The 1,153,433-nt window shown below is 42.4% G+C and overlaps 9 protein-coding genes and 1 long non-coding RNA gene across 16 annotated transcripts; 4 read left to right on the top strand and 6 right to left on the bottom strand.

Moving 5' to 3' along the window:
* The first annotated feature begins 29,469 nt into the window (after nucleotides 1-29,469).
* Nucleotides 29,470-105,411, top strand: rspo3 (R-spondin 3). The gene is made up of 5 exons (XM_067984579.1): nucleotides 29,470-30,550; nucleotides 40,353-40,544; nucleotides 43,538-43,687; nucleotides 56,393-56,590; nucleotides 104,543-105,411. The coding sequence occupies exons 1-5, from the start codon at nucleotides 30,454-30,456 to the stop codon at nucleotides 104,746-104,748; spliced, it is 843 nt and encodes a 280-aa protein (XP_067840680.1). The 5' UTR covers nucleotides 29,470-30,453; the 3' UTR covers nucleotides 104,749-105,411.
* A 47,607-nt stretch (nucleotides 105,412-153,018) lies between these two features.
* rnf146 (ring finger protein 146) lies at nucleotides 153,019-167,653 on the top strand. 3 transcript variants are annotated; one of them, XM_067984578.1, is made up of 3 exons: nucleotides 153,019-153,170; nucleotides 164,599-164,700; nucleotides 165,633-167,653. In XM_067984578.1, the coding sequence occupies exon 3, from the start codon at nucleotides 165,674-165,676 to the stop codon at nucleotides 166,772-166,774; it is 1,101 nt and encodes a 366-aa protein (XP_067840679.1). In that variant the 5' UTR covers nucleotides 153,019-153,170; nucleotides 164,599-164,700; nucleotides 165,633-165,673; the 3' UTR covers nucleotides 166,775-167,653. The 3 variants fall into 3 exon arrangements, with proteins under 3 accessions (XP_067840679.1, XP_067840676.1, XP_067840677.1); XM_067984575.1 differs by having other exon boundaries at nucleotides 153,020-153,170; nucleotides 165,673-167,653; XM_067984576.1 differs by lacking the exon at nucleotides 153,019-153,170 and adding an exon at nucleotides 153,298-153,698 and having other exon boundaries at nucleotides 165,673-167,653.
* A 5,683-nt stretch (nucleotides 167,654-173,336) lies between these two features.
* On the bottom strand, nucleotides 173,337-193,122 carry echdc1 (enoyl CoA hydratase domain containing 1). 2 transcript variants are annotated; one of them, XM_067984574.1, is made up of 7 exons: nucleotides 192,963-193,122; nucleotides 191,952-192,085; nucleotides 190,357-190,591; nucleotides 189,170-189,312; nucleotides 188,274-188,326; nucleotides 186,578-186,658; nucleotides 173,337-174,208 (listed from the first exon to the last, which is right to left on the bottom strand). In XM_067984574.1, exons 3-7 carry the CDS (start codon nucleotides 190,577-190,579, stop codon nucleotides 173,803-173,805), a joined length of 906 nt encoding a protein of 301 aa, XP_067840675.1. In that variant the 5' UTR covers nucleotides 190,580-190,591; nucleotides 191,952-192,085; nucleotides 192,963-193,122; the 3' UTR covers nucleotides 173,337-173,802. The 2 variants fall into 2 exon arrangements, with proteins under 2 accessions (XP_067840675.1, XP_067840674.1); XM_067984573.1 differs by lacking the exon at nucleotides 191,952-192,085.
* Nucleotides 193,123-256,320: 63,198 nt separating this feature from the next.
* On the bottom strand, nucleotides 256,321-282,865 carry LOC137321839 (uncharacterized protein KIAA0408-like). Of its 3 annotated transcripts, XM_067984570.1 has the most exons (8): nucleotides 281,908-282,865; nucleotides 279,180-279,347; nucleotides 271,695-271,946; nucleotides 266,695-267,063; nucleotides 266,519-266,598; nucleotides 263,407-264,847; nucleotides 258,910-259,114; nucleotides 256,321-256,728 (listed from the first exon to the last, which is right to left on the bottom strand). In XM_067984570.1, the coding sequence occupies exons 1-7, from the start codon at nucleotides 282,277-282,279 to the stop codon at nucleotides 258,932-258,934; spliced, it is 2,865 nt and encodes a 954-aa protein (XP_067840671.1). In that variant the 5' UTR covers nucleotides 282,280-282,865; the 3' UTR covers nucleotides 256,321-256,728; nucleotides 258,910-258,931. The 3 variants fall into 3 exon arrangements, with proteins under 3 accessions (XP_067840671.1, XP_067840670.1, XP_067840672.1); XM_067984569.1 differs by lacking the exon at nucleotides 256,321-256,728 and having other exon boundaries at nucleotides 257,999-259,114; nucleotides 281,908-282,864; XM_067984571.1 differs by lacking the exons at nucleotides 256,321-256,728; nucleotides 271,695-271,946 and having other exon boundaries at nucleotides 257,999-259,114.
* A 40,583-nt stretch (nucleotides 282,866-323,448) lies between these two features.
* Nucleotides 323,449-360,636, bottom strand: LOC137322164 (microtubule cross-linking factor 3). Its single transcript, XM_067985279.1, has 6 exons — nucleotides 360,552-360,636; nucleotides 353,517-354,380; nucleotides 352,898-353,122; nucleotides 352,564-352,722; nucleotides 329,236-329,307; nucleotides 323,449-324,696 (listed from the first exon to the last, which is right to left on the bottom strand). Exons 2-6 carry the CDS (start codon nucleotides 354,270-354,272, stop codon nucleotides 323,449-323,451), a joined length of 2,460 nt encoding a protein of 819 aa, XP_067841380.1. The 5' UTR covers nucleotides 354,273-354,380; nucleotides 360,552-360,636.
* A 20,113-nt stretch (nucleotides 360,637-380,749) lies between these two features.
* Nucleotides 380,750-414,607, top strand: LOC137321416 (protein LEG1 homolog). Its single transcript, XM_067983800.1, has 6 exons — nucleotides 380,750-381,004; nucleotides 382,866-382,952; nucleotides 391,013-391,197; nucleotides 396,956-397,092; nucleotides 407,931-408,169; nucleotides 414,389-414,607. Exons 1-6 carry the CDS (start codon nucleotides 380,839-380,841, stop codon nucleotides 414,559-414,561), a joined length of 987 nt encoding a protein of 328 aa, XP_067839901.1. The 5' UTR covers nucleotides 380,750-380,838; the 3' UTR covers nucleotides 414,562-414,607.
* A 7,878-nt stretch (nucleotides 414,608-422,485) lies between these two features.
* On the bottom strand, nucleotides 422,486-470,115 carry themis (thymocyte selection associated). Its single transcript, XM_067984568.1, has 7 exons — nucleotides 469,716-470,115; nucleotides 441,592-441,750; nucleotides 436,694-437,149; nucleotides 433,405-434,456; nucleotides 431,014-431,176; nucleotides 427,736-427,882; nucleotides 422,486-425,756 (listed from the first exon to the last, which is right to left on the bottom strand). The coding sequence occupies exons 1-7, from the start codon at nucleotides 469,804-469,806 to the stop codon at nucleotides 425,746-425,748; spliced, it is 2,079 nt and encodes a 692-aa protein (XP_067840669.1). The 5' UTR covers nucleotides 469,807-470,115; the 3' UTR covers nucleotides 422,486-425,745.
* A 22,613-nt stretch (nucleotides 470,116-492,728) lies between these two features.
* On the bottom strand, nucleotides 492,729-1,031,784 carry ptprk (protein tyrosine phosphatase receptor type K). 2 transcript variants are annotated; one of them, XM_067984566.1, is made up of 31 exons: nucleotides 1,031,596-1,031,784; nucleotides 944,517-944,639; nucleotides 886,796-887,067; nucleotides 826,635-826,716; nucleotides 821,183-821,298; nucleotides 808,932-809,106; nucleotides 758,519-758,812; nucleotides 669,154-669,456; nucleotides 644,793-644,902; nucleotides 641,869-642,070; nucleotides 638,078-638,177; nucleotides 626,371-626,644; nucleotides 621,664-621,700; nucleotides 602,300-602,438; nucleotides 586,764-586,793; nucleotides 583,904-584,064; nucleotides 567,478-567,662; nucleotides 559,182-559,269; nucleotides 557,729-557,805; nucleotides 554,035-554,071; nucleotides 533,866-533,963; nucleotides 532,718-532,834; nucleotides 530,931-531,085; nucleotides 529,877-530,012; nucleotides 520,976-521,125; nucleotides 518,832-519,005; nucleotides 517,492-517,623; nucleotides 514,900-515,025; nucleotides 502,022-502,185; nucleotides 501,263-501,398; nucleotides 492,729-493,998 (listed from the first exon to the last, which is right to left on the bottom strand). In XM_067984566.1, the coding sequence occupies exons 1-31, from the start codon at nucleotides 1,031,669-1,031,671 to the stop codon at nucleotides 493,945-493,947; spliced, it is 4,323 nt and encodes a 1,440-aa protein (XP_067840667.1). In that variant the 5' UTR covers nucleotides 1,031,672-1,031,784; the 3' UTR covers nucleotides 492,729-493,944. The 2 variants fall into 2 exon arrangements, with proteins under 2 accessions (XP_067840667.1, XP_067840668.1); XM_067984567.1 differs by lacking the exon at nucleotides 586,764-586,793.
* On the top strand, nucleotides 796,127-805,599 carry LOC137321415 (uncharacterized). Its single transcript, XR_010962812.1, has 3 exons — nucleotides 796,127-796,257; nucleotides 797,518-797,558; nucleotides 805,461-805,599. It is a non-coding gene; the product is annotated as an uncharacterized lncRNA (long non-coding RNA).
* A 60,146-nt stretch (nucleotides 1,031,785-1,091,930) lies between the features above and the next one.
* si:dkey-126h10.1 (vesicular inhibitory amino acid transporter) lies at nucleotides 1,091,931-1,128,808 on the bottom strand. The gene is made up of 2 exons (XM_067985277.1): nucleotides 1,128,536-1,128,808; nucleotides 1,091,931-1,093,079 (listed from the first exon to the last, which is right to left on the bottom strand). The coding sequence occupies exons 1-2, from the start codon at nucleotides 1,128,806-1,128,808 to the stop codon at nucleotides 1,091,931-1,091,933; spliced, it is 1,422 nt and encodes a 473-aa protein (XP_067841378.1).
* Between the last annotated feature and the right edge of the window lie 24,625 nt (nucleotides 1,128,809-1,153,433).

Here is a 1,153,433-nt window from a genome sequence, read left to right as displayed (position 1 = left end):
AATACTAATAGAAAGCTAGCATGTGACAAATAATATTGGACTAACAAAGACCTTACTTTATGATTTTTTTCTGCAATGAATTAAAAGCGGATCAAGTTCTTCTCAGCAACTGGAACTCTGCTCACTTTTGATATCCCAGACTCCTTGATTCCTCTGCCATCAGCATTATGCTGTGCTGCTGGATTGACTACACTGTAAGACTCAGCTGCAATAACTCTGCTTTGTCACTCAGGCTCTTTAAGTTTTAAGGTAACCTGTTCCATCCCCCACTTGCTGCTGTTACCTGCTCAGCTTCAGGACTGTACTTCAGTGCACTGCAGGCTTCTCAGCTTTACTACTATGTTGGTCCTGGACAGAAATCTATTTTCTCCTGGGCCGAAGTCCATTTCTCCGCTGTCTTCGGGGCTGTACCGTGACTTTCACCTTTGCTGCCATTTTCTACGGAGACTGTATTCTCTGTTGGACTGCCTCTATTCCAGTACCTGGCCTGCTCCTGCATCTACGGTTCTCTGCTCCTCTGTTGGGAATTTTCCATTCTATGCTGAGCTAGCTCTGACCTGTTCCTGCTGGTTCTCATCTTGTTCCGGATACTGCCGAATGATCTTTGCTTTGCTGCTTGCTTCCCATGGCCGCTGACTCCATTCATCCTTCAGAATTCCTCCATCACTCTTTGCTGGACTGAGTTGCACCAGCTTCTCAAGCCCCTATTGCTGCTCCCAATCTTGTGTGATTCATACCTCCACACAACTGTTTCTTGGACCAACTCCATCATCTGCACTGATCCCATGAGTTTGTCTTTCGCAGTTCCCTGGCTCACTGGGCTTCACTGCTTCCGGTCCTTGGGTTCCACTCCCAATGCTCCTTGCTCCTCTGCTGGTATACTAGATCTAGCAGTGTGCTCCTAACACTGAGCCCACTGCTCACCTCTGATGCGCCCTTGGATTAACTTCTGCTACCTCACAGTTGAATCTTCACGCCTCCTCGGCTTTCTGTTTTCCACTGGATAACCTCCAGCAGTGCGCCCATTGATACTCTCCCCCTTGAACAACATCTGGATTCATTCCCTCTGCACAACTGTCTCCGAACCTGGACATTGATTTGTCATTGCTCCAAGCTGGCTCCATCCTGTCCAGAAGCCAACATCATCCCACCACAGGACCTCGACTCTAACTTTGGCCTCTGTCATATTGTCTCCTCTCTGCTCTCCATCTACAATCAGGATATGTCTCACCTAATATTTACCATGCCTATGTAACATGAATTCACTCTGTGTTCATTCATATACACATTTCGACTGCTTCTCCAAGCCCAAACCCATTACTCCTACCTCGTATTTTTTTATTTTCTGGGCCCCTCTTAGGCTCTTCTTTCCAGTTTTCCTCCTTCCTTGTCACTCAGTCAGACCATCTTTTATTTCTCCCCTCTTGGGTACTTTGCTCCCTCCCCCCCCCCCACCACCATTCCCTACCCCAACCTATCACTACTCTCCTACAACTGACCGAGACTTGAATCCCTTTTGGATAAGCCCACACCCACCCTCTGTGCCTCTCTCGGCATTCTTCGAAGGGCCCATTGAGGAACACATTGCTGCGTCATTACGAGCCAGCAACTCCAACTATCCCAGCCTCCTCTCTTTCAGACTTTCCCATTCAGCATGCCCGCCAAAGGCTGCTCACATCAACATTTTTCCTGTCCCTCTCAGCCCACCCACCACTGCCCCCTTGGACTCTGTCAGATCATCAACAATCACTGCCCTTCTTTGCATTTCCTTTCAACTCCTTTGACTGTCCATTCACTCACAAACAAGGCCTTTGTCATCCATAACTTTATTGTGGATGACTGCATTGACATCATGGCATGGACGGAAACTTGGCTCATGACACCTTGTCCCTTACTGAAGCCTCCAGGCTTAGCTATTCTTTCCAGCATCTTTCTCACTCAAACTGACATGGTGGCAATGTAGCCCTTATCATTAAATCACATCTTGGTCAGTCTCCCTACTCCCTCCTTCCGTTTTTCTCTCAGCCTCTGCACTGAGCTACTTCTCATCCTCTGTGATTTCAATCTCCATTTCAACTCACTTTGCCTTCTCTCCTCTGATTTCACTGCCCTCCTGTCCCCTGTTAACCTTTCCCTCCATATAAATGCTCTTATCTATATTCATGACCACTGCCTAGGCCTTGCCATCTCATATGGCCTCTCTACTCTATGGTCATCATAGACTGGGCCATCTCTAACCACTTCCTTGTATCCCTCACCAGCTCACACACCAGTCTGGATGACCAGGGATCAGCTTGATATGCACCCACTTGGGAAAGTAAGCCTTTATTCACAAAAAGAGAAAAATGCACCCTACAATTTTATGGCCTCTGAAGACAAAGCCAAAACCTAAGCACTCGTCTCTAATTGCTGGAGTCAATTACTGATTCCATTAAAAACAGTAGTATAAACTGTATATACAAGTCTTTTAGCTGTGATCTCCTGACAAAGAAACCATTCATGCATCATTTATAATGACAAACAGGAGCCACAACAGAAAGAAAACCGTATAATTTGGCTTCCATTTACCATCATAAATATAGTGGATTTATACAGTCATTATATTTCTGTAAAGAACCAATACTTGCCAGTATAACCATTGGTGAGCCCCACCACACTTGAATCGGTGATAATGAATTGATAGTCACTGCCATTCCTCCCATGTTGTGCTCTAATGCTTCCATCCCAGCAGCCCTTCAGGAGGGATCAATGCAATTTACTTTCAGTCTGGTTCTTTTTTTAACTTGGGTAAGACAAGAAGCAAAGCAAAAGGTGGGGTGGGGGGCAGGAGGTGAAAAATAAATTGTACATACACCAGCATGTAATGTGCATTTCCACACAATTTTTTTCTCTTTGTTTACCTCACAATTCAAACTAAACTAAGAGGAACCAGATCCAAGTAAATGTGGCCCTCCTGTTTCCATCTAAACTGGTATGGTCATGTTCTCCAGTACTAATGAGTTAGTTTTACTTGCAAGCGTTAGTACTTCCAGATACTCAACAGAAAGGAGGTATGATACCTTCATTTATTTTTAAAGATGCTTCTGCTCAAATTGTTTATGTTCTTCATGGGGGAGACTTCCTCTATACACTATGTGTAACAACACTGTATACACATCTATAAAGATTGGCTTTATGATTTCATTGTACATCATTCACCGATGAAATCATCCCTCCATGTTAGCTGGCATCAAGGATGGTAGGTCTTTTTGCTCACAATAACATAAGACAAGAAATAATTTGTAAAAATATATAATTTTCATTGCTTGCACTGATGGTAAATTTTGCAAGACCCTGCACTGCCGCTGGGATGTCACATTTTTTTATAACTGAAACGTTGGAAGCACAGGTTTGAGAAACAAAAGTGACAGTTTGCAACAGTTTCCAGCTGTAATGAAACTGTTTATTTAGCATTTTGCTAAACACGGCTCTCCACAGTAATGTGTATAAAAGGAAAGCTGTAGCATCTTTATTTAAGAATGTTTCCAATATGGGAAGGGAATCCTTACAATGTTAAAAAAGCCCATAAAATAAAAGCTTAAAAAGGGGAAACAGAATATTATAGTTATCTTATATATCAGTAATGGTAATAAGTAATATATTCATGCCAACATATTGACTCGGAATTTGCTCCAAAAATAACGTTGAGCCAAACAGCGCACAGTGTTATTTTAAGGGCTAATGGAAGAGCAACTTCCAGTGAGCACCCATGAGCAGTCAAACGCGCAAATCCGGAAGTTGCTCCACGAGATCCCCTGCTCGTATGAAAGCTCCGCAGGAAGGAGATCTCACCAGTGAAATGAATGGACGAGCGCAAAGTTGCTGCACTGCGCAGCTGGAAATAAACTAATCCACACAGAAAAAGGTACGCTGACTTTTTTAGGTGTAAACTAACTTTTAATAATGTAGTAAGTTTTAATGACTGCCAAACAACCTATATGGCACTGAAAATTAAGTTTTAAAAATGTGGAGTCTCATTCTTTCTGATTTTAAATGTTGTTGAAATTTTTTTTTTAATTAAAATTTTTATTATTTACTTTTTATTACTGTCTCTTTTATCTCTCTTTTAATTCAATATTTCTTACCCTCGCTTTATTTTGCTTTCTCTAACTGATTTTACATTGAATTAACTATTGTAGCTTGCACTTCCAGGTTCTGACTCTGTGTGGCTTGTCAAGTTTGTTTCAAACTGATTGGTTGAGGGGACAGAGCGATCCTTTCCCCCCTCACACAGCTCACAGATGCCTGGGAGAGGACACTGTACTTCTTGCAACTCACCATTAGAGGAAGTTCTCGCACTAAAGCCTGTGGGTTGTTTGCGGGCAAGTTTAAATCTAATGAGCGGCAGGCCACCGTTCGTTCGTAACCCAGAGCAAATTCGGGGCCATTAAAAAAAAATGTTAATATATTTTTGCTTCTGCTGGGATGTCACATTTTGTTTTAATTAACTATACTGTTTATTTAAAGTTTCAGCTCCATTATTTCTCTTTGCTGGCCTTTAAAACTTTAAGAACATAAAATATAGGAGCAGGAGCTGGCCTCTAATGTTAACTTTCTCTGGGCGATCTTCTTTTTGGGCATCTGCCAGGTGTAAACTCAGCAAGCTGACATCGGAGGAGTTTTGATGTCAATTCTGTGTCATTACCATCTAATTTGAATGCCCCCACATGTTCCAAGTGGAGCTTCCCACTAATGCCGGGGTTGCCCCCGGTAATGCGTATCAAGTACAAAAGGGGCTGAGGCCTGGCGTAACAGGTCTCTTCTCCAATTTGCTCTGCCTGATGTGTAGAACCAGGCTCCTGTGATGCATTAAGCACAAGAAAATAGGCCCTATTAACCCAATTTTCATTTCCATTCCCTATCTCTCCTCGTTTCTGTTAGAATTTCTCTTACTTGGATCTTAAAGAAACTTAATCAGTCCTTAACAAGCAATTTTTGTATTAATTTTCATAAACACATGTTAGCATGGGAGCATGATGAAAATAGAATAAAATTCCTTTGCCTCTACCCGTCTGTTTCCTCATGTCTACTTTTCCATAAAGATTTACACACAAAGGAAAATATAACCCCAAGTTAGAATTCAGGAGATTGTGCTAGTGTTTGTTTTGTTTTAGCAGTGGAGGGGTCAGTAATAGATGTTAGAGTTCACAGTCCACTCCATGCTGATTATGAGACATGAGGAAACAGGTAAGCAAGATCGGTAGAGGTTTGGATTAGTAGATTTTTGTCATTTTGTTTATTGGATGATAAGGATATGACACAATGTTATGTGCAATACAGGAAGCAAGAAGAAAGTCTGTCAAGGGGATGAAATTTATCAGCTGACACCCCAGGCCAGAAATAATGATAGAATTTACTGGAATCTTCTTTAGCGTGATGGTATCCATGCTTAACCTCCCTCTGCAGTTTCCAGTGGTGGTAGAAGGAATTATGCAGTGGAATTCACAATTCGTACAACATAGTGTAATCTGCAAAGAAAGGGAAGTATCAATAAATCTGTGCTTTCTTTTATCATTTAAGGAGGAAGCATGAAAATGATCATTACACAAATATTTCAATCAATATGAATATAGGGCCCAAAATTCTGTGGGGGCTGCACTGCTGGATGAAGAGTGGTGGAGCAGAACCTTCGCCCACCCATGTGCTTGGCCCCAATCCTATCAGATATTGCAGAGATGGTTAATTTACATGGTCGGGATGGGCCACCAGCACCTGCGAGGGCACTGCAGCACCGCCCATCCCAATCCAGCTTTGTAAAGTGGAGCAGCCTACATATGCTCGACTTGAAGTGCCCCCAGGGCCAAAGATAAAAATGAACTTCACGAGTCTATAGGAGGCATTTTTCCTCAGGGTATAAGTAATCAATCTCCTCTGGGTCATCAGTGGAGTTCCACAAGGATCCATGTTAGGGCAGTTGCTCTTCATCATCTTTATTAATGATCTGGATGAAGGCATCCACATGAACAATCCACATCTTTACTAATGACGCAAATATAGGTATGGGAGTTAGGACCTCAGATGAAAAAAAATAGTTTGCAGGTGGATCTAGACATGTGGGAGAATGGGCCAGTATCCGGCAGATATCTTTCAGTATAGACAAGGGCAGCGTGATACATTTTGGTAAGGGCAATTCCACGTCTGTATACACCATACAAGGTTGTGAACTCAAAGCTGCGGAGTGGAAGAAGGACTTGGGAGTATAGTTCATAAATTATTGAAGGACGTTGACCAGTGTCACAAGGCTGTTGCAAAAGTGAATAGGGTGTTAGGATGTATAGCCTATAAATATAAAACTAGAAGCACAACCCTTTCCTAGTATAAGGCTTTGGTCCGGCCACATCTAGAATAAGGTGCCAGTTTTGATCACCTCACATGTTGTGGGTAGAGACTGAAAAAGGTTCAGAGGAGGACCACTCAAGTTTAAGGGCTTTACATTTTCAGGCTGGGGCTTTTTAATTCGGAAAAGTGTTGACTTTATGGGGATATTATTGAGGTCTATAAAATAATGACAGGATTAAATTCTTTCCCCAAGGATAGACTATTTGAGCTACATGGGCAGTGGAGATCTAGGGGCATCAGTACAAGTTACAAAAGCATAGAGTTAGGTTAGATACTAGGAAGCACTTTTTTTCTTACATTATAAGGCAAGCACCTCAAATACAATATTTCAAGATGAAAGAAAACAAACCAGAGTGATTGGCTGGCCCTACAAATGTCTACAGATCTTAGCAGACCTAACCAGCAATTGCTGTGTCAGCTTGCTCCAAGTTAGTAGGTCAGAGCTTTGCCATCTGCAGAAAGGACAATTGCAACCAACTTGTAACAGAGGGATAGCAGTGCTATTTGGCAAGGTGACCATTGCCCTCAACTGTTCTACGAAAAATAAAACTTCCAAACATCACTTCCTGCTTTCTCAATTTAAATGGGTGGCCCCTAGATCTACCCAGTCTCATCATCTCAAATAATCTGAGGTAGATTTTCAACTTGCCGCCTGGGCGTAAAACTGGCATTTACAGATCAGCCGCACATTATAGATACCACCTGACTTTCATCTCCATTGAAATCAAATGAAAGTAAAGATCAAATGGAAATGAAAATCAGACAGTTTTCAGTTTACTCCAGTTTTGCGCCCAGGCGTAAATTGTAAATCTACGTCTCTATCAACTTGCATGTTATCGATGCCCTTAATAATTTTAAATGACTGAATCAGATTCCTTCAGTCTACACCTTCTTATCAAATCCAAACCCAAAGCATGAAGTCTATCTCCTTAGCTCATTACATAGTATCTTCTCTAGAGCCACAATATCCTTCTTGAGGGGAGGGGATCAAATTGTATACAATACTCCAGATGAGGTCTCACCAAAGTCTCATATAATCCTATTATTGTGGCCCTAGTTTTATAGTGAATAGTTAAGATACAGATCAGCCATGATCTAATTGGATGGCAGAACAAGCTCGAGGGGCTGAATGGCCAACTTCTGTTCTCATGTTTCTATGTCCCAATACTGCTGCCCATGATCCTGTTTGCTTTGTCCACAGCCTCTTGAAACTGTGCTTGAACCTTTCTCTCTTTAATCTTTAACCTATGCACACCAATGCTGTACTGTATAGCAGAATTCTGGAACCAATATGCATAACTGCACATCTATCTATATTTGAAAGACAATTGCCAATCTTTAGCCCACTTCCTTAATCTCTCTGATACCTTGCCAAGTAATCCTTAAATTTAAGTCTGGATAGTGAGTGTTGGTGGACTATTTATAACGAGGACCATCACAACCTAGCCCAAACCTCTTTTCGCATAACAGCTTCACACACATATTTTTGTCAGGGGTCACTGGATGGCGGTGGGAAACAGGATCACTTTTTAGCCCTGAGATTGGATCACTTGGCAGCCTCTTGCAACAGGTCCTGCTGCCTGCTGGACCAGGGCTCTGGCTCTCAAAGTCACCACAGCTCTTAACTTCTTTGCTACTGGCTCCTTCCAATCTGTTACAGGGGACATCACCCACATCTCCCTGTCTGCAGTACACAACTGCATTAAGCAGGTCACCAATGCCCTGTTCACCAGAGCTAACCAGTACATCCTCTTCCCCATTGACCTCAACAGGGATTTGCAGCAGTTGCTGGCTTCCCTCACATCCAGTGTGACATTGACTGCAGGCATATTGCCATCAATGCCCCAGAACACCAGCCACCAGTATTTGTGAAAAAGAAGGGTTACCACTCCATTGATGTTCAGCTAGTCTTCAACCACAGAAACAGAATCATGCAAGTTTGTGCAAGGTGCCCAGGCAGCTATCACAATGCATTTATCCTGCGACACTCAACCATCCTTCCAATATTCAACCCTTCAACGAGGGTGGCTGCTGGGGGACGAAGACTACCCCCTACACGCTGGCTTATGACACCTCTCCGCAACCCCATCACACCTGATCAACACAGACATAATAAATGTCATGAGATCACCAGGATGATTATTGAGCACACCATAGGGATGCTGAAGCAGAGGTTCAGGTGTCTGGACAGGTCTGGGAGCTCCCTTCAATATGCCCCACAGAGAGTCTCCCTTATCACAATAGTGTGCTGCATCCTGCAAAACATCGCCATACAAAGAGGCCTGCAATTGGAGGAGCAGCAGTTCTCATCAATGAGGGAGATCAGGAGGAAGGCGAGGAAGCATCAGAAGAAAGAGGGTCACCACAAAACTTGCAGCAAAAGATGTGAGGGATGAGTTAATTGCTCAGTGATTCCAGTACCCTGCTCTTTCCACTGCTCTGAAAAATTACACAAAGCCTCTCTGCATTAACACTTCTTGTTACATCCTTCACCACTCCCTTAATCCTGCATTAAATAACATTGAAATCATTCAGGAAACTTCTATATCAATGACATACTGACAATACAGTATATAAAACCACACTGTGGACCAAAGTGCCAAATGTGATTAAGAGGATGAATTTAATTCCCAACACAACAATTGCATTCCAATTATTTCTCACCCAAGTGTCTTGGTGCCTTTCTTATAAGATTTTCTAAGTCTACTATTCTTACGAGGTGCTCCCCTAGTGGCTTCAGCAAAGCTGGTGGAAGGCTTCTGTTGCTCATGTCCTTTGAGATGATCTTAGCTGGTGACTCTGCATGCTCGAGCCTGTGAGGGCACTGTTGCACTTTGGCTGCTGCTGGGGCAGTCTGGCCCTGCTGACTTGCTGGCACCATTGCAGGTAATGAGTTGGGGTGGGGTGGGGTGGGGGAGGGGTGGGGGTGGTGGCGAAGGAGCAGAAGTGCTGACATCCTGAGAGAGAACAACACATACGGCTCCCATCGCGTCACTGCCACTCCCAAGGGGCTGGAGCTCATCACTTCCAATGATCTGTGGGAGAGCAGACTGCAAAAGGTGGGCAACTACTTGAAAGCTGTATTTATTCAGTCCACCAATCTGTCCAAGGTGGTCACCTGTCTCTCCAAGGTGGAGCTCAGAGCAGGTCTGGAAGTTGTTTGAGCTTCTACCGAAGCTGCAAAAGCTGGTGACACTAACTCCCTTTGTGAGGGCCCGACTGAAGTGTCCCTGGAGGTGGCCGCATCCTCCATACTTTCAGCCATGGTGGTGAAACTTCTTGACAGGCCTTCCAATACCTGGTATAACTGCTTGTGAGAGACAATGTAGTTTTCTTTTCATGGCTGGGCCCCTGAAGTCCTCATCTCTCTCCTGCTCAGCAGAGCTAAGAGAGGACCTCCACCCATCCCCCATCTGCCCCCCACCTCCCCCCCCCCCACCCCATCCCCGCAAGCTTTCCTGGGTTGTCCCTGCCACCAATTAACTACTGCTGCTCGTTCGTGCTGGGCGTTTCACCACCTGCAGGTCTCTCTACCTCATTAACCCAAGCAGAGTGCCAATCTCTATGCTGGTGCTTGGGCAGGATGGACCGAATGACGGTGCATCCTCAGGAGGATTGTCCCACTCCGAGGTGCGTTCTTCTGCAGGGTCCAGATGCTGAGAAGGACCAAAAGGAAAATGAAAAGGGACAAGAGTTAGGATAGCACTGAGATGCTGGATATTAGCAGGTGACAGTCTTGAGAATGCAACTTGAAATGTGAAGCTTGCTGAATATTTGTTGAGGTGAATGACAGTTTACAATGAACATGCAGACACACTGCTCAGATAACCCGCCAGCATTCCAAATGCTCATGGTTGGCCTGGGTCACTAAAGTCCAGGGCTTCATGCTGTACTTGGGTGAGGGCAATGATGTTGAGTAATCCTCCCCCATCTCCCTGGCATTATATGCTGTTTTGTCCTGCAGAAAGAGAGGGTGAGAATTCTTGAGTGGCTGTTTGAGGTAAGTGGAGATGTGTAGGGGCTGTGCATATAGTGCATGCGCTGAGAGCTGGCGAAGAAGCGAGATGGAATGAGGATGTGATGAATGTAAAGCCAAGTGTGTGTAATATGGTGAGGAAGGGGTGCTGGGAGGAGTTGCTAGTTGTGCAAGTGCTCCCCACAGTGTCTCTGCCTGAACGCTATTGCCTCTATTGGACGAGGACAGACTCCTTTAGCCTCAGTGCCACTCCTAAAGGGCTGCTGCCACAAATAGAGCAGCCTCCCTTGTCTCAGTGGGTATCTGCTGTGTGCCCACTTTTAGTTTCAAAGAAAACCGCATGCTCATTTTTCACATGCTAGGATGTGAGAAGAGAATGGTGTTAATGTGTGGTGTGAAGAGATCAAAGGAAGAGGCGAGTGGAATGAGAAAGAGAAGTGTTGCCATGTGCCCTGTATGCTGAAGGATGTGATGGAGGCGAGGGAATTGTGGACAGTGATGGAGAAGAGGGTGAAAGGAGTGTTTTCAGGTATTGTTGAGAGAGATGGAGAGATGTACTCACCCTTGCTGCTCTTGTGAGGTCTTCCTAAACTGAACCCAGTCCTAGGGGTGATGCTGGAGGCACTGACACTTTCAGCCACCTCAGTCCAGGCCTGCTTAACAGTGGCCTTGGGGATGCTCTTGTGGCTGCTGGGGAAGATAACCTCCCTCCTGGACCTGACATCCTCCATCAGGACCTCCAGGAAGGCATCAGAAAACCTGGGAGCAGACCTCCGACTCAGTTCTGACATTCCTCTCCTTGCAGCAGTGTGGCAGTGAATTCTGGCATCAGAGAATGTAACCTCACTAAAAGAGGTGCATTCCCTTTTTAAATTGGAGAAAGTGGGTGGGCTGTCCATTTCCTGACGCAATCAGGTTGGCAGCTCAATTAAAATGAGATTCAGCAGTTAAAATCGCTCGGTCTTCACGCTGGAGATGTCATGGGGGCTTTCGGCTTGCCCTGTCCCCCCGCCCATCCAATTCCTGTCCTGAGTTCCAACAAAATGGAATGGAATTGAAGATACACCCACACTGCTCTGAGGACCAATCCTCCAGTAGTGGCTAAACCACATAGCTTTTGTAGCACCAATTTACTTACCAAGTTGAAGTAACTTGCTTGCAAAAAATAGGAAGCATAATAATTTAATTATCAATTTGTTTGCTCCATTTCCCTTATGTTTATTACTTTTGGGACTTTGATTCTTTGAAGAACTCTTCAAGGTTTATTAAAAAGGCTCAGCTCTCTGACTTTATATTGTGATGCCTGCATCTCCATACTGATAGCTGACATTCCTTCGTTTGTGAAGCAGTACAAAAAAACAGAGCTGGAATATTGGGAAAAACATCCATGTTCGCAACACTGAAAAACAGTTGTTAGAAACATTTTCAAAAAGATGGATAAAAAGGCTAATTGAAATTATTAAAGCCTTGTTAAAAGAGATTGTACTCAGCTTCTCCCCACAGTATCTCTGCCTGAATGCTATTGGACGAGAACAGACTCCTTTAGCCTCAGTGCCACTCCCAAAGGGCAGCTGCCACAAATAGAGCAGCCTCCCTTGTCTCAGTGGGTATATGCTGCATGCCCACTTTTAGTTTCAAAGAAAACCGCATGCTCATTTTTCAACTGCTGAAAACAATAGTATACATTTCCATCCTCAGCACCACTTCCCAGGCACTAGTGCTGTTGCTAATGGACAGGAACAGATTTCTCTCACATCTGCGCCCTTTCCTGCACTAACAGACCATTCCCCCTACTTCAGCATTGCTCTCCAGTGCTGCCACCTCTGTGCACTTTAAGCAGGAACTTTCGCGAGAACAGGAGTTACTGCCTATAGTATGTACTATACTTTGCACGAGCGTCAGTACTGGGATGTGGTGGTGAGGTGAAAGGGGCCTGTCTATCAGTAGCAGCAGCAGCACATGGAGAGCAGCGCTTAGGTGTAAGTCATTGGTTAGGAACAGCCATGAGGGGAGAGGGAGAAGGAAAATGGGGAGAAAATGGATGGTAATGAAGGGGAGAGGGAGAGGGTATTTGAAGGCAACAAAGGGAAGAAGGAAGGGGTAGAAGCTCAATAGTACTTGGAGGAGAGAAGCTGGGATTGGTACTTTGGAGCAAGAGGAGATGGAGGATATCAGCATTAATGAAGGAAGGAAGAGTGCCAGAATGAACTGATGTGATGAGAGGGAAAAAGAGAGTGCAAGCTTGAATGGAGGGCTTGGAAAAAGAGTGTCAGCTTTGAAATGGAAAGTTTGGAGGGGGGAGAGAGTGTACCTGACAAGGTGGGGAGTTTGAGGGAGGCAGTGTCTCTGGATGGTTGGATGTGGGAGAGTAACTGCTGGGGTAACTTGTGATGCTCTGGGCGGTCTGTTGGAAAACCAAATGTTCTTTTTTATTACTTTAAAAATCTATTAATTGTGAAGCATGAAAATGCTTAAAATTAACCTGAATGTATAATTGTTAAATTCATAATATTCTTTGAACACTCCCCCTCCCCAATTTTGTGCCTTCAACATTTCGATTTCTCCCTTGAGGCTGTCACCTACTTATGTTTTTTTCTTTTAATACAAGTAATGTTGGATAAGCTTAAGTTGCAAGGCCCATGCAATTACTTGTTGTCACATGTCACGTGTTTATAATCAGAGCTGTTCTTGAGTTATCAGCTGTTTGGGGACTGTCAGCCTTTACATGTAGGTCGGGGTTTTGCATACATTGCTCATCAGCCTGCAATTCATCTGCCATTCATTTTAATGTACAGGAAAATCGCAGACTTGCGAGCACGGAAACATAAAATGCCAGCTGTACGGTATACCCATTTCCAAAATTTCCACTACACCACTGCGAATGAGCAATTAGTTTCACAAAGACAGAGGCATATCGAGGAGTGCGTATTTCACAGAAGTTCAAACCTGGTGTAAGTGAGAATAAGAAACAGTGGGTTAGATTTTAACTTGGTCTACCCCGTGTAATTGGTGGCGGGGAGGTGGGGGTGTGGTGGCAGTGTCCCAAAGATGTAATACAGCCCTGTTTGTGCTGGTGTTGCAGCTACTGCTACCTTCGAGGGGGCCTACCGCTGGGCGCCCAAAACACCTGTTTCAGGCGGTTGCCCCTTTTAATATGCAAATTGGGGTCCTATGTTGTACAGAGGAACCATTTTAAGACAGAACTGGCAAAAGCATGCATAGTGCACGCTCCGGCCAGTTTCATCTGGTGGTCCAGCCAAAGAAGAACCCAAAGGTAAGTTTTTATTTATTTTTGTCGGGCCAGGACGGGCAGGAATGATGCTGGAGCTGCTGCTGCACCTAGTCCCCCACCCCTTAAATGGACATTCTCCACCCTCCCTTTTACTGGGCCAGACTGCCCTCCGTGCCGCCCAACATTGCGCCAGCCCAGCACTGCCGGGCTGCCCTGGGATGCCCGTTTTCCGCCCACAGCCCGGGGTATCAGGGGTATGGTAATGAGGCCCGGCTCTCAAAAAGGAACAGGCCTCCCATTGGCACGATCAGCCAGCTAGTCAGCATGCTCCACTACTTGATAGTCAAAATCTCATTATCCTCAGTTATATTGTTCAATCAAAAAGTTTGTAGGGACAGGGGAGAGGGTTTAAGGAGGCAGTTAGTTGTGGAGAAAAGAACCTTCGGTTGTCGTTCCCTCCATACTAACCCTGGAGTAGTCGATGGTTTTAACTGAGGAGACTGAAGCACAGTAATGCACAATAATGCTTGACATGGTTGACCCAAATCTGGAGATGGATGATTAGACCAGTTGTGCACCAATTCTGCTCAAGTTTGAGGAAGCGTAGTTGAACAGGTGAATAGCACGGGAAGGAGATGGTGGCTGGCTTGCTGGGAACAAGGGCGTCGAAGGCAAAAGCAAGGAGGGGTTGAGTGGGTCAACAGCAGCAGAGATTTTGTGACAAGTGGAGGGTCAGAGAAGAAGGAGTTTGGAGTTTGAGAGTGAATTTATGAGGGAGCTGTGGGAGAGTTTTCCCACCGGTAGACTGTGAGGGTAATAAGATAGGGAGAAGGTAAAGTGATGTGAGTGGTAAGAGAGATGAGAAATTCTGAGCTTGCCTTGTCAGTGATTGAGACTTTGAAAGTGGAGAGACCACAAGAGATGGTATCTATGGGTATGGATGGGCAGTTTGTGTGACATTGAGTGAGGTTAGAAGGGCAGGGAAATCAGAGCAGAAGAGGCTGAGGGTAGCAGAGCTGATTGAAATCAATGACGATGAGGATTTGCTTGGTTTAGATAGGTGCGGCTTTGCCTTGTGGGGGCCCCATGCAAGGGTTTAGTATCAATGATACTAAATATTACCTATTTAATCTGGTGTCAAATTCACACAGGTATGATCGTGAAAAGGCATGTTTGCAACAGGTAATGTAAGTATAGTTGACATAATGATCAGTTATCAGCTATTATTGTGTAGATGTCCTTTCATTGGATCCACCTGGAGCCACTGACCGGCTTGGGACCCGCACAATTGTATGGATTGCATGGTCCTAATGCCACCCCTGGGAGGGGAGAACATCTCAATGTGAAAATCAGCATGAGATTTAGTAGAGTATTGCACACAAGGATTTTGAGTGAGAGGTGGGAAAGATAACAACAAAAATTTGCATTTATATAATACCTTTGGTGTAGAAAAATGTCCTAAAGCGCTTCACAGAGGCATAATTGAAAAAAAGGACTCCAAGCCAAAGAAAGAGATATTGGGATAGGTGAGCAAATACTTAGTCAAGGTGATTGGCTTTAGGTTGGGTCTTGAAGGAGGAGAGGGAGGTGGAGAGACTGAGGGATTTAAGGAGGCAATTCCAGAGCATGGGCCCAGGTGACTGAAGGTACTGAAGGTGGGGCAAAGGAAGGAAATGTACAAAGGAACGAAGTTCAGGGGTAGGTTGTAAAGCTGGAGTTGGTTACAGAGGTAGGGAGGGTCGAGGACATGAAGGGATTTAAACATGGGACTAGAAGGAAGAGAAGAAGCCAAGGGATGGGGGAGAGGCCAAAGTGTGATTTAACACTAAGAGCTGCTTCTCTGCCATGGAAGTTTTAGTAGGGTAAGTGATGAAATTTATAGCCAGATGGGGAGACTTCAGTGAGGTGAAAGGAATCTCTGCCAATGAGCCATATTTCTGTCAAGATCAGTTTCATCCTTGATGAGATCATGGATGGCAAGGGCCTTATTCATCAAGGAGCAAACATTCTGGATGGTGATACGAAGCGGGATGGTGATTGTTGATCTTTCAGCGTTGTCAAAGGTGGCCAGTGGAAGAGATAAATGGGATGGGAAAGAGATTAGAGAAGTTAACCGCCCTAGGTGTGTGCTGGGCAAGATGACCACCAGGAGTAGAGGATGAGGCAGTTGGGATTGCTTCTTTGGAAGAGGAGCCATTGACAGGGACATGGTGGATAATAGCAAGGGAGATGCAGAGGCAAGCCGTGAGCTTGTCAACAGGGATTTGAGCCTGGAAAGGCAGCGGGAGAGGGATAATGTCAAGTATCATAGTGTCATAGAATGTACAGCACAGGAGGAGGCCATTCAGCCTATCATGCCTGTGCTAGCTCTTTGAAAGAGCTATCCAAATAGTCCCACTCCCCTGCTCTTTCCCCAAAGCACAGTAATTTCTTTCCCTTCAAGTGTTCAATTCCCTTTTGAAAGTTACTACTGAATCTGCTTCCACCACCCTTTCAGACAAGATGTGGAGATGCCGGTGATGGACCGGGGTTGACAATTGTAAACAATTTTACAACACCAAGTTATAGTCCAGCAATTTTATTTTAAATTCACAAGCTTTCGGAGGCTTCCTCCTTCCTCAGGTAAATGCATTCCAGATCACAACAACTCACAGCGTAAAACGATGTTTCCTCATCTTGCCTCTGGTTTTTTTGCCAATCACCTTAAATCTGTGTCCTCTGGCTACCAACCTGTCTGCCACTGGAAGCAGTTTCTCCTTAGTTACTCTATCAAAACCGTTCATGATTTTGAACACCTCTATCAAATCTCCTCTTAACCTTCTCTGCTATAAGGAGAACAATCCCAGCTTCTCCAGTTTCTCCACATAACTGAAGTCCCTCATCCCTGGTATCATTCTAGTAAATCTCCTCTGCTCCCTCTCTAAGGGCTTGATATTTTTCCTAAAGTGTGGTGCCCAGAATTGAACACAATACTCAAGCTGAGGCCTAAACAGTGTTTTATAAAGATTTAGCATAACTTCCTTGCTTTTGTACCCGATGCCACTATTAATAAAGCCCAGGATCCCATAAGCTTTTTTAACAGCCTTCTCAACTTGTCCTGCCACCTTCAAAGATTTGTGTATGTGCACCTCCAGGTCTCTTTGCACCCCCTTTAAAATTGTACATTTAGTTTATATTACCCCTCCTCATTCTTCCTATCAAAATATGTCACTTCACACTTCTCAGTGTGAAATTTCATCAAATTAAATCTGTGTCTGCCCATTTCACCAGTCTGTCTGTGTCCTCCTGAAGTCTGTTATTATCTGTAAGAAATATGTTTTCTAGGCCAAATCATAATCATGCATCCCATCCTGCAAAGCTTCAGGTGCTTGTCTAAAAAATGATGCTGTGGGAAGTGCAGACCTTACATCTATGAGAATACAAAGGGAAGCCAGCATTCCACAGGAAATTATGGGCTCCATTTTAGCACCCGCTATCGGGTGCGTTCCAGGCGGGGGGGCTCCGAAAATCGGGGAATCCCGGAGCGGGTCGGGAGCCCGGCTCCAACCCGCCCACTTCCGGGTTCCCCACAGACGCGCCGACGTGCGCGCGCAGCCCCCGCATGTGGGACTCCCGCAAGCAATTAAAGCCGGTGGGGTGCCACTTGAGAGTATTTATCTTGTCATTTCAGGTCATTAACAGACCTGATTAAGGGAATATGTGAGGCGGGGTGGGATTTTAGAAACAACTGGGACTGTTTCTCGTACTGGGGGAAACACTCCCAGTTGAAATGGACATGTTGCAGCTATCAGCCTGTGGCAGCTGCAAAGGTCCATTTGACAGGTGATGGGGGGGGGGGCGGTGGGGGAGACCTTCACTCATTGCAGGAGGCCACTCTGTCACTTGGGACAAAGTTTGGCCTCCACCACCCTCCTCCTGACAATCAAATTCACCAACTTGCACACTTACCCCGGTGTCCAGACACATTTACCTACCTTGCGGACCCCCTCAGATGTACATCTGGGGGGGTCCGCAAGGTAGGTAAATGTGTCTGGACACCGCCGTAGCTGCAGTCATGACCTCCTTGGAGGGCTAACAGCATCACCAGCCTCGCCGGCCAAGCCGTCCACCTCTGACACGTGGAGCTCCACAACACAGTGCTGTGACACATCAACCTGCACAGCAGGAGGGAGGGCAACCACAGAGAGAGATGCGTCGCAGGGGGCACTACCCTCGCCACAGGGTCCACAGACCGAGGCTCAGCTTTCTGGACCTCTCTGAGCAGCAGTGCACACGAAGGCTCAGAGTCACTCGACATGTAGTCGTGGACATCTGCAGCCCCCTTCATGCCGAGCTGCTCCCGGCTGGCCCGAGCACCATCTTCTTACCTGTCACTGTCAAAGTCACCACTGCCCTCAACAACTTCTCCTCCGCATCCTTCCAGGGTGCCACCGGGGACATCGCCGACGTCTCTCAGTCGTCTGCACAAAAGAGCCCTGCAAATACACCTACACCCACATTGTAGTGACACAATGGGTGGCATCAGGTGTGGGTCTTCATTGTGATCCTCAGGAAAGGGCATTATTGCACAAACCAGACAGGATTCGCAAAGACGTAGCAGTAGTGGTGCCAATATAATATGTGATGTGAGTTGGTCAGCAATTAAATATAAGTAAAAACCATGACAAACCCTCAAACACCCTTGTGCATCCCCTTCATGCTCACAACACGTTTGCCTTATGCTTCCGACTGCACATATGTGATGCATGCCCTGTGGCTGCAGCACAGGTAGTGGCAGGTTGAGTGAGGCTGACGGTAAAAGAGATGCATGAGAGGGTGAGTATGAGATAGAGCCATGAGATTGTATGAGGATTGGGTTCAGTGGTAGTGGCGGGATGAGTACTGGTGAGGTGAGTAAGTGCAGGTAAGATGAGGATGAGGTTTGAGTGAGTGTGAGGGGTGATGTGACAGAGTAGTGTTGGCAGTGCAGAAGGAGATGTGGGGTGGGGGTGGTGATGTGGCAGACGGAGTGTAGGGGAATGAGTAAGTGTACTCACTTTGGCTGACCTACTTAGGTCATTGCAGCGCCTCCTGCACTGTATGCAGTTGGGCGATATGTTGGTGGTGCAGGTGACCTCCTCTGCCACCTCGAGCCAGGCCTTCTTGGTGGCAGAGGCAGGCCGCTTGCTCCCGCCCGCCGGGGGGAAGATCTCTGTCCTCCCCCTCCTACTCACCCCATCTAATGATACCTGGAGTGAGGCATCATTAAACTGGGAGCAGCCTTCCCCCTTGGCTGCTCCATGCTGCAATTTTTCCTATTTCTTGCAGCATCAGTCGGTGGAGGACTGCCCCTTTAAATAGAGCTTCTCCAGCTGACAGAGCTTACTGCGCATGCGCAGTCTGCCCGACGCGCAGCTCAGCAGTGGGGAGCCCGGAAGACCAGGTAAGTGGATCCAATTAGGCTGCGATCGCGCGGGGGGCAGACTGATTTCGCCGGGCGTGTTACCCACGCGCCCAATAGCCCCCCCGCCGCGGCGAACCCGCAGCCCTGGCAATATCGAGCCCAATATGTCTGACATCAGGAAAAGTGATTGGGAAAATTTCGGAGAAAATAGACGTGTGAAACAGACACATTGAAGACCAATTGTCAGAAACAGGTAACAGAAGTCCCAAGGCATAATCAAAGGCTCAGGACATCGACACAGACTAATTCTGTTATGTTTAGTGCAGGACCTTTGGTCAGATAATTAGGTAATCTTCATGATTGGCATACATAGGATAAGACATCTTAAATGTCTGCATCCAAACAATCCAAACTAAGATTGTTGAGCAAAAACAGGACACACAGCGGACATGCCTACACAGAATGATAAGGGCATGTCCCTCCCCCATAAACTCAATAGAATTGACAACAGTTAATCCCATAGAAAAGGTATCGGACAAACAGTTAACACCATAGAATGGATATCCGAAAAATGTCTGGAAAAATGGGCACCGTGGGGGGAAGATATCCGGCACAGATGATATCATGGGGCTAGTGCTGTTAAGCTACTAGAAGCAAATATGCTTCAGAAAGATATAAGAACTGGGACATTGTCCCACTACAAGTCAGAAGCAGCTTCTCAGGACCTCCTTGGAGGTCCACACCTATGAACCAAGTCTGATCATCCTGACATCTCCTAAGGACAAGCAGGTTGTACAATACTTGTTAATTTGATATACTTGTATTAGAACGTTGTTATATAAATACTTGTTGATTGGTATAACTGCATTAGAACGAATAAAGCTTGCATGTTCGGTCACACTCGGGCCCGAATCATTGTGGATGTTATTATTAAGAAGGATTAATGATCCTTGATAGCATTAATAATAACATATTTCCAATGCTATCCTCCACATTATTTACATTTCCCAGTTTCGTGTCATCCGCAAACTTTGAAATTATACCCTGTATACCCAAGTCCAGGTCATTAATATATATCAAAAAGTGCAGTGGCCCTAATACTGACCCCTGGGGGACACCACTGTATACTTCCCTCTAGTCTGAAAAACAACCGTTCACCACTACTCTCTGCTTTCTGTCCCTTAGCCAATTTTTTATCCATGCTGCCAATGTCCCTTTAATCCCATGGGCCTTTAATTTTGCTAACAAGTCTATTATGTGATACTTTAGCAAATGCCTTTTGAAAGTCCATATACACAACATCAACCCTTTCCATTACTTCATCAAAGAACTCAATCAAGTTAGTCAAACACGATTTTTCTTTAACAAATCCGTGCTGACTTTAATTTATTAGCCCATACTTTTCCAAGTGCCAATTAATTTTGTCCCGGATTATTATCTCTAAAAGTTTCCCCATCACCAATGTTAGGCTGACTGGCCTGTAATTGCCGGGTTTATCCCTTTCCCCTTTTTTTAACAGGGGTGCAACATTTGCAATCCTCCAGTCCTCCGGTACCATCCCTATATCGAAGGAGGATTGGAAGATTGCAACCAGAGCCTTCACAATTTCCTTCCTTACATCCCTCAGTAGCCTAGGATGCGTTCCATCTGGACTGACCTTTCTACTTTGAGTACTGCTAATTTTTTAAGTAGCTCCTCTTTATCTATTTTTATCCTATCAAATATCGCTACTACCTCCTCCTTTACTGCTGGTGGGTGGAAGAATTGAGGGAGGGATGGTGCTTGAAAAAGGAACAGGTGAAAAGCAACATAACTGGATGAAATGTGGAGGAGAACAGAACAGGGCATGGGAAAATCTGAAAAGGGAACATGGGAGTGGGGACCTGGGTTGGATCCAATGGCTATGGATAGGATTGGACACAGGGGGAAACTTTAAATTACATGGATCTAGGTGTAGCAAGGTAGAGTCTTAGGGTAGGGATTGAGAAGCTGATAAGATGATTATTTACTGGAAGTATCTGTTCAGGATCTCTTTTAAATCATTATTTCCCTCCCCCTCCCCTGCTAAAAACCCAAAATATTTTTTAAGTGTACCTAAAGGTGCATGAACATAACTAAACTGCTTCAACCTAACCTTCCAAAACATTCTATAACAGTTGCTGTTCTGTGTTAAAGTTTCTTCATGTTTCATAATTTTTCCCATTTTATTAGTCCAAAAAACAGTAAATGTAAAAATATGGAAGAGATTGTTGAAGAAATTATTATAGTTTTAGCTCAAAACTCAAGAGACAAATGAAATATAGGCCAACCATTTATGTTTTAAATACAAATTGAATGGTATCAATGAAACACTTCAAAGATAATAGACTATTTCTGAGTTATTGCTACCAGAACGTAAGGATGTATCACACCTAGAAAACCAACAAAGTGTGTTTTGTTCACAAAGTAGTGGAACTCAGCCAGAAAAAATCCATTGTGGTAAAAGGGAAATTGAAAAAAGATTTTTCAGATTATTTTTCTCTGCTATAAAATGTATGTAAAACTGCAACACAGTATTACTTGCAGGTTTAGAAAAAGCATTGCTTCGCATTGGACACCAGTACAATATTTGTGGAGTTTAAAAGAAAAGCTGAGAATATTGGGAATCTAAAACCATCATTAATATTAACTTGACTTGCTGACCACCATGATCCTCCACAGCTTGCATTTAGATGCCTTATTACTTCTTGAGCTGCCGTGGGCCCTCTTTTTTAAGGAATTCCCTTTCTGCTGAATTATTGCAAATGCTTCAGTTACAATCAATGCATTTGAAGACAATATTCAGCCATTTTTGGTTCAACATAAATATTGGGCCAAATCTTGCTTGGGTGGGGCATCTCATAACTCACTTACACCCAAAATTCCACAATCTTTTAAGCCACAAAATTGGTTTGCGCCCAGGATATAAGTCTCTCTGGGTGCGAATGCAGAGGAAAGTCCAGGTCGCCCTACAATGTGCTATTCTAGACTTCCACATATAATAACAACAACAACTTGCATTTATATAGCAACTTTAATGTAGTGAAGCACCCCAAGGCGCTTCACAGGAGCGTAATCAGACAGAAACTTCATACCAAGCCAAAGAAGGAGACATTAGGACAGGTGGTGAAAAGCTTGGTAAAAGAGGTAGGTTTTAAGGAGCGTCTTAAAGAAGGAGAGATAGAGAGACAGAAAGGTTTAGGGAAGGAATTCCAGAGCTTAGGGCCTAGGCAGCTAAAGGCACGGCCGCCAATGGTGAAGCAATTAAAATTGGGGCTGCGCAAGAAGCAAGAATTGGAGGAGAGCAGAGATCTCGGAGAGTTGTAGGGCCGGAGGAGCTTACAGAGATAGGGAGGGATGAGGCCATGGAGGGATTTAAAAATAAGGATGAGAATTTTAAAATCGAGGCATTCCCAGACTGGGAGACAATGTAGGTCATCGAGCACAGGGGTGATGGGAGAATGGGACTTGGTGCGCGTTAGGATATGGGCAGCAGAGTTTTGGATGAGCTCAAGTTTATAGAGGGTGGAAGATGTGAGGCCAGCCAGGAGAGCATTGGAATAGTCTAGTCTAGAGATAACAAAGGCATGGATGAGAGTTTCAGCAGCAGATGAGCTGAGGCAGGGGCGGAGACCGGCGATGTTATGGAAGTGGAAGTAGGCAGTCTTGGTGATGGAGCAGATGTGAGGTTGGAAGCTCATCTCAGGGTCAAATAGGACGCCAAGGTTGCGAATGGTCTGGTTCAGTCTCAGACAATGACCAAGGAGAGGGATGACATCGGTGGCTAAGGTACGGAGTTTGCGGCGGGGACCAAAGACAATGGCTTAGTTTTTCCCAATATTTTGTTGGAGGAAATTTTTGCTCATCGAATACTGGATTTCGTACAAGCAGTGTGACATACGAGAGACAGTGGAGGGGCCGAGAGAGATGGTGGTGAGGTTGAGCTGGGTGTCGTCAGCATACATGTGGAATCTGACATGTTTTCAGATGATGTCGCTGAGGGGCAGCATGTAGATGAGAAATAGGAGGGGGCGAAGTATTGATCCTTGGGGGACTCCAGAGGTAACGGTGAGGGAGCGGGAAGAGAAGCCATTGCAGGTGATTCTCTGGATATGACTGGATAGATAAGAATAGAACCAGGTGAGCGCAGTCTCACCCAGCTGGACGACAGAGGTGAGGCGTTGGAGGAGGAAGATGTGGTCAGCCGTGTAAAAGACTGCAGACAGGTCGAGAAGGATGAGGAGGGATAGTTTACCATGGTCACAGTCACATAGGACGTCATTTGTGACATTGGTAAGGGCCGTTTCAGTATTGTGGCAGGGGCGGAAACCTGATTGGAGGGATTCAAACATGGATTCAAATATAAGACTATTGGGTAATCTCAAAGTTGTGGGGATTCAGGTTAAATCTTGGAAATGAATAAGGATTTGGCTGAACGGTAGAAAGCAACTGGTACTTGTTAGAGGAGTTACGTCAGGGTGGGGGGAAAGCACTCAGTGGAGTTTCGTAAGATCGCTGTTGGAACCACTACTGTTTCTAATTTACATCAATGACTTGGACTCAGAATCACAGTGTAAACTGATCACATTCTCGACCTGTCTGCAGCCTTTGACACGGTTGACCACACCATCCTCCTCCAAAGCCTCTCCTCCGTCTGGGTGGGACTGCGCTCACCTTGTTCCATTCTTATCTATCCAGTCATAGCCAGAGAATCACCTGCAATGGCTTCTCTTCCCATTCCCTCACTGTTACCTCTGGAGTCCCGCAAGGATCCATCTTTGGCTTCCTCCTATTTCTTATCTACATGCTGTCCCTCGGCGACATCATCAGAAAACACAACATCAGATTCCACATGTACACTGACGACACCCAGCTCTACCTCACAACCACCTCCCTCGATCCTTCCACTGTCTCTCATTTGTCATATTGCTTGTCTGACATCCGGTACTGGATGAGCAAAAATTTCCTCCAACTAAATATTGGGAAGACCAAAGTCATTGACTTTGGTCCCTGCCGCAAACTCCATTCCCTAGCCGCTGACTCCATCCCTCTCCCTGGCCACTGTCTGAGGCTGAACCAGACCGTTCACAACCTTGGCGTCCTATTTGACCCTGAGATGAGCTTCCGACCACATATCCACTCCTTCACCAAGACCATCTACTTCCACCTCCATAACATCTCCCATTTCCACCCCTGCCTCAGCTCATCTGCTGCTGAAACCCTCATCCATGCCTTTGTTACTTTCAGACTCAACTATTCGAATTCTCACCTGGCTGGCCTCCCATCTTCCACCCCCTCCAAAAACTTGAGCTCATCCAAAACTCTGCTTCCCGTTTCCTGACTTGCACCAAGAACCATTCTCCAATCACCCCTGTGCTCGCTGACCTACATTGGCTCCCGGTCCGGGAACACTTTGATTTTAAAATTCTCATCCTTGCTTTCAAATCCCTCCATGGCGTCACCCCTCCCTATCTCTGTAACCTCCTCCAGCCCTACAACCCTCCGAGATCTCTGCGCTCCTCCAATTCTTGCCTCTTGCACATCCCCGATTTTAATTGCTCCACCATTGGCGGCCGTGCCTTCAGCTGCTTAAGTCCTAAGCTCTGGAGTTATCTCTCTAAACCTCTGCACCTCTTTACCTCTCTCCTCCTTTAAGACGCTCCTTAAAACCTACCTTCTTGACCAGTCACCTGTCCTAATATCTGCTTGTGTGGCTTGGTGTCAAATTTTGTTTGATATCGCTCCTGTGCAGCACCTTGGGATGTTTTACTACATTAAAGGTGCTATATAAATGCACGTTTTTGTTGTTGTTGTTGTAGATGATACAAAACTAGGAGTAGTAGTAAATCGGAGGAGCTGACTCTAAAATTACAGAATGAGCTGGACGATATAGACGAATGGGCAGAACAATGACAGATGACATTTAACACAAGCAAACATAAAGTACTGCACATAGGAAGGAAAAATGAACATCACTCACTCCATGAATGGTACTGAAATAGCTACAGATGACGTTGAAAAAGACCTGAGAGTCTTAAAAAACTCAATGTTCAAAGTGTCCAACCAAAGCAAAGCAGCAATCAATAAAGCAAATAGAACACTGAGCTATATATTCAAAACAGTAGAATACAAGTCAGAGGACATTGTGTTCAAACAATACAGAATACTGTGTCCTGTCCTGGTCACCGAGACACAAAAGAGACATTCAATTGTTGAAGTCAGTATAAAGATGAACATCAAGGATGATCCCTAGTCATACATCTGTTATGAGAAAAGACTGGAGAAACTCAGGCTTTTCAGCCTTCAAAGGAGGAGCCTGGGAGATGATTTCATGCAGGTATATAGATTGTAAATGGTGTGGAAAAGGTAAATCCGGAAAATTACTTTAAAATAAATTGTGAGAATAGGACAAAGTGTCACAGGCTCAAACTTTCAAAAGGAAAATTTAGGACCGATATCAGGAAGCTTTTCTTCACACAAAGAATGATCAACATTTGGAATGGACTCCCAGATAGAGTAGAAGAGATGAAAACTCTGGAATTATTAATAACCAACTGGTTGGTGCAATGGGAGGACTTTAGGATCATTCTGGGTAGGTGATTAAGATGGCCAAAACAACAACAACTTGCATTTGTAATTAACTTGCGATCTTGTGATGTAGTCTGACCAGAGAACTGTACAGTTTAGCATGACTTCCTCAAACTTTTACCCTATAGTTTTGGCTACATAGAGCATTCTGTTTGCTCTGTTGAATGCTGCTCTGCAGTGATTGGACTTGTTAGTGCCAAATCTAGTAATATCTCTAGATCTTTTTGAGTTCACCCTTATTTAATTTGACACCATTCATGGAATTTGTATGTTGTACAACTTTTCTTCCTATGTGGAGTAACTTACACTTGGTCATATTAAATTTCATTTGTCACTGATCTGTCTATTTACATATTTTATCTAATTCATTTTGTAGATTCATGGCTGCCATTTCAGATTCAGCAGGCCCTGTCCCAATTTGGTATTGTCTGCAAATTTGATGGGTTTTTATTGAGCTTTTGAAACAAAGTCATTAATGTAAGTTAGGAGCAATAGGTATCCCAAACACTAATCCCTGGGAGACTCTAATCACCAGCAGTCCCGAGCTTAACATCACTCCCATGACAAATATTCACTACTTCCTACCCAACATTTTGTCCATGCTCATGTTGTACCCTGAATCCCCACTTTAAGGTTAAGTAGCAGCCTTGCATGCAGAACTTTGTCAAAAGCTTTTTGAAAGTTTAGATATGTCGCATTGTGGGACCTTCTGCAATCCATTTGGGAAATTACTTCCACAAAAAGATCAAAGAGATTGATCAGTCAAAATCTTCCTCTTCTGAATCCATACTGACTGTGCAATATTAGGTTATTATCATGCAGGTAATCCTCGAGTTTTCTCCTTTCATTCCCGTCCTCGCTAACCTCCATTGGTTCCCATTCCCCCAGCACCTGAAAATTCTCAATCTTGTGTTTAAACTCCTCCATAGCCTTCCTTCTTCCTACCTCCATAACCTTCTCCAGCTCTACAACTTCCCCCCGCAAAAAAAAACTCAGTTCCTCTGACACCAGCCGCGAGTGCATGCCCCTTCCCTTCACTCCATCCATTGGTGGCTTTGCTTTCAGCCACCTAGGCCCCACACTCCGGAATTCCCTCCCTAAGCCTCTCCGCCTCTCCAACTCACTCTTGTCCTGTAACATTCTCCTTAAAACCAACCTCTTTGACCAAGCTTTTGATCACCCCTCCTAATAGGTCTTTCTTTTGATCAGTGTCTGATTTTTCTTACATCTCTGGGAAGCATCTAGAGATGCTTTTCTATGTTGTCCTCGAGTTTTCTCCTATCACTCCCATCCTCGCTAACCTCCATTGGCTCCGATTCCCCCAACGCCAAATACAAGCTATTGCTGTCGTTGTTGTATAATCGACTCCATTATTTTATCTGGTATTGATGTGTGATTAATAGGTCTGTAGATGTCTATTAAGTCACTTTTTTTTAAAATGGGCACCACATAAGTTTGTTTCTTTTCTAATGAGACCTCCCTATTGTTCAACAACTTGCTTCATAATGACTATCATAAATCTCATTGGTGTGTACAAATCTGCTCACATGAAAGATAGTTTAGAGTTAGTTTGAGTGGATTCTGTGGAAGGTATGTGATTTTTAGAAGAGATGGGCATGATGATGGGAAATGAAAATCCAATTTATTCCCATTTAGAAACATTTAAATTAGAAACCAGGAGAGAGGTTTCTTAGAGAAGCATGAAATGGAGACTAGGATAAGTTATAATCAAAGGGTAAACATTTTAATGAGAGGGGTGAGGTGTTAAGAAACTAAAAAGTAAAAATAATGAACAAGAGTGTTATAGTAAGATTACTATATTATTGATAATGTTAAGTATCACATAAGGTTCATAAACAAGATATGGTATGAGTGGGAACAGGTAAATAATGGACACATGACTGATATGAATTTCATATGGATGGCTTACAATTTTTAGAAGTTGTTAGAGATTGGTTGCATGTTTGTGACGATCTAGCATTAAACAAAATAAATTATTTAACTTAAAATGAGGATACAAATAAGTCTATTTGAGTGAAAAGCTGAGACCAAGATAAAGAATTAAAATTATAGTGAACAACAACAGAAGCACCATAAGGAATCATTGCTTGGGTGGAACTAAAATGGCAATTCTTAGGATATCTCGGAGGAGCCTGTCATCACAGTATTGGTAAGATGTCATACTCAGGATTAGGGTTCAAAAATAAAATCTGATATTTCAATATCTTGCAATTTAATTATAAATTGAATATTTTAAAATATTTCTGAATTTTGAGGGAGAGGTTAACACAAAGTTAATACAATTTTACAACTGTAGTTTATTGCATCAGTAAGATACTACTGTCCAAACAGTGCAATATTCATTGTAAAAACGAAAAATGCCACCCCAATTAATAAGATTTCACTAGAGGAAAAAAGCAAAATATCTGGGAGGTAGTTATAAAAATGCAGAACCTGATTTGTATTTATTGTCACAATGTATGACACTGGCAAGAAATTAACCTTTTATTGATTCGTCTTCTATAATAAAACCAAAAAGAGATTGTGAATATGGAAAAGATCGGATAACATTTAAACTATCCTTTGCATGGATTTATAGCATACGTCCACACCAAGGCAAACAACTCCTTTTTATCTAAAATCTTTAACAACCGTCCACCTGGTTTCTCGTGTTCAGAGTGCAAATTAAAGAGTTCACCACTGGACAGAAGGGAAAACATTACAAATGTGAGCATCATTGGGAATCTTAGTCTTATTGGCTGTGTATGTGAATAGACTTAACAACTACATTATGATAATATAGCAGTTAAATGTTTTCTTTTACAAGTGGTGATAGCCATTTTCCCACCCGTTTAAATGTTAAGATTTGGGACTGATATGATTATTCTGCTGTATAAAAGGAGTAAATAAGTCAAATGAGCACATAAATATTAAAAACAAAAGCAAAATACTGCGGATGCTGGAAATCTAAAATAAAAACAGAAAATGCTGGAAACACTCATCAGTTCAGGCAGCATCTGTGGAGAGAGAAACAGCGATAACGTTTCAGGTTCTGATGAAAGGTCATAGACCTGAAACTTTTCGTCCGTTATTTGATTAGTAGGCAATTTAAGTGATTGTGAACTGTGGTACTGTACCAACATTATTTCAGCTGTTTGGTATTGTTTTGCTGTTACTGTTATCAAATTCCTGTTTCATGAATTCCGTTGCATCAAGAGTTCCATCAGTTGCCCCTTTAACTAGCAGAGATTAAAATTTAGAAAAAAATACATGAAGAAAAGTTTTCTTCAAAACCCAAAATACACCCTTAAAAGGGGAGTAATTTGCATTATAAGCACCACCCACAGTAATACCCACTTTAATAGTATTACTCCTGGCTTCCTTATTCCTGAATTATCAGCTCTTCCTCCTTATGGATATTGCTGTTCAATATTGCTATTCCACTATAAATTACTTTGCATAGGGTAAAAGATTGTTCCACAAAATAAGACGTCTTATTCTACAGTGTCCATTAGCAAGGGTATTATGCTTTCCTAAACAAGTATTTTTGTTCCTATCTATTACTATGGATATTCCAATACTCTGGTAGGAATGGAATAGTCCAGTTTATCATATCGTACTCATGGAATACGGGTTAATAGTTATTTAAATTTATTTGGAATTGAGCAAAAAATATATAAAATAACCTCTGTAAGGGAGCGGCCCTATTAACTGTCTTCCGCAAATGAGAGTTTGATGTGTTGGAGGAGTTAAATAAATCAGCACAGAAACGGACGTATACTGCTCTCTAGCAGAACAGTCTTTGGGGGCGAGGCCAGACCATATTTACTGAGAAAAGACAAGTATATTAGACAGAGCCCTATGCTGCTTGTCGAGATTCTATGCGCCAGCCCACGTCATATGAGCTGCTCAGTGCTGTTCTCTTCAGTCATATCGCCCTCAAGAGTGCGAACGACATCAGCGCTGTAACTGAGAGAAATCTCAGCGCTCAACTGCATACACCTCGGTATACGCTTCACACCTACACTCATTGAACGAAAGCGGCTGCAACTCTGTGTAAATAACCTGCAGATGTCAAGCGGTTAGAAGCAATGTCTTGCGGAGCTCCGAGGACGTTTAGCACGACTCCGTGAAACTGGCAAGATCGGGAATCTCGTGCAGAAGGAAGAAAGTGGCCAGCACTCCCAGTGATACTGGAAAGAGTTTGGATTGTAGTAAGCAGAGTGGGGAAAATCTGAAGATATTTTGTCTTGGCTTTTTCTTTAAAAGTGTAAGGCGAAATGGCACAAAACCAAATCTGATAACAAAAAAAACTGAAAGGCCTATTTAGTTAAAAAATGGTTATGTTCTTTCAGTGAGACTGCTGATCTAACAATTTTCTGTGATTTAAGGATCTGGATGAACTGCAATCAGATAGCTAGAAAATTATTCCAGAAAGGCTTACCAAAGTTTTGAAAAAAATTGGCATTTGTTCAGATTGTTGGAAACTGGATGGCTGTGAAGGTGTTAAATGTGACAGTTTTTGAGGGGTGTCGGCAGAGCAGATGTTGACGGGACCTGGTCTGGGGCTGTCCAAGGCGTTTCTTTTTAAAGAGGTGAGACCCCAGCGCTCCGAGTTCTATGAGGAGGCTTCCAAAACACTTGGCTGCAAGATGTTACTTACAACTCGGGCCAGTGATTCCGGGGCCCTACATCAGATCTGTCTGCACGTTGTAGCACTATAGATCTGGAACGGCTGCCTTGACTACTTTTTTTTTGCTACATTTGCATTAATAGCTAGAACTTGCTTATACGGCCGAGGATATCCCGGAGATTCCCCCAAGTGAGCTCCGAGTCATTGCAGTAGCTGCTTTTAGGAGACATCACCCGCAGGTTACTATGCAATTTCGACTGATTTCTGTGGTTCTAATTTTATTAAACTGTATGGAATACATTGGCAGCCAAAACGCCTCCAGAGGAAGGCGACACAGACGAAGTAAGTTTGATTTTTTTATTACTATTACACCTGTTTAAATTTCCAACTACATTTTTTTTATTTTTCCCTTCTATTTGTCTATTTAGTTCCCTTTACATATTGTCGTCGAAATTCATGACAACGTCGTAGCATTAAGACACGTTGGGGGGCTTCAGTTAACTATGCTGTCAGTAGACACTTCAGTACGCTGATTGAAAGACAGCTAAAGTAATATTAACCTTCAAAAGGTGCAGTGATCTACAAAGAAAAAAGTCGGCACTTGGTTTCCGTTCGCCGCTCTCTAATCTGCGAGTCCATTAAAACGACGTTCGCTGAGTTAGTGAAAAATTATAATAATTAAAAACTTTTCCACGGAGGACAGTCCAGTTTCCCAATTAGTTTCAAACGGCGGTATCCCTTTCGCAACGAGGCGCTTGTCAATTACAGGTCGGTTTCAACACTGGGAAGTCAGCGAACCAGTGAGTCGGGGTCGATGTGAAAACAGGGTCAGCATCAGGAAATTGCTGCCTTTAATAACTTGTATTAAAAAAACTATTGCGCAAAGAATGACAGAAATTCAAACACTGAAGGAGGACGTTGTACAGTGTGTTTTTTTATGAGAAGTATTTTATTAAATAAAGATAGCCCTTCCGGGAGTGTTAGCTGCTGTGCGTGGACTGACTGGAAACCCCTTGAATACCTGTGAAGGGGAAACGTCCCCGGTTGGTCAGACAATACGCATTACCACCACCTAAATGCGTTTAGCATCCATTCTCGCCCGAGAGTATTTAGAAAAACTTGTAGGTCAAGGGTACGGGTAATCAGGTCACCGAAGCCGGGCCAATAAGTGCATGTTCCTTCATCAGATGGAGCTGTGCGGCTGAGAGCGCTTTTGTGCTTGACACTTTGCTTATCGCCCTGAGATCGCGGAGCTAATGTGCTTCTTCTGTTTGACTGCAGAAGTATTTCAGTACCTTGCTTCTTTGGTCAACTACATGTAACCTGAAACTTACTGACAAGCACTCCTCGCAGCTGGACTTCTATTCCTTAGCGCCCTGTAGGAACTGAAATAGAATATATCTTATACACGTTGCCATAATGTTAAGATATTAGGAAGTGCTCGGTATATTTATTTTTTTCTAGATAAAATAACCATCACACTCGACCTCTTAGTGTTAGTATTTCATTCCCAGAAGATGTTGCTTAAACACAAGAAACTGTGCGTTGAGGAGGATCCGAAAGAAAAGATTTCGGAGATGATTATTGAATTTCCAGGAAGATTTTAAAAAATCTTTTAAAATAGTAGCTCTCTATAGAGGGTGTGTGCGTTTTTTGCGGGTCATTGATTTCAACACACCTCCAGAAACGGCCCAGTGTGATACTCGGTTACAGATCTTCTTAAATGCAGATAAGAAAGGTTTCCTTCACAATTCAATGAAATCAATTATCAAAACCTTTCTGAAATTTTCCTTATTCATAAGTTTCCCACCTTCTTGTGATCATCTGTAATCATATCTCCCCCACCCCCACCCCACCTCACTTCGGAAAAACTGAGCGACCTTCTCATGTTGAGCCTATCGAAGGAAAACACTATTGTAAAACAACCAGAGCTCAAAGGATGCGGCTACCTAATGGGTTTTACCCCTCCCCCATACCTACACATTTTTTTAAAAAGACACTCCATCTGGTATGTACGCCTTATCCTCTCTGGTTGTATAGCATGTGAAAATAACTTATTTTTACAAATCTGCGCTTCGAATATGACAGAAACAATAACTTACATCTTTGTACCACAAACAAAAGGAAATCACATCAGCAACAAAGCAGTTCAACCAGATGAAACTCTAGGTCCTGAGACCCATAAACTCTGCTTCTAAGATCATCTGGACTCCTTACGTTTAAGGGGTGACACATTGTCACCTGTGCTTTTATTACTGAGAAACCAAGGTGAAGGGGCTAAGACCGTGCAGGACACCGCCAAGAGAGGAGGTCGATCAGGAAACATTGATTATATCATTTCAACATAGGGGTTTAAAAGCGTGAAGAAAGCAGGAGGGAAGAGAGTAATTCTACAGTTTTCAAGTCTTGGGACAGAATTAATCAAAGTAGGAGACGGTGAACTGAGTCTTGATTTCAACGGGTGGGGGAGAGGGGTTGAAGGAAAGAGACAGCGCCTGTAGGAGCGGTACTTGGAGCTCTGAAGGCAGAGAGGAAAGTTCACTGACCAGAGGGCCATCAGTGAATTAAAAAAAGATGATTGGACTCGGAGTGAGCAATGAGACTAAAACCTTATCCTGTTACTACAAATGGCATCCCGGCCAACAATCGCAGCCCCTTTTAGCTTCCGTACCTCTGGGAACTTCTTAAGCCTTCACATGTTTTTTTCATATGCTAAAAAAAATGAAACTTTTAGTTGAGATCAGTGATCTGAAAGGATAAATTTTGTTTTCTGCCATTCATTCACTTCAACCACCCTTGAAATATCGTGCAAGCGAAACATCGTCTTATCTCTTCACTATTGTGTAACTAGTGTCACAACGGTATCTTTAACTAGTATTGGCGGAGGCGCTCGTGTCTCATTTCACATTCATTCCTGTGAGAGGTTCCTCCCGTCCACGTGCTTTGAGGTACTACCGCTTATAATGGGGAGTCTCAGGGGAAATTCCTGGGGAAAGAGCAGACTCTCTTGTTACTGCGTGCCAACCCCGCAGATTGGTTGTGCCTATAAACATCGCTCGGAGTCCTCCCCTTTCGATCAAAGTTGGTTCTCTTATTTTTTCATATATGAGCCTTCCAAACGAACACCTACTGCGACATCTTGTGTTGTAAAATATTATTTCTAAATGTATTTCCGTGACTGCTAAGAGTAGAGCCTTTTGTCTGTGGCCTGTGCTATTACCATATAACTAGTTTAGCCACAATTCTAAAAAATGACATGTTTTATACCTAAACTTGCAAATTCTGTTAAAGTCTGTATGACAACGGCCGCTTTTTGCTTAAACCACTCTGTAATTACTCAATACTAGTACAATCTCATCTCTCAGAGCATTGCAATTCCAGTGAAGGCAATGGTTTTTCTAACGCAGCTAATATTGATCGTATTAAAGATTTATCTGCACTGCCAGCATTTTAAAGTAATTCTAACATTTGTAAAGATAACTTAACAACAATCACTGATCAATCTCATTCTGCTGCCAACGCAAGTAAAAGATGCGTAGACAGATCACTTTAAACATTGAATATCAATTTATGATTTTAAAAAGATTTGGATGTTCGACGCTGGATTGACTCCGATTAACCTATTCATACTTATAGATAGTTTGGTCCCCTTGGAGATGATTTCTCCGTGATTCTATCACACGGTAGATATCTGAATTCCGCTAGTCTTGAATCACTGCGGCGTAAGCTAGGGAGCATCGCTTATAAGAAGTTAACATAAAGTTGTGCGCTAAGAGCTAACGCACCCGGAAAGACGCTGGTTTTAAAAGCCCGGGGTAGTAGGTAATAACAGAAGAAAAAACGTGTACCCCTTTTTAAATTGGGTTTATTTTCTAAACCGTTTTTGAGAAGCGACTGAGATCTTTACCACAGTCAGCTAGCTAAAGGCACCTTCTCCCTTTGTTATACCTGCGGCCGAAGAGGGCGTGGGGACTCTCCTCAATACAAATCGTGCTCCCAAATCTCTCACATCTAATCATGTGTGTGTAATTGGCGGGAGATCGCTCAGCAGAAACAGATCTGTGCTCATGGTATGTTTCTACTGAAGACGGAGCGGCTTTTACAGGTTTCTTTGAGAAAACAATTAATCGTGAAATTAATCCCCCCCAAAAAAACTCCGCTGAATGGATCACGCAGTTACTACTGTTTTGATGTTAACATGGCTGTTTAGTGACTTTAGCAGAGCTGAATGGGACGAGGATACCCTCCAGCCCTTGGCAATAAAAGTATAATGAATTATATAGTTGAGTTTTGTAGAAGGTTTGGTCGATGTGAATATAGTGAACCTGCGGGCGTGTGAATGGTGGCACTCAGCAGAAAGAGATTAGCCCGTGGGTAAAAAAAAATTCCCAAATGACTTGAAATACTCGATGAGAGGAAATCGTCTCCAATCCCGCTGGATTTGCCTGACACGGAGACGACGCGAAGGCACATTAACATCACAGCTGAGATTCAATTGTCTTCAAAACACTGGAAACCTAAACAGAATTACAGTGGGATCCTATTCCGTGAAGGATGGCTCCAGTAGTAAAGTCAGGAACTTGGTAAAGATCTACTTACATCAGGGATTTGTCCATATCGTCAGATTAGTACTATATACGGTGCTTATGTTGTAGGTGGAGGGGCTGGTCGTAATTGTTGAGGGACTAAAACATATAAAAGGTTAAGTTTAAAATCGGGTTTTACTTAACCTGCCTTTTAACTGTAAAGTGAGGAACGAAACTACTCACAAAACCTTTCAAATTAACTTTGTGCACTTAAAACCAGAACATTTGCCATGATTTGTGACACAGTATGCGGAATGATTAAGTAAAATTGATTCTCTCGTGTAAGGGGTTGGCGTTGCTTCAGTGAGTGTTGTGAGGAAGCGTGTGGGAGGCTGATCTGGGCATTTCAGAATGGATCACATAGCCTCGAATGTAACCGCCCCATTCTATAAACTCGGGAGGGTAAAGGTTTCTTTAAAAAAACATTTTTTCTGTGGAGGATGTAGTGGTGTCTACGCCTGCCCAACCCATATCCATAGTGACATTAATGCGCTTTAATGGCAGTGACGGACAGTCCAATGTTTGCGAATAATTCCCAAGATGAGGAGTCCAGTTCGCGATGGTAATATATTTGCGCCTTTTGTGGTGGTTTAAATTGAACGCCATTGGCGGAAGAGATATGGAAATCTGCAAAAATAAAACAAATTCTTAGTTACTTGATTCTGCAAAGTACGATCCACAATTGTTTAGCAATAATCAACCCAAGACTAACAAGAGCTTGGTTTGACAGCAGGATCGAATTAATCTGTGGTGTTCACTTACAAACACGTGTAAACAGGATTTAAACGCGGATTAATGAACAAGGCAAATGCTAACAACGTCGAAAAACTGAGTCGGCGCCCTACAGGAGTACACAGCTAATTTGGTTATTTTAGGGAAACTTTATAGAATACATAAAGCAGTTTGACATGTGTTAATTTTAAATGTCTGTTGCTTTCTTTTATTTTGTAAACGCCAGCACAAAGTGACATTATTTAATATCCGTAGCCTTGTTTAACAGTCAGATGCTATTATTAAAATGCGTTCTACAAAAAAGGATTATTTTATTTGGGTTGGGGTAGAATTGTGACCCCACCCCAAGAAATTTCCGCGTGGGAATGACATTTTAGCCTTTTCAAAATCCAACAGTTGTCGTGTTTCTTGTTTGTGCAGCGTTTTGATGCGCTTATTGCTTCCACTGACATTCCGGACGATAAAAGTGATTCATAGCGTTCCTCTTCGAGCCCCGGGATGGCGGGGTCCAAACACAACAACAGCTCCTATTACAAAAACAACATTGTTTTTTTTTACAAGCAGGACAGCCAGTGAGTGTCCTCTTCTGAGCGGCGAGTCTAGAGCTTACATCGACATTGAGGGCTGAAATAACACCGTTTGTTTTAATACAAAAAATAAGACTTTAGCCTACATAAACTCGAGTGTGCCTGTTTTAGACTGAACCCTTAAAAAACCTGGAACTAGTTTCTCCCCCACCAATCCCACAGAGAACTGGAACTGGGATATCGGGATGGGGCTCTTACTGATTGAAAAAGGGCGCCCCTAACTGCACTAATTCCTGTCCCCTATATTTTGTATTGATGTTATCGGATCACTTGAGTCATTTTCATGCTTATAACCCAGTTGAATTCCGTATATTTCCAGATCTTCACTTATAACATAATTTTAGGCCTCTGTATTGCCTTCTTTCGGGCATTACTCTTTGACGGACTACAGTCAGAAAAGTCACATCTTCAGAGTTTTCACCAGTTACAGCGAATTTATAGAGGGTCAAAATTGCGGCTCTAAGCAAAATGTTTAAAATGTAACTTTTGTTTACATTGGATCCCAGTAATAAAAGCATGTGGTTTGTATCGTTTTGTAACAGCACTGCTGCTTTAAACAGTTCTGCGCTCTGTTGGAACTCGAATGTGTCCACAGAGACACAAATCCACAAATCGTTTGCTTACACTGAGCGTTCACTACTCGATACCGCGCTCTGAAATGCACCGCATGAGATCTTCGGAACAATCGTTACCATTTAAATGTGTGCAGTACTGAATATGGTTAATTCCGTATCTGCGGAATGACACTTACAGTGGAGAGACAGGTTTGCCTCACAATCAGTGAAAATGAAGAATATGGCAGGACCTCATTCTGTTATTTATTGCTGGGCAATTTAGGTGATCGGTACTGTCACCGTGCAACTATACATCTGTGTACCTAGATTTATATATTGTAAACAATTTTACAACACCAAGTTATAGTCCAGCAATTTTATTTTAAATTCACAAGCTTTCGGAGGCTTCCCCCTTCGTCAGGTGAACGATATAGACCCATATAGCACACTGCTGCCTGTAGCAGACAGGTTTATTTCGATTTGCCGAAAGTTCTAAGGTTGTGTATTATAAACTCCATCCATTACACCTGATCATAGGGTAAAACTCCTATTCGACTGGTACCTGCCTAAACCCCCAAGGAAATCGCTGAGCGAAATTTAGTACATGCCTTTCGCCTTTATCATCTGAGCTGAAACTTAATTTCATTTTCACGTCGAAGCAAAGTGGGTTTTAGCTACAATTGAATACAAAAGTCAGGCCCATAACTGATTCCGGAGCCCACTAAAGTTAAGCAGCGTGAGACCCCTGCAGGAGCTCAGGACATATTGCTTGAGTTTAGCACTCGGTGGAGTCTATCTCCAGCGTGGTGTGAATCAAGGTTCAAAAAGTGCTCAGGCAGTTGGCTGGACATCCTAGGCACTTTATAAACTTAGTATCGTGTCTTTTTAACGTTTGAGCAAGGAGATATCCGCTGCCCTCACATTAAAAAGTAGCCACTGGGGAGTAGAGTTTTGTATGTGTAAGCAAATGGTGAAGGGAATTCTCTCATGGTAGGCAGAGTGTGAGGCCACACCTACTGGTCTCAAAGAGTATTATAGGTTTTTCATCCTCAAAGTATTTTCTTGCCATTTTTATCTGCTCCACAGCCTCCTGGGTTATACATACTGGCCTTCAGATGAGAGGGCATGTGTATAGCCATAAGCTTCTTCGTAGTCTCTGCCAGTGTAACTTTATGACCAGTCAGTCAAATATGATATGAAGTGGAACCATTTCTAATTTTCCCTCCCTCCCCTCAGCTTGTTATCTTGTCCTCACTCCTTGTTGCCCCTCACAACTTAACTAAGATTGACATAGGGAGGCTAAGTGTCAATATCCACCAAAACTGAAATTCAAACACAGGTGCCCCGATTGGTAATACAGTGCATTCATGATTTGTACTACAAGGATACTGAACACCCATTTGTTCTGTTTTTCTATTTTGTCCTTTGCTGTAGATTTCCTTGGTTTACTTTAATATATTTTATTGCATCTTTTGCTAATCAAGTTGAGAGTTGGCTGTATTAGGAAATTGATGTTCCCATGAGGCAGTGCTGAAACTACCAGACTGAACCAACAAGCCAATGTGATGCTAATTTTATTATGAGTTTATAGGAAGAAAGATTTATTTCAGTTTTCATTTCCACTTTACCGTTGGGACAATCTCCATATATTTCATTCAATTCAAAATAAATTTCTAATGAGTAGCCTGGATAATTATCTTGAAATAATTTGTATAAAATAAAACCCTATAAAACCCTGGAGACTTCAAAAGACAATATTTTGTATCTTGAATAAATTGGATCCGCATTATAACCATATAAAAGAAGTAATAATATCTTAACATTCAGTTTGGAACTATTTTTTACAAACTGCTCTGATATATTTGTCTTAAAGATAGTTGACAGTGCTGCCACAGGGATTTCAGTAAACCATTACATTGAAGGTTTCACAAGCATTTTGTTTTGTATTAGGATTGTGGTAGTGATTGTGTTGGATTTTTTTAAAGGCCTGAGTGGGACAAAAGTTGTCAAAGTAGAGAATATTTTCTCCCCAAGACATATATGTTTAATAACTGTGTTAAAGATAACATCAATAGTGAACCAATTTTTATTATTGTGTTGATTTGGACAACTTTAATTTTTTCCATGGTGTTTAGTTGGGATGCCACCCATTGGATGCTTGGAAATAATGGTTAGATGCAGTTACATTGAACAGTAAGGTTGAACATATGTCTGCATATTGGAAGGAAAAATAAGCAACATTTAGTACTTAATGAACAATGTTGAGATATGATGTGGAGATGCCGGTGATGGACTGGGGTTGACAATTGTAAACAATTTTACAACACCAAGTTATAGTCCAGCAATTTTATTTTAAATTCACAAGCTTTCGGAGATTTTCTCCTTCCTCAGGCAAATGTTTCAAGATCTCCTTGAAGCCTACGCATTTATACATATTGAACAATAATACATGGTGTTTACAGACTGCCCCTGCAACTGCCCGTTGCCAAGGCAATCACCGTGTTCAGACAGAGAGGTGTTACCTGCAGAACCTCCGAATACACATTCAACAAAAAAACAAACAGGGAAAAAAAACAGAGAAAAAAAAACACAGAGAGAGGCAGAAACATCCTCTCTGTCTGAACACGGTGATTGCCTTGGCAACGGGCAGTTGCAGGGGCAGTCTGTAAACACCATGTATTATTGTTCAATATGTATAAATGCGTAGGCTTCAAGGAGATCTTGAAACATTTGCCTGAGGAAGGAGAAAATCTCCGAAAGCTTGTGAATTTAAAATAAAATTGCTGGACTATAACTTGGTGTTGTAAAATTGTTTACAAATGTTGAGATAGCTAAAGATAAAGTTGAAAGAGACTTAGGAGTCTTAGACTCAACGCTAAACCTGCCCAATTAATGCAGAGCAGTAATCAATAAAGACAATAGAATGTTGAGCTACATAGCCAAAACAGTAGAATACTGTTCATGATCAGATTGTACAATGCTTAGATCAGACTGTACCTTGAGAACTGTTTTCAATTCTGGTCACCAAGACACAAGGGAGATATTCAAGCACTGGAGGCAGTGAAGAGAAGAGCCATGAGGCTAATCCCCAGTGTTGGAGGTTTTAGTTATGATGGAAGATTTTAGGAATTTGGGCTTTTCAGCCTGGAAAGGATGCATCTGAGAGGTGATCTTATAGAGGTATACAAGATTGTTAAGGGTACGGTAAAGAGTAGGACAAGGAGACACAGGTTCAAACTAGTAAATGGCAAATTTAGGGCTGACATCAGGATATTACTCTTCACATAAAAAGTGATCATCACATGGAACAGCCATCCATCTAGAGTCATGGAGGCGAAAGCCCTGGAATCATTTAAGAGATAGCTGGATACTGCAATGGGGGAACCATAAAATGATTCTGGGTTGATGCATTAAGATGGGCCAAATGGCCTCCCTCATCTATAATTATTTTGTAATCTTGTGACCTAAACAGCAGCCTAGACCAACAGGTATTAGTACTGCCAAAGTGGTTTGTACTAAATGGTTACTAATAACCATCCATCACATGCCCAAAGGGCCATATATTAACAACTATCCTGATAATGTTTGTTGCAGATTGATTTTGATCACAAATAATATGTTTTTTAAAACAAATTGTATAGTGTTAATAGCCAGTTGGACAATAATTATTGTTGTTTCCTTCTAGCCAACACAAGTGTGAGCCAAGGTTGCCCAAAAGGGTGTGAGCGATGTTCTGAGTATAATGGATGCCTGTCATGTAGACCCAGACTCTTCTTCTTTCTGGAGAGAAATGGGATGAGACAGACCGGTGTTTGTCTCTCCTCCTGTCCCAGTGGATATTATGGAGTCCGAACACCAGAAATGAACAAATGTACACGTAAGTGTTAAAAACATATGGGTGCCATCTGGGGGTTAATGTTGTGTCGGTTATCTTAGCTGTTCATTTCCCACAGGCGAAAGTTTTTTCAGGGAAACTGGATAACATTCTGGTCTAATACTAACATTTGAGTTTTGCCAAAGAGTACTGTGGAATGCTTATCTATCATTGAAGGTTATTAAATGCTATAATTGAAAAGGATTCTAACTTTTTTTTAGTTCGGTCCCCATCTGAACACCTCAACACAAATATTTTAAAAATCTCAGCAGAAACCTTTCAGGTTGAATATGTGGAAAGTTGTGAGGTTCTATAAGTTTATGATGGTAAGCCACACTCCCTACATTCTGAGCATCTGTGCAAACAAAATTCCTGTAAAAAAATACTGTAAATCTTCCACGTCCAGCACTGCCATTGCTCACCTTGGTGAAGGCAAAAATTCCTCCCTCAAAGGAATGGATTGTATTTTGAGAACAAAGAGATTTCATTTGTCAGCATCTAATTCAGAAATACTCTATTTAATTTTAATAATGGTAACTGTAGTTATTTTATTCTAATTGTCTCTCCTCTTTTGCTAAAAGCAGCAGCACCAGGTACCAACAGCTTTCTATCCCTCACCAAAGTGACCATTCTTTGGTCACGTGTGTGAACCAAAACAGTGAATACTGGCAAGCAATACAACTGTGGGCAAATCATGGGCAAGCTCAAACCACATCCGAAATTCATAGATAAATTTTCTAGCAGGAATGTTGGATAGTGATCAGGAGTGAGAACCCTGGCTGATTTGTTTCCATTCTTAACCTAAAGATGTTGAGGCTAACACTACCACTAGCCTGGCTGAGATTGGCTAACTAAGCCAGGGATCAAACCTAGGACCTTCTTGGTTTGTATGGCTGATGCCATGCAGCAAATTTACCAACCAACAACCCTAAGTCTCCTCTCCTGAAGTCTCCTCTCCTTGATCTTTCTGAGCTTTGGTTCCATATCCACCATCAGCCCTCTGATACTTTACTCAAAGGGCAATTTGTGCGATCCTAGATGGTGAGTGTTAGCAGCCTATTCAACTAAGTCTGACCCCGTCCTCACCTGACATCCACATTTGCACTATTTCTGGCATTGTTAGGTATGTTAACAATATTCTAAAAATTGACAAAAGTGTTGCCCCAGTGCTTTAAACAGAAACTGGAGACCAAACTTGGGATCTTCTGGACTGCATGACATAGTATCACATTGCTGATACATTTATGGATTGAACTATTGAAGGAACTGTAACTTTACTTATCCATATGTGATTTCACACTTTGCTGGGTGCTTTCACTGAATTCATTAATCTACTTCTTTGGTTAAAAAAAAGGTATCCATTTTAAAGGACTTTTGCCAGTTTTGAGATATTGTCAACATGCCTAACAATGTATTAGGGCTCATGCTGTAGGTGGTTTAAGATAATATGGAGAATACCTGAGGGCAGCTGCAAGGCAGTTATCTGGAGTTCAGATAGCAGTTTAAATAGTGAGAGAAAAACCTGAACAATTTATAATTGCGCTGTGAACTCCAAGATTAGACTACAACCTTGGAATCAAATCCTGGTATTTTTTTAAAATAAAAAGTTTGATGTTTTGTGACTATTTAATGAAGTTTTTTTTCCAAGCAGCAACTGTCAGAACACTCCATATCAGTGGATCATAATGGTTACACTGGAGGATGAACAAAATTATCAACAAGAAATAATCTGCAGTTAATTATCAGGACCTTCTATGATCAGTATATGTTATATAGTGCTGTCAAAACTGGAACTATAAACAATATGTTTTTAACAGAGCCAAATCTTCATGTGATGAGCTCTACACAGAAAGGAAAATTGCTTATCATTGAACAAATTAACTTCAAACAATAACTTTACCCTATTTCAATCATCCAGTTTAAGCACTGAATTCTGCCTCCTGTCTTCAGCTTTTGCCCCACTGTGTCTCAAAATTTGAAGCTGTTGAATTCTTGGCATTGAGACAGATGTTATTTCATGAATTTATTATCTATTCCAGAAAATCTAGTTCCACTTTTCATTTGATGAAATCCTACAATCATGCTTTCGTTATGAAATTGTTTTTTAACTATTGTGCTTGACTTCAGCTTGCTAGTCACCAATAAGCTACAACTAACAAAAAGAAAAAAGAAAGTCTTGCATTTATATAGTGCCAGGATGCCCCAAAGTGCTTTACAGCCAATGAAGTACTTTTTTGAAGTGTAGTCACTGTTGTAACCTTGTACTATGGATCCACTTCCATGTGAAGCATGTCACTGTTATTATAAAATGTAACTTAATTTAAGTAAATTTTCACTGCCTGTACACTGCCTGTTTACCTAGCTTGTACACAACCTGAATGTGCTCTTTATCAGCTCTGTATCCCATTCATTTATGTTTGAAGTCAGACTCATCCATTTCAAGATGTTGCTGGCAAGATGTTACTTGTATCAGCAGTACATTCCAAACAATGGAACTTGCTGATTGCTCATTTAAAACCTCATTCAATCCCCAAAACTGTATGCTTTGTGGTTATGTTGTATATTTTTAGAGTTTTATGTTTAAAGTGCATTGCCAATTGTACTATTTATTATCTGCAGGCTTTGTGAAACATTAGAACAAAATGATCTCTTAAAATGTGATGCCAAGTAAATATGTTTCATACAGTAAAGAAAGCAAAGCCCACGCATTACAACTGCAGGGTCTGTCACAGTGGCCATTATAAAATCCCACCTTTACACTTTTAAATGCTATTAAGTTCTTTCGGTCATTCACTGGTTTGACTCCAACCATCATTAAATAAATTTGTTGAATTCAGTTTGTGTATAATTAGGTAGAGTTTTTCTCCTGGGCCTGTCCATTAGGTTTAGATTGTTTGTGCAATGCTTCAATTTTGCATCAAATGAATGGCACAGAGTGGAATGCCTGCTTACCACTTCTCATGTTTTAACTGTTTTAAAAATAAAATTTGTTTCAGGATGCAGAGCTGACAACTGTGATACCTGCTTCAACAAAAATTTCTGCACAAAATGCAAACCAGGATTCTACTTGCATAAAGGGAAATGTTTTGATATCTGCCCTGAAGGGTTTGCCCCAAATAATCAAACAATGGAGTGTAGTACTGCCGGTAAGCAAACTTCTTCATGTTAAATATAAAGATAAAGAAAGACTTGCACTTATATAGCGCCTTTCATGTCTTCAAGACTAAATCTTCCCAAAACTCTTCACAGCCAATAAAGTACTTTTGAAGTGTGGTCACTGTTGTTATGTAGGAAATTTTTCCAGCCAATTTGTGCACAGAAAGGTCTCACAAACAGCAATGTGATAATGACCAGATAATTTGTTTTAGTGATGAGTATGAGGGATAAATATTGGCCAGGGCAATGGGGATAACTCCCCCTGCTTTTCTTCGGAATAGTGTCATGCAATCATTTACGTACACCTGAGAGGGCAGATGGGGCCTCGGTTTGACGTCTTATCCAAAAGACAACACCTACGATAGTGCAGCATTCCCAATGAAATGCAGGAGAATTATTGATCAAATATTGATGGGCAGCCTGCTCTTCAGTAATGCACTATTTAGAACGAGCAGAAACTGATGGCTGCCTACCCGGAGTAGAGCATTATGACACTGCCTTTGACCTATTCATTAAAATGAGAAAACAAATGAGAAAAATAAACCAGCAAAAGAAAACATTGATGAAATACAGACTTCATTTTACATAAGAAATGAATAAAGGAATAAATATATCCAGATTGAGGGAGGGAATGAGAAAGTCATGAAAAAATAAAGTTAAAAGCAAACTAGAAAACGTAACAGAAACTTTAAACAAGTAGAAAAGAACAGAAAATCAAAAGCAAAATATTGCAGATGCTGGAAATCTGAAATAAAAATAGAAAATGCTGGAAATACTCAGCAAGTCAGGCAGCATCTGTGGAGAAAGAAACAGTTAATGATTCAGGTTGGAGAACTGGAAAAAGAACAGAATATGTGGACATGGAACATAGGAACATAGGACTTGCTAGAAGAAAATAGACCAAGGTCCATTTAGTTTGCCTTCAACCATCCTGATAGTCGCATGATACAAGGAAAAATTGAGCTGTTGACCAATCATAGCAATCAATCTCTATCAATTAGTCTACAACATTCCCAACATGGCACAAGGAAAACCCCAGTGGTGGAAAGCTTTGAGAACCATAGATCCAGTCACCTTTTTTCAACCCAAGCATGCAACACTTACCACGTGTTATGTGTTGCATAACATCAGAAACTGGTGCCACTAGAATTGACAGGTTGTTTCTGTTTAATTTTTTTAATGCCTAAACATATGTTTAACTTTTAAAAATAAAAATCAGATTGGAAAATAGCGAATGTAACTCCTCTATTCAAGAAAGAAGGGAGACAGAAAGCAGGAAACTACAGGCCAGTTAGCTTAACATCTGTCATAGGGAAAATGCTAGAATCTATTATTAAGGAGGTTATAGTAGGGCACTTAGAAAATCTCAGTGCAATCAGGCAGAGTCAACATGGCTTTGTGAAAGGGAAATCGTATTTGACTAATTTATTAGAGTTCTTTGAGGAAGTAACAAGCAGCGTGGATAAAGGGGATCCTGTGGATGTGGTGTACTTGGATTTCCAGAAGGCATTTGACAAGGTGCCACATCAAAGGCTACGACACAAAATAAGAGTTCATGGTGTGAGGTGAACATATTAGCATGGATAAAGGATTGGTTAGCTAACAGGAAACAGAGAGTAGGCATAAATGGGTCATTTTCAGGTTGGCAAGATGTAACGAGTGGAGTGCCACAGGGATCAGTGCTGGGGCCTCAACTATTTACAATATATATCAATGACTTGGATGAAGGGACCAAATGTATGGTTGCTAAATTTGCTGATGACACAAAGGTAGGTAGAAAAGTAAGTTGTGAAGAGGACCTAAGGGGGGAAAAATTCGATAAGGGTCGCTTTCGGGCAGGGGTAGCGTGATGCGCTAGTACCCCGCGCCCGATGGACCCTACGCAGGCAACACGTGAACTTTATGCTGCCTGCTAATTATCATGATATCTCCGTGCAGCCAACGCTATCGGCGCTGCTGAGAGGCTGCATGGAAAATGAGGAAGTTGGAAATGGGGTGTGCACAGCGCACATCATCAGCAGCCTGCACCTCTTAAAGGTGCAAGTGCACATTTCAAATGGCAAGTACACAGCTTACTTGGAGGAGGGAAAGAAGACCACAAGAATAGCAGGACCGGCACGAGAGAGAGCTCTATGCTTCTCTGATGATGCTCTGGAGGCCCCGGTGGAAGGCGTGGACGAAAGGAGGGCCAACATGTAGCCGCAGGGTGGCCGGAGACCCTCCAGACTGCAGCTCCGCAGGCATTGGCAGGCTGTGGCGCAGGAAGTAAACGCCAGGAGCATTGCACCACGCATGTGGGTGCAGTGCCGAAAGAAGTTCAATGATTTGACACAAGTGGTCAAGGTGAGTGAATGCAAGTATCAAGTGGCACATCCTACCAACTGGACCGCTGCTCCATGCATCACACTCCCCGTCATAGACCCACCAACAAACACTGCTCATCCATATGCAATGCTGCACTCGACATGCTGCATCTCACCCGCACATAGTACCACACTTGCAGACCACACAACCACCACTCACAAGTCACACAAATTGGCAGCTATTCGACCACAACAGGCACATCACCCATACAACTTGCAGGAGACTCACTGACACACGGTCCTCTGTCTTGCAGGAGAAGGTGGCGAATAACAGTCGGCAGCAGGAGGGACATGAGGGTGGGTTTACATGTCCTCACTCTCCAAGAGGAGAGAGTGCTCAGGATCATTGGATGGGCCGTCGCTGTAGCCGTCACAACATGCCATGCTGGAGGTCCCAATGAAGGGGGTCTCTGCATATCTAATGCTCCTTTTCCTTTTCCACATCTCCCTCTTCCCATAATCTTTTCTGACTCACATACTGCAGATGCTGCAGGCACACACGTCTTAATTGCTCCTCTCCCCACTCCACAACTCAATCTGTTTCCCTTTGTTATTGCAGATACCCTAGAACACGCAGCGGCACTGTCCGAGGAGGAGGAGGAGGAGGAGGACACTGAAGCCACACCGTCACTCAATCTGACACTCGCTTCCAGCAGCTCAGAGACTGACACTGCGTGTCCTTTAGAGGTTAGGTTAGAGGAGGGATCTGCACGTGATGAGACACCGAGCACAAGTGCGCAGGAGCCAGGGCGGGGGGAACGGATACCGCAGGTGTCAGCTCGCCAGAGGGCGAGGTCGCTCACTAGTTCTGCTGCAGAGGAGTCAGATGATGACTTCGATGGGCCAGGCTACAGAAGACGGCTGATGGGCGTACACCACCAAATGCTTGGGGCACTGGAAAGCCTGCCAGAAAGCCTGCGGACAATGAGAAGGGGCATGTAGGAGTCCAGCTCCAACTTGGTGCAGGGCTTTGCGCAGAGTTTGGAGCCCATCCTTTCCAACATAGAACGGGTGGTCACCTCCATCAACACACCTGTGGAACCCACCATGATGCAGCGTCTGAAGATTGATGTCACAGATTCCATTGCAGCACAAACATCTGCCATCCAAGGTCTGACTGCTGCATTTGCAGCTCAGACTGCTGCCATGGAAGCTCAGACTGCTGCTATCGTGGGTCTGGGGACCACTGTGGAACGGGGCTTCCAGGGCATCACAGCACTCCAGCAATCCGTTCTCCAGCTGATCACCAGGATTGCTGAGGTGCCACCCTGGGAGAGTGGGAGTGGCACCATGGCAGTCGGACCTGGTTTCCTCTCTCAGGATGACAGCTTTCCTGCTCCCACCCCTGCCACTCTGCCAGTACCCCTGTTGTTGCCTATCAGCCAGCCAGGCCAGACTGCTGCAGCCCATGTTGAGATGGTGCAGTCTGAAGCCGGGCCCTCCCGGCCCAGAGCTGCTCGAGGTCGTCCTCTAAGGCCATCAGCAAGCTCCTCCATTGAAGGCCAGCAGCCTCCCACCACCTATGCTCCAGCCACTGGGGAAGCACCTCGTAGGAGCACTAGGATAGGTAAAGGCACATGAACACAAAAGGCAATAAGGGAATACACAAGGGTGAGTAGTTCTGTTATGTTTGCATAATTTCATTTATTCATTGATAAATGAGACTTTGATTTTGCATTTGGTAGTGGTTTTTATTTATGCAGTGAGCTGAGAGGGACACCAATGTGTAATCAGATGGAGTGCGATTTGATTGTCGTGTGGGAGCGAAAAGGTGGGGAGTGTTGGTGAGTTGGGGGATGTAGTTCAAATTATTGCACGGATCAGGTGAGCACGCGGAGCCCTTGCAGACAAGTTGTGTGGTTCCTGTTGCTTCCTTGCGTCTTCCTCCACTTCCTCTTGCGGCTCCACCCCCTCCTCCTTCTCCTCCTCCTCCTCCTCAGCCTCTTCCTCCTCCTCCTCCTTAGCCTCTTGCTCAGGGTCTTCTCCAATCATTGGTGGCAAAGGCTTGTCCCTCATGATGGCGAGGTTGTGCCGCATGCAACATACCATCACAAATCTGCCCACCCGCTCAGGGGAGTACTGCAGGGCTCCTCAGACCAGTCCGGGCAGCGGAAGTGTTGTTTGTGGAGGTCTATGGTGTGCTCCACGATGTGTGTGATAGCATGGCTCTCATTATAGGCCTGCTGTGCACGTGTGCGTGGGTTCCTGACCAGTGTCATGAGCCATGGCGTGAGGGGATAGCCCTTGTCGCCCAGTAGCCAGCCTTTGACTACTGAGTCGGGTGAAAGATAGCTGGCATGTCGGACTGCTGCACGACGAAAGCGTCGTGACAGCTCCAGGGTAGCGGGCATCGACCTCCATAATCCGATGCGTGTGGTCGCACACCAGCTGCAGTTTGAGGGAGCAGAAGCCCTTTTGGTTGACGAAGACAGCCGAGTTGATGTGCGGGGCACGCAGGGCAATATGTGTGCAGTCAATGGCAGTCTACACCATGGGGAAGCCAGCAATGCGGGTGAACCCCCGTGCTCGCTTGTTCTGCTTGTCACTGTCAAGAGAGATGATGAACCTGTTCCTCATGTGGTACAGTATGTCTGTGACCTCCCTTATGCAGCAGTGCACTGCATGCTGCAAGATGTTGGACATGTCACCAGCAGAGGCCTGAAATGATCCTGAGCCATAGAAATTCAGCGCCATGGTGACCTTCACAGCCACAGGCAATGCTGTCCTTGCCCTGCTCTGAGCCTGCAGTTGTGGCCGCACCAGTTGACAGATCTCGGTGACTGCTTCCTTGGTGAACCTCAGGCGTCGAAAGCAATCCTCCTCGGTCATGTTGAGGTAAGAGAATTGGTCCCAGAAGGCACTCATTGGGTAGGGCCTTCTGCTCAGTGCCCTGCGCCTCCTCGTCCTCCGTCTCCTCGCAGCATGACCTGCTATATGTGGCTTCTCTGCATGGTCCCAGTCATGCTCAATGCCCAGCGGGAGCCCTAGTGGACCGCCCATTGTTGGCAGGAATGTTGTTCAACCACAGCTGTAACTTTCCGACCTGTAAAGCAGTACCTGCCAAACAACTCTCACATGTACTGTAGGAACTCTCAATAAGAATAGGGAGCTTCAGAAAACACTTCCTACTCCACCAGCAGCCAGCAGCAATAATCCAGCAACTAACCTGCAACACCTGCATGGCCCCTTTAAATAGCGCTGGTGGGGGGTCCTTCAGGCACTCGAAGACACGTTCAGATGGTCAGGGTTAAGACTGTGCATTAAGTTGAGTGTTAATGTCGAAAATGGTGTCTATCACTTTAAATCAGCGTTGCACACTGATTGCACGCATTTTCTCCCTACTTTACATGCTTCCAGCGTTCAGTTTTTGCGCGTGCGTTAACTGCTATACCAAGATGGCGTCCGGCGCACGTCACGCTGGAAATCTGCGTGCGCATCCAAGACTCTATCTTGGATGTCAGAGAGGCCGTGTAGCGCTGAAACAATGGGCGCTACACAACCCAATTTAGCGCCCAAGGAGTCTGCAAAGGATATAGATAGGTTAAGTGAGTGGGCAAAAATTTCGCAGATGGAGTATAATATGGGAAAATGAGAACTTGTTCACTTTGGCAGGAGGAATAGAAAGTCAGTGTATTATTTAAATGGAGTGAGATTGCAGAACTCTGAGGTACAGAGGGATCTGGGTGTCCTAGTACATGAATCACAAAAAGTTAGTATGCAGGTACAGCAAGTGATTAGGAAGGCAAATGGAATGTTGTCATTCATTGCAAGGGGAATGGAATATAAAAGTAGAGATGTTTTGCTACAGTTGTACAGGGCATTGGTGAGACCGCATCGAGAATACTGTGTGCAGTTTTGGTCTCCTTATTTAAGAAATGACATAATTGCTTCAGAGGCAGTTCAGAGAAGGTTCACTCGACCGATTCCTGGGATGAGGGGGTTATCTTATGAGGAAAGGTTGGACAAGTTGGGCCTAATACAGTGGAGTTTAGAAGAATGAGAGGTGATCTTGTTGAATCATTTTTTTTTATTCGTTCATGGGATGTGGGCGTCACTGGTGACGCCTGCATTTATTGCCGATCCCTAATTGCCCTTGAGAAGGTGGTGGTGAGCCACCTTCTTGAACCGCTGCAGTCCATGTGGTGAAGTTTCTCCCACAGTGCTGTTAGGAAGGGAGTTCCAGGATTTTGACCCAGCGACGATGAAGGAACAGCGATATATTTCCAAATCGGGATGGTGTGTGACTTGGAGGGGAAAGTGCAAGTGGTGTAGTTCCCATATGCCTCTGCTCTTGTCCTTCTAGTTGGTAGAGGTCACGGGTTTGGGAGGTGCTGTCGAAGAAGCCTTGGCGAGTTGCTGCAGTGCATCCTGTGGATGGTACACACTGCAGCCACAGTGCGCCGGTGGTGAAGGGAGTGAATGTTTAGGGTGGTGGATGGGGTGCCAATCAAGCGGGCTGCTTTGTCCTGGATGGTATTGAGCTTCTTGAGTGTTGTTGGAGCTGCACTCATCCAGGCAAGTGGAGAGTATTCCATCACACCCCTGACTTGTGCCTTGTAGATGGTAGAAAGGCTTTGGGGAGTCAGGAGGTGAGTCAATCACCACAGAATACCCAGTCTCTGACCTGCTCCTGTAGCCACAGTATTTATATGGCTGGTCCAGTTAAGTTTCCGGTCAATGGTGATCCCCAGGATGTTGATGGTGGGGGATTCGGCGATGGTAATGCCGTTGGATGTCGAGGGGAGGTGGTTAGACTCTCTCTTGTTGGAGATGGTCATTGCCTGGCACTTGTCTGGCGTGAATGATACTTGCCACTTATCAGCCCAAGCCTGGATGTTGTCCGGGTCTTGCTTCATTATCTAATGTGTTGCGAATGGAACTGAACACTGTGCGATCATCAGCGAACATCCCCATTTCTGACCTTATGATGGAGGGAAGGTCATTGATGAAGCAGCTGGAGATGGTTGAGCCTAGGACACAGCCCTGAGGAACTCCTGCAGCAATGTCCTGGGGCTGAGATGATTGGCCTCCAACAACCACTACCATCTTCCTTTGTGCTAGGTATGACTCCAGCCACTGGAGAGTTTTCCCCATGATTCCCATTGACTTCAATTTTACTAGGGCTCCTTGGTGCCACACTCGGTCAAATGCTGCCTTGATGTCAAGGGCAGTAACTCTCACTTCACCTCTGGAATTCAGCAGTTTTGTCCATGTTTGGTCTAAGGCTGTAATGAGGTCTGGAGCCGAGTGGTCCTGGCGGAACCCAAACTGAGCATCAGTGAGCAGGTTATTGGTGAGCAAGTGCCGCTTGATAGCGCTGTCGACGACATCTTCCATCACTTTGCTGATGATTGAGAGTAGACTGATGGGACTGGATTTGTCCTGCTTTTTTTTGTGGACAAGACATGCCTGGGCAATTTTCCACATTGTCGGGTAGATGCCAGTGTTGTAGCTGTACTGGAACAGCTTGGCTGGAAGCGCAGCTAGTTTTGGAGCACAAGTCTTCAGCACTACAGCCGGGACGTTGACGGGGCCCATAGCCTTTGCTGTATCCAGTGCACTCAGCCATTTCTTGATATAACGTGGAATGAATCGAATTGGCTGAAGACTGGCTTCTGTGATGGTGGGGATATCGGGAGGAGGCCGAGATGGATCATCCACTCGGCACTTCTGGCTGAAGATGGTTGCAAACGCTTCAGCCTTCTCTTTTGCACTCACGTGCTGGACTCCGCCATCATTGAGGATGGGATGTTTACAGAGCCTCCTCCTCCCATTAGTTGTTTAATTGTCCACCACCCTTCACGACTGGATGTGGCAGGACAGCAGAGCTTTGATCTGATCCGTTGGTTGTGGAATCGCTTAGCTCTGTCTATAGCATGTTGCTTCAGCTGTTTAGCATGCATGTAGTCCTGAGTTGTAGCTTCACCAGGTTGGCACCTCATTTTTAGTTACGCCTGGTGCTGCTCCTGGCATGCTCTTCTACACACCTCATTGAACCAGGGTTGATCGCCTGGCTTGTTGGTAATGGCAGAGTGAGGAATATGCCAGGTTACAGATTGTGCTGGAATACAATTTCGCTGCTGCTGATGACCCACAGTGCCTCATGGTTGCCCAGTTTTGAGCTGCTGTTCTGAATCTATCCCATTTATCACGGTGATAGTGCCACACAACATGTTGGATGGTGTCCTCCGTGCGAAGACGGGACTTCGTCTCCACGAGGACTGTGCGGTGATCACCCTTACCAATACTGTCATGGACAGATGCATTTGCGACAGGTAGATTGGTGAGGACGAGGTTAAGTAGGTTTTTCCCTCGTGTTGGTTCGCTGACCACCTGCCGTAGGCCCAGTCTAGCAGCTATGTCCTTCAGGACTCGGCCAGCTCGGTCGGTAGTGGTGCTACCGAGCCACTCTTGATGATGGACATTGACGTCCCCCACCCAAAGTTCATTCTGTGCCCTTGCAACCCTCAGTGCTTCCTCCAAGTGGTGTTCAACATGGAGGAGGACTGATTCATCAGCTGAGGGAGGGCGGTAGGTGGTCATCAGCAGGAGTTTTCCTTGCCCATGTTTAACCTGATGCCATGAGATTTCATGGGGTCCGGAGTCAATGTTGAGGACTCCCAGGGCCACTCCCTCCTGACTGTATATCACTGTACCGCCACCTCTGGTCGGTTTGTCCTGCTGGTGGGACAGGATATAGCCAGGGATGGTGATGGAAGAGTCTGGGACGTTGGCTGAAAGGTATGATTCTGTGAGTCTGGCTATGTCAGGCTGTTGCTTGACTAGTCTGTGGGACAGCTCTCCCAATTTTGGCACAAGTCCCCAGATGTTATTGAGGAGGAGGACTTTACAGGGCTTGGTTTGCCTTTGTCGTGTCCGGCGCCTAGTGGTCCGATGCCGGGTGGTCCGTCTGGTTTTATTCTTAATATGACTTTTTTTAGCGAGATTGTACAACATATAAGATCCTGAGGGGACTTGAAGCGGTAGATACTGAGAGGATGATTCCCCCTGTGGGAGAGACTAAAACTAGGGGACACAGTTTAAAAATAAGGGGTCCCCCATTTAAGAAGGAGATGTGGAAAAAAATTTTCTCTCAGAGGGTCATGTGCCTGTGGAACTCCCTTCCCCAGAGAGCGGTGGAGGCAGGGTCATTGAATATTTTTAAGGCTGAGTTAGATAGATTCCTGATTAACAAGGGAGTCAAAGGTTATAGTAGGTAGACGGGAAAGTAGGGTTGAGGTCACAATCAGATCAGCCATGATCTTATCAAATGGCAGAGCAGGCTCGAGGGGCCGAATGGCCTACTCCTGCTCTTAATTTGTATGTTCGTATGTTCTTAATTCGTACATATAGGAATCACTTTTCTTTCAGTTTCTGTGAATATGCCTTTGTAAATTTGTAATGATGAATATTCTAAAGTATTCTTTATTGCATAGCTTTTCTTTATTTGCAATCTTTTCTCATTAATCTTTGAAAGTGTACTATGGTTATACATTTGATGTTGGTACACAAATGTAATGGTTGTCCTGAAAGACTGCATGTTACTACAGGAAAAGTGTTATATATTATTATAGTAAAAGGGGTAATATAACATTGCAGAACTGAATGTTACTGCACCAGAAGTGTTGTTATAACTAAAATACTGCTTGCTACTATAATAAAGAGGGTTTTACAATTCTGAAAGATTCCATTAAAGGAGGTAAGTATCTGTGACTTTAGTCTTTTTGTTTTTGTTCATCCTTCAGAGTTTTCTGAGCGCCTCCTTTAAGCTTGAATAACTTGCACCAATGTAATATAGAGGATGCTCTTTTTTTTACATTTTAAAAATAAACCAGCAAAGGAAAACATTGATGAAATAGCAGACTTCATTGTACATAAGAAACAAAGCGGAGACTGACAGTAGAATTCATCTATTTTTGTCCCTAATGATATGTGGTCCACTCAAGGTGAGGTAGACCAGTAGTATGCAAGATGCATGCATAATACTTTCAACGGCTAGGCTCAAGATGAATGTTGTGAGGTATCAATTCATTCTTGATGAGTTTATTGCCCATCAAATGAACGTTAGTACTGAGAGATGAAGCACTTTTCACTTTTTAAACCTGTGTTGGTATCAAGTGTATTGCATCTGCAAAACGCAAGTAAAGTCCCTTTTACATTGGTGCCCGTGGGCTGTTTAGCCCACCAATTCCCAAAGTGCGGCTTTTGCACAGTCTGCTGAAAACTTCATGTAAAACCTCTGGGACTCACTAAGAGCAGTTGTCTGGAGGACCCATTACAACACCAATACAAAATAGCCGTGAAGAGTCTCAATTAGCTCCAACAATATCTTAATCCCACCGTAGAAGTGAACCCTTCTATGCCACTGTGACATTTTTATTTTCCACACCAGTCATATGGCCTATGTTACAAATTCAGGTCTGCCATAGATACCTTTCTTGGGTTCAATGGCATTAGTTGCTCCCCTAAGCAGTCTGAGCTTCTTACGTCTATGGAAGTTGATTCATACTGCACTAGATCTATTTGCACAATAGCGTAATTCGGGGTGTAACAATAATATGCCCATATGACCTTAACTGATATTCTTGTCTTTCGCACGTGTACTTCTTCAATCTCCTGTGAAGTGCCGTGGGACATTTTTACTACGTTAAAGGCACTATATAAATGCAAGTTGTTGATGTTGTTGTTGTTGAAGACGGACTGAGCAGGCATTTGATGAGACAAGCCCATATGCTAATTGTTATGCTGCTTTATTTCACAGCACATGAAAATACAGGTACAAGTTGTAATCAAAACTAACTTCACCTCCCATACATAAAGAAAACAATTAACTCACCGTGCTATTCCACATAGGTGGATTGTCTTACTAGTATTTTCAGAATTATTTTACTTTCTGTACAACTACTAACTGTAAGAAAATGAACCCATTCATTTTGACCATCAGCCCAGGGCAGGACCTCCTCTCCCTGGAGCCTCCTGATTTTTTTCTCAAGTCATCCTGATTCCAGTGTCAGCTTTCAGTCAAACAGGCTATCCCACCCACCCATCCAAGAGTGGAATCCCCCAAGCTAACCTGCTAATGTCTCCTGCTGAGTTAGAATGAATAGAATTGTCACTCCAGCATTAAGTGTGACTGAACACTAGAATATTAATCTACCTATTATTGTCTGAAGTATATAGGTTCAGACACACTGTCTGAATCTTAATATATAACTGCAGCTCCACTGTCCTGAGTTTAACCCCCCCCACCCCCACCCTACCACTGAGAGCTAAGTTTTACTAAATAGTAGCATTTTTAACATATTGCACCAATGTCCCCCTGCGGTGGCATAATCAGCAATCCTAAAATATGACAGTTTACCACAATTATTTTGGGGGGGGGGAGGGAGTTGTGCTGTGGATTTTGCACCCACGAGGAACTTGATTGAGACGGCTCAAACGTATTTCATTTCTGACCCTTGCGGTCCGTAGAGAAAGTGCACACTAAAATTTATCCCGAAAGTCTAAGTTAGATTCAGACAAAAGTTTGGAATTTCCTCAGAGCTGCTCCCGTTCCACCACTGTAACTTTGCCAGAAGTGCAGCAGAAACCCCACTCACAGACATAAATGGGGTTTCTGCTGTACTTCTGATGAAGTTGTGGTGGAGGAGCAGGAGCAGAGGAAATTCCAGACCAAGGTTCCAGCCCAGAGTGCCACCTAATCCATAATTTCATTCTTCACTTTTGTCCAGAATTAAACTTTTAAAGTAATTGCTTCTACACTTAGAGAATTTCGATCAGTGTCAATCTGTTCCCTGTGAAGTTCAACGTACACCAGTAAGAGGTGAAATGATCACTCATCCCTTGTTTCCATCAATGCACAAATAGAAAAATGAAAATCAGACAGGTCTCAAAGAGCTCCCCTAATTACTCAGCAGGTAAATTTACCATTGAGTATATAACCGAACCGTACAGACCAGGAATATTCCACATGTAATCCTTGGTCTATGCCGAGTTGGATTATCTCATTTGAGTTGACAGTAGAGGCGTTACAAACGATCATAATGCTCCTGTTACAGGTGGTGGGGTGGGGGGGGGGGGGGAATAGGCGAGGTTCCTGCTCACTCCTGGTGAAAAATTCACCTATGTGGAACATCAGGAACAGTTTTCAGTTGAATAGTCTATTGGCACTTAATGCCTAGGCTCATATTTGGGTGAAGACTAAGGGCATCCGTTATATGTGAAGCCAGCATGAATCAGCACCTTCAGGAGAGGAGGCAGCAGGCGGTGGGGAAATTGATCCAGAAAAAGGAAACAAAAAGTTCTTGAACAATTTTGTTTATTCGTTTGCAGTGCACTGTGAAGTAAGCGAGTGGAACGCGTGGAGTGCCTGCACAAAGCGAGGGAAGACGTGTGGTTTCCGGAGAGGCAGTGAGTCAAGGAAGCGAGAAATTGTGCAGTTCCCTTCAGCACATGGCAACCCCTGTCCAAAAATCACTGAGACAAGGAAATGTACTGTGCAGAAAAAACGATGTCCAGCAGGAGAAAAAGGTAAGAGGATCCCTGTAAGAATCAGCCAATTCCCAGGATGGATAATGGGCCACTAGAATAACTGACTCCATATTTTTATAATATTAGAACTACGAATACCTCAAAATGACTGAGCTTGATACCAATGCTGTTACCAATCATTATTATCAGGACTGCATGCTGGGCTAACTAATCATTAACTAGGAAAGTTACGATTTGCTTTTTTCATTTGAATTATTACTCTTTTAATATCTAATTGCAATGCTTTCTGTATTTTTGCTGATGAAAGACCATATAATCTCAGGTTTATGGAAACATATGTGCAATGTTACGCGAAGTAGGAATCCTGTTGAAGTGGCCTAAACAACATCTGAAGTGACTATAAAAAGCTGCAGTAATCAACAAACTACTAGCTACGAGCAATCAATAACACATGTTACATCCATCCACTGGAAGCAAACACTTTAGTGAAAGCAGACTACTTGCATCATGGTTCTCCGAATGACCATAACATACTTTGTGAACTTTATTCAGATAACTCAGGGTGATTTTATTGCATACCTTATTGTGTTGTGAAAAATAAGGCTCAAAGTTGTTTTTGGAAGGGGGATCCTTGGAACTGATTATGAGGATCAATGCAGAAGAGAGATGACAACTATACTTTCTAAGCAGAAAATTGTTACCTGACTTGCATCACTGTGTCACAGCATTTGGAAACTTTTTTTTATAAGCCAATGGCCTAGAAACTGGTCTGTGCCAGCAGGCAATCCTTGTGCAGAACGGGTAGGCCCAAGGCACACCCGATATTGGGCCTCGGGCCTCAATTACATGAGACCAGCTGGCGTCTGCAGCTTGCCGGTGAATTGAATTTGAATTTCTGGCCTCTGCGTCATTGGCAGCATCTTCAGATCCTGGGAGGGGGTGGAGATGATAGGGCGGGGGCAAGCAGTGGCCTTCAACATTGCTGTGCAGCCGGGAGGAGCACTCCTCTTCCCCCCAGCTCCACATTCAGGTAAGAATGTCTTTTTAAACGTACCTTTTTCGTGACAACCTCCAGTGGTCCCTTTAAGGACCATGTGGACTTGGTTATATTGAATGCAGCGGGCCCAGCGCGGCAGTATTCAGGGCAGCCCAATTTCAGGAAAGGGACCTGAAACAGGCACGAGGCCCCCTATTTGCATATGCAAAGGGACCAACGCCTGTTTCCCATGAGGGCCCTTGACGCCTCTTTTTTCTGCATTTATCAATATGGTGGGCGGCACACTTCCAGTGCACACACTGCCACCATATTGGATGCTTAGGCATCCGTTTTACACCTGTGAAACGGACGCGGCATCAACCACTTTCTAGCCTAATGCCTCTTTAAAGGATCACTGCAAGCAATTTTCAACTGCCTTGCTTTCGAGGTGACCGGCAGTTGAAAATGGCAGGGAAAGTGACCGCTATCCCTTGGACACCCAAGTCCCACCTGATGCGATTTTTCAGATGAGCCTGTAAATGGGTGCCCAGGTCTCCCGCCCGAAACAGGCAGGAGGCTGCTTGCTTACGCAAATCGGGCTTCTATGCCAGTTATAGGACTCTGTTTACAATTTTCATGTACAGATGAGCGGCGCACGCTCTGCCCATTCGTACAAGATGGTGAGCAGCCTAACTAGCGGTCCTTAATCGACTGCTGGAATCCGCTCCAAAAACAACCTGGATCATTTTTCTGCGGGAAATTTTGCCAGGCCAAGATGAGCAGGATCTGGCCCCACAAAATTTCTGCAGTTTGCTGCTGGTTAGGGCCCACTCCCCCTTTTTACTGATGGTTTCCAGCTCAGCTCAATCATGCAGTTGCCAGATTTTCAGCCCCCCAGTTGTTAAGATGCCCACTAGCATTGATTGAGCACTGGGTAGCTCGCTGGCTGATGGGAGTCCGAAGCTGAAAGTGGCTGGGCCTCCCACTGTGGACACACCATCGGCTTCACGCCTACTGTCTTCGTGAAAAGGTGTTTGGCAAACTTTTATTTCATTTGGAGAAGAAGTACCAGAAGGAATATGTGTCATTTCTGTCACGATGAGCTCATGGCAAGTGATGCAGTGATACATTTCAATGTGACTTACATCATTGCACCACATTTTTAGAAACAAATAAGAACAGGTTTGTCAAATATTTTTCATGAGCACAGTGATGCTTTAACAAAGTACTATCTTTCAAAAAAAACTATTTAGTAAATCTTTTTTCTTTGTTTGCCAAATACTCTGACAGAATGATGCAAATCAAACCAAAATGCATCATTACTTGGAAAAAATTGCACTGCATTACATATATCTGATATTCTCATGATGAAAGTGACAGGCAGGTGGATCAGTTGTGTCCTTCCCTGCGAACATGGCAGTGACACTTTAAAATGAGACAAAGATTAAATCTGGCATTTTTTTCCATTAACACATGGCTTTATCCTCTCTCAACATAGTTCTTCTTCAAATCAATGATTACCTTCATTCAGCATCTGCCCCTATCTAATTTTTTACTGTTGGCTACACTCTACAGTCATCAACTTTCTTCAAATTATATGCCCTCAGTGCACACAGCCTCCAGTTCTCTTGGATTGCACTGGTTCATTCATTACGTTTTGCTCTCCTCCATGCTGTTGGACATGGAACTGAAAATCTTAATGCTTTCAATTCTTTGAAGACAGTTTCTTCATGTTTCTCCTCTTGCAAGTCTAACCAACAGCTTCCACTTCTTATATTTGGATCCTACATTGAATGGCTCCACCCTTAGACCATCTTCATCTATTGACATTCTTGGCCTTGCTTTCTCCTCTGACCTCAATTGGACTTCCTACAACTTCTCTATTGATAAGGTGGCTCGCAAAAGCTCTGTTTCCACTTTTGTGCCAAACACCTTTTGTTCAATAACCTTTAACTCTCAATAATGACCAAATTCATCCAAGAGTAGAATATTGCTCCCATATCTGGGGAGCATCTATACGCCTCTCTCATACCCCAGGGCAGAACACAAGAAACAACTTCTTGGCTGTCTCATATCTTCTCTCCAACTGCTTTTTCCCCATTGCAGTCTTTTTTTGTCTCTCCCCATTGTACCAATTCTATTATAGCCCCACTCCTTTGAACTTGCCTCCCTAAATGGTCCTAAATGCTTTCCTTCCTCCTTGCAGATCTTCAGTGCATTAACATTTCCTATTCTTAACTTATTGTTTCCCAGGCCCTCAAAATAATAGAACTCTTTACCTCCCTCAGTCTTCCCTTCCTCCTACAACCTATAGGCTTTTAAAACACAAGTTTAGTGTCACTTAATGACTACTTTCTGATTTACCTCTCTTAGTCTCTTCAGCCCTGGTGTTGCCTTCACTAAGAGCCTTGATCCTTCACCTTGAATTCTCAATTAAAAATATTACCTGGTTTTATGTTATTTTGATACAGAAATACTGATGCAAGCTGGGTTGGCATTGCCAAGCATAAAGTATTATAAAGAAATGGGTATATATATATATAAGAACCTTTAATGCTGATAGTGGATTACTATTTATATGTCTGAAGCTTTTCATCAGATCTTGCTCCCGACAACTATTTGGGTGTCAGAATTAAAATCGGACATTCTACTCGTTACTGCTCAGTTTTGGGCTCAGATCTGTAATTTCCAATTAAAAGGGAGAAAATGGCAGTGGAGAAAGATCAACTTTCTAAATTACCCTCTATTTTGTTTTATTTTTATTTAACTGTGACTTTGGTTTAAGTGAATCCTAAAGCATGCCTGCTGAAGTACATTTAGCTGCAGAATGCAGAATTGCCCAAGTGTGCTAGTAGTGTACTATCAGAGTCTGTAAAGTTTTAATTCAATGGAATTACACCTGAGGTTAAGTTATTTGCATTAAAACATGGTTGCCTGTGCTCACTTTGATCAAAATCATATTAATCCACATCTTGTACTGAAATCAGAAAATGGAAGCTTTCCAAGGTGGCAAAAGGAGGGCGTTCTTAACTTGTAAAAGTAGTTAAGGTCTTCAATACAAACAAAGGAAGTCTGAGCCAAATGTATAAATTCAGGGGATGAGAGGAAAATCTGGATTTTCTGGATCAAATACATACTATAACAATCAGTATTTTGTAGTAAAGTACTAATGTAAGACTCCTATTGTGTTCCTCAATCAGTGACCTCAGTCTTTCCTGTTCATAATCAGAATTGGATTGATTCAGGACAGTTCAATTCATACATTCTTTACATTCAGAGCTAAATCCATATAATAGATGCAGCAGTTCAATAATTGCACATTGCAAGGCTTGAGGAATACATATGCCTACACATCTGTTTCCTCCAACACTAACTTATACTTTCTTTGTAAAATCATTGCAAAATTTCCATCAATTGAAAAAGGACTTCAGAGTAATTTAGGCCTCCCAATTAGAAACATTCTGCACTATTGATTGCTTGTACAACACCATAAATAATTCATTTTTATTATAGATTTGATGATAGACTTGAATTCTTCTGCTCAGATTATTGCAGAGACCTAGCAATGCCTGCCTGTGTAAATTTCACTAGTGCAGGAAAGTCTATTCAAAGTCTCTAGTTTTCCTGACTCTATCAGGATCCTATTAAAATTCTTATTTTGTTTCTTATTACTACAGAGTGAACTACTGAAAACCTTAGGTCCTGCAATTCTTTGGGTTGCGATCCTGGAGGTTACGACCTATGGGGGCCTCCAGTGTTTTATCTGCTGGAGTTTGTGGTGTCAGTGGGAGGGCACACTATTTGCATGGATCAGGCTTGCGCACTTCAGCTCTGCCTCTGGTGCCCGCTGGTCCATGCCTGCTGGAAACTCTGGTCCCTGTCTATAGGAGAGGAGGGTTGCCCAGGCCATGATATCCTCAGCCCACTGAGCAAAGGAAATTTTAAACAAAAAACCTTTTTACCCCTTTATGGGTCAAGACCATTTGCTTGTCCTGGGCCCCAAGAATGAAGCCCACACACTCCCTTTTGGAGGCTGATGCACCTCTACTCACTCAGAGTACTAGCCACCACACAAATAACAGATCCTCGCTGAGGTTCAGGAGCAGGAATTCCCAGCTTGGTGAACCCCCAATGCTGGCTGCATCTACAGGCCATCATTTGCCTTGTAAGGGGCAGATGGAGGTTCCACCTTTTACAAGGCATTGAGGAAACCAGGATGTTACCAGGGCTGGAGCGCTTCAGCGATGAAGAGAGACTGGGAAGATTGGGTTTGTTTTCCTTGGAGCAGAGGAGGCTGAGGGGGGACATGATTGAGGTGTACAAAATTATGAGGGGCACAGATAGGATGGATACTAAGGAGCTTTTTCCCTTCGTTGGGGGTTCTATAACAAGGGGACATAGATTCAAGGTAAAAGGCGGGAGGTTTAGAGGGGATTTGAGAAAGAACTTTTTCACCCAGAGGGTGGTTGGAGTCTGGAACTCACTGCCTGAAAGGGTTGTGGAGGCAGGAACCCTCACAACATTCAAGAAGCATTTGGATGAGCACTTGAAATGCCATAGCATACAAGGCTACGGACCAAATGCTGGAATATGGGATTAGAGTAGACAGGGCTGATGGCCGGCGCGGACACGATGGGCCGAAGGGCCTCTATCCGTGCTGTATAACTCTATGACTCTATAACTCTATGACTCTAAACTCCAAAAATGGCTGAGACCCAGCACAACTGGATTCTCCACCGGTTTCCTGAGGGTTCCGCTGGTCTCCCGCCAGAGTTATGGTAGAAGACCACTGGAACCCTCGAGGAATTTTGGAGCCTATGTTTCTTGACATTCATGTACTGTCTGCTGTGAGGGACGTCGTTATAGTCTCATAGTTCCTATTAACATGTGGAATCAAAGGCAATTAATAAGAATTGGGTGAAAAGTAAAGAACTTCTGTTCTAACATTTAATTTCACTTAACAACTAGTCTGTGTATGTTATATGTGAGGATAAGATCTTAATGAGTGGGCAGGATTAGTGATGGATGGATGCTAGGATGCTCTATGTGGAAACATAAAGACAATGAAGTTACAATGGGACAGGATTTTCAGAAGTGTAATAGTACAGTCCTGTAGGTAAGCCAACTTTATTTCATAAATTCCCATTCACATTACGCAAGCACAATCCACAGTGATGATTGTTATCGTTTATGGGATATTGCTTGAAAAGCCAATTTTGCTAAAGCCAATGCACTCTAAACATGGATGATAATGAATTGAAAAACTTTTGCAGAAGTAAACTTCAGACATGTCTGAAGCTCAGCCTAAGCGAGTGAATCCATTTGGCAGTAGTGTAGAATATAAATCTTAAAAATGTAAAACCCATTCACTGAATCCTCCTTTTGGAGCCTGATTGCTTTTAAAATGCTCTGTATAAGATGAGTTGACATAGGAAGCTGTAGTTTTTTTTCCTGGAATTCTAATGTTACTAATCTGCAGTAAATCTAGTTCAGAGCAATTTCAACATAATTTATGTGATTCATTTGAGACCTTTGAGATTTTGAACCAACACCAGTTGAAATGATTTCAAGTCTAGTGCATGTAGAGACACTGGTAACACCCAGTGTATACACACTCATAAAACAGCCAACACACAGTCTCATTGCAAGTGTAGACTTTTGACAGGAATCACTTTAATGATTAACAAAAATGAAGGTGTGTGTATTAAATCTACTTTATGTAAAGCAGTTTTAATTGAGTGAGTTCCCAAATTTAGAACTAATCTATAATCAAAAAGCTTGATGTAAACATGGTTAGCTCAACTAACGATGCCATTTGTTACTGCACAGACCATGTTCTAACTTACCATAGAAACTAAAGGAACAGGGACTTGCCTGGTCATAGCCAAGTTGCTGCTTAGTAATTTAATACTTTTTGATAAAGATTGTAGATTACTTGCTGCCACAATAAGATTTGACAAATGGGTCCCTGGCTTATATTCCTAGTACTGTGTCAAATACTGCTGGGAGAGGCAGGGAAACCAGCCAAGAGCTCTCAAACCTCAGAAGTCATACATTAAGTTAGATCCCATTCAATCAAAGAAGGGTGTAATATAATGCAGCAGCCTATAAAATCATAATAGTAAGAAATTACAATTTCATTGTGCAGGTTTGAAATATTATGAATTAAATAAAAACAGCCACTGGCAGAGTTCAGCTGAGTTATTTCCCAAAGGTGCAAAAGAAAGTTAATAAATCTTGCAGCTGCAATGCCCAGTGTTTAACTTTTTTATGGTGTAATTGGCAATGAATTGTAAAAATACTAAAGGGTGTTTTATGTCTGTAATTTAACCTTTCTGTGGTGCAGTTCTTGTCTTAAATTTCCCTTCAGTATAAAAGAAAAACATCTGAATTCCCAGGCGAGACCCTGGTCCAGTCAAATTATGACTAGGTCAGAGTGCTTGCAGGCTGGAGCTGGGGTATGCTGGTAGCGCTGTGCAGTATCGCAGCTGCAAGCATAGGTAATGGACACCAGTGTAGTTAATGACCTTTCTCTCATGATTATCCAGCAGGCTGCAGCCTTTTAAAATTAACTCAAAACTAATTACTGTATCCTTTGAGCTGTAGTGTTTATATTTCACATACGCTGAGGGGTCAAAGCTTGAACTCACCAAAAGTGAACTGCATACAATTTAAACTCAGCATGTCCTCAGGGTTCTGCTGTTTACCTCTTATTATTTTTGTCAGGAATATGCTTTATTAATTTTGGTCTGGAACATTTTGTTTTAAGCATTGAATCTAATTATCTGAATAGCCACTAGACCGGAACAGCTCTTAGTGGAGTACTTCTTATGGGGGGGGGGGGGGGTCAATGTACTAATTCTCTTTCTCTTTCCCTTGTCATTATATTCTAAACTGTAATCATGCAGGGTGCCCCTTAATCCTTTGCTGTGTTGAACACTTCCAAGGTTCCTAAAGTTATCCATTACATGGTGAGTTTTGGTTTTCTGTGTCTTGGCAAACCATGCAAAAAGGAAGTTGAGACCTAGCACTTCAAAAATGTTTCTTTCATACTGTCAAGTCAGCAAGGGCTGGGGTCACAAACATGGCAGGATGCTAACATTGATGTTTGTTAAATTTGTGTTCCTGAAAAAGATGATGGTGCAAGGCCATGAAAAATCCCAAGCAAAACATTATGCATTGGAAAACTCAAGGAATCACTTTTTATACCTATTTAAACCATACTGTATCAGCAGCAGAGCATCTGTACCTTAGAACCCTCTGAATAGTAAGGTAGTGTTTAGAACCAGGGGCCAACATTCTTGTCTTCATTAACTTTAGCAAAAAATGAGACAGATAAAAAATAACAGAATTTGTGAAGAAAGCAAATGTTTAGAGTTTCTCTAAGAATTCCCAACTGAGAAAAATGGATTAAACAACGTCAGTGCAAAAGTATAAAAAAGTCATGTTGTGCTTGCTCAGGCCAATCATGGGAAAGGTGCACAATTACACAGCATTGGAGGCTCTTTGGCAAGTGCATACTAATGTCAGATCTTACCTGTTATTAGACAACGAAAGCTTTTGAATTATTGCCATAGCAATCACAGTGTAGTACAGAGGAGTTTTCTGTCCTACAGCAGCAGTGCAGCATGCAATTTAGCAGCAATTGCTGGATTTCTCTTAGTGGAGGAATAGGAGTGGTTAGGGGAAAGGTAATATACAAAGCTGACAATTCAATGCAGTATTGAGGGAGTGCTTTATTGTTAGAGGTGCCATATTTTTCATGAGATGTTAAACTGACAGCCCATCTTCCCTCTTGGGTAGACATTTTTTTTATTCGTTCATGGGATGTGGGCGTCGCTGGCAAGGCCAGCATTTATTGCTCATCCCTAATTGCCCTTGAGAAGGTGGTGGTGAGCCGCCTTCTTGAACTGCTGCAGTCCGTGTGGTGACGGTTCTCCCACAGTGCTGTTAGGAAGGGAGTTCCAGGATTTTGACCCAGCGATGATGAAGGAACGGCGATATATTTCCAAGTCGGGATGGTGTGTGACTTGGAGGGGAACGTGCAGGTGGTGTTGTTCCCTTGTGCTTGCTGCTCTTGTCCTTCTAGGTGGTAGAGGTCACGGGTTTGGGAGGTGCTGTCAAAGAAGCTTTGGCGAGTTGCTGCAGTGCATCCTGTGGATGGTATACACTGCAGCCACTGTGCGCCGGTGGTGAAGGGAGTGAATGTTGAGGGTGGTGGATGGGGTGCCAATCAAGCGGGCTACATTATCTTGGATGGTGTCGAGCTTCTTGAGTGTTGTTGGAGCTGCACTCATCCAAGCAAGTGGAGAGTATTCCATCACACTCCTGACTTGTGCCTCGTAGATGGTGGAAAGGCTTTGGGGAGTCAGGAGGTGAGTCACTCGCAGCAGAATACCCAGCCTCTGACCTGCTCTCGTAGCCAGAGTATTTATATGGCTGGTCCAGTTAAGTTTCTGGTCAATGGTGACCCCCAGGATGTTGATGGTGGGGGATTTGGCGATGGTAATGCCATAGAATGTCAAGGGGAGGTGGTTAGATTTTCTCTTGTTGGAGATGGTCATTGCCTGCCGTTTGTCTGGCGCGAATGTTACTTGCCACTTATCAGCCCAAGCCTGGATGTTGTCCAGGTCTTGCTGCATGCGGGCTCGGACTGCTTCATTATTTGAGGGGTTGCGAATGGAACTGAACACTGTGTGGTCATCAGCGAACATCCCCATTTCTGACCTTATGATGGAGGGAAGGTCATTGATGAAGCAGCTGAAGATGGTTGAGCCTAGGACACTGCCCTGAGGAACTCCTGCAGCAATGTCCTGGGGCTGAGATGATTGGCCTCTAATAAAAGACATAAAAGATCCCATGGCACTATTTGAAGAACAGAAAAGTTCTCCTGGTGTCCCACCCAACATTTGTCTCTCAACTGACATCAGTAAAACAGATTATCTGGTCATTTATCTCTTTGCTGTTTGGTTGTGAAATGCTTTGGGACGTCCTGAGGATGTGAAAGGTGCTATTAAATTCTAAGTTCTTTCTTTAACTCACATCAGGAGCTGTCTAAGGCAGCCGGCCTAACAGAGTTAACTATTCTGCATGGGAAAGGAACTGTGCCTGAGCAGAATGGCTATGACTGAAGTATGCCAAGTGGACAAAAAATCTGCAGACAGTCAACCATGTTATCAATTGAATGGCCAAGTGGTGAAGGATAGAATACTCGAGCCTGGTCTTCAGTTGCTTCCAAGCCTTTATTCACAGAGATTCCCCTTACACATACACACCGCACCCTAGATATCTCTCATATAAAAAGAATACAAGAGAGTCCCCAATTGACACACACCACTTGAATACAATTAACACGAATTGATATAAATCACATGATACAATTAAAAAACTATCCCCCAGCAGGACAGACCGACCAGAGGTGGCGGTACAGTGATATACAGTCAGGAGGGAATGGCCCTGGGAGTCCTCCACATTGACTCCGGACCCCATGAAATCTCAAGGAATCAGGTCAAACATGGGCAAGGAAACCTCATGCTGATTACCACCTACCGTCCACCCTCAGCTAATGAATCAGTCCTCCTCCATGTTGAGCACCTCTTGGAGGAAGCACTGAGGGTAGCAAGGGCACAGAATGTACTCTGGGTGGGGGACTTCAATGTCCATCACCAAGAGAGGCTCGGTAGCACCACTACTGACCAAGCTGGCCGAGTCCTGAAGGACATAGCTGCCAGACTGGGCCTACGGCAGGTGGTGAGCGAACCAACACGAGGGAAAAACCTACTTGACCTCGTCCTCACCAATCTACCTGTCGCAGATGCATCTGTCCATGACAGTATTGGTAGGAGTGACCACCACACAGTCCTCATGGAGACGAAGTCCCGACTTCACACTGAGGACACCATCCAACGTGTTGTGTGGCACTACCACCATGCTAAACGGGATAGATTCAGAACAGATCTAGCAGCTCAAAACTGGGCATCCATGAGGCGCTGTGGGCCATCAGCAGCAGCAGAATTGGATTCCAGCACAATCTGTAACCTCATGGCTCGGCATATTCCTCACTCTACCATTACCAAGAATCCAGGGGATCAACCCTGGTTCAATAAGGAGTGTAGAAGAGCATGCCAGGAGCAGCACCAGGCATACTTAAAAATAAGGTGCCAACCTAGTGAAGCTAAAACTCAGGACTACATGCATGCTAAACAGCGGAAGCAACATGCAATAGACAAAGCCAAGCGATTCCACAACCAACGGATCAGACCAAAGCTCAGCAGTCCTGCCACATCCAGTCGTGAATGGTGGTGGACAATTAAACAACTAACGAGAGGAGGAGGCTCTGTAAACATCCCATTCTCAATGATGGCAGAGTCCAGCACGTGAGTGCAAAAGAGAAGGCTGAAGCATTTGCAACCATCTTCAGCCAGAAGTGCTGAGTGGATGATCCATCTCGGCCTCCTCCCACCATCACAGAAGCCAGTCTTCAACCAATTCGATTCACTCCACGTGATTTCAAGAAATGTCTGAGTGTACTGGATACAGCAAAGGCTATGGGCCCCGACAACATCCCAGCTGAAGTGCTGAAGACTTGTGCTCCAGAACTAGCTGCGCCTCTAGCCAAACTGTTCCACTACAGCGACAACACTGGCATCTACCCGACAATGTGGAAAATTGCCCAGGTATGTCCTGTCCACAAAAAGCAGGACAAATCCAATCCAGCCAATTACCACCCCATCAGTCCACTCTCAATCAACAGCAAAGTGATGGAAGGTGTCATCGACAGTGCTATCAAGCAGCACTTACTCACCAATAACCTGCTCACCGATGCTCAGTTTGGGTTCCGCCAGGACCACTCAGCTCCAGATCGCATTACAGCCTTGGTCCAAACATGGACAAAAGAGCTGAATTCGAGAGGTGAGGTGAGAGTGACTGCCCTTGACATCAAGGCAGCATTTGACTGAGTGTGGCACCAAGGAGTCCTCGTAAAATTGAAGTCAATGGGAATCAGGGGGAAAACTCTCCAGCGGCTGGAGTCATACCTAGCACAAAGGAAGATGGTAGTGGTTGTTGGAGGCCAATCATCTCAGCTCCAGGACAGTGCTGCAGGAGTTCCTCAGGGCAGTGTCCTCGGCCCAACCATCTTCAGCTGCTTCATCATTGACCTTCCCTCCATCATAAGGTCAGAAATGGTAATGTTCGCTGATGATCGCACAGTGTTCAGTTCCATTCGCAACCCCTCAGATAATGAAGCAGTCCGTGCTCGCATGCAGCAAGACCTGGACAACATCCAGGCTTGGGCTCATAAGTGGCAAGTGACATTCGTGCCAGACAAGTGCCAGGCAATAACCATCTCCAACAAGAGAGCATCTAACCACCTCCCCTTGACATTCAACAGCATTACCAGCGCCAAATTCCCCCACCATCAACATCCTGGGGGTCACCATTGACCAGAAACTTAACTGGACCAGCCACATAAATACTGTGGCTACGAGAGCAGGTCAGAGTCTGGGTATTCTCTGGCGAGTGACTCACCTCCTGACTCCCCAAAGCCTTTCCACCATCTACAAGGCACAAGTCAGGAGTGTGATGGAATACTCTCCACTTGCCTGGATGAGTGCAGCTTCAACAACACTCAAGAAGCTCAACACCATCCAGGACAAAGCAGCCCGCTTGATTGGCACTCCATCCATCACCCTAAACATTCACTCCCTTCACCACTGGCGCTTCGTGGTTGCAGTGTGTACCATCCCCAGGATTCACTGCAGCAACTCGCCAAGGCTTCTTCGACAGCACCTCCCAAACCCGCGACCTCTACCACCAAGAAGGACAAGGGCAGCAGGCACATGGGAACAACACCACCCGCACGTTCCCCTCCAAGTCACACACCATCCCGACTTGGAAATATATCGCCGTTCCTTCATCGTCGCTGGGTAAAAATCCTGGAACTCCTTACCTTACAGCACTGTGGGAGAACCTTCACCACCACCTTCTCAAGGGCAATTAGGGATGGGCAATAAATGATGGCCTCGCCAGCAATGCCCCCATCCCATGAACGAATAAACAAAAAACTACCACTGGTAGTGAAGATCACAACTGCACTCAACTTTTAAGTTATAGGTTCTTCTATGCATCCACAGAGGACATCATAGGATTCAGCCACTTTTTCATTGTTCACTCTGTTAAGGAGTTCAGTACCCTGTTTCATCACACACATGCCTGTATACATTTCAGGATGCGGTGAAACAGGGTCACAAAAAATCCTGGCTTCCCCATGGACCAGGGCAACACTGACTGCACACATCTGTGCACCACAACCCTTGGGCATACCTAATAGAAAGAGCTATTATTTCAATGCCCCAATAGTATGCAACCTGATAGAAAATAATGCACGTCAATTGATACTTTCTGTGAGGTATGCAAGATGCTTTTGTTTTAAGGCGACCGGAGGCATGCTACATCTCTTTCAAGAAGAAGAAAGGAAGGTTACCTAGCTCCTCAGGGATATAAGCAATGCACTGCAACCATGGCTGATGACACATATGTACATTTCCCATACCCCAGATACACCAGCCGCTCACTGACCAGACATTTGGGGTATTAATATAATACTTCAGATGCTTGGACTGGTCCTCGGGGACGTGGCTTACAATATGCCCAAAGAAGGTCAGCGAAATTACAGTAGCACATACTGAAGGCTTTACAATATTCACATTGATAGAGGCCTCAAATGAGCTTGGATGAGGTGCTGCTGCCAGGTATTATTGCAGTTCTGGTGTGTAATAACAAACCAGCCACTCCACCAAGAGATTCAGGTGTGTGAGGCTCTCTTTGGCCAGTTCTTCCAGGAAGCTGTAAAATTGTCCACCTTTATATTCTATTAGATATGTTTACATTCACAGAACTATATGTTTTTTTTCTGCACAATAAAAGAATGACAGCTTGTAATATATAATGAGAGTGAATTAATTTTATTCGCTTTTATTGCATGTAGTGTATATGCTTAATGTATACTGTGCATGAATGCATGCCTTTGTGAATATTCACTTCTGCAAGCTGGTTCTTGTGCTCTTCTGCAACTACATACTCCCCTGGTTGAGGGAGGAGTGCCGATGGCTGGGTTCATTGCCAAACTGGTGAGCCAAAAAAGATACAGAAGGCCCACTACCTGTAAATACAACAAATCCTGTCAGACCTGCATCAATACCTGCAGTGCCCTTTGCTGGAGTTGGTGTGGGCTGAAGGCTTTCAGAGTCATTTGCTATCATTTGTACAGAGCTAGGTGATAGCACAGAACACTCACTAACATGAATGCCGACCAGCTGCTCCTACGCTACTTCACACACTCTGCTGCTGGAGAGCATCACCTCAAGATTCTCATTAATCTATCTGAGCATATAACACGCTGTATATGAAAATTCCAAAACCTCCCGTTATGGTTGCCTGTAACCATTCTCCAAAAGAGTTGAAGCTGGCTGTGACTGCTTATTGGGGTTTAATTTCCTCTGGTAGTGCATTGCTTAATGTGTTTGTGTAAAATTCCTTTGTGTACTATATTTATGTTGATTTTAACCCACTTATATTAAATGAGTTTACAACTGTGTTCAAATAATGCGCAAAGAAATTTTCTACAAATACATTAGGTAGCATACTATTAGGGGAAATTAAGCCCTTGGAATTTGGACCATAAAGCCTACATAGCAGCAGTGAAAACGTTCATGAGAGATGCTCCTACTCTGGCTTTTCGGATGAGACGTTGAACCTGTCTGCACTCTCAGGTGGATGTAAAATATCTCATGGCACTATTTCAAAGAAGAATAGGGGAGTTCGCCCCAGTGTCCTGTCCAATATTTATCCCTCAACCAACGCCACTAAACAAGATCATCTGGTCATTATCACATAGCTGTTTGTGGCACTTTGCTGTGCACAAATTGTCTGCCATGTTTCCATACATTACAACAGTGACTACACTTCAAAAGTACTTCCTTGGCTGTAAAGCGGTTTGGAACATCCCAAACCCATGACCTCTACCACCTAGAAGGACAAGGGCAGCAGGCACATGAGAACAACACCACCTGCTCATTCCCCTCCAAGTCACACACCATTCCGACTTGGAAATATATCGCCGTTCCTTCATCGTTGCTGGGTCAAAATCCTGGAACTCCTTCCCAACAGCATTGTGGGAGAACCTTCACCACACGGACTGCAGCGGTTCAAGAAGTCATGTCTGACAAATTTGCTTGAGTTCTTTGAGGACATAACGTACAGGGTGGATAAAGGGGAACCAGTGGACGTAGTGTATTTAGACTTCCAGAAGGCATTCGACAAGGTACCACATAAAAGATTATTGCTCAAGATAAAGAATCACTGGATTGGGGGTAATATTCTGGCATGAGTGGAGGATTGGTTATCTAACAGGAAGCAGAGAGTTGGGATAAATGGTTCATTCTCGGACTGGCAACCAGTAGCCAGTGGTGTTCCGCAGGGGTCGGTGCTGGGTCCCCAACTCTTTACAATCTATATTAACGATTTGGAGGAGGGGACCGAGTGTAACATATCAAAGTTTGCAGATGATACAAAGATGGGAAGGAAAGTAGAGAGTGAGGAGGACATAAAAATCCTACAAGGGGATATAGACAGGCTGGGTGAGTGGGCGGAGATTTGGCAGATGCAATACAATATTGGAAAATGTGAGGTTATGCACTTTAGCAGGAAAAATCAGAGAGCAAGTTATTATCTTAATGGCGAGAAACTGGAAAGTACTGCAGTACAAAGGGATCTGGGGATCCTCGTGCAAGAAAATCAAAAAGTTAGTATGCAGGTGCAGCAGGTGATCAAGAAGGCCAACGGAATGTTGGCTTTTATTGCTAGGGGGATAGAATATAAAAACAGGGAGGTATTGCTGCAGTTATATAAGGTATTGGTGAGACCGCACCTGGAATACTGCATACAGTTTTGGTCTCCATACTTAAGAAAAGACATACTTGCTCTCGAGGCAGTACAAAGAAGGTTCACTCGGTTAATCCCGGGGATGAGGGGGTGGACATATGAGGAGAGGTTGAGTAGATTGGGACTCTACTCACTGGAGTTCAGAAGAATGAGAGGCGATCTTATTGAAACATATAAGATTGTGAAGGGGCTTGATCGGGTGGATGCAGTAAGGATGTTCCCAATGATGGGTGAAACTAGAACTAGGGGGCATAATCTTAAAATAAGGGGCTGCTCTTTCAAAACTGAGATGAGGAGAAACTTCTTCACTCAGAGGGTAGTAGGTCTGTGGAATTTGCTGCCCCAGGAAGCTGTGGAAGCTACATCATTAAATAAATTTAAAACAGAAATCGACAGTTTCCTAGAAGTAAAGGGAATTAGGGGTTACGGGGAGCGGGCAGGAAATCGGACATGAATTTAGATTTGAGGTTAGGATCAAATCAGCCATGATCTTATTGAATGGCGGAGCAGGCTCGAGGGGCCGATTGGCCTACTCCTGCTCCTATTTTTTATGTTCTTATGTTCTTAAGGTGGCTCACCACCACCTTCTCAAGGGCAATTATGGATGGGCAATAAATGCTGGCCTTGCCAGCGACGCCCACATCCCATGAATGAATAAAAAAAATAGTGAAAGGTGCTATATAAACGCAAGTCTTTCTTGGTATGTTTAACTATAGTCAAAAAGTATATCATCCCTGTGATTTTCTTACTTGCCCTTGAGCCATTCCCTTACCACAATTACTCCACAGCTTCAATAATTAAGCTTGGGAGATTTGTACTGATTAAATTGCTCATTGGCTACTTTTTTGAAAGTGTTAAAGTTTCATTACTGCTGATGTATCATGATTGACTAATATTTATTTATTATTACCAACAAAGTCTTTTTCACAGAAAATGCAAGTTTCAATTGTGTTCGTTCCCATGCTTTCATAATAGTTTATGATAGATGAGAAAAATAGGCCTCTCCTGTATTTTTTTGCAAAAAGAGGAATTTCAAGTCCTATGTGGTGAACTGAATTTCCCTATGCTAACTTAAGCTTGTTATATCTTATGCTGAACACCAGTCCATAAACTAGTGCAACTGTATTGCAACAGATGGACTACAGAGAACTGAACCAATTCCCCCCACCTCCAGAAGTAAATGAATGAAGATCATAAATAATTAGCACTAGAGAAACTCTATCTACCAGTTTAACTGAAGTTACAGAGCTACAGTTATTTGATAATCCAAATTAATGTACAAAGCACTGACTTAACACCAACATATTTCAGTTTCCATAAGAAAAGTGGCCATAAAGCATTAATAATAAATGGATTCAGAGGACTGTAAGTGTGCTGATTTCCAGTGATCCCTGAATGTCATGACAATCACCCCACATCTATCTTCAAAGGGCCTGTGTCCTCTGCAATTGTCTTAGAAGATCACTGATCACATTCAAAAATGTTGCTGAAGGCAATTACCTGGGTTGTTCCAGCCTATTTGATGTATTGCATTCCCACTTGAATTGCTGACAGAATTACACTGTACCTGTCATAAGAAAGAAAAGAAAGAACTTGTATTTATATAGCACATATCGCAACCTCAGGACTTCTGTTGTAATGTAGGAAACGTGACAGCCAATTTGCACACATCAAGGTCCCATAAACAATAATGAGATAATGACCAGGCAATCTGTTTTTATTAGTGGTGTTGGTTGAGGGATAACTATTGGCCAGGAGAACTCCCCTGCTCTTCTTCGAATAGTGCCATGGGATCTTTTATGTCCATCTAAGAGAGCAGATGGGGCCTCGGTTTAACGTCATTTGAAAGACGGCACCTCCGACATTGGCACTTCCTCAGTACTGCAACAAAGTGAGAGCCTGGATTATGTGTTGAAGTCTTTGGAGTGGGACTTAAACCCACAAGCTTCTGACTCAGAGGTAAGAGTGCTACCACTGAGCCAAGGCATGCCAAAGCATGATAATTTATACAACCTTGCTTGGAATAGATGATAAATCCAGGTATCCTAATCCGTATTCTACAGGAATAAATTCTGACATAATAAATTGGACTACGAACACTAATTAGACATGATCACAAAAAGTCTATCAGACTTTGTTTACAGAAATTTAATTTTGAAGCCTATTAAATTCAAATTTCTACAATCTGGATAATATATTGGTCCAGAATTTGCTGTAGCAGGGCATCTAACAACATCTGCCATTTGTTAGACATGTACTTGCAAGCTTAGTTTTTAAAATTTTTTGCGGCACAAGTTGTTGGAAGTGCGAGCTGATAACAGTCCACTGAGGGAAACAGGGCATCTGGGGCCTGAGTGAACAGAGCAATCAACAGGATATCTCCTAAACCAATCAGATTGAAGGATTGAGAAATAAACAAAGGAAGGATGGAGAAGGAAGTGTAAATTAGAGTGGGTGAATTCAATGTCAAAAGAGAACTAAGGAGAGGGAAAAAAAAGATTGGATCAAGAGACAGAGAAAAAAGGGTCAGAAAGGAAAAATAAGAAAAAAAAATTAAAATTAAAAATTTGACATTTTTAAAATCTCCTAAAACAATTCAAAACCTGAAGAAATGAGACTCCACACTTATAATAGTTAATTTTCGGTGCCAGAGAGGTTAATTCGCAGTCATTAATATTTATCAAGCCGTTAAAAGGGTACTTACGCTTGTAATTGCTAGACAACGCCTCGATTTTAAAATTCTCATCCTTGTTTTCAGATCCCTCCATGGCCTCATACGAACATACGTACATACGAATTAACAGCAGGAGTAGGCCATTCGGCCCCTCGAGCCTAATCTGCCATTTGGTAAGATCATGGCTGATCTGTTGTGACCTCAACCCTACTTACCCGTCTGCCTACGATAACCTTTGACTCCCTTGTTAATCAGGAATCTATCTAACTCAGCCTCAATCTGCCTTGTCCCTCCCTATCTCTGTAACCTCCTCCAGCCCTACAACCCTCCAAGATCTCTGCGCTCCTCCAATTCTTGCCTCTTGCGCATCCCTGATTTTAATTGCTCCACCATTGGTGGCTGTGCCTTCAGCTGCCTAGGCCCTAAGCTCTGGAATTCCCTCTCTAAACTTCTCCACTCTCTATCTCTCTCTCCTTTAAGATGTACCTTAAAACCTACCTTTTTGACCAAGCTTTTGGTGGCCTGTCTTAATATCTTCTTGTGTGGCTCAGTGTCAAATTTTGTTTGATAACACTCTCGTGGGACGTTTTACTACATTGAAGGCACTATATAAATGCAAGTTGTTGCTGGTGATGTTGTAAATATCTGCAGCGGGTTTAGCTGGTATCTACCGTGCAAATATTGCAACTTCACAACATTCAATGCATGTCAATGGTGAGGCAGACAGCGAAATGCTGTTTTCACAAAGCTAACAGCAACTCAGACATCAATTTTTGAATATTGGCATTTAACCGTGTATCTACCCCTCATTTAGAGTTGTACTATTTATGCATAAATAATAGCGAGCATCATTAGCCTCACTGTTATTTTGACAGCCAGATCTGGCCAAATAAAAATATCTTACACCTCCATGCTCTTCCTGTCAACATTCTTTTATTATAAATTCTCATACATACGTTTCTAATGGAAATGGCCTATGTAAACGTACCATGCTGTAATGATACCCTCCTGCCAAAGGAAGCGCTGTATCGCCACTATTGGCAGAAGGGTATTATTACAGCATGGCAAGTTTATGTAGGCAGTTTCCATTATTAATAGGGACATCGGAATTTATAACCAAAATATAAAAATAAGGATAGAATGGGAACTGATTTATGTCTGCGTGCCCTGGTCCAATTATCCCCCATTCTTAAACCCACTTCACGTGAAGGCTACACTTGGTCTTGACTTTCCTTATGCAATGCCATAAGAGATTGACTAGTCAGAAAAAAATATTCTTGATCAGAATCAGTAGTTGTGGAAAAGCAAATAAATGAAGCAGTATCCACATATTTTGCTTTTATAAATGTCTATACTTTTGGATTGGAATTATACTCTGTAAAAGACTAATATATGATGCGAGTAAATGAGAATCATGCAGTGCCAATGTGTGCAGGGGTTAAAGATGCAATAATCCAGATTGCACATTACCTTCCTGTGATGCTAATGCTAGAACCAGGAAAGCTTGATGCTAGACATAATCAAAGACTATAATTAATACGATGTCGACCATTTGCTGCACTGTATCATCAAAACTGAACTGAGAATGCAATTGGGATTAAAAGGCAATGCTCCAGGATGTGGAGGTCATGATTAAAAGTGTGGCAGGATCTCTGTGAATGAAGAACAGGATGCTTCAACAGAAACACTTCTAATTGTAGCTTGCACAGACTGGGATTCTGCAGATGTTAATAGGCACTTATCTTCAAAATGTGCTGTAGTGTATATTGACTGTCCTGGACTCTGTACATGGTAACATGGTACTTATGGTACAAAGAAGCAGGATAGGAGATAAACAGCAAATGAGTTCATTTATTTTAAACCGGTTAACACTAGCATCAAAATAACACCAATTTGAAAATCTTGATTGTGTATTTGCACTATTTTTGAGCAGCATTGGGTATTAGAGAAAAGAATTTAAAGCTCCTCACTGGGAACATTTTCAAACACTTTGCAGAGCATTATACTAATAGTTTCTGTTTTTTTCCTCCCTGTTTGCCCTCATTTCCCAAAGTTGCCAGCAGCCCTTTGATAACTTACCCACATAGCCATTCTTCAAGTGTGAACCTGGGCAGTGAGTATCACAAGACTATTAACCACCCAGGGCATCACAGCTGAGCCCGATCGTCACCTGAAAACCAAATATTTCATAATGCAATTCCCTTGATAGTAGTCAGGAGTGGGATTTATTTCTCTCAACTGGTCTCAAACAATGAAGACAACTGTTATTGCCCTATGACTGCCCCAGCTGAGATCAGCTAACTTAGCATTGACCTGGAATCAAACTTAGGACCCCCTTAATGCAAGTTGCTCAGTGCCACATCATGCAATGATTTACCCACTGAGTCACTGGCTGAGTCAATTCACATTGCTTGTGTTACGCCACTTTTGGAGCAGAGTCAAGCTCAACCCCACAAGTGAAAACCACAGGAAAATTAGAAGGAGCTGAATTATTCATTTTATGATACAGATGAATATGGCAATATTTCTAATTACTAATATTGATTTTTGTTGAGGCAGGGAGAATTCCCATTCATTATAACTTTAAATTAGGACAAAAGTTCCTCAAGCTTCTATGGCAATGTTATTTTTCTAGTACATGCCTGATTGTCCAGGTAAATCTGTGATTTATTTTTACAAATGTGCAAAAATATTGAAAATAACATTTTGGGGAAAAGCAGCAAAAAAGTGCATAACATAATCCTAACTTGCATGCAAAAACACTTTTGGAAAATAGGGCCCTTTGTGCATAACAGGATGTTTGTATTTTGATAAAGTGTCATCTGGAATATTATCTAATTCATCAGGAAAGCAGTTTCCTCAGCAGAATCTTATTGTGTTGACAAGTTAAAGAAACACAGACTGTAAAAGAGTTTAAACTCACCGCTACATTGGACAGCAGGGCAGTTAGTGAGCTTGCACTGCAATGTCCTACATCATTGAGCAGAAGGATGTAGTTGACATGCTCCTGATCCTTCATGCAGCAAGTTCCAAATCTCTGCTGTATCTCCAAGGATGAGCATTGAATAATACCTGAGCAAAGATTTAAGAATTGACATATTCCTAGGGGGCAATTTTACCACCAAGGACGGGTGAGTTGGGGGTGTTTGGGAAGGTAAAAATTGTAAAGAGGTAAAACCTGACCCCAGCCCACCTCCAACCCGCCCACTTCCAGTTTTAATGGAGGCAGACAACCAATCTGCTCTCAGGAGGCGGGCCAGTCAGTAAAATCTTTTAAGGAGGCTGCATGCCTCCATTTTAACCGCTTTTTTATTTTTAACTCCTGGGGGCCGGGATTCCTAGGCCTCGTGATTCTTGCCATGTAAGAGAAGGCGAGAAGGATCAACAGGTAAGTGCCTTTACAGCACTGCTTGTGGGCCCGGAGGAGCAGGAGCGTATCCTCCAGGCCCAGCAAGCCACCTGCCGCGATCCGCCACACTCGATTGGCCGACCCTCCCCCCCATGTCCGACCATCGCCAATGTCCAATCACCGATCTATCCACAGCTCCCCCCCCCCATTGTCTCCTTCCCCCCATTTTCTCCTTCCCCCCTGATGTCTCTGACCACCCCCCCGATGTCTCCGATCCCCTACGATGCCCGATCTCCCTCCCCCCCCACTGACCGATGTCCAGTCCTAACCTACCAACCCCCACCACCCCCCCCGACATCCGACTTACCTGGTATTTGCTCCCCGGATGCTTTCCCATCCAACAAGCAGCCAGCCTGTCAATCTGGCTGGCTGTCATGTGGGAAGCCTGTGGAAGGTTGTAAAGTAACTTCAGCTCATAGCCACTGCTCCCATTTTTTCGGACAGCAGATGCTGGTTGCCATTTCTGCTATTGCCATTTACAGCTCCTCAAGACCCATCTTTTGTTTCTTTACTTGTTCCATTACCATCCCTTTTGCCTTGCATCATCATCTCTTTTGTCATTTAATCACTCCTGACCTCCATCCTGTCACAGACCTCCCCTTTTGTTCTTTCCTCGCTTCCCCATCTCTGCACCCGCCCCCTTTCCCTGGCTCTGTACTTGCTTAAAAACGGCTAAATCTTTACTTCTTCCAGTTCTGACGAAAGGTCATCGACCTGAAACATTAACTCTGTTTCTCTTTCCACAGATGCTGAGTATTTCCAGCATTTTCTGGTTTTATTTCAGATTTCCAGCATCTGCAGTATTTTCCTTTTGATCTAATATCGCCTTATATGGCTCAGCGTCAAATTTTGTTTGATAACGTTCCTGTGAAGTGCCTTGGGACGTTTCACTATGTTAAAGGCGCAACATAAATGCAAGTTGTTGTTGTATAAAACAAAACAGCAACTTCATTTTATATATAAGGCGCAGGGTTTCTCATGGTCTTGTGCATTCTCCTTTATTGGGATAACATTCCATATTGATGCACAAGACTAAATAGTAGTTTTTGTTATATATGCATTTTCGCCTAAGCTAAATCAAAATGCACAAATTGATGTTATGTCCAGAATCACTTAGTCCTGTGAAATATTAATTTAAAACTTGAAATAAAATGTTGTTTTACACGGTGTCAGCCATTGCTCGGAATGTCATGGTTCAAGCCCCACTCCGTGTGACTTGAGCACAAAATCTAGAATGACATTCCAGTGCAGTACTGAGGGAGTGCTGCAATGTCGGAGGTGCCGTCTTTCAGATGAGATGTTAAACCAAGGTTCTATCTGCCCACTCAGGTGGACGTAAAAGATCTCATGGCACCATTTCAAAGAGGAGCAGGGGGATTCTCCCCAGTGCGCTGCCAATATTTATCCCTCAACCAACATCACTAAAACAGATTATCATGTTATAATCACACTGGGACCCTGCTGTGCCCAAATTGGCTGCTGCGTTTCCTACGTTACAACAATGTAAAGCACCCTGAGGTCGTGAAAGGCGCTATATAAATCCAAGTTCTTTCTTTATTAAAAAAAATGATAAGGTAATATCTTCCCCATTCAAAAATTGGGAGAATTATCACTTTTACTTCATAATTCATGATCGACTAATTCAATTGCAGTATGGTGATTTTGGAAAGTGAGAATTCTTTGGAATACAACTTTATCAGCGCAAGAAAATATCTGAGCCAATCCGAATGCAGCTGTGATAGTGATCATATAGTGCTTTTGAAGCAGCTAATTTGCTACATAACTAGCATAAATGGCAAAAAGTTCAATAATTCATCTGTGGATTGTTCAATTTTGGAGAAATTGGCTCAACAAAATTTGAGAAAGGTCCATTTCACACACCACGCTCTGGGCATCCAGTTAAGTTCAGTTCTGGAGATCATTTTTTGGTGGGGCAGTGCAGCTTTCAAATGCAGCAACAAGAATGGCAGTGCTTCACTGAATGAGTGAACATGGTGTCAAAGACCAGAGGATCTGGCAGAAGAAAGGTCAGGACTTTAAAGAAGAACATAAAGGTAAGACATAAATATTACCGTAAAGTAACAGTACAGGACATGAGGAAAAATAATGGCCCAGAATTTGCTGTCAAAAAACAGTGAGGCTAACAGCGCTCACCGTTATTTATGCGCAAATCACACATCAACTTCAGGCAAGCGCAGATGCGCAGTTAAACACAAAAAAACGGAAGTTGCTGTCCGAGATGTGCCACTCCGCCATTAGCTTTGCGAAAACAGCATCTCGCCATCTGACTCTCCAGTCAAATGTATTGAATGGTGTGAAGTTCCTGTACTTGCATGGTAGATATGAATTAAACTCGCCACAGAAAGTTAGGGCTCCTCAATTTCAGTCTAAGTACCCTTTTTAGTGGCGTGATAAGTGTTAATTATTGCCAAACAACCTCTGTGGCACAGAAAATTAACTATTATAAACGTGGAGTCTCATTCCTTCAGGTTTTAATTGTTGTTGGGGATTTATTTTTCAGTTTTTCTTTTTGTCTCTTTTTTTCTCTCTCTCTTAATGCCGTCTTCCTTTTCCTCTCTATCTGTACCTGATTTGACATTAAATTCACTATTCTAACTTACACTTCCTGGTTCAGACTCTTCATTTAACAATCCTTCAATCTGATTGGTTAAGGAGATAAACGGTTGCCTGCCCTGTTCACACAGATCCCAGATGCCCTGTAGGGGGCGCTGCACTGTTTCCATCTCCCACTTGCAGCAACTTCCAGTGCTAAGTCTCATGGAAATTAAATGGGCAAGGACAAGTCTAACTAACAGCAGGCGCCGTTCGTTGACTGGCTACAGCAAATTCTGGGCCATTAGTTCTTAAAGATATATGCTAAAAAGCTGTACTTACATAGAAAAATATTCCCATGGATATTTCAAGTAAGGTAATAGAAGCAAAAATAACAGAGTTACACAAATTATATTATACAGGCCGTGATGGGAGAAAATATCCTAGAGGAAGGAATTTCCATGGGTTAAATCACTATCTTAATCACTGTTGCTCTTTATGTTTAAAAGTTAATCTTGTACATAATTGGAAGTTGCAGTGTGTTAGATCCCAACATACGAAACTGCTCAATCATTATGATAAAACTATATAGATCTGTTTGGAAGGAAGAGCTTGGAAAGTGTGGACGCTGCAGAGATTGATGGAGAGTGCACACCATGTGGTATGTATCATAATATTCAGACTTCAATGATCTGCATGGTATGTTACATCAACATGTCCAGAAATAATAATTGTGTACAAGCATATGATATTACGTGTTATGAAAATGCATTACACAAGTGGATGTGTGTTTATTTACTCAATCTTACCACCCTCTCTGTTCACAGAGCGAGGAGAAACCAATTACTCTCCAGCCTAACCTGAGAAGTACCACTCATCAGTGCACTAACTATTACCATTGCTTCTTGAAGCAGGAACCAGCACAAATATATACACTATGGCAAAGTAGTTAATGTTGTGGAGAAAGCAAAGGGTGAGTCACTGAGCTCTGGTGAGAAAGGAATAGCAGTAGTGGTAGTTTATGGTACAGGTGGTACAGGCTGAAGAGCCAGCTTGCTGAGTGCCTCTCAATTGTATGAGGATACAGACATTACTTGTCCTACTTTCCAATGCCACCTGATGCAGCAGCAGAACCATACTAAGGAACTGGTTGTCTCCAGCACACTACATTGTGCAGTGGTCTGGATAATGTTGAGGAATCCAACACCCATAAATAATCCACCATCTCCTACGAGTGACATTATGAAGCAATGATTGTCTGCCCTGTAATCTGTCATTAAGTCCAGGGCAATGCCAGTGGCATCTGAAGTAGAATGTTCCCAGTGCTGCTATAAACGATTTGGGGTCCTAACTCTGAGATGCAGTCATGGCCAGCTTCGGCTCACTTGGCGAATAATTACAGGCATCCATGAGGCTGGGATTCTGAGACCTCTCATTGTTCTTTCCTCACAAGATCAATGATAATTATGAGGTGATGCCCTCCAGAAATGGCAAGTGTGAAGTGACATGGGAGCACTTGATTGCCACTCATGCTAGCAGCAGTTCTATACATAGCCTTGAACAAATGAGAGCAGATACTGCCTCTAAAAGCAATGAGCTCAAGTCAACTCCAGAAAAGAGGGGCTTTTTATCGATGCAGGTATATCTGGGTTTGTCACAGATATAAGTAGCAGGCTTTCTACATTCTCTGCAGCTCACCAATTGTTTATGCAAGTACTTACCAGTGCTACTTGTTAAGTAGGGGAGACCTAGTAGTAGGGCACCTGCATTACCAGCATGCCATTCAAAACACACAAGAGATAACACACTGGCAAAACACATACAGCACAACTATTGCACAATTGAATAAAATTAATTTACTCTTATTGTATCTTGCTGTCTGTGACTCTTTCATTGGGCAGAAAAGTATCAACTATCATTGTGCCAAAAAGTGTTAATCATCCAAAAGACTAACAAAGTGACCGACTCCTAAGACGTCCCCTGTGGGTGCCTGGAAGGACTCCTGTGGTATTGAAGTTGAGGCAAATGGAGACCTATACTAAGCTACTTATAGATCAGTACAGATGCTTCACTGTTCCTATAGGTCTTTGTGGACCAGATATGAATCTGATGTGGATCCCTAGCTCACTGGTGGGTCATACAAATCTCCTCTGCCATGGCCTTGTATTTGACCCTGATATGAATCATGCACTTTACATTTCTGGGGCACCTTCACTTCTTGCTCCTCTGTTGAATTATACTTAGCAGTGGCCTCTACAGCCATTTGCTTTGGCAAAAAACTTTCATGTGTAACTTCTGTTACTGCTGTAATGATACTTCAAAATTATAATGTTTTTTGCTTTAACTGTACATCTGCAAAATGCTATTAGTTTGATTATTAATGAACAGAAAAAGTAAAAATTTCCTTTTTCTCTCACTTTTTCCTAATGTTCAGTAATGCATTTTGGCGAGATAAAAATCTTCAGACCAATGCTAAACACGGATTGATAATCTGTTAGTGCTTTCTGCTAACTTTACCACTTTTTACTAATATCACATTTTCACTAAAATTAGGAAAGAGGAAACGATTGCCCAAAACTCTTGAAAAATTTGAGTACTGTGCACAGTTCTGGTCTCCATATTATAAAAAGGATATAGAGACACTGGAGAAGGTGCAAAAAAAGATTCACAAGATACCAGAACTGAGAAGATATAATTATCAGGAAAGGCTGAACAGGCTGGGGCTTTTTTCTCTAGAAAAGGGATGACTGAGAGGTGACCTAATAGAAGTCTTTAAGATTACGAAAGGGTTTGATAAAGTAGACATAAAGAAGATGTTTCCACTTGTGGGTGAGACCAAAACTAAGGGAAATAAATATTAGATAGTCACCAATAAATCCAATAGGGAATTCAGGACAAACCTCTTTACCCAAAGAGTGGTAAGAATGTGGAACATGCTACCACAAGGAGTAGTTGAGGCGAATAGCATAGATGCATTCAAGAGGAAGCTAGATAAGCAGATGAAGGAGAAAGGAATGGAAGGATATGCTGATAGAATTAGATGTAGAGAGGTGGGAGGAGGCTCATGAGGAGCATTAACACCAGCATAGACCAGTTGGGCCGAATAGCCTGTGTCTGTGCTGTAGGCTCTATGTAACTATGTAACTCTTAGTAAAATATAGGACTAAATTGTTACCTTTAGGGCTCCCAGTATAGAGCTTCACACACAAGGAGCGCTAAAGATGAAAATTTACCTAGAATTGTTTCTTTCTTCGAAACTGAGGGTAGGTATTTTTATTAAGTGAGCTGAACTCTTAATTCTGTTTACAGGTACTTCAGATTAATATTGCTCCATTATCTGCAATAGTAATAAGAGTTCAGCCCTTTTAATATTGTGTAAATATAACGCCTAAAAACTGTACAGCACTCTCAAAAAATTATAAACAGTTTAAATCTGAGGCATCACAGCTGCCTGTTTGGAAATTATTATTCATAAATTTTATTTAAATTGTGCATTTTTATGTCATGTTACAGCTGTTCACTGCCCTACTAACGACATTTAATTCAAATAAATAATGACAGCTATCAGGCGTCTCACTATAATGCAGCCAGTCTCCAGTATAAGACATATTGTTTATGGTGATCTCTAATTTAGAACAGTACTAAATACTTGCCTCGGACAGCAGTATGCATATTATTGGGCATTCTAGGTGGAAAAACATTGCAGAGAGCCCAGCCTAGCGTGAAGACCTTTTCTACAAACGCCTTGTAGAAATGGGTCACCGAGATGTTGTGGGGTTATTTTGTAGTCATTTTTAATGATGTTTTGAAGTGTACAAATCTGGAATGATTTATAGTGATGATCACCTTAATGCTTCTCTTTCTTAATGAACAATTCTAGCACTGAGAGTTAAAAAATTATTTTCATAAAAAGTGATTACTGAAATGTTTTATGATCTGGCCTCTGACCAGCAGTCCAATAACTTTAATTTTGGGACTTTACTTCAGTACGGGGAGTCTCCCATCACTTCAAAGAGTGGGGTACACTGTAAAATTTAAGGGCTTCATTTCTTTTGTTTCCTGTGTTGGGTACAAGTATAATTGTGGTCATGTGTAAACCTGCAACTTCTTTGCCCTATTGCCAAACTGAGGCATGGGGTGTATTTCTGGTCCTGGGGATAAAGCAGCAAAGCTGGAGCACAGCAAGCATAACATTCATTGGCTATCTGCCAGACCGAACTCCCAGGATTTTCTAAGTTGGTCCTAATGAATTATTCATTGTGAGTTCATAGCCCATATTGCGCTGGTGATCAGCAAAAGAAGAGAGCAGGAATTGCCAATACGTCAGCAGCCATTAAAGGGCTAACATTTAAAGGGATGCAGATACTTAGTGGCTGAATATAGTTGTAGGTGAAAATAAAGTATATAATTGCAGCCTTTGCAGAGGCTATATGGGGGGAAAGTGGCTGGCAAAAACCAAAGGCTGGAAAAAATAATTGTGGAGGCACGAAAAGGAGTCTTTAGGCAAGTGAAGGAGCAGCATAACATCTGAACCATCTAGTTGCTTCATGAGATGGATGTGAGGAGAGTTGCCCTATTTGGCATTCTATGGCACCCTTCAAATATACTTGCGACAAAGTGTAGTCTATGAACCTGTTCCATATTTACTGCCAAACCCTCACACAACCCCACAGTTCTTTCGATATTTGTCATCATACATGTAGTGGGTTTTACAGCCACCCAATTGGATGAATGCTAACCCCACAAGACCTTCTGGTAAGTACCACATATGGGGGTGAAAATTGTTAGCTTTTGTAAAGGCTGCAAATACTTTCAAGGTATTTCTAAAGACTAGTTGGTACAAAAAAGGGTCTGACAATACTCAGTGGCTGGCACAATAAACGTGGAGAGAGGAAACTGAGTCTGTGAGTAAGTGATCGAGTGGTGCATCCCAAACTGCCTGCCGAATGTCTGGCGAAGTAGAGATGCAGCTACATGTGATGCATGTGAGGAGGACTGCTGCATTTGTAACTCCAGGGCACCCTGCCCCAAGAATAACTGGTTAGCTTGCTTGGCAGAAGGTCATAGCTAGGTTCAAACCTGCCTCATCTATAAAAGATTTAAAGAAGTAAGAGAAAGAAAGCAACAGGTCTCCTTCAATCTGGCACCATCTGTTCCAATGTCTCGCCCCTTTTCTCATTCACTCCCACAAAAAAAAAACACAAACAACATACACAGTTTATATAAGCTCTGTTGAAGTAGCATTGTAAAATTAAGGTTAATTCCATGATCTCGCAATCCCAACGAGGAAGCTGTGCTTGAGTGCAGGTCAGAGACTGTAGCCTCGACTCTTTGACTCGCACTCTCTGCACACAGGACAGCCTACTGGGATCACAGGGTTGTGTAATTAGCCTTATTAAATCACTTTTCTGTCAATGTAGCTCTGATACAGCAGCCTGCCAGCATTGCCAGTGGACCAGAACAAGACAGCTACTCACGGCACCATGTGTCCCTCTCACCAAGTTTATAAGCTCCAGCACAGCTGCACACATCCTGGGAGCTTCAGTAGCTTGAGGTCGCACTGGTTGGGTCACAGGGCCGAGGAGAAGCAGGAATCTGATAGTTGCCATTAAGTACTTTTGGAAATGCAGCAATGTAGTGATAATTAAGCAGTCGAAAGGAAAGGAGATAAAATAGCTGGCTATACTGGTATATATCAGTCAGGTGTTTCATATATCTGTGGACAGCACATTGGCTGACAGTGCAGATGATGTCTGTGCTAGAATGGAAGGAATGAGTGCACAGATAACCTCATCTAGCACTGACAGTGCCTATCTGTGGTGCAGATTGACTGTGCGTGTTCTTGAAGCAGATGGCACAAGTCACCAACTGGCTCCCTGGTGACCTGAAGCCTGTGAAGCCAATTGGCCTAGGGTTACATGCAGTACCTGAGCCCTGGCATTCTGGCCTCAAAGCAGAGGCCCCTCAGTCCTATTTGCACTTAAATTGATCATTTTTTGCTTTTTTTATTTTGAATTGTGTGGGCTTGGAGGTTTATTTTTATTAGCACGGTTGCCTCAAAGGTGGATAAGACCTAAATCAGAACACCAAGACCTATTAGTATTGGCAATTAGAAATATATCCACATTAATAGGAATATGGATGTAAACTTTATATGTGGCTGCTGAGGCTCTGTGTAGCCCACAAAGACAAAAACTTGGACACCCCTAACTTGAAGCAAGAAATAAAGAAATAAAAATTTGTTTTTAGAAATACTGCAATTGAAGTGCTTTCCAGGCATTGCCCAAACAGCAAGGTAGCAGTGACTTGCCAAAGGGCACTGCACTTGGTGTAGCTTCCAGTTAGATGCACTGGCATAGCTTTAGGTAGTGTGAATGTTGATATGATGCAACAGCCTTCACAAATTTGTCTTCTTTAAGGATTTTTCTGTTCTGCAGAACTCTTGGAAAGATTTGCTGGCTTGTCAGTTTCTTTATGATACTGGGAACAATAATCCAGCTGCTTCTCTCGTTACTCTACTGAAGAATGAAAAAAGACTTTGAAAATATTGTCCCGTTTAAATTGGGACTTTGTGCAGCTTCCCTTTAATGGATAATTAGAATGTGTGGAAGTACTATTGCATGGGGCTTCCACCCCCTTCATTAGAAAGTAAAACAAGCCTGCTCATGGCCTTCATTAACATGCTGTGTGTATGTTTAATAATGATGTGGAGATGCCGGTGATGGACTGGGGTGGACAAATGTAAGGAATCTTACAACACCAGGTTATAGTCCAACAGTTATATTTCAAATAAAACTGTTGGACTATAACCTGGTGTTGTAAGATTCCTTACATATGTTTAATGTTACTCTTGCTCAAAAGGAGTGTTATTACCATGGACATACAGCCCCAACAGAAGTGCTCAGAGCACATGTTCAGCAGGAACCAGGCAGTAACATTAGCCACACATTTCCCTGAATCAAACCAGCTGTAACACCCAGCAGAAAATTCACTCTGATATATCCCCAGCACTCTGCTAATGTTGATCTTGGGTGGGTATTGCATCGAGTATGACAGCTTAACTTGCCTTTCATTTTTATCTTTTTTCCCTTTCCCTGGGGAACCAGATGAAATCAAACTCTGTTAATGCTCTGCATTAGATATATGTAAACAATATAATTGATAATAGGCCCAATTTAAAAGCTGGGAACAAATAGGCTTTCTTTCAATTCCATTTAATAATGTCCTGCATTACAATTAATCTGTCTAAAGCACAACGCATTATAAATCTGAGTGACAGAAACCCTTTGGAAGTACAGTAAACTACAAGTATTTTGTGTCCAGTCTCTTTTCACTGGCTGCTGCTATTCTGCCAGACCAGGGATGAGGACACTCCTGGTCTGGGAGTCCACTGTTCCCTGGCCTTGCCTCCTTTGACTTGGGTGATCTTGTTTGGGGCGGACGGAGATGCCCTCCCATATGAGGCCCCACAGAAACTGGTGGAGAAGGCCAGGGTCGGATTTGCTGGGTCCTGGCCTAATTCCTGGCCCCTTTGCCACACCCAGATATATGGTGGAAGTGCAATGGAGGGGCTACAGACTTGTGGCCCCAGTATGCTTTGGGTGTAGTTTGGAAGAGATCGTGCAGTGTGGTTGTAGATGTTGATATTTTAAGTGGAGTTTACCGTGCCTACACCTGCTTTATTGTTATTTTGTATCAACTGTTAACTTTTAACTAAAATTTCAGATACTTTATTTTACATTGAGTGCAATTTGGGAACAAGAAACAAAGTAAATCAGCTGAGTTCTGACGAAAGGTCTTCGACCTGAAACGTTAACTCTGTTTCTTTCTCCACAGATGCTGCCTCTCTTGCTGAGCTTTTCCAGCATTTTCTGTTTTTATTTCAGATTTCCAGCATCCGTAGTATTTAAATCAGCTGATCTCAGTTAGCTTTACTTTGGAGTCTTCACAACACCCCACTGCCTGCCAGACTGATAGGCATTTGATAACTTCCTGCTTCAAGTCCATAAATATTGGTAACTTTAGGAATGATTACAACTTGTTACAATCTATTTGTAATGATAAAGTAACAAGACTTCAGTACAGTACTGACGGAGTGCTGCATCGTCAGAAGTGCTATCTCTCGGATGAGATGTTAAACCAAATCCCTGTCTACCTCTTCAGGTGGACGTGAAGGATTCCATGGCAATATTTGAAGAGAGCAGAAGAATTCTCCTAGTGTCCTGGGCAAAAATCTGCTCTCAACCAACACTGCCATTTATCTCATTGATATTTGTGGGACCTTGATGTGTGCAATTTGGCTCCCACATTTGCTTACATATTAGCAGTGACCACACATCAAAAGTAGTTCCTTGATTGTGAAACTTTGGGAGATTCTGAGGAGATGAAAGGTGATATACAAATGCAAGTTCTTTCTTTCTATAATTGAAGGTTTTTTTTTAACTTTTAGGATGTCTAGTAGTTGAAATGGTTAACTAACTCACAAAATGTACTTTCGCAACATAGATGGGTATTTGAAGGACAATGTTATGAATAGACAGGAAATCTTGAAGAGTGTATCCACGATTTTCTATAGTGTGCTTCTGGTAGGCAGTTTCCTGCTGGGAGCACATTTTTGTAAAATATGTAAAATTGATAACTTAAGTTTTATATTGACTCACTTAGGAGCACTCTTGCCTTTGAATTAGATAGTTGTGGGTTCAAGCCCCACTACAGGACTTGAATACATAATCTAGGTTGATACTTCTGTGCAGAACTGAGGGAGTGCTGTATTGTTGAAGGTACTGTCATTTGGATGAAACATTAAACCGAGATCTCATGCTTGTTCAGGTTAACTTGTCATTTCCTGTTTGTGGGACCTGGATGTGTGTGAAATGGCTGCCATATTTACCTATATGATAAGGGTGACTACATTTCATAAAGTAATCGATTGGATATAAAGTGCTTTGGGATGTCCTCAGGATGTGATAAGGTACTATATAAATACTAGTCCTTTCTTTCTTAAAACAACCTGGCACCAGTGCCATTAGAGGCATTGAAATCCTCCATCACCAAAACACTACCACAAGAGGTATCTGTGTTGGATTCACCATCTTTACAGAGTTCACAGCCAACCCATACAAGTCATCAATCTGCTTTAATCATTGATGACACATAAGGACCTTCCCCCAATAATGGGTAATGACAAAAGTAGCAAATATAAAAAATCTTACATGTGAGCAGTTGTTCTGTTGTTGCCAAATGCAGTTAATTCAGCCACAATCAGCACTGGTTCAATTATTAAGCCCCTTCTACTGAAGGGCACAGTAAACTCACTTGTCTCCATTGAGTGAGTTTCATAACTTCTCAGCCAGTCAAGAAAACATTGACTTGCTCCTCTTGAATCACTAGCTAATTACAGAGTGCTATTAGTTGTGGTTACAGAGAAATTCAGGGTCCATGTTTTCTTGGCTTGGAGTGAGCTGCCAATGATGAGTGATATGCAAGCGTAGAAAAAGCGGAAGGAAGTCTTTACCGACGTTGAGCCCTGTTTGTTCCTTTCAAATTGGGTCCATTTTTAATCATGTGCCTTTTACAAATAGCTAACAAAGAGAATTATCAAGTAGAATTTTCAGATGTGTGTAAAACTATAATGTGTTTCCTAAGTATACTTTAAATTATTAGTGTTATTGTAGCAGAAATAGTACTATACAACAGAACAATATTAGTAAATGATTTTGCTTGGGTACTACAATGTCAACATAAAAAATCTGCAATAAATCTATACATTTTAAATAAACGCAATTATTTTTCATCACATTTCTGAAAATTCAAATAAATACACCCAGTAACTATTCAAAAACAGGAATCTCAATTTCTTCATATCATGAATTTAAAAGCAGTATTTCATTCAATATAATACAATGCATGACCCAAGTGATAAGATCACCCCTATTCAGATCATAGCTTAGATCACAGTATTGTCTGTCCCAACTCTTGTCATCTTCTTAGGTTATTTTCCTCTGAGATGCCACTGACCTGTGGGACAGGATCTTTTCCAGTCATTTTTGGGACGTAATTGAAGTGGCAAAAAGACAAATTTTACTCTTAATTTTCTTCCGTTGTATCAAAGTGACTAACTAGAAAGAAATTCTGTCTGATGCTGATTAGTGTGTGGAATCCAGGAGTAGTTCACATTTAGTCTCCTACAATATTCCAGGTGTGATGGCTGACAAGCACTCTGCATGTGGCTTCTGACAATATTTCATGTGTGGATCTGGCGGGGTTTTGCATTTGGTGTCCTGGAATATTTCACAGCTGGTGACCAGTAGTGCTTTTGCACCTGGGGTCCAGCAGTGTTTTTGTGTGTGTTGACCAATAATGGTGGATTTTAACTGTCGGCTGTGGTAAAAAAAACAGGCAGTAGCAGATCGGATGCCCATTATATACACTGCCTGCTATTCCTTTCTATTAACTTCAAGAGAAAGGAAAATCGGGCGGGGTGTACGACGGGCGTCCAATCTGCTACCACCCATTTTCCGCCACTGCTGAAACTTAAAGTCAGTCATATCGTGTTTTTATAAGGTATTTAATAGAATTTTACGCATAATTCTAAGCATGTTAATATTCCACGTCTGGCGCCTGGCAGTGTTTCATGTGCAATGACCAAAAATGATGCTTCATATCTGCTATGCAACATCATTTCACAGCTGATGTCTGTCAACATTTCATTTATATTGACCAATAGCATTTTAGATGTGATGAACAGCAAGATTTCATACGGGCAACATTTGGTGATCACATATGAGATTCTGTTGGATATCAGACATGGAACACTGTTGGGCACCAAACATAAAACATTGTCAAACCCCATAAACACTTGGCAACACTTTTGAAACACTGTCGTAGAATCAAATTGCAGCATAGCAGGAGGCCATTTGGCCCACCACGTCTCCACTGCTACTAGCTCTTTAAACAGAACTGTCGATTCTGATTTCCCTGCCTTTTTCCTGAATGTCTTTTTCAAACACATATCCAATTCCAGTCATGAATGGTGGTGGACAATTAAACAACTAAAGGGAGGAAGAGGTTCTGTAAACATCCCCATCCTCAATGATGGTGGAGTCCAGCACGTGAGTGCAAAAGACAAGGCTGAAGCATTTGCAACTCTCTTCAGCCAGAAGTGCCGAGTGGATGATCCATCTCAGCCTCCTCCCGATATCCCCGCCATCACAGAAGCAGTCTTCAGCCAATTCGATTCACTCCACTTGATATCAAGAAATGGCTGAGTGCATGGATACAGAAAAGGCTATGGGCCCCGACAACATCCCGACTAGTGCTGAAGTATGTGCTCCAGAACTAGCCGCACCTTTAGCCAAACTATTCTAGTACAGCTACAACACTGGCATCTACCCGACAATGTGGAAAATTGCCCAGGTATGTGCTCTCCACAAAAAGCAGGACAAATCCAATCCGGCCAATTACCGTCCCAACAGCCTACTCTCAATCATCAGCAAAGTGGTGGAAGGTGTCATCAACAGTGCTATCAAGCGGCACTCACTCACCAATATCCTGCTCACCGATGCTCAGTTTGGGTTCCACCAGGACCACTCGGCTCCAGACCTCATTACAGCCTTGGTCCAAACATGGACAAAAGAGCTGAATTCCAGAGGTGAGGTGAGAGTGACTGCCCTTGACATCAAGGCAGCATTTGACTGAGTGTGGCACCAAGGAGACCTAATAAAATTGAAGTCAATGGGAATCAGGGGGAAAACTCTCCAGTGGCTGGAGTCATACCTAGCACAAAAGAAGATGGTGGTGGTTGTTGGAGGCCAATCATCTCAGCCCCAGGACATTGCCGCAGGAGTTCCTCAGGGCAGTGTCCTAAGCCCAACCATCTTCAGCTGCTTCATCAATGACCTTCCTTTCATCATAAGGTCAGAAATGGGGATGTTCGCTGATGACTGCACACTGTCCAGTTCCATTCGCAATCCCTCAGATAATGAAGCAGTCTGTGCCCGCATGCAGCAAGATCTGGACAACATCCAGGCTTGGGCTGATAAGTGGCAAGTAACATTCGCGCCAGACAAGTGCCAGGCAATGACCATCTCCAACAAGAGAGTCTAACCACCTCCCCTTGACATTCAACAGCATTACCATCGCCGAATCCCCCACCATCAACATCCTGAGGGTCACCATTGACCAGAAACTTAACTGGACCAGCCATATAAATAATGTGGCTACAAGAGCAGGTCAGAGGCTGGGTATTCTGTGGCGAGTGACTCACCTCCTGACTCCCCAAAGCCTTTCCACCATCTACAAGGCACAAGTCAGGAGTGTGATGGAATACTCTCCACTTGCCTGGATGAGTGCAGCTCCAACAACACTCAAGAAGCTCGACACCATCCAGGACAAAGCAGCCCGCTTGATTGGCACCCCATCCACCACCCTAAACATTCACTCCCTTCACCACCGGCGGACCGGGGCTGCAGTGTGTACCATCCACAGGATGCACTGCAGCAACTTGCCAAGGCTTCTTCGACAGCACCTCCCATACCCACGACCTCTACCATTTAGAAGGACAAGGGCAGCAGGTACATGGGAACAACACCACCTGCTCGTTCCCCTAAGTCACACACCATCCCAACTTGGAAATATATCGCCGTTCCTTCATTTTCGCTGGGTCAAAATCCTGGAACTCCCTTCCTAACAGCACTGTGGGAGAACCTTCACCACACGAACTGCAGCGGTTCAAGAAGGCGGCTCACCACCACCTTCTCAAGGGCAATTAGGGATGGGCAATAAATGCCGGCCTCGCCAGCGACGCCCACATCCCATGAACGAATAAAAAAAAAATTCCCTTTTAAATTATGTTATAGTTTCAGTAACCATTCCACGCTCTAATAATGTGAAAACATTTTCCTCTACTGATAATCCTGAGTCTTTGCCCCTTTGTCATAAATTGTGAGAGTGAGAGTGAAGCCACTCCCGTAATTAACATGACCTAAACTCCAGGATGTGTTGGTGCCATATAACACATTCTAGAAGTATGAGGATTGAAATTGTTCTCACTGGTATTTGTAACAAAACAAGTTAACAAATGCACTTAAGTAGTGCATGGAGGAATTTCGTATGAATTGCAATGTATTTGTTACAAGAACAATAGACATTTGACACGTGATAATATTAGAATTTATATTAGTGATTATAACAGAGGAAATCATGACTTCTATATATTATGAAACTATTAATGTCACACTGTAAAAGTTGATGCTGCAGAATGTACAGCCTCTACGAAGCATAACTTGCACATCCGTTTCCAGAGCAGTTACTGCTGTTGTTGTTTATTTTTCTTCTAAAATCAAAATGTAAAAAAACTGTAATGCTACCCAAAATTTCTTCTGCATGATTCTTTCAAATGTATGAGTTTAACTTCATTTTTCATCTGCATAAATGAGTGAGCCCTTCAACTGAACAGTAGGTACAAGGATGATTAATGTTTTGAGGCAACAAGTGCCCCATGAGTGGGGCCAGACATAGGCAGCTGGAGGGCTGGCTGGCAGCCATCCATTCATAATATGTAAAGTCCTGGTAGCTGTCTAGACAGTTAAGAGAAGGGAGTGTGATCTTACTCTGACTTTGGACAGGGGCAAACAGTTTATAATGTTGCAAGTGCGCTATCTAGTGGAGCACTTTGAAATTGGGATAATAATTGAATTCAAGGTTATTATTGCTACCTAAGAAGCAAAAGATCTGAACAGCATCTGAACCATCTCTAATACAGCGCCGCTGTTATTTATGCATACACGGGTGTACAAATAACCGCATACAGTTATATAGCACTGCACGAAGGCAAGGTTGAAGGTGCTTCTTAGTGAGTGCTGTAGGCTGTAAAGAGAAGAGTCGGAATCATGGTTAGTGGCAGCAGAGAGGTGGTTTGGAGTTTGCTGTTGGTTCAGTAGGTAGTGGGGGGCTGACGATTCTCTGCCATCTTTCTGGGGTGGAGGAACTAATTGGGGGGGTAGGGGGGTGAGAGGGTATGGTCCAGGTGGGCCATGAATGGGACCTCCACCATTGGACCTTCATTGTCTTCTAAATTTCATCCTTTATATGTGTTTCTCTGCATGTGTGATGCATCATACTATGTATTATGACTAATGTATGATTTCTTTAAAATTCAGTTCTGTGGATCTGTGTGTTTTTGCATTCATACTGAGATGCAAATGATATTAAAGGAAGAAAGAACTTGCATTTATATGGTACCTTTCTTGACATCATGATATCCCAAAGTGTTCACAACCAATGAAGTCTTTTGAAGTGGAAGGAATGATTTTAACTATCAGGTGGCCACCTGGCGGAGTGTGTGGGCCGGCCGTCTAATCCCTCCGGCGGGAGGCCCGGGCCTCGTTAACATGCCACCAATGAGCTGAGCGCTTTGAATGGGTGTGCTGCTGCAACATTGGGCGGCCCAGGAGCCAACCTGGCCAGCAAGGTGGAGGCAGGGGTGGGGCTGCTGGCGATCGCGGAGGAGGGAGCCCAGGACAGCAGTGGCCTACATTATTCTTCTGGAGACCAGAGGAGCACTCAGTAGGTCGTTAAAATTAGACTCCATTAGATTAATGAGGTTCCCGCCTGATTCAGGCAGGCACCTGGACCTCCCAGCGGAAGGTCCGAGTTAAAAAGGCAGCAGCAGGGGTAGGGATCGGAGTGGTAAGTCGACTACCTCAATTTTAACTCCACTACTGCCCTGTTTCTGCCAGGCAGAGAGAGTTAAAATCAGCCCTGTAGTTACTGTTCTAATGCTGGGAAACACAGCAACCAATTTGCGCACAGCAAGGTCCCATGAACACCAATGAGATAAATGACCAGATTATCTGTTTTAGTGATACTGGTTGAGGGATAAGTTTAGCCAGTACACTGGGGGAATTCCCCTGCTCGTCTTTGAATAGTGCCATAGGATCGTTTACATCCACCTGAGGGGGCAAATGGGGCTTCAGTTAAACATCGCAGGGGTGAAATTGGGCCTTTTAGAGCCCATTTTTCAGGCAGTACACGGCCAACTAAGCCTTGACAATGGGGTCCGAGATGAGCACACACACTTCCGACGGGAAGCGCGCAGGGTGCCATCTTGGTAAAGGGATTTGCTGCACATGCCTATTGACCGCCGGCAGCTTACAGAGTAGGGAGATTATGACGCGGATCAGTATGCAACACTGATTTAAAGGGTCTGCTGCTATTTTGGAACTCCACACACCATCCAATGCACTGTATTAACCTCGTACAACTGAACATGGCTTAAAGGGCATGAAGGACCCCCACCAGCGGTATTTAAAGGGATCGTGCAGGAGTTACAGGTTAGTTGCTGGATTATTTCTTCTGGCTGCTGCTGCATTTGTACCTGTTTTTGGAGGTTTCCTATACTTGGATAAAGCATCAATACTCTACAGGAAGTGGGCTGGCCGGCTGACAGGAATGCTGTCATCCTGAGTGAGGACAGCAGGTTCATGATCCATGGAGCCACTGCCACCTGCTGCCTCCTGTTATGTGCCATCTTCTCCTGCAAGAAAGCGGGAAGTGTGTCAGTGAGAGTCCTACAAGATGTTTGGGTGATGTGGCTGTCATATTTGAATAGCTACCAGTGTGTGTGAACTGTGAATTGTGGGTGTGAGGCTTGCAACAGTGCTAAATGTGTGAAGGTGAGATAAAGCATATGATTTGAATGGTTGAGTACTGATTGAAAGAGATTGTTGATAGGTGGGTGATGAGGGTGCAGTGAATTGAGCAGTGGATGAGGCTAGTGGTGTAGTTGGTAGGATACGCCACTTGAAACTTGAACTCGCCCACCCTGACAACTCGTGTTAAATCATCGAACTTCTTCCTGCACTGCATCCATGTTCTTGGAGCTCTGCTCCTGGCATTTACCTCATCTGCTACTTCCTCCCACTGCCTCTTGAGCATATGTCTGGAGGGCCTCCCCCCCGCCCCCCCCCCGCGGATATAGGATGTCCCTCCTTCTCTCCACCTCTTGCACCAAGGCCTCCAGTACATCATCAGAGAACCCTGGTGCACGTTGTCTCCCAGAGGCAGCCATTTTTCAAAGTATCACAGCACAGATTCAGTTTTGAAACAACTCCCATCACTTCTTGCAGCCACAATGCACCTCCCCTTTAAGACGTGCAGATTGCCTTTAAGAAGCACGAGCCACTCGCGATGTTGGGGCCTCCTGCTGATGCGTGCAGCCAATCAACAGCGCAGGTAGCGCTGGCTGCCCATAGCTATGAACGGGCGCGGGTTAATAGCGTACCGTACTCCTCGTGCCCGTTTTCAGAGGTTATTCAATTTAACCCCTGCATCTGAAAAACAGCACCTCAAACAGTGTTGCACTGCCTCAGTACTGCACTGAATTGCCAGCCTATGTGCTCATAATGAGGGGGCTTGAACCCATGACCTTTTCACTCAGAGGCAAGAGTGTTACTAATTAAGCAAATCAAGGCTGATACCTAATTTTACAATTTGGGTGTGAGTCAGATCAAAATTGGTTTGCACTGCTTTAAGACCCGTCTGAAGCTCATGTTTAAATAGCATTCAATTCGACTGTCGAACCTCATTTGCCTAATGATTCACAGCTCCAGCGGCAAAATCAGATGGGTCAAGAAATTACACCACTAGTAGAAAGAGGAACATTATAAGTCAAATTTATAGCGATAGGACAATTAAAGGCGGGTGTCACAAACAGGGGAAGAAAAATTTAGAAATCGTCTGGAGAATTTTAAAAGGCATCTCAAACCATTAGCATCCTTCGTCAAGGCTGAAGGGGCATGAGATTAAAAAGTGGTCGACCAAGATAAATGGAAATGGACCTCTAGGTGCAGGCATAAGTCTGCAGACAAGTGACAGCACGGCACAGTCCATCACCTGGCCTCCTCTTTGATGGCTTCTACTGCATGAGTTGGAAGGAGAGTTCTCATAGGTCAGCACTGCAGCATACCTGCAAGAAGATGCAGCCAAGTCATAGGTCGCAGCTGACCATTACTGTCCTTGCAAAGCCTTTGCTGCATGGTAGCTGCAGGTGTCCTACAGGAAATGGCACAGCTCGACGTCTGCTCCTCCGCTGATCCTGAGGAGGCATGTTCCCATGGTCATTCCCAGATAGGTCTGCCAGGGCCTGCAGAAATAGTTGGTGACATCTTGACTGGCGTGGCCAAACAGGCAATGCTGGCTCCTGATTACCCTTGTATGCCTTCTTTCTTGCAGTACCACGTACGGCATGACACATTGTGATTGGGATGCTTCTGAAGAACCTGCTAGCAGCATGGTTAGTCAGGCATTCACATCTCATTATCATGTCACCGAGGGTCTGCTGGCATAGCTTCCTTAGGGAAAAGAAGCCTCCACCAACACACTGATTACCGAAGTGAGGTAACTTCACCGCTGTCTGCAGATGCAGGGGTACGGGTGCTGCTGGGAGGACATGAAGCAGTTCTCGGGTAGTCTGACCCACCCGTCATCAATCCACAACAACTGCTCTTCCTTTGAACATGCCAGCAATAGCAAAGCCTCTGGAGCTCAGGGCAAAACAAAGTAATTACAATTGGTACAATGTCTCATGAAAGCCTAAGTGGCAGCTAGAAAAAATAAATACAAGATGGGCCTTTAAAAGGACTGAATACTTACCTGTAAAATCTCAAGTCCTTTCCATCGGATTTTATTGACATATTGTGGACTTAGCATCCAATATTTACGAGCTGGAAGATGGAGCAGCATCCTTCCCTGACCCCTTTTACATATGTTAATGAAGCTCCCACCGACTTCAAACAGGGTCTTCATATGCCCATCCCAGGCCTGACTGGAAGATTCAGCAGAGCCGAAAACAAGCAGGAATCCGTTGGAGCTGATTTCCCAACCTCGTCCATCCTGTTAACATCCTAAAACAGGGTGGATGAAAATTGGCCCCGATGTTTTCTAATTAGCCCCATAAAGATTCTCAGAAAGCAGTGAGGCTTGGATATAATGATCTCAATGCTGAAAACTCATAGAGAGTAGTAGCAGCTCCAGATTCCAAAAATAGTGTAAGTGAGTTGAAGTAATGAGGAATGCAGCCAAGTTATTTCGCAGAGGTATCCAACATGCTAAAACTAGTGTGTCCTTCAAAACCTGGCAGAAATTGCCACATGCATGAATGCATGGTCAGAAGTGCAGACAAAAAAAACAGAAAAGAGTTTTGAACATGATGGAATGACCTAAAACCAAGGGTTATGAAGAAACTGGGATAAACTAATTGCAGCTTGGCACAAACTGGCAACAAGTTTCACAATCACCATTTCAGGTTACCTCCAAAGTTAATTCCTTAGCAGGTCTGTGTGCAGCTGGGCTCAATGGCCTTAACATGAAGCGAGCAATAAGCTTACCTGATCGTTACTTTCAACACTAATATTCCTCAAGTGACAAGGAAGGCCAGAGCCATTTGAATCTTGGTATGCCCACAGAACTTGTATCATTAAAGTTGGCTACATGTTTTTTTTCACTTTCTAATCCACATGGCATCAGTTACAGGCTTTGTACAGTCAGTAACTGTTCAGAGAATCTTGTGCACATTTCTTTAATGAAGACTTCATTGGGTCAATTTCCTATCCCCCCACCCCCCACACCCAGGCATGATAATGACCTGAACCTAGAAATACAAGCAGGTTCAGGTCATTGCAGGTGCAGGAAGGGTGCGTTCCGACTGCCTGATGTTCATATGGGAGTCACTTGGGCATCAGGCAGCTGGAGCGCACCTGAGTGCCTTCATTTTTCTCTTGAATAGCACCACACATGAACTTTATGGTGTCTGCCACCTGACTGCACGTGAAGTTGGCCCAATAATGCAAAGTAGTGTAATGAACATCAGAGACCTCTGCACTCAAACTTCCTGTAATGGCATCGGCTGAAGTTCAGAGGCAAAAACCTGGCATTACTGATTACAGAGTTGCTGTTTCACTGCTATCTGTCTTAAAATGCAGGTTGCTATTGCCAAGAGAAGTCTTTATTTTTGGCATTTTGAATGCAAAAATATTTTGCTGCTTCTGTTCTTGTTGCAGAATGCTGTTAGTCTTTTAAACTTATCGATGGAGACCATGTTTAGTGTTGTGCCCCCCCCCCCCCCCCCGCCCCCCCACCTTTTGTGATTATGGTTTATTTGGTCACAGACAACGGGGAAACAACCAAAAGCTCCTTTAACAGCTGCTGAAGTCATTCCCCTTGTCCTCTCCTGAGCCGTAAATATCTGTTTCCCTACCGCACTGGAGGAAACCTCCTCACCCTGACCATAAACCAGATCTGTGCCACCTGGAATAAAAAGAGGAGTACCCTCCGCCTATTCCTGCAGCATCATTCTTCATACCTGCACTTGTTTTCCCTGTTCCTCCATCTACTGCTTGGTAGCACAGTGCCACCCTCTTACCAGCTCCCTCCAAGGCAGACTGCAGGATCATCTGAACTGCTACTTGGGATGTTGCTGCCATACCAGCCATGATACAGCAGCACAAATTCATTTACAGGGTACACAAGCTTTAAATAATCGTGAAGACCACCAACATGCAATTCATAGCTTCTTGCACACGTACATTCATTAAAAAACTTACCATTCTTTGTCAGAAGATTTGCAGGTAATAATCCTACCCCATTATATACAAAAAAAAAATTCTTCTGGCTTTCCCATGGGGCTTTAATTGTGCCTGCCCTTTTAATGGTGCTTGTGCCTTAAAGGCCCAGGATGCGCCCAGACCTCCTTTGCTCTTTATTGCTGCAGTCAAAATTGCACCACCAAGGACTGAAAGCAAGTTTGGGCACTGATCCTGGGCCTGGTGGAGTGCGCATCTGGGGTGATCTGTTCTAATTGCTCCCGGACAATGCCAGGAGAGGAAGATCGGACCTAATATTTGAACTGCAGCCCAACCAATGATTTGTACAGTTTTAGAATTAACTCTTTTTGTATTGTATTCCCTATTTGTAAAAGCTAAGACCTCATATGTAGAATTATCTGAATGGACAAGTAGTAGGCGAGTAACAGATGAGGTAAGATACTGGAGGGGAAATGGATTGGAGAGGAGATGGTGAAGAGGAGGAAAAGGATTTTTAAAAATTAATTCTCGGGACATGGATATCGCTGGCAAGGCCATCCCTAGTTATCCTTGAGAAGGTGGTGGTAAGCCTTCTTCTTGAATCGCTGCAGTCCATGTGGTGAAGGCACACCCACATTGCTGTTAGGTAGGGAGTTCCAGGATTTTGATCCAGTGACGACAAAAAAATGGTGATATATGTCCAAGTCAAGATAGTGTGTGACTTGGAGGGGAACTTGGAGTTGATGGTGTTCCCATTCACCTGCTGCCCTTGTCCTTCTAGGTGGTGGGGTTGGGGTTTTGGAGGTGCTGTTGAAGAAAATTTGGCGAGTTGCTGCAGTGCCTCCTGTAGATAGTACACACTACAGCCATGGTGTGCTGGTGGTTTAGGGAGTTGATGTTTAAGGTGGTGGATCGGCCGCTGATCAAGCGGGCTGCTTTGTCCTGGATGGTGTCGAGCTTTGAGTGTTGTTGCAGCTGCATGCATCCAGGCAGGTGGAGAGTATTCCATCACACTCCTGATTATTGCCATGTAGGCAGTGGAGAGGCTATGGGGAGTCTGGAAATGAGGCACTCACCTCTGACCTGCTCTGGTAGCCATGGCGTTTATATGATTGGTCCAGTTGAGTTTCCGGTGATCCCCTGGATCTTGACAGTAGGGGATTCGGTGATGGTAATGCCATTGTATGTTAAGGGGAGATGCTTAAACTCTCTCTTGTTGGAGATGGTCATTGACTGGCACTTACGTGGCACGAATGTTACTTACCACTTATCAGCCCAAGCCTGGATATTGTCCAGGTCTTGCTGCACGTGGGCATGGACTGCTTCATTATCTGAGGAATTGCGAATGTAGCAGAACACTGTGCAATCATCAGCGAACATCCCCACTTCTGACCTTATGATGAAGGGAAGACCATTGATGAAGCAGCTGAAGATAGTTGGGCATAGGACGCTGCCCTGAGGAACTCCTGCAGTGATGTCCTGGGGCTGAGATGATTGGCCTCCAACAACCACAACCATCTTCCTTTGTGCCAGGTATGACTCCAGCCACTGGAAAGTTTTCCCCCTGATCCTCATTGGCTTCAGGTTTACTAAGGCTCTTTGGTGCCACATTCTGCCTTGACGTCAAGGGCAGTCACTCTCACCTCACCTCTGGAGGTGAAAGTGACTGATTCCAGAGGGGAAGAGGGAGACAAGGACATGGATTGCAGAGGGAGTGAAAGAGATGAGGATAGGGAATCCAAATGGGGGTGAAGGAGATGAAGATAGGGATTGCAGACAGGTTTAGGAAGATGATGATAGGGATACTCAAGGGGGTGAGAATAGATAATTGTAGTTTTAGGGAATTAATAGATACTTTCAAGCAATGTCTAGACTCAGTACTATGCTCAACCTCCAAGGCATAGTGGGATTCAGGACTTTAATGAGCCAAGAAGCACTTGATCATTAATGGCAAAATATGTTGGCTCAGCATTCAGCAGCCTCAGGTGTTTCTGGTCACAATGGAGTGTCTTCAAACTGTTCTATGAAGAGAAATGGGTCCCGAATTGCCTCTGAGGTTATGCTGGTAAGATGGCATAATCTGGCCAGGCAAGGAAGGAAAGTTGGGCATGGAGCCATTCAATTGAGCAAAAGCTTTGGCTGATTTTCACCCTCTCTAGTCTGGAGGCAGTGAGGCGAATTCTAGTGCCCCAACACCTGCCTCAGCTAACTCAGCATTGACCAGGGACTGAATCTGGAACTGTCATAGGCTAAATGGTTCTGTATCATGCTATTGTAATATCAAATTTCTCATGTGTGAGGAAATAGACTCATATCTTAAAAATGGCCACTTGTGTGAGGTACGAGAGTGCATGAGTAGAGGGAAAAAAATTGGGGGGAAACCCTGACTCCCAAAGGAATATTTGAACATCACATGCACTGAAATTATGCTTTCACTGTACAAATAGCAGTCTTGAGTCAATTGTGTTTGCAGTACTTATAGGGGTCTTTCTCAATGTGCAATCCACAGCTGCAGCTTGCTAAAAGTAAACTTTGAGCCTTACATTCTTGAAACAATATAGAAGTATTACAGGATTTCAAAGCTGTTTCACAATGACTATGATAGAGACGTAGTTAGTTTGAACAGTCAGAATGGAAATGGAAAAGAAAAAAAGAGGAAGGAAGCATGCATTCCCCAGCTGATAGGATTCATGCGGAGGACAAAGACATATCGGCTACGACAAAAAACCCTCCCCTTTATCTCGACTGCTCTAAATAGTTTGCAACATACTAAAAGTCAGAAGTGCAATGATCTCAGGGTCCTTTTATCATCAATAACTAAGAAATGCCGAAATGCACCCGAGGGCCTCAGGATGTGCCATTCATTGTGTTTGACATTTTTTTCCCCTTTTTTGTAGTGCAGCTGTGAAATGTAATATCTTCATTATAAGAAAATGTCAAACAATAACTCTTTGGCTATGTCTGAGTTTCATGCTTTGTTGATTAATCATCAAGGTATTTGGGTTCTTTTTCCACGAGATGTGGGCCATACATGATCTTTTTTCAACTTTTCTTTTAAAAAGATCTGACAGCTGTTCACCATAGTTATTTTGCACTGCCTGATTTGAGGTATATTTGCAAACATTTATTTCACAATACAAATAACATTTAATACCTTTGTTTACATGCCTTCTTTTTTTCCAGCAGCAGAAGGGGGCATTTTACTCTTATTCACACCCCTTGCACCTTTTCCAGCCAGGAAGGGGCATGGGGCAGAGGCAATCTGGTCTAAAACCACTTCTGCTGCAGCTCTTGATCCAGCCACTGAATATTATAAATAATAACAACTGTAGAGAAGGGCTGCTGTGATAAGTTACTGACCAGGGATGTCGGAAGTGATCAAGAACATGTTGTACTGCCCATATGTTAAGGTCATTGTTATACTGCCCTTAAGCAATGGTAGTTATGATGCTCATTAGCTAAACTCATTGTTGAATACTTGATTGCGCTGGAGATGTTTTACTTCATGGCCCAAAACCAGCAGTCAATACTTTATTAATCCATTGGACTAAAATGCATTTAAAGCATTGAGATCCACAACAGGTAGGATGCAGACCAAAACAAATGTATTTATCTGGTTTAACTAGGTTAGGATGTGTGATGTAGGATTAAAGTCTTGATAGGTATTCTGAAGTTTTACTTGATTTACATTTATCTTCCTCAGGATATGAAATGGGTTGAGTAGAGTCCATGATAGAGCAGATTCTACATGGTCTGATAAAGGACATACCAAATAACTTTTTCTTATTCTATGCTTTCTTGTGTTCTTAACTTTAAGTTGGATTATTGATACTTAATCTGTGCACTTTTATCTTAGGAACTAAGGGCAAAGAGAAGAAAAATAAATCAACAAAAGAAGGCAATAAAGAAGCAATGCAAGGCAAACAAGCTAAAGTCAGCAGTAGGGGCAAAGAAAATAAAGACAACAGAGAAGAACGAGTAAGGAAAGAAAAGCCTGAAAACAAGAAACGAAGAGGGCAGAATAAGAAACAGATACCCACAACAGTGAGCACTGTTCACTAAAAGCCTCACTTGGTTGCTGAGATTTCTGATGCTGCTATGTATTAACAAGCTAACCTATAGAAGTGCACTGTATAATGGATCCAGCGCTGGATTCCTACTTCTAATCCTTATTCCTGACCTTCATGGACACTGCTAATCATTTCAAGGACTTCAGTTGAAGCCGAAAGTGTAGATGTACCTAAGTTTATACAACATTATGCATAATTAACCCCTGCCCTACCGAATAAATTGGAACTCCAGATGGTTAGCACAACAAATATCATGACTAGCCCTTTAAGGGTTAAAAAAGAGCCAATTATGCTGAGAAAAGCTATTCCATATTAAGGGAAGTCTTTAGCTTCTGCGTCGGAGTTTCCTCATCAAATGTGATATGCATTTGTGCATGTTCTGGTTTCTGTATAAAATGACAACAGGATCTTTTTTTCTTTTTTCTTTTAATTATTAACAGATTGCTGCCTTGTAATATAGAGGAATGTAATAAATGTCATTTGAAGCCTGGAGAACCAACTGTTACCTTTCTTTTAAAGTATTGTTTTTAAGTTTCCGTTTATGACCTCTGTAAGAAACAGTGCACACACCCGAGCTAGTGTCATTGTTGTCAACAGATGCCACTAAACTGCTTAAAAGCACCTGTATTTCAAATAAAAAAATATATTTCCTTTACTGAGTTCTCAGAGTATATGTTTATGACATGAATATCCTTCTACGTGTAGCATTATAGTATATAGTTTTGGGAATTATTATTATTTATTTACTAGTTTATTGCATATACATCAGGAAACATTTTGATTGACTGGAATGTTAGGAACGCCCGTTATTCAAATCTAGCTCTTTAATTTGTTACACATTGCTGACAAGAACTCGGTAACGGCGAAATAGAACAGGTGTACTTGTCAGTAGCATAATACTGGTAGGTTTTTTCATTTTCATTTTTAAAAAAAATTACAGATGCTGTTCAGTTTTTAATTGAAAAATTACAATTAATAGGAAAAATAAATATTACAAATATCAAAGTGACAATTAGTGGAGAAATTCAATGTTTCAAAAGAACTCAAGAAAAATGTTTGAAGTTATTTATTTTCAGTTGAAATCACATTGTGTGATATTAGTAAATAAAATGTTAGTGTTTTAGTATGAACTTCCTTTGTATGCTGCTTTTGATGAAGGCATTTTAAATGCAGACAGAAATATTTTATATCAACCTATGAATGCATTTATCGCTAATATCACACAGTACAATTTCATGCTTCTCATATAAATAATTCTCATTTTCTACATTTTCTAATGATGTGCTGGTGAGGCAACAAGAGAAAAGATTGCATCTTATGCTAATTCCGTGTACAGCTGAAAAAGGTTTTGTGAGATTCATAAAAAACAAGATTCTGGGAAATCAGCTAGGTTAACAAGTCTGTTAATTGCTGGGTGGCAAATTCAATAAAAGCTGACCAAGAATGTTTTTAAAATCTTGGAATTTACCTGTAAACTTGTTAAATGAGAACAAAGGCTTTTAAATGCTAGTGGAGTCATTCAAGTGAGTGAAGTGAAAGAAATAGTGGAACCATTCACATTGCTGAGATATGGGGAACCATAGACTTCTATGGGAGGATGAGCTAGATGGGCCAGTTGCCTCCCTTGTTTGTACTTATCTTTGTGATCTAGTGGAGAGATCAAAACTGTAAGAAAAAAATAAAATAGATGATTCTTAATCCTGGTGCTATTGTTGAAGTATACTGCTCAGTGATGAAGAATCCTTCACTAATAAAATCCAGCTCATTGTGTTTTCTTCTTGCTTTTTGTGATGTTTTTTCAATTTTCTCTCCTCATCTCCTAAAGGCACTAACTTGAGCACAGGTGGCAGCAACCTTCCAGTACCTTGCCCAAGTGACCGTTTTTCATATGTAAGGCTAAACAGTGAGCGTCAGCAGGTTATGCAACTATACAAAGACTAACAGCTAAGCCTGATCCTGATCTTATATATATATATATATATGTGTGTGTGTGTGTGTGTGTGCGTATTGTTAATACGCACACACACACACACACACACATATATATATATATATATATATCTCCCAGCAGGGGTCACTGAATTGGGAAAGTGAGTATGGACACTGGCTGATTTTCCTCTTCCCCGGGGTCGTTGAGGTAAAATATAACACCCTTACTGCTACTCCATCTGAGATCAGCTAGCTCTGATTGCATCTGAGATCCTTCCAGACTGAATGGCTCAGTCCCACACCGGGCATTTCATTTACCAAATATCAGTTTGTTCCTGCATGATTAGTGTGCCATTTACATCTTTTAGACATGTTTTGGTCAGTTTTCCAAACAAGGGCTAGCAATATTGTCACTTACCTTTTAAACAATTTTAAGCTAAAGTTTTATTTTTTATTATTTTCTTACCTCCTTGTTTCCTTAAATCTATGAATAAACATTTGTGTTTTTTATTTATAACATTTTGAACTTACCTCTTTTAACTATTTAAATCTAGTTTTTGACATTAACCTTCCAACTTCTATATGGGACATTTATTTTTTGTACCATTCCCAATTCATATGTTTAAAGAAGCATGATTTTCATTCAAGGTTTTTGATAAACCTTTTCTTGTGAAGTGGGAGAAGAGTCAGAAAAACTGTGTTATTTTCACCATTCTAACATCAACCTGAACTGATACAATTGTGATTTGAGGTGGCTTGTTATTTATTGCAACATTTGCTTATAAATAAAGAAGGAAAGTCTCCCAAATAACTTTTCAAGAAATCTCTTTAAAAACATTCAATTTTCAACTAGAGTTTACTTTTCTCCTCTAGTAATTTCCCCAATTTGTTTTCCCCATTTTGACTTTAGTGGCTTTACAATCAACTTTATTGTAATTTCTCATGTTCATGTTGTTAAGAATATAAGAACATAAGATATAGGAGCAGAAGTAGGCCATCCAGCCCCTGCAGCCTGCTCCGCTATTCAACAAGATGATGGCCGATCTTCTACCTCAACACCATTTTCCCGCACCATCCCCACATCCTTTGATGTCTTTACTATCTAGAAATCTATTGATCTCTGTTTTGAATGTACTTAATGACTGAGCCTCCACAGCCCTCTGGGGTAGAGAATTCCAAAGATTCACCACCCTCTGAGTGAAGAAATTTCTCCTCATCTCAGTCCTAAATGGCCTACCCCTTATTCTGAGACTGTGACCCCTGGTTCTAGACTCCCTAGCCAGGGGAAACATTCTCCTTGTATCTACCCTGCCAAGCCCTGTAAGAATTTTGTATGTTTCAATGACATCACCTCTCATTCTTCTAAACTCTAGAGAATACAAGCCTAGTCCACTCAATCTCTCCTCATACGACAATTCCGCCATCCCAGGAATCAGTCTGGTGAACCTTCTTTGCACCCCCTCTATGGCAAGTATATCATTTCTTAGGTAAGGAAACCAAAATTGTACACAATACTCTAGGTGCGGTCTCACCAAAGCCCTATATAACTACAAGGAATCGTACAACACCAGGTTATAGTCCAACAGTTTTATTTGAAAATCACAAGCTTTTGGAGTTTACCTCCTTCGTCAGGTGAGTGATGGAGGTAAACTCCGAAAGCTTGTGATTTTCAAATAAAACTGTTGGACTATAACCTGGTGTTGTAAGATTTCTTACATTTGTCCACCCCAGTCCATCACCGGCATCTCCACATCATGGCTATATAACTGCAGTAAGACATCTTTACTCTTGTACTCAAATCCTCTTGTAATAAAAGCCAACATATCATTTGCCTTCCTAATTGCTTGCCTGACCTACATGTTAGCTTTCAGTGACTCATGTACAAGGACATCAACATTTCCCAATCTCTCACCATTTAAAAAATACTCTGCATTTCTATTTTTCCTACCAAAGTGGATAACTTCACATTTTTCCACATTATATTCCATCTGCCATGTTCTTGCCCACTCACTTAGCCTGTCTATATCCCCTTGAAGCCTCTTTGCATCCTCCACATAACTCACATTTCCACCTAGCTTTGTGTCATCAACAAACTTGCAAATATTACAAGTTTGATCCCCTCATCCAAATCATTGATATAGAATCATAGAATCATAGAAGTTACAACATGGAAACAGGCCCTTCGGCCCAACATGTCCATGTCGCCCAGTTTATACCACTAAGCTAGTCCCAATTGCCTGCACTTGGCCCATATCCCTCTATACCCATCTTACCCATGTAACTGTCCAAATGCTTTTTAAAAGACAAAATTGTACCCGCCTCTACTACTGCCTCTGGCAGCTCGTTCCAGACATTCACCACCCTTTGAGTGAAAAAATTGCCCCTCTGGACCCTTTTGTATCTCTCCCCTCTCACCTTAAATCTATGTCCCCTCATTATAGACTCCCCTACCTTTGGGAAAAGATTTTGACTATCTACCTTATCTATGCCCCTCATTATTTTATAGACTTCTATACGATCACCCCTTAACCTCCTACTCTCCAGGGAAAAAAGTCCCAGTCTATCTAACCTCTCCCTATAAATCAAACCATCAAGTCCCGGTAGCATCCTAGTAAATCTTTTCTGCACTCTTTCTAGTTTAATAATATCCTTTCTATAATAGGGTGACCAGAACTGTACACAGTATTCCAAGTGTGGCCTTACTAATGTCTTGTACAACTTCAACAAGACATCCCAACTCCTGTATTCAATGTTCTGAACAATGAAACCAAGCATGCTGAATGCCTTCTTCACCACCCTACCCACCTGTGACTCCACTTTCAAGGAGCTATGAACCTGTACTCCTAGATCTCTTTGTTCTATAACTCTCCCCAACGCCCTACCATTAACGGAGTAGGTCCTGGCCCGATTCGATCTACCGAAATACATCACCTCACATTTATCTAAATCAAACTCCATCTGCCATTCATCGGCCCACTGGCCCAATTTATCAAGATCCCGTTGCAATCCTAGATAACCTTCTTCACTGTCCACAATGCCACCAATCTTGGTGTCATCTGCAAACTTACTAACCATGCCTCCTAAATTCTCATCCAAATCATTAATATAAATAACAAATAACAGCGGACCCAGCACCAATCCCTGAGGCACACCGCTGGACACAGGCCTCCAGTTTGAAAAACAACCCTCTACAACCACCCTCTGTCTTATGTCGTCAAGCCAATTTTGTATCCAATTGGCTACCTCACCTTGGATCCCGTGAGATTTAACCTTATGTAACAACCTACCATGCGGTACCTTGTCAAAGGCTTTGCTGAAGTCCATGTAGACCACGTCTACTGCACAGCCCTCATCTATCTTCTTGGTTACCCCTTCAAAAAACTCAATCAAATTCGTGAGACATGATTTTCCTCTCACAAAACCATGCTGACTGTTCCTAATCAGTCCCTGCCTCTCCAAATGCCTGTAGATCCTGTCCCTCAGAATACCCTCTAACAACTTACCCACTACAGATGTCAGGCTCACTGGTCTGTAGTTCCCAGGCTTTTCCCTGCCGCCCTTCTTAAACAAAGGCACAACATTTGCTACCCTCCAATGATACAGATTGTGAATAGCTGGGGCCCAAGCATCAATCCCTGCGGTACCCCATTAGTCACAGTCTGCCAACCTGAAAAAGACTCGTTTGTTCCTATCCTCTGTTTTCTGTCTGTTAACCAATTCTCAATCCATGCCAGTATATTACTCTCAATTCCATGTGCTCTAACTTTGTTCACCAACCTCCTGTGTGGGACCTTATCGAAAGCCTTCTGAAAATCCAAATATATCACATCCACTGGTTCCCCCTTATCTATTCTACTAGTTACATCCTCAAAGAACTCGAATAGATTTTTCAAACATGATTTCCCTTTCATAAATCCATGTTGACTCAGCCAAATCCTATTATTATTTTCTAAGTGTTCTGTTATCACATCGTTATAATAGATTCTAGCATTTTCCCTACTATTGATGTCAGGCCTGTAGTTCCCTGTTTTCTCTCTCCCTCCTTTCTTCAATAGTGGGGTTACATTTGCCACCCTCCAATCTGTAGGATCCGTTCCAGAATCTATAGAATTTTGGAAGATGACAACCAATGCATCCACTATCTCTATAGCCACCTCTTTCAAAACCCTGGGATCATCAGGTCCATGGGATTTATCGACTTTCAGCCTCATTAATTTCTCTAGTACTATTTTTTTTACTAATACTAATATCTCTGTGATTTCTACCCACAATAATATTCAATTTAATAATGATTCTGATTATGTATAAGCCTGTTTACTCTACCTCTAAAATTTTCCACCATCTCTACCAAATTCAAGTATGGTCTTTTTCCTAATCCCTGTTGTAACATATTGGGCTCGATTTTCGCGCTCCCAAGCAGGTGCGTTCGTGGCGGAGGGGGGCTGTGAAAATCGGGGATTCCCGGGGCGGGTCCAGAGCCCGGCTCCAACCCGCCCACTTCCAGGTTCCCCAGTGACGCGCTGACGTGCGCGCGCAGCCCCCACATGTGGGACTCCCGCAGGCAATTAAAGCCAGTGGGGTGCCACTTGAAGTAATTAACCAGGTACTTCAGGTCGTTTACAGACCTGATTGACCTGATATTTTAGGAGGGATGGGATTTTCAGATCAACTGGGAGTGCTTCCCCCAGTACGGGAAAGTGTGGCAGCTGCAAAGGTCCATTTGACAGGTGGGGTGGGGGAGTTCCTCACACATTGCAGGAGGCCGCTCTGTCACTTTGGACAAAGTTTGGCCTTCATCACCCTCCCCCTAACAATAAAATTCACCAACTTGCACACTTACCCCAGTGTCCAGACACATTTACCTACCTGGGGCCGCCGTAGCTGCAGTCATGACCTCCTCGGAGGATGAACAGCATCACCAGCCTCGCCGTCCACCTCTGACACATGGAGCTCCACAACACAGTGCTGTGACACATCCACCTGCACAGCAGGAGGGAGGGCAACCGCAGAGAGAGATGCATCACAGAAAGCACTACCCTCACCACAGGGTCTACAGACCGAGGCTCAGCTTCCTGGACCTCTCTGAGCAGCAGTGCACACGGAGGCTCAGAGTCACTCGACATGTAGTCGTGGACATCTGCAGCCTCCTTCACGCCGAGCTGCTCCCGGTTGGCCCGAGCACCATCTTCTTACCTGTCACTGTCAAAGTCACCACTGCCCTCAACAACTTCTCCTCCACATCCTTCCAGGGTGCCACCGGGGGCATCGCCGACGTCTCTCAGTCATCTACACAAAAGAGCCCTGCAAATACACCTACACCCACTCTGCAGTGACATAATGGGTGGCACCAGTTGTGGGTCTTCATAGTGATCCTCTGGAAAGGGCATTACTGCACAAACCAGACAAGATTCGCAAAGACGTGGCAATAGTGGTGACAAAATAATATATAATGTGAGTTGATCAGAAATTAAATATAAGTAAAAACCATGACAAACCCTCAAACACCCTTGTGCATCCCCTTCATGCTCACGACACATTTGCCTTACGCTTCCTACTGCACATATGTGATGCATGCCCTGTGGCTGCAGCACAGGTAGTGGCAGGTTGGGTGAGGCTGACTGTGAAAGAGATGCATGAGAGGGTGAGTATGAGATAGAGCCATGAGATTGTATGAGGATTGGGTTGAGTGGTAGTGGTGGGATGAGTACTGGCGAGGAGAGTAAGTGCAGGTAAGATGAGGATGAGCTTTGAGTGGGTGTGAGGAGTGACGTAATAGAGTAGTGTTGGCAGTGCAGAAGGAGATGTGGGGTGGGGCGGTGATGTGGCAGATGGAGTATAGGGGAATGAGTAAGTGTACTCACTTCGGCTGATCTACTTAGTCATTGAAGCGCCTCCTGCATTGTATGCAGGTGCGCGATATGTTGGTGGTGCAGGTGACCTCCTCTGCTACCTTGAGCCAGGCCTTCTTGGTGGCAGAGGCAGGCCACTTCCTTCCGCCCGCCGGGGGGAAGATTTCAGTCCTCCCCCTTCTCCTCACCCCATCCAATAAAACCTGGAGTGAGGCATCTTTAAACCTGGGAGCAGCCTTCCCCCTGGGCTGCTCCATGCTGTAATTTTTCCTATTTTCTGCAGCATTAGTCAGTGGAGGACTGCCCCTTTAAATAGGGCTCCTCCAGCTGACAGCCTATGCTGTGCATGCGCAGTCCGCCCGCTGCGCAGATTTCCAGTGCGAAACCCGGAAGCAAAGGTAAGTGGCTTCAGTCAAGCTGCAATCGTGTGCGGAGCACCCCGATTTCACTGGGCGCGTTACCCATGCGCCCAGTCGACCCCCCGCTGCCAACCCGCCACCCTCCTAATATTGGGCCCATTGTGTCTTGTCCTAAATTAGTTGCACAAACTCACCTCCCACTTTGGAAAGATGCATTCCCCATTCCATTGTAAAGTAGGTTAGGATAATAAATAACCTTTTATACCTACGGTGTTTGTTAAATATTACAATGTAAATTTAGTATTTAATTCATTGAATTATAAAGGTTACATGGCAGAAGGAAGCCATTGGCCCATTGCACATGTGCTATTGCTAGGGCTTCACTGGATCTAGTCTAATTTTTTGTTTCCCTGCCCTTTTCCCATATCTTTTGATAGTATTCCTTTTCTAATAGTTATTCAATTCTGTTTTAATTAATGTTATAATCACTACCTCAATGGCCATCTGTGGTAAAGCATTCCATGTCCAAACAACCCTCTGTATGAAAAAATTCCCTTTTTATTCTTCTAGCGAAGAATTCACTATTAATAACAGCATGGCTTTTCTACATCAATGTGGAACATGGACCAATCCACTCTCATATGGTGCAAGAAACACAGACACATTTTATACATTTCGCAGTATTGCACAGCTCTAGAGCTCTAGAGCAAAAGGCAATAAAAAAGGTTCTTTTTTCTAATTCTGCGCAGATCTCAAATGGTATCTACGTTATTTTCAGCCAGTTCTCATAGTGATCCTATCCAGGGAAATGGGCGCTATTAATCCCGAACATACTTGATTTCTTGTTTAGCCACTCTCTGTAGACAGCCGACAAGTATATTCATTTGTCTGAATTCCTTTCCAGTGATGATATGTAAGAACAGAAGTTACCTGGTTACATCATGTCAACCTTCACTCTTCTACATTTTCAATTGGGTAAAAAACATCATTTGAAGCTGGATTTTAGCCAATCAAACCCATCTTGTTCAATTGCTTGCACTTCCAAAATGTCAGGGGTCGGAATAAAGAAGAAGAAGAAAAATAAATTTTGCAGTGGTGGCGGGTTGGCAGCGGGGGGGTGAAGGTGCGTGTGGCAAACCCGCATGAACAAAACTTACCGTTTCTGACCCGATCGCATGTTGATTGCTGATGATTAACTTCCTTTCCGGGTTTCGCATCTGGCAGCCAGCCTGATTGATAGGCTGGCTGCCATCAAGAGCTGCAACGCGAGGCGGGGGCAGAGAAAGAAAGATAGCGAGACATCATCCGGTGCTGGAATGGAAGAGCGGGGTGGGGGGGGGGGGGGAGATCTGAGGGGAGAATGGAAGATCGGAGGGAGAGGGGAAGATCGGGGGGGAGTGAGGGGAAGATCGGGGGGATGAAGAGGGGATATCGAGAGGGTGAAGTTGGGGACATCGGGAGGACATCGCGGGGGTGAAAAGGGGGACAGCGGGAGGACATTGAGGGGGTGAAGAGGGGGACAGCGGGGGGATGAAGAGGTAGGTTCATTTTGTATTTTATTTAATTTATTTTGTTTCTTTCTCCCTAATCCGGCCCTTCACGTCTGGTTTCACCAGGCGTGAATCAGAAGCGGTGGGCAAGCCGCCCAGGTAAGTTAAAAATAGTTACAATCACTTAATCTGTCACAGGTAAAGTGCCTTAAGTACCTCAATGAGGTACATTTGGCTCTTTAACTGTCATCCTGCCAGCTTTAATTGCCGGTGGGACTTCTGTTTTCAGGACGGCTGCGCACACACAGGTGGGTCCCTGGGAAATTCGAAAGTTGGCGGGTCGGAGCCGGCTTCCGAACCTGAACGGGATTTCCACGATTTTTGGAGCCCCCCCGTCCCCAACACACCCACAATTGCCTCCTAAAATTGAGCCCCAGAAGTTAGTTCTTGATAATAGCAACTATAGATTAAGTAGATGTCAAATTACAGTGAAAAAAAGGGCGTAGAAAGAATAGGGAAGTAAACTAAATGGCAGAAAAGGACCAGAATGAGCGGGACTAAATAGGATGAAATCTAACTATGATATTAGCATATGAGCAATTAATACATTCATATTAAATATAAAAAACAAACACAAATGTTTTAATAGTTATAAAGAAATAAGGTAGGAAAGTCAGAAAAAATATAAAACTAAATTTAAAATGTGACAGAGGAATTTCAGACGAAAGTGTTAAGCTTTCGAATACTAATTGCATAACATTTTTTTTATTCGTTCATGGGATGTGGGCGTTGCTGGCAAGGCCAGCATTTATTGCCCATCCTTAATTGCCCTTGAGAAGGTGGTGGTGAGCCACCTTCTTGAACCGCTGCAGTCCGTGTGGTGAAGGTTCTCCCACAATGCTGTTAGGTAGGGAGTTCCAGGATTTTGACCCAGCATGGTTTTACCTCAATTGTGTTCTCAATTTGTTTTTAATTAAAATTGTTTTTTCAATTGTTTATTTTTGACTTTACAGTAATAAAGCAATTCCTGATATTAGAGTAACTTTATTACTGTAACATTAATGTTTGTTTCAGCATCACAAGCTGAGCCAGAGAGATAATCAATTCCCTAGATCTGTCTGGAGTTTAAAGGTGAAGTATGAAATTGTTGCAAAGTCTTCGCTCGCTAATGTTTCACTGTAGTAACGGAAGAGGCATGAACCATGCCAGAAACACAAAACAAATTAAAATGTTATTTATCTGAATTTGCCTAATCCTGTAACACTGCCAAATAAAATAAGTTTCTAATCTTGTGTATGTAATTCTAAATTAGTGTCATGCACTGACAAAAATAAGAAAGTAGTTTCCCTGATGACTCAGGAAGCACGTGGTTACAAAGCTAGATCAGCAATTTTTGAAAACAATTCAGATGATAGGTATTAATAGCACATTTTAGTCAGAAATAAGTTTGGGTATGCTTTAGTCTGACATCATTGCCAGGAAGCATCTTCCATTGGGGAGAAGAAATGCCTATCCTAATAAAGGATTACGTGGCACAATGGGCTAGCATGCTGTCCTTTCACCTCTGGAAACTGAGTTCAGATCCATTCTAGATAGATGTCTCCTCTCTGCTTTGTGTCCTTATTAGTCCAGGACCTTCAGATCAACTGCATTGAAGCCAAGCCTATACATACACTACTGGGGTAATTTTCTGACTTTGCACTTTTCGGCAGGGCTTGTGTCTTTCACATCTATGTCTTAACCTTAATGGGAGCTGAAGTGGCTCTGTACCAGCTGGGTCATGCTTTGGCCCTATAACTGCTGCTACCCATTTTAATGCTGTGATCTCTGGCTGGTCCTGCCAGTTTTCTGGCATATCTTCTGTCATTGGCAGGGAGGGGTAGAGAGTGTGGCTGGATGGGCCAGATGCAGCTTCACTCTGAGAAGCAGTAGTCCCAATCATGCCTATTCCAGCCACATCCTGCTGCTGAGCACTTCTTCAACATGTTTGCTGAGCTGCATGGGGGAACAACCTTGGGGCAGCAATAAGGGCAGTAAAACCTAGTGTTTTGCTATCACCATCTCATTCCCCAACATGTTGAAGCCAGACAAGACAGTCTGTTGGAGACTGGAGCCTGAGGCCTCTATAGCAGCTGTCTGCACATTTACAACAGATACCTGCCTGCCTGGCTTTAGGATCTCTGTCACTGGGGGCTCTGTTGCAGATGGCCTAGATGGCCTTGGAATTGCCATGTGTACCATGCTGGACTGCGGTTCTGTTAAGCAGTCATGCATGATGTATATCAAAAGCAAAATACTGCAGATGCTGGAAATCCGAAATAAAAACAGAAAATGCTGGAAAAGCTCAGCAAGTGACGCAGCATCTGTGGAGAAAGAATCAGAGTTCTGTTTCTTTTCCAGCATTTTCTGTTTTTAATACATGATGCATAGATGGACTTCTCCACAATTGGCACCAAATTTTGATGGGTGGCTGGCACACTCTCTAATAAAAGTGTGGTGTAATCGTTATGTTACTAGACTAGTAATCCAGTGAAACTTGGACTAATAATCTGGAGAACGTGAGTTTAAATCCCACCACGGCAGTTTGAGAATTTGAATTCAGTTTTTAAAAACAATCTGGAAATAAAAAGCTGGTATCAATAAAGGTTACCATGAAGCCGTTAGATTGTCGTAAACACCCAATAGTTTCCTTAATGTCGTTTAGGGAAGGAAACCCGTCGTCCTTACCCGGTCTGGCATATATGTGACTACACCAATGTGGTTAACTCTTAACTGCCCTTTGAAGTGGCCTAGCAAGCCCCTCAGTTGTATCAAACTACTACACAATCCTGGAACTCCCTACTTAATAGCAGTCTCCACATGCACTAATTGTCTGTCAAAGTCAAGTATTTTCACCTCTGCCTGCAGATGTTCGTGAATGGATACCACTGAGTGAGTTTAGAGCACCTCTCTTGTCGCCTGACCTGCCTGGCAGCCTTTTAGTTCCTCCTTTTCTTCCAATTGCCTCACAAACAGGCATTCCCACTGGGAAACCTATTGGTGTCAGTAAACACTGGAGCAACAAAAAAAAATTAACCGGCACAAAGACTCATAAGAACCCTCACGAAGACTTATGAAAACCTAGGTGCCAGTAGAAATTTAAAAACACAAAAAAAAACTAAAAACATTTTCCTCACCATTAAAGTCGTTTAAATGAATTGCCTCCTGACTTCTCAGTCCTCTACAATCCTGTATGCCTGGTTTCCTAGATATGGTTTACACTACATGTCCTGGACACCTACAAGTTAACAAATTGTCCCCATTCTACATTTTAAGGAAACCTGCATCTGTTTTGAAAGTTCCACCACTGCATTCTCAAAAGTCCTGACTGATCTCTGCCCAGTTTCACGTTCCATTATGCCCTGCCTGCACCTGTTTCTGAGGTGTGATGCAGACTAAAATTGGCCCCTGATATCTCATCAAAACCATGGCAGGTTGTGGACATAACTGGGGGCAGATCTCTAGAGCTACCCATTCTTTCATTTAGCTTGTATCCCTTAGTCGGCACAAGTACATAAAAAGTTATGGTTTTTGATTTTCAATTTATGAAAATGACTGGAAAGTAACAAATGGGAAAGGGATACTGGAATCTTGTAAACATTTTTAGAAACATCATTAAAGACTCAGGCTTAAATGAATGCTGTGTGAGTGCTGAGAAGCAGTCTGCACTATAAATTAGCCTTGTTACAAAATGAAAGACTATTTAACCAAAATTACAGGTTTCTTGTCAGTCCAGCAGACTGCATAGCTCATCAGTAATTTATATGACTTTGTTAGACAGATCCAGATGAACGGCATAAAAATAAGTTTATTTTAAGTTCATTTTATGAGGTTTGGAGACTGAAATTGGATAAAGGTTAATGTTAACAATCAGGACCATCAATCTGAGATTAGTATGAGGTTTAGAAAATTCCTCATTACTTACCATTATTTCTCAAGATTACAAAGGATCTGGAAAAGAAATGACCATAAAAGAAATGTTAATACACTGCAAAGGGCATTTCAGATGGTTCAACACTGTACTGCCTAAAGTGGTGTCAGTGTTGACTGTAATAGTATGCATATTGGCCTGGATTTTGCTTGATCTGATGAACATTAAAACCAGAGTTCAGACAGATCTAGTGTACACGGATGAGAAATTGGAGAGGGAGTCGTTCTCCGCCAGAAATGACAATGACCGTTGAATATGCCCACCTAAATATGGGTTGGCAGATTCAAACTACATGGTTATGACAGAGTGCATCTACTTTGCATTGCTATCATTACTGCTGTAGCAACGCTAGGATATAAGAAACACCAGTATGGTCTTGATGCTACAGCATGCGGCAGGGGATTTAAATTTTAAATGGCTTCATTAAGGAGAACAATAGATAGCGAGGCAATTGATTGCAATCCGCAACACCACAATTTTTTACATTTTAAAACAATTTGGGCCTCCCCTTCAGCAGGCAGCTGCCCCCATGCGGATGATGCAAGAATCCAAAGCCTTCAGCAGTCATTTTCCTACCCCCTCTGCTGAGGCAGGGTCCCTATGCAGGTGGCAATCCCACCAGAATCCTGCCAAAATTAATTTAGTTTACGTAAAAATAGTGCACACAGTTAAGCCAATTGAAATATCTACCTTACAATGTCAAAAGAGGCAAGCAATCAGTTCACACACCAAAAATGAAACATTTGTCTTTTCTCATTGAGTCTATTTTTATTCCCACCGGAGGAAAGAGTTGGAAAATAGCAGGGAGGAAACAATAGTGCAAACCATTTTTCCGAGAGGACAAAGTGCAATTTTGTTAACATTTTAAGAGTATGCAATTATGCAAGTATGCATGCAATTAAATTTTTGAGAGCAACACTGACTCAAATTATAAAGATTTTGAAATAAAAATGGAACTGTGTGTATTCTGTTACAATGAGACAGCCAGCAACAAATGACAATCACTGAGACTCTCAGCATGTAAATAACATTACACTCTGATAAATACAGATGCATCCTTATCCTGAATGAAGCTGCTATAACATGAGCAATTCTACTGACAATATGTGTCTCTGAGCACTTTTATGGTGATCTGCTAGCATTAAGTGGGATTTCAAGCCTTTGGAAACATTTACTGTTTGAACTGAGTGGGTGTTTACCTATGATCCCACCCTATAATTATTGGATTCATTGACTCTTAATTGCCATTGGTCATTAGTCCGAAGTAAAAAGAAATGCTAACCATAATTTTGTTACAAATGGAAAAAAGACGAGAAAAAACTATTCTCAAATAACGCCAACTCCTTCCATGCAACAGAAATCCCGACATTAAAGCCCTAATTTTCCAACGTTCTACTGGTGGTGTAGTGGTTTGGAAAGTCCAGCCCCTGACCTAGCACATCTGATATGCTGTATACTGCATTTTACCATGAACGATTTCAAGGAGCCATGCTTGAGCATGTATGTGTGCACTTCATTAATATGGAAAATGTATTTAAATTCACTCCAATGTTGATTTTCATGTTTTTGGGTGAGAGTGTGCCTGCACCTCACACATATTAAGAAAGAAAGAACTTGCATTTGTAGAGTGCCTCTCACAACCTCGGGACATCCCAAAGCACTTCACAGCCAATTAAATACTTTTGAAGTGTTGTAATGTAGGGAAACACAGCAGCCAATTTAATGGAACTCGTTTTTGATCACTTTGGGGGGGTCGGTGAGGAATTTCCCAAAATTCTATTTTACCCTGAATTGGTCTAGGGTTTTTAAAAATCTTTTTTTTACCTCTTCCAGGAGATTACATGGCTGCTAGTGGGGGAAGCATTGAGGGTCATGATGATTAATTGCAATATGACTTAATGGGATAGGCTCAATGGACCAACTAGTCTTTTTCTGTCTGTCTTTTTTGTTTGTTCGTAGGATTATAGGAAGACAAGTTCATGAAGGGATAATTTATACATCCCACTACATGTACTGAACATGTCAGAGGAAACGTGTCTTCACCACATCCATTTCACAAGATAGTTGAACCATCCACTTCAGGTGACCCAAGGACAATATCTGGACAATATAAGATGATGGAATGGGAAAAATGTGGCAGATGGAATTCAATGTCAGTAAGTGTGAAGAATACATTTTGGTAACAAAATAAAAGTAATATTTATACTTTGAAAGGAAGAAGTTTAGGTGATGTAAAAAAGCAGAGGGTTTTGAGGGGTCAGTTTAAAAGCAGCACCTCAAATGGATAAGACCATAAAAAAACTACTGGAATACTGGGCTTTATAGCAAGAGATTTGGATATAAAAGTGAATTTATCCAAAACCTTAGTAAGACCACAGTTGGAGTACTGTGTGCAGTTTTGGACTCCACACTATAGAAATATGTTGAGGCAATAGAGACGGTACAATGCAGATTAACTAGGATGCTGCCTGGTATGAGGAAATACAAATACAAAGAAAGACTTAAAAATGTGGGCAATTTTCATTAGAACAGAGGAAATTACAGGGTGATTTGACTGAGGTGTTTTAGCAGAGTAGATAGAAACAAATTGTTTCCATTGGTTGAGGGGTTTAGAATAAGGGGGACATAGATATAAAATTAAATGTAGGACATTTAGGACAGAAAGCATGAGAAACTGTTTTATACAGAGGGTTGTGAGGTTGTGGAATACACTATCAGAGTTAGTGGTTAAAGCAGAGATCATGGTTCCGATTTTCAAATCAAATTGCGGGTGCATTGGGGGCGGGGGAGCTGTGAAAATCGGGAAAATTCCAAGCGGGTGAGGAAGCCGGCCCCCGACCTGCCAACTTCTGTGTTCCCCACAGACGTGCCTGTGCGCGTGCACCAGCGGGATGATAGTTAAAGAACCAACTGTACCTCATTGAGGTACTTAAGTTACTTTATTTCTGATATTGTAGATAGTTAAAACAATTTTAAACCTACCTGGGCGGCTTTCCCTCGGCTTCCGATTCACGCCTGGTTTAAGGGCTGGATCAAGCAAAAATAAATGAAAAATTAAATAATAAACCATTGCACAAAGTTAAAATACAAAATAAACCTACATTTCCACCAATGTCACTTGCATCCCCGCTCCGATGTCCGATGTCCCCCTCTCTGATATCCCCCTCTCCCCCCGATGTCTCCCTCTCTGATATCCCTCTCAGCCCCCGATGTCTCCCTCTCCCATCTCCCCCTCTCTCCCCACCCCCCTGGTGTCCCTCTCCCATCTCCCCCTCTCTCTCCCCGATCTCCCTCTCCCCCCCAATCTCCCCCTCTCCCCCCGATCTTCCCCTCTCCCCCCCCCCCACCCGATCTTCAGCGCCCTCCACTCTCTGTTCCAGCGCCAGATGACGTCTCTCTCTCTCTTTCCCTCCCCACCGCTCCTCAGCATTGCAGTTCCTGTCGGCAGTCAGCCTATCAATCAGGCTGGCTGCCGGGCCCGAATCCCGACAACAACTTTAATCACCATCAATTACATTGCTATCGTGTCGGAAAAGGTAAGTTCTTTTTATTCGGGTTTGCCACGCGCACCTTCACACCCCTCCAGCCCCCTGCTGCCAACCCGCCACCATTTCAAAATTGCATCCCATGTCGATATTTAACCCACAATAAGTTGTGTAGATGGGAGCGAAAAGTTACAAAGGGACATAAACAGATTAAGTAACTGGACAAAACTATAGCAGATGGAGTTCAATGTGGATAAATGTGAGGTCATCCATTTTCGATTCAAGAAACACAAATCAGAATATTTTCTTAATGTTGAGAACTAGGATCTGTGAAGGAGCAGGGAGATTTAGGTGTCAATGTACACAAATCACTAAAAGCTAGTGCACAGGTACAAAAAGTAATTAAAAAGGCTAAGGGAATGTTGGACTTTATCTCAAGAGGGCGAGAATACAAAGGGCAGGAAGTTATGTTTCAGTTGTACAGAACCTTGGTCAGATTCCATCTGGAATACTGTGTTGAGCTTTGGGAACCGAACCTCAGGAAAGATATACAGAATAATAGTAGGAGGGGAGGGAAATTGGAAAATCTGGCAGAGGAGAAGGCTCTCCGTGGCCCAGGAATGTGGCGGAAGAATGGCAGGGATGTGGAGTGGACCACCCTACCAACCGTATGCCAATAGGGGGCCCCACCCCAAGCACCAGCACACACCTCCTCCAATCACAGTGGCTCTGGTGCAGTCACCCTCCATTGCCAACATCTGCTGTCCGAGAGAAAATGGGAGTGGTGGTTAGGGTCTAAACTTGTTAAACTCAATGTTAAGGCCGGAAGGCTGTAAAGTGCCTAGTAGAAAGATGAAGTGCTGTTCCTCGAGCTTGCATTGAGCTTAATTGGAACAGTGTAGGAGGCCAAGGGCAGAGAGGTCAAAATGGGAATGGGATGGAGAATTAAAGTGGCAAAAGTCAAAAAGAAGGAGGCATATGACATGCATAGGCAGCTGGGATCAAATGGATCCCTTGAAGAGTATAGAGATTGCCGGAGTAGAGTTAAGAGAGAAATCAGGAGGGCAAAAAGGGGACATGAGATTGCTTTGGCAGATAAGGCAAAGGAGAATCCAAAGAGCTTCTACAAATACATAAAGGGCAAAAGAGTAACTAGGGAGAGAGTAGGGCCTCTTAAGGATCAACAAGGTCATCTATGTGCGGAACCACAAGAGATGGGTGAGATCCTAAATGAATATTTCACATCGGTATTTTCGGTTGAGAAAGGCATGGATGTTAGGGAACTTGGGGAAATAAATAGTGATGTCTTGAGGAGTGTACATATTACAGAGAGGGAGGTGCTGGAAGTCTTAACGCGCATCAAGGTAGATAAATCTCCGGGACCTGATGAAATGTATCCCAGGACGTTATGGGAGGTTAGGGAGGAAATTGCGGGTCCCCTAGCAGAGATATTTGAATCATCGACAGCTACGGGTGAGGTGGCTGAGGATTGGAGGGTAGCAAATGTTGTGCCTTTGTTTAAGAAGGGCGGCAGGGAAAAGCCTGGGAACTACAGACCGGTGAGCCTGACATCTGTAGTGGGTAAGTTGTTAGAGGGTATTCTGAGAGACAGGATCTACAGGCATTTGGAGAGGCAGGGACTGATTAGGAACAGTCAGCATGGTTTTGTGAGAGGAAAATCATGTCTCACGAATTTGATTGAGATTTTTGAAGGGGTAACCAAGAAGATAGATGAAGGCTGTGCAGTAGACGTGGTCCACGTGGACTTCAGCAAAGCCTTTGACAAGGTACCGCATGGTAGGTTGTTACATAAGGTTAAATCTCACGGGATCCAAGGTGAGGTAGCCAATTGGATACAAAATTGGATTGACAACAGAAGACAGAGGGTGGTTGTAGAGGGTTGTTTTTCAAACTGGAGGCCTGTGACCAGTGGTGTGCCTCAGGGATCGGTGCTGGGTCCGCTGTTATTTGTTATTTATATTAATGATTTGGATGAGAATTTAGGAGGCATGGTTAGTAAGTTTGCAGATGACACCAAGATTGGTGGCATTGTGGACAGTGAAGAAGGTTATCTAGGATTGCAACGGGATCTTGATAAATTGGGCCAGTGGGCCGATGAATGGCAGATGTAGTTTAATTTAGATAAATGTGAGGTGATGCATTTTGGTAGATCGAATCGGGCGAGGACCTACTCCGTTAATGGTAGGGCGTTGGGGAGAGTTATAGAACAAAGAGATCTAGGAGTACAGGTTCATAGCTCCTTGAAAGTGGAGTCACAGGTGGATAGGGTGGTGAAGAAGGCATTCAGCATGCTTGGTTTCATTGGTCAGAACATTGAATACAGGAGTTGGGATGTCTTGTTGAAGTTGTACAAGACATTAGTAAGGCCACACTTGGAATACTGTGCACAGTTCTGGTCACCCTATTATAGAAAGGATATTATTAAACTAGAAAGAGTGCAGAAAAGATTTACTAGGATGCTACCGGGACTTGATGGTTTGACTTATAGGGAGAGGTTGGATAGACTGAGACTTTTTTCCCTGGAGAGTAGGAGGTTTAGGGGTGATCTTATAGAAGTCTATAAAATAATGAGGGGCATAGATAAGGTCGATAGTCAAAATCTTTTCCCAAAGGTAGGGGAGTCTATAACGAGGGGGCATAGATTTAAGGTGAGAGGGGAGAGATACAAAAGGGTCCAGAGGGGCAATTTTTTCACTCAAAGGGTGGTGAGTGTCTGGAACGAGCTGCCAGAGGCAGTAGTAGAGGCGGGTACAATTTTGTCTTTTAAAAAGCATTTGGACAGTTACATGGGTAAGATGTAACTGTCCAAATGCTTAGAAGGAGTAACTGTCCTACTCCTCAGAATCAGTTTCTTTCTTGGACACACGAATCTCCATCAAAGACGGGCACCTCAGCACCTCACTCTACCGCAAGCCCACGGCAACCTCACGATGCTCCACTTTTCCAGCTTCCACCCTAACCACGTCAAAGAGGCCATCCCCTATGGACAGGCCCTGCGAATACACAGGGTCTGCTCAGACGAGGAGGAACGCGATGGACACCTACAGACGCTGAAAGACGCCCTAGTAAGAACGGGATATGACGCTCGACTCATCGATCGACAGTTCCGACGGGCCACAGCAAAAAATCGCATAGACCTCCTCAGGAGACTAACACGGGATGCAACCAACAGAGTACCCTTTGTCGTCCAGTACTTCCCCGGAGCGGAGAAACTACGCCATGTTCTCCGCAGCCTTCAACATGTCATCAATGAGGACAAACACCTCGCTATGGCCATCCCCACACCTCCACTACTCGCCTTTAAACAGCCACCCAACCTCAAACAGACCATCGTTCGCAGCAAATTACCTAGCTTTCAAGAGAACAGCGTCCACGACACCACACAACCCTGCCACGGTAACCTCTGCAAGACATGCCAGATCATCGACACAGATACCACCATCACACGAGAGGACACCACCCACCAGGTGCATGGTTCATACTCCTGTGACTCGGCCAACGTTGTCTACCTCATACGTTGCAGGAAAGGATGCCCCAGAGCATGGTACATTGGCGAGACCATGCAGACGCTGCGACAACGGATGAACGGACACCGCGCAACAATCGCCAAACAGGAGGGTTCCCTCCCAGTCGGGGAACACTTCAGCAGTCATGGACATTCATCCACCGACCTTCGGGTAAGCGTACTCCAAGGCGGCCTTCGAGACACACGACAATGCAAAATCGTCGAGCAGAAATTGATAGCCAAGTTCCGCACCCATGAGGACGGCCTCAACCGGGATCTTGGGTTCATGTCACGCTACACGTTACCCCACCAGCGAACAAATGTTATCTGTTTTTAATATAACGGGTCAGTTGCTGTCTTTTCTATGTTTCTACCTCTCTATCTCTGTTTTTTTTTGTTTGTTTTTTTTTGGTGATTTGTATATTCTGTGAGACCTGGCAGGTAACACCTGTCTGTCTGCACACTGATTGCCTTGGCAACGGGCAGTTGAAAAAACTGTCTGCACTCACCAAGCATTGTTCTGTGAATTATAAATGCGATTTCATCTCGAGGATTTCATTTTCACATCGTTCACCTGACGAAGGAGGTAGTCTCCGAAAGCTTGTGAATTTAAAATAAAATTGCTGGACTATAACTTGGTGTTGTAAAATTGTTTACAATGGGTAAGATGGGTATAGAGGGATATGGGCCAAGTGCAGGCAATTGGGACTAGCTTATTGGTATAAACTGGGCGACATGGACATGTTGGGCCGAGGGGCCTGTTTCCATGTTGTAAACTTCTATGATTCAAAGCTCAGGGTCAAACTTGCAGACTGAATGGCAGTGTTCAGCAAATCGATCATATAATCTGCGATTGGTCTCCTGAGCCATCCTGAGCTGTCTGCTGAAGCATAGATGGGGATGGCTAGTATCTTCAGACATGCCCAAGTAGTTGTGTCTGGGTCAGATCAAATCACTCCTCATCTGCAAGAGTGGCTACCAGATGCCTGAGGAATAAGCACATCTGCTTAGCCTCTCTCCATGGGAGGTCCTCTTCCTCATCCAAATCCAGCACAAAATTTAGTTTTGGCTGGTCAAAAACAGAAAGAAAATCCTAGTAGCAAAAATCAGGCAACCTAGCTTTCAGTAGTGGAGTTCTGCAGCAAAGAGTTTGGAGTCTTCTGCTGAATGAAAGAGGAGCTATGCTGCAAATGACGACAAAGGATTCAATGCGGTTGGGTCCAAAGAGGCCAGAACACAAGTAGGACGGCTTCAAATATGCTCAACATTTCTCCCGCTAAATTTTTTTTATTCATTCAAGGGATGTGGGCGTCGTTGGCAAGGCCGGCATTTATTGCCCATCCCTAATTGCCCTTGAGAAGGTTGAGGTGAGCCGCCTTCTTGAACCGCTGCAGTCCGTGTGGTGAAGGTTCTCCCACAGTGCTGTTAGGAAGGGAGTTCCAGGATTTTGACCCAGCGACAATGAAGGAATGGCGATATATTTCCAAGTCGGGATGGTGTGTGACTTGGAGGGGAACGTGCAGGTGATGTTGTTCCCATGTGCCTGCTGCCCTTGTCCTTCTAGGTGGTAGAGGTAGCGGGTTTGGGAGGTGCTGTCGAAGAAGCCTTGGCGAGTTGCTGCAGTGCATCCTGTGGATGGTACACACTGCAGCCACTGTGCGCCGGTGGTGAAGGGAGTGAATGTTTGGGGTGGTGGATGGGGTGCCAATCAAGCGGGCTGCTTTGTCCTGGATGGTGTCGAGCTTCTTGAGTGTCGTTGGAGCTGCACTCATCCAGGCAAGTGGAGAGTATTCCATCACACTCCTGACTTGTGCCTTGTCGATGGTGGAAAGGTTTTGGGGAGTCAGGAAGTGAGTCACTCACTGCAGAATACCCAGCCTCTGATCTGCTCGTGTAGCCACAGTATTTATATGGCTGCTCCAGTTTAGTTTCTGGTCAATGGTGACCCTCAGGATGTTGATGGTGGGGATTCAGCGATGGTAATGCCGTTGGATGTCGAGGGGAGGTGGTTAGACTCTCTCTTGTTGGAGATGGTCATTGCCTGGCACTTGTCTGGTGCAAATGTTACTTGCCACTTATCAGCCCAAGCCTGGATGTTATCCAGGTCTTGCTGCAAGCGAGCACGGACTGCTTCATTATCTGAGGGGTTGCGAATGAAACTGAACACTGCAATCATCAGCGAACATCCCCATTTCTGACCTGATGATGGAGAGAGGTTATTGATGAAGCAGCTGAAGATGGTTGGGCCTAGGACACTGCCCTGAGGAACTCCTGCAGCAATGTCTTGGGGCTGAGATAATTGGCCTCCAACAACTACTATCATCTTCCTTTGTGCTAGGTATGACTCCAGCCATTGGAGAGTTTTCCCCCTGATTCCCATTGACTTCAATTTTATTAGGGCTCCTTGGTGCCACACTTGGTCAAATGCTGCCTTGATGTCAAGGGCAGTCACTCTCACCTCACCTCTGGAATTCAGCTCTTTTGTCCATGTTTGGACCAAGGCTGTAATGAGGTCTGGAGCCGAGTGGTCCTGGCGGAACCCAAACTGAGCACTGGTAAGCAGGTTATTGGTGAGTAAGTGCCGCTTGATAGCACTGTCGACGATACCGTTCATCACTTTGCTGATGATTGAGAGTAGGCTGATGGGGTGGTAATTGGTCGGATTGGATTTGTCCTGCTTTTTGTGGACAGGACATACCTGGGCAATTTTCCACATTGTCGAGTAGATGCCAGTGTTGTAGCTGTACTGGAACAGTTTAGCTAGAGGCATGGCTAGTTATGGAGCACAAGTCTTCAGCACTACAACCAAAATGTTGTCGGGGCCCATAGCCTTTTCTGTACCCAGTGCACTCAGCCGTTTCTTGATATCACGTGGAGTGAATTGAATTGGCTGTAGACTGGCTTCTGTGATGGTGGGGATATCGGGAGGAGGCCGAGATGGATCATCCACTCGGCACTTCTGGCTGAAGATGGTTGCAAACGCTTAAGCCTTGTTTTCTGTACTCACGTGCTGGACTCCGCCATCATTGAGGATGGGGATGTTTACAGAGCCTCCTCCTCCCATTAGTTGTTTAATTGTCCACCACTATTCACGACTGAATGTGACAGGACTGCAGAGCTTTGATCAGATCCGTTGGTTGTGAAATTGCTTAGCTCTGTCTTTGGCATGTTGCTTCCGCTGTTTAGCATTCATGTAGTCCTGAGTTGTCGCTTCACCAGGTTGGCACCTCATTTTTAGGTATGCCTGGTGCTGCTCCTAGCACGCTCTTCTACACTCCTCATTAAACCAGGGTTGATCCCTTGGCTTGTTGGTAATGGTAGAGTGAGGAATATGTCGGGCCATGAGGTTACAAATTGTGCTGGAATACAATTCTGCTGCTGCTGATGGCCCACAGCGCCTCATGGATGCCCAGTTTTGAGCTGCTAGATCTGTTCTGAATCTATCCCATTGAGCACTGTGATAGTGCCACACAACACGTTGGGTTGTGTCCTCAGTGCGAAGATGGGACTTCATCTCCACGAGGACTGTGCAGTGGTCACTCCTACCAATACTGTCATGGACAGATGCATCTGCGACAGGTAGATTGGTGAGGACGAGGTCAAGTAGGTTTTTCCCTTGTGTTAGTTCGCTCACCACCTGCCGCAGGTCCAGTCTAGCAGCTATGTCCTTCAGGACTCAGCCAACTCGGTCAGTAGAGTTGCTACCGAGCCACTCTTGGTGATGGACATTGAAATTCCCCCACCCATAGTACATTCTGTGCCCTTGCTACCCTCAGTGCTTCCTCCAAGTGGTGCTCAACATGGAGGAGGACTGATTCATCAGCTGAGGGGGGACAGTAGGTGGTCATCAGCAGGAGGTTTCCTTGCCCATGTTTGACCTGAGCTATGAGATTTCATGTGGTCCGGAGTCAATGTTGAAGACTCCCAGGGCCACTCCCTCCTGACTGTACATCACTGTACCGCCACCTCTGGTCAGTCTGTCCTGCCGGTGGGACAGGCATACCCAGGGATGGTGATGGAAGAGTCTGGGACGTTGGTTGAAAAGTATGATTCTGTGAGTATGGCTATGTCAGGCTGTTGCTTGACTAGTCTGTGGGGCAGCTCTCCCAATTTTGGCACAAGTCCCCAGATGTTAGTGAGGAGGACTTTGCAGGGTCGACTGGGCTTGGTTTGCTTTTGTCGTGTCTGGTGCCTAGTGGTCCGATGGTGGGTGGTCCGTCCGATTTTATTCTTATTACTTTCTTTAGCGAGATTTTACAACTGAGTGGCTTGCTAGGCCATTTCAGAGGGCAATTAAGAATCAACCACATCGCTGTGAGTCTGGAGTCACATATAGGCCAGACCGGGTAAGGATGGCAGGTTTCCTTCCCTAAAGGACATTTTACGATAATCCGGTAGTTTCATGGCCACCATTACTGATACTAGTTTTTTTAATTCCAGATTTTTATTTAATTAATTGAATTTAAATTCCCCAGCTGCCTTGGCGGGATTTGAATTCATGACTCCGGATTATTAGTCCAGGCCTCTGAATTACTAGTCCAGTAACATAACCACCATGCTACCGTACCCTAAATCAGGAGTTTAGTATCGAGTGAGCTTGTCCTACCGGCCTGATTCTGTGCAAGAGGTCTGCCGCACAGGGTTGTATAAATGCAAGGCCAATCCAATGGTTTTGCAATGTGCTATTGCACTATACTGTCCTCATTTTGCTCAATTAACTGTGGTCTTTTTAAACTGATAGGTGTAGATGCTAAAACATCTTCATTTATGCATTGATCATTTATCTGAAAGCATTTCCAAAGGGAAGAATTGTGCTTCTGTGCCCATCCTCATTGCAGTTGGATAAAACAGCTTTGTGCAATGCTGCCACTGGGTGTCACTGTTGCAACTTTTGGTTCACACAAAGCCCTACACTGTAAGAAGAATGGATACCTAGCTCCTGCTTTTGGCACTGTCCATTCGCTCGGCAGTAGGCACGGCTCCTTTTAAGCGTAATGTTGTGATATTTGGATAGCTTCTCCAACAGGGCAGATCTGGCTGAATTTAGGTGCTTTAACACATTATATTACAAGGGGCATGATTTTAACTTGGAGCCGGGAACTCAGCGGGCGGGTAGATTTTCGTGTGGGAAACCCAGAAGTCAAGTGAGTGCATCAGAATCTGCGATCACAATTGAATTGAAGGCAATTATTTTTGCTTCTGAGTTTCCTGCCTGACAGCCAACCAGATTGATAGGCTGGCTGTCTGTTGGGAGGAAAAACAGCCAGGGAGCGGATGCCAGGGAAGTCTGAGATGGGGGAGGCGGCGATCAAAGACATCGCGGGGAGGGGGGGGCTTGGAGCCATCGTGGGGGAGTTGGAGATATCACGGGGGGGGAGGAGCCATCACGGGGGGGGGGGGGGCGGTTGGAGACATCATGGGGAGAGGGGAGGTCGGAGCCATCACGGGGGGACGGTCGGAGACACCGTGGGGGAGTCGGAGACATCGCAGGGGGTTAGAGACTTTGGGGGGGTCTCGTGTTGAATGTTGGTTTAAATCCTAACCCGCAATTTCTGAGATGGTGGAGGGGTTCGGGGTGAATGAGAGTTTGTGATCCTTTGCCAGAATTTCTGCTCAGTGGTGGGGAGGTGAAGGTTTGTTGTCCTATCCTAGATTTCCATCGACGTTTACTCTTTGCAGGTTACACATCTTGCTGTATTTTTAAGGTACTTCCTTATGTTTACTAAGAACTTTAGGTTTTTTATTAGTGACTGTATATTGGTGGAGAGAAGCCTGCAGACAACATATACCAATATTAAACAAGGAAAGACCTGCAGCCAATGTACTAAAGTTGAGCAGGGAGTCAATGGTACGCATCAACTTCTGGCACCCACTGCAATACATGCCGGTCTGCACTGTTGAATGACTTTGCACCAGCGGGGGGCCAGATATCGCATGAGTGCCTCGCACCTCTTAAAAGCAGGCTGCACCTCCTAAAGGCACCGCACATGTAAAACACAGATGCAGGTCCCGCCCTATGTTTACAAACTGATGAGTTATGTTAAAACAATGATTAAAGGTTGCACACTACAAAATCTCACATCCTGCAATCTGCACGCCAGACCTCACCAATCTGCCAATCTGAGTTTGTACCAGGCCTGCGAGAGAGAGTGCACCAAGGTTCTCTGATGATGCAGTAGAGGCCTTGGTGCAAGAGATGGACAGAAGGAGGGGCATCCTATATTCTAAGGGGGGGCGGGGGGCAAGAGGCCCTCCAGACATATGCTCAAGAGGCAGTGGGAGGCAGTCAATGCCAGACGCATTGCACCACAAACATGGATGCATTGCAGGAAGAAGTTCAATGCTTTGACACAAGTGTTCAAAGTGAGTGAGGTCAACTATCAAGTGGCATATCCTACCAACTGCACCACTAGCCGCATCCACTGCTCCACGCACTACACCCCACCTCCCCCATCACCCACAAACCAACAAACTCTTTCAATCAGAACTCAACTCTTCTAATCAGATGCTTCTTCTCACCCTCACACATTACCACTGTTGCAAGCCCACAATTCACAGATCACACACACTGGCAGCTATTCAACAATGACAGGAACATCACCCAAACATCCTGCAGGACACTCACCAACACATGTCCCACTTTCTTGCAGGAAAAGATGGTGCATAACAGGAGGCAGTGGCATTCAGCCCCTCGAGCCTGTTCCGCTATTCAATGAGATCATGGATGATCTGTAACTTAACTCCATATACCCACCTTAGCCCCATATCCCTTAATATCCATTGGTTAACAAAAATCTATCAATCTCAGATTTAAAATTAACAATTGAGCTCGCATCAACTGCCGTTTTCAGAAGAGGATTCCAAACTTCTACCACCCTTTGCGCGTAGAAGCATTTCCTAACTTCATTCCTGCAAGTCCTGGCTCTAATTTTTAGGCTATGTCCCCTAGTCTTAGTATTCAAGTATAGGAGACCTCCAAAAACAGGTACAAATGCATCAGCAGCCAGAAGCCATAATCCATTAATTAACCTGTAAATCCTGCATGGTCCCTTTAAATAGCGCTGGTGGAGTGTCCTCTAGACCATCCATGACATGTTCAGCTGTTCATGGTTAAGACAGTGCGGTTGGCTGGAGCGTTGATGCCAAAATGGTATCTATCCCTTTAAATCAGTGTCGCACACTGATCTAACGCATATTCTCCTTACTTTACACGGTACCAGCATTTGTTATCCGTGTGTGCGTAAACCCCTTGAACATGATGGTGTTCAGCACATGTGATGCGCACATGCCGGACGCCATTTTGGGACCTTAGGAGGCTGCGTAGTGCCTAAAAAACAGGCACATCACTGTTCAATTTATAGCCCATTATTCCAGAGTGAGCAGCAGAGAAGAGATTTGATGATCAGTGCAATATAAGTTACATTCGTATTTTGAAATTCCTAACAGCACCAACACTAGCATAAGCATTAAAAGATGAAAAGATATCTGGTATCCCTGGCAGTTATTTTCTGCTGCATATGGAAAATGTGGTGGATTCAATCGAAGGACCTGTCAACCACTGCTGAGGGAAGCCTCAGCTGAGGAAAAAGAAGGACTTTTAGAAATTCTGGTGTGGAAAGTAGGTTTATTAGAGCAGATAGGACAGAGAAGGAGAAAATTAGAGAAAGGGATGAAGTATTTACCAGAAGTGGGGAGAGAAGAAACATAATCCAAATAGTTGTGGGAATCCAAGCTTGTAATAAAAATCTATGGAACGCCTATTACCAAAGATGGAGAGAGTGAAAGTCAGAAAAAGAAGGGAAGAGATGGACCACACAAGGGTAAAGAATGGATGAGAATTGAAAAATATTTGGAGTGCTAGAATTTATAATAGCATAATAGTCAAGTTCTTATAAAATTTTATATTTCTTTCAAGTAACTTGACTGCAGAATATTTCAATATTTCAAATTTTGTTATCATTCTTAAAAATATAAGTGCACATATTGTGCACATACTCAACATTGATTCAGGAAGTTAACAATTGATTATTTTCTTAATCTTTAATTTAATTGAGTGATGGCTGGAAGAGTGAATAGAGACTCAACACAAAGAACTCTCAGCCAAACGTTCGCCTGAGAGAACTGAGAGACCAGCTGCAATACCTGAGCTGTTATTTATACGTGTCAATCACAGGTTTAACGGGCCAAATCAACTTCAGCTGCGTCTCACCTCCGATTCAATGGTGAGATGCAGAAGCCGTGGGAAACCTGTACAGGTGAGGTTAAATTTGTTTCAGACTTAGAATCAACAAAAAATTAAATACCTCAACTATTTCAATGAAGTAAATTGCCCCTTTAACAATCCACCCACCGGCATTAAGTGGGGATGTGACTTCTGGGTTTTGGGTGCACGCACATCCAAATGTGCCTGGAAGTGAGCACTTTGGAGCCAGCTTGCGGTCACGCTTCTAAAAGATATTATTTTAATCTCCCACCCGCCCCTAACCCACCCATTCTTTGGAGTTAAAATTACCCCCAAGGTGTCAGCCTTGGCTCAGTGGTAGCACTTTCACCCATGAGTCAGAAGGTCAGAAGTACTTCATCGGCTGTGAAGCGCTTTGGGATGCCTCGAGGTCATGAAAGGTGCTATATAAATGCAAGTTCTTTCTTTGTTAATAGAACACGTTCAAAATTGCGCTGTAATTTGCCTTTGATTTCCAATTCTTTTAGCTGACCTTAAATTCAATTCAATACTTTCTTACAAACAAATGTTATCAACTGAGCAAAAAGCAAAATACTGCAGATGCTGGAAATAAGAAATTAAAACAGAATATGCTGGAAACACTCAGTAGGTCAGGCAGCATCTGTGGAGAGAGGAAGGCAGGGTTAATGTTTCAGGTCTATGACCTTTCATCATAACCCGGGTTCAGAAAAAAAATCAACCTGAAACAATAACCTTACCTTCCTCTCTCTACAGACGTTGCCTGACCTGCTAAGTGTTTCCGGCATTTTCTGTCTATATTATCAACTGAGCAGTTGGTTAGAAGGAGGCAAGAATGAATTAAAATGAATAATCTGGGCTGATGTCAATACATTTATAAAATTAACAAATAATCTTTATTAACTTGGGAGAATAACTGTCAATCTGTTTGAAATGGAATGGATAAGGACAAATGAACATTGAGAAATATTACAGAATACTGTCAAAGCATTTACACTGTTCCTGAATTCGTGCTATAGTGCCTCCAGTCAGCCAGGCTTCACCTGTATTTATCATTGTAATCTACTAAATGAATAATAAAAATCTATTTTTCTTTTCATATTTTTATCTTGTAATAATGCTTCCTAATAGCAGAAGCTTATAAAGAGTTTGTAATGTATTATTATGGTTACAGCATATTTTAGGTTCTCTAGAATGTGTTTTCACTGATCTTAGACCCTACTTGCCCTCATATTTCAGATTCCTGTACAATGGTGCTTCAAAATGGATGCTGCCTTCCTAAGGAATTTTTACATTTTAATTCTTCCCCATTTTTATTTTTATTTTAGCTTTATATTCATAATGGACTCATATGATAGAAGGAATAGACAGGAGTGGGTAGGTTTATATTTTCCTTCTCCTTTAAGTGTCCTTTCAGTTGGCCAGTAGTGGGGAAATTAAAAGACCAGTGTGAAAAGTACATGTGTGGACAAGGCTGGCTGGTTGCTGGACCGGGTATTGCTGTGTTGCCCAAATGGGAGAATAGCCTGCTGGATTCACATTGAAGAATGACCTCAAATGAGTAAAGCATCAGAGAGTTGCCATACCTCTGGATCGCTTCTCCAGCAGGAGATGTTAACTGTATCATGTGATTTATATCAATTAGTGTTAATTGTATTTGGGTGGTGTGTGTCAATTGGGAATCTCTTGTATCCTTTTTATATGAGAGATTATCTAGGGGGTGCACAATATGTAAGGGGGATCTCTGTGAATAAAGGCTTGGAAGCAACTGAAGACCAGGCTCTAGTATTCTATCCTTCACCACTTGGCTATCCAGTTTATAACAGGAGACTCCCGATTAAAAAATAAAACAAAACTGAAACAATTTTCAGTTTGCAGATACTGAGCACTGTGATACTGAGATAACACACTCCCTTTGTTGTGAACTCTGAATCATATGTAGCACTTTGTGGTTTGAAAGTATTAATTCAGTATTGTTTCAGTATTTTCCTGGATAGGACTTACACCATTAATCGTTATTGCTGATTGGTCAGAAGCAAAATTCTCAATTTATATTTGTGTGTAGAAAGACCAAACCCTAAATGCTTATTCACCATGATTGCTCTTTCTGGTTGGAATTCCATCAGTAGCAGCACAAAGCACATCAAATAGTTGCTGCTATGCAATCATGATGTAGGCTTTTCCAGTAATTAAATATATTTTCATCAACTCTTGTAAATAGTACACTGTGGCCAGTTTTGTCTTATGTAAGTTTCATTGTTAGCACTACTTTTTCACATATTGCTTTAAACTTCGCTATGAACAAATCTACAGTTCAAAAAATGTAATTAAAACAACATAATACTGGAGTTATTCAGTGCTTTCATTATTATTGATTAAACCTACTATTAAGTTATCATTTTAATAACAGGACAACTGTCAACTATTTGACTCTAAGTGAGCTAATTTCATGGAAACTGAAAATAATATATTCCCAGAAAACTAGTGATTACATGGATACTGTATTCCTAGCTTATCAGATCTTTGCTGAAGTATACAAGCTACTTTTATTAGAACTGTGGGACAATTTATTTTGTAGGATATGTTGTTATTAAAAATATTAAGTTGTATTCTAAAAAGTATGAATTCTATATTGCTTCTGTGTTTTCTTGGCTTAAGAAGAAGGAATGTTACAAATTACTCTTAACTACTAGGTAATATAATTTAATCACATACAAGAACATAGTTCATGTAAAACCTACAATCTTAGACTAAGATAAAATAACAAGAACAATGTAGTGCTTTCATTATGGACGGGTTGCAGCTCAACAGAGCGGGGAGGTTAACTAGTGCTGTGGGGGAGGGTTTAAACTAAATTGGCAGGGGGATGAGCACCAGAATGAAACGTTAGAGAGGAAAACCCAAAGATGTTTTATAAATACATTAAGAGCAAGAGGATAACTAAGGAAAGAATAGGGCCTATTGAGACCAAAAAGGTAACCTATGTGTGGAGGCAGAAGATGTTGGTTCCTAATGAATACTTTGCGTCTGTCTTCACAAAAGAGAAGGGCGATGCAGAGATTGTAGTTGAGGAGGAGAAGTGTGAAATATTGGATGGGATAAACATAGTGAGAGAGGAAGTATTAAGGGGATTAGCATTTTTGAAAGTAGATAAATCACCAGGCCCGGATGAAATGTATCCCAGGCTGTTAAGAGAAGCAAGGGAGGAAATAGCAAAGGCTCTGACCATCGTTTTCCAATCCTCCTTGGATACAGGCGTGGTGCTAGAGGATTGGAGGACTGCTAATGTTGTACTGTTGTTTAAAAAGGGAGAGAGAGGTAGACCGAGTAATTATAGGCCAGTCAGTCTAACCACAGTGGTGGACAAATTATCGGAATCAATTCTGAGGGACAGGATAAACTGTCACTTAGAAAGGCACGGAGTAATCAAGGACAGTCAGCATGGATTTGTTAAGGGAAGGTCGTGTCTGACTAACTTGATTGAATTTTTTAAGGAGGTAACAAGGAGGGTTGATGAGGGTAGTGTGTTTGATGTAATCTACATGGATTTTAGCAAGGCTTTTGACAAGGTCCTACATGGCAGACTGGTCAAAAAAGTACAAGCACATGGGATCCAAGGCAAAGTGGCAAGTTGGATCCAAAATTGGCTCAGTGGCAGGAAGCAAAGGGTAATGGTCGATGGGTGTTTTTGTGACTGGAAGGCTGTTTCCAGTGGGGTTCCACAGGGTTCAGTACTAGGTCCCTTGCTTTTTGTGATATATATTAATGATTTGGACTAAATTTTTGGGAGCATGATTAAGATGTTTGCAGATGATCCAAAAATTGGCCGTGTGGTTGATAGTGAGGAGGAAAGCTGTAGACTGCAGAAAGATATCAATGGACTGGTCAGGAGGGCAGAAAAGTGGCAAATGGAATTCAATCCAGAGAAGTGTGAGGTAATGCATTTGGGGAGGGCAAACAAGACAAGGGAATACACAATAAATGGGAGGATACTAAGAGGTGTGGAGGAAGTGAGGGACCTTGGAGTGCATGTCCACACTCCTGAAGGTAGCAGGACAGGTAGATAAGTTGGTTAAGAAAGCATACGGAATACTTTCCTTTATTAGCCGAGGCATAGAATATAAGAGCAGGGAGGTTATGCTAGAACTGTATAAAACGCTAATTAGGCCACAGCTTGAGTACTGCGTACAGTTCTGGTCACCACATTACAGGAAGGGTATAATTGCATTTGAGAGGGTACAGAGAAGATTTACAAGAATGTTGCCAGAACTGGAGAATTTTAGCTATGTGGAAAGATTGGATAGGCTGGGGTTGTTTTCTTAGGAACAGAAGAGGCTGGAGGGTGATTTAATTGAGATGTACAAAATTATAAGGGGCCTAGATAGAGTGGATTGGAAGGACCTATTTCCCTTAGCAGAGAGGTCAATAACCAGGGGGCATAGATTTAAAGTAATTGGTAGAAGAATTAGAGGGTGGTGGGGTCTGGAATTCACTGCCTGAAAGGCTGGTATAGGCAGAAACCCTCATCACATTTAAAAAGTACCTGGATATGCACTTGAAGTGCCATAACCTACAAGGCTATGGACCAAGTGCTGGAAAGTGGGATTAGGCTGGGTGGCTCATTTTCGGCCGGTGCGGACGTGATGGGCCGAATGACCTCCTTCTGTGCTGTAAATTTTCTATGATTCTATGATTCCAGGAGAAACAAGGTGTATAGAAGATTGAGAGAGACACATAGCACTGGAGTAAAGAATTGTTCAGAAATAGTAGGGATCAGACAGGGGGCAAGATGAGTTTGGCGTACATGTGCGTAAATGTACATAGCACAGTAAATAAGATTGGTGAGTTGCAGGCACAAGTTGCCACGTGGGACTATGGCAATAACAGAGATCTGGCTCAGAGAAGGGAAGGATTGGGAACTTAATATTCCTGGTTACAAGGTATTCAGGAAAGATAGGTAAGGAGAGTAAGTTGGGGGTTGGCAGTATTACATAAAATGCACAGCACAGGAGCAGGCCGTTTGGCCCAACAGGTCCATGCCGCTGTTCATGCTCGACAAAAGCCTCCTCCCTCCCTAATTCATCTAACCCTATCAGTATATCCTTCTATTCCTTTCTCCCTCATGTGTTTATCTAGCTTCCTCTTAAATGCATCTATGCTAGTCGCCTCAACTACTCCTTGTGGTAGCAAGTTCCACATTCTAATCACTCTCTGGGTAAAGAAGTTTCTCCTGAATTCCCTATTGAATTTATTAGTGACTGTTATATTTATGACCCCTAGTTCTGGTCTCCCCCGCAAGTAGAAACATCTTCTTCACGTCTACCCTATCAAACCGTTTCATAATCTTAAAGACCTCTATCAGATCACCCCTCAGTCTGTTCAATCTTTCCTGATACGTATCAGTTCTGGTATCTTCCTTAGAAATTTTTTTTGCACCTTCTCCAGAACTGTTCTCAGTACTCTAAGTGTGGTCTAACCAAGGTTCTATACAAGTTTAACATAACGTCTCTGCTTTTCAATTCTCTCCCTCTAGAAATGAACCCCAGTGCTTGGTTTGCTTTTTTTTATGGCCTTATTAACCTGTGGCTCTACTTTTAGTGATTTGTGTATCTGTACCCCCAGATCCCTCTGCTCCTCTACCCCACTTAAGACTCTTATTATCCAAGCAGTATGTGGCCCCCTTATTCTTCCTACCATAATGTAATACCCCACACTTATCTATATTGAAATTCATTTGTCAATTTGCCCATTTTGCAAGTTTATTAATGTCCTCCTGTATTTGGTCGCAGTCCTCCTCAGTATTAACTATACCTCCCAATTTGGTGTTGTCTGCAAATTTTGAAATTGTACTTCCAATTCCCAAATCCAAATCGTTTATGTAAATGCCAATTTCTATTGATCAAAGAAATTATTATAGCACTGGAAAGGGATGGAGTAGTTGACGGGTCAAAGACAGAATCTATTTGGTTAGAATTAAGGAACAATAGAGGACCTATTACATTACTGAGTATATACTATAGGCCGCCAAATAGTGGAAAGGAGTTAGAGGATCAAATTTGCAGGCAAATTACAGAAAGATGCAAGAACTATAGAGTAATGATAATGGTGGACTTCAATTATCCCAATATAGACTGGGATAGTAACCGTGTAAAGGGCAAAGAGGGGCAGGAATTCCTGAAATGTGTACAAGAGAACTTTCTTGATCAGTGTGTTTCCAGCCCAACGAAGAAGAAAGTGGTGCTGGATCTAGTTCTGCGGAATGAAGTGGGTAAGTGGAGCATGTTTCAGTGGGGGAGCATCTGGGGATCATAATATCATCAGGTTTAGAATATTTAGAGAAAAGGACAGGGAAAATTCAAACGTGACAATATTTAACTGGAGGAGGGCTAATTTCAGTGAGTTAAAAAGGGATCTTGCCCAGGTGGATTGGAATCAAAAAAATTGGTAGGCAAAACAGTAATTGAGGCCTTCAAGGAGGAGATAGTTCGGGTACAGAGTAGACACATTCCTATGAGGGGGAAAGGAAAGGCATCCAAAGCTAGAGCTCCCTGGATAACTAAAGGTATAGAGATTAAAATGAAACAGAAAAGGGAGGCTTATGACAAATGTAAGGATCATAATACAGCAGAGAACCAAGCTGAATACAGAAAGTACAGAAGATCAAAAAAGAAAATAAGTGGGGCAAAGAGAGAGTATGAGAATCGATTAGTGGCTAACATAAAAGGGAACCCAAAAGTCTTTTATAAACATATAAATTGTAAAAGGGTAGTCAAAGGAAGGGTGGGGTCGATTAGGGACAAAAAAGATCTTCTTGTGGAGGCAGAGGGTATGGCTGAGGTACTAAATGAACACTTCGCATCGGTCTTCACTAAAGGAGAGGATGCTGCTATTGTAGCAATAAAGGAGGTAGTAGCAATATTGGATAGGATAAAATTAGATAAAGAGGAGGTATTTAAAAGGTTGGCAGTACTCAAAGTAGAAAAGTTACCCGGTTCAGATGGGATGCATCCTCGGTTACAGGGAAGTAAGGGTGGAAATTGCGGAGACTCTGGCCACAATCTTCCAATCCTCCTTAGATATGGGGGTGGTGCCAAAGGACTGGAGGATTGCAAATATTACACCCCTGTTCAAAAAGGGGGGAGAGGGATAAACCCAGCAATTTCAGGCCAGTCAGCCTAATGTCATTGTGTGGGGAAACTTCTAGAGACAATAATGCAGGAGAAAATGAATTGGCACTTGGAAAAGTATGGGCTAATAAGTGAAAGCCAGCACAGATTTGTTAAAGGAAAATCGTGTTTGACTAACTGGATTGACTTCTTTGATGAAGTAACAGAGAGGACTGATGTTGCGTATATAGACTTTCTAAAGGCATTTGATAAAGTACCACATAATAGGCTTGTTAGCAAAATTAAAAGCCCATGGGATTAAAGGGACAGTGGCAGCATGGATACAAAATTGGCTAAGGGACAGAAAGCAGAGAGTAGTGGTGAACGTTTGTTTTTCAGACTGGAGGGAAGTATACAGTGGTGTTCCCCAGGGGTTGGTATTAGGACCACTGCTCTTTTTGATATATATTAATGACCTGGACTTGGGTATAGAGGGTATAATTTCAAAGTTTGCAGATGAGACAAAATTCGGAAATGTAGTAAACAATGTGGAGAATAGTAACAGACCTCAGTAGGACATGGACAGACTGGTGAAATGAGCAGACACACAGCAGATTAAATTTAATGCAGAGAAGTGTGAAGTGATACATTTTGGTAGGAAGAATGAGGAGAGGCAATATAAATTAAATGGTACAATTTTAAAGGGAGTGCAGGAACAGAAAGACCTGGGGGTCAATGTATCTTTGAAGGTGGCAGGACAGGTTGAGAAGGCTGTTAAAAAAGCACATGCGATCCTTAGCTTTATTAATAGAGGCATAGAGTACAAAAGCGAGGAAGTTATGCTAAACCTTTATAAAACATGTTTAGGTCTCAGCTGGAATTGTGTTCAATTCTGAGCACCACAGTTTAGGAAGAACGTCAAGGCCTCAGAGAGGGTGCAGAAAAGATTTACTAAATTGGTACCAGGGATGAGGAACTTCAGTTATGTGGAGAGAAGTTGGGATTGTTCTCCAAAGAGCAAAGAAGGTTAAGAGGAGATGTGATATAAAAACTGAAAATGCTGGTAATACTCAGCAAGGCAGGCAGCATCTATGGAGAAAGAAACAGTTAACGTTTCAGATCGATGATCTTTTGTCAGAACTGGAAGAAGTTGAAGATTAAATAGTTTTTAAGCAAGTACAGAGCCAGGAAAAGTAGGGGGGTGGGGAGGAAGGGGAGGGGAGGAAAGAACAAAAGGGAAGTTCTGTGATAGGGTGGAGGTCAGGAGTGATTAAATGACAAAAGGGATGATGGTGCAAGGCAAGGAAGGTGGTAATGGGACAAGTAAAGAAACAAAAGATGGGTCTAGAGGAGCTGTAAATGGCAACATCAGAACCATTACCAGCACCTGCCGTCTGAAAAAATGGTAGCAGCGGTTACAATCTGAAGTTATTGAAATCAATCTTGTGTCCAAAAGGTTGTAAAGTTCCTAATCGAGAGATAAGGTGCTGTTCCTCAAGCTTCTGTTGAACTTCATTGGAACAGTGTAAGAGGCCGAGGACAGAGAGGTCAGAGTGGGAGTGGGACAGGGAATTAAAATGGCAAGTGACCGGCAGGTCAGGTTCATGCTTGCAGACTGAGCAGAAGTGTTCAGCAAAGCGATCACCCAATCTGCGTTTGGTCTCCCCAGTGTAGAGGAGACCGCATTGTGAGCAGTGAATACAGTATACTAAATTAAAAGAAGTACAAGTAAATCGCTGTTTCACCTGGAAGGAGTGTTTGAGGCCCTGGATGGTGGGAAGGGAGGAGGTGAAGGGGCAGGTATTGCATCTCCTGCGCTCGCACAGGAAGGTGCTGTGGAAAGGAGAGCAGGTGTCAGGGGTGATGGAAGAGTGGACCAGGATCTCGTGGAGGGAGCGGTTCCTTCGAAATGCTGAAAGGGGAGGGGAAGATGTGTTTGGTGGTGGAATCGCGCTGGAGGTGGCGGAAATGGCGGAGGATGATACATTGAATGTGGAGGCTGGTGGGGTGGAAGGTGAGGACAATCGGGACCCTATCGTGGTTCTGGGAGGGAGGGGAAGGAGTGAAGGCAGAAGTGCGGGAAATGGGATGGACATGGTCGAGGACCCTGTCAACTACAGTGGCGGGCAATCCTTGGTTGAGGAAAAGGGAAGATATATCGGAAACACTGGTGTGGAAGGTGGCATCGCAGAACAGATGCAACGGTGGCGGAGAAACTGGTAGAAGGGAATAGAGTCCTTACAGGAAGTGGGGTGGGAGGAATTGTACTCAAGGTAGCTGTGGGAGTCGCTGGGCTGATAGTAGACATTGGTTGACAGCCTATCCCCAGAAATAGAGATAGAGAAATCGAGGAAGGGAAGGGAAGAGTTGGAGATGGACCATGTGAAGGCGAGGGAAGGGTGGAAATTGGAAGCAAAGTTGATGAAATTTTCCAGTTCGGGGTGAGAGCTGGAAACGGCACCAATACAGTCATCAATGTACCAGAAAAAGAGGTGAGGGAGGGGACCTGAGTAGGACTGGAACAAACGTGCCATGTATCCCACAAAAAGGCAGGCATAGCTAGGACCCATACGGGTTCCCATAGTGACACCTTTAATTTGGAAGAAGTGAGTGGAGTCAAAGGAGAAGTTGTTCAATGGAAGAACAAGTTCAGCCAGGTGGAGGAGGGCGGTGGTGGATGGGGACTGGTTGGGCCTCCATTCAAGGAAGAAGCGGAAGGCCCGCAGGCCCTCTTGGTGGGGGATGGAGGTGCAGAGAGACTGGACGTCCATGGTGAAAAGGAGACGGTTAGCGCCGGGGAATTGGAAATTGTTAAAGTGGCCGAAGGCGTCAGAAGAGTCGTGAATGTAGGTCGGAGAAAAAAGAGTCGAGATAGGAAGAATTAAGTTCCGTAGGGCAAGAACAGGCTGAAACAATGGGTCTACCGGGGCAGGCCTGTTTGTGGATCTTGGGAAGGAGGTAGAAGTGGGCTGTGCAGGGTTGGGGGACTATGAGGTTGGAGGCCGTGGGGGGACGATCTCCAGAGGAGATGAGGTCAATGACGGTCTGGGAAATTATGGCTTGATGTTCGGCGGTGGGGTCATGGTTCAGGGGTAGGTACGAGGAGGTGTCGGAGAGTTGGTGTTCAGCCTCCGCAAGGTAGAGGTCTGTTCACCACACAACAACAGCGCCGCCCTTGTCAGCAGGACCTGAGAGAACGGAGTGCTGGAAGTTCAGACGGAGGTAGGTTAGAGTGAGTGAGGGGAGCAGAGAAATTGAGAGGGCCGTTGTCACGCCGGCAGTTCCCAATGAAAAGATCAAGAGAGTGTAAGAGGCCAGACGGAGAGGTCCAGGTGGAACGAGAATTCTGAAGGCGGGAGAAAGGGTCCGCTGTCTGGGGGAAGATTCCTGGTCAAAGAAGTGCGGAGATGCTGGCGAAGGAAGAAGAGCTCAGCATCGTGTCAAGCTCAAAATTCATGGAGATGGAGGTATAAGGGGATGAACCTAAGGCCTTTACTGAGGACTGATCGTTCGAGGTCAGAGAGGGGACGGTCAGAGGGGATAATGAAATCACGACAAAGGGTGAGATTGGAGGGAGGGATGGGGTCAGAGGAAAGTGAAGGGGAAGAAGGATCAGGAGGGGCATTGGTATCTAAGAGTTGTTGAAGCTTGCGGTCCTTAGCACCTGAAAGGAAGAAAAAAAGATTTGATAGATGTGTTCAAATCATGAATGGTTTTCATAGAGTAAATAAGGAGAAACTGTTTCCAGTGGCAGAAGGGTCAGTAACCAGAGGACACAGATTTAAGGTGATTGGCAAAAGAACCAGAGGCGACATGAGGAAACATTTTTTTACGGAGCAAGTTATTATGGTCTGGAATGCACTGCCTGAAAGGATGGTGGAAGCAGATTCAATAGTAACTTTCAAAAGGGAATTGGATAAATACTTAAAGGGAAAACATTTACAGGGCTATGGGGAAAGAGCAGGGGAGTGGGACTAATTGGGATAGCTCTTTCACAAAGCCAGCACAGGCATGATGGGCTGAATGGCCTCCTTCTGTGCTGTACCTCCTATGATACTATGATAATATTGTGATTAAGGAGGAATGTTTCCTTTGTGAAAAAAATGCTGTTGATTCAGATAATAGGGACTATTAGTCTCATCTTCTGTTTCAGTTTGATCACACGCTGCCTGTATTTATTGTTACAAGGTCCAGATGCTAAAATAATTTGAAACAACTGAATCAAAAAGTATATTTTGAAAAATCATCATAAGCTGTATTCTTCAAAGCATATTATAGCTGTATAGAATTGGTATTTATTTCTCACCCTTTTCTCCAACAATTTTCTCCACTCCCCTCTTCTTCTGAAAGTGTTGACTCTTTGCTGAGGTAGGTTCTACAAGTGCTCATATGTGAACCTTGGCTGTAAGTGTCAGCATGCTATTGAACTGCAGGGGATTGCAAGGACTCACTGGGCAAAAGGTAAAAAATCTTGTGCTGAAATGCAGTCTTGAAAAGGACATAGACCTGAAATTCCGATCAAGCCCTGGACAGAACTGGAACGGAGCACCCCGGGGGACCGGAAAATTAGTCAGAATCCTGTTCCATTGGTATTCCATCCAGTGTTTTCCGTTATGCCATTTTCCAGTGCGGGAACCATTGATAGATCTTCTGCCCACCTCCCCACGTTAAGGGGGCATGTGTGGAGTTCTTAGACTCCACTGGGAATTCCACCTTTGTGCTCATTGTAGGCCTCAGCGGAACTCATGCCAGATGAGAGCTGGTATGAATCCTGCTGAGGCCTCTAAAAAGGTCCCAAATCTTTAACAGGGAAAGGTAATCAATCCTGAAGAAGATACATTTCTTTGGAACCTTGCCAGGCCTCCTATTCATCATCAGAGCGGCATGGTGCCAGTCCGATAATGAACCGATGGTTCAAAATGGCCACTGTTGATGTCTCCTTTCAAGCGTTAGTGGCCCACTTTGACCATGCAGAAGACTCTGTCTCTGAGATTTGGGATGGGGCCTCTGGCTTGGGGCTAGGACGAGTGGGGGTTCTGCTCCGCTATACTGTGCCAGCAGAGCAGACCACCCAGCAATGTAAGGTCCAATGAATCTGCTTTTGTGAAGTAAGTAAAGTCCTCTATTTTCCTACTAAGCAACATTAGTCTTTAGTTGAACAGTTCTCAGTATGTGAGCTAGTTGAGATATTACACTGGGACATCAGAGAGCTCACTCAAAAATTGTTACATATCTATTATAAATCATTGCTATTTGTAATAACTCCTCTCCCTGCAGTGTGGCTCTATGGAACATAATGTCTTCTGCTTCGAGAACAATATTTGAAAACAAGGATCAAGCAAAGGTCATTTGATCTGCCAAATCTTCTCCTTCTACAGACCATATGCAGCCTATCCTACCACAGGTTCCATCACACTAATGTAATCTCCTTAAGAAACATTCGGCAAAGTTACCTCAAAAGTCACCAAATGAAACTCCTGAATACTATCCACCCCAGAATCTCCATCTTTTCAGTTGTTTTCTATAGACGACATTTCCTTGGTCACAGTGGCACAGGAACCATTGTGTTCCATGAAGTATTTGGTTACTTCTGTTTATACTTAATCTTGTAACTTTCAATCCAATTCCTAACTAGCTATGTATCCAGTTCCTTTTGGCATTCTACGCATTCCATTCCATGAAAAGGGGGTGGGGAACTCCCCCCATCACAGCATGAAATTAAACACTGGTAGTACCCTCACCAATGAGTCAGGTGGTCATGTGTTCAAGCCTCACTCCAGAGATTTGAGCACATAGTCCAAGCTGACACTTCAGTGTAGCACTGAGGGAGTGTTGCACTGTAGGAGATGCCGTCTTTTGGGTGAGACGTGAAATCGAGGCACCATTTGCCTTCTCAAGTGGACATAAAAGATCCCATGCCACTTTTCGAAGAAGAACAGAGAAGTTCTCCCATGTCCTAGCTGATATTTATCCCTCAACCAACTTCACCAAAACAGATTAGTTGGTCATGTATCTCATTGCTGTGCGCAAATTGGCTGCCGTGTTTTTCTACATTACAACAGTGATTACACTTCAAAAGTACTTAATTAGCTGTAAAGCGCTTTGTGACATCCTGAGGTCATGAAAGGCGCTATAAAAATGAAATCATTTCCTTTACTTTCAATACTCTTCAGCCATTGCATGTTTCGATCCATCTTTCTGTGAAGAAAACCCTTCTGATACCAATCCTAAATGGCTCAGAATGGCTGATGAATTTGTCTGTGTAACACTCACTATAGTCCAAAAAAGGTAACTGTTTGAAGTGACAATAACATATTTCGAGGCTATGATAAGGCATTATGTAAAATCTACCTGTGATGGGGTAGATTGCATTTAGTCTGTGCTGTAACAGATTCGGACATGACACCAAATGGTAATCAATGTCTCATTTATCAATAGTTAAATCAAACATGTAAAGGCATGCAGCAAGACCTGGATAACATCCAGGCTTGGGCTCATAAGTGGCAAGTAAAATTCGCGCCAGACAAGTGCCAGGCAATGACCATCTCCAACAAGAGAGAGTCTAACCACCTCCCCTTGACATTCAACGGCATTACCATCGCCGAATCCCCCACCATCAACATCCTGGGGGTCACCATTGACCAGAAACTGAACTGGACCAGCCATATAAATACTGTGGCTATGAGAGCAGGTCAGAGGCTGGGTATTCTGCTGCGAGTGACTCATCTCCTGACTCCCCAAAGCCTTTCCACCGTCTACAAGGCACAAGTCAGGAGTGTGATGGAATACTCTCCACTTGCTTGGATGAGTGCAGCTCCAACAACACTCAAGAAGCTCGACACCATCCAGGACAAAGCAGCCCGCTTGATTGGCACCCCATCCACCACCCTAAACATTCACTCCCTTCACCACTGGCGCACAGTGGCTGCAGTGTGTACCATCCACAGGATGCACTGCAGCAACTCGCCAAGGCTTCTTCGACAGCACCTCCCAAATCTGCGACCTCTACCGCCTAGAAGGACAAGAGCAGCAGGCACATGGGAACAACACCATCTGCACGTTCCCCTCCAAGTCACACACCATCCCGACTTGGAAATATATCGCCGTTCCTTCATTGTCGCTGGGTCAAAATCCTGGAACTCCCTTCCTAACAGCACTGTGGGAGAACCTTCACCACACGGACCGCAGGGGTTCAAGAAGGCGGCTCACATCCACCTTCTCAAGGGCAATTAGGGATGGGCAATAAATGCCGGCCTCGCCAGCGATGCCCACATCCCATGAACGAATAAAAAAAAAATAATAGACAACAAAGATCAAAACAATATTACCCCATTTGATCTCAGGGCAGAGTTCGAAATTAAGTTGGCGATGTGGTCGTTTCAAGTTTTCTGACAGTGAGGTAGCCTTCTGATAGTCAGGTGTTCTTCCGACAGCTGTGTCATCTTCAGACAGATAGGTATTCTTCTGACAGCTGGGAGTTCTTCGCTGATTCCTCTGCCCCAAGCTCAAAAGATGTTGCGTTTTTATGTCCCCCCGGACAGGAACCTCACATCATTTATGGAACAATAATCGTAAGACCCTTACAGATTAACAAAGTTGTTTTTTCAAACAATTCAAGATGGTTAGCTTGTTTTAACATTAGTCATCTAACCACAAGACCCTTTGCAAGGTGTTTTTCAAGGTAGCCAGTTTGTTTGACCACACTCGTCTAGCTATCTCGTCATGGTCCTGGTCTTATCACTATCTTTGGATTATCCTTCGCTTTTTGGGTCATTGTTCCTCTTTTACCACATAGCTGCCTTGCCTCACAATGAGGATAACAAGGGTCAGTCACTAATCAAAGGTTAACAGTTTACAATTCAGCAAAATAAGCCACACTCAGCAAAATGCATAGCCTGCAATGTTAGTAGCATTAAGAAAAAGATGTCAATTTTTCCCTATTTCCAATATTCTTACAGTGCACATGGATTTTTTTTAAAATTATCTTTCTGTAGTTTGAACCTTGTCCTACTGGCATGGTTTACCTCGAAATAGTGCTCCAAATTTAACTTTTCTATACCATTTACTATCTAGTAATGCCATCTAGTAATACCTTTAAATCCTCCATGCATCACTCTCATCTATTTACATTCTGTGTGGAGGAGTAAATCCCTGCAGTGCTACTAGATTTCACCATTAACGCAGAGATCCAAGATCTATGCTCAGATTTTTGGCAAATCACGGCCGGAAGTGCAGCAGCTAAGACTGATCTGCTGACACCTGGGTTTGACTGCATCCCACGACAAACAGAAGGCATTCTCAATTTTAACATTCTTCTTAAAGGACAATGTTACTCATTACAGGAGAGAGATTGAGAAAGAGAGGGACGAAGAGAGTGGGGAAAGAGAGACAGAGAGATATGACCACCACTGGTGGACCATGCAACCTTCACTCTCTCACTCCCTATAAAAAAGAAGCATTGGCGCACCTGGGGAGATAACCAATAGAGGTAGTCAGAGATTGAGAAGTTGGATGATAGTTGCCGGCTGAAGGTTTGTTATGACATTCTGCTTCTCTTCCTTCTCACCTTACTGTATCCCACATTACCTGTCAGCAGCAAACTAGATCATGAAACCTTCATGACACTCTTTCTGATGAAAGTTTCATGTGAACTCTTGCTCCTCAACAACCCATTCTAACTTCTCTTTTCCTCTAGCAGTGCTAAACAAAAAAGCAAACAGAAGTTATGCTGGGCCTCTCTGCTTCTTGTCCTGCCAGCACTTCATTGCAAGCATCATCAATCATCCTCACCCTGGCCTCCAAATGATTGATACTGCATTACAGACGAATACCTCTCACAGCTTCAGCGATCTGATGGGTACTATTAGGTCTGCCTTCCTATCCATTAGTGACGATGCAGAGCCAGTGACCTGTACTAGTAACTGCTGTCTCTTCCTACATTACAACAGTGACTACACTTCAAAAAGTACTTCATTGGCTGTAAAGCGCTTTGGGACGTCCTGAGGTTGTGAAAGGCACTATATAAATGTTAGACTTACTTTCTTTTTATCAGGATAGCAGCTTATGTATGGCTTCCTACCAGCCACCTCAGATGCCATCTAGAGGACTGGAGTACAAGGGGGCAGAAGTTATGCTGCAGCTGTACAAAACTCTGGTTAGACCACACCTGGAGTACTATGAGCAGTTCTGGGCACCGCACCTTGGAGAGAGTGCAGCGTAGGTTTACTAGAATGATACCCGGACTTCAAGGGTTAAGTTACGAGGAGAGATTACACAAATTGGGGTTGTATTCTCTGGCGTTTAGAAGGTTAAGGGGTGATCTGATTGAAGTTTATAAGATATTAAGGGGAACAAATAGGGTGGATAGAGAGAAACTATTTCCGCTGGTTGGGGATTCTAGGAGTAGGGGGCACAGTCTAAAAATTAGAGCCAGACCTTTCAGGAGTGAGATTAGAAAACATTTCTACGCACAAAGGGTGGTAGAAGTTTGGAACTCTCTTCCACAATTGATACTAGCTCAATTGCTAAATTTAAATCTGAGATAGATAGCTTTATGGCAACCAAAGATATTAAGGGATATGGGCCAAAGGCAGGTATATGGAGCTAGATCACAGATCAGCCATGATCTTATCAAATGACTGAGCAGGCACGAGGGGCTGAATGGCCTACTCCTGTTCCTATGTTCCCATGTTCCTGCACAGGGCAGAAAGGAAGCATGGCTAGGCTGCCTGTGCAGCAGCAAAAATAGTGCAGCCAGCAGTAATTCCATTTCAGGCCATAGCTTCTGTGAGATGAGGGCCACCTCAGGCCCAAGGGGCTTCTAATGGAACACAGCAGCCTGCTACTCAGGTAACATATAGTAGGAGAACTAGATTAGGTTTAAGAGATCAAATGTCACATACTGAAAGCAAGGGGAAGCACAGTGGAAAGAAGCATAAGTGACATAACTAGTATGGGTTTTCATTAAAATTATGGTTGCACTGGTCCAGATTTTCTGCTTCTCTGCTCCCCAGCCTGTGATTTTCTGCCCATCCATTTTAATAGGTACAGCATCGTGGGCAGGGGAGTGCTGGAGTGGAAAATCTCCCCTAATGTTTTTGTCAAATTTTGGAAGTGGCTAGGATGAGGTGACATGAATGGAAGCTGTGTGAGTTGATGTGCACAGACAAGTGTCTGCAAATGATGGCATTTTTATGATGGGAAGAAAGAAATTGTACTCAGGACTGTTCATGCAGTGGCCAGGTGTGGTAGTCAAGAGAAGGTCGCTCATATCAGATTGGCATGAATGTCTCATGCAGCTGGCAACAAGTGGTCTTCTCTGCCCTCTTCAGACTATTGTTGTAAATGGAGCTGAACACTGTGGAATTGTCAGCCAACAGCCTCAGTTATGATAGAACAAAGGTGATTGATGAAACAGCTGAAGATGGTTGGGCTGAAGACACTTCCGAGGAATTCCTGAAGCAATGTCCTGGGGTTGCATTGATTCGCCTCTGACACCAACAGCCATTTTCGTGACAGGTATGATTCCAGCCACCAGAGGGTTTTCCTTTTGGCTGCCATTGACCTTAGTTTTGCCGGAGCTCCTTGGTGCCATATTTGGTTGAATGCTGCCTTGATGTCAAGGGCAACTACTCTCAACTCTCTTCTGGGATTCAGCTCTTGCATCTATGTCTGGATCAAGGCTGTGATGAGGTCTGGAGCCCAGTGGTTCTGGCAGAACCTGAACTGAGCATCAGTGATCAGGTTATTCATGAGTAGGTGTCAATTAATGGCACAATTGGAGACTCCTTCCATCACCTTATCAATGACTGGATGGGGACTGATGGGGCAGTGATTGGCTGGGTTAGTTTACCCTGCTTTTTGTGAATAAGACATACCCAGTGCAAACTTCCGCATTGTCGGGTAGATACCAGTATCATACCTGTAGTGGAACAGCTTGGCTAGAGGAGACGCTAGCTCTGGTGCATAGGTCTTCAGCACTACAGCTGGGATGTTGTCAGGCCCATAGCCATTGCTGTGATCAGTGCGCTCATCCATTTATCATCTCGTAGATTGAACCAAAATGGTTGGACACGGGGTGTTCATGAAGCAGGTCTGCCCCACAACTTGTGCAGGATAAAAAAGGCTTATGTGTCTTACCTGCTTAAGGAGGAGACATAGGAGGCCACGTGGTAAACCACCTGGCTGAGGACAGAGCAAGCCATTCACAGGGTGTGGCTACCTTGTCTGTGTAGTGGATGGACAGGTAGAGGCAGCCCATGGCGGAACCCAGAGGCAGCATCGGCTACTGACCCTGGACAAAACTGTGGGTGTCCGGTGGTCCGCAGTAGGAAGTGTAGGTAATTCCCAGTTTGTAGGATGGCACAAGCGTATTCCATCCCACAATACACGGAATTGCACTTTGTGCAAGGAATCACAGGCAGCAGGCACTGGGATTGTAGATATGAGTTTCCACATGGCTTGTAAACTCCTGGGGTCCAGGAGGATCCCCAGCCATGGTGCTGCACCTAGTAAGGAGTGCATGGTCTTCAGAAGCAAATTGTAGGGTTCACACGAGCTGACTTGTGGCACTTACACCAAGATCAGGTAACTCAACAAAGACGGGGCAAGTGTTCATTTTCAGCTACAAACACAAATAAATACGCAAGTCACTACAAAAGTTCACAGTGCAACAGGCACAACATACCGACAGCCAATGTAAGAAATAGGAGCAGGAGTAGGCCATACAGCCCCTCGAGCCTGCTCTGCCATTCAATCAGACGAAGGCTGATCTTCAACCTCAACTCCATTTTCCTGCCCGATCCCCATATCCCTTGATTCCCCTGGAGTCCAAAAATCTATCGATCTCAGCCTTGAATATACTCAATGATTCTAACATGATTGTGTTACAGCAAAACTTTCGAGTCAGAGCAAATTGTTTTGGCTTTATTGAGAAGCAAGTATACTAGGTAATTCTATAATGGGTGCAGTGCCTTTTAATCAACACATGATGCTTTATCTTGAAGTTGTAGGGAATTTTACACCATTGCAAAAGCCAGATAAATGGAAACAGTGGCGTATATTGCTAAAACAATAGAGCTTGAGATTTTTTCCAACAATCAATCAGAGAGAGAAAAACAAACACAATTTTCCCCTCAAAAAACGCCTTTAACTGGATATTCTGTTTAAGAAGTCACCCACGTTCACTAATCCTACCAACACAGGGGCACTGCATGGATTTAACGGGACATCGTTCCAGCCAAGTACGGGGGTCATCCTTTCTCACATACCTCCCAACAGCTGCTCGCTGGGCTGGCTGGAAGACACGCTGGTGTATTCGCGTCAGGACGCTACGTGGAGCTGACGTGCAGAAGTTGCGACTGCGAGGTGCGCAGTGGTGGCGGGGCTGAGCTGAGAGGGAGAGGGAGAGGGTCGAGTGCCGATGCCGAGTGTGTGTGTTTGTTACTCGGTGGGTGTTTGACAGCGACCCGCTCGTCACCGCGGAGAAGCGCGGCGTGTGGGTGAGTAGCGAACCTTCATACAGCGGTCGAACCCCCCCCGACCTTCTCTTCTATTGTTTAGCTCATAAAGAACCCTCCTCCTCCTCCCCCCCCCCCCCCCCCCGCCCCGGGCGCTGTGGTGACGGTGGCGGCGGCGGCATTCGATACTCATTGTAGCCGCGATTCGAGTGTTGGGGGCGGCGGAGTTCCATTCCAATCGAACCCGCTCTGGAGCAGCGTGGAGCCCGCGCCGGCAGAGAGAGAGACCCAGACAGACAGACAGCAAGACTGCCCGGTGCAAACCCTCCCTCCCTCCGCCTCTATTGTGTGGACGCCTTTCACTGTCAACATCCGATTGGCACAACACTCCAGCAGGGCTGACCGCTTCGTTTGCGATTCCTCGCCGGAACCATTCTCTTGGCAGATCTTCGACTTAGACACACACACACACACAAAATAAGCATGCGTTCCGGCTTTATGAACTGCGAGGCCTTGGCCCCCATTTAAAGTGTTGTCACTGCTCTGCGAATATATTCCTGTACTCATCAGGTTGGTTTATTAAACAGGACGGATTTGTTTCGGGTGGTGGTGGGGAGGAGGGTGGTGTGTGTGTGTGTGTTTTGGGGGCGGGGGGGGGAAGAGAGGGTCGCTTAAACTTGTCCTGTTTTGATTTCTACAGCTTTCATTGTACAGGTTTCATTTTTTATTGTGAACAACTTCATAGGAATCCATTAAACCCTCCCTGCTCTTGCTCTCTCAGGCCTGTGAGGTTCAGTGAATCTGCAGGTTGTTAAAACTGAAGCTCGTTGCCTGCCTGTCCACCACTATTACTTGATTTATCTCCGATTTACTCCCACTTTGGGCCTTCTCCTAGGTTTGGGCTTGATGGTATTCACAGGCGTTACCACAAAAATACTCTGCTGTATTTTTACAACCCGAAACACCAAAATCAATCAAGCAGTAAGCTTTGAAAGAAGGATTTGGGGTGAATTTGAAATCTAGATCCTACTTGCTTTTCCCCCAATTAATTTCCTTCACCGATCTAGATTAAAAACTGGAAGAAAGCTAGCCAATGGACAGTTATTAGAAAGTGATTTTTTTTTAAAAAGTGGTAATCCTTTAAAGACTAAAACCAGGATTATGAAGGAAAACCATAAAATGCTTTGAGATTAAATCAAACTCAAAATTAATGGGTAGTTGTTTGCTATTGGTACAGAAGCAGTCGCTCATGTAATCCCTCTTTTGTGGAACTAAATATAGCTTCTTCTCAAATAAAATACTGAACTATAAACTGCAATCCACCCCTATTTCCACCTGTTCATATCACTCCTGGTTAAGGAACTTTAGGGCCCAAATTTAGAGTCCTAGGCTTTTTGCTTGGGCATCTCCAGTAGGAGTGGTACAAAACCCCCTCTCTTTCCTATCCCCTCCACCCTCCCCCCCCCCCCCCCAAAAAAAAATGTCCCTCAAGCAGCTGTACCTCAAGCAGCTGTACCTCTAGCCTCAGGGTCATTTGCATGCTAGAATTGTGTTCCTTGGACATCAGGAAGTCCCACCAGGGTGGAAATCAGTAGCATTAGGCCACAGAAGCCTGTCGCTGTGTAGGAGTGCTTGCAACTGATCTAAAAAGCTTTTTTTAAAAAATGTATTATTTTTCCCCTTGTGCATGCAATGCTTGGAGAACCATATACAAGACCTTGCTGCCAGAAACATTTCCTTCATCCCTCTGTGGATCTTTGAACACTGAACGTTGTGGCCTAACAGGCAGCCCTTTGTTCCAACATTCAATCAGGGCACATGGTGGGAAACAGTAGTGAAAGCCATGTTTCCCTCGTGCAGTGACTTTCATGCACCTGCTCATGCATAAGCAGTTGCACTTGAAGCCCTCTGGAAAATGGAAAAGGATAGGCAAGCACGTGGTGAGCACATCTCCATGTGTATCCCTGGCCTTGTCAGCCCCAGATCAGCCAGAAAACCGGAGGGCAGGGCCAGAAAGTCTAAATTTGAGATTTGTTATTAAAGTTAATTAGGACAGTTTTGTTTCTTTTTGTTTTTCTGGGAGTAAAATGAAACATGCATATATATGTTTGTATTCCTAGTACTGCTCCAAGTGAGGATAATTCCCTTCTTTGAATACACTTTCATAATCTCAGTGAGCATCCTGTGATAAGTTTGTTTTTGTTTTTGCTTTTGATATTGGTACTAAAATCTTAAAATTTGTAATTTTTATACTATGGATCTCCCAGGGGAGTTGCACATGGTAAGTTGGAAAACACAATGTCTTCCTTATCAGTCTCTCTTGTTCCTCTTATTGTTTGCGTCTTTATCTTGCTTTTGCTCTGCTTGTATCCCTCTTGCTCTTTTGTGCTTAAACCTCTGTCCCCTTCTGCTTCTTTATAATTTTTTTGCTGGATAGGAGGCATTGTTAGGAACGAGCTGTTCAGGTCTGTATTTTCTGGTGACTGGTATAGGAAACAATGGGTGAAGGCAGCAATAGGCCTGAGTTGGAGCAGGGGAGTGGCCAGTGGCTCGATCAGAGGGAGCGTGAGCAAGCAAGCCCCGAAATAATTAAGTAAAGCAGGGCTCCAAATGAAGAAACAAAAAGGAAAAAAATAAATTTTATTAATTTTTAGAAGATCAAAATTAAAAGTTAAATGATTTTTTGAAAGATTAAAGGATTAATAAAACACCTTCTAGCTGCTGGCAGTATATCTGGCTGCGGATGGGACTGGCGATGCAGTTTGGAGGTGCATCGCCACTTAGCATTGGGAGGTCTGCAGTGTAGTTAATGCTAAGTATGGAAAGCCATTTTCAGTTTAAAAGTATTTCTATGTATTATCCAGACACAATGCAGTTGTAACAAATGAAAGAGTGTGCACTAGATGCAAGACAGTTAATATATTAGAGATATAAATGTATAGCTTGTTAATTACACACTCCCAATGGGGAACTGATTCATTGGTTACTCGATGCAGGATGGCCAAGATCAGGAATACTCTCTCTGGGGAGTTGTGTGCACGTGATGGAGTGCCAATAAACACTGGGATTTTTTTCTCACCCTAAATCTTTTCCATTCTTCTTGCTTCCTCCTGTAATCACGCTATGTGTCAAAATGATCAAAGCAAAATAACTGGCTTTCTTTTTCTTTACTAAATCCTGCAAGGAAGTTCTTTAGAGAAGAAGCATATTACCTTGAGACTGGCATTGGTCAGAACATCAGAGCAGAAGGAGACTTTGTAACTAGGATAAAAATATAATTTTGGTTGGCTGCAACGTTGTATCTAATGGATTTACATTTGCTGATAAGATTCCCAAATGAAGTTCTCTTTTGGTATTATGGTTTCTCTGAATTGGCAGGAGGGAGATTTGTGTTCTATGGCTTGTTTGCTAGTGTTAAAATATTAGGGCTATTGTTTCTGAATGGACTCTGCATACTGATTTTGCATAAGGTGTAAACACAGTAAATCTGCTACCATATGAATAGTATGGATGTTTTCTTTTAATTCTTATATACTGCATTCAGTGCCTTGTGAACCACAGGTCACTTCCTTGTATCCCTCAACAGTCACTTCCCCCTTTCCCCTCCCAACCCCACTTCTTCTGTGTCCACCTCTGGAAAAAATTTCCCCAGCCCCCACAAAATGTCACTTACAACATCACTTTCAAACTCCCAACTGTCCAGCCTTTGGTACTCCGTTTGATGTGATACTTCTACAGCTATCGATCTGCTGAATCACATCCTCGCCTCTGCCTTTGATGCCCCTATCCCCAGCAAAACCCTTACTCTCCCACCCCGGTCACTCCCCCTAGTATGGCTCCCATCTTCGCTCCATTAAGTCGAAGGGGTGCAGACGTGAACGTATAGGGCACACAACTGGTTTAGCCATTCGTAGCAAGATCTGGCTCGACCATATCAAGCACTATAGGACCCGGCTCTATGTCAAAACTGCTCACTACTCCAGGGTCTTCCTGGAATGCAAAGATAACCTCGGCTTTGTTTCTCAACGACCGTCTCCTTAAGGCCCTCTGCACTGCCCCCTGTACTGTCACCTTCAACAAGTGCGAGGAGCTCATGGACTTCTTTGTCACTGAGATTGAGACCATCTGTACAGCTTCTTCTGCATCCCTCCCTTCCCACTACCCACCAGACCAAGGTTCCCTGCCTTAGCCCTGAACGCTCATCTTGTGCATGGGACCCATCTCCTGCTCTTTTGAACTTATTCCCACTAAACTGCTGACCACCCAACTTCCCTTCCTGGCCCCATGCCAGCCGATATTGTAAATAATTCCCACTCCCCAGGTACTGCTCCCCTTCCTTCCAAATCTGCCATCATCAATCCCCTCTTCCAAAAACCCACCCTTGACCGCCTCATCCACGGCACTGAAACGGCACTAATCAAAGTCACAAATGACATCCTCTGTGACTGTGACCATGGTACACTATCCCTCCTCATCCTTTTGACCTGTCCGCAGCCTTTGACACAATTGACCACACCATCGTCCTCCATCGCCTCTCCACCGTTGTCCAGCTGAATGGGACTTCCTTCGCCTGATTTCACTCCTGCCCATTCAGCTGTAGGCCAGAGAATCTCTTTTTATAGTGGCTTATTTTCTTTCTCCCACCCCCCTCCACTACCTGTGGAATCCCTCAAGGATCTATCCATGGCCCTCTCCTATTTTTACATACTGCCCCTCGGCAACATCATCCGAACACACAGTCAGGTTTCACAAGTACGCTGATGACGCCCCAGCTCTACCTCACCACTGCTTCTCTCAACCCCACCACTACCCAGTCTTTTGTCAGACTGCTTATCCAACATCCAATCCTGGGCGAGCCACAATTTCCTCCAGTTAAACAATGGGACGACAGAAAACATGGTCTTTGGTCCCCGCCACAAACTCCGTTCCCTCACCACCGATTCCGTCCCACTCCCTAGCTGTTGAAAAACAAAACTAATTTTTGATGATTCAACAACGACAACTTGCTTTTAACATAGGAAAACATCCCAAAGCGCTTCACAGGTCTGTAATCAGACAATAAGTGAGGAGATAGACATGCTTGGTCAAAGAGGTAAGCTTTGAGGAGAGAGAGATGGAGGGATGGAAAGGTTTGAGGAGCTTCCGACTCCATATCCTCTCCTTCACACGGACTACCTAATTCCACCTCTGTAACATCGCCTGTAACCGCGCCAGCCTATTTTCTCATCCATGCTTTTTTTGCCTCCAGACTCAACTATTCCAATGCTCTCCTGGCCAGCCTCCCATCTTCCACACCTCATGAACTCCAAAACTCTGCATCTCGTATCCTAATTCGGACCAAACCTCACTCACCCATCACCCCTCTGCTCGCTGACCTTCGTTGATTTCCAGTCTACTTCAATTTTATTCTCATCCTCATGTTCAAATCCCTCCATGGCCTCACCCCTCCCTATCTCTGTAACCTCCTCTGGCTCTACAACCCTTCGTGATCTCTGCACTCCTCGAACTCTGAACTTGTGCACTCCCCACTCCCGTTGCCAAAATTGATGGCCGTGCCTTCAGCTGTCCTGGCCCTAAGCTCTGGAATTCCCTCCTCAAACCTTTCCATCCCTCCATATCTCTCTCTCTCTCTCCTCAAAACTTACCTCTTTGACCAAGCATGTCTATCTCCTCACTTATTGTCTGATTACAGTCCTGTGAAGTGCTTTGGGATGTTTTCCTATGTTAAAAGCAAGTTGTCGTTGAATCATCAAAAATTAATTTTGTTTTTCAACAGCCATCTGGGTGTATGTTGTCAGAATTGGCATCTCTGGTTAAAACAGATGCAGAGTGTTATTGCCACCTCAGCTGACGAGTCTTTGAATTTTGGGCTCTGTGACCTGTAGAAGTACCGGCCTCAGACATTGCATTGAGCTACATTGTTACAGACACAAAATGGCGGCCTTAACTCTTTCAGTTGCTGCAGCATTGGATTTTCCCCTCTTTTCTTTTTTTTCCCCCCCGCCCCCCCCCAACCCCAGAAGGTGGGCTGCCTGTAGAAGGTGCTAATAGCACCTGGAGCCTGCCATGAAAACATAACAAAGGTGCACTGATCAAAATCGAGCTGATCCTTGGCAGCAGAACACCAGGTTGAAGAATAGTTCTAGTGCAATTTCGGTGAAAACTTCAGCCCCAGAAACCATAGGACCGTAGAAGTTTACAACTCACAACCAACCATTCAGCCCATCATGCCTGTGCCAGCTCTTTGCTAGAGCAACTGATCCCACAGCTCTGAAGATTACCTATAGCCCTGTGTCTTCCTTTGTTACAAATATTTATCCAGTGTTCCCCTTAACGCTGCAATCGCCTCTGCCTCAATCACTCCCTGTGACAAATTATTTCATGCTCCAGCAGTCACTCTCGGTGATAATTTTAAATGTCACCAATTCCCCAACCAGAGCAAATTGCCTTTCCCTATTTACTCTATCAAAACTCTTCAGGATTTAAAAAAAACTCTATTAAATCTCCTCTTAGCCTCTCTCCACTAGTGGAAATAGTCCCAGTATCTCAAGTCTCTGCTCATAATTATAACCGTCCCTAGATATCAACCTGCATAATCTACACTGTGTGCTCTTTATGGCTTTGATGTCCTTCCTATAATGGGGCACCTAACTTTATTCTAATTGTGGCCTAACCAATATTTTGTATAAATTCATCATTACTCCTTTACTCCATGCACCTAATTATAAAATCCAAAATGCTATTGGCCTTCTGTTATCACTTTATCTACCTGCATTTGCAGTTTCTGGGAATGTTATACTTGAACTCCTTGGTCATCCACATCCTTCATTGTCTTTCTGTTAAGTGTATACTCTCATTCCTTGTTTTTTCTCCCAAAATGTATTACCCCACATTTATCAACATTAAATTGCCACCTGCCACCTGTCTGCCCAGTTCGCTTATCTGTTGGTCTTCCTGAATTCTTTTTCAGTGCTCCTCACCATTTGTCAAACCTCCTTTTCTGTCCTCAGCAACTTTTAGAATGTGTTCCCAATGCCGAAGTCCAAATCATCTATAAATACAGAGGACAAAAGTGGACCCAGCACTGGCCCCTGGGGCACACCACTTTCAATCCTTCTCCGATCTGTGCAACATCCATTTACCCTCATTTTATTTTCTGTCTGTCGACCAACTTTCTACCCACACTGCAACATTTCCTCTCTTACCATATGCCTGAATTTTTACCCAACCTTTGGTGAGACACATCAAACATCTTCTGAAAATCCATATGCACTACATCTCCGCATTCCCCGTATCCAATTAGTCACTTCTTCCTAAAACTCAAACATGGCTAGCCTTTAACAAATCCGTGCTAGCTGTCTTTTATTTATTTCTAAATGCTTACTAATTTTATCGTAAATTGTCACATACTACATCTGATACTTCAGTAATAAAAGGATTTGTTGTTTACCCTGTGGCCCGCTATCTTGGATATTTTGCGCACATAGCCAATTTTTGGTTCATAGGAAGTCTATGGAAGCTAATGTACGGAGAGCATGAATAAAAAGTATTGAGAAGTGGCACTAATTCTAACAGAGTACAGCTGTTCTTTATACAAAATACATAAATAGAATGCTGCACTATATTGCCAAAACAGTAGCTTACAAGTCAGAGGAAGTCATGTTCAAACTGTATTGTGCTCTGGGCAGACTACACCTTGAGTACTCTGTCCATTTCTAGTCACTGAGGTATGAAGACCTTCAGATGCTGGAGACAATTCAGAGAAGAGCCTCAAGACTTATCCCCAGCATCCAAGGACTGAGTTATAAGGAAAGGCTGGAGAAACTTTGGCTTCTCAGCTTTGAAAGGAGCTGACTGGGAAATTATCTTATAGAAGTATACAAGATAGCAGTGAGACTAGTTCTAGAAAATTGCTTCAAACTAAAATTGCAAGAGTAGAACAAAGGGTTCAAGGGATATGGGGAAAAAGCGGGAACAGGGTACTGAGTTAGACGATCAGCCATGATCATTTTGAATGGCGGAGCAGGCCCGAAGGGCCAAATGGCCTACTCTTGCTCCTGTTTTCTATGATTCTATGAGATGCAGGTTCAAACTAGTAAAAGGCAAATTTAGGACTGGTGTCAGAAATTTCTTCACACAGTGATCAACCCATTGGATGAGTTTCTAGGTAGATTTTCAAAATAGGACCTTGGAATCATTTATGGAACAGTTGGAAGTTACGCCAGGGGTGAGGTTGGAGGACTGTGGGGTCTCTCTGGGTGGATGACGTAAAGTTGGTCAATTGGCTTCCTCATCCATATTTATCTTATGGTCTTGCAATATGCTCTATTACAGTAAAATTTGTATAAAATACCTTTGCTTTACGCCCAAATTTAGTGTAATGCTGTTTTTCAGCATTAAATTGGTCACCAAAGGTAATTTTGTAATTACTAAACCAAAGATTTTGCACCTAAGGTCTGCTATTCAGTTGAGTGTCTGCTATTGATGAGCATTCGATTTAACACAGCTGATTTTATGTATAGTGGGAGCACTAGTTATGTACTTTTTATGGGATTCATGTACAACATTTGTATTGTCCCCAAAAGTATCAATTATATGAAGGGAGAATTATATCTTGTAACTCAGGCCTCATAAAGTATTAAGATAATGTAAGGATTCAGAGCCAGCACTAACTTAGAGTTACTTGTTGAATGATTAAATTAAATCTTGTTTTTTTTAAATGGTTACAGTGACCTGAAAGCATTCAGTCTCCCTCCAGATGAGAATGCCATATTGCGTTTCAGTTTCACTGCTTATTTGCCTACTCAAGGCAACAACTTGCATTTATACAGTGCCTTTAACATAGAAAATATCCTAAGATGCTTCCGAGGAATGAGGAAAAAATGGATGCTGAGCCAAAGAAGATATCATAGAATCATAGAAAGATTACAGCATGGAAGGATCGAGTCCGTGTCGGCTCTATGCAAGAGCAATCCAGCTAATCCCACTCCCCCGCCCTTTCCCCGTAGCCCTGCAATTTTTTCCCTTTCAAGTACTTATCCAGTTCCCTTTAGAAAGCCATGATTGAATCTGCCTCCACCACCCCCTCGGGCAGTGCATTCAAGAACCTAACTGCTCGCTGTGTGAAAAGGTTTTTCCTCATGTCACCTTCGGTTCTTTTGCCAATCACTTTAAATCCATGACCTCTGGTTCTTCACTCTTCCGCCAATAGGAACAGTTTCTCTTTATCTACTCTGTATAGACCCTTCATGATTTTGAATACCTCTAACAAATCCCCTCTCAACCTTCTCTGTTCCAAGGAGAGCAACCCCAGCTTCTCCAGTCTATCCACGTAACTAAAGTCCCTCATCCCAGGAATCATTCTAGTAAATCCCTTCTGCACCCTCTCTAAGGCCTTCACATCTTTCCTGAAGTGCAGTGCCCAGAACTGGACACAATACTCCAGTTGTGGCCGAACCAGTGTTTTATATGACTTCCTTGCTTTAGCACCCTATGCCTCTAATTATAAAGCCCAGGATCCCGTATGCTTTTTTTCATCGTTTTCTCAACCTGCCCTACCATCTTCAACGATTTGTGTACATATACACCCAGATCTCTCCGTTCCTGTACCCCCTTTAGTATATATTGCCTTTCCTCATCCTACCGAAATGTATCGCTTTGCATTTTTCTGCGTTAAATTTCATCTGCCATGTGTCCGCTCATGCCACCAGCCTGTTTATATCCTCTTGAGATCTATCACTATCTTTCTCACTACACTTCCAAGTTTTGTGTCATCTGCAAGTTTTGAAATTGTACCCTGTACACCCAAGTCCAAGTCATTAATGTATATCAAGAAAAGCAGTGGTCCTAGTACCGACCCCTGGGGAACACCACTGTACACCTCCCTCCAGTCCGAAAAACAGCCGTACACCACTACTCTGTTTCCTGTTACCTAGCCAATTTTGTATCCATGCTGCTACTGCCCCTTTTATTCCATGGGCTTCAATCTTGATGACAAGCCTACATTAGGAGGTATGACCAAAAGCTCAGTCGGAGTGGGTTTTAAAGTGATTCTTAAAGGAGGAAAGGGAAGTAGAAAAGTGGTGAGGTTTAGGGAGGGAATTCCAGAGAATGGGACCTAAGCGGCAGAAGGCACAGCTACCAATGGTGGGGCAAAGGTGGAAACACATGAGGCTGGAATGAAGAAATTTACAGGGAGGGAAGAAATGGTTGTAAGGCTAGAGGAAGTTAGAGATAGGGAAGGGTGAGTCTATGATGGTCTTAAACACAAGAATGTGAATTTTAAATTTGAAGCATTGGGGTATCGTTTCTCTCAATCTCCGATCTCTCTGATTGATCTTACTCGCTAGACAGGGTCGATGGATGCAGCTGCCTGTTTGTCAGGTTCGGCAAGATTTTTGGATGTTGGAAGTCAATGTAGGTTAGAGAGGTCAGGGGTGATGAGCGATTGAGATTTGGTGTGGGTAGCAATAAAGCTAATAAATACACACAACACAATGGCCATTTGTCTTTTTTCCAGTAGGCCTCTACTATTATGTTCTTTTGCACTTTAATTTTTGTGTTGACTATGCAGTCAGTCCTCCTGCAGCTAGCTGTTCCAGACATATAGGGTACTTTCTAAATGGTAAAAAGTTAAAAACAGTGGATGTCCAAAGGGACTTAGGGGTTCAGGTACATAGATCATTGAAGTGTCATGAACAGGTGCAGAAAATAATCAATGAGGCAAATGGAATGCTGTCCTTTATATCTAGAGGACTAGAGTACAAGGGGGCAGAAGTTATGCTGCAGCTATACAAAACCCTGGTTAGACCGCACCTGGAGTACTGTGAGCAGTTCTGGGCACCGCACCTTCGGAAGGACATATTGGCCTTGGAGGGAGTGCAGCGTAGGTTTACTAGAATGATATCCGGACTTCCAGGGTTAAGTTACGAGGAGAGATTACACAAATTGTGGTTGTATTCTCTAGAGTTTAGAAGGTTAAGGGGTGATCTGATCAAAGTTTATAAGATATTAAGGGGAACAGATAGGGTGGATAGAGAGAAACTATTTCCGCTGGTTGGGGATTTTAGGAGTAGGGGGCACTGTCTAAAAATTAGAGCCAGACCTTTCAGGAGCGAGATTAGAAAACATTTCTACACACAAAGGGTGGTAGAAGTTTGGAACTCTCTTCCGCAAACGGCAATTGATACCAGTTCAATTGCTAAATTTAAATCTGAGATAGATAGCTTTTTGGCAACCAAAGGTATTAAGGGATATGGGCCAAAGGCAGGTATATGGAGTTAGATCAGCCATGATCTTATCAAATGGCGGAGCAGGCACGAGGGGCTGAATGGCCTACTCCTGTTCCTATGTTCCTATAATAATAAAAGTACTTATCCAAACATTTTTTGTGACAATATCTAGAAATATTCCCTAAATGAAGGAACATCTCGTTTTCTTAATTTAACTTGTCTCTTTTTTCCAAATTTAGAGGTTCTCTGGAATCAGGAAGTTGGGGAAGCTTGGCAACACTTGGCACCACTGATTACTTCAGGAATTTGCAGCAAGAATCAGTAACTGGATCCACAGCTATGTTAGTATACTTAAATATTTTTGAACTAGGATTTTTAATGAGATTTGGAATTACATTCCGGGTAATATACTTTCTATCCCTGTTTTGGACGTAGGAATCTACAAGATTGGAAAAAAAAACTCTTGCACCCCATCAAAAAATATCATACTATACTCTGCCTCTCATAACTCTCAATTGCTTCTTTTGCCAAAAAAAAACAACTCCCTCTTGAATTTCCACATTCAATATCTTAAAGGTAATTTCTTGGTCCTTCTGTGTATGTAAAATTTATTAAATTAGCCATATCCCATGGCTCTGATATCTTGTTAATCACAGAACTATTTTCAGCAAATAAGATTTCTAGTGCCACATGAGAAATTTTAGGAACTGGAAAAGGTCATTAGGTCTAAAAGCTTGTCCCTTTTTTCACAGATCAGTTCCATCTACCCACATTCTTACCATACCTTAAAATCACTTTTTTCTCCAGAACCTCACCCACCAGAACTCATTTATCTCCTACATTTCATTGGCCTTCAATAAATTAATTATCCTTTCAGTGGAAACATCTCTATCTGACTTTCCTTTCATACTTCTACCATCCTAATTTATAACTTGTATATCCTTGCATTTGCAGCCTTGACCATAGTGAGCAATTGTCTGAATCAGCTGTCTGTTCCCCTTGTACCTTTAAACTTCAATCAAATCACCTGTCTTTTTTTTTTCCAAAGAAAATCAACATATCTTCACAATCAACATATCTTCACAACCATCATGCCTTTTGGAAGAAAAAAGGACAAGATATTCCTCTGAGTGCTATGTGTTTACGATTTCACTACACATGGCTGTCAAAGGAAATCTTTTCCTCCTTGTGTTTATTTTATATCAATGTTGGGTTGCTGCTACAAAATTTTTTTTTCTTTTTTTTTTCTTTTTTTTTTCTTTTGTGTTTTTAGGCCCCCCTTTCTGATACGAAATCTTTGTTCTGCTTCTTAGGATGGCTGGCTGTGGGGATGTTGATCATGCATCAAACATGCTTCCAGGAGGAAGGAAGTTAAATGAGTCTTGCTCAAATACAGCACCTACCCTGACAGTACCAGAATGTGCTATCTGCCTTCAGACTTGTGTTCATCCTGTTAAATTACCATGCAAACATATCTTCTGTTTTCTGTGTGTGAAAGGAGCATCCTGGCAAAGCAGACGGTGTGCACTTTGTCGACAGGAAATCCCTGAAGAGTTTCTAGACAAGCCAGCTTTGCTGTCCCCTGAAGAGCTCAAAGCAGCAAGCCGAGGAAATGGGGAGTATGCTTGGTACTATGAAGGTACAAATGGCTGGTGGCAGTACGATGAGCGCACAAGTACAGAGCTAGAAGACGCTCATTTGAAGGGCAAAAAAACGATTGAAATGCTCATAGCTGGATATTTGTATATTGCAGACTTGGAAAACATGATTCAGTTCAGACGTAACGAGCATGGCCGCCGCAGAAAGATGAAACGAGACATAGCAGATATTCCTAAGAAGGGAGTGGCAGGTCTTCGGTTAGACTGCGACTCCAATGGATTGACTTCAGAAAGAGAGAACTCTGCAGATGGAGCAGATAGTGCAACTGGCGCTGGATCTGCATCAGCTTCAATACAGCCCTCTGTTTCTATAAATAGGCCCACAGTTAGGCCAGCAACTTCCCTAGTTGACCAGCCAGTTAGTCCACTAACTCCTTCACCTGATGCAAATGTGTTGCTTGTGAACTCCCTTGCTCAGTTGCAGCTAAGTGGTCAAAGCATGACCAGGAGTCATAGAGGAGAGGGAGAAGAGCAAGATGTATCCTCTATAAGTAGAGTTTCAGCTCCACAGAGTGCAATCAGAATGTCTTATGATAGCACTGAGTCTGCCACAAGCACTGATACTGAGGATGAGATCACCAGCCAGCTTGAGGAGTCTACAACCACCACCCACAGCAGGCAAAGACTCATTTCTCCGAACAGTGAGAGGGAAAATGAGATACCAGGAGGCGAACCATCTCCAGAAGGAGGGCCAAGCAGCAGCATCAGAGCCAGGGAGCAGCAACCTGATGGACAGTGCACTGTAACAGAGGTCTAAGTCTTATGGTCACCACTTCTAAAAAGAACAAAATTTAACACTTGAGAGATTAAGGGCAACTGAGGAATGTGGAATTTCTCAGCCAGAATTGCACTCAATTAAAACTAGAACTAACTTTTAAATGCTTTACATCATTTTGGCATGAATGCCTCCTTTTCTGTCTTTTTTTGCAATTCATAGGTTTCTTTAATGTAGGAATTGCACGATATTTATTGTGGTAACATTAAATTTATTTTCAGTGCTTTAAAAGATTTTAGTGTTGAATTTCAAAAATGACTCATCCCCTGTGCATGTTGTAAAATGTGAATTCTGATCTCATTGCAAGCACCCATATGCTGGGGGCCCTCATTCTCCTTGGTAATATGTAAGATGCCTCTTGTGATTTTAAAAAAAAAATATTTTCATGTAGAGTTAACTGGTTGTGTCAGACAAAGGAGTTGAATAGGCCTTTTTCTTTGTATAACCAAATTAAGAATCATTGTTTTCCTTTTTTCCTCATTTATTTTTTTTAATTTAGTGAGAATGTACATTACTGCAATGCCCTGTCAATATCATTGTAATTGAGGCTGGTAGTAGCTGCACAAGTAATATAGCCTACATGGTTACATTCAGTGAAGTGTTAGACTAGTAGAAACAATTAGTTGAGTTCTAATTTACATTATTCTGACTATAGTAGCGGTCAAAATAAAGCTTCAAAAGTTTTTTTTTAACCATATCTTCACTGAGTTTTCTGCATTGCAAACTAATTTAATAAAAAAAAGAAGCTTCTGACATTGAGCTTGGCAACTGTGAATAACGTATGACCTCTGTTTGACAGACTGTGCTGTAATTTGGCTTGACGTCAGCTTTTCTGTCTCTATAAAACTGATCTTTGCTCTAGATTTGTTTTGTAATTTGTGACCTCTCGTAGACTCCCAACACGTTTTTGTTATGAAGTGTTTAACTGATTATATAGTCATTGTTTTTGTTACAAGATTTGTATATTAAACTTAATAGATCTTTGTTTAGCCTAAACAGGTTTTTTTTTAAAAATGGTACTTTCCCCATACTGCAGTCCAAGATAAATATGCATCTTCATATATTTGAGCAATGGATTAGGTTCTTCATTTGACATCTTAAGTATTAAAGTTGCAAGATCCCATATTTACTTTTCTGTCATTCAGTAGTACTCACCTGTAGTACTCCTTTTTAAAGGTGCAACATTCCCAAAACTTACAGCATGATGTTCTTTATCCATCAAAACCACTTCTTAATGGAGTTTCCCGAAACTGATAAATGTGCTTCTCAGTGTGGAACTAAGCCATACAGGGCAGGAAGTTCAAGGGTTTGAGTCTGGGTCTGTCCTGAGTGAGTCAGTCTCAGGCAGGATGACAGAAAGACACTCCAATTGGTGTCAACCTTTGGATTGGGAAGGTGAAAGGGCAAAATCGATCAGGGTTCTGATTCCTGATTGCAATATAGTGATCCCTACTGGGAAATGCACCAGATGAAGATTGGGGTTTGTTTGTAATGCTCCCTGTGATTCAATAGATCAGTGTTTTCAAAACTCTTCTGTGTGAGGGTTCTATCTCTCCCCTTTCCCCCCCCCCCAAAAAAAAAAACATCCTTTCATAACTTTGAAAAGACAGTATAATTGCAGAAAACTTTAGTTTACACAACAGAAATAATGTGCTAGTAAGCTAACAAATACAGAAAAAAATCAAAGATCTGCTGATTGACACAATGCTGATGACTTTAGGGACTCCAGTCTGAAAACTTACAGAATCATTGTCCAGCCATGGGGTGGGGGGCTGGCACTGGCACTTTTGGCCAAACCTCAGCATAAGTTAGTATCTTCTGGAGAAAGAGAAAATTTAAGGCAGGAAATTAATTAATTCCTAATCTTTCTCCACATTCATTTTCTTGAGAGAAAATTAGATTGAAGTTCCTACTGGCATATTGGAACTGCAGCTGGCACATTCCATCCCACTCGAAGCAAACCAGAAGTGATATGGGCTCTAAATTTGGAATTACTTTGTAGACCATAATAGAAATTGGCACAAAACCACTTCCAAACACCACAATATAATTTAAAGAAACTGAGTAGTACACCTATGAAAATTGTCTCAGCACCAATTTTAATGCAGAATTTAAATCAGATAACATGTTAACAGTTTGACAGAATAACATACAAAGGAAAGCAGGAATCAGCATAGATTGGAATGAAGATTTTTTTTTAAATCAATTGTAAATACTGGCAGTACCAATTTATTTTCTGCTGACTATTGGTCCTTAACTGTATTTTATTCATCCAAAAGAGAAAAGGAGTGTCAAAGTGCTGTGGGTACTTGATGTAGCTTTAAAGATACTGGGGATTAAATTGGATAACCCCAGGAAACGGGCGCTGGGATCGGGGTACATAATGAACCCATACCCATTCATTGCGATGCAGGCAGCATGTAACATTCTTAAAGGCAGCCTGCACCTCTTAAAGGGGAGGTGCATTGTGACTGCAAGAAGTGGTAGGAGTTGTTTCAAAACTGAATCTGTGCTGTGATACTTTGAAGAATGGCTGCACCTGGGAGAGAGCGTGCACCAAGATTCTCTGATGATGCACTGGAGGCCTTGGTACAAGAGGTGACGAGAAGGAGGGGCATCTTGTATCCGCAAGGGGGCAAGAAGCCCTCATACATTTGCTGAAGAGGCAGTGGGAGGAAGTAGCGGACGAGGTAATTGCCGGGAGCATAGCTCCAAGAACATGGATGCAGTACAGGAAAAAGTTCAATGATTTAACACGAGTTGTGAAGGTGAGTGAGTTCAAATTTCAAGTGGCGTATCCTACCAACTGCACCACAGTCCTCATCCACTGTTCAATTGATGCTAGTTCAATTGCTAAATTTAAATCTGAGATAGATAGCTTTTTGGCAACCAAAGGTATTAAGGGATATGGGCCAAAGGCAGGTATATGGAGTTAGATCACAGATCAGCCAAGATCTTATCAAATGGCGGAGCAGGCACGAGGGGCTGAATGGCCTACTCCTGTTCCTATGTTCCTAATTCACTACATCCCCATCACCCACCTACCAACAATCTCTTTCAATTAGTACTCAACCATTCAAATCATATGCTTTATCTCACCTTCACACATTAGCACTGTTGCAAGCCTCACACCCACAACTCACAATTCACACACACTGGCAGTTATTCAACCATGACAGCCACATCACCCAAACATCTTGCAGGCCACTTACTGACACACTTCCCTCTTTCTTGCAGGAGAAGGCGGCACATAACCGGAGGCAGCAAGAAAGAACTAGAGGAGGACAAGCACGTCTGCACGTCTTAACTCCCATGGAGGAGACAGTGGTGGCCATCATTGGAAGGGCCATCGCTGAGGCCGTTGCCACTGGCAGTGCTGGAGGGATCGATGGTGAGGGTCTCATTCTCTCTTCCCACTTCTCCCTCATCACAATCTTTTCTGTCTCACGTGCTGCAGGTGGCGTAAGCACGCATTTAATACTTTCTCCCCGCACCACAACTTAACTCGTGTCCCTTTGTCATTTCAGATATGCAAGAACTGGAATCTTCCCAGTCAGAGGAGGCAGAGGAAGAAGAGAGTGATGATGAAGTGGCCCCGTCACTCGATCTTACACTTGCAGCCACCAGCTCTGAGACTGACACTGCGCGTACTTTAGAGGCTAGGATAGAGGAGAGATCTGCACGTGGTGTGACGCTGGGCACAAGTGCGCAGGAGCCAGGGACGGGGGGAAAGTATACCACAGGTGCCAGATCGCCAGTGGGCTAGGTTGCCCACCAGTTCTGCTGCAGAGGATTCAGATGAAGACTTTGATGGGCCAGGCTACAGAAGGCGGCTGATGGGCATACACAACTGAATGCTTGATGCACTGGAAAGCCTGCGCACAATGTCGAGGAGCATGGAGGAGTCCAGCTCCAACTCGGCACAGAGCTTGGAGCCCATCCTTTTCCATATGGAACAGGTGGACACCTCCATCAGCACATCTGTGGGACCCACCGTGATGCAGCATCTGATGACCAATGTCTCCGCTTCCAGCAAAGGTCTGACTGCTGCCTCGGACGCTCAGACTGCTGCTATCGTGGCTCTGGGCTCCACTGTTGAAAGGAGCTTCCAGGGCAGTCCACAAAAGTGTTCTCCAACAGATTACCAGGATTGTTGAGGCGCCGCCCTGGGACAGTGGCAGTGGCGCCATGGAAGACAAACCTGCTGACCTTTCTCAGGATGACAGCATTCCTGCTCCCACCTCTGCCGGTGCTCTTGCTGTTGCCTGACAGCCAGTCAGGTCAGACTGTTGCAGGCCAGGCTGAGATGGTGCAGTTTGAAGCCGGGCCCTCTCTGCCCAAAGCTGCTCGAGGTCGTCCTCCACAGGCATCTGCACGCTCCTCAATTGAAGGTCAGTAGCCTTCCACCGCCCATCCTCCAGCCACTGGGGATTCACCTCATAGGAGCACTAGGAAAGGTAAAGGCATATGAAAGACAGGCACTAAGAAAATGCACAAGGGTGAATATTCTCATTTTTGCATAATTTCATGTATTAATTTATAAATGTGCACTTGAATTTGCATTTGGTGGTGGTTTTTATTTCTGTGATGAGCTGAGGTAGGAACCAGTGTGTAATCATAAGGGTAATTTGATGGTCATGAGAGAGGAACGGGTGGGACTGGTGGTGAATGGGGAGGTATAGTTGAAGTTACTGGTATCACTCGTTAATAATCTGATCACGTAGAGCCCTGGTAGAAAGGGCCTGTCTACGTTGTAGCCTCCCTTCCTCTTCCTCCACTTCCTGTTGCACTTCCTTCGCCTCTTCCTCCTCTACATCTTGTTCAGGTTCTCACCTGATAGGTGGTGGCCAGGGCTGTTCCCTCATAATGGCCAGGTTGTACAGAATGCAACATACGACGACAAATCTTGATACCTGCTCAGCTGATACTGCAGGGTTCCTCCAGAGCGGTTCAGGCAGCAGAAGTGTTGTTTGAGGACACCTATGATGTGCTCTATGACATTCCTTGTGGCAGCATAGCTGTCTTTGTAGGCCTGCTGGCCACGTGTGCGTGGATTGCTGATCGGAATCACGAGCCATTTCATGAGGGGATAACCCTTGACGCCTAGTAGCCAGCCTTTAACTTGCTATGCTGGTTGAGATATAGGTAGAACAGAGGACTGCCGCTGGATGGAAGAATCATAACTGCTGCCAGGATAGCGGGCATTGATTTACATGACGCGCTGTGTGTGGTCGCACACGAGCTGCACATTGAGGGAGTGGAATCCCTCTTTCTATACAATATTGAAACTGTAGCCAAGTATAGGAAACTTCCAAAAACATGTACAATTGCACCAGCCGCCAGAAGAAATAATCCAGCAACCAAACTGTGAGTACTTCATGATCCCTTTAAATAACGCTGGTGAAGGGTCCTTCGTGCCGTTTAACGTTGTGTTCCGCTGTGTGCGGTTAAGACGGCATTGGCTGGAGTGTGAAGTTCCAAAATTTCACCGGTTGGTTCAAATCAGTGTTGCACACTGATTCGCGTTATCATCTCCCTAATCTACATGCTGCCGGCGCTCATTAGGGGGGGGCGCGCACGCAAACCCCTCTACCAAGATGGCGTCCTGGGCACTTCCCATTGGAAATGTGCATGCGCATCTCCAAATGATGGCCGCTACATAAGAGTCTTTTTTTAATGCTTTTTTTTAGAATTTGAAAATCAGTTTCCTCCATGTGGAACTTGATTTGTTTTAATACAGTAATTTCTATTATTCTCAGGATGTGGGCATTGCTGGCAAGGGCAGCATTTATTGTTCATCCCTAATTGCCCTTGAAGGTGATGGTGAGTCACCTTGAATCACTGCGGTCCGTGATGGTGTTTTGATACACCTATTACCCTTGACCTTCGTGGCATTGGAGGTTGTGGGTTCAGGAGGTGCTGCCTTGGAGAGTTGTTGCCGTTCATCCTATAGCCAGTACACACTGCAACCACTGTATACTGGTGGTGGAAGGCAAACAAAAAGTACCCCAAATTAGGAATTCTTTTACATCCACTATTATAGTTTTTTGTTTTAAAAAGTGGGAGCCATCAATTCATGGCTCCTTGACAGGTTTAACAGCCTCTCCACCCCTTCCTACAGTTTTTCTAAGGCAGCTAGTGGACAGATACAAACATGTGAAGAGGGCAAAAAAAAATCATGAGACCCATTAATGCTTACGCTATTGTTTTGCCTAAAAATAAATTACTAAAAGGGAAATATGGCAAACAATTATAAAATTTACTTTTTTGGGTTTGTTAATTTTATACATGTGTTAAGATTTGCTTTACTGTCAATCTACAAGCTGAAAATGTTAAAAATGGCCACCTAAGGGAGCCTGACACTCCCTGGACCAGCTACTGCACTAAGTGTAAAGCAGGATGTCAATCTAATATACAAGCAAAAAGTTCTTTGCACTTCACCTGCATAGTCAAGTCTTTTTCCAAAATGCATGTAATTGAATGCAGTGTAGATTGTGTATTGTTCTTTTTCATCTCCAAGTGCGTTATAATAACTAACAGCAAATGTCATGAATACTTGTTTATTATTGTGGAAATGAAGTTATACTGGACTAAGTTAACGCAATGAGACAGATTAATAATACATTATACAATAGGTGCTATGCTTATTATACACATTAATCCCTCAATCTTAAGAAATAGCTTATATTTAGACAGTGCCTTACACATCCTGAGGACACCCCAGAGCACTTTACAACCAATTAATATTTTTGAACTGCAGGGATGGTTTAAGGCATATAATTTGACTGTCATTTGTACCATAGAAGAAAACAGAAAATATGTTTGAAATTAAAATGCCATTCACTGTGGGGTAAATGTAACAATTTTAATTTCTATGTCATTCAATGCTTGATAATGCAAAAGTGCCACCAATCCACTGCAATCTAGTTCATCAAATTGAATTTCAAGCAATGGTAAAGGCTAAACTAGACCATCACTTATTAGGTTAACAACAGTTTCACTCATCTGCACTATTTATGTTTGATTCCTTGAGTCAAAGCTTTCAGATTAGCAGGTGAGCCCCACAAAGTACCAAATATGCTCTTTTCATTCTTTAAAGACTCTTCTTGTGACAGTTCTCTCCCTGAAACCACAACATTCTTAATGGCTCTGACAACTTGTGATGACCCCTTAACGTACTGATTCAGCCAATTCTGTGCCTCTTCAAGGCAACTATCCTGATCAGAGGATGCTAGAATTTCATCAACCAGACCAATCTTCAGCCCTGTTTCAGGATCCACATGCTGAGCACTGCTCAACAGTTTAAGAGCATTCCTATATCCAATCAATTTAATCAGCCTGGTAGCTCCACCCCATCCTGGTACCAATCCCATGAGTTTGTGAACAAAGCGAATCTCACTTCCTGAAGTCACAAGCCTGTTTAAAAAAATAAGCAAACATGAGTCAATATATGAGCTTATGGTATTGATATACACACAACTGATTTGTTACAAGAGAACAAAAACAAGAAAGGAGGGAAAAGACGTTAATTCAATATTAAAGTTCAGAACCAACTTTCTAGTAATGGGGGGGGAGAAATCTTTTCCAACAGGAAATAGCCTTAACCTTTACACTGACAGCAGGTTCAAGGAAAGTAGCAAGCTCCCTGGGCAAACCATTTTTTTTAAAGTTCTCAGCTCACACCACGATGCTGAAACAAACATTACAATAATAAAGCTATTCACTTAACAGTAACTTTATTCTGATAATATATTAGCCCTGTATGATCAAAATATACAACTTTCAATGTTCAGACATTTTCCTGCAGGCTTTTCAAATCCTTTTCCCCCTCAATTTTAATATTTTAAACTTGTTTTATGACACAAGATATCTGTTGTGACCCAAACATGTCAAATTAATGTTATTGATTTTTGGCTCCATGAAGAAGCACCATCGGAATCTGGGTAGGCAGCATGGACCTCCTGGCGTGGGCCTTTCCCAGTGAGTATCCAAGATGATCCTGAATACAGTATATGGCATCCTGGTCATTCTACAATATGCCAGTTACTGATGACACTTATATTTTTCCATTTTAGATGAGGTAGGCAAGTACAAATTTTCAAAACCTCGTGCTATTGCTGTACAGTGGAGCTGATTCTGATCCTGCATATATTGTGGTGCATTACTTCTGCAGAACCTAGGACTGCTCATGCTTATTTAAGATTTTGTTTTGGGAGGTTAGGGGCAGCAGGGGGGAATTTTTCTGATCAAGGCAGTCGTGTCAAAACTGCTGAATGGAAATTCCTCCTCACCCATTTTTTTTGTACTCAGCATTAAGCACCAAGTCAGGTATAGCATTAGTTAGATGTAGGGGAAGGCTGTCTTTAATCCAAAGAAGATTTTGAAACTGAGGTCCATGGAATGATTAGATGTCTTCCCATCTGGAAATGGTCATTGTGTCTTGACAATTTTTTAATTATATATTTTTCTGTATTGGTTTTACTAGCACATTATTTGTTACCGTATATGAATAATAAAAAAATCTGTAATGATAGGGTTTTCATTTGAGTAGCTGACACTGTCTTTCGGAGATTAAACCAAGAGGTCCCTAAGAGTCTATCCATAATTCCAGAGGGACCTTGGGATTGTGTCAATAACTACAGAGGGTACCCCATACAGAAAAGTTTGAAAACTACTGTTCTAATTTGCCTTACTTCAACACCAATCATGGCTGCAAGAGACAGGGAATTTGTATTAATCAATTTTTTGATTGAAACTTCCACACACAGGTCAACCCATTGCAAAGTTTCTCAATAACATTCACAGAAGGGTACAATACTTTAGATTTTCGAAACTTTTTTACTTTTAGAAACTCATCTGCAGCAGATTATAGGGAATTTTCTACACAGCATTTCTTAATCCAAACTATGTTTTTGGTGTCATTTTCCTATTCAATAAAGAAAATGACCTGCTGTACAGTATTTGGTGGCTATGAAAACATACATAAAACAGACATTGCTATTGAAAATTTTGTAATTTTTTCTCCTGAGAAACCAAAGTGAAATACTAAGGCTCACACATCAAGGGTGAAAAAGTCAAACAAAACAAGGTAAATCAGGAAGCAGTGACATCAAACCTGGGAACCAGAGTTTCAAAAGCCTAAAAGCTATAAGAGGAAGGGAAAACTGGAGAAAGTAAGGGTTCCATAGTTTTGAAATTCTTAGAGAATGAGTTAGATTGGGAAACTTTGGAATGAATCTCAATTTTAACACCACAATAATGAAAGGCGAGGTTAGAGCATGCAGAATGGCATATTTGCAGCTTAGATGGAATGAGACAAAACGTCAAAGAAAGGGACTTTGAGGGAGAGGAGACAGTAAGGGAGACAGGAGTACAAGGGAGAGGGTAGAGGATGAATGAGTCACTTATCAGGTAATAAAAATTTTCTTGTATCCGGTCGAGGAATGTGAGAAAGGCATTAGAAGAGCCATTCCCAATATTGGAGAAATATATAGAAGCCGTGGACAGATTTAGGCTTTATAGAATTAAAAACTGTTAAGGGGAAAATGAAGTGTTTGGCAAGAGACAGGAAACAAAACTTCTTCTAAGCATCTTTTAAGATGACACACGTGGGAATCAGTGGAGGTAAGGTAAAGCATGTCAGTAGATGAAGAAGGACTAAAGGTGGCAGCTGTTGTTCGGACTTGATAAATAGGAAGAAACTGCCAATAATGTTTTTTTAAAAAGCAGCAACAAGTGAAACAAGCATTTGCAATAAGACTCAGTGCAGTTATGAAAGTTAATTTTAGGACATTTCAAATTCTTCATTAAATTCACAGGCAGCAACATTATCTAAATAGGGTCATATAATAAAAACCCTCCTCGCAACAGCGAGAGAATAAGACTATATTTGACATATTTCACAAAGTTATTTGCAATAACTACTGAACTGTAAGGGTTGTAAAAAAAACAAATTACACAAATTTAGTATATTCCTACTCTGGTCAAAAACCCACACGTAGCTTGTGACTTCATATTTCCAGCTTTCTGAAAAGCCCTCAACTTAAATGAGGTCATCAGATTAAGCTGCAACATATTTGCAAGTTACAAATTGCTTTTGAACGCATTCCTGAAGGTGCCCGTAAAAGATATACATTCACATTTAAAATGCTGTTTACCTATATCTCAGCAATCGTTGGATAAAAATATAAACTTAATTAGTTTTTATAGAAGCAAGTCATCTGTAGTTAACTTAACCAGAATTAACTGAAAACACAGTGTGCTTGAAGCTAAATTGCTCTTTGTTCTTAGGCAGTAAGATGGAGACTGTACAAATATCTCAGCATTTAGTAAACTAATTAAAAAAAAATACACCTTTGAAGTATGATTGAATAGAAGTAACAATACATCCATGCTGGATGATCAACAGACTCAGCCTTTAATTATATCCTGAATTTAGAAAGACACTTCCTGTGCCAGCATCAATGCTGTTGGGCCATATAGCAAGATTAACAGTCATATCATTATTGTTTTGTTTACCAAGAAATAATCTTAAAATTAAATATATGCATGGGAATCAATTAAGTTCCGGTATCAAGATTCAATACTTACATCTGAACTAAGTATTTTCCAGCTGCAGCTACTTTAATGAAAAATCAATGTTGCTGTTCATTAACTTAATCACTGGTATAAACACGAGAAAACTCATCACTGCTAAATTTAACTTGCTACATATGATCAAGACTTCTATGCAATAAACTACTCACTGTTTTGCATGAACAATTTTTCATCCTACTGGCGAGCCTTTTACTGACCGTTGTTAAAACAGTTCAATTTACAAACCAAGGAAACTTTTCACCTGGTCGATTCTGTAGCATTTTCTCACATCTCCTCTCCATCAAAAAATACAAAACTATCTGTACAACCTACATAAACTAGAAAAAAAGGTGTTTAAAGTAACTAAATTACACAAATGCTTTAATTGAGATTTTTTGTTGTAATGCTGAATTTCCACCCAATTCTCCCCCATCTTCACCTCAATATCTTTAAAACTATAAAAAACCCCGGAAAATTTAATAACTGAACAGTGAAGCATCCAAAAGGTAGAGAAACTAGTTCTGTTCATTGGTTGAAATACTTCTGCGGATTCAACAAAAGCATTGTACTTTATTAAATTATCAAATGAAAATAAAGTAGCCTGTTAATGAGTCTGTAATCAGGCAGACAACCCTACAGTGGCACTATTCTTAGCCTGAGAGGATAGAGGGAATTCCACCCTCATTCAGCTTGTTGCCTGGAGCTTCTGCCAGCTTCCTGACAACTTGAAGCATGATAATTTCACTTTCATAGAGACAATTATTTTTACACTAAAAACCTGTTAACTGGTAAAAAGAACATGGGACAAAACCCTAACCTTCAAGACTTTCATCTAGTTCTAGTGCATTTAACTTGAACAATAACTAAAGTAATGCTGCCTATAGAGAAAGCAATCTATGATGAATGTCACATTGCAAACAAGATTTAAAATGAGCTGAAAGCAATTCGATCCACCAGTGCTACACAACAATGACATCAACAGAGCAGGTGGACATCCTGAATTTAACGGAAACCTCAAACAACCTATTACCATGTTATGTTTAAATTGGTGTTCACTTGTATATTACAGTAATGTTTGCAGAGAGAATTTTTAAAATACCGAGGGTGTTTCTAAAACACAAACTGCCGCATGTGGGTAAAATTTATGCCTTACCATCTTTATACCCATCCTGAGTGAGATTACCATTATTGGGCCAAGATTGCCCAAATCCATTTTACTTGGGGCTTTTAATAGCAATCAGAAAGAGATGGGTTGACAGTGACAAGTTTTTATTCATTTTGTCCAGGCTTAATCTGGCTACCTCTACACTGCCCAATCTCCAAAAATACATGGCACTTACTGTACATTTGTAACTGGATATTCATCTACACATGATTAATTAGGCATTAAACATAGGATGGTGCATTATTTTAAATAAACAAAATTAAACCCATCAATTGGTTCTAAAATATTCATGGTCTCCATGGAAGTAAAATATGAAGTTCACAAGATAAGCTTCCATTTCAGTGCAATATTTTTTTTATTCGTTCATGGGATGTGGGCGTCACTGGCGAGGCCAGCATTTATTGCCCATCCCTAATTGCCCTCGAAGGTGGTGGTGAGCCGCCTTCTTGAACCGCTGCAGTCCGTGTGGTGACGGTTCTCCCACAGTGCTGTTAGGAAGGGAGTTCCAGGACTTTGACCCAGCAACAATGAAGGAACGGCGATATATTTCCAAGTCGGGATGGTGTGTGACTTGGAGGGGAACGTGCAGGTGGTGTTGTTGCCATGTGCCTGCTGCTCTTGTCCTTTTAGGTGGTAGAGGTCGCGGGTTTGGGAGGTGCTGTCGAAGAAGCCTTGGCGAGTTGCTGCAGTGCATCTTTTGAATGTTACACACTGCAGCCAGTGTGCCGGTGGTGAAGGGAGTGAATGTTTAGAGTGGTGGATGGGGTGCCAATCAAGCGGGCTGCTTTATCTTGGATGGTGTCGAGCTTCTTGAGTGTTGTTGGAGCTGCACTCATCCGAGCAAGTGGAGAGTATTCCATCACACGCCTGACTTGTGCCTTGTAGATGGTGGAAAGGCTTTGGGGAGTCAGGAGGTGAGTCACTTGCCGCAGAATACCCAGCCTCTGACCTGCTCTCGTAGCCACAGTATTTATATGGCTGGTCCAGTTAAGTTTCTGGTCAATGGTGACCCCCAGGATGTTGATGGGGGATTCGGCGATGGTAATGCCGTTGAATGTCAAGGGGAGGTGGTTAGACTCTCTCTTGTTGGAGATGGTCATTGTCTGGCACTTATCTGGCGCGAATGTTACTTGCCACTTATGAACCCAAGCCTGGATGTTGTCCAGGTCTTGCTGCATGCGGGCTCGGACTGCTTCATTATTTGAGGGGTTGCGAATGGAACTGAACACTGTGCAGTCATCAGCGAACATCCCCATTTCTGACCTTATGATGGAGGGAAGGTCATTGATGAAGCAGCTGAAGATGGTTGGGCCTAGGACACTATATTGGGGCTTAAAGGGTTAAATTATAAGGACAGGTTGCATAAACTTGGCTTGTATTCCCTTAAGCATAGAAGGTTGAGGGACAATCTAAATGAGGTGTTTAAAATGATAAAAGGATTCAATAGAGTAGATATGGAGAAGCTATTTCCTCTGGTGGGGAATCCAGGGGGTATCATAGAATCATAGAAGTTACAACATGGAAACAGGCCCTTCGGACCAACATGTCCATGTTGCCCAGTTTATACCACTAAGCTAGTCCCAATTTCCTGCACTTGGCCCATATCCCTCTATACCCATCTTACCCATGTAACTGTCCAAATGCTTTTTAAAAGACAAAATTGTACCCGCCTCTACTACTGCCTCTGGCAGCTCGTTCCAGACACTCACCACCCTTTGAGTGAAAAAATTACCCCTCTGGACCCTTTTGTATCTCTCCCCTCTCACCTTAAATCTATGTCCCCTCGTTATAGACTCCCCTACCTTTGGGAAAAGATTTTGACTATCTACCTTATCTATGCCCCTCATTATTTTATAGACTTCTATAAGATCACCCCTAAACCTCCTACTCTCCAGGGAAAAAAGTCTCAGTCTGTCCAACCTCTCCCTATAAGTCAAACCATCAAGTCCCGGTAGCATCCTAGTAAATCTTTTCTGCACTCTTTCTAGTTTAATAATATCCTTTCTATAATAGGGTGACCAGAACTGTACACAGTATTCAAAGTGTGGCCTCACCAATGCCCTGTACAACTTCAACAAGACATCCCAACTCCTGCATTCAATGTTCTGACCAATGAAACCAAGCATGCCGAATGCCTTCTTCACCACCCTATCCACCTGTGACTCCACTTTCAAGGAGCTATGAACCTGTACTCCTAGATCTCTTTGTTCTATAACTCTCCCCAACGCCCTACCATTAACGGAGTAGGTCCTGGCCCGATTCGATCTACCAAAATGCATCACCTCACATTTATCTAAATTAAACTCCATCTGCCATTCATCGGCCCATTGGCCCAATTTATCAAGATCCCGTTGCAATCCTAGATAACCTTCTTCACTGTCCACAATGCCACCAATCTTGGTGTCATCTGCAAACTTACTAACCATGCCTCCTAAATTCTCATCCAAATCATTAATATAAATAACAAACAACAGCGGACCCAGCACCGATCCCTGAGGCACACCGCTGGACACAGGCATCCAGTTTGAAAAACAACCCTCTACAACCACCCTCTGTCTTCTGGCGTCAAGCCAATTTTGTATCCAATTGGCTACCTCACCTTGGATCCCATGAGATTTAACCTTATGTAACAACCTACCATGCGGTACCTTGTCAAAGGCTTTGCTGAAGTCCATGTGGACCACGTCTACTGCACAGCCCTCATCTATCTTCTTGGTTACCCCTTCAAAAAACTCAATCAAATTCGTGAGACATGATTTTCCACTCACAAAACCATGCTGACTGTTCCTAATCAGTCCCTGCCTCTCCAAATGCCTGTAGATCCTGTCCCTCAGAATACCCTCCAACAACTTACCCACTACAGATGTCAGGCTCACCGGTCTGTAGTTCCCAGGCTTTTCCCTGCCGCCCTTCTTAAACAAAGGCACAACATTTGCTACCCTCCAATCTTCAGGCACCTCACCTGTAGCGGTGGATGATTCAAATATCTCTGCTAGGGGACCCGCTATTTCCTCCCTAACCTCCCATAACGTCCTGGGATACATTTCATCAGGTCCCGGAGATTTATCTACCTTGATGCGCGTTAAGACTTCCAGCACCTCCCTCTCTGTAATATGTACACTCCTCAAGACATCACTATTTATTTCCCCAAGTTCCCTAACATCCATGCCTTTCTCAACCGTAAATACCGATGTGAAATATTCATTCAGGATCTCACCCATCTCTTGTGGTTCCACACAGAGATGACCTTGTTGATCCTTAAGAGGCCCTACTCTCTCCCTAGTTACTCTTTTGCCCTTTATGTATTTGTCGAAGCTCTTTGGATTCTCCTTTGCCTTATCTGCCAAAGCAATCTCATGTCCCCTTTTTGCCCTCCTGATTTCTCTCTTAACTCTACTCCGGCAATCTCTATACTCTTCAAGGGATCCACTTGATCCCAGCTGCCTATGCATGTCATATGCCTCCTTCTTTTTGACTAGGGCCTCAATCTCCCGAGTCATCCAAGGTTCCCTACTTCTACCAGCCTTGCCCTTCACTTTATAAGGAATGTGCTTACCCTGAACCCTGGTTAACACACTTTTGAAAGCCTCCCACTTACCAGACGTCCCTTTGCCTGCCAACAGACTCTCCCAATCAACTTCTGAAAGTTCCTGTCTAATACCATCAAAATTGGCCTTTCCCCAATTTAGAATTTTAACTTTTGGGCCAGACCTATCCTTCTCCATAGCTATCCTAAAACTAATGGAATTATGATCACTGGTCCCAAAGTGATCCCTCACTAACACTTCTGTCACCTGCCCTTCCTTATTTCCCAAGAGGAGGTCAAGTTTTGCCCCCTCTCTAGTCGGGCCATCCACATACTGAATGAGAAATTCCTCCTGAACACACTCAACAAATTTCTCACCTTCAAAGCCCCTAATGCTATGGCTGTCCCAGTCAATGTAGGGAAAGTTAAAGTCCCCTACTATTACCACCCTATTTTTCTTGCAGCTGTCTGTAATCTCCTTACATATTTGCTCCTCAATTTCCCGTTGACTATTTGGGGGTCTGTAGTACAATCCTATCAAAGTGATCTCTCCCTTCTTATTTTTCAGTTCTACCCATATAGACTCAGTGGGCGAACCCTCGGATATATCCCCTCTCACTACTGCCGTGATGTTCTCCCTAATCAAGAACGCAACTCCCCCTCCTCTCTTACCTCCTGCTCTATCTTTCCTATAGCATCTGTACCCTGGAACATTGAGCTGCCAGTCCTGCCCCTCCTTTAGCCATGTTTCAGTAATAGCTATAACATCCAAGTCCCATGTACCCATCCATGCCCTGAGTTCATCTGCCTTGCCCATCAGACTTCTTGCATTGAAATAAATGCAGTTTAATCTAGTCTTCCCTTGGTCTTTGCCCTGCTTTCTCAGACCATCTGTCCGGTCATGTTCTGTACACTCTCCCTTACTGCCTTTTGTTTCTGTCACCACTTTATTTCCAACTGACTTCCTGCATCGGTTCCCATCCCCCTGCCACATTAGTTTAAACCCTCCCCAACAGCACTAGCAAACACTCCCCCTAGGACATTGGTTCCAGTCCTGCCCAGATGCAGACCGTCCAATTTGTACTGGTCCCACCTCCCCCAGAACCGGTTCCAATGGCCCAGGAATTTGAATCCCTCCCTCTTGCACCATCTCTCAAGCCACGTATTCATCTTAGCTATCCTGTCATTCCTACTCTGACTAGCCCGTGGCACTGGTAGCAATCCTGAGATTACTACCTTTGAGGTCCTACTCTTTAGTTTAACTCCTAACTCCCTAAATTCAGCTTGTAGGACCTCATCCTGTTTTTTACCTATATCGTTGGTGCCTATATGCACCACGACAACTGGCTGTTCACCCTCCCCCTCCAGAATGTCCTGCAGCCGCTCCGAGACATCCTTGACCCTTGCACCAGGGAGGCAACATACCATCCTGGAGTCTCGGTTGCGTCCGCAGAAACGCCTGTCTATTCCCCTTACAATCGAGTCCCCTATCACTATAGCTCTGCCACTCTTTTTCCTGCCCTCCTGTGCAGCAGAGCCAGCCACGGTGCCATGAACCTGGCCACTGCCACCTTCCCCTGGTGAGCCATCTCCCCCAACAGCATCCAAAACGGTATACCTGTTTTGGAGGGAGATGACCGCAGGGGACCCCTGCACTGCCTTCCTACTCTTCCTCTGTCTGTTGGTCACCCATTCACTATCTCCCTCAGTAATTTTTATCTGCGGTGTGACCAACTCACTGAACGTGCTATCCACAACTTTCTCAGCATCGCGGATGCTCCAAAGTGAGTCCATCCGCAGCTCCAGAGCCGTCAAGCGGTCAAACAGTAGCTGCAGCTGGACACACTTCCCGCAGGTGAAGGAATCAGGAATACAGGATGGATCCCTGAATTCCCACATCCCACAAGAGGAACATGACACGGCTCTGGGATCTCCTGCCATGACTTAACCCTTAAGTTAGCTTAACAACAACTCTGGGTACCATCTTAAAATTAGAGCTAGGCCATTCAGGAGTGAAATCAGGATGCACTTTTTCACACAAAGGGTAATGGAAATCTGAAATTCTCTCCCCCAAAAGGCTGTGGATTCTGGGGCAATTGAAATATTCAAGACAGAGATCCACATATTTTCATTAGGTAAGGGTATCAAGGGATATGGATCAAAGGCAGATAAATGGAGTTGAGGTAAAGATTAGCCATGATCTCACTGAATTCCTCAAGTCCTTGAACGCGTTGTCGCCTCCAAAATCCATGCTCATCTTTCCAGAAACTTCATGTTTGAATCTCTCAATCTGGTTTCTGCCCCTGCCTCACACTGAAATAGCCCTAATCAAAGTCACAAATGAAATCCTCTGTTACTTTATCCCTCCTTGTCCTTCTCGACCATTCTGCACCCTTTGACATGGTCAACCAAACCATCCTACTCCAACGCCTCTCCTCCGTTATCCAGCTGAGTGGGACTACCCTCAATTGGTTCAATTCTTTCCAATTCAATCGTAGCCAAAGCATCTCCAACAATAACTTCTCCTACTGCCCCATTACTTCTGGAATCCCCCAAGGATCTATCCTTGACCCCTACCCCATTCCTCATCTACATGTTGCCCCTCAGATATCATCCAAAGACAGGGCATCAGGTTCCATATGTACGCTGATGGCACCCAGCTCTATCTCCATCACCTCTCTCGACCCCTCCAATGCTTGTGTTGTCAGCCTGCTTGACCGACATCCAGTCTTGGTTAAGCTGCAATCTCCCCCAGTTGAACATGGGGAAGACAAAGCCATCGTCTTCGGACCCTGCCACAAACTCCATACTCCCGCCACCCATTCTATCCCCCTCGCCAACCAATGCCTCAGGTTAAAGCAATCTCGTCGTCTTATTCGACCCAGAGCCGAGCTTCCAGCCCCATATCCTCTCCATAACAAAGACCATCTACTTCCACCTCCGTAACATCACCCGTCGCCACTGCTGCCTCAGTCCATCTGCTGCTGAAACCCTTGTTCATGCCTTAGTCACCTCCAGACTCAACTATTCCAATCCTCTCCTGGCCAGCTTGGCATCTTCCACCCTTCTTCAGCTCACCTAAAACTTTGCTGCCTGTATCCTATCCCGCACCAATGCCTGTTCACCAATCACCCTGTGCTCGCTGACTTACATTGGCTCCCAATCCGCCTCCAATTTAAAATTCACATCCTCGTGGTCAAGTGCCTCATGGCCTCGCCCCTCCCCATCTCTGTAACCTCCTCCAGTCCTACAACCCTCTGAGAACTCTGCTTTTCTCCATCTCTGGCCTCTTGTGCATCCCCCACCCTTCGCCTCACCACTGGTGGCTGTGCCTTCATCCATCTAAACCCCAAGCTCTGCAACGTCCCCCCCTCCGCCTCTCCTCCTCCTCCTCCTCCTCCAAGACCCTCATTAAAATCTACCTTTTTGACCAAGCTTTTGGTTACCCTTCCTAAATCTCCTTCTTTGGCTCAGTGTCAATTTTTGTCTGATTATGCTTCGGTGAACCGCCTCCAAGACATTTTTGACATTAAAGATGCTATATGAGTTGCTGTTGTTGTTTACCAGTAATAAGGTATGAACAGTTTTGCAGTTCTGAGGACACAGGAAACTGCTCAAGAATCACCCTTTTGCTTATTTGCATCTAAACCTCTCAACCACATCGCTGCATTTCAACTCCTACCCACATATCCATTAGTCCACATTTACATTGTATGAATGCAAGGATTATTGGTGCGACAGCAACTGCCAAGATGAAGAAATCACCCAATGATGGCAAACTTTATGCAAATATTTCAGCAGTTCAGTTAACTATACAACATATAGCAAAAAGATCTTAATACAAGATTTGTGCCAAATGCAAAAAAAAATAGCACCACACTTTAGGAAGATTTTCTTTGGTATTTGGGTTTCAAATGGTGAACCCAGTATCTTCTATAAGGTCCAAATACTTAAATAAAATCACTCTTTAAATGTGCAGTTTCTAGCACTTTTTCACTGTTTCATCTATACCATAAAAACAAGTCTCAAATTTTATATTTTTCACTTTTCTGACAATGATTGCTAATCTGAACTATAGATATTAGCAAATGTCAATGTCACACTGCTCACTGCTGGTTGAAATACAAAACTAGCAGGGATATTATAATTAAGAAATTTCATAAAACAGGTTTTGCTTGTAATTAAATAGGGTATTACTGTTTATCCTACACTCCAGTTCAAGAAAATGGAACCTAAAGGATTTTAGCAAGTAAAAAAAAAATCAATTTTGAAATTTCTTTTTACTGAATTTGAATTGATTAAATAAAAAAAATAAAAATAAATTAGCTCTAGAAACTAGACTAAAGTGTTCTTATATTTATAAGTTAAGGAATATTAGTGTAGCATTGTGATATCTAAATGAATATGTGCTCCATGTTGTTGGAATTCAAAAGATCAGTTTCTTTTTGCTTTCCCTTATCTATGGTATTATTTATTACCAAACTTTTAACAAGAGGTCAGACCAAACTTTGCTGCTTACCTGAAATCACAGGCTGTAGCAACTTCTGCTCCTCCTCCCAGTGCCTTTCCTTGGACTAGAGCTACACTGATCAGAGGTAGTCTGCACTAGGAATGTCAGAAAGGTTAATAGACTTCTGATACATTTAGCATCCAAAATCAATTCAGCACAGATCAGCATTATACAACCACTTTTCACAGTGCAATAATTTTGCTTTTAATTCTGCATTTTTAAGAGTATCGGATAGATTACTAATGAAATACAGTGCAACTCACAAAAGAACTTAAAAGTTAACTCCCAATTAAATTATAAACTTTTATTAAAAAAGGCAATTGCACAAACTAAAACCTTGCTGCAGTTTAAGATCATAGTCCGTGCCCCCTTATCCATAGTACAATAACTTATTAAAGTATATTCCAGGCTACAAACCTTCAGTGCCCTGAATTTTTTTTAAAACTCCTACTGCATCCTAACAGTCAGCAAGAATAGTGACTGTATTGCACAAAGACTGTTGGAGAGACAGACATTTAAGTTTGGTGGATAACCTGAAAGGGGAGCGGATTTGCAAACCAAAGAATTTGGCAGACGTTGAGTTTTTGACCGTAACCAGTGGCAGAAAATTAACACCCAAACCATTGGCATCAGGCTTTCAAAAACAAAAGACAAAGAAATTGTGTATTTTTTTAAATTAAAGACCTCCAAAAAGCTTGTGCAATAGCCTTTAATTGTCACTAGATGGCTTAAGTTGACTTGGTAGTATCTAGCCACAAAACATATTTAGTGTGAAACAGCAACATCTAGTGATACAATTTAGCTCTAACAACTTTATTTACACTATAGCTAATCAGAAGGAGGGCTACAAAGATTGGCACGTTCGTTTAAAAAGCTTCGAGAGCTCCGATGTATTTTATGGTATATATTTAAATAGATTATATCTGTGAAAAGGAAAACTCAAAATTCTAAATCAACCCCAAGAAGAACAGCTTAACTGTACTTACTTTATATCACATGAAAGTGGAGATAAGCAAGGGAGACTCAATCAGCTGCTCTGTTCAAATCTATGAGATTTTTAAACTATATACTTTCAAAGTCATCAAACTGAGATAACTGTGACTTTTTCCAATTTAGAAAGTGGCTCAAATGCCAGCTAACGGTCCAGAGTTACAATTGGAAAAATAAAGCCAATTTCAAATGGAAAAAATAATAAACTGACTGATGCATCGCAATCCCTAAAAATCAGACTTCACATTTGGTTCTATTCTATAATGAGACCTATAATTTTTGAAGAACATCAGATATTAATAATAAATAGAAAATGCTGAAAAGAACAGATAATTTATAGTTTCAGGAATACAGCCCTTAGTCAGAACTGATGAGTCCTGATGAAAGGTTGTATGCCTGAAACATTAAGTTACTTGTTCACTCTTAGAGATGCCTTTTATAATTAACCAATAAGGATGCACTGGGTTGCCCCAGTGACATCAACTAATAACAAAATAACTAAATGTGCCCCCTTTTTTTAAAGGGGCACAACTAGTAACAGAACTTAACAAAACTTATCAAACTAAATATTATACCTAGTGTCCACTATACACTCCAGTCCCTGCAGTGCCCCCCCCCAGTTGCAGAAGGCCTCAAGCATATCAGCAGACACTGATCTGCTGTGTATTTCCAGCATTTTCTCTTTTTGATTTACTTTTTAATCATATATTAGTACCTCAGAAGCCTTGTCATGGTGTTCTGCATAAACATGCACATCCTCAATCCATCCTAGAAGAAAAATGCAGAAGCTTTGATTTCTGAATGTTATTGGCCTGCCTTTGAACAGTAAGGTTTTTTCTTGTTTTGATATTTATTTAATTACTTGGCTAAAAATTCTATTGTACTCTGCTTATATAATTTCACTAAAAGTATCATTGAGTTAAAAGGACTAAATAAAGGTAGTATGCAGACATAATTCTTGTTCTATTCTAAATACAGGTTTGAACTATGTAAAATCCAATGTGATGCAAGTGGATTTGAATCTAAGAAATATTTTGGCCAAAATCCTTTCCAGTCTCCTACACGATCATACCAAGGTCTGATGGGACACTACAGAACAGGCCCAATAGTTGCTAAATAGAGAAAAAAAAATCACCCACTAGCCCATTAAAAACAAGCCTATTCAAGAAGCACTTCAGACACTGTTATCTGAACAGAATCCAGCTACCAGTAGTAACTGCACTAAATTTCATGCCCATTGACAATTTAATGTAAGTTTTTTTATATTTAGAACAAAATATATCCTGATCAGCATTATATTGCACTCTTATATTAGCATACTGCTAGCAGCATAATGGCCCTTGGCTCAGAGAGTAACTATGCTGCAGTTCTAAAGATTAAGATCATCCAGTTAAAACAGGTTAGGGGAGTGGGCAGATATATAGCAAATACATTTTGGAAAAAGAACAGAGATTGAATATATATCCTGAGGCACAACATTCTCAATAGAGTGGAGGATTTGAAAGATTTATAGATAGATAGGCAGCACATCTTTAACAATGGCTTCTCCTCCCAACCCCACGCAAGTTACCAGGAGTGAAATAATGAGTCTTTGAGCACTCGCTTACTTACCTCAGGGTTTGATATTGCTTTAACTGCTCTTAGATCAGAGCCAGAGCAGAATGTGTTGTCTGCGCCTCGCAGAATAAGACCTTTCCCATTAGTCCAATGCTCCAGCTCCTCCACCCTATCCCGAAAATCTAACATCATTGTTCCTTATAAAGAAAACAAAATAAAGTTTTTAAAAAAGGAAAAATACAATTGCGTCAAAAATGTTAACAATGAAGATTACTGGACAATGTTAGAGTAAGAACATAAGAAATAGGAGCAGGAGTAGGCCATACGGCCCCTTGACCCTGCTCCGCCATTCAATAAGATCATGGCTGATCTTCCACCTCAACTCCACTTTCCCGCCCAATCCCCATATCCCTTGATTCCCTTAGTGTCCAAAAATCTATCGATCTCTTATCGAGTAATTAATACATTCAAACTTTTCTGTCAATTCCACCATGTTAAACTGCTTATGTCCTTTCTGGATACAGTTTCCCTCGACTGCATTGTTCACTGTTATCAGTTAGCAAAAACTGTACAGCTAAATGCCCTTCTGTTATTTAAGCTACCAACTCTAGCAGCTATTAAGCCTCTAACTGGTTTGACTTTTCATGCAGGTTAACAATTTTACCTAGTCCAATATTTGCTCAACTGATAGGATGACATAAAAGGGTGGAGTAAAACCTCTTGTATAAAAGATTAAATAGACACAACTATGCCATGTTTAATACTAAAATATACATTACTTTGAACTTTTGACAATACTCTCGTGGCAGTGACATCTCAACACCTTCTCGATTATGCAAGTTTTCCCCAAAATTTAAGCCTTTTTTTAATGAATGAAACAAGAGGAAAAGAAAAGGTAATTATGGAATCATGGAGAGAATTCTAAATGTTTAGATCAGAGGTGATCTGGGCTTGTATGTGCATCAGTGGAGAGTCCAAAATTAACATGGAAGCCTATATATGCCCAACCACCTCTTAGCATTTACATCATTGAACTACTAGACTGTGGCTTTCATGTTCTATTTAAGGCTATTCAGTGGGTCATTCAATACAGCATACACTTTATATAATAAACAAAATACTTAACTCCCAAGAACTGTTTTTTTTATCCCCCTGAAAAATAAGCAACAAGAAATGTGAGAGGGGGGAACTGGACAGCTTCTTTAGCCGGTGTTCTTCATCAAGAGATGACCATATCATACCTGAAAATGCATTCATTCGCTCAGGGTGGTTTATAACCAGAGTAGCAATCCCATTTTGATCTTTCTGCAAATCAATGGATCCGCCTGGGAGCTGCTGAAGTTTTCCCTTTATATCATCTTCATTCATTCTGTAAACAGACGAGTATACTGACATACTTCGCTGTTGCAGTATTTGACTTCTTAGGCCACAAAGCAGACATTTATGGATGCAGAACATAGCCATTTCCACTCAACACTGAAAATAAGTTTAAAAAAAAGTAAGTCAACTTTTAAATAAAAATCATCCTCTTTTTGCAAGTTGTTTTTCCTCCTCTTTCCTGCTCTCTGTACTACAACTTCTTGTTTCAACAAACCACCTATTTAACCTAGATTAGTCCTCTTGTACAAATCAGTTTTACTATCCAACATTGGTTCTGCATGAGTACTGTTGTAGCTGCTTTTAACCATCCTAGTTATACTAAATATTCAAGAACAATGGGCATTTAAAGAAAGTTTTTGCAACTTAACTCTCAAAATGGTTCACAATGCTTTTCAAACTGAACACATATAAAATTTAAGTTGAAGGGTGTCAATATCTGTTAACACTTTGGGACTACTGTGTCATGGTATTAGAAAAACAATGTAGCTCCAACATGCTGCACTGCAGACTGGATATAACCCAGCTTCACACCCATCATTGCCTACACAGTGGATTCATGCCACTCCTGCCATCATGGGGAATAAAAAATAAAAACTGTTGGGCAGCCCATTTCTCCAAAGAGGTATATGCAACCTCAGAGGCACCTGCTACTGACTCTAGCGATCACTGAACAGACTGTAGGCCTGATTCTGTCAAAAGTGGGATCAGTGGAAAACTTCTATAATTTCGTAATTTGGAGAAGGAAACAAGTGGACCCGCTTGAAAGAGTCTGGAAAATTTTGTGCATAAAGACATCAACCAGGGATCAAAGGTGTTGCAACATACTGGACAAAGGCATACAACTTCATAAGTCACAGTACAGTGCCATCAAGCTTTGCAATGAAAGCACACTTCTTTCCCTCTGGTTTCTCTTTTAAGCAAGGCTAGTTTTTGTGTTACATATACAGAAGAGGTATTTCAAGAGTGAATACATCTTGTACTGTGTTTTAATCTGTACTGAGCTGTTTAGGGAGAACAGACATTGCAATTTTCCTGGATGTCCCAAAGAGGGAATTATTGTTCAAAAGGGAATTATTATTCAGAACTTTCAGTTCTGGTGAAAGGTCTTCGACCTGAACCATTAACTCTGTTTCTTTCTCCACAGATGCTATTAGGGAATTATTATTCTTGGCTGCTATTGAGAGCCCACGTTGAAAAAGTGCATGGGCCAGAATTTGCTGTCAAATTAACGGTGAGGCTAATGGCGCTCGCCATTATTTATGCCCAAATGGAACAGCAACTTCAGGCAAGGGACAGAAGCGTGGTTAAATGCGAAAATCTAATAGTTGTTGTCCAAGATGCGCCACTCCGCCATTAGCTTCACAAAATTGGCATCTCACTATCTGACTCACCCATTGAAATGCATTGAATGGCATGAAGTTGCTGTATTTGCACAGTAGATATGAACTAAACTCACCACTTTGCGCTGTTTATTTCTCAATCCTTCAATCTAATTGGTTAAGGAGATACCCTGTTGCTTGTCCTGTTCACTCAGGTCCCAGATGCCCCGTTTCCCTCGCTGTGCCGTTAATCAGCTCTCACTTTCAGCAACTTGCAAAAAAAATGTAAAAACCTGAACATACAAAGGCAAGTCTAACTAATGTCAGGCGCCATTAGATGCCCTGCTACAGCAAAATCTGGCCTCATATGTTGGACTTAGCTGCAATTCCCTCTACCCAATATAAAAAAAGACTAAAACATAGTACAAACATAACGTTTTGTAGGAAATAAATACAAAAGCTTTTGGTGCAATTTGACAATTTTCTATTTGCATTTAAACAAGTGCAGGTCCAAAATCTGTTTCTTCTAGGATGAATTTATACTACAACTTTAGCACTAAAGCAATGCTAGTTCAACTTGACCAGACTCCAGGGGCATGCACTAGGAAAATGTCCCAAAGAGTCAGATTCACACCAGTTCAGTGTAAGAACATATACTGTTGTGTCAAACCAAATGTAAAAAGCTCCCAGAGGTCCTTTGATATATTTAACTGGTTTATCAATGCTTAGAGATTGGAGACACTGCCATCTGCATTCCATGAATATTCAAAATGTAACTGCTGGGAGAGGTGCTCTATACTTGCATGGTTGCAGAACTCTTAATGTTGGCGTGAGGAATTGGTGTTCCAGCCAAACAATGTAAACAGACTGATGAGATTGGTAGCTGCAGGATGAATGCAACATTAAATCCAAATAGGTCATGAACCTGTAGTCAATGTGGGGAAATTTCTGCGCCCATAAAATAAAAACAATCCTTAAAAATGCTGTGCGAACCATTACCGTTCATTTTCATGTGTTCACCAGATACAAAAAGATTTAAAGTAACACATCAGCGACCCGCTTTACCACAGGCATTGGAATCCGGTGGTTAACTGTACTGGCACAGTATATGTACAGTTTGTTCAAATTTAACTAAGTATAAACATCACCTTCTTCCTGTCGAACTGCCAGACTTTGCACAAGCCCAACAAGATTTTACTGCAATGCAACCTCTATCACTTAATAGTAAAATCGCGTTTTGTTTTGCTTTTCTTCCTAATTTTAATATTTATACTTCTACGCCAGCTCCGAGGTCTGCACTCGACTGTAACCCGCCAGCAGCACGCGGGCTAATCGAACGTTCCGCGCTGTAAGGTTCCGTGCTATGAAAGCACGGGGACAATGGATCATTGTGACGCCACAATAGCAGCTGTGTTCTCATTCCCTCTTTGCCATTGAAGGGTTATTATTACTACAGAGCTCTCAGTTCATTCATTGAAAGTGAGACCTTGGGCAGCTTCTGGACACTGTAGGAAATCTGATTTTAACAAATATTTAAATATTGAGAAACAGCACCTCATCTTTCGCTTAGGCAGTTTACAGTCTTCCGGCCTCAGCAATGAGTTCAACAAGTTTAGGTCATAACCACTGCTCCCATTTTCTCGGGCAGGAGGTGCTGGTAATGGTTCTGCTGTTGCCATTTACATCTCCCCTGGACCCATTTTTTCTTTACTTGTCCCATCACCACCCCCTTTGCCTTGCACCATCATCCCTTTTGTCATTTAATCACTCCTGCCCTCCACCTTATCACAGTCCTTCCCTTTGTTCCCCCCACCCCCTTTCCCCCGGCTCTGTACTTGCTTTTAAACTGTTAAATCTCTTAACATCTTCCAATTCTGAGGAAAGGTCAGCGAAGTTAACTCTCTTTCTCTCTCCAAAGATGCTGCCTGACCTGCTGAGTGTTTCCAGAATTTTCCATTTTTATTTCAGATTTCCAGCAACTGCAGTATTTTGCTTTTGACTTTAAAAATTACTGTTAAACAGCTTATATAACAATCATGCTATTCGTCTCTGATTTTTAGATGTAGTGAGTCCTGTTCAAAACGTGACCTGTAGCATTAATAATTACCTTATTGCCAATGGCTGTGAAGATACCCACAGCCCTAAACATTTATGCCCCCAACTCCTTTTCAAGTTATCTCAGGGGACACATGCCCACATCCACAGCGCATAGAAACATTTTCAAGGAAAAATCCACCCTGTTGCGTGAAAATACTTTGTGATGAGTGTATATGAATTGACCAACACAGGCATAGCACAGACTATTGTGCTAGAGATGTAAAATTCTAGTTAGTATTACAGGTCATTAAAGATACATGAGCATTACATTGGGATAGAAATTATCCCAATAATACTCTGCTGCTGTCTATGCAGTTTTGTATTTATTTATGGACTTTGTTTTCAAAGACACGAAAATAATTTTTGAAAAAGTATTGCTTTTTTTTTGCAGGCTTACATCTGCAGTTCCCATGGATGATACAACCTAAACACTGAACTGCTGTTGGCTGCTAGTGTTCTCTGAAGTTCTTGGAACCTAATTGACTATAGTTTCTATTTTCACATGTCTGTAATATTTTATTTTCACTGGTTTGGGGAAACTGTGAAACTGAAAATAATATCAAAGTAACAGAATAAGCTCAGTTATATAAAAGTGTCAGAGCGCGTGTGTGTGTGTGTTAAGGTGCCCTCAACTTTAAACTCAAGTGCAATTTAGACTTCTCAAGAAGTATCAACAACTCAGAGGATTCAGGGAAGATGAAAGACAGGCACAAGTTCTGAAGCCTGATTCATTTCAGCAGTATACCCACACAACAATGTGGCATTCACACCCATAAAAGCCGAGTGTAGGTGTTCAAGGATTAATTCATACTGTGCCACAAATTGCTTTTCACAGCTTATTAAAGAACTACAGCAATCCTTGCCTAAGATGTTCCTGCAGCCTACTCCATCCTACATGGGTCAAATTTCCACTGCTAAAGCCAATTAAGGTTGGTGTTAGAAGGGACGCTGGGAAAACAGTGATTGCTGGCAACTTTGGTACTTTTCCTTACCCTGTGAAAACAGAAATTATTAATACTAATGTTCTGCCATTAGTTTATCATCCACTGTTCACTATACCAATTAAGGGCTTTGTAGGTGCCACTAATGCTAACTGGTGCCTTTTCCCATTGGGTGCAATATTAAGAACTATGATGCCTATTCCTCCAAAGCTGAGTTGGAGTTATAGGGTAAATTCAGCGAGGCCAGCCGGAGATATGACTATAACTCTATAGCCCCAACCCACTCTCCTGTCTAATAAAACCTTTCTCTGAGAGCTCAGATTTACTGCTGTGCAGTGTGAATACTGAAATTTCTGCAGTTCTTCATTGTGTCTGCCCCCTCACCAAAGTCCCTTTCTTCTCCAAAGTCCTTGAATGTGTTGTCACCTCCCATATCCGTGCCCATCTTTCCCGCAACTTCACGTTTGAACCTCTCCAAAAAAGGTTGCCGCCCCCGCCACAGCACTGAAGTGGCCCTAGTCAAAGCCACAAATTACATCCTCTCACTATGATCACGATGAACTATACATTCTCATCCTTCTCGACCACGCTGCAGCCTTTGACATGGTTGACCGCAGCATTCTCCTCCTCTGTTGTTCAGCTGAGTGACACTGCCCTCGCCTGGTCCCACTCTTACCTATTCAGTCATAGCCAGAGAATTTCCCGCAATAGCTTCTCTTCTTGCCCTCGCACAGTTACCGCTGGAGTCCTCCAATGATCTATCCTTGGCTCCCTCCTATTTCTTATCTATAGGATGCTCCTCAGTAACATCTACAAGGCACAAGTCAGCAATGTGAAGGAATACTCTCCACTTGCCTGGATGAATGCAGCTCTAACAACACTCAAGAAGCTCGACACCATTCAGGACAAAGCAGCCCGCTTGATTGGCACCCCATCCACCACCCTAAACATTCATTCCCTTCACCACCGGCGCACAGTGGCTGCAGTGTGTACCATCCACAGGATGCATTACAGCAACTCGCCAAGACTTCTTCGACAGCACCCCCCAACCCAGCGACCTCTACCACCTAGAAGGACAAGAGCAGCAGGCACATGGGAACAACACCACCTGCACGTTCCCCTCCAAGTCACACACCATCCCGACTTGGAAATATATTGCTGTTCCTTCATCGTCGCTGGGTCTGCAGCGGTTCAAGAAGGCGGCTCACCACCACCTTCTCAAGGGCAATTGGGGATGGGCAATAAATGCTGGCCTCGCCAGCGATGTCCACATCCCATGAAAGAATAAAAAAAACATCAACCGAAAACACAAGGTCAGGTTCCACATGTACAATGACGACACCCAGCTCTATCTCACCACCACCTCCACTGACCTCTCCACTGCCTCTGTGTTGTCAGACTGCTTGTACGACATCCAGCCCTGGATGAACCTAAATTTCCTCCAATTAAACATTGGGAAGACTGAAGCCACTGTCTTCAGCCCCCACGACAAACTCCGTTCCCAAGCCACCGATTCTATCCCCTTCCTGGTCATTGTCTCAGTTTGAACCAGACTGTTCTCAACCTCTGCGTCCTATTTGACCCTGAGCTGAGCTTCCAACCCATATCATCAACATCAGAAAGACCACCTACTTCCACCTCCAAAATATCACCTGTGTCCGCCCCTGCCTCAGTTTATTTCATGCTGAAACCCTCATTCATGCTTTTATTATCTCCAGACTCGACTATTCCAATCATTTGGCCTTGGTCCAAACATGCACAAAAGAGCTGAATTCCAGAGGTGAGGTGACAGCGACTGCCCTTGACATCAAGGCAGCATTTGACCGAGTGTGTCACCAAGGAGCCCTCGTAAAATTGAAGTCAATGGGAATCGGGGGAAAACTCTCCAGTGGCTGGAGTTATGCCTAACACAAAGGAAGACGGTAGTGGTTGTTGGAGGCCAATCATCTCAGCCCAGGACATTGCTGTAGGAGTTCCTCAGGGCAGTGTCGTAGGCCCAACCATCTTCAGCTGCTTCATCAATGACCTTCCCTCCATCATAAGGTCAGAAATGGGGATGTTCGCTGATGATTGCACAGTGTTCAGTTCCATTCTCAACCCCTCAGATAATGAAACAGTCCGTGCCCGCATGCAGCAAGACCTGGACAACATCCAGGCTTGGGCTCATAAGTGGCAAGTAACATTCGTGCCAGACAAATGCCAGGCAATGACCATCTCCAACAAGAGAGAGCCTAACCACCTCCCCTTGACATTCAACAGCATTACCATCGCTGAATCCTCCACCATCAACATCCTGGGGGTCACCATTGACCCGAAACTTAACTGGACCAGCCATATAAATACTGTGGCTGCAAGAGCAGGTCAGAGGCTGGGTATTCTGTGGCGAGTGACTCAACTCCTGACTCCCCAAAGCCTTTCTACCATCTACAAGGCACAAGTCAGGAGTGTGATGGAATACTCTCCACTTGCCTGGATGAGTGCAGCTCCAACAACACACAAGAAGCTCTACACCATTCAGGACAAAGCAGCCCGCTTGATTGGCATCCCATCCACCACCCTAAACATTGACTCCCTTCACCACCGGTGCACCATGGCTGCAGTGTGTACCATCCACAGGTTGCACTGCAGCAACTTGCCAAGGCTTCTTCGACAGCACCTCCCCAATCTGCAAACTCTACCACCTAGAAGGACAAGAGCAGCAGGTACATGGGAACAACACCACCTGCACGTTCCCCTCCAAGTCACACACCATCCGAACTTGGAAATATATCGCCGTTCCTTCATCGTCGCTGGGTCAAAATTCAGGAACTCCCTACCTAACAGCACTGTGGGAGAACCTTCACCACACGGACTGCAGCGGTTCAAGAAGGCAGCTCACTACCACCTTCTCAAGGATAATTAAGGATGGGCAATAAATGCTGGCCTTGCCAGCGACACCCACATCCCATGAACAAATAAAAAAAATCTCCTGGCTAGTCTCCCATCTTCCTTAGAATCATAGAATTATAGAATCTTATAGCACAGAAGGAGGCCATTCGACCTGTTGTGCAAGTTCTGGCTCTTTGAAAGCGCTGTCCAATTTAATCCCACACCCCAGCTTTTTTCCCAAAACCCTGCAACTTGAGCTAATCCAAAACTCTGCTGTCCTTATCCTAACCCGCAGTAAGTCCAGCTCACCTATCAGCCCAGTGCTCACTGATCTACATTGGCTAGTTTTGGTCCACTAACGCCTCAATTTTAAAATTCTCATCCTCATGTTCAAATCCCTCCATGGCGTCGCCCCTCCCTATCTCTGTAACCTCCTCCAACCCTACAACCCTCCGAGAACTCTGCGTTCTTCCAACTCTGGCCTCCTGTACATCCCCTACTTCCTTCACCCCACCATTGGAGGCCTTGCCTTCAGCCGCCTAGGCCCTAAGCTCTAGAGTTCCCTCCCTAAACATCTCCAACTTTCTCTCCTCCGTTAAGACGCTCTTTAAAACCTACCTCTTTGACCAAACTTTTAGTCACCTGATCTAATGTCTCTTTCTTTGGCTCGGTATCAAGTTTCTGTCTGATTACGCTCCTGAGAAGCGCCTTGGGGCGTTTTACTATATTAAAGCTGTATATAAATGCAAGTTGTTGTTATCTCTTTGGATTATGTCAAATTGCTGAGATATTACAAATTCAGTCATGCCAAATGTTGTCAATGATGGTATTTCTTTATTTAAAGCTCATTTACTTCTGCTGGGAATAGGCTCAATAATTGTGCCACCAACTGTGCCATGGATAACCATGCCATTCAACATTATCAATAAAACTGGTAAACAAAATGCATTACACTATCACATTACAAGATCACAAGATAGATATGGATGAGAAAAGACATCTTAAAGGATCCACCTACAACAAATGTACAGAATGAAAAGCGGATGATGGAATATGGGAACAGGGTGGATAAATGTGATTAGGACTATTTACTCGCATTGAGGCAGGCAGGTGAGGGTCTCATAATTATGCAAAAGTTGGGGTCCTGTGACACAATTAGGACACTGACGCGATTTTAATCCCAGCTCGTGCGAGTCGCTCTGAGTGTGGACCTGCCAGAGAAACCAGGCGGTGAGCAGGAGTAGGCCCAGAAGTGGCACAGGAAGGTAAGTTTATAAAAACATTTTTTTGGTTCCTCGTTGTTTAGGAGGAGCAGGAGGGCTCTTCTAGGCCCCACAAGGAAACCTTGGGCCTCCATTGATCTGGGCTTTCCCCTCCCCTGACCACGATCACCTCTTAACCACTTAACATACTGCCGGGGACCATTCCCTCAAATCCCCTCTTGTGTCTGAAATCCTACTCTTGTCCGCTGGGCACCTAGTGATTCCCACTGGGTTCAGGCAGGAATCTGACCTCGAACATAGAAATGAGGTGCGGGAGTTAAAATGGCCCAGACCTCATGTGGCTTGGCCATGCGAGCTTGAAGCTCGCCCCACTCCCCCCATACCGCACTCGCATTCTAAGTTAAAATTGGGGCTTGTGTATTTCTATGTGGATCCCCATCACGACATGCAACTGTTTACTGAACGATTCCTCTGATTTTGGCTCTATTTCCCTACCCATAAGTTCAGTCCATGTATTCATCACTCTTTCAGATCGAGCAGGAGAATAAGAAATAGAATCTTGAGTGTAACTTGAGAGAAAGATAGTTGAAAAAGAATACCAAGATAGGAGACAAATGCACTGTTGAACACATGTTCTCACCCACAGTCTCCGTCTCACATCACCTCTAAGTTCCATGTGCCCTTTTAAGTCAACTTCATATCTCTTTCACATTTCACAAATACATAAAGGGCAAAAGAGTAACTAGGGAGAGAGTAGGGCCTCTTAAGGATCAACAAGGTCATCTATGTGCGGAACCACAAGAGACGGGTGAGATCCTGAATGAATATTTCACATCGGTATTTACGGTTGAGAAAGGCATGGATGTTAGGGAACTTGGGGAAATAAATAGTGATGTCTTGAGGAGTGTACATATTACAGAGAGGGAGGTGCTGGAAGTCTTAACGCGCATCAAGGTAGATAAATCTCCGGGACCTGATGAAATGTATCCCAGGACGTTATGGGAGGTTAGGGAGGAAATTGCGGGTCCCCTAGCAGAGATATTTGAATCATCGACAGCTACAGGTGAGGTGCCTGAAGATTGGAGGGTAGCAAATGTTGTGCCTTTGTTTAAGAAGGGCGGCAGGGAAAAGCCTGGGAACTACAGACCGGTGAGCCTGACATCTGTAGTGGGTAAGTTGTTAGAGGGTATTCTGAGGGACAGGATCTACAGGCATTTGGAGAGGCAGGGACTGATTAGGAACAGTCAGCATGGTTTTGTGAGAGGAAAATCATGTCTCACGAATTTGATTGAGTTTTTTGAAGGGGTAACCAAGAAGATAGATGAGGGCTGTGCAGTAGACGTGGTCCACATGGACTTCAGCAAAGCCTTTGACAAGGTACCGCATGGTAGGTTGTTACATAAGGTTAAATCTCACGGGATCCAAGGTGAGGTAGCCAATTGGATACAAAATTGGCTTGACGACAGAAGACAGAGGGTGGTTGTAGAGGGTTGTTTTTCAAACTGGAGGTCTGTGTCCAGCGGTGTGCCTCAGGGATCGGTGCTGGGTCCGCTGTTGTTTGTTATTTATATTAATGATTTGGATGAGAATTTAGGAGGCATGGTTAGTAAGTTTGCAGATGACACCAAAATTGGTGGCATTGTGGACAGTGAAGAAGGTTATCTAGGATTGCAACGGGATCTTGATAAATTGGGCCAGTGGGCCGATGAATGGCAGATGGAGTTTAATTTAGATAAATGTGAGGTGATGCATTTTGGTAGATCGAATCGGGCCAGGACCTACTCCGTTAATGATAGGGCGTTGGGGAGAGTTATAGAACAAAAAGATCTAGGAGTACAGGTTCATAGCTCCTTGAAAGTGGAGTCACAGGTGGATAGGGTGGTGAAGAAGGCATTCGGCATGCTTGGTTTCATTGGTCAGAACATTGAATACAGGAGTTGGGATGTCTTGTTGAAGTTGTACAAGACATTAGTAAGGCGACACTTGGAATACTGTGTACAGTTCTGGTCACCCTATTATAGAAAGGATATTATTAAACTAGAAAGAGTGCAGAAAAGATTTACTAGGATGCTACCGGGACTTGATGGTTTGACTTACAGGGAGAGGTTAGATAGACTGGGACTTTTTTCCCTGGAGAGTAGGAGGTTTAGGGGTGATCTTATAGAAGTCTATAAAATAATGAGGGGCATAGATAAGGTAGATAGTCAAAATCTTTTCCCAAAGGTAGGGGAGTCTATAACGAGGGGACATAGATTTAAGGTGAGAGGGGAGAGATACAAAAGGGTCCAGAGGGGTAATTTTTTCACTCAAAGGGTGGTGAGTGTCTGGAACGAGCTGCCAGAGGCAGTAGTAGAGGCGGGTACTATTTTGTCTTTTAAAAAGCATTTGGACAGTTACATGGGTAAGATGGGTATAGAGGGATATGGGCCAAGTGCAGGTAATTGGGACTAGCTTAGTGGTATAAACTGGGCGACATGGACATGTTGGGCCGAAGGGCCTGTTTCCATGTTGTAACTTCTATGATTCTATGATATGATTCTATGATTTTTGCTTTCATATCTCTCCATGACCTCATCTTATAGACAGGATATGTGAATGGGTAAGTAGGTGGCAGATGGATTATAATATGGGCAAATGTGAGGTTATTCACTTTGGTAGGAAAAATAGAAAAACAAAATATTTTTTAAATGGTGAGAAATTATTAAATGTTGGTATTCAGAGGGATTGGAGTGTCCTTGCACACGAAACACAGGAAGTTAACATGCAGATACAGCAAGCAATTAGGAAGGCAAATGGTATGTTCGCCTTTATTGCAAGGGGGTTGGAGTACTAGAGTAAGGAAGCCTTGCTGCAATTTTACAGGGCTTTGGTGAGACCACACCTGGAGTACTGTGTACAGTTTTGGTCTCCTTACCTAAGGAAGGATATACTTGCCTCATAGGCAGTACAACAAAGGTTCATTAGATTGATTCCTGGAATGAGAGGGTTGCCCTATGAGGAAAGATTGAGTAGAATGGGTCTATACTCTCTGGAGTTTAGAAGAATGAGAGGTGAACTCATTGAAACATATAAGGTTCTGTGAGGGCTTGACAGGGTAGATGCTGAGAGAATGTTTCCCCTGGCTGGAGAGTCCAGAACTAGGGGGCATAGTCTCAGGATGAGGGGTTGGACATTGATGACTGAGATGAGGAAGAATGTCTTCACTCAGAGGGTTGTGAATATTTGGAATTCTCTACCCCAGAGGGATGTGGATGCTCAGTCGTTGAGTATATTAAAGACTGAGATCGATAGATTTTTGGACTCTAAGGGAATCAAGGGATATGGGGATCGGGCAGGAAAGTGGAGTTGAGGTTGAAAATCAGCCATAATCTTATTGAATGGCGGAGCAGGCTCAAGGGGCCGTATGGCCTACTCCTGCTTCTATTTTTTATGTTTCTTATGTTTCTTGTTCTGCCTCGATGACCACCTTCAATCTTCTTGTTCCCCAGTCTCTGCACTCACCATTGGTGGCTGCATATTCAACCATTAAGTTGCTGTCCTCTCCCTAGATCCCTCCACCTTGTCGTTTGCCTCCCTGCGTTCAAAGACCTTAAAATCCTCTCTTTGTCTGTGTCTTTGGCCATCCCTCCAATCCTCGATGTTTTCTCACTTTCCCTACTGCTTGGTCTCCGTCTTTCCTCCTCCGCAATTTAAAGCACTTCGAGACATCTGTAAGGTGCATTATAGAAATACAAGTCATTGCTGTAATCAATACCTGTGGTTGCCATATATATCTTTGAGAAGTGAGAAACTCTGGGGACAGACTGAGACAAAGAGTAAGGCTGAAACAATCTTGCTTTTTACCTCATTTTTATGCCCCTTTTAAATGTAGGTTGTTGCATTATTGCTGTGAAGCAGTGCCATGTAGGAAAGTTATCGGTGGCTCTGTGCTGCACCTGGAACATTGTGCAGACTAAAAGTAGATTCATGAAATTGCTATCTCTATGCTTCAGAGAGCATAACTAAGGCACAACATATAAAATCAGCTTCAACTGTGAAGAGATAAACAAAGGTGTAGTTATATTTTATTCAAATGTAAGGAATCTTACAACACCAGGTTATAGTCCAACTGTTTTATTTGAAAATCACAAGCTTTCGGAGGCTTTCTCCTTCGTCAGGTGAGTGTGGGATTCCATGGAAGGTTACCGCATTTATAGTCAGAGAACAATACCTGAATTATTTTATTCAAGTGGAAGGAATTTAAATAGAACAAATGAACACTAGAGGGAGTAATCCACCTACAAACAGCACTATCTTCTGAACGTAAAGAATCATTTAAAAAATCACCTAATCAGAGATTTTCATCGTTTTCATTTACTTAAAATCCGACAAAATTTAGGATCAGCCAAGTAGATTGAAGAACCTGCCCAATTCATGCCAGTGCTGGCTCAGTACCCAGAACACATTTTAAGGTGTATATAGATAATACATTAAACCAAAGTTGTATCTGCCTGCTCCCAGTGATTCAGGTGGACATTATAGATCCCATGGCCCCATGGCACTATTTGAAGAAGAGCAGGGAGTCCTGGCCAACATTCTTCCCTCAATCACTAACTCAGAAAACAGAATAATTGCTCAATGATTATTGTTGTTTGTGGTTTTTGCTGTGTTCAAAATATCTCATGCGTTTGCCTAGATAACGTCATTTTATTTCAAAGTAATTTATAGCTGGGGAAATCTATTTGTTGAACGTTTCTGTGACACTATAATATTCTCTTTCAGTCATCTATGTCTATCTTTATTATTACGACTGCATTTCTAGATGGCAACTCCTGTGTCTACCACTTGGTACGATCGCAGGAGAAGATTGCCAATATGTGCACAATGCTAGTGTGCATGTAAAGGACATTTTAAAGGAATGGAAGCCAATCCAAAATGATCAAAATCAAGTACAGTTGGCAGTTAACAAATTAACCTGGAGCAGCCCCGTTAGAGTTAGTTTCGGTCTGGCTTCAGTGTCAGCCTTGGTTCGCTGGTAATATTCTTGTCTCTGAGTCAGAAGGTTGTGGGTTTAAACTCCACTCAAAGACTTGAGTAGCATGGAGGGAGTGTTGCATTGTCACAGGTATATAGGGAGTGATTTTTGTGTCCCTATCATCCTGTTTGCACTTCAAAGTATGACGGTAGCAGAACCAAAATAGTGCAACTGGATGAAGCATCATCTTACCATTTGGTTCCCGCCATTTTGAATTTCAGATGAACCTTGATCTAGGTGGCAGGAGCCTCATAAATACATGTTAATTGAGGTCTGGTGACGTGATTATGACCCTAGCCATTTTCATCTGTCTGCTGGATTATCAGCAGTACCTGCTCCTGCCCACCAAACATGGATGGTAAAAATCAGGAGGTGGCCATTTTGAGCATCCAATAAAGGGATCCTCAGCTGCAGTCAAGAAAAGCTGGATTCAGGTTTGCCACACATTTTTATGCCAGTTGCTTGTGGGTTTTGAGGCTTAAAAGCTTCCATGTATAATGTCTTTGCTGCTGTAATTCCTGCAAAAATGTTGCCTGCAGCTCAAAACTGGTGTTTCTTTTCACTCCTGATGCCTTTGAGGTGCTCCTGCAGCCCCTTCAAAATTGGCTGCAAGCAGATTTCCCACCATCTAAATCAATAAGCTACCTATAGGTTGCATGTTTTGCGTGGCAGCTCACCGAATTAATATAAATGAAGGCAGGCCGTGAAAATCTCCTTTGGATGGGCGCAGCACGTAACCTGCTGACTGCCCGCCTAAACTACGCTCAAACTGAAAATCATCCCTATAGTCTTTCAGGTGAGACCTTAAACCAAGGCTGCCTTAGATGGATGTAAAAGATCCCATGTCATTATTTGAAGAAAAGCACGGGAGCCCTCGTGTCTCATGGCCAACATTTATCCCTCAACCAACACCACAGGCCAGAGTTGGAGGAATGGAGAATTCTTGGGGGGAGGGAATTGTAGGGCTGGAGAAGGTTACAGAGGTATGGAGGGGCAAGGCCATGAAGGGAATTAAATAAAAGGGTGAGAATTTTAAATTTGAGGCATTGGGAGACCAGGAGCCAATGTAAGTCAGCAAGGACCTGGTTGATGGGCGAGCGGGACATGGTACCGGATAGGATATGGGCAGCAGAGGTTTGGATGAGCTGAAGTTTATGGAGGGTGGAGGATGGGAGGCCGGCCAGTAGAATATTGGAATGGTTGAGTCTGGAGGTGACGGAGACATGGATGAGGGTTTCGGCAGCAGATGGGCTGAGGTAGGGGTGGAGGCAAGCAATGTTATGGACGTGGAAGTAGGCGGTCTTTATGATGGAGAGGATATAGTATCAGAAGCTCAGATCAGGGTCAAACAGGACCCTCAGATTGCGAATAGTCCGGTTCAGCTTGTACAGTGGCCAGGGAGGGAGAATCAGTGGCAAAGGAGCAGAGTTTGTGGCTGGGACCGAAGATGACATAGAAACATAGAAAATAGGAGCAGGAGTAGGCCATTCGGCCCTTCGAGCCTGCTCCGCCATTCAATATGATCATGGCTGATCCTCTAACTCAATACCATATTCCCGCTCTCTCCCCATACCCCTTAATGCCTTTTGTGTCTAGAAATCTATCTAGCTCCTTCTTAAATATATTCAGTGACTTGGCCTCCACAGCCTTCTGTGGTAGAGAATTCCACAGGTTAATCATCCTCTGAGTGAAGAAATTTCTCCTCATCTCAGTCCTAAATGTCCTACCCCGTATCCTGAGACTGTGACCCCTCGTTCTGGACCCCCAACCAGGGAAAACATCCTCCCTGCTGCCAGTCTGTCTAGCCCTGTCAGAATTTTATATGTTTCAATGAGATCCCCTCTCATTCTTCTAAACTCGAGTGACTACAGGCCGAGTCGACCCAATCTCTCCTCATATGACAGTCCTGCCATCCCAGGAATCAGTCTGGTGAACCTTCGCTGCACTTCCTCTATGGCAAGTATATCCTTTCTTAGGTAAGGAGACCAAAACTGCACACAATACTCCAGGTGTGGTCTCACCAAGGCCCTGTATAACTGCAGTAAGACATCCTTGCTCCTGTACTCAAATCCTCTTGCAATGATGGCCAATATACCATTTGCCTTCCTAACTGCTTCCTACACCTGCAGGTTTGCTTTCAGTGACTGGTGTACAAGGATACTCAGGTCCCTTTGTACACAAACATTTCCCAATCTATCACCATTTAAATAATACTCTGCCTTTCTGTTCTTCCTTCCGAAGTGGATAACTTCACATTTATCCATGTTATACTGCATCTGCCATGTATTTGCCCACTCACTCAACTTGTCTAAATCACCTTGAAACCTCTTTGCATCCTCCTCACAACTCACAATCCACCTAGTTTTGTGTCGTCAGCAAACTTGGAAATATTACATATGGTTCCCTCATCCAAATCATTGATATATATTGTGAATAGTTGGGGCCCAAGCACTGATCCCTGCGGTACCCCACTAGTCACTGCCTGCCACCCCGAAAAAGACCCATTTATTCCTGCTCTCTGTTTCCTGTCTATTAACCAATTTTCAATCCATGCCAGTATATTACCCCCAATCCCATGTGCTTTAATTGTGCACATTAACCTCTTATGTGGGACTTCATGAAAGGCCTTCTGAAAATCCAAATAAACCACATCCACTGGTTCTCCCTTATCTATTCTACCAGTTACATCCTCAAAAAACTCCAGTAGGTTTGTCAAACATGATTTCCCTTTCATAAATCCATGTTGACTTTGTCTAATCCCATTGATATTTTCCAAGTGTCCTGTTATCACATCCTTTATAATAGACTCTAGTATTTCCCGTACTATTGTTGTTAGGCTAACTGGTCTGTAGTTCCGTATTTTCTCTCTCCCTCCTTTTTCAAATAGTGGGGTTATATTTTCCACCCTCCAATCTGCAGAAACTGTTCCATAATCTATAGAATTTTGGAAGATGACAACTAATGCATCCACTATTTCCATGGCTACCTCTTTTAGTACTCTGGGATGCAGATTATCAGGCCTTGGGGATTTATCGTCTTTCAGTCCCTTTAATTTCTCCAGCACTATTTTTTTACTAATATTAATTTCCTTTAATTCCTCTTTCTCACTAGTCCCTTGGTTCCCTAGCATTTCTGGGAAGTTATTTGTGTCCTCTTCCGTGAAGACAGAACCAAAGTATTTTTTTAATTACTCTGCCATTTCCTTGTTCCCCATTATAAATTCTCCCTTTTCTTACTGTAAGGAACCTACATTTGTCTTCACTAATCTTTTTCTTTTTAAATACTTGTAAAAGCTTTTACACTCCACTTTTATGTTCTTTGCAAGTTTACTCTCATACTCTATTTTTCCCCTTTTAATCAATCTCTTGGTCCTTTTTTGCTGAATTCTAAACTGCTCCCAATCCTCAAGCTTGCTACATTTTCTGGCAACTTTATATGACTCCTCTTTGGATCTAATACTATCCTTAATTTCTTTTGTTAGCCATGGTTGGGCCGCTTTTCCTTTTGTGTTTTTGCGCCAGAAAGGAATGTATAATTGTTGCAATTCATGCATTCATTCCTTAAATGTTAGCCATTGCTTAACCACCGTCATGCCTTTTAATGAAGCTCCCCAATCTCTCATAGCCAATTCACTCCTCATCCCTTCATAGTTTCCTTTGTTTATATTTAGGATCCTAGTTTCGGATTGGACTAATTCACTTTTCATCTTAATGAAGAATTCTATCATGTTACGGTCACTCTTCCCTAAATGACGGCTTCAATCTGCCCAATATTTAGCTCCCTGTAAGTCAGTTCTTGATTCAAGTATTTCTCAAGCTATTTTCTCATTGTGATTTGTTTTTTATTGGTTTTAAACTACTGAAGGAATTAAGCTGCATTGATCTGCATCAAGAGAAAGTCAAACGTGAACATCATTTCAACATTGCATTGCAACATAACAAAATGATCATGTCAGGTAATCAATTATAGCATAGCAACTATGACTAATTGGCACAGATTATGAGTATCCATGGCAACAGCAAACATACCCACACCGAGACTATGGGGTAGATTTTCAACTTGCCTCCCAACTTGAAATCAATGGAAATGAAAATTGAACAGGTTCAATGGCAGGCAGCCGATCTGCAATGTCAATTTTACACCCGGTGAGCAAGTTGAAAATATATCGCTTTGATTCATTTATTAAGTTCTTGCACTTGGCAACTTGATTCAAAAATGTTTGTGATAATGTTTTTGGCAGTTAGAGCATTGGATTCATGTTCACTGGTTCTATGGCTTCCTCACCACTTTCAGCAATTCTCTTTGTTGCCGTCTAACTCTCATGTTTGATTCAGTCATCTCCCACTCCTACATAGGTAACAGAATTAACTTTACAGAACTAATTAAATGCTCATGCCTCAAGCATCTTTGGCAGCTTGCAGTGAGTACCATTTGTGTAGATCAGTGGGGGCTGCTAGCTGAACTGCGAAGCAACCCATTAGCAAAATAACAGGAACGCCGCTGTAGAATCCACTTAGCAAAGGTTCTAACGAGGGGTCATTGACCTGAAACATTAACCTAACCTTCTTACTTTCGCCACAGATGCTGCCTGACCTGCTGAGTGTTTCCAGCATTTTCTGTCTTTAATTGAGCTTCATGGCTGACTTCTACCCAAGTGTGCCACATCTGTTGTGAATAGCTTTAGCATTTTCCCAGCTAGTCTCCAATGTTTTGCCTTGGGGAGAGAAAATGAAAAATATTCATTTGGATCCCCTCCTCTCTTGTTTCAGCAGTGCTCCATCCATTTGAGAACTGTGAGCTCAATTAATAAGGGTGAGAAAGTCTGACGTTCAGTGTTGGGATTGATAGTCACACTCTGCCTGACTGTTCCAGATGCCACACTGATGCCATGACTGTGGTTTGTATTGTCAACTTGTTAGTTTCCAGCTGCTGTAGCAGGTTTTATCACAAAACTGGAAACCTGCTGGTGCAGTGCTTTAATTTTTTAATTAAATTTTCTCTCAGCTACTTGAAAATCTTTAGGCCTGATTTTAATCCTGTCTGTCTGGCGGGATTAAAATGGTGGTCACACACTTCCTGATCCGTCCACCGCCATTTTAACCGCCCAGCTTTTTGATTCGGGAGAGGTGCTGCCACAGACAGGGTAGGGCAACATGAATATATTTAAATTGAGGTTCTGTGACACAATTAGAATCCTGATGCCATTTTAACTAAACATCGCGGTTGTGACCCCCAGTGCCTGACTCGCTAGCAAAACTTGGTGGGATTGGTGGCTCAGAACCACTGAAGTTATATATAAAGGAGTGTTCAGCTGCAGGGCAGTGATCATAGGATCTTTTTGCTGTCCTGTTTGTCAGGAGAGTTTCCAACTTCCAGCTTGCTTCTTTCCCACTTTTTTGGCCTTTTTTTGTCCATATCACCTTCAGTGCATTTTCCGTGCTTATCATGGGTGCAATGATTGCTAGTTTCTTTTGGATGAAGGAACACTTGGAGGAAAAAGGGGAGCTGAGGAAAGATTTTTTCATCCAGAGGTTGATAGGGGTCTGGAACTCACTGCCTGAAATGGTGGTAGAGGCAGAAACCCACAACTCATTTAAAAAGTACCTGGATGTGCATCTGAAGTGCCGTGACCTACAAGGCTATGGACCAAGTGCTGGAATGTGGGATTAGGCTGAGTGGCTCATTTTCAGCCAGCACGGACACAATGGGCCAAATGGCCTCCTTCTGTGCCGTAAATTTTCTATAATTTATATGAAGAAGAACAGCTGCAGCCTCAGCAGCCAACACCAACAGCAGCTGGGCCTATCAGAAGACAGCAGGTGAGGGGGTTGCTCATAGATGGCCAAGAGTCAGTTTCTTGGATTTATGTGAAGAACAGTGCAGGAGGAGGCTGTGCTTCTTCAGATAGGTTGTCGCAGACCTCTGCAGCCTCCTGTAACAGGACCTGCTGCCCGGTTGGACCATAGAATCGTAGAATGGTTACAGCACAGAAGGTGGCAATTCGGCCCATCGAACCCATGCCGGCTCTTTGTAAGAGCAATCCAGTCAGTCCCATTCCTCCGCTCTTTCCCCGTACCTTGCATTTTTTTTTCTCTTCAAGTATTTATCCAATTCCTTTTTGAAAGCCACAATTGAATCTGTTTCCACCCCCACCCTCTTTGGCAGCGCATTCCAGATCATAACTACTCGCTGCGTAATAAAGTTTTTCCTCATGTTGCCTTTGGTTCTTTTGCCAATCACCTTAAATCTGTTTCCTTTGGTTCACAACCCTTCCGCCAATGGGAACAGTTTCTCTTTATATACTTTATCTAAACCCTTAATGATCTTGAAAACCTCTATCAAATCTCCTCTCAACCTTCTCTGCTCTAAGGAGAACAACCCCAGCTTCTCCAGCCCATCCAAGTAACTGAAGTCCCTCATCTCTGGAGCCATTCTAGTAAATCTTTTCTGCACCTTCTCTAAGGCCTTTACATCCTTCCTAAAGTGCGCTGCCCAGAATTAGACACAATACTCCAGTTGTGGCCGAACCAGTGTTTTTTAAAGGTTCAACATAACTCCCTTGCTTTTGTACTCTATGCCTCTATTTATAAAGCCCAGGATTCCATATGCTTTTTTAACCGCTATATCAACCTGTCCTGCCACCTTCAAAGATTTGTGCATATATATCCCCAGGTCTCTCTGTTCCTGTTCCCCCCTTAGAATTGTACCATTTAGTTTATATTGCCTCTCCTCATTCTTCCTGCCAAAATGTACCACTTTGCACTTCTCTGCATTAAATTTCATCTGCCATTTGCCCGCCCATTCCACCAGCCTGTCTACGTCCTCTTGAAGTCTATCACTATCCTCCTCACTGTTTACTACACTTTCAAATTTTGTGACATCTGCAAGTTTTGAAATTGTGCCCCGTACTCCCAAGTCCAAGTCATTAATATATATCAAAAAAAGCAGTGGTCCCAGGCAGTGGCAAAGCATGGCCAGGGGGTCATGCTTTTCCAGTAGCTCTCAAAGTCACCACATCCACGAACTTCTTTGCCACTGAATTCTTCCAGTCGACAATAGGGAACATCTCCTAGTCTGCAGTACACTGCTGCATTAAACAGGTCACCATTGACCTCAACAGTCGACACAAGAAGGTTTGGAGATTTGCAGCAGAGGCTGGCTTCCCTTGCATCAAGAGCATTATTGACTGCACATATGTAGCCTCCAGGGCACCAGAACACTAGCCAGCAACATTCATAAATAGCAAAGGCGACCGCTTCATTAATGTGCAGCTAGTGGCCAATCATAGAAACAGGATCTTGCAAGTTCGTGCACGGTACCGAGGCATTAGTCACGTACATTTATCCTGTGACACTCAACCATCCCCCATTATTCAACCCACCTTCCAGGAATGTGGCAGGAAGACTGCATGGGACAAGGGATACCCCCTTCAGACGTGGCTCATGACACCTCTCTGCAACCCCACCACGCCTGAGCAATAGAGATATAATCGCTCCAAGGTTCCACCAGGATGATTATTAAGCACACCATAGAGATGCTGAAGCAGAGGTTCGGGTGTCTGGTCAGATCTGGGAGCTCCCTACATTATGCCCTACAGAGAGTTTCCCACATCACACTGGTTTGCTGCATCCTGCACAACGTCGCCATACAGAGAGGTCTGCATTTGGAAGAGGCAGATCGACAGCAGCAGCAGCTGTTCTCATCAGATGAAGAAGGCGAGGAAGCAGCCGAAGAAGAAGGAATGGCCACCTCAACACCTTCCAGTAAGAGATGTGAGGGATCAGCTAACTGCTCAGTGATTACACTGACCTGCTCATTGCCCTGCCCAGAGACTCACACAAAGCCCCTCTGCTCAACAGTCCTTATTACATTCTTCACCATTCCCTTCATCCTGCATTAAAGAACATTTAAACCATTCAGACAACTTCTATATCAACGGCATACTGATGATGCAGACTCAGAAACTGCTATTAAATTACATTGCAGACCAAAGTGCTAAATGTCAGAAAGGTGATGAATTTAATTCCTGACAATAATTGCCTTCCATTCATTTCTCACCCAAGTGAACAATCCATGGTGCCTTTCTTATAAGAAGGTTTCCTAAGTCTACTACTCCTACGGGGTGCTCCGCATTGGGCCTCAGTAAAGTTGGTGGAAGACTGCTGTTGCTCAGATCCGAACCTTTGAGATACTTGTAGCCGGCAACTTCTGGGTGCTCGAGCCTGTGATGGCCTGGCTGTAAACTGCTGCACCTTGACTGCTGCCAGGACTGTCTGGCCCAACTGACTTGCTGGTACCATGGGGAATATTGGTTGAGGGGGTAGCAGAGGACCAGAGTACTGACAGGCTGAGAGACGGCAACATGTACTGTTCCCATCGCACCACTCCCACTCCCATGGATCTGGAGCTACTAATGTGCGGGAGAGCAGACTGCAGAAGATGAGTGATTTTTTGAAAGCTCCTATCCATTTGCTCCACCAATCTCTCCAAGGTGGACATCAGTCTCTGCAAGGTGAACCTGCCTCTCCACAGTTTTTGAGCCCAGAGGCTGAATGCTTCCACCAAGGCAAGATAGGCTGGTGACACTGACTCCCTTTGTGATGGTGCATCTGCAGCATCCCTGGAGGTGGCCACACTCTCCAGGGTAGACTGCAGAGTGTTGATGCCTTGCGAGAAGGTGCCACACAGGCTGGAAACGGATTCTTCCACATTTTCAGCCATAGTGCTAAAACTCCCTTGCATGCCTTCCATTACCTGATATAACTGCTTGTGTGAGGCCAACAGTTTTCTTTTCATGACTGGACCCCTGAAGTCTTCACCTCTGTCCTGCTCAGCAAACTGGGAGAGGACCTCGCCCTCTGGCAAGCTGTCACCTGGGCTGGCCCTGCTACCATTACCAGCTGCTGCACACTTGTGCTGGATGTTTCCACATATAGACCTCTCTAACTCACTGTCAAACACATGCTGAGTGCCAAGGTATGTATTAGTGTTTGGGAGGGATGGAGCTTGTGACAGTGAAACCTGAAAAACTAGGAATTGTAGAGGAGCAAAGAGATTTGGGAGTCCAAGTACAAAATCATTAAAAGCTAGTGGGCAGATACAAAAAGCAATCAAAAAGGCTAATGCAATGTTAGCCTTTATCTCCAGGGGGCTAGAATACAAAGGGGAGGAAGTTATCCTTCTGGTATACTGGGTTCAGTTTTGGGCACCGCTCTTCAGGAAGGATATATTGGCCTTGGAGTGGATGCAGCGCAGATTCACCAGAATGATACAGGGGTTTAGAGGGTTAAACTGTGATGACAGGTTGCATAAACTTGGCTTGTATTCCCTTGAGTACAGAAGATTGAGGGTGATCTAATTGAGGTGTTTAAAAGGATTTGATAAGGTAGATATGAGTAGGTAGGGATGCTAGGACAATTGGAGCTTTCAAGACTGAGGTAGATGGATTTTTGGGATATGGAGCAAAGGCGGGTAAATGGAGTTGCAAGTCAACCATGATCTAATTGAATGGCAGAGCAGACTCGAGGGGTTGAATGGCCTACTCCTGTTCCTAATGTTCCTACGTTCCTAACCTCTGGAGGATTATCCTCCTCCAAGGTGTCTTTTTCAGGAAGTTGATGTTGCTGAGAAGGACCTAGACAAAAGCGAAAAGAGGCAAGAGTTAGGATTACACTGAGAAGCTGGACATTAGCAAGTGACAGTATTCAGAATGCAACTTGAAGTAACTTGCTGAATATTTACTGAGGTGAACGAAGGGTTACAATAAATATGCAGAAACTCTGCTCAGTAAGACAAGCTGCCAACCTCGCTTTCCTCAATGCCCATGTTTCTGCCCAGGCCACTAATCTCCTGGGCTTCGTGCTCCACTTAGGCAAGGGCTACGGTGTTGGGAACTCCTCCCTCGGTCTTGCTCCTCTCCCTTATATTTTGTGTTGTTTTGTCCTGCAGAAACAGAGGGTGAGAGTTAGTGAGTGGCTGTTGAAAAGGTAAGAGAGCTGATACATATAGTGCATGTATTGAGAGGTTGAGAAGAAGCAAGATGGAATGAGGATGGGGAGGTGATGAATGTAAAGCCAAGTGTGTGAAATGTGAAGTGAGGAAGGAGAGTTGGAGAAGTTGGTGGTTGTGCAAGAGGTAGGATGTGATAAGAGAATGCTGCTAGTGTGTGATGTGAAGGGAGAAAAGGAAGAGATGTGTGTCCTTGGAATCTGTTAAGATTAAGATCCCAGGCCTCATTTCAATATGATTGATGGGCTGCCCACCTACTTTAGGAAGAGAAAGTGTTGCAGTGTGCCCTTGTGATTGTATGCTGAAGGTTGTGATGGAAGGGAGGGAATTGTTGAGAAAGGTGGAGGAAGGGGTGTCAGGAGTGTTGAGAGAGCTACATTGAGTTACATTGAGTCTACAGCACAGAAACAGGCCATTCGGCCCAACTGGTCTACGCTGGCGTTTATACTCCACATGAGCCTCCTCCCTCCCTACTTCATCTACCCCTATCAGCATATCCTTCTATTCCTTTCTCCATCTTGTGCTTATCTAGCTTCCCCTTAAATGCATCTGTGCTATTTGCCTCAACTACTCCTTGTGGTAGTGCGTTCCACATTCTTACCTCTCCTTGGATAAAGAAATTTCTCCTGAATTCTCCTCAATTCCCTATTGGAGATGAAGAGCTGTATTCACCCTTGCTGCTTTTGAGGTCATTGACCTCTTCCTAAGCTGAAGCCAGGTTCTAGGAATGATGTTACCAGTACTGCTCCTGTCAGCCATCTCTGTCCAGGCCTGCACAATTGTGGCCCTGGGATGCTTCTACGGATGCTGGGAAACAGTGCCTCCCTCTTTGCCCTGATTTCCTCCATGAGGACCTCCAGGGAGACATCTGAAAACCTGGGGGCAGCCATAAAACTCATTACCCTCGGCAGAATTATCTGCACAGTCTTGAAACACAATTCATCTTCAAGGAATACAACCTTGCTTTAAGAGGTAACATTTTTACTTTAAATATGCCTTGGGAGGCCCGCCAGAAATTCATAGAATCATAGGATCTTGCAGCACTGAAGGAGGCCATTCAGCCCACTGTGCCTGTGCTCATTCTTTGAAAGAGCTATCCAATTAATTCCACTCTCCCAGCTCTTTCCCCATAGCCCTGCAAATTTTTCCCTTTTGAAAGTTGCTATTGAATCTGCTTCCACCACCCTTCAGGCAGTGCATTCCAGATCATAACAACCCATTGTGTAAAAAATATTCTCCTCATCTCCCCTTTGGTTCTTTTGCCAAATAAAGTCAATCATATTGAAATGAGGCCTGGGATCTTAATCTTAACAGATTCCAATGTCATTTAAACATTTTTTTATTGTTGGGTTTTCAACATGATGAAACACAGCAAAGGTAATACATATGCACAAAAAATCACAGCAAAGTGGTAAGCAGATCTGCAATAAAATTACAATGACAAGTAAAGTTAAACAAGAGATATATAAATGAGGCGGTGTGTGTAAAAGTTGTGCTACTCCAAAGACAGGTTTCAAGAGACAAGGCATTACTTTGGTAAAGCTGACTAAAATGTAACACCAATGGAGTACAATGCACTGGGTGTCCCAATGGGATGATACCTCTTGGGTGATACCTCATATATAAACATAGACTGGTAGGACTATTTCCCCTTCTGCCTCCTTCCCCAGCATGTGGCAAGTCAGGCAAGAAAACCTCACAATCCAATAAAATTTATGTTGTCAGCAGCTGCAGGGAACTCCAGGCTCCGGGCCCAATGAAGCTGAAACTAACTTTAACATTACAACAATAAAACTATTCAGATGTCAGGAATAGCTTTACCTCTACACCATTAATCTTATGCTACTAAAATAACCCCTGAAGAAATTGTAAATACATTTTTGAAAATAATTTACTTCTGCTCACCCTAGCCTAGATATTACTGTTGGCGATTTGAGGGATGAACATTTAATGTGTTCATATGACATTGTCTGATAAATGGATTAACTTCTTCACTAAAATAACAGAAAGAAGAGTGTCATATAAACACATAAAGCATCCATTTGTTGTTATCACCATTGGTACTTTATGGCTCCTGTCTTTCTTTTTACCCATTCTTTCTCTTTTCTATTTTTGATATTTTATCTTTTGTTTTACTTTATATTTTACGAATGTATCCTGTTCTTTTGTCTCTGTTGTTTCACATTTAGACTTTTTACTTGGTTTACTGTGCTGCCAGGGTTTGTTTTGGAGATCAAACCCATGCGTGACAATTGGGCCTGGAAATTGCATCGGGCCCGAATCGGGCTGAGGGCGCAAGTTGCAGCCCCAAAGGCAGCTCAGGAGGTCGAGAGTGGAGCAAATTCAGCAGGCTAGTCTCCGACCGAGTGCCTCAGGTGAGTCCGGGAGGGGGGGGGGGGGGGGAAGAGGCAATCGAGGGGGGAGGGGGGGTGGGTGTGAGTGAGTGTGGCTGGCACGGCCTGTGGTTTTAATTTGGAGCCGGGAGGAACATTCCTGCACCTCACGGCTCCACATTCAGGTAAGTATTTTTTTAATTTACCATTTTGGTGGTGTCCTTTAAGGTCCGTTGGTTATGCCACACGATGACTAGTTATCCTGAATGCAGCAGGACTGACGCCTGCAGCGTTCAGGGTAAACCAATCTCTGGTTTGAGTCCTGAAAAAGGCATTGGGCCCCTTATTAGCATATTCAAAGAGCCTAACGTCTGCTTTAGACGATTGCCAGGACGCCACTGCTGTGCCCGAACCAATAGTGTTTGACATGTTTCTGACGCTCATTGGGCACAGGAAGTTGACCACCTAAATTGGACGTCTTTGACTCCGCTTTACGTCTGGAAAGTGTAAAGTTTCTTTGTTAAAGTGTAACTTAAAACACAAATTAAGTGATAACATGATGTAATCAGGTCCAGTGTATTATAACAAAATCAAAAGCAAAATACTACAGATCCAGTGTACTATAAAATGCTTTAATTTGACAACAATGGGGCCTTTAGAACTGGGGAAGTGAGAGAACTGGCTAAAAGTGACTAGATTCAAATACAGTCCAAAACCATAGGGATAAACTCCTCTCTGATGACTTTTAAGGAACATAATTTCACTGAATTTGGATAGGCTTAGTCTGGCTCTCAGTGAACATGTATCTATAGGAAAAGGTTATCCTCAGAATTTGTAATAATTGTCAACTTCATAAATAAATAAAATTAAAAATAAAACAGAGTAAATTTATTATTCTGAGGGCCTTACTGGTGTGTAACTGCCTCTGTACTTTGTTTTTAACTACAGCAGTGTCTTTCCAAAAATGACAGCATTGTTCTACAAAGATTGCAGTAAAGCACATTTTGTTTCAGGCTTGTGTGAAAAAGAGGCTGAGCTTGTTTTGAAGTAGATCAATTACTTCTTTCTTCCAATTACATTAAATGTCACCACTTTCTTCTTCAGGAAAACAACGCTGCACAAAGTGTAATTACTGCATCTTCTGTGGTTTGATCTTTGTGGTAGACACAATTTTTATGGTGCATTCTCTTCATGCCGCTAGTCTTGTGTCCTCTCCTTCCTGTCCATTTCTCTATTCATCCAGGATCTAAAGCTTCTGTACAAAGAAACTGCACTTCAAAGTTCAACAGCAGCATAGCTTTCAACAGCTTTCAACACAGCAGTTTCAAAACTGCACAAATATTTTGCTGCCAAAATACATTTAAAAAAATTCGAAACTGAAGTACTTTTCTGCACTAACGATTTACACTTTATCTTACATCATGTGCCCTTTTATTTCATTGTAAATCTAGAATGTTTACTCAGTATTTGATAAGTAATGGTTCTAATATATAGATGTGTAACGAATTATATATTTTAAAGGTTTACATCTTGGGAAATTTAACTGTAATGATTTCCATCAATTGTAAGAATGATTTCTGTACTACCAACTATTCTGTTTAATGGATAATGTGCTTTTATTTTTTTCTTCCACATCCCCATCCTCCTCTCTTTATAACACTGATTCATGCTGGGGTAAGCAGCTGCAGCCCTCCAACAGCTTATTCAAGGAATCATTCTTCATCTGTGAGCTTGAAAGTGAGTGTTAGTAAGCTGTAGGAGAAATCACAACAGAGCCTGACCCAGTACTCACCCAATCTTCACAACCGAGCCTGATCCAGTACTCACCCAATCTTCACAACCGAGCCTGATCCAGTACTCACCCAATCTTCACAACCGAGCCTGATCCAGTACTCACCCAATCTTCACAACCGAGCCTGATCCAGTACTCACCCAATCTTCACAACCGAGCCTGATCCAGTACTCACCCAATCTTCACTACCCAGCCTGATCCAGTACTCACCCAATCTTCACTACCCAGCCTGATCCAGTACTCACCCAATCTTCACTACCCAGCCTGATCCAGTACTCACCCAATCTTCACAACCGAGCCTGATCCAGTACTCACCCAATCTTCACTACCCAGCCTGACCCAGTACTCACCCAATCTTCACAACAGAGCCTGATCCAGTACTCACCCAATCTTCACAACCGAGCCTGATCCAGTACTCACCCAATCTTCACAACAGAGCCTGATCCAGTACTCACCCAATCTTCACAACCGAGCCTGATCCAGTACTCACCCAATCTTCACAACAGAGCCTGATCCAGTACTCACCCAATCTTCACTACCCAGCCTGATCCAGTACTCACCCAATCTTCACAACAGAGCCTGACCCAGTACTCACCCAATCTTCACAACAGAGCCTGACCCAGTACTCACCCAATCTTCACAACCGAGCCTGATCCAGTACTCACCCAATCTTCACTACCCAGCCTGACCCAGTACTCACCCAATCTTCACAACAGAGCCTGATCCAGTACTCACCCAATCTTCACAACAGAGCCTGATCCAGTACTCACCCAATCTTCACAACCGAGCCTGATCCAGTACTCACCCAATCTTCACAACCGAGCCTGATCCATTACTCACCCAATCTTCACAACCGAGCCTGATCCAGTACTCACCCAATCTTCACAACCGAGCCTGATCCATTACTCACCCAATCTTCACTACCCAGCCTGATCCAGTACTCACCCAATCTTCACTACCCAGCCTGACCCAGTACTCACCCAATCTTCACAACAGAGCCTGATCCAGTACTCACCCAATCTTCACAACAGAGCCTGATCCAGTACTCACCCAATCTTCACAACAGAGCCTGATCCAGTACTCACCCAATCTTCACAACCGAGCCTGATCCATTACTCACCCAATCTTCACTACCCAGCCTGATCCAGTACTCACCCAATCTTCACTACCCAGCCTGATCCAGTACTCACCCAATCTTCACAACAGAGCCTGATCCAGTACTCACCCAATCTTCACAACCGAGCCTGATCCATTACTCACCCAATCTTCACAACCGAGCCTGATCCAGTACTCACCCAATCTTCACTACCCAGCCTGATCCAGTACTCACCCAATCTTCACAACAGAGCCTGATCCAGTACTCACCCAATCTTCACAACAGAGCCTGATCCAGTACTCACCCAATCTTCACAACAGAGCCTGACCCAGTACTCACCCAATCTTCACAACCGAGCCTGATCCAGTACTCACCCAATCTTCACTACCCAGCCTGATCCAGTACTCACCCAATCTTCACTACCCAGCCTGACCCAGTACTCACCCAATCTTCACTACCCAGCCTGACCCAGTACTCACCCAATCTTCACTACCCAGCCTGATCCAGTACTCACCCAATCTTCACAACAGAGCCTGATCCAGTACTCACCTAATCTTCACAACAGAGCCTGATCCAGTACTCACCCAATCTTCACTACCCAGCCTGATCCAGTACTCACCCAATCTTCACAACAGAGCCTGATCCAGTACTCACCCAATCTTCACAACCGAGCCTGATCCAGTACTCACCCAATCTTCACTACCCAGCCTGATCCAGTACTCACGCGATCTTCACAACAGAGCCTGATCCAGTACTCACCCAATCTTCACAACAGAGCCTGATCCAGTACTCACCCAATCTTCACAACAGAGCCTGATCCAGTACTCACCCAATCTTCACAACCGAGCCTGATCCAGTACTCACCCAATCTTCACTACCCAGCCTGATCCAGTACTCACCCGATCTTCACAACAGAGCCTGATCCAGTACTCACCCAATCTTCACAACAGAGCCTGATCCAGTACTCACCCAATCTTCACAACCGAGCCTGATCCAGTACTCACCCAATCTTCACAACAGAGCCTGATCCAGTACTCACCCAATCTTCACAACAGAGCCTGATCCAGTACTCACCCAATCTTCACAACCGAGCCTGATCCAGTACTCACCCAATCTTCACATATACATTTTCTAGTAGTGATCATTGGATAATGATCAGGGGAGGAAACACAAGCTGATTTTTTCCCCCTCCCTAGCCCATTGACACTGAACCATTGTTGAGCTTCCACCACAACCACTATCTGCTGAAATCGGCTAACTCAGAACAAACTAGGAATTTACTCGGGCTGCTTCCTGCTTTGTATGGTTCAGTAGCACAGCATGTATGATTAGCATGGTTATAGACAATAGCCCTGAAATTCTCCAGGCCGTGATCCAGGCAGGCACACCAGGATCGTGTCCACTGGTACCCTCCAGTGCTGACCCTGCTGGATTTTGTAGAGTCAGCAGACAGACACATCATTTGCACGTGGCCAGTGAGTGTGCGTCCTACTACCAGCATGTCTCCAGAACGTGCTTAGCCCATGCAGCTGGAATATCTGGCAACTGCCTTCTATGGAGCGGGGAGGGGGTGGGGTAGGGGTGTTGCCCAGGCCTCTCCCCCAATCTTATGTCCCCTTTTCCACCTCTCCCGGCCCTCCTGTATAAGGGAGCTGATCAACAAATGTAAAAAAAAATGCCCATTCTTCATTGGTCCAAGCCACTTGCTTTACTTGGACACCCCCATCTCCATCCCATGAAGCCCACTTATATCAGTCTGCAAGCCAGTATGCCCCATCACAAGTCTCCAGCCCTATGCCAGGCCTCAAATGAGCCAGAGAAGCAGGAACCCATCCTGCCCCCAATGACAGTTGCTTAATAATGGACAAGCAGAGATTACAGAAAATCCTCAAAACAGTGGAGACATGTCATAACCAGGCTGTTGCCATTTTCAAGCGAGTTCTGCTGGAATTATAGTAGGAGTCCGGCAGAACCCGGCAGAAAGAAATTGGGGGCCAATGTACTTAATGGACAGATGGAGTGTGAAACTATAATGGCAAACTGTTCTAACTTATTTATTCCTAGCACATACACATATTTACAAATTCCATTCAATAAGGACAATAATTGAGTATGCAAGGATAATCATAATTGCAAATAGTGTGGAGCTTAATTTAGGGATGTTCACTGCACACATCCAGTAAGCTGATAGCTTTAATTCAATCCAATTCAATTGCAACAGTTGATAGTACACATTTGTAAATAATGCATTGTAGAAAAATGGAAATGATCATTCATTAAATAAATGAGGAAAAGGCAGTAAGGTGAAGTATATCCCAGATTTTCCCTTTGCTGAGATCACAATCTCAACTGCATTATGGGGGTTGGGAAGGCAGCTAGGGGTAGGATTGGTATGTGTTTCGTATGTTTTCCGGGTCCAAAACAGGTGCTACAAAATGGAATTTAGCAGCACGAAATCCCGTCCCAGAATGGTGCCAGAAATGCATCCATCACCATATTGGTTTGGGCACTCAATAAGCGGCCCTGACAGTCGACTGAAACAAAAATGATTTAAATATGTTAATAAGAGTCCTGCACCTGAATCAAGACCCTTTTGTGAAATTGGTGTCCATGAACACCTGAAACATCACTTCCTAAACCCACCCAGCAAATCATGTTGGGAACAGTTGGCAAGCGATATTTAAAAGGATCCTCACCTCCACTGAGGCAAGTCTCTGGTTAGTCGTTTTAGGCTTCTAGGGTGCTTTCGGGCCAAATTTTTGGCTGTTTTGACAAGAGTTTCTCTGTGAAATACTTCAGAAGAGAGAGTTTGTGGAGATTCAGAACTATTTCGTAGGATTTAGTTATTCTCAATTGCTGAACATGGGAATGCTGCTGGTCTGACCCTTGAGACACTTGAAGTGTGCTGCAGTGATTGCAGGAGAGTGCTGGTAATTGGGGGATGGAAGGGTTGTGAGTACTGGGGCTACAGGTAGTGCAGGGCTAAGCAGAGTAATGAGAGATATGAGTTAGGGGGCTTACCTTAGCTAGCCGTGTGAGGTCATTGAACTTTTTGTGCATTGCAACTATGTCCTGGGGAGATGCTTCTGGTGCTCACCCACTCTACCACCTCTACCTACTCGTGCCGAACAGCTTGGCTTGATATCTTCCTGCCGCCTGTTGATAGAAGATGTCTCTTCTCCTGCCGATCCCCTCCACCAGTACCTCCAATGCAATGCCAGAAAAAAATGGAGATGGGAGACCCTTCTCCCCTGCCTGCTATTATCGACAATCTTCAGTGACAGTTGCCTGCTGCCAAATTGCACCTCCCCTTTAAGAGGTGCAGGCTGCCTTTAAACGGCATCAGCAACACGGGATATTGACTCCCCCATTAGGCGAGCTGCCAATGAACAGCACGAGTAGTGCTGTTAGCCCACCTATTTTATTTAAATTAATCAGGGGGATCAATTTGGCGCACTAGTTGCGTTCATGTGATCGGGTGCTCGCTCCGAGTATGACACCCATTCTGTGACCGAAAATGGATGTAAACCAACTTTTAGCCCCCAGTAGTAAAATATATATTGTACAGAAAAAACTTTTGTTTTAAATATTCAGTGCACTCTTACTAAAAGCGATATGGTAATGATGAAAAGTGATGTATAATAGAAGGCTTTAAATTGAAGAATTCTTTTCACCCACAGTATGTTTCAAGAAGACGGGTGTATTTATGTAGCTGATTCCACAGAAGTGAACACTTAATAAGCAAATTATTTTGTGAAATGACTAGAAACTGAAAAAGCAAAACCATTTTTATGTTTACCATTTGTAAAAATTCCAGTTGACTGAATTATTTAGCTGTAAATTATTGTTAATTAGTTTTCCTGTCAGATTACACAATTAAAGCATTCACAGTGCAAATTGCACATAGTCACCTCAGGCATTTCATCATTTACTGCAGTAAGCAGACTTGAATTTTTACTAAAATTCATTTGGGCAAGCTAACAAGAGTTTCTATATTCTCGCTCTTTAATGGTATTGAACATGTGTAACTGAGTCCTCCAGGGCAGATGACACTGGTGTTGCCATGTGTTTAATGGCAGACTATAATGTGGCAACTGCTCCGCCATGAAATCACTTGTGGGAGATGGCAGTACACATCTAGTTTTTTGACTCCACACTTCCCAGACTAAAACAGAGATGAGAAAAGAATATTGAACATCCGAAGTAAAAACCGAAATTGACAGAAATACACAGCAGGTTAATGAGCATCTGAAAAAAAATGTTACAATTGCAGCTGTAATCCATCACACCTGAAACATTAATGGGATAAATTGTCTTCTTAAGCCTCGCGTCACAGAGCTTCATCTGCTGGGAACAATCCCAGCACAGAGCTTAATCAGCTGGGAATAATCCCAGCACAGATCTTAATCAGCTGGGAATAATCCCAGCACAGAGCTTCATCTGCTGGGAACAATCCCAGCACAGAGCTTCATCTGCTAGGAACACCTATCGAGAATTTATGCAGGTGCCCAATACGTGGCCATGTTTTTGGCCATTACACAAAACTCGATGATAGGAAAGCCAGAGACAAAACTTTCCCCAACTTTCAGCTGCTGCTCAACCTGCTGTGTTTCCAGGATTTTCTATGTTTACTGCTGAGAAGCACCAACAAGTTCTACTGAGTCACTAAAAGTACATCATTCCTTCTAAATAATTCTTAGATGCGCTTCTCAATAGTTTCTTTTCTACTTGTCGACCATTAGTGCGTGATTCCCTAATATAACCTTCTTCCAATAGATGATGATTTAGCGCAGTAGATTAAAAAATGCTCCAAGCCTATTCTTCCTTGCTGTGCCCATTATCTTAAACATTGAAACTGTGCCCTTGAGAGTTGCAGATTCATAAGAAGACTCATTTCAGCAATATGCAGTGGAGGGCAGTGGGCCACAACTGTGAAATGCATCCACTGGGTACCAGCTGGTATGAATAATGGGATGCAACCCTCATTAATCTTTAAAGACTCTAATGACAAAGTGTCTGGAGCTTTTCTGTTGAGGCTATTTGGTGATATTGTTCTATTAATATGTTCAATCTAATTCTTTTTTAAATCGCAGTTTTAATAAGAATTTTTACAACACCTACATCAACTTATAAGCCAAAGGAGTTGATGTCAAAGTTGTATATGACCTCAGTGGACTTCACCTGGTCTATTAATTTTAGTTTTGGTCTCCATTTTATAGAAAAGATGTAGAATTATTAGAGGCAACCTAAGAGGCTGATTCTTGAACTTAGAGGGGCTGAGCTATGAAGAAAGATTGACTACTCTGGGATTTTATTCTTTAGAGAAGCAAAGAATGAGGGCTGATGTGATAAAGACCTCTAAGATTTTCACATGTATGGAGAATTTGGACGGTGGATAGTTCTTGTGTCAGGCGCAGATGTTGAGGATTTGGGGACACAACGTAAACTTAAGTGTGTCAAAAGAAAATTTAAAAATTAGGCAACATTCTTTTAGTAAGAGGCTGGTAGAGCTGTGGAATAGATTACCAGTGAGGGTGGCAGAACAAGTTTTAAAAAAAGGTTGGATGAATTCCTATTAGTAAAGGAGGTGCAGGATTTCCAATTCTAGGATCACAGTAAGGAAGCTGATGTGCTGATCTCCTGCCCAAAATATTACTGCATTACTCAATGTTACTATGCACCTATTAAAAGTCCTATACTGTCAGCGTGTTTACAAATATTATTACATGAGAAAGTTGAGTAATGTCAGATGCCAACGAGCATTTTGGCTTCCAAATTCATGGTAGTTTTAATGGTGGGATCTTCAAATCTATTTTAGAAGGATATTTCATAATGATCTCAGTCTGGTGGCTGCTGAAAACAATGTTCTTACATTTATTTATCTTTTATTTTTAATTCATTTTTCGGATTTTGGTGTCACTGGCAATGCTAACATTTATTGCCCATCTCTAATTGCCCTGAGAAGGTGGTGCTGGGCATTCTTCATGAACCATTGATGTAGCAGTTTGATACAACTATGTGGCTTGCTAGGTCATTTCAGAGGGCAGTTAAGAGTCAACCATGTAAGGCCAGACCAAGTAACGATGGCAGGTTTTCTTTCCCTAAAGAATGTTAGTGAGCCAGTTGGGTTATTATGACAATCCAACGATTCCATGGTCAGTTTTACTGACACCAGTTTTTTAATTCACAGATTTTTAAAACTGAATACAAATTCTCAAACTGCCATCTAAGATCACGGTAAACCTTCAGGCAAACCAACTGGCTATTTTTGTGGTAGTACAATCAAATAATGAAATTGTATAAATAGGGATTTCTGGCTTGCAAGTTTGAATTTCCAATATTTTTTCACATGACACAGAGGTTGACATGTTCTGCGGAAGTCAACGGAAATAAAAATCGGGAGAGATGGAAAATGGGCTGCCGATTTTCTAGGAACCCCTCCAAGTTTGTGGACCAAAATCAGTGCGTATTGATCAAGCTCCTACGTGCTTGTGCTTCTTGTGTGATTGATGGTGCTGTATATAGTGGGCAACAATTCTTGCAAGATTGTGTACAGCATCATCAATCATAGAAAGAGCACCAGCAGAAAGGAGTTTGTGAGCAGCTTTTGGGAAATGAAGGAATGATAGTGTTCGGGGTGAAGAAAGAGAAGGGAGAGGCAGCAACAGCGTTTTTACGGGGAAAGAAAAAGAAAATGTCAGTACCAGCATTTTGGAGTGTTTGGAGAAGAGGGAGCAAGAGAAAACCTCAAAACTATTGAAATGAGGTTCCTTAAGTTTGTGCTGCCATGGAGCTGTCAGAGTTGTCATCAGGAGCTCATTCACGGTGGGTTCCACTGCAATGTTGATCGAGCTGACCATGTTGGACAGAATGGTGCCAATGCTCTGCACAAAGCCTTGAAACAAGTTGGAGCTGCACTCCTCCATGTTCTGCAACATTGTAAGCAAGCTCGCTGGCAAGCTGCCCAGTGCACCAAACATTTCCCGTTCGGTGTTTGTCCATCAGCCTTCTTCGGTATCCTGGGCCCTTGAAGTCAGCATCTGAATCTTCTGCAGCAGAACTAGTATATGACCTCGCCCTCGGGCGAGCTGGCATGTCTGGCGTCCTATCCCCATGCCCTCGTTCCTGCACATTTGTGCCCAGTGAGTCATCACATGCAGATCTCTCCTCTATCCTAGCCTCTAAAGTCCGAGTGGTGTCAGTATCTGAGCTGGTGCTTGCAACAGTCAGATCAAGTGATGGTGCATTTCATCTTCAGGAACATTGCACTCTCCTTCCTCCACTGGCTGAGGGGCGTTGACGTTCTCAGCAGCTGGAATGAAAGAAAGGGATAAGGGTTAGCTTGTGGTGTGAGAGAGATCAGAGCGATAGAAGTGCTTGCTGAATGCATCTGTAGCTTATCATGCAGAGTGTGTGGGATGAGGGAGAAGTTAGAAGAGGCAAAGAGGATTAGGTATAAAGAAACCCTGCGTGATGTCTCCTCCAGCCTTGCCAGTTGGCCACGGCCTCTGCTCTGCCCCTTCCCATTATAGCCAGGACGTTCTCTTCAAGGGGGGAGAGGGTCTGCAGACAGGCTCTCCCTCCTCTGGTGGCAGCCTGTTGCCTGCATTTGTGTGCGACTTTCTCCTGCAAGAAGGAGGGGAGTGTGTTATGAGCATCTTGTGAGGAGTTTGGTGAATGTGGCTATCATGGAGAAATAGCTGACAGTGTGTATGTGAGATGTGAGTTGTGGGTAAGTGAGGGTTGTAATAGTGGTGAGTGTGTGAGCATGAGGAGAAGGATGTTTAGTGAAGTGTAGTGCAGTGATTGCAGGAGTAATGGGGGAGGGAGTGTTGTGAGTGCTGTGAGTGTTGTGATGCTGTGAGTGGTGCAGCTGTGATCAGAAAGTATGACAGCAGTCTTCTTACTGTAACAACTCTAGTTAGATCATTGAATTTTTTCCAGCATTGCAGCCATGTTCTTGGAGCAAATCTCCTGACATTGACGTTCTCAACAATCTCTTCCTGCTATCTCCTGAGTAGATGCCTGAAGGGCTTCCTGCCCCTTGGGGGAGAAAGGACGTCCCTCTTCCTCTCCACTGCTTGCACCAAGGCCTCCAGTGCAGCATCATAGAACCTTGGTGCTCTCTTGCTTCCTCCTTCAGTCATTTCTTAATCTGGTTGTTGCACAGTCTTTGCAACCAGAATGCGCCTCACCTTTAAGAGGTGCTCGCTGTACGCACGATTCATTGTAATCAGCAGGCAGCACGGATATTGCGTGTTGTCTACATTGGTAGTAACTGATGCAGGCAGCCCATGTCCTGCACCCACCCCACCCCACATGCTCATTCTCAGGCGCAATCCAATTTCTAGGCCAATAACTAGCAGAAAAACCTGATAATTGTTACAAACGGACAGTCACTCCATATTACTCTCACTCACTGCCTGAAAGCTGGCTATGAACTGAGGGCCGGTTTCCAGACAAATCTTCTAGGCTGGAGAAACTCTAAAAAGGGAGAAAATCCAATAAATTATTCCAAAAGTTGTGTTTTGCTCTCATCATAGTGCTCTTTTGGCTTAAATGCTGTATATAATTGCAGTTGAACTATTTATGGTTTGAATTAACGAAAATGTAGCAAAAGAATCAATGTATGCAAAAATGCCTCATAACATTACCATTTATTTTACATTATAATGGTAATATGTTGCTAGATCCAGACACGAACCAAAACAGAAGGAATACAAATATAGAAGTAAAAGAGCAAAAATGGCTTTGTCCCTTAAAGAGTAAGTGTGTGACGGTCTGTAGATGTCTCCACTGATCATTCTGTAATACATCATTTTGTCTGGGTTAGTCAGTGTTCCATTCTGGAAAGCTTTGTCTGATGCAAATGTCTTTAAATAGCAATGTGAACGTGGCAGAGAAAAGCAGGCACATTGCCAGCTGAGAATACCAGACTTTGCATCGCTCTAGGGAGAGAGATGGGATTGGCCTTTAATGCACCAGGGACTTCAACTTCATTATAAGTCAAGGCAGCTTTTAGTTCATTTTGAATTTTCCAAATTGATTCCGCATTATATTAATAACTAATATCCGAGCAACCTCTTGTGAGGGAAAAAGATTAGTAGCGCACAACCTAAAGAAGAAAATAATGCCAAAAATTCAAAGGGGAACATGTAATATATAGCTGTCATCAAAAAACTATTAATATGGTCATTTTGTAATATTTATTAATTATACATTTGTTCGCAAAGCATCATTATTTGTTAAAAAAATTCACTCTGCTGCTGTCATTAGGATAAGGCGATAGAATGTAATGTGTGTTTCTGTATTGTAATAACACTAATATTTGTGATGAAGGGTTACACCTAAGCATTAACCTTTCTGTACCTTTCAAGTACTGATCGACCTGCTTTGCATTTCCAGCATTTTCTGTTTCATTTCAGATTTCCAGCATTCTGTGCTTTCTTTTTACTCGAACTTTTATGTTCCATTTCTTTGCTTCAACAGAGAGGGACGTAAACAACATTCTAAATAGGAAATCCATCCTCAGTAGTAATCCTGCTGTGTGATTCACAGAAGTAACAGCTGGTGCATTTTCATCATCAATAATGTATGTCACAAGAGATCAGGTTCCCAAAAGACACATATAATTTAAATCTTCAGTTCTTCCGTTTGCTTTGCTGCCTTCAATCAATAAAAAACTAGGTGAAATCTAAGTGGAACCATCAAAATCGGAAGTACTAGGTAATTGAATATTTAACATCAATTAACTTCAAAACAGAATACTAAATTCATGATTGCCAATTTAAAAGTTCAGTAAGAATATTTTGATTTTGGCATAGTGAGGAGGAGCCTTAGAGCGTGGATTCCCTATTTCAAACACACTAAGGTAGAAATGCCGGCACGAATAGGGAGCAGGGATCAATCCCTGTGCTTGAACGTGTAGGCCCGAGGTTCACCTGATATTGGGCCTCGTTCCCAATTTAATTTACTATTAGGTGCCCCCAACTTGCCTGCAAAAAGGATTCGAAGATCAGGCCACTACAGCACCAGTAGTGGCCCTCGGGTAAGTGGTTAAAGGGGACCAGGGTGGGGGTGACCGGGAAAGGTGGGCGACCAGAAAAGGCTGCGATCGGGTCGGAATGGGGTGTGATCAGGTTGGGAGGGAGGGTACCAGTGGTTGGGAGGGAGGGAAACAATTAGTGGTGATCTGGGGGCTGAGTCCGGAATTGGGGGAGAGGGCAGAGACCGGGAACGGGGTGGGGGGGAGGGGAGAAGCCAGGATCGGAGAAGGTAGCGGCTGTGATCGGAGGAGGGGAGCAGTGGCCAATGGCAGCCTGAATGGATTTAATGTAGTTTACATTCAGGTAAGTATTTTTTACACACTTACCTTGTTGGTGGCGGCCTGCAGTAGTCCCTTTAATTGCCCCCTGTTAGGCTGCATGTAGACCTGGTTTTCCTTTGTGCAGCTGATGCAGACTTATTTGTCCACTGCTGATCACTTCTTCAATGTTTACCTTTCTATCTCCTGCTGTGAAGATTCCATTTTTGCCCCCTCATCTATTCAACAAAGGCCATTCTGGGATTTCTATCTATCTCTATTTCTTGGAGGAGGATAATGAGGAAGAATGCAGGGAGGCACAGTACTGAGCCAGCATTGGAAGTGTATTTTACCACCAGTACCACATCCCAGAGTTTACAGCTGAAGGTGTGTCTACCTCCATCTAACACAGGAGCAGTGCTTGCAGGGGCTGCACTTCACAAGGGAAGTCATCAATGAGTTGTCCTGCATGTTGCACCCATATCTACAGCCCACTTCCATCATAGACACTGCCAATGGCTGTGAAGGTTACTTTGAATTTTTATACTAAGAGGTCATTCCAGGCTTGGGGGTGATCAGTATCATTACTCAATCAGCTATGCCTAGATGTATCAGGCAAGTCACAGTTGCATTGTTTGCTACAGCAAACCAATTCATCAGCTTCCCTGTGGACATTGGCAGCAGGATGACAGGACACTGCAATTTTAGCAAATGGCAGGAGTCATAGATTACATCCACATGGCCATACGTGCTCCGTCCACTAATCACAACATCTGTATCTACAGGAAATAATTTCACTTGCTCAGTGTCCAGCTCATTTGTGACCACCAGCACTTCATCATGGCAGTGAATGCTCACTTTCCTGGCAGCTGCCATGATGAAGAAAGAAAGAAAGAAAGAAAGACAGACTGACTTGCATTTTATGTAGCGCCTTTCATGACCTCAGGGTGCCCCAAAGCGCTTTACAACCAATAAAGTACTTTTGAAGTGTAATCACTGTTGTATTGTAGGAGGAGGGAAAGAGAGAAAGAAAGAAAAAGGTTCTTCTTTAAATTTGCTGATCAGAGTCCAATGATGTCATTGGGCCCTGACTACAATTTTAACCAATGGTCTGAGTGGGGAAGACATTGTGGCTTTCCTGTCCGGTGAAGCTAGCGGAAAAAGGACCCAGGGCCAGAAGAGGCTTTTAAACTTTTTTCTACTCCTTCCAGTCCCACATGGAAACTTTATGCCTCCCCTGCCCTGGACTCCCTACTTTCTGATCGGGAGACCCTCCTGAAACTACCACCCTGCAACTTGCCTGAGTGCCAGAGGTCTCCTGCTGCCTGACATTCCACCCCGCCCTTCCACCAGCCAGCTGCCTCTTCCCACTGATTTTGGGTGGGTAACTGACATGGGAATGCAGATTGAGGCCCAGGAGTCAAAATTTCCTATGCCTTGCACTGCCAAGGTTGGGGGTCATCTTTTAGGACATCGACTATCATTCCTTTCTTGATTGAAAAGTTATGAAGCAGACAAAATGCTACCAAAATTCATGGGACGGTGTTGGCCACATGTTACAAGGCACGCCAGACAGTGGAACGTTCCTTTGAGCGCCCCAAAAGTTTCTACTATCCTTATCCTTGTCTTCATGGTGATCCTACAAGGATGTGTCATAAGCCATGTGAATAGCAGGTATACCTCATTACCCAGGAGCTGCCCTGCCACTTGCATCTGCTGTTGAAATAGAGCTGAGGCACTGGACTGATCAAGTATGAAACCATCATGACAGCTCGCAGCATGTCGTGAATTCACATACAAGAAGCTGTGACTGCCATCACAGATGAGCTGCACATTTAGGGAATGGAAGTCTTTGCAGTCAACTAAATCTGGGGTGTTACATTTGGGGCATGAACTGCTCCATGGGTTTAATCAATAACCCTCCATAACTCTGGGGCATCCATTCTTAAAAATTTGATCGCCCTCTAAGTCATCTGTGTTGGAACACTGTCCAATTGTATGAAAATTGAGCTGTCCTGACAAAGACAGCATTGGTGATTTGCTTTATAGAGGAGTGCCAGAAAATTGGCTGATCTGACAAAAGCCCCCTGTGGCTCCCTGAAATGAGTGTGAGGTATAAGAGTTATAGACACTTTCTGTGCCACAGTGAGAGCCGTCCATGCTGTGGACCTTGGTTGCAGATCTGGCTGCAGCAGTGAACAGAGCTCCTTCAAAGATTCATGGCCGAGACAAAGCATTCTGAGACAAAGCTCCTGGGAAAGGGCTCGAGAAGTGTGTCTGGGTCGATAAATGCTGCTGAATGGGCACTGCTGGGATTGCCTGGCTGTCTTCTGATGCTGCCCAATTAATCCGTCTTCCCTTACAACCTCTTGCTGCTCCTCTTCCTCCAGCATATAGATAATGTAAAGTGGGATTCCCATTGAGAAGCCCATTGTGTAGCCCTCAGATCCTAGCTCAGTAATTCTTTCCAAGGGTATTGCAGAATGTAGGGGACAGGTCCTAAGTATGACAGTGATTTTCCATTCCATTAGATGCAGTGAGTCCCAAGGTAAGGCCACAAGCAATTCCAGTGAGCATTGCCCCTTGAACAAGTAACTTCTGCCTTGATGAATGGGTCCTGTCAAATTGTGCCTTTTAAACTGTGGCACACATTCTCAGAAGCGTATAGGAAGCTAGAAGTTACAAGATTTAGGAAAGGTGACAGACACATCCTAACTCTGTCATGTGCAAGTGGCTGCCACTGTGAACCTCAGCGAACCCTCAAACTGAATGGAATTGCTGCTTGGGCACTTCTCCAATGGAAGCCGGCCCTCTCAGAAATTCCAGGCCTGTAAATCTTGACTTATTGGTCACCGCTTATTTATGGAGAGGTGGGGAGCGAACAGGGGAGCTTGTTAGCGGGGGGGTGGGGTGTGGTGGAACCCTGGAAATCCCGGTAACACGGAGGTCCTGCCAAATTTAACGGCAGGACTTCATTATCATTTTTTTATTCCATTTCCCACCCGGCAGCCGGCCAGGTCGACAGGCTGACCAGGTCGACAGGCTGGCCATGTCGACAGGCTGACCAGGTCGACAGGTTGAACAGGTCGACAGGCTGGCCATGTCGACAGGCTGACCAGGTCGACAGGCTGACCAGGTCGACAGGCTGGCCATGTCGACAGGCTGACCAGGTCGACAGGCTGGCCAGGTCGACAGGCTGACCAGGTCGACAGGCTGACCAGGTCGACAGGCTGGCCAGCTGCCAGGCGAGAATACCTGCAGAAGAAGGGTACAGCTTGGGATCGTTGAGGACGAGTCCTGGCAATTGGGAAAGATGGTGCGTTGAAGTCAGTGGGGGGTCGGCAGATTGCAGGGCAGAAGGCTCAGGGTTGCAGGTTTGGAGGGGGGGATTGGCTGATCGGTGCACCGAGGAGAGGCCTCAATTGGCCCCGGGGGGAGTACTCCTGCTCCTCCACAAGCAGTGCTGGAAAAGCACTTACCTGCATGATCCGGTTGCTCCTGTCTCCATTTAGCTGCCGGGTTCCCGAGCCCCGGGAAACCCAGCCAGAAATGTTAAATTTAAATCAGGCTCCCAAGTACACTGTGGGAATCTGATTTCTCGAGACCGGGACACAGACACTGCACCACCACTGTAAAGATGGTGGCAGGAGTGCACACAGTGGGTTGGGGTTGTGTTTTGCTATTTTTAATTTTTAAGCCCCCCTCCCCACCCTGTCCCGCCTTTCATAGGGAGGTTAATAGCGACTCCATGCTCTCCCACAAACTAGGAATTTTGGGACATAATTCCTTTGAAGAATAGTGGCTTTGAAAGTGATCTTAACAATAGCACAGTATTTATTATCTATAAACATAAAGGTATTTGGATTAGCAAATGGGAGGGGAGGGATTTTCAGCTTCACCACCTGATTAGTAACCTAACAGATCAGATCGCTTGTCTATTGTAGAACCCGCCTGATTCTCACCTCATTGATTTTGCTATAACTTCAGTGGAATTCCGCCAGAATGGGTGGAAACTAGGCAAGTACCTGATAATGCTAGGTCCCATCCTAACATTAAAGTTTCCAGGATGGCCTTGTGGGGGCACAGACTTAGCCCTCCCCCCCCTCCCTTACAAGGTCTTTTTAGGGGATGCTGGGACCAAAAGGAGCTGCTTTACGCCTGAAAAACGGACACAATTTGTAATTTCTACCCCTCAGGAGGACGTCATATAGAAAGCTTGGAGTCAATCAACTGAATAGCTCTAAATTTATTGTGGTCAGAATCCAAAGCATCTAGTTAATTATTTCATATAATTCTACCCCCACCCCAAACCCCCTGGACATCAAAGCAAAAATGTTGATTTAATGGCCCATAATTGCTCCGAGTGGCGAACCAGTAGTGCTCGCCTCTCATCACCCACTAAGTTACCGTGTTCTTTTTGGCGGCAACTTCCTTGAAATGCGATTTCAAATAACATCAGCGTTCTTTCCCGGGCTGTGTGAGTGGTGAAAGGATCTTTCAAGCCCCTCAACCAATCAGCTTGAAGCAAGTCATGCAATGAGAACCTTGAAGTGCAGTTCATAGACAAACAGCACAGACTAAAAACCCGGAAGTGCATGATAAGATATTATAAAATGACAGAGAAAGCGAAATAAAGAGAGGATAAGATTGAAAGACTGAGTTAAAAGAGACGGAAGGAAAAAGTAAAAAAAAATGTAATCTTTTTAATTATTTTTTTAAATGTCCAAAAACTATTAAAATCAGGAGTAATGAGACTCCACATTTTTAAAGTTAATTTTTAGTGCCAGAGACATTGTTTGGTAGTCATTAAGACTTTGCACGCTGTTAAAATTTAGTTTAGACCTAAAAAACTGAGTGCACCTGTTTTGTGGCAATATTAGTTAGTTTCCAGCTGGACAGGAGAGCAAGTTGGCGCTGGTCCATTGATTCCATTGATTGCAGCAGGCACTATCCCTTTAAGGCAAAGCTGTCACATCACTGGTGAACCAAGAAGAGTAATTTCTGTGTTTGCGCATAAAATAATGGTGAACGCTGTTAGGCTCACCGTTATTTTGAAAGCAATTTCTGGGCCAATATATATAAATAAGCCAATAGTTCAAACAAGGTGACCCAGTACAAGGGAACTTTGTTTTTGTATTGGCAGCAAAGTGCAAGATACAAAAGATAAGAATCATATCTGTTTGAAGGCATCTCTTACATGCTGGCAACACTGGTTTTCTAGGTCATGCATCTGCCTTTGTGACAACAACCTACCACAAAGAGGCATCACCTTAAAGCTTAACAAAGGATGATATGTTCTGATGATAATTAGATTTCTCACGATGCAAGTGTGTGGTATCTGTTACTTTAAAAATTGTGGAGATTAACAGAAGCCAGAACTGCCTGAAAGTTAAAAACCAACCCATCGAAACTAGGTCACAATTATAATTGCAAGACTCTGTTTCTTGCCCAGAGTTTTGTTTGATGGTTGGGAGCACAGATCAGAAGATCAGGCGAGAAAGCCGATAGGGTAGATTTTAACTTTCTGGTGATGACCGGTAGAGTGCGCCGGCCGCCCACCCAAGATGGGAGGCGAAGAGGCCACAGGCATTTTGAAGCCCAAGCGTCATTTAAATAGAACAGATGTCCCAATGCAGCTCACCGGATTGAGGCCAGCGCAATATTGGGGTGCCCGGCCGACAGTAAGGTACGTCCTGAGGGATGGTCCGCGATAATGCTGGGGAAGGGAACCTGGGTTGGCAGCAGCACAGTTTATTTTTGTAGGGCCCGGAGAAGCACTCCTGCTTCTCTGATCCCCAAAAAATAATTTGAAACGTACCGTTTTGGGGCCTCTTCTGCGGAACCGCCCGTAAAACTGCAAATAATGCATGGTCTTCGCTCTGCCTACTTTCCTGACTGTAGCAACACTAGCAATACATGAGGGATGAACAGGAAGTCCTTATGCCCAGCATTACCATCATGCAAATAATGGAATTTGCTCCTAAAGATGCTTTGATTTCCCACCATTCAAGTTACACGGGGTCGGGGGGGGCGAGGGTGGAGGGCAGGGGGAGCCTGCTGGACCTTGAGTCTCCCAAAATGGCAAGCAGGATCCGATGCATGTCATAGGATCTTGATTTGCTTATTAAAAGGCCCAACCGCCTAAAATACATGGGTGCTCCAGCTACCCAGTGGTAGACCCCTTTCAGGAAGGAGGCCTGGCATCAATGAGATGCTAAGTGCTGCACAGCTATTTTAATGCTGCTCATTTTCACTGGGTGGCCCAAGTTAATATCTACCCCAGTGAGTCCATTTCACAGTGCTCTGGATCTTCTGCCTGTTCATTTTAATAGCTGGAGAATCGGGATCCCATGAATTGGGTGCACTGACCGCCACTCCCAATTACTCTGACCTGCGCTCCCGTTGAACGAAGCCCCACTCCAGGAGCAGAGACTTGCAATTTTGGGGGTCAAATGCAAACTTCATTACATTTAAAGGCAAAGATTTCTATATTTTTCCCGAATTGTCACAGATAATAATATATAAATAAGCCTACACACACACTTTTATTTTATTCGTTCATGGGATGTGGGCGTCGCTGGCGAGGCCGGCATTTATTGCCCATCCCTAATTGCCCTTGAGAAGGTGGTGGTGAGCCGCCTTCTTGAACCGCTGCAGTCCATGTGGTGAAGGTTCTCTCACAGTGCTGTTAGGTAGGGAGTTCCAGGATTTTGACCCAGCGACGATGAAGGAACGGCGATATAATTCCAAGTCAGGATGGTGTGTGACTTGGAGGGGAACGTGCAGGTGGTGTTCTTCCCATGTGCTTGCTGCCCTTGTCCTTCTAGGTAGTAGAGGTTGCGGGTTTGAGAGGTGCTGTCGAAGAAGCCTTGGCGAGTTGCTGCAGTGCATCCTGTGGATGGTACACACTGCAGCCACATTGCACCGGTGGTGAAGGGAGTGAATGTTTAGGGTGGTGGATGGGGTGCCAATCAAGCGGGCTGCTATGTCCTGGATGGTGTCAGCTTCTTGAGTGTTGTTGGAGCTGCACTCATCCAGGTAAGTGGAGAGTATTCCATCACACTCCTGATTTGTGCCTTGTAGATGGTGGAAAGGCTTTGGGGAGTCAGGAGGTAAGTCAGTTGCTGCAGAATACCCAGCCTCTGACCTGCTCTCGTAGCCACAGTATTTTTATGGCTGGTCCAGTTAAGTTTCTGGTCAATGGTGACCCCCAGGATGTTGATGGTGGGGGATTCGGCGATGGTAATGCCGTTGAATGTCAAGGGGAGGTGGTTAGACTCTCTCTTGTTGGAGGTGGTCATTGCCTGGCACTTGTCTGGCGCAAATGTTACTTGCCACTTATCAGCCCAAGCCCGGATGTTGTCCAGGTCTTGCTGCAAGCGAGCACGGACAGTTTCATTATCTGAGGGGTTGCAAATGGAACTGAACACTGTGCAATCATCAGCGAACATCCCCATTTCTGACCTTATGATGGAGGGAAGGTCATTGATGAAGCAGCTGAAGATGGTTGGGCCTTGATGGTTGGGCCATCCAGTCAGATAGTGTCAAAAATATATACATAAAACATGGGTTAATGACTGAGTTCAAATACTGTAGTACACAAAGGAATTGTACACAAATGCTTTAATCAGTGCACTACTGGAAGAAATTAAATCACTTAGTAACTAGGTTGGGATTTTCTGCTTTTCGGAATCCTGTCGAACCTGAGTCATGGCCTATGTTCCTGATCCTGGCCAACTTCCCAGGGTCAAGGCACTTTGCACAACTTTGGCGGACTGCTTGACCTCCTGGAGGAGGACAAAAATTGGCTGTGGCAGGCCTCGGAGTATAGCATGGCCAGCGGCCGCTGTGGTGCCATAAAAGGGCGTAAATTTTTACTAAATTTCATAAGAAACCTTAACCTGTGCCATTGATCACTCTGCAATTCATTGACTAGGTTTTCCAGTCTTTAAATTTTAAATACCCCCACCTCCACCACCATAGCAACATTGGACATTAGGGATGAACAAGAATCCCTTATGCCCAACATTACTATCATGCAAATAATGGAATTTGCATAGTGTTACAATACATTCATCCATATAGGTATATGCCCCGTCACTTCTGACAGAAAATCCTTGAAGTAGCAGGGGTGGGGGGGAGAAAGCAGAGTGGCTCCCAAAGGAATTTCAGTCTGTCATCATTTGAGTTACACGGAGTGGGGGGGAGGGTGCTGCTTATCGTGAGTGGAAGGTCTGGGCCTAGTGGCCTAGTGATTGCAAGGAGAGGATTCATATTGTTCACTACTTCAGTATTTGAACCACTAATTCAGTCTCTGACACCAGTTGGTTTGGAAACTATTTTTCAGGAAATTAACCCAATGAGTGATTTGGTAAATAATTGGACTTATATTGTCAATAATGGGACTTGTGCATGTAGAAAGTCAGCCCTTTTGTGCAAATGTCTATATACAGTATGAAAAAATGAAATACATCCTCAAATTTGCCTTTGATAGCTGCATGGATGTAAAAATGCTTCACATTTCAATAAAACAATAATTTGAACAAAATTATCTCATAGTAAGGGATCCCCTGGGGAGGAGTCATCATAAAAGGATAGAATTTCACATTGAGTTCGAGAGTGATGTATTTAAGACCAAAACTAGAGTCTTAAACATATACAATTACATAGGTATGAGAGGCGAGTTGGCTAAGGTTGATTGGGAAATTAGATTAAAAGATATAATGGTAGGTAAGCAATGGTGAACATATAAAGAAATAGTTCATAATGCTCAATGAATATACATTCCATTGAGGAATAAAAACTCCATGGGAAAAGTGATCCATCCGTGGCTAACTAAAGAAGTTAAGGATAACATTAGATTAAAAGAAGAGGCTTATAATGTTGCCTAGAAGAGTAGTAAGCCTGAGGATTGGGAGATTTTTAGAAACCAGCAAAGGATGACCAAAAAATTGATAAAGAGGGAGAAAATAGAATATGAGAGTAAACTAGCAAGAAATATAAAAACAGTTGTAAGAGCTTCTACAAGAGAGTAGCAAAAGTAAACGTGGGTCCTTTAGAGGCGGAGACAGGAGAAATTATAATGGGGAATAACGAAATGGCAGAGACATTAAACAAATATTTTGTATCTGTTTTCACAGTAGAAGACACAAACAACTTACCAGAAATAGTGGGGAACCAAGGGTCTAATGAGAGTAAGGAACTTAAAGTAATTAATACCAGTAGAGAGAAAGTACTGGAGAAATTAATGGGGCTATAAGCCAACAAATTTCCTGGACCTGATGGCCTATATCCTAGGGTTCTAAGAGAGGTGGCTGCAGAAATAGAGGATGCATTGGTTGTGATCTTCCAAAATTCCTTAGATTCTAGAACGGTCCCATTGGATTGGAAGGCAGCAAATGTAACACTACTATTCGAGAAAGGAAGGAGAGGGAAAACAGGGAACTACAGGCAAGTTAGCCCAACATTAGTTGTCAGGAAAATGCTGGAATCCATTATTAAGGACGTGGTAACAGGACACTTAAAAAAATCATAATGTGTTGAGGCAGAGTCAACATGGTTTTATGAAAAAGAAATCGTGTTTGATAAATCTATTAGAGTTTTTTGAGGATGTAACTAACAGGGTAGATAAAGGGGAACCAGTGGATGTAGTATATTTGGATTTTCAAAAGGCATTCGATAAGGTGCTGCACAAAAGGTTGTTACACAAGATAAGGGCTCATGGGGTTGGGGGTAATATATTAGCATGGATAGAGGATTGGTCAATGGATGAAAAACAGAGAGTAGGAATAAATGGGTCATTTTCAGGTTGGCAGGCTATAACTAGTGAGGTGCCGCAAGGATCAGTGCTTGGGCCTTAGCTATTTACAATCCATATTAATGACTTAGATGAAGGGACCGAGTGTAATGTATCCCCGCAAGGATCAGTGCTTGGGCCTTAGCTATTTACAATCCATATTAATGACTTAGATGAAGGGACCGAGTGTAATGTATCCACATTTGCTGATGATACAAAGCTAGGTGGGAAAGTAAGCAGTGAGGAGGACACAAAGAGTCTGCAAAGGTATATAGAAAGGATAAATGAGTGGGAAAGTATAATGTGGGCAAATGTGAGGATATTCACTTTAGTAGGAAGAATAGGAAAACAGAATATTTTTTAAATGGTGGGAAACTATTAAATATTGATGTTCAGAGGGATTTGGTTGTCCTTGTACATGAAACACAGAAAGTTTCAGGTACAGCATGCAACTAGGAAGGCAAATGGCATGTTGGCCTTTATTGAAAGGGGGTTGGAGTACAAGAGTAAGGAAGTCTTGCTGCAATTTTACAGGGCTTTGTTGAGAACACACCTGGAGTATTGTGTACAGTTTTGTTCTCCTTACCTAAGGAGGCGGTGCAACAAAGGTTCACTAAATTGATTCTTGGGATGAGAGGGTTTTCCTATGAGGAGAGATTGAGTAGAATGGGCCTATACTCTTTGGAGTTTAGAAGAATGAGACATGATCTCATTGAAACATATAAGATTCTGAGAAGGCTTCACAGGATAGATGCTGAGAGGCTGTTTCCCCTGGCTGGAGAGTCTAGTATTATGGGGCACAGTTTCAAGATAAGGGGTCAGCCATTTACAACTGAAGTGAGAAGGAATTTCTTCACTCAAAGCGTTGTGAGTCTTTGGAATTCTGTACCCCAGAGGGCTGTGGATGCTCAGTCGTTGAGTATATTCAAGGCTGAGATCGATAGATTTTTGGATTCTAAGGATATCAAGGGACATGGGGATTGGGCGGGAAAGTGGAATTGAGGTCGAAGATCAGCCATGATCTTATTGAATGGTGGAGCAGGCTCAAGGGGCCATATGGCCTACTCCTGCTCCTATTTCTTATGTTCTTATAATGAATGACTTGCTATGTGAAATAAATATTTCTACTCATGAGCTGACAAGCTAATACATAAAGTAAATCTGTCCAACATCTTTATAAAATGCAGCAACTGTGGTTAGACAAAAGGGTAAATTCCGCACGGCTGTGCTCTGGTGCTGAGCCTCACTCAATGGGAGCATGGATCCGAGAATCAAGAATGGATGTCAGTGCTCCTGATTTGCATTGCTCCTGGTTTTCCAGTTATTAAAATTATCCACTGTAAAATCCGACGTGCTGCAAATCTGCCGAGCTGACCTCCACACCGAGCTCTCCAATCTGCACTCTAGTTGAGCAAGGGTCTGCCAAATGTATCTTGAAATCTAGAAAGGCAATGGTTAGATTTGAGCATACCTCCAGCTATATATGGAAGCAGTAGCCAAGTGTCTAGGTTACATATCCCTGACTTACTGAAGATCAAGAATTTTATCACTTATGTAATGCAAACTATTTTGAGGTTGACTGGTTAAGTCTGTCTTGTTAACTTGCCAAGCTATATCCCCAAGGCTAAATTTCTCAAGAGCAGCCAATGATGGTTGGCATCTCTAAGCACGAGGATGTTCTGAATTAGCTTTGTGAATACATTTGTTCAAAAAGACTTGACACAATATATTCCTGCAGCAGCAGAAATGTAATTTCAGATCTGTGTAATCTTATTTGTTGATTTTTTTTTCTTTATAATTTTCTAAATTTCTCTACCTTTTATGAACCCCACACATGATTCTCCGCTAAGGATGTGAGCAGACAGTCTTTGATTTCTCTCCATCCCTCTGATACAGTGCCTTGCACTAATTCATTGTCCCATATATAGCATGGGATTTTGCTGGGCGAAATATTAATGGGGGTAACTTTAACTTTGGACAATAGCGTAAAGCGAGCGATATCGGCTTGGCCACCCATTATACACCTCTCCTGATTTTTGTTTCAATTGACTTCATATATTTCTAATTTGTTTAACATATGGATATTTTTAAATACATTTGTCACCAGTTTGCTAAAAATCTCTGGTTAACACAGAGCAACCGTACTTACCAAATATTATCTTGTTGAGCACCTGTATATACTGTTATTTTATTATTTGTTATTTTCACTAAACGCCAAGTACAAGACTTAAATTCCTTTTATAATTAAACCTCTCCTGCTCTACATAATTGGGTCAGTTGTCAAGTTACATGTACTAGAAAATCAGGGCAGAAGGGGGTACAAATCTGACACTGGTAATTCCTGTAATCCCCCTTACTAATTTCATGGCCTTGGATGCACATAATTGTGGCTGTGTTTAACACTGAGCAGACAGCAATGATGACACTGTAGAGACAGCATCTGTTTTGTGCAGAATCCACAGAGAACTGCTGTAGTGCTCACCAGGGCATCTTGTTGAGCAAGACACATCCAATCCATCAAAGTCTGTCCTTGCAGTCAGTTGAAGTGTCACCCGACATTACCTTTAATTAGATACATCGAACAGCTGCCTCTCCGAATCATGGATTGAAGGAGCCCTACTTGTGAATCCGGTGAGGCAGAAGTATTAGGTTTCCTTTCAGTGAGCCATTCTTTCCTTCTCACATCACACGCCATTCATATTTCTGACACTGATGTTATATCAGCAGATGAATATGTAAATGGAGTGAGCCAAAAAGATCTCTGCAGTACCCTCAATTTTTGTTGAGAAACTATACAAGTCTTTTTTGCTTTTTATTATCCATATATAAAAGAAACATTTTTTTAAAAGATTTTAAAGAAATATTTAAAAATGTATTAAGTGAACAATTTTTCATGTATTGTTCTTCTAACAGCTTTTAATATAATAGCTAATAATTAATTCTTTCAGTAATACATTACAAAGGGGATTAACATTGATTGCAAATGTTGCCTGAGCTCCATATACTACTGAGAGAGGGATCAAACTATTGAAGATTGCAATGGCTATGAAAAACCCAGGGTCTAATGGTGTGATACCTTGTGCAAGATGATTTTACGCAGTGAGTAGTTATGATCTGGAATGTGCTGCCTGAAAGAGTCGTGGAAGAAGATTCAATCGTGGCTTTCAAAAAGGAATTGGATAAATACTTGAAGGGGAAAAATTTGCAGGGTTACAGGGAAAGAGTGGGGGAGTGGTCTTACAGAGAGCCAGCACGGGCTCGATGGGCCAAATGGCCTCTTTCTGCGCTGTAACCATTCCATGATTCTATGATTCTAAAACAATCATGATGGCTCAGTCTAACCTTTATAACAGTGGGTAATATTATATCACTCAGACAGCTCTACACTCCTCCCATGTATGCACAATGGCTTCAACCTGCCCTAAGTGTATTTACAGTGAGATTCGCAAAGGGGCAGTGGAAGTTTCGATCGGTTCAGGGCAGACGAGGAAGCAAACACGACCTCAGGATTAAAACGGAACTCTATCACTTTATTAATGGATAGAGTATCATTTTACACATTTGGAGACTCTCCAGTGTATTTTCCATGTAATGTAGATAAACACTTAAGTCAGTCTCAGCTAGCACTGAAAGAACTAATAAACATTTGTGCTTGTCACAAAAAACATTTCTTATCTGTTCCATGACATGATTTCTTGCAGGCTGAAGCTGTGTTTTTTGTAAGCTTGTCACGTGCCTTGAACAACTGCTTTTTTTATATTACTCTCTGAAAGGCTAAAAGAAACAAAGCTCAGATCCCTAGTAATCTTTGAAATAATGATTATGTAGCAAAAATAATAAAGAATAACAAAGTAGCAGTCTAGTTTTTGTTTATTTCCACATGGGAAACAATGCCATATCTAACTGGTGTGAAATACATACAAGGTTGACTGATAATATCTGTGATAAATGTAATAGTTCTGCATGGAGCAAGTATATAAATCATAAGACAGGCACTTAGACCTTTTACTTGTTGTTGGTCCATGTGGGGTTTTATGATCCAATAGGCAGTAAAATGCTTTAGGGGACTTAAGAAACCAAAGTGGTTACTTAATCTAAGATAAACTTATTAATGTAAGAACAACTCAAAAAATTGCCCATAACTCTATGCTCACTCATTATTTCTTTGCCACAAGATAGTGGTTTGGCTGCAGCTTTTGACATGATATACAACAAGCAATATTGTGGACAACTGGTACTTTAGCTGTTGCTGGATACGTTCAGTAACATATACTTAAATTAGGTCACCGTACTTCACCCAGAGGCATTCTATCTGTTCAAAATCAAATACATTTTTCAAATGTAATATATTCTAAATGTTCTTAAATGGAAGAAAATATTTGATTAATTATTATAATAGAGCTGTAATAAGACAATATATACATATGATTTGGCATTGCTTTAGATTTTTATGCACCATGGCGGCCGGGAAGGAATGTGTTATATTGCAGGATTGGAGTACTGATAGATCGGATGCAGTATAACAAATGCTCACTGGGATATCTTATGAAGTCAAACATTCATTAATTTTGTTGCATGAGATTCCAACTGTTTGTAGTACAATTATCGGAGACAATGGAGCAAAGATGTAAAGGAAAAAATGTATTTTCAAGACTAGACCCTACCTGGAAGCTTGGAGAGAAGAAAGGAGGGGGAAAGGAATGAAGGAAGGAGTGGAAGCAAAAGAGGGAGGGAGAAAAGAGAGAGGCGGAGGAGGAAGGAGGGAGGGAGTGAGAGGAAAGAAGGGAAAGAGAGAGAGGGAAGGAAATAAAGATGGAGACTAGCAGAGATATGAAGGGAATGAGACAGGGAGGAGGGGAGAGAAGGGAGGAGGAAAGAGAGGATGGGAAGGAAGGAAGGGAAGAAGAGGTGGGAGGGAAGGAAGGAGGGATGGGACAAGGGCAACGAAAGGAGAAAAAGAGAGGAATACAACATTATTTCTTGTATAGGGAGTCAAACCCTCCCCAATAAATATGGAGTTTGCAGACATGGAGGGAGGTCATTGAGTGAGTGTCCACAGGAGCTGGAAGACAGCAAAGAAGTTGTGTGATTTAGATATTTACCAAGATAAATACTTACTAATCATATCAATGCTGGCAGCCTTCTCTATTTGGAAACTAATGGAGCTTGCCACATATAGAAGAAAGCTTAAAACAGTGTCTCCTTGAAAGGTTTGTTCTAAAAGTATCACTCAGAATTATTGTACAAATGTACAGTACAATAATGAGAAATGGAAATTTTACATTATTGTTAAGTATCTGTATAGGATATATACATTTGTAGAAGCCCAGATTATGAATGTAACTTTCAAGTTCATGGCAAAGCTGAGCCATCACTTGACCCTACCAGGCCCATCATTTCCCAACTCATTTGCTTAACAGCGGTGAGCCTGTGCCTTTTCCCTTCCCAGAAAACCTCACAAATCCAAGGGCAATATAATGCTGGTGGAGACCTCGCCACATGGGTTTCTACCCCTTTCTTTTCCTGAACTTTATGCTTGGAGAAACATTAGGAAAATTAGCCCTATTATCTTGTGGTTGTGATCACATACTTTGATGTCACTTCCTCCTTGTGCACAGAAGTATGAATGGCAAGATAGGTTGCAGTCAGTCATTCCCTGCATCCTTGGGAAGACAGCAGCCTGATAAAAAAAAGTGTTGTCTTATCCTGCTGAGACAGCTGCTTGATGCAAACCTGGATACTAGGATAAAGAATAATTTTTCTCCATGATGTGTCTATGGATTTCAAATTGTGTCATATTATGTATGCCTCTAGAAAGTGATTAGAATGGCCCTGCAGAATTCAAATTCAGGGCCAATCTAATGTTTGCCTGTTCTGCAGATAGAACTGATTTGTTCCTGCCTCCCTGTTCAGACTTAGGTCTCTGAAGAATCAGCGATTCCCACATAGTGCTACATGTTTTTGTGTGGCCTGTGCGTGGGGTATTTCTGAGACCTATATGTACATTGTCAGTGGCCCTTCACTTCCCTGAGCGTCGTCTGTTATTTCTCCTGCTCCTTCTTCACCAGATGGTGTGCTGAGACCATTGGCAACCAATTCCCATCTTTTTGCCAAGAAAATGCAAACTAACCCACACCCCATGCAAAACTGCCTCCCTGCTATGCCTCAACAACTATTTGAAATGAGCAGTCTGCTCACGCAATACTTGCGAAGTGACAAATAGAGGATTTAGTTGGAAATCCCTTTAATGGTCAACTAGCAGCCTTTTAACAACCTGAAATGCCCAAATGAACAAATCCAATTCCAATGAAATCACTCTACATGACAATTGGTAAACACAATGCACACACTAATTTCTAGCCTATAATTCATTCCAGGGTAACACACTGTACTCTATATGATGGCAGGTTGTTGGTTTTCACCTGGGTCTCTGTGCTTGGTGAGTACCTGAACTCAGTTGTACCATCATTGTGAGATACCAAGCAGAGGGCAAGTACTTCCCCAAGTGAAGAAAGAAAAAAAAACAAGAGTCACATCTGGGTACCTCTAGTGACCAATTAAAGAGCTGCATTAACAGAGACACCGGAATAGGTTACCTGCCTGGTTTCTATTGTACATAGTGCAGGAAGACCTAGGATTATACTTTTCTCTGTATAAAACTAATGAAGGGCTGATGTTGTTGTGCTTTGCGCCTGGGAATGCTTACTCCCCAGGTCCAAAGCATAGCAAAAAGGGTTGAAAATCCATGATGCCAGGTCTTCACCTCCTTTGCCTTACTCTGGGATTCCCAGGCTTCCTCCGAGGGGGTCAGAGTGCCTGTACTTATAAGTGATGCAGGATAAGGACTAATGTGGTAACAGAGTATGAGGGGACATTTCTGGCCCTACCTCCCCCACTGCCAGAGGGGCATTCAATTTGAGAGGCACACAAAAGAAATGAGCCTTTTCATTCCAGGGACAGAGGTCAGAGGCCTACTGGCTGTTTTCTTTTTATTCGTTCATGGGATGTGGGCATTTATTGCCCATCCCTAATTGCCCTTTAGAAGGTGATGGTGAGCCGCCTTCTTGAACCGCTGCAGTCCGTGTGGTGGACCACAGCCAAAAGCCCTTCATGCTGGTGGCCATTTCTGCTGCTACCCCTGTTTCCAAGTGCAAGGCCATTGGGGGCCAGCCTGCACCAGGAGCATGTCAGAGTTAGGATAATGACCTGAACTGAAAAATACAGGTAGGTTCAGGTCATTCCAATTGGACTTCATTTTCAATGTGCTTCGTCTGCCTGGCACTGGGGCGGGGGGTTGGAAACAAGAATATAGCCTCAACATTCTGCGGTGGCCCCATCCCAAATTCCCAAGATGGGACTATTTAAATAATAAGGGCAGGCACCTGTATTAGTGTAACAGTGGCGCCTGCCCCAATGAGACATCGAGAGTAACTTTAAACTCTGGTGAGGGCAGAAAATTGGCGATATTAGATGGGCTGCCCATTGTATACATTGCTGATTTTCTTTTCCGTTTATTGGAGGACAAAAATCAACAAGGGATCCCACTCCTGTTTCTATCCAATAATGCCTATAAGAAAATATGGGTTAAAGAAAAATACAAGGAGCTTCCTCTGTGACACAGTTGAAGAAATTAATTGGTTCTCATGTTTCTGCAACATGTGATTTGCGATTTGTGTAAATACCGAATTGCATTGGTTTTCGGTGGCGTCATTTTAATCTAACCTGCCCAGTGGAAAACTGACGGGATCAGATCGGCCGCCTGTTGTCACCCCACTCAATTTTACTTTGTATCGAAGTCAACGGAAAGTAAAATCGGGTGGGTGTAAAATGGGCAGCTGATCCTATCCTATCATTTTGCTGCCAGTCAGGTTAGGTTAAAATTACCCCCTTGGTCTCCCTCATTCCAAATTATCGCATGTTTAGATTAGGCTTTTTATGGTATGTTCAGGCATTGCCTGGGACTCCTTTGGTAGTAAAGCTGTAAAACTGTCTTAGTGGCCAACTTTAGAGTATTGTGGGAAGCAGTCAGCACAAAGTTTTGCCAAAAGCTTCCTGAGGTAGGAGCTTAATTTTTTTTGTTTAATTTGCTGTCATAGCCTGCAGTCTAATTAAAGAAAAACAGTGAAAAGGTCATCCTTTTGCACTCTCTTTTGGCATATACATGAAGCCTGATGTACCTTAATGTTATCTATACAATTTCATGTCCTTCTTTGGCCATATTGAAGGAGGACAAATTAGGTGTCATGTCACTTAATAGGCACTGAACTGCCCTGCTTGCCAACTGAAATGCCTTTTTGCACAGCCAAGAAGCTGTTATATGTGTAAGATAGAGTTTCTAGCAAGGGTTCAACTCCAGTTTTTTTTTCTGTTATTGCCATGCAAAATTTCCACTTGCAGAAATGAAAATCAAAATTTCTAACATTGCACTGAGGAGGCAATCTTTCCCAATGTACAATTCTTAGTGCAATCACTAAATCCAACATTACAAGTAGCCTTACATTAACCCACAGAGTTAAAAAAGCAGCTAATGATGATGGCTGGGAATCATCTCCTCTAAGGCACATTTAATGGCAAAGATGCACAAACTACAGATATTTATATACACTGGTGGCAAAACTAACAAAATGGCATGGCAGCCATAAATGACTTATTAGCTGTGTTATAGGAAAAAAGAACTATATGTGTTATTAAGAAGAGGGCATTCTTGGGTCTCCCTTCAAACTTCCAACAAGTTCTGCATGTTAAAATGTTTGGGCTAAGATAAAGTTTAGCAGAGTCCCATGTGACTGAGGGCTACATATAATAATACCAATGTTCCCGGTCAGAGTGGAGATGATTGGGTAATTCCTCCGTCAATCTCACCTGGAGACCACACAGCTGTAAGTGACTGGGATTGATTTTACCCACATAATTTGTATGTAACTACCCTCCACTCACTGCATTTTGCTGGAGAAATCACCCTGCTTTTATCGGGAGTAATTTCGGTCATGAGTTCTGTTTGTTGTAGTACGTAGAGACTCTTTTTAAATAGACTGTGTAGACTGTTTGCTGTAGTGAGCTATTTAAATAGACTTTGTTTGCTGAGTAAATAGACTTTGTTTGCTGTAATAAAAGATGGTTTGCTGTGAGTCCTGCCGTAAGTTCCACCCTACCAACATTGACTGACACAGTGCAACTCATTGACTGTCACAGTGGTGTCAATAGACACAGTGGTGACTGAAGAGGCTGCAGAATACAAAAAGAAATTGAATGGCTTGTAAAATGACTTGTGGATAATGCAGTTGCACACTCCAAATCATACAGTCTGAAGAATGTGTATCTCTACCACTTGTCACTAAACACCACAGTGCACATCCAGCTAGTAGATGCTGGTACCATCAGAAACTTAAAATATTTCTACAAAAAGAAACATTGTCAGCACTTCATAGAAATCACAGAATCATAGAAAATTTACGGCACAGAAGGAGGCCATTCGGCCCATCGTGTCCGTGTCGGCTGAAAATGAGCAACCCAGCCTAATCCCACTTTCTAGCACTTGGTCAGTAGCCTTGTAGGTCACAACACTTCAGGTGCATGTCCAGGTACTTTTTAAATGAGTTGAGGCTTTCTGCCTCTACCACCCTTTCAGTCAGTGAGTTCCAGACCCCCACCACCCTCTGAGTGAAAAGATTTTTCCTCAGCTCCCCTTTAATCCTTCTACCAATCACTTTAAATCTATGCGTCCTGGTTATTGACCTCTCTGCTAAGGGAAATAGGTCTTTCCTATCCACTCTATCTAGGCCCCTCATAATTTTGTACACTTCAATTAAATCACACCTCAGCCTCCTCAGTTCAAAGAGAACAACCCCAGCCTATCCAATCTTTCCTCATAGCTAAAATTCTCCAGTCCCAGCAACATCCTCATAAATGTCCTCTGTGCCCTCTCAAGCGCAATTGCATCCTTCCTGTAATGAGGTGACCAGATCTGTACACAGTACTCAATCTGTGGCCTAACCACTGTTTTATATAGTTCCAGCATAACCTCCCTGCTCTTATATTCTATGCCTCAGCTAATAAAGGAAAGTATTCCATATGCCTTCTGAACCACCTTATCTACCTGTCCTGCTACCTTCAGGGATCTGTAGACAGGCACTCTAAGATCCTTCACTTCCTCTACACCTTTCAGTATCCTCCCATTTATTGTGTACTCCCTTATCTTGTTTGCTCTCCCAAAATGCATTACTTCACAGTTCTCCGGATTGAATTCCATTTGCCACTTTTCTGCCCACCTGCCCAGTCCATTGATATCTTCCTGCAGTCCACAGCTTTCCTCTTCACTATCAACCACACGGCCAATTTTTGTATCATCTGCAAACTTCTTAATCATGCTCCCTACATTTAAGTCCAAATCATTAATATATATCACAAAAAGCAAGGGACCTAGTACTGAGCCCTGCGGAACCCCACTGGAAACAGCCTTCCAATCACAAAAACACCCATTACCTGTACAAAAGCAGACCAACAATTTAAAGTCATTGGGAGTTAAATTGGGCCATGTAGCACCTGTTGTGTACAGCGCTACACGGCCTCTCCAGCATCCAAGATGGCATCTTGGCTGCGAATGCATGTTTCCAGCGTGACATGCGCAGGATGCCATCTTGGTATAGGAGTTAACGCATGTGCAAATACCGAACGCCGGAACATTTAAAGTAAGGAGAAATTGGATACTATCAGTGACAGTGAAACATTGAATACTATCAGATAGACACCATTTTGGGACTTGACGCTCAACACAATGCACAGTCTTAACCCCGACTATCTGAACGTGTCTCAGAGTGCCTGGAGGACCCCACCAGCGCTATTTAAAGGGACTTTGCAGGATTTATAGGTTAGTGGCTGGATTATTGCTTCTGGCTGCCGAGACATTTGTAACTGTTTTTGGAGGTCTCCTATAATTAAATACTAGGACTAGGGGACATAGCCTAACATTTAGAGCCAGGACGTGCAGGAATGAAGTTAGGAAATGCTTCTACACGCAAAAGGGTGGGAGAAGTTTGGAACACTCTTCTACAGACAGCAGTTGATGCTAGTTCAATTGTGAATTCTAAATCTGAGATTGATAGATTTCTGTGAACCAAGGGTATTAAGGGATATGGGGCTAAAGCAGGTATATGGAGTTAGGTCACAGGTCCACCATGATCTCATTGAATGGTGGAACAGGCTCGAGGGGCTAAATGCCACTGCCACTTGCTGCCTCCTGATATGCGCCACCTTCTCCTGCAAGAAAGTGGGATGTGTGTCTGGGTGATGTGCCTGTCATGGTTGAATAGCTGCCAGTGTTTGTGGCTTGTGGGAGGCTTTCAACAGTGGTAATGTGTAAGCGTGAGAGAAAGCATCTGATTGGAAGAGTCGAGTACTGATGGAAAGAGTTTGTTGGTACGTGGGTGATGGGGGAGGGGGGGTGTAGTGCGTGGAGCAGTGGATGCGGCTAGTGGTGTAGTTGGTAGAAGACGCCATTTGACAGTTGACCTCACTCATCTTGACCACTCATGTCAAAGCATTGAACTTCTTCCTGCACTGCATCCATGTTCATGATGCTCTTCGCCTGGCACTGACTTCATCCCCTGCTGCCTCCAACCGCCTTTTGGGTATATGTCTGGAGGGCCTCTTGCTCCCTGCACTCCCCCTGCGGATGTAGGATGTCCCTCCTTCTATCCACCTCTTGCACCAAGGCCTCTAGTGCATCAGCAGAGAACCCTGGTGCACGCTCTCTCGCAGGCCTGGTACCAACTCAGGTCGGCAGATTAGTCAGGTCTAGCATGAAGATTGGAGGATGTGGGATTTAGTAGTACGCGACCTTAATTCAATGGTTTAACATAACTCATCAGTTTGTAAACATAGAGACAGGAGCTGCATCTGTGTTTTGCATGTGCAATGTCTGATCTCTGTTCAGACTGTGTGCAGACAGCAGATTGTTATTTTCAGCAAATAACAGGTACCAGCTACCTTTAAGAGATTTTTAAGAGACAGCCTGCCTTTAAGAGATTGGAGCTACCCCTGCTGGTGGAAAGTGCAAATTGCATTGAATCCTCATGTCAACGCTGATTTGGAACGCTGTTTGAAGGTAAGTCCTCAGGCCTCACGAAAGCCTTGTCCTGCCTGTGCAGGGACCACTGGGCGCGGGCTAATAGCAGACCGCGCTACCCCCACACAAAAACAGGCCCTATCCAATATTTCCCCCAGTGTGTTTGTCAGGCTTTGTGTTTTCTCCATAGTTCCTGGTGATCGGTAACCATCACTATGATTAGCAACTATTGGAATCATGGGCACATCGTACCAGGTGCATACATTGACATGACGCCAGAAATACAGGAGGCAGCATCAACATGGCATGTCACTGAGGATGTGCCAGAGCTACAGGTCCAGCAGGTCAACACACGAGACAACGTAAGGTTTATTTGCTCAACACAGACAAGGTATCAAGACTGAAATAGAAACAGAAAATGCTGTAAACTCTCAGCAGGTCATGCAGCATCTGTGGAGAGAGAAACAGAGTTAACGTTTCAGGTTGATGACCTTTCGATGTCCTGAAACGTTAACTCTGTTTCTTCCTCCACAGATGCTGCTTCACCTGCTGTGTGTTTCCAGCATTTTCTGTTTTTATTCCAGATTTCCAGCATCCGCAGTATTTTGCTTTTGTTTTAAGGTACCAAGATTGCTCCTCTAACAGACAGACATTTTGGGCCCCATTACCAGAACCCTGAAATAGTAGAGTTGAGAAAAGAAGGATTCGGAGCCATCACTCCGTCCATCTGCAGTAGCCCTTTGTGATGCTTACGTTGGCCTTCAATCGTGCTTTATTATCTGGAGCAGCACGTGTGCCCTGACACTAGCTGATTTGTTGACTCTGTCATGCACATTTTTAATGTTGGACAATGAAAGGAATCCAACAATATCAATGGAGGGATTAATGAACGATTTGTTTTCATCCAGCTGCCGTGAGAAACATGAGGCATTTGAGATTTCATTGCAGTGTAAGCCTTTTATGTAAATCATTTTCATATAATAATAGGTACAGGCAGTTACTGTACAATGGCACTACTATTTTATTAAAAATATGGACTATTGAATTGGTGTCTGATTAATCCAGTGATTTGCAATCTAAACAAAATTGGGTATTTTGAATGTATTTGTCTGACATTATTTGTCAAAATGTATTTAACAAAGAGGTATTTGCCTTACTTCAAATATGGTTTAGATTACTTCTGTTTAGCACCCCTTCCCCCAAAAATGCATAAAATACAGTTCTGAGCTTTTGTAATTAGATCTGTCCCTCATAATTGCCTTAATTGATGTTCACATCAATGTTCTGTATTTGATTACAGCACAGCTGGTTATGTGGGAAATAAGCAGTGTCAGTAATTACAACAAGTGCTGCATTATCCCTGGTAGTAAAAATACTTCAACATCCAGTAACAGTGCAGTAACATCACTGCACACATTCAGGCGCATGTTCCTATTGATAGTACCTCATACTCAGAAGTAATTCTAGTGATAGTAACAATCACTGTATGAGGAAATATATGTGTATTTTAAACCCGGATATAAACAAAAGGATGTTAAACTTAATGGAGATGAATTTCCATACAGTGAGTTACGCCAATGAAAACAGATTTGCGCCTGTTGTGGTCAGGAGAGGTATTTACACAATGGTTTCCTGGGTCCACTCATTTCATATCCATTGGAATAGTGATTGGCATAAATTCTGGGTAAAACAGGAATGCTGGAGTGCATTCAAACTGGAGAGGAGCCTTTAAAAAGACAGTTCAGCCTGCATACTGCAGCAGCAGACTGGAGGTCAACCAGGTAAGGAAGGAACAGTGCTTGGCTTAGTCACTTGACTCTCAGATAACTTCACTGCATGCCTCATCAATCATTTATGATACTTTAGAAAAATATCTATAGCAGGACCCTCTGGAACAAGCTGCCAGACAAAGCAGCAGGGCGTGGCACCGAGGCACAAATGAAAAACAATTTTTTCTGACACAACACTGACGCTGAGTGCTAACTCTCACACCCCCAGGGCTACCAACCAGTGCCACTAGAAGTTCAATGAGCTCATCAGAGCAGGTGACACACTGGATACCCTCCCTTTTCATTTCTTCTCACCCTGGGCACCAGCACATTCTTCATCCTCTTAAAGCAACATTTTTACAACTATCCCTTCATGGTGCACTCTGGTTAAGCGGGGGCCTCTAGCTCAACATCTTGGACTATGGCTACCCAGCTCTCTTGACAACAATTACTTACATGCTCAATGCTAAAACCCCTTCCTCTACTTTAACAGGCTGATAGCCCAACATCTCTTACTTCAGCTCTCCCATGCCACTTGGCACACACTCCTACAAGTATGTAAAAGAAAAAGATTAGTGAAGACAAGTCAGAAACGGGAGAATTTATAATGGGGAACAAGGAAATGGCAGAGCAATTAAACAAATACTTTGGTTCTGTCTTCACGGAAGAAGACACAAATAACAGAAAGGCAGAGTATTATTTAAATGGTGATAGATTGGGAAATGTTGATGTACAAAGGGACCTGGGTGTCCTTGTACACCAGTCACTGAAAGCAAACATGCAGGTGCAGCAAGCAGTTAGGAAGGCAAATGGTATGTTGGCCTTCATTGCAAGAGGATTCAGGTACAGGAGCAAGGATGTCTTACAGCAGTTATACAGGGCCTTGGTGAGATCACACCTGGAGTATTATGTGCAGTTTTGGTCTCCTTACCTAAGGAAGGACATACTTGCCATAGAGTGAGTGCAGCGCAGGTTCACCAGACTGATTCCTGGGATGGCAGGACTGTGCTATGAGGAGAGATTGGGTCGACTCGGCCTGTATTCACTCGAGTTTAGAAGACTGAGAGGGGATCCCATTGAAACATATAAAATTCTGACAGGGCTAGACAGACTGGATGCAGGGAGGATGTTTCCCCTGGCTGGGGGGTCCAGAACGAGGGATCACAGTCTCAGGATATGGGGTAGGACATTTAGGACTGAGATGAGGAGAAATTTCTTCACCCAGAGGGTGATGACTTGGTGGAATTCTCTACCACAGAAGGCTGTGGAGGCCAAGTCACTGAATATATTTAAGAAGGAGCTAGATAGATTTCTAGACACAAAAGGCATCAAGGGGTATGGGGAGAGAGCGGGAATATGGTATTGAGGTAGAGGATCAGCCATGATCATATTGAATGGTGGAGCAGGCTCGAAAGGCCGGATGGCCTACTCCTGCTCCTATTTTCTTTGTTTCTATGTTTATGTTTCTATGTTTCCTCTATTGCTGACCTTCCCTTCATTTACTCTATTTTCTTACAAGAGAAGTTGGCATACAATGCCTGCCAGAGACAGACTACGGGAGGAGGTAGCATCACCTTTCAACCTTCTTGTCCAACAAGGAGACAGCCACGGAATTCATGAAGACACTCTGCTCTTACCATGGGAGATGGCGAAATCAGCGAAATATTGCTTGTGCCAAGTTAGTAACCACTTATGCTGTCGCCTTAGCATCCCTATGAAGTATCACACAGACATAGCCTTCCACCCACTTCTCTGTCTCCTTAATCCCAAGAGGGTAAAGCTCATCCGTTCTCAGCTTCTACCCTCCTTTCATGCAGATCCACCACAGCACAGGAGGAGAAAGATGATGATGAAGAGGAGGAGGAAGAACAGACTTAACTACCTCCTGGTGAACTCTAATGATGACGACGAGGATGATGATGAAGAGAATGGTGGACTGAAGCCCACCCATGAGTTCCTGCTCAGACCTCCTGCTCCCTGTTCCTCTGCCCCAACACCCTCCAATTCACTTTCTTCAGCGTTCCTAAGCACCAGCTCAGATACTTTCATCCAGTGGCAACTAATAGTTTTAATGTGGCACAGGGTGAGTCGCAGAGCACAAGGGAGCTGGAGGACTGGAGGAAGTAGGTAAGGAAGTGCCCCCTTTCCAGTGGAGGCTGAGGAGAAGCTGCCTATGGCTTTGGAGTTGTGAGACCCAGAACTCATAGATACGCACCTGAAAAGGATGTTCAAGGGACATCATACCTACATGCAGGCCCTGAGGTCAGTCACCAAGGGTGGGCAGTAACTGGCAGGTGGGACTCTCAAGGCCACAGCTGTCCTCTATGACAACATCAGGAAAGCTTTTTCTTTGTTGCAGGCACCAATAATGTGGTAGCTTCATTGGAATCTGCAGCAGACCTCCACCTAAGCAGCAGCCAGGGACCAGTTGGTGCCTCCATGGAAACACAGATTGCAGCTCTGCTGACAAAAGGGCAGAGAATAGATAGCAGCTTCCGGCATAGCAGCTTCCAGACCTTTGTAGCTGCAATGTATGCTGTTGTCCTCAGAGCTTTCAAGATCTGATAGTTCTCATTAGACTAGCCATACTGATCAGTCGGAACACAGGTTCAGGGCCCCGTGGAATGATGACTGGAATTTCCCTATTGATGCTGCTGTCTCTCTAGATAGCAGGACATGTCAGGCCTCCAGCCTTCCCCTCAAGTAGCATGCCAGTGAAACATGGGAGGCGACATCAAGCTGCTGGGGTGCAAGCACCAGAGTTGCAACCAGCAACGAGCTGCAATGAGAGGAGTTCCATCTCAGTCCAATACTGGCCCTCAGGCTGCACCTAGGAGAAGCACTGGAATAGATGAAAGAAAGGCACATGTAGGCACCTGGGGAAAGCACGGTGTTAGGAAAGAGTAAGTTGGCTTATGTTCACTTTGGACTTTGTATTAAAATAGAATGTGCACCAATGCCATACTTTGTTATTCATGGAGGTTAGAGTCATACAGGAAAGGGTGCACTTACTGCTGACTTATTTACTCACGTGACAATTATTGGCATGCTTGTATAAGGGCAAAGAGGATTGCTGTGTTGTCAGGTTGTAGGATGGGTAATGGATTGAGGGAATGTCTCTTTAGTTGAAAGTATGTGAGAAGGAGGTGAGACAGATTAATGTTACAGTACATGAAATATATTTACAGAAAAACTTATTAAAATGTTTTACATTAATGTTGATGCAATTAAATATTTCATATTAAATAAATAGTATTTCAGACAAAATCTTACATATAGGAACACTATAATCAAACTTATAGACAGTGATGTCAAAGGTAGACCGAATTACACAGAGTGAGGACTTTGGTGATGAGATGTGCTCTTATGCCCCTTGCGACAGTTACTGAAGAATCCTTTGCGTGTAGGTCACAGTGATGATCTCCTCCATTTAGTTCTGGTTCCAATGGAGCCAGGACCTCCTTGCCAGCAATGTCAAAGTCCAGCTCTTTGTGAATGGCGAAGTTGTGAAGGGCACAGCAGCTAAAGCTATTCATGACACACAATTGGGAGTGTTGTGTAGAGCTCCTCCAGATCTGTCCAGGCAGCAAAAGTCCTGTTTTGGTATTTGCTATTCATGATTGAGAAGAGAGGAATTTAGTACAAATAAATATAAGGCAACACGATGCATATCTAATTCTATGGGAGGGGGTAGTTTTACCCTAACCCAACTACCTGGGAACTGATATGATCAGATTGGTTGCCTGTTTTAAACGCCACTCAATTTTACTTTCCATTGACTTCAATGGTAAGTGATTCCTTGAAAACCCATGCTTTAGAATTAGCTGACCATTGATATGCTAATCCTGATGTGGCCAAGGAAGGTAACTGCTCTGCTAACTTCACACCCAATGATGCTGACTGGTAATAAATAATGAGATAGCTGCAGGATTACATCATTACAGACTCTTGTCTCTGATAGCGTTGGGTGCAGATAGACAGTATTGAACTTCAACCCTTAGCCCACCAGAGATGAGTTTGCTCTCTTTTACTGTGTGGAAAACTGATCAGCATGAGAATTTTTCAGCAGCTTTTTCCTATTCTAAAGTGTAAAAACATATCGGAGATCAGTGGGACCATGTCAATCGTTATTCTTCTGACTTTTGATTTAGATTTTTTTTTAAAGGCCCTTCAAAGCCATTTTGTAAGCCAATCAAACTATACCTTTTTAAGGGGAGGCGAGGAAAAGAAGAAAGGAGATCGTTTCAGTTAGTTTTCAGAAGGTATAGAAACTATAGGGTAGGGAGAAAAAAGGTAAATTTAAAATTTAAAAACAGAAAGAATGGGAAAAAGAGAATGAGAAGTAACATCCATTGATTTAAATCTGAGGCAGTCATGTTACAAAAGGGAAAAGAGTTATATAATCTGAAATCAGAATATACAGGGGCTGCCTTCAGGAATGTGGAAAATGGGGGAAGAGAATATTAACTTTTTAGCAGTGGAAAAGCATAGACATAGACATATTTGGACATGGGTAGTACACTTTCATTGAAAATGTTTTTACAAATTCCAGGATCATCACAGTAGTTTTGTAACCACAGTACAACAGGAGACTTTTATGCAAATTTTTGTTAATCAAAGTGGGAGATGGAAAGTATTGAAAAACTGAATGGCATAGTGAGTTAGAAAACATTTTTCACTCTGGTACTTGGGTTGGAATCTGCCCAGCTAGTTGTGTTGAGTGTATTTTTTTGGTCACACATGTCTAAAGGTGCCACGAATGAAACAAGTTTGGTTAGTCTCAATCTAGTTCTCAGAGGCAACAAGGCCACAAAAAAAAATAATTAGCTGTGTAATTACACTGAAAAAGCCTTAAGGATAAAGTGTGCGAGAAATGGAAATATCAGACAAGTGTAGTACAGATTTCTTTTTTTGAGGTTGGCATTGAAACACGTTACAGGAGAAATGCAAAAGAAGCTGTACAGAGTGTCAAATCAGTTTTGGTGTCATCACTAGAGGGCCGATTGTACTAATGGGGGCTGCCAGCAGGGAACCACTGCTGCTAGGAGTGCATTTTAGGAAACCATGGGGAGCATTATAGGATAATGCAAAGTTAAACTGCAAAATTACAATATAATATCTTAAATACCTGAACTACAGTCAATTTTATTTTTAATATTGTACATTTTTTTTTACAGTTGGGAACAGGCTTAACTAAGAGCAGCATTTTGTTCTTCAAAGTGCCTTAAATGAATAATAATGTTAAGACACATTTAAAATGAAATAGTGAGGCTGTCTCATTGCTCTGTTATATACTTCCATATGTCATAATGGAAAAAAGACCTGCTTGGAATTAAACTTGCTCCTGATGATAAACAGGTAATATAGATGTTAAGCGTTACCTAAATGCCCACAGACATAGCTGCAACTACACATGCATATACAAACACATTGGCATGCAAATAACTGAGCTTTCTGCTCCTCATAGAATACAGCTGATATACAAGTTTACAACAAAATACAGAATTATACAGTAAACATTGTAAAATAAACATTCACTTATTTAACTAATAAATACACATTGAAAAATAATTAATTTGTAATGTCATAATTTAATTGATACAGATACGCAAAATGTGTAGATTGAGTCGGTCAATGTAAGTACTGGAGACTACCAATCATAATTTTAACAAACTTTCCCTTCTTAAGCCATGTTGAGATCAGGTGAAGGATACCTGCTGTGTAATGTTTTATAGGATTAAAATGTAGCATCATTTAAGAAAGTCAGTATGCAGATAAAGCATTTGCTAACCTGCACTGTGCACTTTAAAATGTTATATGATTGAAGTTTTTATGTCAAATAAGAAAGCTTGACTGTGTTTCTGTGCAGCTCGGTTAAGTACAGCTGGTGAAGATGGTGATCTTGTTGCCCATCGTGATGGTAAGCGGCGGTTCTGTGGTCTCGCAGGACGTGAGAAGCTCACCCCATTCAATCTCATTGTCACTGGTGGCAAGGTCTAAAAGAAAGAGGTTTGACATGGCAGAATGAAAAGTTTACTGTAATTCTACAACATCTGATAGGATGTTAAAACATCTGATACAATATAATAAAGTCTGATATAACACCATAAATAACATCTGATATTGCGTACCATGATAAAATTTATACAAACATTGGTTAGACCGTAGTTACAATACTGTGTGCAGTTTTGGGCACCCTTATTATAGAAAGGGCATTTAAGCCATAATGTACAGCATTGATTCACCATAAGGTATGGAAAACTATAGTTACGACTGACTTGAGATGCTGGAAATATTTCCACTGGAGCAGAGACAGCTAAGAGGAGATTTCAAAGAGGTTAATAAAATTATGAAGGGTATTGATAGCGTATATACGGAAAGACTATTTTCTCTGATTGAGGTGTCAGTGAGGGGGATCATTAAGAGAGTGAGGAAAGTGGTTAGAAGAAACTTCTTTACAGAGGGTTGTTGGAGCATGGAATGCTTTGCCACAGGGAGAGATTGAGAGAGCGACCATTGCATTTTTTAAGGGGAAATTAGATTAATATTTGAAGCAAAGGAAGATAAAGGGCTATGGATAGAGAGTGGGGCAGTGGGATAAGTCTTGTATTGCTCTAGCAAAAAGCCAGCACGGACAAAATAGACTGAATGGCCTTCTATGCTGTAAACTACTATGTTCTATCTGATATAACATTCAAAAGAACACTATCAGGGAGATTCTCCTAGGTCTGGTCCAGGCATACTGGATCGCCTGGGTACAGCAGATATCAGAATAACGGGCGAATTGGAGTACACACCTGTATGGGACACATCTAACTTTCCATCCATTAATTTAAAAGGAGAAAAATCTCCAATATAACATCCACCACTCAACCTTTCCACAATATTCAATACAGTTATCTATGCCATCCTCTTCCAATGCCTCTCCTCCATCATCCAGATTCTTTGGATTGCCCTCAAATGGTTCCATTCCTATCTGTCCAAACACAGTCAGTGTATCTCCAGCAATGGTTTCCCTTTTGTCCCCTGCAATATCACCTCTGGGGTCACCCAAGGATATATCCCTGGCACTTCCTTTTCCCTATCTACATGCTGTCTCTTGGCAACAATATCCACAGTCGCAGGGTCAGCTTTCACATGTATGCTAAGGACATCCAGCTCTATGTCTCCTCCACTTCTCTTCACCACCTCTGTGCAGTCAGATATCAAATCCTGGATGAGTCAAAATTTCCTCCAGTTTAACAATGGAAAGACCAAAGCCATCATCTTCAGCTCCCACCACAAAGTGCATTCCCTTGCCAAAGACTCCATCCCTCTCCCTGACCACTCTGTCAGGCTGAACCAAAACGTTTGTAATTTTGGCATTTTGTTCAGCCCTTATGCTTTAAGCTTTAAAGCCATTATGCTATCCATCAACAAGACTATTTTCTTTCACTTCCACAACATTGCCCACTTCCACCCCCTATCAACCCCTCTGTTATGGAAACTCGTTTTCATGTCCCACTCATCTATCACACCGTCCTCACTGACCTAAACTGGTTTCCCATCCCCAACACTCAAATTCAAAATCTGTATCATCATCTAAATCTCTCCCTGGCCTTGCCCCACCTACCTCTGCAATTTCCTCCAACTCTATGATCCTTCCTAAATGTTCTGGCCTTCTTTACATCTCTCCCTTTGCCCCACTATTGATGATAGAGCTTACAGCTGCATCGGTCTTATTTTCTGGAATGCCCCCTCTAAACTTTCCCGCCTGACAGAGCATCTTTGAAAGCCTCCTCAAAACCCAAACGTCAACCAAGCTCTCGGTCACTTCTACTAATGTCTCCCTTCCAGGCTCAGCATCCATTATCCTTTCCTATGAAGCTCCTTGGGATATGGCTTTATGTTAAACACACAATAGAAATACAAGTTATTGTATTGTTGTTGATAAAGCACACCAACTGAACTGACAACATTTAACCACTAAAATTTCAAAGTTGACCTATTTTAAAAAGGACATAACAATGAGTGTATTAGGCATTAATTCTTTACATGTTTATAGTCTCATGAAGTATATTATTTAAACCTTGCAAAACCATGGTGAGTCTCCAAAGCAATATTGGTAACACTAAAGTTTTCAATTATTTATTGTGTAGTTTCTGGGACCATATCAGACATCATACATGTTCGGACTCCATGAATTATTTGGTCACTCCAGAGACATATCTGTTTCCTAAACTGAAAAAGATTACATGCTTCAAAGTTCAATTCAGAACGTACATTTTTGTTTATAATTACAACTTTTAGAATCTCCAGAAACAAAACAGAAACAATAATAAAATAAAACAGAAAACAAAGACTACAGTAAAACACTGCTCATATAGTGGCGAGTCCCACTGTAAATTAGCTGGGAGCATAGCAGAGGGGATGGAAAATCATCCAGTACCCATATATGTTAGTCTCAACTTAAGACTGCCAATTTGTACTGGGATCTGGTTGAGGCAGAACCTCCATCAACTGCACACATGGCCCCTGGCATCAGAGGGGATGGAGCCATGAGGAGGGAATTCCCATGCTGGGAAATGCCTCAGTCCTAGCCTCTATATCTTTGAGCACCCTTGACACTGGGATGAACCTGTCGTACAGGCATGCTTAGTGGCGAATGTTGAAAAGGTTGTCATTAAATCTGAAATTACTGCTAGCTGATAGGTCTGTTGTGAAAGTTTACTAGTTCAATCCTTGGTTGGCTGCTGTTATATTCCTAGTGTATCCTGATAAGATAAATGACTGTGTTGTAGTTTACTTATTGTACCAATGAATACAACGAATGGGCTCTTTCCACCATTATAATTGTTAGAAAGTCCTTAGCCTATAAAATAGTATTTTAACAATGAGATATCAAGAGTAGAAATTGAATCCATTTCTTAAAAATAATCAACTTACATTAATATAGCGCCTTAATATAGAAAACACCCCAAGATGCTTGGGAGGTGAAACAGACATAGAATTGTTAATTATCACTAACTCCATACAACACTTATAGCAAATGCATATCAATTGAATTGAGAATGAAACAGAATTAAGTTAATTCATACATTTTTTTAGAACATTACATATATGCTGCAGTTACAACTTAGACAAGGGTATTGTAAGCAAAGTTTCCAAGTTTGCAGATGATACCAAAATGGGAGACGGTGCATATAATGAAGAGCAGTGCAACCAGATTCAGAAAGATTTATATTTTAGGTATCTGGACCAGTAGCTGGCTGATTAGTGTGGGAGAAAGGAAACAATAGAGGGAATATGCGTTAAAATGGAATAATCATACAGTTGCTGAGCAGAAAATGGGGCTATTTATGGTGATTTTATTAAACTGTCAACATAGTATTTAGCTCCATTAAAAACAGCAAATAACATATTGGGTTGTATAGTATGGAGTACAAATCAAGAGGCTGGGACAGATTTCCTCTTCAGCACTTTGGTGAGGCAGAGGCGCTTGTTGTAAAATTGCATACGATCAGCTAATTAAAATGCTAATTGCAGCCATTAAAATGGTCAGAAAGTTGTGAGCAGTTTCTGCCTGATTTTGCAATAAGGTGATTCCGGATTTCAGGAATCTAAGTTAGGGAAGTTTGGAAAAGATAAAACTTCGAGATGTCCTAATTGACATTTTCAAGATTATAAAGGGGACTGACAGACATATTTTTCACTGTAACAAAGTCCTCAAATGTAGGGAGACAATTTAAAAATTAGGAATAACAGTAGAATTCTGGCAGAACTTTTTATGCACAGTGTAGTAGACTTGTGTAAGGGAAGGCAATTGAAACAAATAGTATAAACAGATTCAAAGGGTAACTGGATGTATTTCTGGAGAGCGAAGGAGCTCATGCATATAGTGAGAAGTTGGGTAGGTAACATCAACATTAATGAAAAGGGGGTTGTTGGGTCGAGTGGCTTTTTCCAGTTCCTAAAACTTCTTACGTGCTTATGATTGTATGTTAATATTGGCCACGATATTGAGGGAAATTATCAGTAGAGGCTAGTCACTTCCCGCAGGTGAAATTAAAAATCAGAAGGTTAATCATCCTAGGCCGTACTCATGCAAATTGCAGAGGTCACTTTAAAAGGCCATCATTAGAGGCTTGGGAACAGATATCTGCCTTCCATGATGGCCAGAGAGAAAAACAGATTTAAAATCAGAATGGCAACATTAACAGCAATTACAATACAGGCTTACAGTTGTAACACTTGTTTGTTTTACATTGTTGTCAAATCATTTAATTTACACAGCAAAAGTTTTGCTTACCACAGTTAATGAGGTTTGCTGCCCTGAGACCCCCTGGGATGGTCCTGATTTCCTCCTTATCTCTTGTGTTTCTTGATCTAGGCAAAGTACTTGAAAAAGGTGGGCAATCTTATTTGGATTTTCATGCAAAGATCCAGAAAGAGATGTCTGTTGCTTTGTTCTGCCATCAGCAAAATTGACAACCTTTTTTTTCACTTGAAAGGAAGGACTTGATGATCTTTCATTGTTCCTCAACATCGTTTGGACAATACCAAAATTGGACCTTGCATACGGTGACTGTGTTGGGCTGGAAAGATTATTTGGAATCAAGTCAACCTTGTCAAGCATGTGCCTTTTGTCATTATCAGCCATCCAAACAGGAAATCCGTTGCTATACTTGTCCTGTCCTGCTATTTTTGTGTTGGTGATGGAAGGTGACATATAAGGTCTAAAAGCTGAACCAGTATGCTTTGAAGAAAATGGTTTGGTGACATGGTCATTCCCTGCAGAGTGAAGTGAGAAGCTAGATTCTGGGCAAGTTGTTGTCTCATTCTGTGCCAATTCCACTGATTTTCCATATACAACAGGATCACAGCTTTTAGTGTTTAAAGCAGTTTTTCTGAAGCTACCAGTTTGTGTTGAAGGTACATCTAATGTTGACTGCACAAACACTCCACTGGTATTGCAAACTCCTGTTGCCTTTGAAGTGCTTGAAAAGTTACACTCTGACAGATTAGATTTTGGAGACAGAGGTTTTGTTTGTCTAAGTCCACTGATGGAGTTTGGACCCAGGCTCTGCTCCTGCATTGTTAACATTATGTTTTTATCTGAAGAAACTGTTTTTACTGCTGAACCGAAATATTTGTTTTCAGTTCCTAAGCCAAGTTTACTTACATCATATGACCATCTGCTGTGGTTATTGTTTTTATTGCATTTAGGACCCATGTCACATTTAATTTGTGGTGCTACAGTCTCAATTTGTCTTCCATTTATAAAAGATTTATGTTCATTTTCCTGCAGCATTGCTTCACATTTTTTCACAACATAAGGACTATTGCAACTTTTTCCTGCAATACGACTTTGTGTTTTGTACTTACTGTTATCTCCCTTCAGAGCATCTTCATGATCCTGTGGAAATACTGAGAGTGAGCTTACAAGGTACCAAGATGATGTCCTTGGTGGAACTGGTGGAGCTTTTTTCCTTGAGGGAGATACATTATTTACGCCATCTCCTCCTGGAAGCCCAGGAGAAATTCCATGTCCATCTCTATTGGAGTGATTCCAGTTTTTATCATTATGTAGCTCTTCAGAACATTTTTGGTATTCTGAAAGTGTAGGACTTAATGCTTTAAATATATCATTTGACATGCAGCTATTCTCATCTGAGGAAGTTTCATTTCTTAAAAATGTATTTTCATTTTTTTTCTCTTTATATTCTTGCAGATATGAAATTGGTTTTGCTCTGGTTCAAAAAAACATAAAATAAAGTTTTTTTAATAACTGCATGATTGATAACTGTAATATGATTACTAACATTTTTTGTCTGAATGATTCAGTTTGGTAATCCTGATTTTATAGCAGTGTAATCACAGTGGGAGTTTGAAGAGTTCAAATTGCAGCTTCAGCTGTTATCAAAACTTGACTGTTTCTCACTGGGAGGTTTACCACTTGGGCTGTTAGAGAGCTTCATAGCAATACTCCAAATACCTCATCTTGGCAGAATGAGAATAAATGCCATCTAATTCACCGACTTCTGTATTGGGACTAATGGTATCAATAGAGAAGTCTACTTGGAGCAGATGGCACCATTTTTCTACTAGTGACAGAAATCAGGGAATAAAAACTGTGGGGAGAAGTCATAGTCATATTTTAGAGATCCCCAAGCCAGACAGTGCGAGTTGAGCGCCGTGTAATAAGCACAGCATCTTGCCTAAGAGAAAAATTACTTTATATATAAGCACACCCAGATATATAAGGGCCGATTTTAACTCTGCTCACCCATCAGAAACCAGGTGGGTGGGCAGTTAAAATGGCCTGTGGAACTTACTTGCATTGGTCCCACTGCCTTCCTGTGGGTTGCAATCTTAACCTGCTCTTTTTTTTATTCATTCATGGGCTGTGGGTGTCGCTGGCAAGGCCAGCATTTTTTGTCCATCCCAATTGCTCTTGTGAAGGTGGTGATGAGCCGCCTTCTTGAACCGCTGCAGTCCGTGTGGTGAAGGATCTCCCTCAGTGCTGTTAGGTAGGAGCAGGAAAGAGGGACACCTGCCGGAAGCCAGCAGGTACTTCTTTAAATATGCAGATAACATCGATTGGAGCCTGACTGCTATTTTAACCGGAGGCTTGCGGTGGAAGCCATTGTGGCTTCCCTGCTAGTTCAATCTGGTGGGGAGAAGAGCCTGAGCCAGATGAGGCCCAAAAAGGTAAGTGGTTTTATTTATTTTTTAGTTTCCTTCTGGAGTCAGGAGGAGTAGAAATGCTTTTCCAGGCCCCACAATGAAAGCTTAGGCCTCCCCTGACCCGGGCTTCCGTCCTCCTCCCCCAACTGCAGGCCCCTCCCAATCACTTATCTAAGTGCTGGGAACTGTTCCTTCGGGTCCCCGACGGTGGTCTCTTGCCGTCTGACATCCCACTCCCGCCTGTTGGCCAGCTGCTGCTTCCCATTGGGTTCGAGCAGGTGACTGATGGGACATTATGCAGATGGGGCCTGGGAAATAAACACTCCCGGGCCTCACGCTGTGGAGGTCCAGACAGTTTGCTGTCTGCCTTGGCCCCTGTCTGCATGACTCTCGACCCAAGTTAAAATCGGCCTTATAGTTGGAAGAAAATGAGAGGTACCTTCCCCCCAGCCAAAGCTAATGCCAGTCCATTATGGTGCATTGATTTAGTGGTCCATCTAAAGTGACTATTTTCAAAATCCAGGCTTTGCCCGAGTCCACTTCATGTAGGATGAACACCATTTGCCAGCCCATCCTCTCAGCACAATGCACCTGTGCAGAAAGTCCCTCAGAGAAGATTCAGCCCAGTTCTGCCCATGATATATTCTTTTTTCATGTTTTTCCTCCTTTATTTTAATCTGCACACTATGAATAAATAGAAATTGCAACTTAAAATATTTCTGATATATTGATACCTTCTGTGGCTCACTTTTTTCCGGACTTCCTCTTGGTAACTGCATAATTCTTCACTTACTTTTGCTATTTCTTGTAAAGCCTGTGGAAATGATAAGAAAGGTTGTAAGATGTAGGTGCCCAAATGTCAACAATATGTTACTTGACACACTGTAATTTACAGAAATGGACTACTTACTGCATTCAGAGTACTGGAGTATTTCTTTTTATCATTCTCTGTATTTCCCAAATTTTGACTGCTACCACCTTCCTCTAAACTCTCAAGTGATAACTCGTCAATAAATAATGGGTCACTTGTATTCTTTGTTGAAAACTTTCCTATGCCTTGATCTGTATCACCCAACATAACATCTTCCATCCCTGCATCACGGGCCCTTGCACTGTTCATACGATTCTGGTCTTTTTCATGATGTGATTCATTGCATTCAAGACTGGAGGAATGTAAATTAAGCAGTACCCAATCATCTCTTGTGGCTTTTCTTTGTCTCTGCCCATTTCCTTGTCCATTCAATTTATACTCTTGTCTTGAATTTACCTCCCAGTAAATCTGTGCAGATTTAAACAAAAAAAAATTATGTTGATACAACATTTATTGTTTCAACAAGTAGATGACAAATATTTATTATTGAATAGTTCTCAATTTCAACTGAAATGATCACAGGCACCTAGGCACTCTGGTCAAGGTCAGTTAATTAGCCATTAGGGATTAGGTGATGCAATGGGTTGTCACACTATTCTTTCACCTCCAGAACCTGAGGTTGAGTCCAGAGTGGATCGACGACAAAATTAGAAGCAGTGAATGCCCATGCAGTTTTTTATATCCTTTAAGTAGTGGCTGGTGGTGCCATGTTCAATGATTTTGTTTTTTGTAATCAATGTGCAAAGTGATTTTTTTTCCAGAAACACAAATAGTAAGCTTATATATATTAACAATAATCAAATCCCTTTTATTTCTAAGAAGGAAAATGAAGGCTAATTCAATCTCTGTTGGTCTTTTGCACATCCATGCTAGCAGTTCAGAAAGTACACAGGTTGAGAACAAATTACCTACCTGTACTGTCAATCAGGGATGACAGATTGGATGCTAAGGTAGCCAGAGAATTTTACTGATAATGAGGTGAATTAAAAGAATGGAGTAAATACACCTGTCCATTATAAAAATGTTTATATCCCAGCTCTTTTGAGTAACTAAGTCTTTTGAAAAATAGTAACTCCCATATTTGTAGAGAAAATATTCATACTTGAATAAGTTGATCAATGCCTTTGGTGCTACAAGATGAAGGGAAGTGGAAATTACAGTAAAATGAAGACAACATGAGGTTTGATTGATCCAAAAAGAACTGAATTACACACTAGATTAGAATTAGTATTTCATAACATCACCTCATTTATAGATTTTAAACAAAATGACCCTGTGGCTGCTACCAATTAGCTGTAGTTATGTGTTTGCCTCTTTCACCTGTTACTAAACCCATAGATCCTTTGTGTCTTGATAATCCTGCAACTTCCTCCCCTCATCATCTTCATCTTATCGCACTGAAGACATTAATCAACTTATTCAAGTATTAACCCTTTTGCTACTAATATAGAGGATGATTTTTCCCTTCTGCTGAAAGTAATGTTAAAAAGGTTAATAACTGATGTCAACTCCATCTGAGTAATAATGTATTGATATCACTCAAATTTCTTGGATCAGCTCATTTGCACCTTTATTCATGGATTCAGGTGCAGACTGCATCAAGACTAGGGAGTATATTAGTGGTAGGAGAGAACATTTAAAGGATAGAGATAATTAAAGGGGAGTGTAACAATGGTGCGACAACAATTAGAGTCATAGAGTCATAGAGTTATACAGCACGGATAGAGGCCCTTCGGCCCATCGTGTCCGCGCCGGCCATAATTCTGAAAGCTTATAGAAAATCTCAAAAGGCATCTCAACCTATTAGCAGCCTTTGCCAAGACTGAAGGGGCAGGGGATTAAAAAGTGACAAAAATGAAAGCAAAGGAAGGCCAATGTGCAAATTGAAGCTGCAGTTGACTGGTTCTAACACTTGCTGTGCCAGGTCTATGGTGCCTGTTCACAGCAGGTTTATTTTTACAGCCGATGGCACAGCTTCTTCTCTTCTGACCCATACTCTGTGAAGATACTTCCCAGCAGCCACTGACAATGGGTGTGACAATACCTGCAAATATGATTGGTCACATCTTGGTGGGTGTGGGTAATCAGGCTTCATTGGCATGCCTTATTTCATCCAAGGCCATGTAAAACATGACAAGCTATACTTGGGATGCTTCTGAAGAGCCATGTAGCATAATAATTAGTCAGGCCTTCTCATATATGTGTGCTAAAAATCAGCCTGCTTCTCTAATTGTCTGTCAAAGTGAAGCTTTGTTACCTCTATACAGATGCAGGTGTGTCGGTATTGCTGGTTGAGTACAGAGCACTTTTGGTGCATCACAACCAATCTGCCACCCCTTCAAGGATCATCCCCTTTCTCCCAACACCACATTGGATTGTTCCCATTAGGAAACCCATTAATGGCTCTGATGGAGTTGCTGTAAACAAATACATTTTTAAAAATTGGCACAAAACACACAAGACCTTATTTGTCATGAGGAAAAAATGATCTATAATGGCCCAGAAATGGCCTTAAAAGTGCAAAAGTAAGTTTCTTTGCATTCCTTAAATGCTCTTGCCAATCTCAGATTCCCAGCTATATTGGATGTTGAGCCAGCAGACCACAGAAAAAGACGTGGGAGACCTCATGTCATTAACACAGGTCAGCATTCTGTTGATGGACCTGAATGCCAACCTCTCGTCCAGTCGAGCACTAATAGGATGGAGACCCTGGGTAACAGGTCTCCACCCCAATTTCCTCAGCTTACTTCCCTAGAACCAGGTGGTATGTCAGATTGAGGTTAAGTCGCCCCCATGGGATTCAGTATTTTCAAGAAGATTAAGCTACTTAAAGGAGTTGAGACACAGAGGTTTTTTTTTTAACGGACAGAGGCATTTCTCTAATCATTTAACTTCCCTCATTTTCAATTACACTTCTGCTCTCAATGTGCCATTCCCTGAATAACAGAACACAGAACAGGCAGGTAACCTGTTCTCAATCTGTGCATTTCTTAACTGCCAGCATGGATGTGCATAATGCCAGCAGAGACTGAATTACCCTCCGATATTCATCCTCTCAGAAATAAAACCCATGCCTCAGATGAGTTAGATACGCTCAAGGAATTACAGGGGAAGAACCAATGCCCTACACATTTTCCCTACATTACAACAGTGACTACATTTTAAGACTATTTCATTGACTTTGAAGTGCTTTGGGACATCCTGAGGTCATAAGAGGTGCTATATCTATTATTAAGGACAAAGTAACAGGGCACTTAGAAAATCATAATATGATTAGGCAGAGTCAACATGCTTTTATGAAAGGGAAAACATGTTTGACAAATCTATTAGAATTTTTTGAGGGTGTAACTAGCAGGGTAGATAAGGGGGAACCAGTACATGTAGAATATTTGGAATTTCAAAAGGCATTCGATAAGGTGCCACACAAGAGATTGTTACACAAGATTAGGACTCATGGGATTGGGGTAATATATTAGCATGGATTGAGGATTGGTTAATGGACAGAAAACAGAGAGTAGGAATAAACGGGTCATTTTCGGGTTGGCAGGTTGTAACTACTGGGGTGCCGCAAGGCCATCAACTGTATACAATATATATCAATGACTTAGATGAGGCGACCAAGTGAATTGTATCCAAGTTTGCTGATGATACAAAGCTATGGTTATTCACTTTGTTAGGAAGAACAGAAAAACAGAATATTTTTTAAAAGGTGAGAGACTAAGAAACGTTGGTAGTCAGAGGGACTTGGGTCTCCTTGTACACAAATCACAAAAAGTTAACATGCAAGTACAACGAGCAATTAGGAAGGCAAATGGTATGTTAGCCTTTATTGCAAGGGGGTTGGAGTATAAGAGTAAGGGCGTCTTGCTGCAATTATATAGGGCTCTGGTGAGACCACACCTGGAGTACTGTGTACAGTTTTAGTCTCCTTACTTAAGGAAGGATATACTTGCCTTAGAGGGGGTGCAATGAAGGTTCACTAGATTGATTCCTGGGATGAGAGGGTTATCCTATGAGGAGAGATTGAGTAAAATGGGCCTATATTCTCTGGACTTTAGAAGAATGAGAGGTGATCTCACTGAAACGTATAAAATTCTTAGAGGGCTCGACAGGGTAAATGCTGAGAAGCTGTTTCCCCTGGCTGGAGAGCCTAGAACTAGAGGTCATAGTCTCAAGATAAGGGGTCGGTCATTTAGGACCGAGATGAGGGAAAAGTTCTTCACTCAGAGGGGTTGTGAATCTTTGGAATTCTCTACCCCAGAGGGCTGTGGATACTCAGTTATTGAGTATATTCAAGACTGTGATCGATAGATTTTTGGACACTAAGGGAATCAAGGGATATGGGGATAGGGCAGGAAAATGAAGTTGAGGTAGAAGGTCAGCCATGACCTTACGGAATGGCGGAGCAAGCTTGAGGGGCCATATGGCCTACTCCTTTTCCTATTTCTTATGTTCTTAAGTTCTTTCTTTTACACAAAGTGGGACAGCACCGGCATGCTGTACCACCAGACTACCACTGTTCTTTTAGTTTGTTTTGGAGCTTTACTCTAAAAATGTCTAACTGAATTTCGTGCTTACCATGGTGAGAGACGTCACTAGTGTGGAGATGGAAGTTTTCTACTTTTCTCTCCGTGTACATTTACTCCTCAATTTACTCCTCAATTTAACTTTTCTGATATGCAGCGGGAAGCTAATATACATATATACAATAGACAAAATTGACAAAGTCCTAAAAAACTGAGACAGAATAACTTGCTTATGCAAAACATATATCAGGCAACATAAAATTATGATGTGAAGTAATGGATTCTTTTATCAGTTTTTCCCTCATTACATCAAAGTACTTAGAATTTAAGATAAACCAATCTGTGATATTAACTAATGTGACCTCTTCAGGTTTGTATATAAGTGGATTAATATAGAAGCAGCATAAAACACCCTCTCCGTAACATGCCATTTGCAGGAACATTTTAACGTCTTTCCAAAAAGTATTATAGAAAGTGTTTCTGCATGCTTTTTAGATATGCTAAATATAGCACCTGCTCTATCTTCCTCTGCATGTCCTTCAGTTGCCTTTCCCATTCCTTTCTTTCATTGTCAAATCGTTCAAGTAACTCCATCTTCTCCCTGCCCCAGTTTCTCTCACTGTTCTCCAGCTGTTTCCTCAGGTCCATGGCTGCTGAGTGAGTGTTCGCCAACAATCGCTTCTGTTCCTCCCTTTCTTTTCCAAATGTTTCTCTTGTTTCTTGAGCTGTTTCTTCCACGTACTGTTTATTTGCCTTTACTTCCAGCTTTCAGTTATTTGGACACAAATAACGAAGATATTTGTGAATATTTCATACTTATGAATCTATAATTTTATAAATTGTGTGTTGACGTTTCCAACACGTGCCATGTATTATATGTAAAGTGCAGAATATTTAAAACCAAATCATAAAATGGTCCATATTTCCAATACAATTAAAATGTTGACAGCTACATCTCATATATATGTAAATAATTAAACTATTTGTTTCCTTTTTAATTATACAAGTTATCTGCTTTTATGTTGATGTTTTTCTTTATTTAGATTCTGAAGGTCTGGTGTCCATGAGCTGGCTGCCAGAATCGATGCTGTTACATCCATTTTCCATAGCCTGGTGGCAGACTCTTCCTAGTTTTACCTGGTTCGACATGTCTGCTGAAAGGCTATGGAAAATGGATTTAACAGCAAAATGAAAGGAATTCAAAGAATGTTACAAAAGTAGTTATTAAAAAGCTTTAGAGACCTCGTGCGCTAAATCGGGCGGTGTCGCGCCCGTTGTCTCAGCGCTACACGGCCTCTTCGATATCCAAGATGGCATCTTGGATGCGCACGCACATTTCCTGCGTGACGTGTGCCAGACACCATCTTTGTATAGGAGTTAGCGCATGCACAAATACCGAACGCTGGAAACATGTAAAGTAGGGAGAAAATGCGTGCAATCAATGTGCAATGCTGATTTAAAGTGATACACACCATTTTGGACCTTAATGCTCAACTCAACGTACAGTCTTATCCCCGACCATCTAAATGTGTCTTATAGTGCCTGAAGGACCCCCCACCAGCGCTATTTAAGGGGCCATGCAGGTGTTGCAGGTTAGTTGCTGGATTATTGCTTCTGGCTGCTGGAGGAGTAGGAAGTGTTTTTTGAAGCTCCCTATTCTTATTGAGAGTTCCTACACTACGTTTGAGAGTGGTTTGGCAGGTACTGCTTTACAGGTCGGAAAGTTACAACTGTGGTTGAACAACATTCCTGCCAACCATGGGCGGTCCGCTAGGGCTCCCGCTGGGCATTGAGCATGACTGGGATCTTGCAGAGAGGCCACGCATAACAGGTCAAGCTGCGAGGAGTCGGAAGATGAGGAGGCACAGGGCACTGAGCAGGTGGCCCTAACCAATGAGGGCCTTCTGGGACCAATTCTCTTACCTCAACATGACCGAGGAGGATTGCATCCGATGTCTGAGGTTCACCAAGGAAGCCGTCACCGAGATCTGTCAACTGGTGCGGCCACAACTGAAGCCTCAGAGCAGGGCAAGGACATCATTGCCTGTGGCTGTGAAGGTCACCGCAGTGCTGAATTTCTACGGCTCAGGAGCATTATGGGCCTCTGCTGGCGACATGTGCAACATCTCGCAGTGTGCATTGCACTGTTGCAAAAGGGAGGTCACAGACCCACTGTACCACATGAGGAACAGGTTCATCACCTTTCCTCTCAACAGTGACAAGCAAAACAAGCGAGCACGGGGGTTCGCCCGCATTGCTGGCTTCCCCATGGTACAGGGTGCCATTGACTGCACACATATTGCCCTGCGTGCCCCGCGCATCAACTCAGCCGTCTTCATCAACCGAAAGGGCTTCCACTCCATCAACATGCAGCTGGTGTGCGACCACACGCGCCGGATCATGGAGGTCGATGCCCGCTACCCTGGGAGCAGTCACAACGCCTTCGTTATGCGGCAGTCCAATGTGCCAGCTATCTTTCACCCGACTCGGCAAGTCAAAGGCTGGCTAGTAGGCGACAAGGGCTATCCCCTCACGCGTGGCTCATGACACCGGTCAGGAACCCACACACACCTGCACAGCAGGCCTATAATGAGAGCCATGCTATCACACACAACATCGTGGAGCACACCATAGGCCTCCACAAACAACACTTCCGCTGCCTGGACCGATCTGGAGGAGCCCTGCAGTACTCCCCTGAGCGGGTGGGCAGATTTGTGACGGTATGTTGCATGCTGCACAACCTCGCCATCATGAGGGACAAGCCTTTGCCACCAATGATTAGAGAAGACTCTGAGCCAGAGGTGGAGGAGGAGGAGGAGGCTGATGAGGAAGAGGCTGAGGAGGAGGAGGAAGAGGCTGAGGCTGAGGAGGAGGAGGAAGAGGAGGAGGGGGTGGAGCCGCAAGAGGAAGTGGAGGAAAACGCAAGGGTGCAACAGGAACCACATGACTTGTCTGCAAGGGCTCTGAGTGCTTGCCTGATCTGTGCCCGCTATCAATAATTTGATCATTTGAACTACATCCCCCAACTCACCAACAGTCCTACACTCCCCACCTTTCCGCTCGCACAAGACAATCAAAACGCCCTCCATCTGATTACACATTGGTGTCCCTCTCAGCTCACTGCATAAATAAAAACCACCACCAAGTGCAAAATCAAAGTCTCATTTATCAATGAATAAATGAAATTATGCAAACATAACAGAACTATTCACTCTTGTGCATTCCCTTAGTGCCTTTTGTTCATGTGCCTTTACCTATGCTAATGCTCCTACGAGGTGCTTCCCCAGTGGCTGGAGCATGGGTGGTGGAAGGCTGCTGGCCTTCAATGGAGGAACGTGCAGATGGCCTTTGGGGACAACCTCGAGCAGCTCTGGGCCGGGAGGGCCCAGCTTCAGACTGCACCATCTCAGCATGGGCTGCAGCAGTCTGGCCTGGCTGGCCGAGAGGCAACAACAGAGGCACTGGAGGAGTGGCAGGGGTGGGAGCAGGAAAGCTGTCATCATGAGAGAGGACAGCAGGTCCGACTGCCATGGCACCACTGCCACTCTCCCGGGGTGGTGCCTCAGCAATCCTGGTGATCAGCTGGAGAACAGATTGCTGGAGTGCTGGACGCCCTGGAAGCCCCGTTCCACAGTGGTCCCCAGATCCACGATAGCAGCAGTCTGAGCTTCCAAGGCAGCAGTCAGACCTTGGTTGGCAGATGTTTGTGCTGCAATGGAATCTGTGACATCAGTCATCAGACGCTGCATCATGGTGGGTTCCACAGGTGTGTTGATGGAGGTGACCACCCGTCCTATGTTGGAAAGGATGGGCTCCAATCTCTGCGCAAGGCCCTGTGCCAATTTGGAGCTGGGCTCCTCTATGCCCCTTCTCATTGTGCGCAGGCTTTCTGGCAGGCTTTCCAGTGCCCCAAGCATTTGTTGGTGTACGCCCATCAGCCGTCTCCTGTAGTCTGGCCCATCGAAGTCCTCATCTGACTCCTCTGCAGCAGAACTAGTGAGTGACCTCGCCCTCCGGCGAGCTGACACCTGTGGTATCAGTTCCCCCCGCCCCGGCTCTTGCGCACTTGTGCTCGGTGTCTTACCACGTGCAGATCCCTCCTCTAACCTAACCTCTAAATGACGCGCAGTGTCAGTCTCTGAGCTGGTGGCAGCAAGTGTCAGATTGAGTGACGGTGTGGCTTCAGTGTCCTCCTTCTCCTCCTCAGATGGTGCTGCCACGTGTTCTTGGGTATCTGCAATGAGAAAGGGAAACAGATTGAGTTGTGGAATGGGGAGAGAAGCAAGAGGTGTGTGCTGACAGCACGTGCAGCACGTGAGTCAGAAAAGATTATGGGAGGAGGGAGATGTGGAAAAGGAGAAGGAACATTAGATATGTAGAGACCCCCTTCACTGGGACCTCCAGCGTGGCATGTTGTGACGGCTGCAGCGACGGCCCACCCAATAATCCTGAGCACTGTCTCCTCTAGGGGGGTGAGGATGTACAAATGTGCCCATCCACCCTCAGGTCTCTCCTGCTGCCGGGTGTTATGCACCACCTTCTCCTGCAAGACAGAGGACAGTGTGTCAGTGAGTGTCCTGCACGGTGTGTGGGTGATGTGCCTGTCATGGCAGAATAGCTGCCAGTTTGTGTGACTTGTGAGTGGTGGTTGTGTGGCCTGCAAGTGTGGTACTATGTACGGTTGAGGTGCAGCATTGCGTTTGGATGGGCAGTGTTTGTTGGTGTGTGGGTGACAAGAGGTGTCATGTGTGGAGCAGTGGTGCAGTTGGTAGGATGTGCCATTTAACACTTGCATTCACTCACCTTGACCACTTGTGTCAAAACATTGAACTTCTTCCAACACTGCGCCCACGTGGTGGTGCAATGCTCCTGGCATTTATTTCCTGCGCCACAGCCTGCCAATGCCTGCGGAGCTGCAGTCTGGAGGGTCTCCGGCCACCCTGCGGGTACATGTTGGTCCTCCTTTCGTCCACGCCTTCCACCAGGGTCTCCAGAGCATCATCGAAGAAGCATGGAGCCCTCTCTTGTGCCAGTCCAACTATTCTTGTGGCCATCTTTCCCTCCTGCAAGTAAGCTGTGTACCTGCCATTTGAAATGTGCCTGCACATTTAAGAAGTGCAGGCTGATGATGTCGTGCGCTGTGCACACTCCATTTCCAACGTCCTCATTCTCCATGCAGCCTCTCAGGATCACGGGTTGCGCTGGCTGCACGGAGATTTCATGGTAAGTAGCAGGCAACACGAAGTTCACGTGCTGCCTGCGTAGAGTCTGTCGGGCGTGGGGTGGTAGCGCATTGTGCTACCACCGCCCAAAACGGGCCCTTATCGAATTTTTCCCCCATTGGCTTTAAAATTATGCTGGTCAAATATTAGCATACAGATGCTTAATGCATTTGTATAAAATGTCTTTGTTGTTTTAATGGAGATAGTAGTCTATTTATTTACATGGAAGGAAATGCGTTCATGGAAATAGAAATTTCATGCAAATGTTTCAAGGATTAATACACTAATATTCATGCAGTGTAATTTTGGGGTCAATTTATAGAAGATGAATAAAGTACAATATGACCAGAGACAAAAAAAAATCCAAATCTACATAAAATAAGAACTAACACAATTCACCTTTTTCGATAGCTTGCCGTAAATAGTCTACAAAAACAATTTATTTCAGAATTTTTTTGCTGAATACACATTTAAATTACATGAAAATGGCCATTCTGCAGTGATACAGTCAGGGGACTGATTTTAGTGTCTGGTATGTCTCGCCTGCAGCTGTTTGAGTGCAGACAAGAAGTATTGGACTGCATAATTAGGCTGAAATCAGTTCCGCCTGACCTCCATTTAATTTTGGCCCTGCACAAATTTCTGCTTAGGCCTGGGAAGGGTATTGAGAATTCCTGTTTGAAGCAGAGGAAGTGTTGCCTTAATATTAGAAAAGGGGCATAGAAGGCCCATGTTCCATTTTGCAGCTAGTCAATGTGCTAGATGTTGAGCCCACAGCGTGCCAATAAAATCAAGTGTCAAGGATTGCTGGGGCGGACTTTCAAACGCGAGGTAATTTAAAGGAGACATGGGTAGAAAAGAGTTAATATGTAGTTTAAAGAACAGCAGAGAATCCCATTTTTCTTTCTCTACTGAAATAGTAGAGGGGCCTCTGCTTATCTTGCTTGAGACTCCGATAGCGGACTATACATGGTACCATTAGTCACTAGCCCATTGTTACTTAATTAAAGGCTGGTTGGGCAATCTTGGGATGAACAAGATAAGAGGGCTGAGAAAATGGAGAAAAACAGCTTGGTGGAATGTGAGATCATCCTCACCCTTGTCAATAGAAGTAATATAGATCACCCATCAGTCACTACTCTGTGGTTAGAAGACTGTGCAGTTTACCATATATGGATATTTTGATAAGGAACTTGCAGCTCAGAAAGGTATAAAAAGGTGGCGAATTATAACAGGAATTTGGATTCGACCTGGGAAGTTTGAGCTCAAGATCAGTACACTCGATAGACCTTGTTTCCCTGAATCAAGTTTGCTTGATTTGCAAGTACTTCACCTTATTTGGAGGACTTAATTTTGAATAAGCAAAACTTTGTGAGTGTATTGTCTTACCATCATTGAATGAATGTGCATAAATGTAGCTAGCTGGCTGACACTGAATTTAGCACTATATTAAGCTTTTTTCTTTAGGGTTAGACCTCATTAAACCCAATAATTGCTTACTGCAAATGTTAGTAGTGCTGTCCCTGCACCACTGACATTTGCAATTTCCACTTCAGTTGAATAACCACACATTGCAAGTTTACTCTTGGACAGTGTCTACTCAATCTGCACCCATTATGAAGTTAATTTTTTTTTAAAGGGGTAAGATTTCCTCACTATACTATGTGTAATGAAACTGTAAATCCATTTATAAAGAATGATTTTACAATTTCATTATGCATAGCACCCAGAGGAAATCTTCTTTAATATGCTTCCTTAAAATTGATGGAAGTTATGTACTATACAAAACTTAAGGCTAAGTATTCATTTAATATTCAAGGCATAAATCAATTTATGTGCCTATTTAAATGCTGATTGCTTCTTCCTAAAACAAACTAATGAATGTTAGCATGCTGTGCATACTGCAGTAAATCATGGAATTCTAACTTTTTTACACTCCTTTTTTACCTCTATTATTTACACAAACCGGTTATGTGGTGAAAGTATGTTTGGAACACAAGGCAGGATGTTCATTGCAAATACAATTCAAATCTGGTGTCCAAAGAGAACTGTAAATGTAAAGTTTATACTACACATCTGGTCTATTTCTTGATGTTGATTTCATAAACTCCAAGTTGAGATGTCGCACATCCTCAGATCATTGGGATTAAAAGTGTCTGCAGCATTTTTTATTGAATTCGCAAAAAAAGTATATCTATGAAGATATTGTACATTTTGATTGTATGGCTCTTGAGATGGAGGTTGTATTTGTACATCTAGGTTTCTTAGCATGACTGTGCTTGTGTTGGGAGCAACGTAGGTCAGGGGGTTGATGCAACTTGTTTGGTCTTGGTTTATATGGATTAGTTAGGTCTGGGGAGCTGGGGTAGTTGAGGGGCCCTGCTTCAGTGGTCATGTTGGTTATGATTGTTATGCTTCATGATTAATGGGTGGGTTGCTGTGTTAAGGGGGTGGTTAGTTTCTGCTGAGTAAGCCTCCAAGAATTGGTCCCAGATTGGTGTATCTACAGTTCCAGTTGGAGGCTGAACATCACTCATTTCAATTGTGATATGTCTCACATGTCAGCAGCATTTCATATTTTCAATAAATCATTTATTTAATGTTGTAATATTTTAATGTGCAGTATAAATATGCTATCCAATTGTAGAGTGGTGGGGTGCAAGAAGATAAAGGTTTGTCCAACATCAACTGCTGAATATTATCCAGTATCTCACTGGTGCCTGGTTATTCTATGCATTTTACAATTATGCAGCAATTTTTCCATGTACAAATTTACCTGTCCAATACGACATTTCAGTTCTGTTCTCTCCAATTCCCAGGCATACTTGTCACTGGAATACTGACGCTGCAGTTCTGCCCTTTGATCTTCCTCCTTTTTAATTTCAACCTGAACACCTTCCAAAATGGACCTAAGATCAAGCAAAATTCTTCTGTTTTCACCAGCCTAGGATAAAAATTACAACTGCTTAGACATATATATGTTATATATTTTTTAAATATAAGTTTCATTATGTGCCAGCTTGCCTCAGTTAGTAGAACTCTCACCTCTACGTCAAAAGGTTGTGCATTTGAGTTCCATTACAGAGTTTAAGTTCGTAACGCAGACCGGCACTGCAGTGTAAAACTGAGAAAATACTGTATTGTCTTAGCTGGACGAGACGTTAAACCAAGGTTCTGTCTGCCTGTTCTGATGGGCATTAAGATCTCATGGCAATATTAGGACAGCAGAGAATTTTCCTGATTCAGGCCTAACCAATACACTAAAAAACCCTGCTACTTCGATGACATACCAGAGTGCTGCTGGAACCCATGGAACTGTACCCCTGTATGAGTCAGTGTCTCAGAAGAGATGAGAATAAAACTGGAATAAAGGTCTCCTTTTGCTGAGATAATTTGATTTGGCAAGGAACTAACATATAGTCGATCCAGTTATTTCCACAAACTACCTAATTGTCAAATTGTTCATCGAAACAATGGGATTTCTGTTCGTAAACATTCACACAGTTCAAATTCACACGGTCTAGTGAGCAGGCCATGGAAATACAGCCGCTATTCATGCTTTCACATGATATTGTGAAGTATGGAAATGTAGTTATTACTGGCACTCTCACACAGTTTAGGTTATGGACTATGAAAATATAGTTAACACTGACATTTATACAGTAGCCTGTAGACTATGGAAATGTATTTATTATTGGCATTCTCACCCAATATAGGCTGTAGACTGTGGAAATATAGTTATTATTGGCGCTTTCACACAGTAGTAAGCTACAGACTATGCAAATATAGTTACTATTGGCACACAGTGTAATAGGCTACAGACAATGGAAATGTAATTACTAGGTGTCAACCCTACTCCATGACTTGCACGCATAATCTAAGGTGACGTTTCAGTGGAGTACTCATCTTTCGGATACGACAGTAAACTGAGGCCCTGTCTTCCCTCACATGGACATAAAAGATCCCATAGCATTATTCAAAGAAGAGCAGAGGAGTTCTCCTGGTGTCCTGGCCAAACATTTGTCTCTCAATCAATATCACTAAAACAGATTAACTGGTCATTTATTTAGTTGCTGTTTGTGGGACATTTCTGTGTGCAAATTGGCTGCTGAGTTTCCCTACATTACAACCTACACTTCAAAATTACTTCATTGGCTGTGAAACATTTTGAGACGTGGTGTTAGGCGCTATATAAATGCTAGTTCCTTTTATCTTACTATTCATATTCACATAGTACTTTGAACAGACCATGGAAATATAATTACTGCTGCTACTCACATTGCATTGTAAATAGACCATGGAAAAATATTATTACCCTCGGTTACTTACGACAAAATACTTTCTGAACAGACTACTCAAAAGGCACCTTTCCAACAAAAAATATAACATGTCCACTTAGTATTTATTTGATGTTTAAATTTAATTATTTCATTACATTTTATTTTAGAAGTTAGGGTTTGGCTTGGAATACTGTGTACAGTTCTGGTCACCCTATTATAGAAAGGATATTATTAAACTAGAAAGAGTGCAGAAAAGATTTACTAGGATGCTACCGGGACTTGATGGTTTGACTTATAGGGAGAGGTTGGATAGACTGAGACTTTTTTCCCTGGAGAGTAGGAGGTTTAGGGGTGATCTTATAGAAGTCTATAAAATAATGAGGGGCATAGATAAGGTAGATAGTCAAAATCTTTTCCCAAAGGTAGGGGAGTCTATAACGAGGGGGCATAGATTTAAGGTGAGAGGGGAGAGATACAAAAGGGTCCAGAGGGGCAATTTTTTCACTCAAAGGGTGGTGAGTGTCTGGAACGAGCTGCCAGAGGCAGTAGTAGAGGCGGGTACAATTTTGTCTTTTAAAAAGCATTTGGACAGTTACATGGGTAAGATGGGTATAGAGGGATATGGGCCAAGTGCAGGCAATTGGGACTAGCTTAGTGGTATAAACTGGGCGACATGGACATGTTGGGCCGAAGGGCCTGTTTCCATGTTGTAAACTTCTATGATTCTATTCTATCAACACATTGCAGCAATTTTAAATACCATGACTTTTTGGATAGGATTTTTTAGTGAATTAAAGGATGCAAGAATATAGAACAGCTAAAAATAGTTAGAAAGGGAATGTGCACCAAATGAATGAGAGAAAAGTTGATTATTTAACTTTGGCATCAACTTCTGATTATGAACTTCACATAAAGTACCATATTTGCTACATTTAAAAGGGTAGAATGTACCAAACTGCCTCTTTCAAAGGGGGAAAATGAATTTATTTTACTGTAACTTGAGAACTCAACATGAACAAACTGGAAACGATATTTGTCCCTTTATCCTCTTTACTGAACAACTACAACATGGACTTTATTTTAACACGATCTACCCTACGAATGTTGTAATGTTAGGAACCGTAATGAAGACAACGAATGAAGTGTTCCCCAAACAGCGTTAACCCTCACTTTCTCTTAACAGATGTCGCGACCAGTGAGTGAACCCCGATGCACCGTATTTACTTGGATCTCGGCGACTTCCCTCAGTAACATCTCCTTTTCTTTCGCCCAGGCTTCTTTGTCTTGTCGGTAGCGTTTCTTGACTTCCTCGAATTTCCTCTTAAGCCTAAAGTGCTGATACTGGAGCTCATATTGATCAGGCTGGGTTCTGCAGGCGCTCACTGGCACGCTCCCACCTGGTTTCGGATCCTCAGAGCCTGCTGAAGTTGACATGTTTCTGAGAGGACTCCGGCTCCTCTCCCTGCCTCTGCCTTCCTCTCGGGACTTTGACACGTTCTCCCAGCCCTGCACTCTGCTAGCATAGCCTCCAGAAAAAGCCCCTGCACCGTGTCCAACCACATTCCACATCTCGGGCAGTCCGCGAGCAGGGAACATAGTTTGTTTTCACCGCTTTGTCCAGTAGAGAAGTGGAGAGCCACTTTATCTAAAATCAGCCATGGGTCTGTGGAGCCTCGCCTCCCCACCCTGCCACGGGTCAGGGGTTCAGTTTCATTTGGTCCGCCGTGCAGACAAAATCAAAGCAGGCACAATACATTGCCAAGATTTAGGTGTGTAAACCACACGATGTAAAAATGCAGCTTCTTTTAACTTATTTTAAAACAATTTGTTTAAAACCTTCTTTGATGTTCAGCGCGTTTTTACTACGTTAAAGGCGCTATACAAATGCAAGTTGTTGTTGTTAGGCTCAAAATGACTCTCCCCCCACCCCTAAATAACACCTCACAAAACTACTACAGACCTACTGCCCCAACATACAGGTTTCTAAATATAACTGGTGATGCAAGGCGATTACGTTTACAGCAGATTTTATTTCCATCTCTGAGAATGCGGAGTGCAGTCTGATCTCCAGCTGTTCCACACTTCAAAGCTTTTATCGCTTTAGACCTAATGGTTGGTTGTTGTTGAGTAGTGTAAAAACGCCGCCGCCAAGTTGAAGGGCCGTTTCTTCATAAAACAGCAATAAAGCTCGGTTTTTCTGGATATTACTGAAAGTCAGAAGCTCTGGCACTTATTAACTGGCATCACTCAGCAACAACATGGGAGGAGGGGGAGATTTCCTGTGCGCCAAACACATCGAGGTCTTATAAGCGGGCTGCGATTGTGTGAGACATAAACTCATAGAATAAATCTACCCCACTTAGCACATAATTTTACAGAAAAATAAATGTATTTTGCAGTCAAATCCAGTTTGGTTCACATTCTAAAAACAGCAATATCCGTAAAGTTTGCTTTTGCATCAGGCCTTCTGTAAGCAGATTGCAGTCAATGTTTGCAAAACCATCGCCGCTAAAAGTAAAAGAGCTGCTCTGTTTTTCTCACCTGGCTTCCTCCTTGCAGTTATACCGAGCCTTCCCCTTCTCTGAGCATGGTGACGGTGTCGATAAAGGGCTAAGCGGGGCAGAGATGCGGAGGGATGACGCGCTTCTGAAATCTCTGTACAGCCCCTTCGGAGAAAAAAAAAGGAAAGGGAAAGAGACGTCAAGAACAAGATCATTGTTCAACTTATCTACAAGTCGAAAGCAGCGAACTTCCATGCAGCTGGCATGTGACGGAAAGACAGGACACAGAGGTCTATGACATTAATCTGACCACCGACCACCCCACCTCCTTCTGTAAACATCTTTGGTTCCCAGGCTGGGGCCACTTTTAGGTTTACAGTGAACACAGGATCGGGACTGACATGCAGCAACAACAGCAAATAAATCAGGAGCCTGTACTAAGTGCCAAAGGCAACTCCATTGTCACATTCAGTTTAGCCCGTTAATCCCCGGGTCACATACAACACCCCAACATCTTTATGCTTCAGATGCCCAGTGCAGGCATCATTTAAAATACAAACCTTTCATGGAAAGGACCACCAGATTAGGATCAAGGCTAAAATAGGTTCAAGGACTTTGGTGATGTAGGAACTTTACCGAAAGCGCCTCCGGTCGACTACAAATTGTTAAAATATAATTCCCAACAGTAAAGTGCGTCTCTTATCTATTCTGGATAAAGTTAATGTTATTATGGTTAGCATGAAACACTTAGCATTTCTGTTTGGTACAAAACAGAAATCTGCGCTCCACCTTCGCATGTTTTTGACATTGCCGGCTGTGTATGCTATCTACCAATAGCAAATACATAAGCGGATGTTTACAAGAGAAATCTGTGGCAAAGTACCACAACCTGTTAAGTATAGGGTAACAAATGTTATATTGAGACGCCCAAGCGTCCCAACTTCCAGATGATCTTAATGTATTTTTGTCCTTGACGTTCTATGTCTACTAACCAGACAACCAGTTCGTGATAAATGTAATTGTTGGACGTGATCAAATCACACTAATCCATTAATTTTAAGCATCAAAATAACGTTGAGTCACTCAATAAGGTAGATTGTAACATAGGTCTAACTTTTACACTGTACCATTCACCCTGTACAAGATCATCCTCGTCTTTTTTCACCACTTTTTAAAAATTCTTTAATCATTAGCAAGGTTTTTTTTCTGCAAAGAAGTGGAACTGGCAGGATTAGCATCCACCCTGCTATAAATGTTAAAATAGTAACAATTTCTTAATACAAATATGTGAAAAACAGTAATGAAAACAGAAAATGCTGGAAACCCAGCAGGTCAGGCAGCAGCTTCTGTGGGGTGAGGAACAGAGTTAACGTTTCAGGTCGATGACCTTTAATCAGAACTGGAAGATGTTAAAGATGAACAGCTTTTAGGCAAGTACAGAGTACAGGGAGGGGGGCAGGAAAGAAGAGGAAGGTCTGTGATTGACAAAAGGGATGATGGTGCAAGGCAAAAAGGGGGTGATAGAAACATAGAAAATAGGAGTAGGAGTAGGCCATTTGGCCCTTCGAGCCTGCTCCGCCATTCAATATGATCATGGCTGATCCTCTATATCAATACCATATTCCCGCTCTCTCCCCATATCCCTTGATGCCTTCTGTGTCTAGAAATCTATCTAGCTCCTTCTTAAATATATTCAGTGACTTGGCCTCCACAGCCTTCTGTGGTAGAGAATTCCACAGGTTCACCATCCTCTGAGTGAAGGAATTTCTCCTCATCTCAGTCCTAAATGTCCTATCCCATATCCTGAGACTATGACCCCTCGTTCTGGACCCCCAGCCAGGGGAAACATCCTCCCTGCATCCGGTGTGTCTAGCCCTGTCAGAAATTTAAATGTTACAATGGGATCCCCTCTCGAGTCAACCCAATCTCTCCTCATATGACAGTCCTGCCATCCCAGAAATCAGTCTGGTGAACCTTTGCTGCACTCCCTCTATGGCAAGTATGTCCTTTCTTAGGTAAGGAGACCAAAACTGCACACAATACTCCAGGTGTGGTCTCAATAAGGCCCTGTATAACTGCTGAAAGACATCCTTGCTCCTGCACTCAAATCCTCTTGCAATGAAGGCCAACATACCATTTGCCTTCCTAACTGCTTGCTGCACCTGCATGTTTGCTTTCAGTGACTGGTGTGCAAGGACACCCAGGTCCCTTTGTACATCAACATTCCCCAATCTATCTCCATTTAAATAATAACTCTCCCTTTCTGTTTTTCCTTCCGAAGTGGGTAACTTCACATTTATCCACATTATACTGCATCTGCCATGTATTTGCCTACTCACTCAACTTGTCTAAATCACCTTGAAGCCTCTTTGCATCCTCCTCACAACTCACAATCCCACCTAGTTTTGTGTCATCAGCAAACTTGGAAATATTACATTTGGTTCCCTCATCCAAATCATTGATATATATTGTGAATAGCTGTTAATGGGACAAGTATAGAAACAAAAGATGGGTCCAGAGGAGATGTAAATGGTTACAGCAGAATAGCAGGGGGGAGGGAAGCATGGAAAATCTGGCAAAGAGAAGGCTCCTGTGGCCCAGGACTTAGGTGGAGAAAGGTAGGTAGACCCCAGGGATTCCGCACCCCATTTCTCACTACACCTTTAAAAGCTTCTCAAAACTGATTGTTTTGACCAAGCTTTCAATCACCTCTTCTAATTCTCCCACCATGGCTCAGTGTCCATTCCTTTATCCCCTTTATCTATTTTATTTATTGATGGCTTCCGAACAAAAACAATTATTCTCCCCTTTATAAAGAGCTTAGAGCTTTTTTGAGGCACAATGCAAATACCAGTTGGTGAATGAAAGGTTGTATGTTATCAGTAAGTATAAGTATTGTTTTAGATATTTTCACCTGATGAGATATTTATATTAATTACAAATTAACCACATAATTCTTGTATTTATCAAGCTGATAGATCTCTAAGCTGCACATCTTTTTGCACCCACTGTCAAAATCAGGACTCTTGGGTCAGGTAAAATACAAGTGAGATACACAGTAAAGCCATGTTTACCCCGCTGTAACAATATGCATTCACCTAACATTGGAACATTGTTGCATTTTCATTCCCAATCAGTGATCATGTGCTAATTTTTAGTCTTTGAATCCAAAAAGGTCTACTGTCAACGTAGTACTAATTGGTACAGAAATATGGGTATTTTTTCTGTTGTGGACCTTTATGTCACGAGAGAGAGAAAACATTTACATAATCAGCATGGGTTTGAATGGAACTCAGATAGTAAGGTCAAAAATAGTGGTTTAGCCCACTCAATCCAATTAATCACATCACTGATAAACAAACAAGCACTGGGTTAATGGGACACAAAAAGTGAGAATAATTGTTTTTGTTCGGAAGCCAAAAAATATGTAGGTAAGGACAAAATATGCTATATCAAAAGCAAGATTACCTGAACCCAATTGTGAGTAAATAACATGGGTATATTACCTGACCCTGCTTTCTGGAGTATTTAATTGCCCTTGAAGTTACTCCAGATAAGTTGAGTAAACACAACATATTTATTTTAAAATGACTGGATTGCAAAATGTTTGTACATGGAGAATTTCTGCCGTATAAACCAAACATCTGTAGGTCACTTGTGAAACTTTAATTCTGCAGGCCAGTAGGTCTCTGTAAACACCAATGCATAGTGGGCATATAGACTTTAAAAGGGCATCCACTTGATATAATTATACTCACCGTGATGCAATATTTACAACAGCAGACTGAAATGGAGCACTACTATTTACACTGGGGTTGTCAAATAGTTATGGGCGAGTGACTAGTACTTTAGTTAAACTGAGTCGCAGTAACAATCCAGGCTGAAAATAGTTCCATGGGCCAAGATGAGTGCAGCTATCCCATTTACACTCAGTCCAAACTTTTTTTAGTTATGAATTACAAATCAGGATTATTAAATGTAAAAAGTAAACAGTAGGGAAAAATCAAAAATGCAGATTTTGATTGATTACTGAACTTCTGACTTATATTTCCTCAGGTACAAAGAAAGTAAAAGGTCCAACATATCACTAACTCTCTTAGTAATAGTACACTTGGACCAGCATCCATAATGTAACTTATATATGAATTTTGTTTACCAACACTGTCTCCAGCCTCTATTGTAATTAGCTGAAGGGAACTGAAAAACTGGGAGAAGGCTGTCACTATTATAAATTGTTAAACCATGATTTGTTGTTTTATGAGGTTCCAAATCCACAAAATAAGATATCAGAAGTATGAGCCAACTGGCTCCACTGAAGTATTTGCAAATGTTATAGTTCATGTGGAAAGCATTCACAGAATTCACCACACAGTATTACAACTTTGCCATTGTGTAATTAATTTTAGACTTTCAATTTGGAACCTAAAACAAATGCTGTTCTACTGAAGCCACACAGGATATTTCTCAAAGGAAAACAGACTGGGGAAATTTTCAACTGGAGCGCACACTGGGCAGTCAGTGAGCAGAGTGATCATGCTGCCTGCTCGATTGCTCTAGCAAGAGGCCTGAACCATTTTCATTGTCAGGCCTCATTTAAATATTTTGGGAGAGTTGCCAGTGCTCAGCGAGTGCATCCAGCAAGGGTGGGGGGAATTCGGTGGCTCCTCCATTCAGCCGAGCCAGAAGTTAGGCCCCGAGGAGTTTGGAGGCAATTGGTGGGCGAGAGCACAGAGCAGCTGGTAGCAGGCCTGAAGATTTTTGTGGGGCCAGGGAGTTACGGTCGATTGAGGTTACAGTAAGTTAAGATCTACATTTAGAGGAAAGTGCGTGATATCTTTATTATTTGGTGTCAAGGAGGCTAGAGAAAAATATATTTTACTGTGTTATACTGTTTATTATTTATTCAATTGTTGGATCAAAAGCCTGACCTCTCGGTTTAGTTGGTGTGCACATCCAGTCAGTCTTCCACACCACACAGTGAAGAGAATATTGTGGCAGCACGTGATGCATTGCTTTTGCTAGTGTACAGAATAAAAGTTGTCTATTATGATCTCTGGGTCTCCATATCATTTATCTGGATAGTGGGAGGTCCACTTACAGGAATGACTGTTGGCACTGAACCCAAGAAGATACCTAGTGTACAAATCCAAAAACATAAAACTACCCTTCCCCTTCCTCTCCTGAAAATGGCAACTAATGCTTGGGGTATGGTTCCAAGGACAGTAGTAGCCTTCCTGAGCCTTACACAATGAGCCATTTTTCATCCATGACACTGGTTAGCAAGTGTTAGTGGACAATTCCGTTGTGCAGCTGTCATAGTTAAGCTTAACCTTATCCTCATTTGGTGCCCACATGTACACACTTCCAGCAAGGGTCACTGGATAATGATCAGGTGCATTAAATCTGGGTAATCTTTTTCAACTCCCAGGCCAGAGACACTGAGACCAACAGCATCCCTAACTATAATTGCTACTTCAGCACATACCAGGGATCTCCTTGGTCTATGTAACTCAGTACAATTAACCACTGAGACAGCTAAGACCATAAGTGATAGGAGCAGGAGTAGGCCATTCGGCCCCTCGAGCCTGCTCCGCCATTCAATGAGATCATGGCTGATCTGATTTTCACCTCAACTCCACTTTCCTGCCTTTTCCCCATATCCTTTGATTCCCTTGCTGATCAAAAGTTTGTCTAACTCAGCCTTGAATGTATTGTTGTAGCAGGCTAATGCATATGTAAGTATTTAAGTCATTTTTACTAGAAAAGACATTTTGTTCATAGAATTTTTGTTTTTCACTGAAATTCTGGAACAAATTACACTTGTATAGCACCTTTAATGTAGCAAAATGTTCCAAAGTGCTTCACCAGGGCAAGGGAAGTGAGAGTTGGACACACATTACATAGAGTTACACAGAGTATACAGCACAGAGACAGTCAATTCACCCAACTGGTTATGCTCCATAGAAGCCTCCTCCCACCCCTCTTCATTTAACCCTTTCAGCATAACCTTCTATTCCTTTCTCCCTCATGTGTTTATCCAGATTCCTCTTAAATGCACCTATGCTATTCACCTCAACTATTCCTTGTGGTAGCGAGTTTCACATTCTTAACACTCTCTGGGTAAAGAAGTTTCTCCTGAATTCCCTATTGGATTCATTAGTGACTGTCTTATATTCATGGCCCCGAGTTTTGGTCTCCTCCACAAGTTGAAACACCTTCTCTACATCTACCCTACCAAACCCTTTCATAATCTTAAAGAATTCTATTAGGTCACCCCTCAGCCTTCTCTTTTCTAGAGAAAAGAGCCCTTGCCTGTTCAAACTTTCCGGATGGGTATAACTTCTCAGTTCTGGTATCATCCTTGTAAATCTTTTTTGCATCTTCTTCAGTGCCTCTATATGGAGACCAGAACTGTGCACAGCACTCTGTAAGTGTGGTCTAACCAAGGTGCTTTACAAGTTTAACATAACTTCTCTGCTTTTCAATTCTATCCCTCTAGAAATGAACCACAGTGCTTTGTTTGCTTTTTTTTAAAATCGCCTTATTAACCTGCGTCACTACTTCTAGTGATATGTGTATGTATACCCCAGATCCCTTTGCTCCTCTACCCCATTTAGACTCTTATTTTCCAAGGAGTATGTGGCCTCCTTATTCTTCCTACCAAAATGCACCACCTCACACTTATCTATATTAAAATTCTTCATGTCCCACTCCAGAGACTTGAGCACAAAAATCTAGGCAGACACTCCAGTGAAGTGCTGCACTGTCCCCGTCCTACAGCAGAGCCTAGTCTCCAATCATCTCGGATTTCCCTGCTATTGGGCCAAGACTTCACTCCGCCGGGACCGTGTGGTGGTTGGTGTGCAACGACCACCCCAAGTTAAAAGAATCCACACACAGGCATCTTCCACAAAGTCATACTCAACGCTGAGGGACTGCCAGAGAGATATTGAAATTCATTTCCCAATTGTATTCAGCACCATGTTTAGGGACTATGAAGGGAATACTGTAAAAAGAACTGAAATCACAAATCCAGAAGGATCTATTACATTGCTACTGGGTTTAATTTGTGTATGCAGGGTAATGCATAGAATGCAGCTGGGAGAGAAAGTTTAATATTATCTCTTTGATCAATCTAGTCAATCCTGAAATATCTTAACACCTCAACAAACACACCAAATAATACTTTTCTCCATATTAATTTTATTGTTTTTCATTTTTCCCTATGCCAACAGGGACATCATGGTGAACCACAATGGAAAGCAAAATTACTCCTCATCTTTCCTGTTATCAGGTCAGAATGGTTTTGTACCACATCATTGAGCCAGGAATGATATTGGGTATCATTTTACTGACTGATAGAGCGGGATGCCCTTTAAAATGCCTACTTCAGGGCTTTCTTATTCGAAGAGCTAACAACCTTTTCCTCTGCGATTATGTTGCAGATGAAATGGAGTCATAATTGATGTCAGTACAGTAGCTCCCTGTGCATCAGGCTGGACTGCTATCAATGCATTTCTCCATGAAATAAAATCAGTATCATTCTCTGACAGATCAGATCTGAACAGGACAGGAACCTAGAGAAGATGAGGAATGAAGAATTAAAATAAGGGAAATAAAAACAGGAAGTGCTGGAAATACTCAGCAGGTCAGGCAGCATCTGTGGAGAGAGAAACAGAGTTAATGTTTCAGGTGGTGACCTTTCACCAGGTCAGGTGGGTAACGCGCCCGGTGAAATCAGTCAGCCACCCGCGCGATCGCAGCCTAATTGGATCCACTTACCTGGTCTTCCGGGTTTCCCACTGCTGATCTGCGCGTCGGGCGGGCTGCGCATATGCAGTAAGATCTGTCAGCTGGAGGAGCTCTATTTAAAGGGGCAGTCCTCCACTGACAGATGCTGCAACAAATAGAAAAAATTACAGCATGGAGCCCAGGGGGAAGGGTGCTCCCAGTTTAATGATGCCTCACTCCAGGTATCAATACATGGGGTGAGGAGGAGGGGGAGGACAGAGATCTTCCCGCCGGCGGGCGGGAGGAAGCGGCCTGCCTCTGCCACCAAGAAGGCCTGGCTCGAGGTGGCAGAGGAGGTCACCTGCACCACCAACATATCGCCCACCTGCATACAATGCAGGAGGCGCTCCAATGACCTCAGTAGGTCAGCCAAAGTGAGTACACTTACTCATTCCCCTACACTCCGTCTGCAAAATCACCGCCCCCACCCCACACCTCCTTCTGCACTGCCAACACTACTCTGTCACATCACCCCTCATACCCACTCAAACCTCATCCTCATCTTACCTGCACTTACTCACCTCACCAGTACTCATCCCACCACTACCACTCAACCCAATCCTCATACAATCTCATGGCTCTATCTCATACTCACCCTCTCGTGCATCTCTTTCACGGTCAGTCTCACTCAACCTGCCACTACCTGTGCTGCAGCCACAGGGCATGCATCACATATGTGCAGTAGGAAGCGTAAGGAAAACGTGTCGTGAGCATGAAGGGGATGCACAAGGGTGTTTGAGGGTTTGTCATGGTTTTTACTTATATTGAATTTCTGACCAACTCACATTACATATTATATTGGCAGCACTACTGCCATGTCTTTGCGAATCTTGTCTGGTTTGTGCAATAATGCCCTTTCCTGAGGATCACTATGAAGACCCACAACTGATGCCACCCATTGTGTCACTGCAGAGTGGGTGTAGGTGTATTTGCAGGGCTCTTTTGTGCAGACGGCTGAGAGACGTCGGCGATGTCCCCGGTGGCACCCTGGAAATATGCGGAGAAGTTGTTGAGGGCAGTGGTGACTTTGACAGCGACAGGTAAGAAGATGGTGCTCGGGCCAGCCAGGAGCAGCTTGGCATGAAGGAGGCTGCAGATGTCCACGACTACATGTCGAGTAACTCTGAGCCTCCGTGTGCACTGCTGCTCAGAGAGTTCCAGGAAGCTGAGCCTCGGTCTGTGGACCCTGTGGCGAGGGTAGTGCCCTCTGTGACGCATCTCTCTCTGCCTTTGCCTTCCCTCCTGCTGTACAGGTGGATGTGTCACAGCACGCTGTTGTGGAGCTCCACGTGTCAGAGGTGGACGGCATGGATGGCGAGGCTGGTGATGCTGTTCGCCCTCCGAGGAGGTCATGACTGCAGCTACGGCAGCCCCCATCCGGAAGATGTACATCTGAGGGGGTCCGCAAGGTAGGTACATGTCTCTGGACCCCGGGGTAAGTGTGCAAGTTGGTGACTTTGATTGTCAGGAGGAGGGTGGTGGAGGCCAAACTTTGTCCCAAGTGACAGAGTGGCCTCCTGCAATGAGTGAGGGTCTCCCCCCCACCTGTCAAATGGACCTTTGCAGCTGCCACAGGCTGATGGCTGCAACAGGTCCATTTGAACTGGGAGTGTTTCCCCCAGTACGGGAAACAGTCCCAGTTTGCAATAAAATCCCACCCCTCCTCACATAATCCCTTAATCAGGTCATTTAATGACCTGAACAAGCAAACTAAATAGCTTCAAGTGGAACCCCGCTGGCTTTAATTACCTGCGGGATTCCCACCAGTGGGGGCTGCGCGCACACGCCGGCGTGTCAGTGGGGAACCCGGAAGTGGGCGGGTTGGAGCCGGGCTCCCGACCCACTCCAGGATTCTCCGATTTTCGGAGCCCCCCCGCCAGGAACGCACCCGATAGCGGGTGCTAAAATGATGCCCATTAACTCTGTTTCTTTCTCCACAGATGCTGTCTGACCTGCTGAATGTTTCCAGCATTTTCTGTTTTTATTTCAGATTTGCAGCATCCGCAGTATTTTGCTTTTGAATTAAAAGGGCTTGTCTCCCTAATGGCTGAAACTTGATGCTGCTGCAAGGCACAGTCCCACAATGCTGTCAACCTATTATTTCTTACTGCAGGACTTTACCTGATTGAATTAGGCTTGGGGGTGGTTCTTTGAGCAACTATTGGTGGATTTAGGATTTATCTACCAATAGCAGTGCAAAGTGCACAGGTGCAATCTGTCAATACAGAATACTTTTCTTTGGGGCTGCTAGCAGCAGTGCCTGGGAGATTGATCCACAGTTCCAGGAGTTTGCTGACCAATCCGGGAAGGTTGGCAACCCTCGGCAGCAACCCCATGGAGGGAGGGTAAACAGAGGAAAGTTATCACCAGGCCAGGTCTTGCTGGAGAATTTTGGAAACAGGCGACACATTCACCTTCAGCTACAGGAAGTGTGGACTGGCAGACCAGAAAAAGGAGGATAGAGAAAAAATTTAAAAATAAAATCCCTCAAAAAAGTATCTTTCTCTCCTTGGCCTCCCAGCTGAGATGGCAGACATAAAACCACCTTCCAGACTTCTGTTACACTGTAACCAACCAAAAATGGATTTCTTAGACCTGTCTGAATTTCTTCCTTCCTCCACAGTGTCCATTTGCACCAGTCCATCAAAGATTGGGAACTCGATGAAGGCCTGGTGATGAGCATGTTAATCACCTTACAGGAATAAGCATTCAAAGTTTGACTTCCGCATATCCATTGCCAAATTTTAATTGTAATTCTTCAGTTTTGCATTTTGGATAATCAAAAACTCAGGTCTCAAATACAATCATTTGAATTGTATCTCAAGCCAGGGGTGGGAGTTAAGACTGTGTAACCCATGCAATTACATGGAGCCCCAATCGGATCCAGTGAAAGGATACCTACGCAATGGTACTAGCTGATCTCTGATCATTTTGTCGACTATTTTTACATTACCTGTTGCAAACATGCCTTTTCACGATCGTATGCTGCGGATTTGACACAAGATAGGTATTTAGTGTCACTGGACCTGAAATCACTCCCGAAATAATGGAGGAGCTCAACAGCGCTCTCAGTTTTTAGTGGTGAATTGAAGAAGCAAGTTCCCGCGTTTGCACATGCGCAGTAAAACACTAAAATCGTGAACTTGCTTCTAGAATCATAGAATCATAGAAGTTACAACATGGAAACAGGCCCTTCGGCCCAACATGTCCATGTCGCCCAGTTTATACCACTAAGCTAGTCCCAATTGCCTGCACTTGGCCCATATCCCTCGATACCCATCTTCCCCATGTAACTGTCCAAATGCTTTTTAAAAGACAAAATTGTACCCGCCTCTACTACTGCCTCTGGCAGCTCGTTCCAGACACTCACCACCCTTTGAGTGAAAAAATTGCCCCTCTGGATCCTTTTGTATCTCTCCCCTCTCACCTTAAATCTGTGCCCCCTCGTTATAGACTCCCCTACCTTTGGGAAAAGATTTTGACTATCGACCTTATCTATGCCCCTCATTATTTTATAGACTTCTATAAGATCACCCCTTAACCTCCTACTCTCCAGGGAATAAAGTCCCAGTCTGTCTAACCTCTCCCTGTAAGTCAAACCATCAAGTCCCGGTAGCATCCTAGTAAATCTTTTCTGCACTCTTTCTAGTTTAATAATATCCTTTCTATAATAGGGTGACCAGAACTGTACACAGTACTCCAAGTGTGGCCTCACCAATGCCCTGTACAACTTCAACAAGACATCCCAACTCCTGCATTCAATGTTCTGACCAATGAAACCAAGCATGCTGAATGCCTTCTTCACCACCCTATCCACCTGTGACTCCACTTTCAAGGAGCTATGAATCTGTACTCCTAGATCTCTTTGTTCTATAACTCTCCCCAACGCCCTACCATTAACGGAGTAGGTCCTGGCCCGATTCGATCTACCAAAATGCATCACCTCACATTTATCTAAATTAAACTCCATCTGCCATTCATCGGCCCACTGGCCCAATTTATCAAGATCCCGTTGCAATCCTAGATAACCTTCTTCACTGTCCACAATGCCACCAATCTTGGTGTCATCTGCAAACTTACTAACCATGCCTCCTAAATTCTCATCCAAATCATTAATATAAATAACAAATAACAGCGGACCCAGCACCGATCCCTGAGGCACACCGCTGGACACAGGCATCCAGTTTGAAAAACAACCCTCGACAACCACCCTCTGTCTTCTGTCGTCAAGCCAATTTTGTATCCAATTGGCTACCTCACCTTGGATCCCATGAGATTTAACCTTATGTAACAACCTACCATGCGGTACCTTGTCAAATGCTTTGCTGAAGTCCATGTGGACCACGTCTACTGCACAGCCCTCATCTATCTTCTTGGTTACCCCTTCAAAAAACTCAATCAAATTCGTGAGACATGATTTTCCTCTCACAAAACCATGCTGACTGTTCCTAATTAGTCCCTGCCTCTCCAAATGCCTGTAGATTCTGTCCCTCAGAATACCCTCTAACAACTTACCCACTACAGATGTCAGGCTCACTGGTCTGTAGTTCCCAGGCTTTTCCCTGCCGCCCTTCTTAAACAAAGGCACAACATTTGCTACCCTCCAATCTTCAGGCACCTCACCTGTAGCGGTGGATGATTCAAATATCTCTGCTAGGGGACCCGCAATTTCCTCCCTAACCTCCCATAACGTCCTGGGATACATTTCATCAGGTCCCGGAGATTTATCTACCTTGATGCGCGTTAAGACTTCCAGCACCTCCCTCTCTGTAATATGTACACTCCTCAAGACATCACTATTTATTTCCCCAAGTTCCCTAACATCCATGCCTTTCTCAACCGTAAATACCGATGTGAAATATTCATTCAGGATCTCACCCATCTCTTGTGGTTCCGCACATAGATGACCTTGTTGATCCTTAAGAGGCCCTACTCTCTCCCTAGTTACCCTTTTGCCCTTTATGTATTTGTAGAAGCTCTTTGGATTCACCTTTGCCTGATCTGCCAATGATTTCCCTGATTGCAGCGTGCGATGTCCCTTTAATTCAAAGCTGTCATATCTACTGGTTCACAGGCGATATGACAGCTTTGAATTAAAGGGACATCGCACGCTGCAATCAGGGAAATCATTGAAAAAGCGCCAACTCACTTATCTGCCCAGCTAGAAAGTAACCAACTACGCCACTAAATAGGTATGCTTAAAAATACCAGATCTAAACTAAGTTTTAACATCGCGGTTAGTCTTACTGACTGCCAAACAACTAAAAATTAACTTTTAAAAATGTGGAGGATCATATTACTCCTTATTTTAATAGTTTTTGGTCATTAAAATTTTTTTTAAAATTTTTTTTTTACTTTTCCCTTCTGTTTCTTTAATTTAATTCAATTATTTCTTTGGCTTTTTATTTAAAAAAAATAAAATTTTTATTTGCAATGACATACAGAATACTAACTTTAAATGAATGAAGTCTGCTTCCCTGCTTGAGGAATGCAGCCTGAATCTGTGGGCCTGACTTCTCTTCCTGACAGATTTCGTGGGCATGTCTTCTCCTCACAGACTTTTCCAACCGCGCAGGGGCTGGGCTGATAGCGCACATTTTGTTTGAAGTTCAAATTCAACTAATTCAACGCCACCGAGCCTGCAGTAAGTACTTTCGTTAATTAAATTCATAGGAACTGCAGTGAGCATTGCCTAATAAAATGTAGGGGGCCCAAACTGAATCTTTGCACCGGTCCCCCACAAGGCAAATACTACTTCTGCCTGAAGCCAAAGTCTAAAGCTTAATTGAATACCATCAACAATACCACCAAATGAAGCACTACATATATGATCAAACTAATGGAGCTGCATGTTTAGATGTAGTACAGTATTTATACAAGAGACAATCATGAATGGAACACAAAAAATGGAGCACTTGATATAAATATATGTGCAATAGTTATATTCACTTCAGATGGTACTTAGAATGTTACACTGACAGCAAATTTAAAAACAAACTTCTAAATGAAAAAGTTTTTAAAGCACAAATAGAAATGTAAAACATTAACAGATTACTTTTTCTATGATGATAATTTCATGATGAGCATATGGTAATTTTTTACTTTCAAACTAATACCAATAGTACACTGAGCAGATACTGTTCAAACAAAAAAAAATTGAGATTACACACTAATTAAAACAGCTCACAAAGTCTGAGCTAAGCTGAATATTTTGAAAGTTTTGCATGCAGAGCACATGAAAAATGCATCTGTAGGAAAGTGCACATTCAAAATGGATGTTAACTTGATCAAAAGCAGGAAAACAAAACATTTAAATTTGAAGATCAGAGCCTAGAAATTCTGGGGAAGGGGTAATTTAATTATTAGAGGCAGATGCCCGTGCCGTACCGACACTACAGGGCACCCGTCCCGTGGACCCTGCGGGATTCCGGAGTGGCATTTTGCAGCCCAGTCAAAATCAGGGGGCGGAGGTGGAAGAGGGGACACAGGCCAATCTGGCTGAAGATCTAAATGGCACAAATTTCCTTCCCTGATGCTCCCTTGCCAGTGGGCCTGATAACTAAACGGCAATTGATCTCTCTTGGATCTACTGAGTAACGACATTGTGGGGTCCACATGTAACAAGTTTGCTTGCTTCATGAAGTTGTACTTCACGCTGGCCATGAGGTATAACTGGCAGGATTTCATTACAAATAACATACCCACTTGTCTTATATGACATAATACAATCCAACATTTAACAAATTTAAGAAAATGGATAAACTTTTTTCAGTTCACTCTTTCACCAAATGTTCGTTACAAGGCTTATTTTTAGTCTTTTTCATTGGCAAACCTACATCACTTCACTCTCTGCTGAATCAAAAATTCAACCAATATATGTTATAATCTTTACAGATCCCAGCTGAAGCTGCATTCAAGTTAAATTATAGGATGATGAGACCATTAATTCCTCAGTAAGAGCTTCAGAGAAAAATTTTAATAATTTTTTTTGTGTCTAAAAGAACAGATGACTAGAGATGGATCATTAAGATGTATCCAGTCTTTTATAAGTTTAGGAACATAGTTTAGATACTATGTGCTCAGATACTATGTGCTCAGTTAATCTAAGAACAAACTCAGGATCACATACATTTTGAATGATTACCCAGTTATCTGAAACTTTTGTATCATCTGAAATACCATTTTATTCATTTTAATGTAGCTTTACATTAATTTTATTTACAATAATTTTAATATTCATTTTAATGTAGCTTTTAGAGTCCAGAATTTGCAATAAAGAAAAGTCAGGTAATATAACTGAAGTCACCATAAACACTGACCCTGGCAAATATACTGAATTAAAAATTTCCCTAAAATCCTGGATTGGGAGAGGGTGTAAATTGTCAATTACGTCTTTGTAAGGCCAGGAATTTCTGACAGGACCAATGTATGGCAGGGTTCCACCGATGAAGCACCCAGGCATAAATTTTGTTGAGTTGCAGGGTGCGCTGAAGAAGCAACCTCCTTTGCAGTGGCAGCCACTGGGAAGGTGAAAGGACTTGGTTAAAGGGACATTGCTCAACTGAGATTGCTTGTGAAGACTTCTGACTATATCTTGTTACTCACTACATGTATTGCAAAAAAAAATCACTCTTGTACATAGGATGCCTACCCCAACATTTAGCATTACCCAAACATTCTATTTCAACACAGTTACTGAGCTAGGATCTGAATGCTACTCAGATTTCCTTGATCTATTTGCTGGAGGAAGAGGAGAAAGGGAAGCAGGAGGCTGTAAGAGAAGCCAGATTAATCAGACAGAACCACAGGAGAGCCACACCATCCTAGCACTATCTATCCAGCAGGATGTACTCCAATTGGTAGGAAATTGACTAGTGGTGGAGCCTCAGTTTTTCAATATATTTATCATTTACTTAAATGAAAGAATAGAGAGCCGTATATTCAAGTTTGCTGACGACACTAAGTTAGGTAGCACAGCAAGTAGTGTAGATGGGAGAAGAAAGTGGCAAAGGAACATTGACAGATTAGGTGAATGGGCAAAACTGTGGCAGATGGATTCAGTCTGGGGAAGTGTGAAGTCATCCACTTTGGACCTAAGAAAGATAGATGAAAGTGCTTTCTAAATGGTGAGAAGTTGGGAACTATAGAAGAGCAGAGAGATTTAGGAGTCCATGTACAGAAAACTTGATGACAGGTACAAAAAATATTCAAAAAGGCTAATGAAATGTTAGCCTTTCCCTCAAGGGGGCTGGAATACAAAGGAGTGGAAGTTATGCTAAAGTTGTATAAAGCTCTGGTTAGACTGCATTTTGACTACAGTGTTCAGTTCTGGGCACCGTGCCTGAGGAAGGATATATTGGTCTTGGAGGGGGTGCAGCGCAGATTCACCAGAATCATACCGAGGCTAAAAGAGTTTAATCATGAGGACAGATTGTATAGACTAGGTTTGTATTCCCTTGACTATAGAAGATTAAGGGGTGATCTAATTAGGTGTTTAAGATGATTAAATGATTTGATTCAGTAGAGAGAAACTATTTCTTCTGGTGGGGGAGTCCAGAGCGAGGGGTATAACCTTAAAATTAGAGGAATGATGTTAGGAAGCATTTCTTCACACAAAGGGTAGTGGATGTCTGAAACTCTCTCCCCCCAAAAGCTGTTGAGGCTAGGTCATTTGAAAATTTCAAAATTGAGCTTGATAGATTTTTGTTAGGTAAGGGTTTTAAGGGATATGCAACCAAGGTGGGTAAATGGAATTAAGATACAACTTAGCCATGATCCAACTGAATGGTGGAACAGGCTCGAGGGGCTGAATGGCCTACTCCTGCTCCTATGATGTATTGATCCAGGTGCACTTTCCAAGACCTCTTCCAGGAGCTCTGTCAGTCATGAAGCTTTGGAGGAGCTCTGTTGATTGTTTTAGTCAGATTTGCAACCAAGGTCCACAGCACACACAGCTCTCACTGTGGCACAGGAGATAACCACAGCTCTCAACTTTTGTGTCACAGACTTATTCCAGGAAGCAAGAGGGGAATTTTGTCAGATCAAGCAATATGTTGTGCACTCCTCTAAATCCAATGCCCTCTTTGCCAGGGCAGCTCAATTTATACAAATTGTCAGTGCTCCCAGATGACTGAGAGGGCGAACAAATTTTTCAGAGCTGTCAATTTCTCCAGAGTTGGGTTGGGTTGTGGGGCTATTGATAGCTCCCATTTAGCATTAAATGCCCTACCTATATGAACCACAAAGGTTCCATTCCCTAAAGTGCAACTCATTTGCGATGACAGACGTGGCTTCTTGTATGTGAATTCCCAAAATGCTGGGAACTGTCATTATGCTTTTATATTTCATCAGTCCAGTGCCCCAGCTCTATTTCAATGGAGGGAAGTTGCCTCTGAGGTATGCACACCAGCTTCGCCACTGGTACTGGGAACAAGATTTTGGTTATTAGCGATCAGTGGGAGAACAGACTTGATGGAATCAGAAATCCACTGTGCTGATAGTCAACTGAATATCTATTAGTCTCTCCAAGATGTTGCCCTGTCTACCTACAATCTGGATAACATTAATGTCTCCAAACAGTCCGCCAAGGCCTGCAAACCTTCATTCAGTGCCTCCACATTGAATTGACAGACTTGCCTGGACCTCTCACGAAGCGAGAAAAGATTTGCAGACTTTCTCCATGCTGCCCTGCAGCAAATTAAAACTCTCTCAGATGTTGATGCACAGCAGGATAGTGGATTCCGCTGCTATCGCCGCCATTTGTCACACATCTTAGGAGAGGCCATGTAGAATCTTCATATGTGTCTGATGTTCTGATAGCATCCTTCTCTTCATGGCAGAAACCCTGAGATCACCGTCCATTTGCTCTGCAACCAGAGGCTGACATGTCTTATGCCTCTGCTCAACTACCTCAGGCTTCACTTCCACATCTGCATTCTCTGGCTTCCTAGTGCTCTACGTCTCACCATATCAATTCCTCATCTCTACTATCCGTAATCCCTCAAATGGATGTCTCTGGGTTGCTGTGTGCAAGGGAGAAGGTGAGTGACGAGATGGGTGAGTGGTCAACAATATTGCAAGCGGTGGTGGGGGGCTGCTCAATTCTCTTGCTCTTTAGTATCCTTCTCATCTGCATCCTGGCTTGCAGCCTCTGGAGAAAAAAACAGTACTGCTAACTTTGGTTGGCTTAAGCATCATTCTATCTTAACCAGCTAACTTTTAGATATCTTTTGAGAAAAATGGTAGCTGATGAAGAGATTGAAGAATACATAGAAACATTCAGTTAGATAAGGTATACATTCTCACAAATCCACTGAAGACACGGAGACTCCCAGTTCTCCATCCCCAACTGCCAGACCTGAGTTGAAGCCAATTATTATTAATGCTTCCTCTTCATGTGCTGTTAAAAGCTAGATGTTGGCACATCCTCCTCTAGTGGCCTAGCATCCCCTGGCATTGTGTGCAGGAGGAATGCATTGGCTGCTCAGTCTCCGGATCCTGCAGTCACAATCAGTCAGGATTCACAGAATTGGTAGTAATTGTAGGTATCAGGGAGCAAGGACCTAGGTTGAGACTTCAGTGTGCTGGTATGCGCTAAAGGATGTGAGACATTGGATGTGAGTGTTGCCAAGTGACTTTCCTTCTGGGACAAAGAACACAATACTGTGTGATACACTAAAAGGCAATGCTTGACTATTGTTCTAGGGAATACCCTTGTGCTTCTTGGTGATTCATTGATCTGCCCATTATTCATCTGAAAATACTCTTACTTTTGCTGACCTAGTGAGGTCATTAAACTTCTTCCGACACTACAAGACAGTCCTTGAGGTTATGGAGGGCCACTTATAGCCACAGCCACTTCCTTCCACATGGCTGCATGTGATGGCTTCTTCCACGGTACTCCAAGTAATGTATCCCTCCTCCTTCCTTTTCCTAATTTGGGCCAGTAGCACTTCTATATCAATCTCTGGGAATTTTGATGCTTGTCCTTTCCCTTCTTTAGCAGTAGCAATTTCAGTCTCTCTTCCAAGAGTTTGCTCAGCCTTTTAACTGCATGCTGCCCTTTAGATAGGACAATTGCACCCTTGCTCCACCTTTTTCCTAAATTTTGCAGGCTCCCCTGGTGTATCTGGCCCTCTGCTGGCAGGGCTCAGATCCTTGTCCTGCCAACATTAAATAAATTAGCTGACCCTGGGATTTCTGGCAGGGTCAGCCTCCTCCAATTTCTTATGCGGTGGAGCAGGCGTAAGTCCTGATCCACCGCACTTGATTGCTGCATCGATGACCCAGGAATTTCCAGGCCAATATGTTTGATACACTATCTGTTTACAACATTACAGATGCTGTATTCCAATAGCCTTCCCTTATTTACAGTCTCCTTTATACCAAAGGAAGTTAGCTGGACTTTAAGCAAATATCCGTCAGTCACACAAAATTTTTTCTATTCATTGTCTCTCTCAATTTGGATGTGCTACAAAGATTTTAAAATTTAGACTGTTGACAAACTTTCTTCCTACTCATGTGCTCTTCAAATCCAGACAAATACGTTTTTTTTAAGCAATCATCTACTCTGTACCCAGTAAGAGTATAAAATCCTATTCAGTCTGACAGAGCCATGGTGCATGCAAACCTCTGTTACACTGACATTGTACCTCAATTCCCAACCTCAGAAATTCAAACCTTCCTGTACCAGTATGACAATCCCACAGTCTCTATCCATGTGCAACCCAGATTCCAGAGGTCAAATTAAGTATTATGCCACTCAATCTGATGTAAATCTTCAGCCTAAAAATTATTATTCATTGGCAGTCAGTGTAAATAACTATTTGCTGCTTTAGCAATATTTTTACTTTTTTTTAAATCAGAACATTTCCAATAATGAAAACATTTCTTTAAAGCCAAAACTCAATCCATTAATGTTGTCTTCTTACATTGCTGCATTCTACTTGTAATTTTGCTTCTGTTATTCTCCATGTATGTTTTCCTACTTCCTGGTATAATCTAGATTTTCAAGGTTACAAAAACTTATATGAGGTTGCCTCCAGGCAGAACAATTAACATCTAATGCAGACAACTGCAGTGATCTTAAGCAGGTTAAGAAAATATTCTTCTGCAGTCAAGATTAATAATTGACAGTTTTCCTTGTACTCATGGAGCACACGTAAATGAGTCATATTCAATATGGCATAGGCAAAGTTTAAAATTAATCCATTTATACATTTGCAACAGAGACTTTCCATATTACATGCTGAAGTTCACATTAATCACCCCAGAACCAATAGCACAGTACTACTTATATGGTCAAAAGTTCTGGATCCTAATGCAAACACCAACTGAGTCTCTAATCACTGCTGAAAACCGAATGCTGGCAAAGCACTAAAAACACTATAACATGACGTTGACCTAGTGACTAGGGGACCAAATATCCTTGGCTGTTCTGGGGAACTTCTGCCATAAATCTGGTAGGAATCTGGTGAAACAGCTCAAAACTGGGCAGGACCTGGTTAAGCCAGGTCCAAAACTAAATTGGAAGTTCTACTTGTAAGCAGCAGAGCTTTTGCCCACTCCTTGCAAGGCCACTGAAGCAGAGGGAGCAGTAGCAGGGACAATAATTCCCTATATTGAGATTTCCAGCTGCCTTGGCCATTATGGGTCCCAGCATATGTGTGGAGACTGGTATGCCCAGTCAGATGAGATATACCGGTGTTCAGAAGGATGCAAGTGGGCCCCAACAAGGGTGTATAACCTAGGAAAGTGGCATGGCCCCCAGAAAATGACTGATGTACAGTTTTTGTGTACCTGGTTTAATTCCTCAGAGTCCTAGGGTGGGCCACGACCCTAACAATTACAATAGCCACTGGTGCCTTCCTGGGGTCCAGGAGGAGCCTGGCCATCCCCCCAGACAGCAGGCTGTTTCTACCAGCGTGGGAATGGCAGGCACCTGAAATAAGTTTATAGTGATGTGGGTGCCTGCCAGCACCATACTAATGAGGTGTCCTCCCATCGAAGCAGAAATTCCAGCAGAGTCAATGCTGGAGGACACCAGTGGCTATTGTAATTGTTAGGGTCGTGGCCCACCCTAGGGGCTCGAATTTAGCAGGCCTGCGGGTTCCCAGCGGGTGGTCCTCCGGGAGCGTCGAAAACGCGGACGGCGAAATTAGTGGGTTGCCCACGCGATCGTAGCAGGCAACACACTAATAGGAATCAATTACCTGCTCCTCCGGGGTCCACGGCGCTGGCCTGCGCGTCGGTCGGGCTGCGCATGCGCAGTACGATCTGTCAGCTGGAGGCTCTCTAGTTAAAGGGGCAGTCCTCCACTGACAGATGCTGCAACCAATGGAACAAATTGCAGCATGGAACAGCCCAGGGGGAAGGCTGCTCCCAGTTTAATGATGCCTCACCCCAGGTATCATCAGATGGGGTGAGGAGGAGGGGGAGGACACAGATCTTACCCCCGGCGGGCGGGAGGAAGCGGCCTGCCTCTGCCACCAAGAAGGCCTGGCTCGAGGTGACAGAGGGGGTCACCTGCGCCACCAACATATCGCCCACCTGCATACAGTGCAGGAGGCGCTGCAATGACCGCAGTAGGTCAGCCGCAGTGAGAACATGAAGTCTTTCCCCTACACTCCGTCTGCCACGACACTGCCCCCACCCCACATCTCCTTCGGCACCGCCAACACTATTCTGTCACATCACCCTTCATACCCACTCAAACCCCATCCTCATCTTACCTCCACCTACTCACCTCGCCAGTACTCATCCTGCCACTAACACGCAACCCAATCCTCATACAATCTCATTGCTCCATCCCATACTCACCCTCCCGTGCATCTCCCTCACGGCCAGCCTCACTCAACCTGCCACCACCTGTGCTGCAGCCACAGGGCATGCATCACATATGTGCAGTAGGCAGCGTAAGGCAAACGTGTCGTCAGCATGAAGGGGGTGCGCAAGGGTGTCTGAGGGTTTGTCATGGGTGTTACCTATATTGAATTTCAGAGCAACAAACAGCACACATTATATTGACACCACCACTGCCATGTCTCCGCGAATCCTGTCAGTTGTGTCCAATAATGGCCGCTCCTGGGTATCACTATGAGGACCCACCACTGATGCCACCCATCGTGTTACTGCAGAGTAGGTGCAGGTGTATTTGCAGGGCTCGTCCGCGCAGACCACTGAGAGACATCGGCGGTGTAGCCGGCTGCACCCTGGAAGGATGCGGAGGAGAAGGTGTGGAGGGCAGTGGTGACTTTGACAGCGACAGGTAAGCAGTTGGTGCTGGGGCCAGCCAGGAGCAGCTCGGCATGAAAGAGGCTGCAGATCTCCACGACTACATGTCGAGCGAATCTGCGCCTCCCTGTGCACTGCTGCTCGGAGAGGTCCGGGGAGCTGCGCCTCGGTCTGTGGACCCTGTGGCGAGGGTAGTGCCCTCTGCGATGCGTCTCTCTCTGCGGTAGCCCTCCCTCCTGCTGTGCAGGTGGGCGTGCAACAACACCGTGTTGGGGGGATCCACGTCTCTGCGGCGGACGGCGTGGACTGCGAGGCTGCTGGTGCTGGTCATGCTCTTCGTCCTCCGAGGGTCTCCACACACCACCCAACTGGCAGGTGTTGGTCTGAGGGGTTGTGCAGGGTAGGTGTGTGGTTCCTTGGACTGGGGCTGCGGTTTCGTGTCGGTCTGTCCTCTGGCTTGGCGGGGGGTGGTGGAGGGCAGGGGTTGCCCTATGTGACGCGGTGGCCTCCTGCGTGGGTGAGGGCTCTCCCCCGTGGAGCGCACCTTGGCACCTGCCACAGGCTGCTGGCTGCAACACGCCTGGTTGGAGGGAGACTGTTTCCCCCAGTGTGGGAAACTCACTGCCTTGAACCGAAAATCCCACACTTCCTCTTTTGACAGCTGCTTCAGCTCATTAACTGACCACAACGAGCAAGTTAAGTACTCTCAAGTGGAACCCCGCTGGTTTTAATTGCCTGCGGGATTCCCACCAGCGGGGCTTGCGCGCGCACCCCCGCACGCCAGCGCGGCACCCGGAAGTGGCCGGGATTTCGTCGCGATCCGGTCACGTGACCGGAGATCGGGATTTTCGGGGCCCCCCCGCTGGAAACCCGCCGGAAACACGCTCCTAAAATCGAGCCCTAGGACTCTGAGGAATTAAACCAGGTACACAAAAACTGTACATCAGTCATTTCAGCAGAAATATCATACAGATAATCACTATGATAGTATTATCAACACTGTTTTAAAGACCCTGGTTACATTCACTCATGCTATCTAGAGAACACTGACATTCACTGTATTAGTTTCAAACAATTGCATGTTTTCCTACCATCTCGTGCAGGCATCTCAATTTTGACCGAGGGAGAGATCAGGCCCAGCTTAGCCAAAAATGAAATTGGAGGCCCTCTACATTCCACACTTGTCTTCAAATAAAAACTCTAAGCATATCACAAGGCCCAAATTAAACAACTTATGCTAGTTTCAAGTAAGAAAAAATAGGTGGTTTTAACAATTTGATGTATCATAGTCCTTTAGATCCAGGCAAAAGGGTTAACTTTAATGTGTTGAATTGCCCTACCACTTTGCATGATGCAAGATCTCCCATATACACAATCGAAAATCTGAAAAATTCCCTCATCTAAGTGATAGTTCTTTTAAACACACTGTATGTACTAAAATTAATATTTCACAACTCATGATAGGCTCAAGTGATTCCTGACCTGGGCTGTTCTAAAACCGTAGATTGATAAACCCTGAGTCATCACATTTTTAAAATAAGTGAAAAGTGGTCTCACTGCAAAATTATCAATTTATTAAAATTCTTTAAGAGGGTGTAAATATTGCTGCACTTCAGCACTCAAATAGTTAGTATTGTTCTGTCTCAAAATTTCATATCACTTAGGTGCAGGAAATTAAAACGATAGATGTGTCACATTTTTAAAATATCTAGTCAGCATCAACAACACATTACACAACATAAACTCCACTTGTATAAATAGAAATACATGCATTATCCACAGTGAGATATTCATCAAATCCCACTCACTGGCTTACATTAAGGTATTGGAATCCAAAACATCCCCTACACAAAAATTGGTGCCAGGCTGAACAGCATTATTAAGCAGCACAGCTGACCTCCATGGTATTTTAAAAGTCATGTGTTAATGCTCAGCAATGTAATCATGCAACCCCAAAATTCTGATAAAATCTTTAAACAAACAAAAGTCCAGTATTTTTCAGGGGCGCAGCGATCCTGTTACCTTGTTTGCAAAAGGATTTTCACCTTGAAAATATGTGTGTCAATAGTCTTTCAAGCAAGCTAAAGAGGAATTCACAGAGGTTGAATTTCTGTTTGCCTGATATGGAGTGTACACTCGCTCTGCATAAGGATGCAACCCATTTACCCAAGTTCAGAAAGCATAGGCCTAAATTGGCAGAACCAAGGCTTCGGGGCCCACAAATGTGTGCAGGGGTACGGATGAAGTTTAACCAGCTAAAACTGTGCAATTGAACAGCACAGAAGACTGATAATCTTCCCACTGCTTGTCCAGCAGGACCATCCTACCTGTTAAGGCTTTGGCTTGCAGGGTTACCTGAAGCCCAGTGGTAAAAAGCCCAATTCCCAGAGACAGGACTATCCATCCAGGTCCCATTAATCAGTCAGGTTGGTTGTTGAATTACCAAAACAGGAAGAAAAAATAGGCAACATAGCTATTTAATTAATGGTTACAGAATAGCCATGGATGAAGTTCAGAGATATCATGGGGTTTTAGTGGACATGACACTCAACATGTCCATCAACGCAGAGCAGTAATCAACAAAACCAAATAGAAAGCTGAACTATATATCTAAAACAGTAGAGAGCAAAAATGCAGGAAATCATACAAACTGTATATTGTTCTGGTCAGTTCTGTTCACAAAACATGAGACAGAAAATTCAGTCCTGGAAATGGTAGAGAAGATTGATCCTTATGGGGGAATGTTAACCCCCCCATCCCAGGATGGGTGAGACAGCAGTGGGGGGGGGGGGGGGGGGATTAAATTGATAAAAATGTGAAATTCAACCCCAACCCACCGTGAATGTGCCTACTTTCGATTTAACAATGGCGGGTTTGGGGTCGGCCGAGTAACCCACTTGCGAGAGGCGGGTCAGTAATTAAAATATTTAAATGAGGCTCCGTGCCTCAGATGTTGCTGGCAATTTGGAATTAACGGCTGCGGGCCGGGTTCCCTGGGGCTCGGGAAACCCAGCAGCTAAAGAGAGGCGGGAGTTGCCAGATCGAGCAGATAAGTCCTTTTCTAGCACTACTTGTGGCCCAGGAGCAGCAGGAGTAATCCCCCCCAGCCCCCGAAGTAAACCTGCCACAATCTACTTTCCTCCCCCTCCACAATCTCTCTCATCCCACCCCCGCAATCTGATCTCTCCCCCCGGGATTTCCCCCATCCCCCAACCCCTCCTCCCCCACCTACAATCTCTACCTCTCTCCCCTCCGGTCCCCGACTGCTGCCTTCTGCAGCAGGTTTTCACGCCCAGCAGCAACCAGCTGGCTGCCAGGCAGGAAACAGAGTAAAAAAACGTTAATTTCAGCAGGACCTCCGCCCTCCTAATAATTCCGGGTTTCCCGGCCGCTGACAGGCGCCCCCGCTCCCTCCCCGCCTCCCAGCAAATATCAGGGCCTTAGTGTCGGATAACTGAGTATTGAAGAAAGATTAAAGAACTTGGGGATTCAGCCTTGAAAAGAGTTGGCTGAGAGATGATCTTAACTGAGATGTACAAGATTGTAAATGGTACAGAAAAGGTCAAGCAGAAAAACTAACATGAGAGTAGGACAGGAGGGCACTGGTTCAAATTAGTGAAGGGCAAATTTAGAATTGGTGTCAAGAAGTTCCTCTTCACATCAAGAGTGATCAAAACGTTTGTCAACATTGCCCTGAAGTGAGGGGGACCTGCTTGGTTCAGGTATCGAATTACTGGTATGTCAAAAAAGGTTCTAGTCTTTTCATCTTTTATCTCTTACAACTACAACCAAGTTCAACACAAACTTTAGGAACAGTATCTTATTTTTCTCCTGATCTTAACATTGACTTCAATGACTTCAGATCTTAAAGGATAAATGTTGTGCACTTCCACAGGGGACCCGCTTTCAGAGGATGTGGGTCAGAGAATTAGGACTGCAATGTTACAGCCTCATCTTCACACAGCTCCTTTCAAGTGCAGCTGATCCACTGTGAGTGTGGGGTCACTGAATACACCTTTAATTATCCTGCTGGATTCTCCCATTCACATTCTACTATCTTTCTTCCATTATGAAGCCACACTTAACTCAACCTATGTTTTCCTCATGTCTTCACATGCCTGATTAAGATGACCTTTGCATATTACACAGCCTTTAACACCCCCTCCCAGCATTTTAAAATCCATTTACAGACTATTAACCCATTGACTTCTATGAAAATAGTTAGCATATCTAAACAATTAAAGGGTAATTTTCCAACTTCACGTTTTCAGTGGGGGGCCTCGCCCATTGGGAGCACATTTTGGAAATTTTTTTTTTATTCGTTCATGGGATGTGGGCGTCGCTGGCGAGGCCAGCATTTATTGCCCATACTAATTGCCCTTGAGAAAGTGGTGGTGAGCCACCTTCTTGAAGTCCTTGTGGTGAAGGTTCTCTCACAGTGCTGTTAGGAAGGGAATTCCAGGATTTTGACCCAGCGACGATGAAGGAACGGCGATATATTTCCAAGTCAGGATGGTGTGTGACTTGGAGGGGAATGTGAAGGTGGTGTTGTTCTCATGTGCCTGCTGCTCTTGTCCTTCTAGGTGGTAGAGGTCACGGGTTTGGGAGGTGCTGTCGAAGAAGCCTTGGCGAGTTGCTGCAGTGCATCCTGTGGATGGTACACACTGCAGCCACTGTGCGCCGGTGGTGAAGGGAGTGAATGTTTAGGGTGGCGGATGGGATGCTAATCAAGCGGGCTGCTTTGTCCTGGATGGTGTCGAGCTTCTTGAATGTTGTTGGAGCTGCACTCATCCAGGCAAGTGGAGAGTATTCCATCACACTCCTGACTTGTGCCTTGTAGACGGTGGAAAGGCTTTGGGGAGTCAGGAGGTGAGTCACTCACCGTAGAATACCCAGCCTCTGACCTGCTCTCGTAGCCACAGTATTTATATGGCTGGTCCAGTTAAGTTTCTGGTCAATGGTGACCCCCAGGATGTTGATGTGGAGGATTCGGCGATGGTAATGCTGTTGAATGTCAAGGGGAGGTGGTTAGATTCTCTCTTGTTGGAGATGGTCATTGCCTGGCACTTGTCTGGCGCGAATGTTACTTGCCACTTATGAGCCCAAGCCTGGATGTTGTCCAGGTCTTGCTGCAGTTGTCCAGGTCTGACTGCTTCATTATCTGAGGGGTTGCGAATGGAACTGAACACTGTGCAATCATCAGCGAACGTCCCCATTTCCGACCTTATGATGGAGGGAAGGTCATTGATGAAGCAGCTGACGATGGTTGGGCCTAGGACACTGCCCTGAGGAACTCCTGCAGCAATGCCCTGGGGCTGACATGATTGGCCTCCAACAACCACTACCATCATCCTTTGTGCTAAGTACGACTCCAGCCACTGGAGAGTTTTCCCCGATTCCCATTGACATCAATTTTACTCGGGCTCCTTGGTGCCACACTCGGTCAAATGCTGCCTTGATGTCAAGGGCAGTCACTCTCACCTCACCTCTCGAATTCAGCTCTTTTGTCCATGTTTGGACCAAGGCTGTAATGAGGTCTGGTGCCGAGTAGTCCTGGCGGAACCCAAACTGAGCATCGGTGAGCAGGTTATTGGTGAGTAAGTACCGCTTGATAGCACTGTCGACGACACCTTCCATCACTTTGCTGATGATTGAGAGTAGACTGATGGGGCGGTAATTGGCCGGATTGGATTTGTCCTGCTTTCTGTGGACAGGACATACCTGGACAATTTTCGAGCATGTGGGGTGCATGAGTTTCCTGCCATTCATTTAAATGGTCAGAAAATTATGCATAGCACGATCCATCATTTCTGATAAGCATTACTGGTAGGTGAACTTCCCACTGCTATCGCAAAGTTGGAAATGTACCTCTTTGATTTCTATCTGATGTTCTCCACGCCTCCTGTATTTGGTCACTTCTATAAAGGGACTCATCTATCTTCCCTTTTCAGTTCTGATGAAGGATTCCACCCAAAATGCGAACCAATCTTCTTTCTCTTTCAGGTGCTAACCAACTTCATGTACATTTCCAGCATTTTCTGCTTTTAGTTGAGATTTCCAGCATTTGGAGGGTTTTTTTGTTTCTGCTAAAAACTAAAACGGCCACATGGTTTGTCCAATATATGCCACACAGGTTCCAACGGAAAAAGTCTGTTAAAGGGATAGGTATGCCCCTAATTCCCCAATTTATTGAATCAATGAACGAATAGTAAAAAAAAATGCTGGGGAAAATTCAACTTCGGCCGAAAGGAAAATCAGGCGGGGTGTATAACAGGCCTGTTATTGCTGATTTTGCGCCCTCACCATAGTTGAGTTTTCCCCCTATAGAATGAAAAGATATATTATGGGTTCCCCTGATCCCTCAATGGATAAATACACCACATGGCCTAGTATTAAGGCATGCAGATCAGGAAGATGCCAGGTTTGATTTTTGTCTCCCCTGACAAAATCCATCTTGTCCATCTCAACAAGAACAGCAGAAGGAACACTACAGTTGGCTCAAGATTGGAAGAGGAAAAAGGATTCAGCCACAGATTAACTTCTGATTGCTATCCAATGACCTGGAAATTGAATGTGTGTGAGCCTCAAGAGAAGTCAGGATTCTTGCCTGTACAGTCAAACAATCTGCTCAAACTCAACTCTAGGCCCACACTTGAAGAATGAACAAATGGATGAAGTACTGGCACTTTACCAGTGCTTGTGGAACTGTACTGCCTTCAGGAGCAATTGAACACAATAGAAAGGATATTATATATTGGACCCCAAGCATTTTCGTTTATTTTACCTTGCATTTCGAGGTAATATGATCCCAATTCCACTTGGTGTTCTATACAAATATATTATATATATAAAAAATATCTACTTATTTTTTAAACTAATTGATAGTAATGACATTTGAGTCATAATTTGAGTTTATCGCTTCAGAATTAGACAGAAATGTGACTAACAAGGCCACATCAGCAATAAATTCCATCAATTAATTTGACATTTAATGATGTTGTTGTAAAACTCTAGACAATGCTAAGACATCACCTGGAAGCATAGGGAAGCTGTCCAAGTTCCTCTTCATCTCTTGCCAGGACAAATATCCATCCTTTAATGATATCAAGGTGGTTGCCAGTCACATTTCTAAATTTTCAATCATTTTGCCACAGGAGTCTTGAAGTAACTTGAATTGCTTCTACATTAAATTTTGCTCTCAAGAGGGTGTTAGGTATGTTCATGAGCTCTTCTGAAAGCCGACCAATGAATTTGTTATGCTTAATGATGTGGGAAAACAGGTTCGAACACTTCTGGTAGGCAATTACACTTGAGATGTTGGGAGGAACTGAATTCATGCAATCACAGGAGTTAGTTGACAGAAACCTCCATCCAGGCGGGAGTGGTAGCTGGTTTAATTGGAAGTTCTACTGAATAACCCGCAAACAGGAAACGAGTCGAAGATCAAGCCTTCAACTTCCTGTGGACACAGAGAACAAAAGACAGAAACATGTGTTCTTGATTAGTTGGTTAGGTCTGCTGAGAGAGGCAAGTAAGGTCTAATCTACCTTAAGTCTATCTTAGGACGAGAGCTGATCAAGCCCAGAGTAAGCCTTTCTCTGATTCAGTTGACCTAAAGAAATGGTACTTACTCGGTAACCATAACAGGGTGGCATGGTATATTACTTTTCTTATTTACAAGGAGGGACAGAAGTAAGTTTAACTAAGGTTGAGATTTGCTATGACCTTTCTCTGTATATTCAATTACTGACTGTAAAATAAGGCAGTTTAATGAATCATATCTGGCTTTAGATATTGAGTAGTGAAAGTAAGTATTACAGGATCTACCTACAGGAGAGACTGATAACATTTTACCCAAGAGAATATCCAGGCAGACGGGAAATTTGTAACAAGTGTGGTTAAGCAGCATGCAACACACCACAAAAGTATTTGGTGATATTTAAGTAGGGTTGGGGGGAAGTGTCAGACTGCAAGGTAGCACCAGAGGAATCAAAGCATCTAAATCACCTAAAACACTATAACAGCAGTCCAAGAGTTTATTTAATAGTGAAGTGCATAGACTGTGTGACTGGTTGCATTTACACATTCATGGAGGGGAGGGGTGAGATCTCCCTTTCCTCTAGAACAATTTTACAATTTTGCTAGAATTAGAGAGCATAGGGAATCTTTCTGCTATGTTTACAATATCACTAAAACATAGCAACCATATGAAATCTTCCCACTTGATATTTGGGTGGTGTAAAGAGGTCATCATAAGGAATAGAACTATAGATGTTTACAGCACAGAAAGCAGTCATCTGGCCTATTATGTCTGTGCCAGCTCTTTACAAGAATCCAAAACTAATCTCACTGCAATGCTCACTCCCATAGCCCTATACCCTCCTCTGCTTCAAATGTTTATCTTCCCTTAAAAGATGCAATAGTCCCCACCTCAACTATTCCCTTTGATAAGGCATTCTATGCTCCAACTACTTTCTGTGTAAACACATTTGTCCAGACCTCTCCTCCTTCTCTTGATGATAATTTTAAGCTTATGATGCTTTGTCAGCAGCTCCCCAGAGGAAATAGTCTTTCCCAATTCTTCATCATTTTAAGAACCTCTGTTAAATCCCCTCTGTACTTCAGTGGGAATAGTTCCAGTATCTCAAGTCTCTCCTCATAACTATACTTTCTCATCCCTGGTATCGTCCTGGTGAACCTACACTTTATGGGCACTAAATTGGGCCATCTAGCGCCCATTGTTTCGGTGCTACACGGCCTCCCGAAGATCCAAGATGGCGTCTTGGATGCGCATGCACTGACGTGCACCAGTCGCCATCTTGCTAAAGGGTTTAGTTCATGCGCAAGTAACGAACACCGGCATCGTGTAAAGTAGGGAGAAAATGCATTTGATCAGTGTGCAATGCTGATTTAAAGTTATAGACACCATTTTGGCACTTAATGCTCCACTCAATGCACTGTCTTAACCGCGACCATCTGAACATGTCTTAAAGTGCCTGGAGGATCCCCCACCAGCTCTATTTAAAGGGACCATGCAGGATTTATAGGTTAGTGGCTGGATTATTGCTTCTGGCTGCTGATGAATTTGTAACTGTTTTTGAAGGTCTCCTATACTTGAATACTAGGACGAGGGATCATAGTCCAACATTTAGAGCTAGTACGTGCAGGAGTGAAGTGAGGAAATGCTTCTACACGCAAAGGGTGGGAGAAGTTTGGAAAGTTCTTCTGCAAACGTAAGTTGATGGTAGTTCACTTATGAATTTTAAATTTGAGATTGATAGATTTCTATGAACCAAGGGTATTAAGGGATATAGGGCTAAGGTGGGTATATGGAGTTAGGTCACAGGTCCACCATGATCTCATTGAATGGCAGAACAGACTCGAGAGGCTAAATGCCACTGCCACTTGTTGCCTCCTGTTGCGCGCAACCTTCTCCTGCAAAAAAGTGGGACGTGTGTCTGGGTAATGTGCCTATCATGGTTGAATAGCTGCCTGTGTGTGGTCTGTGAGTTGTGAGTGGGCGGCTTGCAACAGTGGTAATGTGTAAGGGTGAGAGAAAGCATCTGATTGGAAGAGTTGCGTACTGATGGAAAGAGTTTGTGTGAGTGATGGGGGTGTAATGCGTGGAGCAGTGGATGCGGCTAGTGGTGCAGTTGGTAGTAAATGCCATTTGCCAATTGACCTCACTCACCTTGACCATTCATGTCAAAGCATTAAACTTCTTCCTGCACTGCATCCATGTTCGTGGTGCTCTGCGCCTGGCATTGACTGCGTCCCCTGCTGCCTCCCACTGCCTTTTAAGCATATGTCTGGAGGGCTCTTGGATGTCCCTCCTTCTGTCCACCTCTTGCACCAAGGCATCTAGTGCATCAGCAGAGAACCTTGGTGCACGCTCTCTCGCAAGCCTGGTACCAACTTGGACTGGCAGATTGGTGAGGTCTGGCATGCAGATTGGAGGATGTGAGGTTTAGTAGTGCGCAACTTTTAGTCAATGTTTTAAAATAACTCTGATGTGGAGATGCCGGTGATGGACTGGGGTGGACAAATGTAAGGAATCTTACAACACCAGGTTATAGTCCAACAAATTTATTTTTAAAATAAATTTGTTGGACTATAACCTGGTGTTGTAAGATTCCTTACATTTAAAATAACTCAACAGTTTGTAAACATAGGGACGGGACCTGCATCTGTGTTTTATGTGTGTGATGTCTGATCTCCGTTCAGACTCCATGCAGACAGCAGACTGTTATTTTTAGTAAATTACAGGTACCGCTACCTTTAAGAGATTTTGGCTGGCTGGCAGAGAGACAGCCTGCCTTTAAGAGATTCGGGTTCCCCCTGCTGGTGGAAAGTATAAATGTCCTTGAATCCTCGTGTCGACGCGGGTTTTTAATGCTTGGCTGCGGTGAGTGGAGGCAGGACGACTGTCTCGTCTTGCCTGCAACGGAAACACTGGTTAATCGCGGATCGGGGTACCCGCGCCTGGTTTCATGCCTTATCCAATTTAACCCCTATGTCTTTAATGTTCTTTCTATAATAGGATGCCCAAAATTGCACACACTGTGACCTAGCAGGTGCCTTGTACAAATTTATCATTATCTCTTTGCTCTTGTACTCTATACCCCTTTTTATAAAAGCCAGAATGCTTGCACTTTCAGAAATTTATGTATTTGAACCCCAAGTTTTCTCTGTACCATTACACCTTCTGTGTATTTCCAGTGAATGTACACACCCATTTCTTGTTTTTCGTCCCAAAATGCATTACCTCGCACTTTTTCCACATTAAATTTAATCTGTCATTTGTCTACCCATTTTGCTAACTTGTCCATGCCCTCCTGAAGTCTTTTACAAACCCTCCACCCCTGTATTTTCAGCAAATGTCAAGACTGTGTTCCCTATGCCCAAGTCCAAATCACCTAGAGAACAAAAGTGGAACCAGCATCACCCATTAACCCTAACCCTTTGTTTCCTGTAAATCACCAACTTCCTATTCCACATTGATGCATTTCCCCTTATTACAATATACCTGAATTTTTGTAACAAGCCTTCTTTGAGACACCTTATTAAACACCTTCTGAAAATTCATATACATGACATCCTTTATCTATACAATCAGTCATTTCTTCAAAAACCTCCGTCAACAAATTTGTGCTGGCTATGCTGATATCCCATGCATCTCTAAATGATCACTAATTTGATCTCAAATTATGGATTCTAAGAGTTTGCCCACAAACGACATTAGACAAGGCACTGGAATAATTGGCCGGATTTTGCTGTGAAAATAATGGTGAGGCTAACAGGGCTCACCGTTATTTATGTGCAAATCGGGAAGTTACTGTTCGAAATGCAATGCTCCTCCAAAAGCTGCACGAAAGCAGCATCTTGCCGGCTGACTCACCATTCAAATATATTGAACGGTGTGAAGTTCCTGTACTTACCTCATAGATACGGACTAAACTCACAACAGAAAGTTAAGTCAAGTCATTTTAATCTTTTTTTCCCTCTATATTTTGCTTTCTGTACCTGATTTGCCAATGAATTCACTATTCTAACTTATACTCCCTGGTTCAGACTTTGCGCTGCTCATTAACGATTCTTCAATCTGATTGGTTAAGGCGACACACAGTTGCTTGCTGTTTGCACAGGTCCCAGATGGCCTGTACAGGGTACCATGCTGATTGGATCTCTAACTTAGAGTAACTTGCCGTGTAAAAGCTCATTGAAAGTCTATGGGCAAGTGCAAGTCATTCGCCACTCACAACAAAATCTGGCCCAATGTATCTGCCATATTCCGAATGCAGAAGGACATGGCAACTTAATCTATATCACCATAATCTCTGAGTGGCTGAAAAGACCCTGCGGCAAAAATAATTAATAGTAGCTGGAATTTCTACAGGTATAGATAGAGCAGTTGAAGTCACTGTGACACATTCCAAATCTGTAACGAACATTTGACATAGCTCTGACACTACCTACTCTGCTTAACCTAAACCTCAATATGGATTGCTCCTCATATAGTGCTTCTTTGCTTGCCTCACAGGTTTTTCTTTCACTCCGTCAGAAAGGAAAGACATTTTACAAAATGTTCCAATGGCAGTAATCCAACCTGGCTCAATTGTGACTTAAAGCATAGGTGGCATGAAATATCAGAAAATGAAAGGCTAACTAAGTTTATGCCATCCATTCCCCAACAGTTGGCTTAATTAATATTTTTACTTATCTAGCAGAAAGCATTTAGCAGGAAAAACACTATCCTTTTGTTCTCCTGGGGCTGCTCTACAACTTTTGGCTAAATATTAGTCCAATGCTCCTGATCTTTGGCGACCCATTACGCAGGGAGAGTTGGGGGCGGGGGGGGGGGGGGGGGAAAGAAGCAGATTAGAGAGCCGCCTCATGGGTTTGCACCTGGGCCTGGCCAAAACTGCCATTCGTAGGTCCAGGATCCGCAGGGAGAGTCGCTCTGACTGCTCGTCTCTATTTGTGACCTTGTGCGTGCCCGGGTGGTTGTGGAGAGGGATCATGTGCTGTCCGCCGGTACGCTTGAGGCCTTCTGCAACTGGTGGGCATCGCAGGCTGTTAATTGCATCATTGACGAAGCAAACCAGATTATGATTTAGTTTAATTTTATTTGTACATATCAGTTCGGATAGACCAGTTGTGCTAGACACACATTAGTGGTGCCTTCCTCCTGGGGGGAGGGCGGGGAGAACACTTGTAGTGATGTTTTTGTTTCGGTGGCATTGGGTTAGCCCAGTGTCACTGTAATGGTCAGCTCAAAATATTCAGAAGCTTTAGTAATTTGTTTCCAGAATGCCTCATCACAATGAGCTCCTTGACTTGGAGGTCTATAACGAGTACCAATAATCAATGTGTGGCCAGGAGCTTGATCCACTTGAACCCGGATAGCTCCAGCTGTATCTGATGTAACAAATTTGCATCTTTCTGGAGCAGTTGGATTCGCTCAGTGAGTTTATACAATAAGTGGGCCATAGAGACTGGCAAGTCCCAGTTTCAACCCAAGGTTGTGCTGAGTTAACTGATCTCAGCCAGTAGGAGTGTTAAAAGTAGTAACTACTTGGCAAGGTACTGGAGGGCACTAATGAAAATTATGAAAAAGCTTTCTTTTCAAAAGATTTCCTCTTGTTACCACAAATTTAATATCTATAAGACATGTTACATATAAGTCATCATTTCCCATATAGTTTTTGATGTGTATAGTATTCAAAGCATACTAAAAATACTTCAATCAAAAATAAATTATGCAATCGTACACAATGTTGAGAAATAAGCCGTAGGCATTGATTTTATTCCTTCCTCATACACGATCTTGTTTGCTCTGCATGTTCGGCATATTGAAATTGAGATGGTGATGCAAGTAGAACTGCATTTGCATTAATTTTGTGGATTTTAGTGTATAGAAAGAATAGCTACAAGATATGCATATCTGGATAATTGGACTTACCTTGTTTGTTTATAATTTATTATAGGCTTAATTTTCTACAAGGACTTGGATCAATATACCAAGAGATATATTTTGTTCCCATGATCAGACACAAAGGGCAGAGACTTACAGAAGTTGTTGTCTATGTGTATTTTCCCTATACACCGGAATATGCCAGAATGGAAACTAGGAATAACAGGCACAGAGTACAAAAACCTGCTGGATTTCAGCCATTTACTCTTTCCTCCCTCCCTTCTTTTCATCTGTGCAGGATTGAGGGGGGAGAAGAGCTGGACATACAAAGATGCACACAGTTTTACAGAAGACTGGAAAGTTGGACCCTATGTACAAACGTTTGCTAATAATCATGAATAAATAGCAAAAAGAAAAAATGCAAATTCTGGAGATCCAAAACAAAAACTGAATTTGCTGGACACATACAGTAAAGTTTTCAGCATCTGTAGGGAGCAAAGGTAGGTAAACATTTCAGGTGTAAACCTTTGTCAGAACATAAAACTGAAAGATGAGAAAGCATTTTAAATAGAGTTGGAGAAAAAAGGGTGTAAAGAAACATTAGACATTCCAGTCACAGAGGGGCTCTTAATGGGTTGAATAGTAAAGCAGGAAACTGTTAAATGATATAAAAGATCATACCAAATCTCAGTTTATGCTTTAAGATCTACCAGATTTTCTGTAAGATTACCATATACCTGATATATTGACCAGTAGCAGATACCTTTCTGATTAAATTTGCAGACTGTCACAATTTCTTCAATGAATTAGATTAGGTATTTCTTCAGTACCTTGTGAATTGAAGTACAAAAAGTAAATTAACTATTTACGGTTCAGCTCTCCATAGATGTAGAAGTATGGCAACTTAATAGGGTACTTTGCCAACCATGTATGATTATCATTAGCATGATTATGCACCACAACTTGAATAATTATGTTTTTTAAAAGGCAGAGAAAGGCTGAACTGGAATATTCTCACAGCCTCTGACTATAATTTGAAGAATCTTCTGTCTATGAACTTAATGGACACTGTCGCAGTAACTTCCAACATGAATGGTTGTCCATTCTAGGCAACCTCACCCAGACAATGCCAGTGAGCGGACAAAAGATGTCAATAGCAGACAGCAAGCAACTGTATCAGATACTTTAAACTCGTTATCCGGTTACAATCAAAGGATTTTTTTTATAGTTTATGTTTATCATTTAGAGTATCCTCATACTAGTTCCAAAATATGCCCACCTGGCATTTCCGCAGAGGTTCTCCTGGAAATGGCATATGCTGCTAAAAATTACCATTTACACTGTTTCTCTTGGGGTTCCGCCAATCTCACGCTGAGATAACGGCAGAAGATCGGAAGAACCTTTTGGAAATTCAGGGCCACTATCTCTGGCTGCTCAGGGTAGCTTCACTTTATTTTATTTTTTTTGGTTGAACTTTATGCTCATCAAGATGAAGGATGTCAGTACTGGGGGATAGAATCTGTGCCACCAGGTCAGATACAGAGTAAAATTTGCTTTACTCTGGCCCAGCAATGTGCCTTAACCAGAAAAGCAGCATAAGCACCAGCTTGAAGTTTTCCACTTCTTGTTCTAGACATGCTAATGAGTGAGACTTCCAATCTTGTGCCAAGGTTATGGAGACTTGTTTGTTATATGTACACACTCACTAGGAGACAGCCACTGATTGGGAAATCGTGGGCCTGCAGACCTTGGTTTTCCATCCATTTTAATAAATGGAAAAAAATCAAGGTCTACAGGATCATGATTTCTCAACTAGTCCTCTTTAAGTGCCATTCCTCCACAAAGCACCCAATTGGGAATCTGCTCTTAAATGCTTACAGTAGCTGTCTTCTGTTTATACAGAGAACTCAAAAACATTTGTTCACATAAACAGATTTATTCAAGTAACTGTAGTAGTTATTTATTTAGCTACATGCAACGGGTACAAGGGAAAACAATTTTCAAGACAATGAAATTAACCAGAATTTGTGGTTTTGTTGTATAAAACAATAAAAAACAGGGTAAAGGATTAATCCTTCAAATTTTTCTGAGGTAATTTTCCTAAAATAAAAGTGGAGTTTAAACCCACAATCTTCTAACCAGTGGTGCAGTGACATTTGTAGAAGTAGGTAAATTGTACATCATGTACTGGATTAATTTTTCTAGTGGTTCTGAGAATGCCCCCTCTCCCCCAAAAATTTTAAATTTGAATATTGGTGCATTTTCTAGCATTTTGCAGTAGACTTACATAGACACATAAATATGTTATGATGTGTATTAGTTCATTTGAGAGGATACACCCCACTAAGCTGGACGATAAAAAGCTACATGATAAACCATATATGTTGTGGTAAACTATTATTAGCAAAATAACGTACTTATTTCTTGACTTTTATTTTAAAGTTGTTTCTTAATATATTTGTAGAGCCTTCCCCTGACTATATGCCCAGCTTTTGGCAGGGGCCTAAACCCAGAAGCAGGGAAGAAAAGGCAACTTCCACAGCAGGCCTGCAACAGAAGTAATGGCTACCAGCTTCGGGGTCTTCTGGCTCCTGTCCTAAAACACCCCCAATGTCTGCCGTTCTGGCCCTTTCAAAAAAAATACACTTTCCTTTTTTCGGCATCCTAACTCCTAAGCCCTTCTCAGCTGATCTGAGTGGGCTGGACACAAGTGGTGAGTTTCACTCCCCTAACTTTGGATTGCCACCAAGTGGAGGCAGACCTAACAAAATTAGGCAGAAGGTATGGTGACATCATTCCATCTTATTTCCATATAAGTATAGATTTTGTGCATATTCTAAGTGCAAGTGCTCTGCTCACTCCACCTCCCCAGAAGCATGTGGACAATGCAAAAGGGGCATGGACTCGATATCCTGCACCTCCGCCCATTTTTCTTCTGCTTTGCACCCAGGGTAGAAAAGCACTCCGCGGGTGCAAAGTTACATCTGAAAAAAATCTTAAATGAAAATCTTCCTTTCCAAAGAAGGTTAAGGATGAAATTTTTCTAAATCATTATCAGCTGCCAGGTTTGATGGGTGGGAATAAATCAATTTATGCACCTCAAACCATTCATAATTATTTCTTTAGTAGCAGGATATGGGTTTCTTATTAACTTATTAGTCCACATTAATAATAAAGTTTGTGAGCAGGAAAACTTTTATGTTATGAAAAATGGGATGGATATATATAACAACTTTCATTTATATAGCACCTTTATTATAGGAAAACATCCCAAGGCGCTTCACAGGAGCATAATCAAACACAAATTGACACCGAGCCAAAGAAGGAGATATTGGGATATTAGGATGGATGACTAAAAGCTTGGTCAAAGAGGTAGGTTTTAAGAAGGGTCTTATAGGAGAAGAGAGAGGTGGAGAGGTGTAAATGAGGACTATGCATAGTATGTAATGATAATGGGGCTCTGTGTGAATGTGAATTATATAAACAATATAGTAACCATGGGGATCAAATATGGATGAGGATTAAACATATTGTGGGATTTTCATCACCTTCTAAAAAAGTAAAAGTTGTTATATACTTGTTATATCCTCTACTATATGCTACAAAAAAGTGAACATAATCTTGCCTCCATAAATAAAAAGTGGGTATATTCAATATACCCTCCATCACACCCTTCACCCTTGCTTCTAACCCAGCGATGAGATTGCTACCAACTAAGCCAATGGGTTGGAGCAAATTTGTGATGTTACTGTTACTGTGATGCCACAGTGAAAGAAATATTATTTTAATTTTCACTGTTATTTATCCATGTCAGTGATTTTTTTGTTAAATTTATAAACAATGTACATTGGAAGTTAAGTAGAGCAAAGTTGTTTTAAGAGTTCATACCCTTATACCAAACTTAGCCAAATGAGGAACAATTTAAGTAGAGCAAAGTTGTTTTAAGAGTTCATACCCTTATACCAAACTTAGCCAAAAGAGGAACAATTTAGAAAACCACTCACCTAATGGCTTCATGTAACAATCCAGTTGAAAATTGGTAGTCTCCAGTATTTTACAAAGCTTTGCATATGGTGGTTCTGTAATGTCTTGATCACTACGTGTGTTATTTTGTATTTGCTGATTTCTTGATGAGGTATTAAAATAAATAAACAAACTAAAAAGGTAGTATACTGAAGTAGATGGGGTTTCTACAGAACAAAGAAAAGTGTGAAAAGAAAAACCAATTTAAACATGGTAGCGTAAGACAATGATGAAAATAATACAAGGATGAGAATAAGTAAAATAATAGGTTGAAACATCTGGGCAGGTAAATACAAAAAGCAAGAATTACTGTTAAATAACGGAACATACACATATCAACAGTAGCAATTTTGAGTTTTCAAAATAAATACAGGTGATAGAAATGTCACAATATCATTTTAACAATATAGTATTGCAGATAAAATATTAAACAACTTTCAATATAGTTTGCATAAAATTCATGGCTGCTGTCAAACTTTGTAAGTAGAGATGGGTAATGTTTGCAGTGTACACCACTGAACTTATCTAAGGTATCTGTGAACTTAAGAATAACATTTAACTGAATCTATGGAATATTGCATCACGTGTTATCTGGGAACCTATCTGAACATGTGTCTGCATTTAGATCACATAATTATGACACTGCTCAAGAAATATTTTTTCTTAAATGCTGTTAAAGTCCAGCAAACTACCCTCTCGTGCTAAATTTGCTGTTAGATACAATGCAAGGGCCAATAATTACCCACCAGATTTCAAGGAATGTTATAAAAGTGTAAATAATACAATGAAGATGTCAACATTTAACTATATTAAATACTTGATGTTGAACTTGCTTACCTGACTGACAGACAAAGGTTCCTCTGTATTTTTTTCATCTGTTGTTTTCGGAACCTCTAGTCTGTCTATGAAAGTTTGCAGCTCCTTCCTAAATGCTTTCATCTGAGCATTGATTCTGTAGAGAAGTTCATGTTCTCTGATCCTGCTGCTTTCATCTTCTTCCTCCATTCTGCCAAATAGGTCACCATTTGCTACATAAATTCTTGCTTCGGTTATAATTGTGCTTGTGTCTGTGATCAATCGATCTATAGTTCTGCTCAGTCGCTCTGCCTCCAGCCGTATGTCTGACATCTGTTGTCGATCCTTGAGGTTTTTTTGAAGCAATCTGCCATCTGTAGAAAATAAAGACCTTGGTGGAGTCTGTAAGCACCTGATGTTGCGGACTTCTTCAGAGTCACTTTCTCCACCAATGGGCCCTTCTCTTTTTCGGTGAGGAGGCCGTGAATCATCATCACTTTCTTTTTTTCCTGCGTCACTTTCTGCATCACTGTCTCTGGGGCTGCCACGGATGCCCAAATGGGATGCAAGATCATAGCGTTGCATATTGGACATCAGTACACGATTTTCATATTGTAGTTGCATGACTTTGCCACTGAGTTCATTGATTTGCATCCTAGCTGCCTTTAGTTCCTCTTGGAGGATTTCTGTAACTTTGGAATTATCATTATTCCTGGGAGCATCCTGCACGCTTCCTGTTTTATACTTGTATTTAGTGACTTCAGCTGAAAGTCGTTTATTTTGGTCTTCCAAGTCAGCCAGATTTCGTCTCAACAATTCAGCTTCATCCTCAACTAGCTGTAAGTTCTGCCTTAGTTCTGACACAGCTTCACTTTGATCCCGAAAAGCAGAAGCACCAACACTAATATAATCTTCACCACCTGCTCCTTCTTTTTCATAGTGGCCCCTTATATCTTCCAACTCAGCCTTTATTCCTCTATTTTCAACCTCAAGCTCAACTATCTTTCTCCCTAGGATATTGGCTTCTTCTTCCACCAGTCGGAGACGAAGTTTGAGTTCGGCTTCTCTGGTTGTAGGAGGCCCTCCTGCTTCACCTTTTGGCAAAGGACTATCCAAATCCCCATAAAAAGATCTGTACTTTTGCAGCTCACGCTCAAGTCTATCTTTTTCTTTATCAATTTTTGCCATTTTCTTACGCATTAAAATTGCTTCTTCTTTGACAAACTGTAGTTGGCATTTTAGATCGTCATTGTCCTCCTTGGGGGATAATTAACAAAAAAAAATTCCCATGTCACTTGAAGTAACAGAGATCAATGAATCACTACAAACAAGTAAAGATAACTTTATACAGCTGAGAATCAGCTAAATAGTACAATTGTTTCAGTTTTTAATTTTTTTCTTGACACAGAAGACTTTACAAGCCAATTAGAATGAATAATTTCAGCCACTGGCATGTGAAAAGTTAAAGATAACTATAAGATCATAGAGATACACTATTCAATTTAATATTCATATTAAGTTATTGAAATAATACCAGAATGCATTGAGAACATGCATTTGTTAAAGATCATGTCGTAAATCAGCTGGTCCAGGTGCAGATCGGAGAGCAAGGACGCAGCATGCTTCAAGTTCACCTATTTAGTTGAAGGCAGGCCATGTTCAGATTTTTACGGCCCACTACATTAACATTAAATTGGTGATCTCCCAATTTGTGTAACACCGATAATGGAAGCTCGTGTCTTTAAAGAGGGAAGGTTGTTGAGGTGCAATTTACAATTCAATATTAGATAAAATGGAACAGATTGAAAGAGAAGCACCAAGAGCCCATGGTTCTCAGATGTCATGATGTGGAGATGCCGGTGATGAACTGGGGTGGACAAATGTAAGGAATCTTACAACACCAGGTTATAGTCCAACAAATTTATTTTAAAATCACAAGCTTTCGGAGATTATCTCCTTCGTCAGATGAAGGAGATAATCTCCGAAAGCTTGTGATTTTAAAATAAATTGCAAGCGCCAAAATATTCTTTAAGTAGGACTCCGAAGTATGCAAGCACATTGTGCTTTTTCAGTCCCTTCACACTATCTTTCACTTATTTCGATGCTTATCATGCATGACTATTTTGCCACAATGTTCCTGTGACATCCTAACAGCTACCTACAAAGACAGTGAGTGGGTGAGTGAATAGATAAAAATTGTACTCACTCTCTGCTTGGGGGGGGAGCCTCCAACCTCTCCCTTACAGCACCTGCTTTTGAAAGAAGGATGCTTTCTGTACACAGAAGCATGCTACAGTCAATGGACACTGTGCCATCAACCAGGGACAGCTAAAGGCCACTCTGGATGAGGCATACCCAGGCTGCATCTGTTCAGGGATGAATGATGCATTCAGTGCACTGCGGGCCACAGTGAAGCATATGGCAACTAAAGGAACAGCTGCAATGGAGCCCGCACAGGTAAAGCCCTTTGTGCTTTCTCCTTTAGTTTCCAAATGCTTGTAGATCACATTGAGAGAAGCAACATTAAGAACTGTTGGATGAGCACTTGAGATGCCATAGCATACAAGGCTACGGACCAAATGCTGGAATATGGGATTAGAGTAGACAGGGCTTGATGGCCGGCGCGGACACGATGGGCCGAAGGGCCTCTATCCGTGCTGTATAACTCTATGACTCTAACTTCACAGGTTTCACTGTTGCCGTCAGATCTGCTGTCACAGAGCAGAAGCATGACTGGAGTTGACATGGATGAGGGTGCTGCTCTCTGAACTGCTGCATACACATCTGCCACCTCCTTCCACTGGCTAGTCAGGCAAGAATTTGCACAGAACCAGGCAGCCTCTGCAGCTGCAGATACATCTGATCCAGGAATTGGGTTATCTGAGGACCAACTCAAGAAGGTAGGGGGCTACCTCAGTCCCAATATCCACCAACTGACACTCAGCGAGCAGCCACCTCACTGATTTCAGTTGCCATTTCTATGGCCATTTCTTCTGTATTCTCCTGCTTATGGGCATCTTCTCCTGGTTATGGCAAGTTCTGTGCCTCCTGTGGAGGCTCAATGCGGATGCTGCTCTACAGGGGAAAATTCTGCAACATGCAGCACACCATGATGAAATGAAAGACTTTTATAAAGCTATATTGCAGCCCACTGCCTGACCAGTCAATGTTCCTCAAAAGTTGCTTTTGCTCCCAACTGTAAGCTCAATTACGATACCAGTGGCTATATAGTGGTCCTCAGCCAGAGTCTGCAGGTATTGGACAGGTATCTTAAGATCTGGCTGCAAAGGTATCTTTGATCTCCTTACAGGCAACCTAGCAAACATCTTTGTGACTCAAATAATATATGATGTGGAGATGCCGGTGATGGACTGGGGTTGACAATTGTAAACAATTTTACAACACCAAGTTATAGTCCAGCAATTTTATTTTAAATTCACAAGCTTTCGGAGGCTACCTCCTTCCTCAGGTGAACGATGTGGAAACACATCGTTCACCTGAGGAAGGAGGTAGCCTCCGAAAGCTTGTGAATTTAAAATAAAATTGCTGGACTATAACTTGGTGTTGTAAAATTGTTTTCAAATAATATAGGCACTCTTGATTACCTGAGGATGAAGGCATCATTTCTGCTGTCAGGAGAGCAGGCATTGACATATATGATTCTGTGCTCATGGTCACACGTAGCTGTATGGTGAGGGAGTTATATCCCTTACGGTTCATTTAGGCATTGGAGTTGTTCCATTTATGACCCCCTTGACTAAGGAAATCCAACCACGTGAAAGAATTTCATAGTATGGCTGTAGTGCTGCTGATTGTCCATAGGGATGCAGCTCGTTTAGCTGGCTCTTGGGGACAGTGCATCAGTTACCTGATGGATGCACCTGTGGATGCCAGGCTGGCAGATGTGGGTGGGGTTCCCTGTGGTTACCATGGAGTATCCTAGTGCACAGGCATTGAGGGCTTCTTCTGCTACTGAAAATGCTGTGCTTATGTTGGAACATAGTTGCAGGTCTATTTCCAGCATGTGGCACAGCTCTATCACAACTTCTCTGCTGAAGTGTGGTCTTCTGAGGCACATATATCTGTGGAATAATCACTGTAATTGATATATATGGCTGGAAGGTAGTTGATGATACACTAAATGTGCCTGAAATGCAACCTGACCTTCCAGGCATCCCTAATTCACTCCTCTTATTCCTGCAGGAAATATAAATACACTGTGATTCCAATGGAGATCCCCACACTGGGGAGCAAAGTAAGAGCAAAGAAATAGTTGCAGACAGCACACTAGTCCCTGGCAAAGTTTCTGAAGGTCAAACATAAAAAAACTGAACATAAAAACACTTTCCAAATTAGGCTGTTCAGTCCTGTCACAGTGGGGCGCTATAACATTAAGGGAAATCTGTACTCCTTTAATATTTTCCAACATGTTGGATGCCCAAATAATGGGTGTTCCTTTCGCAAAACTCGGAAGTGTGCATACTGCCCTCAGGAGTTCATTATTTTGCTCATTATCACATTACGATCAGCATCTCGTTGGTTTTTGGTGAGATTGCGGAGAAATGACCTCATGCCCAACCGAAAGTGGACGTGCAGCATGAGTTTGGGGTGGTATTTGGTGTTGGCAACTTCCGCTTTCTACTCCCAGTTCCCAAAGCTGACTTTGCACTGCCACTGCTGATGTAAAGCTGTGAAGGACATCTAAAAGGCTGGAAGAAGTGCAAAGCTAAGGATATTATCATAAAATTAGAACATCATGGGGCCAAATTTTACTTTCAGTGGACTTGGGTGGACTAGAGTGATTGTGCCACCAACTCAATGACCTCAGCATGAGGCCTGAGTCACTTTGATGGTTGGACCTTACTTGCATGGAATTGGCGAGGTGTGGGTGATGAATTAGCGTTCAAAGGCAGCTCGCTGATCTGATGGGGCACAAAATTCGACGACTTCTTCACAGAGCTTAGTCGGAAGTTAGAGGTAAAGAGGGGAAGCAATCATGGGAGGGGGGCATGAAGGGGCTGGCAGTCAGTGTCGGTATTGATGCTCCTTCTGACTCCACAGAAATCTTTCAATAAAAAACTTACCCATAACATTTTTCTGAACAGCCTGCAGCAGTCCCTTTAAGGATTGATAGTTAGGCTGTTCTACGCCTAGTACCACTGGGTGTAACATGTGCAGCGCATGCGTTACCCATTGGTACTGGAAAATTGTGTCAGGTTCCTATATACTGTACATCATAGGACACCAATCTGCGTACCTTAATGAGGCACCTGCCTGAAACAGGTAGGTACTCTGGCCGCCCATTTCCAGGGTCAGCTAGAAATGGCAGAGGGTGTATGATGAGTGAGAACGGGGCAATAAATTCAGCGCCGCAACTTTTGGAGTGCTACTGGCCCATTCCCACTCGATGGGGGTGGTAAAAATTGGCCCCCATAAGTTATATAAACCCAAATAATGAACAATTTAATCCGAAAAAGTACAAAATATTCAAAATGGTATGCCAACTCAGTAAAGTTCCTGTAATCAGAGTTAGTCTTCAAAAGTCCATTGAAAAATTGACATAGTACTGTAAAAAATGTGTTACAAACCTATTATTGATATTGCTAATTACATTTTATATTTGTTCATCGAGATCAATTTCCCTCTGACAATAATTTGATACACAGTGAAATGATTTGGTTTTACAAATAAATGTTTTCTATTATAAACATAGGTTACTTTATATAGTATAGATACAGTGTAGATATATTGCTGTTACTTGAAAAATTGGTTAATGTCTAAGCGTAATCACAATACCTCTTGAGTGGCCTGTTGGGATTTCTTTTCAGATTTTTGCAGGTCTTTACTACCACGTCGTTTTAATGAAGACTACAAGGGAAAAAGAAATCAGGTGTCATGATGGTAATTTTTTAGTTTGACCACTAATGTGTGAAAAATATTAATTACTGCTTAGCACAATCAAATCATACATTTATGCAAAAATCCTTTGTAACTTCCTTGGTATTAGCACTACACCCATCAATGTTCATTTCAATGGCATTTTATTTAATTTTAGTGAATGTGATTAGATAGATTCCAACAACAAATTAGGGAAAAAAAGATTAACACATAACAAGTAGATAATGTTTCTTTATATTCAACTCTGTTTCAATGAACTATAAATGTGAGATCAAAAATACAACTTTAAATATTATGGTACCAAATTGTGCAATTCCTGACCTAACTCTCAATGCTACATACGCTAAACTAAAGACATGTTAGAAAAATGTATTATTTTAAAATAATTTTTATCAATTTTTAATTAGCTGGCATGTTTTCCAATAACAATTGCTTCATTTCTATATGTGCAGTCTTTAAATGGGCTGCATTCTGTCCACTGCTAAGGTTCAATGAGTTACTTGTAAAGTCCTTTCTGAAGATCCGTGAGGAGTTTCACTTGTATAGGTCTGTGATCAGATCATACATACTTCTCAGTTACACTTCCTAAAACTTAACATATTACAGATATCTATCTATTATATATCACGTTGAGTATGCGGGATGCACATTTCATTGAAAACTCATTATAAGTATTTTCAATACCTATTATTCCTGTAGGCAGTGCTGTGTATTTTCAATGTTAAAGGTGTCACATTGTGTGACACACAACAGTTGCTATTTTACGCTTGAAAGTACATTACTCAGACCATACATCTAATTGCCAGGTTTTCATGAATCACTCAAAATGCTTTCTGGATTTTTTATAGGCCAGTATCGTTTTTCTCAGTAACTTGGAGGTTGATTTTAAATAGGAGCAGGTTTTGGGTGGTCACGCTGACCTAAATTTCAGGCCCAGGATATTTTAACTACCAAGCTTCATTTAAATGGCACTGCTCCAGAGCGGGCGTGAAGAGGGCGCAGAGCAACTGGCAGGTGAAGACTGGGCGGCTGAAGGTAATTAACAGGGAGGGGGTTTCGGGAAGTTAATAGAAATAAAAATCGGGAGAGATGTATAACATGCGGCTGATTCAATATCACCCGTTTCACACTATCACACAAAGTCTAAATTACGTCCCTTTGTGTGTATGTGAGATAGAGGGATAAGGACAGCATTCCGATTACATACATGGAGCTTTTGTTTTGTGTTCTGTAAACTTTCAAAAGTGTACTAAGCTAAGGGAGTGAGAGACTGGAGTCAGAGATGGATGAGGGTGAGAGAGAAAGACTAGGATCATCGACAAAGACAGACACAGAAAGAGGTGAAAGGCAGAGACTGTGCTTTCTTAATTTAATGAATTCAAATTTTGAAAAAAACAGTTGAATTTTGAAGCCAATTAATTATCTACCTATGTTTTGTTGACAGAAGCATCAATACTATTTGCATATACCTATAAGATAGAGGGGTAGAGAGGCAGACAATCAGAAAGATGCAAATAGAGAGAAAAGCATTTGATTTCCTTTTTTTTAAGTTGAATTTTGAAAATAAACTAAGCCTCTTTGAGAGAAACGGATAGGGAGAGTAGGAGGCGGAGGGGAGGAGGGAAACTAATTGAGATTGGACAGTCCTCTAGCCTTTCAACACACACCCTTAGGGGAACGAATGTGAGTAGGGAGAGTGGATAAAGGTATAGGAGAGAAGAAAGCCACCACGGAGGATGTGAATTTAAAATAAAATTGCTGGACTATTACTCGGTGTTGTAAAATTGTTTACAATTGTCAACCCCAGTCCATCACCGGCATCGCCACACCATGGAGGATGGGGAGGGGAAGGTACAGGAGTTGAGTGGGTCGTTCAAAGACGATGGGGGAGTAAGGAGGTGTTAGGAACAGGAATGGGTAGTGGGAAGGTGTAGCGGTAGGGTACGTGATGGGAACAAGGAGGGGGGAACCATGAGTGATTGGAGAAGGGATGGGGAGGGAGCCACTGAGGACCACATTTTCCCCCCCAACCCCGACCCCAAATGCAGCTTACAGCCATTGGTCTGAGTCCTTTTCCCATTCAACTATGCCATACCACCTTACCACCTTCTAGAAGGAAAGACGCTAGTGGGAGAAGCAGAAAAGGACAGAGAGAAATGATGATTGACTAAAAAAAAATCCATATTCTTAGTTTCTATTTCCTTTTCTAATCATCAACAAAAAAACACAAACAGCTATTTATTTTTTCAAAGCTGTTTCTGTTGAGTAGTGGTGAACGGACTGGACTGGAGGGAGGTGTACAGTGGTGTTCCCCAGGGGTCAGAGCTGGGACCACTGCTTTTCTCGATATATATTAATGACTTGGACTTGGGTGTACAGGACACAATTTCTAAATTTACAGATGACACAAAACTTGGAAGGGTAGTAAACAGTGAGGAGGATAGTGATAGACTTCAAGAGGATATAGACAGGCTGGTGGCATGGACGGACACGTGTCAGATGAAATTTAACACAGAAAAATGCGAAGTGATACATTACAGTAGGAAGAACGAGGAGAGGCAATATAAACTAGAGGGCACAACTCTAAAAGGAGTACAGGAACAGAGATCTGGGGGTATATGTGCACAAATTGTTGAAGGTGGCAGGGCAAGTTGAGAAAGTGGTTAAAAAAGCATATGAGATCCTGGGCTTTATAAATAGAGGCTTAGAGTGCAAAAGTATGGAAGTCACGATGAACCTTTATAAAACACTGGTTCAGCCACAACTGGAGTAGTGTGTCCAGTTCTGGGCACTGCACTTCAGGAAAGATGTGAAGGCCTTAGAGAGAGTGCAGAAGAGATTTACTAGAATGATTCCAGGGATGAGGGACTTTAGTTAAGTGGATAGACTGGAGAAGCTGGGGTTGTTCTCCTTGGAACAGAGACGATTGCAAGGAGATTTGATAGATCAAAATCATGAAGGGTCTAGACAGAGTAGATAGAGAGAAACTGTTCCCAATGTGGAAGGGTCAAGAACCAGAGGACATAGGTGATTGGTAAAAGAACCAAAGGTGACATGAGGAAAAACTTTTTTACACAACGAGTGGTTAGGATCTGGAATGCACTGCCCGAGGGAGTGGTAGAGGCAGATTCAATCATGGCCTTCAAAAGGGAACTGGATAAGTACTTGAAAGGAAAATATTTGCAGGGCTACAGGGATAGGGCGGGGGAGTGGGACTAGCTGGATTGCCCTTGCATAGAGCCGGCGCGGACTCGATGGGCCGAATGGCCTCCTTCCGTGCTGTAACCTTTCTATGATTCTATGATGTGTTGCTTTAGTTTCTCTGTAACTTCAGAATAAGAAAAGCACAATTGTAATATATTTATATTAATGCATCAGTTGCCTGAAATAAAAGCTTTGATAATTCAATCTCCCATTTCTTTCAAAGTCTTTTGGAAAAAGCAAAGAAACTCTCAAGTTCTCATAGGGAGAGGGAGCATACTTCTCTAACCTTCAATTCCTGCTGATGCATTGATTGCATTTTGGAAAAATCAGCAAACTGCAAATACTTAGAATGCACAGATATGAATGAAATCTCTCTCTCTTAAGTGTTGTGAGATAAAAATATCTAATTGAAGCCCAGTCTTTTGAGACAGACTGACACCTTCATATAAAAACTTTAATGAAAGCTTTAAAAGACACAAAAGGCAATTCAATTGATATATTTCATCATATTATTGTAATTCCTTTTTTATTTTTTTTAAATTTTGTTTAAACCCCTAAATTAAAAGTTAGAAATTTCAGTTAATGAGGGAAAAAGGGAAAATTAAAAATATTCAAATGAAGATTGGCAAATCTGTCCCAAGATACCATCTGGTGACCAGAGCATGGAACTACAGAGTCACAGCCTGTCACATTGGGCTCAATTTTGAAATGGTGGCGGGTTGGCAGCGGGGGTGTGAAGGTGCGGGTGGCAAACCCGAATAAAAAAAACTTACCTTTTCCGACACGATTGCAATGTAATTAATGGTGATTAAAGTTCTTTCCAGTTTTCGCGCCTGGGCAGCCAGCCTGATTGACAGGCTGGCTGCCGACAGGAGCTGCAACGCGGGGGGGGGGGGGGGGGGACACGGAGGGGAAGAGGAAGAGAGAGGGCAAGACATCATCCAGTGCTGGAACGGAAGATCGGGGGGGGTGGGGGAAAGTGGAAGATCGGGGGGAGAGGGGAACATTTGAGGGGGGGAGAAGGGAAGATCAGGGGGAAGAGGGAAAGATCGGGGGGACATGGGGGAGGGGAAGATCGGGGGGGAGAGGGGAAGGTCAGGGGGGGAGGGTGGGGAAGAGGGGGAGATTGGAGAGGGAGACATTGGACATCGGAGCAGGGTGGAAAGGTAGGTTGATTTTGTGTTTTAACTTTGTGCAATGGTTTGTTATTTAATTTATTTTGTTTCTTTTTTGCCTGATCCGGCCCTTCACGTCTGGGTTCACCAGGTGTGAATCAGAAGCCGTGGGAAAGCCACCCAGGTAAGTAAAAAATCGTGCTGACTACCTAATATGTCACAAGTAAAGTGCCTTAAGTACCTCAATGAAGTACATTTGGTTCTTTAACTATCATCCCGCCAGCTTTAATTGCAGGTGGGACTTCCAGATTCGGGATGCCCGCACACACACAGGTGCGTCTGTGGGAAACTCGGAAGTCGGCGGGTTGGAGCCAGCTTCCGAACCCGCTCTGCATTTCTGCAATTTTCGCAGCCCCCCACCCCCAACGCACCCGCAGTTTAAGTTTAAAATTGAGCCCATTAATGGGACAATCCTAATGTGACAGGACAGGTGTCACTAAATGTAGATATAATTAAGATTGAAAAGCCCATAGGAAACATTGATATAGGACTTTTGAATGGAACAATGACAGGAAATATCATATATATGTATTTCCTGTCATCATTCCACAGACATATAAAATGATCTGGTTCCCAACTTACTAGGAGCAATCTTTATCTATACAAGAAGTCAAACTTAATAGTCAAGCCAGTATCTTACACTTTATAAGCATTGAGTACTACACATTCCAGAGGGACACAATTCATAATACAAATACAATGCACAGCTCATAATTAAACAGAATAATTCATGTGTAGGGAAGGAATTTCCTTTAATTTCTTGGCACTCCAAGTAGATTTGTGAGTTCTGGTGGTCTAGTTGTGCTAGCAGTAAAAACTTGAACTCCAATTCAAAGGACTTGACCTAAATCCTCATCTCACTGATTAGGCGAATGTAGTTACCCTTAATGGGAGAGTACACTGATTCTCAAGTAGACAAGGGGAGGGTTTGGAGAAATAAACATTAAAACACAAAACTCAGTAGCACAGAAAACTCTCTCCTCTAAGAATGCCTCCTGCTGGCTGATACTTTTGCTACTTTGACCTGAATTTCCTTGTCACTCTTATCTGAATCTTCTCTAGTGCTTCAATGTCCTTTTAAAACTTGGGTGCCCAAAACTGCCCTCAATATTCCAAATAAGGCCTCATTTGTGATTTATACAAACAGGTACTCCCGATGTGAATCCTACCACCAATTGTATTTATATAGTACCTTTAATTTCCTCAAGATATCCCAAGTGCTTCATAACCATTGTTATGTAAGCCAATTTTCACACAAGGTCCCCAAAAAAAGCACTGACCATGTAATCTCTTTTTGTTGGTGAGGTATAAATGTTGACCAGGGCCCCAGGGATATTCCCCTACCTTCTTCAAATACTAACATGGAAAACTTTCACACCAATGCTGTATTGTGAGGTGTCATCTTTCACGTATTGTGGAGTTCCACAATACTGCTCTGAAGTGTTGGCCTGAACTACATGCCCAAGTCCTGAAGTAGGGCTTGAACACATGATCTTCTAACTCAGAGGCAACTGGGCTTTCACTGAGCCAAGTCATCACTTTGCTAAAAAGTAGCTTCACATTGACTCAAAATGTTCAGTGAATGATCAATGTTCACTCCCAGATCCTTTTCCTTCTCTACCTAAATCTACTCCTGATATTAGTTTATTTCAGATTCACCGTGAGCTGAAATCATCAGAAATAGCCTGCCTCAGGAAACTAGCAGCAGTCTAAAGGTTAAAATCTGATCATTTATAGGAAGGAAAAGAAAAGAAAATCCGTTAAAAAAAACTGATAATGAAGAACCTTAAGAAACACTAAGTCTCATTGATGATTTTATAGCGATCTCTGTAAAAGATACGAGGACTTATCCAACATGTGGAGGTTTGCCATGCTGAAACAATGTATGGAGAACCCAGAATTTATCCCAAATTTTATCTAAGTGGTAGGGGCTTTATTCCCCTTATCAATCGTACACATGCACGCACACACACACAGTTACATATGACAAAGTATTACTTTAAAAAACGTTTTAGTCAATATTGTTATGTCCAAATAAACACTCAAATTGGTGTGGTAATAACTAGCTACTTTTATTTCCAGACCCACTAGAGTATTCCGTCAAAGAATAACAAAAGCAATACAAGAAAGACCTTGGAGTGTACTTGCTAAAATGTGCTTACTCCCATCAGGGAGCAATCTAGTGTTCAGTTAACATTATGCAAATATGATACATAACAAGTGTGATAGTGAAAAAAATGCAGAACAGAAGCAGAAATTTAAAAAATGACACTATATTTAAAAATAAAAATAAATGCAATTTCTTAGCACTAAATCATAAATTATGAAAGCATATTTAACTGTGCAGTGTATATTAAGATATTCAGCTCTGGCATCTCTTCAATGACATTCCATTCCTCTTTGTGACCCTGTATTTTGAGGTGTGCATGTATATTCTTCCTGAAAAAGGGTCAAGCTGGCCACAGGAAGTTACTTAAAGTTTTGTTTTAGTTGCCAATAAGTGAGGAAGCTGAGTCATTGATGAGAAAAAAAGCAGCAGAGAGAAAAACGTTCAGGAAATTAAATTTTAAAAATACAACAAAAATAAGGAACATATATAACATAGAAGTGCAAAACGTATGGATAGGAAAGACAGTGACACCAGGTCTCCCAGGAAGATGCTCAAGAGTTACAGCTAGCAGCAGCTCTCTCCTAGGACCAAGCTGCTACAAGAATAGGGCCATCTCACTCTCATGGACCTTTTGTACAACAGAAGTAGCCAACTATCTCTCTAAAATCGGGCCTACAGGTTGCATCTACAAGAAGCACTCGAACAGAAGAAAAAAAGACTTGTCTAGTCACATAAGGGAAGCACAGTGCGAGGAAGCAGTAAGACCAGAAAGGTCTGAATGAGCATCTAGAATGGGTACTCCATTAAAGGAACTGGAATTTATGTGAAGGTGGGGGAAATGAAGTAAAGGCAGTGGTTATAAAAGTGGACAGTTAAACAGGTGAGAACATTTCATTGCTAAGTTGAGTTCTGATATCCTTGCAGCTGTTATTGATGAGTCTTCTAAGCAACAGTTTTCATGGTGCTCCAATCAATGATCTTCAGCCTCCAAAGCAGCAGGAGATGCCTCCCCAGGAATTTCAAGCCTTTCTGAACTGCAAAGTTGAACGGGGGAAACAGCAAGCTACCACTATGCAGGTTATACGCTCGAGAGCAATTGCCGAGCCCCTGCAGACCTATTGAGGGAGCTTCTATAGTTCTCTCAACCACCTACGTGAAAAGCAAAACAAAAACGCTCCAAAAATTCGGCAGTTCCAGCAAACACTCCTCAAAGTTTCTACAGGCTGCAGATTCCAAAGTACAGCGCTTCCACCAGTATCCGCTGATAGTAGCAATAAGTAGATTTATTTTAACTCGTCATTAATTACTCTTGTGTTGGGGCCGCAAGTCACAGGTTTTAGGCACTCCAACGCTGGTCATCCTCAATGCAATGAGCTCCCAGCAGCATCGACAAGTGAACACGTAGAAGGTGACAGATCACAATGGAAATGCCATCGCAGCCATGATGGGGTGGAAACAAGTCCCACCCCAGAATGCAGCCCAAATAATGTCAGTATTCTCAAATTATGCCTGGAACTCACTGAAAATGCATGTAAATTCGGGGCCAGAATCTATGTAGGGCAGCTCTGTTCTACTTTTGACATTTTCCTCCCCAGTGGCAAGATTAATGGTGCAAAACAATAGATGGTAGGCTCTTAGATAACTCACAGAGGAGCCTCTGCAGTTTCTGATTTTCTTAGCTACCATCTCTACTAATTCCGAAATACGTCACTTTTGCCACCAACCTCTGGTGGAACCACTTCATCAAAACATACATTTTTAAACATCATAATATATTGTCTTGTTGCTCTGGTCACAACTACCAACTTGGTCACATTCTATTAATAAAGCATGTTGAGGAACTGGGTGGTGCAGCATATTAGACACTGGCCTTTCAGTTCTGGGACTGGGGATCAAAACCCAGCTCAAACTGATGGGATGAAAGTCTCCTCTATCTGCTTGCTGTAAAGGTTCTATGTGAAATGAGCTTGGGCAGTCTCAATGCAGTTCCTAGTGGGCATAGACTGACATCAAAAAAACAATGCCCTATTTGGCTCTAATTGGCAATGTTATTCAGAGTGGCCACATGATAGCTGGTGTAGGAAATTAAAAAATTATCACACTGGTGCAGGGTGCTTTTCTGAGGCTGGGGCTGAGGCATAGTGTTGGGGCAGAATGGAGGGAACTTTACTCTGCATCTGACTGTGCTGTAACTGACTTGGGAGTGATAGATCCTGACAATAGGTGCCTCAAATGGAAGAGTTCAATTCCCCAGCACAAACATCCCTCACCTCATAAGTACAGCATTTTTTTTAAAAAAGCCTGTTAAATTTGTGCAATATGAATTCCTATTCATAGATCAAAAAGAATTGGATTTTGAAGATTCCTAAAAAAAATTATTTTGTTCATAGTTTCTGCCTTTATTACATTTAATATACAAAATAACAAATAACTAATTTCCTGTAAATGGAAACACAGCAACTTTAAATTTTCATTGTTTCACAAGAAAGGAGGTTAATGTAGTTTTTCCAAGAATCAGCCCTTAGATTCTTGGTTTGCACAACCCAGACACAAAATCTAGGCAATGGGATTAAAAGCATAATTTCTAAGTATGCTAATGACACAAACACAAAAAAAGGGCAGTAGAGGCTAATACAATGCAAAGAGATTTAAACAGGGTAATTGGATGGACTGGTTGTCAAATCGCATTTAATATGAGTAAAACACAAAGTAATGAACATAAAGGCAAATAACGTTCAGATTAAATCACAAAATGAAAAATATGAACATCGTTGTCGACTGGTCTTTAAAAATATCTCCACACTGTGAGATGGTGATTAGTAAGCCGAACACAATGTTAGGGTACCTTGCCAGAGGCATGAAGTACAAATTCTGGGTTGTGCCAGTAACCCTCTATGAGACAATTGTGAGATTAGTAGTGTATTCAATTTTGATCATTATATCTCCAGCCTTTTACTGATACAGGTGAAAGCCATGGCAACAGTGATTTCCAAAAAGCAATTAGCAGTGCTTTGAACACATGTTTAGGGAGCTAAAATTATTCCCTACAGTAAAGTCAAGATTGAGAGGGGCCTGGTCCAGATCACTGAAATAATTAGGGGAACAGCTAAATGGGCTTTAGAAGGAACTTTAAGAATCAGAAGGAATTTTTTGAAATCTTTAAGATTTATATTACAATGGTTGGAATGAACAGAAGATGAAGAAAACTAGAGAAGGAGAAGAAATAGAGTAAGAGAGCAGCAGAAGATTGTTTAAATTAGTCACCTTGAGGAATGAGCTTTCACATGGTGTGTGATAAATACTGAGACTGTAGAATCTTTCAAAAAGGAAAAAGAAATATTTCCAATACAGAAATGTGTAAATAGACATTAGCTTGATGGTGATTAATGTGATGACATTTCTTTTTATTTGTTCCCAAGATGTGGAAAACACTGCCAAGATTGCCTTTATTGCCCATCCCTCATTTCTTGATGAGGTGACTGTGGGCCTTCTCCTTATAGTGGTGCTGCTCCCACAATGGTGTTATGGAATTCCTATATTTTGCCCAGCCATGATGAAGGATTGTCCAAGGCAGGATGATTTATGACTTAGAGGGGAACTTGCAGGTGATGGTGTTCCTATGATGTTGCTATTTTTGTTAGGGGTCGCAGAGCTGGGAAATCTCGATGTAAGCTTTGCAAGTTGCTGCAGTGCATCCTGTACAGACTGTGTACTGATGGTGGTGGGGATGAATATTGAGTTCAGTGGCAGGGGTGCTGATCAAGCAGATTGCTTTGCTCTGAATGGTGCTGAGCTTTTTGAATGTTATTGTGCCTGTACCAATCCAGGTTTCAGCCTATTAATCTATTAAATCTAGAATGGTAACGGCCCATTCTTCTCTTAACTGTAACTAAGATGGCCTTTTTCTTTAAAAACTATGTATAGTCAGTTCTTTTACTCTTGCCCTGATAGTTTCCTCTTATGCTAGTTTTAACAAATTCATCAATGCTCGTTTGTAAATCCGTTTATGAATCCATTAAAATACTGGAATTGGCTTCAGTGAAATGTGCTCAGTGTACCTGACATGCAAATTAGCTACAGTTGATGAGTCTGAGTTCAGGGAGGTACTCATTACAGGGTTGGACAGTGTCACAAATTGATAGTCTTTAGCACATCTGCAAATTTAAAATGCAGATTTGCACTACTGTCCCACAATGCCAACTGTTTCTTACTTCTCGCTCCACTTGTCTTACTTGTTTGAATTATGCAGTTCTCGAGGTTTTGGTGGCTGTTCCTTATGCTATCATTGGTGGATAAATCCTAAATCTACCTATAGCAGTGCAGAGAAAAATACCCAGACCTCATGAATCACAGAATTCAAACAGATAAAACCAGTACAGCAAGAAGTAAGAAACAACTGGCACAGGGTGACAACAAAGGAGAAGAAGAAACATACGAACATACAAAATTGATGGGCAGGAAAAGACCAGCTGGTCCATCAAGCCTGCCCCACACCATAATGGCCGTAGCATCATGAATAAACACTCCTTCCCTCCCCCACCCCCCGCCCCGATCTCGCCCCACCCGCGCAGCCATGTAATCTCCTGGGAAAACAGGAAAGAAAAAACCCAGGGACAATAAGGGAAAGGGAAACTACTGCAGAGGCAAAAAAATGAGAAAAAGAGAGAAAAACAACATAAGAAAGTTAGGAAAATGAGGGAAGAGATAAAGATCAAAGTAGAGGAGATTAATGAAGAGAGAGGGATAGAGAGATCAACAGGAGGAAGGATGAACAGAAGTCGAGGTAAGAGTGAGAAATGAATATGAAGGAGCGAGATAAAAATGAGTGAGATGGAAGATGAAAGTGGAGAGTCTGAAATTGAACTGGAGATTAGAGTAAGAAAAAGAAGTAGAGGAGAGGAGTATTAAAAACAGAAATGGAAAAGAGAGAGAAAAGCGCAGTAGTGCAGGAGAGTGAAAGACATTTTTGCCGACTTACCACTACCAGGATCTTCAGCTAGAGAGGCATCAAATGCTGAGAGTTTTTTTGCTGGACTTCAGCCCAAAAATGTTTGAGAGCTGATACATTAGATAGTTTTTCTTCTAATTTTTTAAATCAAGAATAGCAACTGCCTTGTGCAAGCCTCGAGCAAAGGTGGCCTTAAAAAGTATAAAAATCAAGTATCATTTTGTTCACGAGCGTTAGCATTTTGTTTCACCCTGCAATGGATGTGTAGATAATGAAAATTTACAGGGGGAAAGCAAGGACATCCAAAGCTAGAACTCCCCGGATGACTAAAGATATAGAGATTAAAATGAAACAGAAAAAGGAGGTTTATGACAAATGTAAGCTTCATAATACAGTAGAGAACCAAGCTCAATACAGAAAGTGCAGAGGAGATCTAAAAAAGGGAATTAGAGGGGCAAAGAGAGAGTATGAGAATAGATTAGCGGCTAACATAAAAGGGAACCCAAAAGTCTTTTCTAAACATATAAATAGTAAAAGGGTAGTCAAAGGAAGGGAGGGGCCGATTAGGGACAAAAAAGTAGATCTTCTTATGGAGGCAGAAGGTATGGCTGAGATACTAAATAAATACTTTGCATTGGTCTTCACTAAAGAAGAGGATGCTGCCAATGTAGCAGTAAAGGGATAGGTAGTAATGATATTGGATAAGATAAAAATAGATAAAAAGGAGGTACTTAAAAGGTTGGCAGTACTCAAAGTAGAAAAGTCACCCGGTCCAGATGGGATGCATCCTAGGTTACTGAGAAATTGCAGAGGCTCTGGCCACAATTTTCCAATCCTCCTTAGATATGGGGGTGGTGCCAGAGGACTGGAGGATTGCAAATGTTACACCCCTGTTCAAAAAAGGGGAGAGGGACAAACCTGGCAATTACAGGCCAGTCAGCCTAACATTGGTGGTGGAGAAACTTTTAACGACAATAATCTGGGACAAAATTAATTGGCATTTGGAAAAGTATGGGCTAATAAATGAAAGTCAGTATGGATTTGTTAAAGGAAAATCGTGTTTCGCTAACTTGGTTCGGTTCTTTGATGAAGTAACAGAGAGGGTTGATAAGGATAGTGCGATTAATGTTGTGTATAGGGACTTTCGAAAGGCATTTGATAAGGTACCACATAATAGACTTATAAGCAAAATTAAAGCCAATGGGATTAAAGGGACAGAGGCAGCATAGATACAAAATTGGCTAAGGGACAGAAGCAGAGAGTCTGTCTGCTTCTGATGAACAGTTGTTTTTCAGACTGGAGGGAAATATACAGTGGTGTTGCCCAGGGGTCAGTATTAGCACCACGGCTCTTTTTGATACATATTAATGACCTGGACTTGCGTACAGACAGCATAATTTCAAAGTCTGCAGATGACTCAAAACTCAGAAATGTAAACAATGTGGAGGACAGTAACAGATTTCAGAAGGACATAAACAGACTGGTGAAATGGACAGACACATGGCAGATGAAATTTAACATTGAGAAGTGAGAAGAGTGAAGTGATACATTTTTGGTAAAAGAATGAGGAGAGGCAATACAAACTAAATGGTACAATTTTAAAGGGGGTACTGGGGGTGTATGTACACAAATCTTTAAAGGTGGCAGGACAAGATGAGAAGGCTGTTAAAAAAGCATATGGGATCCTGGGCTTTATTAATAGAGGCATAGAGCTCTAAAGCAAGAAGTTATGCTAAACCTTTGAAAAACACTGGTTAGGCCTCAGCTGAAGGACTGTGTTCAATTCTGGGCACCACACTTTAGGAAGGATGTCAAGACCTTAAGAGGATGCAGAAGAGATTTACTAGAATGGTACCAGGGATGAGGGACTTGAGTTATGTGGAAAGACTTGAGAAGCTGGGGTTGTTCTCCTTCGAGCAGAAAAGGTTAAGAGGAGATTTGCTAGATGTGTTCAAAATCATGAACGGTTTTGGTAAGAGTTAAAAAGGAGAAACTGTTTCCAGTGGCAGAAGGGTCAGTAACTACAGGATACAGATTTAAGGTGATTGGCAAAAGAACCAGAGGCGACATGAGGAAACATTTTTTTACGCAGAGTTGTAATGATCTGGAATGCACTGGCTGAAAGAGCAGTGGAAGCAGATTCAAAAATAACTTTCAATGGGGAATTGGATACTCTTTTTTTTATTCGTTCATGGGATGTGGGCATCGCTGGCGAGGCCGGCATTTATTGCCCATCCCTAATTGCCCTTGAGAAGGTGGTGGTGAGCCGCCTTCTTGAACCGCTGCAGTCCGTGTGGTGAAGGTTCTCCCACAGTGCTGTTAGGAAGGGAGTTCCAGGATTTTGACCCAGCGACAATGAAGGAACGGCGATATATTTCCAAGTTGGGATGATGTGTGACTTGGAGGGGAACGTGCAGGTGGTGTTGTTCCCCTGTACCTGCTGCTCTTGTCCTTCTAGGTGGTAGGGAAAAAAATTACAGGTTTATGGGGAAAGAGCAGGTGTATGGGACTAATTTGATCACTCTTTCAAAGAGCCGGCACAGGCATGATAGGCCGAATGGCCTCCTTCTATGCCGGCTCTGTGTAACATACTATGATACATACTCTTTCAGCAAAGAATGCTTCCTCTAAGGATGCATCAGAGCAGTGCAGTACTCCCTTATAGCTGGAATCACAAATGTGGACAAAAGGTAAAAATATTTATTTCTCAAAACAGTCAAATCCCAACACACAAAGGCAAATCAGTCAAAGACAAGGTGATGTTAATAAAATGCAACCCAGGAGCAACTGTTTCTATTTTTTCCAGCCTGCTTAGGTTGCAGAAAGTTAGAAATCAAATATTCATCTCTCATTATCACATATTTAAATCAGCAAAACAAGTCTAAAGACTTGGCAGTGGATGGTATTCCATTGAGATTACCAACACCTGTTTAAACTTGAAACAGATCATCAATATGAATAATAAATTAATTATTTGTGAGTATAACAACATATTTAATAATATAAATAGGAATTGCATGTGGGGGACTCCAAAACTAGAGGTCATAAATATAAAATAGTCGCTAATAAATACAATCGGGAATTCAGGAGAAACTTCTTTACCCAAAGAATGATAAGAATGTGAAATGTGCTACCACAAGGAGTAGTTGAGGCAAATAGCATAGATGCATTTAAGGGGAAGCCACATAAGCTTATGAGGGAGAAAGGAATAGAAGGGAATGCTGATAGGGTTAGGTGAAGTAGGGAGGGAAGAGGCTCCTGTGGATAATAAACGCCGGCATTGACCTGTTGGGCCGAATGGCATGTTTCTGTGCTGTAGTTTCGATGTAACTCGATATAACGATGTAAATAGATTTTACTCAAATGTTCTCGTTCATTACTTAGAACAAACAAAACAACCAAAGGAATCCCCCATACTCTTAATACAAAAATGCTCTAACCAAACACTGAGCAACAGATGCATCACAGAATGAAATGAGACGATCAAGTTATATTTTGATTGGTGAGGCTTGAATATCTGTGTAAAATATTATTGAGCCAGCACAAGGAACAGCAGTATGTGAGCTTACAATCAAAGCAGCAACTTTTATTCTATATGGCATGAGACTTAAAAAACTAGAAGTATATTTAGTGGAGCACAGAAAATGAAGGAGATGAAATATAAGTGTTCAAATATTTTGTAAGGGTTTGTGTATTGGTAACGAGGGAGCATAAATTTAGGCCCAAAATGGGCGTGGTTAGAATATATTTTTTTCACAAAAATGAGACCCACCTCCTGCTCCCTCGACCCTATTCCCACCAAACTGCTGACCACCCAACTTCCCTTTCTGGCCCCCATGTTAGCTGATATTGTTAACGGTTCCCTCTCCTCAGGTACTGTCCACCTCCCCTTAAAATCTGCCGTCATCACCCACCTCCTCAAAAAACCCTCCCTTGACCCCTCTGTCCTTGCAATCTACCGCCCCAACTCCAACATCCCTTTCCTCTCCAAAGTCCTTAAGCGTGTTCTCGCCTCCCAAATCCGTGCCCATCTTTCCCACAACTCCATGTTTGAATCCCTCCAATCAGGTTTCCACCTGTGTCACAGTACTGAAACGGCCCTTATCAAAGTCACAAATGGCATCCTATGTGACTGTGACCATGGTAAACTGCCCTCCACATCCTTCTCGATCCGTCTGCAGCCTTTGACATGGTTGACCACACCGCCCTCCTCCAACGCCTCTCCTCTGTCATCCAGCTGAGTGGGACTGCGCTCACCTGGTTCCATTCTTATCTAACCAGTCGTTGCCAGAGAATCACCTGCAATGGCTTCCCTTCCCGCTCGGTTAACTCTGGAGTCCCCCAAGGATCTATCCTTGGACCATCCTATTTCTCATCTACGTGCTGCCCCTCGGCGACATCATCCAAAAACACGTCAGATTCCACATGTATGCTGACGACACCCGGCTCTACCTCACCATCACCTTTCTTGACCCCTCCATTGTCTCTCATTTGTCACACTGCTTGTCTGACATCCAGTACTGGATGAGTAAAAATTTCCTCCAATTAAATAATGGGAAGACTGATTGGTCCCCACTGCAAACTCTGTTACTTAGCCATCGACTTCATCCCTCTCCCTGGCCACTGTCTGAGGCTGAACCAGACCGTTCACAACCTTGCCGTCTTATTTGACCCTGAGATGAGCTTCCGACCACATATCCGCTCCATCACCAAGACCATCTACTTCCACCTCCGTCACAATGCAAGCTGTTGTTGTTGTTATAAAACATGAAACACATTACCACTATGAATTTGCCCTCCCAACACAAAGTTCTGCCCACTGGAAGCTCATTTCATAGTATCATAGTAGGTACAGCACACAGGTGGAGGCCATTTAGCCCATCGTGCCTGTGCTGGCTCTTTGAAAGAGCTATCTAAGTAGTCCCACTCCCCTGCTCTTTCCCCATAGCCCTGTAATTTTTTTCCCTTCAAATGTTTATCCAATTCCCTTTTGAAAGTTACTATTGAATCTGCTTCCACCACCCTTTCTGGCAGTGCATTCTAGGTCATTACAACTTGCTGCGTAAAAAAATGTTCCCTCATGTCGCCTCTGGCTCTTCTGCCGATCTTAAATCTGTGTCCTCTGGTTAACAACCCTTCTGCCACTGGAAATAGTTTCTCCTTATTTCATGATTTTGAACACCTCTATCAAATCTCCCCTTAACCTTCTCTGTTCTAAGAAGGACAACCCCAGTTTCTCCAATCTCTCCACATAACTGGAGCCCTTTATCCCTGGTACCATTCTAGTAAATCTCTTCTGCACCCTCTTTAAGGCCTTGACATCCTTCTTAATGTGTGGTGCCCAGAACTGAGCACAATACTCCAGCTGAGGCCTAACTAGTATTTTATAAAGGTTTAGCATAACTTCCTTGCTTTTGAACTCTATGCCTCTACTAATTAAGCCCAGGATCCTGCCTTTTTAACTAGGTTCTCAACTTGTCCTGCCAACTTCAAAGATTTGTGTATGTACACCCCCAGGTCTCTCTGTTCCTGCACCCCCTTTAAAATTGTCCCCTTTAGTTTACATTGCCTCTCCTCATTCTTCCTACTAAAATGTATTACTTCACACTTCTCTGTGTTAAATTTCATCTGCCAAGTGTCTGCCTATTTGAACAGTCTGTCTATGTCCTCCTGAAGTTTGTTCATATCCTCCACATTGTTTACTATATTTCCAAGTTTTGTATCATCTGCAAACTTTGGAAGTATACCCTCTAAACCCAAGTCAGGTCATTATATCAATTATATTATACATATATTATATATCAATATGTCCTGAAACAAAAACACCCTTGACCCCTCTGTCCTTGCAAACTACCACCCCATCACCAACCTCCCTTTCTGGCAGTAAGCCAGTTTTTTTTTTGTGGGCCCAAGAGGAATGATCAAAATTTTAAAATTCCTAAGCCCTATTTTGAGTAGCCTCCAGCAGTCCATGTACCGGGCACACGGGCTGCTTGCCCATTTAAAGGCCCGTCTGAAAATTGCATCAGACAGGCATTGGGCCTTAATGGGGCAGCCGAGGTGCCTCCCCGATTTTCAACTGCCAGCCGCCCGTTTTTCAGGAGAGAAACAAGCGACCACGAGTTGCAAATCTTCCCCCATTTAGAATCGCTCCAATCAGATTTTAGCTCCTGCCACAGCACTGAAACTGCCTTAATTAATGGTCACAAATGACATCCTCTGTATCTGTGACCATGGTGCACTATCCCTCCTTGACCTCTCTACAAACTTTGACATGGTTGATAAAACCATCCTCCCTCTTTACGTCTCCTCCACTGTCCAGATCGTGGAATTGCCCTTACCTTTCCACTTTTACCTATCCAAAAGCAGCCAGAGCCTCTCCAGCAACGGCTTCTTTTGTTATCCCTACACTGTTATCCTAGGGTCCCTCAAAGATCTATCTTTGGCCCACTCCTCTTCTTCACCTTCTCGAGGGCAATTAGGGATGGGCAATAAATGCCGGCCTTGCCAGCGACGCCCACATCCCGTGAACGAATAAAAAAAAACATACATACTGCCCCTTGGTGATGGCACCCAGCTCTACCTCTCCATCACCTCTCTCGACTCCTCCAGTGCCTCCCTGTTTATCTGACGTCCAGTCTTGATTGAGGTGCAATTTCCTCCAGTTAAACATTGGGAAGACCAAAGTCATCATGTTCGACCCCCAACATAACTCTGTATCATTGCCACTGATTCCATTCCCCTCCCCGGACACTGTCTCAGGTTAAACCAAATTATTTGCAACCTTGACATCCTATTTGACCCTTAGCTGAGCTTCAAGCCCTTGGTAAACTCCATCACAAAGATAACCTTCTTCTACCTCCATAATATCACTCGTCTCAGCCTATAATCTGCTGCATAACCCTCATCCATCCCTTTGTTATGTCCCATCCTCCACTCTCCATAAACTTCAGCTCATGCAACACTCTGCTGCCTGTATCATTTCTCACACCAAGTCCCGCTCACCAATCACACTTGTCCCTGCTGATGTACATTGGCTCCTAGTCCTACAATGCTGCCAATTTAAAATTTTCATCCTTGTATTTAAATCTCTTCATGGCCACAGCCCTCCCTATCCATGTTACCTCCTTCAGCCTACCACGTCTCCCAATGAGAACGCTTTGTTCATCCGACTCTATCCTCTTGTGCATTCTCCCTCCCTTCACACCACCATTCGTGGCCGTGCCTTCAGGCATCCAAACCCAATGCTCTTGAATTCCCTCCTCAAATCTCCAACTCCCTCACCTTAATCATTCTTAAAACCCATTTCTCTGACCAAATGTTTGGTCATCCCTCACCTTCTTTGCCTCGGTATCTATTTTTGTTTAATGTGAAACACCTTGGGACTTTTTTTGCCACATTAAAGGCAAAATATAATTTTGTTGATGTGCTCCAGGCGAGTGAAGCAATGCACCAGGAGTAAACATTTGTAAGATTACCCCCTTAAAACTTGAAGAAGAAAAATATTGTGGTAGAAATTGCTCAGAGCAGCAAACTAACAGTGCTCATCGCTCCATAGATTTATACTAACCCTCTAACTTACTGAGGTCTTTTCTTCAGGCACTTCCTCGAATAGGAGGCGGAGAAGAGCCCAGCATCAGTTCAAGCGAAGCAAGGACCCTGGGAGAAACGGGAGGATCGATCTCTCCCCCTGACCAATCAGATGGCAGCATTGTTGACAAGCTGCATTAACTCTCTCTGCAGGCTTAGTACGTTAAACCAGATAGTGAAAGATATAACATTAAAATCAATGTAAAAACAGTTGGAGACAACGAAAAAAAGAGCGGGCAAGAAATAATTGAATTAAATAAAAGAGATAGAAGGGATAAGTTAAAAAAAATGTTTAATTTTTTAACTTCTAAAGAAAATAATTTTTAATGACCAAAAACTATTAAAATAAGGAGTAATGAGACTCCACGTTTTAAAAGTTAATTTTTAGTTGTTTGGCTGTCATTAGGGCTAAAACTTAGTTAAGACCTGGTATTTTTAAGTGTACCTGTTTTGTGGCGATATTACTTACTTTCCAGCTGGGCAAATAAGCAAGTTTGCACTTTTTCAATGATTTCTCTGATTGCAGCATTCAATATACCTTTAATTTGAAGCTGTTATATCACCGGCAAACCAGCAGGAGCAAGTTCCGGATTTCCGCGTTTCACTGCGCACGTGCAAACGCTGGAACTTGCTCCTCCATTTTGCCACTGACAACGGTGTGCGCTGTTGAGCTCATCGTTATTTTGCAAGCGATTTCTGCCCCCTTAAAGGGTGCATGAAAAATGCAGGGAAATGGAGCTAGAGTAAGTAGCTCTAATGTAGACCCAGCCCTGGCACAGGTATGATGGCCAGAATGGCTTCCTATTGTGCTGAAATTTGTGTGATTCTTTGATGTGGAAGGAAAACAGATAGAGATGCACGTATGAGAATGAGTGACTAGGGAATCAGAGAGTGATAGACTCAGAATGATACACAGAGCAAGAACGAGTTTGGACATGAAATGGAGTCAGTGAGTTGTCAGAGAGGAGTGATGGTGGTAAAGAAAAAGAGTGGTAAACAGAGTGACAGCTGGTGAAAAAGAATGTGAGACAGTGGGGTGGAAACTGAGTATAAGTTTGAGCAGAGAGGAAAGAGAGTGAGACAAATAAAGAGACACATAAAGAGAGATACAAACATGAACAGATAGAGAAATTCACAGAAAGACAGAAAGATAGATACTGCACATAAAAACAAAGAACGGTAACTAGGATGCAAAAGAAAGAATCTCACATACATAAACATACACATTCAGACAATGGGGTAGAGAGAGAACAGTGGGAAGTTGGAGAAAAGAGCAAATAAACGAGAGAGAAAAATGGCATCCAGGCGCAGCCCATACTATTTGCTCCCTCTTATAACCATATATTCTTTCTTTGGTTAACAGTATGAGACACAATATGATTTGGGATTCTGCATGATCACCAACAGTCAAATAACAAAAAGCAATAAGCAAATATATCCTGGCAAAATTAACCTATTAGACAATGTTTTGGTTCCCATCCAAGTAACCTTGGAGAACCAGGGCACAATATCCACAAGTTTAATGGAGGCTTTTCATAACCACTGGGCACTTAAGAGTGTACTCTGCACCATTCACCCCTTGTTCACACTCCAACAGTTTGTTTTTTATTTCTGACATAGCTTTTCTTTTCGTTATACTACAGGAACAATCTTCTTTGCCTTCCCAATCAATTTTGTCTCTGTTGTGCTTCCCCTTAAAAAGGGATTTGACACGTGAATAGAGTTCTCAGCAGGACTTGACTGACAACAAAATACAGATCATGGGGGTAATTTTAACTTTTATCGCTGGACAATTATCAGGTGATAGCGAATTAGTCGCCTGTTTTATACACTGCCCAATTTTCTTTTCTATTGACTTTAATGGAAAAGAAAATTGATGGGGTGTAACAAAGGCAGCTGATTTGATATCACCCATTTTTTGCCCAGCAACAAAAGTTAAAATTAACCCCCATGTTTCTGAAACAGAACCAGCTTATAGGAAAAGACTTTGGTATTTGGAATAGCAAATGCTCAATGTCAAACTGATCAATAGAAGCCTTCCATGACCTACAAGATGCAGTTAGCCTGGTTCATACTATTCCTACCCTACATGTATAAATGTTTATCTACAGTTTACCTACAAGTTACCTGAGTTAAGACTATTACCACCTTGATTTTGTGATAGTTCTCAACAGGGGAGCAACTGTTTAGTTTCTGCCAGTATTGAACTTCTGCCAATCCTACCAATTAATATGAATAGTAATATTACTTAGGAACCAGACAATTTGCCAAAATTTCAGTACTGTCCTGGGTCACTTTGGAGTACCAGAGCACTATGTCAACCATAGTGGGCATTTGCTCAGTTAAATTATCAATTTATTAATTTTATACTGTTTTTATTCATACTTATTTCCGATAAGTCTACCCCCCCCCCCCCAATTTGCAGTGTTGCAGGAAACAATTGTCTAAAGTTCCTGAAATCTTAAATATGACTTCATTTTAAACAGGAATCAAATTAGAAGGAAATAGTAAATTAACTGTGAAAGACAAAAAATGAATGAGTTATTTAGAGAAAAGATGCATAATATGTAACGGTATAAATTAAGTTTATTTTCAGTTTTTATACAGATCGGGGTAGAGTTTCCGCTTTGGGTGCAATTGGTATTTGGGCACAAACTGCGCCTGAAAATTGCGCTGGTTCGGTTACAGTTCAAGGTTCTGCTAAAATGCATTTGCATAATCACAAATGTAAAATCTTCCATGAACCAGTGCAAGCTTAATAGAGTGTAATCGTTTATTATTTTTCTTTACTATAAAAAATATTCATTGTTGTAATTAAGGGTGGTAATCTGGTGGAGTTTTATTAATACAGCTGAAAATGGGTATATCACAAAAAAAATTGGCATTTTTAATGTGTCTAGTCCTCCACCTGAGTATTCTGATTTTAAATGACTTTAAAAAACCGTAATGAATCATTTACTATTTTCATTGGTGTACACTAGTCAGTTTCTTAGTAAATTAAATATTTTTTTAATATGTAAAAATGTTTAAAACTTGCCTATCAGTGCATGTACTTCATTTGAAGACCCTCCTCGAACGGCCGCAAACAGTAGAAACTCGCCATCCCCGTTATTTCGATCGGAAGGTGTGGCCAGTTTTCTATGCAGCGCAATGATCGCTGAAACTCGAATTACGCAGGGCGTAAATGACATCCAGCATAATTTCCACGGCCTTTTGCGATGGTTTGGCCAGATTATGCTGACAAAACCAGCGCAATCTAGCAGAAACTCTACCCCATGGTGTTTAAACTTTTGAGCCAAAATTCCATAGAAGTTAATAAGATTCCTTGTTTTCAATTTTTTAGTAATTTTATCTGACAAAATCTGATTTGGTTATTCAAATCGCGGTGCTACACTGGGTGTAGGACCCTGATGTGAAATTGGACAGCACCTAGGTGGAATCTCCGACTTGTTCTTCCAGGACTAGAGCAGCTTAATGGAGGCCGATGAAAAAAGGCCCCAAAAACTTTGTATTTTGTAGACTCGGGAGAAGCAGGTGTTCTCCTCCTTGCTCCACGAAATAACTGTGGGCAGCAGCCAGCCCGGGCTCACCCCCTTTCAGCATCACCTCCCCCCCTCACAGGACCTACTTGAGTGCCACTGGCGGCATGACAGTTGACCCAATTTGTTGCCATTGGCACAGACGAGTTGCTTCCAGTGGCCTGCGTGGCATCTGCAGATCACCAGTTAAGTGCAAATGAGGCCTGGTGCTGAGTTTGGTACCAGCCTCACACCGGTACGGACCACTGACTTGTCACACATTTTGTGTGCAACGCTAATTTCTACTCCACTGTTTTCGAGAAAACTGAAAAACAAAATAGCCCCAAAAAACCACTCAAGTAGGGTTCTCTGGACTTCATAAATTACATTTGCAGAAACATTTGGGAATGAATACAATGTTTGAATAAGACATTTATAGACGTAGAAATTACAGCTGGTAATATTAGTGGGTGAAGATTTAACACATTTGTCTGACAAATTTTAGCAGGACCCTAAACCCATTTAAAATAAAATGTGTGTTAAAGTAATAGACGGAGAAATGTTATATGAATGTGTTAAGTTCCTCTACTAATATCAGCAAAGGTGATTTCTGAGCTTACTTCATCTGTTTTCTTCTATTTATGAACCTGTAATAGGGAAGGAATGGTCACCATCACTTGCCTCTTTTATTTTTTCCAGTTCATTTTGTAAAGCTTGTTTGGTAATTTCAGCTTCTATTAACTGCTGACGTAAGGTTTCATTTTCTTCCTCCGTTTTGGTACGTTTTTCTTCCACGTTTTCTAATTCGTGGTGCAGTCGGACAGACACGTCTTTGGCAACCTGTAAGTGGAATCATGTTATCATCATCACCACACACACACAAAAAAAATTTAAAAACAGGAATAAGTGCTTCAAAATTGCTTTAAAGTCCATTATTTCAAAGATGCAGAAATTATATTTATTTTGGGCAACTTTAACGACCCCGTGCCAAGTAACAGATTGAAAGTAAGTTGACCTTGAGGTCTTGTTCCAGACTTCTGAGGAGCTCGCTGTCCATCTCGCCTGTTTGTGCGAACCTCATCCTTTTCCTCTCCGTCTTCCGCAGGCGGTATTGCAGGATCCGGCAGTTCTTGTTGGCCCGCTCCAGCTCTCGGCGGAGGTCCTGCAGCTGACAGGCGTCCTCCTCGTAGAAACTGTCCCTCATTTCGTCCATTTCGTTTCGCATCTCCTCGATCTCGGTCTGACAAAACAAAGCTTACGTGATTTTTTTTTTTTAAAATGGTGTTTAAACCGAATGGTAAAATCAAAAAAAAAACAAAAACTAAAAGAAAGGAAAACAAAAAAAAAAACTCTTCCAAATCTGCGAAGATGAGGCGTTTCCCGACACAATGGCCATGTTGAGCGGCCGGGTTTGCAAATTGTTGGCGCCGCGCCCGCCTGTGGTGTTTGGGAGCTGAGGCCGAGTCGACATCGATCACCTCCTCGGCGATCATCGCAGCTTCATCCCGAAAGAGAATGAAGCCCGTTCCCCAAAACCCGGCGCTGCTTTTTGTTGTGTTGTTGCATTCTGTACATTAATGTCCCCAACACCCCCCAATTCCTGCATGCAATGTGACAATTGATGGGTTCCTTACCTTGAGGCCGAGGTTTTCCGAGCGCAGTTTCTCGATCTCATTTTGCAGGTTTTTTTCTTGCTCGGTCATTGTCTCCATGTTGGATTCGCCCGCCGCCCTCTCCCTCTCCCTCTCCGGCTCCCCTTCCCTCTCCCTCTCCGGCTCCGGCTCCCTTGCACTCTTGGTGTGCATTACAGCACCATCCGGCAGCACCTGGCCGCCGCTCAGCGGCACCGAACCCGACCTGTCAATCTGAAGCCCGGCCCGTTCCGGATCTTTGGCTCGCGGCTCCCAGTCTGCACCCGCCTCTCCTCCTCCACCTCCACCTCCTCCTCCTCTTCTTCCTCCCCCTCCGCCCGTCTGCTGTGGGCTTTGTTTCGCTCCCGGCGCTTTTGACGTACCGTCTGCTTTATCGGGAGTGCACTGTGCACGGCCACTTTTAGCAAGTGTCAAATCAGGATTCTTCTTTTGGGCAAAATGGCAGCTTTCACCCTCCACTTTCCTTATGTCATCAGGCGCGGTGATATCCTTTTCAGCACCAACAGGGCGGACAGCTGCCGCTGCTTTGGTCGGTTTTTCTTTGACGTTTGCAGCCCCCTGGCTGGAAATCCGGCTGGGGTGGTAACCCTGTTTTAATGCATTAGATTTGGCACCCAGCGAAGTCTTTATGGAGGGTCTTGAGTTAATATCCCTGAATCTGGCTGGCGAAGAGGCTCGCTGCTGTTTTTTATTGTGAGAATGCTGACGGTTTTCAGCAGCGCCACTGGCTGGGTTCATGGTGTTATTGTCATCTAAACGCGATTCTCAGACAGCTCCATGCATACCACTTAGATTGTTATCCACTTCCGGGCTGCAGGAAATGTCAACTTATAACAAAATAGCCCCCTGTAATTACAGAATAATAACAAAGCTTACTATATCATGTGTAACTGTAGTCCTTACAAACTGTTTCAAAGGAAAATGTAGCTAGGGGAATTTGAATGGACGTAAATTAGAATAGCTGTATCTTTTTTAGGGTGGGAATCACGGACCAGTTGATAACAATGGTCGTTATTTAAATGTGATTTTTAATGCATTAGTTTTTTTAAAATTTCCTGCTTCATAATGCAGGACACCGGGAATCATTTGGATTATAAGAGATCATACATCCATCTTCACCACTTCACGTGAGCACTGAAACTAGGAATAATGTGGAAACCCAATTAAATCTGCATCGTTTTGGATGTACCTAAATCTATCAAGAAATTAATCTATGCAAACAGCATGAAAAGAATTAGGTCATGATATAGCTTTATTGAATCAAGTTACAAGAAAAAAAACCAGAGCCAAAAAGAACCCTTCACTTGTGAAAGCTTATCAAAGTCTGTGTAGACATAAATCATTGAATTGGATCTTATTGTCTGGAGTCTTAAGTTAAACTGATGACTTATAATATGTCCAGTTGCCCCTTGCAGGAATTGTTGACTAGGTGAACTTGTGTTTCACCATTAGCTCTTTACATTTCCATACCACAAGATTATGAAATTAAAATGCTTAAATCTTGGGTTTTCAAACTGAAGTTCCTGGACCATGGGAGTGGGCCCTTGAGGTGATCCTAGGGGATCTATGTGTTCATCAGATTTCTTTCATCCACCATCAAACTTCTGTATTTTTCTGTATTTGTTGACTTACTAGCACAGTATTTCTGTCACTACACACCAATAACAACATTTTCTTCAATAATAGCACTGTTTTCTTTTAGGTGGGTGACACTGTCTTTTGGAAGGTAGGACAGCAGGGCCCCAGGAGTGTATCATTATTTCCAGATGGTCACTGAGAGTGTGTCAATATTTGCAGCTGATCGCTGAGAGTATACTGATATTTTCAGAGTTCACCAGTAATGTTTGATATTTGCAGGAATACCAACTAATGTTTTGATATTTGCAGAGGGTTGGCACGAGTGTGTCAATAGTAGCAGAGGCTTATAGCAAGTGTGTTGATATTTGCAGGGACTCGCCTACATAGAAAAGTTTAAAAACCACTGCATTAACTTACCTTGTGATTTATCTCCTATACTTAATCAGGAACTATGTCCCAAAACCAGTCAGCCATTTTCGTCCTCACCTGACAATATTGCACACAGTAATCCAAATCTGATCTAACCATTGCCTTGTGTAAAATTATAATACCCCTTTTGCTCTTGAATTCGATGCCCCTGCTTATAATGGCTATTTGGGCTTTTTATCTACCTGCACTCACATTTTCTAGGAATTAGGTGTGGCACCCCTCTGTTTCTCTGTTCCTCCACACCCTTCAATGTCTTTCCATTGAGCATAAACACTCTTTGTTTATCCTCTCAAAATGTATTCCCTCACGTGTCTCCCATCTGTCTGCCCATCCTGCTAATCTGTCTATATCCTCCTGAAGACACTTACAGTCCTCTTCATAGTCTGTTAAACCATCCACTTTTGTTTCATTAGCAAATGTTGATATCATGCTCCCTATGCCCAAGACCAAATCATCAATTGAGAACAAAAGTGGACCCAGCACTGACCTCTCAGGTACACTACTTCCAACCCTTCTTCAATCCAAGCAACACCCATTTACCCAGACTCTTTCCTGTCTGTCAACCAACTTTCTATCCATGCTGCTCATTTCCTGTTATATCATATACCTGAATTTTTGTAACAAGGCCCCGTAAGACACCTTATCAAATACGTTCTGAAAATCTATATACATTAAAGCTACTGTGTTTACCTTATCTATACAATCAAAAACTCTACTAAATTTGTCAAACACAACTCGTCTTTAACAAATCCATGCTGGCTAACCTTGATTTTCCCATGCATCTCTGAACACTTACTAATTTGATCTTGAATTATGGATTCTAAGAGTTTACCCACAACTAATATTAGACTAATTGGTCTATAGTTACCTGGTTTATCCTTTTCCCCTTTCTTGGAGAGGTAATACAATGGTTACCCTCCAGTCCTCCAGCACAATATACATATCTAAGGGGGAATGAAAAATTATGGTCAGACCCTCGGCTATCTCCTCTCTGACTTCCTTTAACAAGAAGTGCCACTATCAGGACTCAATGATTTAATCACAATGAGGAGTGCATGCCATCATGCTTAGGGTGCATGCCATCAGGTTCCAATGACTTATCCATTTTGACTTCTAACTTTTTCAGAACCCCAATTTACCTTGTAACAATTCTTCTGCAGTCTCCCCTAATGCATCTCTATTCTCACTTTCATCATCATTTGTAAAAACTGGAACAAAATATTTATTTAATATCTCTGCCATACCTTCATCTTCTACAACTAGATTCCCCTCTTCATCAAAGAGACACTTTATCTCTTCTATTATTTCTGTATTGGAATGATAAATATTCCACAACTATTAACTAATATCATCTTATCTCAAGACAGATCCCTGAATAACAAAACATCAATTTTTTCAGTAACAAAAATAACTCTTACACAAGTGTTATATGGCCCCTATTTCTTGAATAATTTATTAAAAGTGCCACCTTCTAGATGACTCAATGTTCATATACCAATATGCTGCAGCACAGTACTAAAGACTCATACCAGCAGCACACAGTCTTATCCCTGTGATTCCCCATATAATGAATTGCCAGTGTCAGCTGAGTTATGCATGAGAGGGTCTGAGAAGACATGAGGCATTCTCTCATATACAGGGCTGAATAAAATAGCCCAGATCACTATGATACAACTCCTATTGGCTGGTTTTAGAGCACCATTTGAGATCATCTGGAGCAGGGTACCTGAGATCTCAATTAGACAAAGGTGCAAATCGCCCAGAAGGGGAGAAATTAAAGCAAGAAATAAAGTTTGAAAAATTCAACAGTTCTGAATATGAGTTTATAAAACAGCACAATCTAATCGTATATAATTTAAAGTTTAAATGATTTCACCTGTCCTAGTCACATAGAAAGAAAGAAATTGCATTTATATAGCAGCTTTCATGTCCTCAGGATGTCTCAAAACACTTAAGTATTTTTGATGTGTAGTCACTTTTGTAACATAGGCATGCAAGAAGTTTAGATATATTCAGTATGTGAGCAAGACAGAAAATCTAAGTAACAGAAGAATTTATAGGGTAAATTCACCAATCCATCACTCCCAGTGGGGAGGCATGCTCAAAGGGGCCATGGGTCAGAGAATCAACATTAGTGTTGTAGGCCTATCTCTGACCCATTCTGCCTTTCAGCACGGCTCCCCATCAGGAGTGCAGGTTTGGTGAATTTCCCTATTGTGTAAAGTTAGAAATCAATCTATTCAAGGAGTTACAGCATGCCAAAATGCTACAGAAAATGAATCCTGTATGGTATCTGGGATGAACTGTACCACTTTTATGAACCATATATGGAGCAAAGTTGAGGTTTCAAAACAATTTTCATGCATCAGGTCATTGAAAGAAATTTACTTGCATTAGGATTGCAATTCTGTGGATTCTACTGTATGTTTCTCCTTCTTTATCCTTGTGCCCAAGATAAAATTATAATTTATTTTCTTTCTGAATAAAGCTGAATAAAATACAATTATAAATGTTACATCTTGAAACTACACTAACTTCCCTCCCTCTTTGAATATATCTAAAATAAAACGATCAAGTTTGGGAGTTATACAGGGTCAAGCAGCTTTCTAATTGTTTCAGTATATGCTGTCATCTGATCTATCTAATTTGGTTCAGTATTTCTGTAGTTTGTGATTGTGTCATCTCTGGTTGAGTCACAAAATTGACTAATCACACTTAAAAATTCTATGCAATACAGCCACCATCAGAGTTCTCCATAACCTGACCTCTATTAAAGTTAACAAGGTAATTTAGAACATTATCTAATACCTACATTTCTTTACTATTTATAATTGAATAAATTATACACAAATTCCAAGTGGCTCGAATGTCACAAGGTGTTCTGCATTGGTCCTTCCACCATGCTGGAAGTGAACATCCATCATATAGTCATGAGGAAATTCTAAGATTTGGGATGAAACTGTTGGCAGGCATTAACTGGAGGCCAGGCATGAGAACATGCTTTATATATCCAATGCTTCATACCTACCATGCTTGTGTTGCAGAGAGGCAAGCAGATGCTGCTGAAGCTCCACACCTCCAACTGGTAGAAATACCATTTAATGGAACATGATATGTGCCCAAAAAGATGGCAACGCACTCACATATTTTATGGCAAGTTGTGCTGCCTACTATGCTGCTCAGAAGAAATTCCTTGTACCTGCTGTCTGCTAAGCGAGAGCTCAAATCCATGTTTATCATTTGTCTAATAAAAAGCTAGTGACTATCTGCCTTGGGGTGAGAGAGGCGCAGGCAATTTCCTTTAGGGTTGAGGTATCTCCAGAATTACAAGCCTGGTGATAAGATTGAAACCATGTCAACCATATGTAGCAGACTTGATAGTCTGGTACCTGAGCCAGGTATGTCTGTAGTATGCCAAGGCACTGTTGATAACTGACTAACTAGTCTGGCTCACTAATGGGAATTGGAGGGACAGTCACTGCAGGTAGGGATTTTCCCACTCAGCTCCAGAACCCTGCAAGGTAATGCCCTAATTGATAGGGATGCTGTCTGGACAGCAACAGGAAACTTATCAGTGCTCTGTGCTGGTAAGCTGTGTGGTTTTAGCTGGCTAAATCCAGCAGCATCCCTATGCATACTTGGGGTTCCCTAATCCTTTGCTTTAACCAACCTGCATCTAGGCCCTTGGACATGGGTAAATGGGGTGCATTCTTATGGAGAGAGGCAGAGACAGAATGTGCACTCATATCAGGCAAATATAAATTTACCCATGTGGATTTCTCACTAGTTTAGTTTGTAGACTCTTAAACATGGTGATGGGTTTCCACTCATTCCAGAAAAGCACACACAAATTAATAAATCATATTTTTAAATGGATGTCCCTATCCCTAGTGACATCCTTTGTCTCTCTCTGCTGGGCTCTTTCTCCCTCAGCACCAGGAAGGACATCACTGCATATCAGCCAATGTTGCTCCCTTCCTGCTCCTGGATCACCTCTACACGCACCAGCCTTGCTGCCTACAACCACCTCTACCTACTCACGATCTCGACACCCTGCAAGAGATCCATTCCTATTAGTCTGTTAAACAGCTGTGTCACAGAAGCAATCTCCTTTGGGCATCCCAGCATAAATGTAGTCAGAGAATATGGCTATACAGCTTCAAAGATCAGTCACTCTGACATGACTAAACTAATGTGGCTGGTGATCCACCTACATAAATCATTCGTCAGTACAATTTTTTTAATAAGATGCTCCAGAGACATTAAATTTTCCCAACAACCATGTTATCAGAGGATGGGGAGTGGATATTTTAGGTGTTACAGCTTAAATGACATGAAATATCTTGGCTTTTTCCAGATGGAAAAGAAGTTATCCATTTTCTCAGGAATCATTTTACAAATTATGAGATTGCTGTTCAGAACACAAAATGCCACATAAAATATGTTGCGGTAACCATCTTGTCTCACGGCTCTGAAAAGGAGTGCGTCGCGGTGGGCGGAGATACAGGGCGAAATATTTAGATATTGAGAATAATAGAAAGTAAACCGTGGATTGCGCTAAGATTTTAATTCTTCCTGATGATGCAACTTTAACGATTAAAAAATATCAATTAGAAAATTTCCTAATTCATTAATTTCTTAAAGCAGCGGAAATGATTTCCTCTTTGACGTCCCCCTGTCACAGGGTGACATAACGCTGTTGTGTAAAGTGCTGTAGCAGGCAAATTTCAACATTCAGGAGAGACCGCAAAAGACGAGATATTTAAGCTATTAAAAACCGAACTTGGATAAATTAACAAGTAATATTAATGAAGAATTCAACCGTGGAAAAATAACAAGTGATTCTTCGTTGAGTAACGGCAATAAATCTATAGGAACAGTCAAAAGGGAAGTAGAAGTTTTATTGGCACGATCTGAAGATGCTTTTTTCTTTGCGAAGATGCACCATTGAGTCTCGTAAATGAGCCTCCTGGCTTGACAAGCGGAAGGCCTGAGGAAGAAAGGACTCACCGTTTTCGGTTAGGGCTGCTGGAAGAGTTACCATGGCTGAATTCGGCTTGCTGCTTTACTTGCTTCTCCCCCCTGCCGGGCTATTGCCCTGATAGACAGTTGGACACTCAGAGAGGGAGGGACATTTCACTGACTGACTGACTACTCGCTCCAAGAGGCGGGCCTATTAACGCCACCCTACCTCAGCTGAACCATTGGTGGTGCAGACATTTGCAGCGACCTTGCAGGAAGTGACTCGCAATTTATAATGCAGGAACTTGTCTTTGTTTCCCTTCCCACACCACAGATCTACCTTTCCTTTTCTAAGACCATGTATGTCCTTTTTTGTGTGGTTTAATGGGGCACTGCCGTAATGAGAAAGGAGTAAACCTTTTTATATTTACTTGACAAGGCAAATGACACATAATGCGCTTCAATGCTGAAGTACATCGTTGGATCACTTGCATTTGATGTCATTGTGACACAACTGAAAAAAACAGTGTTACAAATTCGACTCTTCCACAAATATCTACTTGGGTTCAGTGATGGTCAGCCCTACCCTTGAGTGCAGTAGTATTCTGGGCTTTCAGCAGCAGAATTGTATACCACCACAATGTTTAACTTCGTGGCCTGGCACATCACTCAGCTCTTGATCACCACCATGCCAGATGACCAGCCCTGGTTCAATGTGGACTGTATAAGGGCATGCCAGAAGCAGGACCAGGCATACATTAGAATATGGTATCAACTTAGTGATGTCACCATACAGAACAACCTGCACGCTGTACATAGAGCTGGTGGTCCCACAACCAATAGATCTGAATAAAGCTCTGCAGCCCCACCACATTCGTTTTTTTTAAATTCGTTCATGGGATGTGGGCGGCGCTGGCAAAGCCGGCATGTATTACCCATCCCTAATTGCCCTTGAGAAGGTGGTGGTGAGCTGCCTTCTTGAACCGCTGCAGTCCGTGTGGTGAAGGTTCTCCCACAGTGCTGTTAGGAAGGGAGTTCCAGGATTTTGACCCAGCGACGATGAAGGAACGGCGATATATTTCCAAGTCGGGATGGTGTGTGACTTGGAGGGGAACGTGCAGGTGGTGTTGTTCCCATGTGCCTGCTGCTCTTGTCCTTCTAGTTGGTAGAGGTCACGGGTTTGGGAGGTGCTGTCGAAGAAGCCTTGGCGAGTTGCTGCAGTACATCCTGTGGATGGTACACATTGCAGCCACTGTGCGCCGGTGGTGAAGGGAGTGAATGATTAGGGTGGTGGATGGTGTGCCAATCAAGTGGGCTGCTTTGTCCTGGATGGTGTTGAGCTTCTTGAGTGTTGTTGGAGCTGCACTCATCCAGGCAAGTGGAAAGTATTCCATCACACTCCTGACTTGTGCCTTGTACATGGTGGAAAGGCTTTGGCGAGTCAGGAGGTGAGTCACTCACCGCAGAATACCCAGCCTCTGACCTGCTCTTGTAGCTACAGTATTTATATGGCTGGTCCAGTTAAGTTTCTGGTCAATGGTGACCCCCAGGATGCTGATGGTGAGGGATTCGGCGATGGTAATGCCGTTGAATGTCAAGGGGAGGTGGTTAGACTCTCTCTTGTTGGAGATGGTCATTGCCTGGCACTTGTCTGGCACAAATGTTACTTGCCACTTATGAGCCCAAGCCTGGATGTTGTCCAGGTCGTGCTGCATGCGGGCTCAGACTGCTTCATTATTTGAGGGGTTGCGAATGGAACTGAACACTGTGCAATCATCAGCGAACATCCCCATTTCTGACCTTATGAAGGAGGGAAGGTCATTGATGAAGCAGCTGAAGATGGTTGGTCCGAGGACACTGCCCTGAGGAACTCCTGCAGCAATATCCTGGGGCTGAGATGATTGGCCTCCAACACCCATATCCATCTTCCTTTGTGTTGAGGAAGGTGGTGGACAACTAACAGGTGGATGGGGGCTCTGTACGTGAGCCCTGTACGTGAGCACAAGAACAAGGCTGAAATGTTTGCAAGTATCTTCAGCCAAAAGTACCAAGTTGATGATTCTACTTGACTTCCCCCTGATGACTTCATCATCATAGATGGCAGTGTCCAGCCAATTTGATTCAGCCGTTGTGTGAGAGAGCGGTCCTGAGCGGGAGGCCCAGGAACCACTCCCTATAAAAGGGGGGTGAGAGTGCAATCCTGATCGGGAGGCCCAGGAACCACTCCCTGAAAAAGGGGGGAGAGAGAGCGGTCCTGAGCGGGAGGCCCAGGAACCACTCCCTGTAAAAGGGGCGTGAGCGGGCGGTCCTGAGCGGGAGGCCCGGGAACCACTCCCTATAAATGGGGGGTGAGAAGGCTGTCCTGAGCGGGAGGCCTAGGAACCACTCCCTATAAAAGGGGGGTGAGAGGATGGACCTGAGCGGGAGGCCCAGGAACCACTCCCTGTAAAAGGGGGGTGAGAGGGCGGACCTGAGCGGGAGGCCTAGGAACAACTCCCTATAAAGGGGGGTGAGAGGGTGGACCTGAGCGGGAGGCCCAGGAACCACTCCCTATAAAGGGGGGTGAGAGGGTGGACCTGAGCGGGAGGCCCAGGAACCACTCCCTGTAAAAGGGGGGTGAGAGGGTGGACCTGAGCGGGAGGCCCAGGAACCACTCCCTATAAAGGGGGGTGAGAGGGGGGTCCTGAGCGGGAGGCCCAGGAACAACTCCCTGTAAAAGGGGGGTGAGAGGGCGGACCTGAGCGGGAGGCCCATGAACCACTCCCTGTAAAAGGGGGGTGAGAGGGTGGACCTGAGCGGGAGGCCCAGGAACCACTCCCTATAAAGGGGGGTGAGAGGGTGGACCTGAGCGGGAGGCCTAGGAACCACTCCCTATAAAAGGGGGGTGAGAGGGGGGTCCTGAGCGGGAGGCCCAGGAACCACTCCCTATAAAAGGGTGGTGAGAGGGCGGACCTGAGCGGGAGGCCCAGGAACCACTCCCTGTAAAAGGGGGGTGAGAGGGCGGACCTGAGCGGGAGGCCCAGGAACCACTCCCTGTAAAAGGGGGGTGAGAGGGGGGTCCTGAGCGGGAGGCCTAGGAACAACTCCCTATAAAGGGGGGTGAGAGGGTGGACCTGAGCGGGAGGCCCAGGAACCACTCCCTGTAAAAGGGGGGTGAGAGGGGGGTCCTGAGCGGGAGGCCCAGGAACCACTCCCTGTAAAAGGGGGGTGAGAGGGGGGTCCTGAGCGGGAGGCCTAGGAACAACTCCCTATAAAGGGGGGTGAGAGGGTGGACCTGAGCGGGAGGCCCAGGAACCACTCCCTGTAAAAGGGGGGTGAGAGGGGGGTCCTGAGCGGGAGGCCCAGGAACCACTCCCTGTAAAAGGGGGGTGAGAGGGCGGACCTGAACGGGAGGCCTAGGAACAACTCCCTATAAATGGGGGGTGAGAAGGCGGACCTGAGCGGGAGGCCTAGGAACCACTCCTTGTAAAAGGGGGGGTGAGAGGGGGGTCCTGAGCGGGAGGCCTAGGAACAACTCCCTATAAAGGGGGGTGAGAGGGTGGACCTGAGCGGGAGGCCCAGGAACCACTCCCTGTAAAAGGGGGGTGAGAGGGGGGTCCTGAGCGGGAGGCCCAGGAACCACTCCCTGTAAAAGGGGGTGGGTGAGAGGGTGGTCCTGAGCGGGAGGCCCAGGAACCACTCCCTGTAAAAGGGGGGTGAGAGGGGGGGGGGTGAGAGGGGGGTCCTGAGCGGGAGGCCCAGGAACCACTCCCTGTAAAAGGGGGGGTGAGAGGGGGGTCCTGAGCGGGAGGCCCAGGAACAACTCCCTGTAAAAGGGGGGTGAGAGGGCGGACCTGAGCGGGAGGCCCAGGAACCACTCCCTGTAAAAGGGGGGGGTGAGAGGGGGTTCCTGAGCGGGAGGCCCAGGAACCACTCCCTGTAAAAGGGGGGTGAGAGGGGGGTCCTGAGCGGGAGGCCCAGGAACCACTCCCTATAAATGGGGGGTGAGAAGGCGGTCCTGAGCGGGAGGCCTAGGAACCACTCCCTATAAAAGGGGGGTGAGAGGGTGGACCTGAGCGAGAGGCCCAGGAACCACTCCCTATAAAGGGGGGTGAGAGGGTGGACCTGAGCGGGAGGCCCAGAACCACTCCCTATAAAAGGGGGGTGAGAGGGCGGACCTGAGCGGGAGGCCCAGGAACCACTCCCTGTAAAAGGGGGGTGAGAGGGCGGACCTGAGCGGGAGGCCTAGGAACCACTCCCTATAAAAGGGGGGTGAGAGGGGGGTCCTGAGCGGGAGGCCCAGGAACCACTCCCTATAAAGGGGGGTGAGAAGGCGGTCCTGAGCGGGAGGCCTAGGAACCACTCCCTATAAAAGGGGGGTGAGAGGGTGGACCTGAGCGAGAGGCCCAGGAACCACTCCCTATAAAGGGGGGTGAGAGGGTGGACCTGAGCGGGAGGCCCAGAACCACTCCCTATAAAAGGGGGGTGAGAGGGCGGACCTGAGCGGGAGGCCCAGGAACCACTCCCTGTAAAAGGGGGGTGAGAGGGCGGACCTGAGCGGGAGGCCTAGGAACCACTCCCTATAAAAGGGGGGTGAGAGGGGGGTCCTGAGCGGGAGGCCCAGGAACAACTCCCTATAAAGGGGGGTGAGAAGGCGGTCCTGAGCGGGAAGCCTAGGAACCACTCCCTATAAAAGGGGGGTGAGAGGGGGGTCCTGAGCGGGAGGCCCAGGAACAACTCCCTATAAAGGGGGGTGAGAGGGTGGACCTGAGCGGGAGGCCCAGGAACCACTCCCTGTAAAAGGGGGGGTGAGAGGGGGGTCCTGAGCGGGAGGCCCAGGAACCACTCTCTGTAAAAGGGGGGTGAGAGGGGGGTCCTGAGCGGGAGGCCCAGGAACCACTCTCTGTAAAAGGGGGGTGAGAGGGGGGTCCTGAGCGGGAGGCCCAGGAACCACTCTCTGTAAAAGGGGGGTGAGAGGGGGGTCCTGAGCGGGAGGCCCAGGAACCACTCTCTGTAAAAGGGGGGTGAGAGGGGGGTCCTGAGCGGGAGGTTTTGGTGAAATCAAAAACACATAAAAACAAACAAAAAAATAATCAAAAAGTGATGTCACAGGACAGCAGGTGGATGATTGGTTGGTGGGTATTACCGTTTATTTGCCCTCTAAGCTAGGGCAGTGGTTTAAACTAAGAGCAGGGAAACTATAACTTGCTATTACTTTATTAGATTAATAACATAAACCAAATAAACTAATTAGTTAATAAAACTAAAAATATCAAGTGAATAAAAGCTTTAACTAATTAAATATATAAAACAAGGTTAGATAGGGATGGCAGTGCAGGTGGTGTCGTAACTGCAGACCAACGAGATCCCGAGCAATCACATCTGCAGTAAATGTCTGCAACTCGAGGAACTTCGACAGAGTCATTGAGCTGGAGTCCGAGCTGCTGACGTTGCGATGCATCAGGGAGGGGGAGAGTTATCTGGACGCTTTGACCCAGGAGGCAGTCACATCCCTTAGGTTAGGTAGCAGTTTAGATTTGATCAGTGGTCAGAGACAGGAGGATGTGACTGCGAGTTAGGCAGGTATGGGGACCCAGGATGCAGTGATGGAGGAGCCTCAGCCTTTGACCATGTCCAACAGGAACAAGGTACTTGCTACCTGCGTGGATGAGAACAAAGACTGCAGTGAGGATGGACAAACTGACCATGACACTGTGGTACCGGAGGCCATTCAAGCGGAGGGAGTAGAAAGGAATGTGGTAATTGTAGGGGATAGTATAGTCAGGGTGATAGATCCTATTCTCTGCAGTCATGACCAGGAGTCCTGAAGGCTGTGTTGCCTGCCCAGTGCCAGGGTTAAGGATATCTCCTTGTGGCTGGAGAAGACTTGGAGCATGATGGGGAGGATCCAGTTGTCGTGGGCCACATAGGAACCAAAGACGTAGGTAGAACTAGGAATGAGGTTATGCTGAGGGAGTTTGAGGAGCTAGGGTCCAAATTAATAAGCAAAACCTCAAAAGTAACAATCTCTGGATTACTACCTGAGCCACAAGCAAATTGGCATAGGGACAAACAAATCAGAGAGTTAAATGCATGGTTCAATGAGTGGTGTGGGAGACAGGGATTTCAATTCATGGGGCACTGGCACTAGTACTGGGAAAAGAGGGAGCTGTTTCATTGGGATGGGCTCCACTTAAACGAGCCTGGGACCAGTGTCCTGGCGAATAACTAAGGCGGTAGATAGGGCTTTAAACTAAAAAGTGGGGGGAGGGGGGTCTCAGGTAAGGATCAATTTATAAACCTAAAGAGAAAAGTCAAGGCCATAGAGCAGTGTAGCGATTTGGGTAACGATAAGCAGAGTGTCAGGAAGGAATAGAGAGTTTAACGGTAATAGTGCATCAGTGAATCAGGTCAAATCAGGGAAAAATAGTAAAAAGTTAAAATTAAAGGCACTTATCTGAATGCACAAAGCATTCGTAACAAGATAGATGAATTAAAGGCCCAAAAAAGATAAATGGGTTTGATCTAGTAGCCTTAACTGAGATTTGGTTGCAGGGTGACCAAGGTTGGGAGCTAAATATTCCAGGGTACTTGACTTTTCGAAAAGGCAGACAAAATGGAAAAGGAGGGGATAGCCCTGATAATAAAGGATGACATCAGGACCGTAGTGAGACAGGGTCTTGGCTCGAAGACCAGGAAGTAGAATCAGTATGGGTGGAGATAAGAAATAACAAGAGGCAGAAAACACCGGTGGGAGTAACTTATAGGCCTCCTAACACTAGTTAGGACAGAGTATTAATCAAGAAATAAGAGGAGCTTGTAATAAAGGTTATGCGATAATTATAGGGGACTTTACTCTTCATATAGACTGGGCAAATCAAATTGGCAAAAGTAGTTTGGAGGATGAGTTCATGGAATGCATTCGAGACAGTTTCCAAGAACAATACATCGTGGAACGAACTATGGAATAGGCTATTTTATATCTTGTCTTGTGTAATGAGACAGGGTTAATTAGTAAACTCATAGTAAGGGATCCTCTGAGGCAGAGTGATCATAATATGATAGAATTTCACAAGAGAGTTCGAGATTGATTTACTTAAGTCCCAAACTAGAGTCTTAAACTTAAACAAAGCCTATTACATAGGAATGAGGGGCAAATTGGCTAAGGTTGATTAGGAAATTAGATTTAAAAATATGACAGTAGATAAGCTATAGAGAAAATTTAAAGAAATATTTCATAATTCTCAACGAATATACATTCCATTGAGGAATAAAAGCTCCACGGGAAAAGTGATCCATCCGTGGCTAATTAAAGAAGTTATAGAAACATAAAAACATAGAAAATAGGAGCAGGAGTAGGCCTTTCGGCCCTTCGAGCCTGCTCCGCCATCCAATATGATCATGGCTGATCCTTTATCTCAATACCATATTCCCGCGCTCTCCCCATACTCCTTGATGCCTTTTGTGTCTAGAAATCTATCTACTCCTTCTTAAATATATTCAGTGACTTGGCCTCCACAGCCTTCTGCGGTAGAGAATTCCACAGGTTCACCATCCTCTGAGTGAAGAAATTTCTCCTCATCTCAGTCCTAAAAGTCTTACCCCATATTCTGAGACTGTGACCCCTCGTTCTGGACCCCCCAGCCAGGGGAAACATCCTCACTGCATCCAGTCTGTCTAGCCCTGACAGAATTTTATATGTTTCAACAAGATATTAGATTAAAAGAAGAGGCTTACCATGTTGCCAAGAAGAATAAGCCTGAGGATTGGGAGAGTTTTAGAAACCAGAAAAAGATGACAAAAAATTGATAAAAAGGGAGAAAATAGAATGAGAGTAAACTAGTAAGAAATATAAAAACAGATTGTAAGAGCTTGTACAAGTAAGTAAAAAGGAAGAGATTAGTGAAAGCAAATTTGGTTCCCTTAGAGGCTGAAACAAGAGAAATTATAATGGGGAATAAGGAAATGGCAGAGACAAATATTTTGTATCTTTCTTCACATCAGAAGACACAAAAAACTTACCAGAAATAATGGGGAACCAAGGGTCTAATGAGAGTGAAGAACTTAAAGTAATTAATATTAGTAAAGAAAAAGTACTGGAGAAATTAATGGGACTAAAAACCAACAAATGCTCTGGACTCGACAGCCAACATCCTAGGGTTGTAAAAGAGGTGGCAGCAAAGATAGTGGGGTCGATTTTGGAATGAAGTAGCAGGTGCGTTGAGGGCTGGGGGGCTCTGAAAATCGCGTAAATCCTGAGCGGGTCCGGAACCCAGCTCCAACCCGCAGACTTGCGGGTTCCTCACTGATGCATTTGGGTGTGCGCGTGGCTCCCAAATGCGGAAATCCCACCAGCAATTAAAGCCAGCGGGATGATAGTTAAGCGACTTATATACATACTTGAAGTACTTAATTTTGTCCACATTAAGGCAAGGGTCCAATTTTGAATCATCCTCAGTGTGTTTCCCGTGCTGTGGAAAACACTTCATGTTCTACCAGATGTGTTTCAGCCAGCAGCCAGTTGGACATTCAAATGCTTGTTTGACAGATGTGGAGAAAAGGTGAGTTCTTGCTGCAGAGCATTCAGTTCTTTCACACAAACTTTTGGCTGCAAGATCTTTGTGTTTTCACTAAAAATTCTTACTTTCCACTAACAATTCTTCTGTTCACACATATTTAACAACTTTTCGGACCCTCTCAAACCCACACCATCAGGATGGGGGGGTGGGGGGGGCGGGCGCCATGGCTGAATTCACCACTACATCCGAGGACGAGCAACATCACCAGCCTCGCCAGGCATGGCGTGCACTTCTGCCACTTGCAGCTCCACAACACAGTGATGCACAATAGGCACCTGCACAAGAGCACAGAGGGCAACAACAGAGAGAGCACGCTCTGATGCATCTATTTCAAGTGATGTGATAGAGTAGTCTTGGCAGTGCAGAATAAGTTGGGGAGGGGGGGAGGTATGATGTGCAGCACGGAATGTAGGATATTCAGTAAGTGTACTCACTTTTGCTGACCTACTTAGGTCATTGAAACGCTTCCTGCACTGGATCCAGGTGCGGGAGATGTTGCTGCTGCTGGTGACCTCCTCTCCTACCTCAAGCCAGGCCTTCTTGGTGGAGAGGCAGGACACTTCCTCCCGTCCGCTGGGTAAAACACATCACTCCTCCTCCTCCTCCTCACCCCATCCAGTAGTACCTGGAGTGAGGCATTGTTAAACCTTGGAGCAGCCTTACCCCTGTGCTGCTCCATTGTGGTCTGTGGGTGTTTGCTCCAGCAAAAGCCTTTGGAGCAATGGCCCTTTAAATAGAGCTCCTCCAGCTGACAGCCTGTGATGCGGGTGCGTAGCTTTCGGACAGCAAACCCGGAAGCCACGTTAAATTGCACCAATTGAATTGCGATCGCGTGTAAAACGGACATTTTTTGTTGGCCGGGTTACCCACGCGCCCGAACACCGCCGCCCCACCCACCACCCCCACTACCGTCCCACCTCCATGCTGGTATCGGGGCCAATGGATGCATTGGTTGTGATCTTCCAAAATTCCCTAGATTCTAGAATATTCCCAGTGGATTGGAATGTATCAAATATAACATCGCTATTCAAGAAAGGAGAGAAGAGAGAAAACAGGGAACTACAGTTTTTTGAGGATATAACTAGCAGGGTAGATAAGGTGGAACCAGTGGATGTAGTATATTTAGATTTTCAAAAGGCATCTGATAAGGTGCCACACAACAAGTTGTTACACAAGATAAGGGCTCATGGGGTTGGGGGTAATATATTAGCATGGATAGAGAATTGGTTAACGTACAGAAAACAGAGAGTAGGAATAAACGGGTGATTTTCAAGTTGGCAGGCTCTAACTAGTGGGGTGCCACAAGGATCAGTGCTTGGGCCTTAGCTATTTACAATCTATATTAATGATTAGATTAAGGGACTGAATGTAATGTATCCACGTTTGCTGACAAACAAAGCTAGGTGGGGAAGTAAGCTGTGAGGAGGACACAAAAAGTCTGCAAAGGGATTTAGAAAGGTTAAATGAGTGGGCAAGAAGGTGGCAGATGGAATATTATGTGGGGAAATGTGAGGTTATTCATTTTGGTAGGAGGAATAGAAAAACAGAATATGTTTTAAGTGGTGAGAAATTATTAAATGTTGGTGTTCAGAGGGATTTGGGTGTCCTTGCACACGAAACACAGAAAGTTAACATGCAGGTACAGCAAGCTATTAGGAAAGCAAATGATATGTTGGCCTTTATTGCAAGGGAGTTGGAGTGCAAGAGTAAGGAAGTCTTGCTGCAATTGTACAGGGCTTTGGTGAGACCATACCTGGAGTGCTGTGTTCAGTTTTGGTCTCCTTACCTAAGGAAGCACATACTTGTCTTTGAGGCTATGCAACCAAGGTTCACTAGATTGATTCCTGGGATGAGAGGATTGTCCTATGATGAAAAATTGAGTAGAATGGGCCTATACTCTCTGGAGTTTAGAAGAATGAGAGGTGATCTCATTGAAACGTATAAGATTCTGAGGGGGCTTGATAGGGTAGATGCTGAGAGGATGTTTCCCTGGCCAGAGAGTCTGGAACTAGGGGGCATAGTCTCAGGATAAGGAGTTTGCCATTTAGTTGACTGAGATGAGGAGAAATTTCTTCACTCAGAGGGTTGTGAATCTTTGGAATTCTCTACCCAGAGGGCTGTGGATGCTCAGTCGTTGAATATATTCAAAGCTGAGATTGATACATTTTTGGAATTGAGGTCGAAGATCAGCCATGATCTGATTGAATGGCGGAGCAGGCTCGAGGGGCCGTATGGCCTACTCCTACTCCTATTTCTTATGCTTTTATGTCCTTATTCACTCCACATGACATTAAGAAACAGCGGACTAAACTGGACACAGCAAAGGCTACAGGCTTTAACAACATCCCAGCTGTAGTGTTGAAGACTTGCACACCAGAGCTAGGTGGTCCCCTAGCCAAGCAATTCCAGTACTGCTAAGACATCAATATTGAAATCAAGCAACACTTACTAAGGATATGGTGCAGCGTTAAATATCAGCAACAAAAAAAGATAAATGGGTCGATTTTGCCTGCCTTCACCTGCCATTAATGGGGCGGTAATGGCTGTAAAATAGGGTCAGTAACCCCACTGGCCCATTAACACTGGTGATGCAGCCGGCTCCATTTTGAAAAGGGCCTATCACTGGGTGTCTAAAGCACCCGCCTGCTTCAGGCGATATGCTCCTTTTAATATGGAAGTCAGGGTCCTATGATGTTAATAGGACTCCGATTGCAGAAGGATTTGGGGGTGCGAGCCGCAGTGGACAAGGCCACAATATAAAACAAGTTAATGGAATACCGAGTTTTTTGCTAAGAGGTATAGAGTATAAAGTTGAGATACAATGGTGAATCTATTTGAAACCATAGTAAGACCACAGTTGGAGCACTGTGTGCAGTTTTGGGCTCCACACTATAGGAACAACATTGAGGGAATAGAGAGGGTAGCGTACAGATTTACTAGGATCCTGCCTAGAAAGACTTGAAAAATTGAGACTGTTTTCATTAGAACAGAGGGGATTAAAGGGTGATTTGATAGAGGAGTTTAAAGTTATAAAGGGATGGGACAAACTCGATAGAAACAGGCTATTTTCAGTGATTTGAGAGGTCTGGAACAGGGGGACATAAATATTAGATTAAATGTAAGAGATTTAGGATAGAGAGCAGAAGAAACATTTTTACACAAACGGTTGTGAGTCTGCGAAATGCACTACTGGAGTTTAGTGATTGCAGCAGCGACCATATAAATAAACATTCAACAATAGTTAAGATAGGTGGTTGAAGAAAAGGGGAATAAAGGGGAACAGAACTGGCACATGGGATTGGGAGTACAGCTCATGTGGAGGATAAACACTAATATGAATCATAGAAAGTTACGGCACAGAAGGAGGCCATTTGGCCCATTGTGTCCGTGCCAGCCGAAAAAGAGTTATCCAGCTTAATCACACTTTCCAGCACTTGGTCTGTAGCCCTGAAGGTTACGGCACTTCGAGTGCACAGCCAAGTATAATTTAAATGAGTTGAGGGTTTCTGCCTCTACCACCCTTTCAGGCAATGAGTTTCAGACCCCCACCACCCTCTGGGTGAAAACATTTCTCCTCAGCTCCCATCTAATCCTTCTACCAATTACTTAAATCTATGCCCCCTGGTCACTGACTCCTCTGCTAAGGGAAATAGGTCCTCCCTATGCACTCTATCTTGTCCCGTCATAATTTTATATACCTCAATTAAATCTCCCCTCAGCCTCCTTTGTTCCAAAGGAAACAACCCCAGCCTATCCAATCTTTTCTCATAGCTAAAATTCTCCAGCCCTGGCAACATCCTCATAAATCTCCTCTGTACCCTTTCTAGTGCAATCACATCCTTCCTGTCATGTGGTGACCAGAAGTGTACGCAGTACTCAAACTGTGGCCCAACCAATGTTTTATACAGTTCAAGCATAACCTCCCTGCTCTTATATTCTATGCCTCGGCTAATATAGGAAAGTATCCCTTATGCCTTCTTAGCCACCTTATCTACCTGTTCTGCTACCTTCAGGGATCTGTAGTCATGCACTCCAAGGTCCCTTTGTTCCTCTACACCTCTCAGTACCCTCTCATTTATTGTGTACTCCCTTGCCTTGTTTGCCCTCCCCAAATGCATTACCTCACACTTCTCTGGATTGAATTCCATTTGCCACTTTTCTGCCTACCTGACCAGTCCATTGATATCTTCCTGCAGTCTACAGCTTTTCTCCTTACCATCAACCACACGGCCAATTTTTGAATCATGTGCAAACTTCTTGATCAAGCCCCCACATTGAAGTCCAAATCATTAATATATACAACAAAAAGCAAGGGACCTAGTACTGAGTCTTGCCGGAACCCACTGGAAACAGCCTTCCAGTCGCAAAAACACCCGTCAACCATTTCCCTTTGCTTCCTGCCACTGAGCCAATTTTGGATCCAACTCGCCACTTTCCCTTGGATCCCATGGGCTTTTACTTTTTTGAACAGTCTGCCATATGGGACCTTGTCAAAAGCCTTGCTAAAATCCATGTACACTACATCAAATGCGTTACCCTCATCGACCCTCTTTGTTGCCTGCTCAAAAAATTCAATCAAGTTAGTCAGACACAACTATCCCTTAACAAAGCTATGCTGACTGTCCTTGATTAACCCGTGCCTTTCTAAATGACGATTTATGCTGTCCCTCAGAATTGATTCTATTAATTAGCCCACCACAGAGGTTAGACTGACTGGCCTATAATTACTCGGTCTATCTCTTTCTCCCTTTTTAAATAACATTACAACGTTAGCAGTCCTCCAATCCTCCTGCACCACACCTGTAGCCAGGGAGGATTGGAAAATGACGGTCAGAGCCTCTGTTATTTCTTCCCTTGCTTCTCTTAGCAGCCTGGGATACATTTCATCCAGGCCTGGCGATTTATCTACTTTCAAAGATTTTAAACCCCTTAATACTTCCTCTCTCACTATGTTTATCCCATCCAATATTTCCTCCTCCTTAACTACAATCTCTGCATCGTCGCCCTCTTTTGTGAAGATGGACGCAAAGTATTCATTAAGAACCATACCCACATCTTTCGCCTGCACACAAAGGTTACCTTTTTGGTCTCTAACAGGCCCTACTCTTTCCTTAGTTATCCTCTTGCTCTTTATATATTTATAAAACATTATTGGGTTTTCCTTAATTTTACTTGCCAATATTTTTTCATGCCCTCTCTTTGCTTTCCTAATTTCCTTTTTAATTTCACCCCTGAACTTTCTATAATCCTCTAGGCTTGCTGAGGATGTTTAGTCAGTTCACCACAGGACTTCCTGCTAAACAGTGTATAAAAACACAGCTCAAACTAAGGTGCAGCATAGAGGATCCCTCAGGAGCAGCAGACTAGAGTTATTAACGTGGACGTACTGGCAGGAGCCCGTGTCGGAAGAAGGAAAGAAGTCTGCAGAAGGCAGGATCCGCGGAATCCAAGAGGGTGGGAGCCATGAGGACCGCGAGAGGTGAGGCCAAAGTGCGAGGTCTACCCAGAGTAGACGTGGGTTGGTTAGGTTGGGCCAAATGGTCTGTTTCTATGTTGTAATTACTATGCAATTCATGGTTATGCAACACCGTAAACTATTTGTGGAAATATATACATGGTCTTAAGGAGCCCCTGCTCCGCTACTCACTTCCCTGTTCGAAAAGATTCAAGTCACCCCAAATGGCTATGGTGCACGTACTTTATTATGAAAAACTGTTTAATATACTCAGTATTTAAGCAGCAATTTACAGAATGGAAAGTGGAGATATAATACCCACTTTCACTCTGGGTAGAGCTTGGCCTAGCCTATCACGGTCTCCACGGCCCCACACTCTTGGATCCTGCAGATCCTGCTTTCTGCAGACTTCTTTCCTTCTTCCGACATGGGAGTTGTTGTTTTATATATACGTTTGAAATATTGTAAATGCACATTCTATTAAATTTCAACACTATGAAATGTTTTGCCAAATAAATGATAAAGTAAACCTTATTTAAATTGATCCAATTTGTTTTTACATGACATAAAAGTTTGAAAAATATTTTGTTGAGTAGTAAACGTAGGATAGCAACTGAATATCTCTGTAATTATTTTGGAATGTATTCATACTTTTAAAGTAAAATCAAAACTTTTTTTTGTAAAGAGTGTAAATGGTGACTAACACCAACTGAGATCTTTAAGGTTTTGATCACAAATTTAAGACAACTGTCTTATATTTTGGTTATTTTAATGGTAGAATGAAGGGAGCAGGTAGTAGACAGCAAACACATGATCACAAAGTGAAATGGGAATCAACAGCGATTAAAATTATCAAAATGCTGCATGAAGTAGATAATAGCAACAACCATCCAAATAAAACAGGACAGACAGAAACAATTAATACTTACCTAAGTGCCAATTTATTATTTAGGTGCCCAAACAGCCCCCCACCTCACCCCCAAAGTGCAGCAGCTAACAATATTTTAAGAATTAATTAACTGAGAAGGCAGTTTAAGTACTAAACCTGTTGCAGTGTTTATCAGGTTTGGTATTATACATACAAGTTATTCATTTGTAACACTTTATCTTAGCTGATAAACAGGACGGTAACTGATGGATCTCATAAAGCAACCGAAGTACGCCCAGCGACAACTAAATGTTGTCTAAGGCTTTGAGTTTTTTATTACAAATGAAAGTTCATATAGTGTGTGTGTGCGTGTGTGTGTTTTTTATTTATTTCCTCTTGGCAATTTATGTTGTAGAATTATGACACAGTAAGGTTATTCCCTTTAACCCTTCTTTACTATTTTATCATATTACACAAGCAGGGAGAAAAAATATGGAAGGATTTTGTTATTGCAAACATAATCATCCAACATCATTTTCACCTTATTTGTGCCTTTATCCATCTTTAATGTATTTCTTCTCTCTCTTTGAATCTCTTGAGAACTTGTATCATTTCTGGACCAAGAGGACAGGCTGGTGTTGTATCTGTAGTGTGTCTGCCAGTAGTAGTTTTGAGCCAATTGCCAAAAGGTGTGTGAAAATGGCCCAAGACAACTCCCCCAAGGTTTGCCCCCTTCCCGGTAAGGAAATAGTTTACCGCCACTCAGCAGCTCCTCCAATTGTATAAACAAAGGGAATTTGCTGCGTGGGGAATGGCATGTGTTGACATGTCCTACAATGGCATGGCACGGCATGTTAGAGCACCATATGCCACTCTGGTAACATTCAGTTTCTTATTGAACAGTACAGTTTATGCATGCAGTCAAAGACCTATGCATGATTCAAACCTGAGGCTCAGTGTCATCATCAACATGTCCCCTTCCCCTCACTGCCTTCTTAATTATTTTTTAATTACATTTGTTACTATAACTCTTCATACCTGTTTCTTCATGAATATTATATACAACCTTGCAATGCTAGGATGGTTTCTGCTTCTGTAAGATATATTTTTATCCCTCTTTAAAGTAGCAGGGGTAATTTTAACCTATCTTGTATGTTAGGAACCGGGCAGATTCAGGTCTGACAACCATGGAACTATAGACTAGAACCATAGAAAAAATACAACACAGAAGGGGGCCATTCAGCCCATCGTGTCCGCGCTGGCTCAAAGAACAACCAGATGCCCATTCTAATCCCACCTTCAAGCACCCGGTCCGTAGCCCTGCAGCTTACAGCACTTTAGATGCAGGTCCAGGTACTTTTTAAAAGAGTTGAGGTCCCTGCCCCTACTGCCAATTTGGGCAGTGAATTCCATACACCCATCACCCTCTGGGTAAAAAAGTTTTTCCTCATATCCCCTCTAATCCTTCTGCCAATCATCTTAAATCTATGTCCTCTAGTTCTTGAACTCTCCACTAGGGGAACAGGTACTTCCAGTCTACTCTATCTGGGCTCCTCATAATTTTGTACACCTCAATCAAGTCTCCCCTCAGCCTCCTCTGCTCCAAGGAAAACAACCCCAGCCTATCCAATCTCTCCTCGTAGCTGCAATTTTCAAGCCTTGGCAACATTCTTATAAATCTTCTCTGCACTCTCTCCAGAGCAATTACATCCTTTCTGTAATGTGGTGACCAGAACTGCGCACAATACTCCAGCTGTGGCCTTACCAGTGTTGCTTTTGTATTCAATACCTCGGCTAACAACGGAGAGCATTCCGTATGCCTTCTTCACAACCTTATCTACCTGTACTACCACCTTTAGGGACCTGTGCAATTTTATACCTACCCAATTTTATGCTCCATTGAAGATAATAGAACATAAAGAGGCGTCCGACCCAAACCCGTCCCCTGCCTGCCGAGTGGGTTAGGTTAAAATAGCCCCCGTGATCTCTGAAGGGAGTCATTACTAAGCTGCCCTTACTCTGAATTACTGTCCATAATGGTTTCAAATAGCTTGTATGTTAAAGAATTGGCTGGAAAGAATGTCTGAGTGAAACTAACGTATAATGGAATGGTAAAAACATAAGTTATTTGTAAGATAGTTAAAATATAAGGTTAAATTTGATGAATTTGTGCTCCCACATATATCGGGAATTCAAGTGCAAAGATCAATGGACCCTGCAGGATTTATACATTTACCAAATAGTATGAATTTTTAATTTACTGAACAATTCTGCCATAGACCTTGGACTCCACTTCACAGAGTTGAATTTAAGTCGCTGCCAGTGGGAAAAATAGCAGCTGTTTGATTTCACAACAGTGAGCTGGCCTAAAGTTTAGAGATTGTGCTGACAGAATGGGAGAGATGAAGGTCATTCAGAGAGAAATAACAAAAAAAAGAAAGAGTAGGAAAAAATTACACTGAAGAAAGAAAGATCATAGAAAACACCTCCTCGTTAGTATGGACGTGAATTGGTCAAGGTTGTTTTTAAGTTACTTTTGTCATTCATCCTTCACTCCCCTATATGAATGAAATCTGATTATCCATCATTGCTAGGAGCAGCAGCTAATAAGCTCTTTCAAAAATAAGTTTGTAAAATTATTTCAATAGTTCCTAGAATATAGACGATTTTAGAAATATTTATGGATACATCATTTAACAATGCATTACATCAACTCTTTAAATATTACTCACCCAAGAAATAAATCTGACACAAAACTGGGTTCCATTGTGTATTTTGTAAGTGTACATCCTTAAAAAAACTCTCCCTTTAGTGCATCTCTAAATGAGATCTTGATGTCACTGAAAGATATTTGGCTGTGGTCTTGTAGAATATAATATACAACAAATAAAGGAAGTTAAACTTAAAGTTCCTTCACTTCTGCTTTACAGCTTTTTGCGTGCATCAAGGTGAAGATATCTACACTGAAGAACAGAACACTTTCCCACTTTGATCATGCAGGGCAGATCTAGCATAGCCACGTTCTGAGTAAAGCTCCCTCTGCTTTGCTCAACGTCAACCGTAGGAAAATACCTCGACTTAGTGGCAGCACTCTTACCTCTGAGTCAGTTATGATTGCTTTGTGGGACAACTGCTCGGTGCAGAAAAACAGAGGGCAACACTAATATTGAAGATGTTGGCTGTACTGTACTGTAATATCCCCCTGATCTATCTAACTATAAGGATTGTTGGTTGAGGGTGTTAATGACATGTCCTATTATGGCTGGTTATGGCAGTTCCACACTATACCTCTCCTCAGATTTTGTCCCTGGGTGACATGGGCATGTCATGAGCCATGGCTGCAGGGCATATCCTTGTCCAGGGTAAAAGAAAAAGAAAGAAAGACTTATATTTATATAGCGCCTTTCAAGACCTCAGGACATCCCAAACAGCTTTTCAACCAATGAAGTACTTTTGAAGTGTTGTAATGTAGGAAACGTGGCACCCATTTACTCACAGCAAGGTCCCAGAAACAGCAATGATATTGACCAGATAATCTGTTTTAGTGATGTTGGTTGAGGGATAAATATTGGTCAAGACACTGAATAGGGCCATGGGATCTTTTACATCCACCCAAGAGGGCAGACAGGGCCTCAGTTTAATATCACATCCAACATTGCAGGATTCCCTCAGTACTGCACTAGAGTATCGACCTGGATTATATGCTCAAGTCTCTGGAGGGGGACTTGAACCCACAACCTTCTGACTCAGAGGTAAGAGTGCTAACAACTGAGCCACAGCTGACATACATAATTCAGTTCCTATGCTTGCAGATCACCATTCATGAAATGGTAGCCTTTCTTTTCATGAATGGAATGGTATTGGGGGTAGGAGAATATATGGTTACATGGGTGCAGTCAATTATGCCTGACACTTGTGTGAATTCTGTCTCACAGGAGGCCCCATTCTTGCTGCTGGTTGTTTTCCATAGGAGAATTGATTAAATCACTCCCCCTGGTGAACAAGGCATCAGTGGCTTGCTTGATAGAGTGTGCACTGAAGACTGGGAGATGTGACAATAATCTGCATTTGTCACATAAAAGTTCAACACAGCTGTAACCTTGACAGCTACAAAGACAGAGATTATTGACTTATTCATGTTGCCAAGCGTTCCCCTTATCCCAAAGCCACTCCATTTAACAGAAAAGCTACCATTCCATCTCGCCAAGTGCAGCAAAGATAGCCTGATCATGTGCAAATAAGTGGTGGCATAAGTATATGTTTGAATGGAGCACCTAAGGTGCAGACGCACCGGTCCTGCATGCTTCCTCTGCTCATCCTCCTCCTCCATAACCTGCAAAAAGAAAGGTATGCCCATAGGGATTATAATAGCTGCACGCTACCAAGCTGTACAGTCACAGATTAAAAATGTACTACAGCTTTAAAAAGCTGCCAGGAAGGCTGAGAGAAGTTCCCCTAACTTACTTTGCCCAATAAGACCAAAATATTTCAGAAACTAGGAGATATAGCAAGCAGAGCAATGTGCCTTTAACAACAAGTGCACAACTGAAGGGAACAGGCTTCCTGTGCAGCACTCATTTTATACAGCCACTTAGCCTATCAGACACTAATTAGGCCTTGGGATCATATTAAGGAGACTTTCTCTCATTTATATTACATTTAGCCCTTCGATGAGTCTTTAAAACAGTTCACGCACAGGTTCTAAGTGCTCAAATCACTTCTACATTGCATTACGGCCGAATTTATAAGCCCTTCTTTTTACCTCTAACAGGGTAAGATTCCAGAAACTACCCATTATCACCTCATCACTAGCATTACTTTTATTACTTAAAGTTTAGAGTGAAAGATTTATAATTTTACCAATGATTTTCATGTTGCAGGTAAGGTATTACATGGCCTTTATGTACATATATATCAAGGTTCCTAACCTGTATCCATGCCAAATAACTACTTTCCCTAAACTGATGATTTTTGAGGTGTGTTCTATTCTCTATTAGAATGTTATCTGATAATAGTTTCTCTTTCTTGCATTAGTAAATCATATAGGTTTCTTAGTTTTGCAGTCAGCATGTAATGTCTCTTAAGGATGTTATAGCTCATATTATATGTATTTTCCAATTGTATTGATTTGTTGTTAATTAAGCTGTCACATGAGTGAGGCTGAAATCTATTAACATCACTGGGAAAAGAAACACTTGTGAAATAGTTTAATTGTTTGATAACTCATGTCCAATGTATACAGAGGAGACTGCAGAGATTATATAAAGAGAATTGAACATTTGTGTGAAGTCATCCAAAATGGCAAGGCTTACTTTAGTTTGCAAAGCATTTGCCATTGTGCTTCTTTTACTGATACATTCTTCTATTGCAGACGGACAGGAGAGAGTGAGAGGAAGTAGTGATTACCCACCACTATGGGATAATGTCCCTGATTCATTGGACAGTTTTGTTACCATGAATAACAAAACTGTTATTAATCCTTGGAATTATCTAGAACGAATGGGAATGTATAAAATATTACTGAGTGTGACAGCTAAGTACATGAATAATTTCGGACCTGGCAATACTGGCAATGTGCTGTGGGGTCTGCCTTTGCAACACGGCTGGCAATTTAAAACAGGTATGAGATTAATTGAATGATTTACCCTTGTGCAAACTTCATGTCGTATTGAGTAATTTTAATAGACTGTGTATTAACAAATGTTATTTTAAAAATGCAATTTTATATAAAAAATAATAAAGCCTGGGTAAGATTCTAAAGTTTAAATTATTACCTTATGCAGAGCTTATAGTGTCCATGCATGTAGTTTGTGGGGTGTTGGAGCACTAATTAGTATGGTGCCTGTAGGGCTAATTCTACCATTGTGAGTTACAGTAGTGCTGTTTTTAACTGTTTAGATGGCTAATTCCTTTGAAATGAGAACATTATAGTTTTAATGCAACTTGCTTGTTACTTATTTAGTTGTACCAAAACATTTGTAATTTATTTTTGTTACTTGCTGTTGGAAAAATATTCAGTTTATAACAATTTCAAACTTGGCATAGTTGTAAGGCAAAACAAATACTTTACAAAACACGGGGTAAATTTTCACCTTTATTGCTCCCAGCGTAGAGCTTCATATGCTGGGAGTGCATGTCAGGAATTCAGTTGCATTCCCACCCAAATTCCCAAAATGCAACGCTCTGAACACGGGGTGCTAGAGGCAAAACTTTACACTAAAACCTATCTTAACAGAATTACAGTGGTATCGTTTTTAATATTTGAAACAAGTTTGCATTAAAAGAAGATTGCGTGATGCAGTAGATTAAGCATTCTATCCTTTCAACTCTAGGATCTGGTTAAATTGAATGCAAACTGATAGGAACAGGAGTAGGCCATTCAGCTCCTCGAGCCCGCTCTGCCATTTGATAAGATCGTGGCTGATCTCTGATCTAACGCCATATACCTGCCTTTGGCCCATATCCCTGATCAGATGAAAGTTTCCTGTTATTGTAGCTGTAAGGATCCAAAGTGAAATAAGTTTGGACAATATAATCCAGTTCCCAATGGGGATGGACCTATAGTTAAAATAATTTAATACAGGATATTACTACACCAATGCCAATAATGCAGTACTAACTTGCAGTTTTATTCCAAGGGCACTAGTCTGGCTTGTATGGGAAATCAAAAAGCCATACTTGTGTTGGGGAGCATCCTTCTGAAGTTGAGATTAAAGCATATTGTTGTCGCAGAGTAGGAAGAGCTTTACCCTGTGTGCTATACATGACCTAGGATTGACATAGAGTATAAAAATGAGAGCTGATTCTGTGATCCTGTCAAAAATGGAGCAGGAATCGCTGCACTCCTGTAATCTATTGCACAATTGGAATGGGCAGCAGATCGTATCAGATTCAGTGATGCCAGCTCATTATAACAATTTGAATACGTTCCCGTCTATTTTCTATAAGTGCAGCGAGTGCAATGAATGGAAGTGGGTGGGGAATTATAGGAGTTGCAGCCCTTTAATAGCTGCTGCTCCATTTTAACATAACTAGTTGCTTTGGCTGTTTTGAAAACCAGCGGAGCAGGGGCTCCCTAAATGGTCACATAGACCATACATATATTCCCAATAAGACATATTCTCAGGGACAAGAGAGGGAAATTTGGAACCATGAGTATCCCTAGGGAGATCTCACACACTTTATCAAATGGTTACAAAGAATGATTGACAGGTTTGGGATGAGATCATCTGGCCATCCTTTTCAGCTCTGGTATGTTGTACAGGGAGCGAGGACAAGGAAACAACTTAGATTTTTTTTTAAAATTGTGAATATTTTCTTATCGTTATCATTTTCAATGAGGTTAGGAATAACATTTACATGGTTTCTGAATTGTTCTAAATGCCTTTTGGTTAGAATAACCTTAATATTATTAACCCTGAGGTAGAATGGTACAGAAATGGTACATCGGTGAATATGACCACTATGTCTTGTTGTATTAGGTAGATTAGCAGATCCATCCAATGTATCAACCTGTGGCCACAAAACTGGTGACTCACTTTGCATCTCTACAAGAAGTTGGTGGTCCTGTAAGTAATAAGATTTATTGACTGCTTTAGCAAATATGTATAAAATAATTATTTATTCTGTGGTTGCTGCTGTTATTTTCACACTCCTCTACTATTTCATATTAAACCTTTTTGTGAAATTATCAATTATAATTCTGAGTAACCGTATTACAGGAATTAGTCAAAAACCAGTCAGAGTATTTTGTAAACTACTCCTAGCAGTTTTATCTGTACAGTCCCAATTTGTCTAGCATGCCTGATGTTACCAGCCAAACCAGCATGGCTCCCCAGCCCTCATGACTCAGTGTTAATCAGTCTTTTTGCTGCACTGAAATGTTCTGCTTCCCAATCATCCCTATCTATCTCTCTATGCCCCAATCCACCCATCCTAGCATGAATGGTTTAACACTGCAGAGTGCAGAGATAATTGGATGTTCGAATACCAATTGATGATTGACATAGTTGATGTTGATGAGCAAAGGAAGAGATACTTTAAAGTACAAATATTTTTGAAAAGTAACATTAGTATGGTTATGCATACTTTGTAAAATCAGTGAGGGATTATGTTCATAGCCCTCAGCAATCAGACCAAGACACATGTCATTGGGATGTCAGGACAAACCATCTGGACAAGCTGACATTACTTTTTATGCATTTGGTTTGGGTGGATGCAGATTATTCAGAAAAGCTGCACTTTGTTCATAGAATCATAAAACTTGCAACACAGAAGGAGGTTATCCAGCCTACCATACCTGTGCTGGTGCTAGCTCCAATGTGGAGCGATCTACTGAAATCCCATTTCTCTGCTCTTTCGCCCTATCCTTTTAAATTCTGCCTTTTCAAATACTTATCTGATTCCTTTTCAAATGATTGTACAGACTCTACGTCAATAGCCACTTGCAAAAAAGCATTCCATGTTCTAATAATCTTATGTATGCAAAAAACTCTTCTACTTTCCTCTTTTATTCTTCCATTGATAATCCTGAGGCTGTTCTCAATTTTTGCCAATTTATTAGCCATTATTTAGCCACTCAAAATCTTTCAGAATTTTGAAAACCTCTAAGGTCCCAGTACTGGGGAAAGAGAGAGTTGTTCTGTTGGGACGGACTACACCTGAACCATGCTGGGACTAGAGTTCTAGCTAATCGAATAACTGGGGAGGTAGATAGGGCTTTAAACTAAATAAGGTGGGGGGGGGGTCCTGGTGGAGAGAACTCTACAATGCTAAAGAGAAAAGACAAGGAAGCAGTGCAGGAAAGTGATTGGGGTAAGGAAACTCAGATTGTGTCAGGAAGGGATAGAGCATACAAACAAAAGAGTGCACTAACAAATAGGGTGTGGGTAAGAAAAAATGGTAATAAGACAAATAGGTCCATACTACAAAAAATGTTAAGATATCTAAAAATGTTAAAAAGACAAATATGAAGGCACTGTATCTGAATGCACGAAGCATTCGTAATAAGGTAGACGAATTAACAGCGCAAATAGATGTAAACGGATATGATATAATAGCAATTACAGACACATGGCTGCAGTTGACCAAGGCTGGGAGCTGAATATCCAAGGGTATTCAATATTTAGGAAGGACAGGCAAAAAGGAAAAGGAGGTGGGGTGGCGCTGGTGGTAAAGGATGAAATCAGAGCAATAGTGAGAAAGGATATTGGCTCAGAAAATCAAGATGTAGAATCAGTCTGGGTGGAGTTAAGAAGCACCAAGGGGCAGAAAACACTGGTGGGAGTTGTCTATAGGCCTCCAAACAGTAGTGGTAATGTAGGGGGTGGCATCAAACAGGAAATTAGAGATGCATTTAACAAGGGTACTACAGTAATCATGGGTGACTTTAATCTGCATATAGTCTGGCCAAACCAAATTAGCAATAATACTGTGGAGGATGAATTCCTGGAGTGTGTGCGAGATGGTTTTTTAGACCAGTACATTGAGAAGCCAATCAGGGAACAGGCTATCCTAGATTGGGTATTGTGCAATGAGAAAGAGTTAATTAATAATCTTGTTGTGCGGGGTCCTTTAGGGAAGAGTGACCATAACATGATAGAATTTTTCATTCAGATGGAAAGTGAAGTAGTCCAATCCAAAATCAGGGTACTAAATCTAAACAAAAGAAACTACGAAGGTATGAGGAATGAGTTGGCTATGATAGATTAGGAAACTTCATTAAAGGGCATAAAGGTGGATAGGCAATGGCTAACATTTAAGAAACAAATGCATGAATTGCAACAATTATACATTCCTTTCTGGTGCAAAAACACAAAAGGAAATGCGGCCCAACCATGGCTAACAAAAGAAATTGAGGATAGTATTAGATCCAAAGAGGAGTCATCTAAAATTGCCAGAAAAAGTAGCAAGCCTGAGGATTGGGAGCAGTTTAGAATTCAGCAAAAAAGGACCAAGAGATTGATTAAGAGGGGAAAAATAGGGTATGAGAGTAAACTTGCAAGGAACATAAAAGTGGACTATAAAACCTTCTACAAGTATGTAAAAAGAAAAAGATTAGTGAAGACAAATGTAGGTCCCTTATAGTCAGAAATGGGAGAATTTATAATGGGGAACAGGCAGAGCAATTAAACAAATACTTTGGTTCTGTCTTCATGGAAGAGGACACAAATAACTTCCCAGAAATGCTAGGGAACCAAGGGACTAGTGAGAAGGAGGAATTAAAGGAAATTAATATTAGTAAAAAAATAGTGCTGGAGAAATTAATGGGACTGAAAGCCAACAAATCCCCAGGACCTGATAATCTGCATTCCAGAGTACTAAATGAGGTAGCCATGGAAATAATGGATGCATTAGTTGTCATCTTCCAAAATTCTATAGATTATGGAACAGTTCCTGCAGATTGGAGGGTGGAAAATATAACCCCACTATTTGAAAAAGGAGGAAGAGAGAAAACAGGGAACTACTGACCGGTTAGCCTAACATCAGTCGTAGGGAAAATCCTAGAGTCCATTATAAAGGATGTGATAACAGGACACTTAGAAAATATCAACAGGATTAGACAACGTCAACATGGATTTATGAAAGGGAAATCATGTTTGACAAACCTACTGGAGTTTTTTGAGGATGTAACTGGTAGAATAGATAAGGGAGAACCAGTAGATGTGGTTTATTTAGATTTTCAGAAGGCCTTTGATAAAGTCCCACGTAAAAGGTTAGTGTGCAAAATTAAAGCACATGGGATTGGGGGTAATATACTGGCATGGATTGAAAATTGGTTAACAAACAGGAAACAGAGAGTAGGAATAAATGAGACTTTTTCGGGGTGGCAGGCAGTGACTAGTGGGGTATTGCAGGGATCAGTGCTTGGGCCCCAGCTATTCACAATATATATCAATGATTTGGATGAGGGAACCAAATGTATTATTTCCAAGTTTGCTGATGACACAAAACTAGGTGGGATTGTGAGTTGTGAGGAGGATGCAAAGAGGCTTCAAGGCGATTTAGACAAGTTGAGTGAGTGGGCAAATACATGACAGATGTAGTATAATGTGGATAAATGTGAAGTTATCCACTTCGGAAGGAAAAACAGAAAGGCAGAGCATTATTTAAATGGTGATAGATTAAGAACATAAGAACATAAGAAATAGGAGTAGGCCAATCGGCCCCTCGAGCCTGCTCCGCCATTCAATAAGATCATGGCTGATCTGATCCTAACCTCAAATCTAAATTCATGTCCAATTTCCTGCCCGCTCCCCGTAACCCCTAATTCCCTTTACTTCTAGGAAACTGTCGATTTCTGTTTTAAATTTATTTAATGATGTAGCTTCCACAGCTTCCTGGGGCAGCAAATTCCACAGACCTACCACCCTCTGAGTGAAGAAGTTTCTCCTCATCTCAGTTTTGAAAGAGATTTTGATTGGGGAATGTCGACGTACAAAGGGACCTGGGTGTCCTTGTACACCAGTCACTGAAAGCAAACATGCAGGTGTAGGAAGCAGTTACGAAGACAAATGGTATGTTGGCCTTCATTGCAAGAGGATTTAAGTACAGGAACAAGGATGTCTTACTGCAGTTATACAGGATGTGGAGATGCCGGTGATGGACTGGGGTGGACAAATGTAAGGACTTGCACAACACCAGGTTATAGTCCAACAGTTTTATTTTAAATCACAAGCTTTTGGAGCTTTCCTCCTTCGTCAGGTGAGTGAAGGGTTCTAAAAACGCATAGCATATATAGTCAGAGAACAATGCCTGGTGATTACAGATAATCTTTCCAACTGCCCCCTATCAACCTCGGCTAGGAAGAAAATGTCGTCGATGTATCTGGTGTATAGCGTTGGTTGGAGGTCCTGTGCAGTGAAGAAGTGCTCGAACTTGTGCATGAAAATGTTGGCGTATTGGGGTGCGAATTTGGTCCCCATGGCTGTTCCGTGTGTTTGGGTAAAGAACAGGTTGTCGAAGGTGAAGACATTATGATCCAGGATGAGTTGTAGGATGGCGTCTGGAGATTGGCTGTTGTTGGTGTTGAGTACTGAGGCTGTTGCAGTGATGCCGTCATCGTGGGGGATACTGGTGTAGAGTGCCGAGACGTCCATCGTGGTGAGAAGTGTTCCTGGTTCAACTGGTCCATGGGTGCTGAGTTTTTGTGGGAGGTCTGTAGTGTCGCGACAGAAGCTGGGGGTTTCCTGTACGATGGGTTTCAGGATGCCCTCGACGTATCCAGAGAGGTTCTCACACAGGGTTCCGTTGCCTGATATGATAGGACGTCCGGGTGTGTTGGCTTTGTGTATCTTTGGGAGGCAGTAGAAGTCTCCCACGCAGGGAGTACGTGGGATGAGAGCGCGTAGGACGCTTTGAAGGTCTGGATCGAAGGTCCTGATCAGTTTGTTGAGCTGGTGGGTGTGTTCTTTGGTCGGATCTGCGGGTAACCGTCTGTAGTGTTCCTGGTTGTCCAGTTGTCGGTATGCTTCCTTGCAATAGTCCGTTCTGTTCTGTATGACGATGGCTCCTCCTTTGTCAGCTGGTTTGATGACGATATTGCGGTTGGTCTTGAGAGCGTTGATGGCGTTGCGTTGTGCTCGGGTGACATTCTGGACTGTCTTGTGAGTGCGGCTGATGAATCTGGCGTTGATGCATCTCCTGACAGCTTGAGCATACATGTCAAGCTTAGGGCAGCGACCCTCCGGAGGAGTCCAATTTGACTTTCTTCTTCGGTTGCTGTACTGCGGATCCCTCTGTCTGCTGTTCCAGATCGTTGATTGTCTCATTGGGTTCGCTTCTGAAATCTTGGGATTTGTGGAAGAATTTCCGGACCCTCATTCTCCTGATGAATTCCTCTGTGTCCGCTGCGAGACTAGTGGGGTCCATTTTGTGGTGGGGCAGAAATTGAGCCCTCGGCTGAGAACTTCGATTTCATCTGATTGATGATGGACTTCCCTGTGGTTGCAACCGTGGTACCGGGGGAGGCTTGGTTGATGCTGGTGGTGATGCCAAGTTTCTCAAGCTTCCTGCTCTTGGTTTTCATGTAGGCAGTGTAGTTCCGTTGCCTCGTCTGTTTGGCGGTATCTCGTAGCTGGTCTGCTGTGTCCTGAGTACAGGTTGAGGGTATGGACTCTATCTTGGTTTCGAGGTTGCGGTGTCTGCTGTAGAGTTGGCGTACGAGATGGTTGCGGAGTGTGCGAGAGGTACGACAGCAGAGTCTCTCAGCGTAGTCTGAGTTGTATGTCGACTTGAGTGGGTTCATGATCTGTAGTCCTTTCGGGATCTTGTCTGCTTTCTTGCAGCTCTGTAGAAACTTGATGTCTGTGTCAATATGCGCGATCTTCTTGGAGATCCTCTCCACTGTGAGCCGGCAGTTTGTGGTGTCGATAGTAGCCATGATATGGAGATGCCGGTGATAGACTGGGTGGACAAATGTAAGGACTTGCACAACACCAGGTTATAGTCCAACAGTTTTATTTTAAATCACAAGCTTTCGGAGCTTTCCTCCTTCGTCAGGTGAGTGAAGGGTTCTAAAAACGCATAGCATATATAGTCAGAGAACAATGCCTGGTGATTACAGATAATCTTTCCAACTGCCCCCTATCACACCTCGGCTGGGAGACGATCACAGCAATCAAGGGTGTCATTGGTGTTCAGGCAGTTATACAGGGCCTTGGTGAGACCACACCGGGACTATTGTGTGTAGTTTTGGTCGTCTTATCTAAGAAAGGATATACTTGCCATAGAGGGAGTGCAGCAAAGGTTCACCAGACTGATTCCTGGGATGGCAGGACTGTCATATGAGGAAAGACTGGGACGACTCGGCCTGTATTCTATGACTCTATGACTCTATAAATGCTGGAATATGGGATTAGAGTAGACAGGGCTGATGGCCGGCGTGGACACGATGGGCCGAAGGGCCTCTATCCGTGCTGTATAACTCTATGACTCTATGTATTCACCAAAGTTTAGAAGAATGAGAGGGGATCTCATTGAAACATATAAAATTCTGACAGGGCTAAACAGACTGGATGCAGGGAGAATGTTTCCCCTGGATGGGGATCCAGAACAAGGGGTCACAGTCTCAGGATATGGGGTAGGACATTTAGGACTGAGATGAGGAGAAATTTCTTCACTCAGTGGGTGGTGAACCTGTGGAATTCTCTACCACAGAAGGCTGTGGAGGTCAAGTTACTGAATAAATTTAAGAAGGAGATAGATCAATTTCTAGACACAAAAGGCATCAAGGGATATGGGGAGAGAGCGGGAACATGATATTGAGGTAGAGGATCAGCCATGATCATATTGAATGGTGGAGCAGGCTTGAAGGGCCGAATGGCCTACCCCTGCTCCTATTTTCTATTTTTCTATGTCCCTACTTAACCTTCCCTGTGCCAGTGAAAAAAGCCACAATGTTTCAAGGCTATAACTTCACATTCTTGGTGTTCTAATCAATTTATGTTATACCTATTCCACAGCTCTAAAAAGTAAAATTCATCATTTCTGACCAAAGTGAGCACAGCTGGAATGTAGGGCTACAACACCAACCCACCAATTCCTCACCTGAATTCTTTTACCTGCTGGGCGTTCCCTGCAGGATCAGTGAATTTATTCTTAATATACTTCCTGTAATGGCACCCTAATAACAACTTGCATTTCTATAGTGTCTTTAATTTCTCAAGGTGCTTCATACAGTTGTGAGGAAAAACAGACATCAAGCCAAAGAAGGACTGATTAGGGAGGTAATCAAAAGCTTGGTCAAAGAAATGTGTTATGAGGAGGAGAGGTTTAGGAAGTTAATTCCAGAGAGTGGCATCTAGGTCGCTGAAGACGAAGGGATGCACAAAATGCCAGAGCCAGAGATATGGAGAGTTTTAGGTGAGGGATTGTAGTGCTGGTGGAGTTTACAGAGCTAGGATGGGGCAATGTCATAAAGGGATTTAAACACAAGGATGATCGTTTTATAATTTGAGGTGCTGGGGGACTGGGAGCCAATGTAAGTCAGTAGAAAGTGGGGGACTTGACTCTTCCAACGCTCTCCTGGCCAGCCTCCCATCTTCTACTCTCCATAAACATGAAGCCTTTCAAAACTCTGCTGCTCATATCCTAACTCGCATCCTGTCCCGTTCACCCATCATCCCTGTGCTCGATGACCTACGTTGGTTCCCAGTCCAAGAATGCCTCAATTTTAAAATTCTCAACCTTGTTTTCATATCCCTCCATGGCCCCGCTCCTCCCTATCTCTGTAACTTCCTCCAGCCTTACAACCCTCCGAGATCTCTGCGCTCCTCCAATTCTTGCCTCTTGCGCATCCCCAATTTTAACAGCTCCACCATTGGCGGCTTTGTGCCTTTAGCTGCCTAGGCCCTAAGCTCTGGAACTCCTCCCTAAACCTCTCCATCTCTCTACCTGTCTCCTCCTTTAAGATGTTCCTTAAACCTACCTCTTTGACCAAGCTTTTGGTCACCTGTCCCAATATCTCCTTATGCGGCTCTGTGTCAAATCTTGTTTGATAATGCTCCTGTGCCTTGGGATGTTTTACTATGTTAAAGGTGCTATATAAATGTAAATTGTTGTTGATGGGTGAACAAGTCTTGGTGCAGGATATGGCCTTTATATATTTTTGTATCCATTCTTGTATTAGGTATGAATTACTATCTGTCTACAATACCATTTCTGGGAGCAGTTGAAGCAGGCTTCTTTGCGGAATGGCCTTTTGAAATAGAAATCTTGCCTCCTGAAGAGCACATGGATGATTTTTGTTACAGTGTAGCTGACTGTCATGTATTGATCCCTGATATAATGGCTAAATGGAGAACGCTTTTTCAGGTATGCTGATTTTTCAAGTTATTAGAACATGGCACATATTCAAATAATTATTGTGGCAGCTACAAGGAGCAGGAACCGATCGTAATTTGTTCAACATGAACACTGATTAGAAAGATCGTGGCCTCGAAATTGAATCACACCATGCCCATTTTTCAAGCATTAACTGAGGCCTAAGTGTCCAATATAGTGGGAGGTGCATGCGCGTCTGTCCCACTCCAGAAGAGCAGCACTCATCATATTGGATCAGGCACCTGTAGGCATCCTGGGCACGTGCTAGAAGTATTCAGAAAGCTCATTATAATAAAATAAGGGTCCTATGCTGGTGATAAGACCCTTTTGTGAAATTGGTCTGCCCCAGTGCCTGACTCACACGTGATAAACTTGCCCAGCAAAAGATGGCATTAACAATCAGCAAGGACCCTGTAAGAGTGCTATTTAAAGGGCTCATCACACTCCATACAGATCAGTTGCTGCTTTGTCCTGTTCGGCTGCTGGTCAACTCCTGGGCCTTTTTTTTTGCGGCTATTTTCTGTTCCGCTACTGATTTTGAGTTCAGTATACATCTTTTTCTTCATTATTGTCTGCCTTACAAATATTTTATTTCACTCATGAGTGGTCTGTTGGGTCGGCCTTTGGGGCTGGAGGAAGTGAGGAGGAGCAGCAGCAAAGTAGACAGCAGCGAGCAGGAGCATCTGGGCGGAGAAGGAGGCTGAGGCATGAAGCGGATCCTCAGGGAACACTTTTAATACCTCAACATGCGTGAGGAGCAACGTGTGAGGCACATGTGCTTTAACATGGAGGCAGTAATAGAGCACTATCAGCTAATGCAGCCACAGCTGGAGCCTCAAACCATGGAGCGCACTGCCTGTGGCTGTTGAGGTCACTATGGCCCTTAACTTTTATGCCACAGGGTCATTGCAGGCTGTAGCAGTTAACATCAGTGAAGTCTCGTTGTTCGCTGCTACTTCAGAGAGGTGACTGCGGCTTTCTACTCCAGGAGAAGCACTTGCATCGGCTTCCCCATGACCAAAGGAAGCAAGACAAGAGAGCACTTGCCTTTGCATGCGTTGCAGGCTTCCCAAAGTTCAAGGGGATCCTAGACTGCATTCACATTTTCCCGCATGCTCCCCATTAAAAGCCTGGCATCTTCCTCAACATAAAGGGATACCTCTTCCCTCAGCATCCAGCTTGTTTGTGATCACAGGGGTGGGTGGCAGGGGAACAGGCATGCTGTCACCCTGAGCAAGGACAGCAGGTGCATCTCCCACGGAGCCAATGCCACTCTCTTGGGACTGCGCCTCAACACTCCCAGTGCTCTGCGCAAGAACAGAGTACGGGAGTGATGTGACGCTTTGGAAGCCTCTGTTAGCGCTGACCCCCAGACCCAAGATGGCAGCAGTCTGAGCTTCCATGAAAGCATTGTGAGGTCCATGGAAGCTGTCAGCGCTATCACGAGAGGCTCCATCATAGTGGACTCCTCTGACGCTTGACCGCATGGTCACCATGCTCTGTGTGAAGCCCTCACACAAGTAGGAACTGGACTCCTTCATGCTCACAACCATTGTATGAAAGTCCACTGGCAGCCATCCCAATGCACTTAGAATTTCCTGGTATATGCCTTCTACAGTAGTCTGGGCCCTCAGACAACAGCAAAGTTCTCTGCAGCAGGGCTAGGATGCGATCTAATTACATTATTTTTGTTAGGTGAGGGTATTAAGGGTTAAGGGACCAAGGCGGGTAAATGGAGTTAAGATACAGATAAGCCATGATTTAACTGAATGGCAGAACAGGCACAAGGGACTAAATACCCTACTCCTGTTCCTATGATCTCTCCCTCCAGCAAGCAGTCTCCTGTGCCTAGATCCCCTGCCCTAGATAAGCAGAGTGTGTCAGGAAGGGACAGAGAGTTTAATAGGAATAGTGCATCAATGAATAAGATCAAATCAGGGAAAAATAGTAAAAAGTTAATATTAAAGGTGCTTTATCTGAATGCACAAAGCATTCGTAACAAGATAGACGAATTAATGGCACAAATAGAGATAAATGAGTTTGATCTAATAGCCATTACTGAGACATGGTTGTAGGGTGAACAAGGTTGTGAACTAAATATTCCAGGGTATATTCCAGATTAGGTGATCGCTTTGCTGAACATCTCCGTTCAGTTCGCAAGCGTGACCCTGACCTGCCAGTCACTTGCCATTTTAATTCCCCATCCCACTCCCACTCTGAACCCTCTGTCCTTGGCCTCTTACACTGTTCCAGTGAAGCTTGACGGAAGCTCAAGGAACAGCACCTCATCTTTCAATCAGGCTGCTTACAATCTTCTGGACTCAACATTGATTTTAATAACTTCAGATCATAACCACTGCTCCCATTTTTTCAGACAGCAGGTGCTGGTAATGGTTCTGTTGTTGCCATTTACAGCTCCTCTATGCCGATCTTTTGTTTCTTTACTTGTCCCATTACCACCCTCCTTGCCTTGCACCATCATCCCTTTTGTCATTTAATCGCTCCTGCCCTCCACCCTATCAGAGACCTTCCCTTTTATTCTTCCCTCCTCTCCCCTTCCCCCCACCAAGAAGAGTAGCAAGCCTGAGGATTGGGAGAGTTTTAGAAACCAGCAAAGGATAGCCAAAAAATTGATGATGGAGAAAATAGAATATAAGGGTAAACTAGCAAGAAATTTTTTAAAAATTGTAAGATCTTCTACAAGTATGTAAAAAGGAGGAGAGTAGCGAAAGGTCCCTTAGAGACTGAGACAGGAGAAATTATAATGAGGAATAAGGAAATGGCAGAGACGTTCAACAAATATTTTATCTGTCTTCACAGTAGAAGACACAAACAACATACCAGAAATAGTAGGGAATCAAAAGTCTAATGAGAGTGAGGAACTTAAAGTAATTAATATTAGTAAAGAAAAAGTACTGGAGAAATTAATGGGTCTAAAAGCCAACAGATCCCCTGGACTGATGGCCTACATCCTAGGGTTCTAAAAGAGGTGGCTGCAACGAAAGTGGATGCATTGGTTGTGATCTTCCAAAATTCCCTAGATCCTAGAACGGTCCCAGTGAATTGGAACGTATCAAATGTATCAGCACTATTCAAGAAAGGAGAGAGCAAGAGAGAGAAAACAGGAAACTACAGGCCAGTTAGCCTGACATCAGTAGTCGGGAAAATGCTGAAATCCATTATTAAGGATGTGGTAACTGGGGGCTTAGAAAATCATAATATGATTAGGCAGAGTCAACATGGTTTTATGAAAGGGAAATTATGTATGACAAATTATTAGTTTTTTGAGGATGTAACTAGCAGGGTAGATGAAGGGGAACCAGTGGATATAGAATATTTGGATTTTCAAAAGGAATTTGATAAGGTGCCACACAAAAGGTTATTACACAAGATAAGGGGTCATGGGGTTGGGAGTGATATATTACCATGGATAGAGGATTGGTTAATGGACAGAAAACAGAGAGTAGGAATAAACGGGTCATTTTCAGGTTGGCAGGCTGTAACTAGTGGGGTATCGCGAGGGTCAGTGATTGAGCCTCAGCTATTTACAATCTATATGCAGGGACGGAGTGCAATTTATCCAACTTTGCTGATGATACAAAGGTAGGTAGGAAAGTCAGCTGTGAAGAGGACACAAAGTGTCTGCAAAGGGATATAGAAAGGTTAAGTGAGTGGGTAAGAAGGTGGCAGATAGAGTTTAATGTGGAGAAATATGAGGTTATTCACTTTGGTAGGAAGAATATAAAAACAGAATATTTTTTAAATGGTAAGAAACTATTAAATGTTGGTGTTCAGAGGGATTTGGGTGTCCTCATACAAAAAACACAAAAAGTTAACATGCAGGTACAGAAAGCAATTAGGAAGGCAAATGGTATGTTGGCCTTTATTGCATGGGGGTTGGAGTACAAGTGTAAGGAAGTCTTGCTACAACTTTACAGGGCTTTGCTGAGACCTTAGCTGAAGTATTGTGTACAGTTTTGATCTCCTTACCTAAGGAAGGATATACTTGCCTTAGAGGCAGTGCAACGAAGATTCACTAGATTGATTCCTGGGATGAGAGGGTTGTCCTATTAGGAGAGATTGAGTAGAATGGGCCAAATTCTCTGGCGTTTAGAAGAATGAGAGTTGATCTCATTGAAACATATACGATTCTGAGAAGGCTTGACAGGGTAGATGCTGTGAGGCTGTTTCCCCTGGCCAGAGAGTCTAGAACTAGGAAGCATAGTCTCAGGAAAAGGGGTCGGCCATTTGGGACTGAGATAACAAGAAATTTCTTCACTCAGAGGGTTGTGAATCTTTGGAATTCTGTACCCCAGAGGGCTGTGGATGCTCAGTCATTGAGTATATTTAAGGCTGAGATCGATAGATTTTTGGACTCTATGGGGATCAGGCAGGAGAGTGGAGTTGAGGTCAAAGGTCAGCCATGATCTTATTGAATGGCGGAGCAGGCTCAAGGGGCCATATGACCTATTCGTGACCCTATTTCCTATGTTCTTATATTCTAGCTCCTCCTCTTGAAGTGCCACTGGGGCCTCAACATTTTCTGCACTTCAATCAGTGAGAGGGACAAGGGTTAGCTTTTAGTCTGAAAGGAGAGTGGAGAAAAATGAAAGGCTTCTGAAAGCAGCTGCAGTTTGTCATCGTGTGTTGGGGGCGAAAGAAATGAGGAGGGGAAAAAAGAATGTGAGGTGTAAAGAAAACCCGTGGGTCATCTCCAGTGTTCCCACTCACTACGGCCATGACTTGCCCCCTGCCTGTGATATCGAGGAAGTCCTCCTTGAGTAGGGAAAGGATGGGCTCAGTCTCTTCCAGCTGCCGCCTGCTCCTTTATGTTGTGAATAACCTTGTCCTGCAAGAAAGAAGGAATGTGTTAATGTTAGCCTTATCAGAATGTGCCTATCATGGTCAAATAGTTCATGTGAGGTGTGGGGAAGTCAGGATTCCAATAGTGCTGAGAGTAGGAGGTGCAGAGTATGTAAGGAGGTGGAATGAAGTGTGATGCAGTGATTGTGGAGGAGTGTTGAGTAGTGGGGCTGCAGGTAGTGCAGGTGTGAGGAGAGAGTAATTGAGCTGAGAGGTAAGATTCTTACCTTGGCAATCCTAGTGAGGTCATTGAACTTTTTTTTGGCTTTGCAGCCACATCCTGGAAGCTAAGCCCCTTCCATTCATCTCTTTAGACACCTCTTCTCGCTCTCTTCAGAGGTGTTGTCTGATGGGCTATTGGCAACCAGGGGGAACAGGACCACCCTTCTTCGGTGACTGCCTGAACCAGGGTCTCCAAAGCTGCATCGGAGATGCAGCCCTATCTAGTGCTCTTGCAACCCATGTATGCCAGTTCAACGCAGTTTCCTGCTCCCTGCAGCTCCTCTTTAAGAGGCATCAGTGACGCACAATTTCCGGCCCCCTCAAACAGGGTGGCTGCACACCTGCCTCATTACCATGAGATCCCATCACCAATTTCCCATGGCCCCTGTGACCACACAAACAGACGCTTGCAGCCCTCCCCCTTCCCCCCTCCCTACCCCATGTATCTTGTTGCAATTTTTTTGCTTTTGATACCAGCTGCAAGGTAAGATCTTTCTAATCTGTGTCCATGCTGAACTGAGAATGTTAAACAATATTTGACAAGCTCTCTCTCAGTTTTGTGTAGTTCCCACATTTGTCTTAAACTAAGATGAGCAAAAATGGAACTGCTTAGATAGGCACTTGGCATTTATTTACAAAGTTACTTTTTTTTAAAATTTAACAGTTTCTGAAAAAAACAAAGGATTTTTCTAAAAACAAGCTGTTACCCACCATCTCACCAGAAGAGGATAAGGTTTGGCATCATGTATGGAAAGCACATGTCGCATCAATCGAAGCTGCACTTCCAAAATTTTCTGAGAGGTTTTATTTAATATCTTTTATATTGTTAATTATTTGTCTTCCTGATTCTACTTTCTTTGTCTGGTGAACAGGGTGGCTTTTCTTCAGCTCCACGTAAATTGTCTTATCTCCGACTAGTGCTTTACCAGTACTTGTTCTGGAGAGGGTTGTGCCTCAGTGCAGCAGATGAATGCACTGAGCTTACCTGTGTACAACGAGGGTCTCTTGCACCCCATAATGCATGGTGCAGCATCATAGGCAATTTTGAGACTGGGTGCATGTTTGAGGGGGCTGAAAATTGTGCATTCTCACTCACTGTTCAGAAGCTGAATGTAGGACATGACCAGAATGTATTAGAACATAAGAAATAGGAGCAGGAGTAGGCCATACGGCCCCTCGAGCCTGCTCCGTTATTCAATAAGATCATGGCTGATCTTTGGTCTCCACTCCACGCACTTTCCCGCCTGATCCCCATATCCCTTGATTCCCCTAGAGTCCAAAAATCTCTCTATCTCAGCCTCGAATATACTCAATGACTGAGCATCCACAGCCCTCTGGGGTAGAGAATTCCAAAGATTCACAACCCTCTGAGTGAAGAAATTCCTCCTCATCTCAGTCTTAAATAGCCGACCCCTTATCCTGAGACTATGCCCCCTAGTTCGACTCGCCAGCCAGGGGAAACAACCTCTCAGCATCTATCCTATCAAGCCCCCTCAGAATCTTATATGTTTCAATGAGATCACCTCTCATTCTTTTAAATTCCAGAGAGCATAGGCCCATTCTACTTAATCTCTCCTCATAGGACAATCCTCTCATCCCAGGAATCAATCTAGTGAACCTTCGTTGCACCGCCCCCAAATATAACCTGTCTATATCCCTTTGCAGACTCCTTGTGTCCTCCTCACAGCTTACTTTCCCACCTACCTTTGTATTGTCAGCAAAGTTGGATACATTACACTCGGTCCCTTCATCTAAGTCATTAATATAGATTGTAAATAGCTGAGGCCCCAGCACTGATCCTTGCGGCACCTCACTAGTTACAGCTTGCCAACCTGAAAATAACACGTTTATCCCTTCTCTCTGCTTTCTGTCCATGAACCAATCCTCTATCCATGCTAATATATTACCCCCCGACCCCATGAGCCCTTATCTTGCATAGCAACCTTTTATGTGGCACCTTATCGAATGCCTTTTGGAAATCCAAATATATTACATCCACTGGTTCCCCCTTAGCCTCCCTGCTAGTTATATCCTCAAAGAACTCTATTAAATTGGTAAACACAATTTCCCTTTCATAAAACCATGTTGACTCTGCTTAATCATGTTATGATTTTCTAAGTGCCCTGTTACTACTTCCTTAATAATGAATTCCAGCATTTTCCTGACAGCTGATGTCAGGCTAAATAGCCTGTAGTTCCCTTTTTTCCCTCTCCCTCCTTTCTTGATTAGCAGTGTTAAATTTGCTACCTTCCAATCTGCTGGAACCGTTCTAAAATCTAGGGAATTCTGGAAGATCACAACCAATGCATCCACTATCTCTGCAGCCACCTCTTTTAGAACCCGAGGATGTAGGCCATCTGGTCCAGGGGATTTGTTGGCTTTTAGACCCATTAGTTTGTCTGGTACTTTTTCTCTACTGATATTAATTGTTTTAAGTTACTCTTTCTCATTTGCCCCTTGGTTCCCCAATATTTTTGGTATACTTTTTGGTATGCTGTGAAGACAGATACAAAATATTTATCTCTGCCATTTCTTTATTTCTCATTATAATTTCTCCTGTCTCAGCCTCTAAGAGACCCATGTTTACTTTTGCTACTCTCTTCCTTTTTACATACTTGTAGAAGCTCTTACAATCTGTTTTTATATTTCTTGCTAGTTTACTTTCATATTCTATTTTCTCCCTTTTTAATCAATTTTTTGGTCATCCTTTGCTGGTTTCTAAAACTCTCCCAATCCTCAGACTTCCTACTCTTCTTGGCAACATTATAAGCCTCTTCAGGTGTGTTTCCTTCTGGCTGCAACCCTCCAGCATTTATCTGTCATCTGCACGGCAGAATTGGTGTGGAATGCAGTACATTTTGAGTTGGCCTTATTGTATCATGTCACATGCAGGCATTGTAAGGATCTGCCTTCATACTGCGTCCCTCTACCACTTCTGTTATCTACATTATATGCTTCATTCCCAGGGTCTGTTCGGACTTTCTGTCATCTGTTCTCATGGAGGCAAATATGCTGCATAGGATAGGGACATTTAATTGAAATATCATTTCTAACCATACAAAGGAGTAGGATTCCTATTTGTGCATGGGACTTCACGTTTGCAACCTTGGCATCCTATTTGATCCTGAGCTGAGCTTCTGACCCCATATCCTCTCCACCAGCAAGACCATCTATTTCTACCTCAGTAACATCGCCCGTCTCCGCCCCTGCCTCAGCTCATCTGCTGCTAAAATCCTCATCCATGCCTTTTGTTACCTCTAGACTCGACTATTCCAATGTTCTCCTGGCCGGCCTCCCACCTTGCACCCTCTGTAAATTTGAGCTCATCCAATACTCTGATGCCTGTATCTTAACTCGCACCAAGTCCCATTCACCCATCACCCCTGAGCTTGCTGACCTAATTGGTTCCCAGTCCGGGAACTCCTCGATTTTAAAATTCTCATCCTTGTTTTGAAATCCCTTCATGGCTTCACCCCTCCCTGTCTCTGTAACCTCCTCCAGCCCCACAATCCTCCGAGATCTCTGCGCTCCTCCAATTCTGGCCTTTTGTGCATCCCCAATTTACTTCACTCCACCATTGGCGACCATGCCTTTAGCTCCCTAGGCCCTAAGCTCTGGAATTCCCTTCCTAAACCTTGCGCTTCTCTATCTCTCTCTCCTCCTTTTAAGACGCTCCTTAAAACTTACTACTTTAAACAAGTTTTTGGTCACCTGTCCTAATATCGACTGAGGTGGCTCAGTGCCAAATTTATTTTTGATAATCGCTCCTGTTTTTTGATAAGCACCTTGGGACATTTTACTACAATAAAGGTGCTATATAAATGCAAGTTGTTGTTGAGCGTTGCACACGAGGAACACGTTGGAATCTTGTAGCTTGGTAGCCAAAATTCTTTGGGGGGAGGCCAGGGCGGGGGTTAAATTGGATAACCCCCGAAAACGAGCGTGGGGATCGTGGTTCCTGATTAACCGGCGCCCATTCATTGTGATGCAGGCAGCACATTAGATTGGTGTCGCCTGGTGGTTTCCATGATTCCTACGTGCAGCCAGCGCTACCCGGCCTGTTCATTGGCTGTACGCGTCAGCAGGGGGGCCCGATGTCGTGAGTGGCTAGCGCTACTTAAAGGCAGCCTCCATCTCCTTAAAGGGGAGGTGCATTGTGGCTGCGAGAAATGGTGGGAGTCATTTGAAAACTGAATCCGATACTTTGAGGAAAGGCTGAACATGCGAGAGAGTGTGCACCAAGGTTTTCTGATGATGCACTGGAGGCCTCAGTGCAAGAGGTGGAGAGACATCCCGTATCCGCAGGGAAGCAGGAGACCCTCGAGACATATGCTCAGGAGGCAGTGGGAGGAAATAACGGCGGAGGTAAATGCCAAGAGCATAGTTCCATGAACATGGATGCAGTGCAGGAAGAAGTTCAATGATTTGATACGAGTTGTCAAGGTGAGCGAGTTCAATCTTCAAATGGCCTATCCTACCAACTGCACCACTAGCCTCATCCACTGCTCAATTCACTACACCCCCATTACCCACCGACCAACAATCTCTATCAATAGCACTCAACTCTTCAAATCATATGGTTTGCCTCACTCTCCCACACTTAGCACTGTTGCAACCCTTACACTCACAGCTCACACACACTGGCAGCTATTCAACCATGATAGCCACATCACCCAAACATCTTGCAGGACACTCACTGACATACTTCCCTCTTTCTTGCAGGAGAAAGTGACACAGAACAGAAGGCAGTAATGAACAACTGGAGGAGGACAAGCGCGCCTACATGTCTTAACTCCCATGGAGGAGACAGTGCCTGCCATCTTGGGAAGGGGCATCACTGAGACTGTCGCCACTGGTGGCGCTGGAGGGATCGATGATGAGGGTCTTTGCATACCTAATCCTCCATCTCTCGTCCCACTTCTCCCTCATCCCACAATCTCTTCTGACTCACAAGCTGCAGATGGTATTAAGCACGCACTTCTTACTTTCTGCTCTCCCCTCACCACAACCCAACCCTTGTCCCTTTTTCATTTCAGATACCCAAGAACGGGAACTTTCCCAGTTAGAGGAGGAAGAAGACCGTGATGAAGAGACAACTTCACTCAATCTTACACTCGCAGCCACCATCTGAAGAGACTGACACTGTGCATACTTTAGAGGCTAGGATAGAGGTGGGATCCGCACGTGGTGAGACACCGGGCACAAGTGTGCAGGAGCCACAGTGAGGTAAAAGGATACCGCAGGTGCCAGCTCGCTGAAGGACAAGGTCACACACTAGTTCTGCCGCAGAAGAGTCAGATGAGGACTTCGATGGCCTAGGCTACAGAAGAAGGCTGATGGGTGTACACAACCAAATGCTTGGGGCACTGGAATGCCTGCCAGAAAGCCTGCGCACAATGTCAAGGAGAATGGAGGAGTCCAGCTCCAACTTGGCACAGGGCTTTGCACAGAGGTTGGAGCCCATCCTTTCCCACATGGAACAGATGGTCACCTCCATCAGCACACCTGATGCAGCGTCTGATGACTGATGTCACAGCTTCCATCAAAGCTCAGACTGCTGCTAATGTAGCTCTGGGTGCCACTGTTGAAAGGGGCATCCAGGGCGTCAGAGCAGTCCAGCAATCTGTCCTCCAGCAGATCACCAGGGATTTCTGCCGCCCCAGAAAAGTGGTAGTGGAGCCATGGAAGTCGAACCTGCTGTCCTCTCTCAGGGTGACAGCATTCCTACTCCCACTCCGCCAATGCCCTTCCTGTTGCCCGTCAGCCAGCCAGGCCAGACTGCTGCAGCCCAGGCCAAGATGGTTCAGTCTGAAACCAGGCCCTCTAGGCCCAGAGCTGCTTGTGGCCATCCTCCAAGGCCCTCTGCAGTCTCCTCAATTGAAGGTAATCAGCCTTCCACCTCCTATACTGCAGCCACAGGGGAAGCATAGGAAAGGTAAAGGCACATGAAAGATAGGCACTAAGGGAATGCACAAGTGTGATTAAATAATGCATACAAAATGAAACTAATGAGTGGATTGATGAATTTGAATTTGGCTTTGCATTTGGTGGCGGTTTTTATTTCTGCAGTGAACTGAGGAAGGAACCAATGTGTTGTCAGAAGGAGGACAATGTGATGGTCAGTGAGAGAGGAAAGGTAAGGAGTGTTGGACTGATGGTGAATGGAGAGGTGTCGTTGAGATTACTAGTATCGCTCATGAATAATCTGATCATGTAGAGCCCTGGTAGATAGGGCCTGTCTACATTGTAGTGTCTCTTCCTCTTCTATTCGTCCTCCTCCTCCTCTTCCTCGTGCTCCTGCTCTTCAGCTTCTCGTCTGATAAGTGGTGGCAAGGGTTGTTCCCTCATAATGGCCAGGTTGTGCAGCATGCAGAATACGACCACAAATCTCAATACCCACTCAGCTGAGTACAGCAGGGCACTTCCAGAGCAGTCCAGGCAGCGGAAGTGTTGCTTGAGGATGCCTATAGTGTGTTCTATAACGTTCCTTGTGGCAGCATAGCTCTCCTACTGTGCACATGTGCGTGGGTTCCTGACCAGAATCATGAGTCATTTCATGAGGGGATAATCCATGTCACCCAGCAGCCAGCCTTTGACTTGCCGTGCTGGTTCAAATACAAGTGGAACAGAATACTGCTGCAGAATGAAAGAATCATGATTGCTGCCAGGAAAGTGGGCATTGACCTGCATGATGCACTGCATGTGGTCGCACACCAGCTGCACATTGAGGGAGTGGAATCCCTTTCTGTTCATGAATATGGCCGAGTTCAAATGTGGAGCACGCATGGCAATATGCATGCAGTCAAAGGCACCCTACACCATGGGGAAGCCTGCAATCCGAGCAAAACCTCGTGCTAACTCCTCTTGCTTGTCACTGGCAAGAGGGAATGAGATGAATCTGTTTCTCATTGCGTAGAGAGCCTCAGTGACCTCCCTTATACTGCAGTGCACTGCAAACTGCGAGATGTTGCTTATATCTTCAGCAGCAGCCTGAAAGGAGCGAGGGGCATAAAAATTAAGAGCCACAATTAATGCTGTCCTTGCTCTGCTTTGGCAGTTGTGGCTGCAGCAATTGACAGATTTCACTTACTACCTCTTTTGTGAACCAAAGATGTCTCATTCACTGGTCGTCGCTGAAGTTGAGGTGAGAGAATTGCTCCCTGATAGGGTTGCCAAATGGGGTTGGAGGTATTCCTGGAGGTTTGACCACGTGACGTCCACAAATGTTATTGCATTTACGTTATAAAGGTTGTAGTTCAGTATTTTTTGCTCGTGGTTTTGCGCCAGCAGCTGTTGTGCGAGAAGTTCCAAGAACCAGGAGGCCACCTGTGAGCAGGCGAAAGCGGGGAGGGAAGCCAGAGGTGCGGGAAGGGGTGGGGAGCCAGGGGGGAACCAGAGGTGAGGGGGAACCAAAGGTGGGTGGATCCTCTACCAGTAACTAATCGTAATACTGGTAACACTTAAATTCCTCTCATAGCCAACAGTAATGCAATAAGCCTGATAGTCTGTATGTAACTAGTAGTAATAAGTGTGATTCCCCGATATCCTACCAGTAACTAGTAGTAATCCTATAACCCGTTGATATTCACCCTGAAACCATAGCCAGAAATCCCCTGCACTGAACAAGGTGCAGTCAGGCTCCCCAGTTGATGCCACTTATAACCAGCCCAATCTCTCTCCCTATCTCTTGGACTATGGTTTGGACTCCGGTTCCGTGTGAAGGTGACAACTCTACACTGGGAGCCTCAGTCAGAACTGATCTGTACTTGGACCACACGTCAAAACCAAGAGATCACACAAAGGGCAGTGGGCTCATCGTCCTAAACTCAACTCAGCATCAACATTTCTAAACCGCTCCCTGAGCTCAGTTTCAATAAAGGAAAATTGTCCTAGAATTATAGAAATTACAGCACAGGAGGAGGCCATTCAGTCCCTGGTGCTGGTGCTCTCTCCTGTAACCTTTTATAGAGTCATAGAGTTATACAGCACGGATAGAGGCCCTTCGGCCCATCGTGTCCGCGCCGACCATCAAGCCCTGTCTACTCTAATCCCATATTCCAGCATTTGGTCCGTAGCCTTGTATGCTATGGCATTTCAAGTGCTCATCCAAATGCTTCTTGAATGTTGTGAGGGTTCCTGCCTCCACAACCCTTTCAGGCAGTGAGTTCCAGACTCCAACCACCCTCTGGGTGAAAAAGTTCTTTCTCAAATCCCCTCTAAACCTCCCGCCTTTTACCTTGAATCTATGTCCCCTTGTTATAGAACCCTCAACGAAGGGAAAAAGCTCCTTAGTATCCATCCTATCTGTGCCCCTTATATTCCTCCTTTTCAAGTATTGATCCCCTTCCCTTTTAAATTAAGTTTTAATCTCTACCTCAATAGTCACATGTGGTGAAGGACCCCAAAATGCTAATTGCCCTCAGTTCAAGAACCTTCCTCTGCCCTTCCCAGCCTTGGTTCTTCCAGTGGGAATCCTTGGTTTCCATTCCATTCGCCCACCAATGGAAACAGTCTTTCACTATTTACCCACAGTAAGGTCCCCAAGTTTCACTCACCCCTTTACTAGCTGCTCCCCTCTCAGTGCCGCTCTCACTCACCATGCTGCTGCTACTTCTGCTTCCGGCTCTGCAGGAAATGCTGGTCCCCACGCACCCTCCCCAACCCATTCTCTTCCCACCCCCACCCCCCTGCTTGAGCCCCAATCCCCTGACTCCCAGTCCCTTTCTCTTCCTGACCTCCTATCCACTGATCCCTCATTCCCAAGTCTCCCTAGCTCCCCAAGCCCCCATTCCCCACTCTCTCTTTCCCCGAGCCCCCATTCCCCAGTCTCCCATCTCTCTCCTCCCGAGGTCCCATTCCCCAGTCTCCTTCTCTCTCCCCAAGCCCCCATTCCCCAGTATTCTCTCTCTCTCTCTCTCTCTCTCCTCCCGAGCCCCCATGCCCCAGTCTCCCATCTCTCTCCTCCCGAGCCACCATCCCCCAGTCTCCCCTCTCTCCTCCCGAGCCACCATTCCCATCTCCATCTCCACACCAATAGAGAGGCAAGGGGACCTACTTCAAAGACTCTCTTGAGTTGGTCCTTAGAAATACAAAAGAAAATGATGATTGGATTTGAAATGCTCCTAAGCTATAATATGAAAGTATGGGAAACTCTGAATAGTCCACGATAAGAATTACAAGAGGCACTTGTTGAACATAAGGACGTAAGAAATAGGAGCAGGAGTAGGTCATACGGCCCCTTGAGCCTGCTCCGCCATTCAATCAGATCATGGCTGATCTTCAACCTCAACTCCACTTTCCTGCCCGATCCCCATATGCCTTGAATCCCCTAGAGTCCAAAAATTTATCTATCTCAGTCTTGAATATATTCAACGACTCAGCATCCACAGCCCTCTGGGGTAGAGAATTCCAAAAATTCACAACCCTATGCGTGAAGAAATTCCTCCTCATCTCAGTCTTAAATGGACGACCCCTTATCCTGAGATAAGCCAGGGAAACAACCTCTCAGCATCTACTCTGTCAAGCTCCCTCAGAATCTTATATGTTTCAATGAGATCACCTCTCATTCTTCCAAACTCCAGAGAGTATAGGCCCATTCTACTCAACCTCTCCTCATAGGACAACCCTCTCATCTCAGGAATTAATCTAGTGAACCTTTATTGCACCGCCTCCATGGCAAGTATATCCTTCCTTACATAAGGAGACCAAAACTATACGCAGTACTCCAGGTGAGGTCTCATCAAAGCCCTGTGTAATTGGAGTAAGATTTCCTTACACTCATACACCAACCCCCTTGCAATATAGGCCAGAATCCCATTTGCTTTCCTAATTGCCTGATGTACCTGCATGCTAATTTTTGTGTTTCTTGTACCAGGACACCCAAGTCTCCCTGAACACCAACATTTAATAGTTTCTCACCATTTAAAAAATATTCTGTCTTTCTACTCTTCCTACCAAAGTGAAAACCTCACATTTCCCCACATTATACTCCATCTGCCATCTTCTTGCCCATTCACTTAACCTGTCTATATCCCTTTGCAGACTCTTTGTGTCCTCTTCACAGCTTACTTTCCCACCTACCTTTGTATTGTCAGCAAACTTGGATACATTACACTCAGTCCCTTTATTCAAGTCATTAATATAGATTGTAAATAGCTCCCTTTATTCAAGTCATTAATATAGATTATAAATAGCTGAGGCCCAAATACCGATCCTTGTAGTACGCCACTAGTTACAGCCTGCCAACCTGAAACTGAACCGTTTATCCCTACTCTCTGTTTTCTGTCTGTTAACCGATCCTCTATCCATGCTAATAAGTTATCCCCAATCCCATGAGCCCTTATCTTGCCTAACATCCTTTTATGTGTGAATGCAAAATCTTCCAGCCTCTGGAGCTTCAGTTACTCCAATTGCGCTTGATATTAAATCCTCAGTTGAGAAGTGCCAATTCCTGAGTCTCCCCCGCCCTCCTCCCTCTCTTTCTCTCCCTCCCTCACCATTCCCCCTCTCTTTCGGGGGAGGAATCCTCAATTCCAAGAAACTCCCACCAAAAGCGGGAGGGTTGGGAACTCTACTCCCTGAAGACCATCCTGCTGAGTGCCCTTCTCCTCCTCCTCCCTCTTCCAGCAGCTTGTCCTGCTCTGGGTGGCCTCCCCTCATTCTCCCAGTCATGTTCAATTCCCAGAGGAAGCCCTACCAGGCCACCCATGTCTGGAAGCAACTTCTTTCAGCACAATATTTTAAATGACACAAGAAGTACTTTAAGACCAGCCAGTCTACTCCTGTAGAGTACTAAAATTTTAGCCAAGTATACGAAACCTCCAAAGACACATATAATTGCACCAGCAGCCCAAAGAAATAATGCAACAACTAACCTGTAAATACTTCATGATCCCATTAAATAGCGGTGGTGGGGAGGGTCCTTCATGCCATTTAACATTGTGTTCAGCTGTCTGAGGTTAAGACAGGGCGTTGGCTGGTGTGGAGTTGCAAAACGGCAGCGGTGGCTTCAAATCGGTGTTGCCCATTGATTCGCGTCATGATCTCATTGTTCTGCATGCTGCCGGCGAGCATTCACAAACCCCTTTACCAAGATGGCATCCTGTGCACCTCCTGTCGGAAGTATGCGCGCTTACCTTGGTTGCCATTTTGAAACCTTAAGTGGCTGCACAGCGCCTACAAAAAGCGGGAGCTAGAAGGACCAATTTAACCCCCTCGATGTTTTAGACGTTTTCGACAGTGAAGTGGCAGAATTTGTTACATAAGGGGCAGTTTGGTGATCCTGCAATCCCAATAGGGGGTCGTGCTCACGGAGTGCAGGTCAGAGCATCAGGAGTACAATGTTCGAGCTCTCTCTCTCTATCGCTAACTCCCTGTGAACCTGGCTCCCTGCTCGTAGCAGGGGTTTGCGGTACCACCCCTGTATAGCAGTCCTCAGCGATACTTTGTGCTCTCCTCCACTTGTACACCTTGATCATTCCCAGAGGTTTTCTGAAGATCATTTTTTCTAACCTACTGTGTCACCCGGCTCTTTACACTTTCTTAAAGGTACTTGACAATATGAAACAAAGTAATTGCACTGTAAATTTAATAAATTTGACATTGTTTGTATGTTTTACAGAGGTATTTTTCTTTGATAGATTAACATACATTTCAGCCCCTGAAGCGCAGTTTGGTATCAGCTGGGGCAATGCAGTAGAATTTATTGCTGCCACTCATTTTCCCACGAACTTCAATCAGACCAATGTCTTCCAAGTGTATCTTCCTCAGCGAATGTTGTTACCCGGTGATAAAGCACCATCTATTCCTGACCTGAGTAAAGAACAGAACTGGGCCCTGGTTGCACTTGACATTTTACACAGAGGAAACAAAATGACAGGTAGGCAGCTTTTTACTGTGCTCAATGCAAGATTGATTGTATTAACCCTTACTAAACTTTTTTGTGAATCAATTTTGCACAAACACAGGTAATATAAACTAGCATACTGCAACAAATCAGTGTTAAAACACATCATCCACTGCATTTCAGAAAAATATTAATAGAAGATCTGATTAAAACAGTTCGGTTAGTTTCTTTAGTTAATTGGCTATGATTAATTATAGCTTCAAGATCTAACAACCCAAATATACCATTAATGGCTTAAAACACCAATCCTAATCTTTGTATATGTGAGTAAATGTCAGAAAATTCCTGATGCAGACTATGTAAAGCACAATGTAATTCATCTAGGTATCAGAATAAAATTAAAAGTTGCTGGGAGTCTTGAGAAATTGCTGAAATCTGACTGAGCAGTTACACAATAAACTTGCTTTGGCCTGCGATGTAGACCTGATTCTTCCTTCGTCTACCTCCAGAATGTAACATGATTGCTATCTTTCAATTTACTGTTCGAATGTGTAATTACTCCTTGTAATTCCTTTTGCTACTTTTTTTTGACCTGATAGAACACATTCTCTGCTTGGATGGTCCCAGTTATTTAACATTCTACTGTTTTTTGTTTAAAATGTTTATATTAGAGTTGGCACATTGTTGTCTAGAAAATGACAGTTTTAAGAAAAACACAAGAAATGGGACCTTAAAAGCAATACTAAAGAGTAATAAAGCAGTTTGTTCTTTTGTGTTGAGGTATCTGGTGTATTTGTGAAGTATTAACTCACTTGTGCTCCTGGTGTAATCTCTGTCATGCAGTGATTTTTGACGTTTTTAATCTGCAGTTAAAAGTTTGAAAATATTTCAGTGAAGAGTTTTTGTTCGAACAATTTTACATGAACACCAAAATTGGTCGCTGTTTGTCTTTTGTTTTGTAAGATGCTAGGCCACAAATTACAGTAAAATTTTCCAAAAAAAAGTAAATTAATAACGAACAGGTCAGTGTGAAAAAAATATTTTTCAATCTTGAATAGCAATTTGGATTCTCCAAGTTGGTGTGGAATTTGTGTAGCTGAAATATTAAGTAGCAGAGGATTAATAGTAACATTAAACTGTTTCTTCGTGTTGCAGTGCCCCTCAGTGGTCATTTGAATAGCAACAAAGAAATGAAACAGTCATGAAATAACTTGCTGTTGTCCATACTCACTCACTGCCTTTCTTACATAAACTCATGACATCCTAAAACTATAATCAAAAACCAAAGCTCAACAGCTAAGTTTTGAAGATGCTGAATTATTATAATTGATGCACCTGAACTGACCTTTTAAAATCACAGGAAGCACATTGAGTATTGGGTTTTATTTCCAATACATTTCCCTCTATATCTTTTGAATAGTCAAGATAACTGTTAACAACAAATTCAAAACACCCTTTAATTCATGTTATTTCTTATATTTACCAATGCTTTCAATTAACCTTTAAGATCTTTTTGTGTGTTCATTAAATTATGGTGTTAAATGCTGGGAATGGATCTCTTTGCTTTAAGTATTTGGGTAAATTTTCATCTTTAACTGTCTTGGCAAAGAGCTTTGTGTTCCTCAAGTTCATACTGGAAATTCAGACATGTGCCAGCACCAATTTTCATCCATTAAATTTTCATCAATTAAATTTTCATCTTTAGCAAGAGCTCCAGCGATGAACATTGACCCCCTTCCCGATATCAGCTTCAATCACACCTAAATTAAGTACAGCACAGAAAGATGTAGTGTAAAACATTTCACTAGTCCCATACTTAGCTTGTGTGAAAATCTTCTGTCTGCTTTATTTGCAGAGACATTGGCCCCGATTTTCAAATGAAATTGCAGGTGCGTTGGGAGCGGTGGGGCTGCGAAAATCAGGAAAATCCTGAGTGTCTGTGGGGAAACCCAGAAGTCCCAACCTGCCGACTTCCAGGTTTCCCACAGACGCGCCTGTGTATGCGCACGCTTCCCAAATGTGACAGTCCCGCCGGCAATTAAAGCCAGCGAGGTGATAGTTAAAGAACCAAATGTACCTCATTGAGGTAATTAAGCGACTTTATTTCTGATGTGGAGATGCCGGTGATGGACTGGGGTGGACAAATGTAAGGAATCTTACAACACCAGGTTATAGTCCAACAATTTTATTTTAAAATCACAAGCTTTCGGAGATTATCCCCTTCGTCAGGTGAATGAGTGGAAGGTTCTCAAATCGCATATCTTATATTAGGCTGGGACAGCATCACACCAATCAAAAGGTGTCGTTGTTGTTCAAACAGGCCAGTCACGGAAAACAGCACGTCCCAGTACACTGGATATACATTGTGTCAATTACACCGACAGAAAGAGACCCTAATGGCAGAGAGAGAGAGAGAGAATATTAAAACACATAATTATTTTTTTCCCTTTTTGCTGGTGGGGTTACGTGTAGCGTGACATGAACCCAAGATCCCGGTTGAGGCCATCCTCATGGGTGCGGAACTTGGCTATCAACTTCTGCTCGACGATTTTGCGTTGTCATGTGTCTCGAAGGCCGCCTTGGAGAACGCTGACCCGCAGATCGGTGGCTGAATGTCCTTGACTGCTAAAGTGTTTCCCGACTGGGAGGGAACCCTCCTGTCTGGCGATTGTTGCGCGGTGTCCGTTCATCCGTTGTCGCAGTGTCTGCATGGTCTCGCCAATGTACCATGCTCCGGGGCATCCTTTCCTGCAACGTATGAGGTAGACAACGTTGGCCGAGTCACAGGAGTATGAACCATGTACCTGGTGGGTGATGTCCTCTCGTGTGATGGTGGTATCCGTGTCGATGATCTGGCATGTCTTGCAGAGGTTGCCGTGGCAGGGTTGTGTGGTGTCGTGGACGCTGTTCTCCTGAAAGCTGGGTAATTTGCTGCGAACGATGGTCTGTTTGAGGTTGGGTGGCTGTTTAAAGGCGAGTAGTGGAGGCGTGGGGATGGCCTTAGCGAGGTGTTCGTTGTCATCGAACATGGCGTAGTTTCTCCGCTCCGGGGAAGTACAGGATGACGAAGGGTACTCTGTTGGTTGCGTCCCGTGTTTGTCTTCTGAGGAGGTCTATGCGATTCTTCGCTGTGGCCCGTCGGAACTGTCGATCGACAAGTCGAGCGTCATATCCCGTTCTTACGAGGGTGTCTTTCAGCATCTGTAGGTGTCCATCGCGTTCCTCCTCGTCTGAGCAGATCCTGTGTATTCGTAGGGCCTGTCCATAGGGGATGGCCTCTTTGACGTGGTTGGGGTGGAAGCTGGAAAAGTGGAGCATCGTGAGGTTGTCCGTGGGTTTGCTGAGGCGCCCGTCTTTGATGGAGATTTGTGTGTCCAAGAAAGAAACCGATTCTGAGGAGTAGTCCATGGTGAGTTTGATAGTGGGATGGAACTTGTTGATGTTATCATGTAGTCTCTTCAGTGATTCTTCGCCGTGGGTCCATAGGAAGAAAATGTCGTCGATGTATCTGGTGTATAGTGTTGGTTGGAGGTCTTGTGCAGTGAAGAAGTCCTGCTCGAACTTGTGCATGAAAATGTTGGCGTATTGGGGTGCAAATTTGGTCCCCATGGCTGTTCCGTGTGTTTGGGTAAAGAACTGGTTATCGAAGGTGAAGACATTGTGATCCAGGATGAAGCGGATGAGTTGTAGGATGGCGTTTGGAGATTGGCTATTGTTGGTGTTGAGTACTGAGGCTGTTGCAGTGATGCCGTCATCATGGGGGATACTGGTGTAGAGTGCCGAGACGTCCATCGTAGTGAGAAGTGTTCCTGGTTCAACTGGTCCGTGGGTGCTGAGTTTTTGTAGGAAGTCTGTAGTGTCGCGACAGAAGCTGGGGGTTCCCTGTACGATGGGTTTCAGGATGCCCTCGACGTATCCAGAGAGGTTCTCTCACAGGGTTCCGTTGCCTGATATGTTAGGACGTCCGGGTGTGTTGGCTTTGTGTATCATTGGGAGGCAGTAGAAGTCTCCCACGCGGGGAGTACGTGGGATGAGAGCACGTAGGATGCTTTGAAGGTCTGGATCGAAGGTCCTGATCAGTTTGTTGAGCTGGTGGGTGTGTTCTTTGGTCGGATCTGCGGGTAACTGTCTGAAATGTTCCTGGTTGTCCAGTTGTCGGTATGCTTCTTTGCAATAGTCCGTTCTGTTCTGTATGACGATGGCTCCTCCTTTGTCCGCTGGTTTGATGACAATGTTGCGGTTGGTCTTGAGAGCGTTGATGGCGTTGCGTTGTGCTCGGGTGACATTCTGGACTGTCTTGTGAGTGTGGCTGATGAATCTGGCATTGACGCATCTTCTGACAGCTTGAGCATACATGTCAAGCTTAGGGCAGCGACCCTCCGGAGGAGTCCAGTTTGACTCTTTCTTCTTCGGCTGCTGTACCGCGGATCCCTCTGTCAGCTGTTCCGGATCATTGATTGTCTCATTGGGCTCGCTGCTGAACTCTTGGGATTTGTGGAAGAATTCCTGAAGTCTCATTCTCCTGATGAATTCCTCTGTGTCTGCCGCGAGACCGATGGGGTCCATTTTGGTGGTGGGGCAGAAATTGAGTCCTCGGCTGAGAACCTCGATTTCGTCTGGTTGAAGGGTGTGGTTGGACAAATTGACGATAGACTTCCCTGTGGTTGTAACCGTGGTACCGGGGGAGGCTTGGTTGATGCTGGTGGTGATGCCGAGTTTCTCAAGCTTCCTGCTCTTGGTTTTCATGTAGGCAGTGTAGTTCCGTTGCCTCGTCTGTTTGGCAGTGTCTCGTAGCTGGTCTGCTGTTTCCTGAGTACAGGTTGAGAGTATGGACTCTATCTTGGTTTCGAGGTTGCGGCGTCTGCTGTAGAGTTGGTGTACGAGATGGTTGCGGAGTGTGCGAGAGGTACGACGGCAGAGTCTCTCAGCGTAGTCTGAGTTGTATGTGGACCTGAGTGGGTTCATGATCTGTAGTCCTTTCGGAATCTTGTCTGCTTTCTTGCCAACGACACCTTTTGATTGGTGTGATGCTGTCCCAGCCTAATATAAGATATGCGATTTGAGAACCTTCCACTCATTCACCTGACGAAGGAGATAATCTCTGAAAGCTTGTGATTTAAAAATAAAATTGTTGGACTATAACCTGGTGTTGTAAGATTCCTTACTTTATCTCTGACATAGTAGATAGTTAAAACAATTTTACGCTTACCTGGGCGACTTTCTCATGGCTTCCGATTCACGCTGGGAGGACCGGATCAGGCAAAAATAAATTAAGTAAAAACCATTGCACAAAGTTAAAAAAACAAAATTAAATCTACCTTTCCACCGATGTCACCCGCACCGCCCTGCTCCAATGTCCGATGTCCCCCTCTCCCCCCGATATCTCCCTCTCCTATGTCTCCCTCTCCCCCCGATGTCCCTCTCCGCTCCCGATGTCTCCCTCTCCGATCTCCATCTTTTTCCCCCCACCCCCCGATCTTCTCTCACTCCCCCTATCCCCCACTCCTCGGTGTTGCAGCTCCTGTTGGCAGCCAGCCTGTCAATCATGCTGGCTGTCGGGCGTGAAGCCTGGAAACAACTTTAATCACCATCAATTACATCGGAAACAGTAAGTTTTTTTTTTTATTCAGGTTTGCCGCACACACCTTCACCCCCTCCCCGCTGCCATCCCACCACCATTTCAAAATTGAGCCCATTAATCCATTTTAAATAAATGGGATAACTCCTTTTTTTATAAAACAGTTAACCTTGGAATTTCACACTAATGCATTCAGCATTTGTTACAAATATTTTCAACCCAAATGTACCTTGACCACAACTTCAGAAGAGCACCAAATATTGCACCAATATGAATTTTCATACTTCCCCTACCAGCCATCTTTGTAGTCTCTCTGCCATTGCCAGATTAGTTTAGATTGTGCCCATTTTTGCACTATGGGCTCACTCACACTAGGAGCTGAGGTGAAACTTAATTTACAGAGAATGCTTCCAATTAGCAGAGGAGAAAGTGTTTTCTGAAGTCCCAGAAATGAGAGAGCAATGTGCTAATATTTTGAAAATCAAGGCACTATAAAATATAATTTTCCTCCTTGCTGGTTAAAATGAATTGATATCTTAGATGAAATTGTACTAGTTTATATACATTTTTCATTTATGTTAAAATAACATTTTTGTCTTGTATTAAGGTTGGATTTCATGCTTCCTTTATAGAAAACCATGTTTAGTACTTTTAACACATTCTTTCTAATTCAGATGGTTGGTTATTGAAGGTCTGGAGGAGGGCCATGTGCTCAGAAAGCGGGAGAGCAGAGGGTCGATATCTTTTGGAAAATATTATTGCAAATCCTGATCTCATTTCATCTGGGCTACTCAACCTTCTTCTGGAATTCATTAAGAATCATGACTGTGCTACAGCTGATGCTTAAATCTTTGTTACCCGGTTCTTTGTAGAGCTGCAGCCTGCAATAAAGAATAAACATGTTCTAACAAAAACTTTTCAATCGGTGTTTCAGAATATTCTTCTATGAAGTTTAAGATTTAACAGACAAGTAAACTTCACAATTTTCATTCTAATATCTAAAATTGTTTGTTAAACTGATATCATGAGAAACCTGTTTGGACTGATTTGTGTCCTAACTCTGCCAACACCCAAAGCTCAGTGCCTGAACTTGCTCTTAAGCCTAATTAAAATAAAGGAGGCACCACATGGCACTCTTGGGGGCACAGTATTGGCTGCAGCCATGAAGAAAAGAGGAAGGCGAGACAATTCTTGTGCTTTAAAGGCATCAGCACCATTAAAGGGGCAGGTACCACTAAAGCCCTGTGCAAGTGCCTGGATTTTGTTATTTGTAAGTAATGGGGTAGGATTTTTATCTGGAAACCTTCTGATGAAGAATGGTAAGTTTTTTTTTAATGAATGTATATGTGCAAGAAGCTGTGAATTGCACGTTGGTGATCTTAATGTTTATTTAAAGCTTGTATCCCCTGTGAATGTGTTTGTGCTGCTGTGTTATAGCTAGTATGGCAGCAGCAGTCCAAGAGCCCCTGCAGTCTGCCTTGGAGGGAGCTGGTAAGAGGGTGGCACTGTTGCCAAGCAGTAGATGGAGGAACAGGGAAAACAAGTGCAGGTAAAACGAACGATGCTGCAGGAATAGGAGGGTGGTACTGGATTGACTTTAAGGTTTCTCTTTTTATTCAGGTGGCATGGAGCTGGTTTATGGTCAGGGCGAGGAGGTTTCCATCACTGCAGTAGGGAAACAGATATTTGTGACTCAGGAGAGGCCGAGGAGAATAATTTCAGCAGCTGTTAAGTGGGCTTGTGTTTGTTTTTCCCCACAACTGCCTCTAAATAAATCATAATCACAAAAGGGTGCTGGAGTGGCACTGTACTAAACATGGTCTCCATCACAATATGATCCCCTGGACTGGTTTTGATCACCTGAGGGGGTCAGAGGAATGTTGTGGATATTTTTCCCGTATTGGCCCAGGGTTTTTCTGTATTTTTGCTTCTCCCAGGAGATTACTCAGCTATGGGGAGTTAGGAAGGGTTTAGTCATGATGTTCCTGGCTTGAGTGCGGGTCAGGCTTGATGGATCAGCTGGTCTTTTTCTGCCCTGTCATTTTCATATGTTTGTAAGTGCAAAAGACTAACAGCATTCTGCAACATGGACAGAAGCAGCAAAACTATTTTTTTTATTCAAAAGACCAAAACTAAAGGCCTCGCTCGGAAATATCTGAGTTTCCTCTGCCCTGCTCCTTTTAAGGCAGATATTACAGCAACTCTGGAATCAGTAGTGCCAGGTTTTTCTGGGGACAATTTCGCCTCGAACTACAGCGGCAACCATTACAGGAAGTTTGCATGCAGAGGCCTCTGACATTCACTTGTGTGTAATTTATATTACTGGGCCCTGTTCAGATGCAGATACCAGAAAAACCATAGAGGAAGTTCATGTGCAGCACTATTCAGGAGCAAAGGATTAGTGCTAATTTTTCCTCTGCACCCATTTTATGGGGACTATTTGGGATCAGGGCAGAGGAAACTCAGACCTGATGTTTCACCAAAAAGTGGAAGTAGTAATAACTCTATTTTAAGGGTCTACACTAATTAGTTTTTTTGCTCTGTTAACAAATACATCTAACATAGGAACAGGAACAGTCCATTCAGCACTTCGAGCCTGTTCCGCCATTCGTTTAGATCATGGCTGATCTGTATCATAACTCCATCTACCCGCCTTGGTTCTGTAACCCTTAATACCCTCGCCTAACAAAAATCTAGCGATCTCAGGTTTGAAATTTTCAATTGACCTAGCCTCAACAGCATTCTGGGGGACGAGTGCTCCAGGTTCCCTTTGTGTGAAGAAGTGCTTCCTGACATCACCCCTGAATGGCCTAGCTCTTTTTTAAGGTTATGTCCTTTTATTGTGTAATCAGATACAAACAAATATAACTGTGATCGAATGAAAAATGTTAAATTGCACTTTTTGAAACAACTGCTTTAAAAAAATGCAGCTTTTAAACTACACTGCAGTATGTGAAACTATACATGTCCCCAAGTATTGTTTTCAAAATACCCAATAATGACTATTAAATGATGTATAATTAGTCAGTAATGAGGAAGTTAATGGTATTTATAAACAAATTTCTGACTTATTTTGCACCCTCCTGGAAGTGTGCATTTGATGAGATAGTTTGTTTATTTTACAGTGGTGCTGTTCCTGGTAGAATTTTATGTGTCTCATTAAAATGACTTCTGGAACACCACCTGGTGCTAGTAACTGGTGAGTGTTATTTCACTCATGTGAATTGTAATTGTGTGAACCCTCGGCCCCATGGGCACTGAAATTAAGCAATAATTGCCTTGCTGTACCAGGAACAGTAGCAAACCTCAACTAGCTCTCATTAGCTTCCCTGTCTTCAGTTCCCCCAGTATATTACAGGTACATTTATTGGTACTCCATACCGTTGTATATTTTAGACAATTTTTCTCTCCGTTAGGTTTTTCTACCTAAATACCATCTGCTTTTGGGACTGTGGACTCAGAGTGCCAACTTTGAGCGCCACGTTTTCTATGCTTTGCACAAGATTTCAAGATTGGGTATGGAGTAATTGCCATGAAATATAACCTCACAAATAGTAAGTGAAATTATTCTGAAATACTAGTGGATCTCAAGATATTTCTCTCAGTAAGTAGGATGATATACTTTTTTTACAAGGATAGGAGTGTTCTACCGTGTAATGCATATACTGTTGCTAAGGTTGAGCTGTCTCACTCTTCAGGCCAGAGAGTGTAATATCTGCCAAGTAAACACAGGCTGAGGCTAATCAGAGTTGACCGAGAGATTGGAAGGTGCAGGTCAATAACTAATTTTCAGGCTCCAGGCGCCAGGTCAATAAATAATTTTCATTTTTTTTTAAAAGGCTATTTTCCATCTATAACAAAGTATTGCACTTTGTAGTGTGGCAAAGTGTGATGGACGTGCTAGATACAAAACCTTTATAATATATTAGTGGATCTCCCATGGTGTTGCCTACAGTGGTTCAGAGGACGTGAACGATGATTTTCTTCTCCCCGCCCCCCCCCCCCCACCCAGCCATGTGCAATGGAAAGGTGCAGCGAGTCGAGAATTCCAATCACTCAAATTTACCATCCAGACGCATAAACGTGGCCCTGCCTTCAAAATCCAATTGTTTTAAGAAAATAAATCAAATTAAACTGAGGAAAGAAACTATCTTCCTTCCTTTATTTTCCTCTGTCTCCCTCTCTCTCAACTTCCCTCTCTCTGTCTATTTATCCAATCTGTATTATGGTTGTTAGAAATTAGAACCTCTGGCTCACAGGTATAAGTGGTTAGCATGGAACTTTTCTAACTGTTAACAAAACACATGAGATAATCAGTTAACTTCAAAATTCAACTGGTATTTTTTAATTGAGCATTAGCAATAAAAAGACAAAATAGGGGCAATTTTAACTATCCGGCCAGTGGAGCTCGTGAGTTGGCCACACAATGACCCCGATATTTGCGGGGAGGGAGCACGTCAGCGACCAAGAAACCCAGAAATACCGGGAAGGTGGAGGTCCTGCCAAATTTAACGCCAGGACCTCATTAGAAATTTTTAACTCCATTTCCCGCCCAGCAGCCGGCCAAATTGAGAGGCAGGCTGGCTGACGGGTGGAAAAGCCTGCTGTAGAAGGCAGCGGCAATCAAAATGATCAGAGGCTGGGGGGCATTTGGAGTGTGGCAGTGAGGAAGGGAGAGATTGCGGGATGGGGGGGAGAGATAGAGATCGTGGAGGGGGGCATAGAGATCGTGGAGGGGGAGAGATAGAGATCATGGCGGTGGGGGAAGAGATAGAGATTGTGGGGGGGTGGAAGAGATCGGGGGAAGAGATAATGATGGTGGGGGAGGCGATAGAGATCATGGGGGAGGAAGAGATAGAGATCGTGGGGGGAGGAGACGAGATAGAGATCGTGGGGGGAGGGGACGAGATAGAGATCGTGGGGGGAGGGGACGAGATAGAGATTGTGGGGAGGGGACGAGATAGAGATTGTGGGGGGGGGGGGAGAGATAGAGATAATGGGGAGGGAAGAGATGGAGATCGTGAGGGGGAACAGGGAGATGGAGATCGTGGCGGGGGGAGAGATGGAGATGGAGATCGTGGCGGGGGGAGAGAGTGATGGAGATCGTGACTGGGGGGGGGGGGGGAGAGATGGATGGAGATCGTGGCGGGGGGAGAGAGAGATGGAGATCGTGGCGGGGGGAGAGATGGAGATGGAGATCGTGGCGGGGGGAGAGAGTGATGGAGGTCGTGGCGGGGGGAGAGAGATGGAGATCGTGGCGGGGGGAGAGAGATGGAGATCGTGGCAGGGGGAGAGAGAGGTGGAGATCGTGGCAGGGGGAGAGAGAGGTGGAGATCGTGGCAGGGGGAGAGAGAGGTGGAGATCGTGGCGGGGGGAGAGGTGGAGATCGTGGCGGGGGGAGAGAGAGATGGAGATCGTGGCGGGGGGAGAGAGAGATGGAGATCGTGGCGGGGGGAGAGAGAGATGGAGATCGTGACTGGGGGGGGGGGGGGGAGAGATGGATGGAGATCGTGGCGGGGGGAGAGAGAGATGGAGATCGTGGCGGGGGGGGGGGGTGGGGAGAGATGGATGGAGATCGTGGCGGGGGAGAGAGAGATGGAGATCGTGGCAGGGGGAGAGAGAGGTGGAGATCGTGGCAGGGGGAGAGAGAGGTGGAGATCGTGGCAGGGGGAGAGAGAGATGGAGATCGTGGCGGGGGGAGAGAGAGGTGGAGATCGTGGCGGGGGGAGAGGTGGAGATCGTGGCGGGGGGAGAGAGAGATGGAGATCGTGGCGGGGGGAGAGAGGTGGAGATCGTGGCGGGGGGAGAGAGAGATGGAGATCGTGGCGGGGGGAGAGAGAGGTGGAGATCGTGGCGGGGGGAGAGAGAGATGGAGATCGTGGCGGGGGGAGAGAGAGATGGAGATCGTGGCGGGGGGAGAGAGAGATGGAGGTCGCCGGGGCCGAGGGGAGAGAGAGATGGAGGTCACCGGGGCCGGGGGTGTGGTGGGCGGTGAGGGTGAGGAGAGATTGCGGGGAGAGGCGGTTGGGAGGGGGAAGGGAGATCGCGGGGGTGTGGGAATGGGAAGAGAGATCGCGGCAGAAGGTTTGCTTGAGGTGTCGCAGCAAGGTAATCCTGCTCCTCCTGGCCCACAACCAGTGCTGGAAAAGCACTTACCTGCTGAATCCGGCAGTTCCAGCTTCCCTTCAGCTGCCGGGTTTCCTGAGCCCTGGGAAACTCGGCCCACAGCCGTTAAATTCAAATGGCTGCCAAAATCTGAGGAACGCAGCCTCATTTAAATATTATAAACACAGACCCGCCTCTCCAGAGCAGGTAACTCGGTCCTCCCCAAACCCACTGTATAACCAGCGGCGGGTTGGGGTTAGAATTCACAATTTTAATAATTTACCTCCCACTCCCCCCCCCACCCCCCCAACCCTCTCCTGCCTGTCATGGGGGCTTAAAATTCCCCTCAATATCTCTGGCAAGAACCCCGATCCATTTTGAGGATGTGGGCAAAACCCATTGTAAATGTGATGGAGGAATTTGTAATGTGAAAAAGTTGTAACAAAAATGTGTCAACAGGAAATCAAGATGTGCTAACAGGAAGTACATGCAGACATAAGCCTTTTAGTAAGATAAATACAGATAGCGATGTTCCATTACCTATGGCTCCATTTATCTCTTTTACTTTTTTTTAAAAAAGGCCAGGAGAGGACTTACAAGATGGTAGACAATACATACTAGGATGGATCAATTCCTGGTTTAGCAGTACTGCTAAATCCTAGGACCACCACCCGCCTCCCCACCCCCCACCCGCCTCCCCACCCCCCACCCACCCACCCACACACACACACACACTAAAGTATGGCAAACTCTTGTAGCTCATCAAGTTCTGCTAAATCAAAGTACCTCTTAACTTGATTGAGTCAACAGCAGAGGTCACCAACGGCCACTCCGTCACACTTACGACGGTACAATGGGCCGAAGATTTCCATCCTCATTCTGTCTTTGTCTCAGGACCCCAATTGCACAACTTGTGCAGGGCCCCCATACCATGTATTAACTACAGTGAATGGGCCCTATAACATGAAGATGTCTTCAACTGGTTTTGAGGTTGCAGCATTCACCCTATTGCATGTGATTAAATTCTAAATTATATCCTTGAAAGAATGTTAAATAGCTGTTAAAAAGGTAAAAATGTTATTTTTTTCTTTAAACCTCCTCATGCGACATCTTATCTCTCATTTTCTTATGGTTATGTAACTGGGAACTAAATTATTTGTCTCTAATAAATGATGGGGTAGAATAAAACACAGTTCTAGTTGACAGATCCAGCAGCAGAATTTGCTGCACTTCTGTGACATTCTAAGCACTGATCTCAAGCCATTTGCACTCTAAAATAATGCTGTGCTGTACACTTATACAACTTGCTCAAGGACAATAAGGAAAATGAAATCTGAGCAACTAGACTCCCAAAAGTACAATCTACTCCAGGGATGCCTTTGGTTAGCACTGGATGATACAAGAATGCTTTATAATTAACTGCACTAGGACTGTGCCATCTAAATATAGAATAAACTTTCACATCTCAGGGGCACCAAAGAAAAAAAGACAAAAGCACAAATGATAATCTCATTTTCATGTACTGCACTAAATAATGATGTAATTTTTCTGTACCAATATCTCGTTGGTACAGAAAGATTGCAATTGTTATTTTGTGCAGTAAATGGAAATGAGATTTTGTATCATTTTAAAATTGTAGTATTTTATTTTGTCACTCTTCACCTCTTCCCACAAACTACCATTCCCCTGCCGCTAGACCTCTGTTAATGGTGCTTTTGATCCAGGGAATAAGGAACTTGCGAGAGCAGCTAGAGTGACGCACTTGATCATGGGAACTAGTCATGCAAGAAATTGTGGCCATGTCCCTACTACTACTCCATGCTACCTGCTATACCGTAGCTTCTTAGAACAGTAGAAAGGTACATTTAGGCTGCAATAATACAACACACGAGATGTAAATTCGAGTCTGGGCTAAGGTGCAATCCTGCTGGATCTTCAGGTGGGGAGCCAGAAAATAAGACAAAACCTGGTTTCATTACGATTCTGCCCCATTTTTTTTCAGGGGAAGCCGTGGTCAGATCTTCTGCCCCTCCCCCCCCCCCCCCCCCCCCCCCTCACTAACATTAAGTGAGTGTCTCTGAGGGAGTTCCTGGGCTACCCATGGAAATCCACCCATTGTGCCCTATAAGGCCTGAGTGGAACTCTCACCAGCTGAAAACTGGCAGAGTCCTTTTGAGGCCTTTAGAAAGATCATAAATCCTATCAAGACTAAAGTAATTAATCCTGGTGGAGATCAATTACCTTCTGTCTTGAGACAAAATGGCTTCTTTTGGAACTGAAGACTGCCCCAACCACCTTTTATTTGAGGCCCGAAAAGGCCTGGGGCACCTCAGGTGGAGCCGCAGTGGGCCACTCCATGCTACAATTGGGGTGGGTGCCCTTGCAGATGCCGGTAGCCCACCCTGACCATTTAAGTGATCCTGTCCACAATTTAGAATGGGGTCAGCAGATAACCATGTGAGCAGACAGAAGTTCTGCTCCTCCACCTTTCCATCGATAGAGTGTGCCCTGCGGAATTTTCAGATCATGGTTTTCAGTGTATATGGTAACAGACATAGGGTATATGTTCAGAGCTTCACTCCTTGGGTGGCTAATTTTCAAAGTTAGGAAATGCTTGTTCAGTCTCTTCAAAGGTGAACCAAGAAAACACTTGATGAGGCCAGATATGAATATTGAAGCTGCTTTATTTCACAGCACATGAACATGCAGAACAACAGTTATTAGATTCACGTCAGTGGGTTGTCTTAAACAAAATAACTCCTAACTACTCTCATCCATACTGAGCCTGGCCAAAGCTTGCCTCACAGCTTTCCATTTGAAGACCTGACTGACTTTGCAGCCTTTGCTTATCTATCTGCCTGTGTCTCTGTCTCTCTTTTTTTAATCTCCTCCTTCTCACAGCTAGAAAAAAAAGACTTCCCAACGGAATGGTGTGAGGTTTTTATCAATTATTGAGACCAGCTAACAAATAGTTTATTATTTACAGTATATTGAGAAACATCAAAGCTTAGCTTTTTAGTATTTAAACCACCTTTTATCTCAGTACCTTTTTAAAAAAAACTCATGTGACTGTACTTTGTTTCAAATTTAAAGTAACACTTTCTAAATCCTTTCTGTGGACATTTTTTTTTAAATCCTGAAATATGACAGGTACCTAATTTGTAGTTAACCTGAAGTGGTGAGAAAATTGCATAGAGTGCATGTGTGCAGGGAATGGCTATGTTAAAAAGATAATTGGGATCGCGTGAAAAGGTGGCATACAGAAATCAGAGGGAAACTGAAAGGATGCCAATGAAAAATAGATGAGAACTTATCAACAGATAACAGGTTAAAAAGTGACAAATAGACAATAATTAATGTGATTCACTGTATGTACTTAATGACATTCAGCAATGAAAAGATATCATTTAAAATTTGCTTGCTCCAGTTGATATTTGAAAAAGTTTCAAAACACAAAATTTTAACTACATATGAAATTTTTTTTAAACCAATCCTAAATTGCACAGGAATTGACTGATGTGAATTAACTACATTGACAAAGAGTTCTTGATTACAACTGTTTTGCCTAAATGAATAAATATACGGTCTTACAGATTGGAAGGAAAAATGGGGGACGTACTTACATATATACTTACATATTGAATAGTGTTGAACTCGATAGGCAAGATGCTGGGAACAATAGTAGACTCAACACTGACCATGTCTAGTCATTGCAGAGCAGCAATTAATAAGTCAAACAGAATACTGCATTATTTTGCCAAATCAGTAGAGTACACGGCTGAGGCTGTCATGTTGAAGCTACAGAGTGCTCTGGTCAGGCTGTACTGTGAATACTGTACTCAGTACTGGTCACTGAGGCACAATGGAAACATCCAAGCCCTAGAAGTTGATCGCTAGGACAACATTTTCTGAGACCCTCACACAGCAGGTGACTCAATTTCAGAGACATAACTTGCATTTATTTAGTGCTTTTCACAATCTCAGGACATCCCAAAGCTCTTCAAAGACAATTAAGTACTTTTGAAATGTAGTCACCGCTGTTATGTAGGTAAACGTAGCAGTCAATTTGTGCACAGCAAAGTCTCACAAACAGTAATGAGATAACTGATCAGTTAATCTGTTTATGGTGGTTTTGGCCCAGGGATAAATGTCGGCCGGAACAACAAGAGAACTCCCTGCTCCTCAAATAACGCCGTGGGATCTTTTACAGCCAACTGAGCAAGTAAACAGGGCCTCAGTTTAACATCTCATCTATAAGACATCACCTCTGACAGTGCAGCAAATCCTCAATACTACCTAAAGTGTCGACCTAGATTATGTACTCAAGTCTCCAGAGTGAGGCTTGAACCAACAGTTTCTGACTCAGAGGCAAGAGTGACACCTAATGGATGGAAAATCATGGGCAATACATCCCATATATTCTGATAAACTGCCGACAAGACTCAGCGAGGGTCTCAGAAAATTTTGCCCGTGGCATCAAAGGGCTGAGTTATGAGAAAACCTGGCATAAAGATGCCGGCTTTCAAATCAGACATTAAACTGATCTGTAAAAGATCTCATAGCACTACTTGAAGACGAGTAGTGGAGTTCTCCCGGTAACATGGCCAACATTTATCCCTTAAGCAACTGACAACTTATCTGAGTGCTTTTTTTGTGCAAACTGGATGATGTGTTTGCCTGCATAACAACAGTGACTACATTTCATTGGCAATGAAGCACTTTGGGATGTACCGAGGACATGAAAGGTGCTATATAAATGAAACTTCTTTCTTTATTTTGTATATTTTGAATTCACTTTGCCACTTTCTCACCTTTTTTCCTACTCCGACTCTCACACTGTATTTTCTTATTAAATCAGTTTCTAGTTTACAATTTTAAATTGCTCTTCATGTTTAATTTTCCAAGCCATCTCCATGCCATGCTCAAGGGTGAGGGAAGATATCGGTTGATTTGGATTTGGCAAGGCAAAGGGGCTGAATCGGTCAGGACCTCAATGCATGGTCATGTTTGAAGGGGAGAAAAAATTGAGGTTGGACAGAAAAGCGAGGCTGAGAGAGCTGAGACTTCAGCGTGCAGCTGCATGTGGAGTGGAGAGAGGAGAATGTGGATAGATGCAGGAGAGCAGCTCAGCAGGTCATGTAGAGAAAAAGAAATAATGTAAGAAAATGCAATGTGATTGGTCCATGGTGACACAATCACGTCAGTGGTCTACTCAACAACAGTGGAGAAAATCTACATTCAAAAAGTGATACAATATTCTAGAAACAACGCACAAGCCTTTTGTTAACATAGATGTTTGTGACTGGCTCAATTTTATAAAAATGGTTTAATTTTAATTACTTTTACAAAAATATTATTATTCATGCATTTGGAAACACGGATAACCTACAGATTTATTTAGAACTACAAATTCTGCAACATCGCAACATAAGTTCTTATAGGTCATATTTATGCAAACAGAAATAAATATTTCAGCACTGCAAAATAGAAGCCAATAAATTAATCCCTAAGTATAAAAACACTAATTGCAACCATTACTATTTGGTAAAATCCACATCTTGTTTGAGAGAATTCCAATTACTTGCAATATTTCTGGATCATAAAAATATAAAAACACTGATAACCAAAAAAAAAATCACACAACCCAAATTACTCTATCTGTTCCTGTCTAAGTAATGTAGGAGGATATTCTATCTCCAGGATCTCAACCTACATGGACACCATTACCTGGTGGTAAAAATTGGTGAATTAACATATGTGTTCCAGGTAATTCCAGTGGTTCCAAGTTAAACAATTAACAATTGCAAGTCTAACAGAAATTTTGATTAAATTTACAAATCAAGTCCTGGATGAAAAAAAATTGTAGACATTCGGTCAGGAGACTGCTTATTCCCAACCAGATACCTGCTTGTCTTCTTCATTCTTCTTAACGGTTTTCTATAATTGAGATACAAATGAGAAGTTAAGTCAGAACAGATGTACTCTATGGGGTAGAAATTTATCTGGGCTCATTTTCAGGCCCAGAATCAGTGCTGTGCAATCGGGTTGCAGCGTGCACCCCAACCGGTCGGCCCAAAGTTGGGCCTCAGGCCTCATTAACATTTCTGCGTAAGCTGCTGGCATTTGTTGTGCTTCCACAGGCAGCTCACACATTTGAAGAGATTGAATGTCGAGTCGCTTGCCTTGCCACCAGCAGCCCAAATGTAAATCCCAGGTGGGGGTAAGAATGGGCAACTGGGAGGAGGGGGGTGGGGGGAAGGGGAGGGGATTGTGATGACTGCAGTGTCGGCGGTGGGTGGGGGGGCACTCCTGCTCCTCCTGGCTCCACAGGAAGGTTTTTGTAAAAGTTCTTAATAAAAAGATGTATCTTTAAGTTGGCGGCCGCTGCCTACGCAACAGTCTGATTGAGAAGAATTTGAGCGGGGCAGGCTTAACACCTACCTCACTCATTGCTGCTCAATCTCTAAAACAAGGGTTGGGCCCCTCGTTTACTATGGTCAACATTTAAATACATTGTTGCGGTCATTGAATTGTGTGGAATCCACAGCACAGTTTAAAAAAGTTGAGGTCTGGGCTTTACTTAAACTGTTCACCAACCTGTTCATCTCTTGGAGCCCAGACTATTGGTTTCAGTAGGAGGGTCGCAATTGACTACATGGCAGAAAGAAAATGAACACCTAGTGGGTCATTTTAACTTAACCCACCCAGCGGTGATTTGTTTATGATTCAATTGCCCATTTTATGCTGAGCTGTGTAAAGTTTTTTTGGCCTAACTCTAAAGCAGATTGGAACATGATCAATGTTTAGGTACCTTCTTTAGGTGGCAGGCATATAAAGCAATTTTAAAAATAGTTTAAATAGCTTTTTTCTACAGTGTTGATTATTGCAAAACACAGTGAAGCCCCATCTACAAATAAGTACTAACTTTTCAACAATTTATTGAATAAAAATTGTAGAAATTATATTTGCAATGAATATATACTTTGCACACTAGAGGGCACCATAAATGGACCCTGTCATGCCTCAAAACTGTAGCACTTAAAAAACATCTACTATTCAGAATGAAGCACTTTAAGGTGCTTGGCAAAAGAACCAAAGGTGACATGAAGAAAAACTTTTTTACACAGCGAGTGGTTAGGATCTGGAATGCACTGCCAGAGTGGGTAGTGGAGGTAGATTCAATCATGGCCTTCAAAAGGGAACTGAATAAGAACTTGAAAGGAAAAATTTGCAGGGCTACGAGGATAGGACGGGGGAGTGGGACTAGCTGGATTGTTCTTGCATACAGCCGGCGCGGACTCGATGGACCGAATGGCCTCCTTCCGTACCGTAACTGAACTATGATTTTATGAAACAAGTCGCCTCCATCATTTCCATTCCTGCTTCAATTTCCAAATTGTGATCATTGTTATTTAGTACATTTTTTCTACATTACTGTCTCACAAAAAGCATGTGGGTTGAACTCACACTGTGCAACATTTGTAAAAAAAAGTTGCCCACTTGGTACATGCCTTTGCTAAAGTGCATTGAGGAATTTCATATGAGCCCATGTGTTTGTTACTAATATTGCACAGCATAATCTCAATTCCTGAGAGCAGGAAGGATGGGATGGTTTTAGCCACTGACAGGAACAAGTGCTGCCCATGTTGCTCCATGATTGCCCAATTTGAATAACTACCCACGCACTCACTCAGATGAATCTACTTGATGTGAGAAGTAATAAAACTTGCTTCAGCATGTGTGTTTGAGTGACAGGCAGTTCCAGCACTTGAAACCACAAGTATTAGATTGGGAGCTGGGGTATTCTATTTCCTTTGCTATTGGACTCACTTCGTTTTTAAGTTTGACGAGGATGACATTCCTGTTTCAAACATTGAGCTATGCTTTTAGATTGAAGATGAGAAAATTAACTATACCTCTCTTTTTCTTGCAGTTTTTCTTGTTTTGATGTTCATTTTCATTTAATTGTTTCCTTAAATCTTCAACTTTATTTTCATCAATATATTCATAGTCATGTTTGTCAGCCAAATCCAAGCTTTCAATATTTACAGCAAGGCTTTTGGCTGAAGAAAAGAATTAAAGCCATGGTTTACAAAGATGACATTAATAAGCAACAATTAAACCCAAGTATCATATGCTAATAATTTACAAATTACAATAACAGATTACCATTTGATAATTATGGAGCTTTGCCTCACAATTATTATTTTTTTTTAATGTAGACACCATCAGGCAATTGTTCTCAAACTTTTCCAAGCCAGGACTCAACAATAGATTCTTAAAGTCATTTGTACTCTGGTAAGTCTGCAGGGGAAAAAAAAAATTCTCTCTCAACTCTCTTTCTCACCTCCATTTATGTTTCTCTATTATACTTCTGTTTCGCTCCTTCACTTTTCATTTTTGTTAGGTAAGGGTATATTTTGTTAAGTAAGGGTATATTTTGTTAAGTAAGGGTATATTTTTGTTAGGTAAAGGTATCAAAGGATATGGATTAATGGCAGGTAAATGGAGTTGAGGTACAGGTCAGCCATGATTTGACTGAATAGCAGAACAGGTTGGAGGGGCTGAATGGCCTACTCCTGTTCCTATATTCATTTCTGACTCTCCTCTGATAATTATTTTCTCTCACTCCCACTATTTCTTCCCTCTCATCCTACCCCTTTACTTCTTTTCACATTCCCCATTTTCTATTCCATTTTCTTACTCTTTGGCTTTACCTCCTCTGCTCGTTTCTGCAACATTTTTCCCTATTTCCTGTTGAATGGAAGACTGCAATGGTGGGTAGTACAATGCTGCCAGTGGAACTCAGAAAGCAGATCAGGGGGCTGATGGAAGCCACAGTGTGGAAGATAGTCGACCGGGGCCACTGATTGACCCCGTGAGATAGCAGAGTGGGGCTGCTTCTGGGGCTTATGGAAAGTGGAGGACGCCCAGGTTAAGCTGGGCTCATCTCCACTGACACTGCTCTTATTGAAAGCCAGACTTTGGTTGCTTCTATATTGGTTCAGTTTTAATTCAGATTTGGGGAGACGACATCCTTGATTCAGTTTTTCATGGGCCTATGAATTTTGCACCAGGGTAAAGGAGCCAGATTTAACAGGAGGAATGTGGGATCGTCTCATGGGCGCCAGTTCCTTGGAATCCAAATTCAAACAAGACCAATATAAAAGCAGCTTTATACAATTTGATCTCACCATTCCCCACCTGGACAGGATTCCCAACCTACCGGTGGGCCACACTGCAGAGTTAGGGAAACAGTGGCATAGAATGTCCTGGCAGTTATGTGTCATAGCATCTAGTGCTGGAAAACAAGCAGCAAACAATACAACATGGTAATAAAACTCTGTCCAAAAATGAGAGTTTCGTTCGGGGGAATAATTAAAAGAGACAATTTGCACAGGGCGATTTTTACTAAATAATTAGCTGCCATATTTTTTTTATTTTTTTTTATTCGTTCACGGGATGTGGGCGTCGCTGGCAAGGCCGGCATTTATTGCCCATCCCTAATTGCCCCTGAGAAGGTGGTGGTGAGCCGCCTTCTTGAACCGCTGCAGTCCGTGTGGTGACGGTTCTCCCACAGTGCTGTTAGGAAGGGAGTTCCAGGATTTTGACCCAGCGACAATGAAGGAACGGCGATATATTTCCAAGTCGGGATGGTGTGTGACTTGGAGGGGAACGTGCAGGTGGTGTTGTTCCCATGCGCCTGCTGCCCTTGTCCTTCTAGGTGGTAGAGGTCGTGGGTTTGGGAGGTGCTGTCGAAGAAGCCTTGGCGAGTTGCTGCAGTGCATCCTGTGGATGGTGCACACTGCAGCCACAGTGCGCCGGTGGTGAAGGGAGTGAATGTTTAGGGTGGTGGATGGGGTGCCAATCAAGCGGGCTGCTTTATCTTGGATGGTGTCGAGCTTCTTGAGTGTTGTTGGAGCTGCACTCATCCAGGCAAGTGGAGAGTATTCCATCACACTCCTGACTTGTGCCTTGTAGATGGTGGAAAGGCTTTGGCGAGTCAGGAGGTGAGTCACTCGCCGCAGAATACCCAGCCTCTGACCTGCTCTCGTAGCCACAGTATTTATATGGCTGGTCCAGTTAAGTTTCTGGTCAATGGTGACCCCCAGGATGTTGATGGTGGGGGATTCGGCGATGGTAATGCCGTTGAATGTCAAGGGGAGGTGGTTAGACTCTCTCTTGTTGGAGATGGTCATTGCCTGGCACTTATCTGGCGCGAATGTTACTTGCCACTTATGAGCCCAAGCCTGGATGTTGTCCAGGTCTTGCTGCATGCGGGCTCGGACTGCTTCATTATCTGAGGGGTTGCGAATGGAACTGAACACTGTGCAGTCATCAGCTAACATCCCCATTTCTGACCTTATGATGGAGGGAAGGTCATTGATATAAGACACATTACCATGTTTATACATAAAAGGAGAGTACAATGATGGGATCAGCGATGCAGTAATCTCAATATATTGCTAATCAGACCCACCACTACAAATTTATAATCTTAGTTTAATAACCAAAGAAAGCATTTTGTGAAAGTCCACATTGCTAGATACAGTACATTTGGATACATAGATACACAAAGATATGGTGGTGGTCAATGTATAACTAAATTTCAGGAGCAGGTTATTCTTGGCTGCTTCACAAATTAGCCTGATAAAACCATCTTTTTAAAATTGTATCAGGAATCTATGCACCTCATGGATTCAACAGAATACCTCACTGGTGATGGTGAGACCTTTACTATCACAACTCAACATGCCTGCGGCACTCTGGTGCTATTTATTTTTATCAAGCAGATTTTCATTTTGTTCTAGGAGAGTAATCAGCAATTTTACTGTCCACAGAATCAATACATCAAACCTATAAAAAAACAAACATAATAACTCACTGGGTCAATTCTTCTTGAAACTGAATTGGGAAACTTCTGATCTATTTCCAAATTCACCTAGCCTGAACTGGCCATAGCTTGTAATGGCAGTTTCATTTAATAAATGTGGTGCAACTTTAGAAATGTGGCCCTGCCCTGAACGAAGATCAATTGAGATGTAAAGAAGCCTAAAACCAAATCCAAACTCTGAATTTGAATTCACCTGGTCGCGTGCATCCCTACAGATTATACCAATTAAGTTCTGGCTCTTGAAGACTCCTGAAAGGGCAGCTCCAGTTCATCACTGGTAAGGTATCTCAAGTTACAAACCTTTCAGCAGCATCAGGTCTGTTGCTGATGCTCTGCGATCTGATCTTTCTTTCGCATGTTCTGTAATTGTTACATCATGAACAATATTTTCTGGTTTTCCAGTAATGTCTGGAACATATTTTTGAGATTTTGGCTTGTTTCTTGGCATCTCTGTTGGTGAATTCTAATTTAAAAAGCAAACACAATGGGAAACAGTACAAGAAATCTACATTATATATTAATAATATAAACCATGATCAGTGAACTGAAAAACATGCTTTGGTTACCTTAACTTCTTCAATGCTCTCCTCAGCAGCCTGCTGAGTTCCCCCCAACACAAAGACCATTCACCCATTACTCCTGTCCTCAGTGAGCTCCTTTAGGCTCCCTGTCTCGAAAGCACCAAATTAAAAATCCCCATCCTCATTTACAAATCCATCCATGATCTCTCCCCACCCTACCTCTGCAACCTCCTGAAGCCTTACGTCCCAGCCTGTGCCCTTCGCTCTGGTCTTCTGTGCATCTGTTCCCTCTACTCCATCATCGGTGGTATAACTGTCTCAGCCTACTCTCTGAAAGTCCCTCACTAAACCTCCATCTTGTTACATCTCCCCTCGCTTTAAAAGCCTCCTCAAAACCTATTTTTTCAACCATGCTTTGACCATCACCCATAATTGTTTACTACTTGGGGAGGTCTGTTTCTCCTCTGTGAAACACCTTAGGACATTTAATCCACTAAAGGAGCAAATTATTAGTGTTACAAAATACAACTTCTAAGTATGATTATTTAACTTTGTCTTTACAAGTGCAGGCAAAGAATAAACAACTTTTTACAAAGCAACTTTCATAACTCTCTCATGTTTTGGTAAGTTAAAAATACTCACTGTATGGAACTGGATCAGTGGTTTTACACACCTCTGTGATACAGGTTTAAATCCAGCCCAGACTGAAAAGATGACAGTCTCATCTCTCTTTTTTGACTGCGCCCTGTGAGAAATGAATTTGTGCAGTCCAACCCAGTTCCTCAGTGAGGGTGTGATCGGAATACTGCCCACAATTCAGCACCAATTCAACAAATTGCTAGTCTAAGAGGTTGCAAGAATAGTTGGTGTTCGTGAATAGTTGGAATTCTGAGGTTTGGCTTAAAGCAGATGGAGGTTGAAATTACATTCTACAATATTTATAACAAGCTAACGAGTTCATATGAGATTCCTTTAGAAATTAACAGGTTAATGCCATTGTTAAAGTAGGAGGAATTTCATACAAATATGTTACTGCGGTCATAACTAATATTGGTTAGCATGAGCTTAGTTCAGTTGTTGGGGCAGGGTAGGGGGAGATTTACCCACTATCTAATCTATGCTTTATGTAACCTAGGATTACTGGGCCCTGATACCAGATGCAAAGAACTGAAAAGTGTCTCATTTCCCCCACACAAAATTCACCAAAAATACATGTTTTTTAAAAAAAGAAAACTTGTTCTGGTTAAGCGAAAATTAATATCAGAAGAAAATGATGTAACATCTTCATTGGTGCAATAGTGTCTCTTTATGTCACTGTAATATGCTTTGTATTTACAACAGCTTAATAGTCAAAAAAACATTATAATTGTTGATATGTAAGAAATGGGAGGGAGACAGTCTTTCACTTAGTTTATAAATACAATAGCTCCTCTATAATACATTGATGTATTCTAACGTAAATTATTTCTGGCCTCCTCAACTAACGAACACCATAAAATATCCTCTATACATCACACCTTTCGATACAACACATGTTTTATAAAGTTCCGGTAGAAAGGCTCATTTTATCTTGTGTTTTGAGTTATTATTCCCCCACCCATCCCCCAATTTTCTTCCTTCCTTTTCTGAAGAAATTTCTGGGTTATGTTCCATAAGCACCGGTTGCCTTCCCCCACCCCCGCCTCACCCAAGTGGCCATTATTCATATATGAACCTCGGCAAGCTATTCAGCTCCTGGGTAAGGCGGGGGTGGATGTGGGCAGCATAGACCACTCCTTCCTTAACCCAACTCCACACACATACACTTCCAGGAATGGTTTATGGATAGCGTTCAGGAGTAGTATGACTGGCCTATCTACCTCACCTCAGTCATAGTGTTCTTATCGTCACCCTGGCTGAGATCACCTGACTCAGCACCTGAGTCCTTCCTATCCTGTATGGCTCAGTTACACACTGGACAGACTTTTTGGGTCAAGCCGTTGTTTCTAATAAGCTTCTCTGTACAGATACTGGCACAGCAATACTTCAATATGGTCATCTTAAATAAAATTTTAATTTTCAGTATATCTGGCTTTATATAAAGTGGCCGTTTCACCTAAACAAATATGTTTTTAAAAATTGGTGGATCTGTAAGTGTAGTATGTATCTTTGATAGGGAATATTGCCTTACCTTTGGAGACTTGGGAGGGTCCAGTTTCCTAGGTTGAGGTGGAAGCAGCTTCAGCATTGTTGTTGATGTTATGGGTGATTGAGGTTTCTTCGGAGGACGTGGTGGAGGATGCAAAGTAGAGTTTTCATACCTCCGCAACATGTAGTACAAATCTTCACTGATCTCCTCTACAATGGTTTTTGGTGTAGAACATGGAGCTTTTGTAGCTGGCTCCTGCAGAACTTGGATGGACATGTTTACTCTCTGAACTGGAATCTTGAAACATTCTGATGGACTATCCAGCAAACTGACCAGAAGGCACGGATCTGCAATTTCTTCTTCAATTCGTAATGAAGGCAAGGCTGCTAAATTATCATTGATTGACAAATCTCTTATAGATACTTTAACATTAAAGGGAAGGCTAAAATTTTCACAAATGTCAGAAATATGGTACTGCTTTTTATCATGGATGACTTCGACAAAGCTCCCTTCCATGTATGTTGGAAGAAGGACTTGTTCATAGTCTTTTCCCATGATTTTTTCACAAGCCACAACTTCAACTAGTCGTTTATCTCCTTCACAGCTGACTTCAATACTCTGGCATTGATGAACGAGAAACTGGTCTCCTACACAGACAGATGATAACTCTGCATGGTCAGATGAAAACTCTTTAGTTGCAATGACATGCAAGTGGTCGTTGTTCTTGTTGGCAAGCTCCAAGTCATATGCAGTTGGGAACTCTCTTGGTCTTCTTTTAAACCGTCCCTTGTAACTTTTGGGGATTAAAAAATGCTTTTTATTTAAATCACTCCTGTTCTCAGAGGCAATCGTTGTTTTGGCAAAGTGTTTCTCATGAATAACTATTACTCTTCCTGTTTTCAAGGAACTGTAAATGTGTTGGTTTTGGTCAGTGCACTCGATTATTTCAGCCAATAGAGGAAAGTCTTCATTGGGTCTTTTAAAAACATCACTTAATGACAGAGGCTGTACAAAGGAGTTAATGTCATAAAGCTCTGTTACATCTACAACTTCTACATCAAGGTTGGATGGTATGTGCACAATATCCTTTCGGACTGAACAAAAATATAAGAGAAAAAATAATCAGTAGTTTTCTTCAACGATGCACAGAATTAGTTATAACTATTCACAGTTTGGAATCAAGGAGTGCCTTATAATTTATATAGTCATATTTTAATTCCACCCCTCCCAACACCTCTCTTTTCTGGTCCCATTGAAGCATGCGCCAGAAGCCAAATAAGCAACTGCTGCTGCTAGGAGATACACAACACTAGCACAGTAAAGCCTTTCCGTAAGAGTGCACCCCTCCCCCAACCTTACAGCAATTCAACAGATACAAGCAACACAGTGGTGTGGGCATTGAACAAGTGTACCACCACTTCATGGCACTGATACTCTAATATGTTACATAACTACAATAGGTGACATTGTTGTTGTTTACCCAAGTTTACTTATTGTCCCTTCTCGCAATATCCGAGAATCTATTTTGGGCGTAAGTGACAAAATGCGCAAATCATGAGACAAAGGGGGAGATGTTATGGCCGTCTGCTGGGTGGAAATGGGGGAGATGTTATGGCCGTCCGCTGGGTGGAAATGGGGGAGATGTTATGGCCGTCCGCTGGGTGGAAATGGGGGAGATGTTATGGCCGTCCGCTGGGTGGAAATGGGGGAGATGTTATGGCCGTCCGCTGGGTGGAAATGGGGCGGTAGTGCTCCAACAATGAGGAGAAATGACTTAGCGCCCCATTCCTGCTGGCGGTGTGGCCGATGCTACCTTCCTAAGGGCCTATCATTGGGCAGCCGGAGTTCTTGCATGAGTCAGGCGGTAGGCCCTTTTAATACATGATTTGGGCCAAATGCCATTTTAGGACTCAATTGGGCAGACCATCCGCCCAGTTTCAGCTGGCAATCCTGCCAAAGAGAAGCCCAGAAGGTCATTTTTAATCAATGTTTGTGGGAGCAGGAGGAGTAGGAGTGTTCCTCTAGGTTCCACAAAACAGCCTGGGCCGCAATGGCTGCCTTCCCGGGTCGCCCCCCATCCCCCCCACCACCTCCCCAAGAACAGACCCCCTTTCCCCTGCACAGACCTTCCTTTTCCAGACGGTCCTATGTTAACGATGCCCAGCCCTCAAAATGGATCGGGCCTCCCGCCAACACTATCGGACACGGAGGGAAAATCTAGCCGTAAGTTTGCACTTTTGCTCTGTGCTATTATAGTATTGAATTTCAGCCACTAGAGCAGTTAAATCTTGCACTTTTTAAACAGTTTTCCAATTGCCTCTAAAGGAAGAAATACCGCAACAATAATTTTATACTCTTTAGCTAGACTTTATATAAATATTTACTGTAGCCTTACACATCCAACATGCATTTTCTGATTACTGAGCTAATAGAGATTTCAATGTCAGCATCTTTCAATGAACACAGTGGGGTATATGAATGCCTATCGGGAATTCAGGCATGCACTCCCATGTTTTTGCGATTCATTTTAATGGACAAAAAATTGTGACAGGTGTGCACACACATTCCTGAGATTCCGTTCCTGATGTGTAATATTTTGCACTGGGAATGCTGAAGACAGAAAGTTACCCCAGTGAAAGACTTCACACATGCAGCAGGGCAGTCCCTGATTAAGCATTACTGAAGACCCAAAGATCACGCAACTCAATGGTTGTATGTTTGTCTGAAAGCAGGTAGGGATAAATCAAGATTCACATTGCTGGTCAAAATGAGCTGTGGACCCTATTAATTAGGAAACTGCTTGCATATATTCAATTTTAAAATTGACATTGTTGGCATTTTTTAAACGGAGAATGGAAGCAGCACAGATTCTACTTACTTTGCCCCATCTAAAAATTTTACATTTTTATATTCTTCTTGTCCATTTATCTAGGCTTTATCAAACCATGGTTTGCAGTAACACTCAATTCCACCTTACAATTGTCCCCTTGTTCTAAATGTGTCCATTTTATAATAAAGGCATCATGGGGTATGGGGAGAGAGTGGGAATATGGTATTGAGATAGAGGATCAGCCATGATCATATTGAATGGTGGAGCAGGCTTGAAGGGCCGAATGGCCTACTCCTGCTCCTATTTTCTATGTTTCTATCAATTGTGATAAAACCACTAACAGATTGGCCAGTGTTTTCCACTGTTCGCTGGCCCACGACTTTCCGGCCATACATTTTAATGGGCAGAAAATCATGGGCGAGCGCAAAAGCAGAAAATCTCAGCCATCATTTTTGCTAAAAAGTGGTAAACAATGGACAAAAATAACCTATTTTTGCTTACATTTCATCACTGCTTGTATTTCATAGACAGGAACCAGACTCAGATCACCCTGAAGATACTCATTGTAAGGATTCGGTTCCCAGACGGCTAATGTTTTTGCGAGCTTCACGGCTCGCCTTCTGTGTTTGGGGATCTTCCATTCCATAATCTCCTTCAGCGTATAAAACTGGTCGTCTTCACATTCATAAAACGTCCCTTTGTGCGACAGTGGAATTCTTAATGTTTCGTTTTTACCTCCTCTGATAACTGTACAGTTCACATACTGCTCTCCATCCACATCGGCCAGAGAGTTTAGCACTATATGTTCCCCTTCTTTTATGAAGGCGTCATTCACTTGAATATCCATATTGCTGCAGAAGTGCGGATGACCCAAGCGGTTGTGCCCAATTTGTACTGATTTTGTAATATCACCAACACTAGTATAGGGGGTTGGATCAGCAAGAACCTTGAAGAAACCTGATGAAAGAATCATTCAAAGTTAAGTATTAGATGTTATCCTCCCCATCCAAAACAACTGTATGTGAAATAATGTCCTAATTTCTTTCTAACTTACTCATCATATTAACTTAATTTAGTCATTCTCCACATGTACTTAATGTTGCATCAAATAAATAAGGAATGGCTTCTCATATTGGTATGACTTTGCTGAAATTTCCACTTAGACCCAGTTCAGATCAACATAACAGGTATCAACTAGAATTTGAAGCAAAATTTAAACCATTGCTATATTATGGATCAAAAATGTATCTATTTATTCTTTCACTTGTTAACTTATTGTCTTAGTTGTTTGTTTGAATACCTACATCGCTGATTATAGGTTACTGCCAAAACCTTTTAGAAGACATTGGGCTCCATTTTAACACCCACTATCGGGTGCGTTCCTGGCGGGGGGGCTCCGAAAATCGGGGAAACCTGGAGCGGGTCGGGAGCCCACTTCCGGGTTCCGGGTTCCCCACAGACGCAACGACATGCGCGCGCTGCCCCTGCATGTCGGGACTCCCGCAGGCAATTAAAGCCGGCGGAGTGCCACTGAACAATATTTATCTTGGTACTTCAGGTCATTAACAGACCTGATTAAGGGAATATGTCAGGAGGGGTGGGATTTTAGAAACAACTGGGACTGTTTCCCATACTGGGGGAAACACTCCCAGTTGAAATGGACGTGTTGCAGCAATCAGCCTGTGGCAGCTGCAAAGGTCCATTTGACAGGTGGGGTGGGGAGACCCTCACTCATTGCAGGAGGCCACTCTGTCACTTGGGACAAAGTTTGGCCTCCACCACCCTCCTCCTGACAATCAAATTCACCAACTTGCACACTTACCCCGGGGTCCAGAGACATGTACTAACCTTGCGGACCCCCTCAGATGTACATCTTCCGGATGGGGGCCGCTGTAGCTGCAGACATGACCTCCTCGGAGGGCGAACAGCATCACCAGCCTCGCCGGCCAAGCCGTCCACCTCTGACACGTGGAGCTCCACAACAGAGTGCTGTGACACATCCACCTGCACAACAGGAGGGAGGGCTACCGCAGAGAGAGATGCGTCGCAGAGGGCACTACCCTCGCCACAGGGTCCACAGACCGAGGCTCAGCTTCCTGGACCTCTCTGAGCAGCAGTGCACACGGAGGCTCAGGGTCACTCGACATGTAGTCATGGACATCTGCAGCCTCCTTCATGCCGAGCTGCTCCCGGCTGGCCCGAGCACCATCTTCTTACCTGTCACTGTCAAAATCAACACTGCCCTCAACAACTTCTCCTCCGCATCCTTCCAGGGTGCCACCGGGGACATCGCTGACGTCTCTCAGTCGTCTGCACAAAAGAGCCCTGCAAATACACCTACACCCACTTTGCAGTGACACAATGGGTGGCATCAGGTGCGGGTCTTCATAGTGATCCTCAGGAAAGGGCATTATTGCACAAACCAGACAAGATTCACAAAGACGTGGCAGTAGTGGTGCCAATACAATATGTGATGTGAGTTGGTCAGAAATTCAATATAAGTAAAAACCATGACAAACCCTCAAACACCCTTGTGCATCCCCTTCATGCTCACGACACATTTGCCTTACGCTTCCTACTGCATATATCTGATGCATGACCTGTGGCTGCAGCACAGGTAGTGGCAGGTTGAGTGAGGCTGACCGTGAAAGAGATGCATGAGAGGGTGATTATGAGATAGAGCCATGAGATTGTATGAAGATTGGGTTGAGTGGTAGTGGCGGGATGAGTACTGGTGAGGTGAGTAGGTGCAGGTAAGATGAGGATGAGGTTTGAGTGGGTGTGAGGGGTGATGTGACAGAGTAGTGTTGGCAGTGCAGAAGGAGATGTGGGGTGGGGGCGGTGATGTGGCAGACGGAGTGTAGGGGAATGAGTAAGTGTACTCACTTTGGCTGACCTACTTAGGTCATTGCAGCGCTTCCTGCACTGTATACAGGTGGGCGATATGTTGGTGGTGCAGGTGACCTCCTCTGCCACCTCAAGCCAGGCCTTCCTGGTGGCAGAGGCAGTCCGCTTCCTCCCGCCAGCCGGGGGGAAGATCTCTGTCCTCCCCGTCCTCCTCACCCCATCTAGTGATACCTGGAGTGAGGCATCATTAAACTGGGAGCAGCCTTCCCCCTGGGCTGCTCCATGCTGTATTTTTTCCTATTTGTTGCAGCATCTGTCAGTGGAGGGCTGCCCCTTTAAATAGAGCTCCTCCAGCTGACAGACCTTACTGCGCATGCGCAGTCCGCCCGACGCGCAGCTCAGCAGTGGGGAACCCGGAAGACCAGGTAAGTGGATCCAATTAGGCTGAGATCGCGCGCGGGGCTGACTGATTTCGCCGGGCAGGTTACCCACGCGCCCAATAGCCCCCCCGCCGCGGCGAACCCGCAGCCCTGGCAATATTGAGCCCATTGTGTATACAAAGACACCAATCACATTACATTAAAAAAATTGTTTCATGCCCAAAACTTTGCACAATACTCCAACTGCAGCCTGACTAAAGTCTGCAGACTGTACAAGTTAAACACTATTTCCTTACTTCTGTATTCTACACCTCTAGATACAAAGTCAGTACAATTTAATTCATGGTTTTGCTGAGCACAATTTGTTGAGAAAGTTACACTTCACTCAACAAATTACATTTGACCACATTTGTCGAGGTGTTAGAAAGGAAGTGGCTTTCTAAATGTTTCATAATTTCTACTAAGTTTTTCAGAAACAATAAGGGCTGTAATAGCTTACATGGACCTTACTTTCCCAAATGTGAGATATGATAATGGGAGTGTAATTGGCAAATTAATTTCAATATAGATAAGAGAGAGTCTAACCACCTCCCCTTGACATTCAACGACATTACCATCGCCGAATCCTCCACCATCAACATCTTGGGGGTCACCACTGACCAGAAACTTAACTGGACCAGCCACATAAATACTGTGGCTACAAGAGCAGGTCAGAGGCTGGGTATTCTGCGGCAAGTGACTCACTTCCTGACTCCCCAAAGCCTTTCCACCATCTACAAGTCACAAGTCAGGAGTGTGATGGAATACTCTCCACTTGCCTGGATGAGTGCAACTCCAACAACACTCAAGAAGCTCGACACCATCCAGGACAAAGCAGCCTGCTTGATTGGCACCCCATCCACCACCCTAAACATTCACTCCCTTCACCACCGGGGGACAGTGGCTGCAGTGTGTACCATTCACAGGATGCACTGCAGCAACTTGCAAGGCTTCTTCGACAGCACCTCCCAAACCCGCAACCTCTACCATTTAGAAGGACAAGAGCAGCAGGCACATGGGAACAACACCACCTGCACGTTCCCCTCCAAGTCACACACCATCCCGACTTGGAAATATATTGCCGTTCCTTCACCGTCGCTGGGTCAAAATCCTGGAACTCCCTTCCTAACAGCACTGTGGGAGAACCTTCACCATATGGACTGCAGCGATTCAAGAAGGCGGCTCACCACCACCTTCTCAAGGGCAGTTAGGGATGGGCAATAAATGCTGGCCTCACCTGCGACACCCACATCCCATGAACGAATAAAAAAAAAGTGTGAGGTGGTACATTTTGGTAGGAAGTATAAGGAGGCCACAAACTGCTCGGATAATAAGAGTCTAATGGGGTAAAGGAGCAGAGGGATCTAGGGGTACAGATACACAAATCACGAAAAGTAGCGACGCAGGTTAATATGGCCATAAAAAAAAGCAAACAAAGCACTGGGGTTCATTTCTCGAGGGATAGAATTGAAAAGCAGAACTTGTATAGAACCTTGAAAAGTTAAACTTGTATCGAACCTTGGTTAGATCACACTGTGAACAGTTCTAGTCTCCATATAAAAAGGGTATAGAGGCACCAGAGAAGGTGCAAAAAGATTTATTAGGATGATACTGGAACTGAGAGGTTATACCTATCAGGAAAGATTGAACATTCTGGGGCTCTTTTCTCTAGAAAAGAGAAGACTGAGGGGTGACCTGATAAGTGTCTTTAAGATTCTGAAAGAATTTAATAGGGTAGATGTAGAGAAGATTTTTCCACTTGCGGGGGAGACCAGAACTAGGGGGCATAAATATAAGGTAGTCACTAATAAATCCAATACGGAATTCAGGAGAAACTTCTTTACCCAGAATGTGGAACTCGCTACCACAAGGAGTAGTTAAGGTGACTAGCAGAGATGCATTTAAGGGGAAGCTAGGTAAGTACATTAGGGAGAAAGGAATAGAAGGATATGTTGATGGGGTTAGATGAAGAAGGGTAGGAGGAGGCTCATCTGCAGCGTAAAATACTGGCATGGACCTGTTGGGCCAAATGGCCTGTTTCTGTGCTGTACATTCTATGTCATATACACATGCACACTGCACCATATCAACTTAGTGTAGGGAAAATATATCTCAGCACATACATAAAATTACCTGGATAGTCCAGTGGTAACTCCACTGTACTTGTGAAATTGTTGTCTTCAATACCGCGATAACTCTCCGCTTTAACCTTTGCTATTTTGAATCCAATGACTTTAATGACTTCTCCTGTAGCCAGGCAACACTCATGTCCATGCATTTCATATACAGAACCTGGAAAAACATTTTCAAATGCTTTAAAATATCACTGGAGTCATCAAATTTTGCCTACAAAACTTCAATGGAAATCGAAGAAATTAGTTTGAATATTTAGTTTAAAGATTGTGCTAGAGATCTGAATCAATATAAAACTGGGATATGTAAATTATATAAATATTGTAACTTTCTAATACTTCAAAATGCTGACACATAATCATGGGAAGACAATACTCCTGGGCAGCAATTAGAAATGTTACAATATCATGACAGACTGAAGCACTGCATTGCAAACAACCCATTATATTTTAATTGTACCACCCCCATAAAAAAATAAAGCATGATAATAATGACAGAATAAACTAAAAGAAGTTTGGAAAAAGCAAAATTGAAGTGTTTTTATTTGAACAAAGGTCGTTTTACCTCCAGAAAAAAAGTACCAGGATATCGACAGTCTACAACGTCATATTACAGCAATTTTGTAAAAATACTAGACAGCTCATTCAGGAATTCTACCATTTTATCTTGTTCACGTGTGGCATACTATACTGAAATATATTAATATAGGCTAACTGTTTCTAAGTTCTTCGCAAACTTCTTGACATCAGGTGCATATTAAATAGTCAACAGGCTTGGTCTCATCAATGCAGAGTGTGCAAGCAGGGATTGGCAAATCAAAAAGGATCTTATTTCACAGCATCCACCTCGTTTGCACAGCAAGCAACTGATATGCAAGAGCTTAATTTAAATATTAAAATTAATTTAAATAAGGTACAGCATAATTTACCATCCATTTAGGACCAAACCTTGTTGTGCGTTTTGCTCACCCATTTGGAGTGAACAAAAAGGGAAGCTCCATTTATATTGGAGTTCTTAAAGGGGCAGGTGCTTTTTGAAACTTTTTGGTTTTCTAGTACCTTTTATTTTTTTCTTTGATTTTTAATTTTTTTTCTGTTTTTTATTTATTTTGAGAATTTTTGTTTTGTATCACATGATAATTCTAGAAGGCCATTCAACCTACCTTAGTTCATCCACCCAGAATGACTCCAAACTCCACCTATTGCAGCATCAATTTATTGTTAAATAATTGTAGGTTTTTCACCTCCATGACTCTCTCTTCAACTCCAAATATATATGTCATTTATTCAAATTCTGTTCCCCAATGATTATACATCGATGGGTCTCAATGCGCATCATTAATAATGCCCTACTTTAAAAAAGGAAACAAAGGTCTGCAACAATATTATGGCAATAAGGCTGTTGCAGACTCAGAGTGCTAGGGTTTACTACAATTGTTATCATTGCCCTGCCGTTAAAAGGGATGGAGCGCTTAACCAAAACCAGGCATTTCCCCACAGAGAAGGGAGATTAAGAGTGATCTTAGATCACTGTCACATACCTTACAATTGGTTTTACTCAATGTTTTTGGGTACCTAGGAGAAGGTCCCCTGGAATGTTGCATGGCAGTACAAGAGAAAAAATAAAATGTCTTAAAGTCTTCTCAATGACTGGTTTGTGTCATTGTTAGATGTATATATATCAAATAAAAACAAAATATTCTCCAGCATGTGTATTAAACATTGCATTTCAATAATAATTAATTTTGGTATACGTGATTAGACATTGGCAACGTCTAAAGGACATGAGACACAGTTGATTGTTTTATAAATTTTATTTTAAAACACTCAAAAGCTTCCTCCCACAAACCACAAGAATTGTACAATGCAAAGTGGTTTGGGTTGCAACTTGCTCTTGAATTGTGAATCCATTTTACACATATCATTACAACAGATATTACTTGGTGATAACAGTTCAAGATAAATTATCTCTTTTGGCAGCACCACTTCCTCAATAATATTCATTAGTCAGTACAAAGTTTTTTGGTAATAAATTTAAAGATATGCACATACGGTATTTTCTGCAGTCATGTACTGTAGCTAACTTACTGCTACTAATTTACTTCTGCGGTATAAAACATCACATGGAAGTTCAGAAAAGGTTCTGTAGTTTTATGTAATGCCTTGAATTCAACCTACAGAGGACAGTGAATAAGACATGATGCAGTTTATCAGACTTTAAATATATATTTTGTTGATTTTAAAAGAAAAACAAAACTAGAAAAATAATCTACATGCAGGCACACTTCTTTGAGCCACCTTTTTCCCTCAATTTCAGTATCGGCAATCTCACCAATAGATTTAAGGCTGGGTTAAATTTAGGAGTAGGGTTAGGGTTACGGTTACAACTGGAATTAGGGTTGGGATTTAGTTTAGGGTAGAAAATTGGTTTAAGGTGTCTTTAGCTTAAGCTGAAATTTAATTGTATTGAAATGCAAAAATAATTTAGAGGGCAGACTCCATACTGGAATGAATTCACTAGCAGTGAATCTGATGCAAGGGTAATTATGTCATGTGACACCAGCCACTGATGCATGCACCCGTCACAAAATGTTGTTTTCAGTACTTGCCTGTAAGAAGAAAACTGCACAAATAAAGCATTTTCCAGAGTTCCTTCCCCCAGCACCTCCGTCCTGATGCCAGTTTTGTGGGTGTGACTGGGGGAGATCCCACCAGATGCATACCTGTTACCAGCAGTACATCCCCCTGCAAAAAACAGGCTTATGTGCTGTGTAAGGCTGCATATAGGCTTCATTAAGCAGAATCCCATAGGCATTGATTTCCTTTTGAATCCAGGGTCTACCATCAAAGAATCATCGAGTCTACAGCACAGAAATAGGCCGTTTGACTCAACTGGTCTATGCCAATGTTTTGCTCCACACAAGCCTCCTCCCTCCCTACTTCATCTACCCCTATCAGGATGCCCATCTATTCCTTTCTCGTTCGTCTGCTTATCTAGCTTCCCCTTAAATGCATCTGTGCTATTTGCCTCAACTACTCCTTGTGGTAGCGCGTTCCATTCTTACCACTTAAACTTAAAGAAGTTTCTCCTGAATTCCCTATTGGATTTGTTAGTGACTATCTAATATTTATGACCTTGAGTTTTGGACTCCCCACAAGTGGAAACATTTTCTCCACATCTACCCTATCAAACCCTTTCATTTTCTTAAAGACCTCTATCAGGTCACTCCTCTTTTCTTTTCTAGAGAAAAGAGTCCCAGCCTGTTTAGTCTTTCCTGATAAATAAATCCTCTCAGTTCTGGTATCATCCTGGTGAATCTTTTTAGCACCTTCTCCAATGTCTGTCTCTACATCCTTTTTATAATGAGAGAAGAACTGTGCACAGTACTCCAAGAGTGGTCTAACCAAGGTTGTATACAAGCTTATCATAACTTCTCTGCTTTTCAATTAAATCCCTCTAGAAATGAACCCCAGTGCTTGATTTGCCTTTTTATGGCCTTATCAACCTGCGTCGCTACTTTTAGTGATCTGCGTCTCTTTGCACCTCTACCCTATTTAGACTCTTATTACCAACCAGTTTGTGGCCTCCTTATTCTTCCTACCAAAATGCACCACCTCACACTTAACTATATTGAAATTCATTTACCAGTTACACACCATTTCTGCAAGTTTATTAATGTCTTCTTGCATTTTATCGCATTCTTCCTTTGTATTAACCACACCCCCCAATTTTGAGTCATCCGCAAATTTTGAAATTGTACTTCCAATTCCCGAGTTCAAATCGTTAATGTAAATTGTGAACAACAGTGGTCCCAGCACCGATCCCTGTTGAACACCACTTCCCATCTTTTGCCGGTCTGAATAGCCACCCTTAACCCGTACTCTCTGTTTTCTGTTTTTGTAGCCAGCTTGCTATCCCTTCTATCACCAGTCCCCTGACTCCACATGCTCTGACCTTAGTCATGAGTCTACTATGCAGTACCTTATCGAAGGCCTTTTCAAAATCCAAATATATTACATCTACTGCATTACTATTGTCTACACTTTCTGTTACTTCTTCAAAGAATTCAATAAGGTTGGTCAAGCATGACTTTCCATTCTGAAAAATGTGCTGACAACGGTTTAAAACAATTCAGTAAAACAAATAATGAGAAGACTTTCAATCTTTGGTTAGAGCAGACTATGGCCCCCTCCGATAGAGTGCCAAGGTGCCACACTGAAATTCCAGCAAATCCACGGGGTGAGTGGCCCTATAGCAAGTTACTAACTTGTGCTTTAAATTATATGGAGTGTGTTAAGTGCATGGGTGACTACAACCATCACAAAATGTAAAGGTTGAACATTGAGGATTTATCAGTAAAATATTGGTGGCACTGTTTATTAAAATAATTGTAAAAATTGATGGATTCAAAAAATTCTGGTGACGTTTCACTGTAAAAAGTGATAAACTCTCACAGTAAAAATAATCCATCCTTATGACCCTGAAAGTATGATCTGAGATACTGAGCAGCCTCATACAAATTGCTTTTTTCCAATCACTTATCATGTAGAATGTGTTCCAAAACTAACTAGAGTTTTTAAGCATAAAAATGTTGACAATGTATAATCTTGTGGTACAAGTCGTTCACTTGTGGCTTACAAATTGTAGCACTTGATTCGTCTGAGATATCTAGTAAATTGCCAGCTGATATCTGTCAGAATGATGGACTCCTATCACTCAGAGAATAGTGAACCTCTGGGATACACTGCCGGCTGGTGTGGTGGGTGCTGACTCTCTGCATGCCTTCAAGAGGGAGCTAGACCAGTTCTTGACTTGTATGTCTGTATGTATCTCAACATTAGCTTTCTGACATTGGAATGTGCAACAGCAAGATTCATTGATCAGTGTAAATGGGCTAAGTGGAAAAAGTAATTTGATTTGAAGGCACTTCCCAGCCGACTGCTGCTATCTTCAGGTTTGGCTTCTTAAAAGCTCCAATTTAATTTCTAAGCACCCCAGCAGATAACTCCCATTTTATGCAGATTTACATTTGAGATCATCCAATGGATATGCAAATGAGCTGACCCATGAAATTCGAGCAAATTCAGTTCTGTAGTAAATTGGCAAGTGCAACTCTTGACTCGTCAGCATAAACCTGGTGCAACTTACCACATTTCAGGGCCAATATCTTCACTTTAAACATACTGTGCACAAACTCATTGCTCACTTACATAGTCTAAGGCTGGAAAGTTGCACTAAAAGTTAACATACCATGGAGCACTGGGTTCAGTTTTGGGCACTGAACCGCAGGAAAGATATACTGGCATTGAGGGGATACAACGCAGATTCACCAGAATTATACCAGGGCTTAAAGAGTTAAATTATGAGGACTAGTTGTATACACTTGGTTTGTATTCCTTCAGTTTAGACAGTTGAGGGTTGATCTAATCGAGTCCTTTAAAATGATAAAGGGATTTAATAGGGTAGATACAGAGAAACAATTTACTCTGGTGGGTAAATCCAGAACAAGGAGGCATAATCTTACAATTGGAGCTAGGCCATTTAGGAGTAAAATCACTTTTTCACACAAAGGGTAGTGGAAATCTGGAACTGTCTCCCCAAAAGGCTGTGAATGTTGGGTCAATTTAAATTTTCAAGATTGAGATCGATAGATTTTTGTTAGGTAAGTGTATCAAGGGATATGCAGCTAAGACTGTTAAATGGAGTTGAGGTACAGATCAGCCTTGATCCAATTGAATGGCAGAACAAGCTTGAGGGGCTGACTAGTCTACTCCTGTTCCTATGTTCTTATGGAACGCAAATAAATCACACCAGCAGATTTCCTGTGGCATTGATCATGGCCAGTGAGAAATTACACGGCTGCAAGCAGTTGCTATGGCCTATAAATGGGAGGAGGTGTATATCACTACTGAAAGGATTTGGAAAGGAGTTTATGAGAGATAAACTTAAAAGCAGTGTTTTTGATTGGCTCCTGGAAAGTATAATCTTTTCCTTTCCACTGAAGGTAGACTAGTGAATATATTCCTCTCAAATATCACAGTTATAAAAATAAGTAAATCATAGGTCCACTGCCATAATTTTGTCAAAAGCGCAGCGTAAACTGTAGGTAAACTGGGCTTCCACCACACTTCTGGCAAAGTTACGGTGGCAGAATGGGAGCAGCTCGGAGGAAATTCCCAGCCATAGAATCACAAAAATTACACCACAGCCCATTGTGGCTCATGCTGGTGTTAGCTCTTCAATTGAAGTTATCTGAAGTCTAATCTCATTTGCCTGTTCTTTCCATCTATCTCTCTCTTTCTCACTTCCCCTTTGCAACACCCAACCCCTCTCTCCAAACCAAAGATAAGTACGAGAAAATAATTTTCCTGTCAAAACTTACAGCAAAAAAGGCTCCACAGTTCATGGTGCAGCTTGTTTTGAAATAATTTGAATTCTCCATAGTGCACACACTCAGACCATTGGGAATTGTAGGCACAGGTGTAGATGTTACCTCTCTTTAGTTGCAGAGTGATAGCTCATCAATTGACTCCCTAGACTTTTCAGAGGAGCTGAGGACACCGAGTAAAATTTTTAATGAAGACACTCAGACACAAGAAAGATTAATTAAGTAGCTACAGAAATTTTGATACTTGATATTTTCTGTTCTTGGTGAGTTTTTCTACATATGGAAAATGATGTTTATTTCTTTATACTTTTTTAAATGTGGAATAGAAATTTGGGTGTGAAATTTGAATGGTTAGAAAATGTGCACTAAAAGTACTGTTCTTATTATATTACTAGCAAATTTTCTATGGCACTGTTCACAATAAGGGTAGCAGGTCTGGAAAAATCTGGAATAAAAAAATACTAGTATCAGTAATGGTGGCCATGAAGCTACCGGATTGTTGTAAAATCCCATCTGGTTCAATAATGTCCTTTAGGAAAGGGAACCTGCCGTCTTTACCCGGTCTGGCCTATATATGACTCCAGACCCACAGCAATGTGGTTGACTCTTAATCGCCCTCTGAAATGGCCTAACAAGCCACTCAGTTGTATAAGTTCGCAACAAAAAGTCATAAGAATAAAACCGGACGGACCACCCAGCATCGGGCCACTAGGCACCGGACACGGCAAAGGCAAACCAAGCCCAGTCGACCCTGCAAAATCATCCTCACTAACATCTGGGGACTTGTGCCAAAATTGGGAGAGCTGTCCCACAGGCTAGTCAAGCAACAGCCTGACATAACCATACTCACAGAATCATACCTTTCAGCCAACGTCCCAGACTCTTCCATCACCATCCCTGGGTATGTCCTGCCCCACCGGCAGGACAGACCCACCAGAGGTGGCGGTATAGTGAAATAGAGTCAGGAGGGAGTGACCCTGGGAGTCCTCAACATTGACTCTGGACCCCATGAAATCTCATGGCATCAGGTCAAACATGGGCAAGGAAACCTCCTGCTGATTACCACCTACCGTCCTTCCTCAGCTGATGAATCAGTCCTCCTCCATGTTGAGCACCACTTGGAGGAAGCACTGAGGGTAGCAAGGGCACAGAATGTACTCTGGGAGGGGGACTTCAATGCCCATCAACAAGAGTGGCTTGGTAGCATCACTACTGAGACCGAGCTGGCTGAATCCTGAAGGACATAGCTGCCAGACTGGGCCTGCGGCAGGTGGTGAGCGAACCAACACGAGGGAAAAACCTACTTGACCTCGTCCTCACCAATCTACCTGTCGCAGATGCATCTATCCAAGACAATATTGGTAGGAGTGACCACCGCACCGTGCTTGTGGGGACAAAGTCCCATCTTCAGACTGAGGACACCAGCCAACGAGTTGTGTGGCACGACCATCGTGCTAAATGGGATAGATTCAGAACAGATCTAGCAGCTCAAAACTGGGCATCCATGAGGTGCTGTGGGCCATCAGCAGCAGCAGAATTGTATTCCAGCACAATCTGTAACCTCATGGCCCGGCATATTCCTCACTCTACCATTATCAACAAGCCAGGGGATCAACCCTGGTTCAATGAGGAGTGTAGAAGAGTATGCCAGGAGCAGCACCAGTGTACCTAAAAAAGAGGTGCCAACCTGGTGAAGCTACATCACAGGGCTACATGCAAGCTAAACAGTGGAAGAAACATGCTATGGACAGAGCTAAGTGATTCCACAACCAACAGATCAGATCAAAGCTCTGCAGTCCTGCCACACCAGTCATGAATGGTGATGGACAATTAAACAACTAACAGGAGGAGGAGGTTCCGTGAACATCCCCATCCTCAATGAAGGCAGAGCCCAGCACGTGAGTGCAAAAGACAAGGCTGAAGCGTTTGCAACCATCTTCAGCCAGAAGTGTCAAGTGGGTGATCCATCTCGACCACCTCCCGATATCCCCACCATCACAGAAGCCTGTCTTCAGCCAATTCGATTCACGCCACGTGATATCAAGAAACAGCTGAGTGCACTGGATACAACAAAGGCTATCAGCCCCGACAACATCCCAGCTGTAGAGTGGAAGTCTTGTGCTCCAGAACTAGCCGTGCCTCTAGCCAAACTGTTCCAGTACAGCTACGACACTGGCATCTACCCGACAATGTGGAAAATTGCCCAGGTATGTCCTGTCCACAAAAAGCAGGACAAATCCAATCCGGCCAATTACCGCCCCATCAGTCTACTCTCAATCATCAGCAAAGTGATGGAAGGTGTCGTCGACAGTGCTATCAAGCGACACTTACTCACCAATAACCTGCTCACCGATGCTCAGTTTGGGTTCCGCCAGGACCACTCGGCTCCAGACCTCATTACAGCCTTGGTCCAAACATGGACAAAAGAGCTGACTTCCAGAGTTGAGGTGAGAGTGACTGCCCTTGACATCAAGGCAGCATTTGACCGAGTGTGGCACCAAGGAGCCCAAGTAAAATTGAAGTCAATGGGAATCAGGGGGAAATCTCTCCAGTGGCTGGAGTCATACCTAGCACAAAGGAAGATGATAGTGGTTGTTGGAGGCCAATCATCTCAGCCCCAGGACATTGCTGCAGGAGTTCCTCAGGGCAGTGTCCTAGACCTAACCATCTTCAGCTGCTTCATCAATGACCTTCCCTCCATCATAAGGTCAGAAATGGGGATGTTCGTTGATGATTGCACAGTGTTCAGTTCCATTCGCAACCCCTCAGATAATGAAGCAGTCCGCGCCCGCATGCAGCAAGACCTGGATAACATCCAGGCTTGGGCTGATAGGTGGCAAGTAACATTCGAACCAGACAAGTGCCAGGCAATGACCATCTCCAACAAGAGAGAGTCTAACCACCTCCCCTTGACATTCAATGGCATTACCATTGCCGAATCCTCCACCTTCAACATCCTGGTGGTCACCATTGACCAGAAACTTAACTGGACCAGCCACATAAATACTGCGGCTACAAGAGCAGGTCAGAGGCTGGGTATTCTGCAGCAAGTGACTCACCTCCTGACTCCCCAAAGCCTTTCCAAGGCACAAGTCAAGAGTGTGATAGAATACTTTCCACTTGCCTGGATGAGTGCAGCTCCAATAACACTCAAGAAGCGCGACACCATCCAGGACAAAGCAGCCCGCTTGATTGGCACCCCATCCACCACCCTAAACATTCACTCCCTTCACCACCGGCACACTGTGGCAGCAGTGTGTACTATCTACAGGATGCACTGCAGCAACGTGCCAAGACTTCTTCGACAACACCTCCCAAACCCGTGACCTCTGCCATTTAGAAGGACAAGAGCAGCAGGCACATGGGAACAACACCATCTGCACATTCCTCTCCAAGTCACACACCATCCCGACTTGGAAATATATTGCCGTTCCTTCATCGTCGCTGGGTCAAAATTCTGGAACTCCCTACCTAACAGCACTGTGGGAGAACCTTCACCACACGGATTGCAGCAGTTTAAGAAGGCAGCTCACCACCACCTTCTCAAGGGCAATTGGGATGGGCAATAAATGCTGGCCTTGCCAGTGATGCCCACATCCCATGAATGATTAAAAACAAAAGTTGCATGGGAACACCATCATCTCCATGTTCCCTTCAAAGTCACACACCATTATGACTTGGAGATTGTTCCTGTGGCTGGGTCAAAATCCTGGAACTCCCTATCTGACAGCATTGTGGGAGCACCTTCACCACGCGGACTGCAGTGGTTGAAGAAGGTGGCTCACCATCACCTTCTCAAGGGCAACTGAGGATGGGCAATAACGTCCATATCCCAAGACTGAATAAAAAAAACATTATCAGACCAAACCTCCACTTAGTGCATGAAATACTGACCGTGAATTTCTGATTAATTTGACGTAGAGTTACATAGTTGTGGGGTAGGAAAATGATACCATATGGTCAGATTGGTTCTTGACAAAGGATTTCATGTTGGAACAAGTTGGATGGGCTGGATGACATTTTTTCATTCCTATATTCTTATTGACAAGTGCCTTTTACAAAGGATTCCTTATCTAATTTATTCATTAGCCTTTTCTCTTTACAACCACAGTCCATCTATCATTATAAAGATTTTCAATTACACCACTTATCTTGGTTAATAATGCTACTGTTGGTTTGATCTCAAGTGCTCCTTTGATCTTCTGATATAGACTTCTCGCATCCAAAAATAACGGAACCTCTAATTTATATTCTGTATGCGTTTTCTACAACATTTCATTTTCGTGCTCTTTCTTTTAACTATTTGAGTACTGAATTTCTCAGCTAAGCTCATATCACTATCATCTAGTTCTGGGAAATGAAGTTAATCAAGTGGAGCTAGTGTCAGTGGGGGATTATTTAGGGAACAGTGAGCATAGTATCATAAGGTTTAGATTAGGTATGGAAAAGGACAAGGAGCAATCTAGAGTAAAAATACATAATTAGAGACGAGCCAATTTTAGTGGGTTGAGAACAGATCTGGCCCAGGTAAATTGGAATCAAAGAGTGGCAGGCAAAACTGTAATCGAACAATGGGCGGCCTTTAAAGAGGAGCTGGTTTGGGTACAGTCTAGGTACTTTCCCGAAGGGGAAATGTAGGGTAACCAAAGCCAGAGCTCTCTGGATGACGAAAGAGATAGAGAGTAAGATGAAGCAAAAAAAGGGGGCAAATGACAGATGTCAGGTTGCTAATACAAGTGAGAACCAGGCTGAAGATAGAAAGTACAGAGGAGAAGTGAAAAAGGAAATAAGAGGGGCAAAGAGTATAAAAATCATTTCTCAGGTTCTTCCTTTAATTTTGCAACCCCAAATTCAAACAACAAAATTCTTGGGAAAAATATGACCATTCAACACAGACCACTTTCATCTCCCTCCTCACTTGCTGCTCATGTATATGCTCTACTCCCTGTTGAGTCAGAAATCCCTTTCTTTTAATGGTTTTACAAAGTCTGCATTTAATGTAGTTAATCACAATCTGTTCCATGAATCATCTGTTAAATGTGGTCACATTTACGTATATTTTCTTATCATATCCTCCTTTGATACGGAAACAGTGCCGGAGGATTGAAAATGTTACACCCCTGTTCAAAAAAGGGGAGAGGGATAAACCCGATAATTACAGGCCAGTCAACCTAATGTTGGTGGTGGGGAAACTTTTAGAGACAATAATCTGGGACAAAATTAATTGGCACTTGGAAAAGTAAGGGCTAATAAATGAAAGTCAGCACAGGTTTGATAAAAGAAAATTGTGTTTGACTAACTTGACTGAATTCTTTGATGAAGTAATGGAGAGGGTGGATCAGGGTAGTGCGGTTGATGTTGTGTATATGGACTTTCAAAAGGCATTTGATAAAGTACCACATAAGACTTGTTAGCAAAATTAAAGCCCATGGGATTAAAGGGACAGTGGCAGCGAGGATACAAAAGTTAGCTCTGGGACAGAAAGCAGAGAGTAGTGGTGAATAGTTGTTTTTCAGACTGGAGGCAAGTATACAGTAGTGTTCCCCAGGGGTCAATATTAGGGCCACTTCTCTTTTTGATATATATTAATGACCTGGACTTGGGTATAATTTCTAACTTTGCAGATGACACAAAACTCAGAAATGTAGCAAACAATGTAATGGATAGTAACAGACTTCAGGAGGACATAGACTGAAATCGGCAGACACATGGCAGATGAAATTTAACACAGAGAAGTGTGAAGTGATTTTGGTAGGAAGAATGAGGAGAGGCAATGTAAACTAAATAGTACAATTTTAAAGGGAGTGCAGGAACAGAAAGACCTGTGGGTGCACATATACAAATCTTTGAAGGTGGCAGAACAAGTTGAGAAGGCTATTAAAAAAGCATATGGGATCCTCGGCTTTATTAATAGAGGCATAGAATACAAAAGCAAGGAAGTTATGCTAAACCTTCATTAAACACTGGTTAGGCCTTAGCTGAAGTATTGTGTTCAATTCTGGACATCACACTTTAGGAAGGATGTCAAGGCCAGAGAGAGGGTGCAGAAGAGATTTACTAGAATCCTACCAGGGATGAGGGACTTCAGTTATGTGGAGAGACTGGAGAAGCTGGGGTTGTTATCCTTAGAACAGAGAAGGTTAAGGGGAGATTTGATAGAAGTGTTCAAGATCATGAATGGTTTTGATAGAGTAAATAAGGTGAAACTGTTTCCAGTGGCAGAAGGGTCGGTAACCGGGGACACAGATTTAAGGTGATCGACAAAAGATCCAGAGGTGACATGAGGAAACATTTTTTCACACAGTAAGTTGTAATGATCTGGATTGCACTGCCTGAAAGATTGGTGGAAGCAGATTCAATAGTAACTTTCAAAAGGGAATTAGATAAATATTTGAAGGAAAAAAATTTGCAGGGCCATGGAGAAAGAGCAGGGGAATAGGACTAATTGGATGGCTCTTTCGAAGAGGCGACACAGGCACGATGGGCCAAAGGTCCTCCTCCTGTGCTTTACCTACTGTTATACAATGATAATTATGTCTCTTGTGACTCTTCTTGCTTACATTCAAGGAACTTCTCTGCTCCATCCCATCTATTCCTCTAATGATTTTGAAAACATTAAGTTTTTTTACCCATTAAATACAAATTTCGCTTTTAGCCTCTTTTCATAACTGAATGATTTAAGCCCAAGTATTCCCTGCCCTTCCTTTACTTTTTAGTATAAAGCAAAGCATGGAACGAGAAAATGGCCCCATATTTTCATGCCATGAGTTGCACTTCTGTTATGCCAATGAAAAAAAAATTGCTGGTGGACCGGAGAGGTATTCACACAAGAGTTCCCTGGGTCAGCTAATTTGCATACCCACTGGAGTAGTCATTGGCATAAATCCCATGCAAAAAGGGTGTAAGTAGCTAAAGTGTATGGAAACTGCAGTTCAGTCTTCACACTTCAGCAAGGGGAACAATCAGGTAAAAAAGGGACAGTGTTCGACTCACTCACTTGACTCTCAGATAACTTCATTGCATGTCTCACAATCTTTTCAAGAATTATGACAACATCAGCACCAAGCAGGCAGCAGGGTTTGGTACCAAGCCAAGAAGAAGAATGGAGAACATCATTGATTCAGATCTCCAAGGCCACCTGGAGGAGATTGAAGCCAGAAGGAACAGACTCCTGGATGTGGGTGCCACCAGGCCACCCAGAAAAATCACCCATGCCTCCTGCAGGGAGATGGCACTGGCACTGATTGCTAGCTCCTTCGCTCCCAGAACTGCAGACCAGTACCAGAAAAAAAGTTCAATGACCTCATCAGGGCAAGCGAGATAACACAGTGGACACTCTTCCCTTTCTTCCTTTCCCAACTTTGGTATCAGCACATTCTTCACCCTCTTAAAGCAACACTTTTACAACTATCCCTTCCTAGTACATTCCATTTAAGAGGGGCCTCCGACTCAACATCTTGCACTATGGCTATCTAGCTCCCTGAAGAATAATTACTTACATGCATACTAAAACCCGTTCTTCCACATTAACTGCCTCATACCCCCACAACTTTTATTTCAGCTCTCCCATGCCACTTGGCACACACTCAACTGCTAGCCTTCCACTCATTAACTCTATCTTCTTGCAGAGCAAACTGGCACACATGCCCGCCAGAAGTAAGCTACTGGTTGGGACATCCCCACCCTTGAACTCCTCACTCCCTTCAGGAGTAGGCCATGGCACTTATGATGAGGCACTAAGCTCTTGCGGAGGTCGATGGTGATGTCCACAGCATACCGCTAATGCCAAGTTAGTGACTGAACACCTATACTGTCACCCTGGCATCCCTGTGAAGCAGCACACAGCCACAACCTTCCACTCCTTCTCTGTCTTCTTAATCCCAAGGTGGTTACACTCACCCATTCTTAGCTTCTACCCTCCTTTCCTGCAGATCCACCACAGCAACATGGGGCAGAGGAGGATGAAGATAATGATGAGAAGCAGCCAAAAAGCGATTTCTTTCTGATAGATTATGAAGATGATGATGAGGAAGAGGATGATGAGGACCAGGCCATCTAGGAGTTCCAACGAGGCCACCTAGGAGCCTGATACTGCTGTCTCACAGGACAGCAGCACATAGCAGGCCTCCAGCTTTCCTCCTCAAGAGGACCACACCAGTGGAATGCGGGAGGTGACACCAGGCTGCCCAGGATCAAGCTTCAGAGACGCAGATAGCAGCATCTCCCTACCAGGAGCACATTTCCATGAGATGAGTGCCATCGTAGTCCCAATGACCTTTTGTAGAGCACAAGGAGCCCACCACCTCCCACAATCCTGTCTTTCAGAAACCACCTAGAAGAAGCAATAGAATAGACGAAGGAAAGGCACATGTGGCCATGTGGGGGAAGTACAGTGTTAAGAAAGAGTAGGTTGATTGTGTGCACTTTGAAATTCACTATAAGAAGCTGTGAGGAGGACGCAAAGAGTCTGCAAAGGGATATGGACAGGTTAAGTGAGTGGGTGAGAAGATGGCAGATGGAGTATTATGTGGGGAAATGTGAAATTTTCCACTTTTGTGGAAATAGAAAAGCAGAATATTTTTTAAATGGTGAGAGACTAAGAAATGTTGGTAGTCAGAGGGATTTGGGTGTCCTTGTACACGAATCATGGAAAGTTAACATGCAGGTACAGCAAGCAATTAGGAAGACAAATGGTATGTTGGCCTTTATTGCAAAGGGGTTGGAGTACAAGAATAAGAAAGCCTTGCTGCAATTGTAAAACCACACCTGGAAGGATATTCTTGCATTAGAGGTGGTGTAACAAAGGTTCACTAGATTGATTCCTGGGATGAGAGGGTTGTCCTATGAGGAGAGATTGAGTAGAATGGGCCTATATTCTGTGGAGTTCAGAAGAATGAGAAGTGATCTAATTGAAACATAAAAGATTCTGAGAGGGCTTGACAGAGTAGATGCTAAGAGGCTATTTCCCCAGGCTGGAGAGTTTAGAACTAGGGGCATAGTCTCAGGGTAAGGGGTCGGCAATTTAGGAATGAGATATGGAGAAATTTCTTCACTCAGAGGGTTGCGGATCTTTGGAATTCTCTACCCCAGAGGGCTGTGGATGTTCAGTCGTTGAGTATATTCAAGGCTGATATCGATAGATTTCTGGACTCTAAGGGAATCAAGGGATATGGGGATTGGGCGGGAAAGTGGAGTTGAGGTCGAAGATCAGCCATGAAATTATTGAATTGCGGAGCAGGCTCGAGGGGCTGTATGGCCTACTCCTGCTCCTATTTCTTATGTTCTTATATTCAAAGTGGGGAGAAGGAGGTCAGGCTGTGATGTCAAAGATAGCCACTATTGTAATTGGCAGCAGACAATTTGCACATGGCAAGGTCCCTCAAACAACAATGGGATAAATATCCAGATAATCTGTTTTAGTGATGTTGGTTGAGGGCTAAAGTTGGCCAGGACACCAGGAGAATTCCCCTGCTCTTCTTTGATTAATGCCATGGGATCTTTTACGTCCACCTGAGGGGGCAGATGGGCCCTCTGCTTAATGTCTCATCCAAAAGACAGTGATAGTGCAGCTTTCCCTCAGTACTAGACTGACATGTCAGCCTGGATTATATGCTCAGGTCTCTGCAGTGAGGCTTAAAGTCACAACCTTCTGACACAGAAGCAAGAGTGCTACCACTGAGCCAAGGCTGACACCTAAGGTACTTGAGGTCAGGAACTCAATGTGAAAAGCTGTAGGAATAGACCCACATGCTACTAGATGGGTAGTACAGCACATTGGAGCTTCACCATACCATCTAAATGTTATACCTTCAATAGGGAAGATTAGTTAACAGTGGCACCAATAAAGGTCCTTCAACAAAACCCCAAAGTGTGAAATAATTTAATATTTTTTTGCACAATCATTTTCTAGAATTACTAAAAATTCCACCTGCACATGTACCATCTTTCCTGCAGACGGATTACACTGTCCAGCAATTAAAATCAATGGGCTTCTACTGCGCCTTTCTCCATCCTTCCAGTTCCTACATTCTCTTTCTGCTTTTGCTGTCCTTTTAATTCTTTGTTCTTTTTCCAGTCTTGCCCTCTTGATTTCTATGCTTTTATTTTCATCTACATGAGACTACACAAAAGGCAAAAGTTTCTGAAACAGCCTGACATTGCCAATTTCAGAGATTTCAAGTAAATGTTTGAAACCCAGCCAGCAACACTATTTGAACTGTGACAGGCCAAGAAACCTTCACAAAAGGGAAACACTTTATGTAAACAATTTCAGGTTTCAGTGGCTGTGAGGCTTTATTTAGCAATGGGCATTTAACAGTAGTAAGCTTCAAAGTGAGACTGACTGTAACAACATTAAGCTTTTAGCAAAAGCAATATATGTTACAGTCGAATGACTTAAAAGAAATTTTAAATGCTATCTCTTTGCAACCAGACAGTAAAACTAAATCAGTAATATGGATTTTTTACATTAAAATATAACAGCAGTAATACACTAAATATTTTAATCAGAATTATTGAGGCCAATAATGCAATCCTGTCTGCTCAATGCCAGGACCACTATTCCAGAGGCTCCTTCTGTGCCTGTGCCCTAATCAGCTGATCTCAACCTATAATGGAAGATCAGCTCATTCACATCATTCGACAATGCTCTTGACACAGAGCGAATGACACATTTTATCTGTGAAAAACAGGTGGGTTGGGGGCGGGGGGGGGCATTGAAAATTGCAACAATTTCAGACCCGCCCCAACCTGTTTTCACCAAGGCACGGAAAGGGGCGGGCGACCAACCCGCTCCCAGGAGGTGGGTTGGTTACTAAAACCTGTCGAGGAGGCTGCGGGTCTCCATTTTTTCAGGTTTTGCGATTGCAACCCCTGTGCCGGGATCCTTCACGCCACGTGAGAGGAGGCGAGAAGGCCCAAAACAGCAGGTAAGTGCCTTTCTGGTGCAGCTTGGGGGCCCAGAGGAGTAGGAGTGCTTCCCCCTGGCCCAACAAGCCTACCTGCCGCAATGCTCCCCCAACGATCGCGGACCCCCGCCCCCGCCGCCAACGATCACAGACCCCCCCCCCAACGATCGCAGATCTCGGCAATCCTGACACCATCCCCCCCGCCCCCCACCGGTGACTGACCACCGATTTCCCCCCCCCCCCAACTCATGACTGACTCCCCCGGTGACTGACCTCCAATGACTGACACCCCCTCTGATGACTGACTCCCTCCCCCCCACCATGCCCCCATGCCCATCGATGCCCCCATGCCCACCAGTGCCCCCCATGTCTCCCCCCATCCATACAATCTAAACTTACCTGAAGACTTACCTTTTCACGTCCTCTTCCTTGCTCTGATCCCATCCAACTGAGGCCAGCCTGTCAATCAGACTGGCCTGTCAGACGGCAAACCGACCAAAAAATAGCAGACATTATTATATCAAAATCGTAAGGACATCCAGGAAACCTGTACTTCCAGATTTCCCATCCACGATTTGACGCCCCGGCCCCTTCCCGGCTCTGAGTCAAAATCCTGGCCATGGAGTCAGATGGTTGGGGGCCAACAATGTATGGATGGCTTACTGCTGCACATTCATTGCCACTATTTCGTTTTTGGACTCCAGCCCTACGTTCCCTTGTCAGATTTGGCCAGTGAAGGCCAAAAAGGAGCCGGAACAAAAAACCCAGACCATTTAATTGCTCTATTTGTAGTGCACAGGTGGTTTTCTCATGGTGGTCCAGACTTCACATTCTATTGCTAACTGAAGCTGAAATCGCTATTAAAATATTGGCTATCTATAACAACAAATACTGTCATTTGCATGGTAGAAATAGAGTGGACAATTGATCTCATGGTTATTTGTGAGGCATCAAAAATAGAGACAAATAACATCACAGCAAGCAGAAAGCCAGCTCAAGTACCACAGAATAAAATAGCAAAGGAGGTGAAGCTGTGGATTTTTATAGGCTTCTCTAATAATTTTCCCTTTAATGTTAACAGCTCAGCTGTTATCCAGCAAAAGTTCCAAAGTGTGATCAAAGTAGTGCCATATAACCAGCTTTAGGTGTGCAAGCCAATGAATTTTGAAAAAAGCTTTGAAACATGAGGGAGTAGGTGACCAGGGCACTCCAACATGTAACAAAATAAGAGATGCAGGAAAGCTATACTGGGAAAAAGCTCACAAAGCAGGATTATTAATAACCTTCTGGCCTACAGATATTATGGCTCACACAAAGTCAATTTGTTCCTGTCTTACTACAGTGCTGCCAACTCACGCAACGGAGTTATTTTTTAAAATAAGTCAATTACGATTTCATGATACAAGCTCATAATCTGTGTATTTTGAAACTTCTGAGATAGTGATTTCTGGGCATGCTCAATTTGCATATTTGAATATGCAGTCTTTGTGTAATACTGCGATGTACAGGCCTATTTTTAAAGTTTGCATACTTGTTAATTTGTCCCAGGAGAAGATTTAGATATAATTGTTAAATAACTTTGTTGTCAAGGTCTCGATGAGCTCTCCCTTTAACCCTGACTCCTGCTGATTTCTCCACTGATGTTCCCAACCAGGTCTTTCAGCACAAAGTCTGTAGAAGGGGCAGGGTTTATGTGCTTATTGACCTTTTCTCATTCTATGAGATATATAATGAAATATACTCAATAAGGCACAATAAGCTTTAAAACAAAGTGTTGCAAAAATAAAATTCAAATGAGTTGATATTAAATTCACCTTTACAAACATATCTTATCGTGTTTCTTCTTTTGGGGCAAAGAAAAATATACTAAAAAAATACTAAAGTATTTTAAAACACTACAGGGCTAATTTTCCAAATGCACCTCCCAACGCAGAGTCACAATCGCTGTGTTCCACCGGGGGGTGGATGAGGCTCCCAATAGGAGTGTGATTTTGTAGAATTTTTTTTGAAAGGCTCTAAGGGCAAATAGGCATTGCAGTTCTATGGCTATCCAAGCCAATTGTCAACCCCAGTCCATCACCGGCATCTCCACATCATATCCAAGCCTAGGGTTTGAATTTCTTATTTGTCATTAAGGATTGTTTTTAAAACAGTATGTAAATGAACAGTGGGGGTTGCTGCAAGAGGGGCCTGATCTTAAAATTTCAAGACTTGTGTACTTTGGGGGTTGACAGTATTGATATACAACATACCAGAGATTTCAGGAGAGATTTCCTACAACCCCACCTCCTCCTCCTCCACTCCCAGCCACAGTGTTAGACAGAAGCGTACTCAAAGTGCACTGCTCCTGACCAGCCTCAGAATCACTGGGATTTCCTGTCCAAGTCATTTAAAAGGCCTGGGGGCAGCTCCAGCACAGGCCTATCCCCTGGCAGGGACTAGTGCCGGCGGAGGGACAGAAAAATCAGGGGCCGTTGCACCACTGACCTCAGTAACATGGAACTTAAACTTTTTAACCTGTTCCTACCTTGCGGTTATCAGCCTGCCCCAGGAATTCCCAGACTCCCATTGAGAGTCTGGGAACAGGCTATAACACCATGTTCTTTGGGCACCCTTGCTCTGGGGCGTCTGGCCGACATTCAGACTGGAGAATAAGGTAGGAGGCCACAAACTCCTCTTTTGAATAGTTCTGTCAGACTGTAGGTGCAAGCCAAGCTTTATGTCCAAGGAAAGCCAGGAAAGGGTAGAGACCTGGTGAAATGGGTATCCATCCCTTTTTCCTAATCTTTGAGGCCAGGGAATTGAGCATTCCTCAGGATGAAAGGCCTAGGAAATTGTCCCTGTCTTGTTTCTCAGTTAGAGGGTTGTTAGAATATAGAATGCTACTGACAAAACAAGAATTTTGTTGTCTCTATTAAAGTGAGTAAGAAGCTGTAACTAACGATGCAAATATTTCCTCCATTTTTATTTTTTCTATAAAAAGTTCTCATCTGATAAATGTAATGCCTCCTGCTTAGCTATTTCACAAAATCATTTTCAAAATAATGCTCCAATTTAAACCATTTAAATTTCAGGTAAAGAGCCATTTTCCTTATTTCTCTGACAATTTTTTTCAGATGTGATCGATCCTAAAACTAATTAGAATCATTGAACGGTTACAGCTTGGAAGGTGGCCATTCAGCCCATCAAGTCCGCACTGGCTCTATGCAAGAGCAATCCAGCTAGTCCCACTCCGCTGCCCTTTCCCCCGTAGCCCTGCAAATTTTTTCCTTTCAAGTACTTATCCAGTTCCTTTTTGAAGGCCATGATTGAATCTGTCTCCACCACCCCCTCGGGCAGTGCATTCCAGATCCTAACCACTTGCTGTGTAAAAAAGTTTTTCCTCATGTTATCTTTGGTTCTTTTGCCAATTACCTTAAATCTATGTCCTCTGGTTCTTGACCCTTCCACCAATGAGAACAGTTTTCTCTATCTACTCTGTCTAGACCCTTCATGATTTTGAATACCTCTATCAAATCTCCTCGCAACCGTCTCTGTTCCAAGGAGAACAACCCCAGCTTCTCCAGTTTATCCACGTAACTGAAGTCCCTCATCCCTGGAATCATTCTAGTAAATCTTTTCTGCAGCCTCTCTAAGGCCTTCACATCTTTCCTAAAGCGCAGTGCCGAGAACTGGACACAATACTCCAGTTGTGGCTGAACCAGTGTTTTATAAAGATTCATCATGACTTCCATACTTTTGCACTCTATGACGCTATTTATAAAGCCCAGGATCCTGTATGCTTTTTTAACCATTTTCTCAACCTGCCCTACCACCTTCAATGACGTGTGCACATATACCCCCAGATATCTCTATTCTTGTACCCCTTTTAGAGTTGTGCCCTCTAGTTTATATTGCCTCTCCTCGTTCTTCCTACTGAAATGTATCACTTTGCATTTCTCTGTGTTAAATTTCATCTGCCACGTGTCCACCCATGCCACTAGCCTGTCTATACCCTTAAGTGCATGTTCCACTATAAATATTTTCCAAATCTTATTGAAGTTGAACAATGCCCTAGGCTAATAAGTACTTGATGTGAAATAAACTAGCCTAGTATATTAAATAACCCTGGGGTATATTTTAAACCAATTAACAACTGTGTTAAAAGAGCAAACAGAGCTTTGATCTGATCTGTTGGTGTGGAATCGCTTAGCTCTGTCTATAGCATGTTCCTTCCGCTGTTTAGCATGCATGTAGTCCTGAGTTGTAGCTTCACCAGGTTGGCACCTCATTTTTTAGGTACACCTGATGCTGCTCCTGGCATGCTCTTCTACACTCCTCATTGAACCAGGGTTGATCTCCTGGCTTGTTGGTAAAGGTAGAGTGAGGAATATGCCGGGCCATGGGGTTGCAGATTGTGCTGGAATACAATTCTGCTGCTGCTGATGGCCCACAGTGCCTCATGGATGAGCTGCTAGATCTGTTCTGAATCTATCCCATTTTGCATGGTGATAGTGCCACACAACACGTTGGGTTGTGTCCTCAGTGCGAAGACGGGACTTCGTCTCCACGAGGACTGTGCGGTGGTCATTCCTACCAATACTGTCATGCACAGATGCATCTGCGACAGGTAGATTGGTGAGGACGAGCTCAAGTAGGTTTTTCCCTCGTGTTGGTTCGCTCACCACCTGCCGCAGGCCCAGTCTGGCAGCTATATCCCTCAGGACTCGGCCAGCTCGGTCAAGTAGTGGTGCTACCGAGCCACTCTTGGTGATGGTCATTGACGTCCCCCACTCAGAGTACATTCTGTGGTTTAATACTGATGGTTTAATGAACATAAATCCTTTCCACATAATGTATTTATTGAAATATGAGGCTAGAAATATCAGTTGGCATATTAGCAGATAAGTGCTTAATTCTATGACATTCGCCTGTCAGTTATTTTAATGCAGTGTGAAGCATTAGTCTGCTAATATCACCAACAATAATCTCTAGGCTATTTATTATCTATTCCATTTGATAGATTTATTTTCTTTCATATTCCACATCATCCCTTCCTGTTTGAGTCCTGTTCCTGTTGTTTCTTTGTTAAATCATAATGGGGCAGAACTCATTCCCGAAATAACGGAGACGCTCAGTAGCGCTGCCAGTTTTTAGTGGTGAATCGAAGGAGCATGTTCCCGTGTTTGCACATGCTCAGTAAATCACTAAAATCGTAAACTTGCTCCTCGTGGTGAGCGGGCGATATGTCAGCGTCGAATTAAAGGGCCATCGCACACTGCAATCAGGGAAATCATTGATAAAGTGTAAACTTGCTCATCTGCCCAGCTGGAAAGTAACTAATTGTGTCACCAAGCAGGTATGATTAAAAATACCAGGTCTAATCTAACTTTTAACAGTGCAGTTAGTCTTAATGACTGCCAATCAACTAAAAATTAACTTTTAAAAATGTGGAGTCTCATATTACTCCTTATTTTAATAGTTTTTGGTCATTAAAAAAAAATTTAAATTAAAAAATTTAAATTTGTTTTTTACTTTTCCCTTTTGTCTCTTTAATTTAATTCAATTATTTCTTTGGCTTTTTATGAAAAAAAAATAAAATTTTTATGTACAATGACATACAGAATAACTAACTTTAAATGAATGAAGTCTGCTTGCCTGCTTGAGCAATGACACCTGAATCTGTGGGTGTGACTTCTCTTCCTGACAGATTTTGTGGGTGTGTTTTCTATTCTCACAGTCTGTTCCATGCGCTTCAACTCACGCTGCTCAGAGGCTGAGTTGATTGCGCACAATTTTTTTTAAAGTTGAAAATCAAGCAAGTTGACGCCACAGAGCCGGCAGTAAGTACTTCCATTAATTCAATTCGCTGGAGCTACGGCGAGCATTGCCTCATAGCTCTGCACGAGTTCTGGCTCATCATTTTTGTATCCAATCATTTTTCTTAACCAGTTTATTCCTTTGGCCTTCAGTTTTCTTTTTATAATTAGTCATTGCTTCATGTTACATACAGTTTCTCTCGTTAAATAGGTTTGGGTTTTTTGGTGAATGTCAAGGATTCCACTCCTGGAGAACAGAACATTTTTCAATTTCCCATAATCCGTGTCAGTATGAGGCACCACTAGATAAGGTACAAGCACAGCCAGATGCAGAGCAAAACTCGGTCCTCATGCCTTAACCCCAAACTCAGAAATGTAACTGAGTCAGACTGCCAATTTCTCCTGAATTGTGGGAAGTTCTATGCCATAACTGCAGCTCCCACTAGGAACTGTGTTGAGACTGCCCAAGTGTATTTCACATAAGAATCTACAGTCGGCAGAGAGAGGAGAAGGAACGAACTCACTTTCACACTTTTTTAAAAAAAGCACATTTTTCCCCCATTATTATCACTGTGTTCCCAACATTCACACAACAACAAAACCAAAAGCAGCATTTACAAATTGGTCCTAATTGGCAGTGCCGATGTTGCTGACGACCTGCACCTACAAGTTCAAGGCACTGAATAAGAAAGTATTCCGCTGGTGTGGCCGTGTCACAAGTACAATTAGCATCACAATGTTCTGACACTCACATCATTAATTTTCTCCCCTATCATTTACCGTATGACATTAATAGGGAATAAGGTTCTGCCAGTCGGCTTAAATTGCTGATTGCAACCATCTGTCTGCACAAAACATTAGTTGTATAAAGTTTATTATATGTTATTAAAGGTATTAAGGGTGGAAATCCGAGGCTCCTCTGCACTCTCCCACCATAACTCCTCCGGGAAGGCAACCAACCAGGCTGGAACTTAGCGTTTCCAGGTCCCAGCCTTCCCTGGCAGTTGTTGCTGGGGGCAAAGTTTCCACCTGACCCAAAAACGGTGTCGTAGGAAGGGAGGTGGCCATGGGGGAAGCCTCCTCGTCGCCTGCCTGGCAGACAATCGGTGGGCTGACACACTTCATGAGACCAGGCATAACTGCCCTGCTGAACAGCCCACCTGGGAATACAGGCTGGATCATGGCCTGAACCTCGGAAGATCTGAAGAATTTTTTTAATAATTTACTGATCCGTTCCCCCCCCACCTTATAAATGGGACCGACGGGCACATTTCCATGATCTTTTCCAAGGGGTAGAGGCCACCAGATTCCCTACGTCATTAGGAGCCAAAGATGTGCTTGTGCCCGGCACTTTACTTAGATTAAGTGACCACCAACTTTAGTGGGTTAGTGCTGGAGTCAACAGCGAGCACATCAGCGAGTATTTACAGTGGGATCGAAGATCCGTGGGTTTTCAGCCCCACTGTCTTTTAGGTTGTAATGCTTAACTGTCAAAATAAGTCAATAATTTATAAGGTAAATTCAGCGATCCCTTATGCTCAAAGGAAGCACGGATCAGAAAATCAGGGTTACAATGTAGTTGCCCTATCTATGACCTGTGCTCCCTTTGAGCAATGCTGCCCCACTAGGAGTGCGGAATTGCCCTGCACATTTTAACTGATATTATAGCACTCTACATAGAAAAATGAATACAGTTTATATGTTAATCTGACTGCCCAGGATTGATTTTTTTAAAAAAACAGCATTTCACTTTTAATTATGTTCATTAAATGAATTCCTGTTGTAAGTTAGCAGTAGGCAAAAGTAGTTTTGCATACCTTGTGCACGCATTAAGACCCAAAGGTTAATGAAAAGGCCATTTTTACCCAGTTTCACTTAAACATATTAAAACAATTAAATAAAATTACCATCCTACTCCTCTGGAGGTACTCAAAATTAGTAACTGCAGCTCGTCATTTAACAAGAAAAGGTGAAAATTACATTTAGTGTAACCATTCTAATTTTCTCCCTTCAACATAGAGTATGTTACACGTGCAAACTCTATGTCAATGTATATCAATGCAGTTGCTCAGAAATGAAAATTGAAAATAGCACTTTGAACCAAATCTGTGAAGTTAATTATATAAGTACTTTATACGGAACTGAAAACTGGATAAAATAAAATTTATTTCATGCCTGAAACAATGTCTGATATATTTGGATATTATTTTGTGAGAAATCTGTGGTTACTGGGCCTAGCGGCTGGCCATACTAAAAATGGCAGTAATTTACTTGCAGTTTTATGTTCAAGTGGTAAAAATGCTTGAAGTAAGATTCACATTTGATGTATTCAGTAGCTGCTTTTCAACCTATATAAAACTAGTTTCAAGTGTGTGACATCATACACAGGACAGTTAAATACTTCAATGTGGTCAGTATTGGGACCACTGCTCTTTTTGATATATGTTAATGACCTGGACTTGGGTATAGCGGGCATAATTCCAAAGTTTGCAGATGACACAAAATTCAGAAATGTAGTAAACAATTTGGAGGATAGTTATAGACTTCAGGAGGACATAGACAGAATGGTGAAATGGGCAGACACATGGCAGATGAAATTTAATGCAGAGAAGTGTGAAGTGATACATTTTGGTTGGAAGAATGAGGAGAGGTAATATAAACTAAATGGTACAATTTTAAAGGGATCGCAGGAACAGAGAGACCTGGGGGTTCACATACACAAACCTTTGAAGGTGGCAGGAAAAGTTGTTAAAAAAGCATATGGGATCCCATGGGCTTTATTAATAGAGGCATAGTGTACAAAAGCAAGGAAGTTATGCTAAACCTTTATAAAACACCGGTTAGGCCTCAGCTGGAGTATTGTGTTCAATTCTGGGCACCACACATTAAGAAAGATGTCAAGGCCTTATAGAGGGTGCAAAAGAGATTTACTAGAATGGTACCAGGGATGAGGGACTTCAGTTATGTGGAGAGATTGGAGAAGCTGGGGTTGTTCTCCTTAGAACAGAGAAGGTTCCAGGGAGATTTGATAGAGGTGTTCAAAATCAGGAACGGTTTTGACAGAGTAAATAAGGAGAAACTGTTTCCAGTGGCAGAAGGGTCGGTAACCAGAGGACACAGATTTAAGGTGAATGGCAAAAGAGGCAGAGGCAACACGAGGAAACATTTTTTTATGCAACGAGTTGTTATGATCTGGGATGCACTGTCTGAAAGGATGGTGGAAGCAGATTCAATAGTAACTTTCAAAAAGGAATTGGACAAATACTTGAAGGGAAAAAAATTACAGCACTATGGGGAAAGAGCAGGGGAGTGGGACTACTTGGATAGCTCTTTCAAAGAGCTGGCACAGGCACGATAGGCCGAATGGCCTCCCCCTCTGCTGTAACTACAGTTTTATCTCATGACTGTAAAAGAATGTAAAACTGAACGAAGTGTGAAGCATCATGCGGTAAATCACAGAATAGAACTTATTTGTTGAGTCAGATAAATAAACTAATGCGTTTAAAATTCAACGCAGAAGCAGAAAATATCTGTGTGTGTGGGTGGGAAGGGGCATTTTATTTTCTGATGATAACGTTATTTTCCAGTCAGGATGTTGGGGAAAGAGAAACTTGAAGATGAGGCCCACTGGAAAAGTAACATCTATATATGGAGGCAGTAATGATTCTTTAGCAATTTATTTTACTTTAATCTGAAACCTACCCCATCTCATTTATATATTGGCAAAACTTTTTCCAACCTACATTTATTGCATAACAATAAAAGATCACTGCTAATATTTATATTGCTAGGAAGAAGTTGACTTAATATTTTCAGCAGTAGAACACTGAGTTGGAGAACCCTATTTTCATTATTTGCCCATAATATTGCTTCTTAAAACTCTAGATGGTCTACTTTTATTGCCGTCTGTTCCACTAAATACCATATATAATACACACATTTGAAGGTATAAATACTGGGAAAAGATTTCCTGTGGGCGCTATGTATAACAAAATCCATTGATAAGGAATGGATTTAAATTTTGTTACACATAGTGTGCACTGAGTATGTAATGTTGTCTGTGCATAGCAGTACTCACATATACAAACATCTCTAAGGACAGAGATTAAGGTGTATTTTTAGGTTGACTGATTCCCTTAAATGAAATCTTGTGACATTATTGGAACCGCTTGGGCTTTTCGTTTTGATGATTTCTAGTGAGGATGATTTCCTCAACCGAGCTTCACTGGAACTATATGTGGAAAAATCGCACGTTGAGACCAGTCCTGATTGCATTACATCAGCTTCCAGTGAACTGAAGAGTAATGGTTTGTGCGTTCCAAAAATGTTACAATCACCCACTTGCAAACATTTCCTGAAATAAATGGATTTTATTTCTACATTTACAAATAGTAAAAGAAATGTAACAGTAAAAGTTAATGTCACCCTCAATTCCAATGTTTCACCAGATAACGTTTTAAATAAAATCTCAGTAGAATTTCCAGCAATTAGCAAACCCACGTCCACTTCAGATGAAGGCATTTTTGAGGTATAAAAAGATGGATTTAAGTTAAACACTCCATTTAAACCGTACAAGATGACAACCGGGTCTTAAAGAAAGTGCCAACTAGACAACGCGTATTTGAAATTGCAAAGTTAGCGTTGTTGTGAGTTTTATAAAATTTCACTCAAATCGAGTACACGTGTGTTTCATCGGTTTTTCAAGTAAATTGTATTTGATAGAGAAACTGCTATATAGAAAATATGAACATTAATAGAATTCAGACGAAGTTTGGCTTAGCTTAAAACTTTAAGGTCATTTAATTTTTAAGTCTGCAAAACTCCAATGTCACCAAATTCGCTGCACAGTACAGCAGACCGTGCACTGAAAAGTTTCATTTGCGCCATCGTGTCAAACACCCCAGAATTATAAATAAATTATAAATATATATATATATAATAAATAAGATGTAAATAAATTATAAATAAAGAAATGCATAAAACAGGTCTCAGCGAACCGGTAACTCGCACCATCTAAAATAAAACCTTTACCTTGGAAGTAAATTCCAGACTGGATCTGTATGATTCTCGGAAGGGTCGTGGGATCGAGGGAGTCGATGAAGTTCTCCAGTGTTAGCGCCATTCCCGTGCGATTTTCCTCACTAACTTGCAGAGAGTTGTCAGAAGAGGCTCAAGTCCATGTCGCGAGGCGAAAGGTGCCCCTCGCGCTGCCGCTGTCACTCACACTGCGGCGTCAAAGGAGCAGAGCCGACTGCACAGTCTGTCTCACCACAGCAGCAAAGTGCGGGGCTCCACTCTGCTCCCACAAAAAGGCTTGCTGAAAGTATGAGACATTTTCCGGTCAGTGCTCCAGATAGAGAGATTGTTTGCCGGTTTGAGTGGATGAGTGTTCTTCACCACAAACACCGAGTGTGCAGAATAATGGTGGGCGACAACCCCGGAAACACAAGCGTCAAACTCACACAACACAACTTTGCAGCGCTCCTCACAGGGTTGTTTTTTTTATTCTTAAAAGCGGTAGATTGTCAGATGAGACGGTAACGATTACATTAATAATCAAACTGATGCTGAGAGGGCCGCTGATATTGGGGTTCATGAAAAGTACTTGAATATGTATACCTTTTACTGTATTGGTTTTTCATATGGACCAGTGGGTGAGGTACATCGAGATGCTTGTGTGCAAAGACCGATTTGTTTTTTTTTTGTCAGATTGGCACGAGGCCTGGCTTTCGTTCAAAATGCCGTCAGGAAACTTGCAAATATTCATCAACAGCTGCCTTTGTGTCAAAACACTCTTGTGGCCAAGATGGTAGGTCCTCAGGTTTCCATGTGATAACTGACTAAAAACGCTACTGGCATCTAACCAGGAGTTTTCTTTCACACCATTTGAATTGCCCGTGAAGTGAAGGAGAGTTGCCCCTTTTCTGCCGACACAAATTCCACAGGCTGCGATCCCAATGGTCATATCCGTCAATGCCCTCCAACACTGATGCTTGCCAGAGTTTGAAGGTCAGGTAGAGCACCTCATTTGCATGGGGCAGGTGAGTGCAAGTGCCACTTGGTGTCTGCCTGCCTCCGCCACGGCTCTTATTAGCCTCCGAACAAGATAGACAATCCAAGAAATCATCTTTTTAAAAAAAATTGGTCCAATTCAAGGGTTCAGGCTGCTTACTAGGTGATGCCCACATGTGCCCTTGTGGTGGCTGGTACACCTCATCTTTCTCAGTGTACCAGCACCACTGATGTATCAGGTCCCCATTCACGACCAGGAGCAGGGACTCCCGGCTTAGAGAATCCCAGCGCCGTCTTGTCATTTGCCTTGTAAGGGATGGATGGAAGTTCATCCCCTTACAAGTCAAATTGAAACTGTCAAATAGTGGAGCGTTAACATAACCAGGAACCCCCCCCCATTCATTGGGGGTTCCAGCTGCACCTCAAAATTCTCAATCAAAAAACTTTATACAGTTAATAGCAACAAAGCTTATCACACTATTTTCCTTGCCCGTAGCATTATCTATAACAGTATAATTATATTGACCTCGCATATGCAGAAATCCAAATGCAGTGTCAAGGCTAGCGTGCTGAACTAGCATTCCTGAAACATCAATTCAGATGTGGGAAATCTCTGACTTGGCTGCTGGTACCTTAGTGTAATTTCTTCAAGTCGTCCTGTGCTTCCAACAACTAGGGTAAAGAATAGTTCAGAAATAGGTGGGATTAGACAGGGGGCAAATGCAAGGCTTTCTAAGATGAGTTTGGAGTGTATGTGTATAAATGCACGTAGTGTGGTAAATAAGGTTGCTGCAGGCACAAGTCGCCACATGGGACTATGATACTGTGGCAATAAATGAGACCTGGCTGAAAGATGGGAAGGATTAGGTACTTAATATTCCTGGCTACAAGGTATTCAGGAAAGGTAGGGAAACAAAAAAAAGAAAGGGCAAAGGGTAGCAGTATTGATCAAAGAAACTATTATAGCACTGGATACGGATGATGTAGTTGAGGGGTGAAAGACAAAATCTATTTGGTTAGAATTAAGGAACAATAGAGGATCTTTTACATTACTGGGTGTATACTACAGGCCAATAAATAGTGGGAAGGAGATAGAGGAGCAAATTTGCAGGCAAATTATAGAAAGATGCAAGAACTATGGAGTAGTGATAACGGGGGACTTCAATTATCCCAATATAGACTGGGATAGTAACAGTGTAAAGGGCAAAGAGGGGGAAGAATTCCTGAGATTTGTACCAGAGAACTTTCTTGATCAGAGTGTTTCCAGCCCAACGAGAAAGGAAATAGAAAATGCTAGAGAAGCTCAGCAAATGAGATAGCATCTGTGGAGAAAGAAACAGAGTTAACGTTTCAGGTCGAAGACCTTTCGTCAGAAAATGCTGAGCTTCTCCAGCATTTTCTGTTTTTATTTCAGATTTCCAGTATCCTCAGTATTTTGCTTTTGAGGGAGGAAATAGTGCTGGATCTAGTTCTGGAGAATGAAATAAACAAGTGGAGCATGTTTTAGTGGGGGAGCATTTGGGGAACAGTGATCATAATATCATTAAGTTTAGAATAGTTATGGAAAAGGACAAGGAAAAATCAAGCGTAAAAATACTTAACTGCAGGAGGGCTAACTTCAGTGAGTTAAAAAGGGATCTTGCCCAGGTGGATTGGAATCAAAACCTTGGTGGGCAAAATAGTAATTGAACAATGGGAGACCTTCAAGGAAGAGATGGTTCAGGTATAGAGGAGACACATTCCCATGAGGGGGAAAGGAAGGGCATCCAAAGCTAGAGCTCCCTGGATGACTAAAGATATAGGGAGTAAAATGAAACAGAAAAAGGAGGCTTATGACAAATGTAAGGTTCATAATACAGTAGAGAACCAAGTTGAATACAGAAAGTACAGAGGAGATCTAAAAAATGGAATAAGAGGGGCAAAGAGAGAGTATAAGAATAGATTAGCGGCATACATAAAAGAGAATCCAAAAGTCTTTTATAAACATATAAATAGTAAAAGGGTAGCCAATGGAAGGGTGGGGCCGATTAGGGACAAAAAGGAGATCTTCTTGTGGAGGTAAAGAGCATGGCTAAGGTACTAAATGAATACTTTGCATCGGTCTTCACTAAAGAAGATGCTGCTAATATAGCAGTAAAGGAGGAGGTAGTAGTAATATTGGCTAGGATAAAAATAGATAGAGAGATTAAAAGGTTGGCAGTACTCAAAGTAGAAAATCACCCTGGTCCAGATGGGATGCATCCTAGGTTACTGAGGGAAGTAAGGATGGAAATTGCAGAGGCTCTGGCCATAATCTTCCAATCCTCCTTGGATATGGGGTCGGTGTCACTGGACTGGAGGATTGCAAATGTGCAAAAAAAGGGGAAGAGGGATAAACCCGACAATTACAGGCCAGTCAGCCTAATGTCAGTGATGGGGAAACTAGGCAATAATCCAGGACAAAATTAATTGGCACTTGGAAAAGTGTGTGCTAATAAATGAAAGTCAGCATGGATTTGTTAAAGAAAATTATGTTTGACTAACTTAATTGAGTTCTTTAATGAAGTAATGGAGAGGGTTGATGAGGGTAGTGCGGTTGATGTGTGTGTGGACTTTCAAAAGGCATTTGATAAAGTACCACATAATAGACTTGTTAGCAAAATTAAAGTCCATGGGATTAAAGGGACAGTGGCAGCGTGGGTACAAAATTGGCTATGGGCAGAAAGCAGAGAGTAATGGTGAACGGTTGTTTTTCAGACTGGAGGGAAGTATACAGTGGTGTTCCCCAAGGGTTGGTATTACGACCACTGCTATTTTTGATATATATTAATGGCCTGGACTTGGATATACAGGGTATAATTTCAAAGTTTACAGATGACACGAAGCTCGGAAATGTAGTAAACGATGTGGAGGATACCAACAGACTTCAGGGGTAATGGGGCCCCTGAGAGAAGCAAAGGGTAACGGTTGATGGGTATTTTTGTGACTGGAAGGCTGTTTCCAGTGGGATTCTGCAAGGCTCAGTACTAGGTCCCTTACTTTTTGTGATATATATTAATGATTTGGACTTAAATGTAGGAGGCATGATTAAGAAGTTTGCAGATGATACAAAAATTGGCCATGTGGTTGATAGTGAGGAGGAAAGCTGTAGACTGCAGGAAGATATCAACAGTCTGGTCAGGTGGGCAGAAAAGTCGCAAATGGAATTCAATCCGGAGAAGTGTGAGGTAATGCATTTGGGGAGGGCAAACAAGGTAAGGGAGTACACAATAAATGGGAGGATACTGAGAGGTGTAGAGGAACAGAGGGACCTTGGAGTGCCTGTCCACAGATCCCTGAAGGTAGCAGGACAGGTAGATAAGGTGGTTAAGGCGGCATACGGGATACTTTCCTTTATTAGCCGAGGCATAGAATATAAGAGCAGGGAGGTTATGCTGGAACTGTATAAAACATTGGTTAGGCCACAGCTTGAGTACTGTGTACAGTTCTGATCACATTACAGGAAGGATGTAATTGCACTAGAGAGGGTATAGAGGAGATTTACGAGGACGTTGCCAGGACTGGAGAATTTTAGCTATAAGGAAAGATTGGACAGGCTGGGGTTATTTTCTTTAGAACAGAGGAGGCTGAGGGGTGATTTAATTGAAGTGTACAAAATTATGAGGGGCCTAGATAGAGTGGATAGGAAGGACCTATTTCCCTTAGCAGGGAGGTCAATAACCAGGGAGCATAGATTTAAAGTGATTGGTAGAAGGATTAGAGGGGAGCTAAGGAAAAACGTTTTCACCCAAAGGGTGGTGGGGGCCTGGAACTCACTGCCTGAAATGGTGGTAGAGGCAAAAACCCTCAACTCATTTAAAAAGTATCTGGACGTGCACCTGAAGTGCCGTGACCTACAAGGCTACGGACCAAGTGCTGGAAAGTGGGATTAGGCTGGGTTGCTCCTTTTCGGCTGGCGTGGACACGATGGGCCGAATGGCCTCCTTCTGTGCCATAAATTTTCTATGATTCTATGATGGGGAACATAGACAGATAGGTGAAATGGGCAGACATATGGCAAATGAAATTTGATGCAGAGAGGTGTGAAGTAATGTATTTTGATAGGAAGAATGAGGAGAGGCAATATAAACTAAATGGTACAATTTTAAAGGGAGTGCTGTAACAGACAGACCTGAGGGGTGTTCACAAATCTTTGAAGATGGCAGGACAAGTTGCAAAGACTGTTAAAAAAGCATACGGCATCCTTGGCTTTATTAATAGAGGCACAGAATACAAAAGCAAGGAAGTTATGCTGAACCTTCGTAAAACACTGGTTAGGCCTCAGCTGAAGTATTGTGTTCAATTCTGGGCACCACACTTTAGGAAAGATGTCAAGGCCTTAGAGATGGTGCAGAAGGGATTTACTAGAATGGAACCAGGGATGAGGGGCTTGAGTTATGTGGAGAGACTGGAGAAGCTGAGGTTGTTCTTAGAGCAGAGAAGGTTAAGAGGAGATTTGATAGAGGTGTTCAAAATCATGAACGGTTTTGATAGAGTAAATTAGGAGAAACTGTTTCCAGTGGCAGAATGGTCAGTAACCAGAGGACACAGATTTAAGGTGATCAGCAAAAGAACCAGAGGCGACATAAAAAAACATTTTTTTACACAGCGACTTATTATGATCTGGGATGCACTGTCTGAAAGGGTGGTGGAAGCAGATTCAATAGTAACTTTCAAAAGGGAATTGGATAAATACTTGAAGGGAAAACATTTACAGGGCTGTGGGGAAAGAGCAGGGGGATGGGACTAACTGGATAGCTCTTTCAAAGAGCCGGCACAGGCACAGTGGGCGGACTGGCCTCTTTCTGTGCTGTTCCATACTGCGATACAAGTGTTAAATTCATGAGACATCTGTCCTTATTTCAGTTGCCTCATTGTTGTTTTGCCACACAATATTTTCATTAGTCATTCCCATTGGAGTCATTGCCAATCTATGCATGCTCAAGGGCATTAACTATATTCACACCACCATCTGTGGTCCTTCTGTCAATGGTACTGTATATTTCAATTAAGTAGCACTGCTCTATAAACAGTCAATTGACTTAAAGGAGAACTGAATTCATCTGATTGAATATAAAAAGATAGCATCCAGTGAGACATTAATTCATACTCAGTGGGACCTTAACATGGTTCTATGGTTCAATCCCAACCTACTTTTCCCAAAGTTATTAATCCCTAAGATCGTTTCCTGCCAGTTGGCAAACTACTAGTATAAATTGCTTTAGGTCCAGGAACTGATAATACCCCTTCAAGTCTTTCAGGAACATTAATGGCATGTGGATTTGCTTTAGAAAGGATAAGGATCTTGCCCATTGGCACACTATGTTGAATAAGTAGTGCAATGTTGAAAAGAGTAAGAGTTGGTTTACACCCCTGAATCCCTTACATCGAGTTCTAATCTCTGTCGGGATATTAGGGTAGGAGCAGAGATGAGATTTCCCCACTAGTTGGAAGAAATTAGAGTTCAAATTAATCTGGATTAGAGCAGCCGAGAGGCCTGGAAGAAGGTTGTCTGGCATAAAGGGAAACAATTTAGAAATGGAGGAAGGGGAGAGTTAAAAATGGGTAATCAGAGTGAAATGGGTTTGATTTATTTATAAATGAATGGGAGAATGTATCAAGTTGATTGGAACAGTAGACAGATACCACCAGAACTAAATAGATCCAGAATTTAGTTGCTTAGCCAATAAGTCAATTGGTCATCATTGAAGTGTTAAACATCTTTGTCAATCATTATAAACTGAATCTAGAGTCTTGATTTTGCAAAGCTTTGCCAGCAGCACAGGGTTTTGCTGGCAGTAGCTGCAGATCAGGCATTCAACTTCGTGCAACCGATCGGCAGGGTGCCCAATTTTCTAATGGGCAAAAACTATCATCTATTGATATGTATGACCACATTGCAATATTTTAATAATCTGTTAAAAGATCCTATGCTGAATCTCACATCTTTTGATTCTTAACTTGTTCCATTATCACCCTCCTAGCCTTGCACCATCATCCCTTTTGTCATTTAATCACTTCTGCCCACACCCTATCAGAGACCTTCCCTTTTGTTCTCCCCCACCCCACCCCCCTTTCCCTGGCTCTGTACTTGCTTAAAAACTGTTAACTCTTTAACATCTTCCAATTCTGACGAAAGGTCTTCGACCTGAAATGTTAACTCTGTTTCTTTCTCCACAGATGCTGCCTCACTTGCTGAGCTTTTCCAGCATTTTCTGTTTTTATCTCTCATCGTCAGGCATGAGTTTCATGAATGAATTTCACCCATATAACAGGTGTATGATGAGTCCCATGACCTGGTCTGTTTAAGTAGGCTTCATAAAGACAGATGGTGGCTGAGTTTTAAAAAAATTATGCATTTCCAAATACATATTGCTCTGTGCATTTGTCGGTTTTGCTGGGTAATCTTCCATTTTTTCCCCTTTAGTGCTTTACATCATGATTCTTGGTTGCTGCTAGCATTTAAATTGCACCAAAGAGGTGAGGATGAGTATTGGGATTCTGAACGTGCTGCATTAGTGCGGTAAGGATGAGGAGTTAGTGAGGGGCCAATAAATGCAGGTGCAGTGACATCTCAACCATTTTAGCACAGCTGTCACCACCCTGGTGCCTGTGTTAATAGACCCCACCACGTAGAATCATACAGCACAGGAGGCCATTCAGCCCATCATGTCTGTGCCGGCTCTTTGAAAGAGCTATCCAATTAGTCCCACTGCCCTGCTCTTTCCTCATATCCCTACAAATTTCTCCTTTTCAAGTATATATCCAATTCCCTTTTGAAAGTTACCACTGAATCTGCTTCCAGACCCTTTCAGGTAGTGCGTTCCAGATCATAACAACTTGCTGCGTAAAAAAAATTCTCATCTCCCCTCTGGTTCTTTTGCCAATAATTTACAATCTGTATCCTCTGATTACCAACCCTCTTGCTAGTGGAAACAGTTTCTCCCTATCTACTCTATCAAAATCCCTCATAATTTTAACCCCTCATAAACCTATCAGAGGAGCCCTGTCTTCACCGCCTCCACTTCACAAGACAGGCTGCCACAGAGTTGCACCATCTGGTGCACAATAACCTGCAGACAACATCTGGATCAGGGATGACACTTTCTTTAGAAGTGAGGGCTACTACAGCGTGAAGGCTACGGTTTTGATATGAAGAAGCCTTGTTGCTCACCTGGGTATCATGTGATTTTTTGTACTTAAAGAAACCCTGCCAGAAACTTAAAGAAAACATTCCAAACCACCTGAGACACATCTATCACATCAGGCACTCTGCAATAAACACAGGTATCAATCGACAATTGTATGTTTGCAAGGGGTGATACCTTCATCACCTTTCCTGTGGAGTGGAGACATCAGCTGGACAGAATGCACAACTTTCACTGGCCTGCTTAAACAGAAAGGCTTTGCAGTCATTTACTGTTTAGATGGTATCTGACCACAAAAACAACACTGTATGTCAGTGGCAATTGTCCAGGAAATAGCTATAATGTCTATTATGCAGTAACTCGCAGTCGATGTATTTGAAGAACACTGGATGGTTCAGGAGAGGAGGGTTTTCCTTTGTATCCACAGCTGTTGACCCCACCGAGAAACCCCCTGACAGCAGACTGGACTCCTCAATACCCAGTTGCTATTCCTCACCTTCATCATCAAAAAAACAAAGTGCTCCTTGTGGCTTTGGTACAATGAAAGAGTCGTGCAAGGAAACAGCTGCTCAGGAGTCCAGATCAAAATGCTCCTCTGCTATTAGGAGTTTCTCAGTTGATTCAGCAGTCATGGATACAGACAATAGCCCTGCTCTCCCAACAGCCATCCAGTGTTTCTTCTCCTTCAATTAGTGTGGGCATGGGATAGTGGCTGCAGACATGATTTTTCTGTGGTCACATACCATCTGAACAATAAATCATTATAAAGCCTGTTTATGAAAGGACAATGGCTGTATATAATGCTTGAAATGGTACTGTCACAGACGGTGCGGCAGTTTATAGCTTAGGTTTGTGCCATGGTTGATGGGTCCCCCAAGAACTGTATACAATTGGGCAAGTTTATAATGTGCCAGTAGCCCGCTCAAATTAGAGGATGGATTCCTAATGCAAAATCTGCCATGGGCTTGCTTCTGAGCTATAGGAGAAAGCCCATTTTTACCATCCTCATAAAATCAAGGCTATAATATAATGTGAGCAAATAAAAACTTTGGTGGGAACGTCCTTCAGATAAGTGCACTTGGTTAAGAAGGATAACTGTTCTCTACCTTTGAGATAATTAGATGATGAATTGAATGCTCCAGCATATCCATCTAAATTTAATTAATTCAATAAACATTAGCATATATTAAAAGGGAGGAAGCAATTTTTCATATCTGATAGTGAAGTTTTTTCTTATGAATCCCCCTCACTAATCCTAGACACCTTCTGTTCATTCGCCCTCAGTTCTCAGGGCTGCTGGCTCAATACTAAGGATACATTTGTTGCTTCTACAGTGCTTAAAATGATGTATGAGAAGAAACAGGAAACTTTGGGAGAAGAATATGGGATTAGAATAGACAGGGCTGATGGCCGGCGCGGACACGATGGGCCGAAGGGCCTCTATCCGTGCTGTATAACTCTATGACTCTATGACTCTAAGAGGTCCATTGGTATTAATCAACATGAATATTAATGTATTGTTTTCTCTTAGTTATGGGGTTTCTTAGTTTGTAAAGATAATCAATTATATGAGGATTAGTGAAGAAAATATCTTTACCAGATATGCAAAGGACCCTTGCTGCCTGTCTAATTACCCATGGCTTCAGCATTAATGAAGTTTCGGAAGATGATTAGTTTTTCAGGAAAGATTACCAACTGTCAGGGCCTTTCCTGGAGGACAGTCTGTCTTGTCCTGTGGGGAAAAGGAGAGCAGTGACCCTAGAAGCCTGAATTATAGCCGCTGTTAGTTTTCTAACCTCGGGTCTTTTCAGAGATAGTTGACATTGCATTCTTAATCTAGAGGTTGGGGAGTCACAGGGTTTTTGCAGTCTCATGCACTGGCCAGTCTAGTTTAATAAATCTCCTCCTCACAAGGATATTCAATGTAAGATAGACAAACTGTTACATGGAGATATTGGAAATATGCTGAAGGGAATTAACTATATCCACAAAGCCATCTGTGTCCCTTCTGTCAGTGATACTTTATATGTGAATTGAAGCAGTACTGCTGCATAAACTGCCAAATGGTGTGTGTTGCTAGAGGCAAGTGACTTAGAGGGGAACTATATTCATCTAATTTTGCCACATAATCAAAAAACGTTACAAGCAGAGAAACCTTCGCAATTACCCTCAGCATTCCTTGAAGTAAATTTTCATTTTCAGTGTTCCCGGCACACATCAAAGGTGCACATTGGAAATTTCAGCACACGCCACCCATGATTTTCTGCCCATTAATATGAAGTATGGAAAATTGTGGGGTGGGGTGGGGGGCCCAATTCCGGTATGCACTGTCAGTCTATGAAGCTCTGTGCTGGGAATACTGAAGACAAAAAATTATCCCCTTGTTTTCACGTTTTCCTCTGAGATTTCTCCCCTTATCCTTCCTTTCCTGCAAGTGGTGACTCATGTTGGGTTCATCTAATCATTTGCCCAAGTGACCATTCTTTATGCGTGAGCCCAGACAGTGTTGGCACGATATTTGTCTGAGCCCTGTCCTGCAAAGTTCATGCACTTTCCAGCAGAGGTCATGAATAATCATCAGAAGCTTCTGGCTGATTTTTCTCCTCCCTTCCCTGGGGACATTGTGGCCAATTGTGCCCATTAGTGCTCAAATAACAGCACCTAAGCAAGATGCTATGTTTCAACTTATATTAAAGCCCTGATTTTGCAAGTCCAGCAAAATTGGTGCTGCACTCACCCATGGTGCAGGGGCACACATGTCAGCAGCAACAGGGGGTGGGGGATGGGAACTGGCAAGCCTCTCCTTTTCATTTCCATTTACCCCCATATTCATGAAAATACATACATGGAGGCAGGCCTATATGACAGCTGGCTGGGAAGTACAAAAGTGCGTCAGCCCACAGCTCTTCAAGGGCTGCTGCTCACCATTAAAGGGGATATCGGGAGTGGAGTTAGAGGTTGAGCATTCCTCATAAACTAAGTGTGCAATAATGGCAGTGGGGAAGATTTTGGCATTTAGCCACGTTTCCTTGGAGACCCACCAAAGGAGGGTGCTGTCTTTTGAGTGAAAGGTCACCCACCTGTTAACACAGAGGCCCAAGCTGCCTGGGTGGAAGTCACAGAACGAGTCAATGCAATTTCACAGGTCCGTCAGACCTGTGAGCAAATGAAGCAGCAGCTAGATGGTACTAGGAAAAGTGCCAAAGTAAGTATATCCACCACTGTATAAATGTCTGCTCTTTTTTCAGAAAAGGCATGACACCAATGCAAATGCTTCTTCCTTGCACCCTCAGGGAAACAGCATGGAGAGTCCATTTACCTTTTCTTGCAACACTCTCTTACACAACAAAATTTGGAGGACACAATTGCAGAGGAGCAAAGTAATACATAGCAGTTCAAAGTTCAACTCTCAGGATACTTTCAGCAGAAACACCATGCTGTTCTTCTAGAGTCAACCAATGTTTCTTCTCCTTTAAATAATGTGGGAACTTTGGAATGTCAGACTGTCATGAATGCTTCCTAGATGTTTCTAATGTTTCTGTGGTTAGATGCCACCCGAATGGTGATTGAGTGCAAACCCTTTCTGTTCATGAAGGCCTTGAGATTGCTATGAAGAGTCCTGAAGCCCACATAGCATTATGTGTGACACTTTGCACTAAAGGGATCCCTGCAACCTGGTGTGAGCAGTACGTCCTGTCCAATTGATAACTCTTTTCCAAAGGAAAAGTAATGAAAGTGCTGTCTTTGTAAACATAGTGGTTATACTTGTTTGATACACATGTGCATTGCAGACTGCCCGATGTAGTAGATGTCTCCTGAGGTAGGTTGCAAGGATCTGGTAGAATGAAGACTTCAACAAAGTTGATGAAACACAGGTCTCTTCTGATATGACCATGTGGAGGGTTTGCTAAATGCAGGATGTGGCCAAACACATCAAATTGAATTGAAACTGCAATTGTTCGCCTCTTACAAACTCCTCTTCCTCATCTCAATTACACAGCACTTTCAGAACTCCGAAAGGAATATTCATCCTCACCTCTTCACACTGTGCAAAATCAAAGCCAGCACCAATCAACAATAATTAAGTTACGTGTAAGTGGGAAAAAGTGCCCAGTGAAGAAACAAATAGTGCATGGAGCAAACTGCAGTAATGAATACATAAGAATGAAAAAAAAGTGCAAACTATTTCATGAAAAACATACCTTTTCAATTTAAGAAGCCTGCCTCAGCAGGCCAGGTCCTGGAACTCCTGTATGCCCAACCTTGGATTTTTAGATACAATAATAGTTAGCTGAGAAGATTCTTCATGATCTTATGTATGTTTGGTGTATCGATGCAGAATAATCATTCAAAATAATTGGGGTCAACAGCGTGACCAGCGCCACCAGTACTGTTGCGACGTGCGCCTCTGCACAAATGAGCTGACCATACCAAATTACATAAGATCAGCTCGTATGCATAATTTTGTTGTACTTCAAGTATGTCTCACAATGCTTGAGGAGCACCAGGCCTGCAATATCAAGCACCAGTAACCAGGTGAAAGGCTGCTGCCTGCCTGTTGCACACTGGTGATTCCCCATTGTGGGAGAGGCAATGGGGAACACGGAGGACACTGGACAGTGGTGGGTGTGAACATTTTCTTTTAAAGCTACATGGTTTCCCCTTCTATTCCTGCTCCCAGCCTTTTTTGCATTCATCACCCACACTGGGGCACTTTTGGCAGATTGCAGGCCTCAGGCCTCTGCACCCAGTAATATAGGCATCAGCACCTGCCATTATATTATCTGCCTCAATATGTAATTTAGTTTTTAATCTAGTAAGGGTTGGTCAGTTTATTGAGCAAACCTCTATCCTCCCTCACTGGAATGGCTCTATGTTAGTCACATGCAGTACTATAGATGTAAGGGTCTCTACCTAATTCCTAGTATTAGGAATTTCTACTCAAGTCACTTGTTGTTTACTTTCCATAGTTAGTCAAATTAACCTTCTAGCCTAAAAACAAAATAGTTGTCCCATTGGCAGCATAGTGGCACCACAGAGTGCCTCTCACTACTGAGTTCCTGATCTCAGCTGCATCGCTGGTGAGGCACCAAATAGAGACCAAGTAATTCCTCATAGCAAGAAATAATTCTGCAAAGCTGACATCACGATTCTAAATGGTTAAAAGGTGGACTGGAGGCATTAGTTTCAGTTGAACTTCAATAGAACAAACTCTTATTACTCACCTCCCATTCTTACAAATATTTCCTGGTCAGCATTGAAACTCCATTATATAGCTAGTAGCAGAAATTACGCTTCAAAAGGATGAATACCTGAAGATAATGTCTTTGCTGGTCCCACAAGTTTATATAAATGAGAAATGATTCCAGTTTGATATGGGAAAGATGTTGCAGGAATTACTGCTTCTGATATGAAATTGTTTTTTTTTCAAATGGCATTTCGTTTTATGGTGAGGGCAGTCTGTTAAATAGCCTGCTGAATTATTGTAACGAGTACATAAACTGCACATTCACGCAAATTTTTACAACCTGTAAATCCAGCAGTATGACTTGTGCTGTGCTGCAATGTTATGGCAGGTAACAAATTAGAAACACTTCTGTGCCAAGCAATTGTATCTCCTGGGATAAATCTAACAAAATTCAGCTAACAACAATCACTTAACCTTTTAGTGTGGACTCCCTGACAACAACAACTTGCATTATATAGTGCCTTTAACAAAGTAACCAGTTCAATTTTGTTAGAAAATGTGCAGTACAGTCACATTGCGGCAGATAGTAGAAATCAAAATGATAAAAAAAGCTATTTTTATCTGTACCATTTAATGCTTGTAAGTTAAATTTTAGATGTTTCATTGTGTTAAAAAAACACTTAATAAACAACAAAAACAAATGATATTATACAGCATCTTTAACATAATGAAATGTAGAATTAAATAAATAAATGCATGGAAAACAGGAACAAACTATAACATGCATATTTTTACACCCATTGTTAAAATGATTTGAAAAGATAATCTATTTTTTTAAATCTAGTTTTAAATCAAAGGCTTATTCTCAGATTTAGTGCTAAATTGAAAAATTACACTTTTGGAGGCAAGGACACTTTCAGCAGTATTACCACTATGCCACATTTTCCAATATAAGTTTAACAGCACTAAGTATTTCCTAAAAACACAAATTCAGCCAATTATTAGAGGACAGATTCCATTAAGCTTGGTTAGTCTGCCACTTTCTGATATTTGAAATTTGTTATGTGACCAATGTCATATGTTGCAATCCAACCAGATTTTATTATCGACTCATTTACGATACATCTCAACGTTTTTCCATCAATGAAAATTGGGACAAAAATAAAGATAAAAATAGCTCATGAAAATTTGTATGTAAATTAATGTATTGAGAAATGAAATAAATGACATTTATAAAGCATAAAATTTGAAAAGAATTCCTGAAAAGACAAGAACAAAAATATAGAAAGGAAAAACTACATTTTTGTCAATTTTTTCCATGGTTAAAACTATAAACATGACTAAAATTTGGGAAGAAAAGACTAGACTAAAATTAGGATTGTTTCTTATGAAGACCATTACTAAAATAAGAACAAAATTTGAAATAAGACAAGATTAGAGCTAAAATTGCTTTAGGACCAAAAAAACCTGATTCATGATGCAACTGTACAAAATAAGTTTTCTGACATAGTTGTGAGATAAAATAAAGTGGATTTTAACTGTCGGACATCTGGTTGTCAGAGGCAGGCTACTCAATCCCTCAGGCGGGAGACCCCGTCCATTTCAAGGGTCTGCCCCCCTTAACATGCTTCCGGCGAGCTGCACGACCTGAATAAGCCTTCTGCTGCAGCTCGCTGGCTCTTTGCCGGTGCAGTATCAAGCAGCCCAGAGGCTGACCCAGGTGGCAGGAAGGTAGCTCCGGTGGGGGGCCAGAACCCGCAGCAACCCTCATTATTCTTGTACAGGCTGGAGCAGCGCACAAGCTTCTCCTGGCTCCACAAAAATAATTTTAACACTTAATTTTTCAGGCCTCTTATGCTGTACCCCTAAATTTTACTGAACGGAGCATCCACGGTACATACAATTTTAACAGCTTGCTGGGCAGAGTATCAATGTCCTATGTATGTTCTAGGACCCCAATTTGCATAGATTAATGAGGAACCTGCAGGCTCAAAATAACAAAATGCAAATGTATATCCAAGATGAAGGACAATGTGATAGAAAGGAGCCTTTTAGTCAAATGAACATGGAAAAATTTTTATCGACAAATATATTTCAAATTTCAAATAGCGCAATAGTAACTTAACCACTTTTTGCATTAATACAAATATAAAATATCAGCAATAAATCTATATAATTAAAAGTTTTGCATCTAGTGTGCACATGTCACATCATGGCTTTCAAAGTATGGTTTCAGTGTCCCCTAAGTATCACACTTACAGCATCAAACCTCAAAGCATCACATACCCTTAAGGCAAAAATAATGGAATGGTTGAAATGAGCACTTATCTGTTGTTACCTAATAAATGTCTGATTGACTAAAAGTGGACAAATCAAAAGGAGTTCAATTATTGAGCTGGACTTTGTTGTCTGCGTTTTTCTGCTGATTCTTTGGATCCTCCTGATTGTGTGTAGTCCATATCAATCATGGCAGGCCATTCTCTTCATCATTCTGGCTCCAGAACATTACATTTTGGAGTCTGCTTGGAGCTGGGGGATACATAACACACCAGGATGTCCTATTATGATTGATAGCAAGCCAGAACATACTGTAAGTTTAGTCACCCTCCCTCCCCTGTAAGGGATGGAAAGGATAAACAGCCAGCAAAACCATTATTGGGGGCAGTGAAGGTAACTGAATTTCTTATTTTCTTGAAAAACAATATAAATCATCAAATTTTGAACTTTCACGAGAGCCAAGTAATTAACTATATTAAAGGCTCGTTTACATTCAGAACGCCCATGTCCATTTTACATTACTTTTCTACAAAACATCAAAACAATGCAAAGCACAAACTTTTGAACTATATCTAACAATTTTCAAGTGGCCTATGTTCAAAGGGTTCTTTATATTCAATGTATTATATGCATTCTTCCCTGACCTTAACCCCTCCCCTTGCAACAGTACAACTTCCATGAGACCTGCTAGAATGTATTCAAATTCTGTGAAAAACAGCAATTATGTTCACAGTGATATAAATATGTACTAGTGTATTCTTGAAGAATGATTAAAGGTTTTAGAATATACTTTTAGAAAAATATTTAGATATTGGGGTTCATACCATCCCAGCATGCACTTGTATCCCATTAAGCTAATCTCACATGATAATGCACTGACAGTGCATTTAAATTTTAAGTGTGGCACTCCCAGTACATAGCAGATAATTTGCTGGGAGCACACAAAGATTAATAAGCTGCAACTCTTAAATAACTGCAGCCCAGTAGGCACCAAAGAACTCATTATTGACCCTTTGTCAATTTATAGAATTTACAAAGAAGTATCTACTAAGCTTTGTGTGGACTTACCATAGAAAGGATCTGGCACAGCTTTAAACTCTGGATGAAGTGACATATCACTGGATACAGGTCCAATATCTGTAGTACTCCAGGGAACTTTGACTGGCTACATCTTGGAGCTGTAAGGGGAGGCTTTTGTGTGAGCCGATTAACTACAGAGCAGAATGGTAAACAGTAACTCTACCAGCCCAACCCTATAAAGTAATTCAATACAATCATGTCACTGTGCATCTTGGCGAAACCAGACTGCACAGCGTCATGGGCTTTTCAATGACCTGAGCTATTGGTCTCTTGTGTACCTAAGGTGGAAAAGGCCTGCACCTCTCTACTGCGTGCTTTTTCATTATGCTTGTTTTGGCAGACTCTGACCCGTAAGGCACAATCTGGAGGTGGCACTCTGAAGGATCTGACCAAAGCTGATGCCCCAAATAGCACTTTTAATGGAATAGAATCTATTTGTCTTGTTTCTAGGTATTATAGTTGGCTGAACTTGGCCAGACATGTCATCATTGTTATATTTAACTTCTCCCTTCTTCTTCCAAAAGTATGACTGTTTTCTAAAGATTCTGAATATATAGTGGTATAGTAATTACAATTAAGCACTGCTCCATTAGTTTAACACATTATGTTTATAATAGTAATAAACTGCAACAAATCATAACATTTAAAATCTCCTACATCAATTTTGAATTAGTGAATTTGGTGATTGAGGGAAAATCACGGTTGTAGAGAGATTACAACCTAATGCAATTTATTATCTATTTTTCTGGGGTTACATTTCAGTGTATGGGAAGCAAAAAATATCACAAATGTCCTATAGAATTGTGAATGAGGGAATAATAATGAAAAACTCCCTTTAAGGATTCAGTTGCAAGATTCAAGGCATAACAGCTACAGCGCTATTATACATAGCCACAGGGAATTCTCCCTACATAGCTTCTAATGTTCGCTGATATTAAATATGTTCTATTAAATGGAATTCTGTATGATTTAATGTTTAATCATACTACACCTTGTAATTCTGAGCCAATCACAGAAGAGATAGATAGATTCATGTAATTGAGATGAAAACCACAGGTATCCCTTAGGGGTTTTGTATCACACACACCTGCCAGAGGGAAAGAACTGCCATGTCTGTACTTTATGACTCTGCTGTATGTTGCACTGTATTCTGACCAGCCAAAATGTAGAGCTACAAAACCCTGCATTTGTTAATTTCACAGAAATATGAAATCTTTTTCATATGAGAGTTTCATACATCTGATGGGAATTCTCCTGATAATGATGAACAAACACTTGTTCTGTTAAGTACCATCACATTGTCAAAATCAGGGGCTCTTGCTGAAGAAAACAAAACACAACAAAATCTCAAGACGTGAGAGATTTTTAAAATTTAGTCTTGCACATGAAAGATTTCAGAAAATCTGCATATCCCTTTTTCTTCAAGTCTTCAGCTCATTTTTAAACTGTAATCATGCAATATTCCTTTCAGTGTCAGCTTTTCAGTTTGCTGAATATGCTTTCTGTGCCACTCTGAAATAATGCCCAAAACAATTGCAAATCACATTGCTTTTCTGATCGTATTTTATTACCATCAAGGTTCCATTTCATGAAGTTATCTAAAAAAGAAAACTTATATTCATCAGTGGTTTCTTTTGAGGTAAGCCTACACTGAGAAATATTTTTCTCATATATAATAAAAAATGTCAGTTTAACATAATGGCAGTATCATTGGCCTCCAGGTGTACTGGAACAAATATGACTACCTCGAGTTAATTGTTCAACATAAATGCATCTTTTATTGTCTTGTACACTCAGCAACCCTGAGATTTAAGAATGGATTTTACAAAGTTGCATTCCCATGGTAGAGCTTCATGCACCAGGAGCACATCAGGAATTCAGGCACAGAGGTCAACGGTCTCCTCGGGATTTTCTATCTGTTACGAATAATCTGCGCGGTCTGCTGACTTCCTCGTTTAATTGTAAACAATTTTACAACACCAAGTTATAGTCCAGCAATTTTATTTTAAATTCACAAGCTTTCGGAGGCTTCCTCCTTCGTCAGGTGAATGATGTATCTGCTTTAGCACACAATAACTCAATTCATCCACGCATTCATAAACCACAAACGCTTTCATTCCATTAACGTGTAGCCTGTCTGTGGCCATTTGCTCAGGGTTATGGAAATCAATGCCTGCTTCCCAGCCAGACATTATGCCTTCATTTTCAGTCAATGCACCATGCCCATGACCCCATTATTTGACCCAGAAAGTGCATGGTTCGCTCCTAGGAGACCAAGGTTACCCTCTGCAGCTCTAGCTCAGGACACCTCTACAGCAGCTGACTACAGCATGCCTCTATGAGAATTGTCACTGAACACATCACAAGTATGTTACAGCAGAGATTCAGATGCTTAGATAGATCAGGAGGCAGACTACGTTACATTCTTTCCAAAGTCTCTGGCATGTCACACAACTTGGCAGTACAACGAGGTATCATCATAGAGTACCTGGAGGAGAAAAGCATTGAACATTATGAAGGAGATAACTTCAAAGAGATGAAGGAGGCTGAAGTTTCAGCTGCTGAACCACCTTTGCCTGCTGCCAGAGCCATTCAACATGTTGCCATTGATGATGCATTTCCTTGTGACCCCCCCTACCTATAGCATGAACATGTCCTCACTACATCTTCAACATACTTTCAACAAATGTTCATACCCACATTACCGTAGATCAAACATGATCTAATTGAATGGCAGAGGCGACTCGAGTGTCTGAATGACCTACTCCTATTCTTATCAATCGCCAAAGATACCATTCCAGTCATCTGCAGTTACAATATCCAACATCATAACAAGAACACTGGATACAGTACAACCCAAGAGTAAATAATAGAGGAGAAATTGGTTCTCATTGCACCAGTCCTCTGGGTGGAAAATGGGGGCTATGTCCCACGGACAATTACGCTTGAAATACGTTGAATGTCATTTAATTTGGGCGATATTCAGGCATCCTGGGTGGCCGCCTTAAACAGGTGTTAGGCCCCTAAAATATGTTAATGAGGGGCCTCATGCCTGTTTAAGGACCCATTTTAGAAATTGGGCAGTGCTGAGCTCTGCTCAGATTTTCCAGCGTTTGCTGCGGCCTAACCAGTAACCACCAATTAACAGGTGAAATCTTTAAAAAAAAAAATCTTCATGTGGAGCCAGGAGGAGCAGCAGAGTTCCATCCAGCTCGAGAATGCTTGAGGGCCGCTGCCTCAAATCCCTTTGTGGCCTCGCCCCTCCCCACCTCTTCCAGCCCTACAACCCTCCAAGATCACTGCGCTCCTCCAATTCTTGCCTCTCGCGCATCCCTGATTTTAATCACTCCATCATTGGCGGCCTTGGCTTCAGCTGCCTAGGTCCTCAGCTCTGGAATTCCCTCCCTAAACCTCTCTGCCTCTCCTCCTTTAAGATGCTCCTTAAAACATACCTCTTTGACCAAGCTTTTGGTCACCTGTCCTAATATCTCCTGATGTGGCTCAGTGTCAAATTTTGTTTGCTAACGCTCGCAAAGTGCCTTGGGATGTTTTACTAAGTTAAAGGCGCTATATAAATGCAAGTTGTTGTTGTTGTTGTTAAGTGAATCTTGGAGAGCTAGCAGGTCTATGCTTTTTGTAAAATGGGCTATAGCTGATTCATCAAGACTTTTTGGAGGCAATCATGGAACAGCCACTAAAGATGTGGAAGATGAATCTGACAATCACATAGCACAGAAGGTGGCCAATCGGCCCATCGAGCCAATGCCGGCTCTTTGAAAGAACTATCCAATTAGTCCCACTCCCCTGCTCTTTCCCCACAGCCCTGTAAAGTTTTCCTTTTCACATATGTATCCAATTCCCTTTTCAAAGTTACTATTGAATCTGCGTCCATCACCCTTTCAGGTAGTGAATTTCAGATTCTAACAATTCACTGAGTAAAAACACTACAAGCTTAAGAATCAGGTACAGAGGAATAATCTCTGTTTTGATTAGCTCACCAGAGGGACAAAAGCAAGCTGCTACTAGTGTTCATCTTCAAAGTGCATTCCCTTGGTTGCAAGCTGTTAATGAGAATGTTGATTTTAATGCAATGCTTACTGCAGTTGAAATGGAGGATTGTTTTTAATGTTCCTTCCCAGAGTTTATTAAGACAGCTTTGATCATACATTATGGTTTTCTACTGAGTATAAAAACAATATTAAAAGAATCACTCTGGTTTTTAGATCATAATACTAAACAGTATCCAGTGTCCATGACACCATAAAGGGGTTTAAGATACTCCAATATTTAGACGATTGGTTACTTTTCGGAGACGCCCTTGGGGGGAAGAAAGTCATTGGCTGAGACCTTCTCTTACTCTTTCAACAAAAGATTGAGAACACTGGCAGTGCTTAAACATAAATTACTTTCAATTATGTTAGAGATCTAAGTAACAGACCACAGAAATCAATTTTTTAATTTTAATGGACTCATTTTGGGCAGAATAGGATTGCCTTAATTAATGGTCATGTATCCCATCAAAACCAGAAGTCTTGGAACAGATACTGTAGAATCACAGAAATTATATACAGGAGGACATTCAACCCATTGCATCTGATTTCTACAATTGATACTATCTACTCTGATCTCATTTCTGTACCCTTTCCATGTGTCCTCTTATTTTAACACATTTGGGCCTAGATTTTCCACTATTGACTGCCTGTTGCAGCAGTGTAAAACAGGCAGCTGGAAGCAAAAAAATTGGTGAAAATTCCACACTGGTGGAAACTGCCCAACTTGCACCCTGATGCAGATTCTAGTGCACAGGACTGGTGGCTGAGGAAGTACCCACCTGAAATAGGGGGTATTTCATTTTAAGAATAATTTAGGGAGGGTGATGATCCTGCATGCCATTTTCTGCCTTGTGAAAGGGGCATCCAGGATTGCTAGGTAATCATAAGTATATTGGAGGTACTGAAAAGAACACAGAAATATGATGGTAAGTATATTTCAGCCTTTCCTTAACAGTTTTTCTTCATTTTTTTTGTTTTTTTTCTGCTGCCACTCAGATTACCAGAGGGAAACAGTTTGGATTTTTTCTTCTCAGACAGCTCTCATGGTTGTACCAATGGACTTCCCAATTGTAATCCTCCTATCTGATCTGATTGTAAGAAGAAAAAGACCTACGGAGTGATCCCAGACAGGTCAGCTGCACGAGAAATGCTCTGTGCCTACCTGCCAGAATCTATACAACCACATCTGCAGACAGAAGTGAACATATTTCAGTTTGGCAGATGTTGCATGCAGATGCCCCTCTTCCCAAAGCAAGCTGGGACAGCAGACACTATAGCACCATTAAAATATGTGAATGCTTGACTAACTGTAATGTTGAATGCTTCCTTGGACCCCCCATTACAGTATGATGTGCTTTCGGTGACACTGCATGAAAGGAGGTATGCCAGGGCAATCAGTGGAGCCTGATGGGCTGAACCTGCCAAGGTGCCACCATCCATTTCCATCGGCTTGGCACATTAATCTGCATTGTTGCCAACCACTCGCACTTTGAGCAAGCAGTCAGCTTTTTGGATGGTTGGAATTGCAACTCTCACAGCCATTTAAAAGTTTGCCAATTTTTGGCACCTCAAATTGTCCAACAATACCATATGCAATACACATCTCCTTCACGTGCGCTGAATCTATATTAAAAATTATGGGAGTTTCATTGGTCCCCCGGGCTCCCAGTGTAAACAGGATTTAGCAATATTCTTACTGCAACAGAAACAAGTGCGCATCAAGGACCTCGCTGCTACGAGTCAGCCCTATATGGAGCTTTCAAATAGATTCTTGCTACCATCATGGGGTATCCTTTTGGGTCAACACTTTGTGGGGGTAATTTTGACTTTCGGTGATGGTGTAAAACGAGCAATATCGATTCAGTTGTCCATTATGCATCGCTCCTGATTTTCATTTCCACTTCTGTACAATCTCCATTGGTAGTCACAAAAAAAAACGAGCTCCAAATTTCCAATTGGCCGTATGCTGTTCAATGCTGATGCAGCTTTGAGAGAAATTAATCAAGAAAACATTTAAAATAAGCAAAGGTTTACATTACTGAGTTGGGGGAAGCTGCAGTTGGCAACATGTGAGTACAAAGGCTAGAGTGCTACCCATTGTAGTAAAACTTGAGTGGAATTGAGTAACCCTGGTTGCTTTTCTGCACCTCCCAGCAGCCAGTTACAGAGAAGGGAAGGTCGCCAGCCTGTGCTCTCAATTAGTAAGAAAGGTGTGTGGTGTAGGAGGGAAGGGTGGGGCATGAAAATAACTAGAAAATGTTCATAAGCATTCTTCAACACTTCAGATTACATGATGCCTTTATTTGATCACTTGTTCTGCTATACCCAAAGTCATCTTGATTTTTTTTACAACATTTAAATGACCCAGAAAATACATCACAAATGACTAATTCATTACACCTTTCATCCCAAACAGAAAGATTATTCTTGTATTGATTGCCCTGCTGGATTATCTTTAGACAAACTCAGAACACATTTTTACCTTAAGACAGTCATCTCCCGTAGTAAGTTACCTCTAATACTGCTTCAACTATTCGCAGTCATGATTCATCACTGTAGGCTTTTAAACTAGGTACAGTTGACAATAAATCACACTTAGTTTTATTTAAACTAGTTTACTAACATATATGTGAAAAAAACTTTAGAATGTCTCACATAGGAGGGAAAAAAAACCTGTATTTGGTCCCAATTTATAGGCCTCTCAAATATATCAATGTTCTATTATCGAATGGGTGCAATTAACTAATTTACACAATGTAAACATTTCTAAGCATTAATTAAAAGATAGTCAGTAACCTACACTGACCACTACATACAAAAGTAAACTACTTAAAAACATCTGAACTTAAAAGCTCTGGCAAAAAAAACTATTCTGAAAAAAATGATTGTTCAGCTTTCAAACAGGATTACAAGCAAACAATAAATACAATGTGCTTTCTTCATATAGACATATTTACAAGCATCTTTGGCTTATAATAAAAGTTGCACTACAAATTACCTGGTGTGATCCAGCAGAATACACACTAAACTTTAATAAGCCAGTCCAAATATTAGCGCATTTACTGTGGCAGCATGCAAAGGGTATTTTACATCACTGCACACATTTCTGCTTTCAAACAAGATTGGTTCAAAAAAAGATGTAGTATCACTGTTTACAAATTTGTGCATGCAGACCAATAGTTTGGTTGTATTTTTAAAAAAACCAAAACTTTTGTTGACTTAACACTGAAAATGTTTTTAACTTATCACTGAGCAATGAAATCCATAGCCAGATCATATCATATTATGATGGCACTGAATGCTGTTTGGTAATAGTTTGAACACATACAAATACATTGTCATATTTTAAGACAGTTTTATAACAGAGGCAGAATATTATAACAGTTAAAACCAATTCCCTCATTTAAATGTATACTCTTCATGCACAGGCTTAGTGACAATTTCCCTTCAAAAATTAGCACAACTTTGCGATGTAAATGTAATCACTATGAAGATTCAAGATATTCCAAAGCAACATCATAACAGAATCGATATTGTTCCTGGAAAAAAAAAGGAAAATGTCAGTTTGCTGTTTTTTTTAAAAACGGAATACAATAATCAAAATTTGGGGAAAATAATGACATTATTTAGATTACATAAGTGTTAAGTAGCCTAACCAGAAAGGTCATATTTGTCTTGTTGCAAGTAGCTCAATATCTTCTGTCACAGTGTCTGGCTGTAGCTACATAATTTTGTCACACATTGTAAAAAGCATAAAGTATCAAATTTACTAACACTTCTGATAGCTATGCATACTGACATCGTAAATTAGTCTGTGATGACATCCCCGTGCTTTATTTCCAGTAAAATTGTAAACATGTCCTTTTAGAAGCAGAAAAAAAAAATCTACAACACATTTACGAATTCACCAAACATACCGATCGAGGAATCACGTCAATTAAAATGTTTTAATTCATTTTTAATCAAACTGCGTCCAAGCAATGCACTTCAGCTGCAAAAATGTTAATGCAATTGTATAATCACACAATAATCATTAATCCTTGGATCAGCTACTAAGAACCCATTTCAGTGTGCCTTTTTTCTTGGGCTGCTGAGTTATCCTTGGGTATTTTGGGCTTTTAAGTATTTACCCCCAAAAAAAGAATCAGAGCTTTACCTGGTCACTCCAATGATGCAATCAGATCGAACTTTAATATTCAATCTCCGAACCGGCGAGGAAACTGGCTTTTGGAAGCAGTTTTCAACCAATCAGGGACCAGATTTTACTTACATGGGTTTGAGCTCCAGAATGGGCAACAAAATGGTAGGGGCACAGAAAATGGGTAAGATTTAATTTAAAAACAAAAAAATTAAGAAATAAGGTAAAATAAAAGTTAAAACAGTAAATGTTCTTGAAAGAGTGAATAACAAGGATGGGAGAAAAGGGCAAGAAAGTGGGCAATAAAGTAGAATTGGAGTTATAAAAACTATTTTTATTTAGAATCCTTTTCTAAAGCCTACAGTATCAATAATACAGTATTATTGTAACAAGTGATTCCTGCTATCTCAGTAATATCAATGTAATACTAGGGGATTTTTCAGCCCCACTGAGTTGAGATCTTTTAACTGTATCCAAACTTATGCCTTTTTCTAATCTCTTAATAGATATTGGTTTTAAATAAATAACTAAGGAGTTATTCATAATCTTTGAAGAAGTGCAAACTCTTGTTTATTTCCTCTCCCCAAGGTGTTGTGTTAAAATATATACACAAATGTGTACCGAACATAAATCTCATCTTCCAGGTACAATTTTACTCTTGTCTTACTGGTGAAATCCATGGATAGCCCCTAAATAATGTGAATTGTGAACATCTCCTGTGGAATATTTATGCTCAGAACTTAAAAAAAAATCTGCACCAACAATTCTTCTTCAACTTAAAATGAAAGTAAACTGTGCCATCAAAATGAATGTCAGGCCACAGACAAGGCACAATTATAAATTAGGTCATATATTTTAAATACAAGTGAACTGACTTGTTGGGCTGATTTCTTGAACAGTATTAAGCACTGGCTTAAAAAAAACTATAACAAGTAGCAAATAACATTCAACCCCTTGTCTCTATCTTCACAGCTAAAATTAGTCAAAATCCCAACCAAGTTGAATATGAACTTGCATCATATAGCAACTTTTTTTTGGTGATGCAAAACATTTCTGGAAAGGATGTGGTTGGGGAGAACCTTTGGGGCTAATTGTGCACGTTGATGCTATCTGATTATCTCTAGATACAGAACAGCAGCACAAATACCACAGCGGTTTTAATCCCTTAGCAACGGGACAATGGGCTGTTCTCATTTTACAGAATTCAGATGCAAGATTGCGATGCATGAGGTAAAACAAAACTTACGGCAGATTTTTGAGCTTAACAGAACGTGCTGGCTGACAGGTTCTACAACAGGTGTTATATGCACCCATAGTGCAACATTTTTCACTCATTGTACTTATTTTTTTGTAATCAAGTTAATGTACTTCTTCATCAGTATTTTCAATAAACAGAAAGCAATGAACAAGTTTACATTAGTTTAGGTGCCTTTTTAAACACCAGTAAAGCAACATTTCTTTCACTTGTCCTCATTTGTCATCTTATTCAGACTGCAAACCAAATGCGAAATGTTGTGGTTCAGTCTGTTAAGTGCTGAGCAACGTTGGTAGCTGTACCACAAAGTATCTGCAAAAGCATTCTTTGCAAATTTCAAATATTAAAGTGGAATCAGTAAAACATGAAACCAGAGAACATGTATTAATTCCTGGTATTCTTTGAATGAGTTGTAGTTTGTACCCTTGCAGTTTGCTTCGTAAACTTTTGTGCAGAAATGCTACTCCAGATATCAAGGGGTTAACATTTAATCGAGTTCAAATTGCTTTAACCAAAAAAACCACAGTGGATACCTGCTTAAAGAAGAAATTCAATTCCCAGATACAGTACAAACTTGATAATGATAAAAAGTCACGAACACTATTTTTGCTTGCACCAAATTTTAAATAATATTTATGATTTGTGACGTGTACATGCCAATGCTCTTTTAAACACATTAACTTGTATGCAATTTTTAAAACATACCTAACTTACCCAACACTTTTTCAGTCTATCTTGGCTTGTAACTGTTGCAGAGGCTGAGTATCCTGTTCCCAGGTTCCTTCAATGCCCGTTTAGCTGGTCATGAGACGACACGGGGCTCGATTTTAAAACAAAAGGCCAGGTGCGTTGGAGCGGGGGGCCAAAGAAAATTGGCTTTTCGAGGAGCTGCCAGAAATCCCGGCTCCAAGACACCGAAGAATGCGGACGACCCAGAGCCATTTGGGTGTGCGTGCCGTTCCCAAACCCGGAAGTCCCACCGGCATTTAAAGCCGGAGGAAGGATATTTAAACCAGCAATTCACCTAGTTAAAGTCATTAAAAAAATGAATAAATGTAATTTACAATGAAGGCAAGCGATTTCAACGCTGCCTCAACGTGTTTCCTGTGCTGCGTGAAACACAGCATTGTGAAGTCATCGGGTTTCATCCAGCAGCCATTTGGACATTTAAACCCCTGTTTGACAGATGGGGATAAAAGGTGAGTTATTGCAGCAGGGCACTCAGTTCTCTCAGAAAAATTTTTAGCTGGGAGATCTTTGTGTTTAGACTGAAAATTCTTGGTTTCCACTCAGAATTTTTCTGTTTACACATATTTACCAACTTTTCGGACCCCCTCAAACTGACACCATCAGGATGAGGGGGGCGCAATGGCTGCATTCACCAGTACATCTGAGGACAAGGAACATCACCATCATCACCAGACACAGCGTGCACTTCCGTCACATGTAGCTCCACAACGCAGTGCTGCACCACAAGCACCTGCACAAGAACACAGAGGGGGAACAACAGAGGGAGCGACGTCGCAGGAGGCACTACCCTCGTCAGAGGATCTACAGACGAAGGCTCAGCTTCCTGGACCTCTCTGAGGAGCAGTGCATACGGAGGCTGAGAGTGAGTTGCCAGGTGGTCGCAGACATCTGCAGCCTCCTTCATGCCAAGCTGCTCCCGGCTACATCTCATTACCCATCGCTGTTGAAGTGACCACTGCCCTCAACTTCTTCGCCTCCAGATCATTCCAGGGTACCACCGGTGACATTGCCAGGATCTCTCAGTTGTCTGCACACAAGTGCATAAGACAGGTCACCGACTGTTTGTTTCATAGGGCCTTGCAATACGTCAACTTCCCGATGGACGACCTCAGCCAGACGCAGAGGGCAGCGGGATTCCACTCTATGGCTGGCTTCCCACGTGTACAGGGTGCAATCGATTGCACGCATATAGCAATCAGAGCACCTCTACACGAGCCAGGACTGTTCATCAACAGAAAGGGGTATCACTCCATCAACGCTCAGCTCGTTTGTGACCACTGCAAAAGATTTCCTCACGTGTGCATCAGATTCCCTGGCAGCTGCCATGATTCGTTCATTCTGAGGGAATCCAACATCCCGGCCCTCTTTCACGCACCAAACAGCCTTAAGGGCTGGCTCCTCGGGGACAAGGGATACCCCCTGCATAGGTGACTCATGACACCTCTGAGGAACCCCACCAGCGAGCAACAGCGTCGGTACAATGACAGCCACATCGCCACCAGGTCTATAACTGAACATGCGATAGGGCTGCTCAAGATGCGATTTCAGTGCCTCAATCGTTCCGGGAGAGCACTTCAATATGCACCAGCAAGAGTGGGTCGCATTATAGTAGTGTGTTGTGTCCTGCACAACATGGCGCAACAGAAAGGGGTACCGGTTGATGAGGCCCCATGCCCTCATCCACATCTGCATTGAACATTGAGGAGGAGCAGCAGCAGGAGAAGGACGAATCCCTGGGCAGAGCAGCGGCTCACCTGGCTGCTCATGAGGCAAGGGAGTCACTCATATGTGAACGGTTCTCAAGATCAGAAAGTGAGAATAGTCCAGTCCTCTCACCACCTGGAAAGAGCAGCGCAAACACTAGCGCCCACTGCACAAGACAGTCCTGCAACTACACATACACCCACTGTAAAGTGACCCACTGGGTGGCATCAAGTTTCACCGTTTATGATGAAGGACATGAAAAGGCGCTACCACAAAAGGCAGTCAAGAATGGGCAAGACGTGGCAGTAGTGGTGAGAATGATAACATTTATTGTGACAAAAAACAAATATATATGAAAAACATGACAGGCTGACAGACACCCTTGTGCATACCTTTTGTGATCACGTAGCCTTTCTCTTCCTACTACTTCTACGTGGTGCATCTCCTGTTGCTGCAGCAGGGGTAGTGGCAGGTTGCTCATGTCCATGGCCGGACTGCTTAGATGCTTTCGGCCTACGCCCTCTGGGTTTAGGAGCCCTCTGGGTGAGGGCCCCTCCAAAGACTGCACCTATGCAGGGGCCACCTGGAGAGGAGGCAGCACTGCGGGTACTGGTTGAGAGGGGTGCAACGGGTGAGACGTGTGAGTGCTTTGAGTGGCGTCCTCACTTCCATGTCTCCTTTTGCCATCATCCCTCTCCTGGACCAGACCCACATCATTCCTACCACCCTGCTGGAGAACATTTTTTAGGGCATACATGATGCCTTGGAAGCCCAATTGTAAAGTTTCTGTCTGCCGGTTTACTGTGGCAGAATGTTGTTCACCGTGAGTCCGAATAGCCTTTGTCAGGGCCTTGCTTGAAGCTCAATGGAGGCTAGCCTTCTCTCCATCGCAGGTATTTCTGCAGTTACCTGTGACACTCTGTCAGACATTTCCACAGTTAGGTGCAACACTATCTCAGAAAGTTCAGCACGTCCCTGCGACACTATCTCAGAGATTCCCTCGTGTACCTGTGCCACCATTCCACTAATGCAGGAGTTGGACCCCTCCATCCTCTACATTATTGTCGAGAGTGCGCGTGGCACCTGTTCCAGTACCTCGCAAATGTGCTGCTGCCTCTCGATCATTCGCCTTTTAAAGGATGGCCACCTGGGGTTCAGCATCTGCGTCCAGCTGAGCAGAGCCTGGAGAGGAGTGCTCCCACCGACGCAGAGTCTCCACAGCTGCCCTTTCCACCAATGTCTGCTCGTGCTCACTCGTGTGTGGTGACTCGTCAGGTTCCAACCCAAATAACTGATTACTAGGACCCACCGAGGTGTGAGTATCTGCGCTGGTGGATGGCTCACTAAGATGTGATGGTGTGCCCTCAGAGGCCAGGAGCTTCTCTGAGGAATCGCCCTCTCCCATCACTGAGGTCGTTGAAGGGCTGTAAGAGAACAGAAGGCAATATTAAGCATCATCACAGATGTATCATGTTGCGATGAGCATACTGAGGGGTGTTGAACATGCCAATCCATTGTTAACATCAATTCATATTGTGTGTGATGAATGTTAAAGTTGTGTCACCAGACGTTTGTGGGGTGCCACTCTTGACGTCCCCGACGGACAGGCACTCGAGGGTGCAGCTGATCTCCAGGGCCGCCTCCTCCGCCTCTGTGAGGATCACTATTTGTTGTGGCCCCCCCCCTCCAGTCCTCGCCCTCTCACGTGCATTTTGTGCTCTCTTCTCCTAGAAGGGGAGAAAGTACAGACGTGTGAGTGAGTGATGGTGAAGTGGCCTGCCGATGAATGTATTGCTTTGGGTGAGGCTGACCGTGAAAGAGGTGCATCAGAGGGTGAGTATCAGAGAGGTACATCACATTGGATCAGGATTGGGGGTGGTAGTGGTGGGGTCACAAATGGGGAGGTGAGGAAATGCTCAGGAAGTGAAGGTAAATTGAGGATGAGCCCTAAGTTGGTGTGAGGAGTGAAGTGATGGAGTAGTCTTGGCAGTGCAGAATGAGTTTGGGTGAGGGGGGGGTGGCGGGTGTTGTGCAACACAGAATGCAGGAGAATCAGTAAGTGTACTCACTTTTGCTGACGTAGTTAGGTCAATGAACCACTTCCTGCACTGGACCCAAGTGTGGGATATGTTGCTCCTGCTGGTGACCTCCTCTGCCACCTCGAGCAAGGCCTTCTTGGTGGCAGAGGCAGGGCGCTTCCTCCCGTCGGCCGGGTAAAATAGTTCACTCCCCCTCCTCAACCCGGCCAGTAGCACCTCAAGTGAGGCATCGCTGAATCTTGGAGCAGCCTTGCCCCTGTGCTGCTCCATTGTGTCTTCTTGCTCCTTGCTGCAGCAAAATCCATTGGAGCAATGGCCCTTTAAATACAGATGCTCCAGCTGACAGCCTGTCACGTGGACGCGCAGTCCGCCCGCTACGCAGCTTTCGGATGGCAAACCCGGAAACTAGATTAATGGCCACCAATTAAGTCGCGATAGCATGGTGAATGGTAAGTTTTTATTATTCGCGTTTGCTGTGCACCCATTGACCCTCCTCGCTGCCCTTTTAAAATTGTGCCCATGATGTCACCCAGTAATGATATCTCTTCCCTACTACCCAGAATTGACACTGCAATTTTCACCCTTAACTGAGTGAAGAGGGGTCAAGCCTGTACTCTTGCATCCAATGGTACTGAGAACATGTACTCCAATATTTAGCACCGACAGCACTACAACTTGCATTTAATTTTAGTATCCACAAAATGGGTGAAAGCTTAAAATTTACAGGGCTCTGGGGAAAGAGCAGGGGAATGGGACTAATTGATTAGCTCTTTCAAAGAACTGGCACAGGCACGATGGGCCGAATGGCCTCCTCCTGTACTGTACCTATGATTTGTCTAATACATGCAGCTTCACCTATTTTGTGCATTGTGAGGAGAATGGAAGGGAAAACGTATTCAATTCAAACAATTTCTCACCAGGGTTTCCACCATATTTGGTTTATTATTCCGAAGTGTCTTTACTCCATGGAAAACATCAACCACATTTTGTCTTTTGATCATTTCACATGTGATGTTAATGGCACAGAACATGCCACTGCGTCCTCCTCCATTTCTGAAATGTATCAAAGAAGAACTAATTTTTAAAAATGTGCAATTTTCAAATTATCATTTTTGCTTTATCATCAAAGTGTTTATATTTTAAATCTTTCTAAAGGCTTAAGAAAAGTCCTGCTTGTTCGTACTCATTTTCCTTGTGAAACAAAAATGGTGCATCGTATCTGAAGAATGTTTTCCGATTGAATACACTGTTGCACTTTTAATGATTTTCATAATTTACTTTGTTACAAACATTCTAAAGAGGGCTATTTTTCTTTTTAAAAACATGTCATACTAGTGTTGACAACTCCATTCACAGGTTTCCCCATCTAAACTTGTTGAAATCCTTCTTAATAATTGTTCCTTTAACAGAAGAGATATGGACATTGAATTGCTGCCACTGCTGATTATCATTTTTTGTTTGCCATTGCTGGCTGCAATTTTCTCACTCCCGCACACTGAATCTATAAGCAGACCTATACATATAAATCGAAATCACTACATCTACTGTGAGCTAAAAGGCACCCTGTAAATAAAAACAGACAGTGCAGTGCAAACATGCGCACCATTGACAGCAGTTGTAAATACTGAAAACTTGTGGGACCCAATATGCAAGGAGTAACTCATGACATTACTCACAGACAGTGAATTATAGTGCGTCCTTCTCCTTCATCACATTCTTCTTGCCATTTATCAACCTGAAGAATTAACTTCAGAAATGATCGCTTTGAGGCAGGTACTTCCCTGTGAGCAGCCCATCCCAAGTACTGGAACTGCTGCACCATGAGATAACCTTCTTGGGGCTGAAGGATTAAACAAAGGACAGAAATTGACATACCAGCTTCAATACAAAAATAATAACTGGCTGTTATCACCAAGTCTAGTTTAGCTTGCTAAAAATAATTGCAACTGCTTCCAGTGCAGAAAATACAGATCAGGCTGCATTTCTGTACATACATTTCCAGCAAATCATTCATCAGCTTCCCTTGCTGCAGTTTCTGTTAGTGGAACGATCGTTCACGCAAGCTATTGTATTACACAGTACCCAGGGAGAGTAAAACACGTTGACTCTAATTCACCCTCCTTCTCTGTCGTTCCTCCGTTTCTTTCTCAATCCTTAAATCTCATTGGTTAAGGAGATAAACTGACTGAGAGAACTTATATAACTTACAAAAGCCATCAACTATCCCCAAAAAACTCAACCAAAACTATAAATTTTAAGAGTGAGGTAACATACTTCCTTAAAATTACTTGTGTGGCTGAGCAGACACAACTTTTTATTGCTGGATCTTGCAGGAGCAGGACATCTCGCAGCGAATGCCATTAGTTACACTTTTTCCAGCACCCTTCAGCTCGAAATTATTTTGCTAGACATGCTAGAAGTGCGAGCTGATAATGGTGTGGCGAAGGCAACAGGGCATCTGGGACCTTAGTGAATGGCAGGACCAATTCCCATTCTATACACAGCTAACTGTGTATAGAATGGGAATTGAAACTGGGACCTTCTGGTTTGCATGACTCAATATGTGACCACTTTGCATTCTGGAGTGGGCAGCTGACCTGCTCACAAGCTTCTCTTTTAAATAGTCTAAATATTTAAATCTCATTGGTTAAGGAGAAAGAAAGAAATAGAGGAATGACGGAGGAGGGTGAATTAAAGTCAAATTAGGTACAAAAAGAGAAATAAAGAGAGGGAAAGAAAGATTTGAGTAAGAGGGGGAAAAAAGAGACAAAAGGAAAAAGAAAAAAATGTTTAAATTAAAAAAAATTTAAATCTCCAACAACAATTTGCTACATGCAGGAATGAGATTGAACAGTTTAAATTGTTCCCTTTCTGAGCCAGAGGCGTTGATTGCATTAAGAATTATCACGTCGTTAAAAAAGTACTGACTGTGTTAAGTTCCAGTCCTAACTTTCTGCGGTGAGTTTAATGGGCAATTAATATGCAAATCCAGCAAATTCTTAAAGATAACGGGCAGGCTAAGGGCACGATGCCGTTTGTGCGAAGCAAGTTCTGGAGATTTGCAACTCACAGCGATTCTCTTAATCCCCTGAACTTGCTGGCCGATATGCACATTAATTATGTGTGCATCATTAACACGTCGTTATTTTTCCAGCAAGATCCAGCCTATTATGTCATACTCTGGAAATTACAGAGTTAATTTTTAGTCAAAGCATGATGATCAGACCAGAATGTCATTCAAATATGCATTTGGATGCAATGAGGTCACAGGTTTGCTGAAAGCTAAATACAATTTAATTCACTGTGCTATAAGTTACAATTGGTGTCAACACATTAAAGGCGCAAAACAGTTTTAACTTTTTTTTAAAAAGAAATAAAACAAGAGCAGGTTCTTGCTACAATGCAGAGGTTATAGCTCCTCAACAGAAACAATACAGAACACCCTCTGTAAAACAATAATTTTAGAAAACATAATTTTTTTCTATGGCACCCAAATATTAAATATATATCACTGCTAGCTGTGACATATGATCAACTGTCTCAAATAGAAACAAGTTACCTTAGCTTTTGAAGGTGACTAACTTATCTTGCTGCTTACCATTCCATTCCATTTATAACCCTTAGATATAGGTTTTCAAGGAGAGGAAGTGGTGATTATCATTTTTCTAAGCTCAAGAAAATCCAAGGACAGTACCCAAGTGATGCCAGGAGATAGTTTTTTTATTTCCACTGGTAGTTACAGTAACTTCACTTCATATCATTATATCTGGAACATTAGGGAACAGAAACCTTGCTTCGGCTAACGGAAGTTTTGCTTTTTTTTTAAAACTGAGCCCATTTTCTTGAAAGGAAGAGAAAAAGCACTGTTTCAAGTTAGAGTTAGCTTCATAAATTGAGTTTTTTTTGGTTCAAAAAATTGTACTTAATGTAATAAACTATTGACAAGTTATGAGAATACTACTATACAATCTTAATAATTTTCCCTTGACTTTCTTCCAGGGTTTTATTCATTGGCAAGACTATGTCTTGCAATGTATCTCTGAAATGTTGCAGAAGTAGTTGTTAGGTCCTAGTGATCCTCACAATAATTGCACCTGGCAAGAGATCTTTCTCACCGCTACTTACAAGTACATTAGGGGAAATTTTTAAACTGGGAGCAGGATTCAGGCAGGCTGGGCAAACGCCAAACATGCCCGACCTCGGCAGTGGGAGGCCTGGGTGGTTTAAGCTCCCGGACTTAATCTGCACGCCATGAGTGGTATTGGATGTTCGGGTGGCAGGAGACCACCGGCCGGCACCAAAGAGAAGCTTATTGGCAAGAAGTTCTTTGAGGACATAACGTACAGGGTGGATAAAGGGGAACCAGTGGACGTAGTGTATTTAGACTTCCAGAAGGCATTCGACAAGGTGCCACATAAAAGATTATTGCTCAAGATAAAGAATCACTGGACTGGGGGTAATATTCTGGCATGGGTGGAGGATTGGTTATCTAACAGGAAGCAGAGTTGGGATAAATGGTTCATTCTCGGACTGGCAACCAGTAACCAGTGGTGTTCCGCAGGGGTCGTCGCTGGGTCCCCAACTCTTTACAATCTATATTAACGATTTGGAGGAGGGGACCGAGTGTAACATATCAAAGTTTGCAGATGATACAAAGATGGGAGGGAAAGTAGAGAGTGAGGAGGACATAAAAAAACCTACAAGGGGATATAGACAGGCTGGGTGAGTGGGCGGAAATTTGGCAGATGCAATACAATATTCGAAAATGTGAGGTTATGCACTTTGGCAGGAAAAAAATCAGAGAGCAAGTTATTATCTTAATGGCGAGAAACTGGAAAGTACTGCAGTACAAAGGGATCTGGGGGTCCTAGTGCAAGAAAATCAAAAAGATAGTATGCAGGTGATCAAGAAGGCCAACGGAATGTTGGCTTTTATTGCTAGGGGAATAGAATATAAAAACAGGGAGGTATTGCTGCAGTTATATAAGGTATTGGTGAGACCGCACCTGGAATATTGCGTACAGTTTTGGTGTCCATACTTAAGAAAAGACATACTTGCTCTCGAGGCAGTACAAAGAAGATTCACTCGGTTAATCCCGGGGATGAGGGGGTGGACATATGAGGAGAGGTTGAGTAGATTGGGACTCTACTCATTGGAGTTCAGAAGAATGAGGGGCGATCTTATTGAAACATATAAGATTGTGAAGGGGCTTGATCGGGTGGATGCGGTAAGGATGTTCCCAAGGATGGGTGAAACTAGAACTAGGGGGCATAATCTTAGAATAAGGGGCTGCTCTTTCAAAACTGAGATGAGGAGAAACTTCTTCACTCAGAGGGTAGTAGGTCTGTGGAATTTGCTGCCCCAGGAAGCTGTGGAAGCTACATCATTAAATAAATTTAAAACAGAAAGAGACAGTTTCCTTGAAGTAAAGGGAATTAGGGGTTACGGGGAGCGGGCAGGAAATTGGACATGAATTTAAATTTGAGGTTGGGATCAGATCAGCCATGATCTTATTGAATGGCGGAGCAGGCGCGAGGGGCCGATTGGCCTACTCCTGCTCCTATTTCTTATGTTCTTAAGGTAAGCAATGTAGAGCCCGGAGCGGGGAGGCCTAAACTCTCCTTGTGCCTGTTAAGGTTTCCCTGTTTGGGCCTCTTCTGGTCCCACTCTTCTCACTGCCTTCGTCTGGCAGGAAAGCCAATGCAGGTTAGTCACTCAGGCCAGAGTTAAAATTGCAGTTGGGGCCCAATGATATCATCAGACCCCAATCTGCATATTTTTAAAAATGACCCCTCCGGCTTCAGGTAGGTGCTTTGCTGCCTACTCATAAAAGCAGGTTAAAATGGAAGATGGTGGATCCGTCACTTAGGCAATTTTAATTGCTTACCCACCCAGTTTCTGCTGGGCAGGTAGGATTAAAATCAACCCAATGTTTTTAAAATCAGACACAAAAATGTACAGAAGAAAGCTCCCTGGCCAATGCCAAACCTGGAGAATTTTATAACCTTAATCTCTCAGATAGCAAATTGATATTTCTTTTCCACTTAACTGACATTTTCTAGATCATTTGAAAGTGAATCTCAGGTCAGGTGAGACTGGGCAGAACTGCCAATGTGATGTATTTTAATTGCTGGACAGAATCTTAAAATCACATGCTCAACAACACCAGCAACAACTTGCACTTATATATCGCCTTTAATGTAGTAAAACGTCCCAAGGTGCTTCACAGGAGCCATTTTCAAACAAAATTTGATACCAAGTCACATAAGGAGATATTAGGACAGGTGACCAAAAGAGGTAGGTTTTAAGGAGCGTCTTAAGGAGGAGAGAGAGGCAGAGAGGTTTAGGGAGGGAATTCCAGAGCTTAAGGCCTAGGCAGCTGAAGGCACAACCGCCAATGGTGGAGCGGTTAAAATTAGGGATGCGTAAGAGGCAAGAAGTGGAGGATGCAGAGATAGGGAGGGGCGAGGCCATGGAGGGATTTGAAAACAAGGATGAGAATTTTAAAATCGAGGCTTTTCCAGACCGGGAGCCAATGTAGGTCAGCAAGCACAGGGGTGATGGGTAAATGGGACTTGGTGCGAGTTAGGATCTGGGCAGCAGAATTTTGGATGAGCTCAAGTTTATGGAGGGTGGAAGATGGAAGGCCGGCCAGGAGAGCATTGGAATAATCAAGTCCAGAGGTAACAAAGGCATGGATGAGGGTTTCAGCAGCAGATATGCTGAGGCAGGGCAGAGACGGGGGATGTTAGGGAGGTGGAAGTGGACGGTCTTGGTGATGGAGTGGATACGTGGTCAGAAGCTCATCTCAGGGTCAAACAGGACGGCAAGGTTGTGAACGGTCTGGTTCAGCCTCAGACAGTGGCCAGAAACATAGAAACATCGAAAATAGGAGCAGGAGTAGGCCATTTGGCCCTTCGAGCCTGCTCTGCCATTCAATATGATCATGGCTGATCCTCTATCTCAATACCATATTCCCACTCTCTCCCCGAACCCCTTGCTTTTATGTCTAGAAATTTATCTCCTTCTTAAATATATTCAGTGACTTGGCCTCCACAGCCTTCTGTGGTAGAGAATTCCACAGTTTCACCACCCTCTGAGTGAAGAAATTTCTCCTCATCCCAGGAAGAGAGATGGTAGCTAGGGAACGGAGTTTGTGGCAGGGACCGAAGGCAATGGCTTCAGTCTTTCCAATATTTAGTTGGAGGAAATTTTTGCTCATCCAGTACCGGATGGTGGACAAGCAGTGTGACAAAACAGAGACAGTGGAGAGGTCAAGAGAGGTGGTGGTGGAGGTACAGCTGGGTGTTGTTGGTGCACATACTCAATGTGTTTAAATCAGAGAGATGTTTTCATACATTGACTGCTTTTCTAAAGAACTAAAGAAAATTTTCAATGCAAATACAGATTAAGGATTTATTTAGCATATGAGGTTTCCTCCATTCCACTTATTTGACTTTCAAAACACCTTTTTAAGCATTTATATGGTTGTACAATGATAATTTAACCAATCACAATCTTCAGTTTAATCGTCCTTTAATTTAACAAGTGATAGGCTTTTGGATTACTAATTGCAGTTTAGTGAAGAGACCACTCATACTCCATTTTCTAATTATAGTTTCCTTGTTGTATACAACCTATTAAGTAACTTATGAGTAATTGTTTAGGTCATTGAGGGTTTCCAGTATAGTGATGGCTTGTGTGAGTTTAACTGTCTATTGGATTCCGATGATGCTCATGATAGTAATAGTGCTTGAACAATACAAATTCTCTACACAGGGTAATAGAAGGCCCAGTTTAATCAGTTCACAGGAGTCAACTTAGGAGATCTGATGATGTTTTGAGGTTGTAATTACCAGCTCTATAATAAAGTAAATTTCTTTTGAAATCTATGGTCCATGAAGACCTTAGTACTCGCCTTAAATATAACCAATATTTTATTACATTACATAATAATAAATTACCTACATCAAATGCCATCCAAAAGATGACCCTGCTCATTAGATGTGAATGCGCAGCCACTTTCTTTTGTAAAGATTGTAGCAACGCTTCTCATCTGCAACCACCCCCCACAACCCCCCCCCCTCCCCCACATACACCCTTCTCATATTTGAACGACAAAGTACTACACCACGCAGTGCATTTATCCACTGAGCCATCAGGAGAAATCAAATTTTCGATTTTTTAAAACTCATATACCGGAATTGTATCATTATGGTTTTAAACTGCAATCAAGTAATCAGTGATAGAATACCAAAAAGGAAAGTAGTATTTCTCAAAAAAAATTAAAAGCTTTCACCACTAATTAGATCTTACGACATGTGTGTATAATCCAATTTCACATCTTTACTCCTTTGTGGTGTTGTCATTTGGGTATTAGGAAGTCACCTAACAAAATAATGCCAACAACCTGAAATGTAGCCTCCCTGTTCCAGTGTTACTTCATAAGAGTTTTTTTTTAAATTGCCTGCATTAAGAATCCAAGCCATTTAAAAAAAAATGTTAACCATCCTTGAGTGAAACCTCAATTGTCGGCAACTGCAAATCCACCTGGAAAAATGCCATCATATAGTTGTTTGTGCACTGTGATATCCATCTTGACAAACAAAGCATGAAACATAAATTCCATGGTGGAAGGCTTGTGGACCAGCACTTCCATAATCAATAAAGAGCGATTGTATCTTTCAAGAATCAGACATTCCCATGGCTCACGTGTATCAATGGCTTGTTTTCCTTCTCTTGTCTTTCCATTCCCTTGAGACTGCCACCTTCTACACTATCACTTTTCATACAAAAAGAATTTATTCATCCACTGTTTCGATAGAGTAAGATTAATATTTCAGATCTGACTCTTCTGCTTCCTAAGCATTCTAACTTGACTTGCCATTGTGATTTTAGAACATTTTTAGCTTCATAAAATTACTCCTGCTATACCAATTTTTCAAAACAGTGATATTACTTTTTTTAAATTAAAAACAAATTTCCTGCGTTTGTGAGCTTGTATTTTTTCTCACTTCTACCTTTTTTGTTATTTCCGAACAACTTCTCATTTAGTCCCCTTAATATTTTTTTTCCAATGGAACACTTTATAAAATAGATGAGGGACAGCATTGCGGAGTCAAACAGTTCAGATAACCAAATCGCTAATTATGTTTACATTTTCTTAAATTTGATTAAAAACTTTATAACCCAATTTCATATTTGTCATTGCAAATTAAAACATCAAGATATACAATGGAAATATCGCTGATTATATATATTTCTCACGTAAAGCTAAACTAAATCAAAAACAACTTTGTCTGAAAGACAATTACAGGCCCTCCAAAAAGCCTTCAAGTCTCCCCCATCTTGCAATAGTATTTGCCTGGGTTGCCACCTTGTTTAGGTTAATTCTTATTTTATATTTTTGGTTTATCCCAGATTAGTATAGACTCTTTTATGATATTATGACATTCAATTTGAATACATCGATTCACAAATACTGGAGAGAACACAACCGAAACCCATGGCTAAAATCAAAACAGAAAATGCTGGAAATATACATTATAATTCTATGGATTCCTTTGTAGAATTACTTCTGGTAGGAAGTTGGTTCTTCTGTAAATAATTTACAGGTTAAATTGATAAATAAAATGACATAGGTGGGTGGTTGAAAATGTGCATTATATTACAGTGATTTATTCTAAATGCACAAACTGAATTTAAAAAAATGGGTACAATTCTCCTTTGATCTAATGCTACTCTTGGAATTCAATGCAAAATAGCTTTACATCGAGAATATGTGAAGTCCATTTAAAAAACAGCAGTACCTGTACAAATACTGCTGCAATACATAATTATCAGTTATTGTTGTTCGGAAGTTGTCAGATGCTTTACAGAATAGCAAATCGAAAAGTGTGGATTGCTTTGTTCAATCTAATGAGGCTAAATTACATCATCATTTGTAACATCAATTTACCAATAACAGACAGTCCTACTCGTCTTTAAATAAACTTCTTAGACATCTAGGTGAGTTTGTTATGGTAATTTAACCAATCACAATCTTTAGTTTAATGATAGGTAACAGCAATTATTTTCACTCCTCAAATCTAACTGGGCAATGCCAACGGTCACTTTTTTAAATTCAATTCCTCATTGATTGGTCCCATCTCAAACACCCTACCTCAGCACATGTTCACCGTCTGAAATCACACCATTCTATCAGACACACCTGATGCATTTTCAAGAGAGTTCTGCATACTTGTACAGTAACAAGAGGGCAAATATTTAAGATAATCACAAAAAGAATTGAAGAGGTTATAAGAAAATCTCTCAGTACACAGAAGATGGTTATAATTTAGAATTCTCTGCTACAAACAATTGCTGTAGTTGAGTCCCTAAATTCTTTTAAAAGTGAATTAGTTACTTGAAAAAGAGGACTCTTAAAAGGTCAGGTAGAGCAAGCAGGAGGGGGTAATTAAACTAAGTGGCTTGTGGAGAAAACTACAGGCACAGATTTGATGGGCTGAAGAGCCTGTTTCTTTGCTGTAACATTCCATGATTCATTCTATGTGTGCTTTCATAGGGTGGAAGTGTGGTGCAAATGAATTGGCTGTTTGTTTGAAATAAAAGTTATATAACCTTGCATCCATGCCTCAATTTCTTTGCAACTCAATAAGAAAACTAAAAGGTAGATCTCATGGACGAGATGGACATGGAGAGCGCAAGGCTATGACATGGCAGAGCCTGGGGTAAGGCTTGACTTGGTGGGCAATAGTAGGGTGGGGGAAACACCAAATGTAGTTGAATGATGGTCTCAATCTTGGTCCCAAATAAGTCCGTGAGCTCACACTTGTTGGAGGTGAGGGTGGATGGGGCAGGAAGGGGCGAGAGATTTAAGGAGACAGTTGGTAGTGAAGAAAATAGACCAGGATTATTTTTGCTCTACAGGATGATGCTGGAGTAATGGGCTTTTAAGTGACTTAGGCAAAGAGTTTTCTTTTCCAGGAGTGGACAGAGAAAAAAGGGGATCTGAAAGGGGATAGGGAGTTATGGGTGGTGAGGGATATAATGGGATGGTTAGAATGTGGAACACGCTACCACAAGGTAGCGTGTAGCTGGAGTCATACCTAGCACCAAGGAAGATGGTAGTGGTTGTTGGAGGCCAATCATCTCAGCCCCAGGACATTGCTGCAGGAGTTCCTCAGGGTAGTGTCCACGGCCCAACCATCTTCAGCTGCTTCATCAATGACCATCCCTCCATCATAAGGTCAGAATGGGGATGTTCGCTGATGATTGCACAGTGTTCAGTTCCATTCGCAACCCTGCAGATAATGAAGCAGTCCAAGCCCGCATGCAGCAAGACCTGGACAACATCCAGGCTTGGACTGATAAGTGGCAAGTAACATTCGGGCCAGACAAGTGCCAGGCAATGACCATCTCCAACAAGAGAGAATCTGAGCCTTGACATTCAATGGCATAACCATCGCCAAATCCCCCACCATCAACATCCTGGGGGTCACCGCTTAACAGAAACTTAACTGGACCAGCCACACAAATATAGTGGCTACAAGAGCAGGTCAGAGGCTGGGTATTCTGTGGCGAGTGACTCACCTCCTGACTCCCCAAAGCCTTTCCACCATCTACAAGGCACAAGTCAGGAGTGTGATGGAATACTCTCCACTTGCCTGGATGAGTGCAGCTCCAACAACACTGAAGCTCGACACCATCCAGGACAAAGCAGCCCGCTTGATTGGCACCCCATCCACCACCCGAAACATTCACTCTCTCCACCACCAGCGCACAGTGGCTGCAGTGTGTACCATCCACAGGATGCACTGCAGCAACTCGCCAAGGCTTCTTCGACAGCACCTCCCAAACCCCCGACCTCTACCGCCTAGAAGGACAAGAGCAGCAGGCACATGGGAACACCACCACCTGCACGTTCCCCTCCAAGTCACACACCAACCCGACTTGGAAATAAATCGCCGTTCCTTCATCGTCACTGGGTCAAAATCCAGGAACTCCCTTCCTAACAGCGCTGTGGGAGAACCTTCACCACACGGACTGCAGCGGTTCAAGAAGGCGGCTCACCACCACCTTCTCAAGGGCAATTAGGGTTAGGCAATAAATGCTGTCCTTGCCAGCGACGCCCACATCCCATGAACGAATAAAAAAAAACAAGCAGTAGTTGAGGCGACTGGCATAGATATATTTAATGGGAAGCTAGATAAACACATGAGGGAGAAAGGAATAGAAGGATATTTTGATAGGGTTAAACGGATGGAGGAGGCTTGTGTAGAGCGTAAACACCGGCATGGACCTATTGGGCCAAATGGCCTATTTCTGTGCTGTTAATTCTATGTAATCAATGTAAAATGTGATAAAGACCATGGGGATAATGGGGCTGCAGAAGATGATGGGGTCGACGGGTGGCCATGAATATGGGTAGGAGAATTTATATAAAGAGAGGGGCTTAGGGAGAATAGGATGGTGGTGAAGAGACAGCAAGGGGAGCTGAGATGGAGGTTGAAATCACTGAGGATGATAAGCCACTCACTGAAGAGGCTGAGGGAGGAAGTGAAGGAGTATGTCTCGGGGAGAAACTCGGGTGGGGCTTGGGAGGGAAGCAAATTATGAGGTTATTAAAAAAGAGGCGAGACGGGTGGAGTAAGTTGAAGTGGTCGTAGGAAGGGAAGGTTCCAGAGGAGGAAAAAGAGACCAAGGTGCGAATTGGCGTGAAGGGCCACGCCACCACCACATTTTTTCTATCCTTTTTTTAAATTCGTTCATGGGATGTGGGCTTTGCTGGCAGGCCAGCATTTATTGCCCATCCCTAATTGCCCCTGAGAAGGTGGTGGTGAGCTGCCTCCTTGAATCGCTGCAGTCCGTGTGGTGAAGGTTCTCCCACAGTGCTGTTAGGAAGGGAGTTCCAGGATTTTGACCCAGCGACAATGGAGGAACGGCGATATATTTCCAAGTCGGGATGGTGTGTGATTTGGAGGGGAACGTGCAGGTGGTGGTGCTCCCATGCGCCTGCTGCCCGTCTCCTTCTAGGTGGTAGAGGTCGGGGGTTTGGGAGGTGCTGTTAAAGAAGCCTTGGCGAGTTGCTGCAGTGCATCCTGTGGATGGTACACACTGCAGCCACAGTGCGCCGGTGGTGAAGGGATTGAATGTTGAGGGTGGTGGATGAGGTGCCAATCAAGCGGGCTGTTTTGTCCTGGATGGTGTCGAGCTTCGAGTGTTGTTGGAGCTGCACTCATCCAGGCAAGTGGAGAGTATTCCATCACACTCCTGACTTGTGCCTTGTAGATGGTGGAAAGGCTTTGGGGAGTCAGGTGGTGAGTCACTCGCTGCAGAATACCCAGCCTCTGACCTGCTCTTGTAGCCACAGTATTTATGTGGCTGGTCCAGTTAAGTTTCTGGTCAATGGTGACCCCCAGGATGTTGATGGTGGGGGATTCGGCGATGGTAATGCCATTCAATGTCAAGGGGAGGTGGTTGGACTCTCTCTTGTTGGAGATGGTCATTGCCTGGCACTTGTCTGGCGCGAATGTTACTTGCCACTTATCGGTCCAAGCTGGATGTTGTCCAGGTCTTGCTGCATGCAGATACAGACTGCTTCATTGTGTGAGGGGTTGCGAATGGAACTGAACACTGTGCAATCACCAGTGAACGTCCCCATTTCTGACCTTATGATAGAGGGAAGGTCATTGATGAAGCAGCTGAAGATGGTTGGGCCTAGAACACTGCCCTGAGGAACTCCTGCAGCAATGTCCTTTCTGAACTAACAATGGTGTGCAACCTCAATTTTTCTATTCTTTTCTTTCGCTCTCTAATTCTCTTTCAACACAGCTTGTACGTCACTCGACTTGCAAGCATTATGTAACGGCGTTTTTCTTGTGGCAAACTATTTGCAGTTGCGTGATTGTTGCCCATAGGTCGGCAGACAGGGTGGGAGGGGGCAGTTACAGTGCTGGACTAGATACTCTGTTGGGGAGAATAAAGATATCACATCGTTCAGCATTATCTTCACTCTACTCCAGATTCACCATTATACACAAAATAACTGATGTTTTCTTTTAAGCATATTTCAGTATAACTTTTCAAAAAAAATGAATGAATGAGAAATGTACCAATATTCAGGAGAAATCCTCTGTGCTCGAAATGTTGATGTGAATGAGATTAGCGATGTAGGGGTCAAAATATTATAAGAAATCGTAAATATTAATAGGAATGTCACTGTAAACTGAAGAAGTCCCAGTTTTTTTTCCTTTAAAAAAGGCTGCTGCAGATTATCTTAGCACTATTGGTGAAACAAAATAGTTTCATGTGCTTATAGCACTGATTAGGTGAAACACAAGTTCAAAACCAAGTGAACATTTTAAAATTATTACAGTAACAAGTTTGTCTGTGCAGATAGTTACTGAAGTGGGTTGAAATGAAGGATGGGAAGGGAAGGAGAGGACATGAGAAGCTCAAATAAATGCAGCTGTTTGTACAATAAAAAGCATTACAAGGACAATTTCATTTTAGCCAAGGTTCCTCGAATAAAATCTGCTGTAAGAACACTTACCCTTGTAAGATTGCATATCCTGAAGATCCGACTTACTAAATCACAATCCATTGAACAAGAAATGCATTCAACTTGGATTGGCCCATATCGAAGTGTCCCCTCTTCTGGCCAATATTGTGGACAACCCTAATTTACAAAAATAAATTTGTACTTCAGATCACACGTGGGCAGCAACGTAGCATATCAACATAATGATGAAAGCAACTTCTGGACTTTGGGGACTCTACAACTACTTGTCAATTCAACCATCTGTTATGGAGGAGGGATTCTCCAATAACACTTCAAATCAAGTTGTAATTATTAGGCCTTATTTACTCAATTTTATCAACATAAAAACTGCAAAATTGTTTTTTATGCAATTGGTGCATAAAACAATGTAACTTCAGCATGGGTTTGTGCAGTTACTCTAACAAACTCTCAGCTGTGCTGCTGTGTAGAATTACCAAGAGGAGGTTGCGTACTCTCACAGGGAGGGAGAGACAACCCATTCACAATTTTTCCGATGATGAAGCAGCCAACAGCAGGAGCTGGAAAACATCCAAGCTTGGGCTGACAATTGGCAGGTAATATTTGCGCCATATAAACGACTAATAAACAGCACACACAAGAAAAAGCCCAACCAACTTTCCCTGATCTTCCATGGCATTACCATCACCAATCCCTCACCATCAACATCCAAGGGGTCACTACCGACCAAATGCTTAACTGGACAAGTCATATTAACACCAAGGCTACAAGAGTATGGCAGTGGCTGAGTACTCTGTGATGAGTGGCTCAACACCTGACCCCTCAATAACTTCTCCACATTCTACTAAGCTCAAGTCAGGAGTGTAATGAAATACTCAGCACGTGCCTGGATGGGTGAACCATGCAGGACAAAGCAGTCCACTTGCTTGGTGTCACTGTCAATGGACTTGATTCAACCCCTCCACAACAGGTGCATTGTGACTGTAGTGCATACGACCTAGAGGATGCACTGCAACAACTCACCAACAGTATCTCTGCGACCTCCAAAAGTAATATCATGGGAAAACCATCACCTCCAATTCATCAAAATCCTGGAATTTCATACTTAGCACCATTATGGGAGCACCATCACTAAATGGACTGCAGTGGTTCAAGAACGTGGCCCACTATCACCTTCTCAGGGCAAAACTAAGGATGGCAATAAATGCGGCCTTGCCAGTGTCACCCACATCCCAAAAATTAATTTTAAGAAAGTATTACAGCATCACATTGTGGTTGTAGATAAAATAAAAAATTCAAAATCAGGTAAGGTGATTATTCCACAAATACAAAAATATTCAATGGTTCTATAAATTTATCTAGTCCTACATTACGTTATTCCATATTAGAAGCTTTCAGTACTTAAAGGGCTAAGGGGAATAAATTAGTGGGATTAATTTTCAACCTTGGTGGAGGTGGAAAACCGTCAGCATTGGATCGGCCATCTGTTATACATCCCACCAGGCAGGATGTATAATGGTGACCAATCTGATACTGTCAGTTTTCTGCCCCCACTGAAATTTAAAATGACTCCAATGTTCATGGCTGGATATTCACTGCTGTCAGGAGGTTCAAAGAGAGCGTATAAATCAGAATGGAATTCTCAATTTACTCCATTTTTGACGCAGATCTGATATACACACTATGCTCTGTTTGTTGAGAGTTAGGAGAGGAAACATCCTGGCCACATCCTCGCTGCCAGTTTACCCAAATTAGAACCAGCATGGGGGCTATTCCTGAGGTGTGTATGGTGTATGCCAATGCTGACTAAATGTGAGACATGATTGTCTGATTTTTGAACAAATGAAAGCTCTACTATAAACTGAGTTATCAGTCTTACTACACGACTGTAAAGACTATTGCTGAAAAAGCAATTATAGACTACTGTAAAATCATCAAAAAATGTAAACTTAGTCCTTGAGGGCAAAAAGATTCATGCTATGTTAGCAATTTTGCATGCATGCTTTGAAGATGAAAATTTCATTATGAGCAGGAACTGCACTAAGCCACCCACACTGGAAACAGATGCAAATAAGGTGCAGTTGACAAAATAATGGTGTTTTAGAATTAATATTTCCCCAAAAATCAAAGATAAGAACAAATTTTGAATACTAACATGTAAATAAATAATAAATTTTGAACATCCACTTAATGCTGGGATGGTTCACTGAAGTTGCATTTTTGAAGGTGTATTCAAAAAACATTTTATTGAAAATGGAACAAGATTTCTTCTCCCCTCAAAATGGTAGAAGGTAGAAATTTAAAGATCCATAACTCCACAAAGAAACCACTTTTAGTGATTAACCAAGTACTGGAAAATGCTATAAACATTATCAGGAGCAGAACACAAAATCACACTAATTTTACGCCAATTAGTTTGAGGGTCGATATTACGAATTATTGACCAATAGGGCATTTTGTTTATATAAAAAAGTTTATTTTTTCTTAAATATGCAGGAATTATTAATCAACAATCATCCCCAGTCTGCTTATTTGTGCTGCAAACTGTTTTAATGAATAAAAGCTTGGTCTTGGTTAAACATCTGAACCCCTAATTTTTCAGAATTTCAGGATCAATGCAGCTACCTGCACAAGGTCCAGCTCATTCAGCATTACTATAGAAGTACAGCCATAGTCATACACCAGTCTCCAGAAATCTTTGACTGTATTTGGCAAAGGATGCTGGGTGACTATAAAGGCAGCTGGTTGTCTGTAGCTCTGTAAAGAAATGAAGAACAAAAGCTTAAATAATTAAATGTTCAGGTTTTTTTTTAACTTATAGCTGGAAAGTAAAAAAAGTCAATTATAATTTGAGGGTAAGCTCAATCCATTTTTTTGCCCAGGTTCCCTGAACTACACACTAATAGATAGCAGCTGAGGAAATTGCTCAAAGGTTTTATTTCATGTTCTGACTGCTAGGTGTGCAGGCATAGCTTGCTACAACTCGCCTATCAATTTTCAATCCCCTCTCTTCCTTGGTCTCCCCATTCTGTGTCACCCTATATTGCTATAGCTGAAATTGCAATCTCATTGGTTGGTGGGAATGGGGGCAATCAATTTTGCTTCGCACCTTTTCTGTGGTGTTGCATAACACATATTGCAGCATTGAATCAAACTGAAAATAAAATTACCATAAAATACACATAGAATGATGCAGCACAGCAGCCCATCGTGTCTATGCTGCCTCTTTGGTAGAGCTATCCAATTAGTCTCACTCCCCATAGCCCTGTAAATTTTGTTCCCTTCATGTAATTATTCAATTCCCTTTTGAAAGTTACTATTGAATTTGCTTCCACAACTCTTTCAGGCAGTGCATTCCAGATCATAACAACTCTCTACGTAATTTTTTTTCCCCCTCACGTCGCTTCTGGCTCTTTTGCCAATCACCTTAAATCTGTGTCCTCTGGTTACCGACCCTCCCACCACCAGAAACAATTTCTCCTTATTTACTCTATCAAAATCGTTCATGATTTTGAACACCTCTATCAAATCTCCTCTTAACCTTCTCTGCTCTAAGGAGAACAACCCCAGCTTCTCCAGTCTCTCCACATCCTGGTACCATTGTAGTAAATCTCTTCTGCACCCTCTCTGAGGTCTTGACGTCTTTTCCAAAGTGTGGAGCCTGGAATTGAACACAATACTCCAGCTAAGGCCTAACCGGTGTTTTATAAAAGTTTAGCATAACTTCCTTGTACTCTATGCCTCCATTTATAAAGCCAAGGATCCCATCTGCTTTTTTTAAGAAAAAAACAGCCTTCTCAACTTGTTTCTTCCACCTTCAAATACTTGTGTACATACACCTCTGTTCCTGCACCCCCTTTAAAATTGTACCATTTAGCTGATACTGTCTCTCCTCATTCTTCCTACCAAAATGTATCACATAGCTGTTTTTTAAATAAAATCTAAAGTTAAAATGAAACACATACATCCATAAGAGCAGCACTGATGTAGTTGCTGCTTTCGCCATCTATGGTAATTAAGAATGGCAGACATCTGTCTGGTGGCAGTGCGTCCATGTATCGATTCTTCTCGTGATTCCTGGGAAGAAGAGCGATGCTGCAGTCTTCAGGTTGTAGTTGGGAAGATACAGAATTTAGTGTCTGTGTAGCAAAAGAAAGCAACATAGCTCATTAATAGCCATTGTACAACATAATGTTTTTCAATATAATGCCTGACTAATATATTCAGTTGGAGGAGTCACGTAGAGCACACCCTGTATAAAAATATGAATTAGTCAAACTACATTCTTTGGAGGCCAGGCAACACCAACTGAACCAGCAGTTTAATTAAATTTGAAACCGTCAAAATCAAAGCTGCAGTTTCAGCATTTCACTATCTGGTTAAGTACTGAAGACTAAACGACAATGACCTTGATTAAGCAGTACTGGTTAAATCCGTGCTGGGAATGGCTAGCTGCTAACGCAAAGCTCGCAGAAAGTGTATTGAGCTGAGTGCACACTACTTTACAGAGTAAGGGCGTTTGAATAATTAGACTAAGTTCCCAGCACTGTTTAGGCTTTGCACAGGCAGTTAGTCCAATGGAGGAATGCGAAAAATCTGTGGTCAACTGACTGAGCGGCGCAGTACCCAACCTCGATTGATGGCCATTAAAGTGGACATGCTACTGCATGAGGTACGAGGAGGATTGTCACATTTGGTTCTCCAGGGCCTCCTCCCCAAAGGATAACAGTGACCTTTACCTTCAGGAGGTGCAGCCAAGCTCAGTACATGGCCGCCATCGACAACGCTCTGCACTTTTGGGAGCCCCGCCAGCTGGAAAAAATTCTATGCCCTGTCAAACTTGGGCTTGCTTTCCACAGGAATGTGATTAACATGCTGTCCCTTTCAAACAATGCTGCTGCCTGCTTTGGCTGTTGCAAGTGAAACAGCAGGTGGAAGGAAGACTGTTGTAACAAACAGCTGAAAATAGAAGTCTTGCAATGCAAAATATCAGGTCTACCTAGCAATAAAAATGAATACACCAATCAAAATGCAGATAAAGCAATAATAAGGTAAAAAAAATTCTAACTTTGCAACCAACAAGAAGCCAGCTTGTACAGGCCAGGCCATCCACACATAGTTGCATCCATTTAAGATGATTTTTTTCCCAAGCTCATTTTGCATGAACCAAATTTGTCACCATAGATTTATTGAAGATTGTTCGGATACCGTGATTTAAATGCTGAATGCTCATCAACATATCAAATCTGTCAGTCCAAGTGATAAATGTTTTTAGTTCCAGTACTGTCTGCTAATCACACTTGCTTGTTTCAGCCTTGTGAACTTTTACACGCTGCTAGAATAAACAACCGGAGAAGTAAGAAAGGCGTACAACAATCAAATTACTTCTTATTTCAGCCAATCATAAAACAGGGACTGATGGTGTTGTGAAGTCTGCAGCCCACACCATCCTGCCGTAAGAATTTGAATGTACAATTGCTTTGCAATAATGGCAAGTGCTGAACTGGAATGTGTAGAACTCTAAAATGTTCCTTAGATCATGGTGTTCTTAAATAAAGTAAAATAGTTATTAAGTAGATACATAGTTGTAAGCAACATAAATAGGCAGAGAAAAACATGCAACAGAAAACAAATCTCAAAGAGTGTCCCTATCTGGCTCTGCAGAGTTCGCTGTAAATCAACTGTTTAACCTTTAAAGTGTTAGTCAAAGGATTTGTTACTTCATAAAATTCACTTTTCAACAAATTTTTGCATTCATTAAAATGAGGGACCTTAGTGCTAGGAAATGGAGCACTCCCATTTCAAGCATCAGTGCCAGATTCAAGCACTGGCCAGGTGATCAGTATGTCATCTAGTGTATTCAGTGTTTTTAAATGTGCTACACATGTACAGAACTGAGCATTTGTTCTTAAATTTTATTTCTGCTTTAATGAACGAATAAACATTGCATGTGAAAAGTTGAATATAGAATTCCCTCTCATTATAGATGTGTTCATTCGACCTGCTGGAAATTTCGTCATCAACAACAGAGGAGCCCAAACTTTGATAAAATAAACCTATTAGAAATAATGAGGCTTAACTCCACATCTTGTAGCAGAAGTTTACTTACTTGAAATTCATCTTTAAGTTGTGAGGAGTTACTCTGTGAATCAACTCTTATCATTTCATAATAGGTTGGCTTGACCTCGCATGTTGCTATTGATGTGTCCCCACACAAACAAGCCTCTAGAATGGCATCATGAATGAAAATGTATTGCTCCTTAAAAAAAACACATCCAGTTAGTATCAACTTCTCCCTTCACAGTTATTAAACCAGTTAATTGTATATTAGACTCTAACATCTCGGGGGATGTCGTTTACTGGAAAGAGAAACTCAAACAATTTGTCTCCAGTATAGAGAAGACTTCTCAGATATCAGGTTGCTAACACCAAGGAAGTTTTTGCCATTTTGCTGCAGGAAATGCCAGTTTTAAATATTAGAGTAAACCAGTCATTTACTTTTTGGAAGATCTAACTAAAATTGCTAGTTAAAATACATAGGGAAACCAGAAATATCAGTGCATTAAGGCTAAAACAGATAATATTTTTGAGTATTAATTCTCAGCACGCCACAGATAAATTCACTTGTCTTCTCATCTATGGGCTGCTTATACGTTTGTCATCAGTAACTATCTTACAGCTTTAAGATGTAAAAACACGTTGCAATGAGGTTCATCTATGACATAACTATGTCAATCTTTACTACTCTGGCTTTCAACTGACAAAAAAATACTTTGCAGGCAGATTTTAGCCAATACCCTCACCTCCGAGATAGAAGGGATGTGATTACAAAAGAATATGAAGGTAGTTTCCCCATCCCCCCCGAGAAATAAGATATGGAAAGGATCAATTAAGCAACAAAGGAAAAATAAAGTTAAAATAAGTTTAAAAATAGGAGAGGAAACAAAAGAAAAAGGAGTCACAAAGGATGACAACAAGCAGAATTAATGAGTTTATTTAAAAAAAATTAAATTGAAATTGTTTATTTTTGTAGTTTAGGTTTAATATCATAGTAATAAAGCTATGCATGAGATTTTATTATTGTAATACAAGTGTTTGTTTCAGCATAACAGTGTGGGAGCCAATTCACAAAACCATCTGGAGACTATCTCCCTGAGCCTGCCAGAGGTCTGCAATCTAATGAAACAGCAAATTTAACACACACACACACTCACTATATTATACCATTAGTCTAGCATTCAAAATATATTTTGTAACAAGAGCTAAGATGGAAGCGAGCTTCCCTTGACCAAACTTCGAAGTGGAGAGCACAGCCCAAATGCTAATCATATTGTTGGTCCTTTGAGAGACAATAGATATTCGATATGCAAACTACACCTACTGCAAATCAGTTACAAGTGTGCTTTCAATTGCTCGCTACTGCCAGTCTGTGAGCTTACAGACAAATTCGTTGGCCGGTAAATTCATCCACACTAAGCCTGTTCATCGGGAGTTAGCTGGCCTACTAAGCCCCCAATATGGTGGGCAGTAAGTGCACCGCCGCCATATTGGGAAAGGAAAAAAATAGGCCTCCTTTACCAATGACCAAAGCAGGCATTAGCTACCTTTGCATATGCAAATAAGGGGCCTAATGCCTGTTTGAGGCCTCCACTTCAAAATTGGTTTTCCCTGAGGCAGCTTCACTCAGGGAAACCAGAACTTGGGATCGCCTGCAACCTACTAGGTACGTTTTTCACATTTATTTACCTGAATGTGGAGCACAGAGCAGCAGGAGTGATCTTCCCGACCCCATATTTAACAAAAGCCCACCATCACTCCCAACGCCTGCGCTCTCTGGACCCGAACCCTGCCGGCCCAGGTCACCAGAATTCTCGACCCCAATCCACCCCCTGGCGTTGGTCCGACCTCTGGTCCCACTTACCCGATCGTGCACGCTTCTTTGTTGGCGGGCTATTGTGCCTCGCCGGCTCCATGATAATGAGGCCCAAAGCCCAATATCAGGAGGACCTGGGGCCTCACCATTCAGGTGCAGGGCATGTACCTGGATATGGCCAAATTTCTGGGCCATTATATCTTAAATAGCTGAATCACAGAATCATAGAAAGGTTACAGCACGGAAGGAGGCCATTCAGCCTATCAAGTCCGTGCTGGCTCTATGCAATAGCAATCCATATAGCCCTACTCCCCTGCTCTATCCCCGTAGCCCTGCAAATTTTTTCCTTTCACGTGCATAGCCAGTTCCCTTTTGAAAGCCACGACTGAATCTGACTCCACCACCCTCCACCCTAGCAGTGCATTCCAGATCCTAACCACTTGCTGCGTAAAAATGTTTTTCCTCATGTCACCTTTGGTTCTTTTGCCAATCACCTTAAATCTATGTCCTCGGGTTCTTGACCAATCCACCAATGGGAACAGTTTCTCTCTATCTACTCTGTCCAGACCCTTCATGATTTTGAATAGCTCTATCAAATCTCCTCTCAACCTTCTCTGATGCAAGAAGAACAACTCCAACTTCTCCAGTCTATCCACGTAACTAAAGTCTCTCATCCCAGGAATCATTCTAGTAAATCCCTTCTGCGCCCTTTCTAAGGCCTTCACATCTTTCCTAAAGTGCGGTGTCCAGAACTGGATACAATACTCCAATTGTGGTGGACCCAGTGTTTTATAAAGGTTCATCATGACTTCCTTGCTTTTGTACTCTATGCCTCTATTTATAAAGCCCAGGATCCCATATGCTTTTTTAACCGCTTTCTCAACCTGCCCTGCCACTTTCAATGATTTGTGCACATATATCCCCAAATCTCTCTGTTCCTGTACCCCTTTTAGAATTATGCCCTCTAGTTTATATTGCCTCTCCTCGTTCTTCCTACTGAAATGGATCACGTCGCATTTTACTGCGTTAAATTTCAACTGCTACTTTTCCCCCATTCCACCAGCCTGTCTATATCCTTTTGAAGTCTATCACTATCCTCCTCACTGTTCACTACACTTTCAAGTTTTGTATCATCTGCAGGTTTGGAAACTGTGCCCTGTACACCCAAGTCCAAGTCATTAATATATACCAAAAAAAGCAGTGGTCCCAGCAATGACCCCTGGGGTACACCACTGTACACCTCATCCAATCCGAAAAACTGCCGTTCACCACTACTCTCTGCTTCCTGTTACTTAGCCAATTTTGCATCCATGCTGTGACTGCCCCCTTTATTCCATGGGCTTCAATCTTGATGACAAGCCAATTTTCTGCAGTTTATCAAACACCTTTTGTAAATCCATATACACCACATCAACTGCATTGCCCACATCTACCCTCTCTGTTACCTCATCAAAAAACTCTATCAAGTTAGTTAAACACTTTCTTAAACAAATCCATGCTGGCTTTCCCTAATCAATCCACACTTGTCCAAGTGACTGCTAATTCTGTTCCGGATTATCGTTTCTAAAAGTTTCCCCACTACCGAGGTTAAACTGACTGGCCTGTAGTTGCTGGGTTTATCCTTACACTCGTTCTTGAATAAGGGTGTAACATTTGCAATTCTCCAGTCTTCTGGCACCACCCCCGTATCTAAGGACGTTTGGAAGATTATGGCCAGTACCGCAGCATATTCCACCCTTACTTCCCACAGCAACCTAGGATGCATCCCATCCAGACCAGGTGACTTATCTACTTTAAGTACAGCTAGCCTTTCTTGTACCTCCACTATGTCAATTGTTAGCCCATCTAGTATCTCAACTACATTTTCCTTTACAGAGACTCTGGGAGCATCTTCTTCCTTGGTAATGACAGATGCAAAGTACTCATTTAGTACCTGGGCAATGCCCTCTGCCTCTGAGTAGATCTCCTTTTTGGTCCCTGATCAGCCCGACCCCTCCTCTTACTACCCGTTTACATGCCGAGAGATGACTTTTGGATTCCTTTTTAGGTTTGCCGCCAGTCTATTCTCATACTCTCTGTTTGCCCCTCTTATTTCCTTTTTCAATTCCCCTCTGAACTTTCTATATTAAGAACATAAGAAATAGGAGCAGGAGTAGGCCAATCGGCCCCTCGAGCCTGCTCCACCATTCAATAAGATCATGGCTGATCTGATCCTAACCTCAAATCTAAATTCATGTCCAATTTCCTGCTCGCTCCCCGTAACCCCTAATTCCCTTTACTTCTAGGAAACTGTCTATTTCTGTTTAAATTTATTTAATGATGTAGCTTCCACAGCTTCCTGGGGCAGCAAATTCATCAGACCTACTACCCTCTGAGTGAAGAAGTTTCTCCTCATCTCAGTTTTGAAAGAGCAGCCCCTTATTCTAAGATTATGCCCCCTCGTTCTAGTTTCACCCATCCTTGGGAACATCCTTACCGCATCCACCCGATCAAGCCCCTTCACAATCTTATATGTTTCAATAAGATCGCCTCTCATTCTTCTGAACTCCAATGAGTAGAGTCCCAATCCACTCAACCTCTCCTCATATGTCCACCCCCTCATCCCCGGGATTAACCGAGTGAACCTTCTTTGTACTGCCTCGAGAGCAAGTATGTCTTTTCTTAAGTATGGACACCAAAACTGTATGCAATATTCCAGGTGCGGTCTCACCAATACCTTATATAACTGCAGCAATACCTCCCTGTTTTTATATTCTATCCCCCTAGCAATAAAAGCCAACATTCCATTGGCCTTCTTGATCACCTGCTGCACCTGCATACTAACTTTTTGATTTTCTTGCACGAGGACCCCCAGATCCCTTTGTACTGCAGTACTTTCCAGTTTCTCGCCATTAAGATAATAACTTGCTGTCTGATTTTTCCTGCCAAAGTGCATAACCTCACATTTTCCAATATTGTATTGCATCTGCCAAATCTCCGCCCACTCACCCAGCCTGTCTATATCCCCTTGTAGGTTTTTTATGTCCTCCTCACTCTCTACTTTCCCTCCCATCTTTGTATCATCTGCAAACTTTGATATGTTACACTCGGTCCCCTCCTCCAAATCGTTAATATAGATTGTAAAGAGTTGGGGACCCAGCACTGACCCCTGCGGAACACCACTGGCTACTGGTTGCCAGTCCGAGAATGAACCATTTATCCCAACTCTCTGCTTCCTGTTAAATAACCAATCCTCCACCCATGCCAGAATATTACACCCAATCCAGTGATTCTTTATCTTGAGCAATAATCTTTTATGTGGCACCTTGTCGAATGCCTTCTGGAAGTCTGAATACACTACGTCCACTGGTTCCCCTTTATCCACCCTGTACGTTATGTCCTCGAATTCAGCCTGGTTCTCACTTGCGTTACCAACCTGACATCTGTCATGTGCCCCTTTTTTCTGCTTCATCTTTCTATCTCTTTTGTCATCCAGGGAGCTCTGGCTTTAGTTGCCCTACCTTTCTCCCACTTGGGAATGTACCGACACTGTACCTGAACTATCTCCACCTTAAAGGCTGCCCATTGTTCAATTACAGTTGTCTGCCAATCTCTGATTCCAATTTACCCAGGCCAGATCTGTTCTCATCCCACTGAAATTGGCCATCCTGCAATGAGTATTTTTACTTTAGAGTGGTCCATGTACTTTTCCATAGCTATTCTAAACCTTATGATACTATGACCGCTGTTCCCTAAATGTACCCCCACTGAAACTTGCTCCACTTGTCCCACCTCATTCCCTAGAACCAAGTCCAGCAGTGCCTCCTTCCTCGTTGGGCTGGAAACGTACTGAACAAGAAATTTCTCCTGAACACACTTCAAAATTCCTCCCCTTCTTTGCCCCTTATATTATTAGTATCCCAGTCTACATTAGGATAATTGAAGTCCCCCGTTATCACTACTTTATGGCTTTTGCACCACTGCGTCTTGTGGCTTGGTAGCACCACTACTGACCTAGCTGGCCGAGTCCTGAAGGACATAGCTGCCAGACTGGGCCTGCGGCAGGTGGTGAGCGAACAACACGAGGGGAAAAACCTACTTGACCTCGTCCTCACCAATCTACCTGTCGCAGATGCATCTGTCCACGACAGTATTGGTAGAAGTCACCACGGCACAACCCTTGCAGAGACGAAGTCCCGTCTTCACACTGAGGACACCGTCCAACGTGTTGTGTGGCACTACCACAGTGCTAAATGGGATAGATTCAAAACAGATCTAGCAGCTCAAAACTGGGCATCCATGAAGCACTGTGGGCCATCAGCAGCAGCAGAATTGTATTCCAGCACAATCTGTAACTCATGGCCCAGCATATTCCTCACTCTACCATTACCAACAAGCCAGGGGATCAACCCTGGTTCAATGAGGAGTGTAGAAGAGCATGCCAGGAGCAGCACCAGGCGTACCTAAAAATGAGGTGCCAATCTGGTGAAGCTACAACTCAGGACTACATGCATGCTAAACAGCGGAAGCAACATGCTATAGACAGAGCTAAGCGATTCCACAACCAACGGATCAGATCAAAGCTCTGCAGTCCTGCCACATCCAGTCATGAATAGTGGTGGACAATTAAACTAATGGGAGGAGGAGGCTCCATGAACATCCCCATCCTCAATGATGATGGGGCATGTGAGTGCAAAAGACAAGGCTGAAGCGTTTGCAACCATCTTCAGCCAGATGTGTCGAGCGGGTGATCCATCTCGGCCTCCTCCCGATATCCCCACCATCACAGAAGCCAGTCTTCAGCCAATTTGCTTCACTCCATGTGATATCAAGAAAGGGCTGAGTGCACTGGATACAGCAAAGGCTATGGGCCCTGACAACATCCCATCTGTAGTGCTGAAGACTTGTGCTCCAGAACTAGCTGCGCCTCTAGCCAAGCTGTTCCAGTACAGCTACAACACTGGCATCTACCCGACAATGTGGAAAATTGCCCAGGTATGTCCTGTCCACAAAAAGCAGGACAAATCCAATCACCGCCCCATCATTCTCAGCCCCAGGACATTGCTGCAGGAGTTCCTCAGGGCAGTGTCCAAGGACCAACTATCTTCAGCTGCTTCATCAATGACCTTCCCTCCATAAGGTCAGAAATGGGGATGTTCGCTGATGATTGCACAGTGTTCAGTTCCATTCGCAACCCTGCAGATAATGAAGCAGTCCCACATGCAGCAAGATCTGGACAACATCCAGGCTTGGGCTGATAAGTGGCAGGTAACATTCGCGCCAGACAAGTGCCAGGCAATGACCATCCCCAACAAGAGAGTGTCTAACCACCTCCCCATGACATTCAATGGCATTACCATCACCAAATCCTCCACAATCAACATCATGGGTGTCACCATTGACCAGAAACTTAACTGGACCAGCCACATAAATACTGTGGCTACAAGAGCAGGTCAGAGGCTGGGTATTCTGTGATGAATGACTCACGTCCTGACTCCCCAGAGCCTTTCCATCATCTACAAGGCACAAGTCAGGAGTGTGATGGAATACTCTCCACTTGCCTGGATGAGTGCAGCTCCAACAACACTCAAGAAGCTCGACACCATCCAGGACAAAGCAGCCCGCTTGATTGGCACCCCATCCACCACCCTAAACATTCACTCCCTTCACCACCTGCACACCGTTGCTGTAGTTTGTACCACGTACAGCATGCACTGCAGCAACTCGCCAAGGCTTCTTCGACAGCACTTCCCAAACCTGCGACCTCTACTACCTGGAAGGACAAGGGCAGCAGGCACATAGGAACAGCACCACCTGCAAGTTCCCCTCCAAGTCACACACCATCATGACTTGGAAATATATCGCCGTTCCTTCATCGTCGTTGGGTCAAAATCCAGGAACTCCCTACCTAAAAGCACTGTGGGAGAACCTTTACTACACGGACTGCAGCGGTTCAAGTCGACGGCTCACCACCACCTTCTCAAGGGCAATTACGGATGGGCAATAAATGCTGGCCTTGCCAGTGATGCCCACCTCCAGTGAACGAAAAAAAAAAAAAAAAAATAGGGGCTTCCCTTGGATCAAAGGAAGGATACTGTCCCCTAATCTTTAGTACCCTTCTTTGCAATGCCTGAACCATGTGAGGAGGGTACTGGGGGCTCTTTGGGAAATTGCTTCCCACAGAACGTCAGTTTGAGACTCAGTCAGAGCCAATTGAAGAGAACAAGGATTTTGGACTGTTCATTTTCTTGCCTTGAGCAAGTTCATCTTTTGGGAGTCTTCTATTCTCATTTACATCTCGCTATGTCTTTCTGCCTGTGTATAGTTTGTAAACAATTTTACAACACCAAGTTATAGTCCAACAATTTTATTTTTAATCCCACAAGCTTTCGGGGGCTTTCCCCTTCCTCAGGCGGTGTGGAAGGGGAAAGCCCCCGAAAGCTTGTGGGATTAAAAATAAAATTGTTGGACTATAACTTGGTGTTGTAAAATTGTTTACAATTGTCAACCCCAGTCCATCACCGGCATCTCCACATCATGTGTATAGTTTAACAGTACAGTATTTGCAGTCTTTCATAGTAATCAGAATGTGTTGGGCATTCCAAATGGTCTCGAGTACAACAGGCCATAGCTAAGTGGTACAGATGAGTATCATGGCATACAATCCTCAGTATATATAAGGATGCAGATTTCAATTCATTAAAGATCTGTCTGATTATGGAAACTGCCTTTCAGTTGTAATTGAATAAAAGTGTTGGGAACTAGCTCGGTTGCTAAATTTAAATCTGAGATAGATAGCTTTTTGGCAACCAAAGATATTAAGGGATATGGGCCAAAGGCAGGTATATGGAGCTAGATCACAGATCAGCCATGATCTTATCAAATGGCGGAGCAGGCACGAGGGGCTGAATGGCCTACTCCTGTTCCTATGTTCCTAAAAGTCCAAACCATAACCTGGTACTTTAAGGGTAGACCCCAATCCAAACACTATTGACATGAAAAAAACAGACTATTGCTCAAGCTGACACTGATTTCCAACTGTCCTTTCTTACCTAAGAAAGACATTTATAATGCCTGAAAGAATAATGACACTATGTCATCATACAGCTCTGCAACTAGAAGCTCTGTGTCCCTTGATCATACTGATTTGAATCTTACCTCTGTCTGGACCATATTGATACGCCTTGATCGTAATGCTTTAACGCAGTTATAGATATCAACAACTCCTTCTCGCTCTGCCATATCTAACATAATATCTATAACTATATAGCAGCCAGTTCTTCCTGCCCCAGCACTGAAAACATAGAAACAGAAATGAGAATTTAATATAAGACATTTAGTCAAATACACACAGTTATTTATAGACTGTCCTTTAGCATAACCTAACTGTTGGTTATGCCAAAGTTCAGTTGACAAATAAATATCATTATTAGCATCATCAACAGATTTAAACTGAAAAAAAAATTCAGTGAGAAAATCTTTTAAGTGTTACACTCGTGACTACTAAAGTTTAGATTTAGATAATCACTTCAGCGTTAAAAGAATGATTTCATTTGCAAACAAATGACATTCAAATTTAAAATATAAATCAGGTTAACATCAAAATTCAGATTAAAAATCATAATTCAGTTATAAAAAAATCAATATAGTGCAGAGTTTAATCTCCAACATGCTGCATATATAGAAAAGAGCTGTTTTCAAGACTCCATGTATACTCCACAAAGTTCAAGTTTGTAAAAGCGATTGACAAAGTTGATTCAGGTAAATTGTACACTATGTTAAAGGGTTCAAACACACGGGGACAGATGTTAAACATTAGGATGTTAGGAATAAGAAGGAAAGTCAGGTGGAACCTTTTTTATACCAAGTGCAATAGTGGAATAATTTATCAGGAGAAGGTCAATGAAGTAACAGTATAAATGGGCTCGAGAATCAGCAGTATTTCTGGAGAGAGAAGGGATTGAGGAATGTGGTGAGCAGGTGGGGTTGAGATGCATCATAAAAGGACTTGCTGGCTGGGCCAAGCTGCCTGTTCCGACAAATTCTAAAGTTATGATGTTCACTGAAGAAGCAACATGGTTACTTGGAGTGAATGCATACTTGTAATCTAGTGATGTGTAACACACACACACACACACACACACACACACACACACACTAAACTTAAAAGTTTAATTATATTATAGAAATATATACAATAAGTATAACTAACCTGCAATGTACAACTACTGGTCCTGCTCCTGGGGGATTTGAGATTTTCACACGACGGATAAACGCCAGTAAACCAGTTGCATGATAAGGAACACCATGATCAGGCCAGCCAGTGAAATGAAACTGTTTAACTTCACGAATTTCATCAAAACCTCTCTGAGAAGGAAATAAACAAATATTTTCAAAATAGTTCAGTTACTGAATTCATTTTGCAAGGGGCTGTTCAATGCATTCTTTGCCAAAATCATTGTATAAACTTCTAAACATATTGTGGCCTCTCACCAGGGCTATATTCATGACTATCTAGTTTCCTTTCAAATTATTCCATCTGTGTTGTAGTTGATAACTCATCCTCAGACTCATCCTACTACTCAGGGGTTCCACACTACTCTGCACACTCCTCCACTCTGTTTCTTCTGTATATACATGACCTCTTCCATTCAGCATCCCATCCAATATTCAGCAACTTTCTTCAGGTCACATGCTCTTGGTGCTCATAACCTCCACTCCTCACACAGTTTAATAGCTGAATCACTACATCACCATCATTTCCTTCAGTGAAGCAATGGAAATCCCATTTCTTTCAATTCTCCAAATCTCTTGAAAGTCCAACCAACAGCTACCACCTCTTACTTTTGATGGTTCCAACTGTCATCCTTCTTTGTCTATCCACATTTTTGGCCTCACCGAGTCTAATGACAACAAGTGGACTCCCACAGCTCTATTGCTGAAGCGTTCTCAAAGATGACCAATTTCCTCTTTTGTGCCAAACATACTACCTTTCCCCTCAACAACTCAACTCTCTAAAATGAACCTGGGTTTAAGATTTGAATACTGCTCCCATGTCTGGAGAAGCTCTTCTGATACTTCTCTTGTACTTCTGGACGAGTAACAAGGAAATATCATCATCTCACAGGTGATACTGCTCTCAATTCTAGACTCCAGCCTCTTTTTTTTTATTCTAACCTTCCTTGTCTGTTTTATCAGTTGTACTGTGGTCTGTGTTCCACTGAATCTTCCTCACTTGTTTCTATGGAGTTCCAAATATGCAATCCTACAGGTGTTTCCTCCTCCCTGTGTGCCCACTGTGTTAAAATCAAGACATTCTTTCCTCGGACATAAAGAATATGGGACCCCTTACCTCCCCAGTCTTTCCATCCTCCTGCATTTAAAATCCAAATCTAATAATTACTTCCTAATTTAGCTCATTTCTTTTACTCTATTCAACCATGATTGCTGTAGTATGGCTCGTAACTGTGGTTTCTCAGTAATTTTTTAAAAATTGGCTAAAGTGCAAAAGTAACTTCATCACCATGCTTTTTTTTTGCTATAAATATCTTAAATGGATATTAGCTTATTCCTTTTTGGAGAAAAAATAACCTGTGCATAATGCACATTTAGAAGCCTTCAATTAAGTTGTCACAGAAATATAAAAGCCAATTGGTGCCTAAAACACACTGCTGACTTGCACATGCATTTACTGCAGGCAATACAGAGCTACAGATCAGAGCTTAATATATTGTACAGTTGCAAGTATTGGCATGAAATTTGATTTGCCTCTATCAACTGCTTTGCCCATCAATTCATTTCTCCATCCAATATGAAATACCAAATATCTTACCTGCAGATATTTCCTGTTAAACTGTGGTTCACATCATGAAGGTAAAACACAATTTGAACTATCACCCTGCCAGAATTCCATTTCTCCTAAATATCGTTACATTTGAGAAATGTTCGAAAAATACTAAAGAGAAAAGACATGAAGTTAAGGATGATAAATCTGCCTACCCTTTCTAATGTAAATGTTCGAACTACATATTCTGCAAGTGGTTCCTCGTCCATGAATGTAACTTTAAAATCTGCATAAACTTCAGAATCATCTGGCCAATATTTGTAGCATTTCACCTAAAATTTTAAAATAAGAATATTCAAATGATTGAGAACTGTAAATTTTAAAAGAATATTCAAATGATTGAGAACAGCTCTAACAACTTTACACTGCACGTTCTGGCCTCAGAGTGGGAGCTAAAGTTTAAGTTTCAGTCATGCAATAACGATCATATTGCTTTGCACCAGCTTTGTTGAAACTGTTAATAGTCTTGCTCATGAAAGCTGTGTGTGTTTGAATACACAACTCACAGAATTCTTTCCCAACAGTGGAAATTTAAAGGTTCAGATAGCGAGGAAGGGAGAGAATCCCTGCTTTCTAAACATTCAAAATGAGTTCAGGTCGGTTTAAAAAAAGTCCAGGGAGTCCAATGGATCCTTGAGCGCTTTGTAAGCCAGGTGTGACACTGCATTGGACTTACACTCCATATGATGTCAAAACTAGGCCGCGCAAGACTATTTTCTATCGAACATCCCAGTCCACTTCACTTTGGATTGACACTACAAGTTTTATGTTAGTGCGAAGCAGAAATCACTTCATAAGGATGCTAAACAGATGCAGTGTAAATGCATCCTAAAATTAATTTGAGTTCCCAAATATACTCTGTAATGCAGTATTTAATGTCTTCTTCCCCACAATTGCCTCCTTCCAAAGTGAAATCCTGTTTTCAAACAGGCTATCTCAATAGACACGAGTGAAGAGAAGCTTAACAATAATTGGACAAGTTATCTTGCAAAGCTTCCAAGGTAAAGCTTGAGAATGGGATAGAAGCCCAGGAACAAATCAGGACACTTCCTTGACCTCTTGGTCAGAGGATATTACATCATGTAGTCACCCAAAGTGGCAGAAAAAAATCATTTTCAAAGAGAAACAAAACCGAGGTACAAAGAAATCCAAAAATGAAGTGTCAGATTTTTTTTTAGATTTTACATCTGAACAAAAATAGGTATAATCTGATTATTCATTAAATGCTAATTACAACTGAATATTTCTTCAAACTTTAAAACTCATCCTAATGCATTTATTTTTCTATTAAAAGCAGACTTACTCTTCCAACTTCCACCAGATTAGTGACCATGACGATACAAACTGATTGCTCTTGCCAAGCCATTCTCCAGAAATCATACACAGTTTCATGTACTGGCCCTAGTAGATGAGGAGTCATAATATTTCTTTAAGTAATTGTGAATATGTATAGCCACAGAAATTATTCATGCACCAATTATCATAGCATTAACATTCTGCTTCATTTTCATCAAAATATATTCGGGGCAATTTTCTCAATGCGCCCCTCTGATGCAGAGGAGCACATACCAAAAAAAATCACAGAAGCATGTCTGGTGGGTGAGGCTCCATTCCAGGATTGTGCATTCAGAAAATCGGCACGATTGATGAAACAGATAAAAAGAACAAAAAACACAAATGCTGGAAATACCCACAGCAGGTCTGCCAGCATCTGAAAAGAGAATGGACAAGTTTGCCCTTTGTCAGAACTGGAAACTGAATGATAGATGAGCCCTGAAAAGGAGTGAACAACAAAAAAAGAGAAAACAGAGAGGAGTCAATAGTCATTTGTGCTGACTTTTATCAGAGAGGCAATTAATGGAATGACTGGCCTGCAAACTACTTTTTGAAAAGTAATAATGACTGATAGATGATATACAAAAATTATCAAAAGTAGTCAGCATTCTTGACTTATGACTTCTACCTGCTGTTGTCTTCCCAAACTCCCCTCGCTTTTGTCTTCAGTCTTATTGAGGTGCTCACTTACTTTCCAGTTCTGACACCTGAAACAACAACTGGTCTTTTCTCCTTTCAGAAGCTGATTGCCTTGCTGTGATCAGCGTTTTCTGATTTTGTTTAAACAGACATTGTTTCCCTGTTACCCTAGAATGCAGAACTTTTAGAATCAATATTTAGCATATTTGTATCAATACACCAAAAAATTAATGTAAACTAATCTGCTTTAATGTTGTGCCAATACACATCTTATGTGATAATCAATTTATTGGCCCATAAATTGCTCTGAGCAGCGAACCAGTAGATTTAAATTCACCCACTAAGTTACCGCCTTCTTTTTGGCGGCAACTTCCTTGAAACGCAATTTCAAATAACATCAGCGTTCTTTCCCGGGCTGTGTGAGTGGTGAAAGGATCTTTAAAGCCCCTCAACCAATCACTTGAAGCAAGCCATGCTGCGGGAACCAGGAAGTGCAGTTCATAGACAAACAGCACAGACTAAAAATCCGGAAATGCCCGATAAGATATTATAAAATGACAGAGAAAGCGAAATAAAGAGAGGATAAGATTAAAAGACTCAGATAAAAGAGTCAGAGGAAAAATTTTAAAATGTCCAAAAGTTTGTTTTTAGTGCCAAAGAGGTTGTTTGGCAGTCACTAAGACTTACCATGCCGTTAAAACTTAGTTTAGACTTTAAAAACAGTACCTGTTATGTAGCGATATTAGTTAGTGCCCAGCTGGCCTGGAGAGCAAGTTTCTGCTGGTCCATTGATTCTATTGATTGCAGCCGGCGATGTCCCTTTAAGGCGAAGCTGTCACATCGCCGGCGAACCAGGAAGAGCAAGTTCCTGATTTCCGCTTTTGACTGCGCATGTGCGGAACTTGCTCTTTGATTTTGCCACTAGTAACGGTGAGTGCTATTGGGCTCACCGTTATTTTGAAAGCAATTTCCAGCCCAATATATCAAATTGTTCTACCACTACCACCATCATTTACCTCCGTGTTAGTCAGCTCATAGTGTACTCTTAATGCATATCCTAAGCCTGAGGGTCAAAATCTGAAATTGTGCTGTGGGATCGTATTCATACCATAAAAATTTTGCAGATCCATCTTTACACTTTAGTGAAAAAATACCAAGAGTGACTGTACGATAATTTCACACACACACACAATTTACTGAAATCCTAGTAACATTCTAGAATGAAATAGTTTTCCCCTCTTCCTCCCATCCCAAACACTATGCAAACTCTTTCAAAGTTGCAATATATTGAGAAACAAAGTGCAGACTTGCATTCGTTAATAAATCCTTGATGCATTTTGAATACTGAAAGTTACTTCAACTAATTTCTGAAGTATGCAATTTTCATTAACGTTTCTGTCCATTTGTAACATCCATTGGAAGCTGGTATGTACAGTACTTCAAAATGAACACAATAGATTTTATACAACTATAACATTAAAGTGATTTGCCTATGTTGCATTATCAATTCATTAAATTATCTGGTTGGATCCCAAAACAGGCTTTTGGGTGGCCTTACAGATAAATTTCTCAAGCTTGGTAACAAACTTCTGTAGTTGATTGTAGCTGACTTGGCTGGATGCAGTTACAATCTGAAAATGTTAGCAGAGAAAGGTCCATCTATCACTTTGATGCAAAGATAATTTTTAATCATTTTGAGTGACAGAGCAAAAATTTAATAAATGCTTCAATACTTCAAGAAAACAGCTTTCAATCAAATAGAGAAATTGCTCTTTTTTAAAGGGGCAAGCTCAAAACAGAACCTGAAATTCAGAGGAAATTATTAAAATATAGATTTTAAGCCAAATTCAATAGTTTCTTCCTTTGAAAGGAAAGAATTGCATACATGCATCAAGCGACATTTTGCACTTTGCATATGGATTTCTACATTGGAAGCAATGCACTGAAAAGTTCTGCTACCGTCCTGTTTCAGAATTGAGAGGTTTTCCTCTAGCCTCTCCAAACTGGGAGTTTACAAATGGAGAGACACGAAGAATGTGAAATATATAATGGGTTTTTGCACCCAGTGATAGGTTTCTCTTTTGTTCAAAAATGTGCATTTATTCAGTTGACAGTGGGTGGCACACAAACCTGATGCTGGACAGCTCAATACTTCAAAATGTGAGAGACTAATACATTCTCCACCCTATCCAGTCAAGCCAAATCAGTTACAATCAATCAGCTACAGCAAATGATATCATTCCATTAAAACATGAAGTTGACAGTGAGGTTAGCCAAAAGTCTGTTTTGCGATCTTACTAGATAGTATTTGGAACTGATAAAGTGACTTGGGCAACATTTTCAATGTGATAATGGATGCTTTACACCACTCAGACACGTAGAAAGAAGCAGCAGAGCACCTTATCAGCATCTAAAAACATCAGACCTGTAAAGTCTGCTGCTGCGTGATGTGCACAAAGTACTTAAAGCTGTTACTGCATCTATGAATGGAAATCCTGTTTAAACATTGCATAGCGTTGCATGTGTAAAGATCATCACTTAGATTTTGAGTAATTTCCTTCCATATACACACAAAGTATCCAGCTCTTGGATGCAGTTTAAAAGTGAAAGCTCCAGTGACAGAGCAAAATCTTGCCATTGTATTAGAGAATGGACTGTTGGCTCTGGCCCAATTTTATATCTCACATATGAAAGTTGTTCTCCTTAATTACTGGCAGCTTATCACCAATTGTATTAAAAACCTAAAAAGCCATTCAAACCTATCTCCCAGAACAATAAGGGTAGTGTGCTAAACGACTGCCAACCAGCCCTTTTGTATCAGATTTTCTATCAATCTTAAACTTTCCTTTTCCACATTCATGAATATAAAAATTGTTTACCAGTACTAATGCAAAGCAACTTGATATTTTTCCAGTATATTTCATATGGTATTAGCAGCCCATCTGTGGAGGATATGCTCTTTTATAACAACAGAAGTGTTATGCCACATTATGCACAAAATATTATTCTGCTGCTGAAGTTGTATTTAATATGGCCACAAAGTCTAATCTTTATAAAAAGTCACATACTAGGGTCAGAGGCTAAGTATTTGTTGCTGGACAACATCCAGGCTTGGGCTTATAAGTGGCAAGTAACATTTGCACCAAACAAGTGCCAGACAATGACCATCTCCAACAAGAGAGTCGAACCACCTCCCCTTGACATTCAACGGCATTACCATCGCCGAATCCCCCACCATCAACATCCTAGGGGTCACCATTGACCAGAAACTTAACTGGATCAGCCACATAAATACTGTGGCTACAAGAGCAGGTCAGAGGCTGGGTATTCTGCAGCGAGTGACTCACCTCCTGACTCCCCAAAGCCTTTCCACCATCTACAAGGCACAAGTCAGGAGTGTGATGGAATACTCTCCACTTGCCTGGATGAGTGCAGTTCCAACAACACTCAAGAAGCTCGACACCATCCAGGACAAAGCAGCCCGCTTGAATGGCACCCCATCCACCACCCTAAACATTCACGCCCTTCACCACCGGCGCACAGTGGCCGCAGTGTGTACCATCCACAGGATGCACTGCAGCAACTCGCCAAGGCTTCTTCAACAGCACCTCTCAAACCTGCAACCTCTACTACCTAGAAGGACAAGGGCAGCAGGCACACGAGACCACCACCTGCACGTTCCCCTCCAAGTCACACACCATCCCGACTTGGAAATATATTGCCGTTCCTTCATCGTCGCTGGGTCAAAATCCTGGAACTCCTTTCCTAACAGCACTGTGGGAGAACCTTCACCACACGGACTGCAGCGGTTCAAGAAGGCGGGTCACCACCACCTTCTCAAGGGCAATTAGGCATGGGCAATAAATGCTGGCCTTGCCAGCGACGCCCACATCCCATGAACAAATAAAAAAAATTGTTGCTGATGTAAATTTAACTATAGATTGGCAGATGCTTGTAAATCTCTGGCTCCATTTATCGAGAGGCCAGGTTCTCAAGAACTGAAGAAACTTGCATGAAACAATTGGTTTTGAGACTTTATTAAAAATGCTACTTATTTGTTAGTAAATTCCCTATATGTTCAGTTGTGATTTGTTGCTGTTTATGACTATATTTGAGCCAATCAGATGCAATTTTGACACAAACATTGCTAGTAGGACACTTTCAAGAGAGATGAACACACTAAATTCAGGACTATATTTATATAAAGACTTTCTAATATTAAGATAGTGATAGTTCCTTTTGCTTGAAAAAAACTAACGCTTTAACTCTTGCACATAAGCTACATTTTGAATCTCTTCCAAATATAGCAACTGTAAACCTCACCACTAAGCAAAACACTTTGCGGATTCCACGTCACTCAATCAGCTCCAGCTAAATACTTGAAACACCAAAGCCAATGTCTTTAGTTCCTGCCATAAACTCTGTACCTTTACAATCAACTCCATGCTACACCCCAGCCACTGATTCAGGCTCAACCAGACAAATCAAATCTCAGTGTCATATTTAAATCCTCATTCTCCAACACCCACCCAAGTATCACGCCAAGTTTCTCACCGAGATATCTTCACTGCTTTCCTCCCTCAGCCTCTGCACCGAGCAACTTCTCATCCTGGGTGACTTCAACCTCCATCTCAACTCATCATGCTCTCTCTCCTCTGAGTTCACAGCCCTCCTATCCTCCCTTCATCCCTCCCTCCATATAAACTCCCCAACCCATATTCATGGCTATCCCCTCGACGTTGCCTCTATGCTCCCATCGGGTCAATCACGGATAAGGCCAACTCTGATCACTTCATTGTATCCCTCTCCACCCACAACCCCCCCTGGAAAAAAATCTCCCCCAAGACACTTACAATTGCACTTACAAATTACCAACTGTCCAGCCTTTCGCCCTCCATTCACCATGACATTTCTGCAGCTACTGATCTGCTCAATCACACCCTCACCTACACCTTTGATGCTCTTGTTCCCATTAAAAGCATTACTCTCTCTCACCCTGGTCATTCTCCCTGGTATGGCCCTGATCTCCACTCCCTTAAGTTCAAGGGACGTGGAATTGAAAGTTTTTGGCAGACAACTGGTTGAGCCATTCATCGCCAGATCTGGCTGGACCACATAAAGCAGTATCAGATCCTGCATTCCTCTGCCAAAACTACTCACTATTCCTGGAATAGTGGAATGCAAAGATAACACCCGGCTTCCCTTTGCAACTACAAGCCATTTTCTTAAACCCCTCTCCCCTGCCCCCTCCACTGTCACTGCAAATGAAAAGTGCAAGGAGCTCATGGACTTCTTTGTCACCAGACCATCCATTCATAGAATCATAGAATCATAGAAGTTACAACATGGAAACAGGCCCTTCGGCCCAACATGTCCATGTCGCCCAGTTTATACCACTAAGCTAGTCCCAATTGCCTGCACTTGGCCCATATCCCTCGATACCCATCTTCCCCATGTAACTGTCCAAATGCTTTTTAAAAGACAAAATTGTACCCGCCTCTACTACTGCCTCTGGCAGCTCGTTCCAGACACTCACCACCCTTTGAGTGAAAAAATTGCCCCTCTGGATCCTTTTGTATCTCTCCCCTCTCACCTTAAATCTGTGCCCCCTCGTTATAGACTCCCCTACCTTTGGGAAAAGATTTTGACTATCGACCTTATCTATGCCCCTCATTATTTTATAGACTTCTATAAGATCACCCCTTAACCTCCTACTCTCCAGGGAAAAAAGTCCCAGTCTGTCTAACCTCTCCCTGTAAGTCAAACCATCAAGTCCCGGTAGCATCCTAGTAAATCTTTTCTGCACTCTTTCTAGTTTAATAATATCCTTTCTATAATAGGGTGACCAGAACTGTACACAGTACTCCAAGTGTGGCCTCACCAATGCCCTGTACAACTTCAACAAGACATCCCAACTCCTGCATTCAATGTTCTGACCAATGAAACCAAGCATGCTGAATGCCTTCTTCACCACCCTATCCACCTGTGACTCCACTTTCAAGGAGCTATGAATCTGTACTCCTAGATCTCTTTGTTCTATAACTCTCCCCAACGCCCTACCATTAACGGAGTAGGTCCTGGCCCGATTCGATCTACCAAAATGCATCACCTCACATTTATCTAAATTAAACTCCATCTGCCATTCATCGGCCCACTGGCCCAATTTATCAAGATCCCGTTGCAATCCTAGATAACCTTCTTCACTGTCCACAATGCCACCAATCTTGGTGTCATCTGCAAACTTACTAACCATGCCTCCTAAATTCTCATCCAAATCATTAATATAAATAACAAATAACAGCGGACCCAGCACCGATCCCTGAGGCACACCGCTGGACACAGGCATCCAGTTTGAAAAACAACCCTCGACAACCACCCTCTGTCTTCTGTCGTCAAGCCAATTTTGTATCCAATTGGCTACCTCACCTTGGATCCCATGAGATTTAACCTTATGTAACAACCTACCATGCGGTACCTTGTCAAATGCTTTGCTGAAGTCCATGTAGACCACGTCTACTGCACAGCCCTCATCTATCTTCTTGGTTACCCCTTCAAAAAACTCAATCAAATTCGTGAGACATGATTTTCCTCTCACAAAACCATGCTGACTGTTCCTAATTAGTCCCTGCCTCTCCAAATGCCTGTAGATCCTGTACCTCAGAATACCCTCTAACAACTTACCCACTACAGATGTCAGGCTCACTGGTCTGTAGTTCCCAGGCTTTTCCCTGCCGCCCTTCTTAAACAAAGGCACAACATTTGCTACCCTCCAATCTTCAGGCACCTCACCTGTAGCGGTGGATGATTCAAATATCTCTGCTAGGGGACCCGCAATTTCCTCCCTAACCTCCCTTAACGTCCTGGGATACATTTCATCAGGTCCCGGAGATTTATCTACCTTGATGCGTGTTAAGACTTCCAGCACCTCCCTCTCTGTAATATGTACACTCCTCAAGACATCACTATTTATTTCCCCAAGTTCCCTAACATCCATGCCTTTCTCAACCGTAAATACCGATGTGAAATATTCGTTCAGGATCTCACCCATCTCTTGTGGTTCCGCACATAGATGACCTTGTTGATCCTTAAGAGGCCCTACTCTCTCCCTAGTTACCCTTTTGCCCTTTATGTATTTGTAGAAGCTCTTTGGATTCACCTTTGCCTGATCTGCCAAAGCAATCTCATATCCCCTTTTTGCCCTCCTGATTTCTCTCTTAACTCTACTCCGGCAATCTCTATACTCTTCAAGGGATCCACTTGATCCCAGCTGCCTATGCATGTCATATGCCTCCTTCTTCTTTTTGACGAGTGCCTCAATCTCCCGAGTCATCCAAGGTTCCCTACTTCTACCAGCCTTGCCCTTCACTTTATAAGGAATGTGCTTACCCTGAACCCTGGTTAACACACTTTTGAAAGCCTCCCACTTACCAGACGTCCCTTTGCCTGCCAACAGACTCTCCCAATCAACTTCTGAAAGTTCCTGTCTCATACCATCAAAATTGGCCTTTCCCCAATTTAGAATTTTAACTTTTGGGCCAGACCTATCCTTCTCCATAGCTATCTTAAAACTAATGGAATTATGATCACTGGTCCCAAAGTGATCCCTCACTAACACTTCTGTCACCTGCCCTTCCTTATTTCCCAAGAGGAGGTCAAGTTTTGCCCCCTCTCTAGTCGGGCCATCCACATACTGCATTTGCTGCTTCCCTCCTTTCCCCTAGCCCACCAAGTCAAACTTCCCCTAAGGTTCCCCCCTACCCTAGTTCTGAACTCACGTCTTACTCTAGTTTCTCTCCTATTTTTTTTTTATTCGTTCATGGGATGTGGGTGTCGCTGGCGAGGCCGGCATTTATTGCCCATCCCTAATTGCCCTTGAGAAGGTGGAGGTGAGCCGCCTTCTTGAACCGCTGCAGTCCGTGTGGTGAAAGTTCTCCCACAGTGCTGTTAGGTAGGGAGTTCCAGGATTTTGATGCAATGACTATGAAGGAACAGCGATATATTTCCAAGTTGGGATGGTGTGTGACTTGGAGGGGAATGTGCAGGTGGTGTTGTTCCCATGTACCTGCTGCTCTTGTCTTTCTATGTGGTAGAGGTTGCGGGTTTGGGAGGTGCTGTTGAAGAAGCCTTGGCGAGTTGCTGCAGTGCATCCTGTGGATGGTACACACTGCAGTCACTGTGCGCTGGTGGTGAAGGGAGTGAATGTTTAGGGTGGTGGATGGGGTGCCAATCAAGCGGGCTGCTTTGTCCTGGATGGTGTCGAGCTTCTTGATTGTTGTTGGAGCTGCACTCATCCAGGTAAGTGGAGAGTATTCCATCACACTCCTGACTTGTGCCTTGTAGATGGTGGAAAGGCTTTGGGGAGTCAGGAGTTGAGTCACTCACCGCAGAATACCCAGCCTCTGGCCTGCTCTTGTAGCCACAGTATTTATATGGCTGGTCCAGTTAAGTTTCTGGTCGACGGTGATCCCCAGGATGTTAATGTCGGGGGATTCGGCGATGGTAATGCCGTTGAATGTCAAGAGGAGGTGGTTAGACTCTCTCTTGTTGGAGATGGTCATTGCCTGGCACTTGTCTGGCACGAATGTTACTTGCCACTTATCAGCCCAAGCCTGGATGTTGTCCAGGTCTTGCTGCATGTGGGCTTGGACTGCTTCATTATCTGAGGGGTTGCAAATGGAACTGAACACTGTGCAATCATCAGCGAAGATCCCCATTTTTGACCTTATGATGGAGGGAAGGTCATTGATGAAGCAGCTGAAGATGGTTGGGCCTAGGACACTGCCTTGAGGAACTCCTGCAGCAATGTCCTGGAGCTGAGATGATTGGCCACCAACAACCACTACCACCTTCCTTTGTGCTAGGTATGACTCCAGCCACTGGAGAGTTTTCCCCGATTCCCATTGACTTCAATTTTACTAGGGCTCCTTGGTGCCACACTCGGTCAAATGCTGCCTTGATGTCAAGGGCAGTCACTCTCACCTCACCTCTGGAATTCAGCTCTTTTGTCCACGTTTGGACCAAGGCTGTAATGAGGTCTGGAGCCGAGTGATCCTGGCGGAACCCAAACTGAGCATCGGTGAGCAGGTTATTGGTGAGTAAGTGCCGCTTGATAGCACTGTCGAAGACACCTTCCATCACTTTGCTGATGATTGAGAGTAGACTGATGGGGCGGTAATTGGCCGGATTGGATTTGTCCTGCTTTTTGTGGACAGGACATACCTGGGCAATTTTCCACATTGTCGGGTAGATGCCAGTGTTGTAGCTGTACTGGAACAGCTTGGCAAGAGGCGCAGCTTGTTCTGGAGCACAAGTCTTCAGCCGGGATGTTGTCGGAGCCCATAGCCTTTGCTGTATCCAGTGCACTCAGCCGTTTCTTGATAGCTCGTGGAGTGAATCAAATTGGCTGAAGACTGGCTTCTGTGATGGTGGGGATATCGGGAGGAGGCCGAGATGGATCATCCACTCAGCACTTCTGGCTGAAGATGGTTGCAAACGCTTCAGCCTTGTCTTTTGCACTCACGGGCTGGACTCCGCCATCATTGAGGATGGGGATGTTTACAGAGCCTCGCCCTCCCGTTAGTTGTTTAATTGTTCACCAACATTCACGACTGGATGTGGCAGGACTGCAGAGCTTTGTTCTGACCCGTTGGTTGTGGGATCGCTCAGCTCTGTCTATAGCATGTTGCTTCCGCTGTTTAGCATGCATGTAGTCCTGAGTTGTAGCTTCACCAGGTTGGCATCTAATTTTTAGGTACGCCTGGTGCTGCTCCTGGCATGCTCTTCTACACTCCTCATTGAAGCAGGGTTGATCCCCTGGCTTGTTGGTAATGGTAGAGTGAGGAATATGCCGGGCCATTAGGTTACAGATTGTGCTGGAATAGTGAGGAGGACTTTGCAGGATCGACTGGGCTTGGTTTGCCTTTGTCGTGTCCGGTGCCTAGTGGTCCGATGCAGAGTGGTCTGATGCAGAGTGGTCTGTCCAGTTTTATTCTTATTATGACTTTTCGTCGCGAGATTGTACAACTGAGGGCTTGCTAGGCCATTTGAGAGGGCAATTAAGAATCAACCACATTGCTGTGGGTCTGGAGTCACGTCTCGGCCAGACCGGGTAAGGACAGCAGGTTTCCTTCCCTAAAGGACATTCGTGAACCAGATGGGTTTTTACGACAATCCGGTAGTTTCATGGCCACCATTACTGACACTAGTATTTTAATTCCAGGTTTTATTTAATTAATTGAATTTAATTAATTGAATTTAAATTCCCCAGCTGCCGTGGCAGGATTTGAACTCATGGGCTTGATTTTCACACCCGCAATCGGGTGCATTTGTGGTGGGGGGGCTGCGAAAATCGGGGATTCCCGGGGCGTGTCCGTAGCCCGGCTCCAACCCGCCCACTTCCGGGTTCCCCACTGACGCGCTCGCATGCGCGCGCAGCCCCCCCACGTGGGACTCCCGCTGTTGGAGTGCCACTTAAAGTACTTGAACAGGTACTTCAGGTTGTTTACAGACCTGATTGACCTGTTATTTTAGCAGGGATGGGATTTTGCAACTGACTGAGACTGTTTCCTGTACTGGGGGAAACACTCCCAGTTCAAATGGACATGTTGCAGCCATCAGCCTGTGGCAGCTGCAAAGGTCCATTTGACAGGTGTGCGGGGGAGACCCTCACTCATTGCAGGAGGCCACTCTGTCACTTTGGACAAAGTTTGGCCTCCACCACCCTCCTCCTAACAACAAAATTCACCAACTTGCACACTTACCCCGGGGACCAGACACATGTACCTATCTTGCGGACCCCCTCAGATGTACATCTTACGGATGGGGGCCGCCGTAGCTGCAGTCATGACCTCCTCGGAGGGCGAACAGCATCACCAGCCTCGCCGGCCACCTCTGACATGTGGAGCTCCACAACACAGTGCTGTGACACATCCACCTACACAGCAGGAGGGAGGGCAAAGGCAGAGAGAGATGCGTCGCAGAGGGCACTACCCTCGCCACAGGGTCCACAGTCCGAGGCTCAGCTTCCTGGACCTCTCTGAGCAGCAGCGCACACGGAGGCTCAGAGTCACTCGACACGTAGTCGTGGACATCTGCAACCTCCTTCATGCTGAGCTGCTCCCGGCTGGCCCGAGCACCATCAAAGTCACCACTGCCCTCAACAACTTCTCCTCCGCATCCTTCCAGGGTGCCACCGGGGACATCGGCGACGTCTCTCAGTTGTCTGCACAAAAGAGCCCTGCAAATACACCTACACCCACTCTGCAGTGACACAATGGGTGGTATCAGTTGTGGGTCTTCATGGTGATCCTCAGGAAAAGGCATTATTGCACAAACCAGACAGGATTCGCAAAGACGTGGCAGTAGTGGTGCCAATATAATATGTAATGTGAGTTGATCAGAAATCAAATATAAGTAAAAACCATGACAAGCCCTCAAACACCCTCGTGCATCCCCTTCATGCTCACAACACGTTTGCCTTACGCTTCCGACTGCACATATGTGATGCATGCCCTGTGGCTGCAGCACAGGTAGTGGCAGGTTGAGTGAGGCTGACTATGAGATAGAGCCATAAGATTGTATGAGGATTGGGTTGAGTGGTAGGGGTGGGATGAGTACTGGCGAGGTGAGTAGGTGCAGGTACGATGAGGATGATGTTTGAATGGGTGTGAGGGGTGATGTGACAGAGTAGTGTTGGCAGTGCAGAAGGAGATGTGGGGCGGGGGCGGTGATGTGGCAGACGGAGTGTAGGTGAATGAGTAAGTGTACTCACTTTGGCTGACCTACTTAAGTCATTGCAGCGCCTCCTGCACCGTATGCAGGTGCACGATATGTTGGTGGTGCAGGTGACCTCCTCTGCCACCTCGAGCCAGGCCTTCTTGGTGGCAGAGGCAGGCCGCTTCCTCCCACCCGCTGGGGGGGGGGGGGGGGGGGAGATCTCTCTCCTCCCCCTCCGCCTCACCCCATCCAATAAGAGCTGGAATGAGGCATCATTAACCTGGGAGCAGCCTTCCCCCTGGGCTGCTCCATGCTGTAATTTTTCCTATTTCTTGCAGCATCAGTCAATGGAGGACTGCCCCTTTAAATAGGGCTCCTCCAGCTGACAGACCTTACTGCGCATCCAATCAGCCTGCAGTTGCGTGCGGAGCAGACTGATTTCACCGGGCGCGTTACCCACGCGTCCAATCTACCCCCCGCCATGGTAATATCGGGCCCCATGACTCCGGATTATTAGTCCAGGCCTCTGGATTACTCGTCCAGTAACATAACCACTGTGCTATCTCCCCTCATGTCCTCTCTAAGCTCATCTGGACCATAAGACTCACATCCTGCTCCCTCAACCCTATTCCCACCAAACTGCTGACCACCCAACTTCCCTTCCTGACCCCCAAGTTAGCTGATATTTTTACGATTCCCTCTCCTCAGGTACTGTCCCCCTTCCCTTCAAATCTGCCGTCATCACACCCCTCCTCAAAAAAACCACCCTAGCCTCTATGGCCTTTCAAATTACTGCACCATCTCCAACCTCCCTTTCCTCTCCAAAGTCCTTGAACGGGTTGTTGCCCCTCAAATCCATGCCCACCTTTCCCGCAACTCTATGTTTGAACCACTCCAATCAGGTTTCCACCTCTGCCACAGCACTGAAACGGCCCTCATCAAAATCACAAATTACATCCTACGTGACTGTGACCATGACCATGGTAAACTATCCCTCCTCATCCTTCTCGACCTGTCTGCAGCCTTTACACTGTTGACCACACCATCCTCCTCCAACGCCTCTCCTTCATTCATTGTCCAGCTGGATGGAACTGCGCTCACCTGGTTCCATTCTTATCTGTCCAGTTGAAGCCAGAGAATCCCCTGCAATGGCTTCTATTCCCACTCCCACACCGTTAGCTCCGGAGTCTCCCAAGGATCTATCCTTGGCCCCCTCCTATTTCTCATCCACATGCTGCCCCTCGGCGACATCATCCAAAAACACAATATCAGATTCCACATGTACGCTGACGACACCCACTTCTACCTCACCACCAACTCTCTCGACCCCTCCACTGTCGCTGATTTGTGGCATTGCTTGTTAGACATCAAGTACTGGATGAGCAAAAATTTTCTCCAACTAAATATTGGGAAGACCAAAGCCATTGTCTTTGGTCCCCGCCACAAACTCCACTCCCGAGTCACTGACTCCATCCCTCTCCCTGGCCAATATCTGAGGCTGAACCAGACCGTTCACAACCTTGGCATCCTATTTGGCCCTGGGATGAGCTTCCGACCACACATCTGCTCCATCACCTTCCACCTCTGTAACATCGCCTGTCTCCGCCCCTGCTTCATTTAATCTGCTGCTGAAACCCTCATCCATGCCTTTGTTACCTCTAGACTTCACTATTCCAATGCTCTCCTGGCTGACCTCCCATCTTCTACCCTCCATAAACTTGAGCTCATTCAAAACTCTGCTTCCCGTATCCTAACTCACACCTAGTCCCATTCTCCCATCACCCGTGCTCGCTGACTTACATTGGCTCCCAGTCCGACTCGGAGCGGAGCTACAGGCGGGAGCGGACCTAGGAGAGAGCGCGGGACTCGGAGACTACTAAAGGCCCAGGCTCGAGGGCCTACCCGCACTCGGAGCGGAGCTACAGGCAGAGCGGACCTAGGAGAGAGCGCGGGACTCGGAGACTACTAAAGGCCCAGGCTCGAGGGCCTACCCGCACTCGGAGCGGAGCTACAGGCGGGAGCGGACCTAGGAGAGACGTACGTGAGTCTTTTTCCCCAGCGGGGAGGGAGCTTCGCGGGCTTTTTCAAAGGCAGGGGGCGGGGCCAATTCATTGGTACCCGTATATAGGTGGAGCGGTTGCTAAACCCGAGACACGACACTAGTAGTGACTCCCACCCTCCCACCTCCTCTAACCTTTTGGGGGGTAGAGGGAATTTAAAGGGTAGGTTCATTTTTATATTTTGTTTTCAGGGACTTAACTCCTGGACCTAAGATAAATAAGAAGCAAAAAGTAATCCAAGTGGGACGTCACCAAGGAAGAGGTAAGTGATTGGTTGGTGAGTATTTTCCTGCTGAATTTGTCTAAGGTTAGAGTTTGTGGATTCTAGGGTCTCTGTTGTGTAGTGGGGGACTGCTGTTCAGCAAGGGCCCTTGAGTATACCTTTTAATTGAAGTGAAATTGGTGGGATTCATTTAATTTGAATTAATTAGTTAAAGGGTAAGTCATGTCAGGACAGCCCAGCCTCGTGTTATGCTCTTCCTGCTCTATGTGGGAAATCAGGGACCCTTCCGGTGTCCCTGACGACCATGTGTGCGGGAAATGTATCCAGCTGCAGCTACTGACAAACCGCATTGCGGCACTGGAGCTGCGGATGGATTCATTATGGAGCATTCGCGATGCTGAAAACGTCGTGGATAGCACGTTTAGTGAGATGGTCACACCGCAGGTAAAGGTTGTACAGGCAGGAAGTAATTGGGTGACCACCAGGCAGAGTAAGAAGAGCAGGCAGGCAGTGCAGGGGTCCCCTGTGGCCGTCCCCCTCTCAAACAAATATACCGCTTTGGATATTGTTGAGGGGGATGACTTATCAGGGGAAGGCAGCAGCAGCCAACTTCCTGGCACCAGGGGTAGCTCTGCTGCACAGGCTGGGAGGAAAAAGAGTGGAAGAGCGATGGTGGTAGGGGATTCTATCGTAAGGGGAACAGACAGGCGTTTCTGTGGCCATAAACGTGACTCCAGGATGGTTTGTTGCCTCCCTGGTGCCAGGGTCATGGATGTCACTGAGCGGCTTCAGGGCATTCTCAAGGGGGAGGGTGAGCAGGCAGAGGTCGTGATCCACATTGGGACCAACGACATAGGTAGGAAGGGAGATGAGGTCCTGCATCAAGAATTTAGGGAGCTAGGTAGCAGATTAAAGAGCAGGACCTCAAAGGTTGTAATCTCTGGATTACTCCCAGTGCCACGGGCTAGTGAGTATAGAAATAGGAGGATAGAACAGATGAATGCGTGGCTAAAGAGTTGGTGCAGGAGGGAGGGTTTCAGTTTCCTGGATCACTGGGCCTGCTTCTGGGGACGGGTTGCATCTGAACCAGAGCGGGACAAATATCCTTGCGGGGAGGTTTGCTAGCACTGTTGGGGGGGGGTTTAAACTAACTTGGCAGGGGGATGGGATACAGAGTGGAGCTACAATAGTGGGTGATGTGCAGCCAAATATTGAGAAAAAAACAAGTCAGTTTGGAAGACAGGGCAAATATGTAAGAGCAAGACTGGATGGCATCTATTTTAATGCAAGGAGTCTTGCAAATAAGGTGGATGAACTGAAGGTGTTGATAAACACATGGGAGTATGATATTGTTGCTGTCACAGAGACATGGTTGAGGGAGGGGCAAGACTGGCAGCTCAATATTCCGGGGTACAGAATCTTCAGGCGAGACAGAGGGGGAGGTATAAGAGGAGGGGGGGGGGTCGCAATATTAATTAAAGAATCAATTACTGCCATAAGGAGGGATGATATATTAGCAGGTTCCTCAAATGAGGCCATATGGGTGGAGCTTAAAAACAAAAAGGGGGCAAGCATTTTGATGGGAGTGTACTATAGACCCCCAAACAGTCAGGGGGAGATAGAGGAACAGATATGTAGGCAAATCTCAGAAAATTGTGCAAATAATAGGGTAATAATAGTGGGGGATTTCAACTTCCCCAATATTAACTGGGATACTCAGAGTGTAAAAGGCTTAGATGGTACAAAATTCTTAACGTGCATCCAGGAGAGCTTTTTGAGCCAGCAAGTAGAAAGTCCTACAAGAGAGGGGGCGGTACTGGACCTAATTCGAGGGAATGAGTCCGGCCAAGCGGAAGAAGTGCTGGTAGGTGAGCACTTTGGTGACAGTGACCATAATTCAGTGAGATTTAAGGTGGTCATGGAAAAGGACAGGGAGGGGCCGGAAATAAAGGTTCTAAATTGGGGGAAGGCTGATTTTAATAGGATAAGGCAGGATCTGGCCAAAATGGACTGGGATCAGCTGCTTGTAGGAAAATCCGCATCGGAGCAATGGGAGTCTTTCAGAAGGGAGATTGAGACCATACAATGGCAACATGTTCCCGTAAAGGTCAAGGGTGGTTCCAAGAACTCCAGGGAACCTTGGATGTCAGGGGATATACGAGAATGGATTAGGAAAAAAAGGAGGGCTTTTGGCAGATACAAAAGGCTAAAGACGGAGGAAGCCTCAGAGGAGTACAAAAAGTGCAGGGGGATACTTAAAAAGGAAATTAGGAGATCAAGGAGGGGCCATGAAAAAACTCTGGCGAGCAAAATAAAGGAAAATCCTAAGATGTTTTATAAGTATATTAAGGGTAAGAGGATAACTAGGGAAAAAATAGGGCCCATTAGGAACAAAAATGACAATCTGTGTGTGGAGCCGGAAGATGTAGGAGGGGTTCTAAATTAATTTTTTGCATCTGTTTTCACTATGGAGAAGGACGACGTAGACAGAGAAATACGACAGGGGGACTGTGATATACTCGAATATATTAACATCGAGCGGGAGGAGGTATTGGCGGTTTTAGCAGGCCTAAAAATGGATAAATCCCCAGGCCCGGACGAAATGTATCCCAGGCTACTGCGTGAGGCAAAGGAGGAGATTGCGGGGGCTCTAACACATATATTCAGAACCTCTCTGGCCACAGGGGATGTGCCAGAGGACTGGAGAACCGCTAATGTAGTACCATTATTCAAGAAGGGGAGTAGGGAAAAACCGGGGAACTACAGGCCAGTGGTAGGAAAATTATTGGAAAAAATTCTGAAGGACAAAATTAGTCTCCACTTGGAGAAGCAAGGATTAATCAGGGATAGTCAACATGGCTTTGTCAAGGGAAGATCATGTCTGACTAATTTGATTGAATTTTTTGAGGGGGTGACTCGGCGTGTGGATGAGGGTAACGCAGTGGATGCGGTATACATGGATTTCAGTAAGGCCTTCGATAAAGTCCCGCACAGGAGACTGGTCAAGAAGGTACGAGCCCATGGAGTCCAGGGTGCCTTGGCACTTTGGATACAAAACTGGCTTAGTGGCAGAAGGCAGAGGGTGATGGTCGAAGGTTGTTTTTGTGACTGGAAGCCTGTGGCCAGTGGGGTACCACAGGGATCGGTGCTGGGGCCCTTGCTGTTTGTGGTCTACATTAACGACTTGGATATGAATGTAAAAGGTATGATCAGTAAGTTCGCTGATGATACAAAAATTGGTAGGGTGGTAAATAGCGAGGAGGATAGCCTCAGTCTGCAGGACGATATAGATGGGTTGGTCAGATGGGCGGAACAGTGGCAAATGGAATTTAACCCGGAAAAGTGCGAGGTGATGCACTTTGGAGGGACTAACAAGGCAAGGGACTACACAATGAATGGGAGGACCCTAGGCAAGACAGAGGGTCAGAGGGATCTTGGTGTGCAAGTTCACAGATCCCTGAAGGCGGCGGAACAGGTAGATAAGGTGGTAAAGAAGGCATATGGGATACTTGCCTTTATTAGCCGAGGCATAGAATATAAGAGCAAGGAGGTTATGATGGAGCTGTATAAAACACTGGTTGGGCCACAGCTGGAGTATTGTGTGCAGTTCTGGTCGCCGCACTACAGGAAGGATGTGATCGCTTTGGAGAGGGTGCAGAGGAGATTCATCAGGATGTTACCAGGGCTGGAGCGCTTCAGCTATGAAGAGAGACTGGGAAGATTGGGTTTGTTTTCCTTGGAGCAGAGGAGGCTGAGGGGGGACATGATTGAGGTGTACAAAATTATGAGGGGCACAGATAGGATGGATACTAAGGAGCTTTTTCCCTTCGTTGAGGGTTCTATAACAAGGGGGCATAGATTCAAGGTAAAAGGCGGGAGGTTTAGAGGGGATTTGAGAAAGAACTTTTTCACCCAGAGGGTGGTTGGAGTCTGGAACTCACTGCCTGAGAGGGTTGTGGAGGCAGGAACCCTCACAACATTCAAGAAGCATTTGGATGAGCACTTGAAATGCCATAGCATACAAGGCTACAGACCAAATGCTGGAATATGGGATTAGATTAGACTGGGCTTGATGGCCGGCGCGGACACGATGGGCCGAAGGGCCTCTATCCGTGCTGTATAACTCTATGACTCTATGACAACGCCTCAATTTTAAAATTCTCATCCTGATTTTGAAATCTTTCCATGGCCTCACTCCTCCCTATCTCTGTAACCTCCTCCAGCCCTACAAGGTCTCTGCACTCCTCCAATTCTTGCCTCGAGTATCCGTGATTTTAATCACTCTACCACTGGCGGCCGTGCCTTCAGGTGCCTAGGCCCTAAGCTATGGAATTCCCTCTCTATACCTCTTCTCCTCTCTCTCCTCCTTTAAGACACTCCTTAAAACTTACCTCTTTGAACAAGCTTTTGGTCACCTCTCCTAATACCTCCTTATGTGGCTCGGTGTCAAATTTTGTTTGATAATCGCTCCTGTGAAGCGCCTTAGGATGTTTTACTACATTGAAGGTACTTTATAAATGCAAGTTGTTGTTGAACCAGACTATTCATAACCTCAGTGTCTCATTTAACCCTGAGCTGAGTTTCGGACCCCAGATGCTCTTCATTCCAAAAACAGCCTGCTTCCACCTCCATAATGTTGCCTTCCACCACCCCTACTTCAGTCCATCTGCTGCTGAAACCCTCATCCAAGCCTTTGTCACCTCCACTATTCCAAAGCTCTCCTGACTGGCCTCCCATTCTCCATCCTCTGAACTTCAGCTCATCCAAAACTCTACTGCCCATATCCTATCCTGCACAATTCCTTTCACCCATTATCCCTGTTTTCGCTGCCCTACATTAACTCCTGAGCCCCTAACGCCTCAAATTTAAAATTCCACATCCTTGCTTTTAAATCCCTCTGAAGCCTCACCCCTATCTCTAGCCTCTTCCAATGTTACAACCCTTCTAGCTTTCTGTTCCTCACCTCTTATATTTCCTCCCTTTCTTCACCGCACCACGAGCCTCAAGTTCTTAAATTCCCTTCCTAAACCCCTCTGCCTCTCCACCTCCCTTTCCTTCTCTGACCCTCCTTAAAACCCACCTCTTTGACCAAGCCTTTGGTCACCCTTCCTAATCTTTCCTTCTTTGGCTTGGTGCACCTTTTCTCTTACACCTCTCCTTGGGTCATCTTTCAATGTTAAAGCTGTTATATAAATACAAGCTGTTGCTGTTGTCCCTGTATTGTACAAGAAATAAAAGCATGATGGATTATGGATGTACTAGACGTATGTCACTTTATATTTTTGTACTTCATCCAGGGCACTATTCCTCCTGGTCGCAGTTTAAGTTCTGAACTTCCAGGAGAAATGGATGTACAGTAGTTTCTACAATATTACTTAGGACTACAGTGTTATGTCAAAGAAACAGCTTTATTTATGTTATGAGCTCTCACATAATGCAACTATTTTTAAAACATTAAATGCACTTGAGTTACATCTGTTATTTAATGCAAGATTCTTACCTTGTGTCGCTATATAATGACTCGGTCGGTGGTACCCCTATAAATGATACAAAGTTTCATAAATTCACACCATCTGGATTGTGGAAAGAGGATTGGTCTGGACTCCACCAATCCTATTTGGAGAAATATAGAACTGGGAAAAACTTCCATTTACAATGTTAATATGTGCTAATAGTGACTTTACTGCCCTACTCAGAAGCACCACTACAATAAAGGTCGGCCAGCTATTGTTAACAATAAATTTCAACAATTTTCACCAAACTGAAAGACTAAAGCCAATTATGAACAATGATATGAAACATTTATTCTAATTGATCAGGAACAGATTTGCAAAAAAGAATTATTTTGATTAAGTTAACAGGAAAAAGAATGAACAGTAAAGTCAGTGTTGCAAGAAGATGGGTAGGCCTATGCATTTATCTTTTTTTGCTTGACTTTCCATATGACAGGTTAGCAGCAGTAAAATGACCTTACACAGTATGGTACTTATGAACATCTTTACCACAACAAACAAACTTAGGGCTTATAATAGACGACAGAAATGATGCATCAAACACATCAATGACACGTTTATATTGAAATAGCCAGTGTGTGTGATGTGACTTACCAGAAAATGTTAATCTCTTTACCTCAAAAAAAGTGATTAAAATATAAAAATAAATCTGGTGAAGGAAATGATGGCTAACAAAATACTGTAACTAATGTAAATAAATAAAAGCACAAGGATGTTTGCGAACAATAAAACTACAGTGAACTTTAATGGCGCATTTATAATGCAACTTTAGCATTGCCATGAAGAGGTTTTGGCTTCGCAGCTAGAATTGCATACTGCAGCATCAATGCAATATCAACTCAATTTCTTATGGAGACAAGGAATGAAGGAGAAAGAGGGTGAGGAGAGAGAGGGCATGTTAAAAACCTATTTGGAAACTATTTGATTTGATCCAATCTCATGAAATTTAAATACAGCATAGACTTCTATGATTCTATAAGTGCAGGCAATTGGGACTAGCTTAGTGGTATAAACTGGGCGACATGGACATGTTGGGCCGAAGGGCCTGTTTCCATGTTGTAACTTCTATGATTCTATGTGAGATTTGTTTTAGGACATCAGCCTTGGGTACATTTTAACTAAAACAAATTTTAAATTTGTTTTTTAAAAAAGGAAAATATGTAATTTCTAATCAGTCTGATCCAAAAAATCTTGCTTATTTCAGTAGTTCAGGTACACCTCTGAATTCTGTTATTTCGAGTGTTGCAGAGGATGTCGCAGTGACTCAGGTTACATACAATGGTTCTGCTAAAACCACACTGTGCAGGAAGTATGTAAAATGAAGAGAACATGTATAAACCATTTTCATTAATATAATAGAGAAGTTCCAATTCCACAATGCATCAAAGCACTTAGGAATGCTCACTGAACATTTACCAACCAGAATAAAAGTATCCACATCAAACAAAAACTGATACTATTTTTTAATTTAGGTGAAATGCAAGGTCTATAGTGCAAGACACCTTCTGTGTACAATGTGTAATGAAATCATTACCTATTTATAAAGAACATGTTTACAATTTTGGTACAAATAGTGCACAGATAAAAACTTTGCCACGGTTTTCAACAATGTTGCACTTGCACACTGTTTTAAACGTGCGCTTTGCATTACATTGCAATGCGTGGGCATTTATCAAATGACGATTCTCAGATTTGAAACGTGAGATTGTGTGTTTGAAACGTGAGATTTTGTGTTTGCTTTTTGAATTCAGTATCTGGTGACCGGTTACTTACACAATTAATTAAAATCTGATAAAGTGATTTAGCTTATTGAGATTATAAGTCCATGTTTACAGCTGAATAAAATGTGTAGGTATAGTGTAAAACTTCTCTAATACTGATAAGAACCACCAGGCTGATGAGCTAAAAGTGTAGATTCAGGAGTAAATTGCACCCATATTGGAAAATCGAAGCTTAATTTCCTTTTTGAGTTTCATGGAAATCTATTAAAATGTTTTTCAATTATTGAGGTGATAGTTTCACATTCAGTTATGGAATAATTCAGGAAACAAATTGGAACTACAGGGGAATGAAAATAAATTAGCTGTCAAATTTGGATTAAACTCATGTCCCAAAGGTAATCCACTTTTAAGTTGAAAAGATAGTGTTCATTGACAAAAAATCCTCTCTCCCTTTCAGGCAGAAAGGAAGAATTAGAAGTAAGCATGTAAAGTTTTGTTCAGTTAAACTTCAATTTTAACATTTTCTAAAAAAATTGACTTTAATCATGGAATTGTGCTGCCGCTAAAAATCTTAGTGAATATTGTTTATTTAAATGGCTGTAATTTCTTATTCATGGTTGTGATCTTCAGTGGCTAGTGGAAAATTTGTGGTTCTAACATGAGTTAACAGTCTTCAGTTCCTTTCAACATTATGTCCAAATAACAATTTTAATTTCATAATTAGTATGTATTACATTATGGAGTGCAGTGGAGATTGAGGCATGTACAGGAGTAAGTTGCAAAGTTTTGTATTGACCATTGCTTTGCTTTTTGCAAACCCATGCTTTCTTGTGTACAAATGCATTACAGGGTATTGCTTTCAACAAAGGAGACAGAAAGCTTTTCCCATTAGACCACTTAATAGAACAGTGTTTTAACTAGGTCTTTAGGGCAGTGTTATACAAAAAAAATGCACTCACATTAGCGTGTATCTGTATGCTTTCAGGAGCTAGCTGTATTGGTATTACATTGCCTTGAAATGAACTAGAATCTCAAGTCATATGCAGATTTCAATTTAGATTCATGTTCACAAGCACCATGAGACAGTATAATCATTTCTTTTACAAAGTAGTTGTCAATTTAACAATAACAGTGACTTTTGAAATATCACCAAAGGCCTGAAAATATGTATCAAGCCACCTTGTACTCTTTTAAAAACATACAGCTATTAATTTCACCTGAAACATGTGCATTAGAACGAAGTTCTAAGCATAACAGATAGCCATAGAAAATATATAACAATGACTAATTTACATGCACAAGTTCACCTCTTCATTCTCTTCATAACGTGTGCCTTTGGCCATTGTTTCTTAACAGTTATCATTCAAGTTCAAATATTTTGCAACTTCAGCTCTTGGAATCTTAATAACTAAACCAGCTGATGCTAAAAATAACAGTGCAGCTACTAATTAAGCATTTACATAGTTTATTTCCATGTAATATACTTCAAAGATGATTCTGCTCATTATAGCCTAATGTAGAATATAGACAAAGTTTGTTTAATTCAGCAAAAGTAATGTTACTTTTTTCCATATCATACAATAATGTCCAGGAAGTGTTCTTACTACTCATGAGATTATGTGAGGCCAACTGAAAGTCAAAATGCTTTTTTATGAAGAGAATCAAATGGGTTTGCTCAGCTATCTGCTGCATGTATTGCTTGTTTTAGTAACATGTTGGTATATTAAATGAATTGGTATTAAAATAAAAAAATCTAGCTTTTTTAGTGTGATACTTACATCCCTGTACAGCCAAATCTACAGCCCAAACCAAAGCCAGATGTGAAAGAAAGCACAACAGTATCAGTGAGTGCCAGCAAATTTAATACAGAAGGTGCACATTTTAAGAGTTGCAATCTTTAGACAAAACACAGAAAAAAATCAAATGCTAAAGTATTGTATTGTTGGAAAATATAACTTACATCAATATAATTTGCATTAATGTAATCTGATGATGAATCATCCTCTAGTGACTGTAAAATGACTCTGGAATGGTCATCTGTAGGAAACACAATGCACATATTTTGAATTTCTTTTTATTTAAGCTAGCAATATACAGCACACCACGATCATGATTCAATTTGTTCAAAAACCATTACAAGGAACAGATTTTAAAATCATTCCGAAAGCAATTTTAGAAGTTTATCTTTGCAAGCTGAATTTTTCCAGGAACTTAACAAAACACAAACACTGAAGTGTATTATTATTAAAATAAAAACATTCAACCCAATATATCTATCTACATTTAGTGACAAGGATTGTTTTATTTTTAAATCAGAATAGACAGTTCCTAATTGATAGATGTTTTTCCCTTTCCTGTATGCCTACAACCAACCATATGACTGCTTGAAAACTGCACTGTAAATATGCAGTGCCATACCTGCTACAAGGAAAGAGCACTGCATACAACAAACTGGAAAATGTTTCTGTCCATGGTGAAAGCTTATTATATGTTTGAATTGAGGTTGATTATTAGTGAAAATTACATACAACAATGTGAGAGGTAATTACAGTTTTGTATTACTCCCAATTATAAAATGTTATAAAATTATGCAGTACAACATTTTTCTCATTTTACGTGTCAGGCTTGTGGTAGCACTCTCACCTGAGTCAGAAGGTCATAAGGTCAAGCCTCAATTAAATAACTTTACAAAAATCTTTGGAAGGGGGAATAGTGTTAAAAGCTCTGAAAGGTGACACATTTTATACCCCTGTTCAAAAAAGGGGAAAGGGAGAGGACAGGAAATTATAGGAGTGATTCCACATTGCCATGTTTCCAATGGCGAACTGCAGTCAAAGGGAGCACAGGACAGTGACATGGCTCCAACACAGTATCCCTGATTCTCCAGCCAGTCCCACTCTTTAACACTGATTCCTACTGGGAGCACAGGATCACAGAATCTCCCCTTATACGCCACTTAGTCTTCTCAGTTGTGGGTAAACCTCCAGGGTCCATAATACAGGATGAAATGAGTGAACAATTAGAAAAACATGGAATAATCAGGGACAGTTGGCATGGATTTGTGCGCAGATCATGCTTGAGACAATCACAGAGTACATAAAGTGAATATGGTGGACGTTATAGATATGGATTTTCAGGGCGTGTTTGACAAGGTGCGACATAAAAGACTTGTGGCAAAAATTAAGACACACAATATTAAAGGAAATTCAGCAAAATGAATAGAATATAGCTAAGGAAAAGAAAGTGTGACATTGAAATATTCAAAGGCATGTTGCAGGTCTGATATTTTCCCCCTCTATAGAATAATGCTGAAGAAATTCAGATAAAAAGTTAAATTCTCATTATTGAGGCAACTGAATTGAAATCAAAATAATTTAAATTCTGGATCATAGCTGTTTCACAGGTCAACTCACAAGCTATAATATTTCCATAGCGATTCTTTGTTCTGTTCTGATCCTTCTTGGCAATATCCCAGGAAGCAGACTGTCCTTCAAAGAAACTCTGCAAAAGAACGACTTTTGTTAACAGAATGATTCTTGCTTTTCATTTAAGGCAACAGATCCAAATTTCATAAACCCATCCAATTAACAATCTCTCTTCTATTGACTAAAGTATGTCAGTTATAATAACTGCATAATTTTAACAAAGTGTGAATAGTTTTAAAATTCATACATATATGCTACACCATGATGCAAAAGAAAGTGACCAGTTACATTTTGAACAAATTCGAAGATCACAGGCAGCTTCTCTGAATGTTGAAGGTTTTCATGCCTACATGCCTACACTCCATTTCGAACATAAAGGCTAGTCATACTGCCACTTTTGCATCACTGCAAGGTGGAAACCAACACAAAAATGATGATCTGACTCCACAACGCATTATTCAGTATGCAGGTAGCAGTATAACTCAGATCTCTCAAAGTTTAGGTGTACAATAGAGGGGGAGGAAGAGAGACAGAGAGAGGCGGGGGGGAAGAGAGGGGGAGAAAAAGAGAGTAAGAGAGAGAAAGAAAGAGAGAAAGAAAGAGAGGAGAGAGAGAGAGAGGATGAAGAGAGCAGGGTGCGTTGGGCATAATTCAGTTTTAAAGTCAGGTTCTTGCCATGATTTAAAAGCAACCCCATCATTAATTTTAGATTTCCCTACCAGCTGACACAGAACCTTGGCTTGTAGTTGGGTGCCCTGCCACTCCTTAAAGTGAAGTGAAAGGTAATATTGCACATGCCCTATTTCATATCTGGTCATCTTTTACCACCTTCATGACTCTTTTCAACTCTTCTACGTGCTTGAATTACAGTTGGCTTCCTGGTGATATTGCAAACAATATTTTTCTACTTTTGTTTTCATATAAACAATCCCAGCATGTTATCATGTTTGAAAAAAGGAAAAAGGGTGAACACAAAGTTTAAAAAGACTTACAAGAAAAACCAAAAAGAAATAACAAAAACGTATTTAAAAAACCACTGAAGAAAAAAATAAGTAAAAAAGGAAAGTGTCCGCTACTTTACGAGTTCCTTTGTAAATGGAAGCGTTGAGCATATAAGCAGGATTCAGTTGTAAATGACAGGAAATCAGGCATAATCAGGTTTACTTGATTTAAATATTTAAATGAAGTGCCTGCACGCAATGAAGGCAATTTTCAACTTCACTGCCTGGGCAGTAACCTGGTGGAGTGAATCACCTGCCCATCGCAGAAACTGCCTAATTTTCATTCCATTGATGTCAATGCAAAGAAAAAAATCAGGCCATCTCTGCCAGTTATCACCCAGGTGCTGAAGTTGAAAATTACCCCCAATATGTGACACTTACAATGCAGGTGTTGAGCTTAACCAGAAAATCTTACATAGGGGGATTTTGTGGGGACTGACAAGATCTTGTGGTCCCAACTTTCGATGAAAACAATCCATCTGGCTAGAATATTTATCCTCTAAAGAATGACAACGGTTATGGTAATGGACACCATTCTATTCATCTTTAAATGTGTGTCCTCGTGCCAGAGAAGGGGTTGCTGAGAGATGAGTAAATTTGTCAGTGGTTGGCTCGGGGATAAACAATAGATCATAAATTTTCTATATTAAATAATTTTTGTATGAAAAAAAATCAACCAATTACATGTGGTGCATCTTTGTTCACTTTGAGGTGCTGTATGATGCAAGATCTAAAGACCACAAGTTTTGTGAAATATTACCAGATCATTTGGATAAGTTATATAAAGGTCACAGTTCACTACATACCACATTTTTTGTCTTCTGCAAAGCTTGATAAACTGCAGTAAATATGAGGTAACACATATGGCTTTTAATTCTACTATTTTTCTAGCTTACCGTAACATGCAAACAGGAAGTCGTTCAGAAACAACATACTTCTGCAGGAAACGTCGCCAGTAAAACCACAGCTACTGGCTTAATGGTTAGCACCATGTCACTATATGTTTTAAATAGTACAATCCTGACAATACATGTTAACATGTCGAAAACCTCACAATTAAACAGTAATTTAGCAAAAAAAAAATTATAAAGCAGCACAGCACAATCCATACTGATGCCAAGTGCTATAGCTAAAGAACACATTGCTTTTGTAGGAAAAATAACTATTTATTTGCATTATCAATAGCTATACTAGCATCCATTCTCAAGGTATTTGATTTCACTTCTGAAGAATGCATGAATCCCATTCTTCCTGGTGCAAAAAAATATAATTGTACAATATTGTTTGTCTGGTAATTTGTTGTTAAATGAGTCATGGCCCTGATACATTGCCCATTAGGGGATGTTCTGTACCTACAGATGAAACATCAATCAGCTTTACTGTATTCATTGCAAGTTAAATTTAGCTGACTTGATAATGGATGTCAGTGCAACAAATGAGAACCTAAATAATGAGAACACACATAAGGAACAAGAGATTTAGGTAAAAGAAACAAATTAATGCCAGTCAGTTCGAACTGGCAAAACAACAGCGATTTTCTGTCAACGACTGATCCTGATACATACTCTATTTGTCTTTTCATCTATGTCAAACCACCTTCAGCTTGCAACTGCAACTCTTCGCTTGGCTGCATTGGCTTTCATAAACTGCTCAAGTTTTGATCTTGCAGTTATCATCATCAGAATCACTTCATCGAAATATTTGTAACTCAATGCCAAATGCAACAGTTTGTTTGAGTAACAGGGGGCAAATACCACCAATCTTTGACACCTTATGCAAGGCTTGCTCAAGACCCAAGAAATACATTTTTGGTTGTTTAAGGACTTTCAATCTCAGTCAGGCTCACCACATATATTGGAACGATGTGGCAGGCAACCTACATTGCAATGTCATAATTTGAGATCTTTTTGACCTTTTTCCATAGAAAGGATCTAGATATTAGGAAAGGAAATTAGGAAAGCAAAGAGAGGGCATGAAAAAATATTGGCAAGTAAAATCAAAGAAAACCCAAAGATGTTTTATAAATACATAAAGAGCAAAAGGATAACTAAGGAGACAGTTGGACCTATTAGAGACCAAAAAGGTAAACTGTGCGCGGAGGCGGAAGACCTGGGTATGGTCCTTAATGCATACTTTGCGTCTGTCTTCACAAAAGAGGGGGACGATGCAGAGACTGTAGATAGGGAGGAGGAGTGTGAAATATTGGATGGAATAAACATACTAAGGGAGGAAGTATTAAGGGGACTGGCATCATTGAAAGTAGATAAATCATCAGGCCCAGATGAAATGTATCCCAGGCTGTTAAGAGAAGCAAGGGAGGAAATAGCAGAGGCTCTGACCATCCTTTTCCAATCCTCTCTGGCTACAGGTGTGGTGCCGGAAGACTGCTAACATTGTACATTGTTTCAAAGGGGAGAAAGGAATAGACAGAGTAATTACAGGCCAGTCAGCCTAACCTCACTGGTGTGCAAATCAATGGAAACAATTCTGAGGGACATTTAGAAAGGCACGGATTAATTAAGGACAGTCAGCATGGATTTGTTAAGGGAAGGTCGTGTTTGACTAACTCGATTGAATTTTTTGAGGAGGTAACAAGGAGGGTCAATGAGGGTAACGCATTTGATGTAGTCGACATGGATTTTAGCAAGGCTTTTGACAAGGTCCCACATGGCAGACTGGTCAGGAAAGTAAAAGCCCACAGGATCCAAGAGAAAGTGGCTAGTTGAATCCAAAATAGGCTCAGTGGCAAGAAGCAAAGGGTTATGGTTGACGGGCGTTTTTGTGACTGGAAGGCTGTTTCCAGTGGGGTGCCGCAGGGCTCAGTACTAGGTCCCTTGCTTTTGGTGGTATATAAAAATGGCTCAGACTTAAATGTAGGGGGCATGATTAATAAGTTTGCAGAAGATGCAAAAATTGGCTGTGTGGTTGATAGTGAGGAGGATAGCTGTAGACCACAGGAAGATATCAATGGACTGGTCAGGTAGGCAGAAAAGTGGCAAATGGAATTCAATCTGGAGAAATATGAAGTGAAGCATTTGGGGAGGGCAAACAAGGCGAGGGAATACACAATAAATGGGAGGATACTGAGAGGGGTAGAGGAACAGAGGGACCTTGGAGTACATGTCCACAGATCCCTAAAGGTAGCAGGACAGGTAGATGAGGTGGTTAAGAAGGCATACGGGATACTTTCCTTTATTCGCTGAGGCACAGAACATAAGAGCAGGGAGGTTATGCTAGAACTGTATAAAACACTAGTTAGGCCCCAGCTGGAGTAGTGCATACAGTTCTGGTCACCACATTACAGGAAAGATGTGATTGCACTAGAGAGGGTACAGAGGAGATTTACGAGGATGTTGCCAGGACTGGAGAATTTTAGCTATGAGAAAAGATTGGATAGGTTAGGGTTGTTTTCTTTAGAAGAGGGGAGTCTGAGGGGATATTTAATTGAGGGATATAAAATTACAAAGGGCCTAGATAAAGTGGCTAGAGAGGACCTATTTCTCTTAGCAGTCAGGTCAATAACCAGGGGGCATAGATTTAAAGTAATTGGCAGAAGGATTAGAGGGGAGCTGAGGAGAAATTGTTTCACCCAGAGGGTGGTGGGGGTCTGGAACTCACTACCTGAAAGGGTGGTAGAGGCAGAAACCCTCATTGCATTCAAAAAGTACTTGGATGTGCACTTGAAGTGCTGTAACCTACAAGGCTACGGACCAAGAATGGAAAGTGGGATTAGGCTGGATAGCTCTTTTACGGCTAGCACAGACACGATGGGCCGAATGGCCTCCTTCTGTGCCATAAATTTTTATGATTCTATAGGAGTTATTTTAAAATGTGTTTTTACATAAAAGCTTGCTTTAATGGGTTTTGCTTCTTGAGACAGTCCCATGCTGGGATGCAGAACAGAAATCAAACAAAAGCTGGATAAAATGTTAACTGGAAGTTATTTTTCCTCAAAACTGAACAAGCAATTTGTAAGCTTATCTGGATAACTGGAAAACATCTCATTATACGAAAACCCTTTGATCTTTATCTGTGAGAGGGAGAATAGTAGAGAGATGGGGATAATTTTGACTTTGGCCGATAGTGTAAAACGGGCGATAGTGAATCAGCCGCCCATCATACATCTCTCCTGATTTTCATTTTCATTGATTTCAATGGTAAGGAAAATTGGGAGAGATGTATATTGGGCGGCTGATCCAATAGCGCTCATTATATATACTATCGCCTGAAGTCAAAATTACCCCCACAGACTTTTGAAAGAGGACATTGTACAGGCAGGAAGCAAAAGGCTGTGAAAAACAGGAGTCTGCAGAGAGAGCAGTTTCTGCCCTGCATTATAAGCTGGAATGCTGAGAAGTTATTCTGTTCAAGTACGATGTCCCTCCAAAGTGGAGTAGTGTCACGCATTCATTATCTTTTTTATCTCATTACATGGAGATAAGTTTTATCAATTAAACTAATTGAATCTGATTATATCTATTGCTCTGTATGTTAACCTTGTTAAAGCTGCCTAATGATTTGAACGAAGCTTTGCCTCATCCACTGGTAATTTGGTTTGCCTTCAAAAAGATTGAAGAACTACAACTGGAAAAGACAGAGGTCCTATCCAGATCATGAGAGGGTTTCATTGTTGCACACCAGCTTCTGCTATCGTTAGGGCAAGGAAACCTTCTGCTGATTACCACCTACTGCCCTCCCTCAGCTAATGAATCAGTCCTCCTGCAGGTTGAGCACCACTTGAAGGAAGCACTGAGGGTAACAAGGGCATAGAATGTACTATGGGTGGTGGACTTCAATGTCCAAGAGTGGCTCGGTAGCACCACGACTGACCGAGCTGGCCAAGTCCTGAAGGACATAGCTGCCAGGCTGGGCCTGCGGCAGGTGGTGAGCGAACCAACATGAGGAAAAACCTACTTGACCTCGTCCTCACCAATCTACCTGTCGCAGATGCATCTGTCCATGACAGTATTGGTAGGAGTGAACACCGCACAGTCCTTGTGGAGATGAAATCCCGTCTTCACACTGAGGACACCATCCAACGTGTTGTGTGGCACTACCACCGTGCTAAATGGGATAGATTCAGAACAGATCCAGCAGCTCAAAACTGGGCATCCATGAGGTGCTGTGAGCAATCAGTAGCAGCAGAATTGTATTCCACCACAATCTGTAACCTCATGGCCAGGCATATTCCTCACTCTACCATTACCAACAAGCCAGGGGATCAACCCTGGTTCAATGAGGAGTGTAGAAGAGCATGTCAGGAGCAGCACCAGGCGTACCTAAAAATAAGGTCCCAACCTGGTGAAGCTACAACTCAGGACCACATGCATGCTAAACAGCAGAAACAACATGCTATAGACAGAGCTAATTGATTCCACAACCAACAGATCAGATCAAAGCTCTGCAGTCCTGCCACAGCCAGTTGTTAATGGTAGTGAACAATTAAGCAACTAACGGGAGGAGGAGACTCTGTGAACATCCCCATCCTCAATGATGGCAGAGTCCAGCAAGTGAGTACAAAAGACAAGGCTGAAGCGTTTGCAACCAACTTCAGCCAGAAGTGTCGAGTGGATGATCCATCTTGGCCTCCTCCCGATATCCCCACCATCACAGAAGCCAGTCTTCAGCCAATTTGATTCACTCCATGTGATATCAAGAAACAGCTGAGTGCACTGGATTACAGCAAAGACTATGGGCCCCGACAACATCCCAGCTGTAGTGCTGAAGTCTTGTGCTCCAGAACTAGCCACGCCTCCAGCCAAGCTGTTCCAGTACAGCTACAATACTGGCATCTACCCAACAATTTGGAAAATTGCCCAGGTATGACCGATCCACAAAAAGCAGGACAAATCCAATCCGGCCAATTACCGCCCCATCAGTCTACTCTCAATCATCAGCAAAGTGATGGAAGGTGTCATCGACAGTGCTATCAAGCGGCATTTACTCACCAATAACCTGCTCACCGATGCTCAGTTTGGGTTCTGCCAAGACCACTCGGCTCCAGACCTCATTACAGCCTTGGTCCAAACATGGACAAAAGAGCTGAATTCTAGAGGTGAGGTGAGAGTGACTGCCCTTGACATCAAGGCAGCATTTGACCAAGTGTGGCATCAAGGAGCCCTAGTAAAATTGAAGTCAATGGGAATCAAGAGGAAAACTCTCCAGTGGCTGGAGCCATACCTAACACAAACGAAGATGGTAGTGGTTATTGAAAGCCAGTCATTTCAGCCCTAGGATATTGTTGCAGGAGTTTCTCAGGGCAGTGTCCTAGGCCCAACCATCATCAGCTGCTTCATCAATGACCTTCCCTCCATCATAAGGTCAAAAATGGGGATGTTCGCTGATGATTGCACAGTGTTCAGTTCCATTCGCAACCCCTCAGATAATGAAGCAGTCCGAGCCCGCATGCAGCACGACCTGGACAACATCCAGGCTTGGGCTCATAAGTGGCAAGTAACATTCGCGCCAGACAGGTGCCAGGCAATGACCATCTCCAACAAGAGAGAATCTAACCACCTCCCCTTGACATTCAACAGCATTACCATCGCCGAATCCCCCACCAACATCCTGGGGGTCACCAGTGATCAGAAAGTTAACTGGACCAACCGCATAAATACTGTGGCTACAAGAGCAGGTCAGAGGCTGGGTATTCTGCGGCGAGTGACTCACCTCCTGACTCCCCAAAACCTTTCCAGCATCTACAAGGCACAATTCAGGAGTGTAATGGAATACTCTCCACTTGCCTGGATGAGTGCAGCTCCAACAACACAAGAAGCTCGACACCATCCAGGACAAAGCAGCCTGCTTGATTGGCACGCCATCCACCACCCTAAACATTCACTCCCTTCGCCACAGGCGCACCGTGGCTGCAGTGTGTACCATCTACAGGATGCACTACAGCAACTCGCCAAGGCTTCTTTGACAGCACCTCCCAAACCCGCAACCTCTACCACCTAGAAGGACAAGGGCAGCAGGCACATGGGAACAACACCACCTGCATGTTCCCCTCCAAGTCATACACCATCCCGACTTGGAAATATACTGCTGTTCCTTCATTGTCGCTGGGTCAAAATCCTGGAACTACATACCTAACAGCACTGTGGGAGAACCTTCACCACACGGACTGCAGCGGTTCAAGAAGGCGGCTCACCACCACCTTCTCAAGGGCAATTAGGGATGGGCAATAAATGCTGGCCTTGCCAGCGATGCCCACATCCCATGAACGAATTACAAAAATATATGATCTATGTAGTTAATTTATGAATATTTTACAATATTCTTACCTCATATTCCTCTTTGAACCCATAGCCCTCTGATGTTTTCATCAAGTTGATATGCTGCAATAGGTCTGCAACACGAATAGCAGGATGAAGTTGGCCAGTCTGGTATGGAGACTCCGTGGGGTCACAGTGATAACGGGGAACATCTAATAACCTGCTCGACTCTGCTGACACAGTGTGGTTTTCATCTAGGAATAAAAGAATAATTTATTAAGTGCGCAATTTCTTCATGTATTTCTGATATAATATCCTATACTGGTGGTAAATTATGTGCAATTTTAGAGTTGTGCTTTTGTGGTATGATTCAAAGAAGTAAACTTACAGAAACAAAATACATTTGAGACAAATGTGATTGAAGCCTTGATTCACTTAACACTTCCACCTGGGTAATTTCTACTTGATAAGCACAATGAAAAAATTAGAATTCAAATTATCCAGACTAAATAAATTAAACTGTAGATCCGTTACTGGAAAAGTTCCACCCCACTTAGGTAGAAAATGCCTAAATAAGCTCTATTTCGTAGGCTTTGCTCTAATATACATGTATGAAACTTTTTTCTGTCGGATATTACAATTTAAAATTTATCTGGTCTTGGCTTCAGGACTACATCAAGAATGGATATCGAAACATCCATCATTAGGCACGTTTCACTCAATATTTAAGTCTGGTTCCCTGAAAAGCAAGATTTATGGTTCAACATGATCATACACCTGGCATATCTACAAGGACATATACTTGACCATTTAAAAAAATATATAAATGTTGCTTTGCATCCATTTATTGAGAGATGTATCCAGTGTCATAATATTGCTGACAGCCTAGTACAAGACATCCTTTCCTAAAATCTGTATCTGAACGCCAATCTTGATGATTATTCAAAGCAGTTCTCCTCAGTCGCTGTGTTTAGACAGTTATCTGCTGACCACTCAACGATAGGGAGGAAAATGCAGTTGTGGAGCACTCCATTCCAGGGAAAAGGGGGAGTAGATTGAAGAATGAAAGGCAAGGATCAGTTCAAACAGCTGGTACACATCATTTGTACTTCAATAGTCACATTTGCCCAAATAGTCTCAGGTTCACAATCTCATGTCTGATATAAAGACAGAACTCATTGACAAACATACACTTGCTCATATCACATAGTTTATACATATCCTGTACCACCTATAACTGTATTGTTTTGCAAAATACAATACTCACCAGCAATGGGCACTTTGTAGGATGGAGCAGCCAAAACACAAACATAAATTAAGGGTGACATACATATTTCAAAAAAATGAAATACATCAATAAGTAAATTGGCATTCTTATTTTAAATTTACACATTGTAACCAATCAGGATGTACAATTTAATACACACCACATTTTTTCTGTCTGTCTCAATTAAACCTTTTAGGACTGAATCCAAAACCCTTTTAACAGGCTAGATTTGTTTTGCTTAGTGGTTAGTTTCATAATGAAATAAATGCCATGTAATAAACGAAGAATAATGTATCCCCAGGACTGAGGTACATGATTATACTCTAATATAATCAGAGCTCAGAGCACATCACACTGCGACAATGAAGAGCAAGCAGTTTTTAATTGTCATCTGAACAGGAATAGGATCTGGTCACTGAACTTCCTGGTTGTTTAAATGCACTTCTAGTTTTTAGTTTTGCATTGTGTGCGACCAGCAGACAATGTGCATTATGCAACTGCAACATGATAACATTCAGAAAAGGCCAATACCTAGCGACAAACAAAAACAATTAATTTTGCCAGACTCAGTAACAGACATTTCCTGAACACTATACGCAACACCATACAATCATGCTTGTTTTATGGATATTACCATTGCAAAAAATGCTATTTTCAAAATATTAAGTATTAAATCTGTAATAGCTCGGCAAAAGGATAATAATTTCCCAAGTAATTATTGAAATAAGGATCATCTGCACAATCATGTCAAAAAGAATGTTGCTGGCCAATTTGACAAAGGAGAAACAATATGTAACTGAATAAACATACACACTTCTTAGTAATATATTGTGCCAAAGTCAATCCTATCAATCACATGGTTAGATTTGTTTTTAAAAAGCTTGGCACAATTGCTATCCAATCATGTTACTACTATTTATTTGAAAATATGTCATAAAATCATTGGTGTTCAGCTATTGAAAAGTACAAAGGAACTTTGCTGGAATCCTTTGTAACTGAATTTTTGGAGTGGGAACTTATGTCATAAAATGAAATAACCTTTCAGGAAAAAATGGCTTGGCAAAGATGGCTTACATGCATGTTATATTTCATGCATTTAAATGTCTTATTCAACTTTAATGGAATTTGACTTGTCCAATTAACATGTTTACAGAGCCGCAAGAGTTCATCGGGTTATTCATATTACACAGATTTTTCACATGTATGGCAAGCCCAAGTAATCAGTGACAAGAGTTTTGCATATTTTTGTTCAGCTATTTATTTTAAGTGAACTTCACAAGCCAAGATCGCCAGTGCTTATGATTTTATACAGTAGAACATTGCCTATGTGCTTACCGATTTACCATGTCTTTTAGTATATGCATGGCTTGCCTTCCACATTCTTCACATTTTCACTTTTCACAGCAACACAGTAAATAAATATCAATAGTGACTGTCCGTGACCACCCTACCCAACAACGCTGCTGCACCTGCTTTGCCATTTCTAGAGCAGCTCCAACAAATCCTAAATGGATCCTGTTGTTGCTCCACCCAACGGACTGACAGGGTAATGCCTCCATTATACATCCAAAGAATGTTAAGGTGAGGGGAGGAGGGATGAGAGTAGTGATGTTGTTAAAGGAGTTTGCTGGATTTGGAGCAGGATTTAATAGGTTCTACGAAACTGCTAATAGGCATGCAATAGCTTCCATCTGTATATTGCTTGAAGGCTGGGAATTGCACAATAGGAGTACAAGTAATACAAGCTCACATTAACTGTGCATGTGAGCCACAGTACAATGTTCTACAATGTTCTTTACTCCTCCCAGCTGGAGGCTATTAGCTGTCACAGGAAATGTAACTTTTTGTGTGCCAAAAAACTCCAAACTGAACTGCATAGGGCCACTTTCCTCTCATTCATCTTTCAACAAACTTCAACTAAAACTGTTTGTGTAACATTTGTTGATATGGGTCATAGCTCATAGCAAAAAAAATACTCTTGCAAAATTACCCGATAATAGCATTCTTTTCACAACCACAAAGGTCCCCGTTAATGCAGATGAGCAAAGTTCTACTGCAGTATCACTTATTGGAACAATATTTTTTATTTTGGTCTAAGCTATTTTAAACTAAAGGTATCATCACAATGCTTATGCATGGCAATGTCTACTTTATTTTTAAACATAAATACCAAAGTTGCATTGAATGCATTCGTGGATAGCCTAGAATTTTTGCATTCTGCTTCCAAAATGCAATCCTGCTAATACTCAAAAGTGATTAAGTCAATCAATTTTTTTTAGAAAAGCATAGCAAAAATTTTACAAAAAAAACCAATTACTCAAAATGCCAGATTTTTTACTTATGGCTAAATTTTCTTTCCTCCCATCTCCAACTTCAAAAGACACTGGCTCATTGCTTGGGTTTGGTTTGACAGGTTCCAGTGAGCTATAACATAGGAACAGGAGTAGGCCATTCAGCCCCTCGTACCTGCTCTGCCATTTGATAAGATCATGGCTGATCTGTGATCTAACTCCATATACCTGCCTTTGGCCCATATCCCTTAATACCTTTGGTTGCCAAAAAGCTATCTATCTCAGATTTAAATTTAGCATCTCACCCAAATGGCCATTTATGAAGTGTGAGCCTGGAGAGTGTCAACAAGCTATTCAAAGGGAAAGGGGAGGATACCTCAGCTGAGCCAATCCTGTCCTCACCCTGTGTCCACACATACTTCTAGTAGAACTGCTGCTTGCCAGAAGAGGGAACCTTGGTTGATTTTATCACCCCTAACACAGGGGGGGGCTTTGAGCCCAAATGTAGCATCCCTACTGCGACCCTGGCTGAGAACAGCTAACTCAGTATAGAAATGGGATTGAATCCTTGTCCGTATGGCTTAGCTACTCACTGATTGAACCAACTGAGCCATTCAACATATAGCATATAGCATATAGCGTAACTCAACTCCATTTTAGTACCTCAGGAATTTTCAATTACTAAGCATGCATATTGTTATTTTTATTATTTGGAAGACGAGCAATCCATATACATCGAGCTACATCGAAACTACAACACAAACAGGCCATTTGGCCCAACTGGTCTATGCCGGCGTTTATGCTTTACACGAGCCTCTTCCCTCCCCACTTCATCTAACCCTATCAGGATATCCTTCTATTCCTTTCTCCCTCATGTGCTTATCTAGCTTCCCCTTAAATGCATCTATGCTATTTGCCTCAACTACTCCTTGTGGTAGCGCATTCCACATTTTTACCATTCTTTAGGTCAAGAAGTTTCTCCTGAATCCCCTATTGGATTTATTAGCGACTATTTTATATTTATGATCTCTAGTTTTGGACTCCCCTACAAGTGGAAACATTTTCTCGACATCTACCCTATCAAACCTTTTCATTATCTTAAAGACCTCTACCAGGTCACCCCTCAGCCTTCCCTTTTCTAGAGAAAAGAGTCGCAGCCTGTTCGGCCTTGCCTGATAAGGATATCCTCTCAGTTCTGGTATAATCCTTGTGAATCTTTTTTGCACCCTCTCCAATGTCTCTATATCCTTTTATTAATATGGAGATCAGAACTGTGCAAAATACTCCAAGTGTGGTCTAACCTATATGCAAATAGGAATTGCTGTCATGACATATAAAGGGAGGAAAAGGAAAGAAAATCACCTCAAACACTGTCCTCAAGAAACGTCACAGTTGTACAGCCATTTTACTTGTGGTGATTATTCCTAATTGCTTGCATCCACTGGCTTGTTCTGAATTACAGCCTTGGTTCTTTGACCAGAAAATCAACATGGAGTTAACAGATGCAGCAAGGGAAATGTAAAACACAAACCAAAGCCACATCAGGTTGGAAAGCGAAAACCTAACGGAAGGGCTAGAGTTTTGTATATGAAAGCAAAAGAGTGAAGTGCTTGCACCTGGAACAGGCCTTCCAGCTCATTTGGATTGCCAGGTAGGTGTCATTTGGAAGGGGGCCCAGAAGCAGGCCCACTCAAATCAGAAGATCTGCGTGGGCCCGAGGTGCCATTGGAAGGCAACCTGGAAGATAACTGGTTTTCTTCCACACGGATAGTAGGATGTGAATTAGGGTCAGAGCCCTTCTGCTTGCTGTTCTTGGCTAATGCAGTTTTCGGATATCTGCTCCAGATTCTGGGGGCTAGCTTCTGGAAAAGGGTGGCCCAAAGCCTAGAGAACTTCAGGTCAATGTTAATGACCTGAACCCAGAAATCCAAACATAGATTCACATTACGCCAGACGGTGCACACTTTGGGTGTGCTCTGCTTGACTTGCTGGTTGTGGGAAGGAAATTCAGAGTCAATATAACAAAGTCATGCAGAAACTGGTGGGGGGAATCAGAAGGCCTATAACTTCAGCCTGGCTTGGACCATTACAGCACCAAAATGTTAATCATTCTGCAGGATGAAGTCAAAACAGTGATGCTTGGTAAAAGCGCAAGAGCTGCTTCAGGTAATTATCTCACAGTTTTGTGATGAACGCACTGCTTGCTGGCCACCATTTTAATAAAATATGCAATATTTTCCCCACACGGGTCTGCTACGTGGAGATGCATTCTACTATCCAATTCAGCAACTTCTATTTGGTGATGAGCTTGCAAACTATTTTATCCCGACAGGGAATAAATCAATTGTGCATGCTTCTGATTCTATCTACATAGAAAACAAAAGCTACACACATAGGAACAAAACAATACCTCCTTTAAATAGAAAAAACAAAGTGGCAGATAAATTTCCAGCAGCATAATGTCCGGATGAATGGGAACTCAGTTACAAAATTCAGCAAAGAAAGTGGATTGGGTCTAAAAATGGTTTACATTTATAAAAACTTACGGTCACACAAGTCCGGAGGCTCAAACTGGTATGATACCAGTTTGCTCAGCACCAGGATTATATCCCGGATGACAGCTGATGTTGAATTAAAGGCTCAATTTTCCAGGTGCCAACAATATTTGTAATAAGACAAAAATCTGTTGGCAGATTTCAGGTATGATCTTGCAATCAATGTGCTTTATTTATCATTATAGACCTTCAAAGCTTAAGCTTTTCTGGATGTTCATCACCACTTGGTGCTAGAAATCTTAATCTCTAAGGTGGGCTCAAAAGCTTTTTTGACAAATAGAAGACCTTTGGATCATGGTGCCAAATCTGTGTCGGTAGATCTTAGCTGTAGGACACTGAAGGGATGAACAACACTGAAAATTGGAAAAGCCGATAACATAGTCTTCCTTGGCCAATAGGAACTTACAGAAATAACCAGTTACTCAGATCTGATGAAAAACCCTTGTAACAAAAGGAAGAGAGAAAAGTCATCCAGAGACATATAGGGCTGAGTTTTCCTCCACTACACCATGTGAATCAGATAGTATATCAGCGGACGTTGAAGGGATTTGGGTTGGAAGGCCCACTTACCATGTTGCAGTGCTTGGGAATCCAGCCTCTACCAGCACTACCTCTAGTGATACCGAGGAGGCGCGGCCTTACACCCTAGGCAGCTGTGGTAAGCCGCGATTAACCTTTAGGCCCCTAACCTATGCAGCTGGAGGGCCTATCTATCAATTTAAAATAAAAACCTTAGGAGTGCTTTTGCTCCCTCTTTCTTGAAATGCTACAAGACATCTGCTGCAGCACCACTGATTTTTTATGCCTGGCAGTAGCCTATTTAAATAAGCCCTGACCTTGAAAAATGGGTCGAGGTCACAGTGGCATCTCAACAGTGGGTGGAAATGCTGCCCCAACTCTGATCAGGCAGGAAAACCATCCAAGAGCAAAGTTCAGGCTTAGCAGCAAAGCCACAGTAACTGCTTATTCTGGGAAGTCTCCATGAGGTTCTGTTTCTGGGTAGCCCCATTTATTTTTAAAAGAAAGAAATGTGATAAACCACCTTAGCATGAAGAATACACTTGTGAAACTGGATATTGCCCCCGCTGAAGCCTTAATCCATTATCTCATACACAGTGAGTCTTGGACAAAGTGATCAGTGATGTTCAGAGAAAATCAATGCCAAATTTGTTGCTGAAAATGTAACTCTAATTATGTGACCACATTCACTTTACAGGTCCATTTCTAGGTCAGTACCCCATCCTATGAAGAAGACTTTGAACATTATGGTGATGGATGGGGAAGGAAACTGCAGCTACAATCAGGAACCAATTGTCACTTGGGACCACCATCTTAATGAGTTGGATGTCTCCAGGTTGATGTTGACAGTACCATGTGCAGAGAGCCCTCAGCATATAACTTTTTATCCCAGGTGATGTTTTTCAATTTTTTCCTGGAAGAGAAAATAGGAGCTTTGCCTTACAAAGGCAACTTCCCATAATTTGTACACAGACCAAAACTTGGTAGGCAGCAACAGGCTGCACAAACAGAGGCTCAATCGCCATGGGAATTCTATGGAGCTCACCAAGCCTATAAACCATGGATTCTGACCAACTAGAATTCTCTTGTAGGATCTCAGTCGTTTTTCCACACAGGAATAGAGAGGGGGCAGAAAAGAGTTGAAATCCACACATTTCTGGCCTGTTGATACTCACTTCCCTCACCTCAAGATTTACCCTAGTAGATCCAAGCTCAATTGCAAAGAGACATGGAGTACGAAATTTAGTAAGAAGCATACTTCCAACTCCAGGCTAGACAGAGAATAGCAATAAATATTGGACTTCCTTCTAGCAAACAAAATGATTGACTCAAAGCTTTGTTTTGCAAATGTTGGAGCAGGCTTCACATTCTTGAAAGTCTTCTAGGTTCAGAAAACAGTACATGCAGATGTTGTGGATATTGGTGATTGGAAAGGACAGTCAATGTAAATTTAAAAAACTAAAGCTGGGATCACTGAGGTGCGGCATGAGTCAGCAGAGAAAAAATGCTGATAATGGGAAAATAAAAATCTCACCAAAACTTTATTAAAAAACTCAGGCTGTCAAAAGATGGCAGAACAACTTTTTGAATTCTTAAAGTACCTATCGGTGATTTTGGCTTGTTTAAAGGTCAATTTCAGATAGCTGTATTGTTCCAAATGTTTTGTTAGTTGCAATATCCCATCTTAATTTCTCCATCAAAAATGTTCCCAAAATCCATTGCTGGGTATAAAAGTACTGGTGGTTGACATCTGTGTTTAGATTCCCTTTTCTCCTCTCACTCTCTCCATCATCAAACCACTATCTCCTACTGAAAAAAAGCAGATCCCCTTCTTCACTCCATTAAACATACACACAGGCACAGCCTGTTTACATAGCCATTAAGCATGCAAAACACACAAAGTCATGCATCAGTTGAGGATATAGGGCTCAGTCCTCACCTAACACAGCAGTCGGAACAAGCGGATCATTAGGCACTGTAGGAAAACATATCTCATGAAGAAACAGATCTACATCAATTATTTTTTTTAAGGTATAAGCAATATATTACTTAAAATTGCTGAAATTCAGTGCAAACAAAATCACAGGTCTACTACTTTAGACTTTTATATTAGTCAACAATAAAGACCAGGCTTACAACTGCTGTATCCATTGGCTAAATTCTGAAGTATTCTGAACTCTCTGCCTATATTTTGATTGTGTTAAAAAGTAGCAGAAACAGCAAAGTGCAGACTTCCCCACCCTTTTATCTGGAATTCAGACAGATGGTCAATTATCTGGATGATTTCGAAACTAGACAGGTATTCATTACCAGACGAATTAGCGAAGGAATCACTTGGGCTGCAACAGCATAATCGACTTCTGATAGTCAGATTTTTTTGAAATCGTTTGTAGGAATTGACAAAAAATTAACAAAATGACTTTTAAATGATTGGATTCCTCGTTTTTTTTTTCCAATACTGAAGCCACTAAATTCTTAGTTTACATTTTTCTCTATAAATTTTGCCCTCTCTGGTTTGTAGAATAATTGATTTGTAAAATCATGTGATCATATCACAACGATTACACCACAATAAACCATCTGTGCAATAATATGAAATCATGGCACTTTTATTTACTTTTGCAACCATTAACTACATTTTAATTACCTATAGCTACAGAAATAGCCCATCATACTTACTGAATACCTAGGAATGGTGAGCACGTCAGAATAGACTGTGGTAGCCCAGTAGCTCTATAATAATGCTACAAACCCAACTATCAAGTGTTACCTAGACCATCTGACCAATGGACAGAAAACATTGGTAAGGGAACTCATTGGCAGAGGCAGACAAATAAACGTGTACCTGCTGGTCAAATGCCAATATACTAAAATGCAGATATTCAATTTCTAGATCCATTCCAAGATTCAAAGAAGATTGTGTGATGCATTAACACAATGTTTTTAGCTGAAGAAAGCAGCAGAAAACCACCTCTTTCATTAAAATTTGTTTTTAGTTAAAAACAAAAATGAAAAACAGGACTCATTCTCCAGATATATTTTATCCTTCCTAATTATTTTATGGAAATGACTTAGTGTACAGTCTAAGTAACTGTGTTGCAGTAGGCCATTGGTTACAGCATTTAAAGCAGTTTTGTTGCTTCCACTATTGAACTGAAAGCCAGAAAAAAAAATTAGCCCAGAAAAAAATCTCCAAATTACACAAAGAACATTTCCGTTTTCACTGTTTCAAAGAAAATAATTTAAAAGATAAGCATTATTATAGAATTAGAAAAAGTAATTTGAGTGTTTTTTGTATTAACTTTAATTTTTCTTTAGCTTTTCTTCTCCATCACCCAATTTTCTGCCCTTCTCTCCAAAGGCACGGACTATTGCAAGGGCACTAGCAGCTCAACCAATTAGCAATTCTTCATATATGTGAAGCGTAACAGCGTGTCAACAGACTATTCAACTACAAGAGACATCATAGCCAGCCTTGATTCTTTTCTCACCTGACATCTACACAAGGACATTTTCCAGTACCCGGAAAGTGATCAGCAATGTGAACCTGGCTGATATTCTTCTCCTAACTCAGGGACACTCAGGAAAGTATAGCTTCCCAACTTCTGTTTTAGCTGAGATTAGCAATTCAACATAGACTGGGAACCAAACTTGGGACCTTCTGGTCTGGCTGTTGCATGTACCGGCCAGGTCATTGGGAGAACTCAAGAGTTTTCCTGTGGATTTTTTAAAACCAAATGGGCAGTGAATGTTGATAACAATTACTTACTTAGCTTGGAAGAGTGTGAGAGTGTTCATCTAATATTTGGTTCAGCAGCCATATCACTTAAATTGTGTATATATTAATCCACCTCTCTCTGACTAAGGCAACTTCAAACCAAACCACCTGATCAAGACAGTCATCGGCATTTAATGTGGAGATTCCGGTGATGGACTGGGGTTGACAAATGTAAACAATCTGACAACACCAAGTTATAGTCCAACAATTTTATTTGAAAATCTGAAATTCCTTTCAGATGTTTCTCCCTCTCTCTCTGTTTTGTGAAAAACAGAGAGAGAGGGAGAAACATCTGAAAGGAATTTCAGATTTTCAAATAAAATTGTTGGACTATAACTTGGTGTTGTCAGATTGTTTACAATCGGCATTTAACTCACTGCAGTTATATAAGCACTTCACATACAATGAGTTACTTTTTGAAGTGCGATCACTGTTGCTATGTAAATGAATGTGACAGCAGCAAGATCCCACAAACAGCAATGGGATGAATGAACTCTCCTTGGGATCCTTAACATCTACCTGTAACACTTTAATTCAATATGTAATCTGTAGGATGGCCCTTCAAGAGTGCATTAGTCCCTCAGTACTGAACTGAAATGTCAACCTAGATTATGTGCTCAAGTCGCAGAGTGGGGCTTGATGCAACAATCCTTTGAATCAGAAGCAAGTATGTTACCAACTGGGTGCTGATAATTAATGTTTATACAAAATATCTCTCTCCCTCCCTCAAACTGAAAGACACAAAATTAACTTAATTAATAGCTTGAACTGTTAAAAATATACAAATATATATATCTCCAAGCATGATTTAATTTGCTGATTTAAGACCAAACAATAAATAAGGAACAGGATTATTTAAAGGCAAAGAAATACATGCTGGGGAGGCGGGTATGAAGTGAGATACCTACTAAAAAAATTTATTCTCCCATCTATGTAATGTGAATGAGTGAGCTAAATGCCTGGTTCTCTCATGATAGTTCCTCCTATGAAGAGCTCCCAGTTTATGTCTATTGATGCCAACTGATCTACACCCGTGAAAATTCAGTACGGCTACACAGTGCTGTTGAAACATAAAATCCATATAAACAGATTGTTAATTTATAAGGAGGCCTGTAGATGGTGCCTGTATTGGCAACCTGATCAATGATAAGGTTTTGTTGATGAGTGAGTGTGTTTTATGCCTGTATTTTGCTAGGAATTTCATATCAAATTGCACACTGCTGTAAAGTTCACTTAAAAATTGTAGAATAGGCCAGCTAAAGCAAGCTTAATTGGCTACGCTGCATCCATAAAAATGAAAATTTGGCCCACCGAGTCTGTGTCAGGATTTTCTTCACGAGCCACCTACTCTAATCCCACTCCCCTGCTCACTCCTTTTTTGAACAACTATCTATTTCCCTTTTTAAAAACAATTGTGGATTCTGCTTCAACAATGGTTTGTGGCAGAGAACCAACCTCTGTGTATAGTAGTATTACCTAAATTTCACTTCCGTTTTTTTTGTGGAAGGTATTGATCAGTCATGATGTGATCGAATGGAGGAACAGGTTGGAGGGACTGAATGATCTACTCCTGTTCCTATGTGAGAAGCATCATTCCACAACCTGGTCCATCTAGCTTTAATACATATCCAACTGTAGCACCCCTGTTGTTGCCTCAGCTGAGATCAACTAAATCAACACTCAGAGTTTGAACTGGGAATCTTCCTAGTCTACACTACTCACTAAAGTAACCGCTGAGACAGCAAGAAGCCACAAAACCTTCCTGAACAAAAGGGCCGATTTCACAAATGTGGCACATCATTTTCTATCCATCACCTCCAAAAATAGCTTGCAATTTTCAAATCCGCCCTAAAGTCTCAGGGGCTCCTACTGCAAAGCCACAAGTTGTTAACCTTTACAAATAACTGTGACTAGGAACTATACTTCACTTGAGAAGGTTACTTTAGGGGGATTTCCTACATTATTTGTGCTTTTGCCTGAGATCAACCTGAAACTAAAACAGCCATAATTTGCATTATAACAGCACATTTAATGTAGAAAAACACCCCAAGGCGCTTTACAGAGGAAAAAATAAAAAGGAACAATGTCAAGCCATGGTTGGAGAGTTGCAAGAGGTGACGAAAAATTTGGTTCAAAAGATGGGTTTTAAGTAGGTGGAAGGTGGAGAGGGAGTAGATGCAGAGGGATTTAGAAAGGGAGGTCCAGAGAGTGGGCTGTGGCTGCTGGTGGCTCTGCCACAAATGGAAAGGTGAAGGGTAAAGAGATGCATGGAACGAGAGAATCGGGGGACCAACAGCTGAGGGAGAGGACAGAAGGTTGGAGTGTAGAGGCAAGGCCATTGAGAGATTTGAAAATTACAAGAATTTTAACTTTGATGCATGGGGAGTCAGGAGACCATCAAAGGATAGTGGTGATGCATGAACAGAACTTAGTGCGGGACAGGAGATGGACAACTGAGTTTTGAATGAGTTGGATTTTACAGAAAGTGGAAGGTAGGAAGCTGACAAAAACAATGTTGGAAAAATTCAGTCTAGAAGTGACAAAAGTATGGAGAAGGGCTTCAGCAGAAATTGGGCTAAGGCAGGGGTTGACGTAGGTGATGATGTGGAGATTGAAGTAACCAATCTTGTTGATGGAAAGGTTCTGGAGTTTGAAACTTAACTCTGGACCCAACAGGATCCAAGAGTTTTGCAGAGTTTATGACCAAGCCAAAAATCACGGTATGGTCTTCCCAATGTTCATTTGAAAGAAAATTTCACTTTCCCATGACTTAATGTCAGGCATACAGCCTGACAGCACAGGGGTGGCTGTGGGGTCAAAAGAAGTGGTGGAGAGATAGAACCATGTGTCTTTATCAAACATATGGAAGCTGGGGAATGTGATGTAATATTCCTTGCTTGTTTGTACTGGTGGAGCTGCAACAAGAGTCAGGAAGCTTGACACCATCAAGGACAAGACAGTCCACTTTGATCTGCACCTCATCCACTAGGCTAAACATCAACCCCCTTTACTGGTGGCTGTAGTTTGTACTATCTATGGAATGCACTGCGGCAACCCACCAAGGCATCTTCAGGCAACAACTATCAAACCTGTGACCTCCACCACCCAGAAGGACAATGGGAACATCATCACCTCCAAGTTGCACACCATCCCGACATAGAAATACACTCTCATTTTTTCATTCTTGTTGGGTCAAAATCCTAGAACTCCCTACCTATCAGCATTGTGGGAGCACCATCACCACACGACTGCAGTGGTTCAGGGTGGCAGCCCACCACCGACTTCTCAAGCAACTAGGGATAGGCGATAAATACTGGCCTTGTCAGCAATGCCCACATCCCAAGAATGAATAAAAAAGTGCAGTCTCCCAGAGCTGGACAACAGAGTAGCAATGGAGGGGGTGGGGGGGGGGGGGGGAAGACACCACAGAAAGCTCAAGGACAAGGAGAGATATCACATTATGGTCAGTCACAGAGGATGTCTTTTGTGACTTTGGTCAGGATGGAAGATAGCACATATAGGGTGTATTTTCAAGTGTAAACTAAATTGTATTATTCCACTGAAACAGATTATGATTTCAAGCAAGAATTCATTTCAAGTGTAATGAGTAAATACTATTTTTTGATATAAGCATATCAGATAGCTGAATAATATTCTGATTGCAGTCGACTCCTATCACTGGCAGAAGCAAATAACTGCTTGATATATAGGAATTTCAAGGTGGACTAGCCAGAAACACTTCGATGCATACAAAAATGAACAGGGAACAACCACTGAAAATAAAATAGTTTAGTATATACAAGGTGTCACCTTTCCACACCTCTACCTCATTCATTGTTTATGTATTTCCAAATCTATCTGATGTAAACTTTAGACTAACCACTCCTCCCAAGAGAATAAATTCATTCCAAAACATGATTATTCTGTGATAAGAAAATTTTAAAAAGTCAATGATGAGAAAAGGCTATTTGACCCACTGAAGTTCACCCCTGTAGTACTCTGTAGTTCTGCCAAGTTAGCATTCAGTCAGCTATAGTTTGACAGGTTTTGCTGTAACTCCGGGATTTTCTTGGTTCCCTTGTAAGGGGCAGAACTGCTGTCCATCTCACACAAGCCAAATGATGGCTGGTGGTGCAAGGATTCCCTATGCTGGGTGTTCCTGTTCCTGGACGGGGATCTGGCCTATCAGTGGAGGCTGACACATTGATTGACAAAGGTGTATCAGCCTCCACAAGTGCACATCTGGGCCCCACTGGTAGGGTCCTAGCCAGGAATGTGCTGCAGCCGTGAAGAGAAGCAGGTTTTTTCCTATATAAAAATTTTTTTTTTTTATATTGACGATTAGCTCCCTTGCTCAGCGGTCTGAGGGGAATGTGGCTGGGGTTTGGTGAGCATCGGAGTTTCTGGGAGAAATGGACAGGAAGGCACGGAAATGCACTCATAGTGGTTCCCTGTGGTACATAGGTGCCCTCCCACTCACCCGCAAACTCTGGCAGGGTCAGCAGAAGAGGGCACCAGTGGGTGCAATCTCGGTACAAATGTTGGGTTCCGGATCTATGAATTTTCGTCCCCAATGCCCCGCAAGCTTTTCTCTCCTCTACTCTGCCAGTAACATTATTCCAATCACTTATCACTTTAAGTAAAGAAGTTCTTCTACTGGCTTTTCAAAATTTAATTTTCACTAATTATGCTAATTCTTATTGCTGCATCCTCTCCAACGATTGTATAGCTTTTTTTTGGTACGGTGACCAAAATTAAGCACATAATTGAGGGAGTTTTAACTAAGTTCCGTCTTTTGGATGAATAGTTAAACTGAGGCTCCTTCTGCTATTCAGGTGGATGCAAAAGATGCCATAGTATTTTTTTTTCGAAGAACAGCAGGGAATTTTACTAGTGATCTGGCCAACATTCAGCCAACACTACCAAAAAAAGATAAACTGGTTATTCAGCTCATTTCTGTTTGTAGAACCTTGCTGTGTGCAAATTGGATGTTGCATTTGCCTACAAACCAACAGTGACTGCACTTCAAAAGTAATTCATTGGCTGTGAAGTCCTTTGGGGTGATCTAACAACATTAATGCAAGTTGTTTCTCAATTTCAACCAGCGAAAAATATAAGCTCTTTCAAAAGAGCCGGCACAGGCACAATGGGCCGAATGGTTTCCTTCTGTGCTGTATCATTCTATGATTCTAAGCTATGTATTCTATCACCTTCATTAAATGCCTCTGTCAGTCGATAAGTGTATCTAGACCAGAAACTTAGTCAATAAATCAGAAAATAAATTTAACTTCAGTCATGTCATTTTTGGCTCTAACACAAGCCAGGGATCAAGTAAATGAGAGTCAGCTGATATCATCAGGCAGAACATTTAGCAGGGATTCGCTATGGGGAGTTCCTGCTTCTCTGGCTCAGTCAGGAACCGCCGTAGTACCAGAGGCCGGTCCACCCAGTGAGATGAAATGGAAGGTGGTACCACTTTGGCCGGGGGTGGGGGAGCGTTGGTGCTCCAGGCCAGGCAAGTATGCAAGTAGTTGGGGCCATGAAGAACAGAGAGGATTTTTTGATCAGCCTTAAAGGGGACTTGGGGCAACCCCACCCCATGGCAGACAAGCACTGGATTTTCTGGCTGTTTGGGACAGATGGGCATTGAAGATGTGGCCTTAATATTGCTTGTGCCTGCCAGCCCCGTGTAATTTTGATCCCCTCCTAGTGACCCTGCGAATTGCAGCAGGGTCAGCGCTGGAGTGCACAATATTGTTGCAATTACCGGGATCGCGTCCTGAGAACTACTGGGGCCCCGATATTTAAGTCACATGCTATCTGAGTGTGTGCACAGTCTCTGGCCCCCAACCTGTGTGCTTCCCCTCTTTGCTTCATGAATTTGCCAAATTGAGAGGACAGCTGCTCTCATAATCATACCTTTTGAGGACTCGTAAGCTTTGGTAAGTTGTGTTTCCTAACCAGATCTTTATGTGCTTTTTGAAAAAAATATCTATACATTGTTTAATATGCCTTGATGAGATTCCCCCAACGGCCTTTTTAAAGATGCGTTTTACAAAAATTATGTTAACTATTTAATACTTACATCTAGGACTGAAGTTGTGCGAGTCCATAAAGGTGATAGAAAGGGGTTCATCGGCATGAAGTGTGCTTTGATCAGCATAACTCCTGTCCATTGCATTCACCATATGAGTCATCTCTTGCCGAGCATTTCCTACCGCATCCTTGCGCTTCTTTGCAAGTTTACTACAATCAACAAAGGAAAATTAGCAAACAGTTTCGTTTTTAAGCAGAATTTTAATATGGAAAATGTTTCAGTTTAATATACAGTATTCTTGTTTTTTTTGGGGGGGGGGTTGAAGTTTCCCTTTTTTTTTTAGAAACAGAACACTTCATATCAAGAAACAGAAATTGCTGAAAAATTATTTTTGCTATTGTGTTCTAATATAAGAACCCAATCACTGTTCTGAGATTTGGCAACATAAAGCATTTATCGACAAAAAATGTTTTTTTTTTAAACTTCACAATATACAAACTGGTTGTCACTGGAGAGCGCAAGCTCTTTTACAAATTTTACAGATCCAGAACTTCAGGAACATAAAGACACTTAAGGAATGTAAGAACAGGAGTAGGCCATTCAGTCTCTCGAGCCTGTTCCGCCATTCAATTAGATCATGCCTGATCTGTACCTCACCTCCATTTACCCATCTTTGTTCCTTACCTAATAAAAATCTATCAATCTCAGTCTTGTTAGGAACATAGGTGTAACAAAGGTGTTTTGCACAAATGGAAAAACAGAATTTAATTATCAATGATCAAGCCTGTATGAGGCTTCTGACAAGTCTTTAGATTTGGGAGCATTGTGACCTATTGTTGCCCATTTAGTTTTATTTTATGAGTGGAAGATCTTTGACTTTGAAATTGTAGAGAGTTAAATGAGCAGTCGTGCCCAGAAGTAGAATTAAGTCTAGTTTGCTTGCATTCCGACACTCCTACATTTCTTCCAATGTAATAAATAGACATGCAGATTTGAGTTTAACTAAATCATTTAAAATGGAGCATGTTGTTATATTTTTAGCAAATACTGATTACTATTGATCTGACTTTACCTTAACATAAAAAAAGGTTGACTATCATTCTTGCAAATATGGTCAGTTTATAATCCTACTTTAGATTTCACTCTCTATTTGATTTTTATTGGCTGTGGGCAGTAGAAATTTTTACTTCAACTCTGGTTGACGCTTGACTGTGCCCATCACTGATCTGATTAATGGAGCGAGTTATTTGATTACAGAATGATAACTGTGAATCTATAAACAAGTTAACTCCCTTGGATATGATGTGCCTGCTGGGTTAATATACAACTGATATTATTTATATGAAAAGATAAGATTATTTCAGACAATGTCAGGGCCTCATCTGAATTAGTTTACAATTGTGAATACCATATTAAATGTATTAATACATTGTGTATTTCTTTATAACTTTAGAAACTGATTAGCTGTTCTTCTAAACAAGTGTCTTCAACCCATCAAACATCATCTGTGGCATAATGGAAACACTAAAAAGTGTTGTAAAGTGGATTATTCATAATAAATAAAGTATTCAGATTCAATCAATATACATTGTTCAGAATACAAATAAATTGCCGTTCCCCAGATCTTTATTGATTCTTGCACTTCGCATGCACTAGAACAGCTGTCAAGGGTAAAAGGCCAAATTCATAAGCTTTGACACAAAATCCAAAAGATAATTCAGTATTATTCTGTACGTGTCAAGGTTTTAAATGAAAATTTATATTTAGTAATTTAATTCTCAGTTCAAACTACTGACAGTCCCTCTGTAGGACTCCAGTGAACATGTGGCATCTTTCAAGTGCACTGCTATATTTTCAGCCAAGCACTTTCCATGCATCCTCTTCCATGATAAAAAAGCAATTTAGTACCTATTTGAGATTGAATGAGCTGCAGCCAGTTCTCATTATTTATCAAAACAAAACTCTTCAACGGAAAAACTGAAGCACATACACAAGCCAGTGGTGCAAGCATTGCGGGGGAGGGGAAGGGGGATGAAAATCACAATGTGGATGACATTGTGAAACTAATCATGCTTTGCTGAAATCAACCACAGTTTTATAACTAACTATGATTTCTCAATACAATTAAATTGGTGGAATCAACTGCATCTTTATTTTGGCTTGGTAAGTGTTTTGTTATCTTCTAAAACTGTTTTTTTTGAAGACAGGGTAATATCCCCATTACTCAATGAGTTTGTGGCTCTCTTTTCTATTTGAAATAGTAAACTGTTGAAGGAAACAACATCCAGATATATTTTTGTCCAATGACCAGTTTTACAAGGAAAATGTTCACTCTCATTAACCGGAGAACTGCCTCCATTACTTAAGTCCACTGTAGTGCACCTTTTAAAAATAAGCATTGTACTGAGCATCACCTGCTCAGCAGAGGTTGTTGCCCCTTCTACAAAATGTCATTCTGCAAAGGCAGTTTTTCTTACTGAGGTGCAAGAGGCCTCCCTGCCATTGTATGTGCATGAAGAATTAATGTTAATTACAGCTATAATAAAACATTTACATCGAATTATTTCAATTAAATATTCCATTAGTGGGAACAAAGTCAAGTGCAAGCTTCAGACATTTCGGACTATAACTTGTTAAAATTTAAATTTTAACATTGGTTTCCAATCACATCCAAAAAGGATAATCTTTATTACTGAGCTACTTATTCAACTTATTAAAAATGTTTTGTAGGCTTCAATTTTAAATTAAAATGACAAATTGCATAAAACAGGAGTTTCTTGTATATTAACTTTCCCAGAAGCCTGTTGGATTCACAACAGGGCCGTTTGTGTCAAAACTTATCATTTGTACCCAAAAGCACGCTTTACCTTTCAAAATAACAACAGACTTGCTTTTATTGTCTACTTACAGGTAATAAGAATAAGAATAGTAGCTCCTCCTGGCAAGCAAATCAGACAGTGGAAGAAAGAATTATTGGTGAATAATGGTGTGGAATCAGTTATAATCAACAAAGCAAATGCTAGCTAGATTTAGACACTGATCATCTTTTGTTAGCATTTTATTGCAAACTATTCATGCAAAAATTAATCTTACATTCCATGCAATCAAGTGCTTGCAAATAAAATAGAAACGATGGGTACAAAATGACAGTGGACAATTATGTTCCAGATGTTGTTCAGTTGTTGAACAAAGCAAGTGAATAATTAAAATCGATTGCACATTTCCTGCATGCACTATACAATAACTCAGAATTGCCAAATTTGTCTTTATTATGAACCTGTCTCAACAGGAAAAAAATACTAAAAATAATTAGAAGCAAATACAAAGAGTAAAGATATGTATTTGAACAGAATAACTTTCATTCTATCATGTTGTTTTGCACAGAAATATTAGGTCAATGAAACCATGAACATTCCAGGCATTAAAAAACAAAGCAACTTTAACTGCATCAATTACAGCAACGTGATATAGATGATCACGTCAGATAAAAGGCCAACGCCGATGACCAGCTGACTACCTTGAAATCAGTTACGGCTAAAACAACTATTTTTAAAATGATTTTGAGTCAACTGACATTTTCGAAATGAAAAACTTTTCCCCCCTTAATTAACCTTGAAGCAATATTGATTCATTTAAATACCATTTCATTTTCAACAAAGCAAAAATGTAAAAACTCTAATGCATTTTACATACGACATAATTTGGAAATTTAACAAAGATCTATTTGTTCTGTTGGATTTACCAATATCTAATAATCCTTAAATAACTTATTCACCCAGAACAATTCTAAAAATTCATAGCTGCTCTTTTCTGACAATATACTTTGTTCCAACACCAATCAGATAACTAGGAATACTGATTAAAATTTTCTATTGGTATTTAAATACTTGTAACATATCAGTAAACTCCCTGGGTGCTTTGGAGTGTTAAATAATGTCAACAGGATTTATATGCATATGTTCTTACAAAGAATACAGCAAAAATGGATTCAAGAAGCACCTAGATGCATTGGATTGATATATATGGTGAGAAGACAGATGGAGACACAAGAACATAAGAAATAGGAGCAGGAGTAGGCCCCTCGAGACTGCTCCGCCATTCAATAAGATCATGGCTGATCTTCTACCTCAACTCCACTTTCCTGCCCAATCCCCATATCCCATGATTCCGTTAGAGTCGAAAAATCTATCGATCTCAGCCTTCAATATACTCAACGACTAAGCATCCACAATCCTCTGGGGTAGAGAATTCCAAATATTCATGACCATCTGAGTGAAGAAATTCCTCCTCATCTCAGTCCTAAATGTACGATCCCTTATACTGAGATTATGTCCCCTAGTTCTAGACTCTCCAGCCAAGGGAAACAGCCACTCAGCATCTACTTTGTCAAGCTCTCTTAGAATCTTATATGTTTCAATGAGGTCACCTCTCATTCTTCTAAACTCCAGAGAGTATAGGCCCATTCGATTTAATCTTTCCTCACAAGACAACCCTCTCATCCCAGGAATCAATCTAGTGAACATTCGTTGCACCACCTCTAAGGCACGTATATCTTTCCTTAGGTAAGGAGACCAAAACTGCACACAATGCTCCAAGTGTGGTCTCACCAAAGCTCTGTACAATTGCAGCAAGACTTCCTTACTCTTGTACTCCAACCCCCTTGCAATAAAGGCGAACATACCATTTGCCTTCCTAATTGCTTGCTGTACCTGCATGTTAACTTTCTGTGTTTTGTGTACAAGGACACCTAAATTCCTCTGAACACCAACATTTAATAGTTTCTCACTATTTAAAAAATAGTCAGTGTTTCTATTCTTCCTACCGAAGTGAATAATCTCATTTCCCCACATTATACTCCATCTGCCACCTTCTTGCCCACTTACTTAACCTGTCTATATCCCTTTGCAGACTCTTTGCTGCATCCTCACAGCTTACTTTCCTACCTAGCTTTGAATTGTCAGCAAACTTGGATATGTTACACTCGGTCTCTTCATCTAAGTCATTAATATAGATTGTCTATAGCTGAGGACCAAGCACTGATCCTTGCAGCACCTCACTAGTTACAGCCTGCAACCTGAAAATGACCAGTTTATTTCTGCTCTCTGTTTTCTGTCCATTAACCAATCCGCTATCCATGCTAATGAGACAGTCAGCATAGATTTTCAAATGGCTGGTCATACTTCGCTAACTGAATTTCTTGAGGAAATTGCAGAGTGAATAGATAAAGGGAATGTTGTAGATATTGTATGTTTGTATTTTCAAAAGATAAGGTGCCACTTAAGAGGCCTGTTGGAAAAAAAACAAAAGCACAGCCACCGAGAGAGAGAGCGCGAGAGAGAGATGTCTAGGGGATAGAAAGCAGAGAAATGGGGTAAATCTCTTTTGTATTAGTGGGTCAAAAAACTGGGCTTTTAAAAAATTCGTTCATGGGATGTGGGCGTCTCTGGCAAGGCCAGCATTTATTGCCCATCCCTAATTGCCCTTGAGAAGGTGGGGGTGAGCCGCCTTCTTGAACTGCTGCAGTCCGTGTGCTAAAGGTTCTCCCACAATGCTGTTAGGTAGGGAGTTCCAGGATTTTGACCCAGCGACGATGAAGGAACGGCGATATATTTCCAAGTCGGGATGGTGTGTGACTTGGAGGGGAACGTGCAGGTGGTGTTGTTCCCATGTACCTGCTGCTCTTGTCCTTCTAGGTGGTAGAGGTTGTGGGTTTGGGAGGTGCTGCAGTGCAATCTGTGGGTGGTAAACACTGCAGCCACTGTGTGCCATTGATGGAGGGAGTGAATGTTTAGGGTGGTAGATGGGGTGCCAATCAAGCGGGCTGCTTTGTCATGGATGGTGTTGAGCTTCTTGAGTGTTGTTGGAGCTGCACTCATCCAAGAAAGTGGAGAGTATTCCATCACACTCCTGACTTGTGCCTTGTAGATGGTGGAAAGGCTTTGGGGAGTCAGGAGGTGAGTCACTCGCTGCAGAATACCCAGCCTCTGACCTGCTCTTGTAGCCACAGTATTTAAGAGGCTGGTCCAGTTAAGTTTCTGGTCAATGGTAACCCCCAGGATGTTGATGGTGGGGGATTCAGCGATGGTAATGCTGTTGAATGTCAAGGGGAAGTGGTTAGATTCTCTCTTGTTGGAGATGGTCATTGCCTGGCACTTGTCTGGCACGAATATTACTTGCCACTTATCAGTCCAAGCTGGATGTTGTCCAGGTCTTGCTGCATGCGGGCACGGATTGCTTCATTATCTGAGGGGTTGTGAATGGAACTGAACACTGCAATCATCAGCGAACATCCCCATTTCTGAACTTATGTTGGAGGGAAGGTCGTTGATGAAGCAGCTGAAGATGGTTGGGCCGAGGACACTGCCCTGAGGAACTCCTGCAGCAATGTCCTGGGGCTGAGATGATTGGCCTCCAACAACCACTACCATCTTCCTTTGTGTTAGGTATGACTCCAGCCACTGGAGAGTCTTCCCCCTGATTCCCATTGACTTCAATTTTACTAGGGCTCCTTGGTGCCACACTCGGTCAAATGCTGCCTTGATGTCAAGGGCAGTCACTCTCACCTCACCTCTGGAACTCAGCTCTTCGGTCCATGTTTGGACCAAGGCTGTAATGAGGTCTGGAGCCGAGTGGTCCTGGCGGAACCCAAACTGAGCATCGGTGAGCAGGTTATTGGTGAGTAAGTGCCGCTTGATAGCACTGTCGATGACACCGTCCATCACTTTGCCGATGATTGAAAGTAGACTGATGGGGCGGTAATTGGCCGGATTGGATTTGATTCGTCCTGCTTTTTGTGGACAGGACATACCTGGGCAATTTTCCTCATAGTCGGGTAGATGCCAGTGTTGGAACAGTTTGGCTAGAGGCGTGGCTAGCTCTGGAGCACAAGTCTTCAGCACTACAGTCGGGATGTTGTCGGGGCCCATAGCCTTTGCTGTATCCAGTGCACTCAGCCCTTTTAACTGGAATAGAGAAGGTTAAGGGAGGATGCCAATGAACGTTTTCATCATTTTGATGATTTTGAGTGGAGAAATAATGAATGATTGTTTCCACTAATTGGTAGTTTGGTAACAAGGAGGCAGAAGCTCAAGATTGTCACAAGAAAGGGGTTGGGAGGGGGAGGGGGGGGGGCTGAGTTAAAAGACATTTTTCTCCACACAGAGGGTTATTAAAACATGGAATGCTTTATACTATAAGTGCTTATTGAGGCAGCCACTCACGGGAATTGGATAACCATCTGGCTAGGACAAATACAAGAGGATAGAAATAATGGGCAAGAAAATGGGATTTGAGTAGAAAAGTCCAGTTGACACAGAGAGAATGGGTCGAATGGCTTCCTTCTGTGCTCTAAATTGTAGGATTCTATGCTTGAAAACTATAAAACTCATTTGGATTGTCAACATAAATCTTTTAGTGTAATATTCAATGAAATTAATATTGGTAAAGTGGATACATCAAGAAATTTCCACATTTTATATGAAAAATGATATGGGGAGGGAATTACAACACAATCAAGAGGTTCAGGTGCTATCAAAGAGTTCAGTGAAAGTCCATCATCAACATGATCTGAATTCCATGTTTGGGTTAAAATATTTTGCACTTATTGTAAGAATCTACTTTATGTAAAATAGAACGACAAGTAACTCATGCAACAATAAACGCTAATAGACACTGGAACACAAATTACAAGTCCAACATGTAAAGATGGCTTGCATAAACCACTTTTATGAAATAATTTACAATGTTGCGTGATTAAATATTTTTTAAAAACACAATTCCTTTGTGGCACAAATACTACACTACTACACATCTGCAGAGCAATACAATTTTGTCTTCTGCAGCAATGTACTCTGTTATTCGAATCACACTGCATATATTATACATTTGTTATACAAAATCCTGGTTTTATCGACAATAGAGAGCTCCTATTGGTAAATGTATTAGGAACACCAATGGGTATTTCATGTCCAAAGAGATGTCTCTTACAGTAGGACAAGTAGAGTAATGCAGTCTCTGTGCATGGAATGTAAGCGCCGACAGAGAATTAAGACAATGGAAAAAAGATGACTGGGCCGCATTACTAGAAGGGAAAAGAATAGAATAAAAGTGGATGTTTAGAAATACTAGACATAGCATGCAGAACAGATACTTACCATGAGCTAGGAGGGTGACAGAGGCAAAAAGACAGGTGCGGGCAACAATCTACATAATATGAGGAATAAGGGCAAAAAGATGATTGTTCCTGAATATTAAACTACAGGGCATATGGTGGGCAATAAATGCTGGCCTCGCCAGCGACGCCCACATCCCATGAACGAATAAAAAAAAAAATAAGGTAAAGGAGGTTAAGAAACTATGAGGATAGTTAAAATAGAAAGAAAGGTTAGGCGGTTGGTAATATTAACAGAATTGTTAAGCATTTCTAGAAATATATTGGCAAACATGTTAAAAGGAAATAGTGTGATCATTGAAAGATTACAAAGATGACATGATATCAAGTGACCAAGGGATAGCAAATTCTACATTTCTTGTTTGCAGGGCAGATCACGGGCAGTTTCCCAACCACAGAAGTTGAATTTCTGAAGGTACAGAAAATGTACTAAAAGGAAGAGAAATGTGAAATAAGATTGCCACTGATAGGCTGAGGAAATCAAAGGAAGACAAAACAGCAGGCTTGAATGGACTTAAAGAACTTAAAAGAAGTGGCTAGTGTAATTAGTTACACCCTTGACACTATCTTTAGCGAATCATTAGAAATGGGAAAATAATCTAACTAATCTTTAAAAGGGGGCATGGAAGCCCAACCTTACAATTTAGTGAGCCTCACATCTGCTGTGCGTAAAATATTGTAAACAATTTTACAACACCAAGTTATAGTCCAACAAATTTATTTTAAATTCCACAAGCTTTCGGAGGCTTCCTCCTTCCTCAGGTGAATTCCATTGTGGAATTTAAAATAAATTTGTTGGACTATAACTTGGTGTTGTAAAATTGTTTACAATTGTCAACCCCAGTCCATCACCGGCATCTCCACATTGTGGGTAAAATATTAAGAGGTGTCCTGGAAGATGGAGATAATAAAACATCGATGTGGAAATGCTGTGATAAAAGGGAGTCACTATAGATTTCTGGGAGGGAGATCTTGCCCATCAAATCTACTGAAATTCTTTGAGGAATTGATGGGGGTTGTTGACAATGGAAATTCTGTGGATGCGACATATTTAGATTTCAATGAGGATTTTGATGCCATGTCACATAAGTAATTACTTCACAAGAAATAGTGGAATAGGAGGCAAGCTTCTGAGATGGATAGAAAATTGACTAAACTAGAGCAAGCAAAGGGTAGTTGAAAATGTTGCAGCGTCAACATGACAAAGGGCGATTTGAAGGCTGCCACAGGAATCAAAGCTTGGGTCATTGCTGTTTGCAGTATACCTAAGTGATGTGGAGCTGGGCACAGAAACAAACTCTGCAATTTATACCAAATAGGGATGGGGGTTTAAACAATAGGGAAGCGAAAGAGTCAAATTCCATTTTTATAACCTGGCATTCCAGGATTTTTTTTAAACCAGTGTTTTGCAGATTGCATTCTGTGATCCAGTAAGTTTAGAATGAATTAATTAGAGCCACTAGTTTACTGCTGATCTAATAAATCAAATTTATTCCAGGAATTTTCACCAGCCTTTTGGGTTGCGTTCCAAATGCAAAGAGGCAAATTACTTTTAATGTGGACAAATCCAAGGCAACGAGACCAAGTGTAAGAAAATCATTACATAAGCCTTCTATAATATTGCTAACCTCGTTAGGGAAAGGCATTATGTTAGTTCTCCATGTGAAGAATAGCTTTCTGTTCATCCAAAAAAAGCTTTTTATGACCTTGTGCAGAGAGGGCCCCTTTGAGTAATGAGCATCTGGTGTCATTCTCATCTCCTAAGATGGGTAAAGGCAGTTATCCATACTTTGGTAAGAGTGCGAGATGCTTTGGGTAAAAAATATGATTTCTTGATAACTTGGAGGCAACTAATCATGAGGGAGGTGGTAAAATTAGATGTTTTGCATATAAGGGAGTAGGCAGCCCCATGAGACAGAGGGGATGATTGATGGGAGGCCCATATAGAGCTAACGTGTCTAAAAACATATATAAGATAACATGAGTACATCTTCGTATTGATTAGAACATTCTCAGAGCGAGGCTGGAAATCTCAACTGATAAAGGATCTTCGAAAGTGCACTTCGAGGCCGTGTACAGTGATAAACTTTGTCAGGTTGTATTCATCTTATTAGTATGTTTAATTGTACTTTTGCATTTAACACCTTTGTTACTTATTATAGCTTCTTAATAAAGCTATAATACTTTGAAACAAAACACCTTGTGGCCTTTTTGATTGAAGACTAAACCCATAAAATAGATAACTGAATATACACTAAATGACTCCAAAATACAGGACAAAAGAGAGGGAAGGGACGTGGGAGAATTGGTGGATAGCTCACTGAAGCCAATAGCGAAGTGTGTGGCAACAGTAAGGAGAACTAACTGGATCTTGGGATGTACAGCAGAGGCATGGAGCACAAATCCCAAGTGAGAATGAGCATGTATAAGGCACCTTTACAGACACACCTGGGGTACCGTGTACAATCTTCATTACTGTAATACAGCAAGGCTATCCAGATATTTCAGAAAAAGACATAAGCTAATTTAAAAGAGGTTGAATTGTTTACTCTGGAGGACAGAAAATTTAAGGGAGATGTAATAAATTGAATCCCCATAATATTTTCAAGATTGACAGAGACCTAGAATCATAGAAAGGATATAGCACAGGAGGCGGCCATTCGGCCCATCGAGCCCATGCCGGCTCTTTGTAAGAGCAATCCAGTTAGTCCCATTCCCCCGCTCTTTCCCCGCAGCCCTGCAGATTTTTTCCCTTCAAATATTTATCCAATTCCTTTTTGAAAGCCACGACTGAATCTGCTTCCACCACCCTTTCAGGCAGCGCATTCAAGATCATAATTACTCACTGCGTAAAAAAGGTTTTCATCATGTTGCCTTTGGTTCTTTTGCCGATCACCTTAAATCTGTGTCCTCTGGTTCTCAGCCCTTCCGCCAATGGGAACAGTTTCTCTATTTACTTTATCTAAACGCTTCATGATTTTGAACATTTCTATCAAATCTCCTCTTAACCTTCTCTGCTCTAAGAAGAACAACCCGAGCTTCTTCAGTCTATCCATGTGACTGAAGTCCCTCATCCTTGGAACCATTCTAGTAAATCTTTTCTGCACCCTCCCTAAGGCCTTCACATCCTTCCTAAAGTGCGGTGCCTAGAATTGGACACAATACTCCAGTTGTGGCCGAACCAGTGTTTTATAAAGGTTCAATATAACCTCCTTGCTTTTGTACTCTATGCCTCTATTTATAAAACCCAGGATCCTGTATGCTTTTTTAAACCACTTTCTCAACCTGTCCTGCCACCTTCAAAGATTTGTGCACATATTCGTGCACTTGTAAAATCACGGGATCCTGATTATGTGTTTGCCACGTACTCTAGAACCTGATCTCAAGCTTAGAAGAGGGAAAGTGCACAGTTTAGTTTTAACTACTTGATGCAGGTGATGGTGAACATGTGGAACGGACTACTAAGGGAGGCAGTGAATGCAGATTGAATGGATTATTACCTAGGTATTTGAGAGAGTGAGCGATTAAGAGGTATTAGTTTTTGGAACTGGCCAGGTGGAATGAAGTCTTTTCGGGTCCTGTACTTTCCTATGTTCCTATTTACAACAGTAGTATATTATTTTCCAAAAATTCATGTGGAAGATCCTATAGTTGATTAACATAAAAAAAAGGAAATCCTTTATATTTACAACATACGAACAATATGACCAGCTGGTCCATGAAGCCTACCCCACACTAATGATGCCTACCGCATCATGACAAGACATTTCCTGCCCACCAGCAGTCATGTAACCTCCTGGAAGAAGCAAAAAACTGAAAAATAAACCAGGGACAAGGGGGAAAAATATCTGGGAGATTCCTCTCCTACCCCCATCCCCACCCCCCAGACCAGTCCAGGAGATCACATTTGCCATATGTACACATTAATACTATATTTATGATTTTAAAAAAAATAAATACATACATGAGACATTAATGAAAAAGAAAAAATGCAAATGTTGGGAATCTGAAATAAAATACACAGCAATTCAGTCAACATCTGTAAAGAGAAATGAAAGGTTATGATGTTTTGGGGTTTGTAACCTTTCATCAGAACAGGTATTATTGACTTTGTCTGGGACAAGAGTTGCCAACCCTCCAGGATAGTCCTGAAGTCTCTAGGAATTAAAGATTAACGTCCTGGACATTGGTGTGAGCAATCCAGGAGAAAAATCATTGGGACATTAAACAAAAATTGTGTTTTTTTTCTCATTTTCCTTGTACACTATCATTTGTTATAAAAATATTGGAGATGGGAACAAAAGGCCGTTTGACTGACAATGGGAATGAAGACACAGGTGGCAATTGATTTAAAGAGCATAATAACACAAAAAGATGCATTGCTGGACAGATTCTGATTTTTTTCTTGAGTTCTCATGGGCCTTTGTTATAAAAATTTGTTTTTGTGCCTGGGCCAATATTGGCACCAATGAGTTTCCTAATGGTATTATCCCTATCTGAGGTGTTTGGAAGAAAAGGAGTACCACCAAGGAAAGGATGCCAGGCTGCAGGATAGTTGCTCTGTGCCCACCTGCCAGTATACATAATGTGGCAAACATATCTTGCTTTGGCAGATGATTAGTGTACATGGAGCCTGCTGTTCCCAGAAGAAGCTAGGACAACAAACCTGAAGGCGCCACTAAGATGGCAACATTAAGATATACGAATGCCTGATTAACTGTATATTGGTTGCTTTTCCAGAAACAGACAATTCCCAATATGTTGCGCTTTTAGTGGCACTGCCTGAAAGAAAGCATGCCAGGATGATCAACAGCCACCACAGCTCGATTGGCCACAGTTGGCAAAATTTTAATGACCATGTCCACAGGCTCTGGCAAACTAATCTGGCAACCACTGTGGGAAATTGTACTCAAGGTCTGCACCAGATGCAAAGCTGTACGATCTGCTACAAGGGCTCGTGCAGCTTAGGGTTGGGACATCCACTGATAGTAAAGGGCAGCTGCAAACTGAAACTTGACTCCACTTTCTTGCAGACATGGGTGCAATGCTGATCTATGTAGATGACGTCATGGAATGGAATCGTCTTCACAAAACTGCACTTCAGCAACCATCAGACTGTAGTTCAACTGCTCCATCAATGACCCGCAGACTCATGCTGCACCTTTGATTTTCTATCCCCTTGTTTCTACCTGCCAGTTAATCCACTTTCCAGTCAATCTTGGCATAGGTTGCTAAGGGGCTGAGATGCATTCTGAACTTTTCCTAAAGTTTTTATCACTCTGTTGTGATACTTCCCTTTAATAGTCCCCATATGTAAATTGCCTGATCCCAGAAACTCTGGCAGGATCAGACTCTCAGTTCACCTGTGGAGCATGATTTGTCCGACAGCAGTTCAAGTGGCAGAGCAAATGTGTACATTTTCAGCCCTTATACATTTAAAAATTGTATGGTCCTGCTCCTCTCTGGAATCTGGCTGTCCTTTTTTTTCCTCCAAGTCCCACTTCACACCTGACACCAGCTACCCTTTGCTTCTGGCCCTACAACTCATGCTTGCAATCCTTCTACCCTGCTGTCAGTCAGGAAACATGGCCTCAAGTACATCAAATTAATATTTTGACTTTAAAAATTCATCTCCCCAACCACTACTACAATACTTAAAAAAAATTAAAAATCTTTGTACCCTCTTTATGCCCTGTTCTGCATTCACTTTAGGCCCACACCCATTCCACCTCTCCTGGTTCCTGTGTTATCTCTCACCACTTTGCAACCTGCTCCCTACAACCATTTCTGATCTGTTTCCTGCCTCCCCAAACTATGTCCTACACTCTGCTCCCACACTTTAGCTTCTCTGTTCCCTACCATTACTTATACCACTCCTCTTCCGCTGTCCTCTTGATGAAGCTTCCTCCCACACTCGTCATTCTGCCACACCCCCAGTTCGTAAATCAATCCAGCATCTCTACTTCTTTATCCTTTCTGTTAACTTCAAAAACATTGGTTTTAGAATCATAGAAAGGTTACAGCACGGAAGGAGGCCATTCAGCCCATCGAATCCGCGCTGGCTCTTTGCAAGAGCAATCCAGCTAGTCCCACTCCCCAGCTCTATACCTGTAGCCCAGAAAGTTTTATCCTTTCAAGTACTTATCCTGTTCCCTTTTGATAGCCACGACTGAATCTGCCTCCACCACCCGCCCTGCCAGTGCATTCCAGATCATAATCACTCGCTGCATAAAAAAGTTGTTCCTCATGTCACCGTTTGTTCTTTCGCCAATCAACATAAATCTATGTCCTCTGGTTCTTGACCCTTCTGCCAACGGGAACAGTTTCTCTTTCTATTCTGTTTAGACCCTTCATGATTTTAAATACCTCTATCAAGTCTCCTCTCAACCTTTTCTGTTCCAAGGAGAACAACCCCAGCTTCTTCAGTCTACCCATGTAACTAAAGTCCTGGAATCATTCGAGTAAATCTCTTCTGCACCCCCTCTAAGGCCTTCACTTCTTTCCTAAAGTGTGGTGGGCAGAATACTCCAGTTGTGGTTGAACCAGTGTTTTATTAAGGGTAATCAAGACTTCCTTGCTTTTGTACTCTATGCCTCTATTTATAAAGCCCAGGATCCCGCATGCTTTTTTAACTGCTTTCTCAACCTGCCCTGCCACCTTCAATGATTTGTGTACATATACCCTCAAATCTCTCTGTTCCTGAACCCCTTTTAGAATTGTTCCCTCTAGTTTATATTGCTTCTCCTTGTTCTTCCTACCGAAATGTATATCACACTTTTCTGTGTTAAATTTCATCTGCCACGTGTCTGCCCATTTCACCAGTCTGTCTATATCCTCTTGAAGTCTATCACTACCCTTCTCACTGTTCACTACACTTTCAAGTTTTGTGTCATCTGCAAATTTAGAAATTGTGTCCTGTACACCCAAGTCCAAGTCATTAATATATACCAAAAAAAGCAGTGGTCCGAGTACCAACCCCTGGGGAACACCACTGTACACTTCCCTCCAGTCCGAAAAACAACTGTTCACCACTACTCTCTGCTTCCTGTTACTTCGCCAATTTTGTATCCATGTTGCTACTGCCCCCCCTTATTCCATGGGTTTCAATCTTGATGACAAGCCTATCATGCGGCACTCTATCAAATGACTTTTGAAAGTCCATATACACCACATCAACTGCACTGCACTCATCAACTTTCTCTGTTACCTCATCAAAAAACTCTATCAAGTCAGTTAAACACGATTTGCCTTTAACAAATTTGTGCTGGCTTTCCCTAATCAATGCACACTTGGCCAAGTGACTGCCAATTCTGTCCCAGATTATTGTTTCTTAAAGTTTCCCCACCATCGAGGTTAAACTGACTGGCTGTAGTTGCTGGGTTTATCCTTACACCCTTCTTTGAACAAGGGTGTAACATTTGCAATTCTCCAGTCCTCTGGCACCACCCCTGTATCTAAGGAGGTTTGGAAGATTATGGCCAGTACCTCCGCAATTTCCACCCTTACTTCTCTCAGCAACCTAGGATGCATCCCGTCTGGACCGGGTGACTTATCTCTTTTAAGTACAGCTAGCTTTTCTAGTACCTCCTTTTTATCAATTTTTAGCCCATCCAGTATCTCAACTACATCTTCCTTTACTGTGACTCTGGCAGCATCTTCTCCTTGGTACAGAACAATGCAAAGTACTCAGTTAGTACCTAGGCCATGGCCACTGCCTCCATGAGTAGATCTCCTTTTTGGTCCCTGATCGGCCCCACCCCTCCTCTTACTAACTGTTTACATGCCGACAAGACTTTTGGATTCCCTTTTATGTTTGCCGCCAATCTATTCTCATACACTCTATTTGCCCCTCTTATTTAGTTTTTCACTTCCCCTCTGAACTTTCTATATTCAGCCTGGTTCTCACTTATGTTATCAACCTGACATCTGTTATATGCCCCTTTTTGCTACTTCATCTTACTCACTATCTCTTTTGTCATCCAGGGAGCTCTGGCTTTAGTTCCCTACCTTTCTCCCACTTGGGAATGTATCTAGTCTGTACCTGAACCATCTCCTGCTTAAAGGCTGCTCATTGTTCAATTACAGTTTTGCCTGCCAATCTTTGATTCCAATTTATCCGGGCCAGATCTGTTCTCATCCCACTGAAATTAGCTCTCTTCCAATTGAGTATTTTTACTTTAGAGTGGTCCATGTCCTTTTCTATAAACCCTATTTTATCTAATTAATTAAATCATCTAATTTGCCGGAAATTCTGTCCCTTCCTCACAACATTTATGCAATCCATAAAGGCAAAAGATTTGGACATCTCTACTACAGATGAATGTATAAGTTGTGTTCCCTTTCAGACTTCATATAAATGTCTGACTTTCAAAGAACTAAAGGGCTCATTTTCTAACTGTGCACTCCTGATAGGGAGCTATACCCACTGGAAGGGCATATCAGAAATTCAATTAATTTGAATGGTTGGAAAATTATGCATCCTGCACACCCAAATTTCAAGGCAGGGCTCCCCAGCAACAGCAGGAAGTCAAGAAATTACTCCTTAAGTTTTCACACAGAATAATGACTGGCCCTTTTACAATACAGCCAAACTCTTGTTGGTTGGGAAACAAGCCCGAATGCATAAGAGGTGAAAAAATTTGCACAACTTGAGACCACAAAATTTAACAGAAGTATGTCATTTATAATTTAGATCTCGAAAAAACTGGCATGGGTCATAGGAACATAGGAACTGGAGTAGGCCATTCAGCCCCTCGTGCCTGCTCTGCCATTTGATAAGATAATGGCTGATCTGTGATCTAACTCCATATACCTGCCTTTGGCCCATAACCCTTAACACCTCTGGTTGCCAAAAAGCTATCTATCTCACATTTAAATTTAGCAATTGAGCTAGTATCAATTGCCGTTTGCGGAAGAGAGTTCCAAACTTTTACCACCCTTTGTGTGTAGAAATGTTTTCTAATCGTGCTCCTGAGAGGTCTAGCTCTAATTTTCAGACTGTGCCCCCTTATCCTAGAATCCCCAACCAGTGGAAATAGTTTCTCTCTATCCACCCTATCCGTTCCCCTTAATATCTTATAAACTTCGATCAGATCACCCCTTAACCTTCTAAACTCTACAGAATACAACCCCAATTTGTGTAATCTCTCCTCATAACTTAACCCTTGAAGTCCGGGTATCATTCTAGTAAACCTACGCTGCACCTACGAAGGTGCGGTGCCCAGAACTGCTCACAGTACTCCAGGTGCCGTCTAACCAGGGTTTTGTATAGCTGCAGCATAACTTCTGCCCCCTTGTAGTCCAGTCCTCTAGATATAAAGGCCAGCATTCCATTAGCCTTATTGATTATTTTCTGCGCCTGTTCATGACACTTCAATGATCTATGTACCTGAACCCCTAAGTCCCTTTGGACATCCACTGTTTTTAACTTTTTACCATTTAGAAAGTACCCTGTTCTATCCTTTTTTGATGCAAAGTGGATGACCTCACATTTGTGTACATTGAATTCCATTTGCCACAGTTTTGCCCATTCACCTAATCTATCAATATCGCTTTGTAATTTTATGTTTTCATCCACACTGCTTACAATGCCACCAATCTATGTGTCATCGGCAAACTTAGATATGAGACTTTCTATGCCTTCATCTAAGTTGTTAATAAATAGTGAATAATTGATGACCCAAGACAGATCCCTGCGGGACTCCACTAGTCACATCCTGCCAATGTGAATACTTACCCATTATCCCTACTCTCTGTCGCCTTTCGCTCAGCCAACTTCCTAATCAAGTCTGTGCTTTTCCCTCGATTCCATGGGCTTCTATCTTAGCTAACAGTCTCTTATGTGGGACCTTATCAAATGCCTTCGGGAAGTCCATATAAATAACATCCAATGACATTCCCCTGTCCACTACTTTAGTCACCTCTTCAAAAAATTCAATCAGGTTCGTCAGGCACGACCTACCTTTCACAAATTCATGCTGGCTCTCTTTGATTAACTGAAAATTCTCAGGTCTACATACTGGTGGTACCCATATTTTTAAAATAAAATATATAAGCAATATGAATTCCACTATAAAGTTTACACTTTTCCTTTTGTGGAACACTGATTTTACATCAAATAACTAGAATTTAAAACAATTTTTTTTTAAAAGCAAGCTTTTTACAGCACACATTATCCTTCAAGTATTTTATATTGTTTCAATACTGCCTACTAGTTTTTAAGTAACAAGTCAATTAATAGTTGCATACATTCTATAATGCTAGTAATTTTGTACCTTCTCTTGACGATCATTACCACAACTAAGAGGAGGAGGATGAAAACCAGAATTCCGGCACTGATTCCAGCTATTTTCACCACCCGATCAGTTTGCTTGACAGGGTCAGGGACCACCTCAGGTTCTTCAGTTGTGGCTGCTGTATTAGTCAGAAGAAGTATTTGCATGAAAGCATGTAATTATTGCTGATAGGGAAATGATCTTTAATGTCACATTCGTACAGTACACTTCAAAAATCCAGATGCAATTCATAAAACATTTCATCCCACATTATACGACAATTATATTTCACCATGTTAATTTCTGCTAGTCTAATAATTCAGCAAGTACAAAGTATATGATTTTTATAATGTCATTTTAATAATCATGAACAAGGGTGATGATTTGGAGAAAAAAATTAGTGTCAGTACCATTGTAAAAAATCACTGCAGTTGTAGAAATATTCCTAGTACAACTTATACTGAAAATAATTCAATTTGGTTAACTTTAGACCTGGCGGTTTATGAGTCATGCATTTTCGCAGCAAGAATTTAAACAGTGAAGTGCCACTCTCAAGAAGACATCTAAATATTAAACAAACTTCTAAAAAAAAGTTACAACCCTAATTTATTAATTTTAAGATACTGGGCAAACACACAAGTATTGATATTTAACAACATTAATTATACACGAGAAAGTCCAGTGGGTGTACTACAGATTCAAGCACTGATCAAAATTATTTTCACAGCAAAATTTGTACGCTAATCCCAAATGACACTTCAAATTGTCTTTAAAAAAGATGATTAAAGTGACCTTGCCACTGCATTAGATTGTAAACAATAAGCATTAAAATGTACTTGTGCATAGAAGCTTCAATTAAATTCTGTTGAGGTAAGTGATGGACAGATTAAATGGGTTTGTTGATGTGCATGCCAAAGTTTAAATTAATATAGCAATTAAAATTTTCTCGAGTGGTGATTTACAAATAAAATTATTGCTTTGGGTTGGTTTAGGTGTTTGATCACTGGGGTGGTTAGATATTTTGGAAGAACTGCACTGGCCAATATATACAGCAATATGATAAACAAATTCTGTTTGAATGGATCTATAATGGCACTACACATAGCATATCTTGCCCCATAATGATAAATTGTTACATGCTTAGAAATATGGTGACTAAGTGCTCATCAGAGAGATAAAGGGTCATACCTGAAATGCTAACCTATCTTACTCTGAGATGCTGACCAGCCATCTGTGCTTTCCAATGATTTTTGTTTTTGGTCAGACTAATTCATTGACTGCACTCTATAATACAGTCAAGCATTGAGTAATTTAAACATTTTTTTGCTCTTGAACTCAATAACTTAAGTATTGTATGAATTGTTCATTTTGTTTATTTGGGTGTTGTACTATAACAAATATGCAGAATTAAGTATACATTTTCGTTTAAACGCATACAGTTTACCCTGTGAAACTAAGCATATAATTTTTAAATGCATTGTGCATATCCTAATTTAGAGTTCTTAAATATTCTTGTATAGAACAGTAAGCACATTCGATCGAGTCTAATGACATCAGTGATCAATTTGAGCCACCATTAAAGAAATAGCTCTTGTTCCAAACATCCACTTCTCTTTCCACTCACAGTGCAAACTGTAATAATGGTGAGCCCAACAGCACTCACCATTATAAGTGACGAAATCGAAGGGAAAGTTATGGTGACTACACACGCGCAGTCAAATGCGGAAATACGGAACTTGCTCTTCCTGGTTTGCCAGCGATCTGAAAGCTTCGCCTTAAAGGGACATTGTCTGCTGCAATCAATAAAATCAATGGACCAGTGCCAACTTGCTCTCCTGCCCAGCTGGAAACTAACTAATATCGCCACAAAACAGGTACTCTCAGATTTTTAAGTCTAAATTAAGTTTTAACAATGTGATAAGTCTTAATGACTGCCAAACAACCTCTCTGGCACTAAAAATTAACTTTTAAAATTGTGGAGTTTCATTACTCCTGATTTTAATACTTTTTGGACATTTAAGACAAAAACTTAAAAATTAAAACTTTTTTTTTTAAAACCTTTTTCCTCTGTCTCTTTCATCTCAGTCTTTTAATCTTATCCTCTTTTTATTTCGCTTACCCTCTGTCATTTTATAATACTTTATCGGGCACTTCCGGGTTTTTAGTCTGTGCTGTTTGTCTATGAACTGCACTTCCTGGTTCTCAGTGACCACTGCTGGTTTGCCACTCGGAGCAATTTACGGGCCAATGTATTTTACTGTGTATGAAAAAAGCTCATTAATTGAAAGTCCCATTTAGTTAATAAAGGAATTTAAATTGTCCATTAAGGTGGACACAGTCATCAAATTTTTAGAGTGAAACAGTTTAAATTACTCCTGCATTTTCAAAGGGGAAGATTGAGTGATTAAATATTGCATGAAATGTAACCTCTCCTGTTGCAAGTGCTCTTATCAGCTGTGCAGAAAAGCTGTCAAGCCAAGTTGTCCAGTTTAATTTCTTTTTTAATAAAAGGAATTGATTATATGCAAATACTGCTTCACCCAATCAGTGGTGTAATGGTTATTTCAAGTTTCACCCCTAATTCTTTGGACATTGAACTTCCAAATGTAGAATCTCACAGATATACTTCCAACAACTTTACAAACGTTAACATATACTACACTCCTTTTAACAAAGCAACTGTTTAACTATAGGTTGAGTTGTTTAGTATACCTACGTTTCGTGTGCTAAATTTGTGAGAATAATATTTTCTCCAAAATAAAGTTGTTATTTTACTCAATTAATGAGTGATACAAATTCTGTAAATATTTGGATTTTCAGAAGGCTTTCGATAAGGTCCCACACAGGAGGTTGTTGAACAAAGTTAGAGCACATGGAATTGCGGGTAATATACTGGCATGGATTGAGAATTGGTTAACTGACAGAAGACAGAGTAGGAATAAACTGGCCTTTTTCAGCTTGGCCGACTGTGACTGGTGGGGTACCGCAGGGATCAGTGCTTGGGCCCCAGCTATTCACAATCTATATCAATAATTTGGATGAGGGGACCAAATGTAATATTTCCAAGTTGGCTAATGACACAAAGCTAATTGGGAATGTGAGTTGTGAGGAGGATGCAAAGAGGCTTCAAGGGGATATAGACAGGCTAAGTGAGTGGGCAAGAACATGGCAGATGAAATATAATGTGGAAAAATATGAAGTTATCCACTTTGGTAGGAAAAACAGAAAGGTAGAGTATTTTTTAAATGGTGAGAATTGGGAAATGTTGATGTTCAAAGGGACCTGGGTGTCCTTGTACATGAGTCACTGAAAGCTAACATGCAGGTGCAGCAAGCAATTAGGAAGGCAAATGGTATGTTGGCCTTTATTACAAGAGGATGAGAGTACAGGAGTAAAGATGTCTTAATGCATTTATATAGGGCCTTGGTGAGACCGCACCTGGAGTATTGTGTACAATTTTGGTCTCCTTACCTAAGGAAGGATATACTTGCCATAGAGGGAGTGCAACGAAGGTTCACCAGACTGATTTCTGGGATGGCGGGATTGTCGTATAAGGAGAGATTGGGTCGACTCGGCCTGTATTCTCTAGAGTTTCGAAGAATGAGAGGTGGTCTCATTGAAATATACAAAATTCTTATAGGACTCGACAGGGTAGATGCAAGGAGGATGTTTCCTCTGGCTGGGGAGTCTAGAACCAGGGGTCACAATCTCAGAATAAGGGGTAGGCCATTTAGGACTGAGATGAGGAGAAATTTATTCACTCAGAGGGTGATGAATCTTTGGAATTCTCTACCCGAGAGAGCTGTGGAGGCTCAGTCATTAAGTACATTCAAAACAGAGATCGATAGATTTCTAGATATTAAAGGCATCAGGGGATATGGAGATAGTGCAGGAAAATGGCACTGAGGTAGAAGATCAGCCATGATCTTGATGAATGGCAGAGCAGGCTCAAGGGGCCGGATGGCCTACTCCTGCTCCTATTTCTTGTGTTCTGAATTCTTAGTTATCCCATTAGAGGTGAAACAACAATCCTTTACACTGGGGCTACTTTTCCTCCACTCACAAAAGTTAGTGCGATTGAGTTGGGTTTTCCTGCTTTGTACTAACATGTTTTCCACTAACTTTGAGGTCACATTATGAAGAGGAAAATATATTCCATTGTTTTTGAACACTCAATTTTACTCTAGTTTTACTTCTGTTAAAAACCCAAATTCAACGCAACTGGAAAAAATTGGCGAAAGTAAGTGTTGAAAGTTATGAAAAAGACACCAGCAGCCCTACTTATATCATCTTTTTCAAACTATATAGTTGAAGTGGTTATGGTTGTATTGCAGGGATATGCAGCCGCGGATGGAAGAACTTCTACTTTATTTTGGTGACATGGCTACCCATTGTTCCATAAACATGAGTGGTCATCACGGTAACATAAGGAATTGCACCATGCAGGGCGGCAGTGAGTTGTGGAGACAGTTATTAAGTCCATCAGATCATTTCACTCGGTCATAAAGTCCCATGACGACATACAAAATGCAAAAAAACTGAAATGTAAACAAATTTTCACAGCTATCCATAATTTTCCATAAACAAAATTGTCATTAAGTCTGTAATTGCAAATTGTATCAGCAAAAGTCAATTTTAAAAAAGCAATCAATCCTGTAGAGGGCAGCCAAGCATCTCCTCTTACTGTTACCATTCCACTTCACACATGTCCAGCAAGGAGTGCTGCAAAGGGTGCAGAGCAACTCATTTTCACATGTGTAATACCTTAATAAAGAGGAATAGAATTCTAAAATTACATTTCAAACATTTTCATTTAATACTGCAACCGATAGGTTAGTGTTTGGTTCCCAATTTATTGAAGTGACCACCCTCAATGTAGCAGCAGATTTAACATGAAAGTCAAAGCACAACACAACGGATGCTACAGCTGCCTTATCAATATTAAAGCCTGGATTTTTTTCTTGATGAGGAACATGTCCAAAGTACATTTAATATTGAATTAGAGAATTTTAATACACTTGTTTTGAAAAATTACACATGAAAATTCATTTTAACTCTGTACATCATTGCAATTATAGTATCTTTCTGCCCAGAACCCAATTAAACTCCAAATTTCAATATTTTGTCAAAGCCTTGAACACAACCCAGCTCTGAAAGTAACAGTGGTCGCATTAGTCTGTAGAACTTATACAGTGAAACTAAAATGCCCATAAATAAGATTGAGGAGCATTGTTAAATCCCCTTGAAAGAAAACCCTGGGCTGCAGGTAACTTAGATGGAACACTGTTCTCATTTTTTCTTTTCAGTGACACAAGAAAAACAAGTTTCCACTTACTGTGAAAAAGGCATTGATTGCTCTGGAGTGATTAGAAGCGTTTTGTCACCAGATTATAATGTCTCACTGATTGAAATTACATAAACTCCACATATTAGTTTCTTTGTCCTTTCACCAAAGAGAAGGAACCTGCAGAAATTCCTCTTCTGTTTAAATCATGAATAAAAATGAGTTTTGATGACTAAAATAAATCACTGTTGATATTTAGTTTCCCAGTGCATGTTAGCCAGCAGTAGCAAACAGCATGACATTGTCTGGTGATAAAAGCATGCTAACGATCTTGCCAAAACTGTAAATGGCTGCTTACAGTAAGTGCCATACACTCACTCTATCCACCCCTTACCCTCACCCCCTCCCAGGTCGATTAAATCAGATACTGGAGGAGTGCTATGTATTTTAAAATTTGTTTGGAAGTATTTTTTGCCTTAAAATTAATAGACAATAAATTTTTCAGATCTGACACATTGGTAACATGCTAGCACCAAAACATTACATTAAAGTAGACTTCAATTACAGACACTAGAATGAGAGCTTTGTGGAAGCATTATTATATATATTCTTAGCAATTCCCAACTTCTCCCACAAAAATGTAACAGTAACATCTGTGCCACTGCCTGATATCCTTTCCTAATGCACAAGCAGGGCAGCTTTTATTGGATCTAAGCCTTAAGCATATGCACTAAAATGCTATTTCTGGGATACAAAGAGCACATCACAGTGCAATTCTGACCAATTATTAGAGTTTCTGTTCTGAAACATAGAGGATATATTCTCTTCTGATACTAGAACAGACCTACATAAGTTTGGATAAACGCCAACAAGGTATTTTCTAGATTTGCATGAGGCAAACTATTGCCCTGTACTAATCATCTTCCAGGTCACTCTAGGTTTTTCGTTACAATTTTCTCACTCTTTAATGGATCCTTAAATTAAAGCCGAACGAGGTTACACTTAGAAATCATCAAATATTCTCTTTATACAATGCAAGTGTTTTAGCTGCAAGCGGTTTTATTCATTAGAAAGTGTAATCAGTTTTAGGGATTATATTCAAAGCATCAAGGACACTGTGACCCTGCTTTGGGTGGAAAGAGATAGCTGTCAGAGACAACTGACAGCCTACTGACTCATCTCCTTTCCTATGTATTTTAACAGAAAACTATTTCAGTGATCTGTGTGAACAGGAGGCTGAGGCCAGAATGTAATTCAGATGAAGCAGGTCTGGGTTGAGGCTGCAGACCAGGGACAAGAGTTTGGATGGAGGAAAGGGAAAGAAAAGAATTGCAAGGTAGGACACACACACACATTGCTGCAAGTATTAGAATTGCTCCAGGAAATTTAATAAAGTTTGGAGTGAGAAACAGCTATCTCGTCCATCAAGCCTATTCCATCCAGATTGAAGTATGATTATCTTATCAGGGGCTCCCACTCCCTTCCATCACCCATTGATCCCTTATTTTAAAAAGGGGAAAAATTCCTTCCCTTAAAACAAAAAAAAATCAAGCAGTGATGTTAACACCTCTCCAAACCCTCAAACCCATTTCTCAACAGATGTTGGTCCAGCCCCTTTTTACAAGGATCAAGTGACCCCGAATCAACTACCTTTTCTGTCTACTATCCCATGAGAAAAAAATGTTTTCTTTAATCTTAAAGGTTATGAATTTTGTACTTGCGTACGCTACTCCACTGCTGACCAAACTTCTGGCGCAGTGGGCTGGATTCTTGCTATTGTGTTGGTCCAGGTCTGACAAAGCTGTTCCTGTGTCAGACAGAATATTGATGAGTGAACGCCATGCCCGATTCCCAAACTATTTTACATTCTATCAAGAAACCCTTCACTGTCTGTTGCCTCTCTCTTTTGCTTCTGCCTCACATTTTTTCTTTGCTCCTTTTACTTTTTAAAAAATTGTCCTTTGGATGTGGGTGATCCCGGCAGGCTAGTATTTATTGTCCATTAAAAATTAACCATGTAGGGTGGGACTGGAGTCACATATAGGTCAGATTGGGTGTGGATAGCAGGTATCCTTCCCTGAAGGACATTAGTGTCCCAGTTGGGTTTTTACAATAGCTTTCATGGTCATTTTCTGGTGCTAGCTCACAAATTACCAGATTTATTGAATTCAATTTCACAGCTTGTCATGGTAGGATTTGAACTCTTGACCTCTGGGTTGTTGGTCCAGTACCGTAACCGTTATGGTATCACTAACTACTAAGCTACTATTCACTTTTACATCATGCACTTTCCTTTTTTCGCTTTCCTATTCTTAATCTTCTCTATTTACTCCTTTACCCCATTTCTTTCAGTAGGTGTGGATGGAAAGTGGCAGCAGCAATGGACCTCAGGTAAGCTAGCTAATGAGAAGCAGGACATCGGGTTTAAAGCACTGGCCTGGGGACTAATGGAAAGGGATGCTAGAGCTGCTGCCATTGGCTTCTGTGGGATTTGGGTATCCCAATTGGTGGCTATTCATGGGGTAGCGTCTAAGGAGGGTTGGAGGACAGCGGTGCTGGCCTCCTCACACTCAGCCTTTGTGAGCCGAAGTCGGTCAGTTGCTCCAAGATGGACTGACCAAGCTTTAATTTCTATCCTCCTCCCCGGTCCAAGTCCTAGCACATTGCCACAGATAAGTGAGGCGAGGTTTATTAATAAAAAGTGTTCACCTCTGGGAAAACCTGCAGAAATAACTAATCTGTCGGTGAGGTGGTGGGAAGACAACATAAGACAAATTATACCGGGTAGAAAAGTGCACTGGGATAACACAAGCCTCCCACTTCTAGCAGCTCTGCTCTCCCCTTACTGTCGGAATCTACAGTTTAATGGATTTGTGAGACAGGTCCCACTGGAAGAGGAAATCAGCAAAGCTGGGACAGAATTCAATTTAGCCTGCCAGTGTTCCTGATTTGAGAGCTGGCAGCGCTGCTTATCTGATTTTTAAAATATTTCCACCACCCCACCGGCAGCTTAGCTGTTTCATCAAGCGAGTTTTTCAAGAGGTGAGTGCTTTTTGTTAACAGCACTCATCACCCTAAACTGTTGTTCTGTACAGGCTGGATAAAATGGAGAAGCTAGGTGCATTCAGTCCATGGACTGGGGGTTGGCCATCACACTACAGTGTCCAATTTAAATATTCATTATTTTAAAGCCCTGCATCATATCTTCCCCTAATCTTTCTTTCTACAGTGAAAATAATTAATTTCAGTCTCCTAAGGCGTGGGTAATTTTGTGTAACAGTACATCTTAGTTGAGCAGCAACCAGTCATGACAGGTACTGGACCATCTCCATCCCTAGAAACAGACTCTGACACCCAGCAGCATCCACCTCACTTCCTCCTCCCACTAGAGAACACACAAGTAGAAGACACATATCATTCACTGTCACAAAGGGGAAACACAAGGATGAAATACACTGAACACACCTGCATGGCATTGTATGGATGAATAAAATTTGGGTTCATTAACACTACTGTGCCCTGAAAGTTGTTTTTTTGCCGTGAGGTAGGTTAGATTAGTGAGAAATGCCGTTGCATTTAATGATCCTGAGTTAGACTCAAGTCAGTCGGGGCAAGGCTTTATTTGGCTGCAGCATTGAGCACAGGTGAAAATGACTTGTGCTTTGGCTGTTCACAAAGTTAATTGAAAATTGTTCCTCGAGAGAGACTGACTTATCACTGGCTGATTGTTTGGGCAAGTCTTCTAACTCTTGGTCAATGTCATCTTCTGTGAATAGTTAATGCTGCATGTTTTCCACAGCTTGCATCATGGAAAGTCTCCTTTGCAAGGCAAAGTTATGTAACCAGTAGCGGGCTGAAATAATTCTGGACTGTACTGTAACACTGTAGTCCACGCATCTGAAGTTTTGCTTCAGTTTTTTTTTGCTGATAGTGCACTTGACCAACTCTCTGGTAGCAACACGCACGTCATTACATCAATCTTTCCCTCTTGTCCTTGAGTTTCTCAATAGGGCAAGCAGCCATGGCTACAGTGGATAGCACTGGTCCCCCAGCAACCGTCCATCCAGTCTTCATGACTTCAAATAATGTTGGAACACTGTAAAATGAATGAATCGTGGCAACTGCTAGCGAAGTGGGAATCCAGCCTGATGATAAAGATGCAGGGCACTCTTGTGTTGCTGCGTGCTTTCTGTAGGGAAGTTAATGAATTGAGAGTCCCAGGCAAACAAGGTAACTGTAACCTGCATGATACAAGTGCATGAGATCTTAAATGAGCATAAAGCACAACAGATAGGCTGGTTCTAACCATCATAGGCACTTCCAGTTTGTGCAGTGATACATACTGCACATCGTATGCTTAGAAAGGCTTCAGATCAGCGCCCCATAATGTGAAGAACTGGTGCCCAATGCACAGCATCACAAAAGGTGAAGCAGATTGTATTACCAGCCCCTACGTTTCAATTTCAGGTTTAAGCTCCTTTGCAACGATAGTTAATTATAAACCAAACCAGCTTGAAGAAGATGGAAATTGACTGTTGAAATATTTTAAAATAATTTTTGGACTCATTACATAACATTTATTTTTTTGTTAAGTGTAAAGTGTTAGATTTATTTGCCAATGATTTGGACAGGCACAGTGCCTCCTTTGTACTGTGAATATGCTTGAAGGTACAGAGGTAATTGCGGAACTAAAGCAATTAACTTCAAATTTATACTGGCTTACTTGCAAGCAAAAACAGCTTCCCTGCTGATCTTTTCATATCAATTTATTATTACTCTTTTAATATAATCCAGAGCTGCATTTGAAAAATGGATTTTAAGTACAGTGTCATTTAAATTGCAGGGCCACATCTTAATGTGCAACTTTAAAAAAAATTATTCATTCAACCTCCCGATTCAGTCAAAAATGACCTCAATCCAATGGGAAAGAGAAATGGGAAATCGTTCAGATATTGTGCCATTTAAAAATGTTTCCCCTCTGGCATCAATTGACCTCTTCCCAGTTGTATTCATCACAGCCTCCCTTCAAGGCAGCCCCTCAGTTCCCTTTCTTTGTCACTGAGAAGAATAATAATGTCTCGTCTCCCACAATGGAGAAAAACATGTTGTCCCCCGCAAGTGGCTTTACTTTTCCTGAAGTCCAACGGAAGAGAAATTGATTTTCTTCACTTTTCTTGCAGTGTGAATCAAATTCTGTATCGTTTGGGTTGGTGTTTGACCAATGGCGTCGTGAACTGGACCCTCAAGGCCCTTTTGACTGATTTGACCTTGATTGACATAGATTTGTGGCCACTGTTATGTGCAAGATTTATGTAGAGTGCCACATCACTTTTCTCCTGAGTCTGTCCCAGACTTAACTAGAGATTGCTTAAATCACTGTATCTAAATCTTAAGCTGCTCTGCATTATTGCTTATTCCCAGTTTCTTTCTTTCATCATTCATTTTAGTTATTAGTGAATATCTCAGTGTTCAACATGTTAAGTCAGAGAACAGGGTCTTCGTCTTAACTGTCTCTGTTGTCTTTGAGTTGTTGTTCCTTTCTCTCTTTTTCTCTTCTGCTTTTCTATCCCTAAATATTCTTTATGCTTCTTTTCCAGAATGTCTTCGTCATGGGTGGCTTGGGATAGTGGGGAAAGGAGCCGCTATTGGTTGCAGGTTACATTTTCCCATATCTCCCTTCCCATTCCTTCACTCTCATCACATTCCCACCTTTTCCCACTTCTTCCTCTCCTTCTTACCATCCTCTCACTCCAATTGCTAGCCCTGTCTCTTCAACTTTGAAATAGCCGCTCAACCCTTGTATCATCCCCATCACCTTGCCCACAGCTTTCCATCTACTCCCCCCGAGGGTAGATGGACCAATGCCCCATCAGCAGCACCATCTCCCTTGCTTATCTACCGGGGGGGGGGGGGGGGGGGGGGTGGAGGTGGAGGTGGGGGGAACACACACACACACAACCGCGGGGGGAGAGGGCAGGGGAAGACACCAATGGGTGGGGGGGTGGGGGAGGGAACCGAGAGCGGGTTACTCAGCCACCCCAACCCGGCATGGTAACTCCGGAAGTAGGCCCGTGTTGGGGTCAGGTTTCCCAATTTTAGCAATTCCCCCCCCCCCCCCCCAAATCCCACCCCAGTCCCTCTCCCGCCCGGCGTGGGGAGGTGTTAATATTCTCCCCTTTGTCTCTCAGCTTAACACATTATCTGAAGTGTACTGAAAACAAAACTAAAGCTACAACAGATGTGTAATCAAAACACTTTTTTCTATTTCTCTTTCTCTCTCTCTCTCTCTCTCTCTCTCATACATTACAGCTGCTGCAGCAAATATGTGACAGAACAGTGCTGATGTATCTTGGGAAAATGGATACTTCGCACATGGTCAGACTACTCAATCTGCATTCAGCTATAGAATCACAGCTCGAGGCAAAACTATCAAGTCCAAGCCCAGTGTGTTGGGAGAGGCTGAGGCCGAGGCCTTCAAGTAATGAAGGCATTAAAAACCACAAAATACACAATAGATAAATTTAATCATGTTGTTGTGAAATATGCACTTTTTTTGATTTTTCAAAAATGTTGCTTAAAGCTTATTCTGAACAGTAGGGGCTGGTTTTTCTGTGCTATCCTACCCATAGGATAACAGCAAAAAAGGAGGTAAAATTGGGCATTGTAAGAATGTAGACTGCATTCTTAACTGAGCCTCAATTTCCCTCCCCTTGCTCGTGCTGAGTCAGCTGCTCCTTCCTTACCCGTCACATGTTGAGAAAGGACAGGTTGAGAAAGTGGTTAAAATAGCATATGGGATCCTGAGCTTTATAAATTGAGGCAAAGAGTACAAAAGCAAGGAAGTTATGTTGAATCTTTATAAAACACTGGTTAGGCCACAGCTGGAGTATTGTGTTCCGTTCTGGGCACTGCACTTTAGGAAGGATGTGAAGGCCTTAGAGAAGGTACAGAAGAGATTTACTGGAATGGTTTCAGGGATGAGGGACTTCAGTTACATGGATAGACTGGAGAAGCTGGGGTTGTTCTCCTAAGAGCAGAGAAGGTTTGATAGAAGTGTTCAAAATCATAAAGGGTTTAGATAAAGTAAATAAAGAGAATCTGTTCCATTGGCGGAAGGGTCGAGAACCAGAGAACACAAATTTAAAATGATTGGCAAAATGACCAAAGGCTACAGGAGGAAAAACTTTTTTTTTTTACACAGCGAGTAGTTATGATCTGGAATGTGCTGACTGACAGGGTGGTGGAAGTAGATTCAATCATGGGTTTCAAAAAGGAATTGGATAAATACTTGAAGGGAAAAAATTTGCAGGGCTACAGGGAAAGAGCAGGGGAATGGGACTAACTGAATTACAAAGAGCCAGCATGGGCTTGATGGGCTGAATGGCCTCCTTCTGTGTTGTAACCATTCTATGTAAACACTGGTGGGGAGGTGTGACTTGTGTTCCCAGATTTCCCTTCTTGCAGCCACTGTCTCCCCAATCCCAGAGATCATCAGGAGAAAAGTAGCGGTAGCTCGTGAGGTAATGGCAGCACGCTGCTAAGCAATTTGATAGAGGGATAGGGTCTAGGGATAGGGTCAGCCGTGGTTTTGGTCGAGACCCCCAAAAAAATGTTGCTTCTTTTTCTTCGGGGATCTTTCAATCCTTTAAATGTGCGGTATTGCTGTAACACCAGAAGTTCCTTCTTTGGCAGTAGTAGGCTTCCTCTTGATGGCAGGTATCCCACCGGGTGACCATCATGGATGCTATATGAGCCCTAGCTCAGGCACTTTAACATTATCAAGTCTTGCAAAATTCCGATAGATTGTTTTCAGTCACTGATGCAACAAATCGATTTTGAATATATGAACATATGTAAATGATGGGCAGGAAAAGACCAGCTGGTCTAACAAGCCTGCCCCACACTCATGATGCCTGGAGCATCACGACTAGACACTCCCACTCCCACTCCCACTTCCCCCGTAGCCATGTAATCTCCTGGGAGAGGCAAAAAACCAGAAAAGAAACCCAGGATCAATAAGGGAAAAAAAATTCTGGAAAGTTCCTCTCCAACCCCCTAAGGCGATCAAAACCAGTCCAGGAAATCACATTGTCCACGCATACATTAACTGTTCATCCACCTACGTTCTATATTCGACAAGGAAAACAACAAATCTATTTTTCAGGAAAGATTATTCTTATCTGCTAATAGTTAAACTGTCTCTGTAAGGATGATCCACAATTGCAATTTTTACATAGTATTAGCTGATTTGCCATGGCGTTGCTCACAGCGAATCAAAGGATATGCTCCCTCTTTCTCTTGCCTATCTCTGTCGTCAACATTGTGCAGGGAGCAGGTGCTTCAATGTGTATGCACTTTTCCTTCGCCTCTCTTCCTTTCTCCTGTAACTCACTCTCTCTCTCTCCTTACTTTAGTTTTCTATCTGCATGTAGTTCCCTCTATTTCTGCCATGGTTACAGGCTGTTTTCAGGTAGCAGGTTGGGAGAGAGATCCAAGCAGGGGAGATCTGGCCATAGTTTAAGTATAGGATATACAGCAGATTTTAAAAAAAATTATGACGTGATACAAGTTGACAGTTTGATAATGCAACAATTTACATAAATTTTGAAAACCTTTAAGTTCAATAGGCAAATTTCAAAGAAAGCAAGAAATAACATCACCCTAATCATCAATACTTCCTCTACAATCTGTCATGCAAACTGTATCATTTACCGCTTTGATTTAGGTTTTGAGAGAAAAGTATCCTCTGGTAACTAGTTTCATCATTTGACTTAAACTGCTTGAAATGTATAGACAAGACAATTGCAGAGGACATTAAGGTGGAGAAAATCAAATGTGTTGTGTTATACTTTCATTAACACTGCACTGTCAGATTTTTGAAAATGATGAGAACATTTTTAAGTAGTCATTTTGCTTTAAATATTATTGAGTCCTTTACAAAAACATTTTGGAATACTTACTGGTTGCTTCTTTAGAAAATGCAATGGAAAATTATTCCCATTACAATAAAATCTGAAGCTGAAATTACAAAGAGTTTAGGCACATACATCAGAAAGTTTATCATTTTTGTGAGCATTTATATCTTTCCGCTCATTCCAATAGGTTAAACTACAACTCTGTTTACAACAGTCACTGCATTTCAAAAGCAATTAACTGTGTCAAGTGTTGAAATTTTAATATGAAGTGTTATATATGTCATATATTCCAAAAACTAAAAACAAGTTAGAATTTCAGCCTTTTTTGATGATAAAACTTTAATTTTTGTCAATACTAAATAAAAACAATCTATTGCTTTTATTTTAATACAAAAGGTTTTTAGGTCTTTTAAAAGAGGATTGTGAAAGGCACAAAATAGCCAATTTTTTTTTCCCTGTTAAATTTTCTTAATGCTTTTATAATGGCCCTACTTTGAAAATGTTTTAAAATGTATCTGTTGCAGAAGAGAACACTTAATGCAAATTAGTTTGGACAGATTAATTAATGTTGTTTTAAAGTTAATCAATACATGGTAGGCTGATAAAACCGCAATTCACTATGCAATTGTATTTTGACATCTTCTGTACTGATAGAAATGATGAAAGACAGGTTTAGCAATGCATGATTTATAAGACTAGGTTGCAGTCATTGGAAATTTAATTTGTAAAGATCAAATCTTTCATTTAGATACTGCTCCTAGCAAAATATTTTTTCCCCTTATACATGTCCTAGACATATTCAACAAGCACAAGCCTCATCCAAGATTTTTTGCAATGTGAAGATGGAATTAACTTTATTCTTAGTCTACAAGATGCTACAGTACCATTGAAATCTTTATGCACATGATGGGAGAACTAAACATAGACATCACACTAAGCAGTGAAAATTGTCACAGGTCAAGCCTAATATATATTTTAAAATATATATTATATATAATATATATATATATATATATATATATATACACATATATATAAAACTACAACACATGCAGAGCACAAGTCTACCCGGCTATGAAAATGGAAGATGAACTCTCTGTGATCTACACATAGCCAAGGTAAAGGAAATTGATAATACGTGCACAACATTGTGTAGAAATGCCTGATGAAAGGAAAGCAAAAATGCACCAAATGAAAAGGGAAGTCATGGCAATTTCAGGTGGGAAGAGGATGTTTAGCTTTTGACCTCTGACCTGTTAGTTGATCTTCGTCAGCATCTTTACTAGCAGGAGTTTGGGCGATGAATATGTATGGAGCTGTAAGCTGAGTCACTAACAGTGCAGCTAGGCAAAGGGAGACAGCATGCATAAGAGAACAAGTTCCCTTCTTGTGATCCCTTAATTAAGCTGATAAACGTTAATCTATAGCAGTGGTTCTCAAACTGAGGCATGGGCCTCACAGGGAAGGGCTTTGTAATGGACCTTATAAAATAGCGCATTCACATTGAAGCACAAGGAAGGCAAAGGAATTTTGTCAACTCTCGCCCCTCCCTTCATCTGTGTTTAAGTAACAGGTACATTGATACCACTAAGGCACACCCACTTATTTGCTGGTATAGTTCCGAGTGTGGATTGACTGATGACTCTGAAACCTTGGACACATTCAGGGATCTTAAGCTTTGTTCTGTTTTCATGGTAACACTCAGTCCCATTCAGCCAGACTGAAAAATATATTGTTCATTGCACAAAACTTTACCTTCAACTGGCAAGAAAATTTATTGCACAGCTTTGGTATTTGCAGATTGCATGAAAATAATTTCAACGTTTTTTTCACTGAAATCTTTAACTGGCGGCATTTCAAGCACAGCTCCATTCAGTGCAATCACAACTCTATGACTATGCATTTGAAATTGATTTTGGTTTTATCCAAAATTATGAATGTACTTTTTATTATGCATTAATTTTAAAACTAATTTTAGATTCAATTGCACCAGTATATAGTGTTGAAAGAAAGCGCAAACTGTAATAGTTTGTTATGTTTTTTTTAAAAAAAGCAGAAACCAGCAGCACCTTTTGTATATGAGCATCTTTTAAAATAGGACTTACACCCAAATAGTGTGAATATAAGAAAGTGCTAGTCACCAATGACGATAACTTTTTTCAAAATCACTACTTATAAACCAGAGCCTTATCCAGTCCTATTCTACAAAACATATGTAACCAGAATTTCAGACTTAAAATCAGAAATGAAATAGCTAAACCACACTGGTACTACTAACTGGGCTTTAGTTATCTTTTAATGCTTATACCAGAAAATGATTTATAGGTGGGTTGTACATATGTGGATTTGAATAGGTGCAATGCAAACCCGTATAATTGAACATTTGTGGAAACAGCTGTGGTTTGTTGAAACCTAAAATTATTTAAATTTCCTGTGCATTTATAAAAAGGTTATATTCAATTGTATTTATCTGAGTTTTCAAAATTTCTAGATTGAACTGAACCTCACATCAGGATTTACCCGTAACAAGTTTCATTAACATCGATTAACGTTGATTAAAGATGATGGATCCACGTGGAAGAAGCATAAAAATTAACTTTCATATCAAAAAGTTATAATTCAAAGTAAATATCGCCAGTAATAACAGCACAATCTGGGCGGAATTGGCCGAATCAGCACAAAAGATCGGGGAATTTTAAACGTAAGTGAATTACGCCCAAAACCACTTGTGCTTATGTTTTCTGCGATCTTTTACACTGGCTTAAGATTCAATTTGCTTGAATCAGGCCCTGCCCACAAAACTGGTCACGCCCCCCTCCCCCGGTCAAAATTGGGAGATTCTTTGCTGGTTCGGGAAGGTTCTTCAATTGCGCTTATTTTCTTAGGTGCACAGGCACTAGTAGGCACATTTTAAAAGTTTTTTTTATATCAAAGAATATTTAATTTACTAAGAAAGTGACTAGTGTACACCAATGAAACAATTCAGTATAGTTTTTTAAGTCGCTTTTAGTGATTTTAAATCAGGTTACTCACAGGCAAAGGACTGGACACCCTTCTAAAAATGCTTATTTTTGGAGATAAACCCATTTTCAGTTCTATTAATAAAAGTGTACCAGGTTACCACTCTTAAATACATCAAGAAATACTTTTTAATGGAAAGGAAAAAAATAAACAATTCCGTTCTATTACCTGGCCCGATTGCGTCGGTTCATGGAAGATTTTACGCTTATGATTATACAAATGAATTTTAGTGGAAACTTGAACCTCGCCAGCGCAATTTCAAGCGCATTTTGGGTGCAATTTCCCGACTGCACCCAAAGCAGAATCTCTATCTCCGGTAATCAATCTTCACTGTTTATTGAATCTTTCTTGGTACGGTCATCATTAATGTTGTCCTTTACCTATCAAGTGAAAATATTTTCCCCTTTTCAATTTCAATTAACAAAATAGTTGTACTTCCAATGTTATACACATTTTGCAAGACTAAAAGAGGCCCATTTGGATTTTCACTCTTTTGCCTTGTTGTCTATTATAGCTGGTTTGTCATTCTATTTCTACAGTATTCAGTAATGATTATCCTTCTTGACATTAATAACTGACCTCGCATCAACTGGGGATGCATCACATTTTTTTCTCAACAGAGGGAGGGGGGATTGGGGACAATCTTAAAAAGTTTGAGAACCCCTGATCTATAGAAACACTAACTTCTAAATTTAAATATTCACAAGTTCTATTTAAAAGGGGCATTATCATCTTGGTGAAATTTATTGGGTAAACATAATTCTTGTACAGGCAGAAACAGCATGCATCATAATAGAGGAATCATGATCTAAGATCGTGCAGAAACAGGTAAGATTCCTGTAATGTGAAACCACTAGTTGTTTCATTGCATCGTTTTCCACAACAGTTTTTGTGAAAATAAATTGAAGCGAAATTTCTTATAAATAATCAGCCCAATACATGAGGTGATGCGATGACGTCAGTGCATACATCCTGTTTTCAAACAGGGGAAGTTGTCTTGCAAAACTTTCTTGCAAGATGACAATGCCACTTTAATACTAAAGGGAAAAAATAATGAATATTTGTAAGCAGTGCCCCAGCAAGTGCAATACAAAAGGCTTGGATAACAACTGCTCCTGATGGCCAGGGCAGGTCGGGCATGGATGCATTTATGTTTATCTATATCATTTTCTTTATTTCCTGTACAGCATTTTTATTGAAGAACAAGTGGTAAAATTACGCATTAAAGACGCAAGTCTCCCACAAGGTCAAAATCAAATAGAAATGGAAAACCAGGACTCTGCAAGGCCTGACCCATGTCAACGTTAAGACAAGGGCAATCAAAAAAAGGGAGTTACTTTGTTCTGCTCTGACTGGAGCACTGAATAGTTTCTCAGCTCTGGAATTTCCCAAACTTTTATCTTGAGCTATTCACAGTATGTTAACATAATTTTCTGAAAAAGTTTTTTTAAAAATACGTGAAAAGAAAATATTTTGTTACATAGGGAAGTGCGACTAATTGGATAGCTCTTTCAAAGAGCCGGCACGAGCACAATGAGTCGAATGGCCTCCTTCTGTGCTGTAACACACTATGATACATCAAAACTAGCTTACAACAGTAAGCAATTTTTGGATTTCTGATAAATAAGTACATAAAAGCAGCATTAAAATGTATAGTTAAATCCCAGTGAGATTTAAGAACCTTTTCTGTGATAACCACCACATACATACTTAATGCAAGTTTTATTCACTGGTGACACCAACAAAATCTACCATGATTTACTGCACACACTAGATAAAGCGTTATTTAGACAGGAATGGAAGCTTTTGCAATAAAACCTTCACTATTAAGACTCCAGCTGTTCAATGTCAAAAGATGGTTTACAGCACAAATAATGATACAGCACAAGTAATCTGTTCTTAATTTCTACTAAAATTCAGCCTGCCAATACAAAGTATCTCTCTGGTTGTGTGATACAGACTTTGTTTGAGGGATATAGAATTGAAGTACACTCCCATTACAAGATAAGTATCAGCAAGTCAGAATAATTTTCGGAGGGTACTAAAGGCACCAGTAAATGTACTCTTATGTAAGAATTACATTTAATTAGCTTTAAAGGAGGCTGGGGAGATTTTTTTTTCTTTTATAAAAGCAATATTCCTACCTTTTGTTGCAATCCTCACACACTGTGTCTTAGTCTCCTGTAAATGCAAATAAAAGATGTCCTTAGTACAAACGTTACTTAAGGAAAGAAAGTTCAGGCAAAAACAAAAGAAAAAAAAGTATTTAGCAATGCAGGAACTTGTTATCTCTATTAACTCCATTTTCCTTGGTCAGCTTATTAGCGTAGCTTCAGGTACATATTTGGGTGAATATAGAGAGCGCATCAGTGGTGGAAGTGGAAAATTGGGTGTATTTCAAATTTAAAAGGTCAATTAAAGGGGACCATCGCAATAGGCAGACAAAAAATTGAAAAGCCTTTGGAAAGTCTTAAAGGGTACCTCAACCCATTAGCAGCCTTTGCCAAGGTTAAGGGAGCAGAAGACTAAGAAGTGACAGGCAAAAATGAAGGGGTGAAACCCAAGTTGCAGGCATTAGTCTAAAGACAAATGAAGGAGCAGCTCAGCACACTATCTCCTATTTTATGGCTGCTGAAATGAAGATGATACTGCATTAAGTAAATGGAAAGATGGCCCTTCTCTGTGCCACTCATGTCACTACCCAATTGATCAGCATTGCAGCACGATGGCATGAAAGTGCAGCAAGGTTTCAGATCACTATTGACCATTACTGTCACTGAATATCCCAGTTCTATGCTATTTTGTAGCTGCAAGTGTCCTTGCACCAGCTAACACGGCGCTGCATCTGACTCTCTGTAAATCTGGATACTGTGAAGGTAGTTCTCCGTGGTCAGTGCCAGGTGAGGGGCTGCAGAAATGGTTCATGACTTTTTAGCAGGTGTGGCCAATCAGGCTATAGTGGCTGTTCATCACCCTGGCATACTTACCTTCATGCAGTGCCACTGAAAGCATAACTTATAGTGAATGGGGTATTTCTGTGGAAGTATCCAACATTATGGTTAGTCAGACATTCAGTATCTTATTGGTGCTATTGGATCTGCTGTCCCAGCTTCCTTTGGGAAGAGGAGGCGTCTGTATGCACTAATTGCCTGCCAAAGTGAAGTCCGGCCACCTCTGTATGCAGATGGTGTGCCAAGGTCTTCATGTGTAGTCAAAGAGCATTTCTTTGTGCAGGCTGATGTGTCTGGCACCCCTTGCTGGTCCCCTTCCTTTCCTTCCAAGAAATGTAGATCGGGGCACACCCAGTGGGAAACCCATTGGTACCAGTAATGGTGATGGAGAGGGGGAATAAAAAAAACAACACAAAGTCTCATGAGAACCCGGTAGATGAAACCAACAAAAAATATTAACAAAAACAGCCAATAAATGACTTAAATGTTGAGAATTTAAATCAGCTACTGCCACAGCTGATTAATCATGAATGGGCATGCAGAACGAATGAGCCCATTTGAAGTCTCTACTTCCAACATAGCTGCTCACCCTACCCAGAAACTATACTGGGGGTACAAAGTAAATGGAGCTCTGATGGGATGGAACTCCTGCCCATGTTCCACTACCAGCCACCCGATTAATACAAATACAACGGGTGACCCACAGTGGGAGATCTTTGGCTAAGTCTCCATCCATAGCTCGTTTAATATTGGTCAGTTCCCAAAATGTTTGCATATGCTTACAAAACAGAGATAAACATTTTGGATTTACAAAACCAATGCTACAGGTAGAGTAATACGTTATTTTAGTAACAAAGGGACACTTATACCATGGAAACAACTGGAAAACAGATTACCCAACAAGTCATTGGGATGTAATTATGGTGTTTAGTGTGTGAAGAAAAAAACCCAACATCATGCACATTTCAATGTGCTCAACCAAATCTTTTAACATTTCCTCTTTTTTCTAAGCAAAAGGATTTTTTTTTATAAATTGCGGTGTATAATTTATTGCAGAAAGTAAATTGAGTGCACGGCAATATCAAATGTAGAGTGATGCCTGATGTCTGGGAGGGAGGGTCAGAAATTAAACATTTCATTATACATCAGTACTGCAGAGATCAGGATTGAGCATACATTAAACTTTGTCCAGATGTACTTCCTGGCTGCCGTAACTTCGGCAGAAACCCAGTTTACACGGTGCATTCAGGACTGCCGCCAATTTTCTACTGAAATTAGTGGCAGATCAGGAGAACTCGTAAGCAAATTCCTGGTGATGATGCTTAACTCCAGCATTCAATAAATAGTTTTTACAGCGTTACTGTGTCATTTCTGTTTCCCTCAGAACCAGCTTAGGTTTGCAGAGTCGAATCACAAGCAGTTCTGCCCTGTGGTCCTGTGTTCACTAGGAAGTGGACTGAGACTTATTTAAGAGAATGAGAGAGAAACTTTCACTGCCAAGGGAGATTCAAATTCAGCAGCAATGGAGGGATAGGAGAGAAACCTTAAGAAAGGTAAGAGAGACAAACCAGGAAATTATAGACCTGTTAGTCTAACATCTGTTGTGGGTAAGTTATTGGAATCTATAATTAAAGGACAGAGTGACTGAGCACTTAGAGAAATTTGAGCTGGTTAGAGAGAGCCAACATGGATTTGTAAAAGGCAGGTCATATCTAACAAATCTAATTGAAATTTTTGATGAAGTAACTAAAGTAGTAGACAGGGGGATGTCTATGGATGCAGCTTATATGGACTTCCAGAAGGCATTTGATAAGATTCCCCATCGGAGGCTGTTGGTTAAAATTAAAGCTCATGAAATTGAAGGCAAATTATTGACCTGGTTCGGAGATTGGTTAGGCAGTAGAAGACAGAGTAGGGTTAATGGGTATGTACTCAAATTGGAATTTGACTAGTGGTGTTGCACAAGGATCAATGCTGGGACCTCAACTATTCACTATATTTATAACACAATTGTGGCTTAGATAACACAATAGAGTGTCATAAATCCAAGTTTGCAGATGACACAAAGATTGGTGGCATAGTAAGTAGAGTAGATAGGAGCATAAAATTACAGAGACATTGACAGATTAAGCGAGTCGGCTAAACTCTGGCAAATGGATTTCAATGCAGGTAAGTGTGAGGTCATCCATTTTGGACCAAAAAAGGGATAAATCAGAGTATATTTTAAATGGTGAAAAGCTAGGAACAATGGAAGTCCAATAAGATTTAGGGGTCCATGTACACAGAGCACTAAAATGTAGTAGTCAGGTACAAAAATAATCAAAAGGGCTAATGGAATGTTAACCCTTATAACTATAGGGCTCGAATATAAAGGGGAGAAAGTTTTGCTACAGCTATACAAGGCCCTGGTTAGACCACATCTTGGGTACTGTGTACAGTTCTGGGCACTGCACCTTAGAAAGGATAAATTGGCCTTGGAAAGAGTGCAGCGCAGATTCACCAGAAAGTTACGAGGGTTCCAAGGGTTAGGTTATGAGGAGATTACATAAACTAGGCTTGTATTCCCTGGAATATAGAAAGTTAAGAGGTGATTTGATTGAGGTTTTTAGGATTTGGAAAGGAATTTATAAGGTAGATAGAAACTTTTTTCTGCTGGTGGGGGAGTCTAGGATAAGGGGATATAACCTTAAAATCAGAGGCAGGCCATTCAGGAGAGAATTTAGGAAACACTTCTTCACGCAAAGGGTGGTAGAAATGTGGAACACTCTCCCACAAAAAGCAGTAGATGCTAGCTCAATTAATATTTTTAAATCTGAGATCAATAAATCTTTACTAGCCAACGGTATTAAGGGATATGGAGCCAAAGTGGGCAAATGGAGTAAGGATACAGATCTGCCATGATCTCATTGAATGGCGGAACAGGCTCGAGGGGCTGAATGGCTGACTCCTGTTCCTAATAAACTATCTCCTCTTTTACTTTTCCCTTCCTATCAGTTAAGGGTTAAACGTGAAACAAACAACAAAATAAGAGTGCCTCAAACCTATCCAATGATCATTCAATTCCTTTACACTATCATCAGCATTTTACAAAATGTTTTCTGTAATTAAAAATATTAAATAAAAACAAAACACACCACAGTGTTACATCTGTGGCTCATATTTGATGGGCTGTTTTGATTGATTGGCAAGTGCATCATTTATGAATTACAAAATCACTCATGCGAAGAAGCATATGTAATATTTAATTCTGTTACGTAATTTCCCCCACTTATGCAGTTTATACAGTCAAAGCATGGGGATACTTTTAAAAGAAATAGCAAGGAGGCAGATTTTGTCATTTAATGTTAGCTGGGCTAAGAGTAAATTTAGCCTTATCCATGTGAGCACTGCATCTAAAGGAGACCTGTTTAATTAGAACGTGACCCTTGCCACACATTTTGGATAAAAAAGGCCAATCATCGAGACATTTCCTCAATATTTTCACTTTTTTCTACCAAAAAATGAATTTCATGGCACTGCACTGAATAAAACTCTTCCAGTTATGCATAGTGAATTTACAAATTTTCATTATAGTTGATCCTTACAGAAATATAGAATTTTTACATGTGCAATTTTGTCCAAAGAGGACATAACCAAAAGGCAATTACATTTTTATTCGTTCTACATTAGCAAGGTAAGTAAGCATGGAAAAGGGGTCTTGAAATCATTTTCTATTTTGTCTCAAGTATTTTTGCTTCAATCTACTGAAACACTTCCAAGGATTTTCTCACCTGGCAACTAAACAGATGATCATAAGTGGGCAAGGTAGTATTCAGATACAAAATTCACGCTGAAATTACAGTCAGTGATCACAAACAAGGTGAAAACAGATCTTTTAATCACTAATGTACACCCACTCACCTTTTCAACGCTGCTCACAGCTTGGAAGTGTATGTGATATCCTTTTCTGGGGGCCAAAGGAGGATTCCAAAAACCATTGTAGGTTTTATTGTCACCAACTGTAAAAGGAGTTTGCTCGGAAATTCCACCAGGAGGAAGCTCTGCAGCATAATAGTAAGGTGACCCTCGAGCTGCAGCAGTTTGATAGGTGATTGGAATCTGGAAGCATTCTGCTGTGCCTGCCTCCCTTTTAGATCTGTGGGAATTCACTTCTTCAACAACAACTTGGTAGGCACTTTGAAAGAGAAAAGATATAAAGTTCCATTTACCCGTAAGTGCAGAACAATCCTTTTTTGTTTTATAGGCTTTAAATATTTTCAATTTTCCATTGGTAGTTAAAAACAACTGTTTTCTGGCGAGTAAAAAATGCTTCAGTTTTTGGTGGTGAAGGAAATAAAAGAAAAAAATCTCATTTAATTTTGTTTTAAAAATCTATAAAAAACATTTTTGGAGTCTCAAAAAAAAGCCACCATTTGTGTAAAATTGTTTTAAAAAAATAGGCAAAAGCATTCAATGATGATCAACACGCAGACTCTTCTGATCCCCATTCACAGGTGACAACTCCTGCAAGGACACAGCTCTATGGGTACTGATCGCTCTCTAGTAGCTCAACCATGCAGCCACTCTATAGGTGTGCGCACCAGCAAACAATTCAAATGTGGGGGGAATCATAGTCAAGCCTGATTCTGCCTTTATCCAAATCCATGTATTTGCACTTTTCAACAGGTGTCACTCAATAGGACTCCGGTTCATTCCTGCCTGCCCCCACCCAGCTCAGGAACACGGAGCTCAATTTATTGTCCCCAACACTGTGCCAGCTGAGATCAGCAAACTCAACACAGACACTGGCTCTGTGATCCGAATGGGTCAATGGCATATTATGCAGTGGATCTACCCACTGAGGCAATATGGGCACTCTTACATGGATTTTATATAATATTTAAATCTAATTGTTGTTTATGGAGTTGTCTCGTGTACCAAATTACCAGACTATTTCACCCTTTTTGTGTGGGGTTGAGGCAAGTTTTAGTCTTACTATAAATTGGACAATATTCTTTAATTTTTTGCAGTTTTTCAATCTTTACACTTTATTGATACCATACATCAGTTTCTATGCAAATTATGGTTCATACATTTTAACAAACATAATATACACATACATACATGTGCCTACATGTACACATACTTGCCAACCAACAAAACTAACAAAAGCTGACCAAAAGATTCAACAAAAGCTGACAACTCAAGAATGGGCCCAATTAGAAGCATGTGGGGGGAACAAAAACTTTTGTAGCTTTGTCCAACTTTCCTCCACTTGTGTTTTTTCCTCCAATGCAAGTATAGGAAAGCCTGAAAAGGAAATCCAAAATTTGGTGGTGCATTTCTGGAGGGGTCCAGGGTCATGCTCCCCTGAAAATATTTTAATTTTGACATTAAAAATTATGCATTCTGGTTAATTTTAAACATTTTTATATTTCACAATTGAGAACTTGGATTTTCAATGGAGCAACCAGACCATCAGTTCCCCAAAGTCACCTCAACAGCTACTCTCTCATCAAAATTCCTGCACCCTTTATGGAGCCAGTTGAAAGAGAAACTGTACCCCAGCCAACTCTCCACCCATTCACAGGCAAACTCTCGCTTCCTCCAACTCTCCCAATTGATACTGAGCTGATATTTGTGCTTTTCTCTCTCTATCCACTCAATTCAACCCATCATTCTTCTCCTCCCTCTTCAATTCTGCAATTGTAAACAATTTTACAACACCAAGTTATAGTCCAACAATTTTATTTTTAATCCCACAAGCTTTCGGAGGCTTCCTCCTTCCTCAGGTGAACGGTTTTTCCACACCGTTCACCTGAGGAAGGAGGAAGCCTCCGAAAGCTTGTGGGATTAAAAATAAAATTGTTGGACTATAACTTGGTGTTGTAAAATTGTTTACAATTGTCAACCCCAGTCCATCACCGGCATCTCCACATCATGGCTTCAATTCTGCAGGCACTCTTCTTCCCCTCCAACCCAGTTCGAGCAGGAACTTTTATCCCTCCTGCCCACTTCCCAGTTCTAGTCAGACTCCTCTTCTCCCCCAGTTCATGCTGGCACTCTTTCCACCTCCAGCTTCCTCAATTCATGCGGATACACTTGCCCATCCCTCAGTTCATGCCAGAACTATCCCTTCCTCCCCCAATCCAAAGCATCACTCCCAATTTCTGCTTCCTTCACTGCCATCCAATTCCCTCTCCCCTTTATTGGCACTGATTTCCCCTTTCCGGTCCCATTCCATCTCCCATCCATTGCCTTCTTCCCTCGCTCCTTCATTGTATCCATTATCCCTTATCTTTCCTGTTTATTATCATTTATTTCCTCCTCTTCATTTTCATCCATAAGTTTCCCCCCTTTACCAATTCCCACTCCTCCTTATTCTCATGAGTATTCCAGCCTACATATATAGAGACCGGAATCATTGTCACTAGAATCGGAGCAGACTGAGCTAAGAGGAGCTTTATCTGGTCTATTAGCAGTTGGACTCCAATAACTGTGGCACTGAGAGGAAAGGGGCCCAGTCCACACTGTTTATTAGCAAATCTTGACACACTGGTCAAGCTCCCAAAACTTCCTGTTCATCACACTTAATTCCAGTTCCACAATTTGTATGTCATGCTTTTCTGTCACACCTAGATGCCACGTATGGGTGTAATGCCTGGATATAACTTAACTGCAAGGAAAGTATACTTACCATTATAGTTACCTTTCAGTTCTGCCATTGCTAGGTGGTGCTGTTGCTCCTCCTGCAAGGTCCATCTCATTGGTCTGTGTGTCTAGGTGACGATGCAGGTATGTTTATATTTATTTGTACTGTCTTGAACCCTATAGGTTCTTTTAATATAATTTTTTTAAATTACCCTGCAGCTTCCTCCACAGGCCTTAAGCTCCCCCCCATTTTGCCAGTTTCTTCTCCCCCAAGCCCACCTATCGTCACCGTCACAGGCTTTGGGATTCACCTCCTGTCACCACTGCCATCGTGGGCCTCAGACATGGCGCCTTGGGCTGCCCACTTGAAACTTCTGCTTACCCCGCCATTTTGCGACTGTACGGTCACTAACATTTCCTGCTGCTAATACTCCTGTGGGACTTGCTCGCCTGCTTTCGGGCCACCTGCCTACACCCATTGATACCTCACCATCTGCCATCTCAATCCTGGTCCCTAGAGCCTCTTCGTTCATCACCAGTTTCCTACCACTATGCTGGGAAAAGGCAATTTCCCTTCAAAACGCTTGTAGGGTTAATTAATGCAACTGCGATAGCTGTCCACTGAACACTTGTAACCACTTTGGGTAGATCTGACATTTCAATCAGAGACCATAACAAGCAGCAAAGCTTTTAATAACATAAAAAAGGAGTTGATTCAGTACTGATATCCAATTACTAGCTGTCACGCACACATTTATCAAATACTCCACCGTAAAAAATTATGCTAAACATCAAATAGTAGATTATTTGAGTTCAGATGGTCTCCTAGTTTCGTTCAAAATAGGAAAATTGTTTTGATTACAATTATGCAGAAACCATCCTCATCGCTTGAACTTTACCTTAGTAGCTATGAGAATCTTGGCAATCAACTTATTTTAAATTATCTTAACAGTTCAGCGATCTTGTTCAGTGATGTAGCAGCCAAAAGCAGTTTCTATTGCCATATAGTTCAAATTTAGATTCTGATTTTATGTATTTATTTTGAACTATTCAGTCAATTTTATAGGCACCCTGTGATGCTACTTGCTTCATCGCCCTTTACTGCACTTAACAGGAACTGCCAAAGATGACTGAACTGATCTGAATCAAATAATGAAAGATTGAGGGATCTTTCAGTTGTACCACATTTAAGGTCGTACAAATTCATGCCACTTCTACAATATTTACAGTAACAGGATTTAGATTGCTCAAAACAGAAGTTGCTCAAACAAAAAATATTTGTAATTCTTGTTCCTAAGTATTTCTTATTTTTGCAAACTTTTTTCATATTGTTTTCTCCCTCCACTTCCAGTCTCCTTGGAGCACTCATTGTCTGTGATCAAGAGGGCAGGCGGGCAGGCAAGCAAATGCTCCAAGATCAATGATGCCCTTGAGCCATCTACTCGGAAGCAATTCTGCCTCCAATTTACTCGCTGCTATGTGGAGAACCACCGTGGTCAGCCAGTTTTAAAGAGTTTAATGCATATCATGCAATTTTCCTTTTTATATAACCAGTGATTATCTAACTCTATTTTCTTGATTGCTAGAATGTGCAGTAAGCTCAGTTCAACAAAATACAAGTAATTACATCATGTAAAAATAAAGGATAAGACTATCATAAAAGACATACTGGCCTAGAAATTTGATGGCACGCATCCATTTTTCAAGCCCAAATTGAGCACCTAAGCGTCCAATATGGCGGGTGGGGTGCGCTGCCTGCAACATAGGATCGGGCTGCTCGTCGGCGTCCAGGGCACATGCCAGAACTATTTAAATCATTGACTAAAATATTTAAGTAAGGGTCCTACACTTCTTGTAAGATCATTTTGTGATATTGGGATGCCCAGTGCTTGACTCACTCAGCAACTCGAGGCACGAACAGACAAGAACCCCCCCTTGAGCAGCACTATATAAAGGGCTCATCCACTACATTCAGGTTAGTTTGGTTTGTCATTTGAGGCTGCTGGTTAACTGCAGGGCATTTTTGGGGTATTTACCAACTGTAAAAACTTAATTCTGGCTTTTGCGAATAAGTTTTTGCTGGTGCTTCACTGTTCTGTGAAACTGGGGTCTGGGAGGGCTGCCTTTATGATTGGAGGACAAAGAGGAACAGCAAGGAAGTCAGGAGAAAGCTGGAGCAGCTCGCTGAAAAGGGAGGAGGAGGGCACTGCGCAGGAGGCCTTACCCACAGTGGAACTTCAGGGAGCACTTCCCCTACCCGAACTTCACTGAGGAGCAAAGTCTCAGGCACTTTCACTCTTCAAAGGAGACTATCACCGAGCTATGTCACCTGCTGCAATCACAACTGGAGCCTCATACTAGGTCATGGACAGCAGTGCTTGTGGCAGTCAAGGTCACCATGGCCCTTAACTTTTATGCAACAGCCTCCTTCCAGGTTGCAGTAGGTGACATCAGTGACATCTTAGAGTTTGCCGATGTATCAGGGAGGTCACCGAGGCATTCTATGCCAGGAGGAACACCTGTAGCTCTTTTCCCATGGACAGAGCAAATCATGATGAGGGAGCACTAAGCTTTGCCCACACAGCAGGCTTCCCCGGTATGCAAACTGCCCGCATTGCCTTGCGTGCTTCCCATCACCATCCTGGCATCTATCTAAACAGAAAGAGATTCCACTTGCTCCAGCTTGTCTGCGACCACAGGCAGTGCATTATGCAGATCTGTGTCTGGTTTCCTAGCAGCAGTCATGATTCATTTGTCTAGTGCCAGTCCTCTGTGCCATCTTTGTTCCATTGAGGACAATTCAGATGGCCATGGTGGGTGACCTCAAGTAGCTGTGGGCCCGGCTGCAGTGTGCAGCCTCTCGGCCGTGGAAGTCTGGCCCAGCTGGCTGTGTGGCACTAACAAGGGCACTGGCGGAGTGGGTTTCCGTGCTCTGCATGAAGCCTTGACATAGACTGCACCCACAAGTTGGAGCTGGACTTTGATATGCTCTGAGCCATTGTGTTTAAGATCACAGGCAGGCTGTCCAATGCAATTAGCATTTCCCGGTATATGCCCATCGGCCTTCTTCGGAAGCCTGGGCCCTCGAATTCTGCATCCGAGTCTTCTGCAACAGAGATAGTATACTATCTCGCCCTCCGGTGAGTTGGCACCTGTGGCCTATCCCTGTCCTAGCTCCTGCACACTTGTGCCTGGTGTTGCACCACGTGAAGACCCCCTCCTCTAGACTGCCCTTTAAGGGACGCATAGTGCCAATATCTGAGCTGGTGTTTGCCAGGGTTAGATTGAGCAATGGTGCATCTTCAAAAAGGTTGGTCTCCTCGTCCTGAAGCAGCAGAGGCACCTCCAAATTTTCAGCACTCGAAATTGAAGAGAGAGATAAGGGTTAGCTTATAGTGTAAAGGGAGAGCAGAGAGAAAAGTGGCTAGTGCAAGCAGCTGCAGTTTGTCATGCAGAGTGTGTAATGAAGTAAGAAGGGATAGAGAGAGTAAGGTGTGAAACCCTACATGATATCACCTATAGGGTTGCCACTTGCCACAGCCACACCTTTACTTCCACGAGGCAAGATGGTGTTCAGGTGGGCTCAGCGTTCTCCAATAGCAGCCTCCTGCATGACCTTCTCCTGCAAGAAAGAGTGTGTTAGTGTCAGTCTTGAGGTGTTTGGAGAATGTATATGTCATGGTAGACTAGTTAGTAGTTAATGTGTCAGATGTGAATTGTGGGGAAGTGAGGGTTGCAAAACTGGTGGGTGTTTGAATGTGATGAAAAGCAGGTGTAGTGAAGTGTGGTGCAGTGATTGTAAGAGAGTGAAGGGAAGTGGGGGAGGGAAGCATTGTGAGTAGCGATGCTGGAGGTGTGAGCAGAGAGTAAGAGAGCAGCATTCTTACCTTGACAACTCTGATGAGATTGTTGAACTTTTTCCAGCATTGCAGCCATGTGCTGGGAGCTCAGCTCCTAACATTGATCTCTTCCCACTTGCGGCGAAGGTGTTGCCTGGAGCACTTTCTGCACCCTGGAGGGGGACAGGATCTCCCTCCTCCTGTCCACCGCCTGGACTGGGGCCTCAGATGCAGCATCAGAGAACCTGGTAGCTACCATTTCTCTCTTTATGTTCCCTGCTGCTTTTAGCCAGAGTGCACCTCTCCTTTAAGAGGTGCTGGCTGCCTTTAAGTGGCTTCAGAGATGCACTATTTACGGCCTTGCCAAACAGGCACGCAGCTAATGAATAGCATGGGTAGCACTGGCTGCACACCTGACTCATTATAATGAACTGGCAGCAACAGTTTCATGGGCCTCGTGTGCCCGTTTTCAGGCACCATCGAATTTCCATGCTATTTAATTTAAAGTTGAAACAAATCATTTAAATCACAAAAAGTTGGACTGTGCAATGCCCTCAGTATTACATTCAACATGAGGATAGATGCATTTGCATTTCTTATACTTGCACAACCTGAGCCACATTAAGTATGGTGCTGAGTGGAGACTGCAGTGTCTTCCAGCAGGGGAATGGAAAATTAGAGGGTGGATGTCTGGCTGGTTCTTGCCTTCTGGCGGCATTGATGGAATAAGCCATCTGCCCATTCAGCTGTAGACCTCAAGCCAGAAAGATGTGGAAAGGAGATTAAACATATTGCATTTATATCATGCCTTCAACATGATAAAATGTTCCAAGGCCCTTCACAGAGGAGAAATGGAAACTAAGCAGTAATAGAAGAGGTGACCAATATATGATCATATAGATAGATCTTGAGGAGGCATTTGTAAGCAGAGAGAAATGTGGTGAGCTAGAGGGGTTTAGGGAGAAAGTTGCAGAGAAGGGATGAGATAACTTAAGATGGTGCCACTAATGGTACAGTGAAGGAAGGGTGGGGTTTGCAGAAAGCTGAATGGGAGAACCATGAGGTATGGGCTGGGACATAGCATTGGAGGAGGTAGCAGGTGCAGGGAAGGGTGAAACCATGGAAAGATTTGCAAATATTGGTGAGGATTTTGAACTCAGTACGCTGAGGGACAAGAAGCCAGTGGAGGACAGGAGTGATGCAGTACAGGATCTGCGGGGTGGAGTTGTCAATGAGTTGGATTTTAGGTATGGTGGAGTATGGGAGTCCAACAAGAAGGGTGTTGGAGGAATTTGGAGGTAACAAAAAGGTAAAAAAGGGTTGCAGCTGCAGTGGAGTGGAGATGAGAATGGAGGCAGGCTATGTGTTTAGGGTGCCAATCAAGCGGGCTGCTTTGTCCTGGATGGTGTCGAGCTTCTTGAGTGATGGATAGGGTATGGGATTTGAAACATAGCTTGGTTTGGTGGGAGGGACGGGGGTCATATAGAAGACTAAGGTTGAAACTATCTGGCTCCGATTGAGTGAGCTTTTGGTGGGAGAAGAACATAGATGGCTTTGGTCTTCCTGGTGTTAAGTTGGAAAAAGTTCTGACTCATTCACGACGATGCCTGCGACATGATAAAATGATATCAGAAAGCCATCTGACAAAATAGAGATGGTCGTGGTGTTAAGGACAGTGGTGGAGAAGTAGAACTGGGTGTTGTTAGCATACATGTAGAAACTGACCCACGTCTATGGATGATGTCATTAAGGGGCACCTTAAACCAGGAAAAAGAGGGAGTTTTTCTTTATTCGTTCATGAGCTGTGGGCGTCGCTGGCGAGGCCAGCATTTATTGCCCATCCCGAATTGCCCTTGTGAAGGTGGTGGTGAGCCGCCTTCTTGAACCGCTGCAGTCCATGTGGTGAAGGTTCTCCCACAGTGCTGTTAGGAAGGGAGTTCCAGGATTTTGACCCAGCGACGAAGAAGGAACGGCGATATATTTCCAAATCGGAATGGTGTGTGATTTGGAGGGGAATGTGCAGGTGGTGTTGTTCCCATATGCCTGCTGCTCTTGTCCTTCTAGATGGTAGAGGTCGTGGGTTTGGAAGGTGCTGTCGAAGAAGCCTTGGCGAGTTGCTGCAGTGCATCCTGTGGATGGTACACACTGCAGCCACGGTGCGCCGGTGGTGAAGGGAGTAAATGTTTAGGGTGGTGGATGGGGTGCCAATCAAGCGGGCTGCTTTGTCCTGGATGGTGTCGAGCTTCTTGAGTGTTGTTGGAGCTGCACTCATCCAGGCAAGTGGAGAGTATTCCATCACACTCCTGACTTGTGCCTTGTAGATGGTGGAAAGGCTTTGGGGAGTCAGGAGGTGAGTCACTCGACGCAGAATACCCAGCCTCTGACCTGCTCTTGTAGCCACAGTATTTATATGGCTGGTCCAGTTAAGCTTCTGGTCAATGGTGACCCCCAGGATGTTGATGGTGGGGGATTCGGCGATGGTACTGCCGTTGAATGTCAAGGGGAGGTGGTTAGACTCTCTCTTGTTGGAGATGGTCATTGCCTGGCGCGAATGTTACTTGCCACTTATCATCCCAAGCCTGGATGTTGTCCAGATCTTGCTGCATGCGGGCACGGCCTGCTTCATTATTTGAGTAAAGAATGGAACCTTAGGATACCGTAGAGATGACTTTGCGGGAGAGTTAAACAGAAATGAGGACAGTCCCACAAAGGTAGATTGAGTGGCTGATTGTGTCGAATGCCATGGAGAGGTCAAGGAAGGATAAGGTGTCACAGTCGCAGTCACAAAGGATGTTACTGTTGATTTGGACCAGGGTGGCATCAGTACAGTGGGCAGGGTGGGTGGGAGTGACGAACAGGAAATCGTGGGAAAGGTGAGCATGATGCTGATGAAATTAGCATGTGCAAAGACCTCAGAAACACAGGAATAGAAATCAGTTTGCAGTTGAAGATAAGGGGTCAAGGTGGGGTTCTGCAGGAAGAGGTGCTGATGGCAATTTTGAAAGGGAGGGAAAAGGCGCCTCAGCAGAGGGAGTCACTTATAAGCCCCGATTTTAACCTAACCACCCGCCAGGAATGGGGTATGTTCAGGTCAGATGTTCATTCCATGGGGATGTCAATGGGGAGTAAAATAAGACATGTGAAACAGACATTTGACCTTCCGGGCAAGTTAGGTTAAAATCAGGGCTACAGCATCAGTGATCATGGGGGTAAGAAAAATTAGAATGCCAAGGAAAACAGTGACTTGTTCACAATTTAAAAAAAAAAATTGTTGACTTATGAAAGAATTTGTTGAAAGCTGATTGCAGTCACTCTGGGGATAATCATGTGATGGCTGCTTTCAGATAGGGAACTGGTTAAATTCACTAAGCACAGTTGTGCAAAAAAGATTGTATACATCACAATCAAAGTCAAATATTTGTGACATTAATCTGAGTCTCTAAACCAATTTTACATTTATCCTCCTTACAAGTATTTACTAACAGCAAATGTTTCTATTTCCACTGATAATACCTTTATTCAAACAAGTTTAACACGAACATTCTGTTCACAAACTGCTCCATAAGATTCACTGGCACAAGGCACAAGATAATTACTGCTTACAGCAGTAATTTACAGTTGTCATCTAACTGGAGACAGAATGCGCTGAGACACAAATACACCTCATGACCGTGACATTACATCCATCTTTGCTTGGAGCTATCCAGATCTAAAATATAAGTGACATACCGTAACATGGGCACAGATGGACAGAAATCTGTCCAGTCCACTAAAATAGACCATCTCATTGCTATATGGTTCTAAATGATGAACCATCGCAAATTACTGAAACAGATGGCATGTTGCTTGCTACAGCAAGGAAAAACAGTTCAATGACTTTCACAGACCAAAACAATCCTAAATATTCAGTTCAAAAAAATATTAATGAGCAACTGGCAAAAACAGATTTGAACTGTTGCTACGCAAATGGCAGGTGATCAGAAATTCCTCCCAAATAACATGGTAGGTAGTGCAACTCTCCATAAAATGTGCAAGTCCATTGCCCTTATCTATTTCACCAGAAAGTAGACTCACACCATAGACTCCTGATGAAGGTTTGAGTTTAAATCCCACTCTTGACTGCCATTTCCCCATAAATGAGTTTCATGAGTTTTAACTGAGTTGCAGAAAATATTGCTTTACTGATCAATCAAGGAACAGCACTAACATGGATTGTCTATGGGAAAAAACTGTCCTGTCACCATGAATAAGGGCTTATAATTATCATTCAGAAACAAAAAGCAAAAGTATGGTTTATAAACCCCGCCCCCCCACAAAAAACATTTTTTTTCCACTGTCCTTTATGGAGGAACTTACTAATGCAAATAATCTGATTTGCTACGGATATTAACAAACTGATTTTTGATTTAAAAAAACATTTTGGCTGAATCAAATTTGGCAACATCAAATTTAATAAGCTGGCAGCCAAAAATCAAGAACTGTGTCTACAAAGTGGAGTACTCAGGCCACATTAATGGCTGCATGAAAAAAACTGAAGTCGACAAATTACTCCTCATTAATGTTTTGATAAGACGACAAGCAAATGTCACTCAAAATTAATGTTATATAGAATATGTGAGTAAATCTCAGACATGCCAAATAAAATTTAATATGTACTACATGATTTCTAATGGGGGCACTTGTGCGAGTCGAGGTCAAATAGTTTGCATTCATCAACATTCTTCTCCCTCCACTTGTTCTAGTCCCTTCAATTTCCCCATTAATTTGTATGAAACACAGTGCATGCTAACTGACTCATTGCTTTGAAGAACTAAAGTTATATTTTAATCCATATAAAAAATAACCGTCAAGCTTTTTATTTCAATAAAATCAGTAGATGAATCAAAATGAAATGGTAGTAGGAGAGAAAAGTTACCTAAATAGAGCAGACATGTGGAAGATTCAGGCCCTGAATTTACAAAATCCCCGAAGACAATGCTCTCATTAACTACAGGTCTATTTTGTAGACTTTGCCTAGCCGAGTAAACAAACCTCTTGACAGCAATGTCAAATGAATATTACTTGAAAATAAAGAACTATATTAGCAGTCAGCAGCCTGCCAATCCAATGAAGAAACAGTTTGCTGCTTATAAATTTACCTGATTGGAGCACCTTTAGCCTGTGCAGGTCTCAGCATGACAGTTATTGTGGTTGCTGTTTCGTTAAGAGTTGCATCTTCATAGTCAGGTAGAGTTGGAGCTGTTGAAATTTAGTTTTAAAAAAAACAAATTTAAAAATATAGAATTGAATCTTATTCTACAAAAAAAATCCTAAGTAACATCTATAAGACGTTGATTAACTTGAAAGATTTTTTTTTGAAAAGGAAAGCTTAAAAAAAATGCAAATTTCAATGGCTCTACTCACAAAGTCCTTGCAGATAAAAATGTGCTAAAATCCAGTTTTTAACATGGTAAGCTTTCATTTTCTCTATTGTAGGGAGGAAAAAATTCTTCCTCTTTACAGTCTATTATCATAAAGCAGCTGGGTAGTACACAAGAGCTGCTTGGGAAAATACCAACTCCAATGTTCTTCCCACTGGGAAAATTAGCCTTTGTTCAGTGCTTCCCCGTAGTACATCTGACATTCGGAACTTGTCACAAAATGGAATCACGATACACCATTAGTACTCCATTGTACTTCACCACTCCCAAAAATAAATGATTAAATCTGTATTGATAAAAATGTTGCAGAAATAGGGGAAGTTGGTTTCAAAATTTACATGGTAAAATAAACGTACACAGTGTAGCAAGTGGTTCAATAGTGACATATTTTCAAATAACCCAATGTAAACTACCATTTATGTCTTCCTACCTTTTAAACACCCTTTCACTTATCATTTAGAACTGTGCAAATGCAATGAGTAAAAGATACTCAAGTTATCTCAATGCAGATTTTATTAACTGTATTCTTATGAGCATCATAGAAAAGTAACATTTCACTTCTAGCTTGCACAGAATTATATGAAAGAAAATATGGAAATAGATGAATAGGAAGTAATTTTTAAACTGTTCTCTGCTCTTTTGCCCCAGGCATCCCTTAAAAATCAGTAGACAGAAATGTTCAAGTGCAGTAACTCACCTTGAATCATCTGACATTAATCAATGTTTTATTCAGAAAAAAAGAGTTGCCTTTTTAGTTAAAATTTGTAATTTGGCAATTGACCATGCATTCACGACTTCAGTTCTTTCGATCATCTGCTTCACTAAGGACATGAAGCTTTTCTTTGAAATTAGGGAGAACTCCTCTGCACCTCATGCTGCCATGGATTGAGGCAAACCTTTGGTCTTCAGTGATTTTTCTTAATTGAATTTCCTCAAAATTTTGCACACTACTGACTCATTCATTATATTATCTTTTCTATTTTGATTTTGCATGTTTTGAATGTTAAACGAATTTACAAAACACTGCATAAGCAGTATATTATAAAAACTAACTTAATGCTTAAAATATATCAGAGTAGGTATAGCACAGGAGGCGGCTATTCGGCCCATCGTGCCTGTGCCGGCTCTTTGAATGAACTATTCAATTAGTTCCATTTCACTGCTCTTTTCCCATAACCCTGCAAATTCTTTTCCCTTTAAGTATTTGTCCAACTTCCTTTTGAAAGTTACTATTAAATCTCCTTTCACCACCCTTTCAGGCAGTGCATTCCAGATCATTACAACTCGCTGTGTAAAAAAATGTTTCCTCATGTCGCCTCTTGTTCTTTTGCCAATCTCAAATCTGTGTCCTCTGGTTACCGACAATTCTGGAAACAGTTTCTCCTTATTTGCTCTATCAAAACCCTTCATGATTTTGATCACCTCTATCAAATCTTCCCTTAACCTTCTCTGTTCTAAGGAGAACCACCCCAGCTTCTCCAAACTCTCCACATAACTGAACTCCCTCATCCCTGGTACCATTCCAGTAAATCTCTTCTGCACCCTCTCTAAGGCCTTGACATCCTTCCTAAAGTGTGGTGCCCAGAATTGAACACAATGCACCAGCTGAGGGCTAACCAGCGATTTATAAAGATTTAGCATAACTTCCCCCCTTTTGTACTTTATACCTCTATTAACAAAGCCTAGGATCCCGTATGCTTTTTCTTAAAAAAAAACAGCCTTCACAACTTGTCCTGCCACCTTCAAATTTGTCTATCTGCATCCCCAAGTCTCTCTGTTCCTGCAACCCATTTAAAACTGTACCATTTAGTTTATATTGCCTCTCCTCATTCTTTCTACCAAAATGTATCACTTCACACTTCTTTGCTTTAAATTTCATCTGCCATGTGTTTGCCCATTTCACCAGTCTATGTCCTCCTGAAGTCTGTTACTATCCTCCACATTGTTTACTACATTTCTGAGTTTCGTGTCATCTGCAAACTTCAAAATTATACCAAGTATACCCAGTACAGGTCATCAATACATATCAAAAAGAGCAGTAGTCCTAATACTGACCCCTGGGGAACACCACTGTATACTTCCCTCCAGTCTGGAAAAGCAACCGTTCACCACTACTCTCTGCTTTCTGTTCCTTAGCCTATTTTGTATCCACGCTGCCACTGTCCCTTTAATTCCATGGGCTTTAATTTTGCTAACAAGTCTATTATGTGGTACTTTATCAAATGTCTTTTGAAAGTCCACATATACACATCAACCGCACTACCCTCATCAACGCTCTCCGGTATGTATCAAGAAGTGTTTCCATGGTTGATGTAGTACTTTTTAAATAATAAAAAAGCAAAACAATTAAAAACATTAAAAATGGTCATCTTGAGGAAAACATGAATATTCTTTAAAGTGTATGGCAAAGATCAGGCGTATTTACACAGAATGCAATGTTCGAAAGTATCAGAAACTACAAATACATTGCACACTGAAGAGAAGTTATTTAGTAGTTAATATAAGTAACTTTGTTCAGGACTTTAAAAAAATTTCCATGGATCGTTGAATTTTTAAGAAATCATATAAAAGTAAGAGTATAACAAATATGGACTGTTAATGCTGGATGTGTTTATCTGGGATGTTATTTCAAGATACTTCACCGTTGCTCTTCACAAAACACTATACCCAAATCAACTCATAGACAGCACTTAAGCAAAAGCAATACACTGCGGGTGCTGGAAATCTGAACTAAAAACAGGAAATACTCAGTAAATCAGGCAGCATCTGTGGAGAAAGAAACAGAGTTAAGTTTTCAGGTTGATAATCGTTCATCAGAACTGGAAGAAGTTGATGATTTAACAGTTTTTAAGCAAGTACAGAGCCAGAGAAAGTGGGGGAAAGAAAAGATGTGTCTAGAGGAGCTGTAAATGGCAACAGCAGAACCATTACCAGCACCTGCTGTCCAAAAAAAATGGGAGCAGTGGTTATGATCTGAAGTTATTGAAATCAATGTTAAATCCAGAAGGCTGTAAAGTGCCTAATCAAAAGATGAGGTGCTGTTCCTCAAGCTTCTGGACTCAACATTGATTTCAATAACCAGATCATAACCACTGCTCCCATTTTTTCTGGACAGCAGGTGCTGGTAATGGTTCTGATGTTGCCATTTACAGCTCCTCTAGACACATCTTTTCTTTCTTTACTTGTCCCATTACCACCCTCCTTGCCTTGCACCATCATCCCTTTAGTCATTTAATCACTCGTGCCCTCCATCCAATCAGAGACCTTCCCTTTTGTTCTTTCCTCCCCTCCCCTTCCCTGCCCTTTCCCTGGCTCTGTACTTGCTTAAAAACTGTTAAATCTTCAACTTCTTCCAGTTCTGATGAAGCGTCATTGACCTGAAACATTAACTCTGTTTCTTTCTCCACAGGTGCTGCCTGACTTGCTGAGTATTTCCAGCAATTTCTGTTTTTATCATAGCCAACACTATTAATTTTTATTTCAGCTTTTACATAAACTCATGGACTTACCAGATATATTAGTTGTAATGTTAATTACTGTAGCTGGACCAAATCCCTTCACTGTGCTAGCTTTAATAAAGAACTGGTAGGTGGTCCCAGGATTCAGATGTGTGAAAACATGGTGTGTACTGTTCCACATTTTTGATACAGTTCGAACAGGCCCAGCCACTTGGACAGCAGGGTCAAAGGATTTGATGCTGCTGTAACTGACCTGCAAAAATATGAAAAAAAAGTAATTTTCCTCCCTGTTACATCTTAAATGGAAAATGGCAACATGTTATTCCTGATCTTTAACATCTTTGAATTGATCTAATTCATGAAAAGATCAATAATTTTTAAAATATAAATATTCAAAGAACATTCCAGAGGTGGCTAACAAAAAAATTCTATGAACCATACCTAAGTATTTCCTGTTCATATGGTAAGAAATTTAGTTTAAGCTTGCTTGGAATTCATGCTTAACTTTCCAATCCAAAGTGCGAGAATTTTACATTGCAACAAAAATACAGTCAGTGCTCTGCTCAGTGTCCAGCATTCCTATATACTCTGGATCAATTTTGAATGTCATAACTCTTAAAAATGAAGACAGGATCAGTATAATGGCTAAAATCAATCACTCAGAAGGTTAGGCAGCATCTGTGAAGAGAACAGACAGGTTAATGTGTCAGATGTGGACTCTTAATCAGAACTGGGGCCACACATAAACGTTAACATGTCTGTTCTCGCCACAGCTGCTGCCTAACTTGTTGAGTTTACAGCAATGTCTGTTTTTACCACAAAACAAGAGATGGCTGTTGGTTTAGACAGTCAAATCTCAAATGCAGTTTAAACCAAATTTCTTCCTCATTGAACTAGGTTAATAATATAATTTATACAGGTTTTTCCAGTGGTATTAAAATGTTAAAATCACCTACTATAAATATGGTTTTCCTCATTCTTTGAATGAAATTTAACCTTGTTATAAAAATTAGAATATTGTAATTTTGTTTCAGCAGAAGTAAAGAGAAATGAATCATTTGGAAACAATATGCAACTAACATGGTTGGATGATTTCTCCCACTCTGCTTTACACAAAGAGCTAGGTCTGGGTTATGCCCTTATTCCTTTGTAGGAGTAAGCAACATAGAGACACCAACGTTAGAGAAAAATTAAATAACAGGGTAGAAACATAATGGGGTAAATTTTCATCATCACTGCCTGAGTGGTAATCTGGCAAAGTGGATCGCCTACCTCATTTTTATTCCATTGAAGTCAGTGGAATGAAAATCAAGTGGATTCTACAATGAGCAGGCAATCCGCTCCACCAGACTCCTGCCCAGACAGTGAAGGCAAAAATTTACTCCAATGAGGAGTCGGCCAGGCAGGAAGTCAACAGGCATTGTAAGGTGAATGGAAGAGTTTGGTGCTGATAAGCGGCCACCTTGCCCTGAACACGCTTCGAGAATACAGCTTCTTTCCTCCTGTGCATCGAGCGACTTGGATTGCTTCTCTGGGGGAACAGTACCCTTACCTGAGTAGATATCCCACACTGTTTCTCTACATGAAACAATGAACTGAACAATGTCGGAAGAAGCAAGTATCAGACAATTCAAAGTGGCATCAACAATAACAATATTTCACAAAAAAGTTAAAACTTTCATTACAGGACTGCTCCCAGTCTATAGCGAAGATGTTGGAATGAATGAACTGAAACAAAACACCCACAGACGGAATGAAAAATAAACTTTTTCTGCTGTGCTAAGTCAACAGGAAGCATGCTCCTAACCATTGCAGAGAAAGAAGTATAGGACTCAAAACTGGTTAGAGGGCAAATAGTCACCTTATCAAAATGATAGCACGTGTAAAGTGGACATTGTCCTTATGGGCTGACAAATTCCTATTTGTATGGGATGGTTGACTGAATAAGAGTATGGGATTTGTCCAATTTGATAGGGAGGCTTTTTTGTTTTCAGCCAATATCTGAAAAGATTAACCCCTATAAGCAAGCTATTTTATCTCCTCTGGCTCTGTTACAGATGAACGCATATAACATGTTTATTCTAAGACGACCATTGCTACAAAAATTCAGGTTAAAAAATTTTAGCTGTCAGATATTAGTAAAAAGATATCTCATCATCAGTAATTCTATGAAGATTAATCAAAGCAATTCACATTCATAACTTTTTCAAAATTAAAATTAGATTCAGGTCCAGACATTCCTATCTGTAGCATCTGAAGAATATTCCAGGTGCCACAGAATGGAGGAGACAGAGGGTATTTACATCATCCTGGAATTACCAGGACTTCCCCACAGAGGTGGACTTGGGCCTGCAGGTACAACAGGTGCAGAACAAAGACAGTCATGGAGCTGAGGCAGGAGGGGGAAGTGTTCCACTTCCTCCTGCTTCAGTTTCCTCTCTCTGAGGCAGAAAGATGCCAATTTTGATGGATGCCCAAAGAAGCTTGTTTTAGACCTTGTGCCTGGGACCACAGAGGGCTGAGAGAGTCAGCTGGCAAGGCAAGGGAGGCCTGAGAAGTTAAGTGAAATCTTCCATTGCAGCCTCCCTATGATCTTTGGGCTTGGGAGACTTTCTGGCTCCTGTTGCAAAAGCAGAAGTCAGTTCTGGAGCTGCAGGCCTCTAACTACACCCGTGTTCTGTCCCCCATTTATAGGATCTAGCCCCTGATGGTGGGTGACCTGTACTGGGAGTGCGGGAGGACCATGCAAAGGGCCCAGCCCACCAAATTTGGGAGCTCTGAGGGGAGTGCGACTAATTGGACAGCTCTTTCAAAGATGCACGATGGGCCAAAAGGCTGTGTAATTCTTTTATTCTATGTCAGGTGCAGTGCACTTTGGGCAAGTTGTGCCTGTCCACTGCCCAGGCAAAGTGTGTGTGTGAGGGGAGAGTCCAAATGTTTTGCTTGTCAATGAGTAACTACCAAATCTATATTACCTCATATTGTGTGATGATACCATTTGCTTCCACAGGCTCATTCCAGTGCAGGAAGATTTTGTCCTCAAATGGTGTTCCTTTTAGTGAATCACTAGGTACTGGACCAGGTACTGCAAGTCAGAAAATGCAGAAATATCTTTATGTAAGTTTGTGTTTTTGTAGTAAACAAATAGATAGCTCCAATGAAAAAGAAAACATCTTGTGTGTGTTGCTGCTTCACTAGGACACAGTACATCATTTAATTTAAACAATCTCAATTGAAATCATCAAATGTTCTGTTGTACTCTTACAAACAAAATTAGACTATACACTTGCTAACATTGATGCAATGGCACATTTGGAAGCTGCCTGCGAGGCCAATGAATTAATGTTTACTACTGTGCATGTTAAAATACCAATGGTATCCCAAAACCAACATTTCACTTCAGTTGAACATGGGCACTCAGCTGAACATAAGTTTGTCGTCCTTCAGTCACTACACCCCTGGACACACTATATCAACGCAGAGCAGGTAACAAGCTGCATACTCTGCAACGAGTGACTCACCTCCTGACTCTTCAAAGCCTCTCCACTATCTACAAGGCACAAGTAAGGAGTGAGATGCAATACTCACTCACCTGGACAAAACACAGCTAAAACAAAACTCAAGAAGTTCAACACCAACCAGGATAGTGTAGTCTACTTGATCAGCACCCTAGTCACTGAACTCAATACCTACCCCTCCACCACTGCCACGCTGTGGCTGCAGGATGTACAATCTACAGGATGCAAGGAAATAATTTGCCAAGTTTACTTAAACAGCACCTCCCGGGCCTGCGACTCCTGCCACTGAGATGGTCAACAGCAGCAATGTCATAGGAACATCATCTCCAAGTTCTCCTGCAAGTCAATGCAGCATCCTGACTTGGACATATACTGCTGTTTCTTCATCGTCAATGGGTTAAAATCTGGTATTTCCTACATAACCTCATTATCTCCATGAAGACTTCATCAGTTCAATAAGGCCGATCACCACCATATCAGGGCAACTAGAGATGGGCAATAAATATCCAGAGGACAAATATAAAGTTCCCACTGTTGTGGTGCGCAGGATGGCTGACATAAAGAATACCCATTTGAAATGGGAATCTAGGGTTAGCAGCTAGTGATAAGTATCCTAGATATAACAGACAGGTTATAATAAGATAAAGTACGTTTTAGCCATTTCTTCATAGGTTTTCTTCATACAAAGATATGGGTTGAGTGTGGAACAGTGACATTAGTTTTGGTTTGCTCTATCAAGAGCTAGTACAGACACAATAAATCAAATTACCTTCTTCTACGCTCTAAACAACCATGGTTAATTTTATTTTTTATCCTCCTATTGGACCTTGAGCCTATTCATGCAAGTTTTTATTTTTCAAAAGTCATTACTGGCACCATGGGTTTCCCCAATGGGAATCCCTGTTATCTGACATGTTTGGGTGGAGAGAATCTATGAAGGTAGGCCAAACTGCAAAACAGATGATTTATGGCCATCTCCATCTGAAGCTGGAGATGATTATACCACACTTTGACAGATGTCTTGTGTTAATGGAAGCTTCACCTCTCAAAGGAAACTGGGACAACGGACCCTTGATCCCATCACATATGTGAACGAATGACCTACCATAATGTTGGACACATCCCAATCACAGTTTGTCATGCTTTCAGTAGCACAGAAGGCATGCCAGGATGTTGAACAACCACCATGTTATCCACACCTGCCAAGTTGCCACCACTATTTCTGCATGCCCTGGCATACCTACCGGCCAACGTCTTGTCAGAGACTGCTGCATTGTTGTGTTCTGTATTTCTGCCCAAATCTGCATCTGTCACTATGGTGGCAAGCTGACCATGTAAAATTGGATGGAAACAGACTACCTTAATTTCACAATGTCTAAAACTCACCAAGTCTTTCTTACGTAAATATCAGAAAATAGCCACAACATGTGGATTTCCCTTTACCAATCTCGATCAGGACTGAGTTTTACCCCTCCCCCCACCTCGTTTCAATCAATCATCAGGCACCAGTTAATACTAGGATTTGTGAAATCCAGTACTGATCCTTGTATTAACCATGCCAAAAAAAAAGTTAATTTACATAAACCGTAATTCAGAACAAAAACATTTATAGGATATTTCAAAAAAAGGTCATATCTTTTTTCATGAGTGTCAAAGCTTTAAAGTTCCTTTGTCCCACAAGTGAGAGTAATTTGTGGCTGATTATGGCTAAAAGAACAGCACTTTGTTCACTGACACACAATAAAAGACTAAGTATGCCATTTATTTCATTAGTGAGGAATGCATTTTAATCCAATAATAAGTAATATTTTTTCAACATGTTTTCCATCAGGACTACCAGGGCAAAGGGCACTTCAGTATGTCTTATTATATGATGGGAACCATCCCCCCAAATTTCTCTCACAGACCGCCTCTCTCTGGGAACACAAGATTTGGCTCCCAAACAATCATTCCAAGTAAAACACACAGCAAGCTATACTTATTAAAAAAAACAGCAATGAACTACTTGAAGTGCTTATACTAAAAAGCACAGTTAAAGTTTTACTGCTCATCGGGCCATAGCCAATAGCTGCAGTGAGAAAACAAAACTAAAATTCAATAGATTAATTCATCCCTCTGATTTAGCTAATCATACAGAATTACATTTAATCAGAGGAGGGGTGATTTCCCCACTTGGCATTTATAGATCCTTGCCCACTGGGAGAAAATATTGGATATTTGCACAATTTAATTTAATTGTTCTAGTTCTGGTCCTCTCCAACCCCGAAGATGATTTAACGATCCTCCACTGTTCCCCTCAGACCTTGATTTGTCCATAAGTTTACATTTGTCTTTATTAAACTTTTTTAATTTTTGGGAGAGCGATCTCTTGGAAGTTCTACCTCCCCTGTTTAAACTCACCAGGCCCTGCTGAAATACTGCTTTGTTTCAACAGTAGGATCACAGGAATCTGGGATCAAGTGGATCCCTTGAAGAGTATAGAGATTGCCGGAGTAGAGTTAAGAGAGAAATCAGGAGGGCAAAAAGGGGATATGAGATTGCTTTGGCAGATAAGGCAAAGGTGAATCCAAAGAGCTTCGACAAATACATAAAGGGCAAAAGAGTAACTAGGGAGAGAGTAGGGCCTCTTAAGGATCAACAAGGTCATCTCTGTGTGGAACCACAAGAGATGGGTGAGATCCTGAATGAATATTTCGCATCGGTATTTACGGTTGAGAAAGGCATGGATGTTAGGGAACTTGGGGAAATAAATAGTGATGTCTTGAGGAGTGTACATATTACAGAGAGGGAGGTGCTGGAAGTCTTAACGCGCATCAAGGTAGATAAATCTCCGGAACCTGATGAAATGTATCCCAGGACGTTATGGGAGGTTAAGGAGGAAATTGCGGGTCCCCGAGCAGAGATATTTGAATCATCGACAGCTACGGGTGAGGTGCCTGAAGATTGGAGGGTAGCAAATGTTGTGCCTTTGTTTAAGAAGGGCGGCAGGGAAAAGCCTGGGAACTACAGACATCTGTAGTGGGTAAGTTGTTAGAGGGTATTCTGAGAGACAGGATCTACAGGCATTTGGAGAGGCAGGGACTGATCAGGAACAGTCAGCATGGTTTTGTGAGAGGAAAATCATGTCTCACGAATTTGATTGAGTTTTTTGAAGGGGTAACCAAGAAGATAGATGAGGGCTGTGCAGTAGACGTGGTCTACGTGGACTTCAGCAAAGCCTTTGACAAGGTACCGCATGGTAGGTTGTTACATAAGGTTAAATCTCACGGGATCCAAGGTGAGGCAGCCAATTGGATACAAAATTGGATTGACGGCAGAAGACAGAGGGTGGTTGTAGAGGGTTGTTTTTCAAACTGGAGGCCTGTGACCAGCGGTGTGCCTCAGGGATCGGTGCTGGGTCCGCTGTTGTTTGTTATTTATATTAATGATTTGGATGAGAATTTAGGAGGCATGGTTAGTAAGTTTGCAGATGACACCAAGATTGGTGGCATTGTGGACAGTGAAGAAGGTTATCTAGGATTGCAACGGGATCTTGATAAATTGGGCCAGTGGGCCGATGAATGGCAGATGTAGTTTAATTTAGATAAATGTGAGGTGATGCATTTTGGTAGATCGAATCGGGCCAGGACCTACTCCGTTAATGGTAGGGCATTGGGGAGAGTTATAGAACAAAGAGATCTAGGAGTACAGGTTCATAGCTCCTTGAAAGTGGAGTCACAGGTGGATAGGGTGGTGAAGAAGGCATTCAGCATGCTTGGTTTCATTGGTCAGAACATTGAATACAGGAGTTGGGATGTCTTGTTGAAGTTGTACAAGACATTAGTAAGGCCACACTTGGAATACTGTGTACAGTTCTGGTCACCCTATTATAGAAAGGATATTATTAAACTAGAAAGAGTGCAGAAAAGATTTACTAGGATGCTACCGGGACTTGATGGTTTGACTTATAGGGAGAGGTTGGACAGACTGGGACTTTTTTCCCTGGAGAGTAGGAGGTTAAGGGGTGATCTTATAGAAGTCTATAAAATAATGAGGGGCATAGATAAGGTAGATAGTCAAAATCTTTTCCCAAAGGTAGGGGAGTCTATAACGAGGGGACATAGATTTAAGGTGAGAGGGGAGAGATACAAAAGGGTCCAGAGGGGCAATTTTTTCACTCAAAGGGTGGTGAGTGTCTGGAACGAGCTGCCAGAGGCAGTAGTAGAGGCGGGTACAATTTTGTCTTTTAAAAAGCATTTGGACAGTTACATGGGTAAGATGGGTATAGAGGGATATGGGCCAAGTGCAGGCAATTGGGACTAGCTTAGTGGTATAAACTGGGCGACATGGACATGTTGGGGCGAAGGGCCTGTTTCCATGTTGTAAACTTCTATGATTATATGATTCTAATCTTACTGGACTGGAGCTGTCCTATGCACAATATATTGTTTTAAAAACATTGACACAGATTGAGTGCAGTATGGGAGTCACAAAGATTCTAGTAATGTAACTCATTTCTTGGGTCAACTTGATTCAGTTGGTTATATTCAGACCTCTGACTCAGGAGGCCGTGGGTTCAAAGCCTGTTGCAGGATTGAACACACAATCTTGGCTGACACTTCGATATTTTGGATGAGATGTCAAACTAAAGCCTGGTCTACCTGTTCAGGTGGATGCAAGAAATTCCATAGCGCTATTTAAAAATAAAGTAGGGAGTTCGTCTAGTGTACTGGCCAACATTACTCACTCAACCAATATTACCAACAGATCAAATTTTCATGTGTCATGTTTGATGTTTGTGGGACCGAGCTGTATGAGAAATGGCTGCCACATTTATAGAATCATAGAAAGGTTACAGCACAGAAGAGGGCCATTCGGCCCATCGAGTTCACACCGGCTCTATGCAAGAGCAATCCAGCTGGTCCCACTCCCCTGCAGCCCTGCAATTTTTTTCCTTTCAAGTGTTTATCCAGTTCCCCTTTGAAGGCCATGATTGAATCTGCTTCCACCATCCTCTCGGGGCTTGCATTCCAGATCCTAACCACTTGTGTAAAAGTTTCTCCTCATGTCACCATTGGTTCTTTTGCCAAACACCTTAAAACTATGTCCTCTGGTTCTTGACCCTTCTGCCAATAGAACAGTTTCTCTCTATCTACTATGTCTAGACACTTCATGTTTTTGAATACCTCCATCAAATCTCCTCGCAATCGTCTCTGTTCCAAGGAGAACCACCCTAGCTTCTCCAGTCTATCCACTTAATTAAAGTCCCTCATCCCAGGAATCATTCTAGTAAATCTTTTCTGCACCCTCTCTAAGGCCTTCACATCTTTCCTGAAATGCGGTGCCCAGAACGGGACACAATACTCCAGTTGTGGCCGAACCAGTGTTTTATAAAGGTTCATCATGACTTCCATACTTTTGTACTCTATGCCTCTATTTATAAAGCCCAGGATCCCGTCTGCTTTTTTTTAAACTGCTTTCTCAACCTGCCCTGCTACCTTCAACGATTTGGGCACCAAAAATCCAGTATCTCTCTGTTCCTGTACCCCTTTTAGAGTTGTGCCCTCTAGTTTATATTGCCTCTCCTTGTTCTTCCTACCGAAATGTATCACTTCACATTTTTCTGCATTAAATTTCATCTGCCACGTGTCTGCCCATGCCACCAGCCTGTCTATATCCTCTTGAAATCTCACTATCCTCCTCACTGTTTACTACCCTTTCAAGTTTTGTGTCATCTGCAACTTTAGAATTTGTGCCCTGTACACCCAAATCCAAGTCATTTATATATATATATATATATATATATCTATCAAGAAAAGCAGTGGTCCCAGCACTGACCCCTGGGGAATACCACTGTACAAAAAACAACCTCCAGTCCGAAAAACAACCGCTCATCACTGCTCTCTGTTTCCTGTACCGTAGCCAATTCTGTATCCATGTTGCTACTGCCCCCTTTATTCCACAGGCCGCAATCTTGATGATAAGCCTACCATGTGGCACTTCATCAAATGCCTTTTGAAAGTCCATATACACCACATCAACTGCATTGTCCTCATCTACCCTCACTGTTACCTCATCAAAAAACTCTATCAGGTTAGTTAAACACAATTTGCCTTTAACAAATCCTTGCTGGCTTTCTCGAATCAATCCCCCCTTGTCCAAGCGACTGCTAATTCTGTCACGGATTCTAAAATGTTTCCCCACCACCGAGGGTAAACTGACTGGCCTATAGTTGCTGGATTTATCCTTACACCCTTTTTTGAACAAGGGTGTAACATTTGCAATTCTCCAGTCCTCTGGCACCACCCCCGTATCTACGGATGTTTGGAAGATTATGGCCAGTACCTCCGCAATTTCCACCTTTGCTTCCCTCAGCAACCTAGGATGCATCCCATCCGGAACAGGTGATTTATCTACTTTTAAGTACAGCTAGCCTTTCTAGTACCTCTTCTTTATCAATTTTTATCCCATCCAGTATCTCAACTATATCTTCCTTTACTGAGGCTCTGGCAGCATCTTCGTCCTTGGTAAAAACAAGTGCAAAGTACCCATTTAGTACCTCGGACATCCCCTCTGCCTCCGTGAGTAGATCTCCATTATGGTCCCGAATCAGCCCCACCCCTCCTCTTACTACCAGTTTACTGTTAACATGCCTCCAGAAGACCTTTGGATTCCCTTTTATGTTGGCTGCCAGTCTATTCTCGTACTCTCTCTTTGCCCCTCTTATTTCCTTTTTCATTTCCCCTCTGAACTTTCTATATTCTGCCTGGTTCTCACTTGTGTTATCAACCTGACATCTGTCAGACACCTCTTTTTTCTGTTTCATCTTACTCACTATTTCTTTTGTCAACCAGGGAGCTCCGGTTTTAGTTGCCCTACCTTTCTGTCTCATGGGAATGTGCCTAGACTGTACCTGTAACATCTCCTCCTTAAAGGCCGCCCACTGTTCAATTACAGTTTTGCCTGCCAATCTTTGATTCCAATTTACCTGGGCCAGATCTGTTCTTATCCCATTGGCTCTCTTCCAATTGTGTATTTTTACTATAGAGTGGTCAGTGTCCTTTTCCATAGTTATTCTAAACCTTAGGATACTATGATCGCTGCTCCCGAAATGCTCCCCCAATGACATTTGCTTACATAATAGTGGCTGGAATAGAAAAGTAATTAATTGGATATTTTGAGAATGTACTATACTTCATAGAAATGTAAATTCTTTCTTATTTAAAATAGAACAATTGCTGCTCTAGCTTTTCCTACTTGTAGGACATGAACCAAAATTGTAGCACGATGAAAATATAGTAAAACCTTTTGTGTTGAGTTATCAAGAGGATTATTTCAGAATTCCATTTTTGATGCAGTTACGGGGTCCAATAAGTAGATTTAAAGGGCCACAAAAAGTCTGAACATATTTATGGAAACAGTTGTTACAACTAGATTTGTTTCAGCTGTGTGCTGGTATATGTCCAACACCAAGAGTGGCTCAGTAGCACCACTACTGACCAAGCTGGCCAAGTCCTGAAGGACACAGCTGCCAGACTGGGCCTGCGGCAGGTGGTGAGCGAACCAACACGAGGGAAAAACTTACTTGACCTCGTCCTCACCAATCGACCTGTCGCAAATGCATCTGTCCATGACAGTATTAGTAAGAGTGACCACCGCACAGTCCTCGTGGAGACAAAGTCCCGTCTTCGCACTGAGGACACGATCCAATGTGTTGTGTGGCACTACCATCGTGCTAAATGGGATAGATCTAGCAGCTCAAAACTGGGCATCCATGAGGTGCTGTGTGTCCATCAGCAGCAGCAGAATTGTATTCCAACACAATCTGTAACCTCATGGCCTGGCATATTCCTCACTCTACTATTACCAACAAGCCAGGGGATCAACCCTAGTTCAATGAGGAGCATAGAAGAGCATGCCAGGAACACCAGGCGTACCTAAAAATGAGGTGCCAACCTGGTGAAGCAAACACACTCAGGACTACATGCATGCTGAATAGTGGAAGCAACATGCTATAGACAGAGCTAAGCAATTCCACAACCAACGGATCAGATCAAAGCTCTGCAGTCCTGCCACATCCAGTCGTGAATGATGGTGGACAATTAAACAAGTAACGGGAGGAAGAGGCTCTGTAAACATCCCCATCCTCAATGATGGTGGAGTACAGCATGTGAGTGCAAAAGACAAGGCTGAAGCGTTTGCAACCATCTTCAGCCAGAAGTGCCAAGTGGATGATCCATCTCGGCCTCCTCCCAATATCCCCACCATGACAGAAGCCAGTCTTCAGCCAATTCGATTCACTCCACGTGATATCAAGAAACGGCTGAGTGCACTGGATGTAGCAAAGGCTATGGGCCCTGACAACATCCCGGCTGTTGTGCTGAAGCCTTGTGCTCCAGAACTAGCTGCGCCTCTAGCCAAGCTGTTCCAGTACAGCTACAACACTGGCATCTACCCAACAATGTGGAAAATTGCCCAGGTATGACCTGTCCACAAAAAAGCAGGACAAATTCAATCCGGCCAATTACCGCCCCATCAGTCTACTCTCAATCATCAGCAAAGTGAGGGAAGGTGTCGTCGACAGTGCTATCATGCGGCACTTACTCACCAATAACCTGCTCACCGATGCTCAGTTTGGGTTCCGCCAGAACCACTCGGCTCCAGACCTCATTACATCCTTGGTCCAAACATGGACAAAAGAGCTGAATTCCAGAGGTGAGGTGAGAGTGACTGCCCGTGACATCTCAGCAGCACTTGACCGAGTGTGGCACCAAGGAGCCCTAGTAAAATTGAAGTCAATGGGAATCAGGGGGAAAACTCCCCAGTGGCTGGAGTCATACCTAGCAAAAAGGAAGATGGTAGTGGTTGTTGGAGGCCAATCATCTCAGCTCCAGGACATTGCTGCAGGAGTTCCTCAGGGCAGTGTCCTAGGCCCAATCATCTTCAGCTGCCTCATCAATGACCTTCCCTCCATCATAAGGTCAGAAATGGGGATGTTCGCTGATGATTGCACAGTGTTCAGTTCCATTCGCAACCCCTCAGATAATGAAGCAGTTCGTGCCCGCATGCAGCAAGACCTGGACAACATCCAGGCTTGGGCTGATAAGTGGCAAGTAACATTCGTGCCAGACAATTACCATCTCCAACAACAGAGAGTTTAACCAACACCCCTTGACATTCAATTGCATTACCATCGCCGAATCTCCCACCATCAACATTCTGGGGGTCACCATTGACCAGAAACTTAACTGGACCAATCACATAAATACTGTGGCTACGAGAGCAGGTCAGAGGCTGGGTATTCTGCGGCGAGCGACTCACCTCCTGACTCCCCAAAGCCTTTCCACCATTTTCAACGCAGAAGTCAGGAGTGTGATGGAATACTCTCCACTTGCCTGGATGAGTGCAGCTCCAACAACACTCAAGAAGCTCGACACCATCCAGGACAAAGCAGCCCGCTTGATTGGCACCCCATCCACCACCCTAAACATTCACTCCCTTCACCACCGGCGCACAGTGGCTGCAGTGTGTACCATCCACAGGATGCATTGCAGCAACTCGCCAAGGCTTCTTCGACAGCACCTCCCAAACCTGCAACCTCTACCAACTAGAAGGACAAGAGGAGCAGGTACATGGTAACAACACCACCTGCACATTCCCCTCCAAGTCACACACCATCCCGACTTGGAAATATATCACCGTTCCTTCATTGTCGCTGGGTCAAAATCCTGGAACTCCCTTCCTAACAGCACTGTGGGAGAACCTTCACCACACGGACTGCAGCGGTTCAAGAAGGTGGCTCACCACCACCTTCTCAAGGGCAATTAGGGATGGGCAATAAATGCTGGCCTCGCCAGCGATGCCCACATCCCACGAACAAATAAAAAAAATGTATATGAGGAGAATAATTAGATAACTGGAAATAGCTACTTGACAGGAATCTGATTGAGAAGTTCAGATGACATGACAAACCACAAGACAAAGCTCGAACAGTTTAGAAGCCATCTGATTCCTGTGTTGCAACAATTGCCTCGTAATATCTCATATCTTTTTTGATCTTCATAATGCAAGTAGAATTGGCAGCAGTAGTTTTATTCTTTTAATTGCCAACTGATGCCAGCCAGAATGAGATCCTTGAAGGATCATTAATTGTAATCTAATCACTGCACGTTTATTGAGTAATAATCTACAGTTAGTTACCAGAAAATAATAAGTAATTATTCCACATTACATATTAAATTATAACTATAGGCCCATTGTATTTTGATTGTTTCCTCTCAGTGAGTATGATCACATTTATCGACACAGACTTCTACTTAAAAATCAATTTTAAAATATTACTTAATTTGTTTTGGCCTGTGAAACTGAACTATTTAACGTATGATCTAGAATACAACTCTCGTTTTGTCTCGAGTTAAATCCAGTACTCAAGCTACTCATATCACAAGTGAGGAATGGCAATAAATTAAAACACCTTTACCCTTCACACATACTAGAATGTTTGCCATAAACCTCTCTTAGGTGACTGTGTCAATCAACAAATAAATGTGTTTATTTTTGATAATAGCTTTCGATATAATATAATTAAGAGTGGGAGCCCAGCACTGCGATTAATGAATGGTGATCTGGCAGGAGACCAGGAAAGTATATGTGATGAGCCACATTGTTTTGTATTTTTTCCCCAATGGAACAGAAGCTGCAGTTTCTCTAAAATAGGTTGGACGGAAAGTTAAGCAAATACAAGGCAGGCATGCAGAGGCCTGTTTAAATTGTGAATTGCTGTTCAGGCCAAAGCATGCAAAACACAATTCTCAGGTTAATCAGTGTGAGATACGAGATTGTTAATTGATAATATAAATAGAAAAAATATGTCTGTAAGAGGGCAACTTTGGTAGCTCAGTGAGTAAATGCACCACATGGGGATTACTCCGAGCCATATAGAAAGGATGTTTCCAGATTTGATCCCTACCTGCTCTGTGCTGTGTTATAGATCTTAGACGGGGCACCAGTGGAATGCACAATTAATCTCAGTGTCCCCGGGATGTGGGGGGGAAGAGTAAGATATGCGGGAAGAAAAAGATATTGGACAAAGCTCAAGCTCTTGGTCGCTGTCCAGTCACCCTTGCTGGAAGTGCGTTGTGGATGCTGGATGTTGACAGGCTCAGGTGTGATTGCTCCCATGGCCAGACTCATGCATGAAGAGCAACAACAAAACTTGCATTTGTATAGCGCCTTTAATGTAGCAAAACGTCCCAATGTGCTTCACAGGAGCGATTATCAAACAAAACTTGACACCGAGCCACATGAAGAGATATTAGAACAGGTGACCTACAGCTTGGTCAAATAGGTAGGTTTTAAGGAGCATCTTAAAAGGAGGAGAGGTAGAGGGGCGAAGAGGTTTAGGGGGGGAATTCCAGAGCTTAGGGCCTAGGTAGTTAAAAGCACAGCCAGCAATGGTGGACCGATTAAAATCGGGAATGCGCAAGAGGCCAGAATTGGAGGACAGCAGAGATCTCAGAGGTTACAGAGTTAGGGAGGGGAAAGGACATGGAAGGATTTGAAAACAAAGATGAGGATTTTAAAATCGAGGCATTTCCAGACCGGGAGCCAATGTAGGTCAGTGAGCAGAGAGGTGATTGGTGAACAGGGCTTGATGCGAGTTAGGATATGGGCAGTAGAGTTTTAGATGAGCTCAAGTTTATGGAGAGTGGAAGATGGCAGGCTGGCCAGAAGAGCATTAATTCTGATGTTGAGTCTAGAGGTAACAAAGGCATGGATGAGGGTTTCAGCAGCAGATGAGCTGAGGCAGGGGTGGAGACGGGCAATGTTACGGAGGTGGAAGCAGGCGGTCTTGGTGATGGAGCAGATGTGGGGTTTGAAGCTCAGCTCGGGGTCAATTAAGGCGCTACGGTTGTGAACAGTCTGGTTCAGCCTCAGACAGAGGCCAGGGAGAGGAATGGAGGCGGTGGCTAGTGAACAGAGTTTGTGGCGGGGACCAAAAACAATGGCTTCGTTCTTCCCAATATTTAGTTGGAGGAAATTTCTGCTCATCCAGTATTGGATGTTAGACAAGCAGTGTGACAAATGGGACACAATGGAGGGGTCGAGAGAGGTGGTGGCGAAGTAGAGTTGGGTGTCGTCAGCGTACATGTGGAACCTGATGTCGTGTTTTCAGATGATGTCGCTGAGGGACAGCATGTAGATGAGAAATAGGAGGGGTCCAAGGATAGATCCTTGGGGAACTCCAGAAGTAATGGTGTGGGAGCAGGATGAGAAGCCACTGCAGGCGATTCTCTAGCCAAGGCGAGGGCAGTCCCACCCAGCTGACAGAGGAGCAGGGTGTTGGAGGAAGATGGTGTGGTCAACCATGTCAAAGGCTGCAGACAGGTCGAGAAGGATGAGGAGGGATAGTTTATCATGGTCACAGTCACATATGATGTCATTTGTGAATTTGATAAGGGCCATTTCAGAGCTGGGGCAGGTGCAGAAACCTGATTGGAGGGGTTCAAACACGGAGTTGCTGAAAAGATGGGTACAGGTTTGGGAGATGACAACATGTTCAAGGACTTGAGAGGAAAAGGATGTTGGAGATGGGGCAGGAAGGAGCGAGAGGTCACAGGTGTGCTTTTTGAGGACGGGGGTGATGACGACAGATTTGAAGGGGAGGGGGACAGTACCTGAGGAGAGGGAACTGTTAACAATTTTAGTTAATATGGGGGTCAGAAAGGGAATTTGGGTGGTCAACAGTTTGGTGGGAATAGGTTTGATGGAGCAAGAGGTGGGTCTCATGGACAAGAGCAGCCACCTACATGAGCTAATATAGGCCAGTGGCTTAACTCCAGCAAAGGAGAAGTGTGTAAAGAAAAAGAGGGAAAATATACCCGTGTGTCATGAACAAGGCTCGTCACCCACAACTTCATTGTGGGTAATTGGATCCACATCCTGACACTATTGGGAAAAATGGCCCACACATACTGCCAATCTAGTCAGAAAAGTTGACAAACATCTTCAAAAAAGCTGACAACTCAAAAGACAGTGTACAACTTAAAACTGCCTGCGTAAAAGCCTTTGACCAAGGCCACTGCTTCAAGGTGACCGAGTAAGTTAATTTATTTTTATTACATTGGATTTCAGGATTTTTATTAGCATTTTAGGGTTACCCCACAATTCAGTTTGTTTTTCTGTGAAAACTGAAATCCAAGGGCCTCATAGTTGCCACCGTCAGCTTTTCCAGCCCCCATTTGCACATGAGCCTGGAAAGCAGCTGATTCGAGGACTGCTTAAATTCTCTGTGGCTTACCCACTTCTATGTTGTTGGTTTATTTTTGCTTCCAGCCCCGATGCCACCTCCCTATGCTGTAAGTTTGAGAACTTGTATATTGACGAGAGCAACAGAGGGCTTGTTTTGTAAAGTTAGTGGCTGCTTGCTTCGTTCTGTGATTGAACTGTGCCCCTCTCCACGTCTGTGCCAGAGAACTGGTGCAGCACTGCCCTGATGCGGCGAAGCCGAGGGAAGCAGTTCGGAAGGGCAGCACTACCATGAGAAGATGTTGGGAAAAATGCTAATTTTTCTTCAACATCGGAGACCTAGTGTGCACATCTTAATTTCTACATTTACACTATTAATTTTATTTTACATGTATAGAAAATCATTTGTGCAAATATCGAAGAGTTAAGCATTGTGAAAGCTAAAAATGTATAGGGGGAGAATTGTACGTATTTACGAAGGTATTCCTCAAAGTGATTATAAACAGCTACTTCTGTTTTGCTGCCTTGCTGTTTTTGAAACCCTGTTGCTCAGGGCTTCTACTGCAGGTTGAAAGTACTTATAAACAACTGTCAATCATGGGCAGTCCTTTGAACACACTGGTCATACTAGAATCTAATTCCCTGCTATAAGGCGTAAGATAAACGACTGATGGCATTACAATCTCACAGAGTGCCAATATGCTAAAAACATCATCCCCATTAGAAAAAGATTGTACAACAAATCTAAAGATACCTATATGGATACCGTTGCATCTTGTGAGTATCTCAGAAAATTATATCCTCAAGGGTGCTTCGTAACAACTGCGACTAAGGGGGAGGAGGATAAAAGCAGAGTACAGTGTTGCCAGATGCAGTTATTGTATCTCAATATGTTTCTCTTTTCTCCCTCAGTTGCTGCACTGGTGTTCCTAATAACTTTAACTCACTCCTTGTCCTCATCTATATGCTTCCCCTCAGTGACATCCTCTGCAGTCATATGATCAGCTTCCACATATATGCAGGCAACACGCAGCCTTACTTCCCCATTATCTCCTTTCACTGCTTCTATGCAGTCAGACTGCTGTCCGACATCAGTTTTGATTGAAGCAAAACTTCTTCCATGACTCAACATCAAAAAGACCAAAGCCATCATTTTTATCCCATCACAAACTCTGCTCCCTTGCCACCAAAATCAATCACTCTCCCCTCCCTCACCGGATTAACTGTCTCTGTCACAACCAAACCTTTTGCAACCTTGGTGTCTGCTCAACCCTGAGCTTTGTTTCAGACCCAATATCCTCTACCACAATGACCACCTTGGCAGCATTAATCACCTCTGCCCATACCTCTCCCCCTTCACCACTGAAACCCTCACACATGCCTTCATCACCTCTGGAGTCGATTATTCCAGTGCTCTCGTTGCTGGTCTCCCTTCCTCCGCTCTCAAACTCTAATTTGTGCGAAACTCTGACACACACATCCTGTCCCACACTAAGTTCCATTGCCAATCACCCCAGTCATCACAGACCTAAACTGACTTTCCATCCCCAATGTATTAAATTTTAAATCCTTGCCTTCATCTTAAAATTCATTCATGGCCTTACCTCTACTTCAACAATCTTCTAGCTCCCCAAATGCTCCATTCCACTGACCTACCATTTTATGTATTCCACCATCCTTTGTCTCAAACCCCACAACTTCAACCAACTCTTCGATCACCCATCCTAGTCTCTCCCCTTCCTGGCTCTTTGCCTGATTTCCTTATAGCCATCTCTCCCTAAACCCCTCTGTCTTTCCTTCTTTAAAACCCATCTCTTTCATCAAGCTTTTAGTCACCCTTTCTGATTTCCCTTTCATAGAATCATAGAAGTTACAACATGGAAACAGGCCCTTCGGCCCAACATGTCCATGTCGCCCAGTTTATACCACTAAGCTAGTCCCAATTGCCTGCACTTGGCCCATATCCCTCTATACCCATCTTACCCATGTAACTGTCCAAATGCTTTTTAAAAGACAAAATTGTACCCGCCTCTACTACTGCCTCTGGCAGCTCGTTCCAGACACTCACCACCCTTTGAGTGAAAAAATTGCCCCTCTGGACCCTTTTGTATCTCTCCCCTCTCACCTTAAATCTATGTCCCCTCGTTATAGACTCCCCTACCTTTGGGAAAAGATTTTGACTATCTACCTTATCTATGCCCCTCATTATTTTATAGACTTCTATAAGATCACCCCTTAACCTCCTACTCTCCAGGGAAAAAAGTCCCAGTCTATCTAACCTCTCCCTAGAAGTCAAACCATCAAGTCCCGGTAGCATCCTAGTAAATCTTTTCTGCACTCTTTCTAGTTTAATAATATCCTTTCTATAATAGGGTGACCAGAACTGTACACAGTAGTCCAAGTGTGGCCTCACCAATGCCCTGTACAACTTCAACAAGACATCCCAACTCCTGTATTCAATGTTCTGACCAATGAAACCAAGCATGCCGAATGCCTTCTTCACCACCCTATCCACCTGTGACTCCACTTTCAAGGAGCTATGAACCTGTACTCCTAGATCTCTTTGTTCTATAACTCTCCCCAACGCCCTACCATTAACGGAGTAGGTCCTGGCCCGATTCGATCTACCAAAATGCACCCCCTCACATTTATCTAAATTAAACTCCATCTGCCATTCATCGGCCCACTAGCCCAATTTATCAAGATCCCGTTGCAATCCTAGATAACCTTCTTCACTGTCCACAATGCCACCAATCTTGGTGTCATCTGCAAACTTACTAACCATGCCTCCTAAATTCTCATCCAAATCATTAATATAAATAACAAACAACAGCGGACCCAGCACCGATCCCTGAGGCACACCGCTGGCCACAGGCCGCCAGTTTGAAAAACAACCCTCTACAACCACCCTCTGTCTTCTGTCGTCAAGCCAATTTTATATCCAATTGGCTACCTCACCTTGGATCCCGCGAGATTTAACCTTATGTAACAACCTACCATGCGGTACCTTGTCAAAGGCTTTGCTGAAGTCCACGTAGACCACGTCTACTGCACAGCCCTCATCTATCTTCTTGGTTACCCCTTCAAAAAACTCAATCAAATTCGAGAGACATGATTTTCCTCTCACAAAACCATGCTGACTGTTCCTAATCAGTCCCTGCCTCTCCAGATGCCTGTAGATCCTGTCTCTCAGAATACCCTCTAACAACTTACCCACTACAGATGTCAGGCTCACCGGTCTGTAGTTCCCAGGCTTTTCCCTGCCGCCCTTCTTAAACAAAGGCACAACATTTGCTACCCTCCAATCTTCAGGCACCTCACCTGTAGCTGTCGATGATTCAAATATCTCTGCTCGGGGACCCGCAATTTCCTCCCTAACCTCCCATAACGTCCTGGGATACATTTCATCAGGTCCCGGAGATTTATCTACCTTGATGCGCGTTAAGACTTCCAGCACCTCCCTCTCTGTAATATGTACACTCAAGACATCACTATTTATTTCCCCCAAGTTCCCTAACATCCATGCCTTTCTCAACCGTAAATATCGATGTGAAATATTCATTCAGGATCTCACCCATCTCTTGTGGTTCCGCACATAGATGACCTTGTTGGTGCCATTTCCATCACACCTTTATGAAGTGCTTTGGGATGGTTTTCGACATTAAGGATGTTATACAAGTGCAAGTGGTTGTTGTTACATAAATTCACCCCGTTGTACCTCAAATCAAATATATGGGAGCATATATGTATTTGGGTGGCGAGAGCTTAAAACATAACTTTTGCAGTACACACAATAAATATAATCTTGGATGAAAATCTATGCAACAGTTTTAATATACAGATGGTCTGAACTGATTTAATGTCACAGTGCAATACAGCACTATCTATAGACAAACAACCATTCTGGCATAACGGTGCAATTTTTACTAAACTTATGCTTGAGGAAAAGAAATGCAACAGATGCAGTAAGCAGTAACTTAGGGCACTGTGAGGGAAAAAAAAATTAGATAAGGCCTATTATTGGGTGCGGGTAGCATGATCCGCTGTTAACCCATGCCCAATGGTCCCTGTGCAGGCAGGACGAGAACTCTGTCCGGCCTCAGTACTTACCTTCAAGCAGTGTTGAAATCTCGGCCTTGCACGTCAATTCAAGTAAATGTGCACCTTCCACCAGCAGGGGGAGCCCCAATCTCAAAGGGAGGTTGTCTCTTAAAATCTCTTAAACGAGGCTGGTATCTGTTATTTGCTAAAAATAAGTCTGCTGCCAAATGCAGTCTGAACGGAGATCAGACATCGCACACGTAAAACACAGATGCAGGTCCCGTTCCTATGTTTACAACTGTTGAGTTATGTTAAAACATTGAATAAAGGTTGCGCTACTAAATCCCACATCCTCCAATCTGCATGCCAGACCTCACCAATCAGCCGATCTAAGTTGGTACCATGCCTGCGAGAGTATGTGCACCAAGGTTCTCTGCTGAAGGCACTAGAGGACAGAAGGAGGGACATTCTATATCCGCCAGGGGTGGGAGAGGGAGGACAAGAGGCCCTCCAGACATATGCCCAAAAGGCAGTGGGAGGCAGCGGGGGATGAAGTCAATGCCAGGAGCATAGCACCATGAACATGGATGCAGTGCAGGAAGTTGTTCAATGCTTTGACACGAGTGGTCAAGGTGAGTGAGGTCAACTGTCAAATGGCAACTCCTACCAACTGCACCACTAACCGCATCCACTGCTCCACGCACTGCACCCCCCATCACCCACCTACCAACAAACTCTTTCCATCAGTACTCAACCCTTACAACCAGATGCTTCATTACTCCCTCACACATTACCACTGTTGCAAGTCACCCACCCACAACGGCAGCCATTCAACCATGACAGGCACATCACCCAGACACCCGTCCTGCTTTCTTGCAGGAGAAGGTGGCGCATATCAGGAGGCAGCAGGCGGCAGTGACATTTAGCCCCTCAAGCCTGTTCCACAACTCAATGAGATCATGGTTGATATCTGTGACCTAACTCCATATACCCACCTTAGCGCCATATCCCTTAATACCTTTAGTTCACAGAAATCTATCAATCTCAGATTTAGAATTCACAATTGAGCTAGCATCAACTGCCGTTTGCAGAAGAGCGATCCAAACTTCTCCCACCCTTTGAGTGTAGAAGAATTTCCTAACTTCATTCCTGCACGTCCTGACTCTCAATGTTAGGCTATGTCCCCGCGTTCTAGTATTCAAGTCAAGGAGACCTCCAAAGACAGTTACAAATGCATCAGTAGCCAGAAGCAATAATCCAGCCACTAACCTGTAAATCCTGCAGGGTCCCTTTAAATAGGGCTGGTGGGGGTCCTCCAGGCACTCTAAAACATGTTCAGATGGTCGTGGTTAACACTGTGCATTGAGTTGAGCATTAGACACCATTTTGGAACTTATCACTTTAAATCAGCGATGCACACTGATCGTATCCATTTTCTCCTTACTTTACATGCTGTTGGCGTTTGGTATTTGAGCATGCGCTAATACTTATACCAAGAGAGCGTCCGGTGCACATCATACTGAAAACATGCGTGCACAGCCAAGACGCCATCTTCGCACTTCAGGAGGCTGCATAGTGCCAAAACAACAGGTGCTACATGGCCCAATTTCTAGCCCTGTGTTTTTAATTTGCACTGGATATAATAAAAACTGTGATTCTGTAATCTCAATGGATGGGTTATGAGAGATAAGGAGTTGACATAGTCAGAGGTTGGTGTGTTACTTAGAATAATTAGTTTCGAGAATATGTTCACCCCAATGACACAGAAGGCAAAGTAACAGCTGCAGATTTTGAAAAATGTTTGAATCACAAATGCTAAGTCTTTGTTAGATTTATCCTAACTACTGGGTTTGCCTTAATATGAGGATGAATACCCTGTAAGCAAGTTTTGATTCTGACTTTCTTGTCTCCCTTATGCTTTTAGTGCCCCGGGGTCCATTTTTATCACCAACTCATTCATATATTTGTATAAAATTCCTTTGTTTGCTATTTTAATGAAAGCATTGACTCATTTAAAATAGATGGGACAATGCACTGAAGTGTTTGTTACTGATATCGCTTGGTGTAATTTCAACTGATTAATATTACTTAGCCTCCACAGTCTTGGTTTCTTTGCACTTCCTCCTGCCCTAAAATTTTGTTGGTAAGAAGTTCATGAAACTGTATAATTTGTAACAGGGAAAAATTTAATCCTGAATCTGCTATAAAATCAGTGGATTTTTTTCTAATCAACATATTCTTAGAAAACAAAAATGAGGCAATTTTTTGTACTTGACTCTCATGGATCAGCATACTACTGATGTGATTGGTAGGAAAAAGACCTATCTACAAAATGCAGTAAGAACAGGTTCGGTGAATTTGAATCAAAACTTTTAAAAGGGCCAGTGTGCGTCTCCAATTGTCCTGTTGCATTACTTGTAGTACCTTTGCTCTGTAAAGCCTGATATTGAAAAAATGGTAAAAATGAAGTTGAGGTGGCCCATGGTGCAGGCCAAGTATGCCTACTGTTCAGAGGGCACACTGCACTAAATTTTTGCAATAGGAGCTCCTCGTCATAGAAAGGATACAGCATGGAAGGAGGCCATTCGGCCCATCGAATCCATGCCGGCTCTATGCAAGAGCAATCCAGCTAGTCCCACTTAGCCCCATAGCCCTGCAATTTTTTTCCTTTCAAGTACTTATTCAGTTCCCTTTTGAAGTCCTAAGTTGAATTGGCTACACACATCCAAATCCGTACTTCCTTGGCTGTAAAGCTCTTTGGGACGACATGTGGTCATGAAAGGTACTATTTTAATTCAAGTCTTTCTTTCCTTTCTTGCGTAGACAGCATTCTTGGCTGGGGAATATAAAATTCAGTAAAGCAACAGATCTTGGAGAGCTGTGACTTGCCATTAAAGAGGAAGTTGTGGTGGTGGCAGAAAAGTGGACTAATTGTTTCCAATGCCATAGCAGATTCACATGGCTAACACTGCTTGCTTCCTTTGATGCTCAAGAGTTGAAAGTCCTGCTGAAAGTGCAAGGAGGGTGACCCTATTTGGGACAGAAGGTGACCCGTCAGTAAAAGCACAGGTGCAAGCTGCATGGAGAGAGGTCACTGACCGAGTCAGTGCAGTCACCAAGGTCCTTTAAATGAGGAAGAAGTTTGCCGATAATCCTAAATGCAAAACATCACCCGCTCATTTAGCACTGGAGGGACAGTTCAAACGCCAACTTGCATTTATATAGCACCTTTAATGTAGAAAAACATCCCAAGGCATTTCACAGAAACATAATCAGACAAAAATCGACACCAAGGCAAAGAAGGAAATTAGGGTGGGTGACTAAAAGCTTGGTCAAAGAGGTGGGTTTTAAGGAGGGTCTTAAAGGAGGAAAGAGGCAGAGTGATGGGAACATTTAGGGAGGAAATTCCAGCGCTTACAGCCTAGGAGGCTGAAGGCACGGTTGCCAATGGTGGGGAAAAGGTATTTCAGAATTCACAAGGGGCCAGAGTTGAAGGAATGCAGAGTTCTTGGAAGGTTGTAGGGCTGGAGAAGGTTACAGAGATAGGGAGGGATGAGGCCATGAAGGTAGACAAAGGCAATAATAATGGTTTTGGCAGCAGATGGGCTGAGGCAGGGTGGAGATGGGTGATGTTATGGATGTGGAAGTAGGCTGTCTACGTGATGGAGAGGATGTGGGGTCGGAAGCTCAGCTCTGAGTCAAATAGGATGCCAAGGTTGTGAGGGTGAGGAGTTTGTGGTGGGGGCCGAAAACGATGGCTTTGCTTTTCCCAATGTTCAACTGTTCCCATCAATCTGGAAACTTATCCTTAGAAGGCAAATTTCCTCTTTGCTTTTTGAATATTATTTAAGAACTGCTTTTTAAATGCCACAGCTGACTCTGCCACCTCTTTGCCTCCCTCACTTAACAACTGAGCTGTCAGTTGCGAGCTGGACACAAAAGAGTATCAGAACATCCCTTCCATCTGTGACAGTAAATCTGTCTGGAAAGGCTAGAAGTGTGGCACATGGCAGGGACAAGAGAACCAGCAGTCACAGCCTGAATAATCTGAGATTGGGCCAGGATGGTACTGGAACTCTGTGATTTTACTGAATGTCAGAAAAACTATTCAAATTGAAGTTTGTGTAGATCAATCCTGCTAAAGATGTGAAGTCAAAAGCAAATGAGAAAGGTTTAAGTGGTAACTTTGTGAGGCTCTGCCGGTGGGTAAAAATGGGGCTATAACAATATAGTTCTTATTCTTCAATCTACACTTGTTAGTCAGTGATGGAGCCTGGCAAAATTACCATTATGATGGTTAGGGACTGCAGTTTTGTTACCTGTGCATCTGGATCAAAAACTACCTACTGTAATTTCTGGTTGTCTTTTGAGGCAGAACAGACTATTACTTTCCCAACCCAGGTGGATTTATCTAGATGCAGACTGCTATTTACATACCCATTCAGTATTTAGATTGTACTTTTCTCTCTGCGTGGGGCATTAATTTAAATTTTGATTTGACACATCATCCTTTTCTCTCCGTTGTGCAGAATTTGTTCCAAACTACAATGGAGGGATTTGAAAGTATGAATGGGGAGCTGTCCTCTGGGAACGGTCACATAATTTGGAACAAATTGCTGAAGCTCTTGGTGTATACTCAGATGAAAATCTAACACTCAACTTCACTGGGTCCATCTGTGCTGAAAAACTCAGCAAGTTAACCATGGCAACTACCACTGTCTTGGCAACCAGCTACAGTACATGATCAAAGCATTACAGCACATTTAGAGTGAAATGCAAAGACAGCTCCCTTAAGGCACGCAGGATACGGCTGTAGGCAGCCTTCTCTTGCTGAAAGCTTCTTTACTCTGTCCAGGTAATAACCATGGATATAACTCTCAGACACAAACAGGTCTGTCCTGAGCATATACAACTTACCTGGGAAGCAACATTTTTGTTTTAATACTTAAATTTGGCAAAAAAATCCACAAAGAGGTGGCAACAATGCCATATCTTTTAAACTGGAATACAACGAAACCCTGTTTAGCCAAACCAGAGAAAACAAAACTCTCCGTTAACTGAATGAAAAACACGTCCCCAGGTCTTTCCATTGTTTTATTGCAGGACGTTTAATATATCCTCATAAATAGGAAATAAACTTAACACAAAATTAATAAAAGTTTTTTGGCATCTTAATCAATGCATTGATTAATTCAACATAGTACTATTAACAGAAGATTTAAACAATTTAACTTTTTATTCTGTTCTTTGGCCACTGGCTATTGCAGCATGGGGTCTCCCACAGGTGGTGGCCACATCATTGTAAACCTGCTGGGTTATTTTTGACTGGCAGCCAGGAGTCCCATTTTTCAGTGCATTCTCCTGGCTGTCACCGGGCTTACTGGGGCTAAAAAATGGGCAGCTGCAGTGGCAACTGCACGTTTCAGTGATGATATCATGATGGTGCATCATAATGTTATCGTGTATGAACATCTCCATTTTTTCTTTTGTGACATTATGGTGCAAATACATGACGTTTATACTCCACACAAGTGCACTGGTCAAAATATCAGACACCGCATGTTTTGGAGTCCCACAGTGCAGCTGGCTATACGTTACAAAATTAAATGGGAAGAAGTTGCCCTGTTGAGATCTGGTTTGCAACATAAGGCAGCTTTTGATGAGTTTCATCCAAGACTGTGATCATGGCTAAGTGAAAGCATTTATTGCTGGAACTTTGCAGAACCTGCAATACCTCGGACAGAAGTTGGTAGACTCATGCAGCAATTGGGCATTATGAATGCTACAGTTCGAGATACTAATAAGGTGAAGGGTAAGTTGTACACCGTTGCCATTTCAATGGACTGTAGCCATGGTTCTGATATGCTGAAGAAATGCAGATATGCTGAGATTAACCTCTAAACAAAACTATTTACATGTAAATATGCCACTTTCAGGAACCATCTTAAAGCAGAATGTGCTGCAATTCCATCAGTAATTGAAACATAAACTGTTATTGAAAAGTTATTCTCTCCTCAGGTACCGTTCTCCTCCTTCAGCCCAACCCACTTCGACCCCACCTCAGTTCTTCTGCCACTGAAAGTCTCATCCATGCCTTAGTCACCTCTAGACTCACCTATTCCAATGCTCTTGTGGCCAGTTTCCTACCCTCTACAAATGGCTCAATGTCCATTTATTTTCCTTACGCTGCTGTGAAGTGCCATTGGGCATTTTCTCCAACTCCAAAAGGCTAGACATTTCAGCACTCCGGTACGAAGGCGTACCCTTTTTAATGCAGCCAATATGGTTCGCAACTATGTTTTTAACACTGTCCCAAGCAATCTAACAAGTAATAATTTGCATGGACTTGCTTGCAATTAATCAAATATCCACAATTCATCCTAAAGATGCCATCCTTTCTCCAACAAGGACACACTTTGCACATTGCCGTAAAAGCTGCACCAGGAAATTAATGAATTTCCTAATTCATTGGGCATAATACTGAACGTTTGCTTAAAGTAAAAGAGTTTTCCACTATAATCATGATAATTATGTAAAACAGAATAATTACCATCTTCATCCGTCTGGATTACAACCTCTTCACTCTCCTTTCTTCCTTCTGGATTTGTCAGAATCATTTTGATACTGATGTTTGTGTAAGGTGGCAGTTGTTGAATGATGTGCTGGGGTGCTTTTTGGTCCATTTCCATGCAGTCAGCTTTGCTTTCATTGTGACCAACGAAGTAGTGGTAGCACACAGTGACATTGAACGTGTGACAGCGTGTTACATTGTAGCCCAGAGACTCCAATTCAACAGCAAGATGTCTAGCATATATCTCTGCAATTTTTAGGCTTTTTGGTGACCTCATGGGTTCTATTCAGGGGAAAAAACACAAATTTAAATATTGTAAGCAGATATAAATTAAAATATTTTCAATATTATAAGATTTTCTTAATTAAAAAAAATACCGTTCATCTGGCAAACTTTAAAACATGTTAACCCTAGAATGCTTGCTAAAGAAAGTCAATAGAAAATATTTAAGAGACTTGTTTCCTGACGTCGATAAAAATCTCAGCAGCTAAACCTTACCCATATACTGAAAGAGGAAAAATGAAAGAAAGCAATTTAACCATAGGGAAATGTGTAAATCATAGACACGATTCTTCAATCGGGTACTCCCAGCACAGAATCCTGTAATCACGTAGCCTGATTTTCAGAGATGTGCTCCCTGTGAATGTCACGTCCAACTGCAGCGTGAATCACTATTGGTGTATTCAAATATCCCATTAACAGACTGCAGTGATTTTATAATCTGGAATGTTACAGGTGCAACAGGACAGGATGGAACCAAGAATCAAACTAGAAATTTACTTCAATCCTTGCTCATTGTAGAAGTGGCATTTTTGAGCTAATGAGGTACACTCGTCACAACAAGACATAACTATTGTATTTCTTTACAATAAAATACATTCCTGATTTTTTATTAATGAGGGTAAAACGGCCTCTATTTATCTCCCCTTTCTGATCTCCTTGCATCATGCAACAATTGCAGTGAACCTCAGGGCTACATTAAGAGCTCTTGGGGCCCTATGAACCAAGAACATCCAGGTCACACCCCCCTTCACACATACAACCTTCCTATCCATTAAAATGCAAACATGTAATAAAATGCATATAGAAATAGGTCTCCAGAATGTTTACACACTGCATTAATAATAAAGCAAATCATATCGCAAGATACTATGTTTAAATGAAATTGTTTAATTTTATCTCACAAAAAAATAAAAAATAACTATGTTCACTTCGGCAAAAAATGGTCACCAAATCAGTATGTGAAATTTAAAGCAGTAAAATTAATATAAAAATCTTGCTTTTGTTAATTTCTTTACTGCGCTTGTTCGAAGGGGCGGTTTGTGTTATTTGAGCACAGCTGCTGTCCCACGTGCTGCTTTTATTTTCTCTCCACTGGTATTATTTTGTGCTTTATTATTTCAGTTTGCATCGAGATCCATTCAATATCGCTGGTAAAAGTGCTTTACCATGTGGGTATTTCTCATTAAGAGCGTGATCCTGACCTTACTTGGCATGTTCCACTGACCTACCTGTTCTGCTGACAGCCTCAAGCTTCTTCTTTGACCATCTTCCCGCCACTGGGACGACATGCAGCGCAGGAAGCTACAGTCCAGCCAGTTAAGCCTCCTCCCCCTCACAGGCAGGAGGCCTCAGAGCTTCAATTCCAGTCACTGCCTATTTGGCCAGGGCCCCCGGACACTGGCACCATAGGCCCGTGTGTTAATGCGGCCCTGGCAAACCTACTCCCAGACCTTTACTCACAACTGTTTCACATTCAATAAAGTGGCCGGTAGATGACTTTCTAGACAATCATTCATCCCTCCTAATGGGAAGGTAGTGACCTCTGCCGAGTGCTTTCCCCACAGAAGGTAGCGGAGGCTCGGAGCTCAGCAGCAAGGGAATCGAACTTGCTGTTACAGTTCATGCATCCTCCCTCAAAGCCTTTTCCTTGTGTAAATGGCTTGATTACAGTTTCCGTAAGTAAACAGATTCTCTTGTGAACTGAAACCAGCATCTTTATTCGCTGCTGTATATGGTTTGGTGTAGTCCAGGCTTAACAATTAACTCGATCATGGTAAATTGCTTACTGGCAAAGATGTAGGATACCCACCACATTCTACTATCACCTCAGATGCTGGAAAATCCCACATCACTAGACTTTTATGGACAGGCTATAATTCATGTCCAGATTTATTTATAGATAAAATGAAATGCAGAAATGAAAATCAGTATACTTGTAATACATACAACTAGCTTGACTGTTTAAAAATACGGGTCTGAAATTTTTTAAGTTGCTCTCAAAGAAAAACCACCTGGTGGTACACATGCAAGGTCGTTACTTATGGAGCTCTGTCAATCCCATAACGTATACAGGGTCCCTTTAATGTCGAAGCAGTCTTTTTGAAGTCTTTTTTTTGAAGATAGTATCTGAGCAGACTAACATTTCAGTAAACATGGGATGATGGCAGTCATGGAAAACTGCACAGCCTTGGCCACCTTTTAAGTTAATTTATCTCAAGTTTCAAAGTGTTTTTATAATATTTCTCTAGCATACTAATGCATAAACCAACAGGATTCATTAGGCCTTAAGGGGAAAAAAAAAATCTAGATTAAGCACCCCATCAATGTTAAACATTTTGAAACTGTGCTGACAGATGCCAAAGACCTAGCATGTGGCCACCACAGCTGTTGCATGTGAAATGTTCAAAGCTGCTAAATTAGCCTATACATCATACTAGAAGAGAGTCAACAAAATCTGGATCGTGATCTATCATGCCAGCTAACCATACTGGGTACTAATTACACTAATTGTGCAACTTAACTGCCACTTATAAAACTGATGCAAATTATTAATTATTGTTTATCATTTTCATTACACTGCTATTCTTCTCCATAAAAGCTCTAACGTATGCAGTACCACTTTGCCATATTTGCATTAAAAAGTCATCAGTTTTGCCTACGATTATAGGCAGATACAGATCTTAGCTGACATCTGGCCATCACCATGCTAGCAGGATGCTACTGTGTTTACATGCATCTCAATTCAGCTGGCACACAACAGCACACACATGGATTACTCCCAGACCTGCTGCCAATCTTTTGAATGATATGCATCTTCATTTAAGCAAGACTATTTCTTGCAGCCTGACTTGATCAGAAGTCTCATACCCCTTAAAGCATATATCCATACTGAATATGCTGATGGGCTGAATGAAAACTGAAAAGTATAACCCACACACTTCTTAATTCTGACAATCAATAATATAGAAAAATAAATGTGCTGGCCCATTTCAACTTTTGATAGGTCACTAATCTAAAAAGTAGCTTGAAATCAGTATTTCCTTTAAGTTTCTAACATTATGAATAAAGACATATAAAATAGTCTTGCATTTGACAGTCTCAGGATACTCAGCAACATATAAAACACTATAATTGACAATATAAAATGTGTGGACAAGTGTATCCCGGCATGGACCTGTTGGGCCAAATGGCCTGTTTCTGTGCCGTAGTTTCTATGTAATATGTTCTGTTACTTATTCAATATTGTTAGTTTTCCACCTGTCATTCCACGATGTATACACAAATGGTGCTCTCAACTGGAATCAACACTTAAAGGGAGCACATCTTGGGAAATTGAGGGAGTGCAGCCTGAGCTTTTACAGCCATGGACAGAGAATCATGTGCATATCTGCGGTTTCCCAAGATGCATTCCCTGCAAGTGCCGCTCCACACTGGGAGCGCTGGATTCACACCTAATATGTTGTCCCTTTCTTGGAAGGAAGGAGGTACGAAGAATGCATAATGTAAATACAAGAAGGTTATTTAGCTTGGCATGCAAGGACATGGACAACAGCATTTTAAATGAGCTGATGTAAAGCTTGTTGGGGGTTATGTGAGGAAGGCTGGCTCGGAAAGCACGAGAGAAGCTGTGCCTCAAGGTGATAAAACATACTAGGGTTTCAGCTTGGTCAGGGGTGGGGGGGGGGGGGGGGATGGGGAGAGAATTAAAATGTAAGGGTTTTGGGCACTGTTGCAGAGCTGGGAGAAAGCAGTCCTGACGATGTGGTGGAAGAAGGTGATCTTGGGCAGTATGCTATGGTTCTGCAATTCCTAACAGGCTGAGGTGGCAGACTGGGAGGTTTACAGAGTCACAGCCACAGACAAGTTAGCACTGGCAGGATGGCTTCAGGTTTGACAACGTTAAGATGGGAGAACCTTTGTTGGATGGGTAGTTGGAGAATGTAGCAACAGCTCTTCAATTGGTAGAGGAGGCAAAGAGGTGGAACAGGGTGGCAGCAGCAGATATGTGGAAACTGACCCCATGCTTCCTGACAATGTTACCAAAATAAAAGATGTTTGCCACTATATTACAAGTCTGTCACAAATGGAGGAATTCTAATAACTTTATAAACTAAAAGCAAAAGCATTGACAGGTTTACACTCATTAGAACCACGGTCAGGTATTTTATAATAGTTTCAAGTCATTAGAGTCTTGCATTATCGCTTGCAAGATTTTTGTTGTCTCCACCATTATGAGCAGCCAGATTTCACAGTGCCATATCACACAGGGAGGGAGTTTTTCTGTGACATACACACAGAACAGGAAGAGAAAGATTTACAAACAAAAATCCATCAATATTCTTCACTGAGATAGATAACATTCTGGGGTAAAGTTTCTGCTTTGGGCACAATTGGGAAATTGTGCCCGAAATTGGGCTGGTTAAGTTACAGTTTAAGTTTCCAATAAAATTAATTTGCATAATCACAAACATAAAATCTTCCATGATCCAGTGCAATCAGACAGCATAATAAAACACTATTGTTTCTTTTTTTTCTTTCTTTCCAGAAAGTATTCTTTGATGTATTTAAGAGTGGTAACCTGGTGCAGTTTTATTAATACAACTGAAAATGGATTCATCACTAAAAATAAGTATTTTTAATAAGGGTGTTCAGTCCTCCGCCTGTGAGCGACCTGATTTAAAATCACTGAAAATGACTTAGAAAAAACAATATTGAACCATTTAAAACTTTCACTGGTGTACACTACTCAGTTTCTTAGTAAATTAAATATTTTTTGAAGAAAAAACTTTTAAAACGTGCCGACTCGTGCCTCTGCGCCTCAGAAAATGAACACAATCTGAAGAACCTTCCTGAACCAGCGCAATCTCGCAATTTCGGCCTGGAGGCGTGGCCAGTGTTGTGGGTGGGGCCTGATTTGGGTGAATTGAATCTTAAACCGGTGTAAAAGATCACAGAAAACACGAATACAAGTGGTTTTGGGCGTATCTTACGTTTAAAATTCCCCGATCTTTTGCATGGTTCGGCCAATTCCGCTCGAATTTCGCTGATATTACTGGCGTAAATGAGTGGAAACTCGACCCCAATGTATGTATCTATCTATAATAGATTATAATTTGAGCTTTCCTGTTGTCATGGTTTAGTAATGCTTTTTGTAACATTGTTAACAGCTTGAGGTAATATCTAAAGTGTATCAGTATTGTCTGCTTCTATTACTTTTACTGGTAACACTTAATTCTTCCACCACCAGTGATGAGTCACCCAGCTCCATTCACCTCCCCGCACCACACCCCGTTTCTCAAGTAGCGAAAGTTAAAGTTTAAATTGAATATTTTTCATAATTTTTTCCTCCCCCATTTTCTCATGGGCTCCAGCCTGACTTGCTGCCTCCAGCTTTCTTTCTTCCTCCCCCCACCCTTTCTTCTCTCTCTCTCCTCCTGACTCCACTCTCACTTTGGTCCGAAAGATTTTATGCCTCCGGTCCCCAATCTACACTGCCACTTCCTGCTCTCTTCTGCTTCACAACCGAGCCGTCACAGTCCACTACCACTTCTGCTCTGCCAGTTGGCTCACACCGCTCTCACAGCCCATCCTCCTCTGCAAATTTTTTTGGCCTTTCTCGTCCCCACTTCGGCAATCCGAGGCTTACAAATGTTTCTTCCCCCATTGGTTCTCCCTTCAGCCCTCCCAGTGGCTGCAAACCTGTTCAGTTGCCATGGCATCCTTGTGATGTAGAATACAGCTACAAGCTGCCACACCCTTCTCGGACTGTAATTCCAATGAGGTTATGCTGACGCATTCTTAGCTTGCACCCTCCTATGCTTTGATGGACCTGCAGGAAAGAGGAGGAACATGACAATGCTGATGGGGAGGAGCAGGAGAGAAAGGGGAAGGCCAGATGCCTGGCATGTGTTGCTATTTTGAGAAATTGTAAACAATTTTACAACACCAAGTTATAGTCCAGCAATTTTATTTTAAATTCACAAGCTTTCGGAGGCTTCCTCCTTCGTCAGGTGAACGATGTGACATCGTTCACCTGACGAAGGAGGAAGCCTCCGAAAGCTTGTGAATTTAAAATAAAATTGCTGGACTATAACTTGGTGTTGTAAAATTGTTTACAATTGTCAACCCCAGTCCATCACCGGCATCTCCACATCATTTTGAGAAATGGCAGTCATAAACACGGTGCCTCGGACTTCCACAAATCCCCTGGGTCCTGTGTCCCCACTGATCAGCAGGATAGCTGGTCTAATAGAAGCTATTAGATCCTGAAAGCCGTGAAAAATAACAGCCCGCATCCTGGCTCCGAGGGTGCTGTCTAATCTTTCCCTTACCAACACCAGAGCTGCAGTCTGTGCTTCTGTGAATGAACTCAGCTCAGTCCGTTCACGTTCCTTTGGTGCATCTCCTGCAGTTAGACCCTCAAGACTTCAATCAAAAGCAGTAGCACTATCCAAATGTCTCCATCACTGTGAACAATTAGTTAACTGTTCTGTCATCACTAACTTACTTTTTTTTAAAATGGCAAGTGATCGCCCTTTCATTATTGCTATTTTATCTAATGACAGTAACATAGCTTTGCGTCAGCCAATTCTTGTTCTAATTTGTCCTTTAAACTCTTTAGCACCTGCTGCCTCACCAGATTTTCCCAGCCAAATGCCAAGCTCCTTGGGCTTTTTGAGCTTTATTGTGCCAGTCGCCTAGTTAAGGGAAGGGACTGCTATCAGAAAATTCAGCACAGTCCACTCAAGTTGCCAGAACAGGCAAGCCTGCACCTGAGCCAACTCAAGCTCATTTCTGGTTCAAATCTTAACTTTTATTATGTACCAAACTATTAATTGTATTTGAGATAAGCAATAATGTACTTCTTTCATTCAAAGCATAAGCAAGGACAAATTAAAACAAAAACTGGTTGATGCAAAGCTTTGTTACTGGTCATTAGGTAAAAGACCTAAAAAGGTCTATTGCTTGCACATGGGTGAGTTTATTGAATAAACAGGAGAGGACTGTGGGCTGTTATCTTAATGACTTGTTCCACTGTTGCAAAACTACTTGTTGGAGAAACTTAATTGCTTTTAATTAAACAATATTACAGTGGAATTTGTTTCTCCAGATTTCGATAGCATAACTGGATGATATATACTTGATATACATGGAAACCAATCAGATTGTTAAAATGACTTGAAAACAAATCTCCATACTAGTCTAATGTTTCTAGCATTACCTGCAGTGCAGCAGGAGCCCAACTACACAGACCCATTTTTTGTCAGATCCGTTTGGTATTTTTAAGTGCATGGGGGTAATTTTAATCTAACCCATCCGGCAGAAAACTGACAGGATCTGACTTCAATGGAAAGTAAAATCGGACAGGTTGTAAAACCATGGTCAGTTTTCCATCAGGCGTGTTGGGTTAAATTTACCCCCCATATGTGTGGATGCCTTGACATTATGGGTGTATTGTTCTGCCAACAAATGATTTTTACTGAATTACTTTCATTCTTCGTAACATTCCAAAACCATCCAATTTTGTAAAACATGCATCAAAGAAATCTCTAACACTACCATCAAAACATACTAAAGACTAACTATATTTACCAATTAAAATCAGAGCAATAAATACTCTAAATGTGGCCATGCATCATATCATCTGCATCCACCTTCAATTTTATATTCCCTTTCTCCGAGAAAAAATATTTAAGTATCATTATAGTATGAATGAAACACACAGTATTAAGCATTGGATATGATATTTATTCAGTGGGCAGACCCAATGTATGCACATGCTATTGATTTAAGATTGCCTTGACAGAACTATTGTTTCAAATTGGACCCCAATCAGTATCTTTTATTTATAGAATTTTTTTTGGAACTGGTCTGATTTGAAAAAACTTCAATAAACTAGGCTACACAGCCACACATCTAGTATGCAAAAATCCAATATGTCTATCGCAAAGGTCACATTTTAATTAGTCTACATGTCGTCGCAAAATGCCACAAACATTGCTACGCAAAGCTATAAACAAGGTAGCAATATGTCCAAGCAAGTAACTGTAGAAAAATGGCCTGTTTCTGTGCTGTACATTCTAAGTAATTCTATCTAAGAGCGAGCAAAATTCTAAACAGCTCAGGATGGAATTTAATAACCTGTAGGCTATATTTTTTTAACAAGTTAAATTGATTATGCGAGAATGGGTGGGGGAAGCAGAGACAAGTTATCAAATTACTTGGATCTGTGACTTTGAATCATACAGCCAGAATCAAAAGCAAATGGACATTTAAAATCCCACTTATCCAATCGGGCAGTCTGTTGGTTTCCCCACAAAATAAATAAAATTGTCCAAACAATTAGTTACAGAGCATTAATGTATGCTTTCATTAGCAGAGGAAAAATATATTCCAGACAGTTCCAGAAACTCATTTTACATAAAGTGCAAACTATTTTCAAACTGCCACAGCAATGATACTTTTTTTTTGCTAATAAACAGTTCCTGTAATAGTGTATGGAATTAGGGTTGCAGTAGCCCATGACAGTGTTGTATTTGCAAGTATTATTAAAAAAACTCATACTTCCAAATATGATTCTGTTTGTAGAAATGTAATTTTATAAACTGGCAATTAAACTTTGCAGTGACATAGTTTAACATTGCTACTGAGCTCTACTCTTTGGCCCTAGTTCTAGCTAATTAGAGAGACAGAAACCAGCGGTGAATAGCAAGAAATCAATGCCTGCAGTAAAAATACGTGGCTGGAGAATTTGATCTCCATTAGAATCATTTAAATATCTGAGCTTGAAACCCAAGTTTTTAAGTAACATGTTTTAACTTAAAGCTTTTAAAAATATGTACGTGATTTTAAAAATAGGATATATATTAGCACATCTTAAACTTCGTAAAGGTCTAACCAGTTGTAAAAAATTCACAACATCCTTGAGGCAAAAATAATTGATGCGACGATACTATGATGATAAGACATACTTCATTAATTCAGGTAACTAGATGTTGATACTTTTATCACAGATATGTTAATGTTCACCATAAAACTGTCAAACTGTAGGTTGTTTAGTTGGTGTAGTGGCAAGATACTAATCAGCAGCCTAGAGATAGAATTACCTTTGCAGTCTTTAGCCACTGTACAGTATTATTTATTGTGTTTAGTCTGTGCTGGATTAACAGTTTCTGTGCCTTTCACATATAATCAATAGCTGTGAAGGCCAGCATTACCGTCGCAGATTAGACAGAGGGATTCCTCTATAATAAATTCTATTGATTTAAAAAGCTTAGTGCCTAAAACCCCTGAAGCATTTATCAGAGTTTAAATTAAAATGAGATATATGGCCTACAAGGAGAAGAAGTAGCAGAGAGATTATGTGGAATGACCGCTTTAAACTTCTGCCTCCAGATGAATGAAACCCATGCTCAGATTTCAAAACATAAATTGATGTGTCAAGCCTCATCTTACAATAAAAAAAGCCAGGCAAGTCAGCAGTGACAAAAAGAATGAAAAGGAACTGGCACACTAAGTAGCACAATCTCCCAAAAGAGACAATGCAGTAGTCATAGGTTAAACTGCAGTCTATGAGGAATAAAGTAGACCAAAGGTACTTTCCACCAACCACCGCCCCCCCTCCCAAGCCCCCTTGCCTCTGTGACCCACAATGTGTCACTTTTGACACCTTCGTTAACAGTCATAAACACACCAAAATACATTTTAGTCACAAACTGTAACACTTGCTGCCAATAAGTAAGCAAGGTGATATTTTAAGTAAATCATTGAGCACTGAAATCCAGCTTTCAGTCAGCTGATTATGTTAAATCAAAACTTTGTTCTGGAAGTTTATTTAAATAATTACCCATGCCCAAAATTTGTATGGATTTTCATGTATTTTTGCATAATTGTTGCAAGAAAAAGTAAAATGTGAAGTAGTTAGTAAACAAAAGATAAATGCATGGATGAAAAAAAAGGCCAATAATTGCAGTTGTCTGTAACACTGCACTACTACAACAATGATTAAACCTCAGGAGATACCATAATTCGATGCACACAACTCTCCAAATGCCCTCTAGTACTTTCTAATTATTCTTATGTGCACCTGGATGGTTAATATTGGCACAATATTTGATCATATGGGCGGGGGGAATGGATTACATCGGCACCTAATCCTGTCTTCATCAGATATCCACAAATTTGCACTTCCAGCAGGAATGGCATGATCGTTGTTGGAGCTGGAACCTCTTCCACCTTTCGCATCCATACCAGGATACTGAGAAGTACTGTAATGCCCCTGCCACTTCTCCAGCTAAAACTAACTAACACAACAGACCCAGGATTGAACCTACATCTTAATCTGATCTGTACAGATCAGCTACTTATTGGGTAAACTCACAGACATCAAGGCAGCTGTTTCCTTATACAAACATTTGCAATTATACAGTGTTCCTCATCATTTCTAATGTGGAAGGACCATCTTACTACAAAATGTTGCCTGTGTCTGTTAAATATTTGGCTACTCTAATGCCACTGGCATATGATACTGCACAATTGTTTAAAGTCTTTTCCTGAGTCACAGCTGATGGATGCCACTGAGGACTGTGCCGAAAACAGGCCAAACAACTGGTGGAAGTCTCATTCACAGCACTGGGGTATTCCACTTCAGGAGAATAAACTGATGCATGTTTTGACTGTGCCAGTAATACTTGGAATTTATTTTATTTTCTTTTATTGGAGAATGAGGGGAAGCAAGAAAACACTTTGAAGGCAGGGTTATCCCAGCATCCATAGCAGTAGTGAAGTCTAACAAAACAAAAAGGTTCTATAGGTTTTAATAGACGCTGTTCACGACTGCTGTGGATGCTGGATAGCCCTTTCTCCAGGTTGTCTTTCCACAAATTCCACAGCCATGAGACCGTGAAGAAAGAATGCAAAATACAGAAAAGTGAGACAAACAAACAAGGCAGGGAAGAGAGGATGAAAGAGAAGAATACATTAATGTCACTTGGCAGTCCCTTGGGGCCCATGTGACAGACACAGTTTTAAACCACATTTAATGTTTTTGGTGTGAGTGCATACCTCAGATGTACAGTTAACTGAAAATCTCACACCTAGGATTTGTCCAATGTTGTCTCAACTCTTATCAGCCAACGTTGACAGCTCTAGTCAGATATATGAGCTTGTAGAACTGCAGATGATATCTGGCAGACATGGCCAGTATACCAGTGGTCAATCCTTGATAGCCTAATCTGTTAAACATTTTGTTAACATACCATTTACACATGCATATCCTCCAAAGATAGCTGCTCACATATCTGTAGAACACCTGCACTCACATAAGCATGAACAAAACCACAGTCAGCACATTCAGGGGAGGAGAGTGAACCTATAAATTAGCATTTGAAGTGGAGATGAACAAACAGGCTGCCATTTAGAGATTTAATTTGATCCCTTGCAGTTTTTCACGGCTGAACTAACCAATGAAGCCCATCCTCCAGCCATCTGCACTCATTTTAATTCCTGACAGTATTTCCTTAATTTCCTGCTGCAAATGAAACACTGGCACTCAGTTTAATCTTGCTGCTCAACAACATTGCATTTGGAGAAAGAACCATTAGAGATATTTCCGATTACACACCCACTACAATTATCATCACTGTTATTTCACACTGGAAAAAAAATAACATTATTGGTACAGCCATCTCTGCTCATTGATTGCAGTTTATTCCCCACATAGTTTAGGCAGTGGTACTCAAAATACAGCCTATGGGTAACTTTCACTCGTCATCTCTGCACCCACTCACAGGCTCTCCAGCTGTCAGATGTTTCTAGAATTTAGTTCTTTGCTTTACCCTGCGTGCAAAAACAACCATAGCGTAAGTGAAGAGCTTTCTTAAAACTATGCCAAATTATTGCCTGCTGTAACTTTTTTAAAAAAAGGTGAGAGGCTAAGAAAGGTTGGTATTCAGAGGGATTTGCGTATCCTTATACATGAATCACAGAAAGTTACCATGCAGCTACAGCAAGCAATTAGGAAGGCAAATAGTATGTCAGCCTTTGTTGCAATGGGGTTTAATACAAGAGTAAGGAGGTCTTGCTGCAATTATATTGGGCTCTGGTGAGACCACACCTGGAGTACCGTATAGTTTTGGTCTCCTTACCTAAGGAAGGATATACTTGCCTTGGAGGGGGTGCAACGGAGGTTCACTAGATTGATTCCTGGGATGAGAGGGTTGACCTATGAGGAGAGATTGAGTAGAATGGGCCTATATTCTCTGGGGTTTAGAAGAATGAGAGGTGATACCACTGAAACATATAAAATTCTTCGAGGGCTTGACAGGGTAGATGCTGAGAGGCTGTTTCTCCTGGTTGGAGAGTCTAGAACTAGGGGTCATGGTCTCATGATAAGAAATTGGCTATTTAGGACTGAGAGGAGGAAAAATTTCTTCACTCAAATGGTTGTGAATCTTCGGCATTCTCTATCCCAGAGGGCTGTGGATGCTGAGTCGTCGAGTATATTCAAGATTGAGATCGATAGTTTTTTGGACACCAGGGGAATCAAGGGATATAGGGATAGGGCAGGAAAATGGAGTTGAGGTAGATGATCAGCCATGACCTTACTGATTGCAGATCAGGCTTGAGGGGCTATATGACCTGCTCCTATTTCTTACGCTTTTAACCAATTGGGTATAATCCTTTACAAGTTAGATTTCACTTGGTGAGTTTGGGGGGGGGGGGGGGGGGGAGGAGCAAATGACACGAAGCCAATTTTAATTCTGCGCAGTTTTGAAACTCAGTGCTTCAGCTGACATGTTGCCCCAAAACAAGAATTAAACAAGTGCTCACCAACTCAAATGGTGCTTCCAGCTCATTCATATATGTTAGCCAGAACAGAGACATCACCCAATGACTGAAGAACCTATTTGGAAACAGAAGAACAACCGCAGTTCAACCCTGAGGTGCCAGAGTCACCATCCTCCCGAGAAAAGTGTTGGTCAGAAAAGAAATTACAAAAAAGTCTGAGCTGACACTTGTGCCTTACTTTGAAGCAGATTATCTGTCAAAGCATAATCTGGATCCTGCCAATACTGAGATTTTAGGGCAGAAGCAACTGCTGGGTTGCTAAAGAGCGCTAACATTTCTTCCCAAATTCCTACCTTAACCAATGTTCTTGAAAAGGATTAAGTTTGTGACCAATTATAACACACTGGATCTGTATTTTCAGTGACTTGGGATTCTAGAATTGGAGAATGCCACTCAGCCCATGATTCTGTTCTGTTCTTTTGTTAGCAATGGGCACTCCCTTTCTTTAATCCCAATTTCCTGCTCTCTCTTCCTTTCACTTAATAGCCTTACTTCTCAATTATCTAACTCGCTTTTTAATACCTCAATTGATCTTGCAACTGTGACCTTTTGGGTAGTGCATTTATAATTCTGAATTTCTCCCCCCGATTCACTGGTTTAGTTATAATTTTATGTCACTTGTTTTAGATCTCCCTACCAGAAGGGTCAATCCTAATTACTTTACCATTTCCTTTCACTAGTTTAAATGTACATCAGATCACTCCTTAAGCCTCCACATCTCTAGAGAATAACATAGATGTACCCAGTTTCATATTTAGTTAATTCCCTTCATCCCAGGTATCATCCTTCAAGGCCAGTACATCCTTTCGAAACTAAACGCAAGACTCCAAATAAGGTCTGAACAGCTAAGTCAGTATATAACTGCAGATTAATTCCTTTCATTTACATTCGATATATCTTTTGATGAATCTCGGCATCCCATTAGTCTTTTTGATTACATTTTGCATCTGCAAGTTGGCTTTTAATGACTTATGCAACCAGGCCACTAACTCCCTTTTCATCTACATTGACCAAATTCTAAACACTGATCTCTGGTGAGTAAAGACACATTTAGCAGTCTTCAAGGAGAAAACTCCACATTATATATAATCATGGAATTTTACAGCACAGGAGATGGCCATTTGGCCCAACGTGCCTGCAAAGAGTGTCTGAAAGAGCTATCCATTTACCTCAGACAGTTTTACATTTTCTTTTTCAAATATTTATTTACATCCCTTTGGAAAGCTACTTTAGATCTGCTTCCACTACTGTTTCTGGTAGAGCATTCCATATTCTAACAACCCTATGCATATAAAAAAAATCCTAATCTATCCTTTGTTCTTATGATGATCTTACATTTATGCCTTTTAATTACTGACTCAACGACCAGTGGAAATAGTTTCTGCTTTTCTCGTCAAACATTTTCATAATTCTGATATCATCTTAACCTTCTCTGGTCCAGTGGAAAGAACCAAAGTTTATCAGGTCTCTCCTCATAACAAAAGTAACCCATTCCTGGTAAACCTTCCTGTATGCTTGCCATGTTCTTTATATACCTCCTAAAGCGAGGAGCCCAAAAAAAAGGCCACAGTAGCCTAACTGCAGCCTAACAATAACTACTTGCATTTATATAGCACCTTTAGCATAGTAAAACTTCCCAAGGCACTTCACAGGAGCATTATCAAACAAAATTTGACACCAAGCCACATAAGGAGATATTAGGACAGGAAAGAGATAAATTTTAAGACGTGTCTTAAAGGCGGTAGAGGGGCGGAGAGGTTTAGGGAGGGAATTCCAGAGCTTAAGGCCTAGGCAGCTAAAGGAACGGCCACCAATGGTGGAGCGATGAAAATTGGGGTGTGTAAGAGGTCAGAATTGGAGGAGCGCAGAGGTCTCGGAGGGTTGTAGGAGGTTACAGAGATAGAGAGGGGCAAGGCCAAGGAGGGATTTGATTTGAAAACCAAGGATGAGAACTTTTTAAAAATATATTTATACATGGCGATTGAATAAGGCACACTGTGTTTTTAATCACAAAGCATTGTGGAAGTGTCAGTAATATACTATTATATGCATACTTACTTATAAACCTGTAAATCAAACGGCATAATTATATAATTGATTTCATCTTACTTTCTGTTTAAAGCCCAGGAGACACAGGGAGATCGTAGAGAAGATAGTGCAGGCTGTAAGTAGGTATGAGGTAGGTTGTAAGAATTACATATACCAGTGATGGGGGCGTGAGGGTACGTAGTGTTTGGAGGGTGGAATTTGTAGCAGGACTCATAGGGTGAGGGAATACTGAGGGTACAAGGATCTGTAAGAATGAGGAGAGGACTGCAGGATGTGGGAGCATTTGTAAGGGTGGCTGAAGTGTTTGGGAGCACTGGGAATGGGATACAAAGTCTGGAAGGAGAGGGAAAGGGATACCAGGGATAGGCAAAGCTGGACTTGAAATGTGGTAGAGATGGTGGTGGCAGGGTGTGGGACCAATCAGGAGGTGGAAGCAGTGGAAGGAAGGTTGCTGACAAAAGTGCAATGATCAGGGACGCGGATCTGTGGTGGGAGAGATTAAATAGGTGCTTGTGGGAAAGCAAGGAAAAGTGTCAGGAAGAAACTGATTGGGGGGGGGGGGGGAGGAATAGGATGGGGGAGTGGAAAACACAATATGGGGCAAACATGGCGACCAGACTCTCAGAGCCTGGGTGCGTTCTTACCAGAACAAAAAAAGGACTGAAAACTCCACATTTTAAATCCTTTTCCACTTTGAAGACAGCACTCTCAATCGTTCATGATTAAAAGAAAACTGACAATTCTTGTAGATGAGAAAACAAAATGTTAACAGTCTCTGCACTTTGCCAAACAAAGAGATACCAGCTTGTGATTGCTGGCTTCCTCATACATATAACCTATTTATCTGACAGTAACTGCAAATTATTTTCAACATCAAAAGGAATCCTTTATCACCTGTCTGCTTCATGCAGATGGAAAGTTTCTGCCTTCCATTTTTATCTAGCAGAGAGGGGCACTTCCATTTTAACTGTAGCTACTTGAAATTATTTAAAACGCAAGAAAAAGGAGGGAATTTTAACCCCCCCCCCCACCCCCTGAAAACTGGGGGCAAGGGGGCAATTAAAATGAAGCAGGGAACATACCCACTGCCTTCCTGCCCCAAAGTAACCGAGTGCAATTTTAAATTGCCGGTGGCAAAGACACGTGCCTGAAGTTGGTGGGGTTCTTCTTTAAATATGCAAATTGGGCTCCGATGACGTAGTCAGGGTCTGACTGCAATATTAACCTGAGGTCTGAGTAGTGGCTACCCCGGCAGGCAAAACTTGTGGGGAGCTAGTTTGAAGGCCAGAAGACGCCCAGTAAAAAAAATGTAATTCCTTAAAGGTTTCTTAGGAGGCCAGGAGTGCTCCTCTGGGCCCCACAGGTGAACCTTGGGCCTCACTTGTGTCGTGTCTCTCGTGCACCCTCATCGAATGCGATTTCAACCCAACCCTCCCCCATCTACTTACCTGACTGCTGGGGACCGTTCCATCAGGCCCCCAGTGGCAGCCTCCTGCAGCTTGAATTCTCACTCTCGCCCACTGGCCAGACAGTGATTCCATCAGGGTTCAGGTGGGAGGTCGATCGTAGTTATAGAAATGATGTCCTGGAGCTAAAAATCAATCTAGGCCTCATGTGGCATCGTCGTGCAAGCTTACCGCTCGTCCCCATACCTCTGGTTAAAATCGACCCCATACATTCGTATTTGTATAATATGGCATAATACCACACCATGCAGTCTGGTTACTCACTGAGAATTGAGAGTTTGGCCAAAGTTCCATTCCTGATTGCTATCCAGTGAGAGTGGCTGGAAAATTCACGTGTGCATGTCAGGTGAGGACAGGATCAGTTTTAGCTGTGTTGCCCACCATGCTTGAATGATCTGCTAACATTTACTGTTGAAGCTCACACACGACGAGTGGCCACTTAGGCAAAGTAATAGAGGGCTGCTAGTGGCTGTGGAACAGTACCCCAGCAAGATTCAGCATCTTCGCAGAGACAGGAAGAAAATAAGAATCCGCTCTACAGGGTAGCTTGGTACCACAGAAAATAGGTGAGAGTGGCAATTACTGTCAATGTGAGATTCTATGTTGCGATAGGATTGTGGTCAGAAATCATGATTTTACACATCAATCAGTTACTAATTTCCACCAAACACCAGGTCCTCTCTCATAGGAAATGAGAGAAAACCAGAGGATTATTTTTGCTCACCACCTACCAGCCAAATACAGAATGGCATTGAGACACCTGGGAGGACATTTATGCACTCACAAGGAAAGGGAATGTTCTGGTCAGCAAATAATATGAGACAAAGGAGATTTGGTGGGCGGGGGGAGCAATACAAAACAATTCCCCTCTTCCCTCCCTCTCCCCACCACAAGAGGATTATGCTAGGATGTATTAAGCTTTGTGCCTCCATAATTTATTACTCAACCAAAAAAGTCAAAATTTGACCTGTTGCCCTAACAATATTATCAGGTTAAACTTTAAAATCTATATCCAGTATTGTTTTTCCATGTTTTTCTGTCCTACCATGTTGCTGGTAATAATACACAATTCTATCACCCTTTAACTAAAAAATAAGGTTGCCTAAATTTCTTATTTTTTTCTGACATCCTAAACTTAAAACTAATTCCCTAGCCTCAAATCCTGTGACTGACAAAACAACTTTCCTGAATCCAATCTCTCCATACCCACAGAAAGCTTAAAAGGCCTTTATCAAGTCTCCTGTCATCCTTTTCTTCTCCAGAGAATGAAGTCTCAGAGGATCCTTCCTCACCACTCAGCCTTTTAAGTTCAGAAATCTATCTCGTAGCCCTTTCTCTGGACTGTGTGCAGTAATGCTGCATGTTTCCTCTAATATGGAGACCAAACCTGAACACAATTCTCCAGATGTAGCTTCACCAAAGCCTGATACAACTTCAATATCCTCTCCTCAGACATTTAAGCATTTAAAAAATATAATTTATTAACCAAAAGTCATGAATGCCATACTCTGACGATGGTGTATTATTCTCTTTATCCTCAACATCTCTTCGATACAGTCAATCACACCATCCTGCGCTAACACCTCTCCCCCAACCTGGTGGGACTGCCCTCACTTGGTTCCACTCTCACCAATCCAAACATAGCCAAAGCGACTCTAGTGATGGTTTCTTTTCACACCCCCATACAATTACCTTGGGAATACTGGAGGATCCATCCATGGCCCTCATCTGTATTCTGCTCCTTGGCGATATCATCTGCAGACATGCGGTCAACTTTCAGATATATGCTGATGACAAGTAGCTCTATGTTTCTCACCCTCCACAGCCTCTGTGCAGTCAGACTGCTTGTCCAACATCCAGAAAATGAAGTCCCCAGTTAGAGAACCCTTTCTCATAACTCAGCCTTCTAAGTTCAGGAATCAGTCTTGTAGCCCTTGCTCTGGACTGCGTCCAATAACGCTACTGTGATGAGTTATAAGTTCCTCCAGCCAAACATTGGGAGGACTGAAGCCATTCACTTTGGCCCAACTACACACTCCTTGCCCTCACCATCAACTCCATCTTCCTCCCTGGCCACTGTCTCGAGCTGAGTTTTTGGTCATCCCTCCTAATCTTTATACCTCGGTGAAATGTTTTGCTATGTTAAAGGTCCTGACAACGTTTTGGCAGCAATAACTAACCGCAGGAATTGTTCATAAGAACGTAAGAAATAGGAGCAGGCCATACAGCCCCTCGTGCCTGCTCCACCATTCAATAAGATAATGGCTGAAGTTCTACCTCAACTCCACTTTCCCACACATCCCTTGATTCCCTTAGTGTCCAAATATCCATTGATCAGTCTTGAATATATTCAACAACTGAGCATCCACAGCCCTCAGGGGCAGAGAATTCCAAAGATGAAGACATTTTTCCTCATCTCAGTCCTAAAGGGCTACCCCTTATTTTGAGACTATTACCCCTAGTTCTCGACTCTCCAGCCAGGGGAAACAGCCTCTCAGTATCTACCCCGTCAAGACCGCAAAGAATTTTACACGTTTCAATGAGATCATCTCTCATTCTTCTGAACTCCAGAGAATATAGGCTCATTCTACTCAATCTCTCTTCATAGGACGACCCTCTCATCCCAGGAATTAATCTAGTGAACCTTTGTTACACCACCTCCAAGGCAAGTATATTCTTCCTTAGGTAAGGAGACCAAAACGATACACGGTACCCCAGGTGCAGTCTCACCAAAACCCTGTACAATTGTAGTAAGGCTTCCTTATTCTTGTACTCCAACTCCCTTGCAATAAAGGCCAACATGCCATTTGCTTTCCTAATTACTTGGTGTACATGCATGCTAACTTTCCATGATTTGTGTACAAGGACACCCAAATCCCTCTGACTACAAATATTTCTTATTCTCTCACCTTCTAAAAAAATATTCTGCTTTTCTATTCCTCCTACCAAAGTGGATAATTTCACATTTCCCCACATTATACTCAATCTGCCACCTTCTCGCCCACTCACTTAACCTGTCCATATCCCTTTGCAGCCTCTTTGTGTCCTCCTCACAGCTTGCTTTCCCACCTAGCTTTGTATCGTCAGCAAACTTGAATGCATTACACTCGGTCCCCTCATCTAAGTCATTGATATATACTGTAAACAGCTGAGGCCCAAGCACTGATACATGCGGCACCCCACTAGTTACAACCTGCCAAACCAAAAATCACCCGTTTATTCCTACGCTCTGTTTTCTGTCCATTAACCAATCTTCAATCCATGCTAATGTATTACCCCCAATTCCATGAGCCCTAATCTTATGCAACAACCTCATCGAATACCTTTTGAAAATCCAAATATACTACATCCACTGGTTCCCCTCCATCTGTCCTGGTAGTTACACCCTCAAAAAACTCGAATATATTTGTCAAACATGATTTCCCTTTCATAAAACCATGTTGACTCTGCCTAATCATACTATGATTCTCTAAGTGCCCTGTTGCCACGTACTTAATAACAGATTCTAGCACTTTCCCTACTACTGATGTCAGGCTAACTGACCTATACTTCCTTGTTTTCTCTCTTCCTCCTTTCTTGAATAGCAGGGTAACATTTGCTACCTTCCAATCCACAGGGACCGTTCTAGAATCTAGGGAATTCCTGAAAATCAAAACCAATGCATCCACTATCTTTGCAGCCACCTCTTTTAGAACACTAGGATGTAGGCCATCAGGTTGAGGGGATTTGTCGGCTTTAAGTCCCATTAATTTCTCTAGTACTTATACTTCACTAATCTTAACTACTTTAAGTTCCTCACTCTCATTAGACCCTTGATTCCCCACCATTTTCGGTATGTTTTTTGTGTCTTCTACTGTGAAGACAGATACAAAATATTTGTTTAACGTCTCTGCCATTTCCTTATTCCCCATTATAATTTCTCCTCTCCCTGCCTCTAAGGAACCCACATTTACTTTTGCTACTCTCTTCCTTTTTACACACTTGTAGAAGCTCTCTCAATCTGTTTTTATATTTCTTGCTAGTTTGCTCTCAGTCAACTTTCTCCCTCTTTATCAATTTCTTGGTCATCCTTTGCTGGTTTCTAAAATGCTCACAATTCTCAGACTTGCAAATCTTTTTGGCAACATTGTAAGCCTTTTCTTTTAATTTAATACTATCCTTAACTTCTCTAGTTAGTCATGGTTGGATCACTTTTCCCTTGAAGTTTTTATTCCTCATGGGAATGTATATGAGTTGAGAATTATGAATTATTTCTTTGTATGTTCGCCATTGCTTATCTACTGTCATACCTTTTAATCTAATTTCCCAATCTACCGTAGCCAACTCGCCCCTCATACTTACGTTATTGGTTTTGTTTAAATTTAAGACCCTAGTTTCGGATTTAACTACATCACTCTCAAATTCAATATGAAATTCTATCGTATTATGATCACTCTTCTCCAAAGGATCCTTAACTATAAGATTACTAATTAACCCTGTCTCGTTACACAATAGCAGATCGAAAATAGCCAGTTTCCTCGTTGGTTCCTCGACACATTGTTCTAGAAAACTGTCTCGAATGCATTCCCTGAACTCTACCTCTAAACTACTTTTGCCAATTTGGTTTGCCTAGTCTATATGAAGATTAAAATCCCCCACGATTATTGCATTACCCTTGTTACAAGCTCCTCTAATTTCCTGATTTACACTGTCCAACTCTATAAATACTGCTCGGGGGCCTATGAACTACTCCGACCAGTGTTTTCTGCCCCTGGTTATTTCTTAGCTCCACCCACACTGATTCTACATCCTGATTTTCTGAGCTAAGATCCTTTCTCACTACTGCCTTTCAGCAGTTCAGTAGTTAAGCTAATGGAAATGCAAGTTATTATACATATTAGGAAGATGCTTCAATCCCAGAATACACAATGCTAAATAGCATTGTTTTTAAGGCTCCAAAACAGTTTAAACTTGGGCAGTACTGGAGACGATCTTTGAAAACATTCGTATCTGTATTTCGGAGCCTGATTGCTAATGGATTCTCTACAGATATAGAAACTTTGTTGTAAACAAAACATTAGCCACAGTAGGCTCAAAATAGGAAGAAATCACTGAAAGCAATCCAATACTTGTGGCATTTAAAATTTTAGACATCACATCAATTAGATATGTAATTGTTTCCTCTTCAAGATAAACTAAAATTGCTGGAAATGCAGAACAAGTCTGTGAGCATCTGTTAAAAAGTCGGTTAATGTTTCAGGAGTACCCCTTCTTTCAGGGCTGAAAACAAAGAAAAGCAAGTCCCTTTCTGGTATGAGGGTGGGGGGGGGGGGGGGGGAGAGAAACAGAGGTGGAAAAGAGACAAAAGATACTCCCATCATCAAGAAGTTAATGGGTTGAAATACCTGCAAACTGCTTAATACAGAAGCAGGAACCTGTTGAATGATATAAAAGTTCCTTTGAGTGTGACAAAGAAAAGACAGTAGAACAAATGAGAAATGTAGACCAAAGGCATATGATCTGAAATACTGGAAACACAGGTTTACCAGAAAGGTGGGTGAAGAACAGATACTCTTACACTAATCAAGGTGAGAAAAGAAGAAAAAAAGGCCAACATCCTGGCCACAAAACCCTCGACCAGCCAACCCGTGTTCTGATGAAGAGTCTACACCCACAGTGTCAACTGACAACCACTCTCTTCCAGTTAGATTCACTCCACATCCCCAGCTGAAATGAAAATGGAAAACATAGCGACGGTCTTACTGAAGTTAGTATTCAGACATGTGAGCTGTAGAATGCCCAAGGAAAAGATGAGATAATAGTCCTGAAGCTTGCAATGAGCTTGGTCGCAGCAGTATAGGGCAGAGAGTTCAGATTGGGAATTGGAATGAGCCCCGCAGGGCATTGCCACAGACAGAACGGAGATATTCAGTAAAGTGATCACCTAATCTGCATTTCATTTCCCCACATTTGAGGAGACTGCACTATGTATTGTAGATTGGTGGAAGTACACACAGATTACTAATTTTCCTCCCCAGCTACTGATACTGGCTCCAAGCGGAACATTAATTCCCGATTGCTAAAATTGTAGATTGCAAATTTAATTAGAAAAACTTAAATGCAGAGAAATTGACTTATGGATTTTAAATTGCATTTAATATTGCTATTTTCCTTTTTGGTCTCTTATGCCACACACAGCTGACCGATTTTTTTTGGTCAGCTGGCTGCCTGGCATGCACAGAAACCGAACAACATTTTAAGAGGTTCCAAGCCAAGCTGCTGAGAAATCCACCTGAGTAGAGTTTCTGTTTACCCAACATGAATTGCGCACACACTCCCCATAAGAACGCACCTGACTTCCTGAAATCTAGCAAACCTAGGAGCAGCTCGGCAGAGCTTACAGACCTCAACGTCACACGGAGTACTGCTAAATTTAAACAGCTAAAACTGAGCAGCCTACCAGCAAAACCTTATTGATAATTTTGTTCTGTAACGATCTTTTTTTTTTCCGATTGACATCGAAAATTTGAGAATGAAAATTTTACAACCATTAGTTATCCAGCCGAAATCAAAGAAAAGCAATACTCTAGATTATTTAAGTCTGGCATTTGCACTTCACATCAGCACAGAGAACTACAAATTGCTATTCCCATATCCTGCAGCTGCACCCGCTTTCTCTGGCATGCATCACAGAAAACGGAGATTTTTGATGTTGGTAATGATGGAAGCTAGCATGATGAACAGAATATAGAACATATAGTATACAATTTTCAAAGTAATTAAATATAAACAAAATGCTGCCTAACCAATTTGATTTAAATTAATACACAAAACATGTGTGTTTAATCCAGTGAAAACCAATCTTCAGAATATAATAGATACTGTAGTCAAAATTTCCCCAAAGCACACATTATTATGTGTTTAAAAAAAACCTGATGCTTTATTCCATGAATGAACCTGCAGTACAAGCTAAACATGCACACTCCATTTGTGAAACACAACGTGCAAAGCTTACAAATGATCTAAAGCTACTAAAAGCAGCGTGATCTGGTTACTAATGGTCATGGGGGAGTAACGCAATGGATTTATATGGGTGTTGAGTCACTACTAAACATCCCATCATACTGTGCAATCATCTATCAAATACTTGTGCTTCACAAAATGTAATGCAACACACCCTACGGGCCACCAATTATTTATTTCAAGCCAAACACAAATCTGTCCCTTATACATAATGCCCAAATTCAACGACCAGACCCAAGAAACTCAGACTTAATAGGTGTTTGAAATAAAAATCAGGCAGTTAATCCAATTGAGAACAAATGCTTCAAAGTGAATTTTCTGCTGGTGCTGTCACTACCACCTGTTGGATTCGAGCATTCTGGGAAACTCTGTGGTTGGCGAACTAGATTGGTCTCCACTGAAAATGGTAATATTTACAGTATTAATATTTTAACGATTTTCAGCTAATGTTTAATATTCTTAAATGTTTATGTAATCAAAGTAGCACCTGAATTATCATTAGCAATATCACAAAAACCAGCAGAGCAGAAAATCTTACCAGGTGTGCTGCAGAACAGGGCGATCCTTAATGAAGACAGGGTCTGTGAAGCACCTCCCACAACGCCAATTTTCATACTATGTAAGTTTACACCACTCATGTAATTGAAAGTTACACCAAATGCATTGCCTCATGCTGCAGGGTGCGTCAAAAACACCTCAAATATATATTTCATATTTTAGGTCAACAAGGTGAAATGAGACATGTCAAGAAAATCTGACGGTAAGATATCCAGATTTGCCACATCTACCATAATGGTACACCAAGCTAGCAAAGGGCATGGTGAATTGGCTCCACAGGGCTGGCTGCAGGTTGGAAGGGAAAGAAGCTGTGAATAGGGAGGGAGGGTAGGAGGGGAGGGAGGGTAGGAGGGGAGGGAGGGTAGGAGGGGAGGGAGGGAGGGAGGGAGGGAGGGAGGGAGGGAGGGAAGGGGAGGGAGGGGAGGGAGGGGAGGGGAGGGGAGGGGAGGGGAGGGGAGGGGGGGAGGGGAGGGGGAGGGGGGGAGGAGGGGAGGGGGGCAGGAACATAGAGATCGTGGGCCGTGGAAGAAATCAGAGGGCTGACAGGCCTTGGAGAAGATCGGGGTGTCCAGCATTGGGGTTGGGGGGTTGGGGTGGGGGTGGTGGGGAGGGCAGCCTGTCCAACATTGGGGTTTGTGGTGGGGGGGGGGGGTCCGATCACACCAGGTGAGCTTGCTGGGCCTGGATGAAGTACTCCTGCTTCTCCGGGCCCACAAGCACTGCAATAAAAACAAACACTCACCTCACGGATCCGGATCTTCCCACCTACTTTCGCCTGATGTGAATCAGAAGCGCTGGGAAACCCTAACAGGTAAGGTTAAATTTGTTTGACATTTCTAATACATAAAAAATGATGTTCCTCAACTATCGCAATGAGGTACATTGCCCCTTTAAGTATCGGCCTGCTGGCTTTAAGTGGGGATAGGGCTTCCGGGTTTCTGTTGTGCACGCACATCCGAACACGCCTGGGTTAAACCTGGAAGTGGGCGCATTGGAGCCGGGATGAGGACCCACTCCAAAAATCATCTATTTTTACTGCCCACCTGCCCCAACCCACCCGTTCCTGGGGATTAAAATTGCCCCCAAGGTTTCTGCAAATCCTACAAATATAACTGTTTAGATGTTTAAATTTGCTTATGCCTTTTCTGCAACGTCTAGCCGCCATGATGCCCATTTTATACAGATGAGAACATAAACTAATGCAAAAATGACAGAACATGTGACATATGATGTCACCACTTCATTTACACATGCCCACCCAAAAAAAAGAGGCCAGGCTACCAGAAACAATGGCTGAAAATGAGGTGGGCAGTAAAGTAGACAGAGTTCTGGTAGAACTCTACTCTAGCCCATTTTCTGAACTGGCCCAAGAGACTTATGCCAGTAATATGGGCTGCCAATGAGAAAATTCAAGCCACCTGCTCTTCCCTTTTACTCACTTCAACACTGGAGCATGCTGCACAATGGTCCTTGAAAGTATTGGACAATTCAGGGTTTTTTTAAATGCGATATTATGAATTATCAGGAGTAGACTGCAATAGATATAAACACATGTGGGATATGGGAAGAGACCCTGTAACTTGAGTTATCTGATGTTCTGAAGTACTTTTTTTCTGCACATTAGTCTTTTTGACGTAATACTGGATACAAAATCTGATTTCTAACTATCAACTCTTCGAGTCAAGAACATTCTTTGTATATTTAAAAATATGCACGTTTTCAAACATCCACAAGAAAACATTCAACATTACACATCACATTTCTATTAGTTAAAAATTCAGTAATCATAGGATCATAGAAAGATTACAGCACGGAAGGAGGTTATTCGGCCCATCGAGTCTGAGCCCGCTCTATGCGAGAGCAACCCAGCTAGTCCCACTCCCCCGCCCTTTCCCCGTAGCCCTGCAAATTTTGTCCTTTCAAGTACGTATCCAGTTTCCTTTTGAAACGATTGGATCTACCTCCACCATCCCTCAGGCAATGCATTCCAGATCATAACCACTTGTTGTGTTAGAAAGTTTTTCCTCATGTCACCTTTGGTTCGGTTCTTTTGCCAATCACCTTAAATCATATGCCCTTTGGTTCTTGACGCTTCCACCAATGGGAACAGGTTCTCTATCTACTTTGTCTAGACCCTTCATGACTTTGAATACCTCTATCAAATCTCCTTGTGACTCCAAGGAGAACAACCCCAGCTTTTCCACGTGACTAAAGTCCCTCATCCCTGGAGTCATTCTAGTAAATCTCTTCTGCACCCTCTCTAATGCCTTCACATCTTTCCTGAAGTGCGGTGCCCAGAACTGGACACAATACTCCAGTTGTGGCAGAACCAGTGTTTTATAAAGGTTCATCATGACTTTGTACTCTATGCCTCTATTTATAAAGCCCAGGATCCCGTATGCTTTTTTAACCATTTTCTCAACCTGAACTGCCACCTTCAACTGTGGCCATGCAATTAACAGTATATTTAAGAAAACAAACATATTTGTAATCATTATATTCTGATACAGAAAAACAACTGCATCTCAAAGAAATCTATTTCTATAGCAGAAATCAATCTCCTAACATTAGCAAGATTCAAATGTTTGGGGTGGGTAGAAAATGAGTAGTAGACCAAAGTTGATTTTGCATGCTCAGATGCAGGCTTGCAGAATACAGCAGTGGTAGGATGGAGTGAACCCATGAAAGGAGTTGAAGATGAAGATGAAGATTTTTAAGTCATCGAGCTAGGGACAGGGAGCTACTGTAAATCAGCAATGATCATATGATGGATTTTGTGGTACTATTTATTAATGGACTAACACTAATCGTTTTGCTGCTTTGGACAACACATGCCAGCAGTTTTTTCTATGCCAGCAGTTTTTTCTTTGCCAACCTGCAACAATCAGAATGCAAATAGCCCCAGGACAAACACATTCTCATGAGATCAAGATCATGTGATACATCAAAAAATATATTCTGCAAGCCCACAGGAAAGAAGCACTGGGCACTGTCTCATTTGTAAGTCCACTAGTTATAATTCATGTAGAATTCATTCACTGATTTGCCATCATGTTGGAAAATTTAGGGAATCTATACAAAACGACGACTAAAATTCTCGCCCATAACCAATTTAGTAAAACAGAACGTCATGCAAATTGGGTCCTTAGGCTCTTTATTAATCTTTCATATTAAATATCATTTCTTCCTTCTTGAGAAATAAGGTACAGATGGATCTGATTAAATGGAACCGAGATCAGAACCAATAAATCCTCATTAAATGGATATATTGTTCCAACAGCCTTTTTAAGCCCAGGCTATCAATTCTCAGAGCATAAAGACATCTTTCTTCATTCCACATAAGTAATAAACACCTGTAAAGCAATTATGTTTGCCAAATATTGGCAGAATTTTTGCATATATAATATTAGTTGCCATCTGTTAATTATTATTTTGCAATTTTTGTTAGATTTTTTTGTATACAACTATAAAATCTTAGTAGCACAAAACATTATCATTCTCATTTAATGATACATAACGTTTTCCCCTTATTTATACAAATTTCAAGGACACGTTCTATGAAATTCATGATGAAAGATGTTATAATGAGAACTGAAGAAAATTTATGCTATTAAGGGCATCATAAGCATTTGCAAATGTTTCTAAAACAATTGTAATTTTTAGTATAAATTAAAATTTCCTAGGCATAGGGCAAGCAATTAGGATTTTTCAGAAGCTCATTCTTGAACATGATTTTTATTTCTTTGCTCTTTAGGATTTAGAAACCAGCTAAAATTACACCCTATTAAACAATAGGAAATGGGGAGAATTAAAAAGGAAAATCATGAATGCTGAAAATCTGAAATGAAAACAAATGTTTTCATTTCAGGTCCATCAACATCAGAAAGAAAAGGTTAATGTTTTAGATGTGACAATTCACCAGAACACTGGCGTCAAGAGTTGACTGCACAGTAATGAAGTAAAAGCATCTTAAACCCACTGGAACACCTTTGGGCTATTCATGACATCTCATGCAGCTTCCTCCCACTATGTGGTATCACAACACCATCTTCTAAGGCTCGCTTTGACTACAGTGTATTCTAATACTCAATTGTTCAAAACTTCAAGACGAAAATGTGCCAACATTAAATCAACTTAACCCACAAGCACTGAACATTAATTGGTCAGGAACAAATATCATACTATTTTATTATAAATGAATGACAGGTCTTGCTGCCAATTCAAGCATGAGAAGGTGTTTTTTTTTCCCCAAGTTGAGGTACCGAAATGAAGAGCCCAGACATGTAGGACACTACCAAGTAAATCTGGAAATAGTGATTAGGTGAAGCCAATTCTGGGTTTTAAAAATCTGAAAATTGTAGAAGACTGAGGGAGGCATGCGGTTTCATAGTTTTGAGGCCCTAGGAAAGACTGAGCTAGAGTAAGTAGACTGTGATGAGTCTTGGTTTCAACACAGTGAAGGTGCAGGGAGGAGGGGTGGACATATGAGGAGAGGTTGAGTAGATTGGGACTCTACTCATTGGAGTTCAGAAGAATGAGAGGCGATCTTATTGAAACATATCAGATTGTGAAGGGGCTTGATCGGGTGGATGCGGTAAGGATGTTCCCAAGGATGGGTGAAACTAGAACTAGGGGGCATAATCTTAGAATAAGGGGCTGCTCTTTCAAAACTGAGATGAGGAGAAACTTCTTCACTCAGAGGGTAGTAGGTCTGTGGAATTTGCTGCCCCAGGAAGCTACATCATTAAATAAATTTAAAACAGAAAGAGACAGTTTCCTTGAAGTAAAGGGAATTAGGGGTTACGGGGAGCGGGCAGGAAATTGGACATGAAGCTGAGTTTGGATCGGTCAAGGCCCTGTGGGTGGCAGAGTGGGCCCAGGGGCTGAGTGGCCGGGTCCTGCTCCTACTTCTTGTGTTCTTTAGATTTGAGGTTAGGATCAGATCAGCCATGATCTTATTGAATGGCGGAGCAGGCTCGAGGGGCCGATTGGCCTACTCCTGCTCCTATTTCATATGTTCTTATGTTCTTATAATGTGTCGGACATTTTATTTGCACTTTAGAAGGAAAAGAAAGAGTAAAGTTTAGAGGACCATGACTACAGTAGTATCAATAGAAAGAAAGGCACACCGTGAGAGAGGAAGGAGAAAGAGGAAAAAGGAAAGAGGTTGGAGGTTAGAGAGGAATTACCTGTCAGGTGTCAAGCTTCCTCTTGTTACCTTTGGGTATTATAGGGCATGGAGGAAGTCATGATGTAAGTAATTCAGCCTTTGGAATGTGATTTGAATAGGAGGATAAGTGGATGGGGTTTTTGTTGGAGGATAAGTGGATAGGGTTTTTGAATGGGAGAGAACACAGTTGAAAGGATAAGAGGGATAATCTTCCTAAAGGACAGGATGAACACAAGCAAATTTCCAGGCAGAAGGAAAGGTGCACTGGCAAAGGAGTGAAAACAATGAGGGAATACTTGCATTTATATCACACTTCATAACATCACCAACAGCACTTCAAGCAAAGAATTAAGTACTGTGGCTGTTGTTATCTTGGCACATAAGGCAACTATTTTACACCAACACCATTCAATAAACAGCACTGAATTGAATGAATGACTGGTTTATTGTTTTTTTTTATCACCATGGCTGGGAGAGGAATGTTCGCTGGGACATCAGGAGAACGCCCTTCCAAAGATGCCATGGGATCTTTAATGTCAATTAGAACCGACAGACGAAGAGTAAGAGAGACTGAAGAGGGGACACTGAGCAGGGTCAGTTTGGAGGCAAACATCTAAAGATGTTAGAAGGCTCAGAGTTGCAGTCTAGAGAGTGGAGGATCTGAACAAATGTGGCAGAGATAAAATCTGCTGTCAGTCATAGTGGTAGAAAAGAATAGAGCAATGAAGGAGCTTTCTTCTTCAAAACAGATTAGGAAAAATACCAGGGTCTGCCTACTTTACTTCTATCCCTCCGCCCCATTCCCACCTCCCACAAATGTCATGAATCCATTTTATTTTGTTGTCAACCAAGCCACAGATACACATTATAGATTTGTACTAAAATAAACAAAAATCTATAAATTGAGATGGATAACTACGATAAACATGATACACACTCCTGCCATAATAAAGTTCTTTGAACTTCCCCTGTATTGGGTGATTGTTGGTAGCTCTTATTGGATCACAGCTGCACCCAGACTGATGCAAATACAGTAATAAATTTTCAGCATATAGGTGCTGAATCCAAAGTAGCATCTATTCTATTAACTTCAAAACTCAGCCAAAATGACTTTCATCATTTCACTGACACACACTGTGCATAAATCAATGCATGTCATATCACCATAACATGCTTTATGTTGGAAAGCTGTATTGGATCTTACAATATAAGGTTAATTTCATCAAATTTTTAAAAAAATCATTCATGAGATCTGAACATCACTAATTGCCTTTGAGAGGTGGTGGTGAGCTACCTTCTTGTACCATACCAAAGTCAACATTTATACATATGTCCAATGCAATGGGCTGATTAACAATATATCAGTAGGTATAAAGTGTGTATGGCCACCTTGCACTGGCTGCATAAACTAACTGCTTTTGATTCCACTGAAATGAGGAGCGCCACTGCATATACACAATACATACATACCTGAGCGCACACAGTGACACTCCTATTTTCAGAGGAAATTAAAGCAATTAGTTGTATGTGGCATGCATAACCTGGTCAACACAATGAGGTAATATTACTTTATGCATCGCACTAAAACTGGCAGCTAAGGTACAAGGCTATTAATGTCACCCGTCGAGCAGGGTAGGGTAAATTATATTTGAAAGCTACCTCAAACTTATTTGAGGCACCGCCCAAGTAAAGGGTAATTTTCTGAGTATACATTGGTGGGAGGGAGCCGTTCCTGCTAACAGCACTTACTGGAAAATCAGAGACAGGGCACCCACAATTTTCCAACATGCACTGTTGGCGGACGAAAGGCTATGTTACCAGGACATGATCAGAAAATTGGTCCCCTAGTCTACTTGGCACCAAACCCCTCCAACATCTTGGTGTAAACAGATTTTCTGAAGGGTTTAACATTGAGGTTTACTAACTATCCTCAGAATAGTACATGCTTTATGTTGGAAAGCTGTATTGGATCTTACAATATAAGGTTAATTTCATCAAATTTTTTAAAAAATCATTCATGAGATCTGAACATCACTAATTGCCTTTGAGAGGTGGTGGTGAGCTACCTTCTTGTACCATTCCTGTCCGCATGGTGAAGATTCACCCATAATGCTGTTAGATAGGGAACTCCAGGATTTTGACCCAGCGATGATGAAGGAACGGCGATATATTTCCAAGTCGGGATGGTGTAAGACTTGGAGGGGAACGTGCAAATGGTGGTGTTCCCATGTGCCTGCTGCCCTTGTCCTTCTAAACAATTTTACAACACCAAGTTATAGTCCAGCAATTTTATTTTAAATTCACAAGCTTTCGGAGATTTTCTCCTTCCTCAGGCAAATGTTTCAAGATCTCCTTGAAGCCTACGCATTTATACATATTGAACAATACATGGTGTTTACAGACTGCCCCTGCAACTGCCCGTTGCCAAGGCAATCACCGTGTTCAGACAGAGAGGTGTTACCTGCAGAACCTCCGAATACACATTCAACAAAAAAACAAACAGGGAAAAAAAACAGAGAAAAAAAAACAGAGAGAGGCAGAAACATCCGGAAGGCAGAGAGAGCCAGCAAATGACCCATTATATTAAAAACAGATAACATTTGTTCGCTGGTGGGGTAACGTGTAGCGTGACATGAACCCAAGATCCCGGTTGAGGCCGTCCTCATGGGTGCGGAACTTGGCTATCAATTTCTGCTCGACGATTTTGCGTTGTCGTGTGTCTCGAAGGCCGCCTTGGAGTACGCTTACCCGAAGGTCGGTGGATGAATGTCCATGACTGCTGCAGTCATGGACATTCATCCACCGACCTTCGGGTAAGCGTACTCCAAGGCGGCCTTCGAGACACACGACAACGCAAAATCGTCGAGCAGAAATTGATAGCCAAGTTCCGCACCCATGAGGACGGCCTCAACCGGGATCTTGGGTTCATGTCACGCTACACGTTACCCCACCAGCGAACAAATGTTATCTGTTTTTAATATAATGGGTCATTTGCTGGCTCTCTCTGCCTTCCGGATGTTTCTGCCTCTCTCTGTGTTTTTTTTTCTCTGTTTTTTTTCCCTGTTTGTTTTTTTGTTGAATGTGTATTCGGAGGTTCTGCAGGTAACACCTCTCTGTCTGAACACGGTGATTGCCTTGGCAACGGGCAGTTGCAGGGGCAGTCTGTAAACACCATGTATTGTTCAATATGTATAAATGCGTAGGCTTCAAGGAGATCTTGAAACATTTGCCTGAGGAAGGAGAAAATCTCCGAAAGCTTGTGAATTTAAAATAAAATTGCTGGACTATAACTTGGTGTTGTAAAATTGTTTACAATTGTCAACCCCAGTCCATCACCGGCATCTCCACATCTTGTCCTTCTAGGTGGTGGAGGTCACGGGTTTGGGAGGTGCTGTCGAAGAAGCCTTGGTGCGTTGCTGCAGTGCATCTTGTAGATGGTACACACTGCAGCCAAGGTGCGCCGGTGGTAGAGGGAATGAATGTTTAGAGTGGTGGATGGGGTGCGAATCAAGCAGGCTGCTTTGTCCTGGATGGTATTGAGCTTCGAGCGTTGTTGGAGCTGCACTCATCCAGGAAAGTGGATAGTTTTCCATCACACTCCTGACTTGTGCTTTGTAGATAGTGGAAAGGCTTTGGGGAGTCAGGAGGTGAGTCACTCACTGCAGAATACCCAGCCTCTGACCTGCTCTTGTAACCACATTATTTATGTGGCTGCTCCAGTTTAGTTTCTGTTCAATGGTGACCCCCAGGATGTTGATTGTGGGGGATTTGGTGATGGTAATGCCGTAGAATGTCAAGGGGAGGTGGTTAGACTCTCTCTTGTTGGAGATGGTCATTGCCTGCCACTTGTCTGGCGCGAATGTTACTTGCCACTTATCGGCCCAAGCCTGGATGTTGTCCAGGTCTTGCTGCATGCGGGCACGGACTGCTTCATTATCTGAGGGCTTGCGAATGGAACTGAACACTGTGCAATCATGAGCGAACATCCCCATTTCTGACCTTATGGTGGAGGGAAGGTCATTGATGAAGCATTGGTGAGCACATTATTGGTGAGTAAGTGTCGCTTGATATCACTGTCAACGACACCTTCCATCACTTTGCTGATAATTGAAAGTAGACTGATGGGGCAGTAATTGGCCGGATTGGATTTGTCCTGCTTTTTGTAATAGGACATACCTGGGCAATTTTCCACATTGTCGGGTAGATGCCAGTGTGGTAGTTGTACTGGAACAGCTTGGCTAGTTCTGGAGCACAAGTCAAAAATTAATATCCTAGCATAATGGGGACAGAGAAACAAAGAAGTTTGTTGAGAGGTTGAAGTACTTCAACAGCAGATGGCTTAAAAATGTAAATGTGTTAAACGAATCAAATGTAGCCTGTTACACAGTTTAAAGTACACTTTGTTTATGAGGAGGCAATCATCAATGAGGTGCCATCAAACTGTTGCCACACTTAATGGAGTTCTGAGATTTTAGTGATCTAGACAGATATAAATTCCAACAGTGATGTTGCACTGACAAATAAACTGCCTGAAGCGTTCTTTGATCTTGGGCTACTTTTTCCTCTATAAAGAGAATATTTGAAGAAGTTTCAGATCATTTCAGAAAGAGGTTCGACAGAAGTTAGAAATTGCTTGAGCTGCAGAAAGGTTATCTAGAGTATTAGAAGTGCTTATACAGTATAAATGCATCATGTAAAATGTAATCCAACAGTCAATTCAGTAACGCAAATTTGCAGAACGAAAACAGGCCGCATCGTGCTGGAAAAATAGCAGCGTGTTAATGACACACACCGTTATTAATGCGTAAATCAGCCAGCAAGTTCAGGGGACTAAGACACACGGCGAGAGCTGCAAATCTCCAGGACTTGGTCAATTTATATCGCTTCGTTGTTTGCTTCACACAAACGGTATCGTGCCCTTAGTCTCCCTGTAATTTTTTAAGAACTTGCTGGATTTGCATGTTAATTGCCCATTAAACTCACCACAGAAAATTAAGTCTGGTAATTAACAACTTGCATTTATGTAGTGCCTTTAACGTAGTAAAACATCCGAAGGTGCTTCACAGGACTGATCAAAAAAAAATTGACACCACCACATACGGAGATATTAGGACAGGTGAGGTCAAAGAGGTAGGTTTTAAGGAGCATCTTAAAAGGTAAAGAAAGAGGTAGAGGGGTTTATGGAGGGAATTCCGGAGCTTAGGCCTAGGCAGCTGAAGGCACAGCTGCCAACGGTGGAGCGATTAAAATCAGGGATGAGCAAGAGGCAAGAATTGGAGGAGTGCAGAGATCTGAGGGCTGTAGGGGGTTACAGCAATAGGGAGGGGCGAGGCCATGGAGAGATTTGAAAACAAGGATGTGAATTTTAAAATTGAGGCGTTCCCGGAACAGGAGCCAGTGTAGGTCAGCGAGCACAAGGGTGACAGGAGAACGGGAGCTGATGCGAGTTAGGATACGGGCAGCAGAGATTTGGGTGATCTCAAGTTTATGGAGGGTAGAAGATGGGAGGCCGGCCAGGAGAGCATTGGAATAGTCAAGTCTAGAGGTAACAAAGGCATGGATGAGGGTTTCAGCAGCAGATGAGCTGAGGCAGGGGCAGAGATGGGCGACGTTACGGAGGTGAAAGTAGGCGGTCTTATTGATGGAGTGGATATGTGGTCGGAAGTTCATCTCAGGGTTAAATAAGATACGGTTGCGAATGGTCTGGTTCAGCCTCCGGCAGTGGTCAGGGAGAGGGATGTAGTCGGTGGCTAAGGAACGGAGTTTGTGCTGGGAACCGAAGACAATGGCTTTGATCTCACCAATATTTAATTGGAGGAAATTTTTGCTCAACCAGTACTGGATGTTGGACAAGCAGTGCGACAATCAGAGACAGTGGAGGGGTCGAGAGAGGAGGTGTTCAGTTACAGCTGGGTGTCGTCAGCATACATGCGGTACCTGATGTTGCGTTTTCAGATTATGTCGCCGAGGAGCAACGTGGAGATGAGAAATAGGAGGGGGCCAAGGATAGATCCTATGGGACTCCAGAGGTAATGGTGCGGGAGCAGGAATAGAAGCCATTGCATGTGATCCTCTGGCCAAGACTGGATAGATAAGAATGGAACCAGGCGAGTGCAGTCCTACCCAGCTGGACGACAGAGGAGAGGTGTTGGAGGAGGATGGTGTGGTCAGTCATGTCAAAGGCTGCAGACTGGTGAAGAAGAATATGGAGGGATAGTTCATCATGGTCACAGTCACATAGGATGTCATTTGTGACTTTGATAAGGGCCAATTCAGTACTGTGGCGGGGCGAAAACCTGATTGGATGGATTCAAACATGGATTTGGGAGGTGACAACACATTCAAGGACTTGAGAGGAAAGGGAAGGTTGGAAATGGGGGTGATAGTTTGCAAAGACAGAGGGGTCAAGTGTGGATTTTCTGAGGAAGGGGGTGATGATGGCAGATTTGAAGGGGGAGGGGGACAGTACCTGAGGAGAGCGAACTGTTAACAATACCAGCTAACATGGGAGCCAGGAAGGGAAGTTGGATGGTCAGCAGTTTGGTGGGAATAGGGTCGAGGGAGCAGGAGGTGGGTCTCACGGTCAAGGATGAGCTTGGAGAGAGCATGAGGGGAGATAGGAGAGAAAGATGAGAGTTCAGGGCTAGGGGAGGGGGGGGAGCCATAGGGGAAGTTTGGTTTGGTGGGCTAGGGGAAGGGTGGGAAGCGGTAGAGGCAGCTGAATGGATGGTCTCAATCTTAGTGACAAAGTAGTCCATGTGCTCCTCGCACTTTTTGTTGGAGGCGAGGAAGGAGTAGGCTGGGGAAAGGGGTTTATAAAGATGGTTTGTAGTGAAGAGAAGCCGGGAGTTATCTTTGCATTCCAGGATGATCCTGGAATAGTGAGCAGTTCTGGCAGAGGAGAGCAGGACCCGATAGTGCATAATGTGGTCCAGCCAGATATGGCGATGAATGGCTAAACCGGTTGTCCGCCATAAACATTCAAATCTGCGTCCCTTGGACTTAAGGGAGCGGAGATGAGGGCCATACCAGGGGGAATGACCAGGGTGAGAGAGAGTAATAGTTTTAATGGAGACAAGGGCATCAAAAGGTGGAGGTGAGGATGTGATTGAGCAGATCGGTAGCTGCAGAAATATTGTGGTGAATGGAGGGCCAAAGGCTAGACAGTTGGGAATATGAAAGTGCCGTTATAAGAGTTTTTTCCAGGGGTGATCACAGAAGGAAGTAGGGTTGGGAGGGGTCAGCAGGATTTTGGGTGGAGTGGGATACAAAGATGTGATCAGAGATGGCCTTATCTGTGATTGACACGAAGAGAATAGAGGCCACGTGAGATGACAAGGTTGAGGGGGTGGCCGTGAATATGGGTAGGGGAGTTATATGGAGGGAGAGATTAAGGGAGGATAGGACAGCAGTAAACTCAGAGAGAGAAAGCCATGATGAGTTGTGATGGAGGTTGAAATCACCGAGGGTGAGAGATCACTTGGTTCAGAGGTTAAGGGAGGAAACAGTGAAGATATCTCAGGGAGAAACTTAGCATGGTACTTGAGTAGGCGGTAGAGAATGAGGATTTTAAAGGATAGGTGAGAGGGGTGGAACAAGGTGAGATGCTCAAAGGAGGAGAAGGTGCCTGAGGAATAGGGGGATGGACCAAGGTGTGATTTGGTGATAAGGGCCACACCGCCATCACGGCGGGAGAACCTTCACCACACGGACTGCAGCAGTTCAAGAAGGGGGCTCACCACCACCTTCTCAATTGCAATTAGAGATGGGCAATAAATGCTGGCTATGCCAGCGATGCCCACATGCCATGAATGAATAAAATAAGTCTGGGCAGGGCAAGAGGTGCAAGGTCTAGCCAGATGGGAGGCTTCATTAAGGGGGAAGGTGTTATCGCCCGACAGCCAGGTTTTCATCAAGGCCATGATATCGATGCATGCATCCACAAGAAGCTCACGGATGGCAAGGGCTTTGTTCACAAGTGAACAGACTTTCTGGAGGGAGATGTGGAGAGGAGCAGTGACAGCTGATAGTGCTTTAAGAGCGTATGTAAGTACACTTTTGAAGACATGATAATTGTGAATGCAATGCCAATGAACCTCTCTGGCCCAGAAAGTTAACCAGATGCAATCTCAATCATCAGCAAAGTGATGGAATGTGTTGTCAACAGTGCTATCAAGCAGCACTTACTCACCAATAACCTGCTCACTGATGCTCAGTTTGGGTTCCGCCAGAACCACTTGGCTCCAGACCTCATTACAGCCTGGGTCCAAAAATGGACAAAAGGGTTGAATTCCAGGTGTGAGGTGAGAATGACTGCCCTTGACATCAAGGCAACATTTGTCTGAGTGTGGCATCAAGGAGCCCGAGTAAAATTGAAGTCAATTGGAATCAGGAGAAAACTCTCCAGTGGCTGGAGTCATACCTAGCTCAAAGGAAGATGGTAGTGGTTGTTGGAAGCCAATCACCTCAGCCCCAGGACATGGCTGCAGGAGTTCCTCAGGGCAGTGTCCTAGGCCCATCTTCAGCTGCTTCATCAATGACCTTCCCTCCATCATAAGGTCAGAGGTGGGGTTGATCGCTGATGATTGCGCAGTGTTCAGTTCCATTCGGAACCCCTCAGATAATGAAGCAGTCCGAGCCCGCATGCAGCAAGACCTGGACAACATCCAGGTTTGGGCTGTTAAGTGGCAAGTAACATTCGCACCACACAAGTGCCTTGCAATGACCATCTCCAACCAGAGTCTAACCACCTCCCCATGACATTCAATGATATTACCATCACCGAATCCCCTACCATCGACATCCTGGGAGTCACCAATGACCAGAAACTAAACTGGACCAGCCACATAAATACTGTGACGACAAGAGCCGGTCAGAGGCTGGGTATTCTGCGGCGAGTGACTCACCTCCTGACTCATAGAATCATAGAATCATAGAAGTTACAACATGGAAACAGGCCCTTCGGCCCAACATGTCCATGTCGCCCAGTTTCTACCACTAAGCTAGTCCCAATTGCCTGCACTTGGCCCATATCCCTCTATACCCATCTTACCCATGTAACTGTCCAAATGCTTTTTAAAAGACAAAATTGTACCCGCCTCTACTACTGCCTCTGGCAGCTCGTTCCAGACACTCACCACCCTTTGAGTGAAAAAATTGCCCCTCTGGACCCTTTTGTATCTCTCCCCTCTCACCTTAAATCTATGCCCCCTCGTTATAGACTCCCCTACCTTTGGGAAAAGATTTTGACTATCGACCTTATCTATGCCCCTCATTATTTTATAGACTTCTATAAGATCACCCCTTAACCTCCTACTCTCCAGGGAAAAAAGTCCCAGTCTGTCTAACCTCTCCCTGTAAGTCAAACCATCAAGTCCCGGTAGCATCCTAGTAAATCTTTTCTGCACTCTTTCTAGTTTAATAATATCCTTTCTATAATAGGGTGACCAGAACTGTACACAGTACTCCAAGTGTGGCCTCACCAATGCCCTGTACAACTTCAACAAGACATCCCAACTCCTGCATTCAATGTTCTGACCAATGAAACCAAGCATGCCGAATGCCTTCTTCACCACCCTATCCACCTGTGACTCCACTTTCAAGGAGCTATGAATCTGTACTCCTAGATCTCTTTGTTCTATAACTCTCCCCAACGCCCTACCATTAACGGAGTAGGTCCTGGCCCGATTCGATCTACCAAAATGCATCACCTCACATTTATCTAAATTAAACTCCATCTGCCATTCATCGGCCCACTGGCCCAATTGATCAAGATCCCGTTGCAATCCCAGATAACCTTCTTCACTGTCCACAATGCCACCAATCTTGGTGTCATCTGCAAACTTACTAACCATGCCTCCTAAATTCTCATCCAAATCATTAATATAAATAACAAATAACAGCGGACCCAGCACCGATCCCTGAGGCACACCGCTGGACACAGGCATCCAGTTTGAAAAACAACCCTCTACAACCACCCTCTGTCTTCTGTCGTCAAGCCAATTTTGTATCCAATTGGCTACCTCACCTTGGATCCCATGAGATTTAACCTTATGTAACAACCTACCATGCGGTACCTTGTCAAATGCTTTGCTGAAGTCCATGTAGACCACGTCGACTGCACAGCCCTCATCTATCTTCTTGGTTACCCCTTCAAAAAACTCAATCAAATTCGTGAGACATGATTTTCCTCTCACAAAACCATGCTGACTGTTCCTAATTAGTCCCTGCCTCTCCAAATGCCGGTAGATCCTGTCCCTCAGAATACCCTCTAACAACTTACCCACTACAGATGTCAGGCTCACTGGTCTGTAGTTCCCAGGCTTTTCCCTGCCGCCCTTCTTAAACAAAGGCACAACATTTGCTACCAAAGACTCCCCAAAGACTTTCCACCATCTACAAGGCACAAGTCAGGAGTGTGACGCAATACTCTCCACTTGCCTGGATGAGTGCAGCTCCAACACTCAAGAAGCTCGATACCATCCAGGACAAAGCAGCCCACTTGATTGGCACCCCATCCACCACCTTAAACACTCACTCCCTCCACCCACCACTGGCACATCGTGGCTACAGTGTGTACCATCTACAAGATGCACTGCAGCAACTTGCCAAGGCTTCTTTGACAGCACCTCCCAAACCCGCGACCTCTACCACCTAGAAGGACAAGAGCAGCGGGCACATGGGAACACCACCACCTGCACGTTCCCCTCCAAGTCACACACCATCCTGACTGGAAATCTATCAATGTTCCTTCATCGTCGCTGGGTCAAAATCCTGGAACTCCCTTCCTAACAGCGCTGTGGGAGAACCTTCACCACACGAATAGCAGTGGTTCAAGGCGGCGGCTCACCACCACCTTCTCAAGGGCAATTAGGGATGGGCAATAAATGCCGGCCTCGCCAGCGATACCCACATCCCATGAATGAATAAAACAAAATTTAAATGGCTCAATCTCATTCCTGCATGTAGACAATTGTTAGAGATTTTAAAAATGTCAAATTTAAGATTTAATTTTTTTTTCTTACTTTTCCTTTGTCTCTTTTTTCTCTCTCTTAATCTAATCTTTATTTCTCTTTCTGTACTTGATTTGACTCTCATTCACCCTATTTCCTTCCTCTATTTCCCAATCCTTAAATCTCATTGGTGAAGGAGACAGACTGTTGGTCCCGCCGTTCACTAAGGACCCAGATGCCCCGTTGCCCTCGCTACGCCATTATCAGTTCACACTTCCAGCAAGTTACCGTGCAAATACTTTTTGTGCTGAAGGGTGCAGGAAAATGTCGAATGTCAGCAAGATCTGGCCCAATATATTGTCACAGTTTAAGTACATGCAAGGGGGTTATCTAGAACACAGTTTTCCAAACTGGAAGGTGCAAGGAGTTCGACCATTATTTACCCGGACAGCTGCCAGCTCCTGTCCATCCTGCCCCCCCATCCCCCAGACTAAGGTTGTCGGCCAAATTACATTTGGTGCTCATTGGGCTTTCGGTCACTTTTTCCATCTTTTTGAGCGGTTTCATGCCTGTTTCCATGGAGCTGGGACTGAGACAGTCTCCAGGAGCGGGGCTTTCACTGCGACGGCAGTCCGCTATCGATGCCATGGACGTGGGCAGTGAGTGTGACGGGTCCCAGGGCGACTATGTCTTACAAACAAGTCAGAAGGACCTCGGTGCTTTCCTCTTTTGAGATAATGTAGTATAATATCTGATAAGAGCGAAGTGTCACGGTCCACTCGATCCACCTCCTTCACTGTTCACCATGCCACATGGGATAAATCAGTGGCATATAAGTAAAGTACTTCACAGCAAAAGCTAGTGCAAGACAATTAGAATGGAGAAACATATTCAATGCAGGCGATGAAGTCTAACATGATTTTATTAATTTTAGTCCAATATGGGCTCAATAATGCTCTACAATAGCAAGCTGTTTTATGACTATAAAATAGAGTAAAAGACTTGCTACCACTTCGATCAGTGCATTTTATTTTAGGGATATTGAAATACTACTAAAAGCCTGATTTAATCCAGTGTGGAATGGTCAGTTTCTCTCAAGATCTAATTTTTATGCAATTCAATTATAAACTTGTTGAAGCCTGGAAAGACACCCAGAGGGCTTGGAAGCCAGTTGAATGTAAAGGCTGATTTATGGTTGAAGCTCTCCGAAATCAAACCGAGATTCCACAAATTCTGCGCCAGCAGCAAACAGGCTCATCCTACTCACTGAGATAAGGGGCATCATAAAGTGTTCTTTTATGTTCAAGTTGATTCAGTGGTGTGGTACTGATACTGTAGTATTTTATATTGCTTTCTGTCTTAAACAGGATGATATGTTAGCCTAGAAAATAAAATCCTCTTGTTCGATGCAAAATATTTTATTGGAAAGGTGGGGGTCGTGCATGGGACATGAATCTCCGAAGGGGGGGGGCATCAGCCAAAACAATTTGGGAACCTCTGATCTAGAAGAGAGGGAAAGAACAAAACTATCAAGGAACTAAGAACAAGGGAGACTACAGAAGAGTCACCAAAAATATGGACTCACCAGGATCTGTAGAGGATGATTGAATGGTTAAAGTTGAACTGATAGTTAAAGAAGGTTAGCCCTTAATCTAACCTTTCAATCTAATAACCACAAGCAGGAAGTGCAAAATTGCTACCTATTATGCATCTATATGAACTGATGCATACTAACTTCATACAGTGCATTAAGTAATCCAAAAAACTGAACTAAATTTACTCTTAAACTGAGGCCAGCTGAGGCTGTGCTACTGTAATTTTAAAACTATGTTGTTGCACTGCTTGTGGTGATTATGTTTACAATCATATTGGGAGTGATTTTAAACCCCAAGAACGGGTAGGTTGGGGGCAGGTGGGAGTTGTAAATAGTTGTTTTTTGGGACACGACCGCAACCCGGCTTTATTTCTGGGTTTAATATCGGCGTGTAAAAGTACAGGCTTCCCACTGGGAACGCAAAGTCCGAAAATTTTGCGGTTGCAACCCTAAAAAAATAATTTTCAACTCCCACCCGCCCCCACCCCACCCGTGCTTGGGGTTTAAAATCACCCCCATTATTCTTATTTGCGAGAAGTAGCGAAATAAAATAGCTGGTATTACGTAACTGTATCCAGGGAGTCTTTGATAACTGAGGAAAGCTAAGAGCTAAATGGTGACTGGTATTGTATTGCATTCCTGCTGATTGCTGAACATTGGCTGAATCTTATTTTAAATAGAGTTGGTTTATGCACGATAACTCAAAGCCAAATTAGAAATCATAAATTAAATTCCATACACAGAGAGTTTTTTCCTACATTTAAAATAACTGCAGTTTTTTTGGGAGGGGAGTGGGGAGTAATTTCAATGACAAATGCTCCCCCTTGCCCATACAAGACACAGTGTGCCTGTCCAAATTAAGAAACACCTATAGTTGTTTCTTTATGTTGCTACTCAGCATATACATAAGTTATCCCTTCTGGGGACTGGAAAGCTCAAATTTACCTGAAATGAATTATGCAAATGTTTTCACATAAATTAAAACTCAATGGTAAATAAACTCCCCATTTATGATTTTTTTTGCAATGTGGTAACAGGTTATTTTCTCTTAACTGGAAAAATAAGAGCTGAAGAGATTGATTTGGCTTCTCAATTTCAGCTGGCTTAGGGAAGATCTGAAAACAAAGAATTCTTTCAGATTTATGGAGCCAATTTGAAACTTCAGCATTCAAACTGCTAAGAGAGATAGTTTACTACAGGTCATGCAGCTGATGACTAAATAAGGGTAGGGGCAGAAACCATTATTTGGCTGGACTAGAGAAATTTCTAACTATGTATTCCAATATATATTCCAATTCCTTCTCTTTCCTGGCAGCCTCATTTAGTCTGTGTCTCTGATGTCTCTAATAACCACCGACACAATAAGATGACCACAGCACCAGGTACAACGGGGCTTCACAGGATTGAAAGTACGTTAATCCTATGAAATTAATATTCTTTGAATTCCCTCTTGAAGGATAATGATCGGTAACAATTTAGAGATGGCGGCCAGAGTTTTTAGCTTTGTATTGGCCAGACTGCGATTTTCCTCCCATTCACTAGCAGATAGAATATCACAGGCTGGCCAGCACAGAAATCTCCAGCCATCAATTGCAATGTTATACTCCTTGAAGAAATTATCTGAATACTTCTGCAGTGGCAAGCAAAAACTGGTGCAGAACAGAACTTGCCACTTGATGTTGTTAGTTTCCTTACTGAATGCTGTAACTGGATCCTTTTCAAATCAACTTACAAACATAAGAACATAAGAAATAGGAGCAGGAGTCGTTCCATATGGTCCTTCGAGCCTACTCCGCCATTCAATAAGATCATGGCTGATCTTCGACCTCAACTCCTCTTTCCTGCCCGATCTCCATATCCCATGATTCCTCAAGTCTAAAAATCTATCTGCCTTGAACATACTGAACAATTCAGCATTCAAAACCCTCTGGGGTAGAGAATTCCAAAGGTTCACAGTCCTCTAAGTGAAGAAATTCCTTATCTCAGTCTTAAATGGCTGACGCCTTATCCTGAGACTATGCCTCCTCGCTCCAGACGCTCCAGCCAGGGGAAACAACCTCTCAACATCATGACAATTGATTGATTCCACTTGTCTTTTATCAAACATCTGCATAAGATACTGATGGTTAAAAATAAGTATGCTGATTAGACCGTACATTAGGAGATAGGATTAACTCCAAAATTACCTGCAATCTGACCTTAAATGTGCAATATATCCCACCTGAATCAAAGTACCAAACTGTGGTGATGTAATTCAATTTACCTTGAGTTGGTTTCACTCCAGCTCAAACTGAAATGCACATTTAGTGTACCTGGTATAACTAAAGCAATTGCATTGCTGCATACTTACCATTTGCATAAACTGAGCAGACTACATGCAGCAGGTCTCAGTGTAATTTAGATGCAAATCTAATAATTCTACTTTTCCAATGCTAACGGATTCAAAATGATAAAGATCCTTTTCACAAGTTATAAAGGCTTTATTCACACAGTAACTAGATTATTGTGGTATGGGAAAACAAAGAATTTCATACATAATTATCATGGCCTTAGTTAAGGGTGCTGATCTCGTGGGAAATGGCAGAACGGATCTTGTCTGTGAAATTTTACCTTAATATGAATGGATTTTTCAATGTCAGACAAGACTTCATATTTTACAATCCCATTTTACAAGGTCTTCATATTATTCAGTTTTAATCTTCTCAGCACCCACCTGAAATATCAACCTAGAAATTGCTGTCAGTGTAGAGCATTATTCCAGCAGCAATTTTGGAACACTGACCAGCACGTTGAGAAGTTTTGGAGTTCCTGATCGCAAACATCTGCCGTGAGATTACAATAGGGCTTTTGAGCACGTGATGCTCTATGCACATAGACTGTGTGTTCGGCTTGTTCTTCATGTAAATTGAGGGATTATTGATTGTTAAGGGTGAATCCACAATATTGGTGTCTTCACGCACTATACTTGTGAAGAATTATTCTTGTTCATATGAAATGGGTATTAAGAGCTCAAGGGAGGTTTTCAAATGTTAGGAATCAGAAAGCAGCTGTGGCAACATCAGCATTTTGTGCAGTCAGAAAGTTCACAATATTGAGGATTGGTTTCACTGCTCCCCGATCACTGGATTTAGTGGAGGACAATAATGTTCAAGAGCGGAGAAGGGCTGCCAGAGATGTTAGATGGCACCAGAGTGGTACTCTTTGTACCCACTACTATGCCACTCATCAGAATTAGTTTGGGGGGGGGGGGGGTAGGAGGTGAAAGTACACACTAATTCAAAAAGTGTGATAAATAGACCAACAGGACATATAGGCAGGGTGGGGAAAGTTACCCAGATAAGATTTCTGTTTATGAATGCACAAAGCATAAGAAATAAAACAAGTGAGTTAGAAGCACAAATTCAACTTAAAGGCCATTACAGTGGCCCATCTACAGCCTGAGCATAACTGGGAGCCAAATATTCCAGGCTATAGGATCTTTAGAAAAGACAAGACAATTGGGAAAGAAGAGGGCGTAGCAATAATGCTAAAAATTAGCACAGTAGAAAGAAGGTATTTCAGTAAGGGTGACCAGTCAGTGGAATTAAAGAAACAAGGAAGAATGCCAATTTCACAAATTTCAACCTCTCAATTACAGTGAAAACAAGCTGCAATTTATACAACTAGATTTTGGACAATTTACAATTTTAGAATAACCTATTTTAGAAAAGTGGAAATTTAACTTCCCCTCTCGCCCCAATTTATGATTTGACATTTCTATCTCAATCAAGAGAAGTCTAGAATTAACAAAATGTTAATTGGATTTTAAATGTAATGTGTTAACATAGTTGAAAAACATTTAGTAATATATATGTTGAAATGTGCTTAAGTGATTCATTTGCTCTTGGGTCTTATTTGAAATATCAAAGCTCAGAGTGCAGTCAAAAAGAACTCCTAAGATGAAAATAGTTTTTCAGGTGTTTGCCTTATTCAGGTTTTGGCTCCTATAAGAATTTTAGGAAAATTTCTGCTGATACTGGGAACATATGTGTTGAAAAGGTTTGTAATATCAGCATTTGTAGTTAATTTGGCAGTATATCTACTCCACTTTTAAAAACATCCAATTTAAAAATGCTTTCCAATACATGAATATGCTATAGTAGACTTTCAGACTAAAATTAATGTATTTTATTTCACAGCAGCTGAAGATTACATAACAGAAAATGTCAACAGTGGTTTGAGTTTTGTAAGCTTATTCTTTCAGTAGGATAAACATGGTTTACACTTCATTTTACAATTCACTGGGGGTTTTCAGCCTACAAACTTGTCATTTTTCATTCTCATGTACTAGTACAAGTAATACATCAATTTGTCAACTTTCAAGGGCTTTAGAACACAGCTTTTCTGCCAGTTTTAGTTGAGTTTAACATGCATCATATCTTTTTCATTAACTTATACATAGGAGTTGTTTTCCTATAAATAAGCCAAGATGGAACAATTATAATACAAACTGTGTTGTTGTTCACAGTACAGTTCTTAGATCCAGAATTTTTTCCACCATATCTTGTTAAACACTCTAGTACAATCCTTATAATTATAATAAATCTAAAATTTTCAAAAATCATGGGAAACCCATTTAAGGGCTTCCAGTTTCGATTTAATTTTTATGTAATAATTGTTTTAATAACTACATACATTTAAACACAATGAAACTACTGTCCTCATATATATTTATTGTAAGCTCAATTGCAGTGAAACTCATTTTAAAAGAGAAAAAAAAATCACCAATTTTTGCTGGGATTTTGCACAAAAAGGTATTTTTGCCACTGCTCCTTTACTTGGGGGTTCCTCATGCCACAAAGAAAAGGGCAGCTTATCTGAACCACTATGGTGTTCTTAAATGGGCTGCAAGAAAGTGCACAAGTAGCAACCTTGACTTGGCTTCAGTTTTTTTTTCACTCTCTGACAAGGGCTTAGCCTTTGGATTTTTGATCTCTATTCTTCCCCTGCATTGCCTCAGCCAAGACTGAAAATTTGCCAAATGGCAAACTGCAAATGTGGATCATCATCCCACTATTTATGTACACTAACACTTTATGCCACAGACCTGCCTTGTAGGTTTCCAAATCCAAGAGTGAAAATTTGCTGCACCAAAACAAATTTTGTCACACAAAGGACCTACTGAATCTGGATTACTGGTAGCAAAGCAGTGAGTCAACAAAACAAAATTAAAAATCAACCATTATAATATTATTTCACTGGTAGGTGTCCACCTTGCAAGCGTCACATCACCATTCTGTGAGGGCGATATTCCTGCCTTAGTTGTTAAAAAAAAAACTGAAACACAGTATTCCTCCCCCCCAAAAATGGATTAATGACTATTAGCAAAAAGTGATGGCAACAAAAGCTCGATTTTGCTGGTATGGCCATTAAATGTAGAGCATTCCAAAGCTGCACAGTAAAGTCGAAAAAGGACTATCATACTCCAAGTCAGACCTGGAGTTAGTGAGTTTAACAAACAGGAAACCTATGAAGTACCACCACAGTGGTGACAGAGTGAATAGTACACAGAGGCTTTGTCAGAGCATAGATGCAGCGGCCATGGGCGGTTTTTACAGTGACATAGGCAGAGAAGAAGATGGCCCAGGATGCATAGAGAGCATAAGAAGCACAAGACCAGCAGCAAGTACTACTCCAGATAGAAAGTGTACCAGAAAATAACCCACTACCTGGGTGTAGTGAATATGCAATGCTTGAGGAGACTCTGGCCCACATGGAGGCTGTAATGAAGTATGCTACTTAATGCATGAAGACTTGCAGTGATAGTTAACTATCTCTACTGCACTAGCACTACACCAGTGAAGATCATTACTGCCCTCAATTTTACTGCTAAAGGGCCTCTCCAGACACCCACATCTCAACAGTCAGCCACTTTGTTTGGATTTGGACAAGTGGCGGTTTCTCTTCTGCAAAAGGAAATAACAGAATGCAAGATATATTTAAAGGGAATCAATTTAAAAAGCATTGGAGTGCTTATGGTTTACATGTTTAATGGGAGTCATGCATTTTTTTTCATGTTGGTTGTTTATGTGCACTGCGACTAAGTATTTCTCTTGTATATTCAGAAATTACACATTTCTAAAACATGCGTTCCCACAATTCCATTAGTGATCCATTAACCTCAATTTTAAAAAAAAGTTTCTCCCATTTTACATCAAGTATAGGAATTCTGGGCTCTAATGTTTGCTTGAATTTGACCTTCAAGGGTAAATGAGTGTTTAATCTATATACCCCTTTCCCAATTTAAAATGTTAATTCAGAACAATACTTCAAAATCTTGGAGTTAAAAATAAAACCCCAAACATTCAGTCCTATCATGACAATTCATCTAATGGCAGAAGGAAGTCATTCATTTATCAGGGAGTTTAAAATGGTAAATCAGAGTAATTTTAAAACTACTCTAATTAGTACTTTTGAGGCTCAGTGGTAACTGATAATTCTTAAGCATCCCATTCCACTTGCTCTTTGAATAGGCCCAAAAGGAGTAGAATGATCTCAAAAAGATTAACATAATATGTGACAATTAAGACATTAGTTCCCATCTTCCTGACCATGGCCTAACACAATCAGAGGTAATAAGAACATAATCTAACAACCAAGCAATATAGATGCTTTCCAACGAATACCAACAGATAAACAATGTTGCTAACCCCGCCTTCTGCTCTTTCACAAAGAAATACATGACCACTGCCTATCTAAATAAGCTAAACCAAATCCTCCAGCACAGATAATACAGATCTTGTAAATCCTTACTTTACTGTGTAAAGTCTCACAGAAACCCAATTCACTTCTCTGCTAGGTACAATATTCAATGCATTGGGCCAGAATTTACTGTAGCCAGTGAACAAATGGTGCCCTTGCCTGTTTAATTTCCATGAGACTTTGCACTGGAAATTCCTTTAGATGGGAGGTGGAAACAGCGCATCACACTCTACGGGGCATCTGGGACCTCTGTGAACAACTATGTATTTCCTTAATCAATCAGGTTGAAAGATTGTGAAATGAACAGCGCAGTCTGAACCAGGAAGTGTAAGTTAGAATAGTGAATACAATGTCAAATCAGGTACAGTAGAAAAATAAAGAGAAGGAAAGAAAGATTGGATTGAGAGGAAAAAAAGAGACACAAAGAAAAAGTTAAAGAAATTGAAATTAATTTTTAAAAAATCTCCAACAACAATTAAAACAAGAAAGAATGAGACTCCACACTTGTAAAAGTTAATTTTCAGTGCCAAAAAATTGTTAAGTCTTATCCCGCCATTAAAAAAGGTACTTAGTCTGAAAAGGACAAGCCCTGACTTTCTGTGTTGAGTTTAGTTCATATTTACCATCCAAATTTGACTTGCACCCGAAACAGGCACAAAGTCAGTGGACATCCCACTTGAAGGTTCAGGCAGCCTCGCTAAAATTTTGATGATGCCTCCATTTCAATATAGTAATCTGCCATGGTAGATGAATGCATCAATGGCTCATGCACAAATTGCACTCTGCTGTGGGGATTTAAATGTGGGCCTGCTGACATTCCTAGTGTCCAATGATGCCAAGGAAGTGGCAGAAGTGATAATGGAAAAAGCAGTGCACAAAAAGATGGCCAGGATCTGTTGTAATGGGCACCAACCCATTTTCCTCACCTGCCCACTCTAGTACCATCAGAAACCTGACATAAATTGTACAAAAAATACTTACCTAAGGATTATAACATAAAAAGGACATTTAAAAGTTACATTTCAAAATAACATGATTAACCTCAGCTATATGCCCGAGTACTTTTTAAAAATTCGTTCACGGGATCTGGGCGTCGCTGGCATTTATTGCCCATCCCTAATTGCCCTCAAGAAGGTGGTGGTGAGCCGCCTTCTTGAACTGCTGCAGTCTGTGTGGTGACTGTTCTCCCACAGTGCTGTTAGGAAGGGAGTTCCAGGATTTTGACCCAGCGACGATGAAGGAACAGCGATATATTTCCAAGTCGGGATGGTGTGTGACTTGGAGGGGGACGTGCAGGTGGTGTTGTTCCCATGTGCTTGCTGCTCTTGTCCTTCTAGGTGGTAGAGGTCGCGAGTTTGAGAGGTGCTGTCGAAGAAGCCTTGGCGAGTTGCTGCAGTGCATCCTGTGGATGGTACACACTGCAGCCACAGTGCGCCGGTGCTGAAGGGAGTGAATGTTTAGGGTGGTGGATGGGGTGCCAATCGAGCGGGCTGCTTTATCTTGGATGGTGTCGAGCTTCTTGAGTGTTGTTGGAGCTGCACTCATCCAAGCAAATGGATTTTTACTTGAGGACCTCTCTAAGCATGGCCGTGACCTTGATATATTTGCTCTGAACTATGATTTGTTAGTTGAAAGTATGACAAATAAAACTTTTCTTTTGAAATTTTGCTTATTTATTTTGTAGTATGTTGAGTGCTGGGGGCAGTTGAATCACTTTTATCTTTGTGTATCTCAGAGATTATGCAATAACAGCAGCAGAAAAAGGATTAACATAAAGGAGGGAAACCCTAGAAATACTGCACCATCATTCAAATTTTTGAAAAATCCTGCACTTGGTAACAATAAGTTCTGTTGCAGTGATGTTTGGTGAAGAATGAAAGTTGTAAGTCTGTTTCATATATTTTGTTTTGGGCTATTGATTCTCAGTATAAAAATCCACCCCCTAGAATAATGATATAGTTTGCTTATTCGATAATTGTAGGTGAGGCTTAAATTTCTCTCTCTCTCTCTCTAAAAAGTAATATAATTTGTATTCATTTTTCTCATAACACCGCACTCCTAAACATGTAGAAAGCTTGAAAGATTAATTGATATGTGAGAAAATGTCCATTTTCTAACAGTCTGCTGATTTGGTGCTTAAGAGGCAAATTAAAGTTGCTATATTACAATAATCAAGACTACTCATTCAGAACGTTCATAGATAATTCAATCCTCAAATCACCGATTAACATCCAGGAATACCATGCAAAAAAAAATGTAATTTGACTTATTCAGTGGCATTGATTGCGCATTATACATTACATGGCGTAACACCTTCATCACGATAAAACAGCATATCCTCCGATTCAATCTGAGCAACACCATGGGAGATTCACTAATGTATTAAAAAAAAGCTTTGCAATCTGTTTATGCAAACAGGTAGTATAGGTGAAGCTAAAGGCAGAATGGTGGGGAATAAAAGCACAACGTGTGCACGGACCCAATGAAACTTCCTTCACTAGAACAGATGTTAGGGACTGCATACTAAACATCAATAAATATCAATTGTGTGCAATGATAATGGTGCCACAAAACCAAACTTAAAAAAAGGTTAAAATGTGATTGCTTTTGAGACTTTTATAGAAGATACCACGATAGAACCCAGCATGGCAATGATAAACCAGTCCATCTGATATAATCCACATTGCTTATAGTTTTCCTTCTGATGCAGCAAACTTACAAAATATCAGGTGTCAGATAGTAGATGTAATATATTCGGATTTCCAAAAGGCCTTTGATAAGGTACCACATTGTAGACACATAACTAAGGTCAGAGCATGTGGATTCAGGGGACAAGTAGCAGAATGGATAACAAGCTGGTTACAAAACAGAAAACAGTATGCGTTAAGGGCAGTTACTCAGACTGGCAAAAGGTGGGAAGTAGTGTTCCAGAAGGATCGATGCTGGGACCACTGTTGTTCACCATTTACATAAACGATTTGGACTCGGGAATCAGAAGCACAATTTCAAAATTTGCAGACGACACCAATTTTTTTTTGGGGGGGGGGGGGGGGGGGAGTTACAGTTAATACAAAAAGGAAGAATGCGTCAAAATGCAAGAAGGCATCAATAAATTTGCAGAATGGGTGTGTAATTGGCAAATGAATTTCATATTTGGATAAGCGTGAGGTGGTGCATTTTAATAGGAAGAATAAGGACTGTTGGATAATAAGTCTAAATAGTAAACAATTTTACAACACCAAGTTATAGTCCAGCAATTTTATTTTAAATTCACAAGCTTTCGGAGGCTTCCTCCTTCCTCAGGTAAATGTTCAGGAGCTCCTCGAAGCCTACGCATTTATACATATAGAACAATACATGGTGTTTACAGAATGCCCCTGCAACTGCCCGTTGCCAAGGCAATCACCGTGTTCAGACAGAGAGGTGTCACCTGCAGAACCCCCGAATACACATTCAACAAAAAAACAAACAGGAAAAAAAACAGAGAGAGGCAGAAACATCCGGAAGGCAGAGAAAGCCAGCAAATGACCCATTATATTAAAAACAGATAACATTTGTTCGCTGGTGGGGTAACGTGTAGCGTGACATGAACCCAAGATCCCGGTTGAGGCCGTCCTCATGGGTGCGGAACTTGGCTATCAATTTCTGCTCGACGATTTTGCGTTGTCGTATGTCTCGAAGGCCGCCTTGGATACGCTTACCCGAAGGTCGGTGGATGAATGTCCATGACTGCTGAAGTGTTCCCCGACTGGGAGGGAACCCTCCTGTTTGGCGATTGTTGCGCGGTGTCCGTTCATCCGTTGTCGCAGCGTCTGCATGGTCTCGCCAATGTACCATGCTCCGGGGCATCCTTTCCTGCAACGTATGAGGTAGACAACGTTGGCCGAGTCACAGGAGTATGAACCATGCACCTGGTGGGTGGTGTCCTCTCGTGTGATGGTGGTATCTGTGTCGATGATCTGGCATGTCTTGCAGAGGTTACCGTGGCAGGGTTGTGTGGTGTCGTGGACACTGTTCTCTTGAAAGCTAGGTAATTTGCTGCGAACGATGGTCTGTTTGAGGTTGGGTGGCTGTTTAAAGGCGAGTAGTGGAGGTGTGGGGATGGCCATAGCCAACACACCCGGACGTCCCATCGTATCAGGCAACGGAACCCTGTGTGAGAACCTCTCTGGATACATCGAGGGCATCCTGAAACCCATCGTACAGGGAACCCCCAGCTTCTGTCGCGACACTACAGACTTCCTACAAAAACTCAGTACCCACGGACCAGTTGAACCAGGAACACTTCTCACCACGATGGACGTCTCGGCACTATACACCAGTATCCCCCACGATGACGGCATCGCTGCGACAGCATCAATACTCAACACCAACAACAGCCAATCTCCGGAAGCCATCCTACAACTCATCCGCTTCATCCTGGATCACAATGTCTTCACCTTCGATAACCAGTTCTTTACCCAAACACACGGAACAGCCATGGGGACCAAATTCGCACCCCAATACGCCAACATTTTCATGCACAAGTTCGAGCACGACTTCTTCACTGCACAAGACCTCCAACCAACACTATACACCAGATACATCGACGACATTTTCTTTCTATGGACCCACGGCAAGGAATCACTAAAGAGACTACACGATAACATCAACAAGTTCCATCCCACCATCAAGCTCACCATGGACTACTCCTCAGAATCAGTTTCTTTCTTGGACACACAAATCTCCATCAAAGACGGGCACCTCAGCACCTCACTCTACCGCAAGCCCACGGACAACCTCACGATGCTCCACTTTTCCAGCTTGCACCCTAACCACGTCAAAGAGGCCATCCCCTATGGACAGGCCCTGCGAATACACAGGGTCTGCTCAGACGAGGAGGAACGCGATGGACACCTACAGACGCTGAAAGACGCCCTAGTAAGAACGGGATATGACGCTCGACTCATCGATCGATAGTTCCGACGGGCCACAGCAAAAAATCGCATAGACCTCCTCAGGAGACTAACACGGGACGCAACCAACAGAGTACCCTTTGTCGTCCAGTACTTCCCCAGAGCGGAGAAACTACGCCATGTTCTCCGCAGCCTTCAACATGTCATCAATGAGGACAAACACCTCGCTATGGCCATCCCCACACCTCCACTACTCGCCTTTAAACAGCCACCCAACCTCAAACAGACCATCGTTCGCAGCAAATTACCTAGCTTTCAAGAGAACAGCGTCCACGACACCACACAACCCTGCCACGGTAACCTCTGCAAGACATGCCAGATCATCGACACAGATACCACCATCACACGAGAGGACACCACCCACCAGGTGCATGGTTCATACTCCTGTGACTCGGCCAACGTTGTCTACCTCATACGTTGCAGGAAAGGATGCCCCAGAGCATGGTACATTGGCGAGACCATGCAGACGCTGTGACAACGGATGAACGGACACCGCGCAACAATCGCCAAACAGGAGGGTTCCCTCCCAGTCGGGGAACACTTCAGCAGTCATGGACATTCATCCACCGACCTTCGGGTAAGCGTACTCCAAGGCGGCCTTCGAGACACACGACAACGCAAAATCGTCGAGCAGAAATTGATAGCCAAGTTCCGCACCCATGAGGACGGCCTCAACCGGGATCTTGGGTTCATGTCACGCTACACGTTACCCCACCAGCGAACAAATGTTATCTGTTTTTAATATAATGGGTCATTTGCTGGCTTTCTCTGCCTTCCGGATGTTTCTGCCTCTCTCTATTTTTTTTCCTGTTTGTTTTTTTGTTGAATGTGTATTCGGGGGTTCTGCAGGTGACACCTCTCTGTCTGAACACGGTGATTGCCTTGGCAACGGGCAGTTGCAGGGGCATTCTGTAAACACCATGTATTGTTCTATATGTATAAATGCGTAGGCTTCGAGGAGCTCCTGAACATTTACCTGAGGAAGGAGGAAGCCTCCGAAAGCTTGTGAATTTAAAATAAAATTGCTGGACTATAACTTGGTGTTGTAAAATTGTTTACAAGTGTCAACCCCAGTCCATCACCGGCATCTCCACATCAAGTCTAAATAGGGTAGAGGAGAAAAGGGATTACAAATCACTAAAAGTAGTGACGCAGGTTAATAAGGCCATAAAAAAGGCAAGCCAAGCACTGGGGTTCAATTCTAGAGGTACAGAATTAAAAAGCAAAGAAGTTATGTTAAATTTGTTAGGAACCTTAGTTAGACCGCACTTGGAGTACTGTGCACAGTTCTGGTCTCATATTATAAAAAGGATATAGAGGCATCGGAGAAGGTGCAAAAAAGATTCACAAGGGTGATACCAGAACTGAGAGGATATACTTATCAGGAAAGGCTGAACAGGCTGGGGCTCTTTTCTCTAGAAAAGAGAAGGCTGAGGGGTGATCTGGTAGAGGTCGTTGAGATAATGAAAGGTTTTGATAGGGTAGACGTAGAGAAAATGTTTCCACTTGTGGGGGGTGGGGGGTCCAAAACTAGAGGTCATAAATATAAGATAGTCACTAATAAATCCAATAGGGAATTCAGGAGAAACTTCTTTACCCAAAGTGTGGAACAAGCAGTAATTGAGGCAAATAGCACAGATGCATTTAAGAGGAAGCCAGATAAGCACACGAGAGAGATAAAAAGAGAAGGGTATCCTGATAGGGTTAGATGAAGTAGGGAGGGAGGAGGCTTGTATGGAGCATTATCGCTGGCATGGACCAGTTAGGCCGAATGGCCTGTTTCTGTACTGTAGACTCAATGTAATATCTGACTAAGGTTCTTTTCTAGAATAAAATAGATCAAGTTTGCAGAGATGTTTTTGCTGATAGATTGTACCTGTACATAGAAATGCATTAAATTATGTACCACTGCAGTATTAATGCTAATCTGGAATGGTTCAGATTCCACCTGTGAACAGAACCTGTAAGTAAAATCACTGAGACTTCATTTCAGCCCTACTGTTATCACGCTGCAGAGCAGAAGGAGCACAGCATGCAACTTCAACAGCTGGTACAAAGCATTCAGCTTCAGTTTTGAAATTCAAATTAAATAGCGTGTGGAGAAGCTGATAAGCAGTGTAGTAAAGTGGAAACAAGAGTCAGCCTACGCCGTACTAACCGGCACAGGTGGACTTTGTGTAATGAAGCAAATAGCATAAGTAATAACATGTAGTACAAATTCATCATACCACACTGGGAAGAAAACAATGCAGTGCATCGGTAGGTTTAAGTGTGAATCAAAAATATAATAAAGGGCGTTCATCGAAGCAAGTGCCTTTCAGGTAAAAAAAATTGCTTTAGCTATAATTTTGCTTACAACAGGTTTAGATCAATGTTCTACCCAATTCCAGTTACTTGTGCAGAACACTTAATCTTGGTCAAGTTTTGTTTTTAGTCCCATACAGATAATTAATGGCAGCTTGAACTCAACATTACTTGCCAAATAAATATATCCTGAATACTTATCATAACTAGCAACACAATCCTACTGACATCAGTTTCAATCATTTAGGTGAGGATCAGAGTTTTACCCCAACTATGCATACCTCAAATCTATACAAATCCCAAATTTAGCAATTTAGTCTTTCCATGTGGTGTACGTGATAATCACTGACTTTAATAACTTCTGCTTTTCCCCCATAACAAGTGGAATTCTGTTAAACCTAATATATGATAAAAAGTTTAGAATATCATAAATCTATGTAAAGTGCTCAGATCTATTTATCACTTAGGAACACAGGAACAGGAGTAGGCCATTCAGCCCCTCGTGCCTGCTCCGCCATTTGATAAGATCTGTGATCTAACTCCATGTACCCGCCTTTGGCCCATATCCCTTAATAACTTTGGTTGCCAAAATACTATCTATCTCAGATTTAAATTTAGCAATTGAGCTAGTATCATTTGCCGTTTGCGGAAGAGAGTTCCAAACTTCTACCATCCTTTGTGTGTAGAAATGTTTCTTAATGCTTATGGAATTTTTAAGAATAAATCAAAATTAATAGGAGACAGAGTATCGTACAATCAAACAGTGCTTAAGGAAGGATGGATAGTTTTCAGGGGGTGGAATTAACAGTGTCATTATATCCCCCAAAGCTTGCATAGTGGATTGTATACCTGCCTGCGTTATATACTACTGTTCTCATGCTAACTTCTGATGTCCTGCCTCATGATGGAGAATCTTCCAGTTACAGGGTATTGAGGGGAAAATATTAACTGATGGTAGTGCTTATTTGAAGGGCTGCAGCAGCTTAACACTTCTTTTGCAGGCACATGTAAAGTTGTACTGTGTCTACAGTTATAATGAAGTGCCATCAAGCCTCAGCTCCCAGATCTATGGATGCAACAATAATAGTTGCTGCTTCAAGATGTAGGGGGGAAAAGGCAGCTTGCCTTATTTGGCAATTCAGAGCACCCTCCCCACAGAAAAGTATTCAATTAAGAGCAAATCTGCAAAAAGTTTCGTACCTTAAGATAATAGCCAGAGTAAGATGTCCCACTACTACTTTACACCAAGTAGATGGGCAAACTGTACATGTCAAAGTTCTTCCTCCCACTTTGTTTCACATTTGGAGCAAAATGCAACTTCAGTAGGGGTGCAAAACAGGATGTAGTGGCTTGGCCACCCGTTATACAAAGTTTTTCCACACCGCCTGAGGAAGGGGAAAGCCCCCGAAAGCTTGTGGGATTAAAAATAAAATCGTTGGACTATAACTTGGTGTTGTAAAATTGTTTACAATTGTTAACCCCAGTCCATCACCGGCATCTCCACATCGAGAAAAAAAATGGCTGACAATTTTTTTTATTTCAGAAAGCATTTTGATTGATTTATGGGCAAAGTTAATAGAGCTCCACATGGTGGTGAGAGGGAGCTGTGACAGGCCACGCTTCAGATTAACATTAGAATTCTTATTAAAGTGCCACCTAGTGGCACGACAGTGAAGCTTGGCAACTATCTGTGGACATTTTCACATTGAAATTCTCAGGGAAAATGTTTACATAGCAGTTTTTAAAATGGAGCAAGAATTTTAATATATTATTAGCTCTTCTCCCATGCCTTTGCACGTGGCAAGTCAAGACCAAGTTGAGTTTTCAAGTAAGGCAGGATTAGAGGGCAAGGATAATTGGACCACAGCAATCAGGCATGATTGTGGGGAACCAAGATCATGGGGAACCATGATCGGGTCCCCCTTGTCCTCACCTACCACCCCACCAGCCTCCACATTCAACAGATTTCAGTCACCTCCAGCACGATGCCACCACCAAACACACCTTCTCCTCCCCTACCCTTTCAACATTCCGAAGGGACCATTCCCTCCATGACACCCTGGTCAACTCTTCCATCGCCTCCAACACCCGCTCTCCTTCCCAAGGCAGCTTCTCCTGCAAGCGCAAGAGATGCAACACCTGCCCTTTCATCTCCCAGATCCCCAAATGCTTCTTCCAGGTGAAACAGCAATTTACTTTTACTTCTTCAATTTAGTATTCTGTATTCGCTGCTCACAATGCGGTCTCCTCTACATTGGGGAGACCAAACGCAGACTGGGTGATCGCTTTCCTGAACACCTCCGCTCAGTCCGCAAGCGTGACCCTGACCTGCCTGTCGCCTGCCATTTTAATTCCCTGTCCCACGCCGACCTCTCTGTCCTCGACCTCTTACACTGTTCCAATGAAGCTCAACGGAAGCTTGAGGAATAGCACCTCATCTTTCAATTAATCACTTTAAAACCTTCTGGATTCAACACTGATTTGAATAACTTCAGATCATAACCACTGCTCCCATTTTTTCAGACGGCAGGTGCTGGTAATGGTTCTGATATTGCCATTTACAGCTCCTCTAGACCCATCTTTTGTTTCTTTACTTGTCCCATTATCACCCTCCTTGCCTTGCACAATCACTAAAATGTTCAATTTTCTGTATTTCTCAATGTTTTATATTTTTCTAATTGAACTTGAAAGGCCAGTCCAGTGATGAAGAAATTAGATTGAAGTAATAAGATTCAATTTCACATTGACTAATCACCACATAACCATGAAAACGTAGGACTTTATAATACTTACAACCCCATAGAATTCAATAACCAAACTATCAAGCAGAATGGTCTATATTTAGTTCATGCAATGCAAAATTTGACCTCAGGACTCCAGTGAATTTTGCATGACATCTTGACCACACTACATCCTAGTGTCTGTACCAGTATAGAGTCTTAAAAGCATTCACAACAGATGCAAATATGAATTTATGGTACCATCTTATTACAAGACAAATCCATAGCCTTTCTAAGAAGGAATAAGAAAACAAGCTATGAACAAATGCTGCAGGGGATAACAAATGGGGAAGGATTGTTGTAAAACTTCACTCCAGCAAACTGCAGCACTAATAACTTATAAATCTTTTATACAGTTTCCATATAGAAGCATTAAAAAGCATTGGAGATTAAAAAAAAAGTCAAGTTCAGAATCTGTCCAGCAAGATTTACAAAGTAATGAATGCTGTAACGCAGTTTGAAACAAAACCCAAGTACCACTTCTGCTATCATCTAGAAATTGTGTTCTGTTTAAAAGCTGCTGTTATATACATTTGCTGTAAAGGGTTCTGGCCAAGACAAAAATCACTGGATGGTAATAGCTGAAATCAGAAAGATTCTCTTGTAATCTGGAAACTTTTCATATTTTCACCTCACAGAGCATAAGCCAGCATTCCAAATGCAGTGTCTTTTTTTTAAACGTTTAAAGCTAAATGAATAAAAAGACAAGACAGAGGATCAAGCAAAAGTATGGCTGCAAAAAACACAGTTCTACAAATCTAGGTATTCCATATCAATTTTGAACCAATGCTAATGGCATTGCAAAAGGAGTATTTATTCATCTGATTTATGTACCCTGCTGGTATCTCAAAGTACAGTGAGTCCAGTCCAACATAATCCACTAACTATTAGTATAAATTAGCCTAACCATAATGTCACCAGACAAAAATAAAGATAGATTCCTCATTGTTCAATTCTCTCTATACCATAAAGTAACATTACAAGCAATTTTTTAAAAAATCCTTCCGACACCCTTCTCCCAAAAAAGATCTGTGATTTTCAAACAATGAAGAGTAGGCAAGATGTGAAGAAATCTAAAATGGAGCATACCAGTTATGCATTTGTACAGTAATTTGGCTGTTTCCATACTAAACTTTGCATGAAAAAGGCTGGGGTAAATTTTAACCTTGAGCCGGGAAGAGGGTGGGAGTGGAAGAATTCCTGACGGGAAACCCGACAAGCCAGCCAGATTGACAGGCTGGTCATCAGTCGGATGGGGGGGGGGGGGAGATCACGGCAGGTAGGCTCGGAGGAGGTGGAGTACAATGCAATAAAGGCACTTACCTGCAGATCCAGGCCTTCTCGGCTCCTCTTGCGTGGCATGAAGCAGAAGGCCTGGGAATCCTGGCGCCCAGGAGTTAAAAATAAAAAAAGCTGTCAAAATAGAGGCCCGCAGCCTCCTTAAAATCTTTCACTGACCGACCCGCCTCCTAAGAGTGGGTTGGTCGCCCGTCCCTTGACTTGCCACCGTCAAAACTGGAAGTGGGCGGGTTGGAGTCGTGTTTTTGGAGGAGGAAAACAAATGGTAGAGCAATTTCCAGATTTCCGCATTTGACTGCGCATGTGAGCTCGCTGGAACTTGCTCTTCCATTTGCCCTGAAATAACATGAGTCCTTTTAGCATCGCTGTTACTTTCTGAGCAATTTCCAGGCCCTTATTACATTTTGAAACCAACCCATTTCATTGTATGTAAATATCCAGTAGTCAAGGATGAATGGATGGAAGAAGAAAGAAAGTTGCCTTCACATAATGCCTGATCATGTCCTCAGGACACCACAAAGCAGTCAATTAATTATTTTTGAAGTGCAGTCACTGTTGTTATGTAAGCAATGCAGCAGCCAATTTCCCTCAGCAAGGAGCCAGAAACAACAAAGGAGATAAGTGAACAGTTAATTTGTTTTTTTGTCATAACGAGGGAAGAAGGTTAACATGGACCCTGGCATTACTTCCTGCTCTTTGAACAATGCCATGGGAATTTTTTTTGCTTCTTTCACCTGAACAGGGAGACGAAGCCTTGGTTCAGCATTACATCTGAAAGGCAGCACCTCTGACATTGCAACGCTGCACTGATATGATATTCACTAGATTATGGTAGGTGCAATCTATCTCTATACAATTACAAGTTCAAAGCAGGATTAATACAAAATCATGGATTCAGTTGCAGAGCTAAGAAACTGGTTTTGTAATTACTTCAAAACAATAGTAGCTCAGCAAAACTCCTGTTTTGATGATCTCAGCATGACACTGGGGCCAGAGTAGCAGTCAGGAATTGGCCTCTTAAATATACTGTACAGGCAAACTTAACATTAATTCAATCAATAAAAAGATTTATCCAAGGACAGGCCATCCTATCCATTATGCTCAGACGGTCACGACTGGATTATGTCACCCTTCTTCACACAAAAAAAAAAGATGCCCATGAATCTTTAGCAATTTAATTCAAATGCAATTGATATTGCAGTTGTGATTCTCGCTGGGATCGATGGTGAGACAATGATAGTACCAGCACCCATGATGTAAACTGCACTAGCTAGCAGGCGTACCACCTCCTGATGGTGAATCTTTTAATTATTTTATCAAAACATCTGATGATTGCCACTCACTCACATATACCCCTTATTATAGTGGGTCTGAAAACGCAGTTGAAATTATACAAAATGTGCCTGGGAAACAAACAGCAAACCCTGTCTGGTAATTGTTTTTAGCAAATGCACATATTTTATGCCTAACATTCAAATATATGAACATATGAAAATACAAAAATGGAAACAGATAACAACCAGCTGGTCTATCGAGCCTGTCCCATAGCGTCACGGTGCAACTGAAAATCATGAGCCTCCTCCAGCAGCCGCACAGGCACGGGATCTAGATCTCCATGACCCTGCATTTGAAAGAAGAATGCTTCCAGAAAATGAAAGATTGCTACTGTCCTTGGTTGATGTGCCCAGCAGCTTCAACATGGCGACAAGTGCAGAGGAATCCACATCTCACATATGTGAGGTTTAAATGAACGGATTTGAAAGCATGCAGACACAGCCTTGGAGCAGGTTGCAGTTCCAGGGCCATCTGCTGTGCATCCTCTCACAACAGAAGCCTGGTTTTCAGTCTTTGGTTCTCTCATGAACGTTTAGACTGCTGCAGTAAAGGGCTTTGGCTACACTGCAAACTCCTCAATGGCCAAGCTCAAAGAAAAGGCGGCTCAAACGGAAATACCACTTGCCTTGCTCAAGATGGCTGTCCTGTCATTGGGTCAGTCAACTCTCAGATCGACAGACATTGTGGCAAAGAGCCCAAAAAAGGGGGCACATTGGAACAGACAGTTAATGTTGGTGCTCTGTCCCCAGATGGTTCCAGTTCCACAGGTAATAATCTCCCACTCAAAAACAGGCAGGGCTTGACTAGTCCCGTGGCAACAGAGGAGCTGCAGCCCAATGCCGGCCAATCTGGTGTGCGAGCCCACAGAGACCAAGAGCCGCTTCAAGTCCTGGAGCCCAACACTGACACACAGCTGCCATCATCCTGCCCTGTTCCTGCTTCAAAGGAACCACTTAGATGGTGAACCAGACTAGGTCTAAGCAGAAAAAATAGCCACTGGTGGAAAGGGAAAGCACCAGGGTGGAAAGAATTAGGTTGACAATAGAAAATTGAAATAAACTGCAATAAACATGATAGCAACTAAATATTCTTTGCACAAAGTTCTTTTGATGTTAACAGTTGAGGTTTTCATAGTAAGTGTTTGGTGGTATGGGACTGTGGATGAATTTTGTGTCAATTTTCAGGGATGTTTTTATTGCAATGGAAAGTCAAGAGGAAGGGATGGAATCCAGGTGTTATATTTGATGACATATTCAGGAGAAAGTTTTACGGAGGAGTTTTTTTCCCCCCCCAGATGATTTGTCCAATAGAAGCCTGACTGCCCTGTGGTCTCTGGAACCTCGTCTTCCTATTCTGGCAGATCCTCCTGCTTCTCCTCTGACTGCTCTATTTCTTGCTCCTTCAGGTGGATGTTGCAGTCAATTGTAAGTGTGTGGAGCACATAGCAGGCCACCATGTTGGACACCTATCCCAGATTATACTGCAGGGTACCCTCTGAATGATCCGGGTATCAAAACCTTTGCTTTAGAATGCCTATGGTGTACTCAATGGTGACTCTAGTGGAAGCATAAGCTTCATTATTTCTCTGCTTTGCTCATTAGACGGAGCCTGCAAGGATGTCATCAACCATGGCAACAGTAGATAGTCAAGGCCTCTTAGCAGCCAGTTGTTTGATATTTGCCCTTTCTCCAAGGTTGGAATGGTGGATTGTCCAAAGATGAAGACATTGTACGAGCTGTTAGGGAACCTGGCATTTACCTGCATAATTCTGTGCTCGTGATTACACACTAGCTGGACACTGATGGAGTAGTACTCCTTTTGATTCATGCAAGGAGCATCTGCAGGATCCCACAGGCCCACATAGGTCATGACAATCACACTTTGTACCTTGGGCAAACCAGTATGACAGTAGAAGGCAAAGGCATGTGTTTGCTGCTCTCTGACATCAATGGAGTTGATGATGAATTGATTTGCCCTGGCAAATAAGGCATGTATCCTATATTGGATGCACCAATGAACTATCAACTGGCTTATGCAAGCTATGTCCCAGGTGGTGCAGCAAATGAGTGCCATGGTTATCTTCACAGGCAGAGTCAGGTGTTTTCTTAACTAAGAGCATTGTTTTATATAGTATTTTCTAAATATTTATTATATATGCAAATGTCACACAATTATGACAGACTGGTCACAAAATCTACATTCGCAAGCTGAAGAATTTGAAGGGCTTGCTACAGAAATTAGGCTTGAACTGCTGCAGAATTATAGGGGTTCAGCACTAAATTGATCAGTCATTACTTCAAGATTTACAGCAAAATTCATAAGTATACTTTAGCCATCAATCGGAAAGATATTAAAACTTGCACATGAACACAAACCTTGCTTGTTTGTCAACCAAATTTATTTTACCAAGAACACAGATAGGACAGTCTGTTCAAATGATTTTAACCCAGACCAAGATTTTATTACCTTTAATGCAACTATCTCATTGTTTACAAGAGGCTACATTTCACTACACCCAAATTCATAATTGACCTGCACATAACCTTAGTGTGACAAACGTAACCTGTTTACAGACAACTTAATCACACTTAAGTCTGCTCCAATGAAACAACCAGAGACAGAATCTCATTAACTTAACCATGTCTCACTTCAGTGCAATTTCAAGGAGTGGAATGGCCCAACAAAGTTGTTCATTCTACAACAAATAAAATTACACTATTTTGGTCACAGATGTGAATGTCACATATTTCACATCTCGGTATTATTTGGTTATCTTTATTGCTAAACCTATACCTAGGGTTTTAAATCTTTCAGGTTTCATGGTTTTAGTTAACCACTATCAAGTTGCATCAAAATCTGGGTTTTGTTGGTGCTTTCCGTTTTTCTGCATATAGTTAAAAATGCAGTCAATTAAAATCTCAGTGTAATTGCTCTAAGTTAGTTTGACAATGTCTCCAATTTAGGTGTCTCCAATTGGAACTACATAGAAGATAGAAATTAGCCTCACAGTGTGCCAATGCAAAACAATGAGGGAAATGGAACCTATGAGCATACATATCATTCTAGGAGACCAACTAAAAACTGACATAGCTCCCAAAAAGCTGACAACTCAACAACAGTCCCAATTATAAGCCTACAACATGGGCTTTGTAGCTTAAACTGGAGGTATACACAACATTCCTTCATTTGTATTGGAGTGAGAAAATAAGTATGAATCCTGAAGGAAGAAATGCAATTGCTGAAGGCACAAATTTGGCAATGCATTTTTAGGGGTGTCCGGGGGGAATGCACCCCCATTAATCTTTGAATGTTTACATTAAAAACAATGCATTTTGGATCATTTTAAGCACTTTTATATTATACAATTAAAATATTTTTAATCTTTAAAAAAAGCAAAACAAAGGGCCATTTGGATTTAACAAAACAATCAGATCACCATATTTGCAAAAGTTACCTAAATGGTCACTCTCACACATCCAACACCACTGCCCCAGTTCACAAAGGCATTTTACCCCATCCAACTCCCCACCCTTTTGCAGAAACACTCCCCTCTCCATCTCCAAGTTTCATGATTTTTGTCAGCTACTTTCCAAGAAAGAGTTGCTACAAGTGGTAAGCATTGTTACGGCATTTTAGATGTTTTATTTGTATCCTTATGTGGTTTTTCCAAATGTTTTGATTGGGGGGGGGTGGGGCAGAGGAAGAAGACACAGTTTTTCAATTGAAATTGGAAGCCATAAACTATGCTGTAGGCACAAAGGATAACAGGTCAAATATATCTATATAGTCTGAAGTGTCCATTTGGCCACAACAGCCCACATAAGCAATTAGCTTTTTGAGTCAAATGGTCAGAAACAAGACTGTTATAAAGAGTAACTTGTTTGAGAATCTCTGTTCTAGAAGTGTACAAACTAGGGGGCGTGCCCTCCCGCTGGGGAGGAGGGAATGGAAAAAATTCTCCGGTGGGGGGGCAACGAGGAGGATAGAGTGGGATAAGAGCCAGTGCCGAAGTCCACACACTCCACCTCCCCCAGTAGCACATCCCCAATGTGCTTCCTCTAATCAATGCTGCGAGCAGCCAGTTCAAAGAGAAGCAACTTTATCAGCAGAGAAACTTCTGGATAAGATGTTGCGGTTAGAAATTCTTGTTTGTTAAACCAATGTTGTGCATTTTACTTCAAACATAAACTTGAACCAGTATGGAGATTAGTGGCTTGAGCATTTGAACCCTCCTAGTTTTCAGTTTACTTCCATGGAGAGATTGCTGGAAGATAATATTTTAAAATAGCTTTCAGATTCTGTGTGAGTTCTTTGGCATGACAGACTAGATTTTAATTGATACTCTGAAAGCCAATCAAAACCATAATAGTTGGGACAACAGATATGGTTGTACACAAAGGGCTACAGTATTTTTTTAAAGGAAACTAAAAGTGTTTACGAAATGACATGCCAGTAAATGAAACTGAAGAACTTATTTTGGGTCTGTGTTTAAACAGCCTGGATTTTCTGATTTATGTTATTTTAACGCTGGAAGTTTACACTGATGTTAAAATAACAGTCGCAAAGTCCAGGATAACACATCGACATCAGGATTAATTTTAAAACTTCATTACAAGTAACTGGAGTTATCATTAACATCTTTGTTTTGTTCTGTCCTATCCTTTTAAAAAATATTTAACAAAATGGTCTTAAATGTTAGCCATAATGTTAATCATTTAACTGCTTGATTTTAAAGTGGGGTTCTTATGACGAGACCTTTTTTGATATAGCTGTGGATAAGACTTCACAAGATACAAACTAAGTGTACTCTATGTCTGCAACACCTGACTTCCAAAACACAAAGTGCATAGTGATCTGATATATGATAAAACAATGCCTCCCCTACCTGTGACTGATTTTCATACTCTCCACTTTTAATTCATACTTTTTTTAAATATTCCTGATTTTCTCTATTTTCCCATGGTTGTCTCCTTTTTGTGCCATTATTTTCTTTTGTTTCTATGTCCCTCTTCGTTCCTTCTGCTATGCAACTATTAAATGTCTTGTACAACACTGTTTAAACAGACCACAGCCTCCAGTGCAGATTTTGGTAATTTAATGAGGTCAATAGCTTGTGTCGTGCAGTCCCAGTTCCAACTAAAATTTAATCTGTTCTGCCAAATAACTCTCACAAAATCTAAAAGTTAATTTAAAATATTGTTTGCCAGCAATGTGGGAAACTATCCACTGAAGCCAACGTTAACTTAACTGAATTCTGATTTCACACTGATTTCAACAGTCCTTTGCAACAGTATGCAACCGCAGGGTTAAAATTCAATGGAAAAATTATGGAGAAAATTTTTTTAAAACGTCGCTAAATGGTGGCGAGAAACTTCTGGATGGGTGGAAGTAGGTATGCTTAATGGAGCAAGTTAGTAAAAGAAATTGCAAAAAGGTTCGATGCTCAGGTTTAACTGGGCCATTTGACTGACCTATTTGCCAAGCTCAACGAACTTAAACCTTTCTTTGCAAGGTAAGAAATATAAAATTTTTAATACGCACGAGAAAGTATACAGCTTTGCAAAAAAAAGACACTGTAATTACGTTCTCGACATTATGTTCTGTCATTGTGGACTGTGAAATTTCGGTTCTTGAAGTTAACGATGTAATTCTGGAGCATTTTTCTCAGCTTTGCACAAAATTCACACAAATATTCTTTCCCCCAAGAGAGGGGGACAAATCATTTCCTCTGGGTTCGAAATCCGTTTTCAGAGGGCTTGGTAGTAAAGGCCAAGATTGCCATGAGCCTAAAAGAGAATTAGATCAATGTTGCTGGTGTCCCTGTTTAGAGAGATAATTTTAAAAAGTCGTGCCCCTTAATTAGTTTTAGCTCTCAATTCGAAAAGAGTTCCCTGAATTGTCCCAAAGAGTCGTTGAAAAACTTTTCAATTTGCCCCCATGTATCTGTGTGAAGTGGGTTTTGCTTCACTAACTTACATCAAAACGAGTATAGAAGCTGCTTGAATGTAGAAACTAATTTTTGGTTGAAACTCTCTGAAATCAAACAGAGATTCCACAAGTTATGCACTAGCAGCAAACAGTCTCATCCACCTCATTGAGACAATGGTGAGGCATCAAGTGTTCCTTTATGTTCAAGTTCATTCAGTACTATAGAGCTGGTACTGTGTTATTAGTGCTGCGTTCTGTCTTAAGCAAGATGTTATCCGAGAAAATAAAATCCTCTTCTTTACAAAAATACTGATTCTGGGACATGAATCTCCGAAGGGGACTCAGCAAAAAAAAAAGGTTTGGTAACCTCTGATCTAGAAGAAATTAGGTTAGCAAGTGTCCTGCATGCCATGTGGGAGTTTTCATTCTATATAATAGCAGTCAGCTATCCACAGACAAAAATACATAATTAAATTGTTACATTTCCCTTAATTTACAATACATAGATTATAAAACTATTTGGTCCTAGTAAGAAATATGGATGAGTTTTGTGTAAATTAATAGGTATATTTCTGTCAAATAATACAGGTTAATATTATTCCTTCTCTGCACAGAGCACAAGAGTGCCAAGATACAGTACTCTACTAATTTTTGTTTTAAATATGTACATATAGACACAGTCTGTAGTGCATTATGAGGAAGTAACAAATTGAGGATTGAAAGGGCATCTTGAATTACTACAGAAAAGGTCAAATTATTTACTAATTTATTACATTTCAAACCAGAGATAAACTACTACTCCTTTGATCCATTTGTCAGTTTTGTGTTTTTTGCTGGCTCTCAAATGAATATTTCACTCCATTCTGCAAGGCAATATCATAGCATGCATTTAGCACACAGTACATGCAAGCTATGATATTTCATTACACAGAGTGAAATAAACGTCTGATCAAATAATTTGATTCGATAGGTGAAGCCATCCATCTGTCAATACCCCTGCTCAAAAACAACCCCAGAAAACCTAGATAAGTAACTTTAAGTTTTATTATTTTATAAAAACCACAGAGTCTCGAATGTATTCTAAGATAGCAACACATCTCAGGATTACTCTCGCCATACATATTATTTCAACTACCTTGTAAATTCACTGCAGACAACGCAAGATATTTCTGTGCACCATCAAGTTAAACATAATTCCAATATCACTTATTAACACCCTTACAACACAAAAAATTCACCCTGAGGCAGTATCATGCTAGCTATTATATCTGATACTGAAATAAGTAAATTATACAATTCAAAAATGTTTTGACTCAAAAATTGTAATTTTAGAAGTGATAATTTAAAATAAATACAAATAAGTGAAATTAGGTTCTATTTTGCACCATGAAAGCAACAAAGGTGATTCTACTGGCAAACATGGTGCTTTACACAGAAAGGAACTGCAGAATTGTTTATCTGGCAGATATCTCTCGTGGTGGCTTGGAAGGAATCTGTTGCATTGTAGCTTAATGTCATAGTGGCCTCAGCAGCTATGGGAAGCTGTCTGTAAATCATCCTAGAGCAGGTGCAAAGCTAAGTCATCATCTCTGCAGTGAAATAAAGTCATTGAGATCAGTTACAAAACATATCCATTGTAAACAATTTTACAACACCAAGTTATAGTCCAGCAATTTTATTTTAAATTCACAAGCTTTCGGAGGCTTCCTCCTTCGTCAGGTAAACATTTACCTGACGAAGGAGGAAGCCTCCGAAAGCTTGTGAATTTAAAATAAAATTGCTGGACTATAACTTGGTGTTGTAAAATTGTTTACAATTGTCAACCCCAGTCCATCACCGGCATCTCCACATCAAAACATATCCAAGGTAGGAGTGGCATGGTCTGTAAATGAGTACTTTGGTACTGAAGGCAGCAAACAAACCCCTTGGACCTGAACATACTGTGCCTCATGAATTGGTCCTCCTCATCCAAATCATGCAGTACATGGGAACAGCCAAAGGGATTTCCACCCTCCCAACTTTGTTAGCCACAACTTTTACTACAGTATAAGTATTCCGACATTACAACAGTCCTTCATTGGTTGTAAAGTGCTTTGGAACGTCCTAAGGTCATGAAAGGCGCTACATAAATACACGTCTTTCTTTTTCTTTCTTTCCATTAATTGCCAAGGTTCCAGGAAAGTGGGATTGATTTTCCTCCACCTTCGACTGCCCAGTGTAAGTTGGGAAGTGCGTATTTTACAAACTGCCAAATTGACCTCCACTTAACCAGGCTGTTTTTGCAAGTTCAACTAATTTACATGTAATGGGTAAGCACTTGGCAGAATAACAGCTTTGAATTAAACACTCACTCAAAATAGGGGTGGGACGTTGCGTGGTGCTGCAGACCTTAAGTGGATGATCCATCAAGTGGATGATCCATCTCAGCCTCCTCCCAATATCCCCACCATCACAGAAGCCAGTCTTCAGTCAATTCGATTCAATCCACGTGATATCAAGAAACGGCTGAGTGCACTGGATACAGCAAAGGCTATGGGCCCCGACAACATCCCGGCTGTAGTGCTGAAGACTTGTGCTCCAGAACGAGCTGCGCCTCTAGCCAAGCTGTTCCAGTACAGCGACAACACTGGCATTTACCCGACTATGTGGAAAATAACCCAGGTATGTCCTGGCCACAAAATGCAGGACAAATCCAATCCGGCCAATTACCGCCCCCATCAGTCTACTCTCAATCATCAGCAAAGTGATGAAGGTGTCGTCGACAATATTATTAAGCAGCACTTACTCACCAATAACCTGCTCACCGATGCTCAGTTTGGGTTCCGCCAGGACCACTCGGCTCCAGACCTCATTACAGCCTTGGTCCAAATATGGACAAAAGAGCTGAATTCCAAAGGTGAGGCGAGAGTGACTGCCCTTGACATCAAGGCAGCATTTGGCCGAGCGTGGCACCAAGGAGCCCTAGTAAAATTGAAGTCAATGGGAATCAGGGGGAAAACTCTCCAGTGGCTGGAGTCATAACTAGCACAAAGGAAGATGGTAGTGGTTGTTGGAGGCCAATCATCTCAGCCCCAGGGCATTGCTGCAGAAGTTCCTCAGGGCAGTGTCCTAGGCCCAACTATCTTCAGCTGCTTCATCAATGACCTTCCCTCCATCATAAGGTCAGAAATGGGGATGTTCGCTGATGATTGCACAGTGTTCAGTTCCATTTGCAATCCCTCAGATAATGAAGCAGTCCGAGCCAGCATGCAGCAAGACCTGGACAACATCCAGGCTTGGGCTCATAAGCAGCAAGTAACATTGCGCCAGACAAGTGCCAGGCAATGACCATCTCCAACAAGAGAGTGTCTAACCACCTCCCCTTGATATTCAACGGCATTACCATTGCCGAATCCCCCACCACCAACATCCTGGGGGTCACCATTGACCAGCCATATAAATATTGTGGCTACAAGAGCAGGTCAGAGGCTGGGTATTCTGCGGCGAGTGACTCACCTCCTCACTCCCCAAAGCCTTTCCATCATCTACAAGGCACAAGTCAGGAGTGTGATGGAATACTCTCCACTTGCCTGGATGAGTGCAGCTCCAACAACACTCAAGAAGCTCGATACCATCCAGGACTGCAGCGGCTCACCACCACCTTCTCAAGGACAATTTGGGATGGGCAATAAACGCTGGCCTCGCCAGCAATGCCCCCATCCCATGAACAAATTTTAAAAATCACGTGCAAAATGAGTGGTGATCCAGTGTAATGAACCTCTTCCCCCCTCTTTCCTGTTGGTGACACTCTGGGAACTGGCGTGCACAGGGAAACACGGACAGAAACATTGGCCCCGGTGTTTTAGCAAACTGAAGAGTTACACAAAATGATGTTCAATGCACCAGTCGAGAAATACTTACTGTAAAAAAAAGATTTCATAGTTCAATAAAAAAACAACAATCCCACTTTACGAGAAATTCCAAAGCAGCCCAGTTTTCCTGTCATATGCCCATTTTATATGGGTGGGAGCAGAGCCTTGCCTCAAGTCATCAATTCAGCATGGGATTTGATTTCTATTGATTTCCGATTGAAATAGGCTTGTTCACGCATGCAACACAGCCTCCTTGTTTGTGCCAAAATTGCACCTCAGAAATTTAGACACTTTTGCAAGTTGGGCATGCAAGTTTGGGGCCCAATTTTCCGACCCCTCATCCCCTGGAAGAGCAGAGTAAAGGAAGAATTAAATGTCTGACACTTCCTCCAATCTCGTACTGTTGAACTATGCATGGTAATGTAATCACCGAAATTAATAAAGTCAAATATTTACCTGTATGTTCATTAAGCATTCTGGAACACCCAACTTCCCATCTTGGTTCCCATGTTAGCTGATATTGTGAAACATTACCTCCCTTTAAAATCTGCCGTCATCACACCCCTCAAAAATCCCACCCTTGATCCCTCTGTCCTCTCAAACTACTGCCCATCTCCAACCTTTCTTTCCTCTTAAAAGTCCTTGAAGGCGTTGTTGCTCCCAAATCCGTGCCCATCTTTCCTGCAACTCCATGTTTGAAACTCTCCAATCAGGTTTCAGACCCTGCCACAGCACCGAAATGGCCCTAATCAAAGTCATGAATGACATTCTCTGTGACCATAACTGTGGTACACAATTCCTTTTCATCCTTATCGACCTGCCTGCAGCCACTGACACACCTGACCACACCACCCTCCTCCAACGCCTCTCCTACGTTGTCCAGCTAAGTTGGACTACCTCGCTTGATTCCACTCTTACCTATCCAGTTATAGCTAGAGAATCTCCTGCAACATCTTCGCTTACTGACCCTGCACAGCTACCTCTGGAGTCCCCCTATGATCCATCCTAATTCTCATCTACATTCTTCCCCACAGCAACATCATCTTAAGACACGACATTAGGTTCTACATGTACGCGGACAACACCAAGCTCAACCTGCTAACGTTGTACCATTGTTTAAAAAGGGAGAAGGGGATAGACCGAGTAATTACAAGCCAGTCAGCCTCACCTCGGTGGCGCGCAAATTATTGGAAATAATTCTGAGGGACAATTTCCAGCTCTTGGTCCGTAGCCTTGTAGGTTACAGCACTTCAAGTGCACATCCAAGTACTTTTTAAATGTGATGAGGGTTTCTACCTCTCCCACCCTTTCAGCCAGTGAATTCCAGACCCCCACCATCCTCTGTGAAAAAATTTCTCCTCAACTCCCCTCTAACCTTTCCACCAAATAATTTAAATCTGTGCCCCCTGGTTATTGACCTCTCTGCTAAGAGAAATAGGTCTTTCCTATCCACCCTATCTCAGCCCCTCATAATTTTATACACCTCAATTAAATTTCCCCTCAGCCCTACTCTGTTCCAAAGAAAACAACCTCAGACTATCCAATCTGTCAACATAGCTAAAATTCTCCAAGCCTGGCAACATCCTCGTAAATCACCTCTGCATCCTCTCTAGTGCAATCACATCCTTCCTGTAATGTGGTGACTAGGACTGTACACAGTACTCGAGTTGTGGCCTAACTAGTGTTTTATACAGTTCTAGCATAACCTCCCTGCTCTTATATTCTATGCCTCGACTAATAAAAGGAAAGTATCTTAACCACCTTATCTACCTTTCCTGCTACCTTTAGGGATCTGTGGACATGCACTCTAAGGTCCCTCTGTTTCTCTATACTTCTCAGTATCCTCCTATTTATTGTGTATTCCCTTGTCTTGTTTGCCCTCCCCAAATGCATTGCCTCACACTTCTCCAGATTGAATTCCATTTGCCACTTTTCTGCCCACCTGACCAGTCCATTGATATCTTCCTGCAGTCTACAGCTTTCCTCCTCGCTATCAACCACACAGCCAATTTTTGTATCATCTGCAAACTTCTTAATCATGCCCCCTACATTTATGTCGAAAACACTGATATATAGCAAGAAACCCATTGGAAATAGCTTTCCAGTCACAAAAACACCCGTTGACCATTACCCTTTGCTTCCTGCCACTGAGCTGATTTTGGATCCAACTTGCCACTTTCCAATGGATCTCATGGGCTTTTACTTTGCTGACAAAGTCTGCCATGTGGGACTTTGTTGAAAGCCTTGCTAAAAATCCATGTAGACTACATCAAATACGCTACCCTCATCGACCCTCCTTGTTACCTCCTCAAAGAATTCAAATCAGATTAGTCAGACACGATCTTCCCTTAACAAATCCATGCTGACTGTCCTTGATTCCGATAATTTGCCCACCACTGGGGTTAGGCTAACTGACCTGAAATTACTCAGTCTATCCCTTTCTTCCTTTTTAAACAGTACAACATTAGCAGTCCTCCAGTACCATGCCTGTAGCCAGACAGAATCGGATTATGATGGTCAGAGCCTTGGTTATTTCCTCCCTTGCTTCTCAACAGCCTGGGATACATTTCATCTGGGCCTGGCAATTTATCTACTTTCAAAGATACTCAAATCAGTGAAAGATGTATGTTTTGAAGTAATGTAGTTTATCACATGCCCTACCATGCTGAGTTGGGAGGTGGTGCATTGTATACAGTTGGCTGGGACTATGACAAAACTCAGGAAGATCTTATTCTAACCATATTTCAGTACCTACCAGCTTTTATATCGAAAAGATGTACCTGTGTTAACAATGAACCAGTCTGCACTGGCTATATCAACAGCCTTTGAATACTGTGTTCTATTGAACTCCAGTAATAACTATCATTACACAATGGACTATCGCCTGCTGTACTGATGTAATCATGCACCGGGTAATCCAATCATGATTTAGTGCCAATTTCTGGGCTGATTTGTGCTGGGAGACTGCAGCCACTGGAAACTGGGTTAAAACTGGCCAAACTCGTTTCAACCAGGACCCTTATTCAGCTATCATTCTTGGCTGAATTCAAACACAGGTCCAAGAAGTTTAAAGCCAACGTGGCAACCCACTGCACCACCCACTTACCTTTCTCTGCCTGGAACGCTCGCAGAATGTCTTTTTTTTAAAGAATAAAAAGTAGAAGAAGTCAAAGAAATTGATTTTCACCACAGCATCAGTATTTCACAGGTTAATTAACACCTATTTAAGCTAAGCAAGGAATTAGAAGAGGCAAATGCAGTTCGGGAACTTCAGTAAGAGTCATATAAACTACTATATTATACATTAGGAAAACGTATGTTTGCAGTATTAATAACTAATGAAATGCCAAGCATATCGACTTTAATTAAAAAAAACAAAACACTTTTGTTGTGATACCTTCATGAATTCATGAGATGACTTGGGAAAAGTACATATTTCAAGTAACCCTGTATGAATCATCAATGCATATTCTGGTAGCTTTTGTATGATTTATCTTCATCAGCTGGAATTGAAATTACCAGACTCCAATTACACTGCAATACATGTTCAGAAGAACAATGTCAGTTTCACCACTAGAGAAGGCTTAAAATGCCTGGGGTAAAGAAAGTAATCTACCGTTCGCTGACATTCACTGCTGGAAAGTCATTTGTTTTAACGACGATTGAAAGTTGTTTAGTTCAAACCCCATAACTGCTATTTGCCCCTTGTCAGAAGTATTATCTTCAATTCAAATTTAAACTTTATCAAATTAGAAAATATATGAAATCTAAAAAGAGACCTGACAAGAGTATATCAGTCCTTAAGAACAAGTTGTTGCAGATTTCATCATGTCAGAAGTGAAGGAAACAGGAATTTTAATTTTCACCGGTTAAGCCATGGCTTTCAACAGCTTATGTAGATGGCTTCAAGGCAACAACACAGCCAATGACTATATGTCACAATAGGGAGAGCAAAAGTAGTTGAGAGAGAGAGAGAGAGAGAAAGACACACACAGAATGAAACACAATGTAAGAATTAATTTGGAATCAAGGTCAAATATTGCCATTTGACTTTTGGTCACTTTATATTGAGACTTAATACAAGGCAGCAATGAAGCAATAATTACTGTCTCATAACTCAATTTAGCCCAAGGCTACTCTACAGCAGGGCTTTTTAAGGTCATACCACAGTAAAGTAATAAAGTGCACTTAAATATTGTACACAGCAATTTAATATAAAACCATGCAGAACTACAGTGTGAACTGCATTATACAAAAAGAAGCTTTATTCATTCCAATTGCATGTTCTTGTGTTTTGTTTCCTCTCTATGCAGTGAGCACACATTTGAGATATCGAATGAATTGCCTTATTTTCACTACTGAAGGAAATTACATGACAACAAAATAAATCAATTTCATGCAGAACCCTTGAGGTGTTTTCTATCTTAGGCTAATTTTCTCTGAACGTGTTGAATTCTGCCTCCTCACCTCCTGAGAAATGGATATCCTAGTTTGCCTACACCACTTTTGAACTGTTAGAAGCTAATCCTGCATCAACGAGTCTTCAGGCAGCCCCTGAAAAAAGGAAAATGTTGATGTGTCAGGCATAGCTCTTCATCGGAACACACCCTTCATGCCTGAAACGTCAACATATTTCCTTTCTTTACAGAGGCTGCCTGACATGCTGAGTGTTTACACCATTTCCTGTTTTTGTTTCAGATTTCCAGCATCTACGATATTTTATTTTTAGTTCTATTTGCAGGACTTTTAAGACCATAAGAAGCTATAGTTGAGCTTTCATATTTCTAAGAGTACTGCAAGCAGCCATGTTAGTTTATTGAGGTTTTTTTTGTTGGTAACAATGCAAACAGGGCTAGTACTAGTTTCTGTTGGCTGTGTCTGCAAAGTATAAGAACACACATTTTAGTCCAGCGGGCTAAAATCAATTTTGGTTTCTGTCAAACAAAGGGGGGTTTAATATGCTGATGTGGAGAGAACAGAAAAGTTAAAATTTCAGTACAGACCCTTTCTCAAAACTGAAAAATAAGAGCATAAAGGCGTATCAATGCAGACTTATTGGAGTCATCTGTCGAATTGTGCTTTTGAAAGCAGGGTGGATAACATGTTAATTGTCAGCCATCACAATTATTCAAAATATTTGGCCCAGATCAATTAATTAAGTTATTCCATTCAATTCCAAACATCCGATGTAATAGATGAAGAACGACTGACTGACCATTTAACATAGGTAAGTGAAATGCAGTTTTTATTTTTAAAAAAGGGCTTTTTCTCAGTGCACCTTCTGTGGCTGAATTTGCTTCAGAAGTAAGTCAACAGAGAGACGACACTAAGTCAGTGACTAATGATAATGTTCCACTATGAAAGAAATTAACATTTATTTTCAAGGTTGCATATATGTTAATCAAATGTTCAGGAGAAGATCTCCATTGTTATATCTCTCAAGATTTAGGGGTCCATGTACCTAGATCATTAAAATGTCACGGACAGATACAGAAAACAATGAAAGTGACTAATGGAATGCTGGCCTTTATATCTAGAGGACTAGAATACAATAGGGTAGAAGTTATGCTACAGCTATACAAACCCCTGGTTAGACCACACCTGGAATACTGTGTTCAGTTTTGGACACTGCACCTTAGGCAGGATATATTGGCCTTGGAGGGAGTGCAGCGTAGATTTGCTAGAATGATACCTGGACTCCAAGGGTTAAATTACAAGGAGAGATTACACAAACTAGGGTTGTAATCCCTGGAATTTAGAAGATTAAGGGGTGATTTAATTGAAGTTTTTAAGATATTAAGGGGAACTGATGGGGTCTATAGAGAGAAACTATTTCTGCTGGTTGGGGAGTCTAGGATTAGGGGACATAGCCTAAATTAGAGCCAGGACTTTCAGGAGTGAAGTTAGGAAACACTTCTACACGCGAAGGGTGGTAGAAATTTGGAACTCACTTTCGCAGACGGCAGTTGATGCAAACTCATTTGTTAATTTTAAATCTGAGATGGATAGATTCTTTTAGCCAAAGGTATTAAGGGATATTGGGCTAAGGCAGTATCGGGAGTTAGGTCACAGATCAGCCATGATCTCATTAAATGCAGGCTCAAGGGGTTAAATGGCCCACTCCTGTTCCTATGAAAGTGGTGAAGTTTGTAATGACTAACATATACTCTTTAGCACAGAATAATGCTTATTACCCTACATTATTTAAATAAATTGTTTATTGGTTTATAGCTTGAGCCATGGTCTGATACAATGTATATTCCATCTGCCTTCTGAAGGCAGGGAGAATCACATGGCGTCACTTGGGACATTACAGTAAGCCGGCATACGGTGACCAAGGTTCTCTGTTCAATGGTTTGAGCTTGGTATTGGTTACCTGGATATTGGGCAGGTAAAAGCATATCCGTTGCGTGGAAGACTTCAGGTCTGCTTACAGGAGTGGCTGGTGATGCCATACCCAAGTAGAACATAAATCCGAAAACCATAACAGCACTCACCAATGGACAGCCTCACATGGCCATTCTAGTATGTGACCATGTACGATCTCATATATTGGCCACATACAGACAGCATTCTCTCTAACATAAAAAGCAAACAATTGGATGGAAGCACAGGTAGGCCCAGCTCGCTGCACCAGCTCCTTTTTAGGATGTGAGCCTGGCTGCATTCCTGTGCTTGCTTAGTTTTGTTTAGATCCAATACATTGCTAAAATTGACATTTCTACCACTAATACTACTAACTTGGCACTAACTTCCCTGATAGTAAGTTCTCAAGCCCATGCCATGAAGGGGAAGTGCTAAACTTAGGCCAGGCAATTCCCCATTGGGAGAAAGAAGAAAATGAGAATCATTCCTGAACACATAGTTGAAAGACTGGTGTGGGAAGGAGGGTTTCCATTTAATGGGACAATGGCTCCTGTACTAGGAAAAGAAGGAGTTGTACTGTTGGGACAGACTCCACCTGAACCAGAATGGGACCAGTATCCTAGCAGAAAGGATAAATAGGGCTGTTGATAGGACTTCATACTTGTAAGACAGGAGGAGGGATCTGGGAAGATAATGTAAGTCTGAAGAAAAAAAAAGGAAATGAGTGTAAAGATCAGACCAAGTTAAGGAATAAGGGTAACATGAATGGACAGGGAACAAATACAATTATAGAACATAAGTGCAAAATGACTGTTAAAAACAAAAAGGAGTTGAACAATTACTAAAAACAAATTAAATTGCCTGTACAGCAATGTGCACAGCATCCAAAACAAAACAGGGGAACTGGAGGCAATAATTCATAGCGAGGAGTCAGATGTGATAGGGATAACTTAAACATGGCTACATAAGGAACAGGACTGGCAGGATATAATGTATTTCAATAGGATAGGGAAGAAGGGCGTGGGGTAGCTGTACTAATTAGAGACAATATAATGACAATAGAAAAAAGGGACATAAGTAACATCAGGATAGAAACAGAATCCATATGGATTGAGACAAAGGATAAGGAGGGATTGATCAGGTTAATAGGTATATTCTACAGACCACCTAATCATGGAAGGGAAGTGGAGGATGAAATATCAAGATAAATCTATGAAATGAGTAATAAACATCGAATAATAATTATGGGAGATTTCAATTACCCCCAAATAAACAGGCAAGAGGTAAGGAAAGGAGAAGAAGGAATGGAATTTTTGCATGACTCCTTTTTTACCCAGTATGTGAGAAGCCCAACAACAGAGGAATCACTGCTGGGCCTAGTAATGGGAAATGCACCAGAACAGATAAGAGAAGTAAGTGCAGGGGACCATCTAGGCAATAGCGATCATAACATAATAAGATTTAAAATAATGATTGTCTTATTATGTCTTTCTCAAAGACCAAAGAAATAGATTGGAAATAAGCTATTTTTGAGGGGATGAGAATGGAACCAGGACAGGTAAACTAGAAAAAAAATTTGGCAAACAAAGAAATAGAATTGCAGTGGATATTATTTAAAACGATGATCAATGGAGTGCAGGAGAAATATATTTCTCTAAAAAGCAAGAACAAACTAACCAATAATGAAACACCATGGATGAATATAGAGATACAGGTAAAATTGAAACTGAAGATAAAGGCACATTCTAAGAACACAGACAATAAAGGAGGATGACAAAAGGGAAGAGGTTAGGAAAGTAGTAAAAAAAAAAATTAGGAAAGCAAAGAGGAACTACGAGATTAAATTATCAAGGACTATAAAAAAAATACTAAAGTATTCTACAGGCACATAAATAACAAAAGAAAAATCAGAATAGGGATAGGGCACTAAGGGATGAACAAGATAAACTCACTGGTAACAACAGTGAAATGGCAGGAATATTGAATAGTTACTTTGCCTTCGTATTTACCAGGGAGACGAACATGGTGGGCAGGACATTAGAAGAAGAGATTGAAAAAGACATTAAAACATTTAAGACAAAAGGGGGGAGAAGATAATTGGTAAACAAATCAAACTAAGGGAGGATAACACCCCTGGTCCGGATGGAGTGCATCTGCAAATATTGAAAGAAGTTAGAGAGGAGATAGCACAGGCACTATTATATATCTATAAAAAATCAACTAGAAAAGAGAATAGTGCTAGGGGACTGGAGGCTAATGTTATTCCTATATTTAAAAAGGGAGATATAACAAGTCCAGGGAACTATAGACCAATTAGCTTAACGTCAGTGGTAGGAAAGATAATAGAATATTTACACAAAGATGTAAAAGAAAGACATCTAGAGAATGAAAATATAATAAAGAAATGTCAGCACTGATTTCAGAAGGCAAAGTCATACTTGACCAATCTTACTGAATTCTTTGAAGAAGTAACAGAAAGAAAGGGTAATGCAGTAGATGAAATATATTTGGATTTTCAAATGGCCTTTGATAAGATACTGCATTGTAGACTCATGGCTAAGGTCAGAGCATGCTGAGTCAGGGGACAGGTTAAGGGAAGAAGGGGAGTCGGGGTTAAGGGTGGCTACACAGACTGGCAAAAGCTGGGAAGTGGTGTTCCACGAGAATCGGTGCTGGGACCACTGTTGTTCACAATTTATATTAATGATTTGAATTCAGGAATCGGAAGTACAATTTCAAAATTTGCAGACGATGCCAAATTGGGGGGTGTAGTTAATACAAAGGAAGACTACGTCAAAATGCAAGAGGACATTAATAAACTGGCAGAATGGGCGTGTAATTGGCAAATGAATTTCAATATAGCTAAGTTTGAGGTGGTGCATTTTGGTAGGAAGAATAAGGAGGCCACATATTGCTTGGATAATAAGAATCTAAACATGATAGGGATCTAAGGGTACAGATACACATGTCATTAAAAGTAGCAACGCAGATTAATAAGGCCATTAAAAAAAGGCAAATCAAGCACTAGGGTTCATTTCTGGAGGGATAAAATTGAAAAGCAAAGAACTTATGTTAAACTTGATTAGACCACATTTGGAGTGCTGTGCACAGTTCTGGCCTCCATATTATAGAAAAGGATATAGAGACATTAGAGAGGGTGCAAAAAAGATTCACAAGGATGATACCAGAACTGAGATCTTTACTGATATCCTTCTCAGGAAAGGCTGAACAGGCTGGGGCTCTTTTCTCCAGAAAAGAGAAAGTTGAGGTGTGACCTGGTAGAGGTCTTTAAGATAATGAAAGGGTTTGATAGGGTAGGTGTAGAGAAAATGTTTCCACTTGTGGGAGAGTCCAAAACTAAAGGTCATAAATATAAAATAGTCACTAATAAATCCAATAGGGAGTTCAGGAGAAACTTCTTTACCTAAAGAATGGCAAGAATGTGGAACGCGCTACCACAAGGAGCAGTTGAGGCAAATAGCATCGATGCATTCAAGGGAAAGCTGGATAAGCACAAAAGAGAAAGCAGTAGAAGGGTATCCTGATAGGGTTAGATGAAGTAGAGAGGAAGGAGGTTCATGTGGAGCATAAACGTTGGCACACACAAGTTGGGCCGAATGGCCTGTTTCTATAGTGTAGTTTCGATGTGACATTTCCTTCTGGCTCAATCCAGAGCTTCACTAACAGAAGCCTGGCAACAGGTTGCCTGCCTACCCTTTTAGCTAAAGAATGAGTGTAAACACCCAAAAAGTAAAAATATGCAGAAAAATACAGAAAAAAAGCTTTCTGCCATTTTGGCAACACCACTTCTTTCATACTCGCCAGTTATAAAATACATAGAGTAGGCAAAACTTCCCTTGAATTATTAAAATAAACAGTAAAGCAGATGGTCATTATTATACAACTATCAGCAAGTCAGCAACAACTTAAGCAATTGTTTTTATGAACATTTTATGAATATTTGAGGGAGGGTTTATTTTTGAAACATTAACTGACGTGTTTTCTCAACGGATGCTGCCTGACCTGAGTGTCTCCAGCATTTTCTGTTTTTCTTTCAGATTTCCAGCAACTGTAGTATTTTGTTTTTTGTTTAAAAGAAAGCAATGTTATCTCGTCTAGTAGCATAGAAACTGAATCTTAAAAATACTTAATTCTTTAGATATTAATTGCTATTATCTTAACAATCAGTCACTACTTCCTTATGATACTGTGCAAAGAAGAAGAGCTTGCATTTATGTAGCACATCACATCCTCAAGACTTCCAAAGCACTTTACAAAAGATTACTTTTTGAAGTGTAGTTAGTAATATATAGTCCCATCAGTGGACCTGCGCTAATATAATTCATTTCACTTCTTGATCAACACCCTCAGAGGCTTGAAAAAGTCATGGCGAGGGGCCCCAACACAATAGTCCTTCCTCCTTCTTTCAAATGACCCAGTTAAAAGTGTCAACCTTCTTGTTTAAAAGACTGTATACAGATTTTTCAAAAAAGACACAGTAATGAAAAAAACAATGTTTTATATAATACCTCTGGGACTGTTTTTTTTAATGAAAACCCTTTTACTCAGGTAAAGGTGAACACAGATATGCATCTTTAACTTCTACATGTATGACCATAAGAATTTTGACACTTCAAACATTGTGTATAATTTACAATATACAAACTGTATGCCGATAACGTCAGCAAATATGTTCACGTTTAAGCATCAGCAAACACCAAAATTTGTAATGTAGCTTATACTTCCAGTTGGATGACTTTCATATGTACAGATCCATAAAAACATTTTTTAAAGCTCAATATGTTCTATGCTAAAATGAGCATAAAATTAACAATGGTTCTTCAAACCACAGATAATATATCATATAAAGTGAAAGCAAGCTACAAGTACAAATTTAATCTTACTGGAATGTTTATAGATGCCTAAAGGCTGAGTGTAATTGATAACCAATCTTGGAAACTTGGCCAAGAATCGATTGGAGATAGTTACAACTTTACTACTTCACTGTCTGCAGTACCCAAATGAAAATGATCACAGAAAAGTCACAAAAAAAATTCAAAAAAAACCCAATATAAAATGATAAACCATGACGACTTCTCTGGGGGGCAAATACCTTCAGCACATGGAAATACATTTCATCCAGATCAAATCAGGACACCAATACAACCACAATAGCAAATTAATTCAGCACAAGGACAGATGGAACTGCTGACCCAAGAGATACCACAATTAGAGGATGACCATCATTCAATTTTATAATAAAATTAAATGGCCAACAACAATCACACTATCATGAAATACAACTATAACATTGCAACTATATCAGACTTTTCCTGTAAACTGCTATTTCTATACATAAATCTGTATGTAGAAGCACAAGAGGTTAACACAATCTTTGCTTGAGCTTTTTACATCCTCTTTCCCATCTCATTCATCTGTTTAGTGCCCTGCTCTTGTTTTGTTTGGTTTGTCTCTTTCTATCCATTTTTGATGCAATGTTTTCCCCCTTTCCTCCTTCCTTCTGAAGGACATGATGGTAATGAGGCACACTTTTTTCTTTTGAACAAGTTAGGTTTCTATTACCATTTTAGACAATACTGTGTAGGAGCAAAAAACAAAATCACAGCAACGAGGGTGTGATTTCAGGAATTCAGGGGTGATTCTGCAATCCAGTGCTCACAAGTGAACATTTGGAATTTCCCTAGATTAATCCTAGTGAGCACTGCTCCCTCCTGGGAGCATTGAACATGGGATTACCGCTTTCATTTCCTATCTCTTTTTTGTTCCAGATTTCTGTCAAGTACAGAATCCCTACAGAGATGGGAAGGGTATCCATAAATCAGTTGTGCAAAAACTGCCATTATATGGAGTTAGGTCACAGATTAGCCTTGATCTCATTGAATGGTGGAACAGGCTCAAGGGGCTAAATGACCTCCTCCTGTTCCTATACCACTGCTGTAAATAGCATTACATGATCAAACATGATGGCCAAGTCATCTAATTTAAATATTTTTCTGGTGCTCCAGGCACATTGATCATGATGGCCAGGAGCACCAAAGGAGGGGGTGGGGGTGGGGGTGGGTAGGGTGAAATTAAAATTCTGGCACTGGTAATCAGTCAAGCGACACTGGCTTCCTGTTTAGTGCCAGTAAGATTTTCTGGCTTGGGGAAGGGGAGGATAAACAGTGTCTGTCATGGAAGATGCAGAGGTATAGTTGGCTCAGGGCAGGGCATTTTTAATTTTAAAAAATAAATTGGGGCCTCCTCTTCAGCACCTGCTCCAAAATGGGCTGTGTGTGACTGGAGTGAGGAGACCTCTATAATTGAAATGTTTAGGAGCCTTACTCAGCCTTGCACAGGCTCCCAGCACTCGATGCTAACCAGCCACACTGGGGCACATTAAGTGTTTCAGGCACATTGCAGGCCCCAAACCTTAGTGTCCACCATTGCATTATCAGCCTCAATATTCCCTGGAAAAAAAGCTCTGCAATTCTTTCAGAAGTGCCCAAAACAAAACACGTCATGCAATCCAATATATCATTGATGAAAATATAGACTGGGTGACAATTAGGGATCATGAAGATGATTTTTTGCCAATTTATCATAAATTTCCAGATTTGTTTGGGTTAGCAGATTGTTAGAAATGGACTCTTTCCCAATTTCTTTACAATCAAAATATGGTCCCGAGATGAGTGCATATCGCATTAGCAACATTGCATGATATGTGACATGTGCCATGTACAACATTGGTTGTGCGATCTGCATGCATCTCAGACCCAATTTTCATTGCAAAACCAGGGAGAATTGAGGAGCTTGAAGTTTGAGCAGCAGCTGTTTTCTTAGACTGTTTGAGTGAAGAATTAGAGTTGATGGTTCTGATTAACTGGGGAAAAGATGCGTCTTAAGCATCCTTTGGGTGCAGAAATACATTTCTGTACAAATGTGGATATCAGCCAGGCATTGCAACAATAGTGAGGCTTATGATACCAAACTGTGTATTAAATCTGGTCAACAAACACTGATGACCATTTCAAATAACAAATCTAATTCCATGTAATTTTGTGATCCATCAAAAAAAATTGCACAGCTCTTAAAAGCAAACTTTGTTTTGAAAAAACAATTCAATAGTTAACTCAAAAACATAATTGACTGCTAAGCATCTCACAAGGTATTTTGCACATCCTCTGATCAGTAAAGAAAATCACTCCCATGAATTGGATCCAAGCCCTCACTACAATGTTTTCCAATAACACAGAATACAGTAAACGGGTGGTGGAAGAGAAGGTCGGGGCAGAATATTTTTTTTTCTGGAAGGCTGCTGGTGAGGTGACTTTGTGACAAAGATTTGTAGGAGGAGTTAGATCATTTTTGCAAATGAGCAGACAGATGGCTGATAAAACTTAATACTGAAAAATACAGGTATTGGGGGACAGGAAGCCAATGAAGGATGATAGGAGCACAGGGGCAATGGATAAGTGGACCTTAGTACAGAACAGGATTTGGGTGGAGTCTTGGACAAGTTGGAGTTTATGTAGGGTGAAGCCTGGGAGGCCAATGACGAGGACATTAATGGTCAAGTCTGGAGGCAACAAGAGCGTGGATAATTCAGCAGCAGTGTGAGTAAGATAAGGGTGGAGTTGGGCAATGTTGTGAAGCTAGAATAAAGCAGTCTTGGTGATTGATAGCATACTGAGTTTAAGGATCAACTCAGGATCAAACAGAACACTGAAGTTGTGCACTATCTGGCTCAGCCTGAACGAGCAGCCAGGCAGAGATGGAGTTGGGTGCTAGTGTGTGGAATTTTTAGCAAGAGCAGAATAGGATGGCTATAACCTTCCAAAGATAAGAAAAATCCAGAATATATTACTCTTAAGATAGCAGGACTGGAGGTCATAAACATAAAAGCGAGAAGTTAATTTTAAATCAGACGATAGCAGAAAGAATTTCTTCACACGAAGGGTGATAAATGGCTGGAATTGCTTGCAAGGCAGGGCTGTGGAGATGCAGACACCGAGCGTGTTAAAAATGCAGTTATGTGCAGGCTGGAAGAATTAGGGTACCCGAGGGATGAGTATGGTGAACAGACGAGCCTTTTCTCATCCTTAACATTTCTTGTGTTCTTATAGCCAAGGTTACCTTTCAGCAAATTAATCAGTTGTGTAAAGTTTTTGTGCTGACTTTGAATTTCATACATCATAAATCTGTGCAACAAGGGAGAGAGCAAAAACAGGTCTTGTGATTGAGTCACTGGGAAGGTTCCATGGCACTGAACACAGATATTAAAACCAGGAACTGCACTCGTTGATGGTCAAGGTGAGGTTGACCAAACTGTACCCAATCAGGACAGACCACAACCGGCTGCTACTCAAGATGACACTGTTAAAACACATAAAAGCACTTTGAAATCTTAACCTACAAATAAAACTCAAAGCTCCCTACTGGTCTATGACTGTAGAAGTCACATGGTTATAAGCAATAAAAATATATTGTAAACTTTTTTTGATGTGGGAAACACATCACTGCCTTGATGGAATTGAAAAATAACCAAGAGTGAATTTCAGAACAGGGTTTTATGTATAACAGAGAGAGAGAGAGAGATCACCTGACTCTGAGAGTTAGAAGCATGTGTATGAAACAAATTTGATAAAAGGACAGGTCCTCAGAGCCATAGCAAAAAAATTGCAAAACTATGACAATTGCTGTCAACATGGCTGGGGATAGGGAGAAGAGAGAAAAGTGGGAATTCAGAATGAAGCTCAAAGTGGTGCCTTTTAAAAGCTGAAGCAGGGGAAAAACAAATAACTGCTCAAGATAAAACATTTTAAAAGGATTATTGCTCACAATTAATTTTTTTCCATAATGAGCAATATACTGTTTGTGGAGACTAAATAAATGAATGTAGGATGTTAAGTAATACCATTTGGATGAAATTGACAGGCTTTAATTGACACAAAGTATCCCTCCTTGCAGAATTCAGGTATTTCAAAATATCAGAGCATAGCTACTTAAAGTCTCCTTTTTAAAAAATTGTTGAGAGACAAAGACACATGGAGCAAGAAACCACCAAGGTTGAAAAGAGGAAATGACAAAGTAAATCAAAAAGTAATTATTTTTAGATGACTCCAAGCTTGGGTTTAATGCTGAAAAGTGTAGGAAAAAGGAAAAACTAAGGGAGGTAAGGAGTTGCACATTTTAAGAGGTCAGAGGAAAGAATGAATTAGGGGAGAAGACAGTGTAGTGGATTTTGTGGATTGTGAGGAGGAGAAAGTATATAGGTGGCATACTTGGAGTTTAGAAGGACAACACTGACTGAAGTGATAATGATAAAATATGGAAAGATGAGCTGGAGAGCGAGAAAAAGATACAAAGAGTGAGGGCTCACAAGACAGTGTGAGCGTGAGTACGAGGAACAATGTGAGAAAGAGGAGAAGAGTGCATGCATGGAACAGAAATCAAAATAAATAGAAAGACTGAAATTTGTCTGGTATGCAGTCTAGGACTGCAAGAGGGGTACTAGTAAAGCATCTCTAGATACAAGAACAGTATTTAAATCTTAGATGGATTTGGTCTTTATAGAGGGGAACAGAAGTGTTCAAAAGAGTAAATCAAGCTTTAGGCAGATGTAACATTTGAAAATTTGCACTGTTTGTTTATTTTGTAAAATGTTCTGTGGTTGAATTGCTTTTATTTATATGTATCAGTGTGTATCTGCAAGAGAACACAAAACAACGGCAGAGAAAGGATCAACTTAGAGGAGGGAAATGCTAGCCTGTGCTCCCTGCCATTTTCTAACCATTAGTGCATATCATAAATTCAGGTATTGCCCACAATTTGGAGCTGCACTCACACTTGCCTGGATGAGTGCAGCTCCAACAACACTCAAGAAGCTCAATACCATCCAGGACAAAGCAACCCACTTGATTGGCACCCCATCCACAGGGTGCACTGCAGCAACTCGCAAAGGCTTCTTCGACAGCACCTCCCAAACCCGCAACCTCTACCACCTAGAAGGACAAGGGCAGCAAGCACATAGGACCACCACCACCTGCACGGTCCCCTCCAAGTCACACACCATCCCGACTTGGAAATATATTGCCGTTCCTTCATCGTCGCTGGGTCAAAATCCTGGAACTCCCGACTAACAGCACTGTGGGAGAACCGTCACCACAGGGACTGCAGTGGTTCAAGGAGGCAGCTCACCACCACCTTCTCAGGGGCAATTAGGGATGGGCAATAAATACTGGCCTTGCCAGCGCCGCCCACATCCCATGAACGAATAAAAAAAAGTGCTGTCATTTGAGAAAAGAGGGATATATGGTTAGGAAAAAAAATCCTAAATTTAGACCTGGTATATAAGCAAGTGCTCTATAGTAACAATACATAGAGATATATTTGGTGAAGGAAAGTTAATTAACCATTTTCTTTAATTTTGGTTCTCATTTCAAGAACCAACCATTCAGAACAATCTGCTTATTTGATAATTTTAGATAAAACCTGTTTTATTGATTCTCTCTGAAAGGTATTATAATAATCTATAATAATTTTGTACAGAACATTGTATCTTTTACCTCTCACAAGGCAGTAAACATGGAAGGAATGGTAAGGCAGAGGAGATAGTAAGGCCAAGGATGTCACAAGATGAATGAAGACTAAGGATGCAGCAATCAAATAAGAGGTTGGAGTTGTTGCATGATCTTTCAAGAGGCATTTAAATCTGCTCTTTCAAAAATTGAACTATTGCACTATAATATTTTATTTGGGTTAAAATATGAATGCATTCTACTTTCAAAAACAACACAAGAGAATATAGGGACAACTTTACCAGTCTGTGTTGCCAATGGGGAGCCTTATCTGCTAGTAACGCACATTGGGAATTCAGACTTGTGCTCCCTGCCATTTTCTAACCATTAGTGCATATCATAAATTTAGGTATTGTCCACAATTTTCTGATAATTATTTTCAATGATCATAAAACTGTGGGCAGTACTTCTGCAAACTTTCGATATGCACTGATGTTGTCAAGGCTTGTAAAATTGTTCCCTATGTTTTCTACAGTGAGTCTGAAACAATAGTTCCTATCAAAAGTATTCAACCACCTATTCCACTCTATAGAAACAAACTTTACGCTAAGGCACCACATTTTGAATGACATTTAAATCACATTCTAGTTTTACATAACTATAAGATCAATGTAATAGAAGAGTTTTGAAATATCACAACAATTTTGATATGTGGATACGTGCAGATATGCCTTTGTTCTGAGAAAATAATCAGAAAATAAGAACCTAAAGCACACAATAACTATGTACTAGTTACAAAAAAAAGTTAACCCTAACTATGTTATGGAGAACTACGACTCAGATTATATTTTTAAACCACATATTGAAAAATACTTTTTAAAATCTAAGAGCTACGTGAAGTTAGTGGGAAGACAAAATGGTGCTGTCTGGAGGATACAGAATTGTATTTTTCTGAAATGGCTACAATTTCATAAAATCTGATCATTTAAAGACATTAAACAATGGAAACCTTTAATGTATTGATACAAAGGTTTGGTAACTCACCAGTGTAGACCTCTCCAGCATATTGATTTATTCTCATTTCATCACCATTTCTAACATAATAAATTCCCATATTTTCTTTTAATGTTTTTACTAACTAAATGGTACCACTCATTAACTTGGACACATCATGCAGGATTTATCATTTTATCAGCATTCACGTTCATAACATCAATATCAGCAATGTGCACAATTACCTCATCATTCCAATTTTGTAAAATGTGCACTTTATTCCTGCTGTTAATTTTGCAACAGAAGCTATAGGTTTAATACTAGGTAGTTAGAGACCGAATTGGACTAACCTGCACATTTAGTTCTCGTGATGAGTGGGGGACCTGGTAATCCTGTTCCTCCTTCACCAGGCCTCGTCAGCAAAACTCTGATTTCATACTCTGTATCTGGGTCCAGATGCCACAGCTTGTACGTCGGTGCATTTACAGCGTGGATTTCTGTCCAAGATCCGCTGGTCATACGATATTCCACTTCTTTCAGAATGATGGGACCATCACCAATAATTGAATTTGCATTAAGCTGGATCAGCAAGTATGTAGGACCAACACCAAGCAGTTGGGGTGGTGCAATTGGCATGGGTGGCTCTATATGGGGAAGAAATTTAGTTCATTAATATTAAACTTTAATTTCTTCTGGCAGTCACTATTCATGTAAATGATTTTTCTTATTTAATGACTGATATTAGGATGAAAAATAACTGAAACCTTTCAGGTTTTCAGTATAATAGATCAATGTACAAAGCTTTTGGAAAAGTCAATATATTACTTATTCATATGAATATTAATTATATTTCTAGATCCAAAAGGGGTTAAAAAAGTCAGCCATCAAGATTTATGGCCCCCTCATTTTAGCAATGTAGTTTTACATCCTTTAGAATTCCACTCAAATTACACAAACCACAAAATCACTGGCCTCGATCTCTGCTAATGCCCGTCTTGAATCAGGTACCCGAAGCATCTTGACCTATGAAAGACTGTCTATTCATCCCCATAGGTGTAAGTTGAAGTAAGAAATGGAAACCCATGCCCTACCATTCCAAGGTGCAATATTTCAAATTCCACAGGCTTGAACGCACTTGGTGCACACTGGACCTGAGTACACATTAACCGATCTGGCTGGATCACCTCAAATACTGCACCTCCCAACTCCAAGGCTAAATCCTCCCACTCCTCCCAGATTCTCCTGGGGACCAAAAACAATCCCAAACTCCTGGACAATTAGACCTCTTCTGACCTCCAGGTATGAGGAGCTCAGGGATTTTTTTTTCATTTTTAAGAACAAAATTATTTGCTCTGAAGCCTCAATCTCTCTTTCTCAACCTCATACATCTCTCATTTCTGAATATTTTTCCCCCACCATAACCAAACTCGTCATGCCCACTTCCTGTTCCTACCTGGCCCCTCAGGCCCAAATCTTAGCCTCTTTATCTTATCTACATGCTCCCACTAGATAACATTATCCATCGGCATAGGGCCAGCTTCATAGGTATGCTGACAACACCCAACTCTATTTCTCTGCCGTCACTCTTGATTGCATGACCACCGAATATGCTGTGCCATTGCTGGTTAAACATCACTTCCTGGGTGAAATTTTTCCAACATAACATTACCATGACTAAAGCTATCCCATTTGGATCCCAGCAAAATTCTGCATCCTGACTAATTCCCTCCCCCATTGCTCACTCAGGCTGAAATTTCAATACAAACACTTGGTGCTCTGTTTGACCCTGACCTGAGCTTCAAACCCAACATTTTAGCCACCGAAAGACCACCAATTTTCACCTCCACAGTATTGCTTGCCTTCATCCCTAACTCACTTCCAGTGTTGACAAAACCCTTGTGCGCTTAGATGCCTCTGAACTCCAACATTCTCCTCGCTGCTCTCCGAAACTTCACTCTGCACAAGCTGCAACTCGTCCAGAATTCTGCCACCGATGTCCTAACCTGCAATAAGTCCTGCTCCTCTATCATATCTATTCTCACCACCCTCCAATGGCTGTCTGGCTCCAATTCATCCAATGCAGAATCCTTGTCACTAGTTTTCCAGTAAGTGTAATGGTGGGCATGTGATGCTTTAATACTTTGTCCACTTGAACTGTAGAAAGCACCTGCAGTACAATTACAGGTTGTGTGTGTCCAAACTTCAGAACATTTTAAACGATATGTTGAAGCACTGGTAGTTACAGATCTGTCATTGATGGTGGCAGTGGTAGCATTTTACCGTTATCAATTAAGAATAGCACAAGATATTCTTAAATCCAGCACGTTAGTACAATACCAATAAGTTATAAAAATAATGGCAAGTGAACTTTTCTGTACATTGTAAACACCAGCATTTCCTTTTAACGGTATTCTTTTTAAAACCATGTCTATTTTTAAATATTAATTCCAGATTTTATGAATATCAGTCATGTACAATATCTGCACCTGCCTGAAAAGAGCAGCTGTACATAATCCAAAATAAATTTGCACCAATTTAAAAACCAGAAACACTCATTTTGTAATATTTTACTTAAAATAGCACCACGTAAGGCATCATTACACAAGGTTTGAAAGAAGTGTAGTTACGAATTAATTTCAACATTCAGACTTTTAATCAAAACAAATCCATTGACAAATACTTTATTCAGCAAAGGTCATATTTCCATTCCAGATGACTCATCCTTGAGTAGTTTGTTTCAGCTAATTAGGCAACAAAGCTTTTAAATTCACAATATAAGAAATAACCTAGGAAATATACACTATTTAATGATATTACAAACCCAGCATTTTTATACTTTTACAATAAAAACTATAGATTACCTCACACTGAGGGCAACTCATTTGGCCTCAGTGACTGGACACTTGTTATCCAGTGACCCCTGCTGGGAACACACGTAAATAGATGTTGGGCATGGACAGGATCAGGTTTGCCTGTAATGCCGCCCACTGTCAAATAGCCTGCCAATATTCACTGCCTAGGCTTACACATGAAAAATGTGCACAGTAAGGTTCTGGAAGATGCTGGCACTCATGGAACTGTGCCTTAGCATGAATCACAATATTTAAGATAGTAGACAATGACAATGGACGATAAAAGTGAAAATCTGAATTTGGCCAAAAAAGGGGCAGTGTGACCTACACGCAGGCCTCTACCAGTAATATTTCGAGATAGTTACTAAGGAGTGCAAGACAGCAGTCTGCAATAACTCTTTCTCCACCACCACGCAACCATTTAATTACTATAAAAGAACTGATAACCCAAGGTGTCTAATCACTTTTCAGCAGTTTTTAAATGAAAAAAAAAATGTATTTCAGTGATGCACCTCGAGTGAAGTAATATGTATGTCACAAGTGGTATATGCATCTGATGGCATACGAAATCCAGTATGTAATCTTCCCTCACTACAGTGCAGCTCCCAACTGTGATCAAACTTCATTTCACCAGTTAAAGATAACAGATTATTCGTAAAAATAGGATTTTTAATTTTAATAACCGCCTCTATGGAACACCTCAGTCCCTGCTAATATTCCTTTTTCCAGTCCCTATTAGGCAGTAACAGGATCAAGAACAACAATTTGCATTTATATGGCACATTTAAGATAGTAAAGCCGCCCAAGGTGTTTCACAGATGCATAAGGAAAACTGATGTTGAATAAAAAGGAGACATTGGTGGGGGGACCAAAAGCTTGGTCCAAGAGGTGGGCTTTAAGGAGGAGAGGTAAATGGGTTTAGGGAGAGAATTCCAGAGAGCTAAAATTACCATCACCAAGAAGGGGGAGGATGCACAAGAGACTGGTGTCAGAGGAATGAAGAGTTTGGGGCAATTGTAGGGCTGGAGGAGATTAGAGAGATAAGGAGGGGCAAAGCCATGAAGTGATTTAAACACGGATGAGAATTTTAAATTCGAGGTGCTGGGGGACCAGGAACCAATGTAGATCAGCAACAATGAGTGTAATGGGTAAGCATGAGTTGGTGTGGGATTGAATATGGGCAGCACAGTTTTAGAGGAGCTGAAGTTTATGGAAGATAGGAGGCCAGTCAAGAAACAACTGAAGCAATGAAGTCTGAAATGAAGCAAACACTGTGTAATGTGCAGGGGATTTAATCAAATGTTCCTTTTAAACAAACATTACCATTTCCAGAGCGACTGTTAAATGTCATGTATTGCATTTAATCCAGGCAAATTTAATCAAAGACAAAAAGACATTTACATAAAACATTCAAATAACCTTTGATGACAGTTGCAGTATTAATGCATGAAACCTTTTCTGCTTTAACAATTTTATTGGCTTATTAAGGTACAACATTTCTACCAAGAAGTGACTGCCATTCATGACTTTTAATAAGTTTTCAGCGATGCAAATAAAGTAATGGTAATCCATAACACTAATTATGGATGGATTTACCATAGTGTTTAGCGGACATCTTTTGAACCCTGCAATAGATATTAGCATTCAAGCCTTTTCTTCAAATTCTTATGCATTAACAGATTCATAAAGCTTCATCAGATTTTAGCAGAACGCTTGAATTCAAATGAGCCAGAAAACAAGCATGTAATTGTTCTGGTGCAATATTAATATTCCACATAATAGAATTCAGACTCAGGTGGCACATTGTAGGAAATGGATCACTTCCTAAGTACGGAGAGTGTCAACCGATGCACATGACCCACAGAAATGAGGAAATACTGCAATTTTATTTGTGCTTTTAAAAACAAACTGTAATAATTAGGTACAGGCTTAGGCCCCACAAATGAAAATATGGTGTATTAGATAACCCAACGACCGCCCCAATCCCCTTTTTAGATCAACATATACATACGATGGGCAATGTGTCACAACAGTGTCCTATGGAAGCATGGGACCACAATGTATCATCAAGTGAACAGTGTGTGAGATTACACCGTTGACTGGATGTGGCAGGTGTCACAGGCCTGGTGGTCTTTCTCACCCTTCTTTCTGTACATCTAATTGTAGATGGGTTACACTCCTTACATTACTACATTGCAAACCTCATGTTGTTTCTGTGGAAAAGCAGAAAACAAGAGGCCAGCAACTTTCCCACTGGGGACGGAGAACAAGGAATCAAAGAATTATTGTCACGTCGCTCCCACGGCTCCTAGTGCCTGCTTCACAGTATTGAGTGTGGCTTAAACAAAAAAAGCTTTGCTTGATGTAGTACTGGATGTCATCAGGATGTCCCAAAGTGCTTCCCAGCAATTGAATTACTTTTGAAATGTAGTCACTCATCATAAAGGAAAATGTAACAGCCAATTTGTGAATAGCAAGGTTTCACAAACAGCAATGAGATCAATATTTTCATTCATTCTGGGGATATGAGCATCACTATCAAGGCCAGCTTTATTGTCCATCCCCAGTTGCCCTTGAGATGGTAGTGGTGAACCTTCTTATTGAACCGCTGCTGTTCGTTTGGTGATTGTACTTCCACAGTGCTGTTAAGTAGGGAGTTGAAGAAATTTGAACCAGCAATGATAAAGGCATGGGATGAATAAATGACCATGTGAATCTGTTTTGGTGATGTTGGTTGAGGGATAAATGTTGGTCAGGACATTGGGATAACTCCTCTGCTCTTGTTCAAATAGGGCCATGGGATATTTTATGTCCACCAGGACAGACCTGACAACTACCCTTCCAACCACAGCAAGCAGGAGGTTAAGACAGACCATAGAATAGGAAGAAAATATAGGAAGCCCCATTGTTAAATTAATACAAATTCTTCTACACTATGAATGGGAAAATTCATTTCCAACAATAACACAGCTTAACAAAGGCAGCATAAAGAAGCTTTAATATTAAAAGGTACAGGAGGTGCAATGGGTTGGAAAACTGATCTTTCAGATTTGAATCCAAGCCAGTGGACATAACGTACAGGGTGGATAAAGGGGAACCAGTGGATGTAGTGTATTTAGACTTCCAGAAGGCATTCGACAAGGTGCCACATAAAAGATTATTGCTCAAGATAAAGAATCACTGGATTGGGGGTAATATTCTGGCATGAGTGGAGGATTGGTTATCTAACAGGAAGCAGAGAGTTGGGATAAATGGTACATTCTCGGACTGGCAACCAGTAGCCAGTGGTGTTCCGCAGGGGTCGGTGCTGGGTCCCCAACTCTTTACAATCTATATTAACGATTTGGAGGAGGGGACCGAGTGTAACATATCAAAGTTTGCAGATGATACAAAGATGGGAGGGAAAGTAGAGAGTGAGGAGGACATAAAAAACCTACAAGGGGATATAGACAGGCTGGGTGAGTGGGCGGAGATTTGGCAGATGCAATACAATATTGGAAAATGTGAGGTTATGCACTTTGGCAGGAAAAATCAGACAGCAAGTTATTATCTTAATGGCGAGAAACTGGAAAGTACTGCAGTACAAAGGGATCTTGGGTCCTCGTGCAAGAAAATCAAAAAGATAGTATGCAGGTGCAGCAGGTGATCAAGGCGGCCAACGGAATGTTGGCTTTTATTGCTAGGGGGATAGAATATAAAAACAGGGAGGTATTGCTGCAGTTATATAAGGTATTGGTGAGACCGCACCTGGAATACTGCATACAGTTTTGGTTTCCATACTTAAGAAAAGACATACTTGCTCTCGAGGCAGTACAAAGAAGGTTCACTCGGTTAATCCCGGGGATGAGGGGGCGGACATATGAGGAGAGGTTGAGTAGATTGGGACTCTACTCATTGGAGTTCAGAAGAATGAGAGGCGATCTTATTGAAACATATAAGATTGTGAAGGGGCTTGATCGGGTGGATGCGGTAAGGATGTTCCCAAGGATGGATGAAACTAGAACGAGGGGGCATAATCTTAGAATAAGGGGCTGCTCTTTCAAAACTGAGATGAGGAGAAACTTCTTCACTCAGAGGGTAATAGGTCTGTGGAATTTGCTGCCCCAGGAAGCTGTGGAAGCTACATCATTAAATAAATTTAAAACAGAAAGAGACAGTTTCCTCGAAGTAAAGGGAATTAGGGGTTACGGGGAGCGGGCAGGAAATTGGACATGAATTTAGATTTGAGGTTAGGATCAGATCAGCCATGATCTTATTGAATGGCGGAGCAGGCTCGAGGGGCCGATTGGCCTGCTCCTGCTCCTATTTTTTATGTTCTTATGATACATTTGTACATGAATTCTGTTTCTTGATTCAAAACTTTTTCTGATTCAAGTTTGGGGACCTACTTTCTTCTCTCATTCTCACACATCCAGGCCCTTTCATTTATGGATGGCTGAATGGAGCAGTTGGAGCCTATATTAATTCAGGACCCGAGGTGCTGCAGCTGGTATTTTTAGACGACACTGCTGGCATGATTGCTGTGTGACCGAACAGTGGAACACTTGTAACTCATTCCATTTTTTAAAAATGGGGATAAACTAGCTTACTTCCACTTTACATCAGCAAGAATTTTAAAAAAAAATTTTGTTCTGGCTTTGATCTTGAGGAATAAATGGTACCAGGGCACTCGACCAGCTGCTAGATACCAATTCCTCCTCAATACAAATGCAGCATATTCATACAAATTTACTAATATTTATTTGAACACAGTAAAACAGGAAAAACATAATGGCATAGCCTACATGACATATTCAATGATCCCTTTGAGCGTGGGTTGGCAAATCATAACCGTGATGTTGTAGCCTTATCTGTGACTTGCACACCCTGTGAGGGCAGTTTTCCCATTGGGAGCACTTAATTTATTTACTCTAAGTTTGTGGTACAGCTCAAGGAAGATTCAATAGTAACTCAAAATCTTTGTTTACACCCTGGAACACATTTGACTTTACAGAGATCTAGACAGTTAGCTTCTTTTGATTTGCAGATACCAAGCTCATGCATAATATGCCTTAATCTTTCTTTTCATGGCATATCTTAATTACCTATTTATGGTCACAGCTTCTGTGTTATCCGAAGCCTCTTTTGCATACTAACACTAGGGGTTTAAACTCACGGGATGTCAGACAGTAATCCTACACTGCATATAAACATAATAAAATTGTTTGTGATTAGGTATGAGTTCAGATTTCCTTGTTCAATTTACAAAAGATCATCCATGTCCATTTGTAGCCTGGAGAAAGTAGAAGCTTCTGCCAAAGGCTACAGTCCATTTTTCTTTAGGCTCAGAGTCACACATAGTTCTTTGTGCAGGACACTGATTGTGCTTAAAGAATGTTTATTCCCTCACAGCTGGACTCACTTGAATGAAAGAAGCCCCATAAACAGGCTCATGATTTTTATTATGCCTCATGAAAGAACTTGCAGATCTCCAAAAATGCAGCCTGAAAATTTGAAGTCATTATGTACAATTTTCCCCTTATTGAGGGAAAATATTTGGGATTTAGCTGGTAAATCTATATTTCTCTATTCACCCGGTAATGATTTCTCTTCACTTTATCAAATAAGGTGCAGCACTTTAGGTCTGTTTAAATATGGGATTTGAAAAACAGATTGGCAAAATAACTACTATGGTCTATGGGCTAAACAGAGACCGCTATATTTTTAAAAAATTGTATTTCTCCCTTCTTCAGCAGTCACCGATATAGGAAGCATCTCCACACTAACCTCCTTACTAGCTTTAAATCTAGGTCATGTTTTGCCGTTGTTAAGGAACATCAAAATTTAAAATCATCACTTACGTAGACTTGTTACACTGAGCAAAGTGATATGCAAAAAGACTCTTAATTGCTCTAAGAAAACAGAGCATGAAACAGTCAGTTCTGTATACTGTCATGCAACATTTCACAGAGCATGTCAACTGGATTAACATAAAACAGCGATTCACATTGCAAGATGAGTCAGGGATGAACTTTATTGCCCATTTTAATTCACGGCTTATCACTACACTATTGTGCCTTGTTACTATATTTAAAACCCCACTCACATGGATGGTTTATACACCACAAAAGGGAACAAAAACTAGCCTTTTAAGTGCTATCGGAAGGCAAGAACCCTAATGTCAAGGTTGCAATCTGACTGCAATGCAACATTTAATAGAAAATTTCAGCTAGAGAAATATAAACACACATTCACATTTAAAATAAGGGTACTGCAGCAAACATCAATGTTCATGGCACAAGTCATTATTGTCCTGGGTACTCAACTGGCAATAGGAAAATTAAATGCTTTTATCATGGAAATTTTTTCTTCATTAATAGTCAATTATACAAAAACAATAAGAAAGCTGGCTGTGCATGACAATCTAATTGTGGTTATAAACCAAGTTAATTGCACAAATGTAAGTTAACAAGGTATATTATCAATAGTCCAATATTTAGGATAAGGTTTTAATTTTGATGTGCATCTGTCATACAACTTCCAGCATTCATCAAGCTCTGATCTAAAATCAGACCATCATGTTCCATGCTATTCTGATTTTTTGGAATACATGCATATAAATGAATTTGTAACTCAATTCAAAAAAACTGTTAACAGTATTTCTTTGGTTAGATTCAAACCTTTCAAGGACACACCAAGTTGATTATTGTGCTACACATCAAGAGTTTCCTAATAGGTCTTGCTGTTTTAACACTATTGCTGTTCTTGCATTTTACCTTTTGCTTATCTGTAGAGATTCTCCTTGATGCAATCACATATCCTCCGTGTAATTGGACAGTACAAACAGATTAATTCACAAGAATTGCCAATAAATGCCAACAGAGCAACAATGACTGGTAATTTTAGTACTGCTGGTATGCTATGTGAACACATTAGAATTATAGGCTGCATTACAAGTTTCTGTTGTTGCAGCAATTTGCTTGCGCAGTGTCCTCTTTCTGCATAGGTTTCATATTTACGAACTACATATTGGAGATAATAGAATCTTTGACATCCCAAAAATAGATTAGAAGAGAAAACATGTGAATGTGAAATTGGAGAGAGGAAAGACTCCGATTTTCATTTCTTAAAGCAGCATATTCTGCCTACTCTTGGGTTCCCTAGCCCCAATTTCTTAAGAATGGCAAAAATGACGTTGAACCCACCCAATTCACAGGCTCACCTGTGTTAAGAGTACTTCCTCCTAATTGAAACAGGCTACTGGCACATGAAAAGCTTACAGACTGCATGGCCTGTAGCACACTTGCCTGGAGAGCATAAATTCTGGCTAGGCAGCGGCTCACCATTATAAAGGGTATAGTCTTGGTAACGAAAATGAAGACTAATTGTTCACAATGACACAGATTAGGAATGTGGCATGTGGCTAAATGCTCTCTTGGATGCTGGATGAGTTGCTATAGGAGGTGCATGAAAGGAAGGTGATCCTAATAGGGGCTGCAGACCACCCTCCAGTGAAAGCACAAATGCAACCTGCATGCACGGAGGTCAATGCAGACACCTTGGTCCTTTGAACCTATAAGTAGTAGTTTTCTGATATCCAGAGGAAGGCAAAGGTTAGTGTGCATTTGTGCACACATTTCACGTGGGGCCCGTGTTAGTGTGCATTTGTGCACACATTTCACGTGGGGCCCGTGTTAGTGTGCATTTGTGCACACATTTCACGTGGGGCCCGTGTTAGTGTGCATTTGTGCACACATTTCACGTGGGGCCCGTGTTAGTGTGCATTTGTGCACACATTTCACGTGGGGCCCGTGTTAGTGTGCATTTGTGCACACATTTCACGTGGGGCCCGTGTTAGTGTGCATTTGTGCACACATTTCACGTGGGGCCCGTGTTAGTGTGCATTTGTGCACACATTTCACGTGGGGCCCGTGTTAGTGTGCATTTGTGACAGGATGACAGGAAGCATGACAGGAAGCTAACTTGGAAACTTCTGCACAAACTAAGCTTTGCTCACAATCATTGTCATTTTGCACACATACTTTTGTTGTGCAAAAGCAGCATGGCACATTTTTATTTGACAGCGAACATGGCCAATGTGAAACCGCTAACAGATGCACAGCTCCCCTAGTTCAGAGGCTCTCCTCCATTGTTGAAGGATCTCTCAGTGGGTTGCAAAGGTTAGCATTGGTCGCCTAAGAGCCATTTCTTCTTTAAGCAATATGGACTGTCACATAAAGAAAGCATCATGGCTATTTCTTGGATAATGAACTTTGATGTGCATAATGATGTTTCTGTGGTCAAATATATTTTAACATTAAAAGAGGGCAAATCCTTTCTGTTCATGTCGGTCATGGGATTACTTTGAGGACCACTGATGCCTACATGAGCACCAACTGCAATACCTTGCACTCAAGCAAACCATGCCACCTAGTGAAAGTTCTGCACCCAGTCCAACTGATGTCTCCTTTCCACAGGGAAGATAAAGGAGTCGCTCCTTGTAAACATAACATTTGTTACTTGATAATCATGCACTGTAGACTGCCCAATGTAGCAAATATCTCCTGTGGTAGCTTGGAAGGATCGGGTGGTATGACAGCATTGTGCTGTGGTAACCTTCACTTTTATGTCCCTATTCCAGATGTTATCTGGTCATTCTGCAGCAGATGGTACAATTTGGTGACAGCCTGTCTTGTGAAGTCACCTCTGTCTGATACATCCAGGTAAATGTTGGTCCCAGGATAGCGATGTGTGCGGAGAAAATACCTTATTGCACTTGCATTTCTTACTTCATGAACTCCTCATCCAAATAATGCAGCATGATTAAAACCCCAAAGGAATTCCCATCTGCACTGCTTTGTATGGTGTGATTTAAATGGCAGTATCATCATGAAGGAAACTATTGGTAAGTAAAAAAAGCAAAACCAACCAATGCATGGAGCAAAATGCTATGAAATGTAATAAAAATACAAAAAAACTTAAACAATCTCCTGTTAGGGAGCAAGCTTGAGCAGCCCAAGTCATATGGCTCCTCTGCATCTACTTCATATGGGCATGTTGCACACAGTTGGCGTAGCCTTGTCCAAAGCCACAAGATTCCATGAGCCCCAATTTAACTTTCAGGTATTTAAATGAGCCCGTGTATGCCACTGGCATGGCCTCATTTTTTATTGCCCCAAATTCTGCACTGCAAAGTAGTTTTGTGGCACCTTCCACATCCAGAAACTCATACATAATCCTCTCAGAAGACAAACTCCTGCATTTCATTCAATTGGTGAAAGTTAAATTTATTACGAGAACATACTCATTAGTCTGGACTTTGTTAGCAGCTTTTTTTAAAATTCAGTCGTGAACTGAATGGACACTCAGTCAACCAACAAAATGAAAGATTGAATTTATGAGCACAGGAAGACAAACAAATATTTACAGGAGCTGTAGTGACTGCATTGGAACAAGTAATCTCCAAGCACTCCCTGTTCAAATTCCTTCAGTCTGATTTCTATCCACACACAGCACTCAAATTGCCATGGTCAAATACATTCAAAATTTTCTCTCAACACTCTACTCTCATTTGCATTAAAATAGCAGTTTCCAAAAGCTGGTTCACATCTCCCATGAACTGAAATTTGCAACCTTTCGTTTTACTTGAATAGGACAGCATGCTACAAGTACCCTTTTATCATTGTACAATGCACTAGGCATTACATAAGTTGCTCACCACATTCTTCAGTCTGTTTCAAAACAAAGTGGGGGGGGGGGTGGGTGGAGAGAAGAATACACACTGTCAGACTATTGTGTTCGGGCTAAAACCAGTAGTTGAATTTATTTACAAACGATTTAATTTTCCAGAAATAAAAATACAGCAAAAAACCAACAGTACAGTACTTCTTACAATATAACCTCTTTCAAAAGCAGTAAAGAGTGTTGAATCTTTAGACGTCCATTCCATTAACTTTTGAACTGAGTTTCTGATAAAATATTACATGGACAAGTGGCACCATGGAATCCCACCTTGTCATCTCAATGTGGTAACAGGCAGTTAAAACAGAAAATGAGTTACAGGGAAAACCTGTACCTCATACAATTTTTCTGGGTCTCCAAAGAGAAGATTTCTTTAAGATTGAAGAGACAGACAATTAGAGTATTATTTCCAACACTCAGATAGTTAATTTTGAACAGCAGTCTGAAGTCATTTCCTTTGATCGTGCAGTCACAATAGAAATTATTGTAAATTCTGACACGAGTACATTCACATACATTAAAATTTCAAGGCTATGATGGACTAGCTAATTTATATAGATCTGATTACTTTCTGACTAAAACAATGGCTGGCTGGCTGCCTCACGACAAAAACCAATAGCTGTGTCTGGACAGCTTTATGTATTATTTCTTTCCTCTGGCACCAAGACAACAGAACTCCATGGCCTAGATTGTCAACCAATGTGAAACCTGCTGCTAGCCCACTGTAATTTCCTCCCAGAGCCCTCATTTGTTATGCAGGTTGGTTTGGAAGCCATAAAACTGTCCTCCTTTTGGATTCCGACGCTATAAAGTAGAGAAAGTTCTGGTGCAGCTTTTAGAAGGTTACAGCCAGTTAAAGGTCATCACCACTTTTCAGCAAGATAGCAGAAGGAACAGCAGCCTCGGGACATCAGCAGCTGGAAGGGCCCCCAGTTTTTCCGAGGCATCAGCGGAGGTGCTACTGACAGAAGGGTCAATAGAAACTGTCTGATGGGCACTGTGGGCAGGAAGCCCATAGGAGAGTGGTGCACGCTGTCCAGAAGAAGCGGCAGAGGTAGTCGGTGTAACCTCAAGAATTACTACACAATGACCTCACAAGGGTAGCCAAGAAGTCACGGCTCTAATGCCAATATATATCCTCTGTAACTCAAACAGTTTCACTCACCTCTTCACTATTGATATTCTTTCTTCCTCAGTATCAAGGAAACTCACTTCTGCTAAGGACACCCTCTTCACCACCTTTCCTCAAAACGACTCTCTCAAATCACTTTGCCTGCCACTAGGGCTTATGCTAGGCTCCAAGGACACTTCTTTTAAAGTGATAAAACACCTTCACCCCTTTGGAGCAGATCACCATGATGCTTATATGTTGCATTGGTCCAGAATTCCCTCAGAGCTGCTCCCACTCCACCACTTACCTTTACTTGAAATACTGTGCAAGCCATGTTTCCGCCACATTTCTGGCAAGATTGTGGCAGCAGAACAGGAACAGCTCCAAGGAAATGCTAGACCGTTGTCTTCATGTAGGGAGGAGAAACAACCGCAGTTGGTTAATGAGCCTAGAGACACAGATCTCAGCAGCACAGTGATTTGGGAGCATCAACCTCGTATGTGGGGAAACTGTCTTCACTACCTGCATATAAGTGGAAGGAGTCTAATTCTGGCTTCTGCAACACATTGCAGGAACTATCTCAACCTGCAGAACACCTTGGAGACTATGACAGCCCGGGAAATTCCAGCAGTATCAAGACATTAGGAAGAGCTTCTAAAAGGCTACCAGAGTGGCAGCAATCAATCTATGAGCGTTTTAGCCAATAAGCGGAATGAGTATTTGGTCTACAGTAATGTCGTAGGGCAGGTAAATCATCTGACCAGCACTGTACTGCAGCCCTGACACTATCTGTGGCCACTTTGGCCATAAATGGGTTCAGCCTGTAGGCTTCCATTCTGGGCTCTTCACAACGTACTGTATTCATGCCTATTTGTCCTCTTGGTGACGCACTCATCAGCAGATAATAGTCTGTACAGATGAGGGTGAGACACCGGCTACTCCACAGAGCCTCTTTCACTATAATCCACTCTCTGTGCAGGTTTCTCAGTTGTCACACAACCCAGACATCATACAGCAGCAACAGATCTGCAGCGATGGGCAAGTGGTGACGGATGCAGGTGAAGGATGTTGCTGGGAATACCTGCAAGCAAGCTGTTTGAGTGTGATGATCGTTGGGGAAAGGGAAGCAAAAGGATCACTTAAAAATCACCCGCTCCATCCTCAGCCTGCTGATCTGCCATGGCCAGCTGGCCATCCAATCGTGTGGTTAAAGAACAAAATAACAACAGTGCTCATAAAAATGCACTATAAACCTTGCCTCCTCGAATTTTCGTACTCCACTTGACGATGTAAATGGCCACAATTACATCTCATCAAAAAAGGTAATTGGAATACCACGGAGTTGGCAGTGAAAATTCAAGCGTTGCAATATAACTGGAATTAAAACGACAATTAAAAAGATCCAGTCATGCTGGTCTAGACAAGTTGCTTGCATGCCTGATTGTACAATTCCTAAAATCCAGATATCGTATCAGAGATAGGCAGATGAAACAATATAAAGACACACTGAAGGCCAGCTTAAAATCGTGCAGTATTAATCTCAACACTTGGGAAGACACAGCCACCGACAGACCATGATAGCCTCACATCTGCCAGGTTAGTTTGAATGAATGAGGCTGGCAGGTTGCGAGATCCGGCTGCCAAGCACCTGGCACGCAAGGCAAGTTATCTATCCACCTTATTTGGCTTCCACGCAATACATGCGGCCGTATATGTGCGTCCAGGTTAGGCCGCTTCTCCCATAAGCGTATCCACAACAACTGAGACTCATCTGTTGACTCAATAGGAGACTCCACTGAAGTTCTATAATTCTAATTGATATTTACCGTATCTACATTGTGCTCAAGAACTGTATTTAAACAATAAGCTTAATTTTTTCCAAGTACTATCCTCTCATAAAATAAATAATGTTCACAAGCTCCAAGACTAACAGCAAAACTCTTTAGGGATACAATAGCCAACATAGTTTGATCTAAATATCCACTTAGCAGATTTTCAATATGGCAGTGAGACCCAGGAAAGAGACAAATCCTGTTTCTCAATACTATAGGGAGTAGTAAAACACCCTACAAGTGGACAATAATTCCACTAAAGCTAAATAATAATATAACCATTTGGTACAAAGGATCACTTGATGACGACCGTGGAATACTATTAAAACCATCGTTCATGAGTTAATGGAATATATTTGTGTGCGCACACAAATAATGTGTGCAAATATCTCTCAAAGACATTCACATTTAATTGCTAAATTAAATCTCTTACATTTACTTCCTAGATAATAAGTCAGAGTTGAGCTCAGCAAAATTATTTCCCTCCATAAATGCAAGATGACAAGAATAAACTCAGTTCATACATCAAGAGCAGACCTGTATACATTTTACACAGCCTAAAGCATTTAATCTTACTGACACCACTAGTCCCATCTGGGTGAAGCAATGAAAGAAAGGAACAATCTTCACATAGGAAGTGCAAACCTCTGCATGGAGAACAGAGTGGCATAGCCCAGACTGCAGAATCGTATCTGTTATGATTCAAAGCAAGCACAATTTTGAAGAAAAGAACACAACTTAATGGAAAATTCTGCCTAAACACACTCAATAATTGCCCAAAATACTGACTCTGACATGCAACACCACATTATTGCACCATCAGAAATTAATATGGATTTAAGCAATAGATAAAATATGGAAAGGAGAAACTGACCCTCAGAAAATAAACATTCAAATTTAACATTTCATTCCCTCCCTGAATTCTCACCCTCCCTCCCCCCACTGTCCCATCCCATCACCAAAAAAAGTTATTTTTCTAGAGACAAACAATCATCTTTATTTGTTCAAAAGTTAGGGCAACATGGAGGATTTCCTGAATAATGTAACCTATTTGATTGCAATCCGAACCCCTCTATAATTTTTTAGTTCACACTAACAGTTAGATCTTCAATTTTAAACTGGTTTTAAAATACAATCATATATGAGTAAACTGCTAGGGAGAAACTTAAAAATTCCAAATCAAGCACTATGGAAAGGGTTTTTTTGGATACAAGTTTCAAATATTGCAATGAAATGTTTTTTTTTAAAAATGAATAATTTCTGTCAGTGAAAGGGTTTTTAATATTAATCTTCATAAAGGTTTTGAAAGCATCCATCACACTTTAAAGTGCCAAATGTATAAGGTACGGAGTCAGAAATTTACAAGCACCTTTCAATTTACAAACTTATCTCAACCTTACATCAATTAAACCTCAGGTTGTGTTTATTTACTGCATTCATTGTTCCTCAGAGGAGCAAGTCCCCTTAAGAACAGCTTCACTTCAGCAGCCGAATAATATGTTGTGTATTACATGGTATGATGCTCCTCTCATTACAAAACAGTGTATCATCTGATTTACTACAAGGAATGCCATCAGGTCCAATCATAAGTTGTTTGCAAAAACAGCGCAAAATAAACTGCATTAGCAGCAATTTCTAAACCCATTTATATAGCTTTATTATAGACTAGTTCAATACAGAAACCACTAGAGTAGTTCATTACTTACTGCTGCTCTTCAGTACGACATCAACATTACATCTCTATTTCCATCCTCTAATGTAGACTATTGGTTCCACTGCAATGTATGCAGCTGTACAATTTATTACATCAAATTACACAGGAAGCAGAAAGAACAAGAACCCCTCCAGCCACAGAAACGTTGACTTTTTTTTCCCCTGAGCTACACACAAGTATATCTCACTCATTCATTGGAGACATTTGCCATAAAATCCAGTGCATCAGTTGCAACTTAATCTAAGTTTTACTAGCCTGCAACTCGAGTGTGCAATTTAAGTACAAATGGCAAACTTTTATTTTTGGTGAAAAGTGCACAGGTTTGTCATTTGCACAAATGTAATAAACAATGGCAGCATTTGCATTTAGTTGAAAATTTGTCTGATTCACTGTTGAAAATATATATTTCTTAGTATTTCAGTTTTCATACTTCTATCAGTTTTGATCAAAAAATTCACAAGGATGTACATATTGAACCATACATAAATTATGCAAACAGGTTAATCATACAAACCTAAAAGGCAGAGCAGGTTGTGGGTCTGGACTGCAGTATGTGGGAGTTTGTGGCCATCGAGAATGTCCCGAGCGAAGACATCTATAGTAGATGTCTCCAACTCGAATCTCTCCAGCTCAGAGTCATTGAGCTACAGTGTGAATTGGAGACACTCTGACACACAAGGGAGGGGGAGCAGTATCTGGACAGTTTGCTTCAGAACTCGGTCACACCTCGTAGAGAGGTACAGGATCAGAACGGGGTTGGTGTGACTGATAGTTTACAGAGTAAGGTGAGGGTCCGCAGAAACTGATCCTTATCCAACAGGTACAATGTACTTGCTACCTGAGAGGATAAGGATAAAGACTGTCGGAAGGACAGCCAGAATGCTGACCATGGCACCCTGGAGCAGGAGGCTGTCCGAAGGGCGGAGGAGGAGGAAAAGCATGATGTGGTAGTTGTAGGGGATTCAATAATTAGGGGCACAGATAGCATCCTTTGTAAGCAGGGTTGAGAGTCCCACAGGGTATGTTGCCTACCTGGTGCCAGGGTGAGGGACATCTTGAAAGGATACTGGAGAGGGAGAGGGAGGATCCAATCATTGTGTTCCATGTTGGGACCAACAACGTAGGAAGGAGTAGGCAAGAGTTCCTGTTCAGAGAGCACCAGGATTAAGGAGCTAAATTAAAACACAGGACCTCAAGGTTATAATCTTTGGATTAATACCCGGGCCACTTGCAAATTAGTATAAGGATAAGCAGATTAGGGAGGTGAACAAGTGGCTGAAGGAGTGGGATGGGAAAGAGGGGCTCTATTTCATGGGACACTGGCACCAGTTCTGGGACAGGAAAGAACTGTACTGTACTATTGGGACCAGGGTCCCAGCAGAAAGGATAAATAGGGCAGTCACAAGGACTTTGAACTAGTAAATGGAGGTGGGGGGGGGGGGGAAAGAGGGGGGAGGGCTCAGGTGGAAAAGATAGTATAAATTATAATTCTAAAACATACGAAAAGGAAAAGATTTGAGTAATAGTCATAAATTATGCTGTAGGCACTACAGGTAAAGGGAAAACTAAAAGATGTAAAGTAATTAAATCAGGAGAAATAATAAATGTGTGAGAAAAACAACAATAGAGCAGAAGGACAGGTTAGGATGTGTGGCCCAAATAAGGTTCTTTATACAAACGCATGGAGTATAAGGAGCAAATTTAATCAATTGCAGGCACAAATTCAACTTAGAGAGTGCGACATGGTAGCCATTACTGAGACATGGCGGCAAGACAGTCAGGACTGGGACTGAATATAACAGGTTATAAGGTCCACAGGAAGGATAGAAACTGGTAGAAGGGGAGGAGTAGCCTTAGTGATTAAGGATGAAATTACTTCAATGATAAGAGAGGATAGAACGAGAGGTAAGCAGGCAGTGGAGACTTTATGGGTAGAATTAAGAATTAGAAAAGGATTTAAAACTGTAGTAGCAGCTGTGAGGTGGCAGAATGTATAAATGCAGAGATTAGACAAGCATGTAGCAAAGGCAGAGTGGTTTTAATGGGGGATTTTAACTTTCATATTGATTGGGATAAGTAGACGAGCTCATGTCAGAAAGGTAATGAATTTCTTGAGTGCGTTCAGGACAGCTTTCTGCAACAATATGTCCTAGAACCAACAAGGGGGCAGGCCATAGTAGGTTTAATAAGGAGTAATGAGCTAGATTTAATTAACAGACTAACAGTGCATGAACATTTATCTAATAGCGATCATAACATGATCAAATTCAACATTGTGTTTGAAAGGGAGAAACCCGTAACATTGACAAAGATTCCAAATTTAGGTAAGGCCGACTTCAACAGGATGAGACAGAGACAGTCCACAGTAATCTGGGTAATTCTGTTAATGGGTAAAACACAGAAGATCAGTAGGAAGTGTTCAATAAAGAATTTAACGTGATACAGAACCATTTTATACCCTAAGGGGCAAGAGCTCTACTTGCCAAAAACAAAGCAGACATGGACGACAAAAGAGGTAAGGGACAACATAAAACTAAAAGAAAAAGCACACAAAAATGCAAAAAAAAAGCACAGATCCTGGCGACTGGGAGAGATACAAAGAACAGCAATGGGTGACAAAACAGATAGTAAGAGCTACAAAAAAGAGAATATAAAAAGAAATGCAAGGAGTATCAAAATCAACACAAAAATTTTTTACAATTATATTAGGAAAAAGAGGGTGGTCCAGAGCAATGTGTGCCCCTTAAAAACCGATAACGGTGATATTGTAAATGAAAATATGGAAATGGCGAAAATGTTAAATAACTACTTTGCGTCAGTATTTACAGTAGAGGAAGAGGATATCATGCCGGACACCCCAAGGAAACTAATTTTGAATCAGGGAAGGGGCTCACCATAATTAACATAAGCAAATTAACAGTAATGAAGAAAATAATGGCACTAAACAATGACAAATCCTCAGGACCAGATGGTTTCCATCCCAGGGTTTTAAAGGAAGTAGATGAGAACATTGCCGATGCCCTAACTATAATCTTTCAAAGTTCTCTCGATTCAGGAACCATTCCTTTAGACTAGACAATTGCACATGTCACTCCGTTATTTAAGAAAGGTGAGAGAAGGAAACTAGGGAATTATAGACCAGTTAGCCTAACATCTGTTGTTGGGAAATTACTAGAGTCTCTAAGGATAGAGCAATTGAACACCTTGAAAATCTTCAGCTGATCAGAGAGAACCAGCATGGATTTGTAAAGGGTAGGTCATGCCTGACAAAAATGATTTAATTTTTTGAAGAGGTGACTAAAGTAGTGGACAGGGGAATGTCTATGGATGTTGTTTATATGGACTTCCAGAAGACATTCAATGAAGTCCGTCATAAGAGACTGTTAGCTAAAGTTGAAGCTCATGGAATGGAGGGCAAATTATTGACCAGGTTAGGAAATTGGCTGAGCAGCAGAACGCAGAGTGGAGATAATGGACAGGAACCCAAATTGGCAAGATGTGACGAGTGGTGTCCCACAGGGATCTGTGTTGGGGCCTCAACTATTCACTGTATTTATTAATGACTTAGATGACAGGATACAGAGCCACATATCCAAGTTTGCCGATGACACAAAAATAGGCAACATTGTAAGCAGTGCAGATAGAAGCATAAAATTAGAGACATTAATAGATTAACTGAATGGATAAAACTGTGGCAAATGGATTTCAATGTAGACAAGCGTGAGGTCATCCACTTTGGACCTAAAAAGGATAGATCAGAGTACTTTCTAAATGGTTAAAAGCTTGTAACAGTAGAGGTCCAAAAGAGACTTAGGGGTCCATGTACATAGAACATTAAAATGTCATGGACAGGGACAGGTACAGAAAATCATCAAAAAGGCTAATGAAATGCTGGCCTTTATATCCAGAGGACTGAAAAACAAGGGGGTAGAAGTTATGCTGCAACTATACAAAGCCCTGGTTAGACCACACCTGGACGACTGAGTTCTGGGCACTGCGCCTTAGGAAGGATATACTGGCCTTGGAGGGAGTGCAGCATAGATTTATTACAATGATACCTGGACTCCAAGGGTTAATTTACGAGGAGAGATTACACAAACTAGGGTTGTATTCCCTGGAATTTAGAAGATTAAGGAGTGATTTGATCGAAGTTTTCAAGATATTATTGGGAACAGATAGGGTAGACAGAGAAAAACTATTTCCGCTGGCTGGGGAGTCTAGGACTCGGGGACAGTCTAAAAATTAGAGCCAGGACTTTCAGGAGTGAAATTAGGAAACACTTTACACGCAAAGGGTGATAGAAGTTTGGAACTCTCTTCCACAAATGGCAGTTGGTGCTAGTTCAATTGTTAGTTTTAATCTGAGATTGATAGATTTTTGTTAACCAAAGATATTAAAGCATATGGGGCTAAGGTGGGTACATGCAGCTTGGTCACAGATCAGCCATGATCTCAGTGAATGGCAGAACAAGCTTGAGGGGCTAAATGGCCGACTCCTGTTCCTATGTATAGAATCTGTGACTGGGTCAGCTGAAGGCAAATCCTGCAGTCTGACTATGTGCGATGCAACAATTTCCAAGGATGCATCAGTAGCATTTAAGCTAGCCACATGATAGGTTTTGTTGGAGACTAATGAGAAGCATTCGATGTTCTTGATACAGGATTACATTGGGGGGGGGAAGGGAGGGAGAGAAGAGGGGGAAGCAGGAAAATGGGGCTGTCAAATTAGCCCCGCCCTCCCAAGAGCAGCCTAAATTCAGCACAGAAAAAAGCTGAATGGCCTCCTATTTAAAAAAAAATCTAAATGTGTACATCAGATGCTGTTAAATATCAAACTGCCTATGTTAATTCAAATTCAAGCAGCAACTATTTATGGCACAGTGTGTATTCTTCTTTATTTAGCATTACCTCTCCATTGTGCTCGTAGATCTTTCTCCTGCAGTACATCCCTTTGTGCATCAATTAACCCTCACGGTAGTAACTTTTTCCATAATATTTTCATATTTATATTTACCTATTGCATGCAATCTTTTACAGGTATTAATCCCCACATGTGCTGCATTAGTTTTTAAATACAAGTGTTTTATATGTCAGTCCTACATTGCCACACACTAATCTTATCAGCTGCTTCCCAATATACTTATTGCCTTCCTTTCCAATTCTGAATCCATCATGCTAATCCCCATAAACGCCCTCTATAAATAGCACACGTAACATCTTAATTGTCTTCTGTATTTACATTCTCTGGGCTACACATTCTACTCCATATAGAAAGCAAATAAAAAAGGAAAAAAGACGACTTGAAACCCTACTTTATTGAAACCATTACCAAGAGTCAAAAAGGGAATGATAATTGAGTACTGAATATTCCTATTCAAGAAGGGAGTGAGACAGAAAGCAAGTAACAATAGATCAGTTAGCCTAACATCTGTCATTGGGAAAATGCTAGAATCCATTATTAAGGAAGTAGTAGCAGGATATTTGGAGACTCAATACAATCAAGGAGAATCAACATGGTTTTATGAAGGGGAAATCATGTCTGACAAATTTATTTGAGTTCTTCGAGGAAGTAACAGGCAGGGTGGATAAAGGGGAACCAATGGATGCAGTATATTTGGATTTCCAAAAGGCATTCAATAAGGTGCCACATAAAAGATTACTGCACAAGATAAGAACTCATGCTGTTGGGGGTAATATACTGGCATGGATAGAGGATTGGCTATTTAACAGAAAACAAAGAGTCGGGATAAAGGGTCATTTTCAAAATGGCAATCTGTAACTATTGGGGTGCCGCAGGGATCAGTGCTGGGGCCTCAACTATTTACAATATATATCAATGACTTGGATGAAGGAACAGAGTGTCTTGTGGCCAAATTTGTTGATGATACAAAGATAGGTGGAAAAGCAAGTTGTCATGAGGACACAAAGTGTCTGCAAAGGGATATTGACAGGTTAAGCGAATGGGCAAAAATCTGGCAGATGGAATATAATGTGGGAAAATGTGAAGTCATCCAGTTTGGGAGGAAAAGTAAAAAAGCAAAATATTATTTGAATGGAGAACTATTACAAAATGCTGCGGTACAGAGGGATCTGGGTGTCCTCGTACATGAAACACAAAAGGTCAATATACAGGTGCAGCAGGTAATCTGGAAGGCAAACGGAATATTGGCCTTTATTTCTAGGGGGATGGAGTATAAAAGCAGGGAGGTCATGCTACAACTGTACAGGGTGCTGGTGAGACCGCACCTGAAGTACTGCGTACAGTTCTGGTGCCCTTATTTAAGGAAGGACATACTTGCATTGGAGGCAGTTCAGAGAAGGTTCACTAGGCTGATTCTGGGTATGGAAGGGTTGTCTAAAGATTGAACAGGTTGGGTCTATACTCATTAGAGTTTAGAAGAATGAGAGGAGATCTTATTGAAACATACAAGATTCTGAGGCGACTCGATAGGGTAGATGCTGTGAGGATGTTACCCCTCATGGGGGAATCTAAAACTAGGGGGCATAGTCTCAGAATAAGGGATCGCCCGTTTAAGACGGAAATGAGGAGGAATTTCTTCTCCTAGAGGGTTGTGAACCTTTGGAATTCTTTACCCCAAAAAGCTATGGAGGCCGAGTCATTGAATACATTCAAGGCTGAGTTAGACAAATTTTTGATCAGCAAGGGAGTCAAAGGATATGGGGAAAGGGTGGGAAAGTGGAGTTGAGGTAAAAATCAGATCAGCCATGATCTCTCATTAAATGGTGGAGCCGGCTTGAGGGGCCGAATGGCCTACTCCTGCTCCTACCTCTTATGGTCTGTTCATCCCAACTTAAATGGTACAATTATAACATCTGTAAAATTGATTTTGCAATTTATAACATCCATTATTGGACATTAAAGTAATGGGAACAAAACCCAAGAAACATTCCAAAATTTATAATTTTGATGATCAAAAAGCCACCATTTCATTTAGTTTTTCCATCTCTTGAACATTTCCTGCTAATGTCCTACATTCTCCACTACGTTGCTGAAACCCTAATCCGCAACTTCATTACTTCAAGGATAGATTTTGCCAACATTCATCATGCCAGCATCCCTCACCATCCTACAAAAAATCCAAGAAATCTATGACTTTGAGGGCTGTGACCTTTGCACAAAATCTTGTACATTAACACCATCCTTGCCAACATCATTGGTTCCCTGGACCCCAGCAAAATCAATGTCAAAATCTTCATCCTCATCCACAAATCCCCCCTACTGCCCTATTCTATTCCATCTGAATGATCTTCTCCAGCCACGTGCACCTGCCCAAACTCTTTGCCTCCTCTGAATTACTGCTGGTCTCCTATACTCCACGATCAATCAGTCTCCATGCATCAGCCTTCTACAATCCCCTCTCCCCCTCTCCCTTCAAAGCCTCCTTAAAGCCCACCTCTTTGACTGTGCCTTCAGTTTCTTTCCGCCTCTCCCAGTTTTCCTCTTTTTCCTGTTTAATAGTCCTGTGGTCAGACACCATTGGAATACTGCATTCAGCTTTGGGCACCAAACCATAGCAAGGATATATTGACCTTGGAGGGGGTACAGCACAGATTCACCAAAATTATATCAAGACTTAAAGGGTTAAATTAAGAGGACAGTTTGCATACACTTTGGTATTCCCTTGAGTTTAGAAGTTTGAGGGGTGATCTAATTGAGGTGTTTAAAATTATAAAAGTATTTGATAGGGTAGATACGGAGAAATTATTTCCTCTGGTGGGGAATCCAGAACAAAGGGGCACAATCTTAAAATTAGAGATAGACCACTTAGATGTGAAATCAAGAGGTATGTTTTCACACAAAAGGTAGTGGAAATCTGGAATTGCCTCCATAAAAGGGTGTGGATGCCTGAAACTGAGCAAGAGATGTTTATTAGGTAAAGGTATCAAAGGATATAGATCAAAGTCAGCCATGATCTAACTGAATGGTGGAAAGGGCTCAAGGGTCTGAATGGTCTCCTTTTCCTATGTTCCTAGAGTCCACCGATTTCGACTTGTGAAAGAAAAGGAAAGACTTGCATTTATATAGCATTTTTCATTACTGTACATCCCAAAACACTTTACTCTTCAAAAGTATTTCATTGGCTGTAGTCACTGTTGTAATGTAGGAAGCATCCTCAGATACCCCGTTTTGTGTAAGGAACACTATATAAATGTTATTGCATTTGTTTTGGTGCAGAAATAGAGTACAAAATTTACAGAACAGTTAAGCAGTTAAGAAATTTATGTATCAATTTCCATGGACATTCAAACTAATTCTCATGACATGCTGAATTTAGTTTTTAGTCTGCACTTTGGCTATTTCACTCCAACATAATCTGGGTTTTGTTTTCAGCGGTGGTGCTCGGGGAGAGAGGAAAAAATGCAAAATGACACCGATTCAATCATAAAAACAGGGAAGAGTTAAAGAAAAAGCCAAAGCTAGAATTACTTTTGTTCAAATTATTCCCCTATTGACTATTAAAAAATAGACCCAATATACAATTATTCTTCAACTTTTTTTTTCCCCTGTTCTAGGCAGGCCCAAATCTCTCTGCAGCTAGTCTGCTCCATGATATTACCAAAAAGAAGTCCCTTGTATTGACTCCATTCAATGCAATGGAAGCCTTTTGTCCAGTTTAGGAGCTAATTTGGTGCCATCTACCCTTTGAAAACGCACCACTGACTGGGTACACAGCATACTGAGCTAGCAACATATTCTCCCTTTGCAGGTCTCCATGGAGATGAAAAGACTGATGAAAAAATATTTTTACATCGACAATAGGGGAGATACTTAGAACAAAAAACACTTTCCCTGGGATTTTACAATTGCACTATACAATCTTTTTGTTCAACAATCCCCTCATTGAAGCCTTTCAAAACTGTTGTATTTTACAACATGCATGGATTCCATTTGGTTGAATATTCATTTTTTAAATGAAAATTAAAAATTATAAATCGCCAAAGAAAAATAGAATTGTATTTTCCATTATTGACAGTTCAGGTTTTCTGTTTTCATGCTATTGAATGTACTAATTGGTTTCAAACTATATCCATGACAAACTACAATTCAGGATTATTAGATTATTAAAATAGCATTACACAATGTGAGCAAGATATATTATCACAATCAAAGAGATAGTAATTTACAAGCCCTGTTTCCTTTGCCTATTAGTAATTTTGTATGGAAGTTTACAGAAAAAGATATTGCTTGCCAATTAGTAAATGCTACTTCTTGAGTAGAAATGGATTTTAAAGCTTCAACCAAGTTTTAAAATTGCTTTCTATTTGATTGTCAAATATTGTCTGATAACACTCCTGTGATGCACCCTCCGATGTTTTACTACGTTAAAGGTGCTCTATAAATGCAAGTTGTTGTTGATTTCACTGAAACTTTATAAACCATGATGTAACAACTGTAACAGCTTTATGGTAAATGTAACATACGTAGTACACTGGTGCTTAGAAACAAAATGTGAGGAGTCGTACAACACCAGGTTATAGTCCAACAGCTTTATTTGAAATCACAAGCTTTCGGAGCTTTCCTCCTTCGTCAGGTGAGTGCAGGGTTCCATAAAGGCACAGCATATATAGTCAGCGAACAATGCCTGGTGATTACAGATAATCTTTCCAACTGCCCGTTATCACACCTTGGCAGAAAGATAATCACAGCAATCAAAGGAGTGGATGGTGTTCAGACAGGGGAACATTACATCTAAGACTACTGAATACACAAGTGGTCAGATCACAAAAAGAGAGAGAGAGAGAGAGAGAGAGAGAGAGAGAGAGAATGACCAGTTGTATTAAAAAGATAACTTTTTTTTCGCTGGTTGGGGTTACATGAACCCAAGATCCCGGTTGAGGCCGTCCTCACGGGTGCGGAACTTGGCTATCAATTTCTGCTCAACCAGCGAAAAAAAAGTTATCTGTTTTTAATACAACTGGTCATTCTCTCTCTCTCTCTCTATCTTTGTGATCTGACCGCTTGTGTATTCAGTAGTCTTGGATGTAATGTTCCCCTGTCTGAACACCTTTGATTGCTGTGATTATCTTTCTGCCGAGGTGTGATAACGGGCAGTTGGAAAGATTATCTGTAATCACCAGGCATTGTTCTCTGACTATATATGCGGTGCCTTTATGGAACCCTTCACTCACCTGACGAAGGAGCAAAGCTCCGAAAGCTTGTGATTTCAAATAAAGCTGTTGGACTGTAACCTGGTGTTGTACGACTCCTTACATTTGTCCACCCCAGTCCATCACTGGCATCTCCACATCATAGAAACAAAATAGCTGCAGACATTAGCCAACAGGTTAGATATCTTCAAGGACCAGTTCGGGAATTCAATACCAAATCTCACCCAAAAATCATGTTCTCTATTACTATCCAGTGCCACCCGCTGAAACATGCTCAGCTGTGATGGCCTTATGGTCAAACACCCTGCAAACAGCCACCTTCTACAGTGACTCATGAAGAATAACCACTGTGCAAATTACTGGAGGGCTAATGGCAATTGGGAAATCGTACCCAAAGAGGATTCAACATTCAGAACAGAAGGGAAGAAAATATTAATTTAACTGAAAGTTTTCAACAAGCACTTAGCCACAGATTGATCTTGGGGCTTTTAAGTAAGAGGCATATACTTTCTACCTGCAAGAATGCCTACAACTACTTTTGTTCTAAATGTTAAATGAGGACTCATACAAATCCCAACAGTGCAGGCAACAGTTCATTACCCAAAATGCATATTTTTTCCTCATCCTGTACCTCATTAAGGCTGATTAATCTTATATTTACATTTCTGTCTGTCATTTCCCCTACGCTTACTTTGAACAACGTTGACATTTGTGGTTCCAGCATTAAGTATTTCTTGAGTAGGTTCGTATCAATGTAGTACAGGTATTTATAACTTCTCACCATGTGGCATTCTAGCCTCCAAATTGTACTCCATTTCTCACCAAATGGCGACAGGAGTTGCTTGGCTCCATGGTGTTCAATTAACTGCCCTAACGCAAGTCAGTAACAGGAATGATTTCTGGCTTGTCTGGGTAAATAAACAAACTCATTAACGAATCAAACTTTAAACATATAAAATGAAGTACATTAGCATGTGAGATATTTACCCATTTCCTAATAAGTGATAACTTGCACGTACCATTGCTCTTCAACACTTCACAAGTCATTCCTAATTTTTTTGACATACAAAACTGTTCTTTTAGAACCTAGTGTAATATAACTATTGTACATTTGGCTGGCAATCAATTTTAACAATTAACTGCAATTACATTTTGATATATATGGCACACCATCCTACATAGATTAAAATATTAGGTTATAAAATCTATCAAGAAGAAATGTTGCTAAAAGATACTTGAAAGCATTTAAAAGCACCATTGCTAATATCGCCACCTTTGGAAAACATTATGCAGAGTAGGCATCAGTTCATAATAAAGAGCAAAGTGAGAGTATAACATATCTGTAAAATTGTACTCTTCAGAATAGTGTTTACACCAATACTATAGTGATGCATGAAATGTGTCGATATATTACACCGACAAATTATGTTGTGTTTTAAATTCTGATTGCAATGCACCACAAACTGATTAAATGTCAGTGGGTCAACAAGCTATAAACACTTATGTACAATAAATTCAAATATAATCCCAAAATATTCCTGCCATAAATTTAAACACAGAAAACAGTTAGATATTCCTTTAATTTCAATTCACATCTTGTGAATTGTACCATTTAGATCAAGAAAATTACCAGCCTGCAAGGACACATTTTCAGAAAGTAACAAATTGCTTAGTTTATTACCACAGCTTACAAGATACTTGCATAAATATATTAGGTAATTAAATGTGCAAAGCACTATGCTATCTGCCCATGTAACAGGTGCCTGCAGCAGTCTGTGTCAATGCAGCGCTGTTCACCACAATCCCTCGTTTGGCTGCTTAAGTACAGCAATTTTGATTTTAATAACAAATCAGGAATCATTATGCCAGCAGAGCACCCACAGGTGATAGCATGCAATAGGATAGAGGGCTAAAGATGAATCTTTCATCATCTAGTATTATTGCTTCTTGCCACGAACACATCCATCACCCAGCTGAGACAGCTTGAAATGATGATGCTGGACCCTCACATTACTGCTCCTTGACCTATGTCTCATCCATCTTTTGCATCATTTGAGATTTTCTGTTAAGTATCATCTTGCTACTGCAAAACAGTGTCAAGCTGTACAGCCTTTAACTCAGTGATGATCCAATCGTAAGTGATTGGAAAAAAAAATTCAAAACATTAGGCTTACTCGTAAAAGTCTATGCATATCTGCTGACATATGGAACTGAACCAAAAACACAGCCACAAAGGCACTTAATTTGCACATTGTATTTCAGTTTTGATCCTGCATTTTAAAAGTGCTAGGGTTCTGTCACAATGTTAATATGTGTTCAAAACAAATAAAAACAGTCCAACCTCTTTTGAAAGTTAATTTGCATCTCAACGATGTGAGAATATGCATCCAACACAACATATTTCCATATCAAAAAATTCAGCTTCTAATTATTAACAAAGATTGACCTCATATTTTATGCCTACATCTATCTTTCATATACCCAATTTAAACTACTATAACTTCCATGGTGCTACATGGGTTCTTATAATATACAGGTTTCTGTAGGATAGCCATCAAGAGACTAAGTACTTTAATTCCACTTCATTTGAATGTAGTTATAAATGTTTAATAAATCAAAATGATCAAAATGCCCCCAGTGGCAGATAAGGATTCAGTTTCCAATTCAAATTCCCTTTAATATATGGCTTCTCTGACATCTCGCATTTTCCTCATCAACTGTGAATTTCAAATGACTTCTTTTCAATCACTACCATGCTTCGACCAATCCAAATCCATCAGCTCAGTTCTTTTTAGCTATCCTTCACTGTAGGTATGTATGTCAAATCTTCTGCTCTTCCAGCAACTTGCTGATAGCAGTGAGAGGTATACTTAATTTCATTATAAGAAAATGTTTGTTAATACCAGCCATGTATTGAAAGAAGGTTGCATTAACACACACCCCTCGAGATTTTTTCTCTCTCCCTTTTAACCAGTCGGTCTCCTTAGATAACGTCATTGACAGCAAACCTACTCCCATTACTCCATAAAATGACACTCAAACTGGTTACACAGAGTAGCAAAAGTATAACAATGTCCCTGTGGAAGTGCCTGTCCTCCCATGGCATTTTCCCGTAGCTGGGAGGGAAAGGGGAGGCGAGATCACAGATCTGAACATTTTCTAGAAATGTTAACAATAATGCAGATAAATAAGAAAATAAATTTTTCATCTAATTAGATTTTTGATATTGGTGTATGACATCCTCAAAGAACAGTTCTGAGAAATTAATCAAAGCAAATTGTTGAAGATGGAACTTAGACCGCAAGTGAACCGTGCTTGTAGGACTCCCTCATAAGTTGAAATGAATTCCATATAGAATGATTGCACCTAAGCGTGATTATGTTATATTAAAGCAATTTTTTTTCCAGGTTTATTGTTATTAGATTATTTAAAGCCAGGCACTGAACCTTAATATCCCCCATGAATTTATGCAAGACCATTTATCTGCAGAGAAATTTTGGTTGCCATACTAGCAACAAAGTCCCCCAAGTAGAAAGTGAAAGTGGAAATTAAGGGCTGATTCTATGTTCCCAGTGGGGAGTGACGTTTACAGGAAATTTGCACCACAGGAAATCGGAGGTGCACATGACCAAAAAATCATTGGCTCACATCCACAATTTCTCACTATGCCCTCCCTGCAAGCGTGACTCCCCAGTGAGCATAGAATCAGCACTTTAATGGCAAAATAGAGTCTGTTTCGGTCATTTGTTACATGGCTAAATTTCTTGGTTGTGACTCATTGTGAAATGTAAACATTTAAAATTCAATTTTAACATTAGTGCCTTAGCCAAAAACTCGAACAACCAGTGCAGAATTCTTGCTTAAATTATCATGGAACTTAAGTGGAGCATACATCACTGTTAGTGTTGCTCACCATTAAACAGGGATTTTAAAATATATTTAAATTGTTGTAATATTACACTCATATGATTTATGAAATTAAACAAGCTCTGACAAATTATTAAAATGTTTACAGAGCTATGTTAGGTAATTATGAAGGCCAATACTATGGTAGAAAAGTACTCCTAGCCTCCACACAGATATTTTGTTACTTTCTTATTTGCAAAATTTATTCAACTGCCTGTACTCCAGTCTAAATTAAAATTGGATCAATACTATAGTAGTCACATTATCAAATCAACACTTGTGAAATTGTAACTTGATAATCCAAACATTAGTCAAACACATGAGAAGATTGCAGAAAAACATAGATAAGTCACATTTTATAATGTTGAAACAGAGATGCCTTTTGGGAATAATTTTTCTTTACCAGCAGATCCCCCATAGCATTGCTCATGAAAAGTCAGAGGATGTACTAATTCACAACACATAGGTGGGTCTTAATGCCATACAGAAGATAACATCAGTGCCGCTGCTTTATAGAGACTTGAGTAAGTCAAATTCCAATTGTATCAAATGGTGTTCCAGGATTTTTACCGGTAATTTAGAGATCAAATTCCATAACTCTGTCCCTTATTTGGTGTAAACCATAAATAAGCAGCATTCATTTGACACACTGGCAGATTTTCCATGGTGCTGTTTACAGTGAGTCATAAGTCTTAAGAACAGGGGTATTATGTGCTAAGTAATATTACCAGGGACATTGACTTATCAGCATTGGGAACAGTTTGGGAACCTGAGAAGGCAGCCCAGGTTCCAGCAGTACTGGAATAGGGTGACCGAGTTAAGTAGTATTTTGATGGTGGTTATGGAGACAAGGAATATTGGAGGGGGAGGTTCTGGGAACACTTGGGCAAGTCCAGGGATCTAAGATCACTGGCAGAGGGAGTCTGGGATTTGGGAACATCAGGGTGGAAGGTCTAAAGATGTGGGAGCACTGGAAATTTTTTGTAGGACTTGCACTGAGCATCTTACCCATTGTCAACCCGCCTATCTTTACCTTCATGTCTTAAAGTACATTTTCTGCTTCTTAAAATTAATGGAAGGAAAATCACAGGCTGAGGGTACGCATTTTCTCGATTATGAACCAGGATTTTTAATTGAATATACATGTAACAACAATAAAGAGACGACCAGCTAAAAAAAATTCTCAATAATAACCTTTATGTTTTCTTTTCTAACCATTAACAAAGAAATCATGATCACAGGTGTTGCATCTCACAGCACATCATGAGAAAATAGCAGTACTTAAAAAAAAAAATGCCATCTTGCCTAAGATAAAGCTCTGAGAATTCAGTCCCCAGTTTCTCTCAGACGTGTTTTGGGAAAAAAAGCAAAGAAATTGAAATCTTCACAGGATGAGGGGACAAATCATTCCATCTTTCAACTCCTGTTGATGTGCAGATTACATACTGGGAAATTCTGCAAAGTGCACATGCTCAGAATGCACAGATGTGGTTCAAAGCTCTAACAATTATGAGGTGAAAATATCAAGGCAAAGTTCCGGCTCTTGAGACAGGCTGAGGTTTTGAATTAAAAAATGTAAAATACACGAAGCACAATTCAATATAATCATATGCAAATTTTTGAATCTCTTATTTTGCTTAAAACCTTATTTTGGATAGTAGAAACTTCATTCGAGAAGAAAATGGCATATGATTTTTTTTCAAAAAGCATTTTGAGCGATTCAATTGGTTCATCAACAAACTGTGATGGGCATCTGGTAGCACGTGAAATTCCTATTACAAAATATTTACATACAAAATCCCATTATAAGTGTTTACACCATAAATGTTGACACTAAAAATTACAGGAATTATTAGTGGGCAAGACGTGCACATCACATGCAAGGTTTATAACGCATATGAGTTGATCTCCTGTGGTGTTGCACATGGGGAGTCAAGACCAAGTATAGTTTTCAGATGAAAACTTTCTGCCGTTATAATATTTATATTGTGATAAGTGATATTATTTATAGTTAAATAGCAAAGCATACAGCAGTTTGGGATGTAAGAAAGTAGAGTTGATTGCAGCATGTGTTTCTCTGCAGTATAAGTCGAACAGCTAGGAGATGGAAAACGAAGGAGCTACAGTTCCGCAACTGGCAGGAGGGTGTAACTAAAGTGCAACAAGTTTCCATTTTTAATTATGGACAGATAAATTTCTGATTGAAAAGTTGGCACAAAAATGTGGCATAATACGACACAAAGTACATTTTTGAAGAAGTGGACACAGATTATTTATTATACACAAACCTTTACCTCTATTTAATTTTTATCCCTTAATTTTGAAGCAATACATAGCAAAATGGGATGCAGGATGCACCAGTTGGAGTTAGATAACTTGGCCCAGGAATTCCACAGGTAGCAACCTCAGCAGCTGTGCCAGGATAATGCCTGCCGGTGACCTCTAACACTTACCCTACCAGAGTTTAAGGGTTCAATAGGTGGGCACCTCATTTCCATGGTGCTGGTGGGCAGAAATGTCACAGAGTGCTTGCTTGGCATTTACCAGCCCCATGCGAACAAAAACTCCACCTGGCCAGTGTGGGAGTTGCCCAGGCACCAGCCGCCCAAATTCAGCACTACTCCAATTGGCCCCCATTAAAGGGTGTAATAAATTTTAGATACTTTATAAATGTTTTCCTCTTCAGGAGTCCAGGCCTTGGTGAGGTCAGTATAGCTCATCTCGCTCAGTATATCAGCTACTGCTGAAACACTTAGGTCCCATCAAGGGTTTAATGAGTCCCCACTTCTGGTCCCACCACTAGCCTATTATTTGCCTTGTAAGGGGCAGATGGAAGCTCCACCCCTTGAAAGCCATCCCAAAAACGTGCAGAAAATGGCTGAGACCCAAGGTAACTGGGTCTTCCCTGTTTTCTTGGGGTTCAGCAGGAGATTAGTGGAATTCCTGTGGAATTTTAGATATCTTGTATTTAACAGTACTAGGAATGGTCCCAGACTTTGTTAGCAGTGGGAAGATAGTCCTGGGTTTTGGCAATTCTATGCTGGGGGTCCTGCAAGAACTGTTGACAGAACTGGGCTGGGGGTTCTGGAGCTTAGCAGTAATGCAGTGGGGCTGCTGGGGTTTGACAGCACTGGAGGGGTCCCGTGTAGGGTGACAATGAGGTTAGGCAGAACTAAGGATCAAATGTGAGGTTTAACTCACTGGTGTCTATTAGTAGTGAAGGGTAGGGAGGGGGCATGTGCTTGACATCAGCGAGTGGGCAGTGGTGGGGGCATCCCAAGTCAGGTAACATAGGTTTGTTAGTTTTCAAAATTGTTGCTCTTAAGAATTCTTGTCTACAGTAGAAAGAAAAAAAAATTAAGAACTTGCATTTATATAATGCCTTTCATGACCTCAGGATGTCCCAAAGCACTTCACAACCAATGAATTACATTTTAAGTGAAGTCACTGTTGCAATGTAGGGAATCAGGCAGCCAATCAGTGCACACAAAATCCCACAAATAGCAATGAGATATGATCAACAAATCTGTTTTAGTGGTGTTGACTGAGGGATAAATGTTTGCCAGGACACTGGGAGAACTCCCCTATTCTTTAAACAGTGTCATGGGATCTTTTATGACCACCTGAGAAGGCAGACGGGACCGCAGTTTAACGTCTCATCCAAAAGACAGCCTCTCAGACGGTCCCTCAGTACTGCACTGAAGCGTCAGCCAAGATTAGGTGCTCAAGTCCTGGAGTGCAGTTTGAACTCCGACCTTCTGACTCAGAAGCGAGAGTGCTACCACTGAGTCAAGGCTGACAGTCAAATGTACAGAACTGTAACCACAAAAGGAGTACAAACTTGATTACATAGGAACTTTAGCAGCACATGGGAGAGGAGTCTGGTATGTCAATAGTCATAGCCCCAGCTATCCACATCAGGTGATTAGAATGTACGAAGAGGGTCGACTGTGCTCATGGAAGCACATCCCAGCATGAGATTAGGAGGAGGAGAAAATTGGGGTTGGGGCAGGAAACATTAGATGAAGTATCCAGTAATAGCATGTTAGGAAAATCAGAAATGAATAAAAACAAAATCAGAAAGGAATAATAATCAAACATTTTGATTATTAATGAGAAATTTCTATTACTGGCAAACTTTCAAAAGATTTACAGGAAGGTAGCACAAAGGGAGTGAACAAAGGAAAAAGGAGTGAAATTATTACAATCTACTCTTATTCAAAATGTTTCAAAATTAGAACATTAATTAGAATACATATCCACCTTCCTATTTGTTCGAATTATTCCTGTACTTTGGGGATGAGAAAAACTAATGATTGAATTCAAAGCTTTGTCAGTACTGTCAGGAAAAAACACATTTGCCAAGTTCTCTTTGTCTCCTAAAAACAGCTGTTGACTCCATATATCTCAAAATGAATTTGCAGTTGGTCTTCCTCTTTTTGTTCAAAATTTTCCTTTTGCCATGTCCTTTATGTCAATCATCTCTCTCCTTTAGAAAGTTAATTGAACAATAAAGGTTTTGCATAATAAAATGTTCATATCAAAAGTAAAATACTGCAGTTGCTGGAAATCTGAATTAAAAACAGAAAATGCTGGTGAAGCTCAGCCAGTGAGGCAGTATCTGTGGAGAAAGATGGAAAGGTCTTCGACCTGAAACGTTAACTCTGTTTCTTTCTCCACAGATGCTGCCTCACTGGCTGAGCTTCTCCAGCATTTTCTGCTTTTATATAAAATGTCCATAACTTGAAAAATATGAGGCTCAGATCATTGAGTTGTAACAGTGCAATCCAACAAAATACTTAGACATCAAACTCCAAGCTTTAGACTCTCTCCACTATATGTTAAATTGGTCGAAACTTGTTCTCCCTGACAATGAAGGGGTGTGCATGTCTCACTGACATGAAATCACTAGGGTAATAATCTTGTGACATTTACGATTATAGTCTTGTCAAGGAATAAATTTGTAATCCAGAAAGCCCTACATGTAAATTCTTGAACTAGAATCTCAGAATATGATCACAATCATGAGGTTACTTTCTACTACCTGTTAATATATATTGAAAACAGATATAAATATATTTTAGGGGTCCTCCAATGCCATTGTGCACAGTGAGTCAGAAGTTAGTGTTCCAAAAGGGTGAGTACTGAAATGGGGGAAAAGGTAAACATCGCTGGGTGAAAGAATTATGAAAAAAGTTTCCAGGTTGTCTCCCTAGAAACAGCAAAATGTTTTTTGATTACCTCTTGCAAAATAAAAATGGTTTTCTCGTGCACTGTAGCTGCATAAATAAATGTGTTCATATTGTCTCTCAAAAAGTAAAAAATACAGGACTGGTTTAATAAGCAAATATAAGTTGCATCAATAGAAATCTGACACAAACAGCAGCCATGTGACAGAGAAAAAAAGCTTATCCCAAACAATGTAACTCAATTTTTTTATGTAATGGCTTAATGCACTGGAAACAAACAATCATTTGCTTTTGGCTGTCTGTACCTTTTGTTACTTATAAATTTTGTGAAAGTACATTCTGGGTATAGCAAGTATACCTGCATCATTTTGTTTTCATAAATAATTGCTTTTGAATTCTTAGCATAAACAAAGAAAATACCAGTTGTAATAAAAATTTTGATGAAGTATTTATTTAAACTAATTTTTCCAAAATGTTTTCAAATCATTTTAGAAAAATATCAATTGCAAGGCCAGGCTTTTGAGAGGCTGACATCTTCAAGTAAAAGCTGTAACAAGAGTAACCAGACAAAAAATACATTTTTATAAGTAGCTTTAATCATGTTATTGTGAAATATGTAATTTTCACAGTTGTGAGTCAGCAAGCTGAATGGAAGAGATGGCGAATTAATTTCTTTTTCAACAAAGGTGTCCGCCATGACTCACTTCTGAGTCAGACCATTGTGGGTTCAAGGCCCACTCCAGAATCTTGAGCACAGAATCTAGGCTGACACTTCAGTCAAAGTGCTGTACTGTCAGGGTATCATCTTTCAGATGAAACTAAGCTGAGGTCCCGTCTGTCCTCGCTGGCAGACATAAAAGATCCCATGACACTATTCAAAAGAGATGGGGAATTTTTCAGTTTCCTGGCTAATATTTATCCCTCAACCAAGATTACTAAAACACATTGGCCCAGAAATTGCTTAAAAAAAACTGAGCTCAATAATTGCTCGTGGTGAAATCGAGGATCGAAATCGAAATTGTACGTGTGCAGTCAAACCCGGAAATCCGGAACTTGATCCTTCTGGTTCGCCAGCAATATGACAGCTTTGAATTAAAGGGATATCGCTGGCTGGTATCAGTGGAAACAGTGAACCAGCTCAATGAACCATCTACCCAGCTGGAAAGTAATATCACCATGAAACAGGTACACTTAAAAATACCACGTCTAAACTAAGTTTGAACAGCGCAGTAAGTCTTAATGACTGCCAAACAACTAAAAATTAACTTAAAAAATGTGGAGTCTCTTTAGTCCTTATTTTAATAGTTTTTGGTCACTAAAAAGAAATTTAACTTTTAGATTTTTTTTATATTAAACATTTCCCCTCTGTTTCTTTTATTTAATTTGATTATTTCTTACCCTCTTTTTTCACTGTAACTGTATTTACAAATGATTTAAATGTTGTACTTTCACTTCCTGGGTTTTACGTTCTAGCTTGCAGAAAATGTTCGCTGCTTGTCAAAAATGCTGCAATGTGACTGGTCGTGGGGAGAGAGTGATCCTCTCGCTTCTCCCATCGGTCCTAGCTTCGCTGGAGCCAACACTGGGCTCTTCTCCGCTTCCTATTAGGAAGAAGTGCTCCCAGTAAAGACCACGGTAAGTTAGTGGGTTAGTATAAATCTATGGAGCAACAAACACTGTTGGTTCGCCACTCCGAGCAATTTTTGGGCCATCACCTGGTCATTTATCTAAATTGTGGTTTGCGGGCTCTTGCTGTACGCAAATTGGCGGCTGCGATTCCCTACATTACAACAGTGACTGCACTTCAGAGGTATTTCATTGGCCGTGTAGCGGCAGTTATAGAAGGTATTGGTGAGACCGCACCTGGAATACTGCATACAGTTTTGGTGTCCATACTTAAGAAAAGACATACTGGCTCTCAAGGCAGTACAAAGAAGGTTCACTCGGTTAATCCCGAGGATGAGGGGGTGGACATATGAGGAGAGGTTGAGTAGATTGGGACTCTACTCATTGGAGTTCAGAAGGATGAGAGGCGATCTTATTGAAACATATCAGATTGTGAAGGAGCTTGATCGGGTGGATGTTCCCAAGGATGGGTGAAACTAGAACTAGGGGGCATAATCTTAGAATAAGGGGCTGCTCTTTCAAAACTGAGATGAGGAGAAACTTCTTCACTCCGAGGGTAGTAGGTCTGTGGAATTTGCTGCCCCAAGAAGCTGTGGAAGCTACATCATTAAATAAATTTAAAACAGAAATAGACAGTTTCCTAGAAGTAAAGGGAATTAGGGGTTACGGGGAGCGGTCAGGAAATTGGACATGAATTTAGATTTGAGGTTAGGATCAGATCAGCCATGATCTTATTGATCGAGGGGCCGATTGGCCTGCTCCTGCTCCTATTTCTTATGTTCTTATAAGCACTTTGGGACAGCCTTTCTTTTGTTTTAAAAAGTATTAGGATCCATTTTACTGGATACTGCATATGTTTTATTTTCCTTACCTCTAATTCATATATTTGCTAGCGACTGAGTTTTGATGCATTGATGTTTTATGGCTAAGAAGTTTAAGCAAATCAAAATCTGAGTAAGTAAGATGCAAGAAGAAATGGGCGCTATCGTATGATTTCTAGCTCGTTGCTAGTAGGTTTTCCATCACTTTGATCAATACATGAGCATAATTACATGTAGTATACATTCTAATTTCAGGACAAATCAGGCAGGTAAACAAGGCTGCAACAACATGTATTATCGGGGCCACTGATTTACAGTGGCTGAATGAGTCAAATTGCATTTTTATTACATGGTATTCTGGGGATCAAGTTCCCTGATTCTGTTGAGTTTCCATTATTATGTTTTCTTTTACCGTTGCACTCAATTATTGCCTCTTATCTTTTTAAAGCCCAGGAAACACCATATGATGGCAGATGATCCAAGCTTGAGGTAGGTAATTGTTTTTGGGTCTTTACTTCAGATATTTTTCCACCCGTTCCACATTTCAAACCACTCTCATAGGTGAGCTTTTGCTCCCTGTTACACAGAATGTGCCTGTATCTCCCTAATATATAGGTGATTTGTAGCTAGTACAAGAAAATAGAAAATACAATTGAGAACCCTTGTTACTATATTTTGGCTCAATAGTAAGAACATCTGCCCTCGTATAATCTTCCTCAATTTCAGGATGCAGCAGAATAAACACTTCACTTATACTTCCTCAGATACAAGAATAAGATGCAACACTTCTCTAACTCTCCTAATAATATCGTGTACCACAAAACATATGCAAAGGTTTAGTTTATATCTACAGAGTCTCTGCACGTTCATCTCCACATGGACTGTAATGCAGTGGAACAGGAAGAACTGAAAAATCGCTGTAGGCTGGGGTGCGACAAAGCTCCCATCCCCTATGAAGTTTAAACTAGAACAAAGGAATTCAAAAAAGCCTCTTTCACAATTAAATTAAGCCATCAGCAGTGAGATTTGAAACAGAGACTGCCTGCTACCCTGAATTCATACCACCTGGCATGTTCTCATGATCAGATTTAACTATTTCTAGCACCTGAATGACAGAAACTCTTCCTCATTTCCTGAACAAATGTCTTAATTGACTAATTTCAGAACAAAACAGGCAGGTAAACAAGGCTGTAATTAAAAACATTAGCAATACAAGAACACTGTTACATGGCAGTAATTCTGTAGCCTACTTGATTCTGGGGACAAATGCACTGGCTGAATAAACTGCACAGCCCCCAAACTGAGTATAACGTGGTATTATCTTAAGAGAACCTTAAAAATGCTGTAAAGAAGCAAATAAATGTCCTCAACAAAATACTCAATTTTTGGCAGATAAGAATTCTGGTGCAAAATTAATGGCAGGAAAATTAAGTTCAGCGTCCACCTGAATATCTGATATGTGCTTCCCGCAGGCGAGGCTACTGAGTGCACATGTAAAGGAATCATATCTTCTGACTCACTGTAGCAACATTATGGGAGGTCGCCTAACATAAACACTCCTAAATGATATAATCTAGCCATTTATATTGATTGTTCTAACACTAGAGTGAAAAATCGAAGAAAGAGCAGATAAATCAAATCCAATAAGATTACATTATCTCTTTAATGTCCAAAATGACAGACAAAAATGCACTGTACTTACCTTTAAGTGTAATGTTCCTTATTTGTGAATAAACAAATGGGAAGAAATTACCAGAGTATGAATGTCCCCTTCTGTGCTCCTACATAAATCATCCAAATGACCACTTTCAATTAATCCCATTAAGTTTACCATCCAGAATACAATTCCATTGAGAGCCTTGAACTTATTTGGAAACCAATGACAACTATCAGATGTTGTTAATGTGAATACAGGGAATAATACATGGAGAATGGTGACATTCAAAGAATAAGAATACAACACCTAAACAAAGAGTAACCTTACTTTATTTCTCCAGATACCTGAACACAAAATCTAGGCTGATAACTAAGTGCAGAATGGAGGGAGAAATTTGCAGTTAGAGGCACCATCTTTTGGATTATATTAAACAGAAGCCCTATCTGCATGTTCAGATAGATGTAAAAGATCTGAAGATTAGGACTCATGCTGGTGTCCTGGCCAATGTTGATCCCTCAACTGGTCATTTATCTCAATGCTGTTTGTGGGACCTTGATGTGTACAAATTAGCCATCATAGCCCACATTACAGTAGTGGCTACACTTCAAAATAATTAATTGGCTGTGAAGTGCTTTGGGATGGCCTGAGAATGTGAAAGGCTCTATAAAAATCTAAGTTTGTTCTTTCCTTCCTCCCAACAAATAAATTCTCCCAAATCAGTACTTCTCTATGAAGAAGAAGAATTTCTGATAAAAGCTAATATAAATTCTGACTTAATATGTAGCAAAAATCCAAACATTAATGTTTGGTGAAGCTAGACACCATGCAAATGTTCATGTAATGCAACTCATTTAAACCTCATCCACATGATGGACACTGGTCCTTAATGAGCCTCAACTGCATATAGGCAAATTGCTCCATCAGCTGAACCTAACAAATATGCCTGTTTGATGGAGCTTAATTAAATATTTTATTTCAACAGGAGATCATGAAATACATTCACTGATTTTTTTTTCAGCTGCAAAGCATTCCACACATCCACAATGAAACTTCATCCCAGTTCAACCTTATATGGTTTATGTGAACTCCTGAACCTAACTGCAATCTGACACCACCTTGGGCGCGGATTATGGACGTGATCTAAGTGCTGCCCTGATCCTATGCCAGATGAAGGGTGTTCAGGGACTGTAGCATACAGCTCAATCTCCCATCTGATTAAAGCTATCAGAATAGTTGCTTTCTAAGCCAAAAATGTCATGTCATATCATATCAAAGGTTCAACACGAGGGTGTATGAGCTCATGGAGAAACAGATTCAGATTCTCAACAGATAAAGTCTAAATGGAGTAGAAGAGCAGAGGGATCTGAGAATACAGATACACAAATCAATAAAAGTAGCGACACAGGTTAACAAGGCCATAAAAAAAACAAAGCAATGGGATTCATTTCTAGAGAAATAGAATTGAAAAGCAGATTAGTTACATTAAACATGTATAGAACCTTGGTTAGACCACACTTGGGATTACTGCGAACAGTTCTGTTCTCCATATTATAAAAAGGATATAGAGGCATTGGAGAAGGTGCAATAAAGATTTACTAGGAGGATACCAGAACTGAGAAGTTATACCCATCAGGAAAGATTGAACGGGCTGGGGCTCTTCTCTCTAGAAAAAAGACCGAGGGGTGACCTGATAGAGGTCTTTAAAATTATGAAAGTGTTTGATAGGGTAGACATAGAGAAGATGTTTCCATTTGCAGGGGAGACCAACCAGAACGAGGGGCAATAAATATAAGATAGTTACTAAGAAATCCAATAGGGAATTCAGGAGAAACTTCTTTACCCAGAGAGTGGTTAGAATGCGGAACTCGTTACCATAAAAAGTAGTTGAGGCGACGAGCATTGATGCATTTAAGGGGAAGCTAGATAACATATGAGGGAGAAAGGAATAGAAGGCTGATATGGTTAGATGAAATCGGGAGGGAGGAGGCTCGTGTGAAGCATAAACACAGACATGGACCTATTGGGCCAAATGGCCTGTTTCTGTACTGTATAATCTATGTAATTCCATCCTGGATCTTGGGGTTACCCAGTTGTGTTTCTTTATAGCAGAATGCAAAGCTAGTCACACCTACATGCACCCTGTTTGAACGAGACTTAATATTTTAATCAAATAAGTTCTGTAGCAATTATAAAGGAGTCAAGAAATCAAGAGTTCTTCATCCTCATCCTCAACCTCCTGACATTTCAGTATGCTGGGAAAAGTTGGACATCACTTCTCAGTATGCAAGAAGTTCTCATGCTGTTTTTTTAAAAATGATAAACTGTTCCCAAATCTCATTGTAAATAACTTTTATTTAATGCTCTCTATTGTAAATCATGGCAACGTCTTTGGCCAAATGCAGTGCCTCTATTGGTTGCTGCACCTCGAAGCAAACATCCTGTTCCCAGTCCCTCACTCTCCATCCACCAATTCCCTCTTCCATCCCCATGCTCCATAACATAGCAGAAACACGCTGGGAATTCGGATGCGTGCCTCCTTCAATTAAAATGAATGAAGAAAATTTACTCCACTGTATTCATCTTTTATTTTCTCCCAGTCCTCCCTTAATTCATCCTCCCCATTCTCCCTTATTTCTGTCCTTTCCCTATTGCCTGTGATTCTCGATTCCTTTTCTATGCTTCACTTCCTGTCCTTAATTTGTCTTTTCTTCCCCATTTGTTCACTCCCTCCCTCAGTGCTCTGATTCACTCTTTGCCTTTCTTTCCCCCAACTTGTACCCTCCCAGCCTCACTTATACCATTTTAATCTCAGTTTGCTTCAAATTTTTATCCTCTCCATCTCTCTTGGATTCACCCTGAATGCCACCATTTTGCTCTGTGCCATTCTTACTCTGTCCCCAAACAGTGGAAGTAACCTGATGTTACAGATTGAAAGAGACATGTGCCCAATGGGAAAGAGAGAAATGGCCCAATGTCATCAATCAGAGCAAAGCATTGATGTGGGTATGATTCCATGACAAAATTGGTACAATTTTAAAGGGTCTGCACGAGCATAGACACCTGGGGGTTCACATACACAAATCTTTGATGGTGGCATACGGGATCCTGGGCTTTATAAATAGAGGCAGTATACAAAAGCAAGGAAGCTATGCTAAACCTTTCTAAATTACTGGTTAGACTTCAGCTGGAGTACGGTGTCCAATTCTGGGCGCCACGCTTTTGGTAGGATGTCATGGCCTCGGAGAGGGTGCAGAGAAGATTTACAGATCATATCCACTGCTCCCATTTTTTTGGACAGCATCAGCTGGTAATAGTTCTGCTGTTGCCATTTACAGCTGCTCCTGACCAACTTTGTATTTCTTAACCTGTCCCATTACCACCTTCCTTCCCTTGCACTATCATCCCTTTTGTCAATTAATCTCTTTTGCCCTCTACCCTATCACAGGCCTTCCCTTTTGTTCTTTCCTCCCCTCTCTCTCCCCCCCACCCCAACCTTTCCCTGACTGTGTACTTGCTTAAAAACTGTTAACTCTTTGACATCTTCCAATTCTGACGAAAAATTCTTCGAGCTGAAACATTAACTGTTGCTTTCTCCACAGATGCTGCCTGACTGAGCTTCTCCAGCATTTTCTGTTTTTATTTACTAGTATGGTACCAGGGATGAGGGAATTCAGTTATGTGGAGAGACTGGAGAAACTGTAGTGTTTACCTTACAGCAGAGAAAGTTATGGGGAGATTTAATAGAGGTGTTCAAAATTATGAAGGATTTTGATAGAGTAGATAAGGAGAAACTGTTTCCATTGGCAGGAGGGTCAGTAACCAGAGGTCACAGATTTAAGGTAATTGGCAAAAGAACCAGAGGGAAGATTAGATTTTTTTTTAACGCAGCGAGTTATGATGATCTGGAAGCAGATTCAATAGTAACTTTCAAAAGAGAATTGGATAAATACTTGATGGGGCAAGGGCTATGGGGAGAGAGCAGGGGTTGGAACGAATTGGATAGCTCTTTCAAACAGCTGGCACAGGCACACATACACAGCACTTGCTGTCCACAAGCATTACTTTCTGTAACACTTTCTAATTTACAATGTAAACTGAACATGTAAACATTTTATATGGAAAAACTGTAAGCAAACATTTTGCCATTACAGTTTGTCGATGAACCATTGCTTTACGAGAAAAGCTGTCTTCCATTTTTACAGTTTTATACAAAATTTATAAAAGATCAACAAGTTACACATTTCACAATAATGATTACATTTAATCACTAAATTGCCTTTTATGTCCTTTAATGCCTTCATTGAAGTTTTTACTTGAAGGTCTCAGCCTGTCTCAAAAGTTCAACAAACATGGACCTTTTCCCCTCAGATTGCTAAGTTCTGCAGTCACTGCTACATTGGGTTTTCTCTCAGTCAGCATCACAATTCTCAAAAGCCTGGGCATTGCCAGCATCTGTTTAACTTACAACAGTTGAAGTTTGAAACACATCTGTGCACTCTGTGCATGTGCAGTTTTCAGAATATCTCAGCATGCAATGTGTATATTAGCATGAGTTGAAGGGTAAAAGGATGTGCTCTCATCCTGTGAGGATTTCAGAGTTTCTTTGACTTTCTAAGACTTTGAAAGAAACTTGGAGAATTAATTCTCAGAGCTTTATTTCAGACAAGTTTGACATTATTTATTAACAAGTGCTATTATCAACTGCTCACAGTTATATAACATCTATGATTCAAGCAGCCATTGTGTCTTGGTTGATGGTTAGAAAAGAAAACAGAGATCGTCTAGTGATAGTGTTTTTTTTGAGTCACTTGGCTCTTTATTTCCGGGAAATTCAACTAAAAGTCTCTTCTTTCTAATTCATTTTTGAGACTTTTTAAAAAAAATATTAAAAACTTGGAAGCTACATTAACTATTAACTTCTAAGCATTCCATGAGATGATTTTTTTATGGAGTCTATAAGTAGGGAAACAAACGAATCATGTGCTAAACAATAAATTTTCTGCTTCTGTATTCCTGGCACATACAGGGAGAACGTATCAGGAAAATTTTACCTTTAAATGTTTCAAGGCAAGAATGTTGATAGGAAATTGACTGACAATGCAGAAAGCGGTAGAGGGAAGGAGGAGTAATTGACAGCATTAAAGGCTCTGCAAAATGGGTCAGGAAAGGAGACTGATGGGCAGGAATACATGGTGGTGGGGAGAGGGGGGGATAAAATAGGTTGGTTTGAAAGGAGCCAAGTGGAATTTGGATGCAATTCTCCCATCCCCACAAGGCTGCCAGACCCTGCTGTCTGCTCCCCTCACACTGCCAGATCCCAGAAATTCCAATTTTGCTTTAATACTTGCACCTCAGTCCTGCTGAACCTGAGGATCCACCACCCCAGACTTCCCCTCCCTCCACTTTGAGATCCTGAAATCTCCTTCTCAGCAGTCACAAATCCTTAGGATGCAATCCCAGTGCTTTGTGAGACCTAGAGGCCGGGAGTACCAGATATCATGCCCCCTGATCCCAGGACAACCTCCAATGCTAATAAGTCAATGTTCCTGGTAATACTAATTGGCATCACCTGTTATTTTAAACCTCAAATTCACAATGAGTAACACCATAGAAGATCTGTGAGTAGTTCTTACAGTTGCTGACAATTCACTCAATGTTTGTATCATACACATGGTGTACAAAATAGACTCAAACTGCACAATTTCAGATCAGTATAGGCCTCAAAAGCTTTAGATTTAACACACACACACACACACACACACACACACACAAACAAATACACACACATCTGCAACAAATAGATAAAGCTAGTAAATTGATTCTGACATTTTAGACTTAGGTAAGTCACAAAATAAATGTTTCCAGCTTATAGGTATGGCTGCTTCAGGCTTGAGCTTTGGCCTCAAACACATTTCAAGTATATCAAGCTTAGCTTTGCTGTGAGTAACTATGAAAAGATGAAACTACTATACTTACAGATGTACAATCTCACTGTGGATGAGCTTTAGCTGCAAGGTACACAGTATGAACATTACTTTCAAAATGTTGTGCTTTCATACCAATAAGGTTTAGCAAACACAAGACAGTTTCATAACTCAATATGATCTGTTTGCAATACAAAACCTATGGCTAAGTATACTGTGCTTGATCTAGCTTTTATTTCCTCCAGCACCAAGTATGCAAGATCAATGCTCCTGAACACAAGAAGTCACTGCAAAAAATTTTGTTTGTTACAGACAAAAGCAAAATTGCTTTAAGCATATCCTGTCACAGTCTGTTAAGAGGAAAAGTCACTAATAAATCGTTGCCCTTCGGTCATCTTTGACAATGGGCAACGCTATGCCACCTCTTATTAAATGTAATCCATATCAGTGGATCCAAATTTCTTTTAAAATTATCATCTCCTGTCTCTGTATTGCAGGATGTCACTTTTATAGCACCACTGAGATATCGGACCTGTCAGTGCAGTTAATTTTCAACTTAGTCTCAACACCAGGGTTTCTTAGCCTGAGGGTATTTTTTACTTCACTAACAGGATTTACTTTACAGTTATTCAGGTCAGCAAGGAGCAGTAATATAGCTGTTAAGATAGAAACCAAATAAGACACATAAAAAGGTCTTGATTATGCAGCAGTTTCCAGCATTTGTTGCAGAATTTCCAATTTGATGTCTAAGTTATTTAATTAGTTTACTGCATCATATAATCTGGATAACCTTCGATAATATTTCACCAGGTTTCCCCAAGACAAGAAGCAAGTTGCCTTCCTGTGCCCCAAGGCAAATGTTATTGGGCTATAAGGAAATATACAAGGGAGTGAAGCAGACATAATAAAACGGCAAATAAATTGCTGCTATAGTTGCCTACAGGGCACCCTCGATGAGTGTTTATTGTCTCTGGATGCAATATTTGATTACCCAAAGCTATATTGTAAGTGAATGTGTCATTCTGGTAAGCATTATAAAACAATTTCAGAATACAGTTTTGTTAGTATTTCTTGTAACAAAAGAGATAGACTACCGACCTTGTGAGGTCATCTTAATTCTTTGGATATTCTGCATCTTCCAAACAGCTGGAATAAAGCCCAGCTTGATTGGTTCTGGAAAAACCACGCGCATATAACACAGAAGTGTTGTGGTATTTATAGATAGGTAGTGTTGCATGTGGTATCCTATTCCTACGTCCTACAAAACCTTAGAACCTGCACCATTGCACCAGTTCATTTTAACGGGAGTAACTAACTAGCAATACCCCAACTTCCAACTATCCAATGACACTGCAGGATCTGAAGGGAAGCCCCCACATAGAAGCCATTACACCAGCTGCCAGGACCAGTATGCTAAAAGTATCATATGGATCATTCAACTTAACAATAATAATGTTTAGTAAATATGTGAGAACTCCTCCATATGGCAGCCTTATAGCGGGGAACATTTTTAACCTGGTTAAGACATATGGAGTAGCAGCGATGAAATAGGTAGAATGACCTACTTCTTGGACACCTTCCCTTCTAAATTGCAGGAATGAATAATGCACTGAACCATCCACTTAGATACCAACTGCTTGGTAACCAGATCGCCTTGGATCATTGCACCAGAGGAAGCAAATAACCATCAAGACCATCAGGCAACAGATCCAATTGGAACATTGAGATACAGTCTGTGTGCCTGCTCAAGTTGTGCAAAGCTGATTCTTATTAATCTTAAGTATTTAATATGAGCTCCTGTTGTCAATATGCCAGTTGCTGAGAGCTCACAGATTTGGGGGCAAAATATCTGATGTTGCTGCAGCAACCTTACATAGAAGTTGCAACATAAAAACAGGCCAATCAGCCCAACCAGTCCATGTCGCCATTTACCCACTATACGAGCAAAAAGCTTTGAACACATTCACCCACCCTGTTCCCATATCTCTTCAACCCCTTTTCCTTCATCAACCTATCCAATCTTAATCTTGAATGTTGACAGAGTTTCTGTCTCAACCATTAACCCTGCAAATAAAATCCACAGCTTTACAACCCTCGGTGCAAAGAAGTTTCTCCTGCCCGCTGTTCTAGACTTCTTATATTTAATCTTGTATCTATGACCCTTGTGTTTTTGACCTCCTCAACTACTGGCAACAGTCTGCTTCTATGTCTACACTATCCCATCCTGTCATCATTTTTTAACACTTCCATCACATTGCCATGTACTCTGCATTCTTTAATAGAAAAAAGCCACATTTAAAAAAAAAATCTTTCTTCATATTCGTACCTCCCATACTAGGCACCATAGTAGTGAATCTGCTTTGAACCTTCTCTACAGCCTCAGTAACTTTCCTCTAGTGTGCAGTCCATTACAGCACACTGTTCTCTAACTGAGGTTTTATACAGGCTTATCATAGCCTCTTGGTTTTTATTTTTATACCTAGAATTCCATTCGTAGGACAAAGCTGCAGATGTCCATGGAGTTGCAACAAGCTCCATGGTGGACGGCAGTACCAATATCCTACCTGTACATTGCAAACTCCTCCACTGTCATCATCAAAGCTTGCAGGATGCTTTTGACAACACCACACTCAGGCCACCTTCCTCCCTCCTCCTCAAATGATAGATGTGCAAGAATGGAACAGACCAGGCAGCCCCTGCAGCAGCAGATGTAGGGCGATCTCAGGACAAGGAGAAATAGGGTCACCTCAATGCCAAGAAACTCCCACAACCCCTTAGAAGCCAGTCATTTAATGCTTCTAATGGGGAGGCATGCAGAAGTACAGGTAAAGATTCTCAAAGGCAACTAACATACAGGTTTAAAAAGATTTTTAAAATACTGAACACATACATTAATCACTCATAGGGAAATAAATTGGTTGCACTTGAATTCAACTTTGTCCAAAGCGTTTCTTTCTGCCAGTGCCAAATGTCAGCAATCACTTCGTTGCTTTGATAACTTGATATTTGTATGGATACAGTAGCCTTGTGGTTATGCTACTGGACCAGCAATCCCGAGGTTGAGAGTTCAAATCCCATCATGTCAAGTTGGGAAATTGAATTCAGTAAATCTGATCATTTGTGGGCTGGTACCAGATAAGATAACCATGAAGCTGCCGGCTTGTCGTAAAAACCCAACTGGTTCACTTTACACGTCCTTCAGGGAGGGGAACCTGCCACATCAACCCAGTCTGGCCTATGTCCAGTCCCACACTGCGTGGATGACTCTTAATACCAACTATACAGGCAATAAATGCCGCCTCGTCAGCCTCGCCCATATCCCTAGAACAAAGATATGTCTTAAAATAAAATCTCCATTCTCAATCCAGCCTCAAGCCTCAAAACGTGAGTGTGCAAGAGCATTCCGCTGACTATAGAGCTCTTTGTATTAAGCAGTACATACTTTAATGCAACAAGAGGAACTTGCTCTTCACAGTCAATGGTCTCACCAGTGGATTCAAGAGGTCCAACGTTAAGAAATCTGATACACATTTCTTCTATTGATTTGTCCTACATAGATTTCTGACAATGTTTTAATCATCCACGGTTCACGAATTCTCGTCATCCTTTGCCTTACTTTTTTCTATTGTGATTTAAGCTTTTTGCTGAACATATTTGGAAATGACTTACAGGGAGGAAAAAAAGGAACGTAAACACAATGGTCCCAAAATTCCACAAATTTTGCTAAGATTGCACTAACCAGCATCTTAAACACCCAACCACTACGGTGGGGAGAGGAGGTTGCCAAGCCCCAACCTCCTAACCCTCACACAGGAAATTTTTATGGGGACAAAAATGCTTCTCTTCGAGGTCCAAGTTGCTTGCCAGGCCTGGACTCCATCAGTGGGGCCCACGTACACCTTATTTCACTCAGCATACCTGCCACTAGTACTATGCCAGATCCCTAGCCAAGGCCAGGACCTGGAATTTACAATTTCGGGAGTCCCCATTGCCAGCCAGTCATTTGCTTTTTAACAGGCGGACAGAAGTCCCCCCACTTACAAAGCTCTCGAGATACTCCCAGAAACGGTGGATGCCGACAAGGCCATTTGCTTAGGGGTACTACCTGTCTGCCATCAGGTTAACCGAGAGAATCCCGAAGGAATTTCAAGGTCAGTAAGTCATTAAATCTGACAAATAAAGGCCACATAACTTTGGACACTTTTTAAAATAAAAGTATTTCAGTGAGAGAACAAAGATGCTCAACACATGATATATATTAACAAGCTAAATTTACAATACCTCGAACAATAAGCTCAGCAAAATTCGATACACCAGAACCTCTTTCAGACTGGGTCACACAACGGTACAAATCTTGATCATTCTTTTTCACTTCTTTCAATTTGAAGGATGCTGCAAACCGCCTGTGATTTATATTCTTCGTCTGAGCAACTGGTATGTCTTCCCCATTTCGCCTCTGATGAACAAAATTTGAACAAAAAATTGAAACAGTTAATTATTTCTTATTAGGTCCTGGATTCAAGTTAGTGATCATCAGTTGACAAAATGTAAACAATCCAAGTTTAGTTAGCACACTTAATAGACAACCTATTTAGAAACCTGAAAGAAGAACTTATATTTCCAGCTCTCTCACACACCAATTTTATTTTGATAAAATAAGCCGTTATTTTTCATTTTGCTACTGCTCACAGTGCAGTCTATAAATCAAAGTATCAATGCACTGCAAAGTTAAGTTAACATCCCATTTCCTCTAAAAATTGAGTACAGGTCATGAATTTGACATTTTATTTCAATCTTTGTTAACAAGACTAAGTGGCTCTGTCGGGGCGATTATGAAATTGCACAATTTATTTTGGCTTCTACTACTTTCAGGAATAGTGAGAGAGAAGAAAGATTACCCATTGCCTGCCCAGAAATTTAACTTAATATTGCATGTGATTTTGGACAGCATTGAGTAAGAAACAGCATCATTTATAGATGAAGTAATCCAACAGTCCTTATGAAGACACACTCTCGTCTCCATGAGGACAACCTCCATTGTGCAGTCTGTCACTACTGCTGTCTTCCTCAGAAGTGAAGGTTACCACAGCATGAAGCTTTTATGCCACTGCAACCTTCCAAGCTCCCCAGGAGATGTCTGCCACTCCAGGCAGTCTGCAGTGAATATATATCAGAGAAGTAGCCTCTGCTGGCTTTGATGTCACACCTCACCATGGGACATGATTGACTCTTCATGCCCTTTGAACTGGCCTAGCATGCCACCCAGTTGTGAATGCTATTTAGCCCCATCATATGCAGTCAAGGATGGTGGTGGACAATCAAACAACAGGATGAGGAGGAGGCTCCATGAACAACCTCATCCTCATTGATAGTGAAGTCTTGCCCAAGTGCAAGAGGCAAGTCTAAGGTTTTTAAGTGTCTTTAACTAAAAATACTGAGTAGAACCTAGTCAACCTTCTTCCAAGGTCCTGGTCATCATACATGCCAGCGCCCAGCCAATTTAGTTCACTCCACATGAAATTACGTAGCGGCGGTGTGTACTGTACACAGCAAAGGCTATGGCCCTGACAACATCCCAGTTTTAATGCTCAAGACCTGTGCAGCGGTGCTGGCTGCTCCCCTAGCCAAGCTGTTCCAGTACAGCTATGACACTGGTATCTACCTGACAGTGCCTATAGGTTCCTTAGGTATGCCCTATCCACACAAAACAGGACAAATCTAACCTGGCCAATTACCACCTTATCATTCCAATCACTAGTAAATTGATGAAGGAGTCATCAGTAATGCCATCAAGTAATATCTACTCACCATAACCTGCTTACCAAGGCTCAGTTCTGGTTCCACCAGAACTACAGCTCCAGACTTCGTTACAGCCTTGATCCAGACATGAATGCAAGAGCTGAATACCAGAGGAGAGGGGAGGGTAGCTGTCCTCACCATTAAAGCAGCATTCAACCAAGTATGGGATTAAGTAACCCTAGCAAAACTGAGGTTAATGTTTTGCAGGAAAAATTTGCAAGGCTATGGGGAAAGTGCAGGTGAGTGGGACTAATTGGACAGCTCTTTCAAAGTGCCGGCACAGACATAATGGGCTGAACGGCCTCCTTCTTTGCTGTATAATTCTAACTAAGGGTCATGGTGGTCAAAAAGAATACCTTCCAGTGGCTAGTGCCATATCTTACGTAAAAGGAAGACAGTTCGGGGTGTCAGATGCCACTCATCGCAGCAACAGGATATCACTGCAGGAGTTCATTGTCCACTTTGGGAGGAAAATGAAAAAAGCAAAACATTATTTGAATGGAGAAATACCTCAAAATGCTGCAGTACAGAAGGATCTGGGTGTCCTCATACATTAAACACAAAAAGTCAACATACAGGTGCAGCAGGTAATCTGGAAGGCAAATGGAATATTGGCCTTTATTTCTGGGGGGATGGAGTATAAAAGCAGGGAAGTCATGCTACAACTGTACAGGGTGCTGGTGAGACCACACCTGGAGTACTGCGTACAGTTCTGGTGCCTTTATTTAAGGAAGGACATATTTGCATTGGAGGCAGTTCAGAGAAGGTTCACTAAGTTGATCCCGGGTATGGAAGGGTTGTCTTATGAGGAAAGACTGAACAGCTTGGGTCTATACTCATTGGAGTTTAGAAGAATGAGAGGAGATCTTATTGAAACATAGATTCTGAGGGGACTCGATAGGGTAGATGCTGAGAGGATGTTACCCCTCATGTGGGAATCTAAAACTAGGGGGCATAGTCTCAGAATAAGGGGTCACCCGTTTAAGACAGAAAAGAGGAATTTCTTCTCCCAGAGGGTTGTGAATCTTTGGAACTCTTTACCCCAAAAAGCTGTGGAGGCTGAGTCATTGAATACATTCAAGGCTGAGTTAGACAAATTTTTGATCAGCAAGGAAGTCAAAGGATATGGGGAAAAGGCAGGAAAGTGGAGTGAAGGGAAAAATCAGATCAGCCATGATCTCATTAAATGGTGGAGCAGGCTCAAAGGACCGAATGGCCTACTCCTGCTCCTATCTCTTATGGTCTCAGTTTTTCAAGGATGCGTCCTCGGCCCATATATCTTCAGATGCTTCATCCCTCTGTCATAAGGTCATGAGTGGGGCTATTCATCAACGGTTGCATTATGCTCAGCTCCATTCATAACTCTTCTGATAATGAAGAAATCCATGCCAGCCGACAGCACAACATCCAGCCTTGGACTGAAATAGCAGGTAATAGCCATGCCATTTAAGTGCCGGGTAGTAGCCATCTCAAACGAGAAAACCAGCAATCACCCCTTGACATTCAACAGCACCACCATCAACCTCCTAGGTATCACCATTGATTAGAAGTTGAACTGGACCAACCATATTAACACCATGGCTACAAGAGCAAGGCAATGGCTGGATGACAAGTGGCTCACCTCTTGACCCTTCAAAGCCTCTCAACCATCTACAAGGCGTAAATCAGGATTTTTGATGGAATATTCATAACTTGCCTGGATGGGTGCAGCCACAAAACACTCGAAGCTTAATATCATCCAAGACAGAGTAGTTTGCTTGATTGGTGCCCCAGCCACTGGACTCAACATCCACCCCCTCTACCACTGACACACCACGGGCTGCAAGATGTACAAATCTACAGGATGCACTGCAACTACTCACCAAAATTACTTTGACAGCATCATTCTTTCTTATGATTTCTACCACAATACAGGACAACAGCAGCAATGTTGTAGGCACTCAGCCACTTCCACGTTTCCCCTCCAAGTCACAAACCATCATGACTTGGACATATATCACTGATCCTTCCTTCATTGTCGCTGGGTCAGAATCCTGGGACTCTCCCACCTAACACCATCGTGGGAGCATGATCAAAAGACAGCACTGTTGAAGGGGAAAGCCCACCACCACCTTCTCAGGGAAACGAGGGATGAGTAATAAATGTTGCTGTGCCAGCATCTCACACATTCCAATAACAAATTTAAAAAAATACACCAAAGGTAAAGCACAAACTGGAGAAGAGTTTCAAAAATGCCAGAAGCCCTCTGATACCTCAAAATTAGTGGCTCTTTACAGTTAATGGCTGACAGCTATTCAACTACAGAATGTGTCACAGCTGATCTCCAGCAGGTTCTCAGCCAACATCCCCATCAGTACACAGTTTGCAGAGGTTACTGGATAACCATCAGGATCAGATGCACCCACTAATTCCATTCACTCCCATCCAACCAGATTTGGCACTCCCAATGCCACCATTCATAAGATCAGCTAAACTCAGTACAGATCAACACTCAAACCCAGATGCTTCCTGAATTGCAAAAAAAAATTGTACATCATCCAGTACATTTAATCACTAATCAATTAGGGGACCCCCAAATCCAACACATTTGGAAACAATTGTTTAATTTATTTAGATTTCACCTCATTCATTAGCCACAATGCTCCATAGGGAGGTGATTCTTTATAATTTGATCCCTTCCTTCCTTAAAGTCATTGACTCCCATGGTTCTGACAGCCTCACCTAAGTGCCCACTCCTCATGTGTGAGCCTAGACTATGATCATGGAGGGTACAATGGCAAAAGCCTGATCCTGTCCTCACTTGACATCTACACATGCATACTTTCCACCTGGAATCACCGGGTCGCAATCAGGAATAAGAACCCTGGATGTTTTGCCCTCTCCCATGTCCAGGGGTGCTGCACCAATAGTAGCAATCCTACTGCTACCCTGGATAAGATCAGCAAACTCAACAGATATGAAGGATTGGGCCTGGAACCATCTGTCAGTATGGCTCAAGACCATGTCACATTTTTGGATTTAGCCACTACGCCATTAGGGGAGCAGGCAAAGCCATTGAAGGATGGTGCGGTTGGGTGGCAAACAAAGCCCTCCTTTGCCAAAAAGATGTGGGCTAGTATTTATTGTTCCTGAAACATTGAAATAGCCCCAAATACATTAATATGTATGAAACACTGCTCAGTAATGCAACCACATAGCAAAGAACACATACCACCCCTCTCCCAGAGTTCCTGATCAGTTCAGTCCCTACAGTAATACACAGCTCCTGGCAATACTTAAACGGTACCAGGCCGGTTCAAGAGACAAATCTTTTTACCCTTGGGCTGCTGTGACTACACACCAGTTACAATTCAATTACTGAATTGACATTTATATTAGAAAGTAGAATGAGAACAGATTTTTTTTTAAAAATAATGCCTAAAGTTAGTCATTAAGTTCCCAGTTATAATTTACTTTTTGACAGTCCAGCCTATTGCAGACCATTTCATAATGTATTTCCTCAATGATGTGCTCTGTGAGAGCATTACATCAGATATATCAAAGAGGGCATATTTTTAATGATATAGTCAGCTACAACAGTATCATAGTAGGCACAAAACAGGAGGCGGCCATTCAGCCTATCGTGTCTGTGCCAGCTCTTCAAAAGAACTATCCAATTGATCCCATTCCCCAGCTCTTTCCCCATAGCCCTGTAAATTTTTTCCCTTCAAGTATTTATCTAATTCCCTTTTGAAAGTTACTGTTGAATCTGCTTCCACCAGCCTTCCAGATCATTACAACTTGCTGGGTTAAAAAAAATGTTTCCTCATGTCGTCTCTGGCTCGTTTGTCGATCTTAAATCTGCGTCCTCTGTGACCCTCTGCCAATGCAAACCGTTTCTCCTTATTTACTCTATCAAAACCATTCATGATCTTGAATACCTCTATCAAATCTCCCCTTAATCTTCTCTGTTCTCAGGAGAACAATCCCAGCTTCTCCAATCTCTCCACATGACTGAACTCCCTCATCCCTGGTACCATTCCAGTAAATCTCTTCTGCACCCTCTCGAAGGCCTTGACATCCTTCCTAAAGTGTGGTGCCCAGAATTGAACACAATACGCCAGCTGAGGCCTAACCACTGTTTATAAAGGTTCAGCATAATTTCCTTGATTTTGTACTCTATGCTTCTATTAATAAAGTCCAAAATCCCATATGCTTTCTTCAAAACAAAAACAGCCTTCTCAACTTGTGCTGCCACATTTAAGGATTTGTGTATGTGCACCCTTTAATGTCTCCGTTCCTGCATCCACTTTAAAATTGTACCAATTAGTTTTTATTGCTTCTCCTCATTCTTCCTACCAAAATGCACCATTTCACACTTCTCTACATTAAATTTTATCTGCCATACGTCTGCCCATTTCACTAGTCTGTCGATGTCCTCCTGAAGTCTGTTATTATCATTTACTACATTTCCGAGTTGCATGTCATCTGAAAACTTGGAAATTATACCCTCTATACCCAAGTCCAGGTCATTAATATATATCAAAAAGTAACATTCGCACCGGACAAGTGCCAGGCAATGACCATCTCCAACAAGAGAGAGTCTAACCACCTCCCCTTGACATTCAACGGCATTACCATCGCCGAATCCCCCACATCAACATCCTGGGGGTCATTATTGACCAGAAACTTAATTGGACCAGCCACATAAATACTGTGGCTACAAGAGCAGGTCAGAGGCTGGGTATTCTGCAGCGAGTGACTCACCTCCTGACTCCCCAAAGCCTTTCCACCATCGACAAGGCACAAGTCAGGAGTGTGATGGAATACTCTCCACTTGCCTGGATGAGTGCAGCTCCAACAACACTCCAAGCTCGACACCATCTCGGACAAAGCTACCCGCTTGATTGGCACCCCATCCACCACCCTAAACATTCACTCCCTTCACCACCGGCTCACTGTGGCTGCAGTGTGTACCACCTACAGGATGCATTACAGCAACTCGCCAAGGCTTCTTCGACAGCACCTCCCAAACCCACGACCTCTACCACCTAGAAGGACAAGAGCAGCAGGCACATGGGAACACCACCACCTGCATGTTCCCCTCCAAGTCACACACCATCCCGACTTGGAAATATATCGCTGTTCCTTCGTTGTCACTGGGTCAAAATCCTGGAACTCCCTACCTAACAGCACTGTGGGAGAACCTTCACTACACAGACTGCAGCGATTCAAGGCAGCTCACCACCACCTTCTCAAGGGCAATTAGGGATGGGCAATAAATGCTGGCCTTGCCAGTGACGCCCACATCCCATGAACAAATAAAAAAAACAAGAGCAGTGGTCCTAATACCGACCCCTGGGGAACACCACTGTATACTTCCCTCTAGTCTAAAAAACAACCGTTCACCATTACTCTCTGTTTTTTGTCCCTTAGCCAATTTTGTATCCATGCTGCCACTGTCCCTTTAATCCCACAGGCTTTAATTTTGCCAATATGTCTATTATGTGGTACTTCATCAAATGCTTTTTGAAAGTCCATATACACATCATCAACCCTCTCCGTTACTTCATCAAAGAACTCAATCAAGTTAATCAAACATGATTTTACTTTAACAAATCCGTGCTGACTTTCATTTATTAGCCCATACTTTTCCAAGTGCTAATTAATTTTGTCCCGGATTATTGTCTCTTAAAAAGTTTCCCCATCACCGATGTTAGGCTGACTGGCCTGAAATTGCCGGGTTTATCCCTCTCCCCTTTTTTGAACAGGGGTGTAACATTTGCAATCCTCCAGTCCTCTGGCACCAATTCTATATCTCAGGATGATTGGAAGATTGTGGCCAGAGCTTCTGCAATTTCCACCCTTACTTCCCTCAGTAACCTAGGATGCATCCCATCTGGACTGGGTGACTTTTCTAGTTTGAGTACTGACAATCTTTTAAGTACCTCCTCTTTATTTTTATCCTGTCCAATATTGCTGCTACCTCCTCCTTTATTGCTACAATGGTAGCATCCTCTTCTCTAGTGAAGATGGTTGCGAAGTATTCATTTAGTACTTGAACTATGCCCTCTGCCTCCACAAGATGATCTTCTTTGTCCCACCCTTCCTTTGACTATTTATATGTTTATAAAAGACTTTTGGGTTCCCTTTTATGTCAGCTGCTAATCCATTCTCATATTCTCTTTGCCCCTCTTATTCCCTTTTTTAGATCTCATCTGTACTTTCTGTATTCAGCATGGTTCCCTATTGTATTATGAACCATACATTCATCATAAGCATCCTTTTTCTGTTTCATTTTAATCTCTATATCTTTCATCATCCAGGAAGCTGTAGCTTTGGATGTCCTTCCTTCCCCCCCCGCACCCCGGTAGGAATGTGTCTCCTCTGTACCCGAACCAACTCCTCCTTGAAGGCCTCTTGTTGTTCAATTATTGTTTTGCCTACCAATTTTTGATTCCAATCCACCTTGGCAAGATCCCTTTTTAACTCATTGAAATTTGCCCTCCTCCGGTTGAGCATTTTCACATTTGATTGTTCCTTGTCCTTTTCCATATCTATTCTAAACCTAATGATATTACGATCTCTGTTCTCTCATTTCATTCCCCAGAACTAGATCCAATACCATTTCCTACCTGTTGGGCTGGAAAGGCACTATTCCAGAAAGTTCTCGTATACGTTTCAGGAATTCCTCCCCTTTGCTTTTTACACTGTTACTGTCCCAGTCTATATTGGGATAATTGAAGCCGCCTGTTATGACTACTCTTATAGTTCTTGCATCTTTCTGTAATTTGCCTGCAAATTTGTTTCTCTATCTCCTTCCCACTATTTGGTGGCCTATAGTATACATCCAGTAGCATAATAGCTCCTCTATTGTCCCTTAATCCTAACCAAATAGATTCTGTCTTACGACCCCTCAACTACATTGTCCCTTTCCAGTGCTATAATAGTTTATTTGATCAATACTGCCAACCCCCCCTCCCCCCACCCTCCTTTCTTTCCCTCCCTATCTTTCCTGAATACCTGGTAGCCAGGAATATTAAGTACCCAATCCTCCCCTTCTTTGAGCCAGGTCTCGGCTATTGCCATTATATCATCGTCCCATTTGGTGACTTGAGCCTGCAGCTCACCAACCTTATTTACCATGCTACGTGAATTTATACACATGCATTCCAAACTCATCTTAGACTGCCTCGCATTTGCCCCTGTCTGATCCCTCCTATTTCTGAACTATTCTTTACTCTAGTGCTACTTGTCCCTCCCAGTCTTCTGTGCACCTTGTTTCTCCTCTCTAATATTTCATTCTGGTGTCCATCCCCCTGCCAAATTAGTTTAAATCCTCCTCCACAGCTCTAGTTAACCTGCAGTGAGGACATTGGTCCTAGCTCTGTTGAAATGTAACTCATCCATCTTGAACAGATCCCTCCTGCCCCAGAACTGGTCCCAATACCCAAGGAATCTGAAGCCTTCCCTCTTGCACCATTGCTCCAGCCATACATTTACCTGTGTTATCCTACTATTCCTATACTCACTAGCACGTAGCACTGGGAGCAATCCAGCCATTACTACTTTTGAGGTCCTGCTTTCTAAACATCCCCCCTAGCACCTGAAACTCTGACTGCAGGACCTCGACCCTTTCCTTTCCCATGTCATTGGTTCCCACATGGATCACGACTTCTGGCTGTTAACCTGCCTCTCTCCTCTTCCCCACCACCCCCCCTTTCAAAATGTTCTGCACCCTCAGTGATGTCCTTCACCCTGGCACCAGGGAGGCAACACTCCATGCAGGACTCATGTCGGCGGTTGCAGAAATCTCTATCTATCCCCTGACAATCAAATCCCCTATAACAGCATTTCTTTTGCCCCCCTGTGCAGCCGAGTCGCCCACGCGCCGTGGATTTGCTCCTGACTGCACTCCGTGGTATCAAAACCCTCACTGGCATTCAACACTGAATACCGCTTTGTGAGTGCCACACTCCCAGGGGACTCCTGCACTGCCTGCCTGTTCCTCCTAGTCTGTCTGGTGGTCACCCACTCCATCTCCACCTGAACTCTCTGTAGCTGCGGGGTGACCACCTCCTGAAACGTGCTATCCATGAAACTCTCAGCTTCCCGAATGTACCAGCCGCCCCTCAAGCTCAGAAACTCTGAGCTCGAGCACGAAAAGTTGGCGGCACTTCCTGCACATGTGGTTTTCCAAGACACACCAAGTGTTCTGGAGTTCCCACATGGCACAGGGTGTGCACATGAGGGGTCCCAGCTGCCCTGCCATGTTAGCTACAGTTGTTCAAACCGTTTGTTAAGATTTAAAGCAATTTACCGTTTATCTAATGCTAAAACATTAACCACTAAAAAAACACTAACCAACCACGAAAGAATAAGCACTAAAAAACTAACCAACGAACTAAATATTTACTGACCTACCCTAGACACCCCTCACAGTTGTGACGTCACTTTTGACTTTTTCTTGATTCCTTGCACGGCTCCCTTTATGCTTCCCACAGTCGTAATTATTTTTAAATTTGATATTGTTTTTTATTTAAGTTTTAAAAGTTGATAGGTTAGTTTATAGTTCCTTGATTTAAATCACTTAGCATCTCATCCCCTCTGCACCTAATTCCCACACTCACCAAATTCCCAGTTGGTAGTCCTCACCGTTAACAATTCTCTGTCTTTCCCAACCTCTGTGCTTAAGTCTTTTCAGTAGTCTATGAAGTTAATATCCCCCCTGGCCCAGCATCTCAAACACAGCTGTCAAAAACCATCACAGGGCTTAGTACAAGTTTACTGCTGACTTAGTCGACAGCACAACACACAAAATAATTCTTGACCTCTGATACATAAAAGCTGACTGTTGGCCTCAGAGATACCCAACTAACCTTTGTTTAAGTACATGAATTCAGTGCTCTGAAAGTTTAAAATCAATACATGGATACAGTATCCCTCCTTTTGTCCACCCCCCACCCACAATATGAAAATATTTGTCTTGCAATTACAAAAAAAAACTTGACTTTTAGGATACGACATCCTGCAAGCTTTAACAAAGGATGCTACATACTCAAACACATGTTTTTATTCCATGCATGAGTTATACTGGCTTTTCTCAATTTAAAAAATCTTATCAAATGTTTTAACATGTATTTTTTGTTTAAACTAAAAATGCATGGTTTTATGTTTGGGGACATACAATTATTTTATCTTGTTGTTGAAAATGAGTGCAATTTCTATTGAAGGAAGAGTAAGCTGCAAGATGCTAATGATTATGCAAATAATATTCTGCACAATAAATAGGATACATGGCAGGGTACCACTCAATATGAACATTTATTCAACATATAAACCCAACTGATATCTGTCTGTTGGATAAACAGCACGTCTAATTGTTGTCAGATGATTGTTCTTTCTATACCACTATTTACAGTTTAAATTTGATTTTTTTTTAATAATGGGTATGTTTGTGCTCTGGGAACAATGTGTAATGGAGCATTCATGAACTTTTGAAATGTTCCCATGATCCTGCTGCAAATTTTTTCTCGTGACATTTGTACCACCATTATGCCAATATGGGGTAAAGTGCCACTTGTTGAGCTGGAAGTTACTCGGGTCGATTGGCGGGCTATTTAAATTAGATTTGTGGTCATTTGGCCATTATACAGGATCAAGGCAGAGGAGGCAAAATCATCCAAAGGATCTAGGCAGATCATTATTTATGTATTTATCATACATAAGTTAACCCCCCCCCCTTTTTCAGATACTTATCCACAAGAATTTTTTTCTGCATTGTTACAGTAAAAATATCAATGCGTGGCTCAATTTTTCAACCTACTGACAACATTATAGTAAAATAAAAATATTTGCACTACGTGCCCTATTGCGGAACAATTTTTAACCTGCCATTCTTCATTTCATCAGTGATATAATAAACACTATTATACCGGTTGTGCGTCAATGCTTTTATTTTCCCAATGCTTCAACAATTCACTTATGTCTACCACACGAGAGTTATGGGTCTTGCAGAAATCAAATAAAAGCCAGTAACATACCATCATAAGTACAACACTCAACAATACAAATCCATGCCATTTGGAAAAAAAAAATAATTGAAGGTTTTTAATCCCTCAATTCCTGCTAAGGCCTGGACAGTATGCAAACATCTTAGTTTAGAAAACTGCTGAAACATGCTCAAATATCAAGGTCCATGTCGACATGTATCACAGCATTCCTCCAAATCTACAATAAACATCACTCCCCATATTGTAAACTATCCACTTGAATCGTGCATCAATGGGAAGTTCTCATCTATTATGTGTTCCATCATCATTATCAATAGGATTTTACACAGCCTAGACAATAACCACTCCCCAGCTGTAATTTACATAGCAATGATCGATTCCGCCTCTGAATTTCTGAAGCTAAGTCACTTGAGTCTCATTACAAAACCTGAAACAATGCTGCTCCAGGGGAATAATCCTAGTGTGACGTGTAGCGTCTATTAAACCACATCCCAGATTGCAGGTTCTCTTGGCGTTTGCATACAAATAAAAAAAATTAAATAGTAATAAAAAGCTAGAAAATCAAACCACTGTTAAGCTACATAAAATTTTCAAGGGGAAAAATAATCCTAACTTATTCATAGCAATCCCTTCAAGGATTGAGAAAGTGAGCATAGTGTGGAAATCATTGGCAGCTTTTTCTGTTTTTGACAGAATGAGTTATTATGAGACAGATGGGAATACAGTGTTGCTAGATCTCACCTGCAGCCATAGCTTGTTATTCACTGTATCCCTGCCTGTGGCGATACACTGAAATGTAGCATTTTGTCCTGCATTTACTTCCACATCTCCAAGTCGCAAAAAGTGAGGAGATTTGTCTGTAAAACATTAACATTTTGACATGTTCATGACAAAGGTCAACTCAATTTGGATTTATGAGCTCTGAGTGTACCAGTGCACTGTACTTACTGCTTTGGTTTCTTTTAAACATTTATGAAACACGCAACTGTAGTCTTGTACGCTAAACCTAACATTTGTTCCTTAATTTGTTTAAATATTAACTTTCTTTCAGGGTAAAACCAATTCAAATTCAATCATACTCAACTCTTTTCTGGGGTACATAGGACAAAATCATTCTTTCAACACACTCTAATGGCACAGGGTATAGTTGGCATCAACAAGTTGGAGACATCATTTATGTGAACTGAGGTATTTACTCTTCCCTCCCCCTCTTACCACCCAGCCCCACCCCCAAACCCCAGAAACAAATGATTCCAAATTGTTTAAATGCTGGATTTTCAAGATGCTGTGGTCAATGAAATGACTGAATTCCCATCAACATTTTTTTAAATGAGGAAACTCATTCTACTTTCTGTCCCAGTTTTCCCGGGTCAAACACCGATTGCAGCCAAACCAGCAAGTGGGAGAGAACCTTCTCTCAGGCTTGTATTAATGCCTTTCTGAATTTGTACCAGGAGACGTACCAGAACAGTCCAACGTCAACTCTCCTCTTTCTGGGGAAGCATAATTCTGGTCTGTATGATTCTCTGCACTATAGCGCCAATGAAACATTCGGCTAAGTGACAAACTTTATTATCTGATACTTAGATTTAGCAAACCATATTTTGAAGACAAAAATCAAGTTCGGAATTAGAAAAAGAGCTAAGTGTGGGATCTTCACATCATGTCTGAGCTGTGGACTGTTGAATACGGAACTCATAACTACCAGTGTAACTAATTAAAAATGAATGGAAATGACTTAAAATGATAGATGAAGAGCTACAAAATAAAAATTATATTCTCTCCACTGTCCCTTACAAAACAAAGACAACCCTCACAGTTCATTTGGGGAGGTGGGGTGGGGGGTTGCAGGGAAGAGAAATCACAAAGTCGGCATTGAAAGAAGTAGGTGAGGAAATTGTTGATGCGTTAGTCATGATCTTCCAAAACACACTCAATTCAGGAATTGGTCCCTTGGATTGGAAAATTGCCAATGTCACTTCACTATTTTGGAAGGGTTAGAAACTGGACTAATAGGCCCATAATTTCCTAATGTCAATTGTGGGGAAGTTACTAGAATCTGTTATTAGGGACAGAGTGACTGAGCATTTGGATAAATATAAGCTGATCAGAGATCAGAGATATGGATTTGTAAAGGGCAAGTTATCTCCAATGAACCTAGGCAAATTTTTTGAGGCAGTAACTAACGTGGTAGATAAGGGAATGTTTATGGATGTTATTTATATGGCCTTCCAGAAGGCATTCAACAAGGTTCCACATAATAAGAGACTATAAACAAAAATGAGAGCGCATTAAATTGGAAGCAACCTATCGGTTTGGATAGGGAATTGGTTAGGAGGTAGGAGACAGAGAGTAGGAATAATGGGTATGTACTCAAATTGGCAGGATGTGTCCGCAAGGGATCTGTACTGGGGCCACAGCTTTTCATTATATTTATAAGTGACTTGGATGAAGGAATAGAGAGCCGTATGTCTACATTTGCAAACAACACCAAGTTAGGTGGCACAGTAAATAATGTAGATGGGAGCAGAAAGTTGCAAAAGGACATTGATAGATTAAGTCAGTGAGAAAAACTGTGGCAGATGGAGTTCAATGTGGGAAAGTGTGAGGTCATCCATTTTGGACCCAAGAAAGGTCGACCAGAGTATTTTCTAAATGGCGAGAAGCTAGGAACTGTGGATGAGGAGAGAGATTCAGGGGTCCAAGTGCAGTAATCACTAATAGCTAGTGGACAGGTACAAAAAAATCTTTAAGGAGGATAATGGAATTTGGCCTTTATCTCAAGAGGGCTGGAATACAATGGGGAGGAGATTATTCTTCAGCTGTGCAGAGCTCTGGTTGGACTCCATTTAGAGTACTGCATTCAGTTCTGGGCACCACAACTCGAAGGATATATTGGCCTTGGAGGGGGTGGAGCCCAGATTCACCAGAATGATACCGGGGCTAAAAGGGTTAAATTATGAGGACATGTTGCATAGACTATGCTTGTATTCCCTTGAGTATAGAAGATTAAGGGCTGATCTAATTGAAATGTTCAAGATGATTAAAGGATTTAATAGGGTAGATAGAAAGAAACTATTTCCTCTGGTGGGAGAGTCTAGAACAAGGGGGGCATAACCTTAAAATTAGAGCTGTTGAAGCTAGGCCAATTGAAAATTTCAATACAGAGGTTGAAAGATTGTTGTTAGGCAAGGGTATTAAGGGTTATGGAATCAAGGCAAGTAGATGGAGTTAAAATACAGCTAAACTATGATTTAATTGAATGGCGGAACAGGCTCAAGGGGCTAAATGGTCTACTCTTATGTTCCTAGAGTTGCCCCTAAACAAAAATGGAAAACACAAACACATGATCTGTCATGGCAAAGAGAAAACTCTTCATTTGTCGATTCTAACCTTTAGTGAAAGTTTATTTTTAATATTTCAAGTGATGAAATTATTTAAATCGAGTCCTCATACTGCTTTGGGGGGTGGGGGGGGAAGGCTTCAGTAGGATATTCACGAAGCAAATGAACCTCTCTGCATGATCTAACTAGAGGAATCAATTTCTCAAATTAGTGAATTTTGATGAAATATGACAAGTTGGTACTGCAGACAGACCAAATAAATACAAGAAAGCTCCCAGCATGATCATATTCTAAACTAATCAAGAGTTGTTTCTTACCAATTTCGGTCAAAGTATGATGCCGGTATTTTTAGCATTAAAAGGAAATCTGGATGAGCAGACAGAGTCATAAATACTTTGCTTTTCATGCCACTGAATTCAAAAAATAAATTGCATTATGTTCCAAAATGGGAAATAAATCTACTACAAATATGCAAATGACAACTAAGATTTGAATCAACACATAAATGTACCTATTATGATTATGTTTCTAGCTGCATTATTTTGGATCAAGCCATGAAGAAATCTTTTGCTGCAGAAAAAAAAATACAAAAGTCCCAATTTGTAAAAGGGCCTCAAGTGGTTTGCTAGATTTATGTCACATTACAATAATATTTTTGACTTCAAGTGACCTACTGTTTGAGGCAAGGGAACTTAAGTTTAAAACAAAACTCTTAGCCTATAAACCACGTGCAGGGTAATAAAGATCAAGGGCAAAACAAAAATCTTCCTTTACTTGGTCTGTTGTTGATATCTGTGCTTTTCACTTTAGAGAGGTAGAGGAGTACTAGGTCTGACTAAACTATGTATTACTTTGATTTGATCCCTGAACACTTATTTTGCACTATAATGATAGTGCCATATAATTAATGTGGCATTCAACAGCACTACTTCACTAACACATGCCATGTTAGGCTTACCTAGCACAAAATTTGAGCACCTCTTAGCATGCACAAGCATCCAACTCTGCACAAGTATAGTGACGTTATAAATTTCACACTAAATTAGAGAACATAGTTTGTGAGGTACTCTTCTTAGCAATTTTTTTGTTAGAGTTGGCACCTTTGCTCAAATAATATCATTTGAGGAGGTTACTCAGCTATTTCGAGAAGCACTTCCTGAAATGTATGCAGCTGCTTCATAATAAAAACAAACATTCAACCTAGTTACTGCCATGAGTTTCCAGGCCAGGAAGTTGTGGTTGCAGCTTAACCAGTAACTAGGCTGACCCTAATTAATTTACTGTGTGGAATCATAGGCATGCTTGAATACTCTGCCATTCCAGGGCACAGCACATTGATGCTTATATATAGTGCCCCTCAATGTTGGTTCAGTATACAGAATGTCTTTCTCTTAACTCATCCTCTCCTCAAAAAAAAATCAAGGTACCTTTGGGAGAACTTTTAAAGTTTTCTTCATGTTTCTTTGTGCATTTTCAATTATTGTTGGCTTCATCTTAAATCAATTCAACTTATTAAAGCAATAGAAGTTTGAATAAGGACCTAAACTTAAGTGACTGTTTTGTCTGAAAAAGGTTAAATATATGTGTTAATTATCAGGCACCTGCAAGCATTGCAGAAAGTGTTTCTCATAATAGCAACAATATTGTCCAAGCAAGGATACCAACATTGTAAAAGAAAATCACCACTCAGAGAAAAAATGGAGTGAATTATTGTTCCTTTATTGAAGAAGGCAGTAAGAGAATTTACTGCCTTCTTCAATATCAATTGTTTAAAGAATTTTAATTTGCATCAGTCACTTTGCCACTCACAACTCACTTTTTATCATTGCAGACAATGTAATAGTACTGAAAACAAATTTTTAAAAATATCATCTGCAAAAAATGTATCAAGAACCACCTAAAAATCTGAAACAGTAAGTTTTATTAGGTGAATTGTTTAAAAACATTTTCTTCTTCTCTGCATGTCAGTATTTATTCCACATTTTGAATTGCATCAAAAAAAGAAAAGGAATCATAATGCTCAAAGTCAGCTCCACTGAAATTGTAATTAACATCCATCATCGCTTTCATTAAAATGGTGTGTTGAAAAAAAATATTTAAGCTACCAGAAGCACTGCTCAGATTTACTAGTGTATAATTTTTCAAGTGCAATTTGATAGTTTCATTAATCCATTGACCCATCATGCATCTTAAACAAGTTCTAATGTTTTGTGCTGTACTCAAGTAATGTTTTCCATTGCAATGGAAATTTGTGGTGCAGAGGTGGAGAATTGCACAATACAGGCTCAAAATCGGTTAATCCAATTCAAAACTTCAAGAAAGGTATTATTACAATATTTTTCTTCAATTTTGAAGTGGTCACAGTGGAAAGTGTTGGTTTCTTTTTTTAAAAAAAGAAACCAAGTTCTAAACAGGCAATGAGCTTGCCTGACCCTACTTAAATTACAAGGACTTGACTGAACTGCCAGAAAAGTTCTTTGCAAGAGTACTTTAACTTGGGAGTGGAGAGAAAAACTGGCAGAACTAGAGTTGGTTCACAGCATACATAGTCTTGAATCCACGGGACAATGAGTAATCAAATTTAGTGAGAGTGATTGAGAAGACTCATTGGTGTTCATTGATGGATGCACAGACCAACAACAACCATTTCACAGCAAGATTAAAAGTGGTTATTTTATGAACCAAATTTAACAGTAGATTTAAAATGACAATGAAGTACCAAATTCAATGTCTATTTAATGTCCAAATTAACTCTTTGCAGGTTGGCAAAAACCTGGCTTATCATAATTTAGTTCTAACACTTCTCTGTCCTTTGAACCAAAAGCATAATTTAATAAATGAACACTTACCACATGGGTAGCTCAAAACCTGGATTTCGTCGATGGCAATATATCCAGTTTGTTCACGAGAGACATCTGCTTCAAAAATTACCTGCAAATATAAACACCGGCATTTCTGTCAATTTCCCATCCCATTCTCATCTGATGACTTGTTCTTTAAAAAAAATTCCCCCACCAATCTCTGCCACTCCTCTCCTTAAGTCATTGCTAGCGAATGACTCAACGGGCCTTGTCCAGCGATTGTTCTTCATGTATGAGCCTATACTGGGCATTGAAAGCCCATTCAAACACATCCTGTCCTCACCCAACAAAGGCTTCATTAGATGATGATCTGGTGCAGGAATCTTGACTAATTTCCCCCTCTCTCAGGCCAATTGAGGCACCTCTACTGCCACCCTTGCGTAATTAGCTAACTCTGCACAGGAATCAAACCTGGAAACTTCTGGTCTATATGACTAAGTTACACATTTTTATCAACAGAGCCATCTGGGAAGCCCATTTGATGTTAATTTAGCTCTTTCAACTCATTACAAAGCACAGTTTATTTATTGGTCAAAGTTCAGAAAGCTGCATAACTTACTGTTTAATATTTAGTTTACCTGCCATTCAGCATTATTAAATGTAGAACACATTAATCACTGGTGAAAAGAGCATAACGATATTTTAAAAATTCTCAGGATGCGGGTATTGCAGGCAAGCTGGCATATATTGCCATCATTAGTTGCCTGAAAAGGTGATGGTGGGCCTTCTTCTTGAATGGCAAAGGTTTTGTAGTAGTTTGATACAACCTTGATAGGTCATTTCAGAGGGCAGTCAAGAGTCAACCACATTGGTGTGGGATTCGAATCACATATGGGTCAGACTGGGTAAGGACAGCAGGTTTCTTTCCCGAAAGGACATTGGTGAACCAGTTGGATTTTTACTAAAATCATGAAGCTGTTGGACTTTTACTAAATTCTACTAAAATCCAACAGCTTCATGATCACTATTACAGGTACCAGCTTTTCAAACTGCCATGGTGGTATTCAAACTAACATTCTCTGGATTACTAATCCAGTAACATAGCAATCATATCCCTCATTTTAGAGTTAGATCAACTCAACAAGCAATATTTTTATGTTTATTTAATGTCATAAAAAGTGTCTGACAATGAGTGACTAGATTTAATTCCTCATTTTCATCAACAGAAAGACCATGCATACCAAAAGCTTACTCTAGTAATCCAATTTTCCCAAATCAATGGAGCTGCTTTGTGTCTACCACGAACATAATATGTGCCCTTAACACCAAGGGAGGGCAAGACTGAGGGCAAGGATTAAAACCTCATCAGACAGCCAAATGTTCAAAAAAAAATTGTTGTCTCCCAAAACAACACACCTATCTTAACCAAGGGGATAGGCTGAAGATCTGTTTGGAGGTATTCACCAATTATGATGAAATATCAACTGCCAACAGAGGCACAGATTCTTGAATTTTATTGCTTAATGCCTAGTCTCCCCAAGGCTGTGGTTGATATCTCAGGATTGATTTACCTCTGCTGTGTCTCGGAAATTGATATTCCCCAGGTGCAGCAGAGAGAGAAAAGGAAAAGAAACCCACTCACGTCAGGTCTCTGCCCCCATTACAACTTGCTGGGATTGCTTGGAGCTCCCCCACAGGATCTAACTGGTGCTGTGGATACACAAGACCAGCATTGGTTTTAAAATGAGGCAGGAGAGGGTATTCCAAACTTCCTGCCTTATTTGCCTGCGGTGAAGTTGGCTGGGTAGCCCAGTGAAACCCAACGCTAAGATCTGCTTATGGACCCCTGCCAACCAAAGGGTCAGTAGGGGTCCCAGAGGAGGGCAAAGCTACATGCTTCTTTTCAACTTTAATTCCCTCTTCAGGGTGTTTGGATACAATTGGAGCCTTCTGCCTGGCTGCTGATGCAGATAACCAGAAGGTCCCAGTCTTGAAGGCCCAATATACAGGTGCAGGTCTGAGAAGCCAATTCAACTTCAGCAGAAGCACAAAATAGGCAGTGATGGATCGGCTGCCCGTTATACGCCTCTTCCGATTTTCCTTTCCATTTAAATCCCATTTTGCACCCCCGCCAAAGTTGAATTTTACCCCCAGTGTATCCAGAATTGCAAAGACAAGCCTGTCACCTACAACATGGTACATACAGAAGAATGGAGTTAGGTAAATTAGAAGTAGTTTGCAAAAGATGCTTTTTGCAATTTTAACTTTTAAGCAAAACATCTGGCTAACAATAAAATATTGCTCATTTAGCTTGACTCCTGGGACAACACAGTTGTGTTCCCACGCAGTACTTTCAATGCTTCCATTTATTCTTAACATAAATATCTTAGCTCTAGCAGGATTCTTTGGTGAAATCTTAATTGTTGCCTACAGCGCAGAAAAAAGAGATGAGCGTGCTGGTTCAAATCATGTCATTACAACATATATCAGCTATATAATTTGCCAGTAATCAAGTGGAAATTATTTTTCAATGAAGGTGATTTAATGATTATAACGTTGTTACCACTTTGTGTGAACATTACCAACAGAACACCACAGTCAGCATTCTCACCGTAAACCACAGAGCACAAACACAAATCTAAAACTGAATACACCCCTCCAAAGTTAATGGTACAAATTCTCAGACCATCGTGTGTTTAGCTGAAGATTACGGCCCAGAATTTGCAATCAAAATAACGGTAAGGCTAATGGGCTCACCGTTATTCATGCGTAAATCACACAGCAACTTTAGGCGATGGAAGATGCACAGTTAAACACGAAAATCTGAAAGCTGCTGTCGGAGATGCGCCGCTCCGCGGTGGCTTCACAAGAATAGCATCTCAATGTCAGGCTTACCATTCAAAGGCTTTGACTGGCATGAAGTTCCTGTACTTGCGCAGTAGTTAAGAACTAAACTCTTCACAGAAAGATAGGGCTTGTCCATTTCAGTTTAAATACCCTTTTAACAGTGTGATAAGTGTCAATTACTGCCAGTCAACCTCTCTCGCTCTGAAAATCAACTATTACAAATGTGGAATCTCATTCGTTCAAGTTTAATTGCTATTGGCGATTTTTTTTAAAATTTAAAATTAATTTTTTAAAACTTTTTCTTTGTCTCTTAATCCAATCTTTCTTTCCCTCTCTATTTCTTTTTCTATGCCTGATTTGACATTGAATTCACTGTTCTAACTTATACTTCCTTGTTCAGTCCTTGCGCTGGTCATTGAACAACCCTTCAATCTGATTGGTTAAGGAGATACACAGTTGCTTGCCCTGTTCACACAGATCCCAGATGCCCCGTAGAGGGCGCTGCACCGTTTCCATCTCGCACTTCCAGCAACTTGTGGCGCAAAATATCATGGAGATTGAATGGGCAAGGGCAAGTCTAACCAATGGCAGGCGCCATTCATTGACCAGTTACAACAAATTCTAAGCCTACCTGCATCTGATATCACCCAAGCCCGGAGATTAAATCAATGCTTTTCAATCATGATGAGGTATCAATTATTTTCCATTATACTAGTAGGAGGAAAGGGAAGGAACATACTATATGTACATTTATTTAGGATTTAAAGAATTAAGGAAATTACTATTTACAAAAAGACTGCTAAAAGATTCTGTGGTTTAATAAGGAGAAGGAAAATCCAAGGGAGTGTGGGTTATTGACTTGCAACGTAATAGAATCTCACCATTTTAGGTTAAGAATTTCCGACCTTCTCAAAATATTACTTTTATTTATGTCTCAGTCCTACAGAGATTCATCCTTTTTAGTCTATCCCTCTCTACAGACAGCTGTGCAACAGATAGCAACTATGGAAGCATCAGTGACCTTGACAGGTTCAGATGCCAATTTTAGTATTCCCTATAGAGATGTCACTGATTTTCATGTAGTTGGCAACTGCACCACTCACTGAAATGCCAGGTCTCCACAGGCTGGAAAAATAGCATTAATAAGATTACCTTCTAAAGAGGATGACATTTCCAATTATTTGTTTTAAGCTATGGGTTGGGGGAAAAGAGTACTAGTACTTTATATTGATAGCACTCCATCCCCGTAATTTTCTTCACCTTCAGTGGAAAGACGTTGGTGCCAGTTTTCCCAAGTTGTCAAGACTACTATTTACATGGACTGGTCTTTCAATCAGATATGCTTGTAATATAGTACAATCCTTTAGAAGTGGAAATTTGATTACATTTCACCATATCCTCAGCAGGCTGGCTGAACTACACGAACAGCTTGGTGAAACGGTGATTCAGATGTATTCAAACTGTAATCCAAAGACCAAACAGTGTGATCTCTACTTCAATTTATCAATCTGATCTTAAAAGTACTGCATACTTTGCAAACAAAAAAGGCAAATCCATGACCTCCTTTTCCAGTGGCGAAAATGGAATAAATTCTTTAAAAATATATACAATTACGAGATTCAGATCAATGTACAAACAATGTTTCATGACTCGAAACACCGATTTTTCACTGAAATGTGAAGCATGCAGGATAGTGCTCCTCGTGGGACAAGCAGTTAAAGATTTTCTGTTAAAGATTAGCACTCAGATTTTCATCACAAGCAAGTAATTAGCAGTGGAAAATATATCCATTCTTTTGCTGTCTGATGTTTTTTGGCAAATGTAACTCTTACTTAACCATCCAATTCCCCCCACCTCCATAGATAAATGGCAATTTTTAAATTCAGTTTTATGATTTTCTTAAGCAATAACTCAAAAGTCCAGGCTGCACAATTCTTGCTGATCTGAGCCTATGCCTGCTAGGCCTGCCAGCTAGTGAGCAAATCTCCCCTAGTGCAAGGCATTGGCCCAGAATTTGCTGGAGTAGGGCATCTCACAGTGTGCCCTATTAGACTGGTTTTTCTGCATCCTTCAGCTCAAAATTTTTTTGCCCACAAAGTTATTGGACATGTGAGCTGATAATGGCATGGCAAGGGCAACGGGGCATCTGGGGCCTTGGTGAACAATGGGACAAACAGTGTAACTCTTTCACCAATGAGATTAAAGGACTGAGAAATAAACAGAGGAAGGATTGAGAAGGAGGGTGAATGTAATGTCAAATTAGGCACTGAAAGAGAAATGAAGAGGGAAAGATAGATTGGAGAGGCGAGAGAGAGAGAGTTAAGAAAAAAAACATTTTTAAAATCCCCAACAATTCACAACCTGAAGGAATGAGATTCCACACTCTTAACTGTTCACTTTCTGGGCAAGTGACGTTGATTGGCATTAACAACGATCATGTCGTTGAAAGGGTGCTTAAGCTATTTATTACTGGACTTAACTTTCTGTGGTGAATTTAATGGTCATTTAATGTACAAATGCAGCAACTTCTAGAAAATCTCGAAATTCACACGCCATTATTTATTCAGCAAATTGTGGGCCAATGTATCCTCACAAATATGTTGGTGAAGCATTCATGGGACATATGCCAATCTGAAATGGTGATGAATGACTACCTAGAACTCGGGAAACACCAGGTAGTCTGGAAGCCACTTGGCCAAGACCACACCCCAAGAAACTCAAACTAAAAACAAACCCCTTTACTGCTCCACAGAAGAAAATGTCCCAACAAGTCCCATCACTATATTTGTAATACCCTGGAAACCCCCTGAACTCGCCAAATTCCAGGCACTGATGCCAAATTTGACTGATCCCTCAACAAGATGTGCGTAACACATAGACTACTCCAATGAATATATATATATATATATATATATATAATCTCTAATTACAATGAGATAAATTAGAGACTTCATAAAAAAGGTACAAGAAAAATCAAAATTGACACTAGTTGAAAAACAGGCATCTTTTAGAACAAATTTTCAATACTGAGTTATACAGCAAATGAATTACAGTAAGCAAATGATCCGCATTTTCATTAGAGTTCACTGCAAGTAGCAACTACAGTCCCATCTTTTCAAATCAGTGAAAATGCTATGTCATTTTTTTGCACATACTATGTACTTTTCCTGTAAAACATATTACAGTATGCACCTACTTTACTGAAATACTATCAATAAATACTGTGAGGTTACAAGAAAATTGTGGCACAAAAGTATCCAGTAACTGGAATTGAATTAGCACAGAGGAACTTAGAGATCTGCTAGTAATAAATAGTAAATGTGTCACTTCCACGTTCAGACAATCCGGCAAAGTAATATATGAACAAAAAACACACCGCTAAAATATATAGGCAAAACAGTAGAATATCGTTATATTTATTAAATGGAAAATTTGCAAAATGTAAATTTTGAACACATATTACAATACCTATTCAAAGTGAAAAATATTTGGAAGGAAATTGGGTCAAAAATCACTGGGTTATTCAAAATGCAAGCACGTGCCATCATGGGAGAGTTAATATACTTGACGGATGAACTTCAATGGGCTGAATGCTCTTTATTCATCAGTGACTTATCTTATGTTCTAAATATATCACTAATGCTTTTCAAAGCAAATTTATAACAACCAAGGTAACCTGTAGGTGGCATAATATGCTAACTATATCACTAACAGTGAAATACCACAACCAGCACAAGAGCCTACACTGCAGCAGCCTATGCTACCAGTACGTTACAGCAGAGCTGCTCATCATAGTCTCTCCCCATGAAAAGTTTGCATGTCAGCTCAGCCTGTAACTCATTTTGTTGGCTTGGGGAGGGTCCTAAAATCAATGAGACAGCAGCTCCAAATGGGATGCCACTTGCCATTAGTGAAAACAGTGGTCATGGCAGAAAACTGAAAGTAGACTATTTGTTCACAAATGACACAGCTTAGATATTTGGGCAACAGTGCACCATTTCATCTGAAGAGTTGGAAGCCCTGCTGCAGGAGCTGCACTAAAGAGGGCGGCTATAATTGGAGCTGAAGATCACCCTCCAGTGAAACACAAGTGCAAATTGTGTGAAAGGAAGTTACTGACTAAGTCAATTAATTGACCTTGTCCTTTGTATCTGGCTGTAAATGAAGAAGAATCAACAGAAGTGTGAAGGTAATTGTGCTCTTCATAGGCACATTTTTCATATGGAGCCAATCAAGCATGATACTAGCTAAATTGGGAACTGCCGCACTATTGCCCTTTTTCACTCAATTAATATTCAAATAGTATTTAACAATAGAATCATCATGATGCATGTCAGTGGCCAAAGGTGGACAGCACACTTTTCTTACAAGTGGATGTGATGGCTGAGGAACAGTGTACAGATGCTCAGATCTCAAGAGCCATCCAGCCGGTGTTATTTTTTCCTTCCAAATAATGCAGGCACTGGACCGCTGTATAATGAAGGCATCATGGCTGTTTCCTGGACATCCTACATTTGAGGGAACCCTGCCACTTAATGAAAGCTCTGTGCTCTGTCATGCTGATGCCTCCTTTTCACAAGCAAAGTAATGCTGCTGCTTGATGTGCACTGCAGGCCATCTGTGATGTGGCAAATATCTTCCACATTGGCTTGAAGAGATCCAGACAAAAGCTTTGTCTTGTCTTAACTTTCACTTCTAAGGCAGAAAGTATAACTCTGACAGCCTGTTGTGTGAAGCAGAGATGACAAAGATTAAGTCCATGATAAATCCAAGTACTTGGTGAGGAGTCTATAAGTGCCATTTCTGGGGTTGTGATGGATGGGTGCAGAGAAAATGCTGGGTGTTGTTGCATCTGCATGTGTTGTTCCCTCAAGAAATCATCTAAATTGTACTGCACTATCAGAATCCACAAATCCCCAAAGAAATTCCCATCCACAGCACTCAGATGTCAATAGCAACCAAATCTAATAAAGTAAAAAAAGGGAAAAATGGCAAACCCAGCAAAACCAACAAAACCAACCAATGCATGGAGCAAAAAATAATTGCAAACACCCAAACAATCTGAAGTTTTAAATCGAAGTGTCTTGCAATAATCTCCCTTTAAGAAATCGATTTAAGCAGGCAAGGATTACTTATGTGTCCAGTTCACATTGGTGGTTTCAGCACTGGAAGTATAGACCCCTAAAAACACACTAGATCTAGTAAGCCTCTAACTTACATCATTTGAGCCTGTAACAAAGCTTTTCTGGGTGCACAAACAAAATCCCACATAACTTGAAATTTATTCACCGTAAAATGCAGTGTGGCTTGCCACTGGCACACAGGGCTTCAGGCCCCATTTCACAATTTGTTGTAGCCTCCAGCAAAGTTCTGCTGGTGAGGAGCCTTGTAATATTTACTTGTGTGTAAAGTAATATATTTGGACATTTATCTGCACTTAAGCACTGGATAGCTGTATAGGTACAAAGATATAGTTTAAACTTTTTCATTTATTGGGATACACTGATGCTTTATCAGATTATCCCCAATTATCCAAAATTCATTAGTACTGATCCCCAAACACTTGCAATTTACTTTTTAAAAAAAAATAAAGTCAGAATGTGACCCATTTTCCTAAATTTAGTGCCAGTAATGTCTAGAAGGTTAAAAAGTGGTGCTAATCCCGACATGCTAATGGGACTCAAATTTCTTGAATAAGGTCAGTTGCACAATTCTTCACAAATCCAGGTGAGGCCAGGGGCAAATATTAAGGAGCACATTAGCTAACTATGTAAGTAAACTTTAAAGGGATGGCAGAATTAAAAGGGAAGTATCACAAAGAGATGGGTTTCAAGGGGAGTCTTAAATGAGAGAGAGAGGTGGAGAGGCAGAGGGATTTGGGGATGGCATTCCAGAGTGTGAGGCCGCCAATGGTGGGGCAGATCTTGACCTTTTATTCTTTTCATCACTCATCTCTCCTTGAATAATGGTTTACTGAAAGACTAGATGAATTTACCCTTCTAAAGAGGGTGGTATCTTCCTTGGTGAACTTCTCATCAAATGTTTATTGGTACATTAGAGCTGGCTCTGACCGATTATCAAAAGGCATAGAAATGAACTGGGACCTTAAATCTTTCCTGGATACTGAATGATTTTTCTCAGTAGTTTTGTTTGCAAATGATTAGTTACAGCACCATGAACATAAATTGCAGTCATTCTGTAACGGAAAATTTTAAATCAGTACATTACTTCACAACAGGATTTTTGTTAACCATTACCTACATAGATGTGGACTAGGGAAGAAGTAGAGGAAATAGTTGGGACAAGGGGCTGGTGGAGAGTGTGAAGCAGGACGGGAGGAGAAGGGTTGGGGGCAGTGACAGGAATGAGGGGCCTTTTCTCTTTAGAGAGACCTGCTCTATCCTTCCAGCATTTCCTAGTTTTCAGATTTATAACCTTGCAGGTTTTCTTTCAAAAAAATGCCCCAATAAACCCCCTTTCTAAAAATTATTTCTATATAACCATTTCAGAGATGATCACGATTCATACAACTCCAAATCTTCACTCTATAAACTATTTAAAACAATGTTCAGTGCTGCTTCATACATTTATTATATTCATTTCTTGATTCTACGCAATTTTTGTTTCAATACATCTTAAGCAGCATATTAGTAACTGAAAAATAGGAACAGATTTCAGTAAATCTTTCAACAAACTGTAATGCCATGAAGATCAGAAAAAAAACCCAACAAATATACCTCTAACCCTGCAGTCAACACATTATAAGGCTCAGCAATGTGATCACAACAAGATCTAGATGAAGAACTCATTTTAGAAATTGGACAGGATGGCTTCAAAATAAATGTCTGTGTGCACAAAGCAAGTTGTAATCTATTATTTTCAAGGTCAATTGTTGTTGCTTCAATTCTATATTTTCAAAACCACACTACACAATTAGAAATCTTCATAAATACAGAAAATATCCATTACTTGTACTTGTTTTGCCAATTTTACACAAGTAAACGTATAGTGGCATCGCTGCTTCATGTTACAGCAAAATCCTGGGAACACTATTTTCCACTAAGTTTGATCAGTTTTCAAATTAACTAGAAATATAGAAAACTATTTAGAAAAAGAGCATCAGATAGAATGTAAAAACCTTCTCACCTGAAAGAAACGGCAGAAAATACTAAAAAAATTGCACTCTCAGTTGGCCTCTTTAGTTACCCCAATGCCATGGGAGGACATAACTGAGCCAGCCCCAATGTTATGCCTCTTCCAGGAGATTACATGGCTATTGGACTTAGGGGGGGGGGGGGGGGGAAGTGGGGAGGGGGAAAGAAGAGGAGAAGGAAGTGTCCAGTCATGATGCTTCAGGCACATCATGTGTAGGGTAGGCTTGATGGACCAGCTGGTCTTGGTCCTACCCATCATTTTCGTATGCTTCGTACATGTTACCTGGAAGCCAAAAATCACAGTATACAAGACTGTATTGGAGATTGTAGTGCATTTATTCATATTTATTCAAATCTCTGAATTAATTGTAATTTTTGGAGGATAATTTAAATTTACTGTGAAGCAACTTTGTAGTGAAATTATCGGCTTTGCATCGAGAAATAATCCTGACTATGCTCTAAAACTTCAACTGCTGAATCATTCATTTGATTTTAATGTAAGAGGAAAATGATTCAGATTTACGCATTTTTAGGCTCGTTACATATGACGTTTTTGCGACAAGACAGCAACAGCAATTTAAGTCATAGACAGGGCCAAGAGCAGGGTAGCAGGACTGGAGTAAGTTACTTGATATGAAATTAGACTGATAAAACAGGCCAATTATCAGAGCCAAGTGAAACCATTCTTTTGCATCTCATTCTTCTAGAATCTATCTTTTGTACAAGATCTTCATTTTTTTTTAAAAACCTGTGTTTATATAGTGCCTCTCTCAAAATCAGGACCCCCCTCCCCCCCAAAAAAGCACTTTACAGCCAATTAAGTACTTTTGAAGTGTAGTCACTGTTACTATATAGGCAAACGAGACAGCCAATTTGCACAGAGCAAGATCCCACAAACAACAATTAGTGCAAAGGGATGTTTTACGTCCTTCTGAGAGAGCAGATAGGGACTTGGTTTACGGTCTCATCTGAAAGACAGCACCTCCGATAGTACAGCACTCTCTCAGTTCTGCACTGAAGTGTCAGCCTAGATTATGTGCTCAAGTCTCTGAAGTGGGACTTAAACCCACAACCTTTTGACTCAGGGGCGAGTGTGCTACCACGGAGGAAAGACCGACACCTTCTCCCCTCACAGGAGGGCATAAAATATCCCATGGAACTAATCGAAAAGGAGCAGCACCAGAACTACCATCACTAAAAACAAATTATCTGATCATTTATCTCATTGCTGTTTGTGGGACCTAGCAGGGTGCAAAAATTGGCTGTCGCATTTACCGATACAGTGACAGTGACTACACTTCGAAAGTACTTCATTGGCAGTGAAGCACTTTGGGACCATCCTGAACACGTGAAAGGTCTTGCATTTATACAGCACCTTTCTTTCTTAGAAGCTTCAAGTGGAAGTAAGGCATGGTGGGCTTGGAGATAACTGTGCAAGTTTTCTCGTGAAAATTTCTTCAATGAAGTGTCAGCTTGGCTCAATGGTAGCACTTGCCTCCGAGTCAGAAGGATGTGGGTTCAAGGACGTTAGTACATAATCTAGGCTGACACTTCAGTTCACTACCGAAGGAATGCTGCATTGTCAGATGTACCACAACCTGCCTATTCAAATGGAGTAAAATATCTCATGCCACTATTTGATGAGCAGGGGAGTTTTCCCATTGTCATGGCCAATATTTATGCCTCAAACAAACATCAACAACAATTTGCATTCATATAGCGCCTTTAAACATAGTAAAACATCCCAAGGCACTTCCAAGGAGCGTTATCAAACAAAGTCTGACACCGAGCCACTTAAGGAGATATTAGGACAGGTGACCAAAAGCATGGTCAAAGAGGTAAGTTTTAATGAGGGTCTTAAAGAAAGAAAGAGGTAGAAACGCTTAAGGAGGGAATTTTAGAGCCTAGGGCCGAAGCAGCTGAAGGCACAGCCACCAATGGTGCAGTGATTAAAATAGGGAATGCCCAAGAAGCAAGAATTGGAGGAGTGCAGAGATCTTGGAGGGTTATAAGGCTGGAGGAGATTGTAGCGATACAGAGGGGCTAGGCCATAGAGGGATTTGAAAACAAGGACGAGAATTTTAAAATCGAGGCGTTCCTGGACTGGGGGCCAATGTGGGTCAGCGAGCACAGGGATGATGGGTGAATGGACCTTGGTGTTTTGTTTCAACATCAGAAACTGGTCTTTAATCTCATTGTTGTTGGTCGGACATTGCTGCAAGAGTACTGTATATTGATCTCAGCACTCCTGTGCAAAAGAAAGTTGTCAAAAAGGAAAATCAGCCGTGATTGACTTTTCAAATGGGTGTCACAGGATAACAGAGAGGAGACACTAGCTCAGCTGTGAGGCTCCCCACATCAAACTTGCACAGCTAGGATCACACCATCGCTTCTGAAGAATCACCGCTTTAGCGAATTGCAGTTGACCAGTTGCCACCTGTTGAACCATATCCCAGCAAGTCAGCACTGTCTGGATAAGTGGAGTGAAAACTAGGAGGAAGAGGGGGTTTAAAAACACACTCCTATCCAGTTCACCTGAACCTCAAACTCCAAAATATTGATCGATCTTACATCTGCATTAAGGCATTAGTGTAAAAATATTGTACGATCTGGTTTATTTTCTTCTTTCAAAATTCCTGCCAACAGGCCGTGAAACTTTCCCCCCCTCACTTCCATTTAACTAAATTTAAAGGACTGCATTGAATTATGTCAAAGCACAAGATACTGCAGGTTTCCTTCATTAGGACTTGCATACTAAATCTATCGCTCTGCCTTCCTCTCTTAGAAATGGTACAGTTTTCAATTACATCGAGTTACATCGAAACTACAGAAGAGAAACAGGCCACTTGGCCCAACCTGGTCAATGCCAGCATTTACTTTCCACATGAGCCTCCTTCCTCCCTACTTCATCTAACCCGATCAGTTTGAGTAAACTAGCAGGGAACATAAAAACTGACTGTAAAAGCTTCTATAAATATGTCAAGAGAAAAAGATTAGTGAAGACAAATGTAGGTCCCTTACAGTCAGAAATTAGGGAAATTATAATGTGGAGCAAAGAAATGGCAGAACAATTAAACACATACTTTGGTTCTGTCTTCACAAAGGAGGACATAAATAACCCCCCAGAAATGTTAGGGAACCAAGTGTCTAGTGAGAGGAAGGAACTGAAGGAAATCAGTATTAGTAAAAAAAAATGCTAGGGAAATTAATGGGGCTATAATCTACATCCCAGAATACTAAAGGAAGTGACCCTGGAAATAGTGGATGCATTGATGGTCATCTTCCAAAATTCTATAGACTCTGGAACAGTTCCTACAGATTGGAGGGTGACAAATGTAACCCCACTATTTAAAAAAGGAGGGAGAGAAAAAACAGGGAATTACAGACCAGTTAGCCTAACATCAGTAGTGGGGAAAATGCTAGAGTCCATTCTAAAGGATGCGATAACAGAACACTTGGAAGGCATTAATGGGATTGGACAAAGTCAGCATGGGTTTATGAAAGGGAAATCATGCTTAACAAATCTACTGGAGTTTTTTGAGGATGTAACTAGTAGAATAGATAGGGACAAACCAGTGATGTGGTGTATTTGGATTTTCAGAAGGCTTTTGATAAGATCCCACAAAAGAGGTTTGTGTGCAAAATTAAAGCACATGGGCAATATACTGGCATGGATTGAGAGAGTAGGAATAAACGGGTCTTTTTCCGGGTGGTAGGCAGTGCTTGGGCCCCAGCTATTCACAATATATATCAATGATTTGGATGAGGGAACTGAATGTAACATTTCTAAGTTTGCAGACGACAAAAAGCTGGGGTGGAATGTGAGCTGTGAGGAGGATGCAAAGAGGCTCCAATGTGATTTAGACAAGTTGGGTGAGTGGGCAAGAACATGGCAGATGCAGTATAATGTGGATAAATGTGAGGTTATCCACTTTGGTTGTGAAAACAGAAAGGCAGATTATCTGAATGGTGATCGATTGGGAAAAGGGGACATGCCCTTGTACACCAGTCGCTGAAAGCGAGCATTCAGGTGCAGCAAGCAGTTAGGAAGGCGAATGGTATGTTGGCGTTCATTGCAAGCGGATTTGAGTACAGGAACAAGGATGTCTTACTGTAGTTGTACTGGGCCTTGGTGAGACCACATCTGGAGTATTGGGTGCAGTTTTGATCTCTTTATCTGAGGAAGGATGTCCTTACCATGGAGGGAGTGCAACAAAGGTTTACCAGACTGATTCCTGGGGTGGCAGGACTGACGTATGAGGAGAGATTGGGTTGACTAGGCCTATATTCATTAGAGATTAGAAGAATGAGAGATGATCTCATCGAAACATAAAATTCTAACAGGACTAGACAGACTAGATGCAGGGAGGATGTTGCCAATGGCCGGGGAGTCCAGAACCAGGGGTCACAGTCTCAAGATACAGAGTATGCCATTTAGAACAGAGATGAGGAGAAATTTCTTCACTCAGAGGGTGGTAAACCTGTGGGATTCTCTACCACAGAAGGCAGTGGAGGCCAAGTCATTAGATGTATTCAAGAAGGAGATAGATATATTTCTTAATGCTAAAGGGATCAAGGGATGTTGGGAAAAAGCAGGAACAGGGTACTGAGTTAAACAATCAGCCATGATCATCTTGAATGGCGGAGCAGGCGCAAAGGGCCGAATGGCCTACTCTTGCTCCTATTTTCTATGTTTCTATACCCTTCTATTCCTTTCTCCCTCGTGCTTATCTGCTTCCCCTTAAATGCATCTATGCTATTTGCCTCAACTACTCCTTATGGTAGCACGTTTCACATTCTTACCACTCTGGATAAAGAAGTTTATCCTGAATTCCCTATTGGATTTGTTAGCAACTATTTAATATTGATGACTTCTAGTTTTGGGCTCCACCACAAGTGGAAACATTTTCTCTATGTCTACCCTATCAAACTCTTTCATAATCTAAAAGACCTCTATCAGGTCACCCCTCAGCCTTTTCTTTTCTAGAGAAAAGAGTCCCAAGCCTGTTCAGCCTTTCCTGATAAGAATATCCTCTCAGTTCTGGTATAATTCTTGTGAATCTTTTTTGTGCCCTCTCCAATGTCTCTATAATCCTTTCTATAGTATGGAGACCAGAACTGTGCACAGTACTCAGAGTGTGGTCTAGTCGAAGTCCAATTCAAGTTTAACATAACTGCTCTGTTTTTCAATTCTATCCCTCCAGATATGAATCCCAATGCTTGGTTTGCTTTTTTTATGGCCTTCTTATCTGTGTATCTGTTCACCGAGATCCCTTTGCTCCTCTATTCCGTTTGGACTCTTATCATCCAAACAGTACAACAGGTCCAATCAGTGTTGTACTTCCTACCAAAATGCACCATCTCAAACTTATCTATATTGAAATTTGTTCACCAATTGCACACCCATTCTGCCAGTTTATTAATGTCCTCTTGCATTTTGACGCATTCTTCCTTTGTATTAACCACACCCCCCAATTTGGTGTCGTTCGCAAATTTTGAAATTGTACTTCCGATTCCCGAATCCAAATCATTAATGTCAATTGTGAACAATGGTGGTTCCAGCACCGATCACTACGGAAAACCACTTCCCACCTTTTGCCAGTCTGAAGAGCTACCCTTAACCCCTACCCTCTTTTCTATTTTGTAGCCAGCTTTCTATCCCTTCTACCACTTGTCCACTGACTCCACATGCTCTGACCTTAGTCATGAATCTACAATCCAGTACCTCATCGAAGGCCTTTTGAAAATCCAAATATATTATATCTACTACAGTACCCTTGTCTACTCTGTTACTTCTTCAAAGAATTCAACAAGGTTAGTCAAGCATGACGTTCCCTTCTAAAATCAGTGCTGACTATTCTTAACTATACTTTTGTTCTCTAGATGTCTTTCCATTACATATTTGAGTAAAGATTACATTATCTTTCCCACCACTGACATTAAGCTAACTGGCCTATAGTTTCCGAGACTTGTTCTATCTCCCTTTTCAAATATAGGAACAACATTAGAACATAAGAAATAGGAGGAGCAGTAGACCATATAGCCCTTCAGGCCTGCTCCGCCATTCAATAAGATCATGGCTGAACTTCAAACTCAATTCCAAAAATCTATCAATCTCAGCCTTGAATATACTCAATGACTGAGCATCCACAGTCCTTTGGAGAAGAGAAGTCCAAAGATTCACAACCCTGAGTAAAGAAATTTCTCCTCATCTCAGTCCTAAATGGCTGACCCCTTACCCTGAGACTATGCCCTCTAGTTCTGGACTCTCTAGTTTAGTCAGGGGAAGCAGCCTCATCATCTACCCTGTCAAGCCCTCTCAGAATCTTGTATGTTTCAATGAGATCACCTCTCATTCTTCTAAACTCGACAGTAAAGGCCCATTTTACTCAATCTCTCCTCACAGGACAACACTCTCATCCCAGGAATCAATCTAGTGAATCTTTGTTGCACTGCCTCTAAGGCAAGTATATCCTTCGATAGGTAAGGAGGCCAAAACTGTACACAGTACTCCAGGTGTGGTCTCACCAAAGTCCTGTACAATTGCAGCAAGACTTCCTGACACTTGTACTCCAACCTCCTTGCAATAAAGGCAAACATTCCATTTGCCTTCCTAATTGCTTGCTGTAGCTGCATGTTAACTTTCTCTGATTCATGTACAAGGGCACCCAAATCCCTCTGAACAACATTTAATAGTTTCTTGCCATTTAAAAAATATTCTGTTTCTCTATTCTTCCTGCCAAAATGAATAACCTCACATTTCCCCACATTATACGCGATATGCCACCTTCTTGCTCACTCACTTAACCTGTCTATACCCCTTTGCAGACTGTTTCCTCCTCACAGCTTACTTTCCCACCTAGCTTTGTATCAGGAAAATTGGATACATTACACTCGGTCCCTTCATCTAAGTCATTCATATAGATTGTAAATAGCTGAGGCCCAAACACTGATCCTTGCAGCACCCCACTAGTTACAACCTGCCAACCTTAAACATCAGCTGTCTGCCAGTCTTCTGCCACTATTCCCTTTTCTAGTGAATATCTATATCTATATCTATAAATATATAAATAAAATAATTGCTCTGCTATCTCCTCCCCAACTTCTTTTAATATTCATGGATGCAATCCTCCCTACCTTTGAATACTTCACCAATTTTCTCCCCCCTTTCTATCTTAATTGTTTTATTATCTTTTTCGACTTCTTCTAATGTCCTGCCCACCTTATTACTCTCCCTGGTAAATACAGAGGCAAAGTAACTCTTCAATATTTCTGCCATTTCGCTGTCACCACCTGAGTTTATCTTGTGCATCCCTTCGTGGCCCTATCCCTATTATCATTTTTCTTTTGTTATTTACATCTCTAAAATATTTCACTATTTCTCTTTATATTCCTTGATAATTTAATCTTGTAGCTCCTCTTTGCTTTTCTAATGGTTTATTTTGGCTTCTTTCCTAACTTCTTCGTATTCTGTTTGGTCATCCTCTCCTTTATTGTCTATGTACTAAGAGTATGCCTTTTTCTTTAGTTTCAATTTTATCCTTATCTCTTTATTCACACACAAATTATTCTACTTTGTGTATTTAAAATAACTTTCAAAGCATTCAAACCAATCTATGAGCCAGAGGATATTTTAAACATATTCATATCCAAACTCAAAAGAACTTATTACTAGAAATTTTAAAAATTATATAAAGTCATTATCAACTGCATTACTCCATTAAGCCATTATGCAATGAGTTGGAATTCCAATCAGCCGACTAAATGCAAACTAGTTCAATATTTTCATATAATTTGCATGTTATTTGGCTCCATTTCTTTGATGCTGCAATCAAAATTGTAGGCAGTTTTTAAGTGTGTACATAAAGAGAATAATTAATATTTTTAGTTTCTGGTTTAACTAAAATTTTAACATCGGATCCAATTGTAAGTTACAGGTTGCCATATCCAATCTAATGGTCAGAAAAAAATCCAACCTTTCTGATTTGATACTTTGGCTTTAAATTATGGTGCTCCCCTACCACATTGCTACTATGGCGCATAATTTAAAAACTGTTTTTAAATCATTCCCAAAATCCCATAGAGCTTAGTGTTGTCTTCTACTTTTAATATTTTTAAACTCACATCTTTCTCTAGTTTCTTTCCTATCTCTCTTCATGCTCTCTGAGTACATCTTGTCCACGAGACCCACCTCTTTCTCCCTTGACCCTATTCCCATCAAACTGCTGACTACCCAACTTCCCCTTGTGGCCCCCATGTTAGCTGATATTGTTAACGGTTCCATCTCCTCTGGTACAGCCCTCTCCCTTTCAAATCTGCAGTCATCACACCTCTCCTTAAAAAAATAACCCACAATTAACCCCTCTGTCCTTGCAAACTACCACCCCATCTTCAACCTCCCTTTCCCCTCCAAAGTCCTTGAACATGTCGCCTCCCAAATCCATGCCTATGTTTCCCACAACGCTATGTTTGAATTTCTTCTAATCGGGTTTCCGTCCTTGCCACGGCCCTTATCAAAGTCACAAATGACATCAGACATGACTGACCATGGTGCACTATCCCTCCTGATCCTTCTCGACCTTTCTGGAGCCTTTGACACGATTGACCACACCATCCTCCTCCAACGTCTCTCCTCCATTGTGCAGGTGGGTGGGACTGCCCTCATCTGATTCCATTCTTATCTATCTAGTCGTAGCCAAAGAATCACCTGCAAAGGCTTCTCTTCTCGTTACATCTGGAGTCCTCCAAGGATCTATCCTTGTCCCCCTCCAATTTCTCATCCATACGCTGCCCCTCTGTGACATCATCCAAAAACAATGTCAGATTCTGCATGGAGCTCACCACCACCTCTCTTGACCTCTCCACAGCCTCTGATTTGTTACTTTGCTCGTCCGACATCCAATATTGGATGAGCAGAAATTTCCTCCAATATTGGGAAGACCAAAGCCATTGTCTTTAGTCCCCACCACCAACTCCGTTCCCATGCCACCGATTCCATCCCCCTCCCTGGCCAGTGTCTGAGGCTGAACCGGACCATTTGTAACTTCAGGATCCTATATGATCCTGAGTTGAGCTTTCAACCTCATACACTCTCCATCACCAAGACCACCTTCTTCCACCTCCATAATATCACCTGCCTCTACCCCCTACCTCAGCCCAGCTGCTGCTGAAACACCCATTCATGCTTTTGTTACCTCCAGACACTACTATTCCAATACTCTCTTGGCCAGCCTCCCTCCTTTCACCCTCCGTAAACTTCAGCTCCAAAAACCTGGTGCCTGTATCGTAATTCATACCAAGTCCCGTTCACCCATCACCCGTGTGCTCACTGACCTACACTGGCTATTGGCCCAGCAATGTCTCGAATTTAAAATTCTCACCCGAGTATTCAAATCCATCCACGGCCTCGCCTCTCCCGATCTCTAACCTTCTCCAGCCTTACAATCCTCCACAATCTCTGCATTCCTCCAATTCTGGCCGCTTGTGCATCCCTGATTTCCTTTGCCCCACCATTGGCGATCGTGCCTTCAGCTGTCTTGGCCCAAAGCTCTGGAATTCGCCCCCTAAACCTTTGTGTCTGCCTTCAAGACACTCCTTAAAACCTACCTCTTTGACCAAGCTTTTGATCACCTATCCCAATATCTCCTTGTGTGGCTCAGTGTCAAATTTTGTCTGATAACGCTCCTGTGAAGCGCTTAGGGATGTTTTACTACATTAAAAGGAGCTACATAAGTGCAAGTTGATGTTATATTGTGTATTTAGGACTTTCCAACTGTTTAAGTTCTCTATGTCTGATCAAGGGCCCCAAAAATCCATGAGACTTCTGGTGTAGCACCATTGTAAATCAGATAGGAATGTGCCAGAAGTCCTGCAAATTAAGCCAGAACCCAGAAACGTCAGGTTCCATCCTGCTTTGGTAATTTTTGCGGAGCCTTGCTTGGAATGGAACCTCTGTCCAACCCAAACGTGGTGCCCTATGAGAGATGGCTTGGCTTGGGGTGGGGACGCCCAGGTTGGCATCTTCCTTAGCCCCAGCCTGGGATCCACCAGGCAGCAGAAATCCAGGGTGAAAGGAAGCTTACCAGCCTCTGAGCCAGAAGATATGGAGGCCCCCGAGGACCCAGGCCTGGACCTGTGAAGAACAAAGCCAGTAAAAGGAAGCCGTCCCCCTTTACATGGGGCCATTTTAAAATCGCCTGGTTTTAAGTAATAAGAGATAAAATTGGACCGATCTGAGGGCACAGTCAGATAATTCCCTATACTTGTGTCTGGGTATTGTAGTGTACTGTTTATAGTACTGGACTGGCAACCCAGATGTTACGAGTTCAAATTGAATTCACTAAACCTGGTAATTTGTGGACAGTGCAAGCTGTTATAAAAGCTCAGCTCAATCACTAAGGAAAGGAAGCTGCCATTTCTGCCTCGTCTGGCCTACACATGACTAGTCCACACTACGTGGCCAACTCTTAATGCCCTCAGTCGTATCAAATGTAATTTTAAAAATCTCAACATATCAGGATAGTAAACCCTCTACCATCAAGAAAGAGAAGAGAAGCAATGGCATGGAAACACCATCACCTCCAAGTTCCTCTCCAACTCACACACCATCCCGACTAGGACATATATTGTCTTTCCTTCATCGTAGTTGAGACGAAATCTTAGAATTTCCCACTTAAAATCAATCGTGGCAATACTATCGCAAGAAAATGCAGTGGTTCAAGGCGGCAGCCCATCACCATGTTCTCACGGCAACCTGGTATGCTACCTGACATTCCAAATGGTACCCTCTCCTTAGGTACCATCCATCTCCCTTTTAAAACCACCACCATCACACCCTTTTCAAAAAAACCACCCTCTACACTCGGAGCTTGAGGCTCCAGAACAAGCCGCCCCTCTAGCCAACTGTTCCAGTACAGCTACAACACTGGTATCTACCCGACAATGTGGAAAATTGTCCAGGTATGTCCTGTCCACAAAAAGCAGGACAAATCCAATCCGGCCAATTACCGCCCCATCAGTCTACTCTCAATCATCAGCAAAGTGATGGAAGGTGTCGTCGAAACTCCTATCAAGCGGCACTTACTCACTCAGCAGTGCTCAGTTTGGGTTCCGCCAGGACCACTCTGCTCCAGACCTTGGTCCAAACATGGATCAAAGTGCTGAATTCCAGAGTGAGTTGAGAGTGACTGCCCTTGACATCAAGGCAGCATCTGACTGAGTGTAGCACCAAGGAGCCCTAGTAAAATTGAAGTCAATGTGAATCAGGGGGAAAACTCTCCAGTGGCTGGAGTCATACCTAGCACAAAGGAAGATGGTAGTGGTGGTTGGAGGCCAATCATCTCACCCCCAGGACATTGCTGCAGGAGTTCCTCAGGGCAGTCTCCTAAGCCCAACCATCTTCAGCTGCTTCATCAATAACCTTCCCTCCCATCACAAGGTCAGAAGTGGGGATGTTTGCTGATGATTGCAGTGTTCAGTTCCATTCACAACCGCTCAGATAACAAAGCAGTCCGAGCCCGCAAGCAGCAAGACCTGGACAACATCCAGGCTTGAGCTGATAAGTGGCAAGTGACATTCATGCCAGACAACTGCTGTTAGCAATGACCATCTCCAACGAGAGTGTAACCACCTCCCCTTGACATTCAACGGCATTACCATCATCATCCTGGGGGTCACCACTGACCAGAAACTAAACTGGAACAGCCACATAAACACTGTGGCTACAAGGGCAGGTCAGACGCTGGGTATTCTGCAGCGAGTGACTCACCTCCTGACTCCCCAAAGCCTTTCCATCATCTACAAGGCTCAAGTCAGGAGTGTGATGAAATACTCTCCACTTGCCTGGATGAGTGCAGCTCCAACAACACTCAAGAAGCTCGACACCATCCAGGGCAAAGCAGCCAGCACCCCATTCACTCCCTTCACCACCGGCGTAACGTGGGTGCAGTGTGTACCATCTACAAGATGTACTGCAGCAGCTCACCAAGACTTCAACAACACCTCCCAAACCCGCAACCTCGACCACCTAGAAGGACAGGGGCAGCAGGCGCGTGGGAACAACACCACCTGCGCGTTCCCCTCCAAGTCACACACCATCCTGACTTGGAAATATATGGCCGTTCCTTCATCATCGCTGGGTCAAAATCCTGGAACTCCCTTCCTAACAGCAGTGTGGGAAAACTTCACCACACGGACTGCAGCGGTTCAAGGCAGCAGCTCACCATCACCTTCTCAAGTGCAATTAGGGATGGGCAATAAATGCTGGACTTGCCAGCGATGTCCACTTCCCATGAATGAATTTTTAAAAAATCACTACCTTCCCACCTCCCTTGCCTCCTCAAAATTCTTGAACTTACTGTTGTATCCTAAATTCGTGTTTATCTTTCCCGCAACTCATTGTTTGAATCTCTGCAATCAGGTTTTGACCTGCCATAGCACTGAAGCAGCCCTATTCAAAGTCAGAAATTACATCCTGTGCGACTGTGGTGCATTATATCTCCTCATTCACTTCAAACTGCCTGCAATATTTGATGCAGCTGAGTATACAAGTCTCTTCCAACAGCTCTCCTTCGTTGTCCACCTCAGTGGGACTGTTGCACTTGGTTCCTCTCTTATCTGTTCAACTGTAGCCAGAGCAACTTCAGCAATGGCTTCTATTCCTATGCCATCATTTCCAGAGTCCAAGGATCTATCCTTGGCCTCCTCCTCATCAACATGCTGCCTTAGCAGTTTCATCTGAAGATAAGGGGTCATCTTCCACAAACACAGATGAGCCAGCTCGACCACTCCATCACCTCTCTCAAGCTTTTCATTGCCTCCTTGCTGTCAAGACTATTTTTCTGACAACTAGTCTTGTATGAGCTGCAATTTCCTCCAGCTGAACACTGGGAAGACCAAAGCCATCATCTTCAGCATCCACAACAAACTCCATAACCTCGCCAACATTTCCATCCCCACCCTGAGGTTGAATAAAGACTGTTCGCAACCTTGGCATCCTTTGTCCAAGCTAATGTTTGCAATCACCAGGACCCAAGATAACAATGTGCATCAGCAATTTGGACAGATGCCCCCTGCAACTTTAAATCAATAACTTAGCCATCACCTTAAGAGTTGTGAAAAGCCATAATACTACACTTGGGGCACCTAGTATACTACACATAATACTACACTTGGGGCACTGTTCATGGTGAGCAGTGGAGTGCACTAGGTCACTAGAAGAGTACATCAACAAAATATCTGTGAAAAAGAGTGAACAGGTTTCTGAATTTGTGAAAGGAGAGGGGAAAAAAAGAGTTGACATCAACTGAGTACAAGTAACATATATGGAACATTATACTCCATGTCCAAAAAAATACCTCAAAGCATCTGAAAGACCAAAATACTGGTGCCCACAGCAAAGCTGTGTACCCAGCCTGAATAAGTTTGCTGTGAAGTAAATTGTAATCTCTTGTAACCAAAACATAATATTCCAGATTTTGTGATAACAGCAAAATTGGAGCTGTACATGCCGATGGCGCTGACGTACCAGTACCCGTAATGCAAGCCATACCCAACCTCCATTTTGAATAAACCAGCCCATAGAGCTTACCCTGCAGTACAGGTGGCTGGAAAGCACAAAATCCAGTCAGGGAGCAGCTCACCATTGAAAGAAATGGTGGTGTCAGAATAGTGGATTAGGGTTGTTCACAATGGCACAACAGAGATATGTAGGAAACACTGTTCCCTTTGATGCAGAAGAGTTGGAAGTTCAGGTGCAAGAGGAATATGAAAGGAATGTGACTATATTTGGGGCTAAATTCACAACCATTGCCCTTTTACACACACACTTTCCTTTTTGCCTAAAATGCACACCACACTTTTCTTGAAAGTGGAAGTACAGCTGAGGTGCTCTTCTGATGTTGGAGGGTTTCTCAGTGGGATTGCAACCATAGATACAGAGGATAGCCTTGCTCTCCTAAGTGCCATCCACTGAATGCTTATTCTCCTTCAAATAATGCGGGCACTGTGTACTGCTAAACAATGAAGGCACCATGTCTGCTTACTGGATAACAGCCACTTGCAGAATGATGTTTCTGTTGTCGGATACCACCTCCGCATTAATTAAATGCAAACCATTTCCTTCCACGAAGGCCAAGGAGTTAATACAGATACCCACAAGTACCATTTGCAAATCCTAGCACTAAGGGAGCCCTGCCACTCAGTGAAAATTGTGTTTTCTGCCAAGCTGATGCCTTCTTCCCACATAAGAACATAAGAAATAGGAGCAGGAGTAGGCCATACGGCCCCTCGAGCCTGCTTCGCCATTCAGTAAGATCATGGCTTCAACCTCAACTCCACTTTCCTGCCCGATCCCCAGATCCCTTGATTTCCCTGGAGTCCAAAAATGTGTCGCTCTCAGTCTTGAATATACTCTACGACTGAGCATCCACAGCCCTCTGAGGTAGAGAATTCCAAAGAGTCACAACCTTCTGAATCAAGAAATTTCTCCTCATCTCAGTCCTAAATGGCCACTCCTTATCCTGAGACTATGCCCCCTAGTTCTAGACTCTCCAGCGAGGGGAAACAGCCTCATAGCATCTACCCTGTCAAGCCCTCTCAGAATCTTATATGTTTCAATGAGATCACTTCTCATTCTTCTGAACTCCAGGAGAAGGAATAAAAGTGCTGTTCCTTGCAAACAGGGTAGTTGTCACTTGCCTGAAGTATGCCTACCGCAGACTACCTGATGGGCCAGGTGTCTCCTGGAGTAGTGTGGAAGGAATAGCATGCAAGTTTCATAGTGTGGTAACCTTCATTTTTATGGAAAGAACTGATGGGATGATGCTGTGTGCAAATCATTGTGCAACATATCGCACAACTCTGTGGCAGCACATATCATGAAACAGAGGTGGGGAAAAAAGGACTTCTCTGATATTTGCGGGTGCCCATCCCAGGTTGATTGACAGGTATCGCTAAAACATCTGACTGGACTTGTGTTTACTGGTCCCTCAAACGCCGCTTCATTATCTTAATTATGCAGCACATTACAGAAAGATGTGCCAATGTCAAAGCCAGAAGTAATGAAGATTAAAGAAGAAAAGTATTGGTGAGGAGGTGAGGGCGCTGGAGAAACACAAACCCCAAAATAGAGGACTATTCAGGATAAAATGCAGAAAAATACAAAAAGCACAAAAACAAAAAAAAATCTCTTCCAAAAACCTTTTACTTTGAAAAAGCCAACTTCAGCAGGATAGCTATCAGTATTCCCGTGTGCCCAGTGTTTACATGCCAGCCTCACTTTATGGGTGCAGCCTCAACTGATCATGCTAAATTAAAGGACCAAAATGTTGGGTGGGATTTCAATACTTAAATTAAGCCACACATGCCCGTCATATGGCCTCATTATTATCCTCAAACACCACCTTGTAAAATTGGGTGTGCAGCGAGGCGGTTAACCCCAATTTTATAATCTCCGCATAGGGTAATGCAAATTTTAACCTGTGTAAAGTGCACTCAAAATATTAAAAAACTTTATCCTATTCAAACGTAATTAGCTCAAAAAGAAAGTCAATGTATTCATCAATTTTATTAAATTTGCAGATAGCCTCATCTTTACTTTCTAATAATACCTGTGTGAGGGAGTAAGTGTAATGACAAGTGACTTTATAATTTTTGTTGTGAGGAAGCTAAAAAGACTATTAAAAACGCTCAATAAAATCTACTACTTTTGTTGAAAACAAACTATTAGTATGCCATCACTAGCATAGTATCTTGGCTTATGACTTTTGTCACTTGTCAGTTATATAGCTGATGTCAAGATATTTTTCCTACCATCCACATAGCAATATGTATCCTCTATTTATCCAAATTACCCCAGTGTTTTTAATAATGCATATTGACAAATTCAGATTAACAAGGTTTCCTGTGTAACTGATAAAAATGGTTGAAAAATCCACCTTGATTTAATTAAGGTAGAGGAAATGACACGTACTAATAGATGGAAGAAACTAGATGTTCACTCACAGTGGGAAATTTCACAGATCCATGATCATGCCATTTAGCAGTAAGTAAATTATAATAAATGACGTAAGGGTAGCCGAAAGTAGCTCACAAATTAATACAAAAGGAGCAAACTCAACAACTGAGACCATTAGGATTTCACTGAATAACTGCAATCCTACTCTACAACAAACCAGCCAACAAGAGTTTTAATTTAACCTAATCCATTCTGAACATACATTAAAGCCTTGCTTTTCCGATCTAACATATGTTCTAACCTGAAGTCAAGCACTGCAGGACAGCATTCACTCGAATGTTCGCGTACAGTGTTCTTCTCATGCTGCTGGTGGCTGTCCATTTATTTAATACATCTATACAAAGTTGATTGGTTTATGTCCCAGTGGCAACCTGCAATATCCCTGAAGCATAAAAGTTAAGGGCACTTGTGACCTTGACAGCCATTGGCCATGGGACTATGCTATTGGAGTTTATCTGCAGGTCACCATGGAGCATGCAGCACAACTCTATCATTGAATTCCTTGTTAAATGCAAGCAGTGCTCCTCTGACAAAATCAAGGTATGTGTGCCTTTGGCTGTAGACGCAGCTGTGAGGCACCTGCAAGTGGGCACAGAGCACCTCTGCTGCAGTCGAGCTTGCTTGGCTTTAAATGTCTGCAGGACCTGAAAGAAGTAGCCATCATCAGAAGAGTTTTTCATACTGGATTTGCTGTATAGATGTCTGAAAAGTTTGCTGCAAGGCACAGAGCCCCCAGATTTGCTGATGCAGATGTGGTTTGTGAAAGGAAGGAGGTCCTCCTTGAAACAATAGACAGACCCAATGAAGGCAGCACAGGACAAGTAGAGGGAGGTGGGCCAGAGCCATAAGCATCAACTTCACAGCCTCATGCACTGCCTCTCAAGAAGTTCAATGATCTTATTAGGTTATGGAAAGTAAGAGCAGCCAGCCATACCTTCTAAGAATGCACTATACTAGGCATGTCTGCCACTTATAGTAACCTCCTCTCACGCTCTAGTTGAAGTGCCTGAGCTGCTTACCATTAATGCCTAAGAGATAGCATGGTGCTCTTTACAGCCTGAAGCTTCATTTGAAAGTGCTTCTTCACTCACAGCCTTATGACCAATCACCCAACAAAATGGCTCACATGGAATTGAAAAGTTTGCCATATGCACTTATTATCCATTCACATTAGGGGCTGCATATAGGCTATGACGTACATTGGGATATTTCTTTGACCTTGCACAGATTAGCACGGAACTTCAGATTTGAGACTTCCAGGTTAAAACCAACTCCATTGTAAAACGGTTCTATAGATATTTAACAGCTATCCATATATATTGTGCCTGATGTATAAACATTCCTTTTTTTAAAAAAAACCTTGCACTCCCCTTGCAAATAGCACTAAAAACATTTCCACTAAATTTTGCATTTTCTTTCCTCTATCCTTGCATTTATTTTTAAAATAGATTTCTTCCAACATTCTTGAGCTGATTACATACTTGCTTACCAAACTATCCAATACTTTGCCCTACATCTTACTGCCATTTCACTGATTTTCTTTCCTATTTCAGGATCAACAGTGATCTCACTACAACCTTTGGAATGCCTGTACTTAGAGATTCCCAACTCAAGATATATATTGTAAACAATTTTACAACACCAAGTTATAGTCCAGCAATTTTATTTTAAATTCACAAGCTTTCGGAGGCTTCCTCCTTCGTCAGGTGAACGATGTGAAAATGAAATCCTCGAAATGAAATCGCATTTATAATTCACAGAACAATGCTTGGTGAGTACAGACAGTTTTTTCAACTGCCCGTTGCCAAGGCAATCAGTGTGCAGACAGACAGGTGTTACCTGCCAGGTCTCACAGAATATACAAATCACCAAAAAAAAACAACAAACAAAAAAAAGAGATAGAGAGGTAGAAACATAGAAAAGACAGCAACTGACCAGTTATATTAAAAACAGATAACATTTGTTCGCTGGTGGGGTAACGTGTAGCGTGACATGAACCCAAGATCCCGGTTGAGGCCGTCCTCATGGGTGCGGAACTTGGCTATCAATTTCTGCTCGACGATTTTGCGTTGTCGTGTGTCTTGAAGGCCGCCTTGGAGTACGCTGGGAGGGAACCCTCCTGTTTGGCGATTTCATTTCGAGGATTTCATTTTCACATCGTTCACCTGACGAAGGAGGAAGCCTCCGAAAGCTTGTGAATTTAAAATAAAATTGCTGGACTATAACTTGGTGTTGTAAAATTGCTTACAATTGTCAACCCCAGTCCATCACCGGCATCTCCACATCAAGATATATATGCTCAGGAAACAACAAACCACAATGGCACACTAGATTTGGTACCTTCATTGTTCCTACCTATTGTAGTAATTTCTGCTTCAATTGCCCATCAGTACCACACTTCTCCATTGGCTAAGGCTGAAGATATACTAATCTATTCATCAACCAGCTAAAAAAAGAGTGAGCATGGCATAAGTGGCTCATAATTTCCCTCCATTCAGGGAAACACTTGATTCTACACCTTTCCATAGCTGCAAGTTAGCATTAGGAACTTGCCAAAAGAGCAATCATAGGCAGAAATCAGCTTCCTAACATTACATGGCGCAATCCCATTAGAACTTGAACGCATACCAATTTGGAGCCCATTTCACATATAGGACATTTAATTAAATACTAAACTGAGGTTGCATCTCCTATATGACGCTTAGGATTTTTGAAGTTTTATGTTTGATTGAACCCTCCTATTAAATAAGCATAGTATTTAAGGCAGAATACTCTAACTTAAAAGGATTCTTCCAAGAGATTTTTAAAAAAAGGTAAAGGACTCCAGATGTGAATAATAAGACAACTCAACAAATTCTGGTTAGTCTACTAAAAGATTACTTTGGAATACATCCTTGTAATTGTAATCAATGAAGGAAACACAACCACCATGCAAGGTAACAAACATCAGCAGCTCCTTGAAACTTATTTGGAACAACCAGCAATCTCATTCGTATTTAAAAACAATATGGGCAGTGCACTTAACATACAGCTTAGAATCAAATAAACAAGGGACATGAAAATTTATTCTTTCAGATGACAGCAAATAAGGCACGGTAGTAACCTCAGGACAGTTAACAAAATTCAGGTCACTGACAAAAGTACTCAAACAGTTGTGAAATAATGAGTCATGGTTTACTTTATTCTGCAGCACCGAATGCAAGGCCACTGGAGTCCAGCCAAGTGTTACCATAAATTATATTATACGGTGTATTTGATATTTCAGTATTGGAGGCCAGATGACAAATCAGCCAAACTTTTATGTTAGTTTAGCATTAACAGTTCAATATATCTCCTACACTGCAATAAAGCCTGATATGTGAGGAACACAGAGAATTACAGCGATTTATAGCTTGTTACCCACTAAAATATACAAAATTGTACCGTTTTTATCATGATTCAAAATGGTGCTTTCGCTCTAAATGAAAAATCTGTCAGGTTACCAAGAAAATGAAAAGAAATGCTTCATCGTACAAATAGATAAACAAAGTACATGACAGATCATCAACATCCCTGTCCGCAAGTACCAAGTGAAAAATGAGTTTCCACCAATTAGTATTGAGCATTATATAATCTGAAATGCTGACTATAAACTGATTACATTAGGCCATAATTTGCTGCAGCAGGACATTTAATGGGGATGTTAGGACATCTAACATCTAAGGGAAACTGGGCACAAGGTGTGAACTGCTTGAGGACCTGACTTTGCTTGAAATCAGCAGAGCCTTTTAAATTGGTACGTACAGGGCAAGTACTTATTGAACTGCCTGAAATAGTCGTTATGAGCGACAACTTCGTAATTGACTCCTATGGTGATGGCAAACGGTTAGCGCCATTTGCCCGATATAGGCAGCTGCCTGTGCTAAGCATGGACAAAAGATTTTGATAAAAATTATATATTGAATTTCAGGATCTTACGAAACCTTCAACTCACATGGGAGATCAGCTAGCTTTATGAAGTGTTCAAAAAATATCAATTTTATAATTCATTAACACATCTAAACTCAACCACAGAGAGTCTGTAATGCAACATCACATTGTTTCTTTAAAAGCTGTGGCTCCATATAATGTCGAGAGTTTTGATGCGAAGCAATACTGTTCAAACATAACGCAGTATGATTTGTGAATAATAAATTCAATGGCCAATCTGGGGCTGTGTACCATTTATTTCTGGTAATCTTTCCACATTTCTGTAAAATGACTGAAAACACAACTGTATCTGGAGCACCTCCCTCGGCTAATGGATTAATATTTCTGTCCCTCCCATTTTCAAGCCATACTAATTCTGAAGGTGCATGGCCTTCTAACTCAGTATTAGATATACCACAGTGAACACATTAGAGCTACATGCCAATACTAATATAATATTTCCAAATGCATCTTACTCATCTCCATTTACTGCACTTGAACAATTAAATGCCACTCCAAAATGGATCAAATGTATAGCAATTACATTTGCCAGACATAACATTTTGTACATGCTAATACAAATAGAAAAGACAGCACTGTTTGAAAGTTCCACATAAACACATAATATTGCTTAATCTGCCTAATATTATTTAAATAGAAAAAAGGTCTCAATTTCCAGTTGAGTAAAAGATATTAAAATATTTAAGGAAAAATGTTGGGGGAACAGTGCATTTTCATTACAAAGTAAATAGTCTGATCAATCATAGAATGATTACAGCACAGGAGGCAACCATTCAGCCTATGCTGGCTGTTTGAAGAACAATCCAGTTAGTCCCATTCCCCCGCTCTTTCCCCGTAGCCCTGCAAGTATTTATCCAATTCCTTTTTGAAAGCCACAATTGAATCTGCTTCCACCAACATTTCAGGCAGCGCATTCCAGATCATAACTACTCGCTACGTAAAAAAGTTTTTCCTCATGTCGCCTTAGATTCTTTCGTCAATCATCTTAAATCTGTGTCCACTGGTTGTTGACCCTTCTGCCAATGGGAACAGCTTCTCTTTATTTACTTTATCTAAACCCTTCATGATTTTGAACAATTCTATCGAATCTCCGCTCAACCTTCTTTGCTATAAGGAGAACCACCCCAGTTTCTCCAGTCGATTCATGTAACTGAAGTCCCTCATAAGAACATAAGAAATAGGAGCAGGAGTAGGCCAATCGGCCCCTCGAGCCTGCTCCGCCATTCAATAAGATCATGGCTGATCTGATCCTAATCTCAAATCTAAATTCATGTCCAATTTCCTGCCCGCTCCCCGTAACCCCCAATTCCCTTTACTTCTAGGAAACTGTCTATTTCTGTTTTAAATTTATTTAATGATGTAGCTTCCACATCTTCCTGGGGCAGCAAATTCCACAGACCAACTACCCTCAGTGAAGAAGTTTCTCCTCATCTCAGTTTTGAAAGAGCAGCCCCTTATTCTAAGATTATGCCCCCTAGTTCTAGTTTCAACCCTGGAACTATTCCAGTAAATCTTTTCTGCACCCTCTCCAAGGCCCTCACATCCTTCTTAAAGTGCAGTGCCCAGAATTAGGCACAATATTCCAGTTGTGGCCGGACCAGTGTTTTATAAAGGTTCATCATGACTTCCATACTTTTGTACTCTATGCCTCTATTTATAAAGTCCAGGATCCCATCTGCTTTTTTAACCGCTTTCTCAACCTGCCCTGCCATCTTCAACAATTTGTGCACTTATACCCCCAGATCTCTCTGTCCCTGCACTCCTTTTGGAGTTGTGCCCTCTAGTTTGTATTGCCTCTCCTCTTTCTTCCTACCGAAGTGTATCACTTCACATTTTTCTGCGTTAAATTTCAACTGCCACGTGTCTGCCCATGCCACCAGCCTGTCTATATCCTCTTGAAGTCAATCACTATCCTCCTCACTGTTTATTACCCTTCCAAATTTTGTGACATCTGCAAATTTAGAAATTGTGCCCTGTACACCCAAGTCCAAGTCATTAATATATATCAAGAAAAGCAGTGGTCCCAGCACTGACCCCTGGGGAACACCACTGTACACATCCCTCTAGTCCGAAAACAACTGTTCACCACTACTCTTTGTTTCCTGTCACTTAGCCAATTCTGTACCCATGTCGCTACTGCCCCCTTTATTCCATGGGCCACAATCTTGATAAGCCTACCATGCAGCACTTTATCAAATGCCTTTTGAAAGACCCTATACACCACATCAACCGCAGTGCCCTCATCGACCTTCTCTGTTACCTCATCAAAAAACTCTATCAAGTTAGTTAAAAACAATTTGCCTTTAACAAATCTGTGCTGGCTTTCCCTAATCAATCCACCCTCGTCCAAGTGACTGCTAATTCTGTCCCGGATTATCATTTCTAAAAGTTTCCCCACCAGAGGTTAAACTGACAGGCCTATAGTTGCTGGGTTTGTCCTTGCACCCTTTTTTGAACAAGGGTGTAACATTTGCAATTCTCCAGTCCTCTGGCACTACCCCTGTATCTACGGAATATTATGGCCAGTACCTCCGCAATTTCCACCCATACGTCCCTCAGCAACCTAGAATGAATCCCATCCGGACTGGGTGACTTATCTACTTTAAATACAGCTAGCCTTTCAAGTACCTCTTCTTTATCAATTTTTAGTCCATCCAATATCTCAACTACATCTTCCTTTACTGAGACTCTGGCAGCATCTTCTTCCTTGGTAAAGACAGATGCAAAGTACTCATTTAGTACCTCAGCCATCTCCTCTGCCTCCATGAGTAGATCTCCTTTGTGGTCCTTAGTCAGCCCCACCCTGCCTTTTATTATCCATTAACTATTTCTTTGCCTGTAGGCAACTTCTGGATTTCCTTTTATGTTAGCCGCCAGTCTATTCTCATGCTCTCTCTTTGCCTCTCTTATTTCCTTTTTCACTTCTCCACTGTACTTCCTATATTCAGCCTGGTTCTCACTTGTATTATCAACCTGACACCTGTCATCCACCCCCTTTTTCTGCTTCATCTTACTCTATCTCTTTCATCATCCAGGAAGTTCTGGTTTTGGTTACCGTACCATTCCCCCTCGTGGGAATGTGCCTAGACTGTACCTGAACCATCTCCTCTTTAAAGGCTGCCCACTGTTCAATTACAGTTTTACCTACCAATCTTCGATTCCAATTTAACGGGCCAGATCTGCTTTTAGTACAGCCAGCCTATTACCTCCTCTATCAATTTTTAGCCCATCCAGTATTTCAAATACCTCTTTTACAGTGATTTTAACCGCATCATCTTCCTTGGTAAAGACAGATGCAAAGTACTCATTTAGTACCTCAGCCACGCCCTCTGCCTCCATGCGCGATCTCCTTTTTGGTCCTTAATCAGCCCCACCCCTCCTTTTACTATCCATTTACTATTTATATGCCTCTAGACAACTTCTGGGTTTCCTTTTATGTTAGCCGCCAATCTATTCTCATGCTCTCTCTTTACCCCTCTTATTTCCTTTTTCACTTCTCCCCTGTACTTCCTATATTCAGCCTGGTTCTCACTTGTAATTATCATCAACCTGACACCTGTCATATGCCCTCTTTTTCTGCTTCACCTTACTTTCTATCTCTTTCATCATCCAGGGAGTTCTGGCTTTGGTTGCCCTACCTTTTCCCTCATGGGAACATACCTAGACTGTACCTGAACCATCTCCTCTTTAAAGGACGTCCACTATTCGATTGCTAATCTTGGATTCCATTTTACCCAGACCAGAGCCACTCTCAACCCACTGAAATTGGCCCTCCTCCAATTAAGCATTTTTACTCGAGATTGCTCCTTGTCCTTATCCATAACTAATCTAAACCTTATGATACAATGATCATTGTTCCCTAATTGTTCCCCCACTGAAACTTGCTCCACTTCATTCCCCAGAATTAGATCCAACAATACCTCCTTCCTTGTTGGGCCAGAAACACAATGATCAAGAAAGTTCTCCGACTGATCAATAAATGAGGAATTCTTCTATGTACATCACCACCAGTCGTCATGTTTATTTTGGCATAGGGGAGGGTTATGCTTAACATCCCCCAGTGGATTTCTAAAACAATTATTGAGAACGGGATTGAATTTGTCTGCAGTGCCCCCCATGGTAAAATAGTCTGCCTGTACTAATTGTGTACGGTCATAATGACGAATGGTCACTTGGGTGAGGGACTGAAGGGTGACCTGCACCTGTGCAACTGAACTGTCGGAAGGGGTGGAGGAGAGGAAATTAACAAAAATGATGGGGGAAAACATTTATTGCTACTGCTGATGAATCAGGCAAATATGCTGTTGCAATCAGCTATAGAGACTAATTAGATTCTAGGTTGGATCCCTAGTCTATCTATTCTCTTGTTGAAAAAATGCCCATGCTTGGACAGTTGGTAAGGATAATATCAGGCTCAGTAGTGATGGCCCATTGGCCAGACTCAAAACATAATGAGTAACCATTTGTGAGGGGTACCAGGGGGGCACCAGAGGTTTGTGGAACTGTACCAACTTCAATCACTCCTTTCAGGAAAGGAAAAACTGGATAACAGACCAAAAAATTATTACCTCAGAACTTCTTGATATCAGACCTAAATTTGTCTTTTGCTCGGTTACCTGCGCTGTCTTGCTCACCTGTCATAGCTTAACTTGAAAGTGTTCTGATTTACCTTTTTATACCATCTACTATCTTAGGTGTCAGCTTGGCTCAGTGACAGCATTCTTGCCTCTGAGGCAGAAGGTCCTGGATTCAAGACCCACTCCTGGACTAGAGCACAAATCTAAGCTGACATTTCAGGAACTAAAAAAAGCTGACATTTCAGTGCAGTAATTGTGCATTTTTGGAGTTCTTGTCTTTCAGATGAGACATTAAACTGTGATTACATCTGCCTGTTTGTAAAATACAAATGATCCCATGGCACTATTTGAAGAAAAGCAGGGAGTTCTCCCAGTGTCCTTGCCAGCATTGATCTCTCAACCAAAACAACTTAACTGGTCCTTTATCTCATTTGTTGCACGTAGGAACATGCTGTGCACAAATTGGCTATATTTGCCTACAAAACAACAGTGACAACATTACAAAACTAATTCCTTAGCTGTGAAGCACTTCAGGGTGTGTGTAGTCATGAAAGATACTATATCAATCCAAGTTTCTTACTTCATTCTCGCATGTACCTCTACGATTCCCCACTCGGTCACCACCACCTTTCAAGGTGAAAAACCCAAGATTATCTAGTCTTTTCTCATAGCTCAGTCCTCTGATGCACAAAATGAACCTCTTCTGCACAGCCTCCTGGGATAAAATATCTGCCCCTTGTTTTGGTGACTTGATCGCAGCACAGTAGTTTTGCAACAGAGTTACTTCCACACTGTTTGTTCGTATTGCTCTGTGATGGGAGATATTTGTTAATACTGCTCAGTGATGAGTGATTCTAACCCTGTTGATTTTTACTCTCTCTTCACTAGGCACTTCAGATACACTCGTTGCCGTCGGCTCACTTGGATAAGATCAGCAATTTATAATTTGGGGGAAGGACAGCAGCATATGTACACCAGAGTGACAATTCAAACTTCGGTCTCTGTTTACGAAAACTCGTGCCTATTTATCATTTTTTTGGTGGGGGTGGGGGGCGAAGTTAGAATGCAATGTTGAAATAGATACATAAATTATCTGAAAATAGTGCTCAAGGAAAAACAGATATGAGCTTGAATTAATTATTTCAGAAACTAAGACAGACATCCAAATATATCGGTAGACTGGAATTGCAGATAGGTTTCTGAAGTGACCCATCGGGTTGTACCCTTCAATAAAGCAAAATTCATTTTGGACTATTTTAACGTAGGAATGTCTTACTGGGAATGCCGTATGGCAAGGAAATGCTTCTTTTCAAGGTGACACCATGGGGGAAATGAAATGTGCCATTTTAAAAATGTTCTCTCAAATAACGCTCTGTTATAATTTCTAATATTCTAGATATTTTCAAGTGTAGCATCACTGATCACTTCTGCACGCAGGCCTCAAATCCACTACAATCTGAAGAGCACCTTTATTGCCTAACATCTAGTTAAATAATAGCATGAGCCAGGGGTTGTAATAAGAACCCCAATACTGTAATGTCACACATGCTACATTATGCATTTCTCCTAAATTTCAGAAGGTGGAAAGATAAGCACTCCAGTGAGATGATGAAGCATGATTGTAAATCAACATGAATGAACCAAATTCAGCCTTCTGGTGAAACATATTTATTTTGCATTGCTCCTCATACCATGGGAAATAACGAAGGTGGTCAACTCTACCCCTATTAATGGGCTAAATTCAGTTTACAGGCTAGGGATTCCTGAACTAGCTGGCACTAAATGTTTCTCTTACAAGAAATATGTATTCATATCTCAGCCAGGAGACTCTCCACCTCCCTCTAACTGATTGGAAAGCTAACCTTCTCTGTCCATCTCACAGTTCCAGACTCAAACATGCTGCAGGCTGCCTCTTCTGAAGAAAAAGGAAGAAAAAAGTTTAGCCTCTGATCATTCCTTCAGCACTCTCTCTCGAGGCATGGTTTGCCAAGCTGGAATCGAGCTACCATCTTGATTAACAAGCCTGCCCTATTATGTGGGAGTCATAGCAACTACACTGCCTGTTCAGCCAGGCTTACTGCTTTGCAAAGAATAGAAGCCATTCTTGTATTACAAGTGTGAACGTTTCTGGAATGTGCCAACGATCGAACCTATTATCAAAACTGATATGGATAACAATTTTAATGGTTAACCCATTTCCCCCAAGGAGGGCCGATGGAAATTCCTTGTCCTGGCTCCAGGATTTTACTATCAAATCTGTAAAGTACGCAGGAACTTTGGGGAATTAACCCATTGTAACCTGAACCTATTTTATAAAGATAGCATAAATTAAACCAAAAATCCCTGAGGTCAAATAAGCAAAAATCTCAATGTTTGGCTAGCCTATATTTTTTCCCTATTCTGCAACAGGAGTTCAAGAAATATTGCTAGTCTACTCAATACTTGTTGGTATTCATGTGTGGTTTATGGGTGTATTAGTAAAGAGGAATGTCAGTGCATCTTAGTTGAAACTAAAAGGAGTCATTTTCTGACCGTCTGGCAGTTCCTATTGGTATTGACCCAATGTGGTGTCAACATGGTTCAGTTGGTAGCACTCTTCAGAGTCAAAAGATGTGGTTTCACTCTTACTCAGGGACTTTAACAGATAATCTTAGCTGACTGTCCAGTGCTATATTGTTAAAAGTGCTGTCCTTCAGATGAAATGTTAAATCAAGGTTTCATCTGCTTGTTTGGATGGATGGTAAAGATCACTGCTTAAAGAGGAACAGATCCAGAAAAAAAAGGGATCTCATCTGAAGAGGCCGGAAGTTTACTTTTATTTTGTCACTTAACTATTGGGTAATTCTGTTACTTTTATACTTCACGCTCGAAGCCAGTCTCTAGCTGTACAATACAGAGACCCAGAGAACAAACACACAGAACTGGCTGCCCAGGTCTGCTTTAGTGAAACAGACAGGCTTAACCCAATGGCAGTTTTGTGGAGCCACATATTTGTGGATCGATGATGCAGTCAATTCTCCAAACTTTGGGATGTTTACACTATGGAATGTGACAGTCAGAAAACGTTCTGCACTGCCTGCAGTTTGGTAAACTCCTGCGATGTAAATATGCCTTAAATTCTCCAGTACTATCAGCTCCATGAGACCGGAGTACTCAGTTGATGGCAATGCAATGGTTTCGGCATCCTATTATAAAACTCTGAAGAAAATGGGTGGTCCATTTTTCCAATCAAATTCCCATTCTGACTAAACATTGCCTATTGTGAATAGTTTTAAAAAAACTCTATGGGTTTCACCAAAAATACTCGTCACAGATTATAAATGCAAGCGGTATAATATTGATGATCAGAATACAGAACAACATTTTGCTTTCAAACCCCACCCCCCACCCCACTCCCCTTCAAGTGGGGAAGATCATGCTGGCTAAACTGAAATTTCGTTCAGAAATGTAAACTTTGGATTGATTTGAACTATGTTTGCTCAGCTTGAGCAAGCCAAGGTCCTACTACTCTGCCTGTCTAAAACCATGTTTATTAGAAAATAGAACCATTACTACATTACTCTCTAAACAATCATGGTTTTAAACCTATTGAATCCTATTCTGTATGCAGAAAAATGTAAACGTCTAATAGTATAACATTTAAGAACAGGAAAACCAAATGCAATACATTGAACAAGTCTAATTCAGAAGTCCTCATGTTTGAAATATACAGCGAGTCTATTTCAACAGTACCCAAAAGACAAAGGCTTGTCAGCACTACTCAGTTTGACACAAATTTATTTCATTTTACACTTCAGCACACAAGAGGGAACGACAAAAGCAAATGAAAATCAACAATATTATCCAGATATATAACGTAATCCTTTGAGTGTTCCTTTTCATTTTCTGGTTACAATGTACCAACATGTTTTATTCTCAGTTGGTTTATGTAATACTCATACGGATTATCATGCAGACAAAAGCACACAGCCAAGCCACAGATGCTTACTTGAGGATGTGGCGATGTCATGCTTACTGTACACAACGCACTTTTCTCTTTGTAATAACAGAACATTTTTTCATTGTTTCTTATTGTTGTGGTGAGGAAATTTCTACCCATTTAAGTAACTACAGAGGCCAGGGCATTTTTCCTCTATACATTCACCATGATATTTACCAACATTTCTTGAGGAAAAACTGCATTTCCCTGGATGTGATTTTGGGGGGGGGGGGGGGGGGGAGAACAAGACAGTGAAACTGGAAGAAGAGCAAAAGGAACAAGGGATATAGTAAAGTTAAAAGAGAAAAAAATAGTAAAATAATAAAGAATAGATCAGAAGGTGGAAGGATTAAGTTTTAACAAGGTACTACATAGGAAGAAGCTACTTCTACTGGTCAGTGAGTCGGTAACTAGAGTCTATAAATTTATTACCAAAAGAACGGGGGAGGGGGAGTGGTGGGAAAAGAATTCAAAATTTGTTTATTTACTTACTTTTATTTTTTTTTACACACAGAAGCTTGTACAGACAAGGAATGTGTTACCCACCTACCACAATCAGTGGTGGAAGCAGAATAGATTTTAAAAGGGAAGTCAATCAATATTTGAAATGAACAATTTTTTAAAAAGAGTACAGGTCAAAAGCAGAGAAAAGGGACTAAATGGACAGCTCTTTCAGGGAGCTGATTTGATAGACTGAAAGAATTTCACAGCACAGAAGTCAGTCAATTAAGAACTGGCAAACTCTGCACGAAATTTCAATCCTACCCATGTATCTCTTCACACTTCTCCCAATATTCTTATTCAATAAAAATACCAGTACCATAGGTTTTCAATATTAAACCACAAAAAGATGCACAAACCGTAAATGGAAGACAAAATGCTTAGAAATTGGTGCAGATAAAGTGAACACCTGTTCTGAGACAGCATATTTTCTCTCTCTCTCCATCACCATCCCACCCTGGAAACTCTCCTTGAGACACTAAATTTTGACAAATGACCATTCTTCAGGTACAAGCCTGGGCAATGACTGAGAGCAGACTATGTAGCATGGGATCATCAGGGCTGAACACAATCCTATCCTCATCCAACATCTTTATCTTCTACATGGGGTCAGTAGACGGTGATCAGAAGTGGAAACCATGACAAATCTCTTTCCCCAAGCGAAGAACACTGAAACCAATTGTAGCAGCCCTACCACAGCCATTGCTGCGGCCAGGAATTGAATCAGAGATCCTCCTGGTCTGTACAGTTCAGTACCATACCAGAGAGTACTGAGCCAATCAGGGAAACAGCAGGTAATCTTCCAGTCTTAAAACAGAACTGACCATATTTTGAATATCCAAGGACAAGTTGCATAATGCATCAAACATTGGTGCTGTGGCATTTTTCCACTGATCCAGATCATGGCAATGCAGGTGGCCGACATCAGAGAACAGAATGCTTTGACAGCTGTAATTAAACAGCTCGAGAAACATTTACGGTGATTACAAAGAAAAAACTAAATGCAATGAAGGGAATTACTTTGTTACTTAAGTTGAACTCAACTGTAGTTACAATCATAATTCAGTGTAATGTTTCCCAAACGTTTTCTGGTCCTCCAACAAAAAGCATATAAATTTGATTTTAATCAAATCAAAAACTCAATTTTACGGAGATCATGGCTTTGAAAACAATGCCATAATTTTCCTGGAGATGCCAACTTTTATTAGATTATATATTGATATTTTTTTTATTTGTTTATACAAACACAAATTGGCAAACAAAAAGAAAAACTGAATGCTGGATATACAGAACCGGTTCATCAGCATCTGAAAAGAGGGGTAAATGTTCTCACAACGTAATTACAGACAAGGAAGGCCATTCGGTTCACCTAATGCATCCATTCAGAAAGACCCAAAAGTCTTCCCCCACCCTCCAATTATTGCTTCTAATTATTTCTTCAAATGATGAGAGATTTTGCCGCCATCACTCTAACTGGAAGTCAATTCCAAGCACTGATCACTATGTTTGGTAATGATCCTATGAAGCGCCTTGGAACATTTTACTATATTAAAAGGTGCTATATAAATGCACGTTGCTGTATGTAAGAAGAACTTCAGGATATCAAATCTTAAATTTACCTATTACTATTTAGCACCTGTGTCCTTACAGCAAGGAAGGAGGCCATTTGGCCCATCGAGTCCACGCCAGCTCTATGCAAGAGCAATCCAGCTAGTCACACTCCCCCGCCCGATCTCCGTAGCCCTGCAAATTTTTTCCTTTCAAGTACTTAACCTGTTCCCTTTTGAATACCATGATTGAATCTGCCTCCACCATTCCCTCGGGCAGTGCATTCCAGATCCTAACCACTTGCTGTGTAAAAAAGCTTTTCCTCACGTCACCTTTGGTTCTCTTGCCAATCACCTTAAATCAATGTCCTCTGGTTCTTGACCCTTCCGCCAATGGGAACAGTTTCTCTCTATCTACTCCGTCTAGACCCTTCATGATTTTAGACACCTCTATCAAATCCCCTCTCAACCTTCTCTGTTCCAAGGAGAACAACCCCAGCTTCTCCAGTCTATCCATGTAACTAAAGTCCCTCATCCCAGGAATCATTCTAGTAAATCTCTTCTGCACCTCTCCAAGGCCTTCACATCTCTCCTAAAGTGCGGTGCCCAGAACTGGACACAATACTCCAGTTGTGGCCGAACCAGTGTTTTATAAAGGTTCATCATGACTTCCATATTTTTGTACTCTATGCTTCTATTTATAAAGCCCAGGATCCCATATGCTTTTTTAACCATTTTCTCAACCTGCCCTACCACCTTCAATGATTTGTACACATCTCGCCCCAGATCTCTCTGTTCCTGAACCCCTTTTAGAGTTGTGCCCTCTTAATCTTAATTTAAAGTAGCATTTGGATTTATCTTTTCTATTCCTGCGTAAGATTATCTTTCAGACACCAGTTTTCTAGGTTGAAAAGCTCAAGTTTCTCCTTGTCACTCTTCTCTACAGTATGTCCAACATTTGAATGTTTCTTTTTTTTCCTCAGCAATCAGAACTGGACACAGTATACAGGTGTGGTCTCACCAGAATACTGTACAATTTGATCATTTCCTCTGACTTATATTCTATGGTTTTGACTATGTAGCTCAACATTCTATTGGATTTGTTAATTAATAGTCTGCAATGGTTGGACATATTGAGTAACACTTTGCTGTCTCACTCCACTATCCTGGCTAGCTTCATCCATTCATATTTCACTGTGGTCACACCTTCCATTTTGAAGTTGCTTTACTCATTTTCTGTTTTTCTGCTGCTAGGGTCGGTAAAAGTGTGGAAAACTCTCCCACAAAAAGCAGTAGATGCTAGTTCAGTTAATAATTTTAAATCTGAGATCGGTAGATTTTTACTAGCCATGGGTATTAAGGGATATGGAGCAAAAACAGGTAAATAGAGTTAGGATACTGATCAACCATGATCTCATTGAATGGCAGAACAGGCTCAAGGGGCTGAATGGCCTATGCCTGTTTCTATGTTTTCCACAGGCTGAGATGATCAGCATGTTTCATCTCTTTCCAGCTTTATAAAAACACAACAGGCTATTGTGTTAATTAGTTAGCATTAGTAATAGTGGCTAGTATGTTTAACCTTCATTTATTGATCTTCTTTTCCCTCTTTATACTGGAGGAAAAAGGTCTTCACTCAAAATACTGGCCTGCCTTTCTTTATATCCCGATGGACAGAGTGTAATTTTCCTTGTATTTCCTATATTCATTTAAGATTACATTTTGTGTTTGCTTACATTTACTGTGCATTTTACAAAATTAAACACACATTATAACGTGCAATTCATTAGCAAAAAAATTTCCTCAACTGCATCTGGTAGATCAGACCATAAACTGAGACTGCACCTGGGAACCAGGTGGTGAGGTTCGAGAGCAAGATGCACCATATTTAAAATACAGTACCATGTTTGAAGTTAAGGAATAGTTAATGGACCACCTCCCTTGGAGTAAAAATGTACAAAACTGAACACACTTTCACTTCCACTTCCACACTCTCCCTTTCCCCTTCAGGCTCTCAAATAAAAGAATGTTGCTGATTTAAATTTCTTTCCTGACCATATTTAAACTTAATTTGGCAGCCATTGAGAGCCACTTTTACAGCACTTCTATTTTTTTCTCAGCAGGACTGTCAAAGAAAATCTGCCACAGTTGGCACTTATCAAATCTCAGTGCTGCGGTATTAGTTTTTTTTAAAGTTATCAAAAGAACAATTATAGTTATATTAAAATTCCTGCACTTCCCAATAAAGCAATTGACAAATATTGATGAAGGGGGATCATAATTCACATCCACCTCACACCAGTAAAGGGGCAGGAGTTACATAATACTGCTCTCACTGAAAGCACTGGGTGAAGTAGGTTTACTGCATTAATCTCAATTGATCACATTGTGAGCTACTCTGCAATCCACAAAATCCACTACCTTTAAATATATAAAATGAGGTTATTAGCCTGTTGGGGTTTTTTTTTTAAGCTGGTAAGAGGGGTAAAGTGCTGGTTAGCTCACTACATTCCTATGGTCAGTATATAAAACACTGACTTAGTGGCAAGGCCCTGCCAAGATGTTATCATTGGGTTATTTATCTGAATAATACAACATTTCTGGTGCCAGCAGCTGTACATGGCCTTTTTTGGCTTTATATACAAATATTATCTACTGTCTAACTATTTTAGAAGTGGCTATTTAATTGCGGAAAATCATTTTTTTTGCTGAACACAGTTTCTCCCTTACTGTGCTGATATTTTTGGTACTTGAATGTCAATAGGCTACATCAACAATATCACCATTTTTAATACAGCCAGTGCTGGCTAATATTACTGTAAAGATTAAGCACTGCAGAGCTCCTCAGATAGCTCAGTGATTAAAGGCAATGCCTGGTTGCAGCATTAAGCCAAACAAGTCAAAGTCCAAGGTTTGAGCTGAGTAAGCTGATGTTAATCAAGGCAGCAGTTCGGGCTCTGCCACTAATCTCAGCACCCCAGAGCTTGGGAATGAGGGAGGGGACAGAAAACAGCCAGGATTTCTGCTCCTGGGTGCTAAAAAAATACACATGTATTGTTTTACCTCATCAAGGAAAAATCAAAGACTATTTGTAAACAAAAGAACCTAATTTTTTTGAACAATTTTTGCTATAGCCTGTAGATGAAGAAGGGTGAGAGGAGGCTCATGTTGATCATAAACACTGGCATGGACCCGATGGGCCCAATGGCCTATTAATGTGCTGTACCTTCCATGTAATAGGTATGGATCACGCAACAAATTTATCAGGTGAGAAGCTGAGCCATACAGACAAAGCCCAGGTTTGAATAGCAACCTATGGAGAGAGCGCCGATTTCACCTGGAGCACTATGGTTACTTTCCCACCACCCAGCGCCCCCCCCCCCACCCCACCGACCCGGTTAGGTACCACTATTACGATTATCAACTTTGGTTGGATATATTCCTGGAGGTTTGATCATGTGATGCTTGCCCACAGTTTACAAAAGTCATTGCATTTACCTTAAAGGTTGGGCCCCGTGTAGTTAAATGTCTTTGCTCCCTGTGAGCCTCAAACATGTTTTCACTCAATCCTGACTGGTTATCAGGAAATTGGGAAAGTTTCCATGTGCCCCCATGAATGGTTCCCGACCACCCCAGGAGGTGTGCACTCTGATGCCCCATTGTGCTAAGCTTTGCCCTCCCTGATCCCCCACCGCCCCAAGAGGTGCCCTCCCTGATCCCCCACCGCCCCGAGTGGTGCCCTCCCTGATCCCCCACCGCCCCGAGTGGTGCCCTCCCTGATCCCCCACCGCCCCGAGAGGTGCCCTCCCTGATCCCCCACCGCCCCGAGAGGTGCCCTCCCTGATCCCCCACCGCCCCGAGAGTTGCCCTCCCTGATCCCCCACCCGCCCAGATAGTTGCTCTCCCTGATCCCCCACCCGCCCAGATAGTTGCTCTCCCTGATCCCTCACCGCCCCGAGAGTTGCCCTCCCTGATCCCCCACCCGCCCAGATAGTTGCTCTCCCTGATCCCTCACCGCCCCGAGAGGTGCCCTCCCTGATCCCCCACCGTCCCGAGAGTTGCTCTCCCTGATCCCCCACCGCCCCAAGAGGTGCCCTCCCTGATCCCCCACCGTCCCGAGAGTTGCCCTCCCTGATCCCCCATCGCCCCGAGAGGTGCCCTCCCTGATCCCCCACCCGCCCAGATAGTTGCTCTCCCTGATCCCTCACCGCCCCGAGAGATGCCCTCCCTGATCCTCCAACCGCCCCGAGAGATGCCCTCCCTGATCCCCCACCCGCCCAGATAGTTGCTCTCCCTGATCCCTCACCGCCCCGAGAGATGCCCTCCCTGATCCCCCACCGCCCAGATAGTTGCCCTCCCTGATCCCCCAACCGCCCCGAGAGATGCCCTCCCTGATCCCCCAACCGCCCCAAGAGTTGCCCTCCCTGATCCCCCACCGCCCCGAGAGGTGCCCTCCCTGATCCCCCACCCGCCCCGAGAGATGCCCTCCCTGATCCCCCACCAAGAGTTGCCCTCCCTGATCCCCCAACCGCCCCGAGAGATGCCCTCCCTGATCCCCCACCGCCCCGAGAGGTGCCCTCCCTGATCCCCCACCGCCCCGAGAGGTGCCCTCCCTGATCCCCCAACCGCCCCGAGAGATGCCCTCCCTGATTCCCCAACCGCCCCGAGAGGTGCCCTCCCTGATCCCCCACCAAGAGTTGCCCTCCCTGATCCCCCAACCGCCCCGAGAGATGCCCTCCCTGATCCCCCACCCGCCCCGAGAGATGCCCTCCCTGATCCCCCACCGCCCCGAGAGATGCCCTCCCTGATCCCCCACCGCCCCGAGAGATGCCCTCCCTGATCCCCCACCGCCCCGAGAGATGCCCTCCCTGATCCCCCACCGCCCCGAGAGATGCCCTCCCTGATCCCCCAACCGCCCCAATGTTACAAGTGAATAGCCTGATGGTGAAGGATAGAATACTGGAGCCTGGTCTTCAGTTGCTGCATTTATTCACCCACCTCAACATTACACACCCTCCCATAAATGGACACGAGAGTCCCCAGTTGATACCCACCACCTGAACACAATTAACACGAATTGATATAAATCAGATACAATTAACAGATTCCCTTCTCTCTCTAGTTAAAATAAAAAATTAAACTTTATATATCCAATACAAACAAAATTTCAAAAATTAAAACTTCCATACTCAGTGCAACTTATACTACTCAAAGCACTACATTGTGAGGTGACCCTTCTCCAGGACCCCTAATAATTTCTTCGTACATGTATTTTTTAGTAAAACAATCCGACAGTTGATGGCTTCAATCCACCCATTTAATTTGAGAGATTTCCTTTCTCTCCAGCATTTGTTTCAAGCCAGCAAGGTCAATCCGCAATCTTTTCTCACTCACATTTTTCGTAGAGTGTACATTATTCCACAATGAATGATTGTCTACATAACATTCAATGGGTATACTGTCTTCAGTACTCCCATTGTACAGGATGTCATTCAAAATATTTGCCAAATGGAATCCCATATCCACTGCATCTACAAGAGCTAGTGTTTCAGCAGCCAGAGGACTTTTAACAACACCTTCTATTTTCTTAGCTTCCCAAGCTGAAAGGACAGCATTTCCCATTCCCACCCATGAGAAACACTATGAAACCAGCTGCATTGGAATACCCATCAGGAAGATTAGCATATGAAGCATCGCTAAAAATAACTAGCTTCATTTTCTTTGGGTCACCTAAGGATGGGAACTTAAGTACGCATTTATCTAATATTTAATTTTCGTAATGTTTTATTTGCCCGTAAAATATTCTCTACTATGGGGTCTTTCACTGAAGTACTTACCTCCAACACATCAAAACTAGAATTTGGTCCAGTCTGTATGCACAACCAGTTCAACTGACCAATCAAGCGTTGTAACTGTTCTGTCTCTTCAGATAGAAGATCACCTTTCTATGATGAAAGAGTACAATTCACCAGAATGGGAGTAACACTCTCTAAATAGGACTGTTGATTTAAAGCTATACCAGAACCACTCTGCTGAATGTCTAAACCAATATATTTTTTTAAAAAGCCCCACAGGCCTGACTCCCAATTTTAAATTCTACTTTAATCCTATTGATGAATTTCTCAAATTCCACATTACTACCCCATAAAAAATCATCAACATGCGCCCTGAAGATGCCTGGAAGTTTTCTGTTATTGTACCAATAAAACATTGTGGGATCTGCTTTTGTAGAACACAATCTATTTTCAGCAAAACAGATCTCACCGAAAAATACCATACCTGGAAGCATCATTCAGGCCATAGATGCGTTTGTTTAGTTTCCATAGTTTTCCTTCTGCACCTGCTGCCTCTTTAGGTGGTTTCAGAAACACTTCTCTCTGAAAAGTATCACCCTACAGAAATGCAGCTTTTATGTCAATTGACCGACACTCCCATGAACATGTTGCAAAAGAGCCAAAAAGATTTTTTTTTAAGATTACCTTTCTAGCAGTGGGAGAATCCAGTCGAACATCTGTATCACCCGGTTTCTCTTCAAAACCTCCAGCTACCAACCACGCGCACTTTAACCTTATACGTCCCATCTGCAAGGACTTTTGCAGCACAAACCCACCTATGCGACAAAGCTGGTTCACACTTATGTTACCTCAGAATGTACTCCAAATTCTTTCCAATTATCTAACTCCCTTTGTTTTGCCTCTCTTACTCGTTTATCCTCAAATTTATTGGCAGCCACCAAAACTTCACGATCTTGAGGACTTCTGCTTCCAGTTTTGATACGTGTCTTTGTTTCATTGTCTGACTAGTCAAGATATGTCTTCTACTTCCACTTCTATGTCAGTAAGGACTGTTACTGCGAGATCTCCCTCTTTCATCACTAGTTCACAACTGTTTTCTGACGTGAGATTCACTTCCGCACTCCCTATCACTACTTGTACTCCGCTTTCGTACTCTCCACTCTCTTACCCCATTCTGCCCGTCCATGGACCTTGCTTCTTGGCCATCATCCTGAACATTCAACCAATATTTAAACCAACCAGTAGATTTGCCTGCAGGTCCCAAAATTGTTGCATCCCTCCATTCATTAGTCCCTTCTGAAACATGTCACCCGTGTACCCACTTTGAGTAATTGTTCTGTGGATGTGATAGCTCTGTCATGTGTTTCTTGATAACTGACATTACCACTGTCTAGCTTTTGATCTACCTCAGTCTGTACATCAGGAACCTCATCAATAAAATCATGAACATTTGAGGCACAAGGTACCTCGTTTACTTCTAGCAATTGCTCAGAGTTTAAGATTTTATAATTAATTCCAAGTAATCGTGAGGAATGAAGCGTAACAGTTTGATTGCCATGTTGGACAATTACTGTCTTACCATCATGAACTATTACTTTCCCAGGGCCTTTCCATTCCCGGTGATCCTCTCTTTTATAGTATACCAAATCTCTTGAATTGAATTAGGTCTCAGATGGTCTAATACGATGCCTCAGTGCTCTGAATTTTCTCTGATACCTCAGCCTTGATAAAAGCCTGTCTCCCTGCATGCATAGCATTTAAATGCTCAGAAAAATGGCACTAATTGTAGTACCTTCTACAGCAGGAGGATTATCACAAAGAACAGAAGGTAATTTGGGATTGCGTCCATGGACTAGTTGGTAAGGACTATATCGCCTCCAACCATCTGAAGAGAATTCTTTGCATTAATTGCCCATCCTGGGGCAAGTGACAATTTACACACAGTGCAATCAGCCAAAATTTTATGCACCCTGCTATCGATCGCAGCATAATTCCTTTCACAAAGACCATTGCTTAAAAGGCTCTCAGCTGGTGTAATCATGACAAATATATTCATATTCTCACACACATTTCTGAACTTCCAGGTTAGCGAATTCACCTCCATTATCGGTCAAAAACTTGGCTGGTGTCCTAAGTCCAGCCCCTATTCATTTACCAATAATTTTACCTAGAACAACATTCTTCTCCTTACTAGTGTAGAAATACTACAGTAGCATAGTAGTTATGTTACTGGACTAGTAATCCAGAGGCCTGGACTAATCGTCCAGAGTAATGAGTTCAAATCCCATCACGGCAGCTGGGGAATTTAAATTCATTCAATTAATTCAAATCTGGAATTTAAAAAACTAGTATTCGTAATGGTGGCCATGAAACTACCAGCTTGTCGTAAAAACCCATCTGGTTCACTGTCGTCAGGGAAGGAAACCTCCCGTCCTTATCTGGTCTGGCCTACATGACTCCAGACCCACAGCAACGTGGTTGATTCTTAATCGCCCTCTGAAATGGGCGAGCAAGCCACTCAGTTATACAACCTCGCTACAGAAAGTCACAGTAAAAATGCAACCAGATGGATCACCTGGCATTGGGCCACTCGGCACTGTACAAGATAAAGGCAAACCAAGCCCAGTGGGCCCTGCAAAGTCCTCTTCACTAACATCTGGGGACGTATGCCAAAATTGGGAGAGCTGTCCCAAAGACTAGTCAAGCAACAGCCTGACATAGCCATACTCACACTCACAGAATCATACCTTTCAGCCAATGTCCCAGACTCTTCCATCACCATGCCTGGGTATGTCTTGCCCCACCAGCAGGACAGACTGACCAGAGGTGGCGATACAGTGGTATACAGTCAGGAGGGAGTCCAGTAACATATCCACTATGCTACCATAGCCCTGAGAATCCTCAACATTGACTCCGGATGCCATGAAATCTCATGGCATCAGGTCAAACACAGACAAGGAAACCTCCTGCTCATTACCACCTACCACCCTCCCTCAGCTGATGAATCAGACCTCCTCCACGTTGAGCACCACTTGAAGGAAGCACGGAGGGTAGCAAGGGCACAGAAGGTACTCTGGGTTGGGGACTTCAATGTCCATCACCAAGAGTAACTTGGTAGCGCCACTACTGATCGAGCTGGCAGAGTCCTGAAGGACATAGCTGTCAGACTGGGCCTGTGGCAGGTGGTGAGCGAACCAACATGAGGGATAAACCTACTTGACCTCATCCTCACCAATCCACCTGTCGCAGATGCATCTGTCCATGACAGTATTGGTAGGAGTGACCACCGCACAGTACTGGTGGAGACGAAGTCATGTCTTCACATTGAAGACACCACCCAACGTGTTGTGTGGCACTATCACTGTACTAAACAGGATAGATTCAGAACAGATCTAGCAGCTCAAAACTGGATATCCATGAGGCACTGTGGGCCATCAGCAACAGCAGAATTGTATTCCAGCACAATCTGTAACCTCATGGCCAGGCATATTCCTCACCCTAACATCACCAACAAACCAGAGGATCAATCCTGGTTCAATGAGGAGTGTAGAAGAGCATGCCAGGAGCAGCACCAGGATTACCTCAAAATGAGGTGCCAACCAGGTGAAGCTACAACACAGGACTACATGCATGCTAAACAACAGACGCAACATGCTATAGACAGAGCTAAGCGATTCCACAACCAACGTATTAGATCAAAGCTCTAGAGTCCTGCCACATCCAGTCGTGAATGGTGGAGGACAATTAAACAACTAACAAGAGGGGGTTCCACGAACATCCTCATCCTCAATGACTGCGGAGTCCAGCACACGAGTGCAAAAGACAAGGCTGAAGCGTTTGCAAACATCTTCAGCCAGAAGTGCCAAGTGGATGATCCATCTCAGCCTCCTCCGGATATCCCCACCATCACAGATGCCAGTCTTCAGCCAAATCAATTCACTCCATGAGATATCAAGAAACGGCTGAGTGCACTGGATACAGCAAAGGCTATGGGCCCCGACAACATCCCGGATGTAGTGCTGAAGGCTTGTGCTCCAAACTGTTCCAGTACAGCGACAACACTGGCATCTATCCGACAATGTGGAAAATTGCCCAGGTATGTCCTGTCCACAAAAAGCAGGACAAATCCAATCCAGCCAATTACTGCCCCATCAGTCTACTCTCAATCATCAGCAAAGTGATGGAAGGGGTCATCAACAGTGCTATCAAGCGGCACTTACTCACCAATAATCTGCTCACCAATGCTCAGTTTGGGTTCCGCCAGGACCACTCGGCTCCAGACCTCATTACAGCCTTGGTTCAAACATGGACAAAAGAGCTGAATTCCAGGTGAGGTGAGAGTGACTGCCCTTGACATCAAGGCAGCGTTTGACTGAGTGTGGCACCAAGGAGCCCTAGTAAAATTGAACTCAATGGGAATCAAGGGGAAAACTCTCCAATGGTTTGAGTCATACCTAACACAAAGGAAGATGGTAGTGGCTGTTGGAGGCCAATCATCTCAGCCCCAGGACATTGCTGCAGGAGTTCCTCAGGGCAGTGCCCTAGGCCCAATCATCTTCAGCTGCTTCATCAATGACCTTCCCTCCATCATAAGGTCAGAAATGGGGATGTTCGCTGATGATTGCACAGTGTTCAGTTCCATTCACAACCCCTTAAATAATGAAGCAGTCCATGCCCACATGCAGCAAGACCTGGACAACATCCAGGCTTGGGCTGATAATGGCAAGTAACATTCATGCCAGACAAGTGCCAGGCAATGTCCATCTCCAACATGGAAGAGTCTAACCACTTCCCCAAGACATTCAACTGCATTACCATCGCCGAATCCCCCACCATCAACATCCTGGGGGTCACCATTGACCAGAAACTGAACTGGACCAGCCATATAAATACTGTGGCTGCAAGAGCAGGTCAGAGGCTCGGTATTCTGTGGCGAGTGACTCACCTCCTGACTCCCCAAAAACCTTTCCACCATCTACAAAGCACAAGTCAGGAGTGTGATGGAAAACTATCCACTTGCCTGGATGAGTGCAGCTCCAACAACACTCAAGAAACTCAACACCATCCAGGACAATGCAGCCCGCCTGATTGGCACCCCATCCACCACCCTAAACATTCACTCCCTTCACCACCGGCGCACAGTGGCTGCAGTGTGTACTGTCCACAGGATGCACTGCAGCAACTCGGCAAGGCTTCTTCGACAGCACCTCCCAAACCTGCGACCTCTGCCACCTAGAAGGACAGGGGCAGCAGGCACATGGGAACACCACCTGCACGTTGCTCTCCAAGTCACACGTCATCCTGACTTGGAAATATATCACCGTTCCTTCATCGTCGCTGAGTCAAAATCCTGGAACTCCCTAACAGCACTGTGGGAGAACCTTCACCACACGGACTGCAGCGGTTCAAGGCGGCGGCTCACCACCACCTTCTCAAGGGCAATTAGGGATGGGCAATAAATGCTGCCCTTGCCAGCGATGCCCACATCCCCTGAACAAACAAATAAATAAATCAATCAATCTCATAGCCAGATCAATAAAATGTAAGATGAAAATATTTCTGTCTTTGTCCCATACCTTTAGATCCATGGCAACTACCTTGTTAAACGTGCTAATGGAACACTTACAATAGGACATAGGGGCATTTGTCTGTACTACTTAGATTTCACAGTTCTCATTAATCTATTCTATTAGCCTCATATACTTATCAACTACACCTGCATCTTTGAGCAGTATTTTAAAACGTTGACAAGTGGGGTGGGCAAATTGTCTATGTAACTTTAAGACAATTTGTTTTTTTTCTCTTATCCTTGTCACCTGATGCCATTGGTACTTGCCTAACATGCTGACGAGAAACATCAGGTTTTATTGAGGGGATACAATAATGCCCTGTCTGGGTACCAAAAGTATAGGTATCTCACGAGAGACTACATCCGTACTTATAAAATGGCTTACTCCAGCTCTCTTACATGGAATTGCCACTCTCGAATGATCTCAAGATGTTGTCATCTCCAAACCTAAAACATGGAGAACTTTTATATTCCTTAACCTTGCGTCGATCCTCACTGCTTAATGAATCCAGATAACACTTTAACCAATTTATCCCACATACAGTTGCAGTACATGCACTAACTCCGCACAATTAAAGGAATCCGCGACTAATACATTCATCGCAGGATTAAAACTCCTTGTGACCAGTATAATCTGTTCAGATTCATCATAATCTTCATCGCTACTTTCTTCATGCATCATTTCAAAGACCATGCGTCTTTGCTCTTGACAATTCACCTCAATGATACTTAAGAGTCACATCTAAAGCATCTACTGATTTTTCCTTGGGCATTTCTGGAATTCATTTGCCTGTTATTACTATCCCAATTTTGTGTTCTGTTGATATAACTGGATTTGGTATACCTGTTTCCATCACCAATCTGGCTGTCTTTAATCCTTCCATCATATTATTGCCTCCTTCCGGTCTCGAAAATTTTGAAACCTGGTCTGGCGCCTGCGTTTAGTATCTGCAACATTTCAAAACTTGGTAATCATCGAATCTTCTATTCTTTGTGCCACAGCAGAAGGCCCCATTTGATCCATGAAGGCTGATGGGAATGACTTTCCCCAGGAAAGTTTTTTTTTAAGGCAGCTGCCATTTGATCCAACAGAGTCTCAGTCTCCAAGAACTGGACGCCAGTTAGGACCAGTTGCCTGTCCATGAGACCCCTTAGCACAATCTCGTAATTTAAGTGCTAGTACTGATCCAGGGATTCCCAATTTAAACTTTGTCAACCTTTTGTGCAATTTGTTAAAGTCCATGATACACTTTTCCATTGAATGACCACCCGTTTTCCAAAATCTATCAAATGCTGACCAGGCCTTATAGGCACTTAACAGGTCATCTTTCTTGTGGAACAGAAATTCTCTTAGAAAAGGTAAAACCTTCATTATCCAAAGGATCTGCATCCATTTCAGAAAATACCTTACTTCTGATTTTACCTTGTTCAAGAAGCGACAAAGCCAAGGCCATGCCTTGTTTTCTCTTTGGCAGAATAGTAACCCATGTCCACATATCAACCTCATTCTTCCACTGGTCATACGGTTCAAACTCCGAGAACATCGGAGTGAAATCGCAGCGTGACAATTTAAACTTGCTTTCTGACATTTTTCAAAATGGCCACTAGGTTTTCAAGTTTTTCTTCATGTCCAAAATAAAAAAAAATTCATAGTTTCCAACCTCCACTCTCTGCTACCATGTTACAACTGGATAGCCTGGTGGTAAAGGATAGAATACAGAAGCCTGGTCTTCAGTTGGTTCCAAGCCTTTATTCACCCACCTCAACATTACACACCCTCCTATGAATGGATACAAGAGTCCCCAATTGACACCACCTGAATACAATTAACACTAATTGATATAAATCACAAATACAATTAAGCCCCGAGGGTTGGGCTCTCTGATTCCCCCACCGCCCCGAGGGTTGGGCTCTCTGATTTCCCCCACCTCTATGGTGCATCCCCCCCGTCCCACTTCCTCCCTAAGGCCCTATCTCCATGGCCATTCCTATACCCACAATAACCAAGGGAATCCATTTTCTAATCACTAAGCTAGGAAAGTGGCAACTCATTTTTAAAGCACCAATACCTTAGTGCTGAGAAAATGGAAAGGAGAGAATGCCACGAGTAGGGTGGGAAGAGCCACAGTGGCACAAGGAAGAGTGAGAGCAGGGTGGGGGGGCCCAGCCCAAGCAGGCAGGGCAAATGAAGACTGGTATGGTGAGATTGTCAAGATCGAAATGGTGTTGAGGATGGGCACCTAAAGTCAGAATTGAGGCAACGAAGAAGCAAGAGGCCTGAGCAGGGTGCTGAAAATAGAACCAATAAAAGCATGAGGTGTGCTTGAATAGAGCACTGCAGGGCAACGGCCGGCAGGCATCCCAGGAATAAATTTTAAATAATTCCAATAAAATTGAATTCAATCAGCACCAATATAAATGGCTGTGGATGGAGCCAGAAAACAGAGTTTGGAGGTGCAGCAGTGCCATCCACTGTTCAGAGGGCTTTAGGGCAATTAGTATAGAAAATGGTATAAACCCAATCGTTAATTCAAAAACAGTCGAGACGTAACTCTTAGATATAACAAAATCGTGGCACAGAAATTATGACGAATAGGAATTGCACAGGAGATAGAAGAATTTTAATACATTGCTAGTCAATCTCCCATTGCGATGCGCACAGAAAATCAAGACCAAGTCCAGTATTTAGTCGATTATAAGGCGGGATAACTGGACCCAAGTGGGGGAGCAGGGAGGAGGAGGAGGAAGGGTAGAGGAAGATGGCGAAAGTGGACAGGGAAAGGAGGCAAGAGGAGGGGGGGCAGAGGACAATGAGACGACCCTAAGCCTGGGGCCATTTTTTCCCCCACAGTGTGAGGAGAGAAAAATGAGGGCAGCAGGTAGAAGGGGTGAAGGAATGAGAGAAGAACAGCAAGGGGTGGAAAGGGGACAACAGTGGATTTAGAAGGGTGGGTAGCACAGCCAGTGCCAACTTTTCTCAGAGGGAGATGGCCCAATTCCATCTCCTTGAGGGAGGGGCAATAGGGGAGAGAGAGCATTCTTCTCATGGAGTTGAGGAGGGAACCTTAGAGGATAAATTTTCGGCTTAGGTGGGTGATGGTGCCAAGTCACTTCCGGGTTTTGCGGGGGGGGGGGGGGGGGGAAGGGGAGGAGGAGTGAGTGTGGTGAAGAGACAAGTTACGCTTACAGATGTCAGGAGCAGGCCTAGATCTGTTCTAAGTTGGATAGGAGGGGCAAGTTTCAGCTCAGCTAGTGGATGCAGATTTGGTCTCAGCGAAGTAAGGGAAGGCAGAATGTGCGCTCGGGGTGCGGGGGGAGGGGCGGGGGGGGAGGGAAGAGAGGGAAAGAGGCCTGGTTTGTCCTCAATGGGAGTTGGAATGAGGCCGAGCTTTTCTTCTGGGGCGGGTGGTGGTATAATCGTCTTTATCGTCAGTCAATAAGAGTTGAACAGCCATGTTTGTCCTCCTGGGGTGATGGGTGGCAGGACCCATTTGTCTTCAGTCGGGGGCAGAGAAGGCCAAGTTTGTCCTCAGTGGGAAGTGGGGCGGTGTTAGATACATTTCTGTTCAGTGGGACATCTCAGAGGGAAGGTTTGTGTACTGATATCTGCTGGGTGCTGGCAGTGCCCCAATTTTCGCGCTCGAGCAGGGTTGGGGTTGGTGGCAGAATTTCCGTTCATTGGGGTGGAGTGGGTGGCTATGGTCTAATTGTCAGTGAGCGAGGGGGTTGGAGTGCTTGTTTCTGCTCGATGGTTGGTGGTTGATGGCTGTATCTCTGCTCAGTTGGGGGGTGCACAACTTTTAAAATGTTTGTCAGCCTTGTCCTCACAATCCTTATCTTTGTTCCATAAGACACGCCCCTGACCCCAACCCTCCCCCTGCAACAAGTCTGTTTCATCTTGGGCTGATGAGGGCAAATGGTTTCTGACTATATCAATAGTTATAACTTTGTTCTGCTCACTTGCATATATCTTGGTCTCCTCGGGACGTGATTTTTTTCCCCCCCTGAAATGATCAGAGTGTGATTTCTGAGCATTGAGTAAGGAGCTGCCATTTAACGTTAGGTGCTGTCTCCCATGGTAATCAATTGGACATGCGACATTACATTCACAGCACCATCTACAGGGACAGTATCTTTGGAATCTTGAGACCACTCACCAAATTTAATATATCATAGATTAAACATTCAATTTCCAGCATAAATTGCATTTACTAACATTGAACACTTCCTGCTGCTACCACTAACCTAAAGTGTAATTATTTTGTGATGTTAAATTTACCACAAGGAACACAATTACTCCTCTCTCTTCCCCACCCACCTCCTCCAATTTACCTGAAGACAACACAAACCTCCAATTAATATAGCAATTGTTTTTTTTTCATTCCTGCATGTAAATTAAGTATATGTAGGTTTCAATCAACAGCTCAAAAGGTAATAATTGGAGAAACATGTTCTGTGGAACATTTTAGTCGAAAGACTGCCTTCAGCTGAAACTAGCAATTAGACCAAAATCCCATCTTAGCTCTGAATATAGCATCATACAATTATCTGCAGTACTCTCAGTGTCTATCTTCCAGCAACAGAATCCACCATTTTACATACGAAAATCTGGTCATCAACTAGGTAGTAGAAATCTGGCTATCCAACCAGGTACAACCCACAAAACGAACCCAAATCATTCAATATTTCCAAATTAGAAGGAACATCTTTCTTGATTGACCCTAATCAAAGTCACAAATTACATCCTCTATGACTGTGACCGTGCTGCATTATCCCTCATCGCCATTCTGCAGCCTTTGAAAATTTACCACACCATCCTCCGCCAACACCTTTCCTCCACTGTCCAACTCAGTAAGACTTCCCTCACTTGGTTCCACTCTTACCTATTCAATCATAGCCAGAACATCTTCAACAGTGGCTTCTCTTCCCACCCCATCATTACCTCCAGAGTTCCCCAAAAATCTATCCTTGGCTCCCTCCTCTTCCTCATCTAAATGTTGCTCCTTGGCAACATCATCTGAACACATGGTATTACAGCTCTTTCTCTCCATCACCCCATAATCTCTTCACTACCCGTGTTGTCAGAATACTTGTCTGACATCCAGTCTTGGATGAGCCACAACTTCCTCCAATTAAACACTGGGATAGTATTCAGACAAAAATGGAAAAATACAACCTGGTATTTAGATTTGTACTTGCATGAAATTGAATTGATGGCAATCATGTAATAGCTAACTAAAAGCAGCAGAATTTTTCTGAAGGTTTTCCTTCACTAAAGTCTTCTCCACCCTTCAATTCACACAAAGATTTTTCTTAAAATTATAACAGAATTCCAGGTGGGGGGGGGGGGGGGGGGGGATTGCGGGGCAAGACCATGGGTGGAAGGAGGAGAAAGAGACATATCAAGTTCTCCAAGTACAAGTGACAAAAAAAGTGAAACCCTGATTTTAATCTAACCTACCCTGCAGGAACGGGGCAGGTTCAGGTCGGATGCCTGTTTTACACATCATCTGATGTTATGTTCCATTGACTTCAATAGAGTAAAATCAGACAGGGTGTAGAATGGGCATCACACCTTAACCTACCATGTTCCCGCCAGGCCGGTTACGTTGCATTCTCCCCCACCCCGCCCCCCCCACCCCCACCAAAGTACTTTACATCATCTTTGCTCACTAAGTTTTACCATTGTGGAACCGATGTGCAAGCCAGTGTATCTGTCTACTATCATTTACTGGCAAGCTGAAAGGTTAAAAATATATGCTACATGAAACGAACAACAAGCAGGAATTTCCATGTACCTCACTGGAAAGAATTACTAGCTATCGCGACAATCCAGTCAAGAAAAAACATTCGCGAATCAGTAGTCAGAACGCAAAGACTTCTTCAGACATGGGATGTTTACTAACAAGAACAAAACAAACTGAGAAAGTACGAAGGAAAAAGTCACTTGAGGATTGTCTATTTGGCAGATATCAATGATAGGGCCAGAAAAAGACAGTCAAATTCATTTGTATTATCTTTGTCTGTCACCAGATGAAGCCGGTGTGCCCTTTCTCAGCACCCGAGTGGGATCTAATGGAGCAGCCAAGGGCCAACGTCTTTGATGTAGAAATATATACAAGATTCTGGTACAATTAAATGCCCTCATACAGAAAAATCTATATTTTTCTTCCAATACTTTGCCCTTCCTATTTCCAGGCAAAGGAATAATATCAGTTACCAGGGATTGTGGGAAGAAGTGGTGGAGCTGGCTGTCTTGTCTACAAATAAATGAACTACTGATTCAGCAAGACTGACCTCTCATTTTCTTCAGGTTTATTGCCAACGTCCAAGAGGTATCTCTCAACATTCGGTGAATTCTTTACTTATCCAAGCATCTTGCAGACTTAAAACCAGGTACAATTGGTTTCATTCTGGGAACGGAAGTTTTGGCATACTTCTGTTGTAACATATTGTTTTCAAAGTAGCTTTTAAAGACAGTCAATGGGGTTTAATGTGTGCACTCAGATTGATTGTACAGAAAACTATAACAGAAAACTTGAAATTGTGTGCATATCTCCCCGAACAGACTTCAGAGGATGGAAATTCTTTAATTCTCTAGGTCGATGAAAATATTAGTTGGGGATGAGTACCCTCCAACACTATCTTGGTAGTTGCTGGAATGTATTATTTTGGATATATGTTGATTGAAAAATAGAAGAGAGAAATACATATATAATCCCTTTTCACTTATAATTTGTGCTTAAGAAAATCCTCCTGTATGTGCATTCCTAACCACAATTCCAATTTTTCCTTTTAGGTTAAAAAATGCATCTCTGCTCAACGAAAGGTGCTTTTGCTTTTCATCAATTTAGTGGTTAAATAAACTGTTTCCAGTAACTGCCCTTGACAAATTCATTGGTATCAATTGGTGGTTCAGCATCAACTACTCAAGACCCTGATATTGCTCAACTGTCCTTAGTACAAAAATTGGCCCTTACCTTTGAGATGGGGCACTCTTCCTGCACCATTCATTTTCAGTTGTTTTATGCACTATTCATTGTGTGTTTCATGGCAAAAAGAATCCCAGAACTCAGTGCTGAACTTGCCCATCTGCTACAGGTTGGTTAACTCTCTTTTGGAGAACTTGATGGACATTATCTTTCTTTGCATATACACTGATCTTGACATTGTTATTGTAAGCTAAATGATTTTTTTTGCAATTTGAAGACAGCAGTATCTCAATGAATAGCTATAAACTATGCATTAGTACCTTCTATTATGAATAAAACCCTATGGACCTGATTTGCATATTGAGTATTCTAAAAGGTTAATTTCAAACAGTACCTCTAAAAATCAACCTCCAAAAAAATCTCCATTTCCTAGGAGAAATGTCATGTATTGTGATGTGATTAGTGGCGACCTAGAATAGCATTCAATTGGCGCTTAAATGATTCCAGGATTTTCACTTCCACCACTTTATCCAGGAGTTCATTACATGTGTTGGCCACTGTGTGAAGAACACTTCCTGATACCAGTCCTAAATTTGTGTGTCACTAGTTTAAACCTGTGACTTCTTATTCTACTCAGTTTCATTTCAATTAAGTTTCCAGATTTAACTTTTCCATACCATTTACAATCTTTTACACCTGTATAAGACGACCATCAGACCTGTCTGTTCAAGCGGACGGGCTCAATTTTATCTAGTTTTTTTTCTTTATAACCGAGACCTCTAAGGGGATCAGCGCCATAGCTCTTCTCTCCATAAATTCTAAAACATGAATGTCTTCCTTCTGTCTCCATGACCAGACTGGAGACAGTACTCAAGGAGTGATTTGACGTGTATCCTACTGTCTTGGCTATATAACATTCGATTGGCTTTGATGATTGATGCTGCGCATTGGACTTGGTGCTCAAAATGTCCAACCATGAAGACTGCTATATTATCAACTTCATCCTTAGCTATTTCAACACTATTCATGGAGTATGTGTGTTGCCCATTTTTCCTTCAAAGCTCCTGGCTCTAAATGTAAGGAATCTTACAACACCAGGTTATAGTCAAACAGTTTTATTTGAAAATCACAAGCTTTCGGAGCTTACCTCCTTCGTCAGGTGAGTGAGGTCACCTGATGAAGGAGGTAAGCTCAGAAGCTTGTGATTTTCAAATAAAACTGTTTGACTATAACCTGGTGTTGTAAGATTCCTTACATTTGTCCACCCCAGTCCATCACTGGCATCTCCACATCCTGGCTCTAGAGTAATTGGTAGATGCATTACCTGATACTCATTTGGCCAAAAGGTGCTAACTGCCAGCTCAGCCCGGAGCCATTCTTCTCCCCGAGATCCTGTCACATTCCAAATAGGATTTGCAAGGGCTCCCTTGTTCACTCGGACGAATATGTTTAGTGTTCCTGGGTTCAAGTAATCTTTACTGTACAACCAGTAACTGAAATCTATGCAGTGAGTATCATTTTCTTTCATCAGCGGAAGCAAGAGTCGTGCTTTTTCCCCTGACGAATGCTGGGAAGAATCAACCATCAAGAAGGATCCTGTTGGGAAAACAAAAACAGCATCTATTACACGTTTACACAAATTACAGAACATCAAGAAATTCATAAAACATTGTATATATAGAGCTGGCTATATATGTGTGATTAGTTTAGATATAACTTATTTTTTCATTTTCTAAACTGCAGTGGAGATCATAATTGAAATAATCTGTTTTTGTACAATATTTCAGCCAATGTTTAAAAAAAAGTATTTAATCCATTCAAGACTGCAACAGCACTTAGAATATAAATCTAGAATTACTTTTCTTTAGCATATTTACTCCAAGCATAAAACAGCTGCTTATGTTTAAAACCCATTCCTACTTATCTCCCAAAATAATGTAGGATGCAACCAAAACGATAATAAAAACTAATATTTGGGCTTGTACAGAGAGATTAATTGATGATACCCAGAGGCAATTAACAACCGGCGACCAGAAGTTTCAACTGCAGTAAAACTTTGCTGTTGTGAACTGAAATTATCAGAATCTCAAAAGGAAACAAAACATGGAAATCATTCCAATTGTTAAGATTTTAAAGAGTGACTGAAAAGGGTTGACTCACTTTTTTTGTCAGATGTCCCATGCAGTCAATGCAAGCTCACATTCTAATTGAACAAAACCATGACAATCTGTACTTATGGCCAGAAAATAATTTGTTTCAATAAATAAACTGCACTATTGGATTATTCAAAATTACCATTTCAGCCACCTAAGGGCCGGTTGTAACTCACCACGGGAGTATTGCAAGCAGGGGCCAAGCGCCTGGCTCATTGCAGAGTCAAGCTAATGAGATTTTAACTGGCAGGCCTAACATTCATCGGCCAGCCACCTGAACCAGTGGGAAGTGCGAGCAGGCTGGTGGGACTTCGGGCGGCAGGAGGTCACCGTCAGGAAAACCAAAGGAAAGACCCTCAGCACTTGGGTTAAATGTTTGGGAGGAGTGTCGGAAGGGCATCGATGACGGGGGAGGGGAAGCAGTCCTGGGCATGGGAGGGCCAATAGTTTCTTGTGGGGCATGGAGGAGTACTCCTCTCCTCCTGGCCGACAAGAAAACCAAAAATAAATAAATTCGCTGACCTTCTTGGCCTCCTCTGCCATCAGGTTAGCCTGGCAGGGAAACCACAATGGCTTCCCCACACAAGCCTCAGGTAAAAATTGCATTTAGGGCCCAATTACGTCGTCAGAGCCCAATCTGCTTATTTAAAGGACACTGCCTGCTGGATTTTTGCCAGGCTGGCAGGGTTAAAATCAGGCCTCTAGTATAAAAATCAAGCAAGCTGTAGCCCAGTTATATGCAGAGTAAAGGTCTCTGTACTCTGCTCCAATAATATACCATAGTCCCAACCTCAGAAGAGTTTAATGCACCAGGAAACCAGTTTCCAGTTCCCACATTAGCTATCGTGTGGCTTTTCTGACAGAGTACAGATTTATTAGCAAATTAAGTGCAATTTTGTACTATGGTCCTATAGGAACTGAGTAAGGGCCTTACAGCCAGACAGAAAAGTCTTCCATCCCATCAATCTGGGCTGGAATCAAACAGAGTGATAAAAAGCAAGCCTAAAACACTGTCCCTCGAAATCCCCAACACATCCACTTTTAAATTGATGTATCTTAATATACTGTCATATGGCCTCATAATATAAAGTAGGATGACTATTCAAAGAATTTCACAATTAAAGGTGGCAATATACTAATTCTGTTAGAAAAGAGAGAGTGCCACCGGCTGAGCGGGCCAATCCACTGCTGTAGATTTTAAACTATCGGGCAACCAAACGGCTGCCTGATATTGCCAGCAGGAAGCACAGCCCCATTTAAGGCCTCACTGCCAGGCAGCGGGCACCAAAGAGGCACCCCACTGCTCCATGATGGCGCAATATCAGGTGGACCAAAGACTAACTCAGCTGGCAGGAAGATAGGTCGGGGAGGGGGACGTAGAGCCCAGGGCATCAGCGGCCCACATTATTCTTGTGGAACCTGGAGGAGCACTCATGAACCCACAAATAATGTTAACACTCACTTTCTCGGGCCTCCTCTGCTGTACCACCAAGTTTTACTGAGCAGAATGTTAACAGCGCATATTCGCCTAGTAGACCATTTAAACTGCACCGGAGATCCTATATACGTAAGGAGGAGGGCGAGGAAGGAGGGGAATGGCAAGGAGGAGGAGAAGGGTGAAGTGCAGAGGGCAAGTAGGCTTACGGCTGGACCACAGAGTGTATGAGCCATGGTCCAAAGCCCAAAATTGAGCAGCCGTGAACTGGGCTGGTCGGAGTGGGGGGCGGGGGAAAAAAAAAAGAGAAAAGCCACATCGTGGGTACCCAGAAAAACATCAAAATGCTGAGAAAATCGCCCGAAAATATCACGTGAGTAAACAGAATGGTAGGCAGACCACAGCGAATTGGACTACCTAGCAGTTGGAGGCCTTTGATGACAACTTGACAAACAAACAGGATTTCCCCACTATAAAATGTTGACATATGGTTTTGCCATTAAGACATCATAAAACGAATAACGCAAGAACTATTAACATGAAATGCATGCGAAATGCAGCATTATTTTGTATACTTCATCTATTCCATCGTTGAAACACTTACATCTTGCTACACTGTATATATTTTAAATTAAATTGCAATGTTTACCAGTGGAAACAAGCAAGGTCAGAATAGTACCAACCAATTCAAATACTACAATTTGATAACTGTACAGTAGAACTGGAACAAGAATTCATAATCACATTCTGTATTATAAATGACAGTCAGCATCATTTTTAAAAAAAATGAACTTCAAGTATTGGCCCAGTTGGATCTCAACATATTTACAAGTATTGAACAAATTAGCATATACTTTCTACATTTGTGCAATCTGTTAGCCCAAAAGCTTGAACATCAGGAGAGGCCCTTGATAGCATTTGCAGCAATTTGTCACCATGCCAACACATCTGTTCAGCATTTCCAACCTCTAACCATGCAAATAGATCCAGCCACAAGTGTGCCCTTGTACTAGGAGATGCAAATATAGCACTTTCCACTACCAGATTGATTTTATGTTGTGTGCCAAGTTAAAATTAGATACAATTATTCCTTTAATTAGTACTCAATAATAATGGCATAAAATAGCTTTAATAAACCAGATTGGAAGTAAAGCTATCTGAGGTACACAAGTGAGGTAATTTACTAAATAATTGTACTTATAGGACTGGTATCGAGCAACTAACCACTGTCATCAGTTCAAAGAAGATTCATGAAACGAATGTGTTGTTTGCATGAATGGATATTTGTGCATGGCTGCGTACCACACCAATCATCATATTAATACAAAAGGTTCCAGAATTAAATATTGTGGCACACCAAACAAAAACAAATTAATAAAAACCTGTAAATGCTGGTAGAGCACAGATCAGTATCTGAACTCAAGGTTGCATCCAAAACATTAAACTTTCTTGTGATGCAGCATTATCTGTTTTTTTATTTTAGGTTTCCAGCATCGAAAGCAAGTGAAATCAAGCTTCCATTCCAGAAATATACTTCCACCTGGTCATGATGCACCTTTCTTTCCTTCCCTCTTCAAACAAAAAACTGGGACAAACACAAACATATGACACCAAAAATGGACGGCAGGGTGAATTATAGATGTACATTTGATCAATTACCTATTTTTTTCCTCTATGACTACAACTTGTACATTAGCACAATTTATAACATTTGTTCCAGAGACTTGCATGTGGATTTTTTTTTGTTTTGCTATTCATGCACGTCTGCCTTAGACCATCTTAGGACTGAATGCAGAGCTCTCCCCGCCCCCGTCGCCAATTCACTTCTGATCATCCATTATCATTTGATTAATGGCACATAATGCTGCTAGAGCACAACCGAGAAGAGGATTTCCTGCAATAAGACTGTACAAAAATGGATTATATTGGACAAAACATTCCTCTTGCCAGGAACATGCAGCTTAAAAACCTCACAGTAAATATTGCAAAATCTAATAGACAAGTCCCTGTCTTATGGTCACCTTTTCAGGAAATAAAGATTTAGAAATTGTGCCAGTCTAACACGTTGTACTCAAAGGACAGAAAGATGTGCATGTTAAGCAGAAATTATACTTTTATTTTCAATATAATGACATCCTTCTAAATTACCCACAACTGTAACAGTTTTAAGTAGGACTATAGAGCTAGCCACAGATTTATATAATCTGATGGCTATATATGAATAGTACTGTACATAGGATACTGAAAGCTGTTCTTTTCAAGTTATATATTTTTTTCAACAACAAATTCACATTCAATTAACAATTATCTATGTGGGTGAGAATCTTCACCCAGAGAATTCCTGATCTCAGATATGTTACTAACTAGATACGCTGCGCAGAGGCAAAACACTTCCCTTGAAAACACGAAGGGAATTACAGATGTAAATCATCTCTAATTCCTGCCTCAAAGAAAAATATTAGCAATCTTTTGGCACAGACCTATAAGTGACAGATTAACAATACACAAATTTAAAGCAATTTGATTTTTTAGGTTATTTTATGAACTTAAAACCTAAATCTCAATCAGCAGCCGCAACTTAGTAATATAAATAATTATTTATTCTGTTTGGTTGGGTTTGGAGGAAAAACCAAGTTGAGCAGTGATCAGAAAAAAAATGGATTCTGCAGCAGAATGAAGATGTGTTCTTTAAATTTCAATTCAGCAGAAAAAGTGTGTTTGCTAATAATATGGATTATGAATGTGATTTTTGATCAAGATGAATCTCGAGTTACTCTAAATAGAATGTTAAAAAAAATTCCAAAATCTTTTTTGGTTTCGAGCTCTACAAATAAACACAGGAAAATAATTTTAAAGTCTATAAATTGCATTAGAAGCATAAAATTCCATTCCTCCCCCCCCCCCCCCCACCAATAATTTTGTTTTTGTGCTTCTTTAAAACACAAACATGCTAGCAAATTTAATAATCTAGGACACTTGAGCATGCTTTCACATACATTTAAATCAACGGTGCATGTCACTTTCAGATTTACACTTCCCTGCAGAATCAACGATAAAATTGTGAATATCCAATTTGGTACAGAAATTTCTAAGAATGTTGTACATGATCTAATTTATTATGCTTTTGCAGATACATTTAATCATTTTTATGATGAACAAAAAAAAACACCAATTCCACACGGTAATGAAAAGCAAAAATCCAATCTCTCCAGTTTATGAGAATTTGGTAATATAGGTAGAGCTAGTCACATTGCATAAACTTATCATTCACAACACAAAATTCGAGCTGTTGAGAGTTAAGCATGGTGTCAATCATGATTAAAGTCACCAAGGAAGTCAACTTTATAGTTTAAACCCAGATTTATTAAAAAGGAGTTTCATACAAATCATAGAAACTGATTAAAATTAGATGGACAGCAAATGCAACCAAAAGCAGCAGCCTGAAAAGGAAAAAGTAAAGTACAGGGACTGATGATTGCCAAAAATACAGTGCATCACCCAGTGTCTGTCCCACATGCAATGCATCCAAGTTTGCTGACAACACAAAGCTAGGTGGTAAAGTAAGCTGTGAGGAGGATGCAAAAAGACTGCAAAGGGATATAGACAGATTAAGTGAGTGGGCGAGAAGGTGGCAGATGGAGTATAATGTGGGGAAATGTGAAATCATCCACTTTGGTAGGAAGAATAGAGAAACAGAATTTTTTTTTAAAAGTGAGGCACTAAGAAATGTTGGTAGTCAGGATTTTGGTGTCCTTGCACACAAAGCACAGAAAGTTAACATGCAGGTACAGCAAGCAATTAGGAAGGCAAATGGTGTGTTTGCCTTTATTGCAAGAGAGTTGGAGTACAAGAGTAAGGAGGTCTTGCTGCAATTATATAGGGATCTGGTGAGACCACACCTGGAGTGCAGTTTTGGTCTCCTTACCTAAGGAAGGATATACTTGCCTTAGCCAGGGTGCAACGAAAGTTCATTAAATTGATTCCTGGGATGAGAGTGTTGTCTTACAAGGAGAGATTGTGTGCATTGTTTATATTCTCTGGAGTTTAGAAAAATGAGAGGTGATCTCATTGAAACATAAGATTCTTAGAGGGCTTCACAGCATAGATGCTGAGAGGCTGTTCGCCTGGCTGAAAAGTCTAGAACTAGGGGTCATGGTCTGAGGATAAGGGGTCGACCATTTAGGATTGAGATGAGGAAAAATTTCTTCACTCAGAGGGTTGTGAATCTTTGGAATGCTCTACCCCAGAGGGCTGTGGATGCTCATTGAGTATATTCAAGACTGTGATCGATGGATATTTGTACACTAAGGGAATCAAGGGATATGGGCATAAGGCGGCAAAGCAAACTTGAGGTAGATGATCAGCCATGATCTTATTGAATGGCGGAGCAGGCTCGAGGGGACTTATGGCCTACTCTTGCTCCTATTTCTTATGCAATAACGACAATGGTTAAGAACAATTGACAGTAGTACCAGGAAGAGTGTAATTTAATTATATTTATAACTAGAATGGGACAATTTAAACTGGATAGTAAATAAAAATCTCTCAGCCCCGGTGAACGAGTTGGTAAAGGCAGCATGCAGCAGAGAGAGATATACAGATTGGAAGATCCCAGGTTGAATTCCAAATCTGTCCTGTGTTAGCTGAACTCAGCTGGGGTGGTATTTGGCCCATTTAGCACATCCTTCCAAAGAAACCTATGGATCCACTCTCAACATGGATAGTGCAGCCAATCAAGCTTCAGATGATTACCTTCTTTCATGTAGTATCTAAAAGAACCAGCCAGGCCATCACACTATCAGGTCTGCCGTCACAATCCACTTTCATAGTTGGAACTAATCAGCTGCCAAAGTGAGGTCTGGTCATCTAAGTCTACAGATTCGAATGTGCAGGTGATGGCGGGTGGGTACAGAGGACCTCCCATGCAGCCCAACCTACTTGGCATACTTAAAATGGTCTTTCTCTTCTTCCAAGCACTTCAGATAGGAGGTTTCCCACTGGGAAACTCGTTGACACCAGTAATGACGCCGAGGCAAATTTCTTAAAATTTTTGGCAACAAAAGCTTCTGAGTAGGTTTATGAGAACCTAAATGCCATTAGAAAAAAAAGCACTAAAAAAAGGAAAACCAAGAAAACTTGGCCAGAACGGACCTGAAAACTTCTGACTAAATCATCTGTCTGGCCCCTAAAACCTATTTCCATGTACTGCTTAGTGCCCAGCAACACTGGATATCGATTTATGTAGCTGTCCTTTGGAAGTAGTATAGACCCAGTATAAAGAAGAACCTGCATTTATTAATTAAACACCTTTCACATTATGAAGATGCCCCAAATGACCTCACAACCAATTAATTGCTTTTTAATTGCACTCACTGTTATGTGGGCAAACCTAGCAGTCAAATGGCTCACGGTAAAATCCCAAACAGCAAATGAGATAAATAACTAGTTGATCCGTTTTGCTGTTGTTGATTGAGGAGTTAATATTGGTACAGGCACCTCCCTGCTCTTCTTTGAACAGTGCTACAGGATCTTTTACATCACCTAAACAGCCAGATGCTGCCTCTTTTTAATGTCTCATCTGAAAATGGTACCTTTAACAATGCAACATTCTATCAGTATTGCTTGTGTCCTGAATGGAGCCTGAATCCCCAACTTTCCACTTCAGTGACAAGAGTGATTGAGCCAATCTGACGGACACAGATGTCATGAAAGACTCCCACATTATTTGCCTATTATAGCTTCCACATTAAATATTTCCTTCTCACCTGTTATTCTTTTACTGATGCACTATGTAAAGCACTCAGACAACCTTACAGCTCTTCAAATGCTTACCACAGATGGGGATACTGCAGTAGGGAAAAATTAAAACTGCAACTTACATCTGAAATTCTGGACACAGTACAGGCCTGGACCATATCCTTAATATAGTGAAGACTTGTGCACCAGAACTAGCCAACCCCCTGACCAAGCTGCTTCAAAGCAACAATGACATTGAAAATCAACCAGTTATGTCCTATCCTAGTCAACAGAGTTTGACACCAAGAAGCCCCAGCAAATCTTAGGTCCAAAGGAAAACTACCCATAGCTAAAGTAAAACCTGACACAAAAGGAAGATGGTGATGGTTGTCGGAGCCATTCATTGAAGCCCAAGGATACCACTGTAGGAAATCCTTGGAGAAGCATCCATAGCAACTTCAGCACTTTCATCAATGACCTTCCCTCCACCATAAGGTCAGGATTAGGGCTGTCTGCTGACAATTCCAGTGTTCAGCTCCATTCACAATGCCGCCTAAAATGAAACATCTATGCAAGCCAACAACAGGACCTGGATAACATCCAGGCTTGGACTAACATGAGTCATGAATGTTACCTGCCACTTAACAACAACAACTTGCATTATATAGTGCCTTTAATGTTGTAAAACGTTCCAAGGTGCTTCACAGAAGCGTTATCAAACAAAATTTGATATCAAGCCACAATACTCTACAAGTATGTAAAAAGAAAGATTAGTGAAAACAAATGTAGGTCCCTCACAGTCAGAGACAGGAGAATTTATAATGGGGAACAAGGAAATGGCAGAGCAATGAAACAAATACTATGGTTCTATCGTCACGGAAGAGGACACAAATAACTTTCCAGAAATGCCAGGGAACCAAGGGACTCGTGAGAAGGAGGAATTAAAGGAAATTAGTATTAATAAAAAAGTGCTGGAGAAATTAATGGGACTGAAAGCTGATAAATCCCCAAGGCCTGATAATCTGCATCCCAAAGTACTAAACAAAGTAGCCACGAAAATAGTGGATGCATTAGTTGTCATCTTCCAAAATTCTATCGATTATGGAACAGTTTCTGCAGATTGGAGAGTGGCAAATGTAACCCCACTATTTAAAAAAGGAGGGAGAGAAAACAAGGAACTACAGACCGGTTAGCCTAACATCAGTAGTAGGGAAAATGCTGGAGTCTATTATAAAAGGATGAGATAGCAAACACTTACAAAATATCAACGGGATTAGACAAAGTCAACATGGATTTATGAAAGGGAAATCATGTTTAACAAGCCTACTGGAGTTTTTTTTTGAGGATGTAACTGGTAGAATAGATAAGGGAGAACCAGTGGATGTGGTTTATTTGGATTTTCAGAAGGCCTTTGAGGCCCACATAAGAGGTTAGTGTGCAAAATTGAAGCACATGGGATTGGTGGCAACATACTGGCATGGATTGAGAATTGGTTAACAGACAGGAAACAGAGAAGGAATAAATGGATCTTTTTCAGGGTGGCAGGCAGTGACTAGTGGGGTACTGCAGGGATCAGTGCTTGGGCCCCAGCTATTCACAACATATACCAATGATTTGGATGAGGGAACCAAATGTAATATTTCCAAGTTTGCTGATGACACAAAACTAGGTAGGATCGTGAGTTGTGAGGAGAATGCAAAGAGGTTTCAAGGTGATTCAGACAAGTTGGGTGAGTGGGCAAATACACGGCAGTATAATGTGGATAAATGTGAAGTTATCCACTTCGGAAGGAAAAACAGAAAGGCAGAATATTATTTAAATGGTGATAGATTGGGAAATGTTGATGTACAAGGACACCCAGATCCCTTTGTACACCAGTCACTGAAAGCAAACATGCAGGTGCAGCAAGCAGTTAGGAAGGCAAATGGTATGCAAGGATGTCTTTCTGCAGTTATACAGGGCCTTGGTGAGACCACACCTGGAGTATTGTGTGCAGTTTTGGTCTCCTTACCTAAGAAAGGATATACTTGCCATAGAGGGAGTGCAGCGAAGGTTCACCAGACTGATTCCTGGGATGGCAGGACTGATGTATGAGGAGAGATTGGGTCGACTCGGCCTGTATTCACTCAAGTTTAGAAGAATGAGAGGGGATCACATTGAAACATATAAAATTCTGACAGGGCTAGACAGACTGCATGCAGGGAGGATGTTTCCCCTGGCTGGGGGATCCGGAATGAGAGGTCACTGTCTCAGGATACAGGGTAGGACATTTCGGACTGGAATGAGGAGAAATTTCTTCACTCAGAGGGTGGTAAACCTTTGGAATTCTCTACCACAGAAGGCTGTGGAGGCCAAGTCACAATATATTTAAGAAGGAGCTAGATAGATTTCTAGACACAAAAGGCATCAAGGTGTATGGGGAGAGGGCGGGAATATGGTATTGAGATAGACGATCAGCCATGATCATACTGAATGGCGGAGCAAGCTCGAAGGGCCGAATGGCCTACTCCTGCTCCTATTTGCTATGTTTCTATAAGGAGATATTAGGACAGGTGACCAAAAGCTTGGTCAAAGAGGCAGGTTTTAAGGAGCATCTTAAAAGGAGGAGAGAGGTAGAGAGGCTTAGGGAGCGAATTCCAGAGCTTCGGGTCTAGGCAGCTGAAGGCACGGCCGCCAATGATGGAGCAATTAAAATCAGGGATGCGCAAGAGGCAAGAACTGGAGGAGCTGGAGGAGGTTACAGAGCTAGGGAGGGGTGAGGTCATGGAGGGATTGGAAAACCAAAATGAGAATTTTAAGAGACGTTCCCAGAATGGGAGCCGATGTCGGTGAGCGAGCACAGGGGTGATGGGTGAACGGGACTTAAGAATTAGGATGCAGGCAGCAGAGATTTGGAGGAGCTCCAAGTTTATGGAAGATGGGAGGGCAGCTAGGAGAGTTTTGCAATCGTCGAGTCAAGAGGTAACAATAGCATGGATGAGGGTTTCAGCAGCAGGTGAGCTGAGGCAGGGGCAGAGATCGGTGATATTAGAGGTGGAAGTAGGCAGTCTTGGTGACGATGCGGATATGTGGTTGGAAGCTCATCTCAGGGTCCAATAGGATGCCAAGGTGGCAAGAGCTCTGGTTCAGCCTCAGACAGTGACCAGGGAGAGTGATGGAGCCAGTGGTTAGGGAACAGAGTCTGTGGCGGGGACCGAAGATAATGGCTTCAGCCTTCCCAATATTTAGTTGGAGGAAATTGTTGCTCATCCAGTACTGGATGCCGGACATGCAGTGTGACAAATATGAGAGGCAGTGGAGGGGTCGAGAGAGGTGGTGGTGAGGTAGAGTTGGGTGTTGACAGCGTACATGTGGAACCTGACGTCATGTTTTCGGATGATGTCGCTGAGGGGCAGCATATAGATGAGAAATAGGAGAGAGGACCAAAGATAGATCCTTGTTAGACATGGCCATTACCTGGGCTCCAAGAAGCCAAACCACCTCCCCTAACCTTCATAGGTACCAACACCATTTACTTCCCCACCATTTATATCTTGGGGAGGTTGGGGTGGTCACCACTGACCAGAAGCTTAACTCAACATTGTGGTTACAAGGGGCTGGGTCATCTGACAGGCGGCTCACCTCTTGGCTCTGCAAAACCTGTCTAAAAGGCTCAAATCAAGCGTGCGTTGGAATACTCACACTTGCCTGGATGGGAGCAGCAATAACACTCAAGAAACTCAATACCATCCAGGACAGAGAAATCGACTTGATTGGTACACCTGGCTCTGAACTCAATATTCACCCCCCTCCACCATAGGCGCATTGTGGCTGCAGTATATGCAATCTGCAGGATGCATTACAGCAACCCAGCCAGCTTACTTCAACAGCACCCTACAGTGCTGCAACCTCTACCATCAAGAAGGATGACAGCAGCAACATCACAGGAAGAGCATCACCTCCAAGTCACACAAAATGATGATTTGGGCATACACCGCCATTCCTTCATCACCACTGGGTTAATTACAAGGAATTACAATAGATATACAGCACAGAAACAGGCCATTCAGCCCAACAGGTCCATGCCTGTGTTTATGCTCCACATGAGCATCCTCCCATCCTTCTTCATCTCACCCTATCACCATTCCCTTCTATTCCCTTCTCCCTCGTGTTAACTGGCCTCCCCTTAAATGCATCTATGCTAATCACCTCGACTACTCCTTTTGGTAGCAAGTTCCACAATGTTACGACTCTCTGGGTGAAATTTCTCCTGAATTTCCGATTGGATTTGTTAGTGACTATCTTATACTTATGGCCCCTAGTTCTGGTCTCCCCCACAAGTAGAAACATCTTCTGTATCAAACCCTTTCATAATCTTAAAGACCTCTATCTGGTCACCCCCCAGTCTTTTTTCTAGAAAAAAGAGCCCCAGCCTATTCAATATTTCCTGATAGGTATAACCCCTCATTTCTGGTGTCGTCCCAGTAAATCTTTTTTGCACCTGTTAATATCCTAAGACTGTTGTGGGAGCACCATCAGCACAACGATTGCAGCTGTTCATCAACTTCTCATTTAAGAATCATTTAGATTGGAGGAACCAAAGCAGTCATTTGGACAAACTTTTTAAGAAAATAAAACAACATAATTCTTTCCTTTCCTCCTTCCAAATCTGAGCAAATCAAGCTTGAATCATAGGACCTCTGGTCAATTGAACTGCTTTTGGAAGTTACCTATCAAATGATGAAACTCCTACAAACCACACTACCAAAAATGTCTGGCAAAGCAATTTAAATAAATAGTTACTCAAAGTATGAGACTGGTGAATAATTTAAGCATGCAGTAATAATCAGCATGTTTAATACATTTTTAGACCACACTTTAGTGGAGTAAAATAGCATACGTGTGTGAAAGAAACAATACAATTATTTTTGGCAATTAAATGTCTTCAGTGCACTGGGGCACATAGGTCCCAGCATATGCAGAAGTTGTTAAACTGGGTTGAAGCAATGAAGTTAACAGTAAGGCTAGAGAACAATGTGGGTGGTTGTGAGCCAACAGCAGAGGTTGATAATGGATTGTAAAGTGCCATCAGGATCTGAAAAATACATGGAACTGTGTTTTCAGGGAAATATGGTATTTTGTGACAGACTTGATGCCTTCTAATCATAAGCTGCTGTTATACACTGCAAGACCATGCTAGCACTGCCAATTCCCAACACTCTGGTCTCATGCAGCCAGTTGCAACCAAAAGGTAAACCTAATGGATTCACGAAGACCTGTCACTAGGAAGACCCAGTTTAAAAAAAAAGTTCCTTCCAGGCGCCACCAGCTTCACTGTATCCCGGCAGGTTCACCTTCAGGTTGCATCCAGCTGCACGAGACCTGTACATCAGGAACCAGCGGCACCACCATGCATTTTCCATGATATACAAGTTGTTTTGGTCAGATTCTGGAATAGCGGCGCCCGTGAGCCAGCTCACAAGACCTGCTGTCCTGGAATCTGATATAAACAAGCATTAGTATAAAAGTGGCTTGAATGCTAATTAACCATTAGTATGAAAGCTTCTGTCCACACATTTTATGCCTTTGCCACAATCCTTCACTAAAATGTATCCATACTTCTGCTGCTATATTCACTGGATATTACTGAACATAATTCACCATTTATCCTTTAGACTTGCAGCAGTTTTTATTTTAAAGTTAAGTTTTCAGTTCACATATGATGCTGAAATACAAGGATAGTAACTTTATTAAAACAGCAGATTCCCACGATTGCTCAGTTGGTACAAAGATGTACTGTCAGATCCAAATCACCACATATAATCACTGGTCTGGCTGAATTAGCATATCTGAGATTGGGCATTAGTAGGATTACTACATTTGGCTCCATGCCTTCGACCTTGGAAAGGGAAAATAAGTCAGGTTAGACTCTGCTGGTCACTGTGCTGCCAATGGACAACAACAGAAGCAGGATCAGTTGAAATGGCCCCCACAATTGAATAGCCTACCAATATTCAAATCCTTGGACGACAAGAATGACCACTTGGTGAGGCACCTATGGAATTATACACCAATGCACAATGGCACCTTCTGGAAGTAAAGAGAGTAGAACCACAAAATAAACATTTAAAAATGTTTAAATGCCCTGACTACTTTCCCCTTCCTTCCTCTTTTCTATTCTCTTGCTCCTATTTTTATTTACTGTTGCTCCCTTCTATACTTCTACTCACTTCCCACGAGAGGAGCAACTTACTGTCCTTGAAAACTGACCCAAAAGACCATTTTTGCAGTCAAATACTATGTATAGGCTGGTACTGTTATGCCATCAACATAATGTCAATCTTTTGACGCATGAATACATTAATCCATGAAGGTCATATACTGGACAAGTAAGCTCTTCCATATCCTGAAGAAATCTGATCATACCTGGAAAAGTTAACATTTCCATCACCATCTAAGGATTACCGAGACATTGTCCTTCATAATGCTTCAAGGACTAGTTTTATTTTCTGAAGGTCCAGATCGCAGTGAAAACCTATATGGTGTTCTGGATCAAACTAAAGTTCTTAATACCATCAACCTCTAAGTTTTCATAAAAACAATACGAATTCAGTTTAGCCCTATTTCTCGGTTTACTGCTATCCAACCATTTTCATCGGCTCAGATTCTGTATCACTTGTTCCATGCAAGCACAAATTCTTTCATCTCTTTACTTTTTGAATGACTGAGCCAAGTTCACATTCATCACATTCGGTCTATTCGATAAATTGATCCCAAGTGTGAAGTAGTTACCGTCTCAGTTATTTTTAGCTTGAGGTTCCCTCAACTTAGCACAATCATTAGATTTGTTGTGGCATGAACTGGCTTATTAAATACGTGTGTTCCATTTCTAATTTTGTCAAATTCTGAAGTGCCTGTAGGAGGATACCATTTTCTCACTTATAATCAGCAGAATGAAAATACAAGCAAAATGGCAGAAAGTCAAGCACATGCATGGTTGGATCTAGCTTTGGCACTGATTCTTTCTGTATTAAATGCAAAAGACTCTTCCTTACTATCTATTGTACTTCTATTGCTATTCCTTCTTATATTGCTGCTCCTCAGCATTAAATTGCAAAGCAGATGCTATGTTCTGTTAAGGAACCAAAGCTTTTATTAGGATCATTTGTTATATTGACTGAGGGTAAAGGCTCGGCGCACATTAGGACTTTTTAAACTTGTTCAATCAATCTAATTTGAATATGCAGTAATGCACAGGGAGGCTGCAAAAGCCTGATTCAGAGCAACCTAATTCAGTTCATAGAATTGTCAGCCTATGAAAGGGCACAATTCAAATCCTGTTAACTTTAAAAGAAAAATTATTTTTGGTACATTAAAGCTGGAAAGGAAGAGTGTTTGAATGAGCCTCTTCCCTTCTCCTCTTCCCTTCTCCCAACCACACAACCCTTCAGATTTCCACAGGAGTCTTTTTTTTGTTGGAGCACTTCTGCTTTTAATCTCAGTTCTTCACAATGTTGCTTTGATTCTCCTGGATTTAGACACATTACTGCAGGGACAAATCTAATCCAAGGCCTCACTTTCACTGCAATATTTTAAGATTACGTCTACTGTCAATCAATTGATAGTTTAAGACAGATGAGAAAGATCTTGTTTAAAAAAAAGGTAGACGACAATGCAATTAAATGGCATGATTGAGACCTGTTCCTTCTCCACACATAATTATGGGCTGAACGAAACTAGACACACACCATCTGTACAATACGTCAGTACTTCAAAAGTCTGACAGTTTTCGTTTTTAAACAGGCAACCCATTATAATACATCAATACCTCCTTCCTTGTGCATCTCTAAGCTGTTTGAATTTTTTAAATTTAAACTTCATGATTGTTCCTTTTTAAATGCTGTTCATCCGTAATATTTTCCAGTTTTGAGGAAGGGTCTATAACCGAAGTGTCAATCTGTTCTCGCCACAAATGCTGCCTGACCTGCTGAGCTTTTCCAGCATTTTCTGTTTTTGTTTTAGTTTTCCAGCATCTGCAATATTTTGATTTTTGTTCATACTGGAGGATCGTGCTACGGGAGAGTTATTAGCCTAAAAATTCAATGCATAGCGCCCATTTTACAGGCGAAAAACGGGTGCCAAAGTGTCCAATATGACGGGTGGGGTGCACACACATTGAGACGGAAGTGCGCCACCAGTCATATTGGTACAGGCATTAAAAGAGGCGACCAGGGCCTGTGCCTGAAATAGGCATAAGCTCCTATACATATGCAGATTAGGTGCCTAACGCCTCTTTGATGTCTCCATTACCAAATTGATTTGCCCTGAACGTAGCAGGCGCCAGAAAAAAAGATCAACTTGCATCCTAACTAGCAGTTCTTAAAGATTCTAACCAGCAGGCTGCCAGCAAAAAACTAGTTTTTTTTTTTAAAAGATATTTACCCAAATATGGGGTCAGAAAGCTTTCCCATCAGATCTGGAGTCAGGCAGGGCTGTCCTGTCTCCACGGTCTTGTTCGTATGTTTTTTTTAATTCGTTCACGGGATGTGGGCGTCGCTGGCAAGGCCGGCATTTATTGCCCATCCCTAATTGCCCTTGAGAAGGTGGTGGTGAGCCGCATTCTTGAACCGCTGCAGTCCGTGTGGTGACGGTTCTCCCACAGTGCTGTTAGGAAGGGAGTTCCAGGATTTTGACCCAGCGACAATGAAGGAACGGCGATATATTTCCAAGTCGGGATGGTGTGTGACTTGGAGGGGAACGTGCAGGTGGTGTTGTTCCCATGCGCCTGCTGCCCTTGTCCTTCTAGGTGGTAGAGGTCGCGGGTTTGGAAGGTGCTGTCGAAGAAGCCTTGGCGAGTTGCTGCAGTGCATCCTGTGGATGGTGCACACTGCAGCCACAGTGCGCCGGTGGTGAAGGGAGTGAATGTTTAGGGTGGTGGATGGGGTGCCAATCAAGCGGGCAGCTTTATCTTGGATGGTGTCGAGCTTCTTCAGTGTTGTTGGAGCTGCACTCATCCAGGCAAGTGGAGAGTATTCCATCACACTCCTGACTTGTGCCTTGTAGATGGTGGAAAGGCTTTGGGGAGTCAGGAGGTGAGTCACTCGCCGCAGAATACCCAGCCTCTGACCTGCTCTTGTAGCCACAGTATTTATGTGGCTGGTCCAGTTAAGTTTCTGGTCAATGGTGACCCCCAGGATGTTGATGGTGGGGGATTCGGCGATGGTAATGCCGTTGAATGTCAAGGGGAGGTGGTTAGACTCTCTCTTGTTGGAGATGGTCATTGCCTGGCACTTATCTGGCGCGAATGTTATTTGCCACTTATGAGCCCAAGCCTGGATGTTGTCCAGGTCTTGCTGCATGCAGGCTCAGACTGCTTCATTATCTGAGGGGTTGCGAATGGAACTGAACACTGTGCAGTCATCAGCGAACATCCCCATTTCTGACCTTATGATGGAGGGAAGGTCATTGATGAAGCAGCTGAAGATGGTTGGGCCTCGGACACTGCCCTGAGGAACTCCTGCAGCAATGCCCTGGGGCTGAGATGATTGGCCTCCAACAACCACTACCATCTTCCTTTGTGCCAGGTATGACTCCAGCCACTGGAGAGTTTTCCCCCTGATTCCCATTGACGTCAATTTTACCAGGGCTCCTTGGTGCCACACTCGGTCAAATGCTGCCTTGATGTCAAGGGCAGTCACTCTCACCTCACCTCTGGAATTCAGCTCTTTTGTCCATGTTTGGACCAAGGCTGTAATGAGGTCTGGAGCCGAGTGGTCCTGGCGGAACCCAAACTGAGCATCGGTGAGCAGGTTATTGGTAAGTAAGTGCCGCTTGATAGCACTGTCGACGACACCTTCCATCACTTTGCTGATGATTGAGAGTAGACTGATGGGGCGGTAATTGGCCGGATTGGATTTGTCCTGCTTTTTGTGGACAGGACATACCTGGGTGGATGCCAGTGTTGTAGCTGTACTGGAACAGCTTGGCTAGAGGCGCAGATAGTTCTGGAGCACAAGTCTTCAGCACTACAGCTGGGATGTTGTCGGGGCCCATAGCCTTTGTCGGGGCCCATATATTTGCTTTGTGATATCACGTGGAGTGAATCAAATTGGCCGAAGACTGGCTTCCGTGATGGTGGGGATATCGGGAGGAGGCTGAGATGGATTATCCACTCGGCACTTCTGGCTGAAGATGGTTGCAAACGCTTCAGCCTTGTCTTTTGCACTCACGTGCTGGACTCCGCCATCATTGAGAATGGAGATGTTTGCAGACCCTCCTCCTCCCGTTAGTTGTTTAATTGTCCACCACCATTCACGACTGGATGTGGCAGGACTGCAGAGCTTTGATCTGATCCGTTGGTTGTGGAATCGCTTAGCTCTGTCTATAGCATGTTGCTTCCGCTGTCTAGCATGCATGTAGTCCTGAGTTGTAGCTTCACCAGGTTGGCACCTCATTTTTCGGTACGCCTGGTGCTGCTCCTGGCATGCTCTTCTACACTCCTCATTGAACCAGGGTTGATCCCCTGGCTTGTTGGTAATGGTAGAGTGAGGAATATGCCGGGCCATGAGGTCACAGATTGTGCTGGAATACAATTCTGCTGCTACTGATGGCCCACAGCGCCTCATGGATGCCCAGTTTTGAGCTGCTAGATCTGTTCTGAATCTATCCCATTTAGCACGGTGGTAGTGCCACACAACACGTTGGATGGTGTCCTCAGTGCGAAGACGGGATTTCATCTCCACGAGGACTGTGCGGTGGTCACTCCTACCAATACTGTCATGGACAGATGCATTTGCGACAGGTAGATTGATGAGGACGAGGTCAAGTAAGTTTTTCCCTCGTGTTGGTTCGCTCACCACCTGCCGCAGGCCCAGTCTGGCAGCTATGTCTTTCAGGACTCGGCCAGCTCGGTCAGTAGTGGTGCTACCGAGCCACGCTTGGTGATGGACATTGAAGTCCCCCACCCAGAGTACATTTTGTGCCCTTGCTACCCTCAGTGCTTCCTCCAAGTGGTGTTCAACATGGAGGAGGACTGATTCATCAGCTGAGGGAGGACGGTAGGTGGTAATCAGCAGGAGGTTTCCTTGCCCATGTTTGACCTGATGCCATGAGATTTCATGGGGTCCAGAGTCAATGTTGAGGACTCCCAGGGCCACTCCCTCCTGACTGTATATCACTGTACCGCCACCTCTGGTGGGTCTGTCCTGCCGGTGGGACAGGACATACCCAGGGATGGTGATGGAAGAGTCTGGGACGTTGGCTGAAAGGTATGATTCTGTGAGTATGGCTATGTCAGGCTGTTGCTTGACTGGTCTGTGGGACAGCTCTCCCAATTTTGGCACAAGTCCCCAGATGTTAGTAAGGAGGACCTTGCAGGGTCGACTGGGCTTGGTGTTTTGCCGTTGTCGTGTCCGGTGCCTAGTGGTCCGATGCCGGGTGGTCTGTCCGGTTTTATTCTTATTATGACTTTTCGTAGCGAGATTTTACAACTGAGTGGCTTGCTAGGCCATTTCAGAGGGCAATTAAGAATCAACCACATTGCTGTGGGTCTGGAGTCACATATAGGCCAGACCGGGTAAGGGCGGCAGGCTTCCTTCCCTAAAGGACATTAGTGAACCAGATGGGTTTTTACGACAATCCGGTAGTTTCATGGCCATCATTACTGATACTAGTATTTTAATTCCAGATTTTATTTTAATTAATTGAATTTAATTAATTAATTGAATTTAAATTCGCCAGCTGCCGTGGCGGGATTTGAACTCATGACTCTGGATTTTAGTCCAGGCCTCTGGATTACTAGCCCAGTAACATAACCACTATGCTACCGTACCCTCTGTATCGAGCCGTTTGCCACGTCCATCAGGAAGGACGCAGGTTTCAGGGAGGTGACGATCCCAGGCAGTGGAGGCTCTCAGGTTCAGGCCTCCCTGTACATGAACGATGTCACAATTTTCTGTTCCAATCAGCAGTTGGTCCACACACTGATGGGCATCTGCGACCGTTTTGAGCTGGTCTCGGGGGCCATTGTCGACCTAAGTAAGAGTGAGGCCATGTTCTTTGGCAGGTGGTATACTCAATCCTTTGTCCCCTTCACCGTCAGGTCAGACTACCTGAAGGTGCTGGGTATCTGGTTCTGGGGGCCCCTGGCCTGCACAAAGAACTGGGAGGAGTGGATCGCCAAGGGCAAACAGAAGCTTGGTGCGTGGATGGGGCGATCCCTCTCCATAACCGGCAGGAACCTGGTGATAAGGTGCGAGGTACACGTAGTGTTCCTCTACATAGCCAGGGTCTGGCCCATTCCCCCACAATTCCGCCATCAGTCACCCAAGCTATCTTCCACTTTGTCTGGAGGGCCAAGGTAGAACGCGTTCGCAGGGTCACCATGTACAAGCCCTCAGACAAAGCAGGGGGGGGGGGGGAAAGAGCGTTCCCAATGCGGCCCAGATCCTGATGGCCACCTTAGGATGTGTGTCGAGCCCCTCACCCTCCCAGTACGCAAACACCAAGTGTCACTAGGTGCTGAGTTTCTACCTGTCCAACACACCGAGAAGGCTGGGTCTGGCCACATTGGCCGAGCAGGTGCAGGACGCCCCGTCCAGTTAGACTGCCCCCCTCCCCACTTGTTGTCCGAGGTGGTGAAGTTCCCGAGGAGGAACACCTTCGGCCACACGGCTGTCAGACAGTGGTCGACACAAAACGTTCTGAGAGTCCTACAAGGAAAGGAGAGGGTGGACTCGATCGGGCAGTTCCACAACCAGACAGTCGATGCCATTTGACAGAAGGTCTAGTCGCCGGAACTGACCAACAAGCACCAGGATGTAGCCTGGATGGTGGTGAGAAAGGCCATCCCAGTGCCGTCCTGCCTACACGCATGGAATCTCAGCATCACTGCGAGCTGCGCTTGAGGCTGCGGTAGGAAGGAGACTGTCGTCCATCTCCTGATGGACTTGCCCCTTCGCACAGAGGGTGCGGAGAGAGATGCATTGGTATCTGTCCTGGTTCATCCCCAACAGTTCGGTAACACAGGATGCTGTGCTCTACAGGCTGTTGCCCAGGACTCATACCGGACAGATATCGCCTGTGGCTGGAAGACCAATGCGGTGAAGAAGGCCCTTTGGTCCATCCGAAACCTGCTGGTCTTCCAGCTGAAGGAGTTGTCCACGACCAAGAGTTGCCAACTGACACACTCTAAGGTAATTATAAACAATTTTACAACACCAAGTTATAGTCCAGCAATTTTATTTTAAATTCACAAGCTTTCGGAGGCTTCCTCCTTCCTCAGGTGAACGCTGTTGGAAAACGTTCACCTGAGGAAGGAGGAAGCCTCCGAAAGCTTGTGAATTTAAAATAAAATTGCTGGACTATAACTTGGTGTTGTAAAATTGTTTACAATTGTCAACCCCAGTCCATCACCGGCATCTCCACACTCTAAGGTGACACTGAAGCAAGGTACGACCTACGCAAAGGCCCTATGGGGAAAGGCCACTGTATAAAGCCACCCCATCATGTATTGTACAGAATGCATTAGAATATATGCACTGTGTTTTAAAATTGATACAATGAGATCATAGTGTACTGTATTGCTTTGAACTGCTGTGCTACATTTTGTGCCCTCTATTTGCACTGTGTGTAAACTTTGTGTTTCTTTAAATTTTATGAAATAAAGCATATTTTGAAATATAAAAAAAACCTCATCCCCTTCCTTCCAAACACCCCCTCCTCTTGAGACCTTCCTGCATCACCAGCAGGGGTCCGAAATTCAAATGATCTTCGCTGGCGAGCTGAATAGGGACGCCCCACGGGGGTCTGCAGCTTGCCAGTCTGATGTAAATGAGACCAGAGGCCCAATGCCTTGCACCCAGTTCTTGCTGGCGTGAACCAATTTCTAGGTCATTGTGTCAGAAAGCATGAGGAAGCTGAATCAACAATCATTTAGACTTGTTTGCTTCAATTGTGCATTCTAATTCAGCTCCTCCATGCTGCCAGGCTCAATACCTTATCAGAGTCAAATTCCCCAAATCACATTGTCAGCATTGTTTAAAATATTGAAAAAATCTCAGATACATGAATAGAATGCTCACAATTATTGGAAATGCCTGATTCTTCTACTGGGACATTCACTTCAGCTGGATACATTTCACTTATAAATGCGACTTTTTTTTAAAAAAGCAACTCGACTAGATTTAGTCAATAAGGGTCAAGTTGATGAAAACAGCATACAATTTACCACCCAAGTAATTCTAAAATTTATTGTACACATGGAAGCTTTCGATTTTGTCCTATGGAAAGATAGAATAATCACTTGAAATTTATGTGGAAAGAGAAAATGTCAGTGGAATCAAAAAATTTAACATTAAAGCTTGCTTTTCAAGATCTGTAAGTTTTAAGATCTGTTCTGAAGTCTGAAAAAAAAACTGTTGGTATGTTGTGGATCGGTGGCTTTGTAGCGGTAAATCATCAATTAGCAGTAATTGTAATTAATGTTCGATGAGGAAAAGGCTCACTAAATATTCAGAGATAAGAAAAGTACCAATTTGTCAAGTAGCCCATTACTGGCTCTTAGCCAAATAAAATGACTTGTGCCAACAAATGAGAAGCGATCCAATAAAAAAAATACTTGCATGAATTTACCTTTTTTCACTGAATGAATAGCCACTTACTGTACTTATTACTACAATCTTTGTAGTTCTCAGTATTAGTTCTGTTGATTTGAACTGAGCATAACTCACTGCACAGATAGTCTTTGAATTCAAACTAAATGCATAAGCACAAATGAGACTACTTTTGTTTCAAACTTTTATTTACTTAAATCTTTTAAATCATTATACATGCAAGAATATATTCAACTATTGGCTTCAAATTAAAAACAAGTTTTTTTTAAAAACAAAATGGTGATTTTGTAGTCTTGATTTTGTTAAGTACCTTATTATACATTTCTACACATCAGTGTAAATCAACATTCCACATTTTCAAACACATTTGACAAGAGTACATTAGAGGTCCTATTTATTAGTTTAGTTCAGGAACAATTGTATTTAATCACACAGATATCCATGTCCCCTAGGTGTGTATTTGTATTGTGCAGCACTTTGGTATGTCCTTAGGACGTAAAAGGCACTATAAAAATTCAAATCTTTATTTCTTTGCAATGTATAAAATATGCACTGTCCCATAAGCATGCAGGGCCAAATATTACTGGAAAAATAACGGCAAGTTCACGAAGCACGCAGTTATTGATGCGTAAATCGACCAGCGAGATCAGGGGATGGAAAGATACGCCGTGAGTTGCGAATCTCCAAAACTTGGTCGGTTTACACCATTCCGCCAATGGCCTCGCACAAACAGTATCTCACCCTTCGCCTCCCCGTTATTTTTAAGAACTTGCTGGATTTGCACATTAATTGCCCGTTAAACTCGCTGCAGAAGTTAGGGCTCATAATTAACATCGTAAATACCCATTTAACAACGTGATAATTGTTAATACAATGCCAATCAATCTCTCCAGCCCAGGAAGGGAACAATTTAAACTGTTGTGTCTCATTCCTGTATTCTTCTTACAGATTCAAAAAGTTAAAATTTTAATTTTTATTACTTTTCCTTTGTATTGAGAGAGAAAGAAAGAGAGACAATCTTTCTTTCCTTCTCTTTCTCCTTCTGCACCTGATTTAACTCTGATTCACCCTCCTTCTCCGTCGATCCTTTCTCAATCCTTAAATCTCATCGGTTACGGAAGTACACTGTTAGTCCCGTCATTCATTAAGGTCAGAGATGCCCTTTGCCCTCGCACTTCCAGCAAATCACATTTGAGCTGAAAAGTGCAGAAAGAAGTCTACCGGCGTCACCGTGAGATGCCCCACTCCAGTTAGATTGGGTCCACAGTATCACATGTAGTACCAACACAAAGTCTAATGGAATGCCTGGGAATTTTTTAAAATCGTAGAGAATTGCCACTTCCGTCAGCTCTCTAGTACAAATGAAGCTGTTGTAGTCCAGCTTTGCCTCAGATCTAAGCAGCTTATGATAGAATATAAAATATGCATACGCAAGTCCAAGTATGGCCTAGATTCAGGCTGAGCCAAATGGGAAATGTTCTACAAATACCCACAAACACATCTTGAATATGTCCTTGGAATATTTTTGGATAACCATGATATGCAAATAGTTCTGAAAACAGGGCCCTGAAATGGAGTTAAAATTTGAATATCTGGAAGAGGTGGGCAGAAAGCAGATTAGAAACCAGAGACCTTGACCGGTTATATTTTCTCTCAAATACGTGCACACTTACAGATCAAAATGTTTAAAAGGAAAAGGCAAAACTGTAGAAAGAGAAAAAAAAAATCATGAGAAACTAAACAAGGAGGTCTGTAAAACACAGGAACAGAAAATTGTACAACATATACTATAGACTGTAGAACATGTTTCAAAGAAAAATATTACTGATAGTGTATCAGCAGAGGTTTCAGGACAAAAAAAAACTGGCCTTTGAAAAATCCATACTTAGATTTGGTATATGGAAGTGGAGCAATTTGTACTACAATACTGTTAATGGTGATAACAGTTCTGAGGTGATTACATCCAATATGATGATACCTGCCCATCTCCTAACAAGATAGATCAGTGTCAGCACAGAAATAGAATTTGCTGCTTCACAGACATCTGCAATCTTCATAGTGATTTACTTCCACATTACAGAGATATTGCTTCTGGATGTCCCTCTTGCAATGGGTTCTCATGGAAAAGGAGGCAATATGATTGAGAACAATAAGGCATCATCATGTTGCCACTTAAGGAAGGTTAGAACTTGGTAAGACGATGTGTTGCAATATATACTCTAACACAATATTCTTACTGAACATTAAAAGGTGAATCAGACAGCCAAAGTGGCTGTGCTTCAATGTCTTCTGCCATGGATGATCAGGTCATACAACTGTGACTCTCAAATGGATTCTGCACCTCAACCATGGTGTAGTGGAGGACAAGTGCTTCCCAAGTGAGGTGGGGAAGGAGAAAGATCAATTACCCCAGACCACATTGGTGCACCTTCTAGCCCCTGGATCAAGCATGAAAGCTTGGAAAGCAGCCTACAAGCACATCAGACCCATTCCCTCCTTTTCTGGAAGAGACAGAACAGGCCAAATGCCCTTCTTCTCTACTGTAAACTTCAATGTTTCTTCTTGGCTGGTGAAGGCATAAAGAACAGAAAAAAAACAAAAAAAGGAGACAATGAGAACAGCAACTCAACTGAGCTACGTTTTCCAGCACAAATTTTTATTCCTTCCTAGAAGGTAGGCATTATACAATGCTGTACATGCATTAAAGATACTGCTAGGAGAAAACTGAACTGAATTCATAACCATAATGGCGTCAAATTGAGTCATTTGGGGTTAATTAACACAACAAAATGTTGGTTTACTACTTAACAAAATGCGGCACGATACACAACATGGCAACTAACCAGTTTGCTCTTTTTAAAAAAAAATTCACTGAGTATTGGGCGCCGCTGGCAAGGCCAGCATTTATTGCTCATCCCTAGTTGTCCTGGAGAAGCTAGAGCTGGGCCTTCAACTTGAACCGCTACAGTCCATGCGGTGAAGGTGCTCCTACAATGCCGTTTAGTGGTGAGTTCCAGGATTTTGGCCCAGCAGCAATGAAGGAACAACGGTGCATGGCCAAGTCAGGATGGAGTGTGACTTGGAGGTAATGATGTGCCCATGCACCTGCTACCTTTGTCCTTCTAGGTGGTGGAGATCGCAGGTTTGGGAGGTGCTGCCGAAGAATCCTTGGCAAGTTGCTGCAATGCATCCTGTAGATAGTAGTCGTGGCTGCAGCATGTACTAAGGTCCAAATAAATCATTACACATCAAATACTTCCAGCTATCATAATGGGGAGGATTCTTAGAGTCAGGTTAATGCAGATTTTCCATTCTCAATGCTGCTCCAAGCCAAATCCGGGTGATATACGAGGTGATTCAGGCTCAGTCACATGCAGAACACCATAGAGGAGGTTTGGGCGCAGTGCTATTACAGAAGGAATGAGCACAAATCTAAATTTGCTGCCCATATACCCAGCTGGATTAATCCTAGATCCATAAGGATTGAATCCTTTATTTGCAGTTAAAAGAAGAATGAACTTGCATTTATGTACCATCTTCCACATCCTCAGAATATCTCAAACACTTCACAACCAATGGATTACTTTTGAAGTGCACTCATTGTTGTTATGCAGCCAAATGATGCATTCTGGTTTTAAAAGATGGACCAGACCATCACTGTGCACAGCAAGGTCCCACAAACAACAAATGAATAAATAACAACTACTTATTTTTGGTGGTGTTGGTGGAGGGAGATATATTGGCCAGAACTTCCTGCTCTTCTTTGAATAATGCCATGGGATCTTTAATGTCCACTTGAGCAGGAAGAGAGATTCTCAGTTTAACATCTCATCCAAATGGCAGTACCTCCAACAATGCAGCATTCCCTCACTACCGCACCAAATTATCAGCCTAGATGATGGTCCCGAAGCACTGTACATTCCGAAGCACTGTAAAAAAGAAAATCACCAAATAAAGTGCCCAAAAATCTAAACTTGATTTGGTGGGGGGGGGGGGGGGGGGGGAGAAGCAGGGTGGCAAAATAGAGAGAATTTCCAAAACCTCCTTAGAAGATACATCATCATGTGTCCTCAACATTGTGTTTCTCCTTTGGATTTCCATGTACTTGGTTGTATTTTAACCCCTCCGATGTGAGTTAAGGGATGGTGGGTTTACGTACAGTTTAAATTACAAACCCATGTCCCACTGCACAGTCATTCAATCTAATTACTTGTTTTCACATGTTGTTGGTTTATATACAGAGCCATTCTTGAGTTGGCTGTTTTTTTGGGAGCTGCACCAGCTGTTGGTCAGTTTTTGCCATTTTCCTAGGTTGGCATGTATGGGAATTAGAATGAACACAAAATGAATACTTAGTATATACATTTTTATACCTAAATTCTGATGTCAAAAATGTAACTGCACAATTTCAAGGGCAAAAAGTTTCTTCTCCAGCCGAACATACTTTCTTCATCTAACACCATTAAAAAATAACCAGTCATTCACCTCATTACTGTTTATAGGATCGTGTTGTGTGCAAAATGGCTGGTCAGTTTGCCTACATGACAGTCACTGCACCGAGTAATTCATCATAAATGAAGTGCTCGAGAGAAGTGGTAAGGCATTACATAAATGCAATTCTTTTTCCGTGGATGTGGAAACAATCAAATCTTTGGGTCGCAGTAATACTGTACACTAAATGCGCTGTCACGCGAGCTCCACAACTGAGATGTAAACAGGTACGCTGTATTGCTTTCTGATCCAGTCCATTGGAAAGAATGAAGACAAAGACCTTACAATTCAGTGAGTAAATGCACTATGATGTGTACCACCAAGCCATAAAGCAGGAAAGGCCCTCGATTTGATTCCTTGGTCAGAGTTGAGTTATCTGATGTCAGCCAAGGCCCTACAATTAGCCTCAGCTGGCAGTGCTCGTATATGAATGCCAGAAAAGGAGAATGCCAAGCTTGGCTTTGATAGTTGCCATCATCAAATAACTCCCAAAACCGCAGTCCAGGATCACTGATGATATTAATCAGACTGTTCTTCATCAACTCACTTCCATCAAAAGAAAACAGGGTGGTGTTACAGGAGCAACTTAAATTGCACATCATGCACGAGGGAGAATTCACAGCGCTACAGCAAGTAAGCAGCAACCACCACATGGGCATTAATATCATGATAAATTATGATACCCGTACTAAATCTATTCCTAATGATATATTATTTTCATTGAATCTAACAATTCTAACAACTCCCAAAAGCAAGCATTTTACATGGAGTTCTTCTACGCTGACTTACAGCTGATTACCAATTAACAGATTGCTTAATACATTTATCATCATTAATGCAACAGGCTTCTTCTGCCTTGTGGTTTTCACACCCACCTCTGAGCAAGTACTGGCACAGTAAGATCAGGTACATGCCTAACATTTTTGCTCACAAAACATCTTTTACGCTGTAGATAACCAAATGTGAAATGAAACAAGTACCATTATAGCAACATGTTTGGTTTCTAGGATACCAGAAAGGTTGTAATTTCCATTCGCAACAACATTTACGAGCTGACCACTATGAATCAGAGTTAAAATTGAGAAGTACCCTGAAATCCAGGTAAATTAGTTATATCAAAAAAAAAATCACAGAAAGGTTACACAACACAGAAGGCTGTCATTTGGCCCATTGAGCCTGTGCTGGCTCTATGTATGAGCAATCCAGTTAGTCCCATTCACCTGCTCTTTCCCTGTAGTCCTGCAAATTTTTTCCCCATCAAGTATTTATCCAATTCCTTATTGAAAGCCACGATTGAATCTGCTTCCACCACCCTTTCAGGCAGTGCATTCCAGATCATAACTACTCGCTGCGTAAAAAAGTTTTTCCTCATGTCGCCTTTGGTGCTTTTGCCAATCACCTTCAATCTGCGTCCTCTGGTTCTCGACCCTTCCACCAATAAGAACAGTTTCTCTTTATTTACTTGATCTAAACCCTTCATGATTTTGTATATTGCTATTAAATCTCCTCTTAATGTTTTCTTTATATTGCCTCTCCTCATTCTTCCTGCCAAAATGTGTCACTTCGCACTTCTCTGCGTTAAATTTCATATGCCATGTGTCCACCTATTCCACCAGCCTGTCTATGTCCTCTTGATGTCTATTACTATCCTCCTCACTGTTTACTATGCTTTGAAGTTTTGTGTCATCTGCAAATTTTGAAATTGTGCCCTGTATACACCCAAGTCCAAGTCATTAATATATATCAAAAAAAGCAATGGTCCTAGTACCGACCCCTGGAGAATACCACTGTATACCTACCTCCAGTCCGAAAAACAACCGTTCACTACTACTCTCTGTTTCCTGTCGCTTAGCCAATTTTGTATCTGTGCTGTCACTGCCTCTTTTATTCCATGGGCTTCAATTTTGCTGACAAGCCTATTATGCACCACCGTATCAAACACCTTTTGAAAGCCCATATACACATCAACCGCATTGCTCTCATCAACCCTCTCTGTTACTTGATTGAGATTTTTGATGAAGTAAGTTAAACATGATTTGCCTTTAACGAATCCATGCTTGCTTTCCACACTTGTCCCAAGTGACTATTAATTTTGTCCCAGATTATCATTTCTGAAAGCTTCCCCACCAGAGGTTAAACTGACTGGCCTATAGTTGCTGGGTTTATCCTTACACCCTTTTTTGAACAAGGGCGTAACATGGGTGTAACATTTGCAATTCTGCAGTCCTCTGGCACCACCCCCATATCGAAGGAAGATTGAAAGATTATGACCAGCACCTCTGCAATTTCCACCCTTACTTCCCTCAGCAACCAAGGATGCATCCCATCCAGACCAGATGACTTATCTACTTTAAGTACAGCCAGCCTTTCAAGCATCTATCAATTTTTAGCCCATTCAGTATCTCAACTATCTCCTCTTTTACTGTGACTTTGGCAGCATCTTCAACATAATTCCATTCAAAATCATGTGTATATCTATATAATTAAATGAATTGCATCTAGCCCTCATTGTTGCAATGCACCTTTCACATCTGAAAAGTGTGGCCTCAGATATCATTCCACTTCAGAATGTCACACCTCAAAACATCAACCACTGGTACAGCAAAAAAAAACTGATTGGTTGAAATAAGCACTTATCTCTAAATTACCAATGGAATATTCAATTGACTAAATACAAACAAATCTATAGCAATTCAGTTCAGTTAAGTACTAATCAGGAAAGAATAAGCAACAGAAAACTCAGAAATCAAATCACTCAATTTATTTTCAAAGCTAATAATGATCAGAAATCAACCAATCTAGTTAGCCAACTGATTTTGTGACCTTGGTTTGAGCCTCCAGCTTTGTTTTTCAGCCAGCTGAAAATACAAACAACAATTACATTATAATATAAACTCAAAACAATTGAGAAAAAAATTGATTATAAACTTCGAATTTCCTGCAGGTACATTCCTGGAAAATGTTTTCTTGCCATCCGGCACCAGAAGCTTGGCTCATGATCTGGAGTATTTGTTGTCCATCCTGGCTCGTTGTCAGCTGGTTAACAACAATTTCCAATTACATCTACATTGTAAAAAGACTTTCCGAGATACTTCAAACATAAAATGAAATGGACGTTGAGGCAAAAAGGTGATTATAACCACATAGCACACAAGACGACCATTTGGCTCATTGTCTCTGCCACCTCTTCGCTACATCAATCCACAACTAATCCCACTGCCCCACTCTCGCCTCATAGCCCTGCATCTTCCTCTGCTTCAAATATTTATCAAATTTTCCCTTAAAAGATGCCATGGTCTCTGCCTCAACCACTCTCTGGGGCAAAGCATTCTGTGCTCCAACAACCCTCTGCACAAAGAAATTTCTCCTAACCTCACTCATTTAGTGAGGATTTTAAATTGATGACTCATCACTGACTCCCTAACCGGAGAAAGCGTCTTTCCCTATTCATCATCAATAGTTGGCATAAGGCATTTTCTATCTGCACATAGGGGTAATTGAACCCCTATATTTCTGTTTGTCTACATCCTTCAGTTTCTTTCTATTAGGGGCATGCTTCCATTTCTTGTTTCTTCTCCCAAAATGTATTACCTCATACATAACCATATTAAATTGCATCTGCCATCTGTCTGCCCATTCCGCTAAGCTGTCTATGCCTTCCTGAAGTCTTTTACAGTCCACTCTGCTGTTTGCTGGTGACACAAAAGTAGGTGGCTTGCCAAATTGCAAGATTATAGTGTCCCCCGTATCCAAGTCCAAAGATCTATGTATACCAAGTACAAGTGGACCCAGCACTAACCTCCAGTGTATATCACTTCCTACCCTTCTACAATCCAAACAGCCATTTGCCTGAATTCTTTGTTTTCTTCCGTCAAACAACTTTATATCCGTGCTGCTACATAGCTGCTTATACCTTACGCCTGAATTTTACTAACAAGCCTTTTGTGAGACATCTTATTAAATGCCTTCTGAAATTCTATATACAGTACATATAATGCATTCCCTTTACTTACCCAGGTATAATATTACAACAGTTCCTATTTATTTGAAATCAACAGGAGTCATTGCCAAGTTAGGCTGGGGGGTGTAGTCAGTTCTGACTAAAAGCTGAAACTGCTATACGGCTTTTAAAATGGAAATGATGCCAAAAAGTCAGTCAGGCTGCAAGAAGGTTGAAAATTCAGTAGAACACAGAGAGGAGGTTCTGCCCTGGGCTATAGGTCAGGATGCAGAGGAGCTATTCTATTTAAATTAAGATGACCCATCAAAGTGGGATAGTAGTGTTCGCTTATTATTTGACCCATCAAAGTGGGATAGTAGTGTTCGCTTATTATTTGTATATTACATGAAGCCAAGTTGTATCTATTTTATTAGGCAACTCTGATCACACCTATCACTCTGTACATTTCACCTTACAATTTGAAAAAAAACTTTGCCTCATCTAATATTAAATTAGTCCACCTTCAGAGATTGAAGAGATATAGCTGCAAAATACATGGGCATCCAGTCCAGATCACAAGGGGATGCTGTCGTTACATCCCAGGTTAACCTACCATTCAAGTAGTTACAGCAGTGAGAGTAAACACCCATAAAACGAAGACACTCAGACCGCTTCAGGAAGCAAATGACTCCTTCATCCCCGACTGGTCCTACCCTCTCCCTAATTATTTTTTTAACTTTTTAAATGCTTATAAAAGCCATTAATATTTCTTCTTATATTTGTTCATACTTCCTTCTGATCTAGGAAGCAGTGCTGGACACATTCTAAAAAGAGTTCCTCAGTTTGGCCACATGCATTACCTTTATCCATTCTATCTTCAATATTATTGCCGTTGTTCTTGCATATCTCTCCAAACTGTCTGCAGATCTCCCTCTATCTCATCTCTACTGTTTGATGACCTTTAATGTACCTTTAATGTACAGCCATGGCTCAGTGGGTAGCACTCTCGCCTCAGAGTCAGAAGGTTGTGGGTTCCAAGACTTGAGCACAAAATTTAGGCTGACACTCCAGTGCAGGACCGAGGGAGTGCTGCACTGTCGGAGGTGTCATCTTTCGGATAAGACATTAAACCGAGGCCCCGTCTGCCCTCTTGGGTGGACGTAAAAGATCCACGGCACCATTTTGAAGAACAGAGGAGTTCTCCCTGCTGTCATGGCCAATATTTATCCTTCAACCAACATCAATAAAAACAGATAATCTGGTCATTGTCACATTGCTATTTGCGGAACCTAGCTGTGCGCAAATTGGCTGTCACGTTTTCTACATTACAATGATTACACTTCAAAAGTACTTCATTGGCCTTAACGCGCTTTGGGACGTCCTGAGATCATGAAAGACGCTATAAAAATGGAAGTCTTTCTTTCCATTGAGAATTGCGCCATTTCCCTTCCTATTTAATTCTATCCATATGGATTCTTAAACCCCCCCCCCGCCCCTCCAGGACATCCTTACATTCTAACACTGTGATAAAAACCTTCATGAACACTGCTATCCCATCCCCCCTTTTCCCCTAAAAATGTTATAACCAAGAATATTAAGTTCCTAGTCCTGCCCAAACCCACAGCATGTCTCCATTATAGCTGCTAAATCATATCCCTCTGTTGTCAGTAACACTTCTAACTCTCCAATTTGTTTTCAATGTTCTTTGCATTCACATACACACCGCTTAAACCTGACTCCAATTATTTGGAATGTTGGCTCTTGTTCTTTTTCTCTGGTTTCTCATTTCATTTTTTGATATGCCTTGCCCTTTCTACAACAATATATTTTTAAAAAATCTTTATAGCCTCGTTATTCCACTGAGATATTTTCTCTTTATTTCAGCTAAGCCTTCTGCTTCTATTCCAAAAGCTGCTTTAATCCGGCTCTCCTCTAGTCTCAAACCTACTTTCCCACCCTTCCCAACACTGGTGTAAAATCTTCCCCACTGCTCTATTTACCCTCTCCACAAGGACATTGATGCCATTTCAATTCAGATGAAGCCCATCCCTTCAGCATAGCCTTCCTTTGTTCCAGAATTCACTCCAATGGCCCAGGAACATGAACCCTTCTCTCCTGCACCAGTCTTGCAGTCATATGTTGACCTGCTTAATATTCTTCCCCTTAACTTGACACGGTTACCATCCTTGAGGTCTTGATTTTCAATCTAATACCCAATTCCTTAAACTCCCTCTGCAAGAGCAAAAATGTACTGATATTTGTCATTGGTTCTAACGTGGCTCACAATTTTGGCTGCTCTCCCTCCCTTCCTAGAAGGTTTTCCTCCTGTTCCATGATGTCCTTCACCATGACACCAGGGAGGCAACATACCATTTGGGATTACCAGACATGACTGCAAAAAAGACTATTATCCTGATTATAGAATCTCCCACTACAACCAATCTTCTATTCCACCAGCCGAACAGCTACTTGCTCCATGATGTCACAATGTTGCTCAGGCCCACCATCCTCTATTACTGTCCACTTCATACTTATCCAACACTATGTCCCTATTGTCTCTAATGCTGCCTTTCACAGAATACTGGCCTCTCATAGCTCGAGACTGATCTCAGATCATGTTCATACAGTCTACAATCCAACTGTCAAACAAAAAAACAACCAGAGGACAACTAATCACACCGCCTATTTACCTGATCAATTAATCTATTACGCTTCAAACAAGCCAACAGTTAAGACATCAATTAAAAAACTAGATGCAGTGAGGATGTTGCCAATGGCTGGGAATCCAGAACCAGGGGTCAGAGTCTCAGGATACGGGGTATGCCATTTAGAGCAGAGATGAGGAGAAATTTCTTCACTCAGAGGGTGGTGAACCTGTGGAATTCTCTACCACAGAAGGCAGTGGAGGCCAAGTCATTAGATGTATTCAAGAAGGAGATAGATATATTTCTTAATGCTAAAGGGATCAAGGGATGTTGGGAAAAAGCAGGAACAGGGTACTGAGTTAGACGATCAGCCATGATCATTTTAAATGGCGGAGCAGGCCCGAAGGGCCGACTGGCCTACTCTTGCTCCTATTTTCTATGTTTCTATGTAAATAAGTTTAAGCAGCTCCTGGCAGTGAACAATTAAAATGAAGTAAACTCAATTTAAACAGTAAAACTAAAATCAGAAAAATGCCAGCACTTCTGTCAGTACTTCCGCGTTACGGTTCCTGCCTGCACATCTCCAACAGCCCAATCTGTCAATTCCTGCCCCTAGCCATCCTAGCGGCCTCCATGGGGCTGGTGGCACAGTCCATCGCCAGATTGAGCGATTCCTTGTGGCTGGCCACTGGTCCCGCCCCCCTTAAGTTCAGAGAAGCAAATTGCTACACTTCCTGGGAAGTTACTGCAATGTAACGGGACCAGCTACAAGGAAATGCACTGTGCCTGCAGCAGCCTTCCTTGCTTTATTGTCATGAGCCAGCAGCGCAGAATGACCCATACCTGGTAGAGGAGCCAAGTGACTAGAAGGACGAGGTCTCCAGCTCCGGAGAGGAGCACAGCAACGATGAATTTGCAGGAGAAGTATTAGATTCTCCGGTTACCAATATGATAGAATATGCACTGCCATCCTCGAGCTTCAATTTCAGCGCTTTCATACTCAGTCGTTTAAAATTATAGTCTTCAATGGCAGTCATTGGCACCCACAGCAGATCACAGATATCACACCATTAACTAAATGCAATAACATTTGCAGACTGCAGCAAGTGTCATGTGCCCAAATGTCACCAGACAACCTCCAGGAATAGGTCCAACCAGCATTGGCAACACTAATGTTTACCATGTTCTGGAATCTAGAAATTGAAGTGTTTCTAAAGGTTTGTAAGCATCAGCAAAGGAAATAAAAGCTGATAGATGCAGAATTTCAACCACATTTCCTCTAGATATTTCTGTCCCATTTAAATACTATATGCTACATTCCTGTAGAAATCTTAATAACCATAGAAACACTTAAACTGTGCTCACAAACGGCAGTTCAGTTTCTTCCACAACCAAGAACCACATGATTGGTAATACAATCTCCAACAGCAACAGAAAATTGTTTTTTTTTCAAAAACAGTATGACTGTTAATTAATGAACTGAATGAATTTTTTCCATCAGGTTATAAAATTAGATTATGCCACACAGGATACCCAGATTTGAAGCCTACAGGAAATTCTGACATTGCACTGCTTAAAGGGACAATGAATCAACTATCCAATGACCTAATGTAATTTTTCCTTAATTTGTAGAAAATGTTTCTCAACAAATCCAACATAAATTATGCAACTCAGAGACCCTTACCTGTTTAATATTAACTAGTCGACCTCCTGTGGTATTCTATACAGAGAGTCAAGAGGTCAAGCAGGGTCAGAGGGCAAAGATAAACCTGGGCCGAGGGTGGGGAGAGGTAGAGATGGGTTGGAGACTCAGTGGCAAGAACGACTGTACAGCAGGATTACAGGGGGGAATGGGGAAGGTAAAGTATGATTAGAAAGAGGTGGAAGATTGAGCAGGGTCAGAGGCCAGGAGATAGTGGCTGTGGCCAGCTGGATGGTAAAGGAGAGTTAGAGGCTGGGGAGGGCAGAGTAGGAAAGTATTGCAGATTAAGAGGCCACAGGAGAGTTAGGAGTCTGGGGAGCAGAGGGGAGGGGAGGGAGAGGAATAAAAGCGAATGCCACCAGAGGTCACCTGTATGGAGTTGGAGCCCAGAGGGAGAGGCCACACCGCTGCCACCAGTGTCAATAGTAAGGTAAGCTCAGCTGAAGTGGAGCTGGTGGCGAAAAAAAAGGGGTAAGGGGTAGATTGTTAAGAGATATGGAACAAAGGCTGGTTATTGGAGTGGAGGTACTGATCAGCCATAATTTAATTGATGGCAGAACAGTCTACTCCTGTTCATATGACAGAAAGAAAAGGGAGAGGAAGGAAGAAAGGGAGAGGAAGAGAGGAAGGAAGGAAGGAGAGGAAGGAGGAGCTGAAAGGGGAGTGCAGGGAGTGGCATAGGGAGAAGGTGAAGGGTGAAAGGAGGATGTGGGGAATGAGGAGTGGGGGGGGTGGGGGAATGACAAGGAAGGATGCGGCTGTGAGGGGAGAAGGCCGGGGGGGGGGGGGGGGGGGGGCAGTGGGGAAGAAGGGGGATGGGCCACGTCAACGAAGACCAAAAAAAGTGTTGCTTTCCCTTCCAAAAAATTTAAGTTGTGCCAATAGAACCCTTAGCTCCAATCATTATTATTTCTCTGATGGGAAGGCACAAGATAGAAAATATTCTCTCTCTCATTGAAATGCTTTAAGACTTTCATTACAAATTGTATTTTTTTCCAACATCTTAATTAAATCAGCTGTTAAATCTTTAGATCATGTGTTGGGTAAACTAAGCATTTGATTACCTAACACTCACATGCAAATATTGATTGAGCAAATCACTCAAGGAAAGATTGACAGTAGTGGCATTTCACACCTACTAAAATGTGATACTTGTACCATGGTATTTAATACTTAAACCGCATGTTCAGTCAGAAATGAGTACTAAACCTAATCGGGGGAAAAACCTCATTATTTATCCCTCAACCAACATCACTAAAACAGATTATCTGGTTGCGATTCTCATTGCTGTCTGTGGGACCTTGTTGTGCACAAACTGGTTGCCACGTTTCCCTACATTACAACAGTGACTACACTTCCAAAAGTACTTTATTGGCCGTGAAGTACTTTGGGACATCTTGCAGTTGTGAAAGGTGCTACATAAATGCAAGTCCGTTCATTTTCTTCCCTTTGATACAGAGTGCTGGTTTGTTAAAATATTGCTATTTTCATGAACAGTGCTTCGCAAAACTTTTGTTTGATGAGGAAGAGATGTACGTAACTTGTCACGATAACAGCACACACAAATGATTCAATAATATATTATATTCATTGCATCTGTGTTTGAAAACAAGCAAAAAGTCCACCAACACCTTCATGATGGCAGTGCCCATTTGAAGCAAGATCTTAAATATGGAGCATCAAAGACTAACCCCACAGTACATGCTACTCCTGTGGGTGGCGCTGCGATAGGTATTCTCGATGTTTAAGGTATCACACTGTGAAGCATAATAGATAAGATTTTTAGTCAATAAAGAATCTCATGATCTCCCATCAGTAAAGAACTGATGGGATGAGAAAATTGAATGGATAAATTTAACCATGCTATTGTAAAATATTAATTTTGTTTGAACTTTTATTTTGGACATGAGAATTTTTTTTTAAATTTACAGAGGAAAAAATGGCGAATGACAAAAACACATTCAGAAAGCAGTTTGTGCAATTTGTGGGGAACTTGGTGTCCAAACTGCTTTCTGAAATTTTTTTTAAAATTTATCATTTTAAGAGAAGCAAGCATGGAAGAACATCTAGTGATCACAAAATAATGTTAGAGCACAGGAGCGGAAGATAAGGAGGGATCAGGAGAGAGAGATGGCACAGACAGATTGGTGATATATGACTAAACCAGTTGTGCACCAGAGATGCTTAAATCTGCGCCTTGGACTTGGGGAGTGATCCTATTTATAAATTAAACGTAATTTTTTGATTTGAACATGAGAAATTTCAGTTGAAAAAGTGGCAGTTAATTTTTTTTGAAACAGCATTTTTCGTGATTAAATTGGTTCATTCGAAACAATGACAGTGAACATTGACATAGGAAAATTGAATGTGAAATGTACACAAAGGAATTTACAATGGGAAAAGTTGACAAAAGTGTGACCAAAAAAAATGAAATCAGGAAGTAAGATTTGTAGAAAGGAAATGCATGCCACAACTTACATTTATATCGCAATTTTAACATAGTAAAACATTCCAAGGCGCTGCACAGGAGCATTATCAGGCAAAATTTGACAAAGCCACATAATGAGATATAAGCATAGGTGACCAAAAGCTTGGTCAAAGAGGTAGGTTTTAAGGAGCATCTTAAAGGAGGAGCAAGAGGTGGAGTGGCCGAGAGGTTTAGGAAAGGAATGCCAGAGCTTAGGATTTAGGCAGCTGAAAGCACGGCCGCCAGTGGTGGAGCAATTAAGAATCGGGGATGCGCAAGAGGCCAGAATTGAAGGAGCGCAGAGACCTCGGAGGGTGGTAGGGTTGGAGGAGGTTACAGAGATAGGGAGGGGCAAGGCAGTGAAGGGATTTGAAAACAAGGAATATAATTTTAAAATCGAGGTGATGTCGGACCGGGAGCCAATGTAAGTCAGTGAGCACAGGGGTGATGGGTAAATGGGAAGTGCTGCGAGTTAGAATACAGGTAGCAGAATTTTGGATGAGCTGAAGTTTACAAAGGGTGCAAGGTGGGAGGCCAGCCAGGAGAACACTGGAATAGTCGAGTCTGAAGATTCTTAACGTAATAAACTGATGGATCTTCTGCAGAATTGGTCTCTCTCATAGCTATCTCTGTTATCGTCATGTTGCCATTTCTCTGCCTCTCATCTTTTGCTTCTGTCACTCTCTCTCATGCATCCCACCCTAACTTTTATTTCTGTTCCTCTTACTGTCCTCTTCTGCTTCTATTTTTTTCTGGTTTCCTTTTAAGAGGGAGGTGAGGGGAGGAATTGCAGGGAAGAGAGCCTCAGAGGGCTGCAGGTTACATTTCTCAATGGGGGTTGCTTTCTGAAGTTTATAGGAACATAGAAACAGGAGTAAGCCATTTAGCCCCTCAAGCCTATTCCACCATTCAATGAGATCATGGATAATCTGTGACCTAACTCTATATATCAGCCTTAGCCCCATAGCCCCTCTTTGGTTAACAAATATTTGTCAATCTCAGGATTTAAAATTAACTGAGCTAGTATCAACTGCCGTTGGCAGAAGAAAGTTCCAAACTTCTACCACCCTTTGAGTGTTTCCTAACTTCACTCCCAAAAGTCCTGGCTCTAATTTTTAGGCTATGTTCACTAGTCCTAGACTCCACAGCCAGCGTAAATAGTTTCTCTTTATCTATTCTATCAGGTCCCCTTAACATCTTGAAAACTTCGATTAAATCACCCCTTAATCATCTAAATTCCAGGGAATACAACCCTAGTTTGTGTAATCTCTCTTTGTAATTTAATCCTTGGAGCCCAGGTATCATTCTAGTAAATCTACACTGCACTCCCTCCAAGGCCAATATATCCTTCCTAAGGTGCAGTGCCCAGAACGAACACAGTACTCCAGGGCTTTGTATAGCTGTAGCATAACTTCGACTCCCTTGTATTCTAGTCCTCTAGATATAAAGGCCAACATTCCATTAGCCTTTTTGATTATTTTCTGTACCTGTCCATGGCATTTTAATGATCGATGTACGCAGACCCCTAAGTCTCTTTGGACCGCCACTGTTTCGAGCTTTTCACCATTTAGACAGTACTCTGGTCTATTTGCTCACACCTCACACTTGCTTACACTGAAATCCATTTGCCAGAGTTTTGCCCATTCACTTAGTCTATTAATATCTCTCTCTAATTCTGCTTCCATCTACACTGCTTACAATGTTGCCTATCTTTGTGTCATCGGCAAACATGGATGTGTGGTTCTCCATTCTGACATCGAAGTTGTTAATAAATATAGTGAATAGTTGAGGCCCCAATACAGATCCCTGTGGGACTCCACTAATCATATCCCGCCAATTTGAGTACCTGCCCATTATCCCTACTATCTGTCTCCTGCCACTCAGCCAATTTCCTATCCAGATCAATAATTTGCCCTCAATTCCATGAGCTTCTACTTGAGCAACAGTCTCTTATGAGGGACTTTATCAAATGCCTTCTGGAAGTCCATATAAACAATACCCATAGACAATCCCCTGTCCACTACATTAGTCAACTTGTCAAAAAGTTCAATCAGGCTCGTCAGGCATGACCTACCCTTTACAAATCCATACTGGTTCTCTCTGATCAGCTGAAGATTTTCAGTGTTCAGTCTCTCCATCCTGAATTATAGACTCTAGTAATTTCTCGACAAGAAATGTTAGGCTAACTGGTCTATAATTCCCTGGTTTACCTCTATCACCTTTCTTAAGTAGCGTAGTGACATGTGCCATTGTCCAATCTAAAGCAACGGTTCCTGAATCCAAAGAACTTTGGAAGATTATAGTTAGGGCATCGGCAATGTTCTCGACCTACTTCCTTTAAAACCCAGGGATAGAAACCATCTGGTCCTGGGGATTTGTCACTCTTTAGCGCTGTTATTTTCATTACTGTTGATTGCTTACATTAATTATGGTATATCAATATACAGCATCACCATTTTCATTTTTTAAAGGGACCCCCATTGCTCTTGACCACCTTTTTCCTAATATAAAATCATTAAAAAATTGAGTTGATTTTGATCCCTTGCAAGTTTCTTTTCCTATTCCCTTTTTGTAGCTCTCACTATCTGTTTTGTCCTCCATTGCTGTTCTTTGTATCTCTCCCGGTCGCCAAGATCTGTTCTATTTTTTGCATTTTTGTATGTTTTTTTCTTTTTGTTGTTCATTACCTCTTTTGTCATCCATGGCTGTTTTTTTTTGGTTAAGTAGAGCTCTTACCCATTAGATGTATAAACTGGTTCTGTATCACGTTAAATTATTTTTTGAACACCTCCCACTGAGCTTCTGTTGCTTTACCCATTAACAGATTTGCCCAGTTTACTGTTAGCAGCCTGTCTCATCCAGTTGAAGTCAGCCTTACCTAAATTTAGAATCTTAGTAGCTGATACAGGTTTCTCCCTTTCAAACACAACATTGAACTCGATCATATTATGATCACTATTAGATAAATGTTCACGCACCATTAGGCTGTTAACTAAATCTGGCTCATCACTCATTAGATCTAATATGGCCTGCCCCCTTGTTGATTCCAGGACATATTGTTGCAGAAAGCTGTCCTGAACACACAAGAAATTTGCTACCCTTCTGACATGAGCTCGCCTGCTTATCCCAATCTATAATAAAGTTAAAATCCCCCATTAAAACCACTCTGCCTTTGCTACATGCTTGTCAAATCTCTGCATTTACACATTCTGCCACCTCACAGCTGCTACCAGGGGGCTCCCACTACAGTTTTAAATCCTTTTCTATTTCTTAATTCTACCCATAAAGTCTCCACTGCCTGCTTACCTCTCGTTCTATCCTCTCTTATCATTGAAGTAATTTCATCCTTAAATCACTGAGGCTGCTCCTCTCCCTCTACCAGTTTCCCTATCCTTCCTGTAGACTTTATAACCTGGTATATTCAGTCCCAGTCCTGACTGTCTTGCAGGTTGAATTTGCGGCTGCTATTCATTCAATTTGTTCCTTATACTCTATGCAAATGCACAAAGAACCTTATTTGGGCCACAAACCCTAACCTGTCCTTCTGCTCTAATGTTTTTCTCACACATTTCTTATTTCTCTCTCCTGATTTAATTACAGCTTTTAATTTTCCCCATTACCTGTAGTGCCTAAAGCATAATTTCTGACTATTACTCTACTGTGTTCCTTTTCATTTGTTTTAGAATTAATATACTACCTTTTCCACCTGAGTCCTTCTCCCCAATTACTAGTTCAAAGTCCTTGTGACCACACTATTTATCCTTTCCGCTAGGTTCAGGTGGAGCCCGTCCCAATGGTACCGTTCCTTTCTATTATAGAACATAAAACAAAAATGACAGCATGTGTGTCATTAGTAGTATGTCACTTTTTCTCTCATATAGCCTCTTTGATTTAAAAAAATATAAACTTTACCTCAATAAACCTTTTTGAAATTTGTCCTCTAGCTTCTCTTCAAATATTTTTGAAAAATCTGCTACAGACTGATGCAAAATATTCCAACAGTTCAGCTGATTAAATGCTTCTGATGCACTGCACAGGCTCAGACTGCATAATCTGTATTCAGCTAACAGAGTCACAGCTCTGGGCAAAAATATCAAGTCCAAGTTCAGGTTCTTGAGAGAGGCTAAAACTTGAAAAGACAAGAGGCAATTCAATGGCTAAATTTAAAACATGCCATTGTGGAACATGATTTTTTTTGATGGTTTAAACCCTTATTTTTAACATTCAAAATTCAGCTAAGGCAGTAAATTACCTTTTTTTTTCAGAAAGTATTTCAAGTGATCCATCAGGAAAAGATATTACAGCAGCATGCAGTGGTGCGACAGGGAGTCATGACAGGCAACATTAACAACCAAGTCATAAAATTGACATTCAAATTTCTAATAGATTGCCACCTCCTGGTGTCACAAGAAAATATAAAAGGCAAGTACGAACATTTTAACATGGGAATCTCCACACGAGTTACGTACTCCATTGAAAGTAGCAGCTTTCAATTGAGTACGTAACCTGCTTCAGAATCTATAATGATTGATAGATTCTGATGACAAGACACTCGCTTATGTTCTTAATTGAAGTGAAGTTCTAATATAATGGTGACAAACTATGTTAGAATATATTCCCTTAAAAATGAAGGATCGAACAAAGTCCTTGCAAAAGTTACAGTTGGATAAGTGCTCAACTCAAAAGCAAGTAAAATTGAATTATTAGATTTTCTTCAGATATTTTGACTGCTCTAAACAAAATATGATTTTGAATGTGAAAAGTGGAATAAAAGTTTTTTAAAAAAAGGAATAGTAGTGCTAAATATCAATGCACAACTGTTTTAGTCCCAGCTTTTATTTTAGTTATTCTTGGGGTGTGGACGTTACCAGCATTTATTGCCCATCCCTAGTTGCCCCTGAGAAGATGATAATGGGCCTTCTTGAACCATTGCAGTCGACGTGATGATGGTGCTCCCACAATGTTGTTGTTGGGTAGAGTGTTCCAGGATTCTCACCCAGCGATAACGAAAAAAAACACCTCTCAAACCAGTTACCTCCACCCCGAAGTCCTGGGGTGAGATTATTGGCCTCCCAACAACCACAACGATCTTCCTTTGTGTCAGGTATGACTCCAGCCACTGGAGAGATTTTCTCCCAGATTCCCATCGACTTCAGTTTTACTTGGGCTCCTTGGTGTCACACTCTGTCGAATAATGCCTTTATGTCAAGGGCCGTCGCTCTCACCTCACCTCTGAAATTCAGCTTATGTTCATGTTTGGACCAAGGTTCGAATGAGGTCTGGAGCTAAGTGCTCCTGGCTGAACCCAAACTAAGCATCAGTAAGGAGGTTATTGGTAAGTAAGTGATATTTGATAGCACTGTTGACGATTCCTTCCATCACTTTTCTGATGATTGGGAGTAGGTTGATCTGGCGGTAATTGAATTGGATTTGTCCGTCTTTTTGTGGGCAGGACATGCCTGAGCAATTTTTCCACATTGTCTGGTTGACGCCAGTACTGTGGCTGTACTGGAAGCACTTAGCATGGGGCATGGCTAGTTCTGGAGCACACGTCTTCAGCACTACAGCTGGGACGCTGCCGGGGCCTGTAGCCTTTGCTGTGTCCAGTGCACTCAGCCGTTTACCGATGTCACATGGAGTGAATCGAATTGGCTGAAGACTGACATCTTAGATGGTGAGGCCCTCAGGAGGAGGTACAGTAAAATATGCAAAATCAAACACATAACTGCAGCAACACAAGGTGTGCATTTTAATAAAGCAGATAGCATGGTGACTGCCAATTGTTCAGTGAACAAAACAAAACGAATGGGGTACAGAACAGAAAATCACTTCAGCTAATGAGTACGATATTTACACAGCTAATTTGGAAGAGAAACATAAGCTCCTTTATACCGCAAGACAAACCAGCTGTCGCACAATAACGGACAATATTAATAAATCCCAAAACAAATTTGTCAATTGTTACATTTGTAATATTTTAATTGGTCTTAAGTCGTGCTGATGGTACTACGTGGTACCTTGATAAAATCTGACTGAAATCATCTGCAGCACAAACACATAGCTGGGAAAAGATACGCTGGCAAATTTTGAGATATGCCACTCTGGCATGGAGCTTCATTCGACAGAAGCACAAATCCAAGAATCAGCATGGAGATCAGTGTACCCAATTTAGGCACTCAAGATTTTCCAGTCATTAAAATTTATCATATAAAGTAAAGCAATGTGATGTCATGCATGTACAAATCCAAGCTTCTGAATTTCACCTTTGAAAATGTAAATTCACAACTTGCTACCAGACTTCCATCTGTTTCTACGATGATAAATCAGCTTGGCTTGGGTTGACTACCTCTCCCTATCCCTATCGGTGGGATACTGATCCCTACTTGATGCTCCACCACAATGATACAAGCAAGATTAGAAACTTGGCAGACTGGGAGAAATCATTCCTATATATCCACTCTATGGTGTAGCACTTGGTGCTTCAACTTGTTTCACATTTACAGATCCTACGTTTAGCAAGGTCATTGCAAAAAAAAATTGCAGTTTCAAAGCTTTTCATCACAAGATATTAAATAGTGGGAAACAGCTGACCCAAAAATGGAGCGCACATACCTTAGCAATTTTGATCCCATCAAATGGGGAACACTTAAATCTGTAACTTTTGTTCAAACACATTTAACACAACAGCTTACTGCCAGATAAAAAGTTAGATACACCACTTAGGAGATGTCTCTCTGCAGAGTAACTGCCTTTTCTGTTTAAATCCTGCATTTGAGAATTTTCTTGCTAAAGCAAAACATTGAAGAACAAAAGATGGTTGCAGAATACATCTGGGCAGGGGCTCCAGGGAGGCCTTCTTTCGGAAAATAAAAGTATTTTCAGCTTGGGTTTCCACATGAATGGACTCGAACAGTGTTTGAGACCCATGATAAAAATGTATATATTTACATCTTCTGCCATTCGACAAGGGATTGTTGAGGGAAGTATAGTCTATAATTATACTTGAACACCATTTTAACCAGTGTGCACATACATTAAAGGTTGTGGTTATAGTATCATAGAATCATACAGCACAGAAGGAGGCCATTCAGCCTATCATGCCTGTGAGAGTTTTTTTTTATATAAAAGGAGTGATCCAATTAGTCCCACTCCCCTGCTCTTTCCCCATAGCCCTGCAAGTTTCTCCTTTTCAAGTATATATCCAATTCTCTTGTTTGGAGAAATACAGTATGGCCCATTTAGTTTATCTACATAACAGTACCACTGCAACTACAGTGACCAGGACAGAAAATGAAGCTAACCTTCCAGCTAAATGACCCTAGTGCCAGGATCAACATTTTGCCAACTAGGAAACATGCTATGGAGAAGTACTGAGGAGATTTTTTTAAAATTAAAGAGTCACTGTTAAATGATATGCTGATCTACTTCTTTTGGAGATCAACAATTGAGTTAAGGATTTCAGAATGACTGATGGGTTCAGCATTTTTATATTTTTACATCAGAAAGTGCATTTTGCCCCACTTGGCTCAATGAAGGGTGAGATAGCAAATCTGTAGCATTATAGATTCAAAGATAGTCAGAAGACTTTGGAGAGGAACTGAAGTTATGTTAGATGGTAGATATCTTTAAGCCTCTGTATCTGGAAAATCACTGACTGGAGGCTGAAGCAAAATAATGTAATGCATTGTTTACAATGACTAATTTGTGCTGTACTTAAATGGATGTGCTGATTTTGGATAGGACCGAGTTTATATTCTATTAGTGAAGAATGGATTCAATTAAATTGAACAAATGGATGCATTCAATAAAAAGTGGTAAAAAGAGGACAAACTATTGAACTGCTATAAAATAGTTGGTAAAAGTCAGACGCTGCAGAAATGTAGGTCATGATGGAAATTGTTTTCAATCCAGCCATGAAGACCCTGAAGGCATAGCAGGACATCACAGAGAGGACAGGTTGCTAGTGTACTGTTATTTGAAAGCAACTCAGCATCAAGAGTTTATTTTTGATTGTGACTCTTCCAAGGGACTCTGGTCCATTCATTACTGTTCAAGAGAAAAGTCATCAGAATATTCAAATGGACAAAAGAACTGTCCATACGCTTAGCAGAACAGAGCCATTTTCCTGCCAAGTTCCAGTCGAGCACCTTGGCTAGAAAGAGGCATGGAAGCGTTTTTTTTGGGGGGGGGGGGGGGGGGGGGGAATCATATTAAGCACTGAAGTCTTACGCCTCAAGAAGTGTTGAGCAGTGCTTGAACTTGGTGAACAAACTTGTATCTCATTTTGGGGGAGGAGGAAGGGTGTGTCGGGTCTAAGTCTGGGCCAAAAAATGGCTGACTAGCTTCAAAAAAAATGGTTGAATTGATGGGTCTGAACATCCTGTGTCAGACTGGGTATGTAGTTCTCGATTCCCTCAGGAAATGACCAAAACGAAACGCTCAGTCTCCATAGCATCGTAGACCACCTGAAGCTTGATCTAGGTCTGTGGTATCATCAGATAAGTCTTGGACCTTCACTCAAAACTAATCAAACAAGCATGTTACAGATCTGACAATGTGTTATCTTTTTGCCTAAATACAAGAATGTCTGTCCGCCACACGAAATTTAAATGCTAAATTGGGATTATGCCATCAGTGTACATGCTGATTTTTTTTTAAAAAAAACTTCTGGAACATATATACTGAGGTCCAATAGTTCAAGAAGAAACTGACCCTAACATTGATCCAACAAAGTCAAAAACAAAAAATACTGCGGATGCTGAAAATCTGAAATAAAAACAGAAAATGCTGGAAATACTCAGCAAGTCAGGCAGCATCTGTGGAGAAAGAAACAGAGTTTACGTTTCAGGTCGAAGACCTTTCGTCAGAACTGGAAGATGTTGAAGAGTTAACAGCTTTTAAGCAAGAACAGAGCCAGGGAAAGGGGGGGAGGGGGGGGGGGGGTGAGGAACAAAAAAGGGAAGGCCTGTGAAAGGGTAGAGGTCAGGAGTGATTCAATGACAAAAGGGATGATGGTGCAAGTCAAGGAGAATGGTAATGGGAAAAGTAAAGAAAAAAAATGGGTCTCGAGATGACGTAAATGGCAATAGCATAACCATCATAAGCTGCTGCAGTGCCACAAAAAAAGGGAGCAGTGGTTATGGTTTGAAGTTATTGAAATCAACGTGGAGTCCGTAAGGCTGTAAAGTGCCTAAACAAAAGATAAGGTGCTGTTCCTCGAGCTTCTGTTGAGCTTCATTGGAACGGTATAAGAGGCCAAGGACAGAGGTCAGAGTGGGATGGGGAATTAAAATGGCAAATGACCGGCAGGTCAGGATGACGCTTGTGGACTGAGGTATTCAGCAAAGCGATCACCCAACCTGCGTTTGGTCTCTCCAATGTCGAGGAGACCACATTGTGAGCAGCAAATACAGTATACTAAATTGAAACAAGTACAAGTATATCGCTGTTTCACCTGGAAGTAGCGTTTCGGGACCTGGAAAGTGGGAAAGGAGGAGGTGAAAGGGCAGGTGTTTCACCTCCTGCGCTCGCATGGGAAGGAGAGTGGGTGTTGGGAGTGACAAAAGAGCGGACCAGGGTGTCACGAGGGAGCAGTCCCTTCGGAATGCTGAAAAGGGATGGAGAAGACATGTTTGGTAGTGAGATCGTGCTGGAGGTGGCGAAAATGGTATTGATGATACGTTGAATGTGGAGGCTGGTGGGGTAGAAGGTGAGGACAAGGGGGACCCTATCATAATTCTTGGGGGGGGGGGGGGGGGGGGGGGGAGGAGGAGGAGGAGGAGAAGAGGTGAGGGTAGAACTGCGGGAATTAGGACGGACACGGTCGAGGGCCCTGTCAACTACAGTGGAGGGGAATCCTCAATTGAGGAAAAAGGAAGACATAGCAGAAGCACTGGTGTGGAAAGTGGCATCGTCAGAACAAATGCGACGGAGACGGAGAAACTGGGAGAAGGGAATAGAGTCCTTAGAGGAAGCGGGGTGGGATCAAGTGTAATCAAGGCACCTGTGGGAGTTGGTGGGCTTATAATAGATATTGGTTGACAGCCTATCCCCAGAAATAGAGATAGAGAAGTCAAGAAAGGGAAGGGAAGAGTCGGAGATGAACCATGTGAAGGCGAGGGAAGGGTGAAAATTGGAAGCAAAGTTGATAAACTTTTCCAGTTCAGAGCAAGAGTAGGAAGTCGGACCGAAACCTCTTTTTCTGGTACATGGATGACTATGAGGGAAGGGACTGGAGTAGGACCGGAACAAGGAATGTTCCATATATTCCACAAAAAGGCAGGCATAGCTAGGACCCATACAGGTTCCCATAGCGATAACTTTTATTTGGAGGAAGCGAGTGGAGTCAAAGGAGAAGTTATTCAATGTAAGAACAAGTTCAGCCAGGCGATGGGGTGTGGTGGTGGATGGGGACTGGTTGGGCCTCCATTCAAGGAAGAAGCGGAGAGCCTGCAGGCCATCCTGGTGGGGGTTGGAGGTGTAGAGAGACTGGACGTCCATAGTGAAAAGGAGATGGTTAGGGCCGAGGAACTGGAAACTGTTAAAGTGGCGGAGAGCGTCAGAAGAGTTGCGGATAAAGGTCGGAACAGATTGGACAAGGGGAGAGTCGAGATAGGAGGAAGTAAGTTTTGTGGGGCAAGAACAGGCTGAAACGATGGATCTCCTGGGGCAGTCCTGTTTGTGGATCTTGGGAAGAAGGCAGAAGCAGGCTGGGTGGGGTTTGGGGACTATGAGGTTGGAGGCCGTGGAGGGACCTCCAGAGGAGATGAGGTCAGTGACTGTCTGGGAAACTATGGCTTGATGTTCAGCGGTTGGGTCATGCTCCAGGGGGAGGTAGGACGAGGTGTTGGTGAGTTGGTGTTCAGCCTCTGCAAGGTTGAGGTTTGCCACACAACAGCGTCACCCTTGTCAGCAGGTTTACTGACAATGTTTGGGTTGGACCCAAGAGAATAGAATGCTGCAAGTTCAGATGCAGGTAGGTTAGGGTGAGTGAAGGGGAGTAGAGGAATTGAGAGGGCCGATGTCACACTGGCAGTTAGCAATGTAAAGATCAAGAGAGGGTAACAAGCCAGAGGAGGGGGGTCCAGGTGGAACGAGAATTCTGAAGACGAAAGGGTCCACTGCGTGGCAGGGGAGGGAGAGAGAAGACTCCTGTCCTGGCTGAAGAAGTGAGCGCGGAGGCAAAGGCAACGGAAGAAGAGCTCAGCATCGTGTCCAGCTCGAAATTCATAAGGCCTTTGCTGAGGGCTGACTATTTAGGAGCACATATCAGTTGAAACTATTTCAGGACACACACAATTAAAATTTTCTGGGGTGCACTAAGCTGAAGGAGTTGTCTCAACAGGAATACAGGGGAGGGAAGTATATGAACAAATAAGGATATTTCCTAAGGCTTAAAAAGGTGCTGATAATAAACAAAATGTACAAGTAAATGTGAAAGTATGACATCTTAATTGCTTATTTTTATTGGGTTTGATTGAAACATTAAGTCTTCCTTTCTAACCCCTTCTCCCACCCAGTCCCTCCCCCAACACGATGACCTTGGTCCACCAGTAACACCATTTTCACTCAACTCAATAAATTGCAACAACTTCACAAACCATTAGCGGATTGATTGCACGGTTTCACAAAAATGTGAACATCTATATTGTACCACATGTAGATATGCAAACTCGATACACAATGATGAAAGCCCCCCTTCATTCCACAAGTCAGTGTTTATGTCCAAGAATGAAAAAGTATCAGGAGGGATCTGCAACTGGCTTGAGCATAGTGCTGCAATAAAATTTTTTAAATAAATTCTCTCAACTGAATGTGCAAACACATTACTCACAACATCACTGGACAAAATTCTTATGACATGCTTACGATATTTCTTCTCACACAAGAGAAATCTTCATTTGTTAAAGAAATGCAGCCTTTGAAGTAACACTTTGAACACTCTTTGGAAAGAAATGATGATTGTACAGCACAAAATTAATGGTACAACAACAACACCGATTCTCAGCCTGTGCCGAGTTAGCTGTTTCACCTGAGCTGGGATGGAGTTTAGGTTAAAATTGACCAGGGTTCCCACTCCAATTGCTATCCAGCAAACCCTGCTGGAAGTGTAAAACTGTGGACATCTAAAAGAGGATTGGGCTCAACGGTGATGCTCCACAGTTAAATAGCTTGCTGATGCACACACATCAATAATAGCCACCTGGTCGAGATACTGGAGGAGAACCAACACCCATGAAACCAGACCCCAAGCAAGGAGTTACTACCTTCAAGAATCATTTTAAACCTGTTGAACTCAGAGCTTCAAGAAAGATTTCGGTAAATCATAACGTTGGATTTTTATCTCCCTGGTATGTGCAATTCTCATTCATCCACACGTGAGTAATTTCTAAAATGGGAACAATAATTATTTTTCCTAACTTTGCCACCAAGTTGCATCAGTTTAAAAATCCAGAAGAAAGATGACAGCCTAGCATTTAGCCATGGAAGTGCACCGGCGGAGATGTGGAGGCAAATTTCTACCAAGTCCTCTCTGCTGGGGTGCAGGTAAATTCCAAAAGGAGGGGAACAACAAGCATATTATTGGTGGGATGGATTCTGAAGTGGGGGAGTGGAGAAACTACAGTAAACTGTGGCTTTGAAGCATTAGACGGAGAATGCAAATTATTTACTGGGGCGTTAGTTTAGGTAGGGGAGGGGGAAAGAGAGAAACAGGTTCGTTGTCCATATTTTCCAATGTAAGTGAAATTATACCTTCAGGGCACATTAAGCACATCAGGCAACATTACATGTCACTCCATATAACTGAATTCTGCAGTTAGTCACAACAACTGAATTACAGCTGTTCAGTCAGTACCCACATCCATAATGAATGACAGGAAGTTGATATAGTCTTGCATTCTTCACAATCGTATAAGATATTAAGAGTCCAAAATGACATCTCTGCAGGTCAGAATGACCTTTGGACATCGCAAGATTAAATTATAAACAGGGAAAGTGTGGATGAACTCAGTGCAGAAGGCACGGTGCAGGAAATGGTGGATGTTGGGTTTAATGTTTCTATTCAAGTCACATATTACGATCGGGACTTTATTGTTCAGTTTTTCTTTTAAATCCAGACAAATCTGGGAGGCCAGATGGTGAAGGAATGGGATAACACAGGGTCCTGAAATATTTATATAAAAACAGTAAAGGTTTCAAAGGAGAACTGCACCAAATATCACACGGTTCTAGCTCATTACCATCCACGATGTGTCAATAAACTCTGTTACCATAAAACTGGATGATTGTAAAAGGGGCTGGATTCATTTTTTTTTCCAGATTTGATGCAGTCAATAAAGAAACCAGTGTCATTGGCTTCACATAAATAGGGTCACTGGCTTTGGTTGAGATGGATATTTATTTTGGTATTTTCAATATTCCTTCCCAACCCAAAATAATTTTCATAAATCAATCATGAATCGGTCTTGACGGATGTGTTTATTAATCCTTTAGAAAATGTAAGTATGCTAAAATACTTACACACAATACTAATACTTGAATGTCATGAATTATGCATAACATACATAATGAATATAATAGCATAAAATGCAATGGTAGAATTGTGCATAAACAGATATCAAATGTATAAAAACTATCTACTTTTGGTGGTAAATGGTGTCACAAACTATCATCTTGGTATATACTCCATGTGCTATGGTACTGAACCATCCAGGCCAGAAGGTCCCAATTAAGATTCCTGGTTTGTATTAATCTCAGCCAAAACAACAGTTGGAGCTCTGCAATTGGTCTCAGTATCCCAGGGGTAAGGAAGGAGGGAGAGAAAATCTGCTAGGGTCCCCACTGTCATTTGCTATTCAGACCCCTGCTAGGAAATGAATATTTGGCTGACAGATGAGAAGAACAGGTTCAGGATTGGCAATCATTGCTGAATAACCTGCTAATACTATCTGGCTCAGACATGAAGAATGGCTACTTAGGTGTGGGATGCGTGAACCATATTACAAGTGTTGACAAGGTTGGGGAGATAATTAGGAAAAAAAAATAATTTCATTCAAATGGGTTTTAATCAAGCCCAGGTTGATGGGATGAAAATCTCCCCTCTTTGGGTAGCTGAAAGGGCCCTAAAATGAAATGTGCTTTGGTACTCTTAACTAGTTTTTGGAAGGCATGGATCCAAACACAAAATTGGCCATTATCCTGCCTGACTCACAGAAGAGTAGAAAATAAAATTGCCATACAGGCACCTTAGGGAGGTATTTTGCATCTGCTGCATTGGAGAAATAATTTACTGAGTTGCTCATGCTATCTTTATATGATCTGCAGAGTGGCCATTACCAACACTAGATGTAAAAATATGGAAATATGCTCCACTTGCTCACTATTATGATCCTAACTTTGAGCATAAAAATCAAACCCCAAATCTGTGCTTTAATAAAATATGTTCAAATTACATCTTCATAATTAATTTTTATTTTCACTAATACAGAAGTAAAATTGATCAACATATCTCTCCTCCCAGCCCAAGATAAACTGGTGCAGCAAACACATAACAAATAATCCACTGCCACTACAGCTCAGATGGGCTAAATCTATACAATCTGGAATTTACATGATTTGTAGTACAATATTTACCCAGTTTGCAACCTGAAGTTTTGGAAGCATGAATATTTATCCCAATTTGAACTTTTAAGTTAAGTCAGCCTTTCATCGTTTAGCTCTTCACTAAAAGTAAAAATGAAAACGCTTCAAGTGCAAAAACAGTTCTGAAGGAATTTTGCTTGCTTTTAAATTGGATTATTTTTAATTTAAGACTTAAGAATTTAATTTTCGCGAGATTATGAATCCCAAGGTGCGCATACCCCACAAAACTGATCTCTTCGCCATGGTTCCATGAGGGGCAGGAATTGTGAGCAAAGAACAGAGGTTATCAATTTATGAAAACCATGCAGCTCCTGATCTGAACCCTGCTACAAAAGAGAAAATATTGCATTTTCAAGAAGGACTGAATTTGGGAACTGGTCTGAGCAGATAAACAGCTTTAGCTTGGATCTGTATATAAAAAGAGAGAGGGAAAAAAAAACTGTGGGATACAACAGCTTTTCATCTTTAGTCAGTCACTTTTGTAGTGGAATGTTCAATTATTCTGGCAGCATTTTCTAGCCGGTATGCCCTTATTTATCATACTTTCGTCTCATCTTCAAGGTCATGGTAGAAAACTTACAGCTGTGGCTTGGAAAAGAATTTGAAACGCCAGAAAATTCTACTACCATCAGAACAAACAATTGTCAAATTACTGTCGAGCCATTAAAGTCATGTGCTACTCAAGTTAATCAATACATGTTGTAACTTCTATGATTCTATGGACAGTTACATGGGGAAGATGGGTATCGAGGGATATGGGCCAAGTGCAGGCAATTGGGACTAGCTTAGTGGTATAAACTGGGCGACATGGACATGTTGGGCCGAAGGGCCTGTTTCCATGTTGTAACTTCTATGATTCTATGATTCTATGATACATTACCACTGCATTATAACCACACCATTTTGGCCATAAAACTATTTTTCTTTTTGGTGGATCATAAATGTCAAATTATCAAAGATTCTGCCCAGAAACTATACACACTACAACTGACTAAGAGACAGATAGCAGAGAGTAGTGGTGAATCAGATGGAAGTATACTGTGGTGTCCCCCAGGGGTCGGTATTAGGACCATTGCTCTTTTTGATCTACATTAATGATCTGGACTTGAGCAATGGGGACATAAATTTAAAGTTTGCAGATGACAATACTTGGAAATGTAGTAAACAGTGAAAAGAATAGTAGCAGACTTCAGGAGTACATGGACTGACTGGTGAAATGGGCAGACACATGGCAGGTGAAATTTAATGCACAGAAGTGTGAAGTGATGCATTTCGGAAGGAAAAATGAGGAGAGGCAATATATTCTAACCACTTTGTGTAAAGAATTTTTTTCTAACCTCCCCTTTAATTCTTGTTATCTTAAATTTGGGTCCCCACATTAACTCAATGGCCTATAGAAATAATCTATTATTTACCTTAGCATAACCCTTCATAATATTAAGACATCAGGTCACCCTTCTCATCCCTAGTAGAAAAGATCCTAACTTCTCAAGTCTCTTCACCCCAGTGTACCTATACTGTACCTTTTCCATTGCTTTCACATAATTCTCCAACTGCAGCCTAAAGTTATGTACAAGTTCAACATCACCTGCTTGCTCATATACTCTTCAACTCCAGACACAAAACCAGGGATACAGTTTACCTTTTTTTGAACAACCTTCACCTACTTGAGCTGTCATTTTTAATAACCTTGGTATCGGCACACTATAAAGGTACTCCTTCTGTTAGTCCATTTAAAATCTTATCATTTAGGGTCTACTTCCTACAAGAATTCAATATCCCAAACAGTTACTTTAGAGTTAAATACTAGCTTGCACCTGTCTCACGCTCTATGGGTCAGAAATAAAAGTTTGATCTACTCAGTCAGGGCCATGAAAATGCATGCATGCCACATCCATTGGTATACTCCAACTCCATCCTGAATCCCCCCCCATTTTGCCATAGAATTTAAACTTGTAACATCTGAATCCATGCAGCCTTTTGGAGGGATCAGCATATTTTTATTGCGCTAGGTGGTAAACTATTCCTTATGTTATACAAGTAGTGACTTTTTGACCCCCACTTGGCCAGAAAATGTTTTGAAAATGTTCTTTTTGAATTCCGAAGAAGAATGTACTTGAATCCCCTCATTATTTTGAAAGCATGCATCACAACACACTCTCTACTCAATAGACTGCTGAAGAAAATGTTCTTATCTTCTCTGCAAAAAAAATCTGGACCCAAAACTCCAGTTTTTGTTGCAGGCCATAATTGTAGAAAATAAAGCAAATGATCACAAAAACATTTTTCCACCAATTTTCTCTTCTGAAGGCACTGATGCCAGACACTCTCCAGTGTTTTGCCCAAGTATCCATTCTTCACGCCAACCCTAGACAGTGAGTATTTGACCACTGGAAATATCACAACCAAATCTGATCAGATCTTCATCTCATGTCCACGCGTGCAGTTTCAGTCATTGGATAATTAATCAGAATGAAGAATGATGCCTAATTTTTTCTCCCAAGCTCAAGGATATGGAGCACAACTGTAGCCTGCCCCCACTCTACATAGGAACAGCAGTAGGCCATTCAGCCCCTCGCGCCTTTTCTGCCATTAAATTACATCATGGCTGATTTGTACCTCAACTCCATATCCTTGATACCCTGACCTGACAAAAATCATTTAATCTGAGTCTTGAAAATTTCAACTGATCCAGCATCCACAGCTTTTTGGGGGGAGACCATTCTAGATTTCCACTACTCTGTGAAGAAGTGCTTCCTGATTTCACTCCTAAATGGTCGAGCGCCAATTTGATTATGCCCCCTTGTTCTCGATTCCCTTACCAGAGGGGATAGTTTCTCTCTATCTATGCTATCAAATCCTTTAATCGTCTCAAGCACCTCAATTAGGTCACCTCTCAACCTTTTAAACTCAAACGTACACAAACCAGGTTTATGCAACCAGTGCTCATAATTTAACTCTTAAGCCTTGGTATTATTCTGCTGAATCTGCAATCCATCCCCTCCAAGGCCAAAATATCTTTCCTGAGGTTCAATGCACAAAACTGAACATAGTACTCCAGATGGGGTCTGACCAAGGTTCTGCAGAACTAAAGTATCACTTCCTTACTTTTGTTTTCCAAGCCACTTGAGATGAGGGCCTTTTTAATTGCTTTTTGTACCTTTGCACTAGCTTTGAGAGATTTGTGTGCATAGACACCCAAATCTCTTTGCTTCTCCTCAGCTCTGAGTCTCTCACCAAATATTGGCCGCAACACCAGAAGTATGCCCCTACTCTTCTTCAAATAGTGCAGAGGGCAGACAGGGTGTCGGCTTAACAGCTCATCTGGATGACGTGATGTGGAGATGCCGGTGATGGACTGGAGTGGACAAATGTAAGGAATCTTCCAACACCAGGTTATAGTCCAACAGTTTTATTTGAAAATCACAAGCTTTCGGAGGCTTCCCCCTTCGTCACCTGACGAAGGAGGAAGCCTCCGAAAGCTTGTGATTTTCAAATAAAACTGTTGGACTATAACCTGGTGTTGGAAGATTCCTTACATTCATCTGGATGACAGCACCTGATAGGAAGGGCTGCACTCAGTACTGCACTGAAATCTCAGCCTAGATTATGTGGTCAAGTCTTGGATCGGGCCTGGAGACTTCTAACCCAGAGGCAAAAGTGCTAGCATGGAATCAAATCTGACACTTCAATCGCCATCCCAGAAACATCAAGGGTGGAATTTTCCTCTTCAATGGCACTTCTACGATAGGAAGAGATAGGGAAGGAGAAAAAAAAATTGGGCAGGAAACATGCCCATTTTTCTACCAGATGTATTTTCTGCTGGAAATGATGGCAGATGCTGAATGCCCTTGCCCAAATATTGGTGAATGCATGAAATTAGGCCATAATGATCTAATTACATTTTCCATCATTATGATATTAAAAATATATTATACCAACGTCAGTATTCAGCAGACATCCAGCATTGCCAGGGCAGGAGGAATTCCAAGAATTATATTACCACCCCAAAAAAGGATTGTGGGTAATGAACTGGCAGTTGTACACAAGTAGAATTTGCCAATTCATCAAAAGCAGCACACTTTTTTGTTGAATAGTAGCCTGCCTGCCCCTTTAAGTTGCTGTACGAATCTATCTTCTGTAGCAGCAACACCAGTCATTCCACCCTTACCCCCACCCACGAGCAGCAAGCTCCCAAGTGCAGATGGGAATACCATCGATAGCTTACCAGGAAATGTAAATTCGATTGACCAGGGCCACCAACTTCATGCAAGCAGAGCCACTGAAAAATCCAGGCTAAAAGGCACCAAAGATTGGCGAAAAGTATTAACCCTCAGGTTCTCCCATCATCTACATATTGTTGGAGACTGCTATAGTGCACCTCATTTAGTCATTCTGTCTCATATCTCCATACCCCCAAAGTATTCTTCTACATTGACACAGGTTGCCCTGAAATTCAGCTACTAAACAAATCTTTCTGTTGGATGAATTAATTAAAAACAAATGAATATTCTAGGTCACATTACAAGGTGCTAAATGTCACTCTTGGTAACTAGGCACACTGCAAATTCATTTAAAACATATTCAAGATGACCTGTTCTACCACTGCAAGATTAATTATTGTGCTATTAATTGTAAAGTGTCCTTTAATTGAACCTAAAATACCTTTAGTTCTTTTGCCGACTGTCCCCAAAGAAAGTCAATTCAGATGTTGACAAAAGGAAAAGATGACAAGGTTATTTGAGCAACAGCTCTTCAATGATTTGCTATGTCAGCTGAGTTACTATAACTTGGCAACAGTTCCATAAAAATAAAACTTGAGCTTCAATCTCCTTTTGACAATACGTTGCAAAGGAAATTGCTGTTATTTAGATGTTCTTCAACATTACAACCAAAATGATTGGCATTATCTAATCTTCCTTTGTTGCCCTTATCCTGCTTAAATACTTTCTTCAAAAAGCATAACTGTGCAACACATTTTATTTCTTCCATTCTGAACCTTTCCGTCAAATCAGATTAAAACCTGGTTAATGATGTCATTAAAAATAAATTCCTGAAATTCTTAGTAGGAAGATGACAGACATTCGGGTTCATGCATCTGCAATTATTTGCAAATATGACACTAATATTGAACAAATAGCACACATTTTCTATGATTTCTCTGCTACACAAAATTGAAGTCAACTCACACAATACTCAGTAGTAAAGCCCAAAGCTGTTGCACAAATTGTTCTTTTCTCACCTTGTGGTACATTGTGCTGCAAATGCAGCACATCTTCAGACCTGACATGCGTCCAATCAAAGTCATCTTCCTGATCTTGCTGATATTCACATGGTTCCAGGCCACCATCAAAAGTACAGCCTCCTGTAACAAAAAAAATCAAAAACATTCATTAAATGGCTAAAGGAAAAAAAGTCCCATTAATAGGTCTCTCTAAATTAAATTTCACCTTAAATTTTCCATTCGAAGTCTTCAGCAAAGTTTATGATTTGAACCTGCTACTTGAGTTGACACATCTAACTAGTTCTCATGCAATCACCTATCCATTCGCCAACTCCATTCATAAGATAATTACAGAAAAGGAAGGCCATTTGACCCAATCTTACTTCATCCATTCAGAAAGACTCTACAATTCCCCACAATGCTCCATCTAATCATTCTCCTCCACTACTTTGTATGGAAGTCAATTCCAAGCATTGTGTGAAGAAGTATTCCCTGATATCAATCTTAAATTTACCTTTTACCAGTTAGAGCCTGTGTTCCCTTGCCCTACTGTCACTTTACAGTAATATGCAGATTTAACTTCTCCATTCCCATTTAAGATCGCCTCCCAGACCCCATCTTTCCAGGCTGACATGTCCAAGTTTCTCCAGTATTTCCTCATATCTTACTCTTGATAAGGAATTTTCTATGCACAGCCTTGAGTGCTTAGACATCTTTTGTTTCTTGGCAAGCAGAACTGAACACAGTATCTCAAGTGTGGTCTGGTCAGTTTTATCACAACTTTTTCTGACTTATGTTTTGGCCATGTAATTCAACATTCTGTTGGCTTTGTTGATGGCATGTGCAACCAATGCAGTGCAGCAAAGTGTCACATCCAAGGTCTCTTCCAACTTCTTCCTTAGCTATTTCACTATTCATGCAGTGTTACCCACTTCACCTTTCTATGTGTAATACTTTCCACTTGTCAGCATTAAATTTCATTTACCATTGTTCTGCCATACACATATTTTGTCCACTTCCTTCTGTGATTTGAGCTGTCTCCTTTGATTCCACTTCCCCTCCTAGTTTGGTATCATCTGCAAATTTGCGTTGAGATTTTGAATTCAAGTCATTGATGTAAATTAGAAACAGCAGTGGTCCCAACACAGAGCCCAAGAGCATCCCACTCAGAAATTCCCACCCCTCTGATAGAACTCCTCTAAGAATCTTTTGTTTCCCATCCGTTAGCTAGTTTCTTATTAATTCCCCAAAATTCATTACAAATCCTTTACAACTGAGTTTAACAAGTAGAATTTCACGTGAAACGGTTTCAAATGCTTTTTGAAAGTCCAGTTACACCAGATCACAGGGTGTCTCAGTCACTTGGATTGTCACTTTCTCAGACCAAGAGATTTTAAATCAGGCAAGATCTTCCCCTGCTTTTTACTTCTCTTTGGCTGCTAAGGTCTGTTATGCTTTGCGAGCTTTTTGTTTCAATTTTTACCTGCCTTATTCCCCACGTTCTCTCTCTCTAATTTCTCTCATTTTGCTTCATATGGTCTCAGATTAGTATCACTTCAGCCATTTCATTATCTCCTGTTTTCTATTTAAGCACTGTATAGATGTGTGTGTGTTGGTTCCCCTCCCCTTTCTTAGGTTCCTTTTTAAATGCTGTTCATCGATAATTTTTTCCCCCAATTAATCTACAATAATTACTCAGATGAAGGGACAGTGTATTAATGGATCCAAGTTTGCTGACAATACAAAGCTAGGTGCAAAAGTAAGCTGTGAGAAGGACACAGAGTCTGCAAAGGGATATAAGACAGGTTAATTGAATGGGCAAGAAGGTGGCAGATGGAGTACAATGTGGGGAAACGTGAGGTTAGAATCATAGAAGTTTACAACATGGAAACAGGCCCTTCGGCCCAACATGTCCATGTCGCCCAGTTTATACCACTAAGCTAGTCCCAATTGCCTGCACTTGGCCCATATCCCTCTATACCCATCTTACCCATGTAACTGTCCAAATGCTTTTTAAAAGACAAAATTGTACCCGCCTCTACTACTGCCTCTGGCAGCTCGTTCCAGACACTCACCACCCTTTGAGTGAAAAAATTGCCCCTCTGGACCCTTTTGTATCTCTCCCCTCTCACCTTAAATCTATGCCCCCTCGTTATAGACTCCCCTACCTTTGGGAAAAGATTTTGACTATCTACCTTATCTATGCCCCTCATTATTTTATAGACTTCTATAAGATCACCCCTTAACCTCCTACTCTCCAGGGAAAAAAGTCCCAGTCTATCTAACCTCTCCCTATAAGTCAAACCATCAAGTCCCGGTAGCATCCTAGTAAATCTTTTCTGCACTCTTTCTAGTTTAATAATATCCTTTCTATAATAGGGTGACCAGAACTGTACACAGTCTTCCAAGTGTGGCCTTACTAATGTCTTGTACAACTTCAACAAGACATTCCAACTCCTGTATTCAATGTTCTGACCAATGAAACCAAGCATGCCGAATGCCTTCTTCACCACCCTATCCACCTGTGACTCCACTTTCAAGGAGCTATGAACCTATACTCCTAGATCTCTTTGTTCTATAACTCTCCCCAACGCCCTACCATTAACGGAGTAGGTCCTGGCCCGATTCGATCTACCAAAATGCATCACCTCACACTTATCTAAATTAAACTCCATCTGCCATTCATCGGCCCACTGGCCCAATTTATCAAGATCCCGTTGCAATCCTAGATAACCACCTTCACTGTCCACAATGCCACCAATCTTGGTGTCATCTGCAAACTTACTAACCATGCCTCCTAAATTCTCATCCAAATCATTAATATAAATAACAAATAACAGCGGACCCAGCACCGATCCCTGAGGCACACCGCTGGTCACAGGCCTCCAGTTTGAAAAACAACCCTCTACAACCACCCTCTGTCTTCTGTCGTCAAGCCAATTTTATATCCAATTGGCTACCTCACCTTGGATCCCATGAGATTTAACCTTATGTAACAACCTACCATGCGGTACCTTGTCAAAGGCTTTGCTAAAGTCCACGTAGACCACGTCTACTGCACAGCCCTCATCTATCTGCTTGGTTACCCCTTCAAAAAACTCAAATTCATGAGATATGATTTTCCTCTCGCAAAACCATGCTGACTGTTCCTAATCAGTCCCTGCCTCTCCAAATGCCCGTAGATCCTGGTTATTGACTTTGGTAGGAAGAATAGAAAAAACAGAATTTTTTTTAAAAACGATGAGAAACTATTAAATGTTGGTGTTCAGAAAGACTTGGGTGTCTTCATACAAGAAACACAAAATGTTACCATGCAGGTACAGCATGCAATTAGGAAAGCGAATGGAATGTTGGCCTTTATTGCAAGGGTTTTTTTTATTTGTTCATGGGATGTGGGAGTCGCGGGCAAAGCCAGCATTTATTGCCCATCCCTAACTGCCCTTGAGAAGGTGGTGGTGAGCCGCCATCTTGAACCGCTGTAGTCCGTGTGGTGACGGTTCTCCCACAGTGCTGTTAGGTAAGGAGTGCCAGGATTTTGACCCAGCGACGATGATGGAACTGCGATACATTTTCAAGTCGAGATGGTGTGTGGCTTGGAGGGGAACGTGCAGGTGGTGCTGTTGTTCCCATATGCTTGCTGCCCTTGCCCTTCTAGGTGGTAGAGGTCGCGGGTTTGGGAAGTGCTGTCGAAGAAGCCTTAGGGAGTTGCTGCAGTGCATCCTGTGGATGGTACACAATGCAGCCACTATGTGCCGGTGGTGAAGGGAGTGAATGTTTAGGGTGGTGGATGGGGTGCCAATCAAGCAGGCTGCTTTGTCCTGGATGGTGTCGAGCTTCAAGTGTTGTTGGAGCTGCACTCACCCAAGCAAGTGGAGAGTATTCCATCACACTCCTGACTTGTGCCTTGTAGATAGTGGAAAGGCTTTGGGGAGTCAGGAGGTGAGGCACTCGTCGCAGAATACCCAGCCTCTGACCTGCTCTTGTGGCCACGGTATTTACGTAGCTGGTCCAGTTAAGTTGCTGGTTAATGATGACCCCCAGGATGTGGAGGGTGGGGAATTCGGCAATGGTAATGCCATTGAATGTCAATGGGAGGTGGTTAGACTCTCTCTTGTTGGAAATTGTCATTGCTTGGCACTTGTCTGGCGCGAATGTTACTTGCCACTTATCAGCCCAAGCCTGGACGTTGTCCAGGTCTTGCTGCATACGGGCACGGACTGCTTCATTATTTGTTTCAGATTTCCTGCCTCTGCTGTTCTTTGCTTGTTTAACAAATCAGGTAATTTTCTTAAATTGTATAAACTTGTCTCTCCAGCAGAAAGTTAATTAGAAACAATCCAGAGAATACTACATCTCAAATGCTATTAATTCTTAGTTTGTATCTTTCCATGCTGAACTTTTATAATTATCAAATCTCACAGCTCAGCTTCAGTAACTTGTACCACAGACATAGCATATTTTTGGCAATAGAAGAACTCATAAGCCAGTGTTTAAAATGTAGCGCATAATATTGGTGTACTCCTAAACTCCTTGGTATAGATGGTAACTAAATCAGTGCAAACTGGTGGTTGTGCCTTGGTTTCATTATTTTGACTACACTACAACCTGGTGTCCAAACACTGATTTTGTATTTGATTACAATATACTGTGTTAAAAATTTGGAAGTTGAAAAGCACAATCTGTTTCAAAGCAGGAACTTACATGGAATTTATAATTGATAATGCAAACAGGAAGAAAACTTGAAGACTGTTGCTGTATCTTTCATGAAAAAGAAATTTCTGACCCCTTTGTTGCTATGTTGCCTTCTAATGAATCTCTTAGAATTTGCTGTGTGCAGTGCACTGCATGCAGGATCTCTAACTGATCGACACGTGACAGTTTATTTGATAATTTCACAGGTAATAATACTTCTTATTGCACTGTCAGTAGAACTGGCTCGAATTTGGTAAGTACACAGCCTATTTAGGACAAAAAAATCAATTCATTATAATTACCAAGCCATTAGATTAACTGGAGAGCGTGTTTTAAAATATAGCTCAGTGCACATATGCAAAATAAAATAATGACATCCATAATTGCCATCTGGTAATTCTTAATAGGCCAACAATAATAGATCTTTCATGGCAACGCTCACAAGTAGTCCAAGACCCAGAACGCAATTTGATGTTTCACCACAATCTTGCTGCAGTCTAAATGCAAAAGTGGTAACCCACCTATCACTATTACAAATTTACTGAAACAATATAAACTGCTTGAAGCTAAAAATACTACACACCATATTGATATTGAAAGACATGGTTCACAAGACATGTGCGTTTTAGGAGCAATTTATTTACAGAGTGGTGAGTATGTGGAACTTGCTGCCACATGGCATGGTTGAAGCAGATAGCATTAATGGATTTAAGGGGAGACTTGAAGCAGTCAGAAAGAAGAGCATAGACAATATGTGAAGAATTAATTCGGGTGGGAGAAAGTTTGTGAGGAATATGAGCACAGGCATAGACCAGTTGGACCGAATGGCCTGTTTCTTTGCTGTAGATTCTATCTAATTCAATTCTATGTACTTCTGTTTAATTCACTTCCATGTAATTCTATGTAATTCACCACCTGGCAATATGGCATGAATCTCAACTCTAACTCCACATGCCATTTTGTTTTTCATTTGATGTCATGATAACTAACTTTTTATTAAAAATTCAATATTTTATTTTAAATATAATTTTAAAAAATTTTCCCCACCCTTTTGACACTATCCCCAAGCTTTGGGGCCTCTTCTGCCATCCTGCTGAGCTAGAGTCTTGTCCCACTGGGTTCCTCCTTTGCTGACCTGGTTCTATTTTTCCCCACTGAGCTCACCCTCAGCCCAAAGCTTCTCGCACCTGCCCCAGCCTCTGTCCCATTCCCAGTCTCAGACCTATTCCAACTCGCTTCAACCGAGAGTTTCCAACTTCCCACCCCATTGGCAGCCCTTACTGGCTTCACCTCAACTTTTCCACTTTCCGACTGCCCACAAATCCCCAAGCTCTAAATACTTCCACACTCCTCGAATGCAGATTCCAACAGCTCTGACAGCCTGCTTCCTCCCCAAAATTTTGTTGAGTAACCAAGCTTTAAAAAAGGTCAGAGATGGTTAATGAGTACAACAGTAAAGGAATTGTGAGGGCCTCAGAGACATACAGAAGGAAGGAAGGAGATGGGAAAAGTGTGGTGGAGCACATGATGAAAAAAAGAGAGGAGTAAGGGAAAAAAAGGGGAAGGGGGAAAAGAGAAAAAGAGAAAGAGAAATTACATGGGGGAAAAAAAGACAAAAACATTTTTTTAAAATTTGTTCATGGGGTATGGGCAAAGCCAGCATTTATTGCCCATCCCTAATTGCCCTCTAGAAGGTGGTGGTGAGCAGTCTCCTTGAACCGCTGCAGTCCATGTGGTGAAGGTTCTCCCACAATGCTGTTGTTAGGTAGGGAGTTCCAGGATTTTGACCCAGCAACGATATATTTCCAAGTCGGGATGGTTTGTGACTTGGAGGGGAACGTGCAGGTGGTGTTGTTCCCATGTGCCTGCTGCCCTTGTCCTTCCAGGTGGTGGAGGTTGTAGGTTTGGGAGGTGCTGTCAAAGAAGCCTTGGCGATTTGCTGCAGAGCATCCTGTAGATGGTACACACTGCAGCCACAGTGCGCCGGTGGTGGAGGGAGTTAACGTTTAGGGTGGTGGATGAGGTGCCAATCAAGCGGGCTGCTTTGTCCTGGATGGTGTCGAGCTTCTTGTGTTGTTGGAGCTGCACTCATCCAGGCAAGTGGAGAGTATTCCATCACACTCCTGACTTGCCTTGTAGATGGTGGAAAGGCTTTGGGGAGTTAGCAGGTGAGTCACTCGCTGCAGAATACCCAGCCTCTGGCCTGCTCTTGAAGCCATAGTATTTATGTGGCTGGTCCAGTTAAGTTTCTGGTCAATGGTGACCCCCAGGATGTTGATGTTGGGGGATTCGGCGATAGTAATGTAGTTGAATGTCAAGGGGCAGTGGTTTAGTTTGGATTCCAGATCAGTTTCTGTAAATTGATTCCAATATTCGCACCACTAAATCCAGTTCCCTTTTCTCAACAGACTTGCTGATTCACAAGAAAATTGGAATTGTTTTAACTGTTCACCACAATAGCTTACATAAGAACTTTAGGAGGAGCATTAACAGTAGACAAATGCTTAGTTTGAACTCCGCAAATCCCTTCATGTTAATACTCAATTTGTGCACAAGATAAATCCAACAACTGGAGGAATTTTTCTTCAAGAGATCATCTGCTCCTTTTGCTTTTAAAATTCCTAAATTAACATTGTGCAGGAGTAAAGACAAGCATGATTAGTAGCTTCTGCTAAATATCTACCTCAAAAAGGAATTTCTCAAAGTTTTTGTGCAAGCTCATTTTTAATAAAAAAAACAAAATGGTCAGTCATAATGTGGACCAACAAGAGGTCCTAGGCAAAAGAAAGGATATGGAAACAGGTCAGTATGCTGCAGTTTTTCAACTTTTCCATCCAATTCAATCAGGATTTGTAAACTGCTTCAAATTAGAGAAATCTGACTAAACTAAATGCACAAGTATACTCAAGATCTTTTTCCAAGATGTCTGAGCACTTGAAAACTTAAGTGACCCATTAAAAACTAGGTGTTTTGATATCCTGCCTTTGATTGAGGGGCCTGCCAAAAATAAAGATATTTTATGCAAAGGAAGATCCAGCATAACTTCAGTTTCTAAGCAGGAAGGTCCAACCCGCTTGTACCATACTTGTCCAAAAATTAAACACACAAAGTGAGTCGATTGTGTTTGTTCCCAAGAGAATAAATATTTGTTTCTTCAACTGCACATAAGCAACCTGAACATAAAACTAGAGACAACAGCTATTCTAAAATTTATAACCAACAACTTGTTGGACATCTGAGGCATTGACCCAGTTTCTCTCTCTCTCTCTCCACAGGTGCTGCCTGGAATGCTGAGTTTTTTCAGCATTTTCAGAAAGGAAAGGGAGCTGTATCGGTTCTTGCCTGCGGTAGAGATTGCATCTTATAAAAGATAAATGATTTAACAGTTAACATAAGCATGGTCAATGTGGTCTCCTGGACTGGTTTTAATCACCTGAGGGAGTTGGGTTTTCTTGCCTCTCCCAGGAGATTACATGGCTGCAGGAGGGTAACAAGTGTCCAGTCATAGTGCGCCAGGCATCATGTGTGGGGCAGGCGTGATGGGCCAGCTGGTCGTTTCCTGCCAGTCATTCTTCTATGTTTATGTTTCTCGCAAGTCTAACCAAGTCGCCATCTCTTACCTTTGATGGCTCCACCCACTTCACTTTTCATCTATCGACATTCTTGGTTTTACTCTTTATTCCGACTTCAAGTGAGACTCCTATTATCTCCCCCAATGCCAAGCTGATCTGAAAGGAAATCCCTGCCTCTCATCTAGCCTCCAACTTCTCTTCCTCTTATCACCTTTCTCATCTCCATTTTAAATCAATATTACTTTAATCAGTGCTCCTCCAAATTTTCCTTTCTTGACTCAAGCTCAGAATTACATGTCCTTCAAAAGCAAGACAGTCTCCTATTCTAACATTCTTTCCTCGGGCCTCAAAACTGCAGAACTCCTTATTTTCCCTCAGTCTTCCCTTTCTCCTATAATATTCAACCTTATAAAACCGAAGTAGAGCATCACAAACTCACTATTTACTTCTATTTTTCTTTTAGAATTGAGAAACCAGGATTGAAGGCCAAGGCCATTTGTGCAGAACACCATCGAGGTTGAAAAGAATATTGAGAACTAGTACTTCAGAAGTTAAAAACATGTATTCATTATAGATTGATACCAACTGCAATAATGTGTGCCATGCCATAATGGTTTTATTTGCAATTATAGGGCCCATATCAGCACTCGTGAGAAGTCATTAAATGGACAAGTAAAACTCTCTTGCTCAAAATTAATTTTCTTTAGAGCCACTGCTACCATCTGATGCACTGAAGTAGTTACACAAAATAGATCTGTCTTAAACAGGACATTTAATGAACCTGGATCATGAGAAGCTTCATGGTTTAATTTTACTTCACATCCAACAGTAATGGTTACATTTCTTTCCAAGATTACAAAAGAAACATATTTTAAATGAAAATGTTAAAAACTGAATTCAGCTACTTTTGCTTTAGCTTTAAATACTCGAGATTGATGTGTGGTAACTTATAGTTTGCCCATGTGCAATTTACTGCAAGTGCCTTATTCAACAATACAGACAAGGCAAAATATTTCTAAGTCTGTAACTAGCTTTTGTAAGTGTACTGGTATATTGCTAACATTCCTCGGCTGGTTAGGCAGTACATTACATTACAAAGTTGTTTCCGAGTCATAAGCCTCAACTAGCATTTAGTTTGAAAAGTCAATCACAAGTTAGTGTGGTACTACAAAACAATTCAGATAATGCTTCTGCTCAAATGTTTTAGATGTTCAACATCGATTTACACAGATATAACACTTGACACAATATGTATTTCTCAGCTAAGAAAAGATACAAAGCCTCCCTTACCCCAGGCTTCTCCCGACAGTAGCCCACAAACTGCTCTCAAATTTTGGTTCCATCTCCCCTTAAGCCCTCTCAGAGCTCATTTTAAAAAAAATTTGTTCATGGGATGTGGGAGTCGCTGGCGAGGCCGGCATTTATTCCCCATCCCTAATTGCCCTCGAGAAGGTGGTGGTGAGCCGCCTTCTTGAAACGCTGCAGTCCATGTGGTGAAGGTTCTCCCACAGTGCTGTTAGGAAGGGAGTTCCAGGATTTTGACCCAGCGACGATGAAGGAACGGCGATATATTTCCAAGTCAGGGTGGTGTGTGACTTGGAACGTGCAGGTGGTGTTGTTCCCATGTGCTTGCTGCTCTCGTCCTTCTAGGTCGTAGAGGTCACAGGTTTGGGAGGTGCTGTCGAAGAAGCCTTGGCGAGTTGCTGCAGTGCATCCTGTGGATGGTACATACTGCAGCCACTGTGCGCTGGTGGTGAAGGGAGTGAATGTTTAGGGTGGTGGATGGGGTGCCAATCAAGCGGGCTGCTCTGTCCTGGATGGTGTCGAGCTTCTTGTGTTGTTGGAGCTGCACTCATCCAAGCAAGTGGAGAGTATTCCATCACACTCCTGACTTGTGCCATGTAGATGGTGGAAAGGCTTTGGGGAGTCAGGACGTGAGTCACTCGCCGCAGAATACCCAGCCTCTGACCTGCTCTTGAAGCCACAGTATTTATATGGCTGGTCCAGTTAAGTTTCTGGTCAATGGTGACCCCCAGGATGTTGGTGTCTCATCATGAGACACACCTCCTGCCCCTTTGACAACACGGTCACCAAACCAACCACCCAACATCCCATACTGGCCTCTATGCATGCCGACAATGTAAATGGTCCTGTTTTCCTTTCAAAACCACCATCTTTGCCCCTCCACTCCAAAAAAAACCACCCAAGACCCCTCTCTCCCTGCAAACTACCAGCCCATCTGCAATCTCTCTTTTCTTAAAGTCCTTGAATGTGTTGTCTCCTCCCAAGTCCGTGCCCATCTTTCCCACAACTCCAAATTTGACTCTCTCCAATCAGGCTACCGCCTCTGGCACAGCACCAAAACAGCCCAAAAGAAAATCACAAATGATATCCTCTGTGATTGTGACCATGGTGCATTAACCTCCTTGCCCTCCCTGCAGCCTTCGACATGGTCAATCACACCATCCTCCAATACCTCTTCTCCATTGTGCAGCTCAGTGGGACTACCCTTGCTTGGTTCCACTCTTACCTGTCTGATAAGAGTCATAAAATTTCCAGCAATAGCTTCTCTTTCCACCCCACTAACTCACGAGTCCTCCGCTTCTCATCTGCATACTGCCCTGCGGCAATATCATCTGCAGACTTGGCGACGGCTTCCATAAGCATACTGACGACACTCAGCTCCACCTCGATCAACCCATTCGCTGACTCAGTGTTGTCACACTACTAATCCTGGATGAGCCACAATTTCCTCCAGTTAAACACTGGGAAGATCAAAGCCATCATCTTCAGCCTCCGCCACAAACTCCATCTCCCTTGTCAGCCACTGTTTGCAACTTCAGTTTCCTATTTGATTATAAGCTGAGTTGACTTCTACCTCGAACATCAACTGTCTCCGTCCCTGCCTCAGCCCATCTGCTGCTGAAACCCTCATCCATGTCTTTGTCAACTATCAGAAGCTCTCCGAGCCAACCTACCATCCTCCACCTTCCGTAAATTTTAGCTCATCCAAAACTCTGCTGCCTGTGTCCTATCCCAAACCAAATTTCACTCACCTCTCACCCCTTTCTTCACTGACCTAAATTGGCTCCTGGTCCCCCAAAACCTCAAACTTAAAATTCTCATCTTTGGTGATTAAATCCCTTTGTGACCTTGTCCCTCCATATCTCTGCAACCTCCTCCAACCATAAAGCTCTCCGTCAACTCTTGGTTCCTCTGAGTCTGGCCTCTTGTGCATTTCCCCACCATTGGCAGCTGCGCCTTCAGCACCTAGACCCTGGCTGTGATCTGGAATTTCCTCCCTAAACCTAGTGTCTAGCCAATACCTCCTTTAAAATCCCCCATAAAACCCATTTCTTCAACCAAGCTTTCAGTCGCCCCTCCTAATATCTTCTTCTTTGGCTCAACTTTCATTTTTCCTTATGCCCCAGCGAAGTCCCTTGGGTGATTTTTTTCCCACACTAAATGCACTATTATAAATGCAAGTTGTTGTTGTCTCAAAAGTGACTTACTCCAATAAGTGCAGAAAAACAAATTCAATTTAAATAGGTTTGTTTTAAAAAAAGGATTTTGTTCACATATTAAATTACTACAAATGATTCAACTTATAGACAGCCGGTACATCCACACCACATGTTTAGAGTTATTTACGATAAACTTGTCGTGTGCAAATCAGGCTTCAAGGTCGAAAAAGACTTTGTAGTGAGGTGGAATCAGAAAACATCCTCCAGGGAGCCCCACTCTTCTTCGCCCCAGTGTCAGATAGGGCCTTCACTTCGGATTCAGGCATCATATATGTGTACTATAATTGTAGCATTGATGCAAAACATTTAAATTCCTCCACAGCATTGCTTCTATGTATCTTTATAACCTTTTCCAGCAGAACAACCACCACCCCACCCCACACCCCCCACCCAAATTCTTCATTACTTTGACTGTAGCTCTTCTGCAAACACTCCCTGCCATTTATCCCCACAATTGACAGCCATGGCCTCTGGAATTCCCTCGAAAATATTTGCCCCTCCACCTCCTTTTGGGCTTTCCTTAAAAGCCACTTTTTTGATCAAGTTTTTGGTCACCCATCCCAATATCTCTTTTTTTGGCACAGCATCTATTTTTCCTCCCCTTATGCCTCTGTGAAGGGACAATTTTCTACACAAAAAGATGCTATATAAATGCAAGTTGTAGGAGTGAAACTGCTTCACACCAAAAGCTAAAGTGTGAATGCACCCATTAATGCTTAATTAAAACCCACATTGCAGATAACAACGCTTATGAGGCAAATTGTTAAAACATGCAACTCTGTACAAACACTTCGCTCCATGACATCTAGAGATGGTTTCAAACATTCTGACAGGTTCTAACTGTTGCAATCTCAGTCCTTGACCAAAACAAACATACTACAATGGTGATTATAGCAGTATTAAAATTTATGAATTGCATAGTTTCAGTGAAAAGTCACAAAAGCATACTCAGTACTGTGACGAGTTTTTATCAGTAGCTAAAACACATAGTAAACAGCAAGTAAAACACATAGTAATGCAACATCCTAGACTTTTTAGGAACATTTGTATGAAAACAAAATTAATTTCCAGGACTCTCTGGATTTCATAGCAGTAAAAACAGGATGGATAAGTTTGGTTTTGTGAAGATATTCCAGGAAGTGATTTTTTTTGGTGACAAGTTAATAGATCAAACTTGTGATAGGAGTCTATTTTCCAGCCTATCAATATTTTACAAGTCTCAAACTTCTTGCAGTTAACCTTTACCTACTTTACAGTTTTAGTAAAATTCACAACTGTTAATAAACAGAATAAATGAATTAGATAAGTTAGGGAGCAGGAAGTTATAACGGGACACAGACAGATTAATTGAGTAGGTAAAACATTAATCCATGGAGTTCAATGTGAGGAAGTGTGAGTTCATTAACTTTGGATCAGAGAAAGTCAAATCAGAATATTTTCTTAATCATTGAAGGCGGCCATTCGGCCCATCGTGTCTGTGCCAGCCAAACAAGAGCTATCCAGCCTGGTCCCACTTTCCAGCTCTTGGTCCGTAGCCTTGTAGGTTATGTCACTTCAAGCGCATATCCAAGTACTTCTTAAATGTGATGAGGGTTTCTGCCTCTATCACCCTTTCAGGCAGCGAGTACCAGACCTCCACCATCCTCTGGGTGAAAAAATTTCTCTTCAGCTCCCCTCTAACCCTTTTACCAATTACTTTAAATCTATGCCCCCTGGTTATTGACCTCTCTGCTAAGGGAAATAGGTCCTCCCTATCCACTCTATCTAGGCCCCTCAATTTTATACACCTCAATTAAATCTCCCCTCAACCGCCTCTGTTCCAAAGAAAACAACCCCAGCCTCTCCAACCTTTGCTCGTAGCTAAAATTCTCCAATCCTAGTAAGATCCTCAGTCTACGACATTCTTCCTCACTTTCAACCACACAGCCAATTTTTGTAACATCTGCAAACTTCTTAATCATGCCCCCTATTTTAAGTCGAAATCATTGACATATACCACGAAAGGCAAAGGACCGAGTACTGAGCCCTGTGGAACCCCACTGGCAACAGCTTTCCAGTCACAAAAACACCCATCGACCATTACCCTTTGCTTCCTGCCACAGCCAATTTTGGATCCAACTTGCCACTTTCCTTTGGATCCCATGGGCGTTTACTTTTCTGACCAGTCTTCCATGTGGTACCTTATCAAAATCCATGCAGACTACATCAAACACACTACCCTCATCGACTCAATCTTCCTAGTTGCCTCCTCAAAAAATTCAATCAAGTTAGTCAGACACGACCCTCCCTTAACAAATCCATGCTGACTGTCCTTGATTAATCTGTGCTGTTCTAAATGACTATTCATACTCTCCCTCAGAATTGTTCCCAATAATTTGCCCCCCGAGATTAGGCTGACTGGCCTGTAATTACTCGATCTATCCTCCTCTCCCTTTTTAAACAACAACAGTACAATATTAACAGTCCTCCAGCACCACACCTGTAGCCAGGGAGGATTGGAAAATGAGGGTCAGAGCCTCTGCTATTTTCTCCCTTGCTTCTCTTAGCAGCCTGGGATACATTTCATCCAGGCCTAGTGATTTATCTACTTTCAAAGATGCTAAACCCCTTACTACTTCCTCTCACTAGGTTTATCCCATCCAATATTTCACACTCCTCCTCAACTACAATCTCTGCATCGTCCCTATCTTTTGTGAAGACAGACGCAAAATATTCATCAAGAACCATACCCACATCTTCCACCTCCACACACAGGTTACCTTTTTGGTCTCTAATAGGCCCTACTCTTTCCTTAGTTACCCTCTTTCTCTTTATGTATTTATAAAACATCTTTGGTTTTCCGTGATTTTACTTGCCAATAGTTTTTCATGCCATCGCTTTCCTAATTTCCTTTTTAATTTCACCCCTGCACTTTCTATACTCCTCTAGGCTTTCAGCAGTATTGAACTCTGTGTCTGATATGAGCTTTCCTTTTTTGCCTTATCCTACCTAGTATGCTCCTTGACATTCAGGGGGCTCCAGATTCGAGAGTCTCACCCTTTTTCCTTGAGAGAACATGTTTATTCTGAACCCCTTGAATCTTCCCCTTGAATGCCTCCCATTGCTCTGACACTGATTTAACCTCAAGTAGCTGCTTCCTGTCCACTTTTGCTAAATCACATCTCAGCTTAGTAAAATTGGCCTTTCCCCAATTGAGAACTTTTACTCCTGATCTATTTTTGTCATTTTCCAGAACTACACTAAATCTAACTGAATTATGATCACTACCACCAAAATGCTAACCAACTGATACCCCTTCCATCTGCCCATTTTCATTCCCTAAAACCAAGTCCAGAGCTGCCCCCTCTCTTGTTGGGCTGAATGTTGAGAGACATGGGACTGTGGAGGAGTAAAGAGATTTGAGTGACCATGTATGCAAATCACTTAAAACTAGTGCATGGGCACAAAAAAAATCAAAATGGCTAATGGAATGTTGGGCTTTATCTCAAGAGGGACGGAATACAAAATGCAGAAGTTATGCTTCAATACGACACAGCCTTGGTCAGACCCTATCTGGAGTATTGTGTTCACTTTTGGGCCCTGAACCTCTGGAAGGATAGACAGGCCTTGGAGGGGGTACAGTGAAGATTCACCAAAATGATAGCAGGGCTTGAAGGGTTAAATTATAATGACAGGCTGAGTTTAAACATTTGAGGCATGGTCTAATCATGGTCTTTAAAAGAATAAAGGGATTGATACAGTAGATACTATTTCCTCTGGTGGGGGAAATCAAAAACAATGGGGCATATAATTAAAATTAAAGCTATGCCATATAAGTGAAATTGTGAAGCACTTTTTCATACAAAAAGGTAGGGGAAATCTAGAATTCTTTCTCCAAAAGGGTGTGGATGTTGGGTCAATTGAAATTTTCAAGACTGGAATTGATAGATTTTTGTTAGGTAAGGGTACCAAGAGATATGGAGCAAAGGCAGGTAAATGGAGTTGATGTGCAGATCAGCCATGATCTAAATGAATGGCAGAGCAGGCGCAGGGTGCGAATAGCCTGTTCCTATGAACTTATACAGTGAAAGCTTCTGCAATTTTGGAACTTCAAAGACTTCACACAATTTCTGAATGTAATCACTCCCACCATATTTTGAAGGACACCAGATCAATAACATCATGTTAAATAAGGGAGGAAAAAGAAAGAGGGAAATATATAAGTTTAGTGCTGCATAAGTTATTCTGCAAGAAGAAGTGCCACATAACCAGACTTGAGAAACTGCAAACAACTGCAGTACATTGATTACTTAACTTTAACATACTCAAGCAGTTTGGTAAGATTGGGAGAACTGAATTACACAATAGCAGAAAGTGAAAATGTTCTGCTGATTTTGTTTTATATTGTGGAGATGCCGGTGATGGACTGGGGTTGACAATTGTAAACAATTTTACAACACCAAGTTATAGTCCAGCAATTTTATTTTAAATTCACAAGCTTTCGGAGGCTTCCTCCTTCCTCAGGTGAACGATGTCGAAATGAAATCCTCGAAATGAAATCGCATTTATAATTCACAGAACAATGCTTGGTGAGTACAGACAGTTTTTTCAACTGCCCGTTGCCAAGGCAATCAGTGTGCAGACAGACAGGTGTTACCTGCCAGGTCTCAGAATATACAAATCACCAAAAAAAACAAACAAAAAAAAAAGATAGAGAGGTAGAAACATAGAAAAGACAGCAACTGACCCGTTATATTAAAAACAGATAACATTTGTTCGCTGGTGGGGTAACGTGTAGCGTGACATGAACCCAAGATCCCGGTTGAGGCCGTCCTCAATGGTGCGGAACTTGGCTATCAATTTCTGCTCGACGATTTTGCGTTGTCGTGTCTCTCGAAGGCCGCCTTGGAGTACGCTTACCCGAAGGTCGGTGGATGAATGTCCATGACTGCTGAAGTGTTCCCCGACTGGGAGGGAACCCTCCTGTTTGGCGATTGTTGCGCGGTGTCCGTTCATCCGTTGTCGCAGCGTCTGCATGGTCTCGCCAATGTACCATGCTCCGGGGCATCCTTTCCTGCAACGTATGAGGTAGACAACGTTGGCCGAGTCACAGGAGTATGAACCATGCACCTGGTGGGTGGTGTCCCCTCGTGTGATGGTGGTATCTGTGTCGATGATCTGGCATGTCTTGCAGAGGTTACCGTGGCAGGGTTGTGTGGTGTTGTGGACGCTGTTCTCTTGAAAGCTAGGTAATTTGCTGCGAACGATTGTCTGTTTGAGGTTGGGTGGCTGTTTAAAGGCGAGTAGTGGAGGTGTGGGGATGGCCATAGCGAGGTGTTCGTCGTCATTGATGACATGTTGAAGGCTGCGGAGAACATGGCATAGTTTCTCCGCTCCGGGGAAGTACTGGACGACAAAGGGTACTCTGTTGGTTGCGTCCAGTGTTAGTCTCCTGAGGAGGTCTATGCGATTTTTTTTGCTGTGGCCCATCGGAACTGTCGATCGATGAGTCGAGCGTCATATCCCGTTATTACTAGGGCGTCTTTCAGCGTCTGTAGGTGTCCATCGCGTTCCTCCTCGTCTGAGCAGACCCTGTGTATTCGCAGGGCCTGTCCATAGGGGATGGCCTCTTTGACGTGGTTAGGGTGGAAGCTGGAAAAGTGGAGCATCGTGAGGTTGTCTGTGGGCTTGCGGTAGAGTGAGGTGCTGAGGTGCCCGTCTTTGATGGAGATTCGTGTGTCCAAGAAAGAAACTGATTCTGAGGAGTAGTCCATGGTGAGCTTGATGGTGGGATGGAACTTGTTGATGTTGTCGTGTAGTCTCTTTAGTGATTCCTTGCCGTGGGTCCATAGAACGAAAATGTCGTCGATGTATCTGGTGTAGAGTGTTGGTTGGAGGTCTTGTGCAGTGAAGAAGTCCTGCTCGAACTTGTGCATGAAAATGTTGGCGTATTGGGGTGCGAATTTGGTCCCCATGGCTGTTCCATGTGTTTGGGTAAAGAACTGGTTATCGAAGGTGAAGACATTGTGATCCAGGATGAAGCGGATGAGTTGTAGGATGGCGTCCGGAGATTGGCTGTTGTTGGTGTTGAGTATTGATGTTGTCGCAGCGATGCAGTCATCATGGGGGATACTGGTTTATAGTGCCGAGACGTCCATCGTGGTGAGAAGTGTTCCTGGTTCAACTGGTCCGTGGGTACTGAGTTTTTGTAGGAAGTCTGTAGTGTCGCGACAGAAGCTGGGGGTTCCCTGTACGATGGGTTTCAGGACGCCCTCGATGTATCCAGAGAGGTTCTCACACAGGGTTCCGTTTCCTGATACGATAGGACGTCCGGGTGTGTTAGCTTTGTGTATCTTTGGGAGGCAGTAGAAGTCTCCCACGCGGGGAGTACGTGGGATGAGAGTGCGTAGGATGCTTTGAAGGTCTGGATCGAAGGTCTTGATCAGTTTGTTGAGCTGGTGGGTGTGTTCTTTGGTCGGATCTGCGGGTAACCGTCTGTAGTGTTCCTGGTTGTCCAGTTGTCGGTATGCTTCTTTGCAATAGTCCGTTCTGTTCTGTATGACTATGGCTCCTCCTTTGTCCGCTGGTTTGATGACGATGTTGCGGTTGGTCTTGAGCGTTGATGGCGTTGCGTTGTGCTCGGGTGACATTCTGGACTGTCTTCTGAGTGCGGCTGATGAATCTGGCATGGACGCATTTCCTGACAGCTTGAGCATGAAAACCAAGAGCAGGAAGCTTGAGAAACTCGGCATCACCACCAGCATCGACCAAGCTTCCCCTGGTACCACGGTTGCAACCACAAGGAAGTCTATCGTCAATTTGTCCGACCACACCCTTCAACCAGACGAAATCGAAGTTCTCAGCAGAGGGCTCAATTTCTGCCCCACTACCAAAATGGACCCCACTAGTCTCGCGGCGGACACAGAGGAATTCATCAGGAGAATGAGGCTCCGGGAATTCTACCACAAACCCCAAGATTTCAGCAGCGAACCCAATGAGACAATCGACGATCCGGAACAGCAGACAGAGGGATCCGCGGTACAGCAACCGAAGAGGAAAGAGTCAAACTGGACTCCTCCGGAGGGTCGCTGCCCTCAGCTGGACATGTATGCTCAAGCTGTCAGGAAATGCGTCCATGCCAGATTCATCAGCCACACTCAGAAGACAGTCCAGAATGTCACCCGAGCACAACGCAACGCCATCAACGCTCTCAAGACCAACCGCAACATAGTCATCAAACCAGCGGACAAAGGAGGAGCCAGTCATACAGAACAGAACGGACTATTGCAAAGAAGCATACCGACAACTGGACAACCAGGAACACGACAGACGGTTACCCGCAGATCCGACCAAAGAACACAACCACCAGCTCAACAAACTGATCAAGACCTTCGATCCAGACCTTCAAAGCATCCTACGCACTCTCATCCCACGTACTCCCCGCGTGGGAGACTTCTACTGCCTCCCAAAGATACACAAAGCTAACACACCCGGACGTCCTATCGTATCAGGAAACGGAACCCTGTGTGAGAACCTCTCTGGATACATCGAGGGCGTCCTGAAACCCATCGTACAGGGAACCCCCAGCTTCTGTCGCGACACTATAGACATCCTACAAAAACTCAGTACCCACGGACCAGTTGAACCAGGAACACTTCTCACCACGATGGACGTCTCGGCACTATAAACCAGTATCCCCCACGATGACGGCATCGCTGCGACAACATCAATACTCAACACCAACAACAGCCAATCTCCGGACGCCATCCTACAACTCATCCGCTTCATCCTGGATCACAATGTCTTCACCTTCGATAACCAGTTCTTTACCCAAACACATGGAACAGCCATGGGGACCAAACTCGCACCCCAATACGCCAACATTTTCATGCACAAGTTCGAGCACGACTTCTTCACTGCACAAGACCTCCAACCAACACTCTACACCAGATACATCGACGACATTTTCGTTCTATGGACCCACGGCAAGGAATCACTAAAGAGACTACACGACAACATCAACAAGTTCCATCCCACCATCAAGCTCACCATGGACTACTCCTCAGAATCAGTTTCTTTCTTGGACACACGAATCTCCATCAAAGACGGGCACCTCAGCACCTCACTCTACCGCAAGCCCACAGACAACCTCACGATGCTCCACTTTTCCAGCTTCCACCCTAACCACGTCAAAGAGGCCATCCCCTATGGACAGGCCCTGCGAATACACAGGGTCTGCTCAGATGAGGAGGAACGCGATGGACACCTACAGACGCTGAAAGACGCCCTAGTAATAACGGGATATGACGCTCGACTCATCGATCGACAGTTCAGACGGGCCACAGCAAAAAATCGCATAGACCTCCTCAGGAAACTAACACGGGACGCAACCGAGTACCCTTTGTCGTCCAGTACTTCCCCGGAGCGGAGAAACTATGCCATGTTCTCCGCAGCCTTCAACATATCATCAATGACGACGAACACCTCGCTATGGCCATCCCCACACCTCCACTACTCGCCTTTAAACAGCCACCCAACCTCAAACAGACAATCGTTCGCAGCAAATTACCTAGCTTTCAAGAGAACAGCGTCCACGACACCACACAACCCTGCCACGGTAACCTCTGCAAGACATGCCAGATCATCGACACAGATACCACCATCACACGAGGGGACACCACCCACCAGGTGCATGGTTCATACTCCTGTGACTCGGCCAACGTTGTCTACCTCATACGTTGCAGGAAAGGATGCCCCGGAGCATGGTACATTGGCGAGACCATGCAGACGCTGCGACAACGGATGAACGGACACCGCGCAACAATCGCCAAACAGGAGGGTTCCCTCCCAGTCGGGGAACACTTCAGCAGTCATGGACATTCATCCACCGACCTTCGGGTAAGCGTACTCCAAGGCGGCCTTCGAGACACACGACAACGCAAAATCGTCGAGCAGAAATTGATAGCCAAGTTCCGCACCATTGAGGACGGCCTCAACCGGGATCTTGGGTTCATGTCACGCTACACGTTACCCCACCAGCGAACAAATGTTATCTGTTTTTAATATAACGGGTCAGTTGCTGTCTTTTCTATGTTTCTACCTCTCTATCTTTTTTTTTTGTTTGTTTTTTTTGGTGATTTGTATATTCTGAGACCTGGCAGGTAACACCTGTCTGTCTGCACACTGATTGCCTTGGCAACGGGCAGTTGAAAAAACTGTCTGTACTCACCAAGCATTGTTCTGTGAATTATAAATGCGATTTCATTTCGAGGATTTCATTTCGACATCGTTCACCTGAGGAAGGAGGAAGCCTCCGAAAGCTTGTGAATTTAAAATAAAATTGCTGGACTATAACTTGGTGTTGTAAAATTGTTTACAATTGTTTTATATTGTTAGGAACTTATAATTTGCTTTGCTATTGTTTGGTTATTATAAAAAGTACAATTTTCATGAGTACGGTGAACTGATAGTTCAAATCCCACCATAGCATGCTGTGGCACTGAATTCAATAAATCCAGTAATTTGTAAACGAGCTCTAAAATAAAAATGGTAGCAAAAGTTGCCATATTGTTTTAACTGGTTCAATAATGAATCCCAGCCCAGTCGAACCTTCCAAGTCCTCACCAACATCTTGGCGCTGGTGCCCAAGTTGGGAGAGCTGTCCCACGGACTGGTCAAGCAACAGCCTGAACCAGAGCCAAGTCTATCATGTGAGTTCAAGAAATAAGGCTGAAGTGTTTAAGCATTTTCAGCCAAAAAAGTGTCAACTGAACAATCTTCAGCCTCCTCCTTAGGTCTTCATCATCTTAGATGCCAATGTCCAGCCAATTCAGTTCACTCCACATGACAAAGAGCAATACGTACACTAGACACAGCATCGACTGAGCTAGGATAACATCCCCGGCTGTAGTGCTGAAGACCTGCATACCAAAACTAACCAATCCCCTAGCCATGCTTTTCCTTTGCAGTTATGACACTGGCAGCTACCAGACAATAAGGAAAATGGCCCAAGTTATGTCCTATCCACAAAAGCAGGGCAACTTGAATACACCAATTACTGCTCTATCAGCCTCCGCCCAATCGTCAGTAAAGTGATGAAAAAAGGAATTAGCTGTACAATCAAGCAACACAGACTAAACCAATAATCTGCTTGCTGGTGTTCAGTTCAGGTTCTGCCAAGACCACTCTACTCCAAGCCTGAAAGTCAAAAGGTGGCGAGAGTAGTTCGCCTTGACATCAAAGCAGCAACCAAGTACGGCACCAAGGAGTCCTAGCAAAACCAAGGTCAACGGGAAAACCCCATGGCTGCAGATCATACCCAACACAAAGGAATATGGCTATTTGTCGAAGGGCAATCATCGCAGCCCAATCAATCATTGCAGTCACAGTTTCTCGGTGCAACATCCTTTACCTGACCATCTTTAGCTACTTCATCATAATCTTCTCTCCATCATAACATTAGGACGAAGACGGTTTGTTGATGACTCGAGTGTTCAGCTTCGTTCACAATTCCTCTGATAATGCAGCAGCCCGTATCACCCTACACAGCTGGACCTGGATAATATCCAGGCTGGGACTGAAGTGGCAGGTGACATTTATGCCAGTGTCAGGCAATGACCATCTCCAACAATAGGTCAAACCAGCTCCTCTAACTTTTATCAGCACCACCAAATCCCCCACCATCAGCATCCTGAGGGATCACCATTGACGAGAAGTTTAACTGAGCCAACCATCTTAATGCTATGGCTACAAAAGCAAGAGGCTGGTTACTCAGTGATGAGTGACTCATTCCCTGACCCCTCATTGCCACTGCACTCTCTACCGCTCTAGTCAGGAGTGAGATTAAAAACTCACTACTTGCCTGGATGGGTGCAGCTGCAACATTTAAGAAAATCAACACCATCAAGGATAAAGCAGTTTACTTGATCGACATCGGTATTACTGAAATCAATATCGACCTCCTCACCACACTGTAGCCACAGTACGTACTATTTACAGCATGCACGACAGCAGCTAGTCAAGGTTACTTTTACAGCTCCTCCCAGCCCTGCATCATCTATCACCAAGAAGGACAAGACCAACGACGTCATGGGAACACCATCACCTGCAAGTTGCCCTCCAAGTCACACCATCCTGACTCGCACATATATTCCCTCATGTTCCCCAAGTCAGAATCCTGGAATTCCCAAACACTATTGTGACAGCACCATTACCACAAGAACTACAGTGATTCAAGGAGAAGACCCACCACCACCTTAACAGAAACTAAGGATGGGTAATAAATGTAGCTTTGCCAGAATTGCCCCTGTTCCAAAAATATAAAAACAATTCTTAAGTAAATTACAGCATTGAGTATTTTAACTTTTCAACTTATTCTTTTGAACTGAAGTGGCACTTTATCTTGAATCTTCATACATTATTAGTTTCATTTTCATGTTGCATCATTGTTTCAAACTAAAAAGGAACATATTTTGAAAAGGATTGGTCAGAACAGTTCTGAAAACTGGTAAAACAGAAGAAAAAGTAAAAGAGCATTAAAGCCAATGAAGTACTTTGTTGCAATGTACAGAGACGCAGCAGCCAATTTGCATTACTACTATCAATCCAAAATAGAATGGCACATAAAACCATTTAAAATGACCAAATCATTTGAAATTAACACTGATCCTCCAGCCCGAGACACATGCATTGCAATGCCATCTGCACCGTGTTACAAAAGCAGAATTTTCTTGTCAACATTTTATAAACCACCTTTGTGTATAAAGATGCAGTAAGTAATTAGTTTCTATTATGTTAGGGGTCCAGTGAGTTCAAGCAGATACCACCCTTGCTGCTCATCCCATTGAGGATAGGAATTACCTTATCCTGGAAAATATTACTCTACATATGTTAGACCAGGTGCTGAAGATCTTAAGTGATAAAGCTGACAAGCCAATTGCTTCATCCAGCAGGGAATTAGTAGCTATGCTTTGACAAGCCAAAATTACAATTTTTAAAAAAATGTTGAGTGGTTTTCAATTGTGAACAAATAGCTAGTTAGTTAATCTATGCATAAAATGACTGATCTGATTTCCCCCCACCGACCCCCCGCCCTGAGTCTGATAACAGAAGGGGGACGGGGAGTGGGGGGGAGACACACAGAGGGCGAACAGTGGAGGGGGGGGAAGACACACAGAGGGCGAACAGGGGAGTGGGGGGGGGTGGGGAGACACACAGAGGGCGAACAGTGGAGGGGGGGGAAGACACACAGAGGGCGAACAGGGGAGTGGGGGGTGGGGGAAGAGCCACAGAGGGCGAACAGGGGAGTGGGGGGTGGGGGGGGGGGGGGGGGGGGGGGGAGACACACAGAGGGCGAACAGGGGAGTGGGGGGGGGGGGGGGGGGGGGGGGGGGGAGACACACAGAGGGCGAACAGGGGAGTGGGGGGGGGGGGGGGGGGGGAGAGACACACAGAGGGCGAACAGGGGAGTGGGGGGAGACACACAGAGGGCGAACAGTGGAGGGGGGGGAAGACACACAGAGGGCGAACAGGGGAGTGGGGGGTGGGGGAAGAGCCACAGAGGGCGAACAGGGGAGTGGGGGGTGGGGGGGGGGGGGGGGAGACACACAGAGGGCGAACAGGGGAGTGGGGGGGGGGGGGAGACACACAGAGGGCGAACAGGGGAGTGGGGGGGGGGGGGGGGGGGGGGAGAGACACACAGAGGGCGAACAGGGGAGTGGGGGGGGGGGGGGGGGGGGGGAGACAGAGGGCGAACAGGGGAGTGGGGGGGGGGGGGGGGGGGAAGACACCGAGGGCGAACAGGGGAGTGGGGGGGGGGGGGGGGGGGGAAGACACCGAGGGCGAACAGGGGAGTGGGGGGGGGGGGGGGGAAGACACCGAGGGCGAACAGGGGAGTGGGGGGGGGGGGGGGGGGGGGGGGGGAGACACCGAGGGCGAACAGGGGAGTGGGGGGGGGGGGGGGGGAGACACCGAGGGCGAACAGGGGAGTGGGGGGGGGGGGGGGGGGGGGGGGGGGGGGGGGGGAAGAGCCACAGAGGGCGAACAGGGGAGTGGGGGGTGGGGGGGGGGGGAGACACACAGAGGGCGAACAGGGGAGTGGGGGGGGGGGGGGGAGGAGACACACAGAGGGCGAACAGGGGAGTGGGGGGGGGGGGGGGGGAGACACACAGAGGGCGAACAGGGGAGTGGGGGGGGGGGGGGGGAGAGACACAGAGGGCGAACAGGGGAGTGGGGGGAGACACACAGAGGGCGAACAGGGGAGTGGGGGAGACAGAGGGCGAACAGGGGAGTGGGGGGGGGAAGACACCGAGGGCGAACAGGGGAGTGGGGGGGGGGGGGGAAGACACCGAGGGCGAACAGGGGAGTGGGGGGGGGAGGGGGGGGGGAAGACACCGAGGGCGAACAGGGGAGTGGGGGGGGGGGGGGGGGGAAGACACCGAGGGCGAACAGGGGAGTGGGGGGGGGGGGGGGGGGAAGACACCGAGGGCGAACAGGGGAGTGGGGGGGGGGGGGGGGGGGGGAAGACACCGAGGGCGAACAGGGGGGGGGGGGAAGACACCGAGGGCGAACAGGGGAGTGGGGGGGGGGGGGGGGGGGGGGGGGAGGAGGTGTTTGATCGTAAACCAGGCAGAAATAGTGGAAAGTGGGGAGCATGATCTAACAGTCACAAATGGCCAATTTTCATACACCAGCCCAAATGTGGGCAGCTGCCTCCAATTACTGCCAGATTTAATGGCAGAAAGTAGTGTGGGCACTGAGGGGGAGGAATCTGGTACTCACTCAGTCAGGTACCTAGCCTGAAGCTCTTTTGCTTTGGGGTGGGGTGGGGCAGAAATTACTTGATTGGGAAGAGGGGTTAAGGAGTTAGGGCATACAGTTGAGGTTGGAGGGAAGAGAAGGATAAATTTCATTGGGCATTGGGGTGAAGCAGTAGAAACCATAAGAGCTGAAGGAGCAGTCAGGTGCAGGCGCCTTTTGTCGTCAATAGAAAAAGTAATGCATGTAGAGTTAGAAGACAGAGTGGGGATAAAAGCAGCAGCAGACCTGCAACAAGAGGTCTGTGTGACGTCACAGGTGAGTCCAAGAGGTGAGCACAGTATAAAATAGACACAGAGAGCGGGAGGAGAGTCGATAGGTGAACACAGGGTAAATCTAAGGCAAGTCATGGCAGCACAGCTCGCACCCGTGATATGCTCCTCCTGCACTATGTGGGAAGTCATGGACACTACCAGTGTCCCTGGCGATCATGTGTGCAGGAAGTGCATCCAGCTGCAGCTACTAGCTAACCGCATTTCAGAGCTGGAGCTGCGGGTGGATTCGCTGTGGAGCATCCAAAATGCTGAGACTATCGTGGATAGCACGTTCAGTGAGGTGGTCACACCGCAGGTAAAGATTATGCAGGCCAAAAAGAAATGGGTAACCGCCAGACAGAGCAGGAGTCCCCTGTGGCCATCTCTCTCCCAAACAGATATAACACTTTGGATACTGTTGAGGGAGATGGCTTATCAGGGGAAAGCAGCAAGAGCCAACTTTGTAGCACCACAGGTGGCTCAGCTGCACCGGAGGGGAGGAAGAGCAGTGGCAGGGCTATAGTGATAGGGGATTCAATTGTAAGGGGAACAGATGGGCATTTCGGTGGCCGCAAACGTGACTCCAGGATGGTATGCTGCCTCCCTGGTGCTAGGGTCAAGGATGTCACGGAGCGGCTGCAGGACATTCTGGAGGGGGAGGGTGAACAGCCAGTAGTCGTGGTCCATATTGGTACCAACGACATAGGTTTAAAAAAAAGGGATGAGGTCCTGCAAGGTGAATTTTAGGAGTTAGGAGATAAATTAAAAAGCAGGACTTCAAAAGGTAGTGATCTCAGGATTACTACCAGTGCCGCGTGCTAGTGAGTATAGGAACAGGAGAATAGACCAGATGAATGCGTGGCTGCAGGGATGGTGTAGGAGGGAGAGATTAAGATTCCTGGGACATTGGGACCGGTTCTGGGGAAGGTGGGACCTGTACAAGCGGGACGGGTTACACCCGAGCAGGACCGGGACCAATGTCCTCGTGGGGGTGTTTGCTAGTGCTGTTGGGGAAGGTTTAAACTAGAGTGGCAGGGGGATGGGAACCTGAGAGGGGAGTCAGAAGGGAGTAAAGTTGAGAGCAGCAAGAGAGGGGAAGACCCAGGGGAAATTTACAATACAAATAGTACAAACAGTTGTTCAAGAACAAGTGAAAGGGAAAAGCATAGAGCAGCAAAAAGAAAGTGTACTTTAGACACGACAGATAGTGAAAACTAGAAGGCGTAAGGCGATTAACCCAGCATCAAAGCTGAAGGGTCAGGCTCGGGTGTGTGCCCCAACTAAAAGTTCTATATACAAATGCACAGAGTATAAGGAATAAATTAAATGAACTACAGGTTCAAATTCAAATTGGAGGGTATGACATGATAGCTATTACTGAGACATGGCTGCAAGATGGTCAGGATTGGGAACTAAATATACCGGGTTATAAGGTCTACAGGAGAGATAGGGAAAATGGAAGAGGGGGAGGAGTAGCCTTAGTGATTAGAGATGAAATCACTTCAATGATAAAGGAGGATATAACGAGAGGTAAGCAGCCAACAGAGACCTTATGGGTTGAGTTGAGAAATAGGAAAGGATCGAAGACTATGGTGGGAATTGTGCACAGGACCACTGGCAGCAGCTCTGAAGTGCTCGATTGTATAAATGCAGAGATTAGACAAGCATGTAAGAAAGGCATAGTGGTCTTAATGGGGGACTTTAACCTTCACATAGATTGGGAAAAGCAGACTAGCAACTGTCAGAAAGGTAATGAATTTCTTGAGTGTGTCCGGGATAGTTTTCTACAGCACTATGTCCTGGAGGCAACAAGGGGGCAAGCCATACTAGATTTAGTAATGAGTAATGAGTAATGAACCAGATTTAGTTAACAGCTTAACTGTGTGCAAACATCTATCCAATAGCGATCATAACATGATTGAGTTCAATGTAATGTTTGAAAGGGAAAAAAGTGAATCAGCTGCTAAGATTCTAGACTTGGGTAAGGCCGACTTCAAAGGGATGAGACAGAGACTGTCCACAGTAAACTGGGAAAATCTGTTAATGGGTAAAACGACTGATGATCAGTGGGAAATGTTTAAAGAAACATTTAACGTGATACAGAATCAGTTTATACCCGAGAGGCATGAACTCTACTTGCCAAAAAAACAGCCATTAGCACTTGAAATGCCATAGCATACAAGGCTACGGACCAAATGCTGGAACATGGGATTAGAGTAGACAGGGTTGATGGCCGGCGCGGACACGATGGGCCGAAGGGCCTCTATCCGTGCTGTATGACTTTATGACTCTATGACTACTAAAGAGGTCAGGGACAGTATAAGACATAAGGAAAGGGCATACAAAAAGGCAAAAAATAGCAGATCCTGGCGAATGGGAAAAATACAAAGATCAACAAAGGGTCACAAAACAGATAGTAAGAGCTACAAAAAGAGAGTATGAAAAGAAACTTGCAAGGGATATCAAAACCAATACGAAGAACTTTTATAGTTATATTAGGAAAAAGAGGGTGGTCAGGAGCAGTGTTGGCCCCTTAAAAACTGAAAGTGGGGATATCGTCATTGACAATGGGGAAATGGCGGACATGTTGAACAATTACTTTGAGTCAGTATTTACAGTAGAAAAAGAGGATAGCATGCCGGAAATCCCAAGAAAACTAATATTGAATCGGGGATAGGGACTCGATAAAATTAACATAAGTAAAGCAACAGTAATGAAGAAAATAATAGCACTAAAGAGTGACAAATCCCCAGGACCAGATGGTTTCCATCCCAGGGTTTTAAAGGAAGTAGGTGAGCACATTGCAGATGCCCGAACTATAATCTTTCAAAGTTCTCTAGATTCAGGAACTGTCCCTCTGGATTGGAAAACTGCACGTCACTCCGCTTTGTAAGAAAGGAGAGAGAGGGAAACCAGGGAATTATAGACCAGTTAGTCTAACATCTGTAGTGGGGAAAATGCTGGAGTCCATAATTAAGGATAGGGTGAATGAATACCTCGAGAATTTTCAGTTAATCAGAGAGCCAGAATGGATTTGTGAAAGGTCGGTCGTGCCTGACAAACCTGACTGCATTTTTTTTGAAGAGGTGACTAAAGTAGTGGACAGGGGAATGTCAATGGGTGTTATTTATATGGACTTCCAGAAGGCATTTGATAAGATCCCACATAAGAGACTGTTAGCTAAGATCGAAGCCCATGGAATTGAGGGAAAAGTACCGACTTGGTTAGGAAGTTGGCTGAACGAAAGGCGACAGAGAGTAGGGATAATGGGAAGGTACTCACATTGGCCGGATGTGACTAGTGGAGTCCCGCAGGGATCTGTCTTGGGGCCTCAATTATTCACAATATTTATTAACGACTTAGATGAAGGCATAGAAAGTCTCATATCTAAGTTTGCCGATAACACAAAGATTGGTGGCATTGTAAGCAGTGTAGATGAAAACATAAAATTACAAAGCGATATTGATAGATTAGGTGAATGGGCAAAACTGTGGCAAATGGAATTCAATGTAGACAAATGTGAGGTCATCCACTTTGGATCAAAAAAGGATAGAACAGGGTACTTTCTAAATGGTAAAAAGTTAACAAACAGTGGATGGCCAAAGGGATTTAGGGGTTCAGGTACATAGATCATTGAAGTGTCATGAACAGGTGCAGAAAATAATCAGTAAGGCTAATGGAATGCTGGCCTTTATATCTAGAGGACGAGAGCACAAGGGGGCAGAAGTCATGCTGCAGCTATACAAAACTCTGGTTAGACCGCACCTGGAGTACTGTGAGCAGTTCTGGGCACCGCACCTTCGGAAGGACATATTGGCCTTGGAAGGAGTGCAACGTAGGTTTACTAGAATGATACCCGGACTTCAAGGATTAAGTTACGAGGAGAGATTACACAAATTGGGGTTGTATTCTCTGGAGTTTCGAAGGTTAAGGGGTGATCTGATCAAAGTTTATAAGATATTAAGGGGAACGGATAGGCTGGATAGAAAGAAACTATTTCTGCTGGTTGGGGATTCTAGGAGTAGGGGGCACAGTCTAAAAATTAGAGCCAGACCTTTCAGGAGCGAGATTAGAAAATATTTCTACCCACAAAGGGTGGTAGAAGTTTGGAACTCTCTTCCACAAACGGCAATTGATACTAGCTCAATTGCTAAATTTAAATCGGAGATAGATAGCTTTTTGGCAATCAAAGGTATTAAGGGATATGGGCCAAAGGCGGGTATATGGAGCTGGATGATAGATCAGCCATGATCTTATCAAATGGCGGAGCAAGCACGAGGGGCTGAATGGCCTACTCCTGTTCCTATAACTAACAGTTAAATAAAATCTGTTGTTACACCCATGTGCAGGTGGCTTTTTAAAAAAATTACATTTCACTGTTCCTCGAACAGACAACACAACGACAAAAATCATTGCACTGAGAAAGGGATTTTTTTTTTAAACTTTCAAAAAAAAGTCCTGTTCTGGGAAAGCTTCAGTGCCTGATTCATACATAATGCTTAGATTCAAGTAAGGCAAGCAAAGCAGTGATGTGGTTTAAAAAGTCAACAACTTTTAATGCACTGCTATAACACACACACACAAAGTGGGGGGGTGGGGGAGGGAAGATCAAAGGGGAAGGTCTGTGATAGGGTGGAGAGCAGGAGTGAATAAATGACAAGGGATGATGGTAATGAGTCAAGTAAAGAAAGAAAACATGGGTCCAGCAGAGATGTAAAGATGTAAATGGGACAGACAGACAGACAAAGAGAAAGAAAGACTCCTGTGGCCCCGGACAAAAATCTACATGTCTTGTATTTGAAAATCCAAAAATGCCTTGGGTGCAGTTAAACTGCAAGTATCTGGAAACTGCTGAGGGCGACATGGGTTCAGCTCACCAAAATTAACAGCAGTTCTGGGTTTCTCTCATTTGGATGAAACAAAGCTCGACTCAGAAAAATCTATCCCACTCTGACCTCTGTCCCTGGCCTCCTACACTGTTCCATTAATGCTCAACGCGAGCTCGAGGAACAGCACCTTATTTTTCTATTCAGCACTTTACAGCCTTCCGGCCTTATCTAAAGTTATTTAACTCTCATTTGCTCTCGGACAGCAGATGCTGGAGGATGGCTGCACAGAGCCACTGGGAGTGGAGGTGTTGAGGGCTGGTGTTTGGGGTGGGGACCCCCTATCAGTACACAGTCGGCAGAACGGTCTCCACCCCTGGGGTCTACCCACCTTTCTCTGCCACATTCAGGGGTCATAGGAGCCTTCTCCTCTTTGCCAGATTTACCATGCTTCCCTCCCTCCCTGCTATTCTGCTGTACCATTTATACCTTCTCTGGACCCATGTTTTCTTTCTTTACTTGACTCATTACCATCCCTGGTTGCCTTGCACCATCATTTCTTATGTCATTTAATCACTCCTGCCCTCCACCCTATCACAGATCTTCCCCTTTGTTATTTCCTCCCCCTCCACACCTTTCCTCTGGCTCTGTACTTGCTTAAAAACTGTTAATCTCTAACATCTTCCAGTTTTAAAGGAAAGGTCATCAAACTGAAACTTTAACAGTTTCTCTCTCCACAGATACTGCCTGATCTGCCGTTTCCAGCATTTTCTGTTTTTATCCCTGGTTAAATTGTACGGTTGAAGTGTCATTACTCCACCGACAGTAAGAGATTTAAAATGAAGTTTAGAAAGTTCCCAGATGGCTTGATGAACTATTTGGGAACTTTATAAAAAGTTGGTTTCAGTTATACTCAAGCCGATATGAGACTCATCACCTCACACTACTTGCCTAAGTTCAATTTGTGCAACTTCACAGACTTCCAGCTGTGTTGACCAGGCCCTAAAACAACCCCTGTTCACATGAATGTAAACAGAATAAAATTGTTCTACTGGAAAACTTGAGATGAAAAGCTTAATATTTGTACATGCTTTAAATTTTCAAAAAAACTCTGGTATGGTTATCAATATGCATCCAATACCTGTTCAATGCTATGGTCTGAAAATTTCAAATTGCTGCAAAGATGGACAGTGAAAGTTTAAATCTTAGTCTGATTCACAGGATAGAATACTAAAACTTTTAATATTACTACCTTCAATGCAAAATAAAAACTGATATAATCATCATGTAGTCTTTAAAATATGGCTTTGTTAGTTATTACCTACAGTATAAATGATCAAAAACAAGTTCACGCTTAAGGACTGCAGATTTAAAAAATAAACATGGTAAACATTCGGAAACATTGGAGAGATCATGTTTGAGCTTGTACCTCAAGTCAAGTCAAGTATATTGTAGCAATAAATTCCAGACAGGGCAAGCAGGCAACATAATCCTAGGTTTCTGTCATGTCCCACTTCAGCCGGCACGAGGCGGTGCAGAAAAGCAGCCTCGGTAACTTTTCTGCAAGTTCCCTCCCTGTAACCGAAGAACTAATTTCTAAAGAATCACTAATAGTGATGAAAATATTTCCTTACAGACTTATGGCCATGAAATTTCGGGATGCATACACCTCCCAAGTTAATCGATAGATATGTTAAGTGTTGGGTGACAGCTGAATTAGTTGATTTAATAGCAAATCTTTTTGAATAATTATCTTGAAATCTCTATTGTAAGTTACTATGTGCAGAATTGCAAGATTTTATAAAAGCTGAAACCAGCACAAATTCTTGTAAAATAAATCAAGAAATAAACATTGGATCAGCTATTTCTTATAATTTTACCTCCCAAGAAAGCAAGTGGAAAAAGTCGGGAGTCAGCTCCTGATAAGTATATCTTTTTTGGGACAAGAGGGCCATCACGATCAACAATTGTTCACATTTTGCTGAAATTTTAATCTGGCATAATGTTGTCAAGCAGTGAATGTTGCAATACATTAGATTCAATTATGTTGTCTTACTGTGACACTTGCTTTGACTTGCTCTAAGTGCAAATAGGAACACAGGAAAAGATCTGTTGCCCAAATGGGTCAGCTCAACAAGTGCTCTTAATTGCACAATCGTCAAATATCCATCCAATTCTCCCTTAAAATGTTTCCACACTATCTGCCTTCATTGCATCCCTGGACAGTCCATTACACCACCCCCTGCATAAAGTAGTTAAATCTGAGCTGCTGATATGCCTTCATACGTGTCAACCAAGAAAGCTAGCAAAAGAATTCTAACTTCTTTAAAATAAAAATCTGAACAGCCTCCGTGGGTTTACAACATAAAACGGTAGATATTTTCAATATTATTTTGCTATTGTTGGAGAAAAAAGGGAAACCCAAGTACAGAAAGGCTAAAGGGAATACACAATATTCATCCTTTGTACTGATGTCAACTCTCTGAAAGAGGTACCCATTTAGTCCCCTCGTTTCCATGACCTTTTAAATTCTTCTTTGTTAAAGTTTTCAATCTCCTATGGTGTGGCACTTGTGAAATCAAGACCAAGTGGAACATTAAGGTTAATCAGGAATAGAGAGTGGGAAGATGAGGCTGAATGGAGAAGAGGAGGAAGAGGGGGAAGCTGGAGAGAGAGGGTGGGGGAACACAGTCAGGAAAATTGTGTCAGCAGGGAAGGGAAGCCGAGATTTTCATCTGAGCACAGGGCAGGAGTGCCTACCCTCCAGCCAGGACCAGAAATTCTGTTGGGAATAGATATGAGGAGATGGCAGGGCTACCAGGCTACATTACTACATGAGGTTCTCGTCAATGGTGGCAGTGGTGGGGGGTGTGGTTCCTTTGCGCCAGGTCATACAATCCCGCTTGCCTGGGGGGGGGTTTGCTCGCCTACAATCCAGCCAGAACCAGACATTGTGCTGGGTGTGGGACAAGAGGGAAGGGGGAAATGTGGTCCCACCAGGCCACAGAAATTCTGCTGTTTGGGGGAAGGAGGAAGGAGATAAGAACCCGGTCTACACTCTGAGCAAAAAATACAAGTTCTGCATGTTGGCACAAGTGGTGGACACACTACGCTACAGTAAAGGGAAACAATTCTGGTCACTGGGAGAAGGGGAGTTAATGCCTTCCCTTTAGCACAGACCCAAAAATTCTCTTGACCCATGTTCCTGTACAGGGGGGGAGGGGGGGGGGGGGGGGGGGAGAAGGAGGAAAGAGAGGAGAGAAGAGGCCGGGGGGAGGGGGAAGGAGAGGAGAGAAGAGGCAGGGGTGGGGGGGGGGGGGGGGAGAAAGAGGGGGTGCGGGGAAGAGCGGAGAATGAAAGCCCGGCTGCTTTTAAGCTGGGGATGTACAAGGATGCACGGAGTGGGCTACAGTGTTGCACACCGCCACGGAGAATGGAAAAAACTCTCCAACCAGATGAAACAGACTCTCCCTATACCCTTCAAACTTTTAAAAATCTTAAATCTCCTCTTAGTCTTCTGTGCTCCAAAGGAAACAGTCCCAATATCTTGGTTCTCTCCTCAGCTATAATTTCTCATCCCTGGTATCATCCTGGTGTAATTACGTTGTAGGCATGGTACAACTTTGGTACAACATGGACATGTTGGGCCGAAGGGCCTGTTTCCATGTTGTAACTTCTATGATTCTATGAACTTTAAAGTCCATTCTATATCCGGGCAACCAACACCAGACAGTATTCTTAACTGTGGCCTAACCATTGCCCGAAACAAAAATTCTGTATTTACCTTTGCCTTTTCATAGCTTTATTTATCATTCAGACTTTCAGGGAATTATATTTTTATACACCTTGATGACTCGTCATCCACACCCACAAGCAACCTTCCAGTGAGTGTACACTCCCAATCCTTATTCTTGCTGCCAAAATGTATTACTACATACTGCGCCTGCATTAAATTGTACCTACCACCAGCCTGCCCATTCCGCTGACCTACGTCCTCCTGAAATCTTTTACAGTTACCTTCATTGTTTGCGAAACCCCTCCACCTTTGCATCTTTGGCTAATTTGGACATCATGTTCCTTATGGCCATGTACAAAGCTTGGTCCAAGTCACCAATACAGGACAAAAGTAGATCCAGCACTGACCCCTGGGGTATACTACTTTCAACTGGATAGACAAATTAGTTGCACAAATAGAGATAAGTGAGTTTGATCTAATAGCCATTACAGAGACATGGTTGCAAAGTGACCAAGATTGGGAACTAAATATCCCAGGGGCATAACGTTTAGAAAAGACAGGCAGAATGGAAAAGGAAGGGGTGTAGCGCTAATAATAAAGGATGACATAAGGACAATAGTGAGAAAGGATCTTCACTTGGAGGATCAGGACATAGAATCAGTATGGGTGGACATAAGAAATAACAAGCGGCAGAAAACACTAGTGGGAGTAGTTTATAGGCCCCCTAATAGTATCTATACCATTGGATAAAGTATTCATAAAGTATGAAATAACTGGACCTTGTTCCTGACGAAGGAGGAAGCCTCCGAAAGCTTGTGAATTTAAAATAAAATTGCTGGACTATAACTTGGTGTTGTAAAATTGTTTACAATTGCCAAAAAGAGTAGTAAGCCTGAGGATTGGGAGAGTTTTAGAAACTAGCAAAGGACGACCAAAAAAAATTGATAAAATGGGAGAAAATAGAATATAAAAGTGAACTAGCAAGAAATATAAAAACAGCTTGTGAGAACTTCTACAAGTACGTAAAAAGGAAGCGAGTAGCAAAAGTAAATGTTGGTCCCCAAGAGGCTGAGACAGGAGAAATTATAATGGGGAAATCAGATGTGTTAAACAAATATTTTGTTTCTGTCTTCACAGAAGACACAAAAAGCATACAAGAAATAGTGGGGAATCAAGGGGCTAATGATCGTGAGGAACTTAAAACAATTACTATCAGCAGAGAAAAAGTACTGGAGAAACTAATGGGACTAAAAGCCGATCAATCCCCTGGACCTGATGGTCTACATCAGAGGGTTCTAAAAGAGGTGGCTGCAGAGAAAGTGGATACATTGGTTATGATTTTCCAAAATTCTAGTTTCTAAAAACAGTCCCAGCGGATTGGAAGGTAACAAATATAACCCTGCTATTCAAGAAAGGAGGGCAAAGAGAAAACAGGGATCTACAGGACAGTTAGCCTGAAATCAGTAGTTGAGAAAATGCTGGAATCCATTATTAAAGAATGTGTGACAGGGCACTTAGAACATCATAATAATACGATTAGGCAGAGTCAACATGGTTTTATGAAAGGGAAATCATGTTTGACAAATCTACTAGAGTTTTTTGAGGATGTAACTAGCAGGGTAGATAAAGGGGAACCAGTGGATGCAATATATTTGGATTTTCAAAAGGCATTCGATAAGGTGCCATACAAGAGGTTGTTACATAAGATTAGGGCTCATGGAATTGGGGTAACATATTAGCATGGATTGAGGATTGGTTAATAGACAGAAAGCAGAGAGTAGGGATAAACAGGTCTTTTTTAGGTTGGCAGGCTATAACTAGTGGAGTACTGCAAGGATTGGTGCTTGGACCTCATTTATTTACAATCTATATTAATGACTTAGATGGAGACAGAGTGTAACATATCCAAGTTTGCTGATGATACAAAGCTTGGTGAGAAAGTATGCTTTGAGGAGGACACAGAGTCTGCAAAGGGATATAGAAAGGATAAGTGAGTGGGCAAGAAGGTGGCAGATGGAGTATAATGTGGGGAAATGTGCAGTTATTCACTTTGGTGGGAAGAATAGAAAAGTAGAATATGTTTTAAAATTGTGAGAAACTATTAAATGTTGATGTCCAGAGAGACTTGGGTGTCCTGGTACAAGAAACACACTAACATTTAAGTTAGTATGCAGGTACAGCAAGCAATTAGGAAGACAAGTGACATGTTGGCCTCTATTGCCAGTACGAAGAGTAAGGAAGTCTTACTACAATTGTACAGTCTCCACTCAGAGGGTTGTGAATCTTTGGAATTCTCTACCTCAGAGGGCTGTGGATGCTGAGTCGTTGAGTATAATCAAGGCTGAGATTGATATTTTTGGACTCTAAGGGAATCAAGGGATATGGGGATAGGGCGGGAAAGTTAAGTTGAGGTCGAAGATCAGTCATGATCTGATTGAATGGCAGAGCAGGCTTGAGGGGCTGTATGGCCTACTCCTGCTCCTATTTCTCATGTTCTTATGTCACCCATTTACAATCCAAGCAACACCCATTAACCTTAATGATTTCGTTTTTGTCTGTTAACAAACTTTCTATCCATGCTACTTTGTCATACATCTGAATTTTTGTAACACGCCTCCTGCAAAACACCTTCAAATCACAATTTGTGATTAATTAGTTAATCTTGGTCAAGGCAGCGGTTGGAACACAATTGGTTTCAACACCCCGAGCTCGAGAGGGGAAGCTCAGCCAGGGTTTCCTCTCGAGTGCTTTTGGAAATAAATGTGTGTGACTATCAGGTTTGGCTGTGACTTCTTCCACAGATATGGTCATTGTGCAAGTTAATGGTAGGTGAACTGCATCCTTGGAACGATAACCAGGGCAAGAGTCAATAACTTTGGGGGAAGGGGGGTGATCGGGATTAGATCAGAAAATTGGTGTCAAACTTCTCCTGTTCTGCTTAACGTAAGGAGTCGTACAACACCAGGTTATAGTCCAACAGCTTTATTTGAAATCACAAGCTTTCGGAGCTCCGAATTTCAAATAAAGCTATTGGACTATAACCTGGTGTTGTACGACTCCTTACATTTGTCCACCCCAGTCCATCACCGGCATCTCCACATCATGTTCTGCTTAAGACATAGGAACACGAGTAGTCCATTCAGCCCCTCGAGCCTGCTCCACCATTTGATAAGATCATGGCTGATCTATGATCTCACTCCATATACCTGCCTTTGGCCCATATCCCTTAATACCTTGGATTGCCAAAAAGCTATCTATCTCACATTTAAAATTAGCAATTGAGCTAGCATCAATTGCCCTTTGCAGAAGAGAGTTCCAAACTTCTACCATCCTGTGTGTAGAAGTGTTTTCTAATCTCACTCCTGAAAGGTCTGGCTCTAATTTTTAGACTGTGCTCCCTACGCCTAGAATCCCCAACCAGCAGAAATAGTTTCTTATCCACCCTATCCGTTCCCCTTAATATCTTATAAACTTCGATCAGATCACCCCTTAACCATCTAAACTCTAGAGAATACAACCCCAATTTGTGTAATCTCTCCTCGTAACTTAATCCTTGAAGTTCGGGTATCATTCTAGTAAACCTACGCTGCACTCCCCCCAAGGCCAATATGTCCTTCCGAAGGTGCGGTGCCCAGAACTGCTCACAGTACTCCAGGTGCGGTCTAACCAGGGTTTTGTATAGCTGCAGCATAACTTCTGCCCCCTTGTACTCCAGTCCTCTAGATATAAAGGCCAGCATTCCATTAGCCTTCTTGATTATTTTCTGCACCTGTTCATGACACTTCAATGATCTATGTACCTGAACCCCTAAGTCCCTTTGGACATCCACTGTTTTTAACTTTTTACCATTTAGAAAGTACCTTGTTCTATCCTTTTTTGGTCCTAAGTGGATGACCTCACATTTGCCTACACTGAATTCCATTTGCAATAGTTTTGCCCATTCACCTAATCTATCAATATCCCTTTGTAATTTTATGTTTTCATCTACACTGCTTACAATGCCACCAATCTTTGTGTCATCGGCAAACTTAGATACGAGACTTTCCATGCCTTCATCTAAGTCGTTAATAAATATTGTGAATAATTGAGGCCCCAAGACAGATCCCTGCGGGATACCACTAGTCACATCCTGCCAATGTGAGTACCTACCCATTATCCCTACTGTCGCCTTTCGCTCAGCCAACTTCCTAACCAAGACAGTTTAACAATTGAGGACAATCCAGGGTGACTCTCCCTCAGATTTTCACAATTTTGTTGTTCGTGAAGGTATCCTCTGGAGCATTTAGACTCCTCCAACCCCTTTTCCATCTTGCTTTCCATTTTTAAAAAAAGTTTTAAACAGTCCAACTTTGAAAATTTCAGGCCTCTACATTACAGCTATCAGTCTTAAGTTACAGGCGCACAGGGCTTCACCAGTAAATTTCATGCAAACTTACAATTGTATTACATTAATAAGCTGCATGATTTATTGACAATTTATGAACAAAATTTGTATTTATAAGCTAACATGCAGCATAATGAAGTATTTTAAAAATATTTCACATAAAGCAAAGACCAATTCAATACATCACAAAATGTAAAGTACATACAAAAAGCTGTTCCACTTCACCTTCCCCCATTCTAGTCTCAGAAAATCTGGTTCTAGTTACTTTCCTGGCAGATAATGTGGAAAAACCACCTTCGTTCCTGCTCCATTCAAACAAAACATGAAATTGCTAAGCAACACGGCAGGAACTAACAGCCTTAAGTAATAATTTTGGGAATGATAATGAATTGAATGAGATTTGTATTTAAGCCTGAAGAAAGATGCATGGTGGTATAATCGGTCATCTTTTGTTCTGGAGCAGTATCCAGATAGGTTTCACCATACAAGCTGCGGCACAGTATTAAAGCATCCATTCAATTTATTATTTCAAATGATTTGATCAGTCTTGATCTACACAAGAAATTAGTGTAAAGCAATTCAAAATCTAATTTCTTGTTACCTACCTATGCATAAAATGACACCAGTACTGCAGATTGATTCTTAGCAACCAATTATAAACTAATAGCCCGAAATTCTGTACCAGAAGTATAGCAGGGCAAAACTTCAAGCTACCACATTGCCAAATTACAGGGACAGAGTTGTTTAAATAGTCGGGCCTGCATCTGTACAGGCACAACACAGGCACCTGCCCCAAAAAAGTGCCAGGAAATCAGAGTAGCAAGATGGGGAAGCTCTTAACAGGCCAAAAAATAAAGCTTCAAAAAAAAGTGTTCTTCCCCACAAAACAATCAAGTAGGCCATTATTAGATAATTGTTTGTCTGGAATTTGTTATCTTTCCTCCTCAAAAAGTTTTCATCCTTAAGGTCTAGTACAGAACTCACACCTGCTCTTAACAGTTGCGGTTTCTGCTGGGCCTAATGAGAACACGCTGACCAGAATTCCCAGGATACATTGGGAATGCCCCTAGACATGCCCATGAAGCCAGATGTGTGGAGTAGGGTTGAATAGAAGACTCACCCGACCCTTCCCCTGATCGGGGGGGAAGGGTGTCTACATGGCACACAAACCTGTGGATGCAGTTTCCATCCCAAATTACAGCCCGCCCCCATCCTCTACCCAAAGATGCACCCTGTACCTAAACAGAAATTTTAGGCCCTCAGTATTTAAATCTATTAAGAAATTTAAAATATCTAATTATGATTAGTCAACAACTCCATAATCATTGCATCATGTGACTACCAGGATAGTAGATAGTGAACTGGAGAAAGACCATCATCTTTTCTCATCCAGCAATTCCTAGTCTAACCTCACTACCCAATCATTTTGAATGCAGCACATCAAAGAGCCATTTTTCTCCCCCAAGTTTGGTGCATTGTCTTATTACTCACGTCGGATCGCATGGTGTCTCTCATCTGTCTGTTGTTTTTTTTGCAGTTTCTCTCTCACTCCTCGTGCCTTTCTTTCCTGTTTTGTTCTCCTAACTATTTTTGCATCTCCTTCTGTTATCTTCTGCTTCTCTGTTTTACTTTACAGTGGGGGGTTGAGAATTGTACAGAGTAGTGTGGCTCAGATAGGAGCCAAAGATTGCAGGCTACACGTGGGGTTAGGATTGTGGAGAAAATGGGCCACCAGCAACTCTTTTTCTATCAATAACAACTTGCATTTAGACAGCGCCTTTAACGTAGTAAAATGGCCTAAGGTGCTCCACAGGAGTGTTTTCAAACAAAATTTGACACCAAGCCACATAAGGAGATAATAGGACAGGTGACTAAAGGCTTGATCAAAGAGTTAGGTTTTAAGGACCATCTTATAGGAGGAGAGTGAGATAGAGGGGCAGAGAGGTTAAGGGAGGGAATTCCAGAGCTTAGGGCCTAAGGAGCTGAAAGCACAGCAGCCAATAGTGGAGTGATGAAAATTGGGGATGCGCAAAAGGCCAGAATTGGAGGAGCGCAGAGATCTTGGAGGGTTGGAACAGGTTACAGAGATAGGGAGGGGAGAGGCCATGGAGGGATTTGAAAAAAAAAGTTTGAGAATTTTAAAAATTGAGGCGTGGCTGGACTAGGAGCCAATGTAAGTCAGCGAACACAGGAGTCATGGGTGAATGGGACTTGGTGCGACTTAAGGTACAGGGCATCAGAGTTTTGGATGAACTCAAGTTTCGAGTTTGGAAGGTGGGAAGCCAGCCAGGAGAGCATTGGAATAGTCAAGTCTGGAGGTAACAAAGGCGTGGATAAGGGTTTCAACAACAAATGAGCTGAGGCAGGGGCAGAGTCGGGCGATGTTACAGAGGTGGAAGTAGGTGGTCTTGGTGATGGAGTGAAATGGAGTCGGAAGCTCATCTCAGGGTCAAATAGGATTCCAGGTTTGCAAACAGTCTGGTTCAACTTCAGACAGACAATGGTCAGGGAGAGGAATGAGGTCGCTGGCTAGGGAACGGAGTTTGTGGTGGGGACTGAAGACAATGGCTTCGGTCTTCCCAATATTTAGTTGAAGGAAATTTCAGATACATAGCGTGACAAACGAGAGGCATTGGAGGGGTCGAGAGAAGTGGTGGTGGTGAGGTGGAGCTGGGTGCTGTCTGCATACATGTGGAACCTGACATGTTTTTCAGATGATGTCACCAAGGGGTAGCATGTCGATAAGAAATAGGGACTCCAGAGGTAACGGTGCGGGAGCGGGAAGAGAAGCAGGTGATTCTCTGACTACGACTGGATAGGAATGGAACGGAACCAGGCGAGGGCAGTCCCACCCAGCTGGAAAACGGAGGAGAAGGATGGTGTGGTCAACTGTGTCAAAAGCTGCAGACAAGTCAAGAAGACAGGCATGTCAACTTTTTCCATTATAAATTCCCATGTCCTCATTTATAATGGAAACTGCCAATAAAAACGCATTACCCAACCTGTAATTGAACAATCTGCTCACCAGGTGGCACTGTCTTGTCCCCAAAATAGCCCATCCCAATCACTCTTGCTCCTTCACCTTCTCCCTCCCACTTCCATTACTATCCCTACCTATTCCCCTTTGAACTACCCACTCATCCCCGAAATCATCTGCTTCTTGCGCCTGTCACTCATCTTTAATCCCCTATCCACTCTCCCCATGCAGTCATTGATGAATGGCAACAGGCCAGAGGCCCCCTCACCCTCTAACAGTTTCTCTCCTATCTTCCCTTATAGGCTTTGTTTGTTTTCGAAATTCAGCTTATTTGTTTTTCCAAAAAAAAATTGGAATGAGAAGTCTGTCTCTCTCTCTCTTTGCATATCTGTCCCGTAAGTGTTAGCCTTGGAATTTGTCTCACAGGTGTAAGCAATTAGAATATTTACCTTTTCTGTCAAAACACAGCTAAGGTCATTCGTTGGCTTCAAAATAGAACTTTTTTGTAAATTTAAATTAATATGAAGACTTAATATGCTTTCTAAAATTTATAGAACACCAAACAAAAGCTATGGGTGTGTAATCAGTAGTCATTGTACACACATACACAGCATCTCTTAACTGAAGAAAAATGTTGAAATTTGTCTTAGTTTTTCTTCAAATAATTTTGAAAAAACTGAGCAGAAACTGTTAATATCCTGTGCAATTACCCGAAATGGTACTGATGGAAACTGAGGAATTATATATATGACACATGTAGAGACTGCACAATCCAAGTTCAGTTCATACCATCACAGCCTTGGGCAAGTCCAATCCCAGGCTTTTGGGTGGGGTTGAGGCCTTCAAGTTTAAAAACTTTAATGAAAGCAAAAAAGGCAAAAGACAATTCAAAGGATAAATGTAATAATGTTAGTGAAATATTTAGGTTGTTTAAAAAAAATTCAGTTTACATCCTTATTTGGTGATCAGAAATTTCAGTTACTGAGAGAAAATGGCAGATAAGAATGTTTTGAGCTATTCTGGGGAAAAAAAGACATGCCACCTGACCAAATTGTTCAATTGCAGAAGCAAAATACTGCGAATGCTAAAAATCTGAAATAAAATAAGAGGAAATGCTGGAAATACTCAACAAGTCAGGCAGCATCTGTGGAGAGAGAAACAGAGGTCAATTTTAGGATGGCCGAGCGGGAGCGATCGTGGCGGGGGTTCCTAAAATTGGGGAATTCCGGAGTCCAGGTCCAAACCCTTTCACTTCCGGGTTCCCCAACGACACGAATCGGTGCGCGCGCAGCCCTCGCATGCGGGACTCCCACCGGCAATTAAAGCCGGCGGGATGAGAGTTTAGATAGTTAGGGAGGTATTTGAGGTCGTTGACAGACCTCATTGGGAAGAGATTTTAGCAGGGATGTGATTTTGGACTCTCCTCAGCGTGTTTTCCCATGCTGTGGGAGACACTCCCTATTGTTGCAGACGTGTTTCAGTCAACAGCTGTTGGGAGATGCAGAGGATTCCTTGACAGTCGGGAGGGAATACCTCATTCATTGCAGCAGGGCACTGTCACCTCAGACAAAGTTTTGCTTGCCACACCATTGTCTCCACACTCAAAATTATTACATCATACCCTAAACTCTGCTGTCCAAACACATATACCTACTTTGCAGACCCCACCTCACACTCACACCATCAGGATGGGGTGGTGGGTGTTCCACAGCTGCATTGATGACTCCATTGGAGAACAAGCAACATCACCAGCCTCGCCAGGCATGCCATCCACCTCCGCCATGTGGAGCTACACAACACTGTGCTGCGCAACAAGCACCTGCACAAAGTTGTCGTGCAACTACACATACTCCCACTGTAGGGTGACCCAATGGGTGGCATCAAGGGTGTTCATGGAGAACCTCATGAAAGGGCCTTATTGCACAAGCCAGTCAAGAATGACCAAGATGTGGCAGTAGTGGCGACAATATGTAATGTGAGTTGATCAGAAATCAAAGTAACAATCATGACAAACCCTCAAACACCCTTGTGCATCCCCTTCATGCTCAACACGTTTGCCTTACGCTTCCAACTACACATGTGATGCATGCCCTGTGGCTGCAGCACAGGTAGTGGCAGGTTGGGTAACGCTGACCGTGAAAGATGCATGAGAGGGTGAGTATGAGATGGAGCCATGAGATTGTATGAGGATTGGGTTGAGTGGTAGCAGTGGGATGAGTACTGGGGAGGTGAGGAAGTGCAGCTAAGATGAGGATGAGCTTTGAGTGGGTGTGAGGAGTGATGTGACAGAGTAGTGTTGGCAGTGCAGAAGGAGATGTGAGGTGGGGGCAGTGATGTGGCAGACGGAGTGCAGGGGAATGAGTAAGTGTACTCACTTCGGCTGATCTGGTTAGGTCATTGAAGCGCCTCCTGCACTGTATGCAGGTGCGTGATATGTTGGCGGTGCTGGTGACCTCCTCTGCCACCTCGAGCCAGGCCGTCGTGGTGGCAGAGGCAGGCCACTTCCTCCCATCCGCCAGGTGGAAGATCTCCCTCCTCCTCCTCACCCCATCCAATGAGACCTGGAGTGAGACATCATTAAACCTGGGAGCAGCCTTTCCCCTAGGCTGTAATTTTGCCTATTTTCTGCAGCATCAGTTGAGGACTGCCCCTTTAAATAGGGCTCCTCCAGCTGACAGATTATGATGCGGGTGTGCAGTCCGCCCGCTGCGCAGCTTTCCAGCGCGAAACCCAGAAGCCAAGGTAAGTGGCTTCAAATTTACTTTTGATCGCATGCCAAACCCACCGATTTCACTGGGCGCATTACCCACACGCCCAGTCGACCCCCCACTGCCAACCAGCCTCCCTAATATTGGGCCCAGAGTCTACATTTCAGGTCATCAAAGGGTCATTAGGAATTTATAATGGAAAACTTTGACACATTCCTGCCAGAATTTAAAGTTTTGTGATATTCTCCCTACCACCATTGGACCATCTCATCTTTGCTTTCCCTTGACAGTGATCAAGATGCCCTCTCTCCTGAACACATGATTTCCCCCTACCTGCCAATTCCTCATCTCATTCTACACTCTTCAAAAACTAAACACAGACCTTAGACACTGTCCCCATTTCAAACTGGAAAAGGAGTTGCAAGGATCCAATCCCAGGACTTTTTTTAAAAAAAACAGCACCACTACTAGCAGCAGATCAAACATCAGCAACAGCACAAGGGAAATGAGGTTATACCATGAAACACCGAAACAGATGATTTTCTGTCAGACTTATATTTCTCATTTGAAGCGCTATCAGAAAAAATACCATTTTTTTCTGGCTGCAGGTGTTAGGCAGCATTCTTACCTAAATTCTAAAAAGGTCATAGTTCAAGTTCAACTCCACAGATTTGAGCATATAATCCAGGCTAACACTTCAGTGCAGCATTGAGAAGTTCTGCATTGTCAGAGATGCCTCTTTCCGACGAGACAATAAACTGAGGTCCCATCTGTCTAAAGGTGGGGATACATGATCTCATGGCACTATCCCAAGATCAGGGGAGTTCCCCCAGAGTCCTAGCCAATAATTTCAGCTGCTTATAGTGATACCACAATTCCCGGACAGAATGGAGATTATTGGGTAATTCCCCCGTGAATCACGCCTGGAGACCACAAAGCTGTAGGTGACTGGGATTGATTTTACACACAATTTTCATGTAACTATCCTCCACTCATTGCATTTTGCTGGAAAAATCACTGTGCTTTTATCGGTAGATGTTGCTGTAGTTTCGGTCACTAGTTCTGTTTGCTGTAAAGATTCTTTTTAAATAGAATCTGTAGACTGTTTGCTGTGAGTCCTGCCATAAGTCCCACCTCCAACCCGACGGCCGACAACAGTGGTGTCAGTGGACATTCAACAATTATTCCTCAATCAACACCACAAGAGAAAAGATTAACTGGTTATCTTATTGCCTTTTGTGGGACCGCATGTGCAAACTGGTTGCCATTTTTGCCCACATAATAGTGACAACACTTCAAGAGCAATGAATTGGCTGTAAAATGGTACTCTAAATGCAAGTTTGTTTGTTTGCTCATTCTTTCTTACAAACGAAGTTGCATATTGTGACTTCCAAACTACAAATACACAAGTGTGAACATGTGGTCGTCTGTCCATTTCTCTCCTGCTATGGAAATGTGGGGTATTCCACAACACCTTCAGAACCAATTTTCTTGAAACAGTTCTGCAATCCATTAGAAGGTTGCAGTCACATCAAAAGACAAGTGTGAATTTCATGGTGTTTATGATCAGTAGAGCTCAAACTATTTTGTATAATTCATTATTCTTGTATCAACATGAAATTTGGAAGCCGCCCCAAAATTGCATTTGTAATGAAGGGCATGTTATTACCAAGTTCTGGTATTTACTCACTCTGCTGCTTCGCAGTGAAATAGAGCAGCTGTCAATCAACACTCGCATCTATAGAGAATTCCTTCATTCACGTTGTCTTCAAATAGCTAGTTATGGACCCTTATAAATAGCAGCACTTATTGTTCAGACCCAAGGAGAGATGAAAAGCAACAAGGAGCCATCAACTACAATATAAGCATTGCAATCAGAGGCAAATACCAAACTTCTGCCCACAACCATTAGCCATCAGGGAAAGTCCAAGAGTCAACAATGAAGACCTTTTCCAGTGGTAAGTGCATGGGAACTGTTTCATATAGTCCAAGCAAAATCCCAAATTCAAACCCAGTCTGTTCTGAATTTACTGATCTCAGCCAATGTAGCAACTGGCCTCAATCCCTTGGAATTCATTTTCTTGCCTGCTTGATCTACTAGCTGGAGAAAAACAAAGACTCCAGTCATGTGCAAGCTTTAATAATCCTGATGCTTGCAATTAAAAAAATGCAGCCACGTTCTGTGGTCAACCACTACTATTAATAACTGAATAAACGGCTTCTGAAGTGTGTTTCTTCAACTTTTAAATTTAAGATGTTCGAGGACCAGAAGTCAATGTAGGTCAGTGAACACAGGGGTGGCAGGTGACAGGGACTTAGAGTCATAGAGTCATAGAGTCATAGAGTCATAGAGTCATACAGCACGGATAGAGGCCCTTCGGCCCATCGTGTCCGCGCCGGCCATCAGCCCTGTCTACTCTAATCCCATATTCCAGCATTTGGTCCGTAGCCTTGTATGCTATGGCATTTCAAGTGCTCATCCAAATGCTTCTTGAATGTTGAGGGTTCCTGCCTCCACAACCCTTGCTGCAGATTAGGTTGTGGGCAACAGAGTTTTGGATAAGCTGAAGTTTAGAGGGTGGAGGATGGGTGTCCAGCAGGAGAGCGTTGGAATAGTCAAGTCTGGAAGTGAAAAAGAGTTTCAGCAGATGGGCTGAGGCAGGGGTGGGGGCGAGTAATGGAGGTGAAAGTAGGCAATCGTTGTGATGGAGTTTTTATGGGATCGGAAACTCAACTCGGGGTCAAATAAGATGTTGAAGTTGTGAACAATTGGCTTCAACTAGACAAAGGCCAAGGAAGGAGATGGAATCAATGGCGGGGTTGCAGAGTTTGTTGTGGGGCTTCTCTACTCTAGTGGAAACAGTATCTGAAGTGTTTCTTCATAACTGTAGTACCCCATCCCTGGCATCATTCTGATGAATCTATACTGTATACTCTCATTGGCTTTAATGCCCTTTCAGTAATGGGGCAGCCAAAACTGCAACAGTACTCTAACTGCAGCCGAACAAATGCTTCGTATAAATTCAAGATTTCTTCTTTACATTTGTACTTCTTATAAAAGACCAAATTCTACTGGCCTTTCTATAGCACTCTACCTGTACTCTCACTATATGGGAATATGTATTTTTGTTCATCCACACTTCAATGTCTTTCCATTCAGGGTATGCATCCCATTCTCCCAAAATGTACTGCCTCAAAAATAACCACATTGAATTGCATTTGACACCTTCCTGGAGCCTTTTACAGACCACCTCGCTGTTTGTCAACAAATCTTGAGATCATGTTCAACACGGATTTGTCAAGGGAAGGTCTTTTCTGACTAACTTGATTGAATTTTTTGAGGAAGTAACAAGGAGGGTCGATTGAGGGTAGTGCATTTGATGTAGACATGGATTTTAGTGAGGCTTTTGACAAGGTCCCACATGGCAGACTGGTCAGAAAAGTAAAAGCCCATGGGATCCAAGGGAAAGTGGCAAGTTGGATCCAAAATTGGCTCAATGGCAGGATGCAAAGGGTAATGGTTGACGGGTATTTTTGTGACTGGAAAGCTGTTTCCAGTGGGGTTCTGCAGGGCTCAGTACTAGGTCCTTTGTTTTTTGTGGTATATATCAACAATTTAGACTTAAACGTAGGGGGCATGATAAAGAAGTTTGCAGATGATACAAAAACTGGCCGTGTGGTTAATAGTGAGGAGGAACACTGTAGACTGCAGGAAGATATCAAGGGACTGGTCAGTTGGGCAGAAAAGTGGCAAATGGAATTCAATCCAGATAAGTGTGAGGTAATGCATTTGGGGAGGGCAAACAGGGCAAGGGAATACACAATAAATGAGAGGATACTGAGAGGTGTAGAGGAAGAGAAGGACCTTGGAGTGCCTGTCCACAGATCCCTGAAGGTAGCAGGACAGGTTGAGAAGGTGGTTAAGGAGGCATACGGGAGATTTTCCTTTATTAGCTGAGGCATCGAATATAAGAGCAAGGAGGTTATGCTAGAACTGTACAAAACACGAGTTAGGCCACAGCTTGAGTGCTGCGTACAGTTCTGGTCACCACATTACGGGAAAAATATAATTGCACTGGAGGGTACAGAGGAGATTTATGAGGATGTTGGCAGGACTGGAGAATTTTAGCTATGAGGAAAGGTTGGATCAGCTGGGGTTGTTTTCTTTGGAACAAAGGAGGCTGAGGGGTGATTTAATTGGAGGTGTATAAAATTATGAGGGGAGTAGATAGGAAGGACCTATCTCTCTCAGCAGAGAGGTCAATAACCAGGGGGCAAAGATTTAAAGTAATTGGTAAAAGGATTAGAGGGGAGCTGAGGAAAACATTTTTCACCCAGAGGACAGTGGGGATCTGGAACTCATTGCCTGAAAGGGTGGTAGAGGCAGAAACCCTCATCACATTTAAAAAGTGCTTGTAGGTTATGGCACTTTAAATGCATGTCCAAGGCTATAGACCAAATGCTGCAAAGTGGGATTAGGTTGTGTAGTTCTATTTCGACCAGCGCAGACATGATGGGCCGAATGGCCTCCTTCTATGCCATAAACTTTCTATGTTCATTATCCCAGAGGCCAAATTATCTTTATATACCTAGACCAAAAATAAACCCAGCATTGACTCCTGAGACACATACCACTTTCAACTATTCTCCAGTTTGAGCAACAAACCATTTATCTTAACTCTTTGTTTCCTGTCAACCATTATTCTATCCACGCTGATACAAATTCCTTTTACATATCTGAATTATTTTACAAGCCTCCTACGAGACACCTTATTGAATGCCTTATGAAAATTCATATATACTCTCTACTGCATTCCTTTTATCTATCGGACTAGTTTTCAAAAAAAATGTCAAACACAACTTGCCTTGTGGATTCTAAGAATTGCTTTACAGACTAACTAGTCAATAGTTACCCAGTTTATCCTTCTCTCCCTCTTGAACCAAGGTGTGACATCAGCTACTCTCCTGTCCCATCACACAATTTGCAAATTTAAGCAGCATATTCATACAGCACCATTTCAATTTTCTTAAAACTCTTCAGTTATGCCAGTATCAAAGTTATCATAACCATCATATGAAGAGGTAATGTGAAGGACTATGATGTATGTGCACCAAAATATACATTGTAAAAATGTCATGACATGAATTACTGTTTCTTAGAATGTTGCTCAAGGTGAGAAATACTGGGTCTGGGGCTAGAACTAGAACTTTATTTCAGCATTAAGGACTCCTGCATCTGGCAGAGGAAGGTTGAATGAAGAAGTATTACAGCTTCTACTTGGCCCCAAAAATGTGTGCAATCCCATCAATGGATATGAACCCAGATCCCAAGAGTGTAATGCCAAAGACTAACTCACAATGCCACCCAGTGCCCTCGTTGATTCTTAATTTCAAACACTAATACCATCTTTTCACTTGACAGTCCATTTATTCTGAACCAATTCCTACACCACATGGCCAATATTCCAATTTCAGTGGGGAGCCTTGCATGCCAAGAGCATGAAGGGTGAAAACTACCCCAATAAAAGTCCATCTTTGTCCAAGGAAATTATGTACATAATAACAAAGAGCCATAGAAGTTATCAGGCAACTGAAATGAAAATGAATTATATGGACGAACTAAGTGCTGTTATACAAATCCTCTGAACTCCAGGATTAATCACTTACTTTAAAAACTGGAAGTGAGTTAATGCACAAATTTTACTTTAACTTCCAAGCAGGCTGCTAATTTCAATGTTGCTTGCATTTCTTGTGCTGTTATAGAAAGAAAGAACTTGCATTTATATAGCACCTTTTACAACCTCAGGACATCCCAAAGCACTTTACACCGATTAAGTATTATTTGAAGTGCAGTCACTGTTATAATGAAGGGAAACACGGCAGCCAATTTGCACACAGCAAGGTCCCACAAACAGCAATGAGATTATGATCAGATAATCTGTTTTAGTGATGTTGGTTGATAGAAAAATATTGGCCAGGACACCAGGGAGAACTCCCCTGCTCTTCAAATAGTGCCATGGGATCTTCTACATCAGAGAACACAGATGGTGCCTCGGTTTAACGTCTCATCTGAAAGGCGCCATGCCACCTCAGACAGTGCAGCACTCCCTCAGTACTGCACTTGAGCACATAATCCAGGCTGACACAAGTCTCTGGGCTGTGTTTTGAACCCATAACCTTCTAACAGAGGCAAAACTGCTACCACTGCACGAGGGCTGACACCTAATATGTGAATACTTATTACAGAAGCATCTGTGAAACAAGAAAAAAATACCAGGTCACATGACTTGGACCAAATTCATCTTGCATTAAGGAATTGGATTTTTCATTTTTCCTACATTGTATGGAAACAAATGAATCTATGGGAGGGAGCTTTTGAGGTTGTAATTCATTCAAGGGATTCGGAGAACTTCTTAAATGCAACAGCTAATCTACATTAGCACAACTCAAATTGAGTTGTAGCCTGAAAAATTCCTAGTACCATATGTAATCCAAACCTCATATGTGTAACTGCATTGTAATAAAAACCTAGGGATGTATGCAGGGTAATCCTATTACATGCAGGCTGTGATGGACATCTGCTATATACACAGGTAAAAAATAGTGAGCCAAAGTGTGGAAGTATACTGCCAGGCTTTGGCTCCCAGAATGAGTTAAAATATAACTCAGACTGGCTATTAACCGGAAAGTGGAAGAGGAGTTTTGTTATGGAGATACAGTCTGCACCACATATAGCAGGCATGTTCGTGCAAACATATTTTGCCCACTACATGCAGTAGGCTGTAAACCAGTGCAAACAGCTGGCTGAAGGCTCCACTTTCCAGCTGCTTCCTGTAATTGTTAACAGTGTGAACAGCTGATGGATACTTCAAGCAGCTTCAATCAGCCGTTCACACTGTCAATTTGGAAAGTGGAACGCAAGATTTGGAACTCAATTTGGAACTTGGAACGCAATTTTGACTGTACGTTTGAGGCGCGCAGCACACAGTTCTGCAACAAGTTATTGAGCTGCATTCATTCAAATACTGTCATGCTCAACACCTGAAAAATGGCAGATGTGAAAGTGAAGCAAGGCGTTGCAGATCATGTGGGTTTGTAAAACTGACTCCTTCTCACTTGACAGCTTCAATCAGCTGTTTGTACTGTTAACTACAGGAGGCAGTCAGAAAGTGGAGACTTCACGCAGCTTCAACTAGCTGATTGAAGCTCCCTGGAAGTCTCCACTTTCCGACTGCCTCCCATAATTGTTAACGGTACAAACTGCTGTTTGAAGCTTCTTGAATACCCGACTGCCTGATATCAGCGGAGCTTTTTAAAAAAAGCCAGCACGCTTAATGTGTTTTAAGTTGCAAAGTTGCCGCTGACTCCTAATGACAAATGGATAGCGCCATTTATCTGTTATAAGTGGCTGTCCTTGATAAGTGTGGACTGCGCAAGTGGTGGGGATTGTAATGATAGGAAATGTGTGCTACTTAAGAGCATTGACATGAAATCATTTGAGAACGTTAGGCGAACAAATTTTCTCTCTTTAGCTGCTTTTATATTGCACTAAGGACCCAAACCAATTGGTGCCTGCTCCCAAGTAGCTGGCTGCACCCAAAAATCATTCAATTCTCTCTTTCTAGCTTACAGCACTAAGTGAGGTAATCACATTGCTGCTCTTTCCTGAACACTCTCTAATGGATTAATATTTCTTTCACAACTAGGGTGATCAAAGCTACACAAAATATTTCAAATGTTGAATCATTAATTTAAGCCAAATTAAAATAATTGGAAACGAACCCTCTTTTCATTAGAGCAAAAGGTAAGAAGTCTTGGCTCAGTGGTACACTTTCACTTTGGAGTCAGAAAGTTAAGGTTCAAGCCTCAATCCAGAGACTTGAGCACATAATCTAGGCTGAAATTTCAGTGCCATCAGAGGTGATATTGGGAAGATGTTGCAGTGGGGAAAAAAGTGGCAGATGGAATTCAACTTCAGAAAGTGTGATGTGGTATTTTGAATAAGAGAAGATTAGGTGATGTGGAAAACAGGGATTTGAGGAGGTTAAGGTTCACAAGGCATTAAAAGCAGCACCTCAAATAAGACAACCCAACTGGGTTTCAGGGCAAGAGATGCAGAATATAAAAGTCAAGATATAATGGGGAATCTTTATAAAACCTTAGTAAAACCATAGTTGGAGTACTATGTGCAGTTTTGGGCTCCATACTTTAAGAATGCGGAGGCAATAGAGAGGATATAGCACAGATTCACTGAGATGCTACCTCCTAAGTAGAAGTACAAATATAAAGATAAAGATAAAGATAGATTTGAAAAACTGGGGCTGTTTTCATTAGAACAGAGGAGATTATGAGGTGATTTGACAAGAGATGCTTAAAATTATGACAGGATGAGACAGGGTAGAAAGAAACAGACTGTTTCCAGTGATTGAAGTGTTCAAAATGAGGCAACATAAATAAATGTAAGATTAAATGCAAGGAGTTTTAGGACAGAGAGCATGAGAAACATTTTACACAGGATTGTAAGGCTATGCAATGCACGACTGGAATTATTGATTAAAGTTGACATGGTCACTGTTTCAAACAATAAATTATATAAAAGTGTTGAAGGAAATGGGGATAAAGGGTTATGGGAATCAGATTAGTACATGGGATTGGAACTACTGCCCGTGTAGAGAATACTAACATGGACTATTTGGGCTGAATGATCCATTTCTGTGTTGCAATTTCTATGTAGTTCTATGCAAATCTTATTTTTCGGTTGAGCCATTAAACCGGGGTCCCTACTGCCTTCTCGGGCAGAAGTAAAGCATCCCATGACACTACTCAAAAGAAGAGCAGGGCTTGAACCTTAACTTTCTGACTCCAAAGTGAAAGTGTACCACTGAGCCAAGACTTCTTCTAACCTTTTGCTCTAATGAAAAAAAGAGGTTTAGTTTCTAACAGGATTAACTACGTTGGGCATGACAAATCTATTTCCATTGGAATGGCAGAAGATCCTGAGCATCATTACTTGGTAATGAATTATTAGCAATTAAATTTGAAGTTAAAAAAAAGGTCCCAGGTTCAATCTCCAGATCTGTACCAAAGTTAGCTTATATTGGTTGAGGCATCAGATGGAATGCTACAATTGGTCTCAACATCCTGCAGCCAGGAAAGGAAAAAAACAGGGGTTCCCACTTGAAAAGTGTAAATGTGGACACCAAGTTAGGGTAGCATTGAGTTTGGTGGTGATGCTGATTGCAGTTGAATAGCCTGAAATTTGCTAGTGAGGTACTAAAGGGCTGCCAGTGCCAATGGAACTGTATCTAGGTTTTAAAAAAAATATCAGCTCCTTCAGAGGATGAGAACACTTTTTTAAAAAAAGGTACAAATATCAGGAGCAGAAAGTAATGGTATGCAGGAACAAAGTTACATTTCTGAGAAATAAATCAAAAGCAAGATGGACAGAAGCTTCACTTTGGTACGGTGCAAGATTGTGGTGTACTACTAGATTTTTAATATATTTAACAATGTCTGGATAAAATAATTTGATCAATTTTCTCAGGCAGTGCATACATTTTTACAGACCATGAAACTGTACTGCAGTACAGTAGATTACACATTTTCCTTCCTATGAAAATCAATTGTGGAACCAGTTTTTCCATTTAGCAGAAACTATTGTCCAACACCTTAACAATACAATTTAACACTACACTGCAATTTGCTTGTGTGGCAGTTTATTCTACATCCATCAATTTACAACTGCCTAGCATAACTCATCATCCACATAATTGAACCATTATAATAATGTTTACTGAAGGAACAAAATGATACCATAATCTTTATATTTCTTGAAAGTTCATTCGTAAAAGAATTTAAACATAAACCTGAAGAAATCTCTCAATTGTGTGCCATACAGTTAAAAAGAAAACATCTTGCTTGGTCCCTTCAGGTTTCTCCTGCCTCATATTGCACATCATAATGTTTTTGCAACCAATGCAACTCTGTCATGTACAACATCAAATATTTCAGCAAGAACAAATATTATATTGATAAATCACTAAAGATGTTAAGGAAAGGGAAATTTAAATCACAAACTCTCAATTTACAGTCTTAAAATTCTGATGCAACACTATGTCCAACATAATTTGCAATTATCAGAAACAAAAAGGTCACTGTTCCACAGACAAAAAAATAAAACCAACTGAAACTCTTGCACAATAGTGCCAAAGCCAGGTTACTGCATTTGCAATTTATTGGACGTTCCACAAATGAATCTGAAGTATTTACAGTTCCTTGGCATTGCTAGTTGGGAGCCTGAATTTAGAGATTTATGATAGAAATTCCTTAGTGAAGGAAATCAGGAACAGAGTAGCATTAGAAATTTTCCTTTGAAGTCAGTTTTCAATTTGCCTAGTTACAAGAACACTAAGGGTTCTCTGCAAGGAAATCAGGCCTACTGGATCAGACTGATCCATTTACAAAGGACTTCAAAAGTGATTTTTCACTCTGCATATGCAGACATTTTTGAATTTGCAGGTCTCTCGTGAATGTTATCAGGTTCTACAATTTAAATATACTTGTGCTTAAATTGCAGTCTCTGGACTGGGAGTATGACAGCAATCCCTCCCACTGCTGTTCCCATGCTCACCACGACAACAAATGATTTACATTCTTATACCATCTTTAATATGGAAAAATATCCCAAGGCACTTCACAGAGGAATAAGGAAAATGGACACAGCCAAAAGAGGAGAAATTAGGATGGGTGACTACTAAATATTTGGTTAAAGTGGTGGGTTTTTAGGATAACATTAAAAAAGGAGAACTGAAGAGGATGACCTAAGCAGCTGAAGTGATGAGGCAAAGAGAAGGGTGGGGGGGGATGGATGCACAAGAGAACTCAGTCAGAAGAGGGTACAACACCACCAACATGCCTTTAATGTATAAAATACATCAAAAGCGCTTCACACAACTGTAATCAAACAAAAATTGACAGAGCTAAAAAGGAGATATTAGATGGGAGGAGGGGGGGGGGTCTAAAAGCTTGGTGGACTTGTTTTAAAGGAGCGTCTTGAGAGGTGATGGGGTTTAGGGAGGGATTTCCAGAGTGTAGAGCAAGGCGACTGAAGGTCGCCAATGATGGGGCAAAGGGAGTGGGAGGGATGCGCAAGAAGCCAGAGGTGGAGGGACGCAGAGAGTTCTTGAAGGGTTGTAGGACTGGAGGATATGAGGTAGTTAGAGGCGTGGCCATGGAGGGATTTAAACACAAAAGATGAGTTTTAAATTTGAGATGTTGGGGGTCCAGAAGTCAAAACATAGTTCCGTGAGCACATGGGTGTTGGGCGAGTGGGACTTGTTGCGAGTTACGATACGGGAAACAAAGTTTTGGATGAGCTGATGTTTATAGAGGGTAGGTGGGTGGCCGACCTGGAAAGCATTGGAATTGTTGAGTCTGAAGGTGACAAAGGCATGGATTAGGGATGTGGGAGTTCCGCTTGAGGTCAAAGGAGATAGCAAGACCAAGAAAGTAAACATATGAAAAACTAAGTAGAGCTATCAAAAAGGTTAACGGTAGCGATGTTACTTACACTTGAAACACCTAAAGAATTTAAACAGGAAACAGTGTCCCACCAAAGGGCACGGAAATTATGAAGTAGTGAATCAGCTACTGCGTTGCAAGAAGAGTTGAGGTTCTATGCAATCTGATAGAAGTTGAAGCAGGTTGAGAGGATTAATTAGCAAATATGTGCATAGCATTGGATAATGAATTGAGGTCATTAGTATGAAAAAGGAAAATAGTGGGAGGAGTGTGTGTTAGGGAATCCTGAATTAATTGAAAATTAAATCAAAAAGGATGGAGGTATCACCTACAACAAAGATAGAGCAATTTGAGAGAAAACTAGTACGATTGTAACTTGTTTAGAAGTGTATTGTGCCAACAGACGAATTTAATGAGGTCAGGAAGAGTGTTATTTTTAAACCACAGCAGATGAAAGTCTGTGGATTCAAGACAGCTGAAGCAACAGGTGGAATGTCACAACCAACCAACCAAATGCACCTTCTTTGGAGTGGAAGTTGGCATAGAAAATATGAGATTAAGTGGGAGAACTTTGGGATTCAGTCAGAAACAATAGATGGAATGATAATGCAGTTTAACAATGATGTGGAGATGCCGGTGATGGACTGGGGTTGACAATTGTAAACAATTTTACAACACCAAGTTATAGTCCAGCAATTTTATTTTAAATTCACAAGCTTTCGGAGGCTTCCTCCTTCCTCAGGTAAACATTTACCTGAGGAAGGAGGAAGCCTCCGAAAGCTTGTGAATTTAAAATAAAATTGCTGGACTATAACTTGGTGTTGTAAAATTGTTTACAGTTTAACAATGACATGAACCCCTCAACAGCACTGAACTCCATCAGAAAACCAGAATGAAGCAGGTCTCAACTTGCATCAAACCAAGTTACCCGCACTGAAGCAGTTTCACCATTTGACAGGATGTCTTCAGGATAACAAAGCAACGCACCTCAGGCGAACAAAATTGAGATTAGCCCAGAGATTTAACAGAAAATCCAGCTTTTATTGGGCAACTATCTATTAAATAACTTAAGTTAGAATCTTGGCACTCCGAGGATCTGAGTACCAAGCAGGCAAGTTGGATTATTTTTATTGGAAGTTTTGACAAAAATTCTCTCTCTTCACCCAAGTTTAAAATGCAGCCTTAGATATTCTCTTGGGTATAACAGTGTTAGTCACCCCTGTAAGCAGTCTTGACTATCTTGTGTTTAGAGGTGTGGCCATACAGCCCAATATTTATCTATATGCTAGCATAACCCAGGGGTATAACAATAGTATCCCCTTGTGAAAAGAACTGGACATTTATGTAACTCATGTGAAAACAGGGAACTATAGGCCAGTTAGCCTGACATCAGTAGTCAGGAAAATGCTGGAATTTATTATTAAGGGCATGGTAACAGGGCACTTAGAAAATCATATGATTGGGCAGAGTCAACACGGTTTTATGAAAGGGAAATCATGTTTGACAAATCTATTCGAGTTTTTTGAGGCTGTAACTAGCAGGGTTGATAAAGCGGAAACAGTGGATGTAGTATACCTCGGTTTTCAAAGACATTCTTCGAGGGCTTGACAGGGTAGATGCTGAGAGGCTGTTTGCCCTGGTTGGAGATTCTAGAACGAGGGGGCATCTCTCAGGATAAGGGGTCGGCCATTTAGAACTGAGGTTAGGAGAAATTTCTTCCCTCAAAAGGGTTGTGAATCTTTGGAATTCTCTATCCCAGAGGGCTGTGGATGCTGAGTCGTTGAGTATATTCAAGGCTGAAAGATAGATTTTTGTGCTCTAGGGAAATCAAGGGGTCTGGGGATCAGGCAGGAAAGTGGAGTTGAGGTCAAAGATCAGCCATGATCTTACTGAATGGCAGAGCAGGCTCAAGGGGCTATATGGCCTACTCCTGCTTCTTATGTTCTAATGAAAATAGTGTCCCCTTGTGATATGAACTGGACGTTCATGTAATTCACATGTGTTGCTTCAATCTCTGAAGATAGACCCAGAAAACACTTGGTAAGATTCGGCCAGATACAAATCACAAAATCACCTTATATATCCTTAACTTCACACAAATTGTATCAAACAGAGACACAATGCAATATTCAATGTGGCACAGGAATTTTGCTTTCTTTATGTGCCACAGTCTTGTTGACTCATTTATGTTGACTGTGTTCCAATTCACTACAAAGTACTCTTTGTAACAGCAAAGCTCGCTTACAAATGTTGGCTCAGTTACCTACACCAACAGCTTGTCTAGCTATTACTGCTAAGGAGAATCTAGCTGAAAAGGTAAAAATTGATGCCAAACATTAATTTGCAATTTAAACCATTACTATAATAGAGCAAGTTCTGACATAGCATTTTATATGCAGATGATTTCAAAATCCCACATCGGGTTTTTAATTCCTTCTCCATAGGGGAGGTGTTTAGCACATGGGAATTTTCAATTTCTAGTTGCTCAAGCAGTTAAAATTATTTTTTCCTGGTTCGACAACTCGACTAATTCATTCATTGACTGACTATAGAAGTTACTATGTGCTAATTTCTGTAATTGGGAAGGGAAGTCTATCAATGTGCTATCAGTTAAACAATGATCACCATCCACAAACTCTAATTGAATTCATTGATTTGCTCTGACAAAATGCAGAGCTAAACAGCTAATATGTGCAAACCAACCCCTCCAACTTTATTGGCATAAAAGTGGTTAGCAATCAATTATTGTACTGGTCAAATAGCCAATACTCAGAACAAAACAAGTATAATTTGATTTCACTGAGCATCTCCCACTGCCTGGAATATATCTCAAGACTTTTAGAGTTTGCCTATTTCAACACAAGTTTCTGCTGCTTGCACCTTTAAAAAGTTAAAAATTTCTGTATTTTTTTTAAATCACCACTCTTCAACCAAAGGCTGTATCTGTCACTGTGCTGCTGACCTTGGTTCTTGACCTTGATATGAGCTGGTTCAGCATGTCTGCATTTTTATATAAAAATGCTGAATGGCACGATGTACCATTTTACCAGGCATCTGGTCCTGAGCCTCTGCCAAACATTATATTGTCCTGCTACACTATGAGTCGGGCCTTACCTATTCATTTTACTTATAACAACTACATTTATACAAGAACTTTAATATTAAAAAATACCAGGCACTTCACAGATGGAAATAACAGAAAATGGACTCTGAACCATTGAGGGAGTGATTAGGAGAGCTGACCAAATATTTGGTCAGAAGTGTTGATTTTGAAAAGGCTATTAAAAAAGGAGAGAGAAGTGGAGAGGTGAAGAAGAGGTTTACGGAGGGAGTTCCAGAGAATAGGTCTGAAGCAGCTGAAACTCTCACCATTGATGAGAAGGGGGAGATGCACAAAAGGCCAAACTCAGAACTTAAGGAGTGTGGGGAGGAATACAAGGCTGGAGGAGATTGTAACGGTGAAGTGGGGCAAAGTCATGAGGGAATTTGAAGACTAGGATGAGAAGTTTGAAATGTAATACGCGTTACAGTGTCAATACAGATCAACAATGTTGTGGTGACAGGCATGTAGGATACGATATAGGTGGTGGCATTTTGGAGGGTGGAGAACAGGAGGCCAGCAAGGGTACCACTGGAGTAAACAAAATCTAGAAATTACAAAAAAAAAAGTTTCAGTGGCTGAGATGGGCAATGTTATAGAGGTGGAAGTAACTGATGGATAGGCATTGGGGTTCGAAGCTCAGTCTTGGGTTTAGATTTAGTCTGAGTAAATGGTTGTGGAGGGGGAAATGGAGCCAGTGGCAAGGGAGCAGGGTTTATGGCAGGGCTCAAAAATAGGACATTGATCTTCCTGATGTTCAGTTGTAGGAAGTTGAGACTTGCCCAGGCTTCATGTCGGACAGGCGGTTAGGACAGCATAGAAGTGGTTGTGGGATCAAGAAAAGTGGTAGAGGTAAAGCTCCATTGGCACCCAGAGCCAAGCCTTGTCTGAACCTCAGGCACAGAGGTCCTCACACCATACTCAAAGGCCATATTCTTGCGGCAGGACAAATCCAATCCGGCCAATTACCACCCAATCAGTCTACTCTCAATCATCAGCAAAGTGATGGAAGGTGTTGTCGACAGTGCTATCAAGCAGCACTTACTCACCAATGCTCAGTTTGGGCTCCGCCAGAACCACTCTGCTCCAGACCTCATTACAGCCTTGGTCCAAACATGGACAAAAGAGCTGAATTCCAGAGGTGAGGTGAGTGACTGCCCTTGACATCAAGGCAGCATTTGACCGAGTGTGGCACCGAGGAGCCCTAGTGAAATTGAAGTCAATGGGAATCAGGGGGAAAACTCTCCAGTGGCTGGAGTCATACCTAGCACAAAGGAAGATGGTAGTGGTTGTTGGAGGCCAATCATCTCAGCCCCAGGACATTGCTGCAGGAGTTCCTCAGGGCAGTGTCCTAGGCCCAACCATCTTCAGCTGCTTCATCAATGACCTTCCCTCCATCATAAGGTCAGAAATGGGGATGTTCGCTGATGATTGCACAGTGTTCACTTCCATTTGCAACCCCTCAGATAATGAAGCAGTCCACGCCCGCATGCAGCAAGACCTGGACATCATCCAGGCTTGGGCTGATAAGTGGCAAGTAACATTCGCGCCAGGTAAGTGCCAGGCAATGACCAACTCCAACAAGAGAGTCTAACCACCTCCCCTTAACATTCAACAGCATTACCATCATCAAATCCCCAACCATCAACATCCTGGGGGTCACCGTTGATCAGAAACTTAACTAGACCAGCCACAAACACTGTGGCTACAAGAGCAGGTCAGAGGCTGGGTATTCTGCGGCAAGTGACTCACCACCTGACTCCCCAAAGCCTTTCCACCATCTACAAGGCACAAGTCAGGAGTGTGATGGAATACTCTCCACTTGCCTGGATGAGTGCAGCTCCAACAACACTCGAGAAGCTTGACACCATCCAGGGCAAAGTAGCCCACTTGATTGGCACTCCATCCACCACCCTAAATATTCACTCCCTTTACCACCGGTGCACTGTAGCTGCAGAGTGTACAATCCACAGGATGCACTGCAGCAACTCACCAAGGCTTCTTTGACAGCACCTCCCAAACCCACGACTTCTACCACCTAGAAGGACAAGAGCAGCAGGCACATGGGAACAACACCACCTGCACGTTCCCCTCCAAGTCACACACCATCCCGACTTGGAAATATATCGCCGTTCCTTCATCGTCGCTGGGTCAAAATCCTGGACCTCCCTTCCTAACAGCACTGTGGGAGAACCGTCACCACGCGGTCTGCAGCGGTTCAAGGCGACGGCTCACCACCACCTTCTCGAGGGCAATTAGTGATGGGCAATAAATGCTGGACTCGCCAGCGACGCCCACATCCCATGAACAAATAAATAATAAAAAAATATTCTGCACCTATACTGGGAACTGATTGAAATTTCTTTGAAGTGTTTTTAAAATGTTGCTTGCATTTTTCACTGAGGAAGTGGGGGAAAACAGGGGTTTCCTAAACAAGATTTCCATAGGAATCTTCTATTTCAAATATACATTCAACAGTATCTATTTAAATAATAGAAGTTTCCCCAGATCATTGCAGCAGAAACCAGTTTCTACACTAATGGGTAATGATGGAAATTAATTCTCCAGTGGGCCATTAACCTCTGAGCCAATTTCAGTCTAGTTCCTTGGATCTTCTTAGGTTGTCAATTTTTTTCCAAAATGTGTTTTATTAATTTCATTTGAGAGATTTTTGAGTTAATCCCTGGTTGGACACAGGAATTGATTCTGTCTCAAAACATTTGATTGAAAAGATTATTTTTGTACTTTGAACTTCTGTTGCTACCCAAATTCCTGAACCTGACTAACTACAGTTTATACAAGCTCAATTCAATGCAGGTCACTTTTAGGCACATGGGAGATTTCTCCACAGCATGTCATATGTGGTCATACTTAATTTTCTTTTATTTTCCTTGATAATATTTCTGTCAATCAGGTTGCAACAGAATGTACAGAGGTCATTCTACTTAAATTTCTATCCTATCTATTCTACATAGCACCAGTGATGCTGCACACCTACTGTTTTCATTATATTTGTAATAAAGGATGCAACATGCAATGCTGACACTAAAATTTTAGTAAAGCATGAAAGGAGTGTACATAAAATTTTTAATACTATATCCACTTGAAATGTGGAAAGTATCCAGCAGCAGTTATGATTATAGATTTTGTCCTTCCAAACTAGTATTTGTTGTCTGGAGAAAGTACTTAGAGTAATAACACTAATGGGTTGAAGTGTTGTTCATTAAATGTCTGTCATTTTGGTGTGGGCAATCTGAAATGCTAAACAAACAGCATTTTACAAGAAGTACATTAATGTTACAGCACATTTGCTGAAATGCAATTTTTCCTAAAATATCAATGTACCAATAAGCCTTGTGACAAAACTGATGGCACACAAGTTACACACGTTGCACTATTTACATTATAAAGCCATTAGATTTAGTTGCCCAATAAATGGGACATAAAGTTAAGAGTCCATTCTCTCTAGTATGTGGCTCGGTAAAACCATCAACGTTGGGTCTCAAGGTAGAGTAGCAATCATTGGCATCACTGATCACAATGAAACGAAACTCTAGAAATGGTATACATCCCTACTTGTACACTGAGCACTCTGGAAAAACCACTGTGCTAATCACATTCCATTTATATTATCTAAAGACAAATCTAATCCCCAACAACTAATGTTAAAATATCTGAATTAGATAACTAACTCCTATCTGAAAGCTCTTTAGTTTTTCCCCCCACTAACCTCCACATATTAGTTAGTATTTCAATGAATTCCTCAGTTAACAATAAAATGCTTCAATAATGCTCCAGCTCCTATAGGAATACTTCAATATTCACCCTCTAGAGCAAGCACAGTTGATTCTTGTTATAGCTGCTCCATGTATGAGACCCAGTTTCTCTGTTTCAATCAAATACATTACAAGCACATTCATTTTTTTTCTTTTAACTGTAAATAATGGACTTTGATTACTTATTTGAAGTGTACTCCAGTTCTGGATGACCAATACTTTACAACAATTTGTCTCAAGTAGGTACCATTGAATAGATAAACTGGAAAATATCCATTATAGCAGAACCAAAATTAACTTGCCCAAAACGTAAGGAAGCCAGTCAATGGCTCCTTAGTGTCTGGGTGAGCTGCTACAGCTTACAAGAACAGCAAAAAGAAAAAAAAAGATAGTCTGAAAAATTTTGAGGTTAGAAGATCAAGAACAAAGGTCAGAAGCACAGTGACAGATAAAGAGACCTGCCTTTGGTTGAAGACTATTAATTTTTAATACCAAAGAGCATTGTTGGGTATAGAAATGAAGTTGCATTTCTAACAACTTTTTTGAGTTTCATTTCCTCTGCACTATTTTTAAATGTTGTAGTTAATGCATTTGCATAAATTCCTACCTGCGCATTTTAAACAGAGATAACCAGTCCAGTTGGCTAAAAATAACATGGAGAAACTGAACTCATTATTTGTTTAAATTTCAGCAAACCTATTCAACTAGTTTCTGGTTCATAAAAAAAGTTTGACTCAAAAGTACATTTGAGGGTAGGAAGACATTCATTTTTTTTTAAAAAAGGAATAGCAATTTATGGATTGACTAGCGATCTAATAAAGTTAACACATCGGTCACCTGGGAAAATTTGCATTGCACTAGTATAAACATTTTCCATGTCATTTGCTTTTTACATATTTAGTTATTTTTATTTAAATTTGTACAAAGTATGGTCAGTACTTTGATGAAATTGCACCCTTTATTAACTGGGTAAATGACTTGCTGAGCAGTTGAATAAACAACACCTTTTCAACGTGAGTTTCACAGCTAGTTCAGTTTCAGGAGCTAGCCATTTAGAGCACAGGGAAAGCAAGTTGTCTGTTTCACTGCAATAAAGCAAGCAAACAACAGAATATTAACTCCTTAATATTTCCATGTCATCAAAGCTGTGCCCAGTTCCTTATCTTCCTCCCCTCCCCCATGTCTGTCAATGCAAGATTGACAAGAATGGGCCTATATTCTCTGGAGTTAGAAGAATGAGGGGTGATCGCATTGAAACGTATAACATTCTGAGGGAGCTTGACACAGATGCAGAGAGGCTGTTTCCCTGGCTGAAGAGTCTAGAACCAGGGGTCATAACTCAGGATAAGGGGTCAGCCATTTAGGACTGAGATGAGGAAACATTTCTTCACTCAGAGGGCTGTGAATCTTTGGAATTCTCCATCCCAGAGGGCTGTGGACACTCACTCAGTCGTTGAGGATATTCAAAACTGAGATAGATAGATTTTTGGACAATAAGGGAATCAAGCGATATAGGGATAGGGTGGGAAAGTGGAGTTGAGGTAGATGATCAGTCATGATCATATTGAATGGCAGAGCAGGCTTGAGGGGCCGTTCTCATGCTCCAATTGCTTATATCCTTATGCAGTTAAGACAGAAATCAACTTTCTACCATTTGTATTTTCTGCTTGCACCAATGTGGTAGCATTGCTAGAGTCTTCAGAGACTCTAAGGGAAAAAAAATGACAATTTTTCTAGCTCACCTTAGTGCAGTACAGAAACTGGTCATGGTCAGAAACAGAAAACATCAACCAACAAGAAAACGATGGAGCAATACAGTACAGCTCATCATGAGGAAATAAAACTGGAACAGCAAGATCAGTCCCGCACATCAATAGATTTGTGAATAAGTATTTTGACCCCTTTGCAGCAAGCTCCCTGACTTTTAAACAGAAGTGTTCTGAAGCGAATCACAGTGAACTCAAACAAATTTAATTTTAGTTTAACTTCGGATTTCTGTTTATCAAATAAGATACAAGATCTGAAACTAATACTATTAGATACTGATGCTCATCAATGGAACTAAATACAAACTATGTATTTCATGCACCTGATTTCCAAGTTACAAATAGCAAAAGGAAAGGAGGCACAAATGACATTCTCATTATGCTAATCAAACAAATCCCCAGTTGAAGAGAAGCACAACTTCAGGAATGGACTCCTGGACATCAACTTGGAAAATCCCTCACACACAAAGTTACTGATGATGGTGGATCTCAAAAATACCTTGGTGCATTCTTTAAGTTACTAACTGGCACCTATATATTCAAACTTGCTGCAGGTTGTAAGCACATCGGCCCAGAATTTACTGTCAAAATACAGGAAAGATTAATTCACTCACTGTTATTTATGTGCAAATCACGCAGCAACTTCAGGCAAGGGCAGACGCAAGATTAAATACAAAAATCTGGAAGTTGCTGTCCGAGATACGCCACTCTGCCATTAGCTTTGCGAAAATGGTATCTCGCTGTCTGACTCACCCTTCAAATGCATGGTAGATACGAACTGAAGTCACCACAGAAAGTTAGGGTTTCTCCGGTGCAGTCTAAGTACCCTTTTTAATGGCGTAACAAGTCTTAACTACTGCCAAACAACCTCACTGGCATTGAAAATTAACTACAAGTGTGGAGTCTCATTCCTTCACGTTTTAATTGTTGGGAGATTTTTTTGTAATATTTAAATTAACTTTTTTCCACTTTTTCTTTGTCTCTTCTTTCTCTCTCAATCCAATCTTTCCCTCTCTATTTTGCTTTCTGTACCTGATTTGACATTGAAGTCGCTTTCCTAACTTACATTTCCTGGTTCAGACTGCGCTGTTCATTTAACAATCCTTCAATCTGCTTGGTTAAAGAGATACGCTGTTGCCTGCCCTGTACAGATCCCAAATGCCCTGTAGGGGCCCTGCGCTGTTTTAATCTCCCATTTACAGCAACTTCCAGTGCAAGATCTCAGAAACTGATGGGGCAAGGGCAAGTCTAACAAAGGACAGGCACCAGTAAATTCTGGCCCACTGTGCTTTACAAATTGCTTGATTTCAAGCAAATGCACTGAACCTAGTTTCTTTCCAATTCTCTCCCCTCCCAAAGGCATCAAACTCCTTGAGGGGGGGGGGGGGGGGGGGGGGGGGGGGGGGAGTACAACTCAATTGGTAAGTCACCCTTTTGTAATTCATCCAAGTGGTCATTAGTCATGTAAGTAAAAGTTTGGAAGGTGAATGTTAGCAAACTGACCAGGAAGGACATATAAATTGAGCCCAATCCAACCAGGAAGGACATATAAATTGAGCCCAATCCAATCCTCAATCAGCATCCACATACAAGCTTCCAGCAGGAGTTGCTGAACAGGAGTCAGGAGCAGAAACCCTGACCGTTTTGCTTTCCCTAACCCAATAACCAATTGTTGGGCTCCTCCTGCTGCTCCAGCTAACTCAGTTCAAATCAGGAATGTTTCTGTTTTCTAATTCTCATTAGCCATCAGAAGCTCCTGTAAATCTGCATCTTCATTTATTTAAGAAAGGCATCTACAGGTACTATTAATTGGCTTCAGTCCCCCAAGGCTTGGATAGGGGGCAACTAGAAATTATCTAGATTTTTTGCTCCTGATCACTATCCACTGTCTCTCGCTGGATTGTGTGCACATGTGGATACTCAATAAGGAGGTTTAGTCTTGGCTATAATGCTGCCCCCCCATCTCCCACCACAAATGTTTAGTTTGCTCACACATGAAGATAGATCACTTGAACAAGGTACCAAAGGGCTGTTGGCACATGTAAACTTCTGAAGGCATTTTCCACATATATAGACAAATGAAAATGGTTCACAATTCATGCCAGATGAAACCCCACTCATTTGGCTAAAAGGCATAAAACCAAGACTAAGAATCAACAGGAATAATATTAAATTCAATTCGCAAGAACCATTTATACACTTAACTAGTGCAGTAATCAACTAGCTCAAATATAACAAAGCTTAAATAGAAGCAAAAAATGCTAGAAGCACTCAGGTCAGGCAGCATCTGTGGAGAAAGAAACAGAATTGACGTTTCAGGTCGATGACCTTTCATCAGAACTAGAACAAGCCAAAGAGCCAGGGAAAAAAAGTTGGGGGGGGGGGGGGGGGGGGGGGGGGGGGGGAGAAAAGAAAGAGAAAGAGGGAAGGTAGCTCCTATAGACCCCTGAAATTGTGCACTTAGTACAGGTATGTTGAAGTACTATATAGACACGCATTCAGTCTGATGGAGGCATTCTTGCTGGATATGGAAATTAGGTAACATGTTTAAAAATCAGTTCAATCATTATTTTGAATCTGCAGCACTAACTAGACTTTATAATATCATGCATTATTTACTCTGTCATTTATTATATTTTCAGAAGCAATACATCTCTTCCTGATAATGTTCCTGGTACAGGGAGGTCACTATTATTGCAATGGGTTCTTGATTTTCAGATGATTTAACTGAAATTGTAACTGAGGATTTTTTTTTTTTTAAATGGATTTTGCCCTAAACAGATATGATCATTCTACTCAATTTCACAAATAAAGCTCACAATATGTCTCTTTCAACTGTCTCTCTGCACATTAAAAAATGTAATCTAATAAGAACAGAAGCCATACAACCAGAGATTAAGTGAATACAGAAAAATTCCTGCAGTTTTTGTAATACTGAATTCTCCCCCCACCCAACACCCCCATTTACACTCAAAGGTCTATTTTTATCTGAATCTTTCTGCACACCACAATTTCTCATTTTTATGCAGGAAAAAAAGGACAAAATGCAAAGAAGTTTCTTATCATGAAATTGAGTGAAAATCTAGTTATAGGTTCTTGTTGGCAATATATGAGCACAATGGTCTGAACACCCCCTACAGATTTCTACGCCACTTACACACCTTCCAGAAAATGCACAATTATGTGTAAAATGGCCAGACACATGCAGGATGTTGCTGTGTCATTTTTAAGGTCACCATTATTCTTGATGCTAGACGACACAGTATTTCCACACTATAATATTCTAGTTAAATACATTTTTCAGTCAAATGCTCTTCAACTCCATTCTAATACTAGATAAGTCTTGTGTCACAACTTCTGCATACCATTTTCTATCAGCGAAACAGAAAGTAATAACAGGGACATTTGGGACTTTTATCAAACACCACTTTTGGGCAGCATTCTGTATCCTAGGCAACATCATGCACGAGCCCATATGAATTTGCCAAGTAATGAGTGGGACACAATACAACACAGACTCACCAAACACTTCAGGAATCAGAAAGACAAATAAAATTTGGGGTAATCCATATCCAGGGAGGGAAAACCAGCATAATTTAGCTGTCAAAACCATTCTGGTTTCCACATCTCTGGATAAGCCCTATAAGCAGGCCATAGGACTGGAAAACTAGGGACTAAAAAAAAAGGACCGATCTGAGTAGGACTGATAACCAATACTACATCGTACACCCATTGTACGTCCGGTCCACAAAAAGCAGGACAAATCCAATCCGGCCAATTACCGCACCATCAATCTACTCTCAATCATCAGCAAAGTGACAGAAGGTGTCGTCGACAGTGCTATCAAGCGACATTTACTCACCAATGCTCAGTTTGGGTTCCGCCAGGACCACTCGGCTCCGGACCTCATTACAGCCTTGGTCCAAACATGGACAAAAGAGCTGAATTCCAGAGGCGAGAGTGGCCGCCCTTGACATCAGGAGCCCGGGTAAAATTGAAGTCAATGGGAATCAGGGGGAAAATTCTCCAGTGGCTGGAGTCATACCTAGCACAAAGGAAGATGGTAGTGGCTGTTGGAGGCCAATCATCTCTGCCCCAGGACATTGCTGCAGGAGTTCCTCAGGGCAGTGTCCTAGGTCCAACCATCTTCAGCTGCTTCATCAATGATCTTCCCCTCCATCACAAGGTCAGAAATGGGGATGTTCGCTGATGATTGCACAGTGCTCACTTCCAGTTGCAACCCCTCAGATAATGAAGCAGTCCGTGCCAGCATACAGCAAGACCTGGACAACATCCAGGCTTGGGCTCATAAGTGGCAAGTAACATTTGCGCTAGGCAATAACCATCTCCAACTAGAGAGAGTCTAACCACCTCCCCTTGACATTCAACGGCATTACCTTCGCCAAATCCCCCACAATCAACATCCTGGGGGTCACCACTGACCAGAAATTTAACTGGACCAGCCATATAAATACTGTGGCAACAAGAGCAGGTCAGAGGCTGGGTATTCTGTGATGACTGACTCACCTCCTGACTCCCCAAAGCCTTTCCACCATCTACAAGGCACAAGTCAGGAGTGTGATGGAATACTCTCCACTTGCCTGGATGAGTGCAGCTCCAACAACATTCAAGAAGCTCGACACCATCCAGGACAAAGCAGCCCGCTTGATTGGCACCCCATCCATCACCCTAAACATTCACTCCCTTCACCACCAGCGCACAGTGGCTGCATTGTGTACCATTCTGGTGTCCACATCTCTGGCTAAGCCCTATAAGCAGGCCACAGGACTGGAAATCCTGGAACTCCTTTCCTAACAGCACTGTGGGAAAACAGTCACCACACAGACTGCAGCAGTTCAAGGAGGCAGCTCATCACTACCTTCTCCAGGGGAATTAGGGATGGGCAATAAATGCTGGCCTTGCCAGCAACGCCCACATCCCATGAACGAATAAAAAAAGTAAAATTGTTGTGGGATTTCAAACTTTAATGTAGTAGTTTGACAGCAAAACAACTGTATAAATATATTTCACCGATCTAAGAGAAAGAACGAAAGCTACTCAGCTATGAAGCAATTTTTGATTGAAATGATACACCAACTTCACCCATATAGGGAACATTTCTTTCATTTTATGGAGGAACTATCATTTACTGATCTAATACAGAAAAGCTAATTTTCAGATTCCCATGCTTCTGACAAGGAGCCTCAATGCTTGATTTTCCAACCATTTCAAATAACTGTTGGAAAATCTCACAGCACATGACTGAAGTTCTGCTATGCACATTCAGCAGGAGCATGAAGTTAGAAAGTTAGCCAGAGAGTGCATGCCTCCCTATCATAGTTCCACCTATGACTTTCAGTCCTCATATGTATTATTGTTGGTTCAGGTGGATGCACCCTTCACTATAGGTCAGAAGGAGGAGGGTTTGAGTCTCACAGTACAATGTTGGCTAATACACCAGTGCACTGAGGAAATGGTGCATTGCAGAGGTACCCCAGATGTAAGGGAGACTTTGCAGGCACGAGTGGGCTGTGGTTGCTTTAATCTTGTCCTGATATGATACTTAGGTCACTGCCAATAGGTCTATCTGATTTTCTTCTCATTACTGAACTTGGTAGCAATTATTTACAACTGGATGACTTCCCTCTTCAGGAGGGAATTAAGAGTCAACCACATCCCAAAGGAATACTGATCCCAGCAAAACCAATTTGTGCATGGAGTAAAATGCAGCCAAGGATTAGAAACACCACAAACAAAAATTCTTCCAAAACCAATCCTCCTCACCTGGTTCACCATGCACGTTCCCAGGAGTGGTATCCACCCATTTTTAATCTTATGGATGAAGCTCATACTTTGGTCATTGGTAAGGTAACACTTTTGTATTGCATTTTAATAGGGCAGCACATTTTCTAAAACCCATTTTATCTAAAAAAAAATCAGTAGTGAATCTGATCTGTTCCTGAAAGGTCAACTCAATTCCCCAGGACTTCTTGATAAACTGATCAGAAGAAATGTAATTTAATCATAAGCTGTTAAATTCTCAAAATTTAACCAACTTGTTTGAATCACAAGCAGCATCTTGTATTAGTTAATTATCCTAAAGTTATTGTTACCTTTCACCCACTTACAGCAAATTCGCTTCAATATGAGATGCAGAAATCTAGCACAAGTAGTCTTTTTCACAATTCAAATCAAATTTAGATGGAATGTCACAACATTTTAAAACTGATGAACTACTGCAAATAAACTGCAAGTTCCACATACATTGCGGGAAAAGACATTCACTGCAGTTTGTTTCTGCAACATCCAAACCTGCAACTATACAGATATTACACAATTAGCAACTGCACTCAACTTATCTAAGAGTTTACTAGTTTCCATCTCAACAATCAGTGAAAAGGACAAGACAACATTGTAGTACAGATTGTCCTCCTTGGCAGCCAGACAGGTAATCCCAATTTCTTGGCTCATATACTACTGCAATTACAAATAGCATTTAGGTAGAAAAACATCCCACGGTACTGCATAGAGGTGTACGAAGAAACAAACGCTAAGACAAAGAGCGAGAGGTTCAGTGGGGAGGTCAATAGCTTGGTCAAAGACATGGGTTTTAAGAATGAACCTTAAAAAGGAGAGACAGAAAGGTTTAGGGAGGGAATTCCAAAGAGAGAGACCTATGCAGCTGAATGAAATGGTCAACAATGAGGGAGTCAAAGGAAAAAGAGAAGATACACAAAAGGCAGAGTCAGAGGAGCGGAGAGCTCAGGGATAGGATGTAGCTCTAGACAGAGTTAAAGATAGGGTAAGGAAATGGACAAGATTTTAAATTTGATGCCTTGGAGGACCAGGAGCCAATGTAAATCAGTGAGCAGCACCTGCCATGGGTAGCAGAATTTTGATGAGCTGATGCTTGTGGAGGGTGGAGGTTGAGGCTAGCAAGAAGAGTATTGGAGTAATTGGGTTTGGAGGTGCTGAAGGCTTGCATGAGGGTACTCATTTAACAAGTCTGCCATTTCCTTAGTGTCGATTACAGTATCACCTGCATCTGCCTTAAATGGACCCACATTCCCCTTTACCACTCTTCCTCTTAATATATTTATAAATTCATGAACCATGAAATGATAAGGACAGTGCAGATTTCAATGAATTGCACCATTGTGCAAATCTTTAGATTCTTTCACCCTCAAATTGGGGATGATCACTTACAATAAAATCAGGTGTAGACTGAGTTTGAAACAGTTTGATAATTCACCAAGTATTCATGAGGATTGGAGAAAAGGACCAAGAGGCTAAATTTTTTTTTAAAAATATACCAGACCATAATAATGCAAAACATATGGGCCCTGAATTCACACTACAAAATATCAACATATGACACAACACATTCATGACATTCTCATTAAACCAATTTAATCTGGTTAAGCTCTCCTCTAAAATGTTCCTTACAAGTGAAATGCCAGTATATAAATGAAAACTGTTTAACACTTGTCTGAAATTCTTCTGTTATTTTAGCAGAGGTGTTAACCCACTGATTTTAAATAGATTACTTCCTCAACTAAAAAAGCAGTGAAAAATGTCATTCAAGTCCATTAAGTTCTTATTCGAGATCCAATCAATGGGTTCTGTTGTATTACACGCCATTATAGTTACAGAACTAAAAAGTACATCGTATTAATTCATTCTTGGGGTGTGGGCATCACTGGCAAGGCCAACATTTATTGCCCATCTCTAGTTGCCCTCAAGAAGGTAGTGGGCATTCTTCTTGAACCACTGCACACCACATGATGAAGGTCCTCCCACAGTGCTGTTAAGGGCAAGGAAGGAACAGCGAAATACATCCAAGTCAGGATGGTGTGTGACTTGGAGATGATGCCATTCCCATGCACCCGCTGACCTTGTCCTTCCAGATGGTGGTGGTCACAGGTTTGGGAGGTGCTGCTGAAGAAGTCTTGGCAAATTGCTGCAGTGCATCCTGTGGATAGTACACACTGCAGCCACTGTACTTAGACGATGGAGGGAGTGGATGTTTAAGTCAGTGGATGGAGTGCCGATCAAGTGGACTGATTTGTCCTGGATGATGATGAGGAGCTTCTTCAGTGTTGTTGGAGCTGCGCACATCCAGGCAAGGGAAGAGTATTCCATCATATTCATGACTTGTGCCTTGTAGGTGATGGAGGGGCTTTGGGGAGTCAGGTGAGCCACTCTCTGCAGAATATTCAGCCTCCGACCTGCTCTAGTAGTCACAGCATTTACGTGGCTGGTCCAGTTGAGTTTCTGGTCAATGGTGACCCCCAGGATGTTGGTGGTGAGGAATGCAGTGATGGCAATACCATTGAATGTGAAGGGGCAGTGGTTGTGTTCTCTCTTGTTGGCGATGATGATTTGTGCCACACAAGTGCCAGCCAATGTTACTTGCCACACATCAGCCAGTGCAATTTATATTACAGATCTTAACAGTACCTTCCCTCTTCACAAAAGTTTCCATAGCTCTCAAATTTGTAGGAAATGAGGTTAAAAAAAAATTGAAGTCACCTAAACAAAGTTAATGTATGTGCCCATCAGAAAACACTGTTGTAATTCCCCACACCAATTTTCTACTGCATGATGTTCTGTCACATATAATGCAGTTTCTCTAGAAGCTATGAAACAACCATTCTCTGGGGGAATATGGTCAATTTGTACTATGCAGGAGTTCTCAATCTATGAAAATGGAAGGCACTGGAAGGTTGGAGAAGGGGTTTAAATACTTGACACTACAATCAGTGTTGTGTGATATGCTTCTTGTGCAATACTCTTAAGAAGTCTTGTACTTTATGCGACTGTTTAAGAAATATAATCTGGAGAAAATACTTGTGGACCGATCGGAAATGTTCTAAGTATTAGCACTGTTCGTTTCTTACTGTTTTCTTTTGCTTGTGTATACTTAATTTTTGCAATAATTCTACTCGTACTTTTAGCCTAATCAATAAGGCCTGACAGCATGGTGATTTCCCACCTATTGAAGAGAATGAAGCTGCACGATGAGCAATTTGTCCAATTTCCAGTGTGAAATATCTCAATGAAAGAGTAATTTTTAGTCAAGTCACTCCTATTCACAGCAATCCTAATATTGTAGGATTTAGATCATATGGGATGCAGGTCCAATTATCAAAATGGCAATTTGCAGTGAATATTAATAAAGAGTAGGGGTTTAAAAAAAACTAGCCAACAAGGGAGCCCTGAGGCGTGCAGAAGTGACAGTCAGCAGAGCAGAAGTTGTAGTCACTGCATTGAGACAAGTAGGAATGGATCTATAAGAGAGCAGTGCCATGAATCACAGATAGTGGTGGAGAACGGAATGGTCAGCAGTGTTGAAGGCAGCAAATGAGGAACGAGGAATAATAAAACACAGTTGCAGTCACACAGGATGTAATTAGTCAGCTTGACCAAGATGGTTTCGGTGCTGTGAGCAGTTCAGAAGCCAAATTCAAGAGGCGAGGCAAGAGAGATAATTATGTCATTTCATGGCAATGAGGTAGTAAAGGATCTTGAGATAGGGAATTAATATGAGAAGACAAGGGTGAGGGTAATAGAAGTTATGAAAGGAGTGGGGGAGAAAGTTTGTGGAGAGGGAGCAATTGACAACGTTGGCAAGCATGGGCCCAAGAAGGGAAAACTGGGTGGTTAAAAAAATCCACATTGTAAAAGTCAATGGGTGGACTTTACAAAATGATATTCAGATTCAACAAAATAGTTCTCATTTTTCAGTAATTAGAATCTCTTGATATATTAAATGAACTGTTGACCAAATACCTCTCTGTTGAATAGGATCTATTCTCATTGTTATCTCCGATCACTGGTTGATCTCCCATGACATTGCTCATGAACAAAAACTAACAATAAAACTTAGAAAGGATGAGGAAGGAGGTGGTCACTGGTAGTGGGGTAAAAGAGCCCGAGGTTAACCTTGCCACTCCCCGCAGGATGATTCTAGAATAGTAGGTGATTTTGTCAGAGGAGATTGAGGCCTACTTTATCTGGTGATGAATAGCTAAGCCAGTTGTACATTCAATTTTGCATCCCAGAGACCAGATGGAGCAAAGATAGGGCCATACCGGGTTGGGGGAATGATAGGAATAGGAGCCCATAAAAGATTTACTGTGAACAAGGGTAACAATAGTGGAAGCAAGGGAGTAGTTCAGTAAATCAACAGCTGTAGAGGTATCATAGTAAATAGACAGGAAAAGGGTAGGCAGTTGGAAGTTTGACAGCGCAGTTGCAAGTTACTTGAGATTTTTCCAGCGGTAGCTGCAGAAGGAAGTGGGTTTGAAAGAGGATAGTAGGATGTGGGTAAAAAGAGATAAGTGGTCGGAGATGGCCTCGTTAATGATAGAGACCTCAAGAATAGAGTGAGACATAGTGAGGTCAAGGTGATGGCCATGAATATGGGTAGGAGAGTTACAAGGAGGGAGAGATTTATGGAGGGCAGTGAATTCAGGACAGAGGGAGCAGATATGAAGGACTGAATCACCAAGGATGAAAAGTTGCTTAGTTCAGCAGCTGAGGGAGGAAGAGGATATTTTGGAGAGAAAGCTGGAGTGGGGCTTGGGGGCAGTAGCCAATGAACATTTTCAATGAGAGGCAAAAAGGGTGGAATAAAGTGATGTGCTCAAAGGAGATGGCACCAGAAGAGTAGAGAAGTGATTGGCAATATGGGCCACCCCACCAGTGGCAACTTGGAGGCAAATGGTAAGGCATCGCCACTCACAAGCTAAGTTTCACTCAAAGCCAGGATGTCAATACAATCATCCACAATAAAATTGTGGATGGCAAGAGATCACCAGTGTACAGACATTCCGGAGGGAAATGCGGAGAGGTGTAGCGATTTTTGGTCTGTTGACAGAATCCAAGGTGGCAGTGGTAAATGGAATGGATGTTGGCGAGGTTAGTCCTCATTGAGCACACTGGATAGGTAGTGCAACAAGAGTGGAGGATGAGCCAATTGGGGTTACTGCTCCTAAAAAGAGATGGGTGCCTTGATGGCCCATTGGAGAATGCTGAGAGGCAGTGGACTCATTCAAGTTGGAAGCAAGCCAGGACAGCGTGGTGGGGGGGGTGGGGGTTCCAGAGAGGGGAGAAATGAAAAAGGTGGAATGGCTGGCTGACAATAAGGGGAGGAGAGAAGGTCCACAATGAGGAATAACAAAAAAAAGATTGAAGTAACAGGCTTGGGTCTGAAGCAGTCAAAATGCACATCTGAATGTTGACAAAAAAGAGAATTAACAGCCCAATCAAGCTGTTCCAGTAGAGCTATGACACTCCCATCTACCTGACAAAGTGAAAGACTGCCCAGATATATTCTACCTAGAAAAAAGCAGGATAAATCTAATCTGGCAATTACCACCTTATCAGCCTCCTACAATCAGTAAGGTGCTGAAAGGAGTCATCAATAGTGGCATCAAGCAATTCCTACTGCCTAATAGCCTGCTCATCAACATTAAATTAGAGTTCTTCCAGAACCACTCGGCTCCAGATCTCATGAGCCTTCATCGAGACAAGGACACAAACTAAATGCAAAAGGAGAGATAAGAATATTTGCCCTTGATTTCAAAGCAGCATTTAATGAATATGTCACGAAGGAGTCCCATGAAAACTGGGGCCAATGGAAATATCCTCCAGTGGTTGAAGTCATACCTGCTACACAAGATGATGGTCGTTGTTGGCGGAGGCCAAACATTGCAGCCGCAGGACATCACTGCAGGAGTTCTTCAGGGAAGCACCCTCAGCCCAACCATTTTCAATTGTTTCATCAATGACCTTCCTTCCATCATAAAGTGAGGAGTGGGTTGTTTGATGATGGTTCCACAGTGTTCAGCTCCATTAACAACTGCTTTGATAATGAAACAGCCCATGACAGCCTAAAGCGAACATCCAGGCTTGGGCTGATAAGTGGCAAGTAATGACCATTTCAAACGAGAGAAAGCTCAGCCATCTCCCCATGACCTTCAACAACACGCCATCACTGAGTATCCCACCATCAACATCTTAGTTGTCACCATTGACCACAAGTTTAAGTGAACCACCAAAAACAACAATGCGGCTACATGAGTACGGCAGAGGTCAGGTACACGGGGGGGGGGGGGGGGGGGGAAGTCAGGAAATGAGCCACTCAAACCTTCTCCGCCATCTACTAGGCTGCAGCTCGCACCGCCACCGCGCGGCGGCTGCAGCTCGCACCGCCATCATGCACTACAGCAACACCAAGGTTCCTTCGACATGACTTCCCTCTCAAACGAGCTCTACAACTGATAGACATTAGAATACCATCATCTCCAAGTTTCCCTCCAAATCACAGAACATCCTGGACATATACAGTCATTCCTTCTTTTGCACTGGGTGAATATCCTGTAACTACCTACTTAACACCATCATGGGAGCACTACTACAACAAGCACTGCAGCAGTTCAAGGCGGCCACCATCTTGTCATGGCAGCTAGGGATGAACAATAAATGCAGCCTTGCCGGTGTCACCTGCATTCCAATAAATAAAAACAGATAAGGACATTTTAATATGAATATACAATATGGTTCAATAGGCATAATAGCCATCATGGGTGGAAGGCAGATGACCATGATGAATACTGGAATCACTAATACAAAAAACAAAATTAGTCCACACACAAAGAGTAGGTTGAGATTTAGTTTGCTGGAATCTGACAGGATAAGTGAAGATCCACTTAATTATCAGACATAAAATTTGGTGTCCATTGTAAAAATAGACATATCCAAAATTTTTAAAACTTAGTTTAAGAAACAAATCAGTCAGGAGTCAGTTTCCTCACTGTAAAAAGGTGAAATGTAATAGTTCAGGAATATTGAACAAGAGTAGCTTGAAAGGGAATTACAACAAATAATTACTGAACTCAGTTAAATGGTAGACATTGTAGAAATCATTTTCCAATTACTAATTCTGTGCCAGCTTCCCAATACATTTTATTTGGCTTACATGGTAATATACTACGTTCCAATATTTTATACATTCAATCTCAGATGAGTTGTAACTTCCTCCAGCTCAACATCATGAAGTCATCATTTTTGGCCCACCACAAGCTCTGCTCACTTGCCACCAACTGCTTCCCCTTCCCCAGCAACTGTCCCAGGCTCAACCAGATTGTCAGCAACCTTGGCACCCTGCTTGATCCTCAACTTGGTTTCAGACCCCAAATCCTCTCCATTAAAAAGATTGCTTGCTCCCTTCTCTGCTACACTCTCCATTTATGTCCCACCTGTCCACTGAAACACTCATGCTTTCAAATAACTACTCCAATGCGCCCCTTGCTGGCATTCCATTCTCCAACCTCCATAAATAACTTGTCCAAAACTCTGCCTTCGCATCCTGTTCCACACTAAGTCCCATCGACCCATCATCCCTGTCCTTGCTGACCTACATGCGCTCCCCATTCCCCAACACATCAAAATTTAAAACCCTCACCCTTAGCTTTAATTCCCTCCATGGTGTTGCCCCACTATCTCTGCAATCCCCTCCAGCCCTAAATTTTCTCCCACCCTCTGAATCTGGACTTGTGTATTCCTGCGTTCCCTTCACATGCCATTGGATGAAGTCTTCAACCACCTTTATTTTACTCTCTGGAACTACCTCCTTAAATCTCTCCACCTCCCTTAATTAACTTCCTCAAAAATCCATCTCTTCAGCCAGCCTTCAGTTACCCTTTCTAACCTCTCCCTTCCTGGCTCAATGTCCATTTTCCTTCCACCTATTTATGAAGTACTTGGGATGTTCCTTAGATTAAAAAGGCACTATGCAAGTGCAAGTGGTTGATTTAGTTGTACTTCACAAGCTAAACGAAGGAATTTCAAATTGAGCCAATTCTCGGGTTACTAATGCAGCAGCCCATCCCAATCCACAGCAATACCTGGATAACATGCAGACTTTGGCAAACAAATGGGAGGTAACATTTGCACTACATAAATGCTAGGTAATGATCATTTCAAACAAGAAAAATCCCAGCTGTCTCCCCTAGCCTTGAATAGTACCATCACCATCTTGGGGACAGGTCACTACTGACCAGAAGTTGAACTGGACCAGAATTCTCAACACCGTGCCTTTAAGAGCAGGGCAGAGGCTGGATACTCTGCAACTATTGGCTCACTTCCTGACCCTTCAAAGCCTCCCCACCATCTACAAGGCTCAAGTCAGGAGTGTGATGGAATACTCACCACACTTGTGTGAGATTGCACTCACTACAAGGACTGCAGCAATTGAAAGAAAAGGTCAACTATCACCCTCTCAGGGAAATTTGAGTGTCAATAAACACAGCCTTACCAGCACTGCCCACATCCCAAGAGGAAATGTTTATTAAAAATCCAAGTTCTATTCCAAATGGACCCAGTTGTTAATGTCATTGTGTTCTGTATTTTAATCTATACAGAAGATAAAATCCAAGCTACCAACAATTCGCTGGAAGAGGGAACATCAAATCAGAAGCTTAAGTATAGGGTTTCTTTTTATTAAAATCTCACCAACAGTGCACCTTTTTTTTAAAAAAAGGTCATTTTTGTCATTCAAATTTTAAAAAGGTGGCACATTTATCAATCAGGTTCTGCACAAGAGATTATTAGCAAAAATAAAAGTGCGCACAAAATTGGAAGTAGCCTTTTGACTTCGATTGGGAGTCAGGAGACAGAGTATGTGGATAAAAGGTACGTAGTGTGATTGATGGAATATGATAGGTGGTGTTCCCCAAGGATCTGTTCTGTGGCCTCAACTCCACCATATTTATTCCTTCATCCAATTCATTAAGAGAGTTGCATATCCAAGTTTGCAGATGACACTAAATTAGGAGGAACAGTAAGTAATGCAGACAGGACCAGGAAGTTGCAAAGGGACATAAACGAATTAAGTGAGTGGGCAAAACTATGGCAAATGGGAGTTCAATGTGGTCAAAGGTGAGATCATCCACTTTGCACCCAAGAAAGATAAATCGGAGTATTTTCTAAATGGTGAGAAACTAGGCACTGGAGAGGAGCAGAGATTTTGGAATCCAAGTACACAAATCATTAAAAGCTAGTTAACAAGTACAAAAAGCAATCAAAGGCAAATGGAATGTTGGCCTTTCTTGGAATATGATGTGGAGATGCCGGTGATGGACTGGGGTTGACAATTGTAAACAATTTTACAACACCAAGTTATAGTCCAGCAATTTTATTTTAAATTCACAAGCTTTCGGAGGCTACCTCCTTCCTCAGGTGAACGATGTGGAAGGAGGTAGCTTCGTTCCACATCGTTCACCTGAGGAAGGAGGAAGCCTCCGAAAGCTTGTGAATTTAAAATAAAATTGCTGGACTATAACTTGGTGTTGTAAAATTGTTTACAATTTTCTTGGAATACAAAGGGGAGGAACTTATACTTCAGTTGTATAGAGCCTTGGTCAGACAATCTGGAGTACTGCATTCAGTTCTGGGCATCACACCTCAAGAAGGATATATTGGTCTTGGAGGGGCTGCAGTGCAGAGTCACCAGAATGACAACAGGGCTTATAGGGACTGTTAAATTATGAGGACAAGTTGCATAAATTTGGCTTGTATTCCTTTGAGTACAGAAGATTGAGGAGTGATCTGATCTAGTTGTTTAAAATGTTAAAAGAATCTGATAGGGTAGGTACAGAGAAACTATTTCCTCTGGTGGGGGGAAATCAAGAACAAGGCGATATAATCTTAAAATTAGAGCTAGGCCATTGAGGAACAAAATCAAGCAGCACTTTTGCACAAAAAGGGTAGTAGAAATCTGAAACTCTCTCCCCAAAAGGCTGTGGGTGCTAGAAGCTTTCAAAACTGAGATAGATAGATTTTTGTTGTTAGGTAAGGGCATCAAAGGATATAGATCAGAGGCAGATTAATGGATCTAACTGAATGGCAGAGCAGGCTTGAGGGGCTGAATGGCTTATTCACATGTTCCAATGGTGAAGTACATCAGCAATTCAAACCGGATATTATCTTCAGTAGGACAATTTACATCAGAGATCAAAAGCTATAACATCTCTGAAAATAAAGGTTTGAATTTCTCCAATCTAATGGAAGATTTTTTTTTTAAAAAGCACAAACCCGTCTCACAAAATCCAAACTGAATGAATATGTAACCCGGTTGATTAAAATCACCACCACTCCACTATTCAGCTTATTAGATCTTTACATCCTATTCTAGACAAGCAATACGAAAGAGTCAGTTACAAGTTCCAGGTTAAGGCAAAGACAACCATTAACATGAAGGAAGACACATTCAGTTCAGCAGATTATAATAAGAATTTGATATAGTTTAAACAGACTTCAAAATAATTGACGCCCAATTTGCTTTACAAAAGTTACATTCAGTCTAATGCAGAAAGAGATAATACTTATGAAGAAAATCAAATCAATTGACTGTTAAACACCTTTTAATTCTATAGAGCAAGTGTGTAATCTCCAACTATATATAAAATACATCTTGAATCACACAGCTAAGCCTATAATCCAACATCCAATAATTTTCACATCACAGGCAGCCTGGATAAATTACACACTTACCTGAACTCAGAATTTACTTAAGATTTTTTGCCACTTTAGTAAAACACAGATGAGGAGAGAACAATCATGCAACACCTCCCAAATTTTGAGGAAGGGAGGGGAATATAAAGCATCAATGCAGTTTGATTGGGTCTATTGATCAGAGAAATGAATATTGAACACACGAGAAAAAGTCATACCAATTAGACTCCAATCTCCCAACAGCTCAACCAGTGTGTAGGATATCATGCAGATATGGAAGGTCCAGGTTCAATCCCTGATCTGTGCTCAATTAGCAGATTTCAGCTTGGAGGATTGCTACAATTGACCTCAGTGGCAGAGTCTGGGAAGAAGAAAATGCCAGGTTTGCTACCCCTGATCAATACACAACAACCCCAGCTTGAAGTTCATGTGTGGTCACCAGATGAAGACAAGATTATCTATAATGCACTGCAGTCAAATAACCCGCTGGCACTCACGGTCAAGACTCAAATATATTAACCAGGTGAAGTACCAGAGTGCCTTTCAAATGTACTCCCATCAAGAAGTCAAATCTTGAGAGTTGGGGAGAAATTGGCAAGATTTTTTTTTTAAAAACCCAATTTATATTCAAGTGAAAATTCCAGAAAACAAATATTCAGAAATGAATAGCCAGACAAACACAGTAAATGCATCTGTAGTTTCATTTAAAACTGCTATAAAGGTGACAACATAATCACCAGCTACGAGCCATGTCTCATTAATGTTTACCTCGTAAAACAGTATTCCACTCTTTATACCATTTTATTGTTCTTTTACCAGAACTGTTAGAGAAAGAGGAAAAAAAACCACAATGGATTCCTTTGTTGAGACTGTTTATACAATACATATTTTCAAATCCAAGAATTCAGGAATTGTTTAGAATAATGCCAGTGTTAATAAAAATTAAAATGTAAACATAACATGGGCTTGGGCAGCTTGATCTTTCATATTGTATGCAAATTGCATAAAACTGCTTTACTATTTTCAAGAAAAGTAGAGACTTACAGAAAATTAGTTTGGATTTATGCACCGAACAACTTGACTTTATTAGGTTTCTTAACATGATAAATAATGTCATCACAGGCAATTTTGAAAACTTGTTTCATTTAACTGAGTTAAATTGTACTGCAAAAAAAATATAGATTTCTGAATGGTTTAGTCATTCAGCATTTTTACTTGTTTATAAATTAGTGGGCTTCTGCTGAGATTAATGTACAATTTGAGAGGGGGGGGGGGGGGGCAAAAAAAAAGAGAAACTCTGGCACAGTGGACTAGAACCGGAGTTCAAATCTAGCCCAAACTGAAGGGGTAAAAGTTGTCTTCGTCAGCTGTAAAGTTCCCATGTGAAACAAGCTTGGGCAGAATCAATCTGGACTTGGGCACTAGTTAGCAATTTCATTGAGGCTAGGTACTGCAGGATGGCTGGTATGAGAAATGGGGGGGGGGGGGGGGGGAATGCCACACTAGGTGCAACCAGGGTGCTTTTCTGAGATCGAGGCAGAAGAGAGAGATTTTTACTCAGCATCAAGCTGTACAATATCTGATCTGGAGTGCTCAATGCTGAAACTGGGTGCCTGAAATGGAAAGGGTCCCACCAACATCTTTCACTTTGATCGGCACCAAAGAAAAAAATGTTACAGCCACTTCAAAAACAATGAAAATGAGCAACTAGCTGGATATATCTTATGTTGCAGCACAGTTTATGTAACCTGGTCACATTGTTCATACAATAAGTCTTCTATACATTTTTTTCCTCTTTACTTAGATAAGGAAAATTAATTATTTTGCCAGGAACAGTTTGTCATTAAAAATTCAACATCCACATGCATCTAACCTGTGTTACACTAAATTTCTAGAACAAAGATCACTGTTAATAACTAAAATTCTTCAATGATTCACAATAGACACACATGCATATATATACCAACCAATAAATGCCACTTAATCAGTACCACTGATTTTTTATCACTGTGCAACTAAAGACAGAGGTCATTACACCAGGAACAATACATTTCTGAAATTCCCTTACAGGGGAGTGACAGAAAACACAATTCATTAATGTCAGTTTATGGTATACACCCATTTCAGTTTGAAATGTGATCCTCCTGAAGTCTTTATTCCCCAAAAGCATCAACTCTTTGCTTACGTGGGATTGAAAAAGAGACCAAAGTCCTCCAGTACTTTGCCCCTAAGTAGCCATTCTCCATTGGGAGACGAGAAAAAAAGTGTCAGTGGGCTATTTAACCACAGGGACATCACCACCAATCCCAACATTGCTCTTACTAGCTGACCACACTTGTACACTTTCCCACTGGACTCACTGGGTTGCAATTCTGCTCCATAGCCTGGGGACACTGTTGTTGGAGGCCAATCATCTCAGCCCCAGGACATTGCTGCAAGAGTTCCTCAGGACAGTGTCCTAGGCCCAACCATCTTCAGCTGCTTCATCAATGACCTTCCCTCCATCATAAGGTCAGAAATGGGGATGTTCGCTGATGATTGCACAGTGTTCACTTCCATTCGCAACCCCTCAGATAATGAAGCAGTCCGTGCCCGCATGCAGCAAGACCTGGACAACATCCAGGCTTGGGCTGAAAAGTGGCAAGTAACATTCACGCCAGATAAGTGCCAGTCAGTGACCAACTCCCTTTGACATTCAACGGCATTACCATCGTGAAATCCCCCACCATCAACATCCTGGGGGGTCACCATTGACCAGAAACTTAACTGGACCAGCCACATAAATACTATGGCTACAAAAGCAGGTCAGAGGCTGCGTATTCTGCGATGAGTGACTCACCTCCTCACTCCCCAAAGTCTTTCCACTATCTACAAGGCACAAGTCAGGAATGTGTTTGAATACTCTCCACTTGCCTGGATGAGTGCAGCTCCAACAACACTCAAGAAGCTTAACATCATCCAGGACAAAGCAGCCCGCTTGATTGGCACCCCATCCACCACCCTAAACATTCACTCCATTCACCACCGGTGTACTGTGGCTGCAGTGTGCACCATCCACAGGATGCACTGCAGCAACTCGCCAAGGCTTCTTCAACAGCACCTCGCAAACGCACAACCTCTACCACCTAGAAGGACAAGAGCAGCAGGTACATGGGAACAACACCACCTGCACGTTCCCCTCCAAGTCACACACCATCCCGACTTGGAAATATATCGCCGTTCCTTCATCGTCGCTGGGTCAAAATCCTGGAACTCCCTACCAAACAGCACTGTGGGAGAACCTTCAGCACCCGGACTGCAGCGGTTCAAGAAGGCAGCTCACCACCGCTTTCTCAAGGGCAATTAGGGATGGGCAATAAATGCTGGTCTTGCCAGTGACGCCCACATCCGATGAACAAATAAAAAAAAAAGTAATCACAGCATCTACACTGCTGTTCTGGGTGAAATCAACTAACTCAGCACAGACAAGGAATCAAATCTACAATTTTTTAGATTCATATGGCTCAGCCATTCACTGTCTCAGCCAAATAAGCCAGGAGTCTTGAACTGTTGATATTTGTCCCCATGGTCTGTTACACTCAGTATTCTAAATGACAGATTTCCATGCCAACTGTCCTGAATCCAGAGCCCACTGGCATACTGAACACACCAAATTCAACAAATCTTCCTGGATTGAGAGTCAGCCAAAACCCACCTCAGAGTCTGAATCATTAATTAGATAGTGGTGGCCAAGCTTTCAGGGAAGTGGGGCTTGAATTCCACTCCCATGGCTCACATCTCTAACTGCATGACCTCTGCCATCTTACTTCTGCCTCCCACGGCCACTATCTCACCCCAAACAAATTTAATGTGCGCACAAAAACCACCAAAAAACTTAAATTACTGCACATGCATGACCACCATGCACGTGTGCACAGATTTTCAGTTACTCAGTCTATGTCCAGTAGCCAAGACTAGCAAGCAAAGAAGCCACTGCATCAGTGCAACATAACTAAGGCAATAACAACCCCTCTACCCACCTGCATTTGCCCATTCCAAAAACTGACCCAGACTAAAACAGGCCAGTTTTTTTGAAGCCAGCAGGAACATAATTCTTAAATATGAATGTACAGTCTCTTGAATCCAAAGTCCCTGTAGAAACAGTGTGTGTTATATAAAAATGCTTCATGGACTGTACATCACATAGTAGAGACATTTTCAGTGAAATACTGTTAAGGGGTGTAAAATAAAACTGATGCCATCAAGAGATGCTGAGATGGGTAATACAAAGGAAATATGCACAATCTACTGAATAATGTATTTATGCCATACTCTTCTGTAATTAAAATATTTGTAAACTCCATTCATTGTTAACAAAACAAACATTGCAACTTCACTACACTGATAAGAAAACAAACACTGAAACTTGACACATTTGTTGCATTGTGTAACCATTCACCCATGATTCTGAACACTAATGGGCAAAATAGCTTTCGCACAAACATGCAGAGGACAGAATTCGTGCAGTCATTTTATTTAAAACTGCTTTTGGGGCATCCAATGTAATAGGCACTTTATTGAGAGAAACAAATTGCATTACACATACCGTAACATTAATTAACCCACTGTTCTCCCTCCCAAAATGTGTCAAAATCTGAGTTTTGTTTTCTCTCGGTTCTTTCCTGAAATGTTTCAACTGAAAAATAAAAGTGTTTTTGTTTTACGTGATAAACTCAAAAGCAGTAAGGAGGGATTTCAAGCAGTACTCTGGCTATTATATAAAAAAATAAGTCTACTTCAAACACGGGTCGTCTTCCATATATTCCCCCCACCCTTCCCCAAAATACCAATTGTTAGTGGCCGCAGATAGGAAACATAAGTTTAGATACTGTGTGCGAACTGGGAGGAGATAGATGCTACTTTCCCACTGGCTAACTGTAGGGTTACAATGAAAGCACTATCGTTGTTGTACAGAAAGATACCAACTTTCCCTGGGTGTAAAATTACCAGGAAATGAATGAGTGCCTCCCTGTACTTTTTCATTACTAAGGTACTCCATTTTAAATTGCACACCACTGGGAGTTACCTATTGTCCTTAAAGACGCCACCTCCCCCCTCATTGAAAAGATTTAAACGCAATCTTATCTTACCAAAGAACTACGATGGGCTAAATTACACTTGGATAAATTACAGTCGGATTCGAAAGTAGGACAAATTGCGCTGTGCGTGTTGCTTTGTGCTGTTTAACTCTAAATGATGTTATTTCTTAATTAAAGTGGACTGATTATTGGACGAGTTGAAGTGCTATTAAACCCGTATATCTTGCAATTTGGAGAAAACGCAAAGCAAATACATGCCGGGCAAACAAAAGAACTGACGACTTTGTGGCCGTTTCTAACACAGAACCCACTCCACCGAAAACCCGAGTCAAAGCTCCGAGCCACGGCCCGTCACCTCTCGCAAACTAACCACTGTTTTCCACACACACAGAAACATTAAAATAGCCCTCCAAAACACGAGGTACTTTCCCACTGCAAAAAAAAACCACATGTAAATAAATCGCTGTTTAAACAAAAACATGTTTTCCCCCATTCTGACCGACAGAAAAGATATTTTGAAACAAACTTCAAGCGAAACGACCGACTGCAGCTGTGCCTCACAGAAACATCGAGGAATTAAAACATTCAACAACGCGCGCTTCGCTGGCTCGCCGGCACTTTAAACAAACTAGCAGAGCCGTGAAAGCTTTTGTTTAAATTGGTTAATGAATAGTTTTTTTTTTAAGTTTTGAACTCCAAATTCAAACAGAATTATAGCAAGAATTAGCTATAGAAGCATGAGGGAGGGAGGGAGGGAGGGAGGGGGCGCCAACACACACACACACACACACACCTTGGAACGATCGGGGTGAAAAAGTTACTGCTCCCTGGAACGCGGAGACAGTGGGAAAGAACACGGAGACACTCACCAGAGGATAATTCTGCGGCTGCCCCGCCACAAGTTTGATACAAGAGCAGCAAGGACACAAAGATCACCGCATTCATAATGTTACAGCTGTACTTCTGTTATGTTTTTTTTGCCTCGTTACTCCAGCTCGGTGCTCCCTCAGCCTGGGCGATACATTCCCCTCCACATCAATACTTTATAACGCCGAGTGAGAGTAAACCCAGCCCGTGACGTCACCGAGCCACACACACACACACACAGAGCCGCGTTGGCTGGGGAGCGGGGAGCGGGGAGCGTCCTCTGCTGGTACTGTGCAGTCGGCACCCAATGTGTTCTTTTTCACCTCATGTGTAGCATGCACGCGGGCGCTTAAAAAAATATCGGACTCAATCTTCATACAATGTGTCATTCTACATTTTTTAAAAAAAATACAGCGTGTTATTACCAGTGATGGCTGGATGTCTTTATTTAACTGGAGTGTGAAACTATATAGAATTTGCATGTGCGGCAGGAATCTTGTAGCTCTTTCTCGGGACTGAAGGAGCTGGAATGCACCCAAAACTGATGCAATATTTATGTACGGTGTTAGCGCCTGGGAAAGGTTATCAGGTAGTTTATCACGGTCGGTGAATTGCTTGGTAACTTTTCTGATAACCTCTACCGATACTACGTTAACGTTCTATTTAATGAATATTTTTAAGTATATATATATTTTAAATATCGTTTCATAAAATTTATGAAGTAGGGAATTAGTTGCAATATATAACAGTATGTTAGTGTATAAGCTTCGCATTAAACTGAAACAAAATTAATTTGTTACTATTGCAGGAGGTCATAGAGTTGTGGATTCTTGAGCGTTTTTGTTGAAGCTCGATGGACACTCAAGCACCCAATTATCGATTGTGCACGAAAGAGAACATAGTATGGTGGACTTTGTTGACTTCGCAAATTATTATAAAACTCTGTTGATCTGGAATTTAAAGGTGGATCGCAAACTGCCCAAAATAATTACATTATTTTTTCACTTTCCTAAATTCAGAGTCACCTTACAAATTTTAAAAACAAGTGTGACAACTCGAATTCAGTGATAGTCACAAGTTGCCAATCCCTCAATTAAACGGAGGCTATTTGAAATTCAAACTGGTTTAAAGTGCCATTCTGAAGCGGGTCTCAGTAGTGCACTTGATAATCTGATTTATAATCTTCTGATTTATACTGCCACTTTTGCATTAATGTTCCTTCCAAATTACACAACGCCAAAGTGGCAGTTTAGCTGCACCCCAAGAGTGACATTCCAATTTCAGGGAATCACTGTACATTTTGTACAATTGTGCAGCTCCATGACCAAGGATGCAGAAAGAAAAACTTACTTCCAAGCCCCAACCACTCTTTGTCTTCCCATGTACCACGTTTCCCCTTCCCTATTTGCCTTCCTGCATTTCAATTTAAAGTGAAAATATAAAAGAACATTTCTTTTCAAAAAATATCTATGTATGTGTAGATTTTTAAAAGTTGCTTTATACTTTAACTTGAAATATTTCTCACTGGTAAGAGAAGCAGTAGAGCAGGTAGGTAATGGAAACTGCTGTGCAGCATACACAAAGCAAATGAGTAGGGCAAGTGATTTGTTGCAGCAAATTATTTGTTATCACTAAGATCCACGAGGGAACTGCCATGTTTACTTGGGGACATAAGAGAAGCTCATCGAGGAAACCCAACCTCATGTTTTTGCTTTGTTTGAAATCTGGCTATTCAAGTTACAGGTTGCATTTTCATGATGAATACTGCACTGCACCAGAGGCTCTGAAAAATAATTATTATTTATCAATAACTGTACCAAGGCAGTTCCTTGTTTTCCTCAAATATAATGCTGGCCTTGATGTAACCTTGCCTGAATATATGTTGCTTCACAACCTCTTGTGTCAGCACAGTATTGTATTTAACCATGGTTAAATAGAACAGAAGGCAAGTTATGCACATTAAGCTGAAAGGAACCCCTCAGTATTAGCAATTATAATCATATAAAAATATACATAAACATATACAGCTCACTCTGTTCAATTTATTGCACTTCAGCAAATATCTCGTGGATTATAGTGCAGAAAAACCAAGAGATCAAAATGGAAACAATTTTTTAAGCACACACATGATAATTTATTTCATGCTAATAAACACAATCAGCTGGAATTTCCTGTTAAACTTGCAGTTTGCTGGTCCACGACATTTTTTAGTTTGTACATAAAGCTATTGGCAATAAATCAAATTTGAAACACCAGTGTTTCATAACCATACACAGTAAAATTTAAATTCAGAAGAGTATTCCCAAATATCCATTAATTGATGCTATCATCTTTATTATTTGTAAGATTTAGAGTCATCTATTCATTAAAATATATTTGGCATGATGAGTGGCAATTCCTAAAGTTGTACTCATACCAGTAGACTACATGCAACAATTAATACTGGTGCTTTTCACATTGCCAAAACACAACTAATTTCTCCCCTGTATTAGAAGCAACTGTAAAATTGGATTTGCACTCATTTCTTCATTTATGATTCCTCCCTCACAAGTAAAGCTACTAGACTATGGCAGGGTGCTGACTGATATTCAAATGACGTGTGTGCTTGTTGGGGGGAGGGGTGCAATATATCCTTGCTCAAGTTACTTAAACCACAAAATTTTGCTATTGTTACTGCTCTTACAGGATAAACTATTCCCTTGTAAAATGAAGTAAACTAAAACTCTGTAGCACTTCAGTCCAAAGCAAATCATTTGATCATAGATACTTGTCCGTTGTCCACCATGATATTCACCAGTAGCAAAAAACATAGCGGATAAAGTGAAATAAAACCATTCTCCCCCAACAAACAGTACCTGCACATGAATAATGTAGGTTTAAGTGTGTCAAGTTTATAGACATCAAAAAATGCTGGTCCCAGATTTTAAGAGGGCGGTCTTTAAAAAAATGGCTGAAGATCTGGCAAAAATAGATAGGCAATCAAGTACTGAGGACAAATGGGTTCTATTTAAAACCATTCTCAAACAGAATCAAGCCATATATGTCCCAATGGCTAAAAGAAGGGCACGTAGTAAAACAAAACCATTATGGTTGACGAGGAATGTACAGAGGCAAATTTGATTGAAATAGAAGGCATTCCACACACTGACGGCATTTAACTCACAGGAGAACAGGCAAAAGTATCGCATGCACTTAAGGAAGACAAAAACAGCCACAAAAGTAGCCAAGAGATCTCTGGAAAAGAAGATGGTGCGTAATTGTAGCAGTAATAGCAAAAGCATTTTTAGCTATGTCAGAAGTCAGAAGACCATAAAGGACCATATAGGGCCACTAAAGGATATTGTAGGGCAGGTTCAAACTTCTTCTCAGGCTATGGCGGAACTGCTAAATAACTATTTTGTGTCAGTCTATACTCCTGTAGATGTTGCTTGTGTTCCAGATGAGGGGTGTTCCTAGCCCATATCTTCAATAGTTCAATAGAGTCCGGGATAGTTCCCTTAGACTGGAAGCTAGCTCATGTAGTCCCTATTTTCAAAAAAGGGGACAAATCAGAACCCGGGATCTACAGGCCTGTCAGCCTGACATCCATTATTGGGAAGATGCTAGAAGGGATTGTAAGAGATGCCCTTTATGATCACTGGGTAAGGGAAGGGGCCATTAGAAATTCACAACATGGCTTCTGAACAAATTTGATAGAGTTTTTTGAGGAAGTCATTAGGATAGTGGATGAGGGAAATCCTGTAGACACTGTCCACCTGGACTTTCAGAGAGCTTTTGATAGGGTACCTCACATTAGATTACTTCACAAGATAGAATCTTGTGGCATCAGTAGAATAATACTGAAAGAATCATAGAATCATAGAACATTACAGCACAAAAAGAGGCCATCAGCCCATCGTGTCTGGATTAGGAATTGGCTCCAATTCCGCAGCCAATAAGTTGTAGTTAATGGATGTGGTTCAGCATGAAGACATGTTACTAGTGGTGTCCCCAGAGGTCAGTCCTAGGCCTGCTACTCTTCATGGTCTTTATTTATGACCTGGACAGTGGTGTTGGGAGTACGGTAAGTAAGTTGCAGATGACACCAAAATCTGTACAAGCGTTAAGACGGTAGAGGAGAGCAATCAAATCCAAAAAGATTTAGATATGCTAGGGGTGTGGGCCACACATTGGCAAATTGCATTTAATTTAGATAAATGTAGTGTCATGCATGTTGGTAGGGCCAACACAGAATACACATATCATTTGCATGGAACAATACTGAAAGAATCATAGAAAGTTATAGCACAAAAGGAGGCCATTCGGCCCATCGTGTCTGTGCTGGCCGAAAAAGAGCCATCCAGCCTATTCCCACTCTTCAGCTCTTGGTCCGTAGTCTTATAGGTTGTGGCACTTCAAGTGCACATCCAAGCACCTTTTAAATGCAATGAGGATTTCTGCCTCTTCCAGGCAGTGAGTTCCAGACCCCCATCACCCTCTGTGTGAAAAAGCTCTTCTTCAGCTCCCATCTAATCCTTCTACCATTAACTTTAAATCCATGCCCCCGGGTTATTGATCCCTCTGCTAAGAGAAATAGGCCCTTCCTATCCACTCTATCCAAGCCCCTCATAATTTTATAGACCTCAATTAAATCGCTCCTCAGCCTCCTCTGTTCCAAAGAAAACAACCATAGCCTATCCAATCTTTCCTCACAGCTAAAATTCTCCAGTCCTGGCAACATCCTTGTAAATCTCTTCTGTACCCTCTCTTGTACAATCACATCTTTCCTGTAATGTGGTGACCAGAACTGTACGCAGTACTCAAGCTGTGGCCTAACTAGTGTTTTATGCATTTCTAGCATAAGCTCCCTGCTCTTATATTCTATGCCTCGGCTAATAAAGGAAAGTATCCCGTATGCCTTCTTAACCACCTTATCTACCTGTCCTGCTACCATCAGGGATCTGTGGACAGGCACCCCAAGGTCCCTCTCTTCCTCTACACCTCTCAGTATCCTCCCATTTATTATGTATTCCCTTGCCTTGTTTGTCCTCCCCAAATGCATTACCTCACACTTCTCCGGATTGGAATTCCATTTCCCCCTTTTCTGTCTACCTGACCAGTCCATTGATATCGTCCTGCAGTCTACAGCTTTCCTCCTCACTATCAACCACACAGCCAATTTTTATATCATCTTCAAACTTCTTAATCATGCCCCCTAAATCTAAATCTAAATCTAAATCATTGATATATACCACAAAAAGCAAGGGACCTAGTACTGAGCCCTGCAGAACTGGAAACAGCCTTCCAGTCACAAAAACACCCGTCAACCATTACCCTTTGCTTCCTGCCACTGAGCCAATTTTGGATTCAACTTGCCACTTTTCCTTGGATCCCATGGGCTTCTACTTTTCTGACCAGTCTGTCATGTGGGACCTTGTCAAAAGCCTTGCTAAAATCCACGTAGACTACATCAACCGTGCTACCCTCATCGACCCTCCTTGTTACCTGCTCAAAAATGACGATTAATACCGTCCCTCAGAATTGTTTCCAATAATTTGCTCACCACCGAGGTTAGGCTGACTGGCCTGTAATTACTCGGTCTATCCCTTGCTCCTTTTTTAAACAACGGTACAACATTAGCAGTCCTCCATCCTCCGGCACTACGCCTGTAGCCAGGGAGGATTGGAAAATGATGGTCAGACCCTCTGTTATTTCCTCCCTTGCTTCTCTTAAAGCCTGGGATACATTTCATCTGGACCTGGCAGTTTATCTACTTTCAAAGATGTTAATCCCCTTAATATTTCCTCCCTCACTATGTTTATCCCATCCAATATTTCACACTCCTCCTCTTGAACTACAATCTCTGCAACGTCCCCCTCTTTTGTGAAGACAGACGCGAAGTATTCATTAAAAACCATACCCACATCTTCTGCTTCCACACATAGGTTACCTTTTTGGTATCTAATAGGCCCTACACTTTCCTTAGTTATCCTCTTGCTCTTTATGTATTTATAAAACATCTTTGGGTTTTCCTTGATTTTACTTGCCAATATTCTTTCATGCCCTCTCCTTGCTTTCCTAATTTCCTTTTTAATTTCACCCCTGCACTTTCTATACTCCTCTAGGCTTTCTGCAGTATTGAGCTCTCAGAATCTGACATAAGCTTCCCTTTTTTGCCTTATCCTACCCTGCATGCTCCTTGACATCCAGAGGTCTCTAGATTTGGGAGTGTCACCATTTTTCTTTGTGGGAACATATTTGCTCTGAACCCTCACTATTTTCTGCTTGAATGCTTCCCACTGGTCTGACACTGATTTACTTTCAAGTAACTGCTTCCAGTCCACTTTTGCGAAATCACTTCTCAGCTTAGTAAAATTGTACTTGCCCCAATTGAATACTTTTACTCCTGTTCTATCTTTGTCCTTTTCTGCACCCTCTATACTTTTTACACTTTTTCTATCTCAGTTAATATTAGGGTAGTTGAAATCCCCTACTATTACTGACCTATTGTTTTTACACTTCTCAGAAATTTGCCTACATATTTGCTCCTCTATCTCCCTCTGACTAGGGGTCAATAGTACACTTCAAGCAGTGTGATTGCCCCTTTTTTGTTCTTTAGCTCATCCCATATGGCCTAATTTGATGATCCTTCTAATGTATCTTCCCTCCTCACAGCTGTAATTGTTTCTTTAACCAATATTGCCACCCCCCTCCTTTTTTATCCTCCTCTCTGTCTCATCTGAACACCCTGTAACCAGGAACAGTGAGCTGCCATTTCTGCCCCTGTTTAAGCCATGTTTCAGTAATAGCAATGATATCACACTTCCACGTGTCTATCTATGCCCTCAGCTCATCTGCTTTATTCACTAGACTCCTTGCGTTGAAGTATATACCATTAAGTACTACCAAACTCTTTTGTTGTCTATTATCTGACCTTTGTTTCCTCTGCCTTCCAAACTTGCTTACTAATTTTCTACCTTCCATTTCTAGCTCTGCTTCTCTCCCTTCTGATTGTACGCTCAGGTTCCCATCCCCCTGCCATGCTAGTTCAAACCCTACCCAACAGCACTAGGAGGGTCCTGGCTTAAGAACTTCAGCTGCTCAGATAGGCTCAAGGACCTTGGTCTATTTACTTTGGAGCAGCGTAGACTTAGAGGTGACCTGATAGAGGTCCATAAACTGATTAAAGGGATGGATAGAGTCCCTATTGATAGATTATTCCAGTTTTAACAGATTGGGATGAGGGACAAAAAGATCTTGGCGTTATTGTGCACAGATCACTAAAGGTTCATGACCAATGTAGAGAAACTGCAGCTAAAGCTAATAAGGTATTGGGTTGTATTAATAGAACCATTTAGTATAAATCAAAGGACACCATTTTGACACTATACAGGAGTATTGTGCCCAGTTTTGGACCCCCACATGGTGAATGGTGTAGAGTCCTTGGAAAAGGTCCAGAGGAGAGCTACAAGGATGATTCCTAGCTTAAAGAATCTCAGCTGCTCAGATAGGCTCAAGGACCTTGGCCTGTTTACTTTAGAGCAATGTAAACTTAGAGGTGACCTGATAGAGGTCTATAAAATAATTAAAGGGCTGGACAGCGTCCCTATTGATAGATTATTCCAGTTTTAACAGATTGGGGAGGACCAGAGGACATGAGTTTAAACTATGTAAGAGTAGGAATAGACTGGATGTTAGGAAGTTCTTCTTTTCCCAGAGAATTGTGAGCCTCTGGAATACATTGCCGGCTGGTGTGGTGGGTGCTGATTCTCTGGATGCCTTCAAGAGGGAGCTGGACCAGTTCCTGACTGGGGCAGAGATTGCATCATATAGAAGGTAAGTATCTTTATAGGTAACACTTGGTCCATGTGACTTCCTGGACTGGTTTTGATCACCCGAGGGGATCGGAGAGGCATTTTACAGAGTACTTTTTCCCTTATTGGCCCTGGGTTTTTTTCTATTTTTTTTTACCTCTCCCAGGAGATTACATGGCTGCGGGGGTGGATGTCAGGTGGGGGGTGGGAAATTGTGGGAGGGAAGAAGTGTATAGCCATGATGGTCTGACCATCATGGTGTGGGGCAGGCTTGATGGACCTGCCGGTCATTTCCTGCCCGTCAATTTCATATGTTTATATAAACCACTCATGCTTCACTCTCGCAGTTTGACATTTTCCCAACGATTTCATTTGTTGCTCCCTTGCAACACACTGCAGTCAATATCATATACTTTATTCATACTTATTCTATTGTGTAAGATTTCATTTTTAAAAATGTGTCCAAATTAGGAATTTTCCAGTAAATTCTCAGTATATGCAGGCTGTCTGGGTCCTTGTGCTATGAAAGCAACAACACAAGTCAGTTCTGATTACAAACATTATGAAATAAGTACAAAAACTTGCATTTATATATCGCCTTTAATGCAATGAAACATGTCAAGGTGCTTCACAAATAGGCATAAAGAAATGGATGTTGAGTTAAGAAGAGTATAATTAGATGTCGAGTCAAGAAGGGTGCAATTCGAAGAGTTGAGCAAACGCTTGGTCGAGGAGATGCGTTTTGAGAATTTTAAAAATTAGAAAGAGCAGTGGCAATGTTCAGGGAGTGGGTTTCAAAGACGTGGAACAAGGCAACTGAAGGCTCTGCCATCAATGGTGGGCAAGGTAAGTACTCGTTTATCATAAGGTTGGTTTTTAAAGTGGATCATCGATTCAGTCAGCTGTGCTGATAGAAATTTTTCTTTCGCTTCTCTCAGGTACCGCTCAACAGTTTTTCCAAGTAATTTGTTGAAAAAAATAAAGGATAAATCTCAAAATCTTTCTTCAGGTAAAATTTATATCAATATTTTTTGAAGGCTGTGTGTGAGAGAGAGTATGAAAAAGACTACTAATGAGATACCAGTGTTTGTTTTATGTTCTATAAACTTCAGAAAGTGCATCAAACTCAGAGACAGCATCTTTTCTCATTGTAACTGAGTTCATCTTTCAAAAATGTAGTTGAATCTTGAAGCAAACAGCCTCTAATTATCATACCTGATAACCACCTGTATTCACAGTTCGAACAGACTGACCTGTATGTTAACAATTAGAAAATGTAAATATTCTAATTGCTAACAGCTGTCAGAGAGAGAGACAATGGCCCAATTTTAACAGCCTCCGCCCAGTGGAGACCGGATAGGGGCAGGGTAGTTAAATAAGATGAGTCACTGACCCACTCCCCGCCCCCGATCTTGCTTCCTTCCCGCCGTGTCCTGATATTAACCTGCTCTTTTGAGCAGAGGAGCAGGACATTGCAGGAAGGAAGCAGGGTCCTACTTTAAGTATGAAGGTCGGGTTCAATGATATAATCAGGACCCGCTCTGTCATATCAACCCACAGCCTGAGTGGGGGGGGGGGAGAGGGGGGAGGGGGGAGGGGGGAGGGGGGCAGTGTCAGCTCCTCTGTCAGGCAAAACCTGCCGGGTGCCAGATCTTGGCAAGAAGAGGCCCAGAAGATGTTATATTTCCAGTTTCCTTGTGGGCCAGGAGAGGCAGGATTGCTCCTCTGGGTTTCACAAGAAGCCTAGGGTCTCCCTTGCGCCAGGCTCTCCCTCCCCCACCCCAATCACGGCCAGATCCTTACACCCTCCTTCCCGATCTTTGACGAGAGCCTTCTCCCCCTTCCGATCCCTTCCGACAGCCTCCCCACCCCCATTTTCCCATATTTCCACAGGCTTTCCCCTCTCCATTGACGGCTGGGCCCCATTTACACAGGTCCACCGCTGCAGCCTCCTGCCACCAGGTGCCCACTCCCGCCCACTGGTAGGCCTTCTGGCTGGGTGTCGGGCGGGACTCTGCATTGTTTTATTTAAATGAGCCATGCCATGAACACCTAATAACACAATAAGTGATGTCACAGGAGATTCATTAATGCTTGTGCACGTGCTTGTGTATGCATACACAACTTCATTTGTGAATATTCTGTCCAAATGATTTAGGAGAATAAATGCACAACATATTAATGGCCCAGAATTTGCTCGAGCAGGGCATTTTGCGACATATCCCATTAATTAGACATTTTCCCTCACCCTTAAGCTTGAAAAGTTTTTGCACTGGAAGCTTTTTTTTATTCGTTGATGGGATGTGGGCGTCGCTGGCAAGGCCAGCATTTATTGCCCATCCCTAATTGCCCTTGAGAAGGTGGTGGTGAGCCACCTTCCTGAACCGCTGCAGTCTGTGTGGTGAAGGTTCTCCCACAGTGCTGTTAGGTAAGGAGTTCCAGGATTTTGACCCAGCGACGATGAAGGAACAATGATATATTTCCAAGTCGGGATGGTGTGTGACTTGGAGGGGAACGTGCAGGTAGTGTTGCTCCCATGTGCCAGCTGCCCTTGTCCTTCTAGGTGGTAGAGGTCATGGGTTTGGGAGGTGCTGTCGAAGAAGCCTTGGTGAGTTGCTGCAGTGCATCCTGTGGATGGTACACAATGCAGCCATGATGTGCCGGTGGTGAAGGGAGTGAATGTTTAGGGTGGTGGATGGGGTGCCAATCAAGTGGGCTACTTTGCCCTGGATGGTGTCGAGCTTCTTGAGTGTTGTTGGAGCTGCACTCATCCAAGCAAGTGGAGAGTATTCCATCACACTCCTGATTTGTGCCTTGTAGATGGTGGAAAGGCTTTGGGGAGTCAGGAGGTGAGTCAGTCATCACAGAATACCCAGCCCCTGACCTACTCTTGTAGCCACAGTATTTATGTGGCTGGTCCAGTTAAGTTTCTGGTCAATGGTGACCCCCAGGATGTTGATGGTGGGGGATTCGGCGATGGTAATGCCTTTGAATGTCAAGGGGAGGTGGTTAAATTCTCTCTTGTTGGAGATGGTCATTGCCTGGCACTTGTCTGGCGCGAATGTGACTTGCCACTTATCAGCCCAAACCTGGACGTTGTCCAGGTCTTGCTGCATGCGGGCACAGACTGCTTCATTATCTGAGGGGTTACAAATGGAACTGAACACTGTGCAATCATCAGTGAACATCCCCATTTCTGACCTTATGATGGAGGGAAGGTCATTGATGAAGCAGCTGAAGATGGTCGTGCCTAGGACACTGCCCTGAGGAACTCCCGCAGCAGTGTCCTGAGGCTGAGATGATTGGCCTCCAACAACCACCACCATCTTCCTTTGTGCTAGGTATAACTCCAGCCACTGGAGAGTTTTCCTCTTGATTCCCATTGACTTCAATTTTACTCGGGCTCCATGGTGTCACACTCGGTCAAATGCTGCCTTGATGTCAAGGGCAGTCACTCTCACCTCAACTCTGGAATTCAGCTCTTTTGTCCATGTTTGGACCAAGGCTGTAATGAGGTCTGGAGCAGAGTGGTCCTGGCGGAACCCAAACTGAGCATCGGTGAGCAGGTTATTGGTGAGTAAGTGCCGCTTGATAGCACTGTCGACGACACCTTCCATCACTTTGATTGAGAATAGACTGATGGGGCGGTAATTGGCTGGATTGGATTTGTCCTGCTTTTAATGGACTGGACATACCTGGGCAATTTTCCACATTGTCGGGTAGATGCCAGTGATGCAGCTGTAGTGGAACAGTTTGGCTAGAGGGGCAGCTAGTTCTGGAGCACAAGTCTTCAGCACTACAGCCAGGATGTTGTCGGGGCCCATAGCCTTTATTATATCCAGTGCACTCAGCCGTTTCTTGATATCACGTGGAGTGAATCGAATTGGCTGAAGACTGGCTTTTGTGATGGTGGGGATATCGGGGGGAGGCCGAGATGGATCATCTACTCAGCACTTCTGCTGAAGATGGTTGCAAACGCTTCAGCCTTGTCTTTTGCACTCACGTGCTGGACTCCGCCATCATTGAGGAGGGGGATGTTTACAGAACCTCCTCCTCCCGTTAGTTGTTTAACCGTCCACCACCATTCACGACTGGATGTGGCAGGACTGCAGAGCTTTGATCTGATCCGTTGGTTGTGGAATTACTTAGCTCTGTCTATTGCATGTTGCTTCTGCTGTTTAGCATGCATGTAGTCCTGAGTTGTAGCTTCACCAGGTTGGCACCTCATTTTTAGGTATGCCTGGTACTGCTCCTGGCAAGCTCTTCTACACTCCTCATTGAACCAGGGTTGATCCCCTGGCTAATTGGTAATGGTTGTCGTGGTCCATGTAAGTACCAACAATATAGATAGGACTAAGAAAGAGGTTCTGCTGAGGGAGTTTGAGCAGCAAGGGACTAAATTAAAAAGCAGAACCACGAAGGTGATAATCTCCGGATTATTACCTGAGCCACAAGCAAATTGGCACAGGGTAAATCAGATCAGAGAGATGAATGCGTGGCTCAAAGATTGGTGTGGGAGAAGTGGGTTTCGATTCATGGGGCACTGGCACCAGTACTGGGGAAAGAAGGAGCTGTTCCGTTGGGATGGGCTTTGCCTGAACCATGCTGGGACCTGTGTTCTGGCAAACCGAATAACTAGGGCGGTAGAGAAGGCTTTCAACTAAATAAAGAGGGTGAGAGCTCAGGTGGGGCGAAGTTTAGATTGATATTGAGAAAAGACAAGGAAGTAGTACAGGAAAGTGAAGGGGGTAATGATAAACAGTGTGTCAGGAAGGGACAGAGCTTACAAACATAAGAGTGCACTAGCAAATGGTGCCGGGGTAGGAAAGAATGCTAAAAAGACAAAATTAAACGATCTTTATCTGAATGCGCGCAGCATTCGTAATAAGATAGATGAATTGACGGCACAAATAGAAACAAATGGGTATGATCTCGTGGCCATTACAGAGACACGGTTGCAAGGTGACCAAGGTTGGGAGCTAAATATTCAGGGTTATTTAACATTTCGGAAGGATAGGAAAAAAAGTAAAAATGATGAGGGAGCTGTGTTAATAAAGGATGAAATTGGTATAATAGTGATAAATGATCTTGGCTCAGAAGATCAAGATTTTTTTTTTATTCGTTCATGGGATGTGGGCGTCGCTGGCAAGGCCAGCATTTATTGCCCTTCCCTAATTGCCCTTGAGAAGGTGGTGGTGAGCCGCCTTCTTGAACCGCTGCAGTCCGTGTGGTGAAGGTTCTCCCACAGTGCTGTTAGGTAGGGAGTTCCAGGATTTTGACCCAGCGACGATGAAGGAACGGCGATATATTTCCAAGTCAGGGTGGTGTGTGACTTGGAGGGGAACGTGCAGGTAGTGTTGCTCCCATGTGCCAGCTGCCCTTGTCCTTCTAGGCAATAGAGGTCGTGTGTTTGGGAGGTGCTGTCGAAGAAGCCTTGGCGAGTTGCTGCAGTGCATCCTGTGGATGGTACACACTGCAGCCACAGTGCGTCAGTGGTGAAGGGAGTGATTGTTTAGGTTGGTGGATGGGGTGCCAATCAAGCGGGCTGCTTTGTCCTGGATGGTATCGAGCTTCGTGAGTGTTGTTGGAGCTGCACTCATCCAGGCAAGTGGAGAGTATTCCATCACACTCCTGACTTGTGCCTTGTAGATGGTGGAAAGGCTTTGGGGAGTCAGGAGGTGAGTCACTCATCGCAGAATACCCAGCCTCTGACCTGCTCTTGTAGCCACAGTATTTATATGGCTGGTCCAGTTAAGTTTCTGGTCAATGGTGACCCCCAGGATGTTGATGGTGGGGGATTCGGCGATGGTAATGCCATTGACTGTCAAGGGGTGGTGGTTAGACCCTCTCTTGTTGGAGATGGTCATTGCCTGGCACTTGTCTGGTGCGAATGTTAATTACCACTTATGAGCCCAAACCTGGATGTTGTCCAGGTCTTGCTGCATGCGGGCTCGGACTGCTTCATTATCTGAGGGGTTGCGAATGGAACTGAACACTGTGCAATTATCAGCGAACATCCCCATCCCCATGGAGGGAAGGTCATTGATGAAGCAGCTGAAGATGGTTGCACCTAGGACACTGCCCTGAGGAACTCCTGCAGATGTCGAATCAATTTGGGTGGAGGTAAGAAACAGCAAGGGAAAGAAATCACTGGTGGGTGTAGTATATAGGCCCCCTAACAGTAGCTACACTGTAGGGCAAAATACAAATGAGGAAATAAGGGGGGCTTGTAAAAAAGGTAATGCAATAATTATGGGCGATTTTAACTTTCACGTAGACTGGACAAATCAAATTGGCCAAAATAGCCCTGAGGTGGAGTTCATAGAATGTATCAGGGATTGTTTCTTAGACCAATACGTCGGGGAACCAACCAGGGAACAGTCCATTTTGGATCTGGTAATGGGTAACGAAACAGGATTAATTAATGATCTCAAAGTAAAGGATCCCTTGGGAAGCAGTGATCATAACATGATAGAATTTCATATCCAGTTTGAGAGCGAGGATCTTGGGTCTGAAACTAATGTATTAAACTTAAATATGGGCAATTATAAAGGAATGAAGGCAGAATTGGCTAAAGTGGACTGGGTAAACAGATTAGATGGTATGATGGTGGATAAGCAGTGGCAAACATTTAAAAAGATATTTTATGACTCGCAACAAAAATATATCCCTGTGAGGAGGAAAGACTCCACAAAAAGGGTGAACGAACCATGACTAACTAAGGAAGTAAAGGATGGTATCAGGTTAAAAGAAAAAGCATAGAACATGGGAAAGATTACTGGTAAGCCCGAAGATTGGGAAAACTTTAAAAACCAGCAAAGAGGGAGAAAATAAATTATGAGAGTAAACTAGCAAGAAATATAAAAACTGACAGTAAAAGCTTCCACAAGTATATAAAAAGGAAGAGAATAGCTAAAGTAAACATTGGTCCCTTAGAGGATGAGACTGGGGAAATAATAATGGAAAACAAGGAAATGGCAGAGAAATTGAACAGATATTTTGTATCTGTCTTCACAGTAGAAGACACTAATAACATGCCAATAATAGTCGAAAATTAAGGGGCAAAGGGGAGGAACTAAATACTATCACTATCACTAGAGAAAAAGTACTCGGTAAACTAATGGGTCTAAAGGCTGACAAGTCCCCTGGACCTGATGGCTTGCATCCGAGGGTCTTAAAGGAAGTGGCTGCAGAGATAGTGGATGCATTGGTTGTAATCTTCCAGAATTCACTAGATTCTGGAAAGGTCCCAGCGGATTGGAAAACCACAAATGTAACACCCCCATTCAAGAAGGGAGTGAGACAGAAAGCAGGTAACTATAGACCAGTTAGCCTAACTTCTGTCATTGGGAAAATGCTAGAATCCATTATTAAGGAAATAGTAGCAGGACATTTGGAGACTCATAATACAATCAAGGAGAGTCAACATGGTTTTATGAAGGGGAAATCATGTCTGACAAATTTATTAGCGTTCTTTGAGGAAGTAATGGGCAGGGTGGATAAAGGGGAACCAATGAATGCAGTATATTTGAATTTCCAAAAGGCATTCGATAAGGTGCCACATAAAAGATTACTGCACAAGATAAGAGCTCATTGTGTTGAGGGTAATATACTGGCATGGATAGAGGATTGGCTAACTAACAGAAAACAAAGAGTCAGGATAAAAGGGTCATTTTCAAAATGGCAACCTGTAACTATTGGGGTGCCGCAGGGATCAGTGCTGGGGCCTCAACTATTTACAATATATATCAATGACTTGGATGAAGGAACAGAGTGTCTTGTGGCCAAATTTGCTGATGATACAAGGATAGGTGGAAAAGTAAGTTGCGATGAGGGCATAAAGTGTCTGCAAAGGGATATTGGCAGGTTAAGCGAATGGGCAAAAATTTGGCAGATGGAATATAGTGTGGGAAAATGTGAAGTCATCCACTTTGGGAGGAAAAATAAAAAAGCAAAATGTTATTTGAATGGAGAAATACCTCAAAATGCTGCGGTATGGAGGGATCTGGGTGTCCTCGTACATGAAACACAAAAAGTCAACATACAGGTGCAGCAGTTAATCCAGAAGGCAAACGGAATATTGGCCTTTATTTCTCGGGGAATGGAGTATAAAAGCAGGGAAGTCATGGCTACAACTGTACAGGGTGCTGGTGAGACCACGCCTGGAGTACTGCGTACAGTTCTGGTGCCCTTATTTAAGGAAGGACATACTTGTATTGGAAGCAGTTCAGAGAAGGTTCACTCGGTTGATTCCGGGCATGGAAACCCATACGCTTGTCTTATGAGGAAAGATTGAACAGGTTGGGTCTATACTCATTGGAGTTTAAAAGAATGAGAGGAGATTTTATTGAAACATACAAGATTCTGAGGGGACTCGATAGGGTAGATGCTGAGAGGATGTTATCCCTCATGGGGGTATCCAAAACTAGGGGACAAAGTCTCAGAATAAGGGGTTGCCCGTTTAAAACCGAAATGAGGAGGAATTTCTTCTCCCAGAGGGTCGTGAATCTTTGGAATTCTTTACCCCAAAAAGCTGTGGAGGCTGAGTCATTGAATACATTCAAGGCTGAGTTAGACAAATTTTTGATCAGCAAGGGAGTCAAAGGATATGGAGAAAGGGCGGGAAAGTGGAGTTGAGGTAAAAATCAGATCAGCCATGATCTCACTAAATGGCGGAGTAGGCTCGAGGGGCCGAATGGCCTACTCCTGCTCCTATCTCATATGGTCTTATGGTAGAGTGAGAAATATGTCAGGCCATGAGGTTACAGATTGTGCAGGAATACAAATCTGCTGCTGCTGATGGCCCACAGCGCCTCATGGATATCCAGTTTTGAGCTGCTAGATCTGTTCTGAATCTATCCCATTTAGCACGGTGGTAGTGCCACACAACACGTGGGATGGTGTCCTCAGTGCGAAGACGGGACTTCGTCTCCACAAGGACTGTGCGGTGGTCACTCTTACCAATACTGTCATGGAAAGATGCATCTGCGACAGGTGGATTGGTGAGGACGAGGTCAAGTAGGTTTTTCCCTCTTGTTGATTTGCTGGAAGTGCGAGCTGATTATGGTGCAGCAAGGGCAAAGGGGCATCTGGGACCTTGGTGAACAACTGGACCAACAGTCTATCTCCTTAACTAATAAGTTTTAAGGATTGAGAAAGAAACAGAGGAACAACGGAAAAGGAAATGGGGTGATCAGAGTGAAATCAAGTGCAGAAAGAGAAATAAAGAAAGGGAAGAAAAGATTGGGTTTAGAGAGAGAGAAAAAAAGAGACAATGGAAAAGTAAGAAAACAAATTTTAAAAATTTAAAATTAAAAATCTTTAACAACGATTTACTATCTGTAGGAATGAAACGCCACAGTTTCAATTGTTCCCTTTCTGGACCGAAGAGGTTGAGTGGCATTGCAAGAACATAAATCTCATCATTAAAAAGGTACTTTCATTGATAAGTACAAGTCCTAACTTTCTGCGGCACGTTTAATTGTCAATTAATATGCCAATGCAGCAATTTCTTGAAACTTATGGGGTGGTTAAGGGTGAGCTGCTGTTTTTGGGAGGCTAACGCTGGAGCAGCGCAAATCGTCCTGCAACTTGTGGCAATTCGCAATTCATGGGTTTTCTCTTCCTTGCCACAGTTGTTTTACGATTTACATGTTAATAACAGCGAGCGCATTAAACTCACTGTTGTTTTGGCAGCAAAATCTGGGCTAATAGAATTGTAAATATTGATCCAGTGGGATATAATTCCATGCCATGCATCCAAATAAACTGTTGGTAGTATCACAGCACTATAAATCTAATGTAAGGCAAAGGCAAACGTAGCAAGAAATTAATCCTGCCCATGTCTATGATGTTTACGGTATTTGATGAACACATTGATCTGAACAATAGAAATCAGCCTAGCATGCCTTCTTTTGGAATTGAATAGCATTATCAAAGGCTAGGAATCCTATTCCAAATTGAAGAATATATTTCTTGAAACAAAAGGGAAATTTGAATAGCAGATAAGAGTAAAGGGAAATTTTCGTGGGTCTGCACCAGGTGCATTGGATCGACTGGGATAGCAAATGGAGAGGGATGGAGTCCACACTTGTTAAGGAACCAGCCCAATTCTCCTCCATTAATTTAAATGCATTCTGACCCACCTGATTTTACAAGTGATCCATAGACCCAGGAAATTTCACCTCAGATATTTCCATACGCAAATGGTTACATCGAGTTAAATCTAAACTACAGCACAGAAACAGGTCATTTTCCCCACCTGGTCTATGCCGACATTTATGCTCCACACGAGCTTCCTTCCTCCCTACTTCATCTAAACCTATCAGCATACCCTTCTATTCCTTTCTCCCTCATGTGCTTATCTAGCATCCCTTTAAATGCATCTATGTTATTTGACTCAACTACTCCTTGTAGCGTGTTCCACATTCTTACCACCCTTTGGGTAAAGAAGTTTCTCCTGAATTCCCTATTGGATTTGTTAGCAACTATTTTATATTCATGGCCTCTAGTTTTGGACTCTCCCTCACAAGAGGAAACATTTTCTCTATATCTACCTGATCAAACCCTTTCATTATCTTAAAAACCTCTATCAGGTCACTCCTTAGCCTTCTCTTTTTTAGAGAAAAGGGCCCCAGCCTGTTGAGCCTTTCCTGATAAGCATTTCCTCTCAGTTCTGGTATTATCATTTTTGCATCCACTCCAACGCCTCTATATCCTTTCTATAATATGGAGACCAGAACTGTGCACAGTACTCCAAGTGTGGCCTAACCAAGGTTCTGTACAAGTTTAACATAACTTCTCTGCTTTTCAATTCTATCCCTCTAGAAATGAACCCCAGTGCTAGATTTGCCTTTTTATGGCCTTATCAACCTGCATTGCTACTTTTAGTGATTTCTGTATCTGTACACCCAGATCCCTTTGCTCCTCTATCCCATTTAGACTCTTATTATCCAAGCAGTTTGTGGCCTCCTTATTCTTCCAACCAAAATGCACCACCTCACACTTAACTACATTGAAATTCATTTGCCAATTACACATCCATTCTGCAAGTTTATTAATGTCCACTTGCATTTTGACACATTCTTCCTTTGTATTAACTACACCCCCCAATTTGGTGTCGTTCGCAAATTTTGAAATCGTACTTCCGATTCCCAAATCCAAATTGTTAATGTAAATTGTGAACAACAGTGGTCCCAGCACCGATCTCTGTGGAACAACACTTCCACCATTTGCCAGTCTGAGCAGCTACCCTTGATCCCCATCCTCTGTTTTCTGTTTTGTAACCAACTTGCTATCCATTCTGCTACCTGTCCCCTGACTCTACATGCTCTGACCTTAGTCATGAGTCTACAATGTGGTACCTTATTGAAGGCTTTTTGAAAATCCAAATATATTACATTTACTACATTACCCTTATTTAGACACAACCAGTTGTTTCATCAATAACTTAAAATGAAACAACCAATCTTTATTAATTGTAAGGTGTATACATACAAATTATTTTATGGGATGTTAATTTGTTAACAGTCATTGCATCAGGATGAAGTTTGTTGCTGTGTTTTCAAATGCAAATGAACATAATTGTTAATTATTGCTACACATTATGTATATTAATGCTTTGTGGGAGGGGTTACAGCATTTCATTACAAAGGCAGAAAAATACATGCAAGAAAACACTTTGGTTAGGCTTGTTCAAAGGACTGCTGTAAGTATTTAAGACATGTTTTCATGTTTCACAAATTTTTTGTAGAAGTACATTCAATTTCAGCATTTCAAATTTACAGAAAATCACTTTCCAGTTGCTTTTTGACAGTTAATGCTTATGTTTTTAATATAATGTTGTTAGATTTAAATAATTCACATAGGTTTTCACATTTCTATTTCATACAGAAGCAAGGTATCAGCACAGTTCAGTATCTGTTACAGAATTTTATTTTAAATAGCAGATGTTGCTGATGGTGAGTCAGAAGTCTTATAAGAATAGGGGTTTTATGGCATGTAATATTACCAGGAACATTGACTTATTGGCACTGGGTGTGGCTGTGGGATATGGGAGGACTTTGAAAGGGGTCCTGGGTCTAGCAGGACTGAAGTGAGGTCTGAGTTTTCAGTTGTACTTTGAAGAGGTGCCAGAGTCTGGATGTATGGGGAAGGGGATTTGGGGAACACTAACTCATGACTACAATGCTGAAAAGTATTTAATGACCTCAGAAGGCTAGCTAAGGTAAGCTAACTCATATCTCTCATTACTCTGCTTAGTCCTGCATTACCTGTACTCACAATCCTTCCCTACCCTGATTACCAGCACTCTCCACCAGTCACTGCAGCACACTTCACTCCACTTGCTTCTGCTCGAGCCGCACCACTCTGCACCTGCTACTGTCCATACTATTACTTCCTGCACCTCCTCATATCTCTGCCATCTTTCACACCTCTGCAGTACTATTCTACCCTGACATGCACATCCTCAAAACATCTCACTACTGTAATACTGACACACTCCCTTCTTTCTTGTAGGGCAAGCTCGTACGCAGTAATGGGGAGGAGGTTCTGCGTTCATCCGTGTGCTGTCTCCACTTGAAGAACAGGTTATGGACATCACAGTGGGGGCGTTACAGGAACGTGACATCTGGCAAGGCTGAAGGACAAGTCCTGGAGGGTTTTACACCACCTTTCCCTCGTTCCCTCCTCACTTACATCTCACCCTCACACATTTGGACAATTACATGGGTAAGATGGGTATCGAGGGATATGGGCCAAGTGCAGGCAATTGGGACTAGCTTAGTGGTATAAACTGGGCGACATGGACATGTTGGTCCGAAGGGCCTGTTTCCATTTTGTAAACTTCTATGATTCTATGATTCTATTATGCATGACAAATTGTTGCTGCTTTTAGAATGAACTCATCTATCTCCGCTTACCCATGCCACTAAATGCAAACTCTTGTTCCTTTCTTCCATTTCAGGTCCAGAAGCTCCACACAGCCCTGAGGGAGCAGAAGAAGAGGAGGGCAGCACTGCAGAAAATGAAGTGTTACTGGACCTTACAGTTGTAAATGCCAGCTTAAGAGACTGACACCGTGCATAGTTCAAAGAGTAGGCTGGAGGGGTGTGCACATGGAGATGCACCCAGCACAAGTCTGCAGGAAGAAAGGCCGGCTCAGGAAGTGGCTCGCTGAAGGGAGAGCTCACATCTGAGCCCTGCTGCAGAGGGTAACATGAAGAGATCGAGTCCCACCATACGTAAGAAGACTGATGGAAATTCACACAGAGCTTCTAATTGCACTGGCCTAACTGCCAGTGAACTTGTGCACAATGTCAGAGAATATAGAGATGTCCAGCTCCAATGTGTGCGCTGCCTTCATGCATGGCATCAGGACTGTGCAGTCAACCATGTAGTGAGTAGTCAGCTCTATGAACACTGCAGTAACCTCACAGCAACGGAGCCTCAGGTGACAGCTCTGAGAGTTTCGATGGGAGCTTAGATTGCTGCCATCTTGGCTCTCGGGTCCAGCATCTCCTTTGTCTTACAAAGCTTTAAGTACAGCATGGATAGAAAACCTCCCAACATGCCTTCATTCTGTTCTTGCATAGATCAGTTGGAGTGCTGAGGCTCAGCCCTTGAGAGTTGCATTGGCACCATGGGAGAGGCATATATTGTCCTCTTTCAGGATGACAGCATTCCTCATCTCCCTCAGCTTCTCAACCAGTGTCCTTGTCGGCGCCAGACAGCCAGCTGTGCCAGACTGCCCGGACCGAAACCAAGTTTCAGCAGTCTGCAACCAGGTCCTCAATGACCAGGGTCCTCAAGGTCACCTATTATGGCCATCTCAAGTGCCTTCAGTGGAAGTTCAGCAGCCTTCCACCTCCCAAGCTGTAGCCATTGGGAAACCACCTCGTAGGAGCACTAGAATAGGTAACCAAGCACACAAAACAGGCACTCGGGCTTTGCACAAGGGTGATTTGTAGATAGACATGATTCATGTAACCATTTGACAAATAAAGACTCGAGTCTTTAAAGTAGTGAAGTATAGTGCTTTGTTTTGGTATTGCTGTTGGTCTTCATAACCTTACTAACACCCATGAAGCTGTACTGTTAGGCGGTGTTGATATAGTGGGTGTCAGGACTGTGTCAGATCGAAGAAGGGACTATTGCTGCTCTGGGTAGGGAAGGAATGGTTTCGGAGAATCTCTACCTTACAGCTCTGGCTGCTTGCAGCGCTGCTGGGCCGTGCTCTTCCTCTGCATCCTCCGGTTCCTTGTCCCCCTCTTCATCTTCCTCCTCCTCAGGAAGATCCAAAACAACTCCCCAGTGCATTGCAAAATTGTGGAACATGCAGAGAACTATTATGAATCTTGAGACTCGCTATGAGCTGTACTGAAGAACTCCTGAGCTGTCCAGACAGTGGAACCATTATTTCAGGACACCAGTGGTTTGCTCAATCATTACAGCCCATAGCGAGTCTCAAAATTCATCATGGTTGGAGGCAGGAGGTCATGTGATGAAACTTCCAGGAATACGTCCAACCAGAGTTGGCAACCCTAAGCCAAACACTCGCTAAAATATCCAGAAACTTGGCCCAAATGCACCCAAGAATCCTAAAATGAGTATTCAGAGATTTACCTTAATGGAGTTGAGGATCTCTTTAAATCCTGCTTGTGAAGGATGCTTGCCAACTGTTCCTGATGTGATTTTTTGGGCGGACTTACACCAATTTCATAAAAAGGTTCTCATTCAGGCAGCATATTAATGATACCTGTGTTTATTTCAGGTGGCCGCCAGGGATGCCTATCCAATGCTGGAACCAATATGGCATTGGGTGCACTTCCAGCGCCATTCCGGTATGGAAAGACCCGCTGCAAACTTCCATTTTGTGCAGCCCATTTGGGACCCGGAAAACGTGCAAAACACATACTTATTTTTACCCCACTTTTCTATTTGTTAACCAATTTGTTTCTTTATATAAAAGGCTTTTTATCAGTGAAGATTAACAATTTGCTATTCAAATTAAACATAAAAGAAATCTAAGATTGTAAAATTTGTGTTCATATCTTCCTCGAGGCTTAAAAGCCTAAATTTTCCAAGTACACGCTGGATGCGAGAAACATTGGCCACTGCCAACACGTCTTGGAAAATCACAGGAAATATGATTTTCCAATATGTACTGGTGCCAGGCAAGGTCCCTTGCAACCAGCATGTAAACAAACTTTCATTTCATTGCACATTATGTATATAAAATTGAGCATTTTGTGCTATTTCCTGGATTGCTCAAGGGAGTAAATGACTGAAAGGCAACTTATTGCAAAAACAGATTTACCACAAAAAAACACTTGTCAAAGGCTTTTAACAACTATAATGAACTTCTTGAGCTTGGACAATGGAGAACCTATGGGAATTTACACTGTGAGAAAGATAAAAGGAAACAGCGATTAGAATGGCATTAATTTAGAAAAGTAGACAAGCCTCATAGATAAATGATGTGCCAAATTGAAATCATCATGATTTCTCAATGGCTTAGTTGAAGGAAACAGCACGGTTGTTGGTCCAATGATTGGTTACAAGATGCAAGAGTAGAAGATGCAACAGATAACAGAGGGAGCACCAAGGGCAAAGCAGGTGCACAATGGTACCTAGCAATTACTCTCGGGATAGAAATTACTTGCCCCAATACATTTGTCTCAACCTCACAGAACAACATTGCCGCCTGAGACGGTAGCTGTCCCTTGATGCAGGTTCTGAATTGTACCACCTGCTTCATCCACAACTGCAGGGTTGTTCTACTATTGCTACTGTCAAGAGAAGTCAAGGTGACTACAGCATTGAACTATTATGCTACTAATTTCTTCAGGCAGCAATTGGCCGACATCACATGGGTGAGTCACTATGCAGTGAACTGCTGTATTCAGGAAGCTACTGTTGCCTTTGGTGAAAGGTTCATTACATTCAGCAGGGAGCAGTAGCAGAAGCAACTGCAATTTGTAGGATTGTCAGGTTCCAATGTGCCGGGGGTGATTGATTGTACACACATCGTAATTCATGTTTCCAGTCACAATCCAGATGTGCGTGTGAATTGCAAAGGATTTCATTCCATCAATGTGCAAATTGTATGTGCTAGCTGTTGCAAGTTTCTACATGTTAATGCGCGTTTCCATACAAATACTGATGATTCTTTCTTTGTGAGGCAATTAAACCTGAGCAGTATGTTTGAGGGGAAGGAAGTATTGAAGAATGGCTCCTGGGAGATATGGGCCATTAGCTTCTACCTTAGCTCATGACTGTTTTGCATAAACCTTGCATTGAACAGGAGCAAAGACAGAGACGTTTGTGGGAGAGCCAGGGTGGTCACAGAACAAACCTTTGGACTTTTAAAGTAATGGTCCAAATATTAGGATCAATGAGAGGAGAGGAGGGGGATCCTTATTATACTCACCTGTCAAGGTTGGAAAAATTGGACTGGCTAGCTGCATTTTGCGCAAAATCTTCCAGTAAATATGTTAGAACAGCCTTAGAAAGACACAAAGGATGAAGAGGATGTTGATAAGCAACAGCCACCACTATCAGTCCTGCAAAGCAGCCAGGGAGATGAATGCATGTCATTCTAATTGTGCGGTGCTTTAAATGAGGTCTATTTTCTGCTATAATGACCACATATATCCAGGTCCTGGGGTTGCACCAATTTAGATCTAACAGCTATACTGACACATTACTATTCGATGTATTCTGGAAAATGGTGAAATAATATATGCAAAAGAAATACATTTTACACTATCCCTATGCTCAGGTAAGTTTTCATTGTTATTTATTAGTATATAATGCAGTGTCTAAGTGCATGTGATCACTTTTTGCATATGCATAACTGATTTAAGATGTTTGCTACTGTGCTTACCCCATGAGATTCTCAAATTATGGCACGTGCTATCTATCTGTGCCTTTCCTCTGTGTGTCTCCCTTGCTGAGGGAGAAGAGCTGGTAGTCTATTTTGGGTTCGTCCTGTAGTTTCCGATGACATTTGATGTTCATTGGTTGCAGGTGTGGCTAACCATGAATGATTCTGTGCAATAATCACAGGGTCTATACTACTTTCTGACATCTCAGTTAAATCCATTTGTGTACATCTTTCTGTGGGCACAGAACTACCCAACTACCCTTGGCTGCACTGTCACTCAACTGTTTTCATGTTCCTCTGCATGTCTGTCACACATTGAAGGCTTGCTCCACTGGTCAACTACTGATCTATGTGACTGCAGGTCAGTGGGGGCGGTCTTCTAACTTCCACCCGAAATGGGCACAAAGTTGATGGAGCATCTGCCCCGCCAGCCCAAAGCCAGAGTTGGGAAGCCCGAACTATTTGTTTAAATGCCACCAGCAAACTATGGGCGGCCTACTGCAGCTCGATAGTTGTGGGAAGGTGTGAAATCAGCAAGCTCCTGCACTGACACGGCAGGCAGTCTGGGCCTGGGGATGGGCCGGGGGGCCTCATGCAGGCCGTGGATCTTTTTTGGGCCCAGGAGGAGCACTCGTACGCCTCCTGGCCCCAGAAAAAAAAAATTAAAAATGTCTTTGGCTGTTTTTTGAGCAACCTCCAGCAATCTCTTTAAGGTTGGTTCGGCTGCTCAACACCTTGTGCTAATGAATGGAGTGCACATGGTGCACATTCCGCTCACTTGCACCTGAAAAGTGCACTCGTGGTTCTACAATCGGCATAGAACCCTGAACTGTATATTTAAGCAACCACCTGCTGGAAACGGGTGAGAAACGGCTGTCAGCAGTTGAAAATCACCCCCAGTGGGTTTGAATGAGGACTTGAAATCCCTCCTTGTTGCTTGCCTGTATGCGATCAGCCACAGGTTTCCAAGTGCCATGTTATTAAAGTGGCCATTCCAGTTGTCACTAATGTTGGCTATTGCAGTTCCGATAATTGACCGTCCACCATCTGAAGAATGATAGGTCTACACCAAGCAAGAGCAGTTAACATTGCAGTGTGAGGCACCTTAAGATGGGCAGGCAGTTGGCGCAACCTCATAAGCGGCCACCCCTTCTTCTTGCTGCAGCTCCTTTTATTTCATTTACTTCTGCAAAGAGAGCATGGAGTGACTTATCGGTTCATAAGTACTGCAATCAGTGTCATTCATACATAACATTACACTAAAGTATTAGATTGTCTTGCACTATTAGTTGCTATGACAATGCACATGTAACACTTAGTTCACCTTGGGAATGATTGAATGAATATGATGCCCACTGGCAACTCTGCAACTTATTCCTGACTTGTGGTGAGGACCTCCTTCACAGACACTCTGTCAAGAAGGCTGCCACTCATTCTTTGATTATTCAATAATATCTGATTGTTCCACCTCACTACACTATTGTATGTCAATTTTGCCTGTGAACAGATGATTGACCTGCATGAATTGACAGTTATGTAATCCATATCCATTCAGGGTTGTGTTAATCTTCTATTGCTTTAGTGGTATATGTAATGGAATTAGTATAGCCTTTCTATTTCCATTTGTGAACTATTTGCTGTTCCATCTGCAGCTGAATCAATTAATCTTAAAGGATTTATAACCATTATTGAGCCATTTAGATGAGAGATGTGAAAGCAGCATTATTTTACGTTAATCATGATTGGCCAGTTTTCTGCCATTACTAGTATTGAATTTGTGTTTTATGAATTCATTGGGAGGAAAATGGTCAGCATTCACATTTTGATTAATGGGTGTTAAAATATCAAAATAATCACGTACAAATTTCATCCATATAGGCAAGATATTGCAGTGTTAACAGTCTCAGTTCAATGAGACATAGAAATAGATAGAGAGTGTAGTCACGAGTCCTTTTAGGTTTCACTAATAGTAAAATATCTCCCATTGACACAGTAAAGCACTTACATAATGTACACCAGTTATTTTGCTTTATGTTTTTAAACATTACTGGTTTGTACGCCTAGTGTGCAATGACAAGAAACAGTTAAGGAGAGAAAAGACTGCATGTTTACTATATACTTTACTGTCTTTTACAGTTGACCCCAATCACTAGCTGTTAAAAAAGCTAAGTATTCTGTCTCACAGAATATACAATCCATTTTTGAAAGATGAAAAATACCATAATTATTTCAGGTCAACAGTGTCATTCTAGATTGACAGTTTATGTGGGTGTGTATCTACACAGTACATATGTGGCAAAAAATGCCATCCATTGGAATCTTTTAGAAGTGTACCATAGTGCCAGCATTATGGGAGTGAATTTCTGCACAGGTTTTCCCTTTTGTCTGCTGTAACTTCAGCAGAAGAGCTGCAGATACCCCGTAAAAATGGCGAAATGGTAATCTCAGCAGGGTGGTAATAGGAGGGGATGGAATTAGCCTCAGTGCTCCTGAAATATATGGAGGGAAACACAGCTATGGTTCCTATTCCTGATTATTATCCAGTGATACAAGAACTAATAATTCATTATAAACTCTCCAATCCATGTTTACAGCCACCATGTCATCTTTGCCCTCTCACATGGCCTCTCTACACCCATCATCTCGATTGCAGACAATGCCATCTATGATCACTTTCTTTTATTCTTCACCACCCACATTCCCCTTCCAACCCCATTTCGTTCTGCATCCATCCCTGGAAAAAAACTCTTCCCCATGTCATTTAAAGATGCACTTTCAAACTCTAAATAGTCTCGCCTTTGGCATGCCATTGGTCGAGATACTTTTGCAGCTGTTAATCTGCTCAACCACTCCCTCCTCTCTACCTTTGACCCCTTATCCCCAGTAAAGCCCTTACTCTGTCCCACCCCTATTGTTCCCCCTGGTATGGCCCCCATCTTCACTCCCTTTCTCTGTTCCACTCTGGTTGTTCTCCCTGGTATGGACCCTATCTTCGCTCCCTCAAGTCCAAGGGGTGCAGACTTGAACCGATTTGGCACACAACTGGTTTCGCCAGATGTAGTGGACTTTAGCAAGCACTATCGAGCCTTGCTCTCCTTTGCCAGAACTGTTCACTATTCCAGGATCATCCTGGAGCAAAGTTAGCCCCTGGCTTCCTTTCTCCACTAGTAAACATCTCCATTTTCCCTGCCCCCTCCACCCTTACTTCCAACATCAAGTATGTAGAGGTCATGGACTTTTAGGAATATAGGAACATAGGAACAGGAGTAGGCCATTCAGCCCCTCGTGCCTGCTCCGCCATTTGATAAGATTGTGGCTGATCTGTGATGCAACTCCTTTGGCCCATATCCCTTAATACCTTTGGTTGCCAAAAAGCTATCTATCTCAGATTTAAATTTAGCAATTGAGCTCGTATCAATTGCCTTTTGCGGAAGAGAGTTCCAAATTTCTACCACCCTTTGTGTGTAGAAATGTTTTTTAATCTCGCTCCTGAAAGGTCTGGCTCTAATTTTTAGACTGTGCCCCCTACTCCTAGAATCCCCAACCAGCGGAAATAGTTTCTCTCTATCCACTCTATCCATTCCCCTTAATATCTTATAAACTTCGATCAGATCACCCCTTAACCTTCTAAACTCTAAAGAATACAACCCCAATTTGTGTAATCTCTCCTCGTAACTTAACTCTTGAAGTCTGGGTATCATTCTAGAAAACCTACGCTGCACTCCCTCCAAGGCCAATATGTCCTTCCGAAGGTGCGGTGCCCAGAACTGTTCACAGTACTCCAGGTGCGGTCTAACCAGTATTTTGTATAGCTACAGCATAACTTCTGCCCCCTTGTACTCTAGTCCTCTAGATATAAAGGCCAGCATTCCATTAGCCTTCTTGATTATTTTCTGCACCTGTTCATGACACTTCAATGATCTATGTAACCTGAACCCCTAAATCCCTTTGGACATCCACAGTTTTTAACTTTTTACCATTTAGAAAGTACCCTGTTTTATCCTTTTTTGATCCAAAGTGGATGACCTCACATTTGTCTACATTGAATTCCATTTGCCACAATTTTGCCCATTCACCTAATCTATCAATATCCCTTTGTAATTTTATGTTTTCATCTACACTGCTTACAATGCCACCAATCTTTGTGTCATCGGCAAACTTAGATATGAGACTTTCTATGCCTTCATCTAAATCGTTAATAAATATTGTGAATAATTGAGGCCCCATTTGTCATGAATATTGAGACCATCCGTTCAGTTGCCTGTCACATACTCCTTTTCCCCTTGCTCACCAAACCAAACCACTCCTAAGGTTCCCCATTGCCCTAGCCCTGAATTCGCATCTTTCTCTAGTTTCTCTGCTATCTTTCCTCATGCCCTCTCCAAGCTTATCTTCTCTATGAGACACACCTCTTGCTCTCTTGACCCCATTCCCATTAAAATCCTGACCATCCAACTTCCCTTCCTAGCCCCCATGTTAGTTAATATTGTAAATGGTTCCCTCTCCTCAGGCACTGTCCCCTTCTCTTTCAAAACTGTCGTCATCAATGCTCTCCTCAAAAAACTCGTGCTCGACCGCTCTATCCTTGCAAACTAGTGGCCCATCTCCAACCTCCCTTTCCTCTCTAAAGCCTTTGAATTTGTTGTTCCACAGGCACTAGTTGTTTTCCAGTACCGTATCCAAATATCTACTCCTCATGGTGTGAGCCTAGACAGGGAGTGTAGACAGGGAGTGTCAACAGGCTTATCAACCACAGGGGCATTATAGCCAAATACAATTTTGTCTTTACCCAACACCAGCAGTGGCCACTGGTTAGCAATCAGTTTTGCTAGCTCTGGCCTATTTTCCCTTCCTAAATCAGGCCAATTGTAATGCCCCTGCTACTACCTGCTGAGATTAGCTAACTGAAGAATGACCATGATTTAAACCTGGAATTTTCCCGGTTTACATTGTGAAACCAACTGGGCCATCAGGCAAATGAACAATATACTGAATCCAATGAACTACAAAGTACTTTACTACACTTGAACAGTGCATCCATTAATGTGTTCTGATAGAATTCTGTCTGCCTGCAATGTTCAGGTAAATGAAAGAAAAAAAACCCTGCATTTATTTAGCACCTCACTGCATCCTCAAGACATCCCAAAGTGTTTCACAATGAAAGTGTTTTTCAGAAGTGCAAATTCAGCAGCAACTTCTCACAAAAAGCAAATCAATTAATGACCAGATAATTTATCTTTAGTTGAAGAACATTGGCCAGAACAGCACCTGGCCCTTCTTCAAGTACTGCCATGGAATCTTTTATGTCCATCTAAACAGCCAGACAGGTTTTACATCAGATTCAACAACACAGCACCCTCTCGGTACAGTACAGATTAGGTACTCAAGTCTATAATGGGGCTTGAATCCATAAACTTCTAACTCAGAGGCAAGCAAGCTATCAACTGAGCCATGTTGATACTTGTCAGTGAGAGTAAATTATGTTTACTTTCCAACTGGCACAAGCAAAAGATACTTAAAAATGTCATGCACCAATTCAGCATACACAAGCTTGAGTACCTGAACTTACGTCGGAAGAAAGAAGACAAATGTGTTGGAGAGGATGCTGCACCAGGAATTGTTGGGCAAAAGGTTTACACTATGATTCCCTGATGCAACAATTTTTAAATCTTTGCTGAGCTGTTGGGATTGGCAGCAAAGGCAGGTGAAATCCTACCCCACAGAGAGGGAAGGAAAACTGGAGAGTGAAACTCTAGAAGCTGATTCCAGAGCAGGATTAGGATAGACATTGTGGTTGGGGAATGGGGTAGGAGTGCTGTAAAAAAGAGAAATTTCATCAAAACAAGGAAAAGAAGTACAATTTCCATTTTCAAATTGGGCAGCTATTCACAATGGATGATTTATTTTTTTCACCTTAAAATATATATACACAGTGGAGCATGAAAATCCATTGCACAAGTTATTTTTGTGGCACAAGTCATTTTGGCCTGTCATGATGTTTGAAAGTGAAAATACCCAAGCTTGTACTTGCCAATTTAACTGTACAGTGTATGTCACAGGGATGAGAATAGGAAACAGAGGCATTGATCCTTTTGCTTGTAACTTTGTTTTGTTAGTACAGCTCATTCAAGTTGAAAGGTTCGGTGATCTATTAACAGTTTAGCTCTTTGCGTAAATTTGATCTGATCATGCTGTTGCTAATTCAACTCAAAGCTACATCCTCAGCAAAATCAATAGGAAAAGTGAAAATTGATTCAGCTCCAAATGTTTTGCTTGGTTTGGATTTGCTATAAATACGCAATTCTGACATTTCAAATGAATAACAGTTTGTTTTGGCCTTGTCAAATTGATCAAATTCATATTTGCTTGGATTACTGGTTCAGATTTATACAAAGAGTATTCTGAAATAATTTAGCTTTGCAAAGACTGTGACAGATTCCAGCTCACAAAATGTCATAACATAAAGTGTTGCCTCGCTTAGCAACTGACCTTGTGACAAGAAAGAGAAACAGATTTGTTTAGTAAATACTCTGCTTCTGAAGGTTTGCTTCCTTCATTCACTCAGTTAAGTAAATGTTGGGTTATAAGTTCAGTGTCTGCTTTCTTTGGTTACCATGGTTACTGTAGGTACTGTGGTGAACATTCATTTTAAGGTGCTAAGTTGTTTTAAGGTACAAGGTTTCCTGCACAAAAACAATGAATTTTATTGTCAGAAATTGTTTTTCATTAGAGGAAAGGAGAAAAAAATAAAGATTACACCTAACCTGAAAAATATTTAGTAATTATTCGCCCTCTAACTACATAAAGAGAAAGTACTTAACATCTAAGGTATTTTCCCCAAATTAAATTACCCCTTAAGGTGAAATATACTGTATTAATAACCAATATCAGCAACAACCCTTAAAAGACCAGTGCCACATAAAACAAATTCCTTTTTACTTGACTTCTAATCCATCTAATATATTTTAATATAATAGTTCCTGTGTTCTTACAGTCGTCATCTTTTGCAAGTGTTTTCATCTGGGATGCTCAGGAAATTAATATGTATCTTATTAGGTATAATTAATTTATACTCATATGAACCGCTAGTTCCTTAGAACCATAGGAGGAGGTCATTTGGCCCATTGTGTTTTTTGCTGCAGCAATCCAAAACAAATTTCATTGCCCTGAGCTATCCCCGTAGTCCTATGTCTTCCTCTGATTAAAATATTATTGATAGTTATATCTCTTTATAATTATTACAAAAAGCTGTATTAATTTAAAAACTATACATCTATTAAAGGCAGACAATTGTAAATTTTAGAATGAATTGATTAAAATGTTTATTTTGATAATACTTGTGCTGTCTAAATTGACTTTTGGTCATGGAGTCAAATAAAGTGGCTTCACCAAGATGAAGGTATAGCTGTATCAGTGGTTCATCAAGTCCTCTGAAGTCAACCACCTGACATCCACAGAATAAATTGTCTAAAATGATTGCCAGAGTATGAGTGAAATACTGCAAGGGCTAAGAAGAAGAAAGTGGATGTCGGCTTACAGTGATGTCACTGTGAAGTATTGAAGGTTACATTACCTTTGAAGACATCACTGACAAATAAAGCTTTGATGTTTTGTCCTCGCCGAAAAGGGTGCTTCCTGCATTTTATTTACATTTTATTTTATTTTTTAGCTAGGCTTAGGCTGTCTTTTACAATAAACCGCATGTAAAATCTACACTATTTCCTCATCAACATGTTTCATCTTTGTTACAAAAAATGTTTTATTTGTAATGCAAACTGAAAATGATTGATAATTAATTTTACAAAGCAAGGAAAAATAACTGCAAGGAATTTTGTGGGCAAAAAAAAACAAAAATCTGACAGAAAGAATGGGGAACAAGTGAAATAATAATGTTTAAAGCAGGATGGAAACTGTACTTTAACTTTAAGCTTAAATATGTGAATGCACCCATGTATAAAACAATGTGATCATATTACACACAGAAAGTATGTAAGTTATGAAGATGAACTTGAATAAAGATTCTAATCAACATAGTGTTAATATTTTAAAACTTGCTATTATCATCAGAAACAAGTGTGCATTTTTGAAACATTTCTGTACACATGTGCAACATCCATTGGACATTAGCAATTTCAGAAGATAAAATTTGGCACTGTTTGAAAATTATTTTCATGTACCAAACCAAACATTTGTATCCTGTGCCATTGTGTGAATTGAGTTTAAAAGTATCAGGATGTATGTAGTAATTAACAAATCTCCCATGGTATTATTCATGAGAAGTGGGTGAGTTCATACAGAGGTCAATTAAGAGGCTGTAGACATTCGAGCTCCGGTGTGCTGTGTTCCTGGAAAGTTCCTTTATTTCTTCATTGTTTTTTAAAAATCTGATATCTGAAGCATGATGGACATTTAAAATGTGTGCACTTGGTATTTTGTGTTCTTGGAGAGTTCCTTTTGTTTCTTTATACTTTGTTTTGAAGTGTGACACTTGAAGTGTGAGAAAGAAGCATGACGGATAGGAAAGTCACACCATATGTACCATTTTCATAATATTACAGATCGATATAAATTGGTTAATTTTATAAATTAGCACTGTTGCACCAAGCTTCGTGCAACAGGAGTGCCTATTGGGAATTTGTACATGGCCATTTGATTTCCCCATTAAGATTAATGAACATAAGGTCATGCAGGGTGCACGAACCTCCACACCCAAATCCCTGACGTACTCGTGTTGCACAAAGCTCTGCATTGTACTAATTTGTAAAGTATATTCCCACTCCACCTCTAATCGTGCAACAGGGGGAGAATTCAGCCCCTACTGTCCAAAGACTTGTGGGTTGAAGTAATGGGGGAAATTCTCCTCTACGAACCTGCCCAAAATCAAGTAGGATCATAACAAGAATGATGGAAAATGTGGGCCTATCGCCATCTCACTGACCTGACCTGGATTTACATCCCCCCCCCCATCCCTGCCAGCACCACCGTTGGCCATTCTTTCCCCAGCTGCCACATGAAAATGGGATTGGGGCCCAGGTCCCCAGCCGATTTCCCTCCCATTCATCCCACTTGTCATCACTTCCTAGGGCTGCCATATGGAAGGTGGTGGTCAACTTTGGGAATTGGCAGTCAAGGATCCGTGTTCCCACTATGGAAGAAGAGGACTTTGTAGGCCTCCTCTCTCTCTGTCAGCCTCAGCACTTAACTGCTGAAGGCTTGTGTCTCAGTTGAGGCCTTTAGTAAGAGCCTTGATGCCATCTTTGGGGTGGTTCTGCCCCTGCAAGGTCCTCGCTGCCACTACAGGTACCAGCACTACTGAGATTGGTAACCCTTGCACCGCAGGCTTCCACTTAACAGCAGAACTCCCACAGAGAGCTCATCGTGCATACGGAACGAATCCGAACCCAGGGAAATAGGTTGGGCTGGGGCAGATCCTGAGGAGGGGATGGAAGTCCCATCCCACTGGATCTCTGCCCAAAAAGGAGAAACCACCCCCCACCCCCCACCGCCCCAGCACATCAATAAATAATTATGGTAGTTCAGCAGAAAATGTAACTTCCAAAAGTCCAAAAATAGTGTGGTAAAGTTCCATAGCTGCCTTAGGCCTCTGGAGGCTTTTATACCTGCAATTCTACTTTTCAGAAAGTCTTCCTAAGTCAACTACCTGACCTCTGCTGAACAAATTAAATTATTGCAGGAGTGAATGAAACACTGCAGGAGCTAAGCAGGAGAAAGTCATCTTACAATGATGTCACTAAATGTGGTGTCAGACGATCTGACCATAGGGATCATGGAGTTGCTTTTCCCTTACATTCACCTAGACGTCCAGCAGAGGAAAAGGATAGTGATCAGGAGCAGGAACTTTGGTTGAATTTTCCCCTCCCTAACATGATGACACTGAGGCCACTTGTATTGGCCTCGAACATCCATGGGCCTTTGATCCTGACAGAAGTGCTGGGATCTGTCTGCAAATTATCCAGGGGCAGCTGCTTGTGAGGACAGCAGCAGCCCTGGCCATTAAATTCAATTTTGAAGGGGCTTCCTTGTAAAAGGGGCCAATCATTCCTAAAAGTTGCCAGAATTCTTCAGGGGTCCGGGTCAAGATCCAGGTTTTGACTCCCAAGTGGGGTCACCTTCTACAAGCTGGGAGGCTAGTATGACTCCATTCACCTGTTGTACTGGCCGCCCAGCAGATCCCAGCTGGAGCTGAGGAAACTCACAGCCTGCCAGACCTCTCCCTCTCACCATGCCCTCTATGGCACAGGGAACCATGGCCCTGAATATGCTCAGGCCTGAACAATGCACTTCTGTCAGAAGACCACTGGGAGCATGGTGCAAGCCTGCAAATTAGGGCAGGACTCGGATGAGCTGAGTCCCAACCTTCATGGAGAGTTCCTGGGAGGGCAGTTTGGGGCATTAATTCCTTCGCCCCAAATGTGGAACCTGATTACATACAATTACATAGAAATTACAACATGGACACAGGCTGTTTGTCCCAACCAGTCTGTGTTGGTGATTATCCTCCACATGAGCAGTAGTCCTAATCCCATATCCCTTTATCCATATAAAATGCTGGAAACACTCAGCGGTTCAGACAGCATGTGTGGAGAGGGAAACAGAGTTAACGTTTCTGATCAATGACCATTCATCAGAAATGGACGATGTTTAGAGATGATGGTGCAAGAACTTTAGATATTAACCACCACTCCCATTTTCTCTCGGACAGCAGATGCTGGTAACGAAGGATGGCTGCACCAGAGCCATTGGGAGTGGAGGAGGTGTGAGCTGGTTCTTGGGGTACAGATCCCTTATCGGTACATGACTGGTAGGGTGGTCCGTACCTGGGGACTATCTGCCTTTCCTCCGCCACATTCCTGGGCTACAGCAACTCTCTCTGCTTTGCCAGATTTTCCATGCTTCCCTCCCCCTCTGCTGTTCTGCTGTAACTATTTACACCTCCTCTGGATCCATCTTCTTTTTCTATACTTGTCCCATTATCATCTCCCTTTGCCTTGCACCATCATCCCTTTTGTCATTTAATCACTCCTGCCCTCCACTCTTTCCTTTTTGTTCTTTCCCTGCCCTCCTTTCCCCTGACTCTGCACTTGCTTAAAAGCTGTTCATCTCTAACATCTTCTAGTTCTTATGAAAAGTCATCGACCTGAAATGATAACTGTTTCTCTCTCAACAGATGCTGCCTGACCTGCTGAGTGTTTCCAGCATTTTCTGTTTTTATTTCAGATTTCCAGCATTCTGTCATATTTTCCTTTGTTTTCCCTTTATTCATCTTTCCTTTAACTACCTGTCTAACCTATTCTTAAATGTTGACCTCGTTTCTGCTACAATTACTAACTCTAGTAATGCATTCCACAGCCTCACGAAGCTCTGTGTAAAAAGGTTTCTTCTGCTCTCTGTTCTAAATTTCCTCCATTTAATCTTAGGCTCTAAGGGAATCAAGAGATATGGGGATCGGGCGGGAAAGTGGAGTTGAGGTCGAAGATCAGCCATGATCTGATTGAATGACGGAGCAGGCTTGAGGGGCCATATGGCCTTCCCCTATTCCTATTTCTTATGTTCTTATGTTATGTTCTTATATCTATGACCAATTGTTCTAGACCCCTCAACCACTGTAAACAATCTTTTCATATCTACCCTGCCCCATGCCTTCAAAATTTTAAACGCCTCTATCAAATCACCTCATAATCTCCTTATATCAGGCAACATCCTCATGAATTTGCATTATACCCTCTCCATTGCCTGACGTCCTTCATACAGGGTGGAGCCCAAAACTGCATACAGTGCTCCAACTGTGGTCCTACCAAGCGTTGCAGTCAGAGCGAGGATTGTGGACTTGCGCATTTTCGGCCCCCAAGTTCCAGCCGAAAGAGGCCCCCAAGGAAACTTACAATGGAAGCTGAATCCCGATGTATCTGCAGGTCTTCTGCCGCACCGGATCTGGAGTGTAGGGAACGGCCTGCGGATATTCGGGGCCAGTGTGCTTCAAAAGAGATTGGCTGAGCATCAACCAGGGATCAAACCTGGATTCGTATTTATTTGTATGGGCAAGTACAACACCCCGAGCTGCATTTAGTCACTGAGTGCGGATTGTTTATTTTAGAAGAAGTTAGGAACGAGTGCATTGAAGCTGTGAGAAAGCAGGCAGTTTTGTTTGTGAAGAAAAATTATCAAATCCGATACCCAACTGAAATGTAAGCAGACATCAAGGAAAATTGCACGGGTGAATAAGAAAGGCATAGATTTAAGACATTTGCTGGTACATCGTCACTCAAATAAATGTCAATTATCCAAAAATGTATAAAGTTTCCAGTGTTTCCAAATGTTTTAATTATGTTTTATCGATTTTCATCCTGTACTTCATCCAGACAAATGTTCAGAAATCATAGATTGTCAAGAAGTAACTCATAAAATTTCCCAATGTTTCTAATTCTTTGTAAGAATTTCAAAATGTTATACATTAATGGTTATCATTCAGGCTTCATTAAAGCGACAGGGACTTCATCTGGCAGTTATGCCAGGATTGCATTCACTGCTTAATTCTGCTGCTGACCTTGCTGAAGTTCATGAGGTCAGAGAGGGGTCTCGAAGAGTGGTCTTTTGGCAGTTGTGGGGTGCATCTGGGGCAGCCCTTCCCCTTGCTGAATATACTAGAAACATCTGGGGAAGCTTGTCAGCCCTGGGGGAGGGGGTGCCTTCCCTAAAAGTTGATCCTGTCGTCTGTAGCCCACTGCATCGAGGGGCACTTTAAAAATTGAAAAAGAAATTCACCCCCTGATCTTTGGGGGCACAGGGCCCAATCCTGGGCCGGCCCCACTTGTCCCAGTTTTGCCAAGGTGTACGTGACCTCACCAAGCTTACCTGTGCTGACGGTGCACTGGGTCCTGACAGAGGGCCAGGAAGCAAGAAACTCCTTACATTGTTGGCCTTGATGGTGGAACTTGCATTTAAGGCTGGGACACGGTGTATCTGAGTTCTGGCTGAATTTGCAACTGTTCTGGCATACTCTCACTGAACTTATGGTGGGAATTTTTAGGGCTGTCTTTTGCTAATTTTTAAATATGATTTTCAGAATTTATGTAGTTTACTTATACAGCAGCTGTACATGCATACATTGAAACAATAGATCAGTTGGTACAGTTGTACACCCTGGGTCAGTACTGCACACACATTTGGAGGGGATTTGCAAAAATACCTGGCATAACACAACTCCTTACACCTTCAATAAAAAGAAATCAGGGTAAATTCAGTATTCCCAACTCACAATATAGAACTATGCTTGGCAGGAGATTGGGCTGGAGATAGGACCATGCCATTTTCATCCTGATTCCATGAACCACACTCCCTTTGAACACAGCTATATACTAGGAGTGCAGGAACAGGGATTGAGAGCCAACATAGGTCCGCAAGAATGGGGGTGCAGAATAGGATACAAGCAACAAAGTTTTGGATAAGCTGGAATTTATAGAAGGTGAAGGATAGGAGGCCAGCCAAGAGGGCAATGCAGTTATCAAGAAGTCTCCGGTGTGGCAGCTCCTTAATTGAGCTCCTCTCCTTTGTAACTCTATGCATGGCCATCCATTGCTATTTTTGGCCCTTTTCCCCCAATCTCTTCTCTTCCACTGATTAACATCCCCTGTCCCTAATAGTGGGTGTATTTTAGACCAAACTACAAGATCAAGCAACAAGTTGAAAGCTGCCTGCACAGAGCACATTGTCCATCCCTTGACCCTGCCTGTTCAGCATTTTTATTGTGCTCTTTTCAATGTGGAAACTCTGCACAAATTTGACTTCCTGGACTCTTGGATTCCTTTGCCACCAGGACTATGCTGCTCTGTTGGACTACACTATAAGACTTGGCTGCTGTATCTCTGCTTTGCTCCTCAACCGTTTCAAGTTTCAAGGTAATATTGTCTAGTCTAAAGCCCATTCCCCACCCTGCTGCTGTTACCTGCTGAGCTTCTGACTGTAGTTCCATGCACTGCTGGTTTCTCAACTTTATTTTGCTGCTGTGAGCTCTGGACAGAAATCTACTTTGTCCTGGGCCGAAGTTCATTGCTCCTTTGGTTCCTGGACCTTATAGTGACATCCACCGTTGCCGACGCTTTTTATGGAGACTGTTCTCTGCTGTGTTGTCCTCAGTTTGCTGGTCCCTGCCGGGAATTTTTTCCTCTATGCTGAGCTAGCCCTGATCTGTTCCTGCTGTTCCCATTCTGCTCCATTGCTGTTGAATGATCTTTGCTTTGTTCCTTTCCGCTTGCTTTCCATGGCCACTCGCTCCACTCATCCCTCTGTTGGTATATTGGATCCGCTGGTGTGCGCCACTAATCACCAAGGCCACTACCCCGCTGGACCCCCGGATCAACATGCACTGGCTAATAATCCAGAGAACGTGAGTTCAAATCCCAGCATGGTAGTTTGAAGGTATGGAAAATAAAAATCTGGTACCATCTACAACATGGCATAGGCAGTCCAACGCATTGAGCAATTGCTGTTGCACATGAAGCATTTTTCTTGTGAAGGCTGGGTCTCTAAAATCTGCATCTCTGTCCTCTTCAGCAGAGCTAGGATCCAAGCTTGCTCTCCAGCGAGCTCTTTTCTGGACTTGTACCTGCTCCTGCTTACTAGTGCTGGGTGAATCACCCTGTACAGACTCATTATCTATAGCAGCCAGTGGTCTCTGTGCTAGTGCTTGGGAAGGTATGAGCGAGTGCTGGTGCATCTTCAGGAGGGTGGTCCTCCCTCTCTGTTTGCATGGCTATAGAGCCCAAGTCATCCGATAGACCTAGAAAAAGAGGAAAAAGTAAAGGGTTAAAACATAAATTGTAAACAATTTTACAACACCAAGTTATAGTCCAACAAATTTATTTTAAATTCCACAAGCTTTCGGAAGCTTGTGGAATTTAAAATAAATTTGTTGGACTATAACTTGGTGTTGTAAAATTGTTTACAATTGTCAACCCCAGTCCATCACCGGCATCTCCACATTAAAACATAAAAGCAAGGGTAAGCAGTGCGATGCAGCCACAGGTTGCCATGCTGTATGCGAGCTAAAGCATTAAGTGGAAAGAGTAAAGGAAAGGAAATGACTAAACACCCTGCTGCATGTGGCTTCCAACCCTGTCATCTCCAACGCAGCATGTCCTCTGCCAATAATGTTGATGGGGGAGTTATTTACTGGAGAAAGTGTTGGCAACGTGGCTGCACCTCCTCTGATTCTTGCAGTCTCCCTTCTGTCGTTTGCCAGCCTGTCTTGCAAGAAGAGTGGGCGTGGGTAGGTTTGTGCCCTGTGAAAGGGTTATGAAGATGCGTGAGGCAGCTTCACATAGTGTGCATGCTGAGATGAAGAAACAATAAGATGAAGAAGTTGTTGGATGAAAGAAAGTTAATATAGTGTGAAGTATCAAAGAGTTTAACAGAAATGTGAGAATTAACCCAAGTCCAAACAAAATAAAAGCAGAACGTTGTTTGTGCCAGTTTTGAGGGCATTGGTAGTTGTTGAATGTGGGAATGTAAGCAGAAGGAGGTGTAGTGAAGTGTCCCATTGTGATTGAAGGAGAGGTTTTTGCAGTGGAAGAGGGAAGGTTTGTTAGTGCTGGGGGGAAAGTATGGTGTTACTGGGCTGTATTCAGAGTAACAGCCAGATTCTAGGATTGATGCTGCTTGCACTGACCAGCTCTGCCACTTCTCTTCATGCCTGCTGAATTATTTGGTGTGGCATCCGTCTGCTATCCTTTTTGACCATGACTTGTTCAATAAGCATTTTCATGGAAGTATCTGAAAATCGGGTTGCCCTGGCCATTGACATTTTGCCTGCTGCTCCAGACACACACTTTCCACACATCACCAATGAAAACTCTACTTCCCCTTTAAGAGGTGCAGGCTGGCTTTAAAAAGTGGCAGGCTTGCCCGATTTCCGGTCCTCCTAAAGGCGAGCAGCCTATAGGTCCCAGCAATGTCATTAGGCTGGCATAGTGGTTGTCCTGCCCACCACCTGCCCAATGTACGCCGCAGACAAAAATTGACCACATGGAGTCAGAAACTCAACTCGGGATCAAACATGTCCTGAGATTTCAAACAGTTCAGCCTGAGATAATGGCCAAGAAAGGGAATGGAGTCAAAATGTTGTGCACCAGGTCTGCTCAAGTTTGTGCCCTTCAAATTTGAGGGAGTGGAGTTGGGGACTGAGCAAGGAAAATAACAAGGCTGGGACACAATGAAGGTTTTTGTGGGGATGAGGGTATAAAGTCGAGGGAGTGATGAGCAAATCAACAACTGCAGAGGTATCATAGGAAATGGAGGTTTGAAAGTGCAGTTGTTAGTGACTCGGGAGAGAGTTTATTCCATGCGAGGATACTGCAGGACAGGAGGTTGAAGGAGAGTAAAGGAATGTGAATGGTGAGGGAGACAAAGTGGCTGCAGATGGCTTGGTTGGGGATTGAGACCACAGGAGTAGAGAGACCATGGAAGATGGCAAGTTTGAGGGACTGGCCATGAATATAGATAGGTGAGTTAATATGTGGTGAGAGGACAGAAGGGCAGTGAATATGGAGGGGAGAAGGCAAGGGAAGTTGAAGTGAAGACTAAAATCACTGAGGATTAGGAGTTGCTTGGTGCAGTGTCTGAGGGAAGAAAGAAGGAATTATTGTACCGTGGGTACAACTTCAGGCAGGGTTTGGGGGAGGCAGTGACTGACAAGTATTTTATGGAGAGGCATGGAACAGTGTGAGATTTTGAAGGAGGAGAATCGGGGGAGAGGGCAAGGTATGACTTGGTAACAAGGGCTACTCTGCCACATGGCAGTTTTAGGCAGAACAGGTGGTGGAAAGTATAGCCAGGCAAGAAGGTTCAGTAAGGGGAAAGGTATCGCCACCAATCAGCCACATTTTGGTCAAAGCCAGGATGTCAATACAATCATTCGCAATGAAACTGTGAATGGCAAGGGTCTTGCTTGCAAATGAATGGATATTCTGGAGGGAAATGTGGAGGAGTGGTTATTGTTGATCTAATGGCAAAAATTGGGGGATGGTAGTGGATGAAAGGGACAGAAAGGAGGTTGGTGAGGGGTAGGAAGATCAATGAGAATGGGGGATGGGGCAGGTGGAGTTGGTGCTCTTAAGGAGCCAGTGATGGGTGCCGTGGTGGTCCTGTTGGAGAATGTCAAGGCAGGCATAGACAGTAACTGTGGGCTTCTTCAAAGGGAAATTGTGTTTGACTAATTTATTAGAGTTCTTTGAGGAAGTAACAAGCAACGTGGATAAAGGGAATCCTGGGGATGTGGTGTACTTGGATTTCCAGAAGGCTTTGACAAGGTGCCACATCAAAGACTACGACACAAAATAAGAACTCATGGTATGGGGGTAACATATTAGCATGGATAAAGGATTGGTTAGCTAACAGGAAACAGAGAGTAGGCATAAATGGGTCATTTTCAGGTTGGCAAGATGTAACGAGTGGAGTGCCACAGGGATCAGTGCTGGGGCCTCAGATATTTACAATCGATATCAATGACTTGGATGAAGGGACCAAATGTATAGTTGCTAAATTTGCTGATGACACAAAGGTAGGCAGGAAAGTAAATTGTGAAGAGGACATAAGGAATCTGCAAAGGGATATAGATAGATTGTGAGTGGGCAAAAATTTGGCAGATGGAGTATAATGTGGGAAAATATGAACTTGTCCACTTTGGCAGAAGGAATAGAAAAGCAGAATATTATTTAAATGGAGAGAGATTGCAGAACTCTGAGGTACAGAGGGATCTGGGTGTCCTAGTACATGAATCACAAAAAGTTGGTATGCAGGTACAGCAAGTGATTAGGAAGGCAAATGGAATGTTGTCATTTATTGCAAGAGGAATGGAATATAAAAGTAGAGATATTTTGCTACAGTTGTACAGGGCATTGGTGAGACCACACCTGGAATACTGTGTGCAGTTTTGGTTTCCTTATTTAAGAAAGGACATTTTTGCTTTGGAGGCGATTCAGAGACGGTTCACTCGACTGATTCCTGGGATGAGGGGGTTATCTTATGAGGAAAGGTTGGACAAGTTGGGCCTGTATACACGGGATGAATGAGAGGTGATCTTATTGAAACATATAAGACCCTGAGGGGACTGGAAGGGGTAGATGCTGAGAGGATGTTTCCCCTCGTGAAAGAGACTAGAACTAGGGGCCACAGTTTAAAAATAAGGGGTCTTCCATTTAAGATGGAGAGGAGGAGAAATTTTTCTCTCAGAGGGTCGTGAGTCTGTGGAACTTCCTTCCCCAGAGAGCGGTGGGGGCAGGGTCATTGAATATTTTTAAGGCTGAGTTAGATCGATTCCTGATTAACAAGGGAGTCAAAGGTTATAGTAGGTAGATGGGAAAGTAGGGTTGAGGTCGCAATCAGATCAGCCATGATCTTATCAAATGGCAGAGCAGGCTCGAGGGGCCGAATGGCCTGCTCCTGCTCTTAATTTGTATGTTCGTACGTATGTTCGTATTGGAATGGCAGCAGGAAAGAAGGTAGGCTGAAGATGAATAATAGATTGGGATAGGGATTTGGTGGGGGGGGGGTGAAAAACCTGAGAGGGGAGAGATGAAAGGTGGCATGGCTGGGTGAGGAGGAGAGGAGGAGCAAATGGAGGGGGCAAGTGAAGGGCTGGAAATGTTAGAAATAGTGGGTTTGGGTCTAGAGCGCAGCCAAAATGTGCACACAAATGGACACAAACGGAATTCTGAGTTACTTAGACTGGTGGAGATTAGGCTGGACATTTAGAAGCCTGCATATATACTTCTACCATTTAATCCCATTCTATACAAGGCATTCATCCAGCTCTTGTTTAAATTAATCAATGTAGCATTAACTACTTTTGCCGATATTGGGTCTTCCTGGATGCCAGCCATTGCAAATCTGGCAGAGTTCCATTGATATTCTGATAACTGTACAACACTTGTGCTTCAGAAACTGGCAGTGCAAACACCTCACTGGCAATAACATAAAAGCAGCTTTAATGTTGTCTTACTAACTACTGTTTCAAATTATGATCAAATACTCTCAAGATAAATTAGCTATTACAGAAACATGGCTTAAACAGGGGCAGAAATGGCAGCTCACTGTTCCTGGTTACAGGGTTTTCAGACGAGATAGAGAGGGAGGATAAAGAAGGAGGGGGTGTGGCAATATTGGTTAAAGAAACAATTACGGCTGTGGGGAGGGATGATATGTTAAAAGGGTCATCAAATGAGGCCATATGGGTTGAGCTAAAGAACAAAAAAGGGGCAGTCACACAATTGGGAGTGTACTATAAACCCCCAAACAGTCAGAGGGAGATAGAAGAACAAATATGTAGGCAAATTTCTGAGAAGTGCAAAAACAATAGGGCAGGAATAGTAGGAGATTTCAACTACCCTAATATTAACTGGGATACAATCAGTGCAAAAGGTATAGAGGGTGCAGAATTCTTAAATTGCATTCAGGAGAACTTTTTTAGCCAGCACGTAGCAAACCCAACGAGAGAGTGGGCAGTTCTGGATTTAGTTTTAGGGAATGAAGCTGGGCAGGTGGAAGGAGTATCAGTGGGAGAGCATTTGGTGGTAGTGATCATAATTCAGTTAGATTTAGCATAGTTATGGAAAAAGACAGAGATAGAACAAGAGTAAAAGTTCTAAATTGGGGAAAGGCCAATTTTATTAAGCTGAGAAGTGATTTAGCAAAAGTGGACTGGAAACAGCTACTTGAAGATAAATCAGTGTCAGAGCAATAGGAGAGACATTCAAGGGGGAGATTCAAGGGGTTCAGAGTAAACACGTTCCCACAAAGAAAAAGGGTGGGACTGCCAAATCTCGAGCCCCCTGGATGACAAGGAGCATGAAGGATAAGAGAAGGCAAAAAACGAAAGCTCATGTTAGACACAAAGAGCTCAATACTGCAGAAAGCCTAGAGGAGTATAAAAAGTGCAGGGGTGAAATTAAAAAGGAAATTAGGAAAGCAAAGAGAGGGCATGAAAAAATACTGGCAAGTAAAATGAAGGAAAACCCAAAAATGTTTGATAAACACATAAAGAGCAAGAGGATAACTAAGGAAAGAGTAGGGCCTATCAGATACCAAAAAGGTAACCTATGTGTGGAGGCAGAAGATGTGGGTATGGTTCTTAATGAATACTTTGCGTCTGTCTTCACAAAAGAGGGGGATGATGCAGAGATTGTGGTTAAGGAAGAGGAGTGTGAAATATTGGATGGGATAAACATAGTGAGAGAGGAAATATTAAGGGGATTAGCATCTTTGAAAGTAGATAAATCACCAGGCTCGGATGAAATGTATCCCAGGCTGCTAAGAGAAGCAAGGGAGGAAATAGCAGAGGCTCCGACCATCATTTTCCAATCCTCCCTGACTACAGGCATGGTGCCAGAGGATTGGAGGACTGCTAACGTTGTACTGTTGTTTAAAAAGGGAGAAAGAGATAGACCAAGTAATTATCGGCTAGTCAGTCTAACCTCGGTGGTGGGCAAATTATTGGAAGCAATTCTGAGGGACAGTATTAATTGTCATTTAAAAAGATACGAGTTAATCAAGGACAGTCAGCATGGATTTGTTAAGGGAAGGTCGTGTCTGACGAACTTTATTGAATTTTTTGAGGAGGTAACAAGGAGGGTCGATGAGGGTAGTATATTTGATAAAGTCTACATAGATTTTAGCATGGCTTTTGACAAAGTCCCACATGGCAGACTGGTCAAGAAAGTAAAAGCCCATGGAATACAAGAGAAAGTGGCTAGTTGGATCCAAAATTGGCTCAGTGGTAGGAAGCAAAGGGAAATGGTTGAAAGGGGTTTTGTGACTGGAAGGCTGTTCCCAGTCCTGCAAGGCTCAGTACTAGGTCCCTTGCTTTTTGTGGTATATATTAACGATTTGGACTTGAATGTGGAGGGCTTGATCAAGAAGTTTGCGGATGATACAAAAATTGGCCGTGTGGTTGATGGTGAGGAGAAAAGCTGTAGACTGCAGGAAGATATCAATGGACTGGTCAGGTAGGCAGAAAAGTGGCAAATGGAATTCAATCCAGAGAAGTGTGAGGTAATGCATTTGGGGAGGGCAAACAAGGCAAGGGAGTACACAATAAATGGGAGGATACTGAGAGGTGTAGAGGAACAAAGGGACTTGGAAGTACATGTCCATAGATCCCTGAAGGTAGCAGGTGGTTAAAATGGCATAATGTTACTTTCCTTTATTAGCCGAAGCATAGAATATAAGAGCAGGGAGGTTATGCTAAAACTGTATAAAACATTGGATAGGCCACAACTTGAGTACTGCGTACAGTTCTGGTCACCACATTACAGGAAAAATGTGATTATACTCGAAAGGGTACAGAGGAGGTTTACGAGGGTGTTGCCAGGACTGGAGAATTTTAACGATGAGAAAAGATTGGATAGGCTGGGGTTGTTTTCTTTGGAACAAAGGAGGCTGAGGGGAGATTTAATTGAGGTATATAAAATTATGATGGGACTAGATAGAGTGGATAGGGAGGACCTTTTTCCCTTAGCAGAGGGGTCATTGACCAGGGGGCATAGATTTAAAGTAGTTGGTAGAAGGATTAGAGGGGAACTGTGGAGAATTTTTTCACCCAGAGGGTGGTGGGGGTCTGGAACTCACTGCTGCAAAGGGTGGTAGAGGCAGAAACCCTCAACTCATTTAAATTATACTTGGATGTGCACTTGAAGTGCCGTAACCTACAGGGCTACGGACCAAGTGCTGGAAAGTGGGATTAAGCTGGATTGTTCTATTTCGGACAGGATGAACATACGAACATACGAATTAAGAGCAGGAGTAGGCCATTCGGCTCCTCGAGCCTGCTCTGCCATTTGATAAGATCATGGCTGATCTGATTGCGACCTCAACCCTACTTTCTCGTCTACCTACTATAACCTTTGACTCCCTTGTTAATCAGGAATCGATCTAACTCAGCCTTAAAAATATTCAATGACCCTGCCTCCACCGCTCTCTGGGGAAGGGAGTTCCACAGACTCACGACCTTCTGAGAGAAAAAATGTCTCCTCCTCTCCATCTTAAATGGGAGACCCCTTATTTTTAAACTGCGGCCCCGAGTTCTAGTCTCTCCCACAAGGGGAAACATCCCCTCAGCATCTACCCCTTCAAGTCCCCTCAGGGTCTTATATGTTTCAATAAGATCACCTCTCATTCTTCTAAACTCCAGTGTATACAGGCCCAACTTGTCCAACCTTTCCTCATAAGGTAACCCTCTCATCCCAGGAATCGGTCGAGTGAACCTTCTCTGAACCACCTCTAAAGCAAAAATGTCCTTTCTTAAATAAGGAGACCAAAACTGCACACAGTATTCTAGATGTGGTCTCACCAATGCCCTGTACAACTGCAGCAAAACATCTCTACTTTTATATTCCATTCCCCTTGCAATAAATGACAACATTCCATTTGCCTTCCTAATCACTTGCTGCACCTGCATACTAACTTTTTGCGATTCATGTTCTAGGACACCCAGATCCGAATGGCCTCCTTCTGGGCTGTAACTTTCTATGATTCTATGATTCTGTAAGTCGTAATGCTTGTTTTAGCCCCGTTGCTAACTGCTTCACATTGATTGAATTCTTTCAATGAATGCTCAATAATCGCATTGTATCCTTTTCCTTTCCCATCCTGCTAATTACGGCCCACGTTTCCTGTTAAAGCATGCATAAGCTTATATTCACCCATTTTAAAATCCATCTGTTGTTCCTTTGTGCACCAACTGAATTGGTCCAGATCTCTTTGAAACATACCTCTTTCCTTTTAACTCATAATCTGGCCACATATCTTAGTGATATTCCCAAATTTAATGATACTACTAGAAGTACCCTTCTCTGCAATGTTTAGGAATAATGTGAACAGGGCTGTTGGTTCAGGTACCTCATTATTTCCCCCAACAGAGCTTTTTCTATTGTTAAGCCATTTTTTATTTTTCTCCCTTGCCCTCCTGAATGAAGCAGAACTTAAAGCTTTCTGAAAAATCTCATCTAATTTCGTGAGGTTTTCAAAGAATTATAGTTGATTTGTGACCATGACCTATTTGTGAAAACTATGCGAAACATCTATTATGGACTTTCGACCCTCAGCTTCAAAAGAATAGAAATTATTATACATACAATGACGATTTTTTAAAAAGTCGTTTTTAGTCACATGAAGTGTTTAATTCTGTATGGTTGCGTGTCTTTGTTTCTGATCTTTTTATTGTAAAGATACACTCATTGAACTTGCATTAACTGACTTTAGACCTAAACAAAATAAATAATCATAATATTAGATTAAAACAAAGATATTTTCTTTAGCTATCAGGAGATTTTATGTGAAACATATGGAAGCATTTAAATTCGTCTGGCTATGTTTCTTTTATTGCTTTTTAGAGAGTCTTGGGAAGCAATTTTCTACAATTCAAGGGGAAATTTCCCACCAGTCTATTTTTGAAGTAAAATGCTAATTGTTAGAGATCATATGAACCTATCTTCCCTGCTAACTTTATTAAAACTTGCTGCTGAGGCTACAGAATACTTGCACTGAATCTAAATAAAGATGAATGCATCCAACTAGATAAAGTACCAATAACATTCTATTTTGCACAGCATTTCTGAGCCATTTGTTGCACAGTACCCATCCTGCTCTTGTAGTTACGTTACTGTTATGGTTGGTCCAGTTCAGCTTCTGGTCAATGATGATTCCCAGGATGTTGATGGTGGGGAAGAAGCGACGGTGATGCTGTTAAAGGTAAAAACTCCCTCTGGAGTTCTGATGAGCTGCAGTGCCTAGCTATAGGATAGCTGGGAACAGGGATTTCCGTTGCCAATTAAAGTTTAATAATCTTAGTTACATGCGAATGACACAAAGATAGGCGGTGTGGTTGAGAGTGAGGAAGAAAGCTGTAGACTGCAGGAAGATATCAATGGACTGGTCAGATGGGCAGAAAAGTGGAAAATGGAGTTCAATCTGGGGATCAACCCTGGTTCAATGAGGAGTGTAGAAGAGCATGCCAGGAGCAGCACCAGGCATACCTAAAAATGAGGTGCCAACCTGGTGAAGCTACAACTCAGGACTACATGCATGCTAAACAGCGGAAGCAACATGCTATAGACAGAGTTAAGCGATTCCACAACCAACGGATCAGATCAAAGCTCTGCAGTCCTTCCACATCCAGTCGTGAATGGTGGTGGACAATTAAACAACTAACGGGAGGAGGAGGCTCTGCAAACATCCCCATCCTCAATGAGGGCAGAGTCCAGCACGTGAGTGCAAAAGACAAGGCTGAAGCGTTTGCAACCATCTTCAGCCAGAAGTGCCGAGTGGATGATCCATCTCGGCCTCCTCCCGATATCCCCACCATCATGGAAGCCAGTCTTCGGCCAGTTCGATTCACTCCACGTAATATCAAGAAACGGCTGAGTGCACTGGATACTGCAAAGGCTATGGGCCCCGAAAACATCCCGGCTGTAGTACTGAAGACATGTGCTCCAGAACTAGCTGCGCCTCTAGCCAAGCTGTTCCAGTACAGCTACAACACTGGCATCTACCCGACAATGTGGAAAATTGCCCAGGTATGTCCTGTCCACAAAAAGCAGGACAAATCCAATCCGGCCAATTACCGCCCCATCAGTCTACTCTCAATCATCAGCAAAGTGATGGAAGGTGTCGTCGACAGTGCTATCAAGCGGCACTTATTCACCAATAACCTGCTCACCAATGCTCAGTTTGGGTTCTGCCAGGACCACTCGGCTCCAGAGCTCATTACAGCCTTGGTCCAAACATGGACAAAAGAGCTGATTCCAGAGTTGAGGTGAGAGTGACTGCCCTTGACATCAAGGCAGCATTTGACCGAGTGTGGCACAAAGGAGCCCTAGTAAAATTGAAGTCAATGGGAATCAGAGGGAAAACTCTTCAGTGGCTGGAGTCATACCTAGCACAAAGGAAGATGGTAGTGGTTGTTGGAGGCCAATCATCTCAGCCCCAGGGCATTGCTGCAGGAGTTCCTCAGGGCAGTGTCATAGGCCCAACCATCTTCAGCTGCTTCATCAATGACCTTCACTCCATCATAAGGTCAGAAATGGGGATGTTCGCTGATGATTGCACAGTGTTCAGTTCCATTCGCAGCCCCTCAAATAATGAAGCAGTCCGAGCCCTCATGCAGCAAGACCTTGACAATATCCAGGCTTGGGCTCATAAGTGGCAAGTAACATTCGCGCCAGACAAGTGCCAAGCAATAACCATCTCCAACAAGAGAGATTCTAACCACCTCCCCTTGACATTCAACGGCATTACCATCGCCGAATCCCCCACCATCAACATCCTGAGGATCACCATTGACCAGAAACTTAACTGGACCAGTCATATAAATACTGTGGCTACAAGAGCAGGTCAGAGGCTGGCTATTCTGCGGTGAGTGACTCACCTCCTGACTCCCCAAAGCCTTTCCACCATCTACAAGGCACAAGTCAGGAGTGTGATGGAATACTCTCCACTTGCCTGGATGAGTGCAGCTCCAACAACACTCAAGAAGCTCGACACCATCCAGGACAAAGCAGCCCGCTTGATTGGCACCCCATCCACCACCCTAAACATTCACTCCCTTCACCACTGGCGCACAGTGGCTGCATTGTGTACCATCCACAGGATGCACTGCAGCAACTTGCCAAGGCTTCTTTGACAACACCTCCCCAACCCACGACCTCTACCACCTAGAAGGACAAGAGCAGCAGGTACATGGGAACAACACCACCTGCACGTTCCCCTCCAAGTCACACAGCATCCCGACTTGGAAATATATCGCCGTTCCTTCATCGTCGCTGGGTCAAAATCCTGGACCTCCCTTCCTAACAGCACTGTGGGAGAACCTTCACCACACAGACTGTAGCGGTTCAAGAAGGCGGCTCACCACCACCTTCTCAAGGGCAATTAGGGATGGGCAATAAATGCCGGCCTCGCCAGCGACACCCACATCCCATGAACGAATAAAAAAAAAGTGTGAGGTAATGCATTTGGGGAGAGCAAACAAGGCAAGGGAATACACAATAAATGGGAGGATACTGAAAGGTGTAGAGGAAGTGAGGGAACTTGGAGTGCATGTCCACAGATCCCTGAAGGTAGCAGGACAGGTGGATGAGGTGGTTAAGAAGGCATATGGAATGCTTTCCTTCATTAGCCGAGGCATAGAATATAAAAGCAGGGATGTTATGCTGGAACTGTATAAAACATTAGTTAGGCCACAGCTTGAGTACAGTGCACAGTTCTGGTCACCACATTACAGGAAGGATGTAATTGCACTAGAGAGGGTGCAGAGGAGATTTACGAGGATGTTGGCAGGACTGGAGAATTTTAGCTATGATGACAGATGGGATAGGCTGGGGTTGTTTTCCTTGGAACAGAGGAGGCTGAGGGATGATTTGATTGAGGCGTATAAAATTTCGAGGGGCTGAGATAGAGTGGATAGGAAGGTCCTATTTCCCTTAGCAGAGGGATCAATAACCAGGGGGCATAGATTTAAAGTGATTGGTAGAAGGATTAGAGTGGAAATTCGGGAAATTTTTTTCACCCAGAGGGTGGTGGAGACAGAAACCCTCATTTAAAACATGTCTGGATGTGCACCTGAAGAGTCATGACCTGCAGGGCTACGGACCAAATGCAGGAAAGTGGGATTAGGCTGGGTGGCTCGTTTATCAGCCGGCGCAGATATGATGGGCCGAATGGCCTCCTTCTGTGCCGTAAATCTTCTATGATTCGTCTATGATTCTATGCTAATCCTGCATCACAAATACAAACACAAAAACAACAGCAATTGACTGGAGATGCTGGAAATCTGAAATCAAAACAGAAAATGCTGGCAACACTCAGCAGGTCAGGCAGCATCTGTGGAGACAGAAATGGAGTTAATGTTTCAGGTCAATGACCTATCATCAGAACGAGAAGGTGTTAAAGATGAACAGCTTTTAAGCAAATACAGAGTCAGGGAAAAGGGTGTCAGGGAAAGAACAAATGAGAAAGATCTGTAATAGGGAGGACAGGAGCGATTAAATGACAAAAGGGATAATGGTGCAAGGCAACAGGAGGTGATAATGGGACAAGTATAGAAGAAAAGATGGGTCGAAAGGAGGTGTAAATGGTTACAGCAGAATAGCAGAGGGGGAGGGAAGCATAGAAAATCTGGCAAAGCGAAGTAGTCAATAAAGGCGGGTCGTCATGGCTTGGGAAGGTAGCGGAAGAAAGGCAGGTAGACCACAGGGGTGCGGACCACCCTGCCGGCTGTGTAGGGGATTCTCACCCCAAGTAGCAGCCCACACCTCCTCCACTCCCAGTGACTCTGGTGCAGCTGTCCTCCGTTAACCAGAACCTGCTGTCTGAGAGAAAATGGGAGCGGTGGTTAAGATCTAAAGTTGTTAAACTCAATGTTATGGCCGGAGGATTGTAAAGTGCCCAGTGGAAAGATGAGATGCTGTTCCTTGAGCTTGTTTTAAGCTTCATTGGAACAGTGTAGGAGGCCGAGGACAGGAAGGTCACAGTGGGTGTTGGATGGAGATTTAAAGTGGCAAGCTACCAGAAGCTCAGGGTCATGCTTGCGGACTGAATGGAGGTATTGGATCACCCAATCTGCTTTTGGTCTCACCAATGTAGAGCAGTGAATACAGTATACTAAATTGAAACAAGTACAAGTAAATCGCTGTTTCACCTGGAAGGGGTGTTTGGGGCCCTGGACGGTGGGAAGGAAGAAGGTGAAAGGGCAGGTGTTGCATCTCTTGAGCTCGCAGGGGAAGATGCTGTGGGAAGGAGAGTGGGTGATGGGATACTGGACCAGGGTGTCATCGAGGGAAGGATCCCTTCGGAATATTGAAAGGAGAGGGATGGGTAAGATGTGTTTGGTGGTGGCTTCACACTGGAGGTGGGCAGAAATGGTGGTGGATGATCCGTTGAATTTGGAGGTTGTTGGAAGGATAGGATAAGGGGGTCCCTATTATGGTTCTAGGAGGGTGAGGAAGGGGTGAAGGTGGAAATGCGGGAAATTGGATGGACACGGTTGAGAGCTCTGTTGATTACGGTGGAGGAGAGTCTTCGGCTGAGGTATAAGGAAGATATTTTGGAAGCACTAGTGTGGAAGGTGGCATCGTCGGAACAGATGCGATGGAGATTGAGAAACTGGGAAAATGGAATGGAGTCCTTTATAGGAAGCAGGGTGGAAGTATAATTAAGGTGGCTGCGGGAGTCGGTGAGTTTGTAGTAGACGTTGATGGACAGCCTATCCCCAGAAATGGAGATAGAGAAGTTGAGGAAGGGAAGTGAAGAGATGGACCATGTAAAGGTAAGGGAGGGGTGGAAGTTAGAAGCAAAGTTAATGACATTTTCCAGTTCAGGATGAGAGCAGGAAACGGCACTGACACAGTAACTTGTGTTAAGAGTGGAATCATGCTGACTTTCAGAGAATTTATGTTAAAAATGCATGGGTGTAGTCCTTCAAGGTAGAGGTTTGTGATATTTTGAAGCAATTTGTTTATTTTTTGAGGGGCACAATTTGGAGTATTGTGTAAAACCATTCATCCCTTTGTTTGTGACAGTCTGGTATAATTATGGCATGACAGCACTTTGGAAAGAGATTCAGTTGAAATAATAACACACTGGCACAAAGCCCCACTTTTCAAAAACTAAATGAAATAGATTCTTAGTGCTGTGACACTTTGGACTGCACTTAGCATGGACACAAATGGCAGAAATAAAAAACTTGCCTGTCGAAAAAAATCAATTTCTTGCTTATTCAACACTAAAGGTATTCAATAGCTGGATTGTAAAGGTCAAATCACAAGCTGAATATTGTTTTATTGACAAAGGCTATATGCTATACAATTCTATTTATAGCATATGTTTAAGTTATTTTCTTTATAGCTGTTAAATTGTTAGCTAATTTGTGTATTTGTCTTCTCTTTCTCTGGCTCGTCATCGGGAAATTGTGACAAAAGCAGGGAGCTAAACTGCAAGGCACCGATGAGAGGCTGAGTGGGAAGGGTTTGATTGGGGAATTGAAGAATTGTGGAGTTCTCAATAGAGACTTTGTAGGTCCAAGATGAGACTAGTAAGTGACCGCCAGATGCGATAGAAGAAAGAACTTGCATTTAAATAGAACTTTCACGGCCTCAGAATGTCCCGAAACGCTTTACAGACAATGATTTAACTGGTGAGAGACACAGCAAAGTGCCTTTCTAATATTGGGGTGAAAGGAATAAAGAAAGTCTATCTGGAATCAGTGAGAAAGAATTTTTGGTTCCAAGGTGGAAGACTGCAAGGACCTTGGAATAGAGTGATCTGGATTAAGGACACACAGGACCAATGCGGTGGAGTGGCTTTCTGCCATTAAGGAAAGGCTTGGTGAAAGGCTCCATTCCTCCATCCCCACTGAGCAAGTTTTGGGCCCCTTTCTCACCCCGCACTGAGCATGCAGTCAAGTCCATTCTTCGTCCCCTCCACTTAGCAAGTTTTCAGCCCCCAAGCAAAATTCCCCCCACTCGCACAAAATGAGGAAGAAGTGCCATCAAAAATTCCTGGCAGACAATGGCTGGAAGAGAGTGAGCCCAAGTAGTCAGTTATTATGTTAGGTGCCAGCATCTGATTGAAATGAACAGCAAAGAAGACCCCCTATCCTTTACCCATACCGGCCCCTCTGACCTAGACCCCCTTGCTGAGCAGGATTTTTGGATCTCCTCACCTAACTTAGCAATAAGTCGTGGATTGCACTCAAACCCCACACTGGCTCAAATTGCTATTTGATCGCTGTTGGCTGCATCTCCCCTACCAATCCCCTTCTTCTCCATGACTGCATTTCTCGTTGCAACCCATCTGCAAGCTGCCCAATTCCTTTCTCCCCCAACCCCCCAACAGTTGCAGTTCCCTCCATCCTTTTATTGACACCCACCTGACTGCCTTTCTGATCAATAGCACCCCACCCCATTGGCTTTCCCACACCCCTCTCACTGAACTGCACCACTCCTGTGCCCTTCTTCTCCCTCCCATTCCCTTCCTTCTCCCATTATCTCTCCCCTCCTTTCCCCTTCACCTCCTGCCCCCTCTTCCTTCACCCTCTTCCCATCACTTCCTTCCTTCTTTTCCCTTTCCCCTTCCTTCCTGCCTCCCCTCCTCCATTTCCCTCCCTTCCTCCCATTATCTCCTCTCCCATCTCTCCTTATCCCTTTCCTCCTCCTCCCTTTCCCCTCCCTCCTCTTTAATCCTATCCCTCTCTCTCTTCCCTTTTCCCTCTGACTCCCCAACATCTCCTTATCCCCTCTCTGTTCTCCCTCCCACTCCTCTCCCTCTCCCTCCCTACTCCATTACTCCTACCTTCCTCCTACTCCTCCCTACTTCCTCCCCCTTCTTCCACACTGTCCGCCCGACACCACCCCCTCCTTTCCTCGTCCCATGACTCCCATTCCATCTCCTCCTCCTCCTATTTGACCTCTCTTCCCTCCCTTGCTTTTCCTATTTGCCTCCTTCTCCTCTTCCTCGTTCCCCTACATTTCCCCCACCCTCTACCCCTGCTTGATCTGAAAAATTTAAATTAGTCCTAATGCCATGGGAAATTGACTAGCAGTCCAAAAATTTGGAGTGACATTGCACTGTGCCTTCACATGCCTTTAGAAGGTTCACTCGGTTAATCCCGGGGATGAGGGGGCGGACATATGAGGAGAGGTTGAGTAGATTGGGACTCTACTCATTGGAGTTCAGAAGAATGAGAGGCGATCTTATTGAAACATATAAGATTGTGAAGGGGCTTGATCGGGTGAATGCGGTAAGGATGTTCCCAAGGATGGGTGAAACTAGAACGAGGGGGCATAATCTTAGAATTAGGGGCTGCTCTTTCAAAACTGAGATGAGGAGAAACTTCTTCACTCAGAGGGTAGTAGGTCTGTGGAATTTGCTGCCCCAGGAAGCTGTGGAAGCTACATCATTAAATAAATTTAAAACAGAAATAGATGGCCCGACTCGAGAGGGGGCAAAACTTGACCTCCTCTTGGGAAATAAGGAAGGGCAGGTGACAGAAGTGTTAGTGAGGGATCACTTTGGGACCAGTGATCATAATTCCATTAGTTTTAAGATAGCTACGGAGAATGATAGGTCTGGCCCAAAAGTTAAAATTCTAAATTGGGGAAAGGCCAATTTTGATGGTATTAGACAGGAACTTTCAGAAGTTGATTGGGAGAGTCTGTTGGCAGGCAAAGGGATGTCTGGTAAGTGGGAGGCTTTCAAAAGTGTGTTAACCAGGGTTCAGGGTAAGCACATTCCTTATAAAGTGAAGGGCAAGGCTGGTAGAAGTAGGGAACCTTGGATGACTCGGGAGATTGAGGCCCTAGTCAAAAAGAAGGAGGCATATGACATGCATAGGCAGCTGGGATCAAGTGGATCCCTTGAAGAGTATAGAGATTGCCGGAGTAGATTTAAGAGAGAAATCAGGAGGGCAAAAAGGGGACATGAGATTGCTTTGGCAGATAAGGCAAAGGAGAATCCAAAGAGCTTCTACAAATACATAAAGGGCAAAAGAGGAACTAGGGAGAGAGTAGGGCCTCTTAAGGATCAACAAGGTCATCTATGTGCGGAACCACAAGAGATGGGTGAGATCCTGAATGAATATTTCACATTGGTATTTACGGTTGAGAAAGGCATGGATGTTAGGGAACTTGGGGAAATAAATAGTGATGTCTTGAGGAGTGTACATATTACAGAGAGGGAGGTGCTGGAAGTCTTAACGCGCATCAAGGTAGATAAATCTCCGGGACCTGATGAAATGTATCCCAGGACATTATGGGAGGTTAGGGAGGAAATTGCGGGTCCCCTAGCAGAGATATTCGAATCATCCACCGCTACAGGTGAGGTGCCTGAAGATTGGAGGGTAGCAAATGTTGTGCCTTTGTTTAAGAAGGGCGGCAGGGAAAAGCCTGGGAACTACAGACCGGTGAGCCTGACATCTGTAGTGGGTAAGTTGTTAGAGGGTATTCTGAGAGACAGGATCTACAGGCATTTGGAGAGGCAGGGACTCACGAATTTGATTGAGTTTTTTGAAGGGGTAACCAAGAAGATAGATGATGAGGGCTGTGCAGTAGACGTGGTCCACATGGACTTCAGCAAAGCCTTTGACAAGGTACCGCATGGTAGGTTGTTACATAAGGTTAAATCTCATGGGATCCAAGGTGAGGTAGCCAATTGGATACAAAATTGGTTTGACGACAGAAGACAGAGGGTGGTTGTAGAGGGTTGTTTTTCAAACTGGAGGCCTGTGACCAGCGGTGTGCCTCAGGGATTGGTGCTGGGTCCGCTGTTATTTGTTATTTATATTAATGATTTGGATGAGAATTTAGGAGGCATGGTTAGTAAGTTTGCAGATGACACCAAGATTGGTGGCATTGTGGACAGTGAAGGTGGTTATCTAGGATTGCAACGGGATCTTGATAAATTGGGCCAGTGGGCCGATGAATGGCAGATGGAGTTTAATTTAGATAAATGTGAGGTGATGCATTTTGGTAGATCGAATCGGGCCAGGACCTACTCCGTTAATGGTAGGGCGTTGGGGAGAGTTATAGAACAAAGAGATCTAGGAGTACAGGTTCATAGCTCCTTGAAAGTGGAGTCACAGGTGGATAGGGTGGTGAAGAAGGCATTCGGCATGCTTGGTTTCATTGGTCAGAACATTGAATGCAGGAGTTGGGATGTCTTGTTGAAGTTGTACAGGGCATTGGTGAGGCCACACTTGGAATACTGTGTACAGTTCTGGTCACCCTATTATAGAAAGGATATTATTAAACTAGAAAGAGTGCAGAAAAGATTTACTAGGATGCTACCGGGACTTGATGGTTTGACTTATAGGGAGAGGTTAGACAGACTGGGACTTTTTTCCCTGGAGAGTAGGAGGTTAAGGGGTGATCTTATATAAGTCTATAAAATAATGAGGGGCATAGATAAGGTAGATAGTCAAAATCTTTTCCCAAAGGTAGGGGAGTCTATAACAAGGGGGCATAGATTTAAGGTGAGAGGGGAGAGATACAAAAGGGTCCAGAGGGGCAATTTTTTCACTCAAAGGGTGGTGAGTGTCTGGAACGAGCTGCCAGAGGCAGTAGTAGAGGCGGGTACAATTTTGTCTTTTAAAAAGCATTTGGACAGTTACATGGGTACGATGGGTATAGAGGGATATGGGCCAAGTGCAGGCAATTGGGACTCGCTTAGTGGTATAAACTGGGCGACATGGACATGTTGGGCCGAAAGGGCCTGTTTCCATGTTGTAACTTCTATGATTCTATGATTCTATGACAGTTTCCTTGAAGTAAAGGGAATTAGGGGTTACGGGGAGCGGGCAGGAAATTGGACATGAATTTAGATTTGAGGTTAGGATCAGATCAGCCATGATCTTATTGAATGGCGGAGCAGGCTCGAGGGGCCGATTGGCCTACTCCTGCTCCTATTTCTTATGTTCTTATGTTGTTATGTTCACATGCTTGCTTCTAATACCTTATACGTTACAAAAATATATAAAAGGTTCTTCTTTTACCTACTGTTGTTAGATTGCTATTCACAGAAAATATACTGGACACAGCATAATGGCAGATAGTTTAATGTTTGTACAGAACAAACTACCAAGATTTTAATGTACATATATTCTGTACAGGATATGTTTGTGCTTTGGTACAATACAACAAAATAGTAACATGGTTTTGTCTAAATTCCTGCTCACAAACATCCACGTTGGAGCTTTGGAATAATATACATAGGGATAAATTTTCATCTTCAACGCCTGGAATGTACGCTGATTGAACGGATCGCCTGCCTGTTGTGACACCCATCCGATTTTCATTCCGTTTTGGACGGATATTGGGCGGGTTCTATAATGGGCGGGCGATCTGCTCTGCCATATTAGCTCCCAAGCAATGCAGATGAAAATGTACCCATATGGTCTAAGTGTATCATAACAATGTGCAAGAGAATTATTGCATAAGATTTATACAAATATAAGTACCTACTTTTAACACCAATCCATAACTAGCTCACAAATACCTTTTAATGTTATTCTGGTTTCTTATCTTGAATATTGTGATGATGGAAGATTTTCACTGAAGCAACATACTGACGTGTTCAACAGGTACCCTAAAAGAGAAATGCTTTTCAGTGTGTTGCACCTCTTACCTCCCTCCATGTGCTTGTGGTCTCAATTAGGCTGCTAGGTGAGGGGCTGAGCAAGTGAGAGGTGCTTAAGTGGAGAAGGAAATAACATGTTCAGGGATGATACATATCATCCCAGGATCTACTGTCTAAAGCAAATATGAAGCACTGAATTCAGTATATATAATCAATATTAGCTTTTGCTTCCAATTATTTGTGGTGCAGACGCATCCTTTAGGAAATTACAAATAGAATTCAAATCGTGCTTTGTTATAAATGTCAGGGATACCAGGCAGTTTTGCAGAACTTCTCCAAAACTGGAGAATGCTGGCTGATAGAAAATGATAGAATAATGAGTTAGCGTCTTACACTCGTCACATGTCAAGTTATGTAAGAGAACAAAGACTGATTTATCTGTATTCATTACCGTTAAATCAAAGAAACACTTCAATTCAATGGATAGTACATTACACCGCATTTCACAGAGATCACATTGAAAATTTATTACTCAACAACAGAATAGTCACCAACCCTTTGAATGCTGAGTATTATTTGCATCTTGAAAATACCTTATTCCTATTATATAGCATCAATAAAAATTATTTCCTCCAAGTACATGGTGCAGATAGACTTTTGGAAGAGAAAATGGGAGGGGTGGGAAGAAATTGTGTAGAGCAGAGGTCATCAAGCAAATCAACTGGGCCGTTTGGATAATTTTTTTAAAAGAGCAATTAAATTTGGGGTTGACAGGTAAAAGGGAATACTACATGTATCCTTTCATCAGTAGGAGTTTAACTAAACTATAGGGGGAATTTTAACTCTTTCCACCCAGCGGAAACTGGGTGGAATGGGCCCGCCCCATGGCCGTCTAAATGCCATTGTTTTCTTGGGCGGCTGAGGCACCTGCCTAAATCAAGCAGGAGCCTCATGATTATATGCAAATCGGAGCCGTATCACAATGCAATTTTAACTGCCTAATGAGCGGACTGGATACTCTGCGAACACCCAGCAGAGACCCTGTCAGGTAACTTTGTGGGGCTAGGAAGAGCAGAAGTGCTCCTCTGGGCTCCAAAAAGGAAGTTTGTTCGCCGCCCCACCCACGAAACACTCCCGAACCCCCTACCCCGCCAACTTATCTGACTGCATGCTTGGCAGCCTCTGGGCCACTCAATCTTTGAAGGCCCAAAGCTGGCAAACTGCCTCTAGGCGATTGTTTCGGGTAGACAGCTGGCTGGCAAGACGGTAATGAAGCCCAACCATTAAAATGGATCGGGCCTCCCACTGCAGCTCTCGGACACACAGCCTGCGCATCCCACTGGCATCTCACCTGGGAGTTAAAATTCCCCCTTATATATTTGTGAACAAGAGCAAGAAACTATGATAAAGAGATGACCCAGCCAGAAGAAAAACAACTAACATTATACAAATGCCAGGTTTTATATTCGTTTATATATTAGATATTCAATTTCAGCAATCAAATGGTTACGAGGCATGTTTACCTTCTGAAAGCATTAATTAGCCCCTTCACTGAACAGAATATTCCAGAAAGACCACAAAGCAATCCTAGGAGGAAGATGGAAATGTCCAGGAATTTTTCCAGATTACCTAATTTATACCAGAGCAGCCTCAAGTGAAAAAGTGAAGGAAGAAGAAAAGTCATAACAGCTCCTGTAACACTGCCTGTTAACCCCATTAAGAGGGCAAAATGGGGCATAAACGTGGCCATTAGGAGGGTTAACATCAATAAACAGCCTCGCAAAACAAGAGCCCAAACTTGAGCCTTTCCACCCACTGAGCTTGGATTCAAAATACAACTTTGTAAAACCTCAGCAGCTGCATAAAAGGGCAGTGGATAGGAAAGGAGAGCCTTGGCCACCAAGCACACATTCACCAATACCCGCAGGGTGAATGGCAGATTATCTGTGATTACTTCCTTCGTTTCATTCCCCCAGGTTAAAAATGTGACAAGGACAAAGACTGTTTTAAAGATACATGCAGCCAAATGAGTCCAGATCATCATGCACACAAAGTTACCCTTGTTTTTCATGCTGCCTTCCAGAGAGGGCAGGAAAATTTGTGAAGTGTAGCTGAAAATGATAACCCCAACAGAAACCAAAAACTTTTCAAAATCCATGGAAAACTTGATCATTTTCCATGACCATTTCTGCACCTGTGTCATACAATAGGTAATCACAATGAACGTAACAACAAGATGGACTAAAGAACAAAGAAGACTCAGCTTTGATACAATTTGAAGATTTTGTATAAAAAGACATGGGACCAGCATAACAACTGCTATTACAAACCAGGTTTCCTCTGACATTTGCATATGTGGGAAACTGTGGAACATGAGATTCCCACTTACCACCAGATACAAAATGCAGGTCATAATTAGTTCAGCTACCTGGGCAAAATTAACAATTTTGCCTCCTAGTTTGGGGAATAGTTGCATACAGCAGGCATTGGCAATATCTTCATACGAGGTCCTCACTCTGACATGTTGTCCTTCTTCATTTTCTTCATACAAACAGGCAATGAGAATTTTGCCAGTATAGCAGCAGATCACGGCAGCAAACATGATGAGAAACAAGCCGACATATCCACTGTGCAGAACAGCGTATGGCAAACCCAGGACAAAAATACCCTGAAGAAAACAGAAAAAGCAGGACCGTTAAGGCAAAATTGTCTGTTATAGGAAGGTAACATGTAAAATCATGTCTTATCATTAATAATATATTCATTTATTGGAGGTTCTTTCATGCCACCACTTGATAAGAAAGAAAAAAGCAATGGATTATATCTGTGAATGCTAAGGTGGTTGCAACACTTTGCCGTGTAAAAGAAATTAGCTTAGAAATTATTGTTTATGATATTAGTGTAAGAGTGCCGAACATGCTGAAACATCTGTATGGCATTTCTTGATCTGCTACTTTAATGGAGTAAATAATCTGTTTCTTTTAAACGGATTAACACCTCCATTAAAATAACAGATAGGAATGTTGCATGAACACATAACATGTTTGTATACTAATATTGCCAACACTAATTTCCAGGCTATTACAGTATTATATTTATTAGGAGGCTGTAATTTTGTCTCAGAAATAATCAAAGCCAATGAATTAGTTATACCAAACTTTATGGGGAAATGTTCCTTTGTCATTTTGCTTCAATCTATAAATAGTTGTTAATACTGTAATTCAAACCTAATGAGGCCAGCCAAAGAAGATGTAGCTTCAAGGCTCATATTCATTAATTTTGCTTGCACAGTGTTCTTGCATTTATCCTTTATTAATATGCCCACAAGGAAGCTGTACACAAAAATCTTAGCATGAAATATTAATAAATCACATCAATGGTAAAAATAATTATCAAACTCCATACAAAAAGTTTTCCTTTATGAAATTGATAATGAGAAGTCGTTTACATTTCTCTGGATTATTGTAGTCCCGAACATTACTTTTACAATAGCTTTGCAAACCATCTGAAGTCACCGCAACAAAACCATTCACTAGAAAAAAAATTATGCCACATAGCTGTCACAATATAAGAAAAATATTATCATATATTATATACTAGGCAGCCCCTTAATGACAAACGAAACAGGGTGGGTAGCAATTCAATCATAATATTTTCAGGTCAAAGTCCCATGGAAAAATTCCTTCATCAACAAGGAAGAGAGCGAAGTAAATAATGAGAGGTTAGTGTACCAAAACTAGTGGTTCTATTCTTGCTACTGAGGAACATTATACACAACATGAAAACCTCAAATTAATATTTGATTGTGTTTCACATATAGAATTTATTCAATTTGAGTTTATTTTGAAGCAAACTGAAACATCAATATGAAATGTTCGAGAAATACTTTTCTAAATGAATGTGAAAATCTTAGTCATTTGAAAGGACTGTTCAGAGTGCAACTGTTCTAAACCTATATCACACAACAATATTCTAAGCAGCATACGAACATACGAATTAAGAGCAGGAGTAGGCCATTCGGCCCCTTGAGCCTGCTCTGCCATTTGATAAGATCATGGCTGATCTGATTGTGACCTCAACCCTATTTTCTCGTCTACCTACTATAACCTTTGACTCCCTTGTTAATCAGGAATCTATCTAACTCAGCCTTAAAAATATTCAATGACCCTGCCTCCACCGCTCTCTGGGGAAGGGAGTTCCACAGACTCATGACCTTCTGAGAGAAAAAATTTCTCCTCATCTCCATCTTAAATGGGAGACCCCTTATTTTTAAACTGTGGCCCCTAATTCTAGTCTCTCCCACAAGGGGAAACATCCTCTCAGCATCTACCCCTTCGAGTCCCCTCAGATCTTATATGTTTCAATAAGATCACCTCTCATTCTTCTAAACTCCAGTGTATACAGGCCTAACTTGTCCAATCTTTCCTCATAAGATAACCCCCTCATCCTAGGAATCAGTCGAGTGAACCTTCTCTGAACTGCCTCAAAAGCAATTATGTCCTTTCTTAAATAAGGAGACCAAAACTGCACACAGTATTCTGGATGTGGTCTCACCAATGTCCTGTAAACTGTAGCAAAACATCTCTACTTTTATATTCCATTCCCCTTGCAATAAATGACAACATTCCATTTGCCTTCCTAATCACTTGCTGGACATGCATACTAACTTTTTGTGATTCATGTACTAGGACACCCAGATCCCTCTGTACCTCAGAGTTCTGCAATCTCTCTCCATTTAAATAATATATTGCTTTTCTATTCCTCCTGCCAAAGTGGACAAGTTCACATTTTCCCACATTATACTCCATCTGCCAAATTTTTGCCCACTCTCTTAACCTCTTGAAATATTTTCAGCTACAAGGGAATGAACCACGAAGAGTGAAGCAGACAATGCGGGCCATCAAAGGAGGCAAATATATGTATATGAAAATGCATTTATATGAATGTTAGAAACATTCAGCAGGTAACTATGATATAGTAGGAATATCAGCAATGTGCCGAATGCCAGCAGATGGCAATGAATATAACATTCAGGAGAATAATGTGGTTAGCAAAGGAGGTGGTATAGTCATGTATGTCAGGGACACCTGGTAGGTAAATGAAATTGTTCCCATGAAGGTAAAAAAACCGACACAATGAACTGCTCTGGCCAGACATCTCTAACACTAGGGGTATGCTAAAGACCATCCAATCAGTACAAGAGTAAGGTTAGTTCACTCTATGAAGAGATAGAAAGGGTATCTGAGAACAGTAAAGTTATTTTAATGAGTAACTCCAAGCAACCTAATATGAATTGGAAAACCCCAAGTGGCGGATTGGACAGGACTGGTAAATGTAATGCGTGACTGTTTCATCACCTAATGCGTCAGAGAAACCACGCCAGGCAGCGCTTGCCTTGGCCTGCTATTCATAAATAACTCAGACAATGTATAGAAAGTGGAAATCATGGCACCCCTGAGGGACAGTGACCACAGAATGATTAAGTTCAACGTGATCTGGGATTCTGAAATACCGAAGAGCAGTAGCTGGGTATACAAATTTATATGGGCTAATTTCAAAGAAATGAGGGAAGATCTTTTTTTTTATTCGTTCATGGGATGTGGGCTTCGCTGGCGAGGCCGGCATTTATTGCCCATCCATAATTGCCCTTGAGAAGGTGGTGGTGAGCTGCCTTCTTGAACCGCTGCAGTCCGTGAGGTGAAGGTTCTCCCACAGTGCTGTTAGGAAGGGAGTGCCAGGATTTTGACCCAGCGACGATAAAGGAACGCCAATATATTTCCAATTCGGGATGGTGTGTGACTTGGAGGGGAACGTGCCGGTGGTGTTGTTCCCATGTGCCTGCTGCTCTTGTCCTTCTAGGTGGTAGAGATCGCGGGTTTGGGAGGTGCTGTCGAAGAAGCCTTGGCGAGTTGCTGCATTGCATCCTGTGAATGGTACACACTGCAGCCACTGTGCATCGGTGGTGAAGGGAGTGAATGTTTAGGGTGGTGGATGGGGTGCCAATCAAGCGGGCTGCTTTATCTTGGATGGTGTCGAGCTTCTTGAGTGTTGTTGGAGCTGCACTCATCCAGGCAAGTGGAGAGTATTCCATCACACTCCTGACTTGTGCCTTGTAAATGGTGGAACGGCTTTGGGGAGTCAGGAGGTGAGTCACTCGCTGCAGAATAGCCAGCCTCTGACCTGCTCTTGTAGCCACAATATTTATATGGCTGGTCCAGTTAAGTTTCTGGTCAATGGTGTCCCCCAGGATGTTGATGGTGGGGGATTCTGTGATGGTAATGCCGTTGAATGTCAAGGGGAGGTGGTTAGACTCTCTCTTGTTGGAGATGGTCATTGCCTGGCACTTGTCTGGCGCGATTGTTACTTGCCACTTATGAGCCCATGCCTGGATGTTGTTCAGGTCTTGCTGCATGCGGGCGCGGACTGCTTCATTATCTGAGGGGTTGCGAATGGAACTGAACACTGTGCAATCATCAGCGAACATCCCCATTTCTGACCTTATGATGGAGGGAAGGTCATTGATGAAGCAGCTGAAGATGGTTGGGCCGAGGACACTGCCCTGAGGAACTCCTGCAGCAATGTCCTGGGGCTAAGATGATTGGCCTCCAACAACCACTACCGTCTTCCTTTGTGCTAGGTATGACTCCAGCCACTGGAGAGTTTTCCCCCTGATTCCCATTGACTTCAATTTTACTAGGGCTTCTTGGTGCCACACTCGGTCAAAAGCTGCCTTGATGTCAAGGGCAGTCACTCTCGCCTCACCTCTGGAATTCAGCTCTTTTGTCCATGTTTGGACCAAGGCTGTAATGTGGTCTGGAGCTGAGTGGTTCTGGCGGAACCCAAACTGAGTATCGGTGAGCAGGTTATTGGTGAGTAAGTGCTGCTTGATAGCACTGTCGACGACACCTTCCATCTCTTTGCTGATGATTGAGAGTAGACTGATGGGGCGGGAATTGGCCGGATTGGATTTGTCCTGCTTTTTGTGGACTGGGCATACCTGGGCAATTTTCCACATTGTCGGGTAGATGCCAGTGTTGTAGCTGTACTGGAACAGCTTGGCTAGAGGTGCAGCTCGTTCTGGAGCACATGTCTTCAGCACTACAGCCGGGGCCCATAGCCTTTGCTGTATCCAGTGCTCTCAGCTGTTTCTTGATATCACGTGGAGTGAATCGAATTGGCTGAAGACTGGCTTCCGTGATGGTGGGGATATCGGGAGGAGGCCGAGATGGATCATCCACTCAGCACTTCTGGCTTAAGATGGTTGCAAACGCTTCAGCCTTGTCTTTTTCACTCACGTGCTGGACTCTGGCATCATTGAGGATGTGGATGTTTACAGAGCCTCCTCCTCCAGTTAGTTGTTTGATTGTCCACCACCATTCACGACTGGATGTGTCAGGACTGCAGAGCTTTGATCTGATCCGTTGGTTGTGAAATCGCTTAGCTCTGTCTATAGCATGTTGCTTCCGCTGTTTAGCATGCATGTAGTCCTGAGTTGTAGCTTCACCAGGTTGGCACCTCATTTTTAGGTACGCTTGGTGCTGCTCCTGGCATGCTCTTCTACATTCCTCATTGAACCAGGGTTGATCCCCTGGCTTGTTGGTAATGGTAGAGTGAGGAATATGCCGGGCCATGAGGTTACAGATTGTGCTGGAATACAAATCTGCTGCTGCTGATGGCCCACAGCACCTCATGGATGCCCAGTTTTGAGCAGATCTGTTCTGAATCTATCCCATTTAGCACGGTGATAGTGCCACACAACACTTTGGATGGTATCCTCAGTGCGAAGACGGGACTTCGTCTCCACAAGGATTATGCGGTGGTCACTCCTACCAATACTCTCATGGACAGATGCATTTGCGACAGGTAGATTGGTGAGGACGAGGTCAAGTAAGTTTTTCCCTCGTGTTGGTTCATTCACCACCTGCCGCAGGCCCAGTCTGGCAGCTATGTCCTTCAGCACTCGTCCAGCTCGGTCAGTCGTGGTGCTACCGAGCCACTCTTGGTGATGGACATTTAAGTCTCCCACCCAGGGTATATTCTGTGCCCTTGCTACCCTCAGTGCTTCCTCCAAATGGTGTTCAACATGGAGGAGGACAGATTCATCTGTTGAGGGAAGGCAGTAGGTGGTAATCAGCAGGAGGTTTCCTTGCCCGTTTGACCTGATGCCATAAGATTTCATGGGGTCCAGAGTCAATGTTGAGGACTCCCAGGGCCACTCCCTCCTGACTGTAAATCACTGTACTGCCATCTCTGGTGGGTCTGTCCTGCTGGTGGGACAGGACATGCCCAGGGATGGTGATGGAAGAGTCTGGGACGGTGGCTGAAAGGTATGATTCTGTGAGTATGGCTATGTGAGGTTGTTGCTTGACTAGTCTCTGGGACAGCTCTCCCAATTTTGGCACAAGTCCCCAGATGTTAGTGAGGAGGACTTTGCAGGGTCGACTGGGCTTGGTTTGCCTTTGTTGTGTCCGGTGCCTAGTGGTCCGATGCCGGGTGGTCCGTCCGGTTTTATTCTTATTATGACTTTTTTTAGTGAGATTTTACAACTGAGTGGCTTGCTAGGCCATTTCAGAGGGCAATTAAGAATCAACCACATTGCTGTGGGTCTGGAGTCACATATTGGCCAGACCGGGTAAGGACGGCAGGTCCTTGGGGGATGCCATTCAATAAGACTTCAGTGGAGGACGAGTAGACCACTTTTAAAGGTATAATGCTGAGCATGCAGGCTAAATACATAACTAAAACCAAAAATCTAAGACACAGAAACATAGAAACATAGGAACAGGAGTAAACCTTCAGCCCCTCAAGTCTGTACTGCCATTCAAGGAGATCATGGTTGATCTGTATCCTAACTCCATCCACCTGCCTTGGGTCCATATCCCTTCATACCCTTGGCTAGCAAAAATCTATCAATTTCAGGTTTAAAATTATTAATTGAGCTAGCATCTACTGCTTTTTGTGGGAGAGAGTTCCAAACTTCTACCACCCTTTGCATGGAAGAAGTGTTTCCTAACTTCTCTCCTGAATGGCCTGGCTCTGATTTTAAGGTAATGTCCCCTTGACCCAGACTCCCCCACCAGCGAAATAAAAATCTCTCTCTCTACTTTATCAATTCCTTTCAAAATCCTAAAAACCTCAATTAAATCACCCCTTGACTCTCTATATTCCAGGGAATACAAACCCAGATTATGTCATCTCTCTTCATAATCTGACCCTTGGAGCCTGGTAACATTCTGGTGAATCTGCGTTGCACTCCTTCCAAGGCCAATACATTCTTTCTAAGGTGTGGAAAGAACAAGACTAAACAGGCCTGGGCCCAAATAAGGAAAGAAAGAACTTGCATTTATATAGCATTTTTCACGACTTCAGGAATCCCAAAGCACTTCACAGCCAATGACATACTTTTGAAGTGTAAACACTATTGTAATGTAAGGAAAAGCGGCAGCCAATTGCGCACAACAAGGTCCCTCAAAGAGCAATGAGATAAATGACCAGATCATTTCTTTTAGTGATGTTGGTTGAGGGATAAATGATGACCAGGACACTGAGGAGAACTCCCCTGCTCTTCTTTGAAGTGCCATGGGAATTTTTACATGCACCTGAGAGTGCAGACAGGACTTAGCTTAACATCTCATCCAAAAGACGAAACCTCCAACAGTGCATTACTCTCTCGGTATTGTAATGAAGTCTCAGTCTAGTTTATGTGTTCATGTCTCTGGTTGGATGAATAAAAAAGTCAAAAGTGAAATAAAGAGGACAAATAACCTGTATAAACCCTGCATGGAGAAAAGGGATAGGGTTCACTGGGATAAATATAAGAACATGCAAGAACATGTTAAAAGGGCAATCATGGGGGTAAAGAGAGACCTAGGACAAAGCAGAGCTGCAGACGCAAAACATAAAAGTAACAATTTTTTTCAGTACTTCAACAGTAAAAGTACAAGACAGTCAGAGAAGGGGTAAGAATCATAAAGATGCAAATGGGTTTAAAACAGAAGACGAGTAAACATTCTGAATGATTACTTTCTCCAACTATTCACGAAGGAAGACATGAGCAACATGGGCTCCCCAGAGTTAACTCAGGCAAAATTAATGATTCTGATACAAATGAAATGGAAGTCCTGGACATGTTAAAGCAGCTCAAAAAAAAGTCTCCAGTGATGATGTTATCAAACCAGGTTGCCAGTGTGAAAATTGTGAAGCAATACGTACTTGGAGATGTTAAGCCGGGATGGGGGGAATACTAAACGGAGTGCTCAGGGATTGGTGTTGGTATCACTGCTGTTTCCAATTGACATCAATAATTCAGAGACTCAATAAAATTGATCAAATTCACAGGTGATACCAAATAGCAAATTTAAGGAGGCAGCACAGAAATTACAGAATGTGTTGGAGAAAACATGTCAATGGGCAAGCAATGGCAGAAAGAATTTAATACTGACAAATATAAAGTACTGTACATAGGAAGGAAAATTGACTCAACGTTCAACATGCTCTGACAACACAGAGCAGCAATTAACAAAGCCAACAGAATGTTTAAATATGTATATTTAAAAACAGTAGAATATTTGTCAGAGGACGTCATGATCAAACTGTTTAGTGCTCTGGTCAGGCTGCACCTTGACGACTGAGTCCCATTCTGGTCATTGAGCCACAAGGGAAACATTCAAGTGTTGAAGGTAATGCAGAGCAACAAGGCTGATCCCTTGTCTTAGAGATCTCAGTTATAGGGAAACACTGGAGAAACTTGGACTTTTCATCCTTGAAAGTAGGGGCCTTCAACCTGGTCTTTTACAAGTATATAAGATAGTAAACTGGGAAAATTACTCTTGATTAAATTGTGAGAATAAAACAAGGGGTCACTGGGTCATGCTGGTAAAAGAAAAATTGAGAAGGTTTTTCCTCATGTTGTAACAGGATTGCTGAGTGTCTTTGTTTTTCTAAATGATGCAAAAATAAATTGCAGAATCTATTTTAAAAGTTTTTTAGCTGAAGTTTTGCATTTAAACTATTACCAGGTGCTTGATTTTTTACTTCAGAGAGACAAAGATGGTGCTTTGTTTTATTTATACTGAGAATTTAAAAACAGTGATTGTTTATGGAAAATGTTTTTATCTTTCTCAATATAAATATCAGTATTTTTTTTGTTCAGTATTTGAGTTTGTTTTTCCAAATGATTTGGAAACAAGCTGGCAGATGAATTTAAGAAGCTTTTTGAGTAAAATTTCATTGCTTTTACTTCAGAGGGTCTCGTACAGAAGGAAAGACAAAATGGGTGATTACAGAACCTGTGCTTTATTTTGTTTATACTGAGAATTCAAAATTAATAATTGTTTACAGAAGGATTTAATTAAGCAGCTGTGCTAGATATTCATCTACGCAGTATAGTGGATACAGGAAATACAAATTAAAAACACATGCTTCATCTTCCCTGAGGAGAAGTCTCAGATTTATTCTTTCACTGGAGGTGGACGGCCCCCACATCTTGCATTAGCATTACCTCTTACTTATTGTGAGCAATACCATGTAAGATCTGCTAGGAATATAAGATTGTACATCTGTGTACACTTCTGGCTGTCACACTTCAGATGTCACACTATGATATCATTGCTAGGATTCTCCTACCAGTGACAGTGTTCCAGCAGGGTGGGACTTTCATCCACCTCTCCAACACCGCTGGTGCCCTGACCCTGCCACACACGGTAGGCTTCTAGGGGGATTTCCACTGCCAAGAGGAAGCTCGCCATTGCTTGGCTGAAAAATCACGGCAGTTGTTCTGTAGGACTTGCTGCAGCACCAGAAGAGGTGGCTGGACAGTTAAATGGGCAGAAATACTCAGAAAATCATGAGAGATGTCTCAGTAGAGGCTTTGGACAAGATTGGGGCCTTTGGCAGTTATGTGATGGGTACAAGATGGAGAGGAGGCGGCTGCAAAGCCCTCTCCTTCAATGGGGAGGACCTTAGGATCATTACTTAGGCTTCCTGGGGTCTGCTGCCAACCCTCCCTATGTGGACCCGGGAAGCGGTGGGAGAGAAATCACTACGGACCTGAACACCCCATGTGGCAGTGAGGGAAGGAACGGTTGGCAGTGATCGTGGCAGGGGCGGGGAAGGAAATGCAAGTCAAGTAGTGGTGAGGCAATAGATCTGAATTTTCCTTCGTTCTCCATCACATTTTGGGCAGGACTGTAGAGGATACTCGAGCCCCATATTTCAGGTGTCGCTCTTTGTTCATTGGTTTAAATTTCGGATTCATAAAATAGCAACAAATGAGAACTGAAGAGTTAGTAAACACGAATGCAAAGTGACAAAAGTGGCTACAAAGCCATCAGTGCGAAACTACTAAGGACATATGGAAGGAACCGATCTTGACTGACCAGTAAGGAGAACCTACCACTGGAAAGGGCATCACTTCAAAGTCAAAAAGGGCATCTCAAAAGCCAAGAAAGCCTTTTACAAATGTTGCACTGTCTGTACGAATTGCTGCTTTTTATCTTATCACCACTCACCTCAGCCATTTCTCAGCAATGTAAGGTCAGGGTCCAGAAATTGCTTGGAGTGGCAAACCAACAGTGCTTGTCGCTCCACAGATTTATGTTAACCCACTAACTTTACTGGGTGCAATTCTTCTAATAGGAAGCGGAGAAGAGCCCAGCGTCAGTGCAAGCGAAGCAAGGACCGATGGGAGAAGAGGGAGGAGCGATCTCTCCCCTCGACCAATCAGATTGCAGCAATTTTGACAAGCTGCAAAACTGTTTCTGCTGGCTGAGAACGTTAAATCCAAGAAGTGAAAGGTATAACATTAAAATCATTGTAAAAAATGTTATAGACAGCGAAAAAAGAGAGGGTAAGAAATAATCTAATTAAATAAAAGAGGCAACGAGAAAATTTTTTAATTGAAAATTTTTTTTTAATGACCAAAACTATTAAAATAAGGAGTAATGAGACTCCACGTTTTTAAAAGTTAGTTTTTAGTTGTTTGGCAGTCATTAAGACTTACCGTGCTGTTAAACTTAGTTTAGACCTGGTATTTTTAAACGTATCTGTTTTGTTATTTGTTTTATTACTTACTTTCCAGCTGGGCAGATGAGCAAACTGGCGCTTTTACAATGATTTCACTGGTTGCAGCTGGAGATGAACCTTTAATTCGAAGCTGTCACATCACTGGCGAAACAGTAGGAGCAAGGTCCAGATTTCCGCGTTTCACTGCACATGTGTGAACGCCGGAACTTGCTCCTCAATTTCGCCACTAACAACAGTCAGTGCTGTTGAACTCACCGTTCTTTTCCAAGCAATTTCTGCCCCAGTGAAATTATCCCCACCACTTCTATAGATTAAGCTGTAAGAGAAAAAAACTACTTTTTTTGAACCCATGGGTGCTGAGACAGAGGCTGCAGATTGCTAAGGAACAAACACGCTGCAATGATACGGACATTGTGTGTTCCTTCTGGATTCAGACACAGGTCTATGTATTTTGAGATGTGAGGAAGCACTGGCAATCATTATTCTTGTAGGCCAGGATTAACATTATGATTGACAAAATAAATTAAAGGTACTCTGTAACTTATTGTAAACTATTCCAAGCCTGCAGTATTAATCATCATTGTAAATCATCGCGAGCACCTAGAAAATGGCAGTCCCATTCCCTTAGGTCTAACTGTAAATTTGCAACCTTTCTTGACCAACTTTATGCCAAACAAATTGAACATTACTGCAAAGTAGAAGCAAGAACAAACATTCTAATATAGTTATATTTTTTAATTCTATTTCAAATCCATTAAATGATTTTGTCATTGTATTTGTTGTGTTAAATAAACACGAGCAACGATACTGGACTATTTTTAAGCTTACTTCATCCACGTGAAAGTCAGGTTTGAGTGAATCATGAAGTTTTCTCCCCTGCAAAGCTTATTAAAGCACCATTATTGGTGCAGTATTCCATTTCAATACATATCAGGCCCACGATGTAAAAAAAGATGACAGCCAATTGATTTATTTCCTTTCCTTTTTAATTTAGTTCCCCTCTGTTTAAATCTCCCTGAATGACATCCTCTCAGGCCTTTACCACTCTCACATTGCATCAGCAGTTAATAGGTTTGCAATAGCAGACCTTGGTGCCTTGTTCTCCAATTCTCTCTCCTTCTCCAGGGGACTGCCTCCCCAGGTGGTATGGCCAAGACTGGCAAGTCACTAGGGGGATGATTTTCGGGCCGATTTTCGGATGGCCGAGCAGGTGCGTTGGGGACGGGGGGGCCTCCTAAAATGGCGGAATCCCGGAGTGGGTTCGGAGCCCGGCTCCAACCCGCTGACTTCCGGGTTCCCCAGTGACACATTAGGGTGCACGCGCAGCTCCCACATGCGGGACTCCTACCGGCAATTAAAGCCGGCGGGATGCTACTTCACATAATTATTTAGATACTTGAGGTACTTGACAGACCTCATTGAGTGGAGATTTTGGCAGGGGTGCAATTTTGAAGGATCCTCAGCATGTTTCCCGTGCTGTGGGAAACACTCCCTGTTGGAGCAGACATATTTCAGCCAGCAGCCAGTGGGAGATGCAAAGGATTATGTGACAGGTGGGGGGAAAACCTCATTTATTGCAGCAGGGCACTCTGTCACTTCAGACAAAGTTTTGGCTGCAACACCTTTGTCTTTCCACTCAAAATTCTTAATTTATACTCTAAACGCTGCTGTGCAAACATATTTACCTACTTTGCGGACCCCCTCAAACTCACACCGTCAGGATGGTGGGTGGGCGCCATAGCTGCATTAATCACTTCATCCGAGGATGAGCAACATCACCAGTCTTGCCAGGCATGCTGTCCACCTCCGCCACGTGGAGCTCCACAACACAGTGCTGCGCCACAGGCACCTGCACTAGAGCACGGAGGGCAACAGAGAGAGTGATGTCGCAGGAGGCACTGCCCTCACCACAGGGTCTACAGACTGAGGCTTAGCTTCCTGGACCTCTCTGAGAAGCAGTGCATACAGAGGCTCAGAGTCAGTTGCCAGGTAGTCGCGGACCTCAGCAGCCTCCTTCATGCCGAGCTGCTCCCGGCTGGCCCGACCAGCATCGTCTTACCTGTCGCTGTCAAAGCCACCACTGCTCTCAACTTCTTCGCCTCCAGATCATTCCAGGGTGCCACTGGGGACATCATCGGGGTCTCTCACACATCTGCACACAAGTGCATAGGGCAGGTCACCGATGGCTTGTTTCGCAGGGCCTCGCACAATGTCAACTTCCCCATGGATGACCTCAGCCAGATGGAGAGGGCAGTGGAATTCCACGCTGTGACTGGCTTCCAACAGGTGCAGGGTGTAATCGATTGCACCCATATAGCAATATGAGCACCTCGACACGAGCCAGGACTGTTCATCAACAGGAAGGGCTATCACTCCATGAATAATCAACTCATCTGTGACCACTGCGAGAGATTCCTTGACGTGTGCGCCAGATATCTTGGCAGCTGCCACGATTCCTTCATCCTCCGAGAGTCCAACATCCTGCCCCTCTTCCACGCACCGAATACTCGCAAGGGCTGGCTCCTCGGGGACAAGGGATACCCCCTGCACACGTGTCTCATGACACCTCTGAGGAACTCCACCACCGAGCAACAGCGTCGATACAACGACAGCCACATCGCTACCAGGTCTACAACTGAGCATGCTATTGGGCTGCTGAACATGCACTTTAGGTGCCTTGATCGTTCTGGGGGAGCACTTCAATACGCACAACGGAGAGGGGTGCCGCTGGAGGAGTCCCCATCCACATCTGCCACCCATATTGAGGAGGAGGAGGAGGAGGCGGAGGAGGAGGACGACGAGGATGAGGAGGAGGAGGCAGAGGAGAAGGAGCAACCCATGGCAGAACAGCGGCTCACCTGGCTGCTCGTGAGGCCAGGGAGTCACTGATATGTGAACGGTTCTCCTAACATCAGACAGTGAGAAGAGTTCAGTCCTCACCACCTGGACAGAGCACCGGCCACACCGGCCCTCCCCCCACCCCACCGGCTCCCTGCACAAAATAGTCGTGCAACTATACATACACCCACTGTAGAGTGACAATGGCTGGCATCAAGTGTGGGCGTTCATGGAGAACCTCATGAAAGGGACTTATTACACAAGCCAGCCAAGGGAGTGGCCATGGGAGTCCTCAACATTGACTCTGGACCCCATGAAATCTCATGGTATCAGGTCAAACATGGGCAAGGAAACCTCCTGCTGATTACCACCTACCGTCCTCCCTCAGCTGATGAATCAGTCCTCCTCCATGTTGAGCACCACTTGGAGGAAGCATTGAGGGTAGCAAGGGTACAAAATGTACTCTGGGTGGGGGACTTCAGTGTCCATCACCAAGAGTGGCTCGGTAGCACCACTACTGACTGAGCCACTCTCGGTCAGTAGTGGTGCTACCGAGCCACTCTTGACCTTCCCTCCATCATAAGGTCAGAAATGGGGATGTTCACAATTAAACAACTAACGGGAGGAGGAGGCTCTGTAAACATCCCCATCCTCAATGATGGCAGAGTCCAGCACGTGAGTGAAAAAGACAAGGCTGAAGCGTTTGCAACCATCTTCAGCCAGAAGTGCTGAGTGGATGATCCATCTCGGCCTCCTCCCGATATCCCCACCATCACAGAAGCCAGTCTTCAGCCAATTCGATTCACTCCACGTGATATCAAGAAATGGCTGAGTGCACTGGATACAGCAAAGGCTATGGGCCCCGACAACATCCCAGCTGTAGTGCTGAAGACTTGTGCTCCAGAACTAGCTGCACCTCTAGCCAAGCTGTTCCAGTACAGCTACAACACTGACATCGACCCAACAATGTGGAAAATTGCCCAGGTATGTCCAGTCCACAAAAAGCAGGACAAATCCAATCCGGCCAATTACCGCCCCATCAGTCTACTCTCAATCATCAGCAAAGTGATGGAAGGTGTCGTCGACAGTGCTATCAAGCGGCACTTACTCACCAATAACCTGCTCACCGATGCTCAGTTTGGGTTCCGCCAGGACACTCGGCTCCAGACCTCATTACAGCCTTGGTCCAAACATGGACAAAAGAGCTGAATTCCAGAGGTGAGGTGAGAGTGACTGCCCTTGACATCAAGGCAGCATTTGACTGAGTGTGGCACCAAGGAGCCCTAGTAAAATTGAAGTCAATGGGAATCAGGGGGAAAACTCTCCAGTGGCTGGAGTCATACCTAGCACAAAGGAAGATGGTAGTGGTTGTTGGAGGCCAATCATCTCAGCCCCAGGACATTGCTGCAGGAGTTCCTCAGGGCAGTGTCCTCGGCCCAACCATCTTCAGCTGCTTCATCAATGACCTTCCCTCCATCATAAGGTCAGAAATGGGGATGTTCACTGATGACTGCACAGTGTTCAGTTCCATTCGCAACCCCTCAAATAATGAAGCATTCCGAGCCCGCATGCAGCAAGACCTGGACAACATCCAGGCTTGGGCTGATAAGGGGCAAGTAACATTCGCGCCAGATAAGTGCCAGTCAATGACCATCTCCAACAAGAGAGAGTCTAATCACCTCCACTTGACATTCAACGGCATTACCATCGCCGAATCCCCCACCATCAACATCCTGGGGGTCACCATTGTCCAGAAACTTAACTGGACCAGCCATATAAATACTGTGGCTACGAGAGCAGGTCAGAGGCTGGGTATTCTGTGGCGAGTGACTCACCTCCTGACTCCCCAAAGCCTTTCCACCATCTACAAGGCACAAGTCAGGAGTGTGATGGAATACTCTCCACTTGCCTGGATGAGTGCAGCTCCAACAACACTCAAGAAGCTCGACACCATCCAAGATAAAGCAGCCCGCTTGATTGGCACCCCATCCACCACCCTAAACATTCACTCCCTTCACCACCGGCGCACTGTGGTTGCAGTGTGTACCATCCACAGGATGCACTGCAGCAACTCGCCAAGGCTTCTTCGACAGCACCTCCCAAACCCGCGACCTCTACCATCTAGAAGGACAAGAGCAGCAGGCACATGGGAACAACACCACCTGCATGTTACCCTACAAGTCACACCCCATCCCGACTTGGAAATATATCGCCGTTCCTTCATCGTCGCTGGGTCAAAATGCTGGAACTCCCTTCCTAACAGCACTGTGGGAGGACCGTCACCACACGGACTGCAGCGGTTCAAGAAGGCGGCTCACCACCACCTTCTCAAGGGCAATTAGGGATGGGCAATAAATGCTGGCCTCGCCAGCGACGCCCACATCCCATGAACGAATAAAAAAAAAGAATGGCCAAGACGTGGCAGTAGTGGTGACAATAATAATATTTAATGTGCCATTAACAAAAATCAAATATAAATAAAAAACATGACAAACGTCAAACACCCTTGTGCATCCCCTTTGTGCTCACAAAACTTTCGCCTTACACTTACGAGTCCTCCTATGTGGTGCCTCCCCTGTGGCTGCAGCAGTGGCAGGTTGCTCTTGTTCATGCCCTGACCGATTAGATGCTTTGGGCCTTCGCCCTCTGGGTTTCGGTGCCCGTGAGGTCCCCTCGAAAGACTGCTCCACCTGCACCTGTGCAGGGGCAGACTCGACCACCTGGAGAGAAGGGAGCATTGAGAGGGGTTCAACGGGTGAGACGTGGGGGCGCTTTGAGTGGCGTCCCCACTTCCATGTCCCCTTTCGCCATCTTCCCTCCCCTGGGCCAGGCCCACACCACTCCTACCACTCTGCTGGACAACAGTTTGGAGGACATATGCGAAGCCTTGTAAGGTCAGTGCCAGAGTATCTGCCTGCCTGTTTAAGGTGGCAGAATGTTGCTCACCCTGAGTCGGAAGGGCCGTTGTTAGGGCCTCAATGGACTCATTGGTGAGCCGTGCTTGAAGCTCCATGGAGGCTAGCCTTCTCTCCATCACAGACATTCCCCCACTTACCCATGACACTATCTCAGAGATGCCCTCACGTCCCTGTGACAGTATCTCAGAGATTCCCTCCTGTACCTGTGCCACCATTCCACTCATGCAGGAGTTGGACTCCTCCATCCTCTGAGCGATTGTGGAGCGTGCGTGTGGCATTTGTTCCAGCATCTCGCAAATGTGCTGCTGCCCCTCGATCATTCTCTTTTTAAAGGATGGCCCCCGGGGTTCAGCATCTGTGTCCAGCTGAGCAGAGCCTGGAGAAGAGTGCTCCCACCGACGTGGACTCTCCACAGCTGCCCCTGCCACCAGTGTCTGCTCGTGCTCACATGTGTGCGGTGACTCACCATGTGCGACCCCAACTAAGTGAGGACGGGCACCCACCGAGGTGTGTGTATCTGCGCTGGTGGATGGCTCGCTCAGATGTGACGGTGCCCCCTCAGAGGCCAGCAGGTCCTCTGTGGAATTGCCCTCCGCCGTCACTGAGGAAGGCCCTGTAAGAGAACAGAAGGCAATATTAAGCATGATGACAGATGTTGAGGTGCTGAAGGTGGCAAGGCATGTTAACATCATTTGCTGTTGTGAGTGCTGAATCTTAAAGTTCTGTCACCAGCCATTTGTCAGGTAGCAGTCTCGGCGTCCCCGACGGACAGGCACTCGAGGGTGCGACTTAGTTCAAGAGCCTCCTTCTCCGCGTCCGTGAGGACGACCTGATGTTGCGGCCCCCCTCCGGCCTTCACCCTCTCCCGTGCATTCTGGGCTCTCTTCTCCTATAAGGGGAGAAAGTAGAGAGGCATGTGTGAGGGATGGTGACGTGGCCAACCGATGAATGCATTGGTTTAGGTGAGGCTGATTGTGAAAGAGATGCATCAGAGGGTGAGTATGAGACAGAGCCATGACATTGTATGAGGATTGGGTTGAGTGGTCGTGGTGGGATGAGTACAGGGGAGGTGAGTAAGTGCAGGTAAGTTGAGTGAGTGCGAGGAGTGATGTGATAGAGTAGTGTTGGCATGTACAGAATGAGTTGTGGGGTGGGGGCGGTGATGTGGAAGATGGAGTGTAGGAGAATGAGTAAGTGTACTCACTTTGGCTGACCTGGTAAGCCATTGAAGCGCTTCCTGCACTGGATCTATGTGCGGGGGGAGACGTTGCTGCTGCTGGTGACCTCCTCTGCCACCTCAAGCCAGGCCTTCTTGGTGGCAGAGGCAGGCCACTTCCTCCCGTCCGCTGGGTAGAAAATATCCTTCCTCCTCCTCACTCCTCACCCCATCCAGTAGGACCTGGAGAGAGGCATCAGTAAATCTGGGAGCAGCCTTTCCCCGGTTTGCACCATTTTATAATTTTGGTTGTTTGCTCCAGGAGCAGTATTGGAGGACTGCCCCTTTAAATAGGGCTCCTCCAGCTGACAGCCTGTGATGCGGGTGCGCAGTCCGCCTGCTGTGCAGGTTGACGACGGGAAACCCTGGAAGCCACGGTTCGTGGCTTCAATTTACCCACAATCACGTGGGGAACAGACGAATTTTACTGGGCAGATTACCCACGCGCCCAGTCGCCTCTCCCCCGCTGCGATCCTGCCTCCCTGGTAATATCGGGGCCTTTCTCTGTGTTATGTTCAGCAAATCATAACAGTGTTCATTAGAAGTATGCTTATGATTTCACTACACATAGCACACAGAGGAAATTAGAGAGGTGTGTAGTTATGATATAAGATTATAAATCAATTATGTGAATTCTAAGAGAAGGCCAGAGGGGAGTGCTGAGTGAGTGTAAATAGAGGACTATTGTAGGAAGAACACACCAGGCTGGGGAGACAGCATAATAACGGTAAGTGGAGTACCTCAGAATAAAGTACTATATCTGAGTCTATTCTAATAGAACCCTAACACAATAGATGTCTTCCCCACTCTGTGGGATGAATGGGCACAAACCAACCATTCCATGGCTCAGGACACTGCAGCATTCAACATACTTTGCTGCCTCTAGTCAAAAAGACCTTTTCAACTTCAATTACCTAACTTTGTTGAACTCTTTTTATTATGCATAATAAGACAAACGTTGGTGGCTGCCAAGAGCAACGAGCTAAATCATCTCACTTGTTATTGGTCTTAATATATTTTTGTGAGTGTGCAGAGGAATACTCAGCCTTGTGAGGTGAGTTAATCTTAGATTAAAAGCATAGGCACAACCAACTACATCATGATAGTAGGGAGGTTGGAGCCTTGCCCACATGCATGCCCTGCCAACATGGCCTTGCTCAAGGCTCACTCAAACCAACTGTCATTCTTGACAATAGATTTGAATAAATTTCTCTGAGTCAGTGGCTTACAAATGTTTTTGGGCTAGACCCTACTAAAATATTCTCAGCCTTTCACAACCCTCTAAGAAAATGGAAGTGTTAAGTCTGAAAAAATTGTTTCTCTCCTTCTCCACTTCTATTTCTCCCTTTCTCTTTCATCATTGTTTTTCTTTTTTCTTTTCCTTTACTTCTGTTTCTCTCACCCTCCTCCTTTATTCCTGTTTGTCTCTCTTTCTCCTTCCTCACTTCTGTTTCTCTCTCTTTTACTTCTGTTTGTTTCTTTTTTCCTCCTGCGCTTCTGTTTCTCTCATTCTCCTCCTTTAATTCTGTTACTTTCCTGGAAGCAGTGACTTAGGGTGAGTTATGGTTTTTATGAGCATGAGCAGCCCACAGGTACCTTGCCCAAGTTACCACTGTTCACATGAGCCTGGATGGTGTGTATTTGACTGTAGCAGACAGTCATCAAGTGGGACATCCAAGTAGGAACAATCCCCCTCCTGTGTGGTGCTCTGAAAGGACCAGCTGCATCTCCAGCATGCCCTCCTTGCTGTTCCTACTGCTGTTCCTCTTGTTCTTCTTCCTCTTCCTCCTCCTCTTCTGCCCACAATTGGGGTTTCCAGAATCACTCCCATTCCTCCTCTTTTAATTCACCCTCCCTGAAGGCAAAGAATGAATTCAGCCAAGAATTGACAGAAAACCTCTGTGTTTTTAGCCTAATGTTGTGTTCAGTATTGTCGCGCTGTGTTCAGGCCGCCTAACCCGAGGACCCCAGGAAAATGGCACTGGTAGCACCATTGACAGAAATGGGGCGGTAAATCTTTCTCCATGAATTTCGGGGCCCTACTGTCCCTGAAAATTCAACCCAGTGTCTCTATGGCACAGGACGACTTGAAGCCAAACACTGCCCATTCAAATTTTGGCAAAGGATGGCAGAAAGTGTAAAAAGCCTATAATATAAAAGAACTACTCATTAATGTGAAATGTGCTGAAGTCTAACACAATAATAGTAGAAGTGTTGTCTCAAATATATTTTGGAAATTATGAATATTATTGTTCTGTAATGTCTCAAGAGGGAACTGCAAGAATTTTTGTGAAGTAACCTGTAGGTTAACTATTAGTCAGTGTAAAAGATACCTGGAATACAAATTTACTGTGAAACAAAAGCAACTCTTTAGTATTCACAGTCTTAGAAAAGTTGAAACAATGATTAATTTACATATTTTTAAAAAGTTTGTTAAAAATATTACAACTGTCAAAACTTTAAGTAAAGGTTAATTTAAATAATTGAATTAGTATTCTGATTAATTTCTCAAGTAAATGCTGCAGTTCTTTTACAAAAAGAAGATTGTTATCTATCTGTTGATTTGAAAGGTAGTTTATTAGGCTATTATGGCCATCTTGTAAGAAGAACATATGATTCTTGATGAGTGCTCTGGGCTATAAGATCAATTGCTGAACAAGACTAAACAATTTCAACATTAATCTTATGCCACTACACATGAGTTGAGAATGGCCAGTTTTTAAAGCAATTAAGCTATAATAGTTTATCTCTTCTAACTTTAAAGTTCCCCCGTAAGCTCACATTCATTTCCTTTGTTCTTTCTATTTTACATAGTGGTGCTACTGTAAATTGATGGGCCAGAAATCACTCCTGAAATAACAGTGGAGCTCAACAGCACTCTCAGTTATTAGTGATGAATTGAATGAGCAAGTTCCCGCGTTTGCACAGTAAATCGTGGAAATAGTGAACTTGCTCCTAGTGGTTCGTCAACGATGTGACAGCTACGAAGTAAAGGGCCATCGCACGCTGCAATCAGGGAAATAATTGAAAAAGTGGCAACTTGTTCATCTGCCCAGCTGGTTCACCTGCCACCAAACAAGTACATTCAAAATACCAGGTCTGAAGTAAGTTTTAAAAGCGCGGTTAATCTTAATGACTGCCAAACAACTAAAAATTAACTTATAAAAATGTGGAGTCTCATATTACTCCTTATTTTAATAGTTTTTGGTCATTAAAACTTTTTTTTTAATTAAAAATTTTTTTTTTTACTTCTCTCTTCTGTCTCTTTAATTTAATTAAATTATTTCTTCAGCTTTTTATAAAAAAATTATAACATTTTTATTTACAATGACATCCAGAACACTAACTTTAAATGAATGAAGTCTGCTTGCCTGTTTGAGGAACGCAACCTGAATCTGTGGGCGTGACTTCTCTTCCTGACAGATTTTGTGGGCGTGTCTTCTCCTCTCACAGACTTTTCCAGCCGCGCAGTAACTCACGCTGCTCAGAGGCTGGGTTGATAGCGCACATTTTATTTAAACTTCAAATTCAAGCAATTGGACGCCACAGAGCCTGCAGTCAGTATTTTGGTTAATTAAATTTGCAGAAGCTGCGGTGAGCATTGCCTCGCTGCTCTGCGTGATTTCTGGCCCATTATATTTAAGATTTCATTATTTAAAAGTGTAGTAAATTCGACTGAATTCATATGAAAGAAACTGCCTGTACTTTTACTCATATTCCTTTTGTCACATTGGCGCAGATTCTCCAGTCATGAAGGGATCGGCGACATGGATTGTAAATTTAGCTGTCTAGCACACTGATCTCTCTGCCGATATGTTCCTCTGTATTTTCCAGCATTTGTAGTTATAATACCCTGCAATGAGTATGGCGGTGAAACAGAAGAGGCACGGACATTTTTTTCCCAGTGTTCCACAAATACATTAACTGGGTGGCAATTTTAAGTTTTAAAATGACCTTCTAATACAAATCTGAAGTATGGGACTCATCCAAAGTGCTACATCCACCAGGCTGATCTCTTCTTGGTGGAATCGGTTGGCCTGCCTCCGTTTAGAGCACGTCATAAGCTTGAGTACGGACGTTCATGGGTTTGCTGTGCCTGTCCTCTAGCCTCAGGCCAGCCCATGCTTAATAGTTTGAAAGGTTTTTTTAAAAAATGAGCTATTAGCCATAAAACACGTGCTACCAGATCACCTGTGCCATTATTTTTAACTCTAAGTGTTTTCAATGGGGGGACGCAGCTATGAAAATTAGTTGCCTACTGATATCGACATGGGGTAATGGCGGAGAGGTGCAAAAGTCGCTGGGAAATATGGAGCACCATAAGTGATGGCGTAAGTCACTTATTCCATAATTTCCTCTTTCGTTTGCACTGTTACATACAATTACATAGAAAGTACAGCACAGAAACAGACCATTCGACCCAACAGGTCCATGCTGGTGTTTATGCTCCACATGAGCCTCCTCCCTCCCTACTTCATCTAACCCTATCAGCATATCCTTCTATTCCTTTCTCCCTCATGTGTTTATCCAGTTTCCCCTTAAATACATCTGTGCTAGTCGCCTCAACTATTCCTTGTGGTAGTGAATTCCACAATCTAAACACTCTGTGGGTAAAGAGATTTCCTTTGAATTCTCTATTGGATTTATTAGTGACTATCTTATATTTATGGCTCCTGGTTCTGGTCTCACCCGCAAGTGGAAACATCTTCTCCACATCTACCCTATAAAACTCTTTCATAATCTTAAAGACCTCTATCAGGTTACCCATCAGTCTTTTCTCTAGAAAAGGGCCCCAGCCTGCTCAATCATTCCTGATAGGTATAACCTCTCAATTCTGGTATCATCCTAGTAAATCGTTTTTGCACCTTCTCCAGTGCCTATATATCCTTTCCATAATATGGAGACCAGAACTGTTCACAATACTCCAAGTGTGGTCTAACCAAGTTTCTATACAAGTTTAACATAACATCTCTGTTTTTCAATTCTATCCCTCTAGAAATGAACTCCAGTGCTTGGTTTGCTTTTTTATGGCCTTATTAACCTGTCTTGCTACTTTTAGTGATTTGTGCATCTGTACCCCCAGATCCCTCTGCTCCTCTACCCCGGTTAGACTCTTATTTTCCTAACAGTATGTAGCCCCCTTATTCTTCCTACCAAAATGACTCATACTTATCTATATTGAAATTCATTTGCCCATTCTGCGAGCTTATTAATGTCTTCCTGTATTTTGTCGCAGTCCTCCTCGATATTAACTATACCTCCAAATTTGGTGTCGTCCGCAAATTTTGGAATTGCACTTCCGATTCCCGAGTCCAAATCGTTTATGTAAATGGTGAACAACAGTGGTCCCAGCATCGATCCTTGTGGGTCCTTAAGGGTCCCGATGACATAATGGCGCAAGTCTCCAGGAAAATCTGGGTCATTATTTCATACAACCTAACTGCTGGTTAAAGGCAGCCAGGAAGCAAACATTTTGTATGAATTCCTCCTTATGCGACATCATGACCATTCACTCCAAACTGATTATTGGTTAACACCCTATTATATATTAAGAACGTCTTGTGAGGGTATCCTCAATCAGGACCAACCTGCTGAACATATAGCATTTAGGTGATCAGAACATATATTATCTTCAAACAAATTAAAGTGTAAATCACTAATAACTTGCATGACATGGCGACAAGAAAGTGAAATTTGTATTAACAGTCTTCATTACCGATCACCCCATACTGTGAAAAACATTTTTATCATCTAAAAATTTTCTCAGTTACAAACAATAATGATTAGAAATAATAATTCAAAGATAAATTAATAACAAAGCTTGAACAAACAATTATAATTCTGATATGGTAACTGCAGGATACTCACCTTTGACAAAGTTAAAGGTTTATAGAACTTTCAAAAGGATTTTTTTTTAAGATCCAACCTAAATGTCCTAAGTGAAAAAGTGTCCAAATTGTATGCCATTGCCTTTTTAACTGGAAGTCCCTTTCAGAAGTAGCAGCGGTGTGATTAATCAGGAAGCTAGGTTAGAATACTGAATGCTGAGCAAAAGTTTCATGTTCAAATCACAGTCTTGATTGGTATTAATGCTTACATTCCTGGATTTTATATTGGAAAACAGACAGCGGGACAAACTGTCAGCTGCAATGCCGATCGAAGGAGAAATGCCCTAAGAATTCCTTAAATGTGTCCTCAGAATGGAGTTAGTAGTCATACCGAATGCTGGGAAAAGACCAATGCTAATGAAACCACAAAAGCTTATACAAACAAAACATTCTTTACTAGGGATAGAAAAGAAGCTGTCAAGACCACACGCCTGTAGATGGCTTGTTAAGAGGGACATAAAAATGATCAGCTGGACCCGGGTGTGACCCCTGTGTTAGCAAAGACCTGAGAAGCTAAGGAGTAAATGAGTGCCCTGGCATGTCTAGGTGCTTCATTGATTTGAGAATCTTTAGGGATACCAACATGGCTGTGTGAGGTGATTGACACTAGAAGGTCTGAACTCTTCTAACACGTGTCACTCAGATTAGTCTATAGAATTGAAGAGGTTTCTTTGGAAATTAAGGATATATGGGATAGTATTTTTGACACTAAAAATCAGTCCTCAGTTCTCAGTTCTTACTTCAATTCTCGTCCTTTTAGTAGTTCTTGTAGTAATCTTTGTGGTAATCTATGGTTTAGCTACATCATTAAATAAATTTAAAACAGAAATAGACAGTTTCCTAGAAGTAAAGGGAATTAGGGGTTACGGGGAGCGGGCAGGAAATTGGACATGAATTTAGATTTGAGGTTAGGATCAGATCAGCCATGATCTTATTGAATGGCGGAGCAGGCTCGAGGGGCAGATTGGCTTACTCCTGCTCCTATTTCTTATGTTCTTATGTTCTTATGTATGTGTAGCAGGGCACTCTGTCAAATCAGAAAGTGTATCTCCAATAGAGAGGTTAGAGAGCTTAAGACATCAGTCAGATATAGGCAGATACAAGTATATCACTTAGATGCACAAGTTCTCCTGAGATCAGGTGAGTTGAGATTTAAGCCAGCTAGTCAGATACAGCTACCAGAAGTTACAGAAGGTGAATATATCCAGGAGCAGAGTTTCCAGGAGGAATGGATAGCACGTGTACAAACGGAGGTTCATCACTCTGCTATTTCAGAAAGCCAACACCATCCTCCCAGAGGAAGGCGAGGCAACCAGTTCATCCACGTCAACTCATTAGGACAAGGTCAGATGAATTTCTTGAAACACAGCCAACTACAAGCTTATAGACTTGAATCTATTCAATCGACTGCCTCTCTAATGCTGTTAACTTCTCAGTTATCTAAGGAATCTAATCCTAAATTAATCTCACCAATCTCAGACACTAATCTTAACTGTAAACTTATAATCAGCAAATAGTTAATGCTGAATTATTGTTATATAATTGAACTGCCTTTGTAACCTCCATTAATTAATCCTGTTGACTGTTATTGCATACACAATGTTTTTTAAGTGCTGCTATCTATGATTCTATGGTTAATAAACAATTGTTAGTTCATGACTTTGTTGTCTGACTTCTTTGATAACTGGCAAAAAAGGGTTAATTCAGTCACTCAGTGGTTTGTGCAGATCCTAATGGGAGGTTGGTAGTGCAAATGCTAACATAATCCGAATTGGTTGAAGTAAGATAATTTTACGAGCCAAATTTATACGACATTCACTCCTAGGCATAGACTAAGTGGTAAACCCCAGATGTTTCCTTGATAAAGAGTTAAGGTGAAAGGTTAAAGATTTGTCTGGTATTCTTGATGAATATTCTTGTCAGGATATTAATCCCAGTATTTTTTACAAAGTGCATTCTGTCAGTTACTTAAGGAACAGTGCAGGTTGTTAAGAAGTCAGTAACCCAGTTTGTCATGATCTTCAGACATAAAGAATCACAGATCTAGAAAGCTACTAAGGGAAACATCAGGGTGTAAAAATGTAAGGGGTATATTGGATAATCCCCAAAACCCCGGGCACAGGGGTCGCAGTGCATGATTAGCCCACGCCCGGTTGTTGAGATGCAGGCAGCACGTAACATTCGATACTGCCTGCTGATTTACCTGATTGCTGCAAGCAGCCAGGCCTCGCTGCGCTGTTGAGTGGTTACTCACCAGCAGGGGGCCCCGATATCATGAGTGATTAGCACCACTTAAAGGCAGCCTGCAACTATTAAAGGTCGCCTGCATCTCTTATTTGCAAAATATAAGATACAGGTCCGCACGGAGTCTGAACGGAGATCAGACATCGCACACGTAAAACATAGATGCAGGTCCTGTCCCTATGTTTACAAAATGTTGAGTTATGTTAAAACATTGAATAAAGGTTGTGCACTACTAAATCCCGCATCCTCCAATCTGCAGGCCAGATCTCACCAATCTGCCAATCTGAGTTTGCACCAGGCCTGCGAGGGAGCGTGCACCAAGGTTCTCTGATGATGTACTAGAGGCCTTGATGCAAGAGGTGGACAGAGGGAGGGGCATCCTATATCCGCAGGGGGGGCAAGAGGCCTTCCAGACATATGCTCCCAAGGCAGTGGGAGGCAGTAGGGGATGAAGGCAATGCCAGGAGCATAGCACCACGAACATGGATGCAATGCAGGAAGAAGTTCAATGCTTTGACAAGAGTGGTCAAGGTGAGCGAGGTCAACTGCCAAATGGAATCTCCTACCAATTCCACCACTAGCCGCATCCACTTCTTCACGCACTACTCCCCCCATCACCTACATACCAACAAACTCTTTCAATCAGTACTCAACTCTTCCAATCAGATGCTTCCTTTCACCCTCACACATTACCACTGTTGCAAACCCACATGTCACAGGTCACACACATTGGCAGCTATTCAACCATGACAGGCACATCACCCAAATATCTCGCAGGACACTCTTCGACACATGTCCCGCTTTCTTGCAGGAGAAGGTGGTGCATAACAGGAGGCAGCAAGTGGCAGTGGCTCCATGGAACATGAACCTCCTGTCCTCTCTCAGGATGACAGCATTCCTGACCCACCCCTGTCACTCTGCCAATGCCCTTGCTGTTGCCTGTCAGCTAGCCAGGCCACTCTCCGTAGAGTATTGAAACTTTATTATAGGAATATAGGAAGATAGAAACAGGAGTAGGTCGTTTAGCCCCTCAAGCCTGTTCCGCCATTCAATGAGATAGAATCATGGCTGAAATGTGACCTAACTCCATATACCCACCTTAGCCCCATATCCCTCAATACCTTTGGTTAACAAAAATCTATCAATCTCAGATTTAAAATTAACAATTGAGCTAGCATAAACTGCCATTTGCAGAAGAGCGTTCCAAACTTCTTACCTCCCTTTGCGTGTAGAAGGGTTTCCTAACTTAATTCCTGCAAGTTCTGGCTCTAATTTTTAGGCTATGTCCCCTAGTCCTCATATGTATGGGAGACCTCCAAAAACAAGTACAAATGCATCTGCAACCAGAAGCAATAATCCAGCAACTAACCTCTAACTCCTGCATGATCCCTTTAAATTGTGTTGGTGGGGGGTCCTCCAAGCATTTTACGACCTGTTCAGCTGTGCAAGGCTAAGCCAGTGCACTGGTTGGAGTGTTGAATTCCAAAATCGCATCTGTCCCTTTAAATCAGCATTGCACACTGATCTATCACGTATTCTCCCTACTTTACATGCTGCCGGTGATTGTTATCTGTGCGTGCGCAAAGTCTTTCCTAAAATGGCATCCGGCGCACTTCACGCTAGAAGTGTGCGCACGGATTCCGGATGCCATTTTGGGTCCTTAGGAGGCCGCGTAGCGCCTACAAAACGGACGCTACGTGGCCCAATTTATAACCCATACTCTGTATAGTGATGCTACTATTCATGCTCTGAATGATATGCAATGATTGTTTTATTTTAATTCACCTTTGATCTCTCATGATCAATTCTAATTGAATGAGGTCTTGTTTCATTTTTGCTATGCTAGCAAAGAAAAGGCAATATATGGTTGGAAAATCATTTTTCTTCAGAATTTCTTTGAAAAGAGCCTAAAATTTCACCTATCATCAGTCTCACTGATTGATATGTCAAAATAATACTTTTCATATGTGGTTGAATAGGCTGTCAGTCTCTGCCATATACTGACACAAGGAAATGCTATTTGAAGTTTCTTACTTATTAACTGATATTTGCTTTAATTGCAGTTTTAAACATTTAAACTAATGCTTCTACATAAATGTGCTCAAAATAGAATGCTATTATGTATTATCAATTTTCCCTTTCTCTTGACTGTGAGAACTTGAAATTTTATAAATTTTACTCAATTCCAACCAACCACTTATAGTTAATGGCCTGGAAATTGCTGCCAATATAAAGCATTGTGCTGAAGGCAGTTGATGGAAGGGGACACAGTGTCAGGAGTATGGTACAGCACTCACAACCCCAACAAAATTGCTGCAAGGTGAAAACCAAATGAGAATGTTTATGCGCTCAAATGATCAGATAGGCTAATTCAGAGGCCAGTTTCCAGGTTTCTGGCCACTACAGGGATTGCATTCAGTACTTCAGTAACACTGGAATTGACACAGGAGGAACAGCCGGTGCAGGAAAGGGCTGTCTGTGATATCAAAAAGAAACAAAGACTTGCATTTCTATTGCACCTTTCACCACCTCAGGACATTTACAGCCAATGAAGTACTTTTGAAGTGTAATCACTGTTGTAATGGAAATTTGCACAAAGCAAACAGCAATGAGAAAATGACCAGATCGTCTATTTTAGTGATGTTAGTTGAGGGATAAATATGGGCCAGGACACCTGAGGGAACTCCCCTGCTCTTCTTCAAAGTAGCGCCACTGGATCTTTTATGTCCATCTGAGAGGGCAGATAGGGCCTCAGTTTAACATCTCACCTGAAAGATGGTACCTCCAACAGTGTAGCACTCCCTCAGGGTGTCAGCCCACATTTTCATGCTCAAGCCCCTAGAGTGGGACTATGAACCCACAACCATACTGACTCGGAGGCAAGAGTGCTACCCATTGAGCCACAGTTAACACCATGTGACAGCACATGACATGTATGGTGTCCTGTCACTCCGCTGATCAACAGATCTCCCATTCCAGGCACAGTTACCTGGCTAATGACAGTAAAGATGTGCCTAAGGAGGCTTAAGTTTAGCAATGTGGTAGTGACAGAATTGTGCCTTCATGAAATCCTCCACACAACATGTAACGTCAGCCCAGGATTGCCAATAGCTGTTAAAGTCAGTGTGGCCTTGAATTTTTAAGCATCAGGCTCATTTCAGGCTACAGTGGGCAGGTCTGTTGTGTCAGCCAGTTTGCTGATCACATATGTATCAAGGAGGTCACAAATGCATTCAGCAAGGCCAGTGACTTCATCACTTCTGCCATTGGTCAATGGCAGCAACATTAGAAAGCAACGCAATTCTGCAGAATTGCTGACTTTTAGTCCAAAGGGTCATTAACTACACTCATGTTGTTATTTAGATCTCTGTGCACAAAGCTGTGTTCTTTATCTGTGTCCTCTGAGTCAGAAAGTGAGTTCAAGTCCCACTCCAAAGACTTGAGCACATAATTTAGACTGAGACTAATCAATGCAGTACTGAGGGAGTGCTGCACTGTCGGAGGTGCCGTCTTCAGTTGAGACTTTAAACCGAGGCCCCATCTGTCTTCTCAGGTGGATGTAAAAAATCCTATGACACTATTTGAAGAAGAGCAGAGTCCTGGCCAATATTTATCCCTTCAGTCTTAGCCCTCGACATCCCGGGACCTCCGCTGAATATTTGGCGGAGCCACTTTACCAAAGGTGAATGCACTTGGAAGCGACGCATGCTAAAGTATTCCTAGTAAAGATAAACTCCAAAATAAATAAAATATAGCATACCACGGAACAAAGTGGAAATCAGGAAGGAGCTGGAAAAGAACTGTGTCATTCCACATAGGCAAGTATCTTAACTGTTCTCCCAGATTGCTTACAGCAGTGCCCAGGAGTTCTCTATCCTGAGATTTTGGGGGTATGCAATGCCAAGGCTGAGCAAGTGAGTCAACCACATCTGAGATTGTGATGATTGACTGGTGTTGGCTACCTCCTCCTATACCTGGTACACCAGGCACCTTTGGGATAGGGGGACAGTGGTAGCCGTCAGTCCTTATAAGCGTCTGCCTTTTCTCCCTGAGTTCTTCCAGAAGGGTTTGCAGTTCCTGGCCAATCAAGGTGGCTTTTCACAGTCAGTAATTTATATAGCACGTTTCTCTACCTCATGAAATCCCAAAGCATTTCACAGCCAATGAAGTATTCTTGAAGTGCAATCATATTGTAATGTAGGGAAACACAGCAGTTAATTTACACACAGCAGGGTCCAACAAACAGCAATGAGATAAATGACCAAATAATCTGTTTTAGTGATGCTGGTTGAGCTGCTTGCTTCTCATTGGAACAGGAGTCGGCCACTCAGCTTCTCGTGCCCGTTCAACCATTCAATTCGATTGAATGGCGAATCTGTACCTTAACTCCATTAAACCTTGTTCCATATCCCTTGATACCATTACCAAACAAAAATCTATTGATCTTAGTCTTGAAAATGTCATTTGACCCAGCACCCACAGCCTTTTGTGGAGAGAGTTCCAGATTTCTATTAACCTTTGTGTGAAAAAGTGCTTCCTGATTTCACTCGTAAGTGGCCCAGCTCTAATTTTAAAATAATGCCATCTTGTTCTGGATTCCTTCACCAGAGGAAATAATTTCTCTGTATCTACCCTATTGAATCCTTTTATCACTTTAAACACCTCAATTAGGTCATCCATCAACCTTCTAAACTCAAGGCAATACAAATCACATTTATGCAACCTGTCCTCATAATTTAACCTTTTAAGCCCTGGTATCATTCTGGCCATATTAGATTTAATAATGAGTAATGAGCCAGATTTAGTGAACACCCTAACGGTGCATGAACATTTATCTAACAGCGATCATAATATGATAGAGTTCAACGTTGCGTTTGAAAGGGAGAAGCCCGTATCAGTTACTAAGATTCCAAACTTAGGTAAGGCCGACTTCAATGGGATGAGACAGAGATGGTCCACAGTAAACTGGGCAATTCTGTTAATGGGTAAAATGACAGAAGATCAGTGGGAGGTGTTCAAATAAAGAATTTAATGTGATACAGAACCAGTTTAAACCCCTAAGGGGCAAAAGCTCTACTTGCCAAAAAAATAGCCATGGACGACAAAAGAGGTAAGGGACAACATAAAACTAAAAGAAAAAGCATATAAAAATGCAAAAAGTAGCATGGATCCTGGCAACTGAGAGAGATACAAAAAACAGCAAAGGGTGACAAAACAGATAGTAAAAGCTACAAAAAGAAAGTATGAAAAGAAACTTGCAAGGGATATCAAAATCAACACAAAAATTTTTACAGTTATATTAGGAAAAAGAAGGTGGTCAAAAGCAATGTGGGCCCATTAAAAACTAATAATGGAGATACTGTAAATGAAAATAAGGAAATAGCGGACATATTAAACAATTACTTTGCATCAGTATTTATAGTAGAAGAAGAGGATAGCATGCCAGACACCCCAAGGAAACTAATTTTGAATCAGGGATGGGGACTCATCAAAATTAATGTAAGCAAATTAACAACAATGAAAATAATGGTACTAAAGAGTGACAAATTCCTGGGACCAGATGATTTCCATCCCAGGGTTTTAAAGGAAGTAGGTGAGAACATTGCTAGTGCCCTAACTGTAATCTTCCAAAGTTCTCTCAATTTATGAACCATTCCTTTAGATGGGAAAATTGCACATGTCACTCTGCTATTTAAGAAAGGTGAGAGAGGGAAACCAGGGAATTATAGACCAGTTAGCCTGTTGTCAGGAAATTACTAGAGTTTATTGTTAAGGATAGAGTGACTGAACACCTTGAAAATTTTCAGCTGATCAGAGCCAGCATGGATTTGTTAAGGGTAGGTCATGCCTGACGAACCTAATTGAATTTTTTGAAGAGGTGACTAAAGTAGTGGACAGGGGAATGTCTATGGGTATTGTGTATATGGACTTCCAGAAGGCATTCAATGAAGTCCCTCATTAGAGATTGTTAGCTAAAGTTGAAGCTCATGGAATTGAAGGCAAAGTATTGACCTTGTTAGGAAATTGGCTGAGCATCAGGAGACAGAGAGTAGGAATAATGGGCAGGTACTCAAATTGGCAGGATGTGACTAGTGGTATCCCACAGGGATCTGTGTTGGGGCCTCAACTATTCACTGCATTTATTAACGACTTAGATGATGGAGTAGAGAGCCACATATCCAAGTTTGCCAATGTAAGCAGTGTAGATGGAAGCATAAAATTAGAGATAGATAGTAATAGATTAAGTGAATGGCCAAACCTGCAGCAAATGGATTTCAATGTAGGCAAGTGTGAGGTCATTCACTTTGGACCTAAAAAGGATAGATCAGAGTACTTTCTAAATGGTGAAAAGCTCGAAACAGTGGAGGTCCAAAGAGACTTAGGGGTCCATGTACATAGATCATTAAAATGTCATGGACAGGTGCAGAAAATAATCAAAAAGGCTAATGGAATGCTGGCCTTTATATCTAGAGGACTAGAATACAAGGGAGTAGAAGTTATGCTTCAGCTATACAAAACACTGGTTAGACCACATCTGGAGTACTGTGTTCAGTTCTAGGCACCGCATCTTAGGAAGGATATATTGGCCTTGGAGGGAGTGCAGTGTAGATTTGCTAGAATGACACCTGGACTCCATGGGTTAAATTATGAGGGGTGATTACATAATCTAGGGTTGTATTCCCTTGAATTTAGATTAAGGGATGATTTGATCAAAGTTTTCAAGATATTAAGGGGAACTGATAGGCTAGATAGAGAGACACTGGGCTCGATTTTACCGTCGGGTTTCCTGTGGGTTTCCAGGGGGGGGGCCCCCGAAAATCCCGATATCCAGTCACGTGACCGGATCGCGCCACGATCCCGACCACTTCTGGGTTCCCTGATGACGTGCGGGGGTGCGTTCGTGTCCCCCGCTGGTGGGAATCCCGCAGGCAATTAAAGCCAGCGGGATGCCACTTGAGGTTATTTATTTTGCTTGTTCAGGTCATTAAATGACCTGATTAAGGGACTGTGTGTGATTTTGGAGAAAGATGGGACTGTTTCACACACTGGGGGAAACAGTCCTAGTTGAACTGGACGTGTTGTAGCCGTCAGCCTGTGGCAGCTGCAAAGGTCCATTTGACAGGTGGGGGGGGAGACCCTCACCCATTGCAGGAGGCCACTCTGTCACTTGGGACAAAGTGTGGCCTCCACCACCCCCCTCCTGACGGTCAAAGTCACCAACCTGCACACTCACCCCGGGGTCCGGAGACATGTGCCTACCTTGCGGACCCCCTCAGATGTACATATTGCGGATGGGGGCCTCTGTAGCTGCAGTCATAACCCCCTCGGAGGGCGAACAGCATCACCAGCCTCGCCATCCACGCCGTCCACCTCTGACACGTGGAGCTCCACAACAGAGTGCTGTGACACACATCCACCTGTACAGCAGGAGGGAGGGCTACCGCAGAGAGAGATGCATCGCAGAGGGCACTACCCTCGCCACAGGGTCCACAGACGGAGGCTCAGCTCCCCGGACCTCTCCGAGCAGCAGTGCACACGGAGGCGCAGATTCACTCGACATGTGGTCGTGGAGATCTGCAGCCTCTTTCATGCCGAGCTGCTCCTGGCTGGCCCCAGCACCATCTGCTTACCTGTCGCTGCCAAAGTCACCACTGCCCTCCACAACTTCTCCTCCGCATCCTTCCAGGGTGCAGCCGGGTACACCGCCGATGTCTCTCAGTCGTCTGCGCGGAAGAGCCCTGCAAATACACCTACACCCACTCTGCAGTGACACAATGGGTGGCATCAGTGGTGGGTCCTCATAGTGATACCCAGGAGCGGGCATTATTGGACAAAACAGACAGGATTCGCGGAGACATGGCAGTGGTGGTGGCAATATAATGTGTGATGTTTGTTGCTCTGAAATTCAATATAGGTAACACCCATGGCAAACCCTCAGACACCCTTGTGCATCCCCTTCATGCTCACGACACGTTTGCCTTACGCTGCCTACTGCACATATGTGATGCATGCCCTGTGGCTGCAGCACAGGTGGTGGCAGGTTGAGTGAGGCTGGCCGTGAGGGAGATGCACGAGAGGGTGAGTATGGGATGGAGCCATGAGATTGTATGAGGATTGGGTTGCGTGTTAGTGGCGGGGTGAGTACTGGCGAGGTGAGTAGGTGCAGGTAAGATGAGGATGGGGTTTGAGTGGGTATGAGGGGTGATGTGACAGAGTAGTGTTGGCGGTGCCGAAGGAGATGTGGGGTGGGGGCAGTGTTGTGGCAGACGGAGTGTAGGGGAAAGACTACGTGTTCTCACTGTGGCTGACCTACTGCGGTCATTGGAGTGCCTCCTGCACTGTATGCAGGTGGGCCATATGTTGGTGGCGCAGGTGACCCCCTCTGCCACCTCGAGCCAGGCCTTCTTGGCGGCAGAGGCAGGCCGCTTCCTCCCGCCCGCCGGGTGGAAGATCTCTGTCCCCCCCCCTCCTCCTCACCCCATCTGATGATATCTGGAGTGAGGCATCATTAATCTGGGAGCAGCCTTCCCCCTGGGCTGCTCCATGCTGTAATTTGTTCCATTGGTTGCAGCATCTGTCAGTGGAGGACTGCCCCTTTAACTAGAGAGCCTCCAGCTGACAGATCGTACTGCGCATGCGCAGCCCGCCCGACGCGCAGACCAGCAGCGCGGACCCCGGAGGAGCAGGTAAGTGATTCCAATTAGTGCATTGCCTGCTACGATCGCGCGGGCAACCCACTAATTTCACCGGGCGCGGAGGCCACGCACCCGAAACCCAACCCGCCGGAAACCCGCAGGCCTGCTAAAATCAGGCCCACTATTTCTGCTGGTTGGGGAGTCTAGGATTGGGGGACAAAGCCTAAAAATTAGAGACAGGACTTTCAGGAGTGAAGTTAGGAAACCCTTCCACACACAAAGGGTGGTAAAAGCTTGGGACTGTCTTCTGCAAACAGCAGTTGATGCTAGCTCAATTGTTAATTTTAAATCTGAGATTGATAGATTTTTGTTAACCAAAGGTATTAAGGGATATGAAGCTAAGGTCCATATGGAGTTAGGTCACATTTCAGCCATGATCTCATTGAATGTTGGAAGAAGCTGGAGGGGCTAAATGGGCTACTCCTGTTCCTATGTTCCTCTGGTGAATCTGCACTGTACCCCACCTCATCTGGCTCACTTTATGCAAGGGAATTCCCACAGCTTTGTCCACAGACAGAAAATGGCAGTGATGTGTAAACCCAACAGGAACAAATTCTCCCAGAAGGTTTTGGTAACCCTCAGTTTGCTTACCAAAGCTCAAAAAAATTGTTGGTAACTACATTTTACAAACTGTCCAACTAAGTTATCCGTTGAAGGAAGCATGGTGAAAATACAGAATGTAAAAATGTCCAGATAATATATCTTGAAATAACAGAAAATGCTGCAAATGCACAGCATATCGGTCCGGGATAGAACTAAAGAATGTGAAGAATGTCCTAGTGATTTGGCTCAACAAGTAGAAGTGAAGAATGATTTGTCATTCTCTTTTTTTGTATCGGATTTTCAGCATTTACTGTTTTTCTTTTTAATTCCTCTTCGTCTTATTTACTCGACTGCAGAATATTGTATCCCAGGATTAAATTTACCAATTGGTTGATTTCTACAACATAGTACAAAATATGAGGCATATTATTTCGCCTTCAGATAATGCGTGTGCTTCAGCTCTCTCTCAGTCCCAACTATTGCGTATTACTAGTTTATTAATTACTTTAAGGGTGACTTTAAAATTGACCATTGACCTCCAACACTGGAGCCAAATTTCTAGGACAACCTTGGTAATTCTCCCATCTGCATTGTCATCAGATTTACTTTTCCAACATTTTATGTAACATATTATTTGACATCTGATTGTTAAATAAAATTCGTCAGTATTTTTAAGATGTGTTTGTTGAAAAACGCAATGATACACTCGTGTTTTATAATTATATATTAATAGGCAGAGTGGAACTTGGAGAACTTGCCTGGATGGCATTGGTGACGTTCCAGCCGGCTTCCCATGTGGTGATGTGAGGAGTGTCCTGGAGTTCAGCACGTAGTTGGTCAGTTTCCAAACTCTGTGCCCGATTCTCAGCTTCACCTGGGGACGCCTGTTCCACCACTCTCTCCTGAACGATTTCGGTATGATCGATATTCAGTTCGTCCCGCTTTGCAAAGCTTAGGTTTTCTTCGTCTACATGAAATCCATATCGGTGCTTTTTGAGCAAGTTGATTATCACGTCTTGAAAGTTGATCATAATCTTGTAGGTGGAAGATGTTCCGTTTTTTAAAGGAGACGTAACAAGATATTGATATCAGTTCTATTTGAGGAGCAGAACCTTCAAACGCCTTTAATGGTCACCTCCCCCAAAAAGTATAAATACACAAAAAAAGATAAACAGTGAGATACTTGCTCTTGGCTTTTATAGCTATATAAATGGTAAAAAACAGATTCTGCCCAATTTAGGTCCTCAATTTCTGGAACTATCAAGAAAAATAAGCTCCAGTGAAGAAAAGCTAAACAATCTCTACCACCAGACTTCTCAAGAATCTGCGAGTCATACAAATCATTGAGGCTCACAGCCCTCAAATAGAAATTTGAAATTATAATTTTTTGCTTATCCCTAACAGTAAAATATCTTCTCACCAGCATTCGAGCACCAGGTGCCTAAGATATGAATTTATGAATCCATCCTGCATCAATCATCTGCGTCAAACCAAATGAGCACTAGCTGGAGCCAGACCTTTCTGCCATATTATTGTTGGCATTCAACAGCTTTCTTTAAAAAAATGTGACAGCAAACACCTTAATTACGTTATTGCTTCCTTCTTTCCCCTGTTTGAATTCTGTAACGATTCCATGATCATTTTAGCTTCCTGATGTCTCCTTTCAAGTCACTCTATTTCTAAGCCATTCTACTAATCAATGTTCCAACAGTGAGCAGGTATTATAACGACTAGTGTTGTGATAAATTCTTCACTTTGTAGTTCTTAACTTTGTAGTTAAATTACTCGGACTGAGTGCACACATTTACAAATCCAATGAAAGATTGTACTTTTCAAAATGACCCACCAAATATTAGGTAGAACAGTGCCGATGACTAAGAAATAGTATCGCCCGTCTCCGCCCCTGCCTCAGCCCATCTGCTGTTGAAATCCTCATCCATGCTTTTGTTATCTCCAGACTCAACTATTCTAATGCTCTCCTCGCCGGCCTCCCATCGTCCACACTCTGTAAACTTAAGCTAATCCAAAACTCTGCTGCCTGTATCCTAATTCACACCAAGTCCTATTCACCCATCACCCCTGTACTCACTGACCTACATTGGCTGCAACGTCTGGAATTTAAAATTATCATCCTTGTTTTCAAATCCCTCCATGGACCTCGTCCCTCACTATCTCTGTAACTTCCTCCAGCCCCACAACCCTCCAAGAACTCTGACCTCTTGGGCATCCCCAATTTCCTTTGCCCTACCATTGACTGCTGTGCCTTCAGCTGTCTAGGCCGTAAGCTCTGGAATTCCCTCCCTAAACCTCTTCCTTCTCCTTTAAGTCGGTCCTTAAAACCTACCTCTTTGGCCAAGCTTTGTCTGCTGTCCTAATATCGCGGTGTCAAATTTTGTCTGCTAATGCTCCTGTTAAGCGTCTTGTGATGTTTTACTACATTAAAGGCATTACATAAATGCAAGTTGTTGCTGTTATTGGGATGGGCAAAATAGGATTGGTATTTTCACAAAAGAACATTTACAAAAAGACTAGTTAAGAAAACTATAACTCTCAACAGTAAGTAAATGATCATAAACAGAAACACTAAAACTTAATGTACAAATAATGTTTCTTCACAAATAGCATTGTTCAATAAACTTGAAAAAATCTGAACCTGAGGTGCTGTTTTGGAACAGTGCATTTTTTTTGCCATAGGGCATATGTAAGGAAAGAGAAAATTCAATCGAAAGAATATTGAATATGACATAACAAATCTACTGTGTGTATTTGAGGCACTTTCCCAATTCCAAATATTTATTCACTTTTCCATGTGGGAAATCAGAACAGAACCATTACATTATTGCCATATATACACTATTCAGTTTCCTCTTTTGATTAATAATAACCCTGAAGGAGGGACATCTTTTTTGCTGAATTAACTCTGATGGTAAGGCTCAGCTTGAAACACCAGCTATGCTCTTTCAATTGATTCATAACATGCTGTACAGACACCAACATGGACAAAGATGAGGTGTATGTATTATACAGTAATAATAATTCTCCAAATATCACCTTGCCATGGTCAGGTTGTAATAGTTATGTCCATAGAATTGGGGTAAAAAGTTTATTTTGCTATGTGTGGGAACCAGTCTAAAGCAGGGGTCTTGTGGCTGGTACACTTTGGCATACTGAGTAGACCAACTTTTCATTTTTGGACACTAAGATGTGAGTGAGGATTAAATATGAAGATTGATCTGCACTCTTATGCTCCCAGTGAAGAGTATGGTGGGAAATTGCAGGCTGCACTCCCTGTGAATAGTACAAACAGTTGTTCAAGAACAGGTGAAAGGGAAAAGCGTAGAGCAGCAGAAAGAAAGTGTACTTTAGACACGACAGATAAAGTGAAAACTAGAAGGCGTAAAGCAATTAACCCAGCATCAAAGCTGAAGGTCAGGCTAGGGTGTGTGGCCCAACTAAAAGTTCTATATACAAATGCATGGAGTATAAGGAATAAATTAAATAAACTACAGGTTCAAATTCAAATTGGAGGGTATGACATGACAGCTATTACTGAGGCATGGCTGCAGGATGGTCAGGATTGGGAACTAAATATACCGGGTTATAAGGTCCACAGGAGAGATAGGGAAAATGGAAGAGGGGGAGGAGTAGCCTTAGTGATTAGAGATGAAATCACTTCAATGATAAAGGAGGATATCACAAGGGGTAAGCAGCCAACAGAGACCTTATGGGTTGAATTGATAAATAAGAAAGGATCTAAGACTATTGTGGGAGTTGTGTATAGGACCCCTGGTAGCAGCTCTGAAGTGCTAGATTGTATAAATGCAGAGATTAGACAAGAATGTAACAAAGGCATAGTGGTCTTAATGGGGGACTTTAACCTTCACATAGATTGGGGAAAGCAGACTAGCAACTGTCAGAAAGGTAGTGAATTTCTTGAGTGTGTCCGGGATAATTTTCTACAGCAGTATGTCCTGGAGGCAATAAGGGGGCAAGCCATACTAGATTTAGTAATGAGTAATGAACCAGATTTAGTTAACGGCTTAACTGTGCGTGAACGTCTATCCAATAGCGATCATAACATGATTGAGTTCAATGTAATGTTTGAAAGGGAAAAAAGTGAATCAGCTGCTAAGATTCTAGACTTGGGCAAGGCCGACTTCAAAGGGATGTGACGGAGACTGTCCACAGTAAACTGGGCAAATCTGTTAATGGATAAAACGACTGATGATCAGTGGGAAATGTTTAAAGAAACATTTAACATGATACAGAATCGGTTTATACCCCTGAGGGGCAAGAACTCTACTTGCCAAAAAAACCAGCCATGGACAACTAAAGAGGTAAGGGACAGTATAAGACATAAGGAAAGGGCATACAAAAAGGCAAAAAATGGCACAAATCCTGGCGAATGGGAAAGATACAAAGATCAACAAAGGGTCACAAAACAGATAGTAAGCTACAAAAAGAGAGTATGAAAAGAAACTTGCAAGGGATATTAAAACCAATACAAAGAACTTTTATAGTTATATTAGGAAAAAGAGGGTGGTCAGGAGCAGTGTTGGCCCCTTAAAAACTGAAAGTGGGGATATTGTCATTGACAATGGGGAAATGGCGGACATGTTGAACAATTACTTTGCGTCAGTATTTACAGTAGAAAAAGAGGATAGCATGCCGGAAATCCCAAGAAAACTAATATTGAATCGGGGACAGGGACTCGATAAAATTAACATAAGTAAAGCAACAGTAATGAAGAAAATACTGGCACTAAAGAGTGACAAATCCCCAGGACCAGATGGTTTCCATCCCAGGGTTTTAAAGGAAGTAGGTGAGCACATTGCAGATGCCCGAACTATAATCTTTCAAAGTTCTCTAGATTCAGGAACTGTCCCTCTAGATTGGAAAATTGCATATGTCACTCTGCTTTTTAAGAAAGGGAAATCAAGGAATTATAAACTAGTTAGCCTAACATCTGTTGTGGGGAAAATGCTGGAGTCTATAATTAAGGATAGGGTGACTGAACACCTCGAGAATGTTCAGTTAATCAGAGAGAGCCAGCATGGATTTGTGAAAGGCAAGTCGTGCCTGACAAACCTGATTGAATTTTTTGAAGAGGTGACTAAAGTAGTGGTCAGGGGAATGTCAATGGATGTTATTTATATGGACTTCCAGAAGGCATTTGATAAGGTCCCACATAAGAGACTGTTAGCTAAGATAGAAGCCCATGGAAAAGTACGGACTTGGTTAGGAAGTTGGCTGAGCGAAAGGCTACAGAGAGTAGGGATAATGGGTAGGTACTCACATTGGCAGGATGTGACTAGTGGAGTCCCGCAGGGATCTGTCTTGGGACCTCAATTATTCACAATATTTATTAACAACTTAGATGAAGGCATAGAAAGTCTCATATCTAAGTTTGCCGATGACACAAAGATTGGTGGCATTGTAAGCAGTGTAGATGGAAACATAAAATTACAAAGGGATACCTAGAAGGACAAGGGCAGCAGGCACATGGGAACACCACCACCTGCATGTTCCCCTCCAAGTCATCCACCATCCTGACTTGGAAATATATCACCGCTCCTTCGTTGTTGCTGGGTCAAAATCCTGGAACTCCCTACCTAACAGCACTGTGGGAGAACCTTCACCACACGGACTGCAGCAGTTCAAGAAGACGGCTCACCAACACCTTCTCAAGGGCAATTAGGGATGGGCAATAAATACTGGCCTTGCCAGCGACACCCACATCCCATGAATGAATTTTTTCAAAATGGTGCAGGTTTGCAAATGTGAGGATAATGGGAAGAGAAGCTGCCATTTACAACAGAATTGTACCTGACTTTGTAAAAAAGAGGGATAGGTTGTCTGCATGACTTGTCAAACCAGAAAATGATTGAGTTCACAGGCTTTGACTGTCCACAATCTTTGTCTGAAACATCAGGTTTAACTGAAATGATTAGAAAAATCTTTTCTCAGCTGCACAACTACGAAAGGATTTTGAAAGCTGCCTTTCAGCTGTTTCAGGTCGCGAAATCTGTTGCCTCCCACCATTTTGTCATGGAGTTCACTAAACACATTCCTATATATGTCCTTATTTTGGAGCCAGAACAGGAGCAGGAAGAAGAAATGACAGAGGCATGCAGGATAAGGGTAACCCAAGACCAAGTAGTAGGTTCACTTTCACCAGAGTTTACAGTCCATGCTGCTCCCTCGATGATGTTTCAGAAGTGGTCCGTTCAAGGAGGCAATGTTTTGGTAAAGGGGCACAGAAGGAACTCTGTCTTCTATTGCAAACTGAGCTCCAAACACAAAAAACAAAGAACAGACTAATTTCAAAATATTGTACTTCATGCTACAAAGTAGTTTTACTGTGCACATATTTATTTACAGCAAATGCTTCTTATTACTACATCTGGTGCCTCTCTGTGCTGTTTGTAAACCTATCCTGGCGCAGCGTCGAGATGCTACCTGAGGGCCAGCAATGACTCTGGTGCTTGGCTGCATAAACCTCTTGGGGCTGAGGTGGCTCTTGTTTCAGAGCTTTTGAGTCCAGGCAATACTCGTCATTTGACTGCATCACCACTGCAGGTGCATTGAGCATCTGGTCCTTTATCCTGACACCTACATGAGCAGGCATCTGAGGGGGCAGGCTCGAAAAGTCACACAAGGCGTGTTTAGGAGAGAGGATAGCATCATAAAGGCAGATTCTAGCTATGCCACTTATACTGGATCCTGGACTGAGTGCCCACTGATTAATGGGAGGGCAGACCTGATGGTATCAGTTAGATGCTGCATGCCCTATGATATGACGTCCTGAAGTTCTCAAACGCTGCTTTCCATCGTTCTCTCCTAACGTTCCCCAAGGCCCAAAGGCCAGTGGTCAAACCATCCATTTTGGATGTACTGTCTGGTCTGGAGGCCCTTCTGTCAGGAGGTATGAATGCAGATGTTCATGGTGCCACCACTCATTCCAAATAGCGCTGCGTTGTATCGAATCATTTCTGAATATTGGCACTGAGGATAGCATTGGAATCTGCTGTTACCTTTGCCATCTTCCCAAGTTTTCCAAAATGATCTTGTGTGCCTCCATGTGAGTGTGATGCATTCTTCCTTATAGAGCAGTACCCCAGAGATCTGAGTCCGCAGGTTTGAGAGCAAGCGGTTGACTTCCGCAACATCTTAGCACTGCACTTCAAGATTCCACTTTCAATTCTAACTCCTTTGGCACTATGAGGGTAATGAATGAAGGAATGCCACATATATAATGAAACAGTCCGGGCCCGCATACAGCAAGACCTGGACAACATCCAGGCTTGGGCTCATAAGTGGCAAGTAACATTCGCGCCAGACAAGTGCCAGGCAATGACCATCTCCAATGAGAGAGAGTCTAACCACCTCCCCTTGACATTCAATGGCATTACCATCACTGAATCCCCCACCATCAACATCCTGTGGGTCACCATTGACTAGAAACTTAACTGGACCAGCCATATAAATACTGTAGCTACAAGAGCAGGTCAGAGGCTGGGTATTCTGCGGCGAGTGACTCACCTCCTGACTTCCCAAAGCCTTTCCACCATCTACAAGGCACAAGTCAGGAGTGTGATGGAATACTTTCCACTTGCCTGGATGAGTGCAGCTCCAACAACACTCAAGAAACTCGATACCATCCAGGACAAAGCAGCCCGCTTGATTGGCACCCCATCCACCACCCTAAACATTCACTCCCTTCACCACCGGCGCACAGTAGCTGCAGTATTTACTCTTCACAGGATGCACTGCAGCAACTCACCAAGGCTTCTTCGACAGCACCTCCTCAACCCGCAACCTCTACCACCTAGAAGGACAAGAGCAGCAGACACATCGGAACAGCACCACCTGCACGTTCCCCTCCAAGTCACACACCATCCCGACTTGGAAATATATCGCCGTTCCTTCATCGTTGCTGGGTCAAAATCCTGGAACTCCCTTCCTAACAGCACTGTGCGAGAACCTTCACCACAAGGACTGCAGCGATTCAAGAAGGCGGCTCACCACCACCTTCTCAAGGGCAATTAGGGATGGGCAATAAATGTCGGCCTTGCCAGCGACGTCCACATCCCATGAATGAATAATAAAAAAAAAATATTGAGACTGCAAAGAAGGATTTGGGGAAGTAGATAGCTTACCTTGGCTGCTTTGATGAGGTTGTTAAATTTCTTTCTGCCCTGCAAAGGAGCCTTTGGATTTAAAGAAGTGGCACTCACTACCACAGCCACCTGCCTCCACAAAATGTGCTCCACATTCTTAGCAGGTCTCTAGCCCCTAACGCCAAACCGCCCTTCCTTCCTGCTCCATATCTTCATTAGGAGGGCATGTCGACCTCTCGCCCTGAAATTTGCTACTTGTTCTGGCTGCCATCTGTGTTGCCCAGGTTTTCTGCTTTCTCCCGTGCTGCCTTTGTCCCGTGAAGAAGCAGCAGGTTTTATATTGTTCTGCTGCACCAGGTCTCTGCATCTCCTCTTGGTATTTTACAGCCAGCCACCTGACTCCTCCCCCACTTCCCCTCTCCTGAGGAAAATAGCTATCAATGGCTGCATGCCTCATTTGGGGTAGGGATTGCAGGGAAAATGTGGCCCTCGGCACCTCCCTTTCCATTTCCTCCCCAATTACTTGTGCATACCCTTCCCCCTCCTTTCATTATGTCCTCAACCAATTCACCTTGTTACTACTCTTCTTCCGACGCTCTTTACTCCCATCACAACAACTTGCATTTATATAGCACCTTTAACATAGTAAAACACCTCAAGGTGCTTCACAGGTGCGTTATCAGACAAAATTTGACACCGAGCCACATATGGAGATATTAGGACAGGTGACCAAAAGCTTGGTCAAAGAGGTAGGTTTTATGGAGGAGAGAAATGTAATGAGGCAGATGGGTTTCGGGAGGGAATTCCAGTGCTTGGGGCCAGTCCCTACCTCCTGCTTGAACTACCCACTCAACCCTGTATCCTCCCCTCCCCCTCGCTCTGCTGTCATTTTATCCTTAACCCTTCACAAATTACCCCACTCACTCCCACTAAATTCCTCCAAAGGTAAGTGGTGAGAGGCTAGAGATCCCTTCAACCTCTATCCCTTACCCCTCCCTCCTCATACCTTCCCCTCCTACCTGTTTCCTTTAAAGAGGCTTTATTTGGTTTTTAACCAAACTTGCTGTTTTTTAAAAACAAATTAGAATGAGGAAAGACATCCTATCTGTTTTTCTGTTTTTCACTTTCTCTCTGTTTCATTGGCGTTAGCGATAAGAATCTCTGTTTCACAAGTGTAACCAATTAGAGTATTTATCTTCTCTACCTGCTGACAAAACACAGCTGAGATAATTAGGTTTCAAAGTTCAGCTGACGTTTTCTTTTTAAAAAAAACGTTGCAGTCGATTTTAATTTGCCGAAATCGGAGTTAGCGTTGTGTTAACAGCCGCAAAATGGGGTCGTTAGACTTCCTACCCCTTTAATGCCAATGATCTGCCTGTTGTCACTTTTACAGGGCCTACTGATGGGCAACCGAAGCACCTGCCTGTTTCAGGTTGCAGGCTCCCTTTAATATGCAAATCGGGGTCCTATGACACACATAGCACGCCGATTGCCATTTTAGGAAAGAACTGGTCAGAGTGTGTGCCGAGCATTCTCCAAACAATTTCACCAGTGATAGAGCTGAAGAGGCCCTGAAAAGGTAAGATTTAAATTATTTTTATGGGGCCAGGAGGAGCAGGAGTGCTACCAGCTGTGCGGCCTCTGCTCTGCCTGATATTGCGCCATCCTGAATCCAGTGAGCTGCACCAGGATGTCCGTTTGGCGCCCACAGTCTGCCGGCCTGTGGCGGGTGCCTTGGCTGCCTCTGCAAAATGTGTGGTTAAAATGGCAGTGGGAGGGAGCATGTTGAAAATGCAGCGGCAAATACTCTACTGCCATTTTAACTAGCTGCCCGCCCCCTTCTTGTTGAGCGGCCAGGGTTAAAATCGGGGCCAAGGAATCTAGCTGCAAAATAATTTTATTTGTTAATTTAATGTGTAGTACAACAAGAATAAACATGAGAATTCCAGATTTGTTCAACTCAACAGGCATTTTTGAAAAAAAAGCATGTGTAACACAGGACTCAGACTCCATCATCAAATTGTCAATATGATTTCAGTCTTGCTGCAGTTAGAATCATAGAATCATAGAATCATAGAAGTTACAACATGGAAACAGGCCCTTCGGCCCAACATGTCCATGTCGCCCAGTTTATACCACTAAGCTAGTCCCAATTGCCTGCACTTGGCCCATATCCCTCTATAGATTTGGGACCTAACTGTCCCAAATCTCATCAGCAGCACCATTTTTGTTGTAGGACCATGGTATTCAAATCAAAGCAAAATAGCACTAAATGTACTTTATACAAATGAAAACTGTAATAAAATATATGTCCTTATCATATATTGTAATAGTGCAGATTTTCATTATTGTAGTGTTGCAACAGGAAAAAAAACTGTTAATAATATGAATAGAAGTGCACAGTGAACTAGAAAATGAGCAGCACTCACAAAGATGCCTCCATAATAATGCTGACAATGAAGATTTTGGAAATCAGCCAAAAAATAATGCCAACGTGATGAGAATAACAATACAATCATGCAGATTTGATTCTGAAAATGACTTTTTGATTTATGGTTTTAAACTTCATTGATGCATAGTTTTCAGCATCATTCTCTTTGGTGTAAAGAAAAAATGTGTAAACTTAGAGGGGAACATTAGGGGTATGTACAGTAGTGAATTTACTCTCACCTCAGTCTTGTGTCCGCATTGAGTTTTTTAATATTACTAGATCTGCTATAGTAATGCTTGTTATAAGTTGGAGGATACAATGTCAGGAGCATCAAACCATGTCGTTCATAATCTATTATTATATTCCTAATAGGGACTGCGTTGATGAAAGCAGTTTTCTACTAAGGTGGATCAGTACTTAACCCAGTCAGCCCCCTGTGGCCAACAAATCTACGTCGGCCAGAGCAGAAACCTGATCATCCACCTGCTCAATTACTTCTTATGGGGAAGTACTGTAAATAAGCACATTCTAAAAGCAATTAAAGGCTAATTGCTGTTGCTCAGGGAAGTTTGTCTGTTAAAGAAACTGTGAAGCAGTAATCTGGCATCTCTCTGAATGAAATGGTTTATAGACAGCTGCTTGTAAATCTCTAGCCTCTCCGCTTCCCGGGGGGAGGCCACACTAATAATGTCCTTTTATATACTACTTGTTCATTGGTAAGTTTCCTACCTGTTCGGGAGTGACTTGTTTCTACCAATTAGGTGCAAGTGTGACATATAGTTTGCATATGTGACACTTTCAAGTGTGATAAATATGACACTTTGACATGTGATGGATGTGCTGGAGGCAAGATCTTTAATATATGTCTAAGCAGATCTACCGTGGTGTTGCTCATGGTGAGTTGGAAGTTATGTTATTGCAGGGCCGACAGACACTTAAACCTGAGCCTGTACTTTAAGTGTAAAAACTAGAATAATATTCTTGAGGGAGGGTGAGGAGAGTGACTTGGATAATGGGAGGAGACTGTCTCTGGAACAGTAAATAGGAAAATAGGAACAGGAGTAGGCCATTCAACCCCTTGAGCCTGTTCCACCATTGAATTAGATTTTGGATGATCTGTATCTCAACTGCATTTACCCACCTTTGTTCCATATCCCTTGATACCCTTACCCAACAAAAATCTAAAGATCCTATAACCTAGAATAATTAGCTAACAAACATGCTCAGGTTGTAGCCAGGTCTCTGTAATGGCTACTACATCATACCATTTAAGTTGTTTGATGTTTTTAATCCATTAATAGTTTACTTTCAAAAGCCCAATAATGGATTCTTGGCTTCGTGCTGCCAGTCCTGCTCCATCACTGGACAGGAGGATAGATCGCAGAATTTCACCTAAAGCAAGTTCAGGCATGGCTTGACGGACCAGATGGTCTTTTCCTGCTTGTCATTTTCACATGTTCTTATGCTTTGTGAATAGGCAGTCTGCTGTCAATGAAAAAAAAATCTGTGAGATGTAGACTCAGATGCATGTAGACTCAGCAAACAACAAATTAGCTGCTTTTCCACTAAAAATATTAATTATCCAGTAATTTGAATTAAGCAACATAAATAATGAAGGAAAGTAGGAATTTAGCACTAAAAAAAATGGAATTATCAAGTGATTCGGATTAAGATACAGGGACTGAAAATTCGTGGGGAAGCACATCCTGGAATAAGTTCTGGGATCCGCCTGCCTAACCCTAACCCTAACCCTCAGCCGCTGACCTTGGCACATCTTGTGTGCCTGCCTGCCTGTCCCTGGAAGCCACAAAATGTACATACTGTGCTCGGTCCGGTGGGCTGTTGATCTCCCCCAGCTGCCCCCAAATAGAAAGTTGTGTCCTGATGGCTCCCTTTGTTAAGGCGCTGCATTTTACATTTTTCTTCGGGGATCCAGGCCAACAAAGGTTCTGTTAAAAATAAGGACACACTTACAATCTGGAATGTCTGCACCAGAAAATACTGGAAACACTCAGCAGGTCAGACAGCATCTGTGGAGAGTTAACGTTTCAGGTCGATGACCTTTCATCAGGATACTCTGGGATTGAGAGAGAATTCACATTTCACCCTGTCTATCTTGTAGTCCTAATGCAGAATATTGTAGTGAGGCAAATTGTTGCTAATGCACTAATCTTTTAATTGTAACATTGTCTACCTGCTTACTTAGATCTGTGAATACTCAGTTGAGTCAAAAGGGGTTTTACAACCTAGATGATAAATAGATTTGTGTTGAGCAACTATTAAGTGAATACCTACTGGAAGTGTCTGAAAAGTGGCAACGATCCACCTATTGCCCAGATCATTAAGAATAAGTTTCAATGGCCGACTTATCAACTACTAGGTGAGCTATGACATGCTTTGAGTTCATAAACAGGTGCTTTTAGCAATTTTCCTTCTGGATAGTTGTGTTCAAATATGCATAGCACATTTTGGTTTTGGTTTAAGCTATAATATGTTTTTGATATGAACTCAATTTCAGAATTTTTAAGAGTTAATTTTCAAATGTGCAACCTCCTGTCACCTTGACAGAGGAAGACGGGCTGGACCCATTGAGACAAAGGAAAGGATTGGTATGTTAATGAGGTATCCCAAAAGTTATTAAATGAGCCATTGAAACTGTTATCCTTAACAATCTGGGATAATAGGTTAATTGTTACTGCTTCTCAGTCACTTCCAGTCGGCATTCACATGAGATGTTAGGCTGGACAGTACTCAAGCACATACAGCAAAAGAATGTCTGTCTGGGCTTCACGTCCGGGAGGCTGGTTTGAATGGCAGGCCAGCCGGCTAATCCCTGGGCAAAGAGAGGGTTGGAGATCAAACTGCTAACTTCCTGTCCAGCAAGAAGACAGAAGGGGCAAATATACACTTGTTCTGGGTCAGTTTGAAAATAGGCTACTGACTACTGAGAGAAACAGGCAGGAGCTGACTAGGTCTAGAGAGAGTTGGTCAAATTCAGTGATAAGGCTCATCAGGAAAAGTTAAGCTAGTCCACTAGCAGGGATAGTGTGGCGTGCTGTGACTTTTTTAAAATTCATTCTTGGGATGTGGGCGTCGCTGGCAAGGCCAGCATTTATTGCCCATCCCTAATTGCCCTTGAGAAGGTGGTGGTGAGCCGCCTTCTTGAACTGCTGCAGTCCGTGTGGTGAAGGTTCTCCCACAGTGCTGTTAGGTAGGGAGTTCCAGGATTTTGACCCAGCGACGATGAAGGAACGGCGATATATTTCCAAGTCAGGATGATGTGTGACTTGGAGGGGAACATGCAGGCGGTGTTGTTCTCATGCGCCTACTGCCCTTGTCCTTCTAGGTGGTAGAGGTCACGGGTTTGGGAAGTGCTGTCGAAGAAGCCTTGGTGAGTTGCTGTAGTTGCTGCAGTGCATCTTGTAGATGTAACATACTGCAGGCACGGTGCGCTGGTGGTGAAGGGAGTGAATGTTTAGGGTGGTGGATGGGGTACCAATCAAGCGGGCTGCTTTGTCCTGGATGGTGTCGAGCTTCTTGAGAGTTGTTGTAGCTGCACTCATCCAGGCAAGTGGAGAGTATTCCATCACAGTCCTGACTTGTGCCTTGTAGATGTTGGAAAGGCTTTGGGGAGTCAGGAGGTGAGTCACTCGCTGCAGAATACCCAGCCTCTGACCTGCTCTTGTAGCCACAGTATTTATGTGGCTGGTCCAGTTAAGTTTCTGGTCAATGGTGACCCCAAGGATGTTGTTGGTGGGGGATTCGGTGATGGTAATGCTGTTGAATGTCAAGGAGAGGTGGTTAGACTCTCTCTTGTTGGAGATGGTCATTGCCTGGCACTTGTCTGGAGCGAATGTTACTTGCCCCTTATCAGCCCAAGCCTGGATGTTGTCCAGGTCTGGCTGCATGTGGGCAAGGACTGCTTCATTGTCTGAGGGGTTGTGAATGCTATATGTTATAGGAAGTGTTATAGAAGAAGTTAGAAGTCTGAAATTATTACTCTGTTCAGTCATGTGTAATCTACAAAATAATTCAGCTTCATGAGTTTTCATTGGCTTCTTAGGACCATAGGAAAATAAGAACAGGAGTAGAACTTCTCCCTCACGTTGCTACTGTTGATTAGTGGCAAAAGAGATACTGCCGTTTGCTCTGCTCAACAATGCAATCCACCATGGAACTGTGACCCACTTGATATATCTGTGGGCAGCAAACTAGGTGTAATAGAAAAAGGAGTAAGCCATTTAGCCCCTCGAGCCTGTTCTGCCATTCAATTAATCGTGGCTGATCTGTATCTCAGCTCCATTTACCCACTTTTGATCCATATTCATTGATACTCTTGGCTAACAAAAATCTATCGATCTTGGTCTTGAAAATTTCATTTGACCCAGCATCTACAGCCTTTTGTGGGAGAGAGTTCCAGATTTCCACTACCCTTTGTGTGAAAAAGTGCTTCCTACTTTTACTCCTAAATGGCCTAGCTCTGACTTCTTGATTTCCCCACCAGAGGAAATAGTTTCTCTGTATCTACCCTATTGAATCCCTTTTTCATTTTGGAGACCTCAATTAGATCACCCCTTAACCGTCTCAACTCAAGGGAATATAAACTAGGTTTGTGCAACCTGTCCTTATAATTTAACTGTTTAAGGCCTGATATCATTCTGGTGCATTTACACTGTACCTACCCCCTTCAAGATCAATATATCCTTCTAATGAAGTTCTGATGAATGGTCATTGACCTAAAATGTTAACTCCATTTCTCTCTCCACAGATGCTGCCCAACCTGCTGATTGTTTTCCAGCATTTTCTGTTTTTATATCCTTCCGAAGGTTTGGTTCCCAAAACTGAACTTTGTACTTCAAATGGGGTCTGTCCAAAGCTCTGTATAACTGAAATATCACTTCCTCACTTTTATATTTCAACTCTCTTGAGATAAAGGCCAACATTCCTTTAGGCTTTTTGATTACTTTTTGTACCTTTAGCGATTTGTGTACATGGACACCTAAATCCCTTTGCTCCTCCACAGCTTCTTCTCCCCAGAATGTTGATCAGTTTGTCAGATTGGAGGTGCACACATGATGGAATGTGTGAATTTGCAGTAAACAATTCATATAACAAGGGGATTGCATTGCTATCCCCTGGGTTGTGCTATCATTTGACTAGATGTTAGGCAGTAAAGGTAAACTCCTGAGCGTAACAGATATTGGATCTACTTATGCAAAAAAGACCCAAGAAAATAGAAGAGTAGGCATCAGTTGGCTCAGTCCAAGCTCTGTACCATTAGGAGAGGCAGTGAAGTGTCACCACTTTAATTACTTTTGTACTCCAGGTGTAAGTTAAAAGTTTTGTAATGAAATGAAATCATCTGTATTTATTTTCTGTTACTGTGTAATTTTTATTTTTGTTTATAGTCTAAGTTGCATGGTCTGACTGAATTATATTTTTATGCTATCTAAAGGTTAGAGGAACGTGGGAGGGCTTGTGTCAATTCCAGTGAGTAAATTACAATGAAATAAGTGTTCTGTTTTAGCCCGAGGCAATACTATATTACCAGATATCTGTCATGGCGCCTCACTGTCAGAGTCTCTTTCTTCTGCTGCTCCTTTTCCTCTTCCATTATTATGCAGAACAGGGGTATGCCCGTTGGGAACGCCATTCCAGCTGCTTAGTCCTTTTGAATGTGTGGAAAGGGAGGGGGGCAGGGATCCGAAAACATTTAGGTGTACTGAGACTGACAGCACTTTGATTAACTATAATGCAGGCCTTAGTAAGAAAAAATCAAAGACAAATTGTGAATAAATGTGCTTTAAACTCTAGAAATCTCAGTTATGCTGATGCCGGCTAACTTTGGACTGTGCTGTGCCTTAATTTTTGGGCGTCGATCTATGCCAGCATGTTTTTCATGTAAATCCATGATCTTGTTTTTTTCATGGCGTTGAAGCTTTTTAAATAAGTAGCAGAGGGTTTCGGCGGACATACGTCAGGAGCAACGCAAATGATCAAGAAAATTTGTGCATAGTGATGTTTTAGTGCAAACCCGGCATAAATCAGTTACATGCGAATTTCCTCGGAAAATGCCAGTGCAATGCTGTTCTTACACCATAGTTACGCCAAAACTTTCCAGGAAATTCCAGGCCTTTTCATGCACGTGGTTACATTTTGGTTCGTGGGGAGTAATGGCTTGCTTATGGAGTGGTCCTTGATTGCTGAGCATGAGAGAAATATCCTAAAGTCCTAAATTCATAACAGCCAAAATTCTGTTTTACACGCAAGTTTGTATTTGTAAATTTTGTAATTTTCAGTGTCTTAAAGCTATAAACCTTGGTGAGGGTCTTCTGCCCAACCCTTATTTCCAGGATCCTCAGTTTAGTGGAGCAAGCAAGATGGCGCTGAAAGGATTTAAAAAAAATATTTGGAGCCATTTGGTTGATTTCCCATCTGTTTTCTTTTGTTGGTGGATTTTGCTAGCTGCTCATGCAAGTTTCACTTTAGTAATTTCTCAATAGTAGTTCTTCTACCTGCTTTCCTCATGTTTGATTTGCATGTTCCTGACCTTATCAGTTATTTGTTGCGGTTTTCTGAATACAAATTCTGACCCAATCAGTTGCAACAATTTGCATAGACAGATGCAGTGCACGAAATGTGACACCTGAAGTATGATGCCTGACATGTAATGGTTAAACTCTGCAATTTATGTAAGATTTTTATATACGTACTAGCAGATCTCGTGTGGTATTGCTCATGACATATCAGAGGTTACATTCTTATAACGGGAGTGGGCAGGAGAGAATGAGCAATAGTGGGAAGGAATGGATATCGCTACCAAATAGACTTTTGTGAAGGTATTTGTGAAAAATGTGTTCAAAGAGAGTGAAGTTAGTTTTTTTTTGGTTTCTGGAAGCAAACTACATGAGTAAATTGATACTGCAAGTAGACAAATAAATTTGTTCTGTTTCCATGCCATAATTACATAAATGTGTATATGGACTTTCAAAAGGCATTTGATAAAGTGCCACATAATAGGCTTGTCAGCAAAGTTGAAGCCCATGGAATAAAAGGGGCAGTGGTAGCATGGATACAAAATTGGCTACAAAATTGAAACCGTGTAGTGGTGAACGGTTGCTTTTCGGATTGGAGGAAGGTACACAGTGGTATTCCTCAGGGGTCGGTAATAGGACCACTGCTTTTCTTGATATATATTAATGACTTGGACTTGGGTGTACAGGGCACAATTTCAAAATTTGAAGATTGCACAAAACTTGGAAGTGTAGTGAACAGTGAGGAGGATAGTAATAGACTTCAAGAGGACATAGACAGGCTGGTGGAATAGGCAGATATGTGGCAGATGAAATTTAACACAGAGAAGTGCGAAGTGATACATTTTGGTAGGAAGAATGAGGAGAGGCAATACAAACTAAAGGGTACAATTCTAAAAGGGTTGCAGGGACAGAGAGACCTGGGGGTAAATGTGCACAAATCTTTGAAGGTTGCAGGACAGATTGAGAAAGTGGTTAAAAAAGCATAAGGGATCCCGGGCATTATAATTAAGGCATAGAGTACAAAAGCAAGGGAGTTACAATGAACCTTTATAAAATACTGGTCCGGCCACAACTGGAGTATTGTATATAATTCTGGGCACTGCACTTTAGGAAGGATGTGAAGGCCTTCGAGAGGTTGCAGAAAAGATTTACTGGAATAGTTCCAGCGATGAGGGGCTTCAATTACGTGGATAGACTGGAGAAGCTGGGGTTGTTCTCCTTAGAGCAGAGAAGGTTGAGAGGAGATTTGACAGAGGTATTCAAAATCATAAAGGATCTATTCAGAGTAGATACAGAGAAGCTGTTCCCATTGGCAGAAGGGTTGAGAACCAGAGGACACAGATTTAAGGTGATTGGCAAAAGAACCAAAGGCGACACGGGAAAAAACTTTTTTATGCAGCGAGTAGTTATGATCTGGAATGTGCTGCTTGAAAGGGTGGTGGAGGCAGATTCAATTGTGGCTTTCAAAAGGGAATTGAATAAGTACTTGAAGGGAAAAAATTTGCAGGGCTATGGGGAAATGGCGGGGGAGTGTGACTTGCTGGATTGCTCTTGCAGAGAGTCGGCATGGGCTCAACGGGCCGAATGGCCTCCTTCAATGCTGTAACCGTTCTATGATTCGAAATAAATAAATATATGCATGTAAGATAGGGTGAAGAGTGGCTGGGTGGCTGGGAGGGCATTTCAGGACCGTGCACTTGCACAGTGCTTTTGATGCAGTAGAGAGGTGTTCAGGATAGAGACTGACAGACAGAGAGACTAAGACCTTGACGAGAAGGGTTAAAACATCAGGATCGAGCTACCCGACCCCATTCCCTTCCCTTTCAATTTCAACATACAGAAATCATGCCATTGATGAAGCTCCCACAAAAGGCAGGCAGGGGCTTAATTAACATTCCAAAGTCGTGGCCTGATGACATAATTGGCACCGTGTCTTAAATTTAACTGGAAGGAAGGGGGAGGCCTGAGCTGTCGGCTGCCCAGCAGCCGATCTGAGGCAGGAGCTGTCGACTCCCGCAGGTAAGTGCTAAAAATCTGCTCTGTTAGCACTCCCCATAGGTCAGGAGGAGCAGGAGTGCTCATCCCAGGCCGCACAAAGAAGTCTTCGTCCTCCCCCAGCCCCAATCTCCAGCCCCACCCTGGCCCTGATATCTTGCCTTCCGACCCTCTCCCGATCATGGCCCCACGGGTTTCCGGCTGTGGCCTCCTGCCGTTAGTTTTATCGCCCGTCTGCCAGCCAGGCTGTCAACCTGTCTAGCTGTCGGGCGGGAGGTGGCCTAACAATATTCTAATGAGGGCCTGCTGTTAAGATTGGCAGGGCCTCAACGTTTCCGGCCTTGCCGGGTTCTTCGCCTTATTATGGGCTCCCCCACACCCTCCCCAGCTTCCAATTAATATTGTGGCCTAAGAGAGAGAAAGAAAAAAAAATAAAAATGCTGTATTGACTGCATCTCATATAGCAGGTTCACAACAGAATGTCTTCTGATACCGGGGAAAAGACATTACGAGTTGGTCTGTAGCATGTGTACATTTATATGTTCTTTGCAAAGGAGAAGCATGTGCACAACCAAAGGCAAAGGACTGCCATGGATGGAAGAATGGCAAACATCAGGGAATCTGGTCTTAAACAAGGCGTGAGGAGAATGTTTTACAACTCCTGGGTAGACATACTGGAGAGCCTGTGGGAGATGAAGAAGTTGAGGGAGAGCTGTCAGGTTCAGGTGTGTAATGAGATGGATTGCTTACAGTGTAGCGAGTGTCTTCAGACATCCTGATTGCTTGAAAGGTCTCCTATTATTGTTCAGTCACAGCTTCTGATTCATAACTCAAACTTCACTCTCCTAAAATGAATGTCCTTTATGTCTCTCACAGGAGCTGTAGCTTACGGAAATAATCATCTAACAAACAGCCTGGCACCTCCAGAGGGACCCTTCCATCATCTGATTCACCCACTTTGTCATGATACATTCAAGAAACAGCCCAGATACACACACTCAGGATGGGGGGGCATTACTGAGACCGAGGGTATACCACTGGGTGAATCACAGAGCCCCAGTGTGCAGGAGGAGCTAAGAGGGAACAATGACGAAACAGCTATCTCTCCCTGGAGGGGAAAAAAATGGCTGCCCTCGGCTGACGAGCCCAAGGGCCAACATCTCGTTCCAGTATTTAAACGATCTATAATTCGGGAGCATAAATCTTGTGCAGGCAGTGGAGAAAATTTCCTTTCATGTGGTGGAGATGGTGGAAAAGTTGGAGTAGTTCACGACACGCATCTGCAATACAATGCAGGATGTATGGCATGACGTGAGGAATATTTTGGTGACAGTGAGTCCAGGAGATCAATGTAGCCTCAAAAGTCAGAAGGAGACCTTAAGGGCAGTTGTTGCTTCTGGAGTGGCATCAATGACTGCTTCCACAGATGCCCTGAACAGCACCCTAGCTCAGAACTTTCTGGACTTAATTGGGACTATTCAGCCTGCTCTCATTTGGACCATTAGTCCAACCGAGCCTATATCCAGCACTGGTGGGCTTAAAGGAAGGGTTGCAGATGTCGCTGCTTCTCATAACAGTGAAAATGCCAGTACACGAGGAAGTTTGTGTTTAGGGTCCCATTGTATGCGCAAGCAACATGACACTGAAAGCAGATCTTTCATGGACATCAGCATTACTGAGATGGTGCCACCTCAATCCCTGAGGAATCTGTCGGTACATTTGAATGTATTAAAGTTAAGCGCTGTTGTCACCTTCACAGCCACAGACAAGTAGTGCTCCTGGTGGAAAACGGCTGCAAGGCAGGTTCCAACAGCTGGCATATCTGTTAGGGTCTCAGGGCCTTCTCAGACAATGCCTATTGGAAAAATACAGATAGGACAGTTGTGGTCTGTTGACCTTGTGCTACGCATAACTGCAGGTCAGCTGTTGTCTACAAGTACAATTCTGCACTCTCCTGGCATCCATCCTTTCCTCCTCCATGTCCTTGTCATCATCCTCATCAAAGCACAAGAACAATGGAATCCCCAGGGGGAAATCCATTATTTCACTGTGCACAAAACCTTTAACACTTAGCAAGTTTCACAAAATGCTCAGATACTGCAACTTGTAAGTATTGAAAGTAACTCCCAGCACAAGTGTTGCAGAATCACACTCCTGTATGTGTGACCTTTCACTTTCCCGATCTGTTCTCGGGGCACTTGGTTCCACTCCGATTTTTTGCATGACGTTTGCAAAGGGGTCACAGTCGGGAAATTGTGGTGGCCATTTTTTGGGATTGAGTTTTGCCCTCCACCCGATTCTACTAGCTAGACTGCCTCCGGTAATCAGATTTTTTTTCTGAGGAAAATCGGCCCCATGAGTGTTGCTGTGTTGTCCAACTACCTGCTTCACATCAGGTTGTAGATGAGCCAGATTTTCGTTTTCAACTTTTGCAAGACTGATGCCATCCTGGTATGTTCCCACCGGAAACTTTGCACCATCTACTGAAGCTATTCTCTTTTCCAGCTGCTTGGTCAGGCTGAACCTGATGGATCACAACCACCTTGTGCTGTTTGACCCTGAGCTGAATCATATAGTTCTTTGCTATTTGTTTCTCTAACAGTATAGTCACTACATGGCAATATCCTAGTAATACTTGAAAAGGAACTTAAGGCTTTACAGGGCTATTCTTTCATTCAGATCTTTTAATACATTGTACTATAAATTAGAACTCAGCCATTTTTAAAAATTATAAATTTCAACGTTTTTTTCACGTGCCTATTCTTCTGTTCAGTTCTCTGAATTATGCGGAGCTGTGTTGGGTATAAATTCAGGTTGTGATTTTACAAATGGGCCGTGACTGTGCTTCATTGAATGCATTTGAGACAATAAACAATGACATTATGAATTATTATAATAATTAGGATTATGAATTATTATGATGTTTTCCTACACTACTTCTTATTAATCTTGACATATGAATAAAATGCATACAGACAAATAAAGCACAATATAATAAATCAAATAAACATTTACAGTTTTCATCCAGAAGTTTTTAATTGGGAGCTACAAGTCAAATTACTCGGTTAGTATCAAAATTATGTCACATTTGAGGAAAAATCACTCTGGTTGTTACACAAGACAGGAATTATTTATGTGTTACCAGTGAGTAGTGTGATCTAGTGACAAGGATTTATCCTTTTGCAGCCCAAGTACTGAAATTGCTGAAGTTCTTTTGTCACGTTTGTCCTGCTTTCATTGTTAAATGTCTGTGAAAATGTCAGTTAAGTGGACTACTTGCCAAATTCAGCAGCTCACACTGGTTACATTTTAATATGTTTCTCTCCTAGAAACTAGAAATGCTCAGTACCAAGTCAATTTCAAAAACAGGTTTTTAATTTAAATTGGGCACATCAGCATGGGGTAGCAGTCAGCACCAACTGTAATGAAGTACTGGAAAAGCAAGAGAAGATGACAGCTCCAGATTGCGGAAGACATTGGAAAACACTCAGAATGCATCCCTATCACTGCCATCGCGTGTACTGCTCCTGGATCAGCTATCTTTTGCTGTCAGAGAAGCAGTACACAAGAAGGGTCAAAATAAATAAAAAAATCTGCTGGTGATATATGCCACTTTTTAGAATAAGGCCTACAGATACATTCAACCATGAGAACTGCTGTCTCAGTGGCAATCAAAGTAACTACTGCACTGAAGCTTTGCCCAAAAGGGTCTCTCCAATGACCACTGGGGGATATAGCTAGACTGAGACAATTTGCAGTGCCCGTGCTATCAACAACTTACATCCAACCTCCTTTATAGCATCAGCAGCAAGAAAGGTAAAGGCAGTTTTTTTTCTCAATAGTAAATTTCCCAAGGTACAAAGTGTGATATTATCATGTAGTGCCTATACTGTTGGAGAAACAAATGGCAAAGAACTATATGGTTCAGCTCACTGTGTCTGTGGACCATGCTATGGCATATATGAACAGAAGGGGCACTTTTTCATGAATGTTCGAATGGTCCTTTGAGAGGCTGGACATGCAGGAACTCCAGGCATTGGGAGTTCCCAACCCCAGCCCCAGCTTCTCCTATTCCACTGGTGCTCAGCATGTGTATGTCCATGATAAGTTCCTACTTGCCATTGGATGGAAATGCATAAATTGGTTCTACCACTACGCTTTCCTCCAAATTTTATATCACCCATTCCTGGATCACTAATGTCCTTTAGGGAAGGAAACCTGCCGTCCTTACCCAGTCTGACCTATAAGTGACTCCAGACCCACAGCAATGTGGTTGATTCTTAATCGCCCTCTGAAATGGCCTAGCAAGCTACTCAGGAGTACAATCTCGCAACAGAAAGTCACAATAAGAATAAAACTGGACGGACCACCCGGCATCGGAGCACTAGGCACCGGACACGACAAAGGCAAACCAAGCCCAGTTGACCCTGCGCAGTCCTCCTCACTAACATCTGGGGACTTGTGCCAAAATTGGGAGAGTTGTCCCACAGACTAGTCAAGCACCAGCCTGACACAGCCATACTCACAGAATCATACCTTTCAGCCAACGTCCCAGACTCTTCCATCACCATCCCTGGGTATGTCCTGTCCCACCAGCAGGACAGACCGACCAGAGGTGGCAGTACAGTGATACACAGTCAGGAGGGAGTGGCCCTGGGAGTCCTCAACATTGACTCCGGACCCCATGAAATCTCATGGCATCAGGTCAAACATGGGCAAGGAAACCTCCTGCTGATTACCACCTACTGCCCTCCCTCAGCTGATGAATCAGTCCTCCTCCGTGTTGAGCACCACTAGGACACAGAATGTACTCTGAGTGGGGGACTTCAATGTCCATCACCAAGAGTGGCTCGGTAGCACCAGGACTGACCGAGCTGGCCCAGTCCTGAAGGACATAATTGCCAGACTGGGCCTGCGGCAGGTGGTGAACGAACCAACACGAGAGAGAAATCGACTTGACCTCGTCCTCACCAATCTACCTGTCGCAGATGCATCTGTCCATGACAGTATTGGTAGGAGCGACCACCGCACTGTCTTTGTGGAGACGAAGTCCCGTCTTCGCACTGAGGACACCATCCAACGTGTTGTGTGGCACTATTACCGTGCTAAATGGGATAGATTCAGAACAGATCTAGCAGCTCAAAACTGGGCATCCATGAGGCGCTGTGGGCCATCAGCCACAGCAGAATTGTAATCCAGCACAATCTGTAACCTCATGGCCTGGCGTATTCCTCACTCTACCATTACCAACAAGCCAGGGGATCAACCCTGGTTCAATGAGGAGTGTAGAAGAGCATGTCAGGAGCAGCACCAGGCGTACCTAAAAATGAGGTGCCAACCTGGTGAAGCTACCGCACAGGACTACATGCATGCTAAACAGCGGAAGCATCATGCTATAGACAGAGCTAAGCGATTCCACAACCAACGGATCAGACCAAAGCTCTGCAGTCCTGCCACATCCAGTCGTGAATGGTACTGGACAATTAAACAACTAACGGGAGGAGGAGGCTCTGTAAACATCCCTATCCTCAATGATGGCAGAGTCCAGCACGTGAGTGCAAAAGACAAGGCTGAAGTGTTTGCAACCATCTTCAGCCAGAAGTGCAGAGTGGATGATCCATATCGGCATAATCCCGATATCCCCACCATCACAGAAGCCAGTCTTCAGCCAATTCAATTTACTTCATGCGATATCAAGAAACGGCTGAGTGCATTGGATACAACAAAGGCTATGGACCCCGACAACATCTCGGCTGTAGTGCTGAAGACTCATGCTCCAGAACTAGTCGCACCTCTAGCCAAACTGTTCTAGTACAGCTACAACACTGGCAATGTGGAAAATTGCCCAGGAATGTCCTGTCCACAAAAAGCAGGACAAATCCAATCCGGCCAATTACCGCCCCATCAGTCTAATCTCAATCATCAGCAAAGTGATGGAAGGTGTCGTCGACAATGCTATCAAGCGGCACTTACTCACCAATAACGTGCTCACTGATGCTCAGTTTGGGTTCCGCCAGGACCACTCGGCTCCAGACCTCATTACAGCCTTGGTCCAAACATGGACAAAAGAGCTGAATTGCAAAGGTGAGGTGAGAGTGACTGCCCTTGACATCAAGGCAGCATTTGACCGAGCGAGGCACCAAGGAGCCCTAGTAAAATTGAAGTCAATGGGAATCAGGGAGAAATCTCTCCAGTGGCTGGAGTCATACCTAGCACAAAGGAAGATGGTAGTGGTTGTTGGAGGCCAATCATCTCAGCCCCAGGATATTGCTGCTTGAGTTCCTCAGGGCAGTGTCCTAGGCCCCACCATCTTCAGCAGCTTCATCAATGACCTTCCCTCCATCATAAGGTCAGAAATGGGGATGTTTGCTGATGATTGCACAGTGTTCAGTTCCATTTGCAACCCCTCAGATAATGAAGCAGTCCGTGCCCGCATGCAGCAAGACCTGGACAACACCCAGGCTTGGGCTGATAAGTGGCAAGTAACATTCGTGCCAGACAAGTGCCAGGCAATGACCATGTCCAACAAGAGAGAGTCTAACCACCTCCCCTTGACATTCAACGGCATTACCAT

The sequence above is a fragment of the Heptranchias perlo genome, chromosome 5 (assembly GCF_035084215.1).
Source record: "Heptranchias perlo isolate sHepPer1 chromosome 5, sHepPer1.hap1, whole genome shotgun sequence".
Classification (NCBI taxonomy): domain Eukaryota; kingdom Metazoa; phylum Chordata; class Chondrichthyes; order Hexanchiformes; family Hexanchidae; genus Heptranchias; species Heptranchias perlo.
Note: the sequence above shows the minus strand (reverse complement) of the source record. Positions and strands in the feature narration are given on the sequence as shown.

What these genes read in the sequence shown, in the direction of transcription:
- si:dkey-126h10.1 (XM_067985277.1), bottom strand. Translation starts at nt 1,128,808, where the DNA reads ATGATCAACTTTCAAGACGTGATAATCAACTTGCTCAAAAAGCACCGA. An exon ending in ACGTCACCAATGCCATCCAG is followed by an intron (nt 1,093,080 to 1,128,535) that starts GCAAGTTCTCCA and finishes TGTTTTCTTCAG; the next exon opens with GGTATTTTTGTCCTGGGTTT.
- rspo3 (XM_067984579.1), top strand. Translation starts at nt 30,454, where the DNA reads ATGCAATTTCGACTGATTTCTGTGGTTCTAATTTTATTAAACTGTATG. An exon ending in AGGAAGGCGACACAGACGAA is followed by an intron (nt 30,551 to 40,352) that starts GTAAGTTTGATT and finishes GTTTCCTTCTAG; the next exon opens with CCAACACAAGTGTGAGCCAA. An exon ending in ATGTCCAGCAGGAGAAAAAG is followed by an intron (nt 56,591 to 104,542) that starts GTAAGAGGATCC and finishes CTTTTATCTTAG; the next exon opens with GAACTAAGGGCAAAGAGAAG.
- echdc1 (XM_067984574.1), bottom strand. Translation starts at nt 190,579, where the DNA reads ATGGCTATGTTCTGCATCCATAAATGTCTGCTTTGTGGCCTAAGAAGT. An exon ending in ACCATGACAAGGCTTCTGAG is followed by an intron (nt 186,659 to 188,273) that starts GTACTAATATAT and finishes TTCCTAGTGCAG; the next exon opens with ACTACCTCTGATCAGTGTAG. An exon ending in GCTACAGCCTGTGATTTCAG is followed by an intron (nt 174,209 to 186,577) that starts GTAAGCAGCAAA and finishes TTTTTTAAACAG; the next exon opens with GCTTGTGACTTCAGGAAGTG.
- LOC137322164 (XM_067985279.1), bottom strand. Translation starts at nt 354,272, where the DNA reads ATGAACCCAGCCAGTGGCGCTGCTGAAAACCGTCAGCATTCTCACAAT. An exon ending in CGGAAAACCTCGGCCTCAAG is followed by an intron (nt 353,123 to 353,516) that starts GTAAGGAACCCA and finishes TTGTTTTGTCAG; the next exon opens with ACCGAGATCGAGGAGATGCG. An exon ending in AACTGGAAAAAATAAAAGAG is followed by an intron (nt 329,308 to 352,563) that starts GCAAGTGATGGT and finishes TTTCCCTTGTAG; the next exon opens with TCTTCATTAAAACGACGTGG.
- ptprk (XM_067984566.1), bottom strand. Translation starts at nt 1,031,671, where the DNA reads ATGAATGCGGTGATCTTTGTGTCCTTGCTGCTCTTGTATCAAACTTGT. An exon ending in TGCTGAGCTTATTGTTCGAG is followed by an intron (nt 758,813 to 808,931) that starts GTATTGTAAATT and finishes TTCCCCATATAG; the next exon opens with AGCCACCCATGCCAATTGCA. An exon ending in TGTGAGGATTGCAACAAAAG is followed by an intron (nt 602,439 to 621,663) that starts GTAGGAATATTG and finishes TGACTAATACAG; the next exon opens with CAGCCACAACTGAAGAACCT.
- LOC137321839 (XM_067984570.1), bottom strand. Translation starts at nt 282,279, where the DNA reads ATGTTCCCTGCTCGCGGACTGCCCGAGATGTGGAATGTGGTTGGACAC. An exon ending in GGGAAGTCGCCGAGATCCAA is followed by an intron (nt 279,348 to 281,907) that starts GTAAATACGGTG and finishes TTTTTATCCTAG; the next exon opens with GCTGGTGAAAACAGAAGAAT. An exon ending in ACTCCAGTACTCTGAATGCA is followed by an intron (nt 266,599 to 266,694) that starts GTAAGTAGTCCA and finishes TCATTTCCACAG; the next exon opens with GCTTTACAAGAAATAGCAAA.
- themis (XM_067984568.1), bottom strand. Translation starts at nt 469,806, where the DNA reads ATGGCGCTAACACTGGAGAACTTCATCGACTCCCTCGATCCCACGACC. An exon ending in ACCCTCCCAAGTCTCCAAAG is followed by an intron (nt 431,177 to 433,404) that starts GTAAGGCAATAT and finishes TTTTTAAATTAG; the next exon opens with AATTCACCAACAGAGATGCC. An exon ending in AGACCTGATGCTGCTGAAAG is followed by an intron (nt 427,883 to 431,013) that starts GTTTGTAACTTG and finishes TCTTTTCTTCAG; the next exon opens with CCAAAAGCCTTGCTGTAAAT.
- LOC137321416 (XM_067983800.1), top strand. Translation starts at nt 380,839, where the DNA reads ATGAATAACAAAACTGTTATTAATCCTTGGAATTATCTAGAACGAATG. An exon ending in TACAAGAAGTTGGTGGTCCT is followed by an intron (nt 382,953 to 391,012) that starts GTAAGTAATAAG and finishes TTCTTGTATTAG; the next exon opens with GTATGAATTACTATCTGTCT. An exon ending in AATGGAGAACGCTTTTTCAG is followed by an intron (nt 391,198 to 396,955) that starts GTATGCTGATTT and finishes AAAATTTAACAG; the next exon opens with TTTCTGAAAAAAACAAAGGA.